At 37.6% G+C, this 947,524-nt stretch overlaps 4 protein-coding genes and 2 long non-coding RNA genes across 15 annotated transcripts; 3 read left to right on the forward strand and 3 right to left on the reverse strand.

The window, feature by feature from the left end:
- The first annotated feature begins 13,744 nt into the window (after positions 1–13,744).
- Positions 13,745–165,342, forward strand: AGPS (alkylglycerone phosphate synthase). 2 transcript variants are annotated; one of them, XM_072612420.1, is made up of 20 exons: positions 13,745–14,009; positions 47,475–47,564; positions 55,672–55,762; positions 66,624–66,744; positions 66,849–66,923; positions 68,205–68,276; positions 72,796–72,875; positions 76,949–77,029; positions 87,439–87,564; positions 89,408–89,516; positions 94,375–94,502; positions 106,388–106,439; positions 110,121–110,197; positions 114,937–115,049; positions 123,191–123,260; positions 125,672–125,733; positions 133,294–133,383; positions 140,725–140,824; positions 145,050–145,107; positions 165,120–165,342. In XM_072612420.1, the coding sequence occupies exons 1-20, from the start codon at positions 13,774–13,776 to the stop codon at positions 165,239–165,241; spliced, it is 1,953 nt and encodes a 650-aa protein (XP_072468521.1). In that variant the 5' UTR covers positions 13,745–13,773; the 3' UTR covers positions 165,242–165,342. The 2 variants fall into 2 exon arrangements, 1 of the variants encoding a protein (XP_072468521.1); XR_011967704.1 differs by lacking the exons at positions 145,050–145,107; positions 165,120–165,342 and adding an exon at positions 133,995–134,082 and having other exon boundaries at positions 140,725–140,786.
- An 80,562-nt stretch (positions 165,343–245,904) lies between these two features.
- Positions 245,905–249,556, reverse strand: IFT70B (intraflagellar transport 70B). Its single transcript, XM_072612421.1, has one exon. It carries the CDS (start codon positions 248,997–248,999, stop codon positions 247,002–247,004), a length of 1,998 nt encoding a protein of 665 aa, XP_072468522.1. The 5' UTR covers positions 249,000–249,556; the 3' UTR covers positions 245,905–247,001.
- Positions 249,557–256,349: 6,793 nt separating this feature from the next.
- Positions 256,350–828,056, reverse strand: PDE11A (phosphodiesterase 11A). 5 transcript variants are annotated; one of them, XM_072612422.1, is made up of 21 exons: positions 827,902–828,056; positions 760,158–761,371; positions 669,227–669,385; positions 555,035–555,124; positions 550,813–550,953; positions 525,540–525,604; positions 483,124–483,256; positions 471,639–471,714; positions 469,151–469,218; positions 467,321–467,413; positions 446,828–446,878; positions 377,462–377,608; positions 377,222–377,329; positions 362,827–362,936; positions 348,411–348,501; positions 339,432–339,532; positions 322,779–322,856; positions 318,160–318,223; positions 309,476–309,550; positions 304,126–304,209; positions 256,350–262,143 (listed from the first exon to the last, which is right to left on the reverse strand). In XM_072612422.1, exons 2-21 carry the CDS (start codon positions 761,058–761,060, stop codon positions 261,985–261,987), a joined length of 2,796 nt encoding a protein of 931 aa, XP_072468523.1. In that variant the 5' UTR covers positions 761,061–761,371; positions 827,902–828,056; the 3' UTR covers positions 256,350–261,984. The 5 variants fall into 5 exon arrangements, with proteins under 5 accessions (XP_072468523.1, XP_072468524.1, XP_072468528.1 ...); XM_072612423.1 differs by lacking the exon at positions 760,158–761,371; XM_072612427.1 differs by lacking the exons at positions 760,158–761,371; positions 827,902–828,056 and adding an exon at positions 636,044–636,102 and having other exon boundaries at positions 669,227–669,244.
- Positions 761,318–771,209, forward strand: LOC140505918 (uncharacterized). 2 transcript variants are annotated; one of them, XR_011967705.1, is made up of 3 exons: positions 761,318–761,475; positions 761,776–761,941; positions 763,575–771,209. It is a non-coding gene; the product is annotated as an uncharacterized lncRNA (long non-coding RNA). The 2 variants fall into 2 exon arrangements; XR_011967706.1 differs by lacking the exon at positions 761,318–761,475 and adding an exon at positions 761,531–761,649.
- Positions 828,057–845,734: 17,678 nt separating the features above from the next.
- RBM45 (RNA binding motif protein 45) lies at positions 845,735–865,148 on the forward strand. Of its 4 annotated transcripts, none has more exons than XM_072612429.1 (10): positions 845,735–846,238; positions 848,866–848,988; positions 849,351–849,477; positions 850,416–850,538; positions 852,398–852,574; positions 859,909–860,038; positions 860,244–860,337; positions 860,614–860,777; positions 861,639–861,839; positions 864,890–865,148. In XM_072612429.1, exons 1-9 carry the CDS (start codon positions 845,939–845,941, stop codon positions 861,829–861,831), a joined length of 1,431 nt encoding a protein of 476 aa, XP_072468530.1. In that variant the 5' UTR covers positions 845,735–845,938; the 3' UTR covers positions 861,832–861,839; positions 864,890–865,148. The 4 variants fall into 4 exon arrangements, with proteins under 4 accessions (XP_072468530.1, XP_072468529.1, XP_072468532.1 ...); XM_072612428.1 differs by having other exon boundaries at positions 845,778–846,238; positions 852,395–852,574; XM_072612431.1 differs by lacking the exon at positions 864,890–865,148 and having other exon boundaries at positions 845,778–846,238; positions 861,173–861,839.
- Positions 865,149–892,180: 27,032 nt separating this feature from the next.
- Positions 892,181–926,990, reverse strand: LOC140505920 (uncharacterized). Its single transcript, XR_011967707.1, has 5 exons — positions 926,901–926,990; positions 926,238–926,299; positions 925,504–925,655; positions 925,157–925,274; positions 892,181–892,461 (listed from the first exon to the last, which is right to left on the reverse strand). It is a non-coding gene; the product is annotated as an uncharacterized lncRNA (long non-coding RNA).
- Between the last annotated feature and the right edge of the window lie 20,534 nt (positions 926,991–947,524).

Raw genomic sequence — 947,524 nt, forward strand, 5'->3', positions numbered from 1 at the left:
GATTAAGCAGAGAGTCGAAGGTAAAGAGAAATTCCTTATGGATGAAGTCCACAATTGCCATTTCTGTGACTGAAAGATGCCCTGAGGATCTGTGTGGATGTGCAGGCTTTATCCCCTGGGAATCTAAGTCCAACCTCTGTGTGTAATTTTCCTCCCAGCTTTGGTCTCTAGATCAGCTTTGGTTCTCTCATCTGATTAAAAACGAAAAACATTTAGCCAAACAAAGCATAGCAAGAAAAACAAAAAAAAATTCTTCCCCATGTACATATAGTATATACTCTTCCACAAGTTACCATGCCAGGTAGTTACCAGGGCAGAAAACACACATGACCAAGGAACACACATCAAAAGTATACATATAGGGAACATGTGAAGCCAAGGAACATTCATGCAGGATCCTCTTTTGGGAACTCATATAGCCAGTGTTCCTGCCTCTATCTTATAGTTACTAAGAAGAAAACCCTTGGCTTTTTGGCTACATTTTGGCTATTAGAAAACTTTGATGTAGAATGTAAACTCCTGAAGGCCAGAGAATATTTCATCTGTGTATAATTAGTGCAAACAAAATCCTTGTATAATTTTTGGCTTCAGAGCTATGGTTTCACCAGTATTGGCACTACTTCCACTAATGCAAATCGACTATTTGTCTCTAACTTACATTCCGAGGATGTTGCCCAGGGCACCAAAAAGTCAAGGCACTTGACAGAGGGTTCTGAGTAGTATGTGTCAGAAACAGGACTTGTATCCGGTCTTTGTGGCTCCAAGACCAGCCCTCTAGTCTATTTATGCCATATTGCCTTTCATTTTATACATGGAAAGTACACCAAAAATGCTTATTGAATGTAATATTAGAGATATTACAGAAGGAACTGAGTAGTCTTTTAAAGACTGGAATGTTGCATTTTATATGCATGACATATAGATTGCACTAAATAAGTGCTTGTTGACTGATTCTATGACTCCTATGCTGAAGTATATAGGTGACTAATAGAAAGAGCACTGGACTTAGAGTTAGGAAGACGTGAGTTCAAATTTGGCCTCAGATATTTACTAGTGCTGTAATGCTGGTCAAGTAATTTAACCTTTGTCTGCCTCAGTTTCCTCATCTGTAAAATGGGGATAACAATACTGCCTATCTTTCAGGATTGTTGTGAAGATTGAATGAGATAACATATGTAAAGTGCTTTGCAAACATTAAATTGTTACATAAATGCTTGTTATTATTATTATTGAGGCAGCTAGGAGGCTCAGTGTATTAGAGCTCTGGGCCCGGAGTCAGAAAGACCTGAGTTCAAATCAGGTCTCAGACACTTACTAGCTGTGTGACCCCCCCCTACAAGTCATTTAACCTTTGTTTGCCTCAATTCACTGGAGAAGGAAATGGCAAATCACTCCAGTATCTTTGCCAAGAAAACCCCATGGACAGTATTGGTATGCTATAACCCACAGCATCATGAAACAACAAATTATTATTGGATTTAAATGGTAGCTTTCAATGTTTTCTAATTCCTCCTTACCAACCTAGGCCTTATATACCTTAATCCTCAATTCTCCCCAAAGACAAACCCTCTCCTCTATTTAGGTCAGTCTCCTCACTGCCCTCTCCAAATGCAGAATAGTACTGTGGAAAGAAAGTTGAATTTGTTTTCAGAGAACCTTGTTTCAAATAGTGGTTCTGTCATCTAATATCTATGTAACTTTAGGCAAGTCATTCAACCTTTGGATTACAGTTTCTTTAGTTGTTAAATGAGGTAGTTGGATTAGTTTATCTCCAAACTGACTTCCTGTAGCTTGTATCTAGGCTATATCTTTGTCCATGCTGTTCCCACCTTGTTCATGCTTTGCTCATACCGCTGTAGTCCTATGGAATGGACTCCATTATACCCCCAGGAACCTCATGATCCTTCAGGACTGCATCAGATTTGGTATTTATGCCTCCTCAGTATCCTCAGTAATCTCTGCCCCTATAACTACAGGACTGAAGGCCGGAATAAAATAATTCCTCCATTAGGATATATGTCATCAGACCTTATCCCTTCAGGTTACCTGCTCACCTGACTCCCTTTTCAGCTTTCTTTTGTGTGTTATTTTTCATCCTTAGATTGTAAACTCCTTGAGGGTAGGGATTATCTCTCTCTCCCCTTCCTTTTCCTTTATATTTGTATCCCTAGCACAATGCCTGGCACATAGTAGGCACTTATGTTCACTGACCGACTGTTTCTTTGATATATTTTTATTCTAGTGTTGTCGGTACCATAGTTAATGGCCATATTTAGAGTTCACCTAGTCAGCTTTAAGCCTGTGAAATAATACCAGGCACTTGCACTAATAAATTAAAAGACACTGGGCCACTTGCCCCTCAGGTTTTGGCAGGATCCTCTTGTGCATTATTCAGTTTTTATGGGTATAAAATTGCTTAAGTGTTAGGAGCTATGTGTAGAAAGGGGAAAATAATCACAGGTTTATCTTGGAATGTTAGGGGAATTTGCCAAAGGGAGTTGGTCCCTGTTCAGGGTCACTAGGAATGGAGTTTTGTGTTTGGAGATGATATGTTTTAGGACTGTGACTGATTATGCCCTTAAAGGATGGCCTTCTTTGCCTCAGTAACATGTCACTGGAACATGTTGCTGTAGCGATCCTTTCTGAACTCAGCTAGACTGATAGGAAGAATAATAACTGACATTTATATATAGTTTGTGAAACGCTTTTCCTCATAACCCTGTAGGGTAGGTAGTCAATTATTAGCTTATGCTCTGTATGAGGAGGATAAAGTGTGGAGAAGTTTAGAGATGGAGTGACAGATGAGTGGAATAGGTTTAGTGAAGACTCCTCAGATTGTAATTCTTCTCCCAGGGGTGAGGTAAGACCAAGAGGCTCAAGGTTACAATATTTTTAGAGTGGAATAATTCCATATAAGGATATAAAACTATGTAGTACATTAGGGTCTCAATGATTGGATGAAACTTACATAATTCTTTGATGTCTTCATTTCAAAAGGGATTGGTTAGATTTCGCGTCTAGAATGTAAGATCATATTCTTACCCAATGACGATAATGGTCAGCGGGGGGGAGAGGGACTTGCATTAGGGTCTGTATAAATCACGGCCTTTTCTTTGTCTTCGGCTTTCCTGCTCTAGGTGAACTGGTACAGGGATTGCCCCGCTTCTTGAGAATCGAATAAATAAACTTTCTGTCATCACTTTGAGAGGCCTCTGAGTAATTAATTAAGTAGGGATCCGAGCCATCCCACACACAGAGAATTCCAGTCATGGAAGACTGGTGCAAGATCATAGTAAGAGTCAAAATGGGGATTTAAACCCAGATCTTTTGATTCTAAACTCTATGACTTTATTATAATGCAAAGGTATATTAAATTAAGCAAATTCAATTCAGCAATCATTTATTAAACACTGCAAAGAACTGGAGATACAAAAACAATAGGGAAAATATTCCTGCTCTCTAGGAGAGAGAAATGGAATAAGCTTTGAGAAACTCCTGTAAGAAAAGAAAGTTCATAGTGGGATTAATGTATGCCTGACATTAACACATATATCAGTTGTAATTTCTAAAAAAGAAAAAAAGATCAGTGTTGTTTTTTGGAGGATCACTCCAGAATGCTGGAGGCAGGATGGTGAAACCCAGTGTGATCAATTATGTTCCTTTGGCCAATGGACCAATTTGCTATTGTCTTCTACCATGTGTTATTGAAGAGGTGTTGTGTAAGGGGGAATAAAGTTCACTGTTTGATTCTAGAGGTCTGAATGTTAATTTGATCCTTTGTTTGCCTCCACTTTGGCTAGAAGCTGAAGGATACAGGTTAGAGTGCAAAGAAAAAGGCTCAACCTTGGCCTGAGGCTGCAGTTTTGTAAAGATCACATCTCTAGAATCAGAGGGTCTAGTGTTTAGATGAGAATAGATCCCTTAGGGTAAACCCTTTCTTCCTCCTAATTTTCCTGTTCCTGTGGAGGGTATCTAAAATCCTTCCAATCACCAGGGCTCACAGTCTAGGCATCACCCTCAAATTCTGCCTCTGTCTTACCCACCAGATTCAATCTGTTGCCAAGTCCTGTGTGTTCTACTTTCGTAACACTTCTTTGCACATACCCTTTTCTCTCCTTTGATACTGCCACAGTTCTAGTGCAGGTTCTCAGCAATCTCAACACTTGAACTATTGAAATTACCTGCTGGTTGGTCTCCCTGACTCAAGTCTCTCCTGACTCAAAGTCAACCTTCATTCAGCTATCAAATTGATTTTCCTAAAGTGCAAGTCTGACCATGTCGCTCCTCTAGTCAATCAACTCCAGTAGCTCCCAATTGCTTCCAGGATCAAATATAAAATCCTCTGGTTGGCTTTTAAAGCCCTTCATAACCTGACTCCTTCTTACCTTGCCAGTCTTTTAACACCTGACCTCCCTCCTACTCTGTGGTCCAGTGACACTGGTCTCTTTGCCGTTCCTCAACCACTTCACCCTCCATCTCCTGACTCTAGTCATTTTCTATCACTATCCCCAATGACTGGAATTCTTTTCCTCTTTACCTCCATCTCCTGGCTACTCTGGTTCCCTTTAAGTTTCAGCCAAAGTCCTACCTTCTATAAGAATCCTTTCTAGTTCTCCCTTCATCCTAATGCCTTTCCTCTGTTATCTCTAATTTGTCCTGTACATATGTTATTTGTGCAGAGTTGCTTTCATATTGCCTCCCCTATTAGACTTTAAGTTCCTCAAGGGCAGGGGTTATCTTTTGCCTTTTTTTGTATCCTTGGCCTTTAGCACACTGCCTGGCACGTAGGAGGTGCTTCATAAATGCTTCTTAACTTACCAACTCATGATATTCAGTCAATTCAGTGAGAATTACATGCCTCTCAGGACCTGGGAATTTCTGGAGGGCTGAGGTTGTTTTCTTTTTTTGTTTTTTTAAGCTGAGCACCTAGCAGATTGATGTTTAATAAATGCTTGTTGTTGCTACGCAAAGTTAGCTTGTGGGGTCCCAGGTTCATGCTGTGTGTTCTGGATGCAGCAGGAAGAATAAGAAGAACTTTCACCCTATCCTCTACTTCATCCTCACATATATATATATATACATATATATATATGTATATATATATATGTATGTATGTATATAATGTATATACTATATGTACATATAGTATTACCCTTAACCTGATTTAGCCTATCTGCCAAGACAGTTTACCCAGATGTGACTGCTGTGCATGCTACAGCTTCTTGGAGTCACAGGTAAGAGTTGGGTGAAAGGCAGACATTGAAAGTGAAGGAGCAACTCTGAAAAGAGCTCCTCAAGCCCTCACACAAGTTCTTCCTGAGTGACCATATTCCCCTGCCAGTTGAGGGTAACCAACAGGTCTCAAACCTGTCGATGTGTTAGGGAGTGTCTACCACAAGCATGTGAAGATGTTCTTTGGTGGAACGTGCAGGCAAGAACGACTTGTTCCAATAGCCATGGGGATGGCTGAAATCAGAGCTGTGGAGCAATTAGAGCTTGGTCAGACATTGAAGATACCAAGGTCATGCACTTAACCCTAGGCCATCGATAGTTGGCCTGAATTTTGTCTTACCACTGGGTTTCAATGACCCTGGAAGAGAGAGGGAGGCTGATGACTTTGTGCAACTCTGCAACTCTACCTAAACAATGAGCAATTCACAACATCACCTGTGATATCATTGATCCACTTGGAAAACGAAGGATGAACAAAATACAACACATATGCATGCATATACACATTTACATACACGTATGTGCACATGCATATATGTTACATTACATATATATAAATAGTATTGTGTGAATGAGGTATGCATATATGTGTGTGTGTATGTAGATAGATAGATACTAGTAGGCCTGATCACCAGCTGTTTCACTGTATCCTCTGTGTGAACTGGAAATATATTGGAGAGTAGCCAGAAGTAAGGCTGGCAGATAAGATTCTATGCTCATAAGCCTTAGAGTTAGAAGGGACTTGAGAGGTCAGCCAGTCTAATCATCTGGTTTTACCGATTTGGAAACTGAAGCTCAGAGTTTAAGTCACTTAGTCAAAATCACACAATAAGTTGCACAGCCAGGATAGATTGGGGACATATGACCTTCCTAGATAGTTGTGATGGTATGTATGGTCGAGGTCTTTGAAATACAGAAACACTTAGAGTTTGGGGGCTAAAGTCAGGAAGACTCATCTTCCTGAGTTCAAATCTGGCCTCAGATACTTATTATCTGTGTGACCCTGGGCAAGGCACTTAACCCTTTTTGCCTCAGTTTCCTCATCTGTAAAACTATCTTAAGAAGGAAATGGCAAACTACTCCAGTATCTTTGCCAAGAAAACCTCAAATGGGGTCACAAAGAACTGGATACAACTGAAATGACTGAACCCAGAACCCAGTTGCAACATATTCTTTTTAGCATAAAAGGGTCCCCATTGAGAAGTTGTATATAGCATATAATATGAGTAACAAATTTAAAGCCCAGGTGATTCTTAACTACGTAAATTTAACTATATTCTTAGTCAGACAATAAACATTTATTAAGTGCTCATTATGTGCCACGCACTGTGATAAACACTAGGGATAAAAGAAAGGCAAAAACTAGTTCCAGCCGTCAAATAGCTCACAATGTAATGGAGGAGGTAACATACAAACAACTATGTATAAACAAGGTATAGACAGGCTAAATTGGAGATAGCAGTGGGAAGGTACTGGAATTCAGAGGGTTCAGGAAGAGTTTCCTGTAGAAGGTGGAATTTCAGCTGTGACTGGAAGGAAGTCAGAGCAGCCAGGAGATGGGGATGAAGCTGAAGAACATTCCAAGCATGGAGGGACAGCCAGGGAAAATGCCTGGAGTGGGGAGGTAGAGGGTTTTGTTCAAGGAACAGCAAAAAGACCAATGTCACTGGATCACAGAAGGACATTGAGGGGGAGAGGAAGGGAGAGTATAAAGTGCAATAAGACTAGAAAGATGGGGAGGGGGGAGAAATTTGTCTCTTTTAGTTAGCCTCTGAACTGTCTACATGTGATTGAAATTCAAGATTCTTGGTCTCCAATACATTTTTTCCCTTATTAAAATCTCCTTTATTAAAATTAAAATTTTTAAAAATTGCTTTTTTTTTTGGTTATTGACATAGCCATTTATTGCCAGAAGTTCTTTCTTTTGAGTCAGTTGTATATTATCCATTGTTGGTCAAATTGTTAATTTACTGGGAGTTTTTTTTCCACTTTTTTTTTCCATTTCTTAAACAATTAAAAAAATTTTTTGGCGGCATTCCCTCCACCAGAAAAAAATAACATCTCCAATGATTTTCCTATTTATCTGTATTGGGGATGATGTTAATGAGATGAAACCTGGATTGACAGACTGAATTGTTAAAGGCTGGTTTTACATTTCCTGGAATAATAATCCTTGATTTTATTGATTTTGATTTTATGATTTTATTTTTAGTTTGTTGTTTCCTTAAAATCCACTATCCTGGTTGCTAAATTTGGAAGCACAGGGATGCTTATAAAAAATTTCTCATCTACTTGGTCTCCCCAGGTTCTCACAGTGGCCTCCCACAGACACTACCCCTGAGTTAGCACCTCTCTATGTTAGCTTTCAAAATAGGATTCAAGTAAAGGGATCAAGTAACAATTGAGTATGGTTTTTAATTGTGAAATTTAAAATTTAAATTAAAAAAATCTTAGGTTTAATTCTCCAGACTTTAAAAACAGAGTATTATATTATTTTTTGTTTTCATTAGATTTGAGTGTTGTGACCTTATCTCTTACTCCATTTCATTTATTGAGGAGGAAAGAATTCCATTTTCCAATATTCAGCTTCTCCCAATAGCTGAAATAAAGTGACCAGGTACAAGCTGGAAGTAGACAAGAGAAGGCTGGCAGAGGAAACTTGGTGCTGAGAGGTGAGGGATCAAGAGAGAGGAAAACATAGAACAGAAAACAACAGACCTGACAGAATCACAGAAGGTGAGTTAGAAGTAATCTTAGCAGCCACCTAGTCCATCAGGAGTGATGACTAGCAATCAACATTTGGTTAGCACTCACTGAGGAAACAGAAGGAAAAAAATAGAACTATCACGGAAAAGTGAGGGAGACAGGACATACAGAGGATTAACAAACATCAGAATCACACACAAAAATAAACATCCAATAGAAACTTATTTACATTTTCAGATAATTGTACCTCAGAATGATAAGGGTTTCATGGTGTAACTAGAGTCAGATGAAGTGAATTCTGGACACCTCAATTAAATAGAAGAATTAAAGTAGAGTTTGAAGGAGGGGAAAGACATGGAATTTTTCCAATAAAGACTCAGAAGTGAAATAAGGAAGTTCTGTTTAAAGGGATATTAAGTAAGTTTAGCTTCATTTATTCATTCATCAACTATTTATTATGCGCCTACTAAGTAACAAGGCCTTGAACTAGGTGGTGGAGAAATAAGTAAGAAAAATAAGATATTATCTTTATCCTCTAGAAGATTATAATTTTGGTGGGAGACAGGAATATAACATGTAAGCAAATAAACAAACTTATCTATAAAATAATCATAATGCAAATTAGAACATGTTTAGATCAAGAGAAGAACCATTTGTGGTACAGAGGGCCCCAGGAAGTTAAGTTCACTTCTCATTGTGGGCATCAGATAACAGTTTGTAGAGTTTGTAACATCAGAGTTGTGTCTTGAAGAGCACGTAAATGATAGCTTACATTTATGTAGTGTTTGATGATTCACAGAATTGCTTTACATACATTTTCTCATCTGATCCGGAGAACAATTATGCGAGGTAGGCCACCTAAGTATTTTTAATCTGGATTTTTCATAAGAGGAAGCTGAAGCTGAAAAGTTAGACAATTTGTCTAAGGTAAAAATCATTATTGTTCATCTTTTGTTTTCTGAGGATCAATGACATAAGGGATGATCTCTTGACTTGTTCAAGAATAGTATTTAAATGAAGCAGAGTTGTGCAAAGTCATCAGCTTCATTCTCTCTTCCAGAGTCATTGAAATCCAAGACAAAAGTTAAGACAAATGGAGAAGGCATGAAATGATTTTGGCATCTCTGATGGCTGACCAAGTTCTAAGTGCTTCCCACTGTCGGCTTCAGCCCCTGAAACAAATTGTTTTCATCTTCCCATTCCACTAGGGAAGTCTTCATATGCTTGGCGTAGATGTCCCCCTCACTCTCAGTGACCCTCAGCCTATTTTAGCCTGTTTGCCCTGACAGCTTTGTCAGGGTGTGGCCACTGGGCATGCTACAGCTTCTTGAAGTCACATGTGAGAGTTGAGTGAAAGGTAGACCACAAAGGTGGATAAGCAGCCCTGAAAAGGGTTTGGCAAGCTCTCACACCACAAGGTACTACTAGTCCTGAACACTCCAGACACTCCTAAGCTTAGAATAATAAGTGGGCAGCTAGGTGGTACATTGGATAGAGAGCCAAGCCTGGAGTCATCTTCCTGAGTTCAAATCGGGCTTTAGACACTTACTAGCTGTCTGACCCTGATCGAATCACTTAACCCTTTTTACCTCAGTTTCTTATCTGTAAAATGAGCTGGAGAAGGAAATGGCAAATCACTCCAGTATCTTTGCCAAGAAAACCCCAAATGGGGTCACAAAGAGTGTAACAAAACTGAAAATAAGGCTTCGAGAGGCAGCTTGGCATAGTGGATTTCTAGGTTTTGATTTCAAATTTCAATAAATTTGAAAGACAGGAAGACCTGGGTTTAAGTACCACCACTGACAAATAGTGGCTTTCAGTGACACAGGCAATTTCTAAGACTACAAACTACAGAAAAGTGTCTACTTGCTTGTGGTAGAGGACATTTCCTTACCAAGAATTCCTCATACCAAGGAAATTACAGGGCCAATATCTGTTCTTCTAACTCTGCCCCTCCCTTCCTCTCTGACATAAAAGGCTTGAGAATATGAAGAGGAGCAATTAAAAGAAATACCTGAGGACTTTTATCAGGAGTTTGATACAAGAAGGAATTAGGAGTGATTAAATGTAATCAATACAAAGTTTGAGAAAGATAACCCAGACTGAGAAGGGTAGAGATAAGTGGTGCCAATAGGCTCTGTAAAAGCCAGAGGGAAAGGGCATATAAAGAGCAGAGGTAGCACCCAATTTACACACAGGTTGGGTTTCAAAAATCAGTTCATTCTTTCATTCATCCAAATGGCAAATATTTATTGAGTGCAAAGCACAATCTTACATTACAGTTATTTGTGTGCTGTACTTCTACTACTAACATACAGGCTCCATGAGAGCAGGGATTATTTCTTATCTAAACTTTGTATCTCCCTATGTACAATGTGTTCATACATTAGGTGCTTAATAAATGTTTGTGAATTGAATAAAAAAGATGAATAAGTCATTTATGTTCATTATAAACAAGAATAAATACATACAAAGTACATGTGTAGGGTAGATGCTCAAATCCCTGAAGAGCAGGAAGATCTACTACAGGGGGGAGAGTTTCTTCCCTTCTATATTTTCCCCCTCCCCACTTCCACACTGACCTCCAACCTGTCCCTGAAGGCTGTGGGAATTCCCTCTTACCGAGAGAGCCCTCACTCCTCCACTAGGGCTGGATGACTACTCTTAGGGTTTGGATGCGAAGAGATGGGAGTCCACAGCTCTGGACCACCAAGCCTTACCATCTTTCCCGACTATCCCAGTGCTGTTATCTGAACTACGTTTATACTATAAGGACTCAGGGATCTTACCATCAACCCCATAGCTTCACATTTTCTATTTTAAGACCTTTCTATCTGTCTCTACAGCTAAACTTCTTGTGTGTCTCCCTCAATTACAGGTTGAGAGCTGGAAGCTGCCTCAATTTTCCTATTTGAATCCCCAATGTTTAGCTTGTATCCCAGATTTGTATTCCACAGAGTTTAGCTTGGTGCATAGTAAGTGCTTTAACAATCCTTTTCATTGATTCGTTGTGATAGTATAGTTAAATTTTTTGTTTCCCAAGCACCTTGTACAGTGTTTGGCACACAGTAAGGACCTGCTTTTAAAGAAAAAAAAAATCTTTGTTTAATTGAATTGACCAAATAAGGGAAGCAGTATTTCCAATATATTATGACTTGAACAGACCACACCCTGGAGCATTGTTCTGGGCACCCCATTTTAGGAAGAGCATTGATAAGTGAGAGAATGTTAAGAGTATTAAGTTATTTACTAGAATGGTATATAAATGGCTTTGAGTTCATGCTTCATGAAGACTGGCAGAAGAAATGGAGAATGTTTAGTGTGGAGAAAGGATGAGTTAGAGGGAAAAAAATAGCTGTTTTTAAATATATCAAGGCCTGTTCTATTTGGTTTCTCAAGACGGAGCCCAGAGCAATAGGTGGAAATTACATGGAGGTAGATTTACATTTGACTTACCCAAAAACTTTTACAACTTTTTAAAAACTAGAAGTATCTAAAAGTTGAGTGGAGCTCTGAATTCTGAATACTGATTTTTGGTCTGCCATGACATTCCTACTTTGAGTGTTTTCAAGTCAGGAACTACATGACTACCATACCATAAAGAAGTTTAGAGTCTATTTGGCAAGCTACAACTTTGTGGAGTAGGTGCTAAAACTTTGTGGAGTAGGTGGATGGATATGATGTGCACACAGAGAGACATAATGCCAGGAATGGGAGCAAAGGAGTGACCTCCAATAGGCTTTGGCTATATGTCACTGTTGTTTTTTTTTTTCTGAAAGGAACCAATTTGATCTTCTATCTTGAAAGCCTTTTCCATTTCTCCTCAAATAAAAAATGTCTCACCTATGCATTAGCCCAACTATTGCTTAATGCAGAGGTTCCCATATTTGGCCTACTGGTCCCTTTAAAAAAAGTTACTCAGTGTTCCCTGGAAATCTACTTTCTTTAATCCTTTAATGGCTTAAAAAAATTTGTCATTTCAAAAAAAATATTAAAAATGTATCTTAAATTTAATAATTTATTGTAAATTTGTGGGTTTTTTCCTGCATTGAAATTTTGATGATGAAATATTGAGTCATGCAACTTTATACTATCATACTGTAAATAAGTCATTACTTGAACATATTCCTTCAGAGGCATGCTGGACACATGACAAGTTCTGCCTGCCAACACTTGCTTGTAAAAACCTGTCAGTGGAATTGATCATTGATAAGTTATAACTTTCATTTTGTGCCTTTCTTTGGAAAATGTCATCACAAGGACTTTAATTGTTACACAACAGGCAAAACATGTAGAAGGGTTTTTCAAAATTTTCTTCTCTTCTTTCCTTATGTTTCCACCACCCTCTTATTTTATTTAATGCCCCATAATTATACCTGAGACTACTCCCCACCCCCCTTTTGTTCCAGTGCCCTCCTGGTATCAATTACTTTGGGAACCTCTGGAACAAAGGCTAGCATTGCTTCATCAATATGGTACTTTTTGGAAGTTCCTTTAAGGACATCTTTGACATAAAGAGTCTGTGCATTTCCTCAGTGCTCTTTGCTACCACTCTCTTCTCCTTTGCAGACTCACAACATGCAGAGTAAAGGTTACACAGCTATGAAAAAACTGGAAAACTATCCCATGGGTATTCTAGGGCATGATGTAGAATCCTAAAAGTTTGCAAATAATCTGTGAGAGCTATCTTCCTAAAAAACCCAACAGGGTTGATGCAGTCTGAATCATTTAGAAATTATCTACTTAAAAACGACTAGCAAAACCAATTACATATGCAAAAACAAGGAATAAAATTGCATCCTTAAGGTGGGATAAATATTTAACAGAAATCTAATTACTAAACAACAGACAAATATATTTGCTTTCATTTCTAGGTCAATCTGAAGATCAGACACTGTAGCTTTACTTTCCTTTCTTTCCAGGTAGTTGTGCTCAGGGTGTTAGTCAAGTCAGTCAGTAAACATTGATTAGGCACTTAGTGTATGCCGGCTGTTGTGACACAAAATGAGGCCAAAGCCAGTCCATGCCCCTAAGGAGCTCAGTCTATCAGGGGAGACGACGGCATACGAACAAGCATGCACAAAGCAAGCAGCGCACAGATAAACGGGAAATAACAGAGGTGGGGTAGAGAGCTTCCAGTGCTGCCAGGCACCGTCCTGAGCACTTCTGCCAAGAAAGGCTAAAACAGCCCCTTTCTCCAGGGCCGCACCTTCTCCGAGAGGAGACAAAACATTAACAGCACCAGGCTTCTGCTAGACAGAGGGAAATGGAAAGTGGTCTCAGGAGTGAAGGTGCCTGTAGCTGGGAAGGCCAGGAAAGGCCTCCTGCTGGAGGTGGAATTGGAGGTGGGTCGTAAAGGAAACCAAGACAGAGACTGGGGAGGTGGAGGGGCCGAATCTGGGGCATGGGGAATGGCCAAGTGGGAGATGGGAGACGGCCCCCAAAATCCCCATTTCTAAGAGAACTCATTGAAAAGAATTCTTGCCTCTCAGCGGGGAAAAAGCCTTTACTGGTCAACACGAAGGGGATCTCCACCGACTCGAAAGTTTCCCTTGGATTCGGGAGTGCCAGGGTCATGCCAGCAAATGCTGGAGCCGCTGGTCCACCTGTTACCACCTCAGGCGGGGGCACGTGGGCCGGCGTCGCCAGTCCCCCAGTCCGCCCCCGCCTTCCCCTCACCCGCGCGTGCGCGCAACTCACCTGCCTCGGGGTGGGGGGGGCGCGAGGCGGGCGGGGTACCCGCTGCCCCAGAAGCCGCGGTGGCTGCCGGGATGCGCCACAGCGGATGACCTTTAACCTGCGCCCAGCAGCCTCGGGCTGCACAAGGCGGAAGCCATGGCGGAGGCAGCTGCGTCCGCGGAGGCCTGCGAGGCGGGCTCGGGCCCGGGCACGTTCCCGGAGCGGGAGCGGGACTGCGCCGGGCGGAGGCTTCGGGTCCTTTCGGGCCATCTGCGGGGCCGGGCCCCGGCGGCGCTCGCTCTCAGCGAGTGCAGAGGCCGGGCCCCGGCTGCGGCAGCACCGGCTGCGGCTCCGCCCGCGGCTCCCGAGTCCAGCAGCATCCCCAAGAAGCGGTAGGTAGCGGCGGCGGGGCCGGGGGAAGGGGCCCGGGAGGTGGCGGCAAGGGCTGCCCAGAGGGGCCAGGCCCCCGCCGGCTGTCTGGGGGAAGGCACGTCCTGGGCTGAGTCGGGTTGGGGCTGCGGGCAGCGGGACCCCGGGCTGCCCAGCCTGGCCTCGGGTTTGGGGACCAGGATGGCGAGCCGGGCCACCTTGGGCTTGGTCGGGGCTGAAGGCGGGAGAACATCCTGGGCTGTACCTCTGGCCGCATCCGGCCGGGGTCAGAGACCTGGGGCCACCTTGGGCTTAGCTGGGACTGGGATGCTAGAGGTGGTTTTGGACACAGGTCCAGCTAGGTGGTTCGCTGGATAAAGCCTTGGACCTTGGAGGCAGGAAGATCTGAGTTCAAATCCGTCATCAGACTGCTAGTCAAGTCATTTGACTTCTGCATGCCTCAGTTTTCTCAACTGTGCAATGGAGAAAATAATAGTGCCTATTTCACAGGGTTGTGAAGATCAGATGAGATGACATTGGTAAAGCGCTCCGCACAATGCCTGGCACATGGTAGGAACTTAGTTAATGCTTATTTCCTTCCCATTGCCTCCTTCCCCTGCGTTGGGGCTGGGGAGTTGCTGTGGGGGGATACCTAGCCAGAGTCTGCGTGGGCTCTGGGGTCTGAGGGCTTTGCGGGCACCTTGGGCTGTGGGTTATATTGATTTCGTGTAATCGGGAGCTCCTGGAATTTACCATGAGAGGTGTCCAAAGGATGTTTGTCTGCTTTTCAGGGTAGTTCTTTCTTGGAATGCTAGACCTCGATCTGGTAGGTAATGGCCTGGGTCTACTTACTCGTCTGATGATGGGTAGTGGGTACTTTTCAGTAGTGAATTTTTCCCGTAATCTGTTCTCTGCCTTTTAATTGGGATGAATTTTGACTTGAAGAGAGTCTGTACAAGTGGAAGTAGCGATCTGGGACTCCTGCTTTCTATTGGAGGAGATGACTGCAGGGGACTTCCAAATCTGTCTGATGGCTTGGTGGGAGAAAGAACCTGGGAGTCTCTTGTGTAACTGTGAATGAAGGATGGATGTAGAGAAATTTTGGTCTCTTGAATTTTTCTCAGGGACTGGAACCAGGGCTGCAATGGGGACCCCTGATACAGGAATTAGCTAGGGTGACTGTATTCAGGTTTTTCCGGGGCATAGTGGAGTACCTAATGCTTGTAGTCTTATACTTTTCAGAGTGTCTTCACATAGGTTGTCTCACTTGATCCAGACAAAAACTTGGTTAAATAGATGGCAGAGGTTATATCCTTATGATTGGGGGAACCTTGACCCAGGGTTGGGAAAGGAATGCAAACATAGTTAAATAGGGGACCCAGTTTTTTTTTATTAGGAAATATGTATAGTCAGTAGGGATAATGGATTCAAGTTTCAAAGTGGAGATATGACCTCTGGTTAAAGACTTTATTAAATCTGCTATGCTCTGGTTAACTTGTCATGGATTTTTCTTCATTCAGACTTCCATAACTTTTTGACTTCATTTCCTTTCCTGTGAACCACAGGGAGTGTCTTCTTGGTACCTGGTAATTTGTATTAGCTAGTGGTAAAAATCAATTACATATAAGTTTTGTGAGGTGTGACTCACAGTTGCTGATGATTCATAGATAATCAACTTTTCTAACTGTTCTCTGTGTCTAGGCCTGCTAAATGCTGAGCCTAGATTAGGTGTCTGACTTGGAGTTAAATATTGTATAGTAGAAAGCGTTCTGGATTTTGGTGTAAAGAAACCTGGTTATGAATTGCTTTTAGGCCACTTGTTCAACTTCTGCCTCCCAACATTTGCCAGATTTGCGACCATAGGCCAGTCACTTAACCTCTCAGAGTCTCAATTTCTTCATCAGTAAAATAGAGATAATACTTTCACTTACCTATCTCAGGGGCATTGTAAATTTTGAAATGCTTTAGAAATATGAGCTGTGTAAATGTGAGTTATTGTTCATATGACCTATTTTTGTAGGTTATTTGTGGTGAATTGAGGCCTTGCTTCCACCATCTACTGCCCTTCTGGGTCCTAGACTATTAATTATTAGAGCCAGGCTAGTAGGGAATCAAGGCACATGATGGAACAAGACAGTGACCTGTGTATGTCTGAGTGTGATTGTGTTTTAATTCCAAAACCAAATTATCTTGAAGTTTATTCATTGTTTTGTGTTAACTGAAACTTTTCTTCTTTTTGTTGGCACAAATAATAAAGTTGAATCTTTGTGTTTTTACTGTTTTATCTGGTTACTAGCTATAGTTAAATTTACTTTAGACTGCAATGATAACTTCTGTGAATCCTCTTTTTTATTTCGTTTTTATTTTGCTCGCATAGCATGTCATCAGAATGACTGAACAATTTGGAAAAGGCAGCATTGAGTGGTGTGGATACACTGTTGGGTTCAGCTTCTGGAGATTGGGGTTCTAATTTATGATTCAAAGCAAGTAACTTTACTTCTCTTGTCCTCAGTTTGCTTGTCTGTAAAATGAGGGAGTTGGTCTCTGTCTCTTCCCTTTTAGCCCTCATCATCTGTATCTGCAAGCTTATTGAACAATTCCAGTTTGCTTGCCTTTTACAATAGTGATCTGTGATAGTGATCTATCTCTCCTGCTCAGATCCCGTAAATTTGTATTTGGTTGAGTTGTTGGGTAGAGTTTTTAGATTGTCAGACTGATTCTAGTCCTTTGCTGACTCTTTACCTATCTAAAATTACTTTGTATTCTTTGGCAAAGGGAATCCTCTCCACTTAATCTTTCTTAGCCTTAGTTTTCAGCTTTTGGGAAGGATTATCATGGACTAGGAGTCAGAAAGCCCATGTTCATGTGCTGGTCTGCCGGTAGCTTATTAGCTATTTGATTAAAGCGTATCTCTTCACTCTTTTGAACCTCACTTTCTTGATCACTTACATTTACATAGTGATGTAAAGTTTGCAGATGTGCTTTATGTATATTATCTCATTGGATTCTCACAACTACCCAGTGAAGTGAGGTACTGGCTGTTCTTGTCCTTGTCTTATAGATGAGGAAACAAATTCAGAGACTTTATCTGTGGGTTGAAATAGGTAATGTTGGGGGGAAGATTTGAACCCAGGTCTTCAGTCTACTAAGCCTTTCTTTGATGTGGTTGAACAAGACTTCATCTAATCTCAACCTTCTAAGTTAGGCCTTTCCTGATTTCCTCCCAGATGCTAGTGCTCTCCCACTTAATATCCTCCTTGTACATACCTGTATGTGGGGATGTTATTTCTCCTTACAGAGTATATGCTTGTTGAGGTCAGGTACTATTCCCTAGCACCAGGTACTTTACATGGGCTTAATAAAAGCATGTTGATTGATGGATGATCTGTAAGGGCCCTTCTACAGATCACAGTCTGTCATTCTGTGAAATTTTGTATCCTTCCCAAAGCCTAGCAGTGCCTAGCACCTATTAGGTACTTAATACATATTGAATGAATGAGGAGCACATAGTGGTACCAGGAAACACATTTTTATGTAATAACTTCATATTTGAATTATTTCAAGAAGTCTCTATCTAAAGCTTTTGTACCCTTATGGATAAAAAAAAATTCCTTCTTTCCATTCTTCCGCATGTACCAATACCATTTTACCTGACTTCAGCTTTTGTTCTAGCTTAAGTTTGTATTAGATGGATCATAGAAATCCTGTTGTAGTCTTAGTAGAGAGGTTGTATCTCCTTGATTGAAAGTCAAATAAACAGCTGTATGAAAATAGTTCTTTTTATGCATAATTCTAGTACAGTCTTTACTATAGATATGTAGTTGTTAGCGCATTCCTGAGACTGTGGTAAAAGGTAAATTTTTATTTAAAAAAAGACTATAGAATTCTTTTTAAAAATTGAATACATTTTTATGAATTTTTTTTCATTATTTGGGTTTTACCCAGTGTCTTCTGCTCCTCCTTTCCCAAAGAGCTATCCTGCATAACAAACAAAAAATTTTTTTAAAAAAAGAGGAAGAGAAAAATTAAGCAAAATGGTCAATATGTTGAAAAAACCTGACATTGTATGGAATACTTCACTGGTATTTCCCTACTTCGTACTTCACTTTTGTAGCATAGTAGATAGAGTGCTGGGCCTGGTATCAGGAAAACTGGAGTTCAAATGTGGCTTCAGACAGCAGCTGTGTGAACCTGGGCAAATCATTTAAACCTCTGTTTTGCCTCAGTTTCCTCAAGAATCAAATAAAATATTGGTAAAGCACTTAGCACAACTCTGGCACATAGTAGGTGCTTAATAAAATGCTAATTTATTTCCTTCACTCTGCAAAGGGATTGGGGGGAGATAACCTCTCACATTTCTTCTTTGGGGTTAAACTTTGTGATTTTGCAACCTTCATTGTCAATTGTTTTCTGGTAGTTATTCTTTCCATTTGCATTGTTGTGTGTGGTCATTTTGTATATTGTTTTATTTGGCTTTGATTACTTCAGTTTGCATCAGTTCACATAAATCTTTCCATGATTGTTTGTGTTCATTGTGTTCATTGTTTCTTATAGCACAAGAATATTCCATTAGATTCATGTGCCACAATTTGTTTAACCGTTGTTCAGTCTATAGGCATCTATCTACTTTGTTGACAGTAATTTATAAATACAAAAATCGTCTGTAAATATTTAGATGCATATGGAGTGTTTCTTTTTGTCAAGTCCTTTTTGAGGTTTATGCATAGCACTGGATTGTCTAGGTCCAGGGTTATGGGCATTTTAACTACTTTATTTGTTTAACTGCAAATTGCTTTCCAGAATGGTTGTATTAATTCCCTGCTTGATCAGCAATTCATTAGTGAAGGCTATTGAATTCACCTTGTACTTTTACCCTTATTTTCTAGAAAGCTGAAATTTTTCAGACATCATGATATATATAATAAGAGTGAGAGCATTACCTAAAAAAGTTTCTTTCTGCAAAAACACACTTCCTTTGAAATAATCATAACTTAATATCTTGGAACAGAAATGATTTGTAGGGGTTTGTTTTGGAAGGTATACTGAAGTATGATATTTAAATTTCACATCTTAACTCGAAGCTGCCCTTTGCCATGTAGTTTAACTGCATTTATTAAGTGCCTACTATGTATAGAACCCTGTGTAGGATATTAGGTGTGATTCAAAGTTTAATTTAGATACTGTTCTCATGAGGTTTGTAGTCTAATAATTCTTCATGTAGAAAATTTGCTCATTTTATAGGCAGTTGCTTCCCTCCTTCAGAACCTTATAATCCAAGAGATGCAAAAACTTCAGGGATCTGGCCCATATCATGCCTTAAACAATCCCAATATACGGATTATCCTATTTCTGTTTGATTACATAGATGGAGAATTCATTACTTTTGCAATAGATTATTTTACTTTTAAATCTCTTTTAATTGTTAAATATTTCCATTATATCTGAGCACTAACTCTTTGTAACTTGCAGCAGTTGATCTTAGATCTGTCCTTTGAGCCAAGCAAAGCAAGTCTAGTCCCTTTTTAAACTAAAAGCCCTTCAGATAATTTGAAGATAGTCAGTCATGTTTCCTCTTAAATGTCTTCTTTTTGGTAAATAGTCTTAATTCATAGTATCATTGCTTTAGAGCTGCAAGAGATTTCAGAAGTTGTGTTATCCAAACCTCTTATTTTACAGATGATGAAATTGAGGACTAGGGATGTTGGGTCTTAGCTGAGATCACATCAGTAAATTTAAACAGCTGGATCCTCTGACTCCAAAACTAGCACTCTGTCTACTGTATCATGCTGCTTTACAAGTTTAACGTGGTCTCAAGTCTTCCTTACCATTTTGGTTTCTCTCTGTTGGACAAAACCCTGATTGCTAAAATGTGGTACCTAGAATTAAGCACATTGTTCCAGGTGTGGCCTGAGCAGGTTAGAGTAGAATTGAAAAGCTAGTGCTCTGGCTAATGCATATATATACTCACTAATATAGCCCAGGATGGTTTTTGGCTAATTCAGTATATCTTTTGAAGACTAATTGAGCTTGAAAAATCCCATGTCCTTTCAACACAAACTGTTGTCTAACCATTTTTTGTCAATCATGTATTCATGCAGTTTATTTATTTTATCCAAGTGTAGGATTTTATATTTATTCTTGTTACATTTCATCATGCTAGTTATAATTTACAGATGAGAAAATTTCTGTAAGTGAAATCACCATCAATTTCCATAGTTTACGTTATTGTTTTAAACTGTGTGTGCATGTATGCATGTGCATGTGTGCAAAATATTACATGGTCCTTCTTGCCAATTTGGGCTTCCTAGTCTAAGAAATAAGACAGAACATAAATTCAGAAGATAGGTTAGTTTAAAAAATTCCTTTTGTGTGTAAGCTAATTGTCTTGGTGGAAAAAAACAATGTAGGGGAAGAGTAGGTTGGGGGAAATAGAACAAAGAAAGAATGAGAGAATGTCTTAATTTCTTTCCATTTCTAAATCATATAATTTTATGATTAAAACCTAACTTGAGGTCTTTTCCTCTCTAAAACCCACTTCTCTGCAAACCCAGTTTCTTCTTTGTTTATGAATTTCTGTCAGTTCAGTCACCAGTCTCCTGGTCCCTGTGCTCAGGGCTTTGATGTCATCCTTTAATTTCTCATTTCCTTCTCCTCTCCCAATCCAGTCAGGCATTAAATGCTGTTCATTTCTCTTCAAAATTATCTTTGTGGATGCACAGTCCATCCAGAGGACCTTGGATTTGGAGTTTGAGAATCTGGGTTTAAATTATACCTTTACTATTTGTGACCTTGGGAAATCCACTTAAACTTTCTTTCCCACAGTTTCTTCATCTGTAAAATGAAGAGGTTGGGTTAGGTGATCTCTAAAGATCTTCCCTTGTGTAATATTCCCTAATTGCTTCTAATTTACAGTAGTACCACCGTAATACAGAGCCTTTCATTTCATGTTATTAGTCCCTCTGGTATATAGAATCTCCTTCTGGACTATTTTCGAGGTTGGTCTTCCTAAAACAAGTTTTATCAAACTATATTTTAATAAAGTATCTGAAATATGCCCTCCTCACTGCTCTTTCTTTGTGTCCTTAGCTTTGGAGTCTTTCATAAGGGCCAAGAAGAGGAGAGAGCTAAGGCTAAAAAGAAATAAGGACCTTTTGGTAGTAAAAGTTTCTTGGGCCAGTAAGCCTTGCTGAGGACAGGTGCTGTTCCTTAGACATGCGATTAAGACAAATTGTCCTAAAACATTGCTTTGCATATTTTCATTCTGTGCTCCAAGTATTCTTTGACTACCAAATAAGTCTGTACTGTTTTTTTCCCTGACGTTAAAAGCTCTCTATTATTCATTCCCTCAATAATGTATGATCCTCTCTATAGTTTCTTAATTTTAGCTCCTACCTAACTGTCAATATTATTCAATTTGAATGTAGTAATTAGATGCTAACTTATACAATATACAAGTGAAGGTAACTTCTTCACCTGCTGGGTGACCCTCAGCTTTTATTTTTTTAGAGACTATGGTAATTCATGATTTGCAACCACACAGTTTCATTAGAAAAATGTTGTTCAAATTTGTTTCAGGGTAAAGTTTTGACTTCTTGAAAGCATTGAATAATTTTCCAAAGGCCATCCATCCCTCTGTCCTTTTCTTCCATTCTTTGTCCAGTTCGTTGCTCATACTCAGTCTGTCGTGTGTGCGTGTGCATGTGTTTTTGTGTGAATGAGAGACTGAATTGAGTATGACCAATGAGAAATATTTGTATGTGTTTTGATCTATGAAATAATGATGGCTAAGTTGATTGCATACATATATCATAGTCTGAACAACAGTTGTTATTGTAGTAATATTTCATTTCATGTACAACTTTGTTGTAGCCATTCCCATTTGATGGGCATTTGCTTTGTTCCATACTACAAGAAGTGCAGCTATAAATATTTTAATATATATGGGACCTTTCTTTTGGTATTGACTTCCTTGGATCAAAGACTATGAACACTTTAGTCACTTTTCAGTATAATTTCAAATTGCTTTCCAGAATGATTGAACTAGTTTTCAGCTCCATCAGTATCATATATTAATTTGCCTTTGTATTTATTTAACTTTGAACTCTGCATTGTTGAAAACTTCTCTTTCTGTTGTGTTACCCAGATTGTCAGGAAAAAGTAGCATGTAGGAAAATTAGTACTTCTAGATCAAATTGTTTTTCTATTTTTTCAGTCATGATTCCATTTTGGATTTTCTTGGCAATATACTAAAGTGGTTTGCCATTCCTTCTCCAGCTCATTTTACAGAAGAGGAAACTGAGGCAGTGTTAAGTGACTTGCCCAGGGTCACAAAGCTAGTAAGTGTCTGCAGCCAGATTTGAAATCATGATTCTAGGTCTTCTTGATTCTAGGCCTGGCATGTGTCTACTGTACCACCTAGCTGCCTAGTCTTGACCAACCCCATGCAAATAGGAGTCTTTTCTAAGACAGTCCTAACAAGTAGCTTTCTAGGCTTTGTCTGAAGAGCTCCAGGAAAAGAGAACTTGCTATCTCAGGAGGCAGCTCATCCTGTCTTTAGACAGTTCTCATTGGTATGAAACTTTTCCTTACTGAACTGAAATCTGTATTTTATTAACTACACCTGTTGTGGCAGTGCACTACAAGTCTAAGCTCTTATCCACATGGTAGCATTTCAGATATGTGAAGACAATAAGTGTATTCTCTCTTTCATCTTCTCCATGCCAACCAAACTCACTTCTGTCCATTGCTCTCAGTCTCCTAGTTAAACTCCAACTCTTCAGTGCCCTTTCTGAAATGTGTCACTCAGGAGTGAACACAATACTCCAGATACTATCCAGCCAGGACAGAGTATGAGGATTTATCACTTCTCTTGTTCTGGACACAAAATTTCTGCTAATGCGACTTCGAATTTCATTCAGTTTATGGCTGCCTTGTCAAATTTTTGACTCATTTATTTTGAGCTTATTGCCTACTAAGATTCTGAGGTCTTTTTCATATTAGCACCTTTTCCCATAAGATTGTATTTCCCCAGAACTAGTTAATGACATTAATCAAAGTACACATGTACATCTAGGTGTGATAGGAATATGATTCGATATGTGGCACAGATGCAATTCTTAAAAGGAATTAGACTGGAGCAAAATGAAAAATAAGCATATTAATAAAATAAAAAATGTAGACCAAATCTTTTCAAATTGTGTTCTCTTACTTTATTAGTCACCACCATAATACTCTTTAAAAAAAACACTAGTCACAAATACAGAATAGAGAAAAGAAACAAAAACATACCATAAGCTTAAATAAAAAGTAAGAAAGGGAAAAAAAGCATGTACATAGCAGAAAGTAAGAGGATTCAAAATATGTTAACAAATGTTCATTTCAAGAAAGCCTATATGATATATACTACACATTGTATTGAGAGCTGTCCATCTTTTCTTTGCTTCCTTGTAAGTTTTCTTTTGTTCTCTGCTATATACTTTTTTACTTTGTTCTTTTTTTCCTCTCCCTTTTCCCCTCTAGAAGGCTACTGTTAAGTATGGGTATATTGCCCGATAGCTGTAAATATATGCATACATGTATACATATATCTATACATGTATAGACATATACTTTCTCAAATATATTCTGCTTCTGATCTTTGTTTTTGTTTGTGTAAATCTCGTTTCCCATCCCTCTTGCCTCCTCTATTTTACTTCTACCCCCTACCTTGTGTTCCTGTTATTTGCTGACCTCCCCTCCAAGGATCTCTCCCCTATCCTCCCATTCTCATAAATCTAAATACTGTTCTATACCCCCTTTTGCCTATTCCCTCACCCTCCTTTCTAAAGATCACTTCTTTGTCCTCTCCTCCCTCCCTATCCCCTTACCCTTTTATTTCTTCTAAATTTAGAAGACTTTTATACTCTTCTAAATATATATGCACTGTTCCCTCTTAAACCTATTCCCAATGAAACTAGGTTACCAGAACTACCAGCCCTTCTCCCCTAATTCCTTTGTATCAGTTCTTCCCCTTGCATCTCATTTGTATAAAATACTCTTTTTAGCTGTTCCTAAATGCTTTTACTTTTTAAATTCATGATACTCAGATTTACTCTAATCCTATCATATGAGCTACCCAATTATTAATAAGAATCTTAGACATATGTTTTGCATTTTGCATATAAAGTAAAAGGTCTGTCCTTATCGAATCCCCTGTAATCAGTCTTCAGAATGTACTTTATGTTTCTCTTGTCTCTTCTGCGTCAAATCTTCTTTTAAGTTTTTTTTTTAAACAAAATTTTGAAAGTCTGACAGTTGATCAAATGTCCATTTTTTTTTTTAAATTCAGGATTATGCTTAATTTTTCTGGGTATGGTATCTTTGGCCAGAGCCCCAGTTCTTTTGCTTTTTGATATATAGTGTTCCAAGACCTGCTGTCCTTTAATGTCTCCACTGTTAAGTCTTGTATGATTCTAATTGTGGCACCATCATATTTAAATTGTTTTATTTTTGTTGCTTTTAATATTTTTATCTTTGAGCTGGGGGTTTTGGAATTTTACGGTTGTATTCCTATGAGTTTGTATTGCCCAGGCAATATTCACAGCTCTGAGGGCGACTATGAATTTGCTGGTGTAGACTCTCCATATAGAAGGCAGAACAAAAACATTGATTCAGACACTAGCAAGCCAAATCAGTCTTAGTAGCCAAGAAGCTAATACACATTATCACTGCGGGGGACAAAGCCATTCTCAAACCTCCCTCTGCCCCTCCTGCTGGTCCTTACACTCAGAAGCCTGTCTGTTTGCCTTTGTCCTCTCTCTCTCAGCCCTAATTGCTCTCAATAACTTCCTCTCAGTTCTGCTCCACCCTTCCTGTTCTGCCCATTCAGCAAGCTCCTCCTACCACATGTAACTTAGGCTTCCATGTGATTTAAGCAGATCACATGGGCCTATTAATGAATGAGAAAGAGCTTCCCATTTAAATTGCCATTTCAGAGTTTTTCCTGATAGGATCTCTTTTAAGTGGTGATCCATGGATTTTTTTCTATTTCAACTTCCTTCCTTGTTCTAATGCTTCAGGACAGTTTTCTTTAGTTATTGTATCAAGATTCTTTTTTTATCATAACTTTCAGTTCAGTTATTTTTATGTTTTCTCTTCTTGATCTATTCTCTAGATCTGTTGTTTTTCTTATAGGATGTTTCACTTTCTCTTCTATTTTTTCATTATTTATATTTTGTTTAATTGTTTCTTAATCTTTTATGATTTCACTGGCTTCACTGTACCCAATTCTGATTTTCAAGGTGTCATTTTCTTCTTTAAGATGTGAGATCTCCTTTTCTAGTTGGTTGACTTTTCTTTCATAATCTTCTTGTTTTTCTAGGATTATTCTTATTTTTTTAAAATTTTTCCTCCATCTCTGTCATTTGATCTTTAAAGTCCTTTTTAAGATCTTCTGTGATTTCTTTTTGGGCAGATGACCATTTGACGTTACTCTTTGGGATAGAAGGGAGTTTCTTTGCTTCAATATCCTCCTCTAAAGATGAACCCTGGTCTTGTCTATTCCCATAATAACTTTTTATGGTTGATTCTTTCTCCTTTGACTGTATATCTTTTGGGGATAATAGCTTATTTTTTATAATCACTTGTAGCCTACAACCAATGCCAAACCTCCAACCTCCTGTGAATGCCCACAACCAGGGGCATTCTACCTCATTGCTTCTTCATTCATCAGGCTTTTGCTCTTTCCTTCTCTCCCCAGCTATCCCGTTTCCCCCCACTGTTAACAGAGGTTCCCCAACCAGCTAACCCCATGGTCTGCTGCTTGTTGTTAAAGCAGACCCTAGCCTGGAGGCGTTTACTCTTCACTGGGACCAAACCTTGTCCTGGGATTTTTCTTCTGATCTTCTCAAATTGTCCCAGGTAGACCCCTGTTGTTCACCTATTCTTACTAATTTTTACCCATACTTTGTTCCCCCTAAGGTGCTATTTTACCTTTTTTTTGTGGGAGAGAGTTGTGGGGGGAGAGCTTGGAATTTTCTTACCTATTCCGCCATCTTCCCAGAATCCTCTCCATAATACTTTTAAACTTTTTTTGATGAGCACAAATTCATCTTTTCCCTCCTACCACTCCTCCATTGTGGGGGTGGGTGTGTGACAAGGGAAGAAAAACAGCAAATATGCAAAACAAATTCCTCAAAATTAAAAGTGGTCTGACTGACAGATTTTTAGTTTGAAGGAACCTTAGAGATTATCAAACCAACCCACTTGATTAGTTTTTATTTTTGCCTGGACCATTAAATTCATTGGTATAGGGAATGCCTAGGGAGAAACTTCTATCTTGCACACTCCTGCTTTCCCTGCAATTGAGAAAGTTGCCTGGGGCACTGAGAAGTGCTCAGAATTCATAGCCAAGATTTGTCAAGATGGTGGACCTCATATCTCCTGACTTTGAGTCAAATTCTTTCTACTATACTACAGTGCTTCTTCTAACCTTCTCATTTTATGGATAATGCAACTCTTGCAGGTAAGAAACCCAGGTTTCCAGGTCAAGTTTGGATATGGAGCAAACTAGAGTTGAGTTTTAATGGGTAAACCTAAAGAACAGGTCTAAGGAGCTACTAATATTTGTGGCTGATATTTATATAATGCTTTAAGGTCTACAAAATTCTTTACAATATATCATTTTATTTGAGCCTCACAGCAATATTTTTAACTGGGTTTTATAAATTATCCTCAATTTATACATGAAGAAATTGAGTCAGAGAGTTGTTACTTAAGGAACAGACACTTAGTATGTTTACTTAATGCTGGATATTGTGCCAGACTAGTGAAGCAGTTACTTGTCCTCACGGAACTCCATTTAATTGGAGGATACAATTTGTACATATATAGATAAATTCAAAGTGATCTGGGTGGGGAGGATACTAGCAGCTGTGGGGTGGGGGAGATTGGGAAAGATTTCAAAGGTGGCACATGAACAAAATCTGGAAGGAAATAAGGGAATATAAGAGGAAGAGATGAGGGAGTGCATTCCAGGAACAAGGGCTAATCATTAGGAAGTCACAGAGATGGGAAATGGAGTGCTTATGTATGAGTAACAGTGAGGAGACTAGTTTAATTACATTGTTGAGTATGTGTGGGGGAGTAAAGTATAAGGCACAAAAGGTAAGTTGGGCCAGGTTGTGATGCGCTTTAAATGGCAAACAGGAATTTATATTTGTTCCTAGAACTAATAGGGAGCCACTAGAATTTATTGAGTAGGTGCACACAACTGCTGGGTGTTAAGAGGTTTGATTTGGACTTAGGTGTGCCTGACCCTAAGTCTAGCACTTTACATAGGGGTAGGGAACCTGCAGCCTCAAGTCTACTTGTGGCCCTGTAGGTCCTCAAGTCCTCACATCGATGTGAAGTTTGGATTCAGTCAAAGGACTGCACTTGAGGACCTAGAGGTATGTCATACTGCTTCTTAAATTTAGACAAGTTATGTTTGAGCAAGGATCTCACTGTAGGGATGTGTGTGATTTCAGTCAGCCCTGAAAACACTCCTGTGAGCACAGGCATCTTTTAGTACCTTTGCTGATACCTTTGCTTCTATTGTTTGTCCTGTCTTTCTTTGTTGAAGTGGACTGTGACATCAAGGTGATGCCTTGATTTGCAAGTGATTGTAAGTGAGGCATGTGAGGAGGTAAGTGTGGGAGGAGTATGCAAAGTCACCAGCTTCACTTTCTCCTTTTCAGTCATCTGGGTCCTGTGGCAAGATTATAAATCAGGATAACTGGAGATGACCCCCAACCTTCTGCTATTAGCATTCAGCTGAAGGAGTTGTTTTCAAAGTTACCAGTTGCCATACTCAGTCCTTATCCATCTATATCTTTCTGCAGTCTTTGACATGGTCATTCGCTCTCTGGCTGTATTCTTTTTTGCTGGGTCATCTCATCGGTTCCCATGGTTTCATTTATCATCTTTATATAGATTATTCTCAGATCTGTTTGTCTAGTTTTAACATATCACTTCACGTCTAGTCTTGACTCTGTTGGATATCTTGAATTGGACGTTTCATACTCATCTTTCCCCCTTTTTCTTTTCCCAGTTATGATGGGAGACCCCACTGTCTTCCTAGTCATCCTGGCTCCCAGGCTATATGTCATCTTCAGTACCTCGTTGTCTTACTCCTCGTAAAGTCAGTTCTTAAATCTTGTTGTTTTTGGTGGCTCCCTGTTTCTCTCAGGATAAAATGTAAAATTCTCTGGCTTTTAAAGCTCTATATAACCCAGCCCCTTATTACTTTTGCAGTTGATCCTCTGACACTGGTCTCTGTGCTCTTCTTTGTATAAGATGCTTGCATCTCAGCTCCGGACATTTTTACTGACTGTCCCTTATACTTGGAAGTTCCTCCCTCTTCATCTCTGCCTTGTCTTCCCTGTTTTCTTCTCTTTACATTTCAGTTAAAGTTTCAGCCTTTGCAAGAAGTCTTCCTGGTCAGCCTTAATCTTAATATCTTCACTCTGTCTATATTTTTAATTTAACCTTTGTGTATCTTTACTTGTTTGCAAGTCTATCTGTTTAGATTGTGAATTGCTTTAGAACAGAGATTATTTGTTGCCTTACTTTGTATCCAATGCTTAGCACAGTGCCTGGCCCATAATTTCTTGTTGACTTAACATTTTTTCCCTCCTGATTCTCAGACTTTCTAACCAGCTCACTTTAGATCCAATTGAACTGATTTATTTCAATGTCTTTTGTTGTTCTCTTTATTAAGGTAATTTATGATTGCAGTAATCAGCAGTTTGTCTTGTGGCACCACCTGATCAGCTCTTTTTAGTTGTATTTTTATGATCTCAGGCCATGGAATCAGACTTATTTCTTGAATTCCTAAGAAATGGAAAATGCTCATTCTCAAAGACAGATGGTCACTTTCTCCTAGGGTTAAAAGCGTTCCCACTTATTTCATTGACCAGTTGTTCCTTAGTTCTCAGAATTTAAGTTCAGTTAGCAACTCTCTTTTGGTACTTCTGTCTTCTGAGAGGTAAAACGATCAAGCAGGTATGCACATTTTTATTTATTCCCCCCCAAATTTATTTATTTGTTTTCAGTTTTCAACAATCACTTCCATAAGTTCCAAATTTTCTCTCCCTTCCTCTCCCTTTCCTCCTATTAAATACATTTTTACATTAGAAATGTTGCATAGAAAAATTAAAACAAATGGGAGAAAGCATGAGAAAATCAAACCTTAACAAAAGAGAAAATAGTCGGCTTCATTCTGTGTTCTGACTCTATAGTTCTTTCTCTGGATGTGGATGGCATTTTGCATTAGGAGTCCTTTGGAAATGTTTTAGGTTCTTGCATTGCAAAAATAGTTCCCGTACACTGTGACTGTTACTGTGTATCATGTTCTGTCTCTGCTCACTTCACTCAGCATCAGTTCATATGAGTCTTTCCAGGTTTCTCCAAAGTTCCCTTGTTCATCATTTCTTATAGCACAACAGTATTTCATCACTTTCAGATACCACAACTTGTTCAGCCATTCCCCAGTTGATGGGCATCCCCTTGATTTCCAGTTCCTGGACCCCGCATAAAGAGCTGTTACAGTTATTTTTGTACATGTGGGTCCTTTTCCCATTTCTATGATTTCTTTGTGGTACAGTCCTAGAAATGGTATTGCTAGGTCAAAGGATAAGATACACACATTTTAAAAATTGGAGGCTTTTAACAGAAGTGGAATTGACTGCCTTGGATGGTAGTAGGACCTCCCCTTACTTGATGCTTTCAGGCAGAGGCTAGAGGACCACTTGTCAGCAATATTCAAAAGATGATTCTTGGTCAGGAAGGGATTGATTGAACTCAGTGGTCTTTTGGGTCCCCTTTAACTCTTCCATCAATTGATACCATATTTTATATATCATCCTTCTACCCCTTCATCCAGTCACTAAGTCTTTTGATTTTCCTTTGCATTGTTTCTTGTACGTCTCTTCATTTCCATTGTCACTACTCTAGTTTAGGTTCATATTATCATACCTCTGGCTGCTCAGTGTTTTCTGTCTGAGATTACCTTCTTATTTACGTTACAATATGCTTGTTTGTACATACTTCCACACTGTTAGAATGTGAGTTCCTTTAGGGCAGTGATCATGTTTTTGTTTTGTATTCTATATGCTTAATACTTGATACCTAGAATAAGCTCTTTACACATGCTTGACTTAAGCCTACCTTTTCAGCTTTATTTTCTACTGCTCCCTTCCCCTTCACTTTGGCTAAATGGTTTTTTTTTTAACCAGAAATTTTTTCTTCTGGAATGATGGGGTGGTATGGCCACTGCCAGGGTTCCTGTGTCTCTCTGTCTGTTCATGACAGCTGGTTAGCAGTTGTTGCTGGTGGTGATGAGGAAGGTGACCCCCCCTTGCCACAAAGATTTTTCACTTCATGGTTGGCTGTGACTCAATATTTTATTATTCAAGCAAGCATTTTTTTTTATTATTTAGCATTTTATTTTCCCCCAGGTACATGTAAAAACAATTTTTAACACTTCAAAAAATGTTGAGATCCAATTTATCTCCCTTCTTTTTCACCCTCTTCATTGAGAAAGTAAGCAGTTTGATTTAGGTTATACATAGGTAGTCTTTAAGCAAGCATTTTACAGCACCTGCTGTGTGTACAGAACTCTGCTAGACATTGGGTGAGATGCAAAGTTTAGCTGAACCAGCCATTGTCTTATGGAGCCTACCATTTATCTGGGGCCTGGAGGACAGTAACATTTGAGTTGGCCTTTAAAAGTTATGAGTGAGAACATAGCAAAAGGTATAGAATGTTTTAAAGGGGAGAGTATTTCAGGCATAGGGAATAGCTGAACAAAGGTGGGAAGATATAGGGTACTTATGTTGTATTCTTTGAAATAACAGTTGTTTTGCTCCCTTCTTTGTTCATAGTTGGATTAATGAACAATGTATCCTATGTTATAGCTTAGAGAGAAACTTTGTGTCTATGCCCTTCCCAGAATCTCTACTCAAACTGTAGAATTTACAGAATATTATTCAAGAAGGGATGTTAGAGACCATCTAGTGCAAGTTCTCAGAACCTTTTTTGTGTCCTGGGCCCTTTTCAGGATGGTGAAGCCTATGGACTCCTCACAATGATATTTTTAAAGGCATAAAATAAATTATGTAGGGTTACAAAGGAAATTAATTATATTGAAATAGACAGACTTCATTGTAGTGATGAGGGTAAATGATATTTTGAGATATATCTGCAACATCTATAATGTGATATGAAAATATCTGTGATTTCTGTTGGTGACTATATCATAGGTACCACTGAAACTACTAATATTTCTTGCTTACATTCATGATTGAATATACAGAATTTTAATTAGAGGTTAATGAAAAGAAACATATAATATTTTTCCTATTCAAGTTAACAGATCCTTTGGGGCAGCTTAGATGGCACAGTGAATAGAGTGCTGGGCCTGGAGTTAGGAAGACCCCAATTCAAATCTAGTCTCAGTTATTAGTGCTGTTGACCCTTGGTAAGTCACTTAACTTCTGTCTGCCTCGATTTCTCCATTTGCAAAATGGGGATAAAAATGGTACCCAGAGCCTAAGGTTGTTATGAGGATCTAGTAACATAAGGTATGTAAAGCACTTTGCAAACCTTAAATTACTTTTTAAATATTAGCTATTCTTGTTCCTGAAATCTGTCCCTGGCTCTCCGTGGCTTTCAGGTTAAGAAATTATGAATTTCTTGTCATTTCATAGATGAGAAAACAGATTTTAGAGATTACTTGCTCAGTATTACAGAACTACATAATGAAGAAATTTGAATAGAATTGGTTGTATAAAGGGTTGTTCTCTTAGAAAGGGCCATTTCTTTTTTTAAGCTCTTAAAGGAGCTTAAAATATGTTACATGAGTGACTGTGGCATAGTGGATAAAGAGCTAGCCTTAAAGCCAGGAAGACTTGAATTCAGTCACTCAATCTTTTAGGGCAACTCTAGAATATGTGTTGTATAGAAGGAAGTGATCTTTGTGAATAGAGGGAATTTCCACTTCATATAGGAGTTACCATTAAAGGTCCAGTCCCTGTCCCTGTTCTACTTGGTAATGGTGGGGGTCAGGTTGGGGATGGAAGGCAGCATACTTAGTGGTTCCCAGTGGATATAAGAAAATATCGGAGATGAGGAAGATGGCAGAGTAGAAAGACAAAAAAATGCAGGCTTTCCCCACACAGCCCATAAAATACCTGTAGAGAGGGACTCTCAACAAATTTTGGAACAGCAGACGTGGAGAACAACAGAGTAGAGGAAATTTCCAGCCCAGGGTGACCTGAAAGGCCCATGGGAAAGGTGGGTTGCACTGGAGGCAGAGCCGAGCTTGGAGCCTAGCCCAGCCTTGGTGGTACAGCACCTCTTGATGAGACTCAGGGAGGAGGACACCTCGGGGGGGGGGGGGGGGGGGGCGGAATCTCCAGTTGCAGGAGCTGGTCCTCAGATCCCTCAACCCACAGGCACCAAAGATCAGTGATAGGGTCTTTTCAGCTGGCCAGGAAGGGAGAGGGCCTTCCCATAGCTCCGGCCTCAGGCAGCAGCCCGCAGAGGCCACATCAGGCAGGTGGCAGCAGATCTCAAGGTAGCCCCTACAGCAGCCTGAGACCATTGCTGGATCGTAAAAACCCCTGGGGGCACTGAGGGAGCTGGTATTTCTCTTGCACTGAATGGTGGCCCTGCCCCCACAGCTTGACTGAATCCCACTCTCCCCTCCCCCCAGTGCTAGCTTGGCGGAACTGGAGGTCAGGAGCCTGTGGAGAGGAAACGCTGCTAAGATTTTGGGCACAAAACTCCTTCCCTACTCCCAGACCAGTACACGCTTGATTGTGCCACCTTGAAGGAACTGATATCTTACACGTCCCCAGAGTATTCCCTGCTCTTGACAAAGGACCCAAAAGTCAAGTAACTGGTTGGGAAAATGACCAAAAAAGGGAAAAAAAATAAGACCATAGAAGGTTACTTTCTTGGTGAACAGATATCTCCTCCTATCCTTTCAGGATGAGGAAGAACAATGCTTACCATCAGGGAAAGACATAAAAGTCAAGGCTTCTGTATCCCAAACATCCAAAATAAATATTCAATGGTCTCAAGCCATGGAAGAGCTCAGAAAGGATTTTGAAAACCAAATAAGACAGGTGGAGGAAAAACTGGGAAGAGAAATGAGAGAGATGCAAGAAAAGCATGAAAAGCAGGTCAACACCTTGCTAAAGGAGACCCAAAAAAATGCTGAAGAAAATAACACCTTGAAAAATAGGCTAACTCAATTGGCAAAAGAAATTAAAAAAGCCAATGAGGAGAAGAATGCTTTAAAAAGCAGAATTAGCCAAATGGAAAAGGAGGTTCAAAATCTCACTGAAGAAAATAGTTCTTTCAAAATTAGAATGGAACAGATGGAGGCTAATGACTTTATGAGAAACCAAGAAATCACAAAACAAAACTAAAAGAATGAAAAAAATGGAAGATAATGTGAAATATCTCATTGGAAAAACAACTGACCTGGAAAATAGATCCAGGAGAGACAATTAAAAATTATGGGACTACCTGAAAGCCATGATCAAAAAAAGAGCCTAGACATCATCTTTCATAAAGTTATCAAGGAAAACTGCCCTGACATTCTAGAACTAGGGGGCAAAATAAATATTGAAGGAATCCACTAATCACCTCCTAAAAGAGACCCAAAAAGAGAAACTCCTAGGAACATTGTGGCCAAATTCCAGAGTTCCCAGGTCAAGGAGAAAATATTGCAAGCAGCTAGAAAGAAACAATTCAAGTATTGTGGAAATACAATCAGGATAACACAAGATCTAGCAGCTTCTACATTAAGGGATTGTAGGGTGTGGAATATGATATTCCAGAAGTCAAAGGAACTAAGACTAAAACCAAGAATCACCTACCCAGCAAAACTGAGTATAATACTTCAGGGGAAAAAATGGTCTTTCAATGAAATCAAGGACTTTCAAGCATTCTTGATGAAAAAACCAGAGCTGAAAAGAAAATTTGACCTTCAAACACAAGAATCAAGAGAAGCATGAAAGGGTAAACAGCAAAGAGAAAGCATAAGGGACTTATTAAAGTTGAATGAGCTATCTACATTTCTACATGGAAAGACAATATTTGTAACTCTTGAAACTTTTCAGTATCTGGGTAGTTGGTGGGATGACACACACACACACACACACACACACACACAGAGACAACACAGGGTGAATTGAATAAGATGGGATCATATCTTAAAAAAATGAAATTAAGGGGTGAGAGAGAAATATATTGGGAAGAGAAAGGGAGAAATGGAATGGGGCAAATTATCTCTCAGAAAAGAGGCAAGTAAAAGACTTTTCAGTGGAGGGAAAAGAAGGGGAGGTGAGAGAAAAAAACATGAAGTTTACTCTCATCACATTTGACTAAAGGAAGGAATAAAATGCACACTCATTTTGGTATGAAAACCTATCTTACAATACAGGAAAGTGGGGGGAAGAGGATAAGCAGGGTTGGGGGGATGATGGAAGGGAGGAGGGAGCAAATTGAAGTCAACACTCTTGAGGAGGGACAAGTTCAAAAGAGAGAATAGAAGCAATGGGGGGCAGGATAGGATGGAGGGAATTATAGTTAGTCTTACACAACATGACTATTATGGAAGTCATTTGCAAAACTACACAGGTATGGCCTATATTGAATTGCCTGCTCTCCCAAAGGGAATGGGTGGGGAGGGAGGGATGGGGAGAAGATGGAACTCAAAGTTGTAGGAACAACTGTTGAGTATTGTTCTAGCAAGTAGGAAATAGAAATACAGGTAATGGGATATAGAAAGTTATCTGGCCCTACAGGACAAAAGAGAAGATGGGGACAAGGGAAGGGAGGGACAATAGAAGAGAGGGCAGATTGGTGATAGGGGCAATTAGAATGCTTGGTGTTTTGGGGTGGGGGGAGGGGACAAATGGGGAGAAAATTTGGAACCCAAAATTTTGTGGAAATGAATGTTGAAAAGTTAAATAAATTTTAAAAAATGAGATTAAAAAAAAGAAGAAAAGAAAATATCCTGGATTTTGTTCTTATAGTACCTTGCCCAGCTATAGCACTCCAAAGGGTAGCCTACTGTGTCAACATCCATGCAGTACTTTGCAGTGTTACACACCAGTGTGAAGATGAAGCAATTTATTTCTTCCTGTTTTTTGCTTCTACACCTCCCAAAGTAACTGGTGAAGTATTTCCCTTTTTGCCCTGGCCCCTGTGCCTGCCCATCTGCCTAGTCCTAGATCAAATCTGGTATACCTAGCTAGAGTAATAGCCATGAGGAGCCCTTCCTCTCCCATCTTTCTTGCCATTGCTCCTTTCTTTTTTCTCCCTTCTGAGTGGGTGATGACCTATCCACACTCCTACAGGAGGAAACCCAGAGTCCTGCTGCACTTCAGCCCCCTTTCACATTCCCCTCAAACCCCTCCAGTTTCTCTCCTCTTTTGCCAGAGTGAGGTGGCTACTTGCAGTAATGTAATCAACAACTAACCACCAACTACAGTTCTTCCTGAATGGGGGAAAAATGGCAAAACATCTACCACTACACCTGAAGGTTCCTAAAACCTTACCATCTGCCTTGCTATTACACCCAGCAGCACCTTACCATTTGCCCTGCCAGTATACAACCCTTTATCCCTGCCATGCACATACATCTCACCTGCTAGTGAATACATTGTCCACCTGGATCTTGCCATTGCACCCTGAAGATCTTAAGGCTTTTCCATTTGCTCTGTAGCTGAACTCTCCTCCAAGTGTTGTCTTACCAGTTAGACTGTGAGCTATCTGAGAGCAAGGACTTTCAGTCACTCAGTAAGTGTTATGCATCTCCTATGTGTCGGGCACCATGCTGAGCACTGAGGTTACAAAGAAAGGCAGCAGACTTCTTCTTTCAAAGAACTCAGAGGGGGAGACAACATGTAAACAACTGTGCACAAATAAGTAATATAAATAAATATATGATGAGTTGAAAATAAGCAACAGAGAGAAGTCATGGCAGTTAAAGAGAATTGGAAAAGCACAAAAATGTGACAAAGATAAAAGTATCTGATTAAAATAACTCTAGTCTGACTTGTTTGAATAAGTTATCAGGTTGTTGATGCAGAAAAGGTGGGATTGGGTAGGAGAGGAATAGAGGGATGCAGCAACATTGACATTGGTTATCCCATTCCATGCACAAGTTTAGGTAATGTAAACAAAGAAATCACCCCATGTAAAAGGTCAGAGGCAGTATGTGACAGTCAAGTCAAACCATTACCACCTTGACCATCTTCTTCATAGCCTAGGATCCTGACCTCAAGAGCCTTGGGAATAGCAGTGCCCCTCAAACCATCAGAACTGCTTCTAGCCCAGCCCCTCCACAGCCACAATTGAAGGGAGAAATCATCGTGGTGATGGGGCCCATCTTCCTCCTCACCACCAGCAACAACTGCTGACTAGCTGTCACCAACACAAATACAATCAAAGAAGTCCTGGGAGTGGCAGTACCCAGTCCATCCGTTATTGCTTCCAACCCAATGTTTGCAGCCATCATTTGGAAAAGCTAGCATCCTTACCATCTCCCAATCAGTTGCCCCACACAGAGCAGGCAAACTGACCTAGCTGAAAGAGGAAGGCACCTTGAATTTGAGAGAGATGCTAACTGGAGGCAACATTTGCCAGACAAGTCGAATCAGCACCAGCACCAGCACCACCACCAAGACAGCCATTTTCCCGTAGACCTTGATGGTGACACTCCGGGACCCCACACCCAAAAATTACGGGGAGACATTAAATAATGGTGTTATGGAGGAGAAATTTTGTCATACCCTAAAGACCTCGATCCTTTCTCATCTGATTTGCAGGTGAAACCTTCCATGTGTGTTGTCTGCCCCATTAGGATGTGAGCTTCTAGAGAATAGGTAGGGACTGTCCAATTTTTCTATTTATCCCCAAGACTTAGCACAGTGCTTTGCATTTAGTAAGTTCTTCATTCATTCAAAATAGTTGGAAGAAAGAAAACACTTGAGTTACTCAGTTTACCTTAGATTGTAAACTTCTTGAGGACAGGAACTATGTTTGCCTTTCTTTATATTTCCTGAATTAGCAACTATATTTGATACATGGTAAGTTCTTAATTAATGCCTGTTGACTGACTGCCCGACTGACTGACCATCTACTTGCTTAATTGAGAGATGTGACAGCCAAAGGCAACAAATAAATATAAGCTCATTTGTAAAATCTTATGAGTGGATGAAAATTATGAGCAGTATCACTTCTTAAAGCAGCAAGAGGTAGGAAAAATTTTAAGGAAAGCTTGGTGAGAAATCCAAGTAACGAAAACTACCCTGTGGTGATTTTTTTCTGGAACTTTAAAAATATAATGTAAAACTTTTGTGGCATTACAATATGTTAATTTTAGAAATGTAAAATTTTATAAAAAGCTTTTGAAACATTTACAAGAACCACATCTTTTAAATTTCTGATAGTATTGTAAAATATGTGATTATTGTATTATATATTATAGTAATAAATAATTAATAATAAATATATGTAAAATGCTTCATATATTTATAGCAGTATTAATTTTTAAGTTAGGAAAGATATAGATGAGACCATCTAATTTACAAAAAGACAATACTATGAAAAATTGTCCCAGAAATTAACAAATTTTCACAGATTGCTAAATTCAGCAGGTATTTTAGCAGGTCTGTGGCAGATTAATGGGAGGATATGAATAAAAAGTTGATGGGATGGGTATTCATGCGTGGACTTTGAGTGTATTATTAGAGGGAATGTCCACATTGATAAGATCATAGATGCTTTGAGTTTGAAAAAGTTATTATACATTAAGCATTTTAGATAGAGCTTATGGTCATTAATTTTTACAAGGAAAGCTAATGATTTTGCTAAGGATACATAACTTTGATGTGACCAAACAGGCAAAGCTTACTATACTGGCCAGAAATTAACAATAATTATTTGATAGCAAAATGTGAAACTGTAGTTGTGAGGTTTTTATGTTAAATTGTATTAATAAAAAATTTTATTAGACAGTTTGAGGTGCCACATTGAATTCCTCCTTCGGATATGTTTTTTTCCTCTTGCCTCTTTGCATAAAAGTATACAATGTATGACTTGGTTGGATCATAAAGTTATGTTTATTAAAATGTAAGCTCCTTAAGACTAGGGATTTTTTCTTTTTTTTCCTCTGTTGCTAGAACCTAGCACAATATCTGGCACAGTAGGTGCTCAGTAAATTTATTTATTCACTGATTAATGTCATATTACATTTCAAATTAAAATTTTAGACAATTGCGAATTGACTTTTAAAAAAGTTATTATTTTTGGTGTGGAGCTGTGAGTTGCTAAAATTTAAAGAAAGTTTAACTTTCCCAGTTTATGAGAATCAGGCAAAATCTTAAAAGAAGAAACCATTAGCATTTTGGTAAAACAAAAGAAGTTACATGTTTTTGGACTCCTGGCGTTCAGTGTTACATTTACATAGAAGCACTCCTTTTGGGGAAATATGTATGGAAAACAAACCTTCTTAATTCTACCATGTGAAAATCTCTTCATTCTGTTTATCAGTACTATTGAAACTGTATTTGTATAATCTTCATAAACTTGTTATTAAAATGAAAAATTATATCCAGATTGAGACAAGATATTTAAACCCTTTCCCCATGTTATTTATTTTTGAGTTTACATTTTTCTTTTTTTAAAATTTATTTATTTAACTTTTAACATTCATTCTCACAAAATTTTGGGTTCCAAATTTTCTCCCCATTTGTCCCCTCCCCCCACCCCAAAACACCAAGCATTCTAATTGCCCCTATCACCAATCTGCCCTCTCTTCTATTGTCCCTCCCTTCCCTTGTCCCCATCTTCTCTTTTGTCCTGTAGGGCCAGATAACTTTCTATATCCCATTACCTGTATTTCTATTTCCTACTTGCTAGAACAATACTCAACAGTTGTTTCTACAACTTTGAGTTCCATCTTCTCCCCATCCCTCCCTCCCCACCCATTCCCTTTGGAAGGCAGGCAATTCAATATAGGCCATACCTGTGTAGTTTTGCAAATGACTTCCATAATAGTCATGTTGTGTAAGATTAACTATATTTCCCTCCATCCTATCCTGCCCCCCCATTGCTTCTATTCTCTCTTTTGATCCTATCCCTCCCCAACAATGTTGACTTCAAATTGCTCCCTCCTCCCACTGCCCTCCCTTCCATCATCTCCCCCACCCTGCTTATTCCTTGTCCCTCACTTTCCTGTATTGTAAGATAGGTTTTCATACCAAAATGAGTGTGCATTTTATTCCTTCCTTTAGTCAAATGTGATGAGAGTAAACTTCATGTTTTTCTCTCACCTCCCTTCTTTTACCTTCCACTAAAAAGTCTTTCGCTTACCTCTTTTATGAGAGATAATTTGCCCCATTCCATTTCTCCCTTTCTCCTCCCAATATATTTCTCTCTCACCCCTTAATTTCATTTTTTTAAGATATGATCCCATCTTATTCAATTCACCCTGTGTTGTCTCTGTGTGTGTGTGTGTGTGTGTGTGTGTGTGTGTGTCATCCCACCAACTACCCAGATACTGAAAAGTTTCAAGAGTTACAAATATTGTCTTTCCATGTAGAAATGTAGATAGCTCATTCAACTTTAATAAGTCCCTTATGCTTTCTCTTTGCTGTTTACCCTTTCATGCTTCTCTTGATTCTTGTGTTTGAAGGTCAAATTTTCTTTTCAGCTCTGGTTTTTTCATCAAGAATGCTTGAAAGTCCTTGATTTCATTGAAAGACCATTTTTTCCCCTGAAGTATTATACTCAGTTTTGCTGGGTAGGTGATTCTTGGTTTTAGTCTTAGTTCCTTTGACTTCTGGAATATCATATTCCACACCCTACAATCCCTTAATGTAGAAGCTGCTAGATCTTGTGTTATCCTGATTGTATTTCCACAATACTTGAATTGTTTCTTTCTAGCTGCTTGCAATATTTTCTCCTTGACCTGGGAACTCTGGAATTTGGCCACAATGTTCCTAGGAGTTTCTCTTTTTGGGTCTCTTTTAGGAGGTGATTAGTGGATTCCTTGAATACTTATTTTGCCCTCTGGTTCTAAAATATCAGGGCAGCTTTTCCTTGATAATTTCATGAAAGATGATGTCTAGGCTCTTTTTTTGATCATGGCCTTCAGGTAGTCCCATAATTTTAAAATTGTCTCTCCTGGATCTATTTTCCAGGTCAGTTGTTTTTCTAATGAGATATTTCACATTATCTTCCATTTTTTCATTCTTTTGGTTTTGTTTTGTGATTTCTTGGTTTCTCATAAAGTCATTAGCCTCCATCTGTTCCATTCTAATTTTGAAAGAACTATTTTCTTCAGTGAGCTTTTGAACCTCCTTTTCTATTGGGCTAATTCTGCTTTTTAAAGCATTCTTCTCCTCATTGGCTTTTTGAACCTCTTTTGCCAATTGAGTTAGCCTATTTTTCAAGGTGTTATTTTCTTCAGCATTTTTTTGGGTCTTCTTTAGCAAGGTGTTGACCTGCTTTTCATGCTTTTCTTGCATTTCTCTCATTTCTCTTCCCAGTTTTTCCTCCACCTGTCTTATTTGGTTTTCAAAATCCTTTTTGAGCTCTTCCATGGCCTGAGCCCATGGTATATTTATTTTGGATGTTTGGGATACAGAAGCCTTGATTTCTATGTCTTTCCCTGATGGTAAGCATTGTTCTTCCTCATCCTGAAAGGATAGGAGGAGATATCTGTTCACCAAGAAAGTAACCTTCTATGGTCTTATTTTTCCCCCCTTTTCTCGGCATTTTCCCAGCCAGTGACTTGACTTCTGAGTGTCCTCTCCACACCCACCTGGCCTCCAGATCTGCCCAGCCAGCTTTTGGGGTCTGAGATTCAAATGCTGCTTCCCAGCCTCAGGGCTTTGGGTTGGGGTGGGGCTGCTATTCAGTGTGAGATTAAGTTCAGGTGCTCATGTCGGGGCAGGGCCGCCACACGGGACTCAGTTCCCTCAGGGGGTTTACTCTGAGACCTTCAACAATGGATCTGAGCTCTTGCCTGCTTTGGGAGCCCTGGTCTGCTGCTGCCTCTGCTGCCGCCTCTGCTGCTGCCTCCCGAGGGGCCTGAGTTATGGGGACACCCCACTCCCCTCTCAGTGATCCAAAAAGACTCTCTCACTGACCTTTGGCGCCTGTGGGTGGAGGGACCTGTGTGGCCGCTGGAGATTCTGTCCCTGAAGCCCGCTTGGATCGGCTCCTCTTGGTGCCGTGCAGCCGAGGCAGGGCTGGGCTCTGTTCTGGGTCTGGTGCACCACGGACCTTTTGTGTCAGTTTTTCAGGTCTCTCTGGAACAGAAATCTCCACCACTCCATTGTTCTGTGGCTTCTGCTGCTCCAGAATTTGTTGGGAGTTCTTCTTTAGAGGTATTTTATGGGTTGTGGGTTATGAGCTAGCAAATGTGTATCTTTCTACTCCACCATCTTGGCTCCTCTCCTGAGTTTACATTTTTCTAAACATAGACCGGTTTTTTTTTCTCACATACTGTCGAAGATGGAAGAAGTTAAATCAGGAGTGGAACAAGCTGGATCAGAGGCAGAGCACGCCAAAAGTATCCCTTTACTAATCACCTGAAAATTGACAGCATTCAAAAATAATTTTCAAAAGCTAGTTCTAAAAGTGTTGTTTGTATTGTAGTCTATAAAATGTATTTAAAAACTTGGAATCTAATTACTCTGCACTTTTGTCTTTGAATCTTTGGAATTCAAAGATCATGGAGAGATGAACTGACTAATTACAAAACTCTTCATGTTTTATTGAAGTCTTTCCAAACATTTTCTTGCATGCTGTTTGATTTAGTTCTATTCTCAGAAACTTATTTTATTTTTCTTCCCACAAGTACCTTTCTGTTGAAAAGATTTTAGAAATAATTTGAGGGAATAAAGGTGAAGCCACATGTACAAATTGCTTATCTTGAAGTTTCTTTTAGAAGAAACATTTCGAGGAAGCCAGAACTCTTTAAGTGTTTTTAAAGCTATAATGTTATTGGGCTGGTAAGACTTTTATATATCTTGAAAAGTCAACTGGTTTAACATTCAACTCTTATTAATGGAGAGATGGGATAGCTATTGATTCTGAAAGATATCTCAGGATAATCTCAGCAATCAGAAAAATCTGCATATATGTATGTACATGTTTGCACATGTGTATATGTGTATATTCTTACAATTTAAAAACCTATTTGCTTATATTTATTTTCTAGTATATAGGGAGAACAGCAAATTAATAATTACCTTGGTATAGTTGAAAATAATCTTTAATTTACTTTTTCTTGAGAAGAAATTTTAATTTCTTTGATTCATTTCCCTCCATGTTCTCTTTTGAGTAGTTCAGCTCTTTTAAGTCATAAAAATTTTCCTAATTTGAAAGGTTACTTTCTTAAAAATTTTGGCATACTATGCAATATATTGACTTGATTTAGTTTAAATTGCTATGGAGTGGTTAGAGACAATTAGAACTAGCTTCCAGGTGCTTGAGTATAAGTTTATATTTCTTTTTTGCAAATCAAGAGTAACAGTACTCACATAATTTTTAATGTTATTGTTCATTTATGAAAGAAATGATAAAACATTTTACTGGAGCTGAACCAAGTACAAATTGAAATTACATTGCTGAAGGCTTATTTACTTTTCATTTATCAGAATTATGGAAATTCTCATTAGTCAGACTTTTTAAAAAAAATCTCATTTTGATTAGCTATGACAGTCTAATTAATTTTTTTTCTCTTATTTGGTGAGATCGAGTCTTTCAGATTCTTCATTTAAATGTCCCAATATTGTCATATTTTTAAAATTAATCTTAATGTGTTACTTTACATAATCATTATTCACTAGCCTTAGTAGATTTATTTCAGTTTAACATGGTATCAAGCTAAATTTTTACAAATCTTTTTTTTCTGATGATCCAGTGAAGGTATCCAACTTCATTAATAATAATGATAACTTATATTTATATGGGGCAGGTAGGTGTGGCACAGTGGATAGAGTGCTAAGCCTGGAGTCAGGAAGATCTGAGTTCAAATATAGCCTTCGATATTTAACTAGCTGTGTGACCCTGGGCAAGTAACTTAATTCTCTTTTCCTGAATTTCCTCTTCTCTAAAGGAGAAGGAAATGACAAACCACTTCAGTATTTTTGCCAAGAAAACCCCAAATAGGATCTAGCTGTCTTGCACTTTATTCTTTGGAAATATCAATAGTAGATTAAAGTATAACTTAATTTGTGACAAAACACAAATATCCAGAGACTAACAAAGTCAATTGGAAGTATAAATAAATAGTCCAAGAAACATTCTAAGGATAAGCCTGTTAACAGGGCTATTATGATAATAAGCAATAATTTATGTTTTGAGGGTAAAAGAAAAGAATATTGTGTTCTGTAATACAATTATCTTTGTTAAATCTTACAGTAAAGAATTCGTTATCATTGGATAAAAGAAATGAAGACTGTAATTGGTATTGCATTGTGATGAGAGGATACTGCCACCTTGTGTCCATATGTTGCCATTTATTGTCATCATATTCTTTTGTTGTACAGTAACCCTGCATTTTCACAGTGTAGTAGAGTAGTTGGTGTCACTTGAAAACTAGAACCTGAGTGGTGTTGGTCTATTTTCTGATCTACCATGTTTAAATAACTATTTACCGTTTTCTTTTGAAAGTCAAGTATAGAAGATCAAATAAGATGATAGGTATACTAAAGAGTTCTGAACCATTTTAGTAAGATTTTAAGGAGATATAATTAAACATTGAGAGTTTTAGTTGGTCAGATTATAATCAGATTCCCTTTAGGTTAGCAGGCTGGTGTAATGGGAAGAACATCGCATTGAAACTGGGCAGGAGGTTTAATTACCATTTAGCAATGTGGCATTGGACAAATTAGCCTGTGGGCCTCAGTTTTGTTACTGGTGAAATGACAGGTTTGGATTCTCCAAAGCAGTTAGAAAATTATGATTTTAAAAAAATTGCTCAAACACGCATCCTCTGACCTAGAAATTCCACTGTTAGACATATTCTCCTCGGAGGTACAAATATATTGCAACACATTTTTTTTGTTTGTTTGTTTTTTTGTAATAACAGAATTGGAAGCAATTGGAGAATGGCAAGCAAATTGTAGTACATGAATATAACAGGATATCACTGTAAGGATAGATTCATTGACAAACACATGGAAGTATGGGAAGACATTCATATTAATGCAGAGTGAAATAAACAGAACCTGGAAAACATATAATAGTTGCAATGCAAAAGTAAACCACAAAAAAGAAACTGGATAATGTATAATTAAGATGATCAGCCTTGGCTCCTGAGTAGAGATAAGAAAATTCACCTCCCTCTTTGCTAAAGGATGCAGGGGGAGAGTATGGGTGTGGAATAATGTTTATATTGTCAATTGAAGTTGATGGTTGATTTTGTTGAACTCCTTTTTTTCTTTCCTACAAAGGATGGCTTGCTAGGTATGAGAGAAAGGATGGATGTACTTGGAAATTAAGATGATGTAAAAGCAAATATACATAAAAATTTTTAAAAAGAAAGTATTGGGTTAGAATGATTCCTAAGGTCCCTCTTACCTATAGGAAATTTCTCTAATAGAAAAACATAGTAATTCTATAATGCTCTTTGGCACACAAAGAATCTTCCTAATGTGTACGAAAGGTTGTATTCTTTTATATTTCATTTGACTATTAAACTTTTATGTTGTGTGTAAAAAAAAACCCAAATAAAAAACCTACCATAAATCCTAAGAATTTGACCTTGGTTTTTGGTTTAAATGTGTACCACCTTTTCTTCACCTCCCTTTCTTTGAAGTGTCTGGTAGTCACTAATAAAACAAACTGTTGGTTGGTTGGTTTATTGTTTTTCTCTTTGTTTTATGGGTTTCCATGGCCAAAGATTTCTTTACCTCGTAACCACATCGCTGCTGCTGCTAAACCTTTGTATTTAACGAGAGCCAGGGATAATAATAGTAGGCTTGTTTTTAATCTCCCCAGTGTCTTTATATTTTCTTTCTTCCTCAAGTCTCTGCTCTGTCTGTCCTTTCACAGTGCTACCAAAGGTCAGTTCTGACTTTGTCTTTCCTCAGCACAGTAAACTCCAATGGCTCCCTAGTTCTGCTAGATCAAATTGTTGTTGTTCATTTGTTTCATTCGTGCTCCACTTTTAGTGACCTAATTTGGGATTTTCTTGGCAAAGATACTGGAGTGGTTTGCCATTTCCTTGTCATTTCTCCAGCTCATTTTATAGGTGAGGGTTAAGTGACTTGCCCAGGGTCACACAGTTAGTAAGTATCAGAGACCAGATTTGAATTCAGGAAGATGGATGAGTCTTCCTGACTCTCAATCTAGCTCTCTATATCCACTGCTCCACCTACCTGCCCCTCTAGATAAAATATAACCTCTTAATTGGCAAGTAAAGCCTGGTGCAACGTGCCTCCTCCCTTACTGTTCTTGAGATGCAGTATTTCATATCTTTGCTCTGGCTTTCCTCCATATTTAAAATATGTTCTCTTTTCACTCCTCTTAGGATCTCTCCTATAGATCTCTAGTTTACTTTAAGGCACCTTTCAATCACTCTTCTACATGAAACCTTTCCTTATTTCCTATTTCCTACCCCCAACAGCTGGCTGGTGCTTTTCCTCAAAATTATGTTTTATCTATTTTGTTTATGCTTATTTATGTACCCTCCACCTCTCTCATTTGGATTATAAGCTACCGAAGGGTGCAAGAATGTTTACTTTTGTTTTTGTTTCCTAATGGTCCTAGCATAGAGCAGACACAAATTAGGCACTTTAAATACTTTTTGAATAATTGAATAAGGAGAATTTGAAGATCTTTACTACATAGGGTAAAATCCCTGTGTCTGTTAAGGAAAGCATTAATAATATTACCTACAGTTGAGTATCTGCTGAGTATCTTGGGCATCTAGGTTTATCTTCCTAGGTTTCAGGTTCCTCATCAGTAAAAGAAGGTGGTTAGTACAAGATCAAGCCCAGTAGAAAACAGATAAAATGCTGGATTTGGCCTTGGGGCCATAGTTTGCCAACTTTGGACTGAATGATCTCTAAAAATCTCCTTTCAACTGTAAGTCCTATACTTAGTTTTCTGAGTGCCACTTGTTGCGATTATCGTGATTGAATTTTAGCAAAAGGATAAACTGAAACAGATCTTTGATCAAGATAACATTTATTAGCAGGGGCATGCTACCTGTCAAGAAATGGGTCAGTGGATTGCCTCCTTTAATGCCAAAGATGCTGAGTGTGAGGACAATTCCTCTTATATAGGGTTTGGGGAGTATGGAACAAAGAACAAAACAGGAAAGGTGACGTGGAATTAAAGGTTGCTGTTTACAGCGATGAGATACAGGAAACAACATGATTGGTTGGAAGTTTGCTAATGGGGGCTAGCAGTGACACCCCCTCCCCCTTCTCTCATGAGACTAATAAATGCTCTTTGAATTCAGTATGAAATAGTGGCCCAGACTTCTGACAGCAAACCAGACATCTTTGGGGAATAGCTGGGGGCTGGGGGGCGCGTAAAGATATTAGGCCCTAACTCCCTCTGTGTTTGAACACACTTTCCAAGGTAAGTTAAATTCCTTGAGGCAAGAATGCTGGAATTTTAAAGTTAACCCATCACAAGCTGTCTAAACTCTGAAGTTCATAGACATAGAAACATGACTTACACAGTTACAGGACAAAACCAATTATTTGTAAATATTATCAATAAGAAAATAAGAGTATCTTAATCTCAATTTGAAGTAAATTATTAAAGGCAAAATAATTTACAAATATTGCTAATAAGGTATTCTCTGATGTATATTTCATATTACCAACATTTTTCATTTAAAAATATTTTTATTTCATTATATATTTATCAATTACATGTAAAAACATTTTAACATTTATTTTTAAAAATTTTGAATTCCATATTCATTTCTTATCTCCCATCCCTTGAGAGGGCATGCATTTTGATTATACATGTAAAGTCATACACATTGATTTGTGAAGTCATGCAAAACATATTTCCATATTAGCCATATTGCAAACAAACAAACAAAAAGGCCCAAGAAAGATAAAGCAAAAAAAGTATGCTTTAGTCTGTACTCGGAATTCATCTATTCTCTGTCTAGAGGTGAAGAGCATTTTTCATCATGAGTCCTTTGGAACTGTCTTGGATCATTGTCTTGATCAGAGTAGCTAAGTCTTTTACAGTTGATCATCGTTGCCGTATTGCTGTTACTGAATATAATGTTCTGGTTCTGCTCACTTCACTTTATATCAGCCTTTCCAGTAAATTAATGTTTTTCTTAGTAACTATAAAGACACTCCATGTCTTTACATGCTTATGAAAATTGTCAAGGCTTTTGTTCATGTCGGGACTGTTTAACTGGGATCTCATTTATATATTTTCCTTTTCTCAATTAGGCAAGGACTTATGAAGTGGAATGGATGGGGATATAATGATTCCAAGTTCTTCTTTAATAAGAAGGGCCAAGTTGAATTGACTGGAAAAAGGTAAAATTCATTTATTTTTTTAAATGGCGTATATATTTGTGTACTAAAATGGCCTGGATATTTTGAGTGTTGGTAATCTAAATAATATTTGTATGTGTTTTTGGATGAAATAATTATTCAATTTCAAAAGTATTTATTTACTATCTACAATGTACACTGCACTGTTAGACCTTAGGGATACAAAGACAAAAATAAAAATAATAGTCCCTGCCCTCAAAGAACTTATGTTTTACTGGGAAATTATGAAGAAAGATAAGTCTGAAGATTTAGCCATATGCTGCATATAACATTTGGTTTTTGCAAGGTTTCTAAATTGTAGTGTGGCCAGTTTTTCCCTATTTCTCTGTAGTAGGAATTAGCTTCCCTAAAACACAGCAGAGCTGATCTTGGGACCTGATTGGTCTTTGCTTCCCTTGACACAATTTCCTAGTCCTGTAAGGGGCATAAAAAATCCCATTCATGTAGTGTCGAGGCCCCCTGACTTGAGTTACCATACCTCACGCTACTGACTGTCTGGGTTTCCTTATGGAGACAGGGAGGCTTCATCAGGAGCAGCAGAATTGTTCTTCTTGCATCTTTGCTATGTGTAAGAGCAAAGTAAAATTTCTTGTTAACTGTTGTAAGATTTGTGGGTCCTTTACTTAGTCTTGACAGTAAACCTGTACTAAGAGAATGCTTGCCTCTAAAACAGGGTATACAGGTTTTTTGTGAAAAATTCCAAAGGATAATTTATATTTGATTGTAACTTAATGAGACAACAGTGTTCATTATTATTAGCCATAAGAAGATAGGAAGTATATAATACTGTGTATGATAGGATTTTCTTCATCTCTGGCAAAGAGTTCTTTCAGAAACTTTTAAATCCTAAATTTCTTTAGAGAGAAAGTATTATGTATGAAGTACTGGATTTTTTATGTGGCTTTTGAAAGGGCAAAGGTTATACAATATGTGTGAACTGAGGAACCATTTGGAATAGAATAGACCAAAATGTTACCAAGATATTGGCACTAAAAAGTGGAATAGTTTTTAAACAAAAAAATTGAGATTGCAAAATCAGGGAATTTGGTTGCATGCTTAAGGAAAAATAGCAAAGGCAGTAATTGATCTACCTAAAATTGAGTTAAAATGGGAAATTACAGGGAAAAAACCAACTCAGATAAAGTACATATATGGTAATATGAAAAATGCTGGAAGCTGAAAAAAAATATCATGATTAACTGGAGAACTTGGTTGCAAATGAGGCATTTTAGAGACTTGGTGGACTAGTACTCCATGGGATATTTTATTGACTGAGTGTAAACTCCATAGGCCTAGGCAATAGAAATGGATGTGTGTGAGGGATGAACATATATCTATTTTCAATGTTGTTCAGTTATTTCAGTTGTGACCAACTCTTCATGATCCCATTTGGGGTTTTCTTGGTAAAGATACTAGAGTGGTTTGCCATTTCCTAATCCAGCTCATTTTACAGAGGAGTAAACTGAGGTAAACAAGGTTAAGTGATTAGCCCAGAGTCACACAGCTGGTAAGTGTCAGAGGCCATATTTGAAAATAGAAAAATGAGTCTTTCTGACTGTAGGCCCAGCGCTCTACTGAGCCACCTACCTGCCCCAACATCTATCCATAGCATTATAGTAATGTTTGTAGGGACCAATGAAAGATGTGTGGTTGGGTAAAATTTAACATTTGTGTAGTTTAAATGGCTATATAATCTCATCAACTCTGTATTGCTATAGATCACAACTTATCTATGCTTCCTTATTCTGTTTAATTTTTGTATATGTATTTACATATGTATTCTATAGGATTGACCCAAGATTCTGAAGTTTTTCCTTTAGTTCTTTTAATATTTACCAGTATAGTTCTTGGACCTTCTCTCTCCCTTTTTTAATTTTTTTAAAGCATTCATTAAGCTCCTGCTATATGCCAGACAGTGCTAAGTACTGTAGAAATATCTCATTTAATCTTCAGAATAAGGCTGGAAGGTAGGTGTGATTATTATCTCCATTTTACAGTTGAGGAAACTAAGACAAGCAGGTGAAGTGATACCCAGGATTACACAGCTAGTAAGTGTCTGAGGCCAAATTTAGGTCTTCCTGTCTCTAGGGCCAGTGCTCAATCTACTGCACCACCAGATGTTTCTCTTAACTCTATTATAGCTATATGCTTGACCTGCCTCCATTTGTATTCAGTTTTTATTAATGATGTCTTTTGTGTCATCTTGCTTTTGAATTTTTGCCTTAATAGTCTGCAGTTTGTTTATATCTTTCCATTATGCTACTGGGTTACATATAAATTTTGGTTCTTTAGTGACTGTGACTTAAATGATTCATTACTGTATACGTGTGTGTGTGTGTGTGTGTGTGGTATATATGTACACACATTCTTACATCTAGATAATATATACTATTTTAAAAATATGGAGTTTGGTGCCAGGGAACATTTTGGTGTCATTAAATGCACTGCATAATTCTTCAAATGAAATTCAGCCAATTTTCCATATTCACTTTTGGGCTCAGTTTATTATCCGTCTACAATGCATGTCTAACATAAATAGGGTGATGGGAGATATATCTATATCTTTATCTCTTGTATATGTGTATTTACACACACACTTATACTCACATACCATATATGGGCATATATATGTTTTTTTCCCTCCATATAGTATAAGCACCTTTTTCATTTTTGTCTTTGTATTTTCAGCATATGGTAGATATTTAATGCGTGTTATTTGTTTGATTGATTGATTGGATGCCATGATCTGGACAAAATGCATTCTTTATCCCCTTGGTTTTTCCAGTGTGTATTGCTGAGTAAAAAGTTTTGAATATTGAGTAGTCCCTGTAATCCTCTGAGGCTACTGGCACAATTTTTTCTTCACATGAGTATCTCAAGAGCCTCTCTTTATGCAGGGAAATATCTCTTTTGTTTGACTGTGATCTTTGGATATACTGAGAATAACATTGATAAAAACATGAGAAAGGAAAATGCAATGTTGATGGAGGAAAATGGATAAACCATTTGTGGTACATGAATGTAGTGATATACGAAATGATGATTATGAAATATCTAGAGAAATTTTGAAGATTTTTTTTAAATTCCCAACTCTGCCATACCTCCTATATGATCTTAGACAAGTCATGTAACCTGTCTGGTTACATCTACAAAATTAAAAGTTGAATTACATGACAGTTGAGGTCTCTCTCCCTTGAAACTTAATATCCTGTCAACTGATAACTAGAAGAACAATTTACATGATGTCCACAGTAAAGGAAAACAACAAGGAAAGTCTTCAGAATTTTGGTCATATCAATATTTAATCATGATTAAAGAACTAAATAGATTGATGATACAGTGTGAGAGACAGCAAAAGTTAAGTTTCCACAGTGAGTTATTGTTAGTTGATGAAGTCATTGAAAATAAGTTAGATAATAAGGCCAGCAGACTGCTGGACTCAACCAATCAAAGGACAGTGGCCTCCAGAAAATTACAGTTATTAATAAAGGAACCAAATCTACAGCTAGCTGGAACTAGCCAAGAAAAATGACTTAGGGTTACCTGGAGAAGACTTTTCTTCACTCTGCTTCCTTAATGAACCTCATGCATATAAGCAGACACACCCTGCATAAAATTATCCCTCCATTTTCTGATCATGGGTCCTATGTTAAAGCATGTTTGGGAGGGGGAATCACACTAAGGGGGGGTTAAATAATGGGCATGTAGAAAAGATGGTGACCTAATGGAGAATGGACCAATCCATCTCCTGGTGGAGGGATCTTGAGCTAACAGTGTATACCTCATCTCTCTTCTGTCCTCAGGGCTCCCTCCTGAAAAGAGGGTGGGGGGCCTGCTTTGGCCAAAGTGTTCAGTTCCTCTGAACTCTGCTTTATTAAATTTTCCTTAATACCTTTTTAGTGTCAAGAGTGTTTCTAGCATGCTTCAGAGAGATGGTAATATTATAGGAACAGAATTATGAATGTCTTTTCAGACATGGCCAAGCTTTTGATCTGTTTTTCTTGACTGCTTTTTTGTTAAGAGGGAGAATTTTTGGTTTTGGTGGTGACACAAGTGATGATGTTAAAAAACATCACTTAAACACTTAAAAGTTTAGAAAAGGTTCATTCAGGCTTTTATAGGCTATTTCTATAATGGTATATACATCTTCAGTTGCACAATTTGACATATAGAGAAATGCCATGACCCCCTGTTTAATTATTTGTTGTTTACAAGTAAACACTTGACTGGGTAGAGTAAAATGCAGCTTCAAAGGCTCTTGTTCATCACTCGGCATCTCTCATAAATATACGTTAAGATCAAACAACATTTCTTGATAATTTTGTTCAACAGTTCTTTTCTGTATTAATATTAAGTAATACATAAAGCAAGGAGACATGCCTGCCAAAAGATAATTACTTCTGTAATGGAGTATTTCAGTCATTCAGTCAACATTTATTAAGTTTCTGTTATGTGCCATGAACTTTACTAAGTGTTGGAGATAAAGTAAGAAAAAAAAAGAGACAATCCCTTCCTTCAAGGATCTGATAATCTAATAAAGACAACACACAAAAGAAATCTGAAAAGTGGGGAGTGGAGGTGGGGAGAGAAGGTGCCTGGCAGAGGGCATGGTGGGGTCTAGTCCAAGAAGTGCAGCTGGTGACAAATGAAGCTTTGCCTGTTCAAATAGAGACTTTGGGAAGAGTTCATTGTATCATCCTCCAATCAGAGGGGCAGAGGGTATCTAGGATCTTGAAGTACAAACATCAAAATGCCTTTGCAATCTTACAAGTTTAGTGGGGAAGAGGTTTCCTAGAAGTCCAAGTGGTAGAGTCCAAGTCCAAGGAGTGCAGCTGGTAGGAAGTAGAGAATATGTTCTTTGTGAGGTCCAAAAGAGGAAATTTCATATGTAATCAATAACAGGAGTCTGTTGTAGTTCAAGAATATTTAGCCTTTTCTTGACAAGAACCAACCTTTGACCTTCCTTAGTTCTCACTATTTCTGGTGAAGGTATATGATAAATCTGGTGTTTATTGGTTGATAAGAGTATTAGTTACTGATTGGTTGGGTGGTGGACCCTTGGTCACCACCATAAGAATGAATATCTTCAAACTACAGAGTGGAAGACATGATGGCAGAAACTGACTTAGGGACTGACTGTGGAAATCTTTATGATCTTCTCTAAGGTCATGATCCTCTGGATGGGAAAACCTCAGTTATAGATCATCCATTACGATAAACAAAACTGTATTGGCAGTTTTAAATAGTATAGTGAAAGCTCCCCTCTCCCCTCCTCACCAAATTCTAGTCCTGGAACACTTCTGTTATAGTGGACTTGGAGTCAGGACCCTTGTTCAAATTTTAACTTAGAAACTTATTAGCTATGTACATGACTTTGGGGAAGTCACTTAACCTCTGTCTTGGTTTCCTTATTTGTAAAGTGGTAAAAATAGTAGTACCTGTCTCCCAGGGTTCTTGTGAAGATGAAATAAAACTTTTTTAATGTGTACACACATAGAGTTTTTGCTTTATGTAAATTCACACTATAAAAATTCAGCTTTACATAAAGAATTTTGAAAGAAATCCATGTTCCAAAAAACACCTACGTTAATTTTACTATATGGTAAGGTAAGGTATTCTCCTCCCTTCTCTCTCTTCTTCTCCCTTCCCCTTCCCCTCCTTGGCTCAGTGATCTCTGTGGTCCTCTGCCTCCTCCCCCCCTAAAAAAAATTCAACCCTTCCAAATGAAAGCAGAAGAATGGATGCTGAGAGACTACCATCACTGCTGGCACCAGATGGAGGCTTGGTTTGTGACCTCTGACACTGAGAGAGGAGCCCTTTGCCCTCCTCAGCCTGTGTGTCTGACTCCATGTCTCTGTCTTGAGTCTGTCTGCATTGTGTTCCTTCTCCTACTCTCACTTCTCTATCCCTGCCACCTTTCCTTGAACCATGTACAGGCCCCCTTCTTGTTTGCCTTCCTCCCCCACATCTAGGGGCAAATTTGCATTATATAAAAATTGCTTTCCATAGAGGTCTATGGAATGGTTCACTTACATAAAGTGAGAACTATCTGTGTATATGTGTATGTGTGTAAAAGTGCTTTGTAAGCCTTAAAATGCTTGCTGTTATTATCATATATAGTATATATAATGAAATATTATAGTATAACTTAATATATAGCTTAACAATTCAGTGTAGTACATTGTAATATATTATTTTTATTATTATCCAAGTGCAAGCTATTGTTATTATTATTATTTTTTGGCTTTAACTTGCTTGGTTGTATGCCTCCACTATACTTTCAGGATGTTTCCAGCTATATCGTCTATAGAACCATCACATCTACTCCTTCTCTATTAGAAAATTGGACTACATCTCTGGAATAACTCTGGTGTTTGGTAGGCCAGATTTAGCTTTATCTTGCTTGGTTCCAAGCTTCCACAGCACTGGCTAGATATTACCAATTATGCCATTGCACATACCCTTCTTCCTACCTCCCACCTCTCCTTTATTTGTTGTTTTTCCCTATTGGAATGGAAGCTTCTCGAGGGTACAGACTGTCTAGCATCTTTTCATTTGTATTTAATACAGTGTCCAGCACATAGTAAACATTTAATAAATAATAAGTAATTTAATGAATAAATGAATATAAGTGAATTTTCTAGATAATTGAAGCTTACCCTTTAAATTTGAACTATTTAAAGTGAAAATCTTTCTAGAATCTCCCTCTCCTTTTCCTTCTCCCTTTCCTTCTTATTTTTCCCCTAACTCTTTATTCCCTTGGGAATGCCATCCGTTCCCATAGCTTCAGTTATCACCTCTTTGCAGGTGACTTCTAAATTCATTCATCTAGTTCCTATTCCTTCCCGAGTTTTTGGCTGAACATTTCTGCCTGGATATTTCATCACCACTAACTCGCTGTGCCTAAAACTACTGCAGCAGCAAGAACAAAGTCTTCTTCCCAGTTTCCATAGTTCTGTTGATGGTATCATCACTCTCCTAATTACTTAGACTTCAAATATGTTTTCTTTTCCTGTTTCCTCTCTCTCTTTCACACAGGGGTAAGAGGGGCCATAAGCCACTGAATCTAGCTTCCTTGTTTTACAGATAAGAAAACAGAGGCAGAGAGGTGGAGAGACTCTCGTAGGGTCACACAGCTAGTAAGTGTCTGAGTCAGGATTTGGATCTAGATATTCCTGACTCCAGGCCTAGTGCTACAGTCACTAGGCTACCACACAACTTGTCTCTTTTTTCTCTGTAATATCTCCAATTCATCTTTTCTTCCCCATTCGTACTATACCATCCTAGATGAGTTCCTTAATATCATCTGGTCAGTTAACTCTACCCAATGTCTCTTTTTGCTTTCCAACTCACCCTTTGCACTTCTGCAAAAATGAGCTTTGTAATAAATAGATGCTTCCCCAAAGCGTCAGGAGTCCTAAATTTTTTATTGCTTCTACAGCTGAATATAAATCTTCCTGGCATTTAATGCCTTTCACAATTATTCACCCTACTTCTTTGGTATTATTTCCCACTCCTTTCATGTACTCTCTATCCTGCCAAACTTGACTTACAGCCCCGTTCCATCTGGCATTCTCATTTTTTCATCCATTGAAGCATTGCTGGAATGTTTTCCTTTCTTGAATACATTCTTTTTTTCCAAGGCCTAAATAACTTGTTACCTCTTCCGGGAAGCTTTCATGATTCCCTCTTCCCTTTTCCTCTCCAGCTGAAAAAGTTCTCTCTCAATTTAGGTGTTTATGTACTGTTCTTCTTACTATTACAGCAAGGAAGCACAGCATAGTGGGGTCAAGACGATGTGGATTCACATTCTACTTTTTTATATTCCTATTGTGTCTTAGGCAAATTATGATCTCTCGTGCCCCAGCAACTCTGTAAACCTGTGAGCTTCATAACTATTGCTAATCTTTGTTGGTCGAAAGAGTTCCTAAAAAATCACAGATTCCAGTAATGTTGACTTTCACATCTTATTTATTTTCTTTACCCTTTGCATTGGTAGTTTGTTTTTAAATGAAGCCATTTTTTTGAAGTATGTTAAAATCTTTCTAAGAGATGTTGAGAATGTAATTTTGCCTCCCCTGTATTTCAGGTACCCTCTTAGTGGCATGGTTTTGCCAGCACTTAGAGAATTTTTACAAAATGCCCTTGGAGTAAATGCGGACCACAGAACTACCTCTAAAGTAAGTAAATAACCAGTTGCAATTTTTTTTTGAACCAAGTAAATATTTTGATTCTTTTTGATCTCACTTTACTGTCTTTTAAATAAACTTTTTAGTTATTTAAAGTTTATTACATATACATTTTAGTTTTTCTTTAAGTCTATTAAAAATATATTGGCTGTTCTAGGCTAACTGTAGAATCATAGAATGTTCTAGCTGGAAGATACCTTCATTTTGGAAATGAGGGCTGAGTAACCCACAGCTAGCTAGTAAGTGGAGTGGAGGGGACGACGACACATCAGGTGTCTGGAATTCTAGACCAAGGCTCTGTCTACTGTGCATTGTGGCTGTGGTCTGTCTATTAGGTAGACCATGATCTAGGTTAAATTTGAAAGGATGATTAAATATAGCATTCTCTTTTATTTTCACAGTTCAGTTTGTGACCATCATGTCCATTCTACTTTCGCTAACCCCCAGTGCTTTAGGCATAGCTACAGTTTGATATTACTAGAACTCTGAACCTGTCTGACCAACATTTGTTCCTACCACCATTTCTATTCCCTTACTCTTTTTGAATGCATTGTCTCTTCCCATTCCCAGGATAATGAATGGTGCCAAAGCAAGTCACAAAATCAGTTAGTCAGAATTTATTTTTTAAGCACCTACTGTGTTCAGAATATGTGTTTAATATATATAAAGTGCTATGTGAAGGTTAGCTGCTGTGACTCTTCCTCCTCCTTCCCCCCTGCTCCCTCCCTTTACTGTTATTGTTGATGCTACCATGATAGGAAAAGAAAACCAAAAAGGAAATAGTCTTCTTACCAAGGAGATTCCATTTTGTCAAGGGAAACAGCAAACAGATATGTGCATATACAGAATAAATGTAAAATCAATATGAAGTAATTTAGGGAATTAAAGTACTAGCAGCTGTTGGAGGGGAATCAGGAAAGGCTAAATGTAGAAGATGGTGCTTGAATTGAATCTTGAGGAAGTAAGGCATTTTTAAAAGTGAAGGTATAGAGGATGGCTAGTACAAAGCCTTAGGGACAGGAGTTAAAATGGCCTCTGTGAGGATTAGAAAGGCTAATTTTGTTAGACTCTAGGATTTGGGACTAGGAGCATTGTGTAATGAGGCTGCAAAAGTAGTTTGGGACCAAAATTTTACATGCCTGATAGAGCTTATATTTAATCTTAGAGGCAATACAGACACACAAAAGCCAAGTTTATTCAGTAGTGGAGTGATGTTACTTGAGTGTCTGCATTTAGGATAGTTTGGAGGAAAGATTTGAGGTAGGATGACCCATTAGGTTTTCCTCTTGCTTAAGCAAGGGGTGATAAGGAGCTGAACATAGGTTAGAGGGTGATGGATTCAAGAAATATTGCAGAGGAAGAAACAAGATTTAGGTATGAGAGGGAGTACTTGTTTGAGCTTGTGAGCTTTAAAGACTAGGTGGACAGTGGTGGCCTTTAGAGTAATGGGGAAGTTTGGAAGACAAATGGGTTCCGAGGGAAAGATAATGTTTTCTGTTTTAAATTTGCTGAGCTTGAGATATCTGTGGGACATCCCATTCAAAATTTCTAATAGGCAGTTCATGATGTGGGACTGGACCTCAAGAAGTGGAGTCATTTGTTTAGAGATGACAGTTGAACCTTTTGTAATTGATGATGCCACTAAGAGAAAGAGAGCAGTTAGAGAAGATGGCTCAGGATAAAGTTTTGGGGTATACTTATTAAGTGGCATAGTAGGGATGATATTCCAATAAAGGAATCTAGGGAGTGGTCTGACAGGTAGGAAAACCAAGAGAGTAGTGTCATGAAAATCCACAAAAGAGATAATCTCCAGGAGGGGAATGTCAACATTGTCACATGCTATATAGAGAAAAGATCATGAGATGTGATAAATAAGGTATCATTATCACCTTTGGAGGGAGTAAGCTTCCAAGCCCAAGTCTGACTACATCACAGCTTTTTCCCCTCCTCTGTTCTCTACTCAGTAAACATCAGTGACTCCCTGATACCTCCAGAATCAAATGTAAAATTTGCTGACATTTAAAACCTTTTACAACCTGGCATCTTCCTCCTTTTACTGTTTTCTTATACTTTGCTTCTAAACTTTTACTCTTTAATCTAGCAACACTTGCTTTCTTGTGGCTTCTCAGAAACTTCACTCATACCACATCTCCAGAAAGTGTGCCTTTGCACTGGCCCTCTCTCATGCCTGGAATGCTCTCCCTCAGTCTGCTTTTTTTTTTTTGTCTTCCCTCAGTACTCAACTTACATCCCATCTTCTACAGGAGGCCTTTCTTGACCCCTTATAATCACCCCCTCCCTCACGAGCTACTGCTTTCCCTCTGAAATTATCTTTCATTTACACTATATCTTGTATGTAAATTTTTTTGCATTTTTTTTTTCTCATGAGAGTATGAGCTTCTTGACTCTGGTTAGGGACTGTGTTGTTTTTTTTTTTTAAATTTCTTGGTATTCCTAGCCTTAGCATAGTCTCTAATACACGGTAAGTACTTACTAAATGCTTGATCACTGACTTACTGACTGAGCGATGAAGTCAGAGCCCAGTTGCAAAGGGTTGAGAAATGAATGGGAGAAGAGTCGATAAGAGTATCCAGCTTTTTCTAAGAGTTTGGCTGATAAAAAGAGTAGAAGTATAAGGTGATAACTTGAGAAGATGGTAGAGTCTCATGAAGATCTTTTAAAGTTGGAGAGACATGGGCATATTTGTAGGCAGTGAAAAGGAAATATAGGTAGGTACTTATTGAAGATTAAAAGAATGAGATGATTCTGGGAACCGTCTGGAGAAGGGCCCTTGTAGAGACTAGAGTAATGTTTGATGTTGGAGATGCTGTCAACAGGTTGTGAGATAAAGAGAGACTTTATGGTGACTTCTATTTTCTCGGTAAAATAAGAAGCTGAGGAATGACTAGTTCAGCGTTGGGAGAATTTGAAGAGATAAGTTCTGTAACAGCTGCTTTTGTGAGTGGGCTAGAGAATCAGTTAGGCAGGTGTAAGAACATTGTTTTCTTGCGGTGAAGACCCTTTTGAGGTCAGATAATATAAATTTCTAATAGCCTCAGTCAGCTCAGTTGCTTTACTTCAGCTTTGTTAGCAACAGCAGGAGTCGAGCCCAGGGGTGGTGGCAATAATGGGGGTGGGGGGTTGGCAAAGCAGAACAGCAAGAGAACAGGGTGGCCTAGGATTCCACGGTAGAGTTTGGCATGAAATTGAAGTAATTAACCATAGGGTCAAGATCAAGAAGGAGAAAAGTGGAGTCATTCAGAAATGCCTACTTTGTTGTCAGGCACTGTGCAAAGTATTGATGATACAGAGGAAGGCAAAAGATAATTTGCTCTCAAGGAACTCACAGTCTAATAGAGTAGACAACATGAAAATTGTGTACAAACAATGTACAAGACAAGTTGGAGATAATCAACAGAAGGAAGATACTAGAATTAAGGGGAAATGGGAAATGTTTCCTCTGGAAGGTGGAATTTTAGCTGGGACTTGAAGGAAGCCAGAAAAACCAGGAGTTAGAGATGAGGAGGGAGAGATTTCCAGGTATAGGGGGACAGAAAGTGACAATGCCTAGAATTGGGAGATGTAGAGTGTCTTGTGTGAGAAACAACAGGGAGGCCAGTGTCAGTAGATTGAAGAGTATGTGATGTAAGGTGTAAGAAAATTAGAAAGGTGCGAAAGGAATCAGGTTATGAAGGTTTTGAAAGGCAGTTAAAGAATTTTTTTCTTTGGTTCTGCAGGTGATGGGGGAGGCATTGGCGTTTATGGAATGGAGGGGGTAATATGGTCAGATCTTTTGAAAAATCAGTTTCACAGTAGGGTAGAGGATGGATTGTAACCGGGGAGAGACTTGAGGCAGGGACACCAATCAGCACGAAAGCTGTTAGAGTAATTCCAAGTGTGAGGTGATGAGGTCCTGCTCCAGGGTGGCTGCAGTGTCAGAACAGCTTGGAGAACAACTGGGTGACTCAGTAAGTAAATAGAACAATGGGTCTGAAATCATGAAGACCTGAATTTAAATCTGACTTCAGACATTTTAATATCTGTGTGATCTTGGACAAGTCACTTAACTTGTTTGCCTCAGTTTTTTTATTGCCTCAGTTTTTAAGTCATAAAATGGGGAATCAAAATAGAATCTCCAGGGTTGTTTTGAGGATCAAAAAATATTAGTAAAGCTCTTAGCATAGTTCCTAGCTCATAGTAGACACAATACAAATGCTATTGTTATTATCACTAGAGGAGGAATGATATGTTTTTGTAGTGAGAGACATGCAATAATGGGGAAAATGAGGCATGTTTCTTTGAGCAAGGGTTATTTTATTGGCAGTGATTTGTATAATTGTTAATGAAGTGGGTGAGGCTGGCTTTCTCAGTTAGGTCAGTGACTCCCTACCAGAGGTCAAAAACTCTCTTTATTGAGATTCAGAAAAGGAGGGGTATGGATAGTTAGGGAGCATTATGGCTGCTGGGGAAAGTGAGTGACTTTCAGGTGTGACTGGTCACACCTTCTCTGACAATTAAGGAATGTTAAGGGCTTTATGGGATTCATCTGCCTCTTTTAATCTTGACTAGGAGACTAGAACCATCCATTTTGATCTCTTGGGGTGTATGTAATTATTATTTAAGTACAACAATTTATTTAGTCATTTTCCAGATAGTGAGAACCTATTTTATTTCCGTTTTTTCCCCTACCACAAAGAGTGCTGTGCTGCTATGATTACTTTGGTTTATATAGGACTTTTCCATCTTTGGCTTTCTTGGGGTATATGCTTAATATTGGTTTTCTCTGAATCAAAGGATATAGTTCTTGGTCTTACATATTTGTGTGAATTCTTTGTACATCTTAGATATTTTTATACCCTTGTTAAGAGAGGTTAAGAGAGGCTGCAAAGCCTTTTTCCCCCTTCAGTGGTTTCTCATCTTATTCTTTTTTGTGTTTTTCAGTTGTGTCCAGCTCTTCTTGGTAAAGAAACTAGATTGGTTTAGCCATTTTTATGTCCCTCCAACTCATTTTACTGAGACTAATAGGGTTAAATGACTTGCCCAGGGTCACACAGCTAGTATGTGTCCCAGGCCAGATTTGAACTCAGGAAGAATAATCTTCCTGACTTCAGGCCAAGCATTTTATCCACTGTGCCACTTAGCTTATTATCTTAGTTGCCTACATTTTGTTTGTACGGAAGCTTTTTTCAATATAATGTAACTGAAACTACCCATTTCTTTTTTCTGTGGTCTCTTTTATCTATTGTGTAGTTAGAATTCTTTCTAGCCATGCTGGGAGAGGTACCAGATTACATACTCTTCTAATTTTTTTCTTTTTGATATGACCTTTTTAATATTCAAGTAGTACATTAATTTTGATCATTTTGTTACAGTTTGTCTAAAATATGGCCATTTTGTTCTAAAAATTCGTCATGGAAGAAAAAACAGCTTTCATAATCATAAAAGCATCAAGAGATCTTGGTAACTCTCTAGTGCCCTTTATTCCTCAGCTTTTTTCTGTTATCTAATGTTCCTTGGACAGGTAGAAAAAACTATTCAGCATCCTTCTCATGAAAAACTCTTCATATTATAATGCATATCTCCTCATCACTTCATGTCTGTATTATCACAGTAGCTTCTTAGCTGGCTTCCCCGTATTCAATCTTCTTCTTTCCATCCTAGACTAAATATTACCTACCGTGCCACTTTCCTCATGGCATACTGTTTAAAAAAGTTCAGTTTCCTGTCATCAAATCAAAATTCTTCCACCAATTTTCAAGGCCCTTCGTAATCTGGTATTATTTTACCTGTCCAACTTTTATTTCCTACCACTCCAACATTCCCTATATTCTATTCAGGATGCTCTTTTATATTTTTACATTTTCTTCTATCTTTTCATTCTTTAGATTTTGTTTGACTGATTCTTGTTGCCTCATTGAGTCATTAGTTTCTACTTGCCCAATTCTAATCTTCATCGTAGTGTTTTCTTCAGTTAGCTTTTCCATCTCCTTTTCCATCTGACCAATTTTTCCCTTTAAGGAGCTATTTTCTCCATTTAATTTTTGTACTTCTTTTTCCATTCGACCAATTTTCCCAGTTAGGTTTTGGGTTTCCTTTTCCATCTGATCAATTTTCCCAATTAGGTTTTGGATTTCCTTTTCCATTTGATTAGCTCTTCCTTTTAGGGAATTATTCTCTCCAGTTAATTTTTGAACTTCCTTTTCCATTTCTTCAATTTTCTTTTTCAGGGTGATGTTCTCATCAGTGAATTTTTTTTTTATAGTTTTAAAATCATTGGCCAGTTTTTCTTTTATATCCTTCTTCAGACGTTCCAGGTAATCTAGTTGTGCTTGCGAGAAATTCATAGTCCCATCTGAGGTTTCAGATGGAAGTACAGTCTCAGCTCTGACCTCTTTGGTGTTTGTGTTTTGGTCCTTATCCCCATAGAAAGATTCTATGGTTTTTTCACTTTTCGTCTGCTTTTTCCGATTCATGATGTTGGCTGAGTGTTGTAGCTTTTGGTTCTTTCAGTCAGAAGGTACAGATCTTTAAGTTGAGCTGATGTGTGTCTAGGCTAAAAGCAGGCTTTTGTTTTTTGTTTCCCCGATCAACCCTGGAGTTAGCTTGTTAGGTGTGTGGGAGGGGTGGTCTGGTCTCAGGATATCTCCTCAGCTGACTTGAGGCAAAGGCAAGGTCAGGGGATGGTGATCCCAGCTTCCCTATTGTCTTCCCTTTTCCCCTGGAGGGCTGGGGCACGCCTAGAAGCTAACGCGAGTTCCCGCCCCTCCTGGGGCTCGTCTCCCGGCTCTGAGGCTTGCCTGGGTCTCAGTGCGAATTTTCTCTGCCCTGGGTCGTCTGACCCTCCAGCCGTCTCAGCCACCGTAGGAAGAATCCCCCTTTGCCACTTTTCGAGCCTCTGGTGTTATGAGACCACCCGCCCCCTTCTGCTGTTCCCGCTGATCCAGGATTAATCTGGGGAAGAATTTTATGGTTCCCTCACGGTCATCAGGGGGGAGGAGAGAGCACTTACTGATCACTCTGGCATCCCAGTTCCTGGAAGTTCAAGTAGTGACCCACCGAAGTCCGTCTTCAGGCTGAAGATTTCAAGGGCTGCTGCGCTGATGTCTGGCACTCAGCGGCTCTCACCGGCTCGGCCTGGCTTATCTCCTGCTCCGCTGGTCTCGCCCGCCACTCTCGGGCTCCTCTGGTCCCGTCCGCCCTGCTGCGCTGACCGCGCTGCGCTGTGCGCCGGGGTCTTACCCCCGCGGAACAGATCCCTCCCGTGGACCCTCCGGTCCAGCCTGGGCTCCGAATCCGTCAAAGTCCGTCACCCACTGGATTCTACACCTCCAAAGTCTGGTCTCAGGATGCTCTTTTAAAAAATATTTCATCTTTTGTTTTTGTATAATTTTTATTTCCAAATCTCCGTCTCCCCACAAGAGCCATCCACAGTAATACAATTAAAAATGAAAACACAGTTGAATAAAAGGAGAAAATACATTATAAATGCTGTAAGCATTAAATAGAATATGCTATGTTCCACATCTGTAGCTCCCACCTCTGAAAAAAGGAATAGGCATGCATTTTCTCAAAGGATTGTCTTTTTACTATCACACGAATACACGATGTTTATTCCTGTATGAGCACTTCTGCTTGCTTCCTCCTCTCCTTGGAATGACCAAAGTCCTCTTCCTTCTTTGTTCTCTGATTGTTTTAGCCTTTATGGATCTTCCTATCAAAAAAAAAATTTATACCATTTACTATATATGTATCATATGTCTTGTTTACATATTTTGTCTCCTCAACTAAAGTCTGCTGTTCTCAATGAACGTTTACTATTTTTATGTTTTTCCTTTCTGCTGAGTAATAGAGATTAGCTCTGTGGGAAGTGCTTAGCTGTATAGAATAGTAAACCAATAGGTGTATGTCTAAATGCAAGTGCTAAGAAGGGATTTTTTCCATTCTTTGTATTTGTATGCGCAGGATCTATCACAGTGTCTGGCATTAGTAGGCACTTAATATGTGTTTATTGATCATTTAGATTTAATGCCCATTGCTGAGCTTATATGAGTGTTTTCTGTATTGGTAGAGTTTATGTAAACTATGCGCATAATTTCTAAGCTGTGAATATTCTTTTTTGGGGTGATTTTGAAATGTGTTTCATCATGCAGGATTTAAGAGAAGCCTGTGTTTCCATGACCAATATAGAAAATACCAGTTGCTTACTGTAATTATGAATATTTTAGCAAGGTAACATTGCTTAGAAAAAATAAAATGGTAGAAGAATGAGAGGTATTCAGAATGATATGGTGTGTCCAAGAAGCAAGAAGTAATCTTTCTTTCATTCTTTGCATTTAGTAAGGTTCTTTTACTAGCTTTTTTAAGATAAAGGAAAAATTAAAGGTGGTTTAAAGGAAAAGAAAGTCAAAGGAATCTCTTATTTACCTTGTAAACTTTTTTTTTCTAGTGAGTTGAAGACTGAAAATCAATTGTTTATCTGTCCTATGTTACTTTTAAAGATGACATTATAGAAACATACAGAAAAGTGGAATTTGCCAGGAACTAGAAAGAAAAAAATAAAAATATAGACAAGTTTTAATTTTAATTTTCTTCTTTCCTTAACCATCTTTGCATTCTGGCTTCTGACCTAAACACTCAACTGAAATTGCTTTCCATAGTCATAATGACCTCTTAATTATCAAATCTCATATCATTTTCTTAATCCTCATACTTCTTGATCTCTCTGCCGTCTTGGACACTGTGGATCATCTTGATATCCCTTTGCTGTCCTCTTGTCTCTAGAGGACATCTCCTTTACATTCTCTTTCCTTATGATTTTCATGATATTTGACAGGTTCTCCTCTTGACTGCTCCTTTTCAGTCTTCTTGGATCTTCATCCAAGTTGTACCTACTAATTGGAGTCTCTGAAGGCACTCTCCTGGCTCTCTCCCTCTTTATTATTTCCACTGGTAATCTCATCAGCTTTCATGGTGTTGCATAGACATTATCATGTCTCTGCTGATGATTCTCATATCGACTTGTCAGGCCCCAACTTGTCTCTCAACCTTCCAGTCCCACATCTTCAGTTGGCTATTAGGCATCTTGAACTGGATGTCTTGTAGACAAGTCAACAAGTCTAAAACTGAACTTCTCTATCTTTTTCCCTAAATTCTCCCATCTTCCTAACATCCCTATTATTGTTGAGGACACTGCCATTCTTCTAGTTCCTAAGGCTCACAGTCTAATTGTGGTCTTTGACTCCTCACTGTTTTTTCCCTTCTTCCCCTCACTCTCCCACAATGTTCATTGTGTTGTGAAGGCCTGTTGATTTTACATCTTTATAGTATGTCATCTTCTCTTTGAGATTGCTATCACCCTGGCACAGGCCGTCATAGCCTCATACCTAGACTATTGCAGTAGCCTGCTGGTTCTTCTCCCAAGGCTCTTTCCACTACAGGTCATCTTCTACTCAGTTGTTAAATTGGTTTTCCAATATAACATATCTGACCATATCATCCCCTCCATTCAATATTCTTTCCTACAGGATCAAATATAAAATCTTCTATTTGGCTTTTAAGCCTCTTCATAACTTGCTCCCTTTCTAATCTTACACTTGTTATCCCCTTGTAGCACTTTCCCTCTCCCACCCCATTTTGCCATGTGATTCTTAGCCTCTTTATTCCTCACACATGACACTTCACCTTGATTTTGCCCAAAATGCTCATTGGGCATTTTTGATGCCTGTCCCTTATGCCTGGAATACTCCTCCTTCTCATCCTCCTAGATTCCTTGGCTTTGATATCTCAGCTACATCCCCACCTTCTCCAAGAAGCCTTTCTTAGCCCTCTTTAATTTTAGCCTTCCTTGTTTGTACTTACTTATTTGCATGTTGTCTCCCCCGTAGACTTTGAATGTCTTGAGAGCAGAGACTGTCTTTTGCCTTTCTTTGTTCCCTAGTGTTTACCACAGTGCCTGACGTAGTGGTTACTTGATAAATGCTAGTTGACTTGACTTAATAGTTTAGGTGAAAATTCAGAAAATCCAGAAATCCTCTTCACCTCTCACCAAATGTCACTTAATTTTCTAGTAATGGAACTAACTGAATAGAATTGATATTAACCCACCTTCCCTAATAAGAAAGAATAAAGAAGGGAGGCAGTGCAGGGAAGTGATTTATATATTGACTGTAGTCCAGTAAGTAATTGGGAACTATAAAGCAGTTATGCATCAGCTTTTAAAAGCTTTTGATGTATTTATCTGTGATTTTTCTGGACTTCGTAAGATCAAAGCAGCTAGGTGGCACAGTCCGTAGGGCACTGGACTTAGAGTCAGGAAAACCTGAGTTCACAATCTGCCGTCAGATGCTAATATAAAATCCTGGACAAGTTACAACCTCCATTGATTGCTTCAATTTCATCTGTAAATGAAGGATAATAGTTGAACTTACTTTCCATGGTTATTGTGAAGGTAAATTGAGATATTTGCAAAGTGCATTCTAAAACTTAAAGCACTCTATGTTTTTCAATTGTGTCTCCTTGTCATCCCCATTTGAGTTTTTCTTGGCAAAGATACTGGAGGGGTTTGCCATTTTCTTCTACAGTTCATTTTACATATGAGGAAACTGAGGCAAACAGGGTGGAGTGATTTGCCCAGGGTCACACACCTTAGTAAGTTGTCTGAGGCCAGATTTGAATGTAGGAAGATGAGTCTTCCATACTTGAGGGCCCTGTGCTCTATCCCATTGCACCACCTAACTGCCCCAGAATACTATGTAAATGTTAGCTGTTGTTGTTTTTATTATTATTAAAGTACTGTACTTCAGCTTTTTAAAAAACAATACTATAAGTAGAAGTAACTTTTTTTGTTTTCTAGGCATCTTTCAATGCTAGTGATGTACCTCCTTCTGTTGTAAAAGAAGATTTTCTTGATGACCTTAAAGAAACTAGCATTTCATATTCACAAGAAGCAGATGATAGGGTATTCAGAGCTCATGGTAAGATCCCTGAGCATGAAATCTTACTTTCAAATTCTTGCCTAAAAGTTCTTTTAACTTAAGGGTTGTTTTTTTTTTTTTTTATTTGTTTCATTTTAAACCAGGTCATTGTCTGCATGAGATATATTTGCTCAGGGAAGGAATGTTTCAACGAATTCCTGATGTAGTATTATGGCCAAGTAAGTTTTTATGTATATGTGTGTGTAGTGCCTGAGTTCTCACGTATATGTAGCACTTATGTGATGATTATCATTTTGGATTTTTATTTGTTACTATGAGAACTTTTGCAAATTTACAATTGAGAAGCATGCCATTCTTTCATAGCATAGGTCATATAAAATTAAGGTAATACAGTCTATCTTCTGGAAAGTCTATAGTGATATAATTATATATAAACACAAACACATTTCATAAATATAGCCAACATAGTACAATGGAAAGAGCACTGGACTTGGAGGCAGAGGACCTGGGTTTCAGTTCTCAGTTCCCAACCCCCTTGACTATGTTGTTTTCTCATAAAGTAAGGTTGACAGTAAGGTATTTCTTATTTCTGTATTACTTTTTTGTAGGGTAATTTTGAGAAAACTTTTGTAAATCATTGAGTGCTACAGAAATGAATTTTTTCCTTATGAAATGGTGTTTTTTTTCTTTGAAAAGGAGGTAGCTTGCTAGAGATTAAAAAGCTGCCCATTATGCCAAAGGCAACAGAAAGTTTTAAGAGTTCTTTAGTTATTTTACAACCTTATTTCATGTAGTAGCTTATATTTATATATCAGAATTTTACAAACAATGTTATTAAAAACAAGATAATTTGACTGGAAGATATCTCCAAAATTATGAAAAATGTTGAAATACAGATAATGCTGTTTTATACAGACTTTAAATATAATATTAATTAAAAAGTATTTGTTGAGTACTTAATGTTTAGTAATATTTTGGGTACTTTGGGAGATGAAAAAAATCAGTCACTAAATGTAGAAACTATTGTCTTTTCATCTAACTCTTCCTTTCCATTATCATTTCTATAATCCTAGGTCAGGACCTAATCACTTGGAAAATAGCAGCCTCCTAAGTGATCTTCTTTTCTCTAATATTTTGTTTTCCAGTATGCCTTGCACATGTAATATTCTTAAGTTACTACTTTCATTAAGAGTCTTCATTGGTTTTTTGTTGACTGTGAGGTCAAGTTAAAGTCTTTTATCTGTAATTAAAGACAGAACCTTTCATATATCCACTTTTGCCATTATATTCTTAACTACTTAAAGTATATTAGATATTTTTTTTAATTCCAAAATTTAAATATAGTAGAATTTTACTAGAGTGTAAGACATTACATGTTCCGCAGTTCCTTTTGGATAATAGGTACTAAATAAATATTTGTTGGGAATAAATAATTACTGGACAACTCAGATGTTATTGAAATTAGGTGACTCATTAGTTTTCTCTTTATTCTTTAATAGAATGTCATGATGATGTAGTTAAGATTGTGGATTTGGCCTGCAAATATAATCTTTGTATCATCCCATTTGGTGGTAGGTATTCTGCTTTTTGAGCTTTAACATAAAATTGATTTTTTTTCTTTTCTTTATTTTAAATTTAAAATGTTAGTCTCAATCATTTTGTTCCTCCACACTGAAATTTCATGTGATTGTTGTGTCACTGTAATAACCTTTGAAAGTTATTCAAAAAGTTAAATTTAGAAGGTTAACTAATAAATTATACATTCTAGTACTTTTCTTTGGTGATTTTAGGCATATTTGGCACTTTATATTTTTTAATACTTTAACAGTGACTTCATATACTTTTAGTTAAAAGTAATGCAATGTAGTAATAGCTGTTACAATACCTAAATAAAGTTGTGATGCATGTAGACATAAAAATTTCTGCTTCAGAGAGTTGTCATTAATTTGTTGTTATTCATGGAAAGTGTATTTTCAGAGACAGTATGCAAAATTGGTATATAAAGTTTCAGGCAAAAGCAGGGCACCATTGATGTAGACTGGAAGACTTAACAGATACAACAACTGATGTATTGAAGGAATGCATAAACTATTCTTCAAGCCAGAAGAGTGAATTTTCTTGTGAACTTCAAGAAAAATTCACTGTTCGTTGGAACCATGTCTGCCATTCTTTATTGTCTTTACTACATATTCATGTGTAAGCATAAACATTCATCCTTTGATGGTATTGACCAAAGATTTGTCTTTCTTAAGGGCTAGTAACAGTTGGTAAGGTATGTATATACTATGAGTCAAAAAAAGTTAAGCATACATCTTGCCCTCTTCTATCACTGTGTTCTCCTAGACTTTAGCCTTTGGTCACTCCCACCATCCACTTGGGAACCTTTGTTCCTTACATGTACTGCTAAATTAAGGTACAGAAAATGCAACTGTCCAGACTGATTCTACTACAAATTATGTTATATAACCTCACCTGGGCCCTCAGTACTAATAAGCCATTACCCCACTCATTACAGCAGCTTTTAAAAACTTTTTTGTTCCTCCTCAAACTTCTCATGGTTCTCCCTTCCTCTTCCCTTGTAGCTGAGAACTTCGCATCATGTTGTACTGAAAAAATTGAAGCCATTTACCAAGAGGTTTCCTCTTTAGCTCCTCATACGCTTTGTTCCCTTATCTCCTTCACTTATTTACCATGATGAGGTGATGCTTCTCCTTGCCAAGAATAATCCTATACATTCACAAGGGATCCCATCAGATTGCCCCCTTTCTTTTGTTTTCTTTTTTTTTTTTACTTTTTCATTTTTATTTTTTTTTATTGTTTTTTAAAAATTTATTTATTTAACTTTTAACATTCATTTTCACAAAATTTTGGGTTCCAAATTTTCTCCTCATTTGCCCCCTACCCGTACCCCAAAACACTGAGCATTCTAATTGCCCCTATCACCAATCTACTCTCTCTTCTATCATCCCTTCCTTCCCTTGTACCCATCTTCTCTTTTGTCCTGTAGGGCCAGATAACTTTCTATACCTCCTTACCTGTATTTCTTATTTTCTAGTAGCAGGAACAGTACTCGACAGTTCCTAAAACTTTGAGTTCCAACTTCTCTTCATCCCTCCCTCCCCACCCATTCCCTTTGGGAAGGCAAGCAATTCAATATAGGCCATATCTGTGTAGTTTTGCAAATGACTTCCATAATAGTCGTGTTGTGTAAGACTAACTATATTTCCTTCCATCCTATCCTGCCCCCCATTGCTTCTATTCTCTCTTTTGATCCTGTCCCTCCCCAAGAGTGTTGACTTCAAATTTCTCCCTCCTCCCATTGCCCTCCCTTCCATCCTCCCCCCCAACCCTGCTTACCCCCTTCTCCCCCACTTTCCTGTATTGTAAGATAGGTTTTCATACCAAAATGAGTGTGCATTTTATTCCTTCCTTGAGTTGAATGTGATGAGAGTAAACTTCATGTTTTTCTCTCACCTCCTTTTTTTTTCCCTCCACTAAAAAGTCTTTTGCTTTCCTCTTTTATGAGAATTTGCCCCATTCCATTTCTCCCTTTCTCCTCCCAATATATTTCTCTCTCACCGCTTAATTTCATTTTTTAAAGATATGATCCCATCCTATTTAACTCACCCTGTGCTCTCTGTCTCCGTGTGTGTGTGTGTGTGTGTGTGTGTGTGTGTGTGTGTAATAGATTGCCTCCTTTCTTATCCCCATGCTCATTTATCTTCAATTTCTCCTTGTCTGTTGGCTGCTTCCCTACTGCTTTCCAGCATGCTCATTGACTCCCCCATCCTCAAGAAACCCTTATTGGATCCTTTCATTCCCACCAGCTCTCATCCCTTATTTCTCCTTTGGTGACTTAACACCTTGAGAAAGCTGTCTTCACTAGATTGCTCCACTTACTCTCCTTTTGCTCTCTTCTTACAGCTTGACTTCCAACTTTATCATTCAACTGACACTGTCCCCTCTGAAGTTACTCATGATCTCTTAATCACCAAATCCAGTTGTTTTTTTTTCTCATTCCTCGTTTTTCCTGACCTCTCTTCAGTCTTTGATCACCCTCTTCTTGATACTTTCTATATATACCCTCTTCTCTCTAGGTTTTTGGGACTCTTTTCTCTCCTTGTTTTTCTTCTGCCTATCTGATCTTCTTAGTGTCCTTTGCTGGATCTTAATCTAGGTCATGCCTAATAACCTGAATGCTCCAAAGTTATATCCTAGGCTCTCCTTTCCCTGCATAGTATTTTGCTTGGTGATTTGATTAGCGCCCATAGATTCACTTATCAGATCTACTTGTCCACCTCTAACATCTCTCCTGGACTCATCTCTCATATCACCAACTGCCTATTAGACATTTTGAATGGAATTTTCTGTAGATATCTTAAAATTAACATGTCCAAAACTGACCTCCTTATCTTTTCCCCTAAATCTCCTCATCAAAACTTCCACTGTCACTGTTTGAGGGCACCATCATCCTCACTTCCTCAGTGTCTCTCCCCACTCCCCCTTCATGTCCATACCAAGGTATATCGATCTCACTTTCATGACATCTCTCCTTCACTCCTTTGATATTATCACCGCTCAGGTATAGATTGTTGTCTCTTCATATCTGGTGTTACGGTCTCTTCATATCTGCCTGCCACAAATGTTTCTCTACTCCAGTCTATGCTTCAGTCAACTGCCAAAGTGATTTTTCTAAAGGATCACATTTAAACTTCTCTGTCATTTAAAGTCCTTTATAACGCCTCTCTCCATCTTTTCAGTATTCTTATACCTTACTGTTCTTTAGCTCTCCTCCCTGGATATTTTTTGATCAAGTGACACTGACTTTTTTGCTATTATTTGAACAAGATACTCCTGACTGAGTATTTTTTGCTAGATGGCTCCCATGCCTAAAATACTCTCCTTTCTTATCTCCTGGTTTCCTTCAAGTTCTTGTTAAAATTTCACCTTTTGTTAGAAGCCTTTCCCAATTCCTCTTAATTCTAGTACCTTCCTTTTGTTGATTATTTCCTAGTTATCCTTTAAATAGCTTATTTGTACGTAGTTGTTTGCTTGTTGTCTCCCCCATGGGATTGTGAACTACTCAAGGGCAGAGACTCTCTTTTACCTTTCCTTGTATACTCAGTGCTGAGATAGTGCCTGGCACATAGCAGGCATTTAATAAATGTTTATGGATAGGTGACTGATTTTTTTCTAAGGTGTTTTGCATGTTTAACTAATTCAAAAAGGTAAACACTTTGCCCCTTCTTATTGTGAAACTTTTCAGGGTCTCCAAGTGATTATGAGAAAAAGAACGCCTAAATTAGTTATAGAAGGCATGGGTTTTTTTTTGCATGGCAATGCATATATTTATTACAAATTAAATTGGTCATATTTTTTGAGTAGTTCAAAAATGGTGGAAAGTCAAAGATTGTAGGTTGGTTTCCTCTCTGTTTTTGACTCTCAGTGACTGATATTTGTTTCTGACTTTAAAGTAGCCTGGAAGTTAGAATAATTCCATCTGAGCAGCCAATGTTTTATTTGATTAGCATTGAAAAATTATATTACACTGTGACATGCTTATTCTTTTAGAAAGTTACATAGAAAAGTAATAGTTATTTAAATGTTTACCTAGTGATAAATAAACTACCTATGTACATCTAAAATACTATATGTATATATGTAAATTTCATTAAGCCCTTTTTTGTTAGAGGAATGTAAAACAATTTCTTACCTTTATTAGAACAGTAGATCCCATAAAATAGGATAGAAAAGAAAAAAATGTCTACAATTCTAAATACTTGTCTCCCTGTAATGATCAATAGGTTACAAGTCTTTTAACCCTATTAAAGGTTCTTTAAACCACTGGGGCCCCAATTTGGATGTGTGCCATTACCTATGGAGAAGGAGATAGGTGATAGCATGTTCTTTTTTTATTCAGCTTTTTGGTGTACTCTTTGATATATAATACCTAGTTCTTTATAACTCTAAACAATTTACCAGGTATATAATAAATAGTGCTTTATTTTCTAGCAGGCATGTTGGTGTATTATATTTCAAGGAATTGTTTTATTATTTAAATATCTTAATTTATATTTCTTATTTTGACAGGAGGAACAAGTGTTTCATTTGGACTGGCATGTCCCGTTGATGAGAAAAGAACAATTATTTCATTGGATACTTCACAAATGGTATGAGAGTTTCAGAAAAATATTATAGGATATTACATTTATAGGCAGCTTACAATTGTTTAAAATGCCCTTTTTAATCTCTTTATTGCTTCTTCTTTCAAAACTAATAAAAACAGTATGTATTATATCATACATTTTGTTTATAATTGGTGTTCTCTTTCTCCTGTAAGAAATGTTTATTTACTTGAATTCTTCTTTCCCTTTTTTTCCTTCTCATCTTTTCCCTATCTTCTGTTCTTTCCTTTTATTTTCCCATACTATTTTTATTGTCCTTTGCTTTTTTCTCTCTTACCTTAGACAAGTAAATATATTTTTTAAAGATCTGTTTCTACTTTTTTGCATGGCCATCATCTGTCATTTTAAACCAAATTTTGACCCAAATATGTCACAGGATTAAAAAGATTAGGAAACTGTGGGATGTATAAGTAGAAGTTTGTATTTCTAAATTATGGTATTTGCAATGTTATATTTAAAATCACAAATCTACATAGTATACTTAAATATTATAAAAATATATGAGTATTTAGAAAGATTATAGTATTCAGATTTCCTGAAGAAATCACCTTAATTAAATCTCCTCATTAAATACATTATCATCAAATTATACTTTTGGCTAAAATGTTAAAGTTATATAGTGTTCACAAACACAGAGTACTTAAAGTAATGTAGCACATCTTTATTTTTTTTACTTATATTTTTTATATATTATCTTACTATATAAGCTAATAAAAGGGGACACTATCAAGTTAAAATTCACCCTCAGCATGTCCAAAAAGGAGATCGTTATTCCTTTGGAACCCACAACTCTTGAGAATTTTCTTTTTTTCTGTAGAGGGCACCACCATCCTTCCAGCCAGGTTTGCAACTTAGAGCTCTCCTTGACTCCTCACACTCTCACACTTTTTTATATACAGTTAGTTGCCCAGTATTTGTTGATTCTATCTCTTCATTTCCATTCCCTGAGAGGTAGCCTGGTAGACAGGACATAGTATTTGATGTGGACTCAGGAAGTCCTTAGTTCAAATCCCACCCCAGATAATAGCTTTGTTACCTTGGGCAAGTCACTTAGCCTTGCTGTGCCTTGGTTTTCTCACTTTTTAAAAAATGAGAGTGTTGATCTTGATGGCCTCTGAAGTCCCTTCCAGCTCTAAAATCCATGATCCCATCTCTACCCATACAACCATTGAACTAGTCAAGACCCTCTTCAGCTCTAGCTGGGACTATTGAAATACCTTCCTAATTTGGCTGCCTGCCTCAAGTCTCTGCCCTCTCCAGTACACCCTGTAAATAGCTGCCTGTTATATTCATGAAGTATCCATGCCATTCCCTTGCCTAATAAAGTAGTAAGTAGCACACCTGGGACTAGAGCTCAGGTTCTCTCATTCCATACCTAATGTTCTTTTCCACTTTTCCAGAAGGGATTTGGTCCATTTTGTTGAGTAAGACATTGGTAAAGGACTCTGGGGTAGTGTATGCAAAGGGATGAAGGAAAGCTCTTGACCTAGAGAAGTTTTTTTTTTTCTTTTTCAAAGTCTCATAAGCTTTGGAGTTTGAGACCTGAAACTTCTGTGTTTCACAAATCAAAGTTTATAATGTCTCCTCTGCCTTCTTCTCTTTGCTCGTAATTAAAATAACTAGTACAGATATTATACAAACTGTGTGTGTGTGTGACCAAAGGAGTCTAAATGTTACTTAACTAGTTAAACCAAAATGAAAGACTCACTTCTTATTACTAAAAAATAAGTTATGACTTTGGACTGTATATAAAGATAAAGTCAAAGGTGAATGTTTTTCCGTTTAATTTTTTTATAGAAGTCATAACTTTGGTAAGTACTATCAGATGGTATTTCATTTTTTATTTTTGAACATAAGAAAGATATGTATTGCCTTCCTTCTCATCTGACCAAGAATCTCCCTTAAATGGGAAATAAAGCAGGAGTTCCATATCCAGCATTCAAACGTGTTTCCATGTATTCTTTTCTTCTATCATAGCTATCTGCTGATGTCTTGCTTAACTACATTTGATTGCCTGGTTTGGGTTGGTACCAGTATATAAAAATTTCACCCTAAACTCTGTTATGACCATTATTATTAGGGATAAATATGGAGAATGATATTTAAATTAGAACCTCCTTCTTTCCTATTAAAATTATTTATTATTTAGACCAAGACTAGCAAATCTGGCCTGCTGCTCATTTTTGTATGGCCGAGCTAAAAATGGTTTTTATATTTTTAAATATGATAAAACCTTATTTAAAAGTATAAAAATCGTTCTTAGCTTGTAGGCTGTACAGATAGAGGGAAGTGGCCAGATTTGGCCCCTCTTTGGTTTCTAGTTTGCTGGATAAGCAATGTAAACTTATATTACCTTGGTAAGCATGTAGTTTTAGTATTTAGTTTTAAATATCTAATTAACTGGAACTTCTGAAATTTTACATTCAACTCTTGAGTAGTATCATGCTACTTGAAGAGTACTTAAAAAGTTTTACTTGGTTGACTTATAATTCCTCCTAAACTTCAAAATGAAGTTAAACTGCATGTTTAAGTAATGAAATTTAAAGAAGCAGTAGTATTGAAATATCCTTTGACTTCATTGATTTTATAAGGCAATATGTGTGACTATAGTTATAAGCTACAAAAACTTTATTTGAGCTGAGCATAGTCTAAAAGCATTTTCAAGATATTCTTCTGTTCTTTGACTTGTAGAGCTGAAAAGAACACCCTTACTTCATGTATTTAGAGCAGGAAGGGACTTTAAAGGTCATAATGTCAGCTTCATTTTGCAAATGGGAAACCTGAAGACCAAAGAGTTTTAAGACTTGCGTGGTAAACCTGCAGCCTCGAGGCCACATGTAGCCCTCTACATACCTTTGACTGAATCCAAACTTCACAGAACAAATCCTTTTAATAAAAAGATTTGTTCTGTAGACTTTTACTTTGTCTAAAGATCTGCAGTGTTCCACAGTACTACCCCTCTGTAGTGAAAGGAGAGAGGTATATTTTCACGACTTTTCTCTGAAGCCAAACTTTAGACCACTTCTTACTTCTAGCATCCTGATTCCAGTAGTGTACTTCCTCCACTAACGCCTCCTAGAACTTGGTCTACTGTCTAGTGAGTTGTTGTGGCTAAAATGTGTGGCAGCAAATCTCCTGATCTTGGGATACTCCCACGCTTAGTTAAATTAACCCTCAGATGAACCGTATTCAAACCATACTCAAAACCTTGCCAGCTTGGTAGAAGCTGCCAAAGCTTCTGTCTTGTAGGTGGAGCCCTTCAGAATCACCACAGCTATACTGTTGCTAAATGTAAATGTTGTCAGCTGTAATATTACCATCCTTAAGATTAAAGTAAGCTGAAACAAATCTATAATTCAAACATGCCCTCTGAGGTCTTTGATCTTATAGAATCAAATGGCAACAATCAGTCCACTGAAACCACCTAGAGGAGTCTACTACAGAAGGCCTAGCTCCAGTTGAGCCTTTCTCTTCCTTCACCACACCTCAGACCAAAAAATACGTTAAATGAGTCCATGAGTTTTTGTAATCTGAACGTGTCTTTCTAAACCTTTTTATTCATCTCTTCTTGACTTACTTTCACGTTGTCTGAAATGGCTGCATTTTTGCACACACACACACACACACACACACACACACACATACACACACACAGCTTTTTTGCTTATTAAAATTTTTGTTATGAGGGGTGGTTCACTAGGTTTGAGGAGGGAAATATATTTAGGAGTAGGTGTGATATAAAAACAAAATTTATCAACAAAAATAAAATATATTTCAAAAAGAAGTGGTTTGTCCTCATGCTTTTAGTAATGAAAAGATAAATTTCCATTATTTGTTTGGAAATTTAAATTTAAATTTTATAAGTTTGCCTTTCAGGAAGGCTTAATAGTCATGAGTAAAGGGAGCCTTTCAAATCCAGAAAAAAACTGAGAAGAATATAATATCTGGTCACTTTTCTTCCTTATCCTACCTGAGAAATTATATTGCCACAGAATTAGATAAGTGACTGCATAGTTATAGAAATCTAATCTACCTTCTTTTTTTTTTTTTTTAAACAGAATCGAATCCTCTGGATTGATGAGAACAATCTGACTGCTCATGTAGAAGCCGGTATAACAGGACTAGAGCTGGAGAGACAGGTACGGTTACCTTTTAAAAAAAAAAAATCACTTATTTTTTTCATTCAGCAAAATATCTGTTCTCCTTCCCCCAGTTGAGAATGAAATAAAAACAAAACATCTGTTACAAACACATACTGTATTTAACTGATTGCATGTGTTCTTTCCTTTGACCTGTTCAGATGAGAGTGAGGTTAAAGTGTCAGCTGGTTCCTCCATCCCCTTGTGCTTGTTTGTATAGATGTCTCCTTGTGTACCCTCATTATATGAAGCAGTTTTATCTAGCCTTACTTTTTCTTCCTGCCTCTTCCCCTTTGTTTCTACTCTTCTTTTATGATCATCAGGACGTAATAGACACAACAGAGTCACTCTTAGGTTTTCAGTCTAATTAGACTCCTTTTATGACCTTGATAATAATAGGTTATAGAGGGGCTATGTATCATCTCTTATTAGAATGTAAGTAATATATTTTTGATTAGTCCCTTATGATTATTCATTCATTTTTACCATCTTATATTTCTCTTGACTCCTGTGTGTGAACTTCAAAGTTTGTACATGGCTGTTCTTTTCGTCAGGAATACTTCAGATTCTCTATTTCGTTAATGATCCAGTTCATCCCCTGATGAATTAGAATTAATTGGAATCAGAATTAATCTCAGTTTTACTTGATAAGTTATTGGTTGTAAGCCTATATCCTTTACTTTCTGAAATATCATATTCCAAGTTCTCTACTCTTAAAGAGTGTTAACTGCTAAATTGGTTGTGATTCTCACTGTGACACCTTGGTACTTTAATTCCTTTCTTTTCCTTCTGATTCGTCATAGTACTTTTTCTTTGGCCTGGAAGTTCAGAATTTTGGCTTTGGTGTTGCTGTGGGTATTTATTTGGGGATTTCTTTCAGGAAGTGACCAGCGGTGTATTTCCATTTTGTCCTCCAGTTCTAAGAGTTCTAAGTTCTAAGAGATGTGGGAAGTTGTTTTTTTTTTTACATTTCTTGGAATTTGATGTCTGGATTCTTATTTGGTCATGACTTTCAGTTAGTTCAACAGTTCTTCAATTTTTTTCTCCTTGATCTGTTTTCTAGGCCAATTGTTTTTCCTTATGTTTTCTTCTAGCTTTTCAGCCTTTTGACTTTGTTTTAATGTTTCTTATTGTTTCATGAGGTCATTGGCTTCTATTTTATTCCTTCTAATTTTCAGGAAGTCTGTTGTTTAGGCAAGTTTTTGTACCTAATATTGGTGTAGTTTATTACTGAGGCTTTGATTTTAGGTTTGTTTGTTTGTTTTAGTATATGTGTCTTAAGTTATTCACTCACCGTAATAAGTTTTTATGGTGGAATTCTTTTGTTGTTGTTGCTGTTTGTTCATTCATGCAGCTCTCTTCCTGATTTCAGATTTTATATTAGGTCCAAGCTCTGGGCATTTCTACAGGCAAGATCTGTGCTGACCCTGTTGTGACTTTCTTTGGGGTGTTGAATATGGTGTTATTCTATGTTCTGGGGGAATGCTCAGGCTTGATGATAAATACCTCTTCGTAAGTTTGTGAGTAATTTGCCTTCTTCTAATGAATTCTTCATCTGTAAAATGAGGATGATAAGAGCATCCACTGTCATAGAGTTGTTGCGATGAATAAATGAGGTAACATGTTCAGTGCTTTTTAAACCTTAAAGCTACCCATAAATGCTGAACATTATTATTATTATTACTATACCCATTATAGTGAAATTACTAAAGATTTAGCAGAATCTTTAAAGTAAACTTTCAAACTCATCTCTAAAACATAATTTATAGTGTTAAGCACTGTCTTCATAATTCTCACATATGGCAAAAAGCAAATATAATGTATATTTAAATATATAAATATTTGTATACAAATGAAATAAGTATACAAAAGTATATTTATGTTCTCATGTTTTTAGCTAGTAGTACTTTTAATGCTTTTTTATTTTCATACAAAGAAATACGGAATGAAAAATATTTCAAAGAATCTTAGTTATTACTGATTTAGTGAAATGTTATGAGTAGGTGATACTTTGCTGTTTTCATAAGAATTTTTGTGCCTTATAGTGAAATTTTTGTTCACATTCCTTTTTATTTATAAGTGTATCTTTATTTTAGTAGTTCCATTGTGTTTGGTCCCATTTGTAGTTGATAATGTGTACTTTATAAAGAGGTACTGAAAAGAACTGTTTACCTTAAACGAATACACTTGTTTTTGAGCTTTTCTTATATAATACACTTCACACCTAAAAACAAAACTCTCTTTGGAAAACAAGAATTCTCAAATATTCTTGACCGATAAGTTACCAATGGAGTAATTTTTGATAGCAAAGATGACCTTTCACGTCTCCCTGATTTTATCTCTTTTTTGATATCATTTGATATAGTATTTTAACCTTTCCCAGTTTTCATTTTTTTAAAAGGATAAAATTAAAATTCAAAGAAGGTATTTTCTTGAAACTTAAATGACATTTTCCTAGACTGAAACTTCAGCTGTTTTACCTACTAGCTTATTTTCTTAAATGCCAATGTAGAACTTTCTTTTTCCTTTTAGCAGCTCATAATATCTTTTCGGCAGCAACTTTTGATTTTAGTTGATGTTCTACATTAGACTTCATTGTTCTTCACTTTCCACTTAATGGCTCCCTGTTAACTCTTAGGAACTTAACCAAAATTTTCAAGAAAGTTATTTTTTCTGAAAGATTTTAAATGGCCAAAGGACCATAGCTGGGCAGCACAAATTTCAATTAGTCTTCTAGATTTTCATGTATAAAGTACATTTGTTTTTGATATATGTAAAAATATGAATATAGTGCTTAATGCTATAAATTGTCAGCTTTAGAGATGAGTTTGAAAGTTTGCTTTATCTAAGGATTTTGCTAAATCTTTAGTAGTTTCATTGAAATGGGTTATTTAATAGTAATGTCTAGCATTTATATGATACTTTTAAGGTTTTCAAAGCTACGTATATATAAGTAAAAGCAATATATACATATATATGTTACCTCATTTGATTATTATAACAACCCTTTGAGATAGGTGCTATTTTTATTTTCATTTTACTGATGAAGAGACTGAAGCTAGAGAGGTCAAGTGACTTTCCTAGGGTGACAAAGCTAGTAAGTACCTGGAATTTGAATTCAGATATTCCTGATTTTAAGTTCAGCTCCCTTACCCACTGTACCCACCTAGCCCAATTAATGTATTTAGTATGTCTCTTAGTGATTTTTCCGCAGGAAAAATTTCACTGTTAAGGTCACATAATTTTCCTTTGTTTAGGATCTCACCTGTTCAACATGATATTCCACTACAGTATTGTATATCTAATACTTGTTCATTAATATGTCATCCATATTTTTATTAGGGACTATTATCCTGTGACTGAATTGTTGCAACTGCTTCCCCTGATTAGTCTCCTTTCCATAAATTTTTCACTGTTCAGTCTGTCCTCAGCACTGTTTCTGAATCGTTTTTCCTTAAGCACACTTCAGACCATGTCATACCCTGATCACCTCTATTGGCTTCCCACCTGTTGCCTCTAGGAAGAAGAATAAAGTTATCTCTTTAGCTTTTAAAGCCCTTTGCAACCTGACCTCAGCCTTTCTCCTAGCTTTCCTGAACAGGCACTCTTTAAAACAATAAATTGTCAATGAGTACCAACCTGCATCATTGTAAGTGCTTCCAACCACTCCTCCACACAGATGAAGCCACAGGTCCACCACCCCCTCCACCCTGCTGTCATTTTACAGGGGAAAATAAATTATCAAAAGAGAATCTAAGCACAAAGTAATTTAATCTTTTCTTTATTCTAGTAAATATCTGGTGATAACTTTTCTTTTAGAAAGGAGAATTTGGTTAGCTTAAAAAAGATCAGTTAATCAGTTGGCATTTATTAAGCACCTACTGAGTTCTAAGCTTTGTGTTAAGAGTCAGGATACACCTACATAGAATGACACAATCCCTACTCTAAAGGAGCTTTAATTCTGTTGGGGAAGACAAGTGGGTATAGAATTATATATAGAATAAATGTTGAGTAGATAAGTTGTTTCCAACTCTTGGTGACCTGATTTGGGATTTTGTTGGCAAAAATACTGGAGTGGTTTGCCATTTCTTTCTCCAGCTCATTTTACAGATGAGGTAACTGAGGTAAACAGGATTAAGTGATTAGGTCAGGGTCACACAACTAGAAGCATTTGAGGCTGCATTTGGACTCAGGTCCTCTTGACTCCAGGCCCGGCACTCTATCCACTGCGCTACCTAGCTGTCCCCCAAGAAACACTAATAAAATAAATACGAGGTAACTAGGTATACATGTTTAGTAGAGAGTACATAAGCACTTAGGCAATCTGGAAAAGTATCATGTAGAAGGTGCTTCATCTGCTTTTTGTTGTTTGTAACATTCAGATAGTTTAATGATTGCTACATTTTTTTTCTCCTTGATCTGTTTTATAGATCAGTTATTTTTATTGTTTTGATCCTATTTTTTTTTAGCCTTTTGACTTTGTTTTCAAATTTACTATTGTTTCATTGCATTAATGGATTGTACTTAGTCCATTCTAATTTTCAGGTAGTATGTTCCTGGTACACAAGGTTTTGTAATTCTTAGGTCAAGTTGTTAATTCCCTTTCCAATTCTTTATTCTGTAGCTCATATTTCTTTCCCAGTTTTTTCTGTAAGCACTCTCATTTCATTTATAAATAAATTTTTAAACTATTGCTTCATCCTTTCTAGGAATTGTAGTTGAATCTGTGTCCAAGCTGTGATTTTCTCTGAGTCTTTGCTTATAGATATTTTGGAATCATTCTCTTCTTTGGCATATGTGTTTTGAGTTTCCCTGTCACCACATGTTTGATTTCTATTTTTCTTTGCCTATTCTTCCAGCCTACTTCCTGATTTAGGACTTCATGTTAGGGTTGGACTTCACCACTCTTTTGAAGGGAAGGACACACCTGGTTCTGTTGCTGTTTTCTTGGAGTATTGAGTGCTGTATTATTCTGGGACCTTAAAATATAGGGGATCTGCAGATAATTAGTGCTCCCACAGTGCACTAGTCCAAGGAAAAGTTTGATTTCTACTTCAGTGATCTGTGAATTCTTTTTTTTTTAAAAATTAATTAATTTAATTTTAGTTTTCAACATTCATCTCCATAAGGTCATATTTTCTATTCAGCTCTGGTCTTTTCATCAAGAATGCTTGAAAGTCCCCTATTTCATTGAATGACCAATGTTTTCCCCCTGAAGTATTATACTCAGTTTTTCTGGGTAGGTGATTCTTGGTTTTAATCCTAGTTCTTTTGACTTGTGGAATATCATGTTCCAAGCTCTGAAATCCCTTAATGTAGAAACTGCTAGATCTTGTGTTATCCTGATCGTATTTCCACAATACTTGAATTGTTTCTTTCTGGCTGCTTGCACTATTTTCTCCTTGACCTGGGAACTCTGGAATTTGACTACAATATTCCTTGGAGTTTTTGTTTTCAAATCTCTTTCAGGAGGTGATTGGGGGATTCTTTCAATATTTATTTTACCCTCTGGTTCTTGAATCTCAGGGCAGTTTTCCTTGATAATTTCATGAAAGATGATGTCTAGGCTCTTTTTTTTTTATCATGGCTTTCAGGTAGTTCCATAATTTTTTTTTTTTAGGTTCTACACACACACACACACACACACACATACATTTTAAATTTATTTATTTAACTTTCCAACATTCATTTCCACAAAATTTTGGGTTCCAAATTTTCTCCCCATTTCTCCCCTCCCCCCACCCCAAAACGCTGAGCATTCTAATTGCCCCTATCACCAATTTGCCCTCTCATCTAACATCCCTCGCTTGCCTTATCCCCATCTTCTCTTTTGTCCTGTAGGTCAAGATAACTTTCTATACCCCATTATCTGTATTTCTATTTCCTAGTTGTGCAAGAACAATACTCAACAGAGTTGTTCCTAAAACTTTGAGTTATAACTTCTCCCCATCCCTCGCTCCCCATCCATTCCCTTTTGGAAGGTAGTCAATTCAATATAGGCCATATCTGTGTAGTTTTGCAAATGACTTCCATAATAGTCATGTTGTATAAGACTAACTATAATTCCCTCCATCCTATCCTGCCCCCCATAACTTCTATTGTCTCTTTTGATCCTGTCCCTCCCCAAGAGTGTTGACTTCAAATTTCTCCCTCCTCCCATTGCCCTCCCTTCCCTCATCCCCCCCACCCTGCTTACCCCTTTTTCCCCCACTTTCCTGTACTGTAAGATAGGTTTTCATACCAAAATGAGTGTGCATTTTATTCCTTCCTTGAGTTGAATGTGATGAGAGTGAGCTTCATGTTTTTTCTCTCACCTCCCCTCTTTTTCCCTCCACTGAGAAGTCTTTTATTTGCCTCTTTTATGAGAGGTAACCTGCCCCATTCCATTTCTCTCTTTCTCCTCCCAATATATTTCTCTCTCACCACTTAATGTCATTTTTTAAAGATATAATCCCATCCTATTCAATTCACTCTGTGCTCTGTGTGTGTGTGTGTGTGTGTGTGTGTGTGTGTGTAATCCCACCAACTACCCAGATACTGAAAAAAGTTTCAAGAGTTACAAATATTGTCTTTCTATGTAGAAATGTAAACAGTTCAACTTTAGTAAGTCCCTTATGATTTCTCTTTGCTGTTTACCTTTTCATGCTTCTCTTGATTCTTGTGTTTGAAGGTCAGATTTTCTTTTCAGCTCTAGTTTTTTCATCAAGAATGCTTGAAAGTCCTCTATTTCATTGAAAAACCATTTTTTCCCCTGAAGTACTATATTCAGTTTTGTTGGGTAGGTGATTCTTGGTTTTAGTCCTAGTTCCTTTGACTTCTGGAATATCATATTCCACACTCTACAATCCCTTAATGTAGAAGCTGATAGATCTTGTGTTATCCTGATTTTATTTCCACAATACTTGAATTGTTTCTTTCTAGCTGCTTGCAATATTTTCTCCTTGACCTGGGAACTCTGGAATTTGATAGCTGATAATTTCACGAAAGATGATGTCTAGGCTCTTTTTTTGATCATGGCTTTCAGGTAGTCCCATAATTTTTAAATTGTCTCTCCTGGATCTATTTTCCAGGTCAGTTGTTTTTCCAATGAAATATTTCACATTATCTTACATTTTTTTTCATTCTTTTTGTTTTTGTTTTGTGATTTCTTGGTTTCTCATAAAGTCATTAGCCTCCATCTGTTCCATTCTAATTTTGAAAGAACTATTTTCTTCAGTGAGCTTTTGAATCTCCTTTTCCATTTGGCTAATTCTGCTTTTTAAAGCATTCTTCTCCTCATTGGCTTTTTGAACCTCTTTTGCCAATTGAGTTAGCCTATTTTTCAAGGTGTTATTTTCTTCAGCATTTTTTTGGGTCTTCTTTAGCAAGGTGTTGACCTGCTTTTCATGCTTTTCTTGCATCTCTCTCATTTCTCTTCCCAGTTTTTCCTCCACCTGTCTTATTTGGTTTTCAAAATCCTTTTTGAGCTCTTCCGTGGTCTGAGACTATTGCATTTTTTTTGGAGGTTTTTGATGTGGAAGCCTTGACTTTGATGTCTTCATCTGATGGTATGCTTCTTTCTCATCCAAAAGGATGGAAGAAAATACCTTTTCATCAAGAAAGTAACTTTCTTTAGTCTTACCTTTTTTCCCTTTTTTGGGGCATTTTCCCTGCCAGTTACTTGACTTTTGAGTCCTTTGTGAAGAGGAGGGTGTACTCTAGAGACCTGTTCCTCCAAGGTGCCACAATCAAGGGAGAGTAGTTTACTTATGTACTGGCCTGTGCTCTGATCTGTGAGCAGCCACAATCACTCTTATCTGCCTAGGATCTGTGAGTAGGATTGCCTCTTCACAGCCACCACCAACTTCACCATGCCAGTGCTCCTCCTCCAACCAAGACCACCATTCAGGACTGAGACTCAGATCAACCTCTCATTTCCCCCAGGGTCTTTAGGCTGAGGGTCCCAAAAGTGGATGCTGCTGCCACAGTGGCTACTGTCACCTTGGGGCCAGGGTGGAGGCTGACCTGCTCCCTTCTCACCCAAGTTAAAGAGCATTCCTAATGACCTTTGAAGCTATCTTTGGCATTTGTTGATTGAGAAATCTGGGAACCACAGCTGCTACCTGTAATTCAGCACCCTGAAGCCTGCTTCAGTCCTGTCTGTGGAGGGCTTCATGATCAAGGCTCTGAGCAGGTGCAATAGACCTTTCCTCTCAGCTTTCCAGTCTGTCTTGGGCTGGAAATCTCTTTCACTCTGTTGTTTTGTGGCTTCTGCTGCTCTAAAATTTGTTTAGAGTCATTTTTACAGGTATTTTTATGGGCTAGCTCTGTGAATTCTTAACCTTTGTTTTGGTCAGCAACAAGCAGATGCTGCTGGACTTGCACCCTCTCAGTCAACCAGGAAGTTCTATGGGCTCCCTGTTGGTCTGGGATTCCCACCCTGGTTATTCTTTTGCAACATTTGCTGGATGCTGAAACTGGCATCCTGCTCTGTTCCTGGGGTCTGAATGAAATTGCTGCTGCTGATTTCTGAACTTACTGCTTTGTTGATACACCACTCAGGGCTTCCCTCTCTGGGAATGACACCTATGATCTCATTCTCAATTTGCCTTGGATCTGGGACCCAGAACTAGGTAGTAGGTAAGTAAGCTGTACCAGTTGGCACCTATTCCTGTTGCAGTGCCCCAGTGTGGGTCTGGAATCACTTCTTGTCCTGGTGTACAGCTTCTTCTTGGTGCCCTAGTAACCCAGTCCCCAGGATCAATAGACCTCTCTGTCTTCCTTCTTATGCCAATCTGGTCCAGACAAAGGACTCATTTTGACATTTTCATAATTTTCCCATGAGGTTTCAGTTTGGTACATTTTTCTAGATCTGTTTGGAGGATTGTGGATTGGAACTGCATTGCTTCCTGCTATTCTACTATTTAGAACTTCCCTCTCTCCTCTTTCCTCTTTTCTTCCTAACCATACTTCCTCTCTCTATCCTGATTTCCTTCCCTTCCTCCCTCTCTCCAAGTGGATACCTCTTACATTCCAGGTCATAAAATTTTGTTCATCCCTGTTCTCTACCTTCCAGGAATTGATTTTGAGCTCTGAGGGTATAGCATTTATAGTGTACCACCCTACCTTCTGCTTCTGGCATAGGCTTAACGAGGATCATAATATATTGTGATACTAGTTTTATGTAAATAGAAAATTGTATTGCATAGAAAACCAATACAGAGTTAGTTGTACGAGAAAAAATTAAAATTATGTTTATAGATTGCCTCTATTATTTATCAGGTCGGGCATCTTTTTCAGGCACTTATACATGTGGATAGTGATAAGTCCTGTATAAATTCTAAGGATTGCCTGGTTAATGAAGAATTGTCTGTAGCAGGTGATATCTTTTCCAGACATTTTTTCCTATCAGCAAAATTGGAAAAGATAAATTGTTTGCATTGCTGGCTTGCAAAATCTAATAAATTATATTTAACTGATTCTTTAAATTTTAGATTATGCTGTCTGTTATATGCTTAAATTCCTGTCTTCAGATATAGCTGACACATTCTACATCTCTGCATGACTTATTTGAAAAATAGGAACACTTCCTTAACTGGACTATTATCAAATTGATCAACACAGATTGATGGTTTTGAGTATAGTAGATAGTGGATACTGCAGATGGTGGTGTCTGTACCATTTGACATGGGACTACTGAGACTCTAAAATTATTTCAGTGGGACTGCTTTGGTTTTGCTGCAGTTTAAGAGCATCCATTCAACCTCAGGTGCGGTGCAGATGGCAAAGCCAAGCTAATATAGAAAAATGAGAAACAAGTGACTGTTTAATGTACAGGAATGCATGATCTGCATCACAAGTAGATAATGATATTGCATACAGAAAACCTGGCCAGATGGCTGTACATTAAAACACATCACTCCTTGAGAGAATTAAGTACAGGCAATTTGCTCAAATTTTCTGCAGACTTGCTGCATATCACATTAAGGTAGAGAGAATGAGAGATTAAGTGCTTTATTTATTGGAAGTGTTTAGGTGAAGTTGGCAGTTATTTAAACATAAACTTCTTTCCACATGTGTTTAAGTTATACCTTTACAAACAAAAGGAGTATTGGATTTAACATGAAAGGGAGGAAAGAGTAGGGAGAGAGAGAAAAATTGTCTCAATTTTTAGTTGAGACAATAGAAAATGAGAATTTTTCAGCATTGTATTTTTCTTCAGATGGATACTGGTTTTTCCCTGTTAGAAAAGTGTTTAATATGACTAGCATGGTAAAATACTGTGTTATTTTGTCTTTCTGCTTAGATGTTAAAAAATCAAAATACCAAAGAAATCATGAAATTCAGTTTTTTAAACGGGCAACCTTGATGTGTTGTACAATAAAACAGGCCCGTTTTCACCCATGTAGCCTTACTTTTGTATTCTTCAGCTTAAAGAAAGTGGTTATTGTACGGGTCATGAACCAGATTCCCAGGAGTTCAGCACCGTGGGAGGATGGGTATCAACTCGAGCATCAGGCATGAAAAAAAACATCTATGGCAATATTGAAGACCTGGTAAATTTTTAATTTTTATTACACAGATTTCATAAATATATGAGAAAGAATTTTAAAAAACAAGACCTTGGAATTCAGTAGTGAGAAGGGAACAATGTAGCCTTTTTGATATACCAAATTATATATTTGTAAATGGAAGCAACACAGCTTTTGGCTTTGAAACCAGCTTTGGCTTTGGGTCAGATTACCCTTTTTTCAGAGATTATTATATGGGATTCATTTGCATTACTAAAAAGAAATTTAAGAGAATTTTATTTTGGAAATATTTGATTATTTGATAACTTCAAAACTGATTACAAAAACTCAGTCTCCAAGTCTAAAAATATTTACTTTCAGTTATTTAGTTTTTTTAAAGCATTCCCACTCTTCTAAAATAAGAAAATTGTTTTCTGATTTTTTGAAATGAAATCTTTCTTTGCAAAAATAACATCTCAGATTGAATTAAACTAATTATCATTTTGATATTGTCAACATAACTTGGTTGGTTCCATATTTTTACTTTGTTGACTTTATGAACTTTTGAAAGCATTTTTATAGAGCTTTTAACTTATAAGGTTATGGATGTGTTGTCTTTTGGCAACTTTGCCTGTCTGATTTTGCAGCCTACCAAAGTTTTTAGCAGTTAATTTATTTCCCATGAGTGGCAAATAGTTTCAGTTAGCCTATTGGATTTTATTCCTCATAGTCTACCTTGAGTTTTCCTTGTGGGATAAGATAACTTATTGCCAACAATTATGTGCACTGATATATTTAAGTGTATGTTTATATATATGCTTGTGTATGTGTGTGTGTGTGTGTATATATATATATATGCCATAGATATACACACATTACATACATACATACGTACATGCATATGTATATATTTAAATTGTTACATTTACTATTACATCTCTTCAAGCCACCACTGAAAAGTTAAAGAACACAGAGTTGTGGTCACCTAGATATTGTTGAATAGCACTATATAATTGGAGTTAGAATGAGGAAGATCTGGATTCAAGTTCCTGGCTCTGTGGCTCTTGGGAGTTCCTTAACTTTAGGCAGTTCTCAGTGACTCTGTTATAGAGAAGTTGCTGATTTGTACTGCTAGAGGGTGTTTCCTCATCTGGGGATTCATTATAGCAATAAAATCACTGACTCAGTTCCTGTTCCTGTCCCAAGTGTTAGTACAAAAGTATCTTTGTTACATTTGCTAGTCACTTATGAAGCATTTTTTGAGCAGAACAAAAAGATGCTTCTGTAAGACACCATGCCTATGTCTGTGTTTCAAACTTGCATAAAAGGAACTGAAGTAGGAGATGTAAAAATTTTTTTAAACAATTTAGAAAATACTCGTGAGTCGTTATGTACCTTTGTTGGTAAAATGCATAAAGCTATGTGCAATGATTGAATATGTAGACTTCTTTCAACTGCATATTATATCTATCAAAAAAGCCATTCCAAGGATTAATTCTTCCTGTGTATGTATTTCCAGCTCTTACTAAGCTGAGAATTTATTCACACTGCCTTTTTAGACTGGTTCTTCTCTTTCTCTCACAGTTTTGAAACATAGTATACGTTGCAGAGTTTATTACTTTCATCACTAAGCATTCTTACCTGGCCACAATAGCCAATCTACCCCTCTTCTCCATTCTTCACTCTCTGACAGCAATCAAGGCTGATGGTTAGAATAGGGTCTGGTAATGAGATGGGTGATTCTGTTCCAAACATTTCAAAAGCAGATATTGATAGCCAATATTCATAATATTTTGTGAAAACCATATAGATTTTATTGCTCAGTGAATTTATATATAATTCTAAAATAGATGTATAAAAATTGATATTGTGTAATGTGTCAAAACAGGTGGTTCATATAAAAATGGTAACACCAAAAGGTGTAATAGAAAAAAACTGTCAAGTACCTCGCATGTCAACAGGCCCTGATATTCATCACTTCATTCTGGGATCTGAAGGTAAATATAAAAGTAAACATATTATATAGAGACCTAGGCTAGTGACTCACTTCTTTTTTTTTTATTTAGATTTTGAGTTATAATATCAGAGAACTTTGGATAAAAGTCATATTTTATTTAAAGAAAATTAAAAGTTGCACAAAAGGCATATATTATAATTTTAATTATCTATTTCGATATGAAGTCTTTGTCTGTGAATACATTTTGTTAAGTTTTCTTTAGACATTTTACTTTTTATATTTTAAATGACAGTTTCATCTTTTTGCTTTTATTCTACAGTTTTAGAGAAGCATGTATTTAGACTAAAATTGCTGTGTTAAGTATTTGTGAACATTCCTTTTAATACTTACAGTTGACAAAAAGAGTTGAGGGGTATCCTACAGATGTTACACACACAAAAAAAAGGAAAAAATTCATTTTATGAGAGAGTGAGAGAGAGTACACATCCTCAAACACTTTGTATATCATTCAGACTAACAAAATGAACTTGCTTTTATGGATAGATAATCCTCTGTATTCAAGTATCCCTTTCCCCCCTTCTCTTGATATTTTTATTGGTTACTATATTGTTGTGATACAAATCCTATTCTTTAATTAGTGAACTTAATGCTGGTGTGAGTTGTACATTGTTCTTTAGCTTATCAGAAAACTTTCAGTCTTACAAAATAATATGGAAGCACACATGGAAAGTTTCAGCTGCAAGTCAGATAGAAAGGTCCTGTGGTCCTTTGGGTGCAGTGCCAAAGCAGATGGCAGTGCCTTTTCTTTTATTCCTTTTCCATTGATAAAAATCCTATCAATCTCTGATGTTAAACCATTTGCCCCAACCCCTGCAGGATCACTTTGTAGGTTGCATCCCCACAAGGGCTGCTTCCAGAATGATGATGGTTGTGGGTGCTGGGTGAAAAGCAGTGCTCTTCTTCCCAGGCCTCTTGGGTTTCAAAACAAGTGAAAGCCCAAGCTCAATTATAGTTCTTTAACCAACATGGAGCTATTGCAGTAGGTGCAGACAGGTACTCAGGAGAGTGTATACTTTCATCCTCCTAAAACTAAATGCTCTTAAATTTTCATTTCAGCTTCATACCATGTTAAAGTTGGAGCTAGGGAAGTAGAGTAGCGTGGTTAAAAAAAAATTTGAGGATAAATTAATTTCTAATTTCTGATATTTCTAAAACCCATTTCCCAATGTTTATCATGGTGACAACCTTGGTAACTTAATCAAGAAAGAAAAATGAAGTGGCATGATGTGAAGTCCTACTTGCTTTTCTTTTAAGAACATTTATTGAGTACTTACTGTTTGCATGACTCTGACGATATAAAAGTAAAACAGCTTTTTTTTTTTTTTTTAAAGAATTTACATTCTTCTGGAGGTATTCAGTATGGCCAGAGATAAGTAAATCTAAATATATACACAGTAATAATATAAACTAAAAAGTAGTTTCAGGAGAGAAAGAACACTAAAAACTGGGAGAAAGGGAGAGAAGCAGCAGTGAGACCAGTTAGGCCCTTTTGAGAAATACTAGAAGATAAGTATGACTCCCGGAGTCTGTAGCATGCGTAGTGGCCACATTCGAGTAAAACTGTCTGAGCAGATGGTCTTAAACTAGGTTGAGAGTAACTGACAGGCCTCAGACCCACCTGTGAGTTAGGGGGATGTCTACCCACACATGTGATCACTTTCCCTGGCAGATTGGGTGGATGTGAACAGTTTGTTCCAACAGCCATGAAGGCAAGCTGAAGAAGGCTCTATGGAATGCCTAGAGTTTGGTCAGATATCAGAGATGCTAAAGTCATCCACTGCCTCTCAGGCCAAGACTAGTTGTCCTGACTTTTGTCTTCTTACTGGACTTTAATGACTCTGGGAGAAGAGTGAGGCTGATGACTTTGCACAGCTCTGCTTCACTTGAACTTTGGTTGAACTTCATTTCAATTCACTTGCAAGTCAATATATCATCCTGTGTTGTCATTGGTCCTCTTTGAAAACAAAGGACAAGCAACCTTTTTTGCTAGATAGCTAGGGGTGATGGCAGGATTAAATGAAAGTTTGTTAGTAATGGGGGAGGTCTGAGTATCTTTGTCAAAGGCTAGAAGAAATCAGGAGATAGAGGGGGAATAAAACTGGAAGAGTGATGAAATGAAAGGCTTGAGTGTTCAAAGAAATAGCAACATGTATATTGAAATTCCCAACTATTAGAACAGGATTTTGGATTGAGAGATGCCATGAGCCAGATACTAAACTCCTTGGAAAAAAAGTAGAGAAAATGACCTAGAATTTGGTAGGGGACTGCAGCAAGGATTTGAAATTGGTAAAAAAGAAACAAAAAAAACTCCGTGAAGGTAGACAGACTGTTCAGTGATGATGAAAAGGTATAATCTGGAAATGAGAGTAAAGAACAAGAAACATACTTTTTTTTCCCCTTTCAGACGTAACACTGCAGAATACATAAATGAAGGAGGATCTACTACTTGAGAGGGTGATCTGGGATTCATTATCCTCTGGGGAGAACCAATTTTTTTGTTAGAGCAAGAAGACAGAATGAGTGGCAAGTTAAAGAGATTAAGAAATGAAATTTGTTAATAACACAGCAGGGGGTTTCCAGAGAAATGGGAAAACAGAAGAAGATACTGAATTTGGAAGGGTTGGATCCACGCTAGAGGTGAATGAAAATATAGGGAGAAATAGGATTTTTTCTCCTCAGTAGATATTAAGACACAAGGACCAGGGAAATAAAAGCTGAAAAATTGCTTTTTATTACACGGAGATTCAGTTATTCAACAGCATTTGTTAAGACCCTCCTCTGTACCAGATATTAAAGACAAAAATGAAATATTCTCTAAACTCAGGGAGGGAGATTGTGTGTGTATGTGTACAAAACAGAATGGTGGCAGTATGTACTAGCAGCTGTGGAGAATAGTAAAGGATTCATACAGAAGTTGGCATTTGGACTAAAACCTGAGGGAAATGAGGGATTCTCGGAGTCCTGGAGGTAAGTTCATGAGAGTATGTTCCCAACAGAGTACAGAGACAGGAGGAATGGTACAAAGGTGAGATTGATTAGACTAGAGTATGTGAAGAGGAGCAAGCAATGTGTAACAGAGTTAGAAAAGTAGATTGGGGACAGAGTGTGAAAGGCTTTAAATGACAAACAGGAATTTATTTTTACTCCTAGAAGAAATAGTTTACTGAAAAGTGTAGTGACATAGTCAGACTTATACTTTAGAAAAATCATTTTGGCAACTGTCTAGAAAAAGAATTGGAATGGGAAAACACTTGAAGAAGACAGATCAATTAGGAAGCTATCGCAATTGTCTGGGCAAGAAGTGAGGAGGGCTTGAACTAAGTAGTTTGTTGCATGGGTGGAGAGAAGGGGGTGGGTGTGAGGCATGCTGTAGTATTAGAAATAAAATATTGTCAACTGATTGAGTATATGTGGAGTGTTTTAGACATTCTGAGTTTGAGGTGCCTATGAGACATCAGTTCATGGAGCTCAGGAGAAGGACCTTGGTTAAATGTATAGCTCTGCAGTCATCTCTGTAAAATGCTAATTAAACCCATGGGACTGATGAAGTCACCAAGTAGGCATGTTCAGAGGGAGCAGAGGGAGAAGGAAGAGAGGGACATAAGACAGAACCCTGTGACTTACATCATAGAGGATGTGATGTGAATGGTAATTCAACTAAGGAGGTTTAGGAGTGGCCATATAGGTAAGAGACACACCAAGAAGGCAGTATTATTAAATCCACGATGAAGAACTATCCAGGAGAAGATAATGGTTAAAAGAATCACATATGTCATAGAGGTTAAGAAGATTGAGGACTGAGAGTAGATTTGGAAAGTGAGATCATTGGACATTGTGGAGAGAGCAGTTTCAGTTGAATGACAAAATTATTAAAAGCTGTGTTAGAGAGTGTTGAGAAGGAAATGAGAGATGGGCTGCCTTGCTGCATTGAGGGCTCAGTTAGAATTGGATAACAAATGTGTAATTAACCCATTTGGCAAGGTTACCTGATTTTTTTCCCAGCACTGTAAAGTAGCAAGAGAATAGAAGAATGATCCTAGAATGTACCTAGGGGTCAGAGGGAGCCACTGAGTAGGATGGTCTTTGGCTTTTCTGTGTATGAATAATCAGATAAAGTGTGGATAGACATATTCCCTATCAATTCTGCTCTGAATTTTGTCCCTTTCCACGAACTCTGCCATTGTGTGTGTGTGTGTGTGTGTGTGTGTGTGTGTGTGTGTGTATGTGCATGCATGCTCATCTCCATCCACTCATAGGTATAAAAATGTGTAGTTTTCTCAAATAAATCTGTAAAACTTTCTCCTCATTTCTCCTTACCTTTTATGCTTCATGATGGTAGACTCTTAATGAATTTCATATGCATAAAACATTTTGATGTTTTGATGTAGGCTTCAAGTTAGGGAGATGAGTACAAGTTTTGACTTTCACACATAATAGTTTTATGATCACTAGCAATTCACGTAATTTCTTGATGTTTTAGGAAATCCTCTGAGACTGTACTTTGCTTCTGCTGATAACAGTTGCTGATTTGTGTTAGGAATCTCCTATACCTGCCACTTAACGGAAAAAAAAGTGACAGTTATTCTGAATGAAAGTAATGGTGAAAGTTTTAAAAACTGCATGCATACATACTAAAATATGTGTGTGTGCAATATACACATATAAGCACACTGGATATGTTACTAAAGGTTATAGAACATTATGGGAACTACTTATTTTACGTGATTTGTTTATATGTTTAATTATTTTTTTCCTTTAGATAAAAAAGATTTTTTAAAGAAATTTGATATAAAAAGTGGCATGATGATTGATTGAATACTACCCTTACTTCTTCTTAGGAACTCTTGGTGTGGTTACAGAAGCTACAATAAAAATCAGACCTGTCCCTGAATACCAAAAGTATGGCTCAGTAGCCTTCCCTAATTTTGAGCAAGGAGTAGCCTGCTTAAGAGAAATTGCTAAACAGGTAAAATATTCTTCTTCAGTTCTGCTACATTTTTGTGATAGAAAATTATGTATAACTTTTACATTTTGAAACTAAGTAATATTTTAATAACATTTTTACTTTGTGGTGTACTTTTCTGTGATCTAAGTTCATTGTGGAACTTTTTTCCTCACATCTCTTACTGTTTACTTGCTAACTTTTTGTAATTGTGAATTATTTTTTAAGTTAAAGAATGCTGCATTATTTTAAGACAATAGAATTAACAATATTTTTATCTTTAAATTAATCAGTTTTGTTTGGAAATCATTTTCCGTATGTTCTTTTAAAAATAACTTGATATTTTTTAGTTTTTACCCTAGATTTCTCTTTTTATTCCTTTGTCTCCTTAAGAGACATCCCTTATAACAAAGAATTTTTTAAAAAGGAAAACAAGAGAAGAAAAAGAAACAAAACCAATCAACTGATTGAAAAAAATTTGACATATTGTTCTTCACTCAGTGCAAAAGAGGAGAGTCAAGCTCATTTTTTACATCGTAACATTTAGTTTCTGTTTTTTTACGTTATATTCATTGTATATATTATTTTTCAGAATCTGCTTATGCTATATCAGCTTATGTAAATCTTTCTGTGCTTCTTAGTATTCGTCATGCTTGTTATTATAGTAATGTTCTGTCACATTCATGTGCCACAGTTTATTTAAACCTTCCCAAATTGATGAACATGTACTTTTTTTCCAGTTTTTTGTTGCCACAGAAAGTACTGCTGTAAATATTTTGGTATGTGTGGAGTCTTTCTATTTTTGTGAGTGATTGGCCTACCAGGTGAAATCTCTGGGTCAAAGAATATGGATTTTTTAATCAGTTTATTTGCATAATTCCAGATTTCTTTCCAGAAAAGTTTAAACAGTTTACAGCTCCACCAACAATGCATTAATATGCTTATTTCTCCACAATTTCTCTAACACTGACTTTCTCTAATTTGTTATCTTTGTCAGTTTGTTGGCTGAAATAAAACATCAGAGTTGCTGTTATTGGCATTTCTCCCATTATTAATGATTTGCAATATTTTTAAAAATATAGTTGTTAGTAGTTTACAATTCTCTTTTTGAGAACTCTTGTTTCTTGTTCGCTGACTTTTCGTCTTAACATATTTTTGTAAACAAAACCCTTAAGAGATATTTGATACTAAGATCTCCCCTGCCACACAGGAGTTTCCCTTCTTACCATAGATGCATTAATTATGCTTGTGTAAAAAACATTCAATTTCATGTCAGAATACTCTTTTACCTTTCACAGCTATGGGTAGGAAGTAAATTCTTAAGCAAACAATGGATAGAAATAAATAGATAATTTTCATTATTCTTCATGGAATCATTTGTTTTTCTCAAGCAAGAGACTTGTTTAGCTACCAAATATTACCTGCAGAAGACCCAAAATTTTTGTTTTTGGTAACCTAACAAAAATGGATAGATGAAAGATTTAGAAGTACAAAGATAACAATTCTTCTCCTAGCATCATCTTAAACTAGTACTGAGCTTCTAAGATTAAAAAAATACATCATTTCTGCTTCTGATGTCTGTTGTATATTTTATCTAAGTATATTTTAAGCCATCTTTAATTGAATGTGTCCTGAGAAGATATTCAATAAATTCTTGTTAACCAACAAGTAGGAAGAAACAGAATGAAAATGGGTAGATAAGGGTGGTTTGAGAAGAGGAATGAATTTGTTCTGATATTTGGAAAAATCTAAGATTTTAAGGAAATATAGCCTTTTAATTTTATTAAAATGGTATTGAGAAGTACAAAGTTACTGTAAGAGGGGTGACTTGAGGTAATAAATAGCACTGAAAATTAAGAAATTTTTATACAAAATGTCAAAGCAAGAGTTTTACTGAATTCTCCATTGATCGTGGATTTGGACAGAAACTTAACCACTAAAATTAAATTCCAATAAATTTTTTTTTTACATTTTGTTCTTATTTCGCTTAATTTCTGAATATATCTGTTCTCCTTCCTCAATCCACTGATACATCCCTTATAATAAAGAATAAAAAGAGGAAAGGAGGGAACATTGACTTCAACTAACCAATATATCATCAAAGTCAAAATCTACTTTACAAAGACCTATGCTTCATTTCAATCATACTTATTGATACAGGATGCAGATGAAAGTAACCAAATGCATTCTGACTATGCTTCTAAAAGTTGTTCGTTTCATCATCCTTAGTTTTACCAGTCTGGTAGTCTTACAGCTCCACTGGCTCGTTTGTGTGAGGGAGAGGTTCAGATATTTTAACATGTGCATACTGATCACCCCCAAGATGTACCTTTACAAAATACATGGTCCCCGCAACCGTTTAGTTTCTGTACTTTACAACCTCAAAGCAGTCATATTTTCTATTGCTCTTTTTTTCATACTGTGGCTTTACCTTATTCACTATCTTCTGAATTTCTAGAGTTACACGTTTAGTTTCACCTATGCCTCCAAGTATCATTTTGGTAGTGGTTGGTTTGCAGAAAGAGAAGCTGGAACTGAAATGATGAAATGATCCCAGTAAATTTTGCTAGAAAAAATGCATGTAAAAGAAGTAGACAACCTCAGCATGAAAGATCACATAGTCATATAATAATAATTACTATTCCTAATGTTCCTGTTATGTTCCTATATTCCTATATCGTTCCTATTATTGCCATGCACTTTACTGAGTGCTGGAGATAGAGAGAAAGTTAAAAGAAAGTCCCTGCTTTCAAGGAGCTCAGTCTAATAGGAAAGACAACATCTAAACAACTACTTAAAAACAAACTGTATACGGGATAAATTGGAGATAACTAATAAAGAGAAAGTACTAGATTTAAGGGGAATTGGGAAAGGCTACTTATAGAAGGTAGGATGTTAGCTGGGACTTTGAGGAAGTCAGGAAAGCCAGGAGCTGGAGATTAGGAAAGAAACCATTCCAAGCATCATGGACAACCACTGAAAAGAAACTCTAGCATAATTTGACATTTTGCAAGGGAGATTTGGGGTAACTTAACAATTAGAAGGACATTAAATGAATTTTACATTATAGGAAGTGTATATATTATTTTAATCTCATCTTTTTTTTTTTTAAGACAAATACACCTAAAGTTTTACAGGTCCTAATAATTATAGTCTTGCATAAATTATGAGAGCTTTCTCCCAAAATGGATTTGACAAGAGTTCAAATGGAAAATCGCCTTACTGGTCGGCCTACCTCTAGTGTCTCCCTACTCCAATCCGTAATCTATTCAGCTGTCAAAGTGATTTTCCTAAAGCATAGATCAACCATGTTATCTGTGCACTCGTTCCTATTTTACAAACAAGACCCTCCATTTCTGGATTCTAGGCATTTTCTCTGGTTGTCCTCCATCCTAGGAATGTTCTTCTTTCTTATCTCTGCCTCCTGACTTCCATCAAGTCCCAACTAAAATCCCACTGTCTACAGGAAGCCTTTCCCAGTTCCTCTTAATTCTATTGTTTTTCCTCTCTTAATTCTTTCCTATTTATTCTCTTGTTTGTGTTTACTTTATTGCGCCTATTACTTTGTGAGCTCCTTGAGAGCAGAGACAGTCTGTTGCCTTTCTTTGTATCTCCTGTGCTTAGCTCAGTGCCTGAGACATAGTAGACACTTTTTTAAACAAGTATTTATGGAGTGACTTGCTGAGCGACTGAGATGGCAAAGGTTTTTTAGTGGGTGTTTTAGTAATTGGATCAAATCCCAAAACATTGTATTGCCTCTTTAATGAAATTCATAATCTTTAAAAAGGTCTAACCTAATTACCCACCCAGGAAAAAACAAGTAGGTGAAGAATTCTAGTTGTCTAGAGTAAGGTATTAAGTTGATACCATTGGACAAATAACGTAGATAGAAAATTCAGTGGTAGAAAGAAAACCTAAAAGTTCAGCTTTTTTAGAGTAGCACAGCAATTTTAAAGATTTCAAATTTCTTCTTGAAACAAATCATTTTAACATTGTATTTTTCCATTGTTACTATATAACTGAAAAAGTCTCTGATGAATCAAAATTGTGAGTCATCCAGAAGCAATGGAAAAGTACTTAAAAGGCATATATGTAGGTTGAGGCATGTCACCAACAACCAATTATTACATATAAAAATTGATGTAAAAGATACAGTCACAAAGATGCATGATATGAAGATTATAGACAGGCCATGTGCTGTATTGGTTATCTATATAGTGCCAAAGAGACCTAGAGGAAGGCTCTGAGCATGTTCAGTGGACTGGATGTCCTTATTTCATTAAAAGTAATACTGCTTAATATGCTGTATGCCATTAACTCTCTCAAAATATCACTGTAAAATATATTGAGTATATTACCCTGTTTTCATTATAGGCCACAAGAGAAAAGACCACATGTTTAATTCAGACATGTTTTAACTGACTATAAGTTTCATGTTCACACATATTTAAAAGACCACATTATTCAATATAAGATATGTCTGTATAACATGTAATAATAAATATATGCATTTGTTCATAACTTTACAGGATGTATATCTTTCCTCCTGGGTTATGGCTCAGAATTGGAAATCATCCTTAGTGTTAGTACTGTTAGATAGAAAAATAGTAAATTATAAGGTATTAGGCCTTAATCATTCAATCTGGGATTTAGAATTTCAATTGATTGCAAAAGAATTAAGATCAATTAAAATAGATGGCACATGGTTTATAATTGTGCCAAATTCCTGATTGAATAATGACTTGGCTGCTTGTAATCCTTCACTGTCATTTCTTAACACTTCCATTTTGTGATACTTTTTGCACTCAAGTTGCACTGGAAATGGCAACCTATATTTTGGATGAGTATCTCTTAGGAAGAAGAATGCATTTTTCACAAATAGCAAAGTGTACATCTTCATCACTAAAGGAATTATATTAAGAAACTTTTTGCTGATTGCAGAAGAATTCTACTTAAATTCTTTCTTCTCTGCATGAGGAAATAGCCTCTTTCAATACCCTACTGCCTATGAGGAGGCAGAAAGGAATATGCAGTAGAAGATTAATGTGATTATATCTGATAAATGGCAGTCCAGTACAATGACCAACTTTGCTCAAGTAGATTGGTAAGTGATTGATTCTTAAGGCTTTTCTTTCTTAGGAAATGCCTATATCCCCTCCCGTTCTTGTCTTCCTCCCACTTCCCACACGAAAGTAATTATGACAGTTATTTAGGTATTCACCATCTAATCCTATTACCAGGCATAATGTTTTATAACTTTCTCATTCCATTGACTTTTATTATGATGGTAGTGATGTGCCTTTTGGATTTTTTTTGTTTGTTTTTGTTCTTTAAGAATAGAAAAAAATTTTTATCGGGTAGAGAAGGTTTAATTTTTTTAGTCTATAAACAAAACTAGCAAATTGGGCTATGAATTATTAGAGGAGACCATTTCAGTGAATATAAAGTATTTATGTGCTATATGTTACTGTTTATATTCTTTATTTGCAAATTCTCGAGATTCTAATATTCATAGAACTAAAAGATTATTTTTCTACATACAACTAAATTATACATAAAATGAAATAAACTAAATTATTAGAAAATGTAATAAGTTTTTAGAAATCATTGTTAGAATATAAATTATAAGAATATATAAAATTAAATTATTAGAGCCATTATTAGAATAAATTTCTTAGTTTTAGAATATATAAAACTAAATCATTAGAACCATTAACCTCTAAAGAAACTTTTGTATACCCTTAGTTGTGCCAGATTGGGACTTTGGTATCTACTGTGAACTTCACAGTTTCAAATAACTTTTTACTTAATTAAGTTTTTCATTTAGTAAGCATGGCTAGAACGTCAGCCTTAGAGCCAGGATAGCCTGGGACCAAGTTATGCCTCTGGCACACAATGGTTTTGTGACTGTGGGTAAGTCACTTAGTCTCTCAGTACTCTGGGAAATTGACTCTACCGTACGAAGGAACTGTAAATCTGTAGCATGGAAAGAATTCCCACATCAGGAGTTCCCTAAGTTTTCATAGGTGTGGACTCCCCAAACTGTCCCCTTCCCTTGCCCTGCCACAAACTAAATTAAACAGGAAAGCTTAACATTAGGATTTGTAGAAGTAGAAGTAGATTGTTTTTTTCACTAAAAAAAAAAAAACAATGCATGGAACTTTACACTGGAATTCACTTAGATGTAGAGGAATGTGAACTCACTGATTCCTTCCTTCTTTCCTTCCTTCCTTCCTTCCTTCCTTCCTTCCTTCCTTCCTTCCTTCCTTCCTTCCTTCCTTCCTTCCTTCCTTCCTTCCTTCCTTCCTTCCTTCCTTCCTTCCTCCCTCCCTTCCTCCCTCCCTCCCTTCCTTTCTTCCTCCCTCCCAGTATTGCCAGTATCCCTGGCTTACTGGAGAAAAGTTAAAGTTAAATCCTTTGTTAGGACATTTAATTCTATATTAGGCAAAGTAAAAAATTTTGGAAGCAGTTAACTTTTTACAGGGACAGAGATTTAGAGTTGGTGTAAAATTTTCTCTACCCTTTTTGTCTAAAGCAGACGTATTGTCTAGCTCAAAAATTAACTTAGCTGTATGTCTATTTGCTATATTAGTATTATATTCATTACCTATATGTTCTGTTGATGCCTCTTATTTTTATGAACTGTACCCAACAACATGCCAAGCTTTTGACTATGAGGTGCTTATTTATGCAACTTTAGTTTTATGAGAGCTAATCAACTCTATATAACATTCCACTTTTCATTAGGAGGAAAATATTTTAGTCATTTTCCTTCCACTCTAGATTACTTTGGTCATATAAGTCTTTTTGTGAAGAGAATTTCTTTTTCAAACTATTTGAAAACAAATTCAAACTATTTAGAACTTTTTCAAGCTTTTTCAAACTGTTTGAAGGTAGGTAGGGAACTCAACCATTGAAAGAAGACTTCTGTTTTTGTTATTATTGTTGATCTTGTAAGGTAAGGTGGCACTTGAAAAATGAATTTAATATAGTTAGAGATACTGATAGCCCTAGATGCACCATAGGGTTTATTATTACAAATCTAGATTTTTAACTTTAAAAATCAGTGGCAACAGTAGCAATTTGTTAGCAAGAGGAGCTCATGGTCACTATATAATCATTTTTTTCCATCAGAAAATTCAGGTGTCTCATATCATTAAAGTAGGAGAAATACTCTTACATTGACTTTACAAGATATACTTAAGGATATTCATTTTTGAATTATTTTAAAACTCAGTATTATCTGACAGTATGTTATCAATTCTGTCCAAGTTAAGTGGACCTGGTTCCTGCCCACTAGGAGATTATAATTTAAATTACTTATTGTTACCACTAATTTTTGTAAGTATATGCTTAAATTATGTTACTTGAGTAACCAAACTGATATTTTCACAGAAAGATTGCAGGTTCCCTTCCTCTCTCCCCAGTCTGTTCTATCCCAAGTAGCAATCTCTCATCCTTGTTCTGCTTGAGGATAATGTACATGGTCCAATTCTGATTCTCTTCTAAATAGTTGAGGAGCAGAAATTGAGATTAACTGACTTTTGTTAATCATTTTTCCACTATCTTCAGATGTTTAGTAATAAAGTATATAATTGTTGGGAAAATTTTTTGTTGATGATTTTTTTGTTGAGATTGACCCATACCTTTGTTATTTGTTATAAAATGTCAATTCTGAGTCCTAAAAATATTAAAAAATGATTTTCTATTTTTCTGGCACTCTAAGTCAGCCTCTTAGCTTTGCTGTCTTGAAAAGGGCTATAAGAAGACACTAGCAATTTTATATGGTTAAATTAATGTTCAGTTTTTAGGAGGCTAATACAAATCTATTTATGCTTCTTTTGTTTAGAAGAAAAATGCAAATGTTAACCTTTTAGCATTTATTGTTACCACATTTTCCATAACTTTCTACTGATCATTTAAGTATGCAGTACAAATTGATAATGGTAAAGTGACTCTGTGAAGGTCTCATTTCTATTAAACTAGAAAAAAAGTTGTTATCATTTAGTACACAGATTGGGCATAAGCTTGTTTTGTTTGACTGTTCCAGATTCCCTGAAGTTCTGTTATTATGTCAGGTCCTTTTTCCTTCAAACAATTAAAAAAAATGGGTTCAACCTTTCAAGGTGATTCTACAGACCTACCAGCAGAGGTCACTTAAAGCAAATAACTGATTTTTTTTAATTTTCATCTCTGTTATATTTCTGACCTTGCTTGAGTGAAGAGTGTTAGATTGAATTTAGAGCATCAGTTAGTATTTTTGCTGTTTTTAATTTTGAAGAAAAAAATTTTTTGCTGGGTTTTCTGTCAGGATGACCAAAACACTACTTAATTAACCTTGTCTATAAAGTTAATATCAAAACCCAAACCTCTAAGTGGAGGGGAAAAAAACCCACATGATAAAAAGGATCATCAAGTTGTTAAGCACATTTATAGTAAAATGGTTTTCCTTTACTTTTCTCATCTTTGGAGCCATATTTACTGTTTCCTATTTGAGATACATCAAAAGGATAAAAAAGCCTGAGCAGAGCAAGAGGATAAGAGATTAGGAAAGAGTTATTTTGGATTTCTAGATATGAAATGTATTACTAATATAAAAGGTGCTTTACTAGGCTATTTATCACCAGTTTTGTTTTTTAATGAAAAATAATTTTAATACCATTGAAATCATTATACACATTGGATTTTGACTGGCATGCATTACCTAATTTATTTATTACAATGGCTAGGTTTTGTTTTTAGGTATTGAGATGATATTTAAATAACTAGATGGAGAGAAAACTTATTTTCCTTTGGTATTTGGGAAACTGGTCTGAGTGTTACTTTATCCAGCCTGAAGTATATAATATATCTTTGTACTTGCTTTGGGATTTGTAACTTGGAATGAACACTAAAATTTGAATCCCAAGTTCCCTAATTCAAAGTCCTGGATTATATATTTTGTAATCATATGCCAGTGGGCCACTTATACTACTTTGATCCCTTTGTTTCTTTATAGAAACCTAGTAATAATAACTTTTACAATACCTACTTGACAAGAACCTCAGGAATAGCAGTGCCCCCTAGAATACTAGTCCTACTCCCAGCCTGGTCTCCCCCTCCCCAACCCCCGCAACCATCATCCTGGCCAACAAACCCTATGGTAGAAGGCAGTGTATGCTTAGTCCTCCACTACCGCTTTGACCATCATACCCCCTGTAATTTTGATAGTGATAACCCAGGGCCCTGAGTTCAAGAGATATGGGAATTGAATAACTCTGGTGTTAGCCCAGCCCTCATAGCATCATTTACGAAATTAATCCTATAAAGATGTGACTGGATAACTGCTTTTACTGGGACTATAGGCCTATGCTTCCTCTTCAGCCACAGCTGTGGTAGGCCCAGAAAGGAAATTCTCAACACCAAAGTCCTGGGCATTGTCAAATGGTACAATTTCAGAACAGATATATTTTTTGCAATTGAAATGATATTGAAAAAGATACATGGCCATCTGCTTTATGTTTGCAACATAAGGATCCCTAGGCCTTTCCATCTGACATCACTGAAAAGAGCAGAAACTTTCCTTTCCTCAAGAGCAGAAACTGTCTTGCTTTTTTCTGTTTTTATCCCTACTACTTGGCATGGTGCTTAATAAATATTTTTTATTCATTCATTAGAATGTGGAAAGTATGCTTCATAAGCTGTAAATATGTCAAATGATCAATTATCATCATCATCAATAATAGAGTTAAACCAAAATTTTTTTTCTTTATCCACTTATGTAACATAGAGGCAGCATAGTAAGTAGAGTGGTAAGCTTGGAGTCAGGGAGACCCAAATTTCAAATCTTCTGGCACTTAACACTAGAAAGACTGGGATTTAAGAATTGCTTCGAGGGCCAAAAACTGTATTAATTAATAACACTAATTTATTTTTTATCCATGAGGCAAAGAAAATAGAGATAGTAGCATGAAAATTTTTATTTCAAAGTAAAATTTTAATTTTCCATGTAATTATTTTTAAATTACAATTGTGCAGATGGGATAAATTGTAGTAAAATATCCAAAAAAAATTTATATGTCAATAGATAAAAGCCTGCTCCTTAATATCAGTGTGATTCTGGACAAGTTGTTCAACCTCTGTGATTTAGACAGTGTACAAGGACTTGTCTCTTAAGTCACAGAGGGGTGGTGATTTTAATGAAGGCTATTACCACTCTAAGAGTTTTCCCACTCCGAAAAAATTATAGTTCCTTAAGTATTTGCATATTTACCAACGTAGCTAAAACTTGATTGCTTAAAATTGTTAAAATATTAAATTTTTACTTTTCCTTTAAGGCATTACTCAGAACGTTATTGTATATGATATATGTACCAAATGCTTTATAATTAATTTTACTTTGAGATTTTTATTATGCATATAAAGGCAGCATGATACATTGGTAAGACAATTACAGTGGGAAATCCTGCTCAGTTCTCAGATTTTACACTGACCAGTTACATGATTTTGAGTCATTTAACTCTTTCTGAACCACAGTTTTCCTTGATGGATGATAAAATAGGTATAAAATAGGTATGATGATGTCTTAAAAGGGTTGTCCTGTGGAAAAGGGTCAAGTACTATGTGAGTAAAAGGTATTATTATGAATTTGTAAATTCCCTTTCTCTAGATCCATTGTGACTTTCTTTATATTGAATTAATTTTGGTATTTAGTGTGAAAAGTGAAGAAATAGATTCTGTAACATGTAAAATAACAATAAACTTTGCCATTTTGATTTTAAAGACTTGTAATTTCTGTGATGCATAATATTTCTAAGTATTGCTAATGGCAAGATGTGAATGTTTTCTTTTTCATGTTTTACAGTTAATGTATTTTTAAAAAATTATTAAGCCTAATGTTAATGACTGGCAAATGACCCTGCTTTAAATTATGAAAATGTGTAAAGTTATTTAGTGTTATAATTTTGTGACTTAAACATAGTTAATAACAATTTGGTTGCTTCAAAATTTTATGCAAAAGCTAAGAAGTTCGTTTGTAATGCAGTTCATTTTATTTCAGTGTAGAGAATTTAACTAACTTGGAGCTTGATGACTTGAGAACAACATGTTGGGTTTTTTAAAAAGTGTCTACCTGTTTTTCACCAGCACATGGAAATAATATATCATTTTATTAATATGTTGTGGGTTTTTTAGTTTTAGTTTGCTTTTGAAAACTGATAAATACTTTGTTGTCTCTGTCCCCCCAATTAAAAGATTTTTAAATTCTAGGAACTCTGTGTGGTTTTCCTGTTGAAATGAACTAAAGGGAATCTAAAAGGGGATTAATCATAGGTCATGTATTTCACATTATTAGTTCAAAATATGTAGAATATCATTTTATAATGGTATTTATTGCAGATAAATTTAAAAGAATTAAAATGTTCTACTTCACAAAAACTTCCAGTAACTCTCCTTATGTGTGCCAATGTTTTAGGAACAGTGTGTGCCAGATGACAGAAATTCAGTAGTGATTAAGTGTAATACTCTAGGAAACTTACTTAGTTTTTATTATGCTTGTCTCATGGTTTAATTTTAGAGTAATTTCCTTTAGGATTTTGCCTTGTGGACTATTTCTGTTTTATCTTAATAGCATTAGGCTAACCTTCTTGTTTAAAAAAATACAAAAAAAATGAGCCAACATACCTTCCCTCATTGGATAATTGATCCAGGTTTTCTTTTCTTTGATTTTGTCTTCCTGCCTTTCTTGCTTATATTTTTCATCATGCTTTATTTGACTTTGTACAAAATACTAGGAAACTTCTCTCATATTAGTGAAACTCTTGTTTACTTGACATAATACATTTGGACAAATACATTTCCTCTCTGGACAAATATTCTCTTTGAGTAGTGGACATTTTAAAATCCATTTTAGTGTCTTTCTCTTTGAACAGAGATGTGCTCCTGCATCAATTCGTCTCATGGACAATTTGCAGTTTCAGTTTGGTAAGTTAAGGAATAGTTGTTTGTCAACTTAGACATTCTTAAAATTCGCATGTCCCCTTTTTTGTTGTTTGTTTGTTTAAAAATGTTTTACAAAATTTCAGCCATCTGACCTCAGTTTTTTATTTCTATGATGTTTTTACAGGAAATGTTTAGTTTATTAAAATTTTAGCTTATTAGATCATACATTCTTTATAATTTCTGTAGAGCCAAATTTCTTAGCCTGAGGATAGATTTCTGTGAACTTGAATGGGAAAAAAAATTCAGCATTTCTTTCAGTTAGAAATGAAGGCAGCAAAATATTCTGAGAAAGGGTTCATACGATTCAACAGACTGACAAAAGGGTTCATGGTCAAAAAAGGTTAGTACCTGTACACTAAAGCAAATATGTTTATTAGAAATAGACCAAAACACTGAAAGACAGGATAAATCAATTCATTGTGTCATATGTAGAGGTATAATTTAGATGAATTCGTTGGGGAACGATCATAGGTGTAACAGATTGTATCTGTAGCTATTTGGACTAAAAGTTTAAAAAATTCTTCTAGCTACATACAAATGATTAATTCTTTGACTTATTCAATAATTTAGTAGCTGAAAGAAATTTAATTTCTACTTCACTTATCTGCATTTCATTTTTTTATGCATTATGCATATATAGGTAATGTATAACACAATAATATATAATGAGACTTTCTGAGTTGTGTACTGCAGTTCTCAGTATGAACTTTGCCAGATTCAGCACTGATTTTGTAAATAGAATCTCCATTCTAACACCTGTCATTAGATTTGTTAGTGAAAATGTTTTATATATATCTGTGTGTGTGTGTGATTTTAGTAGATTTTATGACAAAATGTACAATTTGATCCAAAACAAAAATTTACAATAAAACAAACCTGCCTTTTGAAAATTCTTAGGACAGAAAATGTTATATCATCCCAGGGAATCATGAAGTTAATGGCATTGAGAAATTTCTGAGCTACTTTTAGGATTGTTCAAGAGCAGTCACTATATTCTATTCCTATACATTTTATTAATTATTTGAGAGAATAAATAGACTTGCCACTTTTATTAGGTATGATTTCTTTTCTCAGTCATGTTGCATTCATTAAATTATTTTTTCACTACCATTTAAAATATCAGAGGCTTTCTGACTAGATTTTCTCTTCAGAAATAAAAATCCTTTCTTAGTATTGTGAATGTTCAGATAAAACTATAACTTTTTTATCAGTGCAAGAATATTCCAGTGCTCTGCAACAGTGTTCTTAAAATATTGCCTAGGGCACTGAGCTTGTCAGTGACTTGCCCAGGTTTGCATAACCAGTATCCAAAGCCAGTTTTCTTTCTATTAAGTTATACGCCTTCTCTGTGGATATGGTTTTGTTTGGGATTTGTTGGAAAGTACCTGTTTTGTCAAAACAGAATCATCAACAAAATCTTTCTAGATGAAGCTTAGTGCTGAACACTTCCATTTTTTCTGTACCGTACATTCCTTTGAAATTCGGGGAGCAGCAACTTGCATTTCCCATAACATTTATCTTTAGTAGTAATAGGATCTCATTTCCCCCTCAGTAACAAAACTATAAAGTCCAAAAAGGACAGTGAACCAACTTTGGGAGTACAAAATAAGCAATGACATGCCCAGTTTTTGTGGTATTTCTCAACCTTTTAGAAATATACCTGAGAACTTGTTGGGATTCATCTTAGGAACTCCCACCTGGACATCTTCTAATCTATTTATCCTCCAATCATGTCACATATGTGTGTGATTACTTACATAGGTGCTTTCATTTGCCTTATTGTCTACATCATAGTTTTTACCCTCTTGTCTTGTACCACAATTATAAACTAGCAAAGATGAGAGGAAATTGTGGATGACGTCTAGTGCAGACCTGAGCTAAATATAGGTATTCAATAAATATGTTGATACACTAACATATCAAAGTGTATAGATACTGTAATTAGGGAGTATTTCCTTTTGTTGACCAAATGAGATAAAACAGTATCTATAAAATGAGCATTCTTAAATTAGGCAACATCAATTTAGAAACAAATATTGCAATTAATATATTCTGATAAACAGTTGCTTTACCCATTAAAATACCAATAGACAGAAGTTAATCTCTCCCAAACATAGGTGTTGCTCTTGTAAGTTGTTTTTATTATCCTTTTGGAATAGAGGCTATGGATAGGAAATGTTTCCAAATCAAAGTTCCAGTTTAATGCTAAGTAAGTTTTTAAGTTCAGTCTCTGCCTTATGATGCCTATCAGGATATGTACTAGAAAAAAATTGAAGGTAATTTATTCCAAAGGAATATTAGTGTAAAAATTTTACTAAACAGAATTTCCCTTATTAATGATCCAGGAACTCAAAATATAATAAGAAACAGATATCTCTCTGCTGGCGTATTGTGGTCTCCCTCAGGGCTATGCCAGTGGAGCGCAAGCTTTGGCAGACCTAATAAAGTTGGAAAGGATTTGTGCGCCAGCTCCAGTAGAGGGTGTCTGAGAACTGGCTTAATTATTATCAGAAAGGTTCATCATCAGATTGATTGAAGGATAATAGATTATTTTTTTCTTTCAAAGACCAACGACTAACTGAAAGAAGGGTTTTATGATCTGTGTTGCTAGGGGAGTTACCTAAAATGGTGAAATCACGGGTCTTGATATGTTGAAGTATAAAAATTCACTTATTTATCACACAATATCATTATGTTGATCTTTTGATTTCACAAGATTTCTTATTGAAAATCAATAGAAATATATTAGATAAAGGAATTTCATTGATTTTATTTCAGACGACCAAGAGAAACAGTAATTTAATGCCAGTGTAAAAATATCGTTAATAAAAAGATTTTTAATCCATTGTTGCAAGGAACTTTTTGTAGTTTGGTAGAATGCTTCTGCTGGTTTTCTCTTTTCAGATTTTAAGGATTTAGGTTTTTTAAAGTAGTTCTAATAGGACTTAAAAATACCACATAAATGGTGCTCAACCTTTTTATGAATTGGGCTCATAGCATGAAGGCCAGATGCATAGTCCTTAAAATGGAGCAGTCATGGGAGTTTTTAGAAGTTGCTGCTAACAGAAAACAATGGAAAAACAGTAAAAGGCTTTCATCTCAATTAAGCTCAGTCCCGAGGCAAAGATGTTAATTTAACAGACTCTGAGACACCATTTATGCTATTCTGGCAATTTTAATTCTCCGCGTGTAATTAAAGAAGCAATTACTAGTTTTATGCCAAGAATTCTGCGTGAGTGGCATAACTGTTAAGAAAAAAACTCTAAACTAAACTTGATATTGACTCCATTTTTGGTTATTGATCTGAATGGTTTCTGAATAATTAAAAAAAATGAAACTAGTTACCATTGGCTGTTCTTAATGAAATAAAGTTGCTTATACTATGTCATTGAAAGATAACCCAACCTAGATTTAGTATTAATTACCTTTAGTTATATATCTTTTTTTTTTTTAATGTGAAAATGGGCCTTGGAAATATAAGATTTTTCTTATTTTCTTTTGATAAAGTATGTCAATTCCGTTGGGAATTTTTTTAACTCTCTAGTTCAAAAACATTAAAAAATATTTAGTAGACTCTGAAAGTTATATTTAATATTTTTGCTGTTTGAAAATCATAAGTTTTGCTATTGCTTTAAAGTGTACATCTCTTTCCCCCTACTTTAGGTCTTGCTCTTAAACCTCAGGTTTCCTCTATTTTTACATCATTTTTGGATGGATTGAAAAAATTTTACATCACAAAGGTATTTATTTTCTAAATTTAAAAAAATATCAATGCTATATATCTTAGAAATTCTTAAAAGCCCATAGAACCACTTTAAACCCTTATGGAAAATTATTTATGCTGTACAAGTGAAAATTTTATATTATTAAGCACAGGTCTGCTTTCTTGTTTTAAGTTTTTTTTCTTCAGAGAAAATACATTTACCTCCTTGTAACCTTTTTATGTTCTTTATTAATACACAATATTTATTTTGAGAATGGGAGTAGTGAAGGTACCCTAATATTAATTTTGGGGGTCACTTTTCTAGATTAGAAATAAATATACTGTCAGAAATTACTTTCTTTGTATAGTATTATTTAGGTGAGTAGGTCTTAAAATTTATGTTGGTTCAGATATTGTAGGGAGACAACATACCCTCATGATTTGTCTTAGACTAAGACAAGATAAACTAAGTAGCAAAATTCTGATACCTTCTGGTGATTATCCACATAATTTTTTTTTATCCTGTAGGAGGGATGATAATTCCAACCTGGTTTTGCTTCTTATCCAATATCATTTTATCTGGGGCAGTGGTAATCTTGCATAGTTGTGACTCATCAAAATTCCATATCCCTTCTACTGAAACTGAGTCAGAACATTTAATAGCTTAGGCAACAAATGTGCATTCTCTGTGCTTAATTTAGATAAAGCTTCTTTATATTATAACTTATTTGCCTCTATTTCATTATATTGTCAAGATGACATTAGCTGAAACTTGTATTTTAATTTGGCTGCAGTTATTAACATTAAAGTTTATCAGTAGCATGCAAAATAATTTGAATTTTCTATGGGATATGAGTATGGAAGAATTTTTGTTTTGTGCAGTCCTTTCTTGAAGTTGTCACTTACTTTGGGTAGTTGTCAAGATCTATCTGTCATTGGTCTTTTGATTTTTCCATGTAGCATCACTACATACCATCTGACAGGTATCTTATAAGAGAGGTTTCTTAGGTCCATCAGGGATCCTGGTAAGCAGGAAATTGCCATTGGAATTGCTTATTATATATGCTTTGCTGTTGAAGACTATTTATGAAATAGAGTAGTAATCAGGCCTGGTTCTGAGGAACAGTTGAAGACACAAGAACTTTTTTCTCTTAGCAGAAGGTGGTAGACTGTTGGCAGAATGGTGCAATATTCCCACGGAGTCACTGTGTCCATTGGCTGTGTTTAACTTTTTGTTTTTTTTGTTATAAGAGAGGGTTCAGTGTGGTGGAAAGAAAGGATAGGGATTATATTAGGAAATAACCAATCTAAAGACAAAAGGCTAAAAATTTTTTTTAGAAATAGAATTGTTGTTTACTTTAGGCTTAGTCTGAAATGGAACTTTTCCCTCTCTTTTTCATTAGCTATTTTGTTAGATATCTTACATGAACTCTCCATTAGGAAGTCCTTTGTTGTTTATTATAAGATTTTCTTCAATTACAGCCATAATATTTTGTTGTTACCAATTATAGCTATTATAATTAATTATTGACATTTCTTTGTTGGTTTTTGACATTACTAAAAAGTCTAATTTAACAAAATCCATACTTTGCCCCTAAAAACATTTATTATTGTTGTTTTTAATTCCTTCTTGTCTTTAATTCCTTCACTCCAAGTGTAATATAGTCTTTTGGTTACCAAGATTGTCAATTCAGAGGCTTCTGAAGAACCAGGACATTTTATTTTCATAGACTCAAGTCAAAATAGGGTACTATACTGGCTATTTAATACAACCTGAACTTGACAAAGATTATTTTCTGTGTTAACTTGTTTGCATTTTGAAGATTCATCATAAGGGTTTTCTGGAAGGTATTACTAAGTCTCATAGCATTTGGAAGTTTAGTGTCATATACTCCTAGTATATACTATATATATATATGTAGGAGTATAGCCATATACTCCTAGATCCATTCAAGACTTTTGGTGTAAGATTCTATTGTTATTTAATAGTTCCAAGATCCATGATATCTGTGGCAGTACTTTGTCTAGCAATGTACGGCATATGCTTCCTCTACCTTGTAGTAGAGAGTGTAGTTAAGTTGCTGTGGCTGAAAAAATTCGTCACAGGCAGCCATCCCTTTCTTCTCCAGGCTCATCCAGATTGGTTCTTGATTAATAAACGCCTAACCCATTGCCTTCATCTATTCAAAGCCTTTCCAGCTTTTCAGGATAGTGTTAGCCTAAAGTGTTAAAGCAGGACTTTAATGAAGGAATATTTTAATAAATCTCCAAAGTATAAACTCATTGTTTTAGTTATTTTCATTTTAGTTTTTAAAGATGTCAGAGTTGTGTGGTAGATCCTTGCTTTTACCTTTGATGTTTTTCCATATGAATCAAAGTTAGCAACCATTTAAATTTCTCAGGAGCTGAAGTTTATTTTTTTTTGTAGCTCCTTGGGACTCCAAAGGTTCTCTTTTTCCGTTATTGATACTTTGTTTTTTACGTAAGCCATTTTTACAACTGATATAGGAGTAAGATTTATATTTATTTTTATTCTTCAGAGTAATAGTACTAAACTTATTTTAAAAAATTAATTACTGCTGCTGCTACTCATTTATAAGCTAGCTGAACAGAGCATTTATTTATTTATTTAGTTAATTTATTTTAGTCTTCAACACTCACTTCCATAAGTTTTAAATTTTTTTCCCACTCCCTCCCCAAGATGGCCTGCAATCTGATATAGGCTCTCTGTGTACATTATTTTTTTTTCTGTTCCTGAATTTTTTTAAATAAATATTTTGTTTTCAGTGTTCTGTAATCACTTTCGTATATCTTCGATTTTTTCCCTTCCCTCTCCACTCCCTCTCTGAGATGGCTTGCAATCTTATATAGGTTCTACACATATATTCCTATTAAATATAATTTCACCATAGTCATGTTGTATAGAAGAATTAAAATGAATGGAACAAACCATGAACCATAACAAAACAAAACATAATACAAGAGAAAATGGTCTGCTGCATTCTGCGATCCATTTCCATAGTTCTTTCTTTGGATGTGGAAGACATTTTCCCTCAAAAGTTCATTGGGAATTTTTTAGGTCCTTGCATTGCTAAGAAGCACTACCAGAAAAATTCCTGTCATGCTGTGGTTTTTGCTGTGTACAAAGTTCTCCTGGTTCTTCTCCTTTCACTCAGCATCAGTTCATATAAGTCTTTCCAGGCCTGGAAAGTCTTCCTGTTCAATATTTCTTATAGCACAATAGTATTCCCTTACATTCATATACCACAACTTGTTCAGCCATTCCCCAATTGATGAACATCTCTTCAATTTCCAGTTTTGGGCCTCCACAAAAAGAGCTGCTATAAATATTTTTGTACATGTGGAACCCTTTCCCATTTTTATGATCTCTTTGGGATACAGTCCTAGAAGTGATATTGCTGAATTCAAGCATTTATGAAGCACTGTATTTCAGGCACTGAGAAAGATAAGGCCAAAGCTATCCTATCAGAGCCTAGAAAGGTTAAAGGCGTGAAGACTAGTTTCTAGTAGGGAAGGAGCTAGGGTGATTGGCTTGAGTGGATACTCCAGGACTAGAGAGAATATACTTTAAATAAGTTATTTCATTTGATCCTTACAGGAAACTTGTGAGGTTGGCAGGTCAGGTGTTGTTATTTCCATTTTATAGATGAAGAAATTGAAGCTCGGAGAAGTTGTTACTAGCCCAGGGTCAGAACAGAGATTCAGACCACTGCCTATGACTCCAAACCCAACAGTATTTACATGATTGTTGTCGTTCGTTTTCAGTCATGTCTGACTCTTTGTAACTCCATTTTGGATTTTCTGGGCAATAGTACTGGAGTGGTTTGCCATTTCCTTCTTCAGATCATTTTACAGATGAAGAAACTGAGGCAGACAGGGTTAAGTGACTTGCCCAGGGTCACTCAGCTGCTATATGTCTGAGGCTGGATTTGAACTCAGTAAGATGAGACTGTGCCACCTAGGTGCCCATTTACTGGATTACATAATCGTATCTTCTAGCCTTGTTTGGTCAATCATTCTTTTCCAGCTTTTTCTTCTACTGTATTTTTCTCTCTCTTTTGCTAATCTTAACCTTTGGTTCTTTTTCTTCTAGTAGCTGTATTATCAAAAGGATGAAATGTGGAAACATTCATCTTTCTAGCAACTTTTTACTGAATATTCAGTAATTCTTCACTGCTAGTTGGCGTATTTTATTCAGTTTTTCTTGGCAGTTTTGGAGGAACATGCAAGTTCCTACCTTACTTTACCAGACATGTCAGTGGATTGAAGTTACAGTAAAGGAATTTAGAAAATAGTCTTTGTGCTTGAGAAGCAGAGAAAGTTGCTGGCACAGACATCTTCTACAGAGAATATCCCCAAGGCAAAACAGAGTGAAGCAACAAGTGTTTTATAGGGAGTCTGCCTTTCTATATGCATGTCTACACAGTGGCTGTAATTTATGAAACTTGTTTGTCATTCATTTACTCACTACTCTCTGATCAACAAACACTGATGAAATAAATAGTAGAACTAAAAACTAGGAATTTAGTAAATAATCTTACATGGCCCTAGCTTTTTTTTTTTTTTTAAATACTCTTGAGCACATAACAGATGCTTTGCAGAGGTCTTCATATGTAAAGTATACTTTGTAAACTAAAAACGTCGATATATTGGTGGGGATGGAGAGAGCAGGCAAAGAGGAGGAAGAGTACAATGTACCTTGACTCTTTATTTTCTAGGGTATGATTTGTTCTAATAAAAATATTTTCATTTCAGTTTAAAGGATTTGATCCCAACCAGCTAAGTGTAGCTACGTTACTCTTTGAAGGAGATCGAGAGAAGGTTCTTCAACATGAAAAGCAAGTGTATGATATAGCCGCCAAATTTGGGTATGACTCTTTAAAATGTCTATAATTCTTACAGAAAAGTGTATTAATGCCAAACAGAAGGCAAAGTTAAAATTACATGCCTTTAACCTCTCTAACACACACAAATTCGTTTATTTTATCCTGTTTATGTTCCTGAATTTGTAGTTATACAGTAATATATTTTGAATGACAGGATATTTAACTATTACTTCATGAGCTTTTATCAGTTTTATAGAAAGTTGTACTGTTCTGGTACGGTTGTTTACCTGACCAGACATAGCATTTTAAATGTTTTTCTTTAAGTCTTTGAATTAATGTTTGTTTTTGCAGTGTATGTGCATCTAAAAGTAGCAGCATACATAGTGTGCCATACGGAAGGAGAGGTCCGTATCGTTAGGTTAATATTTAGCAGACAGTATTGACAAGAACATATGAATAAAGCAAGCTATTGGTATGTTTTTAAAAGGAAATTGTGTTTAATCAAAGGCATTTGATAAATTATCTATAACCCACCCCCTGTCACTGATTGTTTTATGTTGGTACAAAGGAACAGAAAACATTTCACTTCTGTAACAGGCTGAGTAATGATAGGGTGGTTTCTGTCTCTCTGGTTTGATGGATTACAAGACTGATCAATGAAAACCATGGTGAAAATGCCATTTGTCCCAGCAACATTTTTTTTCTGTTCTACTTTAAAACATAAACCGACACTTTTCCAGAAACTATTGTATACTGTTGAATATACATTGCGATTACTCAAGTTTGTAATCCATTTCCCAGTAAGTTCTTCATGTGTCTTTATATTACTAGAACTTAATCTTTAGAAATATACAGTGTACTTCTATTCAGTTCAAAATAATCTTTGTAAATATTTGTTGTCCTCAGTAGTTTGCTTTATGTCTCAGAAAGCACACTAATATTTGGTATGGAAACAAAGGTCTTAGAATACTTTGTTTTATGTATTTTTAAAAATATATGTCATGAATAGACTTTTACTTTTTATTGCTAGGACTAAGTGGTTTGAGTGGTAAAAGTGTAGTGTTCTTGAGGAAGTGATCTAATTAATTAATCTTATTAACCCAAGTTTTTAGAGTAGTGTTTATTATTATTTTGGCTTTACATATTGAAAATTAATTTTTTCCCCTGTTTTAAAATTAACAAGTATAATTATTATCAGGGGAAAAAGTTTGGTTCAATAACCTCTAATTTTTCTTCCCTCTCTTCCCCCACCCCCACTTTTTTCCCTTTTTATTTTGTTTTTTGCTGCTCCATTTCCTCATTGGAAAAAGCCACTGATGTGTTGGTTGAATTAGCTAAAAAGATAATTGCTGTAGAGAGAAGAGAAAGTTTAGTGACTAAATGGTGGGACACGGTTTCAGTTGTGCTTGCAATTTTTTGCTTAGATTTGATGTGATCACTGGCAAGGAATTTAACCATTCTGTGTCCATTTCCATATCTTCAAAAAATTTTTGTTTGGGTTCATTATTTTAGTCTTAAGTCAAATACTTCATACTTAGTGACTGAGAAGCCAAAATGAAATTCTAGTTTTAGATAGCTTACAACTAATTTAGGCCAAAATATTCAAAACCTTTACAAGTTGAACTTCCTTGTAAAATATTTAAGTTAGAATTCATATAGTTGAAACCTTAAATTCTTTGCTATGAATCCTTGAATACGGTGGTATTGAAGTTAATGTATAAAGAAATGAATTGTTTTTACCAGTGCTGGAGGATCAGAGCACTGTTGCTTTGTGGTTTGAGTGCAGTTCCAGTTAGTTACCACCTTATGGTGGTATTTCCTTATGATGTGACCTAAAATCATTGATCTTCTTTCTGCAATCCAGTTTGGCAATGCTACTTACAAATATTTCAAGGTACAGGCATTTTTGTAGAACATGGTTTATTTTTATTTAAATATTACCATGGAACTAAGTTATTGTGACTGATGAGTATTTCTCCCCATCCCTTCTCGTCACTTTGGAATGGCATGGGGAACAGTTAAGGTCCAAGTTATTTGGTCTCTAAGAAAGGAAGGGATCAGGCCAGCCATAAGCAAGAGCTCTGTGCTCTCATGGTATCTCAGTATCTCTGCCCATAATAGAAGAATCTTTCAGTGTTAAGTGTTAGGGAAGTAATCCAGCAAATTTGTCTGGGTGACCTGGACTTCTAGTTAATCAGATAGCTAATTATGGATACTTAAGCTCCTGTGGAATCTTTGGCTACTTATGCTCTTTGCCCTTCTCCACTTCTAGAACTATAATGAAACCAGTATATCCTTGTTGCTCCTTAAAAGTGTTTTGTCAGTCCACTTACCATCCCTTTGATTTCCCAAGCTAAAACAGCCTTCCTGGGCCACTACTCCTGCGTTTATGTTGTCGTCTCTGATTAGAATGTAAACCACTTGAGGGCAGAAACTATCTCTCTTTCTATAGTTGTGTGCCCAGTGTTTAGCCTGATGTTTGGTGTGTAATAAAAAATGGCTGAAAAAGGATTTTTCATTTATTCTTTCATTCCTACATTCACATAGATTTCCATTATGGAATGAAATTCAATTTCAGTTTCCTTCTTTTCTGATCCTTTTTGTCCCCAAACAAGTACACAATACTCTGTGAGTGTTTTTCCTAAGAACTTTAAGAAACTATAGGAGAATATATAGTCTTAAAAGTAATAATCATTGGGAAATTACATTGTTACGAAAAAGCTACAAAAACTTCTAGTAATACTTGCACTCCATAATTTTCAAAGTGTGAATGGCAGTGTTAATATCAAGGTAGCAACATGTTGATGGGCTAATCACTGGGAATCAGTAAGTGATTCAAGATGGAGCCAATTTTTATTGATAACTTCCATAATGAGATAAAGACAATTCATATAGGTCCACTTAAGCAAAAGGGATGGGCCATTGCACCTCAGCACCTCTCATCTGCCCATAGGGTGAAGGCTAGCAGGGGGAACTATGGGATAAATTGTAGGTAATCAAAAAGCTGCAGACTAGATGATACCACCCCAGCAGTGTTGACAAGCAGTGTGAGAAACAATGGATTCCTCAGTCAGCATAATTTTCAGTAACCAGGGGCCTGATCTTAACTTCTAATCTTGCCTTTCTTGTAGTTTTCCAATGCGAGTAATCCAGCTCTTCCTATATCCTTCTTATTTTTGTGTTGGCTTGTCTTTTTTTCCTTCTCTTTTCTTCCTAGTAGGAGAATAAGAGATAATGGGTGCTAATGTTGGTCATTTGGCCCCACAAAAATGTAAATGACAGGGGCGGAGCCAAGATGGCGGAGTAGAAAGACGCACATACACATAGCTCTGAACCCACAACCCATAGAACGGCTACAGGGAAGTAACTCACGGCGAATTCCGCACCCAGAGGCCACGGAACATTGGAGCGAGGGAGATTTCTGTTCCAGAGAGACCTGCAAACCTCTCGCGGGGGGGGGTCCTTCGCGCTGCGGACTGGGCGCCGGGACTGGGAGCTGAGTGCAGCCCTGCCGCGGCCGCGGCACCGAGAGGAAAAGATCCGAGCAGGATTCACAGACAGGATCTCCAGCGGCCACGCGGGTCCCTCCACCCACAGAGGGATCTGCAAACCTCTCGCAAAAGGTCCGTCGCGCTGCAGACACAAAGCCCAGCCCAGACCTGCTGCGGCCACGGCTGCGGCACCGAGAGAAACAGATCCGAGCAGGCTTCAGGGACGGGATCTCCAGCGGCCGCACAAGTCCCTCCACCCACAGGTGACAGGGGTGGGTGAGAGAGTCTCTTTGGCGGGTCGAGAGGGGAGTGGGGTGCCCCCATAATTCAGGCCGCCCCCCCCCCCCCCGGGAGGTAGAAGCTGAGAGGTGGCTGCAGACAGGGGCTCCCCAAGCGGGCGGGAGCCTGAATCCATTGCGGAAGGTCTGTGCATAAACCCCCTGAGGGAACTGAGCCTGAGAGGTGGCCCTGCCCCGACCTCAGCACCAGAACATAATCTCATACTGAATAGCAGCCCTGCCCCCGCCAAAAGCCCTGAGGCTGGAAGCAGCATTTGAATCTCAGACCACAAACACGGCCTGGGAGGATCAGGAGGTGAGGTGGGTGTGAGGAAAATATTCAGAGGTCAAGTCACTGGCTGGGAAAATGCCCAGAAAAGGGAAAAGAAATAAGACTATAGAAGGTTACTTTCTTGGCGAACAGGCATTTCCTCCCTTCCTTTCTGATGAGGAAGAACAATGCTTACCATCAGGCAAAGACACAGAAATCAAGGCTTCTGTGTCCCAGCCCACCCAATGGGCTCAGGCCATGGAAGAGCTCAAAAAGAATTTTGAAAATCAAGTTAGAGAGGTGGAGGAAAAGCTGGGAAGAGAAATGAGAGACATGAAGTCAAAGCATGAACAGCAGATCAGCTCCCTGCTAAGGGAGACCCAAAAAAATGTTGAAGAAATTAACACCTTAAAAACTAGCCTAACTCAATTGGCAAAAGAGGTTCAAAAAGCCAATGAGGAGAAGAATGCTTTCAAAAGCAGAATTAGCCAAATGGAAAAGGAGATTCAAAAGCTCACTGAAGAAAATAGTTCTTTCAAAATTAGAATGGCACAGATGGAGGCTAATGACTTTATGCAAAACCAAGAAATCATAGAACAAAGAGAGAAGAATGGAAAAATGGAAGATAATGTGAAATATCTCATTGGAAAAACAACAGACCTGGAAAATAGATCCAGGAGAGACAATTTAAAAATTATGGGACTACCTGAAAGCCATGATCAAAAGAAGAGCCTAGACATCATCTTTCATGAAATTATCAAGGAAAACTGCCCTGAGATTCTAGAACCAGAGGGCAAAATAAATATTCAAGGAATCCACAGAACACCGCCTGAAAGAGATCCAAAAAGAGAAACTCCTAGGAACATTGTGGCCAAATTCCAGAGTTCCCAGGTCAAGGAGAAAATACTGCAGGCAGCTAGAAAGAAACAATTCAAGTATTGTGGAAATACAATCAGGATAACACAAGATCTAGCAGCCTCTACATTAAGGGATCGAAGGGCATGGAACAGTATATTCCAGAAGTCAAAGGAACTAGGACTAAAACCAAGAATCACCTACCCAGCAAAACTGACTATAATACTTCAGGGGAAAAAATGGTCTTTCAATGAAATAGAGGATTTTCAAGTATTCTTGATGAAAAGACCAGAGCTGAAAAGAAAATTTGACTTTCAAACACAAGAATGAAGAGAACCATGAAAAGGTGAACAGCAAAGTGAAGTCATAAGGGACTTACTAAAGCTGAACTGTTTACATTCCTACATGGAAAGACAATATTTGTAACTCTTGAAACATTTCAGTATCTGGGTACTGGGTGGGATTACACATGCACACACGCTCACATACATAGAGACAGAGTGCACAGAGTGAATTGAATAGGATGGGATCATATCTTTAAAACAAAATGAAATCAAGCAGTGAGAGAGAAATATATTGGGAAGAGAAAGGGAGAAATTGAATGGGGCAAATTATCTCTCATAAAAGAGGCAATCAAAAGACTCATTAGTGGAGGGATAAAGAGGGGAGGTGAGAGAAAAACATGAAGTCTACTCTCATCACATTCCACTAAAGAAAAGAATAAAGTGCACACTCATTTTGGTAGGAAAACCTATCTCACAATACAGGAAAGTGGGGGATAAGGGGACAAGCAGGGTGGGGGGGATGATAGAAGGGAGGGCATGAGGAGGAGAGTGCAATTCGAGGTCGACACTCATGGGGAGGGATAGGATCAAAAGAGAATAGAAGTAATGGGGGACAGGATAGGATGGAGGGAAATATAGTTAGTCCTATACAACACAACTATTATGGAAGTCATTTGCAAAACTACACAGATATGGCCTATATTGAATTGCTTGCCTTCCAAAGGGAAGGGGTGGGGAGGGAGGGAGGAAGAGAAGTTGGAACTCAAAGTGTTAGGATCAACTGTCGAGTAATGTTCTTGCCACTAGGAAATAAGAAAAGCAGGTAAAGGGGTATAGAAAGCTATCTGCCCCTACAGGACAAAAGAGAAGATGGAGACAAGGGCAGAGAGGGATGATAGAAGAGAGAGCAGATTGGTCATAGGGGCAATTAGAATGCTTGGTGTTTGGGGGGGGAGGGGATAAAAGGGGAGAAAATTTGTAACCCAAAATTTTGTGAAAATGAATGTTAAAAGTTAAATAAATAAATTTAATAATTTAAAAAAAAATGTAAATGACATTACTTGAATTTAAGAGCTAATTCCACACTTCTTGCTTTAATTCAGTTTAATGAAGCCGTTACACAATCAAATCATGAGGCCATTCCCCTAACAATTGAAAGGCTGAAAATGTAGGTAGTTTCCTTTCCTAAGCTTTTCTGTGTTAAAAGGCACTCACTTTTCTCTTGCTGTTTATCAGAGGTTTTTCCTGTCAGTCTAGCATACCTATGGGCCAAATGATCTGCTTTCCTGTGACATTTTTCTCTTTTAGCAACCATCTGCATATGACCTTCTCTGATCCCCTAGTTATCTTGTATTTATTTTGTTTTATGTTTTGTCTGTACCTATATATGTATGTATATGTATATGTATATGTATATATACATATACATATATATATATATATATATATATAATTTCTGTTAGACTTTAACCTCTTTGAGGACAGAGATGTTTCATGTTTGTCTCTATATCTCTGTACCTAGAACACAGTGCCTAATACCTAGTAGGCGCTTATTGAACTATTGTTGATTGGTTTATGATGTGCTATAGCTCAGGTATTTTATCTTGTTTGTTTACCCCCAGATTTTGGAAACTTGAGTCAGTATAGATATTGGAGTGTTGTTATTGGTTTGAGGCAGCACAGAAATCTTTTCCATTGTTACCTGGTGGAGGACCCATAGGACTTAAAAAAAAAACAACTCTGTTGTCCTTCCTGCTTCCCCAAGAAATGGGAAGAGGCCAGTTTGACTTACCTCAAGTTTGCCAGAGAAAGAATATTATGTAACATACCAATAAAGAGAAGTTAGAATGAAGTTACCATCAAGAGAAAAAAGAAAGTTTCAGTAAGAGTGAACTTGTGAGGGGAAAAAAAGTGAATTAAGTTTAAGTTAAGAGGAGCTTGAGATGGGATCACTGATGATGTGGGGCTGAATCAGAGCAGACGGAGGTGAGACCTTTCTCCAGAGGAGGAAGCGCAGGCATTGAGAAAAAGACACAACTGTGGTTGTGCAGCTGATGGGAGAGAGCTTGAGACAAAGGAGCCCAAGAACCCTTTCAACAGTACCAGCATTTTTTTTTTTTGGTCATGCATATAAAAACTATACTAATTGAGGGAATTTTGCCTTTTCTTTTTGACATGGGATCTGCTTACTTATAGAAAAGCCAGAAAAAGCCTTTGTACAGAATTAGTTGTAGGAAATGAATTATAACCAAATTTTTAAAAAGACACATTCAGTGCTCATCCTTAATTTATAATGACATTCACATCCTTCCTTGGTTATTGTATTTGTAGCAGTAGCATCTCACCTGTATTTTGCCTGCATTTTGTCTGTACATTGCTTTGTAGACTTTCATGTGATGTTTAGTGTACATATTTGCCTCCCCATAAAAGACTGTAAACTATTTAAACACAGGGCCAGTATTTTTGCTTCTTTTTTTATTTCCTAAAGTACCTAGTACTCCACACATAGGTGGTCAGTAAATTCCTGATGAATGTATGTGGTATCCTTAGATGATCAGTATTTGTATATGGATAATTTGATTATCAAGAAATATTTATGTAAGACAGAGATTAGGTAGGCTCCTTGTTCTTCATTCATTTTTTTCCCCTTTGCTGACTTTTAAAATAAAAATCTTTTTCTAAAAGTAGGGTTGGGGAAAAGGATTATTAATCTCAAAGGAGTCTGTCCAGCCCTACTGTTTTTATGAACTTGTTATTTATGGGAATAGAGAGGAGGTTGAAATTAATGACTAAAAATAAAATCTAAAAATTTACCAATAAACTAGCATGAATCATGTTCTATTCCTCTGACTCATTGTCAAGGAGACACAGATTTGCATTAAGAAAGCAAGTTTCTCACTGGGAGTTCCTTATATTAATGAAGTAATAGATTAAGCTATAAATACATAAATAAAATTATGTGTAGTTCATTTTAAAAATGCATATGAACAATTTATTCTTGCAGTGGTTTGGCAGCTGGAGAAGACAATGGACAGAGAGGTTATTTTCTGACTTATGTCATTGCATATCTTCGGGTAAGTTACCTTTCATTGATCCATTACCTGTTCCAAAACCCACCTTTCCCCAACCCTCCAGTCATTCGCTGTAGCTTATGCAGAAATGCAACTGAGGTAGCAAAATCTATCTTTTTCCCTAACTTTCAATGAAAATTATTCTCTGTTTATTGTGCTTTTCATTTTCCTCTGTTTTTCAGTTTCTCATTTTTCATTTTGGTTATCATTATATTGGACTTCAGTTTTAAATAGAAGGTTCTGCAGATGATTGTTTAATAGATTACCTTATTCATCCTAACTTAACCTAATTCTTTAGCCTGTTTTAAATACTCTCTTAAAATTATCCTTTAAAAATAGACATTGGCATGTTTCAGGTCAAAAATTGAAATCAGTATTTGTGACTAACTTAAAACAGTTTTGGGAATGTTGATAAAAAGCTTGTAAATGAAAACGATTAATGGAAGGCATAATTTTTACTGAATATCTGAATGGATAATGAGGGTGCTTCCTTTCTTAGTTATGCACTATTAATGTATTAAAATTTTGTTCTTAAGAATGAATTATTTTATATATTCTCATAATATTTATGCAAGCAAGAAATTGGTTATCTCATGATGAGTGTAATATTTTATCATAAAGCTACCCTGATTTATAGTACAGGGAGACTCATCATTCTGAACTGAAGGGTGCAATTAGTGTTCTTCTCTTTCAAATTGCTGTTTTAACAACAGTTCTCTAGTTGATTTACCCTTTTAGTGATTTCTGACCAGGAAATTAATAATTCTTGCTATTGCTTATGTGTAAATAAAGACACTTCACCTGTTCTGTTTTTTTTTTGAGGAGGGATCTTGCTATTTATATGGTAAAATTGCTGTGAATTATTTGCAATGCCCTGCTAGCTATGCTTTATGTTGATTTTTTTTTTCCATTTTGGTCAAGATATTGTCCCTGATCCCTGTTTCTTTGTGTAGCAGTCATTCTTTTTCTAATCTGTTTTTCTTTAGGAAGGTCCTTGCAGAAAAAAAGTTTTCTCTTTTCCTAAATTGCTCTAAAACCAATCCCCTTGATTATTTTTTCTTTTCTTTTTAAGTAGCTCTAAAAGTATTTGTTTTTCAGTGTTATACCTTAGATTTTTTTTAAATGTTGGGGAAGTAGGGTTGCTTTTTTTTTTTTGTTTTGTGACTTAAAACTAGGAAATACAATCCTTCTCTTCAAGTTGTTATTATTTCTCACCTACCATTTCTTTTCATTTCATTACTGTTTTTCTAAGAGTGATAGATTTCATATACATGAATTACCAGTAAAATAACTAAAAATTATTTGACTTAAAGGTTGATCATTTGCTGTAGGATTTTTGGTCATGAAATTGTGCTTTTAATTTTTTGTGCTTTTAATTTTCTATATCCTTTGTTATGGATTTATGTTTCCTCAATGCCTCATTAACCCTGTTAACCTGGAGACTCTGCTGTAACTTGTTTGTATGCATACATACTTGGCCATAGATACATATTGTATCTTCTTTTATGTCTTTTGATTTGTTTTGATTTTTTTTTTTAGCAACCAGATTTCTTTCTTCATTTCTGGGGCTGTAATGAACAGTTTATAATGACAGTTTGTATTTTGCAGTGATTCTTATTTGTAACTTAAAAGAATTTTAAAAATTAGTTTATAAACATCTAAAATTCAGGGGTTTTTTAGAACTCGTAACATTTTGAACTTTTCACTTTTCTATTTCAAAAGTTTTTTTGAGTTTTAACTGTATAAGGAAACTCATGCAATCTTACTTGCTTTTTTATAATCACATACCCTAAGAACTAAATAATAGCTAGCAGTCAGTTCAAAGTATACAAATTTTATTAAAGTCATGTGATTGAGGAAGAAAAAAAACCCAAAATTTTTCTTCACTTTGCAGCATAGAAATTGATTATCTGTGGGCAGCATATAATGGTTTTGCATCAGAAAAATGAAGTCATTTTCATAAGTACAGTTAAATCACAACCTCTGATTCCATTGACTTACCTTTTTCTGTTTTCTCTCCATGTTTTCAACTTTGTATGATCTTTATGACTTGATTGACTAAAATGTTTTTTAAGCAAATTTACTATTTTTATATAGTGATGGATTCAGACTTTTACAACAATAAAACAGGTATAGTTGAGATGTCAACAGTAGTCTAAGCTTCAAATGACCTTATACTTTTCATCTGCTGTGTGACATGTTAAAGGGGTACCTGCTAGTGTTCTTTTAGTGTGGACACTTGGCCACTAGGTGTTTGATACAGCTCAATGGTTTTTCCAGAGATCACAAAATTTGTGTATTTCCTAGCACTATAATGGCATAGATAGTAACAAATAGCCTACAATTAGAACTAGGCCTCTGGCATAAATTACAGATGATTAATATTCTTTTTTTTTAAATGTGTGTGTTAACAGGATCTGGGCTTGGAATACTATGTAATAGGAGAATCCTTTGAGACTTCTGCTCCTTGGGATAGGTAAAGTGCTAAAATGCCTTAAAAGTGAATCATGCATTTGAATACATTTGTAAAGGTCTTGTCAGAATTGTTGAGGATTATATGATGTGTTTTAGTCATAATTCTTCAGGATTTTAGTTTCCTGATTAAGGAAATTAATTTAAAAAACTTTTATATAGTTATAGGAAGAGATTGGGGAGGTATAAAGAATACAAGAAATGAGAAAATTTTTAATTCTTTCAATGACATCAAGATTTGGGGAGTTAATGGTTAGTCAGAACTTGTAGAAAAATCTTACCTTCAAATATAATTTTTGTGGTACATTTTTTTTTTTTGGTTTCTTAGGAATTTTTTGAAAGCAGCATTAGCTTTAAAACAAAATTTTTCAAATAATTTATGTAACTTAAATAATAAAATCCCTACAAGATAGTTTGTGAGGTAGCTGGATGACTCAGTGGATAGAGCTCTGGGCTTGGAGTCAGAAAGACCTGAGCTCAAATCTGGCCTGAGACACTTACTAATTGTGTGACCCTGGGCTAGTCACCTAACCTCTGTTTGTCTTAATCCACTGGAGAAGGAAATGGTAAGCCATTCCAGTATCTTTGCCAAGAAAACCCCATGGACAGCATTGGCATGCTATGATCCATGGGGTTATAAGGAATTGGACACATCTGAACGACTGAACAACAACCACAGCAGCATTAGAAGATGGTTTAATGCATCTTATTTGTTACTATGCTTAAGTGGTTGGGGTGGGTGGGAGGAGGAAACAGCTATTCAATACGTACAAATAGAACTTTAATCTAGAATTTATCATGTGACCTTTGTTTGAGTAAGTCACTTTAGCTTTCTGGGCCTCAGTTTTCTAATATATATATCAATTGTTCTCTATGTTAGGTTTACCAATATTTATTTTCCCTCCTAGCTCTCCATAATTTCTATCTTTCTAGCTCTGATTCTATAGTAAATAGTATCTCAAAATTTTTAGTAGTCTAGCTGTATTATACATATAGACATACACACACACATATGAAGGGGAGTTTTGTGCAATAAGGATGGAAAGGTAAGTTACAGTCAGATTTTTGTAGAGAATTTTAACACCAAAATATTTAAAAATATATTCTTTTCAACCTTTATTTTGATAGTAGAACCAGTAGTATTTCTTTTTTTTAACCTAATGTTTCACTTTGGGCATTATTTTTTGAAAGCCACTTAACTTCTCTATATCTTTGTTTCCTTGCCTGTACAATATGTTATTATGAAAATTAAAAAAAAAAATTCCTTTTGATTTCTTGGTGCTACAGATGTACAGTATTATCTGGAAAATGTGAGTTAAGGATTGGGAGAAGCATTGTATTATAGTGAAAAGAGTGCTTGCTCAGCTTGGCATTAGGGGACCAAGCTTTGAGCCTTAGTCAGCCCTGCTTCTTACTACTTAGATGACTTGGGACAAGTTACATCTTCTCTCTAGGTCTCATGACTCTCCTCTTTAAAAATCAGAGCATTGGATTAGATGACTTCTTAAGATCTCTTCTAATTCCAGGTCCGTGAACATGTAATCCTATGATTTTGTTGACTCAGAATAAGAACCCAGCATTGTACTTAAAACAACTTTAGAGGATAACTTTGTTATGAGTATAAAAAAACCAAGTAAACATGCTTCTTTATCACTAATGGAAATGAAAGATTCCACCAAAGATGAGAACAAATTCATCCTTTACAGGCAGTTAAAAGGAGGATAATATTCTGCTTAGTTCACAAATTTGATGTGAGCAAAACCTGTGTAAACCAGTATCAACATGAGGATTTGTTACCACCATCATTATTATTAATTAATTATTGTTAGTTGATCCATGCTGCTGGGTACTGCCCTTAATCCTGCTTCTCAGGATTAATGATCCTTTTTGTCTCCACTTGGACTCTCAGAGGCTCTTGTTGTTGTTGTTGAGTCATTTCAGTTGTGTCCAACTCTTGGTGACCCTATTTGACATTTTCTTGGCAAAGATACTGAAATGGGTTACCATTTCCTTCTCCACCCAATGTAATTTGTAAAATAATACAGATGGGGAACTGAGGCAAACAGTTAAGTGACATGCCCAAGGTCACACAGCTAGTTAAATGTCTGAGGCCAGATTTGAATTCAGAAAGATGAATCTTTCTGACTCCAGGCCTGGCATCCTATCTACCGAACTACCTAGCTGCCTCTTGAGATCATATAGTGCAATATTTTTGTTTTATAAATGAGAATTTGAGAAATGAGTTTTCTTACTCCTGAGTTGCCCTTTAAAACCCAGTCTTCTTGATTTTCGGGTCAGTATTCTGCCCTGCACATGCATCCTAGAAGTGAGAGGCAACATGATATATTTTGAATTAGAGATTTGTATTAAAATTCTGTATCTGCTAGTTAGTTTAGTTACCTGACTTTGGGCAAATAATCAAAATTGCCCTCAGTTCCTCATCTGTAAAATAAAAGAATAGGATTAGAATTCAGCTCTGTTTAAATGTATCTTTTTTTTCTATTCAGTGTAGAATCTTTACAAAATTCTTGTGGCTCTTTAATCAAGTACTTTACTTGTTAAGGTATTTTCAGTCTGGGAGACTATAAAAAGGGTAGTGAGGATGGGGAGAATCTAGTTATAGATGACCTCTACAGGCCATTTGTAGAGAAGCAGGAAGCACAATTTTTACTTGCAGGTAAAACAAAGCATGTAGCCTTCTTATGTATACATTATAACTTTGAACAATACATTAATGTCTGACATTAACCTGAAAGGTTGGTTTACCCTTTAAGTGGATATTTTTCTCTGTATTGAACAATAGGTGTCCAATCTTGATGCTGAACTATTAAAAGTTAAAAATCAGCATAATTATTAGTAGGATTGTTTTTCTTAAGGAAAGGAAAATTCCTTAGAATTCTTTGTAAACTAGAATGAAATAAATATTGACATATTACTTTTAAGTAACTTTCACTGGTTGTGTGACGGTGGCCAAGCCATTTAAGTTCTGGACCTCAGTTTCTTTAGTTGTAAAGTGAGGATAATAATACTTGTAGTAGTGCTTATCTTGAAGGTTTGTAGTGAAGATCATATCATATAATGTGCAAAAAAATCAGAGCTTAAAGTGATGCACAAATATTAGCCATTATTCTTTTTATAGCCAAAGAGGGTAGAATTTTGTTAGTTTTGAAGTAATTAATATAGAACGCATTTTTAAAAAAACAAAGTATTTTCTGGATTGTCCTTACCTCAAAATGGGAGATTGGAATAAAACCTAAACACCACACTGCATTTTCTACCACAAGGCTTTAAAATTATTTCTGAAATTAAGTTTTGATTTATTTTGTCAGTGGGGTTGATTATAATGCTTTAATTTCTACATATGCTTTCAGAAGATTATTTTGGTAGCTCTATGCAGAATTAATTGGAGACTCAAAATGTATAGACCAATTAGAAAGGCTATTGCAGTAATTAAAAATCTAAGTGGAGAGAATGAGACAGATGTGAGAGCTGTTGATGTGCTAGAATTGATCAAGGCTTGGCAATTCATAGGAAGGGAGAGTGAAGAGCCAAGGATGACTCGAGATTGCAAACATGGATGTTTAGAAGGATAGTGGTGCCCCTAATAGAGATAGCAAAATTAGAAGGGCACGATTTGGGGGAGGGGGAAGGAGGATAAATTCCTTTGGAATATGATGAGTTTGAGATGCCAGTGAGACATTGAGGTAAAGATTTGTAACAGGCAGTTGACAATGCATAACAGAAGTTCAGGAGAGAGAGTTAAAGGCTCATATAGATTTGGGAGTTGATAGCTGGGTTAAAAGAGGTTAAGGAGAGAGTGAGATGAGAGAAAGTGCAGGCATCTATTTTAGATGGCCATTTTGAAGAGTTTAGCTACAAAGGGCAGAAGTGATACAGGATGATACTGGGAGTAGAAGATCAAGTTAGGGATTTTTTTCAGGATGGGGTAGAAAAGGACCTGTTTGTAGGCAGTAGGGAAATGAGCCAGTAGACAGGGAGAGATTAAAAATAAGTGAAAGAGTGGAGATGACAGAGGGGACAATCTGTTTGGAACAGATGAGATGAGCAGTTATAGAGGTTAGCTTTGCTTAAAAAATAAGGCCACTTCATCACATGAGACCAGTGAAGGAGGAGATAGTGGTAGAAAGCTCTTGAGTGTTGAGGAATAAGGGAGAAGAGAAATCTCATGGTAAATGGCCTCATTTTTTTCTGTTAAATATGAAGCAAGGTTTTCAGCTCCCAGGGATGGAAGACATAGGAGGTTTGATGAGCGATGAAAAGGTTTGGAAGAACTGCTATGGAGTGTGGGCTGGTGAATTTGTAAGGGAGATGTAGAAGGATTGCCTAGCAGCAGTGAGGGCCCAATTGAGGTTGTGTAACATAAATTTGTAGTGGATCCGGTCAGAATATTTACATGAATTTCTCCACCTTTGTTCAGTAGCTCTTGAATAGGATTGAGGGCAGTGAGTGGTGGGAGCAATGAAAGACTGAGGCTTGGAAAAGTATAATTAGTGATGTGATAAGGGGTCTTAAATCAAGAGAGGAGGACAGTGTGTAGTTGAATTGGTTCACCAAAGAGTCAAGGGAAAGGTGAGAGAGTGACTAGTGTAGTTAAGGTGGTCTAGTAAAGCATTGAGGGAGTTAAAGGGTTTTCTGTCATGATGCAGATGAACAATAGGGTTTTGTAAAGGAAGGCAGAGTAAGAGGTGAAAAGCCAATAAATTATGGTTGGGTAAGGGAATTTGAATTCTTGAATATGAAGGTGGTTCATTTGTGGGAGATAGCAAGATCAAGGGTATCCAAACAGAATAGTAGTATTTTCTAGGAAAATTCATCAGAGGACTGTTTATTTTAGTTAGTACTCAAAATGTAGAATTGCATTTTATTATAAAAAGTACTGTTTTTTTAAAATAATGTTCTTGCAGGTTTCTCATGTTAGGAAAGCTGTCATAGGAACGAATATGTATGTTGAACATTATAGAATTAGAGTGAATACTTTGTGCTTGGAGTTGTCAGAGAATGACATTTTCTCATCAGTTAGTATGCATTTATTAAATACCAATTATGTGCCTGGCACTGAGTTCAGCACTGAGAACAAAGAAAGGCAAAAGATAGTCCCTGCTCTCAAAGAGGTCACAATCTAACAGGGAAGACATGCAAACAACTATGTACACCCTATATACAGGATAAATAGGAAAAATTCAGCAGAAGGAAGACACTGGAATTAAGAGAGATTAGAGAAAGGTTCCTGTAAAAGGTAGGATTTTATATGGGACTTGGAGGAAGTCAGGAAGTGGAGGACGACCATTCTAGATGAGGGTGATAGAGAAAATGCCCACCAGTGAGAGACAGTGTTCTGCTTGAGGGACAGCAAAGAGGCTAATGTCACTGGATTGAAGAGTAAGTGCAAAGTGTAAGAAGACTCATCAGGTACTCTGGTTAATGGTTGAGATAATTGCCACATATGTTAAATAGATTGCCAGTTTTCAAATATTTATGATGTAAACCCTTAAAAAGAAGACAACAAACAGGTGAAATGGGGAAAATCTCTCTCAAGCTTTCTATTAAAATACTTGTTTAATGTACTGATGACCATGAATCTCTCACATTTGGGCTTCAGAATCACAGTTCCCAGTGTGTGTACTTAATGAAGAATTAGAAATTATACTAAAGAAAGTAGAAATGGTATGTCAGATGGACTGAAATGAAATGGTACATAGGGTGTTCTTGCTGGAACCAACATAGTTTTAAAGATGTTGAGGAATCTGTTTTCAAGATTTGTCAAAGTGAGTAAGATAGCAAACATTTGGAAAAGTGGTAGACCTTACCACCATATGTGCATATGAGAAAATAGCATAACTAGGACTAGTATACCTACTATCCTGCCCCTACAGAATCTTTATGAGGATAATTTTCTTGTCTATTACAGGTATCCTCAGTGAAGTTAAGACAAGGAAACAGGAAGGCTTTTAAATTTTTTGCAAAAATCTACACTAGACCACTACATTTTCACTGATATACAGTTAACTAAGAGGGGATAGAAAATACAAGATGGCACTGTGCTTATTTTTTTGTTGACTGTACAATTTATGGTTTTTCACTTTTCGTCTGCTTTTTCCGATTCATGATGTTGGCTGAGTGTTGTAGCTTTTGGTTCTGTACAATTTATTTGAGACACACACACATATATACAGATATCAAGTCATATTGTTTGAAAGTTGTAACTACAGATGACTGTTGAAGAAGCCTCAGGTTATTAAAAGTGAACCAAGTATAAAACAGGAACTTTGTGCATGCCACAAGTTGTCACTGCTGTTCTTTGTCCTTTGATCTCAAAGAGAACAGTGACATCAGGGAGGTGATGCCAAAACATTCAAGTGAATTGGATTTAAGTGAGGGAGGGTTGTGCAAAGTTACCAGCCTCATTTTCTCCTCTGTTGCCATCTGAGTCCAGTGGCAGGATATAGATCAGGATGACTGGAGATGGCCCTGCATGTATCTATAGCACAAAGTCTAATTGGGAGAGAGTTTTCCTGTAGATGGTGAAATCTTCCCAATAATCCTGTATGTAGATGACATTGTACTGATGGCATCAAACCTTAGAACATTGCAGAACATCCTAAGTGAGATCCATAAGCATTCAAAAAGGTTTGTTCAGCCTAATTATCCACTTAAGAAAATAAAAGTAAGCAGGTGAAGAATGACTGTTGCTCAGACTTTGATTCACAGTTGAGAAGACAACTCATATATCTCATTTCGCTATACAGGTTTTGGACAACTACTGAGAATGCACAGTGAAGTAGGCCTGGAATTAAGTAAGAGGTGGAGAGTGTTATATATACTATACTATACTATCTGTTAGAAAGTTCAGTGCTTTTAATGACTCTAAGCTTCTCTTAGAAACAAAGGTCTACATTTTAACATAAGTATTTTTCTAGTGGTATCATATGGTTGTTTTGAAGAATCACAGCTGAGTCACTCAAGGATGGTGAAAAGGTGGGGATAGGTATGCTGTTACAGTCCAGATCCCTTTTAATAAGCCCAGTGAAAAATTGAATAGGAGAAAGTATAGTAGATAGGTGGGTAGGTAGATAGGAAGGAAGGAAGGAAAAGAAAGTGGGCTATTAGTCATGTAGTAAAAATGAGGAATAACTTGTGGAGACCCTTGGGTCTTTTTGTTGTTTCTTCAAAATGTCAAGAGATTAGAAGATTTCCTCTTTCCCCCAGAAGCAAATTTGCAGTACATGGCCAAGAGTTTTACAGAATGATGACTTGAAATCTGTACCATTGAAGGAAGTACTTAAATTGATACAATCAGATCTATCAGTGTAATGTAATACTATGTATAATATAATAATATAGTGCTTAACAAAGTGGAGCGTAATTTTTCTCCCTTAATTAAGAAAATATTTCTGGAACTTATAATATCTTAGGGTCATCATGGTATATAGAGTTCTGTTAAAGAGGCTTCCAGTTGAAAGCTTGCCAGTTTAATCAGCCTTTGTGTGAATTTCTGCCATTTATTAGAAAACTTAAGATTTTCTGTAATTATGCTTCTTTTCAGGGTTATAGATCTCTGTAGAAATGTAAAGGAAAGAATAACAAGAGAGTGCAAAGAGAGGGGTGTCCAGTTTGCTCCTCTTTCCTCATGCAGGTAAGTTTTTCTTATTCTTTGATCCTTTTTTCTAGCCTTTTTCAATTCAGTATTATTTTTGCCAATGGAAGGGAAGCATTATTCATCCCTCTGTATAGAGCCCTCAGTGCTACTTTGCCTGGCATGCTTTTCTAACTTGGCTACCACTCATTCAGTTCGGGACCAGGATGTCTCATTGTTACTTTGTCCCTAAACTTCCTGGACAGCAGAATGGAGCTGTAGCCCAGGTTAGTAATATAATAGTAGCAAGAAATCTTGCCATTGAGGTCAGGGCCATGATTCTGCCCTCTTCTTGCAATGAGAACAGTTCCCACACCATAGATAGTAACTGAAAGTTGACCCACACAGCCAACAGAATTTATTTAGTTATTTATTTTTTTGCAGATAGCCACCTGTTAACCATTTAATCATTTGTTGATTAAATGAATGTGGGGGTAAGGGATGGAATATGGGAAGAATATTTCAGACAAAAATTAATTAGTGAACTTGCCTTTTTGGTTCAACTGTAAGTTGTGAAAGTGGCATTGAAAGTTAATCTTGTCAGTGGTAGAGAAAAACTACTATTGTACTCACTTAGTCTTCTGACATTTATTTTCTGTGTTACCCACCAGGCAACCAAGTAAAACAAGATTGATTTGAGCATTTGACCTCTCTAAAAAGTCATAGCATTGATTGGCATGGAGAGTGAATGGAAAGCAGGTCAGACTTTGAGAAAAGGATCTTATGATAAATGAAATGGTAGTACTTTAACACTTAAAAACCCATTGAAACATCCTGCATGTGTAACTTCCTAGTGTGTTTCATTTACTTATTCTTTTTATTCATTTGAGGTGAAAAGGCCACATACATAGCAAAATGATCTTCAGACTATTGTTCAGCTTCATATCTCCAGTCCAATGCTAGTAAATCATTAAAACATTGACTCTCAGTGATTTTTTTTCCTAGTGGTGAGTACTAGATATACAAGGGAAAAATACTTATTTGTTAGGACTTTCTAAGTTTTTGTTTTGTTTCCTTTTGTGGTATGGTAATTTGCACGTATTTGCAACATGATGTTTTATATTTGTTATTCTGAAAGTAATTTTTTTTTTTGCATCTGCCATATTCTATAATCAGTACGTTATATGTTTGTTAAGAGAATAATATGTGAAATGAGAGGATAAAAAGCTGGGGTCAAGTTCTATCTTCTGCGTGCATTTGTGATGTAATTCTGTGCAGGTCATTTGACCAAAGGGCCTTACGCAGCTCTGTAAGACTTTTAGGCAGTAACAGTTACTGTTTTGTATCAGTGACAGGTGCTTCCTCACCAGGATTCACTGCACCGTTGAAATTATAGGTGTAGACAAAAGGGACAAGCAAAAAGTGAAGAGAGGGACCAAACTGATAGAGAGCTTTGAGTGCAAGACCTGCACATTTTACCTTTATTCTTTATGCAACTGAGTGCTATTTCAAGGGTTTTGAGTAGGGAAATAACATAAAAACTATGTTTTAGGAAAGTTGATCTGGTGAAATTATGTAGGCTAGATGGATGGGGAAAAAGAGGAGATGCAAGGCCCCAGGAAGAAATCTGTTGCAGTCAAGCAAGGTTAAAGTAATGATGGTTTGGACTGACTTGCTGGCAGTGGGAATGAGAAAGGAAAGAGAAGGACATAGGGAATATTTGAAGGGAGAATTCATAGGATTTTTTTCCTATAGATAAAGGAAGGGGAAGAGCCATAGATAACCCCTAAATTACTTAGTTTTCCACTGGAAGAATGCTAATATTATCAGCGGAAATAGAGGGCTTGATAGAAAGGCAAAAAGAATATATTTACTTTAGTAAGTGTTTATTGAGCATCTGCTGTATCATTTGTTGTATTAAAAAATGAACTCAGTGACTTCTGAAGGATAGCCTTTTGACGAATAATTTTTTTCTAATTTTCAGTTAAATGCAAAAAAAAATCGGCATTTACCCCTCATTACAATTTCACTTTTTAAAATAGCAGTTGAGACTCTGACAAGATTATCATGAGAATAGACTCACGTAAGAGGATGCCTTTGTAACTCTTGGTTTTTTAAGTGAGTATTTTATCCTTAATATGTGTTAAAAATTCTGGGAGCTCTTCTTAAATTTTACTTCCACAAGGGACTTAATTGATAAATATCCTTCAAACCCTAAGTTGTCAGTACTGCTTCATTTTGATATTGAAAATACCTTAAATATTGATTCATCCATCATATCTAGTAATCCACATTTTTTATATCCTTATTAAAACTTTAGAAAGCTTTGAAAGTTGAGATTGACAGCTTTTATTTCAGAGTATATTTTTTCTGTAATTCTTTTTGGAATTCTTCTCCCCCCCCCCAGCCCCCAAAAGAGCAAAATTTTACCTGGCAAAGAAAATACCTCCCTACTCCTGTACCCATCAAAAAATTAAAATAGAAATAAAATTACAGCAAGTTTTAATGTGTTCAGAATGCCAGGAAATGAAATGGTTGAGTTAATTAGGTGTCTGGTTAATATAGTAAAATATATTTAATATTGAAGGAAATGGCTTAATTTAAACTTAAATGAGTCAGAAGGTACTTTTGGATTTTGCAATGCCTTGATGAATCCAAGTTTACTGTCTGTGGTTGTTTTAACTTATTGGTGTTCACTTTTTAACCACCATGGTTGCTTTGCTTGAACTACATTGTAATATAATGAAAAAAAGTATTCTCTGTAATTATACACCTAAATGTATATATATGTTTTGGGAGGCAAGCTTTTTAAAACTAAAAAAAAAAGATAAAACAAATATACCATAAAAATTCCACTACAGAAGAAAGGCAATTTAATTGTAGGCACTATTTTCAATATATAATGATTCATATGTTTTATTCAGCATTTTATCAAAAGCTGTCTTCCATATTTGAATACAAATTTCCACTCTATGGGAATTTTTTCTAATTTTTTCCCCCCTTAAAGTCTTATGGCATAGAATTCTTGGTTAGCAAATACACTAATTCAAAGCTTATAGTTACTATATTGGAGGTTACAGATCTTTTTGAAATTAAAGAATAGATTTTGATTTTTGGCAGCCATTATGTCAACTTTTCCAGGTGATTTAGGGACTTTTCATCATGCTTTGAAGATCTCTAATGTGTTGTGAATAGAATTAGCCATTGAGATAATAAAAATTAAGGATTGACTTTTTTGTCATCAGGTGTTTTTTATCATGTGAACATGATCTTTGGGCACTGATGCCTTCAAAACCTTGTCATAACACTGTGTAAAATTTCACCACCAATTTATCTATTAAAATTTGGACCCAGTGCGTGTATAAAGCTCAAGTCCACTAGGCTTTGCAGCAAAGGCTGAGTTTTTTGGTTAATGAATGTAGTCTTTTTGAATATCTCAATTATATATATATCTTCTATTTCTTTTATGTCATTTAATATTTATTGGTACATGTCAAATAGGGATACTGTGCCTGTCTTAATTAATCTGTCTGTAGTTTATACCAGTTACTTCAGATTTTAAATTAATAACTTCTGAAAGAAATTATTGCTCTTCCCTTCACCTACCCTTTCCTACACTTCCAAAGCGAAGAGAAGCCCGACTGTTTGTACTTTATCTACCATTTTTCTTATAATTTATAAATTTTTGCTTAAAATAATTTATTAATTTTTGCTTAAAAATTTATAAATTTAGTGGATATGTTTGATGAGTGAATTAACATTAGGAAAATGCACAGCTGGCAAATTGGCAGCAACAGAAGAGATTAAGCATTGTTGAATAGCTTATTTCTTCTGTTGCAAGGCACCTAACATTTGGCCTGGAAGACCATTAAAATTTTAGATTAGATTCTATTTGTATTATGTAGTAAAAGTGGCATTTCCTCTGTTACTTCTGCTAAATTGAATTCCTTGCGGGAACCTTGCTAATTTTGTTTGCAGATTTGAGTATGATTACCTTTGCTTTCATTTAAACTCCTCAGCTAATTGCATTTGCATAGCCAGGGTGACTTGTACTTTATACAAGATAGGAAGATGTGAGATTTGTTAGACAAATATTTAATTTCTTCCAAACTGAAAAAAGCCATTTGACATTTAAAGCCACATCTATGTGTACTAAATCATGATGCAGTTGATATGTTCATTTCAAAGTTCTTCATAGCCTATTTTAATCAGTCAAGTCAAAGTAGTCCTAAAGGTGATTGAAATGAATAGATTGATCTGATTGATGGTTTTAGTCATTCCTAAACTTCAGACCTAAAATTCTTATTCTAAATTTTGTATTTCATCTGGAGAGTTGGGAAGTTGCCACGACATCCTTTTTTTTCTTGGACATATCACTTTAGATCTGTCTCCATTCTCTTTATCACCATGCATGGGTTCATTCAATAGCTACCTAGCTAGTTTACCTTCAGTCTTTCTGTTTCAGGCCATCCTACCTACTAAAGTCAGATTAATCTCTCTAAAATACTCTTTTTTTCTCACATCACTCCCATACTTAAGTGTTTCTGATGGCTCCTCTGCTACCTCTTCAATAAAGTCCAAACTACTCTGCTTGGAATTTAGACTGCATTAATTGAGCCTATTCTTATCCAGCCTTATGTTGTGTGAGGGTATGTTTCTCAACCTGGAATCTCCTAGTCCATTTAGTTTGGCCTTTACTATCTTATAGAACAAACTCATGTCTATTTCTGCTCCTTTTTTATGGTCTTCTCTTCTTCTGTACTTTTCCTCTGTGCTAAGCCAATCCAATTACATGAATCTTTCTGTCAGCCCACAACAATCTTTTCCTTCTTTGAAATGTAGCTAGTGCTACAAATTCTCACCTTTCGTTTTATACAAGCTAATTTTGTCTTCTATTTTTATTTTATATCCAATTAAATTATGAATCCCATGACCATGATGTTGAGCCAGGGGCAGGGTATGAAAGACCTATAGCTCTTACTTAATAAATACTTATTAACTAGTCCATTAAACTGATTCAGACTCTTATCAAGAAGGCTTATTTCCTCTTCCTTGGACCAATTAGTCTTCTTTTAATATTTCTCAAAATTAAAAGGAGAGATACCATATTTTGTTTTTGTTCATTGCTTGTGAATAAAAACTCTTTTTTTTGCTTTTCAGGAAGACTAGTAGAAATTCAGAGAGAATTTTCATAATTCTCCAAGAAACAAAAGTACAGTAAAGTTTCTGAAACTTTTATACCAGAAATTATGTCAGCACTTCAAAAGTCTTGCAGCTCCTTTGTGATTTCTTTTCCATGTCTTTCTAGATTGGAGGCCTTCATTTGGGTCTTTGAAAATTGTGTATGTGGGAGGGTGGTGGTCATGGTGGATGTAGGGTGTACATCATTCAATCAACAATCAAGTTTTCTTAAACATTTAATGTATCCTAGTCACTGTCCAAAGTGCTGAGGGTACAATGAGCAAAAACATTCTAATGCAGGAGACGTTATATGGCCCTGTACAAACAAGAGGAATATAAAGTAGACGGAAGGTAATCTTAGAGACAATGCAATCACCTGGGAATACCAGGAAGTGCCTTTTAGTTGTGATGAGTTTGAGATAACTATATCAAATATACATTCAAATCCAGTTTGAAATGTTTAATAGGCACAGTTGGTGGTATAATACTATAGATCAGGAGAGAGACTAGGCTAGATAAGTACATCTTGGAATCTTCTGTGTAGAGGTGATCTATAACTCATGGAAACCAATAAGACCACCACATTTAGAGAGAAAAGAGGTTCTAGGATAGAGCTGGGGAGGATTTGGGGGAGGCTTCGTAGTTCATGACCTTGATGTAGTAAGCAAAAGAGAATGAGAAGAGTCGCATCACAAAATCCAGAGAGGAAAACTCACCCAAGAAGGAATTGAGTGGTGGAATGCTGTAGAGGGGTCAAAAAGTTGAAGATTGAGAAAAGGCTATTAAACTTTTCAATTAAGAGATCATTGATAATTGTAGAGAGAATATTTTTAGTTGAAAGATGAAATTAGAAGCTAGATTGCAGAAGGTTTTGGAGAGGGTGAGAAAAGGATATGACTAGAGCAAAAAACAACTCTTATTTTGTAATTTTCCCTTAAAATTATTTTAAATTATTGCTACAAATAAGCAGGTTATTTTGCATTCATCACCAGCTTCTTTTATTGACCTTTTCCCAGAGTATTTGATTTTCTTACTCCTAAAATAGCTTATTAAAAAAACCACAATTTATGCTTGTTTATATACATGTTTTACATGTATATTTTTTATTGTTTATGAATTATCTTTGAAGAATGGCAAGTACCAATAATTATGTCTCACTTTTAAAGCTTGCCCTGTCCCAAAGAACTGAAAGCACTTTATATATTCTAAGGTTTCATGAATGGGAAGGGAAAATAGCTTTGAAAAGCTGGTCCCTTGCACAAGTCTTTGTCAGTCATTGTGAGTTTTGCTCATAGATTCTGTATTGGGCCTCTGAGCTGTGCCGGGAAAATAGCAGAGCCAGTACATTACATTGTGCTTATTAGCATTTCTGTTTCTATTTAGGGTTTTTCGTACATGGCTTCATTTTCTTCCTATCACTTAGTATTTTTATAGGAGGAAAATTTATTTCATATGAGATTACTGTTTCACCATGTAACTATCATTGGTAGGTATTTTCTTCCTTTCACAGGCATGTCACTGTAGTGTTTATAGTGTAAATAAGTTTGAATTTTTTTATACCATTCTCATGAGAAAATAATTGCAAATATTCAGTTGAATGGAGGAATAGGAAATTGTACAGTTGAAGTCTATTACTTTGTTTAACACATTTCTCTCAAGTTATGCACATACTATTCAGTTTTCATGTCATCATTTTGATTGTTTAATTAAAAAAAAACTTGATTGTGTACCAAATGTATATTCATAGGTACAGCTAATAATTCTTTCCTATTATTTCTGAGTAAGAGCAGTAAAAACAATAATGCCACTGAAGAAATGTATAAAGGAAGGCTGTCATTTTATTTTTCAGTATAGTTTTTAACAAGGTGAGATTAATGGTGACTAAAGAAAAAATTTTATACAGAAAAATGATGACTAAATTTGTGTAGGTTAATACTGACTTAAAGTTACACTTAAAATAAGATCCTTTTCTCTCCCAGTACTTTTTTAGTTTACCAGTTTTTGGCACTAGCACTAAAGGGAGCTAATATAGATTTCCTTTTAGATGAAAAAGCAATTTAAAAAATTCTACAGCAGAGAAGGGACATTGGATAGGGAATGAGAAAATAGCCTAAACCAGTCCAAAATTATCTTAGTTTTAAAAATCTAGTAGTTTTATATATTATGATTCTTTATTTCATGTAATACTAAAGTTCTTTTGAATTTTCTCTTGTCTTTTAGGGTGACACAGACGTATGACGCAGGTGCATGTATCTACTTCTATTTTGCCTTTAACTACAGAGGAATTAGTGACCCTCTGACTGTCTTTGAACAAACTGAGGTAATTGCAAATAAAGAACTGATTTTCCTTAATTATGTTTTAGTTAATTCATAATACAAATTTGTAATGCTTAACTTGGTGGTCTTTAGTCATAAATTATTATCCCAGTTGCTAGCCCATAGAATCACTGTAAACACTCACTTGTACTGGTTTCCTGGTGTTATGACTTGGTTGCAGAATAACAATACCAGTCTTATCTACAAACTACAAATTCTTTGATCTTGTTTTAACGTATAACAATTGGATGCAAAAGAATAACACAAAGGATTCTGGAGCCCCATGATATTTTGGCAGTAGACTGAATCCAGATGGTAACTGCACTAGAGGTCAGCCAGATAGCTGTAATATTTTTATATACCCTGCCTTAGTGATAATCACAAACATTTTCATGTTGAGATTTTATATACAACCTACTTATTTTATAAATGAGGAAACTGAGGTCCAGAGAAGTTAGTGGAGTTGCCTGAAGTCACAGGGGGTAATAACAGACAACTAGGATTCAAACTCAGATCTTCTGACTGCAAATCCTATTCTCTTTCCATTACATCATGCTACCGCTCATTTTTTCTGCATATTTGAACTTATTAAATTATTATTGACCATCTTTTTTTCTTCAAGAAAAGTAGAATCAGCTTCTAATCATATATGCTAGTGGAGAGTGGCAAACACAAACAATCCACTATTGTACAGGATGTCCTCAGCAATTGTAGGGGATAAATTCCAGAAGTTCTCATAAATTGAGAAAGCCTGGGTATCTTCTACCGAAAAGAAAGAGGTAGCAGAAAGACATCTGTGGTCTGTGTCACCTTCCCCTTTTTTCTTTTACCTCCTCCCAGTGCAAGAGGGGCAGCAGTTAGGTTTGATAGCATGAACTGGGGAAGCTTGGCCAAACTTGGAGAATTAGTTTGCATACCTTGTGTTGGTCTTTATAGGCCTCCAGTATAAATACTAAATGTGTGGTAAGCTAAATAGATGACTTTCAGGGACATTTCTGCTGTCAAAGTGTCACATCTCTAAGTAGGGATAGGACTTCACAGCATGGATATTGAAACACCCAAATCTTGAATTGAAGATGGGGAAGAGTTTTGTCATTTAGGTTCAAAAGATTGAAATGTCATTTTATGTGTGCATACCACCTGCATCCACACATGTGTATCTTGTACTTGGTACATTTTTGACATTTTCCTAACCCAACCTGAGTTCTGGCAGCTTAGCATATAAGCTGTACCATGCTAAGAGTTCTAGTACTTTACACAGTGCCTGGTGCATAGTAGATACTTAATAAATGTTTATTGATTGAGTAAATTCCTAGGCACCAAGGATATACTAATCATGAATAATTGAAAGATGGCTATGATCCCAATTTCTGTGGCTTTAGTTTTCTGATACCTCATTTTTCTCATTGTTTGCTTCTCACTGTTTGTCTTTCAGGCTTTTCACACAAATTAGTCATAGAATTTCAAAGAGTTTGGTTGGGCCTTAACATAGGAGGAAGATTATTTCAAGGTTACTGTTTATTGTACTTCAGAATAATAATAATTGCTAACATTTGTAAAACACTTTTAGTTTATTGAAGCGTTTGCCATATTTTATCTCTTGATCCTCCCAGCAATCCTATGAAGTAGGCATCATTATTTCCATTTACAGATGAAAAAACTGAGGCTTAAAAGAGGTTAAGTGACTTGCCTAGGATTACCACAGCTAATGAAATTCTGAGGCAGGATTTGAGGTTAGGTCTTTCAGTACTTTATCCATTATACCACCTAGCTGCCTTTGAGAAAGTAATATATTAAATAATATTTTAAAATTACCTCTACAGACTTGTGTATGTAAGCAGCTTTCTAAGGTGTCAGAGAAGGTGTCACAATTCATCAGAAATTCCATATATCACTGATATCCCCATAGGCTTCTCAACTCAGCATGTCTAAAATATAGCTCATTATCTTTCCTCTAGAACTTCCCCCTTTTCCAGACTTTCCATTTCTGTCAAAGGTAACACCATCCTTCTTGTTATTCAGGTTCAGAACCTTAGCATTATATTAAGTTCCTCACTCTTCTTTTTCTACGTATCAGTTGCCAAGTCTTGTCATTTTTTCCTCCGTATTATCTCTCACATCCATCCCTTTCTCTCTACTCTTATAGCCACCAGACTAAGTCAGCTCTTCATCACCTCTTGCCTTTAGGATCCTCCTAATTGGCCTCCCTGCCTCAAGTCTTCCCATGCCAATCTTTCCTCCACTTAGCTGCTAAAGATTTTCCAAAAGCATGGATCTTATCGTATCACTTAGACAGTAGTCTCCAGTATCACCCTCTTGCTTCTAAGATCAATTTTAAACTCTTCTGTTTGGTTTTTAAAGTCCTTTATAACTTGGATATAAAAAAGCCCTAGGGTACCTTTCCAATCTTATTGCATATCATTCCCCTTCCCATACATTCTGGTTTAGCCAAACTGGTCTTCTTGCTGTTTTTTATACACAGAGTACTCCATCTCCTTTCTCTGGGCCTTAATTCACTTATTTCTCACTTTTGCGTAAGTACTAACTTCTAAAATAAAACTTTTCCTCATTCCCCGATACCTGTTAATTCCCTTCCACATTACCTTGTATTTATTTTGTATATCCTTATTATATGTGCTTGTTGTCCATCCTGGTAGAATATTAGTTCTTTTTTAAAAAAATTATTTGTTTTAAGTGTTCTGCAATCACTTCCATATATCTTAGATTTTTTTCCCTCCCTTCCCTTCCTTCCCATTCCCTCCCTAAGACAGCATGCAGTCTTATGTAGGTTCTATACATACATTCCTATTAAATACATTTTCATCTTAGTCATGTTGAGTAGAAGAATTAAAATGAATGGGAGAAACCATAAAACAAACAATACAAAAGAAAGTGATCTGCTTCATTTTGCGATCCAGTTCCATAATTCTTTCTCTGGATGTGGAAGGCATTTTGCCTCAAAAATCCATTGAGAATTTTTAGGTCCTTGCATTGTTATGAAGGACTAAGTCTACCAGAAAAATTCTTCACATGCTGTGGTTGTTGCTGTGTTCAAGGTTCTCCTGGTTCTGCTCCTTTCACTCAGCATCAGTTCATATAAGTCCTTCTAGGCCTCTCTGAAGTCTTCCTGTTCATCATTTCTTATAGTACAATAGTATTCCCTTACATTTATATACCACACCTTGTTCAGCCATTCCCCAGTTGATGGGCGTCCTCTCGATTAACAGTTCTTGACCACCACAAAAAGAGCTGCTATAATTATTTTTGTACATATGGAATCCTTTCCCATTTTTATGATCTCTTTGGGATACAGTACTGAAAGCGATATTGCTGGGTCAAAGGGTATGCACATTTTTGTAGCCCTTTGGGCATAGTTCAAAATTGCTCTCCAGAACAGTTGGATGAGCTCACAGCTCCACCAACAATGAATTAGTGTTCCAACTCTCCCACACATTCTCCAACATTTATCATCATCCTCTTTTGTCATGTTAGCCAATCTGATAGGTGAGATGTGGTACCTCAGAGTTGTTTTGATTTGCATCTCTCTAATCAATAGTGATTTAGAGCATTTTTTTAGTTCTTGATAGCAGAGACTGCTTTGCTTTTATCTTTGTATCCTCAGCACCTGGCTCGTAGTAGGTGCTTAATAAATGCTTGTTGATTGATTTAATGAAGCCTGAAGTCTGACTAAAAAATAAATATAACAAGTATCAGTAGTCATCCAAAGATATTTTGACCTTTCAAAACAATTAAACTGTGAAACACATTAGCAAAATCCTTAGACATTTATGGTTAGTCTCTGATATTTTTGTGAATAATACTTTTTCGGACAAGCATAGTGATGAATTTAATGCAAAGTTGGTATGGTAATCTTCCATTTCCTATTAATTGCAGGTAGCCTCTCTCACAATCTAAAGCTAATAAATGGATTTTATTAAGTCTGTGTCATTTTATGTGTTCAAAATACTTGTAGAGATTATAGAGTACAATGAGGGAATACTTATAAAAATTAAATTGCATTTAATAGTTGTCATTTTGCCGAGTGCAGTACTACTGTACAATATCTCAAAGTTCCTAGTATAGATGAGGTTATAAAACAGGAATTCCAAGTCTTGAGGTTTACACAGGAAATAACATGCTTTGATTAGAACTTGGATCAGTTCTATCTTAATTCTTAACTTTGCAAAGTAAAGATTAAGTAAAAATTATTTTGTTCTTTCTAAATTTAGGCAGCTGCTAGAGAAGAAATCCTTGCCAATGGAGGAAGCCTGTCACATCATCATGGAGGTAATAATTTTGTTTAGAATTTATAACATTCCCAATTTTCAAGTGCATTTTTACTGAACAGTTCTATTCTTTTAATGTTAGTGATAAATTATATAATAATTGATTAGAATTTCTTTAGAAATATTAGCATAGAGAGGTTTTTTGGTATGGAAAAATAATTATTATCATTTATGTTATTCTGTTTACAAAGGAATTTCCTCACAAAACTACTTGTAACTACATAGGGCGATTATTATCATTATTATCTCCATTTTACAGATGAGGAAACTGAATTTCAGGAAGAAAGGCAGTAGCCCATGTTATTTAATTTCAAGTCCAGTGTTTTCTTTTTTAAAAAAAATTACTTTAGCTTCATTTGAAAGTATAAGATTCAAATATATAAATAAGAAAAGATATCAATGATCAAAACAGTGATTGTTTGAGATTGTAAACTTGTCTATAAATTTTTCTATTATTTCAGTTGTTTAACCCCCCATTGTCTATTGATTTAAAAATAGTAATAGAATTAAAATCATTTTGCTTATTTCCATGACTCTTTTTGAAGATAATCTTTGTATTTATCATGGATTTGTTGTTATCATTGTCTTTAATGACACAGTTGTAGTGAATATATTGTTCTTTGGTTCTACTTTTTATTTTTTGTCATTTCTCTTACGTCTTATTTCTTTGAGTTCTTAGTCATTCTTTCTTCTGATACAGTGATATTTTATAACATGTATGTATCATAATTTGGTCAACCATTCTTCAGTAGTCAGTCATCTAGTTAGTTTACAGGATTTTGATATTAATGATAGTGTGTAATGAGGGGAGTCTGACCCCTATTAAATTAACAGAAACTACCTTCAGTCCCCTTCATGTGACTAAGACCTATAGTATTCAATCAAGAGAAGCTATTCCAATTTACAGTGGAAAGTTACTCCTATCTTTTTACCTGTTGGGGGAATATTCTTGTACTGCTAAGAGATAAGTTTGAGAGGAGAGGTGCCATGATGCCACCAAGGATACAGCAAGAAGCTGAAGAGGCCTAATAGAATGTTCATTTAGAAATACCTCCTTATTCTTTCCATTAGAAATTATATTTGACATATTTCCTTTTTAATAATATTCTTGGACAAGTGGAAAGCAATGTCTTTATTTTTATAATTTGAATTTTTTTTTTTAGAATAGGAAGAGAGATTTGGGGAAGAAAAAAGTTATAGTGTTACTTTGTCAAAACTGAGTCTTAATTGTCTCTGCTTCTAGAATACAAGTTTGGATAAAAGAAATTATGATCCTCTAAGTTGACATCAAATTTTAAAAAATTAATTTATTTTTAGTTTTTCATCATTCACTTCCATAAGATTTTGAGTTTTAAAATTTCTTCCCCTCCCCACTATGGCATGCAATCTGATATATGTTCTATTATATACATTCATATTAAACATATTTTCTTATTAGTCATGTTGTAAGGAATTAGAACTAGAGGGAGAAACTACGAGAAAGATAAAAGTAAAACAACAACAAAAAAAGAAGTCAAATAGTCTGCTTCCATCAGCTTCAAAGTTCTTTCTTTGGATGTGAATAGCATTTTCCATCGTGAGTCTTTTGGAGTTATCTTAGATCCTTGCATTGCTGAGAAGAGCTAAGTCTGTCAAAGTTAGTCATTGCGCAGCATGGCTGTTCTTTTGTATAATGTTCTCCTGGTTTGGCTCACTTCACTTTGCATCAGTTCATGTAAGTCTTTCCAGATTTTTCTGAAATCATCCTGCTCATCATTTCTTATAGCACAATAGTATTCCATTACATTCATATGCCACAGCTTGTTCAGCCATTCCCCATTTGATGGGCATCTCCTCAATTATTGATTCTTGGCCACCACAAAAAGAACTGCTATAAATATTTTTGTGCCATGTGGGTCCTTTTCCCATTTACATGATCTTTTTGGGATGTAGGCCTAGAAATGGTATTGCTGGGTCAGAGAGTATGCACGTTTATAGCCCTTTGGGCATATTTCCAAATTACTCTCCAGAATGGTTGGATCAATGCACAGTGCATTAGTGTTCCAGTTTTCCCATGTCTTCTCCAACATGTATCATTTTCTGTTTTGTCATGTTAGCCAGAGTGATAGGTGTGAAGTACCTCAGAGTTGTTTTGATTTGCATTTCTCTAATCGATAGTGATTTAGAGCATTTTTTTCATTTGACTATAGGTAACTTTAATTTCTTTATCTGAAAACTGCCTGTTCATATCCTTTGACTTTATCAATTGGAGACATTAAATGTTTTTAAGAGAACTGCTAACAAGTATCAAAATGAGCTCCTCTTCTTCTCTCTTGTCTATCTTGCATTAAGTGCTTAAGAATATTAGAATGACCAAAAGGTAGTCAAAAGAATTGAGGAGAACAGAGGAGCAGAGAGATTAAATTTCGTTCAAAGTATAGAAACAACTTTGTAATAAACCAAGAGTCAAACCCTAATTTTGCTATTTGTTGCAATTTTAGTCTTATGCTTTCATAAAAATTGTGTGTAACTCAGTATTTACAGATGTTTAGATATTTTAGGCACAAATTATTCTAAATTTTTCTCCATGCTCTCTAGTTGTGTAGAAAACCATTGCATTGACTATGTTAGACAGAGAAACAGTTTTTTGTTTTTATAACGCTGTATCATGAAGTTTAGGAATATTTTCATGATGTCTATTTTGTGTGTATATATGCCATGGCTTTGTTGGGTATGTGTTAATCTCAGTGACATTTATCTTCATAAGTATGGAAATAATAGATAATTTATTTACTGATGTAGCTACAAGTCAGCTATTCTTCATCTTGCAAGTGAAGATAAATGCCAAAGCAAAATTGTTTCATGTAGTAGTATAAAGAATGTAATCTTGAAAACATTTCATGTCCTTTAAGTCAAGTTAAACAGTAGTTCAACCATGTTATATACATTGGATTTATTTTGTTGTCTAGAGTTAAATGTTAAATTGCCCCTCTCTTCTTTCTATGCAAAATATTACCCTAATAAGAATTATAAATGACATTTAAATAATGCTTTATTGTTTGTCAAATGCTTTAAATACAGTCATCTCTTTGGAATCTTCCAACAGTTCTGTTTGATAACCCTTTATTTTACAAATAAGGAAACTGAGACTCAAGAGGTAAAATGACTTACCCAGGGCCATTTAGCTACCAGGTGTCGTGGTATGCTACACATTAGAGTCCAGAGCTCTGCAGTTTTTGTTTAGTAGACTAGACAGTCTAGAATGCTATGTTTTCTTACTTTAAACTTATGATTACTGTGCCTGAGGGTTATGTGAAAGGAACTTAGTCGTAAAATTCATGGTTTTGAACTATGTTGTGAATGACTAAAGTGCTACAATATGAATGGATGTAGACTAGAAGTTTCTCATTCATTCTAGTGTATATTCCATACATATGTCATATTTCTATGTATCAGTTACTGATATGAATGATCTGATTTTCTGTTTATTTTGTACTGACAGAACTATTTTGGTCTGGATTCATGTTTCTCAGGATTATTAATAAAATGACTGCAGGTCAGATCAGATTACAGTAAAATTTCCTGTATAACAAAACTATTTTCAGACCCTGGCTATTGGCTTACCATTTTGAACATCATGTGCGATACTTAGGTTTAATGAAATAATTCAGTTTAGTTATACATTAGAGGATGATTTTTCATAGATTTCCTACTTTATAGTAACTTACCAAGAAAGGGTTTTAATTCTATTTAATAAATTGAATAGAACATTTTTTTTTTTTTAGTATTTAATACTGTTTAAATTGTATGGTATAATTTAGGTACCAATCTGAAAGCATGAGACTATGCATAGATTCCTGTTTCCATGTCTTCCTTTAAAAAAGTATTAAGTAAATGTGAATCTAAATGCAAATTCATGCTGGAATATACTTAAAAAGGTTTTTATTTTTATTATCCTATGTCATTTTTCAAATATTATGAAAGATTTGTTGCTGTATAGTAGAATGAGAATAATACACTTACTAACTAGGCTTTAAGAACTTAATTAGACAGTTATTTTATGTACTATGGAATTTCATCATGGAAAAATAGGCTTATTCCCAAATATATATGGGAAAGTGTAGATATTGATTGTTTTAAAATGAAATTAACACTGTATAAGTAAAATGAAGTAGCACTCCCTCCTTTCCCCCTCCACATGCACACCCTGAAAGGACCCGCATTTCAGTGTTATTTAGTAGTTTAACGTTCTCTTGATCTCCTGTACACTTTGCTTTAAAACAGAAATAAACCTTTTATGTTTACTGGGTGACTCCATCCCAAACTGTTGAGTTTGTTTTCTTAAACAGAGTCCAAGAAGTTAATCAGTATACTCTATCTTACTCCAACTATTGAGGAAATAGATTCATTTTATTTGAAAGAGATTGAAACACTCAAGGGATGAGATATATTTTTTTCTCAATCTATTACCAGCAGTAATTCTCCTTCAATAGAAAGTACTGTCTTTTTCTATATGTAGGAGAGGCAGAGAATTCCTGTTATGTTGCTAGAAACGAAACTACTATTAGGAAACACCAATTTTAATAAACTTTCATTCTTTAACTCTAAAAATTATTAGCAATTTTGCAGTTAAAATTCTAAATTACATTACTCTTCAGGATTGTTACTTGTGTATTCAGTTTAATATATACAGTGTTGATTACTGCAAAATAAAATAGCAGATACTTAAATAGAAAATATTCACACTCATATGAACTTTGTATTTTGATTTTTAAATAACAGGGACAATTAGTTATACAGATAAACTGTTGAATATGACTCATGTGGAAGGAGAACATTTTTTTGACTATATGGCTAGATTTTATATAACGAGTCATACATAAACTTGCTACTCAGAATTAACCTCATAGTATCCTCTTTATTTACTGACCTTCAGCCCCTGTCATGACATTCTAAGTGCCACTTTTGAGAAGTAAGGTTGGGGGTTGGGAGAATATTGATGCAATTTCTCTTGTTGTGTTTGGCCTGTAATTGTGATTAATAACAGTGGCTTTCACTATCTGGAAACAGACAGGCTGGTTTGTCTGCCTACAATCATGCTGTGATAAATGGAGCTATTTTAACTCTGGTTTTGTGTATCAAAGAAAACAGATGTAGTCTGGGACTTGAGGCTATAGGAAATATAAAGACTGCTTAACTTAATCTTCATAGAGCTTGTTTTTGTAAATGACAAGCTGGTCAGTTTAAACAGCAAAGTTTATACTAGAAGCATATTTAATTTATGGCTAGGTTTTAAAATTATTAGTCTTCTAAAACTAGCCATAAAATTCCTTGTTGAGAATTAGGAATTTTCATAAAACATGAACCACATAGTTGTGTTAAAATGTTCTTGTTCTTGAAATTAAGTTCAAAAGTTGCATTTTAAAAAAATAGGGGTCATCAGTGATTATGCCCTGTCTGTAACTCAGAGTTCAATTACTTATTTTTCCTCATCTCCTTTGGAAGTGGTTTTTTGTTTTTTTTTTTCCAGATGTAATGGATATCTCACACAATCTTTCCTGTTGACTAGGGAAAATTAGTAGTAGAGGCAAACTTTCAACCCTCTTTGATCCAAAGATAACTGAAAGCTTTAAGGCAAGAAGAAAATATCAGTGATAAATAAATGACAGCTGTCACTTTTTTTGTACAGTTTCTTATAACCTCACATGAGAGTTCACCTTTATCTCTTTACCATCCCTACTACATTATACATTAAATAGGTTTTGGGAGATCTGGCATGACCTGGAAACCTGAGAACCCATTATGGCAATTTTTCCTGTGTAGTGATAGGATCTGTGTCCTGCAGTAACAAGAGAGTGAATAAGAGAGAGCACATGATCATGCTGTTTCTCTCCTTTTGTTCTACTTTGCCAATCGTAGTGTCAGCTTCCTTGAGTGAAAAGCAGGAGAGGGGACATCTTACCTGTCTCATCTGTGAAGAGACCAGTACCCTAGGTAAATGGCAAAAAAGAGCACTTTTTGTTCTCCAGAATAACAGGGGAAGCCTGTTCTAGGTGTGAATAAGACTGACCATTGGTACATAAAGGATATGTGTGTGTGTGTGTAGGATATTTTAACATTGAGTGAGTATGCTTTGAGAAGTGCCTACTCTACATTACTGTAAGGGTATTGTAATTGACTTCTCATACCCTTTCATGCAGTGGTGCAGTAGCTAGCAGATCATTTCTAACATGATCTGTGACCTGTGAAACATCAGTTTGTGTGTCCTAATTATGGCCTAATGTGACCATCATGCCTTGTATGCTCAAAAAAAAATTATGTCATGCATATTATCGTATGGTGCAATTAGAATTCTCTAAATTAGAAAGATGACTATCAGTAAATTTTAATAGAAGCTAAATTCAGTTCTTTAATCAATCATTAACTCTTGGAAGTTAACAGTATTCAACTGAAATTTTCAGATATATACCAGTTTCCAAATGAGGCATGTAGAATTATCATTGTCCTAAAAATTTTTACTAGACTTCATGAAGCTGTGCAGTCATCTGAAGAATAACTTGAAAATCACAGTCTAGTACGATGAGTTGCCACTGTAGAAACATGTTGACACAAAGCTATTTTTTCTTCCAGGATGTAGAGCTTAGGACACAGAAAATCAAAGATTTTGAGTATTTAAGTGGAACTAGGAGTTGAAAACTGTCATTTCCTACTCATCTTTGTTGTAGCAGCTGAATGGCATCTCTGTTTCCTAATGGAAATTAATTTATCATTGCACTTGGTATCTAGAAAACAGATATGCCATAGGTATGTGAGGTAAACATGGGAAAAAAAAATTAAGGAAATTCACGAAGGAGGAACCTTAGTCTACTGCAGGAATACAAACCTCTAATGTTTGTTACTTGTTTTGACTATTCCCCGGTGAGAGTTAGAAATATCCCAAATAGCCATTTTAATTTATCTCTTAACTTAAGAAATGTCAGAATTCAGACATGAAACTTCAAATAACTTATATAACCCCATTCAAAATATGAAACCTTATTCGTTTGTATTTACCCTAACAATTTTGAGGGAAGAGTGATGGAAATATTTTTGCCTTTGCCCATAGCAGGCATTTAATGAATTCTTGTTGAGTTAAATTTGAAGAAATTGTAACGTTTTTCAAGAGAGTTTCAGTTTCTGATCTGGCTTTATCTATTACAGTACAGTACTCAACACAGAAACAATGCAATATCCAAAGTAAAACATTAACTTACATGTTACTGCATGCTATCCTTTTGTTTTGGTTGTTTGGTTATTTCAGTCATGTCTGACTCTTCATGATCCCATTGGGGTTTTGTTGGCAGAGATACTGGAATGGTTTTCCATTTCCTTCTCCAGCTTATTTTACAGATGAGAAAACTGAGGCAAACAGGGTTAAGTGCCTTGCCCAGGGTGACACAGCTAGTGAGTGTCTGAGGCTGGATTTGAACTCAGGAAGATGAGTCTTCCTGACTCCAGGCCTGGCACTCTATCCATTGCACCACCTAGCTGCCCATATCCTAAAGTCTTCCAATTCAGAAGGGTCAATATAAATTATTTTTTAACATAATTTCCCTTCCACCCCACCCCAGTATAGTAATTTAATAATAGTCCCCATTTATATAGTTCTTTAAGATGCACAAAATGCTTTATGTACATTATCTCATTTGGTCCTCATGTAATTATATGCTATTCCATTATATAGGTGAGAACTGAGTCCCAAAGATGTTCAGTAACTTGCCCAAGATCACTTAGCTGTAGTTATTCCTGACTCCAAATCCAGGCCTTTATCTGGTATATATACCGTATGTTCTTGTAATTAAAGAGAGGTAAACGCCATTTGTATAAAGGCTGCTAAAAGAAAATGCAAAAATTTTGAGCTCTATTCATATCTTCCCTACTATTCTTATCTAACTTTTTATCACACTGATCCTAAGGGAGTCATTACTTTTGATTGAGGTTGGGAAGGGAATTATACTTTTAAGCTTACAGCAACTGGATTTACCTCAGAAAACAGTATTGCATTTTTCTCCCCATTCTTCGCATCCTTTCTCTTTATCCTTCCCTCCTCCATCCCCCCCCCCCCCCCCATGATGCTTTAGTTATACACTGTGTGGAAGAGGTGAGGGTGGGATGGGTTGGAAAGAAAAGCTATAATGGCGCTCCATAGTGGCTCTTCCAAAACCTTTTAGCCTTCCTCAAACTTTCCATGGTTCCTCTTCCCTCCACCTACCCCTCCTTCCCTTTAGCTGAGAACCTTCCCTCCTGTTTTACAGGAAAAAAAAAAAATTGAGGCCCTTCCCCAGGAGCTCCCTCTTGTCTCCTCCTCTCTCCTTTCACTCAGCTGCCTTTTGCCACTTCCTCTTCCTTCACTTGTGTGTCACATGATGACGTGGCTTTCCTCCTTACTGGTCCTTCTACCTGCCTGGGAGATCCCATTTCATCTAATCTGCTCTGAATAGACTGCCCCCTTTATCATCCTCACTCTCACTAGCTTTAATTTCTTCCTGACTCTTGGTTTCTTCTCTGTTGTCTACAAACATGACCATGTCTCCTCTATCCTCAAAAAACCTTCCTTGATCTTCAATCCTAACTATTGTCCAGTATCTCTTCTGCTCTTTCTAATCAAACTTCTCGAAAAGGACATCTAAAAATAGGTTCCTACACCTTTTTCTTCTCCTACTTCTTAACCCCTTACAATCTGGCTTCTGACTTTATTCCCCCAAAATTGCTCTCTCCAAAGTTACCAGTGACTTCTTAGTTGTCAAATCCAGTGGCCTCTTTTCAATCCTTATTCTCCTCAACCTCTCTGCAACTTTTGGCATGTTGATCACTCTCTTCTCCTTGATACTTTTTTCTTTTTAGGTTCTTAGGATACCACTCTCTCCTGATTCTTTTACCAGTAAACTCCTTCTTAGTCTGCCACTATTTCGTTCAGTTTACCCTCTTTAACCACAGGTGTCCCCAGGTTTCTGTCCTGGGCCCTCTTCTTTCTTTATTCTGCTTCATTTGGTAATCTCATTAGCTCCCATGGATTTAATTTAACTTGATGGTTCTCATATCTGACTACCCCACTTTGACCTCTCTGTTGATTTCCAGTTTTGCATTTGTAGCTGCCTTTCTGATATCTTGAGCTGGATTTCCAGTAGACAACTTAAACTCAACATGACCAAAATCGAACTCATTATCTTTCCCCTTGAGCCTTCTTCCCTTCTTATTACTGCATTGGACATCATCAGTCTCACAACTTAGATGCCATTCTTGACTTCTCACTATCTGTCACTCACCGCATCCCTCCTCCCCCATATTCAGTCTGTTACCAGGACTGTCCATTTCACCTTTGCAGCGTCTCTCCAATATGTCTTCCCTTTTTTCTTCTGATACTGTCACCACCCTGGTGCAGGCCCTTATCACTTCATGTTTGGTCTTTTGGAATAACCTGCTGGTAGTTCTGCCTGGCTAAGGTCTCTCCCCACTCTAATCTATCCTCAATTCAGCTGGCAGAGTGAGTTTTCCCTAAAATGCAGGTCTGATCATGACACATCCTTGCTCAGTAACTCCCTTGGCTCCCCATCACCTCCAGGATCAAATACAAAATATTCTGTTGGGCATTCAAAGCTCTTCACAAGACCTAAAAAGTCTTTTGACATTTCTCAATATTTGATGGTCCTTAACAAGAAGAATATTTTTCCCTCAGAAAAGGAGAAAAATGGAGCTATAGTCACAAAGGTCTCACAACATCAAGATACAAATCCCAAGTTTTTCTTGATATCCTAAAGGCATATTTATATGTACCACATTTTCTATTACAAAATGTTGTACCATGTGATCCATCCTGAAATTCTCCAAGAAAATGGAATGTTTCTTAACACTTGGTATCTAGTTCTCTCTTTTTCACCCCTCTGGTTGTTTGTTGAATGACTCTGATTCTTGCAGTCTGTCTCATTTTAGAGCAGCCCTGCTTTGGCCTTGCTTATTTCTTTATTTTGATGCAGCTTTTATTCACCACAAAAGGATGATAGTTAGGGCAATAAGCTTAGAAATATGATTGACAGCTTTCACGAGGCCAGAAGACCTCCTATCTTCCCTCACTCCAGCTTTTTTTTAAAATTTGTTTTCCTAGGGATTACTCATTTCCTTCTAAATTCCTAGAATTCCATCTTATGATTCAAAAAACATTAGTTTTAGATTTTTCAGTTTAGGAATAAAAAAGTAAACTAGTCTTCAGACCTTCCCAACACTTCGTTTTACAGTTGCCCAAGCTCACTTTAAAGCTGTGATTTCACAGTTGTGGCAGTAATATTTGTCATGAAGAGTCCCAGACCCTGAGACAGAAAACCTGGTTTTGAATCTTCACTGCAACACTTAGTAGTTTCTGTGACTTCAGTCAAGTAACTATACTTTTTTTGTCTTTGTTTCTCCATCTGTAAAAAGGGGATACTAATGCTTGTCCTCTTTCAGAGTTCTTGTAAGGAAAATATGCTTTGTAAACCTTAAAATATATAAATATGAGCTGCTGTTACTATAATATTGGTCCTCTTTCCTGTGTCATTTCACCAGTGTTTTATGGAATTGACTAACAACATTTAACAGAGCAATTAGATGTAGAAATTCACCTCATCGTCTCATATCATTCTAGTGACTTCTAATCAGCTTTCCAAAGGATGGAGATATCACATCTCTGAAGTAATAAAGGCAGGAATAGCAATCAGGATCTCAGACAAAGCAAAAGCAAAAATAGACCTAATTAAGAGATAAGCAGGGAAACTGCATTTTGCTAAAAGGTACCATCAGCAGTGATATAAGATTAATGCTAAACATGTATACATCAAATAGCATAGCATCTAACTTCATAAAGAAAATGTTAAATGAATATAGTAGGGAGTAGACAGTAAAACCATATTAGTTGGGGACCTCAACTTTTCCCTCTGAGAACTAGATAAATCTAAATATAAAATAAATAAGAAGTTTTAATGAGATGAATAGAATTTTAGAAAAGTTAGATAGTTTGACCTCTGGAGAAAACTGAAAGGGAATAGAAAGGAATATACCTTTTACTCAGATGTATATGGTACCTTCACAACATGTATTTGGGCATAAAAAGCTCACAGAAAAATGCAGAAAAGCAGAAATATTAAATGTACCCTTCTCAGTCCATAATGAATTAAAAATTACATTCAATAAACGGCCATGGAAGCATGGATTAAAAACTAATTAGAGCCAAAAAACTAATCTTAAAGAATGAGCAGGGTCATAGAACGAATCATAGAAACAATAATCTCATTAGAGAGAATGACAACAGTGAGAAATTACAAAATTTGTGGGATGCAGCAAGTAAAAAAAATTGAACTAATAAACAAAACTTAGGAGCTGATTTTATGAAAAAAATCAGTAAAATAGATAAACCATTGATTAATTTGATTTAAAAAAAGAAGAAAACCAAATTACTAGTATCAAAAATGAAAAGGGCAAATGTACCACGAATGAAGATGAAATTAAAACAATTATTGGGAGCTATTTTGCCCAGTTGTGTACCTGTAAAACTGATAATCTAAGTGAAATAGATGAATATTTACAAAAATATAAATTTTCCAGACTAATAGAAGAGGACGTAGAATAATTAACCCTATCTTAGAAAAAGAAATTGAACAGGCCATCAGTGACCTCCCTAAGTAAAAATCTCCTCTACCAGATTGATTCACAAGTGAATTCTATCAAACATTTAAAGAACAATTCATTCCAATACTATATAAACTATTTGGAAAAATAGATAAAGGAGTCCTGCCAAATTCTTTTTGTGACACAAATATGGTGCTAAACCAGAAGAGCAAAAACAGAGAAAAAACTACCAGCTGCAAACTGTTTAAATAAAATACCAGTAATAATACTAACGAGGAGATTTACAGCAATTATAATGATCATACCCTTTGAGCAGGGTGGGAGTCATGCCTGTAGTGTGGAGTAGTTCAATATTAGAAAAACTGTCGGCATAATTGATCATATCAATAACAATAAAAATTACATAATTATCTCAATAGGTATAGAAAAGGCTTTTGACAAAATGTAGCACTCATTTCTGTTAAAAATACTAGAAAACATGGAAGTAAATGAAGCTCTCCTTAAAATGATAAGTAATATCTATCAAAAACCATCAGCACGCATTATCTTTAATGAGAATGAGTAAGATCAGGGTTGAAGCAGAGCACCCATTATCACCACTCTTTTTTTTCACATGTATAATCATGTTAAACCTTTCCATGTTAGTCATTAGTCCACATTAGTTAAGAAGATGCTAATAAAAAAAATGAAAGTGAAAATAGCTTGTTTTTAGTCTGTATTCAGACAATATCATTTCTTTCTCTAGAGGCGGAATGTTTGATCATTAGTCCTTTGGGATTGTCTTGGATCATTCATTGTTTTGCTGAAAAGAGCTAAGAGCTAAGTCATTATAGTTCTTCATCATACAATATTGCTGTTGCTGCATACAATGTTTTCCTGGTTCTGCTCACTTCACTTTGTCATAGGTTCATGTATATCTTTGGAAGTTTTTCTGAAATCATCCTGTCATTTCTTATAGCACAATAAAATTCCATCCCCACTTGATGGACATCCCTTCAATTTACAGTGCTTTGCCACCACAAAAATAGCTGCTATATTTTTGTACAAATAGGTCCTTTTCCCTTTTAAAAAAAATCACCATTACTCTTCAGTTTTGTACTAAAAATGCTAGCTGTACCAATAGGAGAAGAAAAAGATATTGAAGGAATTAAAATAGGCAATGAAGAAACTGATTATTCTTTGCATATGATATAATGGTATACTTTTAGAGAATCAACTTAAAAACTAGTTGAAACAATTAGCAGCTTTAGCAGTCTTGTAATCCTTGCTGCTTGTGGAGGCTGAGGCTGGTGGAATTCTTGAGTTTGAGAGTTCTGAGCTTTTCAAGCTAAAGCCACTAAGTCTAGCACCAATATGATGACCTCTGGAGGGCCAGAGGGATGCTGCTTGAGGAGAGACAAATTGGCTGAGGTTGGAAAAACGAAGCCACTTCCATAACAGAATTAAAGTGAATGACTGCTGTACTTTCAAAAAATTTTAGAGAAAAAAAAAAGAAAAAGAATGAGTAGTTTTTCTCTGTTAAGTGAAAAGCAAAAATATTGGTCGTTAATTAGCTGATCTTTGTAGTCATTTATAATCAGTATGGTCATATGTGTTGCACAGGATGCATGAATTATTATTTAGTAGCAAGAAGAAAAGTATATATAATTTGTAGCTGTAAAACTTATCCACAACTTTTAGATCTTCATTTGCATTTTATGTTCCCAGTGACACTGAATTTGTTGTCTTGATGAAGTGATATCAAAGACTTTAGTAGTAGGAAATATGTTGAACAATTTAATTTTTAAAATACAGTATGATTTTTAAGCCATTATCATCTTAGCCAAGTCTCATCCATATTGAATCTCAGTTATATTCCCATTTTTCTTAAAGGTTAAACATTAGCATCTTTCATTTGATGGATCTGTTGGCTAATGTCCAGCTTGTACTTCGAAGCAAAGACTGTTTTATGGCATGAACAAATGTGAGATAGTCAGATCTTTATATGGGTCAAGAAGCAGAAACTTCCTATCATTCTTTGCCTCTTTCTCATTAGGACCTAGGCAATTCCATACTACTAGAACCTAAAGGTAATCCTTAGAGATATGCGTCTGTGTAGCCCTTTTAAAAACCCCTGGGTATCTAATTTGAATTGAATGGTCAGATTACATAAGACAACTTTGAACCATAGGCTCTTTTCACCCATTACAAGAAATTCAGTTACCTCTTTTTGGGCAATATTTGAGCTAGAGTGGTACAGCCAATGTCAGAAGAGTCTCAGGAATAATAAAACCACAAATTACGAAAAGAATTATATTTTGTTTCAGTTCTATTTCTCTGCTTTTTCTTTGTCACATTCCCAGTTTAAGGACCCATTTCATTCTTTTTTTTTTTTTTACAAGTGAATTATGTAGGAAAGTATTTTTCAGTGTCCTGTTTTCACCCAATAACTAGTTGTCATTGATTCAAAATATTTTAATGTGATTAGGCTATAGTATTATAAGGAACTTAGGTCCAGAGAAGTTGATTTATTCAAGGTCACACAAATAATCCTTCTCTACAGCTAACTGTCTGGTATTTGAAACAGTGAAATAACAGGTATTGGTACCTGGATTAGCATTTTTGTAAGCTGTATATTATATGTAAACTTTGTATAGATATCTACATAGCTATGTTATAATTTGAACATCATTGAAATACGGATAAAGGAGTCACAAAGCCCTTTCCATGAATGTCAGGTTTGGGGCCCTTGAGTCATTGATATATTTTCAGTGACAGACTTCCATGTTTATTGTTTCTAGCACTACCTTTTACTCCTACATAGCAGCTTAATCAGAATTCAAGGGAATATGAAGTTGGTAGGTCAAAAGAATTTGTTTCTAGCAGTTTCACAAAGGCTGGGTTCCCTGTGAATGTGAATTTGTAATTTCATATTATACTGGTCTCATGGAAAGAATATAGCGTAGGAGAGATTATCTTGACTTAGGTCACTTATGTTTATTGTATCTCCTCGTGTTTGAGCTTTAGCAACTTCTTTAAGAACTCCTTCTCCACTTGGTATGTCTTTTGGGGGACAGGTGGTTCTCAGTTCTTAATGCTGGCATTCTTTTTTTTTTTTAATTTATTTAACTTTTAACATTCATTTTCACAAAATTTTGGGTTCCAAATTTTCTCCCCATTTGCCCCCTCCCCCCACCCCAAAACACCGAGCATTCTAATTGCCCCTATCACCAATCTGCCCTCTCTTCTATCGTCCCTCCCTTCCCTTGTCCCCATCTTCTCTTTTGTCCTGTAGGGCCAGATAACTTTCTATACCCCTTTACCTGTATTTCTTATTTCCTAGTAGCAAGAACAATACTTGACAGCTGTTTCTAAAACTTTGAGGTCCAACTTCTCCCCATCCCTCTCTCCCCACCCATTTCCTTTGGGAAGGCAAGCAGTTCAACATAGGCCATATCTGTGTAGTTTTGCAAATTACTTCCATAATAGTCATGTTGTATAAGACTAACTATATTTCCCTCCATCCTATCCTGTCCCCCATTACTTCTATTCTCTTTTGATCCTGTCCCTCCCCATGAGTGTTGACCTCAAATTGCTCCCTCTTCCCCATGCCCTCCCTTCCATCATCCCCCCCACCCTGCTTATCCCTTCTCCCCCACTTTCCTGTATTGTAAGATAGGTTTTCATACCAAAATGAGTGTGCATTTTATTCCTTCCTTTAGTGGAATGTGATGAGAGTAAACTTCATGTTTTTCTCTCACCTCCCTTCTTTTTCCCTCCACTAAAAAGTCTTTTGCTTGCCTCTTTCATGAGAGATAATTTGCCCCATTCCAGTTCTCCCTTTCTCCTCCCGATATATTTCTCTCTCACCACTTAATTTCATTTTTTTAAGATATGATCCCATCCTATTCAATTTACTCTGTGCTCTCTGTCTCTATGTGTGTGTGCGTGCGCGCATGTGTGTGTAATCCCACCCACTACCCACATACTGAAAAGTGAGTTACAAATATTGTCTTTCCATGTGGGAATGTAAACAGTTCACCTTTAGCAAGTCCTTTATGACTTCTCTTTGCTGTTTACCTTTTCATGCTTCTCTTCATTCTTGTGTTTGAAAGTCAGATTTTCTTTTCAGCTCTGGTCTTTTCATCAAGAATGCTTGAAAGTCCCCAATTTCATTGAAAGATCATTTTTTCTTCTGAAGTATTATACTCAGTTTTGCTGGGTAGGTGATTCTTGGTTTTAGTCCTAGTTCCTTTGACTTCTGGAATATCCTATTCCACACCCTTCGATCCCTTAATGTAGAAGCTGCTAGATCTTGTGTTATCCTGATTGTATTTCCACAATACTTGAATTGTTTCTTTCTAGCTGCTTGCAATATTTTCTCCTTGACCTGGGAACTCTGGAATTTGGCCACAATGTTCCTAGGAGTTTCTCTTTTTGGATCTCTTTCAGGCAGTGATCTGTGGATTCCTTGAATACTTATTTTGCCCTCTGGTTCTAGAATTTCAGGGCAGTTTTCCTTAATAATTTCATGAAAGATGATGTCTAGGCTCTTTTTTTGATCATGGCTTTCAGGTAGTCCCATAATTTTTAAATTGTCTCTCCTGGATCTATTTTCCAGGTCAGTTGTTTTTCCAATGAGATATTTCACATTATCTTACATTTTTTCATTCTTTTTGTTTTTGTTTTGTGATTTCTTGGTTTCTCACAAAGTCATTAGCCTCCATCTGTTCCATTCTAATTTTGAAAGAACTATTTTCTTTAGTGAGCTTTTGAACCTCCTTTTCCATTAGGCTAATTCTGCTTTTTAAAGCATTCTCCTCATTGGCTTTTTGAACTTCTTTTGCCAATTGAGTTAGCCTATTTTTCAAGGTGTTATTTTCTTCAGCATTTTTTTGGGTCTCCTTTAACAAGGTGTGCACCTGCTTTTCATGCTTTTCTTTCATCTCTCTCATTTCTCTTCCCAGTTTTTCCTCTACCTCTCTAACTTGATTCTCAGAATCCTTTTTGAGCTCTTCCGTGGCCTGAGCCCATGGTATATTTATTTTGGATGTTTGGGATACAGAAGCCTTGATTTCTATGTCTTTCCCTGATGGTAAGCATTGTTCTTCCTCATCAGAAAGGAAGGGAGGAAATATCTCTTCACCAAGAAAGTAACCTTCTATGGTCTTATTTTTTTTCCCCTTTTCTGGGCATTTTCCCAGCCAGTGACTTGACTTCCGAGTGTCCTCTCCACACCCACGTGGCCTCCAGATCTGCCCAGCCAGCTCTTGGGGTCTGAGATTCAAATGCTGCTTCCCAGCCTCAGGGCTTTGGGCTGGGGCGGGGCTGCTATTCAGTGTGAGATTAAGTTCAGGTGCTCAAGTGGGGGCAGGGCTGCCTCACAGGGCTCAGTTCCCTCAGGGGGTTTATGTGGAGACCTTCAACAATGGATCCGAGCTCCTGCCTGCTTGGGGAGCCCCTGTCTGCCACTGCTCCCCCCCCCCCCCCCCGCTGCTGCCTCCCGAGGGGGCCCGAGCCACGGGGACACCCCACTCCCCTGTCGGCCACCCAAAAAGACTCTCTCACCGACCTCCGCCACCTGTGGATGGAGGGACCTGTGCGGCCGCTGGAGATTCTGTCCCTGAAGCCTGCTCAGATCTGCTCCTCTTGGTGCCATGCGGTCAAGGAGGGCTGGGCTCCGCTCTGGGTCCAGGCATGATGGACCTTTCGCATCAGGTTTTCAGGTCTGTCTGGAGCAGAAATTTCTTCCGCTCCCTTGTCTATGGCTTCTGCTGCTCCAGAATTTGTTGGGAGTTCTTCTTTACAGGTATTTTATGGGCTGTGGGTTCAGAGCTAGCATATGTGTGTCTTTCTACTCCGCCATCTTGGCTACCTGCTGGCATTCTTTAGCTCCACATGTGTATATCAGTAAAATTAGGCCATTTCTGAATATAAATTCTTCCTGTCTTTTAGTAGATACATTCCTCATGTACAGAAAAAAAAACCCCCACTTTGTTCTTATTCTGTATCAGCTTCAGGGGATTAAATAATAAAATTTTCCTACTTCAAATAGTAGGCCTTTTGGGGTGACTTTTTAAAAAAAAATTGTTTACCCATGTGACCAGACCTCAAGAAGACTTTCTTCTCAGCCATCACTCTGTCCTTTGAGTTCAGCCTTTTTATTTGAGTTTTGCTTCCTATCTGCTCTTGTAATTGCAGATAACATAGCCTACAGCTGTTTGAGCTTATAAACTAAACCAGATCCTTTCCATGGGTGTAAGCTGGGATTTTTGACATTGGTTCAAGTCTTTCATGAGTGACAGCAGAAGCTCATAGACCTCTGCCACCAAGGGGTTAAAATCTTCCATCACATATGTTTATGAAGGGCCAAGGCTTTGCCTGCTGTATAGCTTCTTACAACTTTCTAGTTCACTAATCAAATGTATGTTAGATTGATTATTGTAAAAGTATAAACCATAGAAAATTTGACAAGATAGATGTGTAAATTATCCCTCTGACAGAACTAATGATGCACTCCAAGCACCTTCTGTTTTCCAGCACTTGGTGAGCGACTTCATTAAATATGCAATGGCTGTTGGGTGGCTTCTCAGACATTCTCAGCTCCTCGTGGAATTGTATTATTACTGGAGGTGTAAAACCAGGCAGACAAGCTAGCTGTTGGGCATCCTGCTGACATTCTAATGTGCTCCATCTTGTTGGAGCAGTTGTTTGCAGTCTTTTCAGGACAATTACATCCATAACCACAGGACACGTTGAGTGAAACTATATTACAGATAACAGTTGAGAATGGCATTGACTGTTCTTCACCTCTCTGACTTGAACAGCCTAAATATGGGATAAAGAGTTGCAGGTTGCCCCAACTCCTCAGTAGCTCAAGATGTTGTTTGTAGTAATATTACTGAACTCACAAGTGAATCTGAAGGAACTCCCCTCCCCCGCTAAAACACCAAAAAACCCAACTTTGCAACAGTCGAGAAATTTAGGGAGCAATCAGATATGTGTGCTTAAATAGGAATTTTTATAGGACCTAAATATTATATATTTATAGCATTCAGTCAACACATTTTCCTTTTTAAATTTTCTTACCGAATTGAAGGATTTTCTTCTATTGTACATTTTTCCCACTTGACACCATTGATGCTCTTTATTCCTTAGAGGCATAAACAAAAATATTCTGCTTTCCAGCAGTGTCTCTGTCATTTATTATTCTGATGACAGTTTGATGGTTACCCTGAGAACTGGGCACAAAAGATGGTTTGAGTTTAGTTTCAAATGGTATTTAAGGTTTCCAAAAGGCAGATGCTACAGTATATCACTGCAGCCTGATAAATGGGATTGCATTTTAGGATGACAGGCTGAATACTATGTTGTCTTTAATGAAAGAATGTTAGCCATTTTGATTGACCTATTAAGTCACTCTTGATGACTTTAGTTAATTAATGAATATCTGTGGAAAATGACCGTTCTCATTTAAAATTGCTTACTAAGTATTTTGCTAACTCAGTAAACTTCATTTAAAAGATTTCTCTATTTCTTTATAAAATGTTTGTAAAAGTAGTACATATTTTTGGTAATTTTTTATTCAGAGTTTATTCTGAGTGGTAAAAAAATGGACATACTTTCTTACACAGATCTCATTTGTAAATAATAGGGGGATCTCCTCGAATAGTTTTTATTACTGAGCTCTTTTTTTTTATTTATAACTAATCAACAAGCTTTCTTTGGGCAAGGCAGAAATCTTTCAGTTGATTACGTTCCCAGTTTTTTTAACTTAGTGTATAAAATGAAAATTGGTTCCACTGATATTCTGATAAGTTACTAGGGGAAATGTGTTATTCAAGACTATGGAAATGTCTGAAAGTAATTTGGTTATCATATCCTCTGTGGGATCTGTTTATCTTTTGATAAATTAAGTTTAAGTCCACTCCTAAAATTTTCTAAAGTTTTTGTGCTATCCATGCCTTAAAACTATAACCTTTTTGTTAGAAATCACCTTTAAATAAAGTCACCTCATTCATATGGGATGCACTATTTAAAGCATCTTTATCTTAAAATCGCTTCGTTAAATTTTGATGTGTTTAAGATAGCTAAATTTTAAGGGGTAATCTCTTAAGAAATATATAGACTTCCCATTTTGTTATTTATAAAAGGACCCTTAATCTCAGCCTAAGCTTCATCACCATTTCATAGTTTACAGAGGAAGGAGACAGTGTGGAACACAGGCTTCCTCTGGGAATACATTGAGCTTAATGAGCTTGATAGTCTGCTGGGCTCAATAAATCAAATAAAACAAAACATTTCTCATTTTTGAATAAAAGCATTTATCACACAGTGTTTGTTCATTCGTGGTCACAAGATTGATTGGCTCCCAGCATTGTGGTGTATATTGAAGCATTTTTGATTTTGTTTTTCCAGTGGGCAAGTTGCGGAAGCAGTGGCTGAAGGAAACTATCTCGGATGTCGGCTTTGGAATCCTGAAGTCTATCAAGGCATATGTGGACCCCAATAACATCTTTGGAAACAAGAACCTTTTATAAATTCATTATTCCCTGATATACTTTAAAAAAATCACACACAAATGCTTTTTTAGTCAACAATTCTGTGGTTATCCCAGTAATCAAATATATCATGGACTATATTTGGGGTGTATTTTGTTTGTTGGTTTAAAAATTTTTTTTATTCTTAACTTTTGCTCTGTTTGTACATCTGTGGATTGACAGGTGGTGTTCCTAAATCTCTAGCGCTGTAAGGGACATCAGTTTACAACCAATTTGGAGATGAAAGTCATTCCAAGTTTTAGTTAGGCAACAAAGACCTAATGGTTGTACTTTTTGTGGAAGATACAACCAACTGTTTTGTGTCGAAGCTTTCTCTGTCTAGAGAACAAAGACTGGTATTGGTATCATTTAGTGAAACTGATTATCCAGCCTGCTTTTAGAAGAAAGTTTCTGGGAGGCAGATAATTAGAGAAGGATTCCACTGAGGGAATATTTCTATGTAAAAGGTTTTTCTTTTTTTTCAAGGAAGCAGGTCTGGGAGGGGTCATGGAGGAGTAATTATTCCTGAATGAATAAAGGTAGCGTAGCATTTTAACGATGCACTGAATTTTGGCCTCCATTTTCCTTTCTAATTATTTTAGAAATTTAAAACCTTGAATTGGTATACAAATTATACTGTTACAATATCTTTTTTTTCTTTGTAGGTTTTTGTTTATACTGAAGTCTGAGTTGTATTTGTATCATTGGGATAATCTATTGTAATATCCTGGTTCATTCATCATACGTTTTGTATAGAAAAGCTGACTTTATCTCTCATTGTATGTGAAGGAACAGGTTTACCATAAAATGAATGCCTTCATCCACTCTGTAGTCCTGATGTATCTGGTTTCACTTTCTTGTTGCTGAGATGCAGAAGAAGGAAAAAAGAAATTCTCTACATTTAATGTCTTCAGCAGAATGAGTGGTTTGGCTATTTAAACAAACACTGTCTCAAGAAACATTATTCAGCACTCTATTTGAAAGTCTCAGCAGTTTCAGTGCTGAAATCTTTTTATTAATCTAAACTGGATGACAAATTTTCATCTAAAAGTGGAGTTTTCAATTTAGTTTTTAATAATGGTTTAATGTCTTTATGAATTACTGCTTTAACCTAAACAGTAACCACAATTGTAATGTATAAAGTGCATATACCATAATCAAAAGTTTGAAACTTCATTTTCTTAAATTGTAGGTCAAACATTAATCACATTTAGCAAACATTTTTACATTTAAACCTGAATCTTAAAAAAACAAGTGAATTGAAAACTTTGAATCACTGTCTTGTCAAGGTTCATGATTCACATTTTGAGATGGATTCTTTTCTTAATGCAATGCCTGACTTTTGATAATTTTTTTTTTTAATTAGTACTTGATCACATATAGCAACTCAATGTGCAGACTATCCTTTAAAAGGACATATTGTCTGTCTATGTAGCAGTGGCTCCAAAGTGTTTTTGGGCAGTTTGATACCTTTTATATCCGAAGTAGCCTTAACCAGAAAAGTAAAAATTTACAATTTGAGAATATGCTATTTTTACAATTTCAAAGTGGTTAATAATTTTTAACTGTTAAAATTGGCTTAAAATAAATCTCTAAGCAAATCAAAGTCAAATATTTGTGTTATAGCAACAAAGATAATAATTGCTTTACTAAAAACTGCCTGTCTTCATCAGCAATTTCTTTTTAAAAGGTTGTAAACTTTCCATCAGAACTCTGTTCAGAACCCTTGGTTTTCAAATGAGTTGGATACTTGCTGAATAAAATCACCTCTAAAACCCTACAGAATTTTATTAAGTACATCTATTCATAAAGATGAGTTAAAAATCATTCTCTGATGTGGGAATCTAGACATGAAATTAATATGGTATTAATAGCCTATAGGAAATGTATGTATGTATGTGTTTCCCAGTATATTTTGTTTTTATAAAACTTCTAAATTCACAAGTGAATCCAGTCTCTTGCATTTGATTGGTATAACATCCTTTCCCAGGGAGTTCATATTTCAGCAACCTCAGAAATCTGCACTTGACATTAGGGAACTCTAATTTTTAACACCTTGAGGTTAAGTGCTCCTTATTCTATGTAAACCTTATAGAACACATGATTTGTCTCCATTTTTCCCTTTCATGTGTGCAAAGCTTCCCCGCATTGCATTCCTTGACCATGGTGACTGCTGCCTGCAGGATCAGTCTGAAATACACCAGTCTTCATCAGTCGTGTTTCAAACAGATTTAGTCAATAAGAAAGCCTTCCCCTCACACCTTTTGGTATGTGCCTCTGTACTTGGTGTACCACGGAGGACTGAATTTACAAATTATTGCACAGAAAGCACTTACACTTTACCTATTAACCCTGAAATGGCTGGATATGATAGTAGCATGAGAACCAATAAAACTGGGAAGGTATGGTTTTGTTAGACCATTTAATCTCATTCTTTATGAGGTTTATACAAAGACCTAACTCCCTTAAACTACATGGTTTTCAGGGCTTCATTTTACCTACCCAGTCTTTTCAAGATCTTGGCATATATTTTCTAGATCATGTTTGGGTTAGGGTTTGCTGGGGGCAGGAATGTAACATGCTGCTAATGTGAAATATTTGCATCAAATGCAGAGAGCTTGATGTGAAGAGGTATAAATTGATAAGGAAATTATTGCCTTAATGCTTTTTTGGCAGAGTTGTAAATACACTAAAATTTTTACCTGAAAAAGGTTTGGGTGTAATTTACATTGTGTGCCTAAATTGAATCTTTGGTGACATGTGAGAGAGACTTTGGGTTAAGTTTGGTAATCAGGGCATGGCATCTGTCATTGAGGATTTATTGTGCCTAGCACTGTATTTGACAGGAGGATAAAGAGTCTTGAACTAATGTCTGATTAAAGTCTTAAGAGAATAAAGTTTCTCCTTTAAAAATGCACCAGACCATACTCATCAATAAAGTTATGTTTGAAGCACATCTAAACCTTCTATTGGGTAAATTAGAACAAGCAAAAAAGAGTGCTTTGACCATGTCCTTAAGTGAGGGCCCTCCATCAATTTCAAGTGTCTTTGGGGAGTTTTCTATAATGTAGGTGCTCTCCTACATTTTGCTTCATTTCCGTTTTTCCTCCAAGTGTTCCTTTATATTTATTTGTAATTACCACTGCTTAACTGTTGCTTAATTAAAGAAACTACAGTTTCAAGTTACAGTGTGTTGCTTGAGCTATCCAAATTGGGCTCTTATCTGTCTCAAGCCACAGTCCTACATTAAAGCAGAACAAATGCTCATTTTCTGTTATGCCTTAGGCAACAGAAATGAAATGATATGGGGAAATGAACATCAGCATTTAAAAATACTTAGTGGTTTTTTCATCATTATGGGAGTTTTGGAGATGTGACTTTGTAAGGAGATTTGGTCTTACCTTTGCATTTCACACTCAATTTTCAAATATATCAGTTTTGATTGGGATCTAGTTATTGAGAAAAGCAGAGAGTAGTAGTAAGTGCAGGGTTAGAATTGGAAACTCCCAAAAGGGATATTGTCATCCTTGGCTTTAGAGATATTTGGGTCTTGGCTTTGATACATATACAGATGTCTTTTGTTCTCTCATCGTTGCAAACAGATGTCAAGTTAATTGGTTCTTCCATGTTACATTGTCATCCTAAAAGAGCAACTATATATATACGTTGCCCATATGTACATATATATGGGTATGTATATATATATATGTATGTATATAATTCCAGAAAGTATAAAAAGGTTCTCTTAAACTGTTGAAATTTAGTGTCTGATATCAAGGATGTAAGTTATATAACTAAACTTTCTGCTACCTAAGCCAAACACAGTGTTTGTCTTTAGTGTAAGATTAACTGTAAAGCAATTGTAATGTCAAAAGATTATAGAAATTTATTAATAAAAAAAAAGGACATGGGCCTAAAAAGAACTGGTTTTTTCCCTCAGTGGTCGTGTGAACCTTTTCGTGTTCTCTTGTATTCAGTGGATACTTTTTTTTCAACTTGAGTTATTCATTTTCATTATTTTCCACTGATTTGAAAGATACATTAGAAAACTTATGGGTTATTCTAGGTTAATAATTTATCAATAGCATGAAATTATTAAATCACTTAAATGACAATTTCAGCTAAATGTCTTCATTCCTTAATTTAAAAAAAAAATATCAAATACAAATAGAGCCCTAATCCTAGAATCAATCTCTTGTGGACCTGAGCCTGATAATCTTGCTTCATGAGCAGCTGCATTCACCTTATATCCTCAAATAATTAGTTCCCCCTATGTCTTATTCCTTACTGATTTCTTGATAGTCACCATTAATACCACTAATATTAGAAGCTCAAACCAAGAAACAATAAGTATTTTTATGATTGTAGAAATAAACGACTTCCTTCCCTGTCCAATTTCCACCCATTCTCTCCCCATCCAAAACAAAGATGTTTTTATATTTGCAAGGAAGGAAAATTACAACCATATTAGCTGAAACGTTAGGCTTTTCAGATGCACTCATACCCTTACCAACCTAAAGAGGACTGTATTGAAGGGGAAATGGGAAAATCCCTCTTGGTATAGCAGATTTTCAAGGAAAGACTATAAATGTTTATTTAAAGTTTTAAAAAAAATTATTGAGCTTTTTTAAGGGCCAAAATGTTCATAAAATTGGTTCAGTTGGGTGAATCATAAAAAAGAAAAGTCAATTCTTAAAACATACATTCCCATAAACTTCTGTCCTACCGTGAAGAGTGAAACAGCTGATATGCTATGCCTGTAATAGAGAATTGCCCTTAAAAAAAAAACCTAAATGATTATCTTTAAAAGTTGACAGTGCCTTGTTAGGACTCAGTTTCATAAACAGCCATTGTTTAAAATGGGATGGACACTTCTTTTTAGATGAAGTCTTTATTGCCCAAGGACTAAGAATTTGTCAGATATAATCTTACGCAGTTATATCCTTTTTTTACATAGTTGGTTAAAATTCTGATTATAGATTTAAAAATGCATAAGACTGTTGCTCTCCCAGATGTCTTGTCAGTTATCCAAATTTCATAGTGTTTTCATTCTATATTCAAAAATCCATGCAACTCTCCCTCCTGCCTTTTTTTTTCGCCACATCACCAGACTTGCAAATATGTTTTCAGTCCACTGACCCTATCCCTAATCCCAGAGGTAAAAAAACAAACAACAAAACTATCTTTGTCCAGTGGTATTTTCCTTTGGATGTCTGCTCACCTAATACTCTTTGAAACCTAGCTTGTAAGAGGGGATTTTGTGTAGTGTCTCTTCTATGTCAGCCCTATGTTGTGTGATGGTATCTTCTGGAATAAAATGAGTATTTGTACCCCCTGGAAAATGAGAGTAATACACTGTTCATGAAAAGTGTACTTATTGATTATTCCTAATTCTTACTGTCATTACCCTCCCCACCCTGTGTGAAATACTGTTGGTCTGTAATGTAATGTATCTTGACATAAGTGATATCTCACCCGAAGTCTTCCTCCAAGGCAGTATTTCTGCCAGTACTGCAGCCATATTCTGGGAGCTGCAAGTGGATTATCATTTATCACAAGCCATTATAATATTATAGCTAATGTGTATAAAGATCTTTTTTTTTTCTGTGTACATTTATAATGAGTTTAAAGATAACTTGCTCTGTAGTGGGAAGACATGGTAGAAAGGTTCCACCTTGGTGGTTCAGAATGAGCCAGTTCAGACTGGATCCTTTTTACACAAGGGCTTTCGGTGTATGTTCAGACTGATTTTCATACACTGTACAGTTCTAAAAGCAATTATCCATGTATGATTTCTATGATGTTGGGAAAAATAAAACATTACCAAAACTACTCCCATTGTGACAGAAACAAATGATTATTTCCTGTGTTGGTGCTATTGTACCTGCCTACCTGTAGCTGTTAGCAAAAATCGTGCCTGTGGTTCCAGCTGTGCTTCAAAACCATTGGTTCCTGGTGTAAAACATATTTGCCTGTGTTTTATAGGAAGCAGCATAACAGCTATACTCACTACCACACTCAGACTTTGACCCATAATCACTGTAGTAAGCAAAATAAACAATCACTTGATGCTCAGATGGCCTGCCTTGGAGTCCCAAACACCCGAGTTCAAGCTCAGCCTCTTGACATGAGCTATGTGACCACAGGCAAGTCACTTAATCTCTCAGTGCTCCAGTCTGTTCTGCATCAGTGGAGGGCTAGTTGGTCAACAAGCCTTTATTAAGTGCTTACTACACCAGGGACACAATGAAAGGCCAAAACATGGACTGTGCCTTCTAATGGCGAAAAACAACCTGTGTACAGCTGTATACATATAAGATATGTAAGCAGTATAAATGTGTGTGAGAAGTAATTTCAGAGAGAAGTTACTAGCAAGGAGGTGGGGGAGGGGTGAGCAGGAAAGGCATCTTGTAGAAGGTGGGATTTCTGGCATAAAAGGGAAGAGCATTCTGGACATGGGGGACAGGAAAAGGCACAGGATAGAGAGGTGGAGAGTTGTATGAGAGAAATAGCAGGTCAGCCAGTGTTGCCATCCTAGAATTGTAGAGGAGAATGAATAACAATTGAAATTCCTACATTTAATGAGATCATGAGTGCAGACCCCCAATCAATATCGGTCATTTGTGACATTTCTGGTAAACAGGCCAACAGAAAAGAGGCAGAGAATTCTATCCTGAAACTTAATACAGTCTCTTATCTTCTGAGCCTTTATCCCTAGTATTCGAAGGAATCCTTGAACCAGCCCTTAGCGACTCATGAGGTCCTTACATGATCACACCTCCACTAATTCTTTGCAGGACAACTAGCCTGCTAGACTGTGGTTGAACGGCAAAGTTGTTTGCATGCTGACTTGCTGGTTTACTGAATTTAAAAAGCGTACTTTAAAATAAAGGTATTGGTATTCATGTCCTTTGTCCTATACGGAAATTTGTGCTCTGAAAATGTGAAATAATTTTCAAAAAATCAATATTGCTTTCAGAAGAAAATAGTGCATACAACACTGGAGACAGATCTGCTCAATATGAACCCTGTGGGTGAACCATATAATCATAAGAAGATACATTTATGTAACATTTAGCCATGGCTGGGGGTATATTCACGAATAGCCTGTGAGGTAAGTTGTGTGTATATTTCTATTTTACAGGAGAGGTATTTCTATTATGTGTTTCTATTTTACGGGTGAGGTAACTGGGATTCAGAGAGGTTGTGAATTACTCAAAAATCACACAACTAATAAGGGAAGGACCTGGGATTCAGTACTAGGTCTTCTGTCCCCAGTGTATCCCACTACACCACCTATTTTTCATAATTCATAGGATCCATGATTTCCTCAGTGTTCTCCCTCCACTAGTACTGATGGCAATCCATTTATGTTGGATCAGAGGATCATACGGTTAGAGGACCTCATAAGCCTTTTGCTCACTCCCTGATTTTACATATGGAGAAACTGAGTCTCAGAAAAAGTTATCTGACTTCTTCATAGTTATGCTATAGGTGGCAGATTTTTAACCCAGGTCTTCTGATTCCAATTTTATGTGCTTTCCATTCTATTGTGTCTGTATACTAATTAGCTATGTTTTCCCATCAATCCTTCATAGAGAAAAATCTACCAAATGTTCTAAAGGCTTTCCTCTTTAAAAAACAAAAATAAACATGGCGACCAGTTCAGCGCTCAAGATATTCATTTGTTACCCTTGCTTGTTAGCTGTTATCATTATGTGACCAATACATTGCCATTTCAGTTTTCACATATTCTTGACAATATCTCCTGCTTCTTCTATTACACAAACCACGGGAACATCTAACTGACTTCTCACATATCCTTTTTAAATAATATTAGCCTGAAGTGTGGTTACTATACTATGTATGACAACTATTCTTTAGCTTCTGCATTTTCTAAAAAGTAAGATGGGTTAATATCTTTTTTAAGCAAAAGCCTGGGTAAATAAAAGACACTTGCTAAAGTCTTCCTCAGTGCCTCATGGTATGAAGGTGACTTGGGTCACCAAAGGCAATGTCAGCTGGAAAGGCTTCAGATACAAGTCCCATGGTGGACTCTACCATTCGTTTTCCATGTTTAAAAAGGTTTAATCACTAAGTGATGAATATTAGCAAAAATAGAAGAATTGTGATCAGCATGACTGGAAGGAATACCTACACATATCCTTGAAGGAGAAGAATAGGCCTAGAAAAAATAAATTTTACCTGAACAGTAGGTTTTCCTCAAGACTACTGTAAATCAACAGAAAACGATACCCATCAGCCTTCCAACTTAGCCACTGTTCTTTGTCCATAAATGTTTAATTCATAATGCCCTACACTGATGAGCTTACAAGTTTAAAACTAATAAAAGGAAATGCTGGATCTGATGGACTTCATAAATTTTCATTTTTATATTTTTATTATTGTGTTCTTATGAACTGTGCTTAGGTTGAGAACAACCCATTTTCTGTAAAATAGATGCTGTCTCATATCAAACCTACGGGGAAAGAAGCTGAAAAGGATCTGCCCAAGATTAAAGAGACATTTGATTATGTCCTATTGGAAATTGAAGAACGTTAGGAACCCACAATTCCTTAAAAGAGCTATTCCAGGTTTGAGGCTATTGTTTGAGGATTACAGTGAAACTAAAAAACGTTTGGATATTTTTTGTCAAGAAAGAAAAGTAGAAGTTTAATATGCAATCATTATGGCTAAGGCAATTATGTGATTAGATTAACCATGAACAAAACATTTTCACATTGCAGTTAGTCCCAGACTGGGTTTGAGTTAACAAATCATTCTATTCCTTCAAAGCTTGTGGTATAGCCTAATAAATAAAAAGGCACAGAAAATCCCAAGTCACTTTAGTCTCAGGAAGATAACCAAAGAGAAGGGAAGGAAGGTAGTGTTAGGAAAGAGCTTGGGCACGCATACATAGGTCAGGACCTCTCCTGATGAGAGATCTTCCTTCACCTGATTTAGGGAGCTGCCTGGGACACTGAGAGGTTAAGTGACTTACCTGGGGTTACACAGACACAATAAGTGTCTGGCAGGGAGAGGGGATGTGTTACACTTAATGACCTATAAAATTCCTTCTAGCTCTAAATCTATGATTATACATAATCTTATAACTTTATAGCACACCTCACATAGGGCCTTGAGCAAAGAAGTTGCTTATGAAATAATGAAAAACAATGACTGAAGAATTCTTTTGGACTCACACACACATGAAAGTTGGGACAGGGAGAAGGTTGCAAAAAAAAATGTTAACCTTTAAAAATTCCAGACAATCTGTGGGATTTTTTTTAACCAATATTGCTCTTTGGTCACTTGATATTTCTGATGGGTAGAAACTCAACCCTTGCTCAAGACAAGTAGCTGCCACCACCTGCAAATGAATGGGCAGAGTCCAGATGCGTGGCAGCCAGCTGTTAAGAATGGCACTGAAATGGAGCCTTGTAGTCTTCTCTGTGAAGTGGGGGGTTTGCATGACAGGTGGGGTCTGAGCACTTGTTTGATAGCGAATGCTCTGGTTTTGACTTCCGATCGTGACAACTCCCTCCTTCACAGCATATTTGTCCATGTGTGTAAAAGCATGGACATACTTATGGTACATTGGGAAAGACCTTTGAGTTTGAAGTCAGAAGACCAGGTCCAAGTCTTAGCTCTTTCCCTATCTGTATGACCCCACTTAAATACTCTGGCCTCAGTTTCCTAACCTATAAAATAAGAGAGCTGGACTAGATGACCTCTTAAGGTCCCTTTCAGCACTAAATGTAAGAAATAATAAAATCTATACACACATGCACACATATTCATCAATATGTACTCAGAAAAGGAGAGAGGGCAAATTGTTTATAGTAACATATATAAAGTCCTGGCCATATGATACACCAAAATACTGTCATTAAGCTTTTATGATTTTTCTTTATTATGGAAGCTTTTCTCTACATAATCTTATAGGTAGAACTGGCAAAAGATGGAGGAGGCTGTGTAAGGACGCTTGCTCCTTCCATTCTCAGAGAAGTTGCAAGGTTGCTTTGAGAAAACATTGAGGAACACACAATTCTATCCCCACCCCCACCCCTTAAGATTGCTAAGGAACTTTCCAGTGTTGGAGGGAGAAAATACATGAGCCAGGGCAGTCACCCACCAGTAATCAATCAAGCTGGAATAGATGTTTCCCTAGGGATACAGGGTAAGGAAAGGGGACAAATGCTTTGACTGACCTTTATTCCTTTCCTCACTGGTAGGAGCCAGCAGTCAGGATTTCCTGATGCAAAGCACATTAGCACTACTAGCCCGGAAACCCCGACTACCCAGCGACAAGGGGGCTAAAAGCTTCTCAGGACAGCTTTTTTATGTTCTGAAAAGCTAAATTGCACACACACCCCACTGAAACACAGCACCTGGGTAAATAAATTGTGGCTGAATAAAGGCCATGCTTTTTTGCAAAAGGGAATCTGGAAAACATTTGCAATTGGGTTGTTAACATTATTTTCACTGATGTTTTCTTTAAAAAAAATTGTTTGGTTTAGAGGAAACTAGCTAAAACCCTGATCTCTAAATGTGGTTGTTTAAAAAAAAAAAAAACAACAAAAAATAATCCATTTTCTTTGCAAACTTGAGGTCTGGAGAATAAGAACTTCCCTTCAAATGGGCTTTCAAAGTCAATGAAGCTCCAGTTTTAGCAAAGTGGCCAGACAAGCATCCTGACTGCTGAATGGTGAAATGCTAACACTGGAAGCATCTTTCACTGCCTCTTTTCCTAAAAAGCATGTCTTTGCTAGCCTTCTTTCTAGACTATTTTATCTTAACACAGGACACTTAAGATTGTGCCTTTGACACTGGTCCAGTGCATAGAGTGCTGCACTTTAGGTTAGAAGACCCAGCTTTGAATGCCCTTTCAATGCTTAACTAGCTTTAAGGCTGTTTGCTCAGCTGTAAAATAGGGATAATGTGGCATAGTGCTTACCTCACAAAGAACTGACGTGTGTGTATAGAATAACTTTACATATAGATACCTATTTGTATCTAATGGTAGTCATCTCTAGGGTGGGAGGAGGGAGAAAAAAAGGAAAAAAAATAAATTTACATGATAAATTTTATCATACACTTAAAAGGAACAGTGAGTTGTACATAATAAATTTATCATTTCCTGTCCAGTCACCTTTTTATTATATTATGTTATGGAAATACTTGCTTTCTTCCATAAATTAAAAATAAGATATTTTTTAAAATGCCATTGTGTAAATTCAATTATGAAAGTTCCTTGAGGGCAGGGACCATATCATCATGTTTAACTTAGTAACCTGCTTTTATGATTTTTTTTTTTATTATGGAAGCTTTTATCTATATAATCTTATAGGTAGAACTGGCAACAGATGGAGGAGGCTGTGTAAGAATGTTTGCTCCTTCCATTCTTAGAGAAGTTGCAAGGTTGCTTTGAGCAAACATTGAGGAGCACCCAATTCTGTCCTCACCCTAACCCCTTATGAATGCTAAGGAACTTTCCAGTGCTGGAGGGAGAAAATACACGGTGCCTTTTACATTTTTGTGGTTGTTCAGTCATTTCACTTGTGTTTGACTCTTTGTGACCCCATTTTTGGGAGATTTTCTTGTCAATGATACTGGAGTGATTTGCCATTTCTTTCTCCAGCTCATTTTACAGATGGGGAAACTGAGGCAAAGAGAGTTAAATGACTTTCCCAGGGTGACATCGCTAGTAAATGTCTGAGGTTGGATTTGAACTCAGGCCGATGAGTCTTGTGCATAGTAGATGCTTATTGGATATTAAAAGAAAACATGACTAAAAAATTCTTTAAGGCCTAGAGAAGAAAAGTGAGATTGAAAGAGAAATATTAATCCCTAAAGTTTTGGACAGCCTGCAGAATCTTCACCAATGTTCTGTGGTGTAAGAGTGGTTATTCATGGAGTATTTGCTGATGGAGACTTGTCACTAGCCAGAAACAGTACAGTATTGATTTTATTGTCTTGTCTGTCCTTCATTCTTGAAGAGAGCCATGACCATCACAGAGGTGATGCCGTGACATGTAAGTGAATTGTATTTAAGTGAGAGAAGGCTGTGCTAAGTTTTTAAGCTGGTATTTGGCAACCAATCAATATCACTGCTAGGTCTGTATCTCAAAGGGTCATCTGAGTCCAGTGGCGAAATATGGATCAGGACAACTCTTTGAGAACAGTGTTGATCTGGGAACTGTTGTTTCCAGTTTGGCAGACTTGGCCACTACCTAATTTTATTGGGCTTGATCTAATTTATTTTTAGCCCTGCTCTGTGTTCTTACATACAGCTACCCTATCAGATCATGAGATTACTTTTTGTAGCAAAGGAAAGTGTAGCATGAGCATGTTCATAGAAAAGGGACTAATCGGCTAGAAATGGAAGTATCCTCTGGACAACTAGGTAGTGCATTGATAGAGCACTGGATTTGGAGTCAGGAAGACTCATCTTCCTCAGCTCAACTCTGACCCCATACACTTACTAGCTGTGTGACCATGGGCAAGTCACTTAACCCTGTTTGTCTCAGTTTCTTCATCTGTAAGATGGACTGGATAAAGAAATGGCAAACCATTGCGGTATCACTGCCAAGAAAACCCTGACTCAGGCATGACTGAAAGCAACAAAAAATCCTCTAGTTTCTGGTGAGTAATACAGAAGCTGTAGTGTTGGTTGGAAGTGAAAGAGGGAAATTTTACATTGGTTGAGTCTTTCCTCTCTAAAAAAGCCTCATTAAAACTTTTGCCCAACTGATACTGAAAGCTAGCTTCTCTGTAAGGAGTGCAAGAGTCACAAAGGTTGGTCAGGCAGGGATTGCTTATAAGCTGGCTCCATGCAGGATGATAGATTCATTGGAACACTGGAATAAGTAATGTAACCCAGGCTTCAAGCTTGAATCACTTGCCCAAGACTCTCTTCACTGGTGGAGAGAATGATAGTCAGGGCTGCATACCTTCATGAAGTCCAGAGTGGGTATGAGAATTTGGGAGAAGAGAAACATCTTTCTCATTTCCTTTGAGAGAGGACAGATGTGATTCCAAATTTTTGGGTAGAAACTCAGAGAGAAAGAGAACAGATTTGGAAGGAAAACACATAGGGAAAAGTTGGTCTTTCAATGTTCCTTAACTCATGTCTTCTTAAAAACTTCAGGGATTTTTGGGGGGGTGAGCTATCTTTTTTTTTTAAGTTGAGATATTTCACTTCTGGTATGAGTGGAGTGCAGTTCAGACAGAGGGTGCAGAATGAACAAAAGCTGTTACAGTAATGTTCAGTGCAAGTTCACCCTGAAGGCATGGGATTCACATGGCCAGTGAGCACTGGCTTTGAAGGGAAATAGTGTTTCTGTAGGGAAAATAGCTGCTTCCTCTTCAACCCTTTCCAGCAGCTTAGTCTTCCACATCTGGTTCTGTAGCATTTGTTTTTTGCAGAGCAGCTAGGGGACTAAATTAAGATTGGAGAACAGAAACCAGGGCAAGATGCTCAATTTTAATAAAAATCAACCAGATTCCCCAATTTTCATTTTTTTAAGGCAGCAACTTAATAAAAATAATCTTGTAAAAACCTTTCAAGTGAAAACTGTTTCTCATTATTGTGCTTGTCTGTTGTTGTGGGTTTGGTGTTTTATCAATTTGGATATTTAAGTTGTTGTTGGTGGTTTTCAGACAAAGGTCTTATTGGCTGGGGGAATCAGGTAGAATGTGCTATGAGATCAGAAAACTATTTGGTAGGACTCCTTGGACTCTCTGGCCCTCTGCCCCTAACTTTGTGTGAGGTCACTTTTAGGAATCAGATTTTCTATCAGTCTAAAAGGGCCCCAAAAGTTACACGCTTGATAGAAGAAGGGCAGCTGGTTTTTCAGAGATGAAAACTAGGCAAGGGAGGTCTGGAAAAGGCAGGGGAGGTGGGAACTCTCCAAGATTTCAATTCATTTCAGATCAGCAGACACGAATGAAGTACCTCCTAGGCAGCTAAGTGGTACAGAATGCTGGGCCTGGACTCTGGAAGTCTCATCTTCTTGAGTTCAAATGCAGCCTCAAACACTTCCTAGCTGTATGCCCCTGGGCAAGTCATTTAACCCTGTTTGCCTCAGTTTCCTCATCTGCAAGATGAACTGGAGAAGGAAATGGCAAATCACTTTAGTATCTTTGCCAAGAAAACCCCAAATGGGGCCATGAAGAGTCAGACACAACTGAAATGACTGAACAACAACAAAAGAGGCAAGGCACTGGATACTGGGGATAAGAAAACAAAAACTAAATAGCCCCTGCCACCTAGGAGCTCACATTCTGCATTTCACCTAGGGTCTAGCATTTCACAGCCCATCTAGATAGAACAAGTTGTTTTTATAACAGGATTTCATGATCTCCAAGGACTAAATTACTGAAGTGAATCCTTCTGCTGACATCCAAAATGCTTTGAGAGCCTGGTCCTTGTATCAACATTGCCAGGATGGAGTGGATGTGCAAATAGGAAGGATCACAAGAATGCACTTCAGACATGTAAGTCAACTAGCTGGCAGAATGTGCAGGTGCCCTGGTTTATATGTGGGGGGATTAGGGTTCTAGAGCCTTTGCTGAATGGCATGTTCTTTCTTCTTCCCTCAAGGGAAGGGTCTGTTCTTTCTTTGGTTGCCTCACCTTATTTGTCAGCAGTAACAGTATTTAGCAGCCAGACAAAGTAGATTCAGTTCTGGTGCAGAGAGGGTTGGGAGCACCTGGGATAGAAGACTGGATTCTAATTCCACAAACCAGCTTACCTCCCAGGCCATCACCCCTCTTTTGGTTTCACTTTCTTCATTCTACCATCTTGACTCTAAGACCAGTCATTTCAACAATGCACTGACTGTTGTCTCTATTCCAGAATCCTTTGCTGTCCTGTCCTTCCATTGTAGCTACCCTCCCAACCTTGGGTCACTGCCACCATCTGTTTTCTCCATTCCTACTTCTCAGCTGTTAGAGGACCTAATAAAACCATGGTGAGTGGCTCTAAGACATGCTATTTAACCTGCACAGACTCTTACTGATGCCCAGAAATCTTTCTATTCATCTTTGATTGTCTCTAATTCTCCACCAGACCTTCTCTCATCAGGCTTCTAACTCTGTTCCTAATCCTTTCTCTTTCAACAGATACTAGCCTCCTGCTTTGCTGAGATAAAGACCATCCATCATGAGTTCCCTCCTCCTTCCCCTGCAATTTAAAACCATTCTTTTTTAGCCAGTCTCCCTCTCCTACTCTGTAATGTTAATGCAAAGTTAATGGTATGGGGTGGGGGAGAGAAAGAGAAGAGTTAAAGATCTTCCCCACCTATTCATAGGCCTCCATACATTTGGTTACTTTCTATTGAGGCCCTGGATCACAGGGTGTTGCCCTCTCTGAAAAGTATATAAATACTCTGAGGTGAGGTTCTACGTTTGCTTGTTCATTGAAAGTGTTTGTTTGGCCAGATCAGATTCTGGGGAGCTGTTAAGGAGCCTCCCCCCACCACCCACCCCCAGCTTTGAAAACCCAGATGTTGCTGCTTCTCTCTCTGGTAACTATGTATATATGGTCAGACAGTTGGATCTGTCTGTTGATCTGTGATGTATGTATTGCTTATGGTCAGACAGTTGGAAGCCCTCTCTGTTGGTCTTTATCTCTCTGTTTGTGTTTTCTCTGAAGTTCAGGGTGCTGACTTTTCCCCCTGAATTAAGTGAATGATATATGTACTTGATTAAGGTAGACTGATGACCCTTCAAAAATTTCTTCCTTTTAGAGAAGCAGATGTAAGAACCTGTACAGCAGGCCCTCCTGTGTATGCTTGGGTGCTTACTGTTACATACTCTGGTCTCAGAGGATGAGGAGACTATCTTTGCTAAAGCTAACTTGCACTGTGCCCTTGATTCCCCTCCCCTCTCATTTCTACTAATACCTTGTTCTGTCTGTCAGTTCCTTTCTCTCATCATTAATCTCACTATCTCTACTGGTTCCTTCCCCTCTACGCAAAAAGAGGCTCAGGTACCACCTATCCTAAAAAGCTGCTTATGCCCTCAAACTATCATTCTTCTGCTTTCATCATTTTCATTGCTAATCTTCTATTAAAAAGTAGGCTATTCTTAACGCCAATAGTGTCTCTCCTCTCACTTGATCCTCAACCCTCTCCAACAGGGCTTCCTTCTGCCACCATTGTACCCCAGCTGCTTTTTCCAAGATCACCAAATTGCAACTCTTTTTCATCAAATGCAGTGGTCTGCTCTTCATCCTTCTTTACTGTTCTACAATTCTTACTTAGCCTTTAATTTCTGAACTGGCATTGACTCAGTCAAACTAAGACCTGGGAAAGACCTTAGCTTAAAAAGGCCAATGTCCCCGACTGCATCCAGGGCCATCACCAATCATCTTGATCTATGTCTTGCCACTGGACTCTGATGACTCTGGAGGAGAGAGTCAGACTGATGACTTTGCACAGCACCTGCCTCCCTTAAATCCAATTCACTTATAAGTCAAGGCATCACCTTCCTGATGTCATCGGTCCTCTTTGAGAATGAAGAACTAACAACAACATATGACACTGCTGATCAGGCTCTCTCCTTTTTTTCTTCCTTCCTATCTGTCTGACCATTCTTTTTCAGTCTGCTTTGCTGGTTCACTGATGAATTTTGGTTGAAGTCAGAATTGGGCTAAGACAAATGTTTATTAAAAGCCTACTATATACAAAGCATTATAGTAGGTATTTGGAACACAAAGACAAAAACAAACCACTTCCTGCCTTTGGGATGCTTCCATTCTACTGCAGAAATGAATCAATTAAATACAACAAATAATTACAATTAAATAATTACAATGCACAATTAAATAAATACAAGCTTTATAGAGGAGGAAGAAACAACTACTAGGAGGGAGGGGACATCAGAAAGGAAGGTGGCACCTGAGCGAAGTCTTGGAGGAAGTTAAGGACTGTAATAGGTGAGATGAAGGAAGAAGGAGTACATGCAAAGCATAATACAGAGCCTGTGGATAACACCAAATACCAAGTTTGGAGAATAACTAGTAGGTGAGTTTGGCTGAAATATAGAATGAATGGAGATGAGAGATGTCAAACAAGCCAGGAAAGGTAAGCAGGGGCTGGGTAGTGAAGTATTCTAAATGTGAGGCTGATGAGTTTGTATGGTATCCTAGAGTCAATAAGGAGAGGGAGTCCCTTCCAGTTCTAAAGTCCATGAGAGAGATGATCCTGTAACTGAGAGTTAGCTAAAGACAGATTGATGAAGAATTTTGTGGTTCCTGGAGTTGACCATAAGGATTCACGTCTGTCTTGACTCTCCCCATAAAATCTTGGGTTCTTCTGTGTTCTCTTGATCTCTTGATCCTGTTCTCTTTTCTCTGCGTATACGCTTTGGGATTCTGACTACCTCCGAAGGGAGTACAGAAGGAGGCTGGTACCCACAGCTATTTTAGACAGGGTGGAGCAGGTCATTCTTGCCAGCTCAGCTGCTGACTGGTAACTTGTGACTAGGGACAGAGCTGGCCCCCTGACTTCCCCGGGCATTAATTAAATAAGGAGACATGCTGCTACACTCAGGGCTTCCAAAATCCCTTTTCTCTGTTCCTGTGCCTTCTGTTCCCTTTCCTTCCTTCCACATCAAGATATCTGTACAAAAGCTTCTTCTAATGATTTTTCTGTGGAAACTACCAGGATATGCAGTGCTGTCTCCTAAAGTCCTTGTACACTGACTCCCAAAACATGACAGTAGTCTAATGTATGAATTAATGCATACCCAGACACCTGTGAGCCAAGGCTCCCTTCCGACAAGGGACATTGGACTTTCATGGATCTGGGTTCAATCCTAGGAGACTGGAGCCTGGCCTAAAAGAGGGGCAGTCAAGTTAGACTTCTCTCCCTAGTTCTGTCCCAATCCCTTACTATCTCCAAGGAGCTCTTTAAAACAAAGCTTAGGTATAGCTCACATCTACCATTTTCTGAACTATTGGGATTGGTAAATGAATGAATGCATACTCATCTAACTCACTATATGTAGTAAGTGCCAGACCATGCTTTCTATCTAATTCAATTCCATCCCATTCCATTATCACTGGAAAATCTATGAAAATCTACACTCATCTCTCTTTTCAAAATCTCTATGACACTCCAGACAAACATTTCTTTCCCTGGCCATGATTCCCTTATATATGTTGTCTCCCCTTGTTAGAATATAAATTCCTTGAATTTAGAGCCTTTCTGATTTTGGTATTTGTAGCATCTACCATAGTGCTAGGTAAATACAAGACATCCATCCATTCATTTGTTTATTGCCCAAGGTCACATGAGTAGTAAATAGCCAAGTCAAGATGTGAACACACACACACACACACACACACACACACACACACACACACACACACACACACACACACACACACACACACACACACCCCAAAAGGCCATGGAGATTAAGCTCTTTTCTAAAGGACATGATGACAGAGCTTGTCTCCACTCTCAAGTTGACCCACATCTGATAACATCAGTAAGACCCTAAAGCCATAAGTCATTCCAATGGTGAGGTGTGTGGAGGTGAAAAAGCCATCCTGCTGGAGCAGGGTGGTCATATGAGAAGAGAATCTATATGGTGGGTGGAGATTTTTGAAAGCTGCCCCATATGTTAGTGATTTTTATGGCAATTAAATTGTTGGTGGAATCTGTGGGTTGATTGTGCAATAAAACCTTCTACACTAAGCCATGTGGAAAATCATCTGATCCAACCCCTAAAGGTCAAAAAGGCCACCCTCACATATTGCTCTATGCTGTGAGGGAAAAACGAAGACTCTTTTGATAGCTTTTCTAGGGTTTTTCACATTATTGTATAAAATCAGAGGTTCCAGGTTTAGGAAATTTATTCAGCTTGGAGAAGATGACTGATAGAAGAACGCCATTTGCAAAGTCAGACCTCAGGATTTTCTTTGCTAAGAACTTGCAAAACACCTTCATTTCCATGTGCCCTCCCTGTCCTATATCCCCCATCACACACAGGCCACTTGTCAACAAGAAAGAGAAATTCCACCAAAGAGAAAGCTAGAGGGAAAGAGGTGTGAAAGAGAATGGGGCATTCTTTTGCTGGTTTCTCTCCTCTCTCCCCCACCCCCAAGCCTATTTTGAGGGATGCCAGTGCAAGGAGCTAGAAGCCTACATCAGAGCCATGTTTTCGTGGTTTTTATTTTTTTTTATGGCCAGTAGGATTCCATAGTAAAAGGGTTCAATGTTGTGGAGGTGGTGGAGAAATGTTTTGATTCACTTTATTTGAGTAACATACATGGCAATATACCTAGAGTTTAAGATCAGTTTCATTTTACTCTGACAAAATCCAATATCATAGGTAAAAATAAAATTTTTTAAAAAGCTCATAGGATTTCTAAGACACAGCCCCATTCTTGTAGATTAACATTTTGATGATCTAATGAAAGTCAATCAGAAACAGATGGATGGTGTTTTCCCTTTAGGTACACAGGCCTTTAGAAAATTATCAAAATGGTACAAGGGGAAAAAGATATTTGAGGTCCTGCTGAAACTTCTGAAAAACAGTTTGATGAATAGCTAGTAGGTCGTTTTGGCTGGAACAGAGTACATGAAGGGGAATAATAGGAAACAGACCTGGAAATGTAGGTGGGAGAAAGACTGTGAAAGGCTTTAATGTCAGGGTGAAGAGGCAAAGACAATTTTTGAACAGAGAAGGGATATAGAGAGATCCATATTTTAAGAATATTAATTTGGCAGCTATGTGGAGGACGGATTGGAGTGGGAAGAGACTGGGAGTGGGAAGCAGGGAGACCAATTCCAAAGCTTATTTCAGCAGTCCAGGTGAGAGATGATGAGGGCCTGAACTAGATTGTTGACTGTGTGAATGGGGAGAAGATGTAGGATTCAAGATAGATGTGGAATTAAATCAATAAGAACTGGAAAATGATTGGATGTGGGGGCTGCGGAAGAAGAAAGAATCAAAGATGATTCCAAGGTTGCGAACCTTTCTGGGCAACTAAAAGTATGGTGATGCCTTCAACAGAAGCAGGGAAATTAGGAAGAAGGCTGGCTTTGGTGTGGAAAGGGGTGGATATTTAGTTAGGAGTCATCTACATAGAAGTAACGATTGAAGCCTCTGAAGTTGAGAGTGTGTAGAAAGAGAAGTCCCGATGCACAGCTTTGGGGGAGCTGGTTGAGTGGGTGGGAGATGATCTAATAAAAGAAATTGAGAGGGAGCAGTCAAAGAACTAGGAGAACCAGGAGAGAGCATGCCCTAGAAGTCAAAAGAATAAGAAATCTAGTAGGAGTAGGACAGTTCTACTGGAACCTAAAATCATGTCTTTCTGGGCCTCAGTTGCTTTGTCTATAAAATGAAAGAGTTAGGTTGTCTTGATTGCTAAAGCTCTTCCAGCTCTACTCATTGTGATCCTATGATTCTGTGTAATTATCACTGGGAAACCCTCTAATTATTGACTTACTGAATTTTCCATGGTATAGGTACACAGATGAAGAAACATCAGGACTAGTAAATGTTAGGTTATCTGCCAGTATAGCTGTTACAGAGATGTGATCTTCAACTCCCCAAGGCTAGGAAATGGAATCTTACAGTTTATAAAGAGGACTATCTCTCTCTGAATGTCAGAAAAGAGCACTTAACCTGTGGTTAGGACTTTAGGCCTTAAGCTAATGAATCCATCTACCATCACTCATTTCAGTAAGAATACATCATTATTTACTAGCCTGATAGCTTTGGATCTTATAAATAAAACAGGAAAAGTGAGCACAAGTCACTAAACCTTTTTCCAAATAAGCATTGAGTGGTAGAGTTTCAGTACCTGCTTTTGGGGGATTTTCCTCTTTCTCAGGTCTTCCTTCCAAAACATGGTGGACTATGGAGGGAACAAATAAAAATTCTTTCCCAAAACCCAGTCTAATCTTTTCATAATTCAATATCACAGGGCTGCTGGGAAGCCCACTTATTCCACACACTTATTCCCTGTGAGCCTGACCAAGCAGGCAATTCCATTGACTAGCACTTGAGCTAATATGAGGTGATAAATAAAGCTGCCACCCTCGGCTGGCCTACCATGTTTAAAATGACACATTGGACGAGTGGCTCTCTATTGCCTCCATTTTCTCCATAACAGGCTAAAAAGTTGTCTGGGAACACAGTAAATCTTCATTTGAAATATGACCCAAAAGAAGTCACAGAATTGTTTTGAAAGGAAGCAAACTTCATGGCCAGATGGGCCTGCTTTGAATAAATATTGAATAAATGACTTGAAAGAGATAAGTCCCTATGAAAACTAATCAAGGCTGTTTTCTAGATATAATATTTACTTGAATTTCTCCTTCACCCTCCTTGAAACATGCCTTTGCTGGTGGTTAGAAAACAGAAGCACAACACTGTACAGTGAATTAACTCAATTGTCAACAATTTCAAGTTACTTAAACCCAGACAATCCTGAATTTAGTCTGTTCTCTATGAGAGTTCATAACTCTTTTTGATGATTGTCTCAACTGAAGTCATTTTTATTCCTTCATGCCTGTTTCCCCGTCTATAAAATGAGGGTGTTGCATAGGATGGCCTCCAAGTTCCCTTCTAGCTCTAACTCTGTGGTTCTGTATTCGTCCTTCCTTAGGTTCAAACAGTGTCTTTTAAGAGTCACCAGAGCGCTCCATGACCTGAAGCCATTTGGACAATCTCCAATATTAGATCTCTCTGTTTCACTTAGAAGAATACACGTAGGTCAAAAGGCTTAAAGGCAAGGTGAGGTGTGGGTTGGATGGAGCCACACTTAGATTTAGTGGCATGGATTTTGTTTTGATACTGGTGGACATAGCCCACTACTTTGGCTAATCCATAAGCTTCGAAGGGAGGTTCCTGGCATCTCATAGAGATCAACATTCTACTGCAGCCTCATTAAACAGTCAAGTTTGTAAGTATGGCTGTTCATGTATCTTCCTAACCCTAACCTATATGAAGATTCTTAGCTAATCTGTACCATTCATGAAGATGTGAGGAACCAAAGTGAACCTATCAAATAAAGGCAACAAATGATGGCAACTTTGGTTCCTAGGGTCTCTAAGATAAAATATTGGCTCCCACATCATGATCTGGCTCATCAGTCTTTGGTGTCCACCTGTCACCCAACTCTCACTTGTGCCTTAAAGACGTTGTAGCATGCACCATGGCCACATCCTGGTAAACCTTTTCAGCAGATAGGCTAAATCAGGTTGAGGGTAACCTACTGGCCTCAAACCTGTTGGTGAGTTAGGGGGAAGTCTACCTCAAGCATGTGAAGACTTTCCCTTGCAGAATGGGTAGATGAGAACAATTTGTTCCAAAGCCCATGAAAGTGACTGAAGATGGTGCTGTGGAGCGCTTAGAGTTTGGTCAGCCATTTGAGATACCAAGATCACCCACTGCATCCCAGTTCATTGCCTGTCATCTTGACTTTTGTCTTGCCACTGGACTTCAATGACTCTAGAAGAGAAGTGAGGCTGAGGACTTTGTGCAACTTTGCTTCATTTAAATCTAATTCATCCAAAAGTCAAGACATCATTGGTCCTCTTTGAAAACGAAGGATAAACAAAAATCACCTTTCTGGATGGGTTTCACATTCATTCCTCTCAAACTGCTCTGTTGGATGTTTCCCTTCTATGACATTCCATCAGCTCACTACACAGGCAGTCTGTCCCCTATCTCCATTCAGCTACATCTTAGGAGCAAGGGAGCCCATATATAGGACTGGAAAGACCCTGGACATCATCCATCCCAGCGCCTTCATTTTATGAAGAAGGAAACTATGGCACAGGAGACTTAAAGTAAAATGTCAGAGGTGGGATTTGAACCTACATCTTCTGACTAGAACTAGTGCTCTTTTCAATTTCCCTTCAAGTTCTTTCAAGTTCTGCTTCCTAAAAGAAGCCTTTCCTGATGCCTTTAGTTGTCAGTTCTCCCAAAAACAAAGGACAACAACCAACCACCAACCAGTTGTTGGTGCTCCTGGTCAGAAGTACTTTGTGTTTATTATTAACATATTTTGTGTTTATTTATTAATGTGCACATTATTTCCTCTTGAATGTAAGCTATTTGAAGACTGTTTGTTTCTTTGTTTCTTTCCTTCCTCCCTCTCTCCTTCCCCTCCCCCTTCCACATTCCTCCCTCCCTCCCTTCCTTCCTTCCTTCCTTCCTTCCTTCCTTCCTTCCTTCCTTCCTTCCTTCCTTCCTTCCTCCCTCCCTCCCTTCCTTCCTTCCTTCCTTCCTTCCTTCCTTCCTTCCTTCCTTCCTTCCTTCCTTCCTTCCTTCCTTCCTTCCTTCCTTCTTTCCTTCCTCCCTCCCTCCCTCCCATCCTTCCTTCCTTCCTTCCTCCAGGGGTAGATGGAGGGAGCAGTCAGGGTCCTTCCTTCCTTCCTTCCTTCCTTCCTTCCTTCCTTCCTTCCTTCCTTCCTTCCTTCCTTCCTTCCTTCCTTCCTTCCTTCCTTCCTTCCTTCCTTCCTTCCCATTGTATCCCCAGCACATGGCACAGTACCTAATTCAAGTCACACACTTGATAAATGCTTGTTGAATTTCTGTCCTACCCAATACCTGGGACATAGCAAGAGCTCAAAAATACTTGTCAACTGAGTTCAGCTTCAGCCTCAGAAACTTACTAGTGGTATAACTGAGGGCAAGCCACTTCACCTTCTGTCCTCAGTTTCCTCATCTGTAACATGGGGATAATAATAGCACCTACCTCCTGGTGTTGTTGTGAGGATAAAATGAGGTAATATTTGTAAAGTACCTCACAAAGCTTAGAGTCCTCTATGAGTGTCAGCTATAGTTCTTGTTCTTACTTTCGGTGTTGTTGACTGACTGCCAAGAAGGCCTGACTTCTTACTGACAATCTAACTGAGAGAAATTCCTGGTCCTAGCAGTAACACTATATTCAAATCAATCAACCAATGATGTATTAAGGGTCAGAGGGGGTTATAACTCAACAAACAATTATTAAGTACCTACTATATGCCAGGTACTGTGATTTAGGATGGCAAGGATCACAACTAGTGTTTCAGTTTAGAATTCAAAACCTAACTTTATCCTCATACGCAAATACTCAGGCAGATTCTGTGAACAGGATGTTTTACTTTATGTAGCTTGAAATTTTCCTCCAAATAAAAGATGCCAGGAGCATCTGAAGAACTTACTCCAGCCCAGCTTTTTGAGGGCAACCAAGAGAATACCAGTGTTTATATTCTTTATCCTGTGTCAGATCCTTGCATGGAAGAGTTGTCTGTTTTCTCTGATGGCTTTGTTCTCTTTTTGGTGAGGGGGTTGTTTTGAATTTTTCTTCTGGAAGTATTTCTTGCTTGGGTGTTGGATTGCTATTATGAGGTGTTAACAGGCCTCTGGAAGAATTTTCATGGAGAACCCAGAGTTAGGGTTAGATTGGTGGCTAAGGTTCAGGTTTAAGTTCTGAATGCTTTGAGTCAAATTTTGTTGACTATTCATTTTCTCTCCCTTCTTTCTTGTTGCCTCCCCCCACCCCATCCCACCCCAATCAATGTAAACCCTTCAGGCTGTGACTTGGAGCGTCTTATTTGAGCCTGTTTTCTGTCACAGATCTGCTCTTTCTTGCCTTTTATGACTACTCAGGGGTAGATGGAGGGAGCAGTCAGGGTGCTGTTTCTTTCCATTCACAAATAGTTTGGCCTTTGATGATAAAAGTTTAAACCCCTTGGTTCTCTTTTGATCTCCTCTGGCTGCTCTAATTTTTCCAAGACACTCTTCTCTTGGGACGACCTGGCTGATATGAGTGCTATTTAGTCCTAAAAAGAGCCTGAGCTGTGAATTAAAAAACAAGATAGGGCATTTTAGCATGGATTTGGCCTGGGATTCATTTCATGCTTCAATTCACCTTTATTCTTACAGACCCTGCTCCTTCATTCCCAGTGTCCCCTACTCCCTCTATTATCAGGTTGGCTTATCACGAGGAAACTCTTTTGCACCTAAGTGTGCCCCAAAGCCTCAGTGGCAACCCTTCTGATCACAGAATGATGGATTGATAAATCTCAGAATTGAGATAACTAGATTATGTAGCTCGATCTCTGGTTTCCGGAATTCAAGGTATGATTAATCTACTCCCTCCCCTAAGGCAGATCATAGCCCTTTCATGTTAATTAAATTTGTATAAGGACCATTATTTCCTCCAATAGAATTTAAACTCTTTGAGGTCAGGGATTGTTTCCATTTTGTCTTTATATCTCCAGCATCTTGGGCAGTCTCTGGCTCATAGTAGGAGCTTACTTGCAGGGTTGATTGGTACTTTAGTAACAGGTCATTCATAACTTGCTATATGCTAAAAAAAAAAAAATCTCCCATTTTGTCATCAGCCCTTAGATGATGAACTTCTCTGAATTTAGCTAAACTAACCCTTAAAAGAAAGACAAAGAGACCCTTAAAGGAAAGACAAACGGTCTGCTACCAGACCTGTCCCTGAAGTCTTTCCAGCTTGGTAGGATCTAACAGAGACCATACTTTGTGGTTGTAACCATTTCCAACTTAGGTTCACCCAGGGAAAGTATCAGAGCAGGACTGACTAATTTATGGATCTATTCATTCATTTATTTATCCATACATTTATCTTGTTGTTGCTGTTCAATTGTGCCCAATTCTTTGTGATCCCATGGACCATAGCACACCAGGTCCTTTATTCTCTATTATCTCCTAAAGGCTTTCTAAGCTCATGTTCATTGTTTCCATGATACTATCCATCCATCTTATTCTCTGCCATTCCCTTCTCCCTTTGCCTTCAATTTTTTCCAACATCAGGGTCTTTTCCAGTGAGTCACAGCTTCTCAATATCCAGTGGCCACTACTGAGTTTTCCAAATTTATTGGCATGTTGACTGCAGCACATGTACAGCATCATCTTTTAGGATTTTAAATAGTTCAGTTGGAATTCCATCACTTGCATTAGTCTAATTGTTAGCAATGTTCCCCAAGGCCCATTTGATAAGACTTATTTATTTTGTTTGTTTGGCTATTTAATCAAATCTGTGATTTCACTGATATGTGGAGCTGCTGGTGAGGTACTTCTACTCATGCGAATGATGACTAGTCCTGCAATCTATAGTCTTAGAGGAGTGGTTTGAGGCATGGAGAGATTAAGTGATATTCCCCAAATCACACAGCCAGATTCCATCAGAAGCAGGACCCAAATCTGCTTCTTCCTGATTACTTCTTCTCTAGGTAAAATAATGAGATATTGTTATTTCCATTTTATAGATAAGGCATCTGAGGCTTCAAGAGGTTTTGACTGGTTCATGGTCAAGTAGCTAGTAGTAAGTTGGTCTTATTAGCAAGTTAGTCTTATTAGCCTGCCAGGCCCCTATATTGACCTGGTCTGTATTCCAGTTTATAAAAAGTAGCACTGAGTTTGGGGTGGGACATTGCATTTGGAACCATTCAGGAGGTACCAGAAATGGAACTATGACATAAAACTGGCCATGAACCCCATAAGAAGAGAATGATATTAGGTAACAGAAAATATTATGACATTTTGGTTTGAAAATAGATTCTGACTTAGGACATCAAGAAACTTTCTTGTCTCTAGGATACTTCAATTTATTCCCATTCTCCCTCCAAATCACACAGTGGGAGGAAGATTCCCTTGACCTCAAGTTACTGGGGTAGCTCAGTAGCCTGAGGTAGAGGCTTTGTAAGGAAGTTAGAGGTGCTGTGTCTAGCTAATGGAAGTGATAAGGATCCACATCCCAACTCCCACTCTCACCGACAAGTCTCTGCTCCTGAGCAGGGTTAATTCTTTTCCTCAGGATGTTCCTGAGGACTTGAGGGCTGATTGCCTAATGCTATCAGCTTAAGCCCCCAACAGTGCATGTCATTCTAAAATCATTTAGTAGGCCGGTCTTAAGTAGTTTTTAGGAAAAGGTATACTAACATGTTGTTATAAATATCTCAGTCCCCACCAAAGTCTGCAACATATTCTCCCACAAATACATAGAGAGTGCAGGGAAAAGAGAATGCTTGTGGAAAAGGTATAATTTATCACTCCTGGTTTATGGAAGTCCTTTTCTCCCATTCATGGGGTGCTCAACATTCTCAAACCTTTCAAAAGCTCCCAAGGTTCACCTCCAGCCAAGGGGTAGGGGCTGGGTGGAAGAGAATTAGACCAGGGTCAGAAGCTAGGCTTTTCCTCTCTTCCCTATCCTCCCATTCCTCCACTTCTGTTGGAATGGCTTCTCTCCCGGAATTGTAAGCATCTCTTGGTTTAGATTTCCATATAACACATGGGAAGTGCTCTGTAAACCTTAAAGTCCTATATAAATGTTAGCTATCCTTATTATTATGATGCCGTTTTAAGCTTTTCTGATAGCTGCAAGGTAGGAAACAAGTCTGGATCCTGTTTTGACTTGTTTGGACTGTCCCTGGCTCACCATTCTTTCCCCCCCTTTCCTTTTATTATTGTTGGGAAACTGAGGGACAGAAGAGGGGAGCCTGGGTAAAGTAATAGATCAGGGTAGAGCCCTCTTACCTCCAGTAAAGTAAAACACAGAGCAAAACCATCCTCTCTGCACTTTCTGAGGTGAAGCATTCTTTGGCCCTGATGGAGAAGCACAGAGTTCTCCATGAGGAGCATGGTCTAAGGACCATAAACATCAGATTCCTTTTGGTACAGAACATTTGGGGCCATTACAAAGTCTACAGTGTGACAGCAAATCTCACAGTGGGTTTGCTCTTATGAGCACAAGTCTTCCCTGGCTAAATGTGGACCCTGCATGTCCCCTAAGCTCCCACCTCCTGCTTATTGTTTAAAACACACCACACATTGTAGCAATCATAATGCCCAAGCTTTACAGCATACATAAATTGAAAACTCCTGCCTCCAACAGTTATGGGGCTATGTCAACACAGGATTCTGTTGACCCTCCTGCAATGTGTTGGCTAATGGATCATGTCAGCCTTGGAAACTGTTGACATCAGAGGCTGTAAGTTAATTGAACATGGTCCCAGAGCACTGTGTGTCTCACCACCTAGAATTTTCTTTCTTTCTTTTTCTCTTTTGAAAAAATTTATACAGATTATTCTGTTTTGTTCTGTTGCTATTTAATAGTAGAAAAGTAATGTAAAATACATTTCCTTTCTTTCCCCACCAAACATTCCCTGTCCCCAAAGTGAGCCAAACTGACCAGATCCCCCGATTTTTGGTCCCTCCCTACTTGCTATGAGTTAACTATGCCAGGTTCAAAGTATTTTGTAGGTTAGAATCCTCTCCAAACTATAGCTCATAAATCCCTACTTATGTATTTTATTTTTGTTTTTTATATCAGTTATGGAATATACTCACTTCATAACAAAAGGCATTTTTAATTAGATAACAACGTCATTAAAGGAATAATATGAAATGCCGCCTTTTAAACTATGAACTTATTCTCCCACAAATATATCCTGACCCAGTAGGAAAAGTGCAGCTTTATAGGAATCATACATAGGACATTTAAAGAAGGTAAATACTTGTGCACTGGCCACCTGCATGGGCAGAGAACACATGAAAACAGTGTTCATGCATGGAGGGGCAGGCAACTTGCACTTCCAATGATGCAAAGCTGCTGACATCATTGGGATGCTCTTGGATGGACCTGCCGGATCACAAATGTAACTTGCCTCTAGGTTCCAGCTGGCCAGAGTCTTTGGCAATTTTCAGTGTCAACCTCTACCCTGTACAAACTTCACTAGGTAGGCTGTGGTGATTACTCTTTCACCAGCTCTTTTATCCATATGCACCATTCAATGGGAATAGATGGGGGGAGGAGAGAAGGAAGCAAGCATTTCTTAAGCACTTACCATATGCCAGGCACCGTTCTAAGCACTTTTTAAAAACCTGTTTTATCTCATTTGATCTTCACAACAACCCTGTGAGGTCGATGCTGTTATTATCCCTACCTTACAGTTGAGGATAATGAGGCAAACATTAAATGACTTGCCTAGGGGTCACTTAGCTAGCAAGTGTCTAAGGCAGGATTTGAACTCAGGACTTCCTGATACCAGTGCATTATCCCTAGTGCCACTTAGATGGAGGGGGCGGGGGAAGAAGAAAGAAAGAAAGAGAGAGCCTCTTTTAGCCTCTTCTTCCAGCCTCCCAAGTCTCAGCTACAAGCCTCACTTGACGTGTTACCTTCAGCAACACCTGCAAGTCCTTCATCACCAAAGGTTCTATGATTAGCCATGTTTCCACCCTCCAATCTCCCACCCCAGCAGAGGACTAAAATGCAGCTCTCCTCATTCTCCATTTTCAATCAATAGTAGTAGCCCTGAAACAGCCTTGCAGTCTGCTGCTGCAGGTTTTTTGTGTGAAGTTTTTTTCTCCAGCTTGGCTGACTCAAGGAGCACAGAAACCTCTGCTGATACCAGGCTTGCCCTTGGCCTCTTCTTAGAAGCCTTCTGTTAATCTTTTCTTCTCAGTCCAGACCTGAGCTGGGCTGCCTTCCCCTGCTTCTCCCAGATCAGCTCTTATCTACCTTAAGGACAGAAGGACATTTTAGGACTTCTCAAAGATAGATGAGATAGAAAGCCAGCTAGCTAGACATTGGTAGATCCATCAAGTATTTATTGAGCATTATTATGTGCTAGCTAGACGCTTTTGTTAAATGCTGGGCATATAGATACAAGTAAGCCAGACAGTTTCTGCTCTTTAGAAGTTTACATTGTACTGAAGGAAGTCAACACCTAAAGGGGAGCTGGAGAGAGGGTAGGGGAAGGTAGTTATCCAGTGGCAGCAGGATGGTTTGGACCTGGTGACAGAAAAATGAGATGGAGACCAGGGTCAGAGAAGTCAAAAGCTCACCTATCAGAGCCCAGGTTGCCCTCCCCACCTTGCTGCCTCAGAAATCTTTTTAAGCGTCTATTTCCTCAAATACAAGAGTCTGAGAGACATTGTAGTAAGGAAATGGTTTTAACCTTACCCCCAACAGCAGCTACTTATGTGGGCTCTAAAATTCTGAGATAGCCTATCCAGAGGTAGGGAATCTGCAACCTCAAGGCCACATGTGACCCTCTAGGGCATTTCTCTGTTTAACAAGACGTCTCCCAAAAGGGAACCAACATTCTGAGAGTATGGATGCAGAAAATCTCAACTCAAATCTAGGCTTTGCTTCTTCCATTAATCTAACTGTGCATGTGTTACTTCTCCTATCTCATCCGTAAAATGGGAATAGAATATGGTGTGAAGTGAAGTCAGCACTGGCTTCTGCTCAAAGAGGGAGACCAAGAACATAAGCATGCTAATTTTAACTATGTCTGTTTGGTTTATGCCCAGGACACAAAATATGGAGCTCATGAGTAAGATTCCAGCTTATATTAACCCATTCTTAAGATTCTCTTCATGGTGTGTACATGTATGTGCTTGCTTTTCCATGTGCACATAGCAATATAATGTTACTGCTGAGGTGAGAGAGACCCATTTTTTTTTTTTTTGCTGTCATACTAGATGGTCTTTAAGTATGAATCAGCTCTAACTCTATGAGCCTAGGTTCATTGCATTCAATCTTTTGCCTATAATCTCCCTAAATATTAATTTATTTTTTAAAAAATAATATTTCATTTTGTCCCAGTTGCATGTAAAACGATAATATTTATGCCTCTCTAGAACAAATAGTTGTTCAATCTCTTCTTGAAGCTCTCTAGGGGCAGATGCCATAATCACTCCTGATGCCCATTCTAATATTTTCTCCACCCTATCAGGGAGTTCCTTCATATGTCCCGCTGAAATCTCTTGTGCTTTAATTTAATTTCATAATCTTCTTGTTCAGACATCTGAGGCTTTGGAGCATAGCTCTTCAGCCACCCCCCAATAAAATCCTTCATATACTTACAAGCAGTAATCAAGTCTCAGAATCATCAATTTAGGGCTGGAAGGGATTTCAGAGGTCATTAAGTTCAACCCTCTCATTTTACAGATGAGGAAACTGAGGTCCTGAGGTGATGTAACTTGCCCAAGACCACTGACTTGATCACTGGCCTAGCTGGAAGTAGAAGGCAGGTCTCCTCACACTAATTCTAGCGTACTTTTCATTATGCCATGCTGGTGTACGGGTACCATCATAGGTCATCAGAATAGACACAAGGCCAGTCCCTAAAGCCCCATAATGGCGGTGTCCTGTGACACCATATGCTATGCCCAAGCTCATCAGTCCATCTGTGGTAGGGAGTTATACCTCAGATGGCTCAGTAGTCCCCTCCCCTCTCAGCCGGACCACCAGCTGATGAATATGAGAGCTGATAGTTCTCTAGAGTCTCAGGCTTCAGCTGCCCTACTCGGAGGCCAGACTGGAGAGGGAAGGGGGCAGTTGACTACAGCCTAAGCAAGGCAGTAGAGTGGAAGTTTCTGATTAGGACAGAGAGATGAGTGAACCATAAAGACAACATGAACAGAGTAGTCATAAAGAGAAAGAAAGACAGTGGAGACAGAACCCAGTGACTGTCTCCAGCTTTACATCTGAATCCCTGTCAAATTCCCCTCATTTTGTTGTTGTTGTTTTCCACGACTCTTGTGCCAGGATGATCTGAAATGCCAGCCAGGCCTGAGTGCCAGGGTGATCTGAAATGCCAGCCAGCTTGGGCTGGGAGCGCCAGGGTGATTTAAAATGCAGCCACTAATAGCAGCTTGCATTACATCTCTGAATTTTTGTCTCTGCCAAATTAACAAGGCCATTGAGGTAATTGCCCAGGCCCCATGGCACAGGTGGATCTTGTGGAAATGCCTGGCTCAGCTCCGAGACCAAAGGCTATTCTCTGTCAGTAGCTCCCTGTGGGAACTTAAAAACCTGACCTCTTTCGGGAGAGAGAGATTCACCTCAGATCACAGCCACACTGTGTCACCCCCACCCTCCTCCCCGCACCGTTCCCCCTTCCTCCTCCCGCCAGGAGCAATTGCAGAGCATCTGTCGATAATGTCTGGATCAGGACTCACTTCTAGCCTCCCAAACCTTTCGGGTTCCTTTGAACAAAGAGCCACGGGCTCCAACCCCTATTCCAAAAATCATCTGTCAGAGGGCATTAGTGGGCAAATGTTTGTCCTGTGTTTCTACAAAGAAGTAACAAGGGCCAAGATAACAAGGAGTAGTAGCAGATGTTAAGAAGAGCCATGAGTTGGCAGCCTCTAGACTATACCCAAAGAGTTGAGGGCTAAAATATCAGATTGGAGTCTTCTCGTCTTCTACTGCACTTTTCATACTTAGCACTCATCCAGTCCTACAGACTGGTACCTAATATTATTAGATCTTTTGTTTCTGTGTTCCTTGTCTCCTCAACTGGACTCTGAGCTTCTACAGGGAAGGGACTCTGTCTTATACTTCTTTCTGTCCACCACAACATGGCGATGCCCTGCACATAGGAGGCGTGTGATAAATATTTGTTAATGGATGGACCAGTTGATTCAGAAGGCCAAGGTTTCCAGAAATCCTAGTATTTTAGGGTTGCTATTGGTCTTCAAAGCTTCTAGGAGATGATTCCTTCTATTAATTTGGTAATAATAAAGGTTGTACAAGGAAAAGGGAAAAAAGTGAAGTGATAACCAACTAGTATTGAACCAATCAGTCTTCTCTCCCATGTAACTTATTGAAGGCAAAGATGATTACCTTCAAGTTGTTTCAGAAGGTACTCAATTTACATGTTGGAATTGAAAACATTATACTACTATTAAGTAATAATGATAAGGAGCTTAGGTAGTGCAGTGGATAGTGTGCTGTGCCTAGACTCAAGAAGAATCATCTTCTTGAGTTCAAATCTGGCCTCAGACACTTACTAGGCTAGGTGACCTTGGGCAAGTCACTTAACCCTATTTGCCTCAGTTTTCCTCACCTGTAAAATGTGTTGGAGAAGGAAATGACAAAGCATTCCAGTATCTTTGCCAAAAAAGCCCCAAAAGGAGTCCTGAAGAGTTGGACACAGCTAAAAAGATCCAACAATTACAATAAAATGGTGACAATGTGGAGGTCTAAACTTGGAACCTTTCAAGTTCTAACTAACCATTTTCAATGCCTGGAGCAAGCAACACTCAATGTACCTTCAAATCTTCTTCATAATTTAAAAATAATACTAGAAATAATTAAGACATTCAGTTAATAAGAGCCAACATTTATATAGCACTTTAAGATTTGCAAAATCATTTTACGAATATTGTCTTAGTTGATTCTCATTACAAACCTGGGAGGTACATGCAATTATTCCCATTTTATAGTTGAAGAAACTGAGGGAGACATGGGTAACTAGTGAGGGTCTGAAGTAGGGTTTGAACTTAGATATATTCCAACTACAAGTTCCATGTTCTTAGCCATTTTCCCACCTAACAGGAAGGGAGAATCCTCATCTCATTTTCTCCATGTATTCTACTCCTTTGGATTTCTCCATCATGCCCCTAGGGAACTTATTATCTTGCCAAATTACATCAGCCTTGCTACTTAAATCTCCTCAGTACCCAGTGCCTTGGAAACCCCTCTGATTGGAGACTGAGCAAAGAGCTCCTCCCCAAACCTTCATTTAAGGAGGGAGCTCTTCATTTCCCACTCAGCTGGATACCTTTGAACTTCTCCATCATGCCCTGCCCTCCCTCCCGCTTCCCCCTCCCTGCCCCCCATCAGTTACCTAACCATTCTCTCCTTTCTAGTTTCTTTTTGTGTGTTGTCATCCTTCATTAGATTATAAACTCCTTCAGGGCAGGGACTGACTTTCCTTTTGTTTGTATTTATATTCTCAGTGTTTAGCATCATGCCTGGCACATAGTAGGTACTTCATAAATGTTTATTGACTGACTAATTGGAGAGAGTTTGGAAAACTCCCTTGAGGGATCCCGTGACATGACCCCTTTGTGGGGGAACTGAGATCCCTAGGATACTGGACTTTGTTGGGGGAGACGCAGTACCCAACACAAGGTTGTTGCTGTATAGGGGAAACAGGGCAAAGTGAGATTGGGGAAGAGCTCATCTGGTATATGACCAGCTAGGAAAAGAAGCATACTGCCTGGTTGTTTCTTAAGTAAATATCTTTGGTAACTAGGTGGTAAACTTTATGGTTTCTGCCTCTGTTGAAGATGTGAAAATGCTATTAAATGTAAATGTAGCCAGTTAAGAAAAAATTCAATCTTAAAATCATTATTTTAGATTTGTATAACCTCTAAATTTTGGTGTCTTTGGGCAAAGCCCCACTTATTTCACCCTAGTTATGCCTCTGGAGCCTTTGTCTAAGGGTGGGAACCTCAACATTTCACTGAGGAGGGGACATCTTTTTTACACGAGATTTTGGGCATCCCCACAGCCTCCAGTTAAGTGGGAAAAGGAACATCAGCAATCTGGTCACTATTCCGCTGCGAACATTTAGGCTTTCTGTTTAGCCTTGCTGGTTTGTGGGAAGGAGAGAGAAGGGACATTGGAAAATTATGGGTGGAGGGGGGCTGGGCTCTGGTACTTTTATATTGTTGTTTGCTTGTCTTGTTTCCTGAAGAGGCCCCATGATATCAGAAGATGATGTCTTGACTTGCAAGTGAATTGGATGTAAGTGGGGACAGAGTGATGCAAAGCCATCAGCCTCCCTCTCTTTTCCAGAACCACTGGAGTCCAGTGGCAAGGCATAGTTCAGGACAACTGCCAACGACCAAGGACCAATGACCAAGGAGTGTGAGTGCAGATGCTACTCAGGAATAGAAGCTCCAGACATCCAGGTGCTTCCTGAAGAACTTCAAAAGGAAGCCAAAGAAAAGTCAGAGGATTGTGGGCTTAGAACATAATGTAAGTGGCAGAAGTTTCAGGCTCTGGGGACCACCCAGACAATAAAGCCATGGCACCCACCAATTAGGAGCACACTGGAGATCCTCCCAAGGAATTTCTCCAGCTCCTTCCATCCTGAAATCCATGCTCACTGGCTCCATTCTCCTAACTAAGCTCTTGTCCTGTTCCCTTCCCAATGACAGGTTCAGGATAGGGAAGTGGAAATGTCATATAGCCCTTTTTGGAACTAGCTCTAATGGACAGATGGGGTAAATATAATTAAAACCCATATTATTTTGCATTTCCTCCTTCCCCCAAGTGAGAATATGTGATTATTCAACATGGACTGGGCTGAAATTGACCTGGAGACTACCTTAAAGAAAGAATTTGCTAAACAGACTATCAGAGAAAGCAGGAGGGTAGTGATTTCCCTGAATGCAGACTGTTTCTAAGCTTTTTGAGTATACAGTTATCCCTTCCACATCACTAGGATTAGGGGTGTGGTTCCCCTTGATCTGGAAAATCTGAGTAAAATATTTTGGCCCTCTCTTCATATCAGAGAAGTCTGAAATTTTTCTTTTTCTTTTGTGGGGTGTTTACAGCACTTTATTGTAAAATTTGGGTTAAGCATTTGGTCATAGGCTCTGTTTCATCATCTGCTTGACTTTACCTGCGGCTTTTGCAAAACTCCAGAAAAATGCCCATTTCATTTCTCGTACCAACCTGAGATATATTGAAACCACGATGGGGAAAGTGGTGATGTGGAAGGGATAACTGTATTTGTTGTTTATATGATGAATGCTGGCATTCATAATGGGTGAGGCTTAATTATTTGTTCATAAGGGCAGGATTGTAAAGACAGAGGTCTAAAAGAGTCCCTGTGTGGACTGAAATGTCAACAAGAAAACTGCACCTTCTAAAAATATCCCAGAATGCAGTCTTTCTCTGCTTCAGATGGATTTTCCCTCAAATGTTCATAGACTGGCTTAGTGAAATTTCTTTATGCCCACAGACTCTTCTTCTACTCTCTTGTCTTTGGGGGTTACTGGATAAATGAGGGGTTTGGGACCTTGTTATTCTGGGCAGATGTCTGTGTCCTTCTACCAGTCATCTGAGGGGCAGAGATGAGGAATGAATTTGTGGAGGGTGAGAAGATAGAGCTAGGAAATGAAAACAGGTCCTGTGCAAATTTTGGAGCACGGTAAAAATGTCTCCGGTCCAAGACCAATTTAGAACTCAACTGTATGACCTCGTTCATTAATTCAATTCAATGACCAAGCTGTGAACACATACACACTGGAAGTTTGAGGTAGCTAGGTAATGCAATGGATACAGCTAGGATCAGGAAGACCTGAGTTCAAATTCTGATTCAGGTGATGTCTAGCTGTCTATCCAAGGGCAAGTCACTTAAAACTGCTGAGCTTTCTCTTCATCTGTAAAATGGGGGTAATAATAGCATTTACCTCCCGGGTTTATTGTGAGGATGGAATAAAATAGCATGTAAAATATTTTGTAAATCTGAGAGTGCTACATAAGCATTAGTAATTGTTGTTATTTGTAATCATGCACTTTCTCCATCCACAGATATTACTACAATTACGATCCCATAGGGATGGGTGAGATTTTTTTTGTTTGTTCAAAGGAGGTCCTCAATATTGTAAAGGTTCAGGAACCACTGGCCCTGGTTGGGAGTCATTGAAGCCTATACCTCCCGTTCAGTCAGGAAGGTATCTCCTGGGAACAACTTGGGTCCTTCCTGCTTCTGGAATGTTCTCTCTTCCCATCTCTTCCCACTCATTCAAATCCCATTCATCCTTCTGAGCATAAAGCTTCATTGTATAGTAGAAACGGGACTGAATTTGGAGCTAGAGCAGCTGGATTATAATGCTTCTCTGTCACTTTCTAGGTGTGTGACCCAGGGCAAGGCTCTTCACTTTTCTGGGACTTGGAGAGGATCTCAAATGTCCCTTCTATCTCTAAATCCTATGAATATCTATGCTAAGTTCCTCCTCCATGAATCGTTCCTTAAGGACTCAATGCCTCTCTCCCAGCACTTTCTGTATATACCATACATTTTGCTCATATATTCAAATAGATCTATGATCTCATAGGTATAGATATTCACTCCAAAAAGGCAGATACACATACATATACATATACATAGACAAACATGTACACACATATATATGTATATATACACCTACACATATATACACACATATGTGTTTATGTGTATATGCACACACAAATATATATCCCACTCAACTTTCACTGGATATTCAAGGGGTTCTGGAAGAGTTTGTCCAGCTTTCCCCACAAAAACCTGAAATGTAGAGCTATTAAAAGATACAGGATAGATGCTAATTGTAATGTTGAATTAGCTTGTACTTTTTATTCTGTAAGTAGAAAAATTTCCTGCCTGGCAGGACTGGAGGTACATGAGACAAATGAAGAGGGAAAAATGATAGAAGCACAGAATGTTTGGAGATGGCTTTAAAGGGTCTTAGAGGTCACGTCATTCAATACCTTTATTTGTTAGATGCTGAAACTGAGGCCTAGTGAAACCACAGTTCACCTGTGATTACACTAAAAATTCGTAGTGGAATCTGGCACCTAACAGTCCAAAGCTCTTTCACTATTTTTACCTAAGAAGGGAAAAGGAAGAGAAAGAGACCAGGGTAAAAGAGATAAGTGGAATGAAAGTTATCAAAGGAAACCAATGAAAAAATTTTTTCTTCCCCTCTCCCCCAACTTCTCACATCAAGCAAGGCTAACCAGGACATTTTGTTCTCTCACTTGCTGCCCAACAGCTCAAAAACTACCTCCTGGAGCACCCCTTGTCTCCCTTCCAGCTCCCCTTTAGGTATTGTAAATACCCCTGTTGTAATAAGCTCCTTGAGGTCAGGAACTGTCCAGCTTGCGTGCTTTTCTATCCCTAGCTCTTAGTGCTCTCTGTCTCTCTGAGTGTCTCTCTGTGTCTCTCTATTTCTTTCTCTCTCTGTCTCTGTGTCTATCTCTCTCTCTCCTCTCCCTTCTCTTCTCTCTCTCTCTCCTTCTCTCCCTCCCTCCCTCCTTCCCCATTGCATACAGTTAGGATTCTTCTGTGTTCATTTGCTAAAATTCTCCATTACATTGTTCAAGTACTACTAGTAGGTCTGACAAGGGGTACCAAGCTCCTTCTATATTAAGGCTGCTTGATTCCAGCAGACAAAAATAGGCATATAGGTTCAGCCGTCTTCTCGTGCTCATTGTGATAACACTCTAAATCTTTGAGGCCCTGGAGACTTTATTCCTAATCTTCTAATATGGATTCTCAATCCCTATTGCCTACCTTCCAGGATTCTGGACTTTGAATGCTTAGACGCATGTTTCCTCCTTGTTCCTCCTTGCCTTGCCTGGTCACCATGGACTGGACTTTCTGACTCCCAAGGAATGCAGACATAAAAGCATATGTATTTACATGTGGGCATAACTAAGTGCATATGAAACTGTTCATTCTGGCACAGATTTTAATAAGTCATTTTCCTTGCTTTTTAAAATTCTCACACTATTCCTTGCTATCCTTTAAATGTTTTTCCTTTTGCTTCTTGGTAGAGTAGTAAGTTCTGTGTTTAGCTAAGAAAATCCCAGGGGTCACCATGACTTCATGGAATTTGGAGAAAAATATCCAGTGTTTGGCACATACACACATGCACACACACATGTTTATAAAATCTTAGGTAATTTTTCCTGAAATTTTCTTTTCTTTGCAAAGAAACACTTTCCTACTGCATCAGTTTGATACATTTTCTCTTGGAAAGCTTTGCACTTTCCTAGGATTTCTGATTTTATTCCACCGTAATTGCTACCTTTCCTCTGACCACACTGCTGCTACTAAAGAAATCTAGCACTTTGGGGTACAGTTAGTATGAGTGTCTTTCCTTGACTTAATTAGGATAAGTCAAAGCTCTTCTTCCTGTTCTGTCCAATGTAGACTGGGTGGTGGTGAAATTATACCGGTAAGAAAGGGTTTAAACCAGCAATCCCATTAATTAAAAACCAGCTTTTCAGAAGGTCTTAAAGCAAAGAAATGTCATATCATAGATTTAGGGCTGGAAGAGACCTTGGAGATAATCTAGTACAACACACTTGTTTGACAAACAAAGAAAATAGGGTCTAGAAAAGCGACTTTCCCAAGGTCACACAGGGAGTAACATTAGAGCCCAGATTCAAAACCAGAACTCCAAAGGCAATGCTCTCTCCCCTATGCCATGTTTTCTCCTTTTAGGAACTTAGGAACCTACTACAAAAGTACGTGTGGTCCTGAGGAAACTAACATTTATTTAACTTTGCATTTGTTGAGCCAAAGAATTCAAGGACAACAGAAATTAATGTAGCAAGTAATATCTTGGTTTTCTCAAGTGTTTGGTTTTCTCAAGCCAAGGAACTTTGGGTAGCAGTTTTTACAACCATCTCACTTATGACTCCTTAGAAGAGATGAAAACTTTGGCAGTATCTGCCTGAGCTCAGGAGGAACATCTGTTTGATCAATAGTTTTTCTCATTTCGAATCACTTTTTTGTTCCCAGGCTCAGCAGAGTCAGTTTTGTTTTCCTTTCTGACCCCTCAGGCTCACAGTGTTATTGATAGCATGAGCAGAATTTCTCCAGCCAGAGTGTTTGAGGTCTTTACCTCCATTCTGTGTCTGTGGAGTAGTGTTCCCTGAGCCTTACTTTAGCAAGGAACAATTTAGAGCACATTGTTGTCCAGTCATTTTCAGTTATGTCTGACTCTTCGTGTCTCCATTTGGGTTTATTTTGGGCAGATACTGGAGTGGTTTGTCATTTCCTTCTCCAGCTCATTTTACACATGAAGAAACTGAGGCAAGCAGGTGACTGGCCCAGGGTCAGTTACATAGCTAGTAAGTGTCTGAGGCTGGATTTGAACTCAGGAAGAGTTCAGTTCCTCACTTTCAGACCTGATACTCTTTCAGACCTGCACCACCTAGATGCTCGCATACTAAGTAGATAGAAGGTAAACTGAAAGGTAAAGGCACTAGCTGTTGAGGGAAACATGGAAAGGTCTCTTGCTGAAGGTGGGACTTGGATTGTATATTGAATGAAGCCAGGGAAACCAAAACATGGGAGGTAAGAGGGAAAAACATTCCATGTATAAAGTACAGCTGGTACAAAGGTGTGGAGATTGAAGATGGACTATTGCATGGAAGTAACAGAATGTAGAGGGCATTGTGTAAAGTATAAGACTATAAAGGTAAGAAGAGTAAAGGTTGTGAAGAACTTGGAATGCCATACAAAAGAATTTAATTTTGGTTTTAGAGATAAGAGGGAGCCAGTAGAGTTTATTGAGTGGATGCAAGGCATGATATGATCAGACCTACACTTTAGAAAGCAGCTGAGTGGAAGATGGATTAGAACGGGGAGAGACTTGAAGGAAGGAGAGCAGCTCTTTCCTTTCTTCCTTCTTCCTTCCCTTCTCATCTTCCTATCTTCCTTTTTCCCTTCCTTCTTTCCTCATGTCCTTTCTTTTTTCCTTCTTTCCCTCTTTCCTTCGTTCTTTCCTCGTTTCCTCCCCCAATGTTCTTTCCAGTATTCAATGACTATTTTTAAGCAAAGGGTAAATTGCCAGTTGTCAGATATGTTATAATGTGGGTTCTTTTAAGGCATTTGTTAGACTAGTTGACCTTCAAAGTTCCTTCTAATTCTAAATTCTGAGATTTCATAATTCTATTATATGTGTTGATTCCACACATTTCAAGGAGGTGAGAGGGCAAAGTGTGCCACATCAGTAAAGTCAGCTCCTATGAATTTTACTCTAAGCCTTGTAATGGCTTTGAGTAAAGACACTTTCAGTTCACATGTAGTCTTGGGTTAAGAAGGTATTAAGTGTAAAAATCCAATGTGTCATAAATTAATATTACTGCTTCCCCTCAAAACATTGCTCATGTTATATCCTGGGTATAAGTAAACCTGTATATATCTCTGCAATTTGGTCCCACATTTCCAGGGACCCAAGTTTCCATTCTTTACTCTGGGACTTTGTTTTGCTTCATTGAGTATCAGAGGTTGTGCTTTGACAGTGACAAAATACCCAGGGGAAAAGTGAAAAATTACACCTTGCTTTTAGATTTACTATATGATCTCAAGCATTAAGATATTTAGAAACATCTGGATGATTAACTGAATTTTCTCCCCCGACACTAGAATATCTGGTGACAAAGTAAGGCAGAACCTGAACCTGCTTTTAGGTGTCAGATGCAGACATCTGAGGCATGTTTCCAGATGGTTTTTGATCCGATTAGATCTTTAAAGGCAAGTTCTGGGCTGGGTTGTTGGCCCTATATAAAGCACATTAGTTGGATTGAAGCCAATGCAATTCACTTCAGCATCTAGCAGAAAGCTGTAGTAGAAGATCAGAGAATTTAATGTTAGGACTTTTGAGCTCACTCAATTCAATCCTTTTATTTTATATATGAGAAAACTGAGACCCCAAAAGCTGTTACTTTTCAAGTCACATGGGTAATAAGTTGCAAAGCCAAGATTTGAACTCAGGTCCCCAAATGTAGTCTTTGGTTATGATCCAAAATCCTAGTGAGAAAAGCCGATTGCTAATCAGGACTGGCTCTGGGGAAAAAAAAACAAAACTGTGCTTACCCCCCACTTTTCTTCTTCTTGATCATTCTTCTCTCCCTTTTTAAAACTTTCTCTCCTTATTATCTTCTTACAACATCCCACAGAAATCAAGAGAACTCTCATGTTTTCTCTAGTCCCTCTTGTCATAGAGTAAATCATATTGATAAGCTACATATTTCACATAAAGGAATTAGTTGCTGATAAAAGTTTTGTTCATTTGTTTTCAGTTGTATCCAACTTTTCATGACTCCATTTGGGATTTTCTTGGCAAAGATACTAGAGTGGTTTGCCATTTTCTTCTCCAGCTCACTTTACAGATGAGGATACTGAGGCAAACAGGGTTAAGTGAATTTTGTCTCAGGTCACATAGCTAGTAAGTGTCTGTGAACAGATCTGAACTTAGGAAACTGAGTCTTCCTAACTCCAGGCCTGGCACTCTATCTACTGCCCCACCTAGTTGCCCCAATAAAGGCTTACGTACATCAAATTATTTTTGTCAGGAGCATTTATATTTCTCAAAATGAGAAGGATCATGTTTAACCCAAAGAAATGAACTACTAATAGTAGATTTCTAGGCAATATGAAAGTTTAGTAGAGAAGCTATGAGAAGCTGTCACTGGTATACTTTCCTGGTACCACTCAAATTGGACCTTGTAGGTGAACACATAATCTGAATATGAGCTGTAGCTGTTAGCTAAATCAGTGACATCAAACTTGAGTAGAAATGGAGACCACTAACCCATACTTGCATATCCTTGCAGGGGTCATATTGACTTAGTTTTAAAATGTAATATTATCTATATTTTATTGCATTTTTATTTATTTTATTAAATATTTCCAAATTACATTTTAATATAATTTGAGTGGCACTAAGAGTGTTGTGGGCCACATGCTGCCCATAGCTGCATGTTTGATACCTCTGAGCTAAATGCTTACTGAAATCTGAGAAAATAATGCATATTTGTTGGGTATAAGCCTTCCCTATTGAAATCTAGAATATGTTCTACATAGAGCATCCTTATGAAATTCTCATATAACATCAGCAGGGAAAGGGGAGGCACTTGGTACTAATATTCCTTGTACCCTGTGACAGACACCCAAGGATTCTTCTCCCAACATTAGCAGAAAGACATTATTAAATTTCCCTGAAAAGTATATGGCCTGAGATGATAATAACCAAGATTTGTATAAGGAATGCTTTCAAAGTACTTTCCACACATTATCTCCTTTGAGCCTCATAACAATGGAATGGTTGAGGACATTACAATTGCAGGCATTATTATCCCTATTTTATAGATAAGGAAACGGCCCTGACTTACCCATAGTCTTATCACTAGGAAGAATCTAGGCATTATCACTAGGAAGAATCTAGGGAAGATTTGAACCCCAAGTCTTCTAGCACTAGATAACACTGTGTGACTCTGCATGAAACAGTGAATTCCCTGCTCTCTCATCCTTGCCTTTAACAAGGATTACTTCAATAACACAACCGCAAAGGGTCACCCCATCTTATCCCCTTGTGAGCATTCTAAGCTGTAAAAATAATTATTGGGAAAGAAAGACATCATGAAAAAAATTCAGTCAAAACTCCCTCACCCACACCATATGCCAAATATGTGATATCCATTTCACTTTTTTCTCTCACTACTTTCTGTTTTGAAAGTGGGCATGGAACACTCAGTCTGAATGGACATGGAACTACTTTTTGAATAAGCTAAACAGATAATCACTGACTGTTTTGTTTGAATCATAGGGTCTACTAATTAGTGTTGGAAGGAACCTTCAATCACCTAGTCCTTGTTTTAAGGATAAGGAAATTTAGTCCCAGAGAAATAAGGTGACTTATTTAAGTGACAGAGAGAGGACTAGAACCCATGTCTTCCACATCAGTGCTTTCTCTGCTGCTCCAGAAGGCCATCCCAAACATAGCTAATTTTGAAGGTTTTTTTTTTTTGCTTGACTATAATTGTTATAGGATTTTGTCTTTTTCTCTATTGGGGGAGTTGGGAGATGGGGGGGAAGGCAAATTGAAAAATTAATTTAAAAAAAAAAAAGAAAGAATGAGAAAGGGAAATATCCTAAGGGAGAAAAAAAATGTATTCAAAGTTACTCTGATTAGTTTTCTGGTTTAATTAGAAATCTACTGAGCCTCTTCTGCTACTCAAAGAAGCCTCCAGCAGGGGCAGGATTAAAGGATTCCTAATGCGGGATATGAACCTTGTGTAATGGCTGCTAAATATACATATATTTAGCATACATTTGTGGGCACAGACCTGAGTAGGAGCAGATATAAAGAAAAAACCAACCAGACGCTAATCCAGTCTGTGGGTGTGGATTAAGTTTTAGTGTGAGTGGAAACCTCTAGTCTCATTAATGGCACCATACTCTTTTAGGTAAGTTGAGTTTTTTGGCTATCTGGCCATCACATCAGAAAGTCTAATGAAAAGTGGCCAAGCTAGTTAGAATGGAGGTGGATTGACGCTGCTTTCTGGGTCTGTTTGCAAGGCTCATTTCATATTTAGTCAGGAGTAGCATCAGTGTTGGGCTGGGCAGCAGAGCCTGATGGTCCTGCTCAAGCCCTTACCATGGACAGCTCCGTGTGCCCATCTGCCAATGCCACGTAATACCTCTAGCAGATTTACAAACAGACCAACTGGCAGCATGCAATTCATGAGGCTGAACAGGGCCAATCCTTGTGTTTTTATTGGAAACGAAAATCAATTTTGATTTACACATTCAAATTTGAAATCTTCCCCTGCCCACCCTCCCCCCCCCCAAGAAAGACTTCACTCATCTGAGAGGATCTCATAGATAAAAGGATTAAACACATTTTTGAGGGGGGGGGGGATAATTTCTTAAGAAACTGTAATTCTGTCATCACATCTTCCTCACCCCTCCCTATCCCATCCTCCAGCCTTTGATGATCTGGACCCCTATACTGAGTGGGAGTGAGGTTTTGCAGTCCAGTGAATTAAACAACCCTTGAAAATGGAAGGAAGGTAAAGAGGAAGGTGTGGTGGTGATGGTAGTGAGGAAGAAGAGACAATAAGAAGTGAATAGACTGTGGTTACTGAGCCCCCTGCCAGAACATTAACAGTAGCCCTGCAAAGTACCTACTACTATTTCAGAACCCAAGTTTAATTCCTACTATAGCTTACTGGTACAAGCTGCCTCCTGAAAGGGGGAAGCAGAAAACTTTTCTTGCCAGTGAAGAGTTCTCCATAGCAGATGTGATTTAGCTTTCTGGCTGCCCGTTCTTAGTGAGGAAGGCCCTGGTATGGAAACACGGCAGCCCCAAGCTCAGTTATTGCTGGTTACCAGGGTCAGAGAGAGCTGTGGAAGCTCACAGGCACATTTCACTGGGCACTTTTACCTCTCAAGAGTGCCCAATCTTGGGCCTTACTCAGCTCAGCATAATCTGAGGGCAGCCAGCCCAGAGTGGCTCCATCAGTTGATGATGGGGCTTCAATTACTCAAAGTTTCCAGCAGTTGTTCTGACCATCCCTCTTCCCCAGAAATGCTTGTGGCACAAGGGGGAACTAAACAGACCATTTACATGGGAGCCCTGTGAAACCCCTCAGATCATGCCCAGTGTGCGTGAAGCTCCCTCAAAGAGCCAGCGAATGGGTTTTACTTTAGCCTGATTGCCCTTATGCCTTTTGTCATCCACACCGTGTCTGCCCTATAATAAAACAAGGCAGAGTGCTGTACCAACGGCAGCTACTAAGGCTCTGTGTCTATGGGTGGTTGAGTCTGAGTGCATGCGTGTTTATTAAAAATGCGACTGCAGCCAAGCTTTGACTGAAGCACATGGTTGTCATTATTCCAGTCACATGTTTTGTTTAGGTGAAATTCAGCAGTTAACCACCTGAACTCTCAGTAGACAAAAGGAGAACACCATAACGTTTTACAACTGTGGAGGAGATTGCAACATGTAGCTTCCATTAAAAAAAAATCAGGAACAATGTTATATTACATACTTTAGCAGTCTGGCACAGAGCAGATTGGTGCCCCTCAGTTATTAGCTGTTGCTAGAAGCTTTCGACTGACAAATCGTGTAATATTTGGGGAAATATCTGTCATCCTACTTTTGTCCCCAGTCTCATTGCATTCATCCAGACTTGATGATAGGCACTCTATGTAGTTTTTAAAATAAAATGACTATATTATTATTAAATTTTATTTACTTTTTTTTCTGGCTGCAACAAAGATTCCCTCTGCTCAGTTGTCTGTAAGAATGTCCAAAGGCACTACTGATTGCCTAAATTAAAAGCAGGGTCAAATCTGGCAATTGTATTTGACTTAGAGGTCTTCTCTTTTGGCAGGCTCCCCCAGATGCATTTTAAAGGAGAAAAATCCCATTTCCATATTTGCCCAATTAAAGCATCCTAACCTTTGGAGTCTCTAGAAAGCATGTTGTAACATATAAATCCCTCCTAAGATTCTGTCTTTTAGGGGACAGCTTGGGTTAGCCAGAATTAAAGCTTGCTCTCTAGGGTGCTATAGACACCACAAACTTTCCTTGCTATGTTCAGCTACCATGTTGACTGAATGGAGCAAGTCTTAATGTTCTACTAGTTTCCTCTAAATGGCCTCCAAATAATACCAGAAGACAGCAATATATTTCACTAAACTAACTTAATGGTATACTCAAAGTTATTTCTTTTCAAATGGTTCATGAAAGACCTTGGTCAGAATTTTGGCGGCACTTGGAATGTTTGAACATGAATCCATCATCTGCCCTTTAAATCTGCAGACCTTGAGCCTATTAAGAAGGGAACACACATTTGGAATGTTGTAACTTTCTTCAGGCAGGATTTATTGCTAGAAAGAAAGAAAGAAAAAATGAATCTGGGAGAAAAATCATAGAAAATGAATCATAGAAAGAAGGGAAGAGAAAGCAAAGAAAGCATCAGAAAGAAAAATCAAAATGGAACAATCGAAGAAAAAAGTCATGGAGAGAAAGAATCAGAGAAAAAAAGCAGAGAAAAGAAAACAAAAAAAGAAATTATTAGAAGAGAGAGGAACATAAAAAGGAAAGGAAGAAAGAAATACTTAGAAAGAATAAGAAAACAAAAAAATAAAGGATGGTAGAATTTTTTCCCTTTTAGGATGAAAATAAACAATGAAAATTCAACATCCTTTTGCTATGAGAAATACTTGGTGTCATATATTTTGTTCAATAAAGAGCACGTTAGCTGTACACCAAACCAATTTTAAAATGTGATCTGTAACTCACAATCTTAATTACATGGAGAAAAACTGAATTAGTTCATTAATGCTGTGAAAAGGAACAGTGACCTACCTGCCAAGTGGCAAGGTGGAAGTAATTAATCTGGTCAATTAAAAAGAAACAGATAAGTTAAAATGCAAAGCCTTTCAGGTGGTACACTAAATTAGACAATCATGATTTGCAAGGATGTGTTTATTGTTAGGTCTAGCCTTCTCAATGAGTTCTTTTCTCTCCTCTCTTTGGTCTCAGCTCAGATCTGAGACTAGCAAGTTCTCACCAAGTGTCAGACCTTAACCTGTTTTTTCCATTCACCTTTTCTTGGTCTTGCAATCTCTTTTTAGTGTGCATACAGCCTGCAAAAGTCTTCAGTTGGGTAAGGTCCCTCAGGTCCATATCCAGACTTCTTTTCTCTAGTTGTGTGGGTCTGTTATGTCTTACCTTTGCTTGGAGACTTTGCCTTTTCCTAGGTTTTATAATACTTCAGAAATGCTAGTCAGAGTCACCCTGTCTGGGTCATCTAATTAATTTCTGATTTTATAATCTGTAAGACTGCCGACATAGTGAAGCAACCAGTGCCAAATTCTAAATACACAGCGTATCTTGCTTCACAGAACTGGAAATAACAGTAAAGTGGCTGCTTTTCTGTAAATATCAGTAAGTCCTCTTGACATTTATAAGTGTGTAGCACTTCTTTCTTAAAGGGTCTTGATCTCCAAGAACTCATCGACATGGTGACTTGCATCTCTGCCATGAAATGCCCCAATGCTGGGAACTGCAGAGCCATCCGTGCACCTGGCACTCCCTCTGCAGAGAGCTGGGCCCCGTCACACGAGGGCCAGGTCAGTCTCTAAGCCAAAAAATTGGAAAGGGAAATATTTGTCTGTTGCCGAATGCATCAGTATTGCTCCAAGGCTCAACATGAGGACAAATATTAATGTTATTATTTTAACCATAACAAAACTTTAAAAAAATCAGCAGCTGGCTTTTTATTTACTGATGTGAAGGCTGTTTTTATTGTGGGAATTTGATGGGCTATTTCTGGTTGCTAGGTGATTATGTATGTCTATATACACAGACATATGTACATAATGCTGCAGAGTTTCAGTTGAAAGTCTTTATTTCCTAGGTGTGATACTTGGCAAGGTAGATGAATAGGGAAAATATTGGATGGAGGCTACAGGGGGAAGATTTTCCTTGATGTGATCAAACTAAATAGTGCATATTGTCAGCTCTGCAGGAGACTGGGTGTTGCCATATGTGTAGAGCTGCTGAAATGGAATAAACAGCTGCTGCCAGGAATCAGATTCCTGGCAAGGAGGCAAACTTAAGTCCTCCTGTTTCAAAAATAAAAATCACCAGAGGGATTCCCCTTTCTACAGTTCCAACCAGAAGTGCCATAAAATCATGGAATAGCCTTGTAGTGTGGTTTATAATAATAATACCGAGTATTTATGGAGTGCTTCACAATTGTTAAAATGCTTTATCTACATTTCTCATTTGAACTTCACAACAGTTCTTGGAGGTAGGCAAAGAAAGTGTGTAATTGTCCCCATTTTACAGAAGAGAAATCTGAAGATCAGTGAGTGGAGAGACAGAGTGGTGTAGTAGAATGCTTGCTGATTTGAATTCAAGGACCTGGGTCTGAAATCTGGCTCCCTACTTACAATCCACTAAGCTTTCTGGGTCTATATTTCATCACCTATAAAACAAAGGGTTTGGACTAGACTATAGGTTCTTAACCTGGGAGTCCATGAACTTAGTTTTTAAAAATATTTTGTATTTCAATGTAATTGGTTTCCTTGGCAATCTTATGTATTTTATTTTTGCATTTAAAATCATTGTTCTGACAAGGGATCCATAGGCTTCATAAAACTGCAAAAGGGTCCATGACAAAAAAAGATTTTCGGACCCCCTAGACTAGGTGAAAATGAAAGTCCCTTTCAGCTCTAGACTAATAATTCTAGGACATGTACAAGTTCATATAGGTGGTTACTGGGTGGCCAGAGGACTACCTCCTGGGCTCTACTAATTCCTAGTCTTGGGCTCTTTCCATTATTGGGAGGCAACGTGGAACTGTACAGAGAACACTGGATTCAGGGGTCAGAGGACCCAGCGTCCAATCCAAGGTCGACTTTCTGACTTTGAGGCAGATACTTAATGTCTAGGGGCAGCAGTGTTTTCACCTGTAACATGGGAGGATTGTACTAGTTGATTTCTGAGGTTTCTTCTTAATGTAAATCTACAACTATCCTATGGTGTCCTAAAAGTTTTCCATGCCTGTGTATTTCTCAGTTAAGCACCAGGGCTTTGTGGATAGATTAAAAAAAAATTGGCAGGGAAAGAAGTGGTATGAATTCTTCAGTTTTACCCAGGTCAATCATAGGCATTGTAGCTACATGGGGTTTGCCAAAGGCATTCTCACCCAGTTTCTAGAAGGACAGTAGGTCACAAACAAGCAGGATGTGAGAAGGAATGGACAGATCCTTGGGAATATAATAAACAGAAGTTAGACAGCATGATGTAGTGGTAAAAGCACTGGATTTGAAGCTCTGAAAACTGAGATCTGAACCCAGGTCATGGACTTTCGGAGTGACCTTTGGCCAGTCACCTGCCCTCCTTGGGCCTCATGTTTCTCTGTAAAATCAGAAGTTTGAGTTAGATGGCCTCTAAGATCTATTCCAGTTCTCTGTGTGATCCTGATCTGAGCTGCTCTTTTATTTTAAACTGAGGGCTCCAGCCCCGGTGGCCCTGGCTTTTATGCTGCAGCGGTGTATGGTACAGAGATAACCCAAGGTCTCTCTAATTTTCAAAGCACTTCAGAGAAGGAAGCAATTCAGATACGGTTCAAGTATTCTTGAATATGTTTGCCTGTGCATAGCATAGCACCAGGCAGAAGGAGGCAACTCTCAAAGACCCTCCCGGCTTCTGTTCACTTTGAAAGCATCTTTATTGAAAGAATATGCAACCCTTTTAGGGAAAAATGCATGTGACATTTAGATCGGTCTCTCAGTGCCCTTCAAGGAATCTACTAAATGGGGTAAAGGATGTCTGTCCTTTGAAGAAGTCTTAAGACCTTGGGTCCAGGAAAGCTGCTTATACAATGCTCTGAGCCCTACTCCAAGGGAACTTTCATGTGGACTTTTTTTTATACTACAGGAAAATGGGTGCGTTTCTCCTGGAGTTAACGGAAGTTTCTTTGTGTAGCTGCCAAAGGGAGAATATTCCCATCATTTGGAACCTACTCCCAATACCCTGCCCCATCTCCCATCTTGATTTAAATGTTGTTGCTGAGTCATTTTCAGTCACGTCTAATTCTTTGTGACCCCATTTGGGTTTCCTTGGCAAAGATATTGGAACAGTTTGTCATTTCCTTCTCCAGCTCATTTTACGGATGAAGAAACAAACAGGATTGATTAAATGACTTGCCCAGGGTCACACAACTAATAAGTGTTTGAGCCAGATTTGAACTCAAGAAGATGACTCTTCCTGACTCCAAGCCTGGCACTCTATCCACTGCATCACCTATCTACCCACCCTGATTTAGAGCTAGATACCAAACCAGGCTGTACCCTGTGAGCGATACTCTGAGTAGTGCCAACCAAGACTCTTACCCTCAATCTCCCTGCTTGTTGGCTGTGTAGTGTAGGTGGTAACAGGCTCTCCCTTTCTCTGTGTGCTACCCTTTCTTTTAGTGAGTGTTAGCATCACCTTGGCGGATGCCCAGAGACAGAGGCCCCTTTGCATTTTGGGAACAAATTGTGAGCAGGAACTTTTCCCTTTCTTTGTATCCCCAGTACTTAACACAGGGCCTGGCACATCGTAGGTGTTTCATGAATGTTGATTGACTGACAGTCATTTGGCCAGAGTCACAGATAGAAGATGGAGAGATAGAAAGAGAAAGAGCACAGTGCTGGCACCACCTAGATGGTGAGAAGCATCTTGGTTTGTTAACCTTGCCAGGAGCAGGAGTCAGATTTTACCAGACCATTTCAAAGTGATAAACTTGTGGGGAGCTGATTTATCCTAAACAACTTCCGAGAGATTGATTTAGTGCTAGATTATTAATTTGCAATGGGAAAAACACATGCATCTGAATAAGCATCAATCATTTGCACTGAAGACTCTAACCTAATAGTTACTTATTACATAAACACTTATTAAACATCTATTAAGGGCCAAGAACTGTGCTAAGCCCCAGGAATATATATGTAAGAAAAAGAAAGATAGTCAAGGAGTTTACACATACAAGAGAGTGAAAATAGGAGGAGAGATGGAAGTGGGCATGCAGGGACATGGTGGCAAACTTCAGAGAATAAATAACGGCTAATCTGGTTCCATTCTCAAAATGGAGTTTCCAAGAAGAGCTCACCTATAAAAAAGTGTGCTATAAGGGTGAAAGGAGGAGGCATGGTTGTCATTCCACCCAGGAGGCCACCCCAGAAGTTTGTTTGATGAATATGGGATCTGAGCTGAGGGAAATGGATGTTCATAAGGCAAATGCACATTGAGTCTGGGTAGCATGATGAATTGTTCTTCTCCACCAGAGGGACGTATCTAACCTCGTTCTTCTCAAATCATGGCAGCCTTTACCCTGGATGCTGCTGGAATCAAATTCTAACTTTTCAGATCTCCTTTGTTCCTGCCTTTTCCTGCCTTTATCTATTGGAAGCACTCATGGCCCTCCCCTTATGACATTATCTTGAACAAATTACAAGAGGATGGAAGAGATTGCAGCTTTCTTTATAGTCAGTTGTATTTTAGTTATACCTTTTTGGGGACATCCACAGAGACACAATCTAGAGATCTTCTTAATTGAGTATACCACAGATTGTTATTCACCCAACTGTAATATGATCTCATGTTGCAATAAAGTTGACCAGATCCCAGGTTATTTTAGTTAAGTCAATGAACATTACTTAAGCACCTATTACATATATACCAGGCACTAGGCTATGCGCTGGGATACAAAGAGAAGCAAAAAACCAAACCAGACCAAACCAGTCTCTACTCCTCCAGTCTAAGGGAGGAAGCAAGATGCAAACAACTACATACAAACAACATATACATAGGATAAGTTGGGGATAATGAACAGAAAGAAGACATCGTATTGAAGAAGACTGGAAAAGGCACCTTGCACAATGTGGAACTTTAGCTGAGACTTGAAGTAAGCCAAGAAATAGAGAGGAAAACAGAGAGAGTTCCAAACATTAGGAGGACAGTCAGTGAAAATGCCCAGAGTCAGAAAACGGAATGTTTTGTATGAGGAACAGTAAAGAGGCCAGTGTCACTGGATCACAGAGTACATGGGTAAGTAGGGTGTAATAAGACTGTAAAGGTAGGAGCAGGTCATTTTATAAAGGCTTTGAGTGTCAAACTGAAGATTTTTTATATGATCACAGAGGTGATAAGGAGTCACTGGAGTCTCTTGAATGGCGGGATGATGGTGACATGACATCTGTGCTTTAGGACAATCAGTTTGACAGTTGAGTGGAAGATGGACTGGAATGGAGGGAGACTTAAACTAGGAGACAAACCAGCAGACTATTGCAATAGTCCAAGCATGAGGCAGAGAACCTGCACTAGGGTGCTGGCAGTATCAGAGGAGAGAAGGGGAAGAAATATGAGAGATGTTCTGAAGGTAAAATGGACAGAACTGGCAACAGATTGGATAGGAGAGGTGAGAGAGAGTTGAGAGGAGAGGATGACACCTAGATTTTGAGCCTGGGCGACTAGAAGAATGGTGGTGTCTTCGAACATGATAAAGAAGTACGTTGGGGTAGAAGGTTTTGGGGGAAAGATAATGAGCTCAGTTTTGGACACAATGAGTTCAAGATGTCTAAGGGGCATTTAATTCAATATATCCAATAAGCAATTGGAGACATCAGTATGGAGATCAGAAGAGAGGGCAGAACTAGGTATGTAGAGGAAAGAATCATTAGCATAAAAATGATAAATGAATCCATGGGAAGGGATAAGATCACCAGGAAAAATAGCATAGAGGGAGAAAACAAACCAAAACGTAATACACACACACACAGACACATACTCACAAAAATGATCTGCTACATTCTGCAATTGAATTCCATCTCGGGATGTGGAAGGCATTTTGCCTTAGAAGACTATTGGGAATTTTTTTTTTTAATGTCCATGTATTGCTATGAAGATCCAAGTCTACCAGAAAAAACTCTCATACACTGTGGTTGTTGCTGTGCACAGAATTCTCCTGGTTCTGCTTCTTTTGCTCAGCATCAGATCATATAAGTCCTTCCAGGCCTCCCTGAAGTCTTCTTGTTCATCATTTCTTATGGCACAATAGTACTCCATTACATTCATATACCATAATTTATTCAGCCATTCCCCAACTGATGGGCATCTCCTTGACTTCCAGTTTTTGGCAACTACAAAGAGTGCTGCTATAAATATTTTTGTACATGTGGAATCCTTTCCCATTTTTGTGATCTCTTGGGGATACAGTCTTGAAGCAATATTGCTGGGTCAAAGGGTATGCACATTTTTGTAGCCCTTTGGGCATAGTTCCAAATTGCTCTCCAGAATGGTTGGATGAGCTCACAGCTCCACCAACAATGAATTAGTGTTCCAACTCTCCCACATCCTCTCCAACATTTATCATTTTCCTGTTCTGTCATGTTTTAGGCAAGGCCTTTCTTAAAAGCAGAGATACAATGTTCATACTTTTTGACTCAATGACTCCATTGCAAAGCATGTCCTCCAAAGAGATCAAAGACAGAAAGGACCCATATGCAGCAAAATAGTCATAGTAGCACTTTAAAAAATATATTTTATTTTTTCCCCATTACATGTTAAAACAATTCAAAAACTTTTTAAGGAAAAGTTTTGAGTTCCAAACTCTGTCCCTTCCTCTTTCTCTCTCCCTCCCCTTCCCTTTCCCAGATATAGTTTATATGTGCCATCATGTAAAACATTTTCATATTAGTCATTTTGTACAAGAAGACTCATAAAAAAGAAAGAGAGTGAAAGACAGCATGTTTCAGTCTGTTTTCAGGCAGTATTAGTTCTTTCTCTGGAGGCAGATAGTATGCTTCATCATTAGTTCTTTGGAATTTTCTTGGATCACTGAATTGCTGAAAATAGCTAAGTCATTCATCGTTCTTCATTGTAAAATATTGCTGTTACAGTGCACAATGTTCTCCTGGTTCTACTCTCTTCACTCTGTATCAGTTCTGAAATTATCCTGTTTTTCATTTCTTATAGCACAATAATATTCCATCACAAGTATAAATCACAGATTGATCAGTCATTCCCCAATTGATGGGTATCTTTTCAATTTCCAATTCTTAGCCACCATAAAAAGAGTTGCTGCAAATATTTTTGTACAAATAAGTCTTTTCCCCTTTTTCTGATGTCTTTGGGATATAGACCTAGCAGTGGTATTACTGGATCAATGGGTGAGCACAGTTTGTAGCCCTTTGGGTATAGTTTCAAATTACTCTCCAGAATAGTTGGATCAGTTCACAACTCCACCAACAGTATAGTAGTACTTTTTGTGAGAGAAAAAAATATAAACACAGTGTATACTTTTGATTAGAGAATGATTGAGTAAATTGTGATTCATGTAATACTATTATGCAGTAAGAAGCAACAGGTATAAGAACTGGTATGTAAAATATATATGTATACATATATTTGTGTAAGTATATGACAACAGTAATGTAAATAAGGAGACAGGTAGTGGATATAGTGGATAGAGTACCAGGTACAGTGGATAGAGTACTAGGCCTGGAGCCAGGAAAACTCATCTTCCTGAGTTCAAATCTGGCCTCTGATACTTACTAGCTATGTGACCCTGGGCAAGTCACTTAACTCTATTTGTCTCAATTTTCTCATCTGTAAAATGAGCTGGAGAAGAAAATGGCAAAGCACACCAGTATCTTTGCCAAGAGTATCCCAAGGGGGTCATGAAGAGTCAGATATGACTGAAAACTGACTAAGTGACAAATGTAAATAAAACACACTAAAATAAACCCGAACACCACATAATTGTAATGACCAGTCTTGGCTACAAGGAAATTGATCTCTCTTTCCTTGGAGAGGAAGGTCAAGAGGGATGACAGGTGCAGAATGCTGCCCATGACGTCTGATTTGATCACTCTGTCAGTTGCTTGGTTACAAGAGCAAGTTCGCTGGGTTGGCAATGGAGATTGAAGGAGGGATATACCCAAAATAACTGTGATGGTGACTTTAAGATATTAATTTTAAAAAATAATTAAAGAATAAAACAAGCATTAAAAAATGCCATGTGTCTGCTATGACTCAGTGCTGATCAATTACTGTCCTTAACAACTCTCTGGACTCCTCTTTCTTGTGACCTCAGGCTTGTTTATTTGGTTAACAGACTCAAGCCTGGCCCTGCTGCTACCTCTGTGTGTATCAAACCAGAGTCTGTTTGCTCAGTTAATGATTCTCAGCTATTCCACGGATCTCTGAGGGTGACTTCATTCTGCAGCGGGCCAATGTCATATATTTATTTTATGCTGTTTCTGTTTCGAACAGTGACATTTTCCTGAGTTGTTTCCAGATTGGGGGGGTATGCCCCATTTAGAGCTTACTGCCCTTCTCCATTGACCATAGTCAAAGGTTTTTTTGTGCTGTATATCAAATAAGACTTGAAACTCTACAATTAGGTTACCACTCTTGAATCAGACAACAAATGTGAGGGTGCTATTTCTAGAAAGTCTTTGTTAAAATTTATTGGTAGGGAAGGGAAGGCCTTGGGAGGGGGATCCTCTATCCATCTGGTATTAGCAGATTCCTTTAAAACATTTTATTTTTACCCTACCTGTTTCTGAAGATTTCAAATGTCTTAAAAATTAAGCATAATATGAAGAAGGACAATTAGAAAATAAACTAAAACTAGTTAAAAGGAGCAGAGAAATAGCTGTACCAGATGCCTGGGATAACTTACACTTAAAGAGCTCTTTATGATTTCAAAGCACTATACTGCAGCTGAGCACTGAATCCAGCTTTGAGCTAAGTAAAACATGAAATGAAAATACATTGGTTATCTAGTTCTCATTATCTGATCAAAACAAGTAAATATGTTCATCTGCAGAGACAAAATTTTTCTCCTTGCTTAGTGGAGTGCCTAGCACATGTATGCTTAATAAATGCTTGTTCATGTGATTTACTGTATTCTAGGAAAGATTTGCTAGTTGACTTTTATACATGTAAAGGACATTGGGTAATATGGGGTCTCTCCAAAGTCTTAATGCAGTTTTAAACTATGAAAGCTTAAAATTGCGCTAAGATTTTTGGGACAGCTGTAACATGGGCAAGGCATTTCAACTACCCTTTTGTAAATGACATGGAAATATTTCTAATTGGACTTTATTAAGCAGATCCTCTGTAAAAGTTGATGGCGTAACGTTAAACCTGGGAGCTAAGAGAATAGGATCCAGACGCTTTGCTTTCTGATAATCTCACTCATTTTTGCTAATATGCTTCAATATTTCAAAGGATCTATGATGACAATGATGTGATCCTTCCAGTGGCATAGAACACAGCTGGTTTTTGTCCATTTCCTTCCATAAATCCCTTACTGAAGTTGGGGCCCAAATATTGGAGGCTTGATTCTAGGACTTTTAACAATCCTTGAACACCAGAGCAGCCCTTGAGCTGTACATTGGTTTTTCCATTTTTTCCCCCATTACATGACCAGCCCACTTCCTTTTCCAAGCACAAATTTCTTCTTGGTCATTATCTTTTATACCACTTCTCCCATACAAGTGATCTTTTGTATTAAAATGCCATCTGCTTATGCCTGCCATATATATTTATTTCTTCATTGCCTTTAGTGAATCCACAATTCTTATACCTTGGAAACTGTGTTTTATGATTTGCAGCTATCAAGCTCTGCCTTTCTTCTGTTGATTATCTCCAATTTATCTCATATATACCTTGTTTGTACATAGTTGTTTGCTTGTTATTTCCTCCATTAGTTTGAAACTTTCTTAGAGTAGAGACTATTTTTTGCCTTTCTTTGTATCTCTAGTACTCAGCACAGTGCCTGGCATGTAGTAAACACTTAATAAATGCTTCTTGACTGATTTAATTAAGCCTAACTGAAAAGATATTGGAATTTTAAAAATGGGCTTTTGTATCAGAGAGCAGCTTAAAACTGCTGACAATACTATGTAGTTTCCCTAAAACAATCCATCCTGCACTCTACTTCTTATTTTATTTGGGGCCATTTGTCGTGACTGTCTAAGATAATATGCACTGATGGACTAACTCAATAGATTGCCTTTCCAATGGCGTGTCACAGTTTGGACAATGAACATTCCTCATCCATTTTTTATTTTTTCCCCTGCATGGATCATTAGACAAATTTCAGGTGAATGGTTACAGATCTAGTTGAGAGGGCCCCTATAGTATTCTCGGTCTTGATGCAGGCAGCTCAGTGTTATCTCCAAAATGTAGCATCTCAACATCTAAAGGGAGTTCCACTTCCATTTGGATCCTGGGTAAGAAATCTTCTATGACAGGGATAAGCCCCTTTAGAAAACATAAATCTCCTTGTCTTATGCTTCACCTGACAGTGCTAATCAGAAGGTTGTTGAAGAAGGTTATCTCTGTAGCTATGCTCTTAAGGGGTCTTGTGTGTTTTTGGCAAATGTGTGGGAGGCGCTTTGGTGGAGGAGAGCATTCGATGCCCATCTAGGGTGGATGTAGACTTTCTTCACACAGAGACATTAGAAACTCAACCTATATCTCAGTCCTGTGCATAATACAGCATATGTAGAGCTGGAAGAGACCTCTGAGGCCATCTTGTTCAATGGCTTCATTTTATAGATGTAGGAAACTAAGGTCCATGGAGGTTGAGTGATTTAACCTAGCTCATACAAGTAGTAAGCATCGGATATAATATTTCAGTGTAGTTCCTTTGACTTCAGAGCCAACCTTCTTTTCAATGTATGACACTGCCTTGATTTTCCTAGTCAATCAATAAAAATTTATTGAGCTCTCACAGGAGATTTGGCACTTCTGCCATATCCTTTACTGCCCAACAGGAAACAGGCCTCTCTGCTCACACATTCCTTGCATAACTCTCATGTTTCCTGAAGAATATTTCAGGAGATGCTTGAATCCCCAGGCTTTCAATTATTTATAACTCTAACCTGCCCCTCAGTGAGTCCTGGAGACCTAATGTCAACACCAGGGCTTAAATAATAAATTAATATTTCAAGGGCTCTCAGATCTAATACTCTTTGTGGGGGAGGGAAAGTGGGGAGTGTTTGGGGAAAAGAGAAATGGGGAGAGACCACTAGAATTAGGCCCTTGGCTGATTTAGAGGGAGGAACTCCAGGGTATTTTTTTCCTTTAAGGATTTTATTCAATTTAAAGTTTCACAGCCAAGGAGGAACATGAAGACCCTAGTGAAGGCTTGGGGAAGATAACTGAGATTAAATTGTATATCATATTATATATGTATGCGTGAAGCATAATAGATATCACTTTGTAAACCTCAAAAGTGTTGTATGAATGTTAGCTAATTATTGTTGATGATAATGGTAACAATAATAATAGATTAAGAAGTGGAATGATAAAGCAGGAGGTCTCTTAGAGATTGCCTAGTTCAACTGTCTCATTTTATAGATGAGGAAAGTGAGGTCAAGAAAGGTGAATGTGTCCAAGGTCATACAATTACCCAAATGATAGAGCTAGTCTGGATCTTAGGACAACTGATTCCCATGCAATATTCATTTTATTAGACCATGCAAAATTCATGAGAAAAGGCTAACTGGGATTCCTAATTTATTTGAACCATTAATTTTTTGAAAAATGTTGAGTTCCAAATTCTCTCCCTCCATCTCCTCCCCTCTCTGTTGAGAAGGTAGGCAATATGGTGCCATGAACTGAGATTCCTTAACCTTAGGAGAGAATAACGGAAGCATAGATGTAGAACTAGAAAGGATCTTAGAGGTCATTGAGCCCAGTGCCGTCAGTTTTCAGATGAAGAAAGAGGCACAGAGGGATTAAATTGCTTATGCAGGGTCACACACTAGTAAATGTCTGAGACAGGATTGGAGCCCAGATCTTCCTGACTCTAATTCCAATGTCATATTCACAGAACCAGAGGCTTCTCGGAGAGCTGAGTGCAGACTACAAGACAATCTCTAGGTATGAAGAAGATTATGAGGACGAGGGTAGTGACCAGTTTTTCTTTTCTTCTATTAGAACAGTTGAAGAAAATAGGCTTAAACTTAATTCTGAAAGTGGAGTTGACTTGATTCTAAAAATATCAATATTGGCACCCATCAATTGAAAAGTAGATGAACAGATTATGATATGGGCATATAAGAAAATAATATTACACTGAAAGGCACGGTTTCAGAGAAACTTGGGAAGACTGGTATGAACTGGCACAGAGGGAAGTAAGTAGAACCAGGAGCACAATTTATACAAAAACAACATTGTGAAGGCAAACAACTTTGGAAGACTTAAGAACTCTGATGGACACGAAGACTAACCAGAATTCCAAAGGACTGATGAGGGTGCATGTTCTCAGCCTCCTGACAGAGAAGTGATGGGCTCCAGACGTGGATGAGTCATACCTTCTTAGACATGGCTGATATGGGAATTTGTTTTGTTTGATCACGTATTTGTTACAATGGTTTTGTTTTTCTTTTTTCTTTTTCAATGGGGTGGGAGTTAGAGGGTGGGAGGGAGAGAAAAATGTGTATTTTTAATGAAAAAGGAAAAAGATAATGACAAACACTTTCAGATTGGGAAGTTTATTACCAAATGGATAACTCTGCCTTTGGAAACATATAAACAGCTATGTGGGGATTGTGCCATCGCTGCCAGGGGAAATTCTTTCTTTTTTTAGAGGGGGAAGGCAAGGCAATTGGGGTTAAGTGACTTACTCAAGGTCACACAGCTAGTAAGGGTGTCAAGTGTCTGAGGATGGATTTGAACTCAGATCCTCCTGACTCCAGAGCTGGTGCTCTACTCACTGTGCCAAGGAAATTCTTAAGAAAAAGATGGGTTACTATCTCTGAAATGTTTTAAGTGCAGACAAAAGGTGCAATGGACTGGAATAGCTGAGTATTCACTGTTGTAAATGATTGATGTCCTCCAAGGCTACTTCTCACATTTGTGCTAATTCTATTGCTATCCTTATTCCTGTTGTCTTGAAAGGAAGGCTTTCTCCTTTGAGGGGTGGGCAGGGGGGAGGTATTACCATCATAATACCTGCATATAGTCAATACTTAATAGATACTTGTAGGCCTAATGAGTAATAGTAATGGCTTTCATTTAAATAGAGCCTTATAGTTTACAAAGTGAGGGTATTCTGGGATACCAAAAAGTGGTCCCTGAAATAGGGTATCTCTATTCCATTCTAGTCTGTGTCTTAGACCAGAGTCTTTTAAGAATGACCTGGACATTTGGCCTTCACTTTTGAAGAGGACCATGACATCAGGGAAATGATGACATGGCTTTCAGTTGACATTTAGAGGACTATAAGACCACTGGATCATAAATGCAGCAGTGGAAAAGAGTTTTGAGGTCACCAAGTCCAAAGCCTTTATTTTATAGATTAGTGGTATCATAATCAGGGGCACGAAATCATACATAAGGATCCCTGCAGGCTGTATATTAGAAAACATACTTAGAAAGCCATGTATTTATATTATCTTTACTTCATTGTAGTTTTATTTATTTTGTTAAATATTTCTCAATTACATTTTAGTCTGGTTTGAGCACACTTGGGAGAATTGTGGGCAGCATGTGGGCCACATATTTGACTCTTCTGTCATAGACGGAATATAGAGGTAGAGGGTATAACTAATATTATTCCCATTTTACCAGTAAGGAAGCAGAGCACCGTAAGTTAAATGCTTGGTGAGTAAGTGACAGAGCTCCTGCCTTTAAGTCTGGTGCTTAGTCCACTACCACATCATGCTGATGATAAGCGTATGGAGCACCCTGTGCACCCCCTGCATGAAATGGATCTGGAGACAATGGAGTTTCATGACTAGATTTCACTTTCATGAGGTCTCTTTTCTTATTTTTCTCTTTTAACAAGCACATGCCTCTTAACAAGATTCTGGTTTTTTTCTTTGTTTTTGGCAAGTTCTGTAGATTTTTATTAGATATACTATTATTTCAATCCGTGATTACATGATGTCTGGGTTTTCCTGAACTCAAATGCAATATCCTGAGAAATGGGAAGCTTTATTGAAAAGCCAAAGCAGACAGGTTGGGAGGTAGAGGGGAAAGTGCAGGTAAGGAATCTAGACGTATGTGTAAACTTATGGGTCTGGAGTTTATTTTCTTTTTACCTCCCAATTCTAGGTGTATGTTTACACTTATCGATAATATATTTGTTCACACTTACATATACCTTCAATTAAGGTCAAATTTAAACGTATTCTGTAATCATAAAATATTTAAAAAGAGTTCAAAGTTTTTTTTTTAATTTTAAATTAAGCCTCTCCTCTGTTTTAAAGAACATTATATATGAGTGTGTGCAAGAATATAAGTATTAGCTTTGGAATAAAAACAAGTCAATGAATATTTGTGGGAATGTCTCACTTCCATAAATACAGTCTAAAAAGCAAACTAATCCAACGAAAAGGACCTGGTGGGTGGGCAGCAGAGGAAACAGTAAAAACATAGTGATAAGCTTAAGGTAAGGATCATAATATTCACTGCTTCTTGGCTCTAGCAAGATGATTTATGTAGAGGCCTGTAGCAAACCTAAAGATATATACATTATATATGAACATGGTTATGAAATGTGATGATGCCTGATTAACCCAGGGACTAATCCTGTGATTGCATATTTTTTAACAGAAAAGATGGTCTGTCAGTTAAACAAAGAAGTGGAGGAGCCATCCAGTGGCAGGAGCTGGATCCAGATGTGCTCCTCGGATAGATGAATATTGAGAAAGTAGAGTGAGACTCCCTCTACTGGAAAGATTGATTAGTCAGCCATCCTACAAAAAGGCCACAATTTCTTACATTTGTGGGGAAAGTATAGGGCTTTATTCTTTCCATGAAGTTTATACTTCACTGAAATAATTTCTGTGAGTTAAGAAAAAGTCAAACAAACAAAAACTAAACTAGCATTCTGATTCAAGAAGTTTTTTTATCATCTATCTTGGCAACACATAAATCTGTTTTTCTTCTCGATGCTAGGCAAATAGTAGATGCTCAATATTGACAGATTCATAAAACTATTGATGGAAAAGGTATGGGTTTTTTTTCTATGAAATCTTGTATTTAATTTTGGAAGCAGGGATGTGAGCTCTGATGTGAGTGCTGATAGGACTGAAATGTCAGTTTACATGTACATAGTAACTTCTACTTCCCTTGAAAATATGAAAGGGGCATTTTCTGAGTTTTTTTCTTCCTTTTTGCTTCTAACTCTTCCCCACACTTTCTTCATTTTCAATTTTCTGTCCATTCATTATACTTCATTCAGACTCAGGTTCTCCCATGTTTTCTAGTCCCATCATGGAGACTTCTACCCACTCTTGCCTGTTTGGTAACTGGATCTCATTCTTGTGTTAATATAGCCAAGAGTCTCTAGTGACACAAACTGGAATTTGACATATTAAATAAAAAGGAACTTGCCTTACTCTTTTTTTCCCATAGCAATTAAGACCTGAAGAATTGGCCAAGTTGAGTTATTTGTATTTTACCTTTTCAGGCATCACTTCTATCAGCTGTGCTCTTTATCCCTATCCCCTTGCCAATCACGCTGCCATGAACACTACGGCTGTACTCATGTCAATTGCAGTCTCTAAATAATCTTGTGAGGTATGTCATAATGATTCTGTTTCTTAGGCATGTCTACCTATATAGGGGTGAAAAGAGGGGAGAGAGTATTTTGATATTCGTAATCTCTCTTCATTGTTTTTCATAGTCATGAAAAGTTGATTCAGACTTCTTAATTTTATTTTTAGCAATAACAAAAAACTGGCTATGAAGGAACACAGGACAAAAAAAGTTAGTCTTTGCTAGATAAGTAAAAGGTCCATAAAGTTTTAGAATGAGGAAGGACTCCAGGACTTACCCCGGGTAATGCCTAGACAATTCATCAATCCAGTTACAGCATATGATTGAAGATTTAGAACTGGAGAAGACATACAAGTCACCTAGTCCAAAACCCTAATTTTAAAGATAAGGAAACTAGGATCCAAAGAGATTAGATGATGACTAAAGTTATACAGGCAGTGGCAGGACAAGGATTTGAACCCAGGCCCACTGACTTCAGTCTTATATTCTTTCCACTGCGCCATACTTGTTACACCTAAAGACCTCCAGTAATGGAAAACTTGGCCCGTTTCCAAACCACTTTTGAGTAACTCTAATCATGAGAAAGTTTTTCCTTATACTGTTATCTCTCCACCTCCTCTCTTCCTATGGACACATAAACTATCCCTTTAATAAACTTAAATTTTTATTTTACAAGGAATTGCTTAGGTTCAGGAGCCTTCTTCCCTTTGTGAAGCTGTAATGACATTTTCCAACCTAGGATCTCTTTGCTCTCAACAGTTCCTCAGAGATAGCCTATGCTAATTCAGTAATCACATCCACAGATTCTTTTAGTACCCTGGGATCTAGTTTGCCTGGACCTGATGACTGAAGCTTGTTAAGGGCAACTATATGCATTCATTTTCTCTTCACTTATCTTGAGATTCAATTCCTTGTTTAGCCATTTTTTTGTTCTATCTTTTCTAGTCTGAAGATCATTCTCCTTGGTATAAAAAAACAGAAGCAAAATAAATATTGGATACTTTTGTGTGTTTTCTTTCCTTCTGATTCAAGCAGCAATCCTATCTTTTCCTTGATTATCCTTTTACAATAAAGTCCTTTTTGTAGTCTCTAGAAATTATTTCAAGTTTTAGGTTGTAGTCTGTATTTTTTAGTTACCTACCCTTTTTTATCCATCTTTTAAAATCTGAGTTGATAGATGACCACTTCTCTTTGTAGCATTTGTTTTTTTTTTTTTGTTAATTTATTTTTAGTTTTGAACATTCACTTCCATAAGTTGTAAATTTTCTCCTCCTCCCTCCCCCCCTTCCCAAGACTGACTGCAATCTGATATAGGCTCTACATATACATTCCAATTAAACAAATTTTCACATTAGTTATGTTGTATAAAAGAATTATAATGAATGGGAGAAGCTGTGAGAAAGAAAAAATAAAACAGAACCTAAAAGAAAATAGTCTGCTTCACTCTGCATTCAGACCTCATAATTCTTTCTCTGGATGTGGATGGCATTTTCCATCGTGAGTCCTTTGGAATTGTTTTAGTTTCTTGCACTGCTGAGAAGAGCTAAGTCTATCATAATCAGTCCTTGCACACTGTGGCTGTTACTGTGTACAATATTCTCCTGGTTCTGCTCTTTTCAATCAGCATCAGTATATATAAATCTTTCCAGGTTTTTCTGAAGTCTGCTTGTTCATCATTTCTTGTAGCACAACAGTATTCCATTACATTCATATACCATAATTTATTCAGCCATTCCTCAATTGATGGGCATGCCCTTGATTTCCAGTTTTTGGCCACTACAAAGAGAGCTGCCATAAATATTTTTGTACCTGTGGGACCCTTTCCCATTTTTGTAATCTCTTGGGGATACAGTCCTAGAAGCGATATTGCTGGGTCAAAGGGTATGCACATTTTTGTAGCCCTTTGGGCATAGTTCCAAATTGCTTTCCAGAATGGCTGGATCATCTCACAGCTCCACCAGCAATGAATTAGTGTTCCAACTCTCCTACATCCTCTCCAACATTTATCATTTTCCTGCTTTGTCATGTTAGCCAGTCTGATAGGTGTGATGTTTTGATTTACATCTCAGAGATGTTTTGATTTACCTCTCTCTAATCAATAGTGATTTACAGCATTTTTTCATGTGACTAGAGATAGCTGCGTGTTCATATCCTTTGACCATTTATCAATTGAGGAATGACTTGTATTCTTGTAAATTTGACTCAGTTCTATATATATTTTAGAAGTGAGGCCTTTATCACAGACACTACTTGTAAAGATTCTTTCCCAGTTTTCTGCTTCCCTCCTAATTTTGGTTGCATTGACTTTATTTGTACAAAAACTTTTCAATTTAATGTAATCAAAATGATCTATTTTGCATTTCATAATGGCATCTGTCTTTTTATATAACCCTCCCATTGCTCTTTTCCTCCTCCTCAGAATCAATTGTGATTGTGTTGTCAGTGTTTGTTCTTAAGATCTCCATCATTTTTCTTTAAGCAGTTTCCCTTTTAGAGTCTTAGGCTATAGGTTCCTCCAATTCTATTTTTGAACTCTTTGAAATCCTGTCTCCTAAAGTCCAAGGTCCATATTTGGTTGGGCTTGACATTTTCTTTCCTATGCATCATCTACTCAAAGATAATGTCATCAGTTATTTCCAAAGTTCCTTTCATTTCCACTTCACCAAACAATACTTTATCATTGGCCAGAAAGGCCAGAAACCCCATCAATGTGCTTAGAAGTTGAAAAATACAAAATGTAGGCTGTTCCTCAACAAATATTATTTTAAACCTTTTGCTGACCCATTACCTATTTGTTTGCCTTTAATGTGCTATTCTCACCTCTATTTATGCTGAATAATCATTGAGGCTCCAGCCCAGCAAGCTTTGAAAAAGAGGCAGATTAGCCTACAGGGGAAAATCCATTAAATAGATCAGAGAAAGCAGCTTTGAAAATAACCTGTTTAAAGCTAAGTGTGCTGGTGAATGCTTATAATTCCTGCTGATGGGAAGGCTGAGGCTGGTAAGTCCCTTGAGTTCAGGAATTCTTAGCTACAGGAAGGCTAAAACTGATCCAGTAGTTATGTGAAGTCTCAGACTAGTATGGTGAGTCCCCAGGAGTAGAGGGCAACTAGGCTGCTTAAGGAGGGGTGAATCTATCCATCCAGGTTGGAAAAACAAATAGGACAAAGCTTCTGTGTGGATCAGCATTGGGATCTGTGTTTGAATGGATACTGTACTTCCAGTTTGGGCACTGTGGGGAGACCTGGTCTCAAAAAAAAAAAGAAAGAACAGAAAGAATAGAAAGAAAGGAAAAAAGAAAAGAAGAAAGGGAAGGAAGGAAGGAAAGGAGGAAAAAGGAAGGAAGGGACAGAGGAAGGTACCTGTTTTTAAAAAAATGAAAGATGTTTTACTTAATAAAACATTTTCTTCAAAAGGAAAGAATCTCAGTTCTTAATATCTCAGTTTCTCTCTCTTAGGTATATAATTGCTCTCATACATGTAGAAGATTTTTTACATAATACTTTTTAAAGATATCTCAAACTTAGTTACATGAATAAGAACCATGAGTAAAGATAATTTAATGGTATAAATGTTCTTTTCTAAGTAAATATTGTCCTGAAAACCTTAAACATCCCCCAATCCTACTAGTAGCTAGCACGGCTCTAAAAGAATATAAGGGAACTTAATTCAAGACTCCAGGATTTCCAAGTGGGAAGGATGGGTGCTATGCATTTAACTTGGCTCCCCAGAGAGGTATTCTCTGATGGCAAACATATGGAAACCCCCAAAGAGAGGCAGAACCCTGCTGTGCCTATCACAGGGCAACACATGCCTTTGAAATTGCATCAGCTAGAAAATCAGTGATGAGAGTTTCAGATTTCATAGAGGAATTTGCTCTTGTTTTTTGAGGGCTCAAAGATGAGGGGCGGGAGCCATAAATTCAGTCCTAGAATCTCTCCTGGTAAATGTTTTAAGAGATTATGTGAGTAAATCAATTGTCCCCTCTGAATATCCTGCTGATAAAAAGGATCCCCTGATGTAATATGTGCCATCAGGTTTGAATTTGAAATAGAAAATTTCTTGTGAGGTCCCTTTAGAGACCGTTCTTGGCCAACAATTCAGAGCAAGACGCCTAACTCTCAATACACACACATAGTCAAGATTGGAATGTAGTGCTAAAGGGAATTATCAGGAAGAGGTAAACTGTTTATCTTTTATTGAGTTCTTCTATAACCAGCTTTATGAGTGGAAAGGGGGAAAGCTGATATAGTACAGTTCACATACTAACACTCATTTTTTAAAAATTTGAGTGCCTCCCTGTTAACACCTTAAATCCACTTTGGCACATAATTATTATCATGGCTTTTAATTCTTCTTCTTCTAGTGGTGTTTTATCATTACAGAAATACCCTTTTGTGGATATTCAGGATCAAGGAAACTAATAAATGGGTTAGTACATTTTTACGTCAATCACAACACTGTTTTGTATTTGTATTTCATGTGTCTCAGCTTATAAGAAAGGAACATATTGTATTGCTCGCTCTGTTGGTTACAGACTGGTGTTAACGAGGCCACTGAACAGGAGATAACTTACCTCTCAGACAGCAGAAACTTGCATTGAAGGGCTTAAGGTCAGAGGTGCCTGGGGGAGATGGCATTGGCAGTGTTCTTCATGCCATGTCCTGCTATTGACTAACTCTCACTGCTCCCTAAGGAGATATGGCAAAAATGAAGTGAAAAGTCTCTGCTGGTAATAGAATACCACATAGAAACGTGGATCCCATTATCTGAGCCCTGTACTCTAAGGAAGAACCATGACCTGGATCCAGGGTTCCTGACATAGTTTGAACATTATTGGTGGACTATACAGTTATCCCTTCTACATCACAGAAGTTAGGAGAGCAGAACTCCCCACGATCTGAAAAATCCACAGAAATTTTTTTGGCCCTTCCTTCATAGGGAAGAAGTCTGAATTTTTTTCTTTTTCTTTTATGGAGTGTTTATAGTACGTTATTGGGGGCCATCTCTAGTCATCTTGATCTATACCTGTCCACTAGACTCAGATGGCTCTGGAGGAGAAGGTGAGGCTGGTGATTGCACAGCTTTCCCTCACTTAAATCCAATCCACTTGCAAGTCATGGCATCACCTTCCTGATGTCATGGTCCTCTTTGATAACAAAGGATAAACAACAGTACCTAATTGTAAAATTTGGGTTAAGTATTTGGTCATAGGCTCTGTGACATCTGCTGGCCTAATGCCTTGTCTGTCACTCCCACAAAACTCTCCCAAATTTCCCATTTAATTTCTTATACCTTTGTATGATATATGATATATTGAAACCATGATGGAGAAAGTTGTGATGCGAAAGGAATAACTGTATTGTGTTTTCTCTGTCCTTTTTCACCGTTATGGACAGAACAACTTTAGGGATTTAACCAGATGTTATCTTTCCTAGAATTCTTTGTTTGAGAACAACCTATGCACTGAGAGGCTTAGGAGCATAGGAAAAGCTACATTCAGCAAGATACTTAACTATGAATTGTTTCATTGCTTTTATTGTTTCTGAGAGTAGAAGGTTGCCAAGGGTGAAGCACTGTATACAGTTAAGCATGTTCTAGTCTTTCCTGCGAGGAGTCAAGCTATTATGGCCATATGAGGAGGACTTAGTGACAGAAAAATGTTAGGGTTTTGCCAGTAGGATGGAAGCTGGAGAGCTAATTATGATTGGGTAAATTCCTACTAACCATGCCTCTTTATTGCCTGGATAGTGAAGCTATCAGGGAGATGAGAGGAAAGAACATTTATTTTCTAAGAACCATAGAGAGTTAGTGAGAAAGAATGTATAATTTCCGGGGTGATTTGGGACTGTGCAGTGCTGTTGAATAAGCTCTGACTAGAGGCTATCAGCAGCACCTGGTGATTAATATTGTGTTAAGAGACTGACGGGAAAATCCACCTATTTGTTGATAGATCAGATGAGTAGCCAACTATAGAGAAAAAATATAGTCATATTAAATATGTAGTCATATTAAAAACAACAACAACAACAACAACAACTGAAATATCTTTTGAAAGAGAGCTTATAGGAATGCAAATGTCAAATTACTTCTGGTTTGAGCAAGGTAGAATAAACTTAACAGTGAGTTGATTATATGATACTCATGAAACTTAGAGGTAGGTTGTGCTGATAAATGTTTAATAATTAGCTCTCTAAAAATGTACAGCATACTTTTAAGTTTAATCTGCATTATTAACCTTTTCTCCATTGCTTTTTAAAGGTTAGACAATCAACAAAACAATAAATCAAGCCCTCGTTTGTTACATTTGCTGATTTCATGCTGAAAATTTAACAATCAGCTCTCAAGCCAGCTGGAGCTGACTCAGTATACCCTTGCTTTTCAGGTAGTAGAATCTAAGAAAAATGGGAAGAGTATACTCTTAAATATTTAAACTACCTTTACATTCTGATCATTCATTAATTCATTTGCCACGTGACAGGTATTGTCCTAGATGCTAGAGATTCAAAGACAAAAGCAAAACAGTCTCCACCCTCAACGAGCTTTCCTGCCTGTTGGGGAAGAAACAATATGAAACAGATCAGTAAATAAACAACATGTACAAAGTGAATATAAAGCACTTTGGGGAGAGATCCCACACAAGAAGTGCTGCTGCCTCTGAGCTTTAAGGAAGCTGGGGATTCTCGGAGGCAGAGGTAAGGAGGGAGTACATTCCAGGTCTGGGGGACAGCTTGTCAAAGGCATGGAGACTTGAGATGGAGTGGAATGTATAGAAAATAACAAGCAGTCAGTTAGGTTTTCATATACAGTGTGTGAAGGAGAATGACGTCCAACAAGGCTGTCAATTTAGGCTGGAGCCAGATTTTAAAAGGCTTTAAATTTAAGCCAGAGGAATTTGTATTTGATCCTAGAGGCAACAGAGAGCCAATAGAGCTTTGTGAGCAAGCGAGTAGAATAACATAGTCAGACCTGTGTCCCAGATACATCGACTGACAACTGGAGAAAGGATGGATTGGAGAAGAGAGATTTAAGACAGGGAGATTAACTGGGAGGCTGTTTGTTATTAGCTTTCTACATTCATTTAAGATGTTTTCTCTTTTAATTTCATTTTCCATCAGCTTCTGTGCTTGGTTTTGACTGCATGAAACAGCATGCCTCCCTCAGAATGAGTCCATCCCCTGAAATCTCATCAGCATGGAGACTGATGCAGCTTTCATACTCAGTACTGTCTTAGCACTTTCAGTTGCTTCTCTCCTTTCACCAAAGGGCTGGAGGGCAGAGCAATAAACTTCCCTATATAGAAGACTCAAATCTTTGCAGTTAACTTCATTTTCCATCTGCTACTCTGCTTGAGTCTCCATGAATTTCACACTTCTGATCATGCATGTTTCCATGCCAGGTAACTTCTGATTCCCCCACCTTTTCAACTTCCTCTTGTATACTGGCATCTTTCATTGGATTGTAAACTCCTTGAGGGCAGGTTATTGGGGGCCTTCTCCAGTCATCCTGATCTATATCTGTCCACTAGACCCAGATGGCTCTGGAGGAGAAGGTGAGGCTTGTGATTGCACAGCCCCCCCCCACTTAAATCCAATTTTTTCTCTCTCATTCATTTCCCCAATGAATGTCCCCAGGTAGAGTTCTTGGCACATGATCAGTGCTTAATAAATGTTTATTGACTATTGACCATTTCAAGAAGTTTTTGCTGACTATTTCTTAAGAATCATTTTTAACAATTTAAGATTTCTCTGGTGTAGAGAACTCCTAATGTAGAAATTTACCCCACCAATGGAAATAGACAACATTTTTATAACTTAAAGAATGTCTGGAACTTTAAGAGATTAAGTGACTTCCCTATGATGACAGAGCCAGTATGTATGAGAGGAAGGACTTGAACCTTGGTCTTCCTGATTGATGGCCAGGTCCATAAGGGAAATTTCTAGGAATTTATTTTGATTACTAGGAATTACTGGGGATTTATTTGATTGATCTGTTGTCTCCTCTATTTGGACACCCATTCCAGCAGTACTGATCCAATGCATTCCTGCCTTCTCATTCTTTATGCTTGTCCATATCCTTCCATAAATCCTCCACAGGGGGAATGGTATTCTTCCACTAGATCTCTTGACATTGCATGGATTTATCTGGAGTATGTGAGTTGTCCATCAGTTATCCCTTGTTCTCTCACCTCCTTTCCCTACCACACAACTCTCTGATAATGTTTTTTACATCATTTTTCCTTGACAGTTTTTCACTGGTACTATACTACCAAGAGGCATCATGACATAGTGCATAGAGAGCTGGCTTCAGAACCCAGAAGACCTGGGTTCAACTTCTGCCTCTGACACATACTGACTATGTGATGCTGGGTAAGCCTCAGGCTTCTCCCCTCCCCAACCTCTCTTCTTTTTACCCTTCCTCCCAACCAAGCAATTCTCTAAGACTATAAATTGCAGATCAGGTGCAGGTCTGCACTGATACAGTAAATGCCTCACAAGAGCTCCTCACACTGATGAAATAACAGGTCTGGGAAAAAATATATATTGCTATATCCTCATGCTCCCCAATGCCCTTTGTGTGACCTTTAGTTCTTTGAAGATGGTGACATTCCATGACTTAAAACCATAAAAATCATCACTGGAAGAATACAATGTGATCCTCAAAGTCTTAATTCACTATGTAATTTCCCAAAGGCAATCCTGCCCACTCTGTTCCTTAATTGTGTGCCCAGTTCATTGTCCATTTGAAGTATAAATCCAAGATACACGTTGAGCCAGTTCTTTGGATTGACTACCCAACTGCATAGCATAGACATTCTCTCACCACTTGACTTTTTTCTTTCCTGTGTGTATAGTTAAGTCAAATTCCTGAGTGATTAAAGATCTCATTTAGGAGACTGCAACATTCCAGGGCTTGATAAAATCAACACAGTTTCATCCAAAAAGGGAAGCATCTGAAGGGTTTCATCACCTCTAGGAAATCTCTCTTCCTTTTGGATTGTCCTTGATAGCCTCACTAGTAATGACACATACCTTTTTTGAGCACCTGTTTACCTGTTTTATGCCTTGTTTGTTATTAATAATCTGTCATCAAAAACCTCTATTGTCTCATCTTCTAAAGAATCTTGTATGATTTTGACATTTACACAGAAGATACCTCATTGTCAGAATTTTATTCTACCATATCAAGTGAAAATATTCATGATTTATAGTCATACCTCTCCGTATACTGTATAAACTTTTGACCGCTTTCTTTCCTTACTCCTGAACCATGTTCTTTAACATTTTTTTGGACTATTGTCCCCTATGTCCATCTTTGCACTGAACTTGACTCCCCCTTACAGCACAGAGCTTGGACATGAGATCCAGTGTTTTTCTATTGGTGTCTTGTTGCTGGTAAGGACTTCTAAAGGAATCTTACCACAGCTAACTCATTGATCAAGGAATAGGGGAAATATACGTAACAGGAAGTCCTGGCAAAGAGAACCCCATTATTGACCTTTCACCAGAGCACCTCTGACCTTTAGACTTCCAGTTTAAGTGTCTGATGACTAAAAGGTATACAAGATCCCTCTCAGTGGCTAAGATTTTAACTTATCTGTAGTACATCTCTTTGCTGCCCATCTCATTATTATTTGCAGAAGTATATGTTGCTTTAACTTTGAGGATTCTATCAAATTTTTCTAGAATATCTGTCTCCTCATCCTCTTCAGCAGATGTTGCATAAGTCATTTGTATTCCTCAAATTCTTTTTGCAAATAGTTATCATGAACATTGCAAGATGAGATGGCCAATTATCCCATGCAATGTTTTTCATTACCTTTAAATACATAATAAAACCAGCTGCTCTAATTTTTTTATTTGCCTCTATGACAAGAACCTGTGAACATGAGCTATCCTTTGATATAGCAGCAACTTTCTTTTGTTTTTTGGTTTCATTTAAGGCAAGCCTTGATTAATGATTTAGTTTCTCTAGTAGTATATTTACTCATTAGTCCATGGACTAGGACCTCACATTTTGAGAACCAACTGTTAAATTAATGTTTACAAGATAGTCCCTAAAACTGTATAGTTTGTCCCATGCTCTGTCCTTTTCCCAGCATTTTGCCATCATCAATTTTCTTTCAGATTAAGATGAGAGTTCATTGTAAACTAGATTTATTTTGCATAGAGAATGAGCTTTCTGCAATGCAGGGGCAACTTGGGTAGTATTTATAGCTATGCAGAGGAAAAGAGAAGGTGGTTGGCAGAGGTTATTTCCAATGCTTTGACTTTCTAACATTGCCATTTCCATTTTTTCTTTTGTCTGCAAAGAAAGGAGGGAGGTGCATTTTCAAATCTTTTCTTTGGGATGGAACTTGCTCATAATTTCACAGCATTGAGTTTTGATTGCTTCACTGTTGTTTCCATTGGCATTGTTATGGTCACTATGTATTCTGTTTTCCTTGTTCTGCTTGTCTCACATTGTATCAGTTGATACATCTTTCCAGACTTCTCTGAATCAATCATATTCATAGTTTCTTACAGTGTATTAATGAATGTTTCTTGACCTCCATGTAACTCAGTTTGTTTAGTTATTTGCAGCTGATCAGCATCCACTTTGTTTCCAGTTCTTTGCTACTGCAAAAAAAGATGCTGCTATAATTATATACCACCTTTATTTTCATTAGTGACCTCTTAGGGGTATATGCCTAGCCGTGGGATATTTGAATAAAAATTACCGACATTTTAGTCATTTTCTTAGAGTCATTCCAAATTGCTTTCTAAATTCGTAGCCCCATCAAAGTATATCAGTCAGTTTGGCAAATTTTCAAGTGTTTGGGTCAAGTGAACAGAATCTACAAATGTCATGTTTGCTGGAGTCTCAGAGGTCCCATAAAACGCTGCAAATATTCCTTTTTGAGTTAGTAAAGTAACTAGAAGACCCTCTGGTGTGATTTCTGAGCCACCTTCAGGGCTAAAAGAATAAATCACTTTGGTAGTAATAGATCATTCTGATTAGAAAGGAGAAATAACCCAGATACTTCTAAGAGTAATAAGATCTGAAAATCAATGAAAATCAGTGAGACAAAATTAGTAGTTGGGGCCAGCCTAGATGTCAGACTGGCAGTACCACATTTGTGACCATTCCAAATAATCCAGCACTTCTCTCCCCAGGAACCTGTAATGACATTTTTGCACGTTGACTTGCCCCTCCTTTCTGTATGCTTCCCTTTCCAGTCCAGAGCCATTTTCGCTAATCTGATTTGAACCCAATGAAAAATGCCCAAGACTGCTATCAGCAACCAGAGTGCCTGCAGTTCCTCAAATGTATTCTTGCTTCTTCAAAATGGTCCAGCCACAGGAGCACCTGACCCTTAGCCACCTCTAACATTGTACTAGGATATCTATTGTTCTCTTGATCAACGTTTTCTTCCAAGGATCCCCTCAAACCCTTTGTTCTCTTGGAATCGCTTCTGCTGACTACTTTTGACAGGCTGAAGTCTCTCATAACGCTGATCAGCCAGGTCAAAAAGAAGCTATGACTGCCCACATGAGTCTCAGTTTCTCTCCAGGCTAATTCTTCCCTTTCTCACTTGAGGTAGTTCCCTAGCTGACTGAAATATTGAGATTTTGTGTTGAGGTGCTGACCCCCTGTGGGGGTGTGAGGTGATGACAGAAATTACTAAATGTGCCTAACTAGAATCACTTGCCACACACAGTCTGGGCAAGTTCATCATCATAAGAAATGAAAGTAATAGAAACCATATATCTGAAAAAAACAAAAACAAATAAACCCACCGAAATCACATAATCTCAGAACTCTCTGGATGAGAACCAAGGAGAGGAGACAACGTGATGTAATATTAAGAACCTAGGCCAGGGAGCTAATAATTAGAGTTGCCTAAAAGTAGAGTGGTCAAACCTTGAGTGTTGACGGATTCTCCTTTCTTGGAGGTCTCCATTAGCCAGGTTTGCTAAAGTAAGGATTCCTTTTGTGCATGGGCCTCTGATGTCCCATCCAGCTCAGCTTCTGGGATTTTATGAGTCAGAAAACTTGACTTTTAGTCAGGGATGTTGTGAAGCTTAAATGAGATAATACTTATAAAAAGCACTTTGCAAATCTTTTAAAGTGCTATATAAATGCCATTTGTTGTTAATGTTAATCTTGTTATTGTTGGCTAGTTGTTTCAGTCATGCCCAACTCTTGGGGTTTCGTCATTTCCTTCTCCAGCTCTTTTTATGGAAACTGAGGTAAACAGGGTTAAGTGATTTGCCCAGGGTCATATAGCTAATGATTGTCTGAGGCTGGATTTGAACTCAGGAAGATGAGCCTGAGTCCAAGGATTGTGCTCTATCCACTGTGCCACCTAGCTGCCCAATAACATTAACCTACCATATCTCCACTCTGGTGATGACTTCATTCCCTGAGCTTTCTACTCAAGCAGTGTTTATAGAGCTTTGTGACAAGTGCAGATTTCTGAGGTGTAAATGCTCAAACTGAACATTTAACAATCTGCTTTCATAATCCAGTTAGATCCAGCACCAGCATACCCCTGTATTTAGCCCTAGCTTTGCTTCTCAGTATCTGCATGACCTTGGACAAGTCGCATGTCTTCTTTGATCCTCAGCGTTCTCATCTATAACACAAAAGAGTTGGTTTAGATTAGAAATTCTTAATCTGGGTTCTGTGAATTAATTTTTTAAAAAACATTTTGATGGTTAAATAAAATTATCATAATTGATTTCCTTTGTAACTCTTTGTATTTATTTTATACATTTCAATACATTATTCTGAGAAGGGGGTCTATATGTTTCAGAAGACTACCAGAGGAGTCCAGGACACACAAAGTTATATACCTATGGTCTAGTGACAGTTAACATCCTTTCCAGCTATAGATTCTTTTTTATGATTTTTATGGTTTTATATCAATGTTTTTATGGTTCTATATCAATGTCACCATCTCTCACTCTACTATAATAACTTAATTCCTTGGAGTTGGGCGGGGGGAGAATTATATTATTATCAGCTACCTGCTTAGGGATATAGTAGACAAGTTAGATCCTGCAGCTAAAGACATAGGATTAGAACTTGGGAGGGGTGTTCAGGAGGGTGAGAAGACAAGGAATTGATTCAAGGAAACGTTGTGCCAAGCAAAGCTTCACCTCCCACTTCAAGAACCAACTCTAATATTACGTGGTCTTATTGAGGTATGGCCTGACAACAGATCAGAGTAGTATAGCTATTATTATCCTCAATTTATGTCTAGAGGAATTAAAAGTTCAACTAGGTTAAATAACTTGACTAAGGTTTTATAGCTAGTAATGCTTTAGGATGGAATTCAGTACTGGAGGGTTAATCTTGAACAACATTGACTAGAATAGTCCATAGACTCACAGATCTAGAACTGTAAGGAAACTTAGCAATCAATCTAGTCCAACAACCTCATTTTCCAGATGAGAAAGCTGAGGCCCTGAGAGATTTAGTGACTTGTTCAAGGTCCCAAAGGTGACCTAGCAGTGGCAGGATTTGAACTCGGTTCCTGTGACTCCAAGTTCAATGGTCTTCCTTGATGGTCTTGTGAGAAATTGCTCCTAGGATATAGCACATGGTACACTTAGCTCTTGCTGGGAATTCTTGGTCCATCTTCATTCCATTCATCAGAGCAACTCCAGAATCATTTCAGTCAAGGAGCAGAGCAGCTCACCTGTCTTGTAGGGAGAGGGCAAGGTCTCCTAAAGTGCACCTGTTTGTCTTCCTACCATTGATATCAAAGGTAGGGAGCAGTAGCTCAGCTGGGAAGCTGAGGGTGCAAGCATAGAAGATTCTGGACATTGGAAGGAGGATTATTGTGTACCCTTCTTTCTCAAAGACAACCATGGCATCCAGAAGGTGTTGCCATGTAGTACCAGGAAAGGGCAGAGCTAGGGCATAGACAGCCTATTAATGAAGAAAGGTCAATACCATACAATAACTATTTTATTGGAAGGTCCCATGAACCAGTATATTTGAGGAGCTGCTGCTTTTGAATGGTTTCTCTGATATCCCTAATTTGAGTCATTCAAATTAGCTTGTAAGCTTGTTTAGCAAATGACCAACTCAATTAAGTTAAATTTCATTCAACTCAGTATTTGTTATGTTTCCACTGGTTGCTAGACTCACCTTTCCTATCAAAGTGCTACAGTTAAAAGGTTGCCATGAGTCTCCTGCAGTTGGCTTGAAGCCTTGGCTGCCAGCAATCAGGAAGCAGTGACTGTGTAATTGAATGAAGAGAGAGCAAGGTAGATAAAAAAGGGGAAGAGAAAAGGTGTAGCAGGGAAGATAGATCTTTCATTTCTTATCTTTTAGTGCATTCTGTAGCAAAATACATAGAGCATTTCAGTTAAAGAAAGAAAGAGAAAGGAAGAAAGGAAAAGAAAGAAAAAGAAAGGAAAAGAAAGAAAACCTTTGGAGGCAGAATAAACACCATTCCCAGGGAAGCTTTTTAAACTAAGGGCATTTCTTACTATTTTAGAAAAGACAGCTGTTTAGTCTGTGGCTTTGTCCTTTTGGAAAGTCTAAGTGACCTCTCCTCCTTTGCATTAAATAAAAAATGATGCAAGACCCAAGATTAGGTTTGGTGGCAGAGCTGCAGAGGTAGTTCCAGCATTCATTACTTCTTCTCTGTTGTTAATGGCAGCAAACATTTGATTAACTACTGAGATTTGGACATCAAGGGGATTCAAGGTACGGCGAGAGGTAAATCATGTAGCTAAATCTCTGTTCCATCCTTACTTCACCTGCTTTCCCATTTCCAGAGTTCTGGCAGAATGGCAGCTGGAGGCCTTCACCTCAGGGGCAGGACAAGCTATAATTATTTCAAGAGTAATTGGAAAAAAATTGCACACAATAATAGCTTGTCAATAAAGCACAGAATTGTAGGAAAGTGTAGCTTTTCTTGAAAGATTAAAATGCAAAGCTCCCCTTTTTCCATGACTACAAAGTGCATATGCTAAAGCGAAAAGATTTTAGATGATTCCTATAATAGCAACAAACTTCAGACTATTTGAACTGACCCAGATTGAAAAGAATGGACATAATTTGGTCTGTGACACAACTCATATGCAGGCAATGGTAACAGAAAACTTCACAGAAGGAGAAGATCTGATTGTCTTGGAGTTAGTGAATTTTAGTTAATGTTCACCAACAAGTTAAACCCAATATGGGCTAACTATGGTGAATGTGAACAGGCTCTTAAGGTGTGGATATCAGTTTTATGGCTGTGTAAAAGTTAATGCTGAAAAAGGAGAAGGGACTTTCTTGTTTATTTGGCTTCTATTCTAAATATTAAAAAGTCTTCTTTCCTGTTTGACATTATTCATAACAGACACATTCAATTGTAGAAAACCAGACATGAAACTTAAGGGAAATTACAGTGTTACGTTTAAAATATAAAAAGAAAATAGATAACCCTTTAGATGAGAAGATGAAGCATCTAATCCAAAACTATAACAAAGACAAATTCCTTCAACAGACATGTTGACCTACTATAAGAAAGGCATTGTCCAGAGAGGAAAAGTGTTTTCATCTTAAAACTTTGACTTTTAAAAAAGTGATTACTAGGGAAAGTATGTTTTAAATGTGATAGACATGATCTCATCGGTGCATGTGCTTTGGCCTTGTGGGTGCAAACCTATGGGCTTCTCTTCTTTCCTCCCCTGAATCATGAAAGATATTATGTCAGAGGATTGGGCCAAGAAGAGCTATGTAGACTTTAAAGGAGTTACTTTACTCTTGTCTTTTCCTCTTTTCTTCTAAGGGTGTAGGGAGTCTGTGAGGCTCTCTCTTGGACTTCCCTGGCTGTAATCAGGAGTTGGAAGCGAGGGATCTGGAGGGGAGTAAGCAGCTCCTCTGCGCAGACATGGGGCCGCTTACACTTGGCATCAAGAACATATATGCTAATATAGACAAGCCTGAGACTGATAAGCCTCAATTCTGTCTTCCTTTTCTACTTCATGTTTCTTTCTGTGAGCAAAGGCATAAGTGAGTCAACAGTGATCAGGAGATGAACATTTTGGGAATGGCTACTTACCTTGGGAATTCCTGAGAACCTTATTGACAGGAGACTTCTCTGCAACTACATTCTTCGCAGAGAAGATAACCACTGAGGGAAAAACGAGCCCACGCCATGCCCTGGCTTGTCAGAAAACATGGGCTTGGAAGGTACCGTTTGGACAGTGCAAAGCCAATGTGAAGGTGAAATGGTAGTTCAGCAGTCTTTTTGTTTCATGTTTTAAGGAGCAACTTTTTGGCTGAGTATACCAGGAGGTGAGAGTAATTATTTCACGTGTTTGAAACAATGCACACTTTGAATATTTTGCATCTTAAGCCTTTCTTTTATATGGATAATACAAATAACTTTCCCCAAACCTGATCAACATTGTACATTGAGTACCTTTCTACTTCCTTTTGGAGAGACCCTAGATTAGTCATACCTAAATTTTAAGTGATTTTCCTTTCAGCCCTACAATAAAGGTATAACAAAATGGAAGGTTTGAGGAGCCTAACCCTTCTGTTTAGAGACCAGGCACCTCCAGGACTGAAATTGGTCTGAAATGAGACCACAGCACAAGCTATCTTAGTGCAGCATGGTACCTGAAATCTTCCTAGTCTAGCTCCTGGTCTGTTGTTACATAAATGTGTAATTTATTAAAGGAATCATTCTGTAGTAGAGTGAGCACAGAACTTGATATCTGAAGCCCTGGGTTGGAGCCCTACTTGTGTCACTTTGGGTAAATTGAGTTTCTTTACAACTCAGTTTCCCATTTTCCCCATCTATCAATGCAGAAAGTATTTGCACTACCTACCTCGTAAGGCTATTTTTGGGGTGGGGGCTGGGGAAGAGTGGTGACTGGGCATATGATTTTATATGTAGGGAATTTGTCTGAGAAAACTTTTTTAAGTGCAGATTGGCAACTTTCTGCCCCCTAAAATGTCAGCACTTGGGGCACTGAGAAGTTAAAGGACTTATCCAGGATCACAAAGTCAGTACATCAGAGGCACAGCTTGCATCGAGGCCTTCCTGGCTCCTCCGAGATTGCTCTCCTTTATGCCTTTATGAGGAGCAAATGGAAAGTGTTTTGTGAAGTTGATTTGAAAAAATGCAAAATGTTATTACAAATATAATCTGCTGTTATTTTATATAGTCCCTTCCATAATTTGTATCAGTGGCTCTACTTTGACCCCTTCCTTTTTTCTTCCTCTACTCAGCATATTATTTTTCATTCTTTGGTGCACTGTAATATTCTCAAATAGTTTCCCGTGTGTTTTGTTTCAAACTGAAATATAAGCTTGAGAGCAGGGACCCTGTTTTCTTCATCTATACTATCTACTTTTAAGGTAAACATCCAATAGCAAAAATAACCTTATCTAATTGTCCCAAATTACACTTAAGACCACCACAAACTTTGCATACTTCAACAGCTGTGAAAATGTTGGCTAACATTGTCCTAAGTGTGAAAGGAACTACTTGAACACTCCAACATGGTTATTAAAATGAGCATAATCCAGAGATTTGGTATGTACTGCATGAGTACAGAAGCCAAACATAACTTGTAGATTTTTCTGTAACAGATGAAATGGGGTGGCCACCAACTGATAAGACACAGACAATATAATCATGACAATTAGGACTGTGTTTTGGAAAGGATAGGCACTGAATGTAAGATTCCAGGAAAAGTTGGTGGTTGACAAAAGTACCAGAACAGATTAGGAAATGGAGTCTAGCAGCCAGCTATAATTGTCTCCACACTCAGAATTCCAATAAACTGACTTGGGTGTGTTTCATGGTGGTTTCAAGGTAGACTGCCTTGGAGATCAATTAAATCTTTTTGTGACATCCTGCTAGATCCCTTTCTATTGGTTGGAGATATCCTCCTTCCCCTCATTTAATGATGTGTACCCTTCCACTTGTATTGTAAATGAGAGAAGAGTTTGGACAGGAAACAGTGAAGGGAAAAGGTATGTTTTCCACTATCATTGTCTCATCAAAGCATGGAGGCAACTCTGGGTTTCCAAAGGCTAGTCTAACAGAGTTCAAATTCTTTCAGGTCTCACCAAGTTGAAAAGAGTTTGAATGTGGGCTGGGGATGGATTGTTTATTTGCCCTTCATTAACCAGCCTTGAATTTGGAACTGGGAAAGGCCACTAGATATGAATTATTTTGGCCTAAGCAGTGCTGAAGGCTGTTTATTAAGGCATGGAGTTGTGACCCGCTTCAGTGAAGATTCACATTGACGAAATCAAGATTTCTTTGAAATGAAATATTTAATAGGGATGAATAAATTCTAAACTCAACCTGTTTTAAGTTTTAAGCACAGGATTAGGGATCATAACTGCATGAATTCTAAGCCATTCATTCACCAGCTAAAAATAAACAAACAAAATTAACACAACTATATGCATCTTTTATGAAAATAGTTGGCAAGAAAACTTTATCTTACTGCATTATCCAATTCTTGATAACAAAAGTAGAGATAAATCAAGAAACAGTATTATCCTCCTCCCCAATTGGCATTTAAATTTTCCATACCATGACGCTGATTGTCATTTTGTGATAAAGCAGTGGAGAATTTCCTACTGAATCTTATATACTGTGTAGAATAAACCTTTAAGATAAGGAATTTGTAAATTGTTACCTTTGTTTTGCCATACCTTGTCATGACATTCTAAAATATATGCAGAACATATGCACTGTAAATTAATAGAATTATAAGAACATGTTATGTAAATGGTTCATATAGTCCTGTCAGTAGCTAATTGTGGCATATCATAATATGAACCAGATCACAGATTACATATTTGTATACACTATAGAAGGTCTAGAAAATTGTTCCACATATGCTACTGCCCATTAGGAACTTTGTACCCTTAACATATATAACTTTATTGATCTCAATGCTAGTATCTACAATGCACATAAAATATTCTGGCATAAAACATATTCATAAAAAATTAATATTTAAAAGTATGCTTTTAAGTATTACACTCCAGGCATTTCTAACTGTACCTTGTCTATCCTGGTCTAGACTTGCTTGACCTGTTTGTGGAATGGGGCCTTTGAGAGAAATGGAATGTCAAAGGGATGAAATCCCATTGTTAACAAATGGACAGGCATTGTGACTTATACTAAAAATAGCATGCTATATCAATTCACAATCTTTTTCTAGAAGTTCCTAGGCTGCTTGACCTTCCTTTGTTTGACTTTTCAAAAATGTTTTCCTCCCAATCATTTTTATTGCATTTAAAAAAGTATATCTAATGCAAATGTGCCAAATACAAGATAAAAAGCTATACTCATTTGAGTGCCAGGCATGTAGGAAGAAGTAATATTCCAAAGAAGCAACTACATATTCCACCCTATAATCTCATAGATCAATGCTCTCAGCTGTCTGGATTCATAGGTAACTGTATTCTTTCCAATGTGCATTCTTTCTTCCTCTAGGGGTTGTTCAATGACTGCTGGTATGTTTCTACCATAAAGTTCACAGTGTTCTAAAAACTGTACACACTCTTGAATAACACTATCTCGCAGCATGATCATGTGCTTGGACATGTTTTCCAGAAGAGAAAGGAAGCACCTTTTGGCGTAATACCAGGTATCAGTCCCAAGTTTTTTATTATAGGGCTCCAAGCTTTTGATAACTCGGGAAATACCAAAGTCATAATTTCCTTTGGCACAATACAGAGTTCCTATCACCAAGTTTACTATGCAGAGATGATAGATTTTCTTGTCTGGATCATCATAGGACAACTGCTCTTCCTCTTTTTCAATTTTCCTCATTAACTCCTCTGCCTCTTCATTTTGACTTGTCATAATATAGGAGACGCACAGATTGGCCAATACGATGGCACTCACGTTCAGTATATTGTCATAGTGCTTCTTGACAATGGGCTCATAAAAACCAATTGCTTCTTTGTATTTATTTTCCTGCATGAACAGAACATGAGCCACATTCAGTTTCCACACATCATGGTCGTTGCAAAACTCTACGGATTTGCGAAAGATTTTTTCCACCATGGGGTAATTCTCAAGGTTCCAGTAGATTTTGGCCTGGGCCATCAGCACCGGGATGTACTTCTCCAGCGTTTCATCGTACTCGTTGACCGCCTTCTTAACAGCCTCGTCATCCCTGTTGTGCCTGGCTTCTTGGACTTGCTTGGTCAGCTTCCTCAGCTGCTCCGTCAGCATCCCCGCTAGCTCGTCCAGCTTGAGGAACGCTTCCTCTGGGGCAGTCTGGCAGGTGATCATGGCATCCAGGAAGTCGTAGAGGTAGGGCGTGAGGAACTTGTAGGTCAGGTGCGCATTCTCCGCCAGGACGTCGGCGGCCAAGTCGAAATACTCGTACTTGCAGTAGAGCAGCAGGAGGTTACCAAAGGTCTCTGGGGGGAAAGGGTTCTGCTGGAGCAGAAACTGCAGCTTCTCGAACCCTTCCGTGGGCTTGGCGTCCATGTTCATCAGGGCCTGGTTGTGCAGGGTGACGGGGTCCAGCTCCTCCTCGGCGCGGGGAGGCATGTCGGTGAGGGCCTCCTGGGCCGCCTCGTGGTTCCTCAGCTGGTACTCGATGGCTGCCTTCAGGTTGAAGGCCTCCACCAGGGCGGTCTGGTGCAGCACCAGGGTGTTGCCCACGCTGCGCACATCGATGCCCTCGGTGGTCATCCCCACACCCAGCTCCGGGTGCTGGCGGATGCCGCGCTCGATGATGTCGGCGATGTGTTTCAAGGCAGGGGCGTAGTGTCGGCTGCTGTAATAGGCCAGGGCTAGGTTGTAGGAGAGGTCAGGCCGATAGCCCGAGGCCTGCAGGGCGGCCCCGAACTTGGCGCAGGCCGCGTCGTACTGGCCCTCCTTGTACAGGAGGCAGCCCAGGTTGACCTGGCCGTCGGGCTCGCTTTCCCCACCGGCCTCATCGCCCCCTTCCCCACTCAGCAGCTGCTCCACCAGGCTCTGGGCGCCAGGCAGGTCCCCCTCGCTGTACTTGATGGCGGCCTGGAGGCGGAGGACGCGGCCGTGGTAGGCCGGGTTGTCGAGGAGCAGGAAGGCCACTCGCGTGGCCTCGGGGTAGAGGCAGGCCTTGTAGAGGGCCTGCGCCTGGTAGAGGCGGTACTGCTCTAGCTCCGGGTGCAGCTGCCCCAGCTGCTCATAGCACTCTGCCGCCAGCGCGAACTCCTGCAGGCGGTAGTAGCAGTAGCCGAGCAGGGACAGGCCGGCCCGGCACCTCGGGCTCCGCTGCAGCTCTCCGCCCAGAAGCTGCACCGCCTCGGCATAGCGGGCGTCCCGGATAAGACGGTACACGGCCGCGGTGAACTCTCCGTCCGGGATCTGCGCCCCGGTTAGGCCTGCCATTACTCCCAGTGTTGCTCCGCGTTGCCGTCTCCACGGCAACTGCTGCAAAACCGGAAACAAAAACAGAGTGACCTTCCTCCCGGAGCCGGAAGTGAAAAATCTCTTTGTCGGAGGAGGGACGGTTTGGAATCGCAATCTCGCAAGATCCTCGGTCGCTATTTTGTTCGTTTCGCGAGATTCCTAACGGTTAAGAGAATGTGCGAGGAAGCCTTTTCACAGAGAAGCTCAGCTGCTTCCCGGCATGCACCACTTGGACCGCGCATAGACTCCTGGGAAAATGAGTTCTACCTCAGTCGCATTGCATACTGGGAGATGTAGTCTGCTGGGCATTCCCTTACTCTTGGGAGTTGTAGTCTTTGGGATTTTCCCGTCCATATTGAGAAAGCGGGAGGCTGTGTTCTCTTTATGCCATCCAGGTCCCCAAGGAGGGCTGGGCTTCGTCTTCTTTTGTGCACACAGCCTGCTCAGAGGCGATACTCGCTCGCAAGCATTTTTTCTTAAGACAAGAGGGACAGGCAGGGCTAACGCTGTTTCTTTCAGCTGGAAAAGTCTAATTAAATGTGAGCCAATAGATATTGAGTTTAAAAAGATAAGATAAATCCCCTGATTTTACAAATGGGGAAAATGAGGTCCTGAGAGATTCCGTGACGTTGCCAAGGTCACAGAATTGGTCACGTGGCAGAGGTCGGATTCAAACCCAGGGCTCCTGCCTCTTGTCCCTGCTCACAGGCCCCTGGAGTTCTCAAGCCTGAGGAGCAGCTGGTGTAAACGTTCTCCAACAGGGATCCTTTGGTGAAAGGGACGCCCAGTTCCATCCTCTATTAAATCTGGGCTTTGGGTTTGGGCATCAGCTGGGAGACCCTCTCGATGCTCAAGGACCAGTGTGTACAAGGGCCTGAAGCTGCTGAGACCAGAAACCCTAGGAATCAAAGGATTCCTGTGGAAGGGCCTGTAGAAATAATGGACACCACGTACATAAAGTTGTATGCCCTCCCGGGGAGGGGGAGGAAGGGAAAGAAAAAATCCAGGTTGTGGGGTAGTGATTGTGGAGCACTGGAAATAAATTTAAAAAATCTACACCAACCCCCTGATTTTACAGATGAGGCATAGAGAGAAGCTAAGCGACCTGCCCCAGATCCCCCCCCAGAAGAATCAAGAAATCTGGTACTAGGGTTTAAAATTCCAAATCAATTCCTCCTTCTACTGTCCCCTGCTGTTGGCTGAGAGGCCTTAAACCTGATCCATTGGCAGGACATAAAGGAAAAAAAAAGACCTGGTTTCTGCCTCTAAGGTGTAATATTGTTCCAGGTTTTATTGATGCTATAAAATGTAGAAATGATGAGGTTCTTTGCAGTGGTTTGCTTTTATCTGGTACATCCTCTGCATAGAAGGGATGCTGTGTTTTCAAACTTCTCTGAACACGGAGCCTGTGTCCTCTAATATCAAATACCAAGCCAAAGAGGTTTGCCACCATATTTCAGAAAAGAATGATACAATTAAAATCTCCTCTTCCCTTGTTGGACAGCATTATGTGGTAGAAATAGTGTTTGTCTTGGAGTCAGAGAACCTGAGTTTGAATTTTGGATTTTCCTCTAATTTTGTCTGTGTGACCTTGGGCAAATCACTTACCCCTCCCTCAGGTTCTTCTGTAAAAAGTGGGGGAGTTCAACCAGATGATCTCTTAGTTCACTTTCAACTTTAAATTTATGATTCTAGGATTATTTCTCTGCTCCTCAGTAGATTCTCACATTTTCACAAATGCTTCAGAACTTGTCTGAACTCTCTTTAGTGTGGGTATTTCTTCCATAGGTGCAGACCACAACACAGACATGCGGTTTCATCCTGTTTTTCTTGTCTGTGTACTTCTGTAGATTTTCCAGAGAAGATCCACCCAGTGTTCAGGAAGTCTATTTCCTTTGTGTCTACCAGTGTAACACACTGGCTGTCCAGATGTTAAGTGCTCATTCTTGCTATGTGACCAACCCATCTCCTTTGCTAATCATATATTTTTTGAATGAGATGACCTCTTACATATAGATTATTATTGGAAATATGCTGCAGCCCACTATGTATTTTTCAGTTGTCTTTGGATCACCTAAAAGGTTGGTCCTTAGGAGATCATGATGTTCCTAGATTAGTATTACTGGTAGAACATTTGTTTTTTAAATAAAAAGGATGAATTTATAGATTGGGGAAGAGCTTGGTATTATTAAAAACGCTGCACAATTTTTCACATGCAGTCCAGCCTGCCTTTTTCCTCTTATTCTAGGCCTAACTCATTGTCTTGTCCCACACATACATGTATACACATATATACATATACACATGTGTATATATTTATACACGTATATATACATATACATATATATGTATGTACCTATACTATATACTAGCTTAATGAACTGACCATCCAACTTCACGACACATGGCAGCAGATGTTTAAAAAATCTATTTAGTTTTTCCTGTATAAAGTGTTACATCTCTTTCCAATATTTTCAAACTTCAATGAGAAGGCTCTGTATTGTTTGGGGTCTTGATTCAATCAACAGACTATCATCCAGGAAAGAGAATCTGGAGAATCTGACATTCTATAGGTAATCTTTATTATATAAACCTCATAAATGAAAATATAAAATTTCCAACCTATAAATTTATGAAGGTCACTTATTTTGATAGTCAGTATCTTAGTGAGGGGTCCATGTGATCATCAGCAGCCCGAAGAAATAAAAAACAGTGCCATGGATCATAGTTTCAATTTAAAAAAATCTTTTACTTGATCAAAACTGAATTTCATTCAGGCTCATAGCTAAAAGCAACTTATCAGAATATTTTAGAAACTAATTTTTGATTGTCTTATTCTTTTATTAGACGTGTAAAATAGCTGATTAAGACTGTAAATTCCTCATTAGGGACACTGTATATTTAACATCTTTTGCATAATGCCCATTGTAGTGCCATGAACAAGTAGGAGCTTAATAATGTTATCTGAGGACAGTGAAATATCAACAATGAAACAGTGGACTCATACTCATTGTTTAGATGGACTCATTGGTGACAATTACTTTTTGGGAAATGAAATTTAATATTTTCATTGGGGACTGGAAAAAGGACTATGTAAAGATGACAGTGGAGTTTGGTTACTGCAGTGAAATGGGTAAATCATGAAATTTTCGAGACCTTAAAAGGTATTTCAGTAGGAGATTACTGCTGACAAATTGGCTTAATCCCTGCATCTGCTTTAGAAGAAGATGTTAGGGTCCAGTCTGCAAGGGCTAAGACTTGCAATTTTAGGGGAAATTGATATGTACGTTCTTCGTGCCAAACCTTTGCAATTATAGTTGAGCATTATTTGGTTTTGACAGTAGATACTACGTCTGCCTCTGAATTACAGCTGACAGAATGTTGTTAGGGAGTTAATGGTGGGTTGAAATTTAGCTCTTCTTCCTAATGTTTTCTCATAGGCTTTGAACCCACCTATTTACTGTAATATTTTGATGGACGCATAATTTTTCGATGGACATGTCACTTTATACAACAAGAAAAAAGATTATTAGGCTACTCTAATAATAAATAGCACCTCATTTATACAGTATGTAACATTTGTTATTTCACTTGATCCTTTTGATAGCTCATTTTCCAAATGAGGATGCCAAGAACAGACTGGTTAAATGAGTAGCCCAAAGCCACACAACTATTAAATCAGAGAACCAGGATTCAAACCTAGGTCTTCTGACTCTTAGTCTAGTTCTTTGTTTGGTTTTTAAAAACAAACACTATGGTGTCTCTCAGTGTGATATATGAGCATATATAGTCACTGACTTAATGAATTCACTTTCTCTCTTCCTTCCTAGGAAAATGTTAGAGATGTGTGCCTGTGAGTAGAAAGGGTCAAGGAGCCCTTTACTTCACGGCTTTCAACAGGAACAGAATAATCACACACACACACTCACTATTAATTAGTAAGTATGATTGTAGGCCTCCAGTGGTTTCTTTATGTGGGCTAACCACAACATTCTGTCCAGATTTGGCTGCAGCTTTTTTCCTAGTTTTCCTAGAGTCACAACCCCTTTAGGACTCTTAATTTCTGAAAATTACACAGGCAGATTACATGGAAAATTTTATGCAATGTTTCTTGATAGGGGGACAGTAGAGATAAGAATGGGATTCATTTTCTTTGTTCCAGCTCAATGTATGTCTTTGGGTGAATTGGGTAAAAACATCAGTTAAAGAAAAATCATTACATAGGGAATCCGAGAATTTGGTTTGAAGGGATGATAGCAGAATTTCCTAACTTGGGGCCTCAGAACTTTAAAAAAAAATTTCAATAAATAGATTTCAAAATAACCAATTTCCTTTGTAATCCTGTCTGTTTTATTGTATACATTTAAAAACATTATGCTGAGAAGGGGTCCATAGGCTTCACCAGATTTCCAAAAATGTCTATGACACAAAAAAAGTTAAGAACCTTACATACACACTTAGATGTAATTTAATCCAATCCATTTTATATATGAATCCCTCAGTCCCCTCTCCAACATTTGTGACAAGTGGTCATCCAGCCTTTACTTTAACCCTTCTAGCTACAAGGAACTCATTGCTTTATACAACAGCCTATTTTTACATTAACTCCTTTCTTATATCAAGCCAAAATGTGCTTTCTATTAGCCCTAGTACTGCCCTCTGGAGCTACACAAAATAAATGCAATCCCTCTTCCAGATGACAGCCCTTCAAATATTTCAAGACAGCTATCATATCCCCCCCTTTGTCTTTTCCTCTCCACACTAACCGTCTCCTGTTTCTTCAACTGTTCCACTCCCTTCACCATACTGGCCACCCATTTATTTAGCAGGCAGTTAGCCTCTCACATAATTACCTTGGGTACATTGCCATTAAATCAGGGCATAACAACAGGGTCTGGAAATGGGAAAATGACTGTTGGGGCTCTCCCTAGTCTCTCTCCCAGGTGGGCTGACTTGTTTTGTTGTTTTCGTCTCCTGGAAGTACTTTGCTTCCAAATGGCTTCCTGTTTATGTAAAAGAAGCAAAATGAGCCTTTGCTGTTCTCACAGCCGGTTTAGTTCTTCCATTTCACATCCTCGTCTTTGTGGCAGGGTATTTCTCTAATTGTGGCAGCTGAAGGGGATAGGAGGGAGGCTGTTCTGTATCTTCCTCCTTATTTCATCTGATGCTGCTCCAGAGACCTGGCTTGAAAAAACCAGGACATTCGGCGCAGACAGATGGAGGGCAGGGTCATTTTCAAAATGAAATGAGTACACGAATCACACTGTGAAATTGGCATGACCATCAATGCTGCTATGATAGAGCAACTTTTATTCAGGCTCTGATAGGCAGTTGGGGAATAGATTGTTTTTTTGGGAAAGAAGGCTCTTTAATTAATGATAGAAATTCTGTTAAGTGATAAATGAGGTGGAATATGATAAAATGTCATAAAGGGCCATTTTGTTTCCAATAGAATCTTGATCAGACTGGAGCACTGATCGAAAAGTAAATCTAGGCTACTATCCACAGCAGAAGTAAAATAATTGGTGGCTGTAACAAAATGATTCTCACTTAAAGGAAAGAATTTTGCTTTTAGAAAAAGACTTTTGACTCAGGTATAGACTGAATGCTCGTGGCATGGAAGTAGGAGGTAATAAATGTTAAGACTTCTATCCTGCTAGGGTTGTTGTACATGAACTCCTTTAAAAATAGGTGTAGAAGACAGATGATGACTAGTTAAGAGCATGAAGGTTGGTTCTCACGTTGATATATCTGGTTGGCAAAAAATGAGATGGTCAAATCCCAGGTGACTTCTTGGCATTCTCTTTGGAAATTAATAGGGATTATTTCCTCAGGCAGATTGTATATAAATTATAAACACTTTAGCTAAATATAACATTACTCACTTTCTGAATACCATTCGGCTGCCATACTCATTTTAGCACCATTCTTATTACAGAAAGCCGTCAAGGTATCTTCTGATAAATTTCTGTTTTTTAATTGTGACTCTAGAAAGCACCTTTTTCTTTAGATTTGGAAGTGTTTGGAAGTAAGTTTTTTGTTCTCCATAGTGTTCCAGTTTGCTTTTTTTAAACCACTGTCTTTGAAAGTGATGAGAATTCTAGATCCAGAAAAAAAGTCATGTAAAACAGGAAAAGGAAGAATAAGCTAGTATTCTCTGGATAATAGTAGTTGATATTAACTTGTTGGGGCAATTATTCTGTCTTTGTAAAAAATGACCCCAAAATATATTTTCCCAAAAGATTAAAGCCAATTTGTATGAGAGAGACAGATCTCAGAAACCCAGTTAATGCTCACATGGAGAGAAACTTAACCTCATTATGAACTTAGTCTCCTTTGGCTTGTGATTACAGTTTTATTAATATTTTAATTAGTAATATGTTTCCTTCTTCCCTCTTTCCTAGATAGATCTTGCCTTTGATCAAGCTGCTACTATTTGCAGGTTTATTATTGAATCCCATTGCTGTATCAGAATTGCTTTCTTAGGCTGAGCATAATTGCATCTCCATTTATAAGCAAGGGAGAACATAATGGGGTGGACAGTGCCATTTAGAAAAAACCCAAACAAAAAAATAAATGAAACCACCCCAAGACCCTTTATTTATGTAGCATTTTCCTCTGAAGAGTTCGGACTGCTTTGCCCATATTGCCTCATTAATCCTCATAAGACCTCTGTGAGTTAGGTAGGCAATAAATATTATTATCTCTACTTTTAAACTCGGAAAGCCTAAACACAAAAGGGTCGGGCGAATCGCCTGAGCTCAGAGCTGAGCCTGATGCAAGTTGCCTTGATCTGGCCAGTGGTGGACCCTCCTCTACCTCATCCCTTCCTCCCGCTGGGCGCCTCCTCTTTCCAGTCATTTGGATTGTCTCTGGATCATTTGCTGCAGTTTGTTCTAATAGAACAGACACAATGGTGCAAGAATTTTAAAGTTTAAGCACCGGAGCCATTGTGTAATTGCGTGGCCCGTCAGGGCGGCTGGCGGCTGCGGCAGTGATGCGGGGCTCCTGTGTAATTGCCCATGCAAATTTGAGTAATTTATAATAAGGCCCCCATAACCTAGCATCAGGCTGGAGCCTCTTCCACCCCCAGAAAACTTCAGCAAGGCTGAAGAGCAGTGCCTTTGTCATCTGGAAACTGCTCAAGTGACTTTAACTCTCACCGTCCCCTTGTCGGGTAGTCAAGCACGGAACGGAACGGGAGGATGCAGGTTAATGGGCTGCCCACTAATAGGAAAGGAGCGCTGGAGAGGGAGCTGGGAGTCTGCAGCCTGCTTCCCACGTCAGCGCCTAAACCACCCTAGCTGCAGAGAAATAAACGTTCGTCACTGGAGATCTTAAGCATTTTATTAAAAACCAAATTGGTTTTTGGGTCTCATAAAGCAGTTTGTTTCCAAAACAGTCTTTAAGACTGTATAATGATTGCACATCAGCCCTAGAGAACCACACAAAGGAAAGAAATTCAAATGATTCAACCAAAGACTTGCTTTGTTCTTTTTGTGCAAAACAATAATAATTAAGAAGTCAATCAGTAGGAATTCTTCAGTGTTTCCAAAAAAGAGAAAATGGCAAAGGGGATGGGTTTTCTCCCTCTTGTGGATGAGACCAAAGACTAGTATGTTCTTTCTAAGACATGCCTTGTGTTTTGTTCTGTTTTGAAAGGGAGAGATTGGTGGGATCCAGTTGAATCTGAACTGTTGGATAGCAAAGCAAGGTTTGTGGATCTAAGGTCTACGCAGGAAATGAACACAAAGCTAAATGACCATCCTAAATAACAGTTTCATGACATATAAGTTCGTTTACTTAAGAAAGCCCTGTGTAGGAGAGCATGTCTGAAGACACATCTACCTAGGAAAAGAGACAAATGACATGATTTTCCACACACCTATGAGAGTGTGCTATGCTAAACATGCAAGTTCATTAGAAAGTAAATTGGAAAAGGTGCCCAAAATAACCAGCTGAGGAAAAGAGATTGGTGTTCCAACAATATAAGTTTGTTATTAGGTACTGTTAAATCAAATTGTTCTTCATGAAATTCTCCAGATTCTTTTGCCTCTGCCAATTTTATTTCTGTTGGAGATGTTGTTTCATTCAGTTATAGCCAGTTAGGAAGTTTATGGAATCTCTGTTTTTTTTTGTAGTCAGATTGTACTAGCATATGCTTTTATTTTCTGATACATTCTGGTTTGGTCTGCATATGGCACACCATGCTGTATGTCTTTCCAGAGTCGGTATTTTGAAGTAGGTAAAGCTTCATTACAGTGATGATAGTAGTTTCTCAAATTATATTTTACTAAAATGAAACCTTTAAAATTTTTTTTCAATGAAAACATTTTTCTTTAGACTTAAACTTCCCATGTTGTGTCCAGATTTTTATTCCACCAGAAGGAAATTGTCCCATTCTGTTGATAATCCCCAACCCATAAGAATCAGGCAAGGCAATCGATTTTAAATTAATTGTATTCTAAAATGAAAATGTCCATTTTTTATTCATTGTCCTTAGGGAAGAACACCTTTAAAAATATCATAAGCATTATTCTTTGAATGAAGAAGAAAATAATACTTAATAAATTGCCTTGGCATTAATATCAAATGCTATTAGTAACATCAACAAAAATTAACATTATGTTTTAAATGATTTTAAACTTAACAGTTCTTTGCAGATACACCATACCAAAAATACACAGACATTCTTAAATTTCTCAGATGAGTAAAATAATTGCTGCTACCTTATCTTGATTCATTTTCTAAACTCATCTAGTAAATTTTGTCAATTATATGGAATAAATGGAAATTATTTTCTCATTTTCATTCTAAATTGAATAGTGATGACTTTTGTGGTTAGTAGAAATGTGTTGAGAAATATGAAAATGATAAGGCTGTTATATACATAACCCCAATGCCCAGTGATGATATAACCCTGTTAAGCTTGTCATGGTATTACTCCAAAATGTCATTTTCAACAAAGGAATAACAGACATGATTGTTGTAATGATGTAAAATGAAAAAGACCATCTTTGCTCTTAGAGTTGGTGTAGACATGATCTAGAATCATGAATTATAAAAGTTAGAAGGGGCTTTAGAGATTATTTCATTTAATCCTGCCATTCTACAGAAGAGGGAACTGAGGACAGTAGAGATGAAGTAACTTGCCTGAACTACTAGAGCCAGAGCCAGACTAGACCCCATTTTTTCTCCTTGCCAATCTAGTGGCTCTTCCATCATGTGATGGAGTCCCTACTACACCATGGTTGACAGTCTCAGGTTAAAGAGGGCAGCCATACCACCAGGGAGTAATATGACAAAGTATTCTTTAGGGAAAGTAGGATGAAGTTATTTGGATGCCCTCACATTGAGCTCCACAGAAACCCTGAGAATGATCCCTTTCTTATTAATCGAACAAATTCTGGCTTAGGAGGAATCATTTTCTAGGAAGGCACAAGTTGGAAACCTTCTCCAAAATAGCAAATAAACAAGAATAAAGGGTTATAGAAATTGCACTTCTCTGTAACTGTAATGACTAATCTTTGCTGGAGAAATGTAACCTCTTTCTTTTCCTTGGACAGATACAGGACTATGGATATGAAATGTTGTATATACTCTCAAGATATCATAATAGTTGGTTTCGCTGAATTGTTTTTGTTACTGGGGAAGGTTCAGTGGGTAGGTGGTGGTGTCACTTGTGGAAATGACTAAAATGCAAAAAAAAAAAGGCATCATTAAAAAAATTCACCTCCATAATCTCCTACATTTTAAAAGATGACCAAAGAACAATTACCAATTTCATTATATTTTAAAACTAAGGAAAGTCACCAAGCCAAATATTTCAAAAACCTTAAGACCACCATGATTTTTTTTTCTTCCTATCACAGTCTTCAAGATTTCAACATTTAATCCTGGGTCACTGAGGTTGGGGAGCCCGCCACACTCCATTTCCACTGCTTTATGGCCACAGAGGAACAGACTCATGGCATTAGTCAGCAGTTTCTGAATTTTGACCCACAATTGGAGAGATACCTCAAGACAGGAGAAATAGATGGAGGCAATTACAAACAGTTACATGATTGATGGTTGACATTGTATGGCTGGTTGCAATGGTGTTGAACTCCCCTTGCTACCAGTGGATGTTGCTATTGGCAACCGTGCAGTGAAGCCAATAAAAAAGAGAGGAAATGAGAGGAAAAACTCAACCTTGGTGGAGGGTGGAGGATTTGTCCTATAAATTATGTTACACTTAGCAATATGCAGCATCAACGTTCAAGAGAACTACAGTACACAGAACTGCCTGCCTGCAGTATCAAGTCAAACTATGGATCTATTTTTTATCCTTTGGCCATAAAATATATCTTATATAAATTTGCTTTAGATGGACTTGCAAGAGTCTTTTTGGGCTATTTATTTGTAGTGGTTGAGGAAAACAGATGTGGGTTTGTTTTTGCTTCACGTGGAGTGTTTTTCAATTCCCTTTTGTGATGTAAACATGATGTGGCACAATACCCATAAACACTTGCAGTAGCTGGGAAAGCAGAGATAGGGGTGGCTGTTTCTAACCCCACCCACCTTTGTTCCTTACCTGGAAGAAGTAAGAGAGCCCTGCAAGAAGCCATTTTCCTTTACAGCGTGGCAGTTCAGAAAACGGGCATAATAAAGCCCATAAATCTGAACGACTTCCTCTTACCTGGTCTAGTGAGGCATCTTTCTACACTCATTTTCTCCTATAGTTTCTCGATCCTTCTTTACTGAGGAAGCTGTAAAGGGTAGTCAGAAGCATTATTTTTTTTTAAGGCTTCCCATCTCTCCTCTATACAACCCCTCCCTTTCTAAACCTCTCTCTAGTTCTGAGACTCTCCTTTAGTCTTTGGGCAGCCTTTCCTTTCTCCTTGTTTTCACTGCCTTTGTCTTCCCCTCCTCCCTCTTTTTTCTTGTATCAATAGTGAAAAGAGCTTTGGATTTCAAATCATGACGTGGGTTCCTATTCTGGTTTTTACCCTCCCTGAGCCTCATTTTCCATGTCTGCAAAATAGAGACAATCATACTTGGCACTCAGTGTTGTGAGGAAAGGCATTACATAAATGTGAGCTACTCTTTGGCCACAGTTCCTTTGTTAACCATTCTGGTCTATGCAGATAATTTGCTTATTATTTGCCTCTTCATACTGTTCTGTCTCCCCTTAATTAGTTTCTTGCTACACTGGGAGTATTACCTAGTTCCTCCACTATCTGCTCTCCCTTATACCTTATCTTTTATTCCCTGGAATATTCAGGGAATGTAGGAGAGAGGTGGTGCTTGAGTAAAGGTGAAAATGGACATAAGTAAAATTACAAGCCAGATGGGACTTGAGTCAGTCCCACTCCTTCATTTTTACCCATTTTATAGATGAGGAAACAGATCCAGAGGTTAGGTGTCTTGCCCAAGATTGAACTGCTGATCTAGTTCAGGGTGTACCCCAAAATGTTGGGGTGCAAGGTTGTCCTGAAGGAACCTCATCATGTAGGACTAGAATTCATGTCTAGGATCATAGAAGTAGAACTAAAAAGAACCTTGACTAGTGCAAAACTATTTTTACATATGAAGAAAGCTGGGCCTTCAAGTTAAATGAATTATCTAAGATTACATAGGAAATAGAATTCAGAGGGCTTCTAGTTAAAGGTGTCCAGGGGAACCCCTTCATTTTATAGATGAGGAAACTGAAGCCCAGAGAGGTTAAATGACTTGCCCATGGTCACATATCAGAAGGTAGATTTGAACCTGGGTTCTTTGATTTTTAGAAGTGGTCTTCTTTTCATGACACTGCATTGCCTCTCATGATTCTCAATCCTCCATGATGCCTTTCTTTGTTCTGAGGACAAAACACTGAAATTTCTTAACAATTTGTTATACAGCCAATTCAGAAGTTCATTTTTAAAGCTCATGCAAAATAGTTGGATACTTTGAAGACTAGGGGTTTGGTAACTTCCTAAGCTGGCTTGGTCAAACTGAACAGACCTCATTGTTTCTTGATGAATGTGTGCTCCCTGTCCAGACTTTTGTTTCTTGGTCTTCTGTGCTCTATCAGGACAAAACAAACCCACTGGTCAGAAAACTCCATGTAGTCCTCATTCTATTTTCTGTGAAATGCCTCCCTCTCTGGAGAAAACAGTCCCAAAAAGAACAGGATCCATTTCTGCTAAATCCAGATTGTGAACTTCAGGGCTATAGATTTCCTTTCCATTCATACTTTAATTAAAGTCCGTTAATCCTCTTCTCCTGGGAGGAGGCACATTCCACTGTGAATATTGAATACAGCAGCTCTGAATGCAGGACCCACAGTCCCCACGCAGTGTTATTACTTTGATATAAACTTCCACTGGCCAAACAAATTTACTGCCTCCTTACTGTGGACTGCTTCCGGGATAATTGGCACAAGTTAAGGATAATAAAGTTCGTTTCTTAAAGAGTAGCCAAGACAGGCTATTCTAAAGGCCTGGAACAATCACAAAGAAGCTTCATTGTTCAAAAAGAAAAATTCTGTAGAATACAAAGGAGGGGCCTTGGGATTTCTGGCCTAAAAGGGAGAACAGCGAAAGCAGGCAGTGTTTAGCTTATAACAAATAGTGGTGTGATATGTAAAACACCCTGTCAGTCTGCACTCCCTTAACTTCTAGTGTGAACACGAACCAATCCAACAGTGTTCCCATTGTGGCTTCTGCCTTAGATGCTATGGTATAGATATTCTCTGTACAGCAGCAGTGGAAAGGTGGCCCTTTCATCCATGCAGGGCACTCTCTGTGCCATATGTCTTCCTGTATTATTCCAGGTCCATGTGCAGTTCAGAATGACTAAACTCAGAGGTGACATCCCTGCTAAAGGGACCGTCTCCAGTGCCCCAAACTTGTCTGTGGCAGCTTTAAAAAAAAATGTGGCAAAGCCAAAGAAAGCTTTTGGAGAGCCAGTCATTTTGCAGTGGCAGCCCATGCAGACAGGCTTAATTGGTATCTTCCACTGACACAGTGAGGCTGGAAGAGGAAGAAGGCGGAGGTGTCTGAGAAAGCAACATTTTCTGGTGCATTTCTTCCCATTTACTCCTGTTCACAGCAATAGAATCCAGCATAGGCTTCAATTTCACATTTACTTTTACTAAGGCCTAAAAGAGATTAAAAAAGGAAGGGATAGGGTTGGGGGTTTGCAGGGGAGAAAGAAAAACAGAGTTATTGATAATTTCTCATCAGGAAACTGACTATAGGGAGCATGATTCATTGTGATTTTGGTGGCTATAATAATCGTGTAAATAGTAATAAATAAGTATTTAAGAGTAAGGGTGGAGTAGTATCCATAACAGGCTGGCCTCAGAGTCGGCTTGTCCTGAGTTCAAGGTCCATCTCTGAGACATACAGGCTATATAATCCTGGGTGAGTGACTTAACCTTTCAATTTCCCCTGGAAACTCAGGAAAGCCCCACGTTGCAGAACAGTTCGCATTGGTAAAGGGCATTTGCTCAATATGAGCTCTCTCCAATGAAATGACAGGTCTGGACCTCCCAAATTGTTGAATAAGTGTCAATAAGTATGTGTCTGAGACATGCATGGTTGTCTAGGAAGCAGTCTGCCCACAGAAGCATCAGAAGGAGGGAGACAATCAAAGTCAGAGGGCTCAGGGTTGCTTCCTTTTCTAAGACTGAGAAGCATGAATTTCAAACCCACTGTTCTTACCCTCCTGTTTTGTTTTTTTTTAGTTTTCATTAGTGATGTCAGGTGACCTCCAAGATGAAGTCAAAAGAACACAGCTCTTTGGCTAGTAAAATATTAAAATGCATTTATTAAGCGTCTCTCTTTTGTCTTTTGTAACAGTAGGAGTAAAATCATCTGAGCAAATTGTACAGATAAAAGTGGCTCTCTTCCCATCATTTTCTGGACAGCATGATAAGAGATAAATAAGAAAGACTTTTATGACAATCTTATCCTTTTGAAGCATGGCTAGGATTAAAGAGACAATGAGAGTACTATTATCTGGGCTGTTAAAATGTATTGATATGGAAGTGTTTTTATAACAGTAATTCATGAATAGATCAAATCAGGTGAAAGCTTGCAGATCCTTGAACATCTATTTCTATTGGATGGGCTATTTTCAAATCAGAAGACTCTCTTAATATCTATTGAAATAAGAAACCTTTACATTCACATCTGTCACATATGTTTAAGTATCAAAGCACTGTATAACTAGTCAGGGAGAATTAGACTTTTACATAAGATGTTTCAATATTCCTTGCACTTAAAAAGACCCCATTCATGCTAGCATTAGAGAGATAATGCATAGATTCAATAGTCCCTGTTTTCACAGACCTTACAATTTAAAAGGACAAGACACACGAGTAACTGATACAAAACAATATATCATAATTGGGTAAAATGTATGCATATAAAGTACTGCATAAGGGCTGAGAAGTGAAAGGTCATTATTGATGGTGAAATCAGGAAGCGAAAGCTTAATGAAAGAAGTGGTGTTTGATCTAGGTTTCTAAGGATGAATAGGATTTCTGTGGTCGAGTTTGGGGAAGAATCCAAAGGCAGAAAAGTGAAGGATGAGGAGAAGTCTGGGATGAGGAGTCATTTGAGATCAGGTACAGGAGTGTCAGATTTTGGAAGGCCTTAAATGTCAGGCAAATGAGCCTGAATGAATAAATTTCAAACAAGAATTCAAGCAAATTTAAAGCATGAATTTCAAATCCATTATATTTTCCTCTAGCCATATTTCCTTTTACTTTTCACTCATGATGCCAGGTAACCTCCAAGATGAATTCCAAAGAATACAGCTCTTTGGATAGTAAAATATCAAAAAGTATTTATTAAGCACCTCTTTTGTGTCTTTTGTAGCAGTAGGAATAAAATCATCTGAGCCAACTGCACAGACAAAGGTGGGCTCTCTCCCTACCATTGTGGGAGTGTGTGTGTGTGTGTGTGTGTGTGTGTGTGTGAAGTTACATTCTGTGCTGTAGTAGACAGAGCAGACAGAGATGTGCTTTACTTGAAACAGTGTTGAATTTGGATTCAGGAGAACCTGGAGTCTCTAACACTTACTAGTTGTGGGACATGGGAAAGATATCTATAAAGGGAAAATAAGAGTTCTTCTCTTCTTACAGGTTCATGGGTTGAAAGTGTTTTGCAAATCTTAAAATGCCATATAAATGTGAGTTATTTTTATTATGTCTATGACTGCGTATAAGTTTTATTTGGCAGTAATATGAAGGAGTAGAGAGTGGAGGTGAAAAGCCATTCACAGCTCTAATCTTTTTGAGTGTCGGAGAAATGTCTCATGATGTCTTCAGTGGAAAGGAAAAAAAAATAACTTGGAAATCACTTGGTGCGTCTGACACTTGTATTATCAAGGATCTTATGAAAGACTTTCTGAGGTGGAAAATCCAGTATGAGGCAGGGATCTATGCCCCGTGGCATAAGTAATTATAAATGAGTTTTAAGAACACAAGGTAGAGGGTCTAATTCACAGAAAGTTAAGAAGAAAGGAAATAAACAACATGTTAAACATGAAAGATGCAGAGATTCTTGGTACAGTAGATGGAAGAATTAAGGACAGCTAGGTGGTGTAGTAGATAGAATACTGTGCCTGAAGTCAGGAGACCCCAAGTTCAAATCCAACCTCAGACACTTACTAGCTGCATGGCCCTGGGCAAGTCACTTAACCTGGTTTGCCCCAGTTTTCTCATCTGTAAAATGAGCTGGAGAAGGAAGTGGCAAACCACTCCAGTATCTTTGCCAAGAAGACCCCAAATGCGGTCATGAAGAGTCAAACACAACTGAAAAATGACAAAACAACAGATGGAAACCCCACCTAGAATCAGAGGATGTGTACTCATCCCTCCCCTCCATGGCCTTCAGTTTATCACCAATAAAATAAGGGTGTTGGAGTAGATGACCTATTCTCTTTTGGTTCCAAATTTACAGTCCTATGATTTTACTTTAATATCCTTGCCAACAATCAGTCATATACTTGAAATATGTGAAACAGTGGTTGGTCCTGAAGCTTGAATGATTAGAAGACTCTCTTTTCAAGAATTAAGTCTTCAATTTAATAGACACATTTTGCTTTGTGAGCTTTGTGAGGGTGGAGACGATTGTCATTCTCTGACAAACATGAGATTCCTTGTACGTGGCAGACACTTCATAAACTTTAGCTGAACAAATCAATAAGTATCCTATATACCAAGGAGGAAAACATTGAAGATTTTAACTACTAAGAGCATCAAGAGGGTGTTGGCCATTACCAAACTAAGGCAAGTCCTCATACTCCAGCACTTTATGAATAACTTCCTCCCAGTGATACTGACAATGTTCAAACTACACTTTGTGAGGCACATTCCTCTTTGAAGCTATAGATAAATAATGCATAACTGAGAGTGTGTAGTACCAGGAAGCATTGGGACAAAGTAGGAAAAGTAACTAAGAGAAGGACATTCCTCTCTCTGAATCCTCTGGTACCTGGCTGAGTGAATAGTTGGAATTCTGAGAGTGAGTCACCTTTTTCTTATTTGAGCCAGTCAACTACCCTCATTTCTATTGTAACAGACTGTTACTCATCCTAGGGATGAGTCTAGAAGTAGTCCATGAGTCAGGAGGGAGACTAGTGAGATGTGAATGTCTCTAAGTAATTACATCACCTCTAAAGCATACTGTGAATCTTAGGACATGATAAAAATATCAGTTGTTATCATCATCATCGTCATCATCAAAATGAAAACTATTATTAGAAAAACAACTCAAAGAGCATATCCAGTTACTGACCACAGCATGATAATCCTATAAATAGAAAGGACATCCTTGACCACTTCTCAGCTTACCACCAATGTGATCTGGGGCAAACTTCTTAACCTCCTTAGGTCTCATCTGTAAAATAAGGCGTTTGGACTAGAAGACCTCTGAAGTCCCTTCTAGCCCTAGCTCCATGATCCTGTGATGGAGGCCAGTGGTAGGTTTTAAAAACCTCGGGAAGGAGCAGGTCACCAGGTGAACGCTGATTGCCCACCGTAGTGAAAGAGCTGTCTCTTCAGTTCCATGTGACCTAAGCATAGGATTTGTTACAAACAAGTGAAAAGGATTCCTTTTCTCCCCACAAACAAAAGCATCCGTTTTACAATCCAATGCACTAGTATTTCTATTTGGTAAGAAAACACAATAACTTCCCCTTCTTTGAGTAGTAACTGAAATTTCTTTTATTTCTATGAGAAATACTCATCATAGAAATTTTCTACACTCTCAGTAGAGAGTCTTCATTCAGACTTTGATGTGATACAACAACTGCCACTGTCGTATTTAGTATAGTTTGGTGCAGGTTGCTCTTCGTTCTGATCAAGTCTTTTAATTAAACTGACTAGGATAATTCCTATGGAAATTAGTGTTTATTTTATTTTCAAGCTACAAAAACATTTCTCTAGGACTTTTTTTTTGATCCCAGGAGTACAAATTGGAATTTTTCTTCTGCCTAAAATGTAATTAAAAACTCATTTGATTACTATATTTCTGGCTCTGTTTTACTTATTAAATTCCTGTAATCAGTTTTCTTTTATGAAGCTGCTGGGAAATGATCTCAAAAGCAACACATTTTTCTCTTTCTTGGCAGGTTCCTGAGCATTTACTGAATTATATTCATAGCACCTGGCCATGATTCGAATTAATCCACCCATTTATTTCTTAAACCGTTTTAGTTTATTTGGCTTTCCCCCAAACAAATTTCTTTACTTTTATCTTGGTTCTTTGTTCTACCTGTTGTTTTTCCCTTTGCTGAATGAAAACACTTTGGGGGAGTACTTTCTCATTCTCTTCCTCTCTGCTTTTTGTTCCTCCTTCTTTCTTTCTCTTTCTCTCTGTTTCTTTGTCTTCCTTCTTCCTTCCCTCCCTGCCTTCCTCTCTTCTTCCTTCCTTCCTTCCTCCCTCCCTCCCCCTTCTTTCTTTCTTTCTTTCTTTCTTTCTTTCTTTCTTTCTTTCTTTCTTTCTTTCTTTCTTTCTTTCTCTCTTCCTTTCTCTCTCTCTTTCTTTCTTTCTTTCTTTCTCTCTCTCTCTCTTTCTTTCTTTCTTTCTTTCTTTCTTTCTTTCTTTCTTTCTTTCTTTCTTTCTTTCTTTCTTTCTTTCTTTCTTTCTTTTCTTCCTTCCTTCCTTCCTTCCTTCCTTCCTTCCTTCCTTCCTTCCTTCCTTCCTTCCTTCCTTCCTTTCTTTCTTTCTTTCTTTCTTTCTCTTCCTTCCTTCCTTCCTTCCTTCCTTCTTCATCTGAGGCACAGAATTGCCACAGAAGAGCATTTTTCTCTAGGCCTGGTGTTTTCTATACGTATAGGTAAATTTCTATACAGTATAAATTTTGAAAGTCATCATATTGTAATATATAAAGAGCTGATTTTGGAATCAGAAAAACCTAGGTTTTACATACTAACAGTGTGATTCTGGATAAGTCACTTAACCTCTCAATGCTCCAGGCAACTAATTCTCTATGACTGTAGGATTTCCATCCTGGCATTCCATCCTTTACTGAAGAAATCACAGGTCCAAAGTCTCTCCTCCCTCCAAAAAAAGGTTAATTCCATTGTGAATTTCACCCATAAGTTCAATTCAACCAAAGAAACCAAAGAAAATTGGGGACCATGAAATATTACTAGGGCAAAGAATTAGTCAAGTGCATTGATTTTAGGTTTTGCACTGGTTATCAGGAAAAGACATGACCATTCCTCATCCTCTTACCAACCCCCTTAAAGGTAGAGGTTCCCTAAGCTTCTGTCTTTGGCTTTCTTTTCTCTATGTTCCCCCCTTGCCATCTTATTCACTTCTATAGTTTTGACTACCTCCTCTCTGCAGATGAATCTAAAATTTGCTTCTACAAGTCAGATCTCTCTCTCACCAGAGCTCTGAATGGGCACCTCCAATATACCATAGGCTATCCACCCGAGATGACCCTTAAAATTTAACCTGTGTAAAACTGAGCTTAAAATCTCTCTCCCAAACCTGTTCCTCCAGTTCTCTTTCTGAAAATGGCACCACCATTCACTAAGTCACCCAGGTTTGAAACCTTGACGCTATCTTTGCTGCCCTCACCTCACATCCAATCAGAGTGAGGACCAGATGAGCCCACAAACCTTAAATCACTGCACAAATGGCAGCAGTTAAGATGACAGTGATGACCAACCAGCCTGGTCTACCTTGGAAATACCTTCTTCATTTCTTCCCCCTCCCCCTGTCAATGGCCCCAGCAGCCTTCACTGCTAACTGCCTGGATTATTATATTAGAATAATAGTCTCCTCACATCTTTGCTATTCTGCAATCTCCTCTTCCAATAGCATTCTTTGCAAGGCTGCCAGACAGATCTTTCTTATGTAGAGATCAGGTTATGTTACTCCCTTGCTCAAAATATTTCAGTGATTTTCCTTGCTTACTTAATTACCCAGTCTGGAATGTTAAGGCCTTTAAAATCTGGCAGCTCCCTTCTTTTGTGACCTTATTTCACAAGATTTCCACCCACTTATTCTATGCTCCAGCCAAAGTGGACTGTTCATCATCATTCAGATGCCCCCTGTATTTCTCCACCTTCCTGTCACTTTGCTTTTGATGGTCTATAAATGCCAGGAAAATTCTGTAAATAGTACAGATGGCAGCAAAGGCAAAATCTGAACATAGGACTTCTGACTCAAGTCCAGCACTCTTTTTTACTATCAGAATCAACTCCTCCAGGATGTGTTTTTTTAATTCCTCAAATTGGTAACCATCATTTTCCCTTTGGGTCTCCCACAGGATTTTATCTGCATTTCATTTATGTACACATTAGGTAACTTAAAAGCTCCACAAGGGCAAGGGACCATGTATTAGCTAATCTTCGTATTTCCCCCAATATATGATACAGTGTTCTGTACATAGTAGGCACTTAATAAATGCTTATCAACTATTGATAGGAAAATTTCATGCTTTCTTCAGAAACTTCCTATTTGGCTCCCATTGAGGGAGATGCCCTGATTAATACCATAAAAATGTTTTCTGTTAGAGATACTTTAAATTTCTTTTTTAGTTTATTCTTCTATTAAGTGAAAAGGAGATAGAAACTTGTCAATTGACTTGCTACCATTCTTTCCTAAAAACAAAACTGAAGATGCTGGTTTCATTTAAATGCTATCTATCTGCATGAGCAGAATTCTGACTGATAAAACGAACTTAACTATAGTCATCCTTGGCTAGGTGACTGTAAGCAGAGAAGGAAAAGAACCTTCCTTCTAGATCAGGACATCTTTTTTCCCTCTTTCTAGGGATATACAAGAGCATAGAAAATTCCCTCTACTACCCTGAGACATCTCACCTTTGGAAATATAAAACATAGTATCAGAGCGCTCCAGTGTAGGACTGACAGCTGTTTATGTCTATAAGTCTCCAGAACTGCACACGAACCCAGAAAAGCATAAAAAGGGAAAAACTAGTCTTAGTTTCATCTATTTTATTTTTATTTTCTGAATATAATGATAATTTATCTTACATTTAAAGTATGCAAAGAATTTTATATTATCTTTTTTGATCCTCACAATGACCCTGTTGAGGTTCTACTTTACACTCAAGAAAACTGAGGCACATAGAAGTTAAGTGATTTGCCGAGGGTCACGCTGCCAGTGAGTTGTCAAAGGCAGGATTTGAATTTTTTCCCGACTCCAATTCCAGCACCTAGCAAGTATGATTGGTAGTCACTCTCAGAATTACAGGAAGTTGGTAGTTGGTTTATACTGTCTTTTCTAAATCTCAAAACCTAACAAAACATGTAGAGTCATTGACTGTATTAGGAATCAAAGGATCTGGATTTAAATCCCTGCTCTATGCTTGTTACTCATTTGGTCTAGGGCAAGACCTTTTATTTTTTTGGGTCTCAATCTTCTTCTCATTGGTAAAAGTTCTGTCTCTAAAACTTATTCTATAAGTTAGGAAGACATGAACTGAGGTCTCCTCTAGCAAAATCTTTAGGTGAATTGATCTTGAAATGAGAAGCTTTTGAAGAATCACAGGGTAGAGATAACCACTTTTCCTGCATGCTTATCTTGGGAGAAGTACTGAGCTACAACATTATCTAGGTATGTTGACCCTGTCTATAGCTCTAGGTTTGAATTCAATTTGAATTCAATTAGTGCCTTGCTCAATTCCATCAGCATTTTTCTTTCTGGGTGCTCAGAAACTTTCCCTTTAATATTATACTCTAGAAATTTGCCAGCATGGGGATCATCAAAAGTGAGTCATGTTAGACTCACCAGGACTACTAGACTGGTATTTGATTCAACAATATTTTTAATGTGCCTACTACAAAAAAGGCACTATGCTAGACAATGGAATTACAAGGACAAGAAAACAAGTCCTTGCCATCAAGGACCTTACATTCTTCTGTGGGGATACAAAATATACACAAGCAAGTAAATACAAAGTGTATACAAATAATTACAAAGAGATTACAGGAAGGAGAGAGTGCTAACAATGGAGGATCAGGAGAGGTCTTATGTCAGAGGACACACTGGAGTGGACTCTGAAAGATGCTATGAGGCAAAGGTAAGTAGTCAGTGCATTATAAAGACCACTTCTACAAAAGGACTGATAGATAGGAGGAGATAGACTGTTATGCTTAGGAAACAACTAGTGAGCCAGGCTGACGAACATAAGATTATGTGAGAGGGAGCCATATGAAACAAAGCTGGAAAGGTAGGATTGTGGAGGTCTTGAAGTGTCAGGCTAAAAAGTTTGTATTTTGTCCTAGAATGATGATGAAAACTAGTATTTTTCTGTCAGTTTAAGGTTTGAAAGAGGTATGAATCTCTTCCAATGGAATTCCAGGTATCAGTGAGTCTAGTAGGGGAATTATTTGTGGACCAGAGGGTCTTCCTCATGCCCCTGAAATTGCCAGTAGGTGATTACTTGTTCTATCTACTTAAGCAATTTATTCTAGTACTGAAAGAGGTCAGGCATTAAACACTTGGGGTACATCAGCATGCTTGGCAGCAAACTGCAACGTAGAGTTTCAAAACATAACCTTTAGCTCATCAATGAGAGGCTGCCTGTGAGGCACTATTGTGGGCAGGGACCCAGAAGCATGGCTGAATCACACAGCTCATTAGTTTAACCAAAAATTGTAACTGTAAACTTTCTCTAACAATGCTGATATTAATTTTAGAATAACAGCTTAAGATATTTTTCATGAAAACCAAAACCAAGATCTGCTGAGGACAATGCCAGCTAGAATAAATGTAAGACTGGGAGTAGAGAGAAGAACCGAAATCCAGGATGGAGGAAGAAAGATCCAAGGAAAGTGGTTGTTGTTGTGTTTGTCCTTCATTTTTGAAGAAGACCATGACATCAAGATGATGACATGACTTGCAGTTGATGTTGACTTGAGTGAGGGAGGGCTGAGAGAGAGAGAGAGAGAGAGAGAGAGAGAGAGAGAGAGAGAGAGAGAGAGAGAGAGAAGCATTCCTAGCCACTAAATGAGCTGCATTGCTTGGTGCTTCTGTTTGGGACACTATCAGGAAAAATTCTTTCTCTTCCTGAGCTGGTGCTGAATGTAAGTTAGGTGGGTAGTCAGAAAAAACAAAATGATTAGAAGGATCTATGGGAATGATGATAACTAACTCAAATGGAGAAGATTGTTTAATGCTCTAAAGACGAACAAAGCAATCTGAATATCATAGACTATATTTCCATATTCATTAAAGGTTGAACCTAGAAGGAAACTTAGCAGTTGTTCAGTTTAACCCTTCTTTTTACAAATAGACACACTTGCCTGTAATTCTAATGGTGAGTGAGTGTCAGAGCCAGTACTAGTTCTTCTAACTCTTAATCACTTCCTCTTTCCATGGCACCAGGGACTCCCCTGGGAGAAGTAAGAAAGAATAGAGGTAAAGAATGGGAATTTAGAATATAGTCTTCAATCTTTCTCTGTTTCACATTTTTCTGAGAGCAGGAAAGAAGGAACCTGAGATCCAAGAGTGGATGGGATGTTACCACTCTGGCTCTCTGTTTTATCGCTGTAATGTTAATTAGAGTTAAAGATCTTCCCCACCCATTAATAGGCTTCACCAGAAGCCCACTAAGAGAAGCTTTTGTTAATTTCAATGAGACACTGGATCTGGAGGGTCATGATGCCCTCTGGCTCTGAAAAGTGTACATGTACTCTGAGGTGAGGTTTTACTTTGGGGCTTACTCTTTGGAAGAAGGTTCATGGGCCAGATGAGACTCTGGGTAGCCATTGAGGAGTCTCCAGGCTTTGAAAACCCAGATGGTGGTGCTTCTCTCTTTGGTAACTATGTACGTATGTAATGGTCACACAGTTGGATCTGTCTTTTGAACTATGATGTATGTATTGCTTAAGATCAGACAGTTGGAAATCCTATCTGTTGGTCTTTATTTCTCTGCTTGGTGAAAGTAATTAAAGAAGATTGTTGACCCCCTCAAAAGTTGCTTTCTTTTTAGAAAAGTAGGTCTAAGAATCTATACAGCAGGCCCTCCTGTGTATGCCAGGGTCCTTGCTGATACAATCACATAGCACAAATGTGAAAAGCAAAACAAAATACAGCAAAAAATACTTCCCCTAAATACCAAAAGTTGCTGCCCTTCCTTCTTTTTCCACCCTCTTCTCCTCTCTATTCCCTTCCACTAGTAAAGACATAAAACTACCCAGCCATTGTCTGGGGCTCAAAAGGTGTCAAAAGTAAGAATTTTCCCTCAATTCAGTTTTTCATTCATGACTCAGGCCTGAATCTGGCCCAGTGCTATGCTCGTCATTTGGTTAGGAAACCACAATTGACTACAAACCTTATTCTTGGGACTTTGCTGACATGATGGATGATGCTGATGTAGAAAAAAGGAAGTAAACAAAGAGAAAGGCAAGTTCATTAGACACAGAAAATGGCAGCACTATTGCACCCTGTTGGGGGGAAAGTGTATGTGTGGGAGGGCTGTGGGAAAATCTACCAGACTCAAAATACATTTACCTTTGAGGCTGAAAAAAATCCAACTGTGTTCTTACAACCTTATAGTATTTCTAGTAAGAGGGGTTTTATAATCAGAAATTAGCTGAGTTAGCATTTTTTCTTTTCAAAGTCAAAGCAGAAGCCTTTCTGGCCTTCTGTAATTGGGTTATTTCTTCAGGGTTACCAAGGAAAACTCATTGTTTTGTTTTTCTCCCCCAGGGAAGTAATCAGAAACAAAGATAAAAGATATAGAACATTGTAGATGAAGGAATTAATTTAGTTCTAAAAAGTGTGATGAAATGTAGAAATAGGTTTGAGATTCATCCAAATGGGTTTTTAGAAGCAACATTCCCTTTAGAAGAATAAAAGTTCACCAGCCTTATCATCATAAAACCATGCAAAATGCAACACCTAAATTCCATTCAATGATTAATTTGTAATATAGACAATTGCATTTCAAGTTAGTCAGTTAAAAGGAAAGGAAGTTCAAATGTACTCTCACAGAATCTTAGAATCTCATAGAAGGAAAGAACCTCTGAGTTCCTCTGAACAAGGGGACCTGCCTATCTGAACAAGAACCCCTTCTATAGAATATATTTAATATCCAATAACATAGAACAATAATTCCATCTTTGCTTGATCTCTTGTAAAGACAATATGTGACCTCTGTAGCTTTGTTAGGAAGCTTTTCTTTATCTAAAGCCAAAATCGATCTGTCTTTGAGGTTGGGTCAATACTAAGGGAAAAGTTCTTCCGTTAATGTATTTATGTGTGATAGTAACCTGACTCCTTTGAACATGATTTGTCAGTATTATTTGGCCATTTTAGTTGTATAGATTTGGCAAACTAGTGACAGAAGAAGTTTGGTTTTCTAGATCCCCTAAGGTCAGTAGATCTGGGTAATAGCATCCATATTATTTTTGCCTTCTTCCTTCAGGTGACTGATGAGAAGAAGTAAACAAGGGACATTAGGAAAATGGCCCATACTTTGCTTTCTTGTCCTACCACCTAATGATTTATATTTGGAAAAATCATGAAGAAAATCATAGCTGACCTCTCCTCTCTGCATATGAATTACAAAAGGCCTGGTTTTGTTTTGCATTTTGGATGGATAGCCATCAACTATGTGAATGGCTGAGGTCAATGGCTGTAGAATATCCTCAAAAGTTCCTCAGTGACGGGGTCAGGGAAGGTGAAAAAAAGGCATTCAAACAACACCAATGACAGTTTCATCTGCAGTAATACTTCTATTATAGAAGATGAATTTCAAAAATCTATTTTATCACTAGAAACTTTTTTTACTCAAGGTAGAGAAAGCAAAAAGATAGTTTTTGGATTTTTGGCAAAAGGGTATTCAATACCATAATATCAGTAACTATTAGCAAAACTGTCACACTTGCTCTAAACTTAGTATGTCTTATTAATCAATTAATAAACATTTATTAAGTGCCTTCTATGTGCCAGGAACTGGGTTAAGTGCCAAAGATTAAAAAAAAAAAAAAAAGGCTAAAGACATTCCTGCCCTGAAGGAGCTTATAATCTAATGGGGAAAGACAACAAGTAAACTAATATATACAAAACAAGCCATATGCAGAATAAATAGCAACAATACACACATCTGTATACATCTATGCATTGGTTTTTACTGCAATCCTGTTGTTCCATTGAGCAGGGGTACAGGATGAGGAGATTGGTGACAGACATGCCAGCAGTAGACTTGACTGTGACTGATATGGTTCATAGGATCATAGTTAAAGAGCTGGAAAGGACTTCATAAGACTTCTAGTACCATTATTATCACCAGACTCCTTTACAAAAGAGATTTGTTTTCAGAGGATTTCTTTAGCTATTATGGTATTTCACAACTTTGCATGGGGCCAGTAATGACTGTTTGGAGCTATTTCAGAACTGGTATGAAAATGATTTTCTGTTTAATCATTGGGCACAATAACCCAAAAAGCACTTTATTCTTCAGTGGTTATTTTTAAAAAATCAACAGTGCTGCTACAAACCAGAATTGCAGTTGTATGTTCTAAGTCAGCAGGGCTTGAGGCAACTTGACTATAGAAGCAAGACAAGGTATCAGACTATGAGAGAGAGGGCAAGGTCAAAAGTAGTTAAGATAGATGGGTCAGGGACACTGGGGACAAGACAAAGAGCCAAGCAGTCAGAAAGGGCCAGGGAAGGGGTCAGGACTCCGGACAGCTCACTGGAAGCACGCCAGTGGTTTTTCTCCCAGGTTATTTCTCTTGGAGGGTGTTCCAGGAAATCGTAGGGAATGATCTTGACTCTTGTTGGCATCAAGGTTAAAGTGAACCTACTAAGTTTTCAGATGAGAAGATCTCCATCTATCCTTCCTTTCTCTTTGGAGCAGGTGTGAACCACAACATTACAAGAAATGCGGCAAATACGCTTCTTAAATAAGCTTCTTCCCACTTGCAACAGCAATTGCATCAGTATCATTTCCTACCTCACATTCATCCTAGAAGAGTAGGTACTTTTGCTAACTCAAGGTGCTGACTGCGTGATTTGTTCTTGTGTTGCAGTGACAGTGGGGGGCAGGGTGGGAAGTAATATTCATTTGGTGGATATATGTGTTGGATATGTAGTCCTGTTAGAAAAATTTAATATTCTAACCCTCCCCCCCCCCCCAAAAAAGAGAAAGACATAAAGATAGCAGGAAAGATAATGCCAGAGAATGAAGTGTGTGGATGCAACAGTAAGCCTAAAGCAGGAAGCACTTTATATCTACAGTCGGATTTCTTGCAAAGACAGTGTATTGACAGTTTGTTTAGCATTTAATTGGATAGAACACTTTGCTAGGACAGCTACTGCAATATGTTTAAATGGTATCATAGTCCTAGTGAAAACTGTGTGACTTCCCCAAAAGTCCTATTTCAAGGCCGAATTTCAGTCCAAATTAATTCAACAAACCTCTTAAAAGCACTATACCATGTGTGAGACACCGTAGTGTGTATTGAGGATATGAAGATAGACATGAAGTAGTCTCTGTCCTCCAGGAGTTTATATTTTTTCATGGGGATACGATATGTACAAAGATAACTAAACACAAAGAAGGAGAAAGCAATTGGGTGGGTGGACAGGAAATACCTGGTCTAGGGAATGGTGGCACCTAAGCTTTGTTTTGAAGGAACCCAGGGATTCTGTGAGTTGGAAGTGAGGAAGGAGTGTCTTTCAGACGTAGAAAACTATCTATGCAAAGACACAAAGGCAGGAGATATAATGACGTCTATGCAGAATGGTGACTAGGCCAGTTTGACTAGAGATAAGAGTGTGTGAAGGGGGATAACATAAAGCAAGACTAGATAAGTGGGTTGGAGCCATATTGTACAGGGCCTTCAATGCCAGGCTGAGTGGTTTATATTCCATCCTGCCTAGAATTTCCCTTCAATGAAATCAGAAGTTTGGTTAAAACAAATCATAGAGGAAAGAGGGGTCAAGTTAGATTTCTGAGTGAGGGAGTGAAGTAATCAAATCATTTTAGGAATGTTAACTTGGAAGCTGTATCAGACTCAGATAGAAATGGGGACCAGTAAATAGTATGTGAGTGTTCCTATGGACTACATATTGACTTAGTTTAAAAATGTAATGTTGTTTATGTTTTATTCTATTTTTAATCTATTTTTGTGAAGTACTTCCCAATCATATTTTAGTCTGGTTCGAATCTTGGCTAACTGCTTGACACCTCTGGTGTAGAGGATGGATTGGTGACATGAGAGACTGGAAATAAAGAAGGATAAGGAGGTTCTTGAAGTAGTCCAGGTCAGTGCTCATGAATACTGGAGTAGAGGCTCTATGAGTGGCAAGTAGGGGGTTAATGTGAGGGATGTTATTGAGGTAGAAGTTAGAAGACCTGGAAACTTCTAGGACATGCGAGTGTGGAAAATGGTGGAGTAGAGGATGACTCCAAGGCTGAGAAGCTGGGTGACTCTTAGCATGGGGTCAACCTTTCTTAGAAGTAGAGAAATTTGGACTGGGTATGGGGGAAAATGAGTTCAGTATTAGTATACGTGGAGATTAGGATCCCAAATGGAGATGTTCAGCGTCTTATTGTGTGAGGGAGTACACTCTGGGTTCTCTAAGACTGTGCTAACAGAGAATAGACTCTGACAGGTTCTGAGAAGTTCTGAGTACAGGCCCACAATGACTAAGGGCTAAGTGATGTTTTTTTTTTCTAAGGCACTGGTGGAGTTCTGCTTTACGTCAGTTGAGGGGGTCCAAATTCTGATTAAATCACAGATCTTTTAAAATACTGAATTCATAACTATTAAATGGAGCACTCATTATCCTAAGATTCCAGGGTTATAATAGCTAAATTATCTGAAAAGTAAAAATGCACCATTATTATATATGGTAGTTCATTCTTGTTTTTTCCTTCTGCCTGACTACCAAAAAAATATAGGCTACTTGGGGCAGCTATCTATTCAGTGGATAGAGAGAGGGGCCTGTAGTCAGGAAGACTCATCTTCCTGAGTTCAAATCCAGCCTCAGACACTTACTAGCTGTGTGATCCTGGGCAAGTCACTTAACCCTATTTGCCTCAGTTTTCTCATCTGTAAAATGAGGTGGAGAAGGAAATAGCAAACTACTCCAGTGTCCTTGCCAAGAAAACCCCAAATGGGGTCACAAAGAGTTGGGCACAACTGAAAAATGACTAACCAACAACTTAGGACAAATTCCTCCTGAAGAAATAATTTACTTCTTGACCTCTGACATTACTTGCATTATGTATGTATGTATGTGTGTATATGTATGTGTATATACACATAATCAATGAGAGTGATGTGTCTCTCTTTGTGGGGAACTTTGAAGTAATAGCAAAGGTTATTAAAATTCAGAATTCTTTAGGAAGAAGGAAGCTTCAGTCTAGTAAAGGGGAAGTTTCAATCTATTCATTTCTAAAATATAGACTTTTCTTTGGAGGATAATCTGAAGCAAATCTACCTCATCCAAATGAGATGCTAAGGGGGTTGGTGATGTTATTATGGTTATTTTCTATGCAGCTTTATCATAGTAAGGACAAATTGCTTTGTGTGCTGGCGTATCCGAACAGCTCTAAGGCTAATTATCAGGAAGATGAGTTGCTGAACAGCAAACATCACTTCCTAAATAATCTGGCTATGTTTTATTAATCCTTTGGTGCAATCTCATTTGCTCCATTCAGATCTGGAAAACTAAGAAGACAATAGCCTAATTGTCAACTTGTAGACAGGTTTAAAAGCAGTCTAAACAAATAGGATCAGCACAGTAGTATCCTTTTATTAATGAGCACTTCTCATATAGTGTCTCATGTCATCCTGTCTGTGGAGCTTTCAAAACTGACTGGGTGGGCACTAATCCATCATTTTGGTTGGACAGCCAACTTCTGATTTGGGAGCAGTGTTTACTGACCCAGAAGTCACAGTCTTTGATGAATGGGATGCCATACAAGTATTGGTTGTTTGAAATTTTGTTTAGTAGAGCTGAAATGCTAACCTCTTACCAAGATCCTTCTTTCCACACCTAACTCTTCATAATGCTAACTTTTTTTTGGTAGTACTGGGCTGGTTTTAGTTGTTCAGCACCATTTTGTTGGTTCTTTAAACACACAGAAAAGAATTCTCTTTCAAGTTTAATTCTTGCATGAATCCCTTTGGGTAACAACTGAAAAATAAGACACAGTTCACCTCTTGATTTAAATCATGGTCAGATTTAGTTTACGACAATGAAACCAAGGACAATCCTAGAATACTCTTTTATAATTTCATGAGTGAAAAGGCCTTCTTTGGGCAGTTTGGGAGTAAGAGGCTATGTAATAATGATGGTAAAATTGGTAGGTTTTTCCTTCGTAATTATACGAGTACGAAGTCATAGAATCACCTGAAAGGGTCCTTAAGGCATTTGACTTGTTCTCCTGCCTGGAAATTCCTTATTTATAGAGTCCATCATTATGCCTTAAATGCCTTTGGGGTGACTTTACTTAGCTGGATGTCTTGACAAGTTTTCTTTAAACTGATTTTACCCTCCACTGCTTTATAAGATGATATTGCTCACAACTGTCAATCATCCTTTCTAAGATATTTTAAAGATTTTATGTTCTTACACAGCAAAAAGAGAACCAAAAGAAAAAAACAGAAAAGATTTGCAAAAATTATTACAAACTGTTTTCTCTGTAAAAGACTGCGGAATCACCACAATAGATCTTTATCATCCCAGTCCCTGGTAGCAGAAGTAGAAATAATACTAAGGAGAACAAAATGGAAAAAAGTAACCAAGCTGCCCTTTGTTGACTCTTCATGACCCCATTTGGGGTTTTCTTGGCAAAGATACTGGAGTAGTTTGCCATTTCTTTCTCCAACTCATTTCATAGATGAGGACATTGAGACAATCCCGGTTAAGTGACTTGTCCAGGGGTCACACAGCTAGTAAGTGTCTGAGGCTGAATTGGAACTCAGATATTCCTGATTCCAGGCACAGTGCTATATCCACTGAGCCACCCTAGTTGCCTCCCTGGAGGAACTTATGATCCAGCAATTATAATAACATCCTCCAAAAAAGGCCTTAAATGAGCCAGGATCTGTCTGATAACCTTTAAGGGACAGAAAAGCGGTCACTGATTGGGCGAGTGGGAGGAGAGGAAGGCTATATGTAGGGATATGCCAAATAATTTTTACAGGATATCCCAAAGCTCATTTTCTCTAAAACTCTGATGTCCTTTGTTACATATTGTAAATGGGGGAAATGCCCAGCCCCCTCCCTTGTCTCCAATGGCCAGACTTCTAAGAAGAAGTAGAGTTTATGTACCTGCAGATCTTCAATTGAAGAGACAACTAGGGATGTTTTGGGTGGGACCTTACTTGTTCCTAGAATGGTGAACAAAATTCCAGTTCTAAGATTCTAGGATTTTGTGATATCAGACATAAAACATCTATGTAAATCTTAACAAGAAGGAGTCTATAAGCAACATTGTGCTTTCCATCAGAGCATGGCCTCACCTACACTAGAACTGAGAAGTTCATTAATGCAATCTCTCTTCTGATTCTTTGGTTGTTTTGAGGGGTAGATGCTGCAATATGCAGCCATCCATTCATTAAAAATAAAAGCAGAAAAACTAAAGCACCTTAAGAAGCAAATTATGGCTTAATGGTACTTCAATATTTAAATGGATCTGGGATCCAATCTATTTGGAAGCAGTAATGCATATCACAACCCACCTAGACCTGCCCACCCTGGGCAACCCACATCCACGTTCCACCCTGAGCTTACGACAGGGGCCACTCAACATGCTACTAGAGGCTTCCTTGCTTTCTCCTGACATCTCAGGGGTGCAAATGGAACCCTTCGACTGTCTGCCTCTTATCCTTTGACCTCACCACATCAGCATCCCACATTCTTTTCCTATGATTCAATTTCTTAATCATATCTTTTATTCCTTTTCTTCTTTGAAGTTCCTCCTTGCTTAGATCTATATTATATATTATATACATAGCATATATAGGATACATATATAATATATATAACATATATATGTATATATATGTTCAAGAAATTCAAGAAGTATTTATTAAATGCTGAGGATAGAATTAAACAATCTCTGATTGCAAAGGACTCAGAGTACAACTTGGAGTAGCTGGATGGCATAGCATATAGGGCACTGGACCTGGAGTCAGGAAGGCTCATTTTCCCGAGTTCAAATCCAGTCTCACAGTAGCTGTGTGACCCTGGGCAAGTCACTTAGCCCTTTTTGCCTCAGTTTCCTTATCTGTAAAATGAGCTAGAGAAGGAAATGGCAAACCACTCCAATATCATTGCCAAGAAAACCCCAAAAGAGGTCACAAAGAGTCGAACATGACTGAACAGCAAAAAAAGCTCCTTTAGGGAAATGTGTAATATCTTTGTTTTTCTCTTAGAGCATAACAGTGTATTGCAAATATGAAGTTCTTAATATGTGACTGTTGAGTTAATGAACACAATCCTTTTTAGAATCATGAATACTTATCAAAGGTTTCTCAGAGCTGACATTCTAAAAGCTTTTTTGTATCACAATATTGGAAATTTCTCTTTCATTTTTGAAACATGATATAGGAAGCAAAGAGAAAAATCAAATATAGAAATTAGCTATAAGCTAAATTTTCCATCTTCAAAAATGCTGAGTAATTTTATATGTAACTTTTGAACATTCAGCTTTTTTCTCCCTTTAATGAGCAAAGGACATCTCTGTTGAAAATCATAGATCAAAGAATATTAAATCTGGAAGACGTATCTAAATCCATCCCATTTCATTTTACAAATGAGCAAATTGAAACCAGAGATAATAACATGGACTATGGAAGGGAAACTATGTTGTCATGGAATGTCAATCTTTTAGAGAAAGGTCCTTTTACCAATGTGTTTGAGTTGCTAGAAGATGTCACCGTAGGCACATTTGATAAATCCTGAAATGATTTGATGTGGACCTAATTTTTGTGTTAGTGCACATTACATCTCACTATATATGCATATATGTATTTCTCTCTATCTGTATGTATGTATGTGTATATATAAGTACATCTAAATATAAAATGTGAGCTGACTGCCTCATTTCTAGTCAACATTTCCAGTAAATAGCGATCAATACCCCCTACCTTGCCATTAAATAGATTTTGAAAAACTCTTCAATCCGTATCAGTCTCATATCCTTATTTAGTTCCTCAAATTTACTGTCAGCTGGGAATTCTGCAGGCAACTGTGATTCTGTTGTGTTCAACATTTATTTGAAGTGTTCCATCCATCATCATTTCTAGTCCTTTTCTGATGCAATGTAGCTTGTTCTTTGTCTTTCTTAAAAACTGAATGGCTGTTAAATTATCCATTTATCTTCTTTGGGCTGGGTTGTAGAGTGCCTCTGTTCCTCCCAGAGCTATCTTTTCTACCTTATTTGCTGACTTTTCATTCTATTTTCCTTGTTCTTGGTAGTATCTTGGTTCAACCCACAATCCTAAGTACCTACTTTACTAATTATGTTTTTTCTGCTTGTTTGAAAACAGTAATACCTTACCAGATATGTATGAATAAAATATATTTATTGAGGGGGTGGGAGGAGTACATTATATATATATATATCAGTTATATATAAAATATATTTATATAAAACCAGATATATAAAATAAAAAATTTTCTATATAGACAAGATATGTATATGTATATACATAAATATACATGAATAAGTATACATACATATATGCACGTACAATTTTATGTGTGTGTAATATGTAAAATAATGCACACACATATACATATGAAATCTATAAAATTGCCTACTTTAAATGCACTACTGCAGGGATGTGGCAAAGGCATTGGATCAGCAGTCAGGACACCTACTTCTAGTCCTGCTTCTGCCTTGGTTTATAAATTTGAACCCAACACTTGACTTCTTGAGGTCTCAGTTTCTTCCTCTATAAAATTAGAAGGTAGAACTAAACAATGTCAAAGGCCTCCTAGCATTCATGAATGGGATTTTATAAAAGGGTACTCTTTCCAGATTTAACATTTTATGATTCTTATGTAACAAAGCACATGCTTACATGTTAAAATAACCTAGAGGTAATCTTAGATTGGAAGGTGGCAGCAATTCAATTCAGGTCAGTAAACATTTATTGGGGGCAGCTAGATGGTGCAGTGGATGGATGGGAGTCAGGAAGGCCTGAATTCAAATCTGGCCTCTGATACTTGGCAGTTGCATGACCTTGGGCAAGTCACTGAACCTTATTTGTCTCAATTCCTCATCTGTAAAATGAGCTGGAGAAGGAAATGACAAACCCCTCTAGTATATTTGCCAAGAAAACCCCAAATGGGGTCACAAAGAGACTGAACGACAAATCTCCCCACAATATTTATTATGTGTTTACTGTGTACAGAGCATTATGCTGGGTCAAGAGGTGGATATAAATGGTCCAAGAATCAGAGAGTAAGAGTTAGATGGGACCTTAAATATCTATTAGAATTCTCCCATTTTACAAATGAGGAAACTGAGACCCAGTGAGGTTGTATAATTTGTCCAAGGTAGCACAGTCAGTTAATAAGCATTTATTAAGAACCTCCTCTATTCCAGGCACTATGCTAAATGCTGAGAATGCAAAGAAAGGCAAAAAACAGTCCCTACTCTCAAGAAGTCCACAGTCTAATGAGGGAGACACCAGACAAAGCACTGTGTACATATGAGACATTAGAGGTAGTCTCAGAGGGAAGGACTGGGATAGGCTTCTTGCAGAAGGTGGTTCTAGCTGAGACTCAAAGGAATCCAGGAGATCTAAGAGATGGAGATGAGAAGGGACAGCCTTTCAGACATGAGGGGTAGCCACTTTGCCCAAGGAACAGCAAGGCCAGTGTCAGTGGGTCGGAGAAACCCTGGTGGAAGGGAGGAGGGGAATAAGGTGTAACGAGACTGAAAAGGTAGGAAGGGGCTGGCGTTTGAAGGGTTTTAAAAGACAAACAGGATTTTATATTTCATCCTGAAGGCAATAGGGAGTCACCAGAGCTTATGGAGCAGGGGCAATATAGGTATATCTGAGCTTTAGAAAAATCACTTTAATGACGAATGGAGCATAGATTGCAGTGGAAAGAGAAAAGCCAGTAGTCCATTGCAATAGTCCAGCCGTGAAGTGATGAGGGCCTGCACCAGGGTGGTCACAGGGTCGGAGGAGAGAAGGGAAATGGGGGAGATGTTACAAGGGTAAAAATGACAGCATTTGATAACTGATTGGAAGTGGGGGAGGAAAGGGTGAGAGAGAGTGAGGAGTAAAGGGTGCCTAGGTTGTGAGCCTGGATGACTGCCCTCCAAAGTAACTGGAGGGTCAGGCAAAGAGGAGGGACTTTGGGGGGAAAGACAATGAGCTCGGTTTGGGCCATGTTAAGTTGAAGGTGATTATGGGACCTCTATTTTGAGACAGCTAATAGCCAGTGTGAAACTTTGAAGGGACTATAACAAGCTGAATTTCATCATGAATTCTTGCCTGGTTGAATTATGCATGCCTCCAATATGAGTCTTGAAGTAGTCTCATTTTCCACCAGGTGTTTGAAATGTGGATCATGAAGCATCAGTAGCAGGGTAATTTGATTCAATTCAATTCACCTCAATTCAATCGAACAAACATTTATTGAGTTTTGGCTACAGGCAAAGACGAAAAGAAAAGAATCCCTACCCAGCATCAAAGCCATGTTCCCTACAGCCCTGCTGTGCTAAGTGTCCACATGGGGCATATTGATGTGAGCAACAGACAAAAGTCGTTGCTGTATGGAAAGCTGAAGTGGGATTCATTTACCAACTGGGTCAGTGGAAGAAATGCTCCGAGGACCTGCTGAAGCATAACTTCAAATCTAGTGACAGAGTTGGCCATCAGCAGGATTAGATCAGTCTGGCTTGAAACAGTCAGGAATGAAACAGATGTGTCTGGAAGCACCAAGATAGCAGAGCAAGCATGCTCTGGCCTGACTTTTCAGGGCCAGCTGCTACTCTGCCCCCTCCTTGGGATGGGCTCACTCTTACAACATTAGTTCAAGCTCCCACAAATTGTGTCCCCTCTATTTATTAGGGAACATGCCCCAAGTCTCTCCCCACTCCAATCCATCCTCCACTTAGCCACTAGAGAGATTTCCCTAAAGCGCAGATCTGTCTGTGTCAATAAACTCCGGTGGCTCCCTATTGCCTCCAGAATCAAACATAAAAAGCTCTGTTTGGCATTCAATACCCTTTACAACCTAGCGTCCTGCTATGTTTCCAGTTTTCTTACACCTCACTCCTCAACATGTACTCTTCAATCCAGTGACACTGGCCTTGAAGCTGTTCCATGAGCAAGATACTCCATCTCTTGGCTCCGAGCATTCTCTCTGGCTGTTCTCCCTACCCTCATCGCCTCTCCTCCCCACCTGGAATGCTCTTCTTCCTCTACTCAGACTATTGACTACTCTGGCTTTCTTCAAAGCCCAACTGAAATTTCCATATTCTATAGAAAGTCTTCCCCAACCCTTTTTAATTCAAGTGACTTCCCTCTCTTAATTATTTCCTATTTATCCTCTATGTAGCTTGCTTAGTGTATTTTAGCTTGTTTCTCCCCCAGCAGAGTGTAAGCTCCTTTCTGGCATTGACTAAATTTTGCTTCTTTTTGAATTTTCAGTGCTTAGTACAGCCTGGCAAACTGTAGGCACTTAATAAATGTTGACTGACTGAGAGTACCTCCTTCCATTTAACCATTTTGGTATCTGATTAGCTTTTATTTAATTAGTGTTTACTTTAAAGATATTACAAGAACAAATATACAAACATTTATCCTCTTCCAACTGCTCTAGGACATATTCTCCCCTGTATCACTTTACTCTCTGGCTCAAAATAGGCTGGAAATTCAACCCATTTTCGACATAGCATTAGTCCCACCCATCAAGCTCATGAACAAATGTGGCCTGACTGCTATGTCTCAGCTACACCTGGGCTGGGCTCCCTGAAGGTCTCTCCTGGCTCCTCAGAGCATCAGAGCAGTGTTGGCTGGCCAGAGAGAGGAACTCTGGAATGAGGGGGCCACTCACAAGACTGTAGTTTCCATTCTCATCACTGATGACTGAACTCCTCCAAGAATGCTGAGGCAGACAGGCAGTAGTTCAAGGTTATAAGTCTGTTTGAATGTCTCCACAGCCAAGGAGTTCCCTCTTCAACACATGTCACCAAATGGAACCATTTATGGAATGTCTACATGTGTTTTATTGAGATACTTCCCCAAAAGATCCCAACTCTCCTGTCAGAAGGCTTCCTAACTTTTTCACGTGGAGAGATGCTGTCTTAAGACACATCTGTTGACAAGTGTTGTTGCTGAGTCATTTCGGTTGCATCCTACTCTTCATGATCCCATTTGGGGTTTTCTAGGCAAAGATACTGGAGTGATCTGTCATTTCCTTCTCCAGTTAATATTACAGATGAGGAAACTGAGGCAAACAGGGCTTACGTGACTTGCCCAGGATCACACAGCTAGTGAATGTCTGAGACTGGATTTGAATTCAGGAAGATGAGCCTTCCTGACTTCAGGCCCAGTACTCAATGCACTATCGCGTCACCTAGTGGCTCCTCTGACAAGTACTGACTGAGTGCCTAATATATGTTGGGGCCTGTGCTAAGATCTGGGGATGTAAAGAATGGCAAAAATATGACCCCTATTCTCAAGAAGCTCACTATTCAATAGAGGAGACAACATGGAAACAGCTGTGTCCATACAAGAATAGATACAGTTAATGCGGAAATATCTTTTGCATGACTGTATTGTATGATGGATATCACGTTTCTTGCCTTCTCAGTGGATGGGGGACAGGGTGCAGAGAGGGAGAAAATGTGGAACTAAAAATAAAAATACCATGTAAATGATTAAAAATCTTTATATTGTAAATATTGCAATTGTATATGTATTTAGGAGGTAATCCCAAAGAGAAGTCACTAACATGGGAGGAGGATTGGGAAAGGTCTCTTGCTTCGAGCAAGGGCAAGGCATTGAGCTGTTTTGAAGAAAACCAGAGAAGCTAGAACCACACTTTTGCCTTTTGCTATATCCCCAGGAATTATTTAGCACAGTGCCTGGCACTAAATAAGAGCTTAATTAATGCTGACTTAAAAAAGAAAGGAAAAAGCTTCTAAAGTTATCACATGCTTGTGATAGAAATGTGCCTATTCAGATTCCTCACATGTTAACTTTCCCTTCCTCTAAAGACCTTTGATGTCATCCCATTTTAAGATTTTGGGAAAAAAATTCCACTCTTTAACTTAGCTGGAATTCCAGTAGCTTCCAGGAGCCCTTGCCCTCAGAAACTATGAGTTCTAATGCTAAAATCACCACTAATTCACTGTTAGACTCTGGGAAAAGAACATAACCTCTCCTGCTCCTAATCTGTAAAATAAAGGCAGACATGCTAACATGTGCCACAGGGCAATGGAGCAGAATGAGTGGAAGAAAACCTAGTTCGGTGTGGTCTGGAAATACAGGTGCTGGAGAAATGCTAAGTATGAACAGAAATAATGATGATAATCCCCTTCTTCCCATTTCTCTCATTTGAGTGACTCAACCTGGACCTCAGGCAGTTTCAAGTTGTCTTTTGGCAATTGGATAACATCTGAAGCCTTTTGTCAGGACCCCCACCCTTCCTCCCCCCACGAAAGAACCTTGAGTCTCCTTCCTTCTCTCCCCAACATTCCTCAGGCTCAGCAGGAAATGCAACTGCCAGTTAAGTAGGAGGCAGCTCCCGCTGCTTCAGCCTATGGCATGTCACTCACATTGATGAGAAAAAGGAGGCTGAGCTATCATTGGTCATGTCAATCAGACTTTTCCAGAAACATACAGGAAAATAATGTCAAGGATACACAAACTTGTCAGAAATACAGACAGGTCTCCCTGTGGTATTCTCTAGCATCTGTCCAAAACACACCAGCAAGCTATCCCTATGGGTCCTTTCCTAGAAAACCAGGTGCTTTTATTTTGCATGTCCTACTTACCTTCCCCTCACCTTCCCTCTCCTCCTCCGGAGTCTCTACCATTGACTCTAACAGTAATAAGACTTAAGAAAAAGCAGTTTCGTTTGGTCTCAGGAAGTCAAGGCTAAGAAAGTTTAATTAGAGAATGTTAGGTATGATACATTTCCACACCATACTTGGAGCTGTGATATTTAGTGGCTGTGGCAGAGTGAAATGATCAGGCTACTGGGTCAAAGTAGGTCAGAAGCTTCTGATGCCAAGCTGATCTGAAACCTATGGACAAGACCCAGGAGGGAACTGACTCTTAGAGAAAGATTCAAATTAAAGTAGGAAGGCCCTATTTAGGTAGGAGATAAAACAGAGCTAGGTTAAGCAGTGATCCATAACACTTAAAGATTAGTGAGAAAGTTACTAAATTGTACTAGGAATGAACTTCTTTAAACAGCAGGATCACAGATTTAGAACTAGAATAGACATTGTTGTTAAGCCATTTTCAGTCCTAGACAACTCTCCATGACCTTATTTGGGGTTTTCTTGGCAGAGATACTGTAGTGGTTAGCCATTTCCTTCTCTAACTCATTTTAATAGATGAAGCAAACTGAGGCAGACAGCATTAAGTGGCTTGCCCAGGGTTACACAGCTATTAGGTGTCTGAGGCCAGATTTGAACTCAGGAAGATGAGTCTTTCTGATTCTAGGTCCAGTATTCTCTGCACCATGGCACTACTTAGCTGCCTCAGAAGAGAGATTATCGGCCATCAAATCCAAGAGTGGGTCCTCCAACTCCCGATACAGTGCTCTGGCCTTTCTACGAAGCTCCCTCCTGCTAGTATTAATCCCAGTTAACTTTTCAAATTAAAAAAAGCGTGGAGAATAAATTCAGGGTTTTGCTGAATCTCACCATAAAATATTATCTTTTAGATAAAATAATGAAGGCACGACTGCTTAACTGCTAGTGACTTGCCCTAATTGAAGATGAATCATTCAAGAGGAGATAATCAACTTCTTGGGCATCCTACTGGCAGGCCTATACACATAAAGAGAGGGTAGTTAATGTCCATGCATGCTGCTATGTGAAAGATGGGGATTATGATAGCACGTGCTATCCCCAGACTAAGGATCGGGGGTCCACTGCTACCTCTTTTTTCATATGACCCTGACTTTGACCTAGGCAATACCTACTAGCTTTTTCACTCTCTGCTTTTGTTAAGTACCTAGAGTTCTCTAACTCCAGGCCCCTTCAGAATAAAGATCACCAGGGTTTTCTCAGTTGCTCCTAACTCCCCTATTCCCTGATTACTACACTGTCAAGCTCTTAAGTGTTTTTAAGAGTATAGTGACAAGGCACTATAGTATAACAGGCAATAGGAAAGGTGACAGAAATAGATAGCAAGGAACAGTGATTCAAATGCAATGTATTTAAGATTTCTAGAGTTTAATCCTGGTTCTTCGTATTTGCTCAGGCCTGAATGGAACATTAACTTAATTCTAGTTTCCTTGCTGTGTCTAGGACAACACAGAGCTATCATGTCTCAGTCCTTTGGAATCTGCCTCACCAGTTCTCAATTATAGTGTATGAGATTCAGAGTTTATAAGTTTAGGTCCTTTCTTTCATGGTTGCTCTTGGGATGCCTTTCCCTGACTCACAGTCTATACCCAACCACACCTCCAACTTCCAAAATGAAAAGTCTATTCTCTATTTGGGTTCCAAAGGTGACTCCATTCTCCACTGGGTCTCAGTCTTGGACACCTCACTTTTCCTCTGGGGGTTCATCAACTTTTACTCCTCTGGAGATTCTTTTCTTTCTTTCTTTGCTCTGTCTTTTTTGTTGTTGTTTAGTCATTTTCCAGTTATGTCTGACTCTTTGTGTCTGCCTTTGAGGGTTTTCTTGGCAAAGATATTGAAGTGCTTTGCCATTTCCTTCTCCAGCTCATTTTACAGATGAGGAACTGAGGCCAACAGAGTTAAGTAACTTGCCCAGAGTCACACATCTAGGAAGTGTCTGAGGCCAGATTTGAACTCATGAAAAGGAGTCTTCCTGACTCTAGGCTCAGTGCTCTATCTACTGCGTCACCTAGCTGTCCTATCTTTGCAGAACCTTTATTAGTGGATCTTTTGGGTTCAGTCCTCAAAGATATCATTTCTTCTACCCATGTTATTCAGGTCATGTACAATGGACCTGAGTTTTTGCATATTATTCTATGGTGGGTATAAAAAAGGAAATAGATAAGAGGCTAGGAGGCCTTGCTGCTAGTTTTGCCTCTGCTACTGATTTAGTGTATAACTGTGACACAAACAATAGCCTAACTCCTCTTCCCAAGGGCAATAGCCTAATTCCTCTCCTTTCCCCACCCTGCAGGTTAAGCTAGTTTTTTCTTGAAAGGGACTGAGACTTTTCTCAAGACTCAGTTGGCTCAGGGGTCTAAAGAAGCAGATTGTTGATGTAACTTCCTCATCATCTGAGTACAAAGCAGCTGTTATGAACTCTAGGAAGCTCTAATATTTAACAGGTGAGATGGGTAACTCAGGGAAGGGAACTTCATTTAGTTGAACCAACTCGAGGCATCCTCAATACTTATCCTGTTAATCCAATCCAATCCAATACTTCTCCTGTTACAGATCTTCCTAAGTAAATCTCCCTTTGTTAATTATTAAATGATTTGTCAGTGTCTCATTTTGTTTTAATATCAAACCTAAACTACAAGGGGAATAGCCTGAGTCAGACCTAGTCCAGAACTGTAACTTTGAGTCAATTGCTTAACCTCACTGGGTTTGTTTTCTCATTTGTAAAATAAGGTAGTTGGACTGAACAATCTCTAATGACCCTAACAAGTCAATCATTCTTCTCTGTATCTGGATTACTATACCTTTCATGGCTTATAAACCCAGACTAACTGGACTCTAGTTCAGAACTTCCATTCCCAGAATTACCTACTCTGATAACAATTATAATAATAGCTAAAATATACATACTACTCCAAGGTTTGCAAGGTTTTGCATTTCACATACATTATTTCATTTGACCTTTGCAACAACCCTGAGGAGGTAGCTATGGCAGGTATTATGATACAAGTTAGAAAATTGAGGATCAGAAAGGGTAAGTGCCTTGAGCATTATCATATACCTACTAAGTGTCAGAGGGGGGATTCTAGCCCAAATCTTTCAGTCCAGTCCTCTTTAAATTCTAGTACACTGCCTTAGGTTTCCTCCTTTGACCTTACTAAGTTATAAGACATACCTGAAAACCAATAGTGATGGGACACCATTTTTTATCCTGTTTTAGGTATATAACCATTTTTTTCCAACTCGGAAAGAATTTCTCCAACCCTGTTTCCAGACTTTTTATCATCTGGGAGTGAGGAGGTAGGGGGACAGGGAATCACATCATTTTTCTTTTTCACAATCCACAAATGAGAACTGATAGGGAGTAGAGCAGTATCATCATCTTCTTTCACCTCACTTCCTTTCTCATACATATGGGAGAATGCCTTTAAAAATGACACAAAGGTAAAAATTATAATATTCTGGCCTTTGTGTACGAAGATGATGCTTCTGACATTTTTTTAAAAAAGCAGTGATTTTGAAATTCCCCAGATTCTTCCATTCTTTTTCATCTGGTTTTCCTTATAAACAATGGATCACTGGCTGGAGTAATTAAGACGGTATACAGTTTGTGGCTAAGGAACAAAGAAAAGTTAACAGGCCCACATGGGAACTGAACCCATGACTTTGGGCTCATTATCACAATGCTAATGAACAAACCAGCTACAGATTATTGGGAAGGCAGCCCATGTGAAGATGACTCCCTCAAAACCATTAAAAAAAACAAATACAGAACAATAATATGTTCTCCAGGTGACAGAACCATGTGTGGCCCAGCAAAGGGATTCTCACCCTTCATTATCTTTATCTCTCTGTTTTCTGTGCCCCAGAGGGTCTCCAAGTAATCAGCTGGAGCATCTGTATTAATGAGAGAGGATTCAGTCCAGAAAGATCAAAAAATGGCATTGTAGGCATAAAAGTTTTAACTGTAAAATTATCTAAGAACAGACTCAGCATCTCTGCAAACAAACAATATGTACCCTCCATGCAAATCACCTATGACCCTCCTATTTCATATATCTAGGTGTTGTCCTCTGTATACTGAAGCTTAAATACGTTAGCCACATAATGAAAAGACAGGATTCATTAGGAAAGACCCTGATGTTGGAAAAGATTGAAGACAAAAGGAAAAGGGTTAGCAAAGGATGAGAAGGATAGATAGTGTCATGGAAACAATGAGCATGAACCTGGACAATGGAGGATAGAAGGGCTTGGCCGACTATGGTCCATGGGGTCACAAAGAGTCAGACATGACTGAACAACAACAATAAGGTGTTGTCCTCAGGTGGAAATATTTTGAAGAGTTGCTTTACCATCAGAAAACTCACATTGAAACTCATGTTATGGAATTAGATACTTCTTTCAGCAAGATGACTCTTAGCCATCTTCATCTTGTTGCTATTCACTTGTTTCAGAGGTGTCCAGCTCTTCATGATCCCATTTGAGGTTTTCTTGAGAAAGATATGGGAGAGGTTTGCCATTTTCTTCTTCAGTTTATTTTAAGATGAGGAAACTGAGGCAAACAGTATTAAATGACTTGCCCAGGGTCACACAGCTAGTAAATATCTGAAGCCAGATATGAACTCAGGAAGATGAGTCTTCCTGTCTCCAGGATCAGCACTCTTATCTACTGTGTCACTTAGCTGCCCTCAACTTTATCTTAGCCATCTTCAAATCTTCCCAGTTTCTAAGTTAAAAGCAGATTTTTTTTTTCTAAGCATCAGTGCCATGAACTATTCTGGGGATCTGAAAATCCATCTGTGTCCTACCCTTCCTGTCCTCAGCTGGGATTCGGATGCCATAAGATGAAGTTCATTGATCACACATGATGCAGACTCTTTCACAGCTAGAGCTGTCCTACAGAAGCAGTCTGACTGTCAATATTATAAAATAGGATATGAAATTATTCTGGGTGCTGATTGCCCTTGGAAATAGATTTATTTCCCTGTGACTGTATTTTTAAGCAAAACTAGCAATTAGAAAAGATAAAGTTAAAAATGAAATACAAAGATGAACATTTTGCCAAATACATATTTCCATGAGAAAAGGAATCTCTAATGGAGTGACTCCACAGTCAGCCTGTTCTCTCCCTGAAAGTCATTAATGAGCTCATTCAAGTGTTTAGACTATAGCACCAAGTGGAGCTCAACCTTGCACAGAGCAATGAGCATTGCAGATGCAAGCTTAAAGCTCATCGAGACTATAATGAAATCATAATGTTTCTTCCATTTCCAACACAAAGCATTTTGTGAGCATTATTCTCAAAAATTCTCATTATTCTTGTAAATTTATTTGGCAGCTAGTTGGGGCAGTGGATAGAGTGCTCCTCTCCTTAAGGTCAAATCTGGCCTCAGGCACTAGCTGTGACCCTGGGCAAGTTACTTAACTGTGTTTGCTTCAGTTTCCTCATCTGTCAAATGATCTGGAGAAGGAAACAGTGAGCCACTCCAGTACCTTTGTCAAGAAAACCACAAAAGGAGTCATGAAGAGTTGGGTATGACTAAAAAATGACAGAACACACACATTCTCATGAAGGACCTGAATGAATTCAATTCAACCAATATTTGTGCCAGTCATTTCAGTAAACCCTGGGGATATAATATCAAAATAAGGCCTAGTCCCTGTCCTCAAGTAGCTAACATTGTTACTTATGATTTACAGACATTGAAAGAGACCTGTAGTTCCTGTCATTAAGGAAATAGGCAACTAGTTGGTACAATGGATAAGCATGTTGGACATGGAGTTAGGGAGTTCTTGAGTTTGAAGTCTACCCCAGGTACTCACTAGCTGACTGATTTTGGACAAGTCACCTGAACTCTCTCAGTCTTAGTTTCCTCATCCATAAAATGGAAATAATAATAGCACCTCCCAGTGTGGTTGTCAGAATCAAATGAGATAGCATATGTCAAGTGATTACTAATTCCTTTAGCTAAATTAGTCCTCTAGGAGAGTGGTATCAGATTTGAAAAGAAAAGGATTCCTGGGGGCTGCATGTTGACTTAGAAAACCACAAGTGAATATTATCTATGTTTTTTGTACTTTTTTCACTTTGTTAAACATTTCTAAATTACATTTTAATTTTTAATCTGGTTCTGTCTTGCCTGTCAACCGTGAATTTGATATCTCTGCTCTAGGATGGCAAAGAGCACAGCCATAATGCACCAGCCTAAGGTTCAGCAAGTTTGAAAATTTATTGCCTCACCTGGTTTTCATATGGCATGAACTCAAGGTTCTTTGCCATCTTGGATGTCCCCTTTGACATACTCTCCAACTTATCAGTGTTCTTCCTAAAATGTTGGTGTGTAGAGCTTAACCTACTGGTTCATTAAACATGGATTCATTCAACAAAAATTTATTAAATTTCAGGCACTCTTCTAGGCCATGAGGAAATAAAGGCTATGCTAGATGATGATCTCACTCAAGGAGCTTACAATCTATCACAAGGAAACACCACAATGCAGAAAAGTAGCTATAAAATACATACATGTAATTTTTTTTGGAGGGGTTAGGAATTAGGGGGATGAGGACATAGATCCTATAAGTGGACCTTGAGTTGGGTTTTGAAGGAAGAATCTTGCTTTTCTGAGGAGGAGATTGGGAAGGGCTGCATTCCAGGAAAGGGAGATAACCAGGTTAAAGAAGGGTCTTGTCCTGCCTGAGAACTAAGGGTTTAAGGATTTTGAGGTTACAGTGAGGAAGAAGACACTTAGGAAGAGTGAGAATCAAGGTGAGATGGAAGGGGTAGGAAGTTTTGATCAGAGAAAGGAATTTCACAGTTTTTTAGCCATGGAAGTAAGAACCCCTAAGGGTGATGGTAGAATCAAGGTATGATCATCCCTATGTATGAATGAACTCCAGTGAAGATGAAGGTCATGAGAGTCAAGGAGGCTGATGAACTAGGAGGCCAGGGGGATGATGTCCCCAAACGTAAGAGAAGGAACTGGGGTAGAGAGGAATACTATAAGCCAGGTATTGACCTCTTTGAAAAAGAAGGAAAGGTTTGACTAGGGCATAACATGGTGGTACCATCACCTCCCTAGATGCTCTATGAGCAAAACAGAATAGCAGTAGCTCAAAAGAAACATGAGATGCACAAATTTTGACACCTCTACTCCAAATGTTCATGGGGACTATTTGTGCTTAATCTATGGTAGAGCCTTCTGAGCTCCCATAAGTCACAGCTGGCTGCCTTGACCCTGACATACTGATGCCATTTTGGTCCTCTGTGACCACAAAGGACAACAAACAACCAACTAAACATTGTGCCTGTCTTGATGTAGCCCAATATTGTATTAGATTTTTTGACTGCTGTGTCATTCATTTTAAACTTGTAATCCATTACAACTCCGAGGCCTTTTTCAGATGAGCTGGTGTCTCTCTTGACTTTCTTTTGTCCACCCCAAGCCTAGCCTACACCTTATATTTGTATGGTGGAATTTTTGAACCCAAAGGTAAAATTTACATTTATCTCTGTACTATTTCATCAAATAGAAATCAGTGATGTAGACTGTCAAGATCCTTTTGAATCATGACTTTGTTATGCTGTATATTAGTCATCCCTTCTAGCTTTCTGTTACCTGAAAATCTGATAAATACACATTTCTATGCTTTTATTCAAGTCACTGATAAAAATGTTATGTGGCACAGTGAACACTATTTACCTTCTTACTCTTGGGGTTTGATGGAACAAAATTCCTTTATTCTGGTTTGTTATGAATAAATATTTAGTTGCCCAAAAGTATACTCATCTAAGATTCTAGGCAATTTGTTGTTCTCATTTCTTTTTAATGCCATTTTAGAATGGGCTACCCTAATCTTATGGTCCCATTCCTTTCAATCAGTTGATATTATTTTAATCTTTTTATTATCCTTTCTTCTCTTTTATCTTGTTCTATCTTCATATGTTCCTCTTACCCTTCTTTCACACTTTGAGTTGGTTGATATTTTGGCTGGACCATTGCCAGTCAACTTGACTTATTTCTTGCCACCGAACTGTGATGATTCTGGAGGAGAAAGAGAAGCTGATGACTTTTCACAGCTTTGCTTCATTTAAATCCAATTCACTTGCAAGTCATCACCCTCCTGATGTCATTGATCCTCTTTGAGAACAACTCAATTGGCTGATATTTTGCACCTGTATTTCTTGATTTATTCTCTAAGGAGGTTCATATGAAGTTAGCTGCTGCCCAACCCCTAGCAGCCCCAGTAGCCACCTCTGGCTTCTATTTTTACTGTCTTGTTCCTATCTTTCTTAGATTTTCCACTGCCTTCCGTTAATCTACCATTTTTGAGCTTTTACTTCCCTAAGGGACATCCCTACAAGTAGCTTTTCAGAAGAGAGACAGTACAAGGCTTTTTACCATGGAACTTGGAGCACAGATTGCATCAGCCTTGCAAAGCAATGCAGTATAAAATATTTAAAGGCCTATTTTTCTAACTCAGTTCCCATATTTAGAACCAAAGGAATGAAGACAATCCTTTTTTATGTCTTGCCTAACTTAAACTGTTACTCTCAGTGGGCAAGTGGAGGTTTTCCAAAGCTGGGATTATAGTGCTTTTGATCCTTTTTTAAAAAGAGAAATCTTTTGGGCAAATGGGGTACAAAGTTTGATTGAAAACATCTCTGAGACAGTTTTTTTACTCAATACTAAATCTGTCAGTTCATTCTGCCTTCAGGAGGGGAGTGGTTCAGGGGAAAAAGCACCAAGTCTGAAGTCAGAAGACCTGATTCATGCTATGTATGTGAGCGTGGGCATTCCCTTACTCTCCCTGGGATTCAATCTCATCATCTGTTAATTGAGGGCACTGCACTAGTTGACTTCTGAGACTAATCTAGGACCCTAGAGTTAAGGCAGTAACCATATATCCTACAGGCTAATGGAAGAAGGATGAAACTCTAAAAACTCTCTTGAACTCCTTCTAGGACTAAGACTTTGCTTCATGTCCTGGCACATGCTTTGTATAGATTAAGGAATCTGGTGCCTGGATGTACATGAGACCACTGCACAAAGACAGAAAAGAACGAGCCTATCAGATTAGGGTAGCCTCAGACCAGAAAGGTATATAAGAACAATGAGAAAGAGGAAAAACCTGGAATTATGTTCTTGGACCAGAATGCTATTTGTTCCCCTAAGCAGATATTTACAACCAATGAAAGTCTAGAGGTTTTGTTTAATCAATCCTCTCCTCTTCTACATATAAGAACAGCCAGAGCAGTGTTAGGAAATTCGTCCTTTCTTCTCCTTTCAGAGAGTCAGGCTGATGGAACCTTTGCTATCAGTATAGGCTTACTATAATTGCTGTCTGGCAATATCCTTAGGCACAACAAATTTTACCCTGACACAAGGTTAAACTTATTTGAAATGGCAAAATAAATTGTGTCTTTTTCTTTCGAGAATAATCGCAATTCATAATTATGTGGTTTAGATAGAACTTCACAACAATCCCATGAGGAAGACTTTAGAAATATGCTTTCCATTTTTATAGACATAGAACTGAGCCTCACATAGGTTAAATGATTTATGCATAATTATTAACTATTGAAGTAGATTTACTACATTTAGTAGTAATAGTAGTAGTAATAGTAGATTTACTAGGTACAATTATTAACAATTGAAGAAATGAAGGTTGCTGATATCAAGTCCTATGGTACTCCCTGTCTACATCTCACTAAACAATGCAATGGAGGGAATTGTTTCATTAAATAACCGTAGACTTTTAGTAAGGTCATAGGGTTATAAATCTAGAACTGCAGAGGAAGCCAGGGGTTACCTAGTCTGACCTCTTCATTTTAAAGAGAAGGAAAGTGACAACCAGGTAAATTAAGTGGTGAGCTAAACTGTGCTAGAATTAAACCTTTTTCTTTTCAGAAGTTCAGAAATTTACCCAAATAAAAGGACATTAAACCAAATTGTTCAGTCCTATAAACATGACCCTGACATTGCCTATCTTTTCATTGGAATTCTGTGAAAAAGGATTCTTATTCACTTCTATCTTTTACACCTCAGGACAGAAATATTTATGCTGACCATGATAACTTCAGGCATTGTTAAGAGTATGAGATGCCTTCTGATTAACAAAATAGTAAATTATGTTCATGGAATAGTTTTATCTTATTTTCTTATAGATGAAATCTTTGACAACTGGTATCTGTACATGACACATCAATGGGAGGGAAGGCTTCACCTGGAAAACTTCTCACATTGAAAAGCACATAGATACCAATTTATTCAACATAGTAGAAATAATGACTAACAACCTCATTAAGAACTAAATTACTTTTAAAAAAAATATAGTCTTTTTGTTAAGTCATTTTAGTCATGTCTGATTCTTTGTGACCTCATCTGGGGTTTTCTTGACAAAGATACTAAGGTAGTTTGCCATTTCCTTCTCCAGCTCATTTTACAGATGAGGAGACTGAGGCAAACAAAGGTAAGTGACTTGCTCAGGGTCGTACAGCTAGTAAATGCGGCCAGATTTGAACTCAAGAAGATGAGTTTTCCTGGCTCCAGGACAGGCACTCTATCTACTATGCCACCTTTTCCTCCCCTGAATGCAGTAGGCCACATAAAACCCAATTGTATGTAGGGTTATAATAACTTGTTATTCTATGATACATATTCCAGAGAGAGCTTTTATATAAGGTCAAACTTTCATCTCTGACATATAACAGATATGCATGTGCACAAGTTCATATATGTGAAATGGAATTCAATAACTATAATTATTTGTCATTGTACAAAAATCATAAGTCTAAATGTCCAATAATTGAAGAATGAGCAAACCAGAATGTCAATGTAATGAAATGCTGTAATGCAATAAAGAGAGATAAATATGAAGACATGTAAGGAAATATCAAGAAATACCAAGAAATTTAACATAAAGGAATCTGAAACCAATTTGGAAGACCAAGAAGTAGCTCTAGAGCTGGGCTTGGTTTCTGGGAGACCTGGGTTGAATCCGACTACAGTTGTATTCTGGCCATATCACCCTGGTCAAATAATTTAACGTCTCCTCAGTGTCCCAGGCAATTCCCTGAGACTACAAATTGCAGAAAAGGGGGCGATCTGCATTGGTAGAGAATGTTCCATACTAGGAATTCCCTATTTATGGTGAAATTACAAAGAAATAATGCATGAAGAGGAAATCAGAAACAGTAGAACAGTATTCATTTTAAGAGTGTATATATATAAGAATACATGCAGAAATGTAAGGATGAATATAGAAAATTGCCCACTGATAACTTCAAAAACATTGACTCAAAGTCCTTCCTCTGTATTCTCTTCTGCCCCTTTTAGATTATGAGGCTGTTTGTGGTGGAGAAAGTATATTTTAAATTCTTGTTATAGAAAGTCATTCTGCAGTTCCTTTATTTATTTGATTTTCAAATCTATACTGGAGAAACAAACCATCCTGGGAGCATTGTGCTTTCATTGTTTCTGCTAAAGAACCTTTTCTGGGTATCTTGGGAAATCCTTCTATAGGGGCAACTGGTCTCCCCCTTGCACTTAATTGTTTTCAGAGCCAAGGGTTTTTTTTTTTGTCTTTTACATAAACTCAGTCTTGCTTTTCATCTTTCTACACTCTTCTGTACAAACTGTTTATTACCATTTATAATGATGATGCATACATTCCTAAATGGTTGTCCCAGCTGGAAGTTGAAAGAAACTCACAGGTCATTCTGTCCTTAGAATCAAGAGGCCAGTCTGCTGTAGGGATCCCAGGGCATTTTTAATGAGACAAAATCCTGAGCTAAAACTTTTTTCTTTTCTTAATATAGAAGGAGCATTGTGCTGGCCAACCTCTGCCTACTGATATCCTTTAGCATGCTCTATAAGGAAAAGCACTCCAGAAATGAAAACGTTTTGTGAACAGCTGAAATGAGTTTCCATATTTTAAATTAAGTTTTTCCAATCTTTGTAAAATAGTTAAAATGCCTGTGTTCATCACTGAAGCTCTAAGTGCACTGAGGTTTGATTAACTTGGGAAGTGAAGTACCCCACTACCACCACCAACAAAGTTGATATTCCAAAGAGGAGCTCAGCATGGTACTGTGACATCAGGTTTTCTGTTTATCCCTAAGGCTGGTATGGCAATGACTTCAAGGTTTGATGGTGCTTTTTCTTTTCTTTTCTTTCTTTCCTTTTTTCTTTTTTTAAAGATGCTGAGCAGCAGGCTAATGGATACGCAGCAGGGTGTAAAGACAGCAGAAAGCAGGCGAATCAGATGTGAGTCTATTGCTCAGAGATACCCTGCTAGGACAGAGCTAACTAACCAGGGCTTCAGCCGGCTTCTCTTGGGGAACATGCTCTGATGCTTCCCTGCCCACTCAGGCTTCTTCTGCTCATTTGTATTAAAATGCTCCCACAGATAAATCATGACTTTCACATGATACAACCCCTTTCTTGAGAAAAAAACAACTTTGAAGCAGTAAGATGGGAAAAGCTCAGCTATTTTCACACAGCAGATGCAATATATGTAACTACCACACCTCCTTAGTGTGTAAGCTTCAGGGGGCTGAATCATTACATCTGCCCCCTCGTATGTTGAAGGGGGCTCAGGCACTTTTTGCTCTATGTAGCTCTATTGTTATTATGAATAAAGTCAAAATGTGCCTACAAGTCCTTTAAAAATTTTTTTTGTTTTAGAATTTTTTCCAAGAAACTTACAAGTCAGACACCAAGATTACCAGATGGCTCATTCCTTCAAGTAATCTCTTGCAAAACTAATTTATTTTGATTTGATTATCTCTTAGAATTACAGGTTAATGGAGAACTGCTGTTAGAGATTGAAATTGTATTATAGTAATGAGGCTACATGACTTAGACAGTTCAGTAGATAGTGCTGGGCCTGGAGTCATGAAGTTGTAGTTGTTACAGCCCTGTCTGACTCTTCATGATCCCATTTGGGGTTTTATTGGCAAAGATCCTGGAGTGGTTTGCCATTTCCTTCTCCAGCTCATTTTACAGATGAGTAAACTGAAGCAAATAGGGTTAAGTGATTTGCCCAGGGTCACTCAGTTAGTTAAGTGTTTGAGGTCAGATTTGAATTCAGGTTGATGAGTCTTCCAGACTCCAGGACTGGTGATCTATCCACTGCACTACCTAGCTGCTCTGGATTCAAGTAACTGACATCTATATGGCACTCTAAGGTTGACAAAACATTTTGCATATGCTATCTCATTTCACCCTCCCAACAATCCTCCAAGTTACTAGAGGGATTATTATCCTTGCTTTAGAGATAAGGAAACTAAAGCTCAGATGAGGTAAAACTGATTTTCCCAAGGTCACACAGTTAATTAGCGATGGAGGCAGGATATGGACAAACATCTCCTGTGATTCAAACTCCAAAACTCTTTCCACCTAATGGCACTGTTTCACCATATTTTAAAATAAAGGTTCATTCCAAAATAACTTATTTTAAAATTTATGACAATGAGTGGTTAAGCCCATCTTTTGACAACACTTCTAACAATGGAAAAATATGGAGTCTAGAAGATTTTGCAAATTGTATAATGATAGTCTTTGAAGAATTAAAGGCTATTGTAACTCAGAAGGTGATGGAGAGGTGCATGGTGGGTCATATCAGGTAATAATGTATTGTAAATGAAGAAGTGCTTGTGATATGCACAGGGATGACATCAGAGAAATGTACAACTAGTGGGTAAAAGGGCTAGTGACATGGTGAGAGGGAGGAATAACTGGAAGGGCCCCAGCAGGTTGGATAGATTTCCCCATGGAGGGTTTATAGGAGGATGTTAACAAGACTTGCATGGGATGAGAAGACACACAATAAAATTCTACACTTGCTTTTAGTGTTTTAAATAGAAGGAATAAATGGGAAGGAAAATTTCAGCAGAGAGTAATCTATGGAAGAGCCATTGATTGAAGACTGAGGCTATGAGCCTGGCACCAGGTCAGCCATCTGGACATTTGATCTCTTTTATTTTGTATCCTCTTGTATTTTTAATCTTTTGCATTTTAGTTTGTCCATCAAAAAACCCCACAAAAATCATAATAGCTGCCCTATGTGGAAATGAAAACACACACATGCAGAGTAGTAATAGAATTATATTTTATGCTCAAAAACTGGTTATTTGAGATTTAGGTTCTAGAATTTTAGATAGATAGACTCTCATCTTCCTGAGTTCAAATCTGGCCTCAGACATTCACTAGGTGTGTGACCCTGGGCACGTCACTTAACCCTGTTTGTCTCAGTTCCTCATCTGTAAAGAGCTGGAGAAGGAAATGGCAAACCACTCTAGTATCTTTGCCAAGAAAACCCCAAATGGGGTGATGAAGAGTCAGGCACATCTGAAACGACTAAACAACAACAAAAATTCTTTTTGTCTGAAGCTCTCACAATATTTAAAAGGAAGTAAAGAATGAGCCAAGAGATGTATGTCACTCTGATGAAGAGGGTTGGTTGATTTGATATTGACAAATGCCTGAAGACCATTTTCAATATTTATTATAATTTAAGCAAAAAAAAAATGCTTATATTCAAGTACAGCAAGTCAGGGTGTCAGGCTAATGTTCTTAGCAGCCTCCCAAACCTGTCCTAGGGAGATAGATCAAAATGTCAGGATTCTGAGTATATTAATCAATCAGTAAACATGCATTTATTAAGTAAGTATTTTGTGTAGGAGGTCATGCCTATGTTGGTCCTCATGAACCCCTGTCCTAACTGAATATACAAGAAGTGGTGTCATCTTTGTCGTTACAGCCCCAATACCTAACAGGTAATAGACTTAGCTAATGCAGAATAAATAAATACAAGTACATTAGACAGATCCTTACCAAACTGCCACATGTTTTGGAGTTATGGAGGCGGAACTTTTTTTTTTAAAAGAAATAGAATACTAGAAATAAAAACGGATGTTCCTAGTGTGTGATGTTTTTAGTTCTAGAACTTTTTCCACTCAAGGTTTCAACTTTTAAAAAGAACAAGGACCGTTCACACTCTTTATATTTAGACTATCTCTATTTTTAGGTTCCCTTTCAACTTTGCACTTCAGATTCCATTTTATTACTGATTCAATGGATAATTTAAAACTCAAAGAATGAATATGCATTAGTTATTTATAGCCATTAGAGAAATGAAATTTCCATCTTCATGACAGCTCTTTTTCCAGGTTAATGTGAGAAAGCCAAGCATATCTCAGAAGTACTAAAAATGAAGCTGTAGAGAAGACTTGGGCATAATGTTTGCAAAGTCTTTAAAAAAAATACAGTGTTTTTTAATGGAAGTTACATAGAGTGAGAAACTAAGTAGATTTTGCTCTCTCTACATGGGCTTTGCATTCTGAAGTGAAAATGAGGCCCAATCTTATTTGAGCTGAGTAGGGGGTAAAGAACAAACCAGGTTTTCCTTTTCCAAACAAATAAAAAGAAATAAAACTAAATAGTCAATGTACACTGGGCTGTCACTGCTAATATGAGAGTCTTCCTTTCTCCCAGATAAGCTAGAGCTCCAAAGTGGTGCATGAATGGAAGAGTTCACTATTGTCTTAACTTCACTTCTGAAGTAAAGACATAGGGGAATGGCTTTGATTCAGTCAAACTATTTGTTACTACAATATAATATATTTCTATATATTATATTGTAATAATATAAGTATATAATATATTAAAATGCAATTGTCAAACGTAGTTTGGTTGCATTAATAATAATGATGAGAATAATACTATTAAATAGTATTTATTAAAGCACTCAGAGTCCTTTTCAAAGCACTTTACAAATATCTCATTTGAGTCTCACAATAACCTCACGAGATACATGAGGTGTTACGTATATTATCACCATTTTACAGGAAACTGAGGTTCAGAGAATTTAAATGACTTGCTCAGAGAAACATGGCTAATAATAATGGTAAACCATTCCAGTATCATTGCCAAGAAAACACCATAAAGAGTCAGACACAACTGAAAATAATGGAACAACCACCAAAATAGTCTGCCCCTAGATGTGTGATGTCATTGAGATATGAAATGTCTAAGCAAGAAAACAAACCAACAAACAAAAATACTCCTTCCACCGACACAGATGGGAAGCTGGTCTCCAACCGATATTCTCTGAGAGCTGCCTGGAGCCTTGACAGCCTAAGTGACTTTCAAGGAAATGAAGAGATGCCATACTAGAACCATCCTTGTGTTCAACAAATATTTCTTCAGACTTAGAGATTTGAATTGCGGTCTTCCTGACTCCAAATCCAGCCCAGAATTTGTTTCAGACACTCATAAAATCACAGACCATGAAGCTGGAAAGGACTATAAGATATTATCTTACATAGCCCTTCTCTCTTAAAACCCCTTTTGCAGATGAGGCAATCGAGGCTTTGAGAGAGAGCATTAGTGGACCTGCCCAAGGTCATACAAGCAGAAAGGGAATGAGAATAAGCTCTACTGATTTCTTCCCCCATTGGATGTTCAATATTCTGAGAAAAGATAGCAAATTAGGTTTTAAACACTACACAGAGGCCCTGAAAGGTTTTGATAATATCCAAACTTCCACAGCTGTTATGTCCTCGGTGAGATAGGGCTCTCAAATATTCACAAGTAGAAGTTACCTGATACAGAGGCATGCAGATGCTATCAATCCATTCCAATTGTAAGCGAGGCAGTTCATCTTTTCGGTTTCGATCAAAAATAGCCTACGATGAGGGGGGAAAAGAAACCACACACATACTTTATTATACAGTATTTCACACATGCTTAATCTAATATTTTGTAGCTGTGATCCAACTGTTACAAACTGAACACTTCACAGATCACAACCAATCTTCACACATATACACAGACATCTTATTCCTTTATCTAAGATGAAAAATAAATGTTTTTTTTTACCTGTTTTTATGAGATTCATAAGCTAAATTTGAGTTTTGTAGTAATTACTCAAGGCCAAAGATATTTACAAATATGGGAACTCTTCCTAAAATCAAGTCAGTAGGAAGTGGGTGCCCAGTTTCAGGGGAGGGCATGGATTTTAGTGCCATGAAAATGCAGCAGGTTTTCATTTTCAGTGTGAGGTGGAATAGAGTAGAATGAGATAGGTTGTCAAAGAGCCCAAAATAGATGTTTTGTTTAAAATAAAGAAAATCTGCCTTCGCTTACTTCATGGGAGCTTGTTAATTTGTCAGATTTTGGTGTTATAAATAACATATTGTATATTTATTAGAAGGTTTTCTTTCACAGGATTTCTGAATTTCTATCTTTGGATCAGGACCTTAAGCTTGCCTTTTTCAACTCAGTGTCTAGAAATCTCTGCATAAGTGAAAAGGTCTTTGGATAGACTAAATATTGCTAATTTAAAGAAATTAACAAACTTTTCTGCCTCTAGGTAGAACAATGAAAAAAGTCCATACTCAATTGTGTGATTTCCATTACTGATAATGTCTGATAACATTTTACCTTTCTCCAAATACTCCGGTGGCCCTTCCTGAACTTGTTAAGCCTTATTGCTCCCCCTTTGAACATAACTGATTATTTGAAGAGTTTTATTAACGCCTTGTCTTCCCAGTGTGTACCTCTCATTTCCCAGTGCTAGGCCACCTATCTTTGGATTCTGTTTCCATAAAGTTTTTAAGAAAAAATCTTGTTTTGATCAACCTGAGAGATTCTTTCTCTTCAGACCAGACTTGGACATATGATAATAAACAGTGTTTTCCTGCCTTCCTCTTCTCCCCGATTTTGTTGGGTTGGAAGTCAGGAAGATTGAGTCTTCCTGAATTCAAATTTGGCCTCAGACACTTACTAGCTGTGTGACCCTGAACAAGTCACTTAACCCTGTTTGCCTCAGTTTCCTCCTCTGTAAAGTAAAGTAGAGAAGGAAATGGCAAACTCTAGTAATTTTGTCAAGAAAACCCCAAATGGGATCACAGAGTCAGACATGACTGAACAACAAAGAAAAAAAAGCTTCACTTATGTTGGTGCTCCTTTAAATGTACTAATCTCAATCTCCTCAAATCCCATGGCTTACTTCACTCCACCTTGGCCAAACATAGGAATGACCATGTCCTGAATTTTACTATAATTCACAAGTGTTCCACTTCTATGATAAAATACATTTATTTCTCTGACCAAAACTTCTGATTATTCCATCTCTATGGCTCATTCCTTCTAAACCCATACTTTGCCTCACTGAGAACTAAAATTCTTCCATATCTCAATATTTTCTCAAGCTTGCCCATCACCCTGTCCCCCTGCTCCCACACACTCTTTCCTCTCAACCCTTCCCTTTTTGCCGATTCCCTATTTCCATCCATGCCACCACTTTTCTTTCAGTCTCTCATCTTCATTATCTCAATGCTAATTCTCAATTCCTCATTCTTCCTGGTTTGTCTAGGACCAACCTAGCCTAGTTAAGAAATTGTCATCCCCAGAAGGCTGGTCAACAGGGCAGCTAGGTGGCATGGTGGATAGAGCCCTATGCCTGGAGTCAGGAAGACCTGATTTCAAATCCAGCCCAGACACTTACTGTGTGATCTTAGACAAGTCATTTGCCCTCTGCTTGCCTCACTTTCCCCATTGTAAAATGGAGATAATAATAGCACCTACCTCCTAGGGCTGTGAGAGATACTAAGTGTAAAGTGCTTAGCATGGTGCCTACTCATAGTGGGGACTATTTAAAAGTTAGTTATTATTATGAATTTATTTAGCTACTGCCACTTATAAAGACCTTCTGATCTATGTCAGAGGAGGCCATACTTACACTGGTGAAACTCCGGCTCTTCTGAGTTATTCTAATAGGGGTAGGGAAGCTATGGCCTTCTAGGTCCTTGAGTGTGGTCTTTTGACTGAGTCCAAGTTTTATAGAACAAATCCTTTTATTAAGGGGATTTGTTTTGAGAAATTTGGATTTGGTTTAATGACCACACTTGAGGATCTACAGGGCCACCTGTGGCCTTGAGGCCACAGGTTCCCCAACCCTGTCTAACCTGACAAGAAAATATGAAGAAGAAAGTTGGTAATTGCTTGTATGCCTTCCTAGCACTGTCATGGAAGACCTCAACCAATCAGCCTCCCTGTAAGGGTCAGCTTCCTCTTTGTGTGACACTTTGTCAGGAAGGAGTCTCATTTAGACTTGGGTCAAATTAATTACATTCATGCCATTCCGATAATCACTTTGTCTGAGTCTACAGACAAAGACTCCTTAGCCCTGCTTCATTGCAGCATCCAGTCCTCCAATGCTGGCAATTTACTCATATTTTTCTCATTTAATTAAATGACCTGTGGTATTGCTGCATTGTAAACCCTTCAGTTGCTTCCTGGGAAGCAGTTTTTAAAAGAAAAAAAAACCTGAAAGTGTGTGCAGTTGAAAGCCACTTGGGTCACGCATAGCCTTCAGACATCAACGCTGAACACTCCAGTCGGAGAGCTTTATTTCTGTAATCAAACTCAGTCACACTGCCTGAAGCCTCTCAGCAACCCCCCAACCCCCGCCCCATCCCATTCCCCTCCTTTTTTACTTCTCTTATGAACTTGTCACATTCTGCCTCTTATAATAACATTGAATCTCTCTCCTCCACCCTATTAGATTATAAGTACCTAGAAAACAAAGACTTGGTTTCCCTTATTTTTTGTATCCTCTTTCCCTCCCCCCCACAATGAAAGGAATCTAACAGTGCTTTGCCTAGAGTAGAAGCTATTTATCGTTTATTGGATTTGAATTCTCTCTTAAGGTTACTAGCTCTATGACTCCTTCAAGAAAGAAGCCTTTTTTTTTTAAAGTGATGTGAAAATAATAAAGTTAGTGACTGCTTTGAAAACTAAAATAGCACTGTCCCGTGGTAGAAATCTATTTGCACCTAGGTGGACTTTTACAGTCAATCCACCAGTAAGCATTTATTAAGTACCTACTGGGGCAGCTAAGTGGGCACAATGGATAGAACACCAAGCATGAAGTCAGGAAGACTCATGTTCTTGAATTCAAATCTGGCCTCAGGCATTTACTAGCTATGTGACCCTGGGCAAGTCACTTGACCCTGTTTGCCTCAGTTTCTCATTAGTAAAATGAGCTGGAGAAGGAAATAGCAACCCACTCCAGTATCTTTGCCCAGAAAACCCCAAAAGGGGTCATGAGGAGTAAGTCACGACTGAGACAAGTCAATAGAATTGCATTTAGGGTTAACCCTAACCTTAAATCACATTTACATCTACTATGTTGCAGGTACCATACCCTAAGCACTGGGGCTACAAATAGGAGAGTGAAGGTCATTACCTTTAAAGAACTTCTATGAAGGGAGATAATAGCTATACTCATGACCTATGTGACTTTAACTTACCTAGGCCTTGGTTTCCCTTATGCGTAAAATGAGGGGTTGGATGAGATGAGCTTTGAGGTCCCTTCCATTTCTAGATCTATAATCTATGTCATGTAAATAAATGAAAGAACATAATACGACAAAAACAAAGTAGTTTTGGAGGTCAGGCATTGGTAGCTGAGGCCAAAACTAATTGAGGAGGCAATGCTTGAGCTGAGCTTTGAAGGGAGCTAGAGAGCTGCAGTCCCAAACCATTGGGAATAAAAAGCTCTGACTCTACATAAGCTTAGTATAGTGCCTGGTGCATATTAAGTGCTCAATAAATGTTTATTGGTTGATTGATAATGATTGATAAGCAGAATCACAAATCTGTGTCATCCGGGAACTCATTTTGTTGTTTTCTCTGTCTTTTAAGGTCATCAAAACAAGACTCCCCAAAGTCCAGATTTCCCACAAATCATAAGTTCTTTCCAACAGCCAAATTACTTTACTTCACCGAGAAAACTGGACTTGAGTAATGCAGTGTGTCTTTCCCACTAAGTTTGCACATGATCTTGACTTGCATATTAGGATCTAGCAAGAGTAGGTTTTAGAGGCAAGAGTGCTTTCTGTACTGTCATGACAAGAGGATTCTTTCTGAATGTTCAGGCACAAAATAAGTACAAATACGACCTATCTTTCTCCAGGATCATTCATCTTTGGGCTTTCAAGTGTCACTCAGACTTGATATATATATATATATATATATAAAATGCCCCTATAAAATAGGAAAGGGGTGTGTGGGGGGGGGGTATTCATTCTACATTTTTAAAACTGAGAAATGAAAGAGATGTGAAATGACTTACTTATGATACTAGGAGTTCAGTAAGAGAAAAATAACATTGAAAATGCCTAGTTCTCTACTATAATCACCGGCCTTGGTATTCTCCTCCTCAAGGCCAGAGAATTTGTCTTTCATCTTTTTTTCCATTCTTTTAATTTAAAATCTGGAACTTATCAAATCAAATAAAATAAGCAGTTCCATCTATGTAGTTGAGCAGAAAAGAAAGATTACATGGAACTGATTATGTAAAGCTTGCTTTTCTTTAAAAGCATATAATATATTCAACATGTAAACATATAACTTCCAAAACTATCTTGATTACTTGTGATTTCTTCTATTCTGTGCATTTAAAAGTGCTATTAAATTTTTTTAAGTGAAAAAAATGTCCTTCTTTCTTTCTTTCCTTCTCAAAATAGCAAGCATTTATTTATTAAAACAGTGCAGTGGGATGCAAAATGAAAAGTTAAGTTGTCCCTGTCCCAAAGGAGCTTACATCCTACTTTATTTTCTTTTGTGTAAGTTAGGCAAGTATTTATTTATTCGGTATCATCTGTGTGCCCAGCAGCACTTTGCCTATGGTCCTGTATCTCTATTTCCAGGTTTTCTGGAATACATGGAGTATTTCTCAACAAATGCTTGTTGAGAAACTATCTGTGCTTGTTTCCCTTACTCAGAACCTTGGGAGAAATTGTCCTTTGGCAGCCATGTCTAAATTTAGACGCTTAAACTTTCAAGCCTGTTTCTTCCCATTTATTTACCCTCTTGCTTTCAGTTACTTAATAGCTGAGAGATTCATTTTCTGATTCGGTTTTACAAAAATAAGAATAAACTTACTGAAGGGGTGAGTTTGAGTTCAGCTCTCTCTCTGTCTCCTTGTTCAAAGAACTCACTGGTTACCAGTTCAGCCACCTGAAAAACATCAGCATTTTAATTCTTTTTTTTTTTTTGTGGACAATTTTAGCGAACAACAGAAATTAGTTCAACCTTGGCATAGCTCAAGCTTACAACATCTGTCTTCCCAAAGTAGGAAAGCATGGTAACTTTTTATGTTTGGGGCATTACTGAATATACCAATAACAATACCTTTCTGTTCTTAACTAATCAGAATGTTTTAAATGCTTCCTCTATGCAGCTATGCAGACTTTATCTCCATAGTGTTGCTTCCATACTGGGGTTGAAATATTAGGCCCATATGTCATAGTATAGAACAGGGGTGAGGAACCTGGGGCCTCGTGGCCACAGGCAAAGGGCTGAACTTTAGGATCTAGAGGGTCACATGTGGCCTCGGGGCTGCAAATTCACCACCCCTGGGAATATCTTCTAGTAGAGAAATGGATCAAATAACAATTGAGGTAAGCCATTATTATTTCATATAGGTCATTTTACCTAAAGTGTCATCCGTAGCATATTCACATCTTTGATTGGCTTCCTTTTGCTACAGAGAACCCTTCCAGATGACTTCTCCCAGAATTGCTTTACACATACGGAGGTAAAGATAACTATAGAACATGCTCTTATAACAGGAGCCTATGAAGAACTAATACCTACCTTGTGGGTTAGGTGTATTACACAACAGTCTTTTATAACACACCATTGTCATTTTTGTGGGAATATGATTTGAGATGTAGTCTATCCAAATTCACAGAAGAGGTATTTTAATACCAGACTGATCAAAATGTTACCCACAAGTTAAATTTGCTACCTCTCAGACCACACAAACACATTCCAAAGTTGAATCCCCATGATTTTCTTTGGAATTTTGCGTGACATTGATTCCCTTACATGAGTATGGATGACTGAAAGTTGATTAGTTGATGAGAATGAGACATTTTTCATCAAGCACTAGGGACAATTTCTGTGAAATTTTGGTGTTATTTTAGTAGGGTAACTGAGGTAGCATCTCCTTTCAATAATGTGGTTGAAGACTCAGGATTAAAAATTCTGAAATAAGTGAACAAAAACAATGAGAAACATCACTAAGCATAGGGAGAAGGAGACAAAGATCTCAGGCTTGCCAGGCTGAGCCAAGAGAGATCCCTGACTTCAAGGGAAGTAGGAAAACAACCCTGAAGTCCACATTCCTCTAGGTCTGCCTTGCTCACTTGAACGTATAGTTTTGAGACTTTTAAAAAGATATATACTACTTAGGTCAATATGCCTTTCACTTATGAGACTTTTCTCAATCTTAAAATACTACTATAATTTAAAAAAAACCCTGAAAACCAGAAAGCAAACTGAAAATGAAAATGCCATTTACAAAAGCATTCTCTTTCTTAGAAAGGACCTCAAATTGTATTAGGAAGTAGGATGGTCAGACAGGTCAGATATAATATTTTTAACAAACAAAGTTTGAGTCAGACTATGGCATAAAACCATTTGGACTCTACCTGTAAAATATGTAGACATTTTTCTCTGCTTTTGACTCTCCTCCCTTATAATTTCTGCTTCTGAATTTGTAAGTTATCATATCTTTTTCAATTAAGTATTTATTTTCTGTCCCTTTTACTTTCTGCCCACTTCCCTGGGGGAAAAAAGAAAAGAAAAACCCTTGATATATAGATATACACACACACATGTGTGTATGTATATCTATATCTATATATTAAGGGTTTCATATATGTATATACCTGTCTATCTCAAGGAAAACAAATTTCTACATTGACCAGATCTAAAATGTGTGTCATACTTTATATCTCTTTCTTCCCCATCATCATGTATGCCAGTGCTTCCCATTTGGTGTCCTGGGGCTCCCTTCTTTCTGCCCAGCAAGAATGAGATTTCCAGACAAGATTAGAGCCTCAGGTGCTTTGTTCCCAAACTCAACAAGGTTCCTCTGGTTGCTCTTTGATTGGGTTTCTCAACACAACATAAATTAGATATGTTCATCAGGCCCCACAGAGGTAGGAATCCTGTGTAGATCTGTTGCTCCTGGAAATCAGTGGAATAAAAAATACCTGTTCTTGTTTTTTAGAGGGCCCCTGAGGATCTCCCCAGCACTTCTCCTACAGCTCAACTGGCACCACTATTTTGTTTTGTACTTAAAAACTCAATCAGGGACATTAAGTAGCTCCTGATTGAATTTTTTATTAAAGAAGGAAATTTAGATGCTAATCAGGCCTCAGGGGATCACTGGGGAAACCCACATGCTGTAGTTATACTTGTGTGAGAAGATGGGTGGAAAGGACCCAAGAAAATTCTTTTGGAAAGGGAAAGAAAGAAGGATAATGGTACTAAAAATTCTCCAGGAATTCATTCTCAAAAAGTAGGTTCTACTTATTTATGAAAAATATTGCCTAAACTGTTTAAAATAAGCATTGCTTAAAATATCTGTGACTATGCAATTCAGAAGGAAAACATGCACAGACAAAAAAGTGCTAGGTCTGGAGGCGTAATAACAGTTTAGATAAATATTGATTTGTTGAAAATTTTGTCAAAGAGAGTCTGATCCTTTGTTTGCTAACACACGATATAATTTACATATTTATCAGTAAAAACACAAGGTTGTTGTGAGGATCAAAGGAGATAATAACTTTAAAGCGCGTAGTACACTGTCTGGATTATTGGAAATGCTCTGTGGTATTGCTGTTTAGTTGTTCAGTCGTGTCGAAGTCTGTGGGACCTCCTGCACCATTGCATGCCAGGCCCTTCTATCTTCTGTTGTCTCCCAAAGCCTGCCGATGCTCGTGGTCATTGTTTTCATGACCCTATCTTTCCATCTCATCATCTGCCCTCCCTTTTTTCTCTTGCCTTCAATCTTTCCAGATCTCAGGGTCTTCTCCAATGAGTCCTGTCTTCTCATTACGCGTTCATACTACGTAAGCATCAGCATCAGTATTTGTTCTTCCAAAGAACAATATGAATTAATTTCTGTGAGTATTGACTGATTTGATTTCCTTGCTGTCCAAGGGACTCTCAAAATTCTCCAGTACCATAATCTGAACATGTCGATTCTGCAGTGCTCAACTTTCCTTATAGTCCAACTCTTAGCCATACATTACTAGGGGAAAAACCACAACTTTGACTTTGTCAGTAAGGTGATCTCTGTTTTTAGTACATTTTTGTGGTTACTATTATCATACTACCTGTGTGATGCTGGGTCAGTCATTCAATCTCTGTTTGCCTAACTTTTCTCCACTGTGAAATCGAGATAACGGGGTATCTACCTTGCAGGGCTGATGTGAGCATCCACCTGAAATAGTATTTGTAAAGTGTTTTGTGCAGTGCCTGGCACGTGGCAGGTATTATATAAATGCTGGCTATTGTTGTTTATTATCATTGCTGTTCCTGCTGCTTCTTGGTCTCTGTTCCACATAGCTTGAAAATGACGTGAATTTTGTATAACATCGATTTAAAACATTACTCTCAAAGTTTTATGGATAAGTATTATATCTGGGCAGTTTTTGGCAATAGTTCCATCTGTGATAATATTCTGGTTATAGTAGGATTTAGTTGTTGGGTTCTCCAGCACGCTTTAAAGTCTATATTTGTGGTATGGAGATTTCCCATCTGTTAGTTTATGCAAGAAAGTGAGTTTCTGATGTATAATTATAACCAGCAGGTCATGCTGTATTCAGTAAGTGATACATTTTTTTGCATCTTGCTGTCATATGCTGCACAATTCTATCGGACCCTTTCATTATCTGCATTGTTCGGTGAGCTCAGGCTTCTTAAGTCTAATTCTTCTGTATTTTTTGGTGGAGGTGACCTGGTCCTAAATTGTCACCATTGACCCCTCTTTTCCTATAAACAAATTTGCATGACTCAGACATTTACTCGCAATTTCTTTGTTGGCTGATTTAATAGCTACCGAGAGAGGGTCTTATAATTCCATTGTTGGATCTTAGTTGCTTCATAGGCTCCATCCAGAGTTAAATTATTAACAGATAGATTTGACAAATCCATTGACATATACCTATTGTTGACCTTTACTATTACTCAGTGATACCTACTTCTTCTAGAAGAATTCTTACATTTCTAATCTATTTCTCAAGCATTCTGAAAACATTGATCATTTCCCTTCTTCCTTTCTTAGGAAGAAGTGTTAATTTCTATAAATGCCATAGCAAGATGGGTTTTGGATTTTGTAAATATTGTATAGGTATTTACTAGAATACTTTTCAGATCTCTCATAGTTCATCTTGTAGTCACAAAAGTATATGTTATGAAGGTTTTAATTACTCTAAATACTGGTAAGTTTCTTAACATTCTCAGTCATAGCTTTCTTCTTGAGTTTAATTCTTGATATGTCTTGCCTATGGCAGACTAAAACTTGGCTTTATCCCCTGGCTCAATCTGAGATCTGCAATCAAGTTTGAAGCTGTTAGTGTCTCTATTTCCTTACTATACATTAAAAACTTTACACTTATTGACTCCAAATGACATCTTGATGTCTTCAGAGAAAGAAAGAGTTGAGTTCACAAGATGAAGAAACTGCATCATGTTTTTTGGTGGAGCCATATTACTTGATGTCATTTTTGTACTTTAAGTGATCAATAAAATGTTTTGGTTCAACTCCTTTAACTTAGAAGTGATACGCACTTCTATTTAGTAGAGATAGCTAATTGAAAGCTAAACAGGACCACAACGAGATTAACCTTTCCCCCCAAAGTACCATCTTTTACACAAACTTTTATTTACCTTCTTATGCTGATGGCATTTTGCAATTGGAGAATAGTTTTCTGCATGGATATAAATGATCTAGAGCTATCACTATACTTGTACCTATTTTATATATTTTTATATATTTTATGAGGCTGGGACTGAGTCAAAGGCTTGATGATAATCAATAAAGGTAGTGTATATGTTATGACTGTGTTTGGCAGCTGATTCAATAATTGTTGCTCAGTCATCTTTCAGTGAAGTCCAACTCTTCCTTTGGGGTTTTCTTGGCAAAGATACTGGAGTAACTTGCCATTTCCTTCTCCAGCTCATTTTACAGATGAGGAAACTGAGGCAAACAGAGTTAAGTGACTTGCCCAGGGTCACACAAATTGTAAGTGTCTCAGGCTGTAACTGAACTCAGATCTTCCCAACTCTAGGCAGTGCTCTATCCAACGCATGATCTTGTTGCCAAATGGATAAGTAGATCTTTTTTTTCCTGAGACTTTTGGGCACACCTTGGCAAATATATTATTTTCTGATAAGTATTTCTAGATTTGCTTTGTGATAGAAGTTGTGAATGCTTTATGTAAAGTACATAAACACATAATTGGCCTATATTTGTGGGTGTTATTGGTATTCTCACACATTTTGGTAGCAGAAATGAGACATTTCTTTTTCAGATGAGCAGAATCAAATTTGCCTCAGAGAAAAAGCTGACAGTGTTTACTAGTAATTCATGAGACATTGGGAAATGTTTGAGACAATTACTGTGGGTATTATTTAGTTCTATTACATTCCAGTTTTGCTGAAACGCTAGAGTTTTGGTTACTTTCCTTGATGTAGCTGTTCTGCCATTTGTTGTATTAAAACTGCATAAGCCTTCTGTTTCGGTAAGTAAATAAAGATTTAGTAAGTGCCACTATGTGCCAGACATTGTGGTAAGCCCTGGGAATAAAAATACAGACAAAAAAGAAAGACATTTCCCACCCATAAGTATCTTATAATCTTATGGAAGAAGACAATAAAGGAACCAGAAAAGTGTGTGGATAGGGAGGAAGAAAGAGTCTGGAGGGATGGTAACAGAATAGTACCCAGCACTGGAAACATGATGGAGAAGTCCAAAAGCAGTGTAGCTGGTGGATGAAGAGGAGAAGAAGTACTGAGCTCCCTCCTTAAACGGAGGCTCTGAAGCCCATGACTGTCTCATCAAGGCAGAGGACCCACTCAGTGGTCAGAGGGCAAGGATGTGATGTGAATACCAAAGCTGATTCAGAGTTTCATTGCAGATCTAACTTGCATTTTCTTTGTATTAGGTTTCTTATAGTCCTTTGGTAACCATTTTAAATGGTGCTAAGGGTATGACTGGCAAAAAACACCACCACCACCAACCAAAAAAAACCCAATAAAAATATGTGAAGCCCTTGCTTAAAAGGTTGGTTTTCAATTTGTTATGAAATAGTACTGGCATATAATGTTGACCAAATAACTTCCACATTATCCTTCTTTGAGGTTCTCTCTCTCCTTTGATTTTTTTGCTCCTTGTCTCTGTAGTAAATGTTGTTTTTAATTATGTTTACTTGTTTATGTTGTTCTTTGCACTGCTTTGATTCCTTGTATCTCCTTAACTTTTTGACTTTTGCTTTAAATTGCTAATTAAAAGAATCTAAAATTTCTGATATACTTCTGTTTTCCAGAGTCCATTCTACATTCTATTTTTCTTTGTTTAATTGAGTGGCATAGAATTCAAATTATTTTACTGTGCACAACAGTTAGCGATCAATGTAATCTTAAAATGTTTTTCCATAGGTCTTCGACATCTTTGGTCAAGTTGTTTCTTTCATGGTGATGTTTTACGCCTGTCTTTAAAAGTCCTTTCCTTTTATGGTTCGTAACAGAGAAACAGCTCCTCCTTATACTACTGCACACAGGTAATGAAACATTTTTTACTTTCTGTACAATATTGTGGGAGGATGGTGAGAGCAAATTTGAGCTTTTAAAACTTTCTCTGTTTTGGTATAATTATTCTGCTTGCTGGAATCATGCCAAACTTTTTTTAAAGGGACTTTTTGATATTCCAGTCTAAGTCTTCCAGTCTACTCTTTAAAATCATTTGAGACGACACCACACTACCAATATATCTCTCTCTTCTTCACACAAGAATCCTTAGTAACCTAGGAAAGAGTAAAAGGAAGATGGAACCAAGAATCCCATTTCTTGAGACCTTTGCATATGAATTGACTTTTTTTTTTTTTTAGTCAGACCTAATTCTCAGCCTATTTCATCATCTGCAAAATGGGAACAAGAAAATATACCTTGCTCATAGGGTTGTAAGGAGGATTATGTGACACCGCAAATACATATATAATGCATATATATCACATGTATGTATATATAACCCCGATGAGCTGGCTACATTGTTTGAATGCCAAACCTACCTTTGCCTCAAAGGCTATTTTATGGAGAGCTCACACCAGGCAAGTCACAGGGAGGTCAGAAAAAGTGTTACAAAGACATTCTCAAGGTCTCTCTGAAGAACTGCAGAACTGATTGTGAGACATGGAGACACTGACTTAGGACTGACTGCCAAGCATGGTGAGCCAACATCAAAGAAAGCACTGTGCTCTATGAGCAAGGCAGAATCGCAGTAGCTCAAAAAAAAGTGAGATGGCCAAATTTAGAGACATCTCCACTCCAAATGTTCATGTGACCATTTGTGTCTGACCTGTGGTAGAGCATTCTGAATTTATACTAGTTGGATAAGCCACAGCCAGACACGCTGTACCTTGACCCTGACATAATGATGTCATTTTGGTCCTCTGAGCATGAAGGACAACAACAAATGTTTGTGTAGTGCTGTGCACACCTTAAGTGCTAGATAAAATTTAGCTATTAGGATGTGTGACAGATTTTCAGTTCGGAAACTCCTCTCACTTATACAATCAATAATTCTTTCAACTATATAGTCTAGAGATGCCTGTGGGTGCCGACAAATTATGTGACTTGTCCCTTGTCAAATAACAAGTATTTCAGAGGCAAGGCTTGATATCAGTTCTTCTAGAATCCAAGGAAAGTTCATGCCAGATTATACCTTACTTAATCCACCTAAATATGTCAGACTAAATAAAATTAAGAGAGAAACATAAAAATGTTAAGATAAGTTGTTCAAAAAGCCATATTTGCATTAAAAAAAATTTTTCTTTTAAAATGTATCATACCTTAAAGTGCCTTACTGCCTTTGAATATTGATGAGAAGATACTGAACCAAGGATTATTTTTGAATGACGTTCAGCCCATAGGAGTCATTGATTATTAAAGAACTAGTTAAAGAAGAACTATTAAAGAAGATGAACTAGTCAAGAATCTTAAGATTGAGATATAAGCAAATCTCCAAACAATATTTTTAAAAAATAACACTTTTGCTATAAAGCTTACATGTGCCTGGCACATGATAGGGTAATTCCTGATTTGTTTTTCTGATTAGATTAGGATACTTTATACATAAAAGCCCATGATCTAAGTCTTTCTTAAAAGGGGAAAAAACATAGCTTTCTTACTACCCATTTTAGACATTAAATAAAATTGGAGAATTTTAGGATCTTACAATAAAGATACATATCTGTCAGTTTGGGGTATCTTTAAAGGTCTATCAAATAAAAGTCAAAATGGTATTTTAATTCATTACATAATTCATCACAATTCATTATTGTATTGTCTAAATATTGTTCAATGGTACTAAGAAAAAGATTATGTGGCAAACTGCCTTGCAGGAATCTCCTGCTATTTTTTTTTTTTTTATGTGCACTATGTTAATACTGATGTAAATTGACTGCTGTTTTGGTCCCTTGTAAGTCAGGGCTCTGGGAATATTGTCCCACCAATACCTCCTCTGCTCAGCGTGGCCATTAATCATGACTTGCCTGTCTTGAGATCTCCCACGGTTTGGTCACAGCTCCAAGGTCACAGGCTGTCATTAGCATTGATCTGCAAAACGGAGCCAAACAAAACAGGCTGAACAATCTTTTGTTGCATTTCTAAATACACCCTTCCCAGATACATAAATAAGTAAAATAAAAAGAAGAAAAAAAGGGGCCACTTTGCTCCTTCTTTCTCAACGAGAGGCAGCAGCACTGTTTAATGTCTTCTCTAGTCTGCAGCACCTCCACCCTGCCAATCTAGGCAGACAAAGCCATCACACATCTTCGAGTGACAGCCATTTTGTTTTGCCTGCAGCAGCTCAAGACGAACTAAAGACTAGTTCCCCTACAACTGTGGAAACCAAAGTTTATTTTTTTAAAATAATTTATGAGTTTAAAAAATATGGTGACTTTTTATTGTTTTACAATTAACAAAGAAGCCAGGCATGCTACAGCGTTTATAACTGATGAACCTATTTGCCAGATTATTATAGGATGATGGAACTCTGGGAAAAAACAAAAACAAAAACGAACAACATACTGAAGGGGTAGCTAAAAAAAAGCACATAATGAACCCCCCTTTTATCCTCATCTGCTATATAAAGCCAAGGTTTACAACAAGAGTCTGATTGTTTCACTATTAGTTTATGACTTCGTTACGACCATATTTTCTAAGCATTAGGAGGAGGAAAAGTATCCATCTATAAAAATCTTTCTAATGAACCATTCAGAAATGCCATTCTTCTTTTTGAAAACCTTTAGTGGCTCCCCATTGCATGTTGATCAAAGTATAAACTCCTGATGCAGGTATATGGATCTCCTCAGTCTGGCTACTACCTATCTTTTTTCAGTCATATCATACTATTCTCCCATTCCCATATTCTATGTTTTAGTCATTCTAGGTTATTCTCTGTCCACATTTTTGGACCATCTGACCTTCATAACTCCAGTGTCTAGAATAATTTGCCCCTTCCATCTCAGCTTTTTGATGTTTTGCCCTTCCTTTAAGACGGGCTTAGGTAATAAACCCAGGGATGTGCTGGTAAATGTTCAACAATTGGCCCTTCCAAAAAAATGTAGGAACACTTCTCAGTTCAATATGCATTATTAACATTTTCTGTATCACTTCTTAAATCTACAAAACAGTAAATCAAATATTGATTTACACATATACTGATTTCCAAGGTGTAATTGCTCATACTAAAAATTTAACAGTTGATTCTCACAAGGCAGTTTGAGTGTACCTGCAATACTTCTCCTGGCATTAGACACTCTTATCCTCGAAGGAAGATATTTATCATTCAGTGTGATCCAGTGGAAAGACAGCTGGGTCTGGAGTCATAGGACTTGCTATTTACTATCTGCGTGACCTTGGCCAAGTCACTGATCCTCTTTGGACCTCAGTTTGCCCATCTTTAAAGTGAGGTGCTTGGACAAGATGATGGGAAGGAATGAGTCTTGATATAGCATGTAGGGCTAGGTACTGTGCTAAGTGCTTTATAAATATTATCTCATTTGATCAGATGACCTCTAAGGTTCTTTCTAGCTCTGCGTCTATGATCCTAGGATCCTTAAAGTTCTTACAGAACATTGCCTGAAAACTCCCTTGACCAGATTCCTTATTCTGATTAAAGTATGTTACCTTATGGATAAGAGCTCATGATAACTATGACTAGCCTAATAAAAACCAATTCTATCTTCTATCATAGGTATTTGTGTACATGTTTTCCATTTCATTATTAGATTACAAGATTTCTGAAAGCTCATGTTTGTGTTCGTGATCCTAGAATCTAGCATAGTTCCGTGCACCTAGTGCTTAATAGAGGTTTATTGATTTGAATGGAAATCAATGAAGCTGAATACATTTGTTGTTCAGTCACTTTTCAGTCTTGTCTGACTCTTTGTGACCCATTTGGGGCTTTCTTGGCAAAAAAAAATGTAGAGGCTGGTTTTGCAGATCATTTTACAAATGAGGAATTTGAGGCAAACAAAGTAAAGTGACTTGCCCAGGGAGACACAGCTAGTAAGTATCTGGGGCCAAATTTAAACTCAGGAAGGTGAGTCTTCCTGACTCTAGGCCTGGTACTCTCTGCCTACTGTGCCACCTAACTATCAGAACTCATGAGGTGAATACTTGAGGAAGCATCCATTAAAGTGCTAAGATGTTCCATCATGGCAGGGAAATGACCCTGAGAGATGGACTTGTAGAATTGGTCAGGACTTTGCCCCAGGCACCAATATCCAGATAGCGTATATCCCTTAGTGCCTCTCTCCCCATGATGGAACACTGGCTGCCCAACTAGCCTACTCCCTTGCTCTGGGCTGTCATATCCCTCTTCCAGGGATCACCACCATGCAGAATGCCTGGAATCAGCCTAGGATCAGTAGGGAAAATTTGTGCTTTGTGGTTGCATTCATAAAATAGAGATAGTCCATCCTTGTGATACAGGTTATCATTGCTAACAACCAAAGACTCAATTTAATTATTTAGTGCTTACCAGAAGTAAGGCACTGTATTAGGTACTATAGGAGATATAAAAAAGGAACACATGGTCCCTGATGACAGGGAGCATGCCATCTAGTTATGAAGATAAAGACATATAAATATGAAAATATAATTAATAATGTAAGGAAGTAAATGAATATGTAACAAGTGGAAAGACAGTGCTGTATAAGTTGGGATGATCAGAGCAACTCAGGTAAAGAGGGATTAGGAAGGGAAATGCAGTTGGGTCTCAAAGAATGAACAAGTTTCAAATAGTCAGAGAAAAGGGATAGAGGGATCCTAGATAAGAGAATAGTATGAAGAGAGGTATGGAGGATGTAATTCACAAGATGCCTTAGGGACAGTGAGTAGATTATTTTGACTGGGACAGGAGACCAGGACAAGGTGGGGTTCCCCTTGCAGGGTAATGGGAGGATATATTGGAAAGGAATTTTGGGGCTTTACTGCATGGGACAGAGGGAACCACTGAACATTGCTGAGTAGCTGCTAATATAATGAAAACAGTCCCTTCCCTCCACCAAAATCATATTGTGTTATTCAGATTTTCATTCCTTTATATTTGAGGATCTATCTTCTGGTTGTTTGCAGAATTTGTTTTTTTGTTAAGTTTAAGTACTATATGGCTTGGACTTTTTGAAGGAGATTTCTTGGAACCTTCTCATTCTAGGGAATGCCTCTGCCCCGTGGTCCCCTCCTCCAATCAGTGTATTCCTGTTTGGGACCACCATTTAAGGAACTGACCAGGCCATCTATAATCACTTCCTACCCTGCTCTATTCCTGACTCTCTGGACTTTTCTACCCCCATACCTCTCTACTGTCTTCCCTCCCCACCACTGTCCATCTCCCTTTTATCTTCTGCCTTCCCCATTAGAATTAAGCTTCCTAAGGATAAAGACTATCTTTTAAAATTGTTTGTTGACTTATATTTGTGTTCTTAGTAAGCACTTAATACATTGCTTTATCTCTCTCAAGGAGATGGAATGAGTTTCCCAAGACTGAATGGATAGTAAGCAGCAGGATTTGAATCAAGACCCTCTAATTCCACAGCTAAGTGTTCTGTCCATGTTATCATGTCTATAAATTAGAGTCTTAGAGAGTTGTTTAAGAGGCACTGGGAGGGTGACTTGTCCTTGGTCACATAGGTAGTATGTGTTAAAGTCAAAGTCTTGCTGATTCCAAGGCTGGCCTTGTATAGACTATACAATGCTACTTCTCTCTCTGGTCTAGGTTAAGCGCCTCAGTTTAAAAATGGGGAAACTGAGGCTCAAAGGGATAAGTGACATGCCCAAGGTCACACAGATAGTAAGTAGCATGTGCTATGACTCCAGATCCAGTTGTCTTTTCACTGAACCATGTTTAATGACAATATCACTTATAGGAAATGAGAGACTTGCACAAACATAGAAACAAAGAACAGGAGGAGAGTTTGTTAGAGAAAATTTATGTCTATATACGTATGTATGTATATATATATATGTATGTGTATATGTGTATGTATAGATCTACATATAAATATATGGGCAATTAATAGCAGCCTTGAGATGGGGGAGAGGAAGGGGGAAGAAAGAACAAAATAAACAGTACACAGGAGAGAACAAAAGAAAACTTAGAAAGAAGCAAAGATGGACAGCTCTCAACACAATATGTAATATTTATTGTATAGGCTTACTTGAGATGGAAATTTATTGTTATATATTTTGAATCCTCTCATGTTCTGCTGCACATGGCATGCTTTTTTTCTTATTTTGTATTTGTTTCAATATTTGTTTATGATATGTTTCTTTTTCTTTTCTGTATTGAATATTTAAGTTTTAGTATTTTAGTCTGAAATTAAATTAAAAAAGAAAAAAATCACTTAGATGATCAGATAGTCAAATGCCAGGAAAGGTCTCATATGTGTGTACAGCAATCGACTCAAATGGATTCATGAGAGTCAATTGTTCAATTTTTAGGGTGATCATTATGATCTTTATTCTGAGTGACCAGAACCTGTACACATTTTGAATATAAACCCTGCTTGTATAAATTATTCTTATGCTTCTAGGTGACATTTTTAGAAACATAGGGTAAGTTTCAAAATAATAATGAAACAAATGAACAATAATATTTTCTTACCGAAATATATCACGCTGGGTTTTGACGTTCCAGTTGTAATCCCCTTTACTGACAAGTTCAAAGAATTCAGTTCTCCTCCTGAAAGAAAATCATATAATAAAAAAAAAGTCTAGAATGAATTTCTTCAGCCTGTGGGGTTACATAAACACATTTGCTAGGAGAATATAAGAGCCCTGAACCTCATACATTAATATTGGAAAACATGAAGCTAATGCTCTGTCAAGATGAATAATTTTTTAAAAAAATATTGATGCTTCAAGAAAGAGTAACAAGCATTTCTGAATATATTCATAAGAAAGGTGATTACATATGTCTAAAGTAGGAAACAATGAAGTATTGCACTTATCATGACAACGATAAGATTCTTAATACCCACCCAAATTCAAGGGAAAGGACAATGGGGACTATGAAGAAGAATAGTAATTTCAGAAGAATTTTATATCACCTTAATGTAGGACCTAATCATATTTAGAATGTAACAGGATACTCTGTGGGAGTAAACTCAGGGTAAAATAATTTTTCAAGTTAGTAAAGAAGTATTTCATATTCTGGGAGATGTAACCTACCAAATGATGGTCCCTAATGTTTTGCCTCCTAGGTACTTCCCTTCCTATTTTATGAAATGACATTTCAGATACCCTAATACCTTTTTTTTGGAGGCATCCTAGGATGTAAGATAAAGTGAAGATCTTAGAGTCAGAAAGACCTAGGTTTAAGTCTTTTCTCTGACTCATATTGGATATATGACCATGAGTAAGTCATTCACCTCTCAATGGTCGCAGACTGCTCTCTACCACTTGAAGTTACAACTGAATGACCTGCTCTACATTGGCAGAGTGAGTTTTCACATTGGGAATTCCCCCAGACAAATTAAATCATAGTTCTGCCCCAAACAACAGCAGCCCAACCTTCATGCCACTTATAAGAGAATTTTCTTATTAATTTATTGTTGCCAAATTTCAGTTTGGAGAATATAGCATATTTTCTAACTTAGGGAGAGGAAAAGAGACTTAATGATAGCTATAACCTGAAAATTCTGAGAATCGGTTTGATTGATTTACCAGACAGACTGACTTTCTGTCATTAAGTCAGACTAAGTGATTTGTTAACTGTGAAATGATATTCAGAGTAGTAGTAGTAGTAGCAGTATTATTATTAGTAGTAGTAATAGTGGTAATAATAAGGCAAGTGGCACAATGGATAGAGCACTAGACTTAGAGCCAGGATGATCTGAGTTCAAATCTGGCCTAATGTACTAGCTGTATGGCTTTGGACAATCCACTTAACTTCTGTCTGCCTCAGTTTCCTCATTTGTAAAATGGGAAGTATAATAACACCTGTTTAACATTCTTGTGTGGATAAAATGAGATATTTGTAGAGTGTTTCGCAAGTCTTAAAGCATTATGTAAATGTTGGCTGTTGTTACTACTACTACTACTACTACTACTACTACTACTACTACTACTACTACTACCACCAAAACAATTAAATCATCATTACTATCGTCATAATCAGTACCTTCTGTGATCTAGTGGATGCCAAATTCCATATTGCAAATACAAACTAGAACATATCCTGGAGAATTCAATCAAGAAACTGAAGTAGGATAGTGTCATTATATTTTTTTGGAGGGGGGAATTTTATTCATGTGCTTTGTTTTTACATAACATTTACAGAATACTCCAACTCCATGAGAGTTTGCTTATAACAAAGTAAAACAATTAAGCAAAACTAAGAATACAGTGACCTCGTCTGAAAGCATATACAATATTCTACCATGTGTAGCATCCCCCAAGCTCTCTATTTTTATTTTTTTTTAAGTAACAGAAATCTTTTTTCTCTTTCACCCACCTTCTATCACATTAAAAAGATAAAGGACAAATTCACTCTACAACAAATGTATAATTAAGCAGAACAAATTCTCCTGTTGGTCATATACATATACATACATACATACATACATACATGCATACATACATAATATGCCTCATTTTGTGCCCCAAATTTTTTACCTTTATATCAGGAGATAAATAGCATGTTTCAACATTGGTCCTTTGGAATCATGGAAGATCATGTATATCAGGTATAGAATTCCTATAGTTTTTAAAACTGTCTGTCTTTGTAATGTTATTATAAAAATTGTTTATTCTGTTCATCAGTTGGTAAAATACCTCAAAATTGTTCATTTTTACAATATTGAAACTGAAGAATAAATTGCCCTTCTGGTTCTGCTCCCTTCATTATTTATCAGTGCCTATGTCTTTCTTAATCTCTTTGAAATCATGTATTTCCTCATTTCTTACAGGATTGTAGTAACCCATCACATTTACATACCATAACTTATTTAGCCATTCCTCAACTGATGGGCATCTTTTTAGCCTCCAGTTTTTTGCCACTACAAAAAGCCCTGCCATAAATAGGGACATTTTCTTGGTTCTTTGATCTCCTTTGGGTATAGTTATGATATAGCTGGATCAAAGAGCATGCATTTTTGAGTAACTATTTGTATATAATTCCCAATTGCTTTCTAGATTCTTTGTACCCATTTATAGGTCCACCAACAGGGTATCAGCATGCCTATTTCTCCATGGATAGGATCAATCTACATAATAAAAATGACAATACTACTTAAGTTAACATACTTATTCAATGTCCTACCAATCCAATATAGGATTATTGTATGGAATTAGAAAAACTATAACAAATTCACATGGAGGCAAAAAGGTCAAGAATCCCAAGAAAAATAAATGAAAAGAAGCAGTGTTGGACCTGAAATTAAACTACAAAGCTGTAATTCTCAAAATAATTTGATATTGATTAAAAACTAGAAAGACCGATAAGCAGAACAGATTAGTTACATACTATACAGTTATAGTTACATACTATACAGAAACAAATATATCTAGTATCCTACTATTTTATAAATGCAAAGACTTATCAGTGTGGAAGAAATTAGATTTAGACTAACACCTCAGACTTTATACAAGGATAAAGTGCAAATGTTATGTGACCTAGATATAAAGAGTCACATTACAAACAAGTTAGAGAAACATGGAAATTTGTGTTATGAGATCTATGGATAAGAAAAAAGCTCTTGACCAACCAAGGAATAGAAAGGGACTGTATCATTATCTTAGATCAAACTGTTGTCCACAGTCACCCAGATAAAATACTGATTCATAAAAACTTAATTTAAAACAAATAGATACAACTATCCTAAATACTCATAGTCTCTTAGCAACATGGAAACCCAGCCAAGGAGATCCTGGGAACAGGAAAGCATACATATGGTAGAGTGCTGGTTAATGTTTTAATAACCAATTAATAACTATCTCCTGGGATAAATATGTGTGTGACATACTTTTCAGTTTAATATGAATTATAAATCAAGTCCTGATTTGTATCATTTGCTGATTTTCCAGATGTAAATTCTCTCACTGAAAATATAATAATTAGCTCTTCAAACGAGCTGGCTCCAGCATATCATGGCATATCATCCCTGTTATCCTGTAAGTTGTTGGAGTTGTTTGGAGGATGTTTACAGTGAACCTACGGAGAAAGAACTCATATTCTAATATTTCTATTTAATTACAAAAAGCAGGTATTTTATCTTTTTTGTGTAATAACAGTCTGTAGAATATTGAATATAAAGGAATAATAGTAGGGATAAAACTTGTCCCAGGAATGTTTCTACTTGAACAAATGACATATAGACCATGGTGATGATGATGATGATGATTAAGAAGAAGATGATGATGATGATGATGATAATGGTAGTGTGGTGTAGTGGATAGAGAACTGGCCTTGGAGTCAGGAAGACCTGAGTTCAAGTGCCACTTCTAAAGCAGTATGTCAGTAATTAGGGCAATGGTGCTAAATACCACAGAGAATACTTATTTATTGATGGTACCCACAAGGTCTCTAGTAATCAAGAATTTGGAGTCGAGGGTGGATCATGGCTATTCAGGCTACTGTTTCAGGACTTGCAGTGAACTGTATTTTCCACTGACAATTCAGTTTGTTGACATCTAGGACTATATATCCTTATTATATATATATATATAATATGTTATATATTATTATATAATATGTATTATATAATATATCCCTATATATAACTTCATTCTACAAATATTAGTCTTTTGCTTCCTATGCCTTTTTATCTGGCTTCAAGAATTAACTGACTGACTTGAGCATCAGGCTAACAAATGGCTTAATTGTTAATCTCTAAACTCATTCTTCCATTTCCCACCTTTGCACGTTTGCATAGCAAATATATTCCCTCATCTCTGTCTTTTAGAACCCTTAGCTTCCTTCAAGGTTCAATTCACATGATATGGAAAGAATTTCTTGGTCTTCCTCCTTATGTTTTTTACTTATTGGTTTACATGTTGTATACTTCGGTAGAATGTGAGATCCTTAAAGGCAGATATCTGCAGCATCTTTCATGACATCTTCCATACAATAAGAACTTAATAAATGTTCTGGGGATTAAGCTAGACTGAATGCCATTCTTTCTCATGGACCATTCAAGGCAAAATGTATCCCTTCAATCCAAAATGGACCAAGGCAGTGGAATATGAATCAACTCTAAATATGTCTATGCCTATAGATATGTTTGATATATATATATATATTTTGATATTATTATATTTTGATATCCCTTGTTGACAGATATTATACACACATATATGGAGAGAGAGAACATTTGGCAACAAGGGGTATCAAAATATAATATATGTATACATATAAAATGTACATGCATGTCTATATATGTATATACATATATGTATGTGTATAGCCACAAGACATACATATATATATACAGATACAGATACAGATATGTGTATATACATGTGTATGGATACAGCATATGAGTTGGGAGGTTGATTGTGTATATACATACACAACAGTCATGTACACAAGTCCCAATCAGCTCCCTGTCAAGTACCTGTCCAGGGGACCAGAGACCATACCCTGGATGACTTTACCCTTCCATTTCTGCAACTCTTTCCTGGTTCCTACAGAGACTCACTTAGTCCACTTTGTCAGACTAAGTATGCTCCAGTCATGCCTCACTTTACTCCTTGCGCATCATCCTACTATCAACTTTGATGACTGTGGACATACACTCTGATCTGCCCATTGCTTTCTGTTTCTGAAACAGTAACCTGGTCAATACTGCTATTAGTGTCAGAGAGAGTGTGCCAATCTATAGCCCTATGGTTTCACTCACCATGCCCATAACTTTCCAAACCATAAAACATTCCTCTTCATGTACTATCTCCCTTTATTAGAATATAACCTTGAGGGCAAGGAAAACCTTTTATATGTGTGTGCTCTTATATGCTTTTATACGTGTGTGCTCTACCCCAGCTCAGTACAGTGATTGATATGTAACAAGTGAATAATGTAATTATCCATATACATATGTGTACATGTATATGTACATATACAATAATAGCTAATGTTTATATATACCCTGTGCCAGGAACTGTGCTATATGCTTCATAATTATAGCATTTGATCCTCAAACAAAGCTGGGAGGTAGGTGCTATTGTTACCTCCACTTTGCACATGAGGAAACTGAGGCAAATAGGGTTTAAGTGACTTGTCTAGGGTCACACAACTAGTAAGTATCTGAGGCTGGATTTGAACTCAAATCTGACTCCATATCCCACACCATGGGACATCTAGAAATTAGGGTTTTCAAAATCACAATTAAAACAAAAATCAGTGGACTTTAACATGATATCACTATAAAAAGTTGCCTGCTTCTCACATAAGATAAAGGTTAAATCAATCAAGAATGGGTTAGCTTTTGCAACTTTTTAGCACCTGGAGAATTTTTGCCTAATTGCAAGTATATAACCAGTGAAAATCCTAGCCTTTTCAGAGTGTGCACAAAGCTTCTCATCCCATTACTTTTAATATGTCCTTCAGTTCACCTTCAATTAATCCTCCCCTTTTTTCGCATTCATGTCTTTTCATATATTTGAAGGCAGCTCTCTTATCACCTTTAGTGGCTACTTAACTGAGCTTTAAAGTATTAAAGAATCAAGAAATCATAGGAAAATGGAATGGAAAGTGGCCTTCAGAGATCATGTGGTCCATGGCCCTGCCTTCTCAGAGTCCTTGGAGAGGTGCCAGACTGACTTGAATCTCATCAGCTTTCAAAGACCAGGCGCATAGCCTGAGCACCCCCTGAAAAATCTCTGGATTTAGAGTTCTCAGTATTGTTGTAGTGAAGAGATCCGGGTTCTAGTCTCAACTACATGATCCCAACTCTAAGATTTCATGAAGGGCACTATTTTGGTGATTTTTTTCTCTGAAACCGTTCCCAATTTATCAATAATAAATTTTTATATGAACAATGAGTACAATAATAACAGTAACAACTAATATTTACATTGAAGAGATTCTCTATCGATAATGAGGTTCACCAGATGATGCTGATGATATTGCACTTAATTTTATCATGTATCATGATACACTGAAGAGTCTCTTAAATGAGATGTCTAATTGCTCCAAAGAATTCAGCCTGATTTTCTATAAAGGAAATACAAAGTGGACGAAGAATACCTATTTTTGTATCAGTAAGCACCCCAACATACACGGGGGGCCTGCTATCACAGGTTCTTAGATCTACAATCATAAAAGGAAAGCAGCTTTCAGGGAGTTAACAATCACTTTAATGAAGCACATGTATCATTCCTTTAACCATGTACATATATCATTCAGTTAGTTCAGGGAGTCAATACTGAATTTCAAAGAAAATACAGGGAAATCAACAGACAAGGCTTCCTCTGGCTGAATTCAACAGACAATTGGACCTCAGTTGTCTGACCATAGTTACCAGAGAGAGAAGCATGACATCTGGGTTCTCAAAGCTGGGGGGCCCTTTAGTGGCTTCCCAGAGTCCTCGTCTGGCCAAATAAACACTTCCCATCAGTAAACTCCAAAGTACTCAACAGACATAGCTTCCAGAATTCAACAGACAGGTACGGCTATCTGATCATTGTTACCAGAAAGGGAAGCATGGCATTTCGGTTCTCAAAGCCAGGGGGCTCCTTAGCAGCTTCCCAGAGTCCTCATCTGGCACTCAAACCTTCTTGCCAAAAACTAAGCCCCAAAGTAAAATCTCAACTCAAGAGTATTATACCTTTTTTAGAGTCAGAAAACATCACAACCCTTTGACCCAATGCCTCAATAGAAAAAATAAAAGGTACTTGGAACCCTCCTACAAAACAACTCCCCTAATCAAGCTTCCCACAATGGGCAGACCCATCAAAGGGTGGGGAAGATTTTTAATCACATTAAAATAATTAACAATATAAATACACACACTGTTTCTAGTTAAAGAAACTCTGTACTTTACTCTTTCTAAAGACTCTTGATTGATAAAAGCATGATTCAATCAGAGGCACTTGATTGTACTAAAGCAAAAACAGCAAAAGATTCTATTTTGGTTGCCATCACAGTTGTCTAGACTATGCTATGTGGTTGAATGGACAACTGTTAGAGCTGGCCCATAAACAAATCTATCTTGGATTGCCCTGCACATGTACAATGAACTGGGTCCAGAACTGAATAGGAAGAAAACAGTGGATTGAATTCTTTTTGCTAAATTATGCAGGTTCTCTAATGACCTTAGTCTTTTCCATGAAACAAGGACTTGTCATTTGATATCAACATTCTTCTGGTGATAATGTATGGCTGGCCACAAGCTATGAAATACCATACTCTCTAAGAGATTAACGTTGTAGGTAAATCAAAAGACCATAGAGAAGTACATGGTGGGTTTGGGTAGGTTGCATCATATTGTGAATGAAGAATTGTATAGGATAAGCAATATAAAAGATATTATCAGAAAGACATATGACCAGAAAAGAATAGTGAGAGTGATTAATGGACAACATATCTGCCACACAGGTATATGTGCATTGTTAAGAGAGGACAGGTAGCCAGCATATTAGCTAGATCCACTATGGAGGATTTGTGAGAGGGCATGAACAAAAGTTAAACAAGGGAAGGGACGGATGGGTTATGGTGTTTGCAGGGAGCACTGACATCAAGAGGACTAACCTACGGGACATCAAGATCCATTGTAGTCTCAAGGTATCCTTCCTGTCCTCAAGCACTGAGAACTATTATCTGCAGTTTTTCTATTCCCATAACTGGCATTTATAGAGAGATTTGAATAATAATACATATCCCTAGCTCTTTAAGGTTTACAAAGCACTTACACATCTTCTCTCATTTGACCTATACAACCTTGTGATGTAGGTACTATTATTATCATCCCCATTTACATATGGGGAAACTGAGGCTGAGAGGTTAAGTAACTTGCCCAGGGTCACACAGATAATAAGACTCAGGTGGACTTTGAACTCATGTTTTTTTGTGTCTCCAGGTCTAATGTTCTACCATTATGCCTTATTAATCTAAGAAAAAGAAGAGAAAATAATTGAAAATCTGTCAGTGGTCCAGCCTATGCGGATTTAACTTAACTTCCAAATTAAACTAACTAGACAGTTTAATAAATTGAATAAAAAAGAACATTTTCAACCAGCCAGTGATTCACCCTCCCTCCCTTACCCCCCACCAGTCATCATTAAAGCTGCTGATGGTATATGGTTGATGGGTGAGACATGACATATTATACAAGGAAGCTGCCTGTTACAAAGGTTGATAATTCAATGCAAAGTCACAGGCAGAAAACAAAATTCATTTCTTTCATGCAAATTCATGACATAATGACAGAACAGCTCCTGTGAGAATAAATACTCCAGTGATGGAAATTTTAATAGCTGTAGTAGCTGGTATGGAAATCTTAAATCAGTCTAGCCCTAAATTGGTCACAGACTTCAGATCACATTAGTAAAGCTAGATTCTGCTTGCATCACAGAGAAGGGGTTCAATATGTATTATCTCTTGGCAGAGAGGGGAAATTCCATAATAAGGAAAGGAAAAATATTAGCACACCAATTTGATTTTCTTTCTACTGATACCTCTGGTATTATGCATAATCTGGGGTCTTGAGTCTTAGGATCTGACTGCTGAGGGAAATGGGAGACTGCATGCATGTACAATATTTCTAGCATAAAAGTGTCAAAGATTTGTCAAAATCATGATCTCAACACACCCTGTGATTCAAATGATACAAACTGAGAATTTGTCCGAATGATTGTGCTTTCAATCCACATGTCCTGGAAACTGACAAGTGATCCAGTGAAATCCAAGGCCAGCCTTAAGGAATGGGGCCCCAGTGTGGGGAGACACAAGAGGTTTGTGAAACAGTAATCAATGCTATTGTCTTCACTCATATCATCTGAGTCCCTTGTGTCTACTAAAAGGGCAACTATGGTGTTAGTCACATTCTGATACACAGTAAGTACTTAATAAATGTTTTTCCTTTCAATAATTCATAAATCTGAATCTTCACATACAGGTATATGGACTGTCAGTGACAGAATATAGTCAGTGAACGTTGCTATTGGGCTGAGGCAATAACTCATATTCGTATCAAATAAGATGTTTGTAAAGTGCTTAGCACAGTGTTAGGCACACATTGTTGCGATTGTTCATTCAGTTGTGTCCAACTCTCCATGACCCCACAGACCATGAGGTTTTCTGGGTAAAAATACTGGAGTGGTTTGCCATTTTCTTCTCCAGCTCATTTTACAAATGAGAAAGTTGAGGTAAACAGAGGTTAAGTGACTTGCCCAGGTTCACACAGCTAGTAAGTGAAGCTGAATTTGAACTGGGATCTTCCTGATTTTAGACCCAGTGCTCTATCCACTTGAGCCACTTAGCTGCACATAGTAGGTGTATAATAGATGCTTATTTCATTCCATTCCATATAGTACTTACTTTAATATATGGGGCAGCTATGTGGTGCAGTGGATAGAGCACCAGTGCAGGAAACAGGAGAATCTGAGTTCAAATCTCCCCTCAGACACTTGACACTCACTAGCTGTGTGACCTTGGGCAAGTCATTTAACCCCAATTGCCTGATCCTGGGTCATCTCCAGTCATCCTGATGAATATCTGGTGACTGGATCCAGATGGCTCTGGAAGAGAAGTGAGGCTGGTGACCTGCACAGCCCTCCCTCACTCAAAACAAAGTCAAGTGCAAGTCATGTCATTATTTCCCTGATGGCGTGGTCTTCTTTGGCAATGAAGGACAAACACACACACACACACACACACACACACACACACACACACACACATACTTTAATATACACAAAGTTCTTTCCTCACAAAACTCTGTGATACAGATAGTCCAAGTATTATTAGCCTCCTTCAAACTTTTCCATTTCTGTTTTTGCATCTCTATCCTAAACATTTAAATGACTGTTGACTAACAATCACCCAAATTGGAAGCCTGAGGTCATTCTTAACTCTTTCCTCTCCCCATATCCAATCATCTACCAAGTTTTGAAGATCCTGCTTTAGCCTTTCTCAGATTTGCCCCCTTTTGTCCACTCATTGCACCACTATCTTAGTCTGGGTTGCCTCTGGCCAGAACTATTATAGCATCCCCTCCCCTAGTGTCCTCCCTCCCCATGCCATCCTCTATACCAAATTGATATTCCCAAAACACAGATCAGATTATTTCTGATCCATGGCTGATGACACCTCTCCTGGAAAATTTTTGGTGGATCCATAGTGTCTCTAAGGTAAAATATAAAGTCATCAGTTGGCATTAAAAGATTTCTTAAACTGGCTCCCGCTTATACTTTTTAGCTCTATTTTATTGGCTACGTGCCAGCCAGACAGGCTTGCTTGTTCCCCTTACATGACACTCTGCTTCCCACCTGCCTTTGTGTTGGTGGTCCTCCTGGTCTGGAATGCACTCACTCTTCTACTTGTCCTTGAAGAATCCCTACATTTCTTCAAATAGATCAAGTATCAGTTCTTGTACAGGACTTCTGGAATCTCTCTAGTTCTTAATACCTTTGACCTCTTGAGATATTTTGTTTTTCTTTATCAATATTTGTACCTGCTTCCTTTGTCCTTATTCCACCTTGTAAACATGATGCCTTGTGCGCTGATACTTAAAAAATTCATGTTGAATTGAATTGTTACCATTGTTTATGTGAAGAAACTGGAGTTCAAAGGGTTAAATGATTCTATCAAGGTCATTCAGTTAGAAAATCGCCAGAGCCAAGACTTCTCTCTAGTGCTAATCTGATTTTGAAAGGCAACAATTGTGTCCTGGACTTAGCCTATCATTGCCAATAACAAAAAGCCATATGCCAGAGATGGAGGTACCATCTGATTTCTCAGCTGTCGTTGGTAGCCGTGAGGTCATATGATGAAACAGATGGAATTAAGACAAAAAGTAGCGTGGAGAGTCAGTTCCTGCCAGCTTCTTACTCCAAATCCAAAACTCCTTTCACATTATCTTGGGGGCGAGTGTGGAGTATAAATAACAACTGTTTCTGTTCTGGCCGGAAACTCTAAGTGTCTTCCCTTCCCAGACTGATTTTTTTGTGAAGACAAGTCTGGCCATCTTTTGCCTCGGTTCTAACCTAGCCTTTAATTATTGAATGGGTATTTCCTCAGACAAACTGGGACCTGGGAAAAACCTTCTCTTAAAAAGGCCCTGCTCTCTCCCACTGCATCTGGTGTCATCACTATTCGTCTTGACCTATGTCTTGCCACTGGACTCTGATGACTGTGAGAAGAGAGTGAGGCTGATGACTTTGCACAGCGTTGTCTCACCTGAATCCCATTCACTTGCAATTTAAAATCACCTTCCCAATGTCATTGGTCCTCTTCAAGAACTAAGGATGAATAACAAGGGGGTGAGTGCAAAGGACCAAACTCATAGTACACGTCTATGTTAACCAAATGGGAGATTCCAAGGGGGTCATATAGGAAGAAGAGGGGAAAATGGCTTTGCCAGGATCGTACCCTGAAAGTCAAGGACACTTGGAAAACTACCTCTTCATAGAAACCATTTCGGATAACCTCTCTTGTGATAGTCCAACGGGGGCTGGCACCTAGATGTCATTTATGGCATTTAGAGAAATGACCTAAACAATTCCAAGAAATCAGAGAGTGAAAGTGAGAGCTGGAGGGGCTGCAGAAATCATCTGGTCCAGTCCCCTTAGTTTGCAGACCGGGAAATACATGTCTAGTGATGATAAGGGCTTTGCCCAAGGTCACATAGTGATTTGACCATGTAGTTGTTCACTTCTTTCATCTTCCAGATAGTATCACTGGTAGAAGTCACCAATGAACCCTTGACAATTGTATGACTTTTTATGAAGGGCTGCAAAAACACGCCTCAGAAAATCCACAAAATGATACAATATCCCTTAGATCCAGACTACTACATCATGAGGAACGATATCATTAACTTCTCAAACAGAGCACTGAAAACATTTTACTCTGGGTTTCAAGGACAGTGGCAAACATCACCGCTAGTGAAAAGCATCTCACTGGAAAATTTCCTCTCTAATCAGATATGTTTTTATTAGGCTTTAGCATTTTGCTTTCTTGGCAGACGTTCCACTGTTAATAATCAGTGTCCCCCAAATAAGCAGCTCTTAGAAGAGAGACACTGAAATTACTCACATAAAGGAACTGCTGTTAGGTCATCAGCCACATATCACAAAGTCTGATCATTTAAAAATGTTACCTGGAAGCCTTCTGTCTTTATGAAGTACAAAAGAACCACTTTGCCCATTTCACATTGTGATTGTGAAAATCTGCTAATTTATATTTATATTTTGTGCTTTATTTCTACATCTACTAACGGTAGATAAATGTTAGGCAGGCTTTGCCTCCAGTCCTATTAGCTATCCCTAAGGTAGTGAATCACCCACACTATTGTCCTCCTATTTCAGGTCCACAGATACTCCAGAGAGAAAAAAGGAGCTCTTGTTTTTACGGGACACTCACAGATCTGCCATAGCTCCTTTTTTTGTATGTCTTTAAGTTTTTGAAAGTTTATGGGTTGATGGGTTGATCCTCAGCTCCTGAGGACAGAAAGAAATAAGCTGGCTGCTAATAATTCCAGTAACTGTAATGAAAGGGACAGTCAGGCAGACTGATAGGGATAATCTGATTTTGAAAGGAAATAATTGTGTTATGGATTTAGCCTATCACTTCTGATAACAAAAAGCGACATGCCTAAAACAGAGATGCCATCTGATTTCTCAGCTGTTACTGATAACAAAGAGGTCATATGATGAAACAGATGAAATTCAGACAAAAAGACCTTGTTGAAAATGATGTGGAAGCAAGAATGTGCTGGAGTAAGCTCCTTCCTACCAGCTCATAGGAACTGATTGTTAAATTTTCAGGGTAGAATTTATTCCTCAGACATAGGCAAATGCTGCAAATCAGCACTTGATTTATTATTTCATTGATGGTTTAGACTTAAGAAAATGACAGAGAAAATGTTAATAATTTAGATTAAAATTAGAAGTGTGTCATGTATTCATCCTTCTACCCTGCCACTATCCCCTGCAGAGTCGTATAGTAAACATTTACCAGCGTACCCCTGTGTGGATGGCACAAGACTGTAAGCACAGTGGCCAGACCAATGGCCAGTTCAGTCAAACCAGGAGAAAGCTCTGCCAGAAAGTTTGTTCTTACCCATTCTTCAGGCAACTGTGTTGTCACATAGGTAGAAACAGCCTTACCCATACTATAAGTGGAGGCAGCAGTCCCTTTTCCTTGGAGCTAATACATTTCCCTCATTGTGACATTAGGGTCTTGGAAACTCCTTGGGACACACAGCACCATATCATTTACAATCTTTTTTTAAAAAATGTAAATGTTAATAACTTTGAATATAATGCATGACAAGAGCAAATTCTGAAGGACAGGTGAAAGTTGGATTCACCAAATTTTAACATAATAAAGTTTCAAATTCTAAGCTTCAAAGAGCTATCATTTTTTATGAGGCATTTCTCAATCTGATTTTCCAAACCATTGACAGTAATGCCTTACATTTGTCCAGCACATTGTATTTTTCAAATCATTTTTATTTAGATGAGAGGCAATGTGGCATAAGGAGATTTGGGTTCAAGTCCTGCTTGGGACAAGTAGTAGCTGTGAGATCTTGAATAAATCACTTGAATAATGCATTCCTCAGTGCCCCATGCCATCCTCTAAAACTAAGTCATAGAGGAATTGCCAGTCTACATTGATGGGGGAAGTTTTCACACTGGGGATTCCCTACATCAATGAAAACTCTAGTCTGGACCAAACAGAGGTGTGTGTGTGTGTGTGTGTGTGTGTGTGTGTGTGTGTGTGTGTGTGTGTGTGTGTGTGTGTGTGTTTCACTTAATCTTCATGATGTTCCTATGATATAGATGGGACAGATTTGATTTTCTCCATTTTATAGATGAGAAAATAGACACAGGGAAGTTAAGGTATTGGCCCAAAGTCACAAAGCTAGTCAGCATCAGATCCAGGATGAGACTTAGGAAAAGTTCGAAAGAAAGGAAACAAATAGGACAATGTTTAGAGGAGGCAGAGCATAAAAGGGAGAATAAGATCTAGACAAGATGGGAGACAGTAATAATAGCTAGCCTTTATATAGTGCTTTAAGATTTGCAAAGCTGTTTATAAATAGTATCTTATTTGATCCTCACAATAACCCTGGGAGGTAGGTGCTATTATTAATCCCATTTTACAGATAAAGAAACCAAGGCAAAAGTTAAGTGACTTGCCCAGGATCACACAGCTGGTAATATCAGAGGTGGGATTTGAAACCAGGTCTTTTTGACTCTAGGCCAGTCATTTTATCTCCCATACCACTAAGCTGCCTCAAGAAATGGGATCAAGAGTAGTACTCCATGCTTTGGGAAAGAAGGATATGTTTTCTGAGATACACAAAAATCCAGTAGAAATGAATTCTGTTTGGAATTTTATTCTGTCACATTAATAAATGCTTTATGTGTTGTTTCATAACTATCTTAGTAGACTTAAGAAAAATGATGACTTAAGATAGTAATGGAAAAGGAAATCTTTTGATCAAAATCTTATTAATAAACTGATCAGATTTAGAGTTGGGAGTAGCTTTAGAAATCACCTTCTTCTACTCCCTTATTTTACAGATAAGAAAATTGAGGTCCAGAGAAGTCAAATGACTTGATTACAGTTACAAAGGTAATAATTGGCAGGGCTAAGATTCAAACCCTGATTCTTTGAATCCAAAGCCAGCACTTTTTTCCACAGTACCCAAACCACCTAGGTCAGGGGTGGGGTAGCTGCAGGCCCAAGGCCACATATGGCCCTCTAGGTCCTCAAGTGCAGCCCTTTGACTGAATCCAAACTTCACAGAACAAATCCCCTTAATGAAAGGATTTGTTCTATAAAACTTGGACTCAGTCAAAAGACCATACCCAAGGACCTAGAAGGCCACATATGGCCTCAAGGCTGCAAATTCCCCACCCCTGAGCTATTTGGTACAGATCACTAGGTGATCTCATCAGCTCCCATGGATTTAGCTACTATGTCTATTCTGATTCTCAAACTCTACATATTAAGCTCTAACCTCTCTTCTGGGATCCAGTACTGGATCCTCAGAAGTCTCTATCTGGATGTTCAGTAGAGACAACCGAAACTTGTCCTATCTAAAACTGACCACATTGTCTTTCCTCAAATCCTCCCCTCCTTCCCTTCCCTATAACTGTAGAGGACAACACTGTCCTCTGCAGACCCACAACCTAGATGTCATCCTATACTCCTTACTGTTTCTCACCCCCATATCCAATCTGCTGTAAGACCTATTGATTTCACTTTTGTGACTTCTCTCAAATAAACCCCCTTCTCTCCTCTAACTCTACCACTTGCTCTGATACAGAACCTCCTCACCTCATGGCTGGACTATTGCAATAGCCTGCTAGTGGGTCTTCCTACCTCAAACCTCTCTCTATTCCAGTCCATCCTTCATTCATTTAACAAAGTGATTTTCTTAAAGAACAGGTCCAACCAAGTCACCCCCTACTCAATAAGCTCCAGTGGCTCCCTATCACCTACCAAACACAAGATCCTCCTTGTGGTATTCAAACCTAGTCCTTTTTCCCCCTCCATACCTTTCCAGTCTTCTTACACCATATACTCCACCACATACTCTTCAGTCTAGTGACAGTGCCCCCATTCCTGTTCTCTAAACAAGACACTGCATCTCTTAGTTGAATTTTTATGGGCTGTTCTCCATAATTGGAATGTTCTCCCTCCTCATATCCACCATAAAGTTCTAACTTAAACCCCACCTTTTGCAGAAAGCTTCTCCCAATCCTTCTTAATTCTAGTGTTTTCCCTCTATTGATTATTTTATACACACATACATACACACACATATATGGGAGAGAGAGGGAGAGAGACAGAGCTTATTTGTACATTTTTTCCTCAAGTTGTATATTAGATAATAAGCTCTTCAAGGACTAAGATTGTCTTTTGCCTTTCTTGGGATTTACCCAAAGAAAAGCTAAAAAATATTTTTTTTAGAACTAAATTTTACAATATCAAACAACCTTCATCATGGAAATGGAAGTTAATTCAAGAATGGTGATTTTATGTCTCTATCATGTGTGTATATGTATATATGTATTTATATGAATATGTACACATACATCCATATATATGTATTTGCCATATAGATTAAACACCAATACTTACTCAAAATACAGAGTTATGTCTGTTGCCAATATGGACTGCTTCAAAAGCTGCATGAGGTCACTGTATTCCTTGGAAGATAAATTAGCAAAGATGTTGTGACCCTGGAAGGAGAAAACGAAAGGTCATAGAGAATACCCAACCCACAGTGGTTTCTTCCGTATTTTTCTGAAAACAAAACTTGGTTTTGAAACACAACAGAAAGAAACCATAGGAACCTAGAGAAGTGAAGCTCAAACTTCAGTTAAATGACAAGAACTTTGCACTTTTAAATAGAGATGTTACATAAACAGACAAATACGCAGGCAAACGTAACATGGTAGAGAAGAACAAACGTCTGTGAGAAGGGTTTACGTGGTCACAAAGAAAAGATATTGGAAATGTTTGAGTCACTGAATGTTCATGTTTATAAACATGTATCTACTCACATCCACACTTTACCCATTCAAGGACATTTTCCCATTAGGATTATCATATGGAAAGTTTATAAAATACTTTGGCATTCTAGCCAACCTTAATCCCAAAATAAATATTTGTTTCACAGGAAACATTTGAAGCTGTTGTTTTGGAAACATATGCCTTTGAAACAGATGCTTTCAACTGGGGGAAATTCAGTTGAGTCATTAATGTGTCTAAGAGAAATGTTGGATAGATTTTACTTAGAAAATATTTCCAGGGGGCGGAGCCAAGATGGTGAAGTAGAAAGACGCACATACACATAGCTCCGAACCCACAAACCACAGAACGGCAGAGGGGACCAACCCAGGGCGAATTCTGCACCCAGAGACCACGGAATATTGGAGCGAGGGAGATTTCTGTTCCGGAGAGACCTGCAAACCTCTCGCGGGGGGTCCTTCGTGCCGTGGACTGGGCGCCGGGACGGGGAGCAGAGAGCAGCCCTACCGCATTAGCAACACCGTGAGGAAAAGATCCGAGAGGGCTACGGGGACGGGATCTCCAGCGGCCACGCGGGTCCCCCCACCCACAGAGGGACCTGCAAACCTCTCGCAAAAGGTCTGTCGTGCTGCAGACGCGGTGCCCAGCCGGGATCTGCGGCGGCCGTGGCTCCGAGAGGTACAGATCCGAGAAGGCTCCAGAGACGGGATCTCCAGTGACGTTACAAGCCCCCCCACCAACAGGGGACTGACGGGGGTAGGTGAGAGAGTCTCTTTGGCGGGTTGAGAGGGGAGTGGGGTGCCCCCGTGGCTCGGGCCCCCCCAGGAGATAGAAACTGAGAGGCAGCTACAGACAGGAGCTCCCCAAACAGGCGGGAGCCTGGATCCGTTGTGGAAGGTTTATGCATAAACCCCTGGAGGGAACTGAGACAGGGAGGCAGCCCAGCCCCTGACCACCTGATCTTAATTCTCACACTGAATAGCAGCCCTGCCCCCGCCAAAAACCCTAAGGCGGGAAGCAGCATTTGAATCTCAGTCCCCAAATGCTGGCTGGGAGGACCAGGAAGCGAGGTGGGTGTGAGGAGAACATTCAGAGGTCAGGTCACTGGTTGGCGAGAATGCCAAGAAAAGGGAAAAGAAGTAAAACTATTGAAGGGTATTTTCTCGGAGAAAAAACACTTCCTCCCTTCCTTTCTGATGGGGAGGAACAATGCTTGCCATCAGGCAAAGACACAGAAATCGAGGATTCTGTGTCCCAGCCCACCCAATGGGCTCGGGCCATGGAAGAGCTCAAGAGGAATTTTGAAAATCAAGTTAGAGAGGTGGAGGAAAGACTGGGAAGGGAAATGAGAGGGATGAGGGAGAAGCATGAAAAGCAGATCAGCTCCCTGCTAAAGGAGAACCAAAAAAATCTTGAAGAAATTGGCACCTTGAGAACTAGCCTAACTCAGCTGGCAAGGGAGGTGCAAGGGGCCAATGAGGAGAAGAATGCTTTCAAAAGAAGAATTAACCAAATGGAAAAGGAGATTCAAAAGCTCACTGAAGAAAATAGATCTTTCAAAACTGGAATGGTACAGATGGACGCTAAGGACTTTATGAGAAAGACAGATATCTCAGAACATACCATGCAGATTCGAAAAATGGAAGATAATGTGAAATATCTTATTGGAAAAACAACTGACCTGGAAAATAGAATCAGGAGAGACAATGTAAAAATTCTGGGACTACCTGAAAACTATGATCAAAAGAAGAGCCTAGACATCATCTTCCATGAAATTATCAAGGAAAACTGCCCTGAGATTCTAGAACCAGAAGGCAAAATAAATATTCAAGGAATCTGCGGAACACCGCATGAAAGAGATCCAAAAAGAGAAACTACCAGGAGCATTGTGGCCAAATTACAGAATTCCCAGGTGAAAGAGAAAATATTGCAAGCAGCTAGAAAGAAACAATTCAAGTACTGTGGAAATACAATCAGGATAGTACAAGATCTGGCACCCTCTACATTGAGAGATAGAAGGGAATGGAATAGGATATTCCAGAAGTCAAAGGAACTAGGACTGAAGCCAAGAATCACCTACCCAGCAAAACTGAGTATAATACTTCAGGAGAAAAAATGGTCTTTCAATGAAATAGAGGACTTTCAAATTTTCCTGATGAAAAGACCAGAGCTGGAAAGAAAATTTGACTTTCTAACACAAGAATGAAGAGAACCATGAAAAGGTGAACAGCAAAGAGAAGTCATAAGGGACTTACTAAAGTTGAACTGTTTACATTCCTACATGGAAAGACAATATTTGTAACTCTTGAAACATTTCAGTATCTGGGTACTGGGTGGGAGTACACACACACGCACATACACACACGCACACATACATAGAGACAGAGTGCACAGAGTGAATTGAAGAGGATGGGATCATATCTTAAAAAAAAAAATGAAATCAAGCAGTGAGAGAGAAATATTGGGAGGAGAAAGGGAGAAGTTATATGGGGCAAATTATCTCTCATAAAAGAGGCAAGCAAAAGACTTATTAGTGGTGGGATAAAGAGGGGAGGCAAGAGAAAAACATGAGGTCTACTCTCATCACATTCCATTAAAGGAAAGAATATAATGCACACTCATTTTGATAGGAAAACCTATCTCATAATACAGGAGAGTGGGGGACAGGGGCACAAGCAGGGTGGGGGGGAGGATAGAGGGGAGGGCATGGGGAGGAGAATGCAATCCGAGGTCGACACTCATGGGGAGGGAAAGGACCATAAGAAAATAGATGTAATGGGGAACAGGATAGGATGGAGGGAAATATAGTTAGTCCTATACAACACAACTAGTATGGAAATCATTTGCAAAACTAAACAGATATGGCCTATATTGAACTGCCTGTCTTCCAAGGGGAAGGGGTGGAGAGGGAGGGAGCTAAAGAAGTTGGAACTCAAAGTGTTAGGACCAAATGTAATGTTCTTACCACTGGGTAACAAGAAATACAGCTTAAGGGGTCAAGAAAGCTATCCGGCCCTACAGGACAAAAGAGAAGATGGAGACAAGGGCAGGGAGGGAGGATAGAGGAGAGAGCAGATAGGTCACAGAGGCAATTAGAAAGCTTGGGTCTGGAGGGGGGAGGGGATAAAAGGGGAGAAAATTTGTAACCCAAAATTGTGTGAAAATAAATGTTAAAAGTTAAATAAAAAAAAAAAAAAGAAAGAAAATATTTCCAGTTCAGCGCTCTCTCTCTCTCTCTCTCTCTCTCTCTCTCTCTCTCTCTCTTTCTCTCTCTCTCTCTCTCTCTCTCTCTCTCTCTCTCTCTCTCTCCCTCTCTCTCTCTCCCTCTCTCTCTCTCTGTCTCTCTCTCTCACCTTATGCAATAGTGTCATTACCAAAGAGTTGAAATTTTGTAAATCAAAAATATATTTTTAATGAACTAAGTGGCTCATTATTCTATTCTGTAGTTACTGCTTTTTGTAAAGTGAATAATTCTTTTTCAAAGTGATAATCACACTCTAATTTTTCTATTTTGTAGCCTGGATTTTCGTATATTTGCTTATAGAGAGATAGATATACATAGATGTGGTTGACATATTAATAGTATTAAGCTTGATCTGGGGCATAGTGGGGGAGAAAATCTGAAAAAATTCTGAGTTAACTCCTGTCCCACTAATTCTTTAATATCAATTAGAAAATTATATCTTCCAAGACTCTAAATGAGAATCTGCTACTCTGAGTTAATTTACCTCCTATGGATGAACACTTTATTCTCAGAGAATAGTTCATTCATATTGGTTCCAACTGGGACCCAGTCCAATATTAATAATAATTTTCAAATGAACTCTTCCAGATCCTTAATTCAGCCAGTAGAATGAAGACAAATAGCTAAATGAATGCTGGTATCACAAAGTCGGCAAGAATCCCTTGCAGCACAGATCAGACCCAGGGGACGGAGTCCAAGGGTAGGAGGAGTCAACTGTCCATCTCCAGCTACAGCACTAATACCCCCCATGGCATCGGGAAAATAAGTCTTGGTGCTAAGATACAACTAAAAACAGACTTATCTTGACTAATTAGGCTGAAAGACCTGGAAAGTATCTGTAAAAAAAAGTAGGATTTCATTTTAAAAAATGCATTTTCCTGACTTTCAAGGGCAAAGCCATAGAATAGAGGAATAATTTCAAGATTTGGAGTCGGAAAACTTGGATTAAAACCCAGACTGTGCTTCTTACTACCTGGAAGACCTTGGACAAGTCACTTAGGTATCTGGTACCCAGTTTCATCATCTATAAAATGAGGATGTTGGACTAAATGATCTCTAAGCTCCTGTCCAGTTTTGAAATTATCATCCCATGATGACTAGCAAAGTATTGTCTAGCAGAGGATTGTCAGAACTGACTCTAATATGTAGAAAAGGATGATTTGAAATAAATATATGATAGTAAATAGAATGGTTCTTGGATTCAGGCAGATGGATTCAGGTCCTGCCTTTGACACATTCTGGCTTTGAGACCCTGGGCAGACCACTAAGTCCCTCAATGCCCCAGGCAATTTTCTTATTAAAAATTGCAGAACACTCTTGCTGATTTTCTTTATATACAAACTTTCAAAACATTTTGTTGTTTTAAATAGACGTAGGGTTTTCTTTTGTTTAGGCTATTTGCTAAGCAAATCTTTCCTTCATAAATACTTCAAAGGTTAATTTCAAATAAGATTGTCTGAATATACACTTTCAACTTAGGAGGGACTTCATCAATGGGGTTTTATTGCAATTAGTTCCTTGTGCTCATGTGTGATGATCTTCATAGACAAGAAATGGGACTTGCTATCATGAAGTCTGGTTGAAAACATACCTAGGTATGTTTAGGATGGAAAAGAAAAGCCTTAAAGAGACATGAAAACTATCTCCAGGAAAAGCTGTCCTATGTAAGAAGATTTGACATATTCTGCTTATCTTCAGATAGTGGAACAATGACTAATGAATGATGGGTAAGAGGCTGCAGAGGGGCAGATTTAGACTGGCTTACAGTCAGGTAAAACAAGTAGAGCTACTCAAAAGTGGAATGTGCTCCCAGCCTTAGACACTTCTTAGCTAGATCCTGGGCAAATAACTTGACCTCTGTCTATAAAATGGGGATAATAATTGCACTTACCACACTGGGTTGTTGTGAGGATCAAATGAGATAATTGTAAAGTACTTAGCATGGAGCCTGGAACACAGTAAATGCTGTATAAATGTCAGCTGTAGTAGGAACTAATGTGTTCCCCCTCACTTGAGGACTTCAGGCTAAAGCTGGATGACGCTTGTTGAGTACATCATAGAAAGAATTCTTATCTAGGTATAGATTAGATCACATGTCTTCTGAGATTCCTTCCAACTCCAGGATCTTTGATCCCCAAAGATCAGAGACTCAGCTAGGTGGTACAGTGGACAGAGCATTAGGCCTGGGAGTCAGGGAGATGTGAGTTCAAATTCTGCCTTGGATACTTACTAGCTATGTGACCCTGTCACTTAACCCTGTTTGCCACAATTCCTTCAATTGTAAAATGTGGATAGGAAAAGTACCTACCTCACAGAGTTGTGGTGAAGATGGAATGAGAGAATATTCATAAAGCACATCGCCAGTCTTAAAGGGCTGTATAAATGTTGTTGTTACTGTCGTTATCTCAGTGTCATTTCTTTACCTTTAGTGAACACTATTCTCTGATCATATCCACAGTTATTGTAATTATTAATTATACTATCGTATAAGTTCCTTAGGGCCTAGCCCAGTAATTGTCCATAGTGGGTATTTCTTTGCTGAATGAACACATGAATTTGTATAGACATCTCTGGAATTTCCAACACAAACCTAGTGCATTCACCAGGACTGAGAAAAAGATGTGGCAGAACAGAAAAAGGAGTGGTTTGGAGTCTTACTTACATACACTAAGCATGTGACATTGGTCTCTTCACTTACATCCTCTGAGCTCTAATTTCCTCTGAAAAGTGGGGATAAAAATATTTGTCATCTCTTCATCATAAGGTAGTTTTGTAGATAAAAATGAAATGATTTATGGAAAGGGCTTTTTCATCACAGAGGATTCTGTTTTACTGGAGGTAGAGAGATGAGAAAGTGGAACTGTGGAAAGAGTCTGCTGTCAGACCCCAGTTCTAGTTCCAACTTTGCCCTGAACCTGTCTTGTGCCACTTGGGGTAAGTCACCCCATCCATTTAGACCTCTGTTGTTCAGTTGTGTCTGACTCTTTGTGACCCCATGTACCATGGGGTTTTCTTGGCAAAGATACTGGAGTGGTTTGCCATTTCCTTCTCCAGCTTATTTGACAGATGAGGAAACTGAAGCAAAAATTTGAAGTAACTTGTCCAGGGTCACACAGCTAGTAAGTGTTTGAGGTCACATTTGAACTCAGGTCTTCCTCACCCCAAGCTGACTGCACCACTTAAGTATCACCCCTTTGAACTTTACTAGTTTGTAAAATGAAGGGATTAAACTAGGTCGTCTAAGTTTATCTATACTTCTAACATTCTTAACATTCTATGTTCTATGAACAAATGGGAGACAACATGAATAGTAAATAAAGGACTGCGCTCAGAATCAGGAAGACCTGTTGTTGATGCTTCACTGTCACACATCTAGACAGTGTGGTCACGAGCAAATCCCTCCCACGGCCTGGGTCAGTCTCTAAGAGTACAAATTATAAAGGAGTGCCATTTGATGGGAAGCTTCTCCCCATAGAAGTAATCACAGGTCTGCACAGAAAGAAAACAAAAAGGGAATGTAACAATACCTTGGCTTGCCCCTTCAGATACTGACTCTGATTTCCCTCTCCTCTGTCTTGTCCTGTTCTGTTGTAACCTGTTCCTATGTCTGATCCATCCCATACCAACCATCCTTAAGCTGAAATTCTGCAAACATTTAAATGCTAACTATATGTGAAGTACGATGCTAGGCACTAAGAATATAGAAACAAAAATAAATCAGTATCTGCCCTTAGGAAAAATTCTCAAACCAACAGATTCCAGGGTATTTCTGCTTATCTCTGCTGGCTCCTTTCACTTGGGTCCAAGCATCTGTATTTCATTCAGAAGGGAGAATACACAACTACCAATCACTTCTCCCATTCCTACTCTGAATTCGGGGTCTTAGCTACAGATGGGAGTGTCAACTATCCTTCTTGGGGCCAAAGGCTTTTGTGAACTTGCAAAAGTCTTGTTTTTTTTTTCAAGACAAGCTGGAGGAAAAACACACCCTATTTAATGAGAATATTCCAGCAAAGTAGGGCCTTAATGATGACAATAATAATAATTAATGGTGCAGCTAGAGAACTGACAAATAATGGGGAACAGATGATCCCTTCCTGGTCTCACAAAGTCTGCGTGCTTGCAGAAAATTAAACAGATCCCTTCCTGGAAGTATTAACTCAGCAGCCTCAGTCACAGTCTGGTGGTAGTTGGCAGCTTTCTTTGTCAGGAACTGAAAGTGTAGAAAGGGACCTCCTCATTCTAAGCTCCTGTGTTGCCATCTGAAGGATAAATAGGGAAGATAATCTTAGTTCAGATGCTTCTTTCAGCTGGGTTCCTTGCTGACAAGCTTGTCCTGCTGGCAATTACAATTTCTTACTCTGTCTTGAAGGGCTTCCTCCATTCTACTAAGAAAACATATCTTTCTCATGCTGTTTTCCTCTCTGTAACCTTTCAAAATCGGTTTGCATTTCACAAAATAACTAGCCAGTCCTCTTGAGGCCTGCTACAATGGATGATCTATTTGCTTTGCCACTTCTTTGCTGAGTTCCTTATCCATTTACTGGAGGAAATAAATGTACTCAGATCATAATCTATGGGCAATGACATTCTTCGAGGGACAGCAGAATAACATCAACGAAAGCATTTTATCTCTCGGATTATGCTCGTACCATTTACACTTGACTGTCTTTCTACTTGGTGTGAGAGTAGGGGGAAGGTGATAGTCAGGTATCCAGCTAGAAAAGTATTTATTTTAGTTATTGTTGCAAGCAACTGTTATCAGTGATTTTGAAATCCTCCCAGAGGGCAATGATGGAATTTTATACATCAACCCTCACTGGTTGTTTTTAAACAGTAATCTTTATAGTATTTTGTAAAGACTAAAGGAAAAATGCATAGCTCTTTGAGTAAAATCAACAACTTAGACTTTGGTCAGGTTATTGGTACAATTTTTATTCAAAAGAAACAAACTATGCAAACATTAGTATTCTACCATGATGACTTGAAATACTTACCCATCAAATGACTAGAAATTGTTTAAAGCAATCTGTCCCTGCATATCTCTGTATTCTCAGGACTGAACAGAGCTTGACACATACTAAGGCAGTTAATAAATGCTTATTTATTCATCAATTCATCTTAGCAATCAGGAAAAATCAGGTAGACAGGGCCAGTGAAGACCTGGCATGTCATCTTAGACTAGCATAACAAGGACCACCAAGGAGTGGAAAAGTCCAACATTGAAAAAGAATATTCCTATTTGACCCAGGCTAGTCATGGTACTGAAAAAAAATTATTAGGAAGTAAATGCTTCTGCTGGTTTCTGGTTGAGAAGGCAGCTGGAGAAATTAGTTGTGTACCTCACTTTGCAGAATCATCACAGCATGGTTAAAATGATGGTGCTCCAAGGTAGCAGAAGTTCCATAAAGCTGGGCCAAAGCAGATCCACTCCTGAAAGAGAAGAATAAGGTAAGATATTATCCCCCTCGCAATAGAATCCCTTTAAATTTCAGGTCCTTTGGAGTAGTCTGAATGCCACCATGGCACCTGCTATATATATCCAAGGCAAGACCAGTCCAATGCAGGTGTTTGTGTGGTTTCTGGACAAGGGACCTGACTTAATTAAGAACATATAGTCATGTATACTGACAACCGGTTAATTTGGGGGGAAATGAAGAGGAGGTTAGGGAAAGTTGGGTGGGAGGGAAGGACAAATAAAAACTTGGCCAAAATGGAAAAGAATATAATGTAACTTCAAGTGGTGTAATGTAAAGAAGTCATTAAGATGGAGAAGCCAAGGTCCAAGTCTAAGAGTAATGAATAAACACATATTGAGAAAATCAATAAAAATAATTTATAAGTAACATTTGTAAAGCATTTTAATGTTTACAAAATACTTTATTAATTCCCTCAATCCTCACAACAACCCTGTGAAGTCAGGAATGTTATTAATCCCTCTGCACATGTGAAAAATTTGAGGCTTACAGACATTAAATAGTCTGCCCAGGGTCACTCAGTGGGTAAGTGTTTGAGGTGGGATGTGAACTTAGGTCTTCCTTACTCCACGTCTAGACGTCTATCTATTAATTAACCCGTGCTGATACTGAGGGTTTTCTGGAAGCATTTGTTGCTATGATGATGTGTTCCGTGAGAAAAGCACTGTGGGTTTCCATTTCAAAATAGTATACTTCTAGTTTAAGTGTAATTTTTAACGTAAATTTTTTGTAATTTTTGTTTTTACGTGACTAACGTTGCCCATTACATTTCTTTTCCTGTCTCCTCCTATAGAGCCGTGCTTTATAATGAGTAAAATCAAAAAGGTCCTAAATAAAGATGATATAAATAAAATAAAAGAGGGAGGAAGAAAAAAGTTCTATAAAGCTACCTAATATATCAAATAAATTTTATATTATATGGAGTCTTTCCTATCCAGGGTTCCTCACTTCTACAAAGAAGCAAGGGAGGCTGGAGGGTGGGATGTTCTATATGTGAAGGGAGTGCCTTCTCATTTTATTTCTTTGGGGCCACGCTTGGTCAATATAATCTCACAATATAGTTTCAGTTGTTGTTTTTTCCATTTACATTGTTTTTATCATGTACATTATTTTTCTGGTTCTGCTTACTTTACTTTGTATCAGTTCATGTAAGTCTTTCCATGTTTTTTGGTAGTCATTATTTCTTAAAGCACAGTGAGATTCCATTACTTTCGTTTACCACTACGTATTTAGGTGGCACGGTGAATGGAATGCCAAGCTTGAAGTCAGGAAGATTCATCTTCCTGAATTCAAATCTGGTCTCAGACACTTATTAGCTGTGTGACTTTGGACAAGTCACTTAATCTTGTTTGCCTCAGTTTCCTTATCTGTCAAATGAGCTGGAGAAGGAAATGGCAAACCACTCCAGTATCTTTGCCAAGAAAACCTCAAATGGGGTCAAAAAGGGTCACACATGACTCAACAACAACAGGATGGTTAGGAGGAACAGAAAATAACTCAGTTTGACTAGAACATGAAGTATGTATCATCAGTTTGGAAAGTTGGGCTTGGGTTGAATTGTGAAAGTTTTTATATGCCAAATAGAGGAGTTCATATTTTATCTAGGTGGCAATGCAAGACCATTGAATCTTCCTGAACACAAAATAACGTTGCTAGACCTATACTTTAGGAATTATAATTTGGCAGCTAGGTGGAGAATAGGTTAGAGAATAAAGAGACTGGAGGGAAAGAGACTATTTAAGAAGCTATTTCAATAGTCCAGGTAAAAGATGATGAGGGTGGCACCCATGTGAGTGGAGAGATGGAGACACATACAAGAGATACTTAAGAGGTATAACTGACAAAATTTGGCAGCTGATTGGATATAGAGTGAGAATGAAGAGTTGCCTATAACTTCTAGATAGTGAATATTGGTGACTAAAAGAATGGTAACACATCTATGTCCTGACTAGTACAAACAATGAATTATGTGAAGTGGTTGCATATATTTGAATTCACACTGTTCAAAGTTATAATTATGTAAAATAAGGTAATTGGTTCCAGAATAATGGAAATATGCAATATGAATTTGAATAATGTGACCACTTCTCTGGATTCATTGTTTGCATAAATCAGAACCTCGTTATATTTTCAACAGAAATGGGGAAGTTAGAAAGAAAGTGACTTTAGAGGGAAAGGTAACAAGTTCAGTATTAGACATATTGAGTCTGAGATGTCTATGGAACATGCAGACGGAAATGTCTAACCGGCAGCTGGAGAAGTGGAAGCTTGGTAGAAAAAGACAGGCTGAATAGGTAGATTAAGGAGTCATCTGTGTAGAGAAGACCACTGAATCATGAGAGCAGATGAGATCACCAAATATAGATTTAGAAAAGGACAGGACCTAGGACAGATCCCTTTACCTAGCAGAGGAGATGTAATATCAACAATCATTTTGCAAAAGAAGCTGAGAAGAATTGGCTGGACAGATAGGAAGAGGACACTTGGGCAAAAGATTAGAGGAGAGTGTAAAGTTGAACTGATTAACTGAAGTAAGCTCAGTGGCATGAAAACCCAGAGAAAAGAGAGAGTCCAGAAGGAATATTCATCATTTTCTAGGGATTTGGTTATGAAAGAGAAGAGAAATATAATGAGAAAGATTAAAAAGATGGCAGGAAGGAAACAAGCATTTAATAGACCTTGAGTGCCAGGCATTGTGCTAAGTTTGGAGAATACAAATACAACCAAAAAGACTGTCCCTGACCTCAACGGGTTACATTCTAATGAGGAAAGAAAGCACACTAAAGAGAGCTGAAAAGTGCGGTGGGACCCTCAGCATTATAGTGGGATGTTCTATGTTGAGAAAGCCTAAAGAAATAATGAATGTTCCAGGATGGAAAGAGTCCAGGTGCTAAGGGAAGTTCCAGTATGAGACAGAATAATTTGGAAGTCCAAGAGACAGGAGTAGGGCTGGGCAATGGTAAGGTAAAGTGAATGTGTGTGTGTGTGTGTGTGTGTGTGTGTGTGCGCGTGTACACACATGTATATGTATATTTCTTTATTTACTTATTTTAAGGATGGGAGAGACTTGGGTGTTTTTGTAGACAGGAAGGAAAGAACAAGTGGGTTGAAAGAGACTGAAAATTACCAGAATGGGATCGTTCAGGGAGCAATCTGCTGGCCAAACAAGGAGTAGGGGATAAAATTGAGGGCTCAGCATGGGGTAGGTATGATAATGTTCATCTCTTCGTCAGAGGAGAAAGTGGGAGATGATTTGAAATATGGAACTGGGAAGAAAGAGAGTATATGGAAGATGACTCAGTTTTTATTTTACTGAAGTATAGGGCAAAACGCTCTGCTAAGAGGGCTTGTGTAGGTGACTTGAGCAGAGAAGTTTTAGAACTGCTGCTATGGAAAATTGTGATAGAAAGTCAGTTGGGGAAGAAGCAAAAGAATTGGTGGGAAACCAATCTAAAAGGCCCAGTTGAGATCAGAATATTCAGTGGGCTGAAGTCAATTGTATTATTGTGTGACTCCCTTTAGTGGTGACCCAAGTACTTGAGTAAGGGTAGGGAAAATGATGAGTAGTAATCTTGGGTTGGGTTTTAGGCACGAGTAGCAATTAGACGATTGGGCAAAAGACTAGGGGTTAGAGGAGAGTATAAACTTGAAAATGAATTTAGGAAGGATGAGAGATTTGTGTCAGAGGAATTTCAGAGTTATACATTATGGAAGTGGAAACATATGGAAAATGATAAGAGCAAGGATATGATCACCTCTATGTGTGATGAACATATATATTATTGGAATTGAAGAGGTTGATGGACTTGGGAAGTGAAGCTTTTGAGGGGACATAAACAGGTGAGCTGATACTTTCCCTACTTTTTAAAGGATACTTCCTACAAAATTCAATGGCAGCTGTAGCTTGGTACTGGTGATCAGGTATCCTGCCTCCCTTCATGAGAAGTAAATTATTATTGGGAAATGTTGGACTTCATAATTGGAACACTTTCAAGACTAAGTGAACCAAGGATCTCTCTACTCATGTTGTATTTCTTTCCCCTTTCATCCATTTATATAAATCAACATGTTTCTTGGAGTGCATCCATTTGGATCTATTCCAAGAAGCAGTGATTTGACTCTTTCTTTCTAGACCTAACCTCTCTGCTGACCTCCAGTCTTCCATTTCTAGCTGCCTGTTAGACAACTTGACCTAGATGTCCTGCAGATATCTTCAACTCAATATGTACAAAACTGAACTCATCTTTCTTCCCAAGCTCTCCTCTCTTCCAAATTTTGTTATTCTTATCAAGGGAATCACCATTCTCCCAAGCTTCCAGGTTCACAACCTAGGTATCATCTTTGATTCCTCATGATCTCTCACCCCTGTATTCAAATCTCTTGCCAAAGCCTGTAGATTGTGACCTTTGTAATTTCTCTTGAATACACCGCCTTCTTTCCTTTATGCTGCCACTATCCTGCTACAGGCCCTCATTTTCTCATGCCTGGCCTCTTACAACAGCCTGCTGGCAATCTACCTGCCACAAGTTTCTTCCCCACCTTCAGCCCATCCTCCATTTAGCTGCCAAAGTGATCTTTCTAAAGCACAGGCCTGACCATATGATATCCTCCCCTACTCAATAATATCCAGTGTTTCCTCCTATTATCTCTAGAATCAAATAGGAAAACCTCAGCTTGGCTTTCAAAGTTCAAACCCCCCCCCCACCCTAACTCTCCAGTCTTCTTAGACCTTACACCCCACCATGTGTTCTTTGATCTAGGCCTTTTTCTTGCAGTTCTTGAAATGAGTCAGTCCATCTCCCTACTCCAGGCATTTCCTCTGACTGTCCCCCATGCCTGGAATGCTCTCTCTCCTCATCTCAGCCTGTGGGTTCCCTGGCTTTCTTTAAGTCCCACCTAAAATCTCACCTTTTACAGAAAGCCATTTCAAATCTCCCTCAATCCTAGTGCCTTCTTCCTATTGGCTCTCATATTTATCCCACCTATATCTTGTTTTAAATAGTTGTTTACATATTATCTCCCCCATCAGGTTAGGAGCTCTTCAAGGGAAGGGATTGTCTTTTACCTTTCTCTGTGTCTTCAGGGCTTAGCACAATGCCTGGCACATAATAGGCACTTAATAAAAATTTGTTAACTGAAACTATGACTGACAGAAAGCAAGAATCATTGGTAGGAGATCTTTGTGTATAGCTACATATATACAAATATACATGTGAGCATATAGGTGTATATATATGTGTGTGTGTATACATATATGTGTATATAGTGCATTGTATGTGTATAAAGTCTTTTTACCATCAAGACAGTAGACCTACCACATTTAGGTGATGATATCACAACCCTGGATGTGTTTACAAGAAAAGTAGAAATGGTATTAATGGGGAAAACAGGCATACGAGATTAAGTAAATACTGAAGAGATCTTTGCTAAAAAGAGTTACAGCTTTGAGAGTACTGAGGGACTTTTCTCAAAGTATCTGAAAGAGGAAACAATACTAAAGACAAGGGAAAAAAATCTTAAACCTTATTACTACCAAAAAGAAAGGTGACCAGAAGAACATCAATAACTACTGGCACCTATGTAACATTTTTGTAAGAATAGTCCATACACACATAGAAACATGAGGAGATTAGGCAGCACCAAGTAAGCTTTTACAAGCAATTTTCCACTATATAACCAATTTGAATCACAAAATTGATTGAAATCTGGAGAGAACACAAAAGCCTACCACTGCATTGTTTGTTGACTATAAAAAAAAGTATTTGATTCAGTGAAACAAAATAGAGCCTTGAAGTCTCTACTCCAATAAGATGTCTTTCATGCATCTGTCAATATTAGGCAAGATTTCTTGAAAGGTATAATAACTTTGTTTGATGATCATTAATATCAAGGGAGGTATAAAATGAGGTTATATATGCTTGCCAAAGAGGGCCTTCACCTCTGGCACAGAGGAGATCCAGTGAGAATATCAGTATAATGGAGCTTTTAGAGCATGCCCAGCCTGCCTGCATTGGAGTTCCTCTGAGCGGCCTTTGGAGGATACGGTATAGACTGTCTAGAAATGGAGGTCCTCTGCATCCTCTAACATGTGAGTGGAGTTAGCTTCCTTCGACTGGTTGTCTAACCAAAACAGACTGCATCTTTAAAACTGGAGAGACTTAGATATCTGCCCTGTCTGTGGAGCCCTCCCTTTTGCTGTGTCCAGAGGGTGACGATCTCAACTGATTCAAAGTGCAGGCGCCTGTGGGGTAAATGTGCTGGGTGGGTGGGGGTTCATTTCGTTGTTTCATGCTTTCTTTTCCATTCCTGGTGCTGGTGGGAATACCCACTTGGTGGCCTGGCCTTGGAGCCAGAACTCTAGGTCTAGGTGGGCTATTGAAGCCAGCAAGGCCTGCAGGGAAGTCCAGAGAAGCCAGGGTGCCTGGGATTTGAGACCAAGGGGGATCTTTGGACTTAGAACTGGGACTATTTGTATTGTAGGAAGCAAGCAAAGCTCTGAACCTTATCTCTTTCCTTTCCCCAGAGCCTTGAATTGGTGCAAGCGGGAGGAGGTTCAGTACCATGTTTTGGGGAGTAATTTGCATATTTGTGACTATACCTTTTAAAGTAAATATTCCTTTGCAAAAGCCAATCTGACTGTGGTTAAATGCAACCAGGGTACAAGGGACTCACATTTAAACTTGAGGAACATCATGAGTGGGGGCTAGAGCCATTTGCAGAGAACCTAGACCCTCCCCCCCCCAAACAGGAGTACCAGAAAATCGTGGAGGAGGGGTATAAATATGATATACTTGGCTTTCCAGGCAGTGAGGGCCAGGGTAGTCAGTGTTACATAAATTAAAGTGGGAGTTCCTATAGATTATGAAGGCCTGCAGTGTTCCACTTTGCAGGTGATATTTTGCTAACTGTACCAGGAAATAGAAAAAATATTGCATAACTTCCAAAATGCATTCTATGATCATTAAAAAGAGTTTAGCCTAACCATCCACACAGGAAAATCAAGTTGACAAAATGTGATAGTTCATCATATGCATATGATTGGATGCCCGACATAGAACTTCTTCACATGTGTATAAATATTCCATGACTTACAGCCACACTATATCACCAGAAGAATATTGATATTAAAAATATTAAAAGAGCTCTGCAATTTCACAAAGGCAACCCAGCCTGCTCTATTCCTGTTCGCTTTTGGACCTAATTCATTATCTATTTTCAGTGTCTATTGCCAAGCACTTTTAATACTCTGTGTCTCCCTGAAACTAGAGCTTACATTTTTAATACCAACATTGTTCAGATGATATATTGCCTTAAATCATGGAACTTTACAGTCTTTGGAGAGTTAAAGTTAGGGATTACCCAAAAAGGCAATGAGGCCCATGGCTGGGGAGCAGGCTGCCACACGTTACAAACAACAAATTAGGAAAAAGAAGCGGAGTAAAAGGATGTCATCAGGATATGTACATTTGAAGAAGAATGTGGCAAAAAGGATGGATAATGGAGGGATAGCTTGGCTTCCTCAGTGGTTTCTATATGAGACCAAATGAACTGAAAGAAATGGAACAGTTTGAGCAGACCTCCTCTGGGTGGACTCATAGGAGAATATGGGTTGCGGAGACTTGTCTGGGTGAATTGTAATTTGCTTTGTTGGAGGCAATACCCACATTGATAAAAATATAGATCCACTTGAATATTTAAAAATTTAATCAACTGAGTGGCTGGAAAGATGTGGTCTGCTACAGAGGATCATTTGAGAAAAAAACCTCATTCTTTTCTTATATTTTCATCATGGATGGTATATACTTACATGCATATGGATTAATAGTTATTGACATTCTCTGGATCAAATGACATAAAGGAAAGAGGGTCTTGGAGTTGGATGCTGTAGGTTCAAGTTCTAGTTCTGACACATTCTACCTATGCAACCTTGAGCAACTGGCTTCATTTTGGGGGGTTTCAGTTTCCTTGATTTTCATCTTGTTTTATGCAGTTGGGTAGAGCAGTGGAGACGGCTCTGTGCCTTGTGTCAGGAAGACCTGAATTCAGATATGACCCTAGATACTTCCTGGCTATGTGACTCTAGGCAAGTCACTTAATCTCTGTTTGCCTTGGTTTTCTCAACTGCAAAAATAGTGTTAATGACAAGATACCTGCTTGTTGTAAGGATTAAATGAGATCTTATCTATAAAGAGATTAGTACAGTATCTGGCACATAGTAGATACTACATAAATTCTCTTCCTATCCCTCCTCCCCGTGAAATGAAGGTTTTCTAAAGTTCCTTGGATATTAAAATCTTGTCTGGTTTTTTCAATTCTTTTGGTATTTTCCCCTTCCTAAGGTAGCTTGTAAAGTGATCCCTCATTGCTTTCAAGATCCTGTCCCACAGAGTTCTTCAATGTATGTTTACTTGTACACACACACACACACACACACACACACACACACACACACAATATCGGTACTATTCACTAGCCAAATCTTATTCTGAATGTTAAAAGGTAAGTTTCTGAGTGCAGGGTGTATCGAGAACAGTCAAGAGTCAGAGAACACTGGGTTCAAGACTCAGGCCAGAAACTCAGTGTATAGCTTTGAGAAAGTCATTTAAATTCTCTGAGCCTCAGTTTCCTCATCTATAAAATGGGGGTGATAATGAATCTAGCATAATCCGTCCCTGAGCATTGTTGTAAGGGTCAAATGAAATATCACAGGTGAAAGCCCTGTATGAAATTCTGCATGATTATAATACATATATAACATATATGTATATATACACACAAACATGTTTCATGCATCTATATCATATAAATCTATAGTTCTATTTGTGAAATGTGTTGTTAATAAATTATTAGATTATGGAATACATTAAAGTTATTTTTTTTCCTTATGCAAAGAGGAAAAGCATCAGGGAAAAAAAACTTAGAGGAAGGGAAATTTAAAAAAATAAATGAAATACTGTACTTTCAGGTAGGCATCCCCTAAGCTTAGGGGGCTTGAGCAAGTAAGCTGGCAAAGACAGTAACAATGCAAAAGGAAGTATCTATCAGCAGCTTTCCTGGGTATGTATATTCTTAAAAGAAGATTACTGAATGCAATATAGCACCTGGCTTAAAACATTCTAGGAGGCAGCTTAAAGGAGGAAAGCCTAGGAAATGTAATTATGAAATTGAGGACTGTTGGGAGGTGGAGGGGAATGGGATTGGACTGTCACCGCAGATTAATGTGTACCAGTATTTCACTTCTGGGACGCAGCCTAAAGCGACAAGATGGGTTTTCATTCCCAAGAAATGAGTAGAAGAGATTATGCTAGAAATGAATAGAAGGAGTCTCCTAGGAGAATATACTACAAAGCTGCACCATACTGATATTTAATCATCAGGGGCAGCTGTAATAGAGAGGGGGCTGCCTGGGAAACATCATCCCTAGAGAAAACAGGGCAGAGGTGTATTAACAGAGCAATTTCAAAGGACCATGGTATTGCTGCCTTCCAATGACTATTGATCATTCATTGCACTCACACCAATACTTAAAATTAAAGATAAAATATGAAAATGCAAAGGTTCATTCATCAGTGAGACTGAAATAATACATCACATGTTATTAATAAAGTTGCAACTCTCTTTTTAAGGGGAATTTTGCACTTTCCATTGCAATTTGCACTCCTCTTAGCATCTTCAACAATTTCTGTATAGCCTGATATTAAAACTCTTTGGGTTTGTACATTTCAGTCCTCTCTTTCCAACTAAGCCAACAAGTAAAGATGATAAGGACAAAGACTTCTCTTGGAGAAATGAGCCGAACACTGGCACGTTCATTGACCAAATCTTATTCTGAATGTTAAAAGGTAAGTTTCTGAATGCATAGAATAATGAAAATAGTAAGAGAATGGGAGTCAAGAGACCGACCACTCACTGGACTCAAGTCTCAGCCCAGAAACTCATTGTGTAGCTTTGCGTATGCCATTTCATTTCTCCAAGCCTCAGTTTCCTCATCTATAAAATGGAGGTGATAAGGATTCTTACACAGCCCATTACCAAATGTTGTAAGAGTCAAGTGAAATATCACAGGTGAAAGCCCTTGGTAATTATGAAATTCTCCATAATTATAAGCTATAGTTATAGTGCCCATTATAATTAATAGCACCCATTATAATTGAGTGCCCATTATAGTTGAGGGGAAAAAACCAGTGTGGTGTGCCACTGTATGTCCTTAGTACAAAACTGACTCTAATTGGTGCAAGGCTGTTGACAATTCTGTTAATAATATGTGTATCTGAAAATATATGTGAGAGTAATACACCCACATTGAAAGTACAACAGATAACTTTGTATTAATACAGATCTCATGTAGCATGAAGATGGAATAGAAGTCAGCTACCAGTGATTTTTTTTAACTGTACCTGGGGTTTCATCCATATGGGGAGCTCTCAATGAGAAAATGTCTTTCCTAATGCACCTTATATTCTCAGGGTCACTGACATGCTAGGTGACTTATGTAGAATCACATGACCAGTAGGCATCAGTAGTGAGTCTTGGACCAAAGTTTTCCCGTCAGAGGCTAGCTCTCCAGGTTACCTTGATATCTATTAAACATGCCAGGAGTTGGATGACCTTGGGCAAATGACTTACCACATCTAAGCCTCTGTTGCCTCATCTGTAAAATAAAGGGATTCTACCAGATAATCACTAAGATTCTGCCCATCCCTATGCTGCTATGATTCTGTCTTGGACTATGGTGTCAAAAAATAAATGCAACAATAACAACTCACTCACCGATGGGTCATTTCTCTTTCTGCTAGTTTCAGCTGTTCAGAGTATGTCTGACCAAAAGGCCTGTGGGAAGCCAACTCGGGTTTTACAAGTTCCATCAACCAAGGTCTATGAACGTTACTCACTGGTGGTGGTGATGGTGGGGCTCCCAGGTCCTCACTCAGAGCCTATTTACTTCATGCACAACTCTAAAAATGTTGGTGATTTTGCTTCCATGGTCTGAGGCAGTTCATAAGAAGCTTATTATAAGTAGCGGTTAGGAGAGAGGAAGGAAAGAAAGGGGAAGGAAGGGAAGATTCCAAAAGCAATTATAGTTACTGCTTCAAGAATAGCCTGACAATGAGGGAGAAGACAGTATAGCTATTTAAAAAAATAGCAGATAGAAGGGCTTAAAGGAGATATTCTAAGGCCATTCACAATAAGGCAAACTACCAAACATACCTTAATCCTACCTGAGATTATCACTGTATTATAGCACAATACACTAACTGAGTCTCACAATTATATCCTAGAGTCAGTTTTGTACCACACTTTATAAATATAATTTTATTTTATCCTCACAACAACTCTAGTTACTATTATTATCCCAATTTGCAGATGAGGAAACTGAGGCAAACAGGGTTAAATGACTTGCCCTATGTCACACAGCTAATAAGTGTTTGAGGCTGGATTTGAACTCAGATCTTTCTGACTTGAAGTTCAGTTCTAGACTGCCAGAAACATTTCTGTATTGATTTGACATTTATCTTTGTACCTCTCTAGCACCTAACACAACACAGTGACTGATAAACTCTTTTTGTGTGTACTCCAAAATCATATAATTATAACTACATCCATGTATGACATGCATAGACCTATACAAAATCATGCACAGGAATTCTTGAGCATGGAGTGCAGAGAATGGTCTATTGTAAGTACATTTCCACCACAGGAGGGGGTGGCCCATTCCCAAGAGAATTTGACTTATCCCCCCACAGGAATTACAGGGTGGGTAAGGAGAAAGACACCATGGTGCAGGGTCTCTATGGTAGCACAGAAGCAATTATGCTATGTGGTGGCATGGGCCAGAAGATAATCATGAGACAAGGCATAGGACAGTAATCTCTCTTGGAGAGGATGCTTACCATTTAGGGAAGAAGGGTGTCCCACTCCCGTAGGTGTTACTACCCTAGAGAAAAGCCCCATTCATCCTGCATATTTAATAATAGCTAGCATTTACATAGCACATTAAGATTTGCAAAGGACTTTACAAATATTATCTCATCTTATCTTCACAATAACCCTGGGAGATATGTGCTATTATTATCCCCATTTTTCCAGATGAGCAAACTGAGAAACAGTGGTCAAGTGACTTTCCCGGTGACAGAGCTAGTAAGTATCTGAGACTGAATTTGAACTCTGGCCTTCCTGACTCCAGGTCCAGTAACTATCCATTGTACCACCTAACTGCCTATTGACATTTGTCATGAGTATAACAGCTAACCAGTATGATTCCTATATGCAAACAATTTCATTGAATGTCTACCATGGGTAGCTGACTACATATTAGTCAACTAGTACTCAATAACTAGCTGACAATTTTGTACCTAGAAAGTCCTTGAATTTCCTGATTTCCCAATTCTTGTCAAGGGTACTACCTTCATTCCAGTCACCCTGATTTGCAACTTCAACATTATCTTCCACTCTCCACTCTCACATACCCCATCCAACCAATCAGTTGCCAAGTTTTGTTTCTAACTCCCCATCTTTTGCATGTATCCTCTTTCTTCTATTCCTAGGCCCACACGCTGGTTCAGTCTCTCAGCCCCTCTTGCCTGCCTGGCTCACTGCAATAGCCCCCAAACTGGCTTCCTTGCCTCAGATCTCTGCCTCCTTGAATCCACCTACTGCACAGCTGCCAACAAAAATTCTTTAATGTGTTATGTTTATCCAGGTTTTCTCATTACTCAAAATTTTCTCTACTGTCAAACAAAAATGGCTTCTTTTGTCATTTTAAACCTCTTCATAACTTGAGTGTTTTCCTATATTCCTAGTCTTCTCATAGTGTCCATTCCCAAGTACTCTCTCTGTAGACCAGCTGTATTGGCCTATTTGTTCTTCCTCATACCTAACACTCCCTGCACTTGGAATACTCTCTTTCTTTGCCTCTGCCTTCCAGAATTCTTGGCATTCTTCAAGATTGAGTGGAGTTACCATCCGCATCAGGAGGCTTTTCCTGGTTCCCTCAGCTATTAGGGCTGGCTTGCTGTTGCTTGCAAACATGTTTCTCCTCCCAACTCTGAACATATTCACTGGCTGTCCCCTCATGCCTATAATTCTTTCCCTCCTCATTTCTGCTTCCTGGTTTTCCTGGCTTCCCACGTGTTGCAGTTAAAACTTCATGTCCTATGTGAAGCATTTCCTGATCTCCCTCAATGCTAGTGCCTTCCCTCTATTGATTATTTGTAATGTATCCTGATATATCTTTTTTGTACTAGGAGGATGTGAGTTCAAATGTGACCTCAAACACTTACTAGCTGTGTGACCTTGGTCAAGTCACTTAACCTTATTGGCTGGAGAAGGAAATGGCAAACCACTCCAGTATCTTTGCCAAGAAAATCTCAAATGGAGTCATGTAGAAGCAGAGGCAATCAACTGAACAACAATAAAAATTTGCATGTCATCTCTCTCATTAGACCGAGCTTTTTGAGAGCAGAAACTTTTTATTGATTATTTCCTATTTATCCTGTCTATATCTTGTTTTGCATAATTGTTTACATATTGTGTTCTAGGTTGTGAGCTCTTCAAGGGAAGGGACTGTCTTTTGTCTTTCTTTGAATCCCCTGTACTTCGCCTGGTACATAGTAGGTACTTAATAAATGCTTATTAACTGACTGTATGTACTTTATACTTATTTTTGTATATAGTTATATATGTAGATGTTCTCTCCTCCATTAGAGTGTAAGTTCCCTGAGGCTTGGAACTACTTCTTACTTTTTCTTTGTATCTTCACTGCTTAGCATTGTCTGGTACACAGTAAGTACTTAATTAATGCTTATAATTTGACTGGTTGATTGATCCTGTAGATTCATACCATGATAATTTGCACAGTGCTACAAGCACCACATATTAACAGATATGTCCAAAAATGTCTATCAGAGAATGAAGGCATAGTTCACTTTATGTTCTTTCCTAAATATATTTTAATGCAGAATTCAATCCAGATTTTGATGACAAGTAGCTCCTATGGTTATGCATTAGAAGAAAGAAGCCCTTTTAAAAATTGAGCCTTGTATCTGACTGGGGTCAGTAGGGACAACCCAAATCAAAAATCATGACAGGAAGGGCAAATTTGCAATTAAAAAAGGAGTAGGGAATTATCAAGATGGATGGGTCCCCAAGACACAGAAGCCAGAGCCCCTGTGGCCTTGGCCAAGGATGCCAGAAATGAATACTCTTATTCTCCAGCACTCGTCACCTTTGGCTCTGAACAGAAGGGCAAATGCATTAAAATAGCAACAATTAGAACACTTACTTAGCTTGGAAGGCATTGTTGGTTCCCCTGTGGTCGAGGTCATGACATAGGCAGCCCACAATCACCGCTAAAATTTCCACCTCAGTCAAAATCTCCTGAAACCCAGCCGTCTGGGAAGAAGGGAAAAATGGCAACTGTAACTACTCAGAGCAGGAAGGATGGATAACGTTAGTCCGGTGAGTAACAATCAACTGTTTTTAGACCAGCATCATTTAAGGAAATGATTAACTGCCATCCACCATAAACTACTGTAGGTTGGGTGGCCAGTCTAACAGCATCAGGTCCCTGCAGTGATCAATTACTTCCCTGTCACATTTACCCATGCCCCAAAACCAAGACAGGGCATGTGGTGTGTGTGTGTATGTGTGTGTGTGTGTGTGTATAAGAGAGAGAAACCAAGGCAATAAGGGTAATAATTTTGACTCCTTAAGACAAAAAGCTTCATTTCTAGTTAAACAAGAATATACCAAAGTTCTGGAATAAAGCATATTCTATTGTTATTAAAGCTTAATGGAGAGTTACTGTAATATTGAGTAGTAAAAAAAAAGATTAATTTAGATGTGAGTGCTATTGGATAAACAGGTGCCTTTATATGACAGCAGAAAGAGGCAAGATATTTAGAATTAAGAAGAAAATGTTTCTATTATTAAAGCAAGTATTTACTATGATTGATCATTAGCTATGAGGAAGAAAATAGAAGGTGTTCAAGCCATGAATTTATTGAAATGAATAATTTATAGGCCACAAAGTCTCTCTCAAAGTCCTCCTCTTAGCCTCATGGGGACATTGGACTTTCAGGGTCTCTCCTAGTACAGTATAAGTTCTGGTAGGTGTTACTTACCTGCAACAGCTTCAAGTATCTGCTTAGGTGATGGACTTCCATCCAAGGATGAAGGCTCATCACCAGAAGACTGAGATTAAGGGGAGGCAATAAGCATTTGTATAGATAGTACCTACTACATGCTAGGCACTGTGCTAAGCTCTTTAAAAATAATATCTCACCTGATCTTCACAACAACCCTGCAAAGTAGGTGTTATTATTCCATTTTACAGTTGAGGAAATTGAGGCATGCAGATATTAAATGACTTGCCCAGAGTCATAGTCAATAAGTATCCAAGACCAGATTTGAACTCAGGTTTTCCCGGCTCTAGGTGCTACCAGCTACCTCTGTGATGAATTATTTTAACCAAACTAATCCATGAAGAAGACCTTCTCCTAAGACATGAAGGGGGTTAAGATTTGCATAGGTGGAGAGATTTACACTCTGAAGAAATCACAGACTTTTTGCTTATTTATTACATAAGTTTTGTTTTTACCGTTATTTCCTTCTCAAGGATGAGGAGATGTAGGAGAGAGAGAAAATAAGCGCTTGTTAATTTAAAAGTAATTTTGAAAAGATGTCACAAGAGGGTTGGATTAGCTGTAATGGATTCACTGGATGAAGGTTCTTTCCAGCTCTAAAGGATTATGAGTTTCACATAGATTGAGGACCAAGCATAGCCTCAGTTCCTCAGAATCCCTCATCATTTTTCTCTTACATTATGCTAATAAAATGAATAGATAAGGAAGATCTCATTCTAAAGAGGCCTCTAATACAATTTCCTAAGCAGCTGCAACAGGAACGAATTTTTAACAAACTGTTCAATTTTAATGCTTTTCATGAACAGGAAAAAAGTAAAGTTCAGTGGTTTTCTCTCTAAATAAGATAAAAGTTGTAGCTATCTCAGAAAGATAACAAGCTGCTAATCATTTAGGATATGCCTCTCAGGACTGAATTTTCTGGCTTTCCTACCTGCCCATTTCACTGATCATTGTGATATTCATATGTGTGTGTGTGTGTGTGTACATATATATATATACATATATATATACATGTACACACACATATATATATCACAGTAATTGGAAGTCAGGACAGGGGAATCAATCAATCAACAAGTGTTTCTTAAGTACTTACTTTATACAGTAGTATACTACAAGTGCTACAAGTTGGGACAAAAATGAAGCAGCTCCTGCTTTCAAGAGGTTCTCATTCATTGGGAGAAATAACATGGACACATGCAAAGAAGTAGAAAATATATATGAAATAGATGCAAGGTAAAGTCAAGGGGTAGAAAAGAATCCAGTATCTGGAGGTAGCAGGAAAGGGGTGAGGGTGGGGTAGTAGTGACACTAAACTTTGATAACTTTAAGTAGTACTTAGTGAATCAAGGTTTAGTCACAGTGATTTCCCTAAAACAAGAACCCTCTGGTTTTGAGGTCCTTATACTTCTATCATCCATTGTTCTTTATCGGACTGGACAGTTAAAAAAAACTGACTGAAGAACTAAATTCTACATTTCAAAATGTATACAGTGTGATTAGTAGCTTAATTGAAGATTTTAATAATTACTATAAGGTCTGGTTTGTATACTTTAATAATTCTCCATATAATCTATCCATGCTAAAACATGACTCCCATTGCAATGATTTCACTCTCAATCCAGAATCCGTTATGTTGATTGAGGACTTTAGTAACCAACAAGAAACGACACTTAAGTGGTATGGTGGATAGAGTGTCAGACCTGGATTCAGGAAGATTCATCTCCCTGAGTTCAAATCCAGCCTCAGACACTTATTTGCCTTGTGACTCTAGGCAAATCACTTAACCCTTTTGACCTCAGTTTCCTCCTTTATAAAATGAGATGGAGAGGGAAATGGCAAACCATTCCAATATCTTTGCTAAATGGGGGTCACAAAGAATTTTACACAACTGAAAAATGACTGACCAACAGCCTAGAAGACAGTCCAAATAAGTTAACCTGCAAGAGCTATCAAAAATGGAATACTTTACTTGTGATTTCATATAGAAAGTAAAGCAAAAATTTAAAAATATCACAGTGAACTACAGAAAGGATTTGCTTCTGAAATGATAGAAATAATAATACAACAATTTACCATTTTATGGTCTACAAAGTGCTTTACGTATTTGTGAGATAGCTGCAATACTACAACAGATATTATTATTCTTATTTTCCAGATAGGGAAACTGAGACTCAGGAAGGTGAGGTGGTCCAAAGTCGCATAACTACTGAGTGCCAAAGCCAAAATTTGGACCTAGGCCATTTGACTATAAATCAGTGTTCTTGCTGCTTTACTTTGCCATTGACTGGAAACTTTGATGGGGAGGAATATTTTCTTCCCCTAGTCTGGCCATCACTTTCTAGGTAATTCACCATGGAGAAGACCTTTCACTTCTTTGGTGACTGTTTTTCTTTGACCACCATTTTGGGAAAGCTCCAGCCACCATACCTCATTTTATTGCCGGCTCTCTGGTCATAGATTCCTTGACAATCACCTTGTTCCCAGATGGAGTGTTTCAGTTTACTCTCCTGCGGCCTGACTCATATCCCTGTAACTTTCTGGGCAACAGTAGCTATCCTTGGCCATTCACCCTTTGTGTGTCATTGAGCTTTGTACGCCATCTCCTCCATTTGAATTGAAGTTCCTCAAAGGTAGGAACTATCTTTGTTTTTTATTTGTATCCCTTATCCTTTATTTGTATTCCTTATAATTAACACAGTGCTTGGCTCTTGGCATTCAATCCCCTTTTTCAGTACTCTAACTCTCCATGACCCCATTTGGAGCTTCCATGGCAAGGATACTGGAGTGGGGCTTGCCCTTTTCTTCTCTAGCTCATTTTACAGATGAGGAAACTGAAGCAAAGGATTAAATGACTTGCCCAAGCTCATAGTAAGTGGATGATAAATGCTTTTTAAATTTATTCATTTATTTCATGCATTTCAGATTTACTAATACCTAACTATTGTCAAAGGACAGGGATCAACTAGAAATAGGAAAACTGATTAACAGCTTAAATGGAAATAAAAAAAATCTAATGTCATCCTTAGTATGGCAAATCAAAATCTTAATTCATCACCAGGTTAAAAGGTCATTAGATTTAAAAAAAATAGAACATATTTTTCTACCAATTTGTCCAGCTATAATTTTGGCTAGAAATCCATTATCTTATCTTAAAGGGCATAAACTATGCCATAAAATATCTTGAAAAGCAGCACATTGTCTAGAAGACAGAGCAAATAATCATAGCTGATATTTATCATGTGTTTTAAGTTTGCAAAGCACTTCACATACATTACCTCAGTTAAGCCTCCCAGCAAACCTGTGGATGGCACGATAGCCAATGTCATAATAGACTTACAGAGCCAGAGGTGAGTACCTTTCTCCTCATTACGATTATATTATTATATTATGGACCAGGCCTCTGCCTTTAAAGGGGGAGGGGGCGAAAAAGAGGGAAGACTAGCTAAGCCCTTATAGGATGGGTCAGACCTGGATTTTTTTCTCTTCTTGAAGCTCTCCAGGGATGGAAGCTTCTCTTCTTCCCATTGCATTGTTGTATCATTTTCACAATAAATGAGTTCCTTCCTCCAGGCAAAATCTCTCTGATTTTCAGTTAAGCCCTTTTCCTTTTGATTGGCTGTCTGTGGATGAAAGGACTGTGCAGTCTTTTCTTTGGGATAGACCTTTTATACACTTAGACACAGTAATTAAGTCACCTCTTATACTTTTCTCTTTCCTAAGTTTAACAACCTTAGCTCTCTTGATGTTTTTTTTTGCTATCCCTATTTCTCATTTCTTCAATCATTTTTTTTCTTTTTCTTTTTTTTTTTTTGGAATAAGAATCCCTGACTAGAGGTCAGAATGATTTCAGGAACTTAGAATTCTATTTACTTCAATAAGCTCCTAATAATGTGTGCTCAGAATGGAGCTAGGTACTATTGGGGATGAAAAAACAAAACAAAATAAAACAAAACATCAAATGAGCAAAACAACCCAAACAGACCCTCTGCTCTCTAGGACCCAATGGTAATAATAATAGTAATATATAATAATAGTCATAGTAATAGCTAACACTTAGCTTACTATTTGCTAAGCACTGTGCTAAGCAATGGAGATAGAAGAAAAGGAGCCTACAGTCTGATTGGGAAGGTGACATGCCAACAACTACATACAAACAAATTATATACAAGATAGATTGGAAATAATTGACATGAGGAAGACACGGGAATTAAGGGTGATCTGCAGGAAAGGCTTCCCTAGAAGATGGGATTTAGCCGGGACTTGGAAGAAGCCAGGGAGCCAGGAGGTGTCAGTGATGGAAAGAGCGAGTTCCAGGCATAGGCAACAGCCAGAGAAAATGCGTAGGGCTGGGAGAGGAAGTGTCTTGTTCATGGAATAGTAAGGAAGTCTGCATTGCATATCATATGGCAGTAATGGTGGGAGGGGAGTATAAAAGGTGTAAGAAGACTGGAGAGGAGGACTGGGCAGAATTCTGGACTTGTGCTAAGGGAAGGCCATGTTGGCCTATTGTCTGTCAAATGACTACCTTGTAAATGCAATCTAGAAATAGATTTAGATAGAGATCCCAAGACTGGATTGGTTTTGCATGTATAACTAGTCTCAGGATCAATCCAGCTCACTACATGTGATACTGCCATGTTCCCAGAAGTCATTTTTGTTTGGAGATTGGGGTGGTGAGGTAGGACATCATGGTCACACCTATGCTCTCATCTCTGTGAGGAACTCATGGTGTGGACACTCCATTCCCCAATGCAGATAGGCAGATAATCTATATAATTTAAGGTCATAGAGACTTGCCTAGAGGTGTACTGAGAAGTTGTGACTCAGTCATGGTTCCATTGCTAATAAGTATGTAGCAGAAGTAGTACTTGAATTCGCATCTTCCTGATTCCAAAGTTAACCCTTCATCCACTACCTCATGTTGCCTCAAGAAATCAGGTTAAGGCATGCAAGTTAGGATGTGAATCACAATGTTTGTCTCTATCACTTATTATAGTACTTGGAACATAGTCAGACAGTCAACAAGCATTTATTAAGTGCCTTCTATGTATCAGGCACTGTACTAAGTGATGGGGATACATAGAAAGGCAAAAATATGGTTTCTGCTTTCAAAGCGAATTACTGATTGATTGTTATGCCTTTAATGATCACTTTCTTACAAATATTATAGTCATGAACTATTTTCAAGTCAAATTGTTTAATTGCCCCTTTGAAAAGATACATATTTAATTAACTTTTCTCACCTAATGTCTTCCACACCTATCCTTTTATTGACTTGATACCTATAAAAAGAACTATTCAACAGAAAGAAGAGAGAACACAAAGCAAAGGAAGGATAAGGAGTATAATTTTTAAAAAGAGAGGTAGTTCTGTGTTTTATGACATAGGTCCTGCCCGCAGAGCGGATCCTGAACCATGATGAACATGCACTGATTCCATTTTTGCCTCCCTTATGCACTTCTCACTGACTTTGTCGAGAGAGTTCTAGACTTGGAGTCAGGAAGACTTGGCTTCCAATGCTACCTCAGACTCTAATTAGCTGTGTGATCCCATGAAAATCACTTAAATCTGGACCCCAATTTACTTATCTGTAAAATGGGGATAATAACAGCATCCACTCCATATAATTGTTGTGAGGAACAAATGATGTAAAGCATGAAAAGTGCTTTGGAAATCTTAAAGAATTACATGTTATTGTTACTATTGGCCATTATAATTACTTACATAATCATTAAATGTCTCCTTAATCTTAAACTCCATGAAGTCAGCGATCATGTCATGTTGTGCAGGTAGTAGGTTTTTAGTATATGTTTCAGTTGAATTGATTTGAAATTCGGCTCCAAATAGGTTTGAATGTCATGAAGCTGGGCTCCCATTAGTAGCTGCTGTTTCTCACATACAATACTCAGCCGCTCATCTACCTGCCTGAAGTGTATTTCCTCCTTACCTCCAAGTTCTGGAATCCTGTACTTCAGGATTCAGCTCAAGCAACATCTTCTACACAAAGCCTTCTCTTATCCCCCCCACTTCTAGGGTCCCTACCTAATTTACTTTGTCTTTATTCTATAGGTACTTATATAGGTATCTATTGTCTCTCCTGATGGAATGAATGTATATTTGAAGTCAACGTTAATTTCATCATTGGTTTTGTATGCCCAACACTTAGTTCAATGCCTAGAACATAGCAGGCATTTAATAAACGTTTGTCAATTGATTGTTTGATAAAGATGCCATAGTCAAGTGTTGATCTACGTATAGGTCTTCTTCAACCACAGAGTACTGAACTGCAGCGAAAGTCAAGGGAAGATTCAGCTGAGTTATAAAAGGGCCAAAGTTTGAATGAGGAAGAATGTATTCAGCCCTCTATCTGATTTGTGAAACTCCACGCTAAGAATATGTGTGCATTAGTACTTCCACAGCATAACAGCAGCACCTTTTGTCCAAGTGTATTTAGGAACTTGGTTCACATTTCTCTTCATGATAAATCACCAGTGGTCAGAATGAAATCCAGAGCACCTTTTCTTAACCACGGATAACTTGACTACTTGGGTTCTGTCCCCAGTGTAGTAAACACTAATTGTGCACAACAAGAGCGTATGACCTGTAAAAAGGGCTAGGTAGAGCAGGAGTTTCAGGTCTTTGAAACACTACCCCTAATTTATATGTCTTTACTGAAATGAAAATAAGACCTTTGAAAACGAAATCAATTATAACATTGGGAAAGCGATCTCCCACCTTGACATCATTTAGGGTGCTAAGTTTTAGCTTACCAAAAGTCTCACAAACGAGTTGTAAAGCATCTAAAATAGGGTGCTGATAATGGAAAACTGAGGCTGTGATAAATGTTCCATTGCCTACTGCTGAATCTCACTGACCTGAAGGATTCAGCCGGCATCATAAAACACAAAAGGGAAGATTAAGCAGTTTACCAACACCGTAAAAATCTCAAGAATAAATTCACTTTAATCAAAAATCCTATATTGTAAAAAGACTGTTGCTATTCCTGTGACTGCAAACACATTTCATTAAAAAACAGTGTCTATGAGCAGGAGTATCTACTTTACCCATAATGCTGGCTGTGATTATGTTTATACACTTTTAAAATTTACATGTACAGAGAAAAAAATACCTAGCCCTGGATGGTGGTGCAGGAGAATTTATTTTCACTAGAAAGTGAATGACCCATAACTCATGAGTGGCAGAGCTTAAAGTGAGTTATGGAGGTCATTCTCTCGTGTGAGGAAATGAATTGGATTATTCCTCTTCCCAATAGTACCAGTTTGGTTATTAGTACGCCAGGTTCTTAATTATGAGCTGCTTTGATTTTTTTGTGTTCTGCTTTTTTTTTTTTTTAAATAAACACTGATATGGGTACTATCTGTTAGAAGGACATAGTCAAACTGCTACCTTGAGGTCTGGTCAAACAGAATGGAGATGGACAGAAGCTTTGAGCATATGAAAGGGCACTAGCATTAAATCTAGTTTTAAAATATATTCCAAATTGACTGCCCACATGGTAGATGGATTACATGATGTTGGTAGATAGATAATTAAGGATAATCACTTATTCGGTTTCCTAATCTTATGAATCCTTCCCTTTGGGTTATACTGTAAAATGTAATACGCAAATATGAAAATTAAAGGATACAGCAAACTACCTTGTAGAACAATTATAGTATTCCGATGTTTGATTTTTAAGTCAGCTCTTGCTAGTTATTTGCTTTTGCATCACTCAAAATTAGAATATATGAAAATTGAGGTGTAATAGATATTATTATGTCAGTAATAATAAAAAATCATCGTTATTGTTGACACTACTGACACAGACATAGAAAAGAACAAAATCTCTAGATCTATTTTTGTTTTTATCTTAGGTTTTTTTCTGACAAAAAAATTAGGACTCATTGTTGATTCAAACAATATTTTACATGGAAACGCAAGCACTTCTGAAAAATTTTCCTTGACTACTTCTTGCTCCAATTTATTTCCTACTGGGAATAACTTGAGGGAGAAAATTTTACAACAAAAAATCAAAGACTTTCACGAAAAATGTAGGCAGCTGACAAATATGTGCATTATCTTCAGATTTGTGAATGGGCTGGATTTTTCTCCCTAAATGTCCTTTCTGCTCCCTCCTTTGAATTATCAATAAACCTTGTGGCTTATCTCTGAAAATAACCTTGTTGACAACACAAATATGAACTTAAACATGTTCTATCCACATATGAGATTTAAGAAGCCCACTGTAAATGTCAGGGGGTGTCCAGGTGTTTGCTGTGATACCTGCTTATTATTACTGCTCAACGGCAATCCCCCACTGGAGCCGCTTTGGCAGTCCTGCTATAAATTTTAATGTGATCGTGAGCTCTTCTCTTTTCGTATCCAGTGAATTCTGCAAGATCATAATATTCTATATGAACCCTATCTGAACTTTCCTGTGATACAGAGAAAGAACATGATTCCTAGTGGTGATAGATGTTCATCATTTTACGGCTTTGTGCTGGACACTGGGCACCATGGTTCCCTGTGTGATATTACCCGAAACGGAGTCCGCTCATTCAATTAACCTTTATTGAGCAGTTACAGGGTGCAAGGCATGGCATGAGGCTCTAATGAGCACATCCTTAGGATGGTGTTCTGAGGAAAGAATACTGATTCTTAAGGCAAGATTCTTCTGGAGAAATTGTCAGTGACATCCTCTAACTCCCCGCTCCATCTCCCCCCGACCCTCCCATGTCACTGAATATATAACTGCTCTTCTCACGATTTTCTCTTGTTAAAATACTGGGAACAAACAATATAGCAGTTTTCAATTTCTTCTGAAAATTAAGAAAATCAGAATAAGTGCCCTTGGACTTCAGGGTTTTTTTTGCAATGTGGAAACTTAGACTCTAAAATATTTTTCTCTATGCACTTAGCAAATTTGAATCCCCTCAAATGTCCATTAAAAGCAAAGGACAGGTATTGTAACCTCTGCCTTATAGATCTGAAAATTCAAGCTGAGAAAGATGGAGTGACTTATTTAGTCAATGGCCTGGGTCATTGGCAGGCCAGATTCCTACCATTCTACGTTGAATTGCTTATCCTATAATGGAGCTTTTATTTTCAGGGGAATGTATATTGCTTCTGTTATCTGCATAAAGTTCATGGGTCTGGGGCATCATCAGCTTGAGTACTTTGGAGAACACAATTCTGATTCAGCACTAATGTTTACTGTCTCTGTGTTTTGAATAACCCCAGAGAGCTCAGGTAAGGAAGTAAATCCCTTATGTCGACTTTGCTGGTAATGCAGAATCCACTATACAAATTCACTAATGCAAATAGGGAAGCAGAATCCTATATAGGCTTTGCCTGTTCAGCAGTCAACTGCGCACAAATACTAGTGCGAATATAGCAAAGCCACCACCTTTATACATTTCCCATTCCCAGAAACAATGGAGTTTGGAAGGAAACAATACTGCAGCCAGAGATGTCAGGTTAAAAAGGCCAGACAGTCCATGCTAACAACAGCAAATGAGTATGTGAAAATGTATCCACTTCTGCCAGGAAACAGACCCAGTCTTGATGAGAAGGGCTGATTTTTAGGCAGACTGGCTTTGATGGTATCCCCTTTAAAAATAAATCTTTCCTCCTCCCTTCCCCACCCCCACTCTAACCCTTCCTCTTTATCATCCGCCCCAGAGGAAGAGGTTTAATGCCTCTCATTTTCAAGGTAGCTAGAAGAGAAATTTAGCCTTGGAGTGCCACCTAGAGGAAAAGTCAGCTCACAAAAGCACAGTCCCCAGATGGGTCACGTGCTTCTATTGTGACATTTTTCAGCCGACTGGAGAATTCCATTCCAAACCCATCATAAGGCTTGGGAAGGGCAGATGGGGACAGCTCAGGAGAAGGAAAATGGGAGGATCATTTTACAGCGCTGGGAAAGGCCCTAACTATGCTAGAGGGTGCGCTGGAGGGAAGGATCCTGCATTAGGGTCTCTATTTCCGAAATAAGGTCATTAGTGTGAGTTCTTTTTTAAAAAAAAATTATTTTATTTGCATTCAGTCTTTAATTATTTCCCTAGTTCATTCAGCCTTTGTTAGTTCCATATGAAGCAGGAGGGTGGCACGGACAGCCCCACTCTGCTCTCTCTATGGGCTGATCCACTCACCTCACCAGCACCCACACTGGCAAGTCACATAACAGTTGCCTAGTCAGAAGCTTCTTGTTCATTGCAGATTGATTTGTTGCAGACCATGTTTTCTATCCTGTAAAGTGGTGTGTGTGTGTGTGTGTGTGTGTGTGTGTGTGTGTGTGTGTGTGTGTGTGTGTGTGTGTGTGTGTGTGTGAATCTCCTCCACTCCAACAATGCCCCTCAGTGCCCAACAGTACTGCTTGGCTATCAAACTCATTCTGGCATTCTCCAGATCAGAGGAAAAGACTTCATGGCCTAGCTTTAGCCCAGAAAAAGGTTGTGGGAAAACAGATTGATTTCTTAATGATGTGCCCCTTTGATTTAGAATGTCTCCCTTCTTTCTTTCTCTAAGACTATGTAGGCCAGAGGAAGGAAGTTCTAGATCAAGGCTCCTTCACAAACCCAGCATTGTGGTAGGGGAAGGGAGTGAGGGTAGACCTTGGGAAGTACTTCCTGTCAATAGCACCTAGCACAGAACTACTTAAATAACAATGCCACTAAAAATATTTTGAATATTTAATGGAGTTGCAGCCTGGGTATGGGTGTGTGAGTGTGTGTGTGTGTGTGTGTGAGCGCGCATGCGCGTGTGATCAAGAAAAGACAATTGAGTTGGCAGGGACCTCCCTTTCTTTTGCTCCCACCCTCGGTATTTGCGTGTCCCAGAAAGACAATCATGCAGTAGATAGCACCACAAGTATTTCATGTGTAGGAAACCATGTCTATCCTGGAGTGGGCTCTTTAATTGAAATGTATTCTGAAAGATCATATGATGGTGTTTTATGAGTTACTCTGCCCAGAGCTGTCTTTTCTGTCCTCATGTGGCAGAGGTGTGGAGAGGTGGATTCTGCTTCTGGGTGAACCAATATGAAAACCTCCTTCGCATTTAGTGGATCTGCATTAAGGATGGTGAATATGAAATCATCTCATAGAATAAGAACTACCTTGTTTCTTTAATCCCTCCCTCCATTTCTCAAAGAGTACCAAGTTCCATCTCCCCAGTAGAATTGAAGTTTGGTAAAGCAAGCACTATTTTTCATTTTGCCCTTGTATCCCCAGTGTGCCTAGAACAATGCTTTGCACATGGTGGCCACTTCATGAATGCTTTTGTGTTGAACTGGAAAGTTATGGTAATTAACACTGGAGAAGAATTTCTTTTTTATTTTTCTAAAAAAAGGCTTTCTTTTTTTTCTAGAAAGGTCATATGAGGTCTATTTTAATTGCTCTTATCATCAATTCCTATTATTGTCTTTCCTTTCTCCATCAATGGACAAAGTCCTTGATACCCATAGACTTAAATGATTCTGTAAGATCATGGGGACCCTCAAAATAAAAATAATTTATTAAACACATGTTAATTCATCCTAGGTGCTGAAAAGGATTTTTTAAAAGTGTGACATGGTATCTGAACACACACACACATACAACCACACACAGACACACAATTCTTCCTAATGCTGCCAAGTTATAATTTATAAAAGTAAAGGCCAAGGAAAAGACCTCTATTCATTCAAAAAACTCTTCTACTTTAGTAACTCAAAGACTCTTCCTCTTCAATGAAAGATGCCATCTTATTTTGCAGGCATTGTGAATTTGGGGTCCACAAACTTGTTTTTAAAATATTTTAATAGTTATATTTCAATATAATTAGTTTCCTTTGTAAGCATTTTGTTCATTTAAAACTATTATCCTGAGAAGAGGTTCGTAGGCTTGGCCAAACTGTCAAAGGAATGTTAGACTCAGGAATGCTGAAGAAACCCTGATTGAGATAAGTCTCTATATACCACTGTATAGGAAATGCCTGAAGACATCTAGTTTGTTGGTCTAATTTGCTTCCATGAACCTCAAAGAATTTGGATTCAATATTATTTGTTGTCCTCAAGGCACTTTCATGAATTTTAGTGATCTGGACTGACATTCGGTCATATGTAATACTTCCATATGTGTGCCAGTATGTCAACTAGCATGAACAGTTAGTTAGGTGACACAGTGGTTAGATTGCTGGGTTTGAAGTTAGGAAACTCATCTTCCTGGGCTCAAATGTGGTCTCAGACACTTACTAGCTGTGTGACTCTGGCCAAGTCACTTACCCCTGTTTGCCTCAGTTTCCTTCTCTGTAAAATGAGCTGGAGAAGGAAAAGACATATCGCTATAGTATCTGTGCCAAGAAAACTCCCAAAATGGGTCATGAAGAGTCAGACACAATTGAAATGACTGAATAACAAGTCAACTAGCAATGCTTAGTTGCTTACTATGGGTCAGGTTCTGTGCAAAGTGTTGGGAAGTCAAGCCTTTATCTGTACTAAAGACAAACAAGTATCTTTGTATTCCCAGAGTTTCACTTCTCTGATTATGCAATCTGGATATCAAGGATGTGGATAGGATTGCTTATTTCTTTTTATTTTTAAGAATGATCCTTCCTAGGAGCCCCTTCTTTCAGAGTGTCAAAGGTCTTCCACAAAATACCAGTAGACCAAAGAGAGGCCAACTTATTCCAGCCAACAAATGTTTTACTTGTCGGCATTCTACTTCAAGTGGGATTGGCCAAAATAAGCATTTGGGTTTTCCCCTCCCAGAAAATGGATTCTATTAGAAGAGTTTATTTCTGTCATTGCGGTAAAGCATTACTTCAAGTATACAGAATTCCAACTGTTATCTCTGGTCAGATGTTATTTGCATCTAGAGTCAGGCAACTTCCCCTGCCTCTCCCCCCACCCCCCCAGGTGAATCTCTATGCCAGAGCAGAAGACCCAACAGCTGATCCCACCTAACATTTATCTGCCAGGAATGTGGACTACTCCCCTTTTTACCTTCCGTAACCTTTTAAAGTAAGCGTTCAATGGAATTTCTCTGTATTAAAAATGTGTTCTACAGTAAATATAGCCTTTCTAATACAACCTTAGAATCCTTGGTCAATTATTTATCTGTTGTACTATTCATCCTCATGTCTCAGTTAGACAGAAAGACAGAAGAGACACACACACAGAGAAAGAGATAGAAACAGAGAATGGGACAGGGACAGAAAGAGTAAATTGAAAGCTTGTGCTTCTTTTTCAAAGAACTATTTTTACAGGATGAAATTTTACCAAGAAGCTTTTAAACAATTATTCTAAGACTGAAACCTAATCATTTTGTCCTTTTCATCATGGCAGTAATTTCATGGTTGCTAAAGTTTGGAAAATTTTTCCAGAATATGTGGTGCTAGAACCATGTACTCCAGGCCTTAGAACATGTGGATTTTGGTGAAGAGAAATATATGTCATAATAAGTAGTGGGGAACAGAAATAATGAAGGGAAAAGAATTTTGGTGGTTGAGACAGAAAAGTCAGGTTCTTCTGTTGTAGCAGAATACACTCACGGTTAGCATCGCAAACATAAGCTGGCACACATTGAAAGCATGTCTCCAGTTGTGGTACAGTACCATTCGATAATTCTTTCTCACTGTCAGAAGCCACCTACATAGTGTCTGAAATGAGAAGGCAAAGATTTGCATCAGATCAATGGCTCATGGCCTTATTGGACCAACCTGGCTCAAATAAGAAGCAGAGGCAGGATGGGGTGGGGATAGGGAAGTCCGCAAAGGAAAGAAGTGACTTACCTCATAGTCAATTTTAAATTTCTGCACCATCCCCAGCTCCATGAACATTCGCAGAGCAGCAGTGATCATGGCATCAACATCAAGGGAAAAGTCATCAAAATGTATGTCATCAATGGCAAGCTCTGAGACTAGAGGGATGTTGGCCGCCTAGGAAAGGAGACATAAGTCAGTGCAAGTTCCACAGACATCCCAAGCTTGGTGTCTTGCTCTCATCCAGGACTTATCAGAAGTGTCATATAAATCAAGCCTGACCTGCACTTACACCCTGATACAGCTAAACTTTAAGCAATAAATGTCTTTTGTTTTTGAAGTGCAAATGCCCCAAGCAAATGAAAGAGAGACAGAGGGACAGAGAGAGACAGAGAGCAACAGAGACAGAGACAGACAGAGACACAGAAACAGAGACAGACACAGAGAGAAACAGATAAGACAGAAATACAGAGACACAGACATTCAGACTCACACAGAAAGAAAAACAGAAGAGAGACAGAGATAAGGAGACAAAGACCAAAAGAGGCAGAGATAGAAAGACATAGGCACAAGGAAAGACAGACATAGAGAGACAGATATGGACAGACACACAGAGAAAAAAGGGAGAAAGAGGGAGAGGAGAGGAGAGGAGAGGGAAGAAGAAGGAAGAAGAAGACGGAGGAGGAGGGGAGAGAGAGAGAGAGAGAGAGAGAGAGAGAGAGAGGAAAAAAGCTAATCTGAAGATAAAATATACTCACTAGAGCTTGTATGCAGAATTTAGAATACTGAGCTGTCTAGTTTACAGCAACAGCAGTAATACAATATATTCTCATGCAGATTACAGTACTCTAAATGCAAGAAACATCTGGACAGCCAGCAGCTGTGAATTTTAATTGTTACTATTTAGAAAATCTAGGTGAAAATACACCACTTTGCAGCATTCCTTGTATCTTTTAGATGTACAAGTGCTCTTTCTTATATATTTACTGTATATTCAGTGGGATGAAAAAGGTCATACCATACATCTCTAGTAGCAAGGGTTTTCTTCAATGGAAGGGATTGGAGAATCAGTGTATGTTTTTATTTTTCTTTCTTTCATTTTAGGAACAAATAGCAATATAAGTCTGCTTTATCCTATGATAAACATAGTACCATAATTATAATATTGATCATAAATAACACTGGCTAACATTTATATAACCTATGTAAATATACATGGCTACATATATATGTATTCATAATTGCACTTGATTTGATTCTCATAACATCCCTGAGAAGTAGGTTTTATTATTATCTGCACTTTACAGATGAGGAAACTCAGAGTGAAAAATGTTAAGCATCTTGCCCCAGATCACACAACTATAAAGTATCTGACCTAGGATTAGATCTCAGGTCTGCCTCATATGTGGTGTTATCAAAATATCCATATTGAACTACTGTAAACTAGTTGCCCCATAGAATCTGTGTGATATTTAAAGAAAAAAAAAGAACTTTTAGGAAATCCCTTTATATTAGATTCCCTTTGGTACTATCGCATCATGCATCCTGATGTGCTACTGAGTCAGATATTCCTTTCAAGCTGTGAATAATGAAGGTTCTTTTGTAAACTTAAACCTTTTTGGGAGGTGGGGGTGGTCTACCCCTGAGTTTATTGATGTTTATGCCTTACAGAGATAAAAATACATAGGAAATCATTTATACTCTGGAAGTAATCTGTCTGATCCATTCAACCTATTTCTGGTCACTCAGGATCTTGAGATGCATTTCTAGAAGCATATAATCCAGAACAAGATAGGTAATAGCCATGGTGAACTTTGCCCTAATCATATTGCATCAAGGGTATTGTGTATAGTTCTGGGTACCACATTTCAGAAAGGAAGATGATGACATTAGTAAGCTGGACTGTGTTCTGAAGGGAACAACCAAGATGATGAAGGAGCTAGAAACCATCCTGAAGAGGGTCATTGAAGAGAGCAGTCACTTTTAGATTGCAGGGGTGAAGTAATCAGAAAATAATTTATGCAAGAGATAAAACCTGAGCTAGGGATCATTATAAATATCTAAATTAGATAAAGGGAAAAACAACAACAAGGAACAGAATAGTTGGCCTCAGATACTTGTAGGAATGTCTCCAATGAAAAGGGATTAGAAATTTTGAAAAATAATTTGTTGTAGATTATAAGATTGAGAATCACTGACAGAAGAGAGAGGATTATAGATGTAGAAATGAATCTTTTCATAAGTGGGTTGGAAAACATGACCACTGAGGTCCCCCTACAACTTGAAGACAAAGTTCTGTGATTCTTTGACTTCATAGGAAGGCAAATTTCAGTTTAATATAATTAAAAACTCAATAATAAGAGCTGCGCAGATGTAGAATGAGTTGCCTCAGAAGGTAATAGTAATATAAACAGTACAGGTTCTGTGGAGCAACTGATTTATAGTTATTTAATTATATAGTTCTTTATACTCATTATCTCGTTTAAGTTACTGAGCTCCTTGTCACTAGAGGTCCCCAAATTGAGGCTAGATGATCACCGTCAGGGATGTTTCAGCAGCAGAATCCTGCCTAGGTATAGGCTAAACTAGATGGCTGGTGAGGTCTCTTCTAAATCTGAGGTTCTATCATTTCTATCCCTCTTAAAGGTAGGAGAACTAGATGAGAGTAGTGTCATTGAAGGGGAGGGAGAAGAGAGTATCAAGGAGTGGTCATAAGTGTCCCATGCTCCAAAAAAGGTCAAGAAGGATGAATGCTGAGAAAAAGGCCATTGACAAGTAGTCATGAATGACTTTGGAGAGAAGCAGTTGGCACAAACTTCAAAGGAGGAAAAGATTGTTGAGTGATCTTGGCAGCTCTAGGGACTGGAAATAGTGGTGGAGAGCACTTCGGTGCTGAAAGTTTCTTCCTCTTGGTCAAAGTAAGTTTTGTGATGTGGTCTCCACTGTTTTCTCTTCCTTCTACCATTCATTTGCAGTGTCCCAAGGACATCTTCTCTTTTTTCTTTACCCTGACTCAGTTATCACTTTCTCTTCCTTTAAGTCTTTAAAATATTTTTCATTTTTAATTTATGGAATAAAACAAGCATTTCCATAACAGTATAATAAAAAAGATGATTGCGCATGAAACTGCAAACTTTTTATATATAACTTGTTATTCCTTTTAAATATATAATAAAGTTATCATGTAAATTTCTTTCTCTCTCCCAGATGGTTACCATTAGACACAAATATGTGTGCATATGTATACATATATGTATATATATATGTAAAATCATTCTATACATACTTCTATGTGTCAGTTCTTTCTCTGGGTACAGATAGAGTCTTCCTTCATATGTCCTTTTTAGCTAATTTAGATATTTATAATGGTCCCTAGCTCAGGTCTTATCTCTTGCATAAATTATTTTCTGATCACTTCACCCCTCCAATCTAAAAGTGACTGCTCTCTTCAAATTTCTCATGACATGTGCCCCATCATTTATACAAATTATATTCTAACTTGTATTATAGCTATTTTTAAGCTGCATCCCCCACACTAGATTATAAAATCCTTGAGAATGAGTGCTAGGTCAATTTTCATCACTGTAGTCTATACACACAGCATAAATGCATTGTATATACTATTTAAATATTGTGGAATAATAATAAAATGTGTGTGCTACTGTTTGTTAAAATGTGAACTTTAGTTAGTATCCATAGAAGGGAAGAAGGATAACAATTTAAAAAATTCTGGCTATGTTTATTTTATTTTCAAGACCTCCCTAGAAAATGTCAATACATAAAAAGTATTAGGGCATATAAGTATCCCAGGTTCAGCATGGCATAGTGAGGAACAGTAAGGCACAATGGAAGGAAGGGGAGATTTGAAGTTGGAAGACGTAAGTTTAAGTCTCCTCAAGATCTCAAGTTGTTTATCAGACACTTGGCTTAACTAATGCTTTTGTGGTGAAATGTAAGGGCTATCAGCAGGGCAACTGGATGACACAGTGAATGATGGAGCACTGGATCTGGAGTCAGGAAGATCCGAGTTCAAATTTGGCCTCAGATACTAGCTGTGTTTGCCCCCATTTCTCCATTTAGCACAGTGCCTGGCATGTGATAGGTGCTATATAAATATCTATTCCCTTCTCCCTGCTATGCCGTTAAGTGTTGAAGAGGAGCCTCTCTCACAAAGCAAAACATACTTTTAAATTTAATATCCATCATTAACACGTTCTCTATCACTTTTTAAAGTCTAGACAATTAGGAAAACATTCAATCAATTTCTGATTTGTAGTGTTTGCAAATTTCTGAAAATTTAACAATTGGCTTTCAGGGAGCCCTCTAGCACACTCATGGACATAATGCCTATAAAATGTTTTGAAACCATTTAAGGGCTATTATAAATGTTAGTTGCTTGTAATTTGCCAAAATTAAAATAAAGCTGGAAATCTTTTCAAGAAGTTCCTAACAAAATACAATGAATCTAATTCAATACACATTCATTAAGTACTTACTACATGCAAGACACTATGCTTAACACTGAGGGTATAAGTACAGAAATGAAAACTGGTCTCTGCCCTCAAGAAGGTTACTGTCTATTGGGAGGAACAATAATAAATATGTGCATTATAATTTGAGAAGGGAGAGGGTATTACCAACTAAAGGAATTGGGAATAGTTTCCCTTATGAAGGGGCATATGAGTAGAGCATTGAGGAAGGCTAGGGATTCTGTGAGATGGGGTTGAGGAAGTAGCTAATTCCAGGCATTCAGAACAGATTCATTAAAGGCATGGGGGGTGGGGGGTGGGGAAGACGGATGACTGAGTTTGAGAAACCCATAAGTAGGATATTTTGGCTGGAATATAATGTCTAAAAAAAAAAAATTTTGATTTAAGCCTAGAGAGAAAGGTAGGCTGGAGTCTATTTATAAAGGGCTTTAAATGCCAGGTGGAGATGTTTGTATTTTATCTCCAAGGTAATAGGGAGTCACCAAAGGTTCTTGAACAATGGAGTGACATGGATAGGCTTGTGCTTTAGGACAATTATTTTGGCAGTTGTGAAAAGGATAGTTTGGAATAGGGAGTAACAGAAAACCCAAAATTCAAATAGGAAACTGTTACAGTAATCTCGGTGAGAAGTAATGAATGGAAAAGGTTTAAATTGGTGATGTTGACTAAGTTACATCTTTACCCTGGCCCTCTTTGTCCAGTGTAAATCCAAAGTTTAGATGCAATAATGATGAGAATACATGTATTATAGTTTCCCAAGTTGGACTTGTCCTGTAGAATATTCATGGGGCATTCGATGTTGGCATTATAAATTCCCCACATTTCAAAAGCACTAAATTCTCTTAATTATCTTAAAAATTAAAGAATATAGGCATTTTTTCATTATGAAATGTTAATGGAAAGGAAATAAGAACATTAGGTTGAAAAATGTGAGATGACCTCTGGTTCACCAAGACCCATCCTTATTGATCTTTCCTTTTTTTTTTTAATAGGTTGATTGATCCAAGGTTAAATCACTCTAGTCTGTATATCACCCTAGGTACCACTGCAAATCCCTGGTGGTTCTTATAGGTGCCAAGAAAGCCTTGGTTGGTTCAGTAATGACAAACTATTTTTCAGGTTTTTTGAGGTTAAGGAAGAGTTTTCCTTTATACATACTACAGCCTTTTGCAAGGATTTGGGAACAATTTCCTCTAAGAATGTGTTAAGGATTGTGCATGTCCTAGAGAAGTAGGATGATAAAGAAGATGGTTAGAATGCTCTTCTGGGGACTTGGAAACAAAGGCGCTGTAGAACATACTTACTGTTGCCAAGTACACTATTATAATAGAGATAAGTGCTTTCCATCTCTCCTGACAAACAGAGAAAGTGATAACACTATCCAAATCTATAATTACTTGAGCTATAGGATATTAACAAAACAAATCAAAGTCAATTTCTCCTAGTGTCAGTCTTATACTTTTAAATATTTATAAGAAGCCACATCTCTAAATCAAAGAGGAGTGCCACAATCCAAAATAACTACTGAATTAATAGCCAGGAAATAACATTTGGATAAAAGAACCATTTACTTTACTGCAGCAATAAAGGAAAACACAGAATTATGAGTCCTGGAGCTAATTTGAATAATGTTCAAGAAGTGGGACTCCAGATAGAGGCAATGGTTAGCTGGGAGCACCTCCTGTCCTCTGACTTCTCCAGTTCTTTGTTTGGGTAGTAACTGTTAAGTGCTTATCAAAGAGACTCATAAAACTGCCTCCTTTTAAATGGAAAAGGTGGCTTTATAAGAGGCCATAAAGAATGTTAAAATACAATCAGTGATTATTTGATATGTGAATATTCCCATTTGTATAGCTGAGGAAATGTGATGAAACAACAGCTTGTATAGCAAAAGAACCAGAGAAATTAAAAGTGAAAATCTATTTTTTTGTACCCCCAGCCCATTCACCTGGCTTATTGTTTGATGAGGTGATGTGGCTGCTGGGAATTCTGTGAGAAGGGGGTTTACCATACGTACCTCTACTTTCTCTCCTCTGACTTTCTTCTTAACCACCTACAAACTGGCTTTCAACCTTATCTTTCCACCAAATCTGCTCTTTGCAAAGTTATCATTGATCTCATAATTGCCCAATCCATTTCTCAATTTTCCTCATTTCTCAATCTTCTTGACTTCTCTGTAGTTTCTGACACCATTGATCACCTCTCCTCCTTGATTGTCTCTTCTCTAGGTTTTCAGGACACCATCCTTACCTGGTTCTCTTCCTACATATCTGACAGCTCTTTCTCTCTTTGCTTTGCTGGATCCTCTTTCAGATCACACCCTCTAACCTTAGGTGTCTGTCCTAAACCCTCTTCTCTTCTCCCTTTATATTACTTCACGTGGTGATTTTTTTTTTTCAGTTTCCATGGACATGATATTTATAAACTGACAATTCTCAGATTTACTTGTCCTGTCCCAACTTCCTGCTGACCTCCAGTCTTACATCTCCTATTGCCTTTCAGGCATCTTGAACTAGATATCTAGTAGACATCAGTAAGTCCAAAACAGAAATCATTAACTTTCCCCCTAAATTCTCCTCTCCAAAAACCTCACAGCACCATTTCCCCAGGTTTATAAGCCTGGGAAACAACCTGTCATCCTTGTTTCCTTCATATCTCTCTCTCCATATCCAATCTGTTGCCAAAGCCTACTTATTTCAACTTTGTGACATCGCTTAAATGTACTTCGTACTCTCCTCTGATACTGCCACCACCCTGGTACAGGCCCTCATCACCTCATACTTGGACTATTGCAGTAGCCTGCTGGTTGGTCTGCCTGTTTCAAGTCACTCCTCATTCCAATCCATCTGCTATTCAGCTGTCAGAGTGATTTTCATGAAGCACAGATCTGACCCTCCCCCCACTCAGTAAACTCCAGTGGTTCCCTATAGCTTCCAAGATCAATTACTAAATCCTCAGTTGGACATTCGAAGAACTTCATAAGCTAGTCACCCATATCCTTCCAGTCTTCTTACCCCTTACTCTTCAAGATGTACTCTGACGCAGTGACACCGGCCTTCTCACTTCTCTGAATAAGTCACTCCATCTTTCAGCTCAGAACATTTTTTCTGGCTATTTCTCATTTCTAAAATTTTTTCCTTCCTTATCTCCATCTCCTGCATTTCCTGGATTGCTTCAAGTCTCTACTAAAATCCTATCTTCTACAGGAAGCCTTTCCCAATGCTTCTTTATTCTAGTGCCTTTCCTCTTTTAATTATTTCCTATTTATCCTGTATAGAGCTTGTTTGTACACATTTGTTTGTGTCTCCTTCTTAGATTATAAGCTCCTTGGGGGAAGGGACTGTCTTGTGCCACTTTTTGTATCCTCAACACTTAGCACAGTGCCTGACACAGAAAAGGTGCTTATTAAATGCTTCTTGACTCACTAATTCCCAGAGAAATATTTCCAGAGGCAGTTAGATAATAGTGAGCAAGGGGCAATGTATAACCCAAGGTACCAAGTCAAAAGGACAGTTAGGTCTGCCTGGGCCTGGAGTTAGGAAGACTAATCTTCTTCATCCAAATCTGGTCTCAGATCCTTACTAACCGTGTAACCCTGGGCAAATCAATTAACCCTGTTTGCTTCTGTTTCCTCCTCTGTAAAATGAGCTGGAGAAGGAAATGGCAAACCACTCCGTATCTTTGATGGGGTACAGACTATGGGAACCTCCTTGAACTACTCTTCTTGAATCTTCCCATTTGATCTGGCAGTCTCTGGAGGTCCATTATCACTATGCCCAAATCTCTGTTATAATTCCTACCCTTGATCCTATCAAGATCCTCCCTAAATTTGCTCTTTATTTACCCCAGGGTGCTGTCATTCCCATTACAACCATCCCTGGAAACCCCAGACTACTAGACCACCCCCAGATCCCTCCCACACTCTTTCTGTATTTAAGTTCCATCTCACCTCCATGAAGGCGCTCAGTTTCAATCCAGCTCCAATTCTGTCTAGCTGAGATTCTATCTGACCCACTTGTCAATATAAACATCACAAATGGTTAGGCTCCTTAGGAGTCAACCCAATATAGTGAACCATTAATAAACTTTGATTTACTTTGGCTGAAAGAAGGCTTGAATTGAATTCATTCAGCAGGACACGGTATGTCGGTATATTTGGGGTCCCCAGTACCTCAATGTCTTTGTCAAGAAAATCTCAAAAGGGGTCAAGAAGAATCAGACATGACAGGAATGACTTAACAGCAAAACCAGGGCCAAAGATCGTTGTGCCTGGAGGAAACTCACAAGTCTATTTTATAGAATCCAGAATTTGGGCAGCCTTTTTCAAATTCCTTCTGATGCATTGTTAAACCACTTAGTGTGGGCTCTTAACCCAGAAATGGCTCTAGAATAAATCCAGCTTCCCAGAATTCCTGCAGATTTGGACCAACTTGTGACCAGATCAATACCTCTAAGGATATCTGGAAAAATAACCTGGCTGGCACAAGAGTTAGGACATCCTTCAGGCCACTCAGTTTGGATCATGCTTTACTGTACCATCACTTACACAGCCTAGAATTAACCTACAGAACATACATAGGAAATATGCATCATCCCTTGCAGTAGCTAATATAATATGATGGTATGAGTGGACCTACCAAGTTGTGCGGCAACTGGGAGTAGGATAAATCAGGGAAGTAAGTATCCTCTTTATATGGCAGTCCACAGTGACATAGCTGTATTCATTGGGCAGGACTAGTTCACCCTCCTTGACACACACACCAAACAACTTCTTTTAAATGACAGCATTACCAGCTCACGGATGAGAATTTTCTAGTTTCTACCACTCCCATAAATCTTATTTTTTTTAAACCAAGCTTCTTAACACCCAGATTAGTTTGCAAGGAAGGGCACAGTCCCTTTTCCCTGTCCCCCTTAAATAGCACTTCACCTTTCTTAGGTGTCTACTAAACAGTTTTCTAGAAGAGGTACAATAACAGATAAGGGGGAAAAGTGAAAGGTCTTTTATGCTCAGTTCTAAGCATAGTATAAAAAACTAGGTCTAGCTCTTTCTTAGCCCCTAATCACTCTCATTAGTTGACCCTCTTGTGTCTCCTAGAGCTGGTTCTAGGATCAACCTATAGCAACCCACTAGACGTTATCTGAGATCTAATCTCAGTACTGATACTTTTCTACTTGGGTGACCTGAGGCAAGCTATTTAACCTTTCTCAGCCTCAGTTTCCTTATCTATCAAGTGAGAGGATGACCTTGCAGGTCTCTTCAAGACCTATGATCCTAAGACCTCACTGCAATTAGAATTTGCTAATAATAGCTGATTCCTGTTCAGTCTTATTTGCCCACAATGGCTAAGCCAATGGGAAACACCACTCCCTTGGAGAAACGCTAAGATGTCAGAATCCTGGGACCTTTATGCCTAGACATGAGAGACATGAATTATTAGGACAAAATTTGATGGTGAAACTAGAGGAGAAAAACAGGCTTGCCATCTCAAAATGCTGTTCTGGACCCCACACATGTTGCACCCAATATGTATCTAGGGACTTTCCAGAACAACTTTCCTGTAGATGCAGATATTGATCCATTCATATGTTGCTGGTCCCTTTGAATGCCACATAATGTGTCTGATTGACTGGGCACTCTAAGTAAGCCTGAAAAAGCAACATAAGCCAACTCTGTGTTCTAGGAAGTTAAAATTATTTTCAGCTCAAGTTGCTCTAATACATTTCTTTTTTCATTTCAGTTTGGCCACTTTATTTGACCTCCAGTCTTACTGACCTTCTGAGATTCTTCCTGCATTCTCAAGGCACCCAGCCTGAGGAATTTCCCCAAAATACCCAGTATTAGAAGGAGAGTAACAGTCACCATGAGAACCTGCTTCCTGACAACTAGGGATAAACTGAGACAGAAATTATCTCTTGTGTCTGGGAAGGCAGATTTTGGTTAAAGTGAATGGGTAAATCTGTTATGAAGTCCCCAAATCCAGGAATCCTGGAAGATCCCTGATGACCCTGGAAGTAGTAAGGTGGGCCATTATGATTCAGTTTTCTGCAGTTCCCCATGAGGGCTACTGACAAGAAGCTGAGAAAAGATAAGAAACCATGGATTCTTCCTTACGTATCCATCCACACCAGGAGGGACGGTTTCCTCACCTCTACAAGAGTTTCTTAGGGACTCATTTACCTCTCCATCTGGGGTATTGTGTACAAGCCAAAGCCAAGCAGTTGGCAAAACCAAAGGAGGTTTTTAGCTCTCCTAGCATCGACTTCCTTAAGTCTTGGACCAGAAACTTTTGGTCCAAAAAGATAGCATCTTTCTCTAGCACCTTCCTTTATCCATCATCCCACATGCCTCTTCTTTACTCCTTCTGCATGGATTTTGTCAACACTGAGTCTAGCTAACTGGATGAGAATTTTTTTTTTTTTATCTTTCTTCTATTCCCCCAAGAATGTTCACTTCAAAGCTTTAGGGCTCTCCACCTGACAAGCATGCCACCTTATTTTCTTTCTTGGTAATCATGGGGATTTAGTCTCTTGAAATCTGCTTCACTCTAGTCAGAAACTAGACTGGAGTATATGTATATATTTTCAAATATGGGGTATAATGTAAAGAAATATGAACATTGACACTAGTCAACAAACACACTAAGTCTGGCTCCCTCTCTGACTAATAATGGCCCATTTTCTTGTTAATCTTCTAACTTGATTCTAAGGAAGTCAAAGGGTATGTCCTGATACTTTCTCCTAAATGCACAATCTCTGTTATTAATCAATTAGTGATGAGCCTCCACCTCAGTTTACAAATAAATTGAAGCATCCCCCTTTTCCATGAGCTTTTATTCCGCTCTCTCTAAATCTCAAAACCTCTGGCCTCATCAACTGTTACTGCTTACTGCTCCTGCAGTTTATTACAGGAGAAAATAATAAAATGAAGGCATAAATAGCTATTTACAATGTATTGGAGTGAATAAAGTTCACAGCCAGAGTCACCTCTGCGCTCTTTAAAAGCAGAAGAGTGACACTTGCTCCTCCACGTGAGAAACATGGTTCTCTGTGAATGGTAATTGGAGTTGGTCAGGAATTCTCTTTATAATATCTCTTCAAAATAAAAATTGTAAAAAATGTTCTCAATCCCCCCCCCGCCTTTTTAGAGTCTTTCTCCTTGACAGTTAACTTACTCAGGCCTACAGGAAAGAATTTCTCTCAATTCTTTCTCTCTGTGTCTCTTTCTCTCACTATGATTGCTGCCTTACTCTAGATGACAGCTAAGCTGCCACAGCCCCAAGATCCTCTTCCCTCTTAAAGATAAAATAATGGTAGCCTTAGTCTCTGAGGGGCAGCTAGGTGGTACAGTGCACAGAGCACTGGGTCTGGAGTCAGGAAGACTCATCTTCCTGAGTTCAAAATGTCTGTCCTCAGACACTTACTGGCTATATTACCCATGGCAAGTCACTTAACCCTGTTTACTTCAGTTTTCTTATCTGTAAAATAAGCTGGAGAAGGAATGGCAAACCACTCCAGCGTCTTTGCCAAGAAAACCCCAAAAAAAGGTCAAGAAGAGTTTGACATGACTGAAAAACATACTCTCTAAGGGAGGGGCCAAGTGAAGTTGGTGTAACCTTGGTTTTCAGGGTATATCTACCTTCCCGGCCCCCCAAATAATCTCTAAAACACACTTAGATTATCAACAGCAGTTGGTTGTAGTTTAAAAGTAGCTTTTCCATCAGTGCCTCTACACATCCTAGGCCACAACCTAGCACTTAGTTGCATATGATCTTGTATTGTTCTCTAGTCTTTTATTTTTTAATGGACAGGGATTGTTTACAAAGTAAATTTACAAGATAAATTAGAAAGGAATTTGGATTACTAGACAGAGGCAGTATGGCACAATGGAGTTATGGAATTTAGAACTTGGCTCTTCCACTTATCATCTGAACGGTTTCAGGCAAGTCAATTAACTTCTCTTGGCCTCAGTTTCCTCATTTGTAAAATGATCAGGTTAGACTAGATGACCTCTAAACTCCCTTCCACCTCTAATTCTCCAATCCTATGATCCTACTAAGTCATAAATGTGTTGCAATCTGCTTTGAAAAAGAGAGTTCCCACACCAGGAACTTCCTCTACTGAGGAAATTATAAATCCTTTGGTATTTGTGTATTTATAGCACAATAACTCTGTAATTCCTACAAATATTGTATTAATGTTTGCAAATTAATAATTTAAATAATGTTAATTTTAAATTACTTAATTAAAAAATTAATATTTCATTAGGCACATCTGTTAGTAACAATGCAAAGTAGATCAGTTGTGGCTTTGCAAAGACTTAATCTACCATGACTATTCTGATAGAGAAATAGTTTCTATTTGAGTCCCATGGTGGCAGATGCAGGAACAAATCACAGTAAACCTATAGTGCAAGCTCACCATGTGTTATCCTGATGGGCCCTATGTAACTGACAGAGCTATTGTTCAATTTGATTGGGCATATGTGAGTCATATCTCTCTGGTATGAAGACCTCAGGATCTCTCCTGGCTTTTGATTCCAGATATTCCTTTTATATGTATGCTTTTGATTATCTATTTCATGCCTCCTTGTGAATGACCTCCACCTACCTCTATCCTGAATCTGAGTGATCCTCCATGGATTTTCAGAATTAGTCTGCTTAGTGGCCATGGACCTTGCTTATTCTTGAATATTAAGTAGAGATGCCAAAAATTAAACCTGAGTTCTCTAAAGTACAAATCCAGACATATTGCCTCATTCTTTTGTGGGAGACATGTACATCTGTATATTCATCCATATATATAAAATAAATGCAAGGTTTTTTGGTTGTTTAGTCATTTCAGTTGTATCTGACTCTTTGTGCTTCATTTGGGGTTTTCTTGGCAAACTGGAGTGATTTCCATTTCTTTCTCCAGCTCATTTTACAGAAAAGGAACTGAGACAAACAGGGTTAAGTGACTCGCCCAGGGTCACACAGCTGGTAAGTGTCTGAGGTCAGATTTGAACTCATGAAGACAGTCTCCTTGACTCTAGAACCAGTGCTCTATCAGTACACCATCTAGCTGTCAACAAAGGCAAGGTAATTTTGGTAATATGGGGGCAGTGGATAGAGTGCTGGGCCTGGAGACAGGAAGACCTGAGGTCAAATTCAGGCTCAGACACTTACCAACTGTGTGACCCTGGGCAAGTCATTTAACCCTGTTGGCCTCAGTTTCCTCATCTGTAAAATGAACTGGAGAAGGAAATGGCAAACTACTGCAGTTTTTTTGCCAAGAAAACCCCAAATGGGGCACAAAGAATCAGACATGACTGAAATGACTGAAGGACAACAATTTTGAAGAGCAGCAGGAACAATTAAGAAAATGTGATCTTCCATTTAATTGTCAATCAAAACCTTTGTCTCCAGCAAAGCTTATTGTTACACTGACAAGTAAAAGTCAGCATAATGGGGGCTCATTCTTTGGTTTGAAGAAAATTCTGACCCATAAAGTACATAGAAGGTGGGGTAAGTTAGGCACTATGGAGTGTGGAAGAATGTGGATTCTACATAAATGTGAGAAATTATTTTAAATCAAGGTCATAATGTCTATATATTGGGTAGCCCACATGTACGTTACCAAAAAAACCCAAGTGTTTCACATCTCTCTGAATAATCCTTAAGAATGACCCACCTTGTGTTTTGGGTCAGAGTTTTGAGCAGGAGGAAGCAAAGAGGAGAAGTCTCCTTCCTTCCACATATTTTCCCATGATTTCTCTAAACAACATGAGAAACAAGTATTTATATTCTTTTACTCATAGATCTAGTGAATATTTATATTGGTTTGTGCCATAAAAACCACACACAGTATTTTTTTTTGAAAAAAAAAAAAGGTTTGCACTCTAAAAGCTGAATAAAGCAATCACTTGTAGTGAAGAAATAATCTGTCACCAAAGCAACAGGTCACCTCTGCTAGTCTCCTCAAAGACATTTCTTTGTCTAAAACTGTACCTAGATTCATACTTATTCTGATAGAGGCAGAGAAGTGTTTCTGAGCATATACATACATGCACACAGAAGAAAATCACAAAACAATTACCCATTTTTTTTTGTTTGTTTTTAAATCTTCAGTTTTAATCAGGAATTTCATTAACCTTCCTAGATACACATTTTACCAGATTTTCCTCAAATACTATTTGAAAATATTGATGATCCTCTATGTATATGTATATATATAAATATTTGTGTGTATGCACCAAGTTACTAGTTTATAGAATTTGTAGGCAAGCACATCTATGAATGGTCAGATGTGAATCTTCTTACATATGACAGGAGGAGGTTTGGATGAGGTGGTTTTTAATGTCTCTTTGAAATCTAATAGTCTATAAATCTGTTATATGAAATGTGCACGTACCAAAATATTTCTTACAAAAGCACAGTAAACTCCTGAAGGTCATTCAAACCATTAGGGTCTTGTTATTACAGTATAAAATTTGTTATCTTAAAAACTGAATGTTTAATTCTCAATGGGATCAGTATAGGGCCTTGGAATCAGTAATTCAATTGACTAGCATTTATTAAGTTTACCGAGTGCCAGGCACTATGCTAAGTGCTAGGAATAAAAATACAAGTAGAAAGACATCCCATGCCCTAAAAAACAAACAAACAAACAAACAAACATAAAAGGAAGGTGAAAGCAGGTGAGTGGAAGGGGTACCCCAGGGGGTATGGTAGAGACAGCCTAGAAAGCAGCCTGTAGAGAAAGAAATTCCTGGCCTAGATGACTTTCATAAAACGGAGACTCTGGTCAAATAAGAGACAATTACAAGAAGTGATTATAAGAAGCCAGTTTCTACACAACTATGATTAATACGTTTACGATTAGAAAGGAAGTGTTTGAATGGGAAAAAAGCTTTTTATTAAATATATTTGATAAGCCTTTGGTATCCAAGATATATAAACAATTACCGTACATGTCTCCATCTATCTGTTTACCTGTCTATATGTATACATGGATAGACAGACAGACAGATAGATAGAAGTATATATGTAAAACCAAAAGCAATTCCTCCATAAATAAGTGGTCAAAAGTCATCAAAAGACATGAGCAAATAATTCTTAAGAGAATTGCAAACTGTTAGCAACCATATGAAAGAAGGCTTCAAATCACTACTAATAAGAGAAATAAAAATCAAAACAATTCTGAGGTTTCATCTCACACTCTGCCAACTGTCAAGGATGACAAAAAAATGAGAATAGTCAATGCTGGAAGGGCTGTGGGAAGACAGGCACACTAAGGGTGTAGCTGATGGAGTTGTGAATCAGCATTTGGAAAGCCATTTGTGTTGGGACTGGAAGCTCAATTCCGTGTGGACAGTCTCGGGCAGGTAAAAGTGGGACTTCTAAATCTTAGAGTCTTACAAGGCCCTCCATGAACAGCGGGGGTTCGAGAAGGTCAGACCGAGCTAGCTCGGCTAGCTCGGGTATTTCTGCCTCTCCCCCGGAGATACCTGATGGGTGGAGTCTCCCTGCCCTCGAGGTCGTCCCGGATTGGAGCACACCTAGTTACCTAACAGCACGGTATTGAGATGCAAACTGTGTGGCTGAAGATTAAGTAGGACTGAGGAAGCCTAAAAGCTCTCTTAGCACGTGTGGAGCCAAAGAGAAAAGTAGGGCTCCGCTTCTTTTCTTTCCTCTCTCCCCTCCCCCTCTCTCCCCGCTTGTACTTCTACTTCCAATCCCTTAAGCTTAGCCTCCTTAGGAAATTTCCTCCTAAAGAAGACCCCCTGCACTTGTAACCGAAACCCTGTAATAAAGCTCAACCCCTGTTTGACTCTGGAACGTCCTTTCTCTCATACGTGCATCCGGCGTGGCCAGCCGAAGACCTCGGGAGGTGAGGTAAGAAAGACTCGGGTAGCCCAATACAGGCCTCTAGGCTTGGCACATTTGGAAAAATGCAAGCAAAATATACATTCACTTTGAACTAAAGATTACCTTGATAGACTTATACTACATGGAAGCCATTCATAAGGAAAAAGTCTCCATGGGCACAAAAATATAACCGTACTTTTTGTGACAGCAATCACATCCATTGGGAAATGGCTAAAGAAATTTTGGCACATGAATATAATGGAATGCTACCGTACTGTGAGAAATTATGAAGGTAAGGAATATAAGGAGCATGGAATGATCTATATGAACTGATGCAGAGTGAAGTCAGCAAAGACAAGAAAATGATAAACGATGACTACAAGAATGTAAACGAAAAGAACATCCATAAAAAGTCCAATGTTGCAAAATTATAGAGAACAAACAGTTGGAAAAAGAAATATAAGAAGACATTCTTATCTTATCCCTTTGGAGAGGTGAGAGGCTTACAAGTGTTGTACATAATTTCAGACTTTTTTGATGAACTTATTTGATGAAGTTATTCTGATTCTTTTTCTTTTTTCTTTTTTTTGTCTTTAAGAAATAGTATTTTTATATAGGATGGCTGTCTAGGAAGGGGAAGGGAAGGGATACTGGGTACAATTATGGTGATATAAAAATGCTCCAGTAAAAACTCACTTTCAAAAAATAGAGGTTCTAAGAGGAATCATCCAATCAAAGGGAAAAGCTACAGGGTCTGAGAGTCCTTTCAATGTGTGAATTCCAGGGCTGGAGTGAGGCTTCAGCATGAAGAGCATAGTGGAGAACATCTGTAGGGGAGCCTGGAGATGAAACCTATTTATGTACTTTTTTGTGAAATGCATTGTGTTAATACTGGTTTTCTTTAATATCATTATCAAATATCCTGTGATCAAACAATATAGCACTTATAAAGTATTTAGAACTGTTCCTGTCATGTAGTATGTGCATAATAAATGCCTATTCCTTACCTCTCCTCATAAAGTGCTAGACTTGAGAGTCAGTTAGAGCTGGGTTCTTATTCAGTGTGTAGTGGTTTTGTGACCGTAATCTGGTCACTTAATCTTTCTGATCATTAGTTTCACGGTCTCTAAAGTGGGGATGAAAATACCTGTAGCATCTACCTCTGCAAGTTATTATGAAGCTTTGACGACATAAAGAATGTAAAGCACTTGGCAGACTTGGAAGTGCTAAATGAGCGTTGGTTATTAATCACAATCAGTTTCAATCATTGTCAATATGATCAAAGAACTTGTTTTAAAACAGAAAAGCAAAAGTTCCATGCAATTTATTAAGCCTATCAATCAACAAGCATTTATTAAGCACATACTAAGTGTCAGATATGGGGGACAATGGTGATCGATATTTGTCACCAGAGGAGATGTTGCCATGGATGCCAAGATCCATTTGATGGGCAAAGCTTAGTTTTGGTGGGTTCCATAAGTGATTGCTGAAACTTCTCCAAGAAAATTCTTTCAATAGAGTTCATGCATTTAGGTACAGAAACATTGTCCATGAATTGCTTTCACCAGGGAGGGAAGCCAGTCTTTATTAGAATGTGCCTACAAAATGGAGTTTTCTAACTGAAACATGATGCATTGAAATCTTGTCTTTTCTGATGTTCTGTCCTACAAAATATATTTTCAATCTTGATGGTGCAAATGCTTAAATCTAGCATCAGTGTTTAAAAGGCAATCAAACAATGGTGTTTACCATCTTTATTAGCCAATCTGAGTAGATCCCAAATATGCAGGTTTGAATTTACTAACTCCAGCAAATTTCATTAAAAATGGAGGTGTCAGTCATGTTAAGAGAAGCATGCAATTTTTGTTGATACCATGTAGATGGGCACCATAATGGTTTTGTTTTTTAAACCAATAAGTACAGATGGGTGCATCATGAAGATACAGTTGCAGCTGCGCAGGTAAGTATAGTTGAGCCTCCATAATTCTGTTTATTCTGTGTCATTAATTTAATGTTCACTACAAGGGCACCATAATATTACTGTGGCTAGAATTTCTTCCTTTAACCCAGGAATTCTGGTTGTAACATCACTGGTGCACTAGGTCTTTTCCATTTCATCTGTTAAAAGTTCATAAGGAAATATCTGCTTCTTTGTTTTTTTAATGATAAAGGTACTCTGTGACTCAATTTTTTTCAAACTAGCCCTAAATGTACCAATCCTCCAAGAAAGTGTCTTATTTATATCTTATTCCTGCCCTTTTGAACTAGCCCTGTCCCCTTGAAAATACAATCCAGCACATTCACTCACCCCACCATAATCCCATCCAGCAATGCTGTGCTATTTTTACTCTTGGAAAGAAATACATTTGCTGCTAGGGAATCCAAGATACACTGGAGGAAAACATGATTCATCAGGTTCAAGGTAAACACCTCAAAGATAAGGATCTGAAGGACTGTAAACTTGTCAAATATAAAACCAGGCTGCCCATTCTGCCTGAGAAAGCAATCCTCTTGTAGAAAGGTACCTGGGGAGTCATCCTTCTGCCTAACATCTTGCTGCATCGTGCCTCCTCTCACCATCCTTAGATTTTGTATCCTACTTACATTTGGGAGGAGGGGGATGTTCCAAGTTACTCTATAGCCATCCTGTTGAATGAAGCATGGGAAAAAATATTCCATTTTATTGAAGAAATATTGGAAGATACATGCGATCAGTGTAGCTGGTACCTTTTCTCTATGTGTATATTATTTGAGTAGGAGGCAGAAAGCAGCAGGAAGGTGAGGAGAGGTAGACTATTTCAGGTATTTCAGGGTAAAGAGAAAAGAGAGCCAGGTAGGGGACATAGACCCCTTCTCTTTCTCTACCCCCAAGAGAGTAGTGCCTTCATCCATTAATTGGAGATATTTTCTTCTTAACATGGAGCTGGGCAGGATCCAGGAATAAGGGGAGGTCTGAGGTCCAATCTCAGAGTGACAATTGATTTGCCTTCCTGATAAATATCAGCTGTTTTTTTTTCTCAACCTGACCATTTCCAGATGTCTCAGCCTGAATTTTCTTCTACCATAGCCTTCATGCTTCTCTATAAACCACACAGTGATTTAGTGGCCTGAGCTGTAAGTTTAAGACTGCGAGGTGCAGTTTCCCCCTGGCTTTCCTTTTTCTTTTAATCCAGAGCACAATGGAGGTGTTGATTTCCTTCTCCAGAGGCAAGGCTTTAGTTGTAATTAACGACATTTGTCTTATTTGTGGCTGTAACTTTAAACTTTTTTACTGATATCTTTTGTTGTTTGCATTACCTTCATTTCTGAAGGTGTTCTCCCTGACCCCTAGCCAGTGAGCCATCCCTGATAACAAAGAATAAAAAAGAAAGAGGATAAAACAGTTCTGCACAATTACTTAACATATCTACCGAGTCAGACACCACACCCAGAGTACCCCATGTCTGTAAAGAGCGGAAGGGGGTGCATTTTCTTATTTTTCCTTTGGGGCCAAACTTGGTCATTCTAATTTCTTGGCATTCAGCTTCCTTTTTCTCTTTGCATTTACACTACTGTAATTATTGCACAGAATATTGCTTTCTTTCCTTTTTTATAGGCATGTTGGCTACTACCCTTTAGCAAAAGACAATAATCACAGCAATAAATTCATGCTTGTATTTTATTTCCTGGGTTCTACTTGCTCTGCCCTGCATCTGCTCATGGGCCTTGCCATGCTTCTTTGAATTCTGTGTAATTATCATCTCTTGTGACATAATATTCTACTCTATTCATGTACCTCAACATGTCATCCCCAGTCAATGGATATCTGCTTTGTTTTCAGCTCTTTGCTTTTATGAAAAATTACAGATGAAACTTGAATGCCTGTTAATCAGCAGACCCATCTGAATGACCTTTGCCACATCCACCAAACTTATCATCTTTCTCCCCAAACTTGCCACTTTTTCTTACTCGTGTATTTCTGCTAATGGTACTCATTTGTCTCTAAAGTTCCAAATATCAAGATAATCATTGATCCTTTCTTTTTATGCATCAAATCAGTTACCAAGACCACTAACAGCAACTTCCTCTTTTCCATTTCAGTGGGCACCAACCTTGTTCAGGACTCTCTTAGAGCATTACAGTAGCCTACTAACTGGTCTCCCTGTCTTCAGTGTCTCCTCCTTTCAATTCACCCTACACATAATGGGCAGCTAGGTGGTGCAGTGGATAGAGCACCAGTGCAGGAGTCAGGAGGACCTGAGTTCAAATATCACCTCAGACACTTGACACTCACTAGCTATGTGACTTTGGACAAGTCACCTAACCCCAATTGCCTCATCCTGGGTCATCTCCAGTCATCCTGATCACTGGATTCAGATGAAGTGAGGCTGGTGACCTGTGCAGCCCTCCCTCCCTTAAAACAAAGTCAAGTGCAAGTCATATCGTTATTTCTCTGATGGCATGGTCTTCTTCGGCAATGAAGGATGAACACATCATCCTACACCCCTCTGCTCATATAATCCTCCTAACCCCGAATTTAGTCACATCAGTACTTGGCTGTGTGTGTGTGTGTGTGTGTGTGTGTGTGTGTGTGTGTGTGCTCTTTCTATTCTCTGACTCCACTTAGCACATTGTGCTTGCCCACCGACAATTATTACATCCTGCAGCTACTTGTGCACTGACATTCTACTTCTTACTGAGTAGTAAATCTTGGTGACGGGGGGAAGGTGGGGAATATATGTTATGTTTTACCTGTTGTGTTTCTCCCTCCCCTCTTACCTTAGGGCTTCAGCCATATTAGGCACTTAATAAACTTTTATTGAATTGAATATACAAAAAAGAAATTCCTTTGATTTTAATGGTGGAGGGAAGGAGATGGAAAGAAATAGAAAGAGACCTCAAAACTGAAAAGGCAAAGAACAGTGATTGGAGGGTAAAGGCATAGGTTGAAAAAAGGGAGATAGAGTGAAATGTCTATAGATATGACACTATGTCCATGAATTTTTGTTTAAAAATTATGGTAAAATATGAAGTCTATATGATCTACCTTTAAGAAGAAAATGTCTAGTGCTAACCAGTCATTTTTTACTCTGAGGAGGGAAAGCAATTTGATGACTAGCTGTGGAGAGTGAGGAGGAAAAGAAAAAGGAAGAGAAAAGAGAGAAATTGTCCACTCTCTGCTGGACCTTTCTGTGTCTGTCAGCTTAGCTCAGTCAACATTAGAGAACTAGTAATCCAGGTCTAGATCTAGGGAGCAACTTATTCTATGTCAAATTGTCATGAAATAAAATCATGGAGATCAAGGCTTCGAGAGCGGGTGGTGAGTGGTCTGCCAGATCATGAGGGCCATGTATGATTTATGTGAAAGAGGAGACTGGAGCCTTAAAGGCAGAACCTGAAAATTAAAATAATAATAATGATAATTTACATACTTTAAGATTTATAAAGCATTTTGCACATATAGTCTTATTTGATCTTTACAATAATCCTAGGAAGTAGAAACTACTATGATCTTCACTTTACAGATGAGGAAACTGAGATAAACAGAAATTAAATGACTTCTTCAGGGTGACACAGCTAGTAAGTGTCTAAGGCTAGAACTGAACTTAGGTCTTCCTGATTCTATGTAGCTGCCTCTAACAAAAGGAGCCTATAGAGCCTTTTTAGGGGGATCAGTCAGATTGGAGTCAAGGCAAGGGGCTAGCACTTTTTGAAAGAGTCAGAGCATGGAAACTTCTTCAGGAAAGGTGAAATTGAGCAAAGGAGGTTATGTCAGAGAGAGAAGCATTTGAGAGAATTATACTACAAAATAGTAAATATTAAAACAACTTTGTGCTGGTTAAAAAAATACAAAGATCAGTGAGTGGCACAGATTTGGTACATGACACACACAAGCAAATTTATCCCCTACTATTTAGTAAATTCAAAGACCTCACTTATTCAGATAAGGACCTACTCACCATCCGACAAAAGTTTCCAGGAAAATTGAGAGACAATATGGAAGTAATTAGATTTTTGACTAAAGCTTCACATTTTATACAAAGATATGCTCCAAATGGATGCATAACCTTAATATAAAAGGTCACATCACAAAAAATTAGAGAAACATAGGGGAAAGAAAACCACCTATGGGTAGGAGATAAGTTCAGGGCTAAATAAGGAATAGAGAGGATCACAGAAGATAAAATAGATAATTTTGGTTATGTAAAATTAAAAAGCTTTTGCACAAATAAATCCAATAAAGCTAAGATTAAAAAGCTAGAAAAGCTAGAAAAGAAATCTTTGCAGGAAGTTTCTGAAGAGTCTTTCAAGACCTGAACTAATGAGTTGAGGATTATATCTTAATGTGATATATCTCTGGAGGGGGTCAGGATGTGAGAAGGTAGAGGAATGTCAGAAGGTTGTCATAATGAGGACTGAAAAAAAGAGATTCTAATGGGCCATGAACAGCAGCCCTGACCAACAAGATCCATTGTAATGGAATTAGAACTAAGAACTTATCAAGGCTCAGACGCAAAACAAGGAAGTTGAGCAGAAGGAAGTTAGTAAGGTAGCAAATGTTCTTAGTTTAGTCCTGGGAAGCTTTGGAAACCATGAGGCTGTTGTTCATATATGTATATATAATATGTATATGTATAATAGCTTTACATGTAATATGTATTATGCATAAAAATATACCTATATGCACTCATATAAACACAAAATACATACATGCATGTTTCCTTATATTGTTAATAATAAAAATTCTTTAAATATCTAGAAGGTTGGTGTTCTATTGTCAGGGGACAGGGCAGGGGTAGAGTAGAAGAGATCCAATGGTCTTCTTGCAGAAGATATAAAGCTTAGGAACCTGAGAGGGAAACTATAGTAAGTAAACAAAGAGAAAAGTGGTGACAGTTTTGAAACTGAGTGGGGACACATATGAGGTAAGATTTTGGCTTGATGGTGGCAAAAAAAAAAAATTAGTGACTGAGGGCCTGTGTTACTACAGAGGGGGAATGGGGAAATCTTCTCCATTATAGATCAGATTTTACATTTCCAAACTGACTAGTTTTGTTTTTTTATTATGCATATGGCTGTGAATCATAGAACACAATCAGTGGACATTCATTAAGTACCTACTATGTGCCGAACACTTTGCTAAGCTCTGGAGATAACAAATACAAAAAGAAAGTCTTTGACCTTAAGGAGTTTGTAGTCTAACATGGGAAGACAACACATGAAAGGAGCTGAAGAGGGTAGCACAGGGACATGGCGGAAAAGTCAGAGAAGTCCCCAAATAGGGCAACCAGGTGGGAAATGAGAACCTCATCCTTAAGTGGAGGTTTGGGAGTTGATGGCCCTATCCTTCAATCAAAGGGCAGATGACAGTAATGAGGTAAAAAATAAAGGCTGATGAGGTCTATAGGATGATGAGGGCCTCCCTATTATGAGCTTCCTGGGGCATGGTGGAGAAGCTGAATAGTGAAATCTCAACATATTGTAGCCATGTGAGAAATGAGGAGGGAATATAGCAATCTTTGAAATCACAGGTGGCCAAAGGGGTACCTCCTGGGCACAAGCAGGCTACAGCATATTTCAGCAGGGATTTACTCATAAGATGTGGCATAAAGTCTATTGGGCAGGAGATGCATGACCAGAAAAGGAGATGAGCTAGTCACAGAGCAAGAACCCAAATGTTGCACTGGTTCCCAAAAAGTATTTTAAAAACAATGCCTAGAAGAAATCTTCCCTGCATATTGAGTAAAGGATTCATGGGAGGATGTAGGTCACAAGTGCTTTGAATGAGAAGACATAGATTGGTCGCAATCCTCACTGTTGGCAGGAACACCTTCATTGATGGTGTCATGGATCGTCTGACATACTGAACAAAATATCACTAATAGTCTCAGAATCATGTTGTTGGAATAGGAAGGGTCTTGTGATGTCATCTAGTGTAATCCTCTCAATTCAGATATGAGGAAACGAGTTCCAGAGAGGCTGACTTGCCCAAGGTCATTGAGCTAGATCTAGGACCAAGATTGTTTATTGGCTTTTCTTCTATATTACATTCCTTTCCTTCCAGTTATTTCTTGAACTCTCTGTCTCCCCTGGCTGGTGGGCTCTCTCATCAACATTCAAGTCACTGAAGACTATCTTTTAGATTTGTCATCCTCTAATTGGTAGAGGTCTCCAGCTTTTGTTTTGTTTATGAGGCTTTTCAACTGCTGTATTTAATTAAATTAATTTATTTATATTTTTGTACATGTGCCAAGAAACCTTCAGGCAATGGGAACATTTTTAATAAATCTAATAAATGAATAAATATATTATACAACTTGCTAAAAAGACTCTCTAAAAAATTCTTAATGTATACTCTGCATAATGCTTTGTGGATATATTCAAGCCAGGGCACTTCACCTGAATGGTTTTTCTACCGACACAGGTGGCAATGAAGGATAACACCTTTCCACATATGTATTAATCAAACCCTTCTTTAGCATCTTACACAAGAATGTCTTTTGATGGTATATTTTTGGGGCAAATTTATTGTGGCAGCTTTTCCCCACTGCTACCATTTCAAGATTGGGAACTTGGGAAAGGAAGACACTATTTCCTCATTCCTAACAGCTCTAGAGAGGAGATGGGTATCTCAGCCACAATATTTCATCAAAAAGGAGGAGATGCTGGTCCTCTCCTCTCCTCTCCTCTCCTCTCCTCTCCTCTCCTCTCGTCTCCTCTCCTCTCCTCTCCCTTCCCCTTACCTGACGGTGTTCTGCCCAGAAAAGGTGACCAAAAAAATTTTGATGGCCATACCTACTTAGCTTAGGGTTTACTGATTAGGTTTCTTTTTCAAAGGCCAAGTCTTGAACCCAACTCACTCTGAATCTCATTGATTGGACAGCAATAGGTCTCTTACCAAGCATCACTTAAAGGTTATTTTTTGAGCCCTTCTGGCCCAGAATGAATGTAAATAGTAACTGTTTCTCTTTTTTAGCCAGCAATCCTGAGGGTCTTCTCCCAGTGTGATTTTTTTTTTTTTAATTAAAGGGACTATTCCTTGACTCACTCAGCCTACTTGCTGAATGGGTGTTGCCCCACTCAAAGTGAGAACCTGAACAGACCTTAGCTTAAGAGGGTCAAAGTCTCCCTCTGCATCCTGGGCCATCTCCAGTTGTCCTGAACTCTACTGGGCCACTGGACTCAGATGGCTCTGGAGGAGAAAGTGAAGCTGGTGACTTTGCACAGCCCGACCTCACACAAATCAAAGTCACTTACAAGTCATGCCATCATCTCTCTAATGTCAATGTCCTCTTCGAGAACAAAGGACAAACCACTACCACAACATCATTGTGTGTGTGTGTGTGTGTGTGTGTGTGTGTGTGTGTGTGTGTGTGTGTGTGTAAATCGTGTTATCTAGTTAAGGAAATTATGTATCTAATATATATGTGTGCATATATGTATACATCTAAGTGTGTATATATGTATTATGTGTCTCTGTTTGTATCTCTCTCCCTCCCTCCCTCTCTCTCGCTCTCTCTCTCTCTCTCTCTCTCTCTCTCTCTCTCTCTCTCTCTCTCTCTGAATGAATGAGTGAATACGGCCAGACACCTAGAGAACCGGTTTTGGAGTCAGCAACACCTGAGTTCAAATATGACTTCAGATACTTATTAGCTTGCGACCCTGGGTAAATCATTTAACCTCTGCCTCTTTTCTCATATATAAAACGGAGATAATAATCTGCCTCCCAGGGCTACTATGAGGATAGAATGAGATGTTTGTAAGGTGATTTGGAAACTTTAATGCCCTACATAAATGTTGTTAATATAATTAAATTTTATTATAATAACTATTATAATATATATTACAATTACTTTATTAAATGTAATTTTTATTAATAGTATTGAGACTGAGAGAGGTACACTTGGTGACATAATTTCCAGAATTTATATATATGGGGAAATATCTGCTCTCATTTATCACTAGAGCTCAAATAACTAAACTACCAAATTGTGGTGGGGGGGGAAGTCTTCACAGAGTGGTGTATTCTCATCAGGAGTACTGTTTTCTGATCTATCTTCTCTGAAACATGAAAGTAAGTAAGCTCTAAAGGTAAATATGAAAAATCCAAATAGTGGAAATTTCCACCAATATATTAAGTGGCAGAGTGAATGGCAATGATCATCAATTCAAGTATCACTTTTTACCTATTTTACAAATTTTTTTGTATATTTGAGCATATTTATAGATAGTTGTATACCAGGAAATTATATATATTTCAGTCTATTTGAGTATATGTGATAAATGCAAATATTTCAGTATCCAAATTCACTTATACAGAAACTACACATCAAAAGTTTTTGAGATTCATTTACCCAATGGAAACATCAGCAAAGTTATCATATTCTGAACCAACAATAAAAATTTTTATTTTTACTGACTTTCTTATATGTTTTAGACTGCAGCTAATTTAGGAAATGGAATTAGAATGCCATACATTAACTTTCCCATTGATTTGCTGAAAGCTAGAATAAAATCCAATTTTGCTTTGTTAATAGATAACTACCAAGTCTAATGCTAAAAGTGCACAAGAAACAAATGATAGATCTTTCATTTTAAACACCCTAAGCTTAAAATGATAAACACAGAATGTTAGGACAAGAAAAATGAGTGCATTTACATTCTTAGGTTATTGTACTGCTCCAGCAGAATCTGACTGAGGTAGAGACAGACAAGATGTTCCAAGACTGTTTTGTGGTAAAACTGCAGTGTATGCTTGTATTTTCAGGTTAAAGAATATATTCCCACCAAATGGGGTTGGCATATACAAGCTATTTCAAAATACTCCCTCCACTCTACTCTCAGCAGCTGCAGAAAAAGAAGATGGAGAGGGATCACCCTATGTGGTCAGGAGAGATAAAATTCTGAACTTACAGTAGTCAACCTATACAGTAGTCAACTTGCAGCCTACTGCATAAGTAGGAAAATAAACTTGTATCTACGTAAACTTTAGATAAAAACTACATTCATGGCCCCATGGACTTTGGACTGGAAGCTTCCAAAGCAGAAGGAACCCATCTTGTCCACCCTATACAAATTCCCTTTAGCAATAAGAAACACAGTGAACTGTAACCAGGGGGATGAACATCTTGTTCCTGTTCAGGATAATAATGCTGGTGCTAATGAGTCTCAAATGGACCTGAGTGTCATCTAGTCCATGCACAGCTTCCATAAAGGCCTATACTCAAACCAGCTTAAACAAAGAGTAGAATAAACATTGTTGAAATCAACACAAGTTTAAGAAAACATTATGCTCTGATGAATAACCAAATGAAGCACATTAGAGTATCAGTAAATTCCAGGTATGCCCTTGGTGCAAAGAACTGCCAGCCCTAGGTTTACCTTTTCTGCTCTTTGCTTATTAAATACTAAGATTATGTGGCACATCTGCCAACTAGCAACAACATTTGGATATTTCTTTGATGAGTGTTATGAACTATGGGATGGAGGTGAAAAAACTTTGCTTCTTGCCTCGTGCTGCAGGATATAAACTATGTGCCCCAGACAGCAGTAATTTTTTATTCTTTTAAAGGTCACAAAGGATAAATGATTACAATAACATTTCACCCACTGACTCTGGTTTTTCACCAGTAAATCCTGATATTGATTTTAAAAGCTGCAAATCTTGCATTCAGATATTTCTGATCAGCCTATAAATCCTTTAAAATCAATTTCTTTTTTCTGAATGAAGGACCCAAGGAAACAGATGATGGATTTCATAGACTGTCAAAGTAACAATGTTACATTTCATGGTTTGTCATTGAATATGATATAAAAACACCCTGAGGTAGGTTATTTATATTGTTAAAATCATTCTTCAGCATTGAAATTTGTTTTGTAGGGAATAAAAATAAAACATTAAAATAGCTTTTTTTTTTCACCAGGACTTGAATTTTCCTGGTTTAGAATTAGGCAACAAAAATAATGTTGATTAATGCTACAGAAGCTATTTTCTTTGGGTCAAGTCTACTTTACTGTGAGCACCAGCCAAACTAAACAACTTCCCTAGAACAGATGTAGTATGTTTAGCCTGCTACCCATTAAAAGTGTCATTTTTACTGGGGAGATGGGATTTGATTTTTCATTGACCTTTTTTTTTAAATACAATCCTCCAAAAGGTCACCAGGCATTGGATTCTTGTTTCACTCTGGACAGGTATGTCAAAATGGATTTCTCCTTTCCCGAGTAATATATGTGAGAAAGACACTGAGAAATCCTAAACTTTTTGTATCCAGGTGAGGTTTCACTTCAAATACGTTCTTTTTCAAAGGCATTTTCCTTTAATTCCCACATCATTCATTCATAGAGAGGCAGAATAGTAAAGATGAAAGGTCACTGGACTCAGTCAGTTAATAAGCATTTATTATGTGCCTACAATGGGGCAGGCCTTGTGATAAGCACTGGGGGGATACAAAAAAAGGAGAGAAAGGAAAGGGAAAAATGTGGGGGCAGGGTAGAGAAAGAAAGGGTGAAAAACCTTATCTCTGTTCTCAAGGAACTCACAGTCTAATGGGGGGAGAGAACAGGCAAACAACTATGTACAAACAAGATCTAGACAGAATAAACTGGAGACAATGAACTGAGGGGAGACACTAGTATTAAGGAGAATTGAGGAAAACATTCTGTAGAAGGTAGGATTTAGTTTGGACTTGAAGAAAACCAGGGAGGGCAAGAGCTAGAGATGACGGAGAGATTTCCAGGCATAGGGAAGTCAGTGAAAAGGAGTTGGGAGCTAGGGGTCATGTTGGAGAAATAGCAAAGAGGCTGGTATCACAGGCCTGTAGGATACATGGCAGGTGTGGGGCGGGGGAGTGGTCGGGGTCTGAAAGAAGACTCCAAAGGGTAGGAGGAAGCCAGCTTATGTGGTCAAGAAGAGCTTTGTACGCAAGACAATGGACTTTATAATTGATCCTGAAGGCAAGAGAAAGTCACTGGAGTTTACTGACTGAAGGCTGTGGGGAGAGACGGTAGCATTCTTGGACATGCTTTTTTAGGAAGATTGATCTGAACAATCAATTAATTAGGAAGCTGAGTGGAGATAGACTAGAGTAGAAAGGGAATTGAGGTAGGGATACCGGTAAGCAATACCGGTGTTGCAATAGCAAGATTACTTGACTTTCTGTCATGCTGTTGTCAATCTCTTACCCCTCCGATTCCTCTAACTTTACTTAAACATCACTTCTCTACTCAGGATCTTAGTCCAAACTCCTTTTCCTGGCTTCCTAGGACCTCCAGATTCACTCTACCTTATTTCCAATCCCCTTCACACAATATACACAGCACATACCAGCTTCCACTCAAATCAGTCACTCAAATCATAAAGTCATGTGGGCTCAGAGCAGGGCAACGGTAGAGTCAAAGGAGAGAAGATGGTATATGCATGGGAGATTTTAAGAAAGTAGAATCAACATCTTGGCAACTAACTAAATATGAGGGGAGTGGGTGAAAGAAAGCTAGGAGTAAAGAATGACACCTTAGATTTGAACCTGAATGTCTGGAAAGACTGTGGTTCCCTTGAGAGTCACAGGAAAATTAGGAAAGGGGAGAGCTTAGATGGAAAGACAGTATGTTCAATTTTGGACATGATGAGTTTAAGATGTTTATGGGACCTCCAGTATGAAATATGCAGTAAGCAGTTAGATTTGCAAAACTGAAAGTTGGCAGAGAGGTTAGGACTGGATAAATAATTCTGGAGGAATAATTAACATAGAGATCATAATTGAATCCATGGGAACTGATGAGAAGATTCAAAATTGGAAGATCTGAGTTCAAATTTCCATTCAATTTCTTCCTGGATTTGTAACTGTGACAAGTTTTGTGGGAAAATGACCATTTATCTTTAAATGAGGAGAAGAAGAGAAGGACATTCTAGGTAGGGACAACAGCAGGAGAAAAGGTATAGAGGTATCAATGAGCAAGAGAGTAAAGAGGTTGGACTGATTTGAGTAGAAGCTGGTATGTGCTGTGTATGTTGTGTGAAGGGGACTGGAAATAAGGTAGAGTGAATCTGGAGGTCCTAGGAAGCCAGGAAAAGGAGTTTGTACTAGGATCCTGAGTAGGGAAGTGATGAAAATGATATTTAAGTGAGAATAGAGGAATTGGAAGGGTAAGAGCTTGACAACAGGCAAGACAGAAAGTCAAGTAATCTTGGTATGAGATGATGGGAAGGATGTGCCAGACTTGGATAACGAGAATAGAAAGAAAGTAGTAATACAAGTGATGTTTAAAACATACACACACATACACACACAGATGTGAGCCCTCATCAATTGAGACATCACTGAACATTTTTGGTATATGAATGTCATGATCTGTTGCAACATTAAAATGATGAATATAAGAAATTCAGATAAATGTGGGAAAGACTTGTATACAAAGTGAAGGAAGCAAAATAATGAGACCATTTTAGTCATCTATGCAATTATCCTAATCATGTACAGGCAAAGAACAGTTACCAAATCTGAGAGCTGAATAACTGTGATGACCAGCTGTGTTCCTGGAGAAGGGAAGAAGAAATGCCCCTGTCTTCTTTTGCAGAGAGGTGGGGGATTCATGATATAGAATATTGCGCATTCTCTGAGAAATGGGGTTGGATTGGTTTTACTTCTCTGCTTCTTTTTTTACATGGAAAGTTTAATGTGTGTATGTGAGAGGGGGAGGGAGAGGAGAGGGAGAGGGAGAGGGAGAGGGAGAGAGAGAGGGGGAGAGAGGGGGAGAGAGAGAGAGAGAGAGAGAGAGAGAGAGAGAGAGAGAGATTTATTGAAAAATTATGCTGATGTAAAAATAAAATGCACTAATAAAATTTTTAAAATAGAATCCATGGAATATGGTAGACATAGAGACTGAAGGAAAAGGAGTAAAATATGGGGCCAAAGTTATCAGTCCAGGAGAAGTAAGACACTGGAAAAAGAATATAAAAGGCAGAGTGAAGTTTATAAAACTTAAAGGGAAAATGTTGAAATGCAATTAAGAAATTGTGCTTAGCTGAATTGGTTAAAGTATAGCACTAAAACAGACAAAGATGAAGACTCCCTCTCTTCATGAGAGGAGAAGTGTCCAATCAGACTCTTTATGGTCTTTTTCAGGCCATAAATCATACAATTTATGTCAGTCAAAGGCATGCTCTTGTAGCCATCATGGATAATCCCATCATTAAAGAAACAGCTCAGAAAATGCCCTCTCTTGATGATAGTTCTATAATATCTCTTTTCCTTCATTTAGGAATATTATACTATGAATCTCTTTTGGAAGTAACTGGAGTATAAATCACAACTAACTAGATAGGTCTACAAATAAATATTAAAGCTATCTTATAATGGTATCTTGCCACATAAAAGGTAGTTGTCTGCAATCTCAGTCCCATCAAGAGTCTCTACAAAAGAGGATGTCTGAGAGACATCAAATATCCAGACAGAAGTTCTCTTCCTCTGCCCTGGAGGTAAGTCCCCAAAAATTATGCCAGAAATTGCAAGGTCTGGAAATTCCCACATAGCTGGAAAGGCTTTGACTACAGACCAGGAGACAGACTGGAAATCATTTTGAGATCAGCCTAGAGGTCAGAGAGGCTCATTAGCAGAAGGTTGGTCATTAGATATCTTTCTCTTGGCTACTTCAGCCAAGATTGTTTACTAAGGTGTGAAGTCATTGTGATCTGCATTGATAGAAGAATGAACCACACTAAAGAAAGCATAGCTGTTCTGAACTAGTACAGTATAAACATCTAGACTAAAACTGAGAAAATTCAGCAAACATTAGACATTCTCTTTATAATAATAGCTAGGATTTATAAAGTGCTTTAAAGTTTGCAAAATACTTGACAAATATTATCTCATTTCATCCTCACAACAACTCCAGGAGGTAGGTGCTATTTTTATCTCCATTTTACAGATGAGGAAATTGAGGTTCAAAGAAGTTAAGTCATTTGCTCAGGGTCACACAGCTCATAAGTATCTGAGACCAGATTTGAATTCAGGTCTGCTCTACTCCAGGTCAAGCACTCTTTCCACTTTGACACCTAGCTGCCTGATTCCAAATATCCAGATGTCTCAGTATCAGAGAATCACAGGATGTCAGACTTGGAAGGGATCCCAGAGTTCATCAAACCTAACCCGATTCTCGACAGTAATTCCCACTACAATAAAACTGCCATATGGACATCCAACCTTGCTCAACACTTCTAGTGACAGGGAATCCATTACTTCCTGAGGCAGTTCCTTCCACTTCTGTATGGTTCTAATTATTAGGAATTTCTTCCCCTTACATCAATCTTAAATCTGCCTCTTGGCAGTTTCCACCGATTATTTCTAGGATAAAGCAGAAGGAGTCTTCTCCATACAAGAGCCGTGTGAACACTTTGACACAGTGGACTTGGCATAGAGCACTTAAGTCCGGTGTCCAGGAGATCTGAATTCAAATACAGCCTTAGACATTTACTCACTCTGTGATCCTGGGCAAGCCACTTAACCTTTGTATGCCTCAGTTTCCTCAACTATAAAATGGGGATAATAATAGCACCTGTTTCACAGTACTGTTGTGAGGATTGAGTGAGGTAATATTTGTAAAAAATACTTAGCAAGGGGTCTGGCACATTTAATAAATGCTTATTCCCTTCCTTTACTCTCCTTACTGTAATGTTCCCATTCCTTAAGCTGAGTCTCATATGGCATGCCTTCCAGTCCCCTCATTAGCCTTGTGCTGTTATAGATGGACATTCTCCAGTTTATCACAATGTTCTACCTAATCTGTGTCCAGAACTGAACAAAATCCTCCTGGTGCAGTTGGACCAGTGAAGAGTACAGCAGGGCTATTACCTCCCTAGTGATAATTAGCCTCTCTTAAAGCAAGCCAAGATCTGGTCTTTTTGGCTGCCATATCGAAGCTGACTCATTTTGAGCTGGCAGTCTGCTAAAAGCTTTGCACCTTTTCCAGATAAGCAACCTGGTGAGATACCACATCTCCGCCATTTTGTATTTATAAAGATACATTTTTTTCCCTCCCTATCCTTCTCTGAGGCAGAGTCCTAATAACCCTGTAATCTTGTAGTCAGTCTATGGTAGTTCAATATTTGTTAAGACCTGACATTCTCTCTCTCTCTCTCTCTCTCTCTCTCTCTCTCTCTCTCTCTCTCTCTCTCTCTCTCTCTCTCTCTCTCTCTCACACACACACACACACATGAACACACACACACACACTACAATTTCTTATCCATTGCACTTAGCTCAGAGAGAAAGGCCATATTAAATATTTCAGCAGCCACTGCATATAAACTAAGACAATTTTAATTCTCCTGTTTGGAAGCAACCTTTTTTCTATGGACTTTGGTTCCTGTTATTTAAATATAAATTAAAAATGGTTATTCAACATATATGGAGAGCTAAAAAAAACCCAAACACCCCAAAGAGAAGATAAGGTAGTAGTCAGAAAGGAAAATAAATCAAGTAATGGGAACACAGAGATGGGAATGACATAGGTCAGAAAGCCACTGGAGCCGAGGGGAAAGTCAGGCTGAAGACAGCGACCCCATAGCAGCTGAAAGGAGGTAAGCTCAGGCTTCAGCTCCCAGCCATGCATAATCTCCATCTGCACATAAGAAACCCTGACAGAACTGCCCAGTAAAGTCGGTGTCACTGCCTACCCGTTTTTATTGCAGGTAGTTAGACAGTTAGTACATCGTTAATTCCTGCACATACTCAAACTCCACATCACACTCAGTTTCACCTTGTCTTCCCTTCCTTCTTTTTCAGATCCCTGACTGAATATAAAAGTCCTACTCTCGGGCATCCATGAGGATGCCAAAGCAATAGGAGCCTTTAGGAGCTGCCCTTCTTTGAACCAATTTACAAACTAAAAACAGGAACACATTCTTGTTTTAGGGTGGGGATGCTGATAATAAAAAATGAGACAGTGCCATAATATACAGGACCATCATTAAAAGTTCTCTCTTTGGCAGTTGCTAAGACATGGCTTTCCTGCAACTGTTTAAAGATGAGCATTAAAATAAAAGTCTTGCTCTCAGGAATGCACTAGCAGCTGGAATCTTTCTCTGCTGCCTCTGGCTGGGGTTAGATGCGGGGATTAAGAAGAATACCACAGGCATTTGAGTTGCCTATAAAAATGGTCACCAGTCACACCACTGCTCTCAGGTCCTCTTACATCGTTTCTTTAACAGCGCATGCAGAACAAAATAATAGTAATGATAGCTAGAATTTGTATAGCACTTAAAGTCTGCAGAGAGAATCACAAATAGGACCTCATTTGATCCTCACAACGACCCTGGAAGGTAGGGGATATCATGATGTCCAGTTTGCAACTGAGGAAACTGAGACAGAGGTTGTGGCTTACTCAGGGTCACACAGCTAGTAAATGCTTGAGACAGGATTTGAGTTTAAATCATTCTGACTACAGGTCCAGTGTCTATTCTCTGCCTCACTATGCTGCCTCATTTTACTAACTAACCTTCATTCGGTGCCTTAAGGTTTGTAAGTCATATGTGTGTGTGTGTCTGTGTATTGCGTGTTGTGTGTATATGTATATATATATATACACACACACATATGTTATCTCATTTTATCTACATAACAACTCTAGGAAGTAGATATTATCATTATTATTTCCATTTTACAGAGAAGGAAATGGAAGTAGATGGATTTGTCCAGGATGACATAGCTAGGAAAGGTATGGCAAGAGTTGAATTCATACCTTCCTAACTATAACAGCTCTGTTTACTCTGCCAACTAACTGTCTCCGTAATGATCCACTTTGACGTGAATCCACAAATGGATCTTCTGCGTTACCATTAAGAAATCAGAGAGTCACAGAACTTTAGAACTGCAAGGCATTTTAATGATCAGTTAGTCTAATCTCTTTCATTTTGCTGATGAGGGAAACTGAGGCTGAGAGAGGTGTGTATCTTCTTTCTATCATATTACCATTAACTCAGTAATCACTTCCGTAGCGTGTGCTGTGTCTCCTGGAGCTAGAGTAAGAAACTCCCTTAGACAATGCTTTAACAGGGGAGGAAGAGGGATCGTTTTTACTGTGGTGCAATGGATAGAATGCCAGGGTTGGAGGCAGGAAGACTCATCTTCTTAAGTTCAAATCCAGTTTCAGATATCTATTAGCTCCATGACCCTGGGCAAGTCACTTAACCCCATTTGCCTGAGTTTCCCCATACGTAAGATAAGCTGGAGAAGGAAATGGCAAACCACTCCAGTATCTCTGCCAAGGAAACTTCCAGCGAGGTCACAAAGAGTCAGGACTGAAAAACACTGAAAAACAAAAGCCAGGAAACTCTAAGGTATAATTCTAGATGGAGATGGGATTGTTATGTAGTAAAACAACATGATATTTGAAGTGAAAAGATCTGAGTTAAAAACTCAACTCTTGTTACTTATTATCATTGTAAACTTGGGCAAGTTGTCAAACCCCTCTGGTTCTATTTCCTCATCTATGAACTAAGAGGGTTGGACTCGACTATTTCCAAATTTGTTTCGGACTCTAAGTATTATAATTTTCTAGTGATCTCAAAGGCCAATTCCCAGAGGAGACAAGTCTTGGCACTGGTACTCTTTTTCCTAATTCACTTGTAGGCTTTACATTTATCTCCCACCCAAATTAAAAAGTTGCTTTTTTTCCCCACATACACAAAAAGATTGGTGACTTTTGTCATAGGTAGAACATCAATGAACTTCCCTCTACAAACTTAAAATTGTATAATCTCCTAACTACAGAATTTAGAGTTGGTATTAATATCTATTAAAAGTAACTGAAAAGTATTTCTAAGAGCCAAGCTGTGTGTACAATTAACCAATGCAATTGATGAGCTGGGTAAAATAGTCAATTACTCTAGTGTGTAGGAATCCTAGAGGATATTTTTGCCTAGATTTCCAGTTTCAACTTGTCTTTCAGCTTTGGGAATTTAATAAGTTTTCCCTGCAATAAAGATCAGGGTACTCTATCCTCTTCCTTCCTTCAAAGTAAATTGAGGGGAACCAGTGATATCCAGGACTTATTTAATGCCCATCATACAGTATTAGGAAGGGATAATTTCAGGTCCCCTGTTATACATTTGTAAATGTGATGAATCTGTATGGATTGGCCTCATTCTTGGTCTTTATTTAAAAAAAGTTGATGGCAGTGGAGAAATAGACCACAACACAGGAAAAATTTTAGGAACATGGGATTTTCCCCCTCAAAGTTCTCTCACATTCTTATGTAGAATCAAAGATTGAGAACTAGACCAGACCTCAGAGATCACTGAGTCACACTCCTTCATTTTACAAATGAGGAAACTGAGGCAGAGAGAAGACAAATTGTCCAGGTTAACACCACATTTAATAAATACCTGAGGCAGCATTTGAACTCGGTTCTTCCTGACTCCAAATCCATGTCTCTATTTGTACATATTTGTTGGTTTGTGGTCTTCCTTGTTAGACCGTGAGCTCCTTGAAGACAGTAACTCTCGCTGACCTCTTTTTCTGTCCCCAGCAGTTAGCACAATCCTGGAACATAACATCCACTGCACCCTTCCAAGCTGCCAACAATGTCTATTGAAGCCAGCCTGTCTAAGTTATTTTCCACCCAAGACTGACCTTGCCTCACTTCCAAGATCATTGAGAATGGATTTCAAGAATTCATTGCAACTTGGCCCATGCTATCCTATTCTATATTATTCCCCTTTGCTTTTGAGGAAGTCCCCAATAGAAATGTCCCCACCTGTTCCCTGGGTCTGAAAAGCCCTTCCCACAATGAGTATAGTTTGCTTGTGTTACCTGAATTCATTAGTTAGAAATTATGCCTTCCTCGTCATGGGCTCTTCTCATGTCGTAGCTGGGCCTCCGGGCCTTTTCTTCATCTGCACGCCAGATGCCTTTACTTAAATCAGCCTTCTCTTTTCTGACTGAGTAAATCACTGCAAGATGCTACTGTAGCTCAAAAATCCATGACTATGCCATATTGCTTCGAGTCTTATTTTTGTTGGGTTGGCCTTAGATAATATTATCTACTATGCAAAGTTTCTATTTAGCATCCTAAATGAAGATTATTCCCAAGACAGAATATGAGAACATTAACAATAATAAACACTATTGTTTATTTAATATTCATATCCCTACTTACTTTTTTAAAAGGGAAATGAAGAGAATATGCATTTATATAGTGCTGACTATGTACCAGGACAAATGTACAAATATACAAATATTTATTGTAATACCTAAGATATATTACATTCCAATTTTAAATGGGAGAGTTTGAACAGTTAGCAGGTCAGTATCACTCCTTCACTTCTGGGGTGACTCTCTAAGACCAGCAGTTAAAATTCATCAATAAGATTTATCCCTTACATTTGTTTCCATATGACACATATAATCATAGGTTTTTAAAAATATCTCCCAGACATACCATCACTATTTTCTTCATCTTTTTTTTTGGGGGGGGGGGCAGGAGCTCTATTTTTTTTCAATGTCACATTTGCCAAACTCAAGCACGAATACATCTGCTCCCTCACCTTCTTCCCCTCCTCCATATACCTATTCAATACCTCATCTAGCTCTGATGTCAATTCCTATTACCTTTTTCTCAGCTGACACTGAGCTAGCCAAAGATGCATTTTCCCCTGTTGCTGGGTGACTGCTAATAGTCTGAAAATGTGTTCAATAAATGCAGCAGTTTATGAGCCTCCCATTGGCTAGCTCGGCTTTTGTGAAGCACTGACACACCAATCTGGGACTGGCGTGACAGGTGGGAAGAGCTATGCAAATATGGGATGGACCTGGTCTTCCATCGAAGAGGAAAACGATTTCAAGGCTGAGTGATAGCTCTAACAGTGCCTCGTTAGGTGGAATATAAATCTCACTGAGAATACTTCCAAGCTGCTGAAGACCAGTTAGAGGAAGCTCTAAAAATAAGTCTCAAGGTTGTCCTGCTGTCTCCCCCAAACAACTCCAAACAATATGATTCATGCTTTAAAAAAAAAAATTGTATGTGTCATAGCTCTGCATATTCTACTGAGAGCTTTTTTTTAAAGAAAAAGCAATCTAACTAATTTGCTCACAAACAGAGATTTTATACCAGCAGTTCAAACTTGTGGTCTTAAAATATATACACACATATGTACATGAAATTATCATATAATTATAAAAAATCCAGTTATCAAGTATACATGTATATGTATGAAAACATATAAAATTTAAAAATTTCAGATAATTCAATTATGTATATTATCCAATTATCCAATTGTATACTTACATATAAATATGTCTATACAAATATATTTATTTAAATATAATTAAATACTGTATTATGATTCATTACACATTTTATAATAACACAGTTCTATGAATAATATATATTTATATAAAATCCTTCCAGTTATTCAAAATATTTATACATAAGTATATCTATATACTTATATATTTATGTGTATGTATTTATTATATGTACATATATTTATATATAAGGATATATTCATGCACATAAATATGTATGTATATATTTGATAACTAGATACTTTTTTGTTAATTAGATAATAATTTAATAATATTTTCCAGTCTTCATAAACCTTATTCCCCCCTCCATGTAACCTATGATCCAGTGACATTGTCCTCTTGGCTGTTCCCTGCTTAAGAAGTAAGGGAATATATATTTACTAAGTACCTACTATGTGCCAGGCACCGGGTTAAACACTTTACAAATATTCTCATTTGAGCCTCACATCACTCCTGTGAGGAAGGGGCTGTTATTAACAACGAGCTAGATTTGAACTCCCATCTTCCTGCCTCCAGGTCCATTTTGCCACTTAGTTGCTTAGGGCACTCCATTTCCCAAATGCAGACATTTTCAGCGGCTGTCCTCTCATACCTGGAGTGCTCTCTCTGCTCATCTCTGCCTTCTGGCAAACTTCCTTCTCATCTAAATTCCCACTTTCTACAAGAATCCTTTCTTGGTTCTTCTATAATGCCAGTGCCTTCCCTCGGCGATAGTTTCCATTTTATTCCGTGTCCATGTTGCTTGTATATAGAAGTTGGCATTTCTTCTTTAGACTGTGAGCTCCTTGAGAGAAGGGACTGTTTTTGCCTTTCTTTGTATCCCTAGTGCTTAGCACACTTCCTGGCGCAGAGCAGTCCCTTAAAAGTTTTTGTTAATTTGAACCATATTTCAATATAATTGGGTTTTTTAAAAATAAAATCCTATATATTTATTTTATACATTTAAAAACATTATTCTGTGGAGGAGTCCATAGGTTTTACCAAGGGGTCCACAATACAAAAAATGGGGATAAGTCCTAGTTTTAGATACTTTCAAGGGTTGGTGTTCCAACTTTTCTCTTTGCCTTTATCATACTCGGAATTACCTCTCTTTCATCTCCAAATTCTTGAGCAGCCACAGGGAGTGAAAACATGTCAAGAGAAACGTTCAGATATGTTTTATTTCTCATTTCTCATCTCCACTGCAGGAAGCAAAGAGCCTGCATTTGAAATATTTCTATCCTGTTGGGAGGATAAGCACATCCCTATCTAAACAGTCTTAGGACTGATTCTGGTGGTGGGAAATGTCTTTGCATCCAACTTAATGCTTTTGCTAGACCTAGGTTAACTGTGCACACACAAATCTGCCAAACAGCTGGTGGAAAAGTCTCTCTTTTTCCTAATTAGACGCTAATAAGTCTGGAAAGTGGATAGAAATTGAGTCAGCTTACTATGTCTTAAACAAGTGACATAAGTTTTCTCCCAATTGTTCTGCCTAATTATCCAATAGGTCTTCCTCAGTTCAAAGAGGTATGACTATCCTCCCCTAAAGAATTGAGGAACTCTAAATCTGGTAGTGTGCTAAAAAGACAAAAATCACTATTTCTTATTCAAATCCAGGGTATCATTCCTGGTAGAAGCTGGAAGTCAGAATTAAATAATAAGAAAAATAACACTAAAAACTCATGTTTAGAAAGTGTTTTAAGTTCCCAAAGCACTTTCCTTGTAACAACTTTGTGATTCTGGTTATGTGAGTATCACTAGCGACCTCTTACAGAAACGGAGCCACAGAGAGGTTAGGTGACTCCCGGAATCATGTAGTAAGTAAGCATTGGAACTAAATCCAGGTTGTTCAAGCAAACAAAATGCACACTCTTTTGTCTGGTACTTCAAGGCCTTCCTACCGTAATCTTATTCTAACCCTTCCTTCTAGTATGTTTCACACTAGTATTGTCTGTACATTGTTGCCTGCCTGTTGTCTTCCCCATTAAAATGTGAGCTCCTTGAGAGCAGGGACTGTCTTTTACCTTTCTCTGAATCCCCGGGGCTTTGCACAGTGCCTGGGACAGAGTAGGTGCTTAATCAATGTTTATTAACATTTTCCCTTTAAACGAGTCCTTTTCGAGAAATCCCATTTAAAGTGACTGTAGACACTATAAAATATTTGGGAATCTACCTGCCAAAATAAACCCAATTACACAATTACAAAACACTTTTTGCACAGTCAGATCTGAATAATTAGAAAAACACCAGCTGTTCGTCGGTAGGCTGAACTAATATAATAAACATGACAATTTTACCTAAATTAATTTACTTATTCAGTGTCATACCAATCAAACTATCAAAAATTATTTTATAGTTAGAAAAAGTAATATCAAAATTCATCTGGAAGAATAAAAGGTACAGAATATCAAGGGAATTAATGAAAAGAAATGCCAGGGAAGGTGGCCTAGTCATACCAGATCTTAAATTGTATTATAAAGCAGTAAGCATCAAAACCACTTGACACTGGCTAAGAAATAGAGGGGTAGATCAGTGGAATAGGTTGGGTACACATGACACAATAGTCAATGAATATAGCAATCTACTGTTTGATAAACCCAAGGACCCCAGCTTCTGGGATAAGGACTCACTGTCTGACAAATACTGCTGGGAAAACTGGATAACAGTGTGGCAGAAGCTGGGCATTGAGCAATGCCTGACACTGTATACCAGAATAGTGTACAAATGAGTACACAATCTAGGTATAAAAGCTGATATTATAAACATATTGGGGGAGCAAGGAATAGTTTATTTGTCAGATTTATGGAGAATGGAAGAATTTATGACCAAACAAGAGATAGAAAACATTATGAATTACAAAATAGATAATTTTGATTACATTAAATTGAAAAGCTTTTGCACAAAAAAAGCTAATGCAACCAAGATTAGGAGAGAAGCAGAAAACTGGGAAAGAATTTTTACAGCTAGAATCTGTGATAAAGGCCTCATTTCTAAAATAGAGAACTGAGTCAAATTTACAAGAATACAAATCATTCCCCAGTTGATAAATGGTCAAAGGATATGAACAGGCAGTTTTCAGAGGAAGAAATTAAAGCTATCTATAGTCATATGAAAAAATGCTCTAAATTACTATTGATTAAAGAGATGCAAATCAAAACAACTCTGAGATACCACATCACACCTATTAATTGATTAACATGTCAAAACAGGAAATGACAAATGTTGGAGAAGATGTGGGAGAGTTGCAACACTATTGCATTGCTGATGGAGCTGTGAGCTGATCCAACCATTCTGGCAATTTGGAACTATGCCCAAAAGGCTATAAAAATGTACATACCCTTTGACCCTGGCAATACAACTTCTAGGTCTGTACCCCAATGAGCACATAAAAATGGGAAAAGGACCCATATATACAAAAATATTTATAGCAGCTCTTTCTGCGGTGGCAAAAAATTGGAAATTGAAGGGATGCCCATTATTTGGGGAATGAACAAGGTATGGTGTACGAATATAATAGAATACTATTATGCTATAAGAAATGATGAGCACACAGACTTCAGAAAAATCTGGAAAGACTTATATGAACTGGTGCTGAGTGAAATGAGCAGAACCAGGAGAACATTGTACACAGTAACAGCCACATTGTTTGATGACTTAGCTCATCTCAGCAATGCAAGGATGTAGGACAACTCCAAAAGACTCACAATGGAAAACGCTATCCACATCCAGAGAAAGAACTATGGAGGCTGAATGCAGATAGAAGTAGACTATTTATTGTCCTTTTCTTTTGTTGTTTTGTTTTCTTTCTTCTTTCTTATCGTTCCTCCCATTAGTTTTAATTCTTCTTAACATCATGACTAATGTGAAAATATGTTTAATATGAATGCATATGTAGAGATTATATCAGATTGCATGCCTTCTTGGGGATAGGGGAGGAGAAGATAGGGAAGAAAATTCAAAACTCTAAACCTTGTGGAAGTGAATGCTGAAAACTAAAAATAAATTAATTAATTAAAAAATAAAATGTAAAGTGTGTGGAGGGTATAATACAAAATAAAGCTGGAAAGGTATAATAGAGTCTTATTATTTAGGGCCTTCAATTCCATATTGAAATGAGGGGGTTGAAGTGGATGGGTTTTAAGGGCTCTACCAGCTCAAAATCTATGGATTTGTATAATATCCTGAGAGGCAGCTGATTTAGTGGATAGGAAACTGATCTCAGAGCTAGAAACACCTGAGTTCAAGTCCCATTTCTGATACATATTGGCTGTGTGACCCTGGATCACACTTAAGCACTCAATGCTCTGGGAAACTCTCTAAGATTATTAGTTTCAGAGAGGTGCCTATCTATAGCAGTGGAAGGCATTTTCTTATTCAAGAGAGCCACAGGTTCATTTCCTAGTCCTAGAGGTAATAGGGAGTTAATGAAGATTTTTGGTCAGACTTGTTCCTTAGAAAGACCATTTTGACACCAATGTAGAGGCTAGATGAGAGAAAGGAAAGACTTGAAGAAGGAAGACCAATTAAAAGGCTTATAGCACATGAAAAAATGAAATAGTGGAAAATTCAATAGTTTTTTTAAAAGTTGTATGTGCACATTCATGTAGTCTTCATGACATTATATACAAACACTAACAATGATGGCATCCATGAAAGATTATGAGAATCATCGACTTTTAGGATGAGTTTCTCATCAAGTTTTGAGTTACCCCCACCTTATAAATAAAATAAAAAGAGAATTTTGGCTGTTTGAGAGAAGATAGACAGAGCTACCTCCATAATAGTATGGCATAGACTGGTAAAGGGCCATGACAAAGAGTCGGTACATTTCAATTGTTTTCATCTGAGCCTTTTTACCAACTAGCAGTGTAACCACTAGTAAGTTGTCTAACCTTTCTGAGTCTGAAATTTTTTTCTCTTTTTTCTCTTATAAGTAAACCCTAGGAAATCTACTCGTAGTCTAGAAGAGGTGCCAGGAAGGCATGGGAAAGGGAGTGGATGCCAAACTTGGCCATCTAATTACAGAGGCAATGACTGAAGAAATGAAAAAATGATCATGAGGGATAGATTGCGGCAGTTCCCTGGACTCAAGGAACCAAGCTGGTTTAGATACCAAGGTCAGAAAACTGTTTACTAGGTTAAGGTTTGGTGATTAGGGAAGTTAGCGAAAGGTGAGAAGCTCTGAGTCAAAATACAAAGATCAGATATTTACTGATGGGGTTGGGTAAGAGAAGTCCTTTCTGGCCTTGAAGATCTAAGACCATTGAAACAAAAAGTCTTGTTCTCAGGACAGATGGCAATATTTTAATAGAATTGTTTTAATTAATGGATTTCCCCAGGTGAAACAGACCTAAAAAACACTGCATGATATCATTGATTTAGAGGCAATAGCAACCTTTAAAGTCATCTAGTACAATCCCTTCTTTTTTCCAGACGAGGAAATTGGGGGTCCAAGTGGTGACATGATTTGACCAAGGTCCCATAAATAGAAAGTGGAAGCTGTGGGATTCAAGTCAAGTTCCTCTAACTTCATATGCAGTGTTCTGTCCATTGTGCCATTTTGAACTCACATGGAGTCAATCAAGGAATGTCTGATATTATTTATTTATTTGAAATGAAAAGAAACCATATTTTACCCAAGGGAGATGATCAGGTCAGCCTTCCATTGGTTTTACTTTGATAAATTTTGGGGTCTTTCAGATATTTTGGAAGGAAGAATGAGTGTGGGCTTTGCAATAAGAGGTCTTGGTTTAATGAGACCCTTCAACTGTCCAGCCTTTGCTTATCTACATACATCCTCTGAACAGCATACCAAAGTTGTTTCCTGGTTATTTTCAGAGCCTTAAAGTAATGTTATAGTCAAAAGTGGCAAATTCTCCATCCAGTTTAAGGCATAGTAAACTTCACGCTTAGGATTTACCGCCTAAAAGGCTTTGCATATTGAAAGGAACTGGGAAAAGAAAAATCTCCAAAATATATTATCTTTATCCCTTTTTATTATTATAGATTTTCTTTTTGGGTGGGGGGAATTAGAGAAAAATGTTCTTCCTGAAAACTTGCCTTCTTTGTTTGACAGTGTTGAAATCCAGCATTGGAGAATGTCCATCTGTTCCTCCAAAAATCCTTTGCAAAGCTAGAGCTGCCCCTAACTTTCTATGGCATCCAGGAGGAAACAAGATAAATTATGACATTTGTTTTGAAGGAAAGGGAGCTTAGTAGCAAAAGTATAAGGATTATTCAGCACATGAAATGTTCAAAGTTTGTCCCTTCCAAATTTTGTTTTTAGATACCACAAACTGATCCCTTGAAGTTGACAGTTCAGAGTGCTTTAGGCTGAGATAATACAGCTGTCTCCAGACTGAGCCAGAGAGTGAAGTAACACTATTTTATAAATGTACAACATGAAATAAAACTCCCGCATACAGTTGAGTTGACTCTCTTTAAATCAGAACTCAGCTAACTGGGTACAAAGCACAAGTGATGGAATAGCCAACTATAATTGGATGATGGTCACACTGTGAGAGGAAGTGCATGCTAAATCAGAAGGTTATCTTGTCACCTGTAGAAAGGAACTACAGTAATTCATCCAGCATCAGAAGGGTGATGGTAAATGTTTAACAACCAGCTCTCTGAAAAAAATAGGTATCCATGCCATACTTCTAAGTTGATTCTGCAATCTTAACATTTTCTCCATCACATTCTTAAGTTTGGAAATCCACAAAACAGTAAATCAAGCCCTGTTTGGCAGCATTTGCTAATTTTTGAGGTGTAAATAAATGCTCACACTGAAAGTCTTGGATGGCCTCTCCCAAACTGGTATGAACTGGTTTTAGCAACACCCCTTATTCAACTCCACTTTCTATAACTTATTTTCCCAATTTGTTAAAACAGTAGGGATAACTCCTTTATGGTCTATCTATATATTTTTTCCAAGTGTGAAATGCTTTTAGAATCTTGGATGAGCGGTTCTATAAAAAGTACAGAATATTTTCTTTCTGGCCAATGTACTGAATAGGGAGCTGTCACTTTCTGGGTGGTCTAGGATGCTTGGGGCCCAAGTATTCTCCTTAACTGGGTGTTCTTGTGCAAGAGACTCGACATTTCTCTCCTTTAGCTACTCCGTATGTGAGATGGTGATATTCATGCTCCTCTTTCCTATTCTTTTTTTCAGGATCTTAATTTTAATTTAAAAAACAATTCTGACCTGGACCACCATTGAAAAATGTGAACATTTCTATATGCAAAGAAGAACAGGAAAAGAAGATGGTAAACTATATATGGCTTGTTTCTTAAAAGCAGATACCAAATTCAATAAGTTAATTCCAAAGCTGTCCTGCATGCCTATATCTCCCTCTGAACTTCCTTCTCCTTTTTTTACATTAAAAAAATGATTCATTCATTTCTTTTCTGACATCGCTAAAAGTTGCTAAGTGGAAAGAGTGCTAGGCCTGGAGTCAGGAAGACCTGAGTTCAAATCTAGCTTTAGATACTTAATAGCTGTGTAACCTTGGGAAAGTCACATAACCTCTGTCTGCCTCAGTTTCCTTATCTATAAGATAGAAGTGATAATAGTATCTACCTCCCAGGGTTGTTGTGAGGATAAGATGAGATTAACATTTATGAAGTGCTTTGAAAATCTTAAAGCAATAAAGAAATACCTGCTCTCAGCCTCTCCTTTTCACCGTCACTAACTCCCCAAGGAAGAAAACCCTCCTTTGTAACAAATAAACATCATCAAAGAAAGGAAATTCACACGTTCACCATGTGGAAGGTACATGTCTCTCAGGACATTCCTCTCAGGGTGTGGGATGAATGTTTCATAAGGGAAGGGAAGAGAATAAGAGAATTTAGCATGGGGCTAAATAGGATTTTTTTAATAAATATTGACAGTTTTTACAAATTTTTACAAATAGTTTTTACAAATATCTCATTGGATCCTCACAATAATCCTGAGAAGCAGATTATACTATTTCCCCCATTTTACAGGTGAGGAAACTGAGGCAGAGGTTAAGCGACTTGACTAGGTTCATACAGCTACTAAGTAAACAATGCCAGATTTGAAATCAAGTCTTTCTGACTCCAGGCCCAGTACTCCATTCATTGTGCCAACAACTACCCCTGATCATCGCTGGGTTTTTGGAACCTTAGCTGCTCACTGAATTGGTCAGAATTCTCAGGACTTTCACAATTGCTTTTCTTCCAATGTTGTATTCATTGCATGATTTTTTCTTCTGTTTTCTGCTCACTTCATTCTGCATTAGTTCATGTTTGACTTTCCATGTTTCTTTGGATTCCTTCCTTCCATTATTTCTTACAGCTCAGCAATATTCCATTATGTCAATAAGCCACAATGTTGTTCAGCGACTACCCAGTTGATGAGCACTCCCTTTTTTCCAGTTCTTTGATGCAGCAAAAAACTGCTATAAATATTTTCTTTCATGCTATAAATGTTTTCCTATTTTTTTAGCTCTTTGAGTTATAGACCTAGTAATGGTATCACTAGGTCAAAAGGGATGCGTAGTTCAGTGACTTTTTGCTTATAGTTCCATATTGCTTTCCAGAATGGCGGGACCAGTTGACTACTCTGCTAAACAGTGCATGAATGTCCCTGTCCACAAATACATCTCCTAATAATTGCTATTTTCCAAATTTTGCTAAATCATGAGGTTGTTACAATTATTAAATAGGATAATAAAATGCTCTGCAAACCGTAAAGCACTATATGAATGCTAGTTGCTCTTATTTTTGTGTTATGTTTGCCTCCCAACTTATTTTACATGTGTTATAAGAATCAAATTAGAGGTAATTATTAAATAAGACAACAAAGTGCTTTGCAAACCTTAAAACACCATATACATGTTAATTACTATTACTTTTTCTTTTTTGTTATCTTTGCCTCCTAACCTATCTTACATGTGTTATAAGAATAAAATGAGATGGTGGACATGAAGGAACTTTGAAAAGCAAAACATTTATTATATAAATTCAATGTGCCACCATTGCACAAGAGCAATATTTTAGAAAAGGAAGCATTATCGTACTGGAACATATCAGCTCTGGAGCCAGAAATGCCTGAGGTCAAGCCCAGCCTCCAGCATCTACCAACTACATGGGCAAATCACTGAACCTTGCAGTGCCCTATGAAGCTCTAAAAGCCTTAACTTTCAGATGAATTATTGATCTATATCTGTACAAGTGTTTGTTCTAGGAGTTCCTTCCATGGAAGAAACCATAGACCAAAAATACGTAGGCAGACACTCATATTTGAGAGCAGGGAATATTCTTTATCATCTTGTGTTTGCAAATGAAGTAACATGATTTCTTCAAAGCCGTCCATCATATGGAATCTGATGATTCCGACTACTGCTAATCTAACAAGTCCTACGCATGAGATATGAATCTCAATAAATTCTGTTACTTTTAAAATCTGAAACTGAGCATTAGGGATAAACCATTTATGTGGTCAGGGCAACTGTAATTGAGTGACACCAAAACTAGAGAAATGTGAAGGCTAAACCTTCCTTGCCATTAGGATAGCTCTACTGTCAAGGTCATGTAGGAATTTTGTATCATCAAAGTCCCCAAAATACTTGTGGGTCACATAAAAATGTAGGGGGAGAAAGCAACTTCCCCTGTCTCTTTCTGCGGATAATATTGGCTGGAAGGCAGGCACTGAAGTATGGTGTGGTGGAAAGGGTACTGGATCCTCTAATCTCCTGACATTTACCAGTTGTGTGACCATGAAACTTAAGCAAGTAGATTAACTTCTCTGAGCTTCAAAGCCCTCATGACAACCTACTGTTGTGAAGTAGTTTGAAGACAGTGATATTTAAAAAACAGGGGAACTATTTGAAGAGTCATTCATTGTTTATGGCAATGACCTTAAAGAGAGGGTTTTTTTTTTAAAAGCATTTAAGACCCTCAATCATTTAGTCAACAAACTTTTAAGAGCCTACTATGTTCCAGGAACTGTGCTAGAGGAAGAGATAGGAGTACAAAGAATGAAATAATCTTTACTCACAAGGAGTTCACATTTCAGTGAAAAAGGCAAGAAATATATAAATAAAACACAGAAATAAAAATATAAATGTACAAAAGAGTACACATAAATACAAAGTAGTTCGGGAGTGTGGGCACTAGAAGTTGGAGGGATCACATAAAAGTGGTGCTTGCATCTAAAGGGAGGAGAATGATTCTATGAGGCAGAGGTGAGGAGTTGAGTGTATTCCAAGGATGGGGGACAGCCAATACAGAGGCATACAGAGGAGAAGGGAGATCAGTGTGAGGGACAGAGAAAAGGCCATATTGGCTAGACTACAGAATGTGGATGAGGGTGGAATGTCCAGGAAAGCTGGAAAAATAGGTCCGGGCCAAGGCTTTAACAACCAAATATAAATTTATATTTTATCATAGGAAATCACTGGAGCTGATTGAGTAGGGGAATCATGCGGTCAGATCTGGGCTTAAAGAAAATCATTTTGGCAGCAATCACACAGGATAGGCCTGTTTTTTTGTTTGTTTGGTAATTTCTATCATGTCAACTCTTCATGACCCTACCTGGGTTTTTTTTGTTTTTTTTTTGGCAAAGAAATTGAAGTGGTTTGCCATTTCCTTCTCCAGCTCATTTTACAGATGAGAAAACTGAGACAAACAGGGTTAAGTGTCTTGCTCAGGGTCACACAGTTAATTAAGTGCTGAGGCTGGTTTTGAATTCACAAAGATGAGTCTTCCTGATTCTAAACCCATTGTTTTATCCATTGAATCATCTAGCTGCCCAGAGATCGTTAGTCAACTAATTTATGTCAGGCACTTGCAATGTGCCCGGCACTGTGCTAAATGCTATGGATACAAAGAAAGACAAAAAGAAAAAACACTTCTGTTCTCAAGGAGTTCACAGTCTAATGGGAGTGGTGACTACTCTGGAATGTCCTCATGACTATCTCATTGTGAATGAGTTGTGTTGGATTTGTTTTTCACAAAACCAAAGACAGTCAAATGCTTCATGATTTCATATCATTTAATAGTGTACTACAAAGAGAAAGCAGCATACCTGATGAGAGCAGTCAGGTACCTGTCTCTAGTTGGGAGCTGATGAAGACCTAAACTGAGGTAGCAGCTGTGCGGGTAGAGAGGAGTCAGAGGCAGGTGATCTTGTTAAGGTAGAAACAGGAAACTGGCAAATGATTGGAATATGGATGGAGGAAAGTAAGGAGTAGAGCACAATGCCAAGAAGGACATTGCCTTCAATAGAAAAAAAAATAGAGGTTTGGAAGAAGGGAGGATTTGCGGGGCAGGGTAATAAGTTCAGTTTGGGACCCACTGAACTTGAGTTGAGTTTTCACTAGCTTTTCTCACACTTCTCGCACTTGTTGGTTTCATAGTTCTCTGAAGTTAGTGAGCAAAGGATCACAGGATCATTGCTCTGGAAGGGTCCTCAGAGACCATCTGGGAACCTGCTTATTCTCTGAATGAGGAAATTTGGGCCCAAGGTTCACAGAGATAGGTATCAGGGATGGGATCTGAACACAGGACATCGAATTCCAGAGCTTCTGATCTTTCCGCAGTAACAGATACTATCTGCTAGTTCAAGGTTGCTGGCTCCACCTGAGTCTCTTCAGTCTTGTTCCTTGTACTGGTTTTTTTGGAAGGCTACCAAAGGCATCATAAGAAGAGGTAAGAAGAATCTCCATCGCATTTGTAATTTTGTTGCGAGTGCCTGGATGGCCGCAAGGTAGTAACCAAGGAAAATGAAAAGAGTGAAAGAAACTTCAGACCATAACTCAGATGAAAGTGTGGCAGGAGAAAAAGAGTTCAAAAGGTAATCTAAGCCTGAGTACTTGTTTTTTTTTCTGGATACCCAGGTGGGTTTAAAAACCCTAAAAAACCCTGGGCTTGCAGATAGGGTCAAGATGATGGCGTAGCAGTAACACGTATAGCCGAGCTCCCCAACACAACTGATTCATAAAGATATAGAAAACATTCCAGTCTGAGTTCTGATTGGGAAATACAAGAAAACAAATTACAGTGAGTCACATTTCCAGGCTAGGTCAGCACTGACAGAGATCTGTGTATCCTGGGGACACAGTCTGGCCAGAAGAATGCCACATAGATCATTTCAGTGCCCAGGAACTTGTCTCAGGACAAGAAGAGATTCCTGACTTTGAGCGAGGTGTGAGAATACGTCCTAACTTGCAGCTTGGTTTTTCGTTATCCACACCCAAGTCATAGATGCAGGATGGACTGAAGAGGGGACCTATGAGTGGTTGTTATCCTAGGTAGGGGTTAGGAGCAGACTGGTTACTGAGCAAAGAACACAGTCAGAAGCACAGTGGCACCTGTGTGGCTTTGATCTTAGTTCCAGCCTGGGGGCTGATCTGAGGCCTGCAGTACAATAGCCAAGTGTGTACACACTTATTTTTCCCCATAAAGCCTGGTGGTTAAACACTTACCAGAGCACCCCTGTATTGCTCTATAGACATTGCTTGAACTCAGGAAAAGTGCAGTAGAAGGCTAAGGGAATAATCATTAAAAGATTAGAAGCTTGGTGACTGTAAGCTAATAAAATTGGATAATAATAATAAATATTTATATAGCACATATAAGGTTTGCAAAGTGCTTTATATCCCTTATCTCATTCATTTGAGCATCATATCACCCCTGGATAAAGGGGATCGTAGAAGTTAAAATGAACAATTTTAATTATATAAAAATAAAAACATTTTATACAAACCAAATCAAATCAACTAAAATTGGAAGAAAAACAAGTAAAAGGAAAAACCTTTGCAGTAAATTTCTCTGATAAAGAGAAATATATAGAGAACTAATTCAATTTAAAAGAATAAGAACCATTAATAGATTATCAATGGATATGAGCAGGTGCTCTCAAGGAAAGAAATCCAAGCTATCAATAACCATATGACTAAAATGATTCAAACTATTAATAATTAGATAAATGAAAAATTAAAACTGAGGTTTTACCTCATGCCCATCAGATTAGGAAAGATGGCAAAAAAGGAAAATGAGACATTCTGAAAGGGTTGTAGGAAAACATTAATACACTGTTGGTGGAGCTTGAACTGGTTTAGCCATTCTGGATTTTGGAACTATGTCCCCCAAAGCTATTAAGCTGTGCAAACCCTTACATCCAGGGTTTCTACTAGCAGGTCTATATCCCAAAGAGATCAAGAAAGAAAAAAAAAGATCATTTACACAAGGGTATTTATAGCAGCTCTTTTTGTGGTTGCAAAGAATTAGAAACTGAGAAAGTATCCATCAGTTGGGGAATGGTTGAACAAGTTACTGTATATGAGTATGATGGAAAACTATTGTGCTATAAGAAAAGAGAAAACCAAAGTTTTAAAAAGATATTAAAAATAAGCAATACACTTATTAAAGAAAAAAAGAAGATGAAACTGAGGAAGAATTGTATGAACTGATACAGAGTTGAAGTGAGGCAAAACTAGGAGAACAATTTATACAATAACCATCATGTCATAAAGACAAACAACTTTGAAAGACTTAGAAATCATCATCGGTACAACGATGAGCCATAATGCCAGAGAAGCCTTGATGAAACAGGCTTCCCACCTTCTGAAAGGGAAGTGAGAAATTTCATATGTATGTGTTTGTGTATATATGTATATGTATACACATATGTACACACATATAACACATGCATATGTAACATGTGTGTATCATGTGTATGTGTTTATTTGAACATGGCTGGTGAAGGAATTCACCTTGTTTGACTTGACTGTGTATATTTGGGAAAGGGATTTTACCTTTGTTATTTTCTCAGAGGTGGGTGAGAGGGAGAAAAGGAGGCTCTTCACTTTCAAAAAATAAAATTTAATTTAAACCAACAACAAAACCCCGGCTCACTAACCGGAGGTAAAATGAAGCTGCAATCCTAGTGGACAGCAGCACATCCAGAGGCTACGCAGTAGCTAGAGACCAGCAGATGGCAATAGAGAGCAACAGAGACTGGCTAAGTGGACTCATTCGGTGGAGAGAAAGCAGGAGAGCATTTGACAATTAAAAATCATAGATTTTTAGGCCATTTAGTCCAATCCTTATTAAACAACGAGGAGAGTGAGGCTTGGAGTGTTGGTGGTGATAGCAGAGGGAGAGGGGGAGGAGGAGGAGCATTTATATAACACTTTAAAGTTTGCAAAGTGCTTTATAAATATTATCTCTTTTTAGCAGCATAATTGTTATAATCCCCATTTGAGGTTAAGTGACTTGCTTGGGGTCATGAAATTGGTGTCTATGACTAAATTTGAACTCTGGAAATCAAAACCACACAGTGCTGTATAATCTAGTCTCACAGATGGTCTTCATCCCACTTCCCACCCCTTTGGACCCTGAAGACTTTGGTCAGGATGGGTTTCCCATCTATTTTTTATTTTTATGAAACTTATTTGTGATTCCTCCTAACCCCAGTCTAATTTCTATAAAAACTGGAAGGTTTGTTGTTGTTCAGTCATGTCTGATTTTTCATGACACCATTGACTATCCTGTCCATGGAGTTTTCTTGACCAAAGCATTGGAGTGGTTTTCCATTTCCTTCTCCAGTAGATTAAGGAAAACAGAGGTTAAGTGACTTATTCAGGGTCACACAGCTAGAAATTGTTTGAGGCTGGATTTGAAGTTGGGTCTTCCTGACTCTAGGTTCAGCACTCTATCGATCTAGCTGCCTCCCTCCTGGAAGCCTTGAGTTTATGTTAAATAATACGGCTGACCTCGCAACTATCTCATTCACATTTCTGGATCTGGTTTTCACAAAACCAAAACTGGCTAAATCCTTCATGGTTTTTATGTCATTGAATATGTAGTTTTTTGTTTCTTGACTTAGGTGGAAATAATCTGGGTAACTCCATGCAGAGTCAAAAATGAGCTGGAATACAGTTTTCATTGGTCTGAAACATGTACAATGTAAGTGAACTAGAGATGCCAAAACAGAAGCATAAATCTACCAGCCCAATCCCATTACAAATTCTGCCGATTAAAGGAATTCAGGACCCAGCCTAAGCAATCCAAATGACAGAATAAACAACAAACAGTGCTGTATCCATTTGCTAAACTGGAAAAATGAACAGTAATCCCTCACGGGGAATCCCTATCCTGCTACCACTTCAGTAATTTCTATGCCTTTAATATAATTTCTACTCTTCTACTTAGGTCATATACAAGAACCTTGTTAGCAGAGGGCCCATAAATAGTTATGAGAATATAATAGAAAGGAGCCAATATCCTTCCCTTCTTCTCACCACTGTCCTTGCCTGACTAAGCTGTCTATCAGCATCTTCTAGCCAGCAACGCTTTTAATTGATTATATTGTATAGGAGTCAGGATCAGTATAGGATCAAAATAGTGCATCTGAATTTATCAGCTATGTGGCCATTAGCAAGTTGTTTAATTTCTTTGAGCCTCAAACAGGTCTCACGACATCCAAGGATTTGAAGGTTAAAAGGGAGCTTGGGAGACCAACTAGCTAACTAATCGAGGGAAAGAGCACCCACTATAACGTACAGAAAAAGTGGTCATCCAGCTGTCTTTGTCTGTATGTCACAGATAAGCTCTGCTCTGCCCTGGTGGACGGAGGTCTCACACAGTGGATTGTCAGCCTCAGTAAAATGTTGCTGTGCTGCTCAGTGGCATTCAACATTTTGTGACTTCATTTGGGGTTTTCTCAGCCAAGATACTGGAGTGATTTGCCATTCCCTTCTCCAGCTCATTTTATAGATGAGGAAACTGAGGCAAACAGGGTTAAAGTGACTTGCCCAGGGTCCCACTAATAAGTCTCTGAGACCAGATTTGAATTCAGGAAGATGAGTTTTCCTGACTCCAGGCCTGGCATCACCTCAATGCCCCCAATTAAAAGAGGGGTCCTTTATGTGCTGACATACACTATCCTGGCTGGCCTTCTGCAAGCTGACAGCTCAGTCATCCAGGGTCATGAAACAGAGGCATATTGGATAATATCCCTCTATGAATTCACCATAGTAAGAAGGTTGGATCTAGTTGTCTGGGAACGTACGCAGGCCGAACGGCTCCAGAAACACAAGAGGAAAACTGTAGACACAAATGAATCTTTAGCTTGACGCTTAGTGTCATTTTGGCTACTTCCCAAAGTAATTTGGTGGAGGTTTGGGGGTGGGAAGATGGTTAGTTAGACCTTGACCTCACCCAAAGGCAGTAATGCCTTGAAATGTGGCTCTGATGGATTCTGATATTCACTTGTATATAACATTACCTCACTGAAGATTCGTGCTACATGTGAGGCTTTGGTGGGAGCAGCCAAACCAGCAAGGGAATTTTCCCAGTCTTTCTTTTACCATGTGCAAATGAATAAGCTGACAGTGTCACTAACATATTCCAGGTCACGCACACACAAAAACATTATTACACCTTGAAATTACTTTTGAATTACCTTCTTTAGGGTTTGAGCCATTTTCTCAGGACTGCAGTTCAGCAAATCTTAACATGGAGCAAGGATGGCACCCAGTGGCCAAACAGCAGTATCTCAGACATGTATTTCTCAATGATTTTCCATAGCTCATCCCTTTGATTGCAGTGAGCTCCTTCCCCACCCCCAACCCCTGCCTGCACCAACAGAAAAGATAGGGCTGCAGTTTCAAATCACTCAGGTATTCCTTCAAGCCTAAGTAAGATAAAGCATTCTAAGACTAACTAGACCATTGGTTTGTAGGGTGATTTCTCTTCTGCAGGTCAATTCATGGGGGAAACAACTTAACCGAAAAATTTCATTTTAAAAGTTCTTATGAAAATTATGATATTTCAAAGGCAAAGAGTATTGTGCCACCTTACCGATCTTAGGTGCTGCTATATGAAATATTAGAAATATAAACCCACTCTCCCATTTTTCATCTGGTATCTCTTTCCAAATGGTCTCCAGTTCATAAGTCCTCATGACTTAAACATAAGACTTTATCAGTTGACAAATACTTTATCATTAAGCAGATATTCTTCATGCCCACATATATGTTATCTTATAAAGTAGGACTGCTCTCTTTCCTTTGAGCTTCCAGATGACAAGAGATTTCTGCGCAGCTAGATAGCTAGTCAGATTTTGGGAGAGACAAGCAATATGTCAGAATAACAGATCATACACGCCTCTTGGTGTGAGTGAGGCAATGCCTTCCCAGCCTTTACTGTTTCCAATTTTTCTTGGTTTCCTCAGTTTTCTTAAACTCCAGAATGAGAATTTAATTGGGCAGAACAACTGCAAACCATGGACACTATTTTTTTTTAAAATAAAAAGAGCATTATACATTCATTACCCGAAAATAATATGAGGACCCCTATCTCCTTCCCCCTTTTTAAAAGCGTCAGTGTTAGATCCATTCACATACTTTTCCTCTCATGTTATCAGCAGCTGTTTCTGTGACTCAACCCAAGGTCAATTGAAATATCATGAAGTTCCCAAGAACAGGGGTTAAGTTAAAAAAAAATGGTTAAAGTTAAGAATAAAGCTTTCCTCCTTCCTTTTAGTCTCAGGATCACTGAAGAATTTTCTTGCAAATTAAAACTTTTTTTGTGTTTAATGGTGCTGATCTATGTAAGGAAAAGGGATTTTCTCCTGCAGAGGTACCTTATTCCAATTCAGTGAGGTTTAGTCCTTACTCTTATGCCTTGTCTTTTAATGGGGATGGGGAGAGATGGGGTTGGAGAAAGGGAAAGGACACATTGTACCCTCTTCCTTGCTAATGATAGTGACAAGAAATGGCCTTAGACTTGTAACATTTATAGGATGCAGCCATGTGTTAGTTCAGGCCCTAGTCTTAACTAACATGCATAATTCATTATATGGATTTATTTAGTGAGTTATCCTACCCTCCCAAATCTGAATCTCTGTCTTGGTTAGGTGGCTTTTCTTTGAACATATCATTAATTGAGACAAATGTGATTATTCTGTAAAATATTAAGATTCATAAGGACCAGTTTAACTCAACTGTAAACTCAAAAACACAAGAACCACAACCAACTTTGGCATAATTTCTTAAATGATTTCTGACTCTAGTTTTATTAACTGTGGACACATTTCATTAAATCATATACTGTTAGCAATGAAAGAGTTCTTATGCTTGAGGGGAAGGAGAAGGAAGAGGAAAAGGAGGATGAAGAAGAAGATGAGGAGAAGAACACTGAGCAGGATGAGCAAGATGAGCAGGAAGAGGAGGAGGCAGAGGAGGAAGGAGGAAGAGAATATTTGGATTTGTCAAGTATAACTGAAAGTACTTTAACAAAGACTGAAGCCGATGAAATACCTAAGATCCAAAAGTGAAATAAAAAACCCTCCATGGACAACATTCACTTAAGCTCAGCCAACAATATGTTGATAAAGAAACAAAGACCAAATAGCTGACTTGAATACCTGTCTATAAAAATGGAGAGCGTTACAACGACAATTCAGTATTGTCAGTGCCACTAGCAATTGACAAGTGCACCCTAGTGTTCAATGTTAATATGGAAGGAAGCAGTAGAAATTGTACAATCATCACTGAAAACTGTAAAAATTTATCACCTTCCACAAAGCTAGCAAGACGTGACTCAATGGCTGGAGTGGCATCAGAACCTTACTGTCTTTCATGGAGTCACCAAAAACAAATCTTCATAAGATACCAGACCCCCAAATATGCCAGAGAACTCAACCACGAAACTGGATTGGGCTGGACCATTGTGACAGACCCAACTGCTCCCCATAATCACCTGGAAACAATATTAATTCACAAAAACTAGTTAACAATGATTTAAATAGATGTCACCATACCAAATACTCATCATCTCCAAGCTATGTGAAACCAAAAGTTTTCACAAGGTATAGACCTAGTTATGGAGGTAAAAATCATGTGAGTATTTTTATTTGTCTACAGGAAATAGTTACTTTTATCATCTGGGCCACATGTACCTGGAACATTAGCTATATAAGAATAATAGTAAAGACAGGTAGGTGGTGCAGTGGATAGAGTGTTAGGAGTCAGGAAAGCCCAAGTTCACCTACTTCAGATACCTGTGTGACCTTGGGAAAGTCATTTAACCTCCCAGTCTGTTTCCTCATCTGTAAAAGGGGAATAAAATAATAGAACCTCCCTGGGTTGTAATAAGGATCAAATGAGAAAACACAATTAAAGTACTGCAAATTTTAAAGATATACACATATATGCTAGCTTTTAGCTGAAGAAGTAGCCACTTGTCCCAGGATGATTTCAATCTGAATGCCATCTAAAAAGTTAGAAGAAAGGAATTATGGTGTAGTTGACAGAGCCGACCTCACAACCTAAGTTTAAGTTAGATCTCTAACATATATTGGCTATGTGATTCTAAGCAAGCTACATAACCCGTGCCAAGGAATCTCTCTAAGACTAAGTTTTGGAGTAAGTACATATCTGTATTGATAGGAAAATTTCCTATTACAGTGAAATCACAAGTCTGGTCTGTTAATGATAATAATAGCTGACCTTTACGTTGTGCTTTAAGGCTTGCAATGTATTTCCATACACCATCTAATCTGAGCATCATAGCAATCCTATAAAGAGGGTATTCTTTCCATTTTACAGATAAATAAACTGAGACTTAGGGAGTTTAAATGACTTGCCATGGGTCATGTAGCTACTGAATGACAGAATTTGAAACCAGGTCATCTTGACTTCAATTCTACACTCTATCCACTATACCACATTGCCTGTGAAACAGATTCTAACCTAATTCCCTAAGATCAGTTTTGCAAATGGGGTTTACTGCATTGATAGACCCTTTACACCACGAAGCACTATTGTTTTTGGGACAGAAAGTCTATAAGGAGCTTGGCTCTTGTTGAGCCCAATGATATATTTAAAAAGGAACAGTATTTATTATACTAACATATAAATTTATAGCCTACATATTAATATTTGAATGTTTAAAATATAAAATGAGCAGTACAGTCCACAGACACCTCATGAGTTACTGGTGTTTAATTATCAAGGCCATTATCATGCTATAAACTAGCTCATTTCTGATCACAGTAGAAGTAACCTGCACATTGTTATATGCAGTAACCTCGTAAGTTCTCAAATGAAAGGCAAGATGATAGAAGATGGTAATAGAGTGTGAGGATGCCCTTCCAGTGATTTAAACTGTCAAATCGCTAGTACACAGAAGTGCTGTCTGCTCTGTCCACTACACAGAATGCAAGAATCAGTGTGAAATTACAGCTCCATATAATTGGTATGCTAAACTCATTTTCTTATATTATCACAGCTGGCATCTCCAGGTTATTAAACCCATTTAAATGTCTTCTTCAAATGGATTTCATTGTCAGTATGGTCTTTCAATATTATCTCTGTTTATATTAAATAAGAAGGATATATGTGAATATATATATATGTAGGCATTAAAACCTGTACATTTCCCATTAATGTCTTTCTTAATTTGATTTCATGGAAGATCAGTGACTTTTCAGTGAGGGTAGCATCTAATCTTCACTCTCTACCCTCTGTTTTTCGATTGGTCCTGCCTGATCCAAAGAAAAGTGAACAAAAATAAGTTTATAAGGGAAACATTATTCATGTTAGAATCTACATCTGACTCTTTCTAAAGTAGATAGTTCTTTACTTGGGGTGGATGGATGATTTTCCTATATACAGCATTCCCTACGAATAATGTATGAGAAAATTCAAAATTAACTCAATTTGTAATATTAGTGAATTTACCATTGTGGATTAGCTTTCTTAGTTTATTCTAGACAGGCCTGTCCCTAGTGAGAGAATGAGAGACTTAAAGTCATTAGTACTTTCAAGGTCCAGGACAAATCATGTTTCCCCTCCCTTGGAAAGTAAAAGAATTTACAAAATTTAGAATCTATGAGGCTATGTATGAAAATGGGGAAGGCCACCCCTCCATTCCATGTTTGTGAGCCTAATAGCCAGGGGCACCAGCTCTCCCCTACCTTCAATTACCTCTTTAAGAGAAAAGCAGCCTGATTAATGACCATATTCATAGGGTCATGGATTTCAAGCTGGAAGGGAACTGATCATCCAGACCTATGCCCTCATTTTATACATGAGGCCACTGAGGCCTGTAGATATCAAGTGACTTACCCAAAGTCACACAGAAGCACAAATAAACCTAAAAATCTTCTGACTCCAAAAAATAATGGTCTTTCCAATTGTACCAAGCTGCCTCTTAGATCAGACACCTTTTCCCCCCAACTCCCCAGTGTAGTACCTACAATTGCCTAGGGTTGGCTTTGAGTCAGGACTTCACATTCACATTATTAATAACCTTGCCTTTGACACAGACTGACTGTGTGACCCCAGGCAAGTCACTTAACTTCCAGGCAACTAAGACTTTAAGTTGGAGAGAAGGTACCAGCCAGCACTGGCAAAGGGGGTTTCTCAGTATCCTCAGTAAATATTTCTATCCCTATTCCTGTCCCTGTATAAATAGTAAGTCAGGCAGCATAGCATATTGGCTGTCAGACCCTCTCAATGTGACAACAAATCCCCTTAATAAAAGGATTTTTTTGTCAAGTTTGGATTCAGTCAAAAGGCTGCACTTGAGGACCTACAGGGTAACATGTGACTCGAGGCTGCAGGTTCCCCACCACTGCTCCAGATAATCTCTGAGACTCTAAATTGGCTAACAATTGCAGATCCTAACTGAAGGGGTTTGCACCAATGAAATAACAGGTTCAAATCAAATCTTTCATATAAAAATACCATTTATATTTCATGTTGAGATTTTCAAAGCACTTAACCTTATAACATCTCTACCTTCTGGTTTGCCCAGTTTCCTTAAAGTCTCAGCTAATCTTACTTTCCACAGGGATCCTTTCATGATCTCGTTTAATTCTAGTGCTTTCTCTCTGTTCCTCATCTCCAAATAAACTTCTATATAGCTTGTCTGTGTGTAGTTGTTAACATACATAACTGTCTCCTCCATTAGATTGTGAACTCATTGAGAACAGGAATTATCTTATGATTTTCTCTATATCCCCAGCTCTTGGTCAGTGCCTGCCACACAGTAGGAGCTTAATAAACATTTGTTGACTGACTAACAGCAACTCTGCAGGTAGTACAAATATAATCAGTGACCCCAAACAAAAATTAATAATCCTGGATGAGTGTTCTCCCCACCTTGCCTCCTTCTACCACCATGTAACAAAATCACTGAATTTTAGCGGTACAAGGGACCCTAGCAGCTTTCAAGTTCTGTCTATAACCAGGAAACAATACCTACTATGATATACTCAACATGTAGTAATTCTGCATTTGTTAGAAAATCTCCAGTGAAGGAAAACATAGTACCTCCTGAGGCAGTCCTCTGTACTTTGGGATAGCTCTAATTGGTAGGAAATTTTTCCTTATATAATGTCGAATTTGCCTCTTTGTAATTTCTACCAATTGCTCCTAGTTCTCTACTCTGGGGCCAAGAAGAATAAATCTAATCCCTATTCCAAAAGATAGATTTTCAAGTTGAAGATGTCATCATGTCCTCCCAGAGCCTTCTTTTTTCTAGGCAAAATGTCTCCAGTTCCTTCAGCAGATTCTTATAAGGCATGGTTCCCCCAACATCATGGTTGTCCTCTATCTTATCAACACCTTTCTGAAAGCCTGGTGCCTTAGAACCAGTAGGATGGAGCATCAATATTCAGTATGAATATTTACACATCAAAATTGGACAAATACTACAAACCGAGGATTGGTTTATTGTCTCTAGACTTAAGAAAGTGATGGAGAAAATGTCAAGAATGCAAATTTAGCTTCAAAGTATGTTGTATGTTCATTTCTGCTCCTTGGAGAGCCAGTCATCAGCACATCCCTGATTAGAACTGAACATAATATTCCAGATGTGGTCTGATCAGGGCCAAATACAAAGCTGTTACCTCTTCATTCCTGGATACCCTGCTTCTCTTAACAGACCAAGATTGCATCAGCTTCTCTGACTTTCTCATCACTGTGCTGCCTTGCCTCCATTCCACCAAAACTCAGACGTCCTTTTCCTACACATTGCCATTTAACCCTGCCTCCTCCATCTTTCACTTAGGAAGACTTTTTTAAACCCAAGTTTGAGGCTTTATGCTTAGTCCTACTGAATTTTACCTTATTAGGTTCACTCTAATGTTTTAGTCTGTCAAAATCTTTTTGGACCCCAGTTGTCAGCTAACTTATTGATTCTCCTTTATGGCTTTGATTCATCTGTAAGTATGATAAGAATTCTATTTATTCTCTAATATAAGAAATTGATAAAAATGTCAAATGGCACTGGGCCAACTATAGATATGTATGGCATACCATGGTAGCATTGAGCTACCATATTGGTAGTAGTCATTGACTACTCTCTAAATCCAATTGTTCAATCAGTTCTAAATCCTCCCAATTGACACCTCTTACTCAGAGGTGTCAAACACATGACTCGTGGGCTATTATACTTCTGAGTGTAGGCCAAATCAGATTAAAATGTAATTGAGAAATATTTAACAAAATAAATGAAAATATAATAAAACAGATATACTATTAATACGTGACTTTCTAAGTTAAAATGTGACCTGCAAGGCCACATGTATGGTTCAGTGGTCCCTGTTTCTATTTGAGTGACATGGTCAGACTTCTTCTTTGGCAGTTTTGTGGAAGCTGGATTGGAGAAGAGGCTTTTTAGAAAGAAAGAGCAGTTGGGAGGCTGTTACAATAGTCCAGGAAAGAGGTGCTGATGGACTGCACTAGGGTGGTGGCCTGTGTAAGTGGAGATAAGGAGATAGAGGTGAGGGAACTTAGTGGACTGAGTCAACAAGACCTGAGTTGAAATATGACCTCAGACACTCACGATCTATGTCACCATGGGCAAGTGACTTAACCTTGGCTTGCCTCAATTGCCTCATCAATAAAATGAGGATAATACTAGCAGCTCCCCGCCAGGGAATTCTTGTTGTGAAGATCAAATAAGATAGTAATTGTAAAATGCTTAGCTCAGTGCCTGGCACATAATAAGCTCTATATAAATGTCATTATTATTATGCCATAAACACTAACTAGCTTTATGACCTTGGGCACATCAACTAACTTCTCTCAGCCTCAGTTTCCTCATCTGTAAAAAAGGATAATGCTAACCTACCTCCCAAGGAGAAAAAAATGTGATAATGAGGATAAAAATATGATATGAAAAAAATGTGATAATATATGTAAAGTGCTTTGAGAAGCCTAAGTTACTATATAAATGCTAGCTATTATTAGTAGTAGTATTATTTATTGTGAAGGTAGAGTCAACAAGACTTTGCAACCAATTGGATTTGAAGAGTAAGGGAAAAGAGAAGAGTAAAGGATAACTCTCATGTTGTAAATATAGATAATTGTAAGGGTATGGGGCACCTTTGACAGGAAAAGGGAAGTTCAAAAGAGAGATGAGTTTAGGGGGAAAGATAATGAGGTCTGATTGGGACATGTGAGTTTGAGATGACTACAGAATGTCAAATGAGCCATCCAACAGGCAACTGATGATGGAGGACTGGAGCTCAGGAGAGAGAAAGAGAGGAGAGAGAGAGAGAGAGAGAGAGAGAGAGAGAGAGAGAGAGAGAGAGAGACAGAGACAGAGACAGAGACAGAGACAGAGAGACAGAGAAAGTAGGGTTGGCTATATTGATCTGGGAGCCATCTGCATAGAGACAATAACTAAATCCATTAGAGCTGGGGAGATCACAAAGAGATGGTATAAGAAGAAAGAAGAAGAGATCCCACGATAGCCTTGAGCGTAAAATAGATCCACAAACAAGAGATGGATAATGATTGAACAAAGGAGAAGGTTAGTGAATAGCTAATGAAAATGTCTTTAGTAAGATGTCTAAAATTTTGCCAGGAATCAAAGTCAAACTCGTTGGATTGTAGATGGCATGTTCCACTCCTGTTCCTTCCCTGAAAACTGGCATGTTTTCCCTTCTCTATTCTTCCATGATCTTGCAGATATCACTGATGACGGTGGTTCAAAAATCTCATCCATCATTTCTTTCAGTACCCGAAAATGTAATTCACTTGGGGCGGGCAACTTTAATTCATCAAATACATCAATGTGCTCCCTTCCTATCTATTTATCTTAGGCACTAACTCCCTGTTTGCCATTCTTGTTCTGTACCTTTCAGTTCAAAGTTCATTTTCCTTGGCAGAGAAAACAGAAGCAAAATAATAATTGTTTGGCCCTGTGTTCTCCCTGTCATCAGTTATCACTGACCTCTTCACCCCGAACAGCGATCTCACTGCTTCTTTTTCTCCTAACATAGCTAAGGAGAGACAGAGAGACAGAGACAGAGAGAGAGACAGAGAAAGAGACAGAGAGAGAGAGACAGAGACAGAGAGAGAGACAGAGACAGAGAGACAGAGACAGAGAGAAAGAGAGAGAGACAGACAGAGAGACAGAGACAGAGAGAGAGACAGAGACACAGAGAGACAGAGACAGAAACAGACAGAGACAGACAGAGAGACAGAGAGAAAGACACAGAGAGAGACAGACAGAGAGAAAGAGAGAGAGAGAGAGAGAGAGAGAGAGAGAGAGAGAGAGAGAGAGAGAGAGAGAGAGAGAGAGCCTACTCTTTTTGTTGTCCAAACCAAAGTTCTCCATTTACATAGACTGGGTTCAAACTTGGGAGCAAGTCCCTCAAATTATTTTATTTGATTTATACCCCTGGCTAGGGCCTCCCTGAGAAAGTGAGAAATGGACTTGTTTCTGGGTTACTATTTAAAAAAAAAAAAGAAAAAGAAAAAGGGCCTTTAGTTGCATGCAAAAATTTAGGTTAACAATAGATCAAATATAAGACAAACTTTACCTAACCCAACAAGAAATGTAAAATACAATAGATTTACACCCTGTCCCATAAATTATCTAGACAAGAAGCGTCAAACGTTGATGGATGGCAGTACTCCCAAGTATGAGAACTAGATTAAAATGTAATTGGAAAACATTTAATGAAATAGATAAAAATACAATAGAACTTAGTTAATGTTAATATATGGTTTTCTAAGTCAATCTGTGTCTCATAGGTATCCTTATGTTTGGTTTACTGGCCTCCAGTTTCTATCTGAGTTTAACACTACTTATCTTGATATTTCTCCTTCCCTTTATGTTTGTCCTGTCCTATGGCAGTGAACCAATATTATAATATAGTCCTCCAGACTTATAATATTTCCCCAGAATTGAGCTAGACATTCTATTTCTCCCACCAAAGAGAAAGTATCTGGGATTGCACTAAAGTCATGTGGTGAATTCTACCTCTCCAAGGGACTGATACAATTCTTGAAATTTATAGTACTACTATAGTGGTACTATAGTACTCCTCTTGGGAGAAGGAAGCACTTGGAGTCACCCGAGGTTCAAGTCTTTTCCCTGGACCTTCACAGTCCACATAACTCACCATACAAATGAATCAGAGTCTAGGTTTGTTCTGTCACATTATGGTTCTGTCACTGGCTATTTCTTAGCTTTAGCTTCTACTTGGCCCAGGAAGTTCTTTTCATTATTTAGGATCCCTTATTCCAAGTATAAAAGTTTTGGTCCAGGAATTTTATCCTAAGAGCTCCTCTGTCATTCTGCCCATTTGTCTCCTTGTTTCCTGATGCTTGATCCTACAATTCTCAGATTTATCTAAGAAGTTCTTGCTGCTCCACTATTACCTCTGTCTTATGTCATTTTTTGAACCCAATCTGGGTTGTGACTTACCCAGAGTCACAAAGCTAGTAAGGCTGAATTTGAACACAGGTCCTCCCAAGTCCAAGGCTGGTACTTTATCCACTATGACAACTGGCTGCCCCTCTCTCCTGTCATTGCTAGAGACTTTGGGTTCTATACTTTTTCTGGGGTCATATAATATTTCTCTGTTAGGACCACAGAACAGTCAAGGCTTCCCTCTAGGGCGTCAGAACCTATTGGTGTCAGACCACCTTCTGTCTGGTTGTCTAAGCTCTACTTCTTCCTGCCTCCCTCACTGTATGCCTGTACAGCTTTCCTTCTTTAAAGTTCAAGTCCAAAGGATGCTCTGAAACTGCCCTAGCTCACAGTAAGGCAAATCTATATCTTCTCAGTAAGACATCATAAATGCCAGAAAAAAATGCTTCTGTGTTTTAACCTTTTTAATGAGGAGTAAACCTTACCAATGGAATTCCATCTTATTAAAGAAAGATTCAGGAAACTGTTAAAAGGTTCCTCTTCATCACACCTACACAAATATTATTATTCCTATGTTAAGAACGAAGAAACGGAGGCCATGAGAGGGTGACTAGCCTGCCCAAAATCACCAAGCTATTAAGTATCTGAGCTGGCATTTTGACCCAGGTCTCCAGACACTAATTCCAACACTCCATCTGCTTTACTACACTGACTCTCATTACCATAAAACATTCTGAATATTCTCTAGTTGGCAAAGAAACCAATGTGCATTAGTGTAGGCATAAATCTTCTGCATATAGATGGTCAAAGCAAAGCATTTATTTACCGTAATTCATTAACAATACTCTGGAACTACTCTTGTAAATGTCCAGGCAGAGAATGATGCTTCTGACTCCTTAATCAATATTATTTTTAAGGTCGTATCTGTTTTGTTCTTATTGCTACAGTTACAACAGGTATCAACTAACAATTGTGAGAATATTTTATTACTTTCTAAAAAAAGTTGTTAGATTATAATTATTCACTATATCTCAATTGTATTATTATGAGATACTAGTTCTCCTTTCAGAATAAATCCTGATATAAATTAGGTAAGTTAATAATCTTAAAAAGAAATAATGCATTGCTCTAAAATTTAAATACCTCATATTTTGGAACATAATATCTAATAGTAGAAAAACCTGGCAAACCCTACAATCAAGACATATAAACCAAAGCATAAAAGATATTTGAGTAGACCAGAGAGCTCTAGACTGTGATTTCCTCAGTCTCCTGACATGTCCCACAAAATGTCGCTTATTAGTCGTTCCTCACTCTTGTTATCTTCCTTCCATCTTCTTTCTATTGTATTTTTTATTATTAATAAAATCATAACACCTCAATTTTCTGGTATGATGGGGGAGTGGGTATTCCACAGAAGAGAATGATTTTTTCACCTTGGAAAACATTGAAGCTTTCTTTTGATGTTAACCACTCTGCATACAAATCTTTTTTTTTAAATATAGTGTATTCATCCCAAAAGAGCGCATTGAATACAGTCGACATTTTCTTAAGCAATTACTTGATTAATTCTAAAAACATTAAAGCACCTATTATGTCTCAGGCATTATTCTAGGCACAAACAAAAATTAAACAGTCCTGATCCTCATGGAAGTTACATTCTATTGCAAGATACAAATACATACATACGTAAATACTACATATACATATATGCATATATATATATATATATATATATATACACACATACATACACACATATACAAAAAAAGAGAGAATTATATAAAGTAATTCAGGGGGGTCTTAGCAATTGGGTGCATGGATTGAGTATCATCTGAAGGAAAATAGTGATTCTGAGACTTAGGACCATTATTGTGAACAACATTTCTACTGGGCTATAATATAATAGTGCCCTTAGGAGGTATTTCCTAAGGTATGTGGGCAGCTAGATAGCACAGCGGATAAAGTGGGGGGCCTAGAGTCACAAAGACCTGAGTTCAAATCTGGCTTCAGTCACTTACTAGTTGTGTGTGACTGAGCAAGTCACTTAATCCTATTTGTCTCAGTTTCCTCAATTGCAAAACAAATTGGAAAAGGAAATGACAAACTACTCCAGTATCTTGGCCAGGAAAATCTCAGATGGTGGCATAAAGAGCCGGGCAGGACCAAACAATGACTGAACTGTAACGTAAAGGTATGTTTGGATGTTTACACCTAACTCTTAAAATCTTAAACCTTCTGTTCTCCTTTGGGTTTTCTGTCCCCTCTCTGCTATCAGCACATTTTTGGTTGCTGTTCTTTCGCTTGGGTAAGTGTAGGAAAGTGGTTTTGCCTCTCTCCTAGTCTGCAGGTCAGTGGCTTATGGGCAGTTATGTGCAGCGCAGAGTTCTTTTTCTCCTTACTTTTAGGACTTCAGGTATGTTTCACATGCTTACGGTTATTGGAAGTGTGACCTCTGTTTCACTCCACTAATTCCCAACCTTTTCTCTCTTCTTGCTAATCAAAAGATTATATTTATGGTTTTACCCTGCAAATTGGTCTTTCCAAGTCCTGTTTTTCTCAGTCAGTAAAATGAGTGTGATTATGATAAACATATTAAGCCCCCATTGTAACCCTCTTTTTATAGAGTAGAACTGGGTATGTGATGTCTTAGATCCATCTTAGGTGATGTTAATTTAGTTTTGTAAAAAACTGAGTTTTGTATCTTCCTACAGAATGGACCAATTAGAAAGTTACTGCCAAGTGCCAGTATGACACAAATGATCCAGTATAAGAAAAGTAGCAAGTTAAGGTTAAAAACCCCATAGCAAGAATGTCATAAGCAGAGCCTTCATTTTCACAGACTTGAGCCTTATCTATCAAGTTACAGGACATTTTATTATTACTCTCATTGTTGCAAAACTGAGGACTCGGGGGAAGGTACATCCTGTTTTCCATTTTTCACTAGTGTGGAAAACATCTTTTGACTTCTGTCTTACCCAGTTTAGGTTATTGCTGCTCTTGTCATTTTCCCAAAAATGGTGGCTCCTGCCTAAGAAATAACTGATATTTACCTAGGAGTTCCCTATATGTCTACGGGTACTATAGAAATAGTCATCAGGTTCTCCACACTTCCAAGTGCTTCAACCACTTCAGAAAACTTACTTTTGGGGAGAAGAAAGGAAAGGAAAAATATAAGCCACTTTGGCATTACTGCCTTCCTGAGAATAATGTGAGTAGTGAAGGTATCCCAAGGGAAATTACCTTTTGTCCCTCCCAAGAGCTCAGTGCTACCTCCCACATGAAGCTGTTTGCTGATCTTTACTCAGGTGCTAGTGCTTCCCCACCGCCTAAATTTCCTTCTGTGTAGTTCAGTTGTGTTTGATTCTTCGTGACTCTGTGGACCATGCTGTCCATGGGATTTTCCTGGCAAAGATACTGGACTGGTTTGCCATTTCTTTCTTCAGTGGAAGGCAAACAGGGTTAAGTGACTTGCCCAGGGTGACACAGCTACTAAGTGTCTGAGGCTAGATTTGAACTCAGGTCCTCCTGACTCCAGGCCTAGCACTTTATCCAGTCACCTAGCTGCTTCCTAAATTTCCTTCAAGCTACTTTCTATATACTTTGTTCCTACTTATGTATATGTGTGTGTGTACATGTATGAAAATACATGTGTATATAAATGTAAATATATGCATGCAACTATAAATATAGACATAGGTACATGTAAACATGAACATATATGTACACATTTTCTGTATATCTCTATAATCTACATCTTTGTTTTTATCAATTGCTTCTACAGTCTCTAGGTCAGACACTGTTTAGTTTTTGTTGTTGTCTCCCCAGTACAGTTCCTGACACTTCAAAATTCTTGTTAACTGACTCGCTTCCCCTTGCCAAGGGGAACAGGCTAGAGTTGAATCACATACAAAATCTATTTTGATGGTTACTGTATTTTGTGCATACATTTCTTCCAATTACAGGTTTGTCTTCCCTTCCTCCCTCTTTCCCTCAAAGTCCTCTTCAACATTGAATATCTAAGGTTAATACCAGAGAGATGTATCACCACAAAGAAAGGGTTAAGTATGGGAGCAAGTGGGGAAGGAAACACAGATTGGATATATGTAAGTTTCAAGTTTCAATTACCTACAAATTTCTTACCTTAAATTTGTCAACTTCAGCTTTTGAACATGTTGCATGGTAAGACAGCACCTGAACCAGGAAAAAGGGAAGACCTTTAGTAACTAGAAATGGTAACATTTCATGAAATTCACTGACTTAAAAAACGGATTTGGTTCATATTTATCACCCTAAGGCAACAATGAGTTACAATATACAAATATACAACAATAAATTTCTAGTTGCCAACTATGCAAAATATTACCATCTATACAGTTACAATGGGACTCTTTCATAACACCAGACGGGATTAGTAGATACCTTAAAAGCTAAATGTGATATATCAAATTTTTCTTCCCTGAATGTCATTTTTATATGAGGCAGAGGGAGACAGGAAGAAGACATGGCTTACATATGGCAAATGTAAATCTATTTAATAACCTGTGTTCTTCCATATTAAAACTTGATAGAGTAATCTGCCATTATAGAGAGCCAGGTAGTAAATGGCCTTAAAAGGCAATTTTATGAAGAGTTTTTATTTATCCTAGAGGCAATAGGGAGCCATTGCAATTTATTGAGTAAGGTAGCCTGATCTATACTTTAAGAAAATCTTTTCAGAAGCTTCATGGTGAATATATTAATATGAATAAGAAGAGAAGAGGCAGGGAGACCAACTGGATAGCAACTGCAAAATTAGTGAGAAACCTAGGTGAGAGGTGATGAAAAGAATACGGTAGTGGCTGTTGTTAATGGATAGGAGAGGGTTATGGTAGAGGTGTTGTGGGGACAAACGTAGCAGGATTTAGCAACTAATTGGATCATGTAGGATATCCCTTGATGAAGCGTTGCTAGGAGCCAGGCCAGGCATCTTTGTAGAGAGGGCATCACTTTCTGGTGCTGTCTCACAGCCAGACTCTTGAGGTGACTGGTGTGCTAGCACCTTGTGCCTTCTATCTCCTGTCCCCCTGAAGGAAAGGTTGCTTAGGGGCTGGACCAGGAGTTTTCTACTTGCCTCAAAGTAAACACTTCCATTTGTGCCAGCACAAGACAAATTCTACCTTGTGTTACTAGCCTAATCTCCCAATTGGGATGTGCAGAACCTTTGCTGCAAAGAAGGGCAACCCTTTTGATTTCAAGCCTCCTATATCATGATTCACCTATCCATTGAGGTTAAAAGCATGGTGCGTACTATTCAATGAGTATTCATGTACCTGGTCATAATCTTCACATCTCAGGGACTGAACTCCTGTAGATTATCATCTAAATTTCAGTCCAGCACCTCCTGCCATTCAAATCCTCACTTTCATCTCCCTCAACCTCCTCATCCCAAAGTTTCAACCTAACTCCACCCAGACCTTCCACGGTTCCCTCAAAAAACTTCCCTTCATCTTAAATATTTTCTTCTCCCACTCCTTCCCTCTACTAGTTCTTGCTGAAATCCGGCTTCCCCTTGATGACATACCCTTCCTGGCCACCCTACCCAGTATTGGCTGTACATTTACTCATTCTTCTTGGTCACTGGTTGGGTTGGGAGAATAGGATTCTCCTTGTTCCCCATTGCTTCTTCTGATTTCTCTCCCTTCTTCCATGCCTTAGTATACCCCCTTCTTTTGAGGACCATGCTATTTATATCTACCACCCCAATCAAAATCTTGATAGAAATCACTCTTCTTCCTTCCCGAGTTTGATATCTGGCTCACAATTTTTATTTCCTTCCTAACTTCTGCCCTCACACTAGAGGACTTTCACATACGTATTGATTCTCTCTCTAATACTCTAGCCACTCAGTTTCACAGTCTACTCACCTCTCTTGAGCTACTCCCTCTCCACCTCAGCCATACACAAAAATGTTCATACTTTTGATCACAAATATATCACCTCCATGCTCAAGAATTCTGACATCCCCTTATCTGACCATCATCTATTGGCTTTTCAATTTTCCCTCTGCCTTTCTTTCTTTTTTTTTTTTTTTTATAAAACTCTATTCTTCATCTGCACCATGACCTCCTGGCCCTTGACCCCTCAATTCTCTCCCAAGCCATCTTCCTTGCATTAGCCATTCTTTCCTCTTCTCCCTTTCTTGAACCCCTTGGTGAACCAATTCAGTTCTATACTGTCCTTCTTGATTGAAACCCCAGCTCCTGACATCATCAGTTACACCCAGCTAAGCCTCAGATTTGGATCACTTCCATCATTCACCTCCTTTGCTCCCACATACATGCTGAGAAGATCATGAAACTGTTTTGACTGGGTCCACTGTAAATTTATATTATCCAGCCTCAACTGGGACCTAGCTATTCCTAGGCAATCCTTCTATATCTCCCTTACCAACTCACTACCCCACTACCTACAGTGGATCTTCCAAAGCTTTTTCATCTCCACTTTCTCGTCTGAGAAATTTGCTTCGTACTTTACAGAAAAACTAAGACTGTTGTGAATTCCCTCTTTTCTCCCTTTCCTTATCTCCTATCACTTGGTACCCTCTGCCACCTTCTCCTCCTTCACCCCTATTTCACGTGAAGTGGCTTTACTCCTTACCAAGGCCAACCCTTCTACTTGTTCAAGTGATCTCATTCCATTCCATCTCCTCTAACATATTTTCACGTATTTTCAATCTCTCCCTCTCTCCTGGCTCATTTCCTACTCCCTACAAACACTTTCATTTCTACCCCATCCTGAAAAAAATACCTATTGTTCTTTTATTTCTTCTGACGTTTGTGACTAAACTCCTCTAAAAGGCCCTTTACAATAGGTGCCTCTACTTTGTCTTCTCTCACTCTCTTGTTAACCCCTTACAATTTAGCTTCCAACCTTATTCCACAAAACTGCTCTCTCCAAAGTTACTAATGATCTCTTAGTTGCCAACTCCAGTGGCCTCTATTCAGTCCTTATTTTACTTGACTTTTCTTTAGACTTCTACATTGTTGACCACTCTTTCCTCTTTGACATTCTATTTTCTCTAGGTTTTTGGAACACCACTCTCTCATGGTTCTTCTCCTACCTATACAACCACTCCTTTCCTTTGCTGGACCATCTTCCGGATCATGACTTCTAACATAGGTGGCCCTCAGGGCTCTGTCCTGGGCCCTCTTCTCATTTCCCTTTGTACCATTTCACTTGGTGATCTCATCAGCTCCCATGGATTTAATTATCATCATCTGAGAATGATGATTCTCAAGTATACCTACCCTACCCCAAATTCTTTGATGATCTCCAATCTCATTTCTCTAACTGCCTTCTAGGTATCTTGAACTGGATGTCCAGGAGACATCTTAAACTCTGTATGTCCAAAATGGAACTCAATGTCTTTTCCCCCAAACCCTCCTCTCTCTTAACTTCCCCTTTACTGGAGAGGGCAACACCATCCTTCTATCCCCCAGGTTCACAACCTAGGCATCATCTTGGATCCCTCACTATCTTTCATCCCCTCATAGCCAAACTGTTGCTGAGTCCTCTCAATTTCATCTTTGCATCACCTCTCCTATATATTCTTTTTTCTCTTCCAACACTGACATAACTCTAATGGAGTCTATATCACCTTGTACCTTGATTTTTTTTACTGTTTTTAAAAAGTAAATTTTATTGTTTTTACATCACCCAAATTTTTTTTTATTCTTTTATTCCTCACTGCTCCTCACATTCTGAAAGACAACCCTTTTATAAGATTTTTTTATTTTTATGGATTTTTGAATATTTTATTTTCCCCAATTATTTGCAAAAAATAACAATTACATTACTTTTTAAAAATTTGGAGTCTCAAATTCTCTCCTGTCATTCCTTTCTCTCTGAGATGGCAAGCAATTTAATGTTACACATGTACAATCATGCAAGGCATATTTCCATTAACCATATTGTGAAAGAAAACACAGATCAAAAAATTCCACAAAAATAAAGTGAAAAATAAAATACTTCAATCTATATTCAGACTCTATTAGTTCTTTCTTTGGAGGTAGATAGCATTTATCATCATAAGTCCTTTGGAATTGTCTTGTATCATTGTATTGTTGAGAATAGCTAAGTAATTCACAGTTGTTTGTTGTACAATATTGCTGTTACTGTGTGCAATGTTCTCCTGGTTTTACTCACTTCATTTTGCATCAGTTCATGTAAGTCATTCCAGGTTTTTCAGAAGTTATCCTGCTCATCATTTCTTACAGCACAGTTGTATTCCATTATAATCATATATCACAACAGACACTCCCCAATTGATGAACAACTCCTCAGTTTCTAATTCTTTTCCACCACAAAAGTTACTATAAATATCATACCTTGATTATTGCAATAAGCCGCTGATGGATCTGCCTGTCACAAGTCTCTCTCTACTCCAATTCATCCTTTATTCAGTTGCCAAAGTGATTTTTGTAAAGCACAGCTCTGATCCTGTCACCTCCCTACTCAATAAACTCCTTCCTATTATCTCTATAATCAAATACAAATGCTCTGTTTGGCATTAAATGCCTGTAATAATCTATCCCCTTTCTACCTTTCCAAACTTCTTAACACTTTTCTCCCATCCATGTACTCTTCAATCTAGTGACACTGACCTGACCATTCCACAAATAAGACACTTTATCTCTCAACTCTGGGCATTTTCTCTAGCTGTCCCCCATTCCTAGAAAAAGCTTTCTTTCATCTCTGTTCTGATTACTGACCTCTCCAACTTCCTTTAGGTTCCAACTACAATCCCACCTTCTACAGGAACCCTTCCCCAACCCCTCTTAATTTCAGTGTCTTCCCTCTGTTAATTATCTCCAATTTATCTTTCACATAGTTTGCTTTGCATACATTTGTTTGTAAATTGTTCTTCCCATTAGATTGTAAGCTCTTTGAGAACAGGGACTGTCTTTTGACTCTTTTTGTATCCCCAGTGCCTTAACATTAATAAATGTTGATTGATTGATAATTGATAATATGCAGCTGGGAGATTAGAAGAATGGTAGTACTCTCAATAGAAATAGGAAATTTTGGCAGATGGATGAGTATAAGAGTAAAATATAATTAGTTTTTTTGGGGAAATGTTGAGTTTGGGATGCCACAGGGACAGCACATTTGGAAGTGTCCAATAGAAAGAGAATGGAGTTCAGTATAGATACTGTCTGGACATATAAATTTAGAAGTAACCAGCATAGAGAGGATGATTAAACCTAGCAGAGCTGATGAGTATACTAAGAGTAAGAAGGTACAAAAAGAAGAGAAGAGGGTTCATGACAGTCTTAGGGTTATACCAACAGTTAGGGGGAATGACAGAGAAAATAAGCCAGTAAAGGAGCTTGGGAAATATTGGTCAGATACGTAGATGTAGAACCAGGAGAAAGTAGTGTCATGAAAACCCAGAAAAGAAAGAGTATCCAGCAGAAGAAGTTGGTTAACGCCAAATATAGCAGGTGCTTTAGAAGGATGAGGACTTAGGAAAAACCACCAGAATTGGGAATTAAGCCATCACTGGTAACTTTGGAGAGAATAATTTTGGTTGAATGATGAGATCAAAAGCCAGCCTGTAAAGGGTTGCAGAATAAATATGGGGAAAGGAAGTGGAGACAAGTTTATTTTCCATGAGTTTTGTTCAGAAAAGAGGGAAAGATATAAGATAATAATATGGTAGGGTCAATCTAGTGAAGGATCTTTAAGGATGGGGGAGACTTGAATGAGTTTGAAGGCAACAGGGCAGGAACCAGTAAGTAGGGAGAGGTCGATGATTAGTAGAGGCCAGGGAGGATGATTGAAGAGGCAACTTATTGGAGAAGAAAGGAGGGAATGGGATTGAAGGTACATATGAAGAGGTTAGTCTTTGCCAAAAAACAAAGGTTACCTTATTGTAGATGAAACAAAAGAGAGTGGGAGATGGTGTCAAGGGATTTTGAGATCATTGCAAGTGACCTTAATTTTCTTTCTTTTTTTGTTTTTGTTTATTTAGGGAAGAGAGACTAGATCTTTGATATTATTGGTATAAATTCTTCCTATGCAGCAATGTGGTGCAATCGACAGTGTGCTGGGCCTGGATCTTCTTGAATTCAGATCTGGTCATAGACACTTACTGTGTGACCCTAGGCAAGTCACTTAACCCTGTTTGCCTTGGTTTTCTCATCTGTAAAATGAGCTGGAGAAGGATCTCCAGTATCTTTGCCAAGAAAACCCCAAATGGGGTCACAGAGAGTCAGACACAACTGGTAGTCTCACTACTGAGACTTCCTGGATGGAGAAACTCCTCCTGTGCCACTTTTCATCTTACAGAATTGACTAACATGCTGTGAAGTTAAGTGATTTATTTGCCTCAGGTTACACAGCCAGTGTGAATTAGAATTAGACTTGAACCCAGACCTTTATGGCTAGATAGAGAGCTGTTTGTGTTTGTTCTTTGTTGCCAAAGAAGACCACACCATCAAAGAAATAATGACATGACTTGTACTTGACTGTTTTGAGTGAGGGAGGGCTGTGCAGATCACCAACCTCACTTCTCCTTCAGAGACATCTGAATTCAGTGACCAGGTATTCATCAGGATGACTGGAGATGATCCAGGATGAGGCAATTGGGGTTAAGTGACTTGCCCAAGGTCCCATAGCTGGTGAATGCCAAGTGTCTGAGGTAAGATTTAAACTCAGGTCCTCCTGACTCCTGCACTGGTGCTCTATCCAGTGCACCACCTACCTGCCCTCAGATAGAGAGTGAGCCACCTCTCTATCCACTTATCACCATGTCATGCTACCTCTCCCTCCACTTTTTCTCAGTAGAGTAAAAACTGAAAGGGTGGGGTTGGGGAAGATAAGGAAGACCTGCGCAGAGAAGAATTGCCTGCATTTACCAAGCTAATAGATAAGATTCATACTTAGGTTTCCTATGTCTTCAAGTTCAGTTCCCTTTTCTCTATGCTATGCTACCTTTACAAGATTCTAGTGCTCCAATTCTATGATTTTTCACTCAATTCTTTTTTAGATAACATCCATACCTTCCAAATTGTGTGTTGTTGCTAATGGCTAAATGCTAGCAAATGTCCACAACAGGGAAAAATGGGAGGAAAAGCTTGGCTTGTGTTTCTGCATCTGGTTGAGAGCATAGATTTCCATCAGGAAGGTAACTTCATCAGACAGACAATACAATTCTCCCATTTTATGGATGAAGAAACTGGGACTATTATTCTTTATCAGGTCTAGTTCTTTAAGTAAAAAAAGTTAAAAATTCTGTATTCACTTAATTTCAAATTGGGAAGTTGAGCTTGTCAAATATTTTCATGTGATAAAATATCTGAGCGTGCAAAAAGCATTAAACAAACTAATGATTTTGAGAACAGGAGCAGTCACAAGAGCTAATTAATATACCATTTTTCTCAACTATAAATGTTGTTATGTTAGAGAAATTTAGCTATATCACATATATGAGACAATTTTTTGAACCATTGTCTGAAACAACTGTATTGACCCTAAATTCTAGTATTTAAACTAGAATCATGGAAATCTTGACAAGCATGAAATTTTACAAGTTTTTTTTTTTGATGCCAAGATACAGTTAATCTAGGTCTCTGTATGAAGAAAGATTTAAGATGAAAAGTCCAAATGGTTTTATGTATTTCTTCTAGGACTTGAAATTTTCTTTAGTGTTTCGAAAATAAATCATGATTTGCAAAACTTAGAATTTCAATGAGCAACTAGGTGGTGCAGTTGATAGAGCACTGGGTCTGGAGTCAGGAAGACCTGAGTTCAAATCCAGCCTCAGACACTTAACTAGCTGTGTGACATTGGGCAAGTTACTTAGCTGTTTTTGCCTCAGTTTCCTCATTTGTAAAATGAACTAGAGAAGGAAATGGCAAACCACTTGAGTATTTTTGCCAAGAAAACCCCAAAAAGGGGTCACAAAGAGTTGGGTAGAACTAAAAAAATGACTAAACACCAATTTCAATTAAGTTTGGGTTTGAACTGCCTTCTAGGAAAACAAAAATAAGAAAATGATGCAGAGGAAAGAAAACTGGATTTAGTTGTAGGTTTTGCATTCAAATCTCATCTTTGTCCTTACTACTTGTTTCTCTCTGGGTAGTTCGATTAACCTTTCTAGGCTTCAGTTTCCTCATTTGTAAAATGCAATCTTTAGTATGCCTTCCATCATTAAATTCAGGATTCTGTAATCTCATAACACAAATATAAAACCTATGAGATCACAAAGAAATGTGTATATGTGCATCTAGGGAGGGATGGTGTTGGGGAGGGAAGAGGATGGACTGGATAGTGATAATTAAATAGGGTAATTGAACTTTATCTCAGAGGAAGCTGACTAAGCCTGTGAGACAACCATCAGGACAAGCTTTGGTCCCCCTTCACGTGGAGCTCAACAACTGGGCCACATTTTCCCCTTGGCTGTTCATGTGGAGTTTTTCCCTGCAATCAATAGGAATTGTATCTGAGTAGCTTTGAATGTTGATTCATTAGGCTTTGGAATGGTCATTCATTCCTGAAATGAGAAATGGACTATTACAGTAACTGGGTGAGCAGAGCATGATCTAAAGTACTACTCAATGGTAAAGGAGAAAGCCAAAACTTGCTGAGAGCCCCAGACAGGCTGTCTCAATAGTGAAAGGGCAACATTAGTAGTTATTGATAGGTTTACGACTGTGGCTGCCAGGCCAAGCTCTTGAGAACTAAATTGACATCAGATTTAAATTAAGCTGATGTGAAAGAAAATTCTAAAAAATTGATATTGACAAGCCCCAAGGAAATAAAGCAAGTTTCTTCTATAAGCATCTAACCTACACCGGAGAAAGAAAAGAAGTGATGAACCACAGAGAAGTGAAAGGACAATTCATTTGGAATGACCTGCCAGCAGTGTCATCTAAAGGCATCAAGCACCAGTGTCTGGAGATCAGTAACAAGAAGATAACAGGTTTCAGAAGCATTGGAACTGAACGAATGCACAGAAAGTGAGAAATCATCAGCTTCTACTGTCAAATATTTAAGAAATCACTTTCTGTCTAGATAGAACGAAATGTTCAAAAAGGGGCTTTCAGAGAACTCTTTCCACTGAGTGATGTGTTAGGATGATTTTCAGGATACATACATCATAACAGATTTCTACCTATTTGAAAAAAGATTTGGAGGTTTTGAATTTAAAGCAGACTGAAAGATCCCTGGTGACCTGGATAACATAGGGTATAAATCAACTTAAATCTGAACGATTTAAAGGGTCATGGCTTTGAGGAATGTCTTGACTATTGCTACATGGAAACAAAAGGGTCATTCTACTTAATGGGCTTTTAACTATTCCATCTAGAGATCCAATTTGGAAGCTAAGAAATGGCATTTGGGGTGATACCACCAACCCAGGCCTATGAATCTCAGGAAGAGTGGTAATGAAAGATGTTTTGAGGGAATTATGATTCTCCTCTTTGGCATAGGATCATGGGATTTAGAGATGGAAGGGCCTACTTAGATATCAGTTAATCCAACACCTTCATTATATAGATGGGGAAACTGAGTCCTGAAAAGGTGAAATGCCCTGCCCAAGACCACACAAGCATTACAGTAGCTACATCAAACAAGATAGGACTTCCCACTATACTGTGAAGTGTCTAGGCAACATTGGAAATACAGATGCCATTTTAGGTTCAGGTTCAGTTTGATACAGGAGATGTGGACTTTGTGTCTGTAATAGGTCAGTGAATTGGTCAGTCATCCTTTGACATTCCCCTGTGACCATCAAGAGTTGTTTTCTGCATAGGCAACAAATGATACTGATATACTTAACTGCTTGAGAGGAGGAAAGTCTGAAACTCTCAAAAACCATTGCCTGATGGAGTTCTAGTGTTTTAATTCAAGGCAGTGCAACACTCAGGCGCCTTTATTTGATCTGTCCTACTCCTCTAGGATCAGATATAAAATCCTGTGTTTAGCGTTCAAAGCCCTTCACAACCTGATCCTCTCCCCATACTCTGTGCTCCAACAATAACTCATCTCTTAACTTCAGGTATTCATGCCTGGGATATTTTTCTTCCTCAGCTCCACCTATTAGCTTCCATGAAGTCCGAGCAAAAGCTCAGCTTCTCCGAGAACCTTCCCTCTATTGATTATCTCCAATTTATCCTGTATATATCCAGTTTGAGATGCAAATAGGAATTATGTTGGGGGTGGCAGTGGGGAGTTGTCTTTGATGTATTCAGGGACTGCTGCATGCTCTGGGTCCAGGGTTTCTGGAAAATACAGCAACTCAAAAAGACAAATTCAGGGGACCTCTTGACATTATCCATAGAAGTTTAAAAATTCCATACTCGTTTCTCCCTCTCAAGAAATTTCTTGGCTACCTTTTGTTCTATCAATTAGTGGTAATTCAGGAAAAGCAAATTAACCCAATATTAGCCTAAGCAAATATAATTGAAGGCTAATCAATTCCCCTCCTAAAATTTCATAATTTTTTGACGCAAAAAACCAAAATGCCATCTTTTTTGCTTTCCTGCTATTTTAGGTCATTCGTTTCTCAGAGAGTTAACTATAGAAATGAATTGTAAATAGTTTCCTCAGGAGCCTAGCATTATCTGAGAATGTACTATGTGAATATTCCAGATAACTTGAATCTTAAGGAAAAAATTGCTATATTTAACTTTTTTATAAACCTTATTTTGACTGAAATATTTTGAAATCCCATCCAATATCTGAGTGCAAGGCACTGCTCTAGGTGTGACAGCTAGGGGATGCAGTGAATTGAGTGGCAGGCATGGAGTCAGGAAGGCTCAGCTTTCTGAATTCAAATCTGGCCTCAGACACTTACTAGCTGTGTGACCCTGGATAAGTCACTTAATCCTGTTGGCCTCAGTTTTCTCATCTGTAAAATGAACTGGAGAAGGAAATAGCAAAATACTCCAGCATCTCTGCAAAGAAAACCCCAAATGGGGTCACTAAGGGTCAGACACAATTGAAAAATGACTCAACAACAACACTGCGCTAGGTATTGTAAATGTACAGCGCTTTGTCTTCTCAAGTAGTAGATACCACATCACTATTTTTCTCTCTCTCAAGATTCAGGATAATTACCATGAACATCAATTATTGGATTAAGTTGTGCTTTTTTGAAAAATGGCCTAGGGAGTTACTGACGGCTGCATTCCATTGCATTAAATGACCCTAGGCTATTGTGTTTTTAAAGAACAATAATGTTCCTATTTCAGATTTAATTTTTTTCTGTCTCCTTCACAGTCAGGCTGTGAGTGATCAATTTTTGCTGTTGTCACCATGCTTGGCTTGAATATCTGGTTCCTTTTCCTTAATCTCCCTTAATTCCCTCTCTTTTCTCTTCTTTTTACTAATTTGCTTTAAAAAAAATCTGCTGTGAGATGAAAAATTAGATAACAATTTTAGATAAAATTATGCATAAAATAAGAATCAATAGGTGCTAAGAGAGGGCCTGAGGAACTCTCTTAAGAGGCAATAAACTTTAATGTTAGAAAGTTGGGGCATCTGTTGTAACTGTCTGGGAACCTTTTTTTTTCCTTTTCTTCTCGGTGCTTGACTTTGTTTTGGATAATTGAAATTGCCAAATAAGGGTCTTCTAGACGTCTACTACACTCAGAAAACTGCCTTTAAATAAGGCTATAGGAGATAAAAGGAGTACTAGACTTTAAATCAGGAGAAACCTGGGTTCAAATCCAGCCTTTCATACTACTAGCTCTATGAGCTTGTATATGTCACTTGGTGTAGGTGGCCTCTTAGATTCCTTCCAGTTCTAAATCTATGATCCCATTATTTTTCATGCACATAGTAGGTACTAAAGCAATGTTAGTAGGTTTTCTGAAGTCCACAGAATATCAGTTCTATATGAAATATTAGATATTATTGGCTTATCTCTATTGCATAGATTCTCCCAAACTATTCAGTTTATTATTTTATTTATTTGGGTAATAATGGACATAACCCAAGTCATTTTAGCTTTTAAAAAAGGTAATATATGATGTGGGATATTACCAATAGGTTGTTCTTTTTTAACTATTTTTGGGAGAAGAGAGGAAAGGTAGGTGATAGTGGGAAGCTATAGCCCCAAATGACTGCAGTGTGAAAAACTGAAGGCATCAATGAAACGCTGTAAAAACAAAAACTGCATGCGTCTAGAATTCTGCCAATTTTCAGCTATAGTAATCTTTCATAAAGGAGTCCTTCTATTAGCTCTCAATTTTAAAAGGCCCCCAATATTCAAATGTCAGTGTAATTCATTTATGATCCTGCAGATGTATGAGTTCTGGGTAATGCATAACTATATTAGAAAAAAAAAATTCAACTCTTACAGTTAAATTGCTATCCATGCCCACCTTTGCTCCCTGTCACTTCTGTTAATGATTTGCAGTGAGGATGATTTTCTCCAACAAATTGGTTATCCAATTTATTAACACATCATCAGTGCTTTTCTAATGAATCCTTTGCTTTCTTGAATTTCTAGTTTGTAAGTACTGAACAGAGACTATGAGGCATTCTTTTAGGTCTGTGGAACAACTGAACCTACTGATTACTCCTTTCAAAATGCCATCAATTCTTCAAATTTGTGCTTCATGTATTAAAACCAATTGTCTGCACACAAATACTAGTTTTAGTGGTTATTCAGTAGTTTGTATTATTGACTATTTGTATTCAATCTTAATCTCATTTCACATCTCCCATCTTTGTATTTTTCCCCATTGTCTATAATTAGCAAGGTAACCCTATGATGCCTTGGGGACACTTGGTGCTTGTGAGCATCTGAGGGCTCTCTAAGAACAAGGGACAGGTGATGGGCCTCAATATGATTTTCCAAGATGTGTCTGAGTCCAACATGGGGCTGTAAGTCTTGACCACAGCATAACCCCATTAACAAAATATTCAGTGATAGACACCTATCCCTACTAGTCAAAGCCTGTTTGGAATGCCTCTTTTGGAAGTGCATTTAGAGTACTTCTGACATTTGCAAAGGAAGATTCCCCCCAAATTTACTGGGCACATTAGTCTCTCTCTCTCTCTCTCTCTCTCTCTCTCTCTCTCTCTCTCTCTCTCTCTGTCTCTGTCTGTCTCTCCCTCTGTCTCTCTCTCTGTGTCTCTGTCTCTGTCTCTCTTTTGCAGCAGGCACTAAGCCCAATGCCAAAATGAGAAGTCAATTTTGTTTTTATTTGTCTCTCCTATCTCTGATACAAAATTCAGCCCATTTCAGTTCACCTCCCTCAGAGGCCTGGATTGTTGTGAGGAAATTACTTTGAACACCATGAGGTCCTAAATAAATACATTGTTTTTATTACTACTAATAAAGAGATTACCTAATTCAACAAGTATTTATTGAGTTCTTATCAGTTCACTTAACAGTGTGAACAGTGAAGTTTTAAAAATTATACTGGAGTTTGGTTGATTTATTTTGAAAAATTATTTGGGCAATTGACTCCTCAAAGCTGTTGCCATTTCTTGTCCCAACACTGATCTTTTCAGCTGAATTATCTAACAATGCAGTTAGTAATCACCCCAGGACAGTTCATTGGGCTACAAGGGCTAGAAGTAATTTCCTTTAGTCCAGGTCTAAATGGCTCCATTAGCTAACTTTTCAGGTATGTGAGTCACATGAGGAGGCCAGATGATTTGTCTGGGTTATTTCTGAAGGCCACCCGTTAGCCAAAGTTAATGCCAGCTAAGTGAGTGATTGGGCTTTTCACTCAAAGACGTTCCCAAAGCCTCTTTACACAGAAACCTAAAATATACTCCACAGGGAACCAATTACTACAGAACAGGTTCAGGAAAATAATTCTTTTTTCTTTTTTCAATCCTATTTCTTTCAAAAAGAGAGATAACATCACCCAAAGCATCTTCAGAGAAGAATTAAGGTATGTGAACAGTTCCTGTCTCCAGCTGTCTGCTGCTTTTGGCTTATAATTTGCAGCCTCTGTCTTGAGTCCTCACTAATGAACCCACAGGGAATTCGGCTTTAATAGGAGATATTTACTATTTTCAGTATCAGTGAATCATACCGAAACAGTAACTTTGTTGGGAGTGGGGTTGGGGAAGAGGAATGATGGAGCTTAATTCTTTCTTGGCAACCATGATGTTCAGAGTGGGGAGAAGAGCCTCTTGCCACCTCTCTCTGCTATCTGCAGGTCAGCCAGGTTGGCGTCTTGATTCATTGGCAAGTATCTCATTGGCAGGTACACTCAGGCTGCGCAGTAGCAGGAAATTGCTTCTGTTACTCTTCTTTGACGGGGGAAACTAAGCGCTCTCAGGAGTAAGTGGTGGTGGCTGCTATGTGGTCAGGCAGATAGTTCCCCATTTCCATCTTTCAACAGTTTGACAAAACAAATTTGCAAATTTTATGGTCATGAATGTTGATGAGTATGCACATGTGTAGTCATTTAACATACATTATTAAAAATAAGTGGCGCCTGGGCTTGAAGACAGGAAGAATCTTCTTTTTGAGTTCAGATCTGTCCTCAGACACTTACAAGTTGTGTGATTCTGGGCAAGACACTTCACCCTGTTTGCCTCAGTTTCCTCATCTGTAAAATGAGTAGGAAATGGCAGACCATTCTATCTTTGCCAAGAAAAGCCCAAATGAGGTCATGAATAGTTGGATACTAGAAAAAAACAACTGCACAGCTGCACAACATTGACAGTACACTATATACAAGGTGCCCTGCAAGATGCTATACAGACTCCAAAAATGAGAATAGGACTTGGTCCTTGCCCTCAGCGAGTTTATAACTGAACAGATTATCTAGGAGCAAAAATGTATGCCCATATAAATACAATGCAAGATAGAATTGCAGAAATACCGCTGATATTAATATGTCTGTTTTCTATGCATTATCTTACCAGGCAGACTAAACTGTTTGCTGAAAGGAGACAATCAGGAGCCTGTAATGAGCCAAAGTCTTGCTTGCTTCCAGACTCCTTTGCACGTGGTCACTAGCTGACCTTGCTGAATTGGTCCAAACCAGTCTTGAGGTCAACCATTCCTACAAAATATCCTGCTTCTATGTCCACCTGTTCCCAAGAAAGATTGTCCATTCTTTTGCCCAACCCCTCCTTGAACCTTCTTTTTGTGGTTTTCTCACATAAATCTCCCCTACTTCTCTTGGGCTATGGGTTCCTTTGTATAGTTCTGAGGGCCTTAGCACGAGTGGCTGATTTTCCTCTTAATAAAACTTTTCTTTCAACCTAATTTGGACTCCTCTGCATTTTAGAAGATGAGCTTCACCTTTTGTTGAAAGAACAAGTAAGAACATATATAATGCCATTGGACATTTTAAAACATGATATAAATGTAGGCTATCATTATCATCATTATAATATGAATGCCACAGAAGAATGGACAATGGAGTGCTTATGGGAGGTCAGAAAATAAGACGATCATTTCTAACAGGGGTGGGCAGGGAAGGCAGGGGTAGCATTTGAACTGGACTTGGAAGGATGGTTAGGCACAGATAGGTGAGGTAGGGAAGCACTCTTAGAAGAAGATAAAATTGTGTGAGCAATCATGAAGGTACACATACACAGAAGGTAGTTTATACATAAAGGAGCTGTCAAAAATAAGGCTGGGAAGGCAGGTTGAGGAGAGATTTAATATGCCTTACATGGCATGATGAAGAATTTTTACTTTTTTGTAGGTAATGGAGAGTCATTGAAGATTTTTTTTAGCAGGGGACTTATATTACTAGAGCCATATTTTAATAAGATCAATCTAGAAGCATTTTATAAAATGGCTTAGAGTGAGGAAAGATAGACTGGAGAAGGGTAAAGTTAAGAAGCTATTGTGAAAGTTTTTGTTCAGTTGTATCTGTCTCTGTGTGATCCCATTTGGGGTTTTCTTGGCAAAGATACTAGAGTGATTTGCCAAGTTCATTTTACAGATGAGGCAAACAGGGTTAAGTGACTTGCCCAGGGTCACACACCTAGTAAGTATATAAGGTCTGAGTTGAACTTAGGTTCTCCTGACTCTAGGTTTGGTGCTTTATACGCTGAACTACCTAGTTGCACCATTGTGAAAATAGCAGATGAGAAATAATGAAAGTCTGAACTGGGATAATAAACACGGAAAGAGAAAAAAAGTGAGTAATGCATTTGAGAACCAGGTTGGGTAGCCTCAATTGAATTTGGCAATTGATTGGATGTCTTTTTTCATCCTTTTTTTCTCACACCATAAAATTACATATCCTTTCATACATAATCTCCCTATTTCTAAGAAAATTTTAATTGGCATCATTGGAAGGCAATAAACAACAGACAATAATCATGTAAAATACCCTGTAGGTCTTCATGCTCCTCCCTAACCCTAACAATGGCCATTCTAGGTGTCAAGAACAGCAGATCCATCCTATTTTTCATCAGTACTTTCATGGATCTTTGATCTCATTGATGTGAACAATCATCCTTCCATTTGTAAAGATCACAATCACCCAAGGGTATTTATGAGGCATAACGAGATAAAGGACTTAAAGTGCTATAAAAATGGCAGTCATCATCATCATTATATTCCTCTTCTTCTGCATCATCATTATCATCCTACAGTCACTGGGTCTCCAGTCTGGTAAGGGCTTCATTCTCTGGGACTTCTACTGCATGTTTATGGAGCAATAGGGGCATGCTAGTAAAAGTTTAACAATTGAGCTTTCTCAAAAAAGAAAAAAAGGTATTATGTACCAACACACTTTTAAGTTTAATCTGCATTATTAACACTTTATTAAGTCTAGGCAATCAACAAAACAATAAATTAAGTCCTGATTTGAAGTGATTGCTGAAGTGTAAATACACTAAAAATTTAACAATTTTTTCATTAGCTCCAGCACACCCCTACAATTAACCTACCTTGTCATCCTGTTTGATTTTTGTCCTTCTCCCAACGTTCTAGAGAACTTTTTCCGACTAAGTCTTTCTTTTCTTAAAGTTTGGGGGAGGAAGCCCCCAGTGCAGTGCTTGGTCTGTGTATCCAAGCATCCTCATGTCCTGTGGCTGGCTGGCAGGCCTACCCTCCTTTCCTATCCCACATTTTGTTGGTAAGAGATAACCCTTCTGCCACTTATTATATAAAGGTCATGGTTTGGACCATTCAGCAGTTTATGTACCCACTAAGAGTCACTCCACTGAACTTTGGATTGTCCCCAATTTTAATTATCTGGAAACTGTGGTGTTACAAGGTCCAACACTGCAGAATATCATGGGAAAACTATTGGTGCCAAAAAGATTTAGGTGGGTTTTGTTTGTTTGCTAGGAGATAGCTTGGCATCATCCAAAGCCCTGTACAATTTTCCAAATGAAATCTAGTCTGCTCTCTTCCTCCTATTAAATTTAGCACCCAATTCATTGTTTCTCTGCAGTATTTCTTCCAAGTATCTGTACTGCTGTATTAACTCGTCTTCCATTACATTATAATTTGAACAATAAGAATTTTTTTGTCCATTTAGGTTTTGGAACAGTAAGTGGCACATAGTAGGCACTTAATAAATGTTCCATCTCCCCTTTCCTTGTTTCCTTCCTTTTCTCCATCTTTTCTTCCCTCTCTCCCTCCTTCCTTCTTTCCCCCTTCCTTCCCTCCCCCTCCTTCCTTCCTTTTTCTTTCTTTCCTTAATAACTAGCATTTATACAGTGCTTTAAGGGTTGCAAAGCACTTTATAAACAATTCATTTAATCCTCACAACAGTCTGGAAGATAGGTATTGTTATTATCCACATTTATATGTGTGAAAACTGAGGCAGAGGTGAAGTGAGTTGCCCAGGATCTCATTACCAGTTAGTATCTGAGGCAGGACTTGAACTCATATCTTCCTGATTCTAAGTCCATCCAGTTCTCCAGCTTTCTATCCACTGTGCTATGCAAATGTGTCATTACATAAAATTCGCAAAATATTGTGAGGATTATTAAACTGTTTCTCTCTCTCACTCTCTTTTTCTATCTCTCCATTTCTCTATCTCTCCACCTGTCTGTCATTCTGCCTCTGTGTCCCTCTCTCTGTCTCTTGGTCTCCCTCTCTGTCTCTCTCTCTCATCTTCACTTCTCTGTCTCTGCCTCTCTCTGTCTCTGCTTCTCTCTATCTCTGTCTGTCTGTCTGTCTGTCTCTCTATGTCTTCCTTTCATCTGTTCACTATCATTCACACATAACAGTATCCAGAGAAACTTGCTGTATATAAAGAATACCTCTTAAGTTTGTACTTCTCAGAAGACACCTCCCACAACAGCAGAAAAACCTTTCTCAAGGATATATCTTCTTACTTAGTGCCTCTCTTCACACTTATTATCAGAGGTTTATTGAACAGTAAACTTTGTATTACATTTATGAAGAAATTCTGTACAACTTTAACATACGCATGAGAGAATCTTTTCAAGGAGAGTTTGTTGCTAGAACATTTTGTTATACTAGGTCAAATCCTTTTTTTGTAATCAACAAATAATGAACACAATGATACTTTCTATCTCTTTCCATTAATTTTGTGACTTTAAAGATGCAGTCTGATGTAGAAAATTATTTTAGAAACCATACCATTTCCCTTCTCATATTTTCATCAAAAACTCCCTTAATATACATTTAAATTATTCTCGTGAAGACTTTTAAAGGATGAAAAAGTAGAAAAATGACTCAGAAGTTACTGATGTCCTCTTAATTTGGGGGAGGCCAGGGGAAATAATAATGTCATTCATGGCATTACTTTCCCACCCTCTTGGTATCTTCCCTTCTCTGAGATATATTATGAAATGCTTCTTTAATGTTTTCAAAAGTGTGTCACCCCCAACTTGACTGTCTTTGCTTTCTTCCATTTCTCATTTTTAAATATTAATAGCTCATTTGACTTGGTCAAGTTGAAGCTATTATAGTTATTTGCACTGTCTTCTCAACTTCAGCTTTCCTTCTAATTTGATTTTGTTCTTTTTTCTAACAAGCCAGTGTTCTGCACAGACAGCTGATTTTTGATATGATTCCCACACCAGGAAGCAGTCCTTTCCTGGTTGTTAAGGTATAATCAATTTGAATTTGCGGATGATCATTGGTTGCCATGCTGAGCACTTTTCAACACTGTCCTGGAAGAATGAAATCATGATGTATAGTTATGAGCCTTCTGAGTACTTATAAGACACTGGTCTCTCTCTCTTTTTTAAACCTGCACCATATTCCCCAGTATGTTTTTTATCTTCCTCCCCCCTCACCTTGTACCCACCTTTGATTGTTGTCACCAAGTGTCAAAGTATATAGCAATTTGGTTTAAAAATGATCATGTTTTACAAAATATTTCTTATTTCTTAATGTCCTTGAGTATACAAAATAACAAACTCTTCAGCTTCACTATTTGCTTCTCCAAGGAGAACTATAAGCCAGTCTTTCATTTAGTTGAAACTTCCTTCTGTCTTCTGGGTTCACAGAACCAAACCATCCACACTTGCCTTCTTTTTGAATATTTTTTGTATTTTCTGGACCTTAAGGTCTGAATTACACAAGGAAGAGGGTGTTTACAACTGGGGTATCTATAAGTGGTACAAATTATGTCATGAAAAAATGGGCAGCTAAAAATAAGGAGAAATATAATTAGTATAAATTGAGATCTTTAGAGGTTATAAAGGAACTGTAAAAGTTAACTGGTGTTTATAAGGCCTGAGGTCCACAAGGATTTAGTTCAGGAGGGAGCTCGGTCCCTTTTGGGACCTCCTTCCTGGTGTAACCCAAGGTGCCATGTATCATCCCAATTATTTTGACTGAAGTGGCGAGGTAGGTGTGTGAGAAGTGAAAATGATGACCTGCTTTGCAGGGATAACTATCATAATTTGTATTATATAATAATTTATGGTTAGATAGCATTTGTTTCTGATTATGATCTTTTTCTTTTCCTTCTTTACCTCCATCACATTCCCCCTAAAAGCCTTTCCCTTGACTCTACTGTACCCTTAAGTTGCTACCCCAGTTCTCTTTTCCCTTTTGTCACCAAACTCTCAGCTTCCACTTTCCCAGTACCCACTTAATTCCTTGATGGCCCCACCACTTCACTTAAAGGGCTCTCCCAGGGTTACTGACAGTCTCTTGACTGCTTTATCTGATGGTATTTTCACAGTCTTCATCCTCCTTGATCTCTCTGTAGTTTTTGATACTGTGGAACTTGCCCCTAGATGCTCATGTCGCTTTGTTGTTCAGTCATTTTAATCATGTCTGACTCTTTATAATCCAATTTAGGGTTTTCTTGACAAAGATAGTGGAGCAGTTTGCCATTTACTTCTCCAGCTCATTTTATAGATGAGGAAACTGAGGCAAACAAGGTTAAGTGATTTGCCCAAGGTCACACAGTTAGTAAGCATCTGAGGCTAGATTTGAACTCAGGTCTCTTTGACTCCAGGCCTACTGCTCTATTCACTGCACCACCTAGGTGCCCACTCATATCCTTTGGGTTCTCTCAATCATAGTTTTTCTCCAACATGTCTTATCACTCTTAAATTGCCCTTCATCCCTTGTCCCCTTAACATGGTTGTTCTAGGTTGTTCTCTAGGACTTTGTCCTAGGATCATTCTCTCTAAATCTCACCATCTCTTCAAAGATGACTCTCAAATCTCCAATGTTATCAATAATCCCTTAATTGCAAATATACTTACATCAAGAGCAACAGATTGCTTGGCCCAGGACTTCTTTACTTGATCATACATTATCGTGTTGTTGATCCCAAGACCACAAAAAATGACAAAGGCCTAAGAAAGAGAAAGGTCGCAGTTTAAAACAAAGATAGGCAGCCTTCAGCACCAAGGATGAATTTGTTTTTTCTTGGTTTAGAACCATGAGTTCACTAGGGTCAAGAACTCTCAGTGAAGAAATCTCTTTCACCAATTGAAATATCTAACAGTTCTGCAATTTTAAGTCTTAAAGAGTTGCCTAGGGGCACTGAGAGGTTAAACAATTTGCCCAAGGAGACACAGGGAGGGAGTAAAGGAAGGAATTGAAGTAGCTCAAAAGAAACTTGAGATGCACAAATTTAGAGTATCCACCCCAAATGTTCACACATACTCTTTGTGTCCTACCTGTGGTAGAGCATTTCTAATCAGCCACAGTTGGACATATTATAACTTGACTCTAACATAGTGATGTCATTTTGGTCCTCTTAGAGAATGAAGGACAGCAACCAATCAACCAGCTATGTGCTGGGTACTTTATAACATCTCACTTCATCCTCACAACAACCCTTTGACATAGGTGCTTCTATGATCCTCATTTTGTAATCGAGGAAACTGAGGCAAACAGAGGTTAAGTGGCTTGCCCAGGGTCACACAGGTAGTCTAAGGTCTGTCATCATGGGGTTTATATGGTCATGGATGAATCATGACTCCACTAATGTGATGCGCCTTCAACTACTTCCTACAGTCTATGGGAAGAATAATTTCAGATAATTATAATGTATTTTGGAAATAAAAGGCTTGGAAAATATTAATGTTTAAATCTCACTTTCAATTCTAAGATGTGAGAAGTTAGAAACTGCTGATCATAGCAAAAAGCCCAAACTGGAAAGCTTCAGCAAGTGTCAATGGACAACAGTGGAGAGGACAAGTAGCCAGCGGGCAAGCACAGAGAGAATACAAATCAGCAACAGCACAGACAAGTTTGAGATAAATGCTTTCTCACTTAATCCTCACAACAATCCTATGAGATAGATGCAGGTATTATTTCCTTCATATAGATGAGGAAACTGAGAGAGACAGATTAAATGACTTACCCAAGGTCATACAGCGAGTATCTAAGAATGGATTCAAATTCAGTTCTTGTCTCCAAGTCCAGTACTCTACCTCCCGTGTATCCACCCATACTCTGTGTGTGTGCCTCTGTGTCTGTCTGTCTGTCTCTGTCTGTCTCTGTCTCTCTTTCTCTATCTTTGTCTCTCTCTGTCTGTCTCTGTCCCTCTTTCTCTCTCTCCAGTAAGAGGGCATTCCAGTATGAGGGCAATCTGAAATATAGGGTTAAGAGGAGAGATGGTGGAATGGTATAATGTAAGCTTCTTAAAGGGATGGATGGTTTTTTCCATTTGTTTCTGTCTCTCTGGTGGCAACACAGTGGCTTTTCACATAGTAAACTTATTAAATGTTTTTTGGATTATAATGGATTGTGTCAAATAGAAAGTAGGAATGCGCACTACTGTCAAAGAAACTAGACTGTGGAATCATGATCATACCCTACACCACTGCTCCTGGTGTTTTCTACAGTTGTTCTGAGACAGGAGATAATCTCAATAGAGCTGGACTGTATCTGATAGGATCACTAGGAGAAACTGGCCACACCTGGCAGAGATGGAATATAGAGGGATGCACTAAATCCAGATGAGCAAATCCCAGCATCAATAAAGCTCTGACCCTACTGACTTCAGTCTCTGAAAGAACTTTGTCACTAGTACAATTATGTTTGGATCACTTGACCCCCTAGTTTACAAAGCTCTTACAAACCTCAAAAAGTCGTTGGTCAGCATCATCAAAAGGTTTCCCATCGAGTCTGTTTAAGACTTGAGCAACTCCTGTTGAAAGAATTCACATCATGTTGTTAATATCAGACACAGAAAGCCAAGTATTGCCAAAATACGTAGCAGGGATCTAGCCCATGTCTGTTCTGAGGCATTGGAATATATGGAAATACTTCATTAAATTCTGCCCACATGAGATCCCTGCTAGAAAGAAGGGTCTTAGAGAAGGCTCCTGGAGCAATGATTTTCAATCTGAGCTCCACTGAAGTCTAAGGAGACACAGAATATGCTTAGGGTTCCCTGAACACATGCCATCAGGATCTATAAGCACAAGAACTCTGTTACAGCATGGTTGGTTTTTGGGTAGATATACTCAAGGGCAAAGCATGTGTCTGATGCATAAAGACCTACAACAAAAGTCTGGTATACTGCTGTCAACCTAGAAGGCACGAGTTAGCTCAGGGGTGTGTCAGAGGCAACTTTAACATGCTTACATTTATGGTGTTAGCATTTAAATGTAAGTTATGGTACTCATTATAAATCAGGGCTTGATTTATTGTTTTATTGATTGTCTAGACTTAAGAATATGTTAATAATGCAGAATTAAACTTAAAAATTTGTGTATATCTATTTCTTTTCCCAAATGAGTTAAACATTTACCAGAATACCCCTAGATTGCTTTTTAAAGAATATTTGAGCTTAGGAATGTAGTTCAAGGCTCAGAGAATGAAGTCATTGCCAGATTGTAACCCTGGACTGGAGGCTAATAAAAATGATGATGATGATGATGATGATGATGATGATGATGATGATGATGATAACTGGTATTTATATATCACATTAAGGTTTGCAGAGTGCTTTATACTCAACATCTTATTTGTGCCTCACACTACTCTTAGTCCCAATCTCCAACATCGTGACTGTAAAGCAATGTTGCAGTCCCCTCCCCCATTTGATTTGGATTTATGCCTGCTCCCTTACCTGAAAGTTCACCCCCCAATACCATACCCAGTGTTCCAGTACATGAGAAACAATACAGAAGTATCTCATAAACCTACAAGCAAGGAAACCAAAGAACACTGGTTCCCCTACAAAACTAAGGCAAAATTGGATAGATAAATGAGCCTCTTGTGATCCACAAGGATGAATTTATCTTCCATAGCACTGAACTTAACATCAGAAAATGACTTCTTGTTATTTGATTCTTTGTGACCTATTTGGGGTTTTCTTGACAAAGATACTAGAGTGGTTTGCCATTTTCTTCTCCAGTTCATTTTACAAATAAGGAAACTGAGGCAAACAGGATTAAGTGACTTGCCCAGAGTCACACCACTAGTGTCCAAGGCTAAATTGGAACTCAGGAAGATAAGTCTTCCAGACTCCAGGACTGGCACTCTATCCATTGAGCCACTTAACTGCTCTGCAGAAAGTCATTTATACCTTTAGAAATGTTAAGTGCATAGAATATTATTAGGAACTGGTGGGTTAAATAAAAACTTCAGGCATCTCACATTTAAGTAAACTACAGCCCCAATATACAAATAATTACAGATATGTTATTGATTTAAAATCATGTGATTTCACAACACAGGAAAAAATACCAGCTTTTTGTCTTGGTTCAGTATGCTACAGTTTTAGCTGTCATTTTGTTACCCATCAATATAATTAGTTGTCCGAAATGATCTTGCTCAGCATTTTGTATTAGGAGCTTTGATTCCTAACTCACTTTCCTCTTGCCTTCGTATTCACCTTTTCTCATCTGATTGATACACTCATAGTATCAAAAGATACTTGATTCTGTTGAGTAAATGAATGAGAAAAATCATTTCCAAATTTAGGTTTAAGCACTAATTGGCAGAATATGAAATTCCACTGCCAAACACCAGTCAGTCCTCTGGAGTTTAATGAGGAAATCTTATGGAAATCTCCAAGAGGAAAACAGCTTCCCAGGGAAAGAAAGCTATACAGTTGGAAATTCAAGATTTTTTTAGAAAAGAAAAATCCTTATTACTCCCAGAGAAAAATATCTCCCTTTTAATCCTAGCTTGAGGAATCCTACCTGGCTGGCCAGGTAGATTAGGAGAACATCTGAAAGTAGAGATTAGTACTGTGACTGCTACTATACCCTCTCTTTAGGAAAATGCCGGCTATCTCACATCTCTTGGCAAAAGCCTAAATGCCTACTGGTGTAGCAACAAATCAGCATGTCTCTTATTTCTCTGCATTTTAAGTATTTGAAGAATTTCAGCCTTGCACTGAATAAATATTTGCCTATGAACAAATGGACAAATACTTAATTTCCTCAGAAAGAAGCATGAAATCCTTACGTGGATTCTGAACGAAAATATGGGATGGGATAAGGTTCGTACTGGTGAATTCTGGAGCTCAAAAAGGAAAGAAACAATAATACCGATCAACTTGGAGGGAAGAATACTTGATTCCAGAACATTATCTTACTTATATCAGTATCTTACCAATTATTTGGTGATTACTGTTCCAAATAGGAACGCAGAGCACAGATCTTATATGAAAGCCAGATATCTGGTCAGCCTAGGTAAAAAAAAAAATTAAAAAGTGTTAAAATATATATTAACCATTCATTACTGATTTATAATCCCGTCAGTTTCCAGTAACAAATCTTTTGAGCAGGCTTAAAATAAATACTACATTTAAATCAGCTTTTAAAAATATATGCATACCCAACTTTGTCTTTCTGAAGACTTCAAGGCTGAATTTTATGTACTACCTCCTCCTGCAGTTGTTAGTGCTACTTCTCTCCTCAAATTGTATTATATTTACATAAGACATAGTCTATATATGCATATGTAGAGGTGTCTTCATATACATATATAAATGTATTAAAATATAAATAAATTATATATAAATACATGTATAAGTATAAATAGATTCATATATACATATATAAACACACACACACACACACACACACACACACACACACACACACACAAGACTTGCTCGCCAAGCAGAAAGATATGATCTGCAAAGGATAACAGCAGTTTTGAATACAAATTCATTATAAATAATTAACATCGCAAAAATGAAGTCGATTATATTTTAACAACCAGGAAATTGTTACTGATTTAGGAGTCGTCCCTGAATTGTCTGTCTCTGTATAAATGTCTGAAGGTCATTGGAGTTCATGTCCTTGCTACAAATGAGTAAACCAAACTTTGAAGTCCTGTAAAAGTATTAGTTATTATTACTAACAGTCTAGACAATAAAACTAGAGGTGCTACAGATGGTATCCTTCTCCCGAAGGTCTTTAACATGACCAAGAACCCTCTGGCATCTTTGCTCCATTAACTTTCTACTTATTATACAATTTTGTCCCAAGCTATCTACACAAGCTTCTAGGTAGTTCAGTAGATACACTGCTGGGCCTGGAGCCAGGAAAACCTATATTCCTGAGTTCAAATCTGGCCTCAGACCCTTATTATCTGTATGACCTTGGGCAAATCACTTAGCCCTGTTTGCCTCAGTTTCCTTATTTGTAAAATGACCTGGAGAAGGAAATGACAAACCACTCCAGTATCCTTGTCAAGAAAACCCCAAATGCGGTCATGAAGATTCGGACAGGACTGAAAACAATTCAACAACAAAGCCTGAGCTAAGTGTTATTTACAAACACAGGACTCTCAAGTCACTTTTGTCATCACAGATATATGAAGTTGCCTGAAGAGTCTGGCATAGAGATGGGGGCATAGGGACTAGATATCCATGATATCACTGACACAGATAAGTAAAGATAAGCACTTTCTCTATAACTTAGTCTTCCAGAGATGCCTAGAGCACAAAAACATTAAATGACTTTTCCAGGGTCACATAGACAGTGTGTGTCAGAAGCAGGGCTTGAACTACCCCCTCCTCCCCCCCCCCCATTTTATATATAATTCTAATAAGATGCTTGGCAGCTAGATGGTTCAATGGATAGAGTGCTGGGCCTGGAGTCATGAAGACCTGAGTTCAACTTTAACCTCAGATATTTACTAGCTTTGTGACCCTGGGCAAGTCGGTTACCCTTTGTTTGCCTGTTTCCTCATTTGTAAAATGGGGTTAATAGTAGCATCTACCGCTCAGAGTTGTTGTGACAAGACAGCGTTTGACAAGACAACGTTTGGAAAAAGTTCTTAGCACAATACCTGGAACATGGTGAACATAAATGTTACCTATTGTTACTATGTTAGCTATAAGGTAGACTACCTAGTTTCTTAGCCTACTGTAGATAAGAATCAAGACATTTAACAGGTTTGCTAATTTCCTTGCATATTTTATCTCCATTTGGTCTTTATGCCAACCCTAGGATGTATACGGAGACTTAAAGGGCTATGATTATACAAGCGTTCTTCCCATTATATCATATGGCAGGCACATAGACAACAGTAAGAAGTCGATCTTCACAGATAAATAAAGAGGAGAAAAAGGGCCTAAGGAGAAAGTATAGGAATTAAAAATGGTAGTGATCCAGGACCAGACTGTGTAGTTACAAACAGTCCCACAAAATTCAATAGTTCTCTAAGGACACCTAAGTACAATAATTAGTGTTTATGAGAACAATTTTAACTCATCAAGAAAAGGTTAAAAATAAGCTAACTATATACTGTTTAAGAAGCAAAGTCTAACAGATTCTAAAAGGAAGCTTTGGTGCTTAAAGAGCTAAATTACCAGTTATTTGAAAAAATATATTTAACATTACATTCTAAAAAAGTTGCACATAGACAAGATTTTACTTCACAATATTCAAACAGAGAAATTAGATCTTTGAAAGCCTCAATTTTTTTTGATGAAAGAATGCCACATGTTTGAAATGACGGAATATGAGCTCCTTGAAGGCAGCAGCTATTACATTCTTATCTTGGCATTGCTTTATGCTAAATAAATACTCATTGACCAAAATTTGCCATATTCTGAACAGCATTGTCTTAACTCCTGATTCTAAGATGAAGCTGTAATTAAAATTTCAAGCATCTGCCACAGGATAGGGGGTGGGGCAGAAAGCATCAATCAATTCCTACTATGTTCCAGGCACTATGTGGAGTGAATACAAAAAAAGACAAAAGACAGCCTCTTTTCTCAAATTGCTCACAGTCTAAGGGATAGGGAATAGTGAAAAATGAGACTTTCCTGTAGTCCCCAAAATCAAACCAAATAACTAATCACAAACTTTGTCTCTGCATAAAGCTAACCCATTATTAGCTGCTTGATTTTTTTTCTTTCCCCCGTCCTCTTCCCTGGATCTTTCCTCTTTCAAGCATTAATGTAGAAGAGTTCAGAGTGTCCAGTGGTCTGTTCCTTTTATTTGGCTGAGGAGATTTGGGACAACCCCATTTCTTCCACCAAGATGAAAATGGAAGGAAAGAGAAAATTAAGCACAAGGAATATGCTATCTTGGACAGTCATTCAGTGATGCCTGTTTTGGATTTCTGGAGCCTTCTGAGATGCTCTTTTATATCCTATATCAAAGGAAAGCCAAAGGATTTTTAAATATAGTGTCCTAGATGGCAACTCATTTTCAGGAGTTCCTTCAATGAAGTTATAAGAAAGACTAAATAATTATCATATCTTGAAAGTTCTCATGCATAGAGTTTAGCCTTTGAAAATTCACCAGACTTGCCCAATGCATATGGTATCTGCATGCAGTTGCAACACATACACATGTTTTTGTGATACCTTAAAGGGGGAGAGCCACATCTGGCAATTTTGGTCTCCAAGGTAAGCAGTATGAAATGTTCTGAAATCAAATGGGTAATTCATGATGATGAAATAATACCATCAATAATCAAGATAAGATTTGGTTGATTGACTTCTTTCTTGCTGCTGAAATAGTGCTAAAATTTTCCATTCTTTAAACTTCAATCCCTTGGGACAAATCCTTGATTTCTTTTCTTTGGTTAAGGCCTAGGTATCTAGGTGGTGCAGAGGATAGAGTGCCAGGCCCAGAGTTGGCCAAGTCACTTAATCCCATTTGCCTCAGTTTCTTCATCTATAAAATGAAGTAGAGTAGGAAATGGCAAGCCACTCCAATATCCTTGCCAGGAAAACCCCAAACGGGCATCACATAGAATCAGACATGATTGAAACAAATGAACAACAAAATGAAGGCTTAGTCTACAGCAAACAATTAAGTGGAATAAAATTGAAAATGGCTAGCAAGGTAAATCTCCTAAATCTAGGGTTCTCGTGTCTTGGACCCCTCTTACAGCCTGCTGAAGGTTATATAACTTTTCTAAGACTAATGGAAGGAGATGCTATTGTTATTTTTATTATTAGCATCAATAATAAATTTTTGCTAGAGGTTAGTGAAAACAAAGATGTATTTCTTTTCCTATCCAAGTTCATGAACTGCTTGAAATCTATCCACCAACACCATGGGAGTCTACAAACTCCAGGTTAAGAATTCTTGTTCTAGACAAAGGCAATGGATAATTCTGACATAAAAACAAGAGGATGAAATAATTCACGTTATAACATGATGGAAGGAGCTCAGTTTTTGGAGGTAGAAGACCCTCATTGAATCACGGCTCTTCCACTTAGTAGTAATTGACACAAATCATTTAACCTCTCAATTTCTTTATTTGTAAAATGTGGATAATAACGATCATATCTCTTCAACTGGTTGTTAGAAGGATCAAAGATGATAATATATGTAAAATTCTTTTAGAACACTATATAAATGTGAGATATTAGCAATGACATACATATAGGTACATAGCACATATTTAAAAGGCCTTAAATTTTTATGTGACCAAATGAAATAACACATATACAAATGCTTTTCAAACTTTACAGTACTATATAAATGCTAGCTATCAATATCATTATTACTATCCCCTATTTTTAACCTCTATTCTTTTCCCATGCATGGTAACATATCATCTGCAGAATTCATATATGAATAAAGGGATCACAGTCCTTGTCCTTAAGAGATGTGCCTTCTCAAGGAGAAATACTAAAATGAAACACAAAAATTCAATCAAGTACCTATATTCAGCATCTATAGTTCAGTCAATCTGAAATGCATGACTTCATCTGGATAGACACTCTCACTGCTGACTCAGATGGCAAGCCCTTCCCTCTGCTCCTTAGTAGATGAGCTCATTAGTTGTGGCCAAAAAAATTCAACGTCTGGTAGCCAGGCTTCTGGTGAAAAGCCTCAACACATGTAATCAAGTGAATCTTCAATTGACAGACACATACTATTGACAGAGCAGAACTTGCCAAAGCTGGGGGTTTATGGGTATAATCTGCCAGAACTTGGAGTCACCCTTACACTAAGAGGAGACATATCAGAATAGGACTTTTATGGAAGCTGGGCCCCCACAAATATTTTCTAATGAACCATGTTTTAATTAGTACTTTTTTCATCCAGTCCAGGTTATTTTTCTGCCCAAAATATAAAGTAAAAAAATGTAAGACTTTTTTTTTAAAAAAAGAAACAAGCGTGGTCTTCATAGTTTTTCCAGGTACTTTGACAGAAGCTCAGGAGACTTCATACCCTGGTAAAGGCACCAAGGACAGCGCTTTGCATCCAGCAGTAGATGTTTATAGAACTGAATTGAAGCAAAAACAGACTGTGACTGAGAGGAAGAAATGGAGTTGTGTTCTGAAGGAACCTTATTGGTGTCTGATAGTCTCCACTGGATGGATCTTTCTGTGAGGACCAGAACTTTCTTTGGTTGGCTGCTCTATTTCCTTAAATTTTCTGATACATTGGGGACCCAATTGGACATAAGCTCCCCAAAGTCAGGGACAGTAGCCTCCCTATCTTGTTAAATGAAGAAGGACTGAGAAAAGCTCATAACACCTGAGTCACCCTATTATATTAAGACAAGCAGTAATAATAATAGCAAACATTTATACAGAGATTTAAGATTTGTAAAGTGCTTTACATATGTTATCTCATCTGATCCTCCTAATAACTCTGTGAAGTAGCTACTATTATTACTCCCATTTGTTAGATGAGCAAACTGAGGCAGACAGAGGCTTAAGTGACTTGCCCAGGGTCACAGAGTTAGTAAGTGTCAGAGGCTACATCTGAACTCAGGTCTACCTGACACCAGGTCCAGCGCTTTGCCTACTGCAACACCAAGTTGCCTCCAGAAGTCTTCCCTCACTTCCCACTCCCCACTTTTTAGCATGAATTAACATGGTCCCCAGGCCCAGGCTCTTTGCTCCCTTCCCCCAGTGCTTGGTCCTCTTGGACCCAGATATTCACCTTATAAGAACTCATCAAGAGTCTCTGGAATTGGGTACTTTCAGCACATATGATCAGTTCCCACCATGACTGTCTTTCATTTTGTAATAGGTATGTCCCCTCAATAAAGCTGACCTGCTTTCCTGTCATTTTGTTTGCTTTGTGTTTCCTTGTACTAGATTTTGGTATTATGAACCTTTCTAAAACCATATTATGACATTTAATGTTTGTATCCTCGGTCCTGAGGCTAGTGCCTTGCACCTAGCAGACATTAAGAGGAAAAAGGAGATAGATGAAAACAATCGTGCTGCTATGGACCACTTTGGTAGTAGATGCCATGAGCATGGTTCCAGGATTTCCTCCATCAGCATTCTGCCAGCTCTGACAGCTGGAGTGGAAGAGAAGGATGCTGGAAATTATCCATTGTTAGGAGTTGATAGGATAGGAGAGAGAGATTAACTGTCTCTTGTTCTTGCTAACTAATGAATCCTTACTCAGGTCAAGGAGGTCAGTTTTATATTATTCCCAATTTACAAGTAGGGAACATAGGAAAGCAAGAAATTTTCCCAGCAGTCTGAGACCTAGAATTTTGAAACATCTGAGCAGCATCTCTGAGTACTTAGTCAGAGTGCCTTACGTTTTGCCACCGATAAGTAACAACAGGGTTATGATAGCCAGGAAAAATTATGGGCACATATCCCAGACACAGATGAGGAAAGAAATCAAACATCCTCAGATAAACCTAACAGAGTTCCTCAAGGTGCCATATATCTCCAGGCAAGCTCTTCCCCTGGAGATTATTTTCAGCGAGGCATCTGAAAGACTGGCCTTCTCTAAGAGCATAAAGCAATTTAGTTTTCAGTTGCATTAGCCTTTTGTCTTGAAGGAACATGGTTATATAGCATTTTAACTTGTGAAGTCATTTGAAGGACTTAACGCTATGTCTCCTGTTTCACATCATCTTAATAGGAAATATGGCAGGTAAAGGTGGGCTCAGTCTTTTGGTTGAGGGCTTTGGTTCTGTAGGTCACTTTAGGCCCTGAGTACGCTGAGGGTTGACAGCTGTCACTCTGGAAGAATGTGTTGGAAGGATTCCCCAGACAGGAGGGAGAAATCTTATGCTGACAAATTGCTTTCCTTGTTCAATAATGAGTCATTTTGGCAAGAACCCTTTCCTTTCACTGTCCTAGAACACAGAGATTAAACACAAATCTTTCCCAAGGAAAAACTCTCTCACAACCAAGTATACATTCTCAAATGCTTTCTGTCTTAAATCAAAGAGCAGCATACACAGATAAGTATAAAAATCATCTTATGATAGAACTATGGTTCAATATTAGCTGTACAGCAGCTTGAAGGCACATGCACAAGACAGCCCATTCCAACATTCCATTCCACTAAGCACCTTCTACCAGAAGGACACCATACATATCTGGTTAAGGAAATACCATGTATTTTTGGGCGGGGGGGGAGAGAGAGAGAGAGAGAGAGAGAGAGAGAGAGAGAGAGAGAGAGAGAGAGAGACAGAGACAGAGACAGAGACAGAGACAGAGACAGAGACAGAGAGACAGAAACAGACAGAGACAGAGACAGAGACAAGAGAATGCTAACAATTTAGGGGCTCCCCAGAGACCTCCAATAGGAAGTAACACTTTGGAGGAACAACAGGAAATGGATTGAGGTGATGAGGGAGGATGCTCCAGGCATAGGGGATAGCCTTTGCAAAGATATAGCTTTATTTTATTTCTAGAAAAGCTGCAAATTTCCTAATTTTTAACCCACTCCTTTCTGTCTGCAAGCACCATTTCTTCTAATCAACCCAGAGAATGTAATCTTTCTGACAAATTTACAGAAAATAATTGTCGTCCTTTGTGCTTGACGGCTCTTACTTTTCTTTTTTATAGCTAAAGTAGGTAGCACCCTTATTGTCATGTACTATAAGTTTGAAACAAATGTAATATGGCTGTCATTAATCAGTCCATGACATATTCAAAGCAGATCTTTAGACCCAGCAGGGAGATGGCGTATTTAAATTCCCCATGTCTTGTTATCCAAAAGTAGTCCCATGGCATGAACTGTACTTGCTTTAATGCATCTGTTGGCAAAAAGCAGTAGCCATATGATTTGATGCCTCACTTGTATTTAACTGAAAACTGACACTGTTGTATATGTCTCTCAGCTCACTCTGGAATGATGCTTCTCAAATAACCATCTATCCTGCAGGCTACTTAAAGAGAAGGGAGAGGGAGTGAAGAGTAGGAGAGGAGGGGAGAGGGATTAACATTTTTCCTCTTTGATACTTCCTCTAATATATTTACTTGATAACAAAGAAATACTAATCAAAGATTTCCTAGTTCTTGAGAGTAAGCTCTCCAACTTGTCCAGAAAAGTTTATTGAGACTTTTGAGAGATGACTGGGAGAGTTTCTTGGTGAAATAATCACTATAGAAACACATAATTTATTTATATTTTTTTTCCTTAAAACCCAGGAGGAAAGAAAAATTACGAAAGTCAAAATGACAAAAGTGTACTTATCATAATACCACAGTACTGGAGCTAACTTCAATTTCAAGATGACTTTCCACGTTCAGGTCATAGGATCAAAGTGTTGTTGGGGTTCAGGGAGTCTTTGCAATGCGTCTCTTCTGGGAAAGGGTCTGCTCTAGGAGTTTCAGAGGATCCAGGACAAATAAGCAACAGTTCCTTACCTTCAGTGAAATTATATTAAACTTGTAGGTTCAGGTGGTGCATCCTAACTGCAAGGAAAACTGAGGCTACTTAAGCTCGGGAGTTCTGAGTTGTGATGGACTATGCCTACCAGATGTCTGCACTAAGTTGGGTATTTATATGGCGACTCTAGTTGCAAGGGCTACCAGTTTGCCTAAGGAGGAGTGAACAGGACCATGCTAGAAAGGAAACAGATCAAATTGCTCATCATCGTCCATAGTGAGATTGGGATATTAGCACCCTCTATGTTTCCAGTCTGGGAGAGATAGGGAGACCCATTCGTAAGAGGGGAAAATCAAACTTCAAGCCAATTGTATCAGAATTAATAAAATGTTGGGAAGATTTATAAAGATTATGTCTAGTTGATATCATTCATTATATCGTTTGTACCTAGATAGTCCTCTTGAAATATCTTATGAGTTCAAATTTTTAAAAATATAGTCGTTCTCAGCACAGAGAAGCCATTTAATAAATGTTTGTTATTGGATTCAGTTATGTCTATAAACCTAAAAAGATCTTTAGATGTCCCTGTACAACACTCAGTGCACTGCCCTGCACATAGTAGGTGCTTAATAAGTGCTTATTGATTGACTGGGCTATTAACTTGTCATATCATACACATATAGATAGCATTGATATGTGGCAATCAGTGTTAGAATGTAGCTTCTAAAGCCAGGGATCACATCGTAAAGCAGAATTCGATAAAGTGTTACACTTTAGGAATCAGAAATACCTGGGTTTGTATCCTGTCTTAGAAATGTGTAAGCCTGGCTAAGACATTTAACCTCTCTGAAATTCAATTTCACCATTTCTAAAGTTGGGATAAGAACAGTACCTAGATCCTATAGGTATTGTGAGGACCAAATGATAAATGTACGTAAACTGCTCCCCAAATCTTAAAGGGCTATTTAGATGACAGTTATTATCATGTTTGCTGTGGAAAGGCAGTGTTCATTGTTAATGGTCAGAGGGCTGATGTGGAAAAAGAAAGAGCTAGGTTCAAGTTCTGCCTTTGAAACATACTAGCTCTGGGCATGTCACTTAACTCTTACGTGCCCTAGACAGCTCTCTAATATTTTAAGTTAGTGATCGGCAACATCCATGACTGCTTTGGAAGGAGTTTTCACACTGGGAGTTCCTAATATGGAAAAAAAATCATTTAATCACACACATACATATATATTTACACATATATACACATATATTTACACAAACACACGTATATACACATGTATATATGTATTATTTATGTATTATATACATTGTACTATGTTTGTATGTGTATATCTGCATGTGTATGTGCACATCTGCATGTGTATGTGCACACATATATCCACATAGGACACTCTGCCTACACAGCTGGAGAGCCCAGTTGGAGATGGAGCCTAGAGACCAGAAGCACCCTGTGAAGCATGACAACATTGTGGGTCTGGGCCAGCTACTTATGTGAATACTCCCTGATCAGAAGCCTAGGGGCACAGGGCAGAGCTGAAGGGCCAGGTTAGAAGCTGAGGTCACAATACAGAAACATGAAATAAAGATGACTGAGGAATAAAGGTCAAAGCAAGGAGGTCACACATTTTAGGCGGTAGCGACAGACAGTGCAGAGGTCTATGCGAAGCAGCAAATAGGCCACTATGACTGGATCATAGTGCATGGAGGGGAATGATATATTTCAAAAAATCAGTGAAGGCTTGAACCAGTGGCAGGGAGATTAACACCCCCCAAATTCCCATAAGGGTAACTGGAGAGCCCCAGGGGGAGGAGTGAAATGGGACATAACATGTAACAGCCAACATGTGACGCGATGCAACACGTGACAGAAACACAATGTGATGTGTGTGACAATCCATGTCCTATAGGTATGACATGACATGACATGTAACATGACACAGCATGATGCAGCATGATGTGTAGTGGTATATTACATGTGAGTATCATGACATAAACAGAGCATGTCATGTGTGTCATATAGATTAATGCAATATAACATGTAACACCAAAATGTTGTACTGCATGAAACATGACATACAACACATCACAATGCATAAGAACATATCTTATATGTGTGCCATGACAGTATTCCAATATGTTGTGTGTGCATGCCATGATGTGACATATGCATATGTGAATGGCATATGGCAGCATATTGTATGAGCATGCTATGACATGGTATGGCATATGTATAACAAGACATATAAGTATAAAAGCATACTGTATATATATATATCATGACATATGCATGTCATGACATTACATGACATATAGCAGCATATCTTATTGCATGATATATTACATGTGCATGGCATGATGTATAGGCATAACAGCATAATGTAGAGTTACTGTATATATGTATGTGTGTATGTATATATGTACATATATACATATATATATATTGCCTCTCTCATTAGAACATAAATTCCTCAACATCAAGGATGAATTCAGTTTTGTTCTGAGATCCTCAGCACTTAATAAATGCTTTTTAATTCATTCATTCATGCTCAGCCGCAGTGCTGTGTTCTTCAGATCCACATAGCCACTTGTACTATCGCTCCCCAAACCACTTTGGATTCCTCTTGTGTATATCCTTTATATTCTTATATGTGCACATATTGTCTCTTTCACTAGAATATATGCTCCATCAGGTCAGGGACTGGTTCACTTTTGTCCTTATATCTCCTGGCATCTACCACAGTGCTTGGTGTAGGTGTTACATAAATATATATTGATTGATTAATATTCAAATTAACTGAGTTTAAAACTATAGTTTTCTTCAGTTAAGCACAAGTGACATTAGACCAAAAAGATGGCAGCAACCTTACTAGGAAATAAGGCAGAATCTGGAAATTTTCTCTATCTTTCAGATACCAATGCAAATGTTAGAGCTCTGAACTTAAAAAGATATCAAAGCAAAAGTATAAATTCCAGCAATGCCATTCTTCTGTTTGACATTAGCTTTTGTTATTACACATGGCACACAGCGTGAACCGAGATGGAAATGAAAGAACATCTCTTACTTCGGCATCCAAGCGAGGATCCTGATAAGCATCGGTAATGTTCACTGGAAGGCCGGTGGAAGCTACCAGCTCAGCAATGCTATTGTTGATGAGCCAGTCTGAATAGGAGGATTTTTCCATGCTGTCTTTGAAACTGTCAGAAAGGTTTTGGGAGGAGGAAAAAAAAATAATTCAATCAACCAATCAAAATCAGTCCAATTTAAAGTGGACTATATACTATGCAGACCCATTTCCTAACAGTTTCATCTATAACAATTAAGAGGGGATGAGTGATGTTAGGAACAAAGCATTAGCCAAAACTCTAGAAAGATCTTACCAGCCATGGGGCTTTTTTTTTTTTTTTTTTTTTAACACTGGGTGTGCATATTTTCCACAGACCAGAAGTAGCAGAGACTCCTTTGAGGCCACTCTGATTGGTACAGAAGTTTTGACCTGCTCTGTTTTCAGCCTGACCAGTTCTCTCCGAAAGCAACCTCCTGGAATCCTGCTCCCTGGAGATCACTATATTCATGCTAGATTTGAGGCAGACACCTTCATGTTTAGCCCACAGCAGACACCTACACTCAAGAGATTTGATAGCTTCAGACTCCTCAGGAGAAATGATTGCAGACGTGCACTGCCACACCCAGCACCTGGCATCATGTTACAAATCTCTCCCACACTGTTTGCAATTTGCACCTTTAGCATAAGCTAGGTATCTGTTGACTGTGTTTATAGGAGCCCAAAACATTCAGACGAAAAATTAAAAATTCAGATAATTATCTGGATTGATAACAATTTTTTCCTCTTCCTCTTTTTTCTTAATTGTTGTTATTTTATAGGATGGGTTTCTGAGATGAGGGAGGGAAGATGTATATTAGACAATATAAAAAATCAATAGTCTACCTTAAAGAAACTGAAATTAAGAAAAATTTAAAATCAGTACATCAATAAAGCATCTTAACTCCCCCCTCCATTTAATTAGCCAAATTGGAAGAATGATTTTGTCTTAGTCATATGTACTAAAGACCTGGGAAGAACAGTAAAATGGCTGTTTTCAAAAATATTGAGAAATTCCAAATATTGTAGAGTTAACACATCTGAACTAATCAGTTTATGACTGTTACTGTGAAAATGAGAAAGGAAGGAGCTGCAATTTCCCTAGCATGAGAACTTAATATGTCCGTCTATGACTAGTAGATAAATTCTATTGAGTTGCCACATAGAGGTTAAGGGACTTGACGGCATCACAGAGTTGGTATTGGAGGTAGGATATGAACCCTTCTCCGCCTGATGCCAAGTCTAGTCTTCTATTCATTTTACCTCACTGCCTCTCTACTCTGGTTATATTTGCATGAATCTTTTTAGTCTCAAATAACTTTTCTCAACATAGTCACATTTCCTAGTTAGAAAATCTAACTTACTAGGTTGCTTCAACTCAACCAAAATTGATAAATAATGACTCCTTGCCTCTAGAGTCTGACAATCTAGCTTGGAGAGATGAGTAATAAATATACAAAAAATTGAAAACAAGTTCATGATAATAGAAGAGATGACACATTAATAGATTAAAAACAATAATAATTGTTTCTATATAATGCTTTGAAGAACATAAAGCAATGTATATAATGTATATACATTATATTACCTACGTTGTCTCACTTGGTATTATCTCATTATCTCATGATGATTCATGAACCAAAGACAAGGGATAAACAAGTGTTAAGGAGTGACAGAAGAATGACAAAGAAATTGCTTTAGGCTGGAGTAGTCAAAGAAAGTTTCACAAAGGAAATAGGATTTGAGCTGTATCTATGGGGATTTGTTTTATTTTATTTTTAATTTATAGAATAAAACAAGCTTTTCCGTAACATAGTACAGTAAAAGAATTGTCCATGAAACTACAAATCTATTGCGTACAACTTACTATTCCTCTTAAATATAAAATAAAGTTATCGTGAAAAATTTCTTTTTTTCTCTTCCCTCCCCCATTCCCAGAGATAGCTACTATTAGGCACAAATATGTATAGATATGTAAAATCGTTCTATACATGTATTTATCAGTTCTTTCTCTGGATGCAGATAAAGTCTTCCTTCATAGGTCCTTTGTTATTAACTGGGGTATTTAGAATAGTCAAATGTGTATATTCTTAAACTGGAAAGTACACAGAAGAGTACATCCAGGGTGGTGAGGGGTTTTGATGGGGATAGTTGAAGGGACTATGTACATGTTTAACTTAGAGAATAGAAGACTGGAATTGGGGGAGGTGTAGTGGGGGGAGGTAGAGAGGATAATATGATACTCATCTTCAAGTAGTTGAGGGGTTGTTACATGGAGGAGTGAACAGGATTACTCTATTTGGTCCCAAAGAACAAAACCAGGAGCAATGGATAGAAAAAGAAAAGAGGCTAGGACTGATTTCAGAAAAGGCTTCCTAAACATTAGACCTATCCAAAATTTGCAAAACACATGAAGGAGAAAGAAATGATAAATAGATGTATAGAATGTGTGTGTGTGTGTGTGGCCATCTCTAGGGTGGGGGGGAGAGAAAAAAAGGAAAAAAATCATATATGACTTTATTATATATTTAAAAGGAATAGTAAGTTGTATATAATAGATTTGCAGTTTCATGTGCAATTATCTTTTTTACTATATTATGTTATGGATGCTTGTTTTATTACATAAGTTGAAATAAAATAAAAACTTTTTTAAAATTAAAAAAGGGTATAGTAAAATAAAAAAACATTTGAATGGACTGCCTCAGAAGGTGGTGGGATCAGCCTTCTTCAAGGTGTTTAAGCAGAGGCTGGACAATCGCTTTTCAGGCATGTATGTTATAGTGAGAATTCCTTTTATGTATGAGTTGGACTAGATCATCACAGAAGTCCCTTCCGACTCTCAAAGTCTGTGATAATATTTAGCCAGACAAAGTGTTAATATTTTGCTTGGACTTTCCGTGATTGGCTCCCTATGATTTAATTTATCTGTCTGTGGAACTGATCTGGTCAACTCCACAGTATCTAACATAGTTTCATAGGCACATAAATTAACAGTCAGAAAGAGTAAGTGCCCAGAGAAGATCAGGAAAGCTGCCTCATTACTCTGGGGGACTATGTCGTGTGCTGACCCCTCTGCATCTGTTTTATATCCCCAAATATTACTCAATTCTACTCTTAAGGCAAAGTCACCCAACTTTGAACTCAAATGTTTCGAAGTAATTCCTTTTAACTTCAAGAAAAGTTAATTTTGTACTTACCACCTTCAATTTGATTCTGGGTATATGTCTCATAACTTACAAAGTAAATTATCTGGAGAGTAGTAAAATCCCCAAATTCCTTCTTTTCCCTCTCCCCCTCCCTCCTACTCTCTGCCTTCCTTCTTTCCTCCTTCCTTCCCTCTGTCCCTCCTTTTCTCTCTCTCCATCTCTCTCTGTCTCTCTCCTCTCTATCTCTCTCCCTTTCTCTGTCTCTGTCCCCATCTCTCTGTCTCTCTCCATTCTCACCAAAGGAGCTAAAGTGAATTTTAACAAGCTCATACAACTAGACTGAAAAACTAAATATGAGTGTGTTTTCAGTATTTAACAATGTGGTGGCCTTAATCACAAGCTAGATTCAGAAGAACTATGGTCAAATCCCACCTTCATCATTTACTACCTATGTGAACTTGGGCAAATCAAAATAAAAAATGTGGACTTCTGTTTTCCCTTAACCTTTTCCATCTTTTCCTTTCTTCTTCCTTCCCTCTCTCCCTTCTTTCCTTTCTTCCTTCATTCTTCTCTTCTTTCTTTCATTCTTTCCTTCCTTCCCTCTCTCCTCCCCTTCCCTTCTTCCTTCATCCTTCCCTCCTTCTCTCTTTCCTTCCCTTTTTTCCTTCATCCTTCCCTTTCTTCCTTCTTTCCCTCCTTTCCCTCCTTCCCTCTCCCCTCAAAACCCACTTTCTTTTTTTAAATTTTTATCATAGTTTTATTATCAGATTTTCAATTATGGAATACATTTCTTGTTCATGTCCACTTCTTAGAATCTAGCTTTCTCCGAGTTTTCTCAAATGCTACTTCCTCTGTAAAGTTTTTCCTGATCCCAAAAGTTGTTATTCTCTCTCTTCTCAAAATATCCTGTTTTTCCTTGTTTTCTTTCATGCTCTATCCCCAGATAGAGGGTAACCTTCTTCAATCCTTGGACATTTTTTAGTTTGACCTTTCTATCCCCAGCACTTGTTTTCAATGGGAAGCTTTCTCACCACTGATCAGTAACTGAGCTATAATTGGTCTCAGAAAATAACTTGGGGTTTTGAGAGGTGAACTCAATCAATAAACCAATAAACATTTATTAAATGCCTACTGTGTTCCAGACATTGTGATGAGCCTCAATGTCACAGAGCCTCATGTATCAGAGGAGGCATTTTTAACACAGTTACTCCTGACTCTTAGATAAACTCTTTATCCATTGTAACATCCTGCTTCTCTTGACTTGTATATATTACCTGGCAAATAAATCTTTATTCAATATTTGTATCAGAACCTTTTCAACTTAGATCATTTCTCCTTCTCTGAACTTTTGTAAAAGCAAGCACCCCGACATACATAGGAGAGCCTCCTATACAGGTTTTTAGATCTGCTTTTCTGAAAGGAAAGCAACTTTTGAGGGGTCAACGATCACTTTGATCAAGCACATGCATCATTCACTTAGTTCAGCGGAAAAAGTCAGCATCCTGAACTTCAGAGAAAATACAGAAAAATCAAAAACAATAGACATGCTTCCAACCATCTGACATAAACAATACATACCCCACAGATCAACAGACAGATCCAACTGTCTGACCATTACATACATACATAGTTACCAGAGAGAGAAGCACCAACATCTGAATTTCAAAGCCAGGGGGCTTCTTAGTGGCTTCTCAGAGTCTCATCTGGCACACAAAGCTTCTTCCAAAAAGAAAGCCCCCCCAAAACCACTTTCTTATAAAGGATAGTTCTGAAAGGTGGTAGAGTAAGGAAGATGAGGATATCTAGGTGAAATTTTTAAAAAACACAAAAAAAATGTATTGATTTTTAAAAAACTGCCTGAGCCTGGGTTTCCTCAAATATAAAAAGAGGAGCTTGGGCTAGACATCTTCTGATGTCCTAGCTCCTGATTATAATTCTGTGGTCTCCACAATATTTAAAGCACCTCAAAAGAGACTGCAAGGTATAGTAGCAAAGGCATTGTATTTGGAATTAGGGAACCTGGGTTTGAATACTAATTCTATCACTTATTATTTGGGTGACCTTGGAAAAAATTACTCAACCACTCTGGGCTTTTTTCATCTGTAAAACAAGCAGACTGGTCTAAATGAGGGACTCTTCACTATGTGTCATGAACCCCTTCAGCAATCTGGTGAAGCCTATGGACTTCTTTTCAGAATGAGGATTTTCATGCATAAAATACATAGAATTACAAAGGAAAACAATTAAATATAGGTATCAAAAGCTTTTTAAAAGTTCATGGACCCTTTGTTAAAAGCTCCTCAGAGTGGAATCTTTAAGGTTGTTTTCCAGTTCTAAATTCTTTCCTTCTATCAAATACATAACTCATACAGAGAGCTAATTCTATCACAAGCTTGTAACATGATATTCATGGACAGAAATCATCATGGAGCATAAATCTCCCCTAAAATCTTTTAGTGCCTCTCACAAAATAAAACTGATTCTGGGTTCTCAGAGGGCATACTAGAAGAGCTAAGATTCACTCTTGTAACAAATTCCAAATTCCACCTGATGAGGAGAGTTGTACTTTCTGACTTTGCTTTATACCTATAACTGTGGTCTAGACAAGTCACTTAACCTTTCAGTACCTCCAAGAAACTTTCTAAGACTAATTCACAGAAGATCTTCATCTGTGTTGCTACAGCAATTCCCTGCACAGATGAAATCACATGGTCAATTAGGGTCATAAAAAAACCAAAGCATTTAATGTTTGGATTTTTGGATCTAACTGAAAGCACTGTAGGAGAATGATTATATTTTGGAACTGCATCAAAAGCTGACAGTGAGAATGAAGAAGATTCTAGAATATTCTAAATTAGTCCAGTGATGGTGAAAGGCAGTATTTGTAGAATGATGCAATATTTGTCAATAGGAGAAAATTACTGGCAAAATCTGCTTGAGCTTTTCTGATGCCCCAGAGATAGAAAGAAATTTCTTATCATTCTTGGCCTAATGAAAGATTCTGTATTTTATGTGATTTTTCACTTGCTAGTGAAAGGCCACCAGGGTGTTGAAAATCAGTCTTTTCCCAACTACTTATGATCCAATAAAGTTTTCCTATGGTATTTAAAAGTGAAGTCACAATTCTCAAATTGATAGTACGAGAGCAGAGTTTTTACCTAATAATCTCTCCCAATGCTGATCTACAGAGGGGAAATTAGAAGAAAAGGGCCACCCCTTTATGTGTCTCTAACCAGCGCTCTGCTTCGTAGAATGCACTTAAGAACAGTGCTGCAATACTTCCATAGATGTGTGGCCTAATTGATTTTTTGGGAGGAGGGTTGTAATATACTTTGTATTTTCTTATACGTACAAGCTATTTCTCTACTCCTTGCACATCAGTACAATTGAATCTCTTTGGGTCAAGGATAATTTTGTTTTTTTGTCTGTCTGACCCCAGTGTGCCTTGCACATATGGACCAGGCTAGGGACTGGCCTTGTGATTTCAGGGATATAGGAAACTCCTGCTACTAATCACAGGTCAGCACCTTTCTTGCAACTTAGAATCTTAGAGTTACCTAGTACTAAGTCAGTCAGCAAGCATTTATTAAGAGTTTACTATATGCTAAGTGCTTGGGATACAAAGAAAGGCAAAAATAGTCACTACCCTCAAGGAGCCCACAGTCTAGTAGGGGATACAATATGGAAGAATAATGTACATACAAGATCTGCATTGTGTAAATGAGAGGTAACTAGGTGACACAGTGGATAGAATGCTGGCCCTGCAGCTATAAAGTTCTGAGTTCAAATGTCACCTCAGACATTTACTAGCTGTGTGATCCTGGGTAAGTCACTTAACTCTGTTTGCCTCAGTTACCTCATCTATAAAATGAGCTGGAAATGGAAATAGTGAACCAAGAAAACTCCAAATGGGGTCACAGAGAATCAGATGTGACCACAACGACTCAACAAAAATAGGAATGAGAAGCTACTAGCATTAAGAGGGGCTGCGAAAGTCTTCTTGATGAAGGTGGGGATTTTAGCTGAGACTTGAAGGAAGATAGGGGAATCAGAGTTGGAGATGAAGAAAGAGAGAATTCCAGGCATGGGGGACAGCCACTGAAAATTCAGACTGAGAGATATGAGGAACAGTAAAGGAGATGAGTATCACTGGATTATAGTAAATCTTTGGATGAAGAGTTCAAGGAAAGGGAAGTTTAAAAAAAATACATATATAGATATTTGTACATATATACATACATTCCTAGATACACACACACACATACACACACACACACACACACAGACACATACACACATATATTTGGATAACATAAAGGACTTGCTCTCAGTTGATTGTTACTACCTAAAATGGACTCCAAGTCTAGGAAACTACAATTTTATAGGATTAAACATGCAATCTTGGCAGACACTGGATTTTGGGATCTCTCTCCCAGAAGTAGCATTTACATAAAAGGACTATAGGGTAGGTCCTCATTCATCTGTGAATATATTCCATATGTAGCATGCCTGCAGACTTCAAAAAGAGCTCCATGTACAGAGATGTATCAACTTTCATAGGTATATCAGAATACTGTCATATTAAGCCTACAACATTATTCATAAAATATAGACACCCATAAGGCTAAGGCCAATGAGTGTATGGCAGACATGGAGGCTGGTGAGTTGAAGGGTAATCTAGAGAAGGGAGATTTTAAGTCATATAATCCAAAGATACAAAGAAAAAACTTTTAGGGAAAAGTCTATTTTTTCTTTTTTTGCAGATTTTGGAATAGCCAATAACAACCCCTCCGCCCCAAAATGTTTAGTATCGACAGTTGCATGAAAAGCCATTTAACTGGTACACTTTAGAAATCTCTCTGAAAGAATTGTCAGTAAATAACAAAATACAAAATACATGAAGAAGGCAGTGTGTAATTTATACATCCATGTATGTTGCTCAATTGTTTTTAGTCGTGTCAGATTCTTCGTGACTGTACTTGACGTTTTCTTGGCAAAGATGCTGGAGTGGTTTGAAATTTCCTTCTCCAGCTCATTTTACAGATGAAGAAACTGAAGCAAACAGGGTTAGTGTTAAACCAGAAGTCACACAGCTAGTAAGTGTCTGAGGCCGTATTTGAACTCACAAAGATGACTCTTGCTGACTCCAAGGTTGGCACTCTATCCATTGTGCCACCTAGCTTCCTTCCATATGTATATAAACACACATGTATATATACATACACACATATGAATGTAAATGTATTTATGTATACATATATGTGTACATATGTCATTGAATTTTAGATTTGGAAGGCACCTTAGAGGCGAACTACTCCAATATTAATGAGATAAAGATTCCCTTCTTCAAAACATCTCAACAAGTGGTCATCAGGCTTTTGCTTGAAGAATTCCAGTGAAGGGGAAATCACTTCCTACTGGAGCACGTCATTCCACTTTTGAATATGTATGTGTATGTGTATATATAAGCAGATGTCCTACCTCCCAGGGTTGTTGTGAGGATCAAATGAGATATTAAATGTAAAGTACCTAGTATAGTGCCTGGCACACAGCAGGCTCGGTGTAAATGTTATATTTCTGGTTTTTTACTAAGGCTTTTGTTTTTTTCTCTGTTCTCATTAGAGAGGAAGGGAAAGGGAACAAGCATTTATTAAGTCACTACTATGTGCCAAGCACTGCTAATTGCTTTACTCTCATTTTATCCTTATAACAACCTTATGAAATAGATGCTATTGTTATCTCATTTATTATTTACAGTTGAGGAAACTGAGGCAGGCAGAGGTTAAGTGATTTGCTCTAGATCACACAGCTAGTGTCTGAAGCTGGATTTGAACACAAGAATTTCTGAGTTCAGCCTCAGGGCTCTACTTACTCTGCTATCTAGCAGCCTCAGTACTTATTCCCGTATATTAGTATATTAAAAGTGCAGTGGATAAAAGTGGTGGACCTGGAGTCAGGAAGACTTATCTTCCTGACCTCGAATCCATCCTCAAGACACTCATTGGCTGTGTGGCCCTGGGCAAGTCATTTACCCCCTTTTGCCTCAGTTTCCTCATTTGTAAAATAAGCTGGAGAAGGAAATGGCAACCATTCCAGTATCTCTGCCATGAAAACCCCAAATGGGGTCACAAGGAGTTGGACACAAATGAAAAACAACTAAATGACAGCAAAACATATTAAAAGCACACCGCAGCAATTTATCATTCTGAGAGACTCATGAAGTACATCCTTGATTCTACTCAAGAAACATTTATTAAGTAGCTATGATCTGCTTGGCACTGTGCTAGGTAAAGGAGATGCAAAATGAAATAGCTCCTGCCCTCATGGGGCTCACATTCTCCTGATAGGATGCACCATGTACACAAATAAGTTATTATAAAGCATATTAAAAAAACACAAAGTTTGCTGTTAATCTCTAATGAAGTGTCCGTGATTTAAGTAAACAAACTGTTGAGTTGAGAACAGTTAAGCACAGCCTAGGACTAGTGTAATCATGGAGGAGAATTTTCTATTTGGTATGAGCTCTCATACCCCACCTTTACAGCATGATTACTCTTTATATTTGAAGAATATCCTATTTATACTGATCACAATTTGAGGCACTGAAAGGGCCAGACCAACATACAGCATCTCTATAAGATCTGTGACATATTAAAAACTTCAAGAGACTTAATTTGAGTAATTAATTTTATTAATTATGGCTAGTGAATAATTAACAAAAAAAAATGGTCATTTGGCTTTATCTGGTAGACCAAAAGAGGAATCATGGAACCTTCTTAATGCTTATATGTCCTCGGAAAGAGTAGGTGTTCCTGACAGGTGGCAATCAACTCTGGTTAACAATTAATGAGAGAATGAATATCATAATGAGAGGTGGGCCTGTTCTAATGAGGGGCTGAGGGATGTGACTTTGATCACATCACTCGCTCCCAGACCACCCCCAGCTTCGGCAGTCTAAACAAATGGATCTACCCTCCACCCAAGCTTGCCTTGAAGAGAACACAATGGGTTAGAATTTACCTAGATTAGATTCTTTTTACTCTTTAATCAGAACTAAAATTCCTCAATCAGGAGGGGTCTCTGAACAAGATTGGAAATCATATACCTGGAGGTGGGCAGTCTCATCTATCAGCAATGTCCTTCAGATGCTGGCTGAATAACCTACAAGGGGCTGATCTCTGAACGAGGAAACAGAAAGGGGAAAAATCTTCATCTCAATTAATAACTGATTATTAATATAACAGAGAAATAATCCTTTCTCTCAGACCCAGTCCCTGCCACACTGAGATTATAAAGATTGCTCTCTGAGCTCTGTGCAGTACCTGACCCTGTGGATAACTCTACAGTGCTCTCTAACTGGGGATCAAACTTGAACTTTTTATCAAAAAGAGCAGTCTCATTCTTTATTACTGAACACCAGGAGAGCCCTTCTTCCCCTAGGGCTTCCCTGACAACTCTCCCTGGGCCACTTTATTTGAAGTCCTATGTCAATTAGGGAACAAAAAAGCCCCCAACAAGCCACTACTGCCACACATAGGCTAAGGTCCATGGAGAGGGAAACCAGGTAACTTCAATGGCTAGAGCACTAAACCGTCTCCCACAGTTTTCAATCATCGTGTAAAGGTCATGAAACAAGTTCTTCAGCAGTCAAGACTTTTATGAAACAATGCAAAATAAAAAAAGAGCAGATCTAGAAAAATGGAGGACAAATGAAGGAGCATGAATAGAGAAAAAATCCTGATGGAGGCTTGGGGAAGGATTAAAATAGTATGGATGCTTATGCATTGAAATTAAATATAACCAGTTACTAACCATACAACTGGTTTTTAAAAATTTTATTTTAGACTCATACGTCAGAACACAAATACAGAACAGAGGAAAGAACCAAAACATATCATAAACTTAAGTATTGGAACTTAAATACAAAGTTAAAAAGAAAAAAAAAGCATGTCATGCACATAGCAGAGCCTGAGAAGATTCAAATTATGTAACAACAAATTTTCATTTCAAGAAAGTCTGTATGATAAATAATACTTGTGTTGAAAATTGTCCATCTTTTCTATGCTTCCTGGGGAGTTCTTTTGTACTCTCCTGTGTACTTTCTTATTTTTTCTTTTTTCCCTCCCCCACCCCAAGAAGGCTACAATAAAGTTTAGATATGTTTCTCTATAACTATACATATATACACATATACATAATACATACATATATAGACATATACTTTCCCAAACATATTCCACTCCTGATTTTAGTTTTTTATGTTTGTGTATATCTCTTGTTTCCGATCCCTCCTGTCTCCTCTATTTTACTTTGACCCACTACCTTACCCTCCTATTAATTGCCTCCAAGGATCCCTCCCCTATCCACCCATTCCCATAAACCTAAACACCCTTCTATACTCCACTTTTACATATTCCTTCACCCTTCCCTCTACAGATCCCTCCCTTGTCCTCTCTCCCCTTCCTATGTCCCTACCATTTTATTTCTTCTGAATTTAGAAGGCTTTTTATACTCTTCTAAATATATGTATGTATGTATGTATTGTTCCCTCTTAAACCTGTTCCCGATGAAAGTAGGATTTCAGAAATACCAGCCCTTCTCCACCATCTAATTCTTCTGTATCTATTCTTCCTCTTGCATCTCATTTGTATAAAATAATTACTCTTTTTAGCTGTTCCTAAATGGTTTTACTTTTTAAATTCATATCTTACTCAGGTTTTCCCCAGTCTTACTTATGAGCAACCCAATTATTAATAAGAATCTTATACATTTTACATTATATATGCATACATATGTATGTATATATACATCCTTGTATGTATGTGTATACACACACATACACACATACATATGTGGCAAAAAATAAAAAGTAAACAATCTGTCCTTATGAATCCCTTATAATCAGTCTTTGGCATGTACCTTATATTTCTCTTGGTTCTTGTATGTCAAATCTTCTATTAAGTTCAGGATTTTTTTTTTAACAAAGTCTTAAAAGTCTTGAGAGTTTATCAAATAGTCATTTTTTCCCATTCAGGATAATACTTCACCTTGCAGGGTATGATATTTTTGACCAGAGCCCCAGTTCTTTTGCTCTTCAATATATTATGTCCCAAGACCTGCGATTCTTTAATGTCTCTGCTGCTAGGTCTTGTATAATCTAATTGTGGTGCCACCATATTTAAATTGTTTTAATCTTGATGTTTTTAATATTTTATCCTTGAGCTAGAGGTTTTGGAATTTGACTATGATATTCCTATGAGTTTTCCTCATAGTATCTCTTTTAAGTGGTGATAGATGGATTTTTTTCTATTTCTACTTTTCCCCCTCGTTCTAATGCTTCAAGACAATTTTCTCTAATTATTTCTTGTATCATTGTATCCAGATTCTTTTTTTGATCATAACTTTCAGTTAGTCCAATTATTTTTATATTTTTCTTCTTGTTCTATTCTCCAAATCTGTTGTTTTTCTTATGTTTCACTTTCTCTTCCATTTTTCATTATTCATATTTTGGTTAATTATTTCTTGATCTCTTATAATTTTGCTGGCTTTACTTTGCCCAATTCTAATTTTCAAGGTGCTATTTTGCTTCCTTAAGATTCTGGATCTCCTTTTCTAACCCTGTTTTTCTTGGATTATTATTTTTTCTTTAGTTTTTCCTCCATCTCCATCATTTGATTTTTAAACTCTTTTTTAAGATCTTCTAAAAATTCTTTTTGGGCAAATGACCATTTGATGTTACTCTTTGGGGGTTTCTTTGCTTCAATATCCTCTTCTAAAGATGAACCCCTGTCTTCTCTATTCCCAAAATAGCTTTCTATGTTTGGATTCTTTCTCCTTTCTCTGTGCATTTTTTGTGGTAATAGCTTAATTTTTATAATTACCTCTCACCCTGGAGTATGGGGAATGGTGCCTCTTGTCCCAGATCTTCAGTTCTCCCCTCCTGCCTGGAACAAAAGTCAAATTTCCAACCTCCTGTGTCCCCACAGCCAGGGACATTCACCCCCACTGCTTTTGCACTAACTGGGCATTTGCTGGTTCCTGCTGCTTTTCTCAGCACAGCTGGATCTGGCATTCCTTATCCATAGAGGTTCCCTCAATCTTTCTGAGCTCAAATGCCAAACTCCCCACACTATCCTGGGGGGTGAAAGTTCCTGTGGCTGGGGCTGAGGCAGCCTCTCAAACCTAGTAACCCCAGGGCTTGCCACTTGCTGTTAAAAGGAACCCTAGCCTGGAAGTGTTTATTCTTCATGGGGACCAAACCTCATCCTGAGATTTTACTTCTGATCTTCTCAAATTATCCCAGGAAGACCCAGGATATGCTCCTATTCTTATTTATCTCCACTCACACTTTGTTCACCCTAAGGTGCTATTTTAACTTTTTTGGGGAAAAATTTTGAAAGCTTGGAATTTTCTGACGTACTTCGCCATCTTAGAATCCTCTCCCATACAACTGTTTTTGCTTATTAAATTTTTTACATGAATTATATTGTTTTAAATCAAAAATTTAGTACCAAAAAAAGACAAAAGATAATGGTAAGGAGGGGCAGCTAAGTGATGCAGTGGATAGAGTATTGGGGCTGGAGTCAGGAAGACTTAAGTTCAAATGTGGCCTCACACACTTGATAGCTTTGTGACCCTGGGCTAGCCACTTAACCCTGTTTGTCTCAGTTTCCTCATCTAAATAAGCTAGAGATGAAAATGGGAAAATAACTCCAGTATCTTTGCCAAGAAAACCCCAAATGGGGTCATGGAAATGACTAAAATGACTGAAGAGCAATGGAAAGGAGTATCACAAGTGCCAAGTCTTCTGCACTTGGGCTTTGAAGGATGGAGAGATGTCTTTCTACTTCTTTTCAAGAAGACCTGAGGTCAGTGAACTGCTAACATTATTACTATTATGCCTCTTTCTGAACTAGCAAAGAGCTGGAAACAAAGTGGGTGCTCATGAATGGCAGAAATGCTCTACAAACTATGGAATGTGAATTGTAATGAAAAAGGATTGTTCAGCAAGAAACATAGGAAGATTTGTATGAACTGCTACAAAGTGAAATAAGCAAAAAGAGGACAAAATCATGTGACAATGATAAAGTAAATGAAAATATAACTAAAAAGAAAGCCAATAAGAGTCAATAATGAATGGTCCTAGAAAACAGATAATAAACATATCTTCCTTCTCTTGGCAGAAAGGAAAGGGACTATGAGAGCAGGCTGTCAGATGCAGTCTCTGGATCCATTCTTTTTGCTTGACTCTTTTTCATTGTCACAATGGAGGATTTAATTCATTGATAGTTGGGGTACATGGGGGAGGCATATCCAGAAATGTCAGTGATATAGAAACAAAATGCACCAATAAAGCATTTTAAAACATAATAAATGTGAGTAAAAGAATTATGCCTGAAGATAAACTATGCCTCTCTCCTTTTCCTCTCACTTTAAGCATTGTAGTTTGTCCTTATTCTGTCACAAACTTGTTAAGACGTGCTGACCAAACCACAACCTTTTTATGCTTCAGCTCCTCAATCTGGAAAAGAAATATAATGAGATTCATCACCCATTTGAATCGTGTTTATGCACGTCAGAGAATTTTTATTGTGGAATGCTGCTTTGAAATTCTCAGATGGAAGAAGAAGTCCCAGAAACAAGGACCCGTAGATAAGTGATTTGTGCCTTTAGGCACAGAAGGGGAGAATTCTTGACAAAAAGTGAGGGTAACTTTTGTGTTAACTCAACTTTTCCCAGGACAGGAGAGAATTTCAAGGACCCTTGAACAAGACCGTCTTTCCCAGACTTGAGAGTGATGCTCCAGATAAAATGTGCCAGTCGGGAGGATGGGGAACAGGGTCTTTCCAAGGCCCTTTGGAAGTTCTTTGGCCACCTCCACTTGGTTCTTTTTTTTTTATTTTTTTATTTTGTAATGTTTAACAATCACTGCCATACAATTGTGATTTTATCCCCCCCACCTACCCCCCACTCCCCCCCTCCCTCCCCACGACTGCATACAATTCTGTACAGATTCTACATATACTTTCCTATTGAGTATATTTTCACTATAGTCATGCTATGTAGTCAGACTAAGATAAATGAAAGAAATCGTATAACAAATCAGAACATGATACACAAACACATACACATACACAAACATGATCTGCTACAATATGTGAGTGACTTCCATATTTCTCTCTCTGAGTGTGGCAGGCATTTTGCCTTGAGGTCCTCCATTGGGATTTTTTTTTTTTTTTTGGTAAGAAGTTCTTGTGTTATTACAAAAATCTAAGTCTACCAGAAAAAACTCTCACACACTGTGGTTGTTGCTGTGCATAAAGTTCTCCTGGTTCTGCTCCTTTCACTCAGCATCAGGTCATATAAGTCCTTCCAGGCCTCTCTGAAGTCTTCTTGTTCATCATTTCTTATGGCACAATAGTACTCCATTACATTCATATACCATAATTTATTCAGCCATTCCCCAATTGATGGACATCCCCTTGACTTCCAGTTTTTGGCAACTACATAGAGTGCTGCTATAAATATTTTTGTACATGTGGGACCCTTTCCCATTTTTATGATCTCTTGGGGATATAGTCCTAGTAGCGATATTGCTGGGTCAAAGGGTATGCACATTTTTGTAGCCCTTTGGGCATAGTTCCAAATTGCTCTCCAGAATGGTTGGATGCACTCGCAGCTCCACCAACAATGAATGAGTGTTCCAACTTTCCCACATCCTCTCCAGCATTTATCATTTTCTTGTTCTGTCATGTTTGCCAATCTTATAGGTGTGATGTGGTACCTCAGAGTTGTTTTGATTTGCATCTCTCTAACCAATAGTGATTTAGAGCATTTTTTCATATGATTATAGATAGCCTTAACCTCTTCCTCTGAAAATTGCCTGTTCATATCCTTTGACCATTTATCAATTGGGGAATGACTTGTATGATTATACATTTGGATCAATTCTCTATATATTCTAGAAATGAGGCCTTTATCCCCGAGCTTAGCTGTAAAAATTCTTTCCCAATTTACTACATCCCTCCGGATTTTGGTTGCATTGGGTTTGGTTGTGCAAAAACTTCTCAGTTTAATGTAATCAAAGTTATCCATTTTGCATTTCATAATGCATTCTATCTCTCCTTTAGTAAAGAATTCTTCCCTTCTCCATAGATCTGATAAATACACTATTCCTTGCTTCTCCAGTTTATTCATGGTATCAATCTTTATACCTAAATCATGTACCCATTTGGACTTTATTCTTGTGTACGGTGTCAGGTATGGGTCTATGCCTAATTTCTGCCACACTGTTATCCAGTTTTCCCAGCAATTTTTGTCAAACAATGAGTTCTTATCCCAGAAGCTGGGGTCCTTGGGTTTATCAAACAGAAGGTTGCTATATTCCTTGCCTACTGCTTCTTGAGTGCCAAGTCTATTCCACTTGTCTACCTCTCTGTTTCTTAGCCAATACCAAGTGGTTTTGATAATTGCTGCTTTATAGTACAGTTTGAGGTCTGGTAGCGCTAGGCCACCTTCCCAAGCATTTCTTTTCATTAGTCCCTTTGATATTCTGGACCTTTTGTTTTTCCAAATGAATTTTGATATTATTTTGTCCAGCTCTAGAAAGTAATTGTCTGATAGTTTAATTGGTATGGCACTAAATAAGTATATTAATTTGGGTAGAATTGTCATTTTTATTATATTAGCACGGCCTATCCATGAGCAACTAATGTTTTTCCACTTACTTAAATCTGACTTTATTTGTGCAAAAAGTGTCTTGTAATTGTGTTCATATAATCCCTGGGTTTGTTTTGGCAGGTAGACTCCTAAGTATTTTATACTGTCTACCCTAACTTTAAATGGGATTTCTCTTTCTATCTCTTGCTGTTGGACTTTGTTGCTAATATATAGGAATGCAGAAGATTTGTGTGGGTTTATTTTGTACCCTGCAACTTTGCCAAAGTTGTTTATTAATTCTAGTAATTTTTTACTTGAATCTCTGGGATTCTCTAGGTAAATCATCATATCATCTGCAAAGAGTGATAACTTAGTTTCTTCTTTGGCTATTTTAATTCCTTGGATATCTTTATCTTGTCTAATTGCTACAGCTAACATTTCTAGTACCATATTAAATAATAGTGGTGATAATGGACAACCTTGTTTCACCCCTGATCTTATTGGGAATGCATCTAGCTTATCCCCATTGCATATAATGCTTGCTGAAGGTTTTAGATAGATACTGCTTATTATTTTATGGAAAGTTCCCTTTATTCCTACATTCTCCAATGTTTTTAGTAGGAATGGATGTTGTATTTTGTCAAAAGCTTTTTCTGCATCTATTGAGATAATCATGTGGTTTTTGTTAGCTTTGTTGTTGATGTGATCGATAATGCTAATAGTTTTCCTAATATTGAACCAGCCCTGTAGTCCTGGTATGAATCCTACCTGATCATAATGTATTAATCTCGTGATAAGATGCTGTATTCGTTTTGCTAGAATCTTATTTAAAATTTTTGCATCTATATTCATTAGGGAAATTGGTCTATAATTTTCTTTCTCTGTTTTATCTCTTCCTGGTTTGGGTATCAAAACCATATTTGTATCATAGAAAGAATTTGGGAGGACTCCTTCTTCCCCAATTTTCAAGAATAGTGTATGTAGTATTGGAATTAACTGTTCTTTAAATGTTTGATAGAATTCACTTGTGAATCCATCTGGCCCTGGAGATTTTTTCCTAGGGAGTTCATTGATGGCTTGTTCAATTTCTTTTTCTGAGATGGGGTTGTTTAAGTATTCAACTTCCTCTTCTGTTAATCTGGGCAATTTGTATTTTTTAAAATATTCATCCATCTCATTTAGATTATCGAATTTGTGGGCATAAAGTTGGGCAAAGTAGTTTCTAATTATTGTTTTAATTTCCTCCTCATTGGAGGTGAGTTCACCCCTTTCATTTTTAATATTAGTAATTTGGTTTTCTTCTTTCTTTTTTTTAATCAGATTGACCAAAGGTTTATCAATTTTATTAGTTTTTTCATAAAACCAACTATTGGTTTTATTTATTAATTCAATAGTTTTCTTAATTTCAATTTTATTAATCTCTCCTTTGGTTTTCAGTATTTCTAATTTGGTATTTACTTGGGGATTTTCAATTTGTTCTTTTTCTAGCTTTTTCAACTGCAAGCCTAAGTCATTGATCTCCTCTTTCTCTATTTTATTTATGTAAGCATTCAGAGATATAAAACTTCCCCTAATAACTGCTTTTGCAGTATCCCATAAGTTTTGGTATGTTGTCTCACTATTGTCATTCTCTCGAATGAAATTGTTGATTGTTTCTATGATTTCTTCTTTAACCCAACCCTTCTTTAGAATTAGATTATTTAGTTTCCAATTGATTTTTGGTTTCTCTTTCCATGGCCTTTTATTACATGTAATTTTTAATGCATTATGATCTGAAAAGGATGCATTGATTATCTCTACCTTTCTGCACTGGATTGTGAGATTTTTATGTCCTAGTACATGGTCAATTTTTGTAAATGTTCCATGTACCGCTGAGAAAAAAGTATATTCCTTTCTATTCCCATTTAATTTTCTCCAAAGATCTATCATATCTACCTTATCCAGAGTTTTATTTACCTCCTTAACCTCTTTCTTGTTTATTTTGAGGTTGGATTTATCGAGTTCAGAGAGGGGGAGGTTGAGGTCCCCCACTAGTATAGTTTTGCTATCAATTTCTTCCTTCAACTCCCCCAACCTCTCCTCTAAGAATCTGGATGCTATACCACTTGGAGCATACATGTTTAGTAATGATATTGCTTCATTGTCTATGGTGCCTTTTAGCAGGATATAGTTTCCATCCCTATCCCTTTTGATTAGATCTATTTCTGCTTTTGCTTTGTCTGAGATTAGGATTGCTACTCCTGCCTTTCTTACACGAGCTGAAGCACAATATATTCTGCTCCATCCTTTGACCTTTATCCTATGTGTATCCCCCCGTTTCAAATGTGTTTCTTGTACGCAGCATATTGTTGGATTATGGCTTTTAATCCATTCTGCTATCCGTCTCCGTTTTATGGGAGAGTTCATTCCATTCACATTCACAGTTATGATTACAATCTGTGTATTTCCCTCCAACCTCTTTCCCACCATTTGTGCTTTTAGCTCTCCCGTCTCCCTTCCCCTCCTCAATAGTATTCACTTTTCTCCCCCTCCTCCTGCAGCCTTCCCCTCCTTCTTTTAGCCCCCCTCCCTTTTAGTCCCCTTTACTCTTATTGCTTCTTTCCTCCCTTTTAGCCACCCTCCCCTTTCTTCCCCCTTCCCCTCCTACTACCTATAGAGCTAGTTAGGATTATCTGCTTAAGGTTATTGTTCCCTCCTTTGAACAAATCAGATGAGAGTACCTCTCAAACAATGCTCATCTCCCTCCCCTCCTTCCCTCTACTATGGTTTTGTACTTCTTCCTGTGATATAATTTGCCATTTTCTGCTTCCCCCTTTCCACACCTCCTATTACATTCCCTTCTCATACTTAAATCATATTTTTGACATGATATCATTTACTTTATGCCCGTTCCCTCTACATATATCCCTTTTATCATAATAGATGCACAGTTCTCAAGATTAACAGGTATCATCTTCCCTTATAGGGAGGTAAACAGTTTGCCCTAATTGAGTAGCAAGTTTTTGTTTTTGTTTTTTCCCCTCTGTTTACCTTTTTATGATTCTCTGGAGACCTGCATTTGAAGATCAAATTGTCTGTTGAGTTCTGGTGTTTTGGTCAGGAAGCTCTGGAAATCCCTTATTTCGTTGAATGACTTTCTCCTTGCCTGAAATGTTATGCTGAACTTTGCTGGGTAGTTGATCCTTGGTTGAAGTCCCAACTCCTTTGCCTTACGGAATATTGGGTTCCAATTCTTTCGATCTTTTAATGTAGAAGCTGCAAGGTCCTGTGTGATCCTGACTGTGTGTCCTTGATATTTGAATTGTTTCTTTCTGGCTGCTTGTAGTATTTTCTCCTTCACTTGATAGCTCTGGAATTTGGCAACTATATTTCTTGGGGTTTTGAGTTTGGGATCCCTTTCGGAGGGGAACGGTGGATTCTTTCGATGACTATTTTGCCCTCTGAGTCTAGTACTTCTGGACAGTTTTCCTTGATGATTTCCTGGAAGATATTGTCCAGACTCTTTTCTTCATCATGGGTTTCTGGCAGGCCAATAATTCTTAGATTTTTCTCTCCTGGATCTATTTTCCAGGTCAGTTGTTTTTCCAATTAAATATTTTACATTTTCTTCTATCTTTTCATTCTTTAGATTTTGTTTGACTGATTCTTGTTGCCTCATTGAGTCATTAGTTTCTACTTGCCCAATTCTAATCTTCATCGTAGTGTTTTCTTCAGTTAGCTTTTCCATCTCCTTTTCCATCTGACCAATTTTTCCCTTTAAGGAGCTATTTTCTCCATTTAATTTTTGTACTTCTTTTTCCATTCGACCAATTTTCCCAGTTAGGTTTTGGGTTTCCTTTTCCATCTGATCAATTTTCCCAATTAGGTTTTGGGTTTCCTTTTCCATTTGATTAGCTCTTCCTTTTAGGGAATTATTCTCTCCAGTTAATTTTTGAACTTCCTTTTCCATTTCTTCAATTTTCTTTTTCAGGGTGATGTTCTCATCAGTGAATTCTTTTTTTATAGTTTTAAAATCATTGGCCAGTTTTTCTTTTATATCCTTCTTCAGACGTTCCAGGTAATCTAGTTGTGCTTGCGAGAAATTCATAGTCCCATCTGAGGTTTCAGATGGAAGTACAGTCTCAGCTCTAACCTCTTTGGTGTTTGTGTTTTGGTCCTTATCCCCATAGAAAGATTCTATGGTTTTTTCATTTTTCGTCTGCTTTTTCCGATTCATGATGTTGGCTGAGTGTTGTAGCTTTTGGTTCTTTCAGTCAGAAGGTACAGATCTTTAAGTTGAGCTGATGTGTGTCTAGGCTAAAAGCAGGCTTTTGTTTTTTGTTTCCCCGATCAACCCTGGGGTTAGCTTGTTAGGTATGTGGGAGGGGTGGTCTGTCCTCAGGATATCTCCTCAGCTGACTTGAGGCAAAGGCAAGGTTAGGGGATGGTGATCCCAGCTTCCCTATTGTCTTCCCTTTTCCCCTGGAGGGCTGGGGCACGCCTAGAAGCTAACGCGTGTTCCTGCCCCTCCTTGGGCTCGTCTCCCGGCTGTGAGGCTTGGCTGGGTCTCAGTGCGAATTTTCTCTGCCCTGGGTCGTCTGTCCCTCCAGCCGTCTCTGCTACCGTAGGAAGAATCCCCTTTTGCCACTTTTCCAGCCTCTGGTGTTATGAGACCACCCGCCCCCTTCTGCTGTTCCCGCTGATCCAGGATTAATCTGGGGAAGAATTTTATGGTTCCCTCACGGTCATCAGGGGGGAGGAGAGAGCACTTACTGATCACTCTGCCATCCCAGTTCCTGGAAGTTCAAGTAGTGACCCACCGAAGTCCGTCTTCAGGCTGAAGATTTCAAGGGCTGCTGCGCTGATGTCTGGCACTCAGTGGCTCTCACCGGCTCGGCCTGGCTTATCTCCTGCTCTGCTGGTTTTGCCCGCCACTCTCGGGCTCCTCTGGTCCCCTCTGCCCTGCCGCGCTGACCGCACTGCGCTGTGCGCCGGGGTCTTACCCCCGCGGAACAGATCCCTCCCGTGGACCCTCCGGTCCAGCCTGGGCTCCGAATCCGTCAAAGTCTGTCACCCACTGGATTCTACACCTCCAAAGTCTGGTCAGCCTCTCCCCCCAGAGATATCCAGAGGAGTTTTTCCAGGAGCTTAGGTGAGTTGTTGCTTTCATTCCGCCATCTTGGCTCCGCCCCCCCTCCACTTGGTTCTTGATGACGGGAGAAGCAAACTTCCACTTTTCTGCAAACTGTAATGGGTCCAACGTCTTTAAAAATGTCTACTGATTAAAACCAAATTAAATGAGAGCCGCATAAGAGGTAGGGAACAAACCATAAAAGCCAGTTTGCGAGAATCCAGAGCTGCCATGACTCTGTTTCACGTCCTGCGTCAGTCTAAGGGATTACCTGCATAGTGGACACGATTGTGTATTGGATCTGAGTAGTCGTTCATGAGCCTTGTTGTTCGCATGAATTTTTACGGCTTTCATTCTCCTTCATGACAGTTTTATTAGATATTCAAGCCCATCACTTTGAAATAAATAGCAGGAATGGAGGGGGAAGAGCTTGTCTTTCATTTAAGTCATCATGCTCAAAGGCAAGGAAATGAAAAAAGGTAGGAGTTTTACCTCTGTATAAAAGATGGACATTTGATCTGGGTGGGGAAGGAAGGTTGGATATGGATACTGAAGCCCTGAGTATGAATTTCCTCTACCTCACTTCCATACTATATGACTTTAGGCAGCTCCCATTCCTTAACCAGGCTTCAGTTTTCTCACCTGTAAATAAAGGGGCTGGGAGAGATGATTGTCAAAGGTAAGGGTTCTCAACCTGGAGTCTGTTAACTTGTTTTAAAAATATTTTTATAACTATATATTTCAATATATTTGGCTTCCTTTGAAATCCTATGATTTTCTTTTCAAGTGTCTAAAAACATCATTTTAGCTTTACCAGACTGGCAAAAAGGGTACATTAAAGCAAAAAAAGAAGGTATCAAAAAAGCCCCTGCTGTAATGTCCCTTTCTTGGTCCAAATCCTAAGACAGGACATATATTGTCAGCTTTAGAAGCTGTCTCTGAATGTGAGAAACCTATAGTGTCTTCACAAGTGTTCCATCAACTTCATTAATGTATCTTATAGTTATTGTCCAGGCCGCTAGGTGGCGCAGTGGATACACTACTGGGCTTGGAATCTGGAAGACTCTTCATGATTTCCAATCTGGCCTCAGTACTTACTAGCTGTGAGATGCTAGGCAAGTCACTTATCCCTGTTTGGCTCAGTTTCCTTGTCTGTAAAATGAGCTGGACAAGGAAATGACAAGCCATTCCAATATCTCAGCTAAGTAAACCCCAAAATGGGGTCACAGAGAGTCAGACATGACTGAAATGACTGAACAACACAATTGTTGTCATTAAGTGATACATCCACACAGTGCTTGGTGAAATTCAACATGTAGAAATCATATTTATTGACTCTGCAGACCTTTTATGACTCCACTCTCATCAGTTTCTCTATTGGGATTTTTTTGGATGGTTATTCAACTATGGGGATTTTCTAGAATATTCTTAAATTTTTACCCGGAGTATTTTGTTCATTTTGTCCTGAGGTTCAACAGAGTCTTTGGTTATAAGAAATCTCCTCTTAATACTTGGCACAGCAATAGAAGAGACATAGTACAGCAGACATCATCTTAGAGCATGGGGTTATGGCATTAATGGTAGCGGTCTGTTTTAGGCCAATGGGTGAGTTCTTCACATTCTTGTGAAATCAGGGGAGGCTTTTTCAAGCTCTTGAGTGTTTTACATGACTGGTAAAGGAGTAGCTTAGTATTTATAAGATGGAAAAATGATACATACCTAAGGAATTGCAGGGGAGAAGGCAAAGGACCTTTCTTCCTTCTTTGTTTTACTTATATAAAGTGCTTTGAAAACATTTCCAAAATGATTTACATACTTTTTCTGAGTTGAGCCTCAAACAACCCTGGCTAAGAGGTCCTACAGATGATGGATGAGAAAGCTAAAGTTCAGAGAGGTTTAAATGAATTCCCCAGATGGTCACAGAGCTAGTTGATATCTGAGGCAGAATTTGAACTAGGTCTTCCTAATTCAGGTCTAGCCTCCTTTCCACTATCCCACACTACTTCTAGATAGAAGTATAAGAATAGGGGGAATGGCCAAGAAAACTTTGTTACACGAAATAAAACAGGTAGGAAATAGGAGATTTGAAAAGGAAAAATAACCAGGGGCAAAATAATAGGCAGTCTGATGATGAATCAAGCTGTCAGGCAAGCTAAGGAGAAGCTACATCGGGCATACAATTAAATAATCTAATCGTATGCATTGAGCTGCTCATCATGTGTATGAGGTGTAACTATAGTAATGTGATGAGTTACATGATTCAATCATTCCATATATCACACATACAAACACCCCCTCGGGTGAGATCTGTAAAGGGTGACATGCACTTGGGTTATGATTTTTGGTGTTTTTTAAAAATCAATTTTACTACCTCATAGTTAAACCTATCCGTGCCAAAATCAAAACTACTTTTTAAGGCATCAATAACACAATGAGTTAGCAACAAGACAACTGCCTCTGTGATAAAATATCAGTCAAGAAAATACAATGGATTGGCAAATCCTAGTCGTACCTCCCCAATGAGTCATACCTCCCTTTCCATTAAAGAATGTCAAAAATCTTAGCTGTGAAAGAAAGGGGAAGAGGTGGGGTTAGAAGTAAGGGGAAAGTCCAGAAAAGTCAGGAAGCGTAAGAGCACCAGCAGCTGACTAAAAGAGAATAATATGATTCCATATTGGGATATCGGTGGTGGGACTCTTATCTAGACAGCGGGCTCTCCCCAAGTCATTGCTGTCACAGCCATTGCTGTCCCTACGACTAGTGTGATCAAGAAGAAGTCCAAGAAAGGTACGCTGAAGAAGATAATTAAGATAATTCCTCTAGGAATGATTCTCAGGCAGTAGTTCCATCAGTACCTGGGAATCAAGTGAATGAATCTTTGACCAAATTCAATGAATATGGGGCTAAGCACTATAAGTTTCAGGTGCCATTAAAAGACAGCCATGCCTCCTACCTACTCTGGTACTTCTTGATGACTTTGTTTTCCTAGAAGTCTCCCCTGTTTACAAGTATGCCCAGGAATTCCTGATGGCTATTGCTGAAGATGTGTGTAAGATCAAGTCATGTAAGTGAATACAGAACTGGTAAAACCCCATATGCTACTGTGAGAGTCAGATTATAGACAAGAGATATTACATAATATCTCAAAAAGCTTACTAAGTTGGTGTCCCAAATGGAATTATGCAATTTATTAAGGCAAGTGACTATACCTCTACCAAGGCCATAGGTTTCTTCTGATGTCATTAGTAACATTTTATAGTTACCAAGTGTTTTATAATGAATTCAGAAGTTGCTTGGGTTCACATACATCCTCCATCAATTACTAACTTAAGACTTTGAGTGGCTTACTTTAAATCTCTGGACTTCTGTTTCATCATCTGCAAAAGAAGGATTTGGGCTAGATGGCCTATAATGTCCTTTCTGAGTTTAAATATATGATCCTCTGATCTTTTTTAAAATGACTGTCTCTATAATGTTGTACTTTAGATTCTGATGTGTTATTTAAAAATTAGCCAACTTTTGAAAAATACTCTACTCTTAAAAATAAATTATGGATATTGTTGAGTCATTTTTCAATCATGTCTGACTCTTTGTAACCTCATTTGGGATTTTCTTGGCAAAGATACTGGAGTGGTTTGCCATTTTCGTCTCCAGCTCATTTTACAGGTGAGGAAACTGAGGCAAACAGGGTTAAGTGACTTGTGTCACACAGTATGCATCTGAGGCCAGATTTGAATTCATGGAGAAGAGTCTTCCTGAATCCAGGTCCAGTAATCTATCCATTGCCCCAAATTATTCACAGTTTTTTTTAAGGGAACTAATATGGCCACTTAGCAAATGTCAGCCCAAAGCTAAGCACTCAAGTCAGAGAAATACAGGAATTAGGAAGCATTAACAAAGCCAAACAAATTTCCCTAATCTGGTGGTAGGAGGAAATCCTAGCACCATAACTGATGGGAGAGCTGGAACTACTATGTTGACAAGTTAAAGTAAGAGGGATGAAAACAGAAATTGAATTGGAAAATAATAAATATAATCATCACCCTGAGTAATTGCTAATGCCATAAACAGTAAGGGTATTTTTTTCCATGGAAATTATTTCTCAGGATGCAGCTTGTGAGTGGGAATATCCGTATTATGAGAATGAAGAGTGAAGTTTAAACCCAGTGTGCTTAAAGCACTCATTTTCCAACATTCAGATCCAACAGTGCTTAGAACTGAGGAGACCTAAATATAGACTAACACAAGTGGAAGCTAATGCCAAAATAAAATACCACCATTATTTAATCTTTCTAAATGAAAATGAAATCCATATACCTTGAACTTCGGCAAATGAGCCATTTGGAGTAAAGCAGAAGATTCAAGTCAACTCAAGCACTCATCAAGCACCTATATGTTGGCGCTCTTTTTAAAAGATAAACCATAATTACTTAGTTTCAAATAGATGTAGAAACAGAAATCGATAGGATCTGACAGCATTGCATCATCTCAGATAGCAGCTAGCTCTTCCTTTCAGCTTGTACAGCTTCAAATATAATGAGGTCAAGATGAAAATGTTCAAAGTGCTCCAAACTAACACCAACCAAGAAAATGACCCAGGGACAGTATGAGGTCACTTATTAGTGAAAGTAATTGCCAACCCACATATTTGCTGCCTGAGCAGTCAAAGAGCCAAGGAAGGATAACACAGATGTGCCTGGTCATTTGCAAAGCCCAGTAGTCTCATCTACTTAAAGCTAGAATAATGCCCACTAACAGTCACATGGTGGGACATGACCCCAGGAGGATGAGATCAGGGCAGAAGGCACTGGGATGTGAGAAAGAGGGAATAGCCCAGGAGTATAAGGCATTGGCATAGGTCCTTTTCTATTGTTATTTGACTCTGAATTGTTCAAATGTGGGCAGCATTTAGAATTGACAGAGTAATTGTCACTATTATTAATTGTCCAATTCATTGGCACTATTTGTTCTTTCAATGGATTTTGGAAAAAAAACAATTCACATACTTTCCTATTAACTCATTTAGGTAAAAAATTAACTTTCTTAGATGAATTGAGATGCTAGATCTTTTCTTCTTCCTCCTCCTCCTCTTCTTCCTTCTTTTTCTTCTCCTCCTCCTCCTTCATTTGCTTCATCTTTTTCTTATCTTCTTCTCCTCATCCTTCTTCATTTTTTATCTTCTTCATTATCTTCTCCTTTTTCTCCTCCTCCTCTATATTTTTCATCGTCTTCATTTTCTCCTCCTTCTTTCTTCTTCTCCTTCTTCTTCTTCATCTTTTCCTTCTTCATCTTCTTTTCCTTCTTCATCTTCTTCTTCTCTTTTTTCTCCTCCTCCTCCTCTTCATTCTTCTTCCTCCTCCTCCTCTTCTTCCTCCTTTCCTTCTCTTTCATTATGATTATGATTTTCTCTTCTTCTTCCTCTTCCCTCCCCCATTGTGTAAATCTCATTGTTTCCCAAGCTCCCTAAAAAGCAATAATGTTTTTAGTTTAAATTTATTATTACTGACATTATAAGTTACAACAAATAACAATTCACCAACAATTGAACCAAATATGGGTTAATCTCCAGCAAAAATCTATAAAATTTGTACCATTTACATGTTGATGAGATAGGGAGAGAGAAGAAAAAAAAGAATATTGTGCCATATATTCTAAGAAAATAAAATCAAACAAATGAGCAGTAGCAACAAATTATATCTGTTATATGTTCCCTCCCAAACCTATCTGTGTACTTACAAAGCTCTATATCTTTGGCATATGTGTATTTATAAATATATAGACACATGTATTTATAATTTCAATGAGTATTATAGTCCTCTTGTCATGCTAATCACGCTTTGCATCATTTTATAACAATATAACCACATTCCTTTGTATTCTTCATAATGGTCCTTTTTATATCAGAATGTAATAATATCTCATTACCTTAATACAACCTATTCAATCATTGAACATATAGATCATTTGCAGTTTTCCACTTTTACAAACAAAAATGCTGTCAACATCATTGTACAGATAATTATTTTCCCCTTTTTCATAATCTTTAGGATAAAGTTCCAGCCACATGATCTGTGAATCAAAAGATGATTAACTTTGTGACTCATTGTTTATTGCCATCTTGCAGATGTTGCTGCTGTTCAGTTGATTCAGTTGTGTCTAACTCTTTGCAACCCCATTCGGGGTTTTCTTGGCAGAGATGCAGGAATGGTTTGCCCTTTCTTTCTCCAACTCATTTTTCAGATGAGGAAACTGAGGCAAACAGGGCTAAGTAACTTGCCCAGGGTTGCACAGCTAAGTAAGTGTCTGAGGCCAGATTTCAATTCAAGGAGATGAGTCTTCCTGATTGCAATACTGCTCTATCCACTGCCCCCATGTAGCAGATAGCAACTAATTTTATAAGTGAATTTATGTAACTCATACTTTAAATACTGTTACAAAGATTAAGATGATGCTCTATTTATGTGAAATAAATTTCTGAATAAAGGTATCCAATGCTAGTAGATGTCTAAGGCTAGATTTGAATACATGATTCTTTTTTAAAGATATGTATGGGTAGCTTAATTTTTTAAATGTCTTTTCATGGAAATAATTTTCAAAGCTGGCAATATCTTGGGAGGCTTAAGTAATCCCTAAATTGACACCTTCCTACATCCTTCTAACAATCTCACCAATAATTTCGTGCTGTTGGTGCTTTCTAGTGTTCTATTCCTGACTTATTCTTGTTCTGTCTCCTCTCAGAAATGGTGAAAAAGCATGAACTTGAGAAGAAGCACTTCTGGGTCATAAGCCCAGTGTCCTGCTGTGAAGAATCACAGAAAAAAGGACTGTTTGAGTAAGATAATGTCAGAGTTACAAAAGCAACCAGCCTCTCAGTAAGAGAAATTGTCAGAAGGTGAATCCTACTCATTTTAAATTGGCTAAAACATTTGGTTCATCTCCAAACAAACAAACAAACAAAAAGAAATCTATAAAAAGGGAGCAAGACTTCAATGGAGATTTTGCATGATATTTTGTCCTGATTTGGAGTATAATATACAAGGTAATTTTAAAGTAGAGCACAAGCTGTGTTTCTACAGTATGGATCAATGGTATTCTAAACACTTAATCAAATTATGGTAGAGCCTCATTATAATGCTAATGTTGGGTGCAGAGCTAGTTTGCACATTATAGTTTGAGAGATAATAATATTAGTTATCATTCATAAAGCACTTTAAAGTTTCCAATACTTTTTATATTTTTGACCTTTGCAACAACTCTATGAGAAAGATACTATCATTATCCCTACTTTACAGATGAGGAAATTGAATCCAGACAGAATAAGTGACTTGCCTAGTGAGTATCTGAGGTTGGTTTTATCCCTATCCCACCTAGTTGCTCAGAGATATCCTGTGATCTGCAATCTAATATGTTAGATGATAAGTAGTGTACAAAGAAGCACTTTAAAGCAGAATTTCACTATGTCATTTTCACATTCTGTATGTGGCAGACATATATGCATTTGTCATCAATCTACACTATTTTCCTCAGAAGGTGTGTGAATGTATATACATATATATATATATATATATATATATATATATATATATATATATATATATATATATATATACACACACATATGTTTATAGGGCAAATTCTGGGGTCAGTGAATAAATGAACAGTTTACGATTGGCATGAAAGGGTTAGTCCATATCCCTAAAGTATAGGGGCTTTTTGTCCCAGGAAATAATTTCTAACTTGGAATAATATAGCTTATTGTGTTATCAAAGTTTAAGAATTCTTTCAGAATTGGATGGATCTCTGATCACATTCATGAAGTTATACCTTCATTCAAGGATGTAAATAGCAAATCATCTGTGCCTTCTCGTACTTGTCAACTCCTATCTGTGTTGTCCCATAAAATCTTCCACATGGAGTACACCATGTGTGTGGGTGTGTGTGTGTGGGGTGTGTGTGGGTGTGTGTTGACATGGAGCTTGTGTTTTGGTTATCCCTTATTCTCAGCCTGATTGGTCCACTTCCTTTTCAGGTCAAAAATCTTTCTTGCAGTGTCCTTTATGCCATGTTTCCTCTTCACTCCTCTGTTGGTATTACGTTGGAGCTCATTAACACCCACATATGCCTCTTTATCTTCCTTTGGATGACTCCTAACTCCAGTTTTTTTTGTGATATTCCATGATTCCGCTATATAGAATCACTGCAAGAAATTTGTTACAAAGACGAGTCTTTGTTTCAGGGAGGTATTTGACATTACTGAAAGACCTTCACAGTTTCCCAAAGGCAATCCAGCCTGTTCTCTCCATCCTCTTTTAGAGAGGCAGATAGACAATACAGTAGATGGAGTGCTGAGTCTGGAATCAGGAAGACCTCAGTCCAAATCCAGCTTCAGACGCTTGCTAGCTGTGTGGATCTGGGCAAGTCACTTAATTTCTGTTTGTCTCAGTTCTCTCACTTATAAAATACAGAAAATAGAGCCTATCTCCCAAAGTCATTTTGAGGATAAAATGAGATATTTGTAAAGTGCTTTACAAATCTTAAAGAGCTACATAAATACTAGCTATCCTATTTTAGATCACATTTATTGTCTATCTGCAGTATCTTTCCAAGATACAGTTACTAACGAACTGGCTCAATGGGCTATCCATGCTGTTATCCTCTTAACAGCAGGTATTCTTCAACCATTTGGCTATTCCTACATAGATTGTTAGGCTGATCTCTTCTCCGGTGGTCATAGATTTTGTGAGAAGCCCATGTGGTGATCTGGGGCTTGATGCAATAGCACAATATGCACAGGAACATCTGGAGGACCTCACCTTATACCGTAAGGTCTGCTTCCTTTTGGACACTACAGGATGACTCTCTCACAGATTTAGAGTTGTAAAGGACCTTAAAAGACATCTAGTACAATTTCCTTATTGAAAGGCAGGTAGGTGGCACAGTGGATATAGAATATTGGTCCTGAAGTCAAGAAGACATTTTCCTGAGTTGAAATCTGGCCTCACACACCTACCAGCTGTGTGACTCTGGGGAAGTCACTTAACAGTGTATGCCTTAGTTTCTTCATCTATAAGAAAAGCTGGAGAAGGAAATGGCAAACCCCTCCAGTATCTTTGCCAAGAAAACCCCAAATGGGGTCACAAATAGTTGGGCATGACTGAAATGATTGAACAACAAAAAAGTACATTTTCCTCATCTTACTAATGAGGAAAGTGAAGCTTAAAGAGATCAGGTCATATGATCACACAGCTAGTATCAATGAAAGGAACTGAACCTAGATCTTCCCTTCCCTTCTAGCACTGTAGCCACACTTTCCTGTTTTATGTTGCCCTTGATATTAAGAACATAATTAAATAAAGTTAACTCTATAGTAACATCTGTCAATGACTCTTGCCCAAAGGACAGTGGAGAAATGTGTGCTGGGTGTCAGTTGTCTACAGTAGAGGTGTGAAACACATGACCTGAGGTGCATACTAGCTGACAACACTCAGTGTTAGCCCAAACCAGATTAAAATATAATTAGGAAATATTTAATGAGATTAAAAAAACACATAAGTAAATTACATTTTAAAATGAAGTCAATATGTGACCCACAGTAATTATCCAGTTATGTATAATTTAGTGACCCCTTTTTCTATTTGAGTTTGACACTATTAGTCTTTAGCATATTGCCCATTTTAATTTCTGTACAAGAAATGATTTAAAAGGAAGTGCATTTGTTATAAAATAAATTACATTTAATATAATAAATATGATGTGTTGATAAAAGTGGGAATAATAAATTGTTAAAATATTGACATATTAACAGATATAATGCAGAAACATCAATATTATATATATTATATAAATATACCATGTGTGCTATATATACATATAAAATTAATTTATCATAAAATATAAATTATTTTATTATTTAAGAAATATTTAATTTCTATTATCAGAAATTAAGAAATAGATAACTCTTACTTTTGCTTATACAAAAGATGATGGGGCCAATCACACAGCAAGAATGATGGTTAAAATATGATCTGGACAAACATTGCCCTAGTACTTCTCAAAAGAAAAGTAAAAAAGTACTTCTCCAACCCACTGAGCAGATCCTCTATGGAGAACTCATAGTAAATCAAGTCACATAACTTCTCTGGGCTTCAGGTTCTCATTTGTAAATTAAGAATATTCAGCTAAAATAAGGATGACCCCCTAAGGTCTTTTCTAGCTGTAAATCTATGATCCAATGTCATAAAAGAGAATCACACATCATGAGGAGGTATGGATGGGTTACAAAAGGTACCAGTGGAGGAAGGACCCATATGGACGAGTTCCACTGAAATGTACTCAACAAAATTATTGTTAGAAACAAAACCTGCTCTGACCCAAATCCAACCCATGGAAATAAATCTTTGGGAATCAATGAAAATACCATAATTTAACATGACTATATTATTATTAATGATATTGGTTGGAAATTTCTGATTAACAATAAAAAAAAATACCTTAAGTTTCAATAGCTCATTAAATAATGGTAAAGGACATACTGAAATGTTTCTAACACTATTCTCAACCATGAATAAGGAAGAAAAGTCTTAGGATATCCTACAAACTATTCTTTTGTAGTAGGATTTTCAAAAAATTATTTATTTCAGACTGGGTCTTTCCATCTCACCAGGGCTGAAAGTGCAGGGTCTGTTCACATTCCTGATCGCCTCCCTGCAGTGATTGGGAGCTTTGATTCTTTCCACTTCCAAACTAGACTGGTTCACCCCTCATTAGGCAAGTTGGTGGTCCCCATGCTCCCTAGGGCTCACCATACTGATTTCAAACTTAGCATAGACACCTGATCTGCATAGCCCACTGCTGCTTGGAACTCCTGAACTTGAGACATTCATCAGTCTAGGCCTTCCTAGTATCTAGGATTACAGTTATGTACCAATACATCTGTCTTCTACTAGGTTATAATGTTCTGAAAGCTGCACTATTTCAGTCCAAAATATAAGTATCTATTTAGATGACTTAGTGTCTTTCACTCTCAGTGTCATTGAGATTAAAAGAGTAAACCTTCCAAAATCTCCCAACTTAGACTCAGGCAGTAGGTAAAAGAACAAAGAATCTGACCAACTGAATTCTAAAGGAATAAATGTTGCATACCTCCTAAAATTATGCATAAATTCCTATAAGTAAATTTTTTTAAAAAATTCACAATTCGTATCATTTTAAAGATGGTACTTAGATTATTAAAGATTATAGCAGGAGAACTGAGTTTGCTATATTTAGAGCAGGGTCAATGAATATTCTAAACAAGTCTCAAACTCGTGGACTTAAAAGTGCAACTTTGGAATGAAAAATAAACAAATACATCAAGAAAAAGCTAAAGGGATGATGGCAGCAGAGAAAGGGTAGAAATAACCAATGAATTGGGTTTGAGCGAGGATTGAGTAAGGATGACAATGAAAAAGTGTTACACCTTGTGTGTGAGGGATGGACATAAGTAAGCAGAGATGATGAACCAACTTTAGACCCCAAATCTCTAACAATTCTATAGCCATAAAATCTGTAGTCCCCAAAGCAGGACCTCAGAACTCAATAAGCTTCTCAAGACTTTGATGCATGAAGTAATGGAAATTTTTGAAAAGAAATATTAGTTAAACTCCGTAATGTTTTCCAGAGTACCAAGCTGTCTAAAACACATTATCTATAGAAAGAAAAAGTTAACTGAGAAAAGGTTATAAGAAAGATGTACTGTATATGGAAAGCAAGTCATAATTTGTACACTCAAGGCTTATTTCAGATCGTCTCCCCTGTGATCAGAGGTGGTGTAAATGCTTCACCTACTCATCTTCATTTTTTTAACTCTATCAAATTGACTGAAGGAGTCCTCTTCCAAAGGGGAGAAATTATTGGACAATCCAGCAAAGGTCTCTTGAAATAAATACATTTTACATTAACTTGGAGACATAAATAGAGTGATGGAGACACCTATCTTAGAATGTCAGGGTTCAAAGGCAGAAAGTCCTTTTAATTTCTCTTTGAAGAAAACTTGACCTTTAAAAAATGATTGCAGAGTTTCCTAAGGGCAGCCTAGGGCTCTAGGTTATTTAATTTTGAAATTATGGCTCTTTCAGCACTTCAAATGAAACAGAAGGCAAAAAATGAACTCTACAGTAGTCAAAAGAATGATTTTGGAGGGAAAGAAGTAGTATATTATCAAGACTGTCAAATTTTTACATTTTTAAAAAAGGCTGACTTCTTTTTTTCATCTTTGGGAGTTAAGTAGAGTTATTTATGATAATCTTGTGTGTGACTACGATCACCTAACCCAAGATTTGAGTATAATTAATTTCATTTGTTATAAACTTTTACAGTGGACTTAAAAAATGCTTACTTAGGAGAAACCATATGGAAAAATACTCCAGATAACTAATAATAAAATAAATGCTAATTAAATAACTCTCAGCTTTCATCTCATTTGTCAAATTGACAAAGATGATAAAAGCTGAAAATAATCATATATGAGGGATTATAGGAGGTCTGGCAGAAAGTTATCAGGAATTACATGGGGAAAAGCTAGTAAACTCTTCATACCCTTTGATCCAATAATTGCACTAGTGGACATGAATTCCCCCGTGACATCAAAGTCATAAAAGGAAGGTTCCATATATAGTAAAATATTTATAGCAACATTTCTTTGTGGCAAAAACCAACAAAAACAAAGAACAAAGCTACTACTGACTGAGGAATTGGTGAATAATTGTGATATATGAAAATAATGTAATGTTGTGCTATAAGTAATAATGTAAAAATTTCAGAGAAACATGAAAAGGCTTATTTGGACTGATACAGACTAAAGATAGAAGAGAAAAATATACACAAAGACCTAAATAGTGTAAATAAAAACCATACACAAAGAACAGGGGAGTTCAGATTAAATGCAATGACCAATAATGATCCCAAAGATCAGAGGATGAAACTCTCCTTCCTCTCAGTAGTGGAGTAGGAAATGATGCTTTTAGATCCCAGATGTATCAGGGGCAGGCAGATGTTGCTGTTGCATTGATTGCTTTTGCCTGATTGTTTTTCTTTATTGCAAGGGATGCCTGGAGAGATGGGAACATTGGGAAATGATGGGATGTAAAGAAATAAAAAGGCATAGATAAAATTTTTTTAAAGCTAGATTGAAATAAAATTTAAACTTCCTTACTTTGTTTTGCTAAAGCCCTTATTTAGTGACCCTTGCAGATGAAGTGAAGTGCACTATTTGTTGTCATTTTTGCCTGACTGTAGAGACTCTGAAACTAAGCTTTTGTTCACTGCTCCCAGCTTACCTGACCTTGTCAAGATAAGAAAAAGATTTATTGTGATGGTCATATCTTCTCTCCATGTGAAGCCGTTATTTACATTGCACTTGATAAAAGCCAAAGGAACTAAATGAATCTTGTACTTTTGAACTGACTGATTTCTGTATGCTGAGCTAATTGGAAACAATGACCCCAAACAGACATCTAGTTCCCAGGTATAGGAAATCAAATTACACTGGTAAGTTCTTTGAGAACCCTGAAGTCCTAAATAAATATGAGTTATTTTACCTTTGCATCATAAAACACACTAAAAGTGCCATAAAGAGGAAGTTACCAAGATTTTCAATTATATTCAGTTATACTATTATATCCCACCTGGCTGCATTAATTGGTTCTCCAAAAGGATTTTGTGTTACACGAAAATTTCAGAAGGTATTGTCCACAAGGGCAATCTTACAAATGGAAACATGGGAAAAAGAGAGTGAGATGAGGAACCAGAGGCTGGAATGTGAATTGTATCCAGGGATTTGATGCAGCGCCTTGAGCAGATGAGCTCAAGAGTTGGGGTCCCAAGGTAATTGTCATGGAGGTACCTGATAACCAACTGAAGAAAATGTTGATCACTATATCTACCATGACCTCACAATGCATGAAACTGTCAGTGTTATTTCTTTATGCAAATATCTCAGACTTATATTGGATTCTTATATTCTACGATGACAGCAATTCTAAAGAACTGATGAGCCCCAATGTGAAACCATTACTGTGCCTTATGGAAGGGACACATACAATATCTTTGTATACTAGAGACTGCTGGACATATATCCATGTAATTCCCTAATGAGTTTTGTTAAACCTACTAATTTAATGGTCATCGATACAAGGAAGCAATAACAACATCAAAATAATAAACATTTATATGATACGTTAAAATTTATAAAAAGCACTTTACAAATACTATTTATCTTCACAACCATGGGGGGTAGGTTTCTATTACCATCCTTACGCTGCAGATGAAGAAAGTAGAAGTTAGGTGAGCTGCCCAGGGTCACCCAGCTGGAAAGTGTCTGACTGATTAAAATCATGTCTTCCTGTCTCCAAATTCAGCACCCTGCGCCACTCAGTTTCCTCTAGAGATGCCACTAGAGAGCAGTAACTTCCTTGTTTACATAAATATAACCTACCTTGGCCCTCCATCCTGCAATCAATATGTTGGAACTGATTCAAGTGGTGGTCTTTGTATTTGAGGAGATGCCATCTATCTTTTCTTCCTGCCGTTTTAGCATTGTACTCACCATACTACCAAATGACAAGAAGATCGGCAAGCTCATCAATTTAGGGAACTCCAAATGTAGGGATTCTCTATATTAATGTAGATGTCTATGATTTAGTCGATAAGCCCTAGGGAGGTGACTGAAGCTCATGAAGGTTAAGGGGTTCACCCAGGGGCCCATAGCTAATAGATGTCAGAGGTCAGATCACAGGTCTTTCTTACCGGAAGCCTAACACTCTATTCATAATGCTATACTTGCATTGCCCTTACAGAAGAAATAGCAGGAACATCAAATACTTTCTATACTTCTGTTATGCCAATGGAATATCTCCATGTCTGCTAGGATACTAGTCTCCAAACTTTTTTGATTATGTTGCTCTATCACCAAAACTTTTTTTAGCACACATCCCTATGGATGGAAAATTTGCTTATTTGTAAAGCACATGTATATGTAGTGCTGTGCTAATAGTTGTATGTATTATAAAACTTGTACAAAAATAGACATTAAAAAGATGAGATAAAGATGGAATGATATTTCATCCTTGAGTTGACAGAGAGCCACTGGGATTTATTGAGCATAGGATTGACAAGATCAGATCTAAGCTTTGGGAAAAATTACTTTGATGTATTGGAGGATGGAGGAAGAGTGAGGTGGCACAGTGGACTGGGAATCAGGAAGACTCATCTGTCTTTAGACACTTACTGTGTGACCCTGGGCAAGCCACTTAACCCTGTTTGCCTCAGTTTCTTCATCTATATAATGAGTTGGAGAAGGAAATGGCAAACCATTCCAATATCTTTGCCAAGAAAATTCTAAATGGAGTCAGGAAGAGTTGGACATGACTGAAGTGACTCAACAACATTTAGAGTATGGATTGGAGTCAGGAGACTTGAGGCATAAAGACCAATTAAGATATTATTGCAATAATCCAGGCAAGAGAAGATGGGAGTCTGAATTAGAGCAAAGACCTGGTGAGTACAGAGAAGAGGATATATTTGAGAGATGTTATAGAGATGGAAATGACAAGATTTGGCAACTAATTGGATGGATGTGGTGAATGAAAATAAAGAATCAAAGATGACACTGTGGTTAAAATATGCATGACTGGAAGGATGGTGGCACTATTTGAAGAAATAGGACAGTTCAAAAGAGGAGTGGGTTTGAGGGGGAATAATAATATAATGAGATCTGCAATGTAGCTCACCCCCTATTAGTGCCATTCATCCTGTTCTACTTACTTTGTCCCACCAAAAAAAAGAAAATATGGATGGAGGGATGTGGGGGAGATATCTTAAAGACCACTGTCCCAGAACCACAAAGCCTATCCAGAAGAACTAGCCAGGAAGAGAGAAAAATAGGGCAGAGCTCCTATTCCAGTAATAAGGTAATCTAATGGGCAGAGCATGACTTGGATGGCTGCAGAGGGAGTGGGGAACAAAGCATACTTAATGCTTGGGTCAGGTTTAGGCTATAGTCACCCCATGGGGCCGTCTCTGGGTAGATAAAGGGGAAAGATTAGGAGCTTCCACAGTGACAGAAGGCTAGCACCAGGACAAGTAGGGTGGGAAAGTATTGGGCACCAATGGGGGAAGGGGATGGTCTGGTTGTGATAGAGATAAATTGTGACTGTCTACCTTCGAGGATAAAAGCTATCATTCAACACTCTGATTAGGTGATCACAAACCCCTTGGCCCAAGACTTGGGGGTGATGCCACAGCACCCAGGAAGCCAAGGATACCTTCTGGATTCTAGTACCCACTCAGACTAGTCTTATTCATCCCTGTTGATCAGTATCCTGCTACAAGCTGACCGATTCTCTCCTATCCTTCTTCACATAACCACTGTTCACTTTGTCAGAGATGGTGCAATCACCAGTCATCCAAGACTCTCATCTGAGTAGTCAGTAACAAGTCGGAGGCAGATAAAAGAGGAAGTGGATACTTAGTGCCTAGAAGAGGACAGAAGTAGGTCTTTAAAAAAGGTCACCAGAAACTGGAAGAAATGGTGACTCACTTAAATCAGGAAATTGCTGAAATTGATTTTTAAAAAGTGATCTGCTGAAAAAAGAAGAATGAAGAACTTGTTTCTGTTTTGAAGAAAAATGGCTAATTGATGCAACAGCAGTAGCAGAGATGAAATTGTCGTGCCCTCATCTCTACTGTGTGCTTGTTTTATGACTCCATTTCAGATTTCTTGGCAAAGATACTGGAGTGGTTTGATGTTTCCAGCTCACTTTACAGATGAGGAAACTGAGGCAAACAAGATTAAGTGACTTGCCCAGGATCACACAGCTAGGAAATATCTGAAGCCAGATGTGAACTCAATTCATTTTGATTCTGGGGCCAGCATTCTTTCCACTTAGTCATCTAGCTGCCTTCTACTGTATGGACAAGTCCTGAATGTATATGAGGAGGAATAGAAATTTTTACCTAATGAAGGACTAAAGTTTGGGAAGGATAGACCTGCATGCCTTTCTCAATCATGTGTACATTTTGTCCCCAAAACACTTCCCCCTGAAGGTATTAAGATAGAGAAATGAAGGAAGTTCTCAATACTTCTACTGATTTTCCTTATCAGTTGGGGAATCAGGTTTGCATACAACAAAATATTTTGCCTTATCTCCCAGAATAAGTTTTGCAATATGTCCCTCAAGCATAAGATATTTTGAATTGTTAATATATTTTGACTTGCTTTTTTTTCAGAAAGTAATAACACTAGATTTTCATAATAATGCACTTTCTATCAACAAATAATGAGATCATGTTCTTGGGTCAGTGGCTTTGCTCCTCAATTTCTCATTTGTAAAATAAGGATAGAAATAATGCCGACATAGGATCAACTGAAGTAATACATGCGAAGCATTCTGCAAATTTTAAGGTGCTATGTAACTATTATATGGTAACTATAATAAGTATTATGTTCTTATTTTCATATATTTACAGCTGGAAGAAGCTTCCAGAGCAATCTTGTCCAACCCTTTATGTAGGGGCGGGAAACCTGCTGCCTAGAGGGCCGTGAGGCTGTAGGTTCCCCACTCCTGCTTAATTTTACAGATGAGGAAATGAGGTGACTTGCCCAAGACTGAATAGGTCGTAAGTAGAAGAGTCGAGATTTGAACACAGATCCTTCAACTATAAAAGTTCACAAAAGGTAATTATATAAACTTGACGTTATATAATCTTTTTTTTATGGTAATGCCAAATCTACCCTCCCTAGGAATTTTCCCTTTCTCTCTCCCTCTCCCTTTCCCTCCCTCTCTCAATGGTTTGCTGACAAATGTTTAACATCTGGATCTCTGGGAGAAAAAATTGTGCCTGTGTCACACTTTAAAGTTTAATCGACCTTATTAACATTCCTCCATCATTTTCTTAAGACTAGGGTATCAACAAAATGATAAATCAAATCTTGATTTGTAGCCTTTGCTGATTTCTGAGGTGTAGATGATCACACTGAAAATTTAATAACTGGCTCTTGTGGATCACTCTGAGCTGGCTCTTGCATGCTGTTGCTCATTCCTCATATTTAATGTTGCCAAATCTTTTCAATTCTACCTCCGTAGCATCTTTTTTATTTTGTTCCCTCCCCCTCACTCATACAGCCTCTACCTTAGTTCCCAGCCTCACCACTTCTCAGTAGAAAACAATAGTCTTTTAATTGCTCTTCCCAACTTCTGATCTCCTCTAATTTCAAAGTATTCTCTGCATAGCTCCCAAATTGATATTTCTAAAACACAGATATGATGATTTCACTCCCCTACTCAAGAATCTTCAGTAGCTCCCTCTTTCCTCTGTGATAAAATACAAATTCTTCTTCTTGACTTTTAAAGCCTTCACAACCTGAACCATTGCAATAGCCTTCGGGCTGGTCTTCTTGTTGCAAATCTCTCCTCATGTCAATCCATCATTCACTTGGTGGTCAAACTGACCTTCCTTAAGTTCAGATATGAATATGTCACCTCTTCCATTTAACAAACTCCCATGGCTCCCTAGTAGCTCCAGTATCAAATATAAATTCCTCCATTTGTTTTTTTTAAGTCCTTTATAATCTATCCCCTTCCTACCTTTCCAGTTGTCTTCAACCTTATTTTCCTCATGTGCACGGCAATCTAGCGACACTGGCCTCCTTGCTTTTCCTCCCACACCATACTAGGAAATCTAGGCATTTTTAATGATTGTCCCTCATGCCTGGAATATTCTCTCTACTCATCTCTACTTCCTGGTTTCTTCCAAGTGCCAGCTAAAACTCCTCCTTCTTACAAGAAGCCATTTTCAGTCTTCATTAATGCTGGTGCCATGCCTCTGAGATTTTATAGACATATATACCCACACATATATAATTATGTATACACACATGTATACATAATCATCATTTATATATGTGTGTATATATAATTATATACACACATATGTGGAAAGACAGAGAGAGACAGAGACAGAAAGTATTAATTTGTAGTTGTTTCTATCTTGTCTTCTCCATTAGATTGTGAATCTTTGAGGGAATGGACTGTTTTTTGCCTTTCTTTGTATTCTCAGTGCTTAGCACAGGGGCACATGTGCCTGGCACGCTGTAAGTGCTCCATAAATGCTTACTGACTTGAGTTGACACTCATTTAATTTCATTCCCCTTTCCTGATTTTCTGTCTCTTCTTAGTAGATTGCTACTGCATAGACCCTGGAAGAAAGCAGTCATTTACTTGTGGTACCAGTTTCATTTTCTCTAGAAATTAAAAAGAGTCAATACTGTGCGGGGTGGAAGGAAGATGGGGTGCCAGCATGAAGTCACATAGAACAATCCCTTGAGATGTGCTGATGCTTCCCCAGGCCCTCCTACCAGTTACTTTCTGATTGACTTAAGTATTTAAGGGCTCTCAGAGGGCTCTCAATAATTAAAGTATGATCAAAATGGCATTGCCAGAGATTGGCTAGCACTGGAATCAGATTTTGTGGCTCTGTGTTGGGGTTCAGTTATGCTATATTAATAATGTTACTGTGAATTAATGTTGGCCAGGGAATGTTCTGGGATATAAGCAATAATCAATCACTTTCATATACCAGAGTTGGTTTGTTAAATCAAATTATCTAGGCCCTTTATTTGTCTCTGCATTTCATTGATTTCACTATTCAATAGCTTCTCAACTGATAATGACTAAGGGAAAGGGATGGTAGAAATTCAAATAATTCATTTTTATAGTGGTCAATTCCTGTTTATCCATGGAAATTCATGCAAAATAGACAGAGATTTACAGACATTCAAAAAACTTCACTTTTATTCATGTTATAACTTTTCCTGCAACAAATCAATTCTTGCATTAGGAATTATGGCAAATATCAAAACTTACTGGGTAAGATTATCCCCTCTTTGTTTTCCTGTTCATACTGTGGTGACCATAAGTGATCACTCAGGAGGGAGAAAAAACAAAGGCCAGAAATTAGCCATCAAAATGAAATAATCGGTGCCAGCGTGTTTGAGAGTCTGCTGTATTTGTTTAGCAACTCTGGTTAAGAGGAAGAAGTAAAAATGGTTGACTAAGAGAAGGTTTAGGGGGATTAACATTATATTTTCCAGTAAACATATGTAAATGAGACTTGTGTCTTACTTAAAAATCAGCAGATTCTGTTAAAGTTCACTTTGGAAACATGATAAAATTTAGCATTAAGATATAAAACAAAGGCAAAATTTTAATCAGAGATCAAGTACTGACTTTCAATATTAAAAATCCAAATGCTGATTACAGATACATAGAAAAACCATCATTAGGTATAGCCATGAAATGCAGATGAGCAGCTAGATCAATTTTCACTTCAGTTATCTCTTAAAAGGTAGCATCCTTAAAGGGATTATCAGTGTGGAGAAACATGGGCTAGCAACAAATGAGAAATATGACAGCCACAAGCTCTACCTGTTCTCTGCATCAGCGCTGCACTTGGGAGACATCAATTCAAAGGACTTGGTAAACTTCACCACCTGTCAGAGAAAAAAATAGATGATAAATTCAACTCAATAGCTCTGAAAAAATTCAGGTAACAGTTTTCAGCTTACAAATTTATCATTTCCATTTTTCATAATTACTAAAGCTGTTAAGTACTGTAGATGAGGAAAATCTTAAGGGAGAAGAAGAAATTTCCCATTCTATCCATTCAATTCAATTCTTTTTAAGGGATACTCCATCAAAATATTAATAAATTTTATAACCATAAAAATATCCGTTGTTGCAGTGGGGAAAATAGGGTAATTGTGACTCAGTCTGCTTAGAATGTGCCCTTTTAATGCCCTGCTATCTACTCAATCTTCCTTATTATCCTTAAATAGACAACATGGCTCACTCTATTGTGGGTAACACAGCCCCCAAACAGAAGACCACTGTAGTCATAGGATCTGTGTTCAAATCTTGACTCTTCTTATTACCTATTCAGTTTTGGGTAAGACATCTCACTTCCTCATCAGTAAATTAAGAGGTTGGATGAGACACCTCCCTAAGTTTCTAGTAGCTCTAAATCTATAAAAATAAGAATATAGCACCTACTATATTTATCATAAAATACTTACATAGCCCCTTAAAATTTGCAAAGTGATTTATACATATTATCTCATTTGATCCTCACATAACAGTCCAATGTAAGCACTATTATCTTTATTTTACAGAAGAGAAAACTGAGAAACAAAGCTAGTAAATCTCTGAGGCAGGATTTGAACTCAGGTGTTTCTGACTCCAAGTCCAGCATTCTATTCATTAAACTACCTAATGCTTATGATCCAAGAATATATGGACTGTTTATTTCCTTCTCAGGAATTCACAGTATACAGTAACATATTGATGACAACCATTACCTGATCCTAGAAAATCCCAAATCATTCCTTTATCAACTTGAAAATACTTAAGATCCATATTTATATTTTATCACCAATCTCTACCTCTTCCTTCCAGGAGGATACTATGCCAGGTGGCCCCTGAATTCATAACTACTTTACAATTCTTTGCAATGACTTTAAAGAATTACAAAGAAAGGAAGAGAGAAGGGAGGCATAGAATGAGAAGGGTTGAGATCAAAGGAAAAGGTGGAATAGGAAGGATATAGTGAAAAAGGAAAAGTCAAGCCAACAGGTCAAGTCAACAAGCAATTATTAAGCATTTACTGTGTATGAGGCACTAGGCTAAGGATGGGGGATATGAAGGAAAGTAGAAGAAAGGCTCTCAAGGAACTCACAGTCTAATGAAGGACATGCAACAACATGCAAACAACTGTGTGCAAACAAGATATTGATACAGAATAAATTGGTAATCATCTCAGAAGGAAGAGACTGGAGAGGATGGGGGAGGAGACAGACCAAGGAAAGCTTCTTACAGAAAACAGGACTTGAGTTGGACCTTGATGGAAGCCAGGAAAGGCAAGATGCCAAGGCAAGGAGGAAGAGAATGAAAGGCAAGGAGACGAGAGATGGAATGCTGCGTGTGAGGAAGAAAGGGGTCAAAGAACATGAGAAAAGAAGAAAGAGGTGAGGGAAAAGAGGAAAGAAGAAGGAAGGAGAATTGGGAGAGAGTGTAGGAAATGTTGCTCTGGTTGGGAGATTTGGACCTGGCAGGTATCATGTCCTGCCACTAGGTGGCAGCCGGTCCCAGATTAATGGCAGAAGCCAAGCTCTGCCATTCTGAACAGCTATGCCTTGTGCAGAGAGCACAGTATTTGAATCAGGAAACAGGTGAAAACCAGAAGTCTGAGGAGCTAAGTGACGGTCAAAACAGTAGAGTAGTATAGAAGGAAGCACTTCATGCCAAAGGGTCTTCTAAAAGGAAGGTTGAGAGGTTAGCACAGGTTCAAAATTCTGATGCAAATGCCAGTGTAAGAAATGGTTCAAGGGTGGAGGAGCTCAGAGCTTACACTGTGCTCCAGCATTCAAACATCAGGGCTGGGATCTGACTGTTTGGATGATCTCACCAAAGATGTAGAGGATAACCCATGAATTTCTGAACATCCTGTGTGACTCTTGCCCCTGTTACACAGGGTACTGACACAATAAGGATACCAGTGCAACACCCTGGATTTCTAACTGCCATCCTTCTATCTAACCAAATGCTAGTTTATTTTCTTTTCCTATGATAGATTTCGCTAATGAAAGCTTTCACTCCTATTCTTCCTCAAAGGTCTTTGGTTATAAAGTATAGTCTGCTCATATCCACACTGTGCAGGTCCCCATTGTTCTCTGTGTTGTACTCAATTTTGGTCTTTGAAGTTTAGTTCCCAGATCCACATTCAACCCTGGAGGATATTGGTATTAAAAAGATGGGCTTTTGTTTTGGGGAGAAATTTAGCCACATGAAAGGAGCTTTGCAATTTCTCAAAGATAATCCAGCTAGTTTTTCTCCCCTGGTTAATTCTGGGCCCAATTTGCTATCCTGTGTTCCCACAGGGTCCTTTTAATGGAGCACTGATATATGTTGGACATACCCTCCTCTACTCCTTAACTGGTCAGGCCTCTTGAAAGATAAATTACAGGTGGCTTGTGCCAGAGTTGAAATTCATTATGGACCTCTACTGTTTATTTTCTTGCAGAGGACTTGATATCCTTAGGATCACTGGATCATATACTAGAGGGGATCCCCATGGATTGAGTTCAACCCTCTCATTTTAGAGATAAAAACACTGAGGCTCAGTGAAATTGTGACTTGCCTAAAATAACACCTGGAATTTGAATCAAATCCTCTAATATAGTCTGAAAATAATGCTCTTTTCATCAGAATATGCTTGTGCATGGGCTTGAGGAGGTGGGAAGGAGTCACAATGATAAGATTTGCTTACATTTAAAACCTTCCACCAATCTGAAGAAAGAACATCTGAATGTCACTGCAGGCCTCTAAGAATGACATTTAAATTTACTACAGTTAGACATGGTCATGCCTCAGAGGTCTTGGAAAGCTTCTAAATTATACCACTTACCAGGGCTGCACTATAGGAATTGATGGGCACTTGAGATAATGGTTTAGGAACTGGGAGTGCTTTAAGTATTAAAACACCTTTAGGAGAGAGGTAATGAACCTGAACTAGGAAAATGCAGAATCAGGAAATTGAAAATCCTACCATGATAAAAACTGGATGGAATGTGCACCACTAACCTCCATGGTCAGGATGGAGGGGAGACGTGAGTACTGAAAATTTAGTGCTTCTGTAGATAGAAGCAGACAACTCCAACAACTCTTGGTAATCATTTTATTTCATGTCACATTGTGAAATAAGGTCCTCCAGAGTCACTCATCTTAGGCTTTTAAGGTATTAAAATAATCATTGAGGATTCTTGTTCCAGATATTCATTCATTCATATTTGCTTGCATGTTTTCTCTCCCGTTAGATTATAAACTCCTCAAGGACAAGGACAGTCTTTTGCCTTTCTTTGTATCCTTAGCAGTTAGCACAGTCCTGGCCACATAGTAGGCACTTTAAAAAGGTTATTGACTAGTTATTGACTGACTCATTCATTCAACAACTATTTAGCCATTTAATTTGTACAAAACATTGTACTTAAAAGCTATCTTTGGTTTTCCAAAGTGGGACAGGCGTCAAAACCTTAGGTTATACCTCGAGATTAGTACATTATTATGTTTGCTAATGTTTAAGTTTGTGGCTTCAGCTTTTAATGCTTGTTTTTTTTCTTTTCTTTTTTTAATTGAATTATTTTGTTTTCAGTGTTTGACAATCACTTCCATATATCTTAGATTTTTTTTCCATTCATTCCCTCTCATTCCCCTCTTCTTCCCCACTCCCTCCCCTGAGACGGCACACAAACTTATATAGGTTCCACAGTACATTCCTATACGTACATTCTATGCATGTTACATAGAAGAATTAAAATGAATGGGAGAAACCATAAAACAACACAAAACATAACACAGAAGAAAATGGTCTGTTTCTATCTGCAATCCAGTTAATGTTTGTTTTATATGCCAGTCAAAATAAGTGAATCTGTAATCTGGATATCCTGATACCAGGTGCTAGTAGGTTCTTTACATTCACGGTTTAGACATTCTGCTACAGTACATAAATGTGGTTCACAGAGAGAGGAATGAGCACAGTGTTCTACTGCTTATGTTTTTGTTTTTTAATATGAAAATATGACTTATTAATATGGAAGAACTTAAACATATTCTCAAACACTGAATGTTGACCCATGTAAAGGACACATAAAGAAAGTCCCCTAATACATTACGTGGACCTTTACAGCAAAATTAAGGTGAAGAGGAGATATATATATATATATATAATATATTCACACACACACACACACACACACATTTTTACATATTTCCAAATATATATAGTTAATACGTATGGCATATATAGACATACATACGTATATATGGGTATGTGTGTATATATATGTACATATATGCATACATGCAAATATGGTCAGCAAATGGCAAATGTGTGTGTATGTGTGTGCATGCATATGGGAGGAAGAGAGACAGACAGACAGACAGACAGACTCAACAAATATATGGTTGTATATTTGTTTGAAGGGATTTCTTTTTTGCCTATTTTCCCCCACAAATGTTTAGAAGAACAAGAAAAACAGGAAGAAGGTAGGGAAAAAAAAAAAAGACAGTCATTGAATAATCTTTCAAAATTCAGAGAAAATATCAGAAAGAAGGCCAGGCCTGCAGGATAGCTTTTAAGACAACAGTATGATCTTCATTGTTGTTCATTCATATTCAACTCTTCTTAGCCCCCTTTGGGGTTTTCTTGGCAAAGATACTGGAGTGATTTGCCATTTTCTTCTCCAGCTCATTTTAAAAATGAACAAACTGAGGCAAATAGGGTTATGCAGCTAGTGACTGAAGTGAGATTTGAACTCAGGAAGAAGAGTAGTCTTCCTGACTCTAGGCCTGGTACACTATTTATTTCTATACCTGGCTGTACACATACACAGAGAGAGTTGGATACAGAAATAAATTTCACTCAGTAGGGAAACAGGTAAAAGAGAGAAAGGGGAGGAGGAATTAGAGGGAGAGTAGATTAAGGGACATATTAGTTCTTTTTTTAAAATTTAATTAATTTATTTATTTTCAGTTTTCAATAACCTCCATAAGTCTTAAATTTTCTCCCCCTTCCTTTCCCCTCCTTCCTTGAGACAGCATGCAATCTTGTATGGGCTCTACACATGCATTCTTATTAAACACATTTTCACATTAGTCATGTTGCAAGGGAGAATGAAAATGAATGGGAGAAACCATGAGAAAAATCAAACCAAAACAAAACATAACACAAGAGAAAATAGTCTGCTTCATTCTGTGATTCTTTTCCATAGTTCTTTCTCTGGAGGTGGATGGCATTTTGCTTCAAAAGTCCTTTGGGAATGTTTTAGGTCCTTGCATTGCTGTGAAGGGCTTAGTCTCTCAGAAACAGTCCTTGCACACTGTGGCTGTTACCGAGGGACACATTAGTTCTAAGCAAAACTAACTCTAACAATGTATATACAACTATAGTTCTTTAGAAGTGGCAAAAAATAGAAATCTGAGAAGGGTATCCATAAACTGGGGAATGGTTGAATAAGTAGTAAGATAAATGTGATGGAAATGATAAAGCAAATGATTTCAGAGAAACCTGAATAGATTTCAGAAGAAACCTGATGTAGAAGGAAGTTCACAGAATCAGAATGGTTGATACCATGTCAGCAATACAGTAAAGGCAAACAACTTTGAAAGAATTAAGAACTCTTATTAGCGTAATGACTAACCAGGATTCTAGAAGACTAATGATGGAACATGCTACCCACCTCCTGATAGACAGGAGAAGGAACTGCAAAATGAGACATTGGTGGGGAGTCATGGACAACATGGAAATATTTTGCTTTGACAACATGTTTTGTTTTTCTTTAGTTCTAATTTTGGGGGGAAGGATGTACTGGGGTAAGAGGATAAAAAGGTAGATTTTTGCTGATTAAAAATATTTGTGTGCATGTATGCATATGTATGTGTGAGTATATACACACACACACATATACATATATGTGGACACACACATATATAACACAAAATTCAACTTGAGGAACAAAAGGTCAAGAATTAATCAGAAGAAGAGAATCAATGGCAAAAAAAGGAGAAGTAAAGGAGCCCAGCAGTCTAGCACTACCTGATCTCAAGCTGTACCACAAAGCTCTAACTGTTGAAACAATTTGGTACTGGACAAGAAATAGATTGTTCAGTGGAATCGATTAAGTACACAATACATGGAAGCAAATCAGCATGGTAACTTAGCACAGTCAGCACAGCCATTGGGACAAGAAATCACTATTTGACAAAAACTGTTGGGAAAACTGAAAAAAGAGTCTTGCAGAAAGTAGACACAGACCGACATTTCACATTGTATATCAAGATAAGCTCTAAATAGGTATATGATTTAGATTTAAAGGATGATATCATAAGCAAATTAGAGAAGAATGGAAGAATTTACTGTCAGATCTATGGATGGGAAGAGTTCATGACTAAATAAGAGAAAAAAATTCATAGGAGGTAAAACGGAAAAATTTTATTGCATAAAATTAAGACTTTTTTGCAGAAGCAAAATCAATGCAGCTAAAGTTAGAAGAAAAGCAGGAAATTGGGGAAAATGTTTGCAGTAAGTTTCTCTGGTACAGAATTCATTTTTAAGATATGTAGAGAACTGAATCAAATTTATAAAAATAAATGCCATTTCTAAATTTTTAAATGGTCAAAGATATGAACAGGCAGTTTTCAGAGAAAAAATATCCAAGCTATCAGTAGTAAATGAAAAAAGTATTTAAAATCAACAATAATTAAAGAAATTTAAATTACAACTGGGGAACTATCTCACACCCATCAGATTGGCACAGTTGATGAAAAGGGAAAATGACAAATATAGAGGAGCTGTCAGAAAACAGGTACTTTAAGTCACCATTGGTAGAGCTTTGAATTTGTCCAACTATTGTGGAAAGCAATTTGAAATCATGCCCCCAAAACTATTAAAGTGTGTATATCCTTTTACTCAAGGATACTACTACTAGGTCTATTCCCCCAAAAAGATCACAGAAAGAGGAAAAGGACCAATTAGTACAAAAATATTTATAGCAACTCTTCTTATAGTAGAAAAGATTTGGAAACTGAAGGAAGCACATCAATTGGGGAATGACAGAACAAGTTGTAATACATGAATGTGATGGAATACTATTGTGCTTTAAGAAATGAAATGGATGGTTACAGAAAAACCAGGAAAGACTTGTATGAACTGACATAAAGTAAAATGAACAGAACTAGGAGAGCAATTTATACAAGAACAATAATATTATAAGGACAATCAATTCTAAAAGACTTAGGAACTCTGATCAACACAATGACCAACCATAATTCCAAAGGACTCATGATAAAACATGCTATCCTTCTTCGGGTAGAGAACTGTTGGACTCAGATTATAGATCAAAGGGCATATTCTTTTCCATCTTCCTTCCTGCCCACCCACCTTTTCTTTTCACTCCCCTTGGTTAATGTATTTGTTAATGAATTAGTTTTGTTTGACTGTATATATATATATATATATATATATATATATATATATATATATATATATATATATATATATATATATAATGGGCTTTGTTTTTCCTGCCTTCTCAGTGGGTGAGGGTGTTGCCAAAAATTGGAACTGAAAATAAAGTAAAACATACATACATATACACATGCAGATATGTGAGTTTATATACTGATATACGTGTGTATATATATGTGTGTGTGTGTGTGTGTGTATCACATGAATAGATAAATAGATAACCAAAACTAATATATTTAGTCCACTTAAGTTCACTAATACCGAAGATGTTGATGTTCAATCTTTCCATCTCTTATTTAAACACATTCAGCTTACTGTGGTTCATAGATTTTACTTTCCAGGTTCCTATGCAATATTGATCTTTATAGCACTGACTTTCCTTTCATCACCAGGCACATCTGTAGCTCAGCTTCCTTTTGACTTTGGCCCAGCTGCTTCATTATTTCTGTAACTACTTTTTGTTTTCCTCCACTCTTCCCCGGTAGCACATTGGACATCTTCCAGCTGGAGGGATTCTTCTTCTGATGTTACCTCTTTTTTCATTTTAATATTGTCCATGGGGTTTTCTTAGCAAAGCTACTGGAGTGGTTTACCATTTCCTTCTCCAGCAGATCACTTTTTGTCAGAACTCTCCACTATGACTTGTCTGTCTTGAGTAACCCCACACAGCGTAGTTCATAGTTTTATTGAACTATACAAGCCCACTGCCATGACAAGACAGTGATCTAGGAGGAATATGAAGTAGAAGTGATGAACAGATTTAAGTGATTAGATCTGGTACAAAGAATTTCTGAAGAATTATGGGCTGAGGTTTACAATATTGCACAGAACGTAGAAACAAAACTCGAAAAGAAAAAGAAAAGCAACAAAACAGAATAGCTGTCTGCTGAGGCTTTATAAATAGCTGATGAAAGAAGGAAAGCAAAAGGTAAAGGAGAAAAGATCTACCCAACTGAATGCAGAATTCCAGAGAATAGCAAGGAGTGATAAGGTTTTCTTAAACGAACAATGCAAAAAATTAAAGAAAACAATAAAATGAGAAAGACAAAATATCTCTCCAAGAAATTAGAGATATCAAGCAAAGTTTCATGCAAAAATGGGCATGACAAAAGACAAAAACGGTAGGGACTTAATAGTAGTAGAGAGATTAAGGAGAGGTAGTAAGAATACACAGAAGAACCATACAAGAAAGATCTTAATGTCACCAGTAACCACAATGGTGTGATTACTGATCTAGAGAATGATGGCAAGTGGGCCTTAGGAAACATTGCTAACAATAAGGCTAATGGAGGTGAGGGAATTACAGCTAAAAATGATGCTGCTAAATTACTGTACTCAATATGCCAGCAAATTTGGAAAACTCAACAGTGTCCACTGGATTGGAAAAGATCAGTTTATATCCCAATCCTAAAGAAGGGTAAAGCCAAGGAATGTTCAGATTATCTGCACTCATTTCACACACTAGCAAAGTTATGTTTAAAATTCTGCAAGTGAGACTTTAGCAAGAAGATCAGGCTGGTTTTTGAAGAAGCAGAGGAACTAAAGACCAAATTGCCAACATTTGTTGGATTATGGAAAAAGCAAGGGTATTTCACAAAAACATCTACTTCTGCTTCATTGACTACACTAAAGCTTTCACCATGTGGATCACAACAAAATATGGCAAGTCCTCAAAGAGATGGGAGTACCAAATCATTTTACTTGTCTCCTGAGGAAACTATATGTAGGTCAAGAAGCAATAATTAGAGCCAAAGATGAAACAACCGATTGATTTAAGCTTGGAAAAAGAGTATGATAAGGCTGTGTACTGTCACCTTACTTATTTGACTTTTATGAAGTGTACATCATGCAAAATGCCAGGCTGGACAAATCAAAAGCTAGGATTATGGTTGCCAGGAGAAACAACAACCTTAGATATGCAGACAATATCACTCTGATGGCAGAAAGAGAAGAATTAAGAAGTCTCCTGAGGAGGGTGAAAGAGGAGAATGTAAAAGCTGGCTTGAAGCTTAACATTGAAAAAAAAATGCAACTAAGATTATGGCAACTGGTCCCCTTACTTCCTGTCAAATAGAGGGAGAAGAAATAGAAGAAACATCAAATTTCATATTTTGGGGCTCAAAGATCACTGCAGATGGTGACCGCAGCCATGAAATGGAAAAATCCTTGCTCCTTAGAAGGAAATTTATGACAAATCTGGACAGAATTCCAAAAAAGTAGAAATATTGTTTTGTTACAAAGGCTCATATATTCAAAGCTATGGGTTTTCCAGTAGCAATATATGACTGTGAGAGCTGGACTATAAGGAAAATGAGTGTTGCAGAATCTAGGCTTTCAAATTATGGTGCTGGAGATGACTTTTTGGAGTCCCTTGAACAGCAGGGAGATCGAATCAGTTAATATGTAAAAAAATAAAAATAATTCAGACTTCTCCTTGGAAGATTAAATAGTGAGGCTGAAGCTTAAATACTTTGGCCACATAGTAAGAAGATGAGACTCATTGGAAAAGCCCCTGAAGTTGGGACTTTTGAAGCCAAAAGCAGGCAATGGCAGAGGATGAGATGGATACATGGTGTCATGAAAGCAATGAACATGAGATTGGATAGGTTTCAGGAGATCGTGGAAGATGGAAGGATGTAGCATGCTGTGGTCCATATGGTCATAAAGAATTAGATGTGACTGAATGACTTAACAACAACAACTACAAAAGATGGGCCTGTCTTATACTTAATACTTTTATAATGAGTCTACTGCTTTTTTAAAAAAATCCCATAGAACTTCTACTTTTCCAAGCACACATTTATAAATTCTGTCTCCTTGATCCAGGTACCATCCATATCTTTTTCTACTGCTCCTGTAAAGTGAAACAATTAGTTCTTCTCCCATTAAGATGTCCTTGGAAACAAATATAGCATTATCTCATGGACCCAGAGGTCACTCATCTGTTAACTTCAACTATTTAGAAGAGACAAGAACCAGGAAAGCTTACAATATAGATTTATAGCCACCTTAGAACTTAGAGGCCACATGGTTAGTCCAGCCTTCTCATCTGAAGCCCAGAGTGATTAAGTAACTTGATCAAAATCACAAAGGTAGTAAGTAGTAGAGTTAAGGTTTGAACTCAGCTCCTCTGGCTCCAAATCCACTATTCTTTCCACTGCATCAAGCTCCTGTTCCTCAGGAAGCACCTGTACAATCCAAATAAGTGTAATGAGCTCATACATGCTGAGGACCTCAAACCCTCATTCAGAGTTTTATTCTTACTGGAAAGACAATTCCAACTACCCTGGTTACATGATTTTCCTATCCCACAGCATATCAAAAGAAATTAGGAGATTGGCAGGAATAGGAAAATTCTTGGTTCAATGACATCGACAGCAGAAGAAAGTGACAGCTAAGTGTGAGAAATAACAACAACTATGCTGATGATGATAGCTAACATTTATAAAGCGCCTACTATGTGCCAGGCACTATGCTAAGTACTTCACAATTATGATCTCATTTGATCCTCATAACAACCCTGGGAGGTAGGTACTATTATTTATCTCTGTTTCACAGATGAGGAAATGAAGGCAAACAGAATTTAAATGACTTGCCCAGGGATAGGAAGCAGATAAATTCTTTTTTTTTCAAACCTCAGAAAGTACCACAGTCTGAGACCATCTAGTTCGGGGGAAAATAGCCCTTAATATACCTTGGTAGCTTCTGAGAGTGTCATAGCATTACAAAGCCAGAGACATGACTGACGTTCATAATGATACTTAGTCACTGGAAATGGCTAAAGAAACTAACAAGTAAGTAATCTGTATTAGAAGAATTTCCTGAATGAAACGTCTTTTGAGATGTTCACTTATCTGGAAAATTCACATAAGTGGAACCACACTCCCTCACAATATTTAGACGAGTGAGGCACTTCTAGAAAATAATATAAAGGAGAGAACATTCTAATTTATTAGGTAACCGTACTTTGGGCTATGTCCTATACACACATATATGTATTTAGTTATCATCAGAATTCTTTTAAGAATGCCTCCAAAATGCCATAATGTTATAAACACTCATAATCCAGCTCTGCAGGAAATGGACTGACCAAACCTAAGTCTAGCCTTTTCTATTGATAAAGAAGTTCCAGATACCTTTTTGTGTGGGGATGAGGAAAACTTTTGTTTTTGAATTTTGAAAAGATACAGTGTTGCTCTCAAAAAATTTTTTTTCCAAACATCTACACCATTTTCACAGTGCAGAAATTGCCTAAAGACTCATTCAAATGTTTTTATCAAAGGGAATGCTGCACATTGAACAGTACATGGATCCATTTTAAAATAGTCCTGCCTGCCCCTTTGCCCCCAAATACTTACTTTGTCCACTAAGATAGAAAGTAGCCTTCCAATTGGAAATACCTACCACAGCATGCTTTCTCATTTTAAAAAATTGGCCCATTAACCAAACCATCTATTTGAAAGAAATGATTCCTTTGTAAAGAGCGCTTGAAGGCAGAAAGCATAGACTTTAATAAAAGGTTCACACTCTCTTGGGTGAGGCAATTGTCGTATAACAGAAAAAGTCCCAGATTTGGAAATCCAGGGACCTGGGATCAGATGCTGATTCTGCCTTGGGCTCTGTTACCTTGGGCAAATCACTTAACCTCCTCTTCTGAAAAATGAAGGGGTTGGACTAGATGGATTCTGATTGCCCTTCCATCTCTAACTCTATGGTCCTGTGAATTATATAACTAACAAGAACAAATCTTTTCCTAATCATTTTTATTACATTATGAGATAATTGTCAGGATTCTACAAACAAAAAATAACAGCATGACATCATCACCATCATCGTCATCATCATCATCATTGTTTTGGTCCAAGCTTGTAATTTAATTGGAATGAGAAACTTTGGGTATAGAAATTCCTGCAACCCATGCAGGTGAGCTACTTCTCTGTACCTTGGAGAGCTGCCTGAAGTACTGAGAGCTTGTCACTGTACCCTCATCACACAAGTAGTATATGTCAGAAGTAGGGCTTGAACTTGGATCTTCCTGACTCCAATATCAGTACTATATCCACTACAAAACCACCATTGCTCTACTATAAAAACTTGCCCCACTACTGTAAGGCCAAGCAAAGTAGAATCTTTTGCTGTTTTAGTTTTACTAAAAGTGTCTCTGATTGAATAATGTGATTAAAGATGATCTTCCCCACACATTGATGGGCCTGCCCATTGAGGGAAGCTTGATTAGGGAAGCTGTTTTGTAGAAGGGTCCTAAGTACCTTTTGTTTTTTCTTTTGAGGCACTGGGTTAGAGGATTATGGCCTCTGGCTCTGAAAAGTGTATAAATACTCTGAGGTTGAGGTTATACTTTGGGGCTTACTGGCTAGAAGTGTTTGTTTGACCAGATGAGGACTTTGGGAATCCGCTAAGGAGCCCACTGGCTATGAAAACCCAGATGTTGGTGCTTTTCTCTCTGGTTGCTATGTATGTATGTTAATGGTCAGACATATGGAAGGATATCTGTTGATTTTTGATTCTCTGACATTTTGATTTTGATTTTTCTCTGACACATGTGCTTGATTAAAGGAGATTGTTAACCCCTCAAAAGTTGCCTTTCCTTTTAGAGAAGCAGATCAAAGAACCTGTGGTAGCAGGCCCCCCTGTGTATGTTGGAGTGCTTACTGATACAACTATAAAACCAGATACGTCCATATCTGAAATACTTAGGAGAGTTCAAATCGAGATAGCTTGAGGAGCAAAACAGTATATACATGTGCATGATATTTTATGTATGTGTGTATATATCACAAATAATGTATACACGTATATTCTATATTATGTGTATATATATTGCATAATATATGCATGTATATCATATATTATATAGAAGTGCTTATATATCACACAATATGATGTATGCATATATGTTACAAATTATTTTTATATGTATGCATAACATATGTCCATGTATATTCTTTAATACATGTATATCACATATATGTGTATGCATATTCTATATTCTTTGTGTGTTTCCATATATGTGATTGTATCCTATATATTATATGTATATAGCATATATATGTGTATATCATATTATATACATATCTTTATATGTGGACATATCTATGCACATATAAGATATGCATGCTTATCATCTATTGTGTGTATATGTATTTGTTGTAGCTATATAGCACACATACAATATATGCCTGCATATTATATACACATATGAACATATGTATCACATATATACTACAGGCATTATGTATGTTATGTATATATCATGTATTTTTTTTATATCCCCTCCAAAATTCTGCTTTACCCTAACACATATTTACAAACACCATTCCCTCCTTTCAATACTATCTATCCCATTTTCAAAGTTTTGGAAAATCTTCCCTTTGAGAATATGTGAGAAAAGTTTAGGTTTCTTTTTTCTGTCTGAGAGATATAGTGTATGAAAAATTAGATGATCACTGAATTTGAGTGCTAAAAGGGACCTTAGAGCTCAAAGTCTATAAAATCACGCAAGGCACTAAGAGGGGAAGCACATGTTTCTCCACAAATTATACAATACCAAGATCCTTGTCTTCTTGAAAGATGAAGTTTTATGACTAATAAAAGAAAGCGACAACTCTGCTTCTTCCACAAACACATTCTGGGGACACTGTCAGAGATCAGTTGTGAGGTCTCATGTTCTCTGTTCTTAGAACACAGAGTCATGGGCTAAGGTTTAGATCAGTCCTTAAGCTCCTGTACTGGTGGGTAAGGGGCTGAAAGGCAGGGTGGTGGTGGCTATGAAGAAATAGTAAATATGGTCTCCACCCCTGAAGACCTTAAAACTAAAAGGAGAGACAGTTACAAGGTGCCCGAAGAACATAAAAGAATGACAAAGGGAAAATAAATGCATTACATAACTAATGTTTCTTTTGTGTATGTGTGTGCATGTACATATACAAGAAAGAGTATTTATCTAATGAAACAGAGGCCAGAAAAGACAACAACAAGTTTTTCTGCTCTCTCAATTGTCTGCATAAACAATACTGTAAAGGATATTTTTGCCTATGGACCCAATAAAGGAAGATGTCATCTGACCCTTAGTTTCCTAATGCTGGGTTTAGAGAGTTCATTTTTTTGTTTTGCAAATCCAATGACAGTTCTATAACCTAATTGGCCTAAGAAAGATTCTCCATTAAGAGAAATGTCACAAAATGTCTCATTCTGTTCTATGACTGATTAAGAGCACCTCATTTCAGAGAGTCATCTAGATGTGTCCCAGGACCCCATGATCTATATCTGCCCCCTACTCCTACAAACCTAACAGAACTTATCTGCCCTACTTTTTTTTTCTCAACCCATCCACCTCCCAACCCTGCTCTGTGTTAGATGATAACTAGTGAGCTGAATGAGTACATGAGCATTTATTAAGTATTTACAATGTGCTAAACTGTGTTAAATGATGGGAATACATATATAAAAATTAAAAAAAAACAAACACAATCCTTGCCCTCAAAAAAAATACATTCTAATAAGAGAAGACAGCACATTGACAGTCATGTCCAGGGAGGGATGTTTTGGTCTGGGAAGTCACAGGGATGATGAGTGGAGTCATAAGGCAATTGACAGATACATCCTTTCTAGGAATGGTAGTATTGATTTCATTACCATTTCCAGAAGAGAAACTGGACAGGGAGTGGTTATGGGGAGGAAGATGCACTGACTGTATCATTATAGATAGGGTGAGCTCTTATCAGTCAGGAGCTTGGGGCCCCAGAGCAAGAGTTAGATTTCCTAGTCAGAATCAGAAGATGAGGCACAGGAGTATGGCAAGAAGATGGCTCTTGGGGCCACTTAGTGATCGTGAGCTCTCACTAACAAAGAGCCAAGGACTGGGGGAAGGAACTAGAGTGTGGGATTGGAGGCAGCAGTTGGAGCCAATAACATGGAGGATATTCTTGGATGCTGATGGGTCAATGGGCTACCTTTCCTAGGCAACACACTGGCATTTAAATAACAGGATCTCCTGGAGACACAGTGACACAAATGGTGAGAATTTCAGGCATTAAGTAGACTGGTGTGTGTATGAGAGACTATGAGCAAGTGAGAACATATTTGGAGGTAAACAGGCCATTGTTTGCTCTTCAAATCATGCTATCTAATGGAGGATCAGTCTACACTGCAACCTAGGGTGACAACAGGTAATTTTTGTGTAAAGAATCTGATGAAAGCATAATGTATCAGTATGGAAGATATTTCCAATATTCTATTCAATACAATATTCTCTAACCCAAGTTTAGAAATACAATATGAAATGTATTGAACAGGTACAAAGCCTGGTGCATTTAAGGGTGATTTAGCCTCATTTTGTAGCAATAAGAGAGAATTTTTACCAAATGAAAGATCATTTCAAGCACAGAATACAATGAACAGAAGAAAGTCTAATTCTCCTATGTTTGCTTCTCATCACTGCCATTAGTTTCTTGGGTTCACAAACTTTACAATTTATCCATTTACTCTCAAATCTGATTGGAGCATTGTGGATTCTGAGTTCCATTTTGAATGTACTAAATGGCTGTGATTTCAGATGTTTTCTTCTGGATGCTACTTATTTTTTAAATGATATAAAATCAAACCCTAAACGCAATTTATAGGTCAAGGAAACAGTAAAAGTGGCTTCAAGCATCTCTGGCTTCCAGTTAGCATTAGCATATTTCAACCTGGGGAAATTAACATATTGTCCAAAGCAATGAAACAAAATTCCCCCATCTTCTTGTTCTTTGGAAAGGATCCATAGGAGGAAGTCTTCTTCTTCTTCTTTTTTTAATTTGGATGTTTATCAAACTGTGGCCAGTCTGACTGCTTGTAATTCTTTTAATTTAAAAACAACTCCCCTCACCCCCATCTGTGTTCAACTACATGTTCCCACACTAGAAAGAAAACAGGAATGCTCTACAAAATAACTAATTTTTCAGGTGTTCCCTGAACGCAAATTTTCCACAAGACTACTCTTCTGATACTCTATCAAAGATATCTCTATTTTCTGCCTCTTTCTTTTCCACAGAATTCTGCCCCAACTAACCCCTCCTCCATACCCCAATTGCACTTTCTCTTTTCCTTTTAAAATCTCCAATTTTCCTTCAAAGCACTACTTAACTTCTGCTCAAAGCCTTTCTTTCTTTTTTCTTCCTTTCTTAAAACTCCCTTTAGTGATCTCCCTAAGTTGTTAGTGCTATCTACCACTTAAAATCACTTTGTATTCTTTGGTTTATACTTTTACTTATATGATTTCATATTTACTGGATTTACTGGATGCCCCCCAGTAAAATATAACTTCTTGAGGATAGGGCCTGTTTTATTCAGTGCCTTAGTGGCCCTGGCACTTAGCACTGATCTTCTACCATCATTGGGGTGGTGGCTGTTCAGTCATTTCAATCCAGTAGTATTCTTCATGATCCCATTTTGGGGTTTTAATAGGCATTTAATAATTGCTTGTTGAATTAAATAGATTGGAATCTGCCCTAGTTTATGCATGAATATTCTAAAGTATTTAGAAAGAGCTCTGGGTGGGGAGAAAAATATTTGTGAGAATTAGACTGGTCTTTCCAATAAAATTTGGAAAATGACTCCTCCACTTTGAAAATTCCTATTCATTCAGTTGTTGTATTGGGTGGATGGGTGGATGGGTGGGTAGTGATGGCTTGAGGGGTCAGGAAAAATAAATAGATCAACAAAATGAAGCTAAGCATCTTATTCATGATATTTGTTTGGAAGATTACAATACTTAGGAGGTTAATTTAAATGAACAAAATAATTTCTTGCAATTTAAGTACCCTGACAACAGGTGGCGGTAAAGAATTAGTCTTACTTGGGAAGAGTGATTTTCCTGAGATTTATGGCCACTCCATCTGGCTCACTCAGCAGGTACTGCCATTGAGCAGAGGCAGGTCATGAATTGCATATCCCAGTCTCTAATAATTGCATCCTGTATTACTGTCCCCTTCCCTCCCCCCACTCCCATCTGCCTACTTCTAGGGCAGATTCTATCACTGAGACAATCTTCTAAAAATAAAAAAAAACAGGAATGCTCCCTCTATAAAATAAAATAAGCAGTTAAATACCTTATGAAAATGCTTTTTAGCACTTCTTAAAAACAAAGAATCCCTAAGATGTATTCTTATTTCTTCTAATTCTTTTTAAGTTTATTACTAGCTATTGTTTTTACACCACTTTCTTTTCTCAACATATCACTCCTTTCTCCCCTACTCCACAATCATTCTTTTTTAACAACAAACAAAAAGGAATGGGGAAGCAGTTCAAACTACATAACACATCAATTGAGTTCAGTAGTAAAATGTACACTCTTCTGCATCCATTTTTCATAGTTTCCCACATTGGAAAGTCGGGAAGTTCATTTTCATCTTTCTTCTTTAGCACCAAGATCAATCACTCTATTATAAAGCATTCAGTTTCAGTTTTTACTGTTCTAGTCACTGGGCATATTGTTTTCCTGGTTCTACTTCACTTTGCATGAGCTCTTAAAAACCTTCCCATACCTCCTATGTATTTTTTATTTATCATTTCCTGTAGATGTCTAACTATTTGTAGACTGTAATTATACTTAGTCTTTTTTCCTTCCTGTAACTCTATATTGGGCTCCATGTTTCTTTCGATTACCAACTTCATTGTGGTGTCAAATCCCTGACTTACAATTTGTCACTCTTCTCCAGCTATAAGGATTTGGGTCAGTCAGTCAATAAGCGTTTATTAAGCCCAGGCTATGTGTAAGCTGGGGATATAAAGAAAGGCAAAAGATATTCCCTTTAAATCTTTGCAGGAAAGCTTAATGTCAATGGAAGAAATGTCTGAGGTGCCAGATAGTGATGTTTCTTTGATAAGCCAGGAGCTCTTCACTTGGAGGCAAGATTGGGAAATAGGTTCTAGAAGGGATGAGAAACATAGTAGCTTTCCCTAACTATATCTATTGCCATCTGGAAGCCTGGGAGCTGTAACTACTGTTCAGTTGAGTCTAGCTGACTCTAGGGAGAAGAACTAGTTTGAAAAAGGGGTCAGTCAACGGTGAGGAGCTAAGAGACTTCTAGATCTATTCCCTCTGCAGTGGTATGAAAGTCTAAGGTTAGGTTTTTATTTCACTTTGTGATTTTTTTCTATTTTCTTTGTTATCTTAAAACCATTCTATGTCTCCCTGTAGTTCCTGTGAGAGAAAAGAAATCTACAGGAAACCTAATGGATGACTGGGTTTTTATTACAGAGACGTTATGGCAGGAGAGAAATTGGAAAGTTGCTCTCTTCTGGTAGGACCTGGGTGAGAGGAAGGCCAAATCTGAGAAGAGGTGAAGGTTATGGAAAATCAGAAACAGAAGCTAGTGAGCTAAGTCCTGCAACTCATCCAAAAATGTTCTAGGCTTACCCCCGATGACTTAGGAGGAGAAAGTGAGGTTGCTGACCTGCACAGCCCTCCCTCACTCAAAACGAAGTCAAGTGCAAGTCATATCATCATTTCTCTGATGTCATGGTCCTTTTGGAAAATGAAGGACAAGCACAGGAGTTGCCCCCGTGCTACCATACAATGTACTAAATTCTTTACAGAATTCTAGGGGAAACACAAAGCTGGTAACAGTCATTGCAGCTCATGAAAAGATGGTAGCAGTAAATACCAGGGCCAGAAACAGTGCTTTAAAGAGGGAGATTAGAAAGTCTGCACGTGCCTTTCCTGACTAAGTAAAAACAGAAAAGTTAATGATAATATGTAAATGAACTAGAAGAAACTAAAGGGAAGTGACAGGAGTTATTTAGATCTATGGGACTATAGCAGATGTGGAAAAGAAAGACATTGAGCACAAGGAATATCAGGCTAAGAGGAAGAAATATTTCCCGATGTTGACATCTATTTGCCATGGAATGATCTCCAGTCTAATGGAAACTTTATTCCCTGATTCACTTAAACTAAGCTGGGTAAAATACTTGAGAGAAGCATAAGGGGATAATTCTTGCTTTGCGAAAGAGAATGAAGTAGATGATTGGCATTTTCCATTTATATTTATGGTTGCTAGGCAGAAAACTCATGTGAGGGGTAAAAGAGCCTGGGCTGTCACCACTGACTCCTATTGGTTGTGTGAAGCTGGATGAATTAGTCAATAAGCAATTATTAAGTGTCTACTATGTACCAAACACTGTGCTAACTTCTGGGGATACAAAGAAAGGGGGAAAAACAATCTCTGCTCTCAAGAACCCACAGTCTAATGAAGGGATAACATGCAAACAATTATGTACAAACAACATATACACAAGACAAATTGTAAATAATCAGCAGAGAGAAGGTACTATAATTAAGGGAGATTGGGAAAGATAGAAGGTGGTTTTGAAGGTTTCTGAAGGAAGATAGGGAAGTCAGGGGATTCCGGGAATGGGGACAATCAGTAAAAATGCAAGTCAGGACAGGCAATGTTTTGTGCTAGCAACAGACAGGAGACCCGTTTCACTAGATCACAGAGTATGAAGGGGTATAACAGTAAGCACCCCACATACACAGGGGCACCTGCTATCACAGTTCCTTAGATCTGCATTCATAAAGTATAGGCAACTTTTGAGGGGTTAACAATCACTTTAATCAAGCATATATATCATTCAGTTAGTTCAGAGGAAAAAGTCAGCACCTTGAACTTCAGAGATAATACAGAGAAAGCAAAGATCAACAGACATGACTTCTTCTGTCTGACTATAATCAATACCTACATTACAATTCAACAGACAGGTCCAACTGTCTGACCGTAGTTACCAGAAAGGGAAGCACTGACATCTGGGTTTCCAAAGGGGGTGGGAGGGCTCCTAAGTGCTTCCCAGAGTCCTCATCTGGCCAAACAAACACTTCTAGTCAGTAAGCCCCAAAGTAAAACCTCACCCTCAGAATATTTATATACTTTTCAGAGCAAGAGGGTATAACCCTCTGACCCAGTGCCTCAATAGAAAAAAACAAAAGGTACTTGGGACCCTCCTATAAAATACAACTCCTATAATCAAGCTTCCCTCAATTGGCAGGTCCATCAATGAATGAGAAAGATCTTCCCCAATTAAATTATTCAATCAGAGGCACTTTTAGCAAAACAAAAACTGCAAAAGATTCTACTTTGCTTGGCCTTACAAGGGGAAGGTGGAGAGAAAAGTATAAGAGGACTGTAAAGGTGGGGGGGGGGGCAGGTTATAATATACTTTGAATACCAAATAGAGGATTTTTTAATTTGCTCTTGGAGCCACTGAAGTTTATTGAATGGGGGAGAAGAGGGTTATGTGATGTAGTCAGACCTTCACTTTAGTAAGGCTACTTTGACAGCTGAATGGAGAACAGATTGGAATGGGGAGAGACCTGAGGCAGGGTGATAAACAGAAGACTATTGTAATAGTCTGGGTATAAGATGATGATGGCCTAGATTTGAGTGGTGGTAGTGTCAGAGAAGAGGAGAGTATATATCAGATGTTGTGAAGGTAGAATGGATAAGATTTGGAAAGAGATTGAATATGGAGGGGCAAGAGAGAGTGAGGGTTAGGATTACACTTAGGGTGTTAGCTTGGGTGACTGGGAGAATGGGATTAGCCTTGATAGTAATTGGGAAGTTTACTAGAGGGAAGATCTGGGCAGGGGGAGGTGAGATGCTACTTTTAGTTTTGGACATGTTGAGTTTAAGATGTCCTTGAGACATCTAGTTTGAAATGCCTAATTGGTAGTTGGAGATACAAGACTAGAGATTAAGAAAGAGGTAAGGGCTGAATAAATAGTTCTGCAAGTCATCAGTACTGAGATAATAATTCAATACACAGGATCTGATGAGATGACCAAATGAAAGAGTTTAAAGGGAAAAGAAAAGAAGGCCCAGGACAGAACTCTGGGGACACTCATGGCTAATGAGCATGACCAAAAGGAAGATCCAGCAAAGAAGACTGAGAAGAAGAGATCAGATAGATTGGAGGGGAACAAGTAATGGCTTGAAAACCCTAGAGGACAGAGAGTTTCCAGGAGAAAAGGATAACTGGCAGTATCAAAGACTACAGAGGAGTGAAAGAAGAGGAAGACTGAGAAAAGGCTATTTGAGTTGGTAATTTAAACATTTTAGTAACTTTGAAGTGAGTGGTTTCACTTGAATGAAGTGGTCAAAAGCCAGACTGTAGAAAGTTAAGGAGAGAGAAAGAGGAAAGGAAATAAAGGCACTGATTGTAAATGACCTACTCAGGGCATTTTGCAAAAAAAAAAAAAAAGAAAGAAAGAAAGAAAGAGAAGAGGCATGGGATGATAACTAGTGGGAATTGATGGATCAAGTGAGGGTTTTTTGAGGATTAGGGAGACATGGAAATGTTTGTAGGCAGCAGGGAAGAAACAAGTAGGTAGGGAGAGATTGAAAACAGGTAAGAAAGTAGGAATGAGAAAGGTAATATGTTGCTTATTCACTGACTAGCTAATCTGCATCTAAATGTCTATCCATCTCAAGAGGCAAGAATTTTGCCTTTCTTAGTAGATAGGGAAATATTGAAGATAAGTGAGAAAATTGGGATGACAGAGACAATAAGCTGATTATTGACTCTCTGGTCAATTTTCACTTAAATGTGTATATCTTAGGAGGGAAGATTTTGCCCTTAACAGGGATTCCTAAATTAACCCCTGAGTGAATTAAAGTTTCCACAACTCAAATACACAAATGGATTTGTGGCAATTTACCCATGTCTCCAAATAAGTTCATCACTGGGGGACTACTTGACATGCTGTCAAACTTCTTCAAGCCCTTCTGATATATCAAGAATATCAGGGCAGTGCATGGGTTGTCCATCTGTAAATCTCTCATTCTCCCCTTCTGACAAGTTCGTTCATTTCCATGATGTCATCCTCTAAACTACTCCTCCTCTGTAATTCTTTATTTGTAATGTGTTACAGCATGCTCAAAGCCAGCTTTTGACTCTCCATCAAGGCAGTTAAGTGGTACAGTGAATAGAGTGCCAGGCCTGGAGTTAAGAGAACCTGAGTTTAAATCTTACCTTGGATACTTACTAGCTTAACCCTGTTTGCCTGAGTTTCCTCATCTGTCAAAATGACCTGGAGGAGGAAATGGCAAACCATTCCAGTATCTTTGTCAAGAAAACTCCAAATGGGGTCATAAAGAGTCAGACATGACTGAAAAACTGAACAAATGGCTCTCCAACACCCTTTGGATGATCCTCAATTCTTTGGGAACAACATGTCTCCTAACCATGTTGCATTATAGGAATAATGTTGGCATTAAAAAATATGGGCCTTTGTTTCAGGTAGAAACTTGGAATCATTAAAAGAACTCTGAAATTTCCCAAAAGCAATCCAGTCTGCTCTCCTCCCCTTGTTCAGTTATGGACCCAATTTCTTCTCTCTGCAACATCTATTCAAGATAGTTATATTGATGGATGAGGTCTGTAGGTTGTCTGTTCAATTGTCTATTGTAATTTAAGGATTATTTTCCCATTTGGTTTTTCTAAGGCAGATAGGTAAGCCAAACTCTTTTGAATGATTATGAATCTCTTGCAGGAAGCTCTGCGATATTCTGGGACTTGATGCAATCAACACAATTTTGTCTCTAAGTAGTTCCAAAGCTAGCTTTTAAAAAATTGGTTGTTCACATTTTTGTGTTGGAAAGACAAAGATCACAAAAAAATTTGTATTTGCATTTTTTTAAACAAAAACTTCTCTTTTTAAATGTTAGGCTCTCAATAAAATTCTGTGAGTCATTGTTATCCAAGGATATTTAATATAGATTAGAGAGAAGTGCAAGTTTCTTATGCGAGGAGGCAGCTTTGAACATATATATCTAATATATTGTTTTTAAAAAATCTTTGTGGACTTCTATTCTTTAGCTTCAATGAAATCTCAAAACTTTCCTGTAGTGTTGCTGCGCACTGAGGAAAATAATTCTGAAGTCCAAAAGTAATTATCTTTTCTAAACAAAGTGCAGTCAAATATAGATTTCAGTGGGACATTAGAGGGGCTCTTAATTGCTAGACTATTCCAGCTCTTTGAAGAGAGTTCTCAGCAAGGATATTAAATTGCTACCAATAATTTAGACAATTGAACTTCTCTGTTGTTAGATTGATGATAATCATTAATTTTATTATTGTTTTGCAACTATAGAGCTGTTTTTATCCAGGAGTCAAAGACCCTTGATAAAATTTGAAAGTGATCTTCACTACACCCAAGTAAGGTAGACACAGATGTTTTAAAGCAAAGGGTTGGATTCTCTCCTTGGTAGAGATATCAACCCCTGAAGAGCCAAGGGAAAAAAACCTTTTGCCTGCTTCACTTGTGTATTTTGTCTGACTGCCCCCAGGCTCCTCAGTCACTAGTGAAATGACCTGGTAGCTAAGGAAGCCACATGATCAAGTGCTGAAATCTGCAGATTTCTCCCCCTCCCTTTCCACAGGTGTAGGCATCATTATGTAGTTGCCACATTTACCCACACAGAAAATAACCATTGAGTCTGGGGCAAGACAAAAGCAAGCAACAATGGCGAATGGGGAGTGGGGGCATTGTTATGGTAGCACACTCCTGTTATGTCATTTATCAGAAAGGGTGAAAGTGGCAGATGGCTTGAGTTTTGGTATCTGAGCTACAATGTATTATGCTCATTGAGGTCTACACTAAGTTTGCCATCAACATGGTGAGCCCCCAGGAGCAGAGGTGCTACCATATTGCCTAATGGGGGTAGAATAGCCAAGGTCTGAATTGGTGCAGGTCAAAGCTTCCTTGCTGATCAGTTGTAGGATATCTGGGATCAGTTGTGGGTGACATCTGGCCTTGAGTAGTCCATGACTGGCCAAGAAGGGAAGATCCAGTCTTAATTTTTTTTAAATAAGCAACAATGACAGTATCCTTGAAAAGAGACACCAGTAGATACCATTGCCTTAGGAGATTAAAATGCATACATTTGCTTTACTTGGCCAAGCAAAGGAAGAGAAGTAATGCATAAGTCAGCCAAAGGGACATAGAAAGAAGTGATGAGAATTGTTTAGACAGGCCCACAGGACTATGAGATAAATATAAGGAACAGAAAAATTTGGAGCTCTTGCATTTAAGGTAGCAGTATAGCTAGAAGCCCTTGTAAAGAGATACTCCACTCAGATATAACTGAGGCAGAGTTCTTCATTAATATGCAGTATTGAGGCTAGTACCTGGCATTTCCAATCATCCCTTCAAGGAAAGTTGAACTCCTTTAATGAAAATTCAGATATCCTTTTCTCTTCTCCCTTGCCTTCACCCTTGTCAAAGTATCCCATCTTCTTGGACCATAATCCCAGAGCTTGAGGATAACACCAATTCCATAGGTAGACACCTCAAGAAGTAAGCATTTTAAATCCCCAAAGAGGGGATGTAATTTTGACTAAACTAAAGGTTTAAAAGGGGAAAAATTCGCTTTGTGAGCAAAATTTCCTGACTAGTTTGTGCATTATAGATTGTCCAGTGATAATACTCTGCATTTTCTCAAATATAGTATCATTATGAGGAGAGTGATTCAAGGCTCAGGTACATGAGCTCAATTGTAAATAGCCAAAGCTTTATCCCATTAATATACCTGCTTAAATCCATATGAAATCTCCAAGGGCACTTACCGGTGATTCAATGTCCTCTAGGAGCAAGACTGAACAACGCTCGCACTTCAACAGTGTCTGGGCCCGGTGCATGATTTTCTTAACAATTTTCTCCAAGTCAGTTTGTTCTTCAAAGAGGTCATTAACCACCTCAAGCAGAGCCTGTGGAAGATGAAAGAAAATTTAGTTTGGTGGGTGTAGGACTTACAAAATGCTATGCTGGAGGGAAATTCCAAGTCTTTAAAATAACATTTCATATAAGAGCATAATTTCTGAAGTAGAAGGGTTTAGAACATGGCATTCTTTTGCTAAAAGGATAAATGATTTCTCTCACCCCCTGCAAAATCTTTCTTAGTTCACTGTATATTACTAATATGTTTTTAGGTAAATTAGTCTTCGGTAAGATAAGGCAAAAATTGTCGATAGTAGCTTCTATGAAGCAGGAATCACATGATCTTCAGCCTAGGAATTCTTTCTTCCATAATAATATTGCACAAATCAACTAAAAGCAAAGTCATTTTATCATTTTACCATTTAAAATTTTATCAATAACAGACTCATAATTCCTACCTAATCCCACTGATTTAACAGGTCACAAAACTTATTGAATTATTAAGAATATTAATATTTCTTTAATTATTACTTTAATAAAATATTACAAGAAGTAGGTCATTTCTTTCCCATTGGCAATATTGTCCTCTTGTTCAAAATCAAGAGCCTCATTTTCATTCACATGCCTAACACCATAAACTGAAAAGGCCATTCAACATGCAATAATTAGTTGCCTGTAATATGCAAGGTGCCATACTAGACAGTGGCAATACAACAACAAAATGAAAAACAGTCCCCCTTTTCAGGAAGTTTAATACAAAATGTAAAGAGATAGTATAGATAATTTGACAATAGAGAGAACATTGAACAAGGGATAGTGTTGGGGACATGTAGGGATTATGATTAATATTCAGTATGGGAGGGGCCATCTCAAAGGAGACTGGACCAGAGTTGAACCTTGAAGGAAGAAAGTTAAGGATTCTAAGAGACAAAAATCAGAAGAGTGTGCATGCCAGGCATGGAGAGGCATCTTGTGCAAAGATAGAGTATCAAACTTTATGCTTATCATAGTTAATGGTTTGGCTTCCCCTATATACTTATCACATTCTTCCTTGTATTGTAGTGACTTGGTAACATAATTTATTCCCCCTACTAAATTATAAGATACTTGATTGGTGGAGACTGAATCATTTTTCATATTTGTATAACCTTAATACCTAAAAAGGTACCTTTCACATATTAGGAACTATGTGTGTGTATATACATATATATATACACATATGTATATATATGTATGTATATACATATATGTGTATATATATATGTTGAATTAAATATAAATTTTATTCTACTCCAGAAAAAGAACATGTACTGTTCCATATCACTGTGTTCACCAGAATGTTCAGTTAATGATGGTGTTTAATTTAGGAAAAGGATGCATAAGAAGAGAAAGAGATTAATGAAAACAGCAAAATGCACTGTACATTTATTACAGAAGAAGCTATATTTAAAAACTTAAAACTAAAGGTTATGCCTTGACTTTTTATCCAGTAGGACTTTCTTGATTCCTTTACATTAAAATAATAACCCAGATTTCAATATGAAGTGATACTGTTCAGAGATCTGATAATAGAATTTAATCCCATATACTCATTCTGCATATCAGATTTTTAAAAACCAGATTGAAATAACAAATATGTGCCATAAGTGGTAACAGTTAAAGGTTTGGCCTAAGAATATTTGCTTCTTTATGTTTTGATATGATGTTCAACCCTGATCTTGACTTCTAACAAAAGTGTTTAATGAGTTTTCCAAGTCAGATGAACTCTAAACAAATCTATGCTGTTGTATATCACAGCATTTTTTCAATAACATTCAAAAATTACCAACTCTACCTTTGGAACAATGAAAGTATATTTCCAGTTAAAAATGAATGAGTTGTTTTGAAATGTTAAACATTTGGAAACTTCTCTAAGCCCATTTAGATTGGATAGAGGTTTTAATGAGATGGGCCAATGTATTAAAGAACCCAGTTCAGTTGAAAGAATAATTAAACAAGAACCAAAAATCCTGGCTAACATTTCCCACACAGAGAGCCATTGTAAGAACAAGTTGATAGCTACATGGAATTCTGCACAATCAAGGTGAAGAAACAGCTCTGTTCCAAGGCATTTAACATCCTAACATTCCAAACTGAAATTCACCACTTATCCATGAATTGTAAGATATGTTAAATGTAGCCCATCTGTATAGTTTTTAAACTTGAATCTCACTAAAATAAAGCCCACTGATGTTACACATAAATATATGAAATATTCAATGATGGATGGCATATTCAAATAAAACAAAAGGGTTCTTGTTCAATGCCCTACTCTGATGCCCTAGGCTCCCAAAGCCTATGCTGGTAGAGCTTTAACTCTCACAAGTTTTCCCCAGCTATAAGTACTTTAAAATCCTTAACATAGCCTGTAGGTCTGCCATCCAAGGACCCATGTGGCTACCTTCATAGAGACTCATGCCCATCATCAGATACCTGTACTTGGAATAAAAGAACCTAAAATATATTAATGTATACTAGGTGAGTGACTTTTGGCAAGTCACTTGACCTCTGAGCCTTGGTTTCCTTATTTATTAACTGGAAACAGTAATATTTATACTGTCTACATTACAGAGTTGTTATGAAGTACTGATTTGTAAATCAGTAAGATTCTATAAATCAGAAGAGTTCCATGAAAGGTGAGTACTAATTATTGTTATTATCATGTATAAGACCATGGAGGGAATCAACATAGATTCTCCAAGTGCTAAAAGTAATAGCAAAAACTATTCTTGTTCCTGTGGTTATGTCTATGCCAGCAAAGTAAAATGGATAATTGAAATAAATAGCCAGACAAGTAAGATTTTTAAAATTCCTATTGTTTTGGAAAATCATTTTTTCTCTTTAATAATCCAGATTGGCTTTCTGCATTAATCTGTTTTATTCAACAACCACTCAGCTTCCCACATTGTCACAACTATAAAGACATAGCTTTTTAAAACCTGTAAGAAGCTTGTTCTAGAGAAAAATTGGACCTGGCTTAGATTTTTGCATTGGCAAATTCCTCTATGGTATTTCATTGTTTCAAATTACAAATTGTAACTTAAGTAAGAAGTGATAAAAAAAATTTTCAAATTAACAATTCAGAGTAACCACAGAATAGAATGGGGACGTGGAAAGCCTGTGTTCCTATAAAAATATGTCTCTACACATGATAAAATAATCAATCAGTCCTTTCAATTCTGTCAAATAGATAATTAATTCAATGATAACGTCTGCCAACTGATTCTTAGACAAAAATGATAAAGTGTTTGACAGACCTGATTAATCAGTTTGGTAAAAACAATTCTTAGTATTATAAATTTAGAACCAGCAGGGACTTTAGAAAATATCCTGTCCAACTTTCTTTCGTTTTTTACAAATGAATAAATTGAGGCCCAGAAAAGTGACTTTCTCAGGCTCACATAATAAAAGACAGAGCAGGGCTTGGAATTCAGTATTCTCTCTCTAAATCAATCCTTAGGATACTGCATTAGTTCCAAAGTTCATCCAGTCTCTCTTTGACAGCACAACTAATGACTTCCAGAATGGTCTAAAACCAAATTGTTTAACTTCTTTGCCCCAATATATCCACTTGTAAATTTTTAAAATGCATGGCTATTTGCACCAAGCATATGTCACACATTTTGTGAAATTTAACTGTATTGCCCCAGCAAAGAAAAAAAGGCCAATAAAAAGAAAATTCTTTGAGGTCTAGTGAGATCATATTGTGAGGTCTAGTGAGATCAAGAGCCTGGAGTTCTTTGAAGATACTATGAAATTTTCAGGTTTTATTACCACTATAAATCCAAAGCCTGCAAGAACATAACTTCTGTTTTACAACATGGATTTCAAATTAATTTTCCTTATGAAATGAAACCATGAAATTGGCACCATCAGGAAGAAACATCAAAGTAATTTATTTGTATCCATCTCTATTTAAGCCTGAAGGGTATCATCAACCACATACTTGAAGGATTATACATAAATTATTTTGAAATAAAATATTCTTGGCCCATCCAAAGATCATCTGCTATTTTTAAAAAATGAAATTACTCATAAGAACTTGAAGGAAAGGGAGATATGAAACTTGTCAATAGATCTGTTTTTTCTTACCCTGCTTCTGTCATACTCCTTCCTTGAGGCAGCAAATAGCTGAGCATTAGCTATGGCAATCCCGCAAAATGGGAGATACATCTGCATAACCTGGCACAGAGAGAAGTTAGAGGTTTGTTATTATTTATCATTAGTTAAAGGCTTAATATTATTTTACTAACATGCCTACTTTTGTTCATATAGCTTCTTTTTAAAACAATATGTCTAATAGGTATAGTTATAGACCATGATGTCTTAATGGAAAAAAAAATTGTGGGGGGGTAAAATACTTTTCTTGAGAATTTTGCAAAAAGTTGCCTGTTTTTTTTCTGAATAGGAGGCATTTACAACTGTGACTCATGTACCTAGCACCCTTGTTGTTGGGTTTATGTACATCTGGTCCCATCTTGGGAATGTACTCTAAAAATACTAGTTTCTTTTTGATTAATTGTTTATTCTAGGAAATATCTAAATATATCTTGTGCCACGATCTCCACAAATGTAGGTAAAAGTTCTTCACAAATTCCTAAACAAGTATTCAAGGTAACAAAAAAGCATTTATTTTTCCCATGGAAAATGTGGGAAAGTCACAAAGAAGTCTCAAAAAGCCATGAATAATCAATAATTCCTTCTTGGGCCACATGATTGAATATATGCAATACATTTGCCCCAAAGACAGCATTAACAGTTCTTCTACCTCCCCCATCCCATCAACCTGTTATTGTCCCAGGATCTAAATGGAAGAAAGGAAAGATAAAAGGAAAAGACAAAGAGACCAGAGGAGACTATGGGTCCTCACAGGTTAGTATACTATGGTTTTAGATACCTCTTCCCCCAAAATGTTGAGGGGGGAGGGAAGATTTTGAAGACTTCTCAGTTAAGTTGCAGAATTTTCTTCAAGAGAAGTGGGAAGAGTTATTATTTACTTTCTATACTAAACTCCAATCTCATTCTGATCTCTTTTTAGATGCTCTTGCCTCTCTAACAAATTTACCTTTTACTTATTTTGCATAGATTTTGTGTATATTTATAAGAGCTCATGTTGTCTCCTCATATAGAATGTTTTCTTCTTGGGGGAAAGGACTATTTTATTTTTTGTCTTTGTATTTTTGATACCTACTATACTGCCTAGTACATAGTAAACATTTACAAATGCTTTTTAATTGATCAGTTGATCATTCAAGCATCTATTAAAAATACAAGAAAAAGAGAACTAAATAGTATTGAAAAACAAGATAAAACTCTTTCATGGGGCACTTAATGCAAAATACCTTCTCTTACCTTCCTTTTGAGAGGAGAAGGAAGGGAAGGGGGAGACAGACAGAAGAGGAGGAACTGAGTCTACTCACAAAGTTGTGTTCATCCTTCATTGCTGAAGAAGACCATGCCATCTGAGAAATGATGACATGACTTTATTTTGAGTGAAGGAGAGCTGTACAAGGCCACCAGCCTCACTTCTCCTCTACAGCCATTTGAATCCAGTGACCTGATATTCCTCAGGATGACTGGAGATGACCCAGGATGCACTGGGAGACCTTGGCCCCTTTAGGCCAAGGTCTATGCAAGTACTCACCTAGGGAAGGAGCCACTGGAAGAGTATTTGTGTGATTAGACCAGAGCAGACTCCTCTGAGCAGAGCAGGGCAGTTATTAAAAAAAAAAAAAAACCAACCATCTAAGCTTAGATGACATTTTAAAAGAGATAAAATTGAGCAACTACTAAAATCTGAAAAGGGAAAAGTTGAAAATCTTCAAGTCACTGAAAATATTTGCTTAATGAAAACTCTAGGAATTAGACCTCATAATGAAATAGGAAAGAAAGACATCAGGCAAATCTCTAATGATTTTGTAAAGGAGATGGGCATACTAAGACTGGAATGCTAGAAAGTCTGACAGTCTGAATACAAGCAGACTAAACATGCATTTTAGAGTAACTTTTTTAAAAAGCTTGCATGTACTCTGTCTTGAATGAACGTATAATTCTATAGTATGAAAATATTTTAGAATGGGCACATAGCCAGCATATGCAATGGGAATGTCCAGGGTAAGATGAAAGATGAACCTATCAAGAAATACCCTCCAGGGCACCTTCTAGGTGTCTGTCAAACACCATTACAGTCGAAACAGCTTGAGAGCTACTAAAGAACTTTAGAGAGTCAGTGCAACAGAAAACATGAAAACACTATCATGCAATTAAAAGCAAGAAAAAAGAAATGTACAAGAAAGGATCAGGAAAGCAGAGGTATCCTGCAAATTCTAGATTCCTTTCATCAATAACTGAAAGTAAAAGTCAAAATGTTAAAAAAATTTTCTAGGACTCAAAATAGCACAAAGAACAAAACAATTCATTATCAATAAAAAATTTATTATAAAGATGAATAAAAAAAATCAGTGGCAATGCAGAACCATCAATGTAGGAGGGTGAGGAAAATCTCTGGTCATTTATATGGTTATAAGAAGTCAAGTACAAAAAAAAGACAAGTTGAATAAAGAAAGAGAAAGATTGTATAGGATTATTACAATGTCTGAAAGAACAGTTATGTCAGGGAAGGTGACAAACTCTAGCCTCTCTGCAAAACTGCATGGTAGCAGATCCCAATAGAGACAAAACGATTGGCTCAAATGGTTTACATTGAAGCACTAATTACTATTAAGATATTTTATTAGCTCCCTCTCAAAAATACACCTAATGCCACTTTTCTTAACAGAAGTTATCACGTCTATTCTAAAAGGATGAGAAATCAGTGTTACCTTCAAACATGTAACAATTACATGTTTATGTAGTTTCTGCAAAACAGTCACCGCTTGTATCATTCAGAAAAACTCTAAACACAAGAAAACAATCCACTGGTTGGAAAGCAAAAAAGGAATAGCTAAATGTCCCAAGGTGCAACTTAATGAATGAAAACGCATTTATGAAGTGCTTACTCCATGTGAAGTACTAAGAACTGGGATTCAAAATCAAAAGAGGAGACAGTACCTGCACATAAGTAATCTATGATATAATTTGGGTAGACAACAGATATGGAGCAATGGTGGCCAAGGAGGGGTAATTTGCTTTGGGAGAGAGGGAGGGAGTAAGCATTTGTTAAACTCCTACTATATGCCAGGCACTGTGCTAAGTACTTCACAAGTATAATCTCACTTGATCTTCTCAATACTCCTGTGAGATAGGTAGCATTTTGATCTCCATTTCACAATTGAGAAAAACTAAGGGAGAGGTTAAGTGACTTGCCAAGAATCACACAGCTAATAAGTATCTGAGACTGGATTCAACCCCAGGTCTTCCTGACTATAGGGTCAGCCTTTTACCCATTGTCATCTAGCTGCCATATTGTCCCTTATTTGCCATATTGTCCTTTACCGTTCTGTCTGCTTGTAGAGTTTTACTGAGCTCCAGAGGATGAGCTTACTGAACTGACATAAAGCTATAGGGATATACTGAGAAAAAGATTATCCCTTTAATTTTGAGGAATCTTTATCCAATTATTTATTCAACTACAAAATCCAGAAATTTTAGCTACCTATGTAATAGTCTGTAGAACATGGAGTAGAAAGGAATGATAGCAGCACAGCAACTTGTGCCAGGACTATCTTGATCTGAACCCCATAAAAAGATGAGAAGAATAATACATCAATAATGATGATCATCATCATTAGTAGTCATTATTGATAACATCATCATCATAACCATCTTTGTCATCATCATCATTATCTGGCTTTAAGAATTAAACACAATAGAAATACAAGTTGGGTCAGACATACTGTGTTTTAGTATGATGAACAACAAGAAAGCACATCAAGAAAGATGACTGAAACCCTAGCTTCACTACAAAACTGGAAAGGGGCTGGTCTGAGTAAATCAATATTTATTAGTTCAAATGTTTCATGGTGAGTAATTAATTACTAGGAAAGCACTTCACCAACCTGGTTTCATCTTTCTTAACAGAAGGCAAAACATCTTTATTGCTAGAAGATGAGAATATTAGTGACACTTTCAAATACAAGTCAAGTTGTATTTTTTACTCAAAGCATTCACATTTTGTATGACTCAACAAATCTATAACAACAAAACATCTAGCATATCATCTAAGTAGTAAAAAGGGGTATGCTCCCCAAACCAAAAGCAACTTCATTATCACTTCAGTGATTACTGACCAAGTCTTTCCAAAGTGTCATAGCATTTATGCTGATTTTATTGATTATAGCAAAGTTTCTGACTCAGTTCTACACTTACGGCTTAATTATGCATGACAAATATATAAAATAGATCTAAGCAGAGTGACTGTGCTAGAGAATTTGATGTCCATATGGAAAACCTTTCTTTACTTGAAATGTCATTAACATAACAAGGTTAAGAAGAACTGATACAAAACAGAGGTTCCTAAATTTATTTGATCCCTCACCCCCCTTTTAAAAAATTACTCAGAACACCCCTGGAAATCAATATTCTTTAACCCTTTAATGGTTTTTTGAAATTTGTGTTATTTCAAAATATATATGTATATATATTTCAATATATATTAAATACATATCATATATATATATTGAAATGATACATCTTAAATTCAATAACTTATTGTAAATTTATGAGTTTTTTCCTGCATTGAAATTTCGATGACACAATGTCATGTAACTGTATAGTGTCATATTGTAAACAAGTCATTACATGCACATATTCTTGTCAATGCTTTCTGAACTTCCTGACAATGTGTGACAGATTCTCCTGCCAACACTTGCTTGTTAAGACCTGTCAGTGAACTTGACTACTTACCAGTTATAACTCGCATCTTGTGTGTTTATTTGGAAAATAATGTAATCGCTATGACTAACTCTGTTATACAACAGATGAAATATGTATCAATGGTTTTTCAAAATCTTCTTTTCTCTCTTCTTTCCTTATGCTTCCACAACTGCCTTATTTTTTATTCAATGCTCTCCATTTGCACCTGAGTCTACTACCACCACCACCACCACCACCCCCCCCCCGGGTCATTCCAACACCCTTAAGGGGGTGGTATCACCCACCTTGTGAACTTATGAAATTAAAAAACATGCTGTCTTTCAGGGGAAAAAATTTAAGTCCATTGTGGTTCTGCCTACCCTTACATACATTATCATCTGATATAATGAGTTACTAATATACTGGTATAATCCAAGTAAAAAAACCACCTTTATCATGATCCTTAACCTCCTTTCTCCTACCATGACTTCAAAAGCATCTCACCCAAGAACATGACTCTCTGCTGGCAGCCTCAGGTATGTCCTGTCCCAATAGAGAGCTGATTATACATTATGATCCAGATATATCCTTCTAAATTCCCTCTCTCACCAAGAAAGGTCTCAAGTTAAGCACTTGTCATTTGTCAGTTAAAATGATCCTGTGTTTAAAAAAAGGCTCATTTTTTTTTTTGGAATTTGGGCTTTCTTCTTCTGTAGAAGAGTCTAAAATAGTTGCAATAAACTTGCCCAGATACTCAGAGAGTTCACTTGGTTAATTAATGACAGAAGCCCAATTAGAATCTAGGTCTTCTGACCCTATGAGCAGTCATCTTTCTACTATATCATACTGCCTTTTTCAAATACTATGACATTTCCAAATTAAAAGATGTCTTACAAGTATCATGGAATGATTTCATTTAAGTGAATGATTAATTTCTGAGATGTTAAAGTAATACTTTAGAAATAAGAATTTAATTTACTTTACTAGTTCCCTTAATCTATCCCACTGCCTTCTGTAGACCAGCCAATAAGAGATAAGTATGCATTTATTTGAAAACAACTCTAAGAAAAAAAATTTCACATTATCCTTTATTTATTGGAATGTCTGACCAACTTAAGTTCCACAACTTCTTCTTTATGAACAATAAACCTACTATTCTACAATATAAACCTAGTTGCTTTTATTTCTCTGTGGGCATGGAGAACAAAGGTGTATTAATTTAAATAAATTATGCAGCACTTAAAAGGTAAAAGTCTTCTCTGCCAAAATTAGTGCTTCTTAAACAGTCTCCAACAAAAGTGAATGGCAGTTTTACATCCTACTCAGCAAACTTTAGAATGTTCAATTCAATACATATTCAATGGGTACCATGCCAGCACTGAACTACCAATGTGGAATATACAGTGTGGCCAAGGACACTATCACTGTTCTTAATTTGATTCGACAAACACTTATTCAGTGACCCACTACATAGAGGTGATATTTTCAGAAGCAGGGATACTGAGATGAAAATTTCATAGTCCCTGTCCTGAATTTACCAGTTTACAGAATGAGAGGAGAAAGTACAATATGTAACAGAAAACAATCTATTATAAGACAAAATGTGATATGAACAAAAGAGAGAGTCCATCAAAGTGTTCTAGAACAAGTCTGAGAAGGGAGAAATTATTTTCAGCTGAGGGTAAAGATGGGAAGGAATCCAAAAAAGCTTCATAGAGGAAGTGGCACTCTTTACTCTCTAGGAGATTTCAGCAAGCAAAGTTAAAGCTCCTAGAGAGTAAAGAGTATTTCATGTTTTGGTCTTATGTATTCCCAGCATCTAGTAGAGTAACTGACAATTAACAAGTGCTTAATAAATTATTATTGATTGATTGGTTGATTTTAGGCCTCATAGCTAGTCTGTACAAGTGCACTGAGGCAGCAAAGTTATTAGTGATTTGCTATGAAGCATTTTAGCCCCCAAATATGGATCTTATCTGGACCAGCCCCTTCCAGTTTTGCAGAAGTTGGGTTCATTTATCACTCTTCATGCACACATTCCATTCCTCATCATAACAGTTCAGTTAAACTGAAATATATGGTTCATGAAAAGCAGTGACATGAAATAAGCATTAGCAGGCAGGTTAACTTAAATGTAGTACTAAGGCATTTGAATTTAATCCCATGAACAGTAAGAAGTCACTGAGGTCTTTTGAAGGGGTAGTGATAGTGGTTGTATGATGTTTGTCAGATAAGCGGTCAGCACCATGGACAGGAGTTATATCAGACTGAAAGAAGAATCTGGCAGGTTTCAATACTGCAAAGACAGTAACATGGCCCTCACACCAGGCCTGCATTGAATGATTATTGCAGAAGTTGGCAACAATGATATGGTAGATTTTGTGAGACTGACTTCTTTGCGTGTGTGGGCTGTGGGGAGGGAGAGGTAGTTTGGAAGTTTAAAATGTTAATAAAGTATAAGCAAGATCCAGGAAATCTTTCAGGGAATCCAAAGAGTGCCATTTCATTATCTAAAACTTCCCTTGGGGAATTTGCTGAACTACCTTCATTGTTATGCTAAGATATGAGGACCGTGAAACCTTTGTAAATATTGGATGGTTACAGGACATTCCATAACATTATGTATATGTTGTATGTTTGGTAAGATAGTTTTTCTGCCTCTGTCAAGGTTCGTTATTTTGGCTGTGGCCTAAAACTCTCTCCAATTCCACATGGTGCAGATTTCTCAAACTATGTGTTTTTTAAATACATAATTACAAACAAAAATGCATGGCACAGAAATACACCAATACACACACACACACACACACACACACACACACACACACACATACATGTGTAAATACAGAAGGACACATTATGAGCCTTATTTAGCTAAATAACATACCAGATTGCATTTCCTGAGGTGCAGCTTTCTCTCAAGGGCTGAGAATACTAGACTGCCTCCTTCACAGAAGGACTTTGTCTAAGATGTCTTGCTAGGTCAATCCCAAATTGTTAAGGTATATTCTAGGGGTAAAGATGAAAACTATTCTGGTTTCAAGTGGAATAGAATGCTCTGGAACTTGAGGGAGAGTCATGGTGGGTTGGGTGAACCTAAGGAAATATTAACTAGTCAGGACAGTTTAATAAAATTGCATGCCTTCTTATCTGACCATTGTACATAATTTTTTAAATTATACTTCAATGGATCTATGGCCTTATATGTATGACTACTCCTGCTAATATTGCTGGAATCACAACCCATCTGTTCCTCTTTATTCCATGAGATTTTTGTTCATGAGCTCCCATAAATCCTCATAGAAGATTTACCCAACAGACTGGGGATTTTTTTTCTGTCTCTCCAGACATTTTGTGGATGCCAAAACTCTTTCTAATGCCTTGGGAAAGCACCTTTGTGGTCTACACTATGTTATTATAGTAAAAGGAAGGAAAGAAAAGTTGGGCAGATTCAGTGGATGTGGCTACTTTGGAGTATTTCAGAGCCACAATCACAGGGGGAAAACACTGAGATTTGACTGACTCAATAGCATTGAACAATACCTAGTAACATAGAGCACCATACATATACATACATGCATGCATGCATACATACATGTATATGTATGTATGTATATGTATCAGTCCTGAGTTCAGTCCTGAGTCAAGGGCAAAGATTTCCTCTAGCCAGTATAGAAAAGAAGTTGATCCCTTGAAAGCTGAAAATTGGAGTCAAAACCTAAGACACACTTTTTTTTTAAATGCAAGACATGGAAATTTGAAGAGAGATGATGACTGCACAAGATGTATTTTCTCTCTTACGAGTTGGAGAAGTGTGGTGTTGAATAGCAGAAAGGGAGGAATTATAAGAAGAAATATTTCCCAAGGTTGTATTCCAAGGGGTAGGATTTCCCAAGCTGAGGAAATGTAAGAGGAAAGTACTGTACTTTATTTAAGACCTTGGATCCCAATCCCATAAACTGAGACTACCTCAACCTTACTAGTCAAATCCGAAGAAAGAAAGACTGAATTGAGTTAATATCAATGGGAAGACTAGGATTAAAGGAATCATGTTTTCAGAGAGAAGAAGGGGGCAGAATTTGTCTCCCAGTCATTGGTACTAGGAATGTGATAAATATATAAGAACTCATTCTTTAAAGTTCTGACTATATCTCACCTTTGTATGTTTTCCTTATAATAATTTGCAATAAATCTGCAAAACACTGAAGAAGGTAATCTGTTATTTTCAAGGGATCAGTTAAAATGATTTCTCCTCATGGTCATCTGGGTTTAGAATGATCCAGGAAATAGAAGTAATGGGGTAGCAGCTTGGACTTCATGAATTAGGACCCTACCTGGCTTGGGCAGAGGCTGTTTTTATTTTTACTAAAAGTGCCTCTGAATAACGTGATTAAGGAGAATCTTTCCCACCCATTATCCAGCCTGGGAAGATTTGTACGAAGGTTCACACCCTTTGTTAATGAAGCACTAGTTCTCAGAGATGTGATGTCCTCTGGCTCTAAAAAGTGTACAAAGACTCTGAGGTTTTACTTTGGGATTTACTGACTGGAAATGTTTGTTTGGCCAGACGATGATTCTGGGAAGCCACTTTAAGGAGCATCCCCCCATCCCCTTTCTTCTCTCCTCCCCCCCTCCACCCCCACTTTGAAAAACCAGATGTTAGTACTTCCCTTTCTGGTAACTAAGGTCAGTATGGTCAGACAATTGGGGTCCAACTGTCTGTTGAATTCAGGTAGAGAAAGCCATGTCTGCTGATCTTTGATTTCTCTGTGTTTTCTTTGAAGTTCAGGGTGCTGACTCCCCTGAACTAGGTGAATGATGTATGTGCTTGGTGAAAGGAATGCTACATGTACTTGATTAAAGTGATTGTTAACCCCTCAAAAGTTGTCTTTCCTTTTATGGATGCAGATCTAAGAACATGTGATAGCAGGCCCCCCTGTGTATGTTGGGGTGCTTACTGATACAATTATATAAGAAAATACAACTTTTTTTTTTCTCAAGCATGGCATCATAATTTTTTTTACAAGCATTTATTAAGTACCTACTATGTGCCAAGCAGTACGATAAGCATTTTACCTTATCTCATTGCTCCTCATAGCAACCTTGGGAGACAGCTGATATTATTATCCCAATTTTACAGTTGAAAAAACTGAAGCAGGCAGAGGTTAAGTGAGTTGCCCAGGGTCACACAGCTAGTAACTGTTTGAGGCTGGATTTAAACTCAGGCCTTCTTGATGTTAGGCCCATCTCTCTATCTACTGTGATACCTAGCTGCTTCATCACAGACAATTAAGTTAGTGGCTATCACTGATTAAGGTACAGTCCCTGCTCACTCTCTCAACCCACAGGTAGACAAGAGCAGTGAGAACTTTCAAGAATGGTTTCTTGACCAACCCTATTACTCTCCCAGGACAAGCTCAATGACAGGCATATTTCTTGCATCCAGATATTACCCTAGACATAAAGAAGCTAAGTTAAAGAGAAAGAAAACTTTAAATTAGGACAGAGCCAAACCTCTGTCTGTATTTTAGGCATTTTCTTAACTAGTGGTTCTTTGCTATTGTGCTAACTTTAGTCTGACAATAAAACTTTCAAAGCAGCGGAGGAAGGGGTCATGTGGGCCATTATATTGCCCCTAGGCTAAACTTTCGATTGATGCTTTAACCTGGTAAGGTTAATTAAACCTATAGCCTCTGATGTGAAGAAAGGACTGGGGGGGGGGGGGGGGGAGGAGAGAATGGACAAGTCTACCCCTTCCAGAAGTGAAGAAGAAATGGAAAGAATTTAGTATCTTCTTGTGTGTCAACACTAGTGTTCCAAGTGGAAGCTAGTGGAGTTAGGAAGGCATAGGTTCAAGTCCTACCTCAGGCATTTACTATCTGTGTGACCTCATGAAAATGAGTCTTCCTGATTCTAAGCCCCATGCTCTATCCACTGCACCACCTGCTACCCTGTGAGAAATAACCTCTCACACCCAAATAAGACACGGTAAATTAAACAGATTCTGGGTGAGTGAAGCAGTTGGATTTTTAATACATCATACAGAGTGGGTAAAGAGATCTAAGATCTCACTTGTGAGAAATAATTGTTTTACTAAAAAACTCCACATGGCCCTAAGTGAATTAAGGAAAGATTTTATTAATCATTCTCCTTCCAGAGATGTCCAAAAGGGTCCATAAGGAGGCACACTCTTTCAGACAATTACAAAGCTTTTTATAAGTCATCCTGATTCAAATTTCCCATTCTGAATCTCATTGGTCAGTATTTCAGGTTTCACAACCTATACGAAAATGACTAAACCCCACACCCACAAGGGGCTATACCTCATTTTCTTTATACTTTACTTAGTAAAAGAATAAGTCATAAATTCTTTTAAAGGAATTTCCTCAGTTTATAAGACACCTAGCCCAGGACTTTAAGTTTCCTTGGCCTTTGGGGTTGTGGGTTTTATCCAAGAACAAAGAAGGAGATGTTCGCCTTTAGATATGCTGATAAGCAGGCTCCTACTTCTGGTTGAGTAAAGTATTAATCAACATTCCCAAGACTTTCCCTCTAAAAGATTTTCTGGTGTATATTACATGCTTTATGTGGAAACAAATGTTCATCCCTTACAACTCTGAGACTGCAATGGAAGCAGTCACTGCTTGACTGCTGGCACGTGTATTGTTTCTATTTACATATTTGCTTTTCCCGCTATTACAGGGTGTGGCTAACTCAACTTCCATCAAACTTCTCTTACCTATGTTCTTGACAAAAGACATGTCTCTGGAAGGGAAGGAGCATGTCCCTATCTCTGGGGAGATCTTTTTGGGTCAATTGACCTTTTAGCCTTGCCCTAAAAACCACGTCAAAAGGATTCTACCTACTTCAACCATGCATAGAACTATCCCTCACTACTGATATGACTGGTAGAACATTTCCCGCCCCCTTCTCTCCCCTCCAGATATCACTTGTCATACTTAGTCAAAAGTCTAGAAGTGATTACCTCAAGCAGTTTCCTATTTCTTCTGCCTCCAGGCAAGGCTCACCTGAGCCATTCAGGACACAAAAACATCTATCCTATTTTTAATGATCACTAGGGACGGGAATAACATAGCACTCTTGATAATTCATTCCCTTTCAGTACCCTTTATGCTTGGCTTCTTGCCAAAGGGAGGGTCTTCATTTATAAAGACATGAATCTGCCCTGAATCCTTCAATAAAACCACATTCGATATTGTTGGAATCAGACACATTTTGGACAGATATTCAGCAGCAAGATTTATAGCATTACTAAAGGAGTCTGGCAGGAGAAGCAGACAAATACCTTGGAAATGGGCAATAATGGTAACAAGAAATTCCCAATAAAAGAACACTCATAGTGTTGGTTTTCTAATCTGTTCTTGTACAATAGGTATTTTAAAAGAATGACTTACTTTAATCTGTTCTTTCTCTAGCATGGGAAAAATTAATACATTTCAGCTACTACCATCTGGTTTCTGAATATTGAAAAACAATAAAAACGTCCAAATAGCTTTAATGACTAAGAAGTTAATAAGACTTAGCACTCTAGTGCAGCAATTTTCAGCTTGAAGACGCTTTACACACACTAGCTAATTAATCCTTGCAACATCCCACACAGAAAAGGAGGCAAATGAAAGACCATTCAACATTGCACAGAAGTCATTTTGGCCCTGGAAACTCATGAAAAGGCAGTTAATAAGCACAGGCTGAATACCAGTGCCTTCTATCAATGTACCGAAGGTAGTGAATGGGCCCCCACCTCCTCAAACTTGAAAGGAAGCAATTTCAAAATTCCATGGAATACTGCATGGTCAGCTCTCATTCGGAGCACACAGATTCTTTGAGTGGAGTCTGGGCCATTCCTCATAATCATGGCCCCACATCTTAGGGAGTAAGGAACCTCAGCTTTGGGGTCAATCGCTTCTGTTCATGGGGTTTCTGGACACTTGCTGAGGCTATTCAAATGTAAAGCATGCCTAAACTTAATATTATCATTGCTTTTGGCTCTTTTTTAGTAATGCAAATGTATTTGTTCATTTTTTCACATTATTTTTTCCCCATATTGCTAAGTGGTGCAATGGAAGCTTGGATTCAGGAAGATCTGAGTTCAAATATGACCTCAGACCTTACTAGGGGTGACCCTGAGCAAGTCACTTAACCTCTATTTGCCTCAGGTCCCTCATCTATAAAATAGGGATAGTAACAGCATCTACCTTGTGCCATTTTTGTTCACAAAGATAAAGTTATTGACCATGTCATTAATTATGGACACAGGCATGCCTTAAAATATCAAAAAATCATAAAACTTCAGAGTTTTGGAAGGGAGTTTACATATAGCCTAGTCCAAAACCTTCATTTTACAAATGAAGAAACTGAGGCTCAGAGTGGAGAAAACGACTTGTCAAAGGTCACATAGCTAAAAAGTAAAAGATGCAGTATTCAATCTGAATTCAGGTGCTTTAATTCCAAATCCAGAGCTCTTTTTTAAGTAGGTTTCTTTTAAGACATCAAAGACACCTGTACTAAACTGTATGACTTCATTGTATTTAGGGATAGTTGTTGAGTGTTTCATGTTGATTAGTTTCCAATTATTTATTAGTCATCAATACTTTGACAAGTCTATGATGCCATAATGGATGGTGTGGCTACTTCCTCCAGTGGTAGAGTAAACAACCTATCTATATCTTCTCCTTCTGTATCACTTCTGTTGGCATCCTTCTGCAAATATTCCAAAGAGAATCTCCCAAGATGCTAGGTGTCTTCTTTGAGATCTAGATCTTGCAACAATAGATAGATACCTTTGGAGCACTCTGGATGTCCATGAGTTATCCCTTACTTTAATTATATGACTGGTGTTCCTTCTTTTCCTGTTATGCATCCCTCTGATTATAAAGTCAGGGCATCCAGGTTCAATTTCCTCCTTTCATCAAGCTTTATGAAAACTTGTTTTCTCCTTCTCCTACTTCTTGTTGTTTTACAAGGCATACTGCTCATAACCTTCTACCCTTTCTTCTGTGATATTTTGCAAAAAAAAAAAAAATGTTTACATTCTAAACTAGTATTGCCCTTGGCCACCATCTCCTTCTCTACCAATTGTGTACTGAGATTTGGTCTCTATCATGGCAATTAATATCTGCTGGTTAAACTTTTTTCCTTAAGAAATAGTATTATTCTGTAACAATTTCAGTTCTTTTATCCGTCTCTCACTTTTTTGTGTCAACAGCTGGATCAACTAGGTCAAAATGGAGCTGCATCAATTATACTTCATAATTTTCATTTTTTTCTTCCAGTTAATTTGGCATTGATTTTATTCTTGACTCTAATGAGTAAGTAGTTCAATTGTATACAAGTAATATATACAGAAATGACTGAAATCATCCTTCCCTCTAATCTCCTAGGAAGGATACTAGAGGGAAGGATGCTAGAGGGAAGGATGCTAGAAAGATGAAGAGAGACAAACAGATGCTGCATTAAAGATAAAGTGTAAATGACAGAATTCTTGTCAAAATAATGTTTTCTGTGATTTGAAGTTGTTCTTGACAATGAATAGAGAAAAAACACACAAAATGAAGAATTATTAATCATCACACACAAAGAATAATGTTTTAACTCTTTCACATGGATGGTTGCTTTTATAGACTCTCTTGGACCAAATAAATACTTAGAATTTATGGAATTACAGAGGAAACTATGAACAATTCCCTCCAGAGCAGGAAATTTTAAAAGGAGAGACCTAGAAAAATAATATGGTAAAAGGAAGTAAGGACTGAAATTATAAAGAAGGAATACAGTTAATCCTCAACATTCACACATTAACTTTCTTAAATTCAAGCATTATGTAATTTTATTAGTAACCTCATTTTCAATTTTGCAGTGGCAACTGTGCAGATTCAGAGCTATGTGCAGTAGAGAAAAAAAGAGAAGTGCAACGCCCACAAGTTTGTGGAGTAACTGGCATCGTACCAGGTCTTTCACAAGTCTTGTTCACCCTACCCTTGTAAAGAACTCTTTCAAGTATCCAGCGCATGTTTTCATTGTTTGCCTTTAAATCTCAAGTTTTGTGTGGCAATTATATCCCTAAAGTGCAGTGCAAGTCCTTTGGGCTCTTAGCCCAGGTGGGCAAAGTCAGTGATACAATTTAGTGAAAAGATAAAGGTGTTAGATAAACTTTGTGCCAGAATGTCTGCAGCCGTTGTCAGCCTTTGAGTTTGGTGTTAATGAAATCTATGATTCATTATATACAGTACAACACTCTCATGTCACCATCTGACACAGTGGAAAGTAAGATTCAATCTAAAAAATGTTTTAGTTTTAAGAATTTAATTTGCTGTACAGTATTTATGGTACTGTAGATTTCATGTCTTAGGAAAAGTGAATATTGTTTGAAATCAATTTTTTTATTGCAATGTTAGCCAAAGGTCACAGAATTCTAGAGAATTATTAGTAAAAAGAAATGATTCTCATATTACCAATTTTATTTTATGTACTGCATTTTATAAGTTATTTCATGGTTACTGCATTAGGAAAAGTGCATATTTTCAGAATTAATGTTTTGTTACAAAGAATTGTATGTAGAAAAGTGTGTTATCAGCAATCTCCAGTGAAAGATAGTCACAGGAACCTAATTTCCTATTTCCAATATATCATTTTTTAGTTTCACACCATTTTCTAGGAAAGTTACATTTGTGAAAATTGAGGATTGACTGTAAATTAATTTCAGTGTTATCAAGAAAAATACTATTCAATAATTAGTTATTACCAAATGCAAGGAAAACACTTCACTCACTTAATGTTTTAAACAAAAGAACTTGTAGTCATTCCCCAAATAAAGAAAGTTACTTTTAAGTAATTCTTACATACATGAATAGTATAAATATCTGTATTCATTTGTCTGTGCTATAGCCCTTATACAAATGTTTTGATAATACAATTCCATGTATTATTTTACCTGCCTTCAATGTGTAATTCCCATCACTGTACAGTTGTACTTAGTAAGTGATCAATTATTATACCCTAAAACCTGAGGTTTGAGACAGAGTGAAACCAACAATAAAGATATCTGAAAACCAAAGCATCTTGATTTCATACACAGACTGGGAAATAACAATGAACCATGGGACAAATAGAGCAGAATGTGAAATATAGGTCAAATTCCTTCTAAAAATAATCTTCACAGAGCTACAAAGAATGGAACTGAAGCTTACTACTTTTTAAATTTTCTCAAAGCTATGACAAGGAGTAAGCCAAGCTGATCTGACCATGCTATTAGTCATTTTAGACAGGTCAGCCACAAATGGATGGGCTGTTGTATCCCTTTTCATTAGAGCACATCAAGCAAATACAAGATGTTGAGTGTCACAAGACCCTAGAAATTGACAAGCAAAGTTTCTATAGAAAAAAGGAACTGTTGCCAAGGGCTAAAACTCTACATGTTTTTGCTTTAGAGATTTACAAATGATTTCATCACATTACTAATAAATAGTGGTGTGGGTTAGGTACTATGAAAATTTAATTAATTATATAAATTTGGTGCTCACCATCTAGGAGATTTTAGTATACCAGATCATCAAAACTCACATGGATTAATATATATGTATAATGACATTAGCTGGTATACCAAGAACAATTTATGATCACAAAAAGTTTTCGTAAGACATCAGTCCTATGTGACATAATTCCTGGCATCCTTTTAGACTCACCTCAGATCTCATCTTTCATAAGAGTCCTTTCTCAGTCCCTTCCTCTCCTGACTGCTAGTGCTTTCCCTCTGAGATTACCTCCTATTTGTAATTTCCATACCTTCTTTGCACATTGTTATTTGCATGTTGTCTCTATTATACTTTGAGCTCCTTATGAACAGGGACTGGTTTTATTTGCCTTACTCTCCATTGCTTAGCACAATGCTGGGTACATAGTAGGTGCTTAATAAATGTTGCTGTTGATGATGATGATTAAAAGGTCATTGATAAAATGAAGAACATAGAGCTGACTTCAACCAGGATGGTGAAGGGCCATAAGTCTACCATATGAAAATCCATGAAAGGAACTGGAGATAGTAAACTGGGAGAAGAGAAGACCTAGGAGAGATATGGTAGTTATTTTTAAGTATTTCAAGAGCTGCTGTGTGGAGTAGGGATTAGATTTGTTCTACTTGGCACCAGATATTAGAGCCAAGAGCAAAAAAAAAGAAAAATGGTTCCTAATATTTAGAGCACTTTAAAATGGAGTAGGCTGCCTCAGGAGGTGGTGGGTTCTCTCTTCTTGGATGTCTTCAAGTAGGGGACACATAACTACTTGTCTTGTATCTTGAAGATATCTTTTGTTAATAAATTGAGCTAGCTAGTCACTGAGGTCCTTTCCAGTTCCAAAATTCAGGGATTTATTTAGTCACCAAAGTAAACCTATAAAGTCAATCCTCTATGTTTTATTGCTTCAGTTTTACAGATTGAAAAAGTAAGACTCAGAAACATTATGTGATTTGCTGTTAAGTAATAGAAATGGGGCTCAAGCACAAGACTTCTAATTCCAAGTCCCATCCCTTTTCTACCGTACTGCCTAGATAACAGACTAGCACCCTTAGAACAATACAAGAATGAATACCTAAGTACATCATATACTGGTCAAGATGAGCCTATATTACATATCCTAGAAGATAAGCACATAGTTAGTGAGAAAACTGGGAAAATGGCCTGTGGTGATTCAATATCTTGAGCTAGAAAAGAAGAAATTTATAGAAATAATCCCAATGACTATAATAAGGTTAAAGAGAGGGTAAAAGATTCAGTTATAAGAAAGAAATTGCCTATTAGAGTAGTAGGGGAAAGTCTCTCTCTCAATACTGAAAATAAGAGTGAGATGAGATGAAAAGAGGAGGTGTAATTTTATGTATCTGAGAGGAACAAATTGGAGATCCATTGGGACCTAAGAGAGGACAATGAAATAAAATAGCCTAAGGCACCTTAGATTTAGGAAAAATAAGATTTAGAGGGAGTGTGGTGCCTCTAATAGAGCCCTGAACTTAAAATTCAAAAGTCCTGGGTATCAAGCAGCATCACAACTTAATGTAACACCCCCTAGGTAATCATAGTAAATAGAGGGAAGGACATCGAACAGATTTGCCTAGAAAGAGAAGAAAGGATGAGCTAGATTGAAGAATAGAAAGAATTAAGGTAGTATGAGGGATATTTCAGGGTGAAAAGGTCACAGATGCTGGTAGATCTTGGTAGATGTTGTTAGGAACAACCCTGATAAACTGGAGAGTGTCCAAAGGAGTACAACTAGGATGGTGAAAGGCCTCAAGATTATGGTGCTTAAGTCAGGTCATTAAAATAGAAGTGGGTGTCATCTAAATATTATTGACATCAAACCTAAATCAACTCTCTAGAGCTATGTCAGGAAAAAGTCACTTGACCAATCAGATAACTGCTCTACTGTTCCCATTTGTCAAAGTTAAAGACGTACTGAGAAGCAGCATGGTATAACAAATGGCTAAACAGTCAGACTCAAATCCAAGAAGACATGGGTTCAAGTCCTGACTCTGAAACACTTTGTGTGAGTGACTACTTCTCAGGGTTCTGGACAACTATTGGTAGTTGGTCAGTTGACTGTTGTCCTTTGTGCTCAAGGAGGACCACAATGACATTACTATGATGTAGTCAAGATACACGGGGCCAACTGTGGCTGATTAGATCAATATGACCTTGGAAGTGTCTATTTGCAGCACAAATGGTCTATATGAACGTTTGGAGTGGAAATGTCTAAATTTTTGGATTCATGTTTCTTTTGAGTTACTAGAATTCTATTTTGCTCATAGTGCACAGTACCTTCTTTGACATGCACATGCCATGTCACACAATCAATTCCAAAGATCTTAAGAAAAACCTTAAGAGTATCCTTGTGTTGAGTCTTCTGGCCACCACATGAGCACTTTTCTTGTGTGAGTTCTCTGTAAAATAATCTTTTAGGTAAACCTATATTTGGAATTCAAACAACAGGGTCAGCCTGTAAGCTGCAAAGACAGTACAGACCTGCACTGGCAGAAGATAGCTTGGTGGCACAATGGATAGAGCACTGGGTCTAGAGTCAGGAAGACCTGAGTTCAATTCCAGTCTCGGACATTTACTGGCTATGAGCCCCTAGGGAAGCCACTTAAACTCTGCCTCAGTTTCCTCAACTGTAAAATGGGGAAAATAACAGCATTTACTTCAAAGGGTTGTGAGGATCATTTAGTAGTTACTAAATGATAAATTCTTCATTCCTTCTTACTCATCACCTATACAGTTCACATCCCTAAAAATACATGCTATGTGCTCGGCATAAATACTGAACTTTATGCTGTAATTGAATATAAGGAATACTAATGATGATGATACCTTTTATGTCTGTGTACATATACATATATCACTTTTCAGTTTTTCAGTATTTTCACATACATTATCTCTTATACCAGATTAAAAATAGTAGAATTGTGAATTAACTGAAGGGTACTTCTAATATTTAGGGCCATAGTTTAGTATTATATTGTGCTCATGGATCATAGTATCTAATAATCTCACAAACAAAGCTATGATGCAATATAAAATTGTTACTCAGAAAGACAGAAAATTAAGAGGGGATACTCTTCTTTATTTTTTCTCATTTTTCAAAAATATTTCCATACAAAATAATGCAGATAATAAACCAAACTATTTTTTTAAATTAGTAATATTCACCATTGGAACTTAAAATATAAAAGACATTAATATTTGATATTAAGGTTCACCAGAATGGTTTAAAATGTAATGGCCATATTTGGTTCCATTAGGAGTGTTCCCACACCTAAAGCAGGAGGTTGGGCTGCTGTAGAAGCTATGAAACCAACCATCATACCAGGGAGGTCAAGCATCAGGTTCAGTGAGAACACGCTAGAATCTTTTCCAATAACTATAAGAATAAAGCAAAGAAGCTTTATTTTTTGATATACTACAAACTATTATTTGATGTAGTTCTGGGAGTGTTAATGATAGCATTAAGAGAAGAGAAAGAAATTAATGGTAAAAAGATTGGTAAAGTAGAGATAAGACCATACCTATTTGTTGATATGATGGTTTACTTAAAAAATCCTAGGGAATCAGCAAAGCACTAATTGAGACAATAGTTTTAGGAAACTTACAGACTATAAAATCCTCAAAAATCATTAGCATTTCTATAAAATAATAAGAATCAATCATGGAAAGGGAAATCCCATTCCAAGTTACTACAAAATGCATATAATATCTGGAAATGTCAAAGTCAAATCATCTAGCAGGGAAGACTAGAGAAGTCAAAGTGCCTGAGACTCTCTGAACCAAAAGAGGACTTTGGAACTGTGCTCTATAGAAACTAAACTAAGCTGTCAATCTAATTCTAAATCCTTTCTTCTCCCCAAAGACTAAGGTGGTACAAGGGAGGGAGGAGGATTATGCCTTCTATGGATTGTGGAAGTAAGATTTTTTTTTAATTAATTAATTTATTTTGAGTTTTCAACATTCATTTCCACAAAATTTTGAGTTCCAAATTTTCTCCCCATCTCTACCATCCCCCACCCCCAAAGGCCGAGCATTCTAATTACCTCTACCACTAATCTGGCCTCCCTTCTAACATCCCTCCCTTCCCTTATCCCCATTTTTTCTTTTGTCCTGTAGGGCAAGATGAATTTCTATACCCCATTACCTGTATTTCTCGTTTCCCAGTTGTATGCAAGAACAATACTCAACAGTTGTTCCTAATACTTTGAGTTCCAACTTGTCTTCATCCCTCCCTCCCCACCCATCCCCACTGAGAAGGCAAGTAATTCAATATAGGCTATATATGTGTAGTTTTGCAAATGACTTCCGTAATAGTCATGTTGTGTAAGACTAACTTTATTTCCCTCCATCCTATTCTGCCCATTTCTTCTGTTCTCTCTTTTGACCTTGTCCCTCCCCAAAAGTGTTGACTTCTAATTGCTCCCTCCTCTTATTGCCCTCCCTTCCATCATCCCCCCCACCTTGCTTATACCCTTCTCCCTCACTTTCCTGTATTGTAAGACAGGTTTTCATGCCAAAATGAGTGTGCATTTTATTGCCTCTTTGAAGTAAATGTGATGAGAGTAAGCTTCACATTTTCCCTCTCACCTCCCCACTTTTACCTCCATTGAAAAGTCTTTTTCTTGCCTCTTTTATGAGAGATAATTTGTCCCATTCCATTTCTCCTCCCAATATATTCATCTCTCACCTCTTAATTTTATTTTTTTAGATATGATCCCTTCCTATTCAACTCATCCTGTGCTCTCTGTCTCTCTCTCTCCATGTGTGTGTGTGTGTATGTGTGTGTGTGTGTATGTGTGTGTGTGTGTGTGTAATCTCACCAACTACCCAGATACTGAAAAAAGTTTCAAGAGTTACAAATATTGTCTTTCCATGTAGGAATATAAACAGTTCAACTTTTGTAAGTCCTTATGATTTCTCTTTCCTGTTTACCTTTTCATGCTTCTATTGATTCTTATGTTTGAAAGTCAAATTTTCTTTTCAACTCTGGCCTTTTCATCAAGAATGCATGAAAGTCCTCTATTTCATTGAAAAACCATTTTTTCCCCTGAAGTATTATACTCAGTTTTGCTGGGTAGGTGATTCTTGGTTTTAGTCCTAGTTCCTTTGACTTCTGGAATATCATATTCCATGCCCTTCAATCCCTTAATGTAGAAGCTGCTAGATCTTGTGTTCTCCTGATTATATTTCCACAATACTCGAATTGTTTCTTTCTAGCTGCTTGCAATATTTTCTCCTTGGCTTGATAATTTTGGAATTTGGCTACAATGTTCCTGGAAGTTTCTCTTTTTGGATCTCTTTCAGGAGGTGATCAGTGGATTTTTTCAATATTTATTTTGCCCTCTGGTTCTAGAATATCAGGGGAGTTTTCCTTGATAATTTCATGAAAGATGATGAATAGGCTCTTTTTTTGGTCATGGCTTTCAGGTAGTCCCATAATTTTTAAATTGTCTCTCCTGGATCTATTGTCCAGGTCAGTTGTTTTTCCAATGAGATATTTCACATTATCTTCCATTTTTTCATTCTTTTGGTTTTGTTTTGTGATTTCTTGGTTTCTCATAAAGTCATTAGCCTTCATTTGTTCCATTCTAATTTTGAAAGAACTATTTTCTTCAGTGAGCTTTTGAACCTCCTTTTCCATTTGGCTAATTCTGCTTTTTAAAGCATTCTTCCCCTCTTTGCCTTTTTGAACCTCTTTTGCCAATTGAGTTAGCCTATTTTTAAAGGTGTTATTTTCTTCAGCATTTTTTGGGTCTCCCTTAGCAAGTTGTTGACTCACTTTTCATGCTTTTCTTGCATTTCTCTCATTTCTCTTCCCAATTTTTCCTCTACCTCTCTTACTTGATTTTCAAAATCCTTTTTGAGCTCTTCCATGGCCTGAGACCACTGAATATTTATTTTGGATGTTTGGGATACAGAAGACTTGACTTTTATGTCTTTCCCTGATGATAAGCATTGTTCTTCCTCATCTGAAAGGATGGGAGAAGATATCTGTTCACCAAGAAAGTAATCTTCTGTAGTCTTATTTTTTTCCCTTTTTTGGGCATTTTCCCAACCAGTTACTTGACTTTTGGGTCCTTTGTCAAGAGTAGGGTATATTCTGGGGATCTGTAAGATCTCAGTTCCTCCAAAGTGGCATCAAGCATGTACACTGGTCTGGGAGCAATCAGAAACTTTTGTGTCCAGAATCTGTGAGTAGTAGAGTTTCCTCTCTGTAACCACTTGGCCTCCAGTTCCACCAAGCCAGCACTGGGGGGCTGAGATTCAGATAAGCTGCTCAATTACCCCAGGAGTATTAGGTGAGGGCAGGGCCACACACAGGGCTGAGGTAAGGATCAGCTGCTCAGTTCCCCCAGGGATTTTATGATCCAACAATGGATGTGGGCTGCTGTGGGAGTTGCTGCTGCCTGATGCGGCCTCTGCCACCACTGCCACCTAAGGCCAGAGCTATAGGAAGACTGTTCCCTTCTCAGCCAGCTGAAAAAAACTCTCTCACTGACCTTTGGCACCTGTGGGTTGATCTGCAAACCACCACTACTGCTGCTGGAGATTCCACCCCTGAGGCCTGCTTGAGTCCTCCTCCCAGCACCATGCCATGTGGTCAAGGCTGGGCTGGGTTCCACTCCACATCCGGTTTGACAGAACTTTTCCATCGGCCTTTCAGGTCACCCTGGGCTGGAAATCTCTTCCACTTCATTGTTTTGTGGTTTCTGCTGCTCTAGAATTTGTTGAGAGTCTTTCTTTACAAGTACTTTATAGGCCATGGGGAAGAGCTAGTTTATGTGCGTCTTTCTACTCCACCATCTAGTAAGTTTTTCTATTTGTTATTATACTCTTTGAAGTAAACATTCCTTTGTGAGAACTAATCTGACTGTTAGTGATTAAATGGAACTGAGATGCAGGGAACCAACTGAGTGCTAGAGTCAAATTGCAGAGAACTTAGATAGACACCTTATTCCCTTAAGGAAACCAAAGAACCCTGGGCAAGAGGTAAAATCTAGCATACCTTGCTATGGAGGCAGTGAGGGCCAGGATAGAGTTACATAAAACACACACACACATACACATACACATGAATACACACACATACAGAGGTACAAAGGTCCTAGTAGGTGAGTGGAATAGGAAAAGCTTTATGCAGAAGACAGCATTTCAACCAAGTCATGACAGAAGCTAGGAATCCCAAGAGGCAGAGATAAGAGGGAGGGCATTCTATACGTGGAAGACAGATAGCTGGTGAAAGGAGCAGAGATGAGAGATAAATTGTTGCTATGAGAAGCAATAAGAAAAGCAGTGTGACTGGATTGTAGCATACATGGAAGGGAGTAACGGGCTTGAGAGAGCAGGGTGAGCCAGGTTATGAAGTAAATAGCAAATAGAGAGATTTATGTGTCATCATAGAGGTCAAAGAGAGCCACTAGAATTTATTGAACATGAGAATTACATGGTCACACTTGTGCTTTGAGGATATCACTTTGGTAGCTCTCTGGTGGATGGGACTGGAGAGTGCAGAGACTTGAGACAGGAAGAACAATTAGGAGGCAACTGCAATAATTTAATAAAGAGATGATGAGGGACTGAGCTAGAGTGGTGACTGTGCAAGAAGAGTGGAATGTACCTGTGTGAGAGATGTTGAGGAGACAGAAATGACAAGATTTGGCAACTGATTGGATATGCAAGGTAAGAAGGGGAAATTGAGTACATCACTGAGGGGGCAAACTTGGGGGAACGAAAAGATGATGGTGCCCTGGATGGAAATAGGGAAATTAGGAAGAAGGATGGATTTGGGGCTTATGATAATGAGTCCATTTTGGATGTAGTGAGTTAAAGATTCCTGCAGGACATCCACTTTGAAATGTCCAATAGGCATTGCTCATGAGAGAGACTAAGACTATTTATAATCTGCATACAGCTGGTAATTGAACCCAATGCTCCACTGATTGACAGTAATGGTGAGAAGTCAAGGGAAATTTTCCATCAGGAAATAACTTATCAAAGCAGATAAATGTTTTCTTTTCATGTGAAAATTAAGATTAGAGATTAAACATCTATTTGACTATTTTCTTTTGACCCTATAGGTGTCTAGGTGTACTAGTGTACTAGTATTTTTTATTGAGCTTTCATTCTCATAGAACTCCCAGGGTCATTAACTTTATCAAATGTGTAGAGCTCTATCTAAGGGAAGTTCTCTCCCTATAAGTCCCCTTGGGATCTTAATCACTTCTATTTAACATAGCGTGTCAGGTCTTTTACAATATTCTGGATGAAGGCTTTCAATTCAAAAGACTACGTATAACGGAGTTATCAGACTACCATCATATAACCAGGATAAGAAATATAGATGTCTACTTTAATACATGTAGCTTTTAAATGTTACCTGACAGATAATGAATAAGTGGAATAAACCAGTAATTGTCCAAAGGAACATCTGTAGTTTTTCCTGACCCCTTGCTCTTTTAAAACATTTCCTTTTTCCAAAAATAAGTGCAGAATATGGGTTATTTTATTATGTTTTTGTCTCCCTGCACCTAAGTTCAACTGTAATATGATTGAGTGTGAACACTCAACCCAAATCATATTTTGAGCTGACATCTGTATGGTATAGTATCACTGAGCCAAGTCAAATTAGATCATTGATACCTAGGGAATATTGGCCCCCAAAGAAAACTGTGCAAAGGCTAAGAGTAGCTAATACCATTAGGGTTTGAATATGAAAGGCAGAAGTTTTCTCTATAAATGTCTGTGCTAACTCTGGTCTATCTTTGACACTTCTGGCTTTACCAGTTATAGCACCACTCCTCAACAAGTTATCATGAATATAACCTGAGAAATGGGTTGCTGTATCAACTCTCTGCCATATCAGCAAGCTAAGTAGGGCAACCCAGGTCAGGGCACACATATATGTAAATGAGGAACAACCAGTCTATTCGTACATATAAGGGTAAGCAAGGAAAGGAACAAAAGATTGACGTCTTGGATACTTGGGCTAAGTCTGCACAAAGTATTTAGATGATTGACCTGTCCTCTGGATACTTGAGATAGGCTTAGTATTTGCAAGTAAGGTAGGTAACTCAAATAATCACATTTTTCCCATAGAAAATCAGAGCTGAAAGGAACCTTTATGATCCTCTAGTCCAACTTATATTTTATAAATGAGGAAACTGAGCCTTGGAAAGATGACCTGAATTGGTTGTCCAAGGTTTCAGAGTAATTTAGTGGCAGAGCTGAGATTGGAAGCCAAGTTTGCCTAGTTTCAATTCAGTAGTTCTGCCACTATACCAAGTTGTCTCCCTAAAAAGTCTCCTTGTTGGCTAAGAATCCAATCCAGGTCTCTTGTATCATGTGCATTTTGCTACTACAAAACTAATGTTTATCATTTCCATGAAAGAGTGGGCTATTTTTCTAGAATTATCCAGATATTGAGAGGCACTCAATAGAATCCACTGGAGAAGGAAATGGCAAACCACTCCAGTATCTTTGCCAAGAAAATTCCATGGATATTATGGTCCATGGGGTCACAAAGAGTTGGACATGACTGAATGGCTGGACAACAGTAACATTGAGAGGCACTATGGTATACTGGGTAGAGTGCTGCATAAAAGGTACAAATACATGGGTTTAAATCCAGTTTCTGGTACATATTAGCTGTATGACCTTGGGCAAGTCACTTAACCTCCATGGGGGTCAGGTTATAGTTGGGCCACATTTCTAATAGCCTGATACTGGTCTCAGGTAGCTACCTCTTAAACCAGAAGTTGAAAAGTTCATCTAACTTCAAAAGGGTCTTTTTCTTTCTCTAGTAAAAACAAGCAATTGAATCATTATCCTTTGTTTCCTCCCACCCCTCTAATCTAATTTTAAAAAGAGAGAGAGGGAAACGTGAGCTCAGACAGTCCTCTTGGGTTCAGACACACACAGAGAGAAGAAACTTTGCATAAATTCATCTTGAATTATACATCACTGGACTCAAATTACCATCAAGTCAATTCTTCAAAAAAGTGAATCCAAAACTGCTTGAGGCTTTGCTGAATGACATTATTTATTGGTTTATGGTTAGGTTTCCCCAGTCTTCACAGCTTGGTTCAGCAGATGAAGTGAAATCAATGGAAAAATCTCCGTATTCAGAGCTGACAAGTTTAGCCACAAGCAGTAAAAGGTGAGGTGAACAACATAAGATATAATGAAAGCCAGAGTTGTACAAACACTGGTTCTGGAGTGCTCCAAGAAGCCTGGGGGGTGTTAGGATTTTGATAGCAACACTGTGGCTGATAGGATGATCATCAGGAAAAATATAGCCCATGGGTAATTAATGAAGCAGGCACTTCAGGAGCACTAAGAGGGAAAAGTATGCCAGGAGAGCTGGTAGAAAGCTGGTAGAAAGAGCTGTAGTAAAAACTTTAGACAAAATGTCCAGTGGCTGCCCAGTGACTGGGATATGACTGGACAAATTTTAATATGTGAATGTGGTAGAATATTGCTGAGTTACAACAAAGAGTGGATTTGAGGAATTCAGAGAAGCACAGCAGGGATGTATGAACTGATGCATGGCAAAGTAAACTGAACAAAGAAAACAATATGCACAATGGCTACAACTGAGGCACGTAAGTGGGAAAATGGGTCAGAGTGCTGGACTTGGAGGCAGAGAGGCTCAAATTCAAATCCTGCTTCAAACACTTCCTAGCTGTGTGACTATGCAAATCACTTAACCTTTATCAAGCTCAATTTTCTTATCTGTAAAATGGGGATAATAATAGCCCTTACAGAGCTGCTGTGAAGATTAAATAAATTAATATCCATACATCATTTTGAAACCTGAAGATACCATATAGTTATTATCATATTATTAATTACCATTAATATAATAAAATACTATTATCATAATATAAAATAATATTATCACAATAAAATAAAACAATAGTGAAAGCCTACCAAACTCAGACTAATTGAAATGACAAATCTCTTACAAAGAAGCTAGGATAAAGCCTGTCTTCTTCCTTTCAGTAGAGAACAGAGGAACTACAGATGTGGAACCAGGTAATCATTGAGTCTGTTGGTTTTGCATAAGTGTTTTTATTGGTTACATAAGGGAGGACAATGTGTACTAGGGGAGTATATTGGGAAATTACTGTGTCTTTTTCCCAAGGAAAACTAAGTGGATGCCCCTCAAGCAGGGAATGATTAAACAAATTGTGGTAAATGAATGTAATAGAAGAAAAGCAAAGGGAAATTAATAAACCAATTCAGAGCCAAATAAGTGGAAACAGGAGAGCAGTGACTAAAAAACACCAAAAAAGCAATGCTAAAAAGCTCAGATTAATAATAAGGACCAATCTTCATACCTGGAAAGCAAATGATGAAACATATCTCCCTATTCTTGGTTGACAAGTGGGGAATGATGGCCGTAGAATACTACACATATTAGCAAACTAAGTCATTTTCTCGGTTGATTTTTGTTTAACACAGATAAAGGCTTGGATTTTACAAAGGAAGGAAATATTTTCTTTCAATCTCTATACGTAAACATAATGGTGAAATTATGCTTTGTTGTTGTTGAGTCATTTGAGTCATACGTGACTCTTTATGATGCCATTTGGGTTCTGTTTTGTTAAAGACACAGGAGTGGTTTGTCATTTCCTTCTCCAGTTCATTTTATAGATGAGGAAACTGAGGTAAACAGGTTAAATGACTTGCCCGGCATCATACATCTAGTGTCTGAGGCCAGATTTGAACTCAGGTCCTCCTGACTACAGGGTTCCTGCTCTTTTCATCGTACCACTGTACTCTGTTTGCTGACTGACTGATTAGAGAAGGAACGGTTAATTGCATCGGCATTTTTGAAAGACTACTTACAGATGTCAGGAAAGGAGAAGAATGCTGATGAATAAGTAGTTTGTTGGAGTCAGAGACTGGCCATAGAATGGATGGGCAGAGACTATTTCTTTATCTGGGCAGGATGTTTGTTTGATCAGAATTGGAGGAGTGTCCCCAGGAGAGGAATCAGTGAGGGCTGAGAAATATGAGGTGTCAGCAGTTGGGAGTGATCTTGTGTCTCCTTTGGGTAGGGTAGGGTTCATAAGTGTCAGTGTCTATACATGTTGTACTTTGTGTTGCTGCTGAGCGCCCCCCCATATCCTCTGTATGGTAAGATAGTATGATAGAGGAAGCTGTTACAGAGCCACCTAGATCTACCCCCTTGTTTGCTCAGTTTGCTCCCAGTTCCAATCCCTATTGCGTGGTACCAACAAAGGAGGTGGCCCTGAGCACCTGTGACTCTCCTAACAACCCCATGATGTAGATTACTATACAGTTAGGCTAGGAGGCATTAGATAACTTCCCAAGGTATCAAAGTAGGACCAGAACTAAATCCTCTTAACACCTTCGCTAGGGCTCTTTTCTCTGCCTTTCATAAGATGTAGCTTGTTTATGTAGCAGAAAGAAGGGAATGTATATTTATTAAGCACCTACTATGTGCTAGGCATTGTGCTAAGTGTTTTACAAATATTATCTTATTTGATCCTCACAATCACCTGAATCACAATATAGTTGTGGAATTATTTATAGTTGAGGAAAATGAGGTAGACAGAAAGTTAGGTGACTTGCCCAGGTTCACACAAGTGGGAAGTATTTGAGGCTATGTTCAAACTCAAGTCCTCCTGACTCTAGGCACCGTTCTTTATCTACCATACCATCTAGATGCCAGAGGATCTCATCATTTCTAGTTAATTTTTTGCTAAAAAACTGAAGCAAGATAACAAGCAGTGTGGTATAATGGAAAGAGTACTAGATCTAAAGTCTAGATTTTGGTTCAAAGCCCAGATCAGCTGTATATAACTTTGGGCCTCAGTTTTCTCATCTGTAAAATGGTTTCATCTGAGAGAGGGCATTAACTCATTTCTTAAACAGGTCTAATCATTGAATAGGTTGCCTCACTCAAAGTGCAAACTCGAAAAGACCTTAGCTTAGAAAGGTCAAGGTCTCCCCCTGCATCCTGAGCCATCTCCAGTCATCCTGATCTATATCTGGCCACTGGACCAGGCTGGTTCTGGAGGAGAAAGTGAGGCTGGTGACCTTGCACAGCCCTCCCTCTGTTAAATCCAATTCACTTGCAAATCATGGCAACACCTTCCTAATGTCATAGTCCTCTTTGAGAACCACCCAACCACAAAATGGCGGTGGACTAGACCATCTCCAAAGTGCTTTCCAGCTCTAAATCTATAGCACTCCTCTACCCCACAATCATGTTGTAGATCACTGTAGGCAAAAATTCACTCAGTCTTGCCTTTTTTATTTTACTTTTCTTACTGGCTTAGTTCAGGGGTGGGTTAGCTCTACTACCTACATAAGGCTAGATATTGATACTATTTGACACTCAGAAGGAGTCTCTCTATTTCTCTCTCTCTCTCTTCCTTGGTGTGTGTGTGTTCCTCTCTGTCTGTCTCTCTCTGTCTCTTTCTTTCTCTCTCTCTCTCCATTTCCTTTTAGGAGTTTCAGGATGTTATGAAATACTATAATAACAGGCGCTATAAGTAAGGTATCATTACAGAACAGTTGAAAAGAAAATGAGATAGAACTGAAGTGGTTTAAAAAATCACGACTACTCAGATCTTCTGAAGCTATATGACAACCACTCGACAGAACAGGAAGATTCAGTTCTGAGACGGAATAAGAAGTCTTTAAAAACATATGCACACAAATACATACACATACACAAACCCACCCATATATAAATACACATAAACAAGCATAAACACACACATTGATATACACACACACACACACACACATATATACAAATTTATACACATACACATGTACTCACACATACATATGCATGTACACAAACACATATACACACAAATATATGCTTATACAAGCCCAGGCTATAAGGTTCCAGTGAAGGCTCTGATTCTAGTCTGCTGGTTGATATTGTCAAATTATCTTCAAAATAACATCTTATGCAGAAAATAATCTAGATGAGGGGCTCTTCACTTGACATCTGTGAACTTAAAAAAATATTCTGATAAAAGCTGTTCAGTTTTATCCAACTCTTTGTGACCCCATTTGGGGTTTTCTTGGCAAAGATAGCAGAATGGTTTTCCATTTCCTTCTCCAGCTCATTTTACAGATGAGGAACTGAGGCAAGCAGGTTAAATGACCTGCTCAGGGTCACACACCTAATAAGTATCTGAGGCCAGATTTGAACTCACAAAGATGAGTCTTACTTACTCCAGACCCAGCACTCTATTCATTGAGCCACCTAGTTGACCTGATAATAGTGGTTCAAAATAATTAGTTTCTTTTATAATCCTGTGTGTTATACTTTGCATACACAAAACACCATTTTGAGAAGGGATCCATAGGCTTCACCAGACTGCCAAAAAGGTAATGGAGCATCAAAGTTTAAAAACCCCAGACTTCTCTTTCATTTATACTGTTAATTCTAAAACTGTTGAATTAAGTACCATAAGCTGCCTCACCGTAAGGGCTTTCACAAAGAGAGGTACATGAGATTGCAAAGAAGTCAGAAAATATTCCTTTGTTGCTAGCACTTAAGGACAGAAGAAAAATAAAGATGGTCAAGAACATTACTGCCATGTTCCTTTCATCTTAAATCCCACCCTAAGCTGTTGTACTCCATGTCTAATCATATGAACCTGCCTCTCAGAGCAACATTTGCCCTTAATCCTCCAAATAGAAAGGCCAGAGGATTACAGCTGAGACAGTCAGAGGTTATTTAGTCCAGCTCCCTTGGTTTACAAATCAAAACCTGAAGCTCTTATGTCCAAAGCTAGAAGATACCCCAGAAGATATAGTTTACTTAGAGAAATCTAAAGACTCAACTAAAAATCAATAGAAACAGTTTCATTTAAGCAGCAGGTTATAGTAATATAAACCCATAAAAGTCATCAGCCAGTAAGGAGAGTGTTTCACAGATAACTCATGGGAGGCACTGGAATTTTTGGACTCTGGCTTCTAATAGGTTCACTCTTGATCTGGTCAGACAGGCAGGAAGACAGCTTTGGAGAAGTTCATAATCTTACTTTATTCTAGTCTTGTCTTCTCAAAAGGATTGCTGATAATGGGAGCATCAACTCCTACGACATTCCCCAGTCACCCTTCTCCCAGGAGCTGGCAAGAAGGGGAAGGAGAAAACTACCTCTACATCTCTATGGGGTCAATTGAGACAAGCATAGCTTGTGCATTCCCCTAAATCCCCTCAAACCTCAATGGGGGCTGGTTGATGCAAATACATACATTCCTCTACGTATGATCCAAATCCCAAATGGATTTCCCTATGGACTCCCCTATTTGGTTTCTCTACTCACTGACCATTGCCTACTTGCTTTATAGGGTAACGGACAAAGAAGGCATCTTGCCAACATTAAACTCACAGGTTAACTTTAGCAATATCATCATTCTGCACAGCTGTAGTAAATATTATGTTATGTAACACCTTATCTCACAGTGCAGCCTCAGTAGGACTGTCTATCACTATGATTCTAGGAATCATTATCTAAAATCCTTGGGGTTATTCTGGGAGTTATTATCTAACACTTGCAAACTAGACACTGCTATGGTCATGGATCCCGAGAAACTAAAGTCTGAAAATGATAACAAAATACTCCTTACATATAAAGAGGAAAAAAAGAAATTCTATTAAAATGAGCACAAAATATATAAAAATATCTGTGAGCCCATTTATCGAGACATATTCAAGACTTACATAAATAGAAAACACTCTTTAGGCAATTAAAGGAAGATAAATCATTAGATTTATTGACAGTGCTTATGATCAGGTCATGTATACAGCAGTTATTTTTGTCCTGGACCTAATAAACATAGGAAAGAAGACTCAACCTATATCTAAGAAGTTAACTAACCCTGTCCTCTGCATGCTACACACAAAAAGGCTTTCCTTGAGGTCTCCACTATGGTTTCAGCAGGTAGATGATAGGAATTCTTAAAAGCACAATACTGAGTTTAGAGGTTTGGATATCTTTTTAAATGAAGAGGTATGCCAAGGGCTCAAAACTGACTGTATTTGTTCCATTTATCTACTGTTGAATGTATCTGGAGAGCTGAGAGGAGGACTTGAGAATGCTAAGGAATTCAAAACATCTAAATAACTAGATACATTTGCCCTAATGTTCCCAAAAGCTCAAAGTACTGACAAATAGAAGCTTCTGAGATGCTGTTTATGAAAAAAAAACAAGCAGATGGCAAAACAGAGAGTCAGCAAATTCTAGAAATACTCAATGGTACTGGGATTGTGGGATGTTTGTTATATTAGAGGATGAAGAAGAGGGGCAAGAATTAATAACTTGCTCCAAAGGGCCAATTTACCCCCAGCTGTCAAGTCAACAACTATTTATTAAGCACTGACTATGTGCCAAGTACTGTGCTAAGCAATGAAGAGGCAAAGAAGGGCAGGAAAAAGTTCCTTATCATAATGTAATGGGGGTGACAAGATGGAAACAACTATGTACTCCAAGGATAAATTGGAAATAATCTCAGAGGGAAAACACTATGATTAAGGGGGACTAAGAAACTTGAGACTTTAGCTGAGACTTGAAGGAAGTAAGGGAAGCTAGGAGCCAGAGATGAGGAGGGAGGTCATTTCTAGGCAAGAGATATTCAACGTTTTGGGTGAGAAACAGCAAATAGGACAGTGCCAGTGAATCCTAGAATACTCAGAGAAGGATAATGCATAAGAAAATTGGATAGGTAGGAAGGGAGATTATAAAGGGCTTCAAAAGCCAGAGGATTTTATAGTTGTTTTGAAGGTAATAGGGAGCCACTGGAACTTATTGATCAGAGGAATAACATAGTCAGACCAGCACTTTAGAAAGAGCAGTCTGACAGCTGACTAGAGGATAGACTAGAATAGGGAGAGATTTGAGATAGGGGGAACCAATCAGAAGACTGCTGCAATAGTCCAGGCATAGAGTGATGAAGGCTTACACCCAAGTGACAGCTGTGTCAGAGGACAGAAGGGGGAGTATACAAGGTATTCTATGACAAGAGCTGACAATAGATTGGATATAGGGGATGAGAGAAAGAATTGAGGTTGACATCAAGGTTGTGAGCCTGAGTTACTGGTTTGATGGTGATAGTCTCAATACTAAGAGGGAAGTTTAAAAGAGGGGAGAGTCTGGGTGGAAATATAATGAGTTTAGTTTTGGACAGGCTGAGTTTAAGATGCCAAAAAGACATTGAATTTAAGTGTCTAATAGGCAATTGAAGATGTAAAACTAGAGGTTAGAAGAGAAGTTAGGGCTGAAGAAATAGAGAATCATCTACAAAGAAAGGATAATTGAATTCATAGAAGCTGATGAGACAAGGAAAATAGTATAGAGGAGGAAGAGAAGAAGACCCAGGACAGAGACATATGGAATACGCATAGTCAGAGAGCTAGATGAAAATTCAGCTGGAAACTACAGGGAAGGAGTGGTCAGACAAGTAGGAGGAGAAACAGGAGAGAGAAGTGTCACAAAAAATCAAGAGAAAAGAGAGTGTTGAGGAGAAGAGGATGTTAAACTTCAGAAAGGTCAAAAAGGATGAGGACTGAGAAAAGGCCAGATTTGGTAATTAAGTGATCATTGGTAATTTTGGAGAGACTGGTTTCAGTTGAATGGGAAACATGAGCTGATTGGAGGATTGGATATTAATATTAATAAAGAAAATGTGAATGATTTTTGGAGAGGAGAAAATTAATATGTAACAAGACTGAGCAGCTATTGTGAGAAATATTTAATGGCAGTGGAACAATTCACAAGTCAATCCTGGATACTGGACTAGGAGTAGGAAAATGTATTAGCTGGCTGGTTGGTTTCCCTCTCTGAAGTCTCTTTGGAGTCCATCCCCTCTCAAGTCCATCCTTCACTCAGCTGCCAAAGTGATCTTCCTAAAGTTCATGTTCTGGCCCTGTCATCCCCTCTTCAGCCCTACCCCCTTAACAATGAAGTGTAGTGACTCTGTTACCTCCAGAGTCACTCTGTTTGGTGTTCAAAGCTCTTTGTAACTTTGCCTACCCACTCCCCCCAACCCCAGCCCCATTTCTTTCCAGTCTTCTTACATCTTACAACCACATATTCTTTGATCCAGCGACACTGGTCTCCTTGCTATTCCTCAAACAAAACATTCCATCTCCTGACTGTAATTTTCCCTGGCTGTTCCTAATATCTGGAATGTTTTTCTTTCCTCATCTTTTTCTCCTGGTTTCCCTAGCTCCCTCCTAGTCCTAGATACAATTCCACTTTCTAAAGTGAGCCTTTCCTAATTTCCCTTTAATGCTAGTGTCTTTCCTCTGTTGCTTATTTCCAAACTTATCCATTATGTAACTTGTTTCTATGTGGTTGTTTACATATTATCTCTCCCATTAAACTGTAAGTTCCTTGAGAGAAGGGAATATTTTCTGCCTTTCTTTGTATCCCTAGTGCTTAGCCCCATGCCTGTCATTTAGTAAACACTTAATGAATGTTTAGTACTTGACTACTTTGTTATTTATCTGTGTGTGTGTACTTCATAAGATGTACACACACACACACACACACACGCACACACAAACACACACACACAAAACATTTTTTCTACCCCAAAATAGGATGCTTTCAAAATCTCTAAATTCAATAAAAAAAGAATGTGTTAAAAAAAAAATAAGGCAATGAATACATTCTTGAGACTTAGTTGGTCCAGGGAACTAAGGCCTAAACCATTGATGTTGCTTTCCGGTCTCCTAAGCCATAAAAAACCTAATGTACATAGAAAGTAGTCATCACACCTGAGGCTTCATGCATTATCTGTTGCCAAGGAAGTCAAAGCACCCCCTCGACTGAGTGTACTCCTCTTTGGAGATGAGGGAACTGCAACCAACCAAACCAGCCCTCTATCTTTGCTGAATATCCTTTCCACATCTTTTAAGCAACTTCTTTTGTTGTTTCATATTGTTGTTGTTGTTAAGAACAGACTAAACTCACCAAGGTTTTTTGCGGGGGGAGAGGGCATTTTCTTTGTTTATTTTTTCACAGGGCTTCTAGGCTGGTAGATTAAAATGAATTGCTATGGGAAAAGTACCAAGAATGGTAAACATATACTGGGTTCTAGCTCTAATCACGGTCCCATCTCTAGATCTTCCTCAACAGAGGAATCAGGAAGGAGGAGAAGGTAATGTCTTCTGAGTACATTAATTGCTATAAAGCTATCACTGCCTTGATCAGTTGCAGGGTAACGAGAGACTGCAACTATGGTCATTTATGCTATAATGGGACATATCCATTCCTGAAAATCATAATGCTATGAAAATTGTGAAATTAAAAACGTCAGAACTTATGGAGAAAATGAAGTTTGGAGCTCAATGCTCAAAAACTTTGTCAGTGAAACACATTAACAAAAAAAGATAGAAACCTAATAAAAATGGTAGCATGTGTTGTGATTAAAAATACATGAATACAACAATATATAATGGCTGTGTCATTGGTTTTGCACCTGGTTTTCCACAAGACCCTGGGCTGACAAATTCAAATTGCTTCAGAGCCATGAATAGGAAACTGTGGGTGTCAACTTCCAGGCTTGGACTAGAAGCCCTCTTCTGCTCACAGCTCCTACTGTACCAAAAAATATATATAGTAAACATATCACTTTACCTTGAAAAAGACTGGTCTACTTGTGAGAGTAAGAGTAGGAAGAGTTACAGCTTGTGAGTTATCAGAAAATTGTTGTTATCCAACCTTGGAGGACAACATAGGAGATGAACTGAAGGTGGGGTGGGGTGTGTGTTTGTGTGTTTGCGTGTTTTAGGCTCCATTCAACTAGGTAAAGTTTTCTGTTTCTTCCTAATGAAATTATGTATAAATAAACTCAAAATTCAGCTTATACCAAAATTGTTCCCTAACATTTCAAGGTGTTACAACAAATTTACATTTTCAAACTATGCATTATAGTAGAATTGATTGTACTATTAAGGGCTGTTTGGCAATCTTGGAATGTATCCAGGAGTCCTGGAGCAAACGAAATCCTCGATCCTACTGAACAGGGAGTGTGAGCAGAGCCCCAAATAAGGCAGCAAAACCAAGAAACCTTTAGTATGGAACCACCTAAGTTAGTTAGTTAGGTTTGGGCTTTGTGTAGAGACTGACATAACCCAGCTTCTTACTGTTAAGCTGGAAGAGTTCCAGAGGTACCTCATCAGGGATCCCCCTTTACCCATTATGCCAGCAGACCTGAGTCACAAGCTAATCATCCACAAATTCTCAGGAGGCTAGAAAGAAGGATTTATTAGCTGGAATGCTATATCACTAGTAGGAGGCATAATTTAATTATTTTGACCAAAGCATAAAGTTGTCATAGCCTCATGGATACTTTTACTACTTTCACTGATTATTACCACCAAAATGGACATCTCTGTCCTCTGGAAACTATGAGGTTATGGTCTGCCCAGGATAATAAAATGACAGGACATATGCAGCTCCTGAGACCAGTCCAGAAACTCAGATTACATTCTACTACTTCTTTAACCTGGAGGCTGAGACAAATAAGAAAGATATATGTACTACTCTGCTCAACTAGTCTGATAACAATGTCTTTGGGCTCTAACTAGCAAGTTTGGTATCCAGGGCAAGCAGCAGCAATGAATGTGCCCTCAAATCAACTTTGTAATTCTTGATGTAAAAATAACATTTGGAATAATTAAAGGGTAAATAGAACTAATTATCATAGCTTCCTATTTTTACTATTCTTGATAATTAATTGCTAGGTTCCATTGTTTCTAGCTCCAGATGAGATGCATGTATTAAATTTTTATTCTCCCTTTCCCAGCTTCTATGTAGAGGTGGGGAACTATGGGAGTAAAATGTGTATGTTAGCCTTTAAATATATATATATATGCTAATCATGCAGAACTGTTTCCTCCCTTTTTTAAATTCTCTGCTGTAAGGGATGGTTTTCTGGGATGGGGAAGAAGGAGGAATACACTCAGAAATATAGGTGATAAAATACAAGATATCAATAAATTGTTCTAACTGTGTTCTCTAAATATTGATGTCCCTTGATGAGATGCCCATTGCTCCACCCTGGTTATAGTTCTAGAGTGGAATTTCCTAGCCATTACTGATGGAGAAGAGAACCAGAGGAGCTCCAGGCTAAGTCTTCTGTCTGCAGCTGTCATTCAGTATACCTCAGATAATTATTCACTTCAGAACTAGAGACCCATAGAGCTGAAAGGGACATTAAGAGATCTTATAATACCGCCCTCTCCTTTTACAGATAAGACAAAGGTTCAAAGAGGTCATTATTTGCCCAAGATCACACAGCTAGCTAACTGATTTCCTCCGATGCATGCAAATAATTCCAAAAAGGATTTCTTTTCTCCTGACACTGTTTAGCTTTCCTTGCGATCTAGGTTTTGAAAGAATTCAGTTTTTGCAGGACTTTACATTAATGTTCTTTTAGCCTGAGAGCATGTAAAACCATAGAAAAAGATAGGAAGGAAAGAGTGCTGATTTAATTATTTCCACAAGGGCAAGTGAATGTATTGTAAGGCAGATAAAACCAAGGGGCTGGGGGTGGAGGGAGGATAGTCAGAGAGAGAAAAGAATCACAGTTGTAGAATCTGGAAGCCACATTAGTGAGGCTGAACTCATATGCTGTGTTACATTTTTTTTCTCTTATACTATTATTATACTCACTGTGGATGCTGTCTGTGCTGGTCTATTTGAAACTTGGCTGCACTTAGTAATTCTGTGTGACAAAGTTAGTGTCATAACATGTCGCCTCACATTTTTCCATTGACACTCAGATCTGTTTTCCACCCAAGAAAGCTGTCTCTGGTTCCTTTTACTCAGCACGCACAGTAATGGACGGACTAACATTCCCAGGGCCCCCTGAATCAATTTAAACTAAGAGCCTTATGATTCGCTTTTCAGTCACTCTTGAGTTATTTCTTAATTGCCCTAATGTGAAAAATGTTATATTCCTTAAGAGAATGGGTTCTTGAATTCACCTGTCAATCTGCCGATGTGATACAATCATAACAAAGAGGAGGAATGTGGAAAGCATTTAGAACTGGCCTGACAGTTAAGCAAGGGAGCTGGGGGAGGACTGAATGGTTAAGCCTAATTTACTTCCCAAGCCTTTAGGTAAGGTGAGATCTCCACCTTTTTTTTTCTTTCTTTTCATCCTTAGCACTTAGCACAATACCTGGCACATAGTAGGCACTTAATAAATGCTTGTTGACTGACTGTCTTAGGCATAACTAGAGCAAGCTTCTGATCATTTTTGCTATTTGACTTTGCTAATGGCAATAAATTGGACTGACCTCATTCCTTTAACTGTATGGACAGAAAAATAAATCATGATCTGTCAGAAAACCTTACTTTTCCATGCATAAAGATGAAACAAGAAACAATAGACTATAGAAAAAAATTATGAATAAACAAGAGACAGAGAGCATTTTAAAATGTAAAATAGATAATTTTAATTCTACCAAATTAAAAATGTTTTGTACAAATAAAACCAATATAGCCAAGATTAGAAAGAAAGGAGAAAATTGGTGGGGAAATTATATAGGAATTTTCAGATAAAGGTCTCATATCTTAAATATATAAAGAACTCTGCCAAATTTATAAGAATATGAATCATTCCATGCAAAGGATATGAACAGGTAGTTTTTGGATAACGAAATCAAAGCTATATATAGTCACATGAAAAATGCTCTAAATCGTTATTGATTAGAGAAATGCAAATTAAAACAACTTTGAGATACCATCTTGCACCTATCAGATTGGCTAAAATGATAGAAGGGGAAAATGACATGTTGGAGGGGATTGGAAAAATTAGGACACTAATACACTGTTGGCAGAACTGTGAACTGATCCAGCCATTTTGGAGAACAATCTGGAATTGTGCCCAAATAGTTATAAAACTGTGTATTCCCTTTGAACCAGCAATGTCACGATTAGGTCTGTTTCCCAAGGTGATCATGGAAAAAATAAAAGAACCTATATGTTATAAAATACCTGTAGCAAACTCTCTTTGTAGTGCCAAAGAACTGGAGATTGAGGGAATGTTTATCAATCAGGGAATGGCTAAACAGGTTATGGTACATTATTGTGATGGAACACTACTGTGTTGCAAGAAATAATGAGCTTGTTGATTTTAGAAAACCGTGGAAAGACTTGCATGAAATAATGAAGTGTGAAATGAGCAGAACAAAGGGAACATTGCATACAGTAATAGCAACACTGTCAAAGAATAATTGAAAAACCAAGTTATTCTGAGTACCATAAAAAATTCAATCAACTATAAAATAGAAATAAATATAAAAACAGTGATTTCCTAGGTATAAGGAACTCCCAAGTAAGGAAACTTCTATTCCCAACATAGGCTGGAACTTAGAGTTTTAGAGATTTATTGCAAGCACCAAGAGGCTCAGTACGGGGTCATACAGCATAAGTGACATAGTAGGTATCTGAGATAGAACCTGAGCTCAATTCTTCCTGACTTTGAGGCTGGCTCTCTAATCATCTTGCCATACAGTCTCTTATGTAAATATCATATACAAGCAGAAGAAATTCTTATTTGGGGGTTGGTGGTTGCCATTTTCACCACAGAAAGCCATCTCTTTGGTTGGCCGGAGCCCAGATACATGGCAGGGAGAGTGGAAAGTCAAATGTCTTCTCTCTTCCAAGGCCTTCTGGGAATAAGCTATGAGTAAGTTGGTGTCAATCTATCAAATAGTTAGCAATCCAAACATTTCCAGCATGTAAGGACATAAATATTTACTAAGTGCTTACTCTTTGCCAGATAGTACATGAAGCACATTACAAGCACTATCTCATTTGATCCTCACAGCAACTCTGGGAGCAAAGTGTTATTAATATCCCCATTTTGAAATTAAAGAAACTGCAGCAGACAGGGATTAAGTGACTTGTCCCATGTTGCACAGCTAGTAAGTGTCTGAAGTCATCTTCCAGACTCCAGGATCAGTACTCTATCCATTGTACCACCTAGGTCCCTGTAGAAGGGCTAGGTTCAAGGAAAAATAGCAAATAGGAATTCTGTAGAAACCAAAAGAATAAGGTAGGTGAAAGAGATAAAAGACATCAGCCACAAAGGAAGGATTCTTGGGATTGAAAGAGCTTGCTACCTAAGCCTATCACACTGATGAAAATCAATACTGGGGCCTGAAACCTGACTGATGATGCTAACAGCAAAATGCTTATGGCTGAGCTGTTGGCAATTTGTTATGTCCCAGGCAACTCTACTTGCTCTAGAGAAGCAATTAAACTGAAAATCCAAAGGATTCAGAAAGGGAAGTTATCCTTGATCTGGCTGTTCTCTGGGAGATATATACTATGAGTATACTAGCCTCTACCCTACACATCATAGTACACTTTGGTGAGAAGGTCCAAAAGTATTCCCCTGGAAAGCCTCAAGGTTGAAGACCAAAATAAATCATCCATACCAGGAGAGGCTTTATGCCCAAACACTTTGTTAAGTCACCACCACAAAAAGTTGACTTTTGTTGATTAATGAGTTGTTTCAGTTCATTTGTGACTGCCTCTTTGTGTTTTGGGGTTTCTTGGCAAAGATAACTGGAGTGGTTTGTCATTTCTTTCTCCAGCTCATTTTACAGATGAGGAAAGTGAGGTAAATTGGGTTAAGTGACTTGTCCAGGGTCACACAACTAGGAAGTATTTGAAGTCATATTTGAACTCAGGTCCCCCTGATTCTAGGGCCAGTGCTCTACTCATATATAAATCTACCCTTCTATCTATAGCAGCACTGTCTCCCCTAAGGAAGAAGAGATAGCAAAGAGAACTGCTCCCATTCTTGTGATTCCCTCTCATTATTGTGGGAGAGAATATAAAGTTCTCTCTCTTTTTACATACATACATACATACCTATGTACATATATATCTTTGTTGATTTAATTTTACAAGCATTTATAACTGTATCCTCTTACAGCATTCCTCAATTGAACCATAAAAAAAAAACACAAGAAAATCCTCTCAACAATTATGCATAGTCCATATTTTTTTGTCTGCATTGACTATTTCCAAAAAGAGTCTCCTTCTGAATTTTAAGTCCATTTCCTCTGTAGCAAAAAGTTGCTAGTATATTTCATCATCAGCTGGGTGACACATCTAGGTGATGTGGTGGATAGACACCAGGTATGGAGTTGTCAAGACTTGAGCTCAAATCTGGCCTCAGACACTTACTAGTTGAGTGATCCTGGGCAAATCACTCAACTTCTGCTTACCTCGATTTCCTCATCTGTAAAATGGGAATAGTAAGAGCACCTGCCTCTCTGGATTGTTGTGATGAGCAAGTGAAATAATAATAGTAAAGTGTCTGGAACATAGCAAGTGTTATACAAATGTTAGTTGTTATTATTTCCTCTAGACTTGTAATTTATCCTTGCTTTGATCAGAGTTTCCAAGTCTTTTCAAGTTGAATTTTTAAAATAATATTGTTGTTGTATAATTTTTTTCCTGGATCTGGTCGTTTCACTAAACATTGGTTCATAAAAGTCTCTCCAGTTTCTTTGGAATCTGTCCTTTTCATCATTTCTTAAGGAACAATAATCTCTTACATTCATAAAAAGCGTAATTTGCTTAACCATTCCCAAAGAATTGGTACTTCCTTAGTTTTCAGGTTTGGGTTACCATAAAAAGAACTGCTATAAATAAATGTATTATAGCATCTGGATGTTTTTTTCTCTTTCTTTGATCTCTTTGGGTATAGGGTTAGTAGTAAGATAATTGGGTCAAAGTATTCACAGCTTACAGACTTTTGGAGTATAAATTCAAATTGTTTTCCAAAGTGGCTAGACCACTTCACAGCTGCACCAACATTGCATCATGTTAGAGTTTTCATTTCCCATAGTCCCTCCAAAATTGATCATTTTCTTCAGGTTGAAGTCAATCCCTCTCGACAAATTTACAATGAAGAAGAGGTTTTGAGGGCCATTAGGCTCCTTTCAGGTGGCAAAGCACCTGGTGCTGATTCTATTACAGCTGAGATTTACAAGTTGAGGGTGTCCATTGTTTATACAAAAGTTGACTGAAATTTTCGAGGTTATATGATTATCCCACAGGGGTTCAAAGATGTCTCCATTGTCCATCTTTATAAAGATAAAGGAAATAGATTATTCTGTGACAATCATGGGTAGTGGGGAGTTCTCCCTCTCCATCATTGCTGGTAAGATACTTATCTTAATAAGCTGATCCTTCACTTGGAAGATGACCATCTACCTGAAAGCCAGGGTGGTTTCAGAAAGGGTTGAAGAATGGTTGATGTGGTGTTTGTTACCCTGACAACTCCAGGAGAAATTCTAGGAGCAGAATAGAGATCTGTAGAAAACATTTGTAGATCTGACCAAGGCCTTTGATATTGTCAGCTATTAGGGCTTATGGAAAATAATGTCAAAATTGGGTTGTCTGGAGAAGTTCATCACTATAGTGCATCGACTTCATGATGGCATACTTGCCAGCGTTCTAGATAATTATCTATACTCTTGTGTATTTTCAGTCACTAATGGAGTGAGAAGATGACCTGTTAACAATGTGTACAGGGTTGTGGCTATAGCTCCTACTATAGCCATACCTGGTGCTTCATCACTTGCCTTTTGCCCAGGACTTCAAGGTAGGTAAAAATGGCAAAATGGTATGAGTAATGTCTTTTGGTTCTTGCACAAATTGGATTTAAGTGAGGTAGAGTTGAATGAAGACATTGGGCTCACTCACTCTCTCTTCCAGAGTTGTCACAGTCCAGTGGCAGAGCAGAGTCAAGATGACTGATGATGGCTCAAGATACAGTGGATGACCTTGGTGTTTTCAATGTCTAACCAAACTCTAAGAGCACTCCACAGGACCTGCTATAGCTGCTTTCATGGCCATTGAAATAAATTGTTCTCATCCACTAGGGGAAGTCTTTTACATGCTTGGGTAGACACCCCCTTAATTCACTGAAGGCTTAAGATCCCTCGGATACTCTTAACCTGGTTTAGCCTGTCTGCTGAATGGTCTACTGGGATGTGACCACTGCCCATGCTACAGCTTCTTGAAGCCACAGGTGAGAGAGTTAGGTGGATCAGGTAGACACCAGAGGTGGAAAGCAGTCTGGAAAAGGGCTTGGCAGCCCTCCCAGCAGAGGTACTAGTCTTCCCTGAACACACTCTATACTCCAAATTCCAAATTCAAGAATCCATCAGTTTAGCACTAAATTAGACACTCACTAGGGTACCCTCATATCTTGAAATTTAATCCTATATCTAAGGAGCCCTAATTCATTTAGGTATATATTTAGGCACTGGAAAACTCACTTTCTTCTCTGAAATCCAAGGGCTAGAAGAAACTTTAAAAAAAATCTAACCCTCTCACTTCACAGGAAAGGAAACTGAGGATCAGAAGTGTTGCTAAATAACTTGTTTAGGATTATAGTAAACTTGCAGCAGAACTAGTAGTATAATCCCATTCTCCTGACTTTCATTCCAGTTTTCTTTCCTTCTACCAAATTGAGTCTTTCTTCCTTGAAAATAATATTCACTACCAAGGAACTCTAGAATTAATCTTTTCTTTGTGTTCTAGTGTTAATTATTTGCTTCCTGGAAGACATACAATTTAAATTAACTTTATATCTTCCTTCTTTCTGATCTTAATAATAAATACCATAGAAGGAAGGCTTTTTTTGAATATTTTTTCTCCCAAATAGAAAGAAATGGTCATGAGTGTCATGGTGTATATGTTGGAGAAAAGGGGAGTGCCGTATGAGTATGTGTACGTATTTGTGTGCATATGTGGTTTTGTCTTATTATCTGAAATGACTTCCAGAACAGCTTAGACCAGAAGTGTCCAATAAGGAAGGGCATCATATTTCCAAATGGAGCCTGAACTAAATTAAAATGTGATTGGGAAATATTTAACAAAATAAACAAAAATACAATAAAACATAAAGAGCATCACATTTTAAAACTAATGCAATATGTCTCCGTCAGGGAAATGTAGCGATTGTTTTGAGTATTCTTAGTGTGACGCCACTGGTTTAGACTGTGAAATTTTTAATTTTTTTGTTTAGGTAAACAGTTGGATTGTTAAAATCTGGGTTATTTTGTTGGAAGAAAAGAGAACCAGTGAAGGACGCAATGTAATAATGGCCTTCCAATACACAAAGAGTTAAAATAGGGCATCTCTTCTGTTCCATTGAATATAAAACAATGAAAAAAAGCTTTTAAAACAACAGCAAGAATGAATTTAACTTTACAGAATTTGGAAAATACATGAGAAAGAATTTGTTTTCAGGAACGAGTTACTAAAGAGGGGTTTTTGGAATTGTCTTCAATAGAGCAAGACACAGGAAGGCAATCATCTATCGGAGATGTTTTAAGTGCAATGCGGCTTGTAAATGAGGGAGATTATAAAGCTTTGGGGAAAACCTTTTGCCTTATGATTTTATGTGAATGTTTACCTTGTGAATTGATTTGCCAAATCTCCATTATGCTGATGAAAACAAGTGACAAGCTTAAATGTAATATATAGTTTGAAAATGATTCAAGGTTAACATTAGTTAGTGTTAGTGTTAATCAGTTAGTGATGGCTGTGTTAACCAATTATGGAAAATCAGTTCAGTATCTTCTACTATGGCTCACTCAAGGCTTAATCTCCCTAGCAACATCCTATCCATTCCAACAGTCCAGCCCCAAAGCCATATCTTCCATGAAACCTTCTTTGATTTGTGAATTGGGAAGGGACTCCACTTGTGATCCCATGACCCTCTTCTCCTTTTATGCAGCTAACATATTCTAATTTAGAATATATTTATCTGTACATATGTCTAACCCCTTTATAGGATTGTAAACTCTTTGATGGCAGCGAAAGGATCTCTACATTCCTCTGCTAGTATGCAGTCCTAGTATGTAGTTAATATTTGTAGACTGAATTCAAAATCAGACCCAATATTCATTGGTTTCTATCAAATCACCTAACATTTGGAGTAACTTAGGGAGCACCAAGTAAACATTGGCTATTACTATTTTTAAAAAAATAATTATATGGAACTTACACAAGAAAAAAAGGGGTGGGAATTGTTGTTCAGTCGTTTTCAGTCATGTCCAACTCTTCGTGACTCCATTTGGGGTTTTCTTGACAAAGATACTGGAGTGCTTTGCTATTTCCTTCTCCAGTTTATTTTACAGATGAAAACGCTGAGACAAACAGGGTTAAGTGACTTGCCCAGGGTCACGCAGTTAGTAAATGGCTGAGGTTGCATTTGAACTCAAATCCATTGCACCGTCTAGCAGCCCTAGGGGGAAAGTGGCGATTTACCTGTTATTTGCTTCCAGTTCAGCTTAAATTAGAAACTAAATTGACGAAGTTGAAAAAAATTGACACTGAGAAACTATAGTTAACAATGAGATACCTTTTCCTAAAGAAGATTACCCTTTACCTAAAAAGAGATGAAAGTAAAGAAAATGGCTATTAATTGAGAGCGGTAGACACCCAAGTTCCCTACAAAACTGATTCCTCAAAGAACAATGCTCAAGCACAACATAATGAAGACTACTTGTGACAGTCTTCTTTTAAGGCTCCTGCAATTTACAAAAATCTCATATCCAGATTAAAAACATAAATACAACTAGTATGTGCCTTTTACCTCAAAAGACAGCTTTGAAATGCATATTTACTAGGAGATGACTGTGAAAAGCAAGATTGATGCATCATTCACTTAGAACTAAAGAGAGTTAGAACAAATATATGTATTGTATAAGTTACATGTACTAAGACTGTTTCTGAACAGCAAGCTTTGTTACTCAAGAAACCTGCAGGATAAATACTATGAAAAGAACCAGAATTTAGTCTGATCACTACTGAAGTGCTCATGCCTCATCGATCTGTCCAACTAATCTGGCATTATCTAATTAGACGTTAGAGGCAGTCTGCCAAAGTAAATATGGCATTGTACTTCTAGTCTGGAAGATATGTGTTCAAATCCTCCATCAGACCCTCATTAGCAAATTACGTCAGTTTTTTGTGTCTCAGTTTTCTTATGCATAAAAATCAGAGGATAGTGTCAAGAACCTACTTCTAGCTCTAAATTTACATCCTATGATGCATATTTTCCAGAAAAATGTTACAGCTAATGTATCCATAAAATCAGCAGGTATTCATCCAGAAAGAGCTAGAGATCTAATGACTCTTCTGAGGGTTTTTTCCCAGCTGTTTCTTTCTGCATTCTGCACTGGGCCACAGCAGATGAGAAAAGACAAAAGTATGGTACCTTGAAGTTATTTTATGAGTAAATTCCACTAATGGTGATAAGTTAGAGTAAACAGAATAAATGATCCTTATCAAAGAACAGTAAACAGAGCAATATCCTGTTAATATATTTCAAGGGGCCAGTTGTTAAGTTTCTTAACAGGATAAATTAAGGGGTAGGAAGGGAGAATAGAAAATGGTAGCCATGCTAAGACTGAAAATTTTACTGTCTCTTACCTGAAATCTTTAAATTGGTACTTTGAAGAGGTTTTTATTTCCCCCATATGGTGAGCTCTTCTTTTGTTATCTCTAGCCTTTTAGACTTTTAAATGACTATTTGAAGATGCCTTCAAGCTTATGAATTCTTTTCTTTGGGATTTGAAACCCTGGGCTCAGCATTTCACTTACTTCTGCTCTTTCAAAATAGCACAGACTCTATCAACTATAAAACTATCATTTGGTCATGCATCCTAAAAGTGGGAAAAGCATAATTATTTCCAATCAAATTCATGTTAGTATTACCACCACCAGTTTTGACAATTTTTCAAGACATGTTGGGAACTGCTAACTCTGTATTTTACTCACAAGAGAGGTCACTTTCAAATTCATTCGATTGGAGAAGTCACTCGCTTAGGAACAAAAATCAGTTTTTTGTGAGAAGGACTTGTAATGAGAACCACCAACTAGAAGCTGGTAGGGAGAATCAATAATCCTTGGATTCTGTCCCAGTTTGTTTAACTCTACCTGGCAAGTCATAAAATCTTTGTTTCCCAGCCATCTACGTGATATAATGAAGTAAGGAAGCACAGCAGGGCAAATAAAAATGATCTTCTGATAGAAAAGAACATCAACTGCCCAAAGAAAATAGAATTCAATAGACTGAATAAGGAGAGACATCCTATTCCAAAGGCATGATATTCTGGATATTCTCCAGCTCACTGGTCTAGGCAGTGAGAGAAATTAAAATAATGAAGCCTATTAGCTCATACCAAGGAAAGGTTTATCTCCACCCTTTATTATTTTAAAAGATGGAGGACCCACAGGACTTCCAGGACCACATGTGAAGTAGACAAGGTACTTTCCTCCTGCCCATGCTGAGTTTTGTACTACAGTAGAATGGTGGAGAGGAGCATAAAGTTCCAAATCAAAAAAATTGGGTTCAATTCTCAGGTCTGCAATTTACCAGTTATATGACCTTGAGCAAGTCACTTAAGCTCTGTGAATTTCCATTTCTTCTAAGGCAACTCCCTACTTTATGAGGTGGTGATGCGTACCAAATGAAATAATCCCACTATTGTGAGAAGAGGCTACAGATTTAGTATAGCTTGTGTTACTTGTATGGTCAGTTTAGTTCTGGGCCCTCATCACCAGCTCTACAGTCTACAGACTCTGTACATCTCCAGCAGGACAACCTAGACTAGGAGGGAGTGGTCCTCACTCTCCCTTGTCTTCCTCACTGACAAGTCCCAGGGTTAAGCAGAAGAGGGTAGCACTCAAGGAACAAATCCTAGATGAGGTTAAGTTCCAGAAAAGGTAGAAGATTGGAAATAATGACAAGACCAAGATGGTAACTATACTTGGAGTTATATAAAGCTGGAAAGGAGTTGGGAAAAGGAATCAGCGACATTCAAGGACAGGCCACTGGCTTCCTCTGGGAAGAAGAAGACAAATGAGTAGTGCTAAGAAAGACCCATGCCTATTAGGAACCCTGAAGAATTTTAGAAGCCCAATATCCCTGGAGTTTTCAACTTCCAAACCAGATATGACCTCTCAGTTAGAGTGATGTGAAGTAATGTGGAAACTGGAGAGAGAAATCCTAACAGTCTAGAAATACATTCTTGATAAATGCAGAAAATGTATCCATAATGAGGAAGACTTTGTAAGTATATATACTAGAAGTGGAATGATACAAAGATTATTATGAACCCTATGTGTGTGTCCATCCTTTGTTGCCGAAGAAGACCATGCCGTCAGAGAAATAATGATATGACTTGCACTTGACTTTGTTTTGAGCGAGGGAGGACTGTGCAGGTCACCAACCTTACTTCTCCTTCAGAACCATCTGAATCTAGTGACCAGATACTCATCAGGGTGACTGGAGATGACCCAGGAAGAGGCAATTGGGGTTAAGTGACTTGCCCAAGGTCACACAGCTAGTGAGTGTCAAGTGTCTGAGGTGAGATTTGAACTCAGGTCCTCCTGACTCTTGGTGCTCTATCCACTGCACCACCTAGCTGTCCCTGGAACCCTATATAAGGATGGAATTGAAGAGTTCCATATCTTTGTGCTCTCCCTCCTCAACTTACCTTAAACTTACCTATTGTGTACACATAAGTTTCTGGAGAGTGGAGACTATTTCACTTTTGTCTCTGCACCTAATATAATGCTTTATTCATATTTCAATCTTTTAAAAGCTTACCTTGTTTAAAAAAAACAAGTTTTGATTTAGCATAACAGATATAAATTTACAAAGCATACTCCTTAAAAACAATTAAGCAAAATTACACTAAAGAGTAACTACAACTGATGATACATGAAATTGTTTGTTAAAATAAAGAGAGATCGAACTTCTACTTAAAACATAGTACCATTGTGTTGTCTATTGGGTTTATTTTGAGTTTTGTTACTATTTAATGTTTCCTGTTTAAGTTAAAATTTTACTTTTAACAAATATATTTTTTGTTCTTTCTACCCTTTGCACCAATGAAAAAAGGTAAAGTAAATTTTCTATAACACATATGTATAGTCAAGCAAAAGAAATCCCTTCACTGAATGTGCTTAAAAATACATGCCTCATTCTGTACTCTGTACATCACTTCTCTGTCAAGAGGGAGATAGTATATATTATTTTCTGTCATTTGGAAACGTGCATGGTCACTTTAATAACCATAATTCTCATATCTTTCAAAGTTATTGTTATTACATAAATTTCTCTACAGTTTCTTTTCATTTCATTCCTCACCAATTTGTAAGTCTTCAAAATTGTTCATTTTAATATAATAGATATTATAATATAAATTGTCCTCCTTAGCTCCGAATAAATTCATACAAGTCTTCCTATGTTTCTCTGATGCTGTCCCTTTCATTACTTCTTATGGCATGGTAATATTTCACTTTAATTACATACCATACTTGGTTCAGCCATTCCCAAGTTGATGGGCAACCCCTTAGTTTCCAGTTCTTTACTACCACAAAAAAAGCTACTGTAAGAGAATGTATTTCAATCCTCAATTAAACTTCAATAATGCACTTTCCTCAGTATAAGTAGTGCCTCTAACATTACTGATTAAAAACCCCCCTCATAATTTAATAGATGGTATTTAAGAGGTACTATGGCTGAAAAATTAGTCACTCTGTGGTTATGGTTACGAATCTCTCCAAACTTAGGCTGATACTTGAGCAATAGATATAGTCCATCACTGGTCTGATATTCAAGGCTTTTCTAGACTGATAAGACCTGCTTGAGTCTGTTCTCCATTGCCATGACCTTTGTGAACCAATGTTCACTTCCACATCCTGAAGAGATATCAAAGGAAGGACTTTAGTGGTGGTTTTTCACGTAGTAATAGCCAATAATAATAGCTAGCATTTATATAAAGCTTATATACTATGTGCCGGGCACAATGTTAAATGCTTTACAATTATTTTCTTATTTGATCCTCATAAAAACCCTGTGTAAGGAGCTATTATTATCTCCATTTTACAGACAAGGAGGTTAAGTAACTTGCCCAGAGTCACACAACTAGTAAGTGTCTGAAGTCAGAGTTGAACTCAAGTTTCCTGACTGCAAGAGCAGCACTCTATCCACTGTGCCACCTAGCTGCACATAATAAGTATTTTTGAGTGCAGTGTAAAATGAATGTAAAAAACTCTGCAAAATATAAATAGATATGTAAATGGGAGCTATTATTACGGCCAAAGTTAGCCTCAGTTCCATCTACCTAGAAGGAACTAGGAAGAAGCATCAGTTCCTGGTCCTCAATGACCAATACTCCATCAACTTTGATTACATTTATTAACATAATAGGCAAGTTTATTTGGTAATTTCTCCTTACATCTCGCTATATTAAGATTAGGTGTTTGTAAATAGTATCATCTTTCCTCCTTTTTACAACAGCTGTTTTTATTTCAGTTTCAAGTGATTTTTCTTTTTATCCAAGTTATAATTTTTTAAAAGTTAAAAATTCTCTAGCACCATCTAAAAATTCCTAAAGTTTACATGAAAGTAGACTCTATTAGGTTTCCAGACTACAATAGCCCATAATTATAGACAGATTTCCACGTTTCATGAAAACTTGTTCAATGTCCTAAGGTATTCTCCCAATACAAAATGAAAAGGGCTGGCAAATCTGATTCTTGATTTCCAATAGACTGAGATTCAATCTATTTGGCACGAATGATAAATTCAAAATCATTTCTTTTCACTGAGCCAAGTATTTTCAAGTCAATGTAAGTTGGATATTTTTACACTAAAAAATAGCTCCCTTGGGGAGCCTTGCTCAGGAAGAAATGCAATTTCCTTATGTGGTAAGATGAGCTTAAACCATCACCTCTAAAAGAGAATCAGCTACAGACATTTTTGCTTCAAGCTGGAAAGTGAACTTGAGAACCACATTTTCTAACCAGAACAAGAATGAAGCCTTGAATTGTCTTAAACCTTTCCATGAGGTTAAGATCAATATAGGGAAACAGCTGCTGTCACAGGGGTGGGGGAAGGGTTCTCATATGCTTTACCCACAACCTAGCTTGGCTCTTTATTCCTTCTCCTGTCTAATAGTCATGGATTTAGAGCTAGAAGGGATCATTCAAATCATTGAGTCCAGCTTCACAGATGAGAAAATTGAGACAACAAGTCACCGAAGTAGAAACTGGGCTGACATTCAAACCTAGATATCAAAACTCTGGTTAATCCCTTTTGTGACTATCTACAGTGCCACCTTACAGATAGGGTGACCTCAGTTTAATCCCTGTCTCAGATGCTTTAATGTTTATGCAACCCTCAGCAAGTCATTTCATTTCTCTAAGTCTCAGTTTCCTGGTCTGGAAAATGGGGAAAATGAAGACACCTCCCCCACAACATTGTTATGAGGATCAAGTGACAAAATATGTGTAAAACACTTCTCAAACCTTAAAGTACCATATAAAGTCAGCTCTTGTTGTTACAGTACTACTACCACTAGGTAAGGGTGGTATCCTAGTAATACTAACCATCAAGCAGTCTTTTCTCTATACCAGGATTTTTGCTTTTAAAGATTCATTTCAACTCATGTTTCTCCTCTAGACTTCTCTTTTATGACCAAAGATACAACAAACTTTTTCACAGATGAATTGCCATAAAATTGGGATCTCACATCCTATAAATTTTCTACCACATTTTCCCTCTCCCCCCCCTTCTCCTACACTCACTTTGGTATCTAGGAAAATCTCCACATTATGATTTGTTGTTATTCAACTGTTTCAGTCGTATCTGACTCTTTGTGGCCACTTTTGGGGTTTTCCTGGCAGAGATACTAAAGTCATTTGCCATTTCTTTATCTGGCTCATTTATACATGGAGAAACTGAGGCAAATAGGGTTAAGTGACTTGCTCAGGGTCACACAGCTAGTAAGTATCTGAGGTAGATATGAAGTTAAGAAGAAGAGTCTTTCTGACTTCAGGACCAGTCCTCTATTTACCATGCCAATTAGTTGCTCAGTCAATACTGACAGCTATAAAGAAACTACTTTTTGTCTCTATATTAAGTATTTGTTAAGCTCTGTTTAAAATTTTTTAAGCTAAAATTTTAAATTCATTGACATTTTTTTTACTTCAAACTCTTAAAGAAAATTCAAATGTCCCTAAAACTGTATGACAAATGATAAGAGACCAGTGAGTATAAGACAGAAAAGTTCTTGCCAGATGAAATTTGAAACATTTTCTACTTTAAAAAAATTCTATTATTATAGTGGTTTTTATGTTATACATATGACCATTATAAGTGATCTTACCAAAAAGTAGCTGCATGAGGACTGTAGTATATATTTAAGATTTATTTGTGTGCTATTATATGTACTGTAATAAATTTTTGTTTTTATCTGAATTAAATATGAACCAAGAAAATTATTCGCATATACTGTGCTCTGAAAAGTGGTAAGAAGCACAACATTTTTAAGGGAAGAGAGAATTTGGAAACCACTACCTTAAGCTAGAGTTGTTCATCCTTCATTTTTGAAGAAGACCAGTGACATCACAAGTGATGTCTTGATTTGTGCCTGAATTGGATTTAAATGAGGCAGAGTTGTGCAAAGTTGACAGCCTCACTCTCTCTTCCTGAGGCACCAAAATCCAGAGGCAAGACAAAAGTCAAGATGACTGGCAATGGCCTGCTATTCAGTGGATAACCCCGGTATCTTCCACGTCTGACCAAGCTCTAAGCACTCCATAGTACCTGCTTCATGGTCATTGAAACAAACTGTTGTCATCTGCTCATTCCACCAGGGGGAGTCTTCACATGCTTGGGGTAGACACCCTCCTAAGTCACCAGTGGGTATAAATCAGCCTGTTGATTAACTTCAACCTGGTTTAGCCCATCCGATGAGATAGTGTTTTCTGGGGTGTAGCTGCTGCACATGCTACAGCTTCTTGGAGCAATTGTAGTACATCGATGAAATGAAAAATCAAGTGAAAACAAGTACAAAGACAACAGAAATAGTTAAAGTAGAGAAAATAAATGAATCTAGCATCTCCTGTTTGATAAACCCAAGGACCCCAGCTTCTGGCATAAGAACACACTGCTTGACAAAACCTGCTGGGAAAACTGGATAACAGTGTGGCAGACGTACACAAGAATAAAGTCCAAATGGATACATGGTCCAGGTATAAAGACTGATACTATAAACAAATTAGTGGAGCAAGGAATAGTATATTTATCAGATTTATGGAGAAGGGAAGAATTTTTGACTAAATGAGATAGAAGGCATTAAGAAGTGCAAACTGGATAATTTTGATTACATTAAACTGAAAAGTTTTTGCATAATCAAACCCAAAGCAAGCAAGATTAGGAGGGAAGCAGAAAATTGGGAAAGAATTTTTGCAACTAGTATCTGTGATAAAGGCCTCATTTCTAAAATATATAGAGAACTGAGTCAAACGTACAAGAATACAAGTCATTCCCCAATTGATAAATGGTCAAAGGATGTTAATAGGCAGTTTTCAGAGGAAGAAATTAAAGTTATCTATAGTCACATGAAAAAATGCTCTAAATCACTATTGATTAGAGAGATGCAAATCAAAACAACTCTGAGGTGCCACATCACACCTAACAGACTGGCTAACATGACAATACAGGAAGATGATAAATGTTGGAGAAGATGTGGGAGAGTTTGGAACACTAATTCATTGTTGGTGGAGCTGTGAGCTGATCCAACCATTCTGGAGAGCAATTTGGAACTATGCCCAAAGGGCTACAAAAATATATATACCCTTTGATCCAGCAATATCGCTTCTAGGACTAAGAGATCACAGAAATATTTGTAGCAGTTCTCTGTGGTGGCCAAAAACTGGAAATCTAGGGGATGCCCATGAATTGGGGAATGGCTGAATAAATTGTGGTCTATGAATGTAATGGAATACTATTGTGCTAAAAGAAATGATAAACAGGAAGACTTCAGAGAGGTCTGGAAAGACTTATATGAACTGATGCTGAGTGAAAGGAGTAGAACCAGGAGAACTTTGTGCATAGCCGCAACTACAGCATGCGAGGAATTTTTCTGGTAGACTTAGAACTTCATTGCAATGCAAGGACTTCAATAATTCCCAATGGTCTCTTAAGGCAAAATGCCTTCCACATCAAGGGAAAGAACTATGGAATTCGATCGCAGAATGAAACAGATCATTTTCTTTTGTATTATGTTTTGGTTTGTTTTATGATTTCTCCTACTCATTTTAATTCTTCTATGCAACATGACTATGGTGAAAATGTATTTAATAAGAATGTATGTGTAGAACCTATATAAAACTGTATTCTGTCTCAGGGAGGGGGTGGGAAAGTAGGGGGAAAGTGGGGGAGGGAAGGGAAAAATCTAAGATATATGGAAGTGATTGTAGAACACTGAAAACAAATAAAAGAATAAGTTTCAGTAAAAAAATAAAGTAGAGAAAATAAACAAACACAAAGGGAAAAAAACTAAATCCAAAAAATACAATCAACTATATTTATCGTTAGAACTCACAAGTGCTGTTATCATTGATGGAAAAAAAGAAGACCACTGTGTTTGGTTTTTTATGAATATTTTAGCTGAAAATTACATGGAAGCTAATGAACTGGAAAAACATCTCAAAAGTATACATGAAGACTATAAGGGCAAGATGATGATTTTTTTCCAGAAAAAAATTTAACAAGTAAAACCAAACATTTCAAAAATCAATCATCAAACTTTTTTACATCAGAGGGATTGCTTGAATAATATAAAGGTGCTTCCAGAACTACCAAGCATTGAAAGAATCATTCAACAGGAAAACATTGATGCGAACGACACTTATTGATATACACAAAATGTTTGACAGATCATATGCAAAGCAGCTTCAAATGGTTCACTTGCAAATAATAAAGCAGAAAGGAAAATTGCCCATATGTCTGAAGAACATATTAGAAACGTAAGAAAATAAAATCTTCCTATTTTGCATTGTAAGTGGATGAAGCAACAAATATAAATAAAGATATTCATTCAGTTATATATGGATATAGTCTGTGGAAAATGATGTTAAAGAAGATTTGGTGCTTTGAAAATATGTTGATAATATTCAAATGCAAAGGAAAATTTCAATATAATTGACAGATTTTTAAAGTGAAAATTGCAGAATGTGAGGGAATTGTCATGAATTTTTTTGACAGCTCATTTAGTGTAAGGTCAAAATACAGATCTATGAGATCTAGCTAAAACGTGTCCTTTTGTTCTATTTGGACACATTATATGATTTTCAGATGATTATGAGTGAGTGGCTACATATTTTTTTACTTTGTCACTAGAATAATCAACCTTATCAAAAATATTCCATTAAAAAGAAGGTCCTTTTTAAAATTGTGTGATGGTATGGGGTCAGGGAATAGTTCATTTTATAAAATGATCATTACTGATATAAGGGGTTGGGGGCATGGAGAGAAATTTGACCAGTGAAAGTCCCATCCTCAAAATCCATTGACTAATCTCCTGGCACAATTTATTCTGCCAAAGTACTTCAAAAGGTGTTTGAGCTAAAAAAAAGGAATCACTATTTTTCTTAGTGATAATAACCAAAATGGAACAAATTATTTGTCAACAAGAAAATTTCTCCTGAAATTTGTGAATTTGGTGAATTAAAAAAATTCACTGTAAATAAATCTATAGAAAGTCCTCAAATTCATACTTTTATCCAGAAAGATGGAATAGAAGTGTATTTATATAAAAAATTGAGTTTTTTATAATACATTTACGAAACTACTGTTCTGATGTTTCCCAATTTAAAAAAAAAAAGATGCTGTAAAAATAGAAGAAAGTAGAGACTTCCTTAGTAATTAATCACTTAGCAAGTTTACAGAAGAGTTCTTATTTTAAGGACCTATATATTTCTAAATATGAATGAATAAAAAAATCACTTGATCTTGTTCCATTTGAAGAAGAAAAGTTATTATATCTTCTAATGGTAATATATTTTTAAAGTATTTGAACTTGAAAATCTTACCGTTTTGACTGCAGGTGAACAAAGAGTTCTGTAATTTTTCAGAGTTATGCAAATTTTACTTCAATTTGGAATACTTTTTGTGTGAAATGGGTTCTTCTGTCTTATGTAGAAGTTTCTTTTTGCTTGGCCTACACATGTTTGTTACAAGAGTTTTGTTTTGCTTTCATTCTCAAAAGAGAAGGAAGATTTTTGCTGATTGAAAAAAATAAAACAATTTAAAATAAAAAAGAAATGAGGTTTTTACTATAGCTTTAAAAAAACAAAGTATTAATTGTTATTAGTGGTTAAAATAATAAAAATAGTGATATCATGGATGATATGCATTGAGAAACTTTACAAAAAACTAAGTTTTATATAGTATTATTATTATGCTTATTATTTTTATAAATTATAAACATGTCCATCTTAAAGGATCTATCCATAAATAGATATTTGCATATTTTATGTTTACTATTTGTGTATTGTAAAGAAGTCATTAAGGGAAAAGAGAAAAGGGAGTTAGATTTATGACTCTTAAGATATCTAATAAGATAATAAAATATACTACTATATTTTAATAATATCACAGATTTAGAGCTTGAAGGCTCTGAAGAGGTCATTAAGTTCAATCCCCCTCATTTCACAGATGAGGGAACTGAGACACAGAGAGGGTGAGGTACCTAGGGTCAGATAACTAGTAAGTTCCAGGACTTGAAATCATTTCTCCCTACCCCTAAGTCTAGTGCCCAATAATGCTTCCTATTTATTTCTTTAAATCCTGATGTACTTTCGGTATTTGTGAAATATATTTATTTGTAATACTGGTTAATGTTTAAGTTCAGCTGTCTTAATGGGTCTGTTTATGATACTTTTTCAAAGGGTAATTGAGCAGAAAAACAAGCTGGGTGGCACCATGTATATAGAACAATGGGCCTGGAGTCAGGACGACCCAAGTTCAAATGTGACCTCAGGTACTTATGAACTGTATGATCCTGGTTAAATCACTTAAATGCTGCCTGCCTCAGTTTCCTCAGCTATAAAATGGGAATTGTAGTAGTACATACCTTGCAGGGTTGTTGTGACGATCAAATACAATGATATTTGCAAAGTGCTTAGAATAGTGCCTGGCACACAGTGCTCACTAAAAACCTGTTCCCTTTTTCCTTCCTCCCCTGTTAACCAAATCTATGACCATAAAGTAATAACCAAAGCAGCACTACTTACCTTTTAGAAGCTGTTCCTAATAAAGACAAAGTTCCTCAAAGAAAATGATCAGTTTCTTCAGTGGCTGGTTGACAAGTTGATTTTCAATAAAGTGACAATAAAAATTAATGCACTACTGCTGGATGGTGCAGTGGATAGAGTGCTGAACCTAGAGTAAGGAAGACTCATCTTCTGAGTTCAAATCTGACCTCAAACATTTACTAGCTGTGTGACCCTGGGCAAGCCACTTAATCCTGTTTGCTTCTGTTTTCTCATCTGTAAAATGAGCTGGAGAAGGAAATGACAAACCACTCCAGTATCCTTACCAAGAAAATCCCAAATGGAGTCAGGAAGAGTCAGACACAACTGAAATGACTCAACAACAACATTGTAAGAAATTCCCATCAGCTACTGCTTCTGCTGCATTGATAGCTATACTGTTAGGGAAGCATCTAATCATCTCCCTTTGACCCTTTGGGTTCCATTTCCCCCTCCCCCATATATTCTATACAGATCCTCAACCCGAAAGCACCCTATGTCAAAAAAACAAGTTAGACTATATAGAATATTAAACATGGAACACTCTCAGCTAACTGTAACCTCTCTTGGAAAACATCATCCTGCCACAATTTTAAAGGTAGTTTTGCACAATGTATTTGAATTTACCACAGAGACTCATCTGAAAAGCAAAAGTAATATGTGATTTTTATTCTGTCCATTAATATTTACTTTTTAAAATTATATTCCAGAGGAAAAGAACTGCCTAATTGGAAGCTGATTAAAAAGGACAATTTTGTATTTACACAGCCCTGATGGAAAACCAAAGAAAATATTCTCAGCTCTTTGAAAAGTCCTGGTCTGCCAAGGGCAAAAACACATGAGAGAAACTAAACCAGCTAAGGTAGAAGGAAATGGCCATTGTAAAAACTGTAATAATCATGTGTATCTGCTTGCTCAATAAAGCTAAAAATGTCAAGGAAGGAAGAAACTGAAATCAACTCATACGTGCACACGCACACACACACACAGACAAAAAAAATCAGGCTAACTATCGACAGAATTAGGAAATAAATGTTTGTCTTATATATTCTTCCAAACTTCCCTTAGACATCCCCAGGCTTTTTTGTAAAGCATCCTCTTTAAAGTATCCAATGTATCCTCTCTTTTCCAAGAGCCAGTCCTTCAGATCCAGACAAAATCCATGCCCCTCCCCATCCTCATCCCCACCCTGCAATCATAATTGTTGGTCTTATGTCCCATTCCTTTGAGTCTCTCATCATCCAACCAGATTCACTCATTCAATCAACATTTATTAGGGACCTAGTTTCTGCAGAGCACAGATAACTCTCATATACAATATTATATAATTAGTGCAGTAGAGCTGGAAAACCATTTTAGGCTTAGGTATGGACAATGTGTTGACTTGCTTTTCCAGAATTGCATATGTTTTAATAGGGAGGGCTTCAACTTGGAAGAAAAGACAAAGGTAGATTAAAGATGAAAAAAAGAGAATAAAATATTTTTTGAAATTACATAGGATGGAAACCTAGGAAATTGCAGAAAAGGACACAAGTAGGGCAAATCCATCAGTAATTTACCAAACCTCATGAATACATTTTTCTTTTTTTTAAAGTAAATATACAGAATAGTTCACATTCTCATATAATCCTCTCTCCTGTTCTTTGTATATTGAAATGTTTGTGTTTGTTGTTGACCATTAAAATCACAATAAAAAAGAAAAGAGAAAAAGAAAGTAGATTAGACTTCACCTAGTCCAATGCTTATGTTTACACATTAAAAATTTGAGTTCTAGGGATATTTGATAACTTGTTCAAGGTTACACAGCTAGTTAGTGGCTAAAACCCAAATCTCCCTCTTCCCAACGCAGTATTTTTCAACTGTACCATATCTCATTTAATTGCACCAAGCTTCAGTTTCCTCATCTGTAAAATGAGACTACTAATACCACTCTTGGCTATATGAATAATACACTTGCATGTCATGACATCACCTACCTGATGTCATGGTCCTTTTTGAGAATGAAAGACCATCGACAATAGTATTAGTGATAACCATAAGAGTTAACATTTACGTAGTGCTTACTGTATGCCAGGCGCTATGCTAAGGCTTCAAAAATACTGTCCCATTGGATCCTCACAACGTCCCTGAGAGGTAAGTGCTGTTATTATTCCCATTTTACAGATGAAGAAACATGAGGCAAACAGAAGTTAAGTGGCTTGCCCAAGGTCACACAACTAGTAAGTTATCTGAGGTAACATTTGAACTCAGGTTTTCCTGACTCCATGGAGTCCCCTACCTGCCTCTACTAAGATTGTTATGGAATTAAAAGTATTTTACAAATGGTGTTATTATTACTATTATTATTATTACTAATTACTAATAATATTATTATTATTAATATTAATATTATTACTATTTTTATAGGACCTTGCACATAATAAGCACTCCAACATTTGCTGAATGAATGAATCGGTGAGTGAATGAATACACTATTATCCTGCACAATTTTAAATAATTTGTTATATCATTTTAAATGCCACATACTTTAAATATAGACAACACATAATGGAATTTTCACGTGAAAAGTGATATGAAAGCCATACAATAGTAGAGTCAGAGTTGGAAAGGATCTCAGAGACCATTGGCTCCAGCCTCCTGCTTTTACAGATCTGAAAGCTGAGGTCCCGAGAAATTAGGTGACTTGCTGAGGGTCATAAGGTTAATGAATATCTGAGGCAGAATTGGAGCCCACTTCTTTCTGACTTGCCCCCTACTCTACTGCATGCTTTTTGTCTATTACTTTATGTTGTACAGAATAAGAAATTAATTAATTATGAAACAAGAATAGGAGACAGAGAGCCATAGCATCATGTTGGAACTCCCAAGATATCAAAATAAATAGAGATCTCCAGCATGTGTGATTGATTGGTCCTTTACGGAAGATTTATGGAAAGACAAACACAAATTGCCCAGGATGTCAAGATGTGGAATGGTTGTGACAAGCACGGAGGGAGGGATTATCCCTACTGCTAAGGTCACACAGCTAAGAATTTGAGACTCAAAGAATATGAAAGCAGGAGAGGACCTGAGGGATCCTAATGGAAAGAGAACTCAGCTTGGCATCAGTAGAGACCTGAGGCCTCATGTCATTTTTCGTATTACCTTACCTGTGTGATCACTGACAAGTCAGGGAATTATTCTGAGCCATACTTACCACATCTGCAGAGTTGGGATAAAACTCTATGTAGTAGCTAAATCACAGGGTTGTGAAAACCCCAAAGTGTTTTGTAAATCTTAACGTGCTATAGAAATGTGAAATATTACCATGATTAGAGACCCCCTAGCTTAACCATTTCCTTTTATATTAATTTGCTGTTTGATATTAACCCAGCATCTACATCACAGAAATTTTGCATTTTGAATTTAAAAATGATAGTTCTATCATCTCTTATTGCAGTAATAAGGAAAGAAAGACTATTTAAACACTGCTAGCTAAAGGTTATTTGTATTTTTTGTTGTGGTGGTTGTTCATTCTTTTCACTCGTGTCCACCTCTTTGTGACTCCATTTAAGGTTTGCTTGGCAAAGATGATGCTGGAATGGTTTGCCATTTCCTTCTCTAGATCATTTTACAGATGTGGAACTGAAGCAATTAAGGTTGAGTGACTTGCCTAGAGTCAAACAGCTAGAAAGTGTCTGAAGTCAGATTTGAACCCAGGAAGATGAGTCTTTCTAACTCAAGGCCCAGCACTCTATCCACTGCGCCACCTAGGTGCCTTGTTATTTGTATAGATATTGTATACAATGATAAGAAGATGCATGGAACAAAACAAAAATTGCTTGCTGGTCTTAAGAGTCAGAAAAAATCTGTGTTCAAATCCGACCCTAGTGTGTGATCCTGGGTGAGTCATTTATATGGCCCAGGTGCCTGACTCCCTAGAATTTTTCTCCCAAGTCTTAGATGGGTTATAAATACCACCTTGTATTAGCAACTTTAAAAAATGACCTTATACAAATTTGATTGATACACAGCTACAAGAAAATATTCATTACACAAATGAGGTATGTTTATAACACTAAACATAATTAATAAGAAAAATAATGGTGAGAGAAAAGGCTGGAAATCTGAAACCCAGACATTTTTCAACTTGAGATTTTCTAAGTATTTTTCCCAGATTCTTAAGGATCTTGAATCATCATACTCCCAAAAGTCACAGCTTCTGGTGATTGGAAATAAAATCTGTTGATAACAAGCAATTGGAGAGGTGCTAGAGAGGAAAACAATTCTGAAAGCAAAGTAGATCATTCTCACTTCCCATGTGTTTTGATGAACAAAAATAAAACCAGTTGTTATCAAGCATTCTGTCCTTAGATTCTTCCCTTGTTATCTCAAAAACAAAGAAAGGAAAAGTAAAATCCATTTAAATTCAAGTTTATCAAATGCCTTTCCTTGCTCAGGTATATTTATCAGTCATTCACTGGCAGTTATGACCTAAGATACACATCTAAGTTCTAGGGGACCAATTGCAGGTAGACAATGTAAGGATGTTGTGGGGGGTTTTTGTATGTTTGTTTTTGGTTTGGTTTTGGAGAGGGTAGGATGGAATAAAACTATGCTGGGTTAAATCTATATTATATGTATGTTGAATCTCCTTTTTCACCTTTCTCTCAGCACTTTACAAAAATAAACTATTGGGGCAGCTAGGTGCCATAGAACACTGGCCCTGGAGCCAATAGAATATGAGTTCAAATTCAGCCTCAGACACTTACTAGCTGTGGGACCCTGTCACTTATCTCCGATTGCCTCCAAAAATAGTAAACTATTTATGACTTTCTTTAAAAATTTGGAATATTTTTTGAGAAAATAACAAGGTCAACTAGAATCAAGAGAAGTACATTAAAAAGTATTCTTTCAATACAAAGACCTAGATATTAAAAGAGAATACCACTGGCACAAAATTATAAGAGATTTGGATTTTTTTCGATCAGAGGATTTTTAGTAAGATTATGTAAAAGAAGGCTTCCAAAGTAGAAACAGAGATATAGTTCTTTCACCTATCCTATGAAACCTTTAGAAAGAAAAAGTCACTGGTTTACTCCAGAGAGATCAGAGAAAGAGGAAAAGGCATTATATGTATAAAAATATTTAGAGTAGCTCTTCTTGGAGTGGTAAAAAGTTGGAAACTAAGGGGATAGAGGGCACTAATTGGAGAATGGCTAAATAAATTACGGTGTATGAATGTAATGGATTCCCATTGGGCTATCAGAAACAAAAAAAAAGAGACAGTTTCAGAGAAACATGGGAAGATTTTTGTGAGTTGAAGCAGAGTGAAGTGAGTGGCTCCAAAAAAACAATTTATACTATAATATCAATATTGTGAAAATGAAAATTTTGAAAGATTTATTTCTGATCAACGCAATGATCTACCATGATTACAGAGGACTAATGATGAAAAATGCTGTCCATTTAATGACAGAGAAATGATGAGCTAATATGCAGAATGACAGACTCATTCTATGATACAAGAGTTTTGTATTTTTTCCCAGGGTTTTTTTTTTTTTTTGAGGTGTTAAAAGGAAGGAGAAAAAAATAATTGGAAAAATATTCTTTTTTTATTCAATATAAAATTAATAATATTTTAAAGAATCAATGTACAAGCATTTTTAAGAATGTACCGTATGGAAAAGATAAATGAAAAATGTTTGATGGGAAGAAAAAAATGCAAACTGTCACTCCCCTTAGCAATTTTACATTTTAATGAGAGAAAAAACTTGGCCACTTTTATTATTTCCTGCTGGGAAGAGAATAGTCTTAACAACCACCACTACAAATTTCCTGTCATTAAACTGGGGCTCATCAAAGTCATCATTGATGTCTAGGGCAAAGCCACTGCCTTTTATTTGCATTATTTCAGACAATAAAATGAGGAAAATGACTTTAATGCATTGTTGGTGGAGTTGTGAACTGATTCAACCATTCTGTAGAGCACTTTGTAACTATGCCCAAAGGGCTGTAAAACCATGCATATCTTTTGAGCTAGTAATACCACTACTAGGTCTATATCCCAAAAGAGATTTAAAAAAGGAAAAGGACCTATATGTACAAAAATATTTATAGCAGCTCTTTTCTGGGGGGTAAAGAATTAGAAATTGAGAGATGCCCATCAATTGGGGAATAGCTGAACAAGTTGTCATATAAGATTATGATAGAATACTATTGTATTCCATTGTATAAGAAATGATGAGCAGGATGCTCTCAGAAAAATCTGGAAAGACTTGCATGGGCTGATGCAAAGTGAAATGTACTGTGTACAAAGTAACAGCAATATTGTAAGATGATCAGTTGTGAATGACTTAGCTATTCTCAACAATACAATGATCCAAGACAACTCTGAAGAACTTAGGATGCAAAATGCTACCCATCTCCATAGAAAGAGCTGATGGTGTTTGAATACAGATTAAAACATACTTTTAAAAAACTTTATTTTTCTTGAGTTTTTTCTTGTCTATGTTTTCTTTTACAACATGACTATTATGAATATGTTTTGTATAACTACACAACAACCTGTATCAAATTGCTTGCCTTCTCAATAGGGTGGGGAGGGAGAAAGGGAGAGAATTTGGAATTCAAAGTTTTTAAAAGGAATGTTAAAAATTATTTTTACATGTAACTGGGGGAAAATAAAATACTAATAAGAATAAATAAATAAAAAGAACATACTATATGCCAGGTAACAAATTAAGTGTTGTGGATACAAAGGCAAAAATGAAATATTCTTTCCTAAAGAAGTTTACATTTTCTACAGAGCAAGGGGGTCTTAACCTGGGTTCATAAACTTTAAAGTGTTTTAAAATAAGCTTATTTCAATACAATTGGTTTCCTCTGTAATCATATATATGTTTATATGTATATACATATATATATATAATTTTATGAATTATATGATAACAGGCTTATAGTCTTCACCAGACTACCAGAGGGGCCCATGATACAAAAATGGATGAGAACTTCTGCTACGAAGAATATATGCTCTCATTTTTTCATTTTGTCTTTGTATGTATCCAAACACCTAGCCCAGTGTCTTCCATGAAGTGCAACAAGTGCATGTTGCATTGCATTAAATAGAGAAATTCCTATAAATAGTGAATTATATTAGTTAAGAAAGAGTAACATTTCTACTTGGCCCATTACTACTTTTTGCAGTAAAATTATGAAAAAGTCTACCAAGAAAGATGGACCATTTTTGTAATTTCCTGGTGGAAAGAGAATAGTCTTAATAACCACCACAACAAATTTCCTGTCATTAAACTGAGGCTCATCAAAGTCACCACTGACTTCTAGGGCAAAGCCACTGCCTTTTATTTGCATTATTTCAGACAACAAAATATTACATTATTCCCTGGAGCAAAGCTCATTCAACTGACTGTTTCTCTTTTCAGTGGATTGCCTCTAAGTCGATGCAATTTAACCTATAGCTCACATATTTTACTTTCTAACTTATATAACCTAAAGCTAACTTTACCTTCTCTGAAACGGAGAACTGGGTTTAGAGCTCAGTACTCTTTTAATCAATGCAGTTTGGTTGAAATGAAAAGGATTACTGAGTACAAAGCTTCATAAACTCAAGGACAAGATTGATGTTATCAATACCCAAAATCTTGCAGGAGGCTTCATAAAATACTTGCCTATCTTTGTACCATAAGAATATTTTTCAACGTGTATTTACTAAGCATCTACTGTATGCCAGTTATTGTGGAAAGTGATGGGAAGAAAAAAAATGCAAATTGTCACTACCCTTAGCAATTTTACATTTTAATGAGAAAAGGAACATGTCCATATGTATAGATGAACAAAATAAATACAGGTTACATGGGGGTGCAGTTATGAACTGGTAACTCACAAAGAAGATGGTGCTTGAGTTGAGTCTGGAAGGAAACCAGTAATTCAAAGAGTAAAGTGAGAAGGGGGAGCATTTTAAGTATGGGAGACAGGCAATACAAAGGCATGGAGAAGGGAGATAGAGTTTAATATGTAAGGGCCAGTATGGCAAGAACATGGTAATGGCAAGACAGTAGAACAAATCTGTCAAACGCTGGGCTGCACTAACCAAATCAATGTGCAATTGGGAAATATTTTTTAAAAGTAAATATGCAATAAAACATAGATAACATAACATTTTAAAACTAAGTCAGCGTGCGACCCATAGCGATCCTTATGTATAGATTTGTGGCCCCTTTTTTGAGTTTGACATCACTGCTGGAGACGAGTAATGAACAATAAAACTGGAAAAGTAGGATTGGACCATGTTGTAAAAAGCTCCAAGGATAAACATGGATCAAAAGGCAGTTTTAATTCAACTTGCATCTTGGAGCTTTGCATTAGCAAGCGTATAATTTAGTGAAAGACCAGAAATGTAAACTGTAATACATGACAAAAAGATGATTGCACTGATAAGATGCCATTTCAATATTTTGGTGTATCTATACCACTGACACAACTAGGTCCTATGTTGGTGTAGACCAACCCTTCTGATTTCATCCTTTCCTTTCCTTGTCCCTATCTTTCTATATACTCACCACAGAGGATCCATTCAGGGTGTTAGACGTTTTCTGTCTCCTTTGCTATTTCAAGGACAACATTTGTGTTCTCTATCACCCTTCACTACCATGACATGACCTGCTTTTCCATTCTTGCAAAAAACAAACAAGCCACCTTTCAGCCAAACTATTATGTAATTTGCTTTCACCAGTAATTGGTTGTTAGTGAGCAAATGTGTATTTTTTAAAACACATGTGTCTGTAGCTTTCCCTCCTCGCCTCTTAGACTTCCTACCTTCCTACAAAGTTCAAGTGTCACTTTGTCTTTGGGGTCTTTCTTGATCTTTACTGCTGCTAGTTCCTTCCCTCCCCTCCCCCAATTTATTAATCAATAACCTAATTTATAAAGCACCTATTATGTATGTACTCGATACTAAGTATACAAAGATAAAAGTGAACAGTCTCTTCTCTTGATGAGCTCACATTCCAAAAAGCACATATGTATGAAACATGTATAAAACATTTATAAAGTCACTTTGGGGAGAACAACAGTGGTACCTGGGATGGGGAGGGAGCAGTGGGGAAGTTAGGTAAGACCTCTTGCGGAAGATGACATGGGTGGATATGAAGATCTTGGAGTTATCTACAAGAAGTAAGAAAAGAGGAAACGGAGGCGTTGAATGAAGTCAGTTTCTTCAAAGAATTTGGCTGGGAAAGTGAGGAGAGACAGAGGATGACAGAAGATATGGTGCGATCTAGTCAGATTTATTTTTTTTTAAAGTAGAGGAGGATTAAATGCATTTGTCAGTAACAAGTGAGTAACCAGTAGATAGGCAATGATTAAAGAATGGAAAAAACTGGGATCAGTCTGCTGGAGAAGACAAGGGAAGACAGTATTAAGGCTCATGTAGAGGGATTGGACTTGGCAAGGAGAAGAGTGAGGTTGGTGTAGAAGGTAGAGGTCCTCAACGTCTGCTAAGAGGTGGTTTGAAGCTCTACTACTAACACACATTGGGTGCATGACCCTTGGCCAGTCATTTAATTTATTAGCACTATAGGCAAGTCTCAGTCTAAGGCTATATGCTGCAGGGTTGGTACCAATCTGAATCAACAGAAAGAAATCCTTTTATCAATGAAGTTACAGGTCTTATTGAAAAGAAAATGTATTTCACAGAGAAGGAACATTATGTATCATTGTTAGGACCTGATGCAATCTTTATAACATCATCTGCAAAGAAAAGGACTTGAAAAACTGAAAACGAGTCTCTTTCTTTTGTTCAGACTTTCAATAGGACACCTTCCATGACAGTTGTGGATACCTTTGGTGAACATATATCTGACAACCTACATTGTACATACTCACGAATTAGCATGCATGAGCTGTGTCTACATGCATAATCAATATGAATAGTTTGACTAGAATAATATAACAGATTCATTATTACCAGAGAAATAAAAATTTTACTCATGTCTTTGAAAAGGAATGTGAGAAATAAAACAATATTATTATATTAATAGATACTGAAAAAACTTTTTCTAATACCTATTTCTATTAAAAGCTCTAGAAATCATAAACAGAATGAAGCAAAATTATTGTTTTTTGTAGATGATATAATGGAGTTCTTAGAGAATCCTTGAAAGTCAACTATAATAAATTAAAATAATTGGCAACTTCCACAAAGTTAGAGATATAAAATACATCTATGTATGTCATTAGCATTCCTACATATAATCAATAAAACTCAACAAGAGGAGCTAAAAAGAGAAATTTGTAGTCAAAATGGCCACAAAAGATATAAAAATATTTTGAAGTGTATCTACCAAGATTCTGCCATGAATGTATGAATCCAACTTTAAAACACACTTTGCAGAAATGCAGACAATAATCTGAGAAACATTAATTGCTTACAGGTAGATGGAACCAAAATACTAAAAATCACAGTACTACCTAAATGAATTTACTCAGTGCTCTACCAATCAAACTTCAAAAAGAATACTTTATAGACTTAGAAAAATACATTAAATTTACATAGAACAAAAGCTTAAGAATCCCATGAGTAACAATAGAGAAGGAAGGAAGGAAGAAAAGAAGGAAGGAAGGAAGGAAGGATCCTTTCCCTGTCACTAATGAGATAATTTATACTTGATTAATTAAATCATATAATAATAATAACATAATTATTATAATAATTTGTAACATCATTTATAGTCAGAAATTCTGTAGAACAGAAAAAGACATCTGAAATCTTAGACTATATTAGGCAAATCTTCATCATGGATATGAATTGGTGGTTTCAAGCTATCACAACTGCCTGAAAAAGGGAAATTTCAGTCAACTGGTTGTTTTGTTTACACGCAAAGTAACCCAATTGGTGGTTTAGACACAGATAACAGCTTATATCATTTTTCTAGGATGGTCAGTAGAATTAAACTACAACATGGAGTCAGTCAGCATGAAAACAAGTAACCATTTCTGGTACTAAGAAGTATATTTTAATTTTTCACAATGACTGGGTTATTAGCATTCAGCACAGCTGATTGTTTGAGTTTCAAGTTTGGCCCAATTAAAAGTATGTGTCATATCTACACAGTTCAATGCAGATTTATTTAATCTTTTGAAAGATACTTGTTGTGTTTTTTTTTTAAAAGAAATTCTTCTGAAGCAGAAAATTGATTCAGTGTAAGTTTTTCATTCCATTACACACATTAAATGACATTGATTTGGGTGACAGAAAGAGGTTGAAAGTAATGGAACCACGTGGGAGAAGAAAATAGGGCTGTAAATTGCAAATTGCAAAAAAAAAAAAGAAAAAGAAAAAAGGAATATGATTGACTTTTTATTGCAAAAAAAAAAATTCTTACTCAGGTTCTTGAAAAAGAGTTTGAAAGGAGTAAGACTGCCAGAATGGAGTTAAGTATTAGTACATGAGGTGTGGTGGCTATGTAGAAAATATAAAAAAAAAAGTAAATCTCAGAGGATTGTTGTTCATGGTGTTCTAAGAAGAAATTTAAAGCTGTCTCCTGAGCCCCAACACTAGGGTAATCACCCTATTCTTTTGCAAAATCAAACAAATGTAACAGGAAGCACCCCAACATACACAGGGAGGCCTCCTACCAGAGGTTCTTAGATCTGCATTCATAAAAGGAAAGACTACTTTTGAGGGGTTAACAATCACTTTAATAAAGCACAGGCTTCAAGAAAAATCAAAGTCAAAATTTCAGAGAAATCAAACATCAACAGACAGCGCTTCCAAACTGCCTGACCACTAACATACATACATCTTTACCAGAGAGCGAAGCACCAACATCTGAGTTTTCAAAAAGCTGGGGGAGGGAAAGAACTGCCTCCCCCCCTCCACTTAGTGGCTTCCCAGAGTCTCATCTGGCACACAGACCCTCATTCCAAAAACTAAGCCCTCAAAGTTAAACCTCACCCTCAGAATATTTATACACTTTTTAGAACCAGAGGGTATAACCCTTTGACCCAGTGCCTCAATAGAAAAACCACGCCCACAAAACAACTCCCCTGATAAAAAAGTTTCCTACCATGGGCAGGCCCATCAACAGGTGGGCAAGATCCTCCCCAATCACATTATTCAATCAGAGGCACTTTTAGTAAAACAAAAACAGCAAAAGATCCTAACTGGATGGCCATTACAACAAACAAAAAGAATAAATCTAAAAATTGGGGTAGTAATATACGGGAAAACATTATCAAGACAATTTAGGGAATCTCTGGGACAAGAAATTTAACATTTCCCTTTCCCTTTTCTTCTTCTTTCTTCCTTTCTTTCCCTCTTCTCTTTCTTCCAGGATAAATGCACAGTCATTTTTCTGTGAGAGTTGCAGAGTAGTAATCTTGTTATTGGTTTGAAGTCCAACTCTTTGTGACCCCATTTGGGATTCTCTTGGCAAGGATACTAGAGTGGTTTGCCATTTCCTTCTTAAACTCATTTTACAGATAAGAAAACTGAGGCAAACAGGGTGAAGTGACTTATCCAGGATCACACGGTGTCTGAAGACAGATTTGAACGTAGGAAGGTGTCTTTCTAACTCCAGGCCCAGGACTCTATCCACTGTGACACCTACCTGCCCTTAACAACCACAGCAGCAGCAGCCCCTCAACAACTCTTGCTGCCTTTACTTGCACTACAAAAATCGTCTCTTAACAGTAGGTTGAGAGTCTGATAAGCAAACATTCAAGTCAGATGCAGTAATGCTAACGAGATTATTTTGAAGAAAGGCTTTCCCCTTTCCCTCAGATGCCAGAAATCTTTGGTAACAAATAGATATTTTCCTTGAACAAAATGTAGTGAACTAAATAATTGATTCAGATAAGGGTAGATGCGTTCAAAAACATTACTTTTTTTTCTTCCACATTGCCTGTATTTAACAACAGACTAATGAAAATTTGGACTAGAGAAATGTAGGAAAAACTTAGCTTTTAGCTTCCTAGTTCTGATGTCTTAACATGTTTTGAATTTAATTTGAGGCCATTTAAATTCAAAATAAGATCCTTTTTTGTGAAAATCCAAAAAAAAAAAAGTTAATTTCTTTTGTGTGGAAATGCAGCAGGGGAGTAATAGCTAATACCAAATATGCAAACTCCTCTTAACTGAGTTTGGACTGGATAGACATTCATTTCTCTGTGATCTAACAACTGATTGATCATGGGCCAGTACAAACTGTCAGATCATGTTGTCAGAGGTTGGTATAACCATGAATGCAAAATCATGCACCACAGGAAAAGAACATATGTCTCTCCTTTCAACTGCTCCCAATGTATCAGCCCAAATAGCCATGATTACTGCCAGGAGAGAATGTGTACCATGACTCTGTAGCCAGCATAAATTATAAATACAAGAAAACCGAATTGAAGTTGACATAATAAACATTTATTAAATATTTCATAGGTGCAAGGTGCTGTGCTGGGCATACAAAGATGAATTAATACACAAACTATTAAAAAGTTTACAGCGAAAAGTAACACTGTGCAGAAGCTAAAACACTTGATTCAGGTCCAGGAAGAGGTGGGCTCAAATCTCATCTCTGACACTCAATTGCTGTGTGACCCTGGGCAATTTATTTAACTTCTCTGAGCTTTCTTATTCATGAAATAGGGATAACACCCATCACAGTGCCGCGGTGAGGTTCAAATGAGGGAAAGGACATAAAGTGCTTTGCAAAATTTAAAGAGCTATTATACTTACAACATGAACACAAATAAGTTTAAGGCTCAAAGTGAGAAATCAAAGGGAGAGGTTCAGATAATGAGTTTTGAGGCATTTGAAAAGGAAGAGATCACTTTCATCTGGGGGCATCAGGAAAGATTTCAAATAAAAATCAGCTTCAGTCTCTTCATTTCCTGCCTATTTTTCTGTGAAGCTTCCTTATCATTGCAGTTCTGCTTTCTTTTCCTCTACTTATCTTTTTCAAAAAGGATATGACTTACTCTTGCTCTATCTTGCTGACATCTTATTGCAAAAAGAATTTTTAAATTATGAAATATTTGCTCAATATTGGCAAGAGTTATAACAATTCATACCGATCATTCTTAATTTAAGTTTTCAGTTCAATCTTAATTCATTGTAATCAACATTCAATCAACAATCAAAGACCAATCCAGGTTGTATCAAAGGAGTTTGATAACTTTCTATATGAAACCAGCATAATTACCCCAGAATTTTTTAAAAACTAGATAAGTGTTCCCATAACACTATTTAATAAACAGTCAAAAGTCACACTTCAGTGACAGCAATAATCATGTCTTCATCATTAAAAATCATTCCAATCTGCTAGAGGCTTCTATGAGCAATTATTTGGACACTTAAAATCCAAATAACTGAGGTGGAAGCAACTTTGGATAGTATTTGGTCCTGCTGAGGCTCCCCAAAGTAGTGATTTTACAAGTGTCAAAAAACTGGATAGTGACAAAACATAGGTTTCATGGCTTCCAAACCAAAACTCTTATAAAATAATTTAAATGCAATTATATTTTCTTCATTGACTCTACAGAATATCCTGTGTTTTTGCTAAATGTCTAAATGAGTCACAGAGGCTTGCTCTCCTTTGCCCTATAAATATGGATATTCCTTGAAACAACTATAAATCAGTTGTCATAATAATTGGTGAGAGCTTGGTCTAATGTACAGAGGACCAACATTACTTAGAGTCAAAAAGGTCTATGTTCAAGTCCCAACTCTAACACATTTTAGCTATGTGAGTGATCATAGAAGCGTCACCACCTTTCAGAGGCTTGTAACAGAAATTCTATAAGGCTATAAATTACCAACCAATTGTTGATCTGACGTTTCACACCAGAAAACAATGATACATTGACCCTATAGGATTCCCCAGATTAATGAAATTTTTAGGTCTGAACCATATAATAACAATTACCATTCTACTAAGCACAATTACCAAACATCTAAGCACCCGATGTTTCTATTTCTTAGCCAAGAAAAGAAGCTACAGGCTTTCCTCTCTGAACTATGGACCTGTTCCCCCCTAAAAAAGTATATAAAGCAGATTTTTATAAATCAAATCTCATTTTCCCTTTGACCATATAATAACTTCAAAGATGCTTTCATCTGTACTCCTAATTGGTCCTCAATGGCTTCAAAGAGTTTAACTTCAGCTTTCCTTCTTTCCCAATCTGTGTCAAGTAGCTAATAGTCTTAAAGGGATAATGCTTCAAGAGAATTACTAGTTAATGTAATCCTAAAATGATTTCTATTGGTACTGGGTATTTCATGCCCTGATTAAACTGGGGCATCCTGATATTACTATGCAATAATTGTGGATAAAATCCACTAGGTGGCATTATAAACAGTGGGCTATTGATGTTCTTTGGAAACTAGAATTTATTGTACAAAATGATAGCGTTTGTATGGTCTTGGTTAAAATTAGAGAACTCAGAAGCCATGAAGCAAAAATGTAGGTGGGATCTCCCCCAACTCCTTTATAGAGGTTGGGGAGCAGGGTCTACAGAGGTAGGATATCTCATATATCATCTGATTTTTTTCAATATTTTGTTCAGTTTTGCTAATTGTTCTTTAAAAAAAATTATAACAGATGGCTCTCTAAAAGGACAAGGGAAACAGGGAAATTTAGGTAATACAGTCAGTCCACAAATATTTATTAAGTGCCAACTATGTGTTAGGCACCATGCTAAGCTCTGAGGATACAAAGAAAGGTAAATGACAGTCATTGTTCTTGAGGGCTCATAGTCTGATGGAAGAGACAATCGGGAACAACTATGTTCAAACAACCTACCCACGATAATTTATTTTTAAAAACAAGAAGAAAGAAAGTATACGGAGGAAAACATTCAAGAAATAGAAAGTGCAACCAAGTGCTTAGCAAACTTTAGAAAGAAATTACTCTGAACCCTTCATGCTGTTCAGTGGGAAAATTGACATAAACCAAACTGTTCTCATTTGAAGAGGCAAAAAAGAGCTTTCCCAGGAGGGCCAGGTTTTCCATTGCATACATATTGGAATTTGTGGCACCCATGAATGCATGGCTGAAAAGCAAGAAGGGCAGAGGACTGGAGAAATTGTTCCCTGGATACCTGTATAACAAAGACCTCTGCAGGCCTCAAGGCTGAGGAATCTGATTGTTTCAGTCAGCTAAGCAGAACAGCTGACCCTCAGTGCTTACCAAGAGACCTTCCAAATGAAGCCTTCTGAAGCTGGCAAAAACTGAAAAGGCAGAGTCTCATTGGAAGTGAGAAAGGGGAAAAAGAAACTGATTCAAAACAAATGACTAGAATTTTCCTATAATTTATTAGAACTTGCATCCTGTGCCATACACCTTGGTGCAGCACTGTATCAATTAAAATATAGACCACTGATAGTACCGTGTTGGGAGGGTTAGGACTTGGGACAAGCAATTCTCAATTACTTCAACTTTTTTTGGCCTCAGTTTCCTCATCTGTAAATGAAGAGATGAGGGGTTCTTAATCTATGCTTTTTTATTTCATTGACCTTTTGTCAGTGTGATGAAGTTTATGAACTCCTCAGAATAATGTTTTTAAATTCATAAGCTAAAATATGCAGAATTAAAAAAGGAAACCAATTATACTGAAATCATTATTTTTTTCAAACAACAACAACAACAATGGATACCGGGTTTAAAAGAAGGGTAAGGAATAAATGTTTATTTATTCAGTACATATTATGAGCCAGGCCTAGGCTAAGTGCTTTACAAATATTACTCATCTGAATCAAGGTTGGGAACCCCAGGACTAACCAATTTCTGGTCTCTTCCAGCCCTGTTATGTCTGATCCTGTGATTCTTTTTTTTTTTTAAATGAAAGATTCATTCCAAAAGCACTCTGAAAAATGGTTGGAGAAAAAGGCCAGTTTCAGAATAGCTTTTGGCTTGGAGGAATAGGGGGATTTTTTTAAGGTGCATAGAAAGTTAATAATAAAATTAAATTGAAAAGAAATGGAGGAAGGGGGAACAAACAATTGGAGTAGCTCTAGAGAAATATCTTAAATAATTAAGTACTTAAAACAATTGACAGTTTACAACTGTGATTAACCAGTTATTAGATCAACATAATTGTTATGGGGTGATCAAAATAAATTTAATATTGTACATGTTCATTACTGAATGATACGGTATAATAAGGAGTTGCAGTGGAGACAGAAGAATGGTAAATAGAATTTAAAGGAGCACATAACCAAAAACAAGAGGCAATATGGAAGAGTGAATACACAGCTGCCCTTTGAACCAGAAAAACCTGAGTTCAAGGCCCATGTCTGACACATATTGCCTGGCATTGAGCCTGGACAAGTCATTCAATTTCAGAGAATTCTAAGTCACCCCCTTTGACTACAGGTTGTGGAGTTGCCAATGTGAATTGGAAAAGGGAGTTTCTTCACTGGAGAGCACCCCATATCAATGAAATCACAGGACTCATCCCCAGTCCTCTATAATAAAAAAGGACATTTTTGGATGAGAAAACTTAAGAAGGATGAGAAAGGAAAGTGGAAGAGGGACAAGAAAGGGAGGGTTAGTTGCTGCAGCCTTGTTAGGTGCAAATTATAAGTTGGAGAGTCAAAATGTAGTGATTCTCAAAGCATCATAATGTAATTAGCAATTTTGCATAGTGTTGTATTGACTTCAGTTAAAGAAAAAAGATGAAATTTTAAAAATTGTATTTCCTTCAGGATTTAGCCAAGAGTGGTAAAAGACAAATCAAATGTGACTGTTAAAATTTAGAATATAAATTGATAGCATTCCTCTAATGTAAAAGTAATGTCAAGTAAAAGAGTGTGTGCTTGTCCAGAAGACCATGCCATCAGAGAAGTGGTGACATGACTTACACTTGACTTTGTTTTGAGTGAGGGAGGGCTGTTCAGGTCACCAACTTCACTTTTCCTTCAGAGCCATCTGAATCCAGTGACCAGATATTCATCTGGAGATGATCCAGGAAGAAGTGATTGGGGTTAAGTGACTTGCTCAAGGTCACACAGCTAGTGAGTGTCAAGTGTCTGAGGTGAGATTTGAACTCAGATCCTTCTGACTCCTGCACTGGTGCTCTATCCACTGCACCACCATCCTCTTCCCCAAAGTAAAAGAGTGGGTTAAAAACAAAAACCAAATCTAGCAATATGTTCTCTGCTAGAAGACATATCTAATTTCAAAAGATTTATAAGAAATTTCAATGGAAAATGTGGACTAAAATTTGTCATACTAGCTCAAGAAAATCTGGAGTTGCATTAATAGTATCTGAATTCAAAACAGAAAAAGTTAAAAGTGAAACAAGAAAGTTGCATTATGCTCAAAGTCTACAGGTAGCAAAGGTGCAGCACTAGGCCTGGAATCAGGAAGACTTGAGTTCAAATTCAGCCTCAGACGCTATCTGTGTGACCCTGGGCAAGTCACCGTACTCTGTTTGCCCCAGTTTCCTCATCTGTAAAATGAGCTGGAGAAGGATATAGTGAACCAATACAGTATCTTTGCTAATAAAACCCCAAATGGGGTCATGAAGAGTTGGACATGACTGAAAAATGACAAAACAACAACAAAGTTTATGTGTATAAAGTGATCGTATTGATTCTAAATGTTTATGTACAAGATCACTTAGGAGCTAAATTTATTTATTTATCTTTTTGGGAGAGGCAATTAAGGTTAAGTGACTTGCCCAGGGTCACACTGCTAGTGTCTGAGGCAGATTTGAACTCTCATTTCCCTGATTCCAGGGCCACTGTTCTATCCACTACACTACCTAGCTGCCCCAGGAGCTAAATTTATAAAGAAAAAGCTAATAATTTGTAAGAAGAAAATGATAGTAGGAGATTGCAACAGCTGGTTGGCTGAATATGAATAAATCAAGCATAATATGAAATAAGAAATTGCAGACTAGAACAAAATGTTGAAAGATGACTTTGAAGGACATATAGAGATAGGTTGATGGAAATGCAGTAAATGTACTTGTTAAAAAATATATGTGGAACATTTACAAATACTGATCACAGATAAGACAAAGTAAGTTTTACAAAGTAGAAAGCTAAACACAAACATTTATGGATCACAAATTAAGAAGTAAACAATGGAAATAAGATTAAATATTCAGGTCCACATGTATGTTTGAAAATGATTCATTGTCCAGTGCCTGGGTAAAAGAACAAATTATAGACACAATAAAACAGTATTTGGGGGGAAAAATGCCTAGAGCAAATTTCATTATTGGGGATCTAGCCAAAGCAGAGGCAAAATACATAGCCTTTAATATCAATATTTAGAGTTCATTTCCTCCCCTTGAGGGAGAAATTTAAGTTGGCATTTAAAGAAATTAATAAAATAAAAAGTAATATATACAAAAAAGCAAAATATAAAACAAGAGTAAAAGTGAATAAAATGGAAGATAAAAGAATTGAATTGATAAAATCCAGGGTTGTATTTTAAAACTAATAAGAAAACAATGAGCAACTTGATCACAGGATCATAGATTTAGAATGGGAAAAAACAGACTTTGCTCCTTATTTTACAGAAGAGGAAATTAAGGCCAAGAGAAAAAAAATGACTTTTTGTCCAGTCTTAGGCAGTTTTTCTGGCCTCTACCATGTTGCCCCTCATATCAAATAAATTATTTCAAAATGTATGAAAATTACATTCTATCTATACTCAAAGATGGCCTTGATTCACAGATCTCCCTGTTTCATACCTCACTTGATAGAGATTATTAGAGTTTGAACAAAGGAAGGAGAGACGGGGAATATTTTGCTCTTTCAATCATATCCAACTCTTCATGACCTTATTTAAGGTTTTCTTGGCAAAGATACTAGAGAATTCAGTTTACCATTTCCTTCTCCAACTTACTTTACAGATGAAGATTCTGAAGTAAGCAGGATTAAGTGACTTGCTCAGGATTGCACAGATAGTAAGTGTCTGAGGCTTAACCTGAACTCAGGATTTCCTGATTATAAGCTTGGCCCTCTATCAACTGCTCCACCTAACTGCCCTAAAGCATTTATATAGCACCTGCTATGTTCTGGATGCTGTGCTTTACAAATATTATTTCTTTTGACCCCCCCACAACAATCCTAGTATGAAAATTCTATTGTTTTTATCTTCGTTATTTTATAGTTGAGGAAACTGAGACAAATAAAAGGTAAGTGACTTGCACAGTGTCACACAGCCAAGATCAAATCTGGTGTAAGGCTGGATTTAAACTCAAATCTTCCTAACTCCAGTTCTACCCACTATGCCACCTAACTCTCTGTGATTAGTTACATATGTGATTACATCTACCAAGGAGTCTTGTATGATATTAAAGTATTCATGGAAAACATCTTTTTGAAGGGGAAACTTCAAGGCTGTGTTTCACTCTACTAAGTCAAATGATTTTTTTCTTGGGGGGAGGAGCCAAGATGGCAGAGTAAAAGCAGGGATTTCCTAGAGCTCTGCCCCCAAACCCAGTCAAATACCTGTAAAAATGACTCCAAACAAATTCTGGTCTGGATCTGGGAGCCAAGATGGCAGAGTGATTGTTAACTGCTATTGCCTTCCCCTTGAAGACCTTGACAAGGCCAGAGAATATCTCCTTGGGAAAAACCCTAGAACAGTGGGAGCAGCAGAAGGGGTAAGCAGTCTCTTAGCCCGTGAGGCTAGGAAAATAGCTAAGGAGGGTCCCTCTTACTGTGGCTAAAGGGGACCAGTGCAGGACCAGAGCTGTCTTAGATAGCCCCATCTCTGCAAACTGGGAGAAGATCCTGAGCCCCAGGGGGTGAAACCTGCAACCGCCAACACCAGGACCGCAGGTATGCCTCAGCACCCCAGGGAAATCAGGAATACACTAGCACAGACGGGATCACCAAATGCTGAGATTGCCTATGCTCTAGCTCAGCAGAGGAGACCTTCTGTGGCCAGACCACCCCTCCCCCACACTTAACGAACTAGCTCCAGGGTAACTGCGGGGAAACCCAAAAAGACCTCACCTAGCCTCTACTTTCCAACACCAGCCAGCTCAATATCAGGTAAGCTGCAGCATTTTAGCTTCTAGCTGAAAGAACCACAGATCACAACACACAAAACCTTAAGTTTTAGGCACAAGAACTATAGGACAGAGCCCCCTGTTCCCCAGATGCAGATCTACTTTAAAAGCCAGGAAAAGGGTGATTATCATGAGTAAGAAGCAAAGCAGAAAAGAAAAGATCATAGAATCTTTCTATGGGGACAAGGACTGAAACACAAATACCAAAGAGGTCAGCATTGAGATTGTACTCCCATCTGAAACTTCAGAAGGGAATATGAACTGGTCTGAAATAAAAGGAGTCTTCTTGGAAGAACTCAGGGAGGATTTCAAAAAAACAAATTAGAGAAATGAAGAAAAATTGACCAATGACTTTAAAAATATGAAAAAAAGAAATCACGGAAGAATTTAAAAGGATAATTGGATAAATGTAAAACAAAGTACAAAACCTAACTGAAGAAAATAACTCCTTAAAAGGAACAATTGGATAGATAGAAAAGGACATGCAAAAGTTAATTGAAGAAAACAATTTGATAAAAATTAGAATCAGGCAAGTAGAAGCTAATGAATCTATGAGACATCAAGAATCAGTCAAACAGAATGTAAAGAATGAAAAGATAGAAGAAAATGTAAACTATCTAATTGGAAAAACAACTAACCTGGAAAATAGATCCAGGAGAGAAAATGTAAGAATTATTCATCTACCAGAAAGCCATGATGAAAAAAAGAGCCTGGACAATATCATCCAAGAAATAATCATCAAGGAAAATTGCCCAGAAGTCCTAGATCCAGAGGGTAAAATTGTCATCAAAAAAATCCACTGTTCACCTCCTGAAAGGAATTCCAAACTAAAAACACCAAGGAATATCGTTGCCAAATTCCAGAACTATCAAGTGAAGGAGAAAATGCTGCAAACAGCCAGAAAGAAACAATTCAAATATTGAGGAGCTACAGTCAGGATCACACAGGACCTTGCAGCTTCTACATTAAAAGATCAAAGGAATTGGAATATGATATTCCATAAGGCAAAGGATCTGGGACTACAACCAAGGATTAATTACCCAGCAAAGTTGAGCATAATATTTCAGGCAAGGAGATGAACATTCAATGAAATAAGGGATTTCCAGACCTTCCTGATGAAAAGACCAGAACTCAATAGAAAATTCTATCTTCAAATGAAGGTCTGAAGACATGCATAAAAAGGTAAACCGGGGGAAAAAAAACTTGTTACTCAATATGGGCAAACTGTTTACATCCTTATAAGGGAAGATGATACTTGTTAATCTTGAGAATTATATTTTTATTATGATATATAAAAGGAATATACATAGATAGAGGGAGTGGGTGATAATTTAAGGGTGTGAAGGTAATGTAATGGGAGATGTGAAAAAGAGGAGGCAGAAAAAAATAAATTACATCACAGGAAGAGGCACAAAAATATATTACAGTAGAGGGAAAGAGGGGAGGGAGAGAAACATTGTAAAGTACTCTCATCTGATTGGATTCAAGGAGGAAACAACAAACTCAGTTAGGTATAGAAATGGAACTAGCTATCTAGGCAGTAGGAGGGTAAGGGGGAAAGAAAAGGGAGGGGAGGCTAAAAGGGAGAGAAGAAAGTAAGGGAAAGGGGGATTAAAAGGGAGGGGGGATGAAAGAAGGGAGGGAAGACTGAGGGAGGTGGTGGTCAAAAATTAAAACTCTGTTGTGGAGGGGGAGAAGGGAGAACTAAAAGCATAAACAAGGGGAAAGGGGATGGAGGGAAAGACACAGGTAGTAATCATAACTGTGAATGTGAATGGGATGAACTCTCCCATAAAACAAAGATGGATAGCAGGGTAGATTAAAAACCACAATCCAACAATATGTTGTTTACAAGAAACACATTTGAAATGGGAGCATACACACAGGGTAAAGATAAAAGGTTGGAGCATAATATTTCGTGCTTTAGCTGATATAAAAAAAGGAGGAGTAGCAATCCCAATCTCACTCAAAGCAAAAACAGAACTATATCTGATCAAAAGAGATAAGGAAGGAAACTCTATCCTGCTAAAAGGTACCATAGACAATGAAGCAATTTCATTACTAAACATATATACTCCAAGTGGTATAGTGTCCAGATTCTTAGAGAAGAAGTGAAGGGAGTTACAGGAAGAAATAGAAAGCAAAACTATACTAGTGGGTGATCTCAACCTCCCCATCTCTGAACTTGATAAATCTAACCTCAAAATAAATAAGAAAGAAGTTAAGGAGGTGAATAAAACTCTGGAAAAGGTAAATATGATATATCTCTGGAAAAAAATGAGTGGGGATAGAAAGGAATATACTTTTTTCTCAGCAGTATATGTTACATATTCAAAAATTGATCATAAAAATCTCACAATCCAGTGCAGAAAGGCAGAGATAGTCAATGCATCCTTCTCAGATCATAATGCAATAAAAAGTATATGTAATCAAAGGCCAGGAAATATAAATCAAAAACTAATTGGAAACTAAACAATCTAATCCTAAAGAATGAGTGGGTTAAGCAACAAATTATAGAAACAATTAACAACTTCATTCAAGACAACAATGAGACAACCTACCAAATCTTATGAGAAACTGCAAAAGCCGTTCTTAGGGGAAGTTTTGTATCTTTGAATGCCTACATGAATAAAAGAGAAAGATCAATGAATTGGGTATGCAGCTGAAAAAGCTAGAAAAAGAACAAATTGAAAATCCTCAAATAAATACCAAATTAGAAATACTGAAAACCAAAGGAGATATTAATAAAATTGAAATTAAGAAAACTATTGAACTAATAAATAAAACTGAGTTGGTTTTATTAAAAAACCAATAAAACTGATAAACCTTTGGTCAATTTGATTTAAAAAAAGAAGAAGACCAAATTACCAATATTAAAAATGAAAAGGGTAAACTAACTTCCAATGAGGAGGAAATTAAAACAATAATTAGAAATTACTTTGCCCAACTGTATGTCCATAAATTCAACAATCTAAATGACATGGATGATTATTTTAAAAAATAATTTCCCAGATTAACAGAAGAGGAGGTTGAATAATCACATCTCAGAAAAGGAAATTGAGCAAGCCATCAATGAACTCCCTAGGAAAAATTCTTCAGGGCCAGATGGATTTTCAAATAAATTCTATCAAACATTTAACTTTTGGGGGAAATTATCGAAGAAGGAGTCCTACAAATTCTTTTTATGATACAAATATGATTCTGATGTCTATACTAGGAAGAGCCAAAACAGAGAAAGAAAATTATAGACCAATTTCTCTAATGAATATAGATGCAAAAATTTTAAACAAGATATTAGCAAAAAAAAATACAGCAACTTATCATGAGAATAATACATTGTGATCAGGTAGGATTTATACCAGGAATGCAGGGCTGGTTCAATATTAGAAAAACTATTAGCATTATTGGTCATATCAACAACATGAACAGAAACCACATGATTATCTCAACAGAGGCAGAAAAACTTTAGACAAAATACAACACCCATTCTTATTGAAAACACTGGGAAGCATAGGAATAAATGGAACTTTCGATAAAATAATAAGCAGTATCTACCTAAAACAACCAGCAAGCATTATATCCAACGGGGACAAGTTAGAGGCATTTCTAGTAAGATCAGGGGTTAAACAAGGATGTCCATTATCACCACTGTTATTCAATATGGTATTAGAAATGCTAGCTATAACAATTAGAGAAGAAAAAGAAATTGAAGGAATTGGAACGGTCAAAGAAGAAACTAAGCTATCACTCTTTGCAGATGATATGATAATATACTTAGAAAATCCCAGAGAATCAAGTAAAACACTATGTGATATAATAAACAACTTTGGCAAAGTTGCAGATTACAAAATAAATCCATATAAATCATCTGCATTTCTACATAATACTAACAAAGCCCAACAGAAGAGATAGAAAGAGAAATCCCATTTAAAATTATGGTAGACGCTATAAAATATCTGGGAGTCTACCTGCCAATACAAACCCAGGGACTATATGAACACAATTATAAAACACTTTTCGCACAAATAAGTCAGATCTAAGTAGGTGGTAAAACATCAGTTGCTCGTGGGTAGGCTGAGGTAATATAATAAAAATGAAAATTCTATCTAAATTAATTTATTCAGTGCCATACCAATCAAATTATCAGATAATTGTTTTCTAAAATTAGAAAAAACAATATCAAAATTCATCTGGAAGAACAAAAGTTTCAAAATATCAAGGGAACTAATAAAAAGAAATGCTAAGGAAGGTGGCCTAGCCATACCAGATCTCAAATTGTATCATATAGCAGCAATCATCAAAACCACTTGGTACTGGCTAAGAAACAGAGGGGTAGGCCATTAACAGTAGTTAATGAATATAGCAATCGACTGTTTGATAAACCCAAGAACCCCAGTTTCTGGGATAAGAACTCACTGTTTGACAAAAATTGCTGGAAAAACTGGATAACAGTGTGGCATAAACTGGGCATAGATCAATGCCTGACATTGTACACAAGAATAAAGTCCAAATGGGTACATGATCTAGGTATAAAGATTAATACTATAAACAAATTAGGGGAGCAAGGAATAGTGTATTTCTCAGATATAAGGAGAATAGAGAAATTTATGACCTAACAAGAGATAGAGAAGATTATGAAGTGCAAAATGGATAATTATGATTACATTAAATTGAAAATTTTTGCACAAACAAACCAATGCAACCAAGATTAGGAGGGAAGCAGAAAACTGGGAAAGAATTTTTACAACTAGTGGCTGTGATAAAGGTCTCATTTCTAAAATATATAGAGAACTGAGTCAAATGTGCAGGAATACAAGTGATTCTCTAACTGATAAATGGTCAAAGGATATGAACAGGGAATTTTCAGAGGAAGAAATTAAAGCTATTTATAATCATATGAAAAAATGTTCTAATCACTATTGATTAGAGAGATGAAAACCAAAACAACTCTGAGGTACCACATCATACCTATCAGACTGGCTAACATGACAAAACAGGAAGATGATAAATGTTAGAGAAGATGTGGGAGAGTTGGAATACTAATTCATTATTGGTGGAGTGGTGAGCTGATCCAACCATTCTGGAGAGCAATTTGGAACTATACCCAAAGGGCTACAAAAATGTGCATACCCTTTGACCCAGCAATATCACTTCTGGGACTCTATGACAAAGAGATCATAAAAATGGGAAAGAGGCCCATATGTACAAAAATATTTATAGCGGCTCTCTATGGTGACCAAAAACTGGAAATCAAGGGGATGCCCATCCCCCAAAAAAGTATGCATATGGGTATGTAGTATCTGATATTTTCTTAGTAGATTTTTATGGGTTAATAATATCATATTTAGAATTTTCTATTGTTTTGAAATCTTTCCCTCTTTATTCTTTTTTGAAATGAGTACATTTAAAATCATGTATATTTCAATACAGGTTTCTTTTTGTGTATGGATTCATGTCCAGCTTGTCTTCCTGACCCCAGTTTCTTAAAAATGCCATTTCCCCTTCCTCATATAGAATATCTAGTAATAAAATGCTAGAGCCTAAAAATGCTGCTTCAACTGTCATTAATGATCAAATTTGCCTCTATTTGCTGTCTTCCTCGTAGCTCAAATCAATTCAACAAGGACTTATTAAGCACCTACCATTTGCAAGGCACTGTTCTAGCTACTAGAAATTCAAAATCAAAACAATCCCTCTCCTTTAGAAGACTGCAATTTGCTGAGGATGATTCCAGGGACATCATAAACATAAATAAATCATAAACATCATAAAGGTAATCTGAGGATAGAAGTAAAATTATCGACCTGAAGGATCTTGGCATATAGTTAGCATTTAAAAGCTTCATTTATTCATTCATCAATCATCAAAGAGAAGAACCACTTCTTCTTCAGAGACTGGAGTAAAGTTTTACCTACAAATCCCCTTGGAATGATTTGTCTTTGTTGGGTCTGATGCCAAGCTTTCTGCAGACTCATTTTCTCTACCATATTTTGATCAACTCTTCTCTTATGTCATGTTTTGCATATGAGGCTGTATTTTAAACTAGAATTGTCTTCTGTTGCCAAATTTCTCCAGCTGGGAAAAAAAAATGTTTGCTGAGTAGTGTGCAGGCCTCCCTGTTGAGATATCAGTTAAACTTCAAAAAGAAATACTGGTAATTATAGTCAACATCTTTACTTTTATCAATTTCCAATTGTGATAGTTTATTTAAAAATTCAAATGAGAGTTATTGTAATTACATCAGATGTTTTCTCATCTTGAGTTCTCACCTCCTCTCTGCTGTGCTACCACTATCACTGCATAAGGCAGAGGAAGTAACAAGAAAAATGTTATTCTGAATCTAATTTCCCCTAACAGTGAGAAACTGGTTTCTGGGGATGGAAATCATGAGTACCTTGTGAAAAAGTAAGTACTCCAGCCTAGAGGTGAGATGGAGAGGAAACCAGGTACAATCTGACTTGCCCCTTTGATTTGGGAAAACAAATTTCAAAGGATTCAGAGGAAAGATAATTAAGATATTAAGGATTCAAATGCTACAGAGGAAGTCAGGTTAAGAAGTGTGGAAAAGATCAAGAATTCTGAAGACACAAAGCAAAACAACTCCAAAGGGGAGGAAAAACATGGCATGTCTGAAGAGACTGATGTGATTTCACAGGGAACACACCAACTTAAATTTTAAAAGGAAACATACAAATGATGGAAACAAGCCTGACTAACAGAAGTTGAATATATGTGGATAACACGGTCCTATGAAAATAGTGTGAGAAATGCTAAAGCTCCAATTTAACTGAAGTTGGCAAGGAAAGATTAAAAAAACACACAGATATGAAAGGATTTTTAAAAATTATATTGAGAGGAAAAGGAGGATTGAAGAAGAGGTAAGACCTTGGTTTGGAAGGACCAATGCTAACTAAAAACAGAGGGAAGGTTGAGAGGCTTGTTGTGCTTCTATCTTCCCAGCCAAGGAGAATAACTGTTGAATTATATGGAGGTGATACCCAAGGTAAGTAAGGAGATAGAAAGAGAGCACCTAATTTTCCTTGGTTAATTTAAGGCACCTGGCACAAAGATGGGCTACATCTTTGAAAGAACTATAAAGGATGTGATGTTTGAAAGATCATGAAAGACAAGAATTGCCACAAGATTTTGTGGGGGAAAGTAAATATTGCCTCAATAAAAACTTTTTTTAAAAGGAAGGTAACAGAAGTTATAAAGTGTGCAAGTCAGCTCCACTTTTATTTTTGGAAAATTCTAGAATGTACCTCTAAAAAAGATGGTTAGTGAACATACAATAATAATGGTAATTTTCTGTTATAATCAGTATTATTACTATAATCCACATTCATCTGGCACTTTATGGCTTGCAAAGTACTTTACAAATAGTACCTTTTTCTAATAACTCTGGAGGTAAGTATTCTTATTTTTACTCTAGAGATAAAGAAACTGAGGCAAATAGATGCCAAACCATTTGCTTAAGGTTACATAACTGGTAAGTATCAAAGGTTGCATTTGAACTCATACCTTCCTGACTTAGATGAAAGAAGTCATGTTTACAAAAAGGGAAAATGTCAAATGTTGGGATGACCAGATCTCTGATACAGTCCAACTATTTTAGGAAGCAATTTGGAACTCTGTCCAAAAGTTATTAAACTGGGCATAACCTTTGACTTAGTCATACCACTACAAGACTTACAAAATAATAATAGTTACAATAATAAAGCATAATTAACATTTCTATAGCACTTACTGTGTTCCAGACACGGTGCTAAGCAGTTTATAGTTATTATCTCCTTTGATCCTCACAACAACACTGAGAGGTAGATGCTATTATTACCCCTATTTTACAGATGAAGAAACTGAGGCAAACAGAGGTTAAGTGCCTTGCTCAGAGTTATCCCAATAGTAAGTATCTGAACTTGGATTTGAACCATGTCTTCCTGACTCTAACATGTGTGCTCTACATTACCACCTAGCTGCCCCAAAAAGATAAAAGAAATGGGGAAAGGAACTATATTACAAAAAATATTCATAGCAATTTTTTTTGTAGTATCAAAGAAGTGAAAGTTAAAGAGATGCTCATCAATTGCTTATGAATACTACACAAATTATGATATGTGAAATTAATGAAATACTCTTGCAATGTTATAAATGATGAAAGGGATAGTTTTAAAGGATCCTGGGAAGGTTTGTACGAACTGATGCAGAGTAAAGTAAGTAAAATCAGGACAGTAGTTTTTACAAGAGCAGCAACAATATCTCTAGGGGCTCTGATGATGAAGCATTGTACCCACCTCCAGAAAAACGTGATGGACTCAGAGTGTAGAATAAGACATATTTTTTGCACATGGTCAACATGGGGATTTGTTTTGCTTGGCAATACAAATTTTTACAAAGGTTTTGTCAGGTCCCCCCCCCCCCCAGCCCAATGGGTGTATATGGATGGAGATGTGAGAGAGAAAAAAAATAGATTTTTTTCATTAAGAAAATGAATTTTTTAAAAAACAGGTCATGTAAGGCTAACTTCATTGCCATTTTTATGGCAATTATTATTATTATTATTATTATTATTAAACTAGTAGATAGGGGAATGCTGTAGATATAATTTACTCTGATTTTAGCAAAGCTCTTGATATAGTGTCACATACTATTCTTATGAAGATGGAGAAGTGTGGAATAGATGATTATCCAATTAGACAGAATCCGACCTGGGCGGAGAAGCAGACTAAGCATTTGCTGATAGTTCAATGTCAGAGTGAGAGGAAGTCACCAGAGCTTTGTGCTTCACTATATATGGTTTCATATTTTTATCAACGACAGGTATGGAGACATAGATGGCATGCTCATTTCCTTTGCAGATGACACAAAGATGGGAGGGTCACAAAATATGCTGGATGATAGAACTGGGATCTTTAAAAGATCTTGATTGATTACAGCATGGCACTGGATCCAAGAAAAAGAATTCCAATAAAGATCTTATAGGGTATAAAAGTTAGCTTCACAAGTACAAATTGGAAGGGACATGGTTAGACAATGTTTTTTCTGAAAAAAGATCTGAGGGCTTTAGTGGACTACAGGAGAATACAAGTCATCAGGGTGATGTAACAGTCAGAAAGACTTATTCATTCTTGGACTGCATTAAAAGGAACACAGCTTCCAGTAATGTGGAGGTGATAGTCTCCATGTCATCAGATCTCATTTGGAAGAGTATGTCATTTTGAGTACCACAGTGTTTTAACAAAAGTATTGACAAGCTGGAGAATGTCCAGCAGTGAACAACCACTCAGGATGCTAAGGAGTTTTGAATCCATATCATTTGAGAATTGCTTGAAGGAACTAGGAACTTAGTCTGGAGAAGACTGAAGAGGGACAGGATACCATCAGTGAATCAGTGCACATGAAACATGCACTAATGTCTTTTACAAAATTCTCTTCTCTTCTTTCCTTGAGTTTTCATTGCCTCCTTATTTTTATTCAACACCACTCAATTGTATACAAGGTTACTATTGCCCCCCTAGATCCTTCCAGTGCTGCCCCAAGAGCTGATATTATCCACTGGGAACCTCTGCATTATATAACTTTTCAGAATAATGAGTTCCAACTGTTTCTTAAGCCCTATGAGAAACAGAGCTTCTCTGGGTTGGTCCTTAAACCATCTCCTTTCAACTTCACTTGCTTCCCTCAGATTTAGTATTCCAGAATCTGATAAACAACTTCAGATCCACCTAAGCCACACTTTTTAGGATTTTATTAATTTCTCCTTTATTCTCTGTCAGATGCGATTGAAAATGTACTTCAACTTACCTCCAAAAGTTCCCCAATTTCATCAATGTAAGTATTCTCTGTATTAATATAGACTGAAACCTCTTCAGTTGCTATCATTAAAGAAAATCCGTTCTAGGATTGTAGACTCAGAGAGATCATCAAGTCCGATCTCTTCATTTTACAGATGAGGAAATGAGACAAAGAAAGGCTAAGATCATACATCTAGTAAATGTATGAGGTGGAAATAAACCCTATTCTTCCTGACTCCAAGTCTAGCATTCTATGACTCCTTCTTCCCAACATCCACTCAACTAAGAATTTTGCCTCATATTTTACTAAAAGAAAAAAAAAATGAGGTAATTCACTTGGAGCTCAATCTTTTCCCCTTCTCTTTATTTCATATCAGTCAGATGAAGTCTGCCACTATCTCTTCTTTCACCCCTGTCTCATATGACAAGTGTGTCTTCTCCTTACAAGGCTAACTCCTCAACTTATACAATTGATCCTATTCAATGTTATCTTTTCCTCACTTTCTCACTTATCTTCAGCTTATCCATGTATACCTGTTCCCATATCTCTTTGGTCTTTTGTGGCTAAACTTCTTGAGAAGGCTATCTACAATAGGTGCCTCCACTTAGATTCTTTCCACCATCTCCTTGAATCTCTACCATGAGGCTTCTGACCTCATCATTCTACTGAAACTGCTCTCTCCAAAGTTACCAATGATCTCTGAATTGCCAAATCAATGGCTTTTTCTCAGTCCTCATTCTTCCTAACCTCTCTGCAGCCTTTGACACTATATGTACTGCTTAGTAACTTTATGTGTATAATTTCAAATTGCTTTCTAGAATGAGTGTACTCATGCACACAGGTCTACCAAAAATACATCAATGTGCATGTTTTCCCACAGGGAAAAATAATAACACAGTGGCTGTGTTCTACTGGCACATCCCTCAGGATTCCAATATCCTCTCCATTTTAAGATAGGACATTGGCACATATGTGATATGTTCCAATAGAGATAAAGGTGATGAAAAAGGATGATTAATATTTTATTCTTTGTTATGGATGGTCTTCCATTCATTATATTAATAATCCTTGTCTTAATTGTCTCCAGTTCCATGGTTTGTTTGTTTTTCCTTAAGTTTCAATAACCAGAATCATATATAGTAGGCAAATATATCTGTGCCATGGTTTCATACCACACAGGGATTATAATTTCTGTGGAATGAAAACCCCATATTGATTCTACTTGCAAAATTTGAAAGCAAGCATTTCTGAAAACATAGAAAAATACCCTCACCTACTGTCTTCATTCAAACTCCATGTAAGAATGATGAACTTTTACTAGGTTCACTCACTAGGTGATTTGTTTGGTTTGAACTAGTGATTTCCTAAGAGGTTCTCAAAACCTATCATTCAATTTATAGCCATAGAAAGCCCCACAGCACCAATCCCAATGGGACATACATTGAATAATAAGAACTGCTGTATGAACAATTTACTTTGCTTCAGGAAAGATAAACAATTCACAGGAGAAATGAAAAGCTGTTTTCTGAAAGTGTATCAGTTCTTGATGTTGTTATGAGGATAGCTATTAGGCACTGAACAAATGAATGAAGTACAGAAAAATACTCTTCTTAGACTGAATCATTCAATTATGCCTAGGAAATGGTCACAAATGAAGAAGGGAATTAAGGTTTCTCTTCTCTGAAAAATAAAAATAATTTTTTCTGACTATAAAAAAAAGGTATTTACACTATGTCTATGTTAGGTAAAAAAAATCTATGGTATCTAAGGGCATTATAAACTATTATTATTATGAATTAATTGTTCCATTCATTCCTTATAAAGTATGTCCCTCTATTCAGAGATTCCCAAACTGAGTGATACTGGCCCCTGGGAGACACTAGAATGATGGGGGGTGGGGTGGGTGATAGTAACTTTGGGTACAACTGAGAGGCATTGAATAAAAAATAAGGGGTTGGTGGAAACATAAAGAAAGAAGAGAAGAACATTTTGAAAAATCATTAGTACATGTTTCATCTATTATGTAACAGAGTTACATAAGTTATATGAATTATAGTGACGACATTATTTTCCAAATAGACAAACAAAATGCAAGTTATAATTGATCAGAGGTCAAGTCCACTGACAGGTCTTAATAAGCAAGTGTTGGTAGGCAAGTCTGTGATGCATTGTTACATTGGCAGGAAGTCCAGCATGCATAGGCAGGAATATGTGGATGTAATTTTGAAATTTCCCTGTGATCTTAAATACCAGGAGCCTGCATGCCCCTTGCCTCACAAGAAAGGCACAACATGAAGTAACACCAAACACTAGACCAGTCATATCATATCTAATCTAAAAGTCATATCAGTCTCTAATATTTCAAGATACTTTTATTTCTTACATCCTTGAATTTCAGGGAAAAAAGAGGTGAGAACCTTTCACTATCCAACGAATTTATCTTTGATATACTTACCCAAGATATTTTTCCTAAAATTCACCTTCTCCCCAAATTTCCTATCTAATTGCCTTAGACATAATCCATGCCTAATGACTTTGAATCTCTTTCTTCCAGAGGAATGTTGATTTTCAGAAATTGTTGCACTTTTTGATGTCAAAACCTTTTCATCTTGTCATGTTCTGAAGGATTCTGGTCAATTTTTCTATACCTTAATCTTATGCAGTATTGTGCTCTCCAGAAAACGATTCTGTCCACATCTCTTTCTAGCCCTGGATTTATGGCTTTTCAACTCTATTCATCAGACTCTGACAGGTCCAGCTACTGAGGGACAGGAGGAGGAAAGGGAGGGAGAAAGTGTGTCTTAATTCTTCATTACCTAATGCAGTCCTACTAAAATTAGAGAAGCACCAGGATAGAACAAGAAAAGACTTGTAATTTCATTTTCTTACTATTTTTAATAACTGATAAATATGAAAATTTTTGTTTATTATTATCACCTATGCTTAGTATTCCTTTTTGTCTTCTTCCTTGTTCTTTCACACCTGTCAGATTGGCTAATATGAAAGAAATGAAAAATGACAAATATTGGAGGGGATGTATGAAAATTAAAATATTAATGTATTATTGGTGAAGTTGCATACTGATTCAAACATTCTGGATCTATGCCCAAAGGGCTATAACACCATGCATACCCTTTGATCAAGCAATACCACTACTAGGTCTGCATCCCAAAGAGACAGAAAACAAAAAGGAAAAGGACTATGCACAAAAAGTTTATTGCAGCTCTTTTAATGGTGGCAAAGAATTAGAAATTGAGGGGATGGCCATTACTTGGGGAATGACTGAGGAAGTTGTATATGATTGTGATAGAATACTATTGTGCTTTAAGAAATGATGAGCAGGATGCTCCCAGAAAAACATAGAAAGACTTACATGAACTAATGCAAAGTGAAATGAGCAAAACCCTTGGCAAACAGTGTGTGATGATCTACTATGAATAACTTAACTATTCTCAGCAATACAAAGATCCAAGACAATTCTGTAGGACTTACGATGAAAGGTGCTACCACCTTCAGAGAAAGAACTGTTTGAGTGTGAATGCAGAGCAAAGATGCTTTTCTTTAGATTTTTATTTTTCTTGGGGTTTTTTTGCTTGTGTTTTCTTTCACAGAATGACATATAGAAATGTGTTTTGCATAACTACACACATGTAACATGTCAAATTGCTTGCCTTCTCAATGAGGGGGAAGAGGAAAGGGAGAGAGAATTTGGAACTGAAAATCTGAAAACAATGTTAAAATTGTTTTTATATGTAGTTGGGAAAAATAAAATACTAAATAAGATTTTAAAAAAAGAAGCACAGAGTCAAGATTCCAACCCAAGTTCTCTGACTCTGAGAACAGTATTCTTTCTGCTGCCCAGCACTACGCGCTTGTCCTTTGTATAATAAAACTATTGATATTTTATTGTCTCCTGCTGTACATTGATCATACAGTGAATCACGATGACCTTGAAAGATCATCTTGTTCAGTCCTCTGCCTCTGGGCAGCTGTAACATGATGAAATCATCCAAGAAGGATGACTATCTCTTCTTTACTAAAGAATATCCAATGAAAGTTTATAAAGTTTACTTCTTAATAAAGAGTTGATTCTCCTACCTCACTCCCTGACATAAGCTCAAAGTGCATGAAACACAATGATTTTTAAAAATAACCATCAGATAGAAAAATCATTATTCTTTTCTAGTAGATAACCAAATAAAAACAAGGTAACACAATGGACAGACAGCTGGCCTCAGAAGCAGGAAGAACTGTATTCAAGACTTGCCTCTAACATATTGGTTGTGTTACTCTAGGCACTTCATTTACCCTTTCAGTATCCCCAGGCCATTCATTAATTTTCTAGATTGTAGAAGAGTTGCAAACATTCATTGGTAAAAGGTGCTTCCTCTCTTAAAGTTTCCTACACCAATGAAATTATTTTTTGTTGTTGTTCAATCATTTTCAGTCTTGTCCAACTCTTTCTGACTCCACTTGAGGTTTTCTTGGCAAACATAATGGAGTGGCTTACCATTTTTTTCTCCAACCCATTTTATAGATAAGGAAACTGAGTCAGAGTTAAGTGACTTTCCGAGGACCACAGAGTTACTAAGTGTCCGATGCCAGATTTGAACTCGGGAACATGAGTATTCCTGACTCCAGGCGCAGCATTCTATCAACTGTGCTACCTAGTTGTTCAATGAAATTATAGGTTGAACCAAAAATAAATTATGAAGGGACCCAAAACTTTATCATACAAGTATTAATTGAAGGTCACCAGTCTCACTTCTCCTCCAGAGCCATTTGAATCCAGTGCCCAGATACTCATCAGGATGATCAGAGATGACCAAGGATGAGGCAATTAGGGTTAAGTGACTTGCCCAAGGTCACACAGCTAGTGAGTGTCAAGTGTCTGAGGTGAGAGTTGAACTCAGGTCCTCCTGACTCCTGCACTGGTGCTCTATCCACTGCACCACCTAGCTGCCCCAAAGGATTTAGTAACGTTTAGCCAAGAGAAGAAAAAATTGCTATCTTTAAGTATTTAAAGGTATGCAATATAGAAAAAAAATTATAGTTTTTACATTCTTTCCTACAGGGTAGAATTAAGAACAATAAGTAGATAAGATGAGGACAATTTCATCTTGATATAAAGAAAAACTTCCTCATAATTAGAGTTGGCCGAATGTAGCATGGGTTGAATTCTTTACACTGAATTACACATTGCTAAAATTCATCAAGCCAAAGCTGAATGACTATTCGTCATGAAAATAGTAGAGGAATTCTTGTTTGAGGACAGATTGACTATGTGATCTCAAGTGATCCCTTCTAATTCTGATGTAAGTGAATGAATGAATGAATAAGCATCTATTGCCTCAGGTAGTCCCTGATGAGAAGACAAATATAAAAACACAAATCCTTGTCCTCAAGGAGCTTAAATTCTAATAAAAGATGACATAAATATAGGAGTGGTAACCAGTGAAGAGACTTTTAGTCTGGGAAGTCATGGGGATAGTGAGTTGATTCATAGGTGGCCAATTGACAGACCCTTTCCAAGAGTAATGATAGAATTTTTATTTCAATGACGGGAATGGAAAGCTAGAGAAGATGAGGCAGGGACTTGTGTTGACAGGGCAGATGGCAAGTCCATCTGGGTGGATAACTTGATGGAAAGTGAAGTATGACTCTCTGGTCTACTAAGCATCAAGGGCTAAGAGAATCTGTACTCATTTACCAATCAAGACAGCTCAGTCCCACGGTGGGTGGTCCAAAACCTGTATGGATTAACTGACTTGGCACATGTTTTTTGGAGCTGTGTAGGTGGGTATTTCCAGGTGGGTAGAGGTAGAGCAGATGGTAGACTGAGCAAGATGACCCAGGAGAACAGCTGGGTGGCATGTGAAGCATGGCCTAATTTGGCACCTGCTAGATAGATATAGATTCTATGACAAACCAAATCATTTGTAGAGAACAGTATAACTTCTGTCACAAATACCTGTCATTTAGAGTCCTTTTAGCAGGAGATATATTTAAATGGAAATGTTTTCTTAAAAGACAAGCTAGAATTAGAGGAGAGAAGGCAAAAAAAGAGAACATGACTAAAAACTACGAGACCTGGGCTCTCACTGAAGTTATGACATTAATTTTTATGTGACCTATGGCAGGTAAATGAAACTCTCTCAACCTCAGTTTTTTCAACTACAAAGTGAGATGTGAAGTTCAAATAAAATAACTGATGTCAAAGTACTACTCAAATGGATGGTGGTATCATTCCCAAAGAGCACCTGGGTAGAGCAGTAGATAGAGCCTGAGGACTGGAGTGAGGAAGACTCATCTTCTTGAGTTCAAATCCAGCCTCATACACTTACTACCTGTATGACTTTGGGAAGTCTCTCAAATTGTTTGCCTCAATTTCCTCATCTGTAAAATGAACTGGAGAAGGAAATGGCAAACTACTGTAGTATCTTTGCCAAGAAAACCTTGAATACAGTCACAAAGAGTTGGACACGACTAAAATGCCTGAACAACAATAATAACAAGCATTAAACAGTAAATAAATTATTTAGACACTTATAAGGTTCACTATAGTGCTAACTTTCTCTCTTCATGAGAAAGAAGAGCAATCCAAAATTATTTCAACTTCTCATTTCAGGCTTAAAAACTCACTGACCATTGAAAGCACTGCCTAGAGAAAAGTTCAGTGAGAATGAGCTTTAGAAGTACCAGCAAAAAATCATGACAAAAGAAATTGATTTTAGTATTAAAGGCAATGAAAGCTGACCACTCCTTCTTGTCCCATTCTCACAAATTGTCCAGGTTTCATTTAAGAAGAAATTCTGTAGGAGGGAAAGGAAGAAAGGGAGATGGGGAGAAGGGGAGTGAGAGATAGATAAAGAGACAGGACAGAAAGAACACATAAAGGATACCAGAGAGGGAAAAAAGAAATAAAAAGAGACATAAAGCAAGAAGAAGATTGATTTTGAATACAAATAATACCAGAAAGAGACATAAAGAACAAATAAAATAAACACAAAGAAGGAGGGGAAGGGAGAAGGAGAGGTAAGGGGTGAAGACAGACACGGAGACTGATACATAGAGACAAAAAAAAAGGGACAGAGACTTAGGGAAACTTTGAACGCAAAAAGTACCAAATTTCCAGGAAGCAGAATAACCGTCCTATTAAACCTTCCCAAATGGCTAGATGTATATAATCATTCGATGCTATTAAACTCTGGGTGACACCTTTGAAGAAAAGGGATTGATTTCCCGTGTTCAATGAACCACAGTCATTCATTAGATGATCCCTCCGCTGGAACTTCTTCTGCCAAATATCAAATACTCCCCAAACAAGCTAAAGCTGGTACCAACCTCCTGATGGAGTCAATTAATTCTAGTAAGGAATCATTTTCCATCCTCTCTAGTGAGAGAATTCTGTTATTACATTTTAGTTTCATTTAAACCACTTTTCAAGAACTGTGTCTAATAGACCTTCAGAGCATCCCTGGGCAGCTCTAAGTTACATAATCTCATTTTTCAAAACTGCTCATTACTTTCTCCCCTCTCGCAGTAGGCTTTCACTTCAGGTTGTGCACTCCCTTGGGTAGCCTTTCTGCTTGCTTTAGTAATATAGTGATTCCTGCTTTGGGAATTTTTTTTTCTTGCTTTCAAATGGAAGGTATACTATATGATGGGGGCAGCGGAAGGAAACAACCAAATGGCCCTTTTCTTATGATCGCGGACACTAATCAATGGAATCACAATGTGCTAGTCCACATTGGCTAATCCTGCTAAGATATTCCCTAGAATGTACATGAAGAAATGAAAGAGAATGAGCAAAAGTAATAGTAGTACTTTTGTTGTTTAAATAGAAAAGGAGAAAGAAAGGTAAAAAGCCAAAGTATTTTTAAGGCAACACTTTTTAAAATACATCACATATTTATCTTGTCCATCCACCAGGGTTTCTCTAATGGGCAAAGTGAAAAATTACAGTGAAGTTACATAAAGAAAACATGAATTAAGCATGGAAAATCCTAAGTAGACTGCAAGAGATTTAACACTCCATGTTATAGGAAATTCTCTAGACCATATCTATTCGGTCATAGATAGGTTGCAACCTATTTTGCTGAAGGGAGTCACCATACTGGAAATTCCCTACGCTGCTGAAATTTCATATCCTTTGCCTATTGTAATAAAATGACAGAAATATCAAGAAAGTCCTGTTGTCCTTCCTGGTTTTGCCATCTGAAAAGATAAGCTGCTAACTGAGTCAAACAAGTACATGCACATATGTTCTCTTAGTCTGTCACTGTTGCTCTCATTGTTGCTCTCTCTCTCTCTCCCCCCACAAATGAAAGAAAAAGAATAGCTGTTATTCACATAACACCTTAACATTTATAGAACACTTTATATACATTATCCCATTGGAACTTCTCAATAACCTAGTGGAGTTGTTAGAATGCTAAAGGTATTATCCCACTTTACAGAAGGCAAGTATTAAAGGACTTGCCCAGGGTCAAGGAATGACTCAGCAACCACAGTGGGATCCCAACCCAGGCTTTTCTGACTTAGTATTTCAGAAGGAGACAAGGACAATGGAGAAGGTCAAAGACACTTCAAAATGTGGAATTTTACTGACCTCTATTTCTTTCACCTAAACAAAATGAGAGAAAAAAACCTTTAAAATGCTAAATTGAATCTTCCAGCATGCCAAATGGCAACCCTTCAATTTTATCCACTTGTTTCCAAGCCAGAAATATATTTAAACCACTCAAGAAACATGATACTCTACCTTAATTTTTTAAATCTTGTATTTAAAAAAAATCATTCATGACTTTGGCTTCATTTGTCATGTAATCAAATAAATTATTATTATTATTTAGCCATAGTCTGTCTCATCAAACAAATGTTTTCATTCATTTCTCACTTGTAATTCTAGCTCATTCCATTGAGAATAAGCCTCAGGTGGAGACAACAGTTTGGCGGGGTCAACAAGGTTTTCCAAGTAGCATCAGAGTAATTTCACATTTTTAAAAGAGGCTTGACAGCTGGAATGTTGTCACTCATGGAAAGTGTTAGCTCCAGCTAATGTCCACATTGCCTCCAGGTCAATGTCACCCTTACTATTTTGTAAATTTCCCGGATCTCTAGTCAGACCCATTCAACTGTACTTGTGCTATGATTAGATGTTTACATGAGAACACAGCAGCAGATGTTTGAGATAGAAGCATTTGGACATTCCTCATGCTGCAAGTCGAACCAAGATCTAAGATGACCACAAGGGAGAAACACTTAGCACAAAAAAATAAAGAGACCCTGGTCAAACTCATCATACACCAATCACAGGAGCTAAGGTTGATGAAACAGCTTATATTTGTGTAGTATTTTAAGATCTGCAAAGTTCAAATCCTGCCTCAAATATTTACTATCTGTGTGATCTCGGACAAATCACTTAATCTTTCTGGGTCTCAATTTCCTTCTCTGTAAATGAAGGAGTTGGGTTTGGTGGCTTCTAAGGTCTTTTCCAATTCTAAATCTTATGATCTTAAGTGTTTTACAAATATGATTTCATCTGATCCACAAAACCCTTTGAGGTAAATGCTAATAAGACTTATTTGATTGCTAGGGAAACTGAGGCATAGATAGACTGATTTGCCCAGGCTTATACAGTTACTGTTAGAGGCATTACATCCACCTAAATTAGACTGATTCCATGTCCAGAAGTGTATCAATTGTTCCATGCTATCTTTGTTGTAAGGGCTTTCATTTTCTTTTGATTTCTCATTGGGTTACAGGGACAGGGGAAGGTATAAAGATATGAGAACAGAAAATAGATGCTTATAGGGATTAGAGCCAAGATGGTGGAGTAGAAGCATGGACCTGCTCAAGCTCTCCCCTCCAAACTCTTTATATACCTGTAAAAAAGACTAAACAAATTGTAGAGCAGCAGAAGCCACAAAATGACAGAGGGAAACAGATTTCCAGCCCAAGATAGTCTAAAAGACTGACAAAAAGGGTCTATTGCACCAGGTTCAGAGTGGAGCACAGCCCCATATGGGCTGCATCAGCACAGATGGCACTGGAACAGGCTTCAGGGCACTGAATCACAAGCAGCAGTTGCAGTTTTCAGATTTCTCAACCCACAAATACCAGACAGCTTCAAAGGTCAGTGAGAAAGTTCTTTCAAAAGGTGAGAAGGGAGCATGGTTCCAGCCCAGCCCCAGGGTAGGGGCAACCACTGCCACAGCAGATGGTGGGGGAATCAAGTGGTTGATCTAGGTCTCAGTCCTGAGTGGTATTCCTGGGGTGAAACTGGGGGAAGCTGTGGAGAGGAAAGCCTACTTGCAGTTCCAGGACAGAAAAGAGTGCTTGTGGTTGCTCACAGACCAGGGCACAGGCCAGGAGAGGAGTAAATACCTGTCCCTTGATTATGTCACTTTGGAGGAACTCAGAACTGACAGGTCCCTAGAGATGTCTCAGAGAACAGCTGCACAAAACCTCTGAAGCCTGGGGTAGTATGCCCTTCACTTGACAAAGGACTCAAAAGTCAAGTAATTGGCTAGGAAAATGCCCCAAAAGTGGAAAAAATGAGGCTATAGAAGGTTACTTTCTTGACAAAAAGGTATTTTCTTCCAGCTTTTCAGATGAGGAAGATCAAAGCATACAACCAGAAGAAGACCGAAGCATACAACCAAGGGAAGACAAGAGGGTCAAGGCTCCTACGTCGAAATCCTTGAAAAAAAAAATGGAATGATCTCAGGCCGTGGAAGAACTCAAAAAAAGGATTTTGAAAATCAAGTAAGACACGTGGAGAAAAATTGGGAAGAGAAACGAAAGTGATACAAGAAAATTATGAAAAATGAGTCAACAGCTTGCTAAAGGAGACCCCAAAAAAATGCTGAAGAAAATGACACCTTAAAAAATAGACTAGCCCAAATAGGAAAAGAGATCCAAAAAAAACAGTGAGGATAAGAATTCCTTAAAAAGCAGAACTGGCCAAATGGAAAAAGAGGTCCAAAAGTTCACTGAAGTAAATTTTTCTTTAAAAGTTAGAATGGAGCAGACAGAAGCTAATGACTTTATGAGAAATCAATAAATTATAAAATAAAACCAAAAGAAAGAAAAAGTAGAAGACAATGTGAAATATCTCATTGGAAAAACAACTGAACTGGAAAATAGATCCAGGAGAGATAATTTAAAAATTATTGGTCTACCTGAAAATCATGATCAAAAAAGAGCCGAGACATCATCTTCCAAGAAACTATCAAGGAAAACTGCCTTGATATTCTAGAACCAGAGGATAAATGAAAAGAATCCACTGATCACCTGCTGAAAGAGATCCCAAAAGGAAAACTCCTAGGAATATTGTAGCCAAATTCCAGAGTTCCCAGGTCAAGGAGAAAATATTGCAAGCAGTAAGAAAGAAACAATTCAAGTATTATGGGAACACAATCAGGATAACACAAGATCTAGCAGCTTCTACGCTAAGGAAGCTGAGGGCTTGGAATATGATATTCCAGAAGTCAAAGGAGTTAGGATTAGAACCAAGAAACAAATACCCAGCAAAACTGAGTATAATACTTCAAGGGAAAAAAAACCAGAATTTCAATGAAATAGAGGACTTCCAAGCATTCTTGTTGAAAAGATGTGAATAGAAGAGCTGAATAGAAAATTTGACTTTCAAATACAAGAATCAAGAGAAGCATGAAAAGGTAAACAGGAAAAAGAACCATAAGGGACTTATTAAAGATGAACTGTTTATATTCCTACATGGAAAGATGATATTTGTAACTCATGATACCTTTCTCAGTATTAAGGTAGTTGGAGGGAACACACACACACACACACACACACACACACGTATGTGTGTGTGCATTGTTTGGTTGGTTGTTCTTCATTCTCAAAGAGGATCAAAATGACATCACTATGATTAAGTAAAGTTTCAGTGTGTCCAACTGTGACTAATCAGACCAAGACAAGCTCAGAATGCTCTACTACATATTGGGCACAAGTAGTCCAAGTGAGCATTTGGGGTGGATGCTCTAAATTCGTGCATTATGCATTTCCTTTGAGCTGTTTCAGTTCTGCTTTACTTATAGAGCACAGCACCTTTTATGATGTGGGCATGCCATGCCAAGCAGTCCTGAGCCAATGTCTCCCATGTCCCACAATCAATACCAGAGCTAACTCAGTGTTTGGGAGGCTCCAAAGCAAAGTATTGGAGAGAAGAGGTATTAGACTGACTACAAAACTGAAAGTCTACAGAGCTGTTGTGCTGAATTCATTGTTGTATGCCTGTGAAACGTGGACAGTACACCAGCACCATGCCAGGAAACTGAATTGCTTCCATTTGAATTGTGTTAGGAAGATCCTGAAGATCACCTGGCAAGATAAGGTACCAGACAATGAGGTCTTTCCTTGAACTAAAGTACCAAGCATTCAAACTATGCTTCAGAGAATGCAACTCCAATGGGCTGGCCACGTTGCTTGAATGCAAAATGTACACTTGCCAAAAAGACTATTGTATGGAGAATGTACAGAGGGCAAGAGATCAAATGGTAGTCAGAAGAAGTGATACAAGGACCCTTTCAAGGTCTCTCTCTCTCAAGGTGTTTATGTATGTATGTATACACACACACACACGTATATATATATAGAGAGAGAGAAAAAGACAGAGAGAGAGAGACAGAGAGAGAGAGAGAGTGCACAGGGTGAGCTGAATATGAAGGGATGATATCTAAAAAATAATATTAAGTGTTGAGAGGAATTACTGGAAGAAAGAGAAAGGGAAAAGTACAATGCAGTAAATCATCTCACATAAAAGAGTCAAGAAAAAGCTTTTATAATCGAGGGGAAGAGAAGGAAGTTGAGAGGGAATATGTGAGCCTTACTTTCATTGGATTTGGCTTCAGGAAGGAATAACATACACACTCAATTAGGTATGGAAGTCTATCTCATCCTACAGTAAAGCAGTGGGGGAAGGGGATAAGAGAGGGGGAATAATAGAAGGGACAGCAGATTGGGGAAAGGGGTAATTGGAAGCAAACACTTTTGTGGAGAGACAGGTGAAAGGAGTGAATAGAATAAATGGAGAATGGGACAGGATAGAGTCTTTCACAGCATGACTGTTATGGAAGTTATGGAAGCATGATTTCGCATATAAAACCCCATATCAAATTGCTTGCCTTCTCAATGAGGTTGGGTGGGGAGGGGGAAAAAGAGAGAATATGGAACACAAAGTTTTAAAAATGAATGTTAAAAATTGTTTTTACATGAAATTAGGAAATATTTGTGTGAGTTCATCCTTCTTTGTGAAGAAGACCATGCCATCAGAGAAATAATGACTTGCACTTGACTTTGTTTTGAGTGAGGGAAGGCTGTGCAGGTCACCAGCCTCAGTTCTCCTCCAGAGCCATCTGTGACCAGATATTCATCAGGATGACTGGAGATGACCCAGGATGAGGCAATTGGGGTTAATTGACTTGCCCAAGATTACACAGCTAGTGAGTGTCAAGTGTCTGAGGTGAGATTTGAACCAGTGATTCCTGCACTGGTGCTCTATCCACTGCACCATGTAGCTGCCCCTATGAAAATATAATCAACAGTAGAAGGCAGAAAGCAAGTATCAATAACAGGACTGAGAAGAGGAAGACTCTTGCAGACTTGAGACTCAGGGAAGGCTTCAAGTAAAAAGAGGAAGACTTTGAAATGAACCTTGAATAATAAGTAGGATTTTGGATGGTGATAATGAAGATCATTTTTGTTGTTCAGTCATTTCAGTCATGTCCTACTTTCTGTGATCCCATTTGGTGTTTTCTTGGCAAAGATACTGGAGTGGTTTGCCATTTCCTACTCTAGCTCATTTTACAGATGAGGAAACTGAGGCAAACAGGGTTAAATGACTTTCTTAGGGTCATAGAGCTAATAAGTGTTTGATAAAAGATTTGAACTCACAGAGATGAAACTTCCTGACTTTAGGCCAAGTGCACTATCCACTGTACCATCTAGCTGTCCTGAAGACCACTTATATAGTATTTTGTGACTACCAAGAATTCTTATATACATTATTTTCTTAATTCCTCACAATGATGGTGTTAGGCAATCAATAAAAGCGTCATTGGTCCCAGAGGATAAAAATAAGAAGAATATTCTAGGTGAGGCATAAGCAAAGAAATTGAGTCAAGAGAATACAAGGCATGTTCAGAGTATCATAGACTGCTTTGGCTAGAGCCCTAACTACTATTCTGGGCAGTGGCTAGGTTCACAGAGCCTTACTGCAATTTTGCCAGACCCTTACTCCCAACAGCTTTGTGTACAGGGAAAGGCACAGAATGTGGCCTCAAATTTCCAATATTATTTCTTAGTTAATCCAGAAAATGTCAGTGTCTTTAACCATAGAAGCAAGTCAGATTCTAGAGTACAAAGAGAAATCAAGCTTTTCAAGCTCTTAGGCTCTAAGGCCTTTTATTAAGGGTATTCGTTCTGTGAAGTTTGGATTCAGTCAAAGGGCCACACTTGAGGATCTAAAGGGATACATGTGACCTTGAGGCTGTAGGTTCCCCACACCTGCCTTAGGGAATATCCCCAAATGATGTCCCACAGTATAACCTGGGAAAAACAGATCTGAAGTTAAATGAGCCTTGGCAGTCTTTCTGCTGTGTACTAACTGTGTTTTCCTCTTGAAATCTTGCTTAATTCTAAGTTTCTCTATGAAACATATCCTAAAATCTGGGAAAGCTACAAATCATTCTGAGTTAACAGGTCATGGGGGATCTTATGGACATACTCTGACTATACCTGTCCTATCAAGAAGAAGGAAAGAAAAAGCATATGTAAGGTCATGAGATTCAGAGGTAGCAAGGGGCAACAGAAACTCAGAAGTCATCTAGTCCAATTCCCTCATTTTATAGATGAGGGATCCAGATCCTCTGATTCTAGATCTGCCTCTCTTTCCAGATGACATGGGTTCAATCTATCCTCAGTCACCTGTTTGACTTCAAATAAGTCACTTCACTTTTTCTGAGCCTGTTTTTTCATCTGTAAAATGAGGGAGTTGATGAGATGACTTCTACGGTCCACTCCATTTCAAAATCTAGGGTCCTAATTTGGTTATTTTGCTTAAACAGGTCAAGTGCTATTAGACAAAATATAAGAGACCTGCCTAATTCTTTGTTGGCCTGGAGATTTGCTGAACCAACAAGAGTTTTTAAATAAGCAAGTCATCAGCTAAGGAATTTATTTTATTTCATTTTTTGTTAAAATAAATTTTCATTGTAGCAGGATTTCTCTTTTGCAATAGGGGTGGACTTCCAACACAGAGGAGCTAGATGATGGGAAATTCTTCATTTGTATCTAATGTTCTTTCTCCGCTTTCAGTGTTCTGACGCCTAAAACATGAGATGATTACAATATGTAAAAGACTTACCTGAGAGAGGTAAGAGAGTTCACCATGATACTCTGCCTATATCCCTAAGCACAAGTGAGCTGAGTAGTACTTGTTTTTAAATTGCTGTTGAAAAGTCCTATGAAACTCCATTTCACAAAACAACCAGTCCCTATTCCAAGTGACCAGTGATGAAAGATGCTTGTGACCTTCACCCTGACAGAGAGGCAGATGACTCAGTCTGCAGAATAAGATGGGTATTTGGGGAATGTGACCAATGTGGGAATGATTTGCTTGACAATGCATATTTTGGTACAGCAGACTTGTTTTTCTTTTTCAATGGATGGGGGGGAGGTAGGATGGAGAGAAAATCGATTTTTGTTCACTGAAAAAAAATTAATTGTTAAAATAGAGATAATCTATCAAGAAAAAAAGAAAAGTACTCTTACAGTGTTTCTATAGGCAGATAGGTGGTACGTTGAATAGAGCAACAGGGCTGGAGTCAGGAAGACGAGTTCAAATCTGGCCGCAGACACTTACTAGCTATGTGACCCTGGGCACTTAAGCCTATTTGCCTCAATTTCCTCATCTGTAAAATAAACTGGAAAAAGCAATGGCAAACCATTCCAGTATCTTTGCCAAGAAAAGTCAAAATGAAGTCACAAAGAGTCAGACACAACTGGAAAAAAACCAAACAACTGAACAATCAAAAAATGTAGATTTTGAAATTAAACCTGGGGAAATGAGTTTACTCTTATGCATTATTCCTACTGATAGAGGTATCATATTGGCAAGAGACCTGGATTCTGTTTTTGCTTCTGACCCATACTATGGGACCCTTAAACCTTTCAGGGCCCAGACAACTCTATAAATCAGTGAGTTGCAAAAGGTGGGCAAAAGAGAGGGAGCTTCTTCATCAGGAATTCCCTACATCCATGAATTCCACATTCTAGGCCAAAAAAAAAATAAAAGTAGTATCCCTACATTGAAAATATCTAATGCTATACTAAAATAATACCTATTTTCAACATGGATAACTGAGAAGTAGAGATAAAATACAGTCTGCTACCAGATTGTTTGGGTCCCATTGGGCTCTTCATGTAGCCCTGCGTAGACTGTAAAGTGCCTTCAGCTGCCATACAAATTGTCATATTTGACTTAAGCAGTTTTTCAACGGTAGTTCACTAAAGAAATCTTATTTTATAAACATCTTGAAGAACATACCTGAGGGTCCTCTGGCATCTCCAGGTCTACACAACTTTGCTTAAAGGTATCTTTAAGGATAAAGATTCTCCCTACTAATCACCCTTGAGGGAAGGTACCTTGGATCCTGTACTTTCCAGCTGGAGATAAAGCAAGTTTAAATTAATCAGATGCCTAAAGGGGTTCTCAACAGAAAAGTGGGGCAAAAACTTTTTAAGAAATATTCTTGGAGATTTTATTCGAGGATAATAATGTTTGGACAGAAAAGGAAAAGAGAAGAATTTTTTTCAATTACCTTTTTAAAAAATGATAGCTTTTTCTATTCATTATAAATGTGTGGACTTCAGGAAATTATTCAAAGAGAGAAAAAGAAAGATTCAAACCCATGATATTATTTAGTTGCCAGTCAAAATATAAGAAGTTTTGATATACTTTTCACCCTTTATATCTCACAGAGATCTAAACGTAAGCATGTGAAAAATATCTAACAATCTAGCGGCTGCATAAAAATACAAAGGTCTTATAAAACCATCCCTCTTGATTGGTTGTGAGATTTGGCCTTGCCACAAATAACAAAACTCCAATTTCTTGAGCAGTTTCATTAGCATCGTTAATGTGGCAAGGCAGAATCTTCAGTAATGTTGGAGCACAGCCAGGCCTGTGGCATCCAAGCTCTGTTAACTGTATCTGAGATCTAGTGGATGGCTGAACATGTTGGAGAGAAAGATCACAGTGGGGCACCTAAGTACTTCCTTTATCCATTGGCCAAAGAAATGCAAGAGAGACTAGTCAAAGTACTTTGGGTCACTGAATGTAGAAAGAGGCTATTGGAAGCACCAGCAGTGGGTAGATTACCCTGTCAGTAACAGCTGCTTAGAGGAGGTGGGGTGGTTAATCAGTAGCAAAGGGCTGTAACCATATCTTCCATCTCACAGTTTTCTCCCTGGAATAAGCATCCCCCAGAAAAGATCAGAAATATTTTCCCTTATCTACACCTCATTATTTCTTCTGCAGTAAATAATCCCAAGCTCTCACTGAGGAATGGCAAAGTAAGGAAATAATAAGCCACCAAGAGCCCAGATCGAGCCTGAATCACCTTCTGCATATCACAGAAAAATAGGTACATTCGCCTGAAGCCCAACCAGGGAAATAAGAAATTGTATATTCTCATGCCATATAGTCTGCCTTTGTGTGTGCTTCCAATGTGAATCACCAAACTAATAATTTGGCAGCGTAATTTTAATTATTAATATGGGCACTTGGTTAGCTACATTTAATACAAATCTCTCCACAATTCTTTTTTTTTAAATTAATTTATTTAACTTTTAACATTCATTTTCACAAAATTTTGGGTTCCAAATTTTCTCCCCATTTGTCCCCTCCCTCCACCCCAAAACACCAAGCATTCTAATTGCCCCTATCACCAATCTGCCCTCTCTTCTATCATCCCTCCTTTCCCTTGTCTCCATCTTCTCTTTTGTCCTGTAGGGCCAGATAACTTTCTATACCCCATTACCTGTATTTCTTACTTCCTAATAGCAAGAACAGTACTCAACAGTTGTTCCTAAAACTTTGAGTTCCAACTTCTCTTCATCCCTCCCTCTCCACCCATTCCCTTTGGGAAGGCAAGCAATTCAACATAGGCCATATCTGTGTAGTTTTGCAAATAACTTCCATAATAGTCATGTTGTGTAAGACTAACTATATTTCCTTCCATCCTGTCCTGTCCCCCATTGCTTCTTTTCTCTCTTTTGATCCTGTCCCTCCCCAAGAGTGGTGACTTCAAATTGCTTCCTCCTCCCATTGCCCTCCCTTCCATGATCCCCCCCACCCTGCTTATCCCCTTCTCCCCCACTTTCCTGTATTGTAAGATAGGTTTTCATACCTCCACAATTCTTGATAACAAACCAACACTAATTAGATAAGAACTTTAAAGAACAAGGCCACTTTTTTCCTTAAATCGTTCAAGTGGAAGGCTTTAATAGAGAATGAAACATGTCAAAAGAATGGAAGAAGCTATTCAAGAGGAAAGCTTAGATAGTTCACCATGTAATCCCATCATTGTGAGCCCTCCCTCCATTGGCACAGATCCTAATCCTTCTCTGTTCTCTTAACTCTCTGTCTATCGTCTTCACCCCTCTTCTCTCCATTCACACAGCCACCACATTTGTTCTCTTCTGGACTATTACAACAACCTTCTAAATCTTTGTTTATTGGCCTCAGCTCTCCCTTCTCTCTCCAATTTAACTTCCATAGAACTGCCAAAGTGATATTCATATCCCTTAAAGCACATATCTGATCATGCTACTTCTCTGATCAATAAAATATATAAATATAAACCAATCTACTTACAATTTAACACTATTGACAAACTGGTTCCAACCCCCCTTTGCATCTTTATTATACATTACACCTCTTCACAATAACCATACTGACCTTTTTACTGTTCTTCCCATGCAACATCCCACCTCCTCTACCCATGCTTTGTGCACTCTGTCCCCCCATGCCTGAAAAGCACTCCCTTCTCTCCTCTATACCTCATAAGCCCTATTTTTCTTAAAAGCTCAACTGAAATACCATCTTCTATGTAAAGGCTTTTCTAATCCCCCTCCACACCCAGATAGCAGTGCCTCCCCCAAAATTACCTTACAATATCTCTGGGTATTGTCATCTGTCCTACTATTGCATCCTAAAGACTCTTGGACTTTGTCATCAATTTTCCTGCTATACCCAAAAGACTATCATGCCCTTCCATCTTGCCTGCAGTTACAACCTCCTCCATATGCTATCTCCCCTAATTAGAACATGAGCTCCTTGAAAAGAGAGATGGTCCTGTGTTTCTATTTGAATGCACAGTCATTGTCGCACAGTAACTGCTTCAAAAATACCTTCCATTCTATTCCATTTCATTTTGTTAATATATATATGTAAATGTATAAAATGTTCATATTTATCTTGTCTATGCATATGTGTGTATACGTTATTTCTCCCTACAGAATATAAGTTCCTTGGAGGCAGGAAATGTTTTCTTTTTGTCTTTGTATGTCTAGTGCCCAGCACAGACCTTAGCATGTGGTAGATGCTTAATAAATGCTTATTGATGGATTGATTGATTGGTTAATGAACAGATATAGAATTCATTACCAGGTCCATATTCAAACTTTTTTCAGCTTGGTAGAACCTGTCAGAGATGGTCTTTGGCAGGCATAGTCATGATGAAATATGAGAATAGGACTCAGCAGAGGACCCAATGTAATAAAATAAAATGTAAAAGGGATAAGAATAAAATCCTAAATTTAGGTCCAAATGAGTCAATTGCATAATTCTAGGATGGGAAACATATAAATAACCAGTCCATTTAAAAATAGTCCTGGGGGATTAGATGACTCAGCATGGGTCTCAATATAAATCAACTCTAGGATACAGCTGGTGTCTCAATGAATAGAGCACTGGGTGTCAAGTCAGGGAGACCTCAGTTCATATCCGGTCTCAAACATTTACTAGCTATGTAACCCTGGGCAAGTCTTTTAACCTTTCACTGCTTTATCTTCCTCTTCTATAAAAGTGGATAATAATAGTACTCTCAGGGTTGTTGTTAGGAAAAAATGAGATAACATTTGTAGATCTTATAGCACTGTACAAATCCTAGCTAGCATTATTACTGAGAAAACTTTATTTGTTGGAAAAATAAAAAAGGAAATGACTAAAAAAAACAAAGGATGCTAAGAGTTTGGGTTGAAGAGAGATTCCAAAAATAGGACAATAGTGGAAGACTGAGTATTGAATTTGGAGAATAGTCTAAGTTCATTGAGATAGATAATACAGTATGAGAAAGAGAATAGTGTGCAATAAGGTTAGAAAATTAGGCTAGAATTGGACTGAAGGGAGACCAAGTAATTGCGAAGCGAGTTGGGTAGAACTGAAGAAAACCATATCATATTTTTAAAACTGTCATAAAATGCACTAGCAAATCAGCTAATGGAGACAGAACAATCTATGATGAGATTAATCAACCATATCAAGCTTTTGCTAATATAACTACCACGTTTTATAATACATGATTCTACTCAAATGACAATTGAAGCCATGAAATCATAAACAAGCTATGTTACAAGACTTCTACTGTTCCTATTTTGATATAATAAAAATTTAGGTCAAAGGAAAGTTAGTTTTAGACCTGAAAGTACTTCAGAGAGTCTTTCATATGGCCTTCCCTTCAAGTAAGGCTTTGGGGTGGTCAGTCCATCAGGATAATGATGTTGCCAATGAAGCACAACCTAGACTTGGGGCTAGAACTTCGTTGTGTTGGCCTCTGACCTTTCCCAGATCTATGTTTTAAAATTGCTTCATTCTTTCTTATTTTTTTTCTTTTTTTGGAGGAAATCAAGTTTAGGTGACTTGCCCAAGGTTACACAGTCAATAAGTGTCTGAGGCTGGATTTTAACTCAACTCCTCTTGACTCCAGAAAATTGTTTCATTCTTCATATTTATATCCCCAGCACTCATCACAGTGTCTGGCATATAATAGGCACTTTTTGACTGAATGATTGATTTAAGCATACATCTTTTAGGTACATGTCACCAGGGGAGGGTTTTTGTCTAACAAGATGACCTAGATTTGCCTCTTCTTTCTCACATGATTCTCTTGAGATAACTGCTTTTAATAAAACTGAACTGAGCCATTTGTTAATATATGCCCTGAAGTCTAACGACTTTCTAGTCTTTCTTGAAGCTTTTGTAGCATCTTTGCTATTTGGGTTAGATCTGGATGGCTGCAAATACTTCTTTCCACTAATGTCCTATGGCAGTTTCTTTCCTCACTTGAAAAGTTCTTTGTATTATGCTCTAATCATACTTTATGATAAACTTTTAATCCTTTTGCCTGCTGCCAGTAGGTCTTCTATTCTACAAATTAGCACAGCAAAATAACAACCTGGTAGCCAAAAAGGTAAATTAAGAAGTGTGGCACTATAAAAGATGAGCACAGTACTTATTAAAACTAAAACAATGCCATTTGAAATTTGCGTGCTATATAACGTCTTACATAACCCCTGCCCCAAAAGTCCATTAGTGTAAGGCTCTCTCCTTTTTGGTGGGAATGAATGCCCTGCTCTGTGTGAGGGGTAGGGCAGAGTTAGTGAGAGACAAGAGACCTTCAAACTTCACCAGTCCTTTTTAGGACTCACCAGACTTCAAGTAGAGTAGCTTCAGGCAGTTTTGGCTTCTAGATTTAAGACAGAAGATAGAAGAAGCCAACCCTACTTCAGGTTGCTGAGGGACAAGACTGGGAAGACATGAGAGGAACCAGTATTCTATGTGGTATCTCTATTCTCAGTTTGTTACACTACAGATTGTGGTGAGTTTCCCCTTGGGTGAGATCCAAGCATCTTTTCTTGGTTGAGCTAACTTACCTTGCTTGCAATGTGAGAGCTCCTTCACTCTGTATTGTCTGGTATATATTCTCCTATTTATACTTTCTCTGCTTTCTGTTTTGCTATGACTTTGGATAAATGGGTTTCTTTGCTATGTGTGTTCACTGTGGAACTATAATTTGGTGGGAAAGAGGTCAAGCTTTGGATATAGAATTGGGGCTCTTCCTTTTCCCACAAAATGACAAAGTGATAAAAAGTTCACTTGAACTCAATCATAATTAAGGGAGCAGATAGATATACTTCTAGGCTGATGTTTGCTCTCTCTGAGGAGAGATGACTCCAGCCTCCTGCTTCTCTTCCTGGCAGGAATGAAAGTCTGTCTTAGAGAAGCATGGAAAGGTAAACAGGAAAGAGAAATCATTAGGGACTTACTAAAATTGAACTGTTTACATTCTTACATGGAAAGATATTTGTAACTCATGAGATTTTTCTCATTATTAGGGTAGTTGGAGAGAACATATATATACAGAGGACACAGGGGGAGTTGAATATGAAGGGAAGATATCTAAAAAGTAAAATTAAGTGGGGAGAGGAATGTACTGGGAAAGAGAAAAAGGGAGAAGTAGAATGTGGTAAATTATCTCGCATAAAAGAGGTAATAGCAAGCTTTTACAGCGTAGGAGAAAAGGGGGAGGTGAGAGAGAATGAGTGAATATCATTCTCATTGGATTTGGCTTAAGGAGGGAATAACATACATAGTTGGGTGTGGAAATCTATCTTACCCTACAGAAAAGTAAGGGGAAAGGGAAAAAAAGAAGGGGGATGATAGAGGGAGGGCAAAATGGAGGAGGGGATAATCAGAATCAAATACTTTTAAGGAGGTATGGGTTCAAAGGAGAGAATAGAATAAATAGGGGGCAAGATAGGATGGAGGGAAATAGAATTAGTCCTTCACAATATGACTGTTATGCAAGTGTTTTGCACAACTATACATGTATATAACCTATGTTGAATTGCTTGCCTTCTCAATGAAGTTGGATGAGAAGGGAAGAAAGGAGAGAAATTGGAACTCAAAGATTTAAAAACTAATGGTAAAAATTGTTTTTGCATACAACTAGGAAACAAGATACATAGGCAATGGGATTTAGAAATCTATCTTACCCTATAGGAAAATAGAAGGGAAAGGGGATAAGAGAAGGGGGGGGGGTGATAGAAGGGAAGGCAGATTGGGGGAAAGGGTAATCAGAATGCATGTAGTCTTTGAGGTGGGGGAGAGGAAAGATAGGAAGAAAATTTGGAACTCAAAATCTTGTGGAAGTGGATTCTGAAAACTAAAAATAAATAAATTTTTAAAAAAAGAAAGTCTCTCTTAGAGAAGGGTAGGGGGATGAGAGAAGAGGCAAGAGATGTTTATTCTGCTTCCCTTAGACCTACTCAGTGACAGACCTCACAACATTTGGGTTTCTCTGAGCATGGAGGACCAATTCCTTCATGTAATTATATAAATTTCTATAGCTTTATTTTTTAAAAATCAAAGGGAAAGGCTTATTTGGTTCCTAAACAACTTCTCATTTTTAATATGAGCTGCTGAATAAATTGGTGACAACTCTTAGACATGAGGTCAAGAAATGCATTACTACTACTAAGGTCAGCTGCTCTCTCCAGGGACTGGAATGATGGTCTCTCCATCAGCAGCTGGGAGTAACAATCAAAGAGCATTCACCATTCCAGGATTTTTATGTAACAACTGAGAAAACTCTTTCAAGTCGTTAAGAAAGTTTAATAAAAAGTGCCAAATGGCTAAAATGCAGTAATCTCTTTGCATCTCTTGGGCAATGGTTGATAGCATTAAAGCCCTTAATTAAAAATCGTGCTTATTCTGAGAAAAAAGTCCATTCAATAATAGGATTAATGTCTGTGATGATAATATATTTATGCGACACTTTCTGTTTATGAATTGCCCTACAGTAACAGTTCTCATTTCTATCACTTTAGGGTAACATAGCACTTTACATACATTATAATAAGGAAAATAAAGGTCATAAACACTTACGAAGAGCCTACTATGTACTAGACACTATGCTAAGTGGTGTTTTTTACAATTATTATCTCATTTAATCCTCATAACAACCTTTGAGATAGATGGTATTATCATCCTTGTTTTGCAGAGAAAGAAATAGAGGCAAACAGAGGTCAAGTAACTTGGCTAGGGCTTTGAACTCAGGACTTCCTGCCTCTACCTCCAGTGCTCTCTCTACTGTGCCATAAAGTATATCATAATAACATGTTTTTTGTAACCTTTCCATAGGTCCTCCAGATTCCTACGTGGGAAGTTTGGGAGTAAAGAAGAGTCCTTTTCATCAGGAATAGTCTTGGGACTATATCTACCTCAAGGCTGTGTTTGGACTTTACAAGATGACAACATTAACCCAGTCCAAATTCTGATTGTCTAGGCATACTTCAGGTTTTCAAGAGACTAGGATAATCTCCAGGGAATTAGACATTGATTATAGCCCAGGTGACAGAGCTAGAGGGGAAGACAGGGAAGAAATGATGGACAGAGCCTGGTCCTGATGCCCTGTTCACTCAGTTGTCATGTTGGGAAACAACAACACTCTCAGAAATTGTCCCTGCCTCCTGGGCTAATATCTCACCATTTGTACCCTTAGCTTGCAATGCCCTGCTGAGGACACCAGCATGATGCTGCTGCCATGGACATGCCCCTAACATCCTGTCAAGAGAAACTTGATGCATGATGTTCCTATTGCTTTGTGAAGATGGCAGGATAATAAGCCTGAGATGTCCAAGTAGAAGAAGAGACCAGTGCTCCCCAGGAGACATATAAGGGCAGGTGGTGGCTTTGGAAAATGGATGATGAGAGAGCTCATTGCTTAATTTTATTCCTTGCTATTCACCTCTCATCCTACTTTGATAAAATGTCCTTTGCATTACTGTTATGTCATATGATTTATTGTTGCTTAGTCAAGGGAGATTTCATGGAAAGAGTGGCTCATGGGCTATGAATCAAATGGATGATTACCCCTTGATTATTATGGGCTTGGAAGTAGCCAAAAGCAGGCACCCTGGGGATTTGCAGGTATTATATGTTTATATATAATGACAAGATACTTTACCTATCTTGCAGGTTGTTGTGAGGAAAATGATTTGTAAATCTGAAGCTGTATATAAATGTGACCTAAATATACTATTACTATGCTCTTCACAACAAAGTAATTCACATATTATCTACATTTTGCAGATGAAGAAAATTGAGAGGTTAAGTAACCTGCCTGATGTTACAAAGCTAGTGTAAGTAGAGCAGAGGCTTGAATCTATGATTTTTGATTCACTCTTTGGAAAGACAAGTCTATTTTGAGTTAGAGGGATAGGGTTTGTATCATGCCTTTGCCACTTATTGCCTGTGTGACTTTGGGTAAACCCCTCCGGGTCTCAATTTCCTTAGCTTTGAAATGAGAGAGTTGAATTATGTGGTGCCATGGGTAGAGCAGGGAAAAGGGGTAAGGGGATGAAATCAGGAAGACCTAAGTTCAAATCTGGCCTCAGACACTTTCTAACTATGAGACCCTGAGCAATTCACTTAAGCCTTTTTGCTTCAGTTTCCTCATCTGTAAAATGAACCAGAGAAGAAAATGGCAAACCATTCCAGTGTCTTTGCCAAGAAAACTCCAAATAAGGTGATAAAGAGTCAGACATGACTGAAAAATTCCTGAACAACAACCTTAAAGGTCCCTTCCAGATCTATGAATATGATCCTATGATCCTTTTGATAGATAAACTAAAAATATAATATACATGATTCTTTTCTATCCTATTGATGAAGTCTACCAGAAGAAGAAAAACATTCATTTATCATGAGATGATTCAAAGATTATGCATCTTTGAATAAGGAAATCCTATAATCATTATTCCTTTCCAGTCAAGACAATTTATCAATGATCTTTTCACTATGTGAAGAGTAATAAAGCAGAACTGTAAGTCCCAAGAGAGGCAGGCAGTCTTACTTTTTCATCATCATCCGTGAAAGGAACACCTTCAGGAGTTTTGTTTATTGCTTGTGCTACACCAATGATCTCCCCATCACTGTTTCGGATTGGCATACACAACAGTGACTTCGTCTTATATCCAGTCAGCTTGTCAATTTCATCATTGAATCTTCGGTCCTAAACAGAAGAAAGATACAATATTAATCACCTGTGCTTCATTGCAAGACAAAAAGAGGAAAGTTAGGGAGCAGTCCTTCTTTATAGGTTGTACAATCAATGAAAACCTTTTCCAGTGATCTTTCTCCATATTCCAATCATTGCAAACAGCTCCAGAACCTGGTACATGTCCTAAACGATTTGAAAATTAACTGTAATAGTGTATAAAGTGGAAGTAGGGATACAGTAATACATTATTTATTATTCTATTTTCACAAAAAATTACTCTCTCCAGCATTTAATTTCAAAAATTTAATTTCAAAATGGACAAGACATATCCCTAGTCTCCTCACAATCTCTTCCTCATATGTACTGTGGAACCTATCCCTGACAAATACCTTCATCTTAAGTTTCTTCCCCTCAGAGTATTTGCGTTTTCTAGAACTCACAGAAAACTGACATTCTCTGAAAGATCTTTTACCCCTGACCAACCTCTCCCTGAATGATCACTTTTTTATTCATAGTCTATCCCCCACCATGAGGCCAAGAAAGTTAGCATACTCTGTACCATCCTCTGCCACTTCCAAAACATCTCTATCATTCTCACTCAATCACAGCTTCTTCTTTGAGGCTCACTATATCCATCTACATCCAGCCCAGACCCTTTTTGCTGTCATCTCTAGACTCCAAGTAGGCTCTCCCTTTCTCAAAAAGTTCCATCCCAGATTCTTGATTTTCATTTCTACCCTTTTACCCTCATTCTTAGAAACTTTAATATTCACACTATTTACATCCCTTTGAACATCTTTTTCTTCCAGTTAATCAATCTCAGCTTCCATGATCTATATCTCTATTCTATTTATCCATTCATTGGGTTGTCATACCTTACATCACACCAGCACCAAAAACTGTTCCAACTCCATTCTGGACTATGAAATTCCTTTCTGTGCTCAAATCTTCCTATCCTTCCATTTCTCTCTGCCCCTACTTCTCCTAAATCTATTCTTCATCTTTCTTATGAACTCTGGTCCTTCCATTTCTCTCTACTGTCACAAAATATTACCCTTATTCCAGTCTCACTTTTCCCTCCTTTATAACTTGACCATATTGTGAAACAATACAGTCATAACATTCCTCTGCCTTTGAATCACGTCTTCCCTTTTCCCCTACCCCTACCCTTCTATACAATTATCTCCTTTGAACCCAGCTCTGATTTATACCATATTCCTTCTCTGTTCCTACTCCCAAACCACTGAATATTTTTATAGGAAATCCTACACCCACACCAACTTGTTCCACTACAAATCCACAAATCTTCTTTATTAGACCTTCCCTGCTACATGGCAATCCTTTTATTCTTCCCTGATTGACTTCCTGGCATGTTCTGTATGCCTGCAGTGTCTGTTTCAAACCTTTCCTCTCTCCTTGAAACTCAGATACTAGCTCTACCCCTCTGTTTTTCAGTAGATGACCTTACTTCCTGCTTTACTGAGAAAATTGAGATCATCCATTATGAACTTTCTAATTTCCCTTACTTTATGTCTCCCCATCACTCTACCTCTTTACCCATGCTCCCCTCCTTTGCTCTAGCCTCTAAACTAGAGGCGACCCTTCCCTATGCCAAGGATAATCCTCTATTTATGCCCTTGATATCATCCCCTAACACCTTTTCTAGGAAATTGCCCCATTGATCATCCCCCTCCCCAACCTACTCATCTTTAAACGCACAATTTAATTTCCCTTTAAGAAATACAAAAAACAAATTGCTGATTTTCATTTCAGCAAATGCTAAATGGAAAATTACTGAACCATTTGCTATACCTCATGGTTTATTCCCCCAGAGCCTTGGGTTTATAATAAGCTAAAGAACCCTCAAGAGTGTACCAAGGAAACTAAACAAGTTTAAACTAGTCCTGAGGGGACCAGTGTGTCCCAACCTCAACCCTAGAAATGTAGAGAATCCACAGCAAAGGAAGGAAAACTCTCTTTTTCTGATGGACTTCTTCCTCCACCAACCCAACCCAAAAGAGATAAGAGCTCCCCTTGTACCTTTCTTAATCACCATTATTAGTCAAAAATTCAAGAATGGCTTTAGCTTAGATCCTTGGTTCAACCTAATATATTTCAATACACATGCACTAGCCCAAGGAACATTCTTGACTGTCAAACTAGTCCAACATACATGGATACAGACCCAAACTAAGGTATGTATAAGACAAGCATACAACCTCTTAAACTCTAATAATAATTCCTTACAAGCATACAGCACTCTAGAATTCACAATGTATTTTCACATGTATTATTTCATTTGATACAACATTATTAGGTAGAAAAGACAAGTATTATTTTCCCTATTTTGAACTAGGTCTCAGAAAGATTGTGTCTTTCCTATGGTCACATCACTGGGAAGCATTGACAGGACTAGAACTCAGATCTTCTGGACTTCTAATGCTGCGCTTTTTTTCCCCACCATACTATGGATCATTCCAATATCACTGTTACAGACCTCCCCCCACCCAAGCCCCCAAGTGAATTTGTGCCTTATGAAGGAAAAAAATTCACACAAGAAAATGGAATGTCTGTGAAAAATGTATAATCAATAGTTATCCAATTCAAAATTTGAGAAGCAATACTTATAATATCATACTGCAGTAGTTCTTAAATTTATGAGTTTCCAAGGTTTCTGTTTCCCTACTTTATCATTTTCCCTTATAACCTGACTCTCCCACATTGTAGTAAATAGTCCATCAGAAGAACAGGAAGAAAGTGGATGACAGAAATCCTCACTTACCTGATATATATCAGTCTCTAAACTCTTAGATGCAAGCTTACAATGAAAGGTTTTTTAAAAAAATCATTCCCCAAACAGATACACTGTCACTTGCAAGAGACAAAGGAAATTGGGAAAACATTCTTTAAAACACAGTAAACACAAAAACGAGGACGAAGAGAAATAATGTCCTTTTGTCGAATGAAAGAGGATAGCTTAATAACAGATGACACCAACATGGTATGAGTTGTCCATGTTGTTTTCTTTACCTCAGGCTTTTCTGAACATCAGAGCAGACAACACAATATGAGAGATGAGGAAAACAGGCTGAGACAGAGAACAAAGTGGTCAGAGACTGTTCAAAGAAGCTGGGCCTGTTTTATTCTGATAGCTTGGACACTGAAGCACTGGATGAGGTAACCAAAGCCAACCCAGAGTTACCATGCAATCTCAGAATTCAGAGAGAACAAACAAACTTGAAAAATGTGGAGGGGAATTATTAGCCCTAAAGAGGGAAAGGCTGAGAGTAACAATAAATATCCCTAAATATATAATGAAGTACAACATCAAAGACAATGATCTTCCTGAAAGACAGAACAAGAAAAAATGACCAAAAGGGGTAATTGACACTCAGTAAGTCAAAAAAAATTTATTAATCAATCAACAGATATCAAGTAAGCACCCAATATGTGTCAGGCACTGTACCAGATGATGGAGATAAAAAAAACAAAAATTAAATATTCTCTGCCTTCAAGGAGTTTACATTCTAATATGGGAAACAAGGATACATATGAGTAAATAAGAAAAATATTCAAATAATATTAGGTGGTGGCACTATCTTTAGGGGACCAGAAAAAGACTTTATGTTACACGTGATACTTGAACTGAGCTTTGAAGAAAGCTAGATGGAGATAAGGAGGGAATGCATTCTAAGCATGGGAATACCCTCCCAAGTCACAAGGACAGGAGATGGAGGGTCATTTTTGAGAAATAGCCAGTAGATCAGTCTGGCTAGAAAGGAGAGAAATAGGGTCATGTGTAATAGAAACAGAAAGGTTAGGCTAGAGCCAGATATCCAAGTCTTAAAATGCCAAACCAAGAAGTATGTATTTTTGATCCTAAAGGAAATAGGGAGTTGCTGATGCTTTTTGAGTGACAGAGTAGAACAGTCAGACCTGTGCTTTAAGAATATCATCTTGGCAACACATCCACATGGAATATACCCATCTAGCTACCTGAAGAGTTGGAAAGACCAAAGAAAGAACAAACTTATTTTCCCTGGAGAGGAAGCCAACACTTTCTCATCCAACTTATTTCCCCACAAAAGTCAAACAGGAGTCCATAGTGCAAATGCAAAAGTCAAAGGGGTTTCTCAGGCTTACTTTGGTGTTTTTTTTTGTTTTGCTTCTTTTAAAAATTAAATTAATTTTCTTCAATAACAAAAATCCATTTTCTCTCCATCCTTCATCTTTTAAAAGAAAATCTTTTAAACAAATATGCAATCAATCAAAACAAATTCCCACATTGGCTATCTCCAAAAGAATATATACATCTCATTCTCTACCCTGAACTCATCTTCACTCTGTCTAGACATAGGTAGGACCAACCTCTGGTATCAAGGTGAGTGATATTGCATTGATCACACTTGGAAAAAGCCTTTTAAAGTTGTCTTTACAGTATCATTGTTAATGTACAAATTGTTCTCCTGGTTCTGCTCACTTCATTCTACCCCAGCTCATACAAATCATTCCAGATTTCTCTGAAATCATCCCTTTTATCATTTCTTATAACATAAGAGAATTACATTATTTTAATGTCATAATTTTTCCAGGTTTTCCCAATTGATGGACATCCTCTTGATTTCAAGTACTTTGCCACCACACACACACATGCACACAAAAAGCTGCTATGAATATTTTTGTGCATGTGGTTCTTTTTCTTCTTTCTTTGAATATAAGAGTAGTAGCCGTATACTTTGGATAAGGGTGGAAGGAAGAGTCTCCTTAGAGGATTCTCCTTCCTTTTGGCTCTCTACTCCAATTATTTAGCTGGGAGGATTTTAAATGCTTTCTATCGAACACTCATAATAGATTCTACACATTCTAATTACCCCCAAGCCAAGTCATACTTAATATCACTTAGAGTACAGTGGTGGCCCCTCATTTATAGTCTCAACATTCAACTACTTATGGATCCTGAAAACCCAGCTCTCTAGCATGCAACTGTCTTAGTGGATTTGAGTCAAGATTTTCCTACTAACAAAGAGAGTGGGGCTGTTATTTAAGGATTTGGCTTATTTACAACTATAAATTCTCATCATCCTCTACATATCTGCCTACTCTTTCTTCTACAATCCCATTGGAGTAGCCATGCAAAGTTGGTCAGGAAAATGAGATATGAACAATCAGTGAAGACCAAAACCAGACTTATAAAATGTTCCTGAAGCTTAGAATCCAGTGCACTAGTACATGATACTCAGTAAGTATCTTGAGTAGGTTATTTCACCTTTCTAAGTCTCACTTTCCTCACTTGAAAACTGAAGGGATTTGGATTTAACTCCTTCCTAGTTCTAATACACTATAATACATACACCCTTATAGCTCCAGGCATCTCTTTGACCTATCTCATGCTCAGCAGATGTCTTTCTGTCACATTTAACTCCCCTGGGTTAAGATGAATTCTGTTCAAACTTTTTGCTACTTCTTTCCTTAACGAGAGCCCATCAGCAAACATGGAAGGGAGCTAGGGACAGTGAGTGATTCAGAGGAAACAGAAAATTTGAAACAGATTGGCTTCCAAGAGTTTGTCAGAATAGGCTCTTGAAGTCATCTTGCTTGACTCTCCATACTCCGACTACCAGCTACTAAGACTCTCATACTGGGCTCTTCATAATTTAGAATAAATGATACATAGCCAACTCTTGATTGTCTGGAGGCTGATTATCTGGTGTATGGGTTACTTAGGGAGCTAACTGCCTTCTGCCCCTCCTCTTCCTTTCTCCTTCCATCTTTCTTCTGGCCACTTAAATACTTCCTTCCTTCTGTAACAGAGGATGATAAAAGGGAAAGAGAAAGGGAAGATACCAAATTTTTGCCACTGATTTTCAACTCTCAAGAAAAACTGGTAGAAAATAATGACTAATATTAAACGGGGAGGGGATGTTTCCAGTGTTTTTTCTATCACTGAGAGAGGCACTGTGCATAGTGAACAGAAAGCCAACCTCAAATATTCAGGGGGAAAGTCATTTAATTTCTCAGTACAACTCTTTAAGACTATAAATTCCCTCCCATAGATGACAATCCTCCCCTCATTTCCACAGTACAGAGTTTCACTTTCCATACACAGATAAACATCATAAACAACAGTTCTAAAGTGTCCAAGATGAAGAATCAATAGACTTTCCCATTATTTTAGTCCACAAGTCAATAATGGAATGCCTAGACACAAAGAGAAAAGACAAGGGACTTTCTCCAGGGCTGTTGTTATTCCTTCATTTTTGAAGAGGACCAATGACATCGTAGTGCCTCCGTTTCTTCACTTGTAAGTTGAGGATAGGAATACAATACTTATCTTAACAACTTGTTGGGAGGAAAATACTTGTCTTAAAAAAAAAAAACTTAAAGCACTATCTATATACGGAAGCAGCTGTCACTATTCTTCTTCCTTTTGAACAGTAATCCCTGGGTAAATCCACTTAAGATTAAAAGGTGCTTTTGACTTTTTAGAATGATATTCTTTTCTTTAGGCAACTAGGTGGGGAAGTGATCACTGCACCTGGAGTCACAGGCCACTCTTCCCGATTTCAAATTTGGCCTCAACATGTGTTGATCTTGTGTGTGTGATCAAGTCACTTAATCCTATTTACCTCAGTTTCCTCATCTGTAAAATGAGCTTGGGAAGAAAATGGCAAACTACTCCAGTATCTTAGCCAAGAAAACCCCAAATGCAGTCACAAAAATGTTGGATGTGACTGAGCGATAAAAACAATAAATTCTTTCCTTTAACTTTACAGCTTTATGAGCATGCTTCAATTTTGTAAATGCCAATGGAGAACTAGCACTTTTAATTATAATAGTATAGAGTATGCCTTCAATTTTTTGGGGGCAGCATAAGATACAATTTCAATATAATACATAAGAACTGTGCCACCTTTACAGCTAAAGATACACTGAAGCCAGGGGACAAAAGCCCTTGCTAAACTCCAACCTTCTCAGCATACAATTAACATTTCATTTTGACTTTAATTTGCAGAGTTCGAAAGGATAGGTTTCAGTATTGCACAGAGGGAGTTAGCAACCCAACTCTCATTAATGTTAATGCGAGCAATGTGGCTCAACCGAGCACTGAAAATTTACCCCATGGTGTTGTGGAGCTCCAACTGATTGCCTTTTCCAAGAATCCACACACCTAAACTCCTTTGCATCTCGTGTTATTTTTCCATATTGGTGGTTGATATTTTTTAATTTTACTCCTCTATTTACATGTCACTATTGTACGTAATCCACAACTTATTAGAATTCACTTTAATACTCTACTTATCTTCTGTATCTTGTTTTTTTATTGTGACTTTTATGAACTATGCTAGTTGGTATCTGGTGGACAATTTTCAGACCATAAACTAATTAACAAATGCAGATTGATAATCCCCCATGGAAATCATGGAAAAATCAAACATAAATCTTATTTCTCCAAGGTGGGCATATGCAGGGGTAACACCTACTGAGATAGCAGTAGTGGAGTCATTTTTGGAAAAATGGTGTTAGAAATGAGTTTGGGATTCACTTTGAATCCAAGGGATAGGAATTTTCATTTTCTTTCCCATTAATTTTTTTAATGACAGATGGTGCTGTGAACAGTAAAAGGTACCAAAAGAAATTAATTTCCTTCCTACAGTGTGATCTGTACAATTTCACACCTGTTCTGTTTCCTTTGCTCTAAGACAATATGTTCACCCATCATCCCTGGAAAAGGCCTTAGCACTCTTCCCAAGACCAGTGCTAAGCATGAGTTTTTAGAAAGACAACATTCTATTTATCAGACTCTAGAGCATTTTGTTTTGTGATGTTTTTAAAATCCCTCATGTACTGAGACTATAAATCTGGAAACAGGATCAATAGTTTCCCCAACTAAGCAGCATTTTATTGTTGTTCTTAAAAACAAAGACTTTGGGGAGGTAGATAAGGTTCTCTAAGATTCCCTAAGGTTCTATCCAGTCTTAAAATGCTAGGATTCCATAATTCTATGATTCTAAATACTCTGGCTAATTTTTTTGCTGTTTTTCATCCATTTTTCAGTCATTTCTGACTCTTCCTGACTCCATCTGAGGTTTTCTTGGCAAGAATACTGGCGTGGTTTACCATTTTCCTTTTCCAACTCATTTTATGTATGAGTAAACTGAGGCAAACAGGGTTAAGTGACTTGCCTAGGGTTATATGGCTATTAAGATGGAGGTTAGATTTGTACTCAGATTTAACTCCAGGTCTGGTGTTCTATCTACTGTGCCACCTAGCTGCTCCACTGCTGCTAATACTAGAGGAAATAAGGCGATCCAGTGGATAGAACACTGGACTGGAGTCAGGAAGAACTGAGTTCAAATCCTGCTACTTACTAGTTAGTCTGTGTGACCCCAGACACATCACTTAACCTCTGTCTCCCTCATTTTCCTAAAATAAGGATAATAGTAGTATATACCTCCCAGGGTTGTTGTGAGAATAAATAAGAAAATTTCTGAAAGGCATTTGGCAAATCTTAAAGGTGACTTTTATTATCAAAGGTAGTTTTTATTATTAATTTGTTTAATAAATATTGTTTAAGTAATTATTTAATTTAGTTTATTATGAGGTACTGGAATCTGGAGTGGCTACATTAGATAATAGTGCATTAGATAGAATGCCAGGCCTGGAGTCAGGAAGAACCCTCTCTGAGTTCAACCTTGGCCTTAGGGACTTACAAGCTGTGTGTGAGTATACAACATGATTATTATGGAAGTCTTTTGCAAAATGATACATATTTAGTCTGTATTGAATTGCTTGCCTTCTCTGTGGGGATGGGTAGGAAGGGAGGGAGGGAGAGAAGATGGAATTCAAAGTATTAGTAACAAATGTTGAGGATTTTTATTGCATATAACCAGGAAATAAGAAATACAGGGAACGAATGGGGTATAGAAATTTATCTTGCCCTACAAGAAAAGAGAGAAGATGGGGATAAGGGAAGGGTGGGGTGTGAAAGAAGGGAGGGTACATTGAGGGAAGGAGTAATCAGAATGCAAGGTATTAGGAAACAAGGGGAGGGTAGTGATCGGGAGAAAAATTTTACATGTTACAAAGTGATGTAAAAGCAATTAGTATTAAAACAATTGACTGAATTAATTACTGAGAATAAATTTATTTGGAGAAAAGAATTTTAGTCTAAATTTCCTAGAGGCAGATAACCTGGGGTAAAATTTGGCACTGATGGAAAAGTTAATGGTAAATTTGATTTTATGATTGCTATTTAATCAGGAACTAGAGCATGTATAGAAAGGCATGTAAGCCACTTAAGACTTGCCTCAAAAGATGTTCCTTAGCCAAAGTGAAATTACAATCATATTTGAAACCTTGTTATTGGAACTTGCTATTTTAAGATGCTATGGGACTATTAAGTGACTGTTTTTCTGAGTCTAAGTCCAGGTATAGATAGCAAGAAAGGCGGTCCAAGCCTCTAATCCATGATATCAGTCAGCCTGTGAGATGCTGGTATGAAATGAAAAAAAGGTGATCTCATGGGAAGGGTGGGAGAGCAACTATTCAGCCTGGGCTGAGGTAGGATTGTCCTGACTCAGTTTCCCCCCTGACACCTGGCAGACTTTGAGCCTGACTGAATGCAAGTGGACAATCTAATCCTACCTGGAATTGCCATGAAGTTGGGGAGATATTGGTTCCCTGCAATGTCCCTAATCTTAGTGGCAATTTCCTATAGTCAAAAGGTTTGTAAGCTTAGTACCAGATCTATTAAATTATAGATTGTTGGCAGGGGAATATCCGAGGTTAAGTCTAAAATTAAGTTATTAGGCTTAGGACTTTAGACCAACAACAATTTAGAGTGTTTTAATTCTTAATAATGCTTAGTAATTCTTAGTAATTAGGTCAAGGGCTTGTAAAGTTAGCACACATAAATATTATTTGTGTCTCAGTTGGTTAATGTTTAAAAAAAACTTCTTTTGTAGTCTATATTGTAAATGCTTTAAAAAGAAGCATCACCTGACCAAAAGTTGGAATTGTTTTATGTGATATGATCTGTTTTAAAAATGAAAAATAAAAAAAAATTTTTTTTAAAGTTTACAGCTTGTTTGACTTTTCACATAACAAAATTGACTGCCATAGGAGGGCAACAACAATTCCTGTTGCTGAATTTAACAAATGACTGGACATTTTTATGATCACTGACGCAGTCAAGAAGAGAGAGCAAATAAAGAGATGGTTGATTAAATCCTCTTCACAGAAGATTCAGGAGATTCAATGGAGTTTTTTCTTCTCTATGAAGATGCATATATAAAAGAAGAGTTCAGAGTATGTTTACTTTTTTTCCATTTCACTTAAAATTTTTTCCAATTAATAAAAATCTATTTTCTCTCCTTCCTACTTATCTTCCCACCTACTCCCCATTGTTGGTGGTATGGGGAACCTCATAAAAATTTGCAATGCTAAGCAAACAAATTCTTGCATTGTCCATTTCCAAAAAACTATGTGTTTCATACTATACTTTGAGTCTGTCATCTCTCTTTAGTGGATGGGTAGCATGCTTCATCATCAGAGCTCTGGAAGAAATCATGGTTGGTCATAGCACTACGAGTTCTTAAATCTTTCAAAGTTGTTTGTCTTTATAATGCTGTTGGGTTTTCTTTTCTTGTTTTGTTTTGGGTTTTTTTGTTTGGTTTTGAAAAATTGGTCTCCTGATTCTGCTCACATCAGTTCACACAAGTCTCACCACATTTCTCAGGAACCATCCTCTTTATCATTGCTTATGGAATAATAATATCCAACACTATTAATATATAATCATTTCTGCTATAATGCTTGTTTTGAAAACAACTAAATTTATTCCAAAGAAATGCCACGTTTGCACAATTTTATCTGTAAGAAACAACAGCAAGAAAGCAGAAAAGTGCCCTACCTCCCAATAACTTAGGAGGTACAACTTTTCTGAAGTCCAATTTCACAAGCAAACTTTAGGTCTTTTTCAAAGTAAAGTGTTATATTTATTGTATGGCCTCTAATGCAGTAGGAACTCTGAATATAGGTGGGCTGGTCCACACCCATGCACTCCATACCCCATCCCCACTCTTCCCTCATGGCCCCAGTCTGGTGAGGCTCTTGCCCATAGCCCTAGATTTTGCCTGACCCCAAGGGAAGTGGGACATAGGTGGAGCAACAGCCCAAAGATGCAGGTGCCACCATTATTTACCGTACTCTTTATGTATTTCTTAACCATTTAACATATATAAAACTGTGCTGCCTTCTTATTAGGTTCCTATCTTTTTTTAAATGTATCACTAACAAAGTTTCTGAGTGTTGTGGCCCAAACCCTATTTTCCTCATAAGTCCTGTGGTCTTCATTGCACAAGTGCATAGTGCAGTGATTTTTAGGAATGTAGAACTGACAGTACCATAGTTCGTTCAATCATTGCCTAATTAACGGATATTTCAGAAATAGGCTCCCAAATTACAAAAACTATGCATAACCTTTGACACAGAATACCACTCCTATGCCTATACCCCCAAAGAGATGAAAGAAGGATGAAAAGTATCTATATGTGCAAAAATATTTATAGGCAGCTTGGGGGGTGGGGGAACCAACAACTAGAAACTAAGTGTAAATTCACTTTCTTTAGATATTCAATAACCGATTTTATAGAAACAGGATTCCAATGCAATAAACCTTTCATTTTGCTGGCAATACTATTAGTCCTCTGTTGCTGTGTGTTCCCGATAAATGCTAGGTTAATTAATAGTTGTACCAAAAAATTGTATACCTCACTGGTTCCATTTAATAAGAACAGAGCTGCAATCTTCCAAATACATGCCAATATCCTTATTACTTGTTCTTGGTGAGAGATAGGGAAGCATATTTTTACTGAAAGCCACTGAGCCACAGGAAAAAATAATCAAGGGCTACATGAGTAAAAAGTAACTTAATTAAATTCTACTTGTTTTCACAGAAAAATATAAAGCATTGCACTCAACTAACTTTTTATCATTTTTAACAACTTTAAAAATTACGAATGAGGACAATAACCACAGGCTATAGACCCACAAAACTGTTTTCCTTTTGCTTGAAAGAGAAAGGCACTGGAGGCAGAATCAAGATGGCAGAGGATAGCTGCCCAGCTGGCCCAGCATACCTCTTCCTCAAGGACCAAGAAAATCCCCCAGAACCATTTGAGAATGCCAAGAAAAAGTTGTGAGTATCTTTTCCAGGCCAAGGCAACTAAGAGGGACAAACAGTTCTGTAGACACTGGAGACAGGGGCACAGTGGCTGTAGTTACATCTAGGGACAGAAAGAAAACCAAGACAGAGCACCAGGGAGGGACAAGATTCTGAAGGATCCCTGAACTAGCGCTGAGTGACAGTTCTATTGCCCCATTACCCAGTTGTGGGTCACAGATGTGGGACAGAGTGGAGCAGATGCAAACCAACACGGGCCCCATCTATATACAGAGCAAAATACAAAGTTTGGAGTGGCTGTGTGGCTCTGAGTTCAGAAGCAGAGCATCGCCTCAGTTCTAGTCTTTAGCCCAACATGAAAGCCTGCATAATTTGGGCAGAAGTCTCAGACCAAAGAAGTGCCAGCAGTTCAGTTGCTCCAGCCCTACAGAGCCCACCAGTCCAGCAGCTATCTACCAAAATCCAAGCACATAAAAGTCACCAAAAGCAAACTTCAGTTAGGAACTTTCAGAGGGCAGTGAACGAATGCCTTCCTGCAGAACACTACTTTGGAAGAAGTGAAACCTTACAGGCCTCCAGAATGACCTGTGAAAGCACCAGAAGAACAGAATCTCAAGCCAGACATCCCTCCAGAAATACACAGAGCCCAGCACTAATGTAAAGTACAAAGTCAAAAAGGGGACTGGAAGAATGAGCAAATAAACCTACAGAAAGAATACAGACATATAGAGCTGCTATGTGACAGGGAAGACCAAGACATAAATACAGCAGAAAAGAATGATATAGAAAACATGAATAAACAAAGCCTCAAAGAAAAATACACATTGTACATAATCCCATCAGGAATTCCTGAAAGAGTTAAATAAAAACAGTAAAAACCAAATGAGAGCTATAGGGGGAAAAGATATGAAAAGAGAATTAGTAACTTGGTAAAAAAAAAAAAAAAACCTTACTGAAGAAACTAATTTCTTGAAAATTAGAATTGTCTGCATGGAAGTGAATGACTCTATGAGATATCAAGAAACAATAAAACACTCAAGAAATTAGAAGAAAATATGAAATATAAAAAAATACAACTGACCTGCAAACAGATCAAGGAGAGATAATTTAAGATTCACTGGATTACCTGAAATTCATAAGCAAAAAGCAACTTATATTTCATCTTCCAAGAAATCATAAAAGAAAGCTGCCCAAATACCTTAGAATAAGAGAGAAAAATAGAAATTAAAAGAGTCTTATATTCCTACATAGGGAGATGATACTTGTAGTCCGTTGGAAATATATAATCATAAGAGGGTCTTAGAATCTAATTAGACAGAGGGATCTAGATAGCAGACTATTGTTTTTGGATAAGCATAAAAGAAAAATGGAAGGGTGGGGAGGGGAATGCACTGGGAGAGGGGCAAAGGGAGAAAAAATGGTGAAAGCTATCTCATAGAAGTAGGTTAGGCAAGGAAGACTTTACACAATGGAATGGACAGTAAGGAAGGGAGCTGGTGGCACTTGAATCTCACCTCACTCTCATCTGAACTGGTTAAAAATGGGAAGAATACACATACAGACATAATTGGATACAGACATTCATCTTACTCAACAGTAAGATGGGAAGGAGGAAGAAAGGGAATTAAGAGAAAAGGAGTTGAGATTAAGAGGGAGGGAAGAATAAGGGAAGTAGAGGCCAGAAGCAAAAAAAAAAATTCTTATAGAAGAGATGGGGAAAGGATAAAAGATTAGGATGGAGGAACATACATACTTTCACCACAACTGTGAATATGAATGGGATGAACTTACCCATAAAATGGAATTAGGAACAAGAATGCAACAATATTTTTTTTGTTTTTTTACCAGAAACCAGAAGGGGATAACAAAATTAATTAGGAACAAGAATGCAACAATACGTTTTTGGGTTTTTTTACCAGAAAGCAGAAGAGGATAACAGAATTAATTAGGAACAAGAACGCAACAACATGTTATTTATTTTTTTTACCAGAAACATGCTTGAAACAGAAACACACACATAGAGTTACAATAATGATTTGGACCATAATCTATTATGTTTTAGCTGAAGTTAAAAAGAAAAGACAGAAGTAGTGATCATGATCTCAGACACAGAAAAAGCAAAAAATAGATCTAATTAAAAGATATAAACAGAGAAAGTATATTTTGCTAAAATATATTACAAATGAATTAATAGCAATACTGAATATATGTAATACAAATATGGCATAGCAACTAAATTCTTAAAGTAAAAGATAAATGAGTTACAGAAGGAAATAGACAGTAAAACTATAATAGTGAGAGATCTCAATTTATCCCTTTCTGACCTGGATTAATCCAAACATAAAATAAATAAGAAGGTAGTTAAGGAGATGAATAGAATTTTCAAAAATTTTAGATATGATAGACCTTTGAGGAATACAGAATGGAAACAGAAAGGGGTATATCTATTTCTAAAGCAGCTATGTGAAGCAGTGGATAGAGCACCAAGCCTGGAACTAGAAAGACCTGAGTTCAAGTTTGACCTCAGACACTTACTAGCTGTGTGACCTTGGAAAAGTCATTTAAAACTGTTTGCCTCAGTTTCCTCATCTGTAAAATGAGCTGAAGAAGGAAATGGCAAACCATTCCAATATCTTTGCCAAGAAAACCCCAAATGGGTAACAATGAATGGATAGGACTGAAATGATTGAACCACAACAATACCTATTTCTCAGCTGTACATGAACTTTCACAAATAAGGCATAAAAACCTCACAAACAAATGCCAAAAATCAGAAATATTTAATACAAATTTTTTTTTTACCATAATGAAATAAGTATTACATTCAGTAAAGGAACTTTGAAGTATAGATCAAAAATTAATAGGAGACTAAAAATAAAATAATACTAAAGAATGGGTATGTCAAAAAACAAATCATAGACACAATAAGTTATTTCATCGAAGCTAATGACAACAATGAGACAACATACCAAAATTTATGGGATGCAGCCAAAGCAATACTTAAGGCAAAATTTATATCTCTAAATATTAACATCAAAAAGAAAGAAAGAGAAGATCAATGAATTGGATACGGAGCTAAAAAACTAGAAAATCATCAAATAACACCACCCTCCCCTGCTTTGAACTCCAAAATAGAAACACTGAAAAATCAAAGGGAAGATCAACAAAATTGAAAGTATAAAAAAAGAACTACTAAAACAAGGTGCTATTTATAAAAACTGACAAGTCATTGGCTAATTTGATTTTTTAAAGAAGAAAACCAAATTATCAGCATTACAAATTTTAAAAAAGCTAATTTACAAATGAAGAAGAAATAAAAACAATTTTAGGAGCTCTTTTGACCAACTTCATATCAGTGAAACTGACCATCTAAATGAAATGGATGAGTATTTATAAAAATGTAAATTGCCCAGATTAGCAGAACAAGAAAATAATACTTAGATATTTCTATTTTAGATAAATAAACTGAACAAGTCTTAATTGAACTCCCAAAGGAAAAAATAAAACAGAACCAGATGAATTTTCAAGTGAATTCTACCAAACATTTAAAGAACATTTAATTCTAATACTATGTAAACTGTTTGAAAAAATAGATAAAGAAGGGGACCTACCAAATTACTTCTATGACACAAATATGTTCTTTAATCCTAATTGGGAATGTCAAAATAGAGGAAAAACATTACAGACCAAATTCCCTAATGACTATCGATGCAAAAAACTTAACTAAAATACTAACGAGGAGATTACAGCAATGTATCACAAAGATCATACTCCACAACCAGGCTGAATTTAGAATTGACAGGATTGATCCAGTAGTAAGAAAACTATAAGCATAAAAGACCATAATAAGAAGAAAAACAATAAAAATTACATTGTTTCCATAGATACAGAAAAAGCTTTTGACAAAATGCAATACCATTCCTGTCAAAACACTAGAAAGTAAAGGAAGAAATGGAGCTTGAGTAGGACCTATCTAAACCAAGAGCCAACATTATCTGTAATGAGGACAAGCTAGAAGCCTTTCCAATAAGATCTAGAGTGAAACAAGGATGTCCATTATCTCATTACTATTCAGTATTGCACTAGAAATAAGCAAAAAGAAAACAAATATAAGTCAAGGGAATAAGCTAGGCACAGAAGAAACAAAACCATCATTTTTGTAGATGACACAGTGGGGTTTTTTTTTAGAGAACTCAAGAGAGTCAACTAAAAAAATTAACTGAAACAATTTACAACCAGCAAAATTGTGGAATATAAAATAAACCCATCAAATCATCTCTATTTCCGTATGTTAGCAACAAAATCCAGCAGAAAGATAAAAAGAGAAATTTCATTTAAAATAACCATGGTCCATCTAAAATACTTGGGAGTCTAGCTGACAAGACACACAGAAGAACCATATGAATAAAATTACAAAACACTCCATGCAGATATGAATAATTAGAGAAATATTGTTCTTGATAGTCTGAATCAATAAAATAAAAATAATAATGCAACCTAAATTAATTTACATACTCAGTGCCATGTCAATCAAACAAGTAAAGGACTACATTTTAGTGTTAGAAAAAAATAGTAACAAAATTCATATGGAGGAATAAAAGGTCAAGAATACAAAGGAATCAACGAAAAACAAATGTGAAGGAAGTAGGCCCAAAGTAAACTACAGAATCATAATTGTTTGTGGAGGTGAGTTGGGTGGGGATGATACTGGATAAACAGAGAGGTTGATCAGTGGAATAGTTTAGGTACACAACCTATACACAATCTGCTGAAGTAAAGCAGCATTGTAACCTGTTATTTGATAAAACTAAACATCTAATTATTGGAACAAAAACTCATGATTCAATAAAAACTGTAGAAAAACTGAAAAATAGTATAGCAGAAACTAGGTGAGAGGAACAACTCACAACATACAAAGTTCCAAATGAGCAAGTAATTTAAATATAAAAGGTGACATCATAAGCAAATTAGAGGAATATGGAACAAATTATCATCAGATCCATGGAGAGAGGAAGAGTTCACAACCACACAAAAGATAAAAAGGTTCACAGGGGGGAAAATGGACAATTTTGATTAAATAAAATTATAATGTTTTTGCACAAACCAAACCAATGCAAAAGCAGCAAATCAGGGGTGGGCCTGGGGAATTTTTGCAGAGAGTTTCTCTAGTAAAGATCTAATTTCTAAAATATGTAGGGAACTGAGTTAAATTTATAAGAGCTACTTTCCATTAGGTAAATCATCAAATGACATGAATAGGCACTCTTCAGAGGAAGAAATCCAAACTACCAGTAGCCATATGAAATAATGTTCTAAATCAATAATAACTTGAGAAATGAAAATTAAAACCACTCTGTTTTCTCAGCTCACACCCATCAGATTGTTTAAGTTGACAAAAATGAAAATGACAAATGGTGAAGGAGTTATCAGAAAAAAAGGTTCTCTTAAAATATTGTGGGTATATCTGTGAACCATTCTGGAAAGCAATTTGGAACTATAACCAAAAAGCTATTAAACCGTGCATATACTCTTTGACCAAACCATCACTTTATTGATTATACACCATAAAGAGGTCAATCTGTATAAATATATTTATAGCAGTTCTTTTACTGGTAGCAAACTAAGGGGATGCCAATAAATTGGGGAATGACTAAACAAGTCAATGGTATATGAATATGATGAAATACTATTGTGCTATAAAAAATTATGAAAGGAATGGTTTCAGAGAAATTTGGAAAGATTTATACGAACTGATGCTGAGTGAAGTAAACAGAACAATTTATACAATAACAGCATTTATGTAAGGATAGATTTAGAAACTATATTCAACACAATGACCAACCATAGTTCCAAAGGATTCATGATAAAACATGCTATCCACATCCAGACAGAGAAGTGATGATCTGAGAGTGCAAATCAAATCATACATAGTCTTCTTTCCTTCCTCTCCATGTTCCTCCCTCCTTCCTTCCTTCTATTCTACCTTGCTTCTTTCCTTTGTTTCTTTTCTTGGACATAGCTAATTCAAAAATCTGTTTTGCACAACTACACATATTTGTAATGGGTTTTGTTTTCCTTGCTGTCTCAATGGGTGGGAGAGAAGGAAGGGGAAGGAAAATTAAAAAGGAAAATAAAACTGAAGAAAAAAATGTAAAAACACATAAAAGTTAAAGAATGATTTTTTTTACAGATTTATAAATATATGGAAAACTATACCGTGTATATTTCTATTTATCAGTTCTTTCTCTAAACACATATTACCTCTTTCTTCACAAGTTCTTTATAGTTTTTTTGAGTATAGTATTCAAAATTACTGGTTGTTTGCAATTATTCTTTGAATAATATTGCTATTGCTGTATATAATGTTTCCTTGGTTATGCTTACTTCAGTTTTCATTATTTCATGCAAGTCTTTCCATGTTTTCCTAAAATCAACCAGCTTATCCTTTCTTACATCACAGTAGTATTCCATCACAATCATAGACTATAATTTGTTTAGCCATTCCTTAACTGCTCACCATCCCCTCAGTTCCTAGTTCTTTGCCACTGCAAAGAGAGCTGCTATCAATATTTTAGATCATTTAGATTCTTTTCCCATTTCCCTGATCATCTTGGGAAATGGACCTAATAGTGGTATTGCTGGGTCAAAGGGTAAAGGCAGTTTAATAACTCTGGGTACAATTCCAAATCTCTCTCTAAAATGATTGGATCACTTCACAGTTCCATCAACAGTGTACTGGTGTCCCAATTTTTCCACATCCCCTCCAACATTTATTATTTTACCTTTCTATCATTTTGGCCAATCTGATAGGAATGAGACAATATTTCAAAGTTGCTTCCATTTGCATTTCTCTAATTAAAGATGATTTAGAGAATTTTTTTCATATAACTATATATAGTTTTGATTTCTTCACTGGAAAACTGGGAGGCGGAGCCAAGATGGCGGAGTGAAAGCAATGACTCACCTAAGCTCCTGGACAAACTCCTCTGGATATCTCTGAAAGGAGAATCTGACCAAACTTTGGAGGTGTGGAATCCAGTGGGTGATAGACTTTGACAGATTCGGAGCCCAGGTTAGACTGGAAGGTCCACGGGAAGGATCTGTTCTGCGGGGGTAAGCCCCCAATGCACAGCGCAGCGCGGTCAGTGCAGCAGGGCAGAAGGGACCTGAGAAGCCCGAGAGTGGTGGGCGAAACCAGCGGAGCAGGAGACAAGCCAAACTGAGCCGGTGAGAGCCGCTGAGCGCCAGATATCAGCGCAGCAGCCCTTGAAACCTTCAGCCTGAAGACTAAACTTCGGTAAGTCACCTACTTGAACTTCCGGGAGCCAGGATGGCGGAGTGATCAGTAAATGGTCTCTCCTCCCCCCTGATGACCGTGAAAGAACCATAAAATATTTCCCCAGATAAATTCTGGATCAGCGGGAACAGCAGAAGGGGGCAAATAGTCTCATAACACCAGAGACTAGAAAAATAGCAAAGGGGGATTCTTGCTACTGTGGCAGAGGTGATCTGGAAGGACAGACGACCCAGGGCAGAGAAAATTCGCACTGAGACCCAGGCAAGCCTCAGTGCCGGGAGACGAGGCCCAGGAGGGGCGGGAACACGCATTAGCTTCTAGGCATGCCCCAGCCCTTCAGGGGAAAAGGGAAGACAATAGGGAAGCTGGGATCACCATCCCCTGACCTTGCCTTTGCCTCAGGTCAGCTGAGGAGATCTCCTGAGACCAGACCACCCCTCCCACACACCTAACAAGCTAACCCCAGGGTTGATCTGGGAAACAAAAAACAAAAACCTGCTTTTAGCCTCAACACACATCAGCTCAACACAAAGATCTGTACCTTCTGACTGAAAGAACCAGAAGCTACAACACTCAGCCAACATCATGAATCGGAAAAAGCAGACGAAAAGTGAAAAAACCATAGAATCTTTCTATGGGGATAAGGACCAAAACACAAACACCAAAGGGGTCAGAGCTGAGACTGTACTTCCATCTGAAACCTCAGAAGGGACTATGAATTTTTCGCAAGCTCAACTAGATTACCTGGAACAGCTGAAGAAGGAAATAAAAGAAAAACTGGCCAATGATTTTAAAATTATAAAAAAAGAATTCACTGATGAGAACATCACTCTGAAAAGGAAAATTGAACAAATGGAAAAGGAAGTTCAAAAATTAACTGGAGAGAATAATTCCCTAAAAGGAAGAGTTAATCATTGGAAAACTGCTTGTTCATATCCTTTGAACATTTATCAATTAGAGGATGACTCATATGCTTATAAATTTGATAAAGTTCTCTATATGTTTGAGATATGAGACCTTTATCTGAAAAACTATCTATAAAAATATTTCCCCAGTTTTTTACTTTCCTTCTAATCTTGGCTACATTGGTTTTATTTGTACAAAAACTTTTTAAAAAATAATGTGATCAAAATTATCCATTTTATATCTACAATACTCTCTGTCTCTTGTTTATTCATTAATTCTTCTCCTATCCATAAATCTGATAGGTAATGTGTTCCATGTTCTTCTAGTTTTCTTATGATATCTCCCTTTATATCCAGTCCATTTTGACCTTACCTTAATAGATGATGTAAGATACTGCTCTATACCCAATTTCTGCCAGACTGTTTCCAGTTTTCTCAACAATTTTTTCTTACTAAATAGTGTATTCTTGTCCCAAAAGTTTAAATCTTTACTTTTGTCAAACATAAGGTTACTATAATAATTTACTAATGTGTATTTTATATCTACATTGTTCCACTGATCCACCTTTCTATTTCATAGCCAGTACCTCATAGTTTTGATAATTACTGCCTTATAATACAGTTTAATATTTGGTACTGTTAAACGCCATTCCTTTACATTTTTTTCATCAATTCCTTTGATATTCTTGACTTTTTGTTCTTCCAAATGTATTTTATTATTAATTTTTGTAGCTCAAAAATTTTTTTGGTAGTTTAATTGAGATGGCATTGAATAAGTAGATTAGCATGGGTAGAATTGTCATTTTTATTTTATTGACTCTGTGTACTCATGAACAATTAATATTTCTCCAATTATTTAAATCTGGCTTTATTTGTATAAAAAGCATTTCATAATTATGTTCATGGAGTTTCTGGATTTGTCTTGGCAGATATACTCTCAAGTATTTTATATGTTCTAAAGATGTTTTAAATGAAATATTTCTTACCATCTCTTGCTAGGTTTTGTTGGTGATATACTGAAATCCTGCTATTTTATTTTATATCCTGTTATTTTGATAAAAAATTATTATTTCATCTTTTTAGTTGAAACTATGATTTTCCAGATATATCATCATATTTTCTGCAAGGAGAGACAGTTTTCTTATCTCATTGCTCCTTCTTATTCCTTTCATTTCTTTTTCTTCTCTTATTGCTACTGCTAGTATTTTTAATGCAATATTGAATAATATTGGTGATAATGGTCATCCTTATTTCACTTCACATCTTATTTGGAGGGATTCTAACATATACCCATTAGAAATAATGCTGATAAATAATGATTGTTTCAGGGAGATGATTTTTATCATTTCAAGGAAAAATCCTTTTATGCCTATGCTTTTAAGTGTTTTTAATAGAAATGAGTGTTTTACTTTGTCAAAAAGCTTTTTTTCTGTATCTATTGGGATAATCATATTTTTTTGCTACTTTTGTTATTAATATAATTAATTACAGCAATAATTTTCTTTATGTTAAACCATCCTTGCATTCCTGGTAGAAATCCCACTTGGTCATCATGAATAATCTTTGTAATATATTGTTGTAGTCTCCTGGTTAATACTTTATTTAGAATTTTTGTAATCATATTTGTTAATGAAATTGCTCTATAATTTTCCTTCAGTTTTTGCTCTTTCTGGTTTAGGTATCAACACCATATTTGTTTCATTAAAGGAGTTTTGGTAGGACTCCCTTACATATTATTCCAAATAATTTCTTTAACATTGAAATTAGTTGATCTTTAAATGTTTGACAGAATTCACTTGTAAATCCATTTGGTACTGGTGCTTTTTTTTATAAGCTCATTTATAGCCAGTTCAATTTTTTTCCTAAAATAGGTTTATTTAAATATACTATTTTTTCATCTGTTAATCTAGACAGTTTATTTTTTGTAAATATTCCATTTCACTTAAATTGTTAAATTTATTGATATAGAATTGGGCAAAATAACTCATAATAATTTCTTTGGTTTCATCTTCATTAGTGATATTAGTTCACTTTTGATACTAGTTATTTGGGAGGAGAAAGTGAGACTGGTGACCTTGCATAGCCCTCCCTCACTCAAATCAAAGTCATTTGAAAGTCATGTCATCATCTTGATGTCATGGTTCTCTTCAAGAATGAAGGACAAATGCAACCTGTGATCGAGTAGCTGCTCCTCTCCTTTCCTTTCCTCTTCATCCTTGCGGATCTTCTACCCGGGGGAAGGTACACTTCCATGGCCAAAATCTGCCTTTTTTCCTTTGGGTTTACTGGCTAGTTTTCTTGCTCAAAGACCAAGCCTTAAGCCCAATTCACTCTGGAGCTTACAGATTGGATAACAGGTCCCAGCCCACCTAGCACAGAGTGAATGTAAATATTAAATAGTAACATTGCTCTTTTACCCAGGAACCTTGAGAGTCTTCTCCTCCCAATTTGATTTTTTTTTTTTATTAAAAGGGTCATCTCTTGAGTAACTACTTAGAGAAGTCTATTCATTGAATGGGTGTATCTCAATCAAAGTGAAAATCTGATAAGACTTTAGCCCAAAATGGCCAGGGTCTCACATTGCATCCTGGCTCATCTCCAGTCATCCTGATAAATATCTGGCCACTGGACCCAGAAGGCTCTAGTGGAGAAAGTGATGCCGGTGATCTTGCATAGCCCTCCCTCACTCAAATCAAAGTCAACTGCAAGTCTTTCCATCATCTTTATGTCATAGTCCTCTTCAAGAACAAAGGACAAACACAACAACCAGTCATTTGGTTTTCTTCTGTCTTAAAAAAAATCCTATTAACCAATGGCTTATCTATTTTATTGTTCTTTTTTTCATAAAACACTTCTTGTTTTATTTATTAATTCAATGGTTTTTTTACATTCAATTTTATTACTTTCATCTTTACTTTTTAGGATTCCCAATATGTTGTTTAACTGAGGATTTTTAATCTAATTTTTTTTCCTTTTTCTAGTTTTTTTAATTGCATACCCAATTCATTGATCTGCTCTTTTTCTATTTTACTGATGTAAGCATTTAGAGATATAAATTTTCCTCTGATAATTGCTTTTGCTATATCCTATGATATGTTGTTTCATTATTATCATTCTTTTTAAAAAAATTATTGTTTCCAAGACTTGTTCTTTAACCCACTCATTCTTTAAGATTAGTCTTCAGTTAATTTTTAATGTGTTTCTATGGTCCCTTATTAAATATAATTTGATTGTATTATGATCTGCAAAAGATGCATTCAATATTTCTGTTTTTCTGTACTTAACTATAAAGCTTTTATGCCCTAATATATGGCCAGTTTTTGTAAAGGCACCATGTACCTCTGAGAAGAAGTTGTATTCCTTTCTATTCCCATTCAGTTCTCTCCAGATATCTATCAGATCTAGCTTATCTAAGATTCTATTTATTTCCTTGATGACTTTCTTATTTTTTTTATTAGATTTGTCTAGATCTGAAAGGGGAAGATTGATGTCTCCCACTATTATAGTTTTGTTATTTCCATCTATAATTCATTTAGCTTTTCCTTTTAAAATTTGGATGCTATAGCATTTGGTGCATATAGGCATAGTATTGATATTACTTCATTATCTTTGGTACCTTTTATCATAATGTAGTTTCCCTGTTTATATCTTTTAATTAAATCTATCTTAGCTTTAAAATTGTCTGAAATTATGATTGCTGCCCCTATATTTTTGTATCAGCTGAAGCATAATAAATTCTACTCCAGTTCTTTATTTTTACTCTATTTGTATCTCCCATTTTTAAATGTATCTTGTAAACAGCATATTGTTGAATTCTGGTTTTTAGTCCATTCCACTATACATTTCCATTTTATGGCGGAGTTCATCCCATTTACATTTAAAGTTATAATTACTAGCTGTGCATTTCCTTCTATCATATTTTTCATCACTGTTTATCCTTTTCTCCCTCTCTTTTTATGCTATCCCTCAAACATCTAATTGAGTTCTGCCTACTATTTCCCTAATCCATACCTCTCCTAGGAATCCTTCACTTATTTTTCCCCCTTATTCTCCTTTTCCTTAATTTATCCACCACTTTTCTTTATCCCCTTGCCCTCCTATTCTCTGTAAGTTAAAAAGACTTTTATACCCTTCTAGATGTATGTTATTCCCTCTTTAACCCAATTCTGATGAAAATAAGATTCTATCACTACCAACTCTCCACCCCCTCCTGCCTCTACTATAGCAATTCATACTTGATTTAAGTATGGAAACACCTTTGAAATCCACTTAATGAAATAAAATGGTTCCAGAAAAGAGATCTATCCCAATTTTTTAAGAGATTTTATTATTCCCTCTGGGTCCCTTATGACACCACTGAGTATGAAGCTAAAGAAGAAAGCTCTTTCAGGAATTGAAGCAAATGTAACTTTCTAACACTCTACTAAGATTGGAGGAAAAAAAGACATCAGCTTCATCTGGGTCTCCTTCACCCTCAACTTTGACAAGAAAAAGACCTTCCAGTGTTGAAGGGTCTAGTGTGTACTGGACTTCTCATCTTCCCATCGGTCCTAAACAGCATCCCTGGATCATTTGACAACAACTTCCACATTACTGGGAACCAGGAAAAGACTGAACTCACAGCTCTACAAGGAGCCTAGCAAAAACACTAGACTATACCTAATGTGGTTCTTGAATACCTTGTGAATGGGGAGAAAGGGTCCATGAGCTAGAAGTTACCTCTTTGCCAAATGTTTTCTCTAAGCTTGAACCCACTTTCCTCTGGACTCTGTATGCACTTATGGAACAGTGCATCACAGCTCTTTGGTGAATGTTTTGTGACAACTATTCTCTTTTATTCCACGAGTAATTTTACCTTTCTCAGGGATGTGCTGGAGCCAGTTCAGCTCAGCTTATAAGAATCTATTATTAAGTTTTCTGTGTGAGTATTTACCCCTCAGAAATCAGCAAATGCTACCAAACTGACTTGCTGTTTTGTTCATTGTCTAGACTTAAGAAAGTGATAGAGAAAATGTTAATCGTACATAGTAAACTGTTATGCATATATGCATACAGGTATATATGTATGTATGTATATATATATATTTCAGAGAGCTGGTTGTTAATCTATTTACCAACATACCACTTCACTTTCTAAAAACTATTTAAAATTCACTGACTGATTCTCAGCTGATAATCTTGGGGAAAAGTTTATCAGTGGGGACTCAAGCTTATGACATCAGAGAAAGTCAACTTCTAACCATTCAAAATCCCTTAGGACTCTTAGAGGGAAGATGTAGCCAGGCTATCTCTGGAAACTCTCCATTTGTGAAAGTCAGGTTGGTATAAGGATGCCCCAGAGCTTTATACTGGCTACATACAAACACAAAGTAATAACATAAGAAAAGTCACTGAACCTAAAATGATCTCGCTATAACGTTCAAGTACTGTGAGAACGGATTGATCAAAATCTCCAGAACTGGATTCCCACTGAACTAGCCTATTTCTCTACTAGGGCAGTGGCTAATCAAGTATCATATATCCAACTGTGTTGCATATGAAACTGCTTTCAGTATCTGCCACCTACCTGTATTCTTGCTCCCGTGGGGTAACTAAAATGTAATAACTAAAATCCATGACAGTTACTTATTGGTAGATAGGGAGGAAAAAAGGAAAAAGAGAGAAAGAGATAGATAGACATGGAGAAGGGGAAGGAAGAAAGATGATGAGTAAAATCCTGTGATGGGAATAAAGAGACTAGATTTTCAGGTCTTTTTGTAAAAGGACACTTCCTTTAGAGGTTATCATATATTCCATGTCTTAAATTAAAGTGGTCAAATTCAAGATAAGCAATGAGGCTCTTCTTCGGTAATGGATTTTCTTCACTCTAGGCACCACAGCTATTAAAACCAATTCACTGGGTACCTCTCCTCCACCACAGGACTACCCTGTGAGAAATCCCAGTTAGGCAATAAATTAGTTTTTAAAAATTGAGTTCTAACGAAGTCTTTCTTTCCCAGTGTCTGAAGAAATTCCCCCCTAAGTTCATCTAGGTTTTCCTCATCTATTCAGCTAAATATCTGCCATGAATACCATAAAGCCTTATCTATATTCAGTTGAGAAAGCTGACCTTTCCATATCTATTTCTCAATGTCAAAAATAGCCCACCACAAAGAGCTGGAATTGATGGGATGCCCATCAATTGGGGAATGGCCAAACAAGTTAGGTTATATGAATGTAATGGAATACTACTATGCTATAAGAAATGATGAGAAGATGGATTTCAGAAAAATCTGGAAAGACTTACATGAATTGATGGTAAATGAAGTGAGCAACACCAGGAGAACATTGTAGTGGAAATAGATTTAATATGATTGCACATGTGTTGCCTATATCAGATTGCCTGCTGTCTTTGGGAGGAGAAGAGGGAAGGCAGAAGGGAGAAAAAAAATTGGAACTCAAAATTTAAAAAAAAAAAGTGGATGTTGAAAACTATCTTTACATGTAATTGGAAAAAAAAAATGAAATAGTATTTAAAAATTTTAAAATAGCCCACCAAGGTTTATTCTGTAAAATTCTGGAATAAAAATCTAGGAAATGGGTGTACAGTGTAGTAATGTTCTATAACCCAAGGTGAATAATCACACAGCATACTCACAGTTAAAGACTGTCTCTCTAACACAAATATTTTTCTGCACACATCTAGGTATTCCAGAGTATTCCAAAGTCCCTAATTACTAGAATGTAAATCCTGAAGATACTCATGCTACAGCATAATTTTCTTTAAGATGCAGGGGTACAGAAAGTAAAATGAGTAATTTTGATTACAATAAATTTAAAAGTTTTGTACAAAAGTTTTGTACAAGTTTTGTACAGATGCTGCAAAGACTAGAAGGAAAACAGGAAACTGGTATGAAGGGAGGGGAAATTTTACAGTAAGTTTTTCTGGTAAAGGCCTCATTTCTCCAATTTATAGGAAACTGCTAAATTTAATAAAAAAAAAAACAAGAACCATTTGGTAAATGCTCAAAGGAAGTTTTCAGAAGAAGAAATCAAAGCTATCTATAATCACATGAAAAATGCTGTAAATCACTACTGATTAGAGAAATGCACATTAAAGTAATTCTGAGGTACCACCTCATACCTGTCAAATTGCCTAACATGATAGAAAAGGAAAATGACAAATGCTGGAGGGGACATGAGAAAACATGGACACTAATGCACTATTGGTGGAGTTGTGGACTGCTCCAACTATTCTAGAGAAAAATTTGGAACTATGCCCAAAGTGCTATAAAACTGTGTATACCTGTTCATCCAACAATACCACTACTAGGTTTGTATCCCAAAGAGATAAACGAAAGGAAAAGGATTTATTTGTACCAAAAAATATTCATAGCATCTCTTTTTGTAATGGCCAAGAATTGGAAATTGAAGGAATATACCTCATATGTGGCATATAATTATAATGGAATACTCTTGTGTTATAAGAAATGACAAGAAAGATGGCTTCAGAAAAACATGGAAGACATATGAACTGATACAAAGTGAAGTGAGCAGAATCAGGAGAACATGGTACATAGTAACAGTAATATTGCAATAGTGATCAACTGTGAAAGGCTAAGCTGCTCCTATCAATACAATGATCCAGGACAATTCCGAAGGACTCATGATAAAAAATTCTATCCGCCTCCAGAGAAAAAACTGATAAAAGTTTGAATGCAAATTGAAGCATATTTTTTTCACTTTCTTTTTCTTGCTTCTTTTTGCAGCATGACTAATATGGAAATATGTTCTGGATAATTTCACATGTATAATTGATAACACATTGTTTGCCTTCTCAGTGAATAAGGGAGTGACCAGAGGGAGTGAAATAATTCAGAACTCAAAATTTTTTTTTGTGTTAAAAATATATATGTAATAAATTCAAAGTGGAAAAAAAGGATGTATAGGGAGACCTTATTTCAAAGTCAAAATTCTATACCAGGGTTTGGTAAGTTTACCTTGGATTTAGGATGCAAAGCAATTTTTTAAAAAATTAAGGATCTGTATGAATTAAATAAAATAAGATATAGTCGAATAGAATTTCAAAATGTCAAACATGTTTGACAAATGTCAAACCCAAACATGTTTTTTTTTATCCCATATATGTGACCAAGGGAAGGGAAAAAGGTATAGAAAAGGGAAGGAGTGAGACCTCAGAGTCAGGCTGCAATCTCTCCCAAAACCAAATTTTCTGTTTATATATGAGTTTTAAGGTTACAAAGTGCTTTCTTCATTATAACTTTGTGAGGTAGGCAGTATAAGTATTGTTATCTCCATTTCATAAGTGAGGAAACTGAGGCTCTCAGCATTTAAAATGATTTTCCTATCTTAGTGCCTTCTCCCTCAATTTTCTTCATACTATGCTTTTTTTAAACATACCTGAGTTCAAATCCAGCCTCATATACTTACTACCTGTGTGACACAGGGCTTAAATTAAAAACTTAATCTGTTTGCCTTACTTTCCTTTTCTGTAAAATGGGGATAACAGTAAAATCCACCTCACACACGTATTCACCTAGCAGTGAAGATCAAATGAGATAATAATTGTGAAGTTCTTAGCACAGTACCTGGCACATAGTAAGTCCTACCTAAGCGATGGAATTATTATTGTTATTGATGTCATCATTATTACTATTATTCATTGTATCTGTCTCACATTAAAATAAAAGTAAAGGTCTTTGAAGTCAAAGCCTTTTCGGTTTTGATGTAAGTCACTATGGGTCCAGAATATGAGTTTAGAGGTGTTAATTTGTCTACCTCTTACCCCTTAAGGAAATATCTTGAGTCCTAGTACTTAGAATATTAGCCCCTTGAGGGAAGGGAATGTCTTTGCCTTTCTTTGTCTCTAGGACTTAGCACAGTGCCTGGCATATAGTAAAGACTTAATAAGATAGTTCTCAAGTCAAGTGCAAGTCATGTCATCACTTCTCTGATGTCATGGTCTTCTTCGAAAACGAAGCATGAACACAGACAATAAGATCGTTCACTTACTTCCAGAAAATACTCTTTCTGCTTTCACATTCTATCTTTTACTCTGTTCCAAAACCAAATATTCTTTCTTTCCCTAAATCAATTAAGAGAGACTAGGAGAGGACTGAGTCAAAATAGGGTCAGTCCTGAATATTATCCCTACCCCGACCCTCATCCCCTCCTTTTCTAAACCAATATATTTAAGATTTTGAGGTAGGTGGGAAAGAATACCTTCCTCCAAAATCCCTAACGATCAGTCACAAAAGGATTTGGAAAAGAAACAGCTACTACTCTTGCAGGTAGGTGTTGGATTGGGGGGAGGTGTTTGAGGGAGGAGACGTTTTAGGAAGAAAACAATGACAGCTGGAGCATCCACATAGGTTGAGGTGTGATTTGGAACAGGCCTTGACTTTCTTTCTCTCCTCGTCCCCTTCCCTCAAAATGTAAACGACATCTTTCTGAGGCCGAGTAACCCCAAGAGTCCTAGGTTTTCCATGGTCAGCTGATAGGAGATGGGGAGAGGATGAGAAAGAAGGGAGATGGAAGGAGGACACCCTGACCTTGTGGCAGCTGTGGCCAGAGATTGTGGTAATGAAGGCTCACCAAGTACCTCTTTTTGCTCTTGGTAGAAACTGGAACCAATATGCACCGCCCCCCCCCATTCTAATGTGCATGATTTAGTAATTTTCTATTGTACATCATAGTAAAGTTTCTTCTTTACTATTATAATAACTTGAAAAGTCATACAGGGCCATCTTCAGTCATCCTGAGTATTTCTTGCCACCAGACCCAGATGATTCCAGAGGAGAAAGTGAGCCTGGGGACTTTGCACAATCCTCTGTAAAGTTAAGGAGAGTTAAAGATCTTCCCTGCCCCACAGGCATCAGGTGGAGCCCATTAAGGGAAGCTTGATTAGGAAAGGCTTGTTTTGTAGGAAGGCCCACACCTTTTGTTCATTTCTAATGAGGCACTGGGTCACAAGGGTCCTGATGCCCTCTGGCTCAGAAAAGTGAACATGTACTCTGAGGTGAGGTTTTTCTTTGGGGCTTAATCTTTGGAAGAAAGTTAGTGTGCCAGATGAGATTCTGGGTAGCCATTAAACAGGCCTCCTGGCTTTGAAAATCCAGATCTTGATGCTTCTGTCCCTGGTGTATGTAATGGTCAGACAGCTGGATCTGTCTGTTGATCTGTGATGTATTTATTGTTTATGGAAGCAATTAATAAGATAGTTCACTTCCAGAAAAAACTCTTCCTGCTGCTTATTATTAGAAGCCCTGTCTGTGGGTCTTTATTTTTCTACTTGTATTTTCTCTGTTGATATATGTGAGTAAAGAAGATTATTGACCCCTCAAAACTGGCTTTCCTTTTAGAAAAGCAGATCTAAGAACCTATGTTAGCAGGCCATCCTGGATGTGTCAGGCTACTTGCTGCTACATGCTCCTTTGCTTAAATTCAATTCACTTGGATGTCATGGCCTCACCCTCCTGATGAAAAGTGAATAATGAGTGTCAAACATGCTAGGTATTATAATTAAATCAGTATCTGTAGTCAGTTTTTAGCAAAATAAAATAGAAACAAATTCCAGAAGTCTTGAACACATACACAAGTAAAATGTTCATACATGGAGAAATGAACTGTGTGTATATATGTATGTGTATTATTAGAGATTTACCCTGATCAATATCAGTGAAATCCAACACCAGCTTCTAGCCTTCAGGCCTTCTAAGTTGTTCCTGCAATTTTATACCGCAGATTAAAATTGGTACAGTAGAATCAAGCCAGAACTGGACATGTCCTGTGTTCAAGACCCCGCTCTGCCATGAGGTCTTTAGACCATAGGCAAGTCATTTAACTTCTTTGAGTCTTGATTTCCCCATGTGTAAAATGAGAGCGTTGAACCAGATGATCTCTAAATTTCCTTCCTGCTTTAACAATGAACAAATCTAAAATATTTTAAATATAAAATCTTAGAGGCAACAAGGGGATGCAGTGAATACAGCGCCAGGCCTCACTCAGGAAGATCTGAGTTCCAATATGTGATTTGACCTTACTAGCTGCATGACCCTGGGCAAATCATTTAACCTCTTTCTGCCAAAGTTTCTTCAACTGTAAAATGAGGATAATAATAGCACCTACCCTGCCAGATTGTTGTGAGGATTAAATATTTGTAAAGAGCTTAGCACAGTGCCTGGCACATGTAAATTTTTTTATTGTTGTTGTTGTTGTAATTGTAAAAAGGTAGTAGGCCAGAAGTCCAAGAAGGGGAAAGAGGTATCACATTCCAGCTCCTGTTTCACCCTCTCCATGGCCTCTCTCTAGACTCCCTTCCAACTCAGTTGAAATCTAGCTCCTCCACTACCACCATATCTTCCTTTTGGCTCGATTCCTAGATGTTCCCCCCTTAACATTCCTAGGATTGCAATAAACAAAAGCTACAGAAGCTAGCCAGGCTCTTCAGAGAGGTTCTGAAATACAGGAAGCAGGGAGGAGAGGTCTTTGACTCAGGGCCCCAACAGCTAAAGGCAGAAAACCAAGCCAAGCTTAATAGCTACACATAGGCCTAGTCTCACCCACACTTAGCAGCCACCCCTGAAGTCAAAGGACTAAAGGAAGGGATCCAAAGGGAAATCATTTGGGTATCTAGAACAGGTGGTCATTAGACAGCTAGGAATATTATTTCACTTTATAGTCAATAATCTCTTCTGAAGTCCCTTATATAAAAATGCACAAAAATGAAGGCTGGTTACCTTGGCAACTCTATCATACTCTCTTTCACAATGTCCCAGGCCTATAGTTCTTAATACTATTACAGCTGTTATTAAAACTTTAAATATGTAATCATGCCCATTAACTTGCTAAATGCCCATTAAAAATGTTAACCTGTTAAGCAGTTCCCTGCAATTTCAGTTTTTTAAAAGGAGCACTTCTTTTTTTAGTGAGAAAAAAAACAAGGAAACAATATTAACAAAGCCAATACCCTAATTTCAATCCCTTGCTCCCAAGATCTTAAAAAAATGAAAACATGCTGATAAAATACTGAAATCAGATTCAGCTGAGAAATGGTAAAGGAATCAAAAAGCTAGGCTATAGCATGACAATCACCTAATCCAACACTCACAAATATGATCTTCAAATTAAGGCAATCTGAATATAAAAGCATGTATGGGGAAAGCACCATTTGATTAATAAAAGGAAATGAATTAAAAAATTGGATTTTAGAGGATGTACTACTCATTTGAAGGAATGATCTGCTCTACTATGGGTGATGAAATGCCAGAGATTTAGGCTCACTTGTTCTTTGATGTTAGATGACCAGATTTATTTTTTGTATGCTCTGTGATTCAAATCCATCAACACATTAAGGTTCTAGAATTTCATTGGTGTGGAAATTTCCCCCTTGGTATGCCTTGGCTAAGTCTTAGGAAGTCACCTGAGACTCCGTCTGATAGCAATAATAATCATAATAGCTAGAGAAACAGAAGGTTAGATCAGTGGAATAGATTAGGTACACACAACACAGTAGTCAATGACTATAGTAATCTACTGTTTTATAAACCCCAAGACTCCAGTTTCTGGGATAAAAACTCACTATATGACAAAAACTGCTGGGAAAAGTGGAAAATAGTATGGCAGAAACTGGGCACAGACCAACATCTAACACTACATATCAAAATAAAGTCCAAATGGGTACATGATTTAGATATAAATGCTGATACTACAAGCAAGTTAGGGGAGCAAGGAATAGTTTATCTGTCAGATTTATGGAAAATGGAGGAATTTATGACCAAACAAGAGATAGAGAATTCTATGAAATGCAAAATGGGTCATTTTGTTTACATTAAATTGAAAAGTTTTTGCACAAAGTCAATGCAACCAAGATTAGGAAGGAAGCAGACAAATGAAAAAGAATTTTTACAACCAGTGTCTCTGATAAAGGCCTCATTTCTAAAATATATAGAGAAATGAGTCAAATTTATAAGAATACAAGTCATTCCCTCAATTGATAAAAGGTCAAAGGATATGAACAGGCAGTTTTCAGAGGAAGAAATTAAAGTTATCTGTAGTAATATGATAAAATGCTCTAAATCACTATTGATTAAAGAAATGTAAATCAAAACAGCTCTGAGGTACCACATCATACCTATCAGATTGGCTAACATGACAATACAGGAAAATGACAAATGTTGGAGAAGAAGTAGGAAAGTTGGAACACTAATTCATTCGGCCATTCTGGAGAACAATTTGGAATTATGGCCAAAGGGCTACAAAATGTGCATACCCTTTGACCCAGCAATACCACTTCTAGGGCTGTATCCCAAATAAATCATAAAAATGGGAAAAGGACTCACATATACAAAAATATTTATAGCAGCTCTTTTTGTGGTGGCCAAGAACCGGAAATTGAGGGAACGCCCATCAGTTGGGGAATGGCTGAACAAGTTGTGATATATGAATGTAATGGAACACTATCGTGCTATAAGAAATGATAAACTGGCAGACCATAAAAACCTGAAAAGACTTATAAGAACTGATGCCGAGTGAAGTGAGCAGAACCAGGAGAATACTGTACACAGTAATAGCCACTGTGTACAATGACTGACGTAGATAGACTTAGTCTTCTCACCATTGCAAGGACCTAAAACAATTCCAAAGGACTCATGATGGAAAATGCTATCCACATTCAAAGAACTGTGGAGTCTGAATGCAGAGCAAAGCAGACTATGTTCTTTTTTTGTTTTGTTTTGTTTTGTTCCTCATGGTTCCTCCCATTCATTCTGATTCTTCCATACAACATGACTAATGTGAAAATATGTTTAACAGGAATGTATATATAGAGCCTATATCAGATTGCATCCCATCTTGGGGAAGGGAGAGACAAGAGAGGGGGAGAAAATTTAAAACTTATGGAAGTGAATGTTGAAAACTAAAAATAAATATATTAACTTAAAAATAAAAAAACAAAATGGGTAAAATCTAAAAATAAAAATAGCTAGCATCAATATAGCATTTTAATGTCCTATGAGATAGAAACTATTATCCCCACTTTATAGATGGGGAAAGTGAGTTTTGGAGAGGTCAAGTGACTTTGCCTAGGATTACACAGCTAGTAATTATCTGGTGCAGTATTTGAATTCATTCTAGGTCTAGCACTCTGTGTACTATACAACCAAGCTGATAGCTAAATAATTTATCACATTGTCACAAGTCTAGCAAATGACATTCAGTCAGTCAACTAACATATGAAATGTATATTACGTGGCAGGCACTGGGGATACAAAAGAAGACAAGCAGAGAGAAGAGGACATAAAAGAGAGAGTTTAGGATGATAAAAGAAACAGGACTTGGCAACTCATTGGAATGGGGGGGCCATTGAGAGAAAGTGAGAAGTTGAGAATGTTGCCTAAGTAGAGAGCAAAATGCCTTAGGAGAATGGTGGTAACCTCCACAGTAACAGGGAAGTTAAGAAAAGGGAGTAATTTGGAGGAAAATATAATGAGTTTGATTTTAGATAGGTTGGAATTAAGATTTCAACAATACATCTAGTTCAAGATGTCCTCTACACAATTAGGAATACAAGAGGTTGAGAGAGAAGTCACGACTAGACTAGATACATAAATCTGAGAATTATCTACATAAGGGTGACAGTGAAATCTATGGGAGCACATAAGATCACCAAGTGTTTTGCAAAACTTAATGCTCTATATAAATGCTAGGTATTATAGTCAGAGTAGAAATAGTACTAGTAGTACTACCATAATACTATAATAGTGCTACTATTACTGCTACTGCTACTGCTACTACCACTACTACTATTAACTGCTATTAATACTACTGCTGCTACTACTATTATGATGATGATGATGACTATGTGTGTGTCCGTCCTTTGTTGCCAAAGAAGGCCATGCCATCAGAGAAATCATGACATGACTTGCACTTGACTTTGTTTTGAGTGAGAGAGAGCTGTGCAGGTCACCAGCCTCACTTCTCCTCCAGAGCCATCTAAATCCAGTGACTGGAGATGACCCAGGATGAGGCAATTGGAGTTAAGTGACTTGCCCAAGGTCACACAGCTAGTGAGTGTCAAGTGTCTGAGGTGAGATTTGAACTCAGGTCCTCCTGACTCCTGCACCAGTGCTCTATCCACTACACCACCTAGCTGCCCCAATGACGATGACTATAGAGGAAAAGGAGAAGAGGGCCCAGGATAGAGCCTCAGAGAACACCCACAGGAGATCTCTTCATATGACAAGTGAAATATGAGGAAAGGTTTTCAGTTGAAAACATGCGAGAGGGGCAATGGAGACATAGGATGTTTGATGAGAGATAAAAAAGGTATGGAAGAGCTTCTTGGTGAGTGGAACAGTGAGCCAATTGGGGAGATATGAAAGAATTGCTTTGCAACAGTGAGGGCCCACTTGAAATGATATAGCATAAATTTGTTGAGGACCCAATCAATGAGGTTTCATGATTTTCAGCAGTTTCATTCAGCAGCATCTGCGGGGGGATCAAAATCAGCAGATAGTGGGAATAATGTAAGGCTAAGATTTGGCAGGACAAGATCTCTAATAGGATAAGGGGGTAAGAGACTCAAGAGAAGAAGGTGGAGTAGTGTCAAACCGGTTCACCAAGGGATCAGATAAGGGAAGGAGGGAAATGTAGCCAGTGCAAGGGTAATGGATGGCCTGGGAAGTAACTGACTGGGGGCTGTAACCCAAGACACCTTCCTGACTCCATGTTGTAATGCTAATGTGATTAAAGATCTTCCCCACCCATTAATGGGCCTGCCCATTAAGGGGAGTTGGATTAGGGGAGTTTTGTAGGAAGGCCCACACCTTTTGTTAATCAGGCACTGGTTCCCAAGGGCTGTGGTGCCCTCTGGCTCTGAAAAATGTATAAGTACTCTGAGGGGAGCTTTTATTTTGGGGCTTAGTTTTTGGAAGAAGGTTTGTGTGCCAAATGAGACTCTGGGAAGCCACTAAGACATCACTGGGCTTTGAAAACCTAGATGTTGGTGCTTCTCTCGGGTAACTACATATATATGGTCAGATAGTTGGAACTGTCTGATGATCTGTGATGTATGTATTGCCTATGGTCAGGTAGGTGGAAGCACTGTCTGTTGATCTTTACTTCTCTGTATTTTCTCTGAAGATCAGGGTGCTGACTTTTCCCCCTGAACTAAATGAATGATATATATGTGCTTGACTAAAGTGATTGTTGACCCCTCAAAAGTTGCTTTCCTTTTTTGAAACGTAGATCTAAGAACCTATGATAGCAGGCCCTCCTGTGTATTTCAGGGTGCTTGCTTTTGCACATGTGTAACACTCTGTACGCCTTCTTTTGACAGCCTTGTTTCACTCAAGGCTGCTATATGGATGTACCTGTTGAGTTCTCTTGCAACAAGAGCAGTTCATCTTTCAGGTCTACTGGATTTTATGTGGTCTATAAGTGTGTGCACACTCCATGTGCCAATGGCGAGTGGAATCATCTTTGTAGGTGTTTTTGTACATTTTGTACATTTTTTTGTGTTCAGCCACAGAATTGGGTTCCCCTCCTGCCGCGGTAATCAGGCCAGGGCTGGGTAAGCACACAATTTTTAGGACACCTTTTCTAGCCCTCTTCCTCATACCAGGAGGTCAGTAGTGTGATCCTTAAAAGGCTGCTCAGACATCCAGGGGGCTGCCGAGTCCCACTGCTGCTTCCAGTGAGAAAAGACCCTATGGCCTGGGTTGCCTCTGTACAGGATTGTGACTACAGCTCCCAGTGTATCTGCACCTGCTGCTTCATCACTTGTCTGTTGCCACAGGACTTTGAGGCATAATCATAAAATGGTACGGATAATGTCTTTTGATTTGTGCATAAATTTGATTTAAGGGAGGCAGAGTTGCATGAAGTCATCAGCCTCATTCTCTCCTCCAGAGTCATCATACTCCAGTGGCAGGACAAGATGGCTGGCAATGGCTCAGGATGCAGTGGTTGACCTTAGCATGTTCAGTGTCTAACCAAGCTCTAAGTGCTCCACAGCACCTGCTTCAGCTGCCTTCATGGCCATTGCAACAAATTGTTCTCATCTTCCCATTCCACCAGGGGAAGTCTTCACATGTTTGTGGTAGATACCCCTCTAACTCACCAATGGGTTTGAGACCCCCTTGGTTACCCTCAACCTGGTTTGACTCGTCTGCTGAAATGGTTTACTGGGTGTGGCTGCTGCACATGCTGCAGCTTCTTGGAGCCACAGGTGAGAGTTGAGTGGAACAGATGGACACCAAAGGTGGAAAGAGGCCCCAGAAGGGCTCAGTAGCCATCACACCAAACTCCTGGGGGGCCAACCTCCTCTTGCCATATAACCTGGAATACTTCAGTCAGCTTTTGTATGAGCAATGGTCCCCCACCTTGTAAATCTCAGCTGGAATAGAATCAGCACCAGGTGCTTTGCCATATGAAAGGAGCCTAATGGCCCTCAAAACCTCTTCTTCAGTTAGAAGTTCAGGTAAGGAGGGACTGACTTCAACCTGAGGTAAATGGTCAATGGCCTCAGCATTGATTGATGGTCTGTTGAGAACACTATGGAATTGTTCAGCCCATCTCTCTAAGATCATGTCCTTATCACTAATCAATGTGGCTCCATCAGTACTGAGTAGTTGTGATGCACCATAGGTGTTACTATCAGCGTAAAACTGAATTTCTTCTACCTTCTTACTAAGCCAGGAATCTTGCATCTCTCTGAGCTTTGCTTGTACTTTACTTTTGATGGAATTAAATACTGCCTTCTTAGAGATGGATGAACTATCCTGCTGGTAAATCCTGTGGAGTTCTCATTTTTCATTTAGCAGCTTCTGGATTTCCCCATCATTTCCATCAAACCAGTCTTGGTGTTTGTGAGCATTCTGACCCAGATAAGCAAATGCAGTGCTGTACACCAAATCCCTGAAAGCTACCCACTCCTTTTCTGCTCCACTGTTGCCAACTGTGCATTGGCTCAACTTTCTCTCCAAGTCAGTAACAAACTGTTCATGATCAGAGAAGAGTTCTAATTTGTTGACATTAATTCTTCTGGTGAATATGAACATTTAGTTTGGAAAGGACAGTCTATGATCAGTCCAGCACTCCACACCACACATTGCCTTTGTCACTCTCACATCTTGTCCATCTCTTCTCCTTACAATCACATAGTCTATTTGATGCCAATGTTTGCTGCAAGGGTGCACCCATGAAGTTTCATTGCATTTAGGTAAACGGAAAACAGTGTTGGTGTTGAGAAGGTCATGTGCTGCACAAGTCTTCAACAGTGAATGACCACTACTGTTGCTGTTGCCAACTCCATTCCTCCCTAGAACTCCCTGCCAAGTCTGGTAGTCTGAGCCTACTCTAGCATTAAAGTCACCTAGAATGATAAGACCAAAGTAGAGGGAGTGTTGGTGAATGATTTTCTGTTTGCAGATGATTGCACACTCAATGCAGCCTCTGAAGCTGAGATGCAACAAAGTATGGATCAATTCTCTGCTGCCTGTGCTAATTTTGGTCTAATAACACCAAGAAAACACAGGTGCTCCATCAGCCACCACCACACCATTCATACATGGAACCATCGGTTACAACAAATGGAAAAGTTTTGAATGTTGTGGATAAGTTCACTTACCTTGGTAGTGTACTTTTCAGGAATGTACACATTGACAATGAGTTTGACGCATGGATGGCCAGAGCTAGCTCAGTGTTTGGGAGGCTCTGAAGAAAAGTTTGGGTGAGAAGAGGTATTAGACTGACTACCAAACTGAAGGTCTACAGAGCCATACATGCTGATCTCATTGTTATATCTTTGTGAAACATGGACAGTCTGTCAGCACCATGCCAGGAAAATGAATTGCTTCCATTTGAACTGCCTTAGGAAGATTCTGAAGATCACCTAGCAGGATAAGGTACCAGACACTGAGGTCCTTGCTTGAACTAAACTGCCAAGCATTCAAACTATGCTTCAGAGAGTGCAGCTCTGATGGGCTGGCCACATTGTTCAAATGCAAAATATACACTTGCCAAAAAGACTATTTTACGGAGAACTCACAAAGGGCAGGTGCTCACATGGTGGCCAGAAGAAGCAATACAAGGACACTCTCAAGGTCTCTCTCAAGAACTTTGGATTTGATTGTGGGACATGGGAGACACTGGCACAAGACCACTCAATATGGCGTGCCCACATCAGAAAAGGTGCTGTGCTCTATGAGCAAAGCAGAATTGAAGCAGCACAAAGGAAATGTAGGATACACAAATTTGGAATAACCACTCCAAATGTTCACACAGACTATTTGTGCCCTATCTATAGTAGAGAATTCTGAACTTGTATTGGTCTGATCAGTCACAGTCATACACATTGAAACTTCACTTTATCATGGTGATGTCATTTTGGTCCTCTTCAAGAACAAAGGACAGCAACCAGAGATATGTATGTACTTTCTTGGAGAGGCAGTTGGGGGGTGGGGGGGAAGCGACTTTGTTTACTTGCAGTAGATGACAGAGAGATCAGTGTTTTTCCAACAGCCCACTTGCTCCTTACTCTTCTCCTGATGAAATTCATCCAGAAGAATTTCCCAGTATAAAAACTTCCTTCTCCCTTCTGGTTCTATAATTCTCTATCTTTATTTTAGTTAGAGTTCCCAGGAGCCAAGGATTGTGCTTTGGGCAAAATGCTTCAGTGTTAGATCTATCTCCGTTCTCTGGGGATGTCTCATTCTTAGTTGTCTCCTCCCAACTGTATTCCCATTAAATACACCCCAAAGAACAAATGCTGGTGGTTAATGCAGCTTATAAAGAAACAGTAAATATTTAAAACAAAGAAAGGCAAACAGACTTTCCCCATGCCTAAAAGAAAAGACTTTAGGTTCCCATAAAAGAGTCTATTGCGTAAAAAGACAGAATTATTCCCTAGTGGTCTGTAGTCTGGAGAGGTTTCAGCAAACCAGCTTCTGTCACAACACTATGTGTGCCCCTCCGCTCCTTCTCCAGCAGAGCTGATCTCAGAATGCTAGTGCTTTTCTTTGTGGCATTTTCTTCTGCCTTTGTTTCTACTGTCTAGCTCCTTGTGCCTTCTTCTTAAAGCTTTCTTTCTGTATGTGTGCGTTTCATCAGGAGTTGAATTCCTCTTTGAGTCCTAGACTCAAAGAACTGATTTAGAAGTCACCTGGAGACATGGCCTATTATTTTTCATCCTGTGGAACTGCTTATTTTCCGATTCAATCAAAGAACAAATTTTTACCTTATGGAAAGGATGACTGGCCAGTGATTAGGTCTGTGAAAAGTCAAAATTCATACATTTTTGAGATAAAAACAGAAATATGAAATGAATATCCCTGTCATACTTCATAATAACTGTCCTTTCAGATACATCCAAATAACATAATTTTTACTTTAAATACCTTCTCTGTTTAAAAAAAATTGCCAAATATGTTACACTTACATGTACACAATATTTGTGGTGATGCTATGCCTAAAATCAGGGGGATTGATTTAGTAAGGATGAAATAATGGAAAGGGTTTAGAAACAGAAGTCCCAAATCTAAGCATTAGAAAGGAGCCCTTCTAGTCACTTCAGTTCTCTGGGTCTCAATTTCTTTATCTGGAAAAGCCTATCTACAATATCACTGAACTAATCTGAGCTTGAATAATTACTCTGCCACTTGCTTTGTGACCTTGGACAAGTCACTGTAATTCTCTGGGTCTCAGTTTCTTTATCCGAAAAAAACAAACCTAGGGGATTGTACAAATCAACCTCCAGGTCGTTGCCAGTTCTAAATGCATCCAACTGTAAATGAGTTGATTTTATGATATTAATTACTTTGTATTTGCATGGGATTTTATAGCCATCAAAATGCTTTTCCACACATTATTTTCTTAATTCTTCATAACAACCCTATAAGGCAGTCAGGCCAGGCGTTGTTATTCCCATTTTACAACTGAAGAAAATGAAACTGAGAAGTAGGTTGACTTTCCCAGGATCACACAGCTAGTGATGGAGTTGGACCTAGAACACAGGTTGCCAAACTCTGAGTCCAAAACTCTTTCTACTCTGCTGTGCTGCCTTTGTTAAAAAAAATAAGAAAAAGAAAGAAAGAAAGAAAAGAAATAAACAAGAATTTCATTTCTCACATTTTGTCAATATTGACTTAGAGGGCTTGTGCAGGGGAAATGTCACAGAGTCATAGAATCTTTACTTCATTATCCTCAATCTATAACTGGAAAGAAGTCAGAAGCCATCTAGCCCAACATGCTCACTTTAGGGATAAGGAAACTGGAGCTCAGAGAAGGTAAATGACTTGCCCAAGGTCATACAATCAGTAAACATCTGAGGTGGGATTTGAACCCAGGTCCTCTGATATCAAAACCAGTTCTTTCCACTGTTCTTGCTACTGCCTTCCAACTGGCATAACTAAACTGAAAGCACAGATATGCAAATATTTACATCATCTTTGTTCAATGCAGTTCAACAGTACTGAATTTACACAATAATTGACATAGCAGAAAATTATACTTAAATGAATTAAGTCCTAAATTATTATCCACTGCAGGGAAAAAAGCTGCCATTTAATTCAACTAAAAAGTTTCATGGAGGGAAAAGTTGTTAAATCCTATTATGAAAAAGGAAACAAATTCATAGATTTCATTAAGAATAGATCAATCATTTGAGTTGAAAGAGGTCTCAGGGACCATCTGTGCCAGCCCCCTCATTTTACAAATGAGCAAACAAGTTCCCAAAAGAGAAGTCAACCAGGCACTTGATAACCATGTATTAAGCTCCTACTATGTGTCACACACTGTCCCAAGCACTGGAGATAAAAAAGAAAGACAAGTCCCTACCTTCAAGGATTATTAACCCCTTTTTAGTGTCTTTTCTGTCTGACCGAATCAAGAGTGAACCTGTGCTAGCAGCCCTCAAGTGTGCTGTGTTTTATCTGTCTTACAATTACTGTAATTTGTTCAACCCCTCCCTAATGGTAACCACCCTCCCTTAGTTTCCAGTTCTTTGCCACTACAAAAAGAGCTGCTATAAATAATGTTTATGTGCACAGAACTTTTTCTTCTTCCTTTGATCACTTTGGAGAATATACCTAGTAGTGGTAGCACTGAGTCAAAGAGTATGCACAATTTAATAACTTTTTGGGTCATGGTTCCACACTGCTTTTCAGAATGATTAGATCAGGTCATACTTCTGCTAATAGTGGATTAATATGCCTATTTTCCTGTAGTATATCCCATCCCACAAACATTTGTCATTTTCCCCTTTTTATCATTTTTGCCAATCGGAGGAGTATGATGTAGAATGTCAGGGTTGCTTCAAATTGCATTTTTCTAATTGTTATTGAGTTGATTATTTCTTCATCTGAAAACTGATTGCTCATATCCTTTGACCATTTATCCATTGGGGAATGACTCCATGATATATAATTGTAAAGAAGAATTTCTTTATTTCAATTGAATCTGCTTATTTAAAATAACCTATTCTAGGGCAGCTCTTTTTTTTCTTTATGATTAATAATATAGAAATGGAAAATAAATAAAAGCAAAGATATTCCTACTGTTACCTTTTCTAGAGAAATTTAATTAATATAAAACGATTGTCACAATAAAGAGACTGAGAGAATTCAGAAACTGGCTTAGCCAGAAAATAAATAATCTCTTTGCTAAATAGGAAAACAATCCAAGATGCAAAAATAATTTAGAATAAAATCTCATTTGTAAGATATCAACAAAGACACCAGAAAACTCTGAGAAAAATCACCTCAAAAGTAAAACAGCAAAAGAATTGGAGTGAACATGGTGGAGGAAACAAATCAACTCAGAAAATATTGGTGGAGACTGGGTCTGAGGATCCATTTTCATCTGTAGTAACGTTTCCTATAGTATTACCATTAATCTCACTTGGTATTATATGTCCTTGACTTGGAGGTGAAACATACAACCAATGACGGAACAAATGGAAGGAGCTGGTAGGATAGAAGCCAAGTCATTGATCTGATTGGGGGAAATATGAAACTGTACCCCAAGAGAGCCTGAAAAACACCACCACCCATGAAGAGGCAAAGCCAAAGAGACTATGGTAGCCAATTGCTCTGAGAGCAAGAAAAGAACATAAGGAACTTGGTAGCTATTCTAGAGAGCCGTTGGTGTTAGATGAGCCACATGACAGATAAAGTCAAGCATTTTTTTGACAACCCTGTGCTTAAGGGTCTTACTGTCAAATCAGATCAGGTCCTGATCATAGCAACACTTCAAGAGTCACAACATTCATTACATTATGGCTAAGAATATTACAAAGCCTCCCTAGTGAAATTCCCAATAATTGTCAGCAGTTCTAGAAGAACAGGTGTTGAGGATAGGGAACATGTAGGCCTATACTGATTACAGCAGCAGAAGAGGCTCTCACTGAATATCATGCTGATAGTACAGATTGTCCTAGCTACAAAATATTTCCTGAGGGTAATACTTCCTGGAATACCCCAGTTGGGAAAGAAAATTCCTGCCATAATAAACTTCTTTGAAGTGAAGCTGGCTGAGAATACATCCTTGTCTCCACAAAACGTTCAAGAAAGGGTAACATCTCATCAGAAATTCAGCTGAAAGAGGCAGGAATGGCTATATCACTCTACAGATGCAAAAGGATAGCAAAATATGAATCAGGGAGAAATGAAGATGTATATAGTCAGTTGCTGGAACTCAGCTCTTTCACATCTCACAGAGGCACCCATAGGCACATTGAATAGAAGTCTGGGCCCCTAGTCAGGAAGACCTGAGTTTAAATCCAGCCTCAGACACTTATTAGCCCTGTGACCCTAGGCAGGTCACTTAATCTTTGTCTGCCTCAGTCTGCTCAACTATAAAACTGGGATGATAATAACGTCTACCCTCCAGTGTTGTGAGGATCCAATGAGATGATACTTGTAAAGCACTTAGCATAGTGCCTGTGAGAAAACTATTTTGTGGTTGTTCAGTTGTGTCCGACTCTTCTTGTGAGAAATGAATATTATCTCTTTTATTTAATAATTAATTATTGTATTAGGACCAAGGTTTTTCCCCTTTTCTACTTCCTCATCTAGAAACCAATCAGAGTGTGAAATCTCTCTCAAAGATTTCCTCCGGTCCAGATCTAATCAAACAGTAAAAGAAATTCTAAGTTTAGACTGATGGGGATATTCCTGCTTTTTGTGTTTGCTCAGACAGATGGGGGGGAGGGGTCAGAGGAAGGATGATTCTCCCTATTATCAAGACAAGTGATAGAGAAATTGATATCTCTTGGACCAATATTTGAATGACCTAAATCACATACCCCAAGACCTTCATTTTAATATAGCACACACCTGTTATGGCCAAATGACCTTCCATTTTAACCATCACATTCTTGACCCTATTTGGAGTTTTCTTAGCAGAGATATTGGAGTGGTTTGCCATTTCCTTCTATAGCTTATTTTACAGATGAGGAAACTGAGGCAAATAAGACTAAGTGACTTGCCCATGGTCAAACAGCTATTAAGTGTCTGAGGCCAGATTTGAACTAGGAAGCTGAGTCTTCCTGACTCCAAGCCTGTCACTCTATCCATTGTACCACCCAGCCACACCTGAGAAAACTAGAGACAGCTTGATGTTTTGTGGTTCTATATTGTTGATCTGTCTTATCTCCTACCACTGAGAAAACTATACATTTCAAAAGGAGAGATTCCTCTATATCTGTATGAATATTCTGGTTAGGACTAGGATTTGTCTGAACCTGATGCCCCTTCACCTTATTTTCCACAGGCAAAAAACCAGGGGATTTGTCAGTCTGATTGCCTGCCATTTATGACAGCAGTATTGTCTAAATTCATACTTAAATTTAAGTCATAAGGTCAAAGTTAAAGGAAGGTCCAAGTCTGTGAGGCTCAGATCTGACACAAACCTCAGTTAGTAAGAAGAGCTCCCCATCATTAATGAAATAAAGCTGACCTAAGGCTTAAGTTCTGAGATCTAGGTCAGACTGTTCCCAAATAGGGTATTCCAGAGAGGTCTCATCTCTCTGGCATATTTTTAGCTAATTAGGGGAACCCCAAGAAAGGTCTAGTCTATTTAAGTCTGTACTTATTGAACTTCATTAATCTAAATGGCCGCTATGTGGTACCTTTTATCATGAAGCTTTACAGAAGTCTAAAAGGTAGAAGAGGTTCAATTCCCAAAACAATTTGATTTATTTGGACAAACCCTGAAGTGCAGTTTTTGTATCAAAGAGCAAAAGAAGCTAATGAAAAACCTCTCTTTGGAATCATCAAGTGGATAACTTTTCAAGAAGCAGGGCAAGTGAAGAAAAAAAGAAAAGAAATACTGAATACACAACAAAATGGAATCAGTTATGTTCTCCCCAAAATCCACTTTCAGCACTACTAACCTAGAAGCTGTAAGATCTTGGGTGCTTAATCACTGGCAGAAACCTTGTTTGCCAAAATGAGGGAAGGCATTCAACTTAGTGATCATTACATTCCTTTCCACTTCTAGAATTCCAATATTTCCATGTGTAGGAACCTGAAGAAAGGGGAATGTCCTGTCTGACCGTATTCTGGAGAAAAAGGCTTCCTGGTAGAGATTCTGTGAATTTAGGCAATCTTTGAATAACACAAATAAGCCACGTATACAATCCAGTGTTATCAGGTTGCTATGGGAATAAATTCGTAATGAGAAAGGGCTCCAGACCTTGATAATTTAGGGTATCTGAGATGTGTCCATTTGATGCTTTCAAGCCACCAAATGAAAACAGGAAGCTTTCAGACTTTGAGTGGGGCCACTTGCATATAGGCAAGAGAGACGATGAAATGCAAGGGTGTGCCCCTTTCAAACTTTGAGTAGCTGAATTTGCATTTGAAAAGATCAGAAATTCAGCTAAGCTTTTGGCAGGGACTATGGACCTTTTTTCCCCCAGCGGTGAATTGCCACTCAATTATGTGAACTAATATAAAAAAATAGGTTAACTAGGTGAAGTGGTGAGTCCCAAAGGGCCTCTTGCCAAGAACTAGGGTAATCTCTTGTCTTCCCCCAATTGGCAATGGCACCTTGCAACAGAAATACATGGCAGCATCTAGTGAGGCTGGGTTGATCTGCAGAGTTGAATAGAACGGAGCCAATGAGAGGAGTTGAGTATAATCCTAGAGCTAAAATCCTGCTCAGAAGATTTGTAGACCCCAGAGCTGAGGCTTTTGCTAGTTCTAGCATTTGACTTTTGGTTCTTTTTGAAAGTGTACCCATCAATTGAGAAATGGTTAAACAAATCATGATACATGAATCTAATGACATATTACTCTGCTATAAGAAATGGTGAATGTGATACATCCATACAGACAAGCATGGAAAGATCTGTATAAACTGGGGCAGAGTGAAATAAGCAGAGCCAAGAATACACACAACAAAGAAAAATGTAAACGGCAAGAACAAGCACACACACCAAAATCAAAAGTAAATAGAGCAAAATTGCAAGGAACATGGAAGGCAGAAAAGAAGTGATAGCAGAGGATGCTGTCAACCTACTTGTTCATGAAAGTGGAAGGTCCACAAGTGTTACACAATGCACGTTTTTGTACTTTTTAAATGTGTTGATTGATTGTACTGACTTCATCTTTTTTCTTTCTCTTTTTATTTGTACAAAATACTGTTTGTTATACAAGATGGTTCTCTAGTAGAAGGAGGAGAAAAGAGACTGGGGAAGCCTATGATGATGTAAAAAATATACAAAAAATTTCCAAGATATTGTAATGAATGAAAAAACTCTGAGAGACAGAGTTTCTGGGTAATTAATAATCAATTTATTAATTAGGCTGGCTGGTAATCAAAAAAACTGGTGGTCAGTGGTTTTCCTCAGTAACCAAAGACCCCACCCCCCCACCCCTAGTGGAGACACTGAATGCCTTAAACACCTCTGTAAAAGGGAATGCCCCAATAAGTGAAAATCAGCCCTGATTGGTAAATATTTAAGAAGGACATGATCTAGAAGACTTCAGTTCCTCCTCTTGAGAAAATGGCTTGTTTGATCATAAGACTTAGCCGCCTCCAGCAATATGGGCAGGGCAATCTATCTCCATCTGGACCGCTCTGGTTGGTTTTCTCCTTCATGAGCTGGATCACCCTAAACTCTTTATTAATTTAAATAAATTTGGAGGGGTACAAGAACAGGGGCTCATTTCCTTCTGGTTAAGAACTCACCTAGGCTGTATTCTGTTTACACACTAAACAGAAGTAAGGTCTCATAGTTCTGTGGGGTCTGACACAAGATCAAAGAGCATGTTCCCCTAGAGTTAGGTGCAATCACAATCAGCCTTGTCCTTCAGAGGCTGACCTTCTGCAGAAGTTGGGCCTCAAAAGAGAAACAGAGGAGAAAAACCTGGATCATAATTTCATAATATAATAGAAAAATAATTTCTCTCAGCATCAATAAAATCTCTTAAAAAAAAAAAAGTAGTACCCTTAAGTCAGGATTTCAGCTGAACCAGAAGCTTAGAGATCATGAAGAAAATGAATGATCATTGATGCCACAAATTCTGTCCAGGAGCTGTGAATATAACTTTAAATCGCGGGACACAATGATCAATCTTGAAGTCATCCTTGAGCTTTCATTCCCCTCACTCCTCAAATCCAATCAGTTTCCAAGTCCTGTCAAATCTATCTCCCACAGTATGTTTTGCATCCACCCCCTTCTCAGCATTCACATAGACCCTATGCTATCATCATCCATTCTCACGTTACCTTCCATCTAAACTACCGCAATAGTCTCCTAAATGGATTCCTTTATTCTGGTCTCTCTTTTCTCCAAGCTGTTCTTTACACAACTGACAGATAGATAATCATAAAACACAGATGGGATCACATCACTCCCTACCCAAAATCTTCAATAGCTCCCTATTGCCTCTAGAATATATACAAACTCCTCTCCACCAACCTTTCCAGTCTTTCTTCAAATTACTCCCCTTACTATATTCTCCATTCCAGTTAAACTGACCTTCTCTCTGTCATCTCTCCCATCTATCTCTTTGCACATATCCTTCCATAACTCCACCTCATGGAATCCCTAGTCTCCTTCAAAGATCAGGTGCTGCGTCCTACAAAAAGTCTTTCCTGATCCTTACCCCTGCATTTTCTACCCAGCTAACACTATCTCCCTTTGAAGTTGCTCAGTTTCATTTTAGCTAATGTAACCCAAACATCAGCCAACAAGAACAGTGTACAGCATTTAACAGGCATTGAATTTTATTGGATTTATTTAAATTCACATTTTAAAGAACTCAAAATGCAGTGGAAAGATACCTGGTAGGGGCAAACCAGTTGTAGCTTGTTGATGACAGTCAATTGACCAACATTTATTAAATACAACAGCAATTTCCATGCAAAGAGGGCCATGAAGGATGTAGTAGCTATGCATGCTCAGAAAGAAAGATGCACTGGTCCCATCCTAAGAATGAGAGACAATAGATGGGACAGCATGAGTGTCATATGGACACAAAAGAATGAAAGGAAAGCTTCTAGAATGCCAGGTAAATCTCCTGTAGAAGATTTATGAGAAAATATGCACAAGAACCAAATATGACAAGAAGGTATAGAAAAGTTGCAATCTGCATTGGTAGAAGGAACATTCATTCTCAACAATAAAACTAAAAATCATTTAAACAATTAATATGATTTCAATAAAATATCATAAAATATTAACTTTTAACAAAAAAAAGAAATTCTAAAACACACAACCTTGACAACTTCCATTTTAAATCTAGCATAAACACTTGTGTTCAAATTGGCTTTGACCTTTAGAATTTCTATCAGCTTAATTCACCACAGGAATTCAATCCCAGTCTATGCTGAGCAAAATTTAATCATTGAAAATTCAAAGGAAAAAAAGTGAGCTCAAAATCTGTTATAAAGTCTGCATCACAAGCTCAAAACAGATGTGAAATATCATTGTTCCTTTTGAAATTACCCAAAGAAATGACTAAGTCAAGATTTTTCTTATGTTTCAAATCTTTGAGCATATGCCTTCCCCTCCCAAAATAAAAAGTTGTCCCATAGTTTCCTCCTCATCCATGCCAGAAGACTGGGAAAATGGAGAAAGAAACAAGTGGGAATAGAACCCTATTTATTGTCCTTCTCCTTTCTCTTCTCTAGGTATTTGCATTATATCAAGTAATATATGCAAACTTTAAAGTCCATATGAATGCTACTACTTTATTTCTACAGTGTTTCAGTTCAGCTCTTGAGTATGTAAGTGGCTGAAGGTACAACAGGCTCTAATTCAGATAAATATGTTTAGTTCTGGATCCAATATGAGAATCAAAGTCTAGGACCGGTTTGGGACTTTGGTTAAGTTGAGAAACAGAAACTTAAAAAATAATCAAAATTCAGATTAGTCCAAGGCTTTGTACAATCCACACCTGGACAAAAACAGAACTATTAAGTGGTTTGTGGGGATCAAAGGATATAGTGACAATAATGAAAGGGGTTTGAGGGGATGTTAAATAGGTTTAAAAATATAACCCTTACCTCCAATTCCCAAAAGATTAACTACTATAGTGATAATAATGACAATAATAATTATCACTGACTTTTGAACAATGTTTTAAGATTTAGTGGCATGCATATTATTGGACAGCTCTTGTAATTGAACAACACTAATTTGACACTAATTTGTTTTGCCTTTCTCCAACTGATAGTCTTTTGTAAATTTTTTATAAGTTTACCTTTTATTCTGAACTCAAACACAAAATAGAATGGAAGTTTTCATATCCAAGGTAAAACAGAAAAAAGCAATTTGTACATGAAACTACAGGAGTCTATTATATCCAGCTTGTTTTTCTTTTTAAAGGAATTAATAAGATCAACCTGTACTTTTCAAAGTTAAACTGTTTGGTATGTCTGAACTTCTTTCTGTTCTTTTCTCTCCGTTTTTAAAACAAAGTGCCTCAATCACCTTCTTCCTTCTTTGTTTTCTTTTTATTACCCTATCTTATACTTCTTGCCCTCTCAGTCAGTCAATGAATCAATAAGTATTTATTAAATATCTACCAGGGCATGCCAGCACTATGCTGAGTAGTGGAGATACAAAGGAAGAGAATGGGGAGCTCAGAATATAAATGAGGAGACAATAGGCAAATGACTACAAATAAATGAGTTGTATGTAGGATAAGTAAAAACTAATCAACAGAGGGAAGGAGGCATCAACATTAAGGGGATTTGGGAGAGAGTTTGTGTAAAAGGTAGAATTTAGTTGAGACTTGAAAGAAAGCTTGAACAGTTAAAAAAAATGAAAAGGAAAAGAAAGAACAAAAAAGAAAAGGAAAAGGAATAATAAAACTCTTGTTTAAAAATGTACATGGTCAATCAAAATAAATATCCACTTTTCCTGAAAATGTATTCATTATTCTTCATCTTGAATCAATTAACTTATTGTCAGGAGGTACACAGCATTTTTTAAATCAGCCTTCAGGAATGGTTGGACATTGCATCAATGAGAGTTCTCAAGTCTATGAAATTTGTTTTATAATATTATTATTCTATAAATTGTTCTCTGGTTCTGTTCAGGTCACTTGCCGTTCATACAGGTCTTCTTGGGTTTTTCCAAAACCATCGATTTCATCAGTTCTTATGGTGCAACAATATTCTATTACATTCATTTATCTTAATTTGTTTTGCCTTTTCCCAATTGACAGGCACTTCCTTTAGTTTCTAGTTCTCTGCTACTGCAAAAAAAAATTGCTATAAATGTTTTTGGGTTGTTGTTGTTGGTTTTTTTTTTTTTGCATGTATAAGTCTTCCTCTTCTTTCATTGATCTCTTGGCTTATAGGCATAGTAGTTGTATCACTTCAACTAGGTGGTACAATAGATAAAGTGCCATGCCTGGAGTCAGGAAGACTCCCCTTCCTGACTTCAAATTTGGCCTCAACATTTACTAGCTGTATGACCATGGGCAAGTCATTTAACCCTGTTTGCCTCAGTATCCTCATCTGTAAAATGAGTTGGAGGAAGAAATGGCAAACCACTCCAGTATCTTTACCAAGAAAATTCCAAAAATGTTCACAAAGAGATGGAAATGACTAAACAACAACAAATCAAAAGATGTGGTAAGCTTTAATTCTTTTTGGTTGTGTTCAGTTATTTCAGTCAGACATGACTGAATAGCAACAGTACTGTCACTCAGTCAAAGGCACCGTTTAGTAGTTTTTAGGGAATAGTTCCAAATTGCTTTCCAGAATGGTTAGATCAATTCATGGCTCCATTAGTGTGCCTATTTTCCCATAGCAATTCCAATATTTGTCTTTTCCCTTTTTTGTCAAATTTGCTATTCTTATAGGTGTAGAATGGAATCTCAAAGTTGCTTCATCTTCACCTCTCTGGTTATTAGTAATTTAGATGATTTTTAGATGGTTTTCCCTTTTTATCAGCTTTGTCAATCTGATGAATATGATGTGGAACTTCAGGGTTACTTTAAATTGCATTTCTCTAAGGAGAAAATCAGATATTGATTTAATATTTTATAACTGTAATTGATTCTATTTTGTAACTGCCTGTGCCATGGGTTTTTGGAGGGTTCTCTATGGTTTTGGTGGGGGCGGGGGTGGTTGTTCTCTGAGTTAAGTTTTGAAGTTCATGAGTCCAGAAGTTTCAGTTTCTATTATAAATCACTTTCATTGAAAGAAATATTGTTTGGGGGGAGGAGTCAAGATGACGGAGTAGAAAGACGCACATATGCTAGCTCTTACCCCACAGCCCATAAAATATCTGTAAAGAAGAACTCACAACAAATTCTAGAGCAGCAGAAGCCACAGAACAATGGAGTGGAGGAGATTTCTATCCCAGAGAGACCTGAAAGACCAACGGGAAAGGTTGTCAAGCAGAACCCAGCCCTGCCTTGGCCACGAGGCACTGAGAGGAGCAAATCCGAGCAGGTTTCAGGGACAGAATCTCCACCAGCAGCTGAGAAGTTCTCATCATAAACCCCCTGAAGGCATGAACCCTGTGTGGTGGCCCTGCCCCCACCTGAGCAGCTGATCTTAATCTCATACTGAGTAGCAGCCCTGCCCCCGTCTAAAGCCCCTCAGGCTTTGGAGCAGTTCATCTGAATCTCAGCCCCTAGTGCTGGTTTGTCGAAATGTGAGGCGAGGTGGTTGTGGAGAGGAAACTCAGAAGTCAAGTAACTGGCTGGGAAAATGCCCAAAAAAGGGGAAAAAAAATAAGACCATAGAAGGTTACTTTCTTGGAGAACAAGTGTCTCCTTCCATCCTTTTGGATGAGGAAGAACAAGGCATACTGTCAGAGGAAGTCAAGACCTCTGCCTCCAGGACCTCCAAAGGGAACTTAAATTGGGCTCAGGCAATAGAAGACCTCAAAAAACAAGTTAGCAGTTTACTAAAGGAGAACTAAAAAAATGCTGAGGAAAATAACGACTTTAAAAAGGGGCTAACTCAATTGGAAAAAGAGGTCCATAAAGCCAATGAGGAGAAGGAGGTCTTAAAAAGCAGAATTACTGAAATAGAGGAGAAGGTTCAAAAGCTCACTGAACAAAATAATTTGTTGAAAGAGAGAATTGAGTTCAGGGAAATGAATGACTTTGAGTTAAACCAAGCAGTTAGTAAACAAAACCAAAAATTTGAAAAAATAGAAGATAATGTGAAACATCTCATTGTAAAAACAACTGACCTGGAAAAGAGATCCAGGAGAAATAATTTAAAAATTATGGGACTACCTGAAAGCCATGATCAAAAAAAGAGCCTAGACATTATCTTCCACTAAATTATCAAGGAAAACTGCCCTGATGTTCTAGAATCAGAGGGCAAAATAAATATTGACAAAATTCACTGATCACCTCCTGAAAGAGACCCTAACAGAGAAACTCCTAGGAATATTGTGGCCAAATTTCAGAGTTCCCAGATCAAGGAGAAAATACTGCAAGCAGCTACAAAGAAACAATTTGAGTACTGTGGAAATACAATCAGGATAACACAGGATCTGGCAGCTTCAACATTAAAGGATCTAAGGGCTTGGAATGGGATATTTCATAAGTCAAAGGAACTGGGATTGAAACCAAGAATCACCTACCCAGCAAATCTGAGTATAATACTTCAAGGGAATAAATGGTCATTCAATGATATAGAGGACTTTCAATCATTCATATTGAGAAAAAGATCAGATCTGTGTAGAAAAATTTGACTTCCCAAGACAAGAATCAAGAGAAGCATGAAAAGGTAAATGGGAAAGAAAAATCATAGAAGACTCTCTAAAGCTGAACCATTTACATTACTACATGGAAAGAAAGTATTTTTAACTCTTGAATCTTTTCTCAGTATTTGGGCAGATGCAGAGATTGTACATACACATACACATATATAGATAGAGAGTACAGGGTGTGTTGTATCAGAAGAGATGATCTCCACACAAAAAAAATAAAATAAAAATTAAGGGATGAAGGAGGAAAATTCCGGGAAGAAAAAGGGAAAAATGGAATGAGGCAGGCTATAACTCATAAAAAAGAGAAGAAAAATCTTATTCAACAGAGGAGAAAAGGGAGAAGGGGAGAGGGGAAAAATGAAGCTACTCTCTCCACATGTGGCTGAAGGAGGGAATAACATGCTCTCTAAATTTGATATGAAAATTTATATCACACCACAGGAAAGCAGGAGAGGAGGCGACAAGTGGAGCGAGGGGAATATTAGAAGGGAGGGCAAATGGGAGAAGGGAGTCACTAGAAATAAACACTTTTGAGAAAGGATAAGGTCAATTGTGGGGAAAAGATAAGGGGGGAATAGAGTAGGACAGAGGGCAATATAATTAGTATTACACAACATGATTATTATGGAAATCCTTTGCATAACAACACATATTTAGTCAGTATTGAATTGCTTCCCTTCTCAGTGGAGCTGGGGAAGGGGGAGGGAGGGAGAGACATTGGAATTCAAAGTATTAGCAACGAATGTTGAGAATTTTTATTGCATATAATAGAGAAATAAGAACTACAGGGAATGGGGTATAGAAATTTATCTTGCCCTACAAGAAAAGAGAGAAGATGGGGATAAGGGAAGGGTGGGGTGTGATAGAAGGGAGGGCACGTTGAGGGAAGGAGTAATCAGAATGCAAGGCATTAGGAAACAGGTGGAGGGGAGTGATGAGGAGAAAAATTTTACATGTTACAAAGTGATGTAAAAGCAATTAGTATTAAAACAGTTGGCTGAATTAATTACTGAGAATAAATCAATGACATCTTTAGTTTGGGGAAAAGAATTTCATTCTAAATTTCCTAGAAGAGGGTAACTTCAGGTAAAATTTGGCATTGATGGAAAAGTTAAGGTTTTAATGATAAATTTGATTTTATGATTGCCATTTAAGCAGGAACTAGAACATGTATAGAAAGGCATGTAAGCCACTTAAGACTTGCCTTAAAAGATGTTCCTTAGCCAAAGTGAAATTATAACTATATTTGAAACCTGGCTATGGGAACTTGCCATTTTTAGATGCTGTGGTATTATTAAGTGACTGTTCTTCTGAGTCTAACTCCAGGTATGGGTAGCAAGAAAGGTGGTCTGAGCCTCCAATCCATGATGCCAGTAAGCCTGTGAGATGCTGGTATGAACTGCAAAAGGTGATCTCATGGGAAGGGTGGGAGAACAGCTGTTCAGCCTGGGATGAGGTAGGATTCTCCTGACTCAGTTTGCCCATTGACACCTGGCAGGCCTGACTGAATGCAAGTGGACAATCTAATCCTGCCTGGAACTGACATGAAGTTGGGGAGATATTGTACCCCTGCAATGTCCCTACTCTTGGTGACAATTTCCTATAGTCAAAAGGTTTGTAAGCTTAATACCAGATCTATTCAATTATAGATTATTGGTAGGGGAACATCCGAGGTTAAGTGTAAAATTAAGCTATTAGGTATAGGACTTTAGACCAAAAACAATAAGTTAGGGCCCTTTAATTCTGAGTAATCATGTGGAGACAATTAGGCCAAGAGTTTGTGAAGTTAGCAACATATATAGTATTTGTGTCTCAATTGGCTGATGTTTTAAAAAAAAATTCTTTTGTGGTCCATATTGTAAATGCTTTACAAAGAAGTGTCACGACCAAAAGTTTGAATTGTTTTATCTGTTATAAACTGTGTTAAAAATGAAAAATAAAAATAAAAAAAAGAAATATTGTTTGAATATTTATCTATTGGGAATGATTGTTTTTCTTACAAAATTTTTCAGCAGTTTTTGTTAAACTAATCCTTACTTTAGAAGCTGGGATCTTTGAACAGATAGAACACTAAGTTACTGGGTTCATTTACTTCTGTATGTTGTGTAACTAGTCTGTTCTACTGATCAACCTTTCTATTTTTTTTTAACAAGTACCAATTAGTTTTAATAATTAATACTTTGTAGTATAGTTTGATATCCAGTGCTGGTAAGCCCCCTTCTTTCCTGTGTTTTTCATTAATTTCCTGGAGATTCTTAACATTTGTTCCTTCAGATGAATTTCATTGTGTTTTTTTTCTAGCTGAGTAACCTAATCCTTTCGTAATTTGATCAGTGTGGCACTGAAAAAGGTAAATTAATTTCAATGGTACTATCATTTTTACTACATTGGCATAACTTATTCATGAACACTTACTAGTTCTTCAATTATTTAGCTCCATCTTTACTTTTGTAATGCTGTGTTCATATAGCTTTCAAGTGCTTTTTCGTAGCCAGACTCCCAAGTATTTTATACATTCATTAGTTACTATGAATGAAATTTCACTTTCTATCTTTTCTTGCTAGATTTTGTTGATAATATACAGAAATGCTGATGATGTATGTGGATTTATTTTATATCCTATATCTTTGCTGAATTTGTTATTTCAATTAATTGTGGTTGACTCTTTGGAATTCTTTAGACCATTTTATCATCTGCAAAAAAGTGCTAATTTTGTTTCTTCTTTGCCTTTGTCTGTTCTTTGATTTCTTGTTCTTCCCATAACTATAGCTAGCATTTCCACCTACATCACACAGTAAGGTCATAATAGGCATTCTTGATTTACTCTTCCCAGATTTTATTGGAAATTCTAAACATTTTCCTTTACATATAACATTTACTATTAGTTTAGATGGATATTACTTACCATATAAAGGAAAATTCTATTTATTCCTACAGTCCTAGTAGGAATTTCTACTACTGTTTCTGTTAACAGAAGGGTGTTGGATTTTGTCAAAAGCCTTCTCAGGATCTATTGATGTTATCATATGATTTTTGTTATTTTTGCTATTGATACAGTATGTTTTGTTTATATTTTCCTTATGTTGAACCATCCCTTGTTATCTCTTTAATATACTGTTATAGCCTATTTCCTAATATTTCATTTAATAACTTTTATGAATATTCTTTAGGAATACTGGCCTATAGGGTTTTATTTTCTGCTTTGTCTTGCCTTGTTTTGTGTATCAAAACCATATTTGTACCATAGAAACAGTTTTGAAAATTCCCTTCTTTTCCTATTTTGCAAACAGAAAACATAATAGTGGAAATAATTATAGTTATTCTTCAAATATTTGATATAATTCATTTGCAAATCTTCAGGTTGTTTTTCTTTGGTAGTTCATTTAAGATTTATTTAATTTCTTTTTTCTGAAAGTTATATACATAATATATTTCTTCTGTTAATCTGGGTATTTTGTATTTTTACAGTATTCATGTATTTTATTTAAGTTTACAGTTTTTGGAATATAATTAGGCAAAATAATCTGTATTTTTTTTCCTCATTTGTTGTGAATTCTTTTTCATTTTTATGTATTTTCCTCTCTTTTTAAAATCAGATTAGTTAACTGTTTTTCTGCCTATTAGTTTTTTCCCTAAAAAAAAATTCCTAGTTTTGTCAATTCAATATTGCCATTTTGCTTTCACTTTTGGTGACCTCTCTTTTTATTTATTTGTTTGTTTGTTTTCTAAGGGTTTTTTTGTTTCATACTCAATTCATTTGTTCTTTCTCTCTTTTGTTCATTAAAATATTTAAAGACCTAAAATTTCTCTAAGAATTACTCTAGCTGACTCTTATAAATTTGTCTCATTGAAGTACTCATTGTCTAAAGGAAGTGATTTTCTTTGATAAAATTTTCTATTGTTCCTATGATTTATTTTTTTATCCACTAATTCTTTAGTATTAAGTTATTTAGTCTTTAATTTACTTTTAATTCTTTCTTCAAAGACCCCTTATTAAATAAAACTTCATTACATTGTGGTCAGTAACACAGGTATTTCATATTTTTGCTTTTCTGCATTTGTTTGTGAGGTTTCAATGTTCCCAAATAGTCAGTTCTGCAAAGGTTCCATGAAATGCTGAAAAATACATATGTTCTTTTCTGTTTCCATTAAGTTATCACCAGAGAGCTACTATTTTTAATTTTTCTATTCTACTCTATTAATTCTCCTTGTTATTTTTCCCCTCACCAGCTACTCCATTTTGTATCTCTGATGCTATTTCTTCCAGATATTTTTGTAATTCTTACAGACAAGACATTCTATTTTCTGAGGCTCTACATAAACTTGTTACAGATTTATTCTCTTTTTTGGGATTTATCCTTCGTGCTCCTCTCATAAGTTATTTCTGTATTGTGTTAACCTTTCCCTCCACCTCCCATTTGCTCATATCTGAAGCCTCAGTTTCTAGCTTAGTATCTTGTATTTGAGTCCATTCCTGTACTACTGGATGGTATGGGTAGGCACTGTTTGATCCCAAGTTTGGTAGCTTAGAGTAGTCCCCACAATTGTCCGACCTTGCCCCTTACTATGGATCAGGTCCAGGCAGCCTGGATGGAGATCCCTGGTACCACTGAGTGTGCTCTTCTATGGGACTGCGTTGCTTTGTACTTCACCTACTACCTACCCTTGCTTATCTCCACTACAGGATTCTGGCAGTCTTTTGTGCAATCCTAGACTGGGTGGTGGAGTTTACAGCTAATTCTCTTTTGTTTCTTTATCATTTCTTCTAGTACATTTTTACAGTTTCCCTAAGCTATTTGTGAGGAAACTGGAATCCTAGAGACCCTAACATGACACTGTCTTCCTGCTTTCCTCTTGAGAATACCAAACATCCTTAAGTGCCTACTATACAAAGAGCGCTGTACTATGTCCTAACACATTTGCTTGCTTAATGTAACACTTTGATATCACAAATTTCATCATGAATAAATATGTTGGTCACTAAAGCAGGTGCACATTGGGTTGAAGCTCCCTGTATGATTAAGCAAAAGACAGTTATTTGGACCAAACCTGCTATATGAGGTCAGTGGCTAGATGAACATTGCCTGGTGAAACCAGTGACCAAGAAAAAGGTCAGCAACCAAAGTGAAAGGGGCTTGGGGTGAGTGGGAAGACGTGCACAGCAATTCGCTGCTACTTCTGACTGGGCATCTGTGACTCGAGCGTTGAATAATTTTCATATCAGAAGAGAGCTATCCATGTGATGCAACCCAACCTATTATAAATTAAATACAGCCTTGAATATTTTATTTTCTGTTCTTTTTATCCATTCTTGACTAATAAGCAGTTGAGCTATATGTTAATTAAATATCCTTATAATCAGATTTAGCAAAAGCCCTCTCTATCCCAGAATAACAAGTTATACAATTCAAGAAATACATAGAGTTTAATAGTAGAATGAATGCTAAACTTCTTGCAATTTGCAGTTAAACTACTTATGGACAACTGTGGAGTTTTCATTGGCATCTCCCACTATTATAAATGCTTATAAAATATAACCACTATCTGCTACTGACCTTTCTGAGATTTTGGGGGGGAATGAGGAAGTTTTCTTGCAAGGTAAATTCCCAGTATCATTTCACCTGTTAACAATTGTATTCTATTGCTAATACAGTATACAAGATAGTAGAAAACTATCAGAACTCATTATTAACTTTTCTCCCTTTTTTAAGATTGAGGTACCATAACGAGGCAGCAGAATTTGCTTTTCTTTCACCATTTTTGGCCTCCTCTTTACAGCAGCTGTGCTTGCTTGTTTTCAACTGATTTTTTATGAATCATCAAATTGCTTTCCCATTTTTACACAGTGGAATCTATAACGCGCTTGGAAATGTGGTCTCAGACTCCTCTTAACTAGAACATGCTGTTGATATGTAAGAAGATACAAGTAACCTACACACTGAGAGAAGTACAAGTCTGTGAACAAATGCAATGAACATTTTTAATATTCAAAGTGAAACGACAAAAAGTTCTTGTGACTTCATGAAACTCCTATCAATAAGCGTTACTCCTATTTATACAAAGATCTCAAGAAATCCTGAAAGAGAGATTCAGTGACTCAACCCAAATTGCAGGGAGAGGAAGGGATATTTTCAGGGTCATAATGAAAAGGATTCTTTCCTAACTAGGCCTGCACCCAAGCCATATTTTCCAGCCTGTAATTTCAAATCTATTTTAAAAAATTAAACATTATCAAGTGAACCACTTACTAAGAGTGCTAACAGTCTTTGAAGTCATAAACTTAAAACAGACTGCACATTTACTGAGGTTATGCTCCCTTTGAAGAAAGCATGTGGGATACACAATTAAATGAAAATGTAACAAAATTTGAAAACTGACAGCCAAATTATTTAGCTGCTTAATCGGCCCTCTTCCCCTCTCTACCCACCCACTATGGCTAATACTAATTACTATAAACACCATTTGAGCTCTGATCCTACAATAATAATAAAGAGCTTCCACTATGGCCTACTCATGGAGAGTTGCCTTTGCTTACAGTTGACACTGAAGGATAACAGACCCTGGCAAGACATGAAGGGAAGGAGGCAAATTTCAAAGGAAATCAGTACTGAGAACATCATAAACTGTGGCAGCTAATGGAAATGTAAACAAGACAAAATTCTTCTGCTCTACATACTTCCTTGACCTCAGTCAAGTGGTCCCTGACTCCACAACAGCCTTTATACACTTCTACCCTTCCACAACCCCTATATACATATATAGGCATAACTGGGCTATATGGCAGGTTTGGTTCCAGATCACACAATAAAATGAAAATCGTGATAAAACAAGTCACGTGAACTTTTTGGTTTCCCAGTGCACATAAAAGTTATGCTTATCCTATAGTGTTATTGATTAAGTGTGCAATTGTATTATGTCTTAACAAATGTATATACCTTAATTAAAAAAAATATTTTATTGCTAAAAATTGCTAACCATCATCTAAGCTTCCAATGAGTTGTAACCTTTTTTGCTGGTGGAGGGTCTTGCCTCAGTGTTGTTGCCTGCTCACTGATCAGGATGGTGCTTGCTAAAGTGGCTATGGTAATTGCTTAAAATTTCTTAAAATAGGATAGCAATGAAGTTTGCCCAAATTTATTGACTCTTCCTTTCACTTAAACACTTATGGGCTATTGTAGGGTTATTAATTGGCCTAAGTTCAAAATTGTTGTCTTACAAAATAGAAAGACCTGAGAGAGGGAGACTGGAAACAGTCAGTGGAACAGTCAAAATGCACACAACATTTATCAATTAATCTTATAAGGGTGCCTTCCATGGTACCCCAAAACAATTGTAATTATAGTGGTAATATCAAAGATGACTGATCACCATCACATAACAATGAAAAAGCCTGAAATATTGTGAGAATTATGTGATGCAGAGACACAATGTGAGCACATACTGTTGGAAAAGTGGCACTGATAAACTTGCTCAAAGCTGAGTTGCCAAAAACCTTTAACTGGTTAAAATAAAAAGTACATTATTTGTGAAACACAATAAAGCAAAGTACAATAAGATGAGATGTGCCTATAAATACATTACACCAAGATATTTCAGTCTTTACACATAAGTGTCCTAAATTCTTCTAAGTCAATAAAGCTTTGGGGACACCCTGTCTTTGTTGAGTACCTACAACAATATTAATATTAATACAACACTTAAAGTTTCCAAAATACTTTTCAATCATTACTGCACTTAATCCTCATGACAATCTTATAAAATAGGTACTTAAGGTATTTTTATCTTCACTTTACAGGTGAGAAAACTGGGACTCACTGGAGCTTCAGTGATTTTGCTGGGGATCAGATGGCTAGTCACTGTCAGAAGTGCAATATAAACCCAGGTTGTCCTAGCTCCAGATTCAGCATTCCATCCATGATATCTCAATGCAGAAAGCTATAACAGAGTAGCTGGTATATGTCCAAGCACGTCCAGTTTCCCTAATACAGAAATCGCTGCTACCTGGGTGGGTGTAGGTGGCTTCCCCTGATTTGCTGCCTACATCTTTAAAATGGCAAGATGAAGCCAGATCTTTTCTGCTGCATTCTTCTCAACTACTTTTATCTGCTACATCCAGATGGTGAAAATCAAAGTTAACCCATAGTATGGACATCATGAATTCTACTGGTAAGAAGGGAAGGACTTTCCTTTCCTGCTCCCTCTTTTGCCACAATTCCTGAGAAACAGGCCTGGGGGTGTTTGTTTCTCTATGTTATTTGCCCTCTTCAGTTTCAGGAGCCACAGCTGATCCCTACAGGACCTGGTAATTCAAGCCATGATGAATTTGGAGACAGGACTGCAGGCTGGATGATATAGCCAGTCTGCCAGGAATGGATACCCTGAGAACTCAAGATGCTGGAAACTTGAACCCAAGAGGAGTTTTTGGACTTGAAACTCGGACTGTGTTCTATGCAAAGCAAGGCACGCTGTGAACTTAATCTTCCCCTCCCCAGTCTGAGGTGGTGCAGTGAAAAGAAGAGGATTACACTTGTGTGTTTGTGATTATAAGTAAGTATTGTCTATATACAAGCTAATCTGACTGCTGATGGCTACACGGAAACGGGGTACGACCATCAATTAGGGAATTATTACAACCAAGGAACATCATTGATGTGAGCTAGAAGCAATTGCAGAGAATTTGGACACCCTTAGAGAATCCTGAGGAGAAGGGTAAAATCTAACCTACCAGACATTCAGGTGGTAGGGGCTAGAGTAGGTTGTGTTATACTAGGAGCAGGGGGTAACAAGTACTAACCCTCAGGAAGTTCACAATCTTTTAGCAAATACGTATATACTGTGTTTTTTCATACCAACCCCCTTCTTGAATAAATTTCCATGCACACATAATGCTACCTTCTTTTTCCAAAACTCTTTTCTTGTTTCCAGTTTAGTTTTTATTTTTGCTTGTTAACTATGTGTGACAGACATAGATTTTTAACTCCAATATTGGGCCACCATATTGTAAATGCATGACTACAAGAGGGACCAAATGAGAAAAACTGGATGGAGCTGTAATTATGCACTATCAATACTAGCAAAATTATTCAAGATATGAGGGGAGATATCAGTAGCTTTTTGGCACACAAAGAAATAATTATTTTTTATTCCTAAGCAGGACCATAACTGCACTGGGCCACTTGAAGGCATCTTAGGATGCCCAGATGCCAGCTGGAAGTTCTTCTCTTTCCCTCTTTCTCTGTCCCACATAGAATTCTACATCTTCAGGTTGTGTATACTGCTGCTTTTGGCATTTCTGATGGCAGGGCACACATCCTTGGATCGATACCTAAATCTTTGTGTACTTGAATTGTAGAAGGGAGACAGAAGACATTCTTGAAGTTTGCAGTATTCTCTTATATTCTGACACTAACTGAATGAGATGTTGATCAATCAAGTTTGGTTGGTCCATATTGCAACCAATTAAAATCATCAATGTCTAATTCCAATGGCATTTATGGAAAAGGAAGGCAAAGGAGCTTCTTCTCCTTACGTTTTTATATACTCTATATCTGGTGTCTTTTGTGTACAAAATTTCTACATATGACCTTGCCTACATATTATTTCAAGCAGGGGTTGTTATATAGTAACACAAATACTCCTGAGTGTGGATTCAATTCAACTTACTATTTGACAAAGTAAAGGCAAAATAAATATATGTACAGTGTGCTAAGTGCTGGGAATACAAATGTATAAGGAACTCAAGCTACAATTATAAGATGCATTAAGCAATTAGGAGAAAATCAGGAATAATCACAGAATTTCAGACTTGGAAGGGACCTAAAAGAGTTTTCCCTCTATAACATTCATAAGTGGTCATCTGGACCCTGACTGAAGACCTCAGGAGAGAAGGAATTCACGTCCTCCTGAGGCAGTTCGTTCTACTTTGGACAGATCTAATTGTTAACAGATTTTCCCACCATCAAGCCTAATTTTGCCCCTTTGCAATTTCCTCTAATTGATCTTGGTGTTGCCTTCTTGGGCCAAATAAGACGAGTTTTACCATCATTCATCGAAGAGCTCTTCAAATATTTGAAGAGGGGTACCACCACATCCACTTTGATTCTTCTCCCCTCCATGCAAAACATCCTCAGTCTCTTAAAAAAAAACTTCCTATGATTACTTTATCATCATAATGCAACAGCTAGTATTATGTAATGTTTTAAGATTTGCAGATCTCTTTACCTATGTTACCTCATCTGATCCTCACAATAATGATGTGGGTGCTATTTTTTTCCTTATTTTACAGATGAGGAAACTAAGGCAGGGAAAGGTTCAGTGACTTGCCCAGTATCGCACCATTAGTACATATCTGAGGTAGATTTTGAACTCAAATTGTCCTAACTCCACATCCAGTCCTCTATCTACTCTACTATCTAGCTGCCTGGAAAATACAAAATAACTAGAATTTTCTTATGGAAATATGAAATTAATTCAACACCCTTCACTAGGATGGTTGATCTTTTCTAAATAAAAACTGTGCTATCAAACTAAGCATGATAATCAATATTCAGTCCATCTGGAGCAGAGTCATAGAGACTATTACCTCCTTATTCCTGGAAGCTGTAATTCTGTTAAGATCATGTTAGTTTTCCTGGCTGCCACACCACAGTACTCATTCATATTGAGCTTTCAATCCACTAAAAACCCAAATCTCTTTCAGGCAAACTAATGTCTTATCACATCTCTCCTATTCTGTACTTGGGAAGTTGGTTTTTAAGACTTGACATTTATTCCTATTGAATTATATCATATTAGAGTCATCCCAGTGTTCTAGCCTGTCAGGTTCTTTTTGGATCCTCATTCTTTTATCCAGCACATTACCTATCTCTCCCGCTTTGTGTCATTTCCCGGTTTGAGAACATCACCTTTCCTTTTATCTAAGTCACTGAAAGACATTTTAAAGAATATAGGTCCAAGCACAATTCCCAGGGGGCAAGATCTCCTTCCAAGTTGGCATTGAACACTGAGCCATTAAATACTACTTAAGTCTGGCCAATCAACCAGCCTATGTAATCATTTTATTTTCTAATCAATCAATCAACGAGAGTTTAATTAAATGCTTACTATGTGCCAGGCATTATCAGATGCTAGAGATATAAAAGCAAAAATGAAACTTTCCCTCCTATCAACCTCACAATCTATTTGAAGAAGCAACATACACACATACAAAATATATTCTAAGTAATTCAAAACAATTAGTTAGAGAGGAGGGATACTAGTGGTTTCTTTCCACCACACTCTCAGGGAGAGAACCTGAGCTGGGCTTTGAGGGAAGATAGGAATTCTAAAAGGAAAAGTGAAGTAGGCATGCATTTCAGGACATTCTCTGCAAAGACAAATAGGGATGGAATGCCATATATAAGGAAACACCATGCAGGCCACTTTGACTGGGTCATAGAGTGAGTGAAGGGAAGTAAAGAGTAATAAGACTGGACAAGTAAAGATAGAGATAGACTATGAAGGGTTTGAAAAGTCAAATGAAAGAGTTTGTATTTTATCCTGGAGGCAACAGGAATCGCTGGAGCTCTTTGAGTGGGGAAGAGACATGGTCAGATGTCTACTTTAGAAATATCTCTCTGACAGCCTCGTGGAATATGGAGTGAGAAGGGAGAAACTGAAGGCTGGGAGGCTAAGTAAAAAGGTAAAAGGGGATGACAAAAGCCTGAACTGCAGTGGTGACTGTGCGAGTAGAGAGAAGGGTGTGGATTAGAGACACATTGTGGACGCAGAGTTGAACAAAATTGACAACTGATTAGATGTGGGGGAATGAGGGAGAAAACAGATGTAAAGATTGCTCTAAATCTATGATAAAAAGATGGCATTACCCTCAATAGAAAGAGTAAATTTTGGAAGAGGAGTGGGTTTGCAGGAAAGGACAATGGATTTTGTCTTGGACATGTTGAGTTTGAGATGTCTATAGGACAACTAATTATAGCTCTGGAGAAAGACTATACACACACACACACATCTCCCCCCACTTATTTATATATATGCATACACATATATGCACATGTACGCACATATATATGTAAGTTATATATAGTGTGTGCACATATGTGTCTATATCTGGGAAGCACTATGCTAAGCATAAGAGATACAAACAGAAAAGTAAGATAGCCTCTGCTTCCCAGGAGCTCACATTCCAGTGGGGGAGACAACCCATATGGAAGGATTCAGCTGCAAGTCAGATGGACAATTCCTATGGACCTTAGGGTCCTGCAGATGTTAATGATGGTATCATTCAGTCATTTTTCAGTAGTGTTCAACTTTTTGTGATCCCATTTGAGGTTTTATTGGCAGAGATACTAGAGTGGTTTGCCATTTCCTTCTCCAGCTCATTTTGCAGATGAGAAAACTGAGGCAAATAGATTTAAATGACTTGCCCAAGTGCACACAGCTAGTAAGTGTCTGAGGTCAGAATTTAGCTTAAGATGATGATTCTTCCTGACTCTCAGCCCAGCACTCTATCTACTACGTCACTTAGTTGCCCAGATGTTAATGATTCTTCTTTACTGTCATTTCCACCGATAAAAATCACATCAGTTTCTGATATTGAACCATCTGATGGTGCCAAAGACAATGGTGTTGAGAACTTTCTTTTCTGGGTCTTTAGTAGCTATGGATATAGGACCTACAGGAGCAATTGTCAGGCTACATTGCTACAGGATTGCTTCTTAGGATGATGGCTAGAAGCAATGCTATTCTCAAGACTCATGGGTTCAGGGGACAAGGCTATGTCCATCAAGGTCTGAGGAGAAATGGTAGTCAAGGTGGTGGAGGGAACAGTGGACTTGCCTGGAACATGCTGCTTCCTGTCTTAGGGTGACTTTCAATTAGGTTGGCTTAGCTACTCTTTATGTGACAGTAGAGTAGTGTGTGTATACACACACACATACACAGAAATATATACAGAGATGTGTGTGTATGTATATATATACATATATATGTGTGTGCATATATATGCACATATATATGTATACATATGAAATGATAATTGAACCCACGGTAATTAAAGAGATACATCAAGGGAGTGAAGTAGAGAAAAAAGAAAAGAGAGACCAAGCAGAGTCCTGGAATGCAACCCCAAATGGAGCTTGGGACAGCAAAGGGATTGAGAAAGAATCGTCAGATAAGTAGGAAGAACCATGAGAAAGCAGTGTCCAAAAAAACCCAAAGCACAACCCAGACAGGAGAGAGTGTCCAGGAGATGAGGGAGGTCAGCAGTGATAAATGCTACAGAGAGATCCAAAGTGATGAAGATTGAGAAAAAGCCATTAGATTTGGCAAGGTTGAGATCACTGGTAACTCTGGAGAGATGGTTTTAATTGAAGGATAAAGCAGGGAGACAGAGTGCATGGAGCTGAGAAATGAGTGAGAGGGGAAAAAGTAGAGATGACAAATATGGACAGTTTTTTCTAGGAGTCTGAGTGAGAAAAGGAAGAGGGAGGAGGGATAGCTTGAAAGGATGATAAGAAAGTGGTTTGGTTTTTTTTAAGTTTCCATCTCTCCGTGTTTTCCAACAGAATAATGTAATATATTCTCAAATTCTTTACTAAGACCTTGTTAAACTTTGCGTTCAGCCCTTCTTAACATACTAGTTTAGTAACCCTGCCAAAAAAGGAAATGGCATTACTTATTTCTGAAGAGGCTTTGTTGTCCCTTTGAAACCTCCAGCATGTTTTGTAGATTTTCCCTAGCAATATCTTTAGTGACATATTCAAAGTCAAATTCACTGACCTTTCATTTGCAAACTCTATTCTCATCCCTGTTTTGAAAATCAGGACCATTTAGGAAGTACCTCAAAGATGAGAAAAAAAAAATTGGTTAATTCCTCTTTAGTATCCTAGTTCTCCGAATTGATATGTATTGCTAAACAAACCCTAGATCAAATTGGAAAGCAATGTCGGTTTCCAGTCATTTAAACTACATCTGTAAGAGAACAGAAAGTCAATGAAATAATCTTTGAAATAATACAGTAATAACTTAAGGAGAGTGCACTCCCAGAAACTGATGATGAAAACCTGAGGGAGTTCAAGTAATACAGGACTGATTTGTACCTGCCTGTACTCCTCAGGTAAAAAGAAAAAACGAATATCTGGAAGTAACTTTGAAAGATTTTACCTATGCTAATTATGGTCATCCAAATCCATTTTAAAAAGGGAATGAAAAAGGTCATTTCTACTTAGAGCAAAAACAGTAAAATCTATATTTGGGGAGATCAGTTTGGTTGGTCAAAGGTTATATTTAATAATGTAACTCCATCCTATACACAGGTCACCATAAAACAATTAAAGAAGTTCTGAGAAAGATTGATAATTATGTCTGTAAATAAGAAATCACTTCTGGATCACATAGACAATGTAGGGAAAAGCATAGCCCATTTCACAGAAGCAACAAAATAAGGCAGCTAAGAATGAAAGTAGAAAAAGAGCACTATGCCCGAAGCACGATCAATTCAATTCAGTTCAACAAGCGTTTATTAAGTGTATACTACATTCAAGGAACTGTGCAGGAGGCAGAAGATAAAATTCATTATTCAGTCGTGTTCTACTCTTTGTGACCCCATTCGGGGTTTTCTTGGCAAAGATACTGGAGTGGTTTGCTGTTTCCTTCTCCAGCTCATTTTACAGATAAGGAAACTGAGACAAACAGGGTGAAGGGACTTGCCCAGGGTCACACAGCTAGTAAGTGTCTGAGGCCAGATTTGAACAGGAAGATGACTTTTCCTGACTTTCAGGATTGGCACTTTATTCATCTAGCTGCCCTGAGGAGATACAAAGACTTTGCCTTCAGGGAGCTTACCTACTACTTGGGGAAAACAATCTGTACACAGATAAGTCAATGAAATTTCAGCAGGGTTGTGGGCAGGTGGGATCAGCCACTTGAGTTGATTCTTAAAGTGAGCTAGGACATTCAAGAGGTAGAGGAAGAATGCTAGAGCATTCCAGGCATGGCAGACAGCCTGTGCAAATGTCTAGCAGGAAATGGATTATCACGTTTATGTGGGAAACATCAACTAGACCAGTTTGCCTGTAGCATTAAGGGTATGAGAGGGACCGATATGACATCAGTCTAGGAAAAAAGATAGGTTGGTACCAGACTGTGATGGGATTAACATATCAGACAACAGAGTCTGTATTGTTTTTGAGGCGAGAAGGTGACATTGAAGTCCAAACAGGGGAATGGCATGGTCAAACCTCCTTTACCCAAGAAATTCCCAAGAAATTCAATTTCCCAAGAAATTCAATCATTCTTATCTGAGAACCTTCGACTTACAGAATCTGCAGTTGTCATCAGAGAGAATAATTTCTAATCAAGCTTTTAAAAAAATCAGTAATTTCTCATGACTTTTGAATCTCTTTTCTTTAACCCAGTGATCCTACTACTGGGCATATAGCCCAAGGAGGCCAAAGACAGGAAGATAATTTACAATTATGTAAAATAGTCATAGCAACACTTTTTTGTAGGAACAAGAAATGGAAACAAAGTAGATGTGCATTAATTAAGTAATGGCTGGACAAATTGTAGTATATGAGCGTAATGAAATTACTCTGCCTTAAGAAATTACAAATATCAAGAATTCAAAGAAGCATGGGAAGACTTGCATGAAAAGATTTGAAACAAAGAAAACAAAACCAGAACAACTTACATACCAAAAAAAAAATATGAAAATCATACTAAAATTGAAGCTAAATCCAACAGATCCTGATGAGTAAACAAACTTCATTTTTGTGAAGAGGACTAGAGAGAGGGAAGAAAGGAATAAGGATTTATTAAGCAAGGTACGATGATAACCTCTTTACAAATATTATCTCTTTGATCTTCACAAAATCCTGGGAGGTAGGTATTATTATTATTTCCATTTTACAGTTGAGGAAACTGAAACAGACAGAGGTTAAGGGTCTGGACCACATAACTAGTAAGCATCTGAGAATGGATTTGAACTCAGGTTTTCCTGAGTCCAGGCCCAGTACTCTATCCACTGCATCACCTAGCTGCCTCCAACTACAGATGTGGAATACTATCCATATTGTTAAGTATGATAGTTGTGTCGGTCAGTTTTGCCTGACTGTTTTCCATTGTACAAGGGAGGATTTAGGGGAGAGAGATTTATTGGACTGCAGTATAGAAAACAAAAATCATGAATAAAACTTTTTTAAATTAAAAAATATATATTTTAAAAACCATGCATGACTAAGGCATAAACTAATACAACTGAACAAATGCTAAATAAAGTTCCAAAGGTAGGAACCACATTTCATAAGTCCCTTTTCCTAAGAAGGAACATTCCAAATAGTGAACATTGGCTTAACGGTTAATAAGTCAGAAAATTCAATTACCCAAAACACTTCATTCCTCATTTATACTCATTACAGACGTTACTATACTAGGATGTTTTATCAGACAGTTGACTCACTAAGAGATACTCTTTTAAAGGTGATTGTGTGGTTTATTCACAAAAGTCCTAATCTGATGCCTCATCTTAACGAGGTGGTGACTCTAGATCTTCAAGGTGATATGGACAAATGAATTATTTTTTTAAAAAATTGTTCAATTAAACACCTACTAAGCCCCAGACATTGTGCTAAGCTCTTGGGAGTACATGACAAAAGCTAGCTTAAAACCTCCTTGATGAGTTTCCATTCTCATGGGGAAGACAGCATGCACTATATGTGTGTATTCAAAAGACATACAAAACAAACTTAGTAACCTTGGGGGTAAGGAGCTTAGGGGACCAGAAAAGGCCTCACTGTGGAAGGCAGTGTCTACACTGACTCTTAAAGGAAGTCAGGGGTTCTGACAGGCAGAGAATACATTAGAGGCATGAAGGATAACCAGTGCAAACACATAGAGACTAGAAATGGAGTGTCCTGTGGAAAGAGAAGCAAGGGCCAGTTTTCTTGGATCATAGGGTAATGTCTAATAAGGTCAGAATGGGGTCAGGTTGTTAAGAAATTTAAATTTCAAACAAAGAACTTTATGTTTGATCCTAGGGAACAGTCAGAAGTCACTGGAATTTACTGAATGACATGACCTATCCTATACTTTAGGAAAATCATTTTGACAAAGGGGTGGAGAATGTATTAGATTGTTGAGAGACTTGAAGGAGGGAGACAAATTAAGAAGGTATTACATTCGTCCAAGTGAGAAAGGAAGAGAATTTAATTTAGGAAGGTGGTTGATTAAGTGAACAGAAGGGACTATGGGCAAGAGACATTGTGGAGATAAAAGTAACTGATTGCATATGTGGCATGCATGAGACTACAGACAACACTGAGGTTATCAACCCCAGTGGCTGGGAGGATAACAGAGCCCATGACAGAAATAAAGAGAGAGGTAGGTCTTGCAAAGAAGATAATGAGTTCTGGTTTAGACATGTTAATTTTAAAATAGCTTGTTGTTTCAATCATGACCCCCATTTGGGGTTTTCTTGGCAAAGATGCTGGAATGGTTTGCCATTTCTACTCCAGCTCATTTTGCAGATGAAGAAACTGAGGCAAACAGGGTTAAATGACTTGCCCAGGGTCACACAGCTAGAAGGAGCCTGAGGTCAAATTTCTGAACCCAGGAAAATGAGGCTTCTTGACAACAAGCCCAGTACTCCACACGTTACAGTGCAACCTAACTTCCCCTTTAAAATGTCTATAATGTCTGTTTGAAATGTTCAACAAGTAGTTTATGATATGAAACTGGAACTCAGGGGAGAGGCTAGGGGTTGATACATTGGTTTAGGAGTCATGTGCATAGAGATGAAAATTAAGCTCATGGAAGCTGATGAATTCACCAAGTGAGTGAATTAGAGAGAAAAGGAAGAGGGCCCAGGACAGAGGCCTAGGGCAAAGTTCAAGCTCTGAAAATGTCCTGAGCATGTGTCCAGAAATGGAGTTTGTGTTTGTCAATTCAATTCAGTAATTTATTAATTACCATTGTGCCAAGCACTGTGCTAACTATGCAGGCGAATGGAGAGGAAATACAAAGATAAAGGAGCAGGTAGATGGCACAGTGCATAGAGTGCTGGGTTTAAATCTAACCTCAGTCACTAATTAGCTGTGTGACCCTGGCCAAGTAATTTAACTCTGTTTGCCTCAGTTTCCTCATCTGTAAATTGAGTTGAAGAAGGGAATGGAAAAGCTCTCCAGTTACTTTGCCAAGAAAACCCCAAATGGAGTAGAGAAGAGTGGGATGCCACTGAAAGGACTGTGTGTGTGTGTTAGTCCTTCATCAGAGAAATAATGACATGACTTGAACTTGACTTTGTTTTGAGTGAGGGAGGGCTGTGCAGGTCAGCAGGCTCACTTCTCTTCCAGAGTCATCAGAACCCAGTGACCAGATATTCATCAGAATGACTGGAGATGACTCAGGATGAGGCAATTGGGATTAAGTGACTTGCCCAAGGTCACACAGCTAGTGAGTGTCCAGTGTCTGAGGTGAGATTTGAACTCAGGTCCTCCTGACTCCTGCACTGGTGCTCTGTCCACTGCACCACCTAGTTGCCCCCAAAACGACTGAACAACAAAAAAAGATAAAACAGCTCCAGTTCTCAGGGAGTTTATGCTCTAATTGGGGGTACTGTCACAAACACTGATAAATAAATACAAAGTGAATAGGAAAGAGGTAACTCCCTCCTAACACTAAACTCACAACCAGCTGAAGATTGAGGAAAGACAATTATTGAAAGAAGTTAGGAATCCCAAAAGGTTAAGAAAGATAAGGAGGGAAGATATGTCATGGGAGCTGGCCCAGCTAAGTCCAAAGAGACTCAAAGATCAAAGGATGACCACCAGATAATGATTTTTTGCCGCCCCCCCCCCCCCCACAGCAACCCATAAAATGGGGGCCATACGATGTAGTGGAAAACTGTATTGTAATTGAATACAAATGGAGAGAGAGGATGAAAATTTATACCAGAAAATACAAAGGACTCTAGAAAGAAATACTTTTTTGTTTCTTCCAACTGTCTTTTCTATTCTATAGGAATTCATTCTGTTTTCTTTGAACTGAATTTCATGACATTTTCCTCCCCTTCAGTACTTAAAGAACTTTAGTCAGACAATGGGAAAGAAATTACATGTTGGTTAGATTTAGCAAGGAAAGAGAATATCATCTGTAAATTAATCAGCATGCAAATTATTTGACTCATGCATCCCCATGATTTTTTGATCAACCCAACAAATGGAGTGATGCATTAACAGGAGTTCTAATCAGTCTTTGAGACTTTGCACTGGGAAAGAGGAAGAGGAAAGTGATCATGAGGATCATTCAAAGCACTTGGAAGCAAAGATTTTTGATTAGCCTGATCCAATGACAATGGGCCATCCTTTCCTTTGTTCACTAGAACCAAGTCAAAATTCCAAATCTAAATCAGATAGCATTAGGAAAATTACTAAATACCATTCTGAGGTTCTTGAAGGCTATGCCAGCAATTTAATTATTGTTCCATGCCTTGACTTGGATAATTTTTTCTAGAAGAAAGCTGGTGGTAAAAAATAGTTTCTGGGGACTTTTTTCAGTATCTAGTCTACAAGGTCTCCGTAGCCAGAATGAAGTCAAAGAATATGCAATTGAGTAGGTTATTAATATACACAACCAATCCAAATAATTCACAGACTGCTTAGTCTCCAATAAATCATGGTTTTAAGGATGTTTTTAAAAATCCACTAAAAGTAAGATTTTAAAGATGTTTCAAAAAATTTTTAAAATCCACTAAAAGTGGGCTTTAAGGAAGAATTTATTTATCTTGGCTTTCTACACTCTATGAATTTACTGAATCATCCAATGTGCTTCAACCTAGGAAACCTGTCCTAAGGGAACTGAGAGTAATACTCACTATCAAACTATCAATGCACCTATCGTTCAATTTCTGATATTCACCATGATGGGGAAAAGTCAGTGTAAGAGATGTCTCACAGTGTCATTATTCCATGAAAGGGAAAAGTTCTTCATACTGGGCTTCAAATCACCCAGAGCAAAATTATGTGCCATGGAAATGGGAATTATGATCCATTTATAGAACCTTTGTTCAGTTACTAAAATTTATCAGCTTAATAAGAAAAACAGAGGCATATAGAAGAAGCTAATAGTATAGTTTTTGCATCAATTTTGTGATTCAGTTCAGCAAACATGGAATGTCTGCTGTGTGCAAAGCACTATAATAAGAGCTGAGAGAGATGTGAAAATACATAAACTCATACTCTTTATTCTGAAAGAGATTATCGTCTAGACTATGGGAAGAAAAGATTGAATCTTCCCTCGCTGGAAGTCTTCGACTAGAGGGTGTATGACACCTGTTGGTTATGATGTAAGAGGGATTCTTTTTGGGCTTGAGGTCCTGTGTAATTTAAAATTCAGAGATTCTATAGAAGAGAGATACTAAAGCAGGGATGGTGAGTTTGGTTTTTTTAACACCCCCGTGGGTCAGTGGATAGACTTCAAGGAATAGGTAAACTTGGTTGGGAAACAAAATTCCATCTTTATTTTAAACAGTCTCTAACTGAGGTTTGGCATTTCCTTCCAGTATTAAAGTAGACAACAAACCTTGTTCTTAGACGGGATCCATAGGTTTCACCAGACTGCCAAATGGGTCTGTAACATGAAAAGGTTAGACTAGACTAACTAGACTAGACTAGACTAGAAGCATGGAAACTGGATAGAAGTACATTCTATTTTAATTTAAATTTATTTAATTTTAATTTTAAAGGAAGTTTACATTCAGCCTGATGATATACAGAGGAAAAAAAAATAACCAATCTGTCTCCTAAAATGTGTCCTTTACTTATATTTTTTCACAACTAAGATTCCTGCCAATTGATCAGTAACCATTTATCAGGCATGTGCCTGGCACTGTAAGCACTAGGGAAGTGAAAGAGGCAAAAGACAAGGAGCTCCCAGACTGATGGAAGAGACAAAAATCAAACAATAACTATAAATAAGCTATAGACAGAGTAAATAGGAAATGATTAAAAGAAGGAAGGCACCAGAATTAAGAGGATTTGGGTAAGTTTTCCTGTAAAACAGACATGCACAACTTGCAACCTTCTTCAGGTTACAGGCAAGTTAGACTAGAGACAGACTGATGACGGTGGGTTGCTGTGGGTCATGTGACAAACAGAAGTTTGCACAGTGGCAACCCTACATTTTTCCATGTAGCCTAAAATCCTTTGGCCAAGCAACCTAGGAGGTAAGTTTTACAGGTCTGCCGTAGAAAGTGAGATTTTAGTTGGAACTTGAAAGAAGACAAGGAAGCCAGGAGGCAAAGATAAGGAGGAGGAACATTCCAAGCATGAGGGACAGCCAAAGAAAATGCCTGGAGATAAGATATGGAGTATTGTTCATGAAACAGCATGGAAGCCAGTCTCACTGTATTAGAATACTGGTGGAGTATAAGATATGAGAATGGAAAGTTGAGGGGTAAGGGGTGAGGTTATGAAGGGCTTTGAATGCCAAAGAATTTTATATTTGATTCTAGAGGTGATAAGGAGTTTTTTGAGGGGAAGGGGGTATGAGGTGACATGTTTGGACCAGTGCTTCTGGAAAATCACTTTGACATCTAAATGGAGAATAGAGGGATTTGCCTTGATAAGGAATAGGGCCACCTCTTCATGTGAGACAGGATTAACAGAAGATATAGTGGGAAAAGGCATCTGAGTGATAGGAGATGATGAAGAGGAGAGAAAAGGGAACTTACAGTGAATGGCCACAATTTTTTCATAAAATATGAGGCAAGAATCAGGGCTGAAAAGTTAGGACTAGGAGAATCACATGAGATTGAGAAGAGATAAAACAGTTTGGAAGACCCACTATGGAGAGAGATATAGTGAGTTGATAAGGGAAGTGCAAAAGGATTGCAGCAGTGAGGGCCTAGTTGAAATAGTGTAATACAAATTTGGAGTGGACCCAGTTAAAAAGTCACATGATTTTCTCCACCTTCATTCAGCAGCATATGTGTAGGAACAAAGGTGGCAATGGTGGAAGTCATCAAAGGCTAAGACTTGACAGGGCACAACTGATGATATGATGAGGAGGTCAGAAGATGGGATAAGAGTTGAACTAATTCTCCAGAGGGTCAAGATAGGGAAAAGAAGAGAGAGAGTAGTATCCTGCCAGTCATGGCAGCACACCTGAGGACTGCTGTTGTGAATAATTTTAAGGGTCTAATTGCATAATATAATGAACTCTCTATTCAGCAATAAACTAAACATTGTTCAATAAAGTAAAGCATAACATTCATAGCAATATCCTTAAGCAAAACATATCATCTAATAAATATATGTATCTTATAACACTCAGTTTGTCATAGAGTGCATAGCATATATCACTGCATCCCCAAAGTCAAGGGGTCCCAGGCTAGGGTCTTCCCTAGCACAATGTATCCTTAACAGGGTAGCAGAGATTACCACACCATCTACCCCTAGGTCACAGCAAGAACAATCTCCTTAATCAATACACAAAGTCCAAGTAAAGTCCTCTCACATCTTTACTGGAGGCTGACTTCCAAACCCCACGGCTCCTCCTTCATAGGCCAACCACTCTCAGCTCTTGCCTGAGTTCATACACAGGCAGCTCTGCTCCTGCTCCTTGTTTCAGCTCACAGGTGACTGTTCCACTCCAAAGTCTTTCTGCTTCTACCTGACAGCAGGATACAGGGGCTCCTGCCTGAAGCTTCTGTTTCTAGGAAAACAAAGCTTAACAGGGCTATAACAGTATTTATACACATTACTAGTTCCATCTTCTCAATTCACTCATAAAGACCAACTGTCTGAGAAATCAACACAGATCAACAGACAGAGCACCAACATCACAAGCACTCTTTCTGTTGGGCCTCCCCATAAGTAAGCTCCCCTAGACCACTCACACTCACTTCTCTTTCTCAGCTCTGCTTCTCTCTCTAGTCTCTCTTCTCCCTCCAAGCAATACAATATATATACTGCTTCCAATCAAACTCTTGATTTAATCAAAGACTCTTGATTCAAACAAAGATTCTTGATTCAATCAAAGGCACTTGACTGGCTAAAATTCAACTCAGAAAAATAGCAAAATTTGCTTGCCATTACATGTGATTAGTGCAAAGATGATAGTATGGGAGATTCAGGGATTGGAAGTCACGGTGTGAATGAAGAATAGTGTTTGTTATAAAAAGGCAGAGCGAAAAATAAAAAGATAACAAATTAAGGTCAGATATGGGGATTTCAGAATTCTTGAACATGGTGTATTTTTAGGTGACGACAACAAGATCAAGGATACGTGTGTGTGTGTGTGTGTGTGTGTGTGTGTGTTCGTCCTTCCTTGCCGAAGAACACCATGACATCCAAGTGATGACATGACTTGCACTCGACTTCGTTTTGAGTGAGGAAGGGTTGTGAAAGTCACCAGCCTCACTTCTCCTCCAGAGCCATCTGAATCCAGTGACCAGATATTCATCAGGATGACTGGAGATGACCCAGAATGAGGCAACTGGGGTTAAGTGACTTGCCCAAGGTCACACAGCTAGTGAGTGTCAAGTGTCTGAGGTGAGATTTGAACTCAGGTCCTCCTGACTCCTGCACTGGTGCTCTATCCACTGCACCACCTAGCTGCCCCTCAAAGATATAACCATCTTTGTGTGTAGCTAAGGTAGGCTGGAGAAGTAGTCATAGGAAGTAAGTAGGCTGAGGAACTGAACAATGAGAGTGTTTGAGGAAGAGACAAGTACTTTGAAGTTCCCAAGTATGAGGGTAGGAATTAGGGAAGAGAGAGACTGTGAACCAAAGGCTAAAATATGAGCCTCATTTTTTAAAAAAGAAATAGTTGGATTCCATATTAGGTAAATGGAGCAGAAAATAGTAAACTGGGCAAAATTTGTTGACTTTCCTATAAAACAGTTCAAAGATTTTACAAAGGTAAATGTCGCATTACTATAAAACACTCATGTAATCCTCCACTGAAGTCCTGCTTCAATGCTGAGTTGTGACATGGATGTGACCCTGAGTTCTCAAAGACTATGCTAGTGGAGTACAATTATATCCTATCAGGCTGGAAAGGTTTTAAATACGAGCCCAGAGAGGGATTATATTTAAATTACCTGAGGGTTGGTTACCAGGTAATGAATTTGGGGGCCACAGCAACTCATGATGCCATTATAGAAGAGTTAAAATAGTGGCTCTGACCCAAGGCACTGAAATTTAGATAGAAAAAAATATAACTGAATTTAGCACCTCACATCACAATTTCAAAAATGATATTATTTCTTTGCTTCATAAGATCTTAGCTTTGAGTATTTCTATTCCCTAGCTACTTTGACAAGTCATTGATCATCTATAAACCACTTTAAAATGTAGAGAAGACTGAGAGAAAAAAATAACATTAAGGAAGACCAATAATTAAAGAAAGTGTTTGGAAGCTATCTTTTTATAATATAAAAATTTACTTCCCATTTTTTTCTATTCCCATTCAACTGAAACTTCTTTCCTGGCAGTCACTAGTAGCTATTTAATCACCAGAGCCAATGACTTGCCTTTCTTGCCCTATCTAAAGCATTTGAAACCACACTCTATTCACTTGTTCAAATTTTGACTTCCGAGACTCAATAGTATTTTTATTCTTTTCCCTTGTCTCTTGTCTGGCTCCTTCTCCAGTTCCATCTCCTTTTATTCTCTAAATGTGAGCATCATCAAAGGTTAACACCAGCTCTCTTCTCTTCTTGAGGATCTCATCCATGCCTTCCTATTCTACCTGATAAAGATTTCTACCCAGATGCCCCACAGGAACCTAAAACTCAGCACTTCCAAAACTGAAATCATCTACTCTCCCTCAAATCAGTTTCTTGTCCTGACTTCCCAATGTCTGTGAACAGCAGACACCATCATCATCATAGTCAAACAGGCTTGAAATCCTGAAAGAATATCATAGAGCAACTCCTTAAAGACAAATAATCTCCCCTTCTCCTCTTCAACATCCTCCCCCTAGTCTTCTCCAGGTTAATCATTCCAGTTAAGCATGCCTAGTTCTTTCAACCAATATTCACCTTTAACTCTTCTTTGTCCCTCACCACAAATCACTGAATGGGTATTAACTCAGACAAACTGAGACCTGGGAAAGACCTTAGCTTAAAAAGGCCAAGGTCTCCCAGTGCATGTGAGGCCATCACCAGTTACCCTGGTCCTTGTCATGCCACCAGACTCAGAGGACTCTGGCAGAGAGAGTGAGGCTGATAACTTTGCACAGCCCTCGCTCATTTAAATTCTCTTGCAAGTCAAAATATCACCCTATTGATGTCATTGGTCTTCTTTGAGAATGAAAGATGCACAGAAACAACAAACAATGTTACCAGAAACTATTGATTCTGAATTTGCATTGTCTGGCTAATCTGACTTCCATTATCATTGCCACCATCGTAATTGAGCCACTTCTCCCCTAGATGGATGTAATCGTTTCCTAATTGGCTTCCTGCTTCTGGACTCCCACCAACATTTCATCCTGTGAATAAACACCAGATTACTTTTCCTAATGTCACTTCCATAGTCAAAAATCTTCAGTGCATCCTGATTTCCTACTAAAAGAAATCCAAAGTCCTGAACCTACTATTCAAAACCCTCTGTAATCTGGTCCTAAACCTCCTTTTAAATGTTATTATCCTTTATGTGTGTATATCCATCAAATGCTCCAGACAAACTGTATTGCTGGGAGTTCTGTAAACATGCCCCATACTTTTCCACCTTTCTATCTTGCCCCATGTTATTCACTCTACCTGGGATGGCCTTCTGGTCACCTGGAGCAGCCTTATCCCCTCTTGGCTTACTGAAATCCTATTCATTTTTCATAACCACTTATTCTAGGAACCCTTCCCTGATTCACAAAACATGCTTTACACATAGTAGGAACTCAATAAATATTTGTTGAATTAATAAATTCATGAAAGGAATGAACGAATGAATGTTATGTAAACATCCGGTTTTTCTTAAAGCCTCGAACACCTGTGTTTCTGTCATCTGTCTCAGCTCACCCAACAAAACAGCTTGACTCTGTTTTTCAAATTCAAAGCCGATCAAGCACCTGTATCATCATTATCAACACTAGCACAACAAATAGTAAAGTGCTTTTCATTAATGTTTAAAGTGCTGTGTTCTGAATACCAAGAATGCCCTGAAAGGGAACATCTGTCACTTTGAGCATGCTGACATCATTTTGAACCTCTTTAGGGCATTTTTTTATTAAGGTATGGAAAATTCCTCCTGTTTGTTAACTGTGAGCCTACATAGATAGATGAGGTAAGATAAATAGATAGATAGATAGATAGATAGATAGATAGATAGATAGATAGATAGATAGATAAAGGAATAAGTAAAAAGGAATAAGGATAAATAGGCAAATAGACAGATAGTTGTCATTCTGAACATAATAACAACAAATGTGATGGCTCATTTATAGATTATGATTTGTTATGTTACAGAGTACATTATTTTGCTTGTAATGTTAAGTCTGAGCATGATGGGTGATTAGGGAAAAGTTTATTTTTGAAAGCTGATCATCCTAAGTTTACTATTTTGAAACTATTTAACTCAAAACCATTTAGTTCCCATTTCTAGAGCTCTCAAAGATTTAGAGTATACTCTCCTCATCAGCTGTGGCACAGTGAATGCGAGATCCTGGCCATGAAATAAGAACTATGCCTGAATCTCAGCTCTGCCCTTTGATATCTCTGTGATATTGACCAGACAGACCTCTGGAACAAATCTCTCTGGACTTCAGTTTGTTCATTTGTAAAATAAGAGTGGGGTGGTGTAGAATAGGTGACGTCTAAGCTTTAAATCTGCTGGACTTACGAGATAGAGAGTATATCATCCCATTTTACAGATGATGAAACTGAAGCTCTGGGAGGTTGGAATCCCCACAGTCACAAAACTACTAAGTGTTACTCAAATCTAGATGTCTTACATTTAAATTCAGAATTCTACCCACTATTCCTCACTGCTTATTAGGCTTTAGCAGGATTATTGTTTATTGATAAAACCTTGAAAGTTTTCTTCCTCAGGGTTCACCATAAGCTATTAAGAGCAAACTCTAAAATGATTACCCTAAATGCAGAATAGTAAACTGATAATGTTAACTTCTTAAAATTTTTAAGTGCTTTCAATTTCAAAATCATGCTCAACCCTTTACCCCCTCTTCGTATCCAATCGATTGCCAAGTTTGGTCAATACTACCTGTACAACATCTCTCTAATCCAGGGGTGAGGAACCTGCAAATCCCCTTCATAAAAGTATTTGTTTTGTAAAACTTGGACTTAGTCAAAAGGCCACACCCAAGGACCTGGAGGGCCACATGTGGTCTTCAGACTAAAGGTTTCCCACCCCCACTCTAATCCATCCCCTTCTCTTCACTCACTCTTTACTCACATAAGCCACGAGCCTAGTTCTGGCCCTGAGAGTCTCTCATGTGAACTATTGCAATATCCTCATCCTCAAGCCTTCCCCTCTCCAACTCACCTTCCCCACATCTACCAAAGGGATATTCTTAACAGATTGGTCTGGCTATGTCCCTCCCTGCTCAAGAAGCTCGAGTGCTATATCTTGCCTCTAGAATAAAATACTCTCTGCTTGGAATGGATATAAAACACTTCACAATCTAAATTCCAGCCTGGCTTTCTGGGTTGGTTACATATTGCTTGTTTCCATGCATCCTATATTCCAGCCAAACCGGCTTAGTACTGCCCTTCTCCTCTCCTTTTTAAGCATTTGTAATGTTTATATAATAATCATTATTTCTACTATTGAAATAAATATTTTTATTAATCTTTCCCAATTACTACCTGTTTCCCAGTAAAAAAATTTTAGTTTATTTTATTATTTATTTTTAAATAATACTTTATTTCTTCCCAATTACATGTAAAAACAATTTTAACATTCTTTTTTTGTCTTAAGTTCTAAATTCTATCTTTCTCTCTTCCCTTCCCCTTCCTTGAGACAGTAAGTTTATAGTTTATCTGATATAGTTTATACATGTGCAATCATGTAAAACATTTCCATATTAGTCATTTTGTGCAGGAAAACAAAGAAAGGAGAAAGAAAGACAGAAAGAAAGAAAGAAAGAAAGAAAGAAAGAAAGAAAGAAAGAAAGAAAGAAAGAAAGAAAGAAAGAAAGAAAGAAAGAAAGGAAGGAAGGAAGAAAGAAAGAAAGAAAGAAAGGAAAGAAAGAAGGAAAGAAAGAAGGAAAGAAAAAGGGAAAGAGGGAGGGTGGAAGGAAGGAAGGAAGGAAAGAAGGAAGGGAAGGAAGGAGGGAGGGAGAGGAAAGGATGGAGGAGGGAGGAAAGGAAGGAAAGAAGAAAAAAGGAAGAAAAAGCTTCAGTCTCTATTCAGATTATATCAGTTCTTTCTCTGAAGGCAGAGAATATTTTTCATCATGAGTCCTTTGGGAGTGTCTTAAATCAATGTAATGCTGAGAATAGTTAAGTCATTCACAATTCTTCATTACACAGTATTGCTGTTACTGTGTACAATGTTCTCCTGGTTCTGCTCACTTCACCTACTATCAGTTCATGCAAGTCTTTCCAGTTTTTTTCTGAAATTATCCTGCTTGTCATAATCTTTTGGCACAATAATATTCCATTACAATCATATACCACAACTTGTTCAGCCATTCCCCAGTTGATGGGTATCCACTCAACATCCAATTCTTAGCCACCACAAAAAGAGCTGCTATAAATACTTTTTGTACAAATAGGTTCTTCTCTTCCCCCCCCCCCCTTTTTTTAATCTCTGTGGTATACAGATCTAGTAGTGGCATTGCTGGATCAAAGAGTATGCACAGCTTTATTTGGACCTAGGTTCAAATTGCTCTCCAGAAAGGCTGGATCAGTTCATAACTCCACCAACAGTGAATTAATGTCCCAGTTTACCCACATGCCTGCCAATATTTATCATTTTCCTTTTTTGTCTTATTAGTCAATCTGATGGCTAATCAATAGTAATTTAGAGCATTTTTATAGGACTATAGATAACTTTGGTTTCTTTGTCAGAAAACTGCCTTTTCAAATTCTTTGACCATTCATCATTTGGGGAATGATTTTTATTCTTATAAATTTGACTCAATTCTCTGTATATTTGAGAAATTAGCCCTTTATCAGAGATATTTGCTATAAAATTTCACCCTTGTTTTCTGGTTTCCTTCTAATTTTTGGTTGCATTGGTTTTGTTTGTGCAAAATCTTTAATTTTATATAATCAAAATTATCTATTTTATATTTCATAATGCTCTCTATATCTTGTTTGCTCCTAAATTCTTCCCTTCTTCATAAATCTGACAAGTAAACTATTCCATGTTCTTCTAGTTTGTTTATGGGATCACCTTTTATGTCTAAATCATGTACCCATTTTGACTTTATTTGGGTATATGGTGTGAGATATTGGTCTATGCCTAGTTAAACTAGTTTCTGAGGAAATTAAAAAAAAAAACCTAAGCAGGAAAAACAAATTCTGCAACATACATCTAGATGGTCCATCAAAATAAATGTCTATATTTTGTACAAAAATCTGTGTCTCTTTCTGCTTTTTAAGTTCATCACTTCTCTGACATATTTAATCTTCATTCTTTTGGACTCATAATTTATCATTACATCAATCAGAATTTTTTTGAACTTTTTGCAAGCCTTTCAAAGTTGTTATTTTCATTAATGGTGCATTATTGTTTAAATTGTTTTGCTACTTCTGCTTACTTAATTCTGCATCATTTCATAAAGATCTTCCTAGTTTCCCCTAAAATTGTCCATTTTACCATTTCTCATGATATAAGAATATTCCATTACATTTATATATCACAATTTGTTTAATCTTTCCCTAATAGAAGTATATTCCTTTATTTTCTAATTTTTTGGCTATCATAGAAAGAGCTGCTATAAATGTTTTTGTTTATGTAGATCTTTTTCCTCTTTCTTTTAGCCCTTTGTATAAAAATACAAAGCCACTGAGTGATAATACAATAGCCCTACCAGCGGTATTGTTGGGACAAGGGTTATGCACAATTTATTGAATTGGGGTGCATAGTTCCAAACTGCTTTCCAGAAATGGCTGAAGCAATTCACAGATCTACTGACTATTATACCCATTTTCCCACAAACGTTTTTCCAACATTTGTCATTTTTTCCTTTTGTCATTTTTGCCAGTATTAAGGGTGTGAGATAGAACCTCAAAATTGCTTGAAATTGCTTTCCTCTAATTATCAGTGATTTAGAACATTTTTTCATACAATTCTTGATAGCTTGGATTTCTTCCTTTAGATAGTGCCTGTTTATATCCTTTGACCATTAGCCAGCTGGGGAATGGCTCTTAGTCATATGAATTTAATCAGTTGAAATAACATCTTTATCAGAGAAACTTGTTGTAAAGATTTTTTTTCTCCATTATCTACTTCCTTTCTGATTTATACTACCTTAGAATTGTTTATGCAAAATCTTTTAATTTTATATATTTGAAACTGCTTATTTTATTTTATGTGATCCTTTCATTTGTATATAGTCATGAACTCTTCCCTCATCAATTCCCCCCATCTATAGGGGAAATACATATGGCTATTGTTATACATGTTTTTGACTATGACATATTTGATTTATGCTTATTTTGGTCTTTCACTATAAGTTAATTTGTTCATATATTTGTTTTATGTTTGTATTATAACTATCATCCTCTTTCTCAGATCTGTCCCTTAGCTTGTATTAAAATCAGTTCAAGTGTCAACTCATCATCAAAAGGAGAATATCTTACTCATCACCACCACCACCACCCACAGGAGCTGGTGCTCTCCTTGGATTTATTTTGTATTTTCTTATTTTTGTTTATGTTGGCTCTCTCTAATCAACTAAGCAGTTAGGCGTGGCAAAAGATAGAACACTGGAACTGGAGGCAGGAAGACTTGATTTCAGATATCACCTCAGACACTAGCTGTGTAATCCTGGGCAAGTCAAGTTAATCTCTCTCAGACTCAGTTTCCTCATTTGTAAAATAGGGATAATAATAGCACCTTCCTCACAGAGTTGTGAAGGTTAAATGAAATATTTGGAAAATGCTTAGAACATGGTTAGGTACATAACAAAATTTTGTTTCCTTTTTTCATTTCCATTAGAATAATTATATTTCTTGAGAGTAGGAACTAATTTGTTTTTATTTTTACATCTTCAGTGCCTAGCACAGTGCCTGTAACATAGTAGGTGCTTAATAAATGCTTGTTGATGGATTTCTGCTTAACATCTCTCCTACTCTACTTCCTCTTTCCACTCAGTAGAAGCAAAATTCTAATTATCTTACAATTTAACACTGAAATTAACCAGCCAATAACAAAAAAAATGAAGTGGCATTAAAAAAGTTCACCTTCTTCAGAAACACAGAAGCCTGGCTCTTCCTAAATAAATGGCAGATTTATATATTTTCAATAATTTAAAAAGTGTCCCAAAAGTCTTGGTGCAGTTTTAAGCTTTAAAAGCCTAAAACTGCACTAAGACCTTTAGGACACTGGGCAGAGAAGGGGGAAAAGAGGATGCTTGGAACTAAAGCAAGTGATTCTGCTTTTACACCAAAAGCTCAGGTAGAAATCTCAAATAATTGCACACAATTTTAATCACGGTACAAACAAAACAATCTAAATAGAGGATTATTTCAGAAAGAGGAATTGGTGCTATGGAGGAGATCACAGTATCATAGATTTAGAGTTGGAAGAAATTTTAGAAGGCATCAATGCCAAAATTATCATTTTGCCATTGAGAAAACAGAGACTCAGAGAGATTGTCATACTCAATGTCACATAGTTTGTAGTATTTATAGAAATTTTAATTCTCCCAACTTTTTAGTCTTTATTATATTGGGAAAGAGATAAGGAAAGCATTAGAATGGGGAGAGGGGGTCAATACCAGAACAAAGTATTTTCAAATGTGCTCTCTTGCTGTCTCTCTGTTTCTGTTTTCTTTCTGTCTCTGTCTCTCTGTCTCACGCACACACACACACACACACACAAACACAGAGTGAATATTAGATGAAGAGTTGGAATCCTTAAGACAGCAGAAGCAAAGCCAAGTTGTAGAAGTCACATTTCAAGTGCCATAGATGAGGAGTGGAGAGGAAGAGCGTGACTTGAATCTACAATAATTCCAGGATTTTAGTGAGGTCATGTTGGCAAAGGGACAGAAAATGGCTTGGTTAAGTTCCGGGCTTGTTGGAATCCACTTACAACGGAGAAAAACAAAAATGATTTGCCTGATGAAGTTAGAAAAGAAGCAACTAGTAGAACACTATAAAAAATGAAGGAATAGAGGGAAAGTCAAAGAGATAAAAAGCAGCATAAAAAACCAAGACAGACTTACAGAGAAAGTAGAGACAGCTTTTAAAAAATAAAGAAGAAAAACCAAGAGGGCAATAAGAAAAGAGAAGAACCCATGAGCAATGAGGACAAATTGAATGAACAGAAAATGAGATAGCTGTACTCACAACTATATATAAAGAAGGTGAGAAAGGAGAGGGGCAGGGATGAATCAGAAAGGGAAATTAGAAAACTGGAAGAGGTAGCAAAAAGCAGCCAAGGAAAGGTGAAAACCACACTTTCTTAGACTTAGAAACAAAGATGAAATTGGACTTCCAACCTGCTACCTTTGGGTTCCTTTGCTTCCACTATCCCACCACCAAACATGCCCCTAGTTCAACAAGTATCACTGCTCTTAGAAACAAATTTCTCTCTTCCTAACCACATTTTCAAAACTTAAAAACCAAAATACAGCAATGAGACAAATATTGACTGCAGGATTAAAGGGAGATGAACCGAGAACCATTAAAATCCTGAAGCTATGCTATCTCTGCCGGTGGTACTCTTTTAGATTTGTTTCCCATCCTTAGACAAATAATTGATAAGGAGCCTAGGAAAATGAAGAGGAAAGAATACAATATGAGTAGTATCTATTGGATGGTAGAAGATGAAGAAGCCCTGGAAGAAACAAGGAGTACAAAAATAGGAGAAGTTCTAGCAGTAAGGAATTTTTAAAAAAACAAAGAAAAAATAAGGAGGATACCTTGCCAGGTTTTATGTTTGACATTCAACTGGTGGACAACCAATTATTAGACAGCAAAGTGGTGTAATGGATAGAGCTCAGCCTAGAGTCAGAAAGATTCATCTTTGTGAGTTCAAATCTGGTCCCAGTCACCTACTAGCTATGTGACCCTGGGCAAGCCACTTAACCCTGTTTGTCTCAGTTTCCTCATCTGTCAAATGAGCTACAGAAGGTGAACCATTTCAGTATTTTTGTCAAGAAAACAAACAGTCAGGCACAACTGAAATGACTCAACAAAAACATCAACTATTTGACATGCACATCTGGATGCAATTTTGTGGTTATTAAAAGGCAAACTGAGTATACAGAAGGACTTAAGGAAAATGCTAGCAACAGAAAAATAAAGAGAATTTTTGAATATCTACTTCTCATGGAAACACCCAAGATTTTGTAAAGTTTTGTATGACATGAGCTCTGGAATTGTATTTGGTATTCTAGTGGAGTACACACTTGTTGAATCAAAATAACATCTTCCAGCAAATTGCAGCTTAATGTGAAACTATTTGGTTTTTCTTGAGAAAAGAAAATGAAGGACAACATTCTCACCTTTATTTTACGCTTTTGTGTATGGATCTACATTATCCTCAATGTAGGGAATTCATGGTAGGGAGATTCCTTACACTGAGGCAGGTTGGCAAGTCATCTATAACTTACAGGTCATTGCATCCTGGGCCATCTCCAGCTGTTCTGATCTATATCTTGCCAGTAGACCTAGCTGGTTCCAGAAGAGAAAGTGAGGCTAGTGACTTAGCACAGCCCTCCCTCACTTAAATCTAATTCATTTGCATGTTATGAAATCAACTCCCTGATGTCATGGTCCTCTTCAAGAACAAAGGACAAACAACCTCTATGAGTAGAAATAGGAGCTGCCTCACTGGGGACCCTACTGCAACTGGCCAACTGAGCAACACAACTCTCTCTCTCTCTCTCTCTCTCTCTCTCTCCATATATATGTCCTTTTCTTTCTTCTTCCTTCTTCTTTCCTTCCTTCCTTTCTTTCTTCCTTTTTTCTTTCTTTCTTTCTTCCTTCCATCCTTCCTTCCATCATTTCTTTCTTCCTTCTTTCCTTCCTTTCTTTCTTCCTTTTTTCTTTCTTTCTTTCTTCCTTCCTTCCATCATTTCTTCCTTCCTTCTTTCCTTCCTTCCTTCCTTCCTTCCTTCCTTCCTTCCTCCCTTCCTTCCTTCCTTCCTTCCTTCCTCCCTTCCTTCCTTCCTTCCTTCCATTTTCTTCCCCTTCCCTTTGTCCACATAGGGTATGTACCCTTATCTGCAGCTGCTCTGCCCAAAGGAATTTAAATTTTGATCACTAAAATCTTTTGTTTTTCTTAAGAACTATACCTTAAACCCAAATCACTCTGGCTCTCATTGATTGACCAACAACAGATCTCAGACCAAGCCCTACTTGGTCATTGTTTGGGTCCTGATGGACTCAGAGTGAATGTAAATGCCAATTGTTTCTATTTTGGTCAAAGACTCTGAGGGTCTTCCCCTTCCAAATTGATTGTTTTTTAATTTTAACTAGGTAAAGAGTCCATTCTCTGCCTCATTTCTTACTTAGCCTTAATCATTGAATGGATGTTGCCTCAGTCAAACTGAGATCCGTTAAAGACCTTAGTTTAAAAAGGTCTAAGTCTACCACTATATCCTGGGCCATCTTCAGTCATCCTGATCTATATCTTGCCACTGGAACCAGATGACTCCAGAGGAGAAAGTGAGGCTGGTGACTTTGTACAGCTTAAATCTTAAATCCAATTCACTTGCATGTCATGGCATCAGCTTCCTGTTGTCCTGGTCCTCTTGAGAATGAAGGACAAACAACAACAATGGTCTTAGGGAATTTCCAGGGACTTCTGAAACATTAAGTGACTTATTCAGAGTCGTGCAGATAACATGTGTCTAAGGGGCAGCTCGGTGGTGCAGTAGATACAGCACTAGCCCTGGAGGCAGAAGGACCTGAGTTCAGCTATTATAGGTCTGCCTCAGGACTAGACCTAAACCTGCATAGATCATAGGGCAAGTGTGCCAATATACCTAGGCCCACTACCATATTGCCTATGTCTACCTATTAATCCATGTCTTTCTTACTCCGTAATTGGCTTGTTATCTTCACTATGCCACATTGGCTGTCAAGCTGAGTTCTTTACTGACAAATTGTCAAGAAAACTCATGTGTGGGATGGGCATTCTATGACATAATAGATATGTAAAGTAAGGACACAGAAAACCCATACTGGAGATTAGATTGTTCTATATTGTAATCTTTAACATGAAGTTAAAAAAAAGATAATTTTTTTTTTTTCCATTTCTTTCCCACTCTGAAAATCCATTCTGGTTAAATGAATACTAGACCTATATGCAGCTGAATGGGACAGCTGGAAGGCTAGTTCACAGAATAACTACAAAATTTTCATGACCAAAGTATATTTGCATTTCTTGTGAATCCTAAAAATACTAAAATTATATACATTAGCATTTTCAGTCAATATACACTGACAATTATAAGTGATTGGCTTTCAAAATCTTGGCACCTGCGTACCAAAGCTTAAACCACTGTTTAAAAAAAAATTAAAGTAGTAGTGACCACTTGGGTAGCTAGGTGGCACAGGGGTTAGAATTTCCGGTCTAGAGTCAGAAAGACTGCTACTCCTGACTTCAAATCTAGCCCCAGCCACTTACCAGCTATGTAGCCCCGGGCAAGTCACTCAACATTGTCTCAGTTTCATCATCTGTAAAATAAGCTGGAGAAGGAGATGGCAAACCACTTCGATATCTTTGCCAAGAATACCCCAAATGGGGCCACCAAGAATCAGACATGACTGAAAAATGACCGAACAACAGCCAAAGTGACTTGACAACACATAGAATATTGTTTTCCCCTTCCCAACTTTAGGAGCATTTGAAAGTCATCTTTTCCCCAAGTGTTTACCTTTAAATCTAGGTACCACTTTAACTAAGTCTTCTCACAAATATAAAAACATGCTTACTGATAGGTTAATCACCTTGTTTATTAGAAGTTAAATAAACACTCTAAGAAGTCAGTTATTAAGAGCTTTTTCTTCTGTCTGAGCCTAATGAGAACCAACTAGCAGCCCATTGGGTCAAAACTCAAGTGAAGAAGAATTCACATTTATATAGTGCTTTTCAGTTGTCTTTTTAAAAGTCATTCTCATAACAGTCTTCTAAGTTAGAAGCACAATTAACATAGCTATTAAGAGGATATAGAGAGGCAGTGTGAGGCAGGGGCTAGAGTGGCACTGGCCTGAGGGTCAGGATGAATGTCACCATGGGCCAGTGACTTCACCTCTTGATGTCCCAAAGTGGCTCTCCAAGACTACAATTTAAGGATGATTTGCCAGTTTAAAATTTGCTGCTTCTTTCTCTGGTTTCACTCTCCCGTTTCTGTCCCTTTTCTTTCAGTGCAACATTTTGCAAGCATGTCAATAAAGTGATTACTAGCATCTTTATCATCAAGTTACCTGAAGACTACAAACAAAAATGTTGCCAACTTTATGCTGCAAAAACTATAAGAACTACATGCTTGAACCAAAATCACAAGTGTCAATGCAGACAGAAGAGGTAAATAGCACCCTTGGAAAATGAAAATTCACCTAAGAAGTTATTGACTCCTCCTCACGGGCTGGGGTCTAATTTGGGCACTTTACCAGACACTGAGCCAGGGAACTAAAAAGTACATTGCAGTTAATGGATCTCAAGTGGTTTTTTCTTTACATTAGATTGTTAGAAGGTCTAAAAATTAAGTATAAATTAGGACTGGATTCTTTTCTTACTTAGATATATTCTGAAAACTCATATATGTCTTGTTAATCTTGAATATATACTGATATTTTTTTAAAGCAAAGATGTACATAGCCCTGGAGTCTTTGGGTTCTCAGTAAACCACTCTATGTTTGGAAGTACCCACTAATGTTAAAGTTGTAATAAATTCTGATTTATGGAAACATATGAAGGACCTCACATAACAAGTTTCATATTGGACGTAGCTTCATCTGTGTTGAGAGTACTGAAGGGCATCCAATTGGAATGTCTCCAGTGACTGTTGAATGGGGGAGGGGGGTTACCCTAGCTAGGACATTGAAATGGTCCTACCTTGTAAGCATCAGGAATGTTGACAGTCTCCCCGTGTTCCCCAACATAGCCAATGATACCTTTTCCCCAAGGCACCTGAACTTCATTAGAGTTCTCAGTGCTGCTGCAGGGAAGGAATGGGGTTCCAGCATGCACATCAAAGAATTTAGAGACCAGGGTCTTTTTGCCTGAGGCTGTCCCCTCCACCAAGAACAGGGAGCATCGGTCAGCATCCACCATGAGGCAAACAAAGATGAGGATCTTGTAGCTGAGACTGGTGAGGTCCAGGTCATTAGAAATCTCCTTGACCAGCTCCAGGAAGAACTGACGCTCGTTGTTCTGCTTGAGGTGGCACTTGTAGTCAATAGCGGTTGGGGGATATTGGGGTAAGTTCACCCGAGACTCCAGGAGGGCGCTGAGAATATGGGCCGTAGTTGGAGGCAAGGAGCTGGCCTTTCGGAGCAAGGCCCTCCGCCTCACGCTGCTCAGTGGTTCTTGGGCCCTGGATGTCACTTGCTCATCATAGGTCCTATTCACATGGATGGCTTTGGACCTGGCAAAGCTCTTTCTCAGCTCTTTCTGAGAAGCCCTTCGCTGTAAGCCTCCATCACCGCCACGGCTACTACTAGCCCAGTTGGGACTCATGGGAACGTTGCCATAATCTCCCACACCTGGACTGGGCTGACTGTTCACGGACCCCTGCTGGACAGGGACACCAGCAGCTGAAGAAGAACCACTCTCTAGGGTCCTGACCTCGGAAGCAAAGTGGCCTGAGGCTGAGACCTTCTGGCTTGGCTCATGCTTCTTCAGCCACTTCTGCACCAGCTCCTGTCTCCCCTTCCTCATCAAATAGTCTTCGAAAAGCTCTGGGTGCCTGTCCAGGAAACTTTCCACCTCCTCAAAGTCTAAGCAAGGAGCTGACATGGTCCCAGTTGCGACCGCAGACACCTCTGGGGCACTTGGGAACAAATTTTTACCTCCTGCCAGTCAACTTTCTTTGCCTCCACATGTTCTACCCCAACCAAGCACCACGAACTCCAACAGGACCCTCCTTTGCCAGCGTGTGGGTCATGTGGAGCAGAGGGATCCCAGCAGACAGGTTTTTCCTCGCCTTCCTCCAGCTCAGAGGGTGGGTCTCATAGACTGCCCAGTCTAGTCCTTCCACTGCGCTCTGAGCCCAGGACTGACAGGTGCCCGGAGCCGTGATGCTGCCGCAGCTGCTGTTTGCTTCTAATCTAAAAAAGAAAAAAGAAAAAAAGTGCGGAGCTAGCTAGTTACTGCTGCCTTTGCTTCCGTTTCTGCTGTAGCTGAAATCTATGAGTGGACCACAGCGAAAGCAGTAAGGGGACTGATGCCTGGATGTTTGGGGATGGGGAGGGGGGAGAGGAGCAAAGACACGCCTCTGAGTGAGGGACAGAGACTGGAGGGAGGGAGCAAGGGAGGGTGTGTGGAGAAGGATGAGAAGCCCAAGTCAACAAGCCGGAGACTATGGCAGGCTGTCGCTCCATGGGAGGTAATTAGTATCTATTGAAACAAAAACCAGGGGGATCGGGATGGACTTTCTGCTCGGAATGGAACTGGGGGACAGGAAAGAAAGAAGAGTCTTGTTCTTATCTCCTTCCCTCCTCTCCTTTTGCAGTCCCTTCCTCCTCTCTCCATCCTCCCCCACTGGTTATTCAGCAGTATTTGTTGCAAGGGATCCCAGCAGAAGCACAGCTGGGATCTTAAGAGGAAATGTTTGTGTCTTACAAGGAAATCAGACCCCAGAGGTTAGTTCCCGTGGAAATGAAGATGGACAAGCAGAGGTAGGGCTATTTTTTGTTTGTTTTGCTTTGCTTTTGGAGGGGAAGAGGGTGATTAGAGGTTATCCCTTCCCAGATTAGAGTACTGTACCTCCGGAGAACACAAGAAATATTAATTGAATTAAATTTCCCCCAAAGTAGCAGATAAAGTTCTTTGTGCAAGCTGTTCCGTGTACCTTGTAGAAATTCATTCATTTACCTTGAAGTAAAAGGGAAACAGTATTTATCAGGTAAACCCATTAGGAGAAGCTTAGTTCATAGCATCATAATATACTCACTGGCCTGGAGAGGATGGGTTTGGGGAGGGGGAATGAGGAGGGGGAAAAGAGAGCAGGATGGTTCTATCACACACACCCAGTCCTCTATGTTTCTATCATTTCTTTCTTCTTTCTTCGTGAATGACTTTCCCTTGTACTCTTTCCTTTTCATCCCCAAGCTCACAGTCAGATATGCTTTCCCTCCCTAAGAATTCTTAATGTTTTGGGGTAATGTATTTGATTATTCTTTCTCCATCCTGGAAGTTCCCTGAACCTGGCTTCTCTCTGCAGTTAGCTGTCTCATTTACAAAGGGTTTTCCTTTTTTAAATATAGCTAATAAGTCTTAAGCAATTCATAAGGAAGAGAGGAGCATGTCAGAAAAGTGGATCTTTGTAAGGCAAGCGATTCTTGCTCCCAGCACAGGGAGCAGATTAGTTCTGACCTTTCATGGGGGAAAAAAGCAAACAGGAACAGGACTATTGTGATCCACTGTTACAGGATCCTAGTGAATGAACCAATGAATAGGACTAACATCCAAGAAATGGAAGATACATGGACGATGGTGTGCAAGTAGTAAGAATTCAATCAATAGTTATTGTCTGTCTCCTGATCCTTCTGGAAGAATTCTAAATAGTCAAAAATTGAGGCTCAAAGGAACCATCTTATGAACTTGACAGTGGGATTCAGTGACTCACAGTGTTTTCAAGTTCTATATTGTTTCTTTTGGACCATTGGCAGGGTCCTAGAAGAAAAAGATGTCACTTGTTTAAAAGCTCTATATTTTGGAGTTTTCTTGGAAAAAGGAGAAAAGAGAGATGGATACAATTTGGGGAGAGGCCAGTCTTGGAATGTCCATCTTATAAGAGTATTGGATTTGAAATCAGAAGATTTAGATTCAAATCCCAGCTCTAGTTAGCTGTGTAATTGACCAACTCAGTCAGTCTGTGCCTCAGTTTCTTCAACTGTAAAATGAGAGCACTGGGCCAGATAATCTCTAAAGGTCCCTGAAGTGTTAATTTCTATGATATTAACAATGAGCTATTTGGAATCACAGAGCTAATTGAATAAAACATCTCACTAATTCAGTTCTTAGTCTCAAGGGTATTGTTAACTATTGAAGGGCAGAGAGAAAGAGTGAGGTGAGAGACCTAGGGGAAATTGGAGGAAATCAACTTAACAGCATTTTGATGGCTATGCTCTGATAAATCCCTTGCTTAAGGCCTCTTGTGCAAGAGAGGAAGCTTCCAAACTGCTTTGGAACCTTCACTTTCACTGAAAAATGCTCCTTTTTGGTGGGGGAGATGGGGAAGACATAGAGATGTGGGATGAAGGCTGATTGATGGCATTGCTTCAATTGACATTTTTACTTTATTCTCAGGTTCTTGAATGAAATCAAACCGAAGCAGATCAGCTCTTGGGGTTCAGAAGATGCTACCTTGGCTGCCATAGCTGCTGTTGTTATTGCTGGTTTTCTGCTAAGTACTTTCCTTGCCCCTACTCTACCATGCCCTGGATAATTTTGATGGTTGTACATCCATTTGCCCTCAGATGTTAGAGAGATTGCAGTCATGTATAGGTCCTACAAATAATTTAGTAACAAGTATTTATTAGGTACTTACTATGTGCCTGGAACTAGGGCTAAGCCTTTAGGATAAAAAGAAAAATCTAAAAAGAAAAGACCCTGTCCCCACATTATAGTGAAGGAAATAGCACACATATAAATATATATTTACAAAATATAGAGAGTTAAGATACAAAGTGACCTAAGACGAGGAAAGCATTAGCAGGAGGTATGAGGCAGGAAGCATTAAGGAAACCAACCCACCAGGGTTGTTGTAAGAATAAAATAAGACAATATTGCCAGGGGTCACACAGCCAGTAAATGTCTAAAGGCAGATTTGAACTCAGATCTTTCTGATTCCAGGTCCAGTGTACTAGTATACTACCTAGCAACTTCTCATCCTCATATTTACTACTCTTTACACTATAACTTCTAATTTTATTTATTTATTATTATTATTATTATTGGAGGAGGGAAGGCAAGGCAATTGGGGTTGTGACCTTGGGTAAGGTCACACAGCTAATAAGTGCCAAGTGTCAGAGAGAAAATTTGAACTCAGATCCTCCTGACTCCAAGGCCAGTGCTCTATTCAATGCGCCACCTAGTGGCCCCTACAACTTATACTTTCATTGCTGATTTTTAAAAATATCATTTTCCTTTGAACAAAGGATAACCCTACACATATCACACTTTTAAGATAAGATCTCTTTGAAAGGAAATAATATCTAGATGTGTACTAAAATACATAAAATCCAATACAAAACTTATTGTGAAAGTTAATTTTAATTTTTTTCCATTCCAATAAAAATATTTTATTCATTTTTATCATTTCTCCTATTGTCATCAAGAAAAAGGCAATGATGATAAAAATGAATACAATTAAAAGTATGATTATAAGTTACCCAGGTTTGACACAAGTCATATTTTAAGGATAATTATCACCTCTTTGTTGTTTAGTTGTTTGAATTGTGTCCAATTCTTCATGACCTCATTTGGGGTTTCCTTGACAAAGATACTTGAGTGATTTGCCATTTCCTTCTCCAGCTCTTTTTACAGCTAAGGAAACTGAGGCAAACAGTATTAAGTGACTTGCCCAGGGTCATAGAGCTTATAAGTGTCTGAGGTTGTATTTAAACCAAAAAAACCGAATTCCTCACTCCAGGCCTGGCACTCAATTTACTGTACTACCTAGCTGCCATATTATCAGTTCTTTTTGTACCAAAATCTTAAAAAAAAATCACAGAATCTCAGTTAAACAGAAGCATGGACTCCATCTAGACCAATTCATAGCTGAACAAGAATCCCCTCTATGATATTCCTAACGTGGTTGTCTGGTCTTTTTTTTTTTTTTTTTGAAGATCTCCTGTAATTAAAAACTCAATACCTTTAAAGGTACCCCATCCTAAGTTTAGACAGCGGCAATTATTAGGAAATGTCTCCTTTGTGAGGTTCAAATAAGATACTGATGAAAAACATTTTGCAAGCCTTAAATTGAGAGAGGGAGAGAGGAAAGAAGGAGAGGGAAAGAAAGGGGGGGAAGAGAGAAAGAGAGAGAGAGAGAGTTTGCATATTATTGATTATTCTCCAGCCTCCATGCCTTCAGTGTGATAGTGACTTCATTCCCTGAGCCTTCTACTAAACTTCTGTTGAAGTTCAAGCAAAGTTTATTGAGCAATACAATGGAGTGTGCCAGTAAATGGTTTCATAACCACTTTGGAAATAAAAATGCATGCACAGACATTTAAGTTTAATCAGCATTATTATTGCTTTCTAACAGTGAACAAAATAGCAAATCAAGCCCTGATTTGGAGCTATTTGTGAATTTCTGTTAAGTTGAACAGGAGCCTCTCCAAGCCTGTCAGAGCAGACTCCAGCATACCTTGGCTTATACTGAACTAGAATCTCCCTTTCTTTGAATGTCACCCACTGCTCCTGGAATACCTTCTAGGCCTAAGCAAAATAGCGTGGAGTGGTGGAGGAAGCACTAGATTTGAAGTCAAAGGACTGTCACATTCAAATCGTGGTTCTACAGTTTTTGCAATATTTTGGTGATCTTGAGCCAAGTAGGTAATGTGTCTGGATCTGTCTGGTAAAAAGGATTTTGGCTAAATGATTTCTAAGGTCGTTTCCAGCTCCAAGTCCTATGATCTGTATGCAAAATTCCTTTTTCACATAATAGCTCTCTTCAAATATATGTCATTTCCTCCCTCCTTCCCAAGATTTTTCTTCTCCTGCCCAAATATACCGTTTCTTCAATTGACCCTCCTTTGAGTGGCCTCACCATTCTGGTTGTTATTCTTTGGCTTGTTAGACTTCTTACTAAAAGAGGATTCCCAGACTTAACACAATTCTTCAAATTTAGTCTAAGGCAAAATGTAGTGGGGCTATCATTTCCCTCAGGCTAAAAATCTATGCCTCTGTTAATTGTATTGCCTTTTTGGCTTCTGTGTCATACTTCCCGACCTCAAATTAATTCATATTGAGCTGGTCTACAAATATATTCTGATAACATCACTTCTGTTTCTGTCCTCATTGATCTTTACCCAAAGGCTTTCTACTTCATCAAATCAAGCCTCAGAGGCTTCCTAACAGTATGACCCTGGACAAATCACTTTAAAAAAAAAAAAATCTTTATTTGCCTCAGTTTCCTCATCTGTAAAATGGGGATAATAATAGCGTTACCTTCGAGGGCTGTTGTGAGGATCAAATGAGATAATAATTGTAAAGAGTTTAGCACAGTGCCAGGCACATAGTCAATATAATATAACTGTTAGCTGTTATTATTATTACTTATATCATAGCTTACTGCTCTGGTTCCTGGATTTCCTCACTTTAATAAATCTATTTCAATTAATCAGCAAGTACCTATTTAATCCTACATTATGCTAGGCACTGCGATAGACCCAGAGGAGACAAAGACGAAAGTGGAACAGCCCTTCCAATTCAGGAGCCTACGTTCTGTTGGCAGGGACATCATGCACGTACGTAAGCACACAGAAAATAATTGCTAAATCTACTCTCCATTCTCTCTACCTTTTAACCTTTTTTTTCTTCTTTTTGAATGAAGTAGATCCTTCCAGAGCCATTTTCCATGTGAGTTCATAGGTTCCATCCAACCAAGTGTTAGTGGCATCCGGGAGGTCAAATTTGTTGTTGTTCAGTCCTGTCCAACTCTTCATGACCCACTTTGGGGTTTTCTTGACAAAGACTCTGGAAGGACTTGGCATTTCCTTATCCATCATTGTACAGATGAAGAAATTGAGGCAAACAGGGTTAAGTGACTTGCCCAGGGTCATACAGCTGGTCAGGTTTGAACTCAGAAAGATGAGTTTTCCTGACTCCAGGCCATGCACTGGATGCACTATGACGCCACCTCACTGCCAAGTTCACATTTATCCTGTGTGTTAGAATCATCTTCCTTTTTATCCATCCCTTGTGCTTTTCTGTTGATATCTAAGGCCTCGTATTTCGTTGCTATATCCTTTTCTGGAATTGTCTCCTCCGTGTTTCTACTGCTGTTGTTCTGTTTTTGTTGTTGCCTTGGGGTAGGGAACTCCCAGTGAGGAAACTTTCTTCCCCAACGCAAAGCAGCTGTTGTTCTGCTAGTGACAGCATCCGAGTGGCCTGGCATCCTGAGAAGTTAAATGCCTTGCCCTGGATTACATAGCCAGCATATCCAAAAGGGGCTTGACTTCAATGCAGATCTAACTGAATCCAAGGTTCTCTCTCAGTCTATACAACAGTAAGAACTAGTATTTATAGAGTACTTTGAGAGCTGCAAAGCCTTTTATGAATATTTCATTTTATCTTCATAACAACCCTGGGACAGAAGTGCTGTTATTACCTCCATTTTACAGATGAGGAAACTGAGGCAAACAGAGGTTAAGTGATATGCCCAAGGTCACTCAGTTAAGGAATATCTGAAGGAGTATTCAAACTCAAGTCAATTTGACTCCAGGTCCAACACTCTGAGTTAAGTTCGAATACTCCTTCAGATATTCCTTAGCTGAAGTCAGTCTGAATTATTTAACAAATATGTATGTATATATATATAAAATGTGTGTGCATAATATGTTATATAATTATACTTCTTCAAAGTAGCAAGGATACTAGTTTGCCATTTCCTTCTCCTGTTCATTGTACAAAAGAGGAAACTGAGGCAAACAAGGTTCAGTGACTTGCCCAGGGTCACAGAACTAGTAAGTGTCTGAGGCCTAATTTGAACTCAGCAATTATGTTATATACATATAACACATGCACAATTTCATTGTGTTAATATCGCTTCTGTTTCTGTCCCCATTGATCTTCACTGAAATGCTTTCTACTAGTGTAAATCCAGCCTCAGACACGTCTTAGCTGTGTGACTGTTTGCTTCAGTTTCCTTTTCTGTAAATTGGGGATAATAATAGCACCTCCTTCCCAGGGTTGCTGTGAAGATCCACTAAGATTATAAAGGGCTTGGCACAGTTCCTGGCCCCTAGTAAGTGCTTTATAAATATTAGCTATTACTATTATTATCATAGCTCACCTCTCTCATTCCTGGATTTCCTCACTTTAATACATCCATTGTAATCAGTCAATAAGTATTTAAGTCCCTGTGATATTCCAGGCACTGTGTTAGGCGCTAGGAATACAAAGATAAAAGTCCATACATACACACGTGTGTATCTATGTAAGAATATATGTATGTATAGACACACACATGCACACACATGTATAAATGTGTGTTTGTCTTATATATAGGGAGTTTTCTCCCTCTCTCTTCCTTTTCCATTAAAAACCCTCTTGCTTACATTTATCCTCACCTCTCCTCTCTACCTGCTGACCACTTATGCCTCCTCCAAACTTGGCTACTTCTGCTGAGGGTACCACTTTTCTTCCAGTCACCTGTTCACAACCATGAAGTTTGTGGTTGTTATTCCGTTATTTTCCAGTCGTATCCAATTTTTCATGAACTTATTTGGAGTTTTCTTGGCAAAGACACTAAAGCAGTTTACCATTTCCTTCTCCAGTCCATTGTACAGAAGAAGAATCTGAGGCAAACAAGGATAAGTGACTTACCTGGGGTCACACAACTAGTAAGTGTCTGAGGCCAGATTTGACTTAGGAAGAAGAGTCTTCCTGATTCTAGGCCTGGCAATCTATCCACTGCCACCTAGGTGCCCTACCATGAAGTAAGTAATTCTTTACTCTTCATTTTCCCCCACATCCCATATCTCATCAGTTGCCAAGTCTTTTTGCCAAGTCTTCCTTTGTGGCATCTTTCTCATCTGGTCCCTTCTCTCTGGGCAGCTAGGTGGCAGAGTGTATAGAGTGCTGGGCTAATCAATTTTTCATCAACTTCAACAAATAGTGGTGTTATGGAAACACCTCTATGCTGGACTATAATGCCAATGGGATGCCCACAGCAGCCACTATGGATATGCATGCATATTTCCAGGGTAAATTTGCAAAATATAAACTCTCGTCCTCAAAGATGAAACCAAGACATCTATTCAAACACCAGAAAGCCAAATCCATCATAGTAACAAAGAATCAATACACTTTGTCAGTGCAGGGAGAATGGCCATCCCCAAGCCCTCCCTCTGTCAAGCCTTCCCACAAACAAGCTCCCTTAGGCAAAATCACCCTCTCTGTCACTCACACTAACTGCTCTACTCTGCTCTGCCTCCTCTCTGTCTCTCAGCTCCACCTCACTCTTCTTGCTCCACCCATTCGGCAAGGCTCCTCCCACCATCAACTCCATGTGACTCAAGTTATGGGCTGGACCAGAGCTCAAAGCAGGTTATGTGGGCCTACTAAGGGACAGGGAAGATCTCCAAATTCCCCTACCATTACATGGAAAAAGAATGAGAAACAAAAGTTAAGTAGGACTCAGTTCCTTCTCTTAAATAGTTCACAATCTAACATGAACATAAATAAATATGCAACCCAATAGACAACAGGTATATAAGAGAAATTCAAACCAAATACTCTATGAGATCTGAGATCTGATACAGGAAGGACCATTGTGGAATGGGAGAAACAAGAAAGGCTTCCTGGAGGAGATGGAAGAAATGGTGTCTACCGAGCTACTCAAATTTCTCCATTACAACGTAAAGGGGAGCAGTAATGATGATGGCCCAGGTGTGCATCTAGCTGCATGCCATCATCTGGACAATGTGTGGTTTCTGCCATCTTTGTTTTTCTAGTGGGGATGGTTAGACTGATCTCTTTCTTATTTCTCTAGACACTGACTTGTCATTATCCAGATGGGTCTTTGAAAATGAAGTATTTTAACATGATACCATGTAAGAAATAAGAATGCATTTATACCATCTTCAGTAGCTTGAAGGATAAGAAGTAAGCTCTGAAGGATCCCAGTTAATCCAAATCTCCACCTGTGTTCCAAACTACAAATGACTGTATTACTTAGTTTCTATCACCATTAGCCCCCAAAATAGGTCCTCTTCCATGTTTATTTTATTCTTGGCTACAACAATATCCAATAAATTATTACTGGTATAGTTAAAGAGTAGAGTATTTCAAACTTTGTATCTTTTTAAAATCATATACTTTGTACACAATTTCCCCCTCCTTCCTTCCATTTGGTTAATGTTACTGAGTTTTTGCACAAATTCTCATTAACAATAGATCTTAAGTTACTTGAATTTATTGCATGTGTGTGTTCATCCTTCGTTGCCAAAGAAGACCATGCCATCAGAGAAGTGATAACATGACTTGCACTTGACTTTGTTTTGAGTGAGGAAGGGCTGTGCAGATCACCAGCCTCACTTCTCCTCCAGAGCCATCTGAATTCAGTGACCAAATATTCATCAGGATGACTGGAGATGACCCAGGATGAGGCAACTGGGGTTAAGTGACTTGCGCAAGGTCACACAGCTAGTGAGTATCAAATGTCTGAGGTGAGATTTGAACTCAGGTCCTCCTGACTCCTGCACTGGTGCTCTATCCACTGCACCACCTAGCTGCCCTAATTTATTACATACTTTAAAAGAAAATCAAGTTCAACGTAATAAAGATTTGCATCTTCCTATACAATCATCTTTTTGGATCCTACTGCATCTATGGAAATGCCTATTTACTAACTTTAGGATAAGAACAACAAATAAAAGAATAGCTTTTAAACAAATCATTTCCCCTTTTCTTCACCTGTGCTGTGGAAGGAGAGAGGTGGATTAAATGAGGTCTTACAGATCTAACATTCTATAGTTCTCCTATTGAAAAACTAAATAGGGTTTTCCTAGTGCACTAGAGAAGGCATTTGACCATAGCAAGTGACTTCATTTCCCAAGGAAATGTAATAAAGAGAGGGCCATGACATGTTGCTGAAGCTGATCCATGATATCACTCCTGTGGGTAATTCTTCATAGCCCTTCCACAACTTCTATCCTGTGCAACTCTTGCCCATGTCTTTCCACAAAACTTCCATAAAGAATTTGTTTAATGTGATGGTGGCCTTTCTCTTATTCACTTAATGTATCAAATTATCAGTGAACCACTCAGAGTGGTAATACATTGTCTCTAATTACTGACATGGTGATTGACCCATTTAATTTTCCAGTCTTACATGAGCTGGTATTTTTTATATCACTTGTCACTTACAACTGATTGTTGGTAATATACAGTAAACTGTTTCTGCCCATCATTTGTTCTTTCTGATTAAGTGGTATAATGAATAGAATGTCTGACTTGCTATCAGAAGATGTGAGTTTGAATACTACTACAAGATACTTATTAGTATTTAGTTTTCTCAGCTATAAGATGGAAATAATAATAACGCCTACCTCACCAATCATATGACACAGGTAAAGTGCTTTGCAGACCTTACAATGTTATATAAATGTTAACTATTGATAATTATCATTATTTCAGAAGACCAATGATGAAGAATGCTATCTCCATGAATGCCATCTCCAGAAAGAGATAGAATAAACATTTAATATAGTACCCACTATGTGCCTGCCACATATATAAGTACTTTCTACAAATATTATTTTATTTGATAATAATTTCTCATTGGAAAGAGAAGTAATGAACTAAATATTCAAACAAAGAATTACATTTTTTAACATGACTAATATGGGAATTCGTTTTGCTTAAACCACTTATATTTGTTGCAAGGAGTTCCATTTTTATTTTCAGTGAGGTAGAGGTAATAAGGGGAAATGTTTGGTAATTGAAAAAATAAATTTAATTTAAAAATTTTGAAATATTATTGAAATATTAGCTATTATTATTCCACTGCCTTTTGGGTTCTCTGGAATTTTGATTCTTCCAAGATCATGCTGTTCTAAGATTCACAGCTATAATACATTGCCAGGGGACTATTGGTACTAAAAAGGTGAGCTTTTGCAGAAGAAATCATTTGAGATCGTTGAAAGCATTGTGTACCTCCTGCTCTCCATCATAATCTCTTCCTCAAATGTGAGCTGAGCTCATTATCTATCAGCAGTAGCTACCCACAAGGTACCTGTTGTTCACCTAACTTGAAAGTGTTCCCTATCCAGTTGCATGTAATGATCTGGATATATGTTTTTTGCCATCTTTGTTTTTTCCACAGGGTTAAATTGATCTCTTTCTTATTATTGAAGATTTCACTGGGAGCTCAGGGGGAGGGAACTTTGTACAATTTCAGAGCATAGCACAATTATTCATAATGTTATCTCCAACTAGAAGCATTTGGCAAGCTTTGTGATCAACAGAGATCCCTTCTGTTTGGATTTTGCAAGGGACATCTCCATACAAGTTTTCCTGTTTTATACGTTGCTTGATATCAGAATTCATTAGATAACTGAACAAAAACTAGCTCCAAAGTTGCATCAGTCAGAGTCTTATATAATTTTAGTATGTTCATGGGAGATGCTTTGCCTCATGAGAACCTTCAGGGACTTTTTTTTTACCCAAATATTTTAATTGATTTTTTAAAAAATACAGAAGGATCTTACATTTTCACTGCTTCTGTTATTTGTTTGGCAATTTTTAAAATGTGTTCTGCTCCAGAAAATTGTCCATTAAAGTTTGTTTGCTTCCTTCTTGTCTATGCATAAGACACATCCTTGATGTGTCCAAAGACTATCCTCAAGGATTAGATATATACTTGGTAACTACTAAAGTCTTGTCAGATTTGATTTAACAAAAGAAACTTTTCTTTCAGCTTATTCAATAACTACCTCTTTAGAAGAGATGGGGATACAAAGGCCAAAAGGAAAAAATGGAGATATTCCCTGCCCTCAAGAAGCTTAAGTTCTATTGGGGGGGAGGAGAGCAGTACAAAATGTACATAGAGATTTCTCCCATTCATTATAATTCTTCTATACAACATGACTAATGTGAAAATGTGTTTAACAGGAATGTATGTGTAGACCCCATATCAGACTGCATGCCCTCTTGGGAAGGGATGGGAAAGGGAGGGGGAGAAAATTTTAAAATTATGGAAGTGAATGTTGAAAATTAAAAATAAATAAATTTAAAATGATAAAAAAATGTGCACAGAAAATAAACACAAATTATATGCAAAATATTTTCTGAGGAAGGCACTAGTAACTGAAATGATCAATATTGACTTCTTGTAGGCAGAAGGTGATACAAGCTAACCTGGGAAGAAACTTAGGGATTCAGCAAGGCCAGATGCAGAAACAGTGAATTCCAGGGTTGTGTGACAGCCTATACTAAGGCACAGAGACTAGAAATGTCTCAATTGACAAAATATTTATTATGCATCTACTATATGTCAGGCAATATTAGGCACTGACGAAATAAATAAAAGAATGAAACAGGTCCTGCCCTCAAGAAGCTTACATGATATTATAGAACGTAGACCCATTTGGAAGGAATGTAAAATGAAAGAAGTAGAGTAATGTAGACTGTTGCTAGGTTGTAAAAACCAGAGTTTTTGTTTTGTCCTAAGGGAAAGAAGAAGCTATTGAAATTTCTTGAGTATTGGAGTTACTTTGTCAGATGATTTAGGCATCTCCCTTTGGCAGTTGTGGGGAGGAAGGATTAGAAAAAATTGTTTGGAGGTAGGGAGATCAATAAAGAAGGTATTGCAAGAGGACAAACGAGAAGTGATGGTGGTCCAACATGGGGCTTTAGAGATATGAGAGAAAAGGACAGGCATAGAGATATCATCATGGCAACTGTTTGGATATTAGGGATGAAAGAAAGGAAAGATGCTAGGGTTCCTCTGAGATTGTGAATCTAAATGAATGGAAAGATGGTAGCATCCTCAGGATCTTGGTTTAGCTCCAAAGCCTGTTGGTTTCAGTGAAATTTTTGTGGTACTGTTCCATGTGTGTCTCTTTCTGTCTCTTCATTCCAACTGTGTAGTAAGCAGCTTGCATCTCCAGCCCTGTTTGCTACTTTCATTCTGGTAGCTCCCATTTTTCTTATCTCTGTCTCCTCTCCATGTGGCCCCAAGATGCCTTGGAATACACCCCTCCCCACCAGGACTCCCCTTTCCATGAGGCCTACCATTTACTTTCTTCCTTGTCTATGTTCAAACTACGTGACCCTGGACAAGTCACTTAGTCACTTATTACCTCAGACAACTAAGACTATTAACTTATAAACATATCAATATGTATCTATAAAGGGAGTTTCCACAGATAAATTCATTCATCTAGGTTCTGCTTCCTTCAACCTGTCCAAATATATACATATATACACACACATATATATACATACATACTGTGTGTATATGTATACATACATACATACACATATACACATACTCACATGTATACATATATACATATAAATATGTGTGTGTATATATATTATGTAAAAGAACACGGGATCTAAAGTCAGAGGACCTGGGTTCAATAACAGCCCTATCACTTACTACCTGCATAACCTTATTGCTGTTTGTTCTTTGTTTGTGAAGAGGACCAGTGACAACATGCGGTGGTGTCTTGATTCCTGGGTGAATTGGATTTAGGTAAGGCAGAGTTGCACAAAGTCTCACTCTTTCTTCCTGAGTCACTGAAGTCCATTGCCCCAACAAAAATCAAGATGACTGCAATGACTTGGGATGCAGTGGATAACTTTCGCATCTTCAATGTCTGGCCTAAGCTCTAAGCATTCCGCAGTGTCTGCTTTAGCCTGCCTTCATAGCCATTGGAACAAATTGTTCTCATCCACCCATTCTGCCAGGGGAAAGTCTTCACATGCTTGAGGTAGACACCCACCTAACTCCCTGATGGGTTTGAGGTCTCTCAGTTACCCTCAGACAAGTCATCTAACTTTTTTGGACTTTAAGTCACCTCACCTGTAAAATGAGTGATTTGAACTGGATGACTCCCAAGGTACCTACTAAATGTATGAGCTTGTCGTCTATGACCCTTTCTTTATTCGGTCTAGCTCCTGGAGACTACTCTGACTATTCTACTTAATTGATCTAGGTGGACAAAGAAGGAGAGATGAAATGTGTTGCTCAAATGGAGAAAAGTATCTTGGTTCAAGTAGCAGCCAACTAACTATCCTAGTATGTGCTCTTTCTGTCTCTCTGTCTCTGGCTGTCTGGCTGTCTGTCTCTGTCTGTGTGTGTATGTGTGTGTGTGTGTTTGCTCCCGCACCTCTCTCTCTGTGTCTCTCTATCTCTCTCTTTCTGTCTCTCCGTATCTCTCTATCTCTTTCTCTATGTGTGTGTGTGTGTGTGTGAATGAGCATCAGAGAAAAGGGAAAAGGAAAATGACAGTTTGTAACAGTAAGCACCCCTACATACACAGAGGGGCCTCCTACCATAGGTTCTTAGATCTTCATTCATAAAACGAAAGGCAAGGTTTGAGGGGTTAGTAATCACTTTAATCAAGCACAGTTAACAGAGAAAATCAGTCCGACAGCACTTCCAAACTGCCTGACCACTAACATATATGCATCTTTACCAGAGAGGGAAACACCAACATCTGGGTTTTCAAAAAGCCAGTGGGGAGGGGGGGAGTGTTGCTTAGTGACTTCCCAGAGTCTCATCTGGCACATAGACCTTCTTCCAAAAACTAAGCCCCCAATGTAAAACCTCACCCTCAGTGTATTTATACACTTTTTAGAGTCAGAGGACATAACCCTCTGACCCAGTGCCTCAACAGAAAAAGACAGAAGGTACTTGGGACCCTCCTACAAAACAACTCCCCTAATCAAGCTTCCCAACATGGGCAGACCCATCAATGGGTGGGGAAGATCCTCCCCAATCATATTATTCAATCAGAGGCACTTTTAGCAAAACCAAAACAGCAAAATATCCTAATTTAATTGCCCTTACACAGTTGCTGGAGGAACTTGTGAGGGTAGGCACACAATGCACTGTTGGTAAAGCTGTGAAACAGTTTGACCATTCTGGAAAATTATTTGGAATTAAACCCCAAAAGTCACTAAATTGCATATTTTTTACCCAGCAATACCAGTGCTAGTTATGTATCCCAAAGAGATTAAAGAAAAAGGGAAAGGACCAATATGTACACAAATATTTATAGTGCCTTTTTTATTGTAGCAAATAACTTGAAACAAGCCCATTCTTTGGAGAATAGCTGAACAAATTATGGATGTAATAGAATATTAATGCATCATAAAGTGATGAAAGGAACAGATTCAGAGGAACCTGGAAAGACTCGTATGAACTGATGCAGAATGAAATGAGCAGAACCAGGAAAATACACAATGACTACAGTAATGAAAGGAAATCAAGTTTGGAAGACTTAGGAACTCTGATCAATGCAGTAGCCAGTCACCACTCCTGAAGAGTGATGATGGAACATCCTCCCTCACCTCCTAGTAGAGAGGTGTTGGACTAGAAATGCAGAATGAGACATACATTCTCAGACATGACAAAGTATTTGTACTTCTTTGTTTCAAGGCAAGGCTTTTACAGTGGTAGGAAAAGTTTGGAGGAGGTGATAGTCACGGAAGAAAGAAAAGAGCATTAATGAAATTTTTAAAAGCACATAGAAAAAGCAGAAAAAAGGTCAGACAGGGACACTGGCAAGCAAGAGAGTGTTGGCATATTAAATTTAGTATAGACAATAAAACAAGCAATACAAAACAGCCTTTGGAAATATCCCTGTTTGGTAATGATTGTCTAGTTCATAATTAAAAAGAAAATTTACAGAATAAGAAAAAGAGAAAGTCCATCTTTCAATCTCTTTGTAGCTGACCAGCTATAAGAATAATTATCAAAGCTATGCTTTTCTCTGCCCCATCAATTCATAATGACTAACATCTGTGTGGTGCTTTAACATTTATAAACATTTTAAAATGTAGGCGGTGCAATGGATAGAGTGGTGGTAGTGGAGTCAGGAAGACTTGAGTACAAATCTAGCTTCAGATACTTTCTTGCTGTGTGATCCTAGACAAGTCACTTCAGCTCTATTTGCCTCAGTTTCCTCAATTGTAAAATGGGGATAATAAGAGCACATCTCTCAGAGTTGTTGAAATTATCTCATTATCAAATGAGATAATATTTGCAAAGCACTTAGCACAGTGACTGACACGTAGAAGATGTTGTTCCCTTCTCTCCCCTTCCTTATTTTCTGATTTGATACATCACAACAACCTTTGTGACAGTTCTGCTTTGTGAGGCAGATAGTAGGAGTATTATTATTCACGCTTCATAGATGAAGAATTGAGGCTCAGACACTGCAAACAGACAATGGATATACAGTAAACCACAGCTCAGAGCAGTTTCTTGGTCTGAGCTGGAGGGTCAGTGCCTGGGACATAATGTCACCTTCTCCACAGGTCAGGCCCTCACCACTTCTTGCCTGGATTATTATAAAAGCCCCATAATTGTTTTTACAGCATCCAACTTCTCCTCTTCCAATCAGTCCTCCATACAGCTGCCAAATCTATTATGCAGTCATATATGCTCTGAGGTATTTATCCCAGCTCTCACATTGCCCAGTCAGGTTCCTAGAGGGCTTGTACTACATCTTAGTTCTTCAATGTCATTGGCTCAAGCCCCAATTTCAGTGTATTCTCCCAAATATCAATTGCTGGTGATTAACATCAACTAGCTTTTTTACAAAGATATATTTACTAAGAAGATATGGAGTATGAACATCACCCCCCCACACACACGCACACACACGTGTACACACACGCACATACATGCACACACACCCAGGAGCACATTCTCCCTTCTGCTACCTCAGTTGCTAGAAAGAGTGGGCTCAAATTTAAGAAGTTTCTCCATAATATTTTTCCTCCCAAGCATACTTCTGAATGAGGCATAATTGAGGGATGAGCTGCTATCACTTCCTCCTGGCTGTCCCCAATTTATTTCTATTTTGGGACAATCAGGTCATTAAGAATTTCTCACTGGGCTGAAACGTCCACAAAATCTGGCATGGAATCCAGCTCCCAAATCTCTGATGGTGCGCACTCCTGACCTGTTGAAACAACCTAGTCCTTCACCTAAGAGCAGGATAAGAGAGGAAAAGAATAGAAGCCCATATTTGTGGACCACATGTCAACCAAGATAGACAGATTAAGGCCTGAAGCCTGTCTCCCTACCCAGGGGCTTACTGACCAATAGCAGTCAGAGAGGAAAAAGGGGCCAAAACATATGGTTAGTGACTTTTAGAGACATTCTCAGTTCTGGCTGAGGAATGAATCACAAATCACTTTCTTCACCATGTGGTTTTGTTGTTGTTCAGTCATTCCAGTTGTGTCTGACTCCTTGTGATTTGGGATTTTCTTGGCAAAGATACTGGTGTGGTTTGCCATTTCCTTCTCCAGCTCATTTTACAGATGAGGAAACTGGGGCAAACAGGATTAAGTGACTTGTCCAGGGTCACACAACTCATAAGTGTTTAAGGCCAGATTTGAACTCATGATGATGAGTCTTCCTGATTTCAAGGCCAGCTCTAGCCACTGTGCCACCTAGCTGTCTCCCACCATGTGGTTAGCAGAACATATAATGATCAGAACTGGGCATACCCAGAAGCCTATGTTGGGTAGTTAAAAGCCAAGCAAATGCATAGTCATAAAGAGTGGGTTTGACCAGTTGCTCTGTTACACTTAGAGCATAGGTCTTCAGTGTCTATACTACACTTTCCTCATGACCCATTTGGGGTCCAATATTACCACACTGTTATATCTGTTTTCTCAAGAGTTACTAAAGATTCTTAACTGCTAAATCCAAAGGTCTTTTATCAGTCCTCATTTTCCTTGACCTTTCCGAAACATGACTGATTGTTGTCCTTCCAAAGAGGATCAAAATGACATCACCAGGATAAAGTGAAGTTTCAGTGTGTCTGACTGTGGCTGATCAGACTAATATGAGCTTGGAATGCTGTACCACAGATTGAGCACAGATAGTCCATGTGAATATTTGGGGTAGTTACTCCAAATTTGCACATCCTATGTTTTCTTTGTGTTGTCTTAATTCTGCTTTGTTCATAGAGCACATCACCTTCTCTGATGTGGGCACTCAATGCTGAGTGGTCCTATGCCAATGTCTCCCATGTTGCACAGTCAAATCCAAAGCTCTTGAGAAAGACCTTGAGAGTGTCCTTGTATTGTTTCTTCTGGCCACCATGTGATCACCTGCCCTATGCAAGTTCTCTGTAAAATCCGCAAGTGTACGTTTTGCATTCGACCAATGTGGCCAGCCCATTGGAGTTGTGCTCTCAGCACTTCAGCCTGAGCAAGGACTTCAGTGTCTGGTATCTTATCCTGCCAGGTGATCCTCAGAATCTTCCTAAGACAGTTCAAATGGAAGCGATTCAGTTTCCTGGCATGGTGCTGGTAGACTGTTCATGTTTCACAGGCCTACAACAATGAGATCAACACAATGACTCTGTAGAAATTCAGTTTGGTAGTCAGTCTAATACCTCTTCTCTCCCAAACTTTTCTTCAGAACCTTCTAAACACTGAGCTAGCTCTGGCAATGCTTGTGTCAACCTCATAACCCTAACCCTAACCCTAAATGCTCTCCAATTCTATCAATTTGTATATCCCTGGAAAGTACACTACCTAGGTAAGTGATCTTATTCACAGCATTCAAAACTTCTCCATTTGTTGTAACCGATGGTTCCATGGATGGATGGTGTGGTAGTGGCTGATGGAGCACCTGTGTTTTCTTTGTGTTAATTATTAGGCCAAAATTAGCACAAGCAGTGAAGAATTGATCCATACCTTGCTGCATCTCAGCTTCAGAGGCTGCATTGAGTGCACAATCGTCTGCAAACAGGAAATCATGCACCAATGCTTCCTCCACTTTGGTCTTGGCTTATAGCCTTTTCAAATTGAAGAACTTATCATCAGTATGGTAGTTGACCTTGACACTGCATTCCTCCTCCTAATTCATCTCATCCCCCCTGGATTCTGTGGCAAATGCTGCTCTCCCTTGGCTCTTCTACATGTCTAAACAACATTTACATGTTTCCTTCACTGATTTAAGGCCCTCTTCATGTGCAGTAAGTGCAGGTATCCCTCAAAACACTCTCCTAACTTTTTTCATAGGTTTTTTTTAACTTAGAAGGCATTCTGTTTATACCCTTCCTGCTCATTTTATAAATAAGGATCCTTAAATCTAGAGAGAAATTTCTTGCCCAAGGTCACTCAAAAAATAGGAGGCTCTCCTCTCTTTGCATACTCACTGTTGGCAATCTTACTCCTAAAGCTTCTATTATCAGCTCTGTGAAGAAGACTCTAAAATCTACAAATCCAGCTTTAATCTCTCCAAATTTCAGTCCTGCATCTCCAACTGCATGCTGAATATCTCTATCTAGATGTCAGTGAGACAGTCAATAAGCTTTTATAGATGTCCTGCTTGGGCCTCTAATTCAACAAATTAAAAACTGAATTCATCTTTCTTCTCAAATGTACCTCTTCTTCCCTATTTATTCTGATCATGCCAACATCCTCCCAGTTACCCAGACTCAGAACTTCAGTTGTCTTTCCTTCTACCCTCTCATCTTTATACATCCAACTAGTCTTCAAGTTCTATCTGTTCCTCCTCCAAAAAATCTCTCCTATCCATCTTCTTCATTCTCATTAATTAGCCTGGACCACTATCATATCCTACCCTATAGTCTTTCCTCTCTACAATCCATTCTTCACACAGGTGCCAAAATAATCTACCCAGTTCATAGATTTAACCACATGATTCTCCAACTCAAAAGTTTTCTGTGACACCACAAGGTAATATAAACCTCTTAGCCCAGTATTTCAGGCACTCCACAGTCTATAGACTTTTGATCCCATTCCACATAACTCTCATTTATACAATATATGTATAATTTGAGACTAGAGAACTGACCTCAAAAACAGGAAGAGCTGAGTTCAGATCCTGCCTCTGACACATACTCACTCACCATGAATCCGAACAAGTCACTTAACTTCCAAGTGCTTTAGGCAACTCCTTACAACTACAAGTTGAAGAAAAGTTCTAGCCTAAATTGGTAGACAAATTTTCTTCCCCTATGAATTCCCTATACCAAAGAAAACATAGATTCAGCCTTTCTCTCTATGTTCATTGAAACTAGATTACTATTTGTTTCCTGAACTCAGCAGCTAGAATTCATTTCTTCCCTATGCTTTTCCAGACTTCATCTTTCAAGGCTCAGCTCAGATTTCCTCTCCTCTATGTAGCTTTCTAATTCCAATAGATGAAAGTGATCTCTACCTCTGTGAATTTTCCTTGTACACATTGAATCCCTCCTTTACCATTATCATATTTTAGTTTTTATTGTATTATGTACTGTTTTTTATCTTTTTGGGCCCAGAGCCTACCTAGCAGAGTGACTTTCATATGGTAGTCACTTAACCAATGTTCCTTGAAATGAGTTGGTTAAGACACTGCTTGAGTATACTTGGCATATGAGTTCTATTACAGTTCATATCCTATTACAATAAAGCCCAAATGAAGATCTTTGTATAACAACAAATGCACACGTATATACATATATATACACACACACATATATATATACACACATACATATATATACTTAAAATATATATGTACATATATATATATAATGCCTTGGTTGATGACCCCCTGATTTCAAGAACTAAGATATAATAAAGTTCCAGTAGTTTTTATACATGTAGTTGCCAACTCATAAACAGATTAGTGCTTAAAAGTTCATTTATGAGTTGGTTGTTTAGAACTCAGAATGAATTCTCCAATAAGGGTCATTAATCTTTTGTCACTAAAATCCTTCTTTAATGATGAATCTTGCCATGGACTTGAACCTGGCTTCTTAAAGTCTGTTCTTGAACAACACAAGAAAGGACAAACTGGAAAGATTTCAGATATGACTCTGGTGGTAGACTATGTGTGCATAGTCTAGCTAAGACTACAAAGGTTCATTAACAGATGGCTAGTTATCATATATGTGGAAAGTTAAAACTACAAGATATGAGTTAAGGAACAGAAAGTTTCAAATAGTCATTCCATTTCTTAAAGAAATGGGAATTTCCTGGAGGTAATCTGGCCCTGGTTATTTCATTCTAAAAAAGATATAATACTCTTATAGAGAGAACTGGCATATGTCCAATGCAGAAGAAGCACTGCAATAGGATACCAATACAACAAAGCAAACTTGAGGACAGTGAATACAAGAAAGATCACAACAGTGAATAACTGAGCATTGAGCACCTGTGTGAAGAGAGCAGGGTGGTAGAGCACCAGTGATAGATACACCAGCAGCAGGTGAGGAAGTGATCCAAAGAGAAAGAAAATCCAGTGTAGAAACAATTTGTGGGAACAACAACCATAGAAAGGACAGGCTGAGGAGGAACAGAGGCCAGAGACCCAATTTGAAGAAGGAAACTTGGGTCCTTCTCTTTGGTGAAAAAGTAGTGCTTGAGTCATAAGATCTATGCAGATCCTTTTAGGGGATGAACTCAAGTCTATGGGAAGAGCAGAAAGTCACCTGACCACTAGCAAACTCTAAATTCTTGCACCTTTCTATGTCGTTTATTGTATCCTAGGTTTGACACCTTGTGAGCCTGAGTGCTTTTAAGAGGAAGATGATCCCCAGCCTTGCAAAATGTATCATGTGTTGATGTTCCCAGGTTCCACTTAGGTGAAGACAAATGAACCAGAGATTTGACAGCCACCAAGTCCTCTAGGATGCTACATTTCAGGGCTGAGTCTGATGCAAGAGTATAAGTATTAATAATACTAAACTGAGCTCCAGGTCCTAGGATCAGGAAGCTTTAAGAGTAAAGAAGGGTTCCTACCCCATTTTCTGGACACAGCCTCTGAGAGCAAAGGTCAGTAGGGAAGCATGGCAGGTATGTCTATTGTGTATATATATATATATATATATATATATATATATATATATATATATATATATATATATGAGTTATTTGTCAGACACTAATAATATATTTACAAAACAAAGCAACTCCCTTAGAATTCACAGTGTTGGAATTTGACTTGTTTTAAAGTACTATTATTAATACATCTGTTTTGGGGAGGTATGAAAAGATAGAATAACTTTCAAAGGACCTAATGTATATCAGGGAATAACAATATTGTTGTTATTATTAACAACAATAACCTTATATAGCTCCTTAAGGTAATCATTCATATACTGGAAGAATTTAGTTCCTTTAAATTACTTTTTGCCTTGCAATTAACATTAATATTCACCCAGTTTTGTTTAGCTAGCCACTGATTTATTGCAAACAAATACAAATATAATTTTTAGCCTTCTTGTCACATAAGGTTGTTTTCAGAAGCATGAGAAATTTGGGCTAAAGAAGACAAGAACTGATCAACATTCTAGCAAGATGCCAGACTCTGCAATATCATGACAGCGTTCCTGACCTATTGACATGCAGACGACAAAAATCAAGGAGAAACAAAACACCTTAAAAAAATAACCTTGGTTCAAATCTCCCACCTACGTGACTATTCTGAAACTGAACTGAATGTTCCTAGGCAGATAGAGAGTTCTCAGAATATGCTGCTTTATGTACTGCTTCTTACTGAACTCTAAGTTCTAAGCAATCCCCCCTTAAAAAAAATCAATGGAACATAACTATCCAATAAATCTACTAAATTTTAATTTACTCCCTGAAAGGATTTTACTCACCAGTATAAAAAATTTCAGAAAGCATGTAAAATCTCACAGTGTACAAGTTCTCTTGAAGGGTTCTCTCTGTTCCCTCTGAACCACATGTTTAATTGCCAACTTAACTCAGCTTGATATAAATACTCTGTACAGATCTCACACTTGGATTTTAATTAAGTGAAACAACACTTTCTTCTTCCAAAGATACTCCTTGAGAAATCTAACATATGAATTGCCTATATTATCATTCATACATAACTTCACAAATTAAAGACATTTCACAATAAGTTTCTAATTCATTTCCATTCTTCTAGTATCAATTTTTCTTGTGTCTCATGCCAAGTACAGTATTTTTTGTTGCTCAAAGTTTTTGTCCCCCTTATTATTCTGTTATTCCAATGATAGCTAGACTCAGATCTTCATATATTAATAATCATAGTCAAGTCAACCAGTATTTGCTAAATGCTCACTATGTGCCAGGCACCGTGCTAAACTTTTGAGATACAAAGAAAGACAAAAATAGGGTTTCTGTTCTCAAGGAGCTCATGTTTTAATGATGGAGATAATATGCAATGAATAACATACAAAAAAATATACAAAATAATTAAGACATCTCTTCTTTGATTACAAGGAATCCGTTTTCCTAGACTAGCCATTTCACATAAGTATTACAGAAATTGTCACTTTTATAATCTAAGCTACTTCCAACAGATAGAAAGTTAATTATTTTCTCTTTTGTTCCCCAAAGTTACATAGAACTTAATTCTGTTATTATTCAGTCATGTCTGATTTTTTTTATCCTATGTGAGTCTTGGCAAAGATATTGGAGTGCTTTGCCATTTCCTCCAGCTCATTTTACCGATCAGGAAAGTGAGGATTAAGTGATTTGCCCAGGGTCACACATCTAGTAATTATCTCAGGCCAGATAGGAACTCAGGAAGCCGAGTCTTCCTGACTCCAGGCCAGATACTCTATCCTCTGAGCCACCTAGCTTCCTTGGAGTTTAATTTAAAGAACACTAAGTCAGGAATTTCTCTAGAGGCTGTTATCATTCATGATGTAAGTATGTGGTGTTTTTTGTTTTGGGAATTCTTTTTTCTCTTCTCAAAGAGGACCAAAATGACACCACTGTGCTAGAGTCAAGTTTGAATGTGTCTGACTATGGCTGATCAGAGCTTGGAATGCTTTACCACAGGTCAGCACAAATAGTCTGTGTGAACATTTGGGGTGGGTGCTTTAAATTTGCACATCCTGTGTTTCCTTTGAGTTATTTCAATTCTGCTTTGCTCAGAGCACAGCACCTTCTCTGATGTGGGCATGCCATGCTGAGTGTTCCTGTGTCATTGTCTCCCATGTCACACAATCAGTTCCAAAGTTCTTATGCAAGACCTTGAGAGTGTCCTTGTATCACTTCTTCTGACAACCATGTGAATGTTTACCCTGTGGGAGTTCTCCATAAAACAGTCTTATTGGCAAGCGTACGTTGTACATTTGAACAACGTGGTCAGCCCATCAAAATTGCACTCTCTGAAGCACAGTTTGAATGCTTGGTAGTTTAGTTCAAGTAAGGACCTCCGTGTCTGGTAACTTATCCTGCCAAGTGATCTTCAGAATCTTCCTAAGATAATTCGAATGGAAGTGATTCAGTTTCCTGGCATAGCACTCGTAGACTGTCCAGGTTTCACAGGCTTGGTTGCTCAGAGAAGTTCATCAGTATTGTATGTCAATTTCATGACAGCAAACTGGCCCAGGTTCTAGATAATGGACAATTCTCTCTGCCTTCCCAGTCACTAATGGAGTGAAACAAGGCTCTTTGCCTACTTCCATGCTTTTTAGCATGATGTTTTCAGCCATGTTGTCAAATGCTTTCAATGAAAATGAACACAAAAAAAAAAAAAAAAAAGAAAATGAACACAGCATCAAGGTCAGCCACCACACTGATGGCAAATTCTTCAACTTGAAGAAGCTACAAGCCAAGACCAAAGTGGAGGAAATGTTGGTGCATGGTTTTTTGTTTGCAGATGATTGTGCTCTCAATGCAGCCTCTGAAGCTGAGATGCAACAAAGTACGGATCAATTCTCCATTGCTTATGCTAATTTTGGCCTAACAATTACCACCAAGAAAACACAGTTGCTCCATCAGCCATATCATCCATACATGGAACCATTGGTCACAGCAAATGGAGAAGTTTTGAATACTGTGGATAAGTTCACTTACCTTAGTAGTGTTTCCAGGGATGTACACATTGATAATCATGTTGAGGCACCCATTGCCAGAGTTAGCTCAGTGTTTGGGAGGCTCTGAAGGAAAGTATGGGAAAGAAGAGGTATTCGACTGACTACCAAACTGAGGGTTTACAGAACTGATGTGCTGACCTCATTGTTGTATGCCCGCATGCGGTGTAGACAATGAAACAAGACATAGATATTATAGTCCTTTTGTCATCCCAAATAATGTTCAAATGAATTAACAAGAGTGGAGCATTCCTGGGGAAGCTAGATGATACATTGGATAAAGCACCAGCCCTGGAGACCAGACAACTTGAATTCAAATCTTGCCTTAGACACTTACTAGCTATATCACCCTGGGCAAGTCACTTATCCCTGATTGCCTCAAAAAAACAAAACAAAACACTCCCTAGTGGTACCCTTCCCCTGGAATCCACATCATAGCCAGTCAAGTGAATCTACTTCTGCTCACTTCAGAGCATACATATATACTCTCTGATTGCTTCCTGTAGACCATAAGGACTCAAAGATCTGTACTGTTTGATATCAAAAAAACCTTTCAGTTGTCTAGTCTGCCAGAACTCCCTGGATACTCTAAAGGGGCAACATGCTCATCAGTTCTCTTCTTTTCCAGCTCTGACATATGAAGACTACTCAGGGCTACATCCAAGAGAGCCAGGTGTGAGGAAGAGGAGAAACTTTGTCCCTCCATCTAGCCCCCTACCTAGGCAAGTCTATGTTTGGGATGGAGTCATCTCTCTTTTCTCGGTTCTCCTTTCTCAAGTACATGACTGAGCAGATGGATGACCTCAAGATGGACAGTTCCAAGTACTCTTGTGAGTTTCAAAAGGTCATGAGTTCCTGGGAAGCCAGTCAGGCAGTGACTACCATGTCTTCCAGAGCAATTTTGGCTGAAACAGCAGCGATAGTTGGCTGGTACCAAGGGAATAATCAGTATTAGAGAGAGGGGGCAGGAGTCACTGAAAAAAAGATCGCACTTGGCAGCTGATTAGTCTGTGTTCAGTAGAGGTGAAATGTGAAATGAATAATTTCACATTTCACCGGCATAATTGCTAAACTATTGCAGCATGTATGCTGTGGCCCAATTTCTCAGGGTTAGGCTTCTATGCCCTGAAGGGTTTATAGATGGCTGCTCTCTATGCTATTGGCTTGAGCCCCCAGGGACAAGTAATTATCACTCCAGTTCCACTTAACCATTTTACTTCAAAAACGTAGGAAGAACAAATATAAATTTTCCCCATTATTTCCAAGGCCTACTCTCTCCAATAACACCTTGATTTCTTGAGGACTAGGCATAAACTTAACTCCATTCCTCCATAGCAATCAATTTTGTAATGAATGTCCAAAGGCAACATCCTCACCAGAAGAGTCCTTGTTTCAGCTTTTGCTGGCATGGATCCAGAAGATTGCTCCCAAAGATTTGTCCTTGTTCCTCAGGGCATTGGTGATGCATTACCTATAAAACCCAGACCATACTCCAAAACCTAGGTTCTTGTGTCTTGCTTTCCTTTGACTGGAGACCACTTTCTACATCTAGAATGAGAAAGAATGAATGAAAAGGTCGACTCACGCCTATTTCTTATGGGACATATGGTCTCAGTGGAGAAGAAGGTCCTATGGCCCTTCCTCTTACCACATGAGATTATGAGAAAAGGCTCCTTCACAATCAAATGGATCCAAAAAGAGCAGGCCAAAGCTGACTCAGGCCTTTTTGAAGATGCTAAATGTCCCAGCTATGCAAATCATCAAAAGGGGGCACCTCCCAAACCTGTGGTTAACCAACTGTAATAATTTATAGAATGTCCATTCATGTTCCATAGCATCTCCAAGGAACTTCTCTGACACACCATCACAATCCTTTGGGAACCAAGTTCTGCAGGTTCTCTCCAAGGGCAATTCATATTAGACAAGCAAGCTGACAGAGTTTGCACATGCACCCGACACCCATTTCACTGTTATTATATCTTGAAGGGATTTATTGCAAGTGTCCCTGAAGATTATTTCCTGACTATTGTTGGAATTTCTGAATCCTGTGTAAATTATTTTGTTAATGAATGTTGTGATTCTTTTTAATTCTCATCACTGCTTTCTGTGTGGGATTAAAATAACCTGTCCTAATGCATATAATGCACTGAGTACCTCTAATACTTCCACTTAGGAGCAACTATAAACTCGAACCAAAAATAGAATTACCCCTTTAGTAGATGGGGTGCAGGGGATGAACCATGAAATGGAGAATTTAGGAGTCAATGATTTTAGAGAGCTAGGAAAAATTCATCTGGAGGAACCAAAGGTCTAGGATAATGAGGAATAATGCAATATAATAGAAGAAAAGAAGAATAATGAAAAAAGTGGGAAAGAAAGAGGCCTAAGAGTAGTAATTCACACAGTCTAATCACAAGTGTCCACAGGCCTCTGCCCTGGGCCTTCTTCTCCTCTCCTTCATACAGTATAATAATGATCTCATCAGTTCCCAAGGATTTAATTACTATCTCTATGCTGACAGTTCTCAGATCTACCTTTCCAGGCCCTATCTCTATTGACCTCCAATCTCACTTCTTCTAGGCCCTCTTCTCTTCTGCCTTTATACTACTTCACTTAATGATCACATTTAGTTCCCAAGGATTTAATTACTTTCTCTCTGCTAACAGTTCTCAGATCTACCCTTTCTGCCTTTCAAACATCTCAAACTGGATGTCCAGTAAACATCTTAAACTCCATTTATCCAAAACAAAATTCATTATCTTTTCCCCTAAACCTCATATACCCTCTTACCTTCCCTATTACTGTAGAGGGTAAGACCATACTCCTAGTCCCTTAGACTAGCACCACAGAAGCCATTCTGGATTTCTTACTATCTGTCACCCCACCATATCAAAACTGTTACCAAGACCTGCCGATTTCAACTTCATAACATCTCACTTCTGACACTGCCAGCATTCCTCTAGTGCAAGCTCTCATCACCTCAAGTCTGATTACTCTAATAGCTTGCTGATGGCTCTGCCTGCCTCAAGTCTCTTCCCCCTTCCAATCCTTTCTCTGTTCATCCATTAAAGGGATTTTCCTAACATTCAGGTCCAATCATGCTACTCTCCTACTCAACAAACTCAAGTGTCTCCCTCTTGCCTCCAGGAGCAAATCCATAATGCTCCATTTGGTATTTAAAGCCCTTCACAATGTAGCCCATTCCTACCTTTCCAGTCTTCTTATACCTTACTCCCTGACACATACTCTGATCCAGTGACATTGGCCTCCTGGCTGTTCCACAAATAAGACACTCCATCTCTTGACTCTGGACATTTTTTCTGATTGTCCCCCATGCTTGAAATGCTCTCCCTCCTCTTTTTCAACTAAATCTCTTCTACATGGAGTCTTTCCTAATCCTTCTTAATTCCAATGTTTTTCTTCTTTTAATCATTTCCTATTTGTCATATATATATATATATCATGCTTTGTATATATTTGTTTGCATGTTGTCTCCCCCATTAGAATGTAAACTCCTTGAAGACAGGGACTGTCTTAAGCCTATTTTTGTCTCCCCAAAGCTTAGCACATTTCCTGGCATATAGTGGATCCTCATTAATTGTTAATTGTACACTAGTGATGCTCTCAAGGAGCTCACAGCCTAATTGGCGGTGAGGAGCAGGGAATATAAACAACCATGTACAAACAAGACACATGCAGGATAAATGGAAGATAATCTTCAGAAAGAAGGCATTATTAGCATGTAGGACCTGCTTCCCTACCTGCAGTCTTGACAATGCAAGATCATTTCAACAAGGCAGTGTCTTCCACTTTTAAGTCCCTCATTCCCTTGTCTTCTCTTTCTTCTGACTCTGTTAATACCATATTTCTGATCCCTCTCAACACCATCTGCATTCTCTGCTTCTATTTCCATGTTCTGTTGTGGGAAGCCATAAAAGTGTGCCGAATGGCTCCATGGAGAATTTATGCTATCTAACCACTTCTGGGTTGTGCTGCACAGCTGTCCTTTCATTCATCTTTGATTGGTGGACTTCTTATAATGCTTCCCTTAGAAGTTATTCCAAATTTTCTCCTATCTTCTTAAGTTCACAAGTTTTCATTTCTAAAATCCTTTTTCAGATGACCCTGCTTCCTGCTTTACTAAGATTTAAGTCCACCATGGCGGACTTCTTAATCTTCCGATCTCTATACTTCAGAAGCTCTCCATGTTCTCATCCATCTTTCCCTTAGCTCCAGTTTCAGAAAATGAGGCAGTCCATCTCTTAGTGAAAATTAATCCCTCCGTTTGTGCCCTTGATCCAATACCAGTATATTGTTTCATTGCTCTTAATTGATAAATCCATTGGCCTCTTCTTAGTCCCCAACTTTCTCTACTTCTTTATGCTATTAATATTCTCCCTCCTCTTGTGCAGCCTCTCCTTTCTAAGTTCTCCTGAGGTTGTTCTTTCCTGAGTCTACTTCTATTTGTCTGATTCCTCTTTGGCAGTCTCCTTTACTGGATCATCTTCTATATCTTGCATCACACTGTAGGTATAGTTGAAGATTTTGTCCTGATTCTTCTCCTCTTCCTCTTCCTCCTTTTTTCCCTTCCTCTTCCTACCCTTTTTTCTCCTGCTTCTTTATCTTCTTTTCTCTCTGTGTCTCTATTTCTGTCTCTCTCTGTATCTGTGTGTCTGTCTGTTTGTATGTGTGTGTATGTCCCCCATCAATTCCCAGGGGTTCTCATTTGTCATCTATGCTCAGATTTCTATTGAATCTATATATCTAGTCATCATCTCTCTCCTAATTTCCAATTCCACATCACCAACTTCCTGACATTACCAACTGGTGTCATATAAGAATCTCAAACTCAGCATCTCTAAAACCCAAACTCTTTATTCCTATCAGGGATGCTACCATCTTTCTATTCATCCAGTTTTGTAACCCTTGAGTTATCCTTGAGTTAGTAGTCTTCCAGATTTCTCCTTCTACCTTACCACACCAATAACCAATCAGAAGCCAAGTTTTAATGATTCTACTTCTACAATGTTTCTCATATCCATCCCCGTTTCTCCACACAAAAAACCACTATTCTAGTTCATGCTCTCATTACATTTCACCTGGACCTACCACCATAGTCTATTAATTGTTTTCTTTGCCTCTAGTTACTCCCAGATAACTACCAAGTTGATTTTAATAAAGCAAAATTTTGACCATATCTTTCGGCCTCTGAAGAGGCCTCCAGTGGTTTCCTACTGTTATTGGGATAAAATATAAATTCCTCTGTTTGGCATTTAAATCCCTTCATAATCTGTCTTGTGAATAATGGCTTATTGCTCATTATTCTCCTTCACAATTCTGTGTTACAGTCAATCTGGCCTACCTGATGTCCCCACATTTAGAATTCTATTACCCACTTCCTGATCTTTGCAGAAGTTGTTGCCCCTGCCTAGAACATACTACTCATCTTCTCTTAGAACCTCTAGCTTCAAGCCCTCAGGGCTCAGCTCAAGTGACATCAACTACAAGAGTTCTATTCTGATCCACCACTTGCTAGCACCTTTCCCACTGGAAATTACTGTATATATATGTGTGTGTGTGTGTATATATTCATTAATGTAAATGTTCTTTTTCCCCAAATAGAATTTAAGTTTATTGAGGTTATGGACTATTTTTTCTTTTGTCTTTGTATCTCTGGCACCTATCATGCTTTCTGCCACATAGTATATGCTTAATGAATGCTTGATGCATGAAAGAATTAACTGCCAAAGGGAAGCAACAGCCAATAGCACTCCAGATCATTTTACAAGTAAATTTTATCAGACATGAAATGTAAATTAAATCTTAGAAAAGCTATAGAAATATTTCCAAAATCATTCACTATGACTAATTTGAATTTATTTCATGAATGCAGAGATGGTTTAATATTAGGAAAACAATTAGCAGAATTAATTGTACGAACAAAAACCATATAATTATATCAATACATAAAAAGCATTCTTTTACATTAAAAACTTTAAAAAGCACTAGCATGGAAGGGTCTTTCATTAGTATGATCAAAAGTATATATTGAAAACCAGTAGCTAGTATTATTTGACTGGAGAAACAGTACAAGCTTTCCTTGAGCATACGGGTAATGCAAGGATGCTACCTCTTCCCATTGCTATCCGACACAGTACTAGAAATATTAGTTATAATTATTAACTACAAGGAAAATATATCACAAATATCAGTGAAGAGAAAGGATATCCTTATTTTCAGGAAAAAGATGGTTTACTTTAAAAAAACAGAATTCAAGAAAAAACTAATCGAGATGGTAATACCATCAGTAAAGTTACAGGATACAAATTGAATCATCAATATTTTTATACAGCAGTGATAAATACCATAAGAAAATTATAGAAAGATAAATTACATTCAAAATACCTTCAAATGCATTAGGCATTTTGAAATTAACCTACCAAGACACATTCAGCATTGATATGAATACAACTTTAATTCACTCAACAAAAATAAAAGAAAACTTAAATAAGACAATTGATTATAAGCAGTTGAGCTGTACCAATATAACAAAAATGATGATAACTACCTAAATCAATTTAGATGTTTATTACTATACTAATCAAACTACCATGAGTTTTCTTTATACAACTGGTCAAAATAATAATAACATTCATTTAAAGGAACAAAAATGTCTAAAATCTCAAAGGAAATAATGCAAAAAAGTGTCATAATGAGAAAGCCCTAGCATTATAAGATCTCAGATTATATTGTGAAGTAGTAATAATCTAGATCATTTGGAGATGATTAAAAATAGAAAATTAGATCAATACAACAGTTTAGATTAGAAGAAGAAAACAAACACAGCAACTCAATATTGAGTAAATAATAAATACTACTGGTAGAGAGGTTACTATTTAATAAGAACTCTTGGTAAAACTAGCAAGGAGTTTGAAAGAATTTATAAGTAGCATCATCTGCCACAATAAAGTCCCAGAACATAAATAACTAAAATGTAAAAAGTCACATCATAAATTAATCCATCATTTCGTTAGCAAACATTTATTAAGTTATGTGCTATGCTAGGTCCTGGGGATATAAATACAAGAATGAAATAACCAGTATTCTCAAAGAGATTATATTCAAATGAGAGAAAAGTACATTTGTAAGTATGTTCATTTATTTCAGTTATTTCTGATTCTTGGTGACTCCATTTGGGGTTTTGCTGGCAGAGGATGCTACAGTGGTTTGCCATTTCCTTCACCGGCTCACTTTACAGATTAGAAAACTGAGGCAAACAGAGTTAAGTGACTTGCGCACAGGTCACACACTAAGTGTCTGAGGCCAGATTTGGACTTAGGTCTTCCTGACTCCAGACCTAGTGCTCTACTCACCTAGCTGCCCCTGTTTGTAAGATCATATAGAACAATTACAAATAAACAGTATATAGTTTCCCAAAGAGATCTATGAGAGGGCACTTAGCAATTGTGGGGGATGGAGAATCAGTAACGGCTTCATGCAGAAGCTCGAACTTCATGTAGATGCTTGAACTATGCCTCAAAGGAAATGAAATCAGGATGAAGGGATGAAGGGGAAGAAAGAATACATTCCAGGCAAGGGAAATGGTCAATGCGAGAAGAGAGAATGGAGAGCAAGGGTAATGTGTGAAGAAGAGAAAAGGCCAATTTGGCTGGATCACAGAGGTCAGAAGAAGAAATAATATTCAGTGGGAAAATAGGTTGGGCTCAGGTTGTGAAGGGCTTTAAATGCTAAACAGAGGAATTTATATTTTTACTAGAGACAATAGGAAACCAATGTAATTTATTGAGTAATTGAGTGATATGGACAAATCATCATACTTAAGGAAAGTCACTTAGGCAGCAGTATGGACAACGCACAGGAGCGAAGACTTGAGGAAGGGAGATCAAGGACAAAGTCAATACAATAATCTAGGCAAGATCTTAGTCATGAGGGCCTAAAAGTTAAGATTCATTGAAACCAAAAAATTCAATTAAAATTATTTTTACAGTAATAAAATATTACGAAAGGATACAATTCCCCAAGCCCCAAAAGACAATAATTCAGATATAATGACAACGTCCTTTTGTTTCCATGTTCACCACATTGGCCACAACACACTAAGTCATAATATTGCTCCCATAAGGGTAGTAGGAATTCCACTGACACTGGTGACAATGACATCAAACCAATGATAATCCCCAAAGTGTCCTCCCTACCCATTTCAAAGGAAATCAGTTCAGCATATATAAAACAAGTGCTACTCTAATGATAACTGTTCTATAGAGAGCTGCTTGTGTGACTTTGAGAAAGAAAGAAAGAGATGGGAAAGGGTAGCAATGTTCAGAGTTTTGAGAGGTAAAATTTCATTTTAAATTACTTTTTTTGAAAAAAATTCATGTTTGAGATTTAGCTACCTGTAAGAATCTGTTATCCTACATAGCCACTTATGTCTCCCCAAAGGAATGGAAGTATGTTTAAAGATGGAATAGTCCTATATCTTTAACATAGGAGAGATTAGGAGTGGGATGTGTTCATTGTTTAGGCATGAACTATTAAATATTGATTAGGTCACATCTTCCTTTAGTCCAGCAATTAGGAAAACTAGGAGTTTTAGTTTAACCCTTCTCTGCAATAACTAAAATTCTTCAAATAATTATTATTATTCAAGTAATAGATTTGAGAAGATACCTCTCTCATTTATTTCTATGGGGGGGGGGGGGAAACAGTGGAACATTTAATGTCAGAAGGTTTTTTTTATATGTAGGGTAGTTTTGCTGAAGAGTCCTCCTCTTTTTCCTTCCTTGTTATATGAGATAGCTCTCCAGGAGGAGAAGTAGAAAATGTAAGTGATAATATAGCTTTATATTTTTTTAAAAAAAGACTTTCTTGCCATGGATAAAATTTATTCATTTTAGAGAAGCCTCTAGGTTAGCAGGAAGAGAAGTTATTTTAAAGTAGGAAAGAAGGTTGTATGAAGTACGCTATGATGAAAAGGGTGGAGTGCAAACAAAGGTAAACAAATGTAACATAAAATCACTTTCCATTAAAATAACCTCAACATACAATGACTAAATAAAAAGTAAATATTATAACACCATTGTGGGGCAGTGGAGTACTAGACTTGGTATGGATAGACCTTCCTTCAAATCTTGCCATTGACCTCTAACTAATCATGTGTTCCCAGAGAAACTCCTTGATATTTTTTATACTCACAGCATCTTGGGGGTGGAGGGAAGATTGAAAGGCATACAGTTTCTCTTTTACCTGAAGAAGAATCTCCTTTATACCATACTCTCTGAGACTATTTTTTAAAAATCTGTAACATGGAAATAATCCTTTTATAGTCTGTTTGATATAGTTGTGGTGATCATGCTCTGTAAACTTTTCATTGGATTGAATGAATTCATGATCTCATCTCTGTGGCTACTTCCTCCAATTAAGCCAAATCATCAGTGATCCTCCCCATGATGAATAGTAGTGTTCCCTCACCCCTTCCCCATTGGTAATCCATAAAGTTCTGTCTAAAGCACCAGAGACCTTCCACTTTATTTTTCATCATTTTCCGGAGACCAAAGCAGTATTCTGGTTACCTGAGTAATCTACCTCCTTTTTTTATTATACATTTCCTAAGAGATAACTTTTTCATCACTTATTGTATATTAGTCATCTTTGAAAATATATTGCAGCCTACTTACACACATCACTTTTTTCCACTAGCCTTTGGGTCAATCATAAATTTGATTCTTCAGTAAATATGTTTCATAATTTATGACCATTTAGCATCACTGGAAAGATATTGGCATTAAAAAAAAATTTTGCATCAAAGAGAAGCTTGGGCTTATTTAAAATGCTAAACAGAGGGACTTCCAGGAGCCAAGATGGTGGAGTAAGCAGAAAATAACTGTAACTCTCTCATATTTACCTCCAAAAAACCATAAAATTGTGCCCCTCAAGCAAATACTGGAATAGCAGAACCAGCAAAAAGATGGGGTAAAACAATCTTTGAGTCCAAGAATCTTGGAAGATCAGCAAGAAAGATCTGTCTCATTTGGACAAAGGGGGAGTGCAGCCCAGGACAAGAAACATCCCAGCAAGTCAGCAGCAAATCGCACCTCAGAAAACCAGTGGGAGACCCTGAGCCCCAGGGTGGTAGAACAGACAAACACCAACACCACGACCTCTCCATACATACCCATATAGCCAATGTGCTGTAGCATAGCAGGGGAACAGGCAGACTCCGGCTCAGAGAACCACCAAGTGCTTTAGCAAAGCTTTGGGCAAACAAACAGGTGACAGCACCAAGACCAGTGGGTGCTTCATCATAACCCCAGGGTAAATGGGCAATCTCCTCCACAGTGCTTCAGCAAATGAAATGCAGAAATACTCCCATTGACCTCAGCACAAGCCAGACACCACCACTAGGACCCCAGCTTAAGACCAGGTAAGCTGCCAGACCCCTGTGGCCTCCAGCAGCACCAGTCACCGACTACCTCACCCCCTCAGCACAACACCAGACACAAAGGTCCACTGTGGGCCTCAGGGCAACATCAGTGCATCACCAGGTAAACTGCCAGGGCCTGTAGTCTCTGGCACAAAAAAGCCTGAGATAGTGTCCCTTCCACCCTGGAAGCAGAGCTCAAATTTCAAAGAAAGGGAAAAGGCCAAAAAAAGGTGAGCAAAAAAAGAATATGACCATAGAAAGTTATGGTCACAAGATAGATTAAGACACATACTCAGAAAAGGACAACAATGTTCAAACACCTATGTGTAAAACCCCAAAGAAAAAAGGGAAGTGGTCTTATGCCCAGAAAGAACACATGGAAAGGCTCAAAAAGGAACTTAAAAGTAATGTAAGAGAGGTAGAAGAAAAACTGAGAAAAGAAATGAGACTGATGCAAGAGATGAAGTGATGCAAGTGATGCAAGATGAAAAAAGAGTCAACAGCTTGGAAAAAGAAAACAACTCCTGAAGAGCTACAATTGGCCAAATGGAGAAGGAAGGAAAGCTGAGGAAAACAACTCATTAAATGTTAGAATTGTGCAAGTAGAAGCTAATGACTTTATGAAACATCAAGAATCAATCAAAGAAATTCAAAAGAATGAAAAAATGAAGAAAATATAAAATGCCTCATTGGGGGAAAAAAATGACCTATAGAATAAATCCAGGAAAGACAATGTCAGAATCATAGGAAAATCATCAGGGAAAACTTCCCTGATATTCTGGAACCAGAGGGCAAGATAAGCATTGAAAGAAATCTACTGATCATCTCAGGAAAGAGATCCCAAAATAAAAACTCCAAGGAACATTATAGCCAAATTGCAGAACTATAAAATCAAGGAAAAAATACTGCAAGTGGCCAGAAAGAAATAATCAAATATCTGGAAGCCACAATCAGGATTACATGGGATTTAGCAGTTGCAAGATTAAAGGATCAGAGGTCATAGAATGTGATATTCCAGAGGGCAAAAGAGCTAGGATTACAACCAAGAATCACCAACCAGCTAACTTAAGCAAAACATTTCAAAGGGAAAATATGGTCATTCAATGAAATAGAAGGATTTCAAGCTTTCATAAGGAGAAGACCAGAACTGAACAAAAATTTGATCACCAATATCAAGACCCAAGAAAATCCTAAAAAGGGAAAAGAGATTTAGATGGAGCTGAACTATTTATATCCTTGTATGGGATGATGATACTTGTCATTCTTAAAAATAGTACAGCTACAAGGAATATCCATAGATGGAGAGTACAGGTATAAGGCGAATTTAAGAGAATGACATAAAAAATAATAAAGGGATGAGAAAGAGGAGTTCATTAGGTACCAGAGGAAGAGAGAAGTAGAATGGGGTAAATGATTTCACATGAAGAGGCATGAAAAACCTATTACAGTGGAGGGAAAGATGGGAGGGTAGGTTATGGGCATCACTTGAACCTTAATCTCATCAGTATTGACTCAAGGAGGGAATATGCAATCAGTTGAATATAGAAATTGATCTTATCCAATAGAAAAGTAGGAGGACAAGAGATTAAGTAAAGAGTGGGTGGGGAACTGACAAAAGAGAGAGCAGACTTGAGGAGATGATAGACAGAAGCAGAACACTGTTGGGAAGGGAAAAGGTGAAAGGATAGGATAAAGTAGGAAAAACAGGATGGAGGGAAATACACAGGTAGTAATCATAACTGTGAATGTGAATGTGATGAACGCTTACATAAAATGGAAGTAGATAGCAGAGAGGATCAAAAACCAGAATTCTATAATATGTTGTTCACAAGAAACACAGTTGAAGCACAGAGGCACACACAGAGTGAAGGTAAGGGGCTAAAGCAGTGTCTATTACACTTCAGCTGATGTAAAAAAAAAAAAAGGAGGAGCAGCAATCCTGATCTCAGACAAAACAAAAACAAAAGTAAACCTAATTAAAAGAGATGAAAAAGGAAACTACATCTTGCTAAAAGGTATCATAGGCAATGGAGTAATATTAATACTAAACTGTGTGTTCGTCCTTCGTTTTTGAAGAGGACCATGACATCAGAGAAATGATGATATGACTTGCACTTGACTTTGTTTTGAGGGAGAGAGGATTGTGCAAGGTCATCAGTCTCACTTTCTCCTCCTAAGCCATCTGGATCTAGTGACCAGCTATTCATCAGCATGACTGGAGAAGGCCCAGAATGCAATGGGAGACCTTGGCCTTTTAAACAAAGGTCTTTTCAGGTCCCTTAAAGTGAGGTAATGCCCATTCAGTGAATAGCTCTCCTTAAAAAGTAGTCAGGGGGATGGATTCTTTAATAGAAAGGAAAAGAAATAAATAGATAAATCACACTGGGATGGGCAGGAGGGTTGTTGTTTCAAAGACAAACTGTTATTACTGACATTCACTCTAAGTCAGGAGGGTCCAAAAGCAACCATTGAGTGGAAGTTGGGCAGGGACCTCTTGTTGTTCAATCCATGGGCTTCAGAGTGCATGAGGTCTAAGGTGTTAGGAGAGAGAAAAAAGAAAGAACATACATGCACCAAGTGGTATAGTATCCAAATTCTTAAAGGAGAATTGGAGTTACAGGTTCATGACCAAACAAGAGATAGAGAGCATTACAAAATGTAAAATAGATAATTTTGATTACATTAAATTAAAAGACTTCAATCACATTAAAAATCTTTTGCACCAAGCTCGGGGATAAAGGCCTCATTTCTAGAATATATAGAGAACTGACTCAAATGTATAATCATACAAGTCATTCCCCAATTGATAAATGGTCAAAGGATATGAACAGGCAATTTTCAGAAGAAGAAATTAAAGATATCTATAATCATATGAAAAAATGCTCTAAATCACTATTGATTAGAAAGATGCAAATCAAAACAACTCTGAGGTACCACATCACACCTATAAGATTGGCAAACATGACAGAACAAGAAAATGATAAATGCTGGAGAGGATGTGGGAGAGTTGGAACACTAATTAATTGTTGGTGGAGCTGCGAACGCATCCAACCATTCTGGAGAGCAATTTGGAACTATGCCCAAAGGGCTACAAAAATGTGCATACCCTTTGACCCAGCAATATCACTACTAGGACTGTATCCCCAAGAGATCATAAAAATGGGAAAGGGTCCCACATGTACAAAAATATTTATAGCAGCACTCTTTGTAGTTGCCAAAAACTGGAAGTCAAGGGGATGTCCATCAATTGGGGAATGGCTGAGTAAATTATGGTATATGAATGTAATGGAGTACTATTGTGCCATAAGAAATGATGAACAAGAAGACTTCAGAGAGGCCTGGAAGGACTTATATGACCTGATGCTGAGTGAAAGGAGCAGAACCAGGAGAACTTTGTGCACAGCAACGACCACAATGTGCTAGAGTTTTTTCTGGTAGACTTGGAATTTCATAATAACGCAAGAACTTCTTAAAAAAAAAAAATGCCAATGGTGGTTTTCTAAGGCAAAATGCCTTCCACACTCAGAGAAAGAAATATGGAAGTCATTCGCAGAATGTAACAGATCACGTTTGTGTATGTGTATGTTTTTGTGTATCATGTTTTGATTCGTTATATGATTTCTTCCATTTATTTTAGTCCGACTACATAGCATGACTATAGTGAAAATGTACTCAATAGGAAAGTATATGTAGAACCTATACAGAATTGTAAGCAGTCATGGGGAGGGAGGGGGGTAGTGGGAGGTAGGTGTAGGGGGGATAAAATCTCAATTGTATGGCAGTGATTGTTAAACATTAAAAAATAAAAAAAAATAAAAAAATAAATCTTTAGCACCAACAAAACCAATGCAACCAAGATTAGAAGGAAAGCAGAAAAATGGAAAGTGTCTTTGATAAAGGCCTCATTTCTCAAATATATAGAAAACTGAGTCAAATTTATAAGAACACAAGCCATCTCCCAAATGAAAAATGCTGAAGGAATAAGAGCAGACAGTTTTCACATGAAGAAATGCTCTAAATCACTTTTGATTAGAGAAATGTAAATTGAAACAACTCTGAGATACTACCTCATACCTATCAGATTGGCTAATGTGACAAAAAAAAAAAGGAAAATTATAAATGTTGGAGAGGATGTGGGAAAAATGGGACACTAAGGCATTGCTGGTGAAGTTGTGAACTGATCCAATCATTCTGGAGAGCAATTTGGAACTGTGTCCAAAGGACAATAAAATTGTGCATGCCCTTTGATCCAGCAATAGCACTATTAGGTCTGTATTCCAAAAAAATCATTTAAAAAAAGGGAAAAGGACCTGCATGTGCAAAAATATTTATAGCAGCTCTTTTTATGGTGACAAAGAATTGGAAATTGAGAGGACAACCATTAATCAGGGAATGGCTGAACAAGTTGTGGTATGTGAATGTAATGGAACACTATTGTGCTCTAAAAATGATGAGCAGGTGGATTTCAGAAAAACTTGATTTACATGAACTGATGCTGAGCAAAGTGAACAGAATCAGGAGAATATTGTACATAGTAACATGATCAGCTTTGATAGACTTAATTATCCCTATTTTACAAGTGAGAATGCAACCAAAGTCTAAAAGAGATTGATTGTCTTGTTACAGGTCTCATAGTTTGAAAGTGGTCAAGACTGGACATGAATTCTAAATACAATTCTAGCATTTCTTATAGCACTTTAAGGTTTATGAAATACTTTACAAATATTATCTCATTTTATCCTTAAATCAACCCTTAATATTCTCATTTTACAAATGAAGAAAATAAAGTAAACAAAGGTTAAGTAATTTACTCAGGGTCATAAAGCTCAAAAGTGTCTGAGACTGGTTTCATACTCAGATCTTCCTGACTACAGGTCCAGTACTCCATCCCTTAGGCCCTGTGGCTGCCTTAAAATGATGTTTCCAAACATTATTGAAGGGGTTCAAGTGGAGAAAGGAAAAGTATTGAAGAGGGAGGATTAATTAGAAAATTTCTTTTCTAGGAGTTCAAATTTTGATGTTATGACACTTATAAATAAGAATTTATAATGTCCTAGAATTTTTGAGTCTTAGAAATAGTCCTCGTTTTGCAGTCATACCTAAAGAATATTTTTAAAATGACCTAAAGGGAGACTTCCTACATATTAAATAGATTCTCTATGGATGCTTCGTAAGAAGACAGATAAAAACTGCATAGAATGTGAAAGCAGTTTTACCCATGTTAAGATCATGGATTGACTGAAATACTTATGTACAGAATGTTATCGCTGGTAGAGCCCTCAGGAAGCATTTAGTTGAGAACATTCAATTTACAGTTAAGGAAACTGAGGTTGAGTGATTTGCCAAAGGCCACACAGGTAATAAGTGTCTGTGGCACAATTCAAAGAAACCTAGATCTTCTTGATCTAAATCCATTGAAATATATAACTGCATAACTTTCTCACTGGAAGGGATCTTAGGGATCATTTAATCCAGATGACTCATTTTACAGATATGGAAATGAAATTCAAAGAAGTTAAAGTCACAAAGCTTTTTAATTTATGGTAGAATTGAAATTACAATCCAGGTCTTCTGATTCCTGGTCATGACAATAATCCCCATATTATTAAGATATTTTTCCATGAGTTGTAGTTACAGTTTATTGGTTCATTTTTAATAGAAACAATGAAACAATTAAAATAGGATTTTTACTTAATTTAATATTACTCGATTCAAATATTTTTTATTTCATTATCATATTAATAAATTCATTATTGTTGTTCTGAGTATACTTTGATAAATCACTGATTAAGCTTCACATTTGTTCAGCCTCCATCTTCCTTTTTTTTTTTTTTGATGGGGGTGGTGCAGGATTCTAGAAATGGAGGTTTTTTTCTTTTACTCTCTGTGCAAGTCCTCTGCAGAAAGGCATCAACATAAGCCCAGGAAATCTGGCAGTTCCTCATCATGAAATTGATGCAATGTGTCTGCAATGTGTAAACTGTTAAATTACTAGATCAAAGAATGGAAAGAAAATGAAAACCTAAAAGCCATGTCCTTCAGATTTCCTCACAACCAACCATTCAGGAATAGAGATCCCTGACACAAAGACATTGCCAGTTCAAACCTTCTCCTCAAAACATGATGTACCACCACAGCGGGTTCATTAGAGAATTTCCTTTTTATGGAATCATGGAATCTTGCAGTTGAAAAATCCTCAGAGGTCAGAGTCATAGAGCTGGAATGGTTCTTCTAGATCATTTGGTCCAATACCCTCATTTTACAGATGACCAAACTGAGGCTCAGAGCGGTGACCTGAATTTTCCAGTCCCTTACTTAGTGAGAGACAAAGCCAGAACTAGACTTGAAGTTCTGTGATCTTTCAATTAGTGCTCTTTCAACTATATCATAGCCACTTCATCTAATCCAACTGAGGATCTAATCCCTGAGGGAAGACACCCTGAAAGAAGTGATCATTCTAATTTAAACATCTTCAACTGCTTTGGATATCTTGAACTATGAAAAATAAACTTTTGATTCATCTTGTCTCTTATAAGCCACAGTGGAACTTTTGACTATTTCCAAACCAGGTTACCATGAATATACCGAGTCCCCCACTTCTCCTTTAGAATGCAAACTCATTTACAAGATCAATCTTACTATCCCTAGCACTTCGCATGGTACCTAACATAATGTAAGCATTTAATAAATGCTTTTCATTCCTTCACCCATTAGTCTCTAACTGCTACCAAGTTTTATCTTCTGGTAAGCTAAAATATATCACTTCACATTTTCTTCCTTATTAGGTCCTAGGTATTCATTCTCTTCTCTGGACCCACATAAAACAAGTTTAGTTTTTTTTTCTATAGTTGTGGTTGGAGTAGTTTTTCAATCATACCTGACTCATCATGACACCATGTGGGGTATTCTTAGCAAAGATAGTGGCATGATTTGCCATTTCCTTCTCCAACTCACTTTACAGATGATCAAACTAAGACAAATAGGGTTAAGGGACTTAATAGGGTCACACAGCTAGTAAGTGTCTGAGGCCAGATTTGAATTCAAGAAGATGAGTCTTTCTGACTCCAGGCCTGGCACTCTATCCACTGTACCATCTAGCTGCCCATATATGACTACTCTTTATATTTTTTTTAGTTTTATTTTTCATTTTCAACACAGTTTGTAACAGATAAAACAATTCAAACTTTTGGTCAGGTGATACTTCTTTTTAAAGCATTTACAATATGGACCACAAAAGAATTTTTTTTAAATATTAACCAACTGAGACACAAATAATATTTATGTTGCTAACTTCACAAGCTCTTGGCCTAATTGTCTCCACAGTATTACTAAGAATTGAAGGACCCTAACTTATTGTTGTTGGTCTAAAGTCCTATGCCTAATAGCTTAATTTTAGACTTAACCTAGGATGTTCCCCTACCAATAATCTATAATTGAATAGATCCGGTATTAAGCTTACAAACCTTTTGACTATAGGAAATTGCCACCAAGAGTAGGGACATTGCAGGGATACATTATCTCCCCAACTTCATGTCAGTTCCAGGCAGGATTAGATTGTCCACTTGCATTCAGTCAGGCCTGCCAGCTGTCAATGGGCATACTGAGTCAGGAGAATCCTACCTCATTGCTGGCTGAACAGCTGCTCACCCACCCTTCCCATGAGATCGCCTTTTGCGGTTCATACCAGCATCTCATAAGCTTACTGGCATCATGGATTGGAGGCTCAGACCTCCTTTCTTGCTATCCATATCTGGAGTTAGACTCAGAAGAACAGTCACTTAATAATCCCATAGCATCTAAAAATGGCAAGTTCCCATAATCAGGTTTCAAATATAATTGTAATTTCACTTTGGCTAAGGAACATCTTTTTGAGACAAGTCTTAAGTGGCTTACATGCCTTACTATACATGTTCTAGTTCCTGATTAAATAGAAATCATAAAATCAAATTTACCATTAAAACCTTAACTTTTCCATCAATGCCAAATTTTACCCAAGATTACCTTCCTTTAGGAAATTTAGAATGAAATTCTTTTCCCCAAACTAAAGATGTCATTGATTTATTCTCAGTAATTAATTCAGTTAATTGTTTTAATACTAATTGCTTTTACATCACTTTGTAACATGTAAAATTTTTCTCTTCATCACTCCCCTCCCCCTGTTTCCTAATACCTTGCATTCTGATTACTCCTTCCCTCAGTGTACCCTCCCTTCTATCACACCCCACCCTTCCCTTATCACCATCTTCTCTCTTTTCTTGTAGGGCAAGATAAATTTCTATACTCCATTCCCTGTAGTTCTTATTTCTCTATTATATGCAATAAAAATTCTCAACATTCATTGCTAATACTTTGAATTCCAACTTCTATCCCTCCCCCCCCTCCCCAGCCACACTGAGAAGGCAAGCAAGTCAATACAGACTAAATACGTGTTGTTTTGCAAAAGGCTTCCAGAATAATCATGTTGTGTAATACTAATTATATTTCCCTCTTTCCTACTCTATTCCCCCCTTATTTTTTCCCCCACAATTGACCTTATCCTTTCTCAAAAGTGATTATTTCTAGTGACTCCCTTTTCCCATTTGCCCTCCCTTCTAACATTCCCCTCACTCCATTTGTGGCCTCCTCTCCTACTTTCCTGTGGTGTGATATAAATTTTCGTATCAGATTTAGTGAGCATGTTATTCCCTCCTTCAGCCACATGTGGAGAGTGTAGCTTCATTTTTCCCCTCTCCCCTTCTCCCTTTTTTCCTCCATTGAACAAGATTTTTCTTATCTCTTTTATGAGTTATAGCCTGCCCCGTTCCATTTCTCCCTTTCTCTTCCCAATATTTTCCTCCTTCACCCCTTAATTTTTATTTTATTTTATATTTTGTGTTATCATCTTTTCTGATTCAACACACCCTGTACTCTAGATCTATACATATGTATGTGTGTGTGCATGTACAATCTCTCCATCTACCTAAATACTGAGAAAAGGTTCAAGAGCTATAAATATTTTCTTTCCATGTAGTAATGTAAACAGTTCAGCTTTAGAGAGTCTTTTATGATTTTTCTTTCCTGTTTACTTTTTCATCCTTCTCTTGATTCTTGTCTTGGGAAGTCAAATTTTCTGTACAGATATGGTCTTTTCATCAGTATGAATGATTGAAAGTCCTCTATATCATTGAATGACCATTTATTCCCTTGATGTACTATACCCAGATTTACTGGGGAGGTGATTCTTGGTTTCAATCCCAGTTCCTTCGACCTCTGAAATATCCTGTTCCAAGCCCTTTGATCCCTTAGTGTTGAAACTGCCAGATTCTGTGTTATCCTGATTGTATTTCCACAATACTCAAATTGTTTCTTTCTAGCTGCTTGCAGTATTTTCTCCTTGATCTGGGAACTCTGAAATTTGGCCACAGTATTCCTAGAAGTTTCTCTGTTTGGGCCTCTTTCAGGAGGTGATCGGTGGATTTTTTCAATATTTATTTTGTTTTCTGATTCTAGAACATCAGGGCAGTTTTCCTTGATAATTTCATGGAAGATAATGTCTAGGCTCTTTTTTTGATCATGGCTTTCAGGTAGTCCCATAATTTTTAAATTGTTTCTCCTGGATCTGTTTTCCAGGTCAGTTGTTTTTACAATGAGATGTTTCAATTATCTTCTATTTTTTCAAATTTTTGGTTTTGTTTACTAACTGCTTGGTTTAACTCAAAGTCATTCATTTCTCTGAACTCAATTCTCTCTTTCAACAAATTATTTTGTTCAGTGAGCTTTTGAACCTTCTCCTCTATTTCAGTAATTCTGCTTTTTAAAACCTCCTTCTCTTCATGGGCTTTTTGGACCTCTTTTTCCAATTGAGTTAGCCTCTTTTTAAAGTTGTTATTTTCCTCAGCATTTTTTTAGTTCTCCTTTAGTAAACTGCTAACTTGTTTTTTGAGGTCCTCTATTGCCTGAGCCCAATTTAAGTTCCCTTTGGAGGTCCTGGAGGCAGAGGCCTTGACTTCCTCTGACAGTGTACCTTGTTCTTTCTCATCCAAAAGGATGGGAGGAGACACCTGTTCCCCAAGAAAGTAACCTTCTGTGGTCTTATTTTTTTTCTCTTTTTGGGCATTTTCCCAGCCAGTTACTTGACTTCTGAATTTCCTTTCCACAACCACCTCACCTCCCCTTCTGCCAAACCAGCATTAAGGGCTGAGATTCAGATGAGCTGCTCCAAAGCCTCAGGGGCTTTAGATGGGGGCAGAGCTGGTATTCATTGTGAAATTAAGATCAGCTGCTCAGGTTGGGGCAGGGCCACCACACAGGGCTCAGTTCCCTCTGGGGGTTTACATTAAGACCTTCAACAATGGTTGCAAGCTACTGCCTGCTTTGGGAGCCCCACTGCTGCCTCTTCTGCTGCCACCTGAGGAGGCCCTAGTTATGGGAACACCCTGCTCCTTTCTCAGCCAGCCAAAAAGACCCTCTCACTGACCTTTGGCACCTGTGGATTTGAGGGATCTGCACTGCCACTGAAGATTCTGTCCCTGAAGCCTACTGAGATGTGCTCCTCTTGGTGCTGTGTGGCCAAGGCTGGGCTAGGCTCTGCTCCAAGTCTAGTGCAACAGACCATTCCCATCAGTCTTTCAGGTCACTCTGGGATAGAAATCTCCTCCACTCCATTGTTCTGTGGCTTCTGCTGCTCTAGAATTTGTTGAGAGTTCTTCTTTACAGGTATTTTATGGGCTGTGGGGTAAGAGCTAGCATATGTTCATCTTTCTACTTTGCCATCTTGGCTCCACCCCCCCTACCCTTTATATTTTTTAAGAAAACCATTGCCTTATTCCCCTATACCTGCCCTAATATTATTCCCATCTCCAGGCTTAAGATACTGGATTTTTTTTTTAACTAAATAGTGTGATTTGGAGACACCTCAAAATCCTGGCCAACTAATTGTAGCCATAGAAAAGCTTATTAAAGCCTTTCCTAATATGTAATGAAACACTGAAAACAATGTTTTCAAATTGATCTAGCCAGGGAAGACTAGAGTAGAATTATCACTTTCCTCCTTGGGGATCCTAGAATGATACATAATGATACCAACCTAAGAAGTAGTAATTTTATCTTTCCTCTCATTTTGCAGTCCTGTAATATCACCAAAATCAGGAAACTGAAAGCCCTGGTGGTCTGAGGAAGGAAGGAGGATGCATTACTATTTACTTGGGATGATTTCTTCCCTACCTCATACCATTGGTAGAGATATTGCAGAAAGTAGCAATTAACTGGCTGATGTTCAGAGACATCAGGAGGTAGACAGAGGGACAACACAACTAGAAGGATGGCTAGGTAGATGCCTTCCACAAGCTTCAATACCAAAATATCAACAGTAAGTTATTATGTGTCAGATATGAAGCAATTATAGCTGAATTTATAAGATATAATAGTAAAAATGGCAACTAAAACACTGTTCTTAAAGGTTTGCAAAAGGCTTTCCACCTTTATTCGAGGTTTAAAAATAAAAACAATAACAACCATGAATTAATGCTGGAGAACTTTAATATTTAAGCCTGTCACTCAGCACTCCACCCAGACCTGTATTCCATGTAGCTCTCCCAGTAATAAAGCCTATAATACCAAGTCCAGTTGTGGGGAGTCCACCATGCAAGAAGTGGTAGAGATTGATTCTCCTAAGTCATAGGTGAGGGAAATAGGGAGAGAGGTGGATTGAAGTATTTGGAAAAAGTAGAAGACATGTTACATGTACACAATCACAGGTTGAAGTCAAATAGCTTCAGCAATCAAAGAAGTGGGTCTAGAAATGTAACTGGGGTCAGTCCTCCCCCAAGAATTTACGTAGAGCAGGGACCTTGCCCTTCCATCTTCTGCTATGTGCCAACATTAAGAAACTAAACTATAAAGCAGACTAGGCTTGAAAGTCTACGAAGTGGAAAAGGAGCGAGAGAACTAATGAAAGAAAATACAAAAGAAAAGCTGAAAGACCGAAGAGCAAGACAGAAATTTGAACAAAAACCTATCAAAAAAGCAGATAAAGCATAGAGGTGATAGAAGTTGTTAAAAGGAAAATTCTTTGTTCTGACTTTCAACCTGATTAATGAGACCAACTCAGGGAAAAGAGAATTAAAAGAGTTCATTAAAAATATATCAAGGTAGAAACACATTGACAGGATGATCACTGGAGATTAGTAAGGGTTTCAAGATGGAGCCAGCTTTTATTAATAACTTTCGTAATGAGACAAAGACAGTCCAGAAAGGTCTATATCAGTAAAGGGGATGGGTCATTACATCTCAGCTCCTCCCCAATTGTCTAGATGTGATGTTTAGGAGATGATGCTAACAGGTAGGGATACATATTGGAGAGCACATAATACAAAAGCTGCAAGCTAAGTGATGCCTTCCCCAACAGAGCCTTCTCCAACACTGATTTACAAGCAGAGTCATTGAGTCAGTATAACTTTCAATAAGGTTACTCTAAAATCAGAAGGAAAAACCAACAAAATTGCAAAAACAAAAACGAAAACAAAGCTCTTTAAACAAAAATAACATGAAGGAAAATCAACCACTATTATTCAGTGAAATGAACTGTGGACACCTCAGAAATTAATTCCAATAATAAGAGATGTCAGAATCACACAAAAAAAAAACTCTTAGAAGAAGAAATTAGAAATCATATTTAGGATAGAAATAAGACATATCAATAAAAAAAATTTTCAAAAAACCAAACAAAGAAAAACTGAGTAAGTTAGAAAGACTATCTCCAAAGAAGAAATACTCTAGGAGAATAAATTGTAACACAGGCAACTGAAATCCCGTCAACAAGCTGTTATTTAGTGCTTACCATGTGCCACGCTCTGTGTATAAGGCACTATTTGCTGAGCACTGAGAATACAAATAAAAGCAGAAAAGCACTCCCTGTCCTCCAGAAACTTGCATTCATTAGAATGTTGGTTGAGGTGAGGAGGGAGAGAAAATATCACAAAGAAGGGAACTGGAAAGGGGAGGTATAAAGGGGTGAAGGTACCTAACCAGAGATAAATGATAAAGTCATGTGGAGATGAGTCCAAGTGCAGCCTGGAGAAGAATAAAGAGTACATGGTTGGATCTGGATCTTCCCCTTAAACCTGAGGTTCTGGAAGGAATGAGCCAAACAGGGAGAGGTCTATGAGTATTACACTAAACAGAACTAATCAAAATGAAAATGAAGGAGAAGGAAAATAAGTGAAATAAGAAAAGATTAAATAATAAAATAATTTCTCTAGTCTTTATATTCTTTAAAATAAATCGGGAAAAGAGAAATTGGAAAAGTTGAGTTGGTGTACTATGGACTAAATCACTTGACTCTCCCCCCACCCTAAGGTAAATCAATGCTTTTCATGGAAGGTAATAGAAAAGTAAGAGAGAGCTTAAACTGGATACTTTAGAAACTTTAGCATTGTGAGAGAGAATGAGACAATAAGAAAAGAAATTAAGGGTTTACCCCATGAATCAAAAATTAAAATTCAGAGTAGGCTGAAAAGGAAAGAATAATAATGAAGTGAAACAAAGGAAAGCTTGGCCTGGAATGCAGTAAATTTTTTTTAACTTTTTAAAAAAGATTGGAGGTGGAGGAGAAGGAGAAGGAAGACTTGGGAAACTCACATGAAGTGGCCAGGAAAAAAGAGTAAAAGAAGTAGAGAAAAAAATTACTAAATTAAAGAGCTAGAAATTAATATCATAAGTAAATTCAAAGAATTTGGGATAGAGTGGACAAATTAAAGAGGAGTGAGGAGCCCTGTGGGTATTAGACTAAACAGAACTAATCATGATGACAATGTATTACCTTAAAAGAGGAAAAGAATTTTAAAAATCAACACAGAAGGAATTAGAGTGCTTCTCTCAAAGGCTTGGTGATATTTGGCCACTTGTGAGAACAGGAGCATAGAAGGAGGGTTTGGAGGAGTGGTAGGCAATAGGATGGGAGCAACTTTGAGTCACTGTGACATGGAATAAATGTAGGAAATGAGACATGGATGAGTACAGTGCCTGAGGGCGTTCCACATCATGGCACAGAAGGAGAACAGAGGCCACCGAGAAAGTTCAGATAGAAATTGTGGTGAGCACACATTCAAAAGAGCTAAGTGGAGAACTGAGACTCGCTGTGGTTGCCATTGGGGCATGGACAGAGGTTGATGTAATCTAAAGGTCTGGTTGTTGTACAGTTTAACATCCTCGTGTAACATATGCTAGTGTTGAAGAAGTGACAAAAATTGTAACATGTTGTTCAGGTGTCTCTGACTCTTCATGGCCCCATTTGGGATTTTCTTGGCAGAGATACTGGAATGGTTTTCCATTTCCTTCTCTAGCCCATTTTACAGATGAGGAAACTGAGGCAAACAGAATCACACAGCTAGTGTCATTGGCCACGTTTGAACTCGAGAAGATGTATCTTCCTGACTCCAGGCCAGGTGCTTTTTCTAAAGCACCATCTAAAAGTGTATAGAAGTTGTGGGTACATCTGAACTCACCTTCAGGTTTCTATTTCCAAAAGATAATGCCTGAGTAAGGAGACAGAGGTAGAGGAAGGGGAGAAAAACAACATAATGCCTAGGTCTTTTTCACACTGCCTACTAACTAACCAAATCTCTGTCTCTCTCTGTGTCTCTGTCTCTGTCTCTCTTCCTCTCTCCATGTTTGGTTCTTTAGAAGTTAATTTCTTAAGCCAAAGTATAAGAATTTCTATTTATCTTTATTAAATTTCATCTTATTCTAGCCTGCAGAGATATTTGGAGATCTTTCAAGGAAAGAAGGAGCCATGTGGACAAAGTAGGAATTGCTTAATTAGAACCAAACATAAATTGATCTACAATTTTAAAAAGTAAGACAATATAGATTTAAGAGACACAGCTAATTCAATCATTGCTTTTTTCAAAATAAATATATTACCTGAATTACATAGTCCAGAGAGAATGTGAGAATGGGTTCCATGGTTATCATTAATTGAAATTTAAAACTCCTGCATTTTTTTCTTCTTATATACTAAAAACTTTATGTGCAAATGAAAGATTGATTACAAAAGATAGCATCCTGGACCTGGACTCTGGAGGACCTGAGTTCAAATTCATCCTCAGACACTTGCTAGCTATGTGATTCTGGGGACATCACTTGACCTCTGTCTGTCTTAGTTTCCTCATGTATAAAATAGGGATAATAATGACACCTACTCCCAGGATTGTTTCAAGGATCAAATGAGACCATATTTGTAAAGTATAGAGCACAGAACCTGACATGTCATAGTTACTGTACAAATGCTAGCTATAATTATGATTGAAATGCAGATAATAATAGCACCTATCTCTCAGGGTTGTTATGAGGATAAAATGAGAAAATAATTGCAAAACACTTTGCAAACCTTAAAACAGTATATAAATGCCAAGCTGTTATGATGCTTAGGGCATCATTCATAGAATCACAGAATTTCATACCTGAAGAGGGCCATCAAGCTCCTTTCCTGAAGGTAGAGAATTAAATTGGGTAATTTTACAGATGAGAGAACTGAAATCCTGAGTGGTTTATAATTAAGGATTTCCCTAAAGTTACACTAACAGCAAATAGCCTAACCAAGACTACAACCTAAATCCCCTCATGTTAGTCTAGCGTATTTCTTGCCACATTGTGGTATTGGATTAGTCCATTATTGGATCATTTGTAACTTATTAGATTCAAGAAGAGAGAAGCATGTCTTAGTATGTCTTCATGAGCTTAGATACTAGAGTGATATAAGTCACATTTAATGTATGATGATCATAAAATCCTCTTCCTCTTTTCCCTTTGTTCCTTCCTATACAAATAAGTATGGAAAGACAAACTGAAAATCAGTAAGCAATTTATACCAGGACACTTGAAGGGCAATTCCTTTAATGTGAGTTGAATGTGATTTTATTGGTTTCATGACATCCAATTGGGGGCAACTAGGTAGTTCAAGGGAGTCAGGAGGACCTGAGTTCAAATCTGGCCTCAGACACCTACTAGCTGTGTGACCCTGGGCAAGTCATTTAACCCCAAATGCCTCCCCCCTCCAAAAAAGAAAAAGAAAGAAATCCAGTCAAGATTGTTAAAGATTATTGATTTGTATTCATATAAGTTGAAAGAATTATATGTGTTTATACCCAATAAGTATAATTAGCTTTTCTTGTTTCACATATACATAATGTTTGAACAAGCTAAGTGAACCACTGTGAGCAATCATCACTTACTATGGAAAATATTGCTTGCCAATGAGATATGTATTTATTCAAATACCATATTCTGGTCACAATCACCTTTTTTCTGGCCAAAGGCTCAGAAACTTTGAAGTGTCTCCAAAAAATAAGATTCCAGGGGATCCTCTGCCATATTTTTGTCTTCAAATGCATTTTGCAATAGATGCTTAATGCTAAACAATGGTGAACCCAATCAAAGGAGATCACAAGGGCCCTGGGAATGACAGAAACCAGGATGGCCCCAAAATGAAAGTATGGTGGAAGGGATGGTGCATGTAGACTTGTAATTTCATTAACATAATGAACTTTAAGTTTAGAAGGAACCTCTACAGATGCTGATCAACCACTGATCTAACTTACAGTTACTCAGTAATTTATATTCATAGAAAGTTGCCTGGGAGACTGAGAGGTTAGAATCTTACCAGTAGCCACATAGTATATTTCACATGCAGAACTCAAACTCACCTTTTCTTGACCACAAAGCCAACCCTCTATCCACAAAGCTATTTCACCTCTTTTTGTATTTTTCCTCTCCTTATGTACGTACAAGCACTGCCATATTTTAACAACTTATTTCATTACAGCGAGAACTCCTTCCATTGATGCAGGTTTTGACTCCTTTACAACATGGCAAACAGTGTTTGGGAGTTATTGGTCCAATAACCAATCACCTTGCTATCACGCCTGCTAAGGAGCATCTCCAAGCTTCACTAGCTTAGTCCATAATAAAAGGCAATAATCCATCATCACACTTATAATCAGTTTTGACACTGCCACTTGGCAGGGCCTGCCAGAACTTGTTTCTACTAATATAGATTATGAGAACCCTACATTTTCTCTGTGCCATGAGATACTGATGTGGGAAGACTTAAGAGAAACCTCACTTACACATGCACATATGTGTGTGTATGTATAAATCTGTATGCTTTGATATATGTAAATTTTTTATTTCATTTTTTTCAGAGGAGATAAAATTGTTTTTAGAATCTGACACTCAAAATAGTAGTATATAATAATATTCACTTGTAGCATGCTTTGAGGCTATATGATAATGGAAGGTCCCTTCCTACTCTTTCTCCTTCATTTCAGTGCACATACATTTCAAACACATAGTCTCATCCGATTGCTTCCTATCAGCCATAGGGAGTCTTTTAGTTGGCTGTTGAGTCAGAACATATGAAAGAGTCCTCATTCTTCAGGACTCTTCTTCTTTTGTTCTTTGAAATATAAGGACAACATTCTGAAATCCAGAGGGATGCTCTTGTTCCTCACACCCAGCTAAATGTGTGTTGGAGATAGAGCTGCTTCCTGTTTCTATTGTCTTTCCTCTGGAATTAAGCGATCAATCAATTTATAAACATTTATTAAAAATCTACTATGTGCCAAGAACTATGCTAAATGCTGGGCATATAGAGAGGCAAAGGATGGTACTTGCCTTCAAGGAGCTAACAACCTAATGGGGAAGACAATATATAATAAATATATACAAAACAAGCTATGTACAGGATAAATAGGAAACAATTAACAGAGGGAAGGCACTAAAATTAAGAGAGGTTGTGAAAAGTTTTCTATAAAAGATGGGATTTTAACAGGGAAGTCAATAGGCAGAGATAAGGATGGAAACTTCCTAGGTATAGGAGACAGCCAGAGAAAATGCCTGGACCCAGAACATGGAGTGTCTTATTTGTGGAACAGCCAATAAGGTGTGAGATTTTGAATAAGAACCTGTAATAATGGAGAAAGGTGCGTAGGGAAAAAAGTATAAGTGAATATGGAGGGAAACACACAACTATCACAATTATGAATATGAATAGGATGAGCTCGCTCACAAAACAGAAGAGTGGTAGAATGGACTAGAAAACAAAATCCAACAAGATACTGTTCACAAGAAACATAATTGTAACAAAACTTACACAATTAAAATAAGGGATTGGAGCAAAACTCAGGTGAGCACACACAAAAAAACAAGTGATAGTGATCATGACTTCATACAAGACAACAACAAAAATAGAAATAATTAAGAGAGATTAACAATGTTGCCAAAAGGTAACAGACACATTCATTTCAGTACTTAACGTATATGCACAGAATGGCACAACATTTATATACTTAAAGGAAAAACTAAATTAATTACAAATAAAAATAGTAAAATTGTTACAGTGGGGGTTCCCTATGTACCCCTTTTCAATGCTAGTTAAAACTAACCAAAAAAAGAAGCTAAGGAATGGAATTTTAGAAAAGTTAGGTAAGATAGATCTCAGGTGATTATTGAATGGCAATATAAAGGAATATGCATATCTTAACTATGAATAGTAATTTTACAAAAATTGTACATGTCTTAAGACAAAAAAACTCACAAAAAATGCAGAAAAACAGAAGTATGAACATCTTTTATTAATCACAACACAAAAATTATTATTAAATTAATACTGGAAAATGTTAAAAATCAATTGACAACTAAATTACTTTATCCTAAAGAATTGGTGGATCAAAGAACAAATCATAGAAATGATAGATAAAGTCAACAATGAGACAGTATACCAGAACAAAACTTTTTAAATGCAACCAAAGCTTCCTTAGGAGTTCTAAACATTTTCATTGACAGAAAAAGAGGAAGAAATCAACAAATTAAGAATGCGACTTAAAAAAATCTCTAGAAAAGCAACAGATTTTAAAACCCAAATTAAATACTAAAAAAGAAATCCTGAAAATTAAGGAAGATAGTCAAAATTTAAAGCAAAAAAGAAGAATTAACAAAAGTAGGAACTGTTAAAAAAAACTAATAAAAAGATAAACATTAGGGAAAGAAAAGGTATTAATTTATGAAAAGCCTTCAGTGTCTTATGACCACATCTAACATTCATTTCTTTTTTTAAACTTCAAAACCCTATGAGAATAGGTGCCCAGCTGTGCCCATTTAACAGATAAGAAGCTAAGTTTGAGAGGAATTAAGTAACTTGCCTCAAGGGAGATGATGACATGACTTTCAGTTGACATGGATTTGAATGAGGGAGGGCTAGGCAAGGTCACCATTCTCACTTTCCCAGCTGGTACTCCAGTTCCCACCCTGGTGAGCTAGCTTTGGCTAACTAGCAGAGACCCCATCTTGTTTCCAAAGCAGATAGTTACTGAGTAGCAGGCAAGTCTACAGGGACTATGCCTTTCCAGACAGGACCACCGAATCCAATATATACTCTCACAAGAAATCCTTCTAACTGGACCCAACCATATTCCACTTTCTGAGAGCTATCATTGAAGGAATATTTACCCTTTAGTCAAGTCCAAATCTGCCCCTTCCACTTCTATCCCATGTGGCTTCATAGGGCCCAACAGAGCAAGCGGAAACTCTCTTTTCCATGACCAAATGCAATCAGGTTCACTAGGGTGATGACTATGTGAGTAGTGTTAAAGAATGTTGTCTTTTTGAGTTGCTGTATTTTCCAAAAGCATTGGACCTGGAGTGTGTAGGAAACCCTGAATGTGTCAAGGATGAAACCCTCCTAAGCTGACATAATTTGTTGTTTGTACCACAAGCTAGACTGGCACCAGTCAGTCTGCACCAGACTGAGAAATTGTGCAACTGGGATCCTTTAGAAAAGCATACCATCATATCTTCATAGCCTAGCAGTTCCCAAGGGAAAAGAATGATGCCTTTGCCATCTTAACTATTCATGATTTCTCCTCCCCTACCACTCCCATTAGGTGGAGATTTCTGTTTCTTCTCCTCAATTTGTCACAATTTCATAAATATGCAAACTTTTGTTTGGATTGTGAACTTCTTGAACTTTGGTTTCACATGCATATCATCTCTTTTGTAATAAAATTAGTTTCACATACAATCTATAAATGTATGGTTGAAAGTAGAGAGAAAGATTCTTGGACAAATTGTGGTCTATGAATGCAATGAAATTCTATTAGGCAATAATAACCTCTGAACATGAAGAATTTTTTAAAATGTAGAAAGCAAGTGATATTAAGGAGGTTGAAATAGGAAGATTTGGCAACTGACTGGACATGTTGAGTGACAGAGAGTTCTCAAGTATGAAATCAGGTCACTAACCTGGGAAACTGAAAGAGGAATAGTGCTTTTAACAGAAATGGGAAAGTTTGAAAGAGGGGTAGATTCAAGGAGAAAAATCATGAAATCTGTTTCAGACATGCTAAATTTCATATATTTTCAGGCTTTCCAATTTAAATGACTAATAGGGTAGTCAAGATTAGAAAGAGAAGAAAGTGAATTCAGAACAGGAGTAATAGCCTGAAAAAATTAGAAGAAAATGGAACACTGTGCCTTTTAGAACTATGGGTTGGGAGAATCCATAATCCAATACAAAACAGAGATGATCACAGAGAAAATAGACAATTATGAGAAAATAAAATCAAAAAACTTTTGCATGTAACCAAAATTAATGCAACCAGACTGAGTAGAGAAATTGTTAAGTAGGAAAAATATTTGCATCAAATATCACTGATAAAGTTTGGTATTCAAAACTTAGAGAGAATTGACGCAAATGTGTAACACTGAGTCATTCCCCAATAGATTACTGGTCAAAGGAAATGAACATTTTCTGAAGAAAAACATATTATAAGCAAACATATAAAAAAAACTTCAAATTGTTAATAATAACAAATTAAAAAAACTTTCAAATTATGTCACTTTCAAAATTGGCAAAGATGAAAGACTGAAGGAAAATAGACTCACTAATATATTCGTTCTGGAGCTATGATTTGGTCCAACTGTCCTGGAAAATAATCTTGAATTATTCAAGAAAAATGACTATGCTGTCACCCTGGAATTTCACTACTGAGCATATACCCAAAGGGGTCAAAGTTAAAAGAAAATCTCATATACATCAAAATATTTGTAGCAAAAAGACTGAAAAGAGAGTAGGTACTCATCAGTTTAGGAATGCTTGAATTGGGGTACATAAACATAATGGAACACTTGTAGAAAAAGAGCAAAATGAAAAGAATAACACACAATGACTAAAATAATATAAACGAAAACAACATGAAAAGTCAGCAGAGCACAGATTAATTGGGATGACTATTCCTAGTCTTGGATTACAGATAATACAATGGTCTTCCCTTCTCTCAGGAAAGAAGTGGGGTCTATGGGGTTGATTCTCATTAAGTGCACTCTCCTGGTTCATTAACTGTTGATCTTTATTTCAAGATTGGCTGGATTTCATTGGGTAGGAAATGACAAAAAGACATTGATAAAACTTTAAAAAATAAATAGAGCTCATAATTTTCTTTATATTTTTGCCACATTTCTTCTGTGTGAAAAGTTCAAGAAAGAATTCAGTAGATAAAGTTTGAATAGTCTATAAGAAAGCTAGATCATAGGTTATGGCAGGAAACACTTCATCACCAAAGTATCTCAGTAGTGATCTGCAAGAAACACTATTTCATTCAGTGCCATCCTCACTGCCACTTTACCTGATCTTGCCAGACCAAAGTAGTTTGAAACACATTTGCTTGAAATTGGTTTGAGTTCAATTTAGCTAGAGACTGGTTAGACACCTAATGCCCAAAATGCTCTGTAATATCTCAGCAAGTAATTGATTCTAAGTCTTTGAAAATCTTTTCTAAGGGATATCATATGAAAGCACACAATTGAACCAGCTCAAAAAAACCAGTTGTTAAAATTTCAGTGTAAGGATTTATTCCTCAGGAGTCAGAAAGTGTTATATGTCAGGGCTTGATTTGAGGTTTTGATAATTGTATATACTTTTAAAAAGTGATGCAGAAAATGTTAATAATGCAGAGTAAGCTTAAAAGTGTGTTGTGTCTTTCCATAATGGTTCACTGTAGTAGGAGTGGGGTGCTGCCATTACAGAAACTGGCAGAAGGTAGAGGGCATCTAAAAATTAGAAATTTATTATTTTAGTACATATTTATATTTCTGTAATCAACTGACATTGTTGGTAAGGAATGTTTTTTCTGAAATCAAGTTTAAATCTTCCCCTCTTTGACTACAGCCCATTTCCTACTTCTGCCCTCTGGAGCCAAACAGAACAAGTCTAATGCCTTACTCATGATCTACCTTTTTCTCCCCATGGTCTAAATACCCCCTACTACTTCAAATGAAAAACACATCTCCAATGGTTTCCCCTTCCTGGTTGCTTGTCTTCAGCGTCCTTCATAGTGTGGGGTGATTTGATTTCTTAGTCTATTATAGTCATTCTTGTATCCTGTAAATTATGATGACCATGAGTTTGCAAAGTATGTATGCTTGCAGGTAGCTTTTTAAAAGAAGGAAGGTCTCAGTCAATACTTTCCCAATGGTAGCCAACTCATCTTCCTTCCTATTGCTATCTAGCCTCCATACCACTTCCCAAGTAATATTCACAAATTATTGCTATAATTATGTGCCTTTTCTACACAAACTTTTCAATTACTCTTAATTAAAAACAAAATGAAGAATATATTATTTCTAATAATCATATGTAATTATACATGTCATATCACTGAATATGAAATTAAATTTCTAGCCTTGGCATTCAAGGCCCAGTAAAATAAAACTGCAGTTTCTTGGCATAGTCTTATTATACATTAATAAGACTAATAATTATAAAACTAGTAATTAATAATATATTAAGAAGACTAATAATTTTAACATATTGTACATTCCAGACAACAATACTACTCTCTATGCCCTCCAGTTATCTCACTCTTCTCTTCCTCTGTATTTTGGGCTCATGCCATTCATCCCTGTCTAGAATATATGTTCTCCCACTTCTAGTTCTCTTCTTCCACTCCATTGGTGTATGCCTGAACTGGAGGACCCAATTCAGAATGTTCCTTTTTTAATTAATTCTTCAGTGAATATTTCAGGTAAAAAAACATAATTCTTTCCTCAAGTTTCTTATGCTGTTTTTCCATGTTTTTCCTTCATACTTATCCCATTCTCCTTTGCATCACAGGGCATCCCTATTATCATCATCCTTAATGGATTGTAGGCTGTGCAAAAGCAGGACCTCTATCTATGTTTTGCTTTATTTTTTTCTGTCTCCAGCACAAAGTATAAGATCTCAGAGTGACCGCTTAATAAATGTGCATTGACTTTGCTTTTGACACCTCTAAACAAAATACATTATACACACATGGATGAAACTGATTATATTTTATGAGTAGAACTAATAAATTTGTTAATGATTGGGGAGAAAGTGTGCTGTGTATACTTTTTTAAAATTGATAACATATCAGTATCCCCCTAGATATAAATATAACCAGGTATATTTGCATTTTACACAGTATTTCTCAGTTGAAATACTTATGCCATGCCTACCTAGAAGAGAGAAACATAGCTAATTTCTTCTCTTAATCTTAAAGGCTTATGTTTATTGCACACAATTGATTCAGCTATTGTTATCCATATCAGTTACTGAGAGTGTCTACGTGAATAGTCTGGCAAATTTACCAGATAAGATTAACATGTTCTTTCTCTAAATGTAAACAGCATCTCCCTTCATAGGATGTTTGTGGTTAATTTGAGTATTTATAATGATCAGAATGACTTGGTCTCTCAAGATTGTTTTTAAAACAATGTTGCTGTTACTATATACAATGTTGTCTTGGTGCTGCTCATTTCACTCTTTGTTATTTCATGGAGGTCTCTCCATGCTCTTCTAACATCATTGAGCTCATTATTTCTTAAGGCAGAGTAGTATTCCATCATGAACATATATAGCACAGTTTGTTTAGCCATTTCCCTATTGATGAGCATTCCCTCAGTTTGCCACTGCAAAGAGAGCTGCTATAAATATTTTAGAACGTATGAGTTCTTTTCCTTTTTCCCTAATCATCTTGGGAAACAGACCTAATAGTGGTATTGCTGGGTTAAAGGGTAAAGGCAGTTTAATAACTCTGAGTATAATTCCAGATCTCTCTACAAAATGGTTGGATCAGCTCATAGATGCAAAAGCAATGAATTAAGGTCCCAATTTTTCAATATCCCCTCCAACATTTGTCGCTTTCCCCTTCTATCATTTTAGCCAATCTAATAGGTGTAAAATGATATCTTAAAGTTATTTTAATTTGCATTTCTCTAATCAATAATGATTTAGAGCATTTTTCATATGACTATAAATTTTTATTTCTTCATCAGAAAACTGCCTGTTTGTATCTTTCAACTATTTATCATTTGGAAAATGACTTGCATTCTTATAGACTGAGACAGTTCTTTGTATATTTGAGATATGAGACCATTATCTGAAGAACTGTCTTCAAAATTTCCCCCCGGTTTTCTATTTTCCTTCTGATTTTGGCTACCTTTGTTTTATTATATAAGATCTTTTGAATTTAATGTAATCAAAATTATGTTTTATATCTCACAACATTCTCCATCTCTTGTTTGTTCACAAATTGTTCACCTATCCATAAGGCTAATAGGTAATATATTCCATTGTTCATCAGATTTTCTTCTAATACCTCCCTTTATATCTAGGTCCTGTATCCATTTTGACCTTATCTTGGTAAATGGTATAAGATATTGGTCCATGCTCAATTTCTGCCAGACTGCTTTTCAGCTTTCCCAACAATTTTGACCAAATAAAAAATTCTTATCCCCCAAACTTAGGTCTTTATACTTCTGAAACATTAGGTTACTATATTCATTTGCTGCTGTAAATTGTATGTCTACTCTGTTTCACTGATCTACCTTCCTGTTTTTCAGCCAGTGCCAGATAGTTTTGATATTTGCTACCTTATAATATAGTTTAAGATCTGGTATAGACAAATCTCCTTCCTTTATGTGTTTTCCATTAGTTCCTTTGATATTCTTGACCTTTCGTTCTTCCAGATGAATTTTGGTATTTTTTTCCCTAGCTCAATAAAATAATTTTTTTGGCAATTTAGTTGGGATGACATTTAATATATAGATTAATTTTAGTAAAGCTGCCATTTTTATTACATTGGTTCTGCCTACTCATGCACAATTAATATTTCTCCGTTTATTTAAATTTTGCTTTGTGTACAAAGTTTTTAATGATTTTGTTCATACAGTTCCTGAGTTTGTTTTGCTAGGTACATTCCCAGGTATTTTTAACTGTTTAGAGTTATTTTAAATGGGGTATCTCTAGCTATCTCTTCCTGTAGGATCCTATTGGTGATATATAGGAATTACTTCATATCCTGTTACTTTGCTGAAATTATTAATTATTTCAGTTAACACTTTAGTTGAGACTTTAGAATTTTCCAAGCATGTGAATTAAGTTTTTATACAAAGATTAATATATGTTGTTTTATTTGATTACCTATTAAAAGTACTTATTCCTTCACTAAAGTCCTACTTCATTGAGTCATTGGAGTACAGAGGTCATTGTGAGTTCTTGAAAGCTGTACTAGTGAAATACAAACTCCGGCAGATAATAGGAAACTGCAAAGCTTTCTAGTACTGGTTCAAGGAAGAACTAACTGCTTGCCTGTCATTTGAGTACTAGCCAAAGGAAACGCAAAGGTTCATCACTGCAAGGTTGGCTACGCAGCTCACAAAGAAGGCCTACTAAAGCATAGGAAGCTGCAATTTGCATATGAAGAAAATTAGCCATACTGATGAAATGATGGATACTTCAAGTATTAAAGCAATTGATATTCCTTGATATTAGAGGCATGCTTTCTGTCTTCCCAAGTTTCATTGTATATCATACAGGATAAATAATTTCCATATTTTCTCATGAAGATTCTAAAGTTTAGAACAGATATTTACCCTTCATTTTCTTTTCAAGGATATCTGTCCACTGGACCCAGATAGCTCTGGAGGAGAAAGTGAGGCTGGTGACTTTGCACACCCCTCCCTCACTCAAATCAAAGTCAATTGCAAGTCATGTCATCATCTTGATGTCATGGTCCTCTTCGAGAATGAAGGACAAACCACAATCTGTAATAGTCCAAGCTGCCTGAAACCCAGCTGGCCAACTCCAGTTGGACAACACAGTTTGTCTTCTATTTTCCTCTCCTATCCTCTCTTCTCCCTTTATCTGAGGGTATTCTACATAGTATAAACATCTTGAGATATTTTAATAAGCTAACTGAGTCACTTGAAAGGAACACATAGCAGCCATATACAATAACATGCTATATTCAGAACTAAAGTAAATTCCACATAATTAGTAAGACAATCATGTCTCCAAAAACCAGGAAATCTTAAAACTAGTCCCTGTCATAGCTCCAATAAGCTGATGTTTCCTACTTTAATCAAATCTCAATTATAAAAAGTTTTCTATAAAGGAGACAAATTATATGGTTACTATTTGAATTACATGGGCAGCTAGGTGGTTTAGTTGATAGATTGCCAGGCCTGGAAGTCAAATTCAGCCTGAGACACGTACTAACTGTGTGACTCTGAGCAAGTCACTTAACTCAGTTTCCTCATCTGTAAAATGAGCAGGAGAAGGAAATGGCAAACCATACTAGTATCTTTACCAAGAAAACCCCAAAAGGGGTCACAAAGAGTTGGACACAGCTGAAAATGACTAAACAATAGTATCCAATTTACAAAAGCATTCCTTTACATTTAAGGTTCTTAACCTTTTCGCATCATAGACCCCCTCTGGTAGCCTGGTAAAGCTTAAGGATCCCATCTCAGAATATTGTTTTGAAATGCATAAAATACATGAGACACAAAGGAAAACAAATATTGAATTGCAGGTATAAAAAACTATATTAAAAAAAAAAGTTCACAAACCCCAGGTTAAGAATTTCTGTTTTAAATATAACTTCTTTAAAATTAGTTGACGTGAAAGAAATCAACTTATATGTTTTTCCCAGGAATAGGATGCATTAAATAAGGTATATAAGGTAAATAAGGTATCCATGTGACATCTAGGCAAACATCACTACTTTTCTTGACATCATTAATTCCTTTATCGAAACAATTAACTGTTCTGATTTAAGCTTATTCTATACAGTAAATCAATATTGATTCTTATTTTAGCATTAATTTTTAATACATTTAACAAATATTTATTGAGTACTGACTATGTGCAACCAAATTGAAAGGACAGAAAGAAATCACATCATGCTTTTCTTATCACTTCAAAATCTTTGGGTTTCTGTCACTACTTAGTTTTTACCTTTATTTTTGTTTGCTTCAGAATAAGAATATCCAGGTGCTCGCCCCATTTTTCGACCCAACAGACCCCAGAGATTTGGGCCAGTCTTATGTTTCCCACCCTTTTCCACCGTGTGACACTGAGTACATTTTTGAACAAAGACTTTCCTGCCTGCCTCAGCATCTCCCATTTCATCCTGAAATGGAAAAGATTAAACAACAGACTAAAAAGAAAAGCACATTCTAGAAGAGACTGGAAAACTCATTTACAAATTGAGAAAATATGCAAATCTAGTCATGAGTAATGAGGGAAAAAATGAAAGAAAAGTTAAGCAATGTCAAGGAGAAAATGGAAAAATAGGAAAAGAAGGAAAGAGTATTCTTTTCTCAATAATAGGACTGCCGGGTTTTTTCCCCCAACTCTAAATAACAATTTAACTACTATTACTATTACCACTAAATCAATATACTACATTCTTCATTTCCAAAACAAAACTTTTAATTTAAAGAAGAGTATGGGTATTCATACTCTTGAGTCTTGCTTCTGACCCACATTTTGTGGGACCTAGAAAAAGTGACAGGTTCTCAGTGTCCTCAGACAACTCTCTAGGACTCTAAATTGCAATGAAGATAAACATCTACATTGTTAGAGGAAGTTCTTCACCAGGAGCTCCCTATGCAGATGAAACAAGTCCTCACCAAAAAAACAAACAAACAAAAAAACCCAACTCTACTCATAAAGCATACCAGTATTTTTTAAAATTCCATTTTAGAAAAATGGACAAACTTTCAGATTTATTTGTTCAGAAATACTTTCTGTACCTTCTGATCTTAAAGTTGTTGCAGTAAGTGCTCTAGACATGAACAAGATGTTGTTTCAGCTATTCACACGATTGGCACTATTTTTTTTATACTTCCAAAACTGCATGTAGAAAAATAAAACAAACTAAGGCATGTATTCTCAAGTAAGTAGCATACTTAATAGAACATTAATTTTCCAACTTCAGAATTTTCTAGTTTTATTCAATTATTTAAAACTAAGAAGCTATAAGAATTTAAGAAGAGCTTAAATGCCATGCTCACTGTAGACACTTTAGAATGCCTGCAATACTAATAATTTTAATATCTAGACAATAAATTTTATAAAATATAATGAAGCCCTTAAGCAAGTTGTACACATTATTTAAACATTTCCTTTGCAATTTTATCTCTGAAGAAAGCTACCAGATTAGATGCCAATGACATTGCACTAAATTAGATATGTGTTCATCAACAAGAATGAGTATTACTTAACATAGAAACAAAAATAAAATATGAAGGAATGATTTAAATTCAGATACTGCCATTAGAAGCCTTTACAATGACAGAAAGCTCTAAACGTAATTTTCCAAATTAAAATCTTGCTTCCATGACCATATTCATATACAGATCTATATAACAAATAAAAATTGGTTGTCTCCTCTATTAAAATCATGCAACAATTATAGCAATTTCAATAGTACAGAGATAATGTTGTTGGCTGAGGTCTAAAATGTTGCTGCTACCTATTTCGTATTAATGAGCTTTTTGGGTACCTGGCAAATAACATATTAAATATATAATTTTATATTACTGAAATGTAGAAATATTTACTTTTCTGATCATGTACCTGCATTCCAAGTATAAAATATAAACTTCCAAGCTCTATAGAAATAAATTTAAATATAACATTGTACAGTCATCAACTGTGATTGACTTAGCTCCTCTCATCAATACAATGATCCAAGACAATTCCAAAAGATTCATGATGGAAAATGCCATCCACATCCAGAGAGAGAACTGAAGGAGTATGAATGAAGATCAAAGCATCCTACCTTCACTTTCTTTGTTGTTGCTTTTTTTTTTTTTGGTGTGGTTTTTTTCCTTTTGTTCTGTTTCTTCTTTCACATCATGACTAACATGGAAATATATTTTACATGCTTTCACATGTATAACCTGTATCAGATTGCTTGCTCCCTCAGGAGGGGAGAGAAGGAGGGAGAAAAAATTGGAACTCAAAATTTTATAAAAAATGAACGTTGAAAATTGCCTTAAAATGTAACTGGAAAAATCTATTTACATGTTTAGAAAGAAAATATATAGAAAATATTTAGAAAAAATAAGTTATTCCATTCTAACAAAATAATGTATTTAACTACATAAATTAATTAGAAAAGTATATTCTAATCAAAAACAAAATACAGTAGAGTTTTAATTATCATAAGTGCATCTATTAAGATAAAGGTTTGTACTTCACTATCACTGTCTAAATTTGTTAAATTTCAAAATTCCTTAAGGTTTTGTATCAACTCAATAATTTCAATTAGCTTTCTAAGATTATAGTACTTCAGGACTTTTAAAGGGACTTCAGAAATTATGTAGTGAGCTACCCTCTCATTTTATAGTTAAAGAAAGTAAACCGAGTCTGCTTCTCCCCTCCCACTGACCAAAGTAAAGGAAAGTCACAGAGCTAGGATTCAAACCCATATCCTCTGATCCCACCCAGATCCAGGACTTCTTTTCTTAAGCTACTGATGTCGTCTAAAAAAGGTGGACCAATTCTATGTGTTCATAAGCCTCTGTGAAGCATTTAATCCAACAATTTTTATGACTAAAAGTTCTTATATAAAGCAAAGAACCGACCTCTATTTTTGCCAAGAGGAAATTTTTTTCTTGAAAAATTTTGATTAACATTTGTACTTTGATTAACATTTGGCTTCAATTTATTTATTTAGATGAGCCAGTAATAAACAAGTTATTGTTGTTATTACTAGCAAAATGAATACAGTCCTACTACCATTATCTTCATAAAACAATTAAGCTGGCGATTGAAGTACAAACTGCGTAATCCCCACTTCCAGTGACAATGTAAAGGGCAGAATTGGACATGCTGAATGTTTTAGGTCCTTGGTGGCATTTATAATACTTGATTTAGATAATTTAAAAAGGAAGGGGAAGACGTAATAGATATGCTGCTAATTATACCTGGAAGTCCCCCCAAATAAATATACACAATTTCCACTGTATCACAACTCACCACTTTTCAAATTACTATGCAAGCTACATATCCATTTAAACTCTACCACTGCCACTTTTGCTACAAAATCCAGCAGGAATTCTCTTAGGTACTTCTCACATAAGTGAACATGGAAGATCACACAATTGTCTCAATAGGAGTATGAAGAGAATGTATATTCATATATATAAGAAAACAAAAAAGTCAAAAGGACATTGCAAACCAAAGAGCAACATTGTTGCTACTTTGTTATATTTAACATTTATTAATATTTATTCTTATGTTTATTTAAATTTAACAAAAATGTTAAATTTTTATTTTAATTTAAAATATCAAATGACCAAAGAATTTATTTCTTCCAATTTTCCAAAGCAGCATAATCTCAACATTGGTTCAATATACTGTATAGTATGAAGTCTGTAATACCTGATTTATGATTTGGGAATAACTTGGGAACCATGCTGCCCTGGTGGTGGACCGAAGTCTACTTTGCCTGCAGATAGGGTAATACTGTTAGATTGTTTGAGGTGTTGATTTATTTTGTCTTTTTTTCTTACTAAGTTGTAGCTCACTGGTGAAGGGTGGGAATAGTGACCTATGATTTCATTGATACAGGTAACTCTCAGGTGAGGAAATTACCTCTGCCAATGCAAGGACATTTTCTGTGCAATTTATATGGTGTTTGGAGAGTTGTCTAGAGCAATGAGGTGCCAAAGGAAAGACTTGAATTCAGATCTTCCTGACACCAAAGCCAACTCATGATCCACTGCACCAAACTGTCTTTAATTTTTTTATAGGAAAAAAAGAGGAAAGAATGGTACTTTCAAGGGAAGAAGCATAGGCAAAGAAAATGGAAGTTGGATTTGAAACTTCCCAACTGGCATGTGAGGTAGTGCATGGAAAGATTGTTGGAGCTGGAGGCTTACTTAGATACAAATGCTGCCTCTGCCACGTTACCTATGTGAGTTTAGGCCAGTCGCTTTTCCCCTCAGCCTGTTTCTTGGGATTAAATTAATGTTCTCTGAGGGACCTTAGGACACCTTTTACATTCCGGGCCCTCTAAGGGCTGGCAATCAGCCCAAGACGTCTCGGACTTCCCAATCTGACCAGGCGCTTCACCATACCACTCACCTACTATCAGAGGAAACTCTCGATCTCCCGCAGCCTCTACCTTGACTTCGACCTTCGGGGAGAGGGCAGGCGTGGCCTGGCAGCCACCTGAGCCAGCGTCTCCAGCTGTCTCGCCTCCACGAGTGAGCCATTTGGTCAGCCTCGACCTTCCAAACGGCCGCAGCGCAGCGGGGTCCACTTGAATCGAATAGAGGCTTCTCTGACCCGCGAGCCCACTGGCTCGTGTGCCCTTCCCACCGGTCCTGGAATGGGAGATGACTCGAGTGGCCCGGTAGAAAATCCCTAGACCTAGAGGTAGAAAAAACCAAAGAAGTCCCCTTCGCCTGTGCAGAGAAGTGGAGATCTGTCCAAGATACTCTTGACTTTAATGGCGCAGCACCTCCCTTCGACTTTCGCAAGCTGCTTGTCTCCTAAACTTGAATGGGTGAGTTTCAAGGGATGCCAAGATAATGAGACTAGAAGAGCCATTTAAAGTCGACCTGATCCAACTCCCATAGGAAACTAAGTCGCAGAGACAGAAAAAGTGTTACTTCTCTGGGTTTTGGTTTCTTAATCTGTATAATGAGAGGGTTAGACTAGGTGACTTTTGATGTTCTTTTCTGGCATGAGCTGTGAAAGGCATGAGCTGAACACAGATCCAAATCCAGTGTACACTTATTCTGAACAGTTCTGTTAAGGCAAGCAGCACCTACTGCTCTTGTAAATCAAATTAGCCTCATTAACTTGGAGTTGGAAGAGATATGAGATGTTATTTAGTATAGCTTCCTCATTTTACAGATGAGGTGCACAAAAATTAAATAATGAGCCTCAGAATAATTGAATTAAAGCTGGAAGGAAATTTTGAAGCCCTTTAGTACAGGGGTTCTTAACATTTTTGCATCATAGACCCCTTTTGCAGTCTGGTGAAGCTTATCAACCCATCCTCAGAATGTTGTTCTTAATAATTAAAGGAAAGGCTAAATTTCAAAGAATAGTGAAAAATAAAGATGTAAATTTTTCTCATCCAAATTCATAGACCTCCTCAAATCTATCTACAGATCTGGAGTTAGGAATTCTACCTTCACATATTCTACCTTTGTAAGATCTCTTGTACATACCCCCTTCTCTCCACCATCCTTCAGCAGGCAGGCCCTCATCACCTCTTACCTGGACTATTGCAATAATTAGCTTGTTGGTCTCCCTGCCTCTTCTCACTCTAATTCTTCCTCCAGTCAAATATCAAAGTGATCTTCCTAAAGTTCTATAACATGGTCTGACTCTATTATCCCCCATTCAATAAACTCCAGTGTCTCCCTACTACATTCAGGATCAAATTTAAAATCCTCTGTTTGGCTTTTAAAGTCTTTTATAACTTGGTCCCTTCCTACCTTTCCAGTTTTCTTACAATTCATTTCCCTCTATAAACTCTATGATACAATGGCACTGACCTCTTTGCTATTCTCAGAAAAAAAAAAGATACTCTACTTCCCATTGGCTGTCCCTCACACCTTGAATACCCCCCACAGACACACACACACATATACACACACAGAGATAGAGATATATAACATATCTATAAATATATATGTGTGTGTGTTATTTGTACATAGTTATTTCCATATTGTCTCCTATATTAGATGGATGATTCTTGAAGGCAGAGGCTGTTTTTGCCTTTCTTTCTACTCCCAGTGATTAGCACAGTGCCTATCATGTAGTTGGCACTGAATAAATTGCTTGTTGAATGATTTGAATTAAGAATGCTTTCTCTAGATGAATCTTCTGATAGGCAAGGAAACTGAGTCCCAGAGAAGTCAAGTAATAGGATCATAGTTTCACTGAATTGGAACTGGAAGGAAACTTAGAGATCTTCTCAATTAAGAAAGGCATGGTCTTCAGGATTATGAAGTCCTGTTGTACTGTTTCCTGGTGAGATCACATCTGGTTCTATTATGTTTGATTCTAAATATGTCTTAGGAAAGACATTGATAAACTAGGGAGTTTCCAGGTTGGTGAGATCTAATCTTCTTACTTTACAGGTTAGGAAACTAACATTCACAGAAATTAAGTAACTTTCCCAAGATCACACATAAAGTGACAAAGTCAGGATTTTAACTCAGGCCCTCTGACTCCAAATCTAGCACTCTTTCCACTACACCATACAGCCAACAAACATTTATCAAGCTCCTTCTATGTATAAGACATTGTACTTGGAAAGAGTGTTGTTCAAAGCTCATGTAGCATGAGGATACCATTGGGTAACTCTAAAGAAGACAGAACATGCCTACCATGTGTCTTTTCACTGCTCTTCATCTTATTTGTACGTTTAATGCTTCCAAAGTCATGGTGTTCCAAGGTCTGACGCCTTTTATCATCGCTGTTAAGGAAATGAGATTTTGCAAGTTTGGGAGCAGTGAAAGAACCATGCAATTTTCCAAATGCATTCCAGTCTAATATTCTCTTCCTAAATCCTGGACACAGCATATCTGCAGCAACTGTTCAAGAGACAGACAGAGAGCTAGAGAGATAGATAGACAGAGAGCTAGATAGAAAGATAGATGGATGGATGGATGGATGGATGGATGGATGGATGGATGGATAGGTAGAAAGATAGATAGATAGATAGATAGATAGATAGATAGATAGATAGATAGATAGATAGATAGATAGATAGATAGATAGATAGATGGATGGATGGATGGATGGATGGATGGATGGATGGATGGATGGATGGATGGATGGATGGATGGATGGATGGATGGATGAAGGGATAGATAGTTAATGATTTAGATCCTGAAGTGAACTTTAAAACCATCTCCAACCTTGTCATTTTACAAATGAGGAAAATGAAGCCCAGAAAAGGTAAGCAACTTGCCCAGCAAGTAGTAAGTGGCATTAGCTAGAATATGATCCAGGTCGTCTGGCTACAGTTTCAATATTCTTATCTATCCTGTGTTGCTACACTAATTCAATGGGCTTCCTATCCACTGGTATGTAATTTTCTGAGCAATGAGTACTTTCCTTCAAATTCATTTTTCTGTTGTGGTTGTTTGGAAAGGTATTTCTCACAATACCATTGATTTCACTGAAGCTTTGTAGCATTCTGGGGCTCAAAGAAACTGGTAAAATATCATCTACAAACATGTTAATTTTTAAATATTTTGATCTAGAACAAAATTCAATCTTGTGAGTTACTTGAATGTGTTTCCACATATATCTATGAAAACTGTAAATGTCCAGATAACTTTTTTCAGTGATCCATGATCCACTGCATATTGACATTAAATAAGACGTACAAGAAGACATATGCTTTTCTAAGGTATTTGCTAATGTTATAGAAAATAACCTATGCAAAATCCAAACAAAGAAATTGGGGAGAAGTTATGAAGTTTATGAAATCAATCAGTCAATCAATAAGAACTCATTAAAAACATTTAACCACATGCCAGACATTCTACCAAGGTCTGTTCATACAAAGAAAAGCACAAACAATTTCTGTCTTGAAAGAGCTTACATTCTAAAGGGGCAGAGTACATGTAAATATACATATATATACACACACATATATACAAACATATATACATGTGTGTATATAATACATAGTCATATATGATATATATGATAGACACAGAGAAGAAGGAAGGTAACCATGGAGGGGGAAACTCAAGTGACTATAGAGGGAGAAAGAAAGCTTCCCAGAAACATTTTGAACTGACTTTTGAAAGAAACTGAAGATATCTAGAGGGAGAGCTTTCCAACATAGCTTGTATGTTGTCTTAGAGGCACTAGGTAGCCATTGGGGATTATTGGGTGATACAGTGACATAGCCAGAGTTGCTCTAAAGGAAAATCACTTTGGTATCTCTGTATGGTATGTATTACAATGGGAAGAAACTTGCAGAAAGGAGCTAATGAGGGGGGCTATTGCAACAGTCCTTGCAGCAGATATTGAGAACCTAAACCAAGATGGTGGCTGTGTGGGTCGAGGCAAGGCAATATCTTCAAAAACATGAGATTTAGCAACTGATCGAGTAGTTACGGTTACAAATGAGGGAGACTTGAATAATGGCAATAGAAGACTCCCCAAAAAGGTGCTTCCAAAAAAAAGCACTCAATTAATAGCAACATAGGCTTCAGTTATTAAAAGTTTGCATGGATCGACATGTTAGAGTGCTTTATCCTAAGCATTTTATCTAGCTTAGATAAGAAGACACATAGAGTATTTAACCAAACTAAATCAAAGGAAGTCAGATGGAACTTTGGAATCAAGTCTACTAAGAACATTAAGCCAGTAACTAGAATTTATCTTGGAGTTGATTCAAAGGAATAAACAATCTCCAAAAGCAGCATGTAACCTCAGATCTAACCAAAGCGTCCTGTGCAGCATTAAAAACAGGCACATGTTGTTCTGAGAACAAGTACTGCTAGTTAAAAAAAAAAAAAAACAACTTAAAAACAAGACAAATTCTCTTTGCTCCATATAGGAGAAACCAAAGGAACTGTTGTGCATCACAACTCTAGCCATAGAAAAACTGGATTTTATCATTACTTTTTCGTTGAGAAATTTTGAAAAACAACCACTGAAATCTACAGTGTTTTCCTGGCACTTTAAAAATGTTTACTTTCATGATTGTCCCCCCTTGGAAGTTCAAGACCTCAAAAACTGAGTTTAAATAATAAGCAAAATTTTACTTCAGATCACTAACTATAATTGTTAGCCATGTAAAACCATGCTTTAAAAAATTAGAAAAGATATATAATCAGAGATTGGCATCAGCTTATCTCTGGCATCAGATCAATTAACAGAATTTCCCTGTGTTGGTTACGTAGGCATTCTTGATAGCCTGTTCAATACAACTTGAGAATAGACTACTGTATAAATCATAGGGGGAAACCTGATTAAAAAGCCCTTTAGTGTCACAAGGAAATCTTCAAATTACTGTTGCCTCCAAAACAGTTTAAATTTCTTCATTTAATTACAAATCTAGAATTGATTCTTCTAAAAGTAAGAGATTTTCAATCATCAGTGTTTGTAGACCCAGAACCATCAGGCTACTAATTCATAATTACTACTTTTTTTAATGTGCCACATTGTTTATTTTCATAATACAGCTTGAGAACTGTGACTGGATTCAGTTTTTTTCAAAGTTTATTTAAATTTTTTATTCTGAATTTTAAAACTAAAAAAGAATATTTCTGTATATATACTTAGCAGAATGCTAAAAGAGGATCGTATTTGAAGTCATGACTTTCCATTTCATACTAGTAACTTATAAAAAAGTATACAGTAAATTTCATACATTACTTTCAAAACTATCCTGTTTGTGCTTCCTTCTGCACTTCCTTTCAAGTGTCCCTTTTTCTCCATCCCTTTTGCTACTATATAGAATCCCTCACTTCCTTTAAAAGTCAACTGAAACACTATTTTTCACATGAAGCTTTCCTTGGTCCTTCTCCCAAAACTGCTTGTACTCTCCCTACAAAACTACTTTTCACTTATTTTGTAATTATTCTGCATACATACATATGCATATATATATACACACAAATATATATACATGTGCACATATACACATACATATATACACATATATTTGTTCAGTTGTTTTTCATTTGAGATTTTCTTGACAATGGTGCTGGAATGGTTTGATACTTCCTCTTCCACCTTATTTTACAAATGAGGAAACTGAGGCAAACAAGATTAAGTGACTTGTCCGTGGTCTCACAACTAGTGTCTGAGGTCAGATTTGAATTTAGGAAGATGAGTTGAATCTTCTTAACTCTAGTTCCTGTGCTTGATCCACTCTGCCACTTAGCTGCCTACACACACACACACACGCACGCACAAACACACACACACACGTTGTCCCAGATCCTATGTAATCAACTTTGAGAGCAGGGAAGATTTCATTTTCTTTTTCTTTGTATTCCGAGTGCCTAATATAGTTACTGATGCACAGTAGGTAATTAATAAGTGTCCTTTGGTTGATTGATAGCTACCATTCATTGTTACCATCTCCTTCTCTCAAGCTCTAAAGTGGTCCAGGGTTCCCAACATGCCCTAACCTGACCACAGACTTTCCTCTCTACATCAATATCACTACCACCTCAAATAGTGTCCTTCCCCAAGTAATCACAGCAAATGAAAACATGATTCTGGACTATCCTACACTCACCTCTCAAAGGAAGCAAAGTTTTTGTTTCCTTTTCCATTACTGAAAAACATATGTTATGCATTATTTGTGTTATCAAATATAGTAATCCCCAATGAGTACCAATATACATTTTAATTCTTTTTCTACCTTTGTTCTTAATTTTTTTTTCCAAATGTGATCTAAATGATGTGAAAGCAAATCACTGATAAGGATGGTCACCTGTAGACATGAGTATAGGCAAGAACTCTACCAATCTGTGTTCCAGTTTGAGTTCTGTCATCCACATGTTATGTGGCCCTGGGCCTAAGAAACTGCTCTGCTCCTCTGCAGGGTGTCCCAAAAGTTTTAGTGCAGTTTTAAGTTGTTAAGCCATTAAAGCATAAAACTGCACTAAGACTTTTGGAATACCCTGTGTAAAATGATGGTAATCATCACTAACAGCTACCTAATAGGGACATAATATTTGTGTAGGTCATTATTTCTTAAACTTTTCTCTTTTTTTCAAATTTATTAATTTATTTGTTTTCTTATAGCACAATAGTTTCCATTACATTCATATACCACAGCTTTTCAGCCATTCTCCAATTGATGGGCATCCCCTTGATTTCCAGTTCTTGCCACCACAAAAAGAGCTGCTATCAATATTTTTGTACATGCGGGTCTTTTTCCCATCTTTATGATCTCTTTGGGATTCAGCCCTAGAAGTGATATTGTTGGATCAAAGGGTATGTATATTTTTATAACCATTTGGGCATAGTTCCAAACTGATCTCCAGAATGGTTGGATCAGCTCACAGCTCCACCAACAATAAATTAGTGTTCCAACTTTCCCACATCTTCTCCAACATTTATCATTTTCCTGTTTTGTCATGTTAGTCAATCTGATAGGTGTGATGTGATATCTCAGAGTTGTTTTGATTTGCATCTCTTTAATCGATGGTGATTTAGAGCATTTTTTCATGTGACTATAGATAGCTTTAATTTCTTCCTCTGAAAACTGCCTATTCATATCCTTTGACCATTTATCAATTGGGGAATGACTTGTATTCTTGTAAATTTGACTCAGTTATCTATATATTTTAGAAATGATGCCTTTGTAAGAGACATTAGTTGTGAAAATTCTTTCCCAGTTTTTTGCTTCCCTCCTAATCTTGGTTTCATTGACTTTGCTTGTGTGGAAATTTTTCAATTTAATGTAATCAAAATTATCCATTTTGCATTTCATAATGTTCTCTGTCTCCTGTTTGGTCACAAATTCCTCCATTCTCCACAAATCTACAGATAAACTATTCATTCCTCCCCTAATTTTTTTTATAATATTAGCCTTTATACCTAGGTCATGTATCCATTTGGACTTTATTCTGGTATACCGTGTCAGATGTTGGTCTATGCCCTGGTTTTGCCACACTATTTTCCAGTTTTCTCAGCAGTTTTTGTCAAACAGTGAGTACTTATCCCAGAAACTGGGGTCCTTGGGTTTATCAAACAGTTGGTTGCTATAATCATTGACTACTTGGGTACTTAACGTATTCCACTGATCTACCCCTCTATTTCTTAGTATCAAGTGGTTTTGATGATAGCTGCTTTATAACACAATTTAAAATCTGGTATGGCTAAGTTCCTAAACTCTTTTCTATAGGATCCTAGTGTTTATTTGTGTTATTAGTAGGGATTTTTGTGATAAAAATTTCCATGTTAGCAGCTAACATTCTAAGCTATTAATATTCTAAGCTATTAAGAGGGAAATAATATTTTGGTATTTGATTGGTTTTGTGCTTTCACCAATGCATGTGAATAGCAATGTTTAGGGATATGTAGGGTATGGTGATCAAAGTTCTTCTACCACTCCTATTTGCTTCTCCATCTGCTCCTAACTTTTGTCCAAGAGGTATTTCCAAAGATAAACTTCCACTGCTCTAGGCAATAATATTATATTAAAGGATTTGTAAATTCTCTTTATATTTTTGTTAGCACTCAGTCCTTGGCTAAAGAGTGGCTTTTGGCAAAACACCTGAGTGTTCAATCTATCTTCCCCTCTTCTCCGGGGATGTTTATCTCCCCCAAAGGTGTGCTGATAAATATTTAATAAACATCTGGGGGTTGGGGAGATGTATGCTTGATACAATTTTAAGTTTAATCAGCATTGTTAATATTTTCTCCCTCACTTTCTTAAGTCTGCACAATCAGCAAAGCAATAAATCAAGCCCTGGTTTGGTTCATTTGCCAGCTTCTAATGTATACATGCTCACACTGAAAATTTAGCAAGTGGCTTTCTGGTTCCAGCCCTCTGTTTTCCTTTCAATTGCATCTTTTCAACTATCTTCTCAATGAGTGCATCTCAATCAGCAAATGCACAGGTTAATGCTATTTATAAAAACAAACTAAACATTTAAAACAAAGAGAAGTACACACACACACACACACACACACACACACACACACACACACACACACACACACACACACACACCCATGACCAAAGCAAAATTTCAAGCTCCCGTGAAAATGCTGAAGGAAAACAGGAGTATTGTCTCATAGACCTAGTCTGTAATCTCAAAGGATTTCAGCAACAAAACTCTTCCTCTGATGTGCTACAGGCCCAATCAGTTCAGAATCTTCACTCCCAGAATCCTGGCCTCTTTTCTTTGTGGTGGCTGCCTCTGCCTGTGCTTCCATTCTACCAACTCCATGTGGATTCTGATAGCTTTCTCCTGGTCTTTGTAGCTGATTTTTTTAAAATCAATTTTATATTTTTTCATTTCTGAATTCTCTCCTTTCCTCTTCCTTCCCTCCCACAAAACCATCAAAAAAAGCCCATTAAAAATATGTATATATTAGTAAAACTAATTCCTGTAACAGCTGTGTTGAAAGAAACAAAGGAAGAAAGAGAGAGAGGAAAGAAGGAAAGAAGGAAGGGAACACTGAGCCCATTAGTTCTCTCTCCGTCCCTCCCTCTCTCTCTGAATATATATATAATATATATATGCATATATATATTTATATACAGGACTGTTTCTTCATGAGTTCTTTGGAATTGTAATTGTTCATTGTGCTAATCAGAGTTTCTAAATCTTTCAAAGTTAGTTATCTTTGCAATAGTGTTGTTATTGTATAACAATTGCTATTGTATTGTTTTCCTACTTCTGCTCACTTCACTTTTCATCAGTCCATACAAATCTCCCCATGTTTTTCTGAAACTGTTCCCTTCATCATGTCTTATAGCACTTATGGCTACTTATAGCACATCATTTTTTATAGTATTTCATCAATTCATGTACCATAAACTGGTTAGACATTCCTTAATTATGGACACACACTGCTTCCAGTTCTTTGCTATTTCTAAAAGAGCTGCTATAAATATTTTCGTGCATATGAGTCCTTTTCCTCTTTCTTTGATCTCTTTGGAGTATAGACTTATAACAGTATCACAGGCTTAAAAGGTATACACAATTTAATGTGGTTTTTCTCCACATATAGTCAATAGTCAACAAACATTTATAAGTGCCTACTATGTGCCAAGCACCAGGTAAGCTCTGGTGAAACAAAAATGAAAAAAAAAACAGGCCCTGCCCTCAGGTATCTAAGTACAGACAACACAAAAAAAGAAAGCTGAAAAGTGGATGGACATGAGGCATGATAGAAAGTCAAAGAAGTCTAAAATGAATGTAGCAGGATGGCAAATGAAATGTCTGAGGATGTCCATTCATCTTCAGCTTGTCTTATTAGAAACTGATTTCAAGTCTAATAAAATTATGATGATGGTGATAATGATGATAGTCTTTTTTACATATGATAATAGTCATTTGTAGTTTGCCAAATGGACTCAATGAAATTACTTTTATAGGTTACCTTGAGGCAGTCTTCATCCTATGTCATTGTATACTTTCTAATTCTCTAAAAGGACCAATTTATACCTCAAAAGCAGGTCATCTTTATCATTCCAATGGCATAGACTGCATCTTTTATGATTAACAGGCCTCTTTTCTGTGATTATTCCCTATGCTTTCAAGGACTATTCCTCACTTGTGCAAATTCTCCCATAAAAGATGGAAATTATAATTCATCCATTACTGTTCATATTATGCACTTGGGCATGGATAAGAGTTAGAGCAGCAATCAACTATCTCTTCCTCTTAATATGTGACTGACTCAACTCTCTGACCACACATTTCTGGTGACATGTGTTTCCAACATTATATAATTGAGACTATACATACATATATACATACACACAGAGAGAGACTTAATTTCTTAGTATTTTATAGTTAGGGGGAATGTTAGAGATTGAATATTTTATTTCATATTTCCCTAAGTAGCATTTAGAGATTCTGTTTATATATTTTAAGCACCAAAGTATCCCATTAATTTGGGAAACTTTAATGAAGGAAATCAGAGACTATTTCAAATAAGCTATTAATATATTTTCTGGGTTGAATTGTGGTTCCAGTTTTTTTAAGCAGTCTTTCACTCAGCTCATACAAAATTAACGTATACCCTATTTAAAACCCTTTCATATATGTTAGTTTCAAACAATTTGTTGTGGATATGTAAAAAAGAAAAATACACAGAAGTATGTGGCTTTTAAAATTACACACATTCTCCACCAGAGGTCACTAGCATATGTGTCAATTTACTCAGAATTTCTTTGCATTTGTATCTAGGGTAAGGGGAAAGATTTATGGGTGTCCTGTTTTTTCTTTTATTAAATAGATCATAGCTCTTCATAGCCTAGCCCCCTTCTACCTTCCAGTCTTCTCAGTCCTTACTCTTTGCCACATATGGGATTCTTTGATTCAGTGACATCAGCCTCCTTGCTGTTCCATGAACAAGATACTCCATCTCTCTGCTATAGGTATTTTCTATGCCTATCCCCCATGATTGGAATGCTCTTCCTCATTTTCACTTACCGCTTTCCTTGGTCTTCTTTAAGCCCCCACTAAAACTCCATCTTCTACAGGATGCCTTGCCTAACTCCTTGATTCTAGTTCCTTCTCTCTCAATTATTTCCTATTTTTCCTACACACAACATATTTGTTTACTTGTTTGTCTCCCCCTTTAGATTGTGAGCTCCTTGAGGACAGGGATTGTCTTTTGCCTTTCTTCATATCCTCAGTGCTCAGTACATGGTGTTGTTATTGTCTTCCTGTTTTCAAACAGGACTAGCGACAGCACAGAGTGATGTCTTAACATGAATGTGAATTGGATTTAAGTGAGGCAGAGTTGCACAAAGTCATCAGCCTCATTCTCTCTTCCAGAGTCATTGATGTTCAGCGGCAGGACAAAAGTCAAGATGGTTAGCAATGGCCCAGGATGTATGTAGTGGATGATCTTGGCATCTTAGATGTCTGACTAAGCTCTAGTTTAAGCTCTCCATGCTTCCTGCTTCAGCCACCTTCATGGCCCACTGGAACAAATTGTTCTTATCCACCATTTCACTGGGAAAAACTTATCCATGCTTGAGGTAGACATCCCCTAAATCACTGATGGGTTACAGTCCTTTTGGTTACCCTCAACCTGGTTTAGCCCATATGGTGAAACAGTTTTATTGACCACAGCTTCTTGGAATCACAGGTGAAGGAGCAGACCTGAAAAGCACTCAACAAGCCCTCATTCCACAGATTCTAGTGCTCCAGGAAAGCCCATCCATTAACCCTCCTAGCATATAGTAGGCACATAAGAAATGTTTCTTGACTGACTGACTGATTTAAATAAGTCACATTAGGTTTTATCCACACTGGGATGTTTCTGGAAGAAGAAGTTAGGTGAAAAGTAGAGGATGGAGTCTGATTTAGGCATTCCTGAGCTTAAACACTATATTTCTAAAAGATGCATTTAATGGCGGGGGATAGAAGAACAATGTCTTTACCCTCTGGTTAACAAGAATATGTTATTGATACGCAATATGTTTGCTCTGGTTCCACTCTTTTAAGCCTGTTACATTTTATCTCAGTCAGATTTCTCAGGCACCAGAGGACTGAGGAGGTTTCTCCTTGACCATCACCTATGTTCCTCTCAGTTTTAGGGACCCAGTGACTAGCACTCAAATTTCTTTTAATCATTCTGCACTGGATTAACTTCTACAAGTAAATATTTACTTCAAAAACATATCAAGAACAAACATACAAACATTTCCTCCCAACACCTGTGGCACAATCCTACTCTACCACCTCAGTCTAGGGGGAGGGAAAGATGAAGGGGAAATTAGACTCACAGCTTCTGAATTAGCCTAATTCCTAAACTCAAGCCCAAAGCCTTCAATTGTGGCTTCTGCTGGGCTGGAGTCCCAACTCCTTGCTCATCAGGGCATCACTACTTGTCTGGTCATAACACCCAGCTCGGGATTCCTGTAATTCCAAATCTATATGGTTCGAGCTCCAGGGACAGACTGGAGACTCCATTCCCTTAACCTATAATAAAAAAGAATTAAATGAAAAATCAAAAGTACAGCTCATTGGCTACATAGCCTATAGATAAGAGGAAGTGGGAAGGAAGGAGGCCTGAGGACCCTTCTATATTACTATATATATGATCTTATTGATAATGAGTGAAGGATTCACTTTCACCCTTAGACACAAAAGCAGTAATAACCACGAGGGCAGAGTTAGAGTATTTAAAAGATGCAAGCAGTTCAGGCCATGGAGGAAAACAAATTCCCAACCACATGGCAAGCCAGCACCTAATGTCCATGCATTCTCTAGCCTTCCAGCCTCCCCAAGCAGGTCCTACATCTTCCACATGAACCTTCCCAAACTGAGGGTATTGGCACAGACTCATACTTAATTGTCTCACACTTTTGTGACATGTTTTGAAGGCCTTATATATTCAGTGGTTGTTTATAGAATGTAAAACTAAATTAGAATTAAGGATTCTGGGTGGGAAAGACTACCTGACTCCCCCATATCCCACAACAAATATGACATATGGAACTATGTATCGTATAGTTTCACATATTTATCTGTGTCAGATGTTGACCTTCTCTAGTACAGGATTGGGAGAGAGGGAGGAAAACAGCTTGGAACTCAAATGTAACAAAATTATAATGTAACAAAATGTATATATATAATTTTGTTACATTATGTATTATGTATAATTATATGTTATTAACATAATATGTAATTATATATACTATTGTAAGATGTATAGTGCAGAGTTGGGAGGAAGGGAGGAAAACAGTTTGGAACTCAAATGTAAAAAATTATATATGTATATATAATTTTCTTACATTATGTATTATATATAATTATATATACTATTGTAACATGTAATATTATTATATAATATTAATGTAATATAATGATATATAATATAATATGTAAATTACATATTTTTTAAAGAAATAATGATTCTGAAGTTATTTATTGACAGAGTAAGGCAGAACAAGCCTACTCTGTAATGGCATGGGCTTACATTAATAATGAAAAATGCTTATTTTGATTAGTAAGACAACCTAACAACCTTCAAATTCATGGAAATATCTATTTTTAAAAAATACGTAATTTATTCCTTTTTCAGTTCTCAACATTCACTTCCACAAGAATTTGAATTCAAAATTCTCTCCCCATCTCTCCCCATCCCCCATCCCAGGACAGCATGCACCCCATCCACCCCTTCCTCCAGTTTGTCCTCCCTTCTATTACCCACCCTTCTTCCATCCCCCTTCCCCTCTCTTTTCCTGTAGGGCAAAATAGATTTCTATACTCCATTGCCTGCATATCTTAATTTCCAGTTGCATGCTAAAACAATTTTTAACATTCATTATTAAAGCTTTGAGTTCCATAGTTTCTCCCTCCCTCCACACCTCATTTTCTCATTGAGAAAACAAGCAATTCAATATAGGTCATACATGTGTAACAATGCAAAGCACTTCCATAAAAGTTATGTTGTAAAAGACTAACCATATTTCCCTCTGTTCTATCCTGCCCTCCATTTATTCCATTCTCTCCCTTGACCTGTCCTCCCACAATAGTGTTTGCTTCTGATTATCCCTTTCTTTAATTTTCTGTTCCTTCTATTATCTTCCCTCTCCTATCCCCTTCCCCCTGCCTTTCTGCAGGGTAAAATAGATTTCCATATCCAACTGAGTCTGTTATTCCTCCTTAAGCTGAATCCCATGAGAGTAAAGCTCACTTATTTTTTTTTCATCTCCCCCTTCTTCCCCTCCACTGTAAAAGCTCTTTCTTCCCTTTTTTATGTAAGATGATTTGCTATGTTCTACCTCGTCCTTTCTCTTACTCCTAGTACATTCCATTCAACAGCAAATTTTATTTTTTTTAGGTATTCTCCCTTCATATTCAGCTACCCTGTGTCCTTTGTCTATATATATATATATATATATATATATATATATATATATATATATATACACACACGTATATGTATATATATACATACACACATGCACCCACATACATATATACCTACACACATATAATATACACATACATACATACTCAAACACACATACATATATGTATGTACACACATACACATATATGTATATATGTTCCCTCTAACTACCCTAATACTGAAAAAGGTCTCATGAGTTACAAATAACATCTTTCCATGTAGAAATATAAACAGTTCAACTTTAATGAGTTTCTAAAGGCTTCTCTTTCCTGTTTACCTTTTCATATTTCTCTTGATTCTTGTATTTGAAAGTAAAATTTCTATTCAGCTCTGTTTTTTTCAATAAGAATGCTTGGAAGTACTCTGTTTCATTGAAATTCCATTTTTTCCCCTGAAGTATTATACTCAGTTTTGCTGGGTAGGTGATTCTTGGTTTTAATCCTATCTCCTTTGACCTCTGGAATATCATATTCCAAGCCCTTCCATGCCTTAGTGTAGAAGCTGCTAAATCCTGTGTTATCTGGATTGTATTTCCACAATACTTGAATTGTTTCTTTCTGGCTGCTTGTAATATTTTCTCCTTGACCTGGGAACTCTGGAATTTGGCTATAATATTCCTAGTAGTTTTCCTCTTGGGATCTGTTTCAGGAGGTGATCAGTGAATTCTTTCCATTTCTATTTTACCCTCTAGAGCACCAGTGCAGGAGTCAGGAAGACCTGAGTTCAAATCTCACCTCAGACACTTGACACTCACTAGCTGTGTGACCTTAGACAAGTCATTTAACCCCAATTGCCTCATCTTGGGTCACTTCTAGTCATCCTGATGAATATTTGGTCACTGAATTCAGATGGCTCTGGAGGAGAAGTGAAGCTGGTGACCTGCACAGCCCTCCCTCACTCAAAACAAAGTCAAGTGCAAGTCATGTCATTATTTCTCTGATGGCATGGTCTTCTTCAGCAACAAAAGACAAAAACACACACATACCCTCTGGTTATAGAATATCAGGGCAGTTTTCCTTAACAATTTCTTGGAAGATGATGTCTAGGTTCTTTTTTTTAATCGTAGTTTTCAGGTAGACCAATAATTTCTAAATTATCTCTCCTGAATCTATTTTCCAGGTCAGTTGTTTTTCTAATGAGATACTTCACATTATCTTCAATGTTTTCATTCTTTTGGTTTTGTTTTGTAATTTCTTGGTTTCTCATAAAGTCTTTAGCTTCCATCTGCTTCATTCTAATTTTTAAAGAACTATGTTCTTCAATGAGCTTTTGAACCTCCTTTTCCATTTGGCTAGTTCTGCCTTTCAAACATTCTTCTCCTCACTGGTGTTTTGAACCTCTTTTGCCATGGTTAGTCTATTTTTAAAGGTGTTATTTTCTTCAGCATTTTTTGGGTCTCCTTTAGCAAGCTGTTGACTCGCTTTTCATGATTTTCTTGCATCACTCTAATTTCTCTTCCCAATTTTTCCTTCACCTCTCTTTACTTGATTTTCAAAATCCTTTTTGAGCTTTTCCATGGCTTGAGACCATTGCATATTTTTTTTTTGGAGGTTTTGGATGTAGAAGCTTTGATTTTGATGTCTTCCTCTGATGGTATGCTTTGTTCTTCCTCATCTGAAAGGATGGAAGAAAATACCTTTTTCACCCAGAAAGTAACCTTCTATAGTCTTATTATTCCCTTTTTGGGGCATTTTCCCATTCAGTTACTTGACTTTTGAGTCCTTTGTTGAGTGGAGGGTATACTACCCTAAGCTTCAGAGGTTTTGCGCAGCTGTTCTCTGACACATCTCTAGGGACCTGTAAGTTCTGAGTTCCTCCAAAGTGACATAATCAAGGGACAGGCATTTACTCCTCTCCTGGCCTGTACTCTGGTCTATGGGCAACCTCAAGCACTCTTTTCTGCTCAGGAACTGTGAGTAGGGTTCTCTCTCCACAGCCACCACTAGCTCCATTATGCCAGCACTCCCCCTCACCCCAGGACCTCCACTTAGGACTGAGAACCAGATCGGCAGCTCAATTCCCCCAGGGTCTTTAGGCTGAGGGCTCCAAAAGTGGATGCTACTGCCTCAGTGGCTGCCATGACCTTGTGACTGGGGCTGGGGCCAGATCATGTTCCCCTCTCACCCAGGTGAAAGAGCTTTCTTACTGACCTTTGAAGCTGTCTTTAGCATTTGTGGGTTGAGAAATCTGGGAACCACAGCTGCTACCTGTGATTCCACACCCTGAAGCCTGCTCCAGTCCTATCTGTGCTATGTGGCCCAGGCTGGTCTGCACTCCAGTCTGAGCGCAGTGCAATAGACCCTTCTGGTCAGCCTTCCAGGCTGTGTTGGACTGGAAATCTGTTTAACTTTGTCATTTTGTGGCTTCTGCTACTCTAGAATTTATTTAGAGTCATTTTTTACAGGTGTTTTATGGCTTATGAAGGAAGAACTAGGACAGGTTGGTCCTTCTACTCTGTCATCTTGGCTCAATCCCAGAAATCTCAATTCACAAAAGTCTGTGCTTTGTTTACTCATGCATGAATATGCTTCAATGAATTCATGATCTCATCTATGTGCACTCATTTGTGGCTGCTCATCCTCAGGTGATTATTTTTTTAAGGGCCTACTATCTGAGGCACTGTTTTAGGGCCTGGGGATATAGGTGGAGAAACATATTTTTTTTGCAAAGTAACTTAAGTTCAACTAGAAATATTAAATAATATTTTTCTGATAAAAAGTGATTTTTAGACTTTTCCCTTTAGGAAAATGATTAGAACAAAGTGTGAGTCTTTTCTTAGGGAAATAAAGTGAGTGAAAACCAAGGAACTCACAACCCAATGAAGAGATGACCAGTATAGTAGCATAGAGGACTGCTTATGGGCAAGATGTAGGGAAAGGGGTTAGATAGAGTCCACTGCCCTGTGTTCCCACTTCCCCACCCCACCCCACCCCTGCTTTGGGTCATGAAGTCTGGCGTTCCAAATTCAAATTAGACTCTGAAACTCACCACCTATCTGATCTTGGTTAGGCAAGTCACTTCCTTGAACATCAGGGACCTTTAACCCCAAAGACAGAGGGAGAGCTCCTTCTAGCTCTGAATCCTTTAGGGGCAGCCCATTGGTTTTATGACTGCGGAGGGATAGTCTTGGCCAAAGTGGAAATAGGGAGGTAGAGTTTTTAGGGTCAGACAGGCCTGAGGTCCTGTGGGAGGTGCCATCAGGTAGAACAACGTTCCAACAAGCTGGACAGATCCAGGAGACTGACTCTCTGGCCGCCTGCATTGGACAGCGCCAGGCTCTGCGAGGTGCAGCGGGAGGGTGCGGGTGGAGCGCAGGCTCCTCCTCCTCCTGACCTCGAGGCGGCGCTGCACCCCCGCCGCTCCCGGAAGTCCCTCTGGGCGGCTGCGGTAGCAGCAACAACGGTCGGGCCGAGAAGCTTTGTCTTTCCGGAAGCGTCCGGCCGAGCCCAGCAACGGACTGCTGGCGGCCGTCGGTATCCGGGCTCCGGAGAGAGTAACGGCCACGCCTGGGACCACGGAGATCGAAAGGGACTGGTGGTGTTCGGGCGGCGTTTGGGGCGCCATGGACGAAGCCAGCAGCTGCGGCAGCGGGGGCGGCTTCCGCCCCGGGGTGGACAGTCTGGACGAGCCTCCCAACAGCCGCATCTTCTTGGTGATCAGCAAGTACACGCCGGAGTCGGTGTTGCGGGAGCGCTTCTCGCCCTTCGGGGAGATCCAGGACATCTGGGTGGTGCGGGACAAGCAAACCAAGGAGTCCAAGGGCATCGCCTTCGTCAAGTTCGCCCGCAGCTCGCAGGCCTGCAGGGCCATGGAGGAGATGCACGGGCAGTGCCTCAGCCCCAGCGACTCCAAGCCCATCAAGGTGCCGCGCTGGGAGGGAGGAGAGGGGGGAAGGGGCCTGCCCGTGCCCGCGGGGGCGCCGCTGTCAGCCGGGGGGCCTGCCCGTGCCCGCGGGGGCGCCGCTGTCAGCCGGGGGGCCTGCCCGTGCCCGCGGGGGCGCCGCTGTCAGCCGGGGGGCCTGCCCGTGCCCGCGGGGGCGCCGCTGTCAGCCGGGGGGCCTGCCCGTGCCCGCGGGGGGGCCTGCCCGTGCCCGCGGGGGCGCCGCTGTCAGCCGGGGGGGCCTGCCCGTGCCCGCGGGGGCGCCGCTGTCAGCCTGGGGGCCGCCCCGCCCCGCCCCCGCCCGTGCCCCGACCCTGCGCCAGCCTCGGCGCTCTCCTTCCCCTTTCCCCCCCTCTGCTTGTGCCCCTTCTGCCGCACACACACAGACGCACGCATACATACACACATACGTGCACACACACGCACACACACAGACACATACACAGACACGCACAGACACACAGACACGCACACACACACTTTCTCAGTTTCCAGTGCTTCTCATAAATTCAGCTTCTGAGAATTGCAGATACTGAAATCCACCCTTTACCAATTTTGCAGAAATCTCTGTGACGGTGTCAGTCGAGCATTTTATAAGTACTACCATGTGTAAAGGTCCTGTGCTAAATGTTCTGGATACAAAGAAAATAATCTGCACTCAGAAATATCTTTCATTCTAATAGAAGGGAAAACATGTAAATATTGAGATGCTTGGGGGAGCTATACACACACCCACACATATATAAAATATATGAAGTCAATTCAAAATGAAAAGGCATTTTCACATGCAATATATTATTTGTATTAAATTTGGCAGCCGGGTGAAACCTGTATGCCCCTTCTCAGAATAATGCTTTTAAATGCACAAAATAAAACTCACAAAATGAGTTTAAGAACCTTTGGTTCTGACCTTTGGTGTCTTTCACATATCTCTTCCTCTCATCCAAAAGACAGGAACCTGAAATCCTATTGGAAGATGTGGGGAAAAATAGGTATGGTAGAAGAACAAAATCTAGGATGTCTTGGTAATTCTGTTAGAGAGGTTTTTCATGGACATCTATCAAAAATAAGATGAAGTTGAGAGTAATAAAAGATCAAACAGTGGTCAGTAGACACTGAGTTGTCTCCATGACACTTGGGGAAACTGGAGGTAGAGCTATCTAGCTTTAAGTGAATAGAGTAGGAATAAAAGCCATTTATGAAGGAAACTAGAAAACTGTCTCCCTACCTTTTTCCTTAAGGAGAAGCAAAGAGACTAGTGAGTTCAGAGATGCTGGGCCTGAGGTCTGGTCCTTTGATCTGCTTAGGTCAGCAGATGAAAATTATGAACCTAGAACAAATATTTGGAGAAAATGAGCTCAGTAAAATATTTTTTGAACGCATACTCTGCAAAGCACTATGCTAAATGCTAAAGGAGGTACAAAGAAAATTAAAAGTATGTCATTGGAGTTTACACTTAACAGCAGTACTAATAACTTAAAATTATATAGTGCTTTGCAGTTAGTAAAAACAGCATATAGTTTTTATTTGCTCCTCAAACAATCCTGAGTTAAGTCCTTTGAATTTCTCCTTTATAGGTATAGAAACTAAAACAGGTTAAGTCACTGGCCTAGGTGAGAGCTAGACTTGAATACAGGTCTTCTGGCTACAAATCCAGCTCTTTCCACAGCAGATACCAAACTGCATTTTCTAGGTTGATCCCATGTATTTCTTTGATGACATCCTTTGCATTCCTTCTCTTGTAGTTCCTTGTTTGCAGTAATGGTGTTGCAGCTTGCTTATGCCTATCCTGCAGTTTTGGTTATTGATACCTCTTAAGAAACTTGCTCTGTGTTGGTAATGCTGTTTCCAATGATGATTTTATTAAGTTTGCAAAGATTTCCATCAAGAATTGATGAGAACCTACCAAATTTCATCTCGTTAATCAAATACATGTATCAATACTTCAGAAATCTGTGATTTATTGATGTTTATACTCTTCATTAATACAAAGAATAATCCCTTTTTGACTTAGTAGATGATAATACAGATAGTTTATATTTATACAGTGCTTTAAGGTTTTCAAAATGCTTTACATATAATATCTCATTTGATCCACACAACAGCCCTATGAAGTAGGTAATATTAAATATTGTTTTCATTTTACACTTGAGGAAACAATCTGAGAGAAGCTAAGTGACTTGTCTGGGTTGTACAACTAATAAGTGTTTGAGACAGTTTGAACCTAAGTCTTCTCAACTCTAAGTCTATATATACCACACAGCCTAAAGGACTGATGTAGCTGAAAAATTCATCACCCCACTGTGGCCAGCCTAGTTATTGGCCAGTGTATGGTCCTAAAAAAGCAAATAGAGAGCCTTTACCATATTTTTAAAATAGTCCTTTTAGTACCCATCAGAACTTACATTCCAGTGATATTACTTTTGAGAATCTAGGGTCACCTCCATGGCACAAGGGAGCATCAGATTAGGACATTAATGGATTAGGGCTACTTTAATATTTATTTTGTACTGTAGAACTTTAGTAGAAGACATAATAAGCATAAAAGCAATGGGGATCCAGAAAAGACCATGAACTAGTTGTTCCTATTTAACTAAATCTCTTTTTTAGGTTTTCATTGCTCAGGCCAGATCATCTGGGAGCCACCGAGATGTTGAAGATGAAGAACTTACAAGAATCTTTGTTATGATACCAAAATCATACACAGAAGAAGATCTAAGGGATAAATTTAAGGTACTAATATTTTTAGTCAGATAGCATCTTTAATAAACACATTTTCCAAAATTTGCTTATTTTTTCTTTAGTATTCAGAGTAGATACTGTTAAAAAATATTGTAGGAAGCATTCTAAAACGTCTTATATTCTCACTGCATATTATTAATAATAGTTACAATAATACAACATTATTTCCTAGTGTTTCCTAGCACTACATGGCTATAATAATGTATTTATGAACTCTAATTTATGTATCTGTCCAAGCAACTGACATGATTACATTTCAGTCTTAATTTTTTCTGAAGGCCTAAGCTGTTGGTGTTAAATTTTTTAGTAACACTTTGATTGTACATACAATTTTTGTTTTTTAAATCTTTTAGGTCTATGGAGACATTGAGTATTGCAGCATTATTAAGAATAAAACCACTGGAGAAAGTAAAGGTTTGGGCTATGTAAGATACTTAAAACCATCACAAGCTGCCCAGGCCATAGAAAACTGTGATCGAAGTAAGAACGTATTTGGTTAATACTTTTACAGATATGCTTTTGAAAATCTATCCATTTTTGTTTGTTTAAGGACAACTCTCACTTCTGGTTTCACTTCTAATTTGACCTTAACCTAAACAGTTGGGTTTTAGATGTATAGAGACCTGAGATGGACATTTTTCAGACCAATCTGATAATTTGTTTTGACAACAGTGTCTTAAAAGCAAAAATGTCAGAATAGCCATTATGATAGATAAGATGGTAAGAGCATTAACTCATTTTGGAAAGAATTTATATAGAGAAGAAAACAAGTCAGGGCTTTTTGGGCTTTGAAAAATCAGACTGTTTTATTTCTTTGTATTAAAGACATATCTCTTTGGACAAGTATTCATAAATAAATTGTATTTGGTAGTTCCAAATATCTACTTCCAAAATAGCTCAGAGTTCAAGTAAAAGAATCTCTATCCCACACCCCAAAAAAAAGCATATTTATGTATGTGTAGTCACGCACAGATTAGAAGTTTTGTAAGAGGAAAAATGCTGTACAAACAGTAAAATTCTATGAAAATGTGAGGTGGTTGTTTCTAGTAGTTAAAAAATTAGTTATTTTAGTGGGAGGTAGCAGGTATATAACCTTTAAATTCTGTTTCTGACATTAGTATATGCTAAGAGGCAAAATGGTGTGATTGGTAGAACTTTATAGTCAGATAAATCTGGTTCCTATCCTGGTTCTAACATAGAGTGCTTTGTCTAACATAGTGTCCTTTGAGTGCTGCTGGTAACTCAAATACTAATAAATTCCAGATGATTTGTCAGTTTGTATCAATGAAGAGAATTTTCATGTCAGGAGTTAACATCAGAAGTTGAGATCAGCAAGGGAACCAGCATGCTAAATAAAGTATGAGTGGAACAGATGACCATTTATATGAGACTGAAAATGTGTGAGCTATCTTTTGCAGGTTTTAGAGCAATCTTGGCTGAACCTAAAAATAAAGCATCTGAATCTTCTGAACAAGATTATTATAGTAGTATGAGGCAGGAGGCATTGGGACATGAACATAGAGTAAATATGTTTCCTTTTGGTAAGTAGTACTACTTTTTATGATAATATGGGTGATCATACTTTTGGAAAAATATTTTATAGACAGTCTGTCCATGGATAAGATTGTATAGGATGGGCAGGCTGTTGTGATCTGCGTCCTTGGGTGTAATACTCATGTTGTGGTGAAAATTCTTCAAGGTTTTTTAATGTGTAAACAATCTCTAAATCTGATAGGTGAATGAAAATTAAAGGTAAAGTTCAAAATATTTTTTATTAAGAACCTAACAGTCATTGAACATTTCAATTGACAAGAACAAAAAAAGATAATTGTTTGTGAAACTGAAACTTCTATATACCATTTTTAAAAGTGTTTTAAATTTAACAGAATAGTAACAAAATTGCCCTCTTTGTGTCCCTTTCTAAACTTTTTCTTACATGTATTTTAAAAATGACTCATTTCTTTTTTTCTTTCTTTTCTGTCATTATCCACTAAATCACCCTTCCTTATAACCAATAAGTATAGTTAGAACATATCAGCAACACTTTAGCCATGTCTGAAAATGTATGTCTCATTCTGCACCTGTAGTTAGTTCATCACCTTTCTATTAAGAAGCAAGAGCCATGCTTCATTTTTAAAGTTGTTTTTCTTTACATTATCGTGGTCATCATATAAATTGTTCTACTTCTGCTTATGTCAGCCTGCATTAGTTGATGCAAATCCTTTCAGGTTTCTCTGAATCCTTCATTATTTCTTATAACACAGTGATATCCCATTACATTCATATACCATGATTTATTTGACCATTCCTCAGTTGATGAGCAGTCACTTTGTTTTCAGACCTTTGCTATAACAACAGCCCAAAAAACTGCTGTTGCAAATATCTTTGTATCTATGGGTCCATTCCCTCTCTTTGACCTCAATGGAACATATATACATATATGTATATACATGTATATGTACATATATACGTGTGTATGTGTGTGTATGTGTGTGTGTGTGTGTGTGTGTAGCAGTGATTCAAAGAGTCTCCACTGTACAATTTAGTTATTCTTTGGACATAGTTTCACAATAGTTGGACAAATTCATAACTCTACCAAAAGTGTATCAGTATTTTATAGCTTCTCTGATAATTGCTATTTTTGTTAAAAAGTAAAGTTTTAGAAACATTTACAGATATTTAGGGTAACTTATATTGTGGAACTTATTTTCTAACAATGATGCAGTCATTCTCTTAACCATACATAAGTTATTTAGTTGCTGCACAGTCATTTTTCCACCACACTTCTAAGCTGACTGACTTCTGCTTCTGCCTTGCTGGCTCAGACACATCATACCCACTTTCACCTGCTCCTTGATATGCTCAACATAGTGGAGGAAATCTGTCAGTCTTGAACATCTGTTTTGAGTCATACAAAGGTTATTCGAGGACAGGTAGAAGAGTGACTAGTGAGAGTAAAAATTTTGAATCCCTAGAAGTTTGAGGAATATATTTTCTCGGCTGAAATGCATGGCAGAGTATGAAGTTTCCTATGCTATATTTAGGTGTTATTGAATAAACTAAACACATTCTTTACTTGTATTTCTCTATGTAGGAAGGAGTTTTCTTGTTGTTGGTCTCTTATTACTGCAAGCAAGAGAACAAACCTGGAGGTGTTCCAAACAATTGAAATCATTTTTATATTTGCATGTTTTAAATTCTTTAGAGCGCTCATATTTTATTTTAAGGCTCATGTATATTCCATGAGATTCCATTTATATGGGATACTATATAGCACCCCAACCTAACATAAGTACTTATCATTATACCAGTTTTATTCACTTGTACCTAAAACTTAGTATGTTTTAAATTAATAAGTGTATAGAAATTTGATGACATATTTGTTATTTTGTTGGAGAAGAACAGCCAGAATTTCCCTCTTTTGACAAGAATGATATCCGAGGCCAGGAGACCATCTCGAAACGCTTGTCAGTGGTATCAAGAGTTCCTTTCACACAAGAGCAGCTCTACAGCATTTTTGATATAGTCCCAGGCTTGGAATATTGTGAAGTTCAACGAGATCCTTACTCTAACTATGGTAAAAATAACTTCTAATTTTGTTTCTAAACTAAGCTCTCATTCTGTTTAAAAATAACTTTCTATAATTGTTCTTTTCTGTAATTGTTCCTTTCATGATTAATTTTTTTTTAATGATCACATGACAGGATTCGGAGTTTCCCTTTGTCTGAGTTTTAGAAACGTCATATTGACTTTGATTCCCTGTAAAAGAAGCATCTTTATGTTGTTATCCATAGTAATCAAACAAACAAGAATCATATAAATCTTACTATGCATAGTAATTTTTTAAAAAAATAATTACATAAATCTTATGAAGCAGAGCTTCATATTTGTAACTATGGAACAAAAAAGTGCCTAACTTCTATGTATCCCTACCCATTTGAAAGTAATCAGGTAAAAAACCCTGGACTAAATTGTGTTGTCTGAAAAGTTTGTCTTAGTTCCTAGCTCCTAACCTTTGCCAGCTTCTCACAATTTCTCCCATCCTACCTCTTGTCGCTTATTTCAGATCCCAGTGACTCCCCAGTTAGTCTTTTTATTCTCTTCTTGAATCAAAACAGGGAAGATATGATAAGTTTTTTGGACTTTTTGAAAGACTGTTTTTAGTTTAATTGGAATTAAATCACACTGGATTATTACTTTAAGCAGGCATTTGCCTTTTAAACATTTCCACTTGATTATCTGATTGTGGAATGATTTCCTTTAATAAGGGGCAAAGAATATTCAGTATTCTTTCAGTCCTGAGTAACACTAATCTGGTCCTTTTAGATCAGAAAAGCATGGCCCATGGTCACCCATCCCCTTATCCACACACAAGCCATCACTGGTATAAGTCTGCTAGAGGTCTACTAAGAGAAATTGCTAGGGTTTGAATCTGTATTCTGTATTCATTGATTTTTTGCCATGGCCTGAATCTTCTTTTACCTACCATAAAAGAAAAAATGTAGTTTTGTACATACAGTAACCCTCTATGTTCTGACTGAGTACAAGTCACAACTTCAGTTCTCTTCTCCCTTTTCCCAAAAATTTCTAATTACAGATTTTAAGTTTTCTGACATTTGATGTTTTTAATAAGGAAATCCTTTATCACTGCAGAGCAATAACAGTAGTAATAACTACAGTAACAAAAATAACATATTACAGTTTGAAAAATACTCTCCATACAGTATGTCACTTGATCCTCCTGTCAGTCCTGTGAGGTAGGTACTATAAATGGTACTATTCCCACTTTGCACTCAGAGATGTTAAGTGACTTGGCCATACAATAAGTATCAGAGGTTGCATCTGAGTCCCTGTCAAGTCCAACTCTTTTCCATTCTACTACATTTTGTTACTATATCCCATATGAGGTACTTTTACTTCCTATGTTGTTTCTGTCTCTGGTTATGAAGTTTCTGACAGAGTTTACCATTGAAATATAGCCCCTTCATTAACAAAGTTATTGATATATATTTAGAATCCTGTTTTAACTAACTTAACAGGACATCAACATTTCTGTTTTAGGCTTAATGTAAGGAAAAACTTCCTAACAATTAGAACTATCCAAAAATGGAATGGGCTGCTTCAGGAGGTAGTGGGTTTCCTCATTGGAGGTCTTCAAGTAAAGGCTGGATGACCACTTGTTAGGTATGTTGTAGATGGGATTCTTTTTCAGCTATGGTTGAATTAGATGACCATTGGCATCCTTTCCAATTTGGATTTCATTGAAATGGTGACTTGTTCCTAGATGGTAGAAAAGGAAACATTATGGTGGAGTATCTTCCTCTAGTGTGTGGGCGTAGTCATCTCAAAAAAAGATGAACAAGAAAGATAACTGCTGGTTGGACACTAACTCTGACCAAAACACCACAACTGGTTGGTGAAAAGAAAATGGGGATGGCCTAGGGGAAAGCAATCATGTCGTGTTGGAGTTTGTGAAGGAGGCAGATAAATGCTGGTCACAGTCAGTCATGAACTCTGAACTTCACAAAAGGAGAGTAAAGATAAATGTTAAGCTGTTGCCAGAGATTCTGAAAAGGAAAGTTAGTAAAGAGGGATAGAAGGCTCACAGAGACAAAAACTGATGACATGGTTCTGACTGAGCCAGGTAAAGAAAAGAAGAGGCCTGTAAAGTAACCACTCTAGTTTCACAGGGAACTCTCTGATGAACTTGCAATCAAAAAGAACACCTACTAAAACTGGAAAGAGGTATGTAGCCAAGAAAAAAATAAAAAAGTGGTACATACTTCTGACAGTAGGATTAGAAAGGTTAAAGCTAACTGATGGAGAATGAAAAAATGCTAAGAATAAAAAGGGATTTTTTTTTTTTAAAAAGGTATGTTCAGGACAAAAGGAAGATGGGATATGGTGCAGATAGTGTGATGTCAGCTACCGCTAGATAAAAAGCGAGCCACTCAATAAATTTTGTGAACAGTTGAGAAAAATAATCCTCAGACTGGAAAGAGTAGGACAGATATGATTAAGAGGGAATCAAAGCTGAATACAGACTACAGCATCCAGCAGCTTTGAACTCAGATCTCTGAACGTGGACAGATCGTGCCAGAAGGTAGTAGTAATGGCTAATATTAATATTGTGCTTTATAGTCATAAATCATTTTCTAAGGATCGTCTTATTTGGTTCTCACAACATCCTTATAATATATGCAATGCAAATATTATTTTACAAAGAATGAATCTTCAGGCTGCATTGCTGGAAAAGCACAGCTAGTAGGGTAGACCTTGAACCCACCCCTTCAAATTGTAGATGCAAGCACTAATCTACTAACTGTGATCTCTGAAAAACTAGAAAGGGGATGTTTCTAGAAGACATTTTCCTTGATTTTTAAAAATTAGAAGAAAGTGGATTTTGTCAGCCACAGGACAGTATTTCTGACATTTAGGAGAGATAATTTATGACCAGCTTAGGGAAGCAGTAACTTTTCTTCTTTTATCAAGCAGTGTCATTTTTTTATAGGGATACTGGATTGTCAGAACAAGAGAATAGTATAAACCAGGAGTGGGGAACCTGAGGCTTCAAGTTCCCCACCCCTAAACATTTTATCTGAATTGTAAACAAGACGTTTAGCAAAGTCTCATGGTATTCTTGTGCTCAAGGTGGAAAAAAATAGCTTAGATGAATTTGTAGCTAGCTTAGTGTGACTGCTCAAAGTGTTGTTTTATAGAACAAATATCAATGTGGAATAGGGCTCCTTTAGGGCTCAGTTCAGGTGCTGCCTTCTCTGTGAAGCCTTCTCTGATCTCCCTCCCTCTCATTCCCTCTTATTAATGCTTTCTCTTTCCTAATATCACCTTGTATTTACTTATTTGTGTACATATTGTATCATTCCAGTAGAATGTGTGTACTTGAAGATTGGGGATTATCATCTTGTCTTGTACTCACAGCCCCAGTATAGTGCTATGCACATGCTCAGTGCCTAATGAACGTTTATTGAATTGAATTGAAAGGGAGATGAGTAAGTGTGGTATCGAACTTGAAGGGAGACCTCAATTCACATTCCAGCTCTGTCACCAGCTGAACATGAGAAAGGTCTTTCCTTCAGTTTCTTCATCTGCAAAAGAGAAATAGTATTTTCCCTACCAGCCTCAGATGGTTATTCTGAAGAAAGTGCTTTGCAAACAAAGTACTTTAAAATGTGAACTATTAATGTGTCCTTTAAGAAATGATTATACAAATGCAAAAACCTAATCTTATGCAGATAAAATGTATTTTAATTTTTTTATTTTGCCACATAATTTAACATAGATTTCATTAAAACAGCTAATTCCAAGTATACTTATAATAAATTCCATAACTTGATTTTATAGTTAATTTTTTAAGAATGTTATTTTCCAACATTATACGAAGTGATTTGTAGTCTACATTAGCTTTCCATTTATTGCTATAAACTTGCCTTATACTAGGACTAATGTTTCCACTGATTTTTTTCTTAAGTTATAAGCAGAAATCCATGCTAAATGTGCTACAAACTAGGATGAATGAGCACACGTGGACCGTTTAGTTAATAACTTGTGGAAAGATCGGCTCTGCTTCCAACCCAACCTTCCAAAAGCAGATGCTTCTCACCAAATAGTATTCAGTCAATACATGTATAAATAAATAAATATATGAATATATGAATAAAAATGGTTGGGCTAGGGTGACTTTTCCAAGGCTGGATTCCAGTTTCCCTAGAACAGCAGACACCTGGGGTGGATGGTGTGAAGTAGTTACAGCCCAACCTCCTTGATAATATTAGAGCTAAAAAAGACTTTTCATATTATTTAGTCTTTTTTTTTTCCTTAATAGATGAAGAAATTGGAGAAAGAGATTTGTGACTTGCTTGAGGTCATATAAACCAATTAGCAGAATCAGGAATTGTTTTTCTCCAGTTCTCCTGATTTTTAGTTCATTGCTCTTTTTGCCATATTGGTCTAACCAATCAACATAAACCATAGAAACTATAATGTTTGTAGAACCTTTACTATAAACCAAAGGAAACTGATGGTGTCTTAAGAACGATTGAAAAATTGGCACCTCAGTGGAGTCAACAGGAGGTTCAGATTGGTATCTTATTTCTCTGCCCTTACTGCCATCATTCATCTTCCAGTTCCAAAGATGTCTCAAGTGTAATGAGAGTTGAAAACTAAAGTCATGAAAAGTGCATTTCAGGAATTTAAAAGCCACATTCCTGTTTGGAGGAAACAAAGCTAGACCTTGAGATGTGGTGATGATTTCTGAGGAAGGGACAAAGGGGTGGAGTGGAGCTTACCAAAGCAAAAAAAAATTTGTGACCTGCCATCTAGTGTGGAAAGATATCCATAATTAAATGGGATACAGGTAGTTATCCTTCCTGAAATTCGACTTAGAGCTTCATTTGGGCTAGTAAAATTTTGTGAAATGCAAATATCTCTGGAAGCCTTGAAGTTCTATCAGTTATAGATCAGTGATCCACCTTAGAGTGGATCACATTCCAAATACCTAGCCTAGGTCAGTTCTGTTTAATGTTTGAAGGTATGGAAGCTTGGTGGCTTAGTGAGGTAGAGTGCTGGACTTTAAATCAGGAAAACCAGAGTTCAAATTCTGCCTCAGGTGCTTGATAGCCCTGTGACCTTGGGCTATTCTCTTAATTACTCTTAGACTTTGTTTCTTCATCTTTAAAATAGGAATAATGATAGCACCTACCTCAAAAGTTTGTTGTAAGGATCAAATGAGATACTTATTGTATAATACCCTTTGAATCATAAGTTCATAAATTTAGAGCTGGAAGGGATTTGAGAAGCCATTAGGTCCAGCCCCCTCATTTTCCGGATGAAAAAACTGAGACTGACAAAGTTTAAGTGACTTGTCTGGAATCGTACAATTAATATGTATCAGAGGCAAAATGTGAACTCACATCTTCCTGACATCCAAGTCCAGCACTCTCTACAACCTTAGTTGCCTTCAAATATAAATTTAGTATGATGATCATAGGGCAAGTGGTGTTGCTAGTGTATTGAGTGGTTATTTTAAAGCACATGAAGCGTGAGAAGGTTATGAGGGCAAAGGAAAAGAGGATTCTGGCAGAAGAACAAATAAAGAAAACTCGAGGAGTGCCAAAGAACATCTAAAATTTTTATGAAGGACTAGCACTATACTTTTCCATCTTCTCAGATACTAAATATGAAATAGTTGTTCATCTTGAAAGCAGGATCCAAGAGAAGAGTCCCACAACCATATATGCCCATTTCAGGTCCTTGAAAACCTAAAGTTGAGCTTTTCTAGTCCACCCAGGGTCCAATTCCATGGAGTAGAAAGTTACCTTTGTCCCCAGACCTGTGCTTGGCCCCATATCAGAAGTTTTCTTTCCTTTTCCGAAGTTGATGAGAGCCTGGGTAAGGCTTCATATAAGTGAGTAAATTAACAATGAAGCAAAAGATTGTGTGGAGTGGGGGTTTTACACAGCTAATCTTTATTAATTATGAATTAAGCCTATTCCTATTTATATAACCTATTATATTTTCACCTCTCTGTGTCTCACCTTCTGTGTCACCATGTTAGGAAGCACAATTTGCTGTTTTTGCCTCTCTGTATCACACACACACACACACACACACACACACACACACACACACACACACACACACACACACACACACACACACACACACACACACACACACACACACACACACACACACACACACACACACACACACACACCCACCCCCTCGTGGAAAAAAATCCAGTGCTACTTTTTGCAAACCTTACCAAATGCTTGAAAATATTTTACACATCATTCACATATAATCATAGCACGAATTTTCAACATTGCCTCATTAATACTCAGAGACTACAAAATATATGTTTTACAGTAGTTTGAGGGGTGCGATTTGGATTAGGTTTGGATTCTAGACATAGTTGTAAATGATTAGACTATTACTTCAGTCAATGAAGGTGGTTTCCTGGAAGCATTTGTAGTCAGTTTTCCTTTACCAATGAGGATGGATTGAGAGGAAATAGACATAGGATGTAGTAATAGGTATGATCATTAGTTGGGGAAAATTTTTAAATAGAGACCCCAGGAAACAAGGTTGAAAAATTTCCTTCCCCATAAACGTTTAATAAGAAAATAAGCACTCTTCTGTCTTAGATATAGTAGATGGAATCTATTAATCTAAATAACCTTTTTACAGTACGGACATGTTTTAATCTGACTTGATCAGTTTGATCTACAAACTGCTTAAGTTGGCTCATTTAACTGTTAGCTTTCAAGGTGACTGTGTCTTTCTCTTTTTTCTTTTTTTAACTTCCTCTTTTATTATGAGCTTAACACAGATCAATAAATATGAAATTTCAATATACAAAGAACAGAAAAATAAGAGTTTATAAAACAACTTCTCTTCCATACAATTTTAAATGTATATTACACTTAACACAATAGTAGCAAAATCATCTTGCTTGTCTAGTTCCCCTTTCTGAGCTTTCTTCTGCTCTCTTCTTTATATTTTCTAAAATGTTTCATTGATCTTTTTTGAAACATGAACATCACTATGCACCCCTACAGTTCTTTTATCACCCTTCAGATCACATAGAAATACCTTTTTCAAATTTGGTATTCCCACTTAGTTTTATTCTTTTCTTCTTAACTAAGGAAGAATACTATAAACCTTATTGGTGAGAAGTCATAGTAAACTTCATGTAAGCAGACTGGCAGGGTGAAGCTATTTGCAACCACTTAGGCTTTGCTTTTGTAAGAATTAATAAAATGAGAAATAATAACTATCAGCTCTAGATATCATGATGGATCTGTTCAGCAAGGACAACATTTTTTAACAATCATGTTTTTCAACAAATTTTTCATTTAAGTTTTCTCTATATTTTTTACTTTATTAAAGGTCATGGAGTGGTTCAGTATTTTAATGTAGCATCAGCTATATATGCAAAATACAAGCTGCATGGATTTCAGTACCCTCCCGGAAATCGCATAGGTGTCTCATTCCTTGACGATGGCAGCAATGGAACAGAGTAAGTAGTATTCAATGTATGGTTAAGACACAGTTTTGAAAGTATAGAATTTATTGGAGGGAAAATAGGAAAAATTTTAAACATATACCTAAACATCTTAAGTCTGACTAATTCATAGAAAAATAAAGTAATGGTGTTGCTTACTAATCACATTACTACAAGTTTTCTAATAACGTGTAACTAACATCAATCATTACATCTTCAGCCTTCTTAGAAAAATGGCAACCCAAATGGTCGCTGCACAGCTTGCATCCATGGTGTGGAATAACCCTGGTCAGCAACAATTTCTGGCATCTTTGGTAAGTAGCTGTGGTGCCTGTTGGCTTGTGTCTTCACATATCAAGAAACTGGAAGAAAATTGTTTTAAAGGTCACCTTGATTTGTGTTACATTTGTTACTTTTTAAAAAGCGTTAGCTCAGTTGTAACCCAAAAAAATATCCAAGGGCACTATCAGTAAGGGCACTGTCAGAAAGCAAGGGTAAAATTTGAGCAGCATCTCTATTAAAAATCCTCTCAAACTGAAATCACAACCTTCCAGTTCACTGTCATTTTCTCATTATACACTTCTCAACAGCAATTTGGAGGAAGTTCTGGGTCTCAGTTGCCTCAAATTCAGACAGATATTGTGCTTCCATCATGTAAAAAGAAAGCCCCGCCTGAGACTGCTGTGAAGGAAAGGCTTTTTATTGTGTTTAACCCTCATCCCTTACCTTTGGACATATTGGAGGATATATTCTGGTAAGACTTCAATTCCACAAGGTCATGATCTATAATAAATTGGGATTAAACATGAAAATTTCAATACGCTCACAGTCTTGAAAATTCTCCATTGATACATCAATGATCAAATACAGTTATTTCTTTTAAAAACTTTTATTTATATTACCTCTCTCAGAAACCTCTGCCTTTTTGCCTATTCCTTTCCTATATTTTGATAATTTTCTTTTCTTATGTATCCCCACAGAATTAACTTTTCATTTGTTTCTGAGTTGTTTTAGGGTAGTCTTTAAAAAGTTAGGAGCTAGAAATAAGTTGATCAGTACTTGGACCTGGAGTTAACCTGTACTGTTTTTCTGTTATTGTAACATGTATAATTGTATATGTATAATTATAATGTATAATTAATTTAACAGGTGATTATTGAGCACTTCCTGTGCTAAGTGCAGTGATGGGTGCTTGGAGGATACAAAAGAAGCTTGTAAAGCCGCCCCTGCCCTTAAGGAGTACAGTCTCATTGGGAAAACCCGACAAAATCATGCTAACTCTATGAGATTTGCTAATTTAGGTGCTAACAGAAGACATGATTTCTGTGCTTTCAGAACCTTTGATATATAGAGAAATGTTCAAGGGACACTTTTGAGGTCCCTTGGTGATTTAGTTGTATGGGCTTTTGAGGTTTAATCCTTTCTTTTCTTTTCATTTGCCATTAATTATGAATTAGGGTATATATGAAAGGTTTGGTAAAGAGCCATGAAAAAGATCAGGTTGCTGGAATGTAACAAAAATATTTTAACATTTATTTAAACTAGAGTAATTTTAGGCTCCTTTTGCAACAGCTTTATTTACGTGTTTCACTTAAAATAGCTTATTTTGTTTCAGTCGTTTTGGGAATCTGATTGAAGTCTACCTTGTGTCAGGAAAAAATGTGGGGTATGCCAAGTATGCAGATAGAACAAGTGCTAATGATGCCATAACTACTTTACATGGAAAAATTTTGAATGGCGTCAGACTTAAAGTTATGTTGGCAGATTCACCCAGAGAAGAATCTAACAAAAGGCAAAGAACATACTAACCACACAGGTAAGTAGTTTGTAGTCCATGACTAAATACTGACTGAATAGTATAACAAAATTGATGTGTGCTAGCACGTTATTTGTGGACTTTGTTTTTAGGGATCTAGAAGCTGGCATTAAAAAAAGCACTCCTGGCTGAAATTTGGCTGATAAAGCCACAGCCCAAAGGATGTTCTTGACAGTGCATTCTCTAAAAATAAAACTTTTTCAAAATTGTTTTTAAAAGTATACTGGCTTTCTGCCTTTTGCCCTTCTGTAACTCAAAAACAAATTCAATCTAGAGAATTAGAACTGAGTATATTGTTTTATTTGTGTATTTTTAAATAAAAGAACTCTTACATTACAACTTGACCCTTTTCTTTTGTGCTTATGTAACCTTTTAAGTTTCTAAGAAATTTTAGCACACAGAATTCGTGTCCTTGCTTATTAAATAAGATATTATAATAGTTCTATTGAAACAATTTGTTTCTCAGTAATAAAGTACCTAAAAATAAGACTGAATAAGAATATTTTGAAACAAAATTTTTTGGCATCAGTACCAAAATGAGGGTGGGTATATATACCTAGATAGATTTATACCTTCATCTTTCAAAACTGCCTACATGCCTGCTGTTCTGAAAGCAACCAGTTTACATTAAGAAAACTGCAGTGCAATTAACTGACTTCAGTAGGTGTATAAGGGTACTTAAATGAATATTTAAGACAAAAGTGGCTCTAAAAACTTACCAAAAGCTGTTTTTCTTTAAATAATAGTGTGTATCAGAAAAGGAAATATGAGTTTTATTCATAGTAAACTATAATTTTTGTCCATTAATAATAGGAGATTAGTTTTTAATTTCATTGTGTGTGAATGGTTATATCCCTAACATTCCTGAATGTGTGAAAGATTTTTGGTTTTAAGACAGATCTTTGACAGCTTTGCATTTCTTTTTTGTTACCCAACAATGGACTTTATAGCTTTTTAGATGTAGAGTAGGCTGAGAACTCACTGCCCACACAGAGACTATTGTCACTGCTCCATCCTCATCATGTTCTGTGGCCACAGGTGCAGTAGCAGCATTCTAAGTACTTTGAATCCAAATTGAAGGCACCCATTTGAGATGAGTTGCTTTATATTACCTTTTTTTTTTTTTAATTTTTAAACAATTATGAGAAAAAGTAATTCTAAGGACTGTTCTAGCTAGGTCTAGATTTGAGATGGGTTCTATTTTGATCCAAGTGAGAACAGTTAGCAAAGTGAGTAATACGTATTTTGCCCATCTTGACCAGTCATCGTTGTTTGAGGGCCATTTTACATTTTACTCAATGACAGATTAGAGACAGTATTTTAGAACAATGATTTAACATCTTTGTCTTTTGAGACCTTAAATGTTAGGTGAAAATAAATTGTTTAAATGATGTTAATCCTTCATTTCTACAGTAAAAAAAAATATTCTCAAAATACCATACCAGTATTACTTTTAAGAACAAAATATCAAGGACAGTTATTTTTTAAATTTGTTATAACTTATAATAGCTTATTTTTGTAATGTATATAAAGTGTGCAAATATTTTAATATGTTTAAAATAGTTGGTTTCTGCTTTTGTCTAAAGGTCCCCTTTGACACTAAAAAGAAAGACTGTAAAAAGCCTTACTTCACAGTTTAAAAAGGCAGATAATTTTTTTAAAATATATGTATATAAAAAGAAAAATTTTATGTAGCTTTGAATTAATTTTTTAAAAAATCATGTTTGTGGTTCAGTCTTTTTCCCTGTTATTTTTCTAGTGGAGGAGAATGGAGTCAATTGAAACTCCTGTCTCATCCAGGAACCAGTTAGTAAAAAATGATATGAGGTACAAGTGACCAGAAGAGTCAGTTACTGAGGTGTTCAGTTGCTGAAGGTGTAATAACACACCCTTTTGCTTGGTAGCCAAGCTCTGCCTAGAGTTATAAGCTTGTGATATTATTTTCTCCTCTTAAGAATAAGTGACATTCTTTTTCCTGCATTAGAAGAATTTTACATTCTTCAAGATGAATGGCTGTAAAACATAAGCTTTTTACTTTCCCTATTATTGAAGCATCGCACATATCCAAAGTAAGGACAGAGTGGTTTAGGGACTGATTGAAATTGTGGTGATATGAATGGGAAAATTTTGGCTCTGATTTATTCTTGTTTTTAAGACTTTCTAGTTGCAGCTTGTACCCCTACCTCCATCAGCTAAAAGGTGATTCTTGTAACCTTTTACCCGCTGGGCCCTTCACCATAGACGTCTCAAAGGAAATCTTAGCCTTTGTAGGCTCTTAAATGATTTTGCCCTAATTAGAAGTATAATAAAATTGTATGAAAGCATTCCTGAATTCTCTTAAAGTGTTTTTGTTTCCTTTCTTAATATAAGAAGGCACAAACAGACATAAATAAGTCAGTAAAGATTGGCTCATCTTTATGGGACATATTAAGCATTAAATAAGCTACTCTAAGGAAATAGGAGCAAGGGTCATATATATTAATTCAGCATCTGGTTTATTTTTTTTAATACTAAAAGCGGTTAGGGGAAGAGGAGCCCTAACACAAAAGCCACCTTCTATCTGCCACAGGAAAATGAAATAGTCTTGTCAGTATTTAAGACTATTCTCTTAAAGAATGGAAATTAAAGTTTTCTTAGAGCATTTTTCACTTAGAAATATGAAACAGCTCTTTAATTTTTCCTTTGGAAATATTGAATAAAGGGTTTGTAAAACTTTTTGTTGGGGATTCAAGATTTCCATCTACTTTGAAATACAATGAAATACAACTCATTTTTCTTTTTAACCTGACCATCTAAAATATTACTGAACTTTGATTCCATAGTAATCCACAGCCTTTTCCCTTCAGAAATTCAGTACCCTGCTCTTGTTTATTACTTTCTGACCTCTCCCTTTGGCTTCACTTGTTTGGGTTCCATCTAGTTTTCAGGTAAGCAGATAAAAAGATCCATTAAAATACAGTTACATTTAGGTAATGATAGGAATACTAAATAAATGAGCTGTTTGCCTTTCAGATGATGATTTTCATACTTGTGTTGTGTTCTTTCTACAGAACAGATACTAAATAATGACATAACCCTCAGCTGACTGACTGAAAAATGTGACTGGACGCACTCCCTGTGGACAGTTGACAGCTTTTTTTTGTATAATTTGTTAGTTTGTGCACAGCATTGTCTTGTTGGGGGGTGCAGAGTTTGCAGACATGTATTTTAAATCCACTCATTTATTGCTAAAAGTAATACAGTAGTTGTTTGAAGAGAAATGTGTTTTGTTATGTTTAGAAGAAATAAAGTTTTCTTTGTTTCACTAAATCATGCCTTATTAATGTGGAAATTATAATGAATGGAAGAAATAAAGAAGGCAGTATTTAGGGTTTAACAGAATAATGATTCATTCTGTGGTAACAGCAAAATAGTTGCCTACTCAAGTAGTTGAAACTGACTTTGAGGAAAGGACCCCAAAATATGTATCAATGGAAATATCTTTATACTGAATTTTTAACACCTTTCCAGGATTTGTTAATATTTATGTGAAGTTATTTTGTTTACAGACTAACTGTACCAAAAGTGGAATAATCAAGTTGCTATAGATTGAAATAAATTATTTGGAGGTCTTTTTTTCCAAGTTAATATGGAAATTTGATGATTAACTCAAAAATACTTTGCTGCTTTATTTATTATGGTTATTTCAAAAAACAGATTTAACAAAAATTAATTTTAAGCAAATTCACTTTGCTACTATTTAAGTCTTTTGCTTATACTCATGTAAATGAGTAGACTGATGGTTTGGCAACTACATTAAGAAATGGTCACATTAAATCATGTGACCCCTGAAAATGTATCTTATCCCTTCTTAAAATAATTATAGAATCTGGGAAAACTTTAATTAATGAGTTATTAAGGAAATTTAATAAATTCTTTATATTACCCAGTTTATTGAATTAAATGGACTAATAGACCAGAAATTTTATTAATATCAAGAATTAATTAATATTAATTGAATATATAAATTGGAAGGAAAATAATTTTTTTTTAATTTTTAAACTTGATTACATATTAAGCAGAATTGTATACCTGAACTGATCCATAGTAGCTAGATCATTGCTGGGCATGGAGTCAGGAAGACCTATGCTCAAATCAGAGATCTTAACACCAACTGTATGTATGGCCACAGTCAAGCCATTTACCCTCTGTCAGCCTTAAATGGGGAATATGTAAGTTGGAGGGTAATATCTTCAACGGGTTTCAGTGCTCAAGGGAGATCATGTATATGAAGCACTTTGCAAACTTAAAAGTACTGTTGAATTGTTTATTTTAAGTCACATATTAAAAAAAAACAACTTATTCTGCTTCTCACAGATAGAAATTTTGAATCACCGACATGCATAAAGGCTAAGTTCAATATATTGGAAATTATATAGATTTACAGTTATACCACAGGGGTTAAAATGTCAGTAAGGCTTTTTTCCCCTTAGATATACTCCTGTTAAGGACTGGGCTTCTTTTTCATAATGTTTTTTAATGAACCTAATATATTAAGGAACATAGATTGCCATTTAATCACCTTATTGTACTTTCTAGGTCCTAAATTAAATTAGGATTAATGAAACATTTAATCGTTGAACATAATAAAAAATACTTCATATTTGAAGAGTAAAAAATTTTTTTGTGATATCATAGTTTTAGCTAGGAATAATAAAGAAATAAATGATATATTTTGAAGCTTGACTGCCTCATACTTCCTAAACCAGTATCAGGTCTGGTAAAAGTGATACTTGATTATGGACCAAAATGGTTACAAGAACCTATAGTCAAAGGGGATGGAAGGCCACTTGTATATACTTTTCCCACATGCCTGATCATGTGTTATCTTTATTGTGTCTCAGTGCATTACTTAAGAAAATAGCTATATGGGTTCTCCGTGGCTTTGTCAGAGGAATACAAGCTTTGCCATGTCAGGTTCTTCCATCTTGGAGAGGCCCTGAGTGGGGTCCCAGTGACAAACTGAGTTTGCCGTCCAAAAACCACCTATCTAAGAAGAGGGGAGCTAATTACCCACCAGTATTGTCCACGTGAATGAGTCAAAGAAAAAGACTAGATAATCCAGGGACACAAAAGGATTACTTGATATTTTCTATTAACACCAGCAATGTACTATTCTCAATATCCGTTCCTTCCTTATTAAAGGGCATATTTAGTTAAAATAACATCTCTTTTTAAGAAAGCATATTACAGAAGAAAAGAAATGATGTATAATGATAATCTCTTGCATGAATATAGTGCTGTAAGGTTTGCAAGGTACATTGTTCTGAACTCTGTGACATAGGGTTTGGTTCTCTGATTTCATTGACGTAGGCAACTCCTCTGTGATTGGCTGATTGGCTGGTATTCAGTAATTGTTGTTAGAATTGCCTGGGATGCTGAGAAGTCAAGTTGTTTGCTTGGGGTCAGACAGTCAGTATGTATCAGAAAAGGAACGTGGAACCAGGGTGGTTTTGATTCCAAGACTAACTCTCCATCCATTATGCAACTCAGAGAAGTCAAGTGACTTAAATGTGTAGTCACACAGTAAGTGTCAGAGCGAGGAACACTGTACAACTGCAGTCTTCTGATGCTAAGTCAAGTGCTCTTTATTACACCGTGGTGCCTTCAGTTCTGCCATTCTCCATGCAGACTAACAAATACCCAAACATTCTAGGATGGCCTACCTCTTTTTGGCTTTTATTGAAGTACATAGGTGATGCTTTATATATTTAAAAGTTGGATTAATGTGTAATTGTGTTGCTTAGAAAACTCTATCTTAGAAGTTAGAAAGTTTCCATGGAAGGTGTTTATTCAAAAGAATGACTTTCATTTTCTTTTATTCACTGTAAGATGTTTCTTCATGAATAAGAAATTCAAAATTTAAAAAGTAAACAATCTAAAAGACTATGCTGTCCCTTGAGTAGGTCCACAATAATACATATGGACATTTCTAAAAATCTTAATGTGGAACAATATTTCTTTAGTCACTTCTAAAAGTATTTACAAAAAAGATTATATAATGTAACGCTGTTTCTGAAAAGTTATAGTATTCCCTTTTATAATTTTTTCATCTTCCTGTTATATCACTTGACTTCTGTCTCATCTCAAGATATGTGTTTGTTGTTATTCAGTCGTATTTGACTATTACCTCATTTGGGGTTTTCTTGGCAAAGATAATGGAGTGTTTTGCCATTTCCTTCTCCAGCTCATTTTACAAATGAGGAAACTGAGGTAAACAGGGTTAAGTGACTTGCCCGGAGTCACACTAGTGTCAGAGGCCAGATTTGAACTCAAGAAGGATGAGTCTTCTGACTCCAGACTCTATCGACTGGGTAACTTCCTTTCATTCTTTGTAGCCAGAGTACATTGAGGAGTTTAAACTGCTGACTGCTATTAGGTACTGCAACTATGGGTTGGTGTTGTGGAGTAAGCTTCTTTAAAAAGTGAAGGAAATATCCCTTTCTTTAAAAGCATTCATCTTTAAATAATTGCTTTTACTCATTTTTTATTCATCTATTTACACTTTTCAGAAAGTAATCCTAAGATAATAGATTCTTGAAAAGAGCTATTGTCCTTTTAACATCCTTATGCAGCATCTACTAGAACAAATGATATATGCAAAGGACAGCCTTTTCATGGTAGTATTTCATAGACAACTGTTGAACAAACAGTTCATATAGAACAAGATTACCGTTGTAGAAAGTGAGAGTCAAGAAAATGGGCTGATTTAAATTTGCTCAGATTGTTATTTTTTTCTGCAGCAATACCACTCCCTCAAATCCAGTGAACTTCTAGAAATAATACTTTTCAGATTTTTTTTTTTTGTTCAGATTAAAGGGAAATATTTTTTTATTGACCTGTTTTCTGGCTTAAAGGTTGTTAAAGCAGTTTTTAATTCAGTGTTTTAAGATGATGTGGCATGTTATGAACAGTTGCAGATTGTTTCAGCATAATGTAACATGAGGATTACGGATCATGTTTTACAACATGCTTCCAGCTGTGTAAGTTTCGATATATCATAGGTTGGGATAAGAAATTAACTATAAGTAGGAATTTGGGGGGAGTTTTGCAAAAACCGCAGGCAACACTTGAAGGCCAGCAGATAACCCAGAGCCTAAGACCAACCAAATACTTAACCCAAATTTTTCAATAAAATGCTATAAACACCCCATAAAAGAAAAAAAATTCAGACTTTTTCTCTGGTACAAAGGGAAGGCCAAAAAATTTTACACAGATTTTCTAGATCACAGAGAGGCCATGCATTGTGGAAGGGAAAATTATAGTCAGTGTTTCGTGAAAGCAGCACCAATGCTGATGGAATAATAGATTCTTGAAAGATCAAAATAAAAATAAAAAGCACCAAAATAGCTCATGCTATATAACTTACAACAGAAACTAACACCCTAGCAACCTTACCTGCCTCCACTGCATTTAGTTGTGTGATGCTAATTTGCTCTCATTTATTTTTAAAATAAGATCACTGCATTTCTGACAGGAAATAAGTTGAGTCACCATTTTATTCTGCCCTATATGCAAAGAAAAATTCTTAAAAATAAAGAGTTATGAAAGTTTTCCCCCCAGTTTGGTCTCTTGTTTTTTAGTTGTTTGAATTTCCAAATACATAAAAACCTGATGGAAAATTGAAATGTGTCGTTTTCCCACTAGGTGGTGCTAAGTAATTGTCACTCAAAGACATCTAAGTGTAGCACTAATAGTTATTTGAGGCCCCTGGCAGTCTGGCTATATAGTGCCACCATTTGAATTAGCAGTCCAGTATCTAGGTTTTACAATATTTGACATAGCACCACAGCACTTTCCCTAGGAATATCCTGGTTCTCTAGCTGTACCAAAAATTCTCTTTTGCTTTAAATAATGCTTGAAACAAGTGGGACAAGCATTGGAAACCATAATTTAGATTTTTTTTCGTAGAATTCACCTTCTTCAGTTTAGTTTGAACATATATAAATTGTACAAAGAATGAAGGAAGTCTCCATCTCCTTCGAGGGAGACAACACTACTTATATAGTAGAAAGAACTAAAGTCCCTGAGTCAGAAGATTTGGGTTCAAGTCCTGACACTTCTTAGCTCTGTGGCCTTAGACAGATTGCCTTTTCTCTCCATACCACATGCTCATTTATAAAATGGTGATCATTAAACTTGCATTGCCTACCTCACAGGTTTGTGAAGAAAACTTGATATAAGTCAACTATTAAAGGAAAAGGAATATTCATATTGGAGGCACAAGAATTGTGGGCTATATCAAGGAAGCCAGGACTAAGTAATTTTTGTTATATTTGTGACATTTAAAAAGTTTGAGAGACTTAGTTTCTGTGTAATTAATCATTTTTGTTAATAATGCTAGCATTTTATTAATAAAATGAATGGTCATTTGACCATCTTTCTTTTAGACCAAAGACATATCACGACAGTGGACTCAGTTTATATGCCCTTGGAAAAGTGGGTGTTCCTGAGGGTGGCAGTCAACTAAATGGTTAACAAGTAATAAGAGAGAATGAATATTACACTGAGGGGCTGGACATACCCCAGGGAGGGTCTTGGGGCATGTGACACTGAGCACCCAAATCTTGGTCAAAGAGGTTTACCAATTTCCATGTCACCTGTCTGACAGTGAGAATCCACATTTTCCCAGACCTGTCTGCATAAATACAATAAGCAGGAATCTACCCATTCACCTAAACTTAGATTTTCTTTACTGTCTTTGATTAGATCTTAGCCTGCATAAGTTTTTGCCCAAGATTTCCACACTGGTTGATTTCTGGATGAGGAAATAGAAAAGGGAAAAACCTTGGTTTTAATTAAATAATTGGTTATTAAATAAAAGAGAGAAGTAATCTTATCTTTCATGTTTTGTATTATAGTCATTTTGCATCATACCAAATTATAAATTCTATTTTTTAAAATTAAATTATTTGTTTTTAGTGTTCTGCAATCACTTCCATATATCTTAGATTTTTTTCCCCTCTCCCCCTCCTTCCCCACTACTTCCCTGAGACGGCATACAATTTTATATAGATTCTACACGTACATTCCTATTAAATACATTTTCACCTTAGTTATGTTGCATAGAAGAATTAAAATGAATGAGAGAAATTATAAAACAAAACAAAACATAATACAAAAGAAAATGGTCTGCTTTATTCTGCAATCAAGTTCCATAGTTCTTTCTCTGGATGTGGAAGGCGTTTTGCCTCAAGAGTCCATTGGGAATTTTTTTAAGTCCTTGCATTGCTGTGAAGTACTAAGTCTACCAGAAAAATTCCTTGCACACTGTGGTTGTTTCTGTGTACAAAGTTCTGGTTCTGCTCCTTTTGCTCAGTATCAATTCATATGAGTCTTTTCAGGCCTCTCTGAAGTCTTCCTGTTCATCATTTCTTATAGTGCAATAGTATTCACTTACATTCATATGCCACAATTTATTCAGCCATTCCCTATAAATTCTTTAAGGATGAAAGTCTCATTACCTTTTTAATCTTTCCCCAGCTGCCTCAAGTAGTGCTTGGTACACAGTAAGTGCTTAGTAGATATTCATAGTTGATGGTTGTTCTTTTTTCTCCAAGAGGACCAAAATGACATCACTATGCTAGAGTCAAGTTTCAGTGTGTCCGACTGTGGTTGATCAGACCAGTATGAGCTCAGAATGTTCTATCACAGGTCAGGAATAAATAGTCTGTGTGAACATTTGGGGTGGACTCTAAATTTGCACATCTTGTGCTTCTTCTGATCTATTTCAGTTCTGCTTTACTCATACAGCACAGCACCTTCTCTGATATGGGTATGCCACGCTGAGCAGTCCTGTGCCAGCATCTCCCATGTCAATCAATTACAAAGTTCCTAAGAGTGTCCTTGTGTCTTTTGTTCTGACAATCATGTGAACGCTTACCCTGTCTATGTGAGTTCTCCATAAAATGGTCATTTTGGCAAGTCTACGTTTAGCATTTGAACAATGTGAATGTTGAGCTGCAAGAACTGGGAAAATTGTACGTAGAAGGTCTACAGAGTGTAAATGGAAGATAATCTAACCAACTGACATTACATTAAATTCAAACACCTGTTAGAGTGTCGTATTTTTATTTTAGTACCCATCCTTTTTTTTTTTCACAGAGGAATATTGATGAGAACTGGAATGGTATTGTGACTCAGTTCAAGGATATTTAAGTGCTTTCTGTACATTAAGCAGTATGCTAGGTGTGAGAATTACAAAAATTGAATTACCTTCATAGAGTTTGCATTCTATTGATTGGTCATTGTCTACTCTCTTTTACTCCCCCTATTTTACCCCCTTTTACTCCTATCTGATTAATCTTGACTCTAACTTTCCAACATTAGAAATATTTAGTTCACAGTACTCACTAGCATAAAAGATTTAATTCCTAGTGAAGGTGAATCAAAGATTCATCTAGCCCCTACAGCACTGACCTTTTCAATGCTCAGTATAAACCACCCATTCATTTCTCAGTTATTCTAGATAGGTGGAAGAGCTCTACTCTGTTTCTGAATTGGCCAGGTTTACATTAAGCTGGTAACCCATTCCTTCACTATAGACCCTGGGATTGTCAAAAGAACAATTCTTAGTCACTAGATAAGGAATTCTACAATATTGCCTCCTCCTGTTATGAAACCAGCACCACAAAGCTCATTGCTAATCTTCTACATTAAATGATGAAATAGCTAGAAGTCTATAGCGACTGATGTGACCTTTTAGGAGTCCTAGAAAAGGATCTCACAAGAAGAACCTAAATGATGAAGTACTATAGTAAGCTGTCCCTCCCTACAAAAACAACCAAATGTCCAAACAGGTCTAGAAAGCACACTACATTGATGAGGAAATCCAAGAAAAAGTCACAGTGAGTCATTTTTCCAACACAGGGAAACATCTATGGACACCAGAACCTGGGGGCTGATCAAGTGCCCTCTGCCTTTGGAGAACTCCAATGCCTAGTAAGTAGCCATGGACTGGGATTAGTGTAGTTCCCAAACTCATGCTGGGATAGCCACATACCAGAGCACTGCAATAAGAACAGGTGCCAACTGGTAGTGTTGCCACCCTCAGTTTCTGAACCTGGATCCTGGACAGACTTGAGAAGGGGGTATATGACGAGGAATAGCATTCTGAGGTAAAGAGAAGGAAGACCTTGGGCAATGTACTGAGAGGGAGCAAGTTCAGAAGAAAGCAGCAGCAGTGTGGTGCAGACGTCAGGAGCACAGCAGGGTCTCAGTTCTAACTTCTGGCCTAGACTAAAAAACACAGAATAACCAGTGCAAGAATCACAAATGTAAAGGAAGCTTGCAGTCACTCTGAATCAACAGAGCTTCTCAGCTAGACTGAATTCAACAGCAGTCTATTATTGCTCACACCCAGACCCAAGTCAGAAACTTGCAGAGGTCAAACCAGGGAGATAGCAATCAGACTTTGCCCTGGATCAGACCATGTTAGGAGCACTGAAAGCTTATAGGTCTCCAGTCTGAGCTATCCCTGAGATCATGTAATAGCATAACAATACTCCAAGGAAGGAGGAAGAGTAACCCAAACCTTCCCTTCAGAAAGGAATACAGTCCAGCCACAATGTCAAGTCTGAAGTCAGAAAGTAGGCTAAAGGAATGGGCAAAAAAAAACCAACAACCCAAAAACTTCATCATAAAAGATATTTATGACAGGACCACTCAAGACACAGAAGAAAAGAATGGATCCAGAAGATCTAAAAATCAAAGAAAAATACACTTGGGCAGAAGTTCAACTAGAATTCCTTCAAGAGATGAACCAAGAGTTTAAAATTTTTGTCAGTGAAATGACAATGCTAGAGGGGGAAAAATGGAAAAGAAATGAGAGCTATGGGAAAAAGAATAGGAAAAAGAATTGATGGCTTGACATGAGATACAAAAGCTTGCCCAAATAACAAACTTTTTGAAAATTACAATAAACTAAATAGAAACCAATGACTCCACAAAAAAACAAATATCAAATTCAAAATATTTTTTTCTAAAAAGCATCTCATAGCAAAAACAACTGACCTTGAAAACATATTGAAGAGAAAAAAATTGTCATTGCCCTACCAGAATATGATAATGAAAAAAAGAACCTAAGATACCATATTTCAAGAAATCTGAAAACTGCCAAGATCTCTTAGAACTAAAAGACAAAGTAGAAATAGAAAAAATCTGCTGGTCAACTCTTGAAAGAAAACCCAAAATGGAAACTTCCAGGAATATCATAGCCAAAATCCAGAGCCTCCACATCAAAGAAAAAATATTGCAAAAAGCCAGAGAGACAGAATTCAAGTTCTGAGGAGCCAACAGGATTACATATGATTTAGAAGTCACCACTATAATTTAGTGGAAAGTTTGGAATACATTATTCCAGATGGAAAAATCTATAGGCTTGCCACCAAAACCAATTGAGTATAAACATATAGGGGAAAAATAGATCCTTAATGAAATAGAAGGCATACAAACATTCCTGATGAAAAGACTAGATCTGTGTTACAACTTTAACATCAAACACAAGCAGTAAGAGAAAGATTAAAAGGGCAAACATGAACAGAGGGATTAAATAATTTACATTCAAATATGGGGAGATGATACGTGTCCCCTCTGAATACTATCATCAAGGGTCATGAAGGGAGTCTTTAGACAAGACCTGGGAATGATTATATGATGCCTTGGTGGTCTTAAGGAAAGAATGAAAAGAGGGGAAGGAGAATACACTAGGAGTAGGAGAAAGGGAAAGTTAGCAAAAAATTATTTCAATCAAGGTGCACAAGTAGAAAAAGGAGGAGGAGTAAGGAGAAGCAATTGAAATTTGTACCTTATTCTCATTTGAACTGGTCAGAGGAGGAAAAAATTCATGTACACACAGTTGGGTACACAAATATATTTAAATCAGTGGGGAAATAAGGATGGGAAGAAGGAAGAAGGGGAAAGTAGAGAAAATATATTAAGGGATTAGTCTGAAGCAAAACCAACTCTTAAAAATGTACAAATTTTTTTTTTGCTCTTTTTGAAGTGGCAAAGGATAGAAATTTGAGAGGGTACCCATAAATTGCGGGATGGTTGAACAAGCTGACATATAAACGTGGTGGAACGATTGTGCTATAAGAAGTGATGAAGTGGGTGGCTTCAGAGAAACCTGGGTAGATTTGTATGGACTGATCAAAGTGAAGTGAACAGATCCAGGAGAACAACTTAAACAACAACAACTGTATGGTAAAGACAAACAGCTTTGGAAGAATTAGAAATGACCAACCATGATGGAAAAGGTCTAATGATAGAGTCGAAGGACTCAGTGCAGAATGAGACTTTTTTTAACATGGCCAATGAGGATATTTGTTTTGCTTAACTATAAAAGTTTATAATAGGGGTTTTGTTTTTCTTTTGTCAGGGAGAGGGAATGAAGGTAAATTTTTGTTGACTAAAAAAAATGTAATTTAAAAAAAACTAGCTTTTTAGAATATTCCCACCAGAAAGTAATGTAGCCACTGAGTGCACAGGCTACTCTTCTGACAATCCCAGGGTCAACAACAAAGGTATGGATATTGGCTTGATTCAGATTGACAAGTCAGACTCCTGCCAGAGCCTTTCTCTCCTCTTTCTCTTGGATTACAAAACAGGTAGGTGGTTTATTTTGATCATGGAAAATTTAGGTGCTATTTGGGGCCTGATCAATTTTCCATCCATCTCAGTGTTTAATCTTTGACAGGAGCTCCAAAAAATCTACTGTCCCTTGCATTCTACCACCACCCCTCCCAATCATATCTTCAAAGATTGGAGAGATACACTGAACACCTGAACTTAAAACAGCCTATGTTGATTTTTCATCTATAAATTAAATCTCTTAGAAAAAGCTTATTTTCTGTCACTATGATAACCTCTTTGGGAAACAAGCTATCTAAAGTTGTAGAACTGTTGTTTCCTAACACTACCCCTTCCTAGCCTCAAGGGACTACTTTCTCATTAAAAACTTAGTGTGTATCATGTCCATCCTACCTATACCTATATTTAATGATTTTATAATCAGTCAAATACATTCTTAACTTCACCTTTCCAGATTGAAAAATCTTAATACTATTTTTATTATGAAGAAATCACTTGATTCCCATAATGATCTTAGTTACTCTTTTGTGGACCTTTTGCAATTTAGTAATCTCTTTCTAGAGCAGGAGTGGAAAACCCTGAATCTTTGTTTCTGTCAAGGATATTGACATAGAGAATTCAAACACAAGTCAGACAGAAAAATTCATTTGGAGGAAAAGAGGTGTTGAGAGAAAGTCTCCAATTCCTTAACAACAAAGAACATAAAAAACTTTTTTTCAGTTACTACAACAAATAGAAGTATTCTTTTAGTTTCTCTTTATGGCCCATTAAGAGGGAAAAAAAAACAATTTTAGCAGCAGCTCATTGACAGAAGTGATAACAGAATTTGGGTCTGTGATGTAGTATTCCATCTACTAAATCACACTGACTTCCTTGTTAACCTTGTTTTGTCCTTTACAATCTGCTATACAATACAAAGATCTAAACCTAATGGTTTAGACTATGAAGAATCATAGATATTAATATTTCCATTTTACAAATGACAGAACCGAGACTGAAGTAATTTTCCCATGGTCAAGCAGCTAATGCTAGTTCAGTGTGAAAAGCAGTATTTTAGCCCAAATCTTTGAGGCACTGTGGTGCTGTAGAAAGAGTGCTGGATTTGAGTCAGGGGACCTAGGCAAATCACTTAGCCTCTCTGTGCATTGAACTTTCTCATTTGCAAGCTGAGGGACTAGGAGATTTCTAAGGATCCTTCCAGCTTTATATCTAATTCAAAGCCAATCCTCTTTCTGCTAAGCCATGCTGCATTCACTTGCAACTATGTGATTCTACAAAAGAATTAAAAAACCATGACTCCTACCACTGAAGAATTTATAATAGAGAACCTGCCACTGAGGAGTTAACACATACATATATGAAAAACTAGAGAAAAATTCCAAAGCATATGTACGAAACAGTGTGAGACAGTGTGGTGTAGAATATAAAATATAACCCAAAGTTATTTTACTTTATATTTTCATGTGTTCCCCATCTCTTCAGGGAAATAAGGAACAATTGGGGTGACTGAGTGACTCCTGAATAACTGAAGTTCTCAGAAGGTTGGAAAGAGTGCAATGTTTGCTAAGTCTTAGTAAGTAATAATATAAGTAAGTAATATAAGTAATATAAGTAAGTAATAATATAAGTAATAAGTAATAATAACGTCCCACTCCTCCAGAAAAACAGGGGTCCAGCTTCAATACAGTAAATCCCTCATTTGGAAAACTAAATAAATGGGCATAGACATTATTGGTCTGCTGGGAAGGAGCTGTAGTGAATAGAGTGTCACACCTGGAGTCAAGAAGACTTCAGGAGTTCAAATCCAGTCTCAGACATTAGCTGTCTTACCCTGGGCAAGTCATGCAAACATGTTTGCCTCAGTTTCTTACTTCTAAAATGAGCTGGAGAAGGAAATAGTAAACCACTCCAGTATCTTAGTCAAGAAAACCCCAAACAGGGTCACAAAATCAGACATGACTAAAAAAAAAAAAACTACTGAACAAGACATTATTGGAAGAAGTGGAATCATCAGCTCCTCTGACTGAAGAGAAGAGGGTAGTTCCCAGAATCTCACCCCAAAGCTGCAGAAATCTCTGAATAGCTGAGTGAAAACTTTACACTGAAAATAATATTGTCAGCAGTGAGAAGAGAATAGGCACCATACCTGGGTTCTAATTGTGGAGCAGGAAACTGAGACAGATTGAATTTAACCATGATATTTCCACACTACCCACTAGCACTTTGATAAGCACACTTGGTACTCCCAGATGTTTAAAGCAGACCTGCTTTAAGTTAGCTTTGCTCCCAGGTGGATTGATCTTGAACCAGCTATGCGCCCAAGGCAAGGAATAGACATCTCCTAGACTTGGGCAGAGAGCTCCTTATATTATAAAAAGTTCCCAGTGAACTTGCTTGTTGGCTGCTTTTGTCTCCTTGTCAATGTCTCTTATCTGTTTTCACTTGGTAGATTGTTTTTGTGGTGGGCGTCAAATGTGTTTTTTATAAATGGAATTGTTTATCTGAGTCTCTCGGACTCTAAATTAACCAGTGCGTCATACATACCATACCACATGGAAAAGCTATAGGGACATGAGTATTGGCATGCCATGAATTGTGTGACTTAAAGCATATCACAGTGACTTTTCTGGACCTTTTGCCTTTTTTGTAAAATAATGTGGCTAGACTAGTTGAGGAGTTTTAACATGAGGTCCACAAAACCCCAAGGAGTCCATGTATAGATGTCAAGGGGTTCATGAACTTGGCTGGAAAAATACATCTTTAGCATTCGATATAATGCTAAATATTTTACACATTTCAAAAATAATTAGGCTTTACCAGATTGCCAAAGTGATCCATGACATGAAAAAGGTTTAGTCAGTCCTAGGCTAAGATGATCTCAAAGGTCCCTTCCCATTCTAAAACTTCTATCCTTTCTGATTATAAGAGGAAATGTCGCCTACTTGACTCCCCAGTCTCAAGTTTCAGTTGTTCCTCTTTATGACACCCAAAATGGTTTTTCTGAAATGCAGACCTGAACAGGTCACTCTGCTATTCAAATTCCAGTGGTCCTCTGGAATCAAATATAAACTTTTTAGCTTTTAAAGCTCCTTATAACCTTGCTAGGACCTCTTTTTCTAGCTTTGTAATTCATTGTTCTTCCTACACTCTTCAGCTGATCCTTCTTTCTTCCTCACACAGAAATCCCACTTTCACTCTTCACGCCTTTGCATGGGCTGTCTCCCATGCCTGGAATGCACTCGCTCTTACCCTCTGCCTCATAGAACCTTTCTCTTCAATATGCAGTTCAAGCACCACCTACATGACATCTCTCCTGATCCCCTCAACTCCCTCTTAAACTGCCTTGTATTTAACCGCTTTGTATTTATGCTCTTCATATTTATTCTGTATATACTTACATATGTCATTGCCTCCCCAGTTAGAGGGTGAGTAGGGAATGTTTCATTTATTTATTTCCCCAGTGCCTAGCAAATAGTAAGTACTTAATAAATGTTTGTTGATTGATAGTAGACAGACCTCCCAGAGAGTTCTCCTCCAGGAATTTTAAGTGACAATGGAGAATATTGTGGAGCATTACATCTTTACCACCATGGATTTTAGATAGCATTATCTGTTCTTAGAAATGTGTCAGATAAAAGCATTTATTTGTTTGGAGAGTGTGGAGGAAGGGGAATGAGGCCAGGTTATAGGCAATGTATTTGATACTGACCGTGAGCCAGACTTTCCAGTGTGGTGGATTGCTTGGATTTCTGACTACAAACTTCAGCTTTTTCCTTTGTATCCTGGCCCTGTCTAACAAAAAGGTGATGTAAGTGCTGAGGGAAATTAAGCAAAACATAATTATGAAGCAATCACATTGACCAACAAGATGGCAGAGTATTTTATTTCCATTAACCACAGCACCCTAAAAACCTCAGAAAAAGAAATTATGATCCAAATATAGTTACAGCTCAATCCACAAGATAAGATCAAACCCGAAGCAAAGTAAAAACCTCAATAATAAAACCTTCTTAAATAACGGAGAGCTACAATTTGGTATCCCTGTACCCAATGTACTCCAAATGCTAGCTATGGTAGGTGCAAACAAAAGGTTTCCTCATAGCAGTGACTCAGTGTGAATATATACTTTACTCCACAAAAGGAAGAAAACACTGATTCTGTCCAGCTACCCAAAAGGAGACAGTTACTAGAGGGGAAAGAAGGGTGAAAGATTGGGATGGAGCAGAAGACAAGCTAGAGCAGAGTGTTGATGCCTAATGGAAAAGGAACTGAGGCTACTTCTCTTCCCCAGAATTTACTCAGGTTCTCTCTTCATATTCCCCCTATGTAAGGAGGCAAAGGGTACCCACAGCCCAGTTTAAGGTTTAGGGATGTGGTGGGGGGAAAGAAGCCTGTGCAGCAGAACTAGGAAGAGGAGCCAAAAAGTGATGAAGGACCCTGGACCCAAATGATTAGGAATATAAAAAGATGTCTGAAAGAAAAACATTCCAGAGAAAAAGCCTGAATAAAAACCTAGTTTATACACTTATAAACCAACAGAGAGAATCATAAAAACAGAAGAATGAGTAAGACCTCGAAGAAAAACCAGAATACGTTTAGCAAGTATTATAATATGAAGAAAACTGAGTCAAATTAACCCCACAAAAGAAAGAATCCTGTAGACTCACATGAGATAATAATGTAACATCAAGAGACTCCAGAGTGGATCAAAAGAAAAATAAACTTTTAAAATAAGCCATTAGAAATTAATTAAATAAGAAAAAGTTCATTGTGGTGTATAGCCAGTGAGGGCGCTGGGGCTTGTGGTGGTCCTTGAGCTACTAGCAGAGAGCAGCAAAGCAAAGCAAGAAAAAAGGGGGAAATAGGGGAAAAAATAAGCCAAGTGCAAGCTGGGGCCTCAGTAAGAAGTCCACAATGCCTTGATTACAGGGGAATTCTGTTCCCAAGTACTGAAAAGAGATATCTAAAGTGGTAACCAGGGGCTAATTGATGTAGAGGCTTAACTGCCAGCCTGAAGTGTTTGGATTTAATCCATAGGATCAATAAGGAAATAAACTGTCATTGTAGGTTTCGGATCGAGGAGGGGGATGTGTAATCATTAGTTAAAATGATGTTAAGTTTTTATAATCATGTTTGAAAGTCAGAAGGGTTGCCTGTATTGCATCAGTCATATGGGGGGGGGGGGGAGGAACAGTTACTTTGTGCCAGATATTATTCTAAATGCTTTGCAGGACTATAATGACATGTAAAACATGACCTTTGCATTAAAACAAATTTTAATTCTACTTAAGGAGATTGTGTGTAAAACTGTATGTAAAAAATATGTGTAAAATATATACACGTCTACATGTATATTATATATACATATATTGTGTATACACACACCTTAAAGTACTGACAAAAATTAAGATAAAGAACTCTACAGATGGTAGTCTAGGGCTTGGTATGCAGAATTAGTTCAACACCATGGGAGCTGTCTGAAGTGTTGAGAAATCTACCTTTAAAACTAATTTTGTAAGCTTTCCTATCTGCAAAATACTCTAGAAGTAATAATAACAATGTATATTGTTAGTAGCAATAATTATTATCTGTTTGCTATATTTTGGAAGAGTATACTATGACAGCTTGAAAAACCTGCTTTAAGTGAGCTATACATAGTACCTGGAAGTCTCCTGATGAGCCTGTATTTAGAAATTTGTTGAGTACTGCTGGACAGCTACCAACATACTTATTTTCACAGTTTCCTTTTGAAGTCACAGTACTCTTATGTAATGGTCTTGTTTCCTGTATTTTATTTTGGCATTGAATACCTTCAGGAAATGTTTTTTTTTTCTTTTTTACAGCCCTGATTCTTAACTCCTTAGGTTTATTTAAGAGTAGTTGGGCCAGCCCTAGACAAAATTGAGAAATAGGCAACATTTGTTTTTACCTTCTCTTTCTTCTGCCCAGGTACCACTTGTTCTCATGTTGTTTAAAGCATGTGGTCCACTAATTGTCAGACCATCCAACTACAGTGGCTGATTTTAAAAAGAAAGCTACCCATTGGAAATCAGGAATGGAGATTGCAAAATCATGAGAAACATTGGAGACTGAACAACAAAGTGGAAGAGTTGGAAACAGGAGTTACTGCTCCTCCACCAGTGATAGCAGAAGGAGGAAAGAGAGTAGGATCCAGAAGGACTTCACAGAAGTAGGTAGTCATGACTACAAGCCAGGCCAAGAGTGAAGTGCCAAGGCAGCCCAATGAAGCCACTCAGCCACAATTTGCCATACTCTATTGTATCATCCTTTCATTCTGCATCTGTATATAGCTGCTTTTTAAAGGGACAGTGAGGCAAAGAATGGGCAGCCCTCCCATTCTTTCCTTCTTTGTTCCAATCTATTATGAAGAGGTAGCCCCTTTTTCTTACCAGGTTGCTCATGATTCAATCCCTTCTGCTCTCTTCAGTTTTCCCTTCCATCATTCCTTCTCTCATTCAATCTCTCTTTAACCACTGAATCCTTCCCAACCACCTACAGAAGTCCCCATTGTAATGTAATTTGGTACTCAAGCCCATTTGCTAAGATTCTCCTCATTGGTAGAGGTTGAGGAGTCTGGCTCTGCAGAGCAAAGCTCTAGCAAGAGCTTTGAGAGAGGAGAGATCCTTATTGTTTTGACTTCTAGCTTCAAGAGAGGAAATATATGGTTCTAGGTTCTCTTCAGGGAGAGGCTAATCATACCTCTATCACACCTAACCACATTGAAGACCTTGGGGAATTTCCCCTTGGGTCAGATGAGGGATTTTCATATGGTGGAGGCCAGTTCTCACTCCCCATGGAAGATCTCATTCATTCTGTGTTTTGACTGGTGTTGATTCTTTTTACTATCCACTTCAACAAAATTGTTATGTGTGATGGGTCTTTGTGAAACTGGTATTTGATGGGAAGGGAGTCATGCCTTCAGATATAACTTGGAACATTCCCTTTCCACTAAAGGGATAATGATCGAGAGAGTGGCTTGAATCCAAAAAATATTTTCCCTAAACTAACAATATTTAAGGGGCTAAATAGGTATAATTCTAGCCTAGGACCCCCTCTTTGAGTAGAGTAGAGCAGCTGGTCTCATGATACCAATCTCCTGCTCTTCCTAGCAAGAATCAAAATCTGTCTTAGAGAAGGGTGACAGCAGAGGAGATCCTGGAAATACCTGTTCATTCCTCTCTGTGAGTCAGACTTAGTGAGATCCATGGGGACACACATAACCCACATAGGCAACATGCTCACACATACACACATACCCTACACTTAAAAGAAAAAAAACCACATTCACTTGACTATGCAATTCCCTCCAACTATCATATTCTGTCTTTCACAGCCTTACTCTCTCAAAAGCGTTATCTATTTTCATGATCTCCATTTCCTCTTCTCTCACAGTCTTCTTAATTCTTTACAATCTGGCTTCTGAGCTAACAGCCTCCACTTGACTGAAAATGCTCACTCCAAGGTTACTATTAAATCAAATGGCTTTTTCTCAATTCCTATTCTACTTAATGTCTACAGTTTTTGATGCTGTCTTCCATTGCCTTTCTCCTGGACACCCTCCTCTTAGCTTGCATAACATCACTCTTTCCTGGTTCTCTTTCTAATTGTCTATCCAGTTGTCCTGATCTATATCTTTCCACTAAACTCAGATGGGTCTAGAGGAGAAAACAAGGATTTTGCACAGCCCTCCCTCACTTAAATTCAATTCACTTGCAAGTCATGGAATCACCTTCCTGATACCATGATCCTCTTGGAGAATGAAGGACAAACAACAACCCCCACCTAATTGTCTAGTCATTCCTTCTCAGTCTTCTTTACTGCATAATCATCATACTTCTGTCCACTTAGTGGACTCTTTTATCTCTTCTTTATGTCTTCTTTCCTTTGCTGAATTCATCAACTTCCATGGGTTTAGTGTTATATGCAGATGATTCTCAAATCTATCTAATCCTAATTTCTCTCCTGAGCTCTAGCCACACATTACCAACCATCTTGCTAGGCATCCCATAGGCTTCTCAAATTCAAACAGAACAGAAATAGAACTCATCTTCCCCAAACCATACCTCCACTGAACTTCCTTATTTCTATTTAAGGCACCACCATCCTTCCAATCACTCAGCTTCCCAACTTCAGAGTCTTCCTACACTCTAAACCAGGGGTGGGGAACCTGCAGGAATTTGTTCTGTGAAGTTTAGATTCACTCAAAGGGCAGCACTTGAGGACCTAGAGGGCCACATGTGGCCTTGAGGCTATATGCTCCCCACCCCTGCCTAAACACTCCCTCACCTCCCATATCAGATCAGCTGTCAAGTCTTCTTGATTCTGCCTCCACAATCTCTAACAACTGTTTCCTCTTTACTCAAACAGCCTCTCCACCTTAGTCCAGGCCTTCAATGCATCTCACCTGAATAGGTGGCAGCTAGGGAGTACCATGGGTAGAGTGCTAGGCTTGGAGTCAGGAGGACCTGAGTTCAAATCCTACTCACACTTACTAGCTCTGTGATACTAGGCTGATACCAAGTGATACTTTAAAGGGGGCTGGGGGTGGTAATCAAGGAATAAACATTTATATAGCACTTACTTTGTGCCAGGCACTGTGCCAAGTGCTTTACAAATATTACCTCATTTGTTCCTCATATAACCCTTCAAGATAGGTGGGATTATTGCCTGTTGAGGAAACCGACCAAACAAAGCTTAAGTGATTTGTCCATAGCTGGTAAGTGTCTGAGATTGTATTTGGACTTGGGTCTTCCTGACTCCAACCCCTGCCTATCCACTGCACCATCTAATTTAACTCCTTTCTGTTGCATTTTCCTCACTTGTAAAACAGAGACAGTAGTAGCACCTACCTTCCAGGATTGTTTTGTGAGGATTAAATAAAATAATATTTGTAAAGTGTTTAGCACAATGCCTGCCACATAGTTACTTAATAAAAGCTTGCTTCCTCCCTCCCTTCCCTGCCTCCCTTCCCACCCCTCTCACTCCCTCCTTCCCTTCTTCTCTCCCTTCTTGCCTGCCTCCCTCCCTTCCCTCCTTCTTTTCTCCCTCCCTTCCTTCCTCCCTTCCTCCTTTCCTGGATGATTGTAATAACCTCCTACTTCTAGCTTCTTTCCTTTCCAATAAATATATCCTACAAACTTGTATTACTAAAACTCAGACTCACCATGTCACTTCCCTGCTCATGAATATTCTGGGGCTCCTTATTTCTTCTATCATAAAATATAAGTAACTTTGGTGCTTGTCACTATGCTATGGAGGGTGGAGTTATCCAGTCAGGACTTAATGTGCCCCCTCACACACAAAATCTTCAGCTTGGCATTCAAGGCTCTCCACAACATAGCTCCAACCCTCCTTTCCAATTTTATTTCATATTATCCTCTTTCATACCTTCTTAATTCCAGCCAAACTGACCTAATTATTCACCACATAGGACATATTAGGTCCCCTCTCTATCCCTTTTTCCAGGTGGCTCCCTGTGTCTGTACAATATACTTTCTTTGTAGAATCTCCAGTTTTCTTCACAACTTTTTCTTCAAAAGTCCTCCTTCATGAGGCCTTTCCTAATTGGCCTGGTTGTAATGGTTGTGGACTCTCTGTCTTGATATTCCATCAATAATCTTGTATATATTTTGCATTGATTAATCTGTTTGCTACGGAATGTAAGTTTCTTTAAGTCAGGGAATATTTTATTTTTGCCTTTATATTCCCACCACAATCAACAAGCATTTGTTTAGTGCTTACTATATGCCAGGCCCTCTACTAGCTGGGGATTCAAATAAAGGCAAGAAGCCAGTTTCTGGTCTCCAGGTACATATATTCTAATGGAGGAGAAGATGTGTGAATTATGAGATACGTACAAAATATACACAGAGCAGGTGAGCACAATCTGAAAAGGAAGGCATTAGCAAATGAGGGAGAGATAAGGATGGGAAAGACCTCCTACTAAAATCTGACTTTGAAATGCATCAAACTAAGAGGTAGAGTTAGGAGACCAAGCATTCCAGGCACAGGAGGAAGAAGTTTGTGAGCATGGGACACAGCTCGTAGGAAGGCATGGAAATGAGAGTTGGAGTTTTGTGATCAAGTAACAGTAAGCAGGCCAGAACAGCCAGTTTGTATAGTGTGGGGGCTAAGAAATGAAGACTAGAGGGGTAGGAGATGATAGAGAGTCACTGATGCTCAATGAGCAGGGAAGAGAAATGTCAGACCTAGACTTAGCACTTTGGTAACTAAGTAGAAGACAGATTGGAGGGGGAAGAGAGCAGAGGCAGGGAATCAGTTAGAAAGCTGCTGAAGTAGTCCATATGAGAGATGATGAGGGCCTGAAGATGACAAATGTGAGAGATGTTATGAAGGTGGTTGCTGAATAAACACTTGTTGAATTAGATTGAATTGACTTCTAGGATGCTTCTCGAGGGCCCAGGGTAGGGATTTCATGAAATATCTCTTCTAAAAGTTCTTTCTAGGGTCAATACATGTAGATTCCCAGGTGGAGGCACTCATCAAGTCTATAGGCTCCCCAGTAAATTTGTTGTTTTGTTATTCATTCATTCATTCATTTATCTATTTCTAGTCATTCATTCATCTATTTTTTGTTTGTTCATTCATTTCTTTGTTTATAGGCTGTCTCAGGTTGGAAATTCAAGGAATATTCACAGGCCAAGTCTCATTACTGATGGGCACTGGAACTTGAACCTGCCCCATAGCTGACCTAGGTCCTTTTCTACTTAGACAATCTGACTGGCCACTCTGCTCCTGGGATCTCGCTGTATTGATGTCAGACTTAGCATAGATGCCCAATCACTGCTGTCTTGGGTGGCTTGAAGGGGTTCCTTTAACCAAGATCCTGTCTAGCAAGATGGAATTCAGCTTCTCTCCATTTGCCATAAACTCTCAGATGACTAAACTCATGAATAAGTGGATATGAGTGGAAAGCCTGGAAGCTCATTGGACTATCCCAATCATTTTTCTGAAGAACTTATGGGACAGGAAAACAGGGAAGCAGCATGCACCATTTATTTGCATAGCTGCTAGATTTTCTTTATCAATTCAAGTGTTAAGTTACTATGTCCCAGGCATTGTACTAGGCATTAAAGATACAAAGACAAACAAAATGGTGCCTGTTCTCATGGAGTTTACATTCTACTGGGAATAAAACAAGCAGTACAGGAATAATAATACGAAATACTTAGACTGGACCTGTGATTTCATCTGTATCAGAACCCCAAGGGAGAAAATACCCTAAATTAAGGAGTACCATCCTCAATTCCTCAACTTCCAGGGCTTAGCACAGTTCTTGACACACAGTAGGACCTTAATAAATAGTTATTGATTGATTTGCACTCACCTCACATAACTAATCTGTTGTCAAATCTCATCATTTCTTCACAACATTTCTCAAAAATGGCTCTTCCTCTCCCGTGCCACCCAGGTACAGACCCTTTTCCCCTCTCACCTGGGTTATTGTAAGAGCTTTTATTTGGTTTCTCTAATCCCTACTCCAGTCCCTCATCCACTTACCTTCCAAAGTGATTTTCCTAAAGCACAGATTTGATCATGTCACCACCTACTCAAATAAAAACCAATGGCTTTCTATTACCTGCAGAACCAAACAGAAAATCCTCTTTGATAACCCTTTACCATCTGGCCTGGAATGCTTTTGCTACTCACCTCTGACTCCTCACTTCTCTGGTTTCCTTCAAGTCATAGCTCAGAGTCCATCTTCCATGGTAGACCTTTCCTATGTTCCCCTTCTTCCTCACTCCAGCCCCTTGTCTCTGAGGGTACCTTTCATTACACAGTATGGACCTTGTATGTACATAGTTGTTTGCATGTTGTCTCTGCCATTAGAATATGAAGCACTTAAGAACAAGGACCATGTTTTTGCCTTTCTTTGTATCCCCATTACTTAACAGAATGCCTGACCCATAGCATGTAATAAATGTTTGTGGTCGGACATTCCTTTCTAGGCTATACTCCTACTTCACCCAGGACTTTTTCTGTAATACCCCTAGAAATCTCTTATCCTGGAAGCTCACTCCAGACTTGAACTGCACCCACTGGGGACAGCCTCCTTCTTGCCCCTCTCCTTGTGACTGGCTCTTTTCTCCCTGGGCAGCCATGTCTTTACTCCTCTCCAGGATACACTCTTGACTTGCCTGGACTTTCTCTACAATGTCTTGATGAAAGTACCTTCATCTCCTCCCTGCCTCCCTTTTTATGTGTTGTCTTCCCCCATTAGAATGTAAGCTCCTTGAGGCCAAGAACGTCTTTCTTCTTTGAGTTATATTCTCAGCACTTAGTTAAGGCACATAGTTAAGCTTAATAAATGCTTCTTGAATTGATGTGACTCACCAATTGATCCTGATTCTGAGGCCAGTTTTCTATTCACTGTGATAGATTGTTTCTAACCAAGATAGAAATTCAATAAATACAAAATAATTTCAGTCTGGAGCACTAACAACTGGGGCAATCAGTCTTTGTATAGAAGGTGGCACTTTATCTGAGCCTCCAGGTGAGAAGCGAAAGCTTTTTATTCTTGGAGAATAGAAAGTGGATTAGTTTGGTTGGAACACAGTGTATAGGGAGGATGGAGGGGGATAGGAGATGGAAAGACTGGAGGGCAGGAGTTGGGGATGGGGGAAAAGGATGTATTATCACCCTGTAAAGATAGGGAGAGGGGGAAGGGGAAAGGAAGACTATAAGTATACGTGTATATGCATGTATATTTGGAGTATCCACCCCAAATGTTCACATGGACTTTGTGTGTCCAGTCTGTGATAGAGCACTCTGAGCTCATATCAGTCTGATCAGCCATAGTCAGACACTCTGAAACTTGATTTTATCATGGTGATGTCATTTAGGTTCTCTTTGAGAAAAAAGGACAACAACCACCACACACACTGTAACAACAGCCACACTGGCATACCCAGGATGGCCGACTGCACAGGCTCTTAGATTTGCTTTTCCGAAAGGAAATATAGCTGTCTAAGGGGTCAATAATCTTCTTTACATTCAAAACAGAAAATATATAAGCAGAGAAACAAAGATCCACAGACAGGGCTTCTAGCTGTCTGACCACAAGCAATACAGACATCACAGATCAACAGGCAGATCCAGCTGTCTGACCATACATAGATACATAGTTACCAGAGAGAGAAGCACCATCTGGGTTTTCAAAGCTGGGGAGCTCCTTAATGGCTACCCAGAGTCTCATCTGGCACAGAACCTTCTTCCAATGAGTGAGCCCCCAAAGCAAAACTTTACCTTAAAGTACATAGACAGCCAGAAGGTCTCAACTCATGTGCTTCAGTGCCTAATTACCAAAAGTTGTGAAAGCCTTCAAACAAGCAAACCTCCCCATAAGCAAATTTTCCCTTTAAACAAGTTCCTCCCCCAGTGGATTCCACATGAAGCCTATTAATGGGCCAGGGAAGATCTTTAACTCTTATTACACATCCATGCATAAGTATGGATATGGATATGGATATGGATATATATATGTATACTATATATATGTGTGTTTATATATGCACATACACATACACACACACATATATTTTTTCTCTACAATATTCCAGGCACTGTGATAAGCATTTTATATCTCAATTGATCCTCACAACAGCCCTGGGAGGTAAATTATTCTCATTTTACCTTTGAGGAAACTGAGACAAATAAGCAACTTGCCCAGGGTCATATAGCCATAAGTATCTGAAGCTAGATTGAAACTCAGGTCTTCCTGACTCCAGGTCTGGTGATCCTAGACTCACTGTGCTACCAGTGGCTTCTAAAAGGTTAGAAATATTCAAAGAGGGGGGAATAAAGCTTGTTTTATATTTTGATTTTTAATCCTACAGCCCACTAAAATTTCTCAAGCAAGGAGTATGCTTTAGGAACATCAATTTGGCAGCTATGTTGAAGATGGATTGGAGAGGAGAAAGGCTAGATGCATGGAAGCCAATTAGGAGACTTTGGCAATGGTCCAGGCTTAGAGATAATGAGATCCTGAGACAGGGTACATGGAGTTGCAGCATGAATAGAGAAAAGGGAACAGGTACATGAAATATTGTAGAGGAAGAAACAGCAAGACTTGGTAAGTGTTTGTATATGAAGTGTAAGTCAGTCAACCAGCATTTATTAAACAATGGGAACACCAAAAAAAGGCAAAAACTCCCTTTCAAAACTACCTTTCACTCAGAGCATCACATCTAGATCATCTAAGCTATTTGGTTACCAAATCAACCAACTCACATTAAGGTTTGAATGACTGGAAAAGGAAATGGGTTGGTTATACCTAGCATTTATATAGTATTCTAAGATTTGCAAATTGCTTTACAAATATTACCGTGCAACTCCTGGAGGCAGGTACTATTATTATCGTCATTTGACAGATGAGGAAACTGAGGCAAAGAAAGGTTAAGTGATTTGTCTAGGGTCACACAGCTAGTAAGTGCCTAAGGTTAGATTTGAATTCAGGTTGTCCTGACTCTATCTACTGCTTATTCAGTTGCCTCCATAACAAGAATGAGGCAGTAGATGGACAATTCAGGAATCACATTGTCTTCCTGAAATATTAAAGAACCAAAGTGACTACTCTGTTGAAGAGTTATTAAAAAAAACACACACACACAAACACAAACAAGAGCTACGGAATGAGAAGTTATGGAGGAGTTATGACCTGCACTAGTGAAAGAAATTTCCACACCAGTAAATCTGTAGCTCAATGTCAGTTGCAGCTAGTAGACTTAATATCTTAGCTCTGGTAGTTTGGGGTTTGGGTTATTTTTTTTGTTTCATTTTGTTTTTCTTCCTATATAGTTTTAACACATCCTTAGACCCACAGAAATTCTATGTCCCACAAAATTCACATTAGTTCCACCTTCAATTACCGATATCATTATTCTTTTCTATATCTATTCCCACCCTTAATCCTCCACTAAGAGCCAGAAATACAACCATGTGACTGTTGTGGACACGCTTAAAACTATTAACAGACTTAAAATTTCTGTGAGCCCACTCCTCATATTTCTTTTAGGCTATAGACCAGGATAGTTTCTTACTTCTATGACTACTACAAATCTGTGTTTCTTCTGTAAATGTTATTATGGAAAAGTGGTTAAAGGTATTTTATAAATCCTAATTTAAAATTAATTATGGGAGGGGATCTCTGTTCAAATCTTAAATTTTAATTTTAAAGAAACCCATCATTAAATAATCTTGGTAAGCCTATAATTCTTTTGTAATGGAAATAATTTCCCACTAGCTTATCTCGTTTGCAAATTTGTGTTTTTATATGCGTAATCAGTTTCCTATCTAAATATATTCTATATTTAAGTAGTATGGAAGGAGCCCTGATGCTTGAGTCTGGAGTTCACCAGAACTTTACCTAAGATACCTCAAATCAGGATGATTGTACCACCCCCCCCCCCCCCCCCCCCCCCGCCAAGGGCCTAGAACTGCAGGGAGATGGGGAAAAGAAAATGTTTAAAAAGAAAGAAAGAAAGGAAAAAGAAAATTAAATTAAATGAAAAAAATACAGGAAAGGAAAAAAAAAAGAAAGGAAAGAAAAAGACCAATGGCTTATCTGTCCATAATCTGGAATAATAACTAGGAAAGGCTGTCATGCAAGAGAAATAAGGGGACCAAGACTGGTTAGTACACAGCTACCACCTTTTTGAACAGAGCCAGGAGAACATTGTGCACCATAACAGCCACAGTGTGAAAGGACTGTTTTTGATTCACAGCAATGAAAGGACCTAAAACATTTCCATAGGACTCATGATGCAAAAGGCCATCCACATCCAGAGAAAGAACTATGGAGTTGGTACAAAGAATGAAGCAGACTATTTTCTCCTTTGTTATGTTTTGTTTTGCTTTGTTTTGTTTGTCTTATGGTTTCTCCCATTCGTTTTAATTCTTCTATGCAACATGACTAATGTGAAAATGTGTTTAGTAGGAATGAATGTGTAGGACCCATATAAGATTGCATGTCATCTTGGGGAGGGAGGTTGGAGGGAAGGGGAGGAAATGTGGAATTTATGGAAATGATTGTTGAAAACTGAAAACAAATTAATAAATTTGGGGAAAAAACAACTACCACCTTTACACACACACAAATCCTCTTGGGCATGACATTCCACTCTTGATAGTCATTTTAACTAAAAAACATATATGTGTGGGGATGGGAGTGATCCCAATGTGGTTTACCCTGTCCTCATGTTCTCTGAGAGATGATCCTAGTTAAAAGTCAGGAGCATTTACTTCTTAAGTGTACCTCATGGAGCACAGAGCTACTTTACTAATTGGCCATTGTAGCTAGGCCACCATTATCACCATAAACAAACCAATTCACCAAAACCCAAAGTTTTACCGAGAAAGCTCTGGGAAGATTTAGAGCATTATAAAGCAAGATAGCTTTCATTTTATGTAGTATTTTTTTTTTTCACTAATGAAGTCAGAAACATTTAATAACTATTCAACTTATCTCTGAGCAGGCATTTTATCATTGCTTTATCAAACCAAATAGTTTCCTGAGACAGAAGAAGGAAGTGTTAAATTGTGTATCAGGCTCAGTATTTCTGTGCCTGAAATAAATAAATAATGCACCAATCCTCATGAAACAAAAATGCTTATGTATCAACTGTATGTTACCTGACACCTAAAAGGAAAAATGCAAGATCAAGTCACCATTTGGATAGTTTCAGCATATTTTCAAAATAAAAAGTACAGTCAGTATACTTTTTGGCTTGACCAGGAACATAAAGCTAGCAGATGTCTAAAGCAGGATTTGAACTCAGGTCTTCCTGACCCTAAGGCCAACACTAGCCATTGCACCACGTGATATATGATTTCATCGGTGGAAATGACATTAGAAAAGACAGCTTGCAATCTGCTTTGCCATGGTAACTTAAGGACATGGGACCTTTCCAGCTGAAATCTTCCATGTTGTCTTCTTCTGCTAGAATGTTAGTTCCTTGAGAGAAGGAGAGAGAAGCAACTGTCTTACTTTTCTATTTGTATCCATTCACAAAATCATACCAAGGTTAAACACCAGCAATTATTGATTATTCATGAAAGAACTATGCTTAACACAGTGCTTTGCCCATTTGTTGTTGCTTTGGTCATTTTTAGTTGTATGCAATTCTTCGTGACCCTTTTTGTGATTTCTTGGCAGAGATACTGGAGTAGTTTGTCATTTCCTTTGCCTCAGTTTTGTCATCTGTAAAATGAACTGGAAAAGGAAATGGAAAACCACTCTAGCATCTTTGCCAAGAAAACTCCAAATTATGTCTCTGATAAAGGCCTCATTTCCAAAATATATAGAGAACTGAGTCAAATTTATAAGAATACAAGTCATTCCCCAATTGAAAAATGTTCAAAAGATATGAACAGGCAGTTTTCAGATAAAGAAATTAAAGTTTTCTGTAGCCATGTGAAGAAATGCTCTAACTCACCATTGATTAGAGAAATACAAATCAAAACAACTCTGAGGTACCACATCATACCTATCTCATTGGCTAACATGACAAAACAGGAAAATTGATAAAAGTTAGAGAAGATGTAGGAAAATTGGAACATGAATGCATTGTTGGTGGAGCTGTGAATTGATCCAACCATTCTGGAGAGTGATTTGGAACTATGCCCAAAAGGCTATAAAACTGTGCATACCCTTTGACCCATCAATATCACTTCTACATCTGTATTCCAAAGAGGTCATAAAAATGGAAAGAGGACCCACATGTACAAAAATATTTATAGCAGCTCTTTTGGTGGTGGCCAAGAATTGGAAATTGAGGGGATGCCCATCAATTGAGGAATGGCTGAACAAGTTGTGGTTTATGAATGTAATGGAATACTATTGTTCTATAAGACATGATGAGCAGACAGACTTCAGAAAAACTTAGAAACACTTATATGAACTGATGCTGAGTGAAGTGAGCAGAACCAGGAGAGCTTTGTGCACAGTAACAGCCATGGGTTCAAGTCCTGTCTTTGACACATACTATGTGACTATGAGTTAGGCACCTCAACTCTCCAAACCTCTATGATGTGGAAATGATGTCAATCCCCATTGGAAGAGGGATTGTCCTCTCCTAAAAGTTCATTCTATTAATAGAAATCACAGATCTGGACTCTATTCCTGTAACTGTGCTCTTTAAAATATAGTTGAGTTTAAAGATCATGAATCAGGTGATATGAAAGGGGAAAAAATGAATCTAGCACTCTACTCCTAACAGCAAATACAACCATGGAAGCATTGTGTATAAAACATTATATTTTAAATGTATTTAATTACAAACTGCCTCATCCTTGTCATCATCTCACTGCTAAAACAATTTCTCTGGAAATACTTCTATACCTATCCCTTTCTCATGTAAAATAGTAGATAAAAATGTGCGAATTCTTCCTTTCTTCCCAATCATACAAAAAAAGTGTGGCACCACTAGAAGGAATACTTGGTCTGGAGTCATAGGCCCTGGTTTCAATTCTTGATTCTACCACATGTGTAACCTTGGACCAGTTATTTCATTTCTCCAGGCCTTAGTTTCTCTCCTTTGTAAAATAAAAACATTGTATGATTTTAAAGAATTGATGACAAAGAATGTTAGTCATCTCCTGACAGATGAGTGATGGTCTAAATATGTAGAATGAGATACATTTTTGGACATGGCCAATATGGGCATTTGTTTTGTCTTATTAGGAATGTTTGGTTTGGGGAGGGAGGTCTTTTTTTTCTTTTTCAATGCAGAATGGGTAGGTGGTGAGAGGGAGAGAAAATAGATGCTTGTTAATTGAAAAATTAATAAAATTAAATAAAATTACTGAATTCAATGACCTCTAAAGTCCCTTTCAATTCTAAATCTCTGATTCTGTGTAGGTTTTTTAAATTCAAGTTGTGCCCCTTTGGTGAATATTCATTCACTTTTTTTTAGTGGGTTGGCGCTATAGCTCCTTCAGCTTTAATATAACCGTTTCATCCTTGAATAGCCCTGAAGAATAAGATACTTAGAATACAGTAGCAACTTACTCAATAAGTGGAAACAGTAGTCACCAAAGGAGTGAAAGAAAACTGCAATAAGAGATTTATTAAAAGGTCCATGAAAAATCTAGTTTTTGTCTGTCATTGTATAAAGACTAATTGTTTTGATTTCCCTACCATTCTCATTTCCATATTTTTTCATTTCACTTCCTATCTGTTCCATTTTCTCTACTCTGTCTCTGCCTCTGGGTCTCTGTCTCCATCTCTGCTTTTGTCCCTGTCTTTATCTCTGGGTCTCTCTGTCTCTTTCTCTCTCTGTTTCTCTGTGTATCTCTGTCTCTATCTCTGTATCTTTCTGTCTCTCTCTGTGTCTGTCTGTGTCTCTGTTTCTATCTCTGTCTGTCTCTGTGTTTGTCTCTATCTCTCTGTGTCTGTGTGTGTGTTTCTGTGTCTCTGTCTCTGTGTCTCTGTCTCTGTCTCTGTCCCTGTCTGTCTGTCTGTCTGTCTGTCTCTCTCTCTCTCTCTTTAACTGCATCCCCCTATGTTACCCAGAGTGGTAATGAAGCAGTCACTCTCGTTACCCAATGGATCCAATCCCATTGTCAGCTTTGTCCTGCTTAGACTGGTTCTTCCCTCCTTAGGCAAACTGGCACCCTCTCACTGGTGTCAGGGGATTCACCATATTAATCCCAAATCATATAGGTCCCTAATCCATTGAGTTTGCTGCAGCTGAGAACTCAAGGACTAAAGATATACCAGCATCTGCCTCCTTGGTAGCAGGTTATAGGCAGGCACCCCGACTCAACTGCCTAAATTTTTAATGGGTCACCTGATGACTTAAATAGCAACCATAAACAGATAAATATACCAAGCTACAAGGAATTATAATTTTTAAATGTCAGTGTTCTTTTGACAATAAAGGTTCCTGAATATAGAAGTTATGTAAAAGATTTTTCTTTTCTGATCATGATTTATAAGCCTTTTCACATAAATGTAAAATACTGAGTGTTTGATTATATACTCCTCACTGATTCGAGTCAGATCAGCACATTAACAGAGGACCTGATGCTAGGCACAGTGAAGATCTGGGAATACAAAAAATAAAAAAAGACAAAAAAATCTCTGCCCTCAAGGAACTCACTAAAATATGCTGAAGATGTGAATTTAATGTGGATGGCACAGGAAAACTTTTGTTCAGATTTCCCTGAGTTGGAGTTTTTAAGCAGACCTGTCAATACTTTTCAAATTCACAAGTGAAACTATCTAATAGTTTGGTAAACTCTTTGGTATTTAAGAAAAACCTTTATTCCTGTGTTAAAGCAGAACTAGAAATGTAAAGTTTCAGTGGGACATGCATTCAATATTTTCAAAATGTCGTGAAACTTAGCATGTTGCTAAGTAGATCTTAACAAAAGCCCCCATTTTTCAAAGACCTTATCACCTCTTCCCTAGATTATTAGTGTTCAAGGAGGACTAGCACCTCTGATGTGAGGGCTTGACAAGCACTTTTCAGGGCTACTCATCCACCTTTGATATCCACCTATCATCCAGCTCTCATCTATGGCTCCAAGAAGCTGAAGCATGTGCAGCAGCCATACTCTGGTAAAACTACCTTGATAGACTGGCTAACCAGGTGGAGTGTAACCAAAAGATCAAAAGCCCATCAGTGAGTTGGGGGATGTCTACCCCAAGGATGTGAAGATTTCCCCAGTGGAATAGGAAGATGTTCCAACAGCCATAAAGACAGCTAAAGCAGGTTGCTTGAAGCACTTAGAGCTTGGTTAGACATCAAAGATCTTGAAAATCTCCAGTGAAGTTAACTCCACTAAACCTCATTTGATTAGCTCATTTGATTTCTGAAATCAGATTTAATTTCTATTTGTTAGAAAGTTATTTCTTACATCAAGGTTAAATTTTTCTCTTTGCAACTTTTACCTGTGGCTGACTCCTAGCTCTACCCTCTGAGGCAAAAGAAGGTTAAGTCTAATCTCTCATCCACATGACAATCTTTCAAATGCTTAAACAAGTATGTCCATAATGCCCTCCTGAAGTCTTTTCTTTAGCCTGTACATTTCCAGTTCCCTCATAGAACGATCCTCATATAACATGGTTTTGAATCGCTTCATCTATTCAGTCAGTAGGTCGAGTAGCATTTATTAAGCATCTACAATACACTTACCATCTGCTAAGTGCTAGGGATAATAGAAAGGAAAAAAATAAAGGCATCCTTTGCTCCCGAGAACCCCACAGTCTAAAGGGGAAGACAACATGCAAACAACTACACAGCAGCAACATATAAACAAGATAAATTGGGGTTAGAGGAAAGGCCCTAGTATTAAGGGGGACTGGGAGAGGTTTCTTGCAAAAGGAGGGGCTTTGACTGAGACTTGAAGATAGCAAGAGAATTCAGGAAGCAGAGATGAGGAGGGAGAAAATCCCAGGCTTATTCTGCTCATCTTCTTCTGGATACTTGTCAATGTCTTTCTTAACATGTTTTTAACACCTCCAAAGGGAAAAATCTATAACCAAACAAGAGATAGAGAGGATCATGGGAAGTAAAATGGATAATTTTGATTATATCAGATTTTAAAGTTTTTGCACAAATGAAAGGAAGCCAATATTAGAAAGAGAATAGGTAAATGGGAAAAAATTTTACAAGTTTTTTTGATTATTTTTGTGATTGTTTAGTTGTTTTCATTCGTATTCAACTCCTCATGACCCCATTTGGGAATTTCCTTGGCAAAGATACTGGAGTGGTTTGCCACTTCCTTCTCTAGCCCATTTTACAGATGAAGAAACTGAGGCAAACAGGGTCAAGTGACTTTTTCAGGGTCACACAAGTATTAAATGTCTGAGGCCAAATTAGACTCAGGAAGATGGATTTTCCTGACTTCAGGTCTGGTGCTCTGTCTACTACACCATCTAGCTGCCCAAGTTTCTCCGATATAGGCCTTATTTCTCAAATAAGTAGAGAACTAAGTCAGATTTATAAAAATTGAAATTATTCCCCAACTGATAAATCGTCAAAGGACATAATCAGGAAGTTTTCAGATGAAGAAATCAAAGCTTTTTATAAGCATATAAGAACTGCTCTAAATCACTACATAAAATGCAAATTAAAATACCTCTGAGATACCACCTCATACCTATCAGATTCGCTAATGTGACAGAAAAGGGAAATTTCAAGGGTTGGAAGAGACATAGAAAAACAGGCATGCTAATGTACTTTTGGTGGAGTCAGGAACTGATCCAATCATTCTGATGGACAATTTGGAACTGTACCCAAATGGCTATTAACTGTGCATACCTTTTGACTCAGTAAGACCACTACTAAGTCTGTATCCCATAGAGACAAAAGGAAAAGGATCTATATGTACAAAAGTATTTATACTTTTTGTGGCAAAGAATTGGACATCGAGGGGATGCCCAACAATTGAATAATGACTAAACAAAATATGGTATATGATTATGATAGGATACTGTTGTGCTATAAGAAATGATGAGATGGATGGTTTCAGAAAAACCTGGGAAGACTTATTGAACTGATGAAAAGTAAAGTGAGCATACCCAGGAGAACACTGTACACAGTAACAGCAATATTATATGATGATCAATTGTGAATGACTTAGCTATTCTGATCAATACAATGATCCAAAACAGTTCTAAAGGACTCGTGATGGAAAAACGCAATCTACCTCCAAAAAGGGAACTAATGAAGTCTGAGTACAGATTGGAGCATATTTTTTCCACTTTATTTTTCTTGTCTTTTTTTTATAACATGGCTAATATGGAAATCATTTTCAGAATTTCACATGTATAATTGATGTCACATTTCTTGCCTTCCTAATGGGCTAAAAGGGAGAGAGAGAGTTTTGGAACTCAAAATTTTTTAAATGAATGTTTAAAAAAATAATAAAGTGAAAAGAATTACACCTTTTGCTGTGATCTAACCAGGGATGGAATGCAGACAGACCTCAGTAATTTCTTTAGTTAGTGGTCTATGCCTCTCTTAGTACAGCCTAATATCACAGCCTTTATGGCTGGTACATTATATTGTTGACTCATACTGAATTTATAGTCTACTGAAACCTTCAGATCTATCTAGTCTATAAAGTTAAGCCTCCTCATCTTATACTTTTGAGGCTGATTTTTTTTAACCTAAGTGTCATTCTTTACATTTACAGGGCAGCCAATAGGTGGCACAGTGGACAGAGTTCCAGATCTGGAGTCAGGAAGATTCTTCTTCATGAGTTCAAATCTGACTTCAAACACTAGCTGTGTGATCCTAAGCAAGTCACTTAACCCTATTTGCCTCAGTTTCCTCATCTGTAAAATGAGTAAGAGAAGGAAATGGAAAACCACTCCAATATCTTTGCCAAGAAAACCTCAAATGAGGTAAAAAAGAGTCAGACACAACTGAGCAACAATTCTTTACACTTCGGCCTATTTTCATTTTATTAGACTTAAACTAATGTCTTCGACTGTCCAGATATTTTTGGAGTCTGACTCTAAAATCTAATGATTTAGCTATTGCTTCCAAATTAGGAGTAATTAGAAAATTGGATAATGATTCTAGCTGTGCCCTTATACATGCTATTAATTTTTTTAAAACTAAGGAATACAGCGTCAAGCAACAATTCCTAAGACTAACTTCCTGGTTCACAGGACTATAGATTGAGAGATGGAAGGGGCCTTAAATGCCATCTCATCCTACATTCTCATTTGATAGATGAAGGAACTAAAGCCCTGAGATTAGGTGATTTGTCCAAGGTCACACAGATAGTTAGTAAAGGAGGTGAATTTGTGCCTGTGACTTCTACCTCAACATTCAATGTCTTTTCCATTTTACCACACTGAATCTCTTATTAGCTTCCTATCACCAATGACTTAGTATTCAATAGTTCTGAACTGACCTATCATCTAGTACACCCCTCTCTCTCCATCTTTTCCACAAGAATTCAATGAGACACTTCCTGATGCTTTGCTAAAAATCTAGGTAACCTATATCTACATAATTCCCCTGATCTATTATTCTCTTAACCCTGTCAAAAAAGGAAATGAGGTTAGTCTGACATAGCCTGTTCTTGATGTAATCTTTGTGATCAGTATTTTATTTTATACATGTTAGCTAACTACCCCTTTAACCTATGAATTTTGCTAGGAATTAGAGTTAAACTCATTGACCTATAATTTAAAGACTCCATGATTCTCTTTTCTTCTTTTTAAAAATTAGGACATTTGTCCAATCCTGTGCTACCACTGATTCAGTCATATCTGTCAATTCTTTCATGACCTTCCAGTATAGTCCATCTTGCTCTAGAGACTTAAATCCAACACAAATACTCTTACTATCTTCATATATATCTTTAGCATATCTGCTCCCTAGTACTTATTGTTTCCCTGTCATTTCTAGTCCCAGATCATTCTTGGCAGAAAAACCAAAAGGAAAATTAGAACCTACTAGCTCTCTTCTTTGGCTTGTTATGTATTACATTCCATCTCATCCAATTCCAGAAGAAATTCTGTCCCCTTGATATAGTATTTTTTAAAAAACTTTATTTTTTTGTGGACTTGGTTTTTCTTATCAGTCTGAATTTTAAAGCTCCTAAAATTATTCTTCTAAGTCTATATCACGCTCTTATATTCATCTTCTATTGCCCTTTCTTGATTCTATCTTCTATGCATATCTTCTAAAAATCTAGTCCATGAAAAAAGAAAAGAACAGAGTTGAGGTGATCTTTTTTTATTAATGCAGAGAAGAGGACAGAAGGGAGGTCAAAAAGGAACACAAACAAAACAGGACAGCTTTGAAAGCTAAAAGTTGAACTATTTATATACATAAAAAAGAAAAAACTGCACAGTGATCTGTAGTTTTGTGTAAATACCCCTTTCTATTCTATTATGTATAGTTATCTCTTCTACATTGCAGGGGGGTTAGGGGTGCACACTTCCATGATCTGGAAAATCCACTTAAAGTTTTTGACCTTCCTTTTGTATGAGAGATCTGATTTTTTTCTTTTTCTTTTATGGGGTGTTACATTACCTTATTATAAAACTTGGGTTAAGTACTTGATCATAGACTATATGTAGGTCAATGTTAAGTAAAAATACTTTTTCTGTGATGTCTGCTGGCCTTCATGTATCATCTGTGGCAAAATTCCCCCCAAAATCCCATTTGGTTTTTTATGCTGACCCACAATACATTGAAACCATGATAGGGAAAGTCTCAGTGGGGAAGGGATGATATTTATGAAATGTGCCTTTTACTTAGTGTTTGTTAAATTAAGAGTTTTTAAAAAATCATAGCAAAAAGAAAAGTCTTGTCAATGAATTTTCTGTGCATCTTCATTGGTCCCATCCCTTTTCCTTATGATCAGCATCGTGTTACTTTGGGTTTCAGAATTTCATTCTCGAGTTTTCTATCTCTTCTGAACTGACTTCATTTATAGAAGTTTAGGTTATGAGATCCTATCTAGATTTTCTGTGAATCCTTTAAAATGCGTTCTTCAAAATGTATGCTAAGGAACATATTAGACTACATCACATTTTCCTCCCCCTTATTATAAGTTCTAGTATGGAGTAGTCCTCTCAGCAGTTGCATCATTTCTTTGTCCATGTTGATGAGAATCAGGTCCAGAATGAGGTTCCCCTCCCTGGTTCCTCCAGCTTTGAAAAATGAAATCATCAAGACTAATCCAGGAATTAGCCGCTCTTCATTTTGCATAGAGAGAGCCCCCCAGATGTGCAGCTGATTGAAGCCCCCCACCCCTACTACAGCACATCTTTCTGCCAGACTTGTGATGCTTGCCAGACTCTGAACATCTCCTTATTCTGTTCAGATGAGTTGTGGTATACTTCAGTAATAATAACAGTAATATCATTTCTGCTATTGCCTCTATCAACCTTATCCTCATCAGTCTTGCTTTCCATCATTCTTTCCCTCTTACCAATTTTATTCATTTTGAATAATGTTTCCTTTTCCAGTGCTAGATTCCAACCATGGTTCTGATATCTCAGTGATCCCTATGAAGCCAGATTTACCCCTTTTCATTAGGATCTCTAGTCCATTTTATTTGTAATCCACATTTTGTGATTTTGCATATGGACAATGAGATTATGAATTTTATTGCTGGTTCCTTTCTTGGATTTTGCCTCCTTGTGACTATGATGCTGCCCTTTTACCCACATCATTGCTGTCCTCTATAGTATACAACTCAGGGAATAGGTAGGTGTCTTAGTTCCTCCCTCCCCCTTCCTTTTTAATTTAATTTAATGCTGCAATTATTGCATTCTATAGAACCCTTCCAGTTCAACCACCAGGTGGCAGTGGAGACTTGTGTGCTCACCTTCGTAATCTGTGCATGCCTGATGAGTGGGAAAAGCTAATGAAGTGATATTCTGATGACAGTTACCAATGAAAGACCTTTTATAACTATTCTACTTTTTTTCATGGGATGGTGTCACATATGGTCTATTGGCTCCAAGCCCCCATCAAATGGCTAATGCCATATATATCATTTTTGAGCTTGACACAAGACCATGGCACTTTGGTGTTAGTTCTTCATATTCTAATATTAAGATTCTTTTGATTAGATTTATAAGATATCACATTAAAAAGTTCAATTTACAAGATATTGACAATATATCAGTGAATAAAGCATTATTTAGTAACCAGAGAACACACTGAATAGTAGAACATAAAATATCTGACCCAGTGACAGAATTTACTACTCTCTCATTCCTCAGAAATGCCTCCAGACAAATGATTGAACTAGACCCAGGAGTTTTAGCCAATACAGAGTTTTCCCTTTATGTAAGTGGACTGTTCAGCAGACTTTCTATATAAAGTGATTTTTATATATTGCAAATTTGCCCACAAACACAAAGAAGGAAGGGAGGGAAGCAGGATGGAGGGAGAGATTCAAGGATATGGAGGCGCCAAGGACAGAAAAACAAGAGCAGGAGAAGGAACAAGAGGAGAGGGCTGGAACCAAAAAGAAGGGTTACAGACAAGTGGGGACCAGACATGGACACAGACAGGAGAGGACAGCCAAACTTGGGGGCCAGGGACAGACACATAGTACCTAAGACTGGATGGACAGAAGACACACACATCATCCTGATGTGTAGCTGGGCACTGAGCAAAGGTTTCCTCTCTCTGAGCCAGAGGTGTCAAGCCAAGCCCCATCCAGGGGCTCAGTTCTTCTGCTTTCACTTAGAGGGGTTTTTTTGAGGTGGGAAAGTTGAAGTGCTGATTTGAGAGGCAGGATCAGAGAAAAAGAAAGAGAGAGGGGGAAAGAAAGAGAGAGAGAGAGAGAGAGAGAGAGATCTCAGTACTATACAGTAAAATTAATATAGGTTTATTTGGGTTTGAATTTTTTTATATCATGATTCTTTCAAAATTCTTTACTTGAATAATGAAAATTTACATAAAGCTAGAATTGTCTCTATATAGTGTAAGTCCTCCACTGAGTAGGTTAAAGAGTTCAGCAATATTTATTTTGGATGTTTGACTCATACTTTGCTTAGGAGATTATTCATTGTGATTTTTCATCAGTACAAATGCAGAAACTTTGGAGAAGAGATTTCTCTCCCTTATAATCCAGAAGCAAGAATGAAGAATTCAGTTACGAACTAGAACTAGAAAAGCTGATGGTTTTTCTGGTTGAAGATGAAGACCTCTCACCACATCTGGCCTCAGCTAATCCATGAAGTCAAAGGATGAGTGGAATGGCAAACAGTAGTACCACCCACTGTTCCTGGTTCCTTTCTGTTTCTCCTCCATCTCCTCTTTCCCTGTTGCTACCCTGACACCCAATCTGCATCCCTACACATACAGGATGAGGTAACGGATGACAGAATGAAGTGGTACTATGCCTGGAATTACTTATTCTTCCTCATTTGTTTGTTTATCAGTCCTGTTGAATATATTGAAAGACTTTTAGACCCCTAGTCCTTAGGGAATGGACGTTGTTTATCGCTTATGCTTATTCACTTAAAAAGGGACCATCTCCAGTCATCCTGATCTATACCTGGCACTGGACTCAGAAGGCTGCAGAGGAGAAAGTGAAACTGGTGACTTTGCAATTTACTTACAAGTCATGACATCACCTTCCTGAGGTCATTGGTCCTCTTGGAGAACAGAAGGACAAACAACAATTCACTTAGAATCTCTGTAAGTAACTCTCTGTCTCTGCATGTTAATAATCTTGCAAGTATATTAGACTCTGGCCTGTGACATTTTCTCCCCAAGAAATCTTCAACCCTCTCTTGTTCCTGCCCTCATGCCTTATTTTTCTGATGCTTTAATAAAATATAAAATTTTTCTTAATCTTTTTCTTTATCTTTAGACAAAACCCTCTATCTACATTTTTATTGGATTTTTGTCAGGGAATATTGGCACCTCTCCCTTAGTGGGAAAAGAGGTTCTTCTTGTCTCTCTAGCCTGATTTAGTCAAATGAAAGACAGTGTTGCTTTAAGCTCTCAGTTATAGACAGTTTTAAGTTAAATCAGGGTTCTTCAGATTGGTTTTGCCCAGTAAATAATGAACTGAAGTTAGAGGCAATAAAATTATTACCTTATTTTTTCATTCAAATGAAGCACCTAACTAGTTTACACTGATGGTTTCTTCAATTTATTCATTACCGAAGTTCCATCAAACTGTCAGAAGGTAAAAGCAGTCCAATTTTCTCATGGTCCTTGGAAATGGAAATGACCTGGGCACAGTCCAAACCCTCCCCTTCATGAACTATTACTAATTAAGAACAGATATCCCAAGCAGAGAGCCAGAACTGCAACTGCCTGACTAGAGTTATACCTGTGTTAGGAGGATGATAAGCGGAATTTTCTTTCAGTTCATTGTTTTCTGTCACATGTTGATCAACTAGATAATGGTGGCGTTATGTTAACATGCATGACTCAGTATCACTTTGTTGCTTTGTCTGGTCATGGTTTGATATCATTATCTTCATTCTCTTTAGCATCATCATTAGGTAATAATTATTTATTTACGTAAGCTTTTTCTACGTTTTTGTTTTGTATGTTACAATTTTCCCCAATATCCTTCTCCACCTCCTTCCCAGAGAGTTATCCCATTTAATTTATTGTACTTTTTAAAGATGAAAAAAAGAGAGAAGAGGAAAAAGCCTGACATAATTGATCAATCTATTGAAAAAGTCCAAAATGCATGCAATGTGCAATACGTTTGGACCTCCTACCTCTACAATAGGCTAGTTTAGGAGTATCCTCTCATATTTCTTCTTCTTTGCTGTGCTTGTTCTTTATGATTTTGTACCATTCACTTTTAATTTGTGTGTATGTTTGATCTTTCCATTTACCTTATTGCTGTCTTTATGTATGTTGTTTTCTTGGGTCTACTTACTTCAGTCTGCATCAGTTCACATAGCTCTTTCTATGCTTCTCTGTATTCATCACATGTTTCTTACAATACAGTAGTATTTCATTATATTCATGTATCATAGTTTGTTTAGCCATTCTCCAGTTGATGGATGTCTGTTTTCTCCCCCATCCTTTGTAATAAAAAATGTTCTGCTGCAAGTTGGCCTATATAGAAAATTTCTTCTTATCCATGGCTTCCTTGGGGGGTATAAGACCAGGATTGGTCAAAGGGCATGGACATTTTAATCAGTTTATTTGCATTATTCCAAATTGTTTTCCAGAATGGTTGTACCAATGGATGTACAATCACATCTCCACTAACAATCCTTTGTAGGTGATATTTATTGAATTCCTGTAGATCTTGTCTAAAGTACTAGTAGCCAAAATATATTACTCATTTTCTGCCATATGTTCTTCTTACCCAGAAAATCTTTGTGTTCTCACTCCAGCAAAATTGTTAGATTTTCAAGGGCTATAAATTAAAATAGGCACTAGTTGTTGTTGTTGTATATTTGTCCATTTTTGAAGAAGACCATGACATCAGAGAAATGATGACATGACTTGCACTTGACTTTGTTTTGAGAGAGGGAGGGCTGTGCAAGGTCACCAGTCTCACTTTCTCCTCCTGAGCCATCTGGATCCAGTGACCAGATATTCATCAGGATGACTGGAGATGGCCCAGGATGCAATGGGAGACTTTGGCCTTTTTAGGTGGGTCTTTTCAGGTACTCACTTAGAGGGAAGTAATGCCCATTGAGTGAATAGGCCTCTCTAGGAAGTAATCAGGGAATGGACCTTTTAATGAACAAAAGAAAAAATAACTAAACCAAGCTGGGAAGGAAACAGAAGCTCTCACTATTGATTATCACTCTAAGCCAACCATTAAATGGAACTTGGGCACGGACCTATTGTGCCCAGCATAGGGGCTTCAGAGTACACTGGGATGACAAGGAAAAGAGGCCCCAAGTAATACAGGATACACCTAGAGAAACTCAGTAGATGTATGGAAGAGCAGAAGTGAAGAGGCAGCATGTTGTCATACATAGAAGTATTTCAGCTACAGTCAGTGTAGATCTGGGTTCAAATTCTGCTTCATATAATGAATATCTGTGTCATAAACCTCCCAGCTTCAGTTTCTACCTCTTTAAAATAGAGATAATAAACCTGCAGTAATTACCTTACATGTGAGGCTCCAACTTGAATATGGATATGAAGCACTCTGTTAATATATGAAGTGTTACCACCACCACCACCACCACCACCACTACTACCACTACTACTACTACTACTACCACTAATATTACTACTATTTTTAGGGGAAAAAAACCAGGTTTCTTAAGGGAAGAAAAAATTGTCTTGAAATTTTAATTCTTTTCATTTTTTGAGGGATAGGATATAAAATAAAAATTGGTTCAACAGAAATTCAATAGGAAAGACAGGTATGCAAAATACTACATATCTAATTCTCTCACTATCAATAAGATGAATGCGATTTGCTTTAAATTAATTAATTTCTCTCTGTATTGGTATTATTATAATACATTAAAGTTGTATTCTACAATGAACAATCTGCTGAACTCATATTTCCGTAATCATTCCAGAATGCATTCAACTTAGTTATTATTTTATTGCAAAAATTTAGTCATGATAATTTAATATGATTATAATTAATATCAATAATTAATGTTACAATAAACTTTTTATACAATGCTTCTACATTTTTCCTGTGGTTACAGGTGCTTCATTTTAATTCCAGATATATAAACTTTTGAGAGTAGGAATTTTGTATTATGCTTCTTTAGATCCTTTATATTCACTGAGAACTGGACTATTCAGAATATATATTTTTTTTAATTCATAGGGATTTTTTGTTCTAATCAATTGTTCATTTCTTTGGGGGTAAACCTCTTGCAATTTGGTTCAAAACTGAAATTTAATTTGATGTTATTTAATAAAGTATAAGTGATAGAGCAGAAAACATGAGAACTAGAATAAGCAAGTTGTAGTTCAATCGTTTCAGTCATGTTTCACTCTTTGTGATCCCATTTGGGGTTTTCTTGGCAAAAATACTGAAGTAGTTTGTCATTTCCTTCTCCAGCTCATTTTACAGATGAGGAAATTGAGACAAATGGGATTAAGTGACTTGCCCAGGGTCACATAGTAAGTCTCTGAGACTGGTTTTGAACTCATGAAGATGAGACTGCCTGATTCCAGGCCTAGTTGAACCACCTAGGAGCCCCAGAGAATGAGGAAGACCTGAGTTCAAATCTAATCTCAGATTCTTACTAACTATATGACTCTGGGCAAGTCACTTAACTACTGTTTGTCTCTGTTTTCTCATCTATAAAGTGGGGATAATAATAGCCCCTAACTCATAGGGTAATTATGAGGATAAAATGAGAAAATATTTATAAAATGCTTAAGTCACATGGAAGCCTGAGTCACATGAGTCTAAGTCACATGGAACAAGAAAAGGAAGAGCTAGAGTGAAGCTGAGAGGAAGTTAGTCAGATTAGTCAGAACTGGAAGGACAGAGGAAGCAGGCAACTTGGATTGTGAGTGTTTGTGGGAAAGCCTGATCATGTGTATGGACTTCTTGGTTACTATGACGGATTTGGTTTTCTGGTGTCTGAGTAAATGTTTTGGTTCTGTCTTCCTTGTGGAGAGTCTGCTGGATTTCAGGATTCAGAACTGTGCCAGCATATTCATGACTGCCACAGGCGCTGTGAATATCACATTGGAGCTACAACATTTAAAACAGCCTTGTACTTAAAACAAAAACAAACCAGAAACTCTTATAATGACATAAATTTATGGGTACTTGACCAGTGGATGTAATGATTAAGTGACTGGGAGCCAAGAAATAGGAGAAGAAATGGAGGAATGACAAGAGAAATATTTCCAAAGCATTTGCTTCAAGAAAAATAACCATAAATAGATATACACATCTGAAGAATAAGAGAAAACACAATGTTGTATCTTGTTTCCCCAGTAAGCATTAATTCAATTTTTTATTTAATTCAACATTTTAAAATATTTAAAATTTTATGTAACTTATTCCTAGTAGCCTTTTGTTCTCACTCTATATCTGGTAGTTTAAATGATTCTTAGATTCTGTGGTTGTTCAACCTCATGACTGCATTTGGGGTTTTCTTGGAAAAAGATACTGGAGTGGTTTGCCATTTCTTCCCCCCACTCATTTTACAAACGAAGAAACAAGCAAAAAGGGTTAAGAGACTTGCCCAGGGTCACGCAACTAGTGAGTGTCTGAGGCATTCTTATTTTGCCAAGAAAACTCCAAATGGGGTCATGAAGAATTGGACAAGACAAGACAACAATAACAAATAGATAATTCACCCTAGTTAATTACCGGTATTTTATGTGGAAAGGAACATGAGACACTTTTGTTAATTTCAGTGAATCAAATTTGTGTCTGTGTGTCTGTCTGTGTCTTTTTATCTGTGTTTTACTTATTGCCCAACTTATGTTGCCAAGGGGAGAGTATGGAGCTTTTCCCCTCAAGTTTTCTTGCTTTAGACACCAGCCTCATTTTTCCTAGTGTCTTCCCCTTTGGTGAGACTTGTGTGACAGATTAGATATAATTATAAAATTAGATTAAAAATCTCATGAACATACACATCACAACCCCTGGCCTTAGTTAGAAAATATGTAGCAGCAGGAAATGAACTTTCATTAACATTAAGTGTTACAAAGAGAAATCAAGCTTGTATGAAATGAGACAGAGAGAATAAAGAGGATAGATCCAAGAGTGTAAGATTCACATGACGTAGTAATGTAACTGACAACATTCAAACCCAGTCCAACTGTGATTGATCCTGATGAACAACCTTGTTTTCGAAAATTATAAGGAAAGACAGAGACTACCTAGAACTCAGTACACATGGTCAGATGTGGATATCATGTTCACTGGCACTGTTTAAATTGTTGTGTTTTGGTTTAATTACACAAAAGGACTTACTGGAGGAGGATACAGCTACACGACTGGCAGAGACACAAAAGGAAACAGAAAATTTTTTTTTAGTAGAGCTGTTATTAAATATCTATGCTGTACTCGTTGACCTGTAAATTGACTGTGCTAAGGGAAGCAGAATAAGCATCTCTTGCCTCTTCTCCCATCCCTCTACTCTTCTCTAAGAGACTTTTTTTTTAAATTTATTTATTTTTAGTTTTCAGCGTTCACTTCCATAAGATTTTGAGTTCCAAATTTTCTCCCCATCTCTCCCCTCCCCCCATCCCAAGACAGCATGCATTCTGATTACACCTTCCCCAATCTACCCTCCCTTCCATTACTCCCTTTTCTTTTATCCCCTTCCCCTCTATTTTCTTGTAGGGCAAGATACATTTCTATACACCCATTGACTGTATGTTTTATTTTCCAGTTGCATGTAAAAACAATTTTTAACATTTGTTTTTAAAACTTTGAGTTCCAACTTCTCTCCCTTCCTCTGTCCTCATTCACCCCCATTGAGAAGGCAAGCAATTTGATACAGGTTATACATGTGTAGTCATTCAAAACACATAACAGTCATGCTGTGAGAGACTAAACTGTATTTGCCTCTGTCCTATCCTGCCCCCCATTTATTCTATTCTCTCTTTTGACCCTGTCCCTCCTCAAAAGTGTTCTTCTTCTTATAAAGATTTTTCTCGTGTCCAAATATTCTTTTATATTTCCTCTCTGGCCCCAGATATTTATTAGCTATATGGCTCTGGGCAAGTCATTTAATGTTTGCCCCAGTTTCCTCAACTGTAAAAGGGAGAGAATAACAGCACCTCCCTTGCAGTGTTGTTGTGAGGATTAAATGAGATAACATTGGCACAGTGCCTGGTATGTAGTAAGTGCTATAAAAATATTCCCCTCCCTTTCTCTTCCTTTAGTTAAATGATATCCCTCTAAAACCAAGCATTTCATCTACAAGTCAAAGTATTAGCAATTCATTCATTCATTTCATCATTTATTCATTCATTCAGGTAGCCTTAGGACTATAAATGAGAATAAAGACAGATATCAGACCAATAGGATCATAACCTGCAATTTTTGTTAATTTCAAATTTCTCCGGGGCTTGCTTCTTTTAAATAATTGCTTAGTTAGACCCCTTTTTAACCAGTTAGGTCCTGAAGTCTATACCCATGTTGTTGGCCTCCTGACCACTTCTTGCCTTGACTCCGGTCAAACTTTTGCGTGCTCAGTTACAATTGGCTTGTCCCCACTCTCTTAATATTCCAATACAGATTGTTCAATTCTATTTACCTCTACCCTAGTACAAGAATGAAACTAAGCAATCCATTTCTGATTCAATCTATGACTACATTAAATCCTGAATGAAGTTTATGATATCATTCTATTCAAAGAACAAAGTCATAATTTCTAGAAAGAAATGCCATTGAACATTTCTAAGCTAGGATTAGACAACTAGGTCCCAATTAATGCAAACAATGAATCCTATGAGATGGTCACTTTATTCAAATTTTCACTATTCAAAGTTCTAATTTTATGTAAAATGGGAATTGGTTCAATTCAATGGAAATATGAAATGCCAATTTAAAAATTAGCTTATGTTTATTAATATAATAATAAAGCATAAGAAAAATATATTTCTGATTCAAGTTTATTATAGAGTAATAGACACAGTAAGCAATTTTTAAAATTAAGAAATTACTGAATATCATATTAAAAATAAGCCTACCCTCACATTATGATGAAAACATTATTTTCATTTAAAATATTTTGAGCAGCAAAAACCAAACTGTCTTCTTTCTTTAAATCTATATATATATACTGTATATTATATATACAGTATATATTATATATTATATAATATAATTAATATTAATTAATTATATATTATATTATATTATAATTACATATAATAATATAATATAATTATATATTATTATAAATTATATTATATATACATATATGTGTGTATATATATATATATATATATATATATATACTGATAAATGCAAAGAACTTTATCCACATCTCAGAGCATTTACAAGCTCACTTGCACAACAATGAACAAGGTGCCGTTGGATGATCTGGGGCATTATCTAAAATCAGTAATGCTTTGAACATGATATTGTTGCTCTTGCAATATTTTTCAATAGCTGAGCTATAGTAAGTTGAAAACCAGTCTTACAACAGAACTGGAAGCAATCAGTGCTTGGAACCTCTCAGAATAAGATTTCAAGACCAATGAAGAAGCATTTGGCTCAGTGCATAGAGTGCCAGGCCTGTAGTCATGAAGACCTGAGTTCAAATGTGGCTTCAGACTAGCTGTGTGACCCTAAGCAAGTCACTTAGCCCTGTTTACCTCAGTTTCCTCATATGTAAAATGACCTAGAGAAGGAAATGACAAGCTACTCCAATGTCTTTGCCAAGAAAACTCCAAATGGGGCCACTGAGTTGGACACAACTGCAAAATGACTCAACAACAACCCAAGAAGCACTGACTTTCATTTCAAGTGTCCTTCTAAATTATTACCCAATGTTAGGTGATCCTTAGACATTTTAAATCCCAATTGAGTATTATCATCCTTTGAAATGTAAGTTCTGGTAGGTATCCTTTTCTAGAACAAGCTGATTTCATCCAAATTACATTTTTTTATCCATGTATCCCTGCTTTGATTATTTCCTCTAAAACCTCAGAACACTTAATTATTGTATCCTCATCTGTGCTGTTTGCTTCTCCAGTAATTTAATATATAATTGAACCCAATTTTTAAAGTGATCAAACCAACTGTTGCTTGCAGTAACAGTTTCTTCCATTATTCACTTCATTTCTCTGTTTCATTGCCTTACATAAATTTGAATTTTGTCTGAATGGCTGCTCTGCTAAAAGGAATACATTTTTATTTGCAGTCTTCAGTCCATACAATTAAAAGATGCTTTATTTCTATATCTGAAACACTTCTATTCTTTGAAGGTGATGCAAGGACAGAAAAATGCAGACTGATGAGACAGAGGTATGTTGAAACCCTCAAATAACTTGCACACATTTCATTAATTGAATTTTTGGATTGCATTAAATGTGGCATGATATTATCTTATCACTCACACTAAATTGAATTCCACAGTATTCAAACTTGCATTAACAGTAGCTTAGCTATTGTCCCACACATAGATAGCAGATTGTCTGATCCCTTATTTCCCTCTATAGATCTCTTGCTTCTCCCCCTAGGAAGCTTGGTTGTCCAGTCTGGTTTGGAACAATAACCCAGCTTGTTCAACTTGAAACTCTATAGCAGGGCCAGGGAATTAGATTTAGTTCCTGTTAATCACAGTACCCAGGTCAGCTTAGCCATTATCCTCTCCCTCAAAAATGACTTTAATAAAGTCCATTGGCTCCTGATTACCTCCAGAATCATATACAGAATTATCTGTTTGGCTTTTAAAGCCCTTCATAATCTCACCTCTTCCTATTTTCTAGTCTTCTCACACCTTTCTCCTCTGTGTGTATTCTTGCTAGCAATTTCTTGTACATTCCATGTTCTGACTATGAGCATGTTCATTGGCTGCCCCCCATTCCTGGAATGTTCTCCTTTCTCATCTCCAGCTCTGAGCTTCTCTGGATCCTTAAAGTCTCAGCTAAAATCCCACGTTCTTCAAGAAACCTTTTCTCTTCAATACTAGTGTCTTCAATCTGAAATTAACTACAATTTATTCTACACATATCTTGTTTGTACATAATGGTTTGCATGCCATCTTTCCCATTAGTCTGAGCTTCTTGAGAGCAGGGACATTATTTTGTCCCTTTTTGTATCCTCAAAGCTTAACGCAGTGCCTGGCACACAGTAGGTACTTAATAAATGCTTGTTGACTTGACTTTAATATAAATGCTTCTTAGTTCAAGATTATATTTTCAGTCAATACACACACTAGAAATTACCATGATCATCCTCCTCCTGAAAGACAGGAAACATATTCCCTTATTCTCTACATCCCTGGAGTACTAATCCTTTCTTGAATCTACAGCTGGCTCTATTTTCTGATAACAAGAGTCAAATTTCTTAGGGTTGCCTTGACTTACTTGACTTTACTATCCAATGGGTGCAATATATCTGTAAGTGGGCAAGTAACTCCACTGCAAAATATCATAAACCAAAAATGAAAAGAGAGAAATCTTCTCTCCCCCACCTCCATCACTGCTGCCCTCTGGTAAAAGTACAACGAGAAGGGCAAAGACTTTATTTCTCCCAACGGCAAAGAATTAGGCTCTTTCTCTGTGGCAAGAGCTACCACAGATCTCTCCTACCTCAACTCTGTGTCTGGTTAGTATACCCCTACCAGCGTCACAATCTGTTCCTTACCAGATAATAACTAGATGTTCTCTAATTCTATTGAGGAAAACCTCACGTTCTGTAAAGGGATAACAGCACAGAACAATTTTTGTATGTAATTTAACACATTAACATTTTGTTGTCACTATACTTGTCCCTTCTTTGATTTCATCAACTTGACTGGGAAAAAATCAATTGAATATGAACATCCTGACCAACTCCTACCCACAAACACATATGGAAAATTTTTCTATTCCTCAACAATGAAAAGAGATAACAAGCCATCTTCAAATTAAAAAATCATTATTCATTTTCCTTACCTCTGCTCCTATCCCTTGCCTACCTGGCAAGAGATGGAGAGCAACTTGGTGACCGGACGACTCTAAGAGAGTAAGAAAAGGAGAGTACGGTGAAAACTGAGCTGACTTTAGACAAAATTGAGAAATAGATAAAGTTTGTCACTCACATCTCCATTTCTCCATTTAGCACTTCTCATTCCCCATCTCTAGGTGTCTCACATGCTCACAGTGACCAATTTTTCCCTGTCATCACTGGAGAAAAGCATCTGACCTATTCATTTTTACTAAGGTCTCATACAACTGAACTGTGGTAAATAAAATAAATACAATATATTTTATTATAAATAAAATAAATAATTTGCTCAAGTCCCCAAAATAAACTTCTCCATACTTAACGTAAGGTTGAATATGTGATCTCTCTCAAGGATATTTACATCCAAAAAGATAATCCTAGGGAGAATAGGAAAAATTTATTGGCCTCAAGGGTTATACCTGGGGTGGTTATATTTGGGGTAGTCATTCCATGCACTCCTACCCCATTCAGACATAAAGTTGACCCCGTTTGGACAATCCATTGTGGTAATTGTTAAAAGTGACAACACTGAGCAAAAACTACATATATAGTCCCTGATTGAATGTCTGAAATAGACCTTTGTGAAAAGTGTAAGACTAGTCACCCAACCTTAGAGACACTAATTTGGTGCTTAAAGAAATAAAATGATCCTTAATTCTTAGTTTAAATGTATTTACTACTCTCTGTAGTATAGTACAGGTAGAAAAAGTGAGAAAGCATTCTAGTTTGCTTCCAGTAATATAAAATTCAAAAAACTGCCCAGTCAAACCGCCACAGATGTCATTGAATATGAGAAGTGAGTCATGATAGCTCTGTTTTCCATTTGTGCCTAAATGCTGTGCTATCAATTTCACATAATTAATATTCACATTTCTATTTTTCACTGTGGCAAAGTACATGGAAAATTTAAGTGCTGCAACTTTATGTTCCAAGATCTTATTTGGGCATAGAAGTTAAGCTAAAGCAATAGAGATATGATGTTCAGTTACCTGGTTTTACTTTAAAATATTGGTACTTACATCATTTCATAGAATTGAAATTGCAGATGAATTGTAGGTCATCTAGTCACATTCCTTCATTTTAAAGATGAGGAAAATGCGGCTCAGAGTGGCTGTACGACTTGTTCAAATCACAAAGTAGCAGTAGGAGTTGAAAAAGAAAGCAGCACATCTTATTAATTACTCGTTGTATATAGAAGACGTCAAAGGCAGGGAATAAGCATTTATTTAGAATCTATTATATGCCAGGCACTTTAGTTTTTTATAAATATTATTTCATTTGATTTTCAAAATAGCCCTGCAAGGTAGGTACTATTATTATCTTTATGTTTGTTGTTGTTAATCATTTACAGTCACGTGCAGCTTTCTGTGACCCCTTTTGGGCTTTTCTTGGCAAGGATCCTGGAGTGGCTGGCCATTTCCTTCTCCAGCTCATTTTACAACTGAGGAAACTGAAGCAAACAGGGTTAGGTGACTTGCCCAGAGTCACACAGGGAGTGTCAAGTGATTTGAATTCTACCTAACCTGACTCCAAGCCTCCTGCTCTACCCATTATGCCACCTAGTTGCCTCAAGCTATCAGACTCCCCATTTCTCTAAAAATACATTAAATAGCTCCTGTATCTCATGAAACTTTTCTCCAATTATGTCAAAATAACATTTGGATTAGATAAATGTAAACTCTTTGATGTACACTAAAAAAAGATAGGGACTAATAGTTTCCAAGTTGAATCTGGAAATCAAATTGAACCAACGGATGAAGATCATATCAAGAATACTTAGTCTTCTCCAGGCAAGAAGCATAAATATATTAAGGAGAGAGCTATCTGTGGTTGAGTAGATTAAGAGATTTACTGGAAGCGTAAAATCAAAGCAAAAAGGGAACACATTTAAAACAATTCAGCCCTATACAATACCATTCTTAATGTATTTTTGGAACTATAAAATATTGGGATAGTATTGTTAGTTATTAAAAACTATTACTAATAAGGCACAGAATCCATTCCCCTAAGGCAACTCTAGGATGATCAACATTGTCTTTTCTTTTTGGTCCAACCCTCTAATTTGTAAATAATAATAACATTTCATTTCATTTTATTTTCAATTAACATTTATTTTCTCTCCCTTTCACCTATCCCAATTGAAAGAAGAAAAACAAAATTCTTGTAACAAATATGCACAAATTCCTGTGTTGATCACATCCAAAAATGTATTTCTCATTCTTTATTTTAAGTCCATCAACTCTCTGTGAGAAGAAGGGTAAAATGCTTATCATGAGTCCTCTTGAATTATAGAGACTACATTAATTATAGTTCTTAGGTCTTTACAAATTGTTTACCTTTTAAAACTTCCTTTCCAAAAAAGGATAAATAAGACTAATAAATATTCTTAGAGTGCATGACAAATGAATTCCAAACATCTAGAAATACTACTGGCACAAGTATCCAATAATTTCATTGGGCAACAGCCAAGACTGATAAAAGGTACACACTGCTGGATTTATCCATTGTAACCAGAAGTAGGTTACCTCTAACTGTAACCTGTGAAAGAGCTACGGTCCACAAGTGCAGTCACATTATTTCAAACAAAAAGTTTTTGATAAAGAGGCATAGAATTAATGGGAATCAAGTTAATTTTGTTTTTGGAAACAAAGGAATTTATAATGACAATTTAGGATCAGGTTATTGTCATGATAAATTGCAGAAATTATCCTTAAAGAATCCAGACTTAGTGATCTGTGTAAATTATGCTAAGAAATGGTAAAAAACTGTGCAATGCATTACTTCAGATTATGAAAAAAAATAGCACCTATCCAATACCTAGCAAGTCATGACCTGGTTGCTAAAATTATGCATCAGAAACTCATTGTCTTTCATGTACTAACAGCTGACAAATTCCCACACTACAAATACAGACCTAAAAATATCCTTGAAAACTCAACTAATAAATTCTATTATAAATGACCCAATATCACAGACCAAACTGTTGCCCACAATTACTCTGGCATAACATCAATCCACAAAAACTTAAAACTAGTTGTTCATAGATGTTGTCATGGCAAATACATTCTCCAAACTACAAAGAAGTGGGGAAACTTTCAAATTCTGAGACCTAGAAAAAGGAATTAAAATCATATAAAACTAAAATGAAGTATTTGTCATCCCTGCTGTCCTTTCTTCAATCAGAATTGTACTAAGGATGCTTTCAGTGAACCTACAGAGTATGGGCTTACATTCAAATGTTTTTATTCAACCTACAAAAGTTGCAATAGCCTATAATATACAACGTAAAAGAGTAGCATCAGGATAGCAACTTTTCCCTGGGTCATTTTTCTCCAAACTCCATTGAAAAATGAAAACAAGATGATGATATAGTAATAACAATAATTAACAACAACTAATATTTGTACTTAAGATTTCCAAAGCACGTTATCTACATCATTATCGCATTTGAACATCACACAAATCTACAAGAAGGTAGGTGCTACAGTTTTTACTGTCCTCTTTTTACAGATAAGGAAACAAGCTCAAAAAGTTTAAGGGATTTGCCAAAGGTATATAACTAAGTGTTAAGGGTGGATTCAAACCTATGTTTTGCAGTCCAGATCTAGAACTCTAGCCATTATCCACACAGTGTCACAGCCAAATTGAACCTATGTCCTCTGACATAGGGGAGCAGTATTTATGTTGTGTTTTAAGGTTTGCAAAGCATTTTTACAACTGTATTCATCATTGTATTAATAGTATATTATTTGATGCTCACAACCCTGGTAGGTACATACTATTTGTTATCTCCATTTTATAGATGAGAATACTGAGGCAGACAGCCCTTAAGTGACTTGTACAGGGTCATATAGCTAGTAAGTGTCTGAAGCAGGATATATCTTCCTGATACCAAGCCTGACATTATTCACTGCCCCACCTACCTACCAAATCCAACATTCCACTACAACATGCTGCCTCATCACCTTTCCCATACTTTAAGTAGCTATACCTCATTTTCTTTGAAAAATTCTAAAAGATAATTACTAATAGCTCTGAGATAAGTGTCAATGCCTTACATGCTTTAGCTTAAAAATTCTGAGCATTTTTATAGCTACTTTATGCTCCTAGGACACTTATTTAGGAAAATACTAGATTTAAAACCTATTGTGTAAATATAGATATTTGTGCATGTGCATAACATACATATGTATATACACATACATAAACACATTATAAAAGCAATGACACATGTAGTCCAATGATTTCTTCCATTTCTCTAAAAAAAATTATTTATTCATGTATGAGTCATGTTCATGGCGCCATTTTTAAGAAATGCCACCATTTGAATCTTCAGCTGTATCTCAGATCTATTTAGTGTCTCCAGGCTTACACTGATTGCCTGTCCTGTAACAGTTCTAAAGGAACAAACTGAAGATGGGCATGATTATTTCCCCTTATTTAAAGACTCATGCATGTGTTGCTTTAAAGAATGTCCATATTATTGTACAATAGGGGAAAATGTGTCAAATGTCCTATCCCTGGGAAGTTTCCACAGTAGGACTGGAGAAGTAGCACTTTATAAAACAAATTTTCAGTATCGTTCTCATTATTCAAATGATTCACTTAAAGAAAAAGGGATATTTTGAGAAGGTTTTGGAGAAGAAATTTATTTGCAAATGGATAATGTATGAACCAGAAGGATTACTGCAGAAAGGATAGAGATTCAAGAATTGAAATGGGGATTAGAAAAGAGCAAAGATTTTTAAAATAGAAAAGGGGAGAGAAGGGCAGCCTAGAATTGAGTTTACGATCTACCTATTTTGTTTTGTTTTCTGAGAAAGGGAGGATAATTTTGGTCCATTATCATAGCAAAAGAGATAGGATTCATACCTAAATTTTTTCTGTCCATTAACTGAAGGAGCCCTACCACTCACTTTGATTTGCTAGGAGAAAAAGTGTGTTTTCTTTCACTTTTGTTCATTTCCCATTTATATTTTGTTCTAGTAAGGAAGAGTCCAAAGACACAAAAGCAAAGCTTCATTTAGTTGAAAATGCATTTTGTTTTAAAAATAGCAAAATAAAAGGTGTTTAAAGGTGTTTTTCATGGAACCTATTTCTGGTCTTGTTTTTATGAATGCTGCCAGGTAGTGCAGTGGGTAGAGTGCTCAAGGAGACTTGCCTTCAAATATGACCCTGGGACACTTGTAGCTGTGTGACCCTACACAGGTTACTGACTAGATTAAACCAGTTTCATCCAGTTCTGACCAGTTCAAACTAGTTTAAGCCAGAATCCAATTCAACCCAGTTTCAATCAGGTCAATCCAGTTCTGAACAGTTCAAGCTGGTTTTAAGACTAGTCAGAGCAAAACTGGGTCTGACCATAACCAGCCAAAACTAGCTTAATCTGGTTTCTGAGCAGTTCAAACTGATTCTGACTACTTCAAACCTAACCACTTTAATCCAGTTCTGATCAGTTCAAACCAGTTTAATCTAGGTTCTGAACAATTGGTTCAAATTAGTTTAATCTGGTTCAGATGAGTTAAAACCAGTCCTGATCAGTGATTTCAGCCAGTTCAGACTGGTTAAATCCAGTTCCAACTGATTCCAACCACTTTAATCTCCATATGCTTCCCCAGGACCCCAGGATGCTTCTGCCCAGCACTCCCAGAGCCATCAGCACTACACTACCTCCTTTCTACTCCAGATCTGTTCTTGGGCTGGGCACTGAGAGCCAAGGGGAGCCCTATTCTGACCTTTATCCATTAGGTCTCAAGGCTAAAGATGACAATGAGACCTACAATGCTGTCAGGGGTGCAGGTCCTATCTCCTTGCCAGTCACCTGCCATCCAGCCTAACTCCACATGGGCTTTGTCTCTATCCCTAGACCTTTCCCCACCCCCTCTGGACCCACAATGGAGCACCCGGAGGCCCAGAGCCCTGGGCAGTGACAATGGTGCCCTGCACTTGGCCCCCAGGTACTGTCCTGTGTCTGGTCAGCTGTGTATCTACCTGCTCAGTGACAAGAGGATCTACAGCAGCAGCACAAAGAGAGGCCCATTGGATGAGAGTCGGCGTGCCCTTGAAGCCACCAGGGAAGATGAAAAACAGCACAGAACCCCTCTGACAGAGCTGAAATCCATTCTTTAAAGAGGACTTCTTCAAGGGATTGTCGAGGATGACCTTCATTGCTGAGCTATGAGGGTCATGGATGAGAACCAGGGCTGGGCCTGGAGCAGAACTGAGAGGTGGAGCTGAGGACTATATTACTCTTGACAAAATGACCCTGCCTCACTCCTCCCTTCCTGGTGCTTTCTATTTTGTAGATGTTTAAAGATGTTTTGGTATAGTTCAAGAAAAGAACACGACATGTCAAAATGTATCTTTTACTGATATTAATTTTCCTGAGATTTAAACCAAGATTGGTCTCCAAGGTAATAATTGGAAGAGGGAAACAAGAGCAAATGACTGTTTGAATCATTGTGCACAAGAGCCAACTTGGTATATTAGTGAGAGAAATTATTTTTTATTATACTATTACCCAATTATTAAATTGGGATCCAGGCTTTTTCTTTATTTCCTCATTTAGGGTCCAGCCTCTGTAGGTCATTGAGTCTGCCTCTGAAGGACGTGGCTGATTGCTCATGATTCCTCAGGAAAGGCGCTCCTTGATCTTGGGCAGGGACTCCACCCAACTAGGAGACCTTATTTCTGTTTAGAGTGTAACAAAAACTGATCTAGGTGAATTCTTATCTAAGGAAATTGAATCCCTTCATTGGACTTTAGGGTGACCCAGTTTATGAAGGAGAAAATCAACCAGAGTATTCTGGCTGGAGATGGATTTCCTTGCCGGATTGCTGGAAGTGGGTAAATCTCATGACTAAGCCATGTTCTCAGTAGGAGGAGCTGAAGACTTCTAGCCCACCTGTTCACTAAATGTCCACCAATCAGGATTGATTTCTCCTGTCAGAGGCATCCCCTTCCTTTTACAAAAGAATTCAAAGCATTCAGCGTCTTTATAGCTTTGTCTTTGGTTACCAACAGAACCCACTGACCATCAATTTATTGATTATTAGTTAGCCTAACTAATAATTACCCAGAAATTTTGTCTCTTAGGTTTTTCATTCATCACAGTAGCAAGAATACTGATCTTGGACTCAGAAGGGTTCTGCTACTTACTACTTATTTGTTGTTGGACAATGGAAATTAATTGGCTTCCTTTCTCAGTCTTAGTGTCCTCATTTGATAATCTCTGCCTTGCCTACCAAGGCCTGGAGTAGGGGGGTAGGGAGTGTGATTATGAACATTGAATGGAATTACAAATGTCAAAGTGTTTGTAAACTGAAGTGCTTTGTAAATGATAAAAATATGATTTTCTAGTATTACTATTTCATCCCAAATGCTTTCAGCTGTATGAAATTTTCTCTGATCCCTCCACAGTCAATGCACATTACCCCTCCTATCCTTTGCAGAGGTAAGGGTCCACAGATGTGAAAAGTTGCCCATTAAGTCAATATATTCAATGTCTTGCCAATTTCCCATATTATTCTTCTCTTTTTTTCTTATAAAAAATTCTTTGTTATAAGGAATGATAGCCCCTATGAGCGAGCAAGAGAAATACGAAGGAAATGTGGAGTGACATAAAAACAAAAGATATTAATAAAAACATTTCCTTAAAAAGCTAAAATTTAGCTTATTGCTTCAGCAACAAAGGTGTGACTTGGGCTTTCTCATTCTGTTCAACCAGTGATATTGTTTGAAGATTACACAAGTCAACTAAAAACAATGTGAAAAAATTAGGCAGGTTTTTCCCTTCACTTTCTTTTCCTAGAATTTCTAAATAGGTTCTTAACACTAGAGAAATGCATTCTTTCTGAGGCTCTAATGTAAGTCAGTCCACAAGATACAACAAAATCCCTTAGAAGTCCCTGGAAGAGAATTTAGGGAAAACTTTTAAGTTTTCTTTCTTTTTTTTTAAGTCACAGTCATTTCCAGAAATATTTTCCCTACCAGAACCCTGAGCCCACTCCCCATACATCCTCTGAAACTGAATTTCCCTTTTAAAAAATGAAAACTAATTATGCACAAACAGCTAATACATCTGATGTAGACTGAGAGAGTAACCAACAGGTCTCAAACATGTCAGTGAGGCTACCCAAGCATGTCAAAACTTTCCCTGATGAGAACAATTTGTTCCAATGCCATGAAGACAACTGAAGCAGGTCCTGTGGATCACTTAAAGTTTGGTCAGGCATTGAAGATGCCAAGGTCATCCATTGCACCCTGGGTTATCTCCAGTAGTGTTGGTATTTGTTCTGCTACTGGACTTTGATGACTCAGTAAAAGAGAGTGAGATTGATGACTATGCAACTCTGCCTCACAAATCCAACTCAGGTACCAGTCAAGGCGTCACCCTGTGATGGGGTGGAGGAAAGGGAGGAGAGGGAGGAATTGCCCAGTGTACTCTTGATCAATTGGGTTCCTACAGTCTGCTTGATGGAGTCACTGAAGATAATGAATTGATGACAAAGAAAAAAGGGTGTTAAATTCTTAAATGAGCAGTAAAGAAAGATTTAGATTTTATGAGATGTTAAGAGAAGTTCTCAGATCAAAACTGACAGACTTAGAGATTAATACAGAGTATCTAATCTATATATTTATATATGAGGAGACCATTTATTATGTATGGAGACTGTGGGTATGATAAGTAAAGGAACACAAGTTCAAAGGATGTTAAATCAGGGTAGTTTATTATTCACTGGCATGCCCTAGCCCTTCATTCCCATGGATGAGAATGAGAGGCATGGATGTATGAAGCCAGAGATCTGACTCTCTGAACATATATGTTTGTTGTGGTTGGGCAGATTCACAGGGAACAAGTGGGTGGGGGAGACCTTAGGGGAAGTCAATCAAGGGGTGGTCCTGACTTTGAACTGCCCTCCCTCTTTATTAATCACAAGGATATTGTGATCAGGAAGGTTTGCTGATCTTGAACATATAAGATGAGTTTTGTTAAGTCAATTACAATCAGGAAAGCCTAAAATGAAACTGACTAAACTTTAGTACATAAGAACTTCCTGGTACACAGGCAGTTCGATCAATGGTCAGACATAGAGCTATTTCTGTCAACAACAGGCCAACCTTCGAAATATCTACATATCTTTATATCTATCAATATTTATATAAATACATAGGTACATAGGTTTCTGTGTGTGTGTGTGTGTGTGTGTGTGTGTGTGTGTGTGTGTGTGTGTGTGTGTAACTTTATCTTGGGCAAGCAACACAAGTGGACAATTAGTTTGGCCTAGAATTGAAGAATAAGAGAATGGCTAACTTGCTTTGGGAAATTTATAAATTCTTTTAATGATCCAAAATTGCTCCTTGAAACAAAGGATACCATTTTAATACCAACATTATGCCAGTGTTGGTCGAGTCATGAAACTACAATCTTCTGAGTATCACATGAAGCACAATGGAGGGATACATGGGAAGTATAATCAGACTACAACATATAATAAAAATGTTATCATCACAGAAAAATAATTAGGTGGCTCTGTGTTTAGAGCACCAGAACTGGAGTCAAGAAAAAACTAAATTCAAATCCAGCCTCAGATATTTACTATCTATATAACCTTGGGCAAGTCATTTAGCCTCTGTTTGCCTCAGTATCCTCATCTGTAAAATAAGGATAACAATAACGCATACCTCCCAAGGCTCTTGTGAGGATCAAATGAGAAATTAATTATAAAGCATTCAACACACATTAATAAGGACTATGTAAATGTTTCTTTTTTAGTCGTTCAGTCATGTCCAACTCTTCATGACCCCATAGACTATATTGTCCATGGGGTTTTCTGGGCAGAGATACTGGAATGGTTTGCTATTTCCTTTTCCAGAAAATATAAATGTTAACCATTATCATTACTGGATGGACTAGTCATATGGCAAAAGAAAGCAGACAGCCTGTGTGCACCGCCAGCATCCTTATGATGCAAGGAGAAAGCAGGGAAGGATTCTAACATGGATGGGTTGCAATCCATATCCCTGGATGGAATAACCCCATCAAGGAAATCACAATTCCATTTGAGAGTGGAACCTAGGGTAAAAACTAATTGGTCCTTTATTGACTTTTTTCTTCCTTTCATCTATGAAACATAGAGTATCAGCAGTGGCCCCAAAAGCAGAATAGATTTTTTTTAGATAATTCTATTTTCCCAAACTGTGCTTCTTTTCTTTCTCCTGCTATCCCCAAACTAGGGCAAATACCTGTGTTGTAGGCCAAACTTCTTATCTATTCAAAGAGAAATTGATCCTGTTTTTAGGACTTTCACCAGCAAATTGCTTATTCACCTGCTGTTTTAAAAAATTCAGATGTTTATCCTCTTGTTCATGTACCTTTCAATTCCATTTTCTCTAAGAAGGTCAAATCTTGCGTAACCATCTGTTTCTATGAGTGGAACCATTCCATTTAAGCTGGAAATATATTTCGGCAACTGAGAATGTGAGCCATTCTTCTCATTTTTAGTTGTAATCATTTAAAGCTACTCTGATATTACAGAAAATTTAGTGCGAAATTAAATGTAGACTCATAGATGTGTTTATTAGGGGGATGAGGGAGGGAAGGAAACAAGCATTTCTTAAGTACCTACTATGTGCCAAACACTATGCTAAGTTCATTAAAAATATGATCTCATTTGATCCTCACAACAGCCCTGGGAGGTAGGTGCTATTATTATCTCTGAGGCAGCAGTTAAGTGACTTACATAAAAGACAGATTAAAAGGTAATATATTTCAAAGATTCTATTTCCCTAAAAAAAAAACAAAAAAAACAAAACCCTGGATTTGATTCTGCACAGAAAATATTAGTGTCTTGTCTGTCATTTTATAATTGCAACTTAATCATTTGTAAAATAATTTGCAAATGATCATCTTTAATTGTCAAATAAGATTACTTTAGAAAATTACAATATAATTATTTAGCATCCATCATCTAAGACTAAGTAACTTAATAGCCATGTGATGGCAGTTATCATTGTTCCAAAGCAATCTACAGAAGGGCACAGGCACTGGGGAGCTCTCCTCTCAAGATTATGGAATGAGTCAGTAATAGTGCAAGAAAATGAGCTTTGGTTTCTTGATTTACATCATCCTTCTACTCCCTAGTTTCAAGGTCAGGTTCAGCTGTGTAATTCTTCTAAAATATTATTTCTGTTTACATATAGGGCAATATTTAGAATGTGGGCAACTTGGGAAAGCTTCATGTGAAAAAGTGAAAAAATAAAGCAGGATTTAACAAACGATATTATATTTTCCTAGGTAAAAGAAAAATAGGTTTGTGATAGCAAGCAATCAGTAGACTATATTGTTCTTAATTATTTGATATTTCATTTTAGAGATTTAAAAGCTAATCAATGGGCTCGGAATAGTAATTGAAATATGGGATTCTTGGACTACATCAGAAGCCAATTTAATGAGAACAGATTGACGTGAATGTATTTATGGGACATTAAAGAAGCGATTAGATCTAGTATCTGAAAATATGATGAAAGATAAACAAAACCTGGAGAGTTAAGGAAACAAAGGTATGGAGATAGAGGTGAGGTTTCTTGCCCTGGGTCACACAACTAATAGGTACCTGAGGGTGGGTTTGAATTCCAATCTTCCTGAGTCCAGGTCCAGCACTGTATCCACTGTGTCACCTAGCTGTCTCTATTTGACAGATGTCTTAATAATCATTTCAAAAAGTCTTTCAACTAAAAAAAAAAAAGAGGGAGGAGTTAGAAGAAATATTGCCTAATTATATACCCAAAATTAACTATTATACAGATTAGCTAGTAGCAAAGATATTCAGACGGTCGTAGGAGAAAAAAAAAATCCAGGAAAGGATCCAGCAAGAATAAATGGATCTTTCCTAAATATGATTACAAATGTCTGTCTAAAACCAATTGGTGGCATTATGTGTAACAGGGATAAATTAGGTACCTTTCCAATGAACTCAGTGAAGATATCCATTTTCACCATTTGTTATTGTTCAATTGTGTCTGACACTTCATGATCCTATTGACCGTAGCATGCCAGTACAGTCCCAGGGGTGTTCTTGGAAAAGATACTGTAGTAAATTGTCATTTCCTTCTCTAGTGGATTAATAAAAACAGAGGTTAAGTGACTTGCCCAGCATCGTACAGCTAGTACATGTCTGAAGCTGAATTTGAACTCAGGTCTTCCTGACTCCAGGACCAGCATTCTAACTACTGAACCATTTTCTAGCTGCTCCATTTTCACCACCACTGTTTGATAAAGTATTAAAAATGCTAGCTATAGAAAGAAAGCAAGAAAAAAATCCAGGGAATAATTACAGGCAAAGCAGAAGTAAAATTATTGCTTTTTGCAGATAGGATTTACATAGAGAATGCTAGTCAGCTGAAAAATTAATTTAAACAATTAATAAAACAAATTTGCAGGATATAAAATAAACACAAATCATCAGCATTTCTACATATTAACAAAAAAAAACTCAGCAGGAAGAGTCAGAAAGAGAAATTTCATTAAAAATAACTGTAGAACGTATAAAATATTTGAAAAACTACCTGCCAACCCATACACAGAAATTATGTGGATTCACCTAGAAAACACTCTAAATAGAGATCCAAATAACTGAAGATAAGCTAGTTTTTTAAGGATAGGCTCAGCCAATATAACAAAAATGACAATACTACCTCAATTCATGTCCTTGGTTGGTACCACGCCAACGAATCTATCAAAGGCTTACTTTACATATCTAAAAATAAAATGAAAACAAAATTCATTTAGAAGAAGAAAATGTCAAGAATCTCAGGGCAAAGTGGGGCGAGGGGAGAGGCATATAAAAAGAGGTAAGGAAAGGGGCCTAGGAGTACCAGATCTCAAACTGTACCACAAAGTCATGATCATTAAAACAATATGATGCTGACTATGAAATAGAGAGATCAATCAGTGGAACACGTGAGGTACACGATAAAGAAAAGTCCATAAGCACAGTAGCCTAATGTTCTGAAATGTAGTTGAATCCCGGCCCATGCTCAGAGGGCCAGGTCTGTCACATTTTACCCTGCACAGGGTTCTCTGCGACTCTGAAGTGAGTGAGAAAGTTACTTTCCTCTGCCACCAGCTCCAGCTCCGTACTGCCTGCATATCCCCCTCACAATTTTTGAGAGGTCCAAGGACTTGCGTTCCAGTTCTATTTAACCACTTAACGTTGGATTAGTTTTTACAAAGGGATATTTACTTCAAAAATAAAACAAGAACAAACGTACATTTTCCCCAAGCGCCTCAGGGACATTATCTTACCTCCATACCAACTCAGACTTTTGCATCCCAAAAGGCTACAAAAATGTGCATACCTTTGACCCAGCAACATCGCTTCTAGGACTGTACCCTAAAGAGATCGTAAAGTGGGGGAGGAAGATGGGTGCTAATTAGCATCACCACCTAGTTCAGTTTCTATATAGTCCCATGAAATTCAAGTTTTCTGACTGGAGTCCTGGGACTCTTTTTTGCTTCAGGGTCTTAGTGCTGGGCAGGCTGAAACACCTGGCTTAAATTCCCAGACTCCGAAATCCTTGTGCCTCAAGTACTCAGACAGGTTTGGAGAGTGCACTTCTTGTACCTAAAATGGAAAAGAATGAAGAAAAAGATCAAATACACAAGCCCCTTTCTCAAGACCATATAGCCTTAATTGGGGAGGGAAGGAGCAGAGGGAGCCCCAAGGCCCTGGTTCTCCCCCCTTGCCATACTTTCTCTTTCATGTGCAAATGCCATAAAAGCTTTGACAGGTACTGTCAGTCCATTTTAAAGACATACATTTTTCAGCTAAACAGTCAATTAAAAAAAAGGCTAGGCCAACACAGAATGACTACACATGGAGAGTGAGAGGGGAGAGAGACAAGGTATATTTTTAATCAAAAAATTAAATCATAATTTTAAAAGTCATCTTTAGGAAAAAAAAAAGAGAGAGAGAGAGAGCCAGCAGTAAAACCCATGATCTCAAGTGTCCGTGCCCAAGGTTTAATCAATGAAAAGAACTAGAAGTCCTAACACAAGTGGGAAAAATTTGACTTCTTATCTGTTATTGAGACTTGAAGGGATGAAACCTATAACTAAATCTTCACTCTTGACAACCACACCTTATTCAAAAGAAATAGGTTAATAGGACTGACAAGACAAAATGACTTGCCCAGGATCACACAGATCTTCCTAACTCCAAATCTGACCCTCTCTCTACTATGCCAACTAGCTGCCTGCCTTAAAAAAAAAAGTCTGCTGATCATATTATAACAGGCAGCATGTCCATAATTATATGTTAAAATATACATGTATATGTACATAAATATATTGCATATATGTATATACACAGATTTGTATTTTGGAATAATAGTAAATATGGACAGTGAGTTGAATACAGTATTAAATAAAAGGAGAAAAAGCTTGACTGTCTTTAAGAAATTGCAAGGTTCCTTTAGTCATTCCAAATTTCTTTCTAAGATGAAAGCTATTCTTTAAGTGTCAGTATTCTTCTTATTATTGTTTTATATCTTTATCACAGGACTATGATTTTAGAGTACAACTGTAGTAGCTTTGTTACCTCACAATTTATCATAAAAACCCTTGCAGATCTTTTCAATTTTTCTTCTATTTGGTGTCCTTATATTTTTACTCTTAAATACCCTTTAGTTGACTTTGTTGAATTGGATTACCCACCAAACTTCCTTTAAGTTGGTTTTACTTTCAACTTGTCTTAGTTTGATGAGGCACTATTGAGCGTAATCTTCCATCATCTTTCTCCTTAAGATTTGACAAATGAGCTTGATCCCCTAAACCAATATTAATTAACCTTGGCTCCCATTTCTTTTAACAAATAAGTGTGTGTTGAGTAAGGAACTTTTTAGACTTTTTTGGTGCCTGGGCTATGACAGTTGATCTACATCAACTAAACTTCATGAAATAATTGTAGTGAATGTCTACATACTCTTTTTAGTCCATAATACATTTTTTGGTCATTAATAACTCACTTAAATAGGTTAGAATAGAGTTTTTAATTGCATGCCATAATTTTCCTCTCATTTTTATCCTTTAAAAACATTTTTTTAACATTGTACTAAATTTAATCATTGTTCTAGCAAGTGGTCTGACTATACATAGAAAGATGATTCATGAATGACTCCCACATCAGTAAGCAGTTATTTCCTGTCTGTTAAAATAAAATCAATGTAATTTTCTTACATTATTTGATGCTTACCATGTCTATCATCTCATTCTTTTCCATAGAAAGTATTCATGATATATAGGCTTGAAACTTCTGTATAATCTACAGGTTCTTGGCTCCTCTCATATCTTATGATCCATATTTTTCAACATTTCTTCCCATACTCACCTATTCCTACCTTTGTAATGAAATCACTGATTATCAAAAGTATTCCTTGATTTGATGTGGAGGCTCTTTGAGAACTTTTTATAGGAGATACTCTACTTCATCTCCTGAAACAGGAGTCAGTAGGTAAGCTGCAACTATTTTTCATAATATTCTCTTCACAAATACATATCATTGGCACTGCAACATGAGAAAGCCGAATATCTCATGAAATGATGTTTCTTTTTACTTTTGAGTTCATGATAAAAACTGACTCTTTCAACTTCATTTGTCTCTCTAAGGCAAACCTTTGAATCATTCTTCAATTCAACTGCAATTTCTTACTTTCTTCTGGCTTTGTTTAATAGTAAGAATGTCAAAAGTGATACAAGTCATTCCCTCCATTAAAATATCCACTCATTGGTCACTGGACAAGGACCACACATTTATAGTACCAACAGCTAAGGTTCATAGCTAGTCTATGAATCCTCTGTCCCCTTTTCTATAACTCTGCCATCATCGCTTTAGAAGCAGAAGGAGCTACTATGGGACCAACAGCCATTTTGCATTTCTCTTTGTTTCATATGCATACACGGCCATCACCACCAACTGGCCAGCCTACTTTTGGTGAACCTACTTAATTGTTCTGGTCTTTGGAAAACATAATCAAAGCCTTTATGGAATGAGAGAATTTAAACTCTGCTAAAATAGCCTTTAAGAATCCAAAGCCACATCCACATCAAAATGATGCATCAGAGTAGGACTATGTGAAAAGATATATAGCCCATGTAAGCTCTGATGATCCTTATCCCAATTCTCATTCTCACAGATGATTTGGGTCCCCAAAGTTTGACTATACCTCCTACTTAGAGTTCTAGGGGTACTCCTGAGATGTCACAGGTGATTCTATTACATGGTTGGCTCAAGCCCCCATCTGTGTGCTTCTTTAAACAGCAGCCTTAAGTAGTTTTTTTAAAGGGATATTTATTAAGGTAGTACAGTAAAAAAAAATGGTACAAAACATCCTCCCAAAAGTCTGTAGATCACCCTCCCACAAGTATCTATAAAATACATGGGAAAGTGGGCTCAAGCTTAGAAAACATAAATGGCGAAAGTGTAACTTACAGTTCCTGGTTTCCATAAGGCCTTTTATTTCATTTGCAGGATGCTCAAGAAGACCACCTTAAGCAAAGACCATTTTGTCTTTAACTTCTCATGAAGATACTTTTACAAGCTACAGTTATTTGGGGTGGGACGATGTAAATTTGCTATTAAGAAGATGGGAAGTTCAAAATCCTATGAACCTTTCAAGACTCAAAGAGGCCACAGTTGAGATTTCTCCTTCTTCTCCAAGTAGTTTCTCTTTAGGTATGTGCCAAAAAGCTACAATTTCTCCAGCCTCTAGCTTGATAATTTGTAGATGATCCCTAGGGCTTGGACACTTGTCCACAGTCTATTTGAAGGTAATTCTTAAGCAACTCATTGAAGTCAAAAGGATTTTCACAACTTATTCTTTAGCTCAAGATAGATAGAGCATCTCATCACTTAACTTTAAGTGCAGTGGGGTGACTTGCTAGAATAAATATCAATCAGCCTTACCCTCACAGAAAGTGGATGTGAAATAAGAAATGAACAGTTGAACCTTCTCATTTTCATCCTTTTTCCAGATCCCATCCAACCCAGTGGTGGATCTACTCTTACTTTGATGCTTTTTCTGTCCTAAACAAAGCTAAAAAAAAAAAAAAAAAAAAAAAAAAAAGCAAAACACAAGCTGGTGATATAATCTGGCTTTAACAAAAAGTACATTGAAGACTGGTGTAAATACACACTGAAGTTTAAATAACATGAATCATAATTCAATGATGATTTGACATCTCATCAAAACATATATTCTTTCATAATTTAATGAACGTGATTTAACAATTTATTTCCTAAGAACTTTAAGCCTGTTCTCAAATACATTATTTTCTTGAAACAATTTTCATTTTAATTCTTTTCTCACAAGGTATGTAATTCTCACGTGGATAAGTGAATAGGGAATAATACTTAAGATCAGTGGTTCTCAAAATGTCATTCGATGAGACTCCCTGAAACCCTTTCAGGGCATCTGTGAGGTCAAAATTATGTTTTCTAATAATGTTGATTATTTGCTTATTAAAATATTCCTCCCTTTTCCAACAATATATCTCTTAGGGCCAGATTTTCTTTACGTATGTCAACTAAAACAACATATGCAGGAGCAGATATAAGAATCCAGGTGTCTTCCATTAAACCAGACATTAGAGAGATATTTAAAAATATGTTCAAACGATGCCACTTTTCTCACTAAAATTCTGTTTTGGAAAACATTTATTTTTCATAAAATATGTTGTTTATGTTAACATGTGATTTTATTGTTTTTAAATTAATGCATTGACTTGCCCTGGTAATTTAAAGTAGATGTCCTCCTAATGCCCAAGTCTTCAGGGCATGATAATTAAGTGGAGCTGTTGTAGTTGTTTATCCTTCATTCTCAAAGATGATGAATGACATCACAAAGGTGATGGTCTTAACTTCTGAATGAATTGGATTTAAGTGAGTCAGCTGTGCAAAGTCATTAGCCTCATTCTCTCCTCCAGGCATCTCTCCTCCAGTGGCAAGACAAAAGTCAAGATGTCTGCTGATGGCCCAGGATGCAATGGGTAGCCTTGGCTAAATATGAATACAAACCCTTTGACGTCAACAATTTTTAGTAGTATAAAGGGGTCCCGAGACCAAAATTTGAGAACTGCTGCCCTAGGTCATTTTCCTCTTCTTTACAATAGAATCCGTGGTTGCTTCTGGGTAAAATTTTTCTTAAAGATCTGGGGTGCAGAAACTTGGTACCATAACACTGAAATTAAGAAAAAAGATGGGGGGGGGGGCAGAGCCAAGATGGCGGAGTAGAAAGACGCACACACACATAGCTCCGAACCCACAACCCACAGAACATCTGTATAAAGTAACTCACGGCGAATTCTGGAGCAGTGAGGCCACAGAACAATGGAGCAAAGGAGATTTCTGTTCCAGAGGGACCTGCAAACCTCTCGCAAAAGGTCCCTCGCACTGCGGACGCGGAGCCCAGCCCAGCCCTGCCGCGGCCACGGCACCGAGAGGAACAGATCCGAGCAGGCTTCAGGGACGGGATCTCCAGCAGCCACGCAGGTCCCTCCACCCACAGGTGATGGGGGTCGGTGAGAGGGTCTCTTTGGCGGGTCAAGAGGAGAGTGGGGTGCCCGCATAACTCAGGCCCCCTCGGGAGGCAGTAGCTGACGCAGCGGCAGACCAGGGCTCCCCAAGCAGGCAGGAGCCTGGATCCATTGTTGAAGGTCTGTGCATAAACCCCCTGAGGGAACTGAGCCTGAGAGGTGGCCCTGCCCCGACCTGAGCACCTGAACTTAATCTCACACTGAATGGCAGCCCTGCCCCTGCCGAAGCCCCGAGGCTGGGGAGCAGCATTTGAATCTCAGACCCCAAGCGCTGGCTGGGAGGATCAGGAGGCAAGGTGGGTGTGAGGAGAATATTCAGAGGTCAAGTCACTGGCTGGGAAAATACCCAGAAAAGGGAAAAGAAATAAGACTATAGAAGGTTACTTTCTTGGTGAACAGGCATTTCCTCCCTTCCTTTCTGATGAGGAAGAACAATGCTTACCATCAGGCAAAGACACAGAAGTCAAGGCTTCTGTGTCCCAGCCCACCCAATGGGCTCAGCCCATGGAAGAGCTCAAAAAGAATTTTGAAAATCAACTTAGAGAGGTGGAGGAAAAGCTGGGAAGAGAAATGAGAGACATGAAGTCAAAGCATGAACAGCAGGTCAGCACCCTGCTAAAGGAGACCCAAAAAAATGCTGAAGAAAATAACACCTTGAAAAATAGGCTAACTCAATTGGCAAAAGAGGTTCAAAAAGCCAATGAGGAGAAGAATGCTTTCAAAAGCAGAATTAGCCAAATGGAAAAGGAGATTCAAAAGCTCACTGAAGAAAATAGTTCTTTCAAAATTAGAATGGAACAGATGGAGGCTAATGACTTTATGAGAAACCAAGAAATCACAAAACAAAACCAAAAGAATGAAAAAATGGAAGATAATGTGAAATATCTCATTGGAAAAACAACTGACCTGGAAAAGAGATCCAGGAGAGAAAATTTAAAAATTATGGGACTACCTGAAAGCCATGATCAAAAAAAGAGCCTAGACATCATCTTCCATGAAATTATCAAGGAAAACTGCCCTGAGATTCTAGAAGCAGAGGGCAAAATAAATATTCAGGGAATCCACAGAACACCACCTGAAAGAGATCCAAAAAGAGAAACTCCTAGGAACATTGTGGCCAAATTCCAGAGTTCCCAGGTCAAGGAGAAAATATTGCAAGCTGCTAGAAAGAAACAATTCAAGTATTGTGGAAATACAATCAGGATAACACAAGATCTAGCAGCTTCTACATTAAGGGATCGAAGGGCATGGAATAGGATATTCCAGAAGTCAAAGGAACTAGGACTAAAATCAAGAATCACCTACCCAGCAAAACTGAGTATAATACTTCAGGGGAAAAATTGGTCTTTCAATGAAATAGAGGATTTTCAAGCATTCTTGATGAAAAGACCAGAGCTGAAAAGAAAATTTGACTTTCAAACACAAGAATGAAGAGAAGCATGAAAAGGTGAACAGCAAAGAGAAGTCATAAGGGACTTACTAAAGTTGAACTGTTTACATTCCTACATGGAAAGACAATATTTGTAACTCTTGAAACTTTTCAGTATCTGGGTACTGGGTGGGATTACACACACACACACATGCATATGCACACGCACACACACATAGAGACAGAGTGCACAGAGTGAATTGAAGAGGATGGGATCATATCTTAAAAAAATGAAATCAAGCAGTGAGAGAGAAATATATTGGGAGGAGAAAGGGAGAAATGGAATGGGGCAAATTATCTCTCATAAAAGAGGCAAGCAAAAGACTTATTAGTGGAGGGATAAAGAGGGGAGGTGAGAGAAAAACATGAAGTTTACTGTCATCACATTCGACTAAAGGAAAGAATAAAATGCACACTCATTTTGGTATGAAAACCTATCTTACAATACAGGAAAGTGGGGGATAAGGGGATAAGCAGGGTGGGGGGGGGATGATGGAAGGGAGGGCATGGGGAGGAGGGAGCAATTTGAGGTCAACACTCATGGGGAGGGATAGGATCAAAAGAGAATAGAAGTAATGGGGGACAGGATAGGATGGAGGGAAATATAGTTAGTCTTATACAACACAACTATTATGGAAGTCATTTGCAAAACTACACAGATATGGCCTATATTGAATTGCTTGCCTTCCAAAGGGAAGGGGTGGGGAGCAGGGGAGGTAAAGAAGTTGGAACTCAAAGTGTTAGGATCAACTGTCGAGTAATGTTCTTGCCACTAGGAAATAAGAAATACAGGTAAAGGGGTATAGAAAGTTATCTGGCCCTACAGGACAAAAGAGAAGATGGAGACAAGGGCAGAGAGGGATGATAGAAGAGAGAGCAGATTGGTCATAGGGGTAATTAGAATGCTTGGTGTTTGGGGGGGAGGGAATAAAAGGGGAGAAAATTTGTAACCCAAAATTTTGTGAAAATGAATGTTAAAAGTTAAATAAATAAATTTAAAAAAAGAAAGAAAGAAAAAAGATGGAACAATGAAATGGATGCTTCTCTCCTATTTTATTCTTGCTATTTATAACTTTGGAAATGTTATAGCAGGTGAAATACACTTAGTGATGATATTGTATAGGTCATATGCTCATATGGACTATCATATACTGTTAAAGTATCTTTAGTAAAAACATGAGAAAGAAACAAGTGGGCTTTCACACATGACTTTTTGTATAATAATCTAGTCTAGACTTTTACAGAAAAAAAATCCTTTTACTAAAGGGATTTGTGCTGTAAAGTTTGAATTCAGTCAAAAGGCCACATCTGAGGACCTAAAGGGCCACATGTGACCTTGAAACCCCAGTTTCCCCACCCCTGATATATTGTGATCACATAACGGACAGAGATGTAAAGAATACAAAATCACTTAATTTTTAAAAATTAATTATTTTTAAAAAAGCATTTTTTCTTCCCACCTCCTTCTTCACTACAAGAAAAAGAAAAAAAATCTTTGTAGCCAATTTGCATAATCAAGCAAAATACATTCCCACAGTGCCATGGCTGTTGCTTTTCAGTTTTTTCAATCACATCCAACTCTTTGTGATCCCATTTGGGGTTTTCTTGGCAAAGATACTGGAGAAGTTTGCCATTCCCTTCTCTAGTTCACTTTACAGATGAGGAACTGAAGCAAACAGGGTTAAATGACTTGCCTAGGGTCACAAGTTCGAAAGTATCTGAGGTCAGATGTGTACTCAGGAAGGTAAGTCTTCCTGACTGCAGCTTGGCACTCTATCCACTAATGCACCTAGCTGCCCACATTTCTACAATAGCCACGTCCAAAAAAAGTGTGGCTTATTCTGCATCTTGAGGACATTCTTTAATTTCTAAAACACACTTGATTTAGTAGAATAATTCTACAAGATTCTATGACAGTAGCAAATATGGAACTATTTACTGTCATAAAGTTTTATTTATACCTTTTTCTGACATTTTCTTTCCCCACTGCCTCTTTGCAGCATCATTCAGTGAAGTGATGAGCATTAACATCCAGTGAAGTGTAATCCAATCACCACTGAACAGTGCTAAGCACTGGGGATGCAATTAAAAAAGAAAAGCCCTCCCCTCAAGGAGACAATACACCAAAGGAAGTTGGAGGGGGTGGGGGGTGAGGAGAAGAGGAGACCAGGGGATATCTTGTTCCATGGGGCTGACACCAGGCAAAGCAGCAGATGCAGAGTGGAGTGAGTCAAAAAGTCCAATTTCTGAACTTTATAAAGGAAAGCATCCGGAGGAGTTTGGTCCTGTACCCTCCAGCCCAGGGAGGAGAGGGAGCTGAGGGTGGTAATGTCAGTGAAGGCTTGAGTTAGCAGCATGGCAATGAATTTAGAGGTGATGAGCTTGACCAATAAAGAGCATCTTGTTTCAGAAAATTGAAAACAGGGCAGAGCAGCAGATGCAGAAAGGAGTATAAAACAGGGAGTCATATATGAAAGTGTTTGTTGGTGTCCAGAAAGACATCCTACTTAGAGTTCAAACAATGAAGGTTTCCCTATTGTTGACCAAGTTCTCCAAAATCTCCTTTCCATAGATCCTGTAATATTAACTAAATTGAGGTCCAGAATGTGTAAAGCTTCTTTGGTGAAATTCACAGCACTGTAAAAGCACTATAGAAACAAAGTGAGTTTCTATTCTGGCCGGAAACTCTGAGGGTCTTCCCCTCCCAGACTGATTCTTTTGGGAAAGCAAACTGGGTCATCTTTTGTCTCAATTCTTACCTAGCCTTTAATTATTGAATGGATATCTCCTCAGACAAACTGAGACCTGGGAAAGACCTTAACTTAAAAAGGCCATGATATCCCACTACATCTTGGGCCATCACCAATTGTCCTGACCTATGTCTTGCCACGGACTCTGATGACTCTAGAGGAGAGAGTGAAGCTGATGACTTTGCATAGCTCTGCTTCACTTAAATCCAGTTCACGTGCAAGTCAAGATATCACTCTCCTTTGGTCTCATTGGTCCTCTTCGAGAATGAAGGATGAACAATAATAAGAAACAAAATGAAATTTTAAAATACCTATTTTCCAGACATGCAGTGGGATTAGTAATCCTTTGAATTAATCCATCCATCAATATATTTATATAGATCTATATAAAAATGAATTTTCCACAACGTGTTTGTATATATATGTCCAGCTAACCATCTCTCTCTCTCTCTCTCTCTCTCTCTCTCTCTCTCTCTCTCTCTCCCTCTCTCTCTCCCTATCTATCCTTACCAGATTCTGTGATTTCTGTAAGGATAAACAGTTCTTGGAGTCTGGAGAGAGGCACTATCTGTACTCAATTTTACAGTCTTAGAGAGATGCCTGAGGCACTGACCAATGATATGTGTCAGAGTTAGGGCTTGAATAGACTTCCTGACCTGGAACTCTACACCACCACCACCACCCTTTCTCTCAAGTCAGAGACTTGAGTCAGGGAGACCAATCAGCAAGCTACTGTAATAGTCCTGGTATGAGGTGATGTGATGATACACTAAGGTTAAAGATTATTGTTTGTAAAAGTCACAATTTCTTTATGGATTAGAGTAATTAGGAGGTAGCTTAATTTGGTTAGAATGAGGGAAAGTGGAAGTGATAAGTTTGTGTTAGTTGTCTTTCCTACCAAGGTACATGTAATTCAATTGCACTTAAAAGTGAGTCTCTGATTCCAAGTCCAGCGTTCTATCCACCATAGCCACTAGATGCTGCTAATATTATTTAAGATTCTATATTTCTCAAATACAGCATTTATTGTATAGGTTATTTGGGAAAAAATGAATCTTAATTTATATTAGCAGCAGCTAGGGGGCATGGTGGATAGAGCAGTGGACTTAGAATCAGGAAGACTCATCTTCATGAGTTCAAATCTGGCCTCAGACACTTACTACCTGTGTGACCTTGAGCAAGTTACTTACTTAAGTCTCAGTTTCTTCATTAGTAAAATGAACTGGAGAAGGAAATGACAAACTACTCCAGTATCTTTGTCAAGAAAACCCCACAAGTTGACAAGGGTCACAAAGAATTGGACATGACTGAGAAACGATTGAACAACAAAAAATGACATTCATGAATATATTAATAGTTTTCATATTTTCTAATTTCTTTCTGGTTCCTAAATTAGAGTATTTGATTATTGCTATTTTCTAATGTCTCCAAATCAAATTATAAATCATAGTTTCCCCTAGGTATGTTACACAAGAGTTACTGTTGATGAATAATTTGAAATTTTCCACATTACTTTGAAAAACCTTAGCAAAATAACATAGAACAACAACAATAACTACCGTGTCTATATTGACAAAGAAAAGATTAAAATTGATTTTTTCCTCTCAGAGATTGTTGAAATTAAAACTAGTTAGATATAAGCAAATTGAATCTTGGGAGTAAAAATGAGGGATATTAGAAAAAAAGGTTGATATGACAGAGTTTGGATCCAGGACTCAAATATAATACAATAAACTTCTAGTTGGTTTTTCTGCTTCAAGTCTCTGCTCATTCCAACCCACTCACTATATACTATACAAATTATAAACACATAATCATAAGGACATATAATCATATTCTTTATGACATTTTTTTCTGTTACTATGTCACAGAAACTATGCTAAGTACCTTTTATAATTTTTATCTCATTTGATCCACACCACATTATTATCCCCATTTTACTGATGAGGTAACAGAGGCAAACATAGGTTAAATGACTTGGTCCCACAACTAGTAAGGGAGTCTGGGACTGGATTTGGATGAAGGTCTTCCTCACTCCAGGCCTGGTGCTCTATCCACTCTACCATCTAACTGCCCCAATAATACTGAATAAATGCATATTGACTTTGAATAGATGAGTTAAGAAAAGTCCTTCCTTTTGTTACTGATGTACTCATTGTTATAATTTCTTATTTTTGGGGTGATGTGGGTAAATGTATGCATATGTGAGGTCCAGGAGAAAGTACCTGAGATAGAGAGTTCCACTTCTGGCTTTGCCTCTGGTTTATTTCTTTTTGAATAAGTAACAACATCTCTGTATCTCAATTTCCTCTTCTGTCAAATAGTAATAAAGATACTTCCTCTTCCTACCTCTCAAGCCTTTGTGACAATAAAATGATGAGCATGAATACACTTGAAAAATGAAATGGAAAAGAGCAATGGATGAAGAGTTGGGAGACTAGAGTTCTAACCTCAGGTTTGCCTACCAAGAGAGCTGTGTGATCCTGGGCAAATTATTTAAATAAACAAATTTATTTATTTTTAGTTTTCAACATTCATTTCTATAAGTTTTAATTTTCTCTGTCTCTCTCAACATGGCATGCAATCTGATATAGGTTCTACATATACATTCTTATTAAACATATTTTCACATAAATCAGGTTGTATAGAACAGTTAGAATGAATGGGAGGAGCCATGAAAAAGAAAAAACAAAACAAAACAAAACAAAAAAGAGAGCAATAGTTTGCTTCAATCTGCATTCAGATTCCATATTTCTTTCTCTGAATGGGGATATAGCATTTTCTATCATTAGTCTTTTGGAGTTGTTTTAAGTTCTTGCATTGCTGAGGAGATCTAAGTCTATCAAAGTCAGTCACTGAACAAAGCTGCTGTTACTGTGTACAATGTTCTCCTGGTTCTGCTCACTTCACTCAGCATCAGTTCATATAAGTCTTTCTGGGTTTTTCTGAAGTCCACTGGGCAAATTATTTAGCCTCTAATTTAGACCTTCTTCTTTTACTACATAATGAGGATGATGGACTATAAATTTTCTTCTAATTTCAATGGATTATAATTCAATTGAATCCAATCCAACAATTATTAAGCACCCAACATGAAGACCTGAGTTCAAATCTGACCTCAAACACTTCCTGGCTGTGCGACACTGGATAAGTCACTTAACTTTGCTTCAGTTTCCTCATCTATCAAATGAGATGGAGAAGAAAATGACAAACCACTCCAGTATCTTTGCCAAGAAAACCTCAAAATAGGTCACGAAGCATGAGACAAAACTGAACAAAATAACATGTGCCAGGCACCTTGCTAAACCCTGGAGATAGAAAGACAAAATGAAAATAATCTCTGCCTTTGAGAAGCTTACATTCGATTAGGATTGTAGATCTTGAATGGGAAGAGATCATCTAGTCTAATCTCCTCATTTCACATCTGAGGAAACTGAAGCCTTGGGAAGGTAAATGACTTTTTCATTGTGGTGGTAAATGTCTGGAGAAGAATTTGAGACCAACGTTCATGATTTTTCTTTTTTAATAAATGGAAGATGTGAATTTTTGTATATATAATGTGCGCTTCTACTTGTGTTTAATGTGATATGCATGTTGACTGGTGTGTTAAGAAAAGAGAAAATAATCATCATCAGTATACCTTCCCAACCTACATCCCTAGAGGGCAGTCTTCTGGTTTTGGATAGGGACAGTTTGTAGGGTATCCTTCTATTTTGAGTCTGTTTCTATACTGCTTAGATATGTATGATTTCATCTTTTTTTCTTCTTCACTTCTTAAGCAGCATGACTTCTCTTTTTTCCCCCTCAAAAACCAAAAGGCCCCCCCAACAAATGCAGGAGAAAAGAGGAGAGGTTTAAGTTCCAAATTCTATCTCTCTTTCCTCCTTCCCTTCCCTACTTTCTAAGACAGTAAGTAATCCAATATAGGTTATACATCTGTATATGCTATTTTGAGAAATCATGGGGGAAAAACTGCCCAGATGTCATAACCAGAGGACAAAGTGAATATAGGAAGAATTCATCAGCTATTTGCAGAAATAAATCCCCAAATGACAACTTCTACAAATCTGTTAGCCAAAATTCAGAGCTGTGGGGTGGGAGGGAGGGGAGAAGAAGCAATCTGCCAGAAAAAAATTTAAGTATCAAGAAACCATAATCAGACATCACACAAGATTTAGCAGCTTCCACCATAAAGAAGAAAAGGTCATGGAATATGATACTCCAAAAGGCAAAAGATATATGCTTACAACCAAGAATTACTTACCCAGAGAATCTGAGGATAATTCAACAGGGGGAAAATAGACTTGCAAGGAAATAGAAAATTACCAGACATTCCTGATGAAAAAACTAGAACCTAATAGAAACTGAAATGCAAATATGGCAGTAAAGGAAAACACAAAGGTGTTTCAAGTGAAGCAATCAGAAAAGGTGTTACAAGGATCAAAGTTTACATTCTAGTTGTAAAGGATAGTATCAGCATCCTCTAAGAACCTTAATGTATTAAGGGTAACAAAGTTAAACAAGATGGAAGTATGGGAGTAATTTTAGTTATGTTTTATTTATTTTTTTTGGCTCCACAGAAGACTCACTCTTTTTTTGTTTTAAATTTAAATTTATTTCCAATTAAATGTAAAAAAAAAAAATTTTTTTTGACTTCCAGATTATATCCCTCCTTCTATCCCCTTCCCCCTCCTTGAGAAGGCAATTTGATATAGATTATACATATGCAGTCATGGAAATGTGTTTTATGATCTTAAAAGGAAAAGGGGAGAAGAAAACAATAGAGAAGAAAAAGAGATGAATGGAAGGGTACTTATCTTACACAATCAGGGGTGGAAGGAGCAAGTAGAAGTCTATACAAAGATGAACGGATAGAGAGGAGTGGTTAGCATTTGAACATCGCTTTGAATTGATGCAGTGAAGTCAGCAGAAACAGATGAACAATTTATACTATAACAACATTATGGAAACAAATTTTGAAAGACATAAGAACTCTGATCAATGTGATCATCAAACAAGATTCCAGAGTACTAATGATTTGATTAGTTGCTTATCTCCTGACAGAGAGTCAATGGAATAGTTATGCAGAAGGAGACAGGCATTTTTGGACGTGACCAACATGGGAATGTTTTTTCCCTGAGTATGTGTTTTTGTTTTCTTTTGTAGTTAAGGGAAAACAATTCCTGAATTACCTCTTCCAAAAACAAAAAGAAAGAAAGAAAAGAAAATAGGTAGTAATCTACATTGAATTCATCAATTCTTCCATCTAAAGATGGAGAGCATTGTTTCTTTGTGAATCCTCTGGAATTGTGGTTAGTCACTGTGTTGATCAGAGTTTCTAAGTCTTTCAAAATTGATTACCTTTACAATATTATTTTTATTGTACAAATTATTCTCCTGGTTGCATCCATTCATACAAATCTTCCCAGGTTTCTCTGAATTCATCCTCTTCATCATTTCTTACAGCACAAATTTGACAATGTACATTTTTAATGCTTTTTTTTCTTTCCCTAGGATGCTGGGGGAGGGAGGAAGGCAGGAAGAAGCAGGGAAGATACTTGTTAGCTGAAAAAAATTAATTAAAAAAAGATACTCCAACAAACTCATAGAGGAGTATAGAATTCAGAGGTAGAAAGATTCTTGGAGATAAAATAGATGAAGAAATTTAGACTCAGAGAAGTTGTGGCTTGCCTAAGAAAATCCTAGAAGTGCACAGCAAACTCAGTTCTTCTGACACCAAATTCTGCAGTTTCCACTCTACCATGCTTATTCCATCAGATCTACTTCAATGAAAAGTGGAGTTTAGAGTGCTGAGTAGGGAGGTGGATAAAATTCAACCTAAGAGGATGGGGCAGTGTGTGTGTGTGTGTGTGTGTGTGTGTGTGTTTAGGATCAGAAGTGGGGGCAGGGGTGGCAACTGTTAAAGGGTGTAAGGATGTATAAATGGAGGCACAGAAGCAATCATCTTCAAACATCATTTATTCAGAAAATGTCTTGATCCAACCATTCTGGAGAGCAATTTGGAACTATGTTCAATGGGCAATCAAATTGTGCATCCCCTTTGATCTAGCAATACCACTACAAGGTCTATATCCCAAAGAGATCATAAAAAAGGGGAAAGAAATTCCATATACAAAAATACTTATAGCAGCTCTTTTGTGATGGCAAAGAATTAGAAATTGAGGGGATGTCCATCCATTGGGGAGTGGCTGAATGTGGGAGTATATGAATGCAACAGGGTACTACTGGGCTATAAGAAGTGATAAATAGGAAGGTTTCAGAAAAACCTAGAAAGACTTACATAAACTGTTGCACAGAGAAGTGAGCAGAACCAGAAAAATATTGTAAGCGTAAAAATAGCAACGTTGTATGATGATCAACAATGAATGACTTAGGTATGCTAAGCAATACAGAGATTCAAGATAATTCTAAAACACTAATGATAAAAAATAATATCCACTTCCAGAGGAAGAACTGATGGGATTCTGAATGCAGATCAAAGCCTATTGTTTCACTTTTTTTCATAGTTTACCCTTTTGTTCTGTTTCTTTTTATACAACATGACTAATATAGAAGTAAGTTTTACATGATTGCACAAGTATAACCTTTATCAAATTGCTTATTGTCTTAGGTAGGAGAGAGGGGAGAAAGGGAAGGAGGAAATTTGGAACTCAAAATTTTATTTTAAAAATGAGTAGTTTTTTTAAAAAGTGTCTGAGATTGCTTCCTGTTGTTTTAGTATTAATGTGTGTGCTGATGAAAAGTTCTGCTATTTTAACACTATTCTTTACTTGGATCTATTAACAGACTTAGCAGTTGAATTCCCACAACTCAAGTTCACTTTAGAAATTCCCAATTTTCTAACTAAATGATGGCAAAAGAGTAAGAAAAATAAAATTATCATCATACATTTCCACAAAAGACTTGTATGTACTGACGCAAAGTGAAATGAGCAGAACCAGAAAAACATTGTACAAAATATCAGCAACATTGTGTGATCAACTGTGAATGACTCAGCTCTTCTCAGCAACACAATGATCCAAGACAAGTACAAAGGACTCACAAAGGAAAATGCTATCCATATCCAGATAAAGAACTGATGTACTCTGAATGCAGATAGAAGCATGTTTTTTCCCACTTTATTCTTTCTGGTGTTTTTTTTTTCTTTTGATCTGTTTCTTCTTTCACAACTGTGACTAACATGGAAATATTTTCACATGATAGCACATGTATAAACTATATCAAACTGCCTACATTTTCAGAAGAGGGAAGTGAAGGAAAGGAAAGAGAAAAATTTGGAACTCAAAATCTTGTAAAAATGAATGCCAAAAATTTTCTTGACATGTAACTGGGGAAAAAATAAAATATTATTAAAAAATAATTTCCACAGAAGACTTGCAAGAATCAATAGAGAGTGAAGTTAACAGAGTCCAGAGAACAGTTCACCTATTGACCATAAGAACATAAAATTAAAACCACACTTGCAGATCTCTGCAATGAACAATCATGACTTCAGAAGATTGCTGATGAAACATACCTCTTATCTTTCAGCAGAGAGGTGGTGGATTAAGGGTGCAGGATGAGCCACATATTTTCAGGCAGGGCCAATGTATTAATTTGTGTTCTTTGTCTATATTTATTTGTACAAAGAATGGAATTAGTAGGAAATAACAAAGATCTAAAAAAGGGAGGTCATCAATGCCTTACACCCCCAATTCAGGTAAATAATATAACCTACATTTAGGGTGATGGAACTTCTGATTGACTAAGCCCATGATACTGCATATGGCATAATGAGGGAGACTTCTCAAGTGAAATTTCTCTTTCTTTGGTTGAGCTGAGATTTCATTTTACTCCAGAGTTCCAGAGCCCATTTATTCTAATTTATATAACTTCTGAGTTGTTTGACAACTCAATTTAATGAATATTTTGCTCAATATCCCATGATTGTCTTTGTATAATAAGCATCTGGTGAGAGAGGAAGCTAAACTGGATGACAGTAAGCTATTTGTTAATCTCCCAGTCTGGGACAGGACTATTTCCTGTGAGACAAACCAGAGAAAGAGGTTTTTGTCCCTAATGAGCCCCCATTCCAGTGTGTTTTCTCTATAGAACTTCCTAGAGGTAGCACAGTGTTAAAGGCTGCAGATACAAGTATATAAAAGAAATATAATCTCTGTCTTCAAAGAACTTGTAATGAGCTCGTGTGTTGTAGACAACACACAGAGAGAAGCTGAAATGGGGGAAGGGAAAGTAGCTGGAATGGGGTATATGATGGAGCAATTCAGAGCAGGGCAGCCTGGTGGGAAAGGAAGATATGAATGACCTGGGGCCTCCTTAAATGGAGTTTATGGAAGGTACTTTCTGCTCTGCCTTCCAATCAGAGGAATCCCAGGGATAGGGGGTACTGATAAGGTGTGAATACCAAGGCTCATGTGATTTTTCAAGATGAAGAGCTTCCTGGGGGTTTGATACAGAAGTTCAAAGAAGTATATCCAGATGGGAAATGAAGCCACCTACTGTCATAGTTTACAGAGCTCTGAGTCTGGGGGTCAGGAAGACATGAGTTCAAATTCAGCTTTAGACACTTACTATGTGACCTGGGCAAGTCACTTAACCTCTGTTTGCCTCAGTTTCCTCAGCTATAAAATAGGAGAAATAATAGTACCTACTTCCCAAGATTGTTGTGAGGGTCAAATGAGATAGTATTTATAAAGCAATTAGTATAGTGCCTGGCATACTTAATATGGTGAAGAAAAACTTTTTAATTGAGTGCTGAGTTGGAACTGAGCACTCTTTGTGCATACCTCTCTGTGGCCCTGAGTGAAGAGGAGATAATGCTGGAAGCTTCTCCCAGGGGAGACCCTCTCCAACCTGGCCCCCATTCGCTTGATAAAAGTTTCCTTCCTTTCTTCCTTCCTTCCTTCCTTCCTTCCTTCCTTCCTTCCTTCCTTCCTTCCTTCCTTCCTTCCTTCCTTCCTCCCTTCCTTCTAATATCAGCTGACCAATTATCTCTTCAATATTCTCTAACTAGTGCCTGTTAACAACTCCTTAATATTATCATTGATTAGCTTCCCACTATTAATTTAATAGGTGGATTATTCCTCAATATTAATTAACCAATTAACATCAAAATATCTTACAAACTATTTGCTGAAAATATATAGCAAAAAACAAAGTTCAAAAATATACCCCTGCACCAGGAGCACATGTTCCTTTCTCAGTCTGTAAGGAAAGTGAGGTCAGACTTATGTTTATTATAAAGCAGGGGTGGGGAACCAGTGGTCTCAAAGCCACATGTGGCTTTCTAGGTCCTTGCATGCAGCCTTTTGACTGAGTCCAAGTTTTACAGAACAAATCCTTTTATTAAGGGAATTTGTTCTGTGAAATTTGGATTCTGTCAAAGGGCCACACTTGAGGACCTAGAAGGCCTCATGTGACCTTGAAGTCCCAGGTTCCCTACCCATGTGAAAAAGTATTCAGTACACCAAGTTTACTCCTGATTACAGCATAATGGGTGGACAAGCACACTTCCTTGCTCGTAGAATGAAACATCTTGCTTCTGACCTTATCCACTTCTGGGCTAAGTCATACAGATTGCTCTTTAGGGCTGTCTCCTTCCCCAGCTCAGACAGTAGACATCTGGTGGCTCTGCTCTTTCAAAATAATAACAATAATAACTAATATTTATATAGCACCTACTATGTGCCAGGCACTGTGTTAAGAACTTATAATTATCTCATTTGGACCTCCTAACAACCCTAAAAGCCAGGCGCATTTTGCATATGGGGAAAGTGATGCAAATATAGAGATTAAGTGACTTGCCCAGGGTCACCCAGATGTAAGTGTCTGAGGCTAGATTTGAACCTCAGCTCTTGACTTCAGGCCTGGGGTTCTATTCACTTCACCTAGCTGCCCTCACAAAGCACAAGGGGTCTAATACTCCACCTAAGAACAAAAAGGAAAAGACATGACAGACAGAAGTGACATAGGCAACATGTGTCTTCACAGCCATATGGGGGCCAGGCTAGAGAGGGTCTCCATTGGGAGAAGCTTCCAGCATTATCTCCTCTTCACTCAGGGCCACAGAGGGGTGTGCACAGAGAGAGGTATGCACAGAGAGTGCTCAGTTCCAACTCAGCACTCAATTAAAAGGTTTTTCTTTGCCATAAGCACAAAGCAAACACAAAGTAAACACAAAAGAAACTTTTACAGACCCAAATCTTCCATTCTATTTCTCAAACACATTTAGAAATTAGTTCACTAAACATCCACATATGTTCCCTGTGCATACACCCAGGATTGGGTTCTTGTTAGTTCCTGGTTATAAGGAAAACATGAAAAAGTACATGTGTGGATATGTGTGTATGTATATGTACATGGGTATGCATGTGTATCTATGTATATAAACACATTCACATATACATGTGTATATATACTCCCACACATATAATTTCCATAATGTAAACACTGGGACCCACATTGAAATGATCTCTCTTCTGAATTCTCATAGCATATAGTTGGCCTCTGTCTTACAGCATTTACTACATTCTACCTTGTATCAATCACTTACTTGTCTATCACCTGTCTTGCGCCCCCTCTAAGACTGTAAGATCTTTAAAGGCAAGCAGCAATTCATCTTTCTGTCTCTCACAACACCTAGAACAATGCTTAACACACAGAACAACAGGTTCTTAATATATATTTATTGAATGAATGAAATAAACATCGTGAGAGTGTTGTAAGGTATAGGCTCATTACAGAAATTTCCTTTGCTCTGAATCCTTTCCTAGTGGCAGAGAAAAATATAAATTTTTGTTAGCATAAGAGTTACCAAGTACCTCTCTATATGTATGGGGGTATTTCTTAAATAAACTCAAGCTCTGTAACCTGATATTTAAAGCTTTCAATTTGAATCCAACTTCTTTCTCGACTTCTTTCACATTATTTCCCTTTACACACTCCATGTTCTAGCCAAGCTCAGTATCCTATCTTCCTTTGAACAGTCCCTGCACCCTGCTTCCCACCTCCCCCTACCTTGTATCTGGAACTCCACCTGGAAGAATTCTTAGCTTCTTTGGTTCTTAGCTCAAATATCATAGATGCACAGCTTTTTCTAACATTCCCTATTGTTAGCACTCTCTATGTGTCTCTTCTCCAACTACCAGGTTTTCACTAGTCAGTCAATCAGTCAGCAAGCATTTCTTTGGGT

Source organism: Notamacropus eugenii, chromosome 5 (genome assembly GCF_028372415.1).
Source record: "Notamacropus eugenii isolate mMacEug1 chromosome 5, mMacEug1.pri_v2, whole genome shotgun sequence".
NCBI lineage: Eukaryota > Metazoa > Chordata > Mammalia > Diprotodontia > Macropodidae > Notamacropus > Notamacropus eugenii.

What these genes read in the sequence shown, in the direction of transcription:
- AGPS (XM_072612420.1), top strand. Translation starts at nt 13,774, where the DNA reads ATGGCGGAGGCAGCTGCGTCCGCGGAGGCCTGCGAGGCGGGCTCGGGC. An exon ending in TAGGGTATTCAGAGCTCATG is followed by an intron (nt 66,745 to 66,848) that starts GTAAGATCCCTG and finishes ATTTTAAACCAG; the next exon opens with GTCATTGTCTGCATGAGATA. An exon ending in GATATAGCCGCCAAATTTGG is followed by an intron (nt 115,050 to 123,190) that starts GTATGACTCTTT and finishes TTATTCTTGCAG; the next exon opens with TGGTTTGGCAGCTGGAGAAG.
- IFT70B (XM_072612421.1), bottom strand. Translation starts at nt 248,999, where the DNA reads ATGGCAGGCCTAACCGGGGCGCAGATCCCGGACGGAGAGTTCACCGCG.
- PDE11A (XM_072612422.1), bottom strand. Translation starts at nt 761,060, where the DNA reads ATGTCAGCTCCTTGCTTAGACTTTGAGGAGGTGGAAAGTTTCCTGGAC. An exon ending in CTGACCAACGACTTTTTGAG is followed by an intron (nt 467,414 to 469,150) that starts GTTTGTAAGAGC and finishes TCTCTTTCTTAG; the next exon opens with GCCTTTGTCATTTTTTGTGG. An exon ending in AACAATGCCTTCCAAGCTAA is followed by an intron (nt 348,502 to 362,826) that starts GTAAGTGTTCTA and finishes CTTCTCTTTCAG; the next exon opens with GAGTGGATCTGCTTTGGCCC.
- RBM45 (XM_072612428.1), top strand. Translation starts at nt 845,939, where the DNA reads ATGGACGAAGCCAGCAGCTGCGGCAGCGGGGGCGGCTTCCGCCCCGGG. An exon ending in AACAATTTCTGGCATCTTTG is followed by an intron (nt 860,338 to 860,613) that starts GTAAGTAGCTGT and finishes ACTTCTCAACAG; the next exon opens with CAATTTGGAGGAAGTTCTGG. An exon ending in ATATTGGAGGATATATTCTG is followed by an intron (nt 860,778 to 861,638) that starts GTAAGACTTCAA and finishes ATTTTGTTTCAG; the next exon opens with TCGTTTTGGGAATCTGATTG.